Below are 1075423 nucleotides of genomic sequence, written 5' to 3' on the forward strand. Positions count from 1 at the left end.
CTGCAGCGGGAGAGCAATGCCACGTCGGTGCGTCGGCTCACCAGGTCGATTGGACGATTTGCGGCCACAATTCTCACCCTGGCATGCCATGTCAGGGAAGGGAACAGTGTGCAGTCCAGCATTGCCGAGTCAATGTCGGTAGCCCAGCAGGCGTTTCAAGGACGCTTGCCCATAGTTACACCGAAAGTCACCTCAGCCAGCACCACCCCATCCAGCTCTGCCTCTGGCAGCCCACGGAGGCGTTCAAGTCAGTTGACTGGATCCGCCAGCAAGGATAGACCTGCGCACAAGCACCCCCGCAAATAGTGGCATGTGGGGATGCCAGTCAACATGACATTTGGGGACACCATGGGTGTTGGAGTGGTGGGAACGTTTGGGTGGTGGGGGTCGTGGGGGTTGCCCATTAGGGGGTTAGTTGTAAGGGGCCTGGTTGGGGGTGGGAACGTTTGGGTGGTTTGGGTGGTGGGTGGACATGGGTGTACAGCTTCCCTATCCAATGCACTTTCTTCCCTGTTTAATTGATAATACAAAACCTTTGAAAACTATCATAATGAGTGGACATCTGTCATTTCATTAGCAGACAAAAATCATTTATTCACTGGCATCGTCATATCCATGCTTTGCTGTCAATGTGCAGTTTCTCAAAAGTAAATGCGAATGAGTGCATCCCGTGCTTGTTGGCCATCTTGCGCACCCCTGGGAGGTTGTGGTGCCACCCCATCCCCATTGCCATCTCCATCCCCATCTACATCTTCTGCATCTGGGGGCAGCGGAATGTTCCTGCGCAAGCACAGATTGTGCAACATGGCACACACAAGCACAATTTTACCCGTCTTCACTGGGTTGTAGAGCAGTGATCCTCCAGATCTGCTCAAGCAGCAGAACCTGGCCTTCAGTAGGCCAAATGTCCTCTCAATCATGCCACGTGTGCAGACGTGTGCCCTGTTGTACGCCTCCTCATGCCTGTTCCTTGGCCTCCGTACAGGTATCATCAGCCATGTCGTGAGTGCATATCCAGCATCACCTACATGGGATGTAAATGTGTGGGACATGTTAGTGTTTATGGTTCATCTCACAATCTGATGCAATGCAATTTTGTGTCATCATACATTCATCCATATGGGCCTAGCCGTGGTCGGAAGGGCGGGTGATTGCCATCCATGGGTAATTGTTGTAGATGGTGGCATTTGGACATTGCACTATTACTTGCTGTGCATATGAAGTGGACCTTATACACGATAGTGATTGGTAAGTAAGGCACACATGGGGGAGTCATTCCATGGCCTGTGATGATTTGGCTGTTGCAGGATGTCTCTTGAGCAGCGGTCATGTGCGTTGGGGGGGAAGTGGTCCTAAGTGTGGGTGGCTGGATTGAGTGGATCAACTTGTATGGCCTGTTGGTAGCATTGGTCGTATGTCTCCTTAGGCAGGGTGTGTACTGTGGCAACCTGTCATGTGTAGATATGTGATGTGTGGGTTATGCTGACCGTCCACTACATGGGCCAGGGGGTGATGCATGTGCAGTTGTAGCAGCCCACTTACACAGGTCATTGGCCTGGGCACTCAATACACTTCCACAGGGCCTATGCATTGGCAGTTGTACTCACCCAATAGCCATGTGCTTTGTCCAGCGTAGCGTTCCATGTAGCGTGGCAATGTGGAATTCCGCAGGACCATTGAGTCATGTGTTGACCCCGGAAAACGTGCGCAGCAATGTGTAATCAGCAGTCCGGCATCACATACCATCTGTACATTCAGTGAGTGGTACTGTTTCCTATTGCGGTACACCATCTCCATTGCACGTGGTACTGTCAGCTCTATGTGGGTGCAGTCTAATGCATCTATGCAATTTGACATGGCTGCAATGGCATGGAATGCCAACTTGGTTGCAATGACCTCTGCAAGTGTACGGGGTAGGGCGATGTGTTCCGACACATGGCGCAGCAGAGCGTCCAGTACCTGTCCCAATATTTTTGAAAAACAGGGTTGTGAGAGCCCGTGCAGCTCACCAACTGTGTGCTGATAAGTTCTGGTGCCTAGGAAATGCAGTACTGACACCACCTTCAGGAGGGGGGGATTGCGGTCGAGATGGCAATGTGGCTGCTGATGTCGTCCTCAATCATGGCGGTGATGTACATGATTGTTGGATGGTCCAGCCGTTATAATGTGTTTAGGGGTTAGGGGTTAGGTTCCAGGGTGAGGCCCTGATGCGGGGTATTGCAGGCTGCCTGCGGGTCATGCCGGCTGCGCAATTGGGTTTGGCATGGGTGCAGGGTTTGCTAACTGACGCCTGCGCCTCCTCCGCCTCCGCCTCATCCTCCTCTGCACCATTGCTGTCACCATGTGCACTGCTGCCTGTAGGTTCAATAGTCCCAGTCCCAATGCTGCTGCTGCTGCTGCCTGCATTGTTGTGTTTGGAGTTGGCCTGGGTGTGGCCCTTTTGTAGCCTCCCAGTGACCTGATGTGTCCGCCTAGCCTCATTTGGGGCACCTGTGGCCTGATTCACCTCACCTGGTACTGTTTAACGTCATGTTCGCGGTGGCGTCGATATCGCCTCCATGCCCACGGTTTATCTACCATTTTTGTGGCGGTGTTTCCATGTCTGTGGTACTCGTGATGCCCATGGTGTTTCGTGTTGCCAGTAACTAGGTGGTTTCGCCGCCGTCGCATTCTACGGATTCCTTAACTCTGCGGCAGCGGTTTGTGGTGGTGGTTTTTCCGGGTCTGTGGGTCGTGATTGTACGGTCACGGAAACAACACCAGTATGGTTTTACCGGTGGCGTTAAGTCCGGGTCGGCAGACTCGTAATGAGGCCCAAAGAGTTTTCGGAAGATATCACTGCTGTTTGTGAACTTTGGACCAGTGAACCAAGGGAAGGCTCTCTCGAAGGCTTCCATTTCCAGATGGCTCTCCGGCTGCATCATGCACTATCACCGGTTGGCAAACCAACCATTTCCCGGCCGTCCGAGAGCCCATTCGACCAGAGCGATCGCTGCTACCACAGCGTTCTTGTCTGGCATACCCCTGCTGGACATCTGCAGGGCTGCTACGTGGAGGTCGACGCACACCTTCACGAGTTTCTACTGCGTCAACTGGGATTCCAGGGAGGAGTACAGAGTCGGCCAGGCAGTGCTGCACAACCTGTTCGCCTGAAGTTGGGCCTGGTGAGGAGGTAAGAGTTGCTTAATGTTGAGTCTATGTAATGCTTAATGTTGAGCCTTTGACACCTCCCGTGGTTGTGTGGTTGTGCATATGTGTACTGCTATGTATTCTTATATTCATGAGCATGTGAATCCATGCCAGACCCCATGCTGGAGAAGGAACAAGTTACTTACCTGTAACTGTTGTTCTCCAGCATGGGTCTGGCATGGATTCACATGCGAACCCTCCCTCCTACCCCTTTGCGGCTCTTCACTTGGTCATACTGCCACTTTACGTGCTACCAAATCTGAGGATGGCTGCCAGGGGCGGGGCATAGGGAGAGGGCAGTCATTGGCTGGGGGCAGTATGACCCAGAGATCAGTGATTGGTTACTACTAAGAAAGACAGATCAGAAACGAAACTGATACTGATTTTTTCTTTACTGAGGATTCCCAGCCTGACGACGGGGAATATTCATGAGCATGTGAATCCATGCCAGACCCATGCTGGAGAACAACAGATACAGATAAGTAACTTGTTCCTTCCTTTACCTTTTTCCGGTGTTCCTAATTACCCCACCCTATCCACAACCTCTTCCTAACCCCTCTTCCCCCCATTGGCTGCCGCGTGGCGACCTGTTGTATATATATGGTGTCTGTGCCAACCACGGTGGGAGGGTCTAATTCATTCGCCTTCTGCAGTTCGGGGGAGAGTGTCGATCTCTCCTCCCCTCCATTAAGTTGTGTGTGTGAAATAATAAGCCACCCCCATATTGGGATACTCACAACCACCCAAGCCAAATGTAAGCAACTCCTCCACCTTTAGCCGACGTGCTAAAGGCCCTTCAAGAAATTCAGTTGGAATTGGCGCATGCCAGGCAGGAATCTACCACGTTGAAAGCGCAGGTACAAGGTTTGGTTGCACAAGGTACACCTCTGGAAGGGGCCCGTACATATAACGCTATGGGAGCCTCCACAAGCAGGAACCCTACTGTAATTGTTCAACCTCCCAGTAGTGTACCCTTGGCAGCACCAGAACGATTTTCAGGGGATCCATGAAAATATATGATGTTTCTTACGCAATGTAGACTCAATTTTGTGTGTAAACCTACAGCATTCGAGACTATTCAAGCTAGAACAGCATTTGTGATATCATATTTGACAGGAGATGCAGCAGAATGGGCAATGCCGCTGGTTCAGAAAGATGACCCCTTGTTGTTAAATTTGGGATAATTTTCTGACAGAGTTTGGTAGACTGTTTGACAGACGGGAAGTGTCATTGGCAGGAGATAAAGAGCTGTTGGGATTAAGGCAGGGATCACGAGATCTGGTAACATACGTGACACAGTTCAATAGATTGGTGATTGAGACGGAATGGCCAGTGGCAAAACAAACAGTGTTATTTTATCAAGGGATATGAGAGGAGCTGAAGGATGCCATTGCTCAGGTAGAGCCTCAACCAGGTAACTGTGTGGCCATGATAGATTTAGCCTTGAGGTTAGATCATCGAATGAATGAGGGAAAGGGAGATAAGAAAAGACCTGAAGCAGACCCCTTTGTGAGATTAGCTAGGAGTATTGGAGGAAGGATCAGTGAGGTGGAACCAATGCAGATTGGTAGCGTAAGAGGGCCATTGTCTGTCGCAGAAAAGGAACAGCGTAAGCTTAACAATTTGTGTCTGTATTGTGGGCAGGCAGAACACTTTATACGCACCTGTCCTAATACTCCACAGAAGAGTGTAGGAGGGGAGCGGACAAAAAGGAAGCGGGAAAAGAGATGGGCCGGCCTTAGGGGGAACTCAGGTGACGGGCCCAAAAGAATCAAGGTTCCCCAGATGGGTGGCAAACACAGTAGGGAGTAAGACCTCTCACTTGTATATTTTGGTGACATTATGCTTTGCTATGACCAAGCAGGTGGTACTGGCGATGGTGGATTCAGGGGCCACGGGTAATTTTGTGAATATCACATTGGCAGATCAGTTAGGATTGCCATTACAAGATAAACAGCGGGTGGAAGGAGTCCAGTCAGTAGACGGTTCTCCCTTAGTGTCAGGTCCTATACGACAACAGACGCAACCTTTGCAGATGATATGTGCATCAGGTCACAGGAAAGAGATTACTTTTGATTTGATAGCAACACTGCAGTTTGGTTTGATTTTGGGAATGCCTTGGTTAGTACAACACAATCCGAGGATCGACTGGAAAAAGCAAACAGTGCGGTTTGAAGAGAAGAGGTTTTAAGATCACATGATACCGGAAGTGGGGCCGGCAGCTTTTTTGGCTGACCACGAGAGAGTAGCTCAGGTGGTGGGAGCAGTGGGATCAGAAATTCCCCCGCAGTAAATGGATTTTGCTAAAGTTTTTGACAAAGGTGGAGCGGAGAAGTTACCTCCCCATCGACCATATGATTGTGTCATTGAATTGGAGGCTGGGGCAAAGTTGCCTTGCAGTAGAATGTATGCCCTTACAGAAACAGAAAATAAAGATCTAAGAGAGTACCTGGATGACATGTTAGATAAGGGGTTTATTAGGCATTCCACTTCTACGGTCTCCTCGCCCTTATTTTTTGTTCCAAAGACGGAAGGGACATTACAAACATGCATTGATTACTGCGCACTAAACAAAGTAACAATTAAGAGTAGATTTCCATTGCCTCTAATTTCAGTTTTACTAGATCAAGTGAGGGCGGCGAAAGTATGTACTAAATTGGACTTACAAGGTGCATATCATCTGATAAGAGTGAAGAAGGGGGATGAGTGGAAAACTGCATTCAAAGTTTGGGTTGTTTGAGTATTTGGTCATGCCATTCGGATTATGTAATGCTCCAGCGGCATTTCAGTTTTTCATGCAGGAAGTATTGAGGGACTTCATTGACGTTTTTGTTATAGTCTACATAGACAACATTTTGATTTACTCAGTCTCTCAAGAGCAACATGAAAAGCATGTGAGAGAGGGCAGTGCTACAACGACTGCATGAGTGTCAACTATGTGTGAAGTTGGAGAAATGTGCTTTTCACATTACGCAAGTGGAATTTTCGGGTTTTATTTTGACACCGGAAGGTATTGTAATGGATTCAAAGAAAGTACATGCGGTGACAGACTGGCCCTCTCCTCAGTGCATAAAGGACATACAATCCTTTTTAGGGTTTGCCAATTTCTATCGGCGTTTCATCAGTAACTTCTCGAAAATAGTCACTCCGATTACCCAACTACTTAGAAAGGCAGTGCCGTTTACTTGGAGTCAAGAAGCGGAGAAAGCTTTTCAGGAATTGAAGGTAGCATTCACTACAGCACCAGTGTTGAAACATCCAAACACGAATCGTGCATTGCAGGTGGAGACTGACGCTAGCAATGTGGCGGTAAGAGCTATTTTGTCACAGAAGGATGAGGAAGGAATATGGCACCCAGTAGCGTTTTAATATAGGAAGTTATCAGGTTGTGAACAGAATTATTCTATCACTGACAAGGAGTTGGCTATTCGATCAGCCTTTCTGGAGTGGAGGCATTACTTATTGGGGGCAAAGTATCAGGTGATGGTGCTGACTGATCACAAGAATCAGCAATATTTAAAGACTGCTCAAAAGCTTAGTCCAAGACAACTTCGCTGGTCCCAATATTTCAATTAATTTGATTTTGTAGTGACATTCAGGCCTGGGAGGAAAAATGGGAAAGCAGATGCATTGTCTAGGCACCAAAATGTAGACAATGTAGTGGGCAAAGTGAAAGCAATCATTCCTCCGGAAAAGGTAATTGGGTAATTGGGGCTATTATTAAGAAAGTAATTGATGAGGTAAAGAGAGCCCTACCACCAATGCAACTTCAGAAATGGCGGACCAGTCATCCTGCAAGAATGGTGCTGGAGGGATTGCTGTATCATCATGATTGATTGTTTTTGCCTACCAAAGAATTACAGGAAAAGGTTCTATACTGGTGCCATAATTCTCCTTTAGCAGGTCACTCAGGCCAAAGAAAGATGCAAACAATGTTGGAAAAATATTTTTGGAGGCCTAATTTGAGACAGGTTGTGGGGGTGTATCTATTACAATGCGAGAATTGTATGCATAACAAGGCAGATCATGTTAAAAAGAGAGGGTTGTTACAACCATTACCAACTCCTGAGAAATCATGGACTCACATTTCGATGGATTTCATCACAGATCTTCCACCCGACAAGCAGTGTGACACCATTTGGGTAGTGGTGGATTTTTTGTCTAAACAAGCTCATTTTATTCCTTGTGTGGGAATACTTGGGGCAGGCAAGTTAGCACAGTTGTTTCTCCAACATGTGGTGAGATTGCATAGCCTTCCAAAGAGTATTGTATCAGACCGAGGCCTGCAGTTTCGTTCAAAGTGTTGGCATGCTTTCTGCATTTGCCTAAGACTTTACCTATACACCCGGTATTCCATGTGTCTTTGCTTAAACCCGCAGTTCAAGGGATGACTACTAAAAGACCTCCGGCTATGGTGAAAGAAGGTCAAAAGGAATACAAAGTAAAACGCATTTTGGACGCCAAAAGAAGACACCAACAGTTATAGTATTTGATTCAATGGGAAGGTTACAGGCCTGAGGATTGTTCTTGGGAACCAGCGAGAGATGTGCATGACCCCAGGTTAGTCAAACAATTTCATTTGCAACACCCGGGAATACCGGGTCCTGGGAAGAGCGGGTCCTGGGAAGAGCCCTGGGAGAGGAGGTAATGTCAGGAATAAGGGCTCGAACAGACGTGGAGTGCTAAAATTCGCCTACTGATACCAGGGAGCGCTGTGAGGACTATAAGCTTCATTTCCCAGCATCCTTAGAGCGTATGGTAGTTCTGGGTACGCGTGCGTTGCCAGCTGTCTTTTATTATGGGCAGCTTATTAGCAGGCAACGGTGTACGGCAGGTGTGGCTTATTTTGTTTCATGGAGCGGTTGGCGTTGGACGGAAAGAAGTCTGCTATGCGGTTCACGGCTCAGTGATTTCCTGATGGTCTCAAGTATCATGCAGAGCGGAGGGTCTACAACGCTGTCGGGCTGGTTGATTGCAGTTCACTCTTCGTCCGGGAAGTCCCGCGGGGCTCCCCGGACTTCAGATAAGTACTTGGAGGGTTTGGTTGAACTTGTGTGAATTTCATGGAGTCTTAGACAGTCCGAGGCAGGGCCTGTTTATTTACTTTACATGCTGGAATGTTTTTGCAACCTTGAACAGTATAAACTCTTTAAAACGTAACCATGCCACTTCGTGCAGGTAAACAAGCAAACCGCACTGCCAAAGAATCTGTGTCCTAAGACAACACGTGGGCATCAAATCAATCTCAACTAGTGCTGCAAACTAGTTGTTTCACATTTCAGGTTTCTTGTATGTTGCTTACGCCAGCCCAAGGGGCCATGTGTAGTTGTCTCATGTTGGGAAAACTCCCATTTGTTTGTTTCCATTATGTTGCTTGCTATATGTTCTTCCGGTGTGTATTAAGGTGTGCTTCATCAAGTTTAGGGCCGGGAACAGGGGGATGGTGTACTCTTGAATCTGAAGTACATGCATTGCATTATTTGAGCATTGACAAAAGGAATTCTTATTTGTATATGTTTAGACAGGTTAGGGATTTTTCCCTGTGCTTCCCCTTTCCTATCCAACGTAGGTGTTCCTTAACCTTTCTCCGGTGTTCCTAATTACCCCACCCTATCCACAACCTCTTCCTAACCCCTCTTCCGCCCATTGGCTGCCACGTGGCGACCTGTTGTATATATCAGGTGCCTGTGCCAACCACGGTGGGAGGGTCGAATTAATTCGGCTTCTGTGGTTCGGGGGAGAGTGTTGATCCCTCTTCCCCTCCATTAAGTTGTGTTTGTGACACTGAAGGTGTCTCCCTAGCTAGTCCCCAGGAATCTGTCATCCAGGTGGCCAGGACACGGCCATCACTATTGGATCCAGTTCCTGGGGGTGGACCAGTGAGGGAGGATCACCTGGGTGGGGGGTCCTGCGGGAGTGGGACACTGACAGGTGAGACGCGGTATCCCCCTTCCTTCAACACCTTTTACCCATCCTACCATTAGGATATTCCAAACCACAGCCCCCCGCCTTTTTCCCACACAAACACTTTTGTACAACACGAAAGACAACAAACTAACACCAGAGTCGTTTACCTGACTTGTCCCAATACAAGGGTCAGGCAAAGTCAGGCAATTGACAAGAATCACACACACACTTGACAGCCGTTTCCCTTCCCCACAGGGATAAAAGGTGGAGCACAAGAGCACAGGAAGAGCAAGGCAGACCACACAAGTTGAGGGCTAACTCAGCACGGCAGTTCAAGAGGGGGAGAAAGATGGTGCATAATGAGGGGATGACAAGGAGAGAAGTGACCTTGCCCTTTCCAACCAAAGCCTGTGAATCCTCCACAGAAGGAATCATAGGACCACAAACAATACCCAGAGTGTGTTACAGCAGATGTCTACGGTACGTGAGACCCTCCTCTGCTGATAAGCAAGCCGAGGAAGGACGCTGGTCTCAGTGGTACCAACCTTGACTCCAAGGATAAAGAAAAGCAAGCGGTTCATCACTGCCAGTGAGTCGAGGGGAAAATTGATAAGATACCGAACTGTGTTGAACGAAAAGTAGCCAATGGCTAATTTGAACTTTGAAAGGTTTAAAGAAATGATTGGGGAAAGAGAGGGCAAACCAGCAATGGAGGAGCCCGACACCACGTGGGTGCTCAAGCAGGAAACTCTGGGCGATTACCCACTGGTAGAAACTACCGTAACTAGAAGCCCTTGGGAAGAGGTGAAAGAGGTCACAGTGGTCATACAGGGTTCTTGTAAAATCCTCTATACCATTTAGTTTAGTTTCTTTATTTATATCGCGCGCCGAACCCTGAGGTAACTGGGTGCCGGAGACTTGGAGCATGTTACAACAAAATATAGACATACAAAATATAACTGTAAGTGCAGTTGACCAGGTTACATAGTGGTCAAGAGGCAGACAAAGGATAATAGTACAGTGATTAGAGCGTCAGACTATGGAGGAGTTCTTGTTGGCTAGCCAGGACTTCGTTTTTGCTCTGAAAGTCCAAAAGGAAGGTTCTGCTCTAAGGTTCAGTAGTATAGTGTTCCATTGTCTGGCGGCTAGAACCGGGAAGCTGTTGCCACCTGCTTTTTTTGGAAAGGCAGTGAGAGTACAGCATTCTAGTTGGCCTGGTGGAGGAATATTTATTGAACTTGTCTGCCAATTATTTCGGGGCGTCATTAGAGAGGCATTTGTGTACGATGACGAGAGATCTAAGGATGATTCTGTCTCGTACGGGCAGCCAGTGCACATCTTGTCTGAAGCTGGAGATGTGTGAATGCCGCAGGATACTCAGAGCCACTCTGAGGGCATTATTTCGCAACACCTGCAGTTTGTTCAGATTGCGTTCTGAGGTGCCAAGAAAGAGAATGTTGCAGTAGTCAATTTTTTAGAGCACCAGCACTCTGGCTAGTGTGATACAGCTGGATGGCGAGAGGAAGACTTTAACCGACAGATGATTGCGAAGCTAAGGGAAATGAATCCTTCTTGGTGAAATGAGTTCATGAACAGGGTGTTGTAAAAGTTAGCCAAAGTGAACCCAGAGGTTCGAGCCCGAAAGAGCGAGATCCAGGGGTGAAAAGTTATCACCCGAAGTTCATTGGAAAAAGGAACTGTTTAGTTGATTTGTTAAATGCGATTTGCGAGGTGTCTGCCCTGGAAGTGTATAGGCCTTTTATTTTGACACGCCACTAGGACTGTCTTATTTTTTATTTGATGGTCGGAACTTGCTCCCATCTTAGATTTAGGTTTATATTAGGTGTTTTTCCACACTGCATTCATTGTTCAATAAACACCCTTGAACTGTAATCACTTGTGTCTGTCTTTACTGTTGCCACCATGAGTTCCTTACAGTATGCAGCATTCAGTTTGGCGATATAATGTTGCCACTCCAATCTTTCTCTAACACACACCGGTGTTACACCTTTGCACCGATGGTCGCTTTGGCGACGGCATCGGGTGTACAACACAATGCATTCTTACTCACCCAAGATGGCGGACGCCTCTGAATCTGTTTGTGAAGCTTACGCTGCAGAGGTTGCACGTTGTTTACCTTCACGCCGCGACGATCATGTGACTCCATATAACCCGACCAGGAAGTTCAGCAAATGCGTCGCTACTCTCCAGATCGGCGCTTCGTAAGTTCGTTCCTAGGGAATCTGTTTCATGTCCCGTCCTCCTATCTTTAGTCTTCTGTATCTAACTTCCTGTTCTCTCTGCCCCTTCCTCCATTAGGCCATTTTCCGTCCTCCGTCCGCTCACCACCTCTCCTATAAGGTCCGATTCCAGCCTAAAGAGTGAGTTCTCGAGGGTTTATTGTTCCTTTCAATCCTCTTCCCCAATCTTAGCAGCTCAAATACTAACATCGCTTCGGGTTTCCGGAAACTCTCTCTCTTTCCTCGTAGGACTCACCCCCTTCTCGAGACTTTACACAGACTTCTCGAATCTCTCAACTCCATACCCGGAGTAAGTTATCATAGCTTTTCGTATCAACAACAGACTATCGAAAGTGGAGAAAACTCACCTCTACTTTCTTTCGTCCAGGACCAGCTTCGTCTGCACCGGATCATTTGAAGAGAAGCTGGCTGATTCATCCCGAAGGTCTACAGTATCCCGTCACAACAACACAGGGTTTTTCTTCCCCGGAGGGTTTTCCCTGGGGACTGTGGTTCCTCCGCAGCTGATGCTAACGGCTGGGAGGGAGCAGGGTTTCCCGGGAGGCCTTCACTATCTGCCTTGTTGCTGATACGGAGTCCACCCGCTGCCCAGGTTAGTGAACTGCAAATTGTTCTGTCTCATATTGGACGCATCGTAATAGTTAGCGACGCCCTGAAAAGAAAATATCCTGTTATAAGCTCTTGTGCAGACGGTGGACTCCGATGGAGCAACAAATGCAACAATTAATGGCTGCCATGCAGTCTATGTCTCTAGAGATGCAATCTCTGAAACAAGACAACGCTCAGTTAAGACAACAGGTCGCCCGAGCGTTTTCAGAAACTCCTCCTTATGCCTTACATACCGATAAGTATGACGGAAACCCGCACAAACTCAAGGAGTTCCTGGACAGTTGCCTGGTTCAGTTTACCTTTAAAGCACGTTTTTTCCCATCTGATAAGGACAAAGTAGGTTATCTGATATCCCATTTGGCAGGCCCTGCATTGGCCTGGGCGACTCCCCTAGTCACCTCAGGAAATGCCATTCTAGACTCATACACAGCCTTTACTAACAGTTTGCGGTCTATGTTTAGTAGGCAGGAAATTTCAGTCTCTACGCAGGAGAAACTACTAGATTTAAAGCAGGGAAATAAGGATCTTATGAGTTACGTGACTCAATTTAAACAGCTATCAGCTGAAACAGGGTGGCCGGATGACGGTCTCCTCACGCTATTTCGCAGAGGTCTTTCCGAGGAACTGAAAGATGAGGTCTCAAAGGTTCCTCGTCCCGCCAATTTAGCCGAGATGATTGCGCTCACGATGCAGATTGATTACCGTCTCCATGAACGCTTCCATGAGAAGAAGAGAGGGAAACCCTCTAAACTCTTCTCCAGTTCTCCTTCCCCGGTTTCTCGATCTCAGAATCCCGACGAACCCATGCAAATAGGGGTGGCCAGAGGCCCTTTGTCAGAGGGCGAAAGAGAAAGACGGATGAGTCAGGGCCTATGTATGTACTGTGGGGCTTCATCTCACATGCTGAAGGATTGTCCCGTCGTTCCTCCTCGTCGGATAAGGAATCCGATGCGGGGAAACGCCAAGACCCTGTCGTAAGGGGAACCACGGCAGGAGGTCCTGAAAGGAGTTCCCCAAAGAGACTTGGTACTTCTCTTAAAGAGGAGATTACGGAACACACTATGTTAGTACTTCCCCTGATCTTGAAATTACCAGACTTAGAGCTACGTGGGGTGCCGGCATTGATCGATTGTGGAGCAGCTGGCAACTTTATTGATGACCAATGGGCTGCGAAGCATGGAATCATTAGATCCGCCAAGACGTGTATAACTCCCATTCAGGGGGTGGATGGTTGTCCCCTTAGTTCTGGACCTATTCGAGAACAGACTACTCCTCTTACCTGCCTGATTTCAACCCACCAGGAGACGTTAGTTTTTGACCTGATCAAGACTGCTCATTTTCCCATTATTTTGGGCTTACCGTGGCTGCGAACCCATAATCCTTTTATAAACTGGAAGGCAGGAACTTTGTTCTTAGGTTCCGAATATTGTGTTTCCCATTGTCTTGCTCAATCGTCTGTTGGCATTCAAGCACCTTCCATGATGGTAGTACCAACCGAAGGCTCCTCGATTGGGATGGTCAGTCAGATCCCGAGGTGCCATCAACAATTTCAGTCCATATTTTCTCAGCCAGAATTCCCTACATTACCTCCTCACCGTCGGGATGACTGTCATTTAGATTTGTTCCCTGATCGACCGATACCTTTCGGCCGAATGTACATCTTATCCCAGCCGGAGAAAAAGGCTCTCAAAGACTACCTTCAGACTAATCTTCAAAACGGTCTTATAACTGAGTCCAAATCGCCAGCCGGTGCTTCGTTATTCTTTATTCCCAAGAGGGATACAGAGGAACTACGGCCATGCATAGACTATCGAGGGCTCAATAAGGTCACCATTCCGGATAAGTATCCAATGCCGCTTATCCCAGACATTCTGGAAGCCGTTCAAGGGGCTTCTTTCTATACCAAGTTGGATTTACGAGGGGCATATCACTTGATTCGCATCGCCCCTGGCGACGAGTGGAAGACTGCCTTTCGGACCCCATTCGGTCACTACGAATATAGGGTGATGCCGTTTGGGTTGGCTAATGCTCCCGCTGTTTTTCAGCGCTTTATGGACCATCTATTCGCCGATGTACTCCTTCACTATGTAATCGTCTATTTGGATGATATTCTAGTCTTTTCACAGAAAATAGAGGAACACATCGGACATGTCAATTTGGTATTAGACCGACTTAAGGCCAACCAGCTGTACTGCAAACTGGCAAAATGCGAGTTCCACAGGAACCAGGTGACGTATCTTGGGTTCGTGCTGTCTGCCCAGGGGATTTCGATGGACCCTCGGAAGATCTCGGCTATTCTAGATTGGCCTTCCCCTTCAAACGTCAAAGAGGTCCAACGATTTTTGGGATTCGCAAATTTTTATAGAAAATTCATCCCAGGATTCTCCGAGACCGTGCTTCCCATTACCAGTCTTCTGAAGAAGGGGAAGACTTTCGTTTGGGATGACCCTGCGCAGAAAGCTTTTTCTGAACTAAAGAATCTTTTCACGTCTGCTTCCATTTTGCTCACCCCAGACCAGTCTCGACCCTTCATCGTCGAGACTGATGCGTCTCACCATGCTCTAGGGGCAATTCTTTTGCAAAAGGACGAGTCAGGAGAAGAAAGACCAGTTGCTTATCTCTCCAAAACCTTCTCCTCCTCGGAAATAAATTATTCAGTCCTTGAGAAAGAATTGCTGGCAATCAAGCGAGCCTTTGAGGAGTGGAGGCATCTCTTGCTGGGCTCGGCCTACCCGGTCGAGGTTCGAACCGACCATCACAACCTCAAAGTATTACAACAAGCCCATACCACAAACAGTCGACAAGCTCGCTGGGCTCATTTTTTTCTACCGTTTCGGATAGAATTTACTTTCCTTCCCGGAGATCAAAACCTCCGAGCAGATGCGCTTTCAAGAAAGGATCCTCCAATCAAAAAGTTCCATTCAGAACCTTTCTTTCCTAAGGCTAAATTTCTGGCAACAGTGACTGATTTTCTACATATTGTCAGACAGGAAACGGCACGTCTAGATCCGATCTGCAGGGTCTTACAAGAGACTCATTCGCTGACTCAGGAGAAAGGATACTACTTTTTTAATGATCAAGTGTTTATTCCGACCCCGACACTTCAGAAAGAAGTCCTGTTCATGTGTCATGACTCCAAGGCAGCCGGGCATCGAGGATATCAAAACACCCTTGAGCTGACTACTCGTCATTTTTGGTGGCCAGGTATAACCAAGGATATCCAAGATTATGTTTCAGCATGCACGGTTTGTCTACAATCTAAGACTCCCAGGTGTCCACCTTTTGGTTTACTCACCTGTATGCCGATTCCGGACAAGCCCTGGCAAGTCATTTCCACTGACTTTATTGTCGATCTTCCGTTGTCCTCTGGTTACACCACCATTATGGTGACTATCGACTATTTCACGAAGATGGCCCATTTCATTCCTTTGCAAAAACTCCCCGGGGCTGCTCTGATGTCAAAAATCTTTATATCAGACATTTTCTCCAGACACGGTCTTCCTAACACTATTGTGTCTGATCGGGGTCCCCAATATATCTCACAATTTTGGAAGGGTATCTGTCAAACATTGGGAATCAATAGAGCCCTTAGCTCAGGATATCATCCACAAACAAACGGCCAGACTGAGCGCCTAAATCAAACATTAGAAACATATTTGCGTTGTTTTGTTTCTGCGGCACAAGATGATTGGGGAGATCTCCTACCCTTGGCTGAATATGCTTACAATAATGCCAGTCATTCAGCACTAAAGACCAGTCCTTTTTACTGTTCTTATGGTTATCATCCATCCTTTGAACCGTCCATCTCAAAGTCCTCCTCCAGATGTCCTGGAATAGACAGTCTAGTCGATGGTATTCAGAAGGGTCAACAGCTCGCTCGAATAGCTCTGCTAGCCGCCCAAGATCGAGCCAAGAGGGCAGCTAATCGCCGTCGACAAGATCTGCCATCCCTTCAGGTCGGGGATGCGGTCTGGTTATCAGCCCGGTTCCTCCCGAGACATTTGGTGCCGTCCAAACTGTCGCCCAAATATTTTGGACCATTTAAAATAAGAGCATTTGTTGGTCCGGTGGCAGTCCGACTGGCGTTGCCTCCTTCTTGGGCCCGTCTTCATCCGGTCTTTCACGTCTCCCAGATTAAATTATCCGTGAAGGATAGATTTCAACGCACCCCTGCAGTTTGTCCTCCTCCGATGATGACAGATACGGGACCGGAGTATGAAGTGGCAGAGATTTGCGATTCCAGATATCACAGAGGCCGGTTGCAATTTCTCGTGGACTGGAAGGGCTATTCTCCTGCCGAACGGACTTGGGAATTGGCATCGGGGGTTCATGCTCCCTCGTTGGTTCGACGGTTTTTTAGGCGGCACCCTGGGAAGCCGGGTTATGCGCCTCGTAGGAGGGGGCATACTGTTACACCTTTGCACCGATGGTCGCTTTGGCGACGGCATCGGGTGTACAACACAATGCATTCTTACTCACCCAAGATGGCGGACGCCTCTGAATCTGTTTGTGAAGCTTACGCTGCAGAGGTTGCACGTTGTTTACCTTCACGCCGCGACGATCATGTGACTCCATATAACCCGACCAGGAAGTTCAGCAAATGCGTCGCTACTCTCCAGATCGGCGCTTCGTAAGTTCGTTCCTAGGGAATCTGTTTCATGTCCCGTCCTCCTATCTTTAGTCTTCTGTATCTAACTTCCTGTTCTCTCTGCCCCTTCCTCCATTAGGCCATTTTCCGTCCTCCGTCCGCTCACCACCTCTCCTATAAGGTCCGATTCCAGCCTAAAGAGTGAGTTCTCGAGGGTTTATTGTTCCTTTCAATCCTCTTCCCCAATCTTAGCAGCTCAAATACTAACATCGCTTCGGGTTTCCGGAAACTCTCTCTCTTTCCTCGTAGGACTCACCCCCTTCTCGAGACTTTACACAGACTTCTCGAATCTCTCAACTCCATACCCGGAGTAAGTTATCATAGCTTTTCGTATCAACAACAGACTATCGAAAGTGGAGAAAACTCACCTCTACTTTCTTTCGTCCAGGACCAGCTTCGTCTGCACCGGATCATTTGAAGAGAAGCTGGCTGATTCATCCCGAAGGTCTACAGTATCCCGTCACAACAACACAGGGTTTTTCTTCCCCGGAGGGTTTTCCCTGGGGACTGTGGTTCCTCCGCAGCTGATGCTAACGGCTGGGAGGGAGCAGGGTTTCCCGGGAGGCCTTCACTATCTGCCTTGTTGCTGATACGGAGTCCGCCCGCTGCCCAGGTTAGTGAACTGCAAATTGTTCTGTCTCATATTGGACGCATCGTAATAACCGGTCTCTCACTTCACTTGCCAACTCACCGGCTGTGTGCGTTTCTTTCTTGTCTTTTACTTTCTTCCAATATGCGAGTCAAGGTTAGTACCACAGGCTTGGCCACGCATCTCCAACTCTCCCGTTCACCGGGAGGGTCGCTGGTGTCCTTGGAACACAATGCAGCTTTCAATTTTGGGTTTAGGCCTACTCCACGTATCATTCGTGGCCTTTTGGAGGCAACAACCTCCTGCAGGGAACTTCTGAGGTACTTCACCTGTGGGGGGAATTGGAACATTAGGAAATCCCATGAAATAGGATGGGTTTGGTGTGCGGGGAAAGGGGGGGATACTGTGTCTCACCATAGGCTGTCTCATCCCCACTCCCGGAAGACCCCTCACTCAGGTGGATCCTCCCGCACTGCTGCACCCCCCAGGAACTGGATCCAAAAGCGATGGTCATATTCTGGCCACCTGGATGACAAGTCCCTGAGGACTAGTGGATGAGACACCCCTTGGTTTCTCACAATGGTTAAAAAAAGCTCTTGGTCTGGTATACTCTCCTGACAGCCAAGACAAACTACTGCAGTTCTACGGGTATACTCCCCTGCCGAACAGAAACAATTGGTAAAAAGTTCTAGGACCTGGAATATTCCCTTGCCAGGCCAAGCTTCCAGCTCTAAATACTTCTGTGGTATGGGTCAACCTCAAAGGTTTTAACAATGTTTTCTGCTTCACATAATTACGTTTGAGAATTTCTTCAAGGGAAACAAGAATCACACTGGTGCTACTTACTACACCCAAGACTTTGCCACATGCAAGACAGGCAATGCTTCCTTCCTCCTGAACCTTTTTTATTAGAAGGGCAGCCCTCCTGCCAATCTTGTTCCTTCTTTGTATTGTTAACCAAATGCTGATAATTACTCTTTCTCTCCTTCACACTTCTTTGGCTTTGGCAATGTGGGTTGAAGACATTCTGTACACCTTGGCAATATTCTTCACACGCTCTGTTATGCTCAGTTATCTTCTTTCGATTTAGGCAACCTTGGTTGTTTATCATTTTCCTTATTGTGCATCCCTTTTGGCTTTGACAATAGTGGTCTGGGTTCTCTTCTCGAGATATTGCTCCTTTGTGTGGTTGGCTGTTATTATTACCCACTATGTAGCAATCACCTTCTTCAGGTGGGATCTTTAAAGTCTCTTTATGCCAAATGCTTTGGTTTACATCAGCTTGGTATGCGTCACAATCATTAATATCAGTTTGTTATTCAAAAGGGAGTCTGGATTCAAGCAACGAGCAGTCACAGAGCGCTTCGGGGTCACAGTATAACAGTGAACTCAACAGGTTTGGCAGTGCGCATCCATATACCTTGCTGCTTCCAGCTTGTCTGCTTTCGTTCTCCTGTGCAGCCCGGCAACCTCTCCTGCACGGCATGCTGTGTCTCGCGTCTGCAACTTTCAGAGCCGTCGTGGCTCCCCCATCGATCCGGCGCTCACCTGCCACTGCTGAACGCTCCACAATGGGGAAAGTTACAGAAAGGTGCGCTTTCCTCTGCGTGATGTCAACAGCTGAAATCCCAAGCCCATATGACCCTCTCAGGACCGGCATCAATTTCTCTTGCTACTCTGGTCCCAGCATCCTGTCTCTTGCGCGATTTCTTCCTCTGCTGCTTCATGGAGATTTCAAAACTCTTCCACAAACTACTAGTACTGCCCTTCTGCTTCTGCTGCTTCGGCTTCCTCGCCTTCTTCCACCTTGGTCTCATGGCCTGCACATAAGGGGCCTTTTATGCCTCTCAGCCCCCCTAAAATGTGGGTCATCAACCTTAATGGGCTGCACGTTGCAACCTTGTGCCTCTGCATCACTCTTCTTCGTCCCAGTAATTCTGGGACTTGAAGTCCATAACACAAAGTCACTCCTTTCAACAGCTTATATTTTACAATAAGCTATTAGGAGATTGGGGTCTTGGGGAAAATTATCTAAGGGGGTCTCCCATTCCTCCTGACCTGTTTCACTTCCCATGTGATCATCCCGGTTAACACCGCCCCCAAGGTCAGGATCAGAAAGCGCCTGCCTTTCCCTGGCCCCATGAAAGGGGTGCCAGGCCAGTTTTCCTGGGTGAATCACCTCTAATTCATCACAACGCCCACCATCACTGCAACTATAAATCAGAGATCCGCCAGGGGAAAAAAGCCTATTGCAATAACAGAATCCTGAGCTGCCGCAGCAGCAATAAACAACTCCACAGGATCATCACTGAATTCCGGAACAGCTGTCCGACAGCTGACCTTCTGGCTCCCCCTCGACCTTTGTCCTGCCTCACTCCTCAAAGAAATCTTCACCTCTACATATGCAGGGGAACTGGTCCATCCTTAATGACTCCCTTACCTCTGCCATCTTCACAGAACCCTTCAAAATCACACATGTCAGACCCCTTCTAAAGAAACCATCCTTTGACCCTCTCCAACCAATCAACTGCAGGCCCATTTCCATACACCCGATTCTTGGCAAACCTCATCGACCGCACTGCATGATCCCAGCTCAACTGTTTCGTGGAAACGAGCAACCTCTTAGACCCCACGCAATCAGGCTTCCATCCTCACCACGAAACATAAACTGCACTGATCTCTATCTGGAATGACATCATAGTCACTGCAGACTCAGAAGGATGCGCGCCGCACTTGTTCTTCTTGACCGCTCAGCAGCTTTTTACACTGTTTACCATACCATGATCCTTGACAGATTACATTCCTTAGGAATCCGAGATTCAGCGCTCAACTAGATTGCTTCGTTCCTCACTAACTAACAGCAAATCACGTATCTCCCCCCTTTCTTCTCCAATGGAAGCCCAGTGAGCACTGTAGTACCCCAAGGCACCTGCCTCTCACCCCTTCTCCTCAACCTTTACATCACAGGGCTCATCCGCTCTGAAAATCTCACCTGCTATTACTACAACGATGACACACAACTCATCAGGAGGATTCCCAAATCGACCTCAGACCTTCATCCAGACCTAGCTGCATGTCTTACAGACATTGGGCCTCATTATGACTCCGGCGGTAGCCGTGTCGGTAAAAACGGCAGATTGGGGTTGTTTTATTGTGGCAGAAAGGTCCGCGACAGGAATGGCTGCATGAGAAATGAACGATAAACATAAATGTTCGTACATTTCTCATTCAGACATTCATTGTAAAACAACCCCAAAATCTAACCCCTAACCACACCCACACCCCCGTACTTATCTTTCACCTCGAAGCGCTGTGTCCCTGCGACGCTGGTTCCCTTTCACTTCATTAAAAATGTTTTTAATTTTCTTTTTGTCGGGCAGCTGCAGGGGTGTCCCCCAAAACCCTGCTCACTATACTGTAAGGTATGGTGAGCTTGGTGTTGTGGGGGACACCCCCGCATCCCCTGCAGACTTTTTTTTTGGAGTCGGATCAGCTGCGGGGGTGTCCCCCGCAACATCCTTCTCACTATACTATATACATACTATATACTACACTATATACTACACCCTGCTCACTATACTAGATAGTATAGTGAGCGGGGGTTGCAAGGCCCAGCAGCATTTGTTTTCTTTTTTTTTTTTACCTACCCAACCAAAATATACATACCACAAAAGGTTGGTATGTATTTTAGGTCTTTTGGTGGGGTTGTCAGCGTTGCCGCCTTTGTTGATGGTTTGAGCTGACTCACCCTCCTCCTCACCTGAATCAGAGTCCTCCTGCTGTAACTTCTGTAATCTTCCTTCCCATATGCTCCTTTTTTTTATTTGCAGATGTGTCTTGTCACGGAATGAAGCCACCGTGGGGGTTGAAGATAACAACCCAGGGGCCCCTTTCCGGAACAGCCGGAATAGGGGAAAAAGCCCTTAGGCACAAAAAACCCCTTTGTAGTATGTAGATCGGTCTCGGATGATGCAACAGGGGAGACCGGGTCTCTGGAAACCGCCGTGCAAAAAGTAGCAAGGGCGGAGCGGGAAGCGAAGGGATAAACAGAAAACGGAGCTAATGTTAGGAGAAGCTACAACAAAAAGGAAGGTAAGTAGAGCGAGAGCGAAGGAGGGGTGGCCGGAACGCCAGGGGAAAAAGAATACTAGGCAAAAAAACAAAGTATACAAGGAACGAGAGAGCGGAAGGAGAGGGGAGCGGACAGAAAGAAGAAAGCCGCCGAATCGGGAAAAAAGGTGAGGAGAGTCCAAAGCAGAGTACCGTGTGTACTGAAGCAGAGAAACTAAGCGATGCCTCCCAAAGAGGAAAGACGGAACGCCAAACCAAGGGTTGCAACACACTGTCTGCCGGAAGGGGAGGGAAGATAAACCCGCCGGTGGACAGTGTCGGAACAACTAGACCGCTCAACGTGGTTCTGGGAATTAAACGGCACCGCCATAGTTGTGCAAACGCCAGCGGTTCCAGAGACATCTACCGACTTGGAACATGACAGGGGTAGGTAAATTGGATTTGGTCATTTCGGCCGATTCCAAAACGGCAGGCTCCTGCCGGAGTCATGTTTTTTCCGGCGCCTGGCAATGGGGAATCATCGGGGCATTACAGCCCCGGTGGGCCCTATGGCCAGGTGCCAGAAAAAGAAACTCCCCATGCCCATTCTAGTCCCATTGGACTCAATGGGAATGGGGAGGACGGATGCACCGGCACTGTGTAAAACAGTGCCGGTGCAGCCATCAAAATCTGTGGGCGGGTGCTGTTCCGTCCACCAGGTCAGACCTGGCAGGCAGGAGGGCATCCCGCCAGAAAACTTGTACTCTGCCGGTCCGGTAACAACGGTGCTGGTAGCTCACTGGGTTATAATGAGGTCCTTTGACCTCTGGATGACAAATAACCATCTCCTTTTCATTTCAGGGATAACAGAGATCATGGCGTACGGCAAAACAGCTCTAATCCCACAACCGTTTCCCTGGCCACCCTTTCTTACCCCTCCGCCACCCCACCTCCGCCTCTGTCAAAAAGCTTAGCTGCACAATGGACTCTGACCTAATTGTGTCACACCACATTAACAATGTATCAAAATCCAGCCACTTGCACCGTAGGCTTCTGAAACCCATCTTCCCTTACCTTACCTACCCCAATAGACTGGGAGCAAATTTGTTAATTGCCATGTCCAGACTTGACTATGCGAATCCCCTTTACCTGGGTGTACCAGCCCACCTACTAAACAAACTCCAAAGAGTCCAAAACTCTGCAGCCAGACTCCTCCTTGCCCTTGGACGAAGCAATCATATTTCACCTGCTCTCTGCACCTTTTTTTTTTTTTTACAGAGTAGCTAAAGTAAACATGTATTTAATTCAACCGGGTCAATAGTGTTATCCCATGTAGTATTTCTCTTAAGCAAATAAAATTCAAATCAATTCAGTAACACACAAATCTTTTTAACAAAGAGCTATTTTCCAAAAAACCAGCAGCAATGTGTCAACATTTCACTTAAGTGCGAATATCTATCCACCTCATCAGTGTTTACATTGGTAAAGCTTTTTTTAAAAAACATTTTATTGATTTATAAACACAACCAAACAATACAAACCAAGCAGGCAGTGCATATATCAACAGTTTCATTACACTTTTTTGAACTTCTGGCCACTGCTTCCCTTCTCCCACCCCCCTTAACGAGTCTATTACTTAGAACATTCTGTTCCAGCATCTTGTGGTACGGTCTCCCTTCCTTCAGGTCCTGCCGGGTCTCCTATTGACCCAAACAGCTTGGCTATCAATAATTTCCAGGCCATCAGGGACTCAATCTCCTCCTCCCCCCCCTGTGTTACACGCTTCTTGCCATACCATGGTTTCTGCTTCCAGCATCTTGTGGTACGGTCTCCCTTCCTTCAGGTCCTGCCGGGTCTCCTATTGACCCAAACAGCTCGGCTATCAATAATTTCCAGGCCATCAGGGACTCAGTCTCCTCCTCCCCCCCCGTGTTGCACGCTTCTTGCCATACCATGGTTTCTGCTTCCGCCCATTTTTGCAAATCTCTCCACCACACATTTGGCATGTGGCATGTCTTCCATCCCATGGCAATTCTCCTTTTTGCAAGCACATAAGCCAGATCCCTCAGTTTACTCACATGCTTGAGCTTCTGTGATCTTGGGAACCCCCCCCCCCCGCCTCCAGCAGGCAGGCCCACACTGTGTCCACTACAATCTTGACCCCCTTTTTTTCCAGTTTCCCTTTCACTTCCCTCCAAAAGCGTTCTATAACCGGGCATGACCAGAGCATATGCACCATGCCCGCGTTCTCTTCATCACACTTGGGGCATGCTTGCGGTCCTGCGCTCCCAAATCTCGATATCCTCCAAGGTGTCATATATGCTCTATGCGTTATATACAGTTGAATCTGTTTCAGTCTCGCGTTTTTAGATACCTTCGTATGATACCCCTGCGCCCGTTCCCACATCCCGTCCTCCATCAGGGCTCCAACTCCTGTTTCCCAATCTAATCTCAACTGCGTAACCTCCTTCCCCACTTTAAACATCAACATTTCATATATTCTGGAAATCTCATGGCCCCCTGCCGCTATGTCGTATATCGTGTCTATGGTGGCATCTGATTCCTCCTCCAACACAGTTTCAGGCCATGTTTTTTTAATTCTCTGAACCATTCTATGATATGTAATATACTGGCCCTCGTGCAACCCAGTTTCTTCTCGCAGCCCCTCAAAGGTAATACTAGAGCCCTCCCGCCAAATGTCACCCATTGTTGCCACCCCAACCGGTTCCCAGTGGTTCATGATTATCATACGTAGCTGCACATCTGCCCCTGTCAGTGCAACCAATGGTACCTGCGGAGAGCATGGGAACGGGTTCTCCATCATCTGGCATGCCCTACGCCACATCTTCCACCCTAGTAGCATCATCTTAGGGCGCCCCATCATTTCCACCCTGGGTACCCACATCATCTCTTTCAAGTAAAATGGTGCACAGTCGCACCCAAACAGCCTAGATTCCGAGGTCTCCTCGTCAGATAGCCATTTGGCAACATATTGCAACTGGCTTGCCACGTAATACACCTCATAGTTAGGCAATTTTATCCCTCCTTTGTCATGGAAATTTTGTAGCTTCCATAACGCCACTCTATTCCGCGTGCCATGCCACAAGAAGTCCCTACATATGCTGTTCAATTTGGTGAAGAACTTCTTAGGAATCAGGTATGGTATATTTGCAAAGTAGTGTAAAAGCCTTGGCAGAACCACCATCTTTAGCATTGCTCCCCGCCCCATCATTGCTAAGGGTAGCTTTGCCCAGAATTGCATGCACTTCTCAATTGTTTTAATGGCTACTTCTGTGTTGCACCTATGCTCCTCTTCCACAGTGTGGTATATATTTATCGCCAAGTACCGGAATGTGCTGCCCGCCCATGGCACTTGCAATACAGGCAATCTCTCCGGTGGAATCCCTATGTACCCCCCTAGTGGGAACATGCTGGACTTCTGGGGGTTCACCGCTATACCAGACAACTCAGCGTATCTATCCATCACTTCCAGCATGTACTGGAGATTTTCCTCTGGATATCGCAAGTACAGTAGCATGTCATCTGCATATAGGGAGATCAAATGTCGCTCCCCTTTCACCTCGATGCCTATGGTGTCATGTTGCTGTCTCAGGTATATTGCTAGAGGTTCCAGGGCCAGTATGTAGAGCATTGGAGATCACGGACATCTCTGCCTGGTGCCCCTGCTGAGCTGCCACCTTCCCGATATCACAGATCCTGTCTTAACCCTAGCCAGCGGTTCGCTATATAAAATGTTTGCCCACCTTACATATCCAGGCCCTAACCCGTAACCCTCCAGGGCCGCAAGCAGCCATGGCCATTTAACTGAATCAAAGGCCTTAATTGCGTCCAAAGACACAATTGCCATTTCATCATCACTTTCGCTACCGTTCTCAATAATTCTTTGGAGTCGTCTGTGGTTATTGGTAATATTTCTATTTGGGACATAGCCCGTTTGATCCGGGTGTATTAGTTTGCCAATAACCTTCTTCAGTCTGTTTGATAAGACGGCGGTCAATATCTTACTGTCTTGATTCAACATCGACAAGAGTCTATAGGAGCCGCAGCTGGGCCCAGGCTTATTAGGTTTGGGGAGCGGTATTATGATGGCCTCTCTCAGTGACTCCGGTAAGCTTCCTGTCTCGAACGCTTCGTTTAACATTTCTAGCAGCGGGGGAAGGACCTCTTCCATGTATACTTTATAAAACTCACTTGGGAGTCCATCTGTCCCTGGGGTTTTGCTAGTGGGCAACTGCCACCTCTCCTAGTTCTTCTAAGGTAATAGGTGCATCTAGTTCTTCTCTCTCTTCCTCGCTTATTTTTGGCAACCCTATGTCCTCCAGCGTTTCTACATCATAGCGCGACTACCCTCACTATCGTCCCCATATAACGCCATATAATAGTCCACAAATGCTTGATTAACCCGCCTCCTGGGTGTCTACTACGCTACCGTCTTCCCTCTCTATAGTCCTGATTGTGACTCTGGGGGTCTCATTCTTATATAACCACGCCAAAAGTCTCCCCGGTGTATCCCCTCCCGCGTGCTGTCTCTCTACATATTTTTTATAATTGAGGTTACACAATCTGTCCCGATATTCTGCACATTTTTGCTGTAGCCTGAGTGTCAATTTTAACTTCTCTGCTGTATCATCTTCGCCCCTTAAAGCCTCTTCCAGTTCCTCCTCCGTCTCCTGTAGTTCAGCTAAGATCCCACCTTGTAGACCCTTAGATTTTGCTATGGCTACTCCCCTCATTACACCTTTAAAGGCCTCCCATAGTGTTCCCGCAGAGTCCACACTCCCAGTATTTGTTTCAAAGTAATTTACAATCTCCTCCCTCAAGTCCTCCCTAAAGAAATGATCTCTCAATGCTTCCGCACGTAGACGCCATGTCGGGATCCTCGCTCTCGGGGGGCAGTATTGCCATTCGTGAATCAGGGGCGAGTGGTCCGAAAGGACTCTAGCTTTGTACTCTATTCGTGTAATCTCCACTATCATTTCAGGTGAAGTGAAGACATAATCCAACCTCGTGGATAACTGTTGTGGGGCAGAATAATGTGAGTGTTGCCTTTCCTGGGGGTGTCTCGCTCTCCATGCATCCTGCAGGCCAAAGTCACTCAGCAATGTCTGCAACACTTTGGCAGCAGGAGCGGTCTATCCATCTTCCCATCCGATCTGTCTACCCTCAGGTTCAGTACACAATTAAAGTCCTCTCCCCAGACCATCGCGCTTCCCACACATGCGCTCAGATTAGTGCATAATGTTCTCATATACGCCGCTGTGTTCTGGCTCGGGACGTATGTATTGACTATGCTTATCTCCCTATTTTCCACCAGTCCCCTCAGTATAACCATCCTCCCATCTGTCTCAGCTACCACTTGCAGTCGCTGAAAAGGGACATGTTGCGCCACCCAAATAAGCACTGACCTCGCATAAGCAGAGTATGATGAGCCCACCAACACTCCTTTCCACTTCCCAGCAATCTTATCCATCCTCTCCCGTGTAAAGTGAGTTTCCTGCAGCAGTGCGATATCTATCTTTTGCCTACATAGGTACAGCATAACTTTGTTCCTCTTTAAATAACTGTTGAGCCCCCGTACGTTCCATGTAACTATTTTAAGGTCTCCCATGGCCTCTGCTCTCTGCACCTTATACTGGCTTCCAATTGGGTGACGGACCACCTTCAAAATCCTGTGCATTACTCACCGAGCTGTGCACACAAAGCCAGCCCTAAATACTTACAAGAAAAGATTACACCTTATCTCCCAACCTGCACTCTAAGGTCAGCACTGTCTACCTCCACTGACTTGGTACCTGTCTTCAATTCAGCCAGGATCGGAGGGTCTGCCTACTCAACCCTGGCACCAACAATCTGGAATTCACTCCCCCCCCTCATTCGACACATTCAAGACTACATGGCATTCCGGAAAGCACTCAAAACCTGGCTGTTGCCCTAAATGGTACAAAGGGCCAATTTGCCCTTCGCTCCCCACGAATCCATTCCTTCCTCCCGACCAAGCCCCCCTGCTAAGAAATGGCCTAGAATCCAATATTATAGGCAGGTAAGAATGACTGGTTACAGTTGCCAGTAACAATTGTGTTTAAACGTTATGATTCTGTTGGCTCCTTAGATCTTCGTCAACAAATGCCCAGTAGCACCTATGCCTGTGTTTACTCTTTATTTATCTGGAAATGAATGCCCAGGACTCCAAACCCTGGGCCTAGTAGAACTTATGTTCTAACGCTATGTTTGGGCTTGCTCTTTTGTCTTCTACTGGTTATTGTGAAGGCATCATGTAGTATGACACAGACAACAAACTTCAAGCTCAAACAAAATATATTTATTAACTTAAATGTCAGGATGGTTGAATGCCTAACTTGCCCTATGCTAAGGTGGAATTTCCCTACCTGATATAAACTAAGGAAAGTCTGAGTGAAAGAGTTCAACTTAAGTCTGTCTGTGTCCAAAACCTATCCTTGCCCTCACAACTACAATTAACCAATGTGTAGGGATGTCAAAGTCAACAGAAATAGTGTTCAACTCAAAATTCCGAGCTTTTTCCAGTTCACAGCTAACTTTCAGCTCCCCTTCACCAAGCAGAAGGAAGTTCCATGAAAAGTTTACCTTTTCCCAGTTCAAGGTGATATAGTTCTGAACCAATCCCTGGGAGTTCCCTTGCCCAAGTTTCAAGTAACACAATCCAAAAGCAAAAGGTGTCTTGAGATTTCGCTCTCAAGACAAGTGTGGTTCCTTTAAGCCTCGGGGTTCCCTCCCCCAAGACTTCAGTCCTGCCGCTTACACTTGTTACAGTCTTTCCAAAGAAAAGAGACTTAACAAAACGCCAGGTAAACCTGCCCCTCTTTTTGGCCCCCTTTGCCAGTTTGCATGCATTGATTTCCTTAGGCTGTTGCTCTGTGTCCTTATATTTCACCATGCAGGGCTATCTTGTCTAGGAGTAGTTGTTAGACTGCACGGTTCTCAGATTCTATAGGTTCTACCCTTTCTGAATCCTCACCTGGGTCTTCTGAGGACTCATCTGGTGATTTGTCTTTCTTCTTCCTTCTTCTAGAGTCTATCTTCTTTCCCTTCTTCTGGAAGAGATAAGGGCGAGCTCCCCCGGAGGCCACCTTGCCTTATTTGCAATCTGACAGGCATTGTGGGACTCCGGGAAGCCACCCCCAGGCCAGGGAAAAGCTGTAAGGCTTTAAAACCCCAGAGGTCTATTTCGTGATGGATGGGTCCTGGACTGTCTTTTTCTTAACGGTAGAATCTGATCCACACAACTTTGGCACGCAGATAGGTTCAGAAACAATGAGAACATTATGATTGTAGACCAGGATCACTCTTGTCAAATAAATCCAGCAGGCCTGGGAGGCAAAGTTTCCCAGAGAGAGAATAGCACGGAGAGTGGGAAAACATAACAGCAGCAGTGTCAGGTAAGAGAGACTGTGCTGAAGGTAATTCCAATGCAGCTAGTAGGAGGGATGAAATAGAGAGACTGTGGGAGAAAGAAAGAGCGCAGCCCACGACCCCGCAGAGAGTCGAAATGAGTGGGACAGGAAGTCTCTGCAGTAGCGAGGGTACGGGGACTGAGCAGCGCTGAAGGAAGGACAATGGGAGGAATGAAACAGTGAAAGCTGCAGCCTGTAACTGCGAGGAGGCACCAGATGAAAGCTGCAGCCTGTAGCCTTGAGGAGGCACCAGCTCTGAGAAACAGAGGAGCACCGTGGAAAGGCAGAGGGAGACACAGTAGATACAAAAGCAGCAAAGGTTGGCAAAACTATAGAGCGCCTTACCCGATGTGAGGCAAGGGTTGCAACGCACCGTCCGAGTGGGGGAAAGCCGGTATAAGCTTGCGGCAGCCATGTTGGAAGAAAACTAGACAGCTGCTCACGTTCCTGAAAGGAAAGTGATGGGAATTTTAATGGAGTCTCCAGCAACTCCACAGCCTCCAATGCTGCAGCATGACATGGTCCACCCATTACAGTTCGTGCAACCAGGGCCCCGGGACTGCTCAGCACACACACACACACACACACACACATTCCTTGGCACTTGCTCTTGTGCACCAAGTCACCTTCATTTAGTTCCTTTGATTAGCCCCTTGGTTTTGTGGGTATTCTTGCACTTCTCTGGCTTCTCCTTATTAGCCTTGTGGCCGTGCCACCATGTGTCACCCACCACCTGTCAAGCGGTGACCTTGTCGCACTGCATTCAATTACAAAGGTTCACTGTTTGACTTTTTTCCCCATTTAATACTCTTGACTGTGATGTTTGAATTAAATCAGTGTACCACATGTGCTCAATTCGGTTCAATGTTCAAATGTGCACTTTAATTGTTCAGATTTAAAGTTCTTATTCAGTTTGATATTCAATATGCAGCTTTTGATTTCAATGTTTAAGTTTCCCTTTGGTTCGGTATTCAATGAGCATTTAGTTGTTTAAAGGTAAGTTTCTCTTTAGTTTGGTATTCAAGGAGCATTTCATTGTTCAAAGGCAAGTTTCTCTTTAGTTCGGTATGCACTGAGCATTTAATTGTTAAAAGTTAAGTTTCTCCTTATTTCGGTATTCAATAAACACATCGTTGTACGGACCGCTATTCCCTTGCGGTCCTGTTGGAGCACCTCAGAGCCTCTCTGCCCTCCCGACACTCACTGGTCTCCTGTGCTTTACCAGCGCAAGCCCTGCTCACCTGCCTTGTGCCTCTCTCCGCACACCGGCAGCTTCAGTGCCTATGTCGGGATGCGGGCGAGTCCTCTCTGGTCCGGCTCCACGGCAGGGGGTCTGGTAGCTCCTAGGCTTGGGGAAATCACACGCCCCATCTACATCGGATCCCACAAGTCCACTGGGTTTGTTGCCGGCGTCCTGGCTCATGCGGCTCCAATCCCACCATGGCTGCCTCCTCACACGTTGCTGTTGTGTCGTGCTCCTTCTCCTACTCTCCTTGTCGGTCTGGCTATACACCTGCAGCCCCTTGACAGGCTGCAGGTGTGGAGGACCAATTAGCCTTCAACCTTGACCCTTACAACTCTTAGTAGGCATCTTCCTCGTCCCAGTACCAACATGGTGAAAAGGCATAATCTTCACTGCTCTTAGTAGTCTCTTCTTAGTCCCGGTACTGTCAAGTGTTACATGTGGAAAAATTAAGGGAACTGGCTTATAATAGCCCATAAAGGTTTTGGGAGGGTTAGGTTGGTTGTCAATAGGGAAAGGGGGATACCATGTCTCGCTCAAGGGCACCCCACTCCCAATTCTCAAGGACCCTCCACCCAGGAGATCCACCCTCGCTTCTGTGCCCCCAGGGTCAGGATCCAATAGTGATGGCCTTTCCCTGGCCACCTGCACAGAGGATCCCAGGGGAGTATGAGTGAGAATACCCTCAGGTTTCTCACAGTATGCACTATGCTTTCAGATCAGGTGATGTTTCCTGCAAGTTCAGTTCTCGCAAGGGACAATGATGTGGTGTCGCTCACGACTCAAACCATAAACTAGTATGGGAATACTCAACCATCCGCTGTAAATGAATGCCCGGGACTCAGAACCCTGCGCCTATTAATACTTATGTTCTAACATTATGACTGGGCTGGCTATGTTTCACTGGCAATGTACTACACTTCAGAATCAGGTGAGGAATCTGGTGAGGCTGGCTCTTGTAAGTGACAACGATGAGCTGTCGCCTACAACTCAAACTGTACAATATATCTGGAATACTCTGCCATCCACTGCACGTATATATGTCAGACAAGCACAGCACCTCCTGGTTTTAACGCTGGAGCTTTCCGGTTCATTGAGTATTGTGGGAAACCTGAAGGTGTCTCACTGACTAGTCCCCGGGGATCTGTCATCCAGGTGGCCAGGACACGGCCATCGCTATTGGATCCAGTTCCTGGGCGTGGACCAGTGTGGGAGGATCACCTGGATGGGAGGTTCTCGGGGAATGGAAGTGGGACACCGACGGGTAAGACGTGGTACCCCCTTCCATATAAAACCTTTTCCTCATCCTAACCCATAGCATATTCAGAAATGTGACACCCCACACCCCCTTTTCGGACACAAACACTTTCTTACACCAGGAAGGACAACGGACTAACACCAGAGCCGTTTACCTGACATGTCCCAAAACAAGGGTCAGGCTGAGTCAGGCAATTAATAATAACCACACACACCTGACGGCAGACTGCAAGACGAGATGGCTATTCCAGGACTGCAGTTCAAGAGGAGGAGAGGAGAAAGGCAGCGAGAACCGAAAGGATGACCAGGAGGGAAGTGCCCTTGCCCTTTTCGACCTGGACCCGCAAAGCCTCCATGAAATTAATCATAAGACCGCAAACAATAGCCAGTTTGTGCTGTAGCAGATGTCAACGGTGCACGGAACCCTCCTACCCTGATAACCAAGTCAGGGAGAGACGCTTGCTACCGTGATACCGCCCTTGACTCCAGAGACAAGAAATACCAAGCGGTTCATCACAGTCGATGAGTCGGAGGGAGAACCGATAGTGAATGGAACTGTGTTGAATGAAGGTTGCAAATGGCAACATAATGTGAGTCAAGGAACAAAGACTTTGTGTGGTCCAGAACTGTTTAGAAAAAACCCTGGGGAAAGACCAGCTGCAGAGTGGTCCAGCGCCACGTGGGTGCTCAATTCAATTGAAAGACTGTGGCTGGACCCCTTTTTGTTGAAACTACCAATACCAGAAGACCCTAGGAGAACCCAACGCACCAGGTCAAAGTGGTCATACAAGGGTCGAGTAAAACCCCTTGTAGACGAAAGTCTTTGATCCGTAACCAAAAGGAAAACTGAGGGAAGTAAATCCTTAATCATGATAAAGCAGAGGGAACTGTATAACTGGCAAACGTAAACCCGGCTGAGGGATGCCTGAAGAACTGGATGAACATTGTGTTGACAAGAGTGAACCTGACTGAGGGATGTCCACAGAGGACTGTTTAAAAAGACATTGAGACTCGTGAATACAGCAGGTGAAATCTTTTGAATAAAACCCTTAGTGAACCTGACGGAGGGAGGCTAACATACGAGAAGGGTCTGAGCCTGGAAGAGGAGAATCCAAGGGTGAAAAGTCATCACCCAACGTACATGAGCAAAGGAACTTTTTGTTTTGTCATTTTGAACACCTCAGGTCCTCGGAGGCAAGAGACATTTGTAGAAAAGAGACTTAACCACCGAAAGGTCCTGATACCAGTAAAAGGAAATGTAGCCTTATGCTGCAGAAGCCCGAGAGTGTGTTGTGCTTGCGAGTACCGCCTTGTCCCGTGCTAAAAACGCGGGGAAGGGAGAATCCTGTCTATAACATCCTGACTTATCATTTGTGAACACTTCTTTCTTTTCTTGTGAACATTATCCCACACTCTTTTTGTGCTTAGCTGTAAGGTTTGGCAATAGTTATTTTAGTATAGGCCCTTTTATTTGACATGACGCCACTAGGAATGCCTTATTATTATTTGATGGTCGTAGCTTGCACCCATCTTAGATTGAGGTTTAGATTAGGCGTTTTTCCAACCTATCTATACAGTTTAATAAACATCCTTGAACTGTGATCACTTGTGTCTGTCTTTACTGTTGCCACCATGAGTTCCTTAATATGGTGTAAGAAGTGGGATGTGATTTAACTGATAAAAATTGAAACCCATGCTAATAATTGTGGTACCACCAGAAGTGGAAAATAAAATAGACTTTGTTCGCGTATCCACATTGAAAGAGGTGTTGTCCTCTGAACCACTTGTCCCACCTGGTCAACAGGATCTGTTCTCAAGGTTCTGGGTGTCTTCCCACGGGTCCCTCTCCTCACCTGTTTCTTCTGGGGAGCTGTCAGAGGTCTTTGTCTTCTTCTTTCTGCCGGTCTTCTTTGGTTCTTCTCCCTTGCGGTCTTTCTTCTTCTCTAAGAGATAAGGACGTGCTCCCCCGGAGGCCACCTTGACCTGATAAGGTAGCCCAGGCAAAGGGGACCCCGGGGAGCATGCCTCAGACAGGGAAAAAGCCTTTGGCTAAAAAAAACCTGTTGCTGCTCCGAAATACAGGCGTTGAGGTCTTGTGAGGGGTCGTGGTAGTTTGGGGTAATCTGCTGGATTCTCTTCCAGTATTGCACTGCCCAATTGCCCAAAGAAATGCTGGCTTAAGTCAACTCCAAATCGATAGTAAAAAATGCCAGTAAAAACTGAATAAAGTATTCCTCCACTACACCGGTAAAGGAGATTCGTAGAGAGTGTGAGACAGAGCAAGCGAACACTTCTCTCCGGGTTGTCAGGTAAGTTCATAAGGCAGGAGGAGAGCTACAAAGGGAAAGAAATCACAGACAGGGAGCCGGGAAGACCAGAAAGGGAGACACATTCCCCAGTTGAGAGGAGAAACGGTAGTGAGAGCGAGAGAGAAGGCGAGCAGCAGAACGAAAGAGGAAATACCACATGACCGCGAGGAGGAATAAGCGGTACAGGGGACGGACAAGTAGACCAGCAGAGTAACCGGGAAAGGAACAAAAGTGACAACTAGCGTGTCACCAGAGAAAGGAAAATCTGAGATTGCAACGCGCCCAGGCCCACGCTGTGTGGGGTGAAATACAATTGGTGCCCATGTTGGAAGCAGACACTACACAGCATCTAGCGTTATGTGAAAAACATAACGGCCGCTAAAGGAACTGCCATTGCTGCCATCGGTTCCACGGGCGAAGCGTGACATCTGTTCTTTAAAACTCAAGTCTTGTGTTTTATCAGACCCATTGCTCTGAATCTCCTTCCCCTTCCCTGATGATGAATGTACCCCAGTACACTCCTTCGACAGACTCAGAATCAGAGTACTCTTAGGATTTTGAAACCTTATCTGAGGGAGTCAAGAGTTGTTTCTTTTCTGATTCAGACACCACAGAGGGAACCCTTACACCCCGGGAAGAAATGGCCGACCAAGCCAATATCCTCGCCTAATTGGCGGCCCATCAGATACAGGCCGAAAACAGACTCCAAGAAATCTTTACTGGATTAATTGAATTGCAAGCGAGGCCCTTACTACCACAAGGAATACTTCAACCATATCTTGAAGGCAAAGATTTAGGAAATGTTTTCCTAAATTTCGAACGCCTGGCCGACAACTGGGATGGGAAGAGGACCTTAAGAGATGCTAATTGGGTCCCTTGTTGAAAGGGGAACTCCAAACCTCCTATCAACTACTCAACTTCGCACAGGGAGCCACCTTCCTATCCATCAGGGAAGGGTTGTTAAAAAGAGTGGGGTAGATCTGCAATTTTTATCAGCAGAAATTACGAGCCATCAGGTTGAACCCGGAGAAACTCCTTTAGAACTGGGTGAACGTGTCAAAAACACGGTGGCCCTGTGGACTAATAACAAGACTTTAGAAGAACTGATGGAAATGATTACCCTAAAACAATTTATTAATTCCTTACCCCCTTTTTTGCAAAAATGTGTTCTTCAGTTAAATCGACCTACCCTAGCCATGGTGTCATGATTCAACGCGGCCGTCCATTCCTTTCAGCCTGGAGGGTTCGCTGGCGATTAGCGGTGTCCATTTCTACTTCAAAGATGGCCGCTGCACAGAAGAAACAAGCGCGCTCTAGCAGTCGGCTTTGTTGACATAGTCATCATATAAGCTATTGAGACATGTGTTCGGTGCGTCTCAACGCTCAGTGTGGTTACCGTCCTCGGCGCTGCTTGTGTTTCCTTCCTTGCCTTCCCGTTGCGCCGCCCCTGGGTTGCGCTGCTTACCTCTGCTCCTCGGCTCGTTCCACATAGCCGTCTCCTTGCTTCCTCCTTTTTTGTGCTCTTACTCACTTCTGAACTGTTGGCTACTGGTTCACTCTTGAACCGCTGGACTTGGACTTTCACTCATATTTCCTGTCGGCGCCGACAGTGTCAGCCGTCTGTTGCACTTGCCTTGTGCCTTCCTGGACTCCTGGATTTACCGGTCCTGGATATCCTTCCGTGGAATCAAGACCGCATGGATTTCCCAGCCGCTTCTCCGGTCGGCCTTGCATGGGTAGTCACCCTCGGCGCTAGCCTGGTTGGTTCCTACCAGCAGGGTGGCGTCGGGGTGGCTTGCCCTTATCTCCACGAATCCCAGTCTACAAAGAAGAAAGAGAAGACTCCTGCCAAGAAGAAGTCTACTAAATACAAACACGTGAGAAGAGAATCAAACTCCTCAGATTCTGACGCATGGCCATTGAGACTACACAAAACCACTCAGACGCAGCTAAACACTTCCACTTGGCCCATACATGGGAAGAATAGAAGGATCATAAGCCCGTCCATCGACTTCAACCTCAGGGAATAGATAAACAAGGGGGATTACATAGAGTTAAGGAAGGGATGCTACGAGAGAGAGAATCAAAATCAGGAAAACTGATCCGAAGGCTAAGTATGAAAGCAGAAGGGAGGAATTAAAAGGAAGCAGACACCTCCTCCGGTCTGTTTTTCCTATAGAGAAACAGGACATTTAGCTAGACACTGTACAAAGAATATAAAAGACAAACCTATGGAAATAGGCTGCTTGAAGGGTGAAGAGTGGGAAGAACCTGAGGAAGAGCTACAGAACTTTAGTATCTGTTTGTGTCAAACTCATAACGAGTTAACATATGAAAAGGCTTGGGTGAATGGGAAGCAAGTAAGGGCATTAATCGACTCAGGTAATAAGCAAACCGCTATACTGGCTAATTTAGTTACAACAAAAAACCTAGACAATATGGCCCAAGTTAGAGTGACATGTGTACATGGAGACAATGAAGTATACCCTAAAATACCAATGCATATTGAAATGCAGTGCGAATCCTGTGAAATATCATCAGCCACAATTCCTGGGCTCCCTAAAGAAGTTATTCTGGGGCGGGACTTCCCCATCTTCTCTACTTTCTTACAGGAATCTCTACCTCCTTTCAGAGATTTTCTACTCCAGAGATCCTGGCAGGTGAACTACTACTCCCAAAACTCTCCAATATGGGACTGGGAAAATCCTGAGCCAATGAAACCCAAAACAGCCCTTGAAACCCAATTCCTAGGTTATTGTAAAGAGACTGGTAAAACCACCCCACCTCTACCTACAATTACTAAAACCAATCAGTGTAATATGCAGGATTTCCTGGACATCTCCCATCCCTGTTCTCTTCCAGGTCTTAGCAAAGGGGAACTTGGACAGAGAACAGGCATATCCACCTCGCATAGGGGAAGGGTATGGGAGAAACCTGAAGGTGTCTCACTGACTAGTCCCCAGGGATCTGTCATCCAGGTGGCCAGGACACAGCCATTGCTATTGGATCCAGTTCCTCGGGGTGGACCAGTGCAGGAGGATCACCTGGATGGGGGGTCCTCGGGGAGTGGAAGTGGGACACCAATGGGAGAGACGCGGTACCCCTTCCATATAAAACCTTTTCCTCATTCTACCCCATAGGATATTCAGAAATTCTACCTTCCCCCTTTTCAACACAAACACTTTCTTACACCACGAAAGACAATGCAATAACAACAGAGCCACCTGACATGTCCCAACACAAGGGTCAGGCAGAGTCAGGCAATTAATAATAACCACACACACCTGACGGCCCTTTCCCTTCCCCACAGGGATAAAAGGTGGAGCACGAGAGCACACTATGAGCAAGGCAGACAGCATGACAAGATGGCTATTCCAGGGCGGCAGTTCAAGAGGAGGAGAAAGGCAGCGAGAACCGAAAGGATGACCAGGAGGGAAGTGCCCTTGCCCTTTTCGATCCAGACCCGAGAAGCCTCCGTGAAAGGAATCATAAGACCGCGAACAATAGCCAGCACATGCTGTAGCAGATGTCAATGGTTCACGGAACCTCCTACACTGATAACTAAGTCAGGGAGAGACGCTTGCTACCGTGATATCGCCCTTGACTCCAGAGACAAGAAATAGCAAGCGGTTTGTAGAGGAGGAGCCAAGTACCCCTACTCCACCTACCCCACCTACATTACTTGAGTAGTATGAACCAAAGTATGTGACATATACTACACCAATCAGAAGGCAAGAAGAGCAACGACTCTGTGCAGTACCCATAAGAATGCCGACACCTAAGAGAATATGGGAAGTAACGTATCCATTAAGGAAACCATACCTACATCCAAGACAATATGATGGTCATTTGAATGCGATTCCTGATGAAACAAAGAAACTGAATGACCAGGATGAATGGTGACGTCATATGAAACCGAATCGATTGCATAGATAGAAGATAATTAGACCTGAGAGGCAGACAATTTATGAAGAATGACAAAGTACTAAGGATAAGTGACATTTTGGGATCAAGATGAAGAAACTTATGCCACAAACATGAGGAAGATATTCAGTTAGTTAAAACGTGTACACATGCAATGAAACGCAAGCAGCAAAGCAATCATGAAGCTAGCCAAATGCTTACAGTAAATAGATTGCAGCAAAAGCCAACATATACATATATACCTCATAGATACATATGGATTGAATAAAGAATAAAGGTTCCACTACGTATGTAGCAATCTTGAACAACGTGGAAGGCCTCAAACTCAGTGTCGCAGTTATAAAAGCAATTGAATTAAAAAGAATATATTTCAGCTAAGGAGTTGGATGAGCCAAAGAGCCAAGGTCTGATCAGAACTAAAATTGGCTGACATTAGATACAATTAACATGAAAGAACAGAAGCTCCTGTTCAAGAAGGTCAAGTATAAACAAAGATGTCGGAGGACTATTGGAAAATACAGTTAAATACACAAAGAAGGCTCAATCCATGGTGTCCAGTCACGTGATGGAAGAAAATTGGACGCAGGAGGAGATCACACCTACGCAAGGAAGCCAGACAGTACCCATACTCCTTAGAAAATCCCAGCGAACAGTACAAACTCAAGGCCAACTTCAGACAATAATTGACACTGAACCGTTGAGGTGATGATGGAGTGTCCTTTTTAATTGGTGGTAAACTGGTTTCGAGACAAACTCACCCGCATCTGGTTGTTCAGTCTGCATGCTGCTCATGTAGGTGGGAAGTTATCGACAGGGGTTAGTAGCCAGCCAATTGTAGAGGACCACGTAGTTGGGGGTCCAATAGTTGTGTAACCAATGGGACGTCGTAAATATAGTGACGTTCATAGTGACCATTTTGAAGGAAGGGTTTAGTTGTCCCACCTGTTGTTGACTATCCAATTATTTCTCTCTGTTACTCTATACAGATATTACACCCATAGTTAGTAGTTCACTTAGAGCCAATCCAGCTTCCCGATAAGTTTTAGAAACTTGCCACGTAGGAAGACGTTGGTAAGGATGCAGGTCTACACGTCAGTAGTGACACATTTGGTCTATAAAAAGATGTTTTTTCTTAAATGAGTTGAGAGAGTTGAGTATCGAGTGATTGCTGATGTTCGTTGTATTCCCTGTTTTACTTACTTACATTAAAACAAACTTTTTGCCAAGCTATTTGTGTCGTCTGAATTATTGATGTTTGATTAAAATCTGCATCTCCATCCATCTCAAGGGTATTGCACCTCATTTTAAAGAGCTGGAAGTCCCCAGTTCATGTTCAGAGCTGGTGAGTCGGATGGAGAACCGATAGTGAACAGAACTGTGTTGAACGAAGGTTGCAAATGGCAACATAATGTGAATCAAGCAACAAAGACTTTGTGTGGTACAGAATGATTTAGAAAAAACCCAGGGGAAAGACCAGCTGCAGAGGGGTCCAGCGCCAGGTGGGTGCTCTATCGAAAGACTGGCTGGTCCCCTTTTTGTTGAAACTACTGATACCAGAAGGCCCTAGGAGAGCCCAACGTCCCAGGTCAAAGTGGTCATACAAGGGTTGAGTAAAACCCCTTGTACAGTCGAACGTTTTTGACCCATAACCAAAAGGAAAACTAAGGGAAGTAAATCCTGTATCATGATAAAGCAGGGGGAACTGTATAACTGGCAAATGTGAACCCGGCTCAGGGATGCTTGAAGAACGGGATGAAGCACGATAACCCCATGAACAATGTGTTGGCAAGAGTGAATCCGACTGAGGGATGTCCGCAGTGGATTGTTTAAAAAGACATTGAGAATCATGAATGTAGTAGGTGAAATCTTTTGAATAAAAGCCGTAGTGAACCCAACAGAGGGGGGCTAACATTCGAGAAGGGTCTGAGCCCGGAAGAGGGTGATTGAAGGGTGAAACCTCATCACCCAACGTACATGAGGAAAGGAACTTTTTGTTTTGTTATTTTGAACACATCAGGTCCTCGGAGGCAAGAGCTTTTTGTGGAAAAGAGACTTAACCACAAAAGTCCTGATACCAGTAAAAGGAACTGTAGCCTTGTGCTGGGGAGGCTCGAGTGTGTGCTGTGCTCAGGAGTCCCGCCTTGTCCCGTGCTAAAAATGTGGGGAAGGGAGACCCCGGCTATAACATCCTGACTTATCATTTGTGAACACTTCTTTCTTTTCTTGTGAACGTTTTCCCCAACTATTTTTGTATTTAGCTGTAAGGTTTGGCAATTGTTTTTTTTAGTATAGGCCCTTTTATTTTACAAGATGCCACTAGGACTGCCTTGTTATCATTTGATGGTCGTAGCTTGCTCCCATCTTAGATTTAGGTTTAAATTAGGCATTTGTCCACCCTATTCATACAGTTTAATAAACACCCTTGAACTCTGATCACTTGTGTCAGTCTTTAATGTTGCCACCATGAATTCCTTACAGTACCCAACCACAAACTACTTGTAATTCCGACAGAACAGAACTGGTTGTAACTGCTTATTGAGAAGATGTTAACCTATAAGCAAATGCCCACTCAAGTAAACACAGGGATGGTGGACTGTAGATCTGCAATTGCTTGGCCAAGTTAAGCACCAGGACTGTGACCACTGAAATGGCCCCTACCCTTCGCTGCCCCCGGCATGCCTAGACCTAACCACTCAACACTCCAAAGTATAGGGAAGCTAATAACCTGGTACAGCAGGTTTGGGAATTGGACAAATGCAACATTGATGCAGATACCCAAGACAATTCGGCCTAGCTGCACACATACTACTGGTCTCAGACAACCTCCACACTGCTCCTAGCATTAGAGTGCAGCTACTCACCACAAAACTTTGGTCTAGCTGCACACATACTGAGTGCACACACGCACTACTTACCACCCTATTTTTCCACTGACCTGGACTACAGTCCGTGAGGACGTTCAACTCACAGTGCGTTGAGATCATACCAATGGTGAAAGGCACTATACAAATGCCCAACAACATAACATATAAGCTCATAAATGAATGCCAGTGCCTCCCTTCCTCTTACATTAAGCCTTCCTTTGGAAATTTACTTTCACCTTCCACCTCTATCCCCAGTCTTCTACTCCTGCAGGCTGTCTCTGTCACTTTTGATTAAGTGAGAAAAAAAGAGACCTTTATCCCACTATAAGCACCCAGCCCTTCATTCTGGCATGCTAGTGCTATTCAATGATCACACTGCTCAAGGTTATGATGCAATTTAAAGATGTCTAGCTTCACGAAGAGATGCAAAATTGGTAAGTGTGAGCCTTCTTAAAAAAATTCTGAGCAGAGTATAAAGCCATTGGCTGCATCATAGGGGGTCGTGGATATGGGCAGGCATAGGCACCAAGTGCAAGGGGGTAGAAGGGATAACTGCCCCCTTACTTTTGTAGCAACGGGGGCAGGACCACACTTTGACCCCGGAGAGATGTTTGCACATTTCAGCGGCCAGCTGTACTTCCGAAATGAGACTGCAAGAATTGTCAGTGCTACAGGAGAGGAAACAGGATTGGCTTTTAAACAATGTAACTGTGCCGTTAAATGCAGTGACTTTGGACTATATCAGAGATCCACCTGCAATGCTGAATTTTATTTTAAAGTTGAGTGACAGAAAGTCCTCAAAGCAGAAAGCTGCAAGGTAGCACAGCAGGTTAGGTAATTGTTGCTGAGATATGTCGAATTCAACCTATACATGTAGTAGTATTTTTTGTATTCCTTCTGTAAAACGTGCTCTAAAATGCACCGTTTTTACCTTGGACGGGGTCCAACTTGGTTGCTTGCTCATATTCTCTTGGGGACAGCGGGGACATTTTAGTTTAAATCAGACGTAGGCACGCATAGGGACCGAGTACATGGGGGTTGAGGGAGCACGTGTCCCAGTTCTCCTTGAACAATGGGAGCAGGAGTCTCCAAATGCCCTGTGGAGATTATGCAAGTCATCGTATAATGGCTCGTGATAAGTAGACCCAAAAACAAAGATAACAAAACATCTGGATTGAGTCCACGCTCTGTCTGAAGGCAGACCGAAAAGGCAAGCAAGCTGTGACATCATCTCTGGGCAATGCAGAGCTTCTGGCTCCTCTTCTGCTGTGCCCAGTGTGAGGAGTCAAGAATAAGAGTCGGACACAGAGGTATGATTTTGTGGCTATTTATTTATTTTAGCATTTATTTCAGCGCACAAAGCCCTCAGGCATCTAGGCGCTAGTTACAGGAAGTGCATGGTGCTTGATATCAGGTAGGTTACATAGAATAGGCAGGTGAAGTAACGCAAGGCTGCCAGGTCAAATAAGGTAAGTAACATTGCGTAGAATAGGCAGGTGATGCAGCACAAGGCTGCCAGGTCAAATCAGATAAATTGCATTGCATAGAATAGGCAAGTGATGCAGCGCCAGGCTGCCAGGTCACATCAGGTAAGTCACATTGCATACAATAGGCAGGTGATGCAGCGCAAGGCTACGAGGTCAAATCAGATAAGTTGCATTGCATAGAATAGGCAAGTGATGCAGCGCAAGGCTGCGAGGTCAAATCAGGAGCAATAGGCTGAGGGTCAAAATAAGTAGGTTTCAATGAGTTATAAGTTTTAAAATTAGGAAGAGGAGTCGAGATCAGGTGCAACGTGTCATAGTGGGAGGGTAGTGGTGCTGCCAAGCGAGTTATATGCAGCAGGATGCTGGAGGATCATGATAGTAAGGTAGTGGTGTGCAGCCCTAGATGGGAGGTAGGAAGTGGGTAGGGGGTGGTAAAAAGGTACTGCCCAAGCACACAGTGGATGGAGTGAGAAGAGGTAGCACTGTACTTACTTTTTGCAGTGTTCGTATGTTGCTGGCAGAGGGAGTAATGCGGTCTCTGTTCATCTGATTGTAGGTGGCAGACTCGGCTAATAGCAGATATTCGTCTGCACGTCAGGCCATGGACAGGCACAGACAGTCGTCGTCCTTTGCACTGGGCCTTCGCTGCTGTGGCCAGCCGGCTCTGATTGCATGCAGGCAATTGGGCGCTGGACAGCCAATCACGGTCCCTCATGGTAGGAGGCTCGGTAGATGCAGCAGGGGAAGGCTGATAGTTGCAGTGGCAGCGGCCATTTTACTGTGGTGCGTGGCTTCATAACTTTTGATGTCCATCCCTCTGGCATTGGCGCACCTTGGTTTTGCTTTGGTTTAGGGGGTATGTGAGGGGTTGAGTCCGTGCTCCTACACAGACAGGCGTCGGCCTTTGCACTGGGCCTTCGCTGCTGTGGCCAGACGGCAGAGCCTGCCGGCTCAGATTACATGCAGGCAATTGGGTGCTGGACAGCATAGCTCTCAACTCACACGCTTTTGGCGGGTGTCACCCGCCTTGTAAACAGCTGACTCACCCGCCAAGCCTCATGCACACCCATTCGTTTCAATGGGCCTCTCACCCGCCAAAAATAAAATCGGGTGTTTTCACCCGCCTTTGCGACATAAATGGTTGAGAGCTATGTGGACAGCCAATCAGGCTATAAACCTCTATTAACAAAAGAAGGGTTGGAAAAATACCTATCTTCCCTTGCAGCCATGAGGGGTTTCCCTGCCTCAGTAAAACTAACAAAGGAATCAGCCAGGAAGTCAAAGTAAAAAGTCTTAAACACAGACTTCCAAACGTGACAAAACCAAAATATAAATGTTCAAAACATTGGAAACAAGAGAAACAAGAAGGAAGGGTTTTCCCCTTCCACTAGAGCAGTGGTCTTCAAACATTTTTGGCTTGTGCCCCCCATGAGCAAAATGAGCCACCCCTTGCCCCCCTCCCGAAAAGTCTTAAGTGGTCCTTTGAAGGAGGCCTTCACCTTTTGACTTGAGCAGCATGTGCTAATTTTGCAGAATCCATGCTAACACTTCACCAAGCCTGGTGTGATGAACCTGAAGGTAACATTAGTAACGTTACTAAGATCTCGGGAAAGTCTGTTCCCAGGTGGCCAGGGAAGGGCAGGAGCTACTTTGAGAAACCTGAGAGCATCCTCACATCTATTCCCCTTGGGTCCTCTTCTCAAGTGGCCAGGGAAAAGCCATTGCGCTTGGAACCTGACCCTGGGGGTGGAGTAGCGAGGGAGGATCATCTGAGTGGAGGGTCATTGGGGATTGGAACACTCTGTCACGGAAGCATTTGTGGGGTACTGTTATCGCTGTCCCACTAACCAAGGCAATACCAGGGGGGTATCTTTAAAAAAAAATTGTTTCATAAAAATGGAGGAAAGAAAAAGCAGAGCAGGGGGGAGCCCTGGACAGGGCGGCTTTCCCATAATGGCCGAGGGGGCGTTGAGCCAGTGCCCCCTCGCCCATTATGGAGGAGCCAAGGAGCCAGCCCAGTAAAACACTGTGAGCTCCCTCAGTTGTTTTTTCCAGGCCTCCTTCAAAGGACCACCTAAGACTTGATTGTTGAGACAGGCCAAAGCTGTTTGAAATGCTGTGCTCTCTCTGCCTTTCTTAGCAAACCCACACCGTCAAACAAAATCAGGCAGGTACACAGCTTGAGATTTTTCCTCTTTTGACTTTCTGCATTTCACTTTATTTCTATTCTTTATTTCCTGAAAACTTTTTCTTTCTTTCTGAATCATGTTTCTTATCCATCTCACCTCTCAACCCTCTGTTTTTCTTTGCCTCTTTCATCCACTTACGACCCCCAATGATTTTTCTGCCCTCTTTGTCTCCTTTTCTGTCTTAAACAGTGAGTCAGCACTACCACTCTCCCAGGTCACATGTCATCCCTGGTTGAGCTTATCCGCTGCCCCCATTGCCCACCAGCCTATAGACTTACATTTTCAATATTGTGCAGTATAAATGAGTGCCATCCATGACCATTCCCTTTGTGGGGTTTACACCCCCATATGCCCTCTGCTGCAACCTTGCAGTGCGGCCTTCTGATCTCTGCGCGGTCCCTCACATCATGAGACAGGGAAAGACACCCATTTCAGGGCATAAGCTCACCTGTCTTCGCTCCACATCAGGATCAAGGACAGATAGCCCGGCTTCCTTGCAGAACTAGGTTGCCTTCCCTGCTAGCAGGATGTTTCTGGGACAGCGAGTCTTGTGCTCTGTTGGAGGTCAGGAGTAGGATCTGACCCCATATCCACATAAAAATTGCTCCTGCCAAAACCTTGAGTAACAGCAAATTTATTACAATATTTAAAAAATGTATTATAGTACATAGAAATTAATGATACAAGACCCCAAACAAACATATATATACAACATGTACATACCTCTTGTGTATATCTGAAAAAGTGCAAAATACAAAAACAATTAATATACGTACAAACAATTATTGAAATCATTTTCTTACCTGTTAAGTAACATGATCTCATAACATTCCATTAATTCAAACCACGTTACCTCCAAATTCTTGTCATGTAACCATCAGATATTGCCTAGAATCAATTGAATCAAGGATTCGAAAATGTTCGACGTTTGTACATTTAGGGTCAAATTCACACAAACGTTTTATAATGGCAAAGCCCCATTAGAAAACGTTCTGTGAATTAGGCCCTTAGTAAATATATTTATTTTTGTGCAACATTTTGGCGCTGACTAAATGAGGCTGCCTTCCTCTGGACCTTACAAATATCCCAACAATCTTCTGATTAGATGTTCTTCATTTCATTGTTCTCTTTTGCACGGTAGACTCCACTCTATAAGATAGAGATACACACAGTAAATAGTTTTTTTTATTTTTGATCATATACATTGCTAATGTAAATCTTTGGCCCTGTTATATAAAGGATATTCCATACTCGCCCTGCTATGGAGGCATAACTAATCATTTTTGGGAATACATTTTGGTCATAAGCTTTTATTTTCAGTGGACAAGGATGTCAACCATCTGAATCAGAAGGAGAGAGAGACAAACGTATTGTGTTGCTCAGTGATAGATATTTTAGGTATATTCCATCATTATCAATTCACTATGATTTGATATAGTATTGTTTACCAGTTTTTCTTTTCTTACATTTTTGAATCCAAGAGTTATCAGAACAGGATTTCACAGAAATCGATATCCTAAGTATTTCCTGGAACGGAAAAAAGACATACAATGTATCAGCTCCTATGGTTGAGATTAGTAAGAAAAGCCAAACCTATTATCCTTGACTAATCAAATTAGTCACTCTCTCTTGGCACCGGATACTCGATAAGATGCTTTGCTAACTAGTGTTTAGTACAAGGTTACCTGTTTCTAACGATCCGATTTCATGCTGCATATTGACTCGTATTTGCTTTACCGTTCACCATATTTTCTCGTATTCCTCTGTTCAATAAGCAAAGTGCATTTGTATAATCGTGACATACAGACGTGTTGTTGTGATGTCATTGCGTACAACATCGAACAACAATGTTGGCATTTTAATTGATACATCTTTTCTTTAATGTAGAAGTTAAATGTGGTCACTTTAACTGCATACTAAGCCCAATTTATCTGATGGAAACCAGCCACGGTGTCATCCCAGAAACTAGACAATCAGTAAACCAAGAGAAAGAACATACCTACCCAGTATGACAACTTGATACATAAAACCAAACTACAAGGATTATGAGACATAGAACCCACTAACCAAAACCTAAAATTTCTGCATACTTAATTTGCACAAAACCCATACAACCACCTCTCTCACAGCAAACCGCACAGACTTCACCACACCGCAACAACAAACAATCAACACATAGATCACAACAACTGCACACGAGGACTTGCTTCGATCCTATATGCACACCCAAGCACAGCACACAGTGAAAACCGAAAAGAAGCTGCCAACAGTACATCACATCTCACTTTCCTACACCCTCTTCACCCACTATCCCACCCCCCACCTTTTGTTTACAGATCTGCCTGAGCGCCTGCAGACCAACTCCGTTGGTGATGGTGCGCTATATAAATACCTTTAACATTAACATATACTTGTGCATTTATGAGGAGTATTCTCATTGGATTCATACTAACAGTTAAGCAGTACAAATTACATCTCTGAATCCAGATATATTTATCAATAACACTATAGATATATTCCCAAATCAAGGGTATAGCCATGGGGGCAAAATATGCCCCCTCTTTGGCAAACTTGTTCATAGCTTTCTTCAAAGACAAATATATCTTCAATAATAACCCTTTCAAACATCACATTGTTACCTGGAGAAGGTATATTGATGATGTTGTAGCCATTTGGGTAGGGAGCAGGGAAGAGTTTGAGACATTCATTCTTGTAACGCTCACCTGGTATCTACGGGGACGTCACTCAGCCTGTTCTGACCTCTTACGACCGCAAACCTTCCCTGGAGTCTACTCAACTGGAGACTGGGCCTGAAACAGAGGATTGGTAGAGTTTAACTCCCTATTGTCTCTGTGTGCTTGAACCCCTTCTTCCCTGGGGTCCAACCCTTCCCTTTGATCCACAGCTCACCTTCTTTTCTTGGAAAGTGTGCTCTCCGTCCTGCTTTCAGCGCAGGGGCGCGTTGATTGATGCAGGCTCATTGATGCCTAGTTACTTCACTGGCAAGAGTCCGACAGGTAAGTATAATGAGTCTTTTGAACAGTTCTCTAACTTCGTTCCTTTCCTTCCTTAGATGATGGCCGGCGTCCGGGGATGGCGACTTTCTGCTGAGATGAGTAGTGGTGAAGGTGAGTGAGAGCGCGATGCGACCCTTTCGTATTTGTATTGAACTGAGTTCTTTTTCTGTGTCTTTTAGGTGCCGCGACATTTTCAGCGTGGAGGCCGGTTATGAAGAAGAAATGTGGTGAGTAAGCGCGGTATGTGGTGCCTCTAGATGTTTCCACGCTAACCTGGAGTGTCTTTTCCCTCTTGCAGATGGATGAGAAGTTCCGGAGACAGAGCGGCTGGGATTCAGGCAAGGGTTTGAAGCTCGTACAGTCTTTAAAAATAAGCAAAGATTTGCTGAATGCTTACTAATGCCTTTTTTCTGTTATTTTCCCTTTTCGTTAGGAAGCAGCGTGCCGGGATGGGAATGACACAGCCGAAGATGCCCGCAGAACACAAGAAGCGATGAATGATGGGCAGAAGCGCTGCAAGGTAAGGCTGTTCCTAACAGTGTTCTTGTTCTTGCAGGAGCTGAGCGCAGAAGAAAGATGCAGGCCTACTGGAGACCGATCCGAACACGGTGAGTGTCACGCTGCAGGTGCAGAAAACACAAAGCATGTTTCTCAGCCTGGGCGTGGCTTAAATAGTCTCTTGGTATCCCAGGTGTCTCTGGGCTGAACCACACCCAAAAGACTAGACTGCACATGCAGTTCTAGGAACCGAAATATGAGGGGGCATCCATCTAGTCCCCATCAAAGCACCACAAGTCCAATCCCCAATGTTATCCTATGGGAGAGAGTGAGTCTGGTGCCACAAGCGCCAAGTCTGACTCCAAGTGGGTCTTTGGAGGGATGAAGAGGCCCTTGAGGGCCGTGTAGGTGATCGTGGCCTGGCTCCAGCCTGACATCTTGGAGGGCTGGGGACATGAGGGGCAGGAATCATGACAGCACTCCCCCCCAAGGCCCCTCTCAAGGTGGCTCTTCTGTCTGGTCCTGGTTTGTTTGGATGGTTTTGATGAAATCGTCTAAGCAAGCGAGGTGCATGGATGTACTCACAAGGCTCCCATGTCCTGTCTTGTGGACCATACCCCTTCCAGTCTACTAAGTAGTATAATTTGGATCTGACGTACTTTGAATCCAGGATGTCCTTGACTTCGAATTCGCGCTCCCCGGCGACTACTACTGGCTGCGGTGGCGTTGTTACCCGGGTCCCAGGTTGAACAGGTTTAAGGAGAGACACGTGGAACACAGGATGAATCTGCATGTCTGACGGCAAAGCTAGTCTGACCGCCACAGGATTTATCACGGAGGTGACAGTGAATGGACCCAGGTATCTTGGACGGAAAGTTTGGGTTCCTTTAATGGACACGTGTTTAGACGCCAGCCAGACTTTGTCTCCCACTTGGTAGTTGGGGGCCTTTGCTCGGTGTTGATCAGCAAACTTCTTTTGGTGATTCTTAGCTTGAAGTAGGTGTTCAGCTGCCCTTTTAAAGGTTTGAGAAATGGTTGTGTGCAAGGTTTTGACTGCTGGCATTTCCAGGATTGTAGGAACGTCCAACTCAGAAGTACGTGGGTGCCTGCCATACATGGTATAAAAGGGTGTCGGCCCAGTGCTGGAGTGTAGGGAATTATTATAAGCATATGCAGCTATCCATAATAGGTCGAACCAGCTTCCTTCAGCTTGGTGTAACATGCAACGCAGATACTGCTCGAGCGTCTGATTCGTCCTCTCAGTTTGACCATCCGTTTGGGGATGGTGACTGGTGGATAGCCGGATGTCGATCTGGGTCATAGAGCAGCATTTTCTCCAGAAGTTAGATACGAATTGAGTACCTCAGTCTGAGACTAAAATTGAAGGAAACCCATGGAGCCGTACAATGCCTTCAAGAAATACCTTTGCCAGAGTGGAAGCATTTGGGAGCCCCTTAAGAAGAATGAACTGTGCCATTTTTGAAAATAGGTCCACGACCACAAGAATAGTGTTAAACCCTTGACTGGGTGGTAAATCAGTAATAAAATCGAGGGACAACGTGTGCCAGGGTGCTGGTGGGATTTCCAATGGTTGTAATAGCCCAGCCGGTTTCTGCTTGGATGACTTGTTTTGAGCACACACTCCACAAGATAGGATGAATTGGATAATGTCTTTACGCCACGTGGGCTACCAATAATTTTGTTTTAAATTGGCTAGGGTTTTAGCGATTCCGGGGTGGCCCTCGATCAAGGAATCATGAAAAACGGACATGACTTGTTCTCGTAGTTCTTGGTTTGGTAAGAATAAACGATTCCTGAAGTAGGGCAACTGATCTTTTATCATGTAATGTTCTCCTTGTGCACTCCACGCTTGTAATTGCTCCGGACTCATCAGGTTTTGGATTTCTTCATGTAATTCTTTCTGAGTTATGGTTGCTGTGATTCCTAGGAGCTTGTCACTCGGGATGATTGCTATTGGGTCAGGAGTCTGATACCCTTGCTCTTCCACCCCCACACGGGAAAGTGCATCGGCTTTCCCGTTTTTCACCCCTGGTCGAAATGTAATCACGTAGTCATATTCAGCAAAAAAAAGAGCCCAATGTAGTTGTCGTGAGGATTGGGCCTTTGCCATTTTTAGGTACTGGAGGTTCCGGTGGTCAGTTATTATGGTGATTGTGTGTCTGGCACCCAAGAGGTAGTGCTGCCATGCCTTAAAGGCTGACTTAATGGCCAGGAGTTCTTTGTCTGTGATAGCGTAATTGAGTTCAGGGGGTGTGAATTTACATGACCAGAAGGCAACAGGGTGTAACCGGCCAGTTTCAGGGTCCTTTTGTGAGAGGACGGCTCCCATAGCCATGCTTGAGGCGTCCGTTTCCACCAGGTATGGGAGATCAGTGCGAGGGTGGCGTAAGATTGGGGCTGATGTGAATCTTGCTTTGAGTTCCTGGAAAGCTTCCTCGGCTTCTGTTGTCCACTGGAACTTTTTGTTGCTTTTCCTTAGCAATGACGTGATGGGATGCACGATTTACAAAAATCCTGGGATGAACCGGCGGTAGAAGTTTGCAAAACCCAGCATACTTTGAACCCCCTTGAATGAATTTGGGGATGGCCAGTTCAGGATAGCATCTACCTTGTGTACATCCATTCGGATTCCATTCGGGCTGAGAATAAAACCCAGGAATTCCACCTCGGAGACGTGGAATGAGCACTTTTCGAGCTTGGCGTAGAGCTGGTGTTGACGGAGTTTCTCCAATACGGATCGGACGTGTTTAACGTGGACCTGCTTTGATGCGGAATATACTAGAATATCGTCGATGTACACTAGAGCACAGACATCAATCAATTCCCGTAGGACATTGCTCATGAAGTATTGAAATGCTGCAGGCGCGTTGCAAAGGCCAAAGGGCATTACTTGATATTCGTACAAGCCGTATTTGGTGTGAAAAGCGGTTTTCCATTCGTCCCCCTGTTTTACGCGGACAAGGTGATATGCCCCCCTCAGGTCTAGTTTTGTGTAGATTTGGGCATCTTTGATTTGATCAAGCAATTCAGGGATCAGTGGCAGGGGGTAGCGTTTTTTTGCGGTAATCTGGTTCAGTGCGCGATAGTCGATGCATGTTCTCAAGTCCCCCTCCTTTTTCGGTACAAAGAATAGAGGACTGGCTGCTGGAGACTTCGAGGGAGGGATGAACCCGTTGGCCAGGTATTGGTCAAGATAGGCCTTCAGGTGCTGGTTTTCTGGTTCCGTGAGTGCGTAAATTCACCCACAAGGGATTTGTGCGCCGGGCGTCAGGTCGATTTAGCAATCATATGGTCTATGCGGTGGCAGGGTATTAGCCTGTCCTTTCTGAAAGACATCTTGAAAGTCCTGGTATTCACTTGGTAGGGTGCTGATTGCCACAGTCGCAAGCGTGGAGGTTCTGGTGTCTATTGGTTGTTTCTCTTGGCGATAACATGTGTGGGCGCATGTCACAACTTTTACGCAATTTGGAAAAGGATACAGATTTATAAAGGATACAAGGTCAACATCCGCTTTTGGAACCCCTTCACTCTGGGATGTCCTGGATTATCACCAAGATGGTTCTGGGATATCTTGAACGCTATGTTTGCACAAGACTTTCCCCCCAAGAGCGCAGCCTGTAGAAAGTATACCAGCTTACAGGCCAGGGGCTTAAGTGGAAAGGCAGGAGCAGCGACAACAGAGCTAAGGGAACAAAGAAAAGGATAGTTCAAGATAGCAGCCAAAGAGGTACGAAATTACAGCACTTGTTCCCTCCCCCCGTACTTGCCCCCTCTTACCTGCTTAGCAAGACAGGAAGTCCCGTAACCTAAGAGAGTGCAGTAGGATGGTGACTTGATGATAGAAAATGGAAGTTCCAGTTGAAGGAAGTCTGTGCAATGGTCCACCTAACCCGAACGGCACGAGGGCGCAACTAGTAGTGTTCAAAATAATCCCCAAGTGTATTCAGCAGAGCGTCCCCAAGTGTAAGTAACCAATCCAGGGAGTGACCACCAGAAACAGGAGAGCGTCCGTTTGGTCACTTCAGTATGTAGAGCGTTGTCTTCTTGTGAGGCGGGCAGCGCCGTGGGTCTGTCCGTGGTAAAGAGTTTGTATATGTTCTGTGTAATAGGCGAAGGGGAAGGAAAGCAGGAAACTCGTGCAAGAGTGATAGCACACTAGAGAGAAAGAAAACGTGCGTGGAAGTTTTCAACAGAGAGTAGCACTGGAGGTCTTTTATTCTTGCATAAATCCAAATACCATAACATACGGGAGCAGGCGGAGAACAAATCCGAAATGGGAGCCAGGAGTTTGTTAACCAGGGGAAACAACCGAGGGAGTCAGGAGCCAGAAATCGAAGGAAAAGACGTTCAGAATAGTCCTTGATACAGAGCCGGGTCAGGAATAAAACAGGAATCAGAGTAACAGAATGTAGAGTACTCGAACTGAATAGTCAGTTTTAGGAGCACCCGTTACAGGGACACGCCACACTAAGTACTGGAGTCTGTTTCAGAACGCGAGGCACATTGCGGGCGTTTCAGTGACCGCAAGCAGATGGAATTCTGGACCTTGTAGTGCGGCGGATTACGTGAGCTGTAAACAGTCTCCAGGGTAGTTTCCACTTGGAAGTAAACACCCGCGAGCGTCCAGAAACAGGAATGCGGGGCATGACAGTACCCCCCCGCAAAGGACGACCACCCCTGCGGGCACGCAGTCTTTCCAACCAAAAGGCCCGCAAGAGTCGGGGTGCATGCAGATTTGAGGCCGGTTCCCAAGTCCTATCTTCAGGACCGTAACCCTTCCAATCAATCAGGTAGAAACGCACTCCGCGACGCAGACGGGAGTCCAATATAGCACGTACTTCATATTCATCTTCACCCTGTACAATAATTGGAGCAGGGGCAACAGGAAGCCGAGTGCCAGGTATAAAAGGACGGAGCAGGGATACGTGGAAGACTGGGTGAATCCGCCAATGGGATGGTATGTTCAAACGGACAGCAACAGGATTGAGACAAGAAATGATCTTGTATGGACCTACATAACGAGGCATGAGTTTCCGTTTACCCCGAATGTTGAGATGTTTAGTTGCCAGCCAGGCACGATCACCCGGTGCATAGGAGGGGGCAGGCGACCGATGTTTGTCCGCTTGCGTCTTTGCCCGGGACTGTGCAGCTTGTAGATGTGACATAACGGAATCCCGTGTAGCAACCAGAGTGTCCCTCGTGGTTTTTGCTGCAGGGATTTGGTCCAAGGAAGGCAAGACAGGTGGAAGGATCCTTGGATGTAATCCATACAAGGCGTAAAACGGGGAACATCCTGTTGAAGTATGTCGAGAGTTGTTATAAGCAAACTCCGCTGTTCCCAGAACGGATAACCAATTTGTCTGATGTTGCAAGCACAGGCAACGAAGGTATTGTTCCATGGTGCCATTTGTGCGTTCGGTTTGTCCGTCCGTTTGAGGATGATAGGATGACGAAAGCCGTGCATCAATACCCAAAGAATGGGTAAGGGCTTTCCAGAACCGTGAAGTAAATTGAGTACCCCGGTCAGAAATCATGATTGTGGGTAGGCCGAAGAAGCGTACCACATGATCAAAAAAAAGAGTAGCCAATGATGAGGCGGTAGGTATACCTGAGCATGGTATAAATCGTGCCATCTTTGTGAATACGTCCACCACCACAAGCACCGTTGACATTCCCCTAACCAAGGGCAGTTCTACCACAAAGTCGAGTGAAACCGTATGCCAGGGATGTGGAGGAAGCGGCATGTTCATCAATAGACCGAAGGGTCTCCCTGGTTGCCTTTTACATTGTACACATATCACACACGTAGATACGTATGACGCGGTGTCCTTCTTCATACCTGGCCACCAGCACCATCGATGTAACAGGTCATAGGTTTTAAGCTGACCTGGATGTGCAGCTAACGGGGTATCATGGGCCCATTCCAAAGCCTTCCGTCTGGTGTGGTTGTCAGGTAAGTATAAAAGACCATGAACATAAGGAAGACCCGTGACAATCTGGGCACCCAAGGTATCAAGATAAGAGGCATGTTCTTTGGCCCACTGTCGAACTTGTTCCAGAAGTGAGGGGGAGACCGAACAAACACAAATGACAGAACCCGAAGGTAGCATAGAGGTAACCGATTCCCGGGTGTCGAAATCGGCTCCGACACGGGATAAGGCATCTGCCTTTCCGTGTAGAGGTCCAGGGCGATAAGTAACTGTGAAGTCAAATAGCGTGAAAAATAAATGCCAACGTATTTGTCGAGCATTGGTACATTTTGCGTGTGAAAGAGCCTGTAGATTCCGATGGTCGGTGTACACAGTTACTGGATGTCGAGCACCCAGAAGGTGGTGTCTCCACTCTTTAAAGGCTGCTCGAATTGCTAGGAGTTCCCTCTCCATAACAGTGTAATTGCGTTCAGCCTGAGATAGTTTACGGGAGAAATAAGCCACTGGATGCAGTTGCTGTGTAGTGGGGCAGATCTGTGACAGAATGGCCCCCACCGCGATAGCGGAGGCGTCAGCCTCCACTATAAACGGAAGGGAAGGGTTTGGATGCTGCAGAACGGGAGCAGTAGTAAAGGCTTCTTTTAATGCCTCAAAGGCCGACTGGGCTTCGTAATCCCAAAGGAATGGAATCTTCGGGCTGGTGAGACGGGTCAAGGGCGCTACTATCTCAGAAAACGAGGCAATAAAGCGCCTATACAAGTTCGAGAAACCCAGAAAAGATTGAAGTGCCTTTACAGAATCTGGGACTGGCCAGTCCTTAACTGCTTTAACCTTGGAAGTACACATGAGCACCCCTTTCGCAGATATCTGAAACCCCAAGAACTCAACTGATGATGCATGAAATACACATTTTTCCAATTTGGCATAGAGAGAGTGTGTACGTAAACGCTGCAGTACAGAGCGAACGTGTTGGATATGTTGAGTGAATGAATCCGAGAAGATAAAGATATCATCTAAGTAGATCACCACATAGCAATCTAGCATGTCACCGAAAATATAATTAACAAAGTGTTGGAATGTGGCTGGAGCGTTACAAAGTCCGAATGGCATGACACAATACTCATATAGCCCAAACTTTGTTTTTAAAGCGGTTTTCCATTCGTCCCCGCTTCGTATCCTCACCAAATTATATGCCCCTCTGAGATCTAATTTGGTAAAAATAGTGGAGGATGTCATCTTATCAAGCAGTTCCGTTATGAGGGGCAACGGGTACTGGTTCTTGACTGTTATCTTGTTCAAGGCTCTGTAATCCACGCAAGGGCGCAGATCCCCCTCCTTTTTGGTACGAAAAAGATGGGAGAGGCAGCAGGGGACCGGGAAGGTCGAATATGTCCCAGACGCAATGCCTTCTCCACATACTCTTTCAGGTGTTCTTCTACGTTCCTGGTCAGGGAGTAAACACGACCATGAGGTACCACTGCCCCAGGTACCAAATCAATGGGGCAATCATAACAACGATGTGGAGGGAGTTTTTCTGATAACCCTTTGACGAACACATCGGAAAAGTCTTTGTATACTGCTGGTAGTTCGGAATTTGGATCTCCCAGCGTGGCATTAACAGAGGAGACATTAGACACCAAAGCCAAACAAGGAGACGAAGGCGTCACACCGGGGCTTCGAGAGCAATGTTTGGTACAGAACGCAGAAGAGAAATGCACTTTTTGTTTGACCCAATCAATCATAGGGTTATGAGTCTGGAGCCAAGAAAGACCAAGAATGATCCCAAACTGGGGGGCTGAAATAAGGTCGAAAACTATTTGCTCAATGTGGTCTTCTGAGGTAAACATGCGAAGTGGGACAGTCTGTTCCGTTATCCATCCGGATACCAGATCAGAACCATCTACCGCATGTACTTCCTCAGGTCTTTTTTTAGGAACCACCGGTATGCCATGGTGTTGAGCTAATTGTATGTCCATATAGTTTCCGCTAGCCCCTGAATCGATCATAACTGGACTGGTGAAGGGCTCAACACCAGGGAGGACAAAACACATGGCAAGATAGATGTGTGAGGAGGAAGTGCATTGGTCCGAGCCATCCATATGGCGACTCATCCTTAGGGCTCGGTTTAAGGACGAGTCTTGGCGTTTCCCGCTACCTTAACAGGTCTCTTAGGACATGCACGAATGAAATGGCCAGATTGACCGCAATAGAAGCATAGGTTATTAACCATACGTCGTTCTCGTTCGGCTTTGGTTAGAGGACCTCTGATGGCCCCTATTTGCATCGGCTCGGCTTCTCCTGAGGAAGTAGTCGGAGTCGTTTCTGACTTGACTGAGAGGCAAAGGTCAGGACTACGCCGTTCGCCACGTCTTTGCCGCAGCCGAGCGTCGACCTGTAGGACCAAGTCCAACAATTCCGGGAAGCCGGTTGGTAAAGCCGGTACCACTGATAAGCATTCTTTTAACTCATCCGAAGACCCTTATAAAAGACAGCTGCCTTCTTCTGTTCGGGCCAGGTGGTTTCTGCTGCTAATTGATTAAAGCGAGCAAGGTAAGACAGAAGGTCTGATTTGCCTTGACTGATAGCAAGGAATTCGAGGTCCGAGGTTTGTGCCTTGTAACGCATATCGAATACGCTATTCATAGACTGAATAAGGGCATCAAAATTATATAGGGCTGGATCATTGGCTTCGAGTAATGGGTTAGCCCAAGCCGCTGCTGTTCCTCCCAGATGTGAAAGGAGAAACGCTGCTTTGGTAACAGCGTCAGGAAATGCCAGCGGTCGACAAAGAAAATGCAGACGGCATTGATTTACAAAGGTCCAATAAGTCTTAGGATCTCCATAGAAGCGTTCTGGGGGGGCCAAAGGGAACGGTCCAGGAAGCACAATGGGTGCGGAAGCAGAAGATTGTGCCTGGGGTACAGGTGGGGCTGCTGCGGCAGCAGCATCACCGAACTCCTCATCGGGGGGTAAGGGCTGCACAAACTCTGTAGTACATCCATACGTTGATGGAGAGTCACATTCGCAGATGCCATATCGGAGCGTAAGGTCGCAAAGGCTTGCATCAAAGCAGCCATTGGATCAGCTCCAGTTTCCATGACCGATATGCAAAAATAATAGGCTCCTAAATCTGTCACAACTTTTACGCAATTTGGAAAAGGATACAGTTTTATAAAGGATACAAGGTCAACATCCGCTTTTGGAACCCCTTCACTCTGGGATGTCCTGGATTATCACCAAGATGGTTCTGGGATATCTTGAACGCTATGTTTGCACAAGACTTTCCCCCCAAGAGCGCAGCCTGTAGAAAGTATACCAGCTAACAGGCCAGGGGCTTAAGTGGAAAGGCAGGAGCAGCGACAACAGAGCTAAGGGAACAAAGAAAAGGATAGTTCAAGATAGCAGCCAGAGAGGTACGAAATTACAGCACTTGTTCCCTCCCCCCGTACTTGCCCCCTCTTACCTGCTTAGCAAGACAGGAAGTCCCGTAACCTAAGAGAGTGCAGCAGGATGGTGACGTGATGATAGAAAATGGAAGTTCCAGTTGAAGGAAGTCTGTGCAATGGTCCACCTAACCCGAACGGCACGAGGGCGCAACTAGTAGTGTTCAAAATAATCCCCAAGTGTATTCAGCAGAGCGTCCCCAAGTGTAAGTAACCAATCCAGGGAGTGACCACCAGAAACAGGAGAGCGTCCGTTTGGTCACTTCAGTATGTAGAGCGTTGTCTTCTTGTGAGGCGGGCAGCGCCGTGGGTCTGTCCGTGGTAAAGAGTTTGTATATGTTCTGTGTAATAGGCGAAGGGGAAGGAAAGCAGGAAACTCGTGCAAGAGTGATAGCACACTAGAGAGAAAGAAAAAGTGCGTGGAAGTTTTCAACAGAGAGTAGCACTGGAGGTCTTTTATTCTTGCATAAATCCAAATACCATAACATACGGGAGCAGGCGGAGAACAAATCCGAAATGGGAGCCAGGAGTTTGTTAACCAGGGGAAACAACCGAGGGAGTCAGGAGCCAGAAATCGAAGGAAAAGACGTTCAGAATAGTCCTTGATACAAAGCCGGGTCAGGAATAAAACAGGAATCAGAGTAACAGAATGTAGAGTACTCAAACTGAATAGTCAGTTTTAGGAGCACCCGTTACAGGGACACGCCACATTAAGTACTGGAGTCTGTTTCAGAACGCGAGGCACGTTGCGGGCGTTTCACGTGACCGCAAGCAGATGGAATTCTGGACCTTGTAGTGCGGCGGATTCTGTGAGCTGTAAACAGTCTCCAGGGTAGTTTCCACCTGGAAGTAAACACCCGCGAGCGTCCAGAAACAGGAATGCGGGGCATGACAGCGCAAGTCTCGGGAAAGGCCAATTCTTTTGCTCGCCAATTGATTCAAGGATTGTGAGCTACCAACCATGGCATTCCCAACATCAACCGGAATTGTGGTGCCTTAATGAGGTCGAAAACGATAGATTCTTGGTGTCCATCCTGGCACAGAAGGGTTAAAGCTGCAGTGCATTGGGATACTGGACAAGAAGCTATTTCCGTGCTGTCGACAGTGGTAACAGTGTCAGTGGTTGGGGGCGTGGCTAACGTGCCATGTAACAGGACGTGCCTGAGAAGAGCTGCTTCGGAGATCAGACAGTGATCCGTGACAACATGCGCTGAAAATGCATAAAATACTCTAAAAATGACAACCCGGGCGTGTGAATGGATGCTCTGCCATCGCTTGAAATACCGAGCTGATCGTGTGGGCAGCGGCGGTGGAATCGACAGCGAAGCTCTTGACGGTCCTGATACATTGTATCCAAAATGGCAGATAACAAAGGGCGAGCTGCCGTGACTGTGAGACCAGCGGGATCGATCCGAGTGTGAAGCGAACAAAATACATTGTTCCCTTCCACTTATGAAATCAAGAACAGCGACTGAAGGCGAGGTCGCGTGCTGCAGTGTGGGGCTTAGAGGAGCGGGCAAGCCCGTGCAGTGAGCACAGTGACTGCACGTGAAGGAGGCAGGGGACCGGCATCTGGTGCCTGTGTGGCCCCCCTGACCATTGGAACGGTCGTGCGAGAGGCTCCATGCGGCCTGCCAGCGAGAACATTGCAAAGGCACGGGCGCCGCGTACTAAGTAGAGAGAGCAGCGGATGACTGTCAGACGCCTTATCCTTTCCTGGCGTGTGTGGCCGTAGTTCCAACTAAATACAGGGAAGCGCTACACGTACGCTGCAACGCGCGTTCGCGTGGTCTAGTCTTTCTGTTTGGTTCCGCTGCCCTAATTAGCTCTGCCTCCCTGTCAGCGTAGTGCGTTGCAACCTCGCAGTCAGCTGCCCTTCGCTGCCGCCCGTTGCGAACGCTTTGTTTACGTTTCCTTTTCTCGCTGCTTTGTCCCGCCTTCTTCACCCCCATTTTTTCCCGGCTCTTTCTTCCTTCTCCCGGCTTCCTTGCCTCCGCTCCGCCGTGCCTCTCCACAGCTTTCCACTCCTCTTTCTCCTTCTCCTGGTCAATACTCTGCTCTTCCCTTACCCATACGGCTCATAACGTGGCTCCTAGCCTCCAGCGCTTCCACCTCCTGACGGAGCCCAGTTTCCACGAGGACACCGGTGCCATCAGCAGGGTTTTTTCTGGCGCTTACGGCTTTTTCCCCTAATTGTCCCTCCTGGGAACGGAGTCCCAGTGGAGTGCTTTTAATTGGCCTCCACTGTGGCTTCCTCTCGTGGGAGACTCGGACGCCAAACAAGAAGGGGAAAGGACTACAGAACCCAGAGGTCCATCAGTCCCGAAGACAGTGACCACCATCTCTCAGGTGAGGAGGAGGGGGAGGAAGAGAGGAGCCAAGTCAGTGACGCCATAGCCACAAAGGTTGACAGATTGCAACGCCCGGTGCCTACAATGGCTACCCCTGAGCAAGTACAGGAACTGGTGGCCGCAGTCCAGCACCTCTCTCTAGAGATGCAGAATATGAAGGCAGAGAATGCCCTGTTGAAGCAGATGGTAACAGCCCAGGAACCACCATCCACTGACTTAGCCCCCATGGCGCTTTCTTCAGGCAAGTTTGAGGGCTCGCTTAAGAAACTGAGAGAGTTTTTGGACGCTTGCAAAGTATACTTTACTTTCAGAGCCCGCACTTACACCTCGGACCATGCTAAGGTGGGCTTCATGATTTCCAACATGTCGGGGAACGTATTAGCCTGGGCTACTCCCCTAGTGACCCGCGCAGATCCTGTGCTTCAGGACTACGAGGCCTGCTTGAATTTACTCAAGAGTACCTTCGAGAGACCTGAAATTGCCCTGGCAGCAGGGGAAGACCTGCTAGACATCCGGCAAGGACAGTCGGATGTGCTTTCTTATATCTCAACATTCAAAAGACTGGCCTTAGAGACTGGTTGGTCGGAACAGTCGCAGATCATCTTATTTCGACGCGGCCTTAGAGAAGATCTAAAGGATGAATTGGCTCGCTCTCCCCGCCCAGACTCGCTAGCTGATTTAATGACAGCCGCCCTTCAACTCGAGTTCAGAATGTCAGAAAGGAGAAAAGAGAAACGGCGGAGCCGATCCTTCTTCCCAAGCAGTCCCTCTCGGCCACCTGCTTCGCCTAAACGAACAGAAGAGCTGATGCAAATAGGTGCTACATGTCGTTCCCTTACTCCTGAAGAGAGGAAAAGAAGGAGAGAGCAGGGGTTGTGCGTCTACTGTGGATCTGATCAGCACTCAGTAAGGAACTGTCCGGAATTGTCCAGTAAGCAGTCGGAAAATGTAGGCCCTCGATCCTAGAAGGGACGGGATGTCGAGGGGTCTTTCATAGTCCCTATGTATCCATGTCAATTGGCTCAGCCAATCCTACCGAAGACTCTCGCCTTATGGTGATTCCGGTACGTGTCACTATTGGGGAGAACCAAATTGAGGCACTGGCTCTCCTCGATTGTGGGGTCGCCGGAAACTTTGCAGACACCCTGTGGGTTAATTGGGTTGGTGCCAGGCGCATTGACCGTCAGGAAGAACAGAAAGTGGAAGGCGTGGACGGCAAACCTTTGAGTTCCGGATTAATAACCCAATTTACGGAACCATTATTACTCTCCATCCATCAACACACGGAAAACATAACGTTTGACATCATCAGAGCTGCCCATTTTCCTCTCATTTTGGGAATTACTTGGCTCCGTCAACATAACCCCCACATTGACTGGGCTTCCAATCGCCTGGATTTCAGTTCTCCTTACTGCCAAAGACATTGTTTACAGGGTTATTCACTATCAGACCGTGGAAAAATCCTCTAGTGAACCTAACACCACTGTGGGGGTTCACTCAGTCACGCAGATTCTAGAGGGTTTTGATACAGTTTTCGCCGACTCTTCTCCTTCAGAATTGCGTCCCCATAGGCCAGAAGATTGTGCTATAGAACTGACTCCCAATGCTTTGGTACCCTTTGGCAGAATGTTTGCATTGTCCCACAAGGAGAAAGAAGTTCTACGAAAGTATCTGGGTGACAATCTATGCAACGGTCTTATCCAGCCATCCAAGTCACCGGCAGGAGCCCCACTGTTTTTCATCCCTAAGAGAGATTCCACAGATCTCCGACCTTGCATAGACTATAGAGGGCTAAATAAAGTAACCAGAAAGGACCGCTACTCTCTGCCTTTAATACCTGATATACTGGCAGCAGTACAAGGGGCCTCAGTGTTTTCCAAATTAGATTTGCGAAATGCCTACCATCTGCTCCAAATCAGGAAGGGAGATGAATGGAAGACGGCTTTTAGAACACCTTTTGGCCTCTTCGAGTACCGTGTGATGCCCTTTGGGCTCGTTAATGCACCAGCGGTGTTCCAAAGGTTTATGGATCGCATCTTCTCTGACCTTTTGTTCATCTCTGTCGTCATATATCTTGACGACATTTTGGTGTTCTCCAACAACATGCCTGATCATACTAAACACCTCACGTAGGTATTAACCCGACTCAAGAATAACCACCTTTTGGCCAAGAGGGAGAAGTGTCTCTTTGGCGTCTCTTCTGTCCCCTATTTGGGATTTATTCTTACCCCCAAGGGGTACAGATGGACAGAAGCAAGGTGGAGGCAATTCTTCAATGGCCGGCTCCTAAGTCTGTAAAAGAAGTACAACAATTCCTGGGCTTAGCAAACTTCTACCGGCGCTTTATTGCCGGGTTCTCGGATATAGTTCTGCCCATAACCAGGCTACTAAAGAAATCCGCTCTGCCATTTGCCTGGAATCCGCAGGCAGAAGTTAGCTTCCGCCGTCTTAAAGAGCAGTTCTGTCATGCCCCCATCCTACGACAGCCCGACCAAACTAAACAGTTTGTACTTGAGACTAACGCTTCATCTGCAGCGGTTGGGGCGGTCCTCCTTCAAGAACATGAAGGCATAGAACATCCGATGGCCTATCTATCCAAGACACTCACTGAAAGCCAGTGCAATTACTCTGTCATAGAAAGGGAGCTCCTGGCTATGAAGAATGCATGTGAAGAATGAAGACACCTGCTTCAGGGAAGCAGCCACCCTTTTATCATAAGGACCGATCATAAAAATCTGCGGGTCTTACAATCTATGGATTGTATTAACTCCAGACAGGATCGTTGGGTGCATTTATTCTCCCAATACGATTTCCTGATTACTTACATACCAGGAAGCCAAAATACCTTGGCGGATGCCCTCTCCAGAAAGACCGATGGTACCAGACTACCTACGACCACTCCCGAAAGAATGTTTCCAAGAAACAAGATCATTGGTTTTCTTTCCTCTTTTCTACAGCAAGTCAAAGTCGCTACGGTTAGCCACCCAGAACCCATTGGTCTTACTAAGAAGGATGGCTTACTGTTTAAGGGGCATCAACTCTGGGTGCCTTCCCAGGAACTACAAAACAAAGTCCTGTCGTGGTGTCATGATCATGAGACAGTAGGTCACAGAGGAGTAACAGGTACTTTAGACCTAGTCCAAAGGACCTTTTATTGGCCCCACCTTCCTAAGGATGTCAAACAGTATGTACAGACCTGTGCTGTTTGCAAGCAAAGTAAGCATACTACCCAAAGACCTGTTGGTTTCTTACAACAAGACGATGTTCCCACTCATCCATGGAGTCACGTTACCACAGACTTTATAGTGGACTTACCGGTCTCACAAGGTTGCTCTTGTATCCTTGTAACGATTGACTCATTTAGCAAGATGGCTCATTTTTCTCCACTTCCTGCGCTGCCCACGGCTGAAGCAATGGCTCGGGTTTTCATTAAAGACATTTTTCGGCTTCATGGTCTCCCGGATAAGATACTGTCAGACCGTGGGAGCCAGTTTGTGTCCCGGTTCTGGAAGTCTCTGCGTCAGAACCTTGGCATTGAGAGAGCCCTATCATCGGGGTATTACCCCCAAACTAACGGCCAAACAGAGAGATTAAACTCAACTCTAGAACAATATCTAAGGGCTTATGTCAATGCTGAATAAGACAATTGGGTCTCGCTATTACCCACGGCAGAGTTTGCATACAATAATGCTAGACATTCCGCCATCAAGATGTCACCTTTTTTTTGCTCTTATGGTTACCACCCTCGGTCTATACTCCCCCGCTCTCCGGTTCACTCCTCCTTGCCCCTCGTGGAGGAGGTGTTGTTTCGGCTAAAAGCAGCTAAAAAAGCAGCCAAGCTAAGTTTGTCAGAGAGCCGTCGCACATACAAGCTACAGGCTGACAGGCACCGCCAGGATGTTCCTGATTGGAAAGTGGGCTCCAAAGTGTGGCTTTCCACCAAATTTCTCCCACACTGGTCGCATCCCTCTAAATTGTCTCCTCGTCTTATCGGCCCTTTCCCCATCGCCGCCAAAGTGAACCCTGTGGCATTTCGCCTCAGCCTACCTCCCTCCTTAAAACGGATTCACACCGTTTTTCATGCCTCGTTACTGAGGAGTGCGGATCAGTCACGGTGTACACGTTCCACATCTATCCCTGCCCCCGTGACCACCAAAGATGAATACGAGATCTCCTATATTAGCGATTCCAGATACCGCAGGGGCCGCATAGAATATCTGGTTCATTGGAAAGGTTACTCCAGCGCAGAGGATTCCTGGGAGCCTCTTTCCCATATTCATGCCCCTATTCTTCTTAGGAGGTTTTATAGAGCGCATCCAGGGAAACCCAGGGGTCTCCTGTTTAAGAGGGGGCATACTGTCACACGCTGTATCCTTTCCTGGCGTGTGTGGCCGAAGTTCCAACTAAATACAGGGAAGCGCTACACGTATGTTGCAATGCGCGTTCGCGCGGTCTAGTCTTTCTGTTTGGTTCCGCGGCCCTATTTAGCCCCGCCTCCCTGTCAGCGTAGTGCGTTGCAACCTCGCAGTCAGCTGCCCTTCGCTGCCGCCCGTTGCGAACGCTTTGTTTACGTTTCCTTTTCTCGCCGCTTTGTCCCGCCTTCTTCACCCCCGTTTTTTCCCGGCTCTTTCTTCCTTCTCCCGGCTTCCTTGCCTCCACTCCGCCGTGCCTCTCCACGGCTTTCCGCTCCTCTTTCTCCTTCTCCTGGTCAATACTCTGCTCTTTCCTTACCCGTACGGCTCATAACGTGGCTCCTAGCCTCTAGCGCTTCCACCTCCTGACGGAGCCCAGTTTCCACGAGGACTCTGGTGCCATCAGCAGGGTTTTTTTCTCCCGCTTACGGCTTTTTCCCCTAATTGTCCCTCCCGGGAACGGAGTCCCAGTGGAGTGCTTTTAATTGGCCTCCACTGTGGCTTCCTCTCGTAGGAGACTCGGACGCCAAAACAAGAAGGGGAAAGGACTACAGCACCCGGAGGTCCATCAGTCCCGAAGACAGTGACCACCATCTCTCAGGTGAGGAGGAGGGGGAGGAAGAGAGGAGCCAAGTCAGTGACGCCATAGCCACAAAGGTTGACAATGGCTCGTGTGATGAGCGGCTGCCGAGCGGGATGAGGATTGAGTGCAAGACCTCGGTACGTGTGACAGACACGCTGTAAATGTATGAGAGCGGTGGTGGCCGGTGCTTGGAGCCCGTGCAGCCCCCGCGCCGCATAAAACTATTGGGCAGGCGGCTCTTCATCGACCGCATGTGAAGGAACTGTGGGGACACGGGATTACAGAACGGGAGCGAAGTGAAAACAGATGACTCGCCGCTGAGCACTGTGCTAAGAAGAAACGAGGGTCCCGTGTGTACACGTCGGGCATTCCCGGGACACACACAGGCATCCATGCAAGTAGGACTGTCGGGCCAGGGATGGTTGAACACATCGGATGCCAGATAGAACTGCAAGGAGGAGCGGTGAGGCTCGATGAGCATTGTATCTGCTGCAATAACTAATAAGTGGAGCCACGGCCACGCTGAGGGAAGTATAAAAGTGAGGGCATTGCAACAAAGCGCCCCTTGCCGTTCACGGCCAATACTGGACTGAACTGTCCATGGGAGGAAGGCTCTCACACCGAATGTTGGTGGGGTGCGGGAGCGGTTCATAAGAGGTGAAGCCCAAATACACGGGGACATTAATTGCGCTGTGTGGCAGATGAGCCAACTGATATGTGGGAGGACATAACCCACTCGAGCGCATTGCTCAATGCGCAGGAATCCATGCGGGCACCCCGAACCAATAATCAGAACCAGTGGTAACCCGCAGACTACCCTGTGTAATAGAGCAACAGGACCATCGGGTCGGGGATTGCTGACCACATCGGACGCCAAATTGAACTGTAAGGAGAAGCGGTGTGGCTCGCTGAGCATTGTATCTGCACAGTAGGCAAGCTCATATGCTGCAATAACTGATAAGAGGAGCCACGGCCACACTGATGGAAATATAAAAGCGAGGGCATTGCAACAAAGAGCCCCTTGCCGCTCACGGCCAATACTGGGCTGAACTGCCCATGGTAGGAAGGCTCTCGCACCGAATGCTGGTGGGGTGCGGGAGTGGTCCGTAGGAGGTGAAGCCCCAATACACGGGGACATTAATTGCGCTGTGTGGCAGATGAGCCAACTGATACGTGGGAGGACATAACCCACTCGAACGCATTGCTCAGTGCGCAGGAATCCATGCGGGCACCTCGGAACAATAATCAGAACCAGTGGTAACACGCTGACTACACTGCGAAATAGAGCAATAAAATTGCTGTACCGCGGATGGAGCGGTGTGGGATATTTGCCCTGGATCACAAGATGACAGGGAGAATGACTAAAGTCAAGAGCAAGCAGCTCACGATGGAGGCGTTCGCCAAGACACAGCAGTCTCCAGCTGCACCGGCACTGGCGAGCGCAAGTGGATCCACGGGAAGCTCACCTGGGACTGAAAAACACCAGATATTGGCAGCCATAATGGATCAAAAGGATCCTTGGGGGATAGCAATGGCGGACTTAAGGACTTCCTTAGAGGCTAAGATCAACGCGGTGGGGATTGATGTCAACTTGCTGCGACAAGATGTCAGAGCGTTGGCAGACAGAACAAGCAGCCTGGAAAGTGCGGTCAAAACTAACACGACCACCAGCACTGATAATGCAAAGGAAGTCCACATACTAAAGCAACAAGTGGCTAACCTGGAGAACCGTGCGGAAGAGGTGGAAGGGAGCGCGAGAAGGAACAACATTCGAGTGGTTGGTCTGCCGGAAGAAGAAGTAGGCCAGGATCCTACAGACTATGTGGAGAATATGATCCTACAGGAAATAGGAGCTGACAAACTCTCACAAGGATTCACAGTGGAACGTGCACATAGAGCGTGCACATAGAGCCCTCACGAGGAAACTGAAGCCCGGAGCCCCTCCCCGCGCAATAATTGCCAAGATTATGAATTATAAAGATCGTGAGAAAGTATTGGAGTATTTCAGGAAAGGGGGAACGATAGACAGAGCTTCAGCTACCATCACAGCTTATCCTGATTATACAATGCTGGTCCAGAGGTATAGCTATGTAGCGGTGAAGAGACGGCTGCGCACGGCTGGCATCAAATATATACTTCTGTACACCGCGAGATTGAAAGTGATACACAAGAGTCAAATGTTTTTCTTTGATACCCCAGAGGAGGCTGCTGCATGGCTGGACTTACAGGGCTGCCCAGAACAGGATGCCGCATGAGCCCAAGGAGAACAAGATAAGTGACTAAGACAATTTATGCATACTGGTATATCACATTGTGAAGTATCCCAGTAGAGACTTGATAGGAACATTAAAAGATGAGATGGGATGGGAGGTGCGGAAGCTAGGTTATGATATCCTTGATTCTATTGAAGTGCATTGGACTGGAATGTAGAGCCTTGAGTATATAAGTAAATTGGATACTAGCATGTTGTCGAATTGGGGCAAATAGGAGTGGAAGAACACAGGCATCTTACCCCCCAAGTAGTAGTAGAAGTAGCAGGATAGCCATTAGGGCTACCTCACCCTGCTGAGCTTCGAGTACAGGCTATTGCCGGAAAGTGCTAGATGCGGGGGGGCCTGAGATCCAGGGATGGAGCTGGGCAACTGTTGGGGGTGGTAAAGTTGGGGAAGGGAATGGTGGCGGGAGGGGGAGGGGTGTTTGGGGTGTTTGAGGTTAAGGGTAGTTTGAACTGGGGAGCAAGCCTATATAGACAGAAATGGAAAAGGGAACTGGACTGCACCGATGGGGGGAGAATGGGGATTCTAACAAGCCATGGGAGACCTTAAAATAATTACGTGGAATGTCAAGGGCCTCAATAGTTATTTAAAGAGGAACAAGGTTATGTTGTACCTGCGCAGACAAAAGATAGATATTGCACTGCTGCAGGAGACTCATTTGACACAGGAAAAGTTGGGAATGGTTGTGATAAAATGGAAAGGGGTTGTGGTGGGCTCGACATATTCTGCCTATGCTAGAGGAGTGCTCATCTGGGTGGCGCCGCATGTCCCATTTCACTTGTTGGAGGAAACTGCAGAAGCAGATGGGAGGATGGTTATATTGAGGGGATTAGTGGAGAATAGGGAGCTAAGCATTGTGAATACATACGCCCCCAACCAGAATACAGCAGCATATTTCAGAACCCTGAGTACTAATCTTAGCATGTGTATGGGGAGTGCGGTGATCTGGTGTTGGGATTTTAACTGTGTGCTAAACCCTAGGATGGACAGATCGGATGGGAATATTGATAGACCTGCCCCAGCGGCTAAAGCGCTACAGACATTGCTAGACGACTTTGGTCTGGCGGATGTTTGGAGAATGAAACATCCTCAAGAAAGGCAGTGCTGTCATGATGCCTACCCCCGGGGACCCAGACTAAGTCCAGCAACCCCGGAAGCAAGCATCAAGTTATCCTAAGCAAGCCCAACAACCCCTGCTAGGGGCTATTTGGGTCCAGTCCTGGCGCCTATGGCGCCAGGCTCATATGGAAAGTCAGTCCTGGCGCCATAGGCGCCAGGCTCAAAGATTAAAACTTACCTGATGCAGACCATGCTGCAAACTTACCTGATGTAGACCATGCTGCAAGAGCTCCAAGCCAAAAGAGGCTTGGAAGGGACTACTTTACTTAGGGACTATTTTTTACTCGGACGGGGCTGGGGAGGAATACTTACCTGGGACTACTTTGGAAGCTATTTAAACCACGCCCGAAGAGCAGCACACGCTTCGCGTTATTCTGCATCCAGCAGCGTAACGCTCACCGTGCCTGCAAGTCTGCATCCAGCCTTCTGCCACGCCCGCCTCGCGTTTGGAGCTCCTAGAGAAAGGGAGAAAGAAGGAAAAAAGGTTAGAACAAGAGCAATACCTTTGATCCTTACCTGAATTCCCGATCCATCACGCCTTCGAGCTGGAAGAAAGAAGCTATTTATGCGCGTCGCCTCGCCTGCTGCAGCGCCGCGCTGAACTCACCGGCCTTCGCAGCATCTTCACATTCCACCGCATCCTCCTGCATGTTCCCGCCGCACTCCGACACCTAAGGAGAAGACAAGAACAGCAAGGTGAGCCAAGGGAATACACAGAGGAATATTAGTTACCCCCCTCATAGACTTACCTGATTTTACCACCGGGGGTACTATTCCTCTTCACGGGTCGGCGCAGCTTCCACTGCACCTTCGCCGAACCCCCGGCCCCTAAGGGGAAACAAAAGGACAGCAAGGTGAAACAAAGGGACTAACAAGGGGAACCCTCCTCACCACAATAGACTTACCTGATTTTACTGCCGGAGGTATTATTCCCCGAGACTTCATACTTTCTCTCAGCGCCTGAATAAGGGAGAAAGCAACAGGTTACATATTGACATTATTTTATCGAACTGTGTTGGAAAATACAAATCCTTACCAGAATACTACCGGTTGCCACGAGGAACTCTTCATTAGGGTCAAGCTGCAACCTGCAAGGAATCGGACAAGAGTGAAAGTCAGGCATTTGAACTCTTACGAACTTTATACTTACGGCGTCTTACCAGGAATCGTGGAGTCAATATTGTTCTGGAACTCACCAATTCCTTCGAGCCAGTGAAGCAACTGGTTATCAACGCGCCCCTGCGCTCAATGCAGGATGGAGAGCTCATCTTTTCAAACCATCAGGTGAGACTATAAGAGGGGACATCAAAGGTGATCTGTGGGTAGAACAGCGGGGGTGGGGGGATTTATGCTCAACTCCACGGGTGGTTAATTCCCTTTCTCCATTTACAGAAGAATATTCCTACGGGCCAAGCAAACGAAGCTAGGTGGGCCAGTCCAGTCCGTCATCTCGGCACTATGCGTCACATTGGTGGAGACCGCAGCTGTCCATTTCCGATCGACGCCTCTGTGGGAGCCAGGTGAGCCTAACAAGTACTTGCACGACTCCGCCCCGCAACAGTTGCACACGAGGCTGGACTATGTCTTTGCCACGTTGGAAATACAGATGGAGACGGCGCAGGCAGAATATAAGGCGAGGGTCCTCTCAGACCACTTGCCCCTGGTTATTGGCTGGCAATACCGCCCCCCGAGAACAAGGATTCCAACATGGCGGCTCCGGGCAGAGGCACTTAAAGACTCCCTCTTCAGGGAAGACATAAGAGTAGAGATTATAAACTACTTTGAGGTTAATACGGGCAGCGTGGACTCAGCGAGCACGCTATGGGAAGCTTTCAAGGTGGTGATGCGGGGCGTAGCCATAGCAAAATCTAAAGGCCTGCAAGGCGGGATCCTGGCCGATCTACAAGAGACAGAAAGGGAATTGGAAAAGGCGCTGAGGGGAAAAGATGACACTGAAAGGGACATGGAGCTGATACTTAAATTACAGCAGACATGTGCGGAGCAATGGGACAGACTGTGTAACCTCAACTATAAAAAATACATAGAGAAGCAGCATGCGGGAGATAAAACAGGGAGGCTTTTGGCATGGTTATACAAGAGCGAGATCCCCAGACCCACCATTAGGACAATAACAAGAGAAGATGGCAGTATAGCTGACACCCAGGAGGAAGTTAATCAGGAGTTTGCAGAATACTATAGGAAACTTTACGGGGATGAGGAGGAAAGCAATTATGAAGGAATAACAGATACACTAGAAGACATAGGTCGGCCTACAATAAGTGCTGAAGAAAGAGAGGAGCTAGATGCGCCGATTACCTTAGAGGAGTTAGAAGAAGTGGTGAGGCAGCTACCTACTAGTAAGACCCCGGGGGCGGACGGGTTTCCAAGTGAGTTTTATAAAGTGTACAAAGCAGAAGTGCTCCCCCGGATGTTGGATATGTTAAATGAAGCGTTTGAGACGGGACGGCTGCCAGAGTCACTTAGAGAAGCGATCATAATACTGCTTCCCAAGCCTAACAAGCCTGGGCATAGCTGTGGCTCTTATAGACCATTGTCAATGCTGAACCAGGACAGTAAGATATTGACGGCTGTCTTGGCAAATAGATTGCGAAGAGTCATTGGCAAACTAATACACCCTGATCGAACAGGAACATAACTCATAATCATAGACGTCTCCATCGGGTTGTTGAATGGGGGAGCAGGAATGAGGGTGAAATGGCAATTGTGTCCTTGGACGCTGTGAAGGCCTTCGATTCTATCAAGTGGCCATGGCTGCTGGCGGCCTAGGCGGGTTATGGTATGGGGCCTGGATACATAATATGGGCAAAGATGCTATATAGTGAACCATTGGCCAGAGTCAAAACAGGAGCGGTGATATCTGAAAGGTGGCAACTAGGCAGAGGCACCAGACAGGGGTGCCCATGGTCCCCTATGTTGTACATATTAACTTTGGAGGCTTTGGCGATATACCTCAGACAACAATATGAACCTATAGGCATTGAGGTGGGAGGGGGCGACACTTGATCTCCTTGTATGTGGATGATTTTCTGCTGTACCTAAGACACCCGGAGGAGAATCTCCAGTACATCCTGGAGGTGATGGAGAGGTATGCGGGGCTGTCTGGCATAGCGGTGAATCCTCAGAAATCTATCATCTTCCCGCTGGGAAGTTATCAGGGAATCCCTGTCAGACGGTTGCCGGTGCTGCAGACTCCTTGGGCTGTTGGCACTTTTCGTTATCTTGGGATAGATGTGTAGCACACGGTAGAAGAAGAACATCGGTACAATACCCAGGTAGCCATAGAGAAAATTGAGAAGTGTATGAAATTCTGGGTGAAGTTGCCTCTGGCAATGATGGGACGAGGGGCAATGCTCAAGATGGTGGTCTTACCTAGGCTCCTGCATTATTTTGGGAACATTCCGTACCTGATACCTAAGAAGTTTTTCACTAGACTGAACGGCATGTGCAGGGACTTCCTGTGGCATGGCACCAGGAATAGGGTGGCACTATGGAAGCTGCAGAACTTTTATGAAAAAGGTGGAATAAAACTGCCTAATTATGAGGTCTATTATGTAGCGAGCCAACTGCAATATGTCGCTAAATGGCTCTCAGATGAATTGAACCCTGAATCCAGGTTGTTTAGACAAGATTGTGCCCCATTTTATTTAAAAGAGATGATCTGGCTGCCCCAGACAGAAATGAAAGAGCGCCCTAAGATGATGATGCTTGGATGGAAGATGTGGCGCCGGGCATGCCAGATGATGGAAAACCCAGTCCCATGCTCCCCGCAGATACCGTGGGTTGCATTGACAGGAGGAGATGAGTAGTTACGGATGACAATTAGGAACCACTGGGAATCGGTGGGGTTGGTAACGATAGGAGATGTTTGGCAGGAGGGGACTATCATACATTTTGAAGAGTTGGGAGAGGAGATGGGTCTACACGTAGGCCAGTACATCACATATCATAGAATGGTGCAGAGAATTAAGAAAACATGGCCTGAAAAAATACTAGAAGAAGAACCAGATGCTACCATAGACACGATATATGATATAGCGGAAGGAGGGCATGAGATCTCTAGATTGTACAAAATGATGATGTCTAAGGTTGGGAAAGAATTAACGCAATTGAGACTAGCCTGGGAAGCGGAAGTGGGAGCCCCGATAGAGGACGGGATGTGGGAACGGGCCCTGGGGTAGCATAAGAAGGTGTCCAGAAACGCAAGATTAAAACAGATACAATTATATATCACACACAGGGCATACATGACACCCCTGAGGATATCGAGGTTTGAAAATGACAAACATGTCCCAAATGCGATGAAGAACAAGCTGATATGGTACACATGTTCTGGTCATGCCCGGTGATTGAGCGCTTCTGGGGTGAAGTAGCATGGAGACTAGCGGAAAAGGGGGTCACTATTGTCATAGATTCAGCCTGGGCCTGCTTGCTGGGCGGATTCCCCAAATCGCATAAACTTAAGTGTGTCAATAAATTGAAAGATCTGGCATATGTGCAGGCAAAAAGAAGGATTGCCATGGGATGGAAGACTTGTCATAGGCCACGGGTGGAGGTGTGGTGGAAAGAGTTGCAGAAGTGGGCAGAGGCGGAGACCATGGTATGGCAAGAGGCAAGTAACATAGGGAGAGAGGAAGAGGTGAGAACCCTGATTTTTTTTTTTTAAATCTGTTTTATTATTTTCATTGTGTCATCAACGTGAATATACACAAAAAACAAAGTGCAATCACACCCATCCCACCCTCCCCCCTCCCTGTCCCAACTTGTCCGGGCCCAAACGTGTTACACCACCAGTTCATCCACGTGATTGTTGTGAGTCATCTGTGTCATCGCCAGAGGAGCTTCCCTTATTGGGGCTGAACAGCGTAACAGTTAGCTCCACCCATTGTAGTAGGTCGTCTGAGGTGTCCTGCCTTTGTTGGCACTGCGCCATCTCCCAGACCGCTGTCTCTGCATTCGTCCATTTGCGGAGGTCTTGCCACCAAGTCAGCAAGCAGGGGGCCCGCGGGCGCTTCCAGTTCATTGCAATGCGTCTCTTCGCCAGTATATACATTAGGTCTTTTAGTTTATTGAGTGGTCTGTTCTTCTTGCTTCTGGGGTATCTGCCGAGGATGCATGCTTTTGGCGTATGAACTTCTAGGGTGATGTTCGCCTCGGCCACCCTAGCTTTGACCTGGGCCCAGAAAGACTGAATGGCGGGGCATCCCCAAAACATATGTGTCATCGCCGCGTGGGCTTCGCTGCATTTGGGGCACCCCGTGGTCTCAGCTCCACTAAATCTGGAGATGACGTCTGGCGTGAGATACGCTCTGTTCGTAATGTAGAATTGGATGAGTTGGAACCTGGCGTTCCTGGATACCTTCCTGTGGTATACCATTATGGCCTCCCATTCATTGTCTTCGAATTGTGATCCTAGTTCCTGTTCCCACGCTGCCTTACACTGGAGGTTTCGTTGGGTGACGCTGTCTAGCAGTGTGTCATATATTCTTGAGGTCTCATGGCCACCCTCGGCCGCCCCGAGCAGGCCCTCAATGTGTTCGTGACCAGTGTTTAACGGATCCGTCGATGGCCAGCGGGCCACCAGTTTCCTAACCACTGCATTGTGGAGTAAGAACTGTCCCGTGTGGATACCAGAGACTTTTTGTAACTCCGCGAAGGTTAAAATTCCTTGATCGTCCGCCAGGTCGCCCAGGGTGGCTACGCCGCAAGGTTCCCAAGTGTCTCTTATTATCCTATGGCTTCCCGGTCTGTTGGCCATGATGGCGGCTATAGGGATCTGAGGAGAGTAGGGGTCAGGGATCAGTGCAGCCTTGCAGGCCCTCCGCCAGATTTGGACACCCAAGAGAATCAGGTATGAGTGAGGTTGTTTAGACTTGGGTTCAGACCATAGCAGGTCCCTGAGGAGCAATTGCGGGACTCGCGGCTGTAGCAAGCGAGTGTCCGTAGTGGCCTCGTCGGCCATCCATTGTATCACGTGCTTCAATTGTCCGGCCAGGTAATACAGTTCGAAGTTGGGCACTCTGAGGCCCCCCTTGTCATACGGTCTCTGCATCGTTTCGAGGGCGACCCTACGCCTGCCATCCTGCCACAAGAATGTTCTGCACAGTCTGTGTAGTTCGTTGAAAAATTGTCGTGGTATGTTGTGTGGTACGTTGGTGAAGAAATATAGTAGTCTGGGAAGCGCCACCATTTTCAGTAGGCCCACCCTGCCCGCTACCGATAGCGGCAGCCTGCTCCAGAACTCCATTGATCTTGCCAGGCCTTCCTTTGCCCTCACTGTGTTCAGCACGTGCTCAGTCTTGGGGTCTCTGTGCACCCTAATGCCCAGGTATTTGAAGGAGGAGGGTTCCCAGTTTAGGGCAAGATCGGGGAGCTGACCGGCCATTTTCCCGCTCAAGGCAGCGAGGGGGAACAGGCAGGATTTGTCCCGGTTGATCTGGATCCCCGTGTATCTGTGAAATCTATCTAAGGTTTCCAGTATGTAGGGCAGTATGTGTGTAGGGTTTGTTAGATAGAGGAGCATATCGTCGGCGTACATGGAAATCACATGGTTCACCCCGTCTACTAGTATGCCCCCATCCCCGTATTCCTGTCTCAAATATGCTGCCACGGGTTCTATAGCTATAATATACAGCATGGGTGACAGGGGGCATCCCTGCCTAGTTCCTCGAGAAAGCTCCCATTTGTGTGAGAAGGTGGTGTTGGTGCGTACTCTGGCCTCTGGATTGGTGTAAAGGAGTGTGACCCATTTTATGTAGCTGAGCCCTATTCCCATCTTAGACATGGTGGCCAGGAGCCATCTCCAGCGCACTGAGTCAAACGCTTTAGAGGCGTCAAGGGATGCTACTGCACATTGTGTCCGTCTGCCTTCAGTGTTGTGGATGACATGGTGCAGTCTGCGTAGGTTTTCCGTAATGGTTCTACCGGGCACATATGCTGTCTGGTCTTGGTGGATCAGAGACGGGATGACTCTGCGTAACCTCATGGCCAGGATTGCCGCAAGAATCTTACTATCTGTGTTCAGTAAGGATAGCGGCCTGTACGAGCCGCACTCTGCGCCATCTTTATCGGCTTTCAAGAGGGGTATGATGGTTGCCTCCCTCATGGTGCTGGGTAGTCGGCCTGTATCGTATGCCTCGTTGAAGACTTGGGTAAGTAGTGGGGCTAGTTCGTCTTCATAGGCCTTATAGAACTCGCCCGGGAGCCCATCCGGGCCTGGGGTTTTCCCTGCGGGGAGCGTTCTAATGACCACTGCGACCTCGTCGGGAGTTATTGGCCCTTCCAGGGATTCAGCCGCGTGTTCCTCGAGGTGTGGTAAACCAATGATGTCCAGTACATCCTCTATTTCAGTGTCTGTTGGCTGTGAGGGGTCGGTGTAGAGGGCCTGGTAGTACCTCGTGAATATATGGTTTATGGCTGCTTGTGAGTACGTGTCTACGCCTTCATCATCGCGTATGCGGCAGATGGGTATTCTGGGGGTTTCCCGCTTGCAAAGCCACGCTAGTAGCTTGCCCGGTTTGTCACCGAGGGCGTGGTTTCTTTCGATGTATTTTGTGTAGCTGAGTTTCCCGAGGGCCTCCCAATGTTGTAGACAGGCCTTCTTTAGTTCGATTATGCTATGTACGTGGGCTGGGTCTGAGGAGGCCAAAGATTCTAGTTGCTGCAGCTCGTTTTCAGCACTAGCCAACTTAGCTGTAATAGACTTTTGGGCCCCCCCTATGATGGCTATCGCCTCCCCCCTGATCACTACTTTGTAAGCTTCCCATGCCGTGCTGACATGTTGGACGCTGTCCTTATTTGTCAGCCAATAGTTCGCCGTGCATTGCCTAATCTGTTCTTGGAAAGCCTTGTCTAACAGTGCTTCGCCTCTGAGTCTCCATGTGGGTATGGGGGGTCGCGGTGCCGTTAATGTCCAGGAGGTTACTATGGGGGAGTGATCAGACAGCACTCTAGCGAGGTATTGCGTGTCTTCAAATGTGTCTAAGTGTTCCTCGCTCACCAGTAGGCTGTCGATTCTAGTGTAGACCGCGTGAGGGGGTGAGTAAAAGGAGTAGCCTCTGTCTTCAGGGTGCTGAGTCCTCCAGAGGTCTAGCAGGGCGTATTGATGTAAGAGGGCTTTCAGTATTTTAGCGGGAGGGGCGGGTATGTTTGCTATCCGATCTGTCCATACGCGGGTCAAGGGTGCAGTTATGATCTCCACCCCATATGAGCGTGCCGTCTCTGTCCGGGCTAAGCCGGGTGTATAAGGAGCGGAAGAAGACCGTCGCATCATGGTTGGGGGCATAGGTGTTTACTAGGCAGAATTCTCTGCCGTCTATGGTGCCTCTGAGCAAGGCCATCCTACCTTCGTCATCGATGTGGGTGCATGTGAGGTTGACGGGAATGGAGTGGGCAATCCATATCAGGACTCCCCGTGCATAGTTAGAATACGTGGTGCCTATCAGGGTTCCTCTCCATCTCTTAGCCAGTGCCGCTAGTTTCTGTGCATTCAGGTGGGTTTCCTGCAATAGGGCGATTCCAATCTTGTGGCGTTTGAGGAAGGTGTGGACCCTGTGTTGTTTGATGTAGCTGTTCAGGCCCCTAACGTTCCATGACATGACTTTAACAACGTTAGTCATGGGTGTAGCGTGAGTGTGAGGACGTGGGTGGGCTGCCCTGTGGCGTCGCCCCCCGGCCTATCAGTGTGTGGTTCAGTGGCCTGCTCTGGCGGAGGCACTTAACAATACTAGTTTGAAGTGGTGATGTGTGGTGGTCAAGGTGGTTCCGGACTTTCCCATTAACTAACTGGGACGGGATGCTAACGGGCGATTTCCCGACCCTACGAACAGTGAACTTGGCGTTAGCCATTAACAGAACTAGTCTAACGGGGTTCCCCCCATCCTGACATCCCCGTTTCTGCTCCATTAGACCTACGGTCCTCTGGTGCCCTACGGGCGGGTTAGTTACCCAAAGAGATTCGGGGGTGCGGGCCAATCCCCTTGGTAGTGTCCGATACCACGCGGTGCCATTCGGTCAGCTCCAAGGCACTCGATGGTGCCACAATCTGCAAGGTGAGATTACTTCGCATACGTCCCGATAAGGTGGTTTCATTAGGCTTCCCTGGGGGTGCCGTTTTCTCTTGTTTTCCGTTGCCTTCCTTCTATGTCAGGGATCTGCTCCCTGTCCATCCATTCATTTATATCTGTCGGTGATTCGAAGAGGTGCGTTCGATTGTTATGGATGATCTTTAGTCTGGCCGGGTACAGTAGCATGTATCGCAAGCCCGCATTTTTCAATCTGGCCTTGATGTGGGCGAATTGAGCTCTGCTCCTTTGGACCTGGAGGGTATAGTCCGGGTAGATTGCGATTTTGGCGGAGCCAAACTCAATGTGGCCCCCATTCCGTGAGTGAGCCAGGATAGTCTCTCTGTCTTTGTAATTGAGGACTTTAGCTATTATCGGTCTTGGCGGGTTCCCCGGTGGTGGGCGCTTAGTGAGAGATCTGTGCGCCCTCTCGATGGTGAACCCCTGAGACAATTTGCCGGCACCGACCTCTTGCAGCAGCAGATTCTCGACGAAGTTCGTGGGGTCATTCCCTTCCGTCCCCTCCGGCAATCCGATAATTCCTATGTTATTGCGGCGTGCCCGTCCTTCCGCCTCGTCCGCCCTGTCTTCGAGGTACTTGACTTTCTGGGCTAGGGCATCTACCTCACTCAAGAGGCGAGTTTTGGCGTCAGTATTTTCTTTAACCTGGGACTCCAATGCCTCCGTTCTGCCCGCAATGGAGCGCACATCTTGTCTGAGTAGGTTTAAGTCGATGGCCACGGCATCTATCTTGCCCTCCATGGTTTTTTGGAGCGCCATAATGGCTTCCAGTAGTTGCGAGTTCGTGGGTTCAGAGGGTCCTTCCTCCAAGGTCGTCGAGGCGGCATCTGGTTTGAGGGCGCCAGTGGCTGCGAACGCCTCCATGGTTGTCTGCTTGTGCTTGTTCCTGGCGCCTTTTACAGACATCTCTTGTGCGGGCGGGCTTGGAATGGGGGGCGACGGCGGGTTGGGGTGCTGGGGGGCGAGGATTATGGTCTCGGCAGGCCCTTGCTTCCGGAGCGCCCCGGCCTCTAATAGGGCCGGTGGTAGGGTGCAACCTCTCTCAGGGATGATGCAGCAGGTTCGGTCGACGAGCCGAATGTCCCCCCAGCCCTGTTCCCACTCCGTACCTCGTAGCGCGATGTCGCCTCCGGGCGTGGCTATTACCGGGTCTGGGCCTTCCGATGTGCGCCTCTACCGCAGGGGCCGCGGATCCTGCGCCGGGGAGGCGCACGGGGCAGATGCAGTCTCCGGCCGTCGGTCGACTGGGCCAGCAATTCCCCCTGGTAGCCGGAGTCCGAGGCGAGCCTCCTTTTTCGCTCTGTGTTGGGCGCGATCCGGCGCTCGTCTCTTCCGCGGTCAGCAAGCGGTCGCCATTTTGAGTCGTGCGCTTTCCCCCTACACCGCGGCGTTTCTCCTCGGTGAGGCCACGCACCGGCCCCAAACCACCGTCGGAAGGTCAGCCGACTGTACCGAAGCGATCTTCGGGTCGCAGGTGTAGTTTCATTCAAGGTGGATGCAGGTTGTGGGCAAAATGATGAGCGCATCGACGGAGCTGCTACGAAGCGCGGCTTTCTCACATGGCGGTCGGCCACGCCCCCCCAGGTGAGAACCCTGATGGCATGGAAATCGTTGATAGCGGAACTGTTTGGAACGATACAAGATCGGACAGAATCTGCGGAAAAATGAAACCCCACCTCGCGTGGCAGATACAGAGTGAGTGGAATAAATAGGCTCACAAGGGGGGGGTGGGATAAGGGGAGCAGTGATCGAATCATGCGATGAACAATGTGAACAATTGTACTGTTGATATCAGCACTCCGTGTTTGGTTTATATTGGTTTTGTTTGTTGAATTCAATAAACATTGTTTAAAAAAAAAACAGTGTCGGTGGTTGATTTAGGGCGTAACGGAAGCCCCATCTTTGCCGCAAGAACCTGGTCGATGTAATTGCCAACGGCTCCACTGTCAATGTACGCTCTTACTGCGTGCATCCGAGATGGTTGTTGGTGATTGATCAAGACCACAGATAGTGCAAAATGGGAGGTCTGTAGTTCACTTTCTTCGCTCGACAAGTGGACCCCTACACTTGCCGGGCTGGGGAGTTTTCCAATTCCTTGATGGTATCTTCCTTGTCCGTGGTCCCTACCGTCCTCCTCGGTGGTTTCACAGGGCACTCTTTAAGGAAATGACCTGACCTTCCACAGTACAGACATAACTGCTGCTGTCTCCTTTTATCCCTTTCCGCTTTAGTCAAGGGGGATCTGACCCCCCCCGATTTGCATTGGTTCTCCTGAACCATCCGTTGTGCGGGCAATATTGTCCTTTGAATGCACATACATAGGGCGAGGGTCCGGTCTGGTTCGATCTGCTCTTCGGTCCTGCAACCTATGATCCAGTTAAACAACAAGGTCAATGAATTCTGAGCAGTCTTTCGGGGGGGGTTCACTACTTGTGCGAGAACATCCTTGAGCTCCCCCCGCAACCCTCAATGAAATAACATGGTTCTCTTCTCCACTGGCCATTCTGCTTCAACTACGAGTCTATTGAACGTGGCTATGTATGTTAATAGGTCTTGATTCCCTTGGCGTAGGGACAGAAGTTCGTTGTCTAGTGCCTGCCCATGAGTACGACGGGCGAACAGCTTTTCCATCTCCTGCTGGAAGCCCCTGAAGTCATGCAGCAAAGGATGGTCTTGGGCCACAAAGGGTACAGACCAGTCCGCTGCGCTACCATTCAGGTAGGATAGCACAAAAGCGACCCGTGATTGGTCATTCGGAAAGGCCCCTGGTCTACAAAGGAAGTGCAGGCGGCACTGGTTCATGAACGTTGTAAACCTCTTGGGATCCACCGTAAATCCTTCGGGCGGGGCCAAGGGAACTGCCCCAGGAAGGGTTATCTGAACGGGATTGGCTGATGGTGCTGGCATCGAGGGCACGCTTCCCGGCAATGGTGCATGCCCTGCTTGTGACTGGAGAAGTTGCTGGCTTAAATCATCAGTGCGTTCTTTGGCCACTACCAGCTCTCTCCTCATGGTGTTGGTCTCCTGCCTGGCTGCATGTACTTCGGAACGTAGCTGCCCCAACATGTGGGCTAACTGGTCGGTTTCTGACGTTTCCATGATGCCTAGGTGGATTTTGATGTGAGGCTTTGTGTTCTGTAACGCCCACCTGGTATCCACGGCGGCGTCACTCAGCCTGTTCTGACCTCTTATGACCACAAACCTTCCCTGGAGTCTACTCGACTGGAGACTGGGCCTGAAACACAGGATTGGTAGAGTTTAACTCCCTATTGTCTCTGTGTGCTTGAACCCCTTCTTCCCTGCGGTCCAACCCTTCCCTTTGATCCCCAGCTCACCTTGTTTTCTTGGAAAGTAAACTCCCTCTTTCAGGAGTTTACTTTCTCCGTCCTGCTTTCAGCGCAGGGGCGCGTTGATTGATGCGGGCTCGTTGCTGCCTAGTTACTTCACTGGCAAGAGTCCGACAGGTAAGTGGTAAGTATAATGAGTCTTTTGAGCAGTTCTCTAACTTCGTTCCTTTCCTTCCTTAGATGATGGCCGGCATCCGGGGATGGCGACGTGCCGCTGAGATGAGTAGCGCTGAAGGTGAGTGAGAGCGCGATGCGACCTTTTCTTATTTGTATTGAACTGAGTTCTTTTTCTGTGTCTTTTAGGTGCTGCAACGTTTTCAGCGTGGATGCCGGTTATGAAGAAGAAATGCGGTGAGTAAGCGCGGTATGTGGCGCCTTTAGATGTTTCCACACTAACCTGGCGTGCCTTTTCCCTCCTGCAGATGGATGAGAAGTTCCGGAGACAGAGTTCCCCCAGAGCGGCTGGGATTCAGGTAAGCGTTTGAAGCTCGTACAGTCTTTAAAAATAAGCGAAGATTTGCTGAATGCTTACTAATGCCTTTTTTCTGTTCTTTTCCCTTTTCCTTAGGAAGCGGCGTGCCAGGATCGGAATGACACCGTCGAAGATGCCCGCAGAACAGAAGAAGCGATGAATGATGGGCAGAAGCGCCGCAAGGTAAGGCTGTTCCTAACAGTGTTCTTGTTCTTGCAGGAGCTGAGTGCAGAAGAAAGATGCAGGCCTACTGGAGACCGATCCGAACACGGTGAGTGTCACGCTGCAGGTGCAGAAAACACAAAGCATGTTTCTCAGCCTGGGCGTTGCTTAAATAGTCTCTGGGTATCCCAGGTGTCTCTGGGCTGAACCACACCCAAAAGACTAGACTACACATGCAGTTCTAGGAACCGAAATATGTGGGGGCATCCATCTTATCCCCATCAAAGCTCTACAAGTCCAATCCCCAATGTTATCCTATGGGAGTGAGTGAATCTGGTGCCACAAGCGCCAAGTCTGACTCCAAGTGGGTCTTTGGAGGGATGGAGAGGCCCTTGAGGGCCATGTAGGTGATCATGGCCTGGCTCCAGCTTGACATCTTGGGGGGCTGGGGACATGAGGGGCAGGAATCATGACAATTCTCTACCTCAATGACAATACCTTTGGCATTCACTTCACAGCACATATGGATGCAGATGAAATCATGTTCTTGGATTTACAAATAAACATTGTCTCGAACACAATTCAGACCTGAACTCACAGAAAGGCTATGTAACGCTCACCTGGCTCCCACGGAGGCGCTGGTCTGGTCTGGGTTGCTGTGGCCTCTTCAAGCGTGATGCGCAGAATTCGGACCATCGATTGAACAGGACCCCCAAATCTTGCTTGTCTGGCCCGTAGGAACATCCTTCTGCAGATGAGAAAGGGGATTAACTGTCTGCTGAATAGTGTGCTTGCTCCCCCCTTACCCCCTTCGTTCTTCTCTGACTTCCTCCAAAACCCCCGGTTTAAGCTCACCTTATGGTTTGGAAGGATGAACTCTCCATCCTGCTTCTGGTGCAGGGGCAAGCGTTCGTCCAGTTACTTCACTGGTTTTCAGAATGGCGCTGGCACATCCACTTGACTTTTCTGAGCGATACGCCGTAAGTATGAAGATGCAAAAGTTCAAGTGTGAGCCTCCTTTTATGTTGTTTTTTCTGTCCTTTAATTCAGGTGCAGAACAAAGGCGATGCGTTGAGGGGTTAAATTGCCGGTGGTAAAATCAGGTGAGTTAGTGATGAGGGCGACCCCTCTAAATGTCTTTATAATTTCCCAGTAATGTCTTTTGTCCTTTCCCCATAGGGGCCGGGGTGCGGTACCTGCCAAAGATGCGGCGCCGACCCGAGATGTGGAATGGTTCACCAAGAAAAGCCGGTAAGTAATATGGCTGAAAATTCGGCTTTCCTCTTGTGTTCCCTTGCTCACCTTTTGTCTCTTCTTCTCTCCCCTAGGTGCAGAGATGCGGCGACCGGTGCTGAGAGTCGCGATGGAGCCGGGCGGCGTCTCGGGAACAGGTGAGTGAAGCGCGGCGCTGCAGCGAGCAACGCAGTTCTTTTAAATGGAAGTCTTCTTTCAGGAATGCTGGCGTGAAGATTCCGGATGCAGGTAAGAAGGTTCAATAAGTTCTTGGTTTTCACCTTTCTCTTCTCTTATTCCCTTACAGGTGTTCCAGGTTCGAGGCGGGCGTGGCTGGAGTCCAGGTACAGGAGCAGACACTGTGAGCGTTCAGCTGCTGGGATGCAGAACAACGCGAAGCACGTGTGGCTGTCCGGGCGTGGCTTAAATAGCTTTGGAAGAAGTTCCAGGTGAGTATTCTTCCACAGCCCCACCCAAGTAACAAAATAGTTCCTTCAGAAAAATAGTCCCTCCTAAGCCTCATTTGGCTTGGTTCTTCATGCAGCATGGTCTGCATCAGGTGAGTGTGCAGCATGGTCTGCTTCAGGTAAGTGCACCAAACACTTCCCCTTATGAGCCTGGCGCCTATGGCGCCAGGACAGAGTCCAAAGAGCCCCTATAAAGGGCCACTGGGCTTTTACCCGGGGGCGTGATGCCTGCTCCCGGGGGTGCTGGGCCTGGCCTGGTGCTCCGTGGGTAGGCATCATGACAGGCTACTGCAGTAACTCTATTCTCCATGCTACCAGTAGCCATAGACGAAGTGTCATTCGAAATATACCAAGAGGTGAATTCCTCAGATCTAAAAGAAACTGCAGCAAAGAGGCCGTATACAAAGTAGAATGTAAGTCAATTGGCAACAGATTTCAGGAAAGAGGGTACCCAAAAAAACTAATTAGGCAAACCACAGACTCATTGAAAACGGTTGATAGGCCCAAGCTATTGGAAGACAAGGTTAAATTGGAGCAAATGTCATGAACCGTCGTCTGCGTCCCTTCTGGACCTCCTGGTCCCTGACCCATAGGGGATTGAATGCAGTGATCCTTCCAACATGGCCGCTCGGAACGGAACGCTCCTGGTCAGTCTCTACTTTCCACGCTGCACGCTTTACAAAAGAGACACGCCCCCCGGCTCTGCGCGTCTCAACTATACTGCTTGTTGTAGTTGGACGTGTGTTGCCGGAGTTCGTTCGGGCTCCCTTTTGAATCCTTGTTCCCAGTTCCTTGAAACCCCGTCCTTCCTCCCATTCCTCTACCTATCTTCCTGCAATTCTTCCGCACTCGGGTCACGGCGTTCCGTGCCTCCGAGCGTAACTTCATTGCATCCTGTTATCCATCCTGGACTTCTGAACGCTCCCGGAAACTGAATAGCGAACCTCACGCTGGAATCCGAGGACCAGCGTTCGGGTTTGTACAAATCCCGGACCGTCAGAAAGAAGACATCCCAGAAGGTCGCAAGCAAACAACAAAAGCAGGTGAGAAGGGGAGAGACTTGTGACATCAAACTACTTATCCTACCAACGTCAGTTTTATTACTAAGTACTCGCAAGACAGCACATTTTTGTACTATATACTACAAAAACACTGGCACATACTACTTCTAGATCCAGATTTGTCTACCTATCTTTCGGAGTGACCAAATATTATATTTACGAAAGCTACCACCTTGAAGAACCTTTTGAGTCCCTCCTTTCTCAAACATGAGCCAATCAGACAGGATAATTGGCTCACTGCAAGCGCTAAGCCTGTTGGCTTTTATAAATGTGTTTCATGTAACTTCTGTCAGTATGCATTGTCACCAACCAAGGTGTTTACCTGCCATGGAGGACTTAAAATCACAATTTGAGGCTTTATCAACTGTCGCTCTAAATTTGTCATTTACGGTATTCAGTGTGTGTGTAAGAAAATGTACATTGGTAGTACCATCCGGGAAGTACGCTTTCGTATACGTGAACACCTGAATAATCTCAGCCGTCAAGACATCAGACTGCCGCTAGCCTCCCACTGGCAAAAACATCACCAGTTGGACAACGCCAAAGACATCAAATACATTCAACTCCAACAGATTAAACCACATCTGAGAGGTGGTGACAGAGAGTTGATGCTATGACAACAAGAAGCTAGACTAATATGTAAATTACGTTGTCTTTCACTTGGTTTAAATCAGGAGCATGAGCTCAATGTCTTCCTATAAGTACCAAGCACGGCCTCTTGCATGTTGTAATGTATAAACAAGCTACCTAATGCATGATAGATACTGTTGATTCAGGAGAGCGTATTGAGTTCTCATGGTATACACCTAATCTTTAGTAGATAATGTATTCTAAGTATACCTTCTGTGATAGACATTTCCCTTTCAACAGACATATTATATTGCTTTCAATTGCTCAACAATGACAAATATGGAGGAGCCACAGTTTGATACTTCCTTTTGGTATTTAAATCTAAATGTGGACAACAGTAGCGCTCTAAATATTATGTTTACGTGCCCTTAATTGGTAGCAACGTGTTTGTTACCCGGAGACAACAGCTTTGTGTTTAAGGCAGGAAAGGTGCTGCCGAACTTAGACACTTCATGCACTGCATCCACACAAGATGCAGTGTTTAAATAACCCCCATAAAATATGTGTTCACATTTTTGTTGTTTAGGACACCACATCTTGCTTTGTGGATCGTATATAGTCATCCACGTAACATTTTCTGCAAACGGAGTCGGTAACATCATCACGCATGCACAAAGATGTTTTAAAAGTTCCAGTTTTACTTACAGATGCGCCTATGCACACGCATTTATACACTTCATGGATACTAACTTTTTCAGAACACCAGAATCACGCTGAAACTACTTGAATTTTGTCGAACATAGCATTTCCGGACAACGCTGTGGTTTCCTAGCAACGGGGGTCACGTGCCAAGTCACCTCACATGGGTACTCGTTCCCGTTGCTTAGTTACGAGCTCTGTCTGCCGATGCAGCTTCACTGCCCGACGGCGTTCGCCAATGTGCGCGTTACACTAGGATACCTGCCGGTGAGTGCATTACATATTCCTTTTCACACAATACTAAGGCCTTAACCATGCCTGCAAGTATTGCCCTTAGACACATTTGACTAGGGAATGACCGGGATCTCTCCTGTTCTCTTTTTTAATCTTTTCAGACTACAGCCACATAACCACAAGAGGAAACCTGCCTCAAACCACTGCACAAGAAAAGCAGTCACTATTTATCCAACGGCTAATATCTTTCAGCTAAAGTCTATATTTTTTAGCTTCTTTTTTACAATTTATTGAACCAATAATCCATATATCTTGCAATTTATGGTTGCAAAATGTGTTTGTCTCATTTCAGTTGTTTAAGACAAACAGACACTGTTTGAGCTGGAATTAAAAAAAACATCATTTACTTCGTGCTTTAAATAAGCAGCAACAGGATAGACTGAAACCGGCCTTACTTATAGGTACATATCATTTGTTTTACCCCTTTACTTGAACCAAAACCTGCTGTGCTCCTAGTGATAAACCCACATACTGGAATAGAATCTGTGTGACTAAAATTACTATAAAATGACTTAAAAATCTTGTTTTGCATAAACAACACTGCCAATTAGGGCATTTATCGATGATTTTTTACAGTTAGAGTAGCTTGTGTGAAAAAATCAGATTCATCTAACAATGTTTTTTCTGTTTTTGTCTCTGTGTTTGTTTTCTCTACTCCACTCTCTGGTTTTTTGTCTCCTCACTCTCCACCTTAGAAAAAAGCCATTCACAAAATGTTCTAAACAAAGCCATTGTCTAAGGATTGTGATACAATTTGTCCTAATATTACTTGTTCTTATGCCCTGAGGATGACCTTTTTGGGTTGAAACACGTCTTGGCGTGTCATTGTGTTCTTTACATCTTCCAACTTGAGTGTTGATTTATACTTAAAACTTTTTTGGAATATATAATGTGAATCTGTATGAATGATAATACAGAAGTGTATATACTTACTTTGACTCAAGTGTTCTTTCTACTATTCTTTTGAGTTGCTAATACACCACTGTCGTGACTTGCCGCGTGGTGAAGAGTAAAGGGGCCTCTGTCCACAAATCACCCACAGGAAGAAGTAAAGAACTCCCTGTGCGAGCTTTGAGGCCACAGGTGGTTTTGATGATTCACTGGATCTGATGACGCCGAGGATCCCAGAGGCTGTTAAAAGGAAGTCAAGGTTAGCACAGGCAAACACAGTACTTTGATATGAAAGAATGGTAAATAACTTTCTTACCCTAATCTAGCGAGAGGGAGCTAGGGTGCCTAGGGTCAGATGCGAGGGAGCGTCAAAGATCCGGACAGCCGTGTTCTAGATGGTAGGTACCGGCTGGTGCATGTAGCTCTTCCGTAGCCAAAGGGAACTTGAATTGATCACAAAGTCTATGGTTGGAAGATCAAAAAACCAGGTGGGGAAAATCCAAAAGCAATCCGTTGAGCGTAGCAAAGAGTCCAAAGTACCAAAAATCCGTACAAAGTTCCGAGTGACAGTATCCGTGGAGCAAGAGAGAGCAAATCCGTGGTTTGTACGCCTGAGTCCAAAATCCGATGAATCAAACAATGAAAAATCCTGAAAGCGCCAAACAGAGTTGTGAAACAGCTGTGAAGCGGTGAGCCGCTCGAACTTCCCGGCTTTTATGTGCGTCGACTCCCAGTCACATGAGCGGAAACTTGACCACGTGATCGGGGAACCGTCGCGAACCCAGGAAGTAACCGTGATCGGGTGCTCAAGCCCGAACGCTGCCTCCACGGGAGTTGCCAATGAAAACGAGGCAACAAACCGGGCCGGCCTCTGCGCACGGCCCGGAACCGCCGATGATGACGACTCCCTCGCACCATAGGTGAAGTGATGGCTTGGGAGGCGGACTGTGGTCCGGGGAGTCTAGCAGTGTGTGTCGGGGTGTCAGGCAATATGTATCAGGATTAGTCAGACGAGTACAAAGGCAGCGAATATGGCAAGGGAAATGTGCACTAAATCACACAGTGAATAGCCTCGAATTAAACTACATGCACACAGGAACCAAGACTCATGTATGCTAAAACCCAGGAGTGCAAATAGAGTGTGACAACAAAACCAATATATGAAAAGGGATGTGGGGTAAGCACCTGACCGCGAGGAAAGTCGGCAAGCGCCTTACCCCCAATTGTTGTTACAGGTACTGACAGCGTTAAACCCATGTAGAGGGCAAGCAATGACAGGATCTGTGAACTAACACTCTTGATGGTATTAAATAAGGGAACTAAAAAACAGTACTCACGAGGACGAGATAAACCTCTTGAATGTCAGCAAGCCCACGAACCCTGTTGATCAAACTGGGACCCAGAAAGGCTATAACTGTCATGTGCTGCTTTACCTGGTGCCTTTGGCCCCATAGGCTACGGCATAGCCGATGATTGCCCTTCCTCTTCCTGGTTTGGGTGTGGGTCTAGTCTTTCTTTCCCGGTTCCCTCTTAACCCCTCCCCTCCCCCCTCTCTGTGCGTTGCAACTCACTGTGCTCCTCTCCGTGAGTTATACGTTCGTTTCTGGGCTCTTCCCCGTTTCTCCCTCTCTGCTTTCCCCCCGGCTCCCTCCTTTTTTTTCCTTGCCTCCTAGTTCTTTTGCCTTCTATCCTGGCGGGTTTCCTGCTCTGCCGCTTCTCTCGCTGCAGCCGAGGTCTCCTCCGGGTTTCCCTCGGCTCGTGTCTTCCATCGGGCTGCCCCCGGCTGTGCTCCTACTTTTCACGGAGTTCCACGTGATTCTCATCTGCTATAGAAGCTTTCCGGACCATAACCCACACGGGTAGGAATCGCCGACCTCCTCTGTTGCATTCTGGGACCCGTAGTTCGAGTACCTACCTTTCCGGATCTGCTACCATCAAGAGGTTTTTTTCTGCATTGGGCTTTTTTCCTCTTGAGAACCGGACTTCTTCGGAAGGAAGCCCCTCCTGCTTGCCAACTACAAAAGGGCATCAGGGTGGCTTCCGACCGAGGAAGACCATTCCTCTTCGACCGGAGACATCCAAAGCCAAAGAAAGAAAGGCAAAGAAAGGACAGCTCATAACTTCAGGTGAGGAGGAGGAGGAGGAGGGAAAGGGCAAGACAAGCAGAGTTTCGGAACAGTATACTTGCACAGTCCCCGAAAGCAGACCTGTTTATCCGCCTAGTATTGAGAATAACAGCAATGGTAGGATAACTAAATACCTAAATTGGAATAGTGATTACAGAATAGTGAGGAAAACATAGGCATTCACACAGGAGCTAGCTACAACAGCACACCACACCTAATAATCAAATGGGAAATAAATGCAGAAGTGCAATGGAAAACATGGAATGGATCCCAATAGAAAGTAAGGATCAGGAGCAGGGAAAAAACGAAATAACCAAGGCAAACTTCCCCCTATCCCTCCAAGGAAAAGACAGGAAGCTAATCTAAGAGGAAGGCTAAGGCATAAAGGTTTACAGCAGCAAAGGACAAAGTCAAAGAAATATAGAACACAGACAAACTGGGCTGCATCTAAAAGGGGAACGCACTGAGAAATGCTGCCTGCAAACAGAGGAAGACAAAAAGGGAATGTAGGGAGCAGAAATCAATTTAGCACATGAATCCGAAATCCAGGGCGTAGGAACAAGAAACAGGAACTAGGAACTAGGCACATAAGCTAGGAACAAGGAACAAGGGACTAGTCACAACAGGAACACTGCAACGATGACCAGCGCTGGACTGAAGCAAACTGAGGCTTTTTGAAGCTGCTTAAAGAGCACACCCATCAGGTGTGCCGCCTGCTGCACCTGCAGCCACAGGTGTTGCCTATCCTCCACCCAACCGTGTCCTGCAAGGGAGGAGGTGAAGCAGTGAGCCAGGCATTCTGGGAAGCATAGTCATTTGATCAAAGTAGCATGCTGGCTGCCAAAAACCTAGAATGGATCCGGAAGGGAAGTAACTTGGAAAATAGGGTTTTAGCGTTCCCAATTCATCACAGCACTGTAGCATAATGTTCGGAGGAAAAATCCAGTAGGGAATAAACCCCAAATCACGCCCCCAAGTGGTGGGAACGGGAGCGAAGGGAGCGAGTCGTGACAGTATACCCCCTCCCACGGCCGTCTTCTGGTGCCCGCCACCCGCACGAGACATCTTCTTTCCATGATGGGAGTGCTTTTTCTTTGGAGGTGGCACTGATGGAAATGGTGGCCTGTGGGCAAAGGCAGATGGACTGGAATGCATAGAATCAGGTTGCAGTCTAGAAGAGTCATAGGCAGGTGTCTGGTGAGGAAGATACTCATGGGTCGAAGAAAGGCACGAAGGACTTGCAGGATCTGAAGCTGAGTTGGAAGGCCCAGGAAACTCAGTCACTGGGAGTGGACACTTATACGTCTTTGAGGAGGGAGGCAGGCTAGTGCAACATGCATTGGACAATGGTAGAAGTTCTGTTAACCTTTCTGCCGAGAGCGGACATGCGGGAGGTGAGGAAATTGCAGGCTTCAGGAAATGTTTATGTTCAGCCATTAGAGAAGGTGGCGGCTGAGGTAGAGGTTCGGATTTTCTTCTGTCATCCATCTGGGAAAAGGCTTGTGGTTGAAAGTGACTAAGGTTTGACTGCACATGTTCTACGCCTTGGAGGCCTGAAAGTCCAATGGGTTGTACGAGGCTGGTACTCCTGGTGACAGTCGTGTAGCCACTTGGTTGCACGTGGGATACAACAGCAGGGAGGTTTGGCATACTGATAGGAGTGATAGACGCAGTACTTGGTACTTCAGGCACACTCGCAGAAGGAGCAATAACAGACACATTTTGAACTGCAGCAGTCATTCCCTTCCTTTGGCTACTAGCACCCAACTGGTGCTTCTTGGTGGAATTCTGTTGCACAAGTCCTGTAGGTAATACGCCGGTCTGCACCACCCCCTGTGCACACCCAGGTGAGTGGTTCTGACCCATCACTTGGTCCAGCTTGATGACTCTGAAGCGGGAGCTGGCAAAAGTCTCAAACTCTGATGCTGCATATTTAGGAGGCTCTGATGCTAAAGTGAAGCAGTTGGGGGAATCGTCTTGTGTAAAAGGCAGGCATTCTGATGATTCCCCTGAAGCATAAGAAAGGCAGGCTAGACGTTCATCGGCAGTAAATGGTTGGGATTCAGGAGGAATCGCTGGAGCAGAAGAAAATACAGCAGGATCTGATGGTGTAGACAGGTATACCTCTGATATTGGCAGCGAGGCTAAACAGGATACAGGCGTCTCATGAACTGAAGGCAAATAATCAGTATACTCCGGGACCGAAGACATGCACTTATGATGGACTACCGGAGGCTCTGTGGCTGAAGGATGATCTGCAGGATGAGTCACTGTAGCTGAAGACAGGCAGGCCAGAGGAAACCTTGAGGCTGAAGGCATGCAAGCTGGAGCAATCTCAGTTGCTGAATACAAACATGTCCAGGTCTTTGGGACTGGCTCTTGAGTAAATGGCAGACATGGCAACGGTTCATTGATTGAAGACACGTGTGTCAAAGATGACTGCAGGGCTGTGGATTGGATCATAGAAGAGTCAATGGTTGTAGGAGGACAGACAGAAGTCTCAGAAGTTGACAGACACATTGGTGGCTCAGGAATGGAGGGCACCTTTAGGGCAGTAGACTCCTTGGCACCAGTAACCAAAGACTGAGCTGTACCCTTGCAGTCCCTTTCTTTAGTGGGGGACACAGAGTCTCTTTCATTGTGGAAGTCAAAATCAACCAGTGGAATCACCATAGTAAAGTCTCTGTTAATCAGGATTTCGTCAATTGTCCATTCCTCTCTTTTAGCTTCTGAAAGAGGCAGATTAACAATCAACAGTTCAGGAATCGCCTGCCGGGTTTTTGGTTCTGGATACTGTGGAATGAGTCCATCAGAACATGAAATCTGTACTGTCTCTGACTGTTCGTAGTGATCAGAATTGGCAGAAGGAAGAGTGAACCCAGAGGTAATTTCGTTTTCCACATCAGCTTGAACATCTACTTCAGTCTCAGCAGCTGTATCAAGAGCAGGGCCTAAGCCTACTGTAGTGACTGAATCTGTGTATGCCACCATTGTGGATTGTGTTTGGAAATCAGAAGCTTGCATGTGTGCTAGCTCAGAATTATGACAAACTGCTACACAGGAAATTTTAGGTAAAGGAGTGGCTTGTAAATCTTCAGCTAACTGCAATCCCTGACAAACAGCAGAACAATTGTTAGAAACTGTGCCCAGATTAAGCGCTGTGCTAGAAGAAAGACTTTCACTCCCAATAGATCTAACATATTGACAAATATCATGGTTTACCAAAGTCTCTGCACTCAGGGGCTGAACAGTGTTCACTTCATCAACATCAACGGATAAAGTCTGAGGTGTATTCAGTAAAGAGTGCAAGGTTTTATTCTCCTCTTGTAAAGAAATGAAGTCTTGTCTTAACTCCTCAAGCTTAGCTCTTAGCATGCCCTGCATTAACTGTACATCACTATCAGTAGGCACAGGGGGAGGCATAGTGGCATCAGGGCTGGATCCTGCACTAGCAATCTGGATGTGCATCGATTGTACATTGTCCTCTACTGCTTGCAGGTTCTGTGATTTATACTTTCTCTTACCAACTTGGTCTGTGTTTCCCTTAAACAAACTACTGACATTAGACCTCTTGGCATTAGGGTCTACAGTATGTACTTGTGCAAAGGAGTATGCTTTAGACTGAGGGTAGAAAACAGAAGTTATGCAAGGAACCCCTCCATTCTTTATGTTTGTACCATGAAACTGTTCAATCTGAGGTGAAGCACAACTGGAATCATGGGGTTCAACAACAGAGGTACTCTTGTATAATAAGTCTAACAGTGTGTTGTTTTCTGCGGCTGAGGCTTGTGCTAACATAGAATCTGGATCAAAATAAAAGACAGAACTAGGATCAGGCAATGTAGGATGTGCCATCCTGTGGGAAAAATACTTTGCACGTAAATGCCCATTCGTGACAAGGAGTTCATTTAAGTCAGGACTAGTGATTTGATTGTCACAGGTAAATGTAGGGGAAGCTTTCTGTACAAACTTGTTAGAGGCCTTGCTGCCTTTCTTTCTTAAACTTGCCATATTCAATGGGAATTTTGGGCTGGTCATTCTATCAGATTAGTCAGACGAGTACAAAGGCAGCGAATATGGCAAGGGAAATGTGCACTAAATCACACAGTGAATAGCCTCGAATTAAACTACATGCACACAGGAACCAAGACTCATGTATGCTAAAACCCAGGAGTGCAAATAGAGTGTGACAACAAAACCAATATATGAAAAGGGATGTGGGGTAAGCACCTGACCGCGAGGAAAGTCGACAAGCGCCTTACCCCCAATTGCTGTTACAGGTACTGACAGCACTAAACCCACGTAGAGGGCAAGCAATGACACGATCTGTGAACTAACACTCTTGATGGTATTAAATAAGGGAACTAAAAAACAGTACTCACGAGGACGAGATAAACCTCTTGAATGTCAGCAAGCCCACGAACCCTGTTGATCAAACTGGGATCCAGAAAGGCTATAACAGCAATGGGAGGATAACTAAATACCTAAGTTGGAATAGTGATTACAGAATAGTGAGGAAAACATAGGCATTCACACAGGAGCTAGCTACAACAGCACACCACACCTAATAATCAAATGGGAAATAAATGCAGAAGTGCAATGGAAAACATGGAATGGATCCCAATAGAAAGTAAGGATCAGGAGCAGGGAAAAACGAAATAACCAAGGCAAACTTCCCCCTACCCCTCCAAGGAAAAGACAGGAAGCTAATCTAAGAGGAAGGCTAAGGCATAAAGGTTTACAGCAGCAAAGGACAAAGTCAAAGAAATATAGAACACAGACAAACTGGGCTGCATCTAAAAGAGGAAAGCGCTGAGAAATGCTGCCTGCAAACAGAGGAAGACAAAAAGGGAATGTAGGGAGAAAAATCAATTTAGCACATGAATCCGAAATCCAGGGCGGAGGAACAAGAAACAGGAACTAGGAACTAGGCACATAAGCTAGGAACAAGGAACAAGGGACTAGTCACAACAGGAACACTGCAACGATGACCAGCGCTGGACTGAAGCAAACTGAGGCTTTTTGAAGCTGCTTAACGAGCACACCCATCAGGTGTGCCGCCTGCTGCACCTGCAGCCACAGGTGTTGCCTATCCTCCACCCAACCTTGTCCTGCAAGGGAGGAGGGGAAGCAGTGAGCCAGGCATTCTGGGAAGCATAGTCATTTGATCAAAGTAGCATGCTGGCTGCCAAAAGCCTGGAATGGATCCGGAAGGGAAGTAACTTGGAAAATAGGGTTTTAGCGCTCCCAATTCATCACACCACTGTAGCATAAGGTTCGGAGGAAAAATCCAGTAGGGAATAAACCCCAAATCATGCCCCCAAGTGGTGGGAACGGGAGCGAAGGGAGCGAGTCGTGACAATATGGTGCGTGGTTGTGCTGGTTGTGCATCTGATTTGTTGTGCATGACAACCACGAACCACTTGAATGGACAAAAGTATAATTATGACAGGATGTTAGATCGCAGTCTGTGAGGTCAGTACTTTCTCTAACTTGTCTACTATAGATATAAAGTTAGCGTATTTCACAAAGTCAACGTACCCGGACTTGTTTTTTAACCAATTTAACCAGATTGATTAAATTAAGGAGAATTGTTACGCAGCTGTTGGTCGTGCAGAGTATGGGCTATCCCTCTGTTCCCAAGTATCAGACTGACAATCACGGTAATACCGCCAGAGTGATGTTTAGGGCCAAAGGAGGTAGTCCGTAGAGCCAGGACTCGGGAGCAACCGGAAAAACCCCTGGAGCGCTGCAAAGGAAGGTATAAGGTTATGTAACAGTACAGAGTGTAGTAATCTTAGTGAAAACATCCAGGGCACTAAATACCTGTGAGTACTGGAGCGTTGTCTCAGGGAATCGGACGTAGGCGTTAGCCAGTTGTTAGAAAGTGGCAGCGGGTCCGGGCAGATGTGGCAGCAGGGACGGGCAGGTGATCACCTAAGACAGGACCGGAGTCCTGATGTAACACATGATCCGTAGAGTGTACCAGAGCAGTCCGAGGGGCTAAACACAAGGCAGTCCGTAGGGCAGAGCGTAGGTCGGCATCAGTGGATCCAAATTCCAAGGTAAGTAAAGGGCCAAGACACAAGCGATCCGTTGGGCAAAGTAGTTCGTCAACAAATAATCCAAGATTCCAAAGCAGACAAGGGTTAGGTACTGAGCGGTCCTTTGAACAAAAGCCGAGGTCAGATGAAGTAAGGAGTCCTGAAACGAAGCGCAAGCGACACGTGATCCAGAGAGAACAGCTGTGAAGCAACGCTTTCCGTAACCGGACTCCTTTTATCCATGGAAAGGAAACACGTGACCACTGTCACGTGACACATGTACCCAAGGGTTGCAGTATTGCTAGGCAACGAGTCACGTGCTCCGAGCCGCGCTGGGTCGCGCAGTCCTCCGTGCGTTTCTGTGATGAAGAAGCCTCCAGTTCGCTTGCCACAAACATGAAGGGCGATAAACTCCAGCCCTGCCGAGCATGCCATGCCGTGCCCCATAGCGTGACACCTGATAAGGCAATAAGGTACCCCTGTCGGGACGTGTGTGTTTGGGTGCTGGTTGAGAAGAGGCTGTGGACGTGGAGGGGCGTGTCTTTGTAGGAAGAGTAGTAGCTTGTGCGGGGAGCGGTGTGACAGAATCCCCCCGCAAGGGCCCACGACCCCGTGGGCTAGCTGGGTTGTCCCTATGAAACTGTGACACCAGAATAGGGGCCTGGACGTCATGGGAGGGAACCCAGGATCGGTCCTCGGGACCATAACCCAGCCAGTCCACCAGGTACTGGAGGCGGCCCCTATGGAAGCGGGACCCGAGGATGGCACTGACCTCAAAAATGTCTTGGGAAGACACAGAGACGGGGGCGGGAGGAACAAGGACGCGAGTGGAAGCAAGGTATGGCTTAAGGAGGGAGACATGGAAAACCGGGTGGATCCGCCAAGCACGCGGAACAGACAGACGCAGGGCCACGGGATTTAGGATTCCGATGATCCGATAGGGGCCCACAAAGCGGGGCAACAGCTTGCGACAACCAGGGATTCGCAAGTGTCTGGTCGACAACCACACCCGATCGCCCACATGATACACCGGCGCCTCGGCCCGCTTATGGTCTGCCTTAACCTTCATCACCGACTGAGCCTCGCGGAGGTGGACCAAAGTTTGTGCATGAACACCTGCTAAATCATGCACGCAGGCGTTAGCAGCAGGAGTGACAGAGGAGAAATCAGGGAGCGGTAGGGCGCGAGGATGTTGTCCATACAGAGAATAGAAGGGAGAGAACCCAGTGGCCGAATGACGGGAATTATTGTATGCGAACTCAGCTAGGTAGAGCAGCTTGAACCAGGAGTCCTGGTACTGAAGGGACAGACAGCGCAGGTACTGTTCTAGGGCTTGGTTAACCCTCTCCGTCTGCCCATCGCTTTCAGGGTGGTATGCCGAAGAGAAGCAAGCATCGATCCCCAGGAGTCGGGTAAGAGCACGCCAGAAGCAGGACGTGAACTGGGATCCCCGGTCCGATATAATGACATGTGTAGACCGAAAAGACAGAAAACCGTCTTGAAGAACAGGCGAGCCAGTGTTGGGGCCGATGGTATGCCTGTGCAGGGAATGAAACGGGCCATTTTGGTGTATGAGTCGACGATAACCCATATGGTATTGTAACCCTGTCTGCGAGGTAGATCAGTGATGAGGTCCATAGAGATGGTGTGCCAAGGCCTGGGAGGTATGGGTAATGGCAGGAGCAACCCCAATGGCCGCCCTCTGTGTGTTTTGCATTGTGCACATATAGAACATGTGTTTACATAGTTTTCTATGTCCTTTCTCATGGATGGCCACCAGCACCAGCGTTGTAACAATTCAAGGGTGCGTTGTTGCCCGGGATGGCCATTTATGGCCGCATCATGTGACCATGCCAGCGCCTGGTTGCGTGCATCGCATGTAGGAAGGAATAGTTTGCCCTGAATGAAAGGTAGCCCGTCCTGGAGTGTAATGTCCCATTCCGTGAGTGTATGAGGATGTTGAGAAACCCATTGTCTGATGGCTGTGAGCATGGGTGGCGAGGGCGTACACATGCAAACAACATGGCTTTTCCCTAATAGTGTGTCTGGAAATGAAACCAAGGATTCACCACCGGGAGATCGGGACAAAGCGTCAGCCTTGCCATGGATGAGGCCTGGTCTGTGTTTTACAACAAAATCGAAGGCAGCAAAAAACAAGTGCCAGCGTACCTGCCGGCTGTTTACACACTTCAGGGAGGCCAGGTCTTGCAGGTTTTTGTGGTCTGTATAAACCACCGTTTGGTGCTTTGCCCCCATGAGATGATGTCGCCATGTCTGGAGGGCGTCCTTGATGGCCAGCAGCACTTTCTCAGTTACAGTGTAGTGAGTTTCGGCTGCCGAGAACTTCCGAGAATGATAGGCCACCGGATGTAACCGACCCGTGGCTGGACAAGGCTGGGACAACACTGCACCTAGTGCAAACGAAGAGGCGTCTGCTTCCAGGACGTAGGGGAGGTCGGGATCGGGGTGTTGTAGGACCGGGGCAGAAGTAAACCTGGACTTGAGTGCCTCAAATGCCCTTTGCTGCGTAGGGGTCCAAGAGTACGGGACAAGAGGACTGGTCAAAGCGGTCAGGGGAGAAACGATGGAGGAGAAGCCGGCGATGAACCGTCGGTAGAAATTAGCGAAACCAAGAAAGGACTGAAGTTGTTTAATGTTAGTCGGAGTCAGCCATTCCATGACAGCACGAACCTTGGACTGGTTCATGGACAAGCCTCCGGGGGAGATGTGGAAACCTAGGAACTCCACTTCCTTTGAATGGAAAGTACATTTCTCCCGCTTGGCGAACAAGCCGTTCGCCTTAAGGCGAGAGAGGACCTCTCTGACATGACAAATGTGTTCCTCCAACGAGGACGAGAAAACCAATATATCGTCCAGGTATACCACCACGTACGTATCCAAGATGTCGGAGAATACGTCATTGATAAACCACTGGAAAGTTGCGGGAGCGTTACAAAGCCCAAAGGGCATTACGGTGTACTCGAATAACCCCTGCCGGGAGCAGAAGGCCGTCTTCCACTCATCCCCAAGTCGCATACGGATCAGGTTGTATGCCCTCTTAGGTCCAACTTGGTGAAAACGGTAGCCCTTGTTAATTTGTCCAGCAGTGTGGAGATGAGTGGTAGAGGGTACCTATTTTTTATGGTAACAGCATTCAACCTCCTGTAGTCCACACATGGACACAAATCGCCTTCCTTTTTTGGCACGAAAAATATCGGGCTGGCAGCAGGGGAACACGATGGACGGATGTGACCCAATTGCAACGCCTGATGGATGTATTCATTGAGGGCCCGCTCCTCTGATTGGGACAATGAGTAGATCCTCCCCCTGGGTATAGGTGCATCGGGAACCAGATCAATCGGACAGTCGTATGGTCTATGTGGGGGTAGACCCTCCGCCGTGGCTTTATCAAACACTATGTGGAATTCATGATACTCGATGGGGATATTAGCCAGGATGGCCCCCACGGTATGCGAAGGCCCTGTCTCTGAGGTTACGTCATTAATGCGAGTAGAGGCCATGGCGTCCAGGATCGTGGCAGGAGAGGAGAGCGATTCGCCATCTACAAGACAAAACTGCTGACACACCTCTGACTCGAACGTGACTTGTCCTGTCCCCCAATTAATCAACGGGTTGTGTTGCCGTAACCAGGGTATTCCCATTATAACACCGAATTGTGGTGTAGTGATAAGGTCGAATGACATGATTTCCCTGTGAGTGCTCTGAATCAATACTTCCAAGGGCGCAGTCTGAAACTGAATGGGGCCGGAAGACAAGGACTTGCCGTCAACAGCATGTACAGGTTCCGGGTGCTCTTTTCTGACCAGGGGTAGGTTAAGACGATGGGCCAAGGCTATATCGATAAAACCACCTGTGGCCCCAGAGTCAATTACAATATGAACCACATGTGCGACCTCCCTAGTGGGTTTCTTAAGGGCCTGGACTACCACTGTTCTGACAGGGCCGAAGGCGGGTTCAGAGGGGTTTGAAGACAGGCTCGCCGGTGCCCCCTGTATCATGGGCGAGCCCTCTGAAAACCCGGGGTTTTGTTCTTAGGGCGTCGGGGGCATTCCCTTACATAGTGCCCATTTAACCCGCAATAAAAGCAGGCGTTATCCGCCCTCCGGCTTTCACGCTCGGACGGTGTTATCGGGCTTCGGATACCACCTATTTGCATGGGTTCGGAAGGGGTGGTAGAAGAGGAATGGCCGGACTGGCTAGTGAACATTGTTTCTGTCCTTCTCTCAGATCTCCTTGCATCTATCTGTAAAGCGAGATCCACCAGATCCGAAAACACTGAGGGAAGGGCAGGAACCACTGAAAGCGCATCCTTCATGGTGTTACATAAGCCACGGTAGAACACAATCGCCTTTTTTTCCTCCGGCCAGGAAGTCTCGGCGGCGAGTTGGTTATACCGAGCGATGTATTCTATCAACGATAGTTTACCCTGTGTTAGGTCCAGGAGTTCCAGATCCCTTGATTGAGCCTTATAGCGTGTATCAAAGACTTTGGCCATTTCCGTTATGAGAAGGTCAAAATCATACAAAGCGGGATGATCGTTTTCCAACATTGGATTTGCCCAGGTGGCCGCCACCCCAGATAAATGTGACAGAAGAAATGCGGCCTTTGTGACTGAATCGGGGAAAGCCAAGGGTCTGCACAAGAAGTGGAGTTTACATTGATTAATGAAGGTACGGTATTTCCGAGGGTCCCCCTGGTAGCGTTCTGGGGCAGCAAGAGGAACGGGTGTCGGAAGCAACACAGGAGTGGGTGCAGAGGCTGGAACAAGTGCTGACTGATCCGGGGGGCCGGAGTCCCCGAATTCGGTGTCTGGGGGTAATGGGTAACGTGTGCTCTGTAAGGCGTCAGGACGGTCATGTATGGCGGTTGTGGCAGCGGCCATGTCGGTCCTGAGGGCCGCTACTGCTTGCATCAAAGCGGTCACTGGGTCCCCGGTGGAGGGATCCATACTCTGGATGACCAAAAAGGCTTCACAGTCTGTTACGCAGCTGTTGGTCGTGCAGAGTATGGGCTATCCCTCTGTTCCCAAGTATCAGACTGACAATCACGGTAATACCGCCAGAGTGATGTTTAGGGCCAAAGGAGGTAGTCCGTAGAGCCAGGACTCGGGAACAACCGGAAAAACCCCTGGAGCGCTGCAAAGGAAGGTATAAGGTTATGTAACAGTACAGAGTGTACTAATCTTAGTGAAAACATCCAGGGCACTAAATACCTGTGAGTACTGGAGCGTTGTCTCAGGGAATCGGACGTAGGCGTTAGCCAGTTGTTAGAAAGTGGCAGCGGGTCCGGGCAGATGTGGCAGCAGGGACGGGCAGGTGATCACCTAAGACAGGACCGGAGTCCTGATGTAACACATGATCCGTAGAGTGTACCAGAGCAGTCCGAGGGGCTAAACACAAGGCAGTCCGTAGGGCAGAGCGTAGGTCGGCATCAGTGGATCCAAATTCCAAGGTAAGTAAAGGGCCAAGACACAAGCGATCCGTTGGGCAAAGTAGTTTGTCAACAAATAATCCAAGATTCCAAAGCAGACAAGGGTTAGGTACTGAGCGGTCCGTTGAACAAAAGCCGAGGTCAGATGAAGTAAGGAGTCCTGAAACGAAGCGCAAGCGACACGTGATCCAGAGAGAACAGCTGTGAAGCAACGCTTTCCGTAACCGGACTCCTTTTATCCATGGAAAGGAAACACGTGACCACTGTCACGTGACACATGTACCCAAGCGTTGCAGTATTGCTAGGCAACGAGTCACGTGCTCCGAGCCGCGCTGGGTCGCGCAGTCCTCCGTGCGTTTCTGTGATGAAGAAGCCTCCAGTTCGCTTGCCACAAACATGAAGGGCGATAAACTCCAGCCCTGCCGAGCATGCCACGCCGTGCCCCATAGCGTGACACCTGATAAGGCAATAAGGTACCCCTGTCGGGACGTGTGTGTTTGGGTGCTGGTTGAGAAGAGGCTGTGGACGTGGAGGGGCGTGTCTTTGTAGGAAGAGTAGTAGCTTGTGCGGGGAGCGGTGTGACAAGAATTCAGTTTGGAATAGTAAAAGTGAATTTAAACCTGTAATGTTGTTAATGGTGTATGTTTATAATGTGGTGGTTGCTTATTATGCCAGTTATTTTGTCAAAATCCTAAAATGTCTTCCCAAGATAGAGCAGAATGAAAAAATGTGTATTAAATGTTCATTATTAGTACACACTTAGGGCTGCCCCTCCACCCCAATATGTGTCACATTTCACTGGTCTGTAATACAGCCACTAGAAGACATACATTATGTTTCGTATATTTAGATGGAGTCAGGGGAGACACCACCTGCTCCATTATGCAAGCCCTAGAACTGGACCAGTTCCTCCCATTTGATTATTTCCAACACCATCTCTCAGGTCCCGGCGGTTTAGTCGCCCTGGACCAGTGAGTCTTGTGTTCTATTCCATCTAGCAGCTTGTACATTATGCTAACCATAGGCTCTTCTGGAAATATGATCAAATATTCTCACACAATCTTCTCTCATGGTTCACATGGGCATTTTATGCAGTATATAATGTTTGTTTGATGGAAGCTAGATTCTGGTGGAAACAACTGGGACTTCACAACTGTTTTCCAATTGCGATAATAAGGTTAGAACTAGGTATCCTGTCCTTGAAATCACTCGTTCTAAAAAGAAGAGCATTAATGTATATTAAGATGCTGAATGGCCCATCCAACCTGCTTCTGATAAGTATGGGCAATGCTGAGCTCAGGCTACAGATGAAGTCGTCATACAGTAAGAGTATGAACATCCTTTTTCATGATATAGGATGGCCCCCTAATTGGGGTGATGACTTCATCAATCTGAGGTGCTCATTAGAAAATCACATTTACCTCTGGGATTGGAATGAAAAAATATCACACTTAGGCCTATTAAACAGTTATTCATTTATATCAGATGTCTTGTACATATTTAAGAAAGCTCAAACTTATCTGAATCTATGCCCTTCTCGCCACCTCAGAAGATTAATTCTCCTCCTGTGGATTAACCGCCTACAAGTGTTGAGTGTCAGGAGTCCAGCACTCTCTGTTATGGAACAGGAGTGCCTCTGCCGTATTTGTCTCAATAAACTCCATCCTGAGATGGCGAAGCATGTCCTGACAGAATGCCCCGGTTTGGGGTCAGTTTACATATACCATCTAGGTAAATTTGTACACCAATTAGACACAATTAAGGATCCCCTATTCTGGAAACAATGTGTTAATTCTAATAACAGGGGACTTCATATGGCATTATACAGGATCTGGAAGGTGGTAGATAAGCGTTTGACCACAGTAGAATAGGAATCTGTACCTTATTTCAGTCTTGATAAGAGGGTCATTGAGGTATCATTATCCTGGTATAGCTTGAACACAGCAACATCCTCTCTGCCTTGTGCTCTTTAAATATCATCATATCGCTGTCTGGAATATGGCATTGGGTCTTCCTTATGGGCCTCCCTATTGCTTTTTATGCTTCCTTGAAGCGCATATGAAATTGGCTTGCATTAGGTTTTTATTAACTATGTGTTTGATGGGCCTGGTTGCAATTGTAACTGACTGCCATTATTTATTTATTGGCATGTAGTTAGCCTTGTAGATTTAAGGGAATATCATGACAGAAGTGGTACATGTATGTGATAAGAAATATGTTGACATTTTTTGTGAACATCATCATTATTTTTTATGTTTTCTCTTTTTAAGAGTATTGTTTTTTCTATTCCAATTTTCATTCTGAGGTAATTACTTTGAATCAAAATGAATATGGAATATTGTATAATGTACTGTTCTTTTATATTCTTGAATTTTATTATGTGTAAAGTTTTATGTTAAAACTATATCACATTGTGACAGACCACTCACACCAGGTAGATAAGTTTAACAAAAATTAGTCTTTATTGACTAATTTAAGAAAATGAAAAGGAAAACATATTCATTCAAGTATCAGTTCTCTTTCCAGCCGAGATAACTCTGATCGGGTTTCTGTGAGTGTAAGGCTGAAATCTCCGTTTAGTCTTCGTAAGCCCACTGGTATGGACTTGTGGACTCCTCGCTTCCAAATCGATTCTTAAATGAGAAAGAGAACTCCCCATCAGTCCTTTGTCTCTCTTTGTTTTATATAGGGGCAGGCCACTCTTGACCCAATCAGGACTCTCCTTCTGTCCGAGGATATAAAAACCCTCCCAAGCCCCGCCCCCTTCCTTCCATGCTCCCAGTCGCCATGATGTCTCTCCGCCATGTGCCCCGAGGTGAAGATTGGGATTTTTATAGTCAAAAGACCCTGGCTTTGGTAAGGATAAAGACTTTCTAATATCCTTCTTTTTGTTCTCGTGTCTCTGTTTTACGAGTGTGAGGTTATATGGTTCTTTTGCTTCTCTTTGTTCCGTTCCCCGTTTGTGCCGTTTTGGCCCAACAACCTCTCCCCGTTGATCGTTCGTACTGCGGAAAACGCGGCACACTCCGGCAGACCCTTGTTCTGTCTTATCGCCTGTGTCGTGGTTACCGCGTTCCTTACCCGTAGGTTCCTCGCCATTTCTCAACCCGGCTACCGGCCGTGCTTAAGGGTTTCCGCTATCCATATTCAGACAACACAATTCGCGGATGGCACCCAGGTCTGCCTCTGACCACAATTGACTGCTTCCTTCAGTGTCTTCCTCCTCCTCCTTTCGGCTTGTACCTTCAGGTTCGAGTTTTGTTTTTCCAGTGTCCGCCTCACTGCTTCCCGCGGGCACCTCCGTTTTTCCGGGTATTTGTTGTTCGCATGGCGTCCCATGGCCTCTGATGCAGTCTGGCTCTTACACAAATTAAATAAAATAAATAAAATATAACATTTGTGGATGTGCAGCAGGTCATCATTTTCAGTTCCCAATGTTGCTGTTTTACTTTGAAAGTGGTAACCTTGCCTGTAAAGTTACACACAGAGCAAGGTTCATACGGGTAATGTCCTAACTGAGGGCATAAATTCAAAAGGGTTTGTATTTTAGGTGTCACTGAGTATTTGGAATGCACTAACTGGTCTTTTATATTTCTGGGTCTTTTTAATGTGAATAGAAGTAACTTCATACCTAACAACATTTGTTGGACCAAAGACCAATACTTTTCTACAGTTCTTTTGATATCCTGCATATTTAAGCAAAAGGTTGAAACACAGGTAATCCTATCCTTTTTTTAGTGTTTGTTTCTTTAGCAAATAGTGTTTCTCTAGGGGTAAAAATCTCTCTCTTTATGGAGTGTTTCGCCATTATGTTAGGGTAAGCTCTTGCTTTTAATTTTGTGTCTAATATTTCGGTATGTACTTGATTGTTCTTGATCTTAGTCCAGTTTTGACGTAGTCTAAGGCATTGCCGATATGGTAGGCTTCTCTCTTTGATTACATGGATGGAAACTCTGATAATGCAGAAAAGTGTTACGCACAGTTGGTTTTCTAAACAACGAGCATATCAAGTGATCCTACTCAATTCTAATTTCCAGATCCAGGAAATTGATCTTTGTTCTGCTGGATTCCTTAGTTAACTGTATGTTAATATTGTATTGATTAATCCAGAATGTGAATAGATCTAATTCTTGTTCTTTTACTTGCCAAATCATAATCACATCATTGATGTAACATTTACATATTTTGATTGTATCTCGATTGGGGTTGTCCAAAGAACAAAATACATCTTTCTTCAAATGTGCCATAAAACCTGTGGCCAGAATTAGAGAAAAAGCTGCTGCCATAGTAGTCTGACTTGTTTGTAGATAATAAATATTGTCGAATTCAAAAAATACATTTTTCACATTTCTTTTCTTCTAAAGCCAATGTCAACAATTCAACAATGAACTCATCTGGTATGTAGTCTGTCTGGTTTACTCCAGCCAAGGTCTCACTAATCACTTCAATCACTTCTCCTTGTGGAATACTTGTATAAAGTGATTGTATATCCATTGTTACTAGGATAGTAGCCTGTTTATTAAATGCTATGTTCTCAAAGATATTAATCACAGATGTACTATCTTTTAGGTAAATTGCAGTATTTTGACGAATTTGCTTAAAAAAAGAATCAACATATTTATAAATCGGTTCAAGGACAGACCCACATTCTGCCACTATCGATCTCCCTGGCGGTTTGTCAATATTTGAATGAATTTTAGGCAAAACCTGAAAACTAGGTGTTCTCTGATTATCGAGATTAAGTAGATCAAATTAATTTTTGTTTATCCATTTTCTTTGCAAAGCAAAAGATGTCATACGAAAGATTAAGGGGCCGATTCATGGAATAATTGTGCGCCGAAATCGGTGGCGCAAGCGAGAAAAATCCAGCACACACGTGCAAATCGCACGCAAGCGATTCATGGAAGTCTGTGCGCGTGTTTTTCCTGGGAGCTGCACCGTAACCGCGCATGGCGCACACATCACTGTGATATCCTGAACGCTGTGCGCGACGAGCACAGCGAAAGCGCACAACGTGTAGCGCACAAACCAAAAAGGGGGCGGAACACGCAGAATGGGGAACAACGTGTGAAAATGAGGGCGTAACTGGGGAAGTACTGCTGGGAAATCCATGGAACGCCCACACGCGTGCAATCAACACGTATTCATGGAATCGAATAGGGAAAACCCACGCACAGGTGTAAACACGTCCGCTACACGAAGGCAGGCGGAAGCGCCCCCGCACAGTATGACAGTGCACGCAAACAACAAACACGCATATACAGCTACGATGAATATCCCATTTCTCGCAGCAGTCATCGCGGGACACCGCCGGAGGACGAGAAGAACAAGTTACTTTCTTACCTGGTAACGTTCTTTCGATGGGATGTTCCGACGGCGTATTCCACATCTATGACAGGTAATCACCACAGCTGTGCTGCTTCGGAACATTTTCGGCATCTGCGTCCTGCGTCGATGATATCAATACGCTGTCCTCGAGGGCGTCCGTCGAGCCGGCGTCACCAGATGTTGTAAGTAGGGCGCACGACGCCCGTAACCTCAGTTGTAGTTTTTTCCCCAGAACGTGTGGCACCAATCTTCTGCCAGTATGACCACAGAAAGCCTTGCGGAAACGTAAGCTGCAATCGCATAAGAAATTCTGTAGCGGGGCAGGCAAGGAGGGTACAATGTGGAATATGTCGTCGGAACATCCCATCGAAAGAACATTACCAGGTAAGAAAGTAACTTGTTCTTCGAAGGGATTGGTTCCTCAGACGTATTCCACATCTATAACAGACTCCCAAAGCAGTACCAACGTATGGAGGTGGGAAAGAATTTAGAATTTTAGAATGCCCAATTAAATTGCAGAATAAAGGACCGCCTTGCCAAAGGCCAAATCTTGCCCACAGATAGAATCCAGGGAATAGTGTTTTACAAAAGTATGGACAGAGGCCCATGTGGCTGCTTCACAAATGGTACGAATGGGAACACCCCTCTGCAGAGCAGTAGAGGCAGCCATGGGCCCGTAAGCCTACTTGAGGGTCCTTACCCGCCAAGCGGTAACATTCAGAAATTGTCAAGATAATCCATCTAGACAAAGTCTTCTTAGTAACAGCTTGTCCCAAACGCCTTCCAGCGTATCCTATAAAGAGCTGATCGTCCACTCTGAGCCGAGACATGCGAGAGATGTAGAAACTTAAAGCTCACCTAGGATCCAACCTATGGAGCCTCTCCTCTTCCTTACCAGGATGCAGAGGAGGATAGAACGCCGGAAGAATGACCTTCTGGCTTAAATGAAATTCCGACACAACTTTCAGAAGAAAAGAAGGACGAACCCTAAGGACAATCCTGTCCTTATGGAACACTGTAAAGGATGGCTTAACGGAAAATGCCTGCAACTCACTCACTCTGTGAGCAGAAGTGACCGCAACTAAAAATACAGTTTTCAAAGTCAACAGTCTCAAAGGACAAGAATGTAAAGGCTCAAATGGAGCACCCATTAGGAATTTTAGAACCAGGTTCAAATCCCAAACGGGCACCTGGAAAGGTGACGGTGGGAATACATTAGTGAGCCCTTTCAGAAACTGAGAAATCAAAAGGAATCTTAAAATAAGAACACTCCTCAGACGAGTGCTTAAATATGGACAGCGCTGCCAGGTAATCTTTAATGGTACCCACTTGCAGGCCCCTGTGGGCTAACGAAAGCAAAAAAGACAGAACCACAGGAATGGCACATGAAAAAGGATCCACATTCTTAACCCTGCACCAGTCGCAGAACTTTCTCCAATGGCAACGGTACAGGGACTTTGTTGCAGGCCTTCTGGCCGAAAGCAACACCTCCATCACTTCCTCAGGGAGGTCCCAATCCTTATACCTCAACCTTTCAGAATCCAAGCATGAAGGTTGAGAGACTTTAACTCTGGATGGAGGACCTGACCCCCCTCCCATGAGAGCAGATCGTCTCGGTAGGGAAGACATCGTGGAGGGCAGATGGACATGTCGAGAAGGTCCGGGTACCACGTTCTCCGGACCCATGCCGGAGCAATGAGGATCATTCACGAACCGAACCTCCCTAACCTCCGCAGCACTTGCGGAATGACGGGAACTGGAGGAAATGCGTACAGCAGTGGGAAGGACCACTCCACTACGAACGCGTCCCCTAAGTCTCCTCTTGGAGGAAATTCCCACTAGCAGAATCTTTTGCACTTCTGGTTGACACTGGTGGCGAAGAGATCCACTTGTGGGGTCCCCCAAAGGGCGATGATCTCCAGGAGAATTTCCTGAGCCAGCTCCCACTCGTGAGAGACCTGCTCTGCCTGCTCAGAGCGTCCACCGCCTCATTTTCATCTCCGGCCAGATGAACTGCCGAGATCGAAATTTCCTGCTGAATGGCCCAGAACCAGAGCTGCATAGCCTCTCTGCACAGAGGGAGAGACCCTGCCCCCCCCTTTTTGTTGAGGTGGTGCATGGCCACTGTGTTGTCCGTCAGAATCAGGACATTCTTCCCTCGCACAGAGGGCAGAAAAGCCTTCAGAGCTAGCCTGATGGCCCTCAGCTCCAACAGATTGATATGGAGTCTGGACTCTGACGGAGACCAACGACCACTGACTGTCAACTCGTTGGCATGAGCTCCCCATCCCGTGAGGGATGCGTCTGTCACAATCGTCACCTCCGGCCAGGGTAGTCAAAATGGAACCCCCTTCATCAGATTGCCTTCGACGGTCCACCACAGAAGATCCTGGGCGACCGAGGGCGGCACCTGAATGGGATCCGACATCCTGCCGGAGGACTGCGACCACTGCATCTTGAGAGCCCACTGCAGAGATCTCATCCGCAGCCTGGCCTCTGGTGCCAGGAGAATGCAGGATGCCATGAAGCCGAGCACCCTCAAGAACTTGAACGCCGGGAGATTCTGGGCATGTTGAAACTTTCGCACCATCTGCAGAATGTGATGATCCCTCACCTGGGGAGGAAAACACTGCCCCAGGGATGTGTCGAGCACTGCTCCGATGTACTGGAGCCGCTGGGTTGGCGTCAAGTGGGACTTCTTTAAGTTGAGGGAGAAGCCCAGCCTGTGAAGGGAGTGGCAGGTGATTGACAGATGATCCAGGACTTGCTCCGGAAAGCGCGCCCTGATCAACCAATCATCCAGTTAGGGGTAGACGTGAAGCCCCCCTTTCCTGAGATACGCTGCCACCACCACCATGAGCTTGGTGAAAACCCTCGGGCAGAGGTCAATCCGAACGGTATGACCCGAAACTGAAAGTGCGAGTCACCAACCGCAAACCTCAGGTACTTCTTGTGCTTGGGATGAATCGGCACATGAAAGTAAGCGTCCTTGAGGTCGAGAGACACCAACCAGTCCTAAAGTTGAAGGGCCTGGAGGACTTGAGAGAGAGTAACCATCTTGAACTTGTTGTCAAACTCACAAAGGGAGGATAGGGTACTCGACCCCCTCTCCTGAATCACAGAAGCCGAATAGATCGACCCTCCCACCGTGGTTGGCACGGGCCCCTGATAAGGAATAACACAGGAAGCCACGTGGCAGCCAATGGGGGGAAGAAGGAATTAGGGAAAGGGGGTGGAATGACAAAGGGAAGAAGGGGAAAACATAACAAGCAAGTACATGACAATTACTACTATGTAGGTCAAAACTCCTATACCGGTACTCTACTCACGAACCCTTAACCTGTCCTCCTAAAACCTGAAACAAACCTCTTGCATACAAGGATAGTAAACCAAAGAGTACCTAGCATAGCATGTCCTTAGTACTAGTCCTATAAGACACCACTTTCCAGACAAAGAACATGGGGTTAAATACTCAGACATGACACAATACTGAAGCAAACGGTTGAATATTCCACTTGAGACTTGCAAGCTGGCAAACAGGCGAAATGGCACAAACAAAAGGGATATCCCTTGCATGAAGAGACAAGACTCATGGCCCACGGGGCACAGTGAAGCGAGAAACAATGAGTCACAACAAATACACCAAACACGTGCCCTCTTGCTGTGGGACACTTAGTACTGTTTCATTAATCAAATGAACTAGAGATGATTCTCTCCTGGCATTTGCATATTGGGTTAGGAATAATGTTAATCAGTTCTCCGCTTAGTGGCGTGATTCCTCCAACCCTCAGAAATGTAAAACAGATAAGCAGATAAAAGAACACAGATTTCAGAAACAAGCCAATGAAGTAATGCACTTAACTGGCGGTCCGGATGCCTCACGAGGACAACTGGACCCTGAAGTCAGTTGCCCATCACGAAAGGTAAAGCTGATTCACCGCTGAGGTACCAGCTCCTGCTCTCTCATGCATATAATCACTGCCGCGGCCCCGGGGAGAAGCTTCACAGTCCTTCGGCGTCCCAGCGTGGTTTCATCTACTCGCGTCCTCAGCTGCCGCCCGTGCTGATAAACTGTAATTACCTGCACTGAAGCACGGGCGGCGGCGAACTTTAGGCAGTTCCTAATTAAGCCCAGCTGGAGTGCCGCAGGACACCTTCGAACTACACACTCTCAAAGCATCCTGGCAAATGTAGTTTTTTCCCTATTTAACATCTTTTTGGGTACAGGAAGCGCCGTCCTTTACCCCAAACATTATCCCTGACACTTGTCCTTCCTGAAGAGCTTGTTCAAACCACACAAGTCCATGATGGGTCTCAATCCCCAGTCTTTTTTCGGGATAAAAAAATATGGGGAATACCATCCCTTGTTCCCCTCCGCTACAGGCACCAGTTCTATGGCGCCTTTCTCCAGCAGGGATTTGATTTCCTGAGCAAGGAGCGGATCCGGACTCTTCAAAGAGAGATTCCCTGGTAGATTGTCATGAGGCCTTTGCCGGAAAGGAAGACAGTAGCCGTGGGCTATGATCTCCAGAACCCACACATCTGAAGTAATGGCACGCCATTCTACAAGATGCTGCGCCAGCCTTCCCCCAACCGGCGAACCATGGGACATGGCCTCATGACTGAGCTGAAGCGGCTGCGGCAGTGCCTGAGAGCAAAGAGGCAACTGCTCGAGCAGCCTTGGCATCTCGAGTACCCTGTTTACCACCTCTGGTACTCCTAATTTGGCCCCTTTGACTTACAGCTCTCCTCGATCTACCAATGGTAGAGTAGTATCGAAAGGAACCTCCCCTCCATTGCTGTCCCCTAGGACGCAAAGGCGGAGATTGGCGGACTGCAGCGCTCAACGACTTTGCTGCCGCCTTCGAGGTCTGCAACCTCTCAAGGCTCTCATCAGCCTTGCTGCCAAAAAGATGTTCACCATCAAAGGGCATGTTGAGAAGTCGGGCTTGTACATCAGGAGCAAACCCCGACTTCCGCAACCATGCAAATCTGCGCATCACGGTGCTCGCCACCATGGACCGGCTGACACAGTCTGCTACGTCCAGACCTGATTGAACAGATTCACAGATGGCATCCTTGCCATCCTGTACAAGGGCAAGAAAGCCATCCCGTTCCTCCCCTTCGGGAATATGTTCAGCCGCTAACGAAAAACACAATTCCAAAGAGTGTGAGTGAAACGTGCTAAGGCACACACAGAGTTGGCTGCTTTCAAAGCCATACACCCTGAAGAAAAGACTTTCTTCGCCCAACCATCAAAACGTTTATCGTCCCTATCAGGAGGGAAGGTAGGGTATGACGCCTGTTTTGCTGGGGCTGTAGCCGCCTGCACCACCAAACTCTCTGGAGTAGGGTGCATGGACAAGTAGCTGGGAGCGCCACTAGCTCGGCTGTACTTTTTCGGCAACGACTTACCCACTGCCGGGAGACTCTCCGGAGCAGTCCAAGCCGCCACCACCCTTCTTTGCAAGGCCATATGGAATGGCAGTACCGGGTCAGTTGGTGGACCTTGGTCCAAGATATCTGGCAGGTCATCTTGCAGAAAATCTACTGGTGGCGCAGACCACCCCAAGTGGTACAGGGTGCACCGCAACACCCACATGCAATGATGTTGAGATCAAACAAAAAACCTCCATGGGCTCAAAGCCTGCATGGCCCGACCTGTGTGGAAGATAAGTCATCGTCCTACTCACCCTCTGGATGGAAATCAGAAGGTGGACGTGGCATAGTTGCCTGACCATGCCTATCTGAAGCCTGCCCCTGCACGGCAGCAAGCATGCGGGTCTGGTACGCCTGGTCCTGTGTGGCAATGGCACGTAGGTCAGCATGCAGCATCTCACGTGATACGCGTGATTCCTCTTGCAAGGTAGCATGTGTAGCACGGAGTTCTGCCTGCATGGCCTCACTTGACATCTGGAGCACCTCCCGGCATACACGTAGCTCAGCTGAGATGGTGTTCTCAAGCTGCTCCAACCTCACTTCTGACCGCTGCCACTGGGACTTGTTGAGCACAACCAGAGTAGATGTGAGGGATTGGTGTTCATCCCTCAGGGCCTCCCTGTGTGCCTCTTGCCTGAGGAGCAAGTGCTTAGCGCAGAGAGATCATTTCAGCCTGGCGTGCCCTGTTTGAGGCCGCCATGCCCAGCCTGAGTGAGTGTCATGACCCACAGAATGCACCCCTTCTGGACTTCCTGGTCCTTATCGCGGCGGGGCTTGCATTCATTGTTTCTCCCAACATGGCCGTATCGCGTGGCACGCCTCGCACCAGCCTTCACCGCGGACATAGTACGTCCCATAAATATGCCACGCCCCCACAGCCCCGCGCGTCTCAACGCTATCAACAGGTAGTGACTAGACGAGTACTTCGCAGCTTGGTGAATCCTTCTGTTATCCAAGTTCCTGGACCCTTATTCCCACTCCTTCCAACCTCTCCTTTCCACCCTGTTCCTGGAATCCACATATCCGTGCGACCGCTTCCTCCTTCCTAGACGTCCTGGAACGCTGAATGCATGCTGGAGTCGGAAGAGACTTGTGCGGGCCTGTACAAAACCCGATCCGCCCGCAAGAAGAATCTTCCCGCGGATCCCTGCAAGAAGCGATCTCAGGTGAGATGGGGGGAGATTCACGACAGTGAGTGGCACATGGACTGCGCTGCCTGCTGCTGGAGCTACACCTGCCTATCAGGGGGAGCATGGATTGGGCCACACTCTCCATGCTTTGAGTAATCTTCTCAATAGCTGCCCCCTGTTGCTGTGAACTGGCATATATGGATTGCTCCCACTCAGTATTCCCCGGTGGCGCACGGCCACCGCATTGCCGGACTTTACACCTGCGGGACCCAAGCAGCCGTGGTCCTTCATGGATTGGCACCGCCTATGGCTGCATGACTGCATCCCTCCGTTGACATGATGCCCCAGGCACATCAGCAACTGTTGGGGAGTGTGACTGTGCGTCCAGATCCACCACAGGCGGACGTTCCAACACTGCCTGGCCCCTCAGTGCAGGTGTTGCGGACAGAAGATCATCCACATCAGGATCACTCACCGATGACGAATCGTCATGATGTGCATCCGACTCAACATTGTGCTCAGAGTGTTCATCAGAGCTTGACTGATTGCCAGCCCTGGACACGACAGTCTGGAGCACAAATGGGTTCTCGTGTTCTACCAACCCACGACCTCCACTTGTGCCACGTTGCTGATGTAAAAGCAACCCTGTGTCTGGAATGACATCACCATCCAATGGCTCCATTGCGTCATCACCTGTAACGTGAACAAAACAAACATGAGTACACATGTCAGCAACATACAAGCCACACACACATAGACATCACTACATCGACAGCCAACACATGAAGCAGACATGTCACACACAACTCAAATTGCAGCATGCATCCAGTGGCATTGAAATGCAATGGCATCCCCAAAGCAGAAATGAATGCATGTAAATTGCGAAGCCTACAATTGTACTGAATGTAGTATATCACCTACATCACACACCACCTCTGGCAGGCACATATCACAGGCAGAAATGACAGATGGCAACAAAGAGATGGCACGTAGCATAAGCATGTTTGAACAGCCAAATGGCCACAGCTGAAAGTGAATCAAAACACAACATGACACACGTAATATGCATGTAGACATGCATCACTAAATTATCATCACCAATATAGCTTCATCGATCTGCAGCTCAGCCCGTAGCGGGCGTTATGGGCCCTGAAGACATAGTGAATGTCCCAAGCAAAGCGAGGGCCTTCAACAAGGTATGAGGGACCATAACGCCCTGTACGGTCCGAGCTGCTGGTCCATGAGGCCTCTAGAACACCCAAAGGTCTGATTCAGCATTTTGTGCATTGAATGTGACAAATAACATGATACAATGTGTCAAATCACCACGCCCAGGCTCCACCAGTATTGCTAAGTGGGCCTGGGCGTACTCGGACTTCACGATAGTGCACCTTCAGGATTGTGCCGGTTGAAAATAATGGGTGCAATGCTGAAATCTCAGCAGCTTTTCCGTAAAATAATGACATATTAGTTATTTAACAAAAATGCTGCTGAGAACACATGTGTAAATAAACACTTTCACACACACCTAAGTAAGTAGCTGCAATGTTGCACTACACAACGTTGAAGCTGCTTGCATATGTATATGTGAAAGTATTCAAATACACCTGTGTTCATATACACCCATATGGTGTATATGAACAGCATTCCATACAGCAAAGCAAGCAGCTTCAACGCTGCTTGCTTTGATGTATGTGAAAGTGTACACATACACACGTGCAGGCAGCTCCACAGTAATTACAACCCGTTTTGCGGGCTATAATCAATCTGCGGGCTATACCAGTTAGTATAGCCCACAGATTGACCAATCAACTTTGCTAAACCCCCGCTAGGGTCTTCCAATACAGAGTACATGTGTCACAGGATGCACCTGTGCTAGTGCGTTTCATAACAGTGAAGGGATGAAAATCTGAACATACATGCTAGGTCACTTTGACATTGCAGCAGTGAGTAGGCATGTAGAACGGTGTAACATGGCTCAGAAGTGGGTGGGTGCAGTGCAGTACATGTGTAAGTTACCAACAATCTACATCAACAAGTACGTTTTGATGTCAATCACTTAACATGACGGCAGTGTAAGGGCAAGTTCAGCCATCATGTGCAATGTGCATGCACTGGGTTGCATGGCTACAGTTAACCCCCCCCTTAGTGAAAATGCAGGGAGGCATTGCATGGCAATGAAAGGTAGACCAGAGAACTGTGTATTGGCAGACAGTGTTGGCTAGCGTCAATTGCATCATCTCAGTCAACTGAACCCAGAGCAGATGAGAATGGGACTGTAAGCAGGACACATGATGATCCGTCTGTAATACACCATTCATGCAGAAGGCACTATACCAGTTGAACAGAGTCAGGAGGCCTGCAACAGGGGGAGGCCTGTGCCCCACACAGACAATGACACCCTAAACATGTGCATGATGCAGGACTGAGCCAGAGTGAGCATGGAATGGATGACCAAATTGCATGATACGTATGTAATCCAGGACACGTACTACAATGATCATCCTGCCAAGGTTACATAGGGGCATGCATGGAATGCACATGGAGCATGAATGGGCACTCATGACCCCGGGGAGCATCTGCCATCCGCACAGTCCGAGTGAGACACCATGCATCAAGGACAAAGGATGTACACCACAGTATGTGTCTGGCAGGTTCGCAGGGGGAAGTGTGCATGTACATGTCAAGAAACGTTCCGCTCTGCAAACTGCACGTTGTCATGGCCATAAGCTCTTTAGCACGGGTACTTCATCAAGGGGCAGTATGGCTGGTAAGCGTATGCTTGTGGCCCGAAAAGGATTCACTGCGCCTATGCGCAAGGGGATCAGATCATGGGTATTGTTGACGGGGAGAGCAGGACTCATTGAGCGTTGGAGGTTGCCATGGAAACTGGCTTCCTCCGTACATTTGCGGCGCACGTCTTGCCTTCCCTCCTGATCACGTGCCCCTGTCATCCAATAAGGACACTGCCATACGTGTGCTCATTGCTTCTGATTGCGGTTTCCCACGGAAGTGCTTTGTTCCTGTTTTTCTTGCCTTTTGGATATTCCTGTTGCCGAACTCTGCTTTGTTGTTATCGGATTGCAACTGGATGCTTGAGCTGAAACCCAATCAATCCTTGATAGCGTGAACGGAGAAAGGCAGAGACAGCACAAGTCTGGAAAGGCAGAGTGAATGCGAGATCGCCAGAACCAGCTGACAGCAAGTCAAGAGCCAGAACAGTTGAATAGCTTTGGTAAAAGGCCAAAACCAACATAAAGGTACGGATGTAATAGATGAAAGATAGGAGAAGCGAGAGAGAGAGATGCTGTGGTACAGAAGTGTACGGAGGCTAACCGAGGCAGCGTACGAGAACATGAACAAGGTGGGCGGTTGCAGGGTTAAATGGGAGACAGCACTGGGAAGGTTGTTAACGGATGAGCAGTGGGGGGTGATCTGTATGCAGACGTGCAACCTGTACCTGAATAATCGCTTCAGAGTGATCTATTTTACATTTCTACATCAGGTGTATTATTCCCCTATACATCTGCATGGATTTTACCCGGACTGGTCCCCCCAGTGCGTTAGATGCGGGTATGACCCGGCTGATCTTTTTCACGTGTCTTGGAGTTGCCCATGAATTCGACCATTTTGGATTAAAATAGGGGAGGGTGTGTCCCGGATGTTGTCCACACTGAGGCAATACACCCCAGACCTATGGTTGAAAGTGTTGATTGATGATGGTTCTCAAGCTGAACAGAAATTGTTGGGAATGGTGTTGGTGGTGGCTAGATTCTTAATTGCTAAAGCCTGAATGAACAAAAGGAGTCTATGAGAAAAGAGACAAAATATGCGACATCTTTACCAAGCCGTAGCAGACCGTTTGATTACTAGGGCCCATTCAGTACATATGTGATACTTGAGGCAGAGGACTCTGACATCCCCTAACCCCCCAGGTAGGGCTATTTGTACTGAGGAACATCCATCATCACCTGCCCCGGACTAGAGTTGAATGGAAGATCCCGACGACTGCGCCTTGTTATGGTTTACTTGCTTGGTGGTCGTTGTGTTGTGGTGGAGGAATGGTTGCTATCATTGAACAATGTATATCTAGGGAGTTGCTTCTAGTTTTGGAATGTCTATTATTTTTCTATCTGTATTGCTCTAGTGAATCTTGCTGCCTTCGAGTTTGTGGGTGGGTAGGATGGGTTGTGCTGCGGGGTTGGTTATTACCTGTTGTATTTTGAAAATAATAAAGACATTTTCACAACAACAAAATAAGGTCTTCATGCTTATTGGTTTAGTCACTGCTAGAGGAAAGGACTTCCTTCCTCTGATGATTGGTAATAAAATTGCCAAGGGGGGCAATCCACATCCCCTGGTCTTTCCTCAGATTGTGATATGGGAGCAATTTCCTTATTGTGGCCTTCCTGGATCTTTGGCAGGCTTGGCATGCTCTCTTGGCTTGGCTTGCTCTCTTGCCAAGTACTGCCAATCTTAATTCCCCAGATTCACTGGGACGAGGAAGAGTAGAGGTTATCAATACACAACATGTTTTACATTAATGCTTGTTATTCCCTCTCTTTTGGTCTTTTGGCCTCTCTTTTGGTATCTCCTCTCAAAAATCAAATAACCTCAATCATGGAGAAGGGCAAACCTGCTCTCCTCCTACTCCTAGACCTCTCGGCCGCCTTCGATCTCGTGGATCATAAAACCATGTCCACACATCTCACCCAGGCAGCCCACTTCTCTAACAACGCCTCCACCGGGACCGCATCCTTCTTGGAGGGCAGAGCCAAAAAGGTCTTCTCACATCAAGCCAATGTGGACCCTTCCACCATCCACTGTGGAGTCCCACAAGGCTCCTGCACCGCCCCCACCCTCTATAGCCTATTTACTAAACCCCTTTTTGATCAACTAGACTCCTTCAGCATGGCTTACACAAACTATGCCGATGATACACAGGTACTGCCCCTCCCAGGCTCATATGACCAGGACGGCGCAGCCCTTAAAAGGATCTACTCTATCATCCAAGCCTGGATGGCAGCCAATGGACTGTGCCTGAACGGGCATAAAACGTAAATCATCATCATGGGCCCAAATGAAACACTAGCTAAATTCAACCAACAATATTGCATCTTTTCAATTGATAACACCACCATCCCGTCTCCTCCTCAGTTAAAACATTAGGGGTCTAATTAGACTCCACTATCCATGACAAGGCAAGTTAGCGCCATAGCCTCTGCATCAGCTCATACCACTCATAAACACAGTCTCACCTTTCCTAGCCAACCAAAACTGCCTATCCATAGCTAGAGCCACAATAGGGGCCAGACTAGACTACTGCAATGTCCTCTTAGCAGGTACCTCCATCAAAAACCTCAACCGTCTTCAAACTGTCCAAAACAATGCACTTAGAACAACCCTCAGAATCCCCAAAAGAGACCACATCTCACAGGCCAGGCGAGATGCCCACTGGCTTCCTGTTAGAGAAAGGATCATATTCAAGACCCACACCCTGACGCACAAATGCCTTAACCTCTCAGCCCCACCGTACCTCTCAGAAACCATCGTTAGAGATACATAGCCTCACCCCAAGAGATCCATCCATACCAATAAACTACGCATCCCACACATCCACAGAGCAAAAGCGGGAGGTATTGGCTTCCCGCACATTGCTCCCAAACTATGGAACTCCCTCCCCAACACACTCAGAGCTGAGACCTCCCTCCCAGCATTCCGCGAATCACTCAAAACTACCCTATTCACTAACCCTGCCCCTGACAACCTGTAAACTATGTCTGAACCATGTAGGTCTGTACCATCACAAGTAAATATGTATCTATCATGCAACTAAGCTCAATGTCTGTAACAGCGCCACAATGCCCCCGGGCTGATGCGCACTTTATAAATACTAAATAAATAAATGGTTTACTTTTTGGCCCTTTTCAAACCACACACAGTTGGTTTAGTCTAAGCTGTCATTACCCAACTTTAATTCTATTCATTTTATTTTTCTTTCAGGTATTTCAACATCCCTTTTCTCCAACCGGTACCTGTTTCCAGTTGAAGGTTCGTTGTGAAATGTTTTGCTCCTCAGCTCTTTGGTCTGCTGTCCCGCAGCCTGTCTTCAAACTTGTTTCAGTGATTTTGCTCGGGTTTCAGAAGTGGTGCCACTTTTCAGCAGCAGCTGCTGACACCCACCCGTGAAGTCTTCATTCCGATGGCTTCCTGCTTGATCCTGCAGGGAAACTGCAGGTCTCAATCCGGAGCGGTGGTGCAGCCTTTTTGACTTCCAATGATCTGCCTTCCTGGTCTGTAAATACAGGCTCAACATTGTCTTGTGAGAGCTTCGGAAGCTCTGCTGCCTGAGCCTGCCCACGGCGTTTCTTGCAGATGTTTCCCGTACTGCGAGAACCTACACAGTCTCTACCGCAGTCTTGCTGGGGCAGTCCTCTTTATCCGTGAGAGATAAGAAAAATGAGAGATATGAGAAAAGAGACAAAATATGCGACATCTTTACCAAGATGTGTTCCCACAGCGACAAGCTGCACTGGGACCCCCTCAGAGTTCTGCGTTGGCGGTTACAGCTTTTCACAGCAGTTTGGTGTTGGGCATCTCTCCGGGTCTTTCCTTTGATTTCGGCACATACTGCATACAAGTTCCTGCCCTCCAAGGGTATCATTGTCTGACTCTGTTGGAGTCTATAAAACGGAGGCAGCGCCATTGAAGGATGTCCAGAGGCTGACCGGCCCCCGCAGGGGGCGCTAGAGGGACAGCCTACATAGCGGGCTGTCCCTTCTGGCCACCCCCTTCCGGTCGCTGGTCAAGCCTCTCTCCTCTTCCTCTCCTCCTCTGAGGGGGAAGGGGCGTCCCCAGGTGGACCTGGCTTCCGGTCAGGTCCCCCTGCGGACACTTATAAGGGCGGGAGCTGCTGGCCATCAGTCTCTTTGCCCAGCAGCTCCCGCCCAGTGTGAATTATCTACAGTGTGAAAAACAGACCGCAGAGGAACAGGTACGTTCTTTTGTGGTTTGGGCGCACTCAGAAGGATTGTCAAAGAGTTGGGCGGCGTCGCACCTGGCGGTGGTTGCCTTCCACTCCAAGTTGGAGGGGAGGGGTGATCCCACAAAGGGTTTTTTGGTGCGCTCGGCTTTGAAAGGCTGGGCCCGTTCGGAGCCAAGGTCTGTGGACGTGCGCAAACCAATTGACTTTGGGTTATTGGTAAGGTTGTTGGCCATATTACCTAGCATATGCTTCGGCGAATACGAAACGGCACTATTCAGGTTGGCGTTCGCATGGGCCTTTTTTGGGGCCTTCAGGATTAGTGAGCTAGTTTCTGCATCCAAGAAAGACACATCTGGGAGGGCCATTGCTTTGGGTGATGTATCCCTGTTCCACAAAGACACAGGTGAAGGGGTCAGTATATGGTTGAGGAAAAGCAAGACGGATCAGCAGGGAAAAGGTTTTCACATATGCCTACATGGGGCCCCCCTGGCGGATTGCTGCCCTGTGCACCTTTTTAAGCGGTTTTTACAAATCAGAGCTACATGCGCTGGCCCCCTGCTAATCCACGCCGACACTTCCCCCCTCTCTGTATTTCAATTTCGCAAGGTGCTGACAATGGCCTTGAAGGCCTTGGGAATTCAGGGTGAGGGGTGGTCTACCCATAGTTTCAGGATAGGCGCGGCTACCACTGCCTTTCAGCAGGGCATGTCTCCACGGGCAATCATGAAGGTGGGGAGGTGGGAGTCGGGCCGTTATCGATTGTATGTCCGCCCCCAGCTTAATGCATCACCAGAAGAATACTAGATACAGAGGGCAATCAAGGTCGGGGCGGGGTAGTGTTTGTTGGACCCGGGCGGATCAAAGGATTTATGGTATGGTATGTTTTTTCCCCTTAGATGATGCAGCATGGCTGATCGGCCGCTCATTTGTGACACGCGCTGAAAAAAGGGCCAGGCAATGGACGATCGGCCACAACCTGGGTTTCAAGGCTACCGAATGTGTGTGGCTGGGCACTCCAGGCATGAGGTGGCATTCCTTGCTGCCGGCAATTCACTGGCGACTCCAGTGGCGGCGGGCACCAAGGTGGTTAGTTATTCATTTGGGGGGCAACGATCTGGCCAAGTTGGGTCGCGGACGCTTGCTCGCACAAATACAGGTTACGTTGCGTATAATGGCGCACGAGTTGCCAGGCACAGAAATAATCTGCTGTTTGAGCTCCTTGCCTTCCCATTTTGAAGCAGATGGGGTCCACCTATCTGATAAAGGCAACGATGTTTTCCTAACGGCTTTATTGTGCGAGCTAAAGAGGGCAGGTTGCAGATGAATTCAATGGTGAGTAAAGCAAGCTGTATTTGTCTAGTAAAATTGGAAGAATTCAATGGTGAGTAAGGCAAGCTGTAATTGTCTAGTAAATTTGAAAGAGAAGCAAGGTCCTAGGGTTTGGGGGCATTGATGGCAGTGTCAGCCACCATCAAAGCGTGGCGGAGTATCGGGGCGGTCCTAGCCAATGAGGTACTTCACGCTGCAGCTGCAGCAGCTCGGGATTGGCCGGGCTCGAGCCGATCCCTCGACGGGCACTGACTCCCTTCCTTAGGGCTTTAGGCCAACAATCATCCTGGTCAGTGCCCCTGGTTCCTGCTGGCTGTGCCAGTGTAGCTGGAAGAACCAGCAGTTTGTCAGTTTGGCCAGTGGCTAAAGTGGTGACCTGGTTCACCCGTATCTGACTGTTTGTAATGTGGCTGGGACCGTCCCAAGTTGTCTTGCTCCAAAAATAAACTGTGACCTTGTGTTTTTTCCAAAGAACTTTAATACCGTTGTCTGTGTATTAATTTATTCATATTCATCGTGTTATGATAATGACCTAAGGAGGTGGGGGTGTCCAACGGGGATCTCCCCGCTAAGAGGCTGACCGGCCCCCGCAGGGGGCGCTAGAGGGACAGCCTACATAGCGGGCTGTCCCTTCTGCCACCCCCTTCCGGTTCGCTGGTCAAGCCTCTCTCCTCTTCCTCTCCTCCTCTGAGGGGGAAGGGGCGTCCCCAGGTGGACCTGGCTTCCGGTCAGATCACCCTGCGGACACTTATAAGGGCGGGAGCTGCTGGCCATCAGTCTCTTTGCCCAGCAGCTCCCGCCCAGTGTGAATTAACACCCACCCACCCACGCCAGAGAGCATAGTGCTGAGGTTAAAAAGGTTGAATATTGGTAAGTTTTAAAACTGGAGTAATACGTGCAGACCGGTGAGAGGAGTGGGGTGACGCTTTCGCATCATCAGTAGAATTAGTAGAGTGCCAGAGTAGAAGTAGTGATAAAATAAGCAGTGTGTTGTTTGAGTTGTTCCTAATATTTTCGTTTCTTGTTACAGGCGGAGTATCGGGGCGGTCCTAGCCAATGAGGTACTTCACGCTGCAGCTGCAGCGGCTCGGGATTGGCCGGGCTCGAGCCGATCCCTCGATGGGCACTGACTCCCTTCCTTAGGGCTTTAGGCCAACAATCATCCTGGTCAGTGCCCCTGGTTCCTGCTGGCTGTGCCAGTGTAGCTGGAAGAACCAGCAGTTTGGTGACATGGTTCACCCGTATCTGACTGTTTGTAATGTGGCTGGGACCGTCCCAAGTTGTCTTGCTCCAAAAATAAACTGTGACCTTGTGTTTTTTCCAAAGAACTTTAATACCGTTGTCTGTGTATTCATTTATTCATATTCATCGTGTTATGATAATGACCTAAGGAGGTGGGGGTGTCCAATGGGGATCTCCCCGCTATGGTTTCTGCCGGCTCTGGGGCTTTCACAGTAGTTTCATGTCGGTCTTTGAAATGAAAGACCCAGTAGTGAATTCTCATGCGGCACTCCGGCCCTCTGTCTTTTCTCTGCCTTGACTTATCCGGCTCTAGCTGCTTCTCTCTCTCTTTGCATCGCACTTCGGTCTCCACTGTTTAATTGCCCTCCTTCACTCATATACTATGGCTACTGCCACTCCTTCGACTTTCATTAATGCCACTACTCCTACTGCTTTCAACGTGTTGTTTCCCCGTCTGCTTTAATTTCCGGGCTAGTTTCGCTTGTTGTGCATCCACTAGAACGTTGCTCGCAATTATGTGCCTCCGTCAGTGGCTCCTTCCTCCCAGGACTACTTTAATTTATAACGTGTTATTTTACTGGGATGTATGCTGTGTTGTGTTTCATTAGTATCTCTAGCAGGAAAAGTGGTGAAAATTGTTTTGGGCTTGTAGTTTGGTCAACATGGGAGTAGTGCCCATTGTCCCAGACAAAGGGGTGATACCTCTAGGTTCATCACACCTATGTTCCCTATTCCTAAGAGGGGTTTCCTTGCCTCAACTGAAGATCTAAGCTGCCAGGTGGCCTGTTAAAGTAGGAAAACCTTACTTCTGTCCATTACATTTTAAACTAAGGGTGATGGCCCAAAATGTGGTAGGCAGATTAAACCTGGCATCTTTTTTGCTGCCAATATCTTATCTAATCCTTTTAGAACAATCTATTCAAAAATGAGTATTTCTTTAGGCATTTCTTTCGTGGCAGGTAAAAAGCAAGATTGACTTGAAGATCCATTATGGACGTGCTGCCTGCCTCCTCTGTAATGTTATCAAAGTACACGTGAAGTCTAATTTTCCTCAGAAATTCGGATTTTCAACACATTCGTTACTGAAAGTCATAATTCTATCAAAGACACTGAGGCGAAGGATTATGCTTTCTCCTCAACTTTACTGTTCAGTAGCAAAGAAACCAAATATCATGAATAACATACAAAACTAATAAAAAACTACAACAACCATGAAGTTTTTGAGTTTTGTAGTCCATCTCCATTGGTCTTCCAACTGACCATGTGATAATCCAATAACCAATCAAAATTAAGTCCTCAATGAACAAAACCACTTGTCCTCTTTCTGTTCCTCCTCTTTCTTTGACCCTGTGAGGTTGCGTCCAGTACTTGATTTAAACTCTGTCTGCCTCCTGCATCAGATCCCCGATTGTTTATTGTCTGTCGCCATCCCTATAGCGAAACATCAAATTCAGAAAGGTGACTGTAGACCGAAGAAAAATGGGTGGGACAATCATATACATAACTACATATCAACTATATCTTTCAATAAAAAGCTATTACAAAATATTTTCTCATAAACAACATGTATATCACATTAAACATGAAAATTATCAACTTTACATTCATACGATTGATAGGGTGGGATAATCCTTTGCCTCTGTGTCTTTAATAGAATTATGACTTTCAGTAACGAATGTGTTGAAAATCCGAATTCTATGTCAAGACCGGAGGCTCGGATTATGCTTGTTCAAAGCTTACTCACCACTAACGATGTCACACTTTCCATCGGTTTAAAATAAAAGGTCTTAAAAGTCGATTCATTTGACCAATCTGCAGCCCTCATAATATCCTCTACTCTGGCTCAGACATTAAACGCTTTAGTAGCCATCGCTCCTCTAGAGGAGTGGGCTCCATATCTCTCAACATCGATGCTCGCTTGTACCATCACTCATCTAAGCCATCTAGCTATGGTGGCCGGTGTGACCGCTTTATATGGTCTACAAATCGCTATCAGCAATTGAGACACTCCCAGGGATCTAATCTCCCTCGTCATCTCCTCATATGCCTCTAAGCATCTGACTGGACACAATTTCAGTTGAGTTGGGAAAGACTCATAGGAAATGGATCTCAAACCTGTTTTGGTCCTCTTAGTTATAAGGAAAGTCATTCCATTCGGAGGTATACTCTTCCTGTTAACCTCCAGCGCTCTAATATCAGAAGATCTTTTGAATGCTAAAAGACATAAGAGCATGGCTAACTTGCCTGAAATCGCTTTCTGTGTCAATTCTTGATTATCCGGCCATGATAAAAATAATCTCAAGATTTTATTTACATCCCACAATTGATTATACTTTACACTAGGGGTCTCAGCAGCTTTACTCCCCTTAATAATCTGCAGATCAAAGGATGTTCACCAATCGCTAAACCTTCTACCCTAGGGTGTCCCGCAGATATCGCAGACCTGGCTGTGTTGATAGTCATGTAAGCCTTCCCCTGCGCAGCCATCTGTAACGCTCACCTGATTCCCGTAGAGGCGCCGGTCTTGACTGGGCGTATACCGTATCTTCAAAGGTGACGTGTAACACACGGCTGGCTCTTGGGGCTGGACCTCTGTGCACTGTATGTTTGACTCGAAGGGTAAGATGTCTGCAGATAGAAAATATGGGATTAATGAACTGGGTTATTGAATGTCTCTCTCTTCTTCCCTTTCTCTTCTCCTGTAGAACCCCGAAGGTTAACGCTCTCACCTTAGGTAAGTGAACGCCGTGCTCTCCATCTGCCTCGGGGCAGGGTGCTGTAACCAGTTTCTTCACTGGATAAGGGGAGCAGGCCTCTTGACTTCAGAGGACTGCTGTCCGTCGTTTACTGCACGAACGGTAAGTTTCGAGTAATTCTAATGTCTTTAAAGTCTTTGGTAATGATGTCTCTTGTTTTGCAGGGTTCCGGCGATGGTGGATGACGGGCTGAAGTGAGTTGAAGATGGAGCCCGTGTGATGAATAGAAGCGCCTGGAAGCACGTAAGTAAGCGCTTGTTGCCTGCTTCACGATGCGCTCTAACTGTCTTTTTATTTTGCAGGTACAAGTTCGGAGCGGCTGCAGGGTGCCGGAATACCCACTGGGTTATATGTGGAAAGGAGTAATGGCATGTGAGTATTAAAGTTCCCCAATGTCTTTAAACGCACCTTGTTTTGTCTTTCAGATGCGGGATGCAGCGCCGAAGGCCTCCGGAGCGTGCGAAGAGTTGGTAAGCTTTTGTCTTTCAGATGCCGGAATGCAGTGTGAAGACCTCCGGAGCGCACGAAGAGTAGGTAAGCCTTTGTCTTTCAGAATGCAGCGCGAGGCGTTGGTGACAGCCGATGGCCCAGGTAAGTGAAGAGCTGTCACTGAAGACCGTAATGCTAACCTGTTCTTTCTTGTCTTTATAGGTGTTGCTGAAGACTGGATTCAGGATGGTAAGCCTTTTTCCTTAGGCCCAGGATCAGATGCAGAAGACACGATGAGCGTTCTGCTGCAGAGGATGCAGAATAACGCAAAGCAAGATTCATCCATCGGGTGTGGTTTAAATAGCCTGCTGTAGTGCTTAGGTGTCTCCTTCCACAGCCACGCCTAGGTAAGAAAAGAGTTCCTGCTTTCCAGAAGAGTTCCAGTGTTCTGAACCTAGGGAGTGGCTCCTGCCCCCCCAACAGGAAAAGTAGTTCCAAACAGAAGAGGATCAGAGGCTCAACTGGCAGGCAAGTAAGCAGCATGGTCTGCTGCAGGTAAGTCCACCCAAGCATTATGAGCCCGGCGCTTCCAGCGCTGGGACTGGGCATATTTATGAGCCTGGTGCCACTGGCGCCAGGACTGGGTCCAAAAGGTCCCAATTGGGACTGGTTGGCACTCGGAACCTGGGTTATGAATCTGCTTCCAAGGGAGTTGGGAAAACCCTGACCTTTTGGAAGCAGAGATCATGACAGTACCCCCCCTCAAGGTCCCTCCCAAACCGGGCTTCTCCGGGGGTTTTGGCTTGTCAGGAAATGTTCGGTGAAATCTTTTGATTAGGCGAGGAGCGTGGACATATTCAGCAGGTTCCCAGGATCTCTCTTGGGGGCCGTAGCCTTCCCAGTCAATTAGGTAAAATAGTTTAGATTTGGAGATCTTGGAGTCCAGAATGCTTTTGACTTCAAACTCGAGTTCCCCATCAACTAGGATAGGTTTTGGAGATTTAGTTAGTCGGGTTTGAGGTTGCACAGGTTTTAATAGAGAGACGTGGAAGACCGGATGTATCTTCATGTGCGGGGGCAAGTCCAACTTGACCGCTACTGGGTTTACTATGGTAGTGATGGAATAGGGACCAAGGTATCTTGGGTTGAATGTGCGTGGCCCTTTTAGAGGTAGATATTTGGTGGATAACCAGACTTGATCCCCTACTCGATATTGAGGGGCTTCCTTCCGATGTTGATCTGCTCCTTTCTTGTATTGTTCTTTAGCCCTTTGAAGGTGAGAAACAGCTTCCTTAAAGGCTTGGGTGATTGTAGAATGCAGGTAGTCTACTGCTGGTGTTTCAAGATCTTGGAGGGGATCCAACTCCGAGGTTCGAGGGTGACTGCCGTACAAAAGAAAAAACGGGGTTTTCCCAGTTCCCGAATGGACAGAGTTATTGTAGGCATATTCGGCTATCCAAAGGATGTCTTTCCAAGTTTTTTCAGTTTGTTGCAGCATGCAGCGTAAATACTGTTCCAGAGTTTGATTGGTCCTCTCGGTTTGTCCGTCGGTCTGTGGGTGGTGACTGGTCGATAGTCTCACATCAATTTGAGCCGACCGACAGCAACTTCGCCAAAAATGAGAAATAAATTGACTACCTCAATCCGAAATTAGAACCGAAGGAAAACCGTGCAGTCGGACGATGTTTTCGAGAAATTCTCGGGCCAGAGTTGCTGCTGTTGGCAAGCCTTTGAGCGGAATGAAATGCGCCATCTTGGAGAATAAGTCCACGATTACTAGAATCGTATTGTATCCGGAGCATGGAGGTAGATCGGTGATGAAGTCCATAGAAAGCGTATGCCAAGGGCGAGGTGGGATGTCAATAGGGCATAAGAGGCCTGCTGGTCTTTCCTTTTGACTCTTGTTTTGGGCGCATACTCCACAGGACATTATAAAGTCTCTGATATCTTTTTTCCAAGACGGCCACCAGAAGTAGCGCTTGATCTTTTCTGAGGTCTTGGCTATACCGGGATGTCCTTCCATTAAAGAATCGTGATAACAAGAGATTACTTCTTTCTGTAAATCTGTGCTGGGTAGGTATAATCGTTCTTGGAAATACAATAAGTTGTCCTTTACTGCAAAGTCCTTTCCTTGCAGATGCCAATTCTGTATGTCTACTGGAGTTACAAGTTGCCTGGCTTTATCCTTAACTTCCTCTATGGATTGTGTGGCGATTACACCCAGAATTCTTTGTTCGGGAATGATTGGTACAGGTTTAGGGTTGATCAAGTGTTCTTCCACTCCCATCCGAGAAAGGGCATCAGCTTTACCGTTTTTTGTACCAGGTCGATAGGTAATTATGAAGTCAAACTCGGCAAAGAATAATGCCCAACGGAGTTGTCTAGAGGATTGGGCTTTTGCGGTTTTCAAATATTGCAGGTTTCGGTGATCCGTAATCACAGTAACGGTGTGTCGGGCCCCCAGCAGATAATGCCGCCAAGCCTTAAAGGCAGACTTGATAGCCAGAAGTTCCTTGTCAGTAATCGTGTAATTGATTTCAGGAGGCGAGAATTTGCGGGACCAAAATGCCACGGGATGCAACTGATTGGTTACCGGGTCCTTTTGTGATAGAACTGCCCCCATGGCAAGGCTTGAAGCATCAGTTTCCACGATGTAGGAGAGTTCGGGGCGAGGGTGTTTTAAGATTGGTGCAGAGATAAATTTAGTCTTCAAATCCTGGAAAGCTTGTTCCTCCTCGGTAGACCATTCAAAACGTTTGTTTTTCTTTAACAAGGCAGTGATGGGCTGGACTATTCGAGAGAATTCGGGGATAAACCTGCGGTAAAAGTTAGCGAAGCCTAACATGCTTTGCACACCTTTTACGGAGGATGGTGATGGCCATTTGAGAACTGCATCGACCTTCTTTGAATCCATACGCACTCCGCCAGGTGATAATATGAATCCCAAGAATTCAACTTCAGTCAAGTTGAAAACACATTTTTCCAACTTAGCGAAAAGTTTGTGTTGACGCAATCTTTCGAGGACCATTTTCACGTCTTTCCGATGTTCAGATTCCGATGAAGAATAAACGAGGATGTCGTCGATGTAAACAACAACACACACATCTATGAGCTCTCTGAGGACATCGTTCATAAAATATTGAAAGGCGGCCGGGGCATTGCAAAGTCCGAAGGGCATGACCTGATATTCAAATAGCCCATACTTGGTGCGGAAGGCCGTCTTCCATTCATCGCCCTCTTTTACTCGTACCAAGTGGTAAGCTCCTCTAAAATCCAGCTTTGTATATATGCATGCTTTTCTGACTTGGTCCAGGAGTTCAGGGATCAAAGGTAACGGATATCTATTCTTAACGGTGATCTGGTTCAGGGAGCGATAATCTATACAAGTTCTAAGGTCTCCTTCCGTTTTTGGAATGAAGAACAAAGCTGAAGAAGCAGGGGACTTGGAAGGACGAATAAACCCATTTGCCAGGTATTGATCCAGGTATTGTCGAAGGTGAAGGTTCTCAGGCTCGGTGAGGGCATAAATTCTACTACAAGGAGGAGTAGATCCAGGTATCAGGTCTATCTGGCAGTCATAAGACCTATGAGGAGGTAGAGAGTTAGCCTGATCCTTCCGGAAAACATCTTGGTATTCTAGGTATTCGGGAGGTAACTGGGGAGTCTCTGAAGAAATTGCTGCCAGTGCAACACCAGGTGGAGGGTGACAAGTAGAGACACATTCTGGAAACTGGACCGTTCTTGCTCGCCAATCGATCAGAGGATTGTGTTTCTCTAACCAAGGTATTCCTAGAATAATCTGAAACTGAGGGGCCTTGATCACATCGAACACGATCTTCTCATGGTGTCCATCTTGACTTATTAGCGTCACTTCTTGAGTGGTATGCGTTACTGGCCCGGAGGCTATCTCCGTACCATCCACCGTAGTAATGACGTCTTTTACAGCCTTGGGACAAAGAGTTAGATTCATCCTCAAAACCATTTCATGATCCACATAATTGCCGATGGCACCGCTGTCGACGTAAGCTTCAATTGCATGTAATCGATCCGGATCATCAGGGCTAATGAGGACCATAGGTATCACGAAATGCGAGGTCACGGAACTGGTTTTCATGCTCGGCAAGAGGACCTCTATTCTTGTCGGGCGAGGTCGTTTCCCTGCTCAGAGTTTGTAACTTTGGTAACTGCAGCTCCTACTGCCTTCTTAGCAGGTTTCACCGGACAGTCTCGAAGAAAGTGCCCTGAGTTTCCGCAATAGAGGCATAATTGCAACTGTTTTCTCCTTTCCCGCTCCTTTTGTGTTAGAGGACCTTTCAGACCCCCTATTTGCATGGGTTCCCCGGAGTCTACTCCTTTGGAAGGAGTTGGCGGTTTGGAAAATACTCGAGCATCAAACTTGGAACGATCGGCCTTCCTGTTCTGCAGTCTGTGATCTATTTGAACGACTAAGTCTATATAGTCCGAACAATCTTGTGGGGGATTCACTACTTGGGCTAACACATCTTTGAGCTCTCCACGTAGACCTCTATAAAACAGCGTAATCCTTTTGTCCTCAGGCCATTGAGTTTCCACTATCAGTCTGTTGAAAGACGCAATATAAGCCAAAAGGTCTTGATTACCTTGTTGCAACGAAAGAAGCTCATTGTCCAAGGCCTGCCCCTGTGAATGTCTTGCGAACAGTTTTTCCATACTGAGCTGAAAAGCTTGAAAATCATGGAGGACCGGATCATCTTGATTTACTAGAGGGATCGACCAGTCTGCCGCATTGCCACTAAGGTACGAAAGCACGAAAGCTACTTTAGCTTGATCAGTTGGAAAGGCTGCTGTCCGGCATAAGAAATGCAACCGGCACTGATTGATAAATACTGCAAACCTCTTTGGGTCACCAGAAAATCGTTCGGGCGGAGCCAGAGGTACATTCCCAGGTAGGTTGATCTGCACTGGATTCATAGAGGATGTAGAAGGAAGATTTTCCCCAGATGCGGGTAACGGGGTCTGTCCGGCTTGTGACTGTAGCAATTGTCTAGCGAGATCATCTGTTCGCTCCTTGGAAATAATCAGTTCCCTTCTTAGAGCGTTCGTTTCCTGACGGGCTGCATGCACTTCTGCCCTTAGTTCCCCAAGTAACTGGGCTAGTTGGTCGGTATCCGAGGTTTCCATAGCGCCTGGACGGGAGTTTTGTGGTGGGCTTTGCGTTCTGTAACGCTCACCTGATTCCCGTAGAGGCGCCGGTCTTGACTGGGCGTATACCGTATCTTCAAAGGTGACGTGTAACACACGGCTGGCTCTTGGGGCTGGACCTCTGTGCACTGTATGTTTGACTCGAAGGGTAAGATGTAGGCAGATAGAAAATATGGGATTAATGAACTGGGTTATGGAATGTCTCTCTCTTCTTCCCTTTCTCTTCTCCTGTAGAACCCCGAAGGTTAACGCTCTCACCTTAGGTAAGTGAACGCCGTGCTCTCCATCTGCCTCAGGGCAGGGTGCTGTAACCAGTTTCTTCACTGGATAAGGGGAGCAGGCCTCTTGACTTCAGAGGACTGCTGTCCGTCGTTTACTGCACGAACGGTAAGTTTCGAGTAATTCTAATGTCTTTAAAGTCTTTGGTAATGATGTCTCTTGTTTTGCAGGGTTCCGGCGATGGTGGATGACGGGCTGAAGTGAGTTGAAGATGGAGCCCGTGTGATGAATAGAAGCGCCTGGAAGCACGTAAGTAAGCGCTTGTTGCCTGCTTCACAATGCGCTCTAACTGTCTTTTTATTTTGCAGGTACAAGTTCGGAGCGGCTGCAGGGTGCCGGAATACCCACTGGGTTAAATGTGGAAAGGAGTAATGGCACGTGAGTATTAAAGTTCCCCAATGTCTTTAAACGCACCTTGTTTTGTCTTTCAGATGCGGGATGCAGCGCCGAAGGCCTCCGGAGCGTGCGAAGAGTTGGTAAGCTTTTGTCTTTCAGATGCCGGAATGCAGTGTGAAGACCTCCGGAGCGCACGAAGAGTAGGTAAGCCTTTGTCTTTCAGAATGCAGCGCGAGGCGTTGGTGACAGCCGATGGCCCAGGTAAGTGAAGAGCTGTCACTGAAGACCGTAATGCTAACCTGTTCTTTCTTGTCTTTATAGGTGTTGCTGAAGACTGGATTCAGGATGGTAAGCCTTTTTCCTTAGGCCCAGGATCAGATGCAGAAGACACGATGAGCGTTCTGCTGCAGAGGATGCAGAATAACGCAAAGCAAGATTCATCCATCGGGTGTGGTTTAAATAGCCTCCTGTAGTGCTTAGGTGTCTCCTTCCACAGCCACGCCTAGGTAAGAAAAGAGTTCCTGCTTTCCAGAAGAGTTCCAGTGTTCTGAACCTAGGGAGTGGCTCCTGCCCCACCCAACAGAAAAAGTAGTTCCAAACAGAAGAGCATCAGAGGCTCAACTGGCAGGCAAGTAAGCAGCATGGTCTGCTGCAGGTAAGTCCACCCAAGCATTATGAGCCCGGCGCTTCCAGCGCTGGGACTGGGCATATTTATGAGCCTGGTGCCACTGGCGCCAGGACTGGGTCCAAAAGGTCCCAATTGGGACTGGTTGGCACTCGGAACCTGGGTTATGAATCTGCTTCCAAGGGAGTTGGGAAAACCCTGACCTTTTGGAAGCAGAGATCATGACACCATCTGAGCTAAAAAATTGGCCACATGAACTACATCTGCTCTATCGGGATGAATATTCCTTTCCAAACACCAGCTACTCCATCTATCCCATGCTGATCTATAAGCTTTGTGAGTCCCTGGGGCCCAGGATTCGTTAATGATGTTCTCAGCCTCATTCGATAATCCTGGCCTAACCCAAGATCTCCTGAAATCGCCCACGCTATTAACCTGAGACCTCCTGGCCTCACTAGCGGATGACTGCGATCTCTGGGGTCCCTAATAATAAATTCTGTGTTGGGTAGAATTACAGGGTTGTGATGCATCAGTTCCAGGACACTGGGAAACCACCCCTGCCCCTTCCAGTCCGGTGTAATTATAATTATGGTTGCTTTTTGACGTCTCACCTGCGCTAGCGTCCTCGCTGTCATGGAGAAAGGAGGGAACGCGTAGTTCGTCTGATGACCCCATGATTGTAGGAAGGCATCGGTTGCTTCCGCTTCCGGGTCCGGTCTCCAGCTGAAGAACCGTGGAAGCTGTCTGTTTAGTCTCGATGCAAATAGATCGATCTGGCAAGGACCCCATCGAGTCATAATTTCCCGGAACACCACCTCGTCCAGCTTCCAATCGCTGGCGTCTCTGAGGTATCTCGAGTTCCAATCGGCCACTTCGTTCATCTGACCTGGCAGATATTCCACCGTCACTGAGACTCTTCTCTGTAGACAGAGTTCCCAGAAATCTTTTGCCACTTCTGCCAATAAACCTGGATCTCGTTCCTCCCAGTCTGTTGATGTACCTGACTGCGTAGACATTGTCCATCTTTAACAGAACGCAACATTGCGCTTTCTCCTGGGTCGAGCATCTCACTGCAAAGGACCCCGCTAACAACTCCAGGCAATTGATGTGGAGGCTTGTCTCCTGGTCCGACCACCTGCCCCCTGTCGACAGGTTCCCGCATCGGGCTCCCCAGCCCCATCTGCTGGCGTCGGATTCGATAACAAGGTCCGGGGATGAACCAAATATGGCCCTCCCGTTCCAAGCATCCATATGAATGAGCCACCATTCTAACTCCTCTCTCGCCTCCTGTGAAATATTCACTTTTGATTCGTAGGAAACGCCCCTTCTGAGGTGAGAGATCTTCAGCCTCTGGAGAGCCCTGTAATGCAGAGGTCCTGGAAATATCGCCTGAATTGATGCCGCCAGGCGGCCCACCAATCTCGCAATGTCCCTCAACGACAGTTCTCCCTTCGCTAGAGTGTGTCTCAGCTGTTTCTTGATATCGTTCACCTTGTGAATGGGTAAACTGAGAGTTCCTTGCATCGAATCCTCTATGAAACCCAGAAACTCTATAGACTGCATGGGTACTACAGGCGCCAGGCTCATAGATTAAAACTTACCTGCTGCAGACCATGCTGCAAACTTACCTGATGCAGACCATGCTGCAAGAGCTCCAAGCCAAAAGAGGCTTGGAAGGGACTACTTTACTTACGGACTATTTTTTACTCGGGTGGGGTTGGGGAGGAATACTTACCTGGGACTACTTTGGAGGCTATTTAAACCACGCCGAAGAGCAGCACACGCTTCGCGTTATTCTGCATCCAGCAGCGTAACGCTCACCGTGCCTGCAAGTCTGCATCCAGCCTTCTGCCACGCCCGCCTCGGGTTTGGAGCTCCTAGAAAAAGGGAGAAAGAAGGAGAAAAGGTTAGAACAAGAGCAATAGCTTTAATCCTTACCTGAATTCCCAATCCATCGTGCCTTCGAGCTGGAAGAAAGAAGTTATTTTATGCGCGTCGCCTCGCCTGCTGCAGCGCCGCGCTGAACTCACCTGCCTTCGCAGCATCTTCACATTCCACCGCATCCTCCTGCATGTTCCCGCCGCACTCCGGCACCTAAGGAGAAGACAAGAACAGCAAGGTGAGCCAAAGGAATACACAGAGGAATATTAGTTACCCCCCATAGACTTACCTGATTTTACCACCGGGGGTACTATTCCTGTTCACGGGTCGGCGCAGCTTCCACTGCATCTTCGCCGAACCCCGTCCCTAAGGGGAAACAAAAGGACAGCAAGGTGAAACAAAGGAACTCTTCATTAGGGTCAAGCTGCAACCTGCAAGGAATCGGACAAGAGTGAAAGTCAGGCATTTGAACTCTTATGAACTTTATACTTACGGCGTCTTGCCGGGAATCTCGGAGTCAATATCGTTCTGGAACTACCAATTCCTTGTAGGAATTGCTCAATTGCTTGATGAGCTCAATGTAGGATGGAGAGCTCATCTTTTCAAACCATCAGGTGAGACTATAAGAGGGGACATCAAAGGCGATCTGTGGGGAGAACAGCGGGGGTGGAGGGATTTATGCTCAACTCCACGGGTGGTTAATTCCCTTTCTCCATTTGCAGAAGAATATTCCTACGGGCCAAGCAAACGAAGCTAGGTGGGCCAGTCCAGTCCGTCATCTCGGCCCTACGCGTCACATTGGTGGAGACCGCAGCTGTCCAGTTCCGATCGACGCCTCTGTGGGAGCCAGGTGAGCGTAAGAGAACGCGAAGCCTATCCACAAATTCCCACCCGGGCATTATGAATACCTCAGAGACTGACCAATTGGCCCAATTACTAGGGGAACTGAGGGCTGAAGTGCATTCCGCCCGTCAAGAAACCAATGCTCTTAGGAGAGAACTGATTTTGTCAAAGGAGCAAACTGATGACCTTGCTAGGCAACTATTGCAAAGCCAGGCTGGACAAGCACCTCTACCTGGTTCGGGGGGAAATCCAGCTCCTGTGTTATCGAGTAACCCTGTGCAAATAAACCTACCAGGAAATATTCCATTAGCTCCACCCGAACGCTTTGCCGGAGATCCCAAAAGGTTTGCCGTGTTTATGAACCAATGCCGCTTGCACTTTTTATGCAGACCTAGAGCCTTCCCAAACGATCAAGCCAAGGTAGCCTTTTTATTGTCATATCTCAGCGGCAGTGCAGCTGATTGGTCAGTTCCACTAGTTACTCAGGATGACCCAATTCTTTGGGATTTTCAGGGCTTTCAAACGGGCATGGAAAGACTATTTGCCCGGCACTCCCAAGGACAGGCCCTGGATAATGAACTTTTGTCCCTACGACAGGGTAACCAGGATCTTCTTTCCTACATCGCAACTTTTAATAGGTTGATAGTGGAAACTGGTTGGCCTGAGGTAAAACAAATCACGTTATTTCATCGAGGGCTTCGAGGAGAACTCAAGGATCTCTTGGCTCAAGTCGTGAACCCACCTCAAGACTGCGCTCAATATATAGACTTAGTGGTCCAGTTAGATCACAGACTTCAGAACAGAAAGGCTGATCGAGCCAAGTTTGAGAATCGGGTGTTGGTCAAAACCCACGCTAACCCCAAAGGAGCAGATGCTTCAGAACCCATACAAATCGGAGGGGTTAAAGGATCCTTAACCCGGAGCGAAAGAGAAAGGAGACGGCAAACGCAATTGTGTCTATATTGTGGAACTTCTGGGCATTTTCTATGGGATTGCCCTGTAAAACTACCCAAGAAGGTGGTAGGAGCTGCTGATAAAAGCCATATGGAGTCAGACTCGGGAAACGACCACGCCCGACAAGCGTAGAGGTCCGCTTGCCGAGCTTGAAGAAGGATACTCAGACCTCGCATTTCATCATACCAATGGTCCTCGTAGATCCAGGGCAGCCATCGCGTATGCACGCAGTAAGGGCATACATTGATAGCGGGGCCATAGGAAACTATGTGGATTATGAATTGGCTTCCAGGATGAATCTACCTCTCTGCTGAAAAACCACCTCAGATGTCATCACCACAGTCGATGGAACTGAAATTGCCTCTGGGCCTGTAACTCATTCCACCGCAGAGATGACACTATTGGGTCAGGATGGGCATCGAGAGACCATTGTGTTTGATCTAATCAAAGCCCCACAGTTCCAAATAATACTGGGGATACCTTGGTTGGAAACACATAATCCTTGTATTGATTGGCGAGAGAAGAGAATAACCTTCCCGGATTGTGCACAAACCTGCTACCCAAAGAAAAGTCAGAACGCAGGCCTGGCCACAGTAACCACAGCAGTCATGCAACTACCTCCAGAATACCAAGAATTCCGGGATGTCTTCCAAAAAGAGCAGGCAAACACCTTACCTCCTCACAGATCGTACGATTGTCAAATCGATCTCATACCCTGTGCACAACCCCCTTGTAGCAGGATCTATGCCCTTACGGAACCTGAGAACCTTCACCTACGACAATACTTAGACCAGTACCTTGCCAATGGCTTTATTCGCCCATCCAAGTCCCCTGCATCTTCAGCTTTGTTCTTCGTGCCCAAAAAGGAAGGTGACCTCAGAACGTGCATAGACTACCGCGCATTGAACCAGATAACTGTTAAGACCGATACCCATTGCCTCTGATCCCTGAACTACTAGACCAAGTGAAGGACGCTTGTATATACACTAAATTAGATCTCCGGGGAGCATACCATCTGGTACGTGTAAAAGAAGGCGACGAATGGAAGACTGCTTTCCGCACTAAGTATGGGTTATTCGAATACCAGGTTATGCCTTTCGGGTTGTGCAATGCACCAGCAGCCTTCCAATACTTCATGAACGATGTCCTTCGTGAACTCATTGACGTTTGTGTTGTCGTATATATCGATGATATTCTAGTATACTCCTCTTCAGAATCTGACCATGTGAAGCACGTCCGAGCAGTCCTTGAGAAATTGCGCCAGCACAAACTATATGCAAAACTGGAAAAATGCATTTTTCATGCCACAGACGTTGAATTCCTTGGGTTTATCCTGACCCCAAAGGGAGTCTGAATGGACTCACGAAAGGTGGACGCAATCCTTAAGTGGCCATCACCAAGTTCAGTTAAAGGAGTACAAAGCATGCTCGGCTTTGCCAATTTCTACCACAGATTCATCCTGGATTTTTCACATGTTGTACATCCCATCACAGCACTCTTGCGAAAAAATAAACGCTTTATGTGGACAGAAGAAGCTGAAAATGCCTTCCAATAGCTGAAAGCGAAATTCACGTCTGCACCTGTATTAAAGCACCCGCGCCCTGAACTTCCATACATAGTGGAAACCGATGCATCCAGTCTAGCCATGGGAGCTGTCCTGTCTCAAAAGGACCCTGAAACTGGCCAGCTTCATCCACATTGGTGGAGACCGCAGCTGTCCAGTTCCGATCGACGCCTCTGTGGGAGCCAGGTGAGCGTAACAACTATACTGGACTTCTCCCAATTTATCAGGAACCCCAGACTCTTTAACACATCTATTGTTACCTGAATCTGTTCTATCAACGTTTCCTTCTCTTGACACATCAGACATATGTCGTCCAGATAAATTATCAGCCTTATCCCTTGAGATCTGAGGTGAGCTACTACAGGTTTCATCATTTTGGTGAAACACCAAGGTGCTGATGCCGGGCCGAAAAGCAGACATCGAAATTCCCATATCGTTCCCCTTTTACTATGAACATATTGCTTATGTAACCTCCTACCTGACCTGTAGCGGGTCGTATAGCTCTTTTGTTTTCCAAACCCTGTAATTCTCTTTCCAGTAAGTCCTTGTTTTCCCTGTTCATTTCTAAACACTTTGGCGGTTCTCTCTGATATGGTGTTTCTATAAAATCTATATAAAAACCTTGAGCAGTCTGAAGTACCCAGGGATCCCCCGATATGATTAACCAATTTTGAAAAAATTTAGCAGTTCTCCCCCCTACTTCTGGGGTAATTGAATGCAGGAATGATATTCTCACCTGGGTTATTCTGTTGACGCTCCCCTCGCCAGATTCTGCCTCTTCCCCTACTCCTCTATGGGAAGAATGGCGTTTGTCTGCGCTCTTCCTGTTCACGCCAATTTGCTCTGTCTTGAAAGGATCGATTGAATTGGAACCGGCCAGCCGAGCGACCCCTGCCTCTGCTGGCCGTCCAAAAATTTGCCTCCCAAAAACTCTCTTAAGAGAGGCTTGAGCTTTATCTAAAGCTGCATATGAATTTACAAATTTGGTGAGTTCCTTGATAAAGGAATCCCCAAATAACTTTCCTTTCGCTGATGTGGCGGATTCTGAGGAGGCTAATTCACTTAATTTAGGATCAATCTTTACTAACAAACATCTCCTCCTTTCGGTGGTTATGGCATAATTAGCATTCCCCAACATGCATATCACCCTTTGGGCCCATCCGATAAGAATCGCCGGGTCTATCGTCTCCCCTTTTACTTTTGCTTCTTCTCCCATCTGGAGAAACTTTGTGAGGGGTCCCGTCATATCAAGTATCTTAGCCTGGCATGATCGCTAGGATCTATCAAGACCCTTCCTCACATCTTGCGTAAACTTGCTCATGAAAGTTATCATTTTTTCATCTATAACAGGTGTATCGGCCGCACCTTCAGGGAGGAGTGGTCTGGGGCATTCCGCCCTCATCTTGCTTCTAGCCTCTTTGGCTAGCGGCGCCCTCAGGCGCTTCTTTAAATATGCCGCAATTCTTTTGGGTAGTTCCCATTCTGATGATCTGGGATGGATCAGTGCTTCCGGATCGAAATACTCATCATCTGCACCATCCTCTTCAGCCTCCTCCTTCTTCCTTTTCTTTGACGCCTCTCGGCTCTCTTCCCCTGATGAGGATATCGATAAGAACGCCTCTTCTTCAGAATACTCTTCCTCCCAATCATTTTCACCCTCATCTGAAGTATTAGAAGATGATTCTCGGCCCCTGCAAGGCACCGCTTTACCCTTTCTCTTCCTTTTACCACCTTTCTTCGGTGGAGTGCCCGGGGGGGTGTGGGCTTCTTTCGCCCTATGGGCTGATTTACTGCCCCCTTTGGATTTCATCCGTGTTTTAAGGCCCTTGACCTCCTCCAGGCCCTGAGTAAATCGGAGCCAATCCTCCATCAGTGCTCTTTGCTGAGGATCATGTCCCAGTGAAGCCCCCAGGGCTTTGTGGAAGACATCAATCATGCCTGAGTGGCTGCTCATTTGGCTAACACTAGCCTTCCCCTCATCACTGGAGGAACTCATGATTCTCAGGCCCCGGGGAATGCAAGTATCTGTATGCTATGTATAATATATATATACCAGGGATTTGTCTCTTCAACTCTCTCAGTACAGAGAGCCAAAATCTGTAAATAATTGAAAATATCTTCCCTGGTTCGGAATACATAATGATATAATAATATCAAATCACAGGTTTTACCTGGGACTGTGCCTGTATCAAGTGCGGTATCTCTTGGTAGCCTGCAGGGGCGCTGTTGGACTCCTAAACAGGACGCTATGTCCGATGGAACGATGCTTGCTGTTTTGTAATCAAATCAGCAATAACAATCCTTGTTTAACAATACCGCCACTCGCACTCGCGTATCACTCGTGAAATATTTGAATCCGGAACGGAAGAAGAGAGCGCCGGAACTACACAGTCCCGTCGCGCTCTGTCTTCCGTGCCGCAGTGCCCTCTCTGATGGATCCATGAAGCTGCGGCCACCTGTGCCCCAGCCCCATTGCGGCCGCAACTCCCGAGAGCCGTCCAACTGTAGCGTATATGCTCCCCCTGAAAAAAGGCACGCGCGCGTGTCAGAACAACAATATTATACTGTAAATACACACACACATCACATTCACATCTAATAAAGAGAAAAGTACTTAACTCGCTGCCGAGCAGCAAAGAAAGAGGAGGAACAGAAAGAGGACAAGTGGTTTTGTTAATTGAGGACTTAATTTTGATTGGTTATTGGATTATCACATGGTCAGTTGGAAGACCAATGGAGATGGACTACAAAACTCAAAAACTTCATGGTTGTTGTAGTTTTTTATTAGTTTTGTATGTTATTCATGATATTTGGTTTCTTTGCTGCTGACCAGTAAAGTTGAGGAGAAAGCATAATCCGAGCCGAGACATAGAATTGACGGATCTCTGTCTCTACTTTAAACTTAGCAGGGAACTGTGTGGGGGTGAAAGAAAGCCCTTTGTTGAGAACATGAATGTGTGCCATTGAAAGTGGTAAACTGGATATATTAAAGACTGCCAACGTGTTTTCTGCCTTTAAATTAATTTCTACTTGTATTCATCAAGAGCAACTACTAGAAATCTCTAGTGGCTTGTCCAGTATTTGCTTGCATTCTGCTTTCAATAGACAACCAAAGTAGTATGAATTATTTCATATTTTATTTCAAAAGTGCAGAAAAGTGCACATTGATATATACAGTTATTCCCTTAACATTCTATCCAACGTTCTCGAATTCGACAACATATACAACATATAAAAACCATACATATAATAATGACTACACCAACAATAGTTAAAAGGAGAGATCTGCATTGACTCCCAATTCAGGTGAAAATCCATTTCAAGATGGGTACTTTGATGCACCACTGTCTTTATGGAAATGCTCCTGTTTATCTTAAAGCATTGGTACCTTTGTACCTTCCTACTAGAACTCTGCGCTCATCAACTCTGCTGCATTTTCAGGGCCCAAGATACAGTCGATCTAGGGGTCTTGGAAGATCTTTCTCAGTCACTGCGTCATACCTTTGGAATGCCCTTCCACAAACTATTAGATCTATGCCTAATGTGATATCTTTTCGGAAAAACTTGAAAACTCATCCGTTCAGGTAATTTTCCTCGGAAATGAATTATATGCCTCTCGGCAATTCTTGACTTGTCTGATAATCATTGTCCTGTCCTTAGGTTGTCCTTTTGTGTTTTTATTTGCACCCCGATGCATGCGGGCTGTCGGAGCATTAAAATCATATAAATAAAATAAAATAAAATAAGTGCACGGATGCTACGGATCTTGTTGAGCTCTCAATACACAGAGATTTTGTAACATTCTCAATTTTTTGTGTGCTCATCTAGTGTTGTGTGCCCCTGATAGCACCTGCACGGCGCTAATAGTTACAGTGCTGCCCAATGCTTCCTAACTGAGGAGCTTAAATATTTGTATTGCAGCAGATCTTGGACATATTTGGAATTTGTCCTAACTATACTAAAGTGCTAAGTGCCTATGTTAAATACAAGGGGCCACAAACCACCGACTATCCTCCACTTGATGTTGCATTTCCAAAAAGTGGGAGACCAGTGGTACCATCTCAGCAGAGTGTTTCCGGTCTTGGTGGAGTTGTCCCTTCGTCCCAAGGTTTTTCTGGAGGTGTGTCGGCGGTTCGGATATCCCTCTTTGCATCCCCTGCAATGCTCAGCTTCCCCGACTTTGCACCCGGACTCCATCCCTGGGAGCCTGGGGGTGGATGCTCTTTCCTTGGCCTGGCCCCCGGGACTTCTTTATGCCTTTCCACCAATTCCCCTGGTTCAGAGGGTTACCAGCAGGATCAGGGTGTCTCTGGGGGTGTTTATCCTGGTGGTCTCTTACAGGCCTCGGAGGTGGTGGTTCTTGTGTCTTCTGGAGAAGCAGTTGGCTCCTTCATGGGTATTGCCCAGTTAGCCATCTCCCTTCAGGGTGGGCGGTCCCCCCTTCTCCCCTTTAATCCATTGGGTTGTCTGGAAACTGGGAGGAGGGGTCTGCAGGCGTTAGGCCTTTCAGCAGTTGTTTCTGGGACAGTCCAGAGGGCATGTTGGTCCTCTACACTTAAGTCTTATGTCCGTCATTGGGCCAATTTTCTTTCTTGCTGTTGCCCAAGGGTTGTTCTGGCATTGGTCTGTATGCTGCCTGATATTTAGCAATTTCTTCATGAGGGCACTGATAAGGGGTTGGCTGTTTCTGCCCTCCGTTCTCAGTGGGCGGCCATTCGGGCCTTTTGGGTTTTCTGGTCCCCTCCGGCTGGGGTGAGGGTCTGGTTTTGAGGCTATTGAAGGGGGTGGCGGACTCTCGTCCTTTGGGCCCGGTTGGCGATCCTCTTTGGGACCTATCGTTGGTCCTAGCTATTTTGCCAAAGCCTTCCTTTGAGCCGCTGGAGGATGTCAAGCTGAAGTGGTTGACGCTGAAGACTACATTTTTGTTTGTGGTAACTTCTGCTCATCGTCTGGGGGAAATCGGGGCCCTCATGTGTCGGCCTCTGTTTCTAGTGGTCCCAGAGGAGGCCTTGGTCCTGAGGTGTGGTCCTTCCTTTGTGCCTAAGGTCTCCTCTCGGTTCCATCGGTCTCAGGAGGTGGTCCTTCCTGCCTTGTTCCCTACTCCGTCCTCTTCTGAGGAGGCAGCTGTCATTGCTTGCATGTCATGCGGGCGGTCTTGCACTATATTTCCAGAACGGAGTCATTTCGTCTCTCTGACCATCTCTTGGTCACCTTTGTGGCGGGGGGCTCTAGCCGCAGGTCTTCCACTCCTACTATCAGCCGGTGGATTAAGTCCTTGATTCTCCTGGCCTATGAGTCTGCAGGCCTACACCTGGTGGGGCGGGTCTAGGGTTGGTCCGTTAGGGGCGGGGCTGCCTCCTCGGCTAACTTGCGGGGGTTGCCCTTGCTGGACATTTGCCGGGCTGCCACCTCGCCTACTCCTAACACCTTCATTTGTCATTACCAGCTCAACGTGGAGGGGCCCCATTCCAATTCCTTTGGTGTGGGTGTTCTGGGGGCTGTTTCTGGTTGATGTGTGATGGCAGGGGTCTGAGTCTTCCTGTCTTCTTCCTTGAATAAATTGGTGTTCGGTTGGTTTCGCATTGATCTTGGTTTCTGTGTCTTTTGTGGTGTGCATGGGCATCCTTCCTGTGTCTGCTTTGGTCCAACTCAAAGGTAAGTACTGGGACGAGGAGGTAATGCCGGATTCCTTACCAGTAATCTTCATTACTCCTACTCTTCCTCATCCCAGTACAGACTACCCTTCCCTCCTGCCCGTTGGTAGAAGTTGCCCATGACTTGGCTTTCTATTTACTAGCATGTACTGGGAAAGTGGGGGGGGATTATAGCTCCTGGGTGGAGGGGCCAGAGGAGGCCAGCTACAAAAAAAGAGTTCCAGTGAGCATGAACATACTCAAAGGTAAGTACTGGGAAAAGGAAGAGTAGGACTAGGAGTAATGAAAATTACCAGTAAGCAATCTGAGCATTGTTTGCCACTGAGCTCCGCCCCTCAATTTTTCCCACACCACTCTGACAATCTGTGTAACCCCCACCTCCCTCCCCAGACAGTGACACTTTAGCTACAATCCAGTTAGAACGCTGCGATCAGATAATATAGATGGCATAATCATACATGCCAGCATCAAATCGTCTAGGAGGTAGACTTTAAGACGAAAAGTGTTAAAAAGCAGATGAATTCACCAGAATCGCCCGTCCCTTTATTGTATGCTTATCCATTGTGCTCCCTAGATGATATTGCACTGCTGGTCCCACAAGGGTTTTCTCTTGTAGGGCCTTACATTGCAAATAAATTGTAGACAAACATTTGGTAAAAAGTTACGGCTTGTCTGTGTTTGAGCACAAAGGATTAGCTTGTGGTGAATGCAATTTAAAAACAGCATTGGCAATGCCAGCAGTTTGGGCTTTTGTGTAGGCATGGGAAAGGCACCTGACAGGAACTACCATAGTGGTACTAACTGGCCATTGAAGGTAGCAGGTGCGAGTAATTGGCATCTAATACCAGTGCCTGGCAAATGCTGAATATTTATACACAAGCTCAAATGGTTGGCTTTGGCTTTTTAACAGGTCTTCAGCGAATGACACACGTATCGCTTATAAATTAAGTCGCTGTAGGCACAACTGCTTAAGACATTTTTATTGCACCAGTAGCTGGTTTACAGCTCCAATTAAGTCATTAACTCTCACAAGACTGTTTTGAAAAACACTGCCAAGCACTTTATAGTGCAGAGTTGGATGGTAAGGCTTGAATAAAGGGAGCTTAAAGAGTTCCCATGAGGAGGTGTTTCGGGTGGGGACGGGCATGAACTGGGTGGGAATGGGCATAGGTATTAGCATGAGTCGATGGCAGAGTCTTTTGGTCACTTGTTACCTGCAGTGCTTCCTGTGTTTCCTGCTGCTCCTCCAAGAGCCAGTCCACTTTCTACCTTCATTGTTATTTCTATTCAAAAGCCACCTCCCGCCGCGTTGCAGCCGCGGGGTCGGTGGCAGAGTACAGATTTTCCACACATTCGTTACAGAAAGTCATGATTCTATTAAAGACTCGGAGGCGAAAGATTATGCTCTGACTTCTCTTTACTAACTCGAGCAGCAACCATATAAACAAGATAAACATGGAAAACAAAATAAAACTACAAAGTCCAACGAAACCCAGTAATTTTTGTAGTTCGTTTTCCATAGGATAAGCAAAACCACGTGATCCATTCTTCCAATCAGTGTCACTTCTCCCTTATAACATCCCATAACTCTGAAGTCCTTCCTCTTTCTTTCGCTGAACCGACAAACCCGTGCCCCAACCGGTAGGCGACTTGCTCCAGCCAAACTTTTCAAGTTGTCGTTTTCTGTTCCGCTCCTGAAACAAACATAAATCGTTAGAAATCCCTTCATAGACGGGTGGGCAATCGCATAGCAATACCATTATAAGTCAAGACAAAATTGCATATTTCCAACAAACTTGCATTATTACAGCATGATAAAATTACTTACATCGTAGCGATTGAAATTGGGTGGAATAATCTTTCGCCTCCGAGTCTTTAATAGAATCATGACTTTCTGTAACGAATATGTGGAAAATCTGTATTCTATGTCAAGACTCGGAGGCTCAGATTATGCTAGTTTAAAGCTTACCTACCACCAACGATACTACTCGCTCCACTGGTCTAAAATAGAAACTCTTAAAGGTCTCCTCATTAGACCAGTCTGCCGCCTTTAGGACATCTTCCAGACGAGCCCCTGCCAAAAAGGCGGACGATGCCATTGCACCCCGTGTAGAATGTGCCCCGAACTGTTGTACGTCTATACCTGCCTCGGCCATGCACCACTTGACCCATCTAGCTAAGGTGGCTGATGCTACTGCTCTAAAAGGTTTCCTAATTGCTATTAGTAGTTGGTTTACACCTGCGGGCCTCACTTCATTTGCTTTCCGCTCGTACACTTTCAAACACCTAACTGGGCACAGCTTAGGCTTGTCCGGGAAGGCCATGTATTCTACAGACTTAATATTCGTCTTAGTTCTCCTTGTTATGAAAAATATTACCCCTGAAGGGGAAAAAGACTTTCTGTTAGTTTCTAAAGCTCTCACGTCCGAGACCCTTTTACAAGAAATAAGACACAGAAGGGTAGTCAACTTAGCCCATAGTGCTTTCCGAGACAAGAATTCATTGTCCGGCCAACTCTGAAACATTCTTAAAACTATACTCACATCCCACAAACGAGCGTACTTGGGAGCTGGGGGTCTCATACACCTAATGCCTTTCAGAAGCCTACATACCAAGGGATGCTCCCCTACCGGCTTGTTGTCTATGTACGCATGGCCTGGTGAAATCGCCGACCTATAATTATTAATGGTCCTGTAGGCCTTCGCCTGCGCTGCCTGCGCTGCCAAAAAATTCACTATGTGTATTACATCTGTATATACGGGATCAACCTGTCTCTCCAGACACCAATTACTCCATCTATGCCATGCCACTCTATATGCCTTGCCTGTCGCTGGAGCCCAAGACTCCCTGATGAATTCCTGAGCTGTGCCTGAAAGTCCTGGCTTAGGCCAGTTCTCCCTGAAATCGCCCAAGCCAGAAGACTTAGGCTCCCTGACCTGACCAATGGATGAATCTCTCCTGCCGGGTTCAGCAGGATATCCTCCCTGGCCGGCAGCCGAATAGGGGCTTCGAACAACCAAGCTTGGCCTCTCCAGTCTGGTGTTATCAGAATCACTGTTGCTAACTGACGTCTGACCTGCGCAACTGTGCGTGCTATCAAGGAGAATGGGGGAAACCCATATTCCCTTGCTGGTCCCCAGACCTGGAGAAAAGTGTCCGTTGCTGTCGCTTCCGGATCCGGTCTCCAACTGTAAAATTTGGGAAGCTTCCTGTTCAACCTGGAAGCAAAGAGATCCGTCTGACAGGGACCTCTGCGGCGCATTAATTCCTGGAAGACTGAGTCGTCCAGCTGCCAGTCGCTGGAGTCCTTCAGATATCTTGAGTTCCAATCTGCTACCAGATTGAGCTCCCCCGGTAAATGTTCTGCTCTCACGCTTATCCCCTTCTGGAGACAGGTCTGCCAAAACTCCTTGGCCATCTCCGTCAGCTTCTGTGACCTTGTTCCGCCCAGTCGATTGATATATCTGACTGCCGAAACGTTGTCCATTTTCAAAAGAATGGACGATTTCGCCGCTTTCTGTGTCCAGCACTGAATCGCGAAGGAGCCCGCTAGAAGCTCCAGGCAATTGATGTGGAGACCCAGTTCCTGTCTCGACCATCTCCCCCCCGTCGACTGATCTCCGCATCTGGCTCCCCATCCCCAGCGGCTGGCGTCGGACTCTATCACTAGGTCCGGGGATGAGCCAAATATCGCCCTGCCATTCCAGGCTTCCATGTGGCAGAACCACCATTCTAGTTCCAGTCTCGCTTCTTGTGATAGTTTCACTTTCTGTTCGTAAGAAAACCCTTTCCTGAGATGGCTGATCTTCAACCTCTGTAACGCCCTGTAATGCAGGGGGCCTGGAAATATTGCCTGTATCGAAGATGACAGACGTCCTATAAGCCTCGCTATTTCCCTCAGAGAAACTTCTTGCTTCGCCAACATGACCTTGATGTCCCTCTTGACTGAATTGACTTTGGCTAGGTGTAATCTGAGAGTGCCCTGCGTTGTCTCTAAGTTGAACCCCAGAAATTCCAGATCTTGAGCTGGTTCTAACTCTGACTTCTCCCAATTTATCAGGAAACCCAGCTGTTGTAATAACCCCGTGGTTAACAGGACCTGTCGAACTAGAACTTCTCTGTCCTGGCACATTAGACATATGTCGTCCAGGTAAATAATTAGCCTGATCCCCTGTTCTCTCAGGTGTGTCACTATAGGTTTCAAGAGTTTGGTGAAACACCATGGCGCCGACGCTAGCCCGAAGGGGAGACATTTGAATTCCCACTTCTGTCCCTTCCAAAGGAACTGAAGAAGTTTTGTCTGCTCTGGCCGGATAGGAATCGTTAGATACGCATCCCTGAGATCTATCCTTGCTAGCCAGTCTCCTTGTTGGAGAACATCCCTTAGAAGATGGATGCCTTCCATTTTGAAATGCCTGTACACTAGAAAGAAATTTAAACCCCTCAGGTTTATCACTGGTCTGACCTTGTGTCTTTTCTTGACTAAAAACAGATTGCTTATAAAGCCCCCTGGTCCATCTGAGGCTGGACCGATTGCATTCTTTGCCCTTAGCAATTCCACCTCCTTGTCTAGCAGGACCTCGTCTTCTCTGCTGAAATTTATCCTTCTTGGCCGTACTACCTGATATGGTTCCCGCCAGAATTCTAACTGAAACCCTCTTACGGTCTGTCTTATCCAAGCGTCTGAAGACAACTCCTCCCATATTTCTACATACAGTTCCACTCTCCCCCCTACTGGAGGAATACTTGCATTTGACCTTGCTATCACTTTCACATCTCTCACCTGGGGGACTCTGGTGGTGTTGCCTTCCGTTGTTCCTCCAACCCCTGCCCCTGCCTCTTCCCCTAGAAGGGAAGAAGGGGTTGGACCTTCGGTCTTCTTGCCTCCAATTTCTGTCCTTGTAGGAGCCTCTGTACTGGCCACGGCTGGACGAGCGGCCCCTTCCTCCTCCAGCCTTGTCGAAAACTCTTCGACCGAAAATCTTCTTCAGGGAAGATTGGGCCCTGTCCATCGATACATAAGTACTGGCGAATTTCGCCATGTCCTTGATAAACAAGTCCCCGAAGAGCTTGCCCTTCGCGGCTGTGGCCTGCTCGGAAGTCGCCATGTCCCCTAGTCTGGAGTCCAGTTTCATTAGGATCGACCTTCTCTTTTCGGTCGCCAACGCTGTATTTGCGTTACCGAGCAGGCAGATAATTCTCTGAGCCCAGCCAGATATAATGCCTGGGTCCATGGGCTCCTTCTTGGCCTTCGCCTCCTCGGCCAGTTGCCAGATCTTGGTGACCGGCCCTAGCATGTCCAGCACCTTGTCCTGACAGGACCGCCAGGATCTATCGATGCCCCTCTTCACGTCCCTGCCATACCGGCCCAGGAACGTCAGAATTCTCTCATCAATTTCCGGGGTTTCTGCTACCCCGTCCGGGACTCTCGGCCTTGGGCACTCGGCCTTCAATTTAGATCTGGCCTGCCTACTTAAAGGTGCCCGCAGGCGCCGTCGAAGGTATTCCGCGATCTTCTCCGGAGGATCCCATTCATTGGACCTGGGGTGAATGAGCTCATCGGGATCGAACTACTCCCTGAGAAGATCTTCCTGTTCCCTCCTGCCTTTCTTATTAGGTTGGCTCTCCTCCTCTTCCGGGGAGGATTGGTCTTCTGAGGAGGTGTAAAATTCAGACCTAGAGCTGCTCTTGCAGTAGTCGTCGTCCGACTCGCTCGAGCTAGTGTTCCGTCTGTCGCGGGATCTCGCCTTCCTTTTCCCCGATCTGTGGGGTGAACCCGGGGGGGTCTGGGCGTTACTGCCCCTGCGGGTTTTATGTCTACTTCCCCCTCTCCTCTCTTTTTGCGAGCTTTGCCCTGGGACAAAGCCGCCAAGCTTCTCAATATGCCCCTCTCTTCCCTGCTTCGCTCATGCGGCGCCCACTGACATGAGGGCCGTCAGAGTCGTCGGTGTAGTCGCTCATGGTTTCAACGCCTCTGAATACTGTGACAGTGCCTTGCAGTTTGCTTGGGCTGCCCCCATCAATCTCTGTATTGTGAAGCTAGGCGAGCCCTTCTAGAACCGCAGTCTTACCTGGGACTGAGCCCGTCAAGCGGAGGTCTAAGCCTCTCTCACCTCCTCAGTGGCAGAATAAGGAATGAGATATTAGACTGACTTGCAGTCCTCTGTGCAGGGATCACTTGCCTGCGGTACCCACTTAAGCCACTAGGTGGCGTGCCCTGCTAATAAAGAAGCCGGTGAATCCCCACAATACACACGGCTGAATAGCGGAGTCCCGGGAGCTCCGTAACCATCAGGGAACTGAATTAGTTGTATAATTATGTGAGGAGCCTTGCGCTCTATCTCCATTCACTGACGCGTATGTTCGCAACGATGCCGGAACTCCCGAGGTCCCGTCGCGCCGTTGCGAACTTCCGTGCCCACAGTGCCTCCTAACGAGGAAAGCGACGCCGGAACGAAGGTCCCGTCGCGTCCTTCCCGCGGATATGCTCCGCCAACGTTCCACGCGGGTATTGACTCAAGCACGCGTATACCGAAAACATATTCAGACAAGCGTTCGTAATTAAAGTCAACACACATACACTTCAAAACATTCTACAGTAAGATGAAAGGTACTTATATCAGCTACTCGAGCAGCAAAGAAAGAGGAAGGACTTCAGAGTTATGGGATGTTATAAGGGAGAAGTGACACTGATTGGAAGAATGGATCACGTGGTTTTGCTTATCCTATGGAAAACGAACTACAAAAATTACTGGGTTTCGTTGGACTTTGTAGTTTTATTTTGTTTTCCATGTTTATCTTGTTTATATGGTTGCTGCTCGAGTTAGTAAAGAGAAGTCAGAGCATAATCTGAGCCTCCGAGTCTTGACATAGAATCTCTTGGTCTCCTGTTACCTACACTACTTCATGTGTTTCCTGCTGCTCCTCCAACAGCCAGTCCACTTTCTACCTACGTTGTTAATTCTATTCAAATGCCACCTCCCGCCGCAGAGTCGATGGCAGAGTCTCTTTGTCTTTGGGTCCTTTGAGTCATTTGAGGAGATTCTCCATTCCTTCATCTGCTTTCGAAAACATCGAGCATCTCTCAAAAGCTACGCATCTTTATCAGCACTCTGTACTCTGCAGCGATTGAGCGACCCGGCGACTTGACAATTTACCTGAAGTTCATAAAAGAAGCAGATGTATCCTGACGCTTGCAGGAGGGGGGTGCGTTGTCAAAATCTCCTTCTTGGCTTTCGGATCGGGAAGCTTTGAATGCTCCTTCAATCTACGGTAAGACTGTCAGCAGAGAGTTGTTTAACATCAACTGATTCATACTCCTCTGTCTCTCTACTGTTTACTACTCCGAAGTCCCCAGCTGTCCGTCTGTTTCCATGCAAACAGTAAACATTGACTGTCTCCCCAAGAAACTACTGTGCAAAGTGTTCTGAGTGAGCGGAAGGAGACTAAGTCCCCCTTTCGCAGCGTTAGCTGTGTTATCAGCGGCTGTTATATTACAAACTGTGCGCGCTGCTCACTCATAGAACGCTTTTATTGAAGCTATTCGCAGCACCGGGGGTTTACTGGTGGGTTGATCTTGTGCTCCTAATACTCAGCCTATTTGGAATTAAATCCTTTTCGAAACGGTTTGTCTTATTTGTAAATAGCTTCAGCAGTTAGGGAACAAGCACACTGGATTTTCAGGAGCGATTCCACTAAGTGGCCTTTACCTGTTTAAAGGACTTGGTGTTCCGGGCCATTGAAAGTTCTCCTGTGAGGTCGCTGTTTGTGATCTTGCCTCCTGCATGTTGGCACTAGGGTGACCAAAATTGGACCAAAGAATATGAAACTTCGCTGCACCGCTTTGTCAGACAACATAAAGGCTCCTGAGGGTGATGGGTCTTACTTGACGCCCCTGACAGTGGGTGAATCCTCATTAGCTGCAGCAAACATATTACCCCCTCCATTTAACGTCACTATATTAATACAGGCACAAGTACACGCCCAAGTTTCTCCTTAACAGTAGACAGTGGGGGTAACAGAGAAGGATACATAACCCGCCTTGACACAACATTGGAAACGTGGCCTAGAATATACGGTCACGACAAAAAAGATCCAAAAGAAAATAAAGGACCATTTCGGCAAAAAAGGAATAAAAGTCTGAATGACGCTGAGGACGACTCAGATGCTAACTGGGTCCCTCTCCAGGTTATACAAAACCACTTGGTAATGGCAGAAGATCAACTATTTACCCCAAAGACAGATAACATCGCAGCCATTTTGATAGTGGGGGATGGAGATCTGTCCAACCGCCAAGAGCGCATGTCGTCAATCGGAGAAAGATTAGAGGGCAACATTGAAAGAAACACCTCTACGTCAGTGGGTTCACTCCTGGACAACGCTCATTCCAAAGAAGTGACTCTGGTGGCCTTGAATTTTGCGCTAAACTCTTTAGTTTCAGTGTTCGAGCTTCTTAAAACAGAAGTACAGTCCAAAGCAGGGATACTTCTAGAACTTGTGAATGAAATGGCCAAGTGCGAGTCCACAATGGTCGGGTTAAGCATGTTGATCAACTCCGTCATCACTCCTACCATGAAAGAGGTGAGACTCGAACTGGCCAAGCAAGGCCTGGACATTTCATCAATACAAGGCCATTTAAATCTTAAGGAAACAAAAGAAGAGGATACTCATAAACTGTTACGCGAAATAATACAGCTTTTGAAAGAGAAAGCCCCCTCAGGAGAAGCAAGGGGGGACCAGGACATAGAATCAGACCCAATATTTGTTGATACTCCACTCTCCGAGTCCACCTTGGAAGAGTTTAGGAGAATGGGCAATATGGTAGAGGAGTAGTCGAGGTTAGAAATGGCAGCTCCCATACCACCAACTGTGGCGGCGACAATAATATCAGTGGAAACCGAGCAATCTTGGGCACCTAAGTTGTCAGACACACAGAGGGAGAAGAAAAATGAAAAAGAAACAGGAGGGCAAAAAGAAAATAACATTGAGACAGCCCGTGTCACGATCTGAAAAAGAACCAAAAAAATGAAAGACTCAGAAAAGTACAAAAATTACCAATTCAGGAGTGAATCTCTTTTTAAAGAATATTACGCTGCCACCCTGTAACGACTCTTCTGATCTTGACCACAAAGACACCTCCAGCAGCCACAGTCCAGAAAAGCCACTAACCCCATCCTCATCAAGTAGAAAATCTCGGAAGCTGGTGAAGTCTCAACATAAATCACGCAATGTCCAACAAAGAGCTCTACAAGATCAGATTGCGATTATAAGCGTGAGTGAAGGTCTGCAAACAGATCTGAAAGAAAGCTCATTAAAGGTTTTTGAGAAGTCTGGGGGGGGTTAGTTTGGCATTAAAAACAGCTATCAGTGGACCGCAAGAAAAGTCATCCTCCTTAAGCCAGTCGGATGCCATCGCAGGAAACATCAGATGGGCACCAATATTCTTGTAGAAAAACTAATCGGAATTGAAGCAGGGCTTAAGCACCAATGGGCCGCAAAGTACTTGACAGGGGATGAATATAAAGCTGGCTCCTATATTCCTGAAAGCTAGCCAAAAGGATTCATTTGAAGCATAAGCAGTACCCCCAATCTAATTCCCAGTGTGGTACCAACAGTGAGTCATGTAAATCCCCTTCCTATTCTAGGTATGTGGAATGTCTCATGGAAATCAATGGAAATTAAGCCCTATCAATCACAGGAGGGAAAAAGTCATTCAGTCCAAGATAGTAAGCTGCCAATAACGACAAAAAACACAGAGGAAATACTGAATTTTGCTATTTCGAGAATCTGGCTAAGACTTTTAACAAATATTAAACAACATAAATCTCTTAGCAGATCTGTGATTCTCGGCCTCTTAAAAAAGTTAGAAATCTCTTTCTGTTCTCAACAAGCGATATAGAATTTGTGAGATTTCCTAACTTACAAGATTTTCACTTCGTGGAAGTAGGCCTTTCATAAAAGAAGACACAGATGGCTATTTTGACTACATCCAGAGATTTGGAGCGGCTAGGTTTAAGGGTTTTCTCTGAACCTCTGCTAGGTATTGTTCAAGGTTGCTTGATAGCTAAGGAGACCACAAAGGAAAACCATTGTAGAGGAGAGGAGGCCCCAGAAGCAATTCAGATGGGAGGAAGAAGAGAAGCATGTAGAGACATTTCTCAGGACAGTGCATTGAGTCTCTTGCCGGAAATCCTGTCCCAAGTTCTTCAGAAATTGGGTGTAGGAACCCAGCAGCTTTAGAAGCAAGTGCCTACATATAGTTAGTTGGAACACGCCGGGCTCCAATACCTTCAAAGTTAAAAGGATGCATGATTATTTGTTTAACCTAAACGATATACTTTTATTTCGGGAAACATGGCTGGTAAACCCTGTGGAGATCGAGGGATATACAATCCATTGTTTTCCAGCATCACAAAAATTGAAAAGAAGACCATCCGGTGGACTCCTGAAGGCATTTAAAAATAAGGCAGTAAAAACAATTATCCCGATATTTTAAAATGCTGTGGGAATCCAGGCATGTAGAGTGCATTTAAACAGCGATATGCCAGATCCCATTTGGGTAATCATTAACATCTATTGGAACCCCGCCTGCTCTGAACTTTCGGTTTTTCTGGCAATATTAGACTCATTGTTACTAACTATCAAGTCACATACTGGAGGCGCCAGTATAGTTCTTCTGGGGACCTTAACTCAGTATGTGTGCAGTTACCAAAGAAAAATGATAGTCTACCCACTAGAAGAATCTCAAAAAATGGGTGGACATGGATAGACTTTTTGGACTCATTGGACCTGAAGATGTTAACCGGATGCACAGGAGGGGATTCTGTCCCTATTACAACCATTGCAACTTGGCATAGAGCATAAAGCAAACTCCTCATCAGTCTTGGACTATGTATTTGTTTCTCCGGGTGTATTTGCCCGTCCTTCGATCCTGTTAAGCACAATGGGGGTAGCGACCATTCCCGGTTGGAACTATCATTCCCAGATTTATCAGCCCTGCACTCAGATGTAAACTTGCAGGACCTCTCTGGCAATAAAGGGAAAATTAGGCTTGTTAAATACAGGCATGATGGAAAAAAACCTGAACAGCCAATTAAAGAAGATCCCTAACTGTGTCTGGAAGACTCATTGTCACCCAGATAAATGTATAAAATGTATATGGTCCACTGTATCGTATCATATATCATATCATATCATACTGTACCCCCTACCAAGCCAGGGGCAGGGATTAATCAAAAGCATGTACACAGTTTTGATGAGGTGACTTGGCAAAAAGAAAAAGAGAACTCAGAAGACGCCTGAGAGGGTTAAGGCTGATACATTCTGTCTCTGAGTCATACAATTCCAAGGCTAAGAGTGCAAGAGCGGATTACAAACATTGGTCAGGGAACCATAGAGCTTTAAGGCTACAAAAAGATGGGGAACAAATGTTAAAACTCCTAAATGAAAGTAACTCCAGAAACTTCTGGTTGGTCATGGGGCAGATCGAACCTCAATCTAACAGCACCCTTTGCAATCTTGTATCAGAATCGAGGTGGGTGGAATATCTTGCTGAAGTTTTTGGGGACCCTACGGGGACCCATGAGAGTCCAACCCCCAATGTTCCTTGGCATCTTGCATTTAACGAGGAGGATATCAGTGATATCATCCTCAAGTCATCAACTTCAAGAGCTGCGGGACCGAATGGCCTCACCTGCCAGGTTCTTAAAAATGACCTGAAATTATGGTCACGCCTATTATACCATCTTTTTAGGGAGATCTTCAGGAGGAGACTTTTTCCACCTTCATGGATGATCGCTCTGGTTATACCCTTTTTCAAGGGGGGCGACCGATTAAATCCGGTAAATTACCGTGCGATCGCCCTCCTTGATATAGATAGCAAGGTGTTTATGAAGCTCCTACTGAATGAATTATCAAACTGGGTAGAGAAAAAACAGATCCTGTCTCACTTTCAAACAGGCTTTATACAGGGTCTCTCCACTGCCCTGAACCGCCTGGTCCTAAATTTAGCAAGCGAAAACACCATGGGGAAGTGTGAAGCACCTTTGTATGGAGCCCGGGTGGACCTTTCCAAGGCCTTTGATCAGGTCGATAGGGCGATCCATTGGAGAAAACTGAGGGGCTGGGGGATCCCAGAACCATTACTAGCGATGTTGGTTGAACTGCATAAGGATACCTTCTTGAGGGTACGCCTAGATAACCAAGACCATCTTTCAGAGCTGATTAAGGCCAAAGGGGGGTCAGGCAGGGGTGCCTGGGTGCGCCGCTTTTTTTCAATCTGTTCTTGCCAGATATGGGCGTCCACCTTGAGACGTCTGTACTGCCCAGCCCATTGATAAATGGCGTTAAGATCCATTGGCTGGCCTATGTAGCCGACATTGTGTTGTTGGATAAATCAGCTATAGGCCTGCAGCGACTCCTGTCCAAATTGGGTGAATATGCTGGGCTAAATAAATTATCTATAAATTCCCTAAAGTTGAAGATTCTAGTCTTCAGACATCCACAGAAAAAGATTAAGTATTCAAACTGGGTCCTCGAAGGCCCAATCATCCCAAGAGCTGAATAACTGACATACCTGGGCAATAGAATCTATGCCTCTCCAGCATGCGACAAAGCTGAGTTAGATATAACTGGCAAAGTATTGCAACTTACATCGCAGATGCAAAAACGAAACTCAACATTTTCTATTATACCTTTAATCAAATTCTACAAGGCAATGGCGGCGGTGGCAGTGATGCACTGATCATGTACGGTCTAGAGGCAAAGCCTCAACTCTGGCGAACAAATTGGAATACTCTAGAGGGTCAACTATGGAAGAGGGCCCTCAGGCTTCCAATAAGAACAGCATTCTGGAATTTGTGCTTCGAACTAGGCCTAAGGTCACTGGCCTGCATTGCCAACTGGAAATTGATCACACTTTATCGGGAGATTGTCACTGGGCAAAAAAACCAAACTGTACAGTGACATTAAAGTGCATCCTGAATATTCCAGATCAAATATCCTGACAAAGCTTGAAAATAGGGTGAGAGAGGCATTGGAAGGGTCGATTTTAAAGCTGGAGACCCTAGTGACGAATCCTCTGAAGGTAAAACGAGAACTCGAAACACTTGACTGGATAGAAACAATTGCAAAGGTGAGGCAGGCCACACCATTCAATCCTTTTCTCTCAGTTGAGAAAATATCTGGCTACCTCCCACGCTATCTGGTGAAGTTCCCAGATAAATCATTGAGAAATAACTTTCTGAGGATTAGATTAAATCTAATACATACCGGCAAAGTACTGGTAAAGCGAAATCAAGGGGGGATAAGCAATAAAACTATGTAAAAGCTTCGACATTCCCTCGAACCAATCACTTAGACATCTCCTGATGGAATGTGAGGGAACGTGGAATGTTCGTTTGGCCCTCTTTAGAAGAATCCACGCATTCAGTAATGTAGAAGAAGAAGAAGTAGCTGTATGCTTTTGGGATGGATTGATTTCTGGACATAACATTGCTTTTACAGCAGCCATAATACAGGTATTGGAAAAGTGTAATGTTCTAACTGGAAGATATGCGGACTGCAGAAAATAACCATTGTCCTCAGTGTTTTTTTTCTCATTCTTATCTACCCGCTCTCCATGATATGGTTACTCGAGGAGTACTGGTTTACGTGACAACAATCTTAAACTGTTATGTTGCTCCTGTTCCCAAGTGAACCTCAATCTGATTGCAAACATGGGTAGGTGTACTAATTTGTACCTTGAATTGTCTGGTTTTATTTGGTTGTTTGCATATTTTGTCAAAATTACTTTTTTTATATATCTTCTTTTTAAGTATGTTGAATTTGTAAAGGTTTATTCGTTGTTAAACCAAATGCAATTAAAAACAATTATACTAATAAAAGGTATTAGCACGACCATGGGCAGTCTATGGGTGGGCAAATAACGAAACAACACATACACTGTGTCCATCCTCATATGCCATTCACCCTATCTGTAATGCAATAGTTTCGGATTATAGATGGCGCTAAAGCGCCAGCTAATCGCTCCAACTAAAAATTATACACACATGACGCTGGCCTGTCGAGAATCGAAAATACGCACGCTCAGTAGTCTTCGAGCTTCATACTGACTTAGTGGAGGTGACGTGCTGTGAGTTTACGCATGCGTAGCGTGTGTTTACGGAAGTCCTGTGTTCTGGTCATGTCTCGCCGGGGAAAAGAGGAGTTCGATCGTCGCTACCAGGTGACCGGCAGCCGCCTGAACGAGCGGGGCTTCACCGAGTACAGAGTGACGGCTGAGGTGAGAGAGCGGTTAATTGGAACTAGACATTAGCGAACAGGAATCGGGTGTATAGGAATGATAAGGATAGCAGCGTTGGGGTGGTGGGATAACCTGCAGGGAGTGATTCTAAGAGGGAGAATACGCTCTCTGCACAAAACAATCCGGCGGAGAACTTCAGCTCGCGCACACATTTGTTCAAACCCTGTTTCCAGAAGTCAGCTTGTGGGCGATCAGTCTATAAAGGGTAGTAAACGAGGCTTGAGAAACGTTCGATCTCAAAAAGCTAGTTGATGTGGACGTTTGATCTAAAAATGACCCCGCGTGAGAAGAAAAATCTGTCTGCCGAGGGTAACCTATGACAAGGGCCCAACGAAACCTACATTTGGGGGGGGGGGTATCTGGTGATGGGAGGGGCCAGTGCCACTTTCTAAACTGGGTGTGGCAAACTTGGAGGCTCCGCCACCCCTGTTCAACCCCCCCTCCACCCCAGGGTTGTCTGGCATGGGGCCCAAGTATCAAATTGTAGCTGTCCAGCACTGCACATAGGCGCACACGCAATTACACATTCATTAGCTTAATCATCCCATTCACGATACACTCACTAATTTACATGCGCACCCAGCCTCCATACATCATACACTCATTCTCACACACACGCACAACAGTTTTTTTTTATATACACTAAACGATGTGCCAAACCTTGTAGACCATATTTGCCTTTATTGCTTAAATCAACATTTCAACACTTGGGTATTATAATCAAGGTTTCCAGCCCTTCCGAATGACACGTGCTTTGGCTTCTAAGCCTTTTTCAAATCCGGGCTAAGTTTCAAAATGTACTAGTCATTAGGAACACATATAATACACATAAAACAAATATGGCAGGTGAGTGCTGCGCGACCCCCCCAGCTCCCCATTTTGGGAAAAAAAAGAAAGAAAAAATGTGTGCTCTAAAAAGCATGTGGCGGGAGGTCGCTGCGGGCTCTCCCCCATGGCCCTACGGCTTCCTGGGCCTCCGTTCCCCGCCCCCCAGACCTCCCAGCCAACGTGATTGGTGCCCTGCACCCTCATTAAGGTCACCCCAGGGCAGCCTCTGCCCGGAAGCCCCCAGCGGCTAAGGGCCCCAAGGCCAAGGGCGCCTCCTACATTGGCAGCTCCAAGATGTGTCTGCAGGTGTCCGCAGGGGAAGCCAGTGAAGCCAGCAGTCAACAGACACCAACAAAAACTGTGAGTGTGGCATGGGTTTGGAGTGGAGCAATTACTCTACTCCAGAAAACCCCTGCCACTCTATCTTACCTCCCATTAACATAGTCTGCCATAGACTCACACCAGGTACACTCAGTAAGTTTTGTGACCACTAGACTGAACTTATTCATGACGGGATTGTGGAAGTTACCTTGCATTACATACTAACATACTTGTCAAGGTCAACAAGCGCCACACTTAGATGAAACTTCAATATTAGTATGCCCACACTCAGAATTGTGAATATTAGCCTGCGTCACATCGAGATAGGACTCTGAATGTTAGCATGTCCACACTTAGATAGAATTGTTAATGTTAGCCTGCGCCGCATCTGGATGGGACTGTGTATGTTGGCATGCCCACACCTAGATGGAATCCTAAGCATTGGCCTGCGCCGCATCCAGAGTTGTGAGGGTCAACAGGTGCCACACTTGGACAGAACTGTGAATGTTAGCATGCTAAAGGTCAGGTAACCCACTAACCAATATAAGCTGAAACTCAGCATACTTATTTCACTCAAAAACTCACACAACCATCTCGCGTGCAACAAGCCACACGCACTTCACAACACTGCAACAACACATAAGCCGGAGCAACAGCACACGGACTGACACCGATCCAATACCCGCACCAAAGCTCAGCATCTGGTGTATACCGAGTTGAAGCTGCCAACAGAACACTACTCCTCTCACTATCCTACTCCCTCTTCACCTTACTAACCCATCCCACCTTATTTACAGATCCGCCATAGCGCCTGGGGACCAATTCCGTTGGTGACGGTGCGCAGTATAAATACCTTTAGCATTTAAATGACAGGGTGGGTTGGTGATGGGGAGGATTTGTGGGGTTTGGAAAGAGACAAAAATGATAAAAACAAGAAAGTATAAAATCCTTCTTAGCGTATTTCTTATGTCCTGTTTTTATACATTTCTCAGCATATTTCTTCAGCACTAATTTCCACACTCTTTCAAAATACATACATGAATTCAATATCATTTGTTTAATCGGTGCACATTGCGTACGTTGCTGGCTTAACATCCTTCTATTCTAATATCTTCTCGTTTGTCTTTCAAATGTTGGGATAATCCCTCCTGCAACGAAATATATGATCATGTGTCTAACATTTTCCCAAATGATGAAAAGTCCATCGTCACTCCATCTATTTTGCGCTTTAAATCAAAAAGTTTACTCTGCGTTTTTTCCTTCTTCTGATGTATCCGATCGATCATGAGAAGTAAGATGGTTTCTGTGGCCCCAAATCTGATCTGATGCACTCTATTCCATTAATCTTACCTGCTTGTTGATCTGCTAGCTCCGAGTGACCAGCCGGCGCCATCTCCCTAATGTTGACGGTCGTTTCCTAGGTGATCGTGAAACGGCAAGCTGTCTTCTCTTTCTTGTTTTTAGGTGGCCGCCATGTTTTGGGACCGCTTCAGGTGCCTATTTTATAAATACAAGTGTAATAAGCCGCTTCTGATCCCTATTATATGGATTCAAGATAATCCCAACTCTCCATTTCAATGCAATTTTTTAAATAAAAACATATCAATTCCAAACAAAATATTGAACTCCTAACCTTTTTGTTTATGCCTTAATGGCTGCTAACGCCTTAGTTGGCTTTTCCTGTTTATGTGAACAAGGAAAGCTTGCTAAATTCATGCGCTGCATTTTGCGCTTTAAATAAAATAGAATTGCGCAACATGTTTGCTTAGGTCTATTGTATTTGTTCTCGGGATCTGAAGCGGCTTCCAAAAACATGGTGACCGCCTGAGAATGAATGAGAGCCTAAGTGTCATACGCATAACACTGTAAGTTAGAAGAGAAGGTAGAGATGAGGTGTGCCAGTGGTGCCAAGTAGACGTTGAACAGCGGTGTGAGCGCTTGGAACTCTGAGGAGCACCACATGTGGAAAGAGAGGCGGTGGAGGGAAAGTACCCAAGTTGGACCTGGGAGGGTCGATCAAGGAGGAAGGAGGTCAACCAGGCTAAGGCCTGATCCGTGATACCCCGGTTGTCAAAGAGACGATTGATCAGGATAGCGTGGTTGACCATGCTGAAAGCAGAGGAAAGACCAAGGAGGAGGGGGACAGAAGGAATAGTTGAGTCTGGATTAGCGAGCAGGTCTTCACGGATGTTCAGGAGAGCAGTTTCTGTGCTTCTGGCTGCTCTGATGCCAGACTGATGGTCATGGGGACAACCAACAGATTCAGTATGTACAGTAAGCTGGGAGATGGACCGCTTTTCTAGGAGTTTGCCCAGGAAAGGAGTGATAAAGATCAGGCGGTAGTTTGCAGGAGAGGAAGGAACGGCAGAAGACTTCTTAAGGAGGGGGTACACAAGGGAGTGCTCAAGGGGGGAGGGGAAAGTTCCAGTGGCAAAAGACTGATTGCAGAAATCGACCAAGGCAGGAGCGTGGGTGTTGATGTGGTACTTGATGGTTCTGGAGGAGCAGGGGAGCACCTGCTTGGACAACACTTTCATAGATGTCATGATCGCAGCAAAGGAGCACAGTTCCCATTTCAGAAATACTAGGGAAGCAAGGAACTTCATATCAGTCAGTTGGTCAACAATGGCTTCAAGCCTGGCACAAATGGCATTTGTCTCATTCATAGCATAGCACCCATAGGCTCACATAGCGCTTACATTTGTTTTTTCCTACACTCAACATGGCTGCCCCCAAGTTCATTGTTAACTCACAGCACATACTACACCTGTTGCAGAGGGAGCTACTTAAGCCCCGCCTTGGCTGGAGTGCTCGCTTTGTGTCTTCTCCGCTGACAGCTGGTAACGCTTCCAGCGATCTCCTGACAGAACCTGTCAAAGGAAAAACGAAGTTAAGAGATATTGGTTTCCACAGAAAATCAACAGAATTCCATTGTTGTAGTTGTAAAGACTTACCGAACCGAAGTATTTCTGAAGCGTTTCCTCAGTCATCAGTTATTTTCTAAGTCTCTGCATCTTCTGTCAGAAGTTATGTCGCAGCCGTAGCATCAACCTCACAGCAGTGCCTTCATTCAAAAGTTTTCTTCAGCAGTCTCTGCATCGCCCGAAGGTATTTTATCTACTATTTTATCTACAGCTTTCTGAAAACCTGCAAAACATAAGTTATTTTCGTTAATGTATGAACTTGAAATAAGAAGTTTTTACATATGTTGCTTACCTGAAGTCCCAGCAAGTATTTCTTCGCCTAGTTATTACCGCGCTCGTCTCCGAAGGCTGCAATTACTCCGTTAAGACGAACTTATGTTTATTTAACATTTCCTCATACCGAGTAGAATCGCAGCTATACCGCAGTATCTACCCTTTTCTAAGAGCCAAGAACCTGCAAAATAAATGGGAACATTTTAGAAAGAGAGATCTCTCAAACGTAGGGGCTGTTCAGAATCTGACAAACTATATTTTTTTTCACCAAAAACTCACCCAAGATAACTCTTAAGAGGCGGCAAGGACATTATTCTGACAGGAATCTTTTGAACACTGCAGTCTCTCAAGTTAAGTTTCCAAACCAACGCACCCCTGTAGAATACAGGATGGAGAGCTCCACAAAACCTAAGCACAGGTGAGAAGGGAGGGATTTATCAGAGGCACACTGCACTACAGTTTTTCATGCAAATAGAAGTTACAGTAGTTCTATTGTTATAATTGTTGTTTTCACACAATAAGAGCCCAGATAACAGATCCTCTAGCTGAGAAGGCATTACGCTCCACCGGAGTCCCAGGTAAGCGTTACAGAACGCGAAGCCGTTCTTAAACTACTCCACCTGAGCATAATGGAGGACACAGGAATAGATCATTTATCCCAGCTTTTGGGAGAGTTAAGGGCAGAGGTCCATGCAGCTAGGTCTGAAACCAACTCTCTTAGGCGAGAGTTGGTGGTTAACAGAGAGCGCACTGAGGAATTGGGCTGCCAATTGCCTCAGTCCCAAGTAGGACAAGCACCACTTCCTAGTGGGGTTTCACAGGGTCAAATTTCCGCTCCCAGTCCTCCTCTAGAAGTAGTTTTACCCAGGAATATTCCCCTAGCAGCCCAGAGAGATTTACAGGGGATCCACAGCGTTTTGAAGTTTTTATGAACCAATGTAATTTACACTTTCTATGTAGACCTGGGATCTTTCCTTCAGATCAGGCCAAGGTGGCATTTGTGTTGTCATATTTGGGGGGATGGACATGCTGCGGACTGGTCCATACCCTTAGTGAATAGAGATGATCCATTACTGAGGAATTTTCCCGGTTTTCGGCAGGAGTTAGAGAAACTGTTTGCTCATCCTGCCCAGGCCTTGGATACAAGCTGCTCTCTTTACGTCAAGGTAACCAAGAATTGTTGGCTTATATAGCCTCTTTCAATCGATTAGTAGCACAAACAAATTGGCCTGAGGAGAAGAGAACCACACTCTTTCATCGAGGATTGAGAGGAGAACTCCAGGATATTTTAGCACAAGTCGTGAATCCTCCTACAGGTTGTGCCGAATTCATAGACCTGACCATACAGCTGGATCACCGATTGCAGAACCGGTGCTCTGATCAGGCCAGATCAGAGGCTAAATCATTTTATGTTCGTTCAAAAGACTCTGAAACTCGTCCAATGACTGAAAGTCACCCTGAGCCCATGCAGTTAGGGGGTGTTCGAGGTCCCATCTCTAACGAAGAAGGAGACAAGAGAAGACAGCAGAACTTATGTCTTAATTGTGGCTCAGCGGGTCATCAATTATGAAACTGTCCAGTGAAACCACCATGGAAACCAGTGGGAGCAGTAGACAAGGTGGACAGAAAATGGGACAGCCGGAAAACTGCAACACCCGACAAGTGTAGAGGTCGACTTGTCGAGCCCAAAGACTGAAATTCAGATCTCTCATTTTCATTGTTCCAGTCATCCTAAGTAGCGACCATCAACCTTCCAAGATGTATGCTCTGAAAGCATACGTGGACAGTGGTGCGATTGGAAACTACATGGATTACGAATTAGCAGGCAAGATGGGTATTTGTATACATCCAAAGGCTGTGGTAGAAAATGTCACTGCAGTAGATGTAACTCAACTGATATCCGGACCAGTGACGAAGTGTACTGAAGTTTGCACCTTGCTTTGCCAGGAAGGACATCGGGAAAAGATATTGTTTGACCTAATTAGTGCCCCACAGTTTAAATTGATTTGAGGAATTCCATGGCTAGTGAAACATAACCCACAGATTGATTGGCGGGCCAAAAACATAGTTTTCACTGAGGAATGCAGTTCCTGCTATGTTCAAGGCAGAACCCTGAAGAAAGAGTTACCAGAGAATTCATGTAAAAACCCACCTTAGGATTGATAGGAACCCTTCCACCGGAGTACCGAGACTTTCAAGAAGTATTTGAAGAAGAACAGGCTAACATGCTGCCACCACATTGGCCATATGATTGCCAAATCGATTTGATCCCTGGCTCAAAGACCTCATGCAGCAGAATTTACGCCCTAACTGAACAAGAAAATATTAATTTAAAGACCTATTTAGAAAATTACCTGGCCAATGGATTAATTCGGCCATCTAAGTCCCCCATGGCATCTCCTCTATTTTTCGTGCCCAAAAAAGAAGGGGACCTTCTTATCTGCATTGACTACCGTGCCCTCAACCAGATCACAGTCAAGAATGGGTACCCCCTTCCACTCATTCCTGTGTTAATGGATTAAGTTAAGGATGCCAAGATTTTTTACTAAACAAGACCTTGGAGGAGCTTACCACTTTGTAGAATCAAAGAAGGAGATGAATTGAAGACTGCTTTCCATACAAAGTACAGATTATACGACTATCAAGTCATGCCCTTTGCCTTATGTAACGCCCCAGCAGCCTTCCAGAATTTTATGAACGCTGTTTTATGTGAGTTTCTTGATGTCTGCACCGTACTGTACCTTGACGACATTCTTATTTATGTCATGATTCCTGCCCCTCATGTCCCTAGCCCTCCAAGATGTCAGGCTGGAGCCAGGCCTTGATCACCTGCATGGCCCTCAAGGGCCTCTCCATCCCTCCAAAGACCCACTTGGAGTCAGACTTGGCGCTTGTGGCACCAGACTCACTCACTCCCATAGGATAACATTGGGGATTGGACATGTAGTGCATTGATGGGGACAAGATGGATGCCCCCACATATTTCGGTTCCCAGAACTGCATGTGCGGTCTTGTCTTTTGGGTGTGGTTCAGCCCAGAGACCCTGCGATACCCAGAGACTATTTAAGCCACACCCAGGCTGAGAAACATGCTTTGCGTTTTCTGCACCTGCAGCGTGACACTCACTGTGTTCGGATCGGTCTCCAGTAGGCCTGCATCTTTCTTCTGCGCTCAGCTCCTGCAAGAACAAGAACACCGTTAGGAACAGCCTTGCCTCTGGAACTTCTCATCCATCTGGAAGAGGGAAAAGACACTCCAGGTTAGCGTGGAAACATCTAGAGGCGCCGCATACCGCGCTTACCCACCGCATTTGTTCTTCATAACCGGCATCCACGCTAAAAACGTCGCAGCACCTAAAAGACACAGAAAAAGAACTCAGTTCAATGCAAATACGAAAGGGGTGCATCGCGCTTCGCGCTCTCACTCACCTTCAGCACTACTCATCTCAGCAGCACGCCTCCATCCCCGGCCGCCGGCCATCATCTAAGGAAGGAAAGGAACGAAGTTAGAGAACTGTTCAAAAGACTCATTATACTTGCCTGTCGGACTCTTGCCAGTGAAGTAACTAGGCAGCAACGAGCCCGCATCAATCAACGCACCCCTGCGCTTAAGGCAGGACGGAGAGCACACTATCCAAGAAAACAAGGTGAGCTGTGGATCAAAGGGAAGGGGTGGATCCCGGGGAAGAAGGGGTTCAAGCACACAGAGACAATAGGGCGGTAAACTCTACCAATCCTGTGTTCCAGGCACAGTCTCAAGTCAAATAGCCTCCAGGGGAAGGTTCGAGGTCGTAAGAGGTCAGAACAGGCTGAGTGACGTCCCCGTGGATACCAGGTGAGCGTTTTAATTTACTTGAACTCGGTCCAAGATCCCCTAACCCATGTAAAAGCAGTACTCCAGAAACTGCGATAACACAAGCTCTTTGTTAACTAGAAAAATGCTCCTTTCATACAACCTCAGTGGAGTTTCTGGGATTCATATTGTCACCTATGGGAATCCAAATGGCTAACTGAAAAGTTGAAGCAGTTCTAAATTGGCCTTCCCAATACATCGGTGAAAGAGTCCAATGTTTTTTAGGGTTTGCAAATTTCTACAGACACTTTATTGCAGGATTTTCACAACTGGTCCACCCAATAACTTTGTTGCTGTTAAAGCACAAGACCTTCTCCTAGATCAAAGAAGCAGAAGAGGCTTTCCAGACGTTAAAGAAAAAACGTACCACTGCTCCTGTTTCAAGGCACCCAAAGCCCAAGCTACCATTTATAGTGGAAACTGATGCTGTTGTGACTTGAGTGTCGTGTAGACCGAAGATACCTCCATCCCCAAGTGCCGCACAGAGAAAACTCAAAAGTCACTCTCTGTGCAGCCCTTGAGGCCACAGGTGGAAGATGTCGATGCCTGGATCCACGGAACCCTGGAGACCCCAAAGCCGCTGAAAAGGAAATAATATTAAGTACCAGGCAATGACAGTAATTTGATACTCAAAGATTCTGGAGAGGCTTACCTATCGATGTTAACTGGGACACGCGGAACCTATAAGATTGGGAATGGTTCCGAGACTCAGGTGGGCGGTAGTCCCAGGTTTGCAAGTACCAGCTCTACGAGCGTATGCAGGCAAGAACACCACCTGTGCTGAAGCCTGGGTCACGTAGTGTAGTTTCAGGGAGGCTTGAGTTACTTAGTTCAAGGAGGAAACTAGGTGCCAGAATGGGAGGTCCAAAGTGGTGTGAGAAGCGGTCCAAGCAACAATCCAATAGGGCAATCCAAGGGAGTCCAAGTAGCAAAATCCGAGGTCAAGAAAATCTGAAGGAAACGGGAGGTACGAAGCGCCAAACAGTGTCCGGAAAACAGCTGTGAAGCGAAGAATGCTCATCGAATCAGGCTTTTAGTACCGAGCACTTCCAGATCACGTGACGCGTATCGGCATCATGTGAGTGAGGCAAGTAGTCACGTGAGCGGAGACGAGCGGGCACGCGACGCGGAAACCTCGGCCCGATCACTCTGGCACGCGAGCGCCAAGGCAACTGCCAATGCAGAAACTGATGCAACCGGGTCTGCATGTTATACATGGGATGCTGCGCTCGATCCTGAAGGCCAACCTGCACACGTGAGTCTCGGACCGTGTAACTAAGGTGTGACAATGAGGGTCGTGCTGTGGGTAAACTAGCGGTGTTCTGTGTGGTGTGAGTGTGCGTGACAGGGTGCGTGACAGATGCCTCCAGTGCAGCAATGGGAGCAGTACTATCCCAGAAAGACCGCGAAACCAGACAACTGCATCCAGTGGCTTTCTGGTCCAAGAAGTTCTCAACAGCTGAATTAAACTGAAGTATCACAGACAAGGAATTACTAGCAATCAAACATGCGTTCAAAGAATGGAGACACCACTTGTTAGGGGCCCGGCATACTGGTACTGTTTAATAGATCACCGAAACCTGCAATATTTGCGCAACGGCAAGGCTCAGTCATCCTGACGACTCCGTTGGGTGTTATTTTTCGTAGAATACGATTTTATCATCACTTATCGCCTAGGGATACATAATGGCAAGGCGGATGCCCTTTCAAGGATTGGAGAAAGATAATAGATTCAAGGCACAACAGAACCTGTAAACAGAATTCCAGAAGAGAAGATGCTGGGAGTCACTGGATCCTCCGAAGAAGACTTGAAGGCACACTTTCTGTTCAACACCACCACTTCAGAACTAGAGGCTTGAGAGTCCAGAGGACCTACATTTTGTTTTCAAGAAGGTCTACCTTATTTCGAGAGTCGACTTTACCTACCCCAGCAGGAGTTACAAAAGAAAGTTATGGCAGATTACCATGGAGCCACATTGGAAGCTCACCCTGTAATCGTTTAGACCACGTCTAAAATCAAGAGGCATTTCTGGTGGCCAACATGGCGCAAGGACATCATAGATTACATTCAAACGTGTGGCATTTGTGCTCAGAATAAAAGCTTAAAGCAGAAATCAGCGGGACTGCTTCAACCGTTACCCGTCCCACCAGCGACATGGCATACCATTCCTATTGACTTTATTACGGAACTAACTCCTTGTCTGCGGTATAACACAATTCTTGTCATGGTGGACTTATTTTCCAAGATGGCGCATTTCATTGCCCTTAAGGGACTTCCTACTTCCTCAGTCTTAGCAAAGGTATTCCTGGAACAAATTGTACGTCTTCATGGATTTCCATCTACTGTGATCTCTGATACAGGGAGCCAATTTGTATCCCAATTCTGGAGATGTCTCCTCCATCAGATAGATTGTTCTTGGGTGGATGTCCTTTGGATCGCAGAGTATGCTTATAATAACTCTGAACATACTTCCACAGGCTATACTCCCTTCTACATACTGAACGGTTTACATCCTTGGACCTCCAACTTCGATCCCACAGAGTCTTTAGAGATGCCAGCAGTACAGAATCTTCATGATAACATTACCAAAGTACAGGAAGAGGTTCTACGACATTTGGCTACAGCAAAAAAAATGTGCAGATAGACTTTGAAGAAAATCTCCAGAATATACAGTGGGAGGCAAGGTTTGGTTGTCTTCTAAATACATTGCACTCAAAGGCCCACGTAAATTCCAACCTAGGTTTCTGGGCCCATTTCCAGTGGAGACCATTGTCAATCCTGCAGCAGTAAGACTAAAGTTGACATCCCACATGCAAATCCATCCAGTATTCCACGTTTCTTTGATCAAACCACTGAGTCCAGGGACGAGATTACAGCCACCACCAAAACCCCTAATCATAGAAGGTGAACCAGAATTCATAGTAAATGATATTTTAGATTCCAAGATAGTCAAAAGGAAATTGTTCTACCTGGTAGATTGGAAATAGTTTGGTCCACAGGATAGGACTTGGGACCCTAGCTCAAACATTCACGCCCCCAGATTACTTCAAAGGTTTCATCAAAACCACCCCACTAAGCCAGGACCGGAGGGTTTATCCTTGGGAGGGGTCTTGGGGGCGAAAACTGTCCCATTCAGAAATACCAGGGAAGCAAGGAACTTCATATCAGTCAGTGGGTCAACAGTGGCTTCAAGCCTCGCATAAATGGCATTTGTCTCATTCATAGCATAGCACCCATAGGCTCACATAGCGCTTACATTTGTTTTTTCCTACACTCCACATGGCTGCCCCCAAGTTCATTGTTAACTCACCGCACATACTACACCTGTTGCAGAGGGAGCTACTTAAGCCCCGCCACCGCTGGAGCGCTCGCTTCACGTCTTCTCTGCTGACTGTGGGTAACGCTTCCAGCGATCTCAGAAGGAAAAACAAAGTTAAGAGGTATTCGTTTCCACAGAAAATCAACAGAATTCTATTGTTGCAGTTGTAAAGACTTACTGAACCGAAGCGTTTCCTCAGTCAGCAATTATTTTCATAGTCTCTGCATCTTCTGTCAGAAGTTCCGTCGCAGCCGCAGCATCTTCCTCACAACAGTCTTCCATCGCAGTCGCCGTGCTTTCATTCAAAAGTTTTCCTCAGCAGTCTCTGCATCACCCGAAGGTATTTCATCTACAGCTTTCCGAAAACCTGCAAAACGAAAGGTATTTTCATTAATGTATGAACTTGAAATAAGAAAGATGTTTTTACATATGTTGCTTACCTGAAGTCCCAGCAAGTTTTTCTTCGCTTAGTTATTATCGCGCTCGTCTCTGAAGGCTGCAATTACTCCGTCAAGATGAACTTACGTAACGTTTCCTCATACCAAGTATAGTCGCAGCCATACTGCAGCATCTACCCTTTTCTAAGAGCCAAGAACCTGCAAAATTAAAGGGAACATTTTAGAAAGAGAGATCTCTCCAACGCAGGGGCTGTTCAGAATCTGATATATATTTTTTTCACCAAAAACCCGCCTAAGATAACTCTAAGAAGAGGCAAGGACATTATTCTGACAATAATCTTTTGAATACCGCAGCCTCTCGTAAACAGTTTCCAAACCAACACGCCCCTGTAGAATACAGGATGGAGAACTCCACAAAACATAAGCACAGGTGAGAAGGAAGGAATTTATCAAAGGCACACTGCACAGTTTTTCACACAAATAGAAGTTACTGTAGTTATATTGTTATAATTGTTGTTTTCACAGAGTTAGTGCCCAGATAACAGATCCTCTAGCTGAGAAGGCATTACTCTCCCACAGAGTCCCAGGTAAGCGTTAAACTGGATCGGACTTGTCTAGAAACATCGTCAGGAGTTAACATGGGGAGAAAGGGGGAGGAGAGGGAGAGGTGGCCGGAGAGTGGTCAAGAGAGGGAGAGGAAGAGGAGAGAGAAGACCAGATGTCCTAAGTTTTAGTGGTGAAGTGAGAAGCCGGTGCTGTGCTTTTATGGAAATCCCAAGAAGCTAAAAGAGTTTCTAGACTCCTGCATTGTGACCTTTTCCTTTCAGCAAGCAGCATTCTCAACCGATAGAGCCAAGGTTGGATTTTCTATTACATACGTGACTGGGTTACCTTGGCCTGTGCTACTTTTTTAGTGACATTGGAAGACCCCTTGTTAGACAACTACCAGGGTTTTGTTGCTGCCTTCAGGGTATATTCGATAGGCCCAACTTGACCTCTGCATCCCAATATACATTGCTTGCCTTCTACCAAGGAGGTCTGGATGTGTTCTCATATACCACAAAGTTGAAACAGCTTGCCCAAAATACAACTTGGCCTGAGGAGACTTGTTTAGACCAATACAGATGGGGTCTCAACGACAAGCTGAAGTACGAGTTAGCTAGAGTTCCACGTCCCTCATCTTTCCGAAAACGGTAAAAATGGTACTACAAAGATTACCGTCCACAAGAAAGAAGACAAGAGAAGAAGGGATTTTTGAAACCAGTGTTAGTTGACTCTGGGACAGCGGGCCTGTCTATGGACCGGGCCTGGGCCAAACAAATGGTATTCATTTCCTACAGAAGGCGACCACGCAACCCATAGATTGCATTGATGGAAGGCCCTTAGCCACTAGGCCCATCATTGAGAATACTACATCTATGCCCATGACCATAAATCATCACTCTGAGATTGTGTCCTTTGATCCAATTGGCTCATTTTCCGGTCCTTTTAGTCATGCCTTTGTTGCTGAGGCACAATCCTTATATTAACTGGAAAGTCCATAGCCTCTTACTGGGTTTCGAATATTGTGTTTCAAATGTTTAATGGGACACAGTTGAAGCTGACATGTCTGCAACACAGGAAACACAAGTTACTGCAATTCCTCTTTTGTATATAGTCCCTGCTATATACCAACAGTTCCAGCAGGTCTTTTCTGAGAAAGCGAATGCTTTCCCACCCCACAGACCAGAAGATTTCACCACCGATCTGCTTCCCAATACAGAGGTGCTCTTCAATCGGTTGTTTATTTTGTCACTTTGGTAAAAGAAGACTTAAATTCTTATTTATTTATTTATTTATCTTTTATTACTCTGCACTTACTTCTCCCCCCTCCCATGCACTTTCCCCTTTCTCTCCCCCCTGCACTTGGCGTTCTCAGTGTCACTGGGCCTAGTAAGATTGTTGTTTTGTTTCTCCCTTATTCCCCTCCCTTGCCTCGACCCGCTCTGAAAAACTTGTGTACGAGCGCAATACAAATAAAATATAATTATCAATCTGAAGAACTGAGTTGAAATCTTCCAGGGCAGCGTCTTTATTCTTCGTACCAAAAAAAGACATGTCAGAACTAAGATCTTGCATGGGCTAAATCGCATCACAAAAAAGACAAACACCCTCTGCCCCCAATACCAGGTACACTGTAGGCCATTCGTTCTGCAAAAAATATTTACAAATTCAGACTTGAGAGGTCACCTCATCGGGACCTGAGAAGGCAATGAATGGAAAATGGCATTTCGCTCAACCTTTCACCATTACAAATAATGCATGATGCTGTTTAGTTTGGCAAACGTGTTCACTGTCTTCCAAATATTCATCTATCATGTCTTCTCTTATCTTCTGTTGCACTCAGTGGTTGTCTAGCTTGACGACCTCTTGGTGTTTTCCCAGAACATCAAGGAACACCATGACCATGTTACTGGGGTTCTCCAACGTTTACAAACACATGACCTTAAAAGTAAGCCAGAGAAGTGCATGTTCGATTCCATGTCGGTCGCCTATTTGGGATATATTCTCTCGAACCACAGTATGTCCATGGTTCCCAGAAAGGTGAACGTAATCTTAGACGGAAGGCACCCTAGTCCACAAAAATTTTCAGAGATTTTTAGGACTCTCAGACTTTTACCGCAAGTTCATAACTGAATTCTCTCCGTTGGTCCTTTCGATTACTGCCTTATTGAAAAAGAATGTAATGTTTTTCTGGTCAGCGGATGCTGAAAATGCCTTAGTGGAATTAAAGAGAAGATTCACCACTGCTCCCGTCTTGTTGCAGCCCAGTACTGAGAGTCTTCAACTAGCAATTAGACTTACACCATCACCTCCAATTACTTCCTGTGAAATGCTCATAGGAAAATTCCAATATCTAACTCTAAGACACTAACAATCTATCTAGTATACACGCCCCCAGGACTGATCATATCCTTCGAGGATGACATCTCAAGTATCCTCTCCAACAATACAAAAGAAACCTCTCAGGTACTTTTATTGGGGGATCTCAACCTTGGCTTCAATGACCACACAGACAGTGATGCCAAAGCTATCGCCAATATGCTCCAAATACAAGGATTTACCCAAAAAGTGAATCAAACAACACATTCAAAAGGCAGAACCCTCGACTGGATGGCCGACCTAAATTGTAACTTCTCCATTAACTCTACTTCCCCACTACCATGGACAGATCACCACCTGATTGCCTTCACTATGGTAATAGACAAACAGCCACAAACTAATACGACCATAGCACCCCCTAAACCTACCAGGAACAAAAAAGATATCACAGTGGACAGGCTTTTACCACTTATCCTGCCTTCACTGAGCTTATTATCATCATCCACTGACCCCAATATACTAGTTGACACCTACAATACAATACAACCATGTCCAAAGCCTTGGATTCTATCACACCCCTCAAAATACACAAAAGCAAACCGCGAGCACATGTAAACGCTTGGTTCACCCCACATTTAAAAGAACTTAGGCAAAAAAAAAAAGAAAATTGGAAGCCTTATGGCGACCACACCCATCAGTAGAAAATAAAACGAACCTAACCAAACTTGCTGACCACTACAAAAAAGAAATAACACAAAAAAGACCTTTATAACGACAGGATTGCTAAAGCCAGTTCCAACACAAAGGAGCTCTTTACCATACTTTGAGAAATGGAGGCTCCCATCCCTTCAGCTAACAATATAACTAAAAACAAAGTCTGGTGTACCAACATAAAGAACGCTTTAGCCAATACAATTGTACTCCTTCAAGGAAAAATTGCAAAGAAGAAATCCTCTCTTACCAAACAAGATGCTCACACTCTGACCCCCCCCCCCCAAAACCCCAATCAATAAACCAGATCAATTTAAATTCTCAAAAGTCTCTATCCTTGAAGTGGAGAAAATCATCTCCTCCCTGAAACCAACTAGATGCCAGGGCGACAACTGCCCAGCGCAGTTAATTAAAGATGCAGCCAGAGACCTGTCACCATTTATCGCCAAACTCGTCAATGCATAATTTTCAACTAATAATGTCCCAAATAATCTCAAAGAATCCTGGGTCTTAACATTACTGAAAAAACAAACATTAGATCCAGCCATTTCAACCAACTACAGGCCCATTACGACGCTGTCATCTCCTTGGCACCCGCCATTCAGGTTTCAGGCCACAACACAGCACTGAAACTGCACTGATTGCCTCAATTTGTGTTTTTAAGTCACTAACAGACAAAGGGAAAATTCCCATGCTACTCCTCCTTGACCTGCCAGCCGCCTTTGACCACAAAGTCCTTTGTAAACACCTTGCTTCAGCGGCTCACTTCTCTAAGGACGCAGTAGCATGGGTACAATCATTCCTTAACAGTAGAACTATGCAAGACTTTTCCCCCTCAGACTCAGCAGATCCTATCCCCATAACCTGTGGCGTTCCACGAGGATCATGCGTTTCACCCACCATGTACAACACCTTCATGAAGCCATTGTTTGACAAATTGAACAATCTGGGTGTCACCTACACTAACTATGCAGATGACACCCAGATCCTCATACCCCTTTCGGGCAATTACATCACTGACACAGCTCTTTCGAACAAAATCTACCTCCTCATTCAGGCATGGAAGGCCACACATGGCCTCTGCCTGAATGACAAGGCTGAACCTCTAATGCTAGGAACCTCGGCCAACCTCAAAAAACTTGATGACTCCTCCTTCAACATTGATGGCAACTTTATCAAGGTTGTAAAGGAAGTAAAAACGCTTGGATTCTACCTTGACTCCACTCTAACCATGAGCAAACAAGTCAATTCTTTAACGTCCACATCAGCATATACTGGCAAATTAATCAGGGCCTGCATACCTCATATATCCTCAACCAGCTGCATCATCTTAGCGAACGCCCACATACTTTCAAGATTGGACTACTGTAATGCTCTTTACTTGGGGGCTAACAAGTACATCTTAAACAAGATCCAAACGCTAAAAAAGAATGCCCTAAGAACGGGACAGAATCCTACCAAAAACAACTTCTCTGGCCCACACATGCCTCAATAATGCTGCACCACGGTACCTCACTGATCGGATAGTCAAGAAAACAACCACTCACCTGACTAGGTCTTCCAACTCATGCTGCCTCAGCGTACCACGCTTCAGTCTAGCCAAAGCTGGCAGCAGAAGCTTCCCAGTTATGGCAGCCCAAACGTGGAACTCGCTCCCCTACTCACTCCGGGCTGATCAAACCTACCCTAGCTTCAGACGCAACATACAGAAATTGATCAGAACCAATGACGTTCACCCTAGGACCTAATGTTAAACAATATACTAAGCCAGTAATCTGTTTTCATAAAATCCTGCAACTGAAACTACAATCTATATTGCTCGCGGCAATGTAATTGCATATATCCTTCAATGTTTACCTGCAATTTGTGAACCATCATTTGTGAATTTGTGAATATATCCATCTTTTGTACCTGTTATGACTGCAACTCTATGTATCTCAAGCCTAAAGCCTCCTTGTACTGCTTGCGCCCAGTTACCTTCGGGTTTGGGGCGCTATACAAAATAAACAAATAAATAAAAATAAGTAAGCAGACGTCTCAGACTATGCATTGGTGCTGTCCTGAAACATGAACGAGTCGATAGTCAAGAACATCCTATCGTGTTTTACTCCAAAACCCTGTCTACCACAGAGTTGGCCAAGAGTTAATGCTCTTCTAATGGGAGCTCATCATACCTCTATGATCGTACGGACCACCACAATCTACAATTGCTACAAGATATTAAATGCTGCAATAGTCAGCAGGCACGCTGGACTCATTTCTTCACACATTATGACTTCATTCTTACATCACAGGATCACAAAATGTGATAGCCGATGCCCTATCAAGACATGGGTGGAGTCAGGAGAACCTTCATCCAATATGAGAGAAAATGTTCCCACAAACCATGGTTATGTCTCTTGTAGATGCCCTTCTCCAACGAGTTAAAAGCGCCTAGCCAATACAGCGTCGAGGAAACCTTCCTTCCGTGAATGGGGACTTAGTGAAAATGTGGGTCTCCTGTTTAAGGGACACCAACTATACTTACCTAACAAGGAGCTGCAATACGAAAGCCTAGAGCTATGTCACAATTTCAACATTGTAGGACTTTGAGGTATATACTTTACTCAAGATCTCACAAAGCTTAATTTTTGGTGGCCCAGGATGGAACAAGACATAACACTGTATGTGTATGCACAGGCCAAATTTCTGCTTGCGTGACTGATAGGGAAGCTGACAGCAGAGTTACCTTCTTCCCTGTCACAAGAAATAACCACAGTTTTTGTTGTGGACCTTCCAACTTCAAATGGCCACACGGTTATAGCGGCTGTATTGGACTCTTTCACCAAGATGGCTCCTTTCACCCCTTTAAAAAAGATACGTGCGGCAGAGGAAATGTGCTGTATCTCCTTGAAGGAAGTGTTTCATCTACATGGACTCCCCCAATCTATCACTTCCAACCAGGGATCCCACTATACCTATAGGTTTTGAACAGCCTTATGCAAGGCTTTGGGGAGACGTAGATCTTTCTCATCAGGATACCACTCGGAAACCAACGGCCTGATGGAGGGAACCATTTGGACATACACCTAATATGCTTTGCCTCAGCCACACATGACAAACGGTCAGCTTTGCTACTCACAGCAGTGTTTTCATACAATAACTCCTACCATTTCTCTTTGCGGATGAGTCCTTTCTTCTCTTCTTATTTCCATCCCTGATGGTTACCGAATTGTCAACCAATTGTGCCAAGGTCCCTTCTGTAGAATCTGCTGCACAACACCTTTATAAGACTCCACAGCAAACATTGGGACACCTCTGGAAGGCCTAGGATGATGCATTTGCTGATCAAAAATGCTCTGAAGCCCCTCAAAACAAACTAAGCTCTCAGGTGTGGTTATCCTCTCAACACTTGCCATCACGCCTCTCTTCCTCAAAGGTTTTGCCTCGGTACAATGGGCCCTTTCAGGAAATAAAGAAAATCAATCCTGTCTTATCCAAATTACAGCTACCAATCAGCTGGTAATGGATACATCCGGTTTTCCATGTGTCCTTCTCGAAACCCATGTAGTGGCTCCTTTGCTATGCAAGACCAAAAAACCACCTCCTCCGGTAATCCATGGTTCTGCATTTGAATATGAAGTTGATCACATCTGTGACTCCAGGTTTCACCAAGGCATATTGCAATACCTAGTAAACTGGAAAGGATATCCCCCAAGTGAAAGATTGTGGGGACCTGCAACTCAGATACACGCGCACTTACTGCTCTGAAAATTCCATCAGTCATACACTTGGAAACTTGATGGAATTTGGGGAATGATGTCAGTATTCACCGCCCTGGACCCGCGTCCTGGAGGCTGCAACGACCCAACACAACATGGCTGCTCGGAAACATCCCAAAGGTGCATGCATGCGGCTGATCATCATTTTTGCCTCCATGTTGGGTTTTTTCTCCTGAAGTGCCGCCTTACTGTTCCTTTGCAATCTACGTCCTCCTTTGCTTCCCATCTCTCCTGGCCACCTCTTTGTTACTTTGCTCCTCCTTCTCCTGTCCAGGCCACTCTCCCTCCTGACTTGTTCCTGCGATCCTTCACCCCTCCGCCCCCCTGCTCTCTGTTGTGACTCTTGCCAAGTTCTCTATTCTCTCTGTCCTGGCAAGTTCCTTTGACCCTTCTCCCTTAAAAATAAACAACAATACTACACTCTCCTGGACCAGATATATTTACAGAGATCATTTTTACCATCCAAAGATCTTGGAAGCACACGCAGGTTTTTCTGCCATGAACTGATTTGTTTCCCCTGCATTTTGGTCTGAGCCGTCCAGACAGGACCAAGGCAGGGTTCGAAATTGCCAGGAGCTGGGAGCTATTTAGCTCCTGTTTATCGCCAATAGGAGCCTGGTTAGCTTGAAACCAACTACCAGGACTTACTGTTGACTCTTGTGGCAAGTGATGTCATATGAACCTAGCTATGTGAGATTAACTGCGTATGTTTGGGAATGTATATCGAGGAGAATAAAGAACTCACCTAAGGGACATTCAGAGCATATTGGATAATATAAAATGGACAAAAAGTCAAGTTTGCATCTTGCGCAAAGTTAGATTTGCTGTGTGCTATGTACTAGCTCCTGGTTCCCCACAGGTAGCTCTTGCCTTACTGGTTATGCCTGATACCCAGGAGCTGCTTTTTGCTCCTGTTGAACAAATCCCAATTTCGACCCCTGCCAAGGCTTTGTGTTTACAGTTCATAGGATGCAATGACTAGCCTGGAGGAGAGATAGCAGTCACAATAGGCTTTCATCAGCAGTAAGCTAAAGCAGGACACTGACAGACACATCTGAAACCACAGCTCCTGAAAGGAACACTGGAGGGGTTGCTCATTACATCACTACTCGCAGGTTAGTTTCTTCCCGTGCAGATGCTGTCCTTTTACCCTTCCTTCCATTACTCATTTCCTTGTGGTCCTTTTCCTTCTATTCTTCCTGTCTCCCTTGCTCTTCATTCTGTGTTCCCTTGAGCCCATGCTTGTCTGCAGCTCGTCGTCGGTCCTTCCAGAAGCCTGTGCCTGCCTCAAACCATTCTGCTACCATTGTTACCATTTTTTCACTAATATCTTGATCACCTAAAGGGGTTTCTTTCCATTGAGGGCTTCCCTAGGGTGATCACATTGGTAAGGCCCATACCACTACTGGGTAGACAGTGCTTCCTACAGAGATCATCCTAATCCAGCACAACAAATGTCATTAAAGACATTACACAAACAGGTTAGCGACACCAGAAAAACATGTGTTACGAATTAACTACAGCATCTGGTGGTGGCAGTACAGACACTAACCACTGAAGTCCAGTCCTTAAAGGCAGATAATGCTGCATTACCATCACCGGTCTACCAGTACACGCTCCTGAGACGCCCCCTGGACCTCTTCGATGTGGGAAATTAGACAGGTACATGAAGAAATTTCTGCATGCCTGCACGCATTCTTGTTTGGGAAGAATGAGGCAATACATTTTCAAGGCCTCATTCTTCCCAAACAGAGCCACGGTTGGCTAAATGATATCAAACCTTGTTTTTAATGCCCTTGCTTGGGCTACCCCCTTGGTAATGACCAACAACCAGGTTTTGGATAATCGTCCTGCCTTTTTGAACTGTTTGAGTGTCCTGTTTGGAGAACAGAATTGACCCTTTCTACTCCAAAGACACTTAGGACGTAAGATGGGGTTGACATAAGATGGGGTTTTATGAATGTCATGTACTACACTACACTGTTTAAGCGGTTGATTTTGGATACTGTATGGCTTAATGACACCGTCAATTAAGTGAAGAAATCAAAGATGAACTGGCCAAGGTTTCTTGCCCTCCCAGAGTTGATCACCTTGACAATGCAAATGGCGCTCTGAATGCTGGAATGACAAAGCGATAAGAAGAAACGGCGAACATTGACTCTGTGTCTACCCGCAAGGTCTTCCTTCATCTCTTAGAACTATAGAGCAATCGGAGCCCATGCAAGAGGGTACAGTCCGAGGTCCTCTTTCACCTGAAGAATAGAATAGGGTGTGTTCTCAGGGTCTGTGTATTGTGGAGGGTCAGATGAAGGACGCATACACTCTGAGGACATGTTCCAAATGTTTTTTTTAAAGATTGAGCGTAAGGTCTACAATCCCTACCGCTGTGTAATGTTACCTACCTACCTACATATCTAACTAGCGTGTTCGTCAGTCATACGAGAATGTCTAACTGAATAAGTCCGCAGTCCAACACTAATATCTAACTGGCTCTACCAATAAATATATATATATTACACGGCCCGCCCGCGGTAGTGGCCATTTAGTTATGGTTAAGTTGCTAAACCCATAGGAAGAGCACTTTTTCGGCGGCTTATAACTTTGCTCACCCTGGCCGAATCCTCACCAAACATTGCAAAAAAAGTATATGGCCCACTCTGAATTCTTTCACCAAGTTGGGTGAGGTTTCATGCAGGGGGGGGGACTTATGGGAGGGGTCCCAAATGTTTTTTTTTTTTCGTACTCTGAATGGGGGAAAAACTGCGCACGGCTGCAGGCCGAACGGCTGGACGGATTTTCACCAAATTTATGTCTGGATCAGGGGCTTGGTTCAGAAAGCGTGCTTTTGTGTGTATGGGTGAAATCCGACCAGTACCTTTGTTGGAAAGGACTGAAATGCAAGTCCCCAAAAATTAGTTCCATCTGGGTACCTTTGTTGGAAAGGACTGAAATGCAAGTCCCCAAAAATTAGTTCCATCTGGGTCCGCTCTGCGGACCCATTTCCCTGTTCGCTCCACGGACAGAAGTGCCATTGGCTTGCGGTACGGCGTGCTTTCATAGAACCTTGGACGCGGCCGGTGGTTGGCTGGAGGGAAGCGTGCTGTGAGTCAACCTTTTTTTGGGAGACGCCGCCATGGTATATCAGAGGACAGTGTGGCGGCGGAAGGGTCTGGAAAATGTACCGTATGCAATGTGTTGCCAGCAAGAAGGGAGGGAACGGGTGGGGGAGTGAGAAGTGGTTCATGCAACATATGTACATAGGTGGAAAAAGACAGAGGAGTGCCTGCAGTATTTGTGCATATTGCGTCTATTCACGGGTACCTAGACAGGCGAGTACTTTGTGTGGCGATTGGAGACAACTGTTGTAACGACCCGATAGCTTCTGCGGTGACCTGTTTGCGGCGACCTCTCTACGTGGTGAGTGGTGGCAGGGGAATTTTAGAAGGGGAGTGATTTGCACATGACATCGGTTGGTTGGGTGGCTGTGCTCTGCGGATGGAATGCGGTAGTTGGGCACATGGTGGTATGTATGGGTGAATGAAATAGCGGTGGGTGTGTGGAAGGATTGTGTGCAGATTGGTTGGAGTAGGGCCAGTGTTGGGAACAGAATGTGGGTAGGTTGGTAGTGACACAATAATTTGTGAATGGAAGAGGGTATGCCCATAAGTGCACAGGGGTGCAGGAGAGTGTGTATTCTGTCTACATTATGGTAACTGTTGTAATTTGTTGCTGCATAGCTCCGTGGTGGTGCGCAGGGTGGGAGGAGTGCTGGTGGCAGTGGTGTGTATGTGGATTGTCGTAGTTAGTTACATGGTGAAATGCAGGGTGGCATTACGTTGCCGTGGGTGTGTTCAAGGCCTCGGCTATTGGGTGCATAGTCGAAGGCCAGAGGCCATAGGCCATGCACTCAAGAACCTAGAACTTGAGGACGCCCACGGCAGTAATGCATTTTTGACTTTGCATCAGTTAGAGGGTGGTGACCTGTAAGGAATGGTTGTGAAGCACATTTCAGACGTCAGAGAGTAGCAGAAGTGAGCTGCCATGCGTGTATGTTTGGTTTCGCAGGTTACTCTGCGCGTTCCGCTGTACTTTGTGGATTCGACGTGCCACATCCAGCTCTTTTTTTCTTTTTAGGATGGCAGCTATGGCATTGGCACTGTGGAGGCTAAGCCATTGCACAATGTGGTTGCTGGGTGTGGTGTGTACACAAGCACTGTGGCAGAAGATATGTTTGTACAGAGAAATGTAGGAGGCTATGGTGAAAGTGTGCACGGTAAGGGGCAGGCATCCTGTTTGTACGCATACCCTGCACGGACTTGGTTATCGTTGCTAACATACATTCCGTGCTGCTTTTTTGGGATCACATTTCCGACGTTTGTAGCACATGCATTACAGTGGAAAGACCACTTTGTGCAGTCTACAAGGTATGTGACCGGCATCCTGTTGTAATGAATGCAGTGTGTGTATCATATGAGATGTGACATGGTATTCTGTGGCATTTGTACGGTGCCTACAAACAAGTGTGTGAAGGAACAACAAGGATAGGGAGGCCGAACAGAGGCCACACAGAGACATTGATCCCACTAGGCCAGGTGACACTGAGTGTGCAAGTGAATGGGAAGGGGGAGGGCAAAGTGGAGTACATGGGAACAACAAAAAATAGCAATACGTGCAACTACGGCCGGTGCTGGTAAGTGGAAGTATATTGTAGACATTAAGTGGTGGGTGGACTGTTAAGGTTGCAGAAAACAGTCCCCAAATGCGGGGTTGGCAGAAAGCCAGTGCAAGGGTGGAACTGTTGGGAGGGAGGTGACCTGGGGCACAGATTATAGGGTGGGTAGGAAACCAGTGCACAATCATTTTAGGCAGGAAGTGAGCAGGGGAGAGAAAGCACATGGAAAGGTTTTGAGGTGCTTTCAGATCCTAAAACGGTTCTCCTCACGTTTCAGGAAGGCAGAGAGCCTGTTCCAGAGGGTGGCCCCAGCAGAAGAAAGACATCTACCACCAACTGGTTGCGTGCAAACGCAACTGACCCTGAGGGAGTTGGAGGCAGATGAGGCAAGAGCTGGAGCCAGCAGATATTTAGGAAATCAAGAGTGCAAGGTATTGGGGTCCCAGGGACCAGAAGGCCTTCTGCATAATGCACAGGGCTTTTATTTCATTCTTCGCAGCCACTGGGAGCTATTGCAGAAATTTTAGTCCAGCAGAGCTAAGATTCCGGGCGTTCAGGCCAAGGACAAGTTGCGCAGTCCTCCTATGGATGAGTTGCTGTGGGCGGAGAGTGGAAGTTGGCATATTTAAAAAGAGGCTGTGGCAATAGTGCAGCGTACAAAGAATCACAGCTGTGCACACACTGACCTTTTGGGGACTGACTTTAGGTTGGTAATATACATTCAGTGGTGGCTTTGGTGCCAGCTTTTTACGATTTATGTAGGCGGTGGGTTAGTGGGGAACACATTTTGTAGCATTGTTTGGAGGAAAGAAGAGCTTTCCTGTTTCGCTAATACACTGATATGGGTAAATGAAAAGTTGCAAGCAAATACCATTAAATTGCCCCTTCATGGTAGGAGATGGGAGGAAAACCAGTATGCTTTTCAAACACCTAATGGACGCTGCAGATATTGTGTGCAGAGGCACTTATAACAGAGTTGTAAGCATAGTGCCAAAACAATGTTCATACCTTTCTTTTTGTGGCGATGGGTGCTCATGTGCATGAATGAATGTGCATGCACAAATTGTGCAATGTTTGAGTTAACTTTCCATTGGACGTGCTTTCCAATAACAGCACAGTTGCAGGCTGATTTTGTAAAGGTACATATGAGGTTTTGTGGCGAATTGACAGTGTTAGATGTTGGCGTCTTGGATGCATTGGTGGATCCGTGTGTGACTACTTAACAATACCCAATAAGGGCGTGGTGGGAGGAGGATAGTGGAAAGGGAAGAAGGAGTGTTCGTGCTTCACTGGGGCGCGGCCCTTACAATACTTTGGGAAGGGCACATGCCACAATCTGTGCTTTGCGCCATGCTCGCCAATGGAAATGGCACTGTGAGGATTATTCAATCAGGTGCTGAGGGTGTGGGTCACAGGAAGGGGCGATAATACTGGTATTCTTTACTCTGCGTAGTGAGCCTGGCTGACATGGAAAAACGCATTGTGTTGACTTTTGGTGATGCCTTTGTGATAGATGGGCACAAGTATGCCCGGCAATTAAACTTTCATGGCAATTTCCGTTTGGAAGCAGTGGACGCATTGTGGTGCTCTGTCGATGACCTCTGTTTAGCCGATATGCATGCACTTTGCAGACAACTGCCCAGTTCCGCTACTGTGCATGTTGTCGTCGGGCACTGTGGCGGGTTGCAAATGGGTTACGTGTCTTATTTTACATTTGCTCTGTCAATTGAAGAGGCTGATGAATGCAGTGAAGAGGCTTTTTCCAAATGCTCAGGTGGTTTTGTCCACCATACCACCACCAACAACAGTACGGACCACTCATATTGGCTACTGTACCCAGCTAGAAGTTGGAATGTGTCTGATTACAGAAGCATGTCTGATTTGTTTGTCCGCACATGACACATTTCTTTGTAACAATTACCTCATTAGTTCTGCAAATGCTGAGTTATTCCAATGAAATGGCATTTCGTTGTCGTCCATGGGTAATGCTGTTTTGTTCGCTCATCTCCAAGGTGCACTCAAAAGGTTCCTGTCAGATTCTGAGGAAGAAAAGAAAACTCACACCTGTATGAAACCGAAAACACGCTCTTTGTTTGTAAGCAGATAATAACAAATAAAAAAAACAAAGAATACAGAACGGCTTCTTTCGGAGCCAAGCCCTACAAACGAAAGCCCTTACCCTGGTTGACATTTCTTCCCCCACGCACGCAGCACGAAAGCCTCATCCAGGGATTTACAGGCCGGTGGCCATGGAAATGGGACTGTGTAGGCTGAGAGATTGCCCAACAACGTTTCTGGGTGTTGTGTGTATGCAGGGGACTGTTGTACAGATGTGCTAGAGTTACATGGAGAGTGCACGTGCCACAATCTGCGTTTCTCAGCAAGCTGGCCAATGGAAATGCGAGTGCAAATTGTCCAATGAGGTGGTTAGAGTGTGCGCCACAGGAAAGGGCGGCCATATTTTGTTTCATTTGTCTGTAGAGAGACTGGCAGAGATGGCGAGACGCACAGTTTTCATAGTGGGTGATACCTTTGTGCTAGATCTGCTCCACTATGCTGTGGAGAGAGGCTTTAATGGCAATTTCAATTTGGAGGAAGTGGACGCTTTGTTGTGCAGTGTCGCTGTCCGTACTTTGGTACCATTTGCTTGCAGAATGTCGACGAGTGGCCACTTTGGCTACTGTGCATGTTGTGGTCCTGCACTATGGAGTCGTACCTTTGGGTTCCATAGCTTGTTCAAGTGTGTACTGTCAACTCAAAAAGATGATTAAAGCAGTGAAGTGCATTTTTCCCACTGCGAAGGCGCTTTTATCATTTATACCACCAAGTCCAGCATACAACTATTCCAATGAATGTTGTCGGCAGCCAGAGGTCGGAAGGCGTCTTATCAACAGGAGCATGAAAATCTCTGCCTTGTACATAGTTTACTTTGGTGGCCTCTGTGAGCTTCAATTTATAAGAGACTCTCCCTTAGGTTCCTCTTCCTGTTTTGAATAACTCATCTACTTTTCCACCTCCAGAGGGTATTGGTATCCAGCTTCTCTTATTCTCCCTCTCAGGGATTTCAATGAGCTTCTTTCTCACCTTAATATCGTTCCTAAAGTTTTATTTGTACTTCCATTCATAATATTATCTGTCTCTTATGTTCCCTTTGTTCTGTGTTGAAGGTTTGGGTACTTTCCCCTTTTCCTAGGGTAGTGATATCCAAGATTGCTTTCTCTCCCTCTCATAGACTTCAAGGATTGTCTTTATTACATAAAAGCAATGTAAGTTAATCAGTTTTGTATTCAACCTTACTTTACTTGTACTTGGGAGAGTTTCTTGAACTGTATAACGATCACCAACTTTTGGCCTCCCGGTCTGCCTGTTCTCCCTGTTACCTTCAACAAAGTAGGGGAAAGTCTCAGGGCTCCGCGCCTGTCTGGGAGTTTCTCTCTCGCTCCTTGTTGCTGTCCGCTCACTCTTGCCGGCACCCTCTTCCTGTGAGTGTCTCTTGAAGTGTCCAGGTGTTCCTTCAGTTAATCAGTCGAGTTTCTGCTTCGTTATGGTATTGGTGTTGATTTGTGGGCTACCTACCCACCGGGTATCTTTCGTGGTCAAGCTACCAACTCATTTTGGGCTGCAGCCCTCTCTTCTTCTTGCATGTGGGATACGCATTGTCTCTCGGGTCTCCCCCTTCGGTTCAGCCCAAGCTTGAATGTTGCAGGCTTCACAGTTCGCATCTGCTCCACCTCTTTCAGGTGTTACACTGGAAGGGGGCCTCCATATGAAAACAAAATTAACCTTAGGGAGATAATTACCCTCTATAAAAAGGAAATCCCGTTGGCGACACAGGAAACCTACAACACCAGAATATCCCAAGCCAACTGTAGTATAAAGGAACTCTTTGTCATCTTGAAAGAAATAGAATCTCCCATCCCAGTGATGGACAACTGTGTAAAAGATGAAACCTGGTGCTCTAACTTTCAGCAAGCGCTTGCTAACAAAGTCACAACTCTTCAAGCTAAAATTGGTAAGAAAAAAGCATCACTGATCCCAACTGCCCCGACCAAAATTCTCACCACACCTCCTAAAATCACTACTTACCCCCCACCCCGTTTTTGACAAAAAAAAAAAACTTTTTTATTGAAACATCAGTGCACATTGAGATCTTAACAATATAAACAGTGGCAACGTTGTTTGATCGCAGATCAACAGTTTCATCATCATTCATCAGCTTAATAAACCTCAGCAATTGTCACTGTAACCACTTGATTTAACATTAGATTGACATTTCATTTTAACAACTATAGATCCATTAATGATATCACAATTACTCTTGGGGATGTATTGTTGCAGTTGTATGCTTAAGAAAGAAAAGGAGAAAGGGAAAAAAAGGAAGGAAACTTTTTCCAGCGCCCTCTATAGTCCGGGCATTGCCCTCGGTGCCCAGTATCTATCTTCCTCCCATTCCGGTTGCAGTATGATAGGGTCCTTTCTTCACTCCAAACTCTTCAGGGCTGAAGGAGACATTTGACCAGTCTTGGTTGGAAGAACATGTGTTCCTTTTCTTCCACGTAGTCTAAAAATGGGCCCGAAATTCGTCGGAATTTGTCTGTTCGGTTCACTATTGCGGCTGTCAGTTTCTCCATTCCCAGGAGTTCCCAGACCCTGACCCACCAATGTGCAATGTGGGGGCCCTCAGGTTCTTTCCAGAATCGCGCCCGCGTAAGCCGGGCCGCCATCTGTAGTTGAGTGATTAGCTGTGCTCTGGGACCAGTTTGTGGATATGATCCATCCTCAGGAGAGTCACCCAACACCATCACTAACGGATCCATGGGAAGGAGAAAGCCACAAATGTCCTTAATTTTGGACCGAATCTCCAACCAGAAGGACTGAATAATCGGGCAGTGCCACCACATATGTCCCAAGTCTCCTTTAGTCCCACACCCATGCCAGCAAGTATCAGCGTAATCTACATTAATAGCGTGAAACCTCTGTGGGGTGAAATACCATCTATAACATATTTTAATTGCACATTCCCTCACCTTTGTGCATCTAGAAGATTTGTGTGCTCTGGCCCAGATTCTTTGCCATGATTCAGGAGCAATCTCCCTCCCCAGCTCCCTCTCCCACACTTCCATGTAAGGCAGTTTTTCTTCCTCTGGGGCTGTTTCTATGAGTCGGCAGCATGTTGCTACTTTGTGGGTCCGTAGTCCTTCCGCAGCAGTTAGTTCTAAGCCTATAGGAGGCCTGATAGCAGCTTTTTTAACGGACGGATTGGTGACCCAGTGACTGATTTGTATGGGCCTCATTACAAATCAGGCGGTCCAGAAATAATGGTGGCGTTAAACCCGCCGCCACCGTTGTTTCCAGACCGCCTGATCCCGACTCCTGCAGGCGGGAGGTGATGTTCCCGCCAGGTTTGACCTGGTGGGTTTAACACCGAACGCCTGCAGGCGGACGAGGAAACACCGGCAGCATTACGAGATGCTGCCGGTGTTTCCATGATCCCCATTCCCATTGAGTCCTGTAGGACTCAATGGGAATGGGGATTAACACCATTCCACCTCCGTGATTCCCGGAAAACCGGGGTTGTAATGCCCTGGTAATTCTGGGAATCACAGAGGCGGAATGGTAATACGAGTCCGGCGGTAACCAGGCGGGTTTACCGCCTCGTTACCGCCGGACTCGTAATGAGGCCCTATGTATTTAAACCTTTCTGTTTCTGAGAGATTACATTTCTCCTTACATTGAATAAAGGTCAAGGGGGTACTGTCGGCATACATCTCCTGCAGCCTCAAGGTCTTTGTTCCTGACCAGTTATAGAAAGATCTGGGATGGAGCCCGGGAGTGAAGGCAGGGTTCTGGGTAATCGGGGTCATGGGGCCTAGACCCGGGGTCAACCCCCTTAGGGTGATCTGCCTATCCCAGCATCTGAGCGAGGAACTCGTAGTTGGGAGAAGTGGAGATTGAGAGGCCCGTATTTCCCGCGGCAAGAAAGGGAGGTGAGAGAGGGGGGCCCCAGCGAATAGCCGTTTAATGTCCTGCCATTTGGGGGGGTCCTCCTGGATAGCCCAACCCGGGATAGGGGCGATTTGAGATGCTCGATAGTATCTTACAATAGAGGGGAGCCCTAAGCCTCCAAGCTGCCTATTTCCTATAAGTATCTTGCGCTGAATTCTGGGTGTTTTGCGCTTCCAGACAAATTGGTATATCTCTTTCTGCAAGCCTTGTAGATCTCGCCATGGGATAATGACTTGGGAGCGCCTGGAACGCATAGAGGAGTCGGGGTAGCAGGGTCATTTTAACAGCTGTCATTCGCCCCAGCCATGAGATCTCCTGGGGAGCTCATTTTAATAGAGACTCCTTAGCTCCTTTTAGTAGCGGGGGAATATTGGCCTTCACCAACCCAGAGTAGTCCGGAGTCAAATATACCCCCAGATATGTCATTTTGGAGGTTACCCACCTGAGGGAATATTTATTCTGTAAGGCATTTAGTACATCGGGTGTTTCAGATAAATTCAGCACTTTTGATTTGGCCGCGTTAATTGAGAAACCCGAGATCTGCGTAAATCCGTCAAGCAGAGCCATGAGCGGGGGGGGGGGCCAGACCGGAGCCTTTCTCAGAAAGCAGAGCACATCATCTGCGTATAAAGCGACTTTATGATTCTGATCTTTTACTTCGAACCCCTGGATTTCGGGATGTGAGCGGATGGGGTGATGGGGGACACCCCTGCCTGGTCCCTCTGCCAAGAGGTATCTGTGGAGTCCAATGGGCATTGACTCGAATTTGGGTGGAGGGGATCTGGAAGTTGGCCAGGATCAGCTTGGAGAAGTGAGTGCCAAAACCAAAGCCCTTCAGGACTGAGTGTAGGTAGTCCCATGACATGCTATCGAAGGCCCAATGGGCGTCCAATGATAACAGGGAAAGAGGGCCTGATATGGAGGGGGCCAGGGCTATTAAGTCAATTGCTCTACGAATGTTATCATGGGTCGATCGGCCCTGGATGAAGCCTGTCTAGTCTCGGTCTATTAGTATAGGTAATACCTCCCTCAGGCGACGCGCTATGATTTTGCTGAACAGCTTGGCGTCTGTATTAAGCAGGGCTATGGGCCTATAGGAAGCACAGTCTGCCGGATCTTTTCCAGGTTTTAGAATTAGGGTGGTATATGATTCGGCCATAGATCGTGTAACTGATCCTGATTCCCATAGAGTATTAAATAGTTTAGTTAGATGTGGTGTGAGTTCCTTACCGAAGGTTTTATAGAATTTGTTTGTGAAACCGTCTGGACCCGGGGCCTTCCCAATGGAGAGAGATTTGATAGCAAATTCTACTTCTTCCCCCGATATTGGAGCTTCTAGGATTTCTCTAAGGGTTTGGGGTAACTGTGGGAGCTCCACTTTGTCTATAAACTCTTTAATGCGCTGTGGATTTCCAGCATGCGGGGTCGCGTGTTCCTTGAAAAATTCTTCTAGGATGTGACATTTGCCCTCCTCCGAGTATGTGCCTTTGCCTGTCTTGTCTCGCAGGAAGTTTATTCTATTTTGCTTAGTCTGCTTTCCTATTTTGGCCGCTAGCAGTCTGTTCGCTTTATTCCCTTTCGAGTAGAAAAATTGTTTGGTGCGCATCATGCCATAGGCTGCCTTCCCCGTATGATGCGCTTCTAGTGCTCTTTTAGCCACCCTCGGGTCTCTTAATGTGCGTTGAGAGGGTTTCTTCCTATGTGCCCCTTCAAGTCTGAGAACCTCCCCCTCTAATTGCTCTCGCAACAGTTTCCTAGCTCTCCCGCGTTGTGCTGCCTGTTCTATTAGATGGCCCCTGAGTACCGCTTTGCCTGCTTCCCATATAGTCCCCCAGCCCAGCTCTCCCGTGTCGTTTTCGCTATAATATAACTCCATAGTTTCTCTAATGTGAGAGCGGGTCATTGGATCATCTAGTAGAAAGTCATTTAGCCTCCAGGGGGGCTTCATAGGGGGCGTGACCTGGGGGGGAGTAATGGACAGCAGGACCGGGGAGTGATCTGCTAAAGCCTCTGGGAGAATTTCAACCTCCACTACATTTGGGATCAGCGAGTCGGCTATAAAAAACATATCTAGTCTTGAGAATCCCCCATGTACCGCAGAGAAATATGTATAATTCCTTTTGTCCTGATGATAGTATCTCCACACCTCGATCAGAGAATGATCTTTCAGCACGGAGTTGAGAGCCTTGAAGTTTTACCCATCATTTACTGTTGGCGGTAGTGTTTTATCAACCAAGGGGTTGATTACAGCATTAAAATCTCCTCCCAAAATCACCTCCCCTTCGGTGTGGTCGGATAGGGCTTTAGATAACATAATGAAAAACTGACTTTGATTAGTGTTTGGGCCGTAGATGGAGACCAAGGTGACTTTGCGGCCATCTAGTGTGGCGTTAACCAGCAAAAACCTCCCCTCCTCATCTCGGAACTCTCCGTTGGGCTTAAGAGATCCCCCTGCGCACCAAAATGGCAACCACCCGCTTCTTCAGACCACTTGATTCAAAAAATCTAAAGGGGTAAAGCCTGTCATTCAGGCGGAATTCATCTGCCGGGCGTAGGTGGGTCTCTTGGAGAAACAAAAAGGAAGCGTCTAAGGACTTCAATCTGTGGAGGAGTGCTTTGCGTTTTAAGCGGGAGTTCCTACCCTGCACATTAAGTGAGATGAATTTATAGCTAGGGGTTGCCATGGTTCGGTCGCTCAGGTTTCTGGAGCAATTCGGGCCTCCCGGCCAATGCCGGGGTGATACATTCCCTTAGGTAGAATACAGAGAAGCAACCAGAGTGAGGGCTGTGGTGAAACAAATCATAGTCTCTGTCAACATCAGAGAAGAGCAACATATAAAAAACTCATGAAAGAACTTATAAGAAAGGCATACAATCCCAAATAAACTAGTTATTTCCATCAATAGTTGCAACATTCACAGTCCCCAAGGTAATTTAACCAAATAAACTTTGCTGGGCGCCATCCAAACCGGCGCCCAAGACAGCTTATAACAGTGAATTTCCAATACCCAAAACACACTTAACTAAGGATTTGGAGGTAACAGGTAAGCACCGTAAGTAGGCAGAGGCTTGACATAGAGAGGTTGGACCCTGTTTGCAGACTTATTTTAGGTCTCAGGTGAAGTCTTCTAAAAAGTCATTCCGGGAAAGAAAGGGAAAAGTTCAGGAGGAAATATGTTCTCCATCTCACCGACACGTCTGCTTCATCAGGTCTCATGTCCGGGATCCGGCGGTGTCCTCGCCGTTCAAGACCATATCCGGTTGCAGCCTGCGACGGGATCTCCCCCTCCTAGGTTTCGGCGCCGGATGTGAGACCGAGCCATTCTCGTTTGGGGACTGTGGGTTGTGGTCCACGCCGTCAGATATCTCCTCCATCAGGCTTTTCGCTTCTTCCTCCAAGGATATTATGTGGTGTTGATTGTGGTGTTCAAACATCAGCTTACACGGGAACCCCCAACGATAACTAATCTCCCGCTCTCTCAGCCAGGCTGTCACTCTGTGCAGACACTGTCTGCGTGCCAAGGTGTCTGGGGCTAGATCCTGAAATAGGTGTATCTCAGAGCCCTGAAATCGAATTGAGTCTGAGTCCCTGGCTGCCGCCATGATGTCCTCCTTTTGGCGGTAAAAATGCACCCGGGTGAGCACATCCGGAGGTAAGTTGTTCTTCATTTGAGCTGAAGAGTACACACAGTGGGTTCTGTCCAATTTTAAGTCTTTGTTTGGTGGCAGCTCCAAGAGGGCCCTGAAGAATGTCTCAACATATTCTGCCAGATCTCGGTCAGGAATTTTCCAGGGCACCCCACGGAGACGTATATTATTTCGTCTCGACCTATTTTCCAGGTCCGCTTGTTTTGCCCAAATGTCCTCCAAATGTTCCTCCAGGATCTTTACTCTTCATGCCAGGGCTTCAGTATCGTGGGATTACACGCAGGTAACTTTCTCCAGGTCATTGACTCTGGATTCTAGCCCCCCCGAGGTGAGATGTAAGTTCTGCAAGTGACTGGGCTAGAGAGTCCTTGGAGGTCTTGATCTCCTTCTTAATTTCCCGGGTAATGTCTTGCTTAAAGGATTTAAACAAGTTTTCCAAATCCTCCCTGGACACAGCCATTTTGGTAAGCAGCTCCGGGGTTGAAGGTGGGACAATTTCAGCTATGGTAGTGTTCGCAGTGGGTGGTTCTGTAGGCTGTGGCGTTAGGTAGGCTTGTATGCTGTGTATTTTCTTTCTGTTCCCCGTTTTGGGCATCCCCCGGCAGTACTGCAGATGTCCCTTACTTGGCTTTGCGTGCTAAACCAAAGTGCCTGTTCAGGTTCCTTTCCGTGTCTGTTGTCTTGCGTCCACGGGAGCCGCGTGGATCCGCCTAAGTTCGCTGCAGTTTCGGGAAGCAGGTTGGGGCCCCCGATATTCTTGGCTTGATCCCTCGAGGGGGTGCCGCAAGTACGTCGGCGCCGATGAGGTAGGGTAGGCCCTTCTCTGTGGGGTCCCCTAAACAAATCTTCCCAGTGCAGCCGCGGCAGGCTGTATTGCTCTCCCCAAAGTGCACGGAACAAACATAAATCACCAATGTAATCACAGAGAAAATACTTTGAACGTAGACAGACACAATAACTCACAGCCACACATTCTTAGAAGATAATCAGCTCTTATACGGCTATTTATTCAAAGCTTAAAAGTACATAGAAATAACTCACAAAAATAATATGGACATAAATCACAGAAGAAGTAAAGAATTCAAAAGGAAATACATCACCGTGAGAATAACAGAATTTCTCATCTCGCCCAGAAGCGGCTGGAAGACCCCAGGAACAGCCAGGCCGAGAGCACCACAGCTCACAGGAGGGCCGGACGTAAGAGTCCTTCTCCGGCTGAAGTCTCACCTGACCACCTCCGGGCTTCCGCATATATACACACTCCACAAAGGGGAGTCAATTTTCGAACCTTCTGGAAATTGCACTTGCGCAGTTGAGGAACAGCCGTCGGTTGCCAGCTGGGTCAATCGAGAGCTCCCCCCAAGTGCAGTGCCTCCCTTCTCTAAAAACATGCTCCACGGAGAACAGTAGCAAACCATAACAAAGTTAGCTTTCCCAGCAGAAATGTCCTTGACCGCATACGAGGTTTGGAAAGCATGTTTTTCTCAGCACCGTGAATCTAACACTCAGCAAAATGTGTGCAGCTTTTCACTGCGGCATGAAGTAAATATCCATCATGGCTCCGAGCACTCCCAGAATGCATTGCGCACCAGTGCCATTTTAGTTCAAGCATAACAATTCCACCCATGGATATTTACCTTCCATAGCCCAGTGGCACAGGAACCGGTCTCTGAAACCTACGCAATGTTGAAACTAAATTGGGAATACATTGAATGGAACAACAACAAGCAATTATGATAGACAATATAATAAAAATGCAAGCAAAAGCGTAACGTAGTGTACCCCCAATATCAGGTATCCATAAAAATAACCAATCCCACCAATTTCCAGTACGATCTTGAGACACTTGAGAAATGAGATCCCTCAAACCTTGAATATGACTTTCAATAGATTGTGAATGGTCACTTAAATTAAAACAACACATACCTTCAAATGCGTTACACCCTAAATTATGTTTTAGCAATAGATAATCAACAGCAGCACTGTTCTGCAAAGTTGCTTTTCTAATAACTTGACTGTCAAGGATTAATTCTTCTAATGCCTGCGAAGTATGATTAAGGCTTTTGACTACTAAACATGCTAATTTCATCAAAGATTTGTAACCTCCAGGAGCTAAACCCCAAGCTCCCACTAATGAAAGGGTTAATGCTAGAACCTCAGCTTCTGATAACAAATGTACATGTGAATCACAGTCAGAAGATAGATCTACAGATTCAAAAGTTTACCTTTTATCTCGAGTTATCGCTGGGTGTAAAGGAAACATCATTAGTCCTAATCGAGTTAAAGCACATGGACCTCCAGAAATGATAGCTGGAATATAAGTATGTGTAATGTTACCACATGAAAAGAGCCATCCTGTTGGAAGTTTCACATGATTCAAATGACTGGCAGTTATCACTGTATGATTACAAGACATAGGGCCTCATTACGAGTCCGGCTGTAACCGAGGCGGTAAAACCGCCTGGTTACCGCCGGACTCGTATTACCATTCCGCCTCTGTGATTCCCGGAATTACTGGGGCATTACAACCCCGGTTTTCCGGGAATCACGGAGGCGGAATGGTGTTAATCCCTATTCCCATTGAGTCCTATAGGACTCAATGGGGATCATGGAAACACTGGCAGCATCTCGTAATGCTGCCGGTGTTTCCTCGTCCGCCTGCAGGCGGGCGGTGTTAAACCCGCCAGGCCAGACCTGGCGGGAACATCACCTCCCGCCTGCAGGCGTTGTGATCGCCCGGCATGGAAACAACGGTGGCGGCGGGTTTACGCCACCGTTGTTTCCATACCGGCCTATTTGTAATGAGGCCCACAGTGTTATTTACACTGGTGCATTTGCGTGGCACTCGCGAACACAGTTGTCTCTCGAACATTGTATGATTGTGCTGATTGGTCAACTCTATTGGTTGGCATTTGCCAATTTCTTGTGCATTGCATGTCATAACGTAACATACATCACCTTGGGTTATATTATAAGTAATAACACGTGTCAAATTTCTCCATTTACGGTCAGTCTCTTGGCAGAATTCATAAACTGAAAAAGATTGTCTAATATCTGAGTCTTGAACTAAAGAATCATTGGGTGTGACACCGAAGATATGCTTTAAAACCGAAACAGGCGTCGGCACCGCTACTAAACACGTAGTCAATAAAGCTTCAGCATTGGGCACATCAGTAAGACAAAAGTGTGATATGTTCAGTACTTGCTGTGCCAGATATATCCACATATTCTCCTCTTGAGTGATCATAGGAGAATGTTTTTGCCTCCCTGAAAACGCATCCTGCACGACTGGCATCAAGGTTGTTTTCACTTGCTCCTGATGTGTCTGTCGCATTTCACGAATCCATGTCTTCTGTCTGGTTGGCTTTTCGGCACTGGCATAAGGCTTCTTGTGGACAACATTATTCATCACTATCAGTATCCCCTTGATCACTGGCACAGATGTGACATTTTTCGTTGGTAGCAGCAGACTGTTTAACTTTCCCAAATGGAGTCCATTTAGTGCCAGAATTGCACCAACCAGACACAGGATCTACAAGGCAAACCCAGAAAAGAGATATCCGTGTTGCACATCACTATCTCAGGTATCATTTGTCTGCGGGTACATATTGCCATTTCTTTCTACCAGGCTCCATAACTAAAACTACTTGATCTTTGCCTGATGCAATGACATCTGCGGGCTCTGGTGTGCCACTTGGCTTTTCCACCCACACCTTTGCACCCGGTACCATACTGTCTGAAGAGCCAAAATCGGTCCCCACAGGTAGTTAACACTGTAGGAGGCTCCCCCTTCTTAATCATGGACAACTTAATTGGAATGACTATTAATTGGGCCACTCGATCACCCTTGTGGATTGATGACAATTGATCCCCACTATTCATTAGGATGACTTTAATCTCGCCCTGGTAATCAGCATCAATTACCCCTTCCAACACTTGAACTCCCTTCAATGCTAGGCCAGATCTAGGGGCAATCCATCCCATATGCTCTGGGGGAATCTGTACTCCAATCCCTGTTTCAATTACAACTATTCCTCTTGGATCTAATCTGATTTCTTCATGGGAATGCAAGTCTAACCCTGCTGACTCAGGAGTTGCTCGATAGGGAGCTAAAGAACCTGGAGTAATTTCCCAGTACAATAGTGTTTCTCTGACTGAATTGGGTTGAACCTGTAAAGTAGGAGTCATTAATCGCATCAAAGGAGTTTCATGTTCATACACAGGCCTAATGTTTAATTCTTGCACCGCATCAAACACACGATCACGCCAGCCTGCCAAACTGCCATCTCCAGATTTGCCCAACTGTTCTTTCAATAACCCATTCATTTGTTCAATTAACCCTGAAGCAGCTGGGTGATATGGGACACGGTACACCCACTCAATGCTCTTTTCCTGACAAAACTCCTGGATTAATTTGCATTTGAAATGTGACCCATTGTCATTTTGAATCTGCAAAGGCACTCCATAATGTAATATGATCTGATCTAACAGCCTGATGGTGTTCAGTTGGGTTGCACGTCTGCACGGCAAAACCATCAAATATTCTGAGTATGTATCCACAATAGTGCATGCATACTGACAACCTCTACTGATTGGCATGGGACCCATATAATCAATCTGCCAAATTTGACCTGGTAATTTTCCTCTTCTCAATGTGCCTCGAACAATTTGAGGGATAGGTCTATGCAATTGGTGTTGGCACACGGGACATTGCAAAATGATCGTTTTCACTACTTCTAAAGGAAGACTGATTCCTCGAGCTTGTGCCCACCTGATAGTAGCCTTTTCTCCAAGGTGCCCACATTTCTGATGGGCCCATTTGGCCAAACCCTCCAAATCGTCTTTCTGAGCCTCTGCATCCACAGATGAAATCTTGGTGTGTTCGTCTGCAACAGAATTAAACCAACGTTCTAATGAGTCTGTGGCACAATGCGCGTCCACATGATATACAGTGACTTCACTTTGTAATAACATTTCTGCAATATCTTGCAACAGTTCTTTTCCCCACAACTCTTTTGAATGAATCTTCCACCCATTCTTTTGCCAAGTTGGCAACCACACTGCCAATCCATTCGCCACTGACCATGAATCTGTGTACACATAACACTGACCAGGGGTCTCTTGTTTCAATGCTTGGTAAACTGTGTAAAGTTCTGCAAACTGACTGCTCTTCCCTTTCCCTGTCGTTGTCAACATCTTTATTGTTTTGGGATTGTACAACACTACTTTCCAGTACCGCTCAGTTCCCACATATCGAGCTGAACCATCCGTGAACCAAGCATGCTCTTGTTTGCTCCACGGTCAAATTGCTGTAAGGTACTCCCCATTTCACGGGAGACTCATGTTTTTCAGGCACTTCCGGTGGTTTGTAATCTGAGGTCGGTATGTTGGCTACTTGCTCATGTAATTTTGTCACTCCACCCTTTCCTGATTTGGCTCTGTCTTGAATATACCATTTCCACTTAATTATGCTGGCTTCTTGAGCATGTCCTATTCTATGCGTTTTAGGAGAGCTCAGTACCCATTGCATGATTGGTATTTCTGGTCTTATGAATACATCATGGCCCACCGTCGTCTGCTCGGTATCAACAAGAGCCCAATAACACTCCAGCAATTGCTTCTCAAACGGAGTGTATGAGTCACCAGCGTCTGGCAACTTTACGACTCCAAAACCCTAATGTCACACGTTTCCTGTCTTGTTTCTGCCACACACTCCAGTTAGCATAATTGTCTTGTACAGACACATTTAATTCCACTTCTCCTTCCTTCAAGGGCCATAAATCAAGCACCTGCTGCACGGTGTCTTTCGCCATCTCAAAGGCTTTCTGCTGCTCTTCCCCCCCACTGAAACTCATATTTCTTTATTGTCACCTTGTAGAGGGGGGCCAATATCTGTCCTAAATGAGGAATGTGCTGTCTCCAAAACCCAAACAGTCCTAAAAACTGCTGAGCTTGCTTTTTGTTCATTGGAGTGGTGAATTCAAGTATTTTCTGTCGGGCTTTTGGCACCATTTCTCGATGCCCATGATGCCACTGAATCCCTAGGAATATCACTGTTTCAGCTGGACCTTGAATTTTACTCGGATTAATCTCCCACCCTTCCTTTTTCAATCCTTCCATAAGGACATCTAACTGACTTTGCACACTGTGCTCATCCTTGCCTTGGATCAAAATATCATCAATGTAATGAGAGATTTGTATGTCAGGTTTACACGGTATCTTGTCTAAGTGCTCTGCCACCAGCCGGTGACAGATAGTCGGGCTGTGTTTGTACCCTATAGGTAGCCTCGTGAAAGTGTATTGACGTCCACTCCACGAAAATGAAACGGTTCTTGACACTTGTCAGCGATTGGCACGGAGAAAAATGCATTAGCTAAATCGATCACTGCATACCAAGTCCCCTCAAACTTTTGGACATTTTCAATCAAGGTAATAGCATCTGGGACTGCGGGCACTAAGAGAGGAGTATGTTTATTAAACTCCCTGTAATCCACCGTCATCCTCCACGACCCATCTCCCTTTTTAATAGGCCAGAGAGGATTGTTCCATGAGGTGGTAATAGGGCGTAATACACCCGCCTCCGGTGTCTGAAATTTCCTTGTGCCCCCCAGGAATGCGGTATTGTTTCATTGCTACCCGCTTGGTTGCCACTGGGGGCATCTTCAATTTGCCTACGGTAATGGGGGTACAGAGTAATGCACTCACCCCAAACTGGTACGTTTTACCGCCATGTCCCAAGGTTAACCCTTCCCAAATGTCAAAGCCAATTATATATTCAGCTATCGGGACAATCAACACTTGGTATTTCTGCCTATTCAAATTGCCTATTTTCATCTCCACTTTCGTTTTTACTGATGGGGGTCTCCTTTCCCCCTAGACATGTAACAGTAAATTGTTTGCCTTTAAATCGTGTTGGATTACCATGAATCAAAGAGGCCTCCTCCCCGGTGTCTATCAATGCTCGCACCTCTTGTGTATTTCCTGGCCCCCAAAAAGTATTATCAACATGAGGCCGCCTATCCACTTTTATGCGGGCAGACGGTGCCGGAGCTTGGCCGAAGCCCTAGTCAAACTTCGAATGAGTGTGACTCGACTCCGCCTCTAACATCGCACTCACCACCTTTCTCAAATCAGCGTATGTTGGCTGGTACGGGGAAGGTGTCCCCATAGACCCTTCGTCTTGTTCTTACGCAGGGGGAGCAGAAGGTGAGGTGTCCCCCTGTGGCGTGGTGACCACCTGTTTCTTAACCTGTTTATGGCGCTCTTTGGCTGCAAGTCCTCGTTTTTTGTATAATTCATACATTACTCTGGTTTCGATGCCATCAATTTCTTCGTGTGGCACACCATCTTTTAACAAAGCCATGTCTTTTCAGGACACTCGGGAGTCTCTACTATCTTGCCGCCTGCCTTCGGTTCTTCTCTCACTACGCACCTCTCTCTCCCATGGCTTGTTATCGCTCTTATCCCACTCCCCCCAAATCTGCAAGTTGCCGAATGGCATCTGCTACTTCATCAGTAGCCTTGCCCGTCATACCTACGAGCAAAGTCATAATGACACTTTTGTATGCGGGTGGCGCAGTTCTAATCACCATGTTTCGAGTTGAAACTGAGAGCGGCACGGCTCCCATGTGATCCGGAGCATCTATGTGAATAGCCTCTTTCATAGCATGCTCCCGGACTTTTTAAATTGCTTCTTTCAACGTTTACCACTTCGTTTCTTCACTGGGCCAATCTGTGGTAATAGGGTATTTACGGTTACATGCTTGGGCTACCAGGTGCAACAAAGACACCTGCGTATCTTGGCCATTTGCATCAGGGGGCGGTCCTGCTCTTAAGACCTCCTGTACATTGGTGTCAATTGACAGGGGTAAAAAACGCAGTGAATCCGAAAGAATCTACCAACAACCCTGCAGCACCCCCATCTAGTAATCTCACCATCCATGTCAGTAAAGCTTCCCCTGATTTTTGCCTCAAACGGGTAATAATTTCCCCAACCTCCTCTTGTGTGTAATCCTCCAGCGTGGTTAAATCCACCATTCCGCCAGCAGGATTCTGCGGGTGGGGTCCGGCTCGCCGTCTTCTAACGGGCTTAGCCGCCACTGTTTTCTGTTTCGCTTCTGTTTTGGGGTCAGACTCATCTGCGAAACTACTTTCTAGACTGGTCGAATCAAAAATATCACCATCCCACTTATCCGGATCCCAGTCTACGCCAGCGGTAGCGATTACAGTTGCCACCTTTCTTTTGTTGACCCCTCCCCTTCTTTCCCTATACTTATACCAGGCTACTCTGACTGCTGCCCTCTCGGCCACCGCCTGATATGTGTCGGCCTTATCTTAAACAGTTTCATTTGAATCTGCTGCATTAACGCAGTCTGCCATTCTGCAGCCAGCTCTCTTTCTAATCGCAAGACCTCATTTTTCATTTCCTCCTTCATTTGATGTATTTTCCTATAAGCATGCAAAAGAACCCAACCTCGTCTACCTAAAGCAGCACATTCTTTATCACGTTCTACTGGAACTTGTTGCAAGCATGCCATTACATCAGCCGGATCGGCATCTCCCAATCCTTGATCCCATGTTTCACTTAGACCTGCACCACATGGCCACGCCTGAGCCAACTTATCATATGGACTCTTAGTCCAGCCTGGAATAACAACATCAGAACAGTCACCGCCAGCGGTAACGCTCTTCTTCCTGAACAAGCTACTCATTATCGCAAACAAAACAAAACCTCGTTGAATCTATATATTTTTTCTTTTCTCTTTCTCTCTATGCTACAATCACTTCCACAGGCACTCACACATTGACAAAAGGAAAAAAAAACTTCACTTACAAGACAACCAAATCCTATCTACGTTTCAACAGATTCTTGAATACTCGGCACAACTCATCACAAGTATCCTGTTTGTGACGCCAAAAATGTATTGCTCTCCCCAAAGTGCACGGAACAAACATAAATCACCAATGCAATCACAGAGCAATTACTTTGAACGTAGACAGACACACAATAACTCGCAGCCTTGCATTCTTAGGAGATAATCAGCTCTTATACGGCTATTTATTCAAAGCTTAAAAGTACATAGAAATAACTCACAAAAATAATATGGACATAAATCACAGAAGAAGTAAAGAATTCAAAAGGAAATACATCACCGTGAGCGTAACAGAATTCCTCATCTCACCCAGAAGCGGCTGGTAGACCCCGGGAACTGCCAGGCCGAGAACACCACAGCTCACAGGAGGGCCGGACGTAAGCGTCCTTCTCCGGCTGAAGTCTCACCTGACCACCTCCAGACTTCCGCATATATACACACACTCAACAAAGGGGAGTCAATTCTCGAACCTTCTGGAAATTGCACTTGCGCAGTTGAGGAACAGCTGTCGGTTGCCAGCTGGGTCAATCGAGAGCTCCCCCCAAGAAGCGCAGTGCTTCCCTTCTCTAAAAACACGCCCCGCGGAGAACAGTAGCAAACCATAACAGTTATCTTTCCCAGCAGAAATGTCCTTGACCGCATACCAGGTTTGGAAAGCATGTTTTTCTCAGCACCGTGAATCTAACACTCAGCAAAATGTGTGCAGCTTTTCACTGCGGCATGAAGTAAATATCCATCAAGGCTCCGAGCGCTCCCAGAATGCATTGCGCACCAGCGCCATTTTAGTTCAAGCATAACACAGGCGCGGCACCCGCACCAGAACCGGAGGGCCAGTGAGGTCCCCCCACAAAGTGTCCTCTCTTTGTCCCGGCTGGGCGGTAGTGACTGGCGACCTGTGGTGGCCTGTGCGAGCAGGGGACAGTTGGGCCCCCTCGGAGCACTATCCACCTTGCACCGCGCCACCCCACGCAACGTTCTCGGGGGCGGTCAGAGCGAACTCCACGATGTTGGTGGGGCCGGAGGCTGTGGAGACCTGCTTGCCGGTGTTCCTCTTCCGACCACCAGCCGACTGCCTGCCGGGGGTGGGGGGACCGCAGGAACCCAGCCAGGCGAACCCGTCGGAATCCCGAGCGGAGCTCCCAGGGGTCAAGGGGTCTCACGCCGCGGTACCACAGGATGCCGGGGACCCGGTGAAGAGCCCCCGTCCCCCTCGATGATCCCTCAGAGGCAGCCGGAGAGTAAGATGTTGTTCCGCTTCAGGAGGGAGGCACACACCTGAGCCACCCCGAGCCAAGCTCACAGGGGCGGGCAGGGCTGTTGCCACCAAGTCAGGTGGGCCGAGGAAACAGTGGGTTTACCACGCGCCGTCCCTCCGCCGGGCTATGCTATGCTTTAAAACATATTTTTATTTGTTTTCACATAATGGGAAAGGAACATAAAAATGAACATTCCAACATTCCCACCCTGCGATCCCTCCACCGAAAGGGCTTTATTGACTCGAGCATTGTATTCTGAAGGCTGTCACATAATGTCTATGATTCGTATTTTGTGAGGGCACCATTGGAGCAAATAGTCACTTTGAAGATATCCATGCACGTCCTCCCAGTTTCGTTTAAAAGCGGCTTGGTCTCTTTGTGCCATGTGGGTAGCCCATTCCAGTGCTATAAAGTGCCAAACTTTCTGTAGCCAATCTAAATGCGTGGGGCCTTGTTTTTGCTTACATTTTGGAGGCGCTCATTAGCCACGTGGCTATGAGAGCAAGCATGAAACTGTGTAGTTGCTTTTTGGAAATTTTATTTTTTTCTGTTTGGGATCCCATAAACCACATAACCAAACCCCCAAGTCTTTGGTTCCAGTAGTCGGAAACATCTTACCTATGTGTTCCTGGATCTCTTCCCAGAACGGTCTTATTATGGGGCAGTCCGACCGTATTGGTCTCCATTGTCCTTTACCCCCACACCCTCTCCAGCAAAGATTTGAAGCGGTTGGGTACACTAAATGTAGTCGCTACGGAGTGTAATGCCATTGGAACATTATCTTGAACCACATGTACCTTGTTTGAATGGAGCATGTGAGTTTAGGTATTGCCCTCCAAAGATGATCCCAGTGTTCCCTCTGTATGATAACCCCGTCCCCCGTTTCTCCCGATATTTCAGAATCCGGAATTTCCTCCAGGGCTGGAGCCTGGAACCTTCGAAACTTGGAGGGAATTTCGCTTCATTCATCGAGTCCGTAATTGGGCCTTTTATTCTGAATGAATGAATTGAAAAATCTAGTGAGTTGTGGAGCTATGATGACTCAATACCATTTGGAAGGGTATCCATCTAGCCACGGAGCTTTGTTTTGTGGTAAGGACTGTATCGCCGCCTCTTCTCTTATTTCCTTCTACAACCTGTCCCTGTGCCCCTGTCTGATAGTCCTTGCATCTTGTTATACCTGTACCTTGTTCTGTTGCCCTTTTTCCCTTCCTTTCTCCTTCCCCTTTGGACTTCAAGACTCCTTGGCTCTTCGACCCGGACCGCTGATTTGGAACTGCTTTTTGGATCACTTTGTACTTTGGTTTTGCCTTGACTCGTGCTTTGACCTCGGACCGATATCTGATTTCCTCGTGCCTTTCCCTTTTGAACTACGTTACCTTGGCTGCTTTTGGACTCCGTCTGCCCGTTGCTTCACATCGTGGGATCGCTTCTGGACTTTGGAATTGTGTGTCATTCTTGTTGAACTACTGGGACTTGGGACTTCCTGTTTGTTCAGTACACGGACTAAAGACTTCCAGTGTGTACTAAGGCGTCCTCGTGCTGTCGGGGTCAGGTGGCTGCTTAGGCGCCCTCGTGCCGTCGGAATAGGTTGGACCTCTTCTCCTTTGGATTGCTACTTTGGACCTTCCTGTTTCCCACTGCAGGGATTCTGTCCTGGAGAAAGAAACAGGAAAACTACGGTAAGCAATTGTGACCTTCATTGAGTGTACAAGAAGGGGAGGGGGGAATGGCGATTATTATACTGTGTACCCGCATTCAGGGAAACGCCTATGTGATTGTCTTTATCTTGGTCTGGGCAATTGGTGCTGTTTTCACATAGGTTACCCTGCTACCTGTGTTGTGTTAATAAGATAACTTCACTTGCAAGTCCAGCGCCTACACAGTTTGTGTCATCATCCGGTTCGCCCGTATCTTCTCAACTGGCATCTGGCATTCTCCGCAGCACCTGGGACTCCATTGGCATCCTTTCTTTTATCTGATTGGCTGCTCTAGTTTCTTGTTCATACTTAAGCCAGAGGGGTACATCAGGGAGAAGAACTCTTCGGCTACACTACGTGGGCAACCTGACTCCTGACATTCTCCCCTTTCCCCTCCCCCCTCATTGAATACGTTTAAGGATTTCAGATTTGGTAATATTAACTTTCAGCCCCACTACCGTCCCAAAAGCTTCTACTTCACAGATTACCACCGGCAACGACTGCTCATGCTCGGTTATGGTGAGGAGCATGTTGTCCCCATATGCAGCACTTTATGACCCTGTCCCAACCCCTCCAAAGGGAATATCCTTGATGGACCCCATCAATCGGATCATATTGAGGAAAAGCTTGAGATGAAGTGTGTAAAGGAGCGGTAGTGGGGAGCAGCCCCATTTTTGTTGCCTCTTCTCAGCGGGATTGTCTGGGAGAGCTGGCCGTTTATCAAGAGCCATACTGTTGGGTTGATATAGGGCCTCATTACGACCCAGGCTGTAAGTTACCGCCTGGGTCGTACATTTACCACCATGACGTAAACTAGGTTTACGCCATGGTGGTTGGCGGACTTACCGCCCCATTCCGAGGTTGGCGGAGCGGTAAGTCCCCTATCCCCATTTACCCTTCCCCATTCCCATTCTTGCCCCATAGGGCATAATGGGAGTGGGGAAGGCGTTAATTACGCCACCGTAAATTACGGTGGCGTAATTAACCACAAGGTCCCTTAGCGCCATGGATTTTAACACCTGCTAAAAGCAGGTGTTAAATCCTCCATAGCGGTAAGGGACCTCGGAATCAGGCGGTAAGGGTCGGCGCTGTTTAACCCCTTACCGCCTGGGTCGTAATGAGGCCCATAGATTGCAAGGACTTAACGCAAAAACGATGCCCCAAACCCGATCATTTCCATAGTGCAGAACAAGAAAGACCACTGGACCCTGTCGAACGCTTTCTCTGCGTCCAACGAGAGAAGCAGCTCTGGGGCGCCTTTCAGGATGTTTGTTCTATGAGATGGTATGGCCTCCGATAATAATATCAAACGTCTGCTGCCACTTTATGAACTGGGCTGGGTGGACAGTTTTCAGAAGGCTATCCTCCAGTCTATTTGCTAAATTTTCGTATACATGTTGGCGTCTGTATTTATGAGGGCGATGGCCCATAGGACGGATCTTTAGCAGGTTTCGGGAAAAGGATCAGTTTCGCTTCCTCCATCGTTGGTGTAATATGGCCAAGGTTGCCAAACGAGTTATATAAGTGGGCTAATTTAGGGGCTAGTAGTACCTGGAAAGTCTTATAGAATATAGCTGGGAAGCCATCTGTGCTGGGAGGATTATTTAGTGGGACGGCTCAGATCACCCCCTGCACTTTCTCAGTGGTGAAATCGCCCTCAAGCAATTCCCGCTTTACTGGAGTTATCTTGCTAAGTTGGACAGAGTGTAGGTAGGCTTTTTGCAGGGAATGATCAGGTTGGTCCGAGGCATAGAGGGAGGTGTAAAAGGCCAGAAAATGTTCAGTGATCTCTGGGGTAGTGGCTGCCTTGGCCCCTTGTGACCTTTTAAAGGAATGGTTCGGTCAAAACTTTGTATTGCCCCTACGGGTCGGCCATGTGTCTTTAAGCCTAAGTCGCTCGATTTTAGAAAAATTTCCCATGGACCTTACCCGAGTTTTCGTCCATTAAACGCACGTGAAAACAGGCATCAGAGAGCTGCCATTTTGTGATAATCCTATCATTTCCCCCATCGCCCTGGCTGACCTGCTTTTGCGGCACTAAATCATATCCCCCGCCCCTGAACCTGTCATCTGCAGACGCGTACCGCCCATTTCACAACGCCAAAGCACGTCTCGTGTCAACATTCGCTGCGCTTCAGCTAATGACGTGTCGCCATGGAAATGGCAGGACGCCTCTTTCCTCATTAAGTATAAACAGACCATTTCACAACACACAGCAGCAGATTTTCAATTCCATTCCTCTCTCTGTTACTTTGAGTATTCTGTGACTCGTTTCTGTGCTCTGGTCAGCTACCTTCGTTGCTTGTAGCCCGTGTGAACAGATACCAGTACCACCGCTATCAATTATTTTAGTTTGTTTAACACACAATGGCTACAATAATGCCCTACATGTACGAGCCCGAGTATACCGAGGAGGAACTATTGGAAAGGGAAAAACGCGAAAACGATGGGTCTTCGGACGGCAGTTGGGAGGACGATTCAACAGCCGAAGAGCCTGGACCTAGTTGCATGGATAGTGTTTCCACCTGGTGCACATGCAATCGGTGCAAGCTAATGCCAACCGAGGACGAGAAGTGCTGCTGCTGTGAAAACTTGGGATGCGTGGCCTACATTTCGGAAAGCGAGCCACGACCGCAATGCATCACCGAGCTGCCAGACTTCAGGGCAGCCTGCCTCACACGGTCCGTGTTGAGGATAATGATGGTGCTTATGCACGAACTTCGCGCAACTGTTCGTCCTCGTAATCCGAGTAATGAGTAAGTATACTCTGCTTGTCATGCCACTCCTATTTCATGGTCTTCTACTATATCCAAAATTACATATACATATCATTGTAACGCACGAAAGTCTTTCAATAGTGTGCAGTGTCTAGATAGCATTTGTCCGAGCAGAATGCCATTAGTTACAAGAATTGTCATTGACAACAAACGTTTATTAAACTTATCTTGGCCATTTAAAAACAGTTTATTTCATTCCTTTTCACAGGTGGTACAGGCTGGTGGCCTATCGTTCCTTTACATGGTGGCTTCACGGGAGGCTTGGACATCGCGTTCGAAGAGTGATACCCGCCTGTGCCGTTCGTGCCATAAGAGAAACGTTCCCGAGTGACGGCGGTCAGTACAGGGGATTTTCTCTCGCTGTGCTGCAACCTGAACTGTACAATGTGTAAAGTTTTGTATTTTTGTGTCATCAAAATAAGATACAAAATAAAACACCACATATATTTTAACAACGGTTGTTTCGATTTTTTAAATGAATCTAGTGTGTCTCCATTCAAGGATGGACGTCGGACATCTGTACTCCGAATGGGTGAAGGTCAGGTCGCTGTGAAGCAGGGTGGTCACTATCTAAGCTAACATAATATATTATCAATAATGCATGCACTAAATAACACTTGTTCAAAGTCTTTCAGTTGGTTATGTCTCTATAAAAGTCACACATATATCTATACTATCAATTAACATTGGATTATACAGGCCTTAGGTCAAGGGTCTTGACCACTATAATATACTGTTTGAAGTGTGGGTCTGTGCTCACAAGAATCTCCGGTATGTGGCATTTGTTATTGATAGCCAACGACATACTGCAGTAGGGGTCTAATGTTAGTTGGGGATCTGCTAGGTGGGCATCATGGCGTGGTCAGTGGTCTGGCACATGAAGAGAATACCTTGCAGGGACCCAGGGTCAGAAAGGCAGTAAGTTTCCACTGGCGAGGGTGCGTGGTCAAGGACACATTTGTGGAGATGAACGAGCCATGTGCTTGGTTCAGGCCGGTTCACATGCAGGACCGTGATCTCAGAGAGTGATGTGTTACATTTACTAGCTGTTGCAAATACCTCTGGAGTTTTCCAGTCAGAGTGGGAACGAGGGTGTGGGCCATGTGCTCTGCGCGCTGTACTATCGCAGTGAGGCCTGGTCACCAAGATGGAGTGGAAAGGGGGTACAAAAATGGATGCTCCGTGTCCTGCTCAGTGTTCCCATCTACGCGAATGTCATCCAAAGTTAACATCACATAAGGGCAAGGGGCAAACCCATTACTAGAGGCACTTGGTACGAGTTTCTACTGAGAAGTAAAGGATGAGAGGGTGTCACGCCGCGCGCTCGCGGGCGTCACTTACCTTTCCTGGGGTCCCTGGTCCACGGCCGCAGCGGTCTCCTCCTTCATGGAGACTGTACCCGCGGTGGCGTCTCTCCTCACGCCGACCCGCGGTCCGGATGGGCTCCGTGGACGCCGCCATCTTGCGAGGATCTGCGCATGCGCGGATCGTCAGTATTCGACGTCCCGCGCATGCGCAGCATCGGAACTTGCGTTCCAAGCCTCGCTTTCACCCCGGACCTTAAAAAGGCACTGCATGCGCAGGGACAACGCGTCTCAACGCGGTTGTTACTGTGTATGCGCTGCTGGAGTCCTGGCGCTCGTGTCCCAGCCCTCCAGTTCCCTGTTCTGCCTTATTCTGCCTAGCCCTGCCTCATCTCCTTATTCCCTTCTTGCTCCTTGGTCCTCCTACCCTTTCTTCCCTGTATTGCTAGTCCCTTGCCTGTCCCCGGTTTAGGGTAGGGGAGGTCCTGTCTGGGTTCCTAGTTTCTTCTTATCTGCTAGGAAGTGGGGATTCCCCTGTCTGTACTGCTTTTCCTTGCAGTCTGATCTCCTTTGCTTGTCTTGTGCCCTGCCAGTACCTGTGCCTTACTGCCTTCTTGGAAGTTCCTGTGTTCAGCTCCGTTATCATCGGTGTCTTCATCAAGCCTTCTCAGCCAGTGGAAACACTGTCCCGACGTCACGCAAATTCTGAGAAGTGCCAACCGTGGCGTTGGGAGTTGGTTCAGTGCCGTCCTGTCTTATATCGTCAGGAGGGGATTGGGCTGATTTCTCGCGCTACCCATTCATCGGCTATAGATACATCGACATACTGGCAACCTCAACTCCACGGTCTACAGGAAGAAAAGGTAACCCACGGTCTCGTGAAGACTCGTTTAACAGAGGGGCCTGATGGCCCCTCGCTCCCACACACTTGCCTGCACGCCAAAAGGCGGTTCGCACCCGGGGATGAGCGCTGGCATGGGGGGCTTTCCCGGGCGCAAACGGCCAAGGTGCCAAACGGCATGTACACTTCAAAAGGTATCCCACGCCCAGGGGCCATCGCTCACATGGCCTCCTCAGACCCCATGTCTCCAGGCAGGCCTCCCCCGTGGCAGGCTGCCCCCCTGCAATAAACATAATACCACAACATACACACGTCATTCTTTCACAAACACACCCCTGTTTCTAATACTTTATAAACCACTTGATATGTCTCATGAGAACATCTTTGTGCTTTGCAAGTCAACTCCTGAAGCTTCTACCTGAGAAGCACTGAGATCTATGCTAATCTGCTCGTCGCCGTGCTAGCTGTGACCGCTTCGAGCAAACTCGTCAGTGTGCTACCTGTGGCCATCTACCTGTTATCCTGCAACTTACTGCTCGGCCTGCTGAATCCAACTGTTTGTTGGTCAAGGTAAGGCCATGTATCCTAGTCATATTTCGGTCATTTTTACATTTCAATCTATTTGCTATTACAATACCCAATATAGCTGTGGTCATTGGTCTCATTGCTGTTGACTTGAGTTTCAATTGTTATGCCATCAATAGATCTATTTATTTTCATCTGTGTCAATTGTCATCGAATGGCATCCTTTGGGGGTCCAGTCTATAATGTAAGCATGTTTCCTTTTCGTGCAAGACAGAACATCCAAGGGACGAGTCACATGTTCAGAGTTTAGTCACATAATTTAAAAAATGTCTGTAACTTAGGCAAATACTAAGCCGCACATGATGAACTGGTATGGTTCCGGCGACCAAAACAAACCTTGCATTGAGCATGGTATGATTCATTTACTTTTTTGACATTTTTATTCATCAAGGTTTTATAATAATCTTGATATTTAATTTTCAGAATTTTCAACAATGCCTGCCTGTCCGATTAGCGGTTGCCCTTCGAAGACCCATGCTAAATCTGAAGGCACTACAATGCATGTTTTCCCGAAAACTGTTGATCGAATAAGAGAATGGGTGAGACATGATTATCTGTTTCCGGCCATTAGTGATGCTTGGAAAATTGAACAATTGTCTCTAGCAAGTACATTCGAAGGCAAACGATTGAGGCTAGCCGGCGATGGACAGTGCGACAGCCCTGGATTTTCTGCCAAGTACTGCACCTACCACTTTCAGGACATGGATAGTAAGAAAATTGTGAGTTTGGTGGTCGTGCAGGTAACACAATGTACGTCCTCAGTGGCCATGGGGAAAGTAGGATTTATAAAATCGGTGGAATATCTGCAATTGAGGGGAATGCACATCGACCTCATAGCCACGGACATACACTTTTTAACTGCCAAGACAATGAGAGAGCAGTTCTCACATATTAAACATAAATTTGACGTATGGCATATTGCTAAATCAATCAATAAGAAAATCTCAGCTGCAGGGAAAAAAAAAAAGGTTTGGAAAGTATTTCAGAGTTGTCCCAGTCTATCAGCAACCATCTTTGGTGGAGCTCAAACTTGTGAAGGGTCAGTGGAAATACTACTTGAAAAATGGCTGTCACTGATTCACCACTGTACCAACGTGCACCGCTGGTCAGAAAACCTACATTTCCACCAATGTGAACATGGCCCTTTGTCCCGAGTGGAGGCACAGAAGAAGAAGTGGTTGAATCCATCTTCACCGACACACAAAGCCATTGAGAAGATTGTTTTCGATAAAACTCTATCAAGAGATTTGAGGGGACTGACAGAATTCTGTCACACAGGCGGTTTGGAGGTGTTCAACAATATGTGCCTAAAGTACAGGCCAAAGCGCTTGCATTTCCGCATACAGGGCATGAGACATAGAGGACTCTACTTGCCGTCTTGGCCCATAGCAAGAATCTCGGCCGTGAACAATCTAGGACTACGGGTAATGTAAGGATGCCTCGCTACACTATGGCCTTTTCAAAAAGAAGTAAGCAATTGGTGATCAAACCAGTCTATGAGGAAATGGAGTTCGACGTTGTCAAAAGCCTTATTGTTGCTGTATTAAAGAAGCACAGATATGGAATTTTGAACGTTTCTGTGCAGAGCACTGATCCATTGCCACCCAACATTGCCACTGTGCCATGTCCACCCAAAGGAGAGCTGGTTGTGAAGTACAAATCCCGGTTTAAATAATTGTAATACGATTGTCTTTTTGTAAATAAATGTTATTTACAGTGTGCATACAAAGTACGCTAACCCTAACCCCTACCTTCACCATCCTGGGTGCCGAACAACCTGGGTGTCATCTTTGAATTATCTCTCTATTCACCTCATATTGCTGACCTTGTCTATATGTGTATGTATATATTTTTGTTGATGTAACTAATTTTCGCAATCTCATGTAAATGCTGCGCACTGTTAACCGAGGGGAGGCTTGCGTATTGCAAATAATAAAACAAACAAACAATAAATCTCACTTTCAACTCAACTCCTCGGGTACTTTATACTTTCCCTGACCTTCCCCAAAAAATTAAAAGTCAAAATAGTTATGGTTCTTTGGGGCTTCAAAGCTTGCAGACAACAAGGACAAAATTGGGGGCCTAAGAACGCGCCAAGCAAGCCGTTGCAGATGGGAGAGAAGCCAGTTCGCATTTGCACATTGAGGCGCACTACATAGATGGATTTGAAACTTCAAGTTCTCACAGATAGCTTTACTTTGGGATGTTGCAAAGAAAGAATGTATGCTCATTTCTAGTGAAGGTCAGCGGCTTTGATTTTTAACTCGCGCCTTGAAGAGGCCCACAACTCGCACTGGCAGTATAAGGTTCTATTGTTTTTTGACCTTGAGAGACAGGGACCATGCCGAAAGAACTTCATTTGAAGGGGGCTGGTGGGTGCAATAACGTAAGAGACGATAAGGCAGAAAATTCTTAAACTAGACCGAGTTTCATGTTAGTTCAGTATAAGAAAAATCGTTGTCAAGAGCACAGTGGGATCTACGGACTGCATTACGCAGAGACACAATGGAAATTGCAAATATAATGTAAGTAACTCTTTAGACGCTTTTATACCGGAATGAAGAATTAATGAATGGATGCATGAATAAATGAATGATTGAAGAGCTTTGAAAACGTTTGTGGGATCGTCCTTGTAGTGGGCACATGGGCATGCAGGTCCACATTCCACACGCATGTAGACAAAAAGTCGTTAATCATTATGTACTAACCTCGATTTATTTAGTTAGTTTTCGCATTGATTTTAGAGCCGAACATACTCCATTGCACTACCCTTGAAAGCAAATAGTTTCAACTCGGCCGTAATAAATAAAATGAATAATATTAATAAAGATCGGCTGGCGAGACGAATTATAAATGTTATGTTTTCAAAACAGGTATATACACTTCCCTTTTGCCACTGCCACCAGTTTCAGACCCAGGCAGATGGTTTCTTCAACCGCCAGCTGCAGCTTAATGTAAACAACTGCACTATTCTGATGATCTTATGGGACGATCGGCAAGGGCCCATATGCCCTTATGCGGTACTAGCGGCTAGAAGCAACATATCAACCTGCGGTTCAACGTGTGACAAAAGTGCTTCTTTGAACGAAAACCAACACCCTGTGTACCATAAAGGAACAGCGCGTGACTCACGATAAACTTTTATGGATTTGCGGATAGAGCTAAAAGAAAATAAATGACTTTTGGAGTTCATATGGCAATTGCTGAATATTCTATAAACATTTAATGTCAAATAAATGTACTTTACCAAATTTACCGTGTTGCTGTTTGATTTTAAAGTACAGTTTCATATTCCGAATTGTGGCGCGCTGTGTTGTGAGTTGATCTGTGTTGGTTTCCGGGTTCTGTGTGAAGTCGCGTAGAAGACAACTGGGCGCGTTTGCCTACGCAGCACAGAAACGTCACGGAGAGAGGCAGGGAATATTAATGTTTTGATAATGTCGGGCTCAGGGGCGGGGGATATGATTTAGTGCCGCAAAAGCAGGTCAGCCAGGGCAATGGGGGAAATGATATGATTGTCACAAAATGGCAGCTCCCTGATGCCTGTTTTCACGTGCGTTTAATGGACGAAAACTCAGGTAAGGTCCATAGGAAATGTTTCTAAAATCAAGCGACTTAGGCTTAAAAACACATGGCCGACCCGTAGGGGCAATACATTTTTTTGACCGAACCATTCCTTTAATCTCCTGAATTGTCTCCAGATGCTGCTCCTTGTTTTAGCTGCCGTGCAAGCAGCCGGTATGTCTTGTTTGCTTTAACGCGATCTTTCTGTCGCGTGCATAGCAGCCCTTTCTCTGCCTTTTTCGTTTGGAGCAAGTTGAGTTTACCCCTGATGTTCCTATAAGCCTTGCGCAGCTTTAACCCATGATTGGTCTGCACCTTTTTCATAACCCCTCGCAGTTCCTGCTCTAGCTCGACTTCCAAGGCTCTTGTTTGCTTCTGCATCAATACCCTCATCGCTGTTAACTCCCCCCTGAAGGTTGCCTTGAAGGCGTCTCACAGGCAGCATTCAGATACCTCCGTAGAAGCATCGGACAAAAAAAAGTCCTTGATTTTAGGTTTCATTTCGATGCGTAGCACCGCATCGGTCAGCAATTCTTGGGGCAACACGCAGTTCCAGAGCCGCCGCCTCTCATGCAGAAGGCCAGTCGTTTTGGTGAGCGGGGCATGATTTGATAATAATGTACTACCGATGTCCACCTCCTTGACTCTACCCAGTAATGTCACTGACGACCAAATGTAGTCTATACGGGAGAAGAAATTATGCACATGCAAATAAAGCCCTTCTCTGTTCCCCAAAGTGACGTCCCAGTGTCTTTTAGGGCTAAGTGCTCCATCTTGGCAACTAGGGCTTGTGACGTGGGTGACTGCCCGTAATAGGTGGTGGGGCTTCTATCCCTCTGCGTGTCCCACGCGAAATTAAAATCTCCCATTAAGAGGACCCCCCCTTTCCAAATGTCTCCATGTCAGTTAAGGTCACCCTTAGAAAACCATCCTGTCATGAGTTTGGGGCATAAATGGCGGCTAGTGTTAGCATAGTCGCCGCCCATTGGATTGTGAGGAACCAATATCTCCCTGCCTTATCTGCTTGCAAGTCTAGGACCCGCTCATAACGAAATGAGGCTCCCTGCTACCTTTGCTTGAGCATTCGCCTGAAACATGTGGGGAGAGTTTTTCGTCTTATATTTGTGCCTATCTTGTTTCCAGAAGTGAGTATCCTTTAGGGCTATTATGTCTGCTTGCGCTTGATAGAGGAACCGGTCGACTTTCTTCCGCTTGGCAGGGGAGTATAGCTTCCTCACATTAAGTGTAAGGCACTTGAAGATGGGTGACTATGGCGTTTGAGAATGCTGCAGCAGTTGCCCATTCCAACATGCTATCATCTCCGATTCCCAAGCTGTGTGTGTGCGTGTCGCACCCTAACACTGGACCCTCCCCCCTCACCCGCCCCCTTTCCTCCCAACTTTTCCCACGTGTTCCCTCCAACCCCCCCACCCCCATTTTCCCCTCCCCTCTGCCCTGTAGTGACCGAAAGTTCCTTTAATACAAAAAGGAGGTGGGGGGGAAAATATTTTATACTGCTACACCAATAGCAAAACCCCAGGATAGGTGGAACCTATAAATTTAGCACAAGTGCTGGTGAGCAGTGTTTGGCCACAGGTGGGGACACTCCTACTCTCTACTGCACAAGAAGAGAAAAAATTCAAAAATGATTCAGCTGTGGGCTGCGTGAAAACCACAGTCCAGTGAACGAAAATGAAAATTCAACCAATCACTAGACCACACAAGAAGTAAAACATATATATGCAATTTTATTATAATAAATCAATTAAAATGTCAGTCATAACAAAAAATAATAATTCAACATACATTGCGTCTCCTGTTAGTTTAACATTTAACGGGCAAAAAAAGAAAGCACAGGGAGAGAAACCAAAATTAAGAAGGTTTATAAACTTGACACAACAATAAATCAGGCTAGACAGTCAACCAAAAGTTTTCAGTAGTTGATCGGAAGTATACTAAAATCTCAACTGACCATTCAATACCATACCATACCACTCCATTCCCATTCAGTCCAGCATGTTTCATTCCTCACTCACTACTTGCACACTAAAATCAAGGGAAATTCATCAGGGACGCTAATTTGCCTGTGAGCAATTTGCAATGTGTTTTGCAACAAAAATGGAAGACCACAATGATCTTCAATTTCAAAACCCAATCGAGTGAATCAAAGAGTGGGTCCTCCCAATCAATAGCAGCAGTCAGCTTATTCCTGCTGCGGCGACTCTTATTACTTGGTCGGATAGGGAGTTGAGGGTTCACACCTGTGGGCGAGAAAAGGACAGGGTTCAAAATCAGGCCTCATGTCCGATAGGGCTAATCAATAAGCCGTCAATCAAAGGGGTTGATTATAATTATCAACCTTTTTACTAGAGTACTTAATGCTCTAGAACCACGAAGGTTATCAATACTGCTGCTTTGGGTCTCAAAGAAAGGAAAAGGAAATGCCCCGTTTAGCCACACTACTATTAGTGCTAAAGCTCTATTTTTGTGTGCATTTGGACACGCAAAAGGATACAAGGAAGAAATACTTTGTCTGCATGAAGAAGTCTATTGGAAATGACTATCAAATATGCACCTATAAACGGCAAATGCATCGGGAATTCAGCTCTTGGAGGTTCTCCTAAACCCTGTTACCCTTATTGTACCAAGAGAATGTAAATTGGTCTGCACTCACCAGTGAAATCCTCTGTGGTGATAGGCCTTAGAGATGGAAGCGGTTGTGAAGGCTTCCAGACCTCATCAACATGTGCATTGGTGACACCATGAAGGCGTCTTTGAATATGACTGGTTCTGTCCCTGATGTATAATGAGAAAGTAGAACAAAGCAAAATGTAAACACATGAAGGTCTAGCTGGCTACAAACTACTGATGTCTGTTCACCAAATAAACAGTCACTAAACGACATTACCTAAATCTGTGTGTGCCGCAGTGCTGTCTAATTGTCAAGTGGTGTTTGGACGTCAATGCGCCGGCAGAGTCGCGGCTGGAGTTACGGTCCAGTCTAGGGAACAGGAGGTTGAGAGACATACACCAGATGACTATTTAGTACTTATTAGTTACGATAGACGCCACAACGTGGAAGCACGGGTTAGCTGAAAGCACTTCTTATTCTAACGGCATCAAAACTCTTTACCTGTTTCCGTGGTCCTGTAGAACCAGCATTTGAAGGTAAAAAGAGGGATAAACTGTACCACTGCCGTGTGTTCGGCTATCCCATGCTGTAGGGGTGTGTCGATATCTGGTGCCGTCTCAGTTAGAACACCGGTAGGTAACCCAAAAGAACTAATTACACCGAGGAAAATAATCTGGGAGGGGGCCACCACATTCCAATTGAGCCCCACCGTACCGGGATGTAACTACCACCCAATGAGCAAGTGAACTTTTGGTGATAAAACCCTCAGGATTAGTTCACCGACGACCTCCAGGGTAAACTAGCGGGGTGTCCTATAACCACTTGCACAAGTGGGTTCGAGAGTGGCTGTCCTTCACCTTCGAAAGTCCCAACTCTGTAGCTTTCAGTAGCAAGAGTATCCACCCATCATCCGTTGTATTGCCAGTCATATTGAAGCAGTAGGCAGCACACTAGCAGGGCGCCCGTCCTTCGGGTCTGCTCTCTGGTGCCGATTCTTTCTCCATGGCCATGCCACTTGTTACCATTCCCAGACGCCTCAGGTTGTGTGTCTTTGTCACTGAGATGCAGGATATGGATACCTTCTTCACTCAGTGTGATACTGTGCTTCACCCCTCCCAGGTGAAAAGATGGCCAAATGGGAAGGTCCACTTGTATTTAATCTGCTTAGGCTGTAGGACTCTGACTACCGCATCATCTCCCTGTGCTTCTGTAGGGTGAACTGAGCTAGATCTTGAAATAAAATTTCGACCCCATTATAGGTGATGGATTCTGCCTGGCGGGCTGCTCGGAGGTTGAGCTCTTTCTGAGGGTAGCGCGTTCGTGCCACTAATGTGTCTCACGGCCGCGTACTAGGCTCCTGCCTTTTAGGGCCAGTCCTGTGCACTCGCTGTCAGTGAACACATCCTCTGCCTTTCCGTCGTCCAGGAAGTCTGCAAAGATTTGTTGGACCATTTCCTTTAGGTCTCTATCCCCAATTCCTCCGGCAGGTTCTAAATGCGGATGTTGGATCTCTGAGATCTATTTTCTAGATCCTCACATTGGAGCTCTACGTTGTGGGAGATCCTGACCAAGTCCTCGTTTTCTTTGTTTCTTGATTATCCTCCACAATCTTCAGTAGTGCTCTCTCCGTGGTGTCTGTCTACTCCTCTAGTGTTGCGAGATCTTTTTTCACGTCCTGAATTGCCTACTTCACTTCTTAAGTAAGCGCTGCAAACTGGGTTTGAAAGGATGCAGTAAGCTTATTTTGAAAGTCATTGAAGGATGCTTCCAGGTCCTCCTTGGACATAGCCATGGTATTGGTGTTGCAGTTCAGATGTGCGTCCTGGCTCTCTCAGGTTGTTGTATATTGCAGGAGGGTGTCAGGGTCTTTAGCCTGACAGTGTCAAGGGTACCCGGCATTGGGCAGCAGCTTTCGCTGCTATTGTGACCAAGGGCTGGTCAAGATGCTGTAAGGGGTAGCCGGCCCACCCTTGCTGTAATCTCACGCTGTCTTGTTGACCCGCCACAGGCTTGTTCCTGGGGGCTGCCTAGAATGTCCTCCCCTTTACACTTGCAGCGCCTGCGCTGGTGTAACTGATAACTAATGGTCACGGTCGGTTGGTGCTGTGGGAATGGGCTCCCAGCCCAAGTCTGATTCGGGTACCTGCTGTTGGTGCCTGATAATCTAGGGCTATATGGAAGGACCCCCTCCCCTCAGAGCCCACAATGAGGCTGAGTTAGCTGAGTCCCAGTAGTGCTGGGGAGGGAGCCAAGTGATGCTGGGGACGGAGCTGCACACTATTTATTCAGTAAACCCCAGACGCTCAATGCCCACAGTGCTTCTAAGCTGGATTTCACATGTTATGCTTTTGTGTTGATGTCCGACCCTTCCCCTTGGGTGCTCACCACTCTAGAGGTTTGTTTAGGGGTCCCATCGGTTGGGCCCACCCCGTTCCACACCTCAGTCCAGGTAATCACAGATGGGCCTCCAGCAGTGTTGGTGCTCGCCTCCAGACTCTGCCAGTTCCTGTCGGCTCCACCACCAGGCTGGGCCTTCGGCAGGTGGGAAAAGTGTTCCAACTCATGCTGAGGCCGCTGCATGTCATCTCCTGGTCCCGCTGCCAGTGCCCCGTGGGGGCCAGCCGCCACTCTCCTCCACAGGCTGTTTCTCCCCCTGGCGGGCAAGCCGACGCACCAGGGCCACAGCCAACACATACGGCTCCCCATGAGTCTCAATTGCAGCACCCAATGTCGGGAGTGGGCATCCCGGGCTTTCAAAACGGGCAGCCAGCACCCCAGCACAGCTGTCCTCGGGCTGCGGTGGGGGGAGGGGTACAGACTCTCCCGAGACTGGCCCTGTCCCAACGCACAGCCTCCGCCAACCGCAGTGGCTGTGCCTCATTGAGGCAGGCACGGCCCACCACTCACTCATTCAGCCAGTCGTGCCTGCTGGACCAAAGCTCCCAAGCACCTTTGAGCATCTCTGCCGACTCAGGGCTACCACCAATGCCACAAATTAGCTTCTGCAGTCTCCGATCGTAACTGCCAGTGCCATGCCTAGATGGTGGGGCCTTTTCAGAGACGAGTAATAGTTTCATCCACAAAGTATGCTTCCCAGGATGTAAAGCAGGAATACGAATATCACATATTCTTCCAGTGGAATACTTTTGTCAGGACAGCACAGCAAATGTCTTCGTTTCTTTCAACAACACCTTTTTACTGCAACCACATTTCTTCAAAGCAACAGTTTCTTTCCTGGTTTACTCGCCTGCAAGGAAGAGAAACTCCTACAACTACAACTACAATTGATCTCGTCTGTTAGTGGCAATATTTGTTCCAAGGTTCTTCTCATCAGTATCCCATGTGAGGAGGGTTGAACAATGGTTGCCTGTCCTTATAGTCTCTTGACTGTTGGCAATATGGGTTACAGGTAGCGTCTAAGGAAAGGAGAATTGCGACCGTATTGCCCTCTTACTTCTTTATGGCTTCTCGCAATGTGGGTTACAGATTTCACCAAGTTGACATCTCATAAAACGAGAATCATGCCAATTTTTCCCTTTAATTTTTGATAACACTTGCTCGGTATTCAAAATTATTTGGTATTAATAAATGTTCTGCTCAGAGTACCCGGGGGTTACCTTTTCCCTCAGGCCAAATCACTGGCTTTGTTTGCGTCATTTCTTGCTGCTGCACTAAGACCCTATGCGGTCTTGCAATATCGTTGACCGCTCTCCTGTGGTATTGCCCCAAAATGCAGGAAAAATAAATGCTGTATGCGCATTTACTGCACATTCAGCGGGGACAATTAAATCAAATTCCATGGGCATCAGGGGTTCCATGACATTGGAAGCGGGGGACAATAAAGTTAAAAAAAAAAGAAAAGAAAAAATCGAAGAACAGACCCTGCAGCGCTAGCTCCGACCCACATAAGTGGGCTGCAGGGAAAGAGGGAAGTGTGCTGCCGAAGGGATAGTGGGATGCTGGATGCCGGGGAAAGTGATCTATGTGATCACTGCACAGCGCATTTTTGGAGTGGATTTGCAATTTTGCACTGCGCAGTAATCATGTAGATCCCTCTCCTATACCTGCCACTGCCTGAACGGTCCTTCTATGGAGCTCTGTTGGGTCTCCGCGCCCTCCAGCCCCTCTGAGCGACTCATGTCGGGTCGGGAGCACGTCTCCGGAACAGCTGGGCTTCTCTCCCCACTTCTGTCCACAACTCTGCTTCCTGCTGCACGTACTATGCAATCAGTCATCAGAGTTAGGAGATGTTATGTGAATGATATGTGATTTACCATTGGGGTTGATTCATGCATTCACAAAGTATGAAACCTACTCTCTCTAGGTGACTTTTTATAGAATGTTCTCTGGGTTTTCTCATGGGATGGACTTGTGCAGTGGCAACATGCAATTAGATATTTGGGAATTATAGAATTCTCATCATAAAAAGACCAATACCGCATCTCTCCCACGGGAGTCACCACTCCCTGTGACAGCCATCTCCTCCTACATGATCCTCCTTCAAGATGCCACCCCTAGGGTTAAGACCAGGTGGCAGCTGCCTTCCTTTACTCTTGAAGTATTAAGTTACTTGAATACTATTATTGAGTGTGTGTTGTTTTTTTTTTTTTGGGAATAATTCATCATCATTTAAAAATTTTCCGTAATTTGATTTGTTCAAACTGTTAACACATACCTATCGTACTGGTCTATTTTGGGCCTCCTCCAGTTTGGGTGTTTCCAGAACCAAGACCACTAAAGTGTCTGGGACTACACACCCTCCAAAGAGTGCATTTTAGGGCCACCGTTTGGCAACAATCGGTTTTGTTTTGTGCAATGTTCCCTTGTCTCAGGTGGCCTTGAGGCTTTAACCCTATTGTACCTGAAATTACCAGACTTGTTCTTTAATCTAGTTAATGCAGGTAAAGCACTACTCCAGAATCCAGTTAAAAGCTAGTGCCTCCCACCCCTCTTACACTTTGGCTGCCTTCCATTGGCCACATGGGAGGATATATTAGGCTGGGGTTCAGTGATGACTGCAGGATTCATCACAGGCCCCACTTGCCTCGACCCCCGAGGGAGGGTGTTGTGTAGCAGACCCACTCCTTAGCCTCACGTGGGGGGGGGGATCTGAGGGGCTTCCCATTTGGGAGAAGGGACACATTCCCTAGATTCGTCATAGTATGTATTTTGCTTTGAAAGAAACCCTGGTCAGTGACTGTCTGGTAGCTCGTCCAAGGCTTTCAGGAAACATCAGCTCCTTGCTGTAGAAGGGATGGCTGTCCTAGAATCCACGAGAGGTCCCTCTTCTTCCACCCTTGCAAACACTAACCAGGCAGAGACCCAGATGGTAGTGCTTAACATCATGACCCTGTTTGGGGAATGTATAATTATCAGTGAGACTGCCTTAGTGGATTGTGGGGCGGTAGGAAAATGTATGGATGATCATTGGCCTTAGCCAAAGGAATACCTCGCATTACTCATAGAATTCCTTCCCTTGCCCATAGAATTCCTAATACGTTCACTACAAGTACCGGATGATGCCCTTTGGATTGGCTAATGCCGCCTCAATTTTTCAGAGATTAATGGATCATATGTCCTCTCATCTACTCTTGCACTTGGTCGTCCTATACCTTGAAGATAGACTCTTCCTTTTTCCAAAGGATCAACAAGAGCACTAGCAACACATCCGCGAGGTGTAAAAATGCCTCAGAGAAAAACACTTGTTAGCCAGACCTGAAAAGTCAATTTTTTTGTAATCAATTCTCGGTGTCCTACCCGAGGTACATCTTTTTGCTCACCGGAAACCAGTATGGATCCTAGAAAAGTTGCTGCTGTCCTGAATGGCCATAGCCACGTACTGTGCGTGATGTGTTCATACATTTCTTGGATTTGCAAACGTTTATAGGAAATTCATCCCTGTTTTTTCAGAAAAGCTTAAACCTATCACCAGGCTGTTACAGAAAGGAAAACAATTCCTTTGGGATAACATCACTAGGCAAGGCTTTAGCGTCTCAAACCAAGCTTTTATGATGGCCGCAGTCCTGTGACAACCAGACCTGGAAAGAGCCTTCAAAGTGCAGTCTGAGTCATCAAACATTGGACCAGTTATGAAACAAATCCAGGAGGATGACAGAATAGAACATCCCATTGCCTACCTGTTGCAAACCTTGACTGAATCCGAAAATAATTATTCAATTTTGGAAAAAGAACTTTTAGCATGAAACAGGCATATATGGACTTGCAGGGGGGCGTGACTTGATGGCTGCGTAAGAGGACGTGCCCTTGTGGAGCTCCTGCGGATCCGTCATTGATAATTGGGAAAAACAATGGTTTTCTGGAAATGTGCATGCCCACAGCACGCCTGAGGACATATGAACATTGGGGGCATGGATCTCGCGTAACTACAGCCCGATCGACGGCGTGATAGAAGAGCTGGAGCTGCTGGAAGAAATGAAGTGCCCGGGGCTTGGGGGTCCACAAGATGGCCGAAGGTGGACAAAGGGTCATAAAACGACTGCAACACTGCAGTGGATCTAACAGGCCAGCGAGGTGTAAATCACGGCAGCAGTGAATGCCCTGAATAATGGGCATCCAGCTCGGGAGCCGCCCGGTGAACCGGAGTGAAGGAGGGCCCTGCCGAATAGGAGGCGAAGACAGCGGCCGGTGGCGCACGGAGGAGCGACGGCGAAGTTCGTCCCGGGCAGCCGTGTGACGCCGCGCAGGGCCGATGAGGATTGCCCCCAAAGGTGTAACGAACTGCGTAGCGGAACGTATTATAATAATAAACGCTCGGTGCCCCACGCAGTGACACCGGACCCTAGGTCTCTGGGAAGAGCAGGGGCCCCCGCATCCTCCAAGCCGGGGGGTGGGCTGGATGGAGCAGGGGGCGCCGTATTGCTGTAGCGGTGGCGGATGCGCCGGATCCCAGCGTGCGCAGGAGCGAGCGGGGGCGAGAACTGAGGCACCCGGGACTCGCTGTGCCAGTGCGCACGAGGTCCCAATGGTAGTGCTCCACTGGGTGTTGAGGGAGTTGGTGACACGCGGCGCAGCTCCGAACATCATACAAAGCAGGCCCCCTGCGCATGTATGCGTGCCTGCAGCGTGAGGCCACAGGTGAGGGCATAGACCCACACAATATATCTGCGGTGATGGAGTGAAAGTTGCTACTGACACTGGCTGAAAGGGAAGATTTGAGCGCTGTGACTAAGGACGAAACAGAGAGGCTCTGGGGCCAGCAACGCTATATACTGGATGCTGGGGCACATTTGAGAGCTCAGCCCTACACAGGTGATACGGACATTGCCAACATGGAGTCAGTGCCCCCACACACTTGGAGGCACGCCTGAAGCAGCCTGCACTTGTATGAAGTGTGGAGAAATTGTCACGGGTATCACGGCCGGATGAGCGGCTGGGGGGCCTAGTCGTGGCCCGGAGCTGCTGCAAGTGGGGCCATTTATTTTAAAATTTGTTTATTGGCATTTTCAATGACATCGGTTACATATTTCCATGTTATGCCTTTTTCCTGTGCATGTAACATACATTTTAATTTTAACTTTAACAAACGGTAACAACTGTCTCCTTACAATGTTCACGTGATTCAGCTTCTCCTGTCCCTAGGGGGTAGGGGTGTTTGGGGGGGGGCAGTCAGGTTGTTTGCAGGGTGTGGGGGGATGCTTCCCAGAGGCCCATAGCGATTCTCGTTAGTTCTCTTCAAATCTCCCTGTTTGGCCTGCAATTGTGTTCGTTCCCAGCCTTTGGCTCAGGGGGGCTTGTCGTCGGAGGGGAGAAACATATGTCTAGTGAGTTCTTTCCATGCTTCCAAGGCTCTGCTGGACTCATCTGTTGATCTGGCCACGCTTTCCTCCCAGGCCTTGGTCTCAGCCAGGAGCCATCGATCTGCTTCTCCATGCCATGCTTTATATTGTGGTCCTGCTGTTTTTTTCCAGGACATGGCTATGGTTCGTTTGCTTAATATGCACGCTATGTCCATAAGTCTAACTATGTGCTTTACCTTGGCTAATCTGGGGTAGGTTCCTAGCAAGCACTCCTCCGGTGTCCATTTGTATTTAGTCATGCCTGCTTTCTCACATGTCTGTTTCACCTTTTCCCAAAGTGTCTTCGTTTTGGGGCATTCCCACAACATGTGGATTAGGTCTGCTTCCTCCTTGTTGCACCATGTGCAGTTCGGCTGCATTTGCTTGCTAAATTTGGCTATCCGTTTCGGGGTTAGGTAGGTTCGGTGCAGTACATTCATCTGTATTTGCCTGAATCGGTGGTTTCTCGACACCTCCTTGGGGAATGTAAGCGCCCTGTTCCACTCCCCCTCTGTCATTTCCCTGCCTATGTCTGTTTCCCATTTCCTTTTCATGTGCATGCTTCGGGGGTTAGGTGTATCGTTCAGTTGCCTATATATTTGGGATATTGGTCTGCAGCCCTCCCCCATGCTGTACAGCAGCGTTAATAGCGCGTCAGTGTCCGGTTCTTCAGGCCATGTTTCCCATTTGCTTCGTGCCGTGGCGCGAATCTTCTGGTACCAGAGGAACTGTCCCGGGTGTATGCCCTCACTGTCCCGCAGCGTGCTAAATTCCTTGAAGGTACCCTCCTCGTATAAATCTCCCCAAGTGTAGACCCCTTCCCTTTCCCATGATCTGATTTGTTTCAGGTCTGTGGCCTCTGTGTATAGGTCTGCAATCAGTGGAATCTCTGGTGAGTAGGCCTTCTTCACATGGGCGAGTGCCCTTGCCCTGCGCCAGACTTCCCTTCCCAGGGTGACTATGTGGGGTGTTTCTCCCAGTAGTTTCGGTGGTGCCCAGACCAGTTCTTTCAGGCGGTGAGGGAGGCTCATAGTCTGTAGTAGGGGGTTTTCATCGGTAGGTTCGTCTGAGAGCCATTTAGTTATAAAGCTGAGTTGGGCTGCTAGGTAGTATTTTTCTAGGTTAGGGAGCTGAATGCCGCCCCTGGCGTATGGTAAGGTTAGTGTCGACAGTGCTATTTTGTGCCTGTTTTCTCCCCATATGAACTCCTTTATCAGCGATTCCAGTAGTCGGAAGAAGGGTTTTTTGATATAGTAGTGTACGTTTTGGAACCCATACAGGAATCGCGGTAAGATAATCATCTTGACTATGGAGGCCCTTCCCATCATTGACAGGGGAAGTCGCGACCAGAAGTTCATGGATCTGCGTAGGGTCGGAAGTGCTGCCTTTGTGTTGTGTTCGTGCATCAGTGTGGGGGTGTGCATTATCTGGATTCCTAGGTATCTGAATCTGGTGGTTTGCCATTTTATCCCTACCTTCGGGAGTGCCTCCATCTCAGCGTGTTTTAGGGCCGCTAGGGGGAACATGCAGGACTTTGACTTATTGAATTGGATCCCGGACACTCTGGAGTAATTGTCCAAGACTTCCAGCATGACGGGTACGTTGAGGTGTGGGTCTCTAACATATATAAGGACATCGTCCGCGTAAAGTGAAATGATGTGGTCTACCCCTCCTAGTCTTATGCCAGCGTCAAAAAACTGTTTCCTAAAATAGATCGCTATGGGTTCCAGCCCCAATATGTACAGCATTGGGGATAGCGGACAGCCCTGCCTGGTCCCTCTTTGTATGTCCCAAGCTTCTGATATGTGTTTCCCGGACTTCACTCTGGCTCTTGGTCCAGTGTACAATATCTGAACCCATCTAATGAACCCGGGTCCAAAGCCGAATTCTCTAAGTACTGCCACCAGCCACTCCCAATAGATGGAGTCGAATGCCTTTATGGCATCTAGGGACATTAGTGCGTATGACCTCCTGTCTTCATTAGTTTGGGCCATGATGTGTTGTAGTCTGCGGAGGTTTATTGATGTGTTTCGGCCCGGTATAAAGCCGCACTGGTCGCTGTGTATTATGTCCCCTATTATTCTGGACAGCCGCCTGGCTAGTATTGTTGTTAAAATTTTAGCATCATAATTTAGCATCGCTAGCGGGCGGTAGGAATCGCACCGATCCGCCGGTTTGCCTGGTTTAAGGACCGGGACCACCAGTGTTTCCCTCATGCTTTCGGGCAGCACTCCCCTCTCATATGCCTCTTGGTACACCTCATGTAACAGAGGTGTGAGAGAGGGTTCATATGCTTTGTAGAACTCCGAGGGCAGGCCGTCAGTGCCAGGCGCCTTGCACGTTGCCAGGGACCGGATAGCTTCTGTTATATCGTCAAGCGTGATTTCAGCATCTAATATCAGGGCTTGTTCGTGTGGTATCTTATGGAGTCCTATCTCGTCAAGGGTGTCTGCGATCTGTTCTGGGGGGGCCTGTTCGCAAGTGGGGCCATTCATGCGTCTGGGCACAAGTAACTGGGAGAACCCGGATCAAAGCCCAAGTGAACCAACTAAGTCCGTACCAGCACGCGTGTGGACACGGCCCACCGGCAATCAGTATATACCCCCGACACTGCCGAATTGGTCCCAAACACCGGGAACCGCTCAACACGTAGCAGGATTGCAAAAGAAAGGCAGTCGTGGGGGCCCACACCTGGTCGGTACAGCATGATGTCTAACAAGATCGTAAGGCCAAAGAGCAAGCAGCCCACGCTAGATGACTACGCCAAGACATCGCCAGGAACAGAAGGGGCCAGGAGTAAAGATAAGTCTGCTGCAGGGAGTGCAGAGGCGCCGGGCACAATCCAGGAGGTGCTTGCCGCAATTGCGGACCTGAAAGTCGCTTGGGAAACTAAATTGGGACTGGCCATGAACGAACTTAAGGTGGCACTGAACTCTATTTTTTTGAAACCCCGGAGGATGCCATGGGGTGGCCGGATATGCAGAGCAGCCCCTAAGAATCGGGTATCCAGACTGGAAGCGAAGGAGATAAGTAATATGCGGCAGTGGCACCTAGGGTGGCATCGCGCAAGACACTGGGACTGGAATATAGACAGGGAAGGTGTTGATTGGGATGTACATGCATGTAGGATCCGATTGAACTGAATGATCCTAAATATATACACGGGAGCTCCTGGGAGCCAACCCTTGCGTCCCCATAGCATTAAGCTTAGTTAGGTCTCTGGTAGTCCGGTGACACCCTGCTGGGTACTTGTCCTCGGGTATTCCGAGGAGAGACCAAACGCGGGCGGGCCTGAGATCTAGGGATGGAGCTGGGCATTTGTTGGGGCTGGGTGGGGAGGGGGGAGGGAAAGGGTTGTGTGCAGTGGGTTGTAGTTGGGGAAGGGAGGGAAGGGAAGGTTGTTGGGGCTGGGAGGGTAAGGAGCCAGACTCAGTGTTATCGGGAGCGAAACGGGGAGCTAACAGGAGAGGCAGGATACCATGTCAATGGAGTCGGGTAATCTCAGGGTGGTGACATGGAATGTACGGGGCCTCAATAGTTACCTAAAGCGAAATAAAGGGATGATGTATCTAAGAAGGATGAGGATCGACATTGCATTATTACAGGAAACCCACCTCACCAAAGAGAAATTGGAGATGGTTAAGAGAAAATGGAGCGTCACGGGAGCCACATACTCGGCGTATGCGAGAGGAGTTGTTATATGGGTGGCATCGCATGTGCCGTTTCAGCTGCTCAGGTCCACTATAGACCCAGAAGGTAGAATGGTGGTGGCGGAGGGGCTCCTGGAGATTCGAGAAGTGAACATTATAAACCTATATGCCCCTAAACAAGACACAGCAGCTTACTTCAGGTCTTTATATGGTAAAATCTGCCCCCTGCTAGGCAGAGCGATACTGTGGGGGGGGGTGATTTCAACTGCACCCTGAACCCCAAGATGGACAGGTCAGACAGTAAGCTGGATAAACCGACCCCAGCAGCCAAGGCGCTCTGGGAACTGTTGTCGGACCTCAAGCTGGTGGATGTATGGAGGAGGTTGCACCCAACAGATAGGCATTATTCACATTACGCAGTGCCGCACGACCTGCACACTAGGCTGGATTATGTGTTCGCCCCCGGAGAGGTAGCAGAAGAAATGGTGGGACGGAATATAAGGCCAGGGTGCTTTCGGACCACTGCCTTCTGGTCCTGGAGTGGCAATACCATCCCCCCAGGGCGCGTATCCCGACGTGGAGGCTTAGAGCTGTGGCTCTACAGGACCCAGGATTCCGAGAAGACCTAAGGGAGGCCATCACGGAAAACTTTGACGTTAATACTGGTAGCGTGCAATTAGTGGGAACTGTATGGGAGGCATTCAAAGTTGTGGTGCGAGGGGTTCCCATTTCTAAATCCAAGGGGCTCCAAGGGGGTATAGAATGGGATTTGCAGGATACGGAAAAGGAGCTAGAGGATTTGATGTGTAAGGGGGGGGACCACCCGAGAAGACGACACAAGGATTAGGGAGCTGCAGGGCGCTAGCGGTGAGCCTTGGGACAGGCTATGCAAGTTGAATTATAAGAAATACGTGGAAAGGCAGCATGCGGGCAGGGACAAGCCGGGCAGATTGCTGGCCTGGCTATATAAAAATGAGACACCCCAATCAGTGATTAGAGTAATTAAGGGGGAAGATGACCAGATTCATGATACCCAGGACGGTGTGAATGAAGAGTTCCTCAGGTATTATAAACACCTGTACGAGGATACAGGCGGAGACATGGGCCAAGAAATAGCGGAAACACTAGAGGATATGGGCCTTCCCACTCTAGACGACCTGGAACGAGCAGACCTAGAGACCCCAATCACCGCAGACGAACTAGACGAAGTGATCCAGCATCTGCCTAGGAGGAGTAAGGCCAGGGTCTGATGGACTAACCAGCGAATTTTACAAAGCGTACAGGCAGGAGTTGCTCCAGCCGCTGCTGGCCATGTTCAACGAGGCCTATGAACGGGGGGAGCTGCCAGAGACCTTGAGAGAAACGGTGATTATCCCGCTCTTGAAACCAGGAAAACCGGAAGCAGACTGTGGGTCGTATAGGCCTTTATCGAGGCTCAACCAGGATAGCAAAATACTCACAGCGGTGCTTGCCAACAGACTCAAGCGAGTAATTGGCAGACTGATACACCCAGACCAAACAGGTTATGTCCCCGGCAGAAACATCACTGACAACCATAGGAGGCTACATCATATTATTGACCAGACAGAGAGAGACCCGAGTGAACTGGCCATTGAATCATTGGACGCGGTCAAGGCTTTCGATTCAGTTAGGTGGCCATGGCTGATAGCGACCCTGAGTGGGTTTGAGATGGGACCGGGGTACATAAGATGGGTCAAGATGTTATATAGCTCCCCAATCGCTAGGGTCAAAACAGGCGCCATCATTTCAGACAAATGGCAACCTAGTAGAGGGACCAGACAGGGATGCCCATGGTCGCCCATGTTATATATTCTCGCGCTGGAGCCGCTGGCAATTTGCCTTGGGCAACGATATGGGGAGGTGGGGATTCAAACGGCAGGAGGCACACATTTGATATCGTTATATGCCGATGACATGCTCCCCTATCTGCGTTTCCCACAAGAGAACTTGCAATATCTCCTGGAGGTGATGGAACGCTATGCTACCCTCTTGGACATATCGGTAAACCCAGGGAAGTCCAGCATGTTCGCCTTGGGGAGATACAGGGGCATTCCACGAGATAAGTTGCCCATTTTGCAGATACCCTGGCAGACCGAGATGTTCCGATACCTGGGCATAAATGTATACCACAGTATAGAGGCAGAGCATAAATGCAACACGGAAAGGGCGGTGAAAGGTATCAGAAACAGTATGGCGTGTTGGTCTAGATTGCCCCTAGCCATAATGGGGAGAGCAGCTTTGCTTAAGATGGTTGTGTTGCCCAGACTGCTACTCTTTTTCGTGAATGTCCCGTATCTCATCCCCAAATGCTTTTTTGTCAAACTTCATAGCATGTGCAAGGGCTTCATATGGCACAACTCCAGGAACAGGGTGGCCCTTTGGAAATTACAAAACTCGTGTGAAAAGGGGGGTATTAACTTTCCGAACTTTGAATTATATTACCTGGCGGGACAGCTACTATACGTGGCCAGGTGGTTGTCGGAAAATGAGTCGGCGGAAGCCAGGCTTCTGCGGGGAGACTTGGCCCCGTATTTTCTTAGAGAGCATGAAGGCGGGAAGGGAACTGCTCCAGTTGAGGCACGATTGGGAGGAGGAGGTGGGGGAACCCATGACAGACGGACAATGGGACAGGGCCCAAAGGTACCATAAGAAGCTCTCCCGGAATGCGTGACTTCAGCAGATCCAGCTACACGTCACCCATAGGGCGTACTTGACCCCCGGCGGAATAGCTAGATTTGGGGGCTCGGTTGCATAGCAATGCCCCAGGTGCGGGGAGGAGGAGGCTGGGCTGCTGCATATGTTCTGGGCCTGCCCAGAAGTGAGCAGATTCTGGATAGAACTGAAAACAAGACTGTCTGGCAGTGGGGCGGTGCTTGATGTGGGATCTGCTTTGGCATGCATGCTCGGGATTTTTCCCAGGCCACGTAACCTAAAGCATATTAGCAAGATGAAGGATCTGGCTTATATCTTGGCCAAGCGCAGAATTGCATTGAGCTGGAAGGCAGCTCACCGGCCCAGATTGGAGATGTGGTCGGCGGACCTTCTGAAATGGGCAGAGGCAGAATCGGTGGCCTGGTATGAAGCAGCCACTAGAAGCAGGGAGGAGGAGGAGGTGGCTCCCCTTATAGCCTGGAGGCAAATGGTGGCTTCAATGGTAAACCCACTCCAGGCCGATTGTGAAACAGATGACATGGATGAGATGATGACAGAGATACAGGGTGAGGCTCAGGTGGATGACACGGTTGGAACGGCTCAAGTTAACGAGGGGGAGGGGGACGGTAAAGTGTATTTAATATTGATTGTGAATGTCCTAAATGGTTGCAATGTTTGTATTGTTGTTTGTTAAAAAAAATAAAAATTGTCTAAAAAAAAAAAAATATGGACTTGTGAAATCTCGAATTGTAATCTTGATTTCTTGTAGAAATCAGAACTGACCACCAGAAGCTTTAGATTATTCAGCAAACTGAATGCTGTAACGGTAGACATGCTAGATGGGTATATTTCTTTGCCCAATACAACTTGGTACTTACGTACATTCTGGGCACCAACAACTTGATAGCTGATGTTCTCTCTAGGAAGAAGGAAGAACACAAAACCGAGAACTTGACATGAGATAATACTTCCAGGTCTACCTTTTTGTTTTTCGTTTGGCTTGAGTTATTCAGCAAGTGCAATAGTAGACATAAAAGGATGCCTCAGCTACAGCCACCTCTCTGATAGACCAGAAAGAAGATTTATGGGAGCCGTTGCAGAGTCGAGTGCAGTCTCTGCAGTGAAGGCTCTACTCGGCAATCTCCAGTTCCTGAGTCTATTTTCACTTTTTTTATTGTGGGAGGATTCAAAAACCCACCAAGACCGCAGAGCGCTCGCGGAGCCGTTGCAGAGTCGAGTGCAGTCTATGGCAGCGACGGCGAGACATCGACCCCTGTAAGGCGAGGGCGAGGGAAGAAGCACCAGAAGTAAAAGAGCGTGCCTACCCGGCTTTGCAGGGGAAAGCCTGGAAGAGATCAGGCACCCAGCAATGTCCTCACCATTGGACCCTCAAGCGGCCCCTCCAAACCAGCTTAATAAAGAACTGCAAAATGACCTCCAAGCACAACATAATTCCCAAAAGCCAATTAAGGACACCGGTGGCGTGCCAGCAGGAAAAGTCCTGCCACTCGTGATAGAAACGAGAGCCGCACCTTCAGAAGCCTCGGCGGAGAACTTCCCGCACAGGCTGGCAGACACCCCCACAGAACATGAAGCGCTGTCAGAAACGTTAATGTTACAAACACTTTTGCACACAGAGCTGAAAAAATCAGAGGCGACAAAGCAACCTCAACCCCCGACCGCTGTGACTGAAGCAACAGCACATAGGTCCTCCGAGACCACAACAGGATCTCTGCCCATAGAACCTATACTCCCTATCATTAAGGCTCAAGGGAGAGAAATAGCACAGCCAAGAAATCTTACCTCGCGGGTTGATTCGGGCAGGGTCCAGCGGTGGCGCCCGCGGCGTCGGCTCCAGTCCACGTGGAGGCGAGCCCCACAGCCCTTCTCCTGAGCGTCCTCGCCGCGGTTCACACGCACCCGGAGATTGGCATCCTCGTCTTGCCTCCCGGCGGGGCCTCCCCGCCCTTCCTGCCTTTGCCACCTTGGCCGCCGCCAGCCACGCGGGGCGAGGGGTCCTAGCCTCGAGGCGTCTCTCCCCCGCAGCACGATCCGGAGGCGTGGCCGTGGCTGGTTGGGGAGGAAGGAGGGGCCCCTGCATTGATTGGCATCTCGGCCCTACCTCTGTACACGGGCAGCCAGAGTGCCCTCTCCATTTAAGCAGCAGAGGCCTCTCCAAGCAAGGAGGAACGAACTCCATCAGGACAGCACTCACCATTCAAAATAGTGGGCAATAACAAACGCCAGCCCGAAAGGCAACACGTTCAAAAGCACCATATAGAAGAACATGCAAAAACCAAAGCAAACTGAGTGCCTCCAACCCAGCTACCTCTATGAACACGCTCAAAGTGTACTTTGGCCGGAAAGGGCGCCAAGTGGGAGCTCCCCACCAAGACATAACCGACGCCAAGCTCCTGCCGATCGTGGAAGACACTGCGATGCACTTAACAGGCCTAAATATTCCTCCAACACCCCCCGGAAGGAAAGAAACCCCCTCATTACAAAACTATTCTGATGCAGTGTCTAAACCTACCGGCACAAAAGCTCCAGAGGGGCTACCACCCCTACTAACGACAACAGGGGATGAGAACAACAAGACTCCCGTGCCGCTCTTAATAGAGCCCACAACCCAGCCAGAGACTCTCCCTTCTCATGCCCAACTTGCCTCAACAGAGCGCAGGCGACGGCTATGGCCCAACACCCTCTGCAGGGACACCAGAACCCAGGCATCCTCCATGGGACCCAAGGGATTTAGCTTATGGAGACGAGAGGGCCCTTAGAAAGAGACAGACAACTAACAATACGCCTCCGAAGAGACAGTCATCCCTGACACATATCATTGCCAGTCCACCTCCATCAGAAGCCACGGAAAAAATAAAAAGAGCTGACAAAATAACGTCCACAAGCACTAGAGACTCAAGGGGATACTCTCTAATGCCAAATAGACGGATGAGCGAGATCTCCAGTAAACTGTTGCAGGACTCTTCCCCAAAAGAAAATAGATCCGATGACAATTCTTTCCACAGTGACATTTGCATTGGCACCATTCGGAAAATTGTATGAATCTCTCAACGACTCGCTGAAAGACCAAAACACGCTCATAGCTATGATGCATACCAAGATAACTTTCTTAGAGGGATTCGCGACAGCCAAGCTAAGAAACCCTGACTGGGAGCAACCAACTACTACAGATGAAGGTCAAAATACAGTGAAACCAAGCACGGAACCTAACACCAGAGAGCAGGAGGCAAAGGCTACACAATCCCTATACACCCAAACAGATGCCACAGGGGCCTCAACTCCAAGCCCCACACTCAAAGCGTCAAACGCCGCTCCACCGGCTGCATCAGGACCCCCCTGCCAGACCCCACAAAGAAGACCCACACTCACTCATTACCTCCTTACCTATGTCCCCACAGATTGGGTATCTTGGCAGAAATCAGCCAAACTCTAGCCACAAAAGAAGAAAAGGTGACGTCAAATAGAACGTGAACGCAAGCCCGAAACAGAAACCAACTTTGGCAATTTTCACCTTCACGGCGGACAACATTTTCCCTACATTCGACATCTTCTTGCATAAGGGCTCAACCCAAAAGGACTCCAAGAAAAAGACTGCTCCAAGCCAAAACACCACAATAAACGACCAAAGTGGGACATTAGTGGCCAGGAGAAGAGCAACTAATGTACAATTAAAAGTTAACCACAAGACTACTGAACCTAGTCACAACGCCCCCAGGTGGAAAAACTCCCCTCTCCTTCAGACCCAGAGCGATCAAGGAGATGAGGAGCTACCATCGGAGGAGCCATCACAGGAGTCAATCGACCTAATGAACCTGAGTCTATACATAGTCGAAGACTCTGAATCAGAGATTCCTGAAGCCCCGCAACATAAAAGGACAAAACTGGAACTAGCGGACACTCGCCAGATGCCAAATGGAAAAAAGAGGGTGCTTTTCTCAGGCACCCAGCACTCGCCACAACCTCTTCGGACACAGGTCAGGGAAACCAAGACGAAAAGCACACAAGGAGGCTTAGAATCATCGACAAACCTTAAAGGTTTAAAGCAGAGACACTCCGTGTCGGCTCAAGATCCATGCTCACCCAAGCTCTGCACAAAAGGGAAAAACAGGAGTTAAGAGGTACAAAGGGACAAATCGGAAAAAGATGAAGAGATCCACCACCACTCAAGTGGACGGAGGGAATCCAGTCGGCCACTCATCAAACCAAAAACACATTACAGATCACAAGTCCACGACTCTAAGGAGAGCCTTAGTCAGTATCCCCGGAAAGAAAAACCTTGGCCGGGTGACCAAAACAACAGTTGTAAACCCACACCCACTCGAACATTCAAGCTCCAAAGACATTGAGAAGAGCGGGACAACTGGACCCTGAACTACAAGGCGATCACAAACATCTTCAAGCAAATCAAATCCCTTCAATCTTCCTCGCCAAACATTATCGACATACTGAAACCCAACCCTAATGGAAGAAAGGACAGCTCCTACTTACACATCAATTCGAGCAAAGCTCAAAAACTCCTCTGGAGCATGAAAGATGATCTAAGTAACCTTGGATTAGACCTTAGCCTGGCAACCAAAGTGTCACCCAGTAACATCGAAAAGGCAACACAGAAGTTCCCCCGACGTCCACGATCATCATTGAGAGGAAGAAACACGAGTGGGCTGCACAATTCCCTATCGCCTAGACCAAGAAGACCTTCTTCAATGCAACCGCAAAGGCCGCCCGAGAGAGCAAACCTATCTCGAGGTGAAAAAGGGAAAACCGCAGTAAAGGAAACTTGGACCAACAACACGCAGTCTCAGCCACGAGACCAGGCAAAAGTAAAGCAACATCACTCATCGGATAGACATCACCTGAAAGAAGACAGTGCGGATAAACTTGACCGCAAAAAATCACTTAACACGACCGAAAGCTGCTGGGACTCCAAAGGCAAGAAAGGGTGGAACTTCAGCGAGCACACGCTCGCTACTCCAAATGGAAACAACAGCGACTGGTTCAAGACACAAGTTAACAGACTGAGAACAAAATAGCCATCACTCAAGGAAACTCGATCTCTGGGGCACAAGAACACTACTCAGGGATCGGATATTACACCCACACTGTTACTGGCCTCTTGGAACACTAGGGTTTTTCCCATTTAACCACAAAATCCGAAGTGCACCCAGCTTCGATGTACTATGTCTGCAGGAGACGTGGCTCATTCGTAAACCCTCCTTGGACAGATTCAAGTTGGCCGACTCCCCTGCCCACAAGGGCCCCAAAGGAAGACCCCAGTCTGGAATAATAACAGCGATAAAATCAGGAAGCACCCTGACCCTGACAAAAGTCACCAAAGGAACCGAATTCATTTTGGCATCCATCATTAATTGGTCCACTCCCTCTTCAATCACCAAGAAAGAGACGCAAGAGAAGATCCTACTCCTAAACATTTACTGGATCCTGCTGCGAATACCAAACAAAACATTTCTGATGGAGCTGGAATCGACAATCAACTCTGCCTTAATTGAGGAAGATGTCACACACATAATGATCGCAGGAGACCTGAATGTTAACCTACTCGCCCTTCAGGCTAATCCGCAAGGCCGGGCCGCGTTGTGGTCCAAACTAACGGAATCTAGAGATCTGCACAACCTGCATCTCATAACTGACGCAAAGCTCAGTCATACTCCAACATGGGAGAGAAACGGGGAAGGAGCAGCCATAGACTATATTCACGTGTCCAGAAGTTTGCTAAAATACTTTTCATTTCTTTCAAAGTGACAAGAACAGCAAATAGTGATCACAACTTACTGTCCTACGAGTGGCACACAAACAGAAAGGAAAAACGGGTAATGAACTAAACCCTAGAAGTCAACTCCTATGGCACCCGCCTTCGCCTTCCGGACTCTATCAATGCACTGACGCAATACTACGATCGAGAACAGCTCAAGCTCCGGGAATATCGCAGATTACTCGACAGCCCTGGCAGTCTTTAAAACCACTGCAAAAAAGGGAGCTCAACGCTCAACTCCGACAGTACACGTCATTAACAAACAACTGGTGGAGAGAAGGAAGTACATTAGAAAACTAAAAAGAGAAGCAAATAAATCGGGCTTTAAAACTCAAATAGAGGAACTAACTAAAGCCGTCAAACAGTACCAATCCTGTTTGAAAAACACCAAACATCGGAGAAACCAAGACGATGCAGAAATTATGCTGGTCGCTAATCAACGCCAAAGCAAAGGGTGATAACCAGCCACTAACCAACGCAGTGGGCGAACTGAGATGGGTTAAACACTTTGAGCAATTGTATAAAGCCCCCAAGAAACCTTCAACACCCTCACCGTCAACAACAAAAGTAGAATGGGAGATCCCCACAGATCAAGAAACCATCATCAGTAAAATTTAAAAAACTCAATGGCTCACGTGCGGCGGGGCCAGATGGCATCACAAACTTTGATCTAAAGCAAAGGGCCGAAAGCTGGGCCAAGTTCGTTGGGAAAGTATTCAAAAACTGCAACACAGCGGCAGCCATCCCACCGTCCTACAAGAAGGCTATAGTCGTTGCGCCTTTTTTGAAAATCGGAAGAGACAACCCAAGCCACTACCGACCTATAGCCTTATTAGATTCAATTGGGAAACTCTTTGCATCATTCATTCGGGAAAGTTTCCAAGGCTGGGCAACTTCTGGCAAAATGAGCGACCCATTACAAGTAGGTTTTGTAAAAAACCTAGGAACAACAGCTAACATCCTAGCCATAAGCACCTTGAAGGCTAAAGTTATTGAGGGCCATCCCAAAATCTACATGGCATTTATCAACCTGACAAAGGCCGTCGACTATGTGGACAGGACACTTCTGTGGGAAAAACTGGAAAACTACCACTGCCCACCAGCAATCCTGAACCCCATAAAGGAACTGTGCAGCAAAACATCAATGTGTGTACGATTGAACCAGCAAGGCCTATTGTCATCTTGGATAGAAACCAACCGAGGAGTGAAGCAAGGATGCCCCCTCACCCTGGCACTCTACAATGTATATATAGTGGATTACAAAGACCACAAGACAAAAGTTCGCATGTTCCCACCAAGATTGGGAGAAAAGAAAATATCAAGAATGTTATATGCAGATGACATCATCTTGATGGATCAAACGCCAATAGGCTTGCAAAGACAACTCGCGAACCTTGACTCGTACCTGCAAGCCAACTACTTACAGATGAACCAAGAAAAAACGAAAATCTTTGTCTTGGGGGAAAAGGCTCGAGAAAAAGAGAAAACCTTGCCTGGAAGGTACGAGAGGAGACTCTGGAGATCGTGAATGAGTTCAGATATCTCGGAGTCGCACTGAACAAAAACGCGAAAGAAATCCTGATGTGCGAAATCCTTTTGAAAAAACGACGTCTTCTAATAACACAGACTAGAATCCTATCCAATAAGTACTGCCGCTTTTCTGTCACCTGTTCTTACATTCTACAGGATGAAAGTCATCCCCACAATAATGTATGGCGCAGAAGCTATGCCTTACATTCCATCATCCTTCTGGCAGAGAGTAGAAGGTCTGTACTGGCGTAAAGTACTAAGCCTACCACAGTCTACACCAGTGGTGTTAATCAGAAGAGAACTAACACTCCAATCATTTAACTCCGTCGTAACACGGAATGAGCTCCTGCTCTATAGAAAGATGCTCCTACCACATCCACCACTGATACTAAAGGCAATAGAGCAAGAAACCAGGGCAGGAACGTGTAAAATGCTCCTACAATGGGAGGAGAAAAACAAACAACGCCTTGACTGGGCAGGAGGCTCCCAGGATGACCTCATCTATAACCCAGGAAAAGTAAAGAGGCGAGTGATGGAGAGAGACTGGATTCAAACACTGGATGAAGCACAACTAGTAAAATCTACAAAGGATGGTCCAGACAATCCGGCAAAAGTCAATGGAACCAGAGCCTACCTACTAAAGTGCCCATCTCGGAAGCTCCGGGAAAACTTTTTGCGTATCCGCTTGAACATTCTACACACAAATGAAATGCTGGCTAGGCGGAAACAAGTAAACACCAGCCTCTGTCGTTTCCGCTATCAACCAGACACGATCGAAACACTCAAGCATTTGCTTTTAAGATGCAGAGGGGTGGACGCGGCGCGCACCCTCCACTTGGGCCGCCTATTTAGCAATGCTTGCTGCTTCGACGAAGAGGAGAGATGGAACAACCTGATGAGTGGAGAAAACACCAGATGGACCATAGCCGTGGCAGGATTCTACGAAGGCCTAGGTCTATTGAAATGCCCGGATCCTGAACAAATAAACCCCTCAACCTGAGGCAAACAAATCTCTCCTTTCAATGGCAGAGGCTGGCCCGATCAGGATTTACTGTTTTGACTGCATACTGAGCGACGGATCCTCAAAGAGGAATCTTGTAAAAATTGTTTTTCTTTTTAACAATTGAATCAAATAAAAAAAAAAAATAATAATTATGTGAGTACAATGGGTTGTTGTTCCACCACCAGATCTTCATTCCTACCCAACAACTCTAAAAACAAGTGCTCCATATTTATCACGACAGCCCAGCAGGGGAACATAAAAATGTCGAACAGCTGAAAAATTTTGAACAAATATACCATTCCGTGCCATTATAGCGAACAAGGGGAGCAGGAGTTGCGGGGGGTGGGTCCCCCGCACCCAATACAGTAAAGCTTGGAAGAAAAAAAAAAACAAAGGACCCTGCAGTGCCAGTTCCCATCCACGGAAGTGAAGGAGAACAGGCGTTGCAGGGAGAAAGGGTGCCAGTGGCACACAGTGAGGTGTACTGCAAAAAGGTAAGTAGAGGGGGAGGAGGGGGGCTGTTGCCAGAAATGTCAGAGAGAGAAAAAAACAAAAATCATTTTCGTTCAAATAACTTTAGTTTTCTTTTTTCTCCTTGAGACCTTTCGCATATGATTATTTCATGGACAACCTCCATGCATCGGTATAGAGCGTCACCCCAGGGCCACTGCAGTTGCAAGGAGTCACAACTGTCCGTAAGGGTGTCGGTACCCGTAGAAACCCAACCTGGCTTGTGCAGTCAGCAGGTAAAGCTTGAGGTAGCATCCACATCGTGACTCCTCCCTGGCTAGGAATGCCCCGTAACTCCGCCTGTGACAAAGGAGAACACCATTAGAGATATCGTAACAAAAACCTATCGTAAAGAAATCAAAATGATCTCCTTAAAGTAACAGAAACCACAAACATTTACATCTTGCCAAAATTGTAAAAACCCATTAAGCGCCATTGAAACAAAGTCCTCCTCCTAACTCATCCTGGCCAATTCTTCAAGAGGAGCAGGTGGGTGGGTGTCGTGACCGACGCTGGAAAAGAGACTGTCTCCCTCCAGCGCCGGGCTATTTAAGTGCCCTGCACCCAGGGATGCCAGCCGATGCAAGACATGCCCCTTCCACCTGCCTCAGGCGAGTAGGGGCGGTGCGGACCCAGACGGGGTGGCAGAGGGACAGCTTGCTATGTCAGCTGTCCCTAGCCCTCCCTGCGTGGCCAGTGCCATCTGCTTAGCGGGACTATCCCCTACTTGCCCTTCTACCCCGCCTACAGACATAAAACCATATGCATCTTTCCCTTATCCCAATGATTGCACTGACTCTCATTTTGTATTGGAAAACATACAAGTCACTTTATTGGAGTCTCATGAGCGGTTCTCGTCCTGCCCCGCCCCCGAGTGGAACTGGTGTAAAACACCTATACGGGTAGCCCTTTACTATTCCCGGACTTCACAGAAACCGGAGATCCCTCACTTCGGTTTTACTCTCCTTCTGGGTGACCCCAGTCATTTCCGGTTTTAGTTCTTTGCCAGTAGTCAAGCCCGCCTCTGGTTTTATTTTTCTGCCAGGACAGCCATTCACATGCACCCATGCATGGAGCGTCACCACAGGGCCACTGCAATTGCAAGGAGTCCCAACTGTCCGTAAGGGTGCCCGTGCGCGGAGAATCCCAACCTGGCTCCTGTAGCCAGCGAGTAAAGCTTGCAGCAGCATCCGCAGCCTGACACCTAGGACCGCTCAGTAACTCTGCCATGCTTTGCGGGTGCCCCCCCTGGGACTCCAATACCCCTACTCACCGCAAACATACTCACCTCAGCCCCCTACACGCATCCTGCCCCCTTGAGTGCTGCGAAGACATCTAGGAGGAAAACATTGCGACCCACAATCGACGGTATCGGGTAATAATATCGCCATATATATAGTCGCCGTAAATAATATCGCTGGGAAAATGTTGTGGCGATATTATTTGGGTGACCATATATATGGGGACAGGGAAACAAAAAAAAACATTTTAAAAAAAAAATGTGTGGGTTGCGGGGCTGTCCCCCGCATGTTCCATGCAATAATGTCACCACAAAAAACGCCCATTTTTGGGCAATATTTTTGCATGGCGAGATTTTTGTGGCAACATTATTACATGGAACCCAATCAACAAGTGCACCCCATCCCTGTCAAAATGGACAGGGTCCTTATCATAAAGAATTCTGTGCCTTTATAAATCCCAAGCCTTCGAGCTCTTGTTAAACCACCCTGTGGATTTTCCCATGGCTGCATTGGACCCGGCACCCCGCCAAACACTTGGTTGGATAATCTCAGACGAAAATATTTCAACACCCTCCAACATTTGTACCAATATCTTTTTTTTTTGTTTTGTTAACTTTAATTTTTATTTGCATTTGGACACTCAATGACAGCATCAATTTTTCTTACATTCTTACCAACAACAATAAACCCTCTCTCCTCCCAACTCAATCAGTGTGTTGGGAGGGCAGGCGTTTGTTCAACTATGAATCCTCTCAGGGATGGATGAACATTGATAAACCATGAATGGACTAGAGTGTCTTGGATTGGCTCCCCTCTGTCCGGTTACCGCTACAGGCCATTACAGATTCACCATAATTCTTTAACCGCCTCGATTCCTGACAGCAACAGCCCCCATTCCTCCAAGAAGGACTCCCTGTGGTCATTCACAATGGCTGTCGGTCTCTCCATTTCAATCATGGAATAGAATTTACATTCCCATTCCTGTCTTGTGGGTATTCTCCCCACCTTCCAGTGTCGGGCCACCGTTAGTCGGCCAGCCTGTAACATTGCCTCACACACCTTGGCCAGCCGGTGGTACTCCTGGTCACTAGTCTGGATTCTTATAAGGATCTGAAGCGGGTCAAGGCTCAGCTGGGTCCCCACAAGGTCCTTCATCCAGCTAAGGAGTTCCTGCCAGAAGAAGTGAATTCTAGGGCATCTCTACCACATGTATGTGAGAGAATCCACTCCACCACACCGTCTGGGGCATGCGGGTGAGGCGCCTCTGTACCTTCTTGAGATTTTCAGCGGGTCCCTGTGCCAGCCGTGCAGTATCTTGAAATAATGTTTGACGGTAGAGGTGAATAAATTGCTGTGACATGTCACCAGGAAGATTTTGGCCCAGACCTCATCCGTGATTTCACCCCCTGCTATTTCCTCTCATTATCTCTTGAATGTGTATCTCACCACCTCCGAAGTAGACACTAGTATTTTATATATGCTAGAAAGGGCACCCTTTCCTGGTGGTGGTTGCATCTAGCCATTTCTCAGGATGGGTTAGGTCCCTGGAGAGGCGGGTGTCCCATTTCGAGTCAGTAAACATCCATTCAGCCTCCAATATTCGAAAATGGAGATCCTGCTCCATCCCCGTCCTTCCTGGATTTCCTCGTAGTCCATAAAGCAACCTTCTTTAAACAGCTGCCCAACCCTCTGCAGCCCCTCGTCCGATGACTGCTTGGCAGATGCCAGCCCCCGGGTTCTCAGATGGAATGGGGGGCATCAGACCGAGGCTACCGGTGAGGGCCAGAACGATAGGGATCTTATTCGCCCCATTGTTCCTCCACAGCTCCCACAGGACACCCAGTGTGGGGGTGCTCTCTTGCTCCTCTCGGAACCTCCCTAGGCGGGGCCCATAGGTAGTCGCTCGCCTTCAATGGGTACAACCCACACACTCTCTATCCCCTCTCATCCTTCCTCTCACACTCTCACTTTATTTCTTACCCTCTCACTCTCAACTTTTCTCATTCATATTTCCTATTGCTCATCATCAGTGACGCCCTCTATCAATCATTTCCTCCCTTGCTCTATTCTCCTTCCTTCTTTCTCTTGCGCACCCACAACCCTTATCGCATTTCAAACTTTGAAGTCACCTGCCTTGAACCGTGGTGCCTATTACTGCGGAATGCAAACAATAACAGTGAACACCAATATTATTGGCTTTGCCAATGCTTATGTTTACCCCACCATCCCTACCGCTAACTCCTCTACCATCATCCTTTCTCTACCCCTGTTAGGGAGATTTCTCACACAAGTCCTAAATCCCCTCTACCTTAGAGCCCTCCAGCTCTTTTGCTATATTTTGGGGCTTTGAACTTTTCATTTTCAATGTGTTTTACTTTTGTGTTCTCTGGTTATGGAGTTTTAAAACAACTCCATAGGCATCCTCTTTTTCTGTGCGTCACACAGCACCTTCAGTGCAGTGGCACAGGGATGTCTTTCAGACTTCCCAAGGTTTAAATACCTTCTCTGGGACTGACTACTGTCTCCCAGAGCATGTAAAGTGAAATTGACTTTACTAGTCTCTTTAAAATTACAGACCCAGCACACACTATCTTCCTATAGAGTGCTGGAGGGGTTGCCTAGCATCTCCAGAGTCAAAACACTCATGTATCAGTCAAATGTTACCCTTTCCTACTTTAAATGGCTGGTGGCAGTGGTTTAGATCAAACTACCATGATTTTTCCCTACCGCTAACAACGCTAGCTAAAAATCGGGTCAGCCATGTTTTTCAATATGGCGCCCAAGACCGATCTGTAAAAACGGACTCTGGTCAGCTTTTTTTGCCATTTCTTTTAGGAAAGGTCCTTCTTGTGTTTGTCTCTGTGCGCCAAACCAGGTTTGGTCCCTTTGTTCGTTGGCCTTTGGCGGGCTTCAGTGCTGAAGCCCTCCTCTGGCGTCTGAGTGTCTGGGGTGGACAGGATGTGAGGGAGGTGCCCGATAGTCTTCTGGGAGACCTGAATGCACTCTGGTGTGATTGGCCGGCTGGCTGTCCGGCAAGGACAGCCACACTGCTGTGTGAATGACAGCCAGGCTGGAATGAATGGGGAAAACTGTTTAAAAGCAGGTCTCTGAGACTTGGAAAGCAGTGTCGAACACTGGAACGAAAGAACCGAAGACGAGCTGAAGGAAGACGACTGCTGCAACTCCTGGATGACCGGTGAAGCCCTGCTGCAGGCCTGTATTGCCTGAAACTTCATCGACAGAGAAGCCCTTCAAGGTTAACTTCTTCCCTTGAGTTTGGTGGGAACAACCAACTCGCAAGCCACCTGGACACCGTCCCCATCCTGGTCGAATTTTCTTCAGAGTTCTGTTGAAAACCGGATAGCCAGGGGGAAGGAAACCAGCTTGTGGACTTTAAGGCACTCCCACCTTAAACCAACGTTTTGCCAAGCTTGTGGCCTTATCCCTGGGCAGTGCGGGAACCTCCTGACGTCCTCCTTCTTGTCCCCATGACTGAAGCTCAGGAACAGCGATCTGCTCGAACTGCCAGGAGCAATGCCTCAGCTATAGCTCTTCTTCACTTTAAAGGTACTGTGCAAACGTGGTCCGGAAATCTTTTCAGCCACGGGGAAAGTTTGTGAAATTTTCCTGACTTCGAAGGCTTGTCCTTCCCTAAACATTAGTCTAACTTTTCGCCTGACCAAATTCTTCTAAGATCCGTGGCAAAGACTTAACCTTTTACTACCAGAACTGTGCTATCCTATACAAAGACTCTGAGCCATTGACTTTGGCCCAGGCCTATGAACTGAATTTCTGGTCGTAGTTTACTGAAACCCTTTGCCCTGCCTATGAAAGTATTTGTGTTGTTGATTCTTATAACCTTGTCTTTTTACCCCTTTTTAAAGTATCTGAAGTGCCATTTTGCTCCCACTTCAAGGGAGCTGAACTTGTTCAGTAACTTATTGGTTGTGTATTTGTAGTATATTAGCATATGATATTGAGCTGCTCTTGCTAGTGTAATGTTTTCAAACTGGCTGTGTAAATAAATGTATATTCATTTACCAAGAAACCTTGAATAAGTGTTTTTTTGAATCACTGTATTTGTTGATCATATGTGTAACTTGTTCTACTGCTCACTCAACTTTTGTGATAAGTCTGGCTGCTCAGCCACTGCTACCACATAACTGTGTAGTACACCTTGTACCAAAGGTGAAACTGTTCTGACACTTGTAGTCTAAATTGCATGTAGTGTTCCCCAAGGGTACTGCATGTGATTCTGCCTAACACTTGTGTACAGTGGTGAGGATAAAGTATACTTGGTACATTTAGAGTACTGCTCTTACCTTTGTTCAAATAACCCTCACAAGGCTAAGCAACACAAGTGAAGCAATTGTTTTATCATGTCTGATATGGATAGCTACAGACAGGAGACCTAACAGTTGATCAATTGTGAGATGTGTAAAGCTAGAAATCTCACTGTAAAAGGCAAAAAGTTTGAATTGATAGAACAGTTGTTGGAATACCAAAGTCTGAGGTGTGGGTCTGAAACCCCCACCCCTGCAGCAAATGTGGAAAGTGTTGATGAGGATTATAATGTTTCTGAGGGTAACTCAAATGTTATGGATGAGTTAGATGAGGCAGAAGAGTCTCACAATGTAGGCCCTGTTTTACATCTACCTGCTCATAGGCCTCAACCTTTGACCACAGGGACCCCATCAGGTCCAACACGAAGTCCTGAATTTGTCTCTTTGGAAAGAATGAGACTTGAGTTAGAACTTAAAAGAATCCAAGCCCAAACTGAAAGCAAACATCAAGAACTTAAACTCGGAGAAATGGAGTTGAATCATGCACTTGAAATGACGAAGTTGTCTCTTGAAACTGGTTCTCTCCCAGAGTCTCCTAGGTCTTCCAGTCCCAAGAGGCCTTGCATGCCCAAAGATGCAGTAAGTCTGTATGAGGTTAAGCTTGATATTTTGGATTGGTTGGCTGCTTTTGAATATAACCATGAGATTCAAGACATTACAGGGAATCGGCTGATTCCTTGGCTTTTTTCTAGGCTACCCCCTGTTGCAACTGATGTGGTAATGGAGTTGGGGGGATATAGACAGAAAAGATTATGAAAGTGTGAAACTAGCTTTGATAGCTAGGTTTGGGAAGACGCCCTCCCAGTATTCTAAGAGGTTTAGAACCCTCATAAAGCATGATGGTACCCCTTGGGCTACCTGGGTGTGTGAATGTTTGAAAACTTGGGTTACGGGTTTCAGAGTTAACACTTATGAAGGTATGAGAAATCTGTTTATGTTGGAAACTATTTTTGATGCCTGCTCTCCTGAGCTGAGACAGCACTTGGCTGACTCTAAGGAATTAGATCCAAAAAAGTTAGCTAGAGCAGCTGACTCATGGGTAGCCAACAGGGCCATATGCAGTTAGTGCGATATGATTTACAAAAAGAAAAGCGAGTAATCATTTTTGCATTGTGAATTGCGATACTGCTTATTTTATCCATTTGGGTGTGATAATGTAGTTCATTCTATAGAAACCTGAAATGTGCCCAGTACTTTAGGCACAGCTCAGTGGAAGTGCCACCTGTGCAATTGGTTCGGACCTTATACGATTAAAGCATTATGATTAGGCTCAACTGAACTGTATGCATGAAGAGATCTGAACTAGTAATGAGGTTCTGGCCACTTGCTGAATTGATCAGACTTAAAATCCTTATTTTGTATGAGAGTGCCACATTTTACATAAGCAACGTCAATGGTTGGGGAGAACTGTCTATAGAGAATAGCCACGGTGAAACAGAGAGCCTTTTAGAACAAGACCGCCGGATGGGGGAGTACTGATTTATAGAAGGGATCCAAGCAAGAGAACCTGTCTAAATAGTACAGGGAGGCGGAGTTCAGAATCTATCTGCTGATGTTCTACTGGCCCTCTGCCTCTTCTTTATAGAGTTGTCATCCAATGTGAGTGGTGACCCTCTCTATTGAGGAATACCAGTAGTGAGGTGTAACCTCCTATATGGGACACACAATATGCAGAGTATTTGTTTTATACGTTTTCCAGTGAGGAATACTGGTATAGAAAGCAAACCGTGTGGTAGGAGAACCGGTCTAAAATGTGCTACCAATACCGAAATCCAATCTGTAGGAAGTCTACAGACACCCTGTTCATAGAGCGCAGCAAACTGAGAAGCAAAACCTAACTGCCAAGATCCATTATGTTGGTTATCAAACACAGTGCCGTCTGACCCCACTTCTTTCCTTTTCTCTTTCCTGCAGTTCGTGTCCAAGAAGAATCCACAAAACGTGAAAGAAGTACGTACCTTTCCTTCTTTTCGCAAGGACATCTCATCTTGGAACATTTTTTATGTTGCGTTTGGCTGACTAGCTTTTTAAATCCTGGAAAGTGCCTCCACACCCCCTCCCACCCCGACATATTGCTTAGGTTAATTGACGCAGAGGCCGCTAATTTATTTTACAGAAAATTGCATGTACAGCAACATTGATGATGGGGAAAGCAATGTTTCGAGCTGTCATTTAGAATGATGTTGATTTCTATGTTGAGCTAAACAAATCTTTTCTGTTCTTATGTTCTTCAACCGTTTCTCAAATCCAACTGGTATGACACTATACTCAATTGTTCTATTAGGCATAGGCCTCTTTCCCACTATACAGGACTCTAAAACCTAGCTGTTTCCACACCATGCAAGATTCTCGAAATCTATGCATTCAGCCATACTGTGAAGATTAGCTGCAAAACCTATATCCCCCTAGCCAAAAAGCTCGAACTTTCTGCATACTTAACTTACTCAAAAACTCGCACACCCACATCTCGCACTGCAAGCCACATGCACTTCTCCACACTGCAACACATAAGCCGCACCAACAGCACAAGAGTACTGACATTTCTCCGATGCTCGCACCAAAGCTCAGCGCACAATGTGTATACGAGATGAAGCTGCCAACAGAACAGTACTCCTCTCACTATCCTACTCCCTTTTCACCCTACGAACGCATCCCACCTTCTCGTTTTTCTGATCCGCCAGAGCGCCTGGGGACCAACTCCGTTGGTGACGGTGCACGGTACAAATACCTTTAACATTAGACCATTCAAGTGATATGATTGGATTGGATATGATTGGCGTTGTTCTTAGGGTATGGCTTAAACAAAAGATAACACGTAAAAAAACAACTAGTGCATATAGGCCATGAGTACCTGGTTGAGAATATAATATTCCAAGCACATACCTGTGCTTGTTATAATACCGTTCTATGAATGGCCATGGTTTAGAGAAATCGGACTAATAGTGATTCATAAAGAAGAGAGGGTAAAGAAAGAGGTCAACATTGCTATACCCGGTGGATTAATCTTGCATCTTTGGTTGATGTGTGAGGTCAGCATGAATGGACTCTTTAATTTTTCTTTTTTTCTTTTTTTTCTTTGAGCATCGACCACATCTTTGAAACTTTTATTTACAAATTAACATGTTATAAACAATACAGTAACCTACTCATAACAGTCAAGAACTTGACAAATCACTGCATTTTGATGCATAACTATGTACAGTATGAGATACAAATTGCACCAAAACCCTCCACCAAATCAATTACATCTCTCAATCACCCACCCCCCAAACCCACTAATTACACATATACAACACCAAGTCTAATATAACTGAAGAAATGTATCCCAGATTTTCTCAAACAAACCCAATTTCCCATCTCTCCTGTAAATCACCCTCTCCATTCCTGCCAAATCATGCATTTCAGTCAACCATGTCTCAATATTCAATGACAGTGTAGATTTCCAATTCCGCAAAATAATTTTCTTACCAATTATTGTCCCTCTGAACAACCATTTCTTCTGATTCTGACTGAGATCATCCAATGACTCATCACTCCCCAATATCACCACTTTGAAATCCAGGACAGGCAGTCCCTCTATCACCTCATCACACACTTGTCCAACCGCACCCCAGAACAATCTCACCAACCTGCAGTCCCACAGCAAATGCTCCAACGTACCAGACTCATGCATGCATCTCCAACATTCAGAACTCTCCAACATCCCTCTTCTACACATTTACTCTGGTGTCCACTAAATCCGATTAAGAATCGTTATCTGTCTCGACCTCTCTGTAAGTCCCAATGAGCACATCTTAACATTCACACACGTTTGTTGCCACAAGTCTTCTGTGAAATCTGACCCAATTCTTCTGCCCCACTCCTCCCTTAGCGAATCATTACCATGGTAATATGACACAATCACTTCATACAGTCGACTGGCCAGGCCCCCTTGTCTTCCTACCACCTTCCTAGTAAACATATTCAAATTAATGTTCTGCTCCAAGTCTACATGCCCTATCGCACGTTTAAGTTTCAGATAGTCAGAGGCTTTAAAGTTCTCTGTTATAATGCTGCTGTAGTTCCCTCGCAGTCATCCAATTGTTATTTCTAAACAGATCAGCCACCATCCGCACTCCTCCCAAAAACCAATCCGCCCAAAATACCACATTACCATTTATTTTAATAGCGGGGTTCAACCATATCGAGGCACCTGGCTCTTTAAATGCGTCCACACCCAAATACCTACACAAACTCTTCCATGTACTCCTTAAATTCTCAATCAACAGATGTTTTCCACAACTCCGCTTCGAGATAGAAGTCAATACAGCTCACGATGTCAGAGGCCCATTGAAGCTAGTCTCAGCCTCCACCCACACATCCTGCAACTCTTCCACAAAGGGAACGAAGAAATCCGACATGAAAGCCAGATGATACGCTCTGAAATTTGGAACCCCTAGACCGCCCCTATGTACTGGCAACTACAATTTCCACAACTTCAACTTCGAGGGCTTCCTATCCCACAAGAATTCCTGAAGCATTCTGTCCAAATCCTTCCAAAATGTTAATGGCATCATTAAAGGGATCATACTCAAAACATAATTTATTCTTGGGGCAGAGATCATTTTCAAGGCGTTCACCTTGCCGCACAAAGAGAGATTCAATAGACTCCATCTATCCAGATCAGTCCGTAACCCACTACACACGACTCTCATGTTTTCTTAATCGTGCCTCTAATCTCAGGAGTCAGCTAAATTCCCAAATATAACAATTTGTCCTGACACCATCGAAATCCTAAGTCCATTACAAATTTCCTATCGACAGAATGTGATAAGGGCATAATCTCCGATTTCGACCAATTGATCTTGTATCGAGAACACAATTGGAACTCTGCCATTATATCCATTAGCGCCGGTATAGATTTTATAAGATCACCAAGGACCAGGAGCATATCATCTGCAAACAACCAAATCTTCTGCTGTAACCCCCAGCTTGATTGCCCCACCACTTCATCAGCTTCTCTGATAAACTCAGCCAATGGTTCTAATGCTATCACAAATAATAGTGGCGATAAAGGGCACCCTTGCCTTGTTCCTCTCTCCAACTTGAACTTTCCAGACCCCGTACCATTGGTGTTAACCTCCGCAGTCGGATTACTGTACAGTAGCCTGATCCACGAAACACATTTCTCACCAAAACCCATCTTGATCAATACTGAGAAGAAGAAATTCCAATTCACTCTATCAAACGCTTTCTCCGCATCCAAGGACAAAACAGCACTGTCTCCTTGTTGACCATTCACCTTGGAAATAATATTCAAGATTTTCCTGATATTACTGGAGGTCTTCCTACCCCTCACAAAGCCCGACTGGTCTACATGGATTAAAGAAGGAAGCGAATGTTCCAATCTAATCGCTAATATCTTCACCAGAATCTTGTTATCGTTATTGATGAGATTTATAGGCCTATAACTCGATGGAAGAGTATCCTCTTTCCCTTTTTTCAGAAAGACAGAAATCATGGCATGCCTAGTAGGTTCCGGCAGCACACCCTTAATCATTGACTCCATATACATATCCCTCAAAAGCTGGAGTGCCGAGTCCGGCAGTAACCTGTAGAATTCAACAGGCAACCTATCAGGGCCCAGGGCTTTCCCCACATTCAGTTTACCAATAGCCTTCTTAATTTCATCAACTGTAAAATCCTCTTCCAGCAACTTTGAATCATTCTCAGAGATCCTAGAAAGACCCACTTTTTCCAGAAATTCCGCACCCATGCCAGTCACTTCCGGCTCATTTTTGTATAGAATCACATAAAATTCCTGGAAAATCTTGTTTATCTCACCTGGATGATGTTATTATGTCATCCTGACCCCGAATCGATGGTATGGATCGCTCAGCTTCCCTCTTCCTCAATCTATAAGCCAACCACCTATCACATTTTTCACCCTTCTCATAATATGCACATTTAAGATAAGTTATTACGATCCGTACGCTCATCTATCGGCGATTGCAACTCTCTCCTTACCCTCTTTAGTTCAGACACCACCTCCATACTTACTGGATCAGCCATAACTCTCCTGGACAATTCAGTCAACTTTTTCCCCAGTACTGTCTCTCTATCGATGCTCTGCTTCCTCAATCCACTAGAAACACTGATGAAATGACCCCGCATCGTACTCTTCAGAGCCTCCCAAACTATACAAGGACACATTTCTCCAATATGATTGCACGCCACAAAACAGTCAATTTCTTTTCTCAATGTCTCCACCACTTCATCCTTTTGGAGTAAAGAGACGTTCATCCTCCAAAATGTGTGCTTGTCCAAGGCATACCTTAACCCCAGATGCAAAGTCACATGGGCATGATCAGTTAAAAGTATGTTACCAATTTCACTCGCCTTACAAAATTCTGTCATCTCATCAGCCGTGAAACATATCCAATCTTGAATAAACCGAATGTGCCCCTGAAAAAAAAACTGTACTCTCTAGTGGACGGATGCTCCAGCCTCCAACAATCCTTCAAATTATGTTCCAAAAGCAAATCAGCCAAAGCCAAGTGTTGCCCGTCTACACTCCCCTTAGCAGTTTTCCCACTTCTGTCCAGATTTGCGTCCAATACAATATTAAAATCCCAACCCAAGACATTGCTTGACCCCAAGTCCTGCAACGTCTGCGCCACTTTCCTAAACAAAGACCCATCATCCACCGATGGCACATAAATATTACATAAAGATACCACATGGCCCTGTATATCTATCAGCAGAGCAATCATCCTTCCTTCCTTGTCAGAAGCTTCCCTCAGAACTTTAATTGGGGTATTCTTTCTAATCAATATCACCACTCCCCTGGATTTAGTATTGAACGAAGCACCATGAACCCTCCCCACCCATCCTTTCTCCAATTTTTCAACCTCATTTTTCGCCAAATGGGTCTCCTGCAAGAAACATATATCACCCCTGAGGTCATCCAAAACACGTAGCACCTTCATCCTCTTTTTAACATTATTCAATCCATTCACATTCCATGTCACCAACCGCAGGTCCTCACACATCATTTGCACTTCAGTACTTTCCCCCTGAGCAACAAATGTCAACAACTGTAACTTAAAAGAACTTGGTAAAATATATACACCCACACCAAGGTCACCCAACCGACCCCCGCTGAAACAGATGCAGTTAGCAAACCACAAACCCACGTAGCAATGCAAAAAAAAAACATTTCAAAGTCCCAATGCCTGACCCCCCCAATCAAAATGAACTCGATTAGAAACTTGAAACCACAAACAATAGCCCAAAACTCCCAACATCACCAACATGCCTCTCATTTCATCACCCCAATTCCACTTCAACTCAACAATTCAGCAACTAACTTGAAAATGGTAATCAACTATGCCACAGACCCCACTCAACATCAAACCCACCCCACTCGGCCCAAACACCCCGATTTAGCCACTGGATTCCCCCACCCAATCGCTGCAACGCAGGAATCACCTGAATACTCCCATCAATACAATATAGGCATAAACTTCGAGGCGCCCATCATACCCACCATCCCACCGCCCGCTGGCCCCCATCAGAAACAAAGCATGATGAGCAAAGTTCAATTTCATGCCATGACCACCACCTATAAGCAAACTTAATAACAGCCCAAAAACACCCCATTTTATCACAAACAAATGAAGGCACCAAACCATCCCAAACCCCTTACCTCAGGACCGTCCAAATCCCAGAAATACCACAAAATTGCCCAAACCATATAAACATGAATATCAACCTGGTTAATAGCACAAAACCAAGAACGCAGCCCCTATACACTCAGTCAGTATAACATTATGTTATGGCATGTAGCACCTAAGCAGTTACAGGGCCAGCTCCTACTCCGACATCATCACCCCTTCCATTTCCCAATGCAGTTCCAACATCCAACCCTCAAGAGCGCAGATAACCGCCCGAACTACCCAATTAGTCGTAGGTTCCCGCGTGAACATATAATGCAGCCTGAGACCTCCATGTCCAGACCGCCAAAAGTCTAACATGCATCAACTGCTAATAGCAATACATCATATGCAAGGAAACCACAAGAACACAGTAGCATAATATCACAGGCATCATCATCATATTTTGACACATGTGAGCCCGTCATAATGCCACAATGCCTCAACCCCCTGGAGAATGGAAAGTCACAACCACACTTCATCCTCTGCACGCCTTCCCAATAGCCGAAAATAATATTATTTTCCCAGGCAGATAACTTAAAAAAATAAATAAATAAAGGGAAACAGAAATCCACAGAGACTTTCCAAAAAGCTATCGGCGTTCTTCCCCACATATAAACATACTTAAAGCGACGACCGCCTTTCCCGGATATGTCCCAGCATAACGAGACATCGAAGCTACCTTTTTCATACCCTCGTCTCTGAAGGTCTGATACGCGTGTGTGCCACGTACGCACATATATAATAATTAGAGGGCCTGCACAGCTGGCGTACTACCGGCGGTCAAAGCTACGGATTCCGTAGCACATGAAAAGGAGGGTGAAGATACAGTCAATTATCCACTGACTAGGCGCGGGCACTCCGCTCCAGGTCATGGGGGATTAGCACGACCCGACAGTCAAAGCCAGGAATTCTCACTGGATGCAAACAAAAAAACCTGCATACATATATACCAATAACACTCGGTGGGCTTGTGGATGTGAGACGACGGGCACAATGTAAGTCCCAAAGCAGTACTTATCCAGCGATCTTCTTTCTCAGGTGGGCGCTGATCTCCTCCACGTCTCCAGTCCTCCCGTCCAACAATCCATCCGCTCGCTGCAATACGCCGTTCAACCAACAAAGTGACACCGCTGCCACACTCTATAATCCAAATCATGATGTGGGACGCACGTCGCACCACGTGATTCCCCACAGAACAAGGTCCTTTCCTTGAATTGTTTTGGCGAGAATCCACGGGCAGAAAGATGCACGAGCCGAGTGAGTGCATTCTTCAAAAAGGAAACGTTAAACTGTGGCAAGCTAGAAGTGCCATTTTGTTTTAGTTGGTGCAATATGTATTGCTATTATTTAAAACAGAAAAAACAGATGATAAATAACAATAAGCAACAGTACCTTCAAATGTCTCTATTAAGTAAAGGCTCCAGCCAACTCACTACTTCTTTTGAATCCGAAGTGGTCTTATGCCCACCAAGGAGGACAAGAGTCAGGACATTATTTCTATTCAAGAAAGCCTTCACCCCAGCTAGTTTAGCCATGTCCTTAGCCTCTTTAAAAGACTTCCTGATAGCCAAAGATTCCTTGGGGTAATCAGGGTAAATAAAAATCCGTTTTCCCTTATAGAAGACTTTTCCTTTCATCCTTGCAGATCTGAGCAACTCCTCCTTTATCCTTGTACACATTTCCTTCCAACCCTATAAACATTATCCAGGTCATTCAGGGTAATCTGATCACAATGAAAGGAGGTTTTTAAGATGTTCAACACAAACTGCATCAAATCTTCAGTATTATCCTCCTCAACACCAACCAGCCTCAGGTTCCTGGCTCTAATCTTCAAATCCAACTCCAAATATCTATCTCTCCCCTTCTGTACTTCCTCCTTCAAACTTTAATATTAATATCCAGGCTGGCTTATGAACAGAAGCTAATAAGCAGTTCCTGGCAAGACATGGCATAAGAGGTATTGCATCGCATTTCACGATGCAATAATATGTTGCTTTTGATTTTGTAAATGCTACACAATTTCAGAGGCAATGGGCATGTTTGTAATTCTGTGCGAAGGTCCTGGACAGCACGCAGGGCCTACACAAAGAGGAAAGCAGAAACTCAGGCTGCAGCTCCCCCCTCATTGCAAATGCTTTCAAAGAGCACGTTGTCAGATGTAGACTGGAGATAAGTTTGACTGCTGTGTAGGATCCTATCTGTGTCATTGGCTGTAAATATTGGGAAGTGCGTGCTGTCGGGATGCTACAAAATTAGTCGATCCCTTGCTTCTGGTCTTCCTCAGTTTCCCTACAATTTACGTTTTTACTGATGTGTTACGCCTTTTTGTGATTTTTCTACCCTTTCTGTATTTGCTTTTCTTTCACCTTTATTCCTCTGACCTTTATAACTTTTTCTCCCCTTTTCCCATCTGCTCCATATATGTTCTCAGTCACCCTTCTTTCATCTATCTATTCCTCCGACCTAAATAAATTGTCTTCGAACTCTCTGCCCACCTTTTATGAACTCTACATTGCACTCAGACTTTAGTGTCCTTGGATGTGAAACGCTCTCATATGTGCATGTGAAAGGCTGTGTGTGTGCATGTGAAAGCCTATATTTTTTGTGTGTGTGTGTGTGTGTGTGTGTGTGTGTGTGTATATATATATATAATGTATGTGTAGTGCTGGGTGTGCACACGCGAGGCTTGTTTCAATGTGCGTGGGATAGTAAGTATGCATTACTCATGCATGTGAAAGCCTGAAGTGCTGGGGTATGTGAAGCTGCGGCGATTGTACATGTTACCATTTCTGCACCGTTTTAAGTCGATTAAAGCATCAATTATGGTCAACACTGTTATTGCCAGCATTTACAGTCACAACCAAACATGCAGAGTGTAGCCTAGACTTTTTACCTATAAGGTGGGAACTCGATAGACAATTTGTATGCTGACATCCGATCTTTCAACCAAACAGGAAGTTTGCTTTTCATTGAAAGCAGGTCCAAGTGCATGTTTTGCTTGCCTCTGTGCGACAAAAAACATAACGGCTCCCCTAGTTTGCATATGTATTGATATCACTGGCAGTGCTATCATACGCAATGAGATCATATGTGGTCTTTGATAGGGGATCATGGTAAGTTACATTACACGAAGTTGCTATAGGTAACCTAAGTAATAGCTATGATGTGCAGTATATCAAGTTGCACTGTCATTATATTTTTTGTATAGTGTACACTGGTCTAGTTAATGGCTTTATGGTGGCCTCTAATTTTCACAAATAACACAGAGTGAAATAAAAGGTTTCCTCAAAATCACACACTTTAGTTAATTTTGACACTGTGATTTGAGACCAGTCTGAATCATAGGGACTTAACCACATATATTGTCCCAGCTCTAGTTCGTAGAAACAGGTGTTATAGGTGTTTTGGTTTTCCAAAAATTATAATAAGCCAACCTAAAAATATATAAATTCAAATAGAATTATATTAAGCACAGCGTCTACTGCTGTTGCTCAATTTTCCCATTATTGAATGGGAAACTACAAGAACCAGAATGTTAAGTAATGAGAGGCTAACAAATATAATGCTCTGAGTTTTGGAAATGTACTGTGGTAGGTCGGAAGAAGCAGTCGGACACATTAAGGACATGCTACCTTTCTTTAATGGAAATATAAGGCAAAAGACCTATCCCTCCCTATTATTAAAGGGGTCACCCTGCTTATCCAAATTAACTAAAGGTGCTTGTTTGTCGTCAGGAAGTCAAAAAGTATGATTCATCCTCCTGACCCTTCCACTGACATGAATAACTCAAAATAGGCCAACAGAATGTCTCTCTTCTCCTGGTCGCCTCTCTTCTTGGTTTCTTTCTCTTTAAGTCTCTATCTTAGGAGGTGAGGCTGCTAGCCGATAGTCCCCCTGTGGGTGGTGTAATGCAGGAGAATGGCATGTGGAAGTCCTAATCCCCCCGCCCCCCGCACCTGGGAAGAAGGATGACCATCTATGGTATAGCCCTGATGAGAACATCAGACCCCCACACACTTTAGTCTCTCCTTCTGCTACCTATTTGTAGACATTAGATCTAGAGTCAAGTGGACAACAGGACTCCTTTGCCAGAGCGTGTCTAGACACTACTAGGAGGCTGGCAGACGGTGACACGAACGCAAGAGGTAGCGTCCATACCGTCAGACCAAGGGCCGGACAGGAGATCCGGGAGGTGAAGGCACAGAGATGCCAGTGCAGTATACGGAGTAGGAGAGAGATCCCAGGAAGAACCAGCCACGTATACCAGGAAAAGGCAAGGTAACGGGAAAAGTGTGGGGACCGGTAGGGGCTGGAAGGTACAGGAGGTCAAAACCATGTATGGACATAACCATCAGGACCATCCTCCCTGTGACAGTACTGGGCAAGCGAGGCAGCCACAGGGGACATAAAGAGAAGGGTGAGGGGAAACCCAAACCAAGAGAGTGATGCACGTCATCTTCCCCATGACAGTACTTGGCAGGGAAGTGAACCAAGTGGGCCAAATCAAGGAAGAAGCCAACCACGGACGAGTTAGTCATTCCCCATGGTTGTAAGAGATTGCTTTGTAATTACCAGGAGAAGTGTGCCATTCTCCTGGCAACTTGGACCAGGAGGAAGGTCCAACAAGCCTGGGGAAGGGAGTCATTCCCTCTGGTTTTTGAGGGTAAGAACAAACAGCAGGAGAAGGGAGGCATTCACCGGGCCCACGGAGAAGTAAATATTGTTTGGAACTTTGTGACCTGGGGAAGGCAGTCAATCCCCCTGGTTTTTTGAGACTGAACGCCAGGAGAAAGGGGGCACTCTCCTGGCCTACAAAGTAAATATTGTTTGGAACCTTGTGACCTGGGAAGGGGGCATTCCACTGGGCTATTTTGATACTGAACATCAGGAGAAGGGAGGAATTCTTCTTGCCCATCAAGGAAATATTGTGTGGAACTTTGACCATAATCCAGGAGAAGGGAGACTTTCCCCTGGGACCAGAAGAGTACTGCTTTATTCCTTAGTTTGGATCTATGTGATTACTACGACCCCCAGAATTCTGACAGCTGAAAATGGTGACTTTTTTAGTGTTTTTTTTTTTTGGTTTTTCTTAAACCTCTTTACACCACATACATATGCGGGGTGATACCCCTGCGTCTCCCCATACTATTATATCCCATACCCCCACCCCCCAAGGTGGGTCGAAAAAAAAAGTTGGAATTCTCAGGGCAACATTTTGGGCCATCACCCTTAGTTTATAATGTAAGGGACAGAAGTAAGGTTTTCCTATTTTAACATACATCCTTGCAGCTTAGATCTTTAGTTGAGGCAGGGAAACCCCTCTTAGGAATAGGGAACGATAGGTGTGATGAAACTAGAGGTATCACCCCTTTGTCTTGGACAATGGGCTCTACTCCCATGTTGACCAAACGGCCCAAAACAATTTTCACCACTTTTCCTGCTAGAGATAATAATGAAACACAACACAGCATACATCCCAGTAAAATAACACCAGTTATAAAGGAAAGTAGTCCTGGGAGGAAGGAGCCACTGACGGAGGCACAGAATTGCGAGCAACGTTCTAGTGGATCCACAACAAGCGAAACTGGGCCGGAAATAAAAGCAGATGGGGAAACAACACGTTGAAAGCAGTAGGAGTAGTGGCATTAATGAAAGTCGAAGGAGTGGCAGTAGCCATAGTATATGAGCGAAGGCGGGCAATTAAACAGTGGAGACTGAAGAGCGAGGCATAGAGAGAGAGAAATAGCGAGAGCCGGATAAGTCAAGGCAGAGAAAAGACAGAGGGCCGTAGTGCCGCATGAGAATTCACTACTGTCTTTCATTTCAAAGACCGACACGATACTACTGTGAAAGCCCCAGAGCCGGCAGAAACCAGGACATTCTTCAATGGCGCTGCCTCTGTTTTATAGACTCCAACACAGTCAGACAACGATACCCTTGGAGGGCAGGAACTTGTATGCAGTATGTGCCGAAATCAAAGGAAAGACCCGGAGAGATGCCCAACACCAAATCGCTGTGAAAAGCTGTAACCGCCAACGCGGAACTCTGAGGGGGTCCCGGTGCAGCTTGTCGCTGTGGGAACACCTCACGGATAAAGAGTACTGCCCCAGCAAGACTGCGGTAGAGACTGTGTAGGTTCTCGCAGTACGGGAAACATCTGCAAGGAACGCTGTGGGCAGGCTCAGGCAGCAGAGCTTCCGAAGCTCTCAAAAGACAGTTTTGAACCCGTATTTACAGACCGGGAAGGCAGATCATTGGAAGTCAAAAAGGCTGCACCACCGCTCCGGATTGAGACCTGCAGTTTCCCTGCAGGATCAAGTAGGAAGCCTTTGGAATGAAAACTTCGCGTGTTGGTGTCAGCAGCTGCTGCTGAAAAGTGGCAACACTTTTCAAACCCGAGCAAAATCACTGAAACAAGTTTGAAGACAGGCTGCGGGACAGCAGACCAAAGAGCTGAGGAGCAAAACATTCCACAACAAACCTTCAACTGGAAACAGGTAACAGTTGGAGAAAAGGGATGTTGAAATACCTGAATGAAAAATAAAATGAATAGAATTAAAGTTGGGTAATGACGGCTAAGACTGTACCAACTGTGGGTGGTTTGAAAAGGGCCAAAAAGAAAACCATTTATATATTTAGTATTTATAAAGCGCGCATCAGCCCGGGGGCATTGTGGCTCTGTTACAGACATTGAGCTTAGTTGCATGATGCATACATATTTACATGTGATGGTACAGACTTACGTGGTACAGACATAGTTTACAGGTTGTCAGGGGCAGGGTTAGTGAATAGGGTAGTTTTGAGTGATTTGCGGAATGCTGGGAAGGAGGTCTCAGCTCTGAGTGTGTTGGGGAGGGAGTTCCATAGTTTGGGAGCAATGTGCGGGAAGCCAATACCTCCCGCTTCAGCTCTGTGGATGTGTGGGATGCTTAGTTTATTGGTATGGTTGGATCTCTTGGGGCGAGACGATGTATCTCTAACAATGGTTTCTGAGAGGTACGGTGGGGCTGAGAGGATAAGGCATTCATGCGTCAGGGTGTGGGTCTTGAATGTGATTCTTTCTCTAACTGGAAGCCAGTGGGCATCTTGCCTGGCCTGTGAGATGTGGTCCCTTTTGGGGATTCTGAGGGCTGCTCTAAGTGCGTTGTTTTGGATAGTCTGAAGACGGTTGAGGTTTTTGATGGAGGTACCTGCTAAGATAAGAGGACGCTGCAGTAGTCTAGTCTGGCCCCTATTGTGGCTCTAGCTATGGATAGGCAGTTTTGATTGGATAGGAAAGATGAGACTGCGTTTATGAGTTTGGTGGTATGAGCCGATGCAGAGGCTATGGCGTTAACTTGCTTTGTCATGGATAGTGGAGTCTAAGTAGACCCCTAATGTTTTAACTGAGGAGGAGACTGGGATGGTGGTGTCATCAATTGAGAAGTTGCAATATTGTTGGTTGAGTGTAGCTTGTGTTTCATTTGGGCCCATGATGATGATGATTTCCGTTTTATCCCTGTTCAGGCACAGTCCATTGGCTGCCATCCAGGCTTGGATGATAGAGTAGATCCTTGTTAGGGCTGTGCCGGCCTGGTCATATGAGCCTGAGAGGGGCAGTACCTGTGTATCATCGGCATCGTTTGTGTAAGCCATGTTGAAGGAGTCTAGTTGATCAAAAAGGGGTTTAGTAAATAGGTTATAGAGGATGGGGGCGGTGCAGGAGCCTTGTGGGACTCCACAGTGAATGGTGGAAGGGTCCGTATTGGCTTTATGTGAGAAGACCTTCATGGCTCTGCCCTCCAAGAAGGATGCAATCCAAGTGGAGGCGGCGTTAGAGAAGTGGGCTGCCTGGGTGAGATGTGTGGTCAGGGTTTTGTGATCCACGAGATCGAAGGCGGCCGAGAGGTCTAGGAGTAGGAGGAGAGCAGGTTTGCCCTTCTCCATGATTGAGGTTATTTGATTTTTGAGAGGAGAGACCAAAAGAGAGGCCAAAAGACCAAAAGAGAGGGAATAACAACCACTAATCTAAAATATGTTGTGTATTGATAACCTCTGCTCTTCCTCGTCCCAGTAAATCTGGGGAATTAAGATTGGCAGCACTTGGCAAGAGAGCAAGCCAAGCCTGCCAAAGATCCGGGAAGGCCACAATAAGGAAATTGCTCCCATATCACAATCTGAGGAAAGACCAGGGGATGTGGATTCCCCCCCCCTGGCAATTTTATTACCAATCATCAGAGGAAGGCAGTCCTTTCCTCTAGCAGTGACTAAACCAATAAGCATGAAGACCTTATTTTGTTGGTGTTGTGAACATGTCTTTTATTATTTTCAAAATATAACAGGTAATGACCAACCCCGCAGCATAACCCATACTACCCCACCACAAACTCGAAGGCAGCAAGATTCACTAGAGCAATACAGATAGAAAGAAAAATAATAGACATTCCAAAACTAGAAGCGACTCCCCAGATATACATTGTTCAATGATAGCAACCATTCCTCCACTACAGCACAACGACCACCAAGCAAGTAAACCATAACAAGGCACAGTCGTCAGGATCTTACATTCAACTCTAGTATGGGGGAGGTGATGATGGATGTTCCTCAGTACAAATAGCCTGGGGGGTTAGGGGGTGTCAGAGTCCTCTGCCTCAAGTATCACATATGTTCTGAATGGGCCCCGGTAATCCAACGGTCTGCTCCGGCTTGGTAAAGATGTCGCATATTTTGTCTCTTTTCTCATACTCCTTTTGTTCATCCAGGCTTTAGCAATTAAGAATCTAGCCCCCACCAACACCATTCCCAACAATTACTGTTCAGCTCGAGAACCATCATCAATCAACACTCTCAACCATAGGTATGGGTGTATTGCCTCAGTGTGGACAACATCCGGGACACAGCCTCCCCTATTTTAATCCAAAATGGTCGAATTTGTGGGCAACTCCAAGACACATGAGAAAAATCAACCGGGTCATACCGCATCTAAAGCACTGGAAGGACCAGTCCAGGTAAAATCCATGCAGACGCATAGGGGAATAATACACCTGATGTAGAAATGTAAAATATATCACTCTGAAGCGATTATTCTGTGACAGGTTGCACGTCTGCATACAGATCACCCCCCACTGCTCATCCGTTAACAACCTTCCTAGTGCTGTCTCCCATTTAACCCTGCAACCGCCCACCTTGTTTATGTTCTTTGAACTAATCATCTTGTATATAGATGACACCAGTTTACCAGTAGTCACTGGTGATGTGACATATTGAAGTAATGGGGAAGTAGCAGGTGCATGTGGGAATTCTGGCCACTTGGTCTTAAGTACCTCTCTCAACCAAAAATAGAGCAGCATTATCACTGCTGTTCATTCCCCCATGCCCTTCAGAGCCTCCCAGGTAATGAATCTTCCCTATCCTGCACAAGATCACCCAGGGTACGAAACCCCAGTCTTCGGAAATGTATAGGAAATATTCTTTCATAAGTGATTGACACACCACATACTCTATACATGTCAAACTCTGGGGAGTGGCAGACCTCCTCCCCCACAATGCGTCGCACTTGACCCCAGGCCTTGCAAGTGGTTTCCATCGGTTGAATCTCTGATCCCTCCACCCTCTCCGGGTCTCCCCGTAACAGCCCCCTAACATCGTTTGGTGCATGGTCACTTTCTCAAGCAGGATATGTGGGAGTTCAGTGGAGAGAGACCACCACCAGACAGAGTACTGGATCTGCCCTGCCAAAAAATAAACCAATCCGGGTATTCCAGGCCACCTCTCCCATATGGCAGGGTCAGGGTGTTGTACGATATCCAGGCTTGCCCGCGGGCCCAAGCGAGTCGGAAATTCAGACGAGAAGGATCCATGTATCCACCGTGTGCTCCAATTTTTCAAACGCTGGGACATAATTCTCCTTGGATAGGTCCCCCGGAGACCGGGTCACCAGAATTCCTAGATAGCGGATACCTTGTGGGCAACATGTGAAGGCCTCCCAGATGTCGGTCTGTTGTACACCGAGTCAATGGAAGCACCTCTGATTTGGACCAATTTATCTTTAATCCTGAGAGGTCCCCAAACCAGCAGCTCTCTCGCACCAGCGGTTGTAGGTTTTGCTTAGGTTATTTCACATACAACAACATGTCGTCCGCATACAGAGAGATTACCGACACATGGAAATAAATATTTACCCCCATATGAGTATGCTACTCCCGTAGGGAGCAGGCCAATGGTTTAACCATCAAGGCAAAGAGGATGGGGGATAAGGGACACCCTTGCCTCGTACCCCATGTTGTCGGCTGGATATAATCAGACATCATGCAGTTAGTAAATACTGCCGCCCTAGGCACCGTGTACAATAGTTGGACCTACTGGATATAGGACAGCCCAATTGCTGAACGCAGAAGAACCTTGAACAGGAATAGCTATTCCACTCAGTCGAAAGACTTCCCTGCGTCCAGGGCGACCACGGCGATCAGAGTTTACATTATTCATGAGTGTAAACAATTGCTGCAGATTATTCTGAATGAACCTTCCAGGGATAAAGCCTGCGTGGTCGGGGAGGACCAATGTGGGCATGTATAGTAGAAGACGGTCAGCCAGTATCTTGGCCAGGATTTTATTGTCCGTATTAATTGGGGACAGTGGCCTGTACGACGAGCACTTTAGGGGGTCCTTAGCAGGTTTCAACAATACCATCACAAGGGCAGTTCTAGTGGATTTGTGCAGGAAGCTTGAGTCTCTGGATGATTCGTACATGTTACGCAGGTGTGCAATAAGGAGATAAGCACATTCTTTATACAGCTCTGCTGTAATCCGATGCAAGCCTGGGGATTTACAATTGGGGGGAGAGAGGATTACCCCACGTAGCTCCTCATCTGAGGGAGGCTCATTCAGGATCACCCCTCTGAGCTGGGTCTAACCAGCCCAGTGCCACCCTGTCTAAATATTTCAAAACAGAATCACGTCGTATGGGATGTGTACAACCGCTCATAAATCGCAGAATATTTGATTGATCGTCTTAAGTATCCCTGCTAGGGTTCCCATTTGCATCCTCGACTTCAACAATAGCGTCCAGTTGGTGCTCAGGTTTAATAGCCCAGGCCAGGCTTCGACTAGGACAGTCCCCCTCCCAATATGATATGATAAAATAATTTATGACGCGCCTGTACTTAAGTGTTTCTATGTCGCTGCTGCTTTGGGGTCTGTAAGGAAGGCATGGTATCAAACAGTGAAGACAGACACAAGTGATCACTGTTCAAGGGTGTTTATTGAACTTCAATGGGTTGGTTAAATGCTTATCTAACCCTACAGGATGGGAGCAAGCTACAACCATAAAATAATAATAATAATGCAGTCATAGTGTAGTCTGTCAAAATAAAAGGGCCTATACTAAGAAACCTATTGCCAATCCTTACTTCTAAATACAAATGGTGTGGGACAATAATGTATGCAAAAAGAAAAGTGTTCAAGAACTAATATGTCAGGATAGTTGAGCAGTTGGCTTCCCTTCCTCACGTTTTCAGTACAGGACAAAGTGGTATGATCTAGCTTCGCACACACTGGCTTCTCTGCCACAAGGGTACAGTTCAAAGCATAGGTATCCGGGCCTTCTGCCCAAAGTCTCTCTCCTTCAAACAGTCTCTTATTCTAGAAGGCCTGACGTAACAACCAAGTACCAGAGTTCCTTTATTCTCAGGAATTTCGCATTCAAAAGTTTCACAATTGGTCTCCCTCATTTGGGCTCGGACCACAGATCTCCCTCCTTTGGGTACGGACCCCTTTGGCACAATGTTCACAATGGCTCTCCCTCGTTCGGGCTCAGACCATGTCATCTCACTTTCTATAGCTTTACTCTTTGTATCGAGAATCGAAGACTATAGATTGTGCAATGGGTTTTGCTTAAACTGTTGCAGGACCATTTCGATTCATTTAATTTCCCATTACACTCTTTTACTTTCACTTTCACTTCTGCCACTTCTTGTCTGGATACCCTACAGAGACCTTCTATTGAGCACACTAATGGTGCCGGACCACTCTGTCACTGGTATTGTATCTTTTCACTGTTAAAGTTCAAACATCCAAAGCTGTTTAGCTTTCCTCGTCTCTTTCATCAAACGCATTACCAATCTTCGTTTTTGCACTCTTTATACAATGTTGCCGCTTGCAACCTTGATTTCAACACAGACTGGACTTGTATCAGTCTCCCCAACTCACCGGCTGTGTTGATCTTTCTGGCGCTACTTTGATCTTGGAGCCAAGGACAGTACCACAGCGGCTGCTGTTCCTCCACAACGCAGTCAGCTGTGCCGGAGGGCCCTGGGTATCTCTGACACACAATGCAGGATTCTTCAGTCTGCTTTTCTGGCCTTGTGCTTTTTGAAGGACTCTCAAAAGTAACGGTTTCTCGCCGGAAAGGTCAAGGGTATCTTCCTCCTTGCGCACCCTTCTTGGTTTACTGTCTGTCTTCCCTCGTTCAGCTGCCGTCTGGAAAATACTATTCCTTTGTGTGCTTTGCCTCGCTCAGAGAGTGCTCTCATGCTCTGTCTGTTATCTGTGTGGGAAAGTTGAACGGAAGTCAGGTGTGAGTGTTTACCAGTGATTGCCTGACCTTGCCTGACCATAGTAATGGGACATGTCAGGCACATTGTTCAGGTGCGAGTCTGTCTTCTCCCAGAGCAGACTGTCCATGTGAAAGGGTTCGTGATTGGAAGGGGGGGGACTTGGGGGGGGGGGGGGGGGGGGTGTGTGTGTGTGTGTGGGTCTGTATGTGTGTGTGTGTGGGTCTGTATCCAAAGGGGGGGGAGGGGGGAGAGAGGAGAGAGAGAGAGAGAGAGAGAGAGAGAGAACCTCAGGCCTTTCGTGGCCATTTGTCACTCCAACGGTCCCGCTGCGCATCCTTGATGGTTAGGACACCCCACCAGGATCCAGGCTGTGCAAAGGTGGTCTCAGCCCCCTCCCCAGGATCCAGGCTAGTCTAGGAGGTGTCGGCCTCCAGATATTCGGCACTTCAGGCACTGCGGGGCAGACACGGCAGGTGAACCAATCCCCCAGGCTGCATGTCTGTGTGGATCCCAGCGCAGCTGGCAACCTCGCGGCAGGACACAGCCGCTGGGGTCCGGTTCTCAGCAGGAGTCAAAAGTGATGTCGCAAGCATCAGGGGCTGCTCATAGCCCGCAGCGACCAGAGATGCAGGATCAGAACTGGTGCCACCATCCGGAGCCCAGCCCACCCCACCACAACGGCCCACAGACCAGGCCTCCGGCATCGTCGCTGTGGGGCAATGTATGGAGAACAGCTGTCGTTGGACCCCGGGTCACCTCAGTCCAATGCCACCAGTCTACGGAGCAACCAGGCACCCGTTTATGAAGTGAAAGGTGTAATGGTGCAGGATCTTTGCAGGATATTTAAGAGCCTTTGCTGAAGCTCTCTGAGGCAGCGGCCATATTGCAGCCGCGCAACAGCGCCCCCTCATGAAGACCTTGTTTTGAGTTGGCGGGACTTCATATTGCAACTGTTTGTGTTCGAAAACACCACCGGGCTGTAAGAAAGCAGCCAAGTACATTATTATTTTCCCTTGTAGTACTTTTGGAGTATTCGAGTGTGAGGGTCAAAATAGGATTTTTGGACACAGGACAGTGAACTTTCATTTGACATCCTGATGACTGTCTCATTAGGTGGGGCTAGTGAGGCTTTTTTTCCCAAACCTTTTTATTATTTAAATAAAAGCATTGTGGATCAAGCAAAACTGTGAATGTCTCCTTACTCCGGCCCCTCGCATATGGTGTCAGAAGTGGAATGCGACCTAGTTGACACAATCTGGGGAACCTACCCAAGAGACAAGATGGATTAATTGATCTCTACTCCTGGGAAGATGACCCCTCGGAAAGAATGGGCCAGTGTCCATATTTTCCACCAGTAGGTCCTATTCCTTAGACAACCAGTCCGACAGTAATGGCCTAAGACCACAAGAGCAGGGTCAGTGAAGAAACCCTGAATCCTGCAACCATCTCAACTTTAATGAGCTTGCCTTCCAACCATTAAGTTCCCAGGCCCTCCTCCCAGTAAGAAAAACTGTAGAATGGAATCGGTATAGTCTCTTTTGTTCTAGAGATTATTGGATCCCTGCCACCTGGTGAAAATGAGCAGAAGAGTGGGAGCAAGTTACTACCCCTCTTTTCTAGCGGGGATGAAATTGCATTTTTCCTCTTGAAGGTTTTGGCAAACCTGATTAACATCAAAAGAGATGAAGGGATGGGACACTATATATACACGAGAGGCTGTGGGAATTCTCACCCAGTTCCATCCAGGAAGAGGAACTACATTCCAGGGCTGACCATAATCTAACCAGGAGGGAAGGATAACATTCCTAGTTTTCTAACACACCAGGAAGAACTGTTGTATGCAATAAAACCTTCTCAGGACTCTCAGAAACCAGAGGTGGGATTTGGCCAACTTAATAGTGTTCAAAGCAAAGACAGTGTGAAAATGGAGCTCTTCCACCCCTCCCTTTCCTAGGTTCAAGACTCTCAGGATAAGAAAGTTCCACAAGTCCTCGGGCTTCATTTGGCAAAATTCACAGTACTGTTTCCTTATCTGGATTCACTTCTTCACAGGGTCTCTCAGGCTTCCCTTGCCTCGAGCTTAGACCCTCCTTGTTATCCTTCAAGGTACCAATGTTCAAAGTTGCCGCTTTTCCAAACATTAACTCACAAATGGTCCATCAGAAAATATCACTCTTCACTTGTTTCTTGCAGGACTGCCTTCCCCATGCAAAACCAAGTCCTCCTGACTTTGAAGTTCAGTATCTCAAACGATTCCTTCTCACACCTACGCCCCCACTGGTCATGGCACAGTTTGCAGACCGCATGGTCCACCCATTACAGGTTGCGTAACCAGGTGCCTCGCTTTGCTTACGTCTCTTGTTTGGTTCTTAGGGTGGGGGTCTCGTCTGCCTTAGCTTCCTGCATGGGGGCCACCCCAATGCTTCTCAACACTCTTGGTTCACTCAGTTTCTCCTTATCAGTTTTTGCCGCTTTGCTCTTCAGTTTTCGTGTACCTCCCCTACTGCCGTGGAGCTTATCAAATGGATTTCTATTTCGCTCCCATTTCACTCGCCCACAGCTCCCCTGCTGCTGCAATGCTTTTCCTCCACAAAGACTTTCAAATGCGTGTAATGTTATACGGGACCACTCTGCTAATTTATATCCTTTCATACTTTCTTTATCATTGTCTACATCTCAGCAGTGTCCCGAAGGCTTTCAAGAATGAGTGCTGTTTCACTTGCGGTCACACCGTTGCAAAGTATACAGTCTTTTCTCAATTGGTGCCGGGTTTATTTCTCATTCAGAAACTCACTGGTCATGGACTTCACTGCTCCTTCCTTCAGCGGTTTTTCTGCCTGAGGTCGGGGTCTCTCCACCTGCCCCTCAGACCCTTCTGGGCTTTCTGCTTCACTCAGGGGAAGAAGCATCTCTCTGGCCACACACAGTACAAGAATGGCATGCCCCACGGCTCCCGTCTGGCAATTTCCTCAAGCTCTCTGGAGACACGACCTTCTAATCGCACTTGTTACACCCGGCAGTCTTATAGCGTCCCGGCGTCTCGCTCTCCGTTGCCTTAGTTTGGGCAGCTCTGGCTCTGCTACCTCTCCTGCTCGCCATCCAATTTGTTGTATTTACCAAGCATTTATGTTCCTTTTATATTCATCTGAGTACTTAACAGGCTGCATAGTTGAAATCAATTGCCTGACCCTGCCTGGTCTCGTTAGTGGGACAGGTCCATTAGGGAAGTTGATGTACCTTGAACTGCACCTTCCTTGTCCCAGTACCAAAGTGGTGTTTTTCAATGGAAGTCTGCACTACTCTTGACCTCCCCTTCTTCATCTCAGTATTTCCAGAGGAGTTACAGGGGTTAAAGGAATAGGACTGACAATATCCCATAAAGGTTATGGGAGGGGGAGGGTGTGTCACTATCGGGAAAGGGGGGGGATACTATGCCTCGTCCTCATGTACCCTCTTTCCAATCTCCAGGAACCCTTCACTCAGGTGGTCCTCCCTCGCCTGTCCACCCCCAGGGTTTGGATCCAAAACTGATGGCCCTTCCCTGGCCACCTGAACAGAGGATCCTGGGGAGTAGATGTGAGCGTACCCTCAGGTTTCTCGCACACTGATGACCCCTTCTGTGGGTATCCTGGTTACCGAGAGGAAGAACCGGAGTACTATGCCAAAAGGGAACAAGTGGAAAAAGAGAAGATTTCCTTTCCAGGTCATATCCCCACTGGCCTTAACCTGTTTTCTGCCTGGACCGACCAAAACATATGGTCAGGAAATAAACCCACCTTTAAGGTCCTTGCCAGTATAAAGGAAAGACCAGTGTGGGCCCAATTAGACACTGGGTGTAAAAAGTCTGCAATTCGACCTGAGTTATTGCCTTAAGACTGGAGGAAGACCGGGAAGACAGAAGTTGGGTGTGTACATGGCAACACCCGCAAGTATGCAGTGGCTGAAATCCCTATCACTATTCTGGGAACAAAGGTTTGGGTGACTACCACAATAATCCCCAAGTTACTGGTACCTTTAATAATTGGGAGTGAAGTTCCCCAATTCTCACAATGGGTCTCAGGGATGGCACTGATAGAACTTGTGAAAAGAACTCCAGGACAAGGTGGACTGCTGGCTGGGAAACCATCCCATGGGAAAAGACCGGAGAGCCTGTCATCTTCTATAGAAGGGGAAGCCACTGCGTCAAGGGGGAAGGGTATTTGATGAACCTAGAGGTTTTACTCCTTTGTCTGGGACAACGGCACTACTCCCATGTTAACCAAATGACAGGCCCAAAATATTTTTACCACTTTCCCTGCTAGAGTTACTAATGAAACACGACGTGGCATAGGTGCCAGTAAAATAACAGCAGTTAGTGAAATGAAAGCAGTCCTGGGATGAAGAAGCCACTTACCGAGGCACAGAACTGCGGCATTGTTCAAGCTGGGCGCTGTGGGAAAACTGTGCGGATAAAGAGGCCTGACCCCCGCAAGGCTGTGGGAGGCAGTGTTGGTTCCCGCGGTACGGGAAACATCTGTGAGGAACGCTGTGGGCAGGCTCAGCAGCAGAGCTTGCAAAATGTTCACAAGAGAACGGTGAGCCCGTATTTACAGACGGGGAAGGCAGATTATTGGGAGTCAAAAAGGCTGCCCCGCCACTCCGGATTGAGACCTGCAGTTCCCCTGCAGGAACAAGCAGGAAGCCTTCGGAACGAAGACTTCACGGGTGGGTGTCAGCAGCAGCAATCTGCTGAAGTGGCAACACTTCTCAAACCAGAGCGAGATCACTGAAACAACCTTGAAGACAGGCCGTGGTGAAGCAGACCAAGGAGCTGAGGAGCGAAACATTCCACAACGAACCTTCAGCTGCAAAACAGGTAGCAGTTTAGGAAAAATTGATACCTGAATGAAAAATAAAACGAATAGAATTAAAGTTGCATAACGCATAAGGCAGCTAAAACACTGTACCAATTGTGGGTGGTTTGTAAATGGACAAAAAGAAAACCATACCACAAGAGAGACCAAAAGAGAGGGAATAACCAGCAATAATGTAAAAGATGTTTGTTATCGATAACTCCTGCTCTTCCTCGTCCCAATGTATCTGGGGAATTGAGATTTGTAGTACTTCACACAAGAACAAGCCAAATCTGCCAAAGAACAGGCAAAGCCACAATACGGACATTGCTCCCATATCACAAAGACCAGAGGATGTGGATTGTCACCCCCCACACCCTCCGTAGCAAAATATTACCAATCATCAGAGGGAGGAGTTCACTTCCTCTATCGGTGACTAAACCAATAATACGCAAGAAGACCTTATTTTGAGTTGGTGGGATATCTGTCATGATCTCTGCTTCCAAAAGGTCAGGGTTTTCCCAACTCCCTTGGAAGCAGATCCATAACCCAGGTTCCGAGTGCCAACCAGTCCCAATTGGGACCTTTTGGACCCAGTCCTGGCGCCAGTGGCACCAGGCTCATAAATATGCCCAGTCCCAGCGCTGGAAGCGCCGGGCTCATAATGCTTGGGTGGACTTACCTGCAGCAGACCATGCTGCTTACTTGCCTGCCAGTTGAGCCTCTGATCCCCTTCTGTTTGGAACTACTTTTCCTGTTGGGTGGGGCTGGAGCCACTCCCTAGATTCAGAACACTGGAACTCTTCTGGAAAGCAGGAACTCTTTTCTTACCTAGGCGTGGCTGTGGAAGGAGACACCGAAGCACTACAGGAGGCTATTTAAACCACACCCAGTGGATGAATCTTGCTTTGCGTTATTCTGCAACCTCTGCAGCAGAACGCTCATCGTGTCTTCTGCATCCGGTCCTGGGCCTAAGGAAAAAGGCTTACCATCCTGAATCCAGTCTTCAGCAACACCTATAAAGACAAGAAAGAACAGGTTAGCATTCCGGCATCTGAAAGGCAAAGGCTTACTATCCTGAATCCAGTCTTCAGCAACACCTATAAAGACAAGAAAGAACAGGTTAGCATTCCGGCATCTGAAAGTCAAAGGCTTACCTACTCTTCGTGCGCTCCGGAGGTCTTCACACTGCATTTCGGCATCTGAAAGACAAAAGCTTACCAACTCTTTGCACGCTCTGGAGGCCTTCGGCGCTGCATCCCGCATCTGAAAGACAAAACAAGGTGCGTTTAAAGACATTGGGGAACTTTAATACTCACGTGCCATTACTCCTTTCCACATCTAATCCAGTGGGTATTCCGGCACCCTGCAGCCGCTCCGAACTCGTACCTGCAAAATAAAAAGACAGTTAGAGCGCATCGTGAAGCAGGCAACAAGCGCTTACTTACGTGCTTCCAGGCGCTTCTATTCATCACACGGGCTCCATCTTCAACTCACTTCAGCCCGTCATCCGCCATCGCCGGAACCCTGCAAAACAAGAGACATCATTACTAAAGACTTTAAAGACATTTGAATGACTCGAAACTTACCGTTCGTGCAGTAAACGACGGACAGCAGTCCTCTGAAGTCAAGAGGCCTGCGCTACCTATCCAGTGAAGAAACTGGTTACAGCACCCTGCCCCGAGGCAGATGAAGAGCTCGGCATTCACTTACCTAAGGTGAGAGCGTTAACCTTTGGGGGTCTACAGGAGAGGAGAAGAGGAAAGAGATAGGGACACCCCAATAACCCCAGTTCATTAACCCCATATTTTCTATCTGCAGACATCTTACTCTACACGTCAGGCATACAGTGCACAGAGGTCCAGCCCAAGAGCCAACCGGGTGCTACACATCACCTTTGGAGATACGGTAGTCGCCCAGTCAAGACCGGCGCCTCTGCGAGAATCAGGTGAGCATTACAGAACGCAAAGCCCACCGCAAAACTCTCGCCCAGGCGCTATGGAAACCTCGGATACTGACCCCCTAGCCCGGTTACTTGGGGAACTAAGGGCAGAAGTGCATGCAGCTCGTCAGGAAACGAATGCTCTAAGAAGGGAACTAATTATTTCCAAGGAGAGAACAGACAATCTTGCTAGACAAGTGCTACAGTCACAAGCCGGACAGACCCCGTTACCCGCATCAGGGGCAAATCTTCCTTCAACATCCTCTATGAATCCAGTGCAGATCAACCTACCTGGGAATGTACCTCTGGCTCCGCCCGAACGATTTTCTGGTGACCCAAAGAGGTTTGCAGTATTTATCAATCAGTGCCGGTTGCACTTCTTATGCCGGCCAGCAGCCTTTCCAACTGATCAAGCAAAAGTAGCTTTTGTACTTTCGTACCTTAGTGGCAATGCGGCAGACTGGTCGATCCCTCTAGTTAATCAAGATGATCCGGTTCTCCATGATTTTCAAGCCTTTCAGCTTAGTATGGAAAAACTGTTCGCAAGACATTCACAGGGGCAGGCCTTGGACAATGAGCTTCTTTCGTTGCGACAGGGTAATCAAGACCTTTTGGCTTATATTGCATCTTTCAATAGACTAATGGTGGAAACTCAATGGCCTGAGGACAAAAGGATTACGCTGTTTTATAGAGGTCTACGTGGAGAGCTCAAAGACGTTTTAGCCCAAGTAGTGAATCCCCCACAAGACTGTTCGGATTATATAGACTTGGTCGTTCAAATAGATCACAGGCTGCAGAACAGGAAGGCCGATCGTTCCAAGTTTGATGCTCGAGTATTTTCCAAACCGCCAACTCCTTCCAAAGGAGTAGACTCCGGGAAACCCATGCAAATAGGGGGTCTGAAAGGTCCTCTAACACAAAGGGAGCGGGAAAGGAGGAAACAGTTGCAATTATGCCTATATTGCGGAAACTCAGGGCACTTTCTTCGAGACTGTCCGGTGAAACCTGCCAAGAAGGCAGTAGGGGCTGCAGTTACCAAAGTTACAAACTCTGAGCAGGGAAACGACCTCGCCCGACAAGAATAGAGGTCCTCTTGCCGAGCGTGAAAACCAGTTCCGTAACCTCGCATTTCGTGATACCTATGGTCCTCATTAGCCCTGATAACCCGGATCGATTACATGCAATTGAAGCTACGTCGACAGCGGTGCCATCGGCAATTATGTGGATCATGAAATGGTTTTGAGGATGAATCTAACTCTTTGTCCCAAGGCTGTAAAGGACGTCATTACTACGGTGGATGGTACGGAGATAGCCTCTGGGCCAGTAACGCATACCACTCAAGAGGTGACGCTAGTAAGTCAAGCTGGACACCATGAGAAGATCGTGTTCGATGTGATCAAGGCCCCTCAGTTTCAGATTATTCTAGGAATACCTTGGTTAGAGAAACACAATCCTCTGATCGATTGGCGAGCAAGAACGGTCCAGTTTCCAGAATGTGTCTCTACTTGTCACCCTCCACCTGGTGTTGCACTGGCCGCAATTTCTTCAGAGACTCCCCAGTTACCTCCCGAATACCTAGAATACCAAGATGTTTTCCGGAAGGATCAGGCTAACTCTCTACCTCCTCATAGGTCTTATGACTGCCAGATAGACCTGATACCTGGATCTACTCCTCCTTGTAGTAGCATTTATGCCCTCACCGAGCCTGAGAACCTTCACCTTCGACAATACCTGGATCAATACCTGGCAAATGGGTTTATTCGTCCTTCCAAGTCCCCTGCTTCTTCAGCTTTGTTCTTCGTTCCAAAAAAGGAAGGAGACCTTAGAACTTGTATCGATTATCGCTCCCTGAACCAGATCACCGTTAAGAATAGATATCCGTTACCTTTGATCCCTGAACTCCTGGACCAAGTCAGAAAAGCATGCATATATACAAAGCTGGATCTTAGAGGAGCTTACCACTTGGTACGAGTAAAAGAGGGCGATGAATGGAAGACGGCCTTCCGCACCAAGTATGGGCTATTTGAATATCAGGTCATGCCCTTCGGACTTTGCAATGCCCCGGCCGCCTTTCAATATTTTATGAACTATGTCCTCAGAGAGCTCATAGATGTGTGTGTTGTTGTTTACATTGACGACATCCTCGTTTATTCTTCATCGGAATCTGAACATCGGAAACACGTGAAAATGGTCCTCGAAAGATTGCGTCAACACAAACTTTTCGCTAAGTTGGAAAAATGTGTTTTCAACGTGACTGAAGTTGAATTCTTGGGATTCATATTATCACCTGGCGGAGTGCGTATGGATTCAAAGAAGGTCGATGCAGTTCTCAAATGGCCATCACCATCCTCCGTAAAAGGTGTGCAAAGCATGTTAGGCTTCGCTAACTTTTACCGCAGGTTTATCCCCGAATTCTCTCGAATAGTCCAGCCCATCACTGCCTTGTTAAAGAAAAACAAACGTTTTGAATGGTCTACCGAGGCGGAACAAGCTTTCCAGGATTTCAAGACTAAATTTATCTCTGCACCAATCTTAAAACACCCTCGCCCCGAACTCCCCTACATCGTGGAAACTGATGCTTCAAGCCTTGCCATGGGGGCAGTTCTATCACAAAAGGACCCGGTAACCAATCAGTTGCATCCCGTGGCATTTTGGTCCCGCAAATTCTCGCCTCCTGAAATCAATTACACGATTACTGACAAGGAACTTCTGGCTATCAAGTCTGCCTTTAAGGCTTGGCGGCATTACCTGCTGGGGGCCCGACACACCGTTACTGTGATTACAGATCACCGAAACCTGCAATATTTGAAAACCGCAAAAGCCCAATCCTCTAGACAACTCTGTTGGGCATTATTCTTTGCCGAGTTTGACTTCATAATTACCTATCGACCTGGTACAAAGAACGGTAAAGCTGATGCCCTTTCTCGGATGGGAGTGGAAGAACACTTGATCAACCCCAAACCTGTACCAATCATTCCCGAACAAAGAATTCTGGGTGTAATCGCCACCGAATCCATAGAGGAAGTTAAGGATAAAGCCAGGCAACTTGTAACTCCAGCAGACATACAGAATTGGCATCTGCAGGGAAAGGACTTTGCGACACGCCCTATTGACATCCCACCTCGCCCTTGGCATACGCTTTCTATGGACTTCATCACCGATCTACCTCCATGCTCCGGATACAATACGATTCTAGTAATCGTGGACTTATTCTCCAAGATGGCGCATTTCATTCCGCTCAAAGGCTTGCCAACAGCAGCAACTCTGGCCCGAGAATTTCTCGAAAACATCGTCCGACTGCACGGTTTTCCTTCGGTTCTAATTTCGGATCGAGGTAGTCAATTTATTTCTCATTTTTGACGAAGTTGCTGTCGGTCGGCTCAAATTGATGTGAGACTATCGACCAGTCACCACCCTCAGACCGACGGACAAACCGAGAGGACCAATCAAACTCTGGAACAGTATTTACGCTGCATGCTGCAACAAACTGAAAAAACTTGGAAAGATATCCTTTGGATAGCCGAATATGCCTACAATAACTCTGTCCATTCGGGAACTGGGAAAACCCCGTTTTTTCTTTTGTACGGCAGTCACCCTCGAACCTCAGAGTTGGATCCCCTCCAAGATCTTGAAACACCAGCAGTAGACTACCTGCATTCTACAATCACCCAAGCCTTTAAGGAAGCTGTTTCTCACCTTCAAAGGGCTAAAGAACAATACAAGAAAGGAGCAGATCAACATCGGAAGGAAGCCCCTCACTATCAAGTAGGGGATCAAGTCTGGTTATCCACCAAATATCTATCTCTAAAAGGGCCACGCACATTCAACCCAAGATACCTTGGTCCCTATTCCATCACTACCATAGTAAACCCAGTAGCGGTCAAGTTGGACTTGCCCCTGCACATGAAGATACATCCGGTCTTCCCCGTCTCTCTATTAAAACCCGTGCAACCTCAAACCCGACTAACCAAATCTCCAAAACCTATCCTAGTTGATGGAGAACTCGAGTTTGAAGTTAAAAGCATTCTGGACTCCAAGATCTCCAAATCTAAACTATTCTACCTAATTGACTGGAAAGGCTACGGTCCCCAAGAGAGATCCTGGGAACCTGCTGAATATGTCCACGCTCCTCGCCTAATCAAAAGATTTCACCAAACATTTCCTGACATGCCAAAACCCCCGGAGAAGCCCGGTTTGGGAGGGGCCTTGAGGGGGGGTACTGTCATGATCTCTGCTTCCAAAAGGTCAGGGTTTTCCCAACTCCCTTGGAAGCAGATCCATAACCCAGGTTCCGAGTGCCAACCAGTCCCAATTGGGACCTTTTGGACCCAGTCCTGGCGCCAGTGGCACCAGGCTCATAAATATGCCCAGTCCCAGCGCTGGAAGCGCCGGGCTCATAATGCTTGGGTGGACTTACCTGCAGCAGACCATGCTGCTTACTTGCCTGCCAGTTGAGCCTCTGATCCCCTTCTGTTTGGAACTACTTTTCCTGTTGGATGGGGCTGGAGCCACTCCCTAGATTCAGAACACTGGAACTCTTCTGGAAAGCAGGAACTCTTTTCTTACCTAGGCGTGGCTGTGGAAGGACACACCGAAGCACTACAGGAGGCTATTTAAACCACACCCAGTGGATGAATCTTGCTTTGCGTTATTCTGCAACCTCTGCAGCAGAACGCTCATCGTGTCTTCTGCATCCGGTCCTGGGCCTAAGGAAAAAGGCTTACCATCCTGAATCCAGTCTTCAGCAACACCTATAAAGACAAGAAAGAACAGGTTAGCATTCCGGCATCTGAAAGGCAAAGGCTTGCTATCCTGAATCCAGTCTTCAGCAACACCTATAAAGACAAGAAAGAACAGGTTAGCATTCCGGCATCTGAAAGGCAAAGGCTTACCTACTCTTCGTGCGCTCCAGAGGTCTTCACACTGCATTCCGGCATCTGAAAGACAAAAGCTTACCAACTCTTTGCACGCTCCGGAGGCCTTCGGCGCTGCATCCCGCATCTGAAAGACAAAACAAGGTGGGTTTAAAGACATTGGGGAACTTTAATACTCACGTGCCATTACTCCTTTCCACATCTAATCCAGTGGGTATTCCGGCACCCTGCAGCCGCTCCGAACTCGTACCTGCAAAATAAAAAGACAGTTAGAGCGCATCGTGAAGCAGGCAACAAGCGCTTACTTACGTGCTTCCAGGCGCTTCTATTCATCACACGGGCTCCATCTTCAACTCACTTCAGCCCGTCATCCGCCATCGCCGGAACCCTGCAAAACAAGAGACATCATTACTAAAGACTTTAAAGACATTTGAATGACTCGAAACTTACCGTTCGTGCAGTAAACGACGGACAGCAGTCCTCTGAAGTCAAGAGGCCTGCGCTACCTATCCAGTGAAGAAACTGGTTACAGCACCCTGCCCCGAGGCAGATGAAGAGCTCGGCATTCACTTACCTAAGGTGAGAGCGTTAACCTTTGGGGGTCTACAGGAGAGGAGAAGAGGAAAGAGATAGGGACACCCCAATAACCCCAGTTCATTAACCCCATATTTTCTATCTGCAGACATCTTACTCTACACGTCAGGCATACAGTGCACAGAGGTCCAGCCCAAGAGCCAACCGGGTGCTACACATCACCTTTGGAGATACGGTAGTCGCCCAGTCAAGACCGGCGCCTCTGCGAGAATCAGGTGAGCGTTACAATATCATATTGGAACTGTGTGTGTTAGAAAATACCACCAATCAAGTACATTATTATTTTCTCTTGTAGTCGTTTTGGAGTATTTGAGTGTGAAGGTCAGAATAGGTTTTTGGACACAGGACAATGAACTTTCATTTAATATCCTGACGACTGTCTTATTATTTAGTTTTGTTGAGGCAGGTAAACCCCTCATAGAGTTAGGGCTAGTGAGGCAAATTATTTTCAAACCAGTTTATTATTTAAATAAAAGCATTGTGGATCAAGCAAAACTGTATCTATCTCCTTACTCCGATACCTCACATAGGTTTTCTTTTGCTTTATTCTTCAGTAAAAGACTTTAGCCCCAAATATGGCACCTTTGTGTCACAATCCTTTTGTCTGCACCCTTACACTTACCTGATAGTGTCTTGAGGTTTTCTCCATTAGCTCATGTAGCTCTTCCCATATACTTGTGGGCCTTGCATTAACCCCAGCTCTACGACATCTTTCCTTGAAACACGATCTCACCCTCTGGCCTTTACTTGTATATCTCTTATATTCTTGAGGGTTAACATTCCCTACGTTTTTTATGATCATATCCAAATTATGAGTTCCCCTCCTGGGTTCTTGGTATTGGATTCTCCCTTTTATGAATCTGTTCCCTTGACAGTTTGCGTTCAAAATACTTGTTAGACTTACTTGCCGTGGGCGCTCTTGTCTTTTCAAGCCTCAGTACCTGGGGGATCTCCCTTCCTCCCAGGGTATTCGCTTCCACTTTTATCTTTTTCCCTAATGGCGTTGTTTGTCATGCTCTGTATGGGCTTCAGGTGACTCAAATTTTGCTCATTCAACTTTCATACTTGTGACTTTAAGAGTTTTCTCCCTCTCTAATATGTAGCCGCCGCTCCCTCCCGCCTCTCCGTTCTCCCCGGCACCCTTTCCAACACAGGGGAGCCTCACTGGGCGCACTTGTGTAGTTGTCTTCATGGTTGCTCTTCTCTGTCTCTGGCTTCGTCAGCGTAGTGTTCTTGGCTCCTCTGATGTAGGATGCCATCTACGTACGCAGGGAGCTGGCAGTACTCCCTCCTCCGGTGGCCTTAGTGTCGTTAGTTGTCTCACCCACCACGAGCCAGCCGTGGTCACACCACCACCTGAAACAGGTTTTGGCTTCCTGTTCAGACAACTGTTCTCCCGTCTCAGGGTTCATTGGATCTCCGACATCTCAGTCTGGCATTCCTAGCCTTTCCAAAAGTCACGGGCTCCGCAACTCCGTTCTGCTCCACCTCGCCAAAGCGTAATCACGTAAGGCAGCTTTCCATGCGTACCATAATCTCTCTTCACAAGAGCTACTCGTCCCAGTTACATACATGTCTCTTTTAAAGAGACATCTCTTCTTTCTTGGTTTGTTTGTTTTGTTCCCACATTGCCTGAAGCCAAACATAAGGATGACAGACTGATCATCATTGCAGGCATTCGCATGTATGCATATGTGGTATTGGGTCTAGGGAATACCTCATCAAAATGGGTGTCCTTGTCCCCAAAGGGGAGTCACTTCAATTGAGGACCCACTTGCTCATACCCCTAGGCAGGGTCTTGCAGAGCGTGCTCACCTTCCTAGCATCAAAGGGGGTAGTTCCCCCTTTGGTAGAAGGGACGAATACCCCTGATTTATCACAGTTCTTGATAAGGTTGCTTTTAGATAGTCAATGATGGGAAGGAAAAGTATAGTGTATGCTTAACAGAAACAATGGTTACTCCAAAGAGCTTCCAATTTAAATGTGTTGCCGATAGCATAGAGTGTGTTATGTATTTGCAATGCCATATTGGGACAGCCTGTAGCAGTGTCCGATTATCTGTCTACAAAGGCATCCTCTCATAAAAACCCTAGTGGTGAGGCAAGGCTACGAGGCCTCTAGACAGTGTGCTGCCGCACAGGTGGCACATGCTTGTAATGGTCCTTATTAAAAGTAAGGCTATACTTATTTTCTCATCATATATGGTTTGCTAATCAAAACATTTTTATTTAGGAATCTCAACTGATCAATTTTACAAAACTGATTTATACCTAGTGCAAGAGCAGTTTTGCAGTAAGACTTGCTTCAGCGTTTCTCTCTGTGATTTTGCTATGGGTGAGAACATTGGCCACAGCTGTGTGAGGAGGGCTGATCCATAAGTGCACAGCGTATCGTGAAGTGCACTGCCAAGTACAGATTTGCAGTTGTTGCGGGCAAAGGTAAGCGTTTCTATATTGCCTTTTGTGACAAATCCTTGGATGTTGTCACTTCTCCCGCAAGGGAGAATACATTTCATGTGGCCAGGACGGTGCATCCGCAGTCCACTGGTTCCCTTGGGGGTGGTAAACAGTGGGAGGGTCACATAGGGAGGGGAACCCCTTGTGTGATGAGGGACGACAAATCAGGAAAGATGCAGTATGCACCTGACCCTTTCCCACTTCCCTCACCCCCTTACCCTCTCCAAGGGGACTGAGTACCCTGGGTTCCCCTATACTTACGTAAAGTCGACATTTATACAGCACTACCTTGTAGAAATACCAGGGATGCTAGGGACTATCTTGGGAAGTCTCATACATCTACTGAGACGAGGAAGAACAATGCTTCCCTGAATATTAACACTGAAGGTACTGAGACGAAGAGGAGCAGAGCCCTGAAGAATGCTCCATTCAATTACACTTTGTGGTCTAGTCCTCCGCTGAGGCACGGCCAGGAAAATACCTATGAAAGCAGCAGCAGGGCTGTCTCATATGTGAAACAGCTTGCAAAGGAGCAAGAGGCAGAGTCAAGCCCTCCCTGGAGGAACTACGAGAGCCTAGATGAACCCAACGTGGTGGCGGGTGCTGACCGGGACGCCGAGAGGAAGGAGAGTCCGGGGCCGGTCCAGGACGAGAGGACCGCATAGCCCACATGCGGGTCACAACTCCAGACGCCCCAGAGATCCGGGAACCTCGAGAGTGCGAAAGCACGCTGTCCCGGAAAGGAAAGACTGCAGAGACGCTGCAGAGAAAGGGAACCTTCGGGAAGTTACTGGAGTCACACAAACAAGCCCAGCTACCTCAAAGGAGCCAGCACTCTTGCAAACCACACCACAAGGTACGCGAGAAGTCAAGAAGACTTTGAAAGCTCAAGTAGGTGGTCGCAAAACTGGGAAAGCCGGGTCTGGGGCCCTAATGCAGTGAGAGGAAAGCAAAGAGGTGCAGGGACTTTGTACTAAGGCTTGGCAGGAGAGTAAACCAAGTCCACAGAAGGGAAAACTAAAGCCGTAATTGCGGGTCTTCGACTCTCGCCCAAATAAGGAGAATTGGAAGGTAGTGGAAAGTCCACATAGTACATAGCATGTTAGTGGACCAAGTCTGTACGACCCACTGCAGCCTGGAAAGTGAATCCAGGCAACCTTTCTTCGTCACAGTACCTGGTGAGAGGGAACCAGATCTGCACGACAGGGTCAGGGATCCGCTTCAGCTTGGGGAGTGCATCCAGGCTGTTCTTCTTCAGTGCAGTACCTGGCAATAGAAATCCAAGGCTGCCAATCAGGTTCTGGGACCCCAAGGAACTAACTGGTAAGCCTGAGGAAGGCTGGGGAAAACAAGACCCTGCCCTAACAGCTAAGGAGTGGCTGAGACCATATTGGGGAAATCTTACAAAGCCACAAACTGCCTTTTGTCCAGGGGAAGCGAGTCATTCCTCTGGACCAAGAAGACCTTTCCTTTGATTTAATTAGCTTGGTGTGTAAGGGAAAGAGTTAGGATTTTGGCACTGGACATTGGGACTTTTACTTTGGACATTCTATTTCTGTTTAGGCAGGGAAACCCCTATTGGAGTTGGGGTGAGGTAAGGTTTTATTTTCCTTTTAATCTTGAATAAACATTTAAAGCAAACACCATGACACCTCTGTGTCAGTCTTACTTCTGCACCATTACACTTCCTTTAACCACAATCTGCTGTATCATTAATCTAAGATGCAAATGATCCCTTTTGATATCTCAGCCTCCCATTAGAAGGGCTGCCTTCAGGTCCCTTATGTCCCTCTAATGTTAATATGTCCAAAGCCAATCAGAGTGTTCATTTTGACAAGTTACTGGTTCTCCTGAACCAGAGTCCCCCTTCCTCAGAAATTACTGTTTTTTTCCGCTCTGAAGGAGGAACCCTGGTTGGCAGCGGCACACCAATAGTCGACTTGGAACCTTGAAATACCACTATTGGACAAACTGAAAGACCACTTCACCACTCGACAAGAGGCTGGTGCCCAGCCGACATGTAATGACTCTCCTTCCCCCACGCAGCTAGTGAACACCATTGATGTACACAGCAATTTTATTTCTGAACCAGAGTCAACTTCTGAGATCTCTTAAACTCATAAAGACTTATTATCAATGACTCCAATTGTGTTTGAAGATCGCAAAGAATCCTTATCTAGCTCTCCTTCCACTGAAGATTAGTCTGTGTTAGAATCCTTACTAGAATCAATAAAACAAGGCCCTGACTCATTCTCTGCTCTTAACTTTGTCTTGATGTCTCTTGTCAAGCTATATGGCAATGGGCCTCAATACAGGTTTGGCCGCGTAGGAAAGAAGTGACGTTAATTCCGTTACTTTCACTTTTTTGGGAAGTATCTAAATTGCCGCTGGTTTTCCCATTTCGACAAATAATAATTCTTTATTTTTTATTTATCATCTTTATTTAATGACTCCAGATCAAAGAAGCATCAGCATTACAGCAGTTAACTCTTTGAACAATACATACTTCTTGTTGTACATTACTACATAGGCAACCATATTAAAACAAACCTAATTCAACCACATCAACTACATATTGCTATAATAATGTTTTGTTTGTCTTGCGTCCACATTTTTGGACTATATCACAATAAAATTATTATTAATCAGAATAGATTCCTCTTTCGTATACACATCTGCCTTAGCAATAGATTTTCTTTGCATATCAGACAATAACATAGGACAAACACTAACAAACACTAACACAATCACAAGGACTGAACAGACTGACAACCAAACAAAATGAACAAACAGATAATCAACCAAAACAAACAAATGAAACAAAACAAAAAGGAAAATCCCAATTCATTATCCCTGATCTCCTCTATAAAATCATTCAATTAAACTAATTAAAACTATACTCCTAGAACACTAAAGTATTCACTCACCATATAACTCGTTAAAGGGCACCCAAAGGGCCAAATTCTTCTCTTCCTGATCCTGCCTTTGAAACATTACCCTCTCAAACTCGGATGACACCAACACATCATTTACCCAGTTCACCACTTGCGGTTTCTTCCTAGTCTTCCATACCTTCAACACCGGTTCTGCTGCAATCGCAAGCACCTTGTCAACCCACTGCTTATATAGTTGAGCAAATTCGCATCGCCTCTTTTTTGACAACAATGACTCTTGAAGCGGCATTCTGGAGAAGCGTATGGATAATATTGTATCTAATCTGTCTAACACTTCCCTCCAGAATTTTAGCACACGGGAGCAGTACCACAACATGTGAATGAGCGTTCCCTTTTCTTTACCACATCCCCAACCTAAATCATTGTCACTTAGACCCAAATTACACATGCGTACTGGTGTCCAATACAAACGTCTTAATATTTTCTGATCAATAAGCCTCAACCTAAGATCCAATCTACTCCTGCACCCCACACGCCACATATGTTCCCATTCCTTTTCCGTAACCTCACACCCCATTTCCTCCTCCCACTTCTCCAACGAATTCCTCCAGGAGTCGGTGACTAAGCAGTTAGCTGGCATGATGTTTGTGTAGGTACATACCATACATGGTGAGGATTCAAAAATGCTGCATCCTTCTGTTCTTCCTCTAATGGCTTCGATAACATTGTTAGTCTCTAACTAAAAAAGGACTTTAGCGCTACAAACCTACTTCTCTCTCTATTCTCTAGATGAAATGTCCCTTGCAACTCTTCAAGTGTTATTATCTGACCATCTAGTATTATATCTCTTATGCTTAAGATTCCCTTCGAAATCCAACTAATTTATGGTGTTATTGACAATCTGCAGACCAGGATTGAGCCCAATAGAGGCCTTCTAATTTAGATATAGATTTCCATGAAAAATATTCAACCACCAAACAAGTATATCCTTGGTCACAACAATGGTTAGTAATTTCTTAACCCCTCCGGGCAGTTTTTCCATTGAAAATATAGCGCTTAACTTGAATCTTGACAACCTACCCCATTCAATTGTCATCCACGATGGCTCATGTTCATTCTCCATTGACATATAATGGGCTGTTTTCTTCAATATAAACCCTTTATAATACTTCTCCAGATCTGGATACCTAAAGCCCCTTTCTTTAGTACTATTCAATAAAATGAACTTTGGGATCTTTGGTCTTTTCTTCTCACCCCGTAAAAAGTTTTGAAAATCTTGATCTATTCTGATTATCATTTTTATTGGAAACCTTAGAGGCAGAGATTGCATAACATAAAATACTTTTGGCAAAAGAGTCATCTTTTTAGTATTCATTTTTGCCTAAATCCCTGACAATTGCTCCCATTTCCTAATGCCTCTCTCCAAGATTTCCACTACTCGTTTCACATTAAATTCCACCATCTTCTTTAGATCTCTGATCAAATAAACTCCTAACTATTTTATGAGATTCAGTCCACTTACAGTTCCAAGTTGAAAAATCATCTCTTATGCAAGCCAAAGAAATTGGAAACGCTTCCATGTTGTCCCAATTACTTTTATGTCCCGAAGGTTTACCCACCTTTTTAAAGATCCTCTTCAAAACTACATTACCCCTCTCTGGATTAGAAAGGATAACCACCATATCATCTGCACACAAAAGAACTTTGACTTCCTTAAATCCAAAGCTCAAACCCCTGATACCCTGTTCTTTGCAAATGCAGACTATCAATGGTTCCAAAGTGATATTGAGCAAGAATGGCGACAGGGAACAGCCCTGTCTTGTTCCTCCCGTTAGGTCAAAAGCATCATATAATTCATTATTCACCCAAATAGGTGCTTTCGATCTGCTTTGAAGGCATTTGATTACCCCCCAAAATGTATTTCTGAATCCCATCCTCTCCATTGTAAATCTCAAATGCCTCCAACTCACTTTAATGCTTTTTCCGCATCTATGAAGACCAATGCTGTGTTCGAGAGTTCATTTTGGTGTAGGACTCAGTATGTAATTTATAGTTCTTATATTGTCATACCCAAATCAATTTCTCATAAATCCTACCTGTGACTCATGAATCAATTTCCCAATACATGTATCTAATCTATTTGCCATAATCTTAGCAAATATTTTCACATCCACATTCAATAGCCTGATCTAGCTGCACGGATTACACACTGGCGGTCCGTCTTAATCCTACTCTGACGATAGTCACACTTATCAAACTTTAGGCCGTGGCAGGCCTCACCTGGACTCCTCTCAACTGATGCAAGTTGAGTCCCATACCATGTTACGCAAGAGCCAAACGACCCACACAGGATCAATCATTTATTGTCTCTATGCCTCCTCTGTCCTGATGAAGGCCACCCAATCACGCACCATAATATGTCATAAGTGGACGAAACACACTCTTGTCGACAATTCCTCTCACAGTGTTTTAATGTCAACATTGTCATCTGTTAGCTGTTTGAATCAGCAGATTCTGAAAGTTGTGCGGTTCCCAAGAAAATATAATGGGACACATTTGTTTATCTGTAATATATGTTTTGTAAAAATTGTCTCTGTCTAGCACTGTAAGTGCATTGATTCCTGTGCTGTTTTTGAGCGAATCACACATTTATAATGATATGTTTTTGTCTTGTGTACTTAGGATCACGTTCAGATACTTTAACCAAATATGTCATGTTAAGAAACTCAGTAGGAGTAATGTATTTTTACAAAAACATGTCTGATTCACTAGAGTTTTTCGTCCATTCGGGACGCCCTGATCACCTGTATACTTTATTTCATTTACCTGGACAGGTCAGGGAATTGCCAGGAGCCCTATCGTTGTAGTACATACCAAATAAGAAGAGGGGGCACTAAAAGGTCAAACGGCACCAATAGCAAAGGTCAGGGGTCTTTGAGGATATTTTTGCAAACTCTTGCCCCTTTTCTGGTTGGGAAACCTTGGCTGAAGAATGAGAAAAGGAAATCCGGTACTGCCCAAAGTATGGTCGAGGCAGAAAACACAGGTTGATGCTGAGTAGCACCTTGATATCGAATGAGTTTATATCGATCGTTACTATTGGGAATATTTCTGAGAATTCTAAATCCCTACAAGGGGTGGTGCCGGTCGAAGTCTTGGAGACTCTAGCTACCGCCAGGGAATGTGGGCCCGGCTGTGACCGGATGAGGAACCCGGTGGTAGAGACACGGAAAGGGCCAACATTGTTGGACATGTTTAGGAAGGCCCGGATGGCCTTATCGCTGGCTATTGGGGCCCCTACGAAAGTGTGGAATGCCAAACTGTAGATGTTGCTATCAAAATGTGCCTACTAGTAATGTAATGATATGTGGTCCGTGAAACATAATAACTGGGCTGCACGATTTGGGGTGTGGTTTTTCAGATGGTAGGCGGGTTGTTGGGCCACAGGTGCAATGTCAAATGATGAATGTTTTTTTTTTAAACTTTATTTATGGTTTTTTCAACTTAATACAAACATTCTCACCCACATTAGGGTGGATTAACTGTGCGCCATCTCCCTTCCAGTCCCCCCTCCCCACCCCGCACTTCGCCCCATGCCTCCATGGGTCCACCCCTCTCCTTTCCGTGTCAATCCTCCGAGGTGGCAGATCGATATATTAGGCTGGTTACGAGTCCGTGCTCTGTGTTCTTTGGGTCTCTGATGGGGATGGAGGTCTCGCCTCACCTCGTTGATCAAGAATACTACTACTGGGCCCCAGATGTCAGGTGGGCGTGCATGTAGAGGGAGTGTTTTGACAGTCTGTCTCCACGTCCTGGCAGTAGAGGGTGTCTTTGCGCCAATTGGTTACTGTAGGGGGGGCCCCACCCCCAAGACATGGCGACTCTCCTACGGGCGAGTGTTAGTAACAGTCCTGCAAGCTTTCTTATTGCCGGCGAGAGTAGTTTCGTCATCCCCAGCAGAGCCACTGTCGGGATGGGTTGTATCTCCTCACCCACGATTGCAGCCGTCGTCTCAAGGACTTGGTTCCAGAATGGGGTTAGCTTGGGGCAGTCCCATGCGAGGTGGACAAAGTCGGCCATGGGGTTCCCACATCTTTCGCACTTTGGAGATGCCTTGGGATGTTGTTTGTTATTTTTCACAGGTGTAAAGTAGGTCTGGTGCAGATAGTTGAAATGAATCATTTTAAAGCGTGAGTTGAGAGCTATTTTTTGTGTTTGTCTCAAGATGAATGTCCAATCTTCCTCTGGGATGGTTGTTTGTAGGGACTTGTCCCATCTTGCTTTTGCACGGGTATTGGTAGGAGTTGTCGGTGATGATGGATTTCTAGATGTTCGATACTAGTCTGCCTTCTCCTTGCGCCTGGATCACGATATGGAGCAGTTGCCAAGTCGGAGGTTGCCGTGGGAAGGTGGGGAAGAGGGTTTGTAAAGTATATCTGTTATGAAATAGATAAATGTGTCAAGGGCGGTGTCACCGCCCCTCCGTTTTGCTTGCTGGGGAGTCATGAAAACACCTTCGGGGGAAAAGCTTGCCTAGAGTGTTTATGCGCAACTTTTCCACCCATTGGTGAAAGACCTTCTCTGATGTCAACGGGATTCCTGGTATAAATTTGATAGGAAGGAGAGGTGAGTATCGTGTTTGAACTTCATATTTTTTAGCAATTCTCTTCCAGATCTTGTAAGTTGAGAGTACTATGTTCATGGTGTTATTGGGAACTGGAAGTTGGCTGATGACGACTGCCCTTAGCAGATTGGGTGTCGCCAGGGCCCGCTCTATTTGTACATGTGGTCTGATCATTTGCGTGGAATACCAAAAGCTGAGGAATTGTGCTTGTGCCTCCCAAAAGTATTTCTCTAGGTCTGGAAGGGCTAATCCTCCGCTGGACATCGGGAGGGTCAGTGTTGAGTGTGCAACTCGTTGCTGGTTTGCCCACCCACAGCTGTTCGAGGACCATGCTTTTCAGTTTCTTTAAAAAGGATTGTGGTAACAAAATAGGAATGTTGGTGAATAAGTACAAAAGTTTCGGGAGGATCACCATCTTAACTAGGGAGGCTCTACCCCACAAAGTCAGCGGCAGTGTCTTCCATCGTGTAATTTTTCCTTGCAAGGTGTTTGCCACTTCCTCATAGTTGTCTCAAAATACGTCATGGTAGCTTAGCGACATCTGTATCCCCAGGTAGCGAATTCAGGATGTTTCCCATGTGAACTGGAAGTCGTCGACAAATGGTTTGGTAGCTGGAGTCAGCGGAAATATGATGGATTTAGTCTGATACATTTTTAAACCGGATACTGCTCCAAATTTAATTACTTCCCTCATGACTGGGTTCAAATTTTCGATGGGGTCGCGTATGAACAATGCCACTTTGTCCGCGTACAGAGATATGATCAGCCTGTGTGGGCCTATGTTGAGCCCTCTGATGATTTGTTGTTCTCGCAGATTGGAGGCCAGGGGCTCCATTACCAAAGCAAATATTAAGGTCGAGAGTGGGCACCCTTGTCTGGTGCCACGCTGCAGCTCTATGGGGGCTGACTTTGCTGCACCCACGATAATGCTGGCTTGGGGGTTGGTGTATAATAGCGATATCAGCTTGATAAAGAGAGCTCCTAAGCCATCCTGGTAAGCACCGCAAAAAGAAACGGCCACTCCGAGTCGAATGCCTTTTCAGCTTCAAGCAATACTGCGACTGCCTGGTGGGAGGGATCAAAGGCTTCGATGATGCCAAATAGCCTTCTGATTCCGAAGGTTGTGTTGCGTCCGGGTATGAATCCAGCCTGGTCTGCGATCACTAAAGCAGGCATCAGTGGCATCAGTATGTTTGTGAGGACCTTTGCCAAGATCTTGTTAAGGTTGAGCAGGGAGATGGAACGGTAAGATGCACAATCCTCTGGCGGTTTGCCAGGTTTATGTAGGAGGACTATGTTGGCCTCACAGGTGGACTGAGGGAGGGATCCTTTTTCCAGTGCCTCCTCGTATACTTTAGCGAGGAGGGGGGCCAGGGTATTTGCAAACACCTTGTAAAATTCTCCCGTCAGGCCGTCTGGGCCGGGGGCCTTGGAGTTCGGGAGGGTTTTGATGACCTCGATGATCTCCTCTGGCGTGATGTGTTCATTGAGGGGATCACGTAACTGCCTCTCTACCCAGTATAATTCCATGTTTTCCAAGTACTCTCATAAGGCGTCTGAGTTTGCGTTGTGTTTTGAACTATATAGTTCCTGGTAGAAGGTCCTGAATTCCTCTGCAATTCCCTCGTTGGTGTGTATCAGCACGCCTTGTTTGGAACGTACACCTTCTAATGATGTTGGCTTTCTGTCTGCTTTTATCAATTTTGCGAGGAGGGCTCTGGGCTTTTGGCCTTTGCCGTACTGGCGGACTTGCCCGCTGCGGTTCAGGAACTTTATTTCGCGTTCTGCTGTAGCGCTGAACTTCTGCAGTTGTTCTTTTAAGCGGCTTGTGAACCTGGATCGTTTGTGTTTGCGCATCTAAGCTCAAGGTGTTTTAACTGCTCTTCACTGGCGGTCAATTCCCGCCTGATGAGTTTAAGGAAGCCGTTTTCTTTAGCAAGGCAGACTCCTCTGGTGAAACACTTTAAGGTTTCCCATATCGTGCTCATTTGGATACTGTGCCTATGTTGGTGTCTAGGAATGCAGAGATTTCTTCCCTTATTTCTGATACAAATACTTGGTCCTGCATGGATCCTGCTTTAAAGCGCCAGTACTGTAGGGGGTGTTTGTAACTGGATGGGCTGTAGATGAAGGTTACTGGGGAGTGGTTGGAGAAAGTTTTCGGTAGTATTTGGCAGGGACCACACGCCATCAGACAGTTCGCTGAGTTAAATAGGTAGTCAATCCTGGAGCTTGTGTTGTGCACTGCCGAGTGGAAGGTATATCCTCGTTGATCCCCATTTTTGGCTCTCCATGCATCTGAGTTTGAAGGCTCTGCAGATTTCCCGTATTTGGAGGCTGGCTTTGGAGATGGATTGTGGCGTAGCCCGCGATCTGTCTCTCGCTGGGTCTAGGGCTGTGTTCATGTCGCCTCCCCAGACTATGGTTGCCGGATCTTTGGCGGAAAGGTGAGTCAGAACCCAGTCAAAGTTGTTAGCTCCATCCACATTGGCCCGTAGGAGTTGACGAATGTGATTTTTTGGCCTGCCACGACTCCGCACACCAGAAGTGATCTGCCCTCAGATTCTTTCTGTGTGTACTAGTCTGAAATTAGTTCTCCTGTTGATTAGGATTGCAACTCCTCTGGAGTAGGACGACTATGAGGAGAAGTACCTGTGGCAGCCCCAGTTCCGAGCCCAGAGGTGTTCTTTAACAGAGAGGTGATGCGTTTCTTGGATCATGGCCACGTCAATCTCGTGCCTTTTCAAGTATTGTAGAATTCTCCTGGTTTTAGAAGGGAGGTTGCCTCCTCTAATGTTCCATGTTGCGACTTTGAATTGAGTGTTTGATTTGTAAATTTAGTCTGATTTTGTTCACACTATTCGGAGGGGACGTAGCGTATCTTGGCTCGGACCTTTGGCCGACATCTGGAGGGTTCTTTGATGTTCGGTACAGGAGATGTAGTGGTGGCTGATGGGTTGGGGGTTGGTGGGGGGGTGTCGAACTAGTGGCACATTTCCCTCCCTTTTTTCCTGAATTCTTCCTTTCACGGGCAACCCCCAACTCGCCCGTATGTGAACTTGAACAGGTGGTAGTTCCTGGCGTGGCCGGGCCGTTGCCTGATGTCCCACCCATTAACAAAAAACTGGTGGATAAACAGATGCTGTTCTAGGGGCACTCGGGGCTTCACAAGTATCCCAGCCCCGTGGTGTTACTTTTAGTGTTTGCTTCGGTGAATTTGTTGTGATTAGGTGATGTGTTTCTCGTCCCTGACTTCCCTCAATTATGGTGGGTTCCTGTGGTTTCTCTCTCTCTGTGGTCGTGCCTGGTTGAGGTTCAGATCTGGGCAACCTGCCTGGTCTAGAAAGGCATTTGCTTCCTCTGGCGACTGGAAAAAGTAGACCCTCCCGCCATGTTGCACTCTAAGCCGTGCCGGGAACAGCATTGAGTAGGCTATTTGGTTGTCTCTGAGCCTTTGTCTGATATTGGCGAAGGATCTTCTCTGCAATTGGACCGTGGGGGAGAAGTCTGGATAGAAGTGGATTTTGTCTCCTTCGTGGCGGAGCTCACCTTTCTCTCTGGCCAATTGGAGAATAGTGTCACGGTCTCTATAATTAAGTAGTTTCGCGATTATTGGTCTGGGCGGTGCGCCTGGGATAGATCTGGAGGATGGAATTCTGTGTGCCCTCTCTACAATGAACCGGTGAGATAGAGCTTCTCGGCTGAAGAGGGATGTGCAGAGAGACTCTACATAGTTTTCCATTTTCATCTGTGACTGGTGTTCTCTCACTCCGATGATTCTGATGTTATTTCTTCTCGAGTGGCCCTCTAAATCCTCGCACCTAGCATTGGTAGCTTTCATTTGGGCTTCTAGTTGGGACACTTTACTCAATAGGGTTTTTGCACCGTCGTCCAGGTTTGACACCCGCTGGTCGACTCGACTTCATTTAAGTGTTCTGTGTGTGAATCCATGCAATGTTGTAGGAGGTCTACTTTGGATGAGAGGCCATCCATTTTATTGTTCAAACTGCCTATGCCCACTTTTAGATCTAGCAGAAGTTCTTTGATTTCAGACGGGCTGTTCTGTGTTTCCATTTGGTGGGAACACCCAGAAGTGGGCTCCAGCTCCTCTTGTTGCCTAGGGGCCTTCGGGGTTGTGCCACTTTCAGAATTTAGCTTTCTTTGTGATTTGTCTGATTTTCCCATTGTATCTACGGAGTTGGTGATGACTCTGGGTTACAGTCTGTGTTTCCCTGTGGCTTGGGCGCTTTGCCGGCTTTCAAATGAGGAGGGGCAGCTTGAGCCGATCTGCGGAAGTTGGTGGGGGGATTATGAGCTGGAGCGGCCTCCTCATGGAGTGCGGTGTGCGACTTGGGCACTTTTATTAAAGCCCCCACTAGGTCTCTTTCTCTGCTTTCAAGGCAAGGGGGTGGGGGTGGTTCTGGCAGGGTCGAAGGTCACACTCCCTGCCCTTCCTGGGGGGGTGTCCGCTTGATAGAATGTCTCATCTGCCCGTCGGCGGTGTCGAGTCTTTAAGGTCTTGCTGTGCCGTATGGGGTAACTGGAGCTGGTTCTCAGCGCCTCGTGTGTTTCTTTTAAGGGGAAGTTCTCCTCCGTGCATATGGGCTTGGGTAGGCGGGGTGCGGGAGACTCTCACCCCCCTCCTGCCGAGGGCGGTAGCCCCGAGGCGCTATGCCTTTTCCCCCTCTTGGACTGGTGCGGATGGGGCGGAGCACGCTGCGCGGTTTGCTCTGGTAGCTCGCCTCTGATGGTCTATACGCCGGGGGGGGGGGAGAACTTGCGCGTGTGTATATTGTATTAGAGGCCACGCTCCCCCCACCCACCCTCTTTCCCCGTACCTTATATTGCTGGCAGGCCTCGGGGCACTCCTCCCTGGTCACCGTCTCCGTCGGCCCTCGCCGGATCCTCCGCGAGCCACTGTGTCCTGGCGAGATGCAGCAGCGTTCAGGGCTCTGGGACCCAGCGGCGGCTCCAAACCCAGCGCCCTGCACGCCGTCGAGCGAAAATCTGAGGCTCCGGCGGCACGGAGCGTGGGGGGGACAGCTCGCCTTCAACTCAGTGTGAAGTGAGTGTCCCCGTTTGGGTGCGTGTGGCAGGCACCCCCTTCGGAGGTGCGTTGTGGTTCCCACTGGCGCAGGGGGGTTTTCCTCGCGGCCACCTGCTGCTGTAGTGTTTTTTCAGCGCTCCGATTCGCCTCCGCTTCCGCGACCCGGGCCGGCCACGTGTTCCAGGGCGTCCAGTCTTCGTTTACCGCGGGAGCTGTCTTGTGTGGCCTGGTGGCTCGTGGGACTCTCCTGGATTTCGCGGCCTCGGGGCCAGCAGTGTCGTTTGGGGGCACAGGAGTGTTGATTCTTCCCCAGTTTTCACAGGATGGCAGCAGAATGGGAGGGAAGCCAGGAGTAAGGCAGGTTGGCACGCAGATTCACCAGGCACGGCAGGATCACACAGGATTAATACGGGGCTGTGTGGGAGCTCAGACCAAGGCGGCCATCTTGGTTGTCCCTCTAGCGCCCTCTGTCAAATGATGAAAGTGTAGAGTTTCATGTGTTAAGGGTTTGAGACTCGGATGGTTTGACCATATGTATGCGTTCCGAATTGGAGAGTGGGGCAAAGGAAAGAGGGCCATGTCTCCATACCCAAATAGTTTTTCGCGTATACTATTGAGTCTGGTGGGCCGGGGGTTCTCAATATATATAGATTTCTAGCATTATTCAATGAAATTCCCGGTCTTCGATTGATTGATTACCACTAAGGATATCGATGTGGTGGAATTTGTGCCTGCAGATAGAAACTATTGTGTCACCCTTGCAATCCCATATAGGATTGTTTGACACTTTGTTAAAGGAGGTAACACGTTAGAGCAAACTTGGCTCTGATTTAACCCCTTTCCTTTCAAATTCAATTGGCAAACGAGCAGCTTCGCAAGCTCCACTTTATTCTGGGGTACAGTTCGGAAGGATGAGGAGACAGTCTCATTCTGCTACCGGGAGGGAATGTGACGAGAATCGATTTGTTGGGGTCACCAACTTGGTCAAAGTGAGTGAATGGGGATATTGAATGAGTCTATATCACAGTTGAAGGAGATGGAAAAAGGGCCTTTAGCAAGCAGCTAAATTGGTCAAGTATCTCTTGGAATGTGAGGTGTTTCCTGACTTTAGAGGGCTTCCTATTCTTGGCTGTTTTAATCAGAGAAATATGAAAAACAGGATGGATCTCCAGAGCTGCAGGAAGTCGTAACCGAAGCAGCAGTTCGAGAAATACATTTCACAATGACTTAAGGACCAATGTATTATGGCAAAAATGTACGTGGTCCAGGGGGTGCTGTTGAGCAGCCGGAAGATGGCTGCCATTGTCTAGCCGCCCGCATACCGTGGTGCAGAGTCCGCTTGTAGGGGTCTAAGCGGTGAAAAAATACTAGCTGCCGACAATGGGAGAGCCACTACGTGCTTGGGGAAACTTTGTTGACTATCCGTGCGCGGGAACTGGTGCTTATCGCCGGCCCCAACATCGCAGCCTGCAGGCCGGTGACGTGGGAGCCGGCTCAAGGGGATCAAGAGCAGTGCGGAGTCTCCAACCGCCTGATACAGAACGCGCAGGTGACAAAGGTACGGAGCGGCTTGTGGGGGATAGGTGCAGGCCCTTGCTGGGCGCTGTGTGAATCCGATACACTCCTGGACGCTGCTGCGGGGAAGTAGAACCCAGATGGCGCCATCATTGGCAGGGAACCGCCCCATTTAGACTGTCGGCCATATAATCAAGACGCCATACTGCCGCTTGCTGGAAAGCACAGTGTAGGAATCTGATTCCTGTTGCTGCCTCCTATCTTAGAATTACGAAAACACGCAGGCAGGCTTGCTTCCCATATTAAGTGACAACTCGCTGGGCACTGATGCCAGGATCATTATGCTCTTAGGATACTCCTGTTTCGAATGGATTGCCCTCCAACGTATTCCACATCTTTGACATGTAATGTCCACAGCGGTGCCTTTAGGAAACTTTTTCGGCAGAGGGCGTCCTGCATCGGTGACGTCTGGTCGATGTCCCTCGAAGGGCGACATCACCGGATGTTATAAATAGGATGCGCGGCGCCCGTAGCGTCAGTCCGTTTTTTCCGCAAACGTGTTTGCTTCAAGAACTCGGCACACCTCGTGTGTTTCATCGTAGTGATGTCTTCTTCTTCGACCTCTCCGACTGCACGGTCTGGCTTCAAGACTTGTCAATACTGCAAGTCTAAAATGTCGATCACCTACCCGCATCGCATTTGTTTATGGTGCTTGGGCGAGAGTCACGATACCGACGACTGTTCAAAATGCCAGTCGCTGACTGCTGAGTCCTTACGGGAGCATAAGGGGAAGCTTCAGGTGGGTAGGGGTTCTAAACCCAGTAATTGCCGAAAATCTAAATCGTCCAAGGGGGTTTCCACCGACGACTCAAGAGGTGATTCTCCATGTCGGGAGGCGGCCTGGGGACCTCGGTCCCGGAGTGGATCCCGCCATTCATCTTCCTCGTCCCGGCATTCTAGGAAGCGCCGTCACCAGTCGCCTTCCCTGTCCCCCTCGGAGGATGGTGGCGTGCGGAAAGTGGCATGCCCGATGAAGTCCTCGACACCGAGGAATGGGCTGCCTTTAAGGAGCAGATGTTGGTGATTTTCCAATCGCAGGGCACATTTCCGGTTGCGCCTTCTAATGAAGCCAGCAAGGAACAGTCTCGTACTGTGGATTGCACGCCTTCGTGCTCAGGTGCTCGAGTCGACTCGCGTCGGGAACCTTCGAGGTCCCGTTCGGACAAGGCTCAGGATAGTCGCAAGAGACGTGCTTCCAGGTCTCGGTCCTCGTCCCCAGCGAGACCGCAGAAACCTGATAAGGGGTTGAAGCCTGCGTCGACTTGCCATCTTATCAGCCATCGGCACCATTGTCGACGGCAAAGCCTTCGGCGTCGAGACAGGGTTTTTACCTCCCTTTGGACAACATATATCAGGAGGAAGAAGGGTCTGACTTTGAGGATCCTGTTGAGCCAGATGTGGCTCCTGTCTTTTCTGGAGACATTCAATTGGAGGAGTTCAGGCAAACCCTTCATGATGCCAGTGGGCTGGACACTTCTCCGGAAGTGGAATTAGGCAGGCTTGAGCCGAGGGCTCATGCTGAGTTGTCTTACAGGTGGCTCATGGCTAGGGTCACGGATTATCTGGGCTGGTTCAGTCCTCCTGAAGATTTTGTACAAGATGATCTAACGGACATTTTAGATCAAGGTCCGTCCTCTGACCCTTTGTTAACTTTTCATCTCACTTTACAGAAAAGGGTGGCAGCTGCTTGGCAGTCACCGGAATCTCTTCCGACTGTGAACAAATCTTTGACAAAGAAGTACCGCCCTTCCGTTAGCGACCCCAGCTACTTATCTACTCACCCCACTCCCGAGAGTTTGGTGGTTCAGGCGGCTACGGCCACCTCAAAGTAGACGGCGTACCCTACCATCCCTCCGTATAGGGACGACAAACGCTTCAACGATTAAGCTCGCAAGGTATTTTCTGCAGGGAGTATGGCATTGAAATCAGCAAACTCTACTTGTGCCTTGGCAAGGTTTTCACGCACTCTGTGGAACTGTGTTTCTCTGGCGGCTGAGCATATTCCCGAGGTGGAAGAAAGGGATGGGTGCACAGGGAGATGAGCATGGCCTTGAATACTTATTAGAATCCATCCCCATGTCCATATTATAGCTGGGTGCTTGTGCTGAAATAAACACCCTGTTTACGGTGGAAGCAATTCTGCGTGTAATCAACGAACTGCCGAGAGGCAAGGCACTGGGCCCTGACAGACTCACGGCGGAGTTCTACCTGAAATACGGGGTATTGCTGGCGCCCCCCTTGTTGAAGCTATGGAGGGTGGGGGTAAAAGTCCTTATGTGAGGGTCAACTTCCACAGTCGCTACACAAGGCCGTTGTGGTTGTACTACTTAAACCAAACAAACAGAGTGCAGAGTGTGTCTCCTATAGACCGCTATCATTGATTATCGGTGACACCAATATCTATGCCAAGGTGTTAGCCAATAGGTTACTGCCTCTCATGCCAGCTTTGGTACATGATGACCAGGCAGGCTTTAACCCCCGGGAGAGCGACATCCCTCAACCTTGGCGACTATTTAATCTCATAGCCCATATTTCCACTGCTGTGTCCTGGTCGTTCCTGTTAGCTGTGCTCCGGAAGTGCAGCCTGGGCGACATGTTTTATGAGCTACATTAAGATTCTCTATACAAAACTCTTGGTCGCTATCCGTACCAACACGATTCAGTCAGCCCCATTCGAGCTCAGCAGAGGCATGCAACAGGGATGCCCACTGTTGCCTCTGCTATGCTTTTGCTATACAACCTATGGCAGACTTCATCCGATCTCGGCGCAGGGTCAAGGGTATTCGCATACACGGGCCCCCAGAGATTATATCATTATATGTGGACAATGTCCTATTGTCTTAAGTATGTTTATTCAAATTAGTGCATCCATTAAACTCCAAAGCATAACAGATCAAAAGCATTTCATCGCAATTTTAAAACACAATAAGATTACCCTACAATTATACAGAAATCAATGCAGCACAAATAAACACCTGATTACAGGAATTAAATAGATCCTTACTAGTCAGATAAAAACCCCTTTCTCTGGTATGTGGCCCTTTTCAAGTAAGTCAGGAAGGCCCAGGCTAACAATACTGAGTCAGCAGACAGTAGAGAAAGTAAAGCCAGCCTATATAGACGAATATCCATATTCTTAAGCACCGGCAAAATTGTGGACCTTCCCACATTTCTATATGTCGGGCAGAACAATACAAAGTGTTTCCGGTCCTCTCTTGCCACCCCACAAGCTGGACAGCTCTGGTTATTAGAGAACCCTATTCCCCCTCAGCTTAAAACAGTCAAATCTGGCCTGCATGATCAACCACTGGTCTCTCTTTTTAGAACTCCACACAAGATGTTGTTGAATCACATTTGCCCTTCTTATCACAGCGTGAGTTCTATCAGAGTTTAAGACAGATTCCATACTCTCCCTCATGGCCCGATTCAGGATCTGCTTATAGTCTTTCATTTGCCTATTAGACAGCAGACTGTCTGGTAGGGGAGGGTCAAAATATCACTAGTGGTCAACGCCTCATTGACATAAGCTAACCAGGGAATTTTACACCAATTTGCCTTAACCATGGGGCTCCTAATAATAAAATGTCATAGCGTGGCTCGCTCATTGGACCACAGGCAAAGCCAGAAGGTGGTAACGCCCATTGGTCTTCCCAGAACTCCATTCCAAGTTCCATATGAACCGAGACACAAGAGGAGGAGCCCAGGAGTCCCAGTAGCTGCCTAAAAATGTATTTTCCTTCACCTGTATCTTGGCTGCATTCGAATGCCCCCACAAAGGTGCACCATACAGGGTAGTCGCCTTTGTCTGAGCAGCATATATACCCTTAAAACCAAATCAAAGGGTTACCCCTGACAACGAGACAAAAAGTGGAACATCTCGCCTACCTGCTGGCTCATCTTCATGGATTGCTTATTTACATGTGTGGTGCCCGTAACTGACTCTGAAAATCTAACACCAAGTTAACAAAATTCCCTAACTCTTGGGATGATATCCCCGTTACACACCATGGAACGCATTTTTGTAGGCCTTTTCCTTCCTAGGCACCCCGTTACTGCTGACTTGGAGGTGTAATTTTTAGCCCCAAGTTTTCCCTGAAGGCCGCATAGGCATCTCTCAGGATATGAAGGGCCCCCTCCCCATCCCCCCAGACTCGGGTAGTCTGCCCTGGTATCCACTGGGACCTTAATAAGGCCATTCATTTAGATAGTGAACAATATTGGGGCCAAAACATAGTCCTGACGAACCCCAAGCCCAACTTCAAAGCATGCCGTGCACTCCTCCCCGCTAACCCCCCCAAGTCTGCTACAGACACTATCCCTATTCTCCCTATGGAGTTCTCGCAACACCACCAAGACCACCTCATGGCATCCCAGAGACCCAAGCACAGCCCACAACTTCGATCTATCCACTTTATCGAAGGCTCTACTAAGGTCCATAAATGCAAGATAGGCCACCTCCCCTCTACAAAACACAGAGTTGGCAGTCAATAAATACAGGTTTAAACCCTGCTCCATTGTTCCCAGCCCCGGATGAAAGCCAAACTGGATATCAGAGGACTGCTCTCTCCAAAAGCCAGGACTCAATGTGCCCCAACAAGCCCTTCCAAATATTTTGCCGGACACATGGGATCTCCATTTTTAAAAATCGGAAAGATAATGGAAGTTTTCCATGAAGGTGGGAACTAGCCAGAATCCAGTCCAGCATTATACGCTAAAGTCAGCAAAGGGGCCCATAGATTAATATAATCTAAAACCAGATCCAAAGGAATAGCATTGGGGCCAGGGGCCCGATAACATGCTTGATCCCTAATAGCCAGAGAGACCTAATCTATTTCAAAGCTCAGGGAAGTGTTGTTCTTCTCTCCCTCTGAAGAACCTCTATCTCCAAATAGGGAGGCGAAGTGGGCCACCCAAGTTTCCGCCAGCACATAGGTTCCCCTCAAGCTTTCTGTCGCTTTATAAACCTGTCCCCCTTCACAAATTTCCAAACGGCTTTTGAGTCATTTGCCTTTGATGCTTCTTAGAAACCTTCCCACCCCTTCTCCTCAATGTCCATTTTCCTTTTCTCCAGCGCAGAGCGATAGAAAGCTCTCGCCTGGCTAATCTCCCCTCAGGAGGTAACCAGAGATTTCAAGGCGTTCAGGAGTGATTTTTTAAAATCTGAAATGCAGTGTGAATCGAACCATCCCCTCCTGTTCAAATCAGCTTTTTGGGTGGGTGCACTGGACCATAAAGCCCTCCATCAGTGCCCCCAATATGCCAATAAAGCACTCCACCACCTGTTCTGTTCTGGCCTCGTTCTCTAGAATTCCATTAAATTCCAGGGTTTTTCCCGCCAAAATGCCTAAATGCAAACCAGACTCCCCGATTCTCTCCCACTTGATTCTTCTTTTTGAGACTGCTCCCGGTCCAGCCAGAGTTGTTGGGCCGTCAAGCGGGCCTTCACCTCCAACTAGCCCCCTCAATTTCAGAGCTATGGGATTGTGGTCACTGCTGGGATGCACCACTACTTCAAAACCAGCAAATGGTTATGGAAAGTCAGGTTTCCCGGTATTATCAGTTGTGATGCGACTGTATACCAATCGCATCCCCCATTCTATTAGCCATGTACAAAGCTGGAGTCCCTTTGCACACACCCGAGAGCCCTTCATTAGGGGTTTTGGAATGTTCATATGTCCTATTGTATATTAGAGACCCACGCCATAACCGGCACCCTATAATGCGGGATATTGCTCGGTTCGGGACTTACTATGGATTCACAGTGAACTACGAGAAATCTGAGATGTTTTCTTTAACGAATAACTCGCCCGACCTCAGGTAGATGTTTAGCTTAAATGGGCACCAGATACTGTGAATTACCTGGGAATCACAATATCTAGATCCAGGGATACTTTACTTGCTGGTAACTATGAAACCCTAATAAGCTATGCAAGTGCTAAAGTCTCTAAATGGGTGTGGATACCCATGTCACTGGCGGTTACACTGGTGTTAATTATAATGATACTGGTACCCAAAATGTTGTATTCATTCGTGAATGTACCGATATGGCTGGGTAAGCGATTCTTTGAGGATCTCCATAGTAACATGGGTCAATTTCTATGGTACGCTGGTGCCGTATGGAACAAATGGGCTGCAATGGCATTACCTTATCATATGCATGGATTTAACAGATCTAGCATGGAAGTGTATTGGATTGCAGCCCAGGCACTTTTCGCCACTCACGGTATGGCTCTGAAGGGGTTCTGCCACATGTCAAGCTGGAATGGGAGGCGGCAGGTGGCCTAGAGATGAAAACGCTGATACTTGACAACACCTATAGAGACGATGTCCGTACGACCCAGTGTTGACCATGCTGGGAGCCTGGAGACGAATATTGCTCAGAGTGAATGAAAAAGCCCCAAACTATTGTTGGTTACCAATATGGAATTTCCCACATCTCTGCCCTACACGGGATGTTCCAGTACAAAGGCGGTGGGACTCACTGGGTTATCGTGAAAACTATGCCTATCGGGGCCGATGCACCCAGTAGAGGCCCCGACAGGCACAGTTGTAGTCTGCCGGTCCGGAATGGGTGCCGGTACGTTGCTACCAACACCTTTAATTCCGGATCAGCAGACTTGTAATGGGGCCACTGTCTGAGTTGTTGTAACAAAATTCTGCTAACCATAAGGCCTGAACCCATGACTCCAATCCGTTTGTTAGAAAACAGCCCAGGTATTGTTCCATAGTTTGATTGACCCTTTCCGTCTTATCATGGTTCTGTGGATGATAACTCGTGGATAGAGTGCAGGAGATTCCCAACATTTTACAGAAGGCACGCCAAAACGTAGATATAAACTGAGAACCCAGATGCTATTGACCTCTGTAATTTATGCAACCTCACCACATGTTGTAAAAACAAAGCCACCAGTTCTCCAGCATGTGGTACCCCTACACATGGAAAGAAGTGTGCTTGCTTAGAGGAATAATCTACAACTAACATTATGGAGTCGAATTTCTCATCCTTGGGGAGATCTGTTAGTAAATCCCTTGATGTGTGTCCATGGTTCATCTGGAGTGGGTAGGGGCTTCAAAAATTCCGACCTCTTAGAATGATCTGCTTTGAACCTCATATATGTGTTACAATGAAGTATATAGCCATGTACATCAGTAGTTAGTCTTGGTCACCAAAGATATCGTGTTAACATATTCCTAGTCTTCTGCTCCCTGGCATGACAGCCAACTGAGATTTATGATGGCAAAATAGCTTTCTTTCTTAAGAGTTCTGTAGGTAAGTACAATGTACCCTCCTGGTATGGCAACCCATCTCGTATAGTCCTTAACCCATCCTTCGTCTGCCACCTTTGCAATTCTTTTGTAGAAAACATTTCTCGGTACCTCTGTTAACATGTCCTTGGTAACCCCCCACTATCCTTTCCACATATATTCTATTTCTGTATTCCTGCATTGAAAGATCTGTTTTCCTGTCTGATGAAGGCATCAGCCTTCCCGTTGCTCTTCCCAGGGCAATACGTGACTACAAAATCAAACTCTTCAAAGAATTGTGACCACCCCAACTGCCGTGGACTCAATCTTAGCAGTTTTTAGGTATTGTAGGTTCTTGTGATCTGTAAGAACTGTTACAGGTGACACGCTCCCATCAAATAGTTTCACCACTCCTGGAAGGCTGCCGTGATGGCTAACAACTCCTTATCAGTTATGGGATAATTTTGTTCACAACTAGTCCTTTTGTGAGAAAAGGGCTACCGGGTGCATATGCCCCTCTTCGCCTCATTGTGACAGGATTGCCCTAATAGCTAGATTGGATGCATCTGTTTCCACTTGGAATGGTCGCTCTAAATCAGGATGCCGCAAAATCGGAGCCCTAGTAAATTCAGCCTTTAAGTACTTCCTAAAAACAGACCCCGCTACTTCATCCCAGACAAACATACTTGTCTTTCTTAACAGTCGTGTTATTGGCATGATGCTACGCGAGAATTTGCTGATAAATCTGCGATAGAAGTTTGCAAACCCCACAAATGACAGGATATCTTTCACGCATTGAGGAGACGGCCACTTGGTTACTGCTTGCATCTTTTTTTATCATCCGTAGCTACGCCAGTGGTAGTGAGTATAAACCCCAGGAACTCAACTCTAGTAGTATGAAACTCGCATTTGTTTCCAATTTGGCAAATAACTTGTACATTTGCAGTCGTTCCAGCACTGCCATCACACAATGAACATGTTGCTCAACTGTTTCTGAGTAGATGAGTATGTCATCGATGTATACAATGACAAAGACATCCAAGTAATCCTGCAACACCTCTTGCATAAAATGCTGAAAGGCTGCAGAATCATTACATAGTTCAAATGGCATTACCATATATTCAAAAAGTCCAAACTTGGTGCGGGAGGCTGTCTTCCACTCATCGCCTTCCTTAACTCGAATAAGATGGTATGCCTCTCTCCGGTCTTTCTTGGTGTATATTGTGGCTGCCTTTAGTTGGTCAAGTAAGGCACAGATCAATGGCAAAGGGAACCTATTGTTCATGGTAACTTTGTTTAGAGCTCTGTAAACGATTGAAGTTCTTAAGGGACCCTCCTTTTTAGGGACAAAAAACAAAGGAGCGTAAATACGTGATTTGGAATGTCGACTGAATGAACCCACATGCCAGCATCTCGTTAATTTATTGTCTCAAAGGTTGTGTTTCCTTTTCTGAGAGAGCATAAATGCGACTGCATGGGAGTTTCACATTAGGCTCTAGATCATTCGCACAATCGTATGATCTATGCAGAGGGGAATGTGTCTTGTTCTGGACTGTGTTGGCCACTGAATTTGGGAACTCTAGTTCTACCAGGCTCAGTGTCGTCGTTCCTCCACCTACAGAGCCAACTCTTTTTCCCTACTCTGGTTTAAGTTTGTCTGTACTGGAGTATTAGAACAACTTCTTATTGGTCCGTCTTTTTTCTTTTTCCTCAGTGGTCAACAGCACCCTCACACTCCCAATTTGCATTGGTTCCCCTTCTAATTGACGAACATTCAATTCCTTACCCTTGTCTAGCCCTGCAAAAGTAACTACCACTGTCTTCTCCTTCTCCCCTTTCCGCTCACTTATTCTATGATCTATTATCAAAGCCAAATCAAACAATGCGCTACAAGACTCCGTTTGCGTCTCCACATGGGCTATGGCATCTTTTAGTTAAACTCTTAGCCCCTGGTAAAATAACACAGTTAGTTTAGGCTCACACCATTCAGTTTATACTACAAGTCGGTTAAACTGTGTCACGTAGTTGACCAAATCCCTCGTTCCTTGACTGAGGGTCAACAATTTCTTGTCGTGAGCCAAGGACACATTTCTGCGATCAAATAATCGCCCACACTCTACAGAGAACTGCTCCCAAAGAATAGGATCATCCTTTTGCACCAAAGGAATAGCCCATGCAGCTCCTTCACCAGATGAATATGAAATCGCAAACACTGTTCTAGCTTGTGTAGCTTCAAAGGCAGTGGGTTTACAGATGAAGTGTAACCTACATTGTGTTAAAAAGGTTGAACATTTCCTCTGATCCCCTGAGGACCTTTCTGGTGGAGCAAGGGGTACACCTGACTGGTGCTCCACCACCACAGTGTTGAACCAACCTGAAGGAACTGGCAGTGGCACCACAGCTGTTCCCTGCAAGGCCGACTTTGAGCAATGAACCCACTGACCTGGGTCTTTAAAGCATTAGTCTCCTGTCTTGTGTGTAGTAATTCCACTTGTATTTGATGAAGTGCCTTCAGCACATCTGCTAAAGGCGGAGAGGCTGACTCCATTTGGCTTAGGTGGTGTTATATCCCGAGTCGGGCTGGTGAATATGTCGCACCTGTGGGAATACACACAACTCCTTCCTGGACACGAAAGCCGAGTGGAAGTCGACCCTCCCACGTTGGTTGGCACAGGTTCCTGATTATACCTAAGAGGTAACTAGGAGTCAGCCAATGGGGGAAGAGGGTTAGGGAGCAGTTGTAGGTGGGTAGAGGGAGTTGGGGAATCTTATTGGCTAGGTAATGGGTTTTTGAGCGAAGGTGACATAAAACATACTCTAGTACTTAATCCTGCTTGTTCACATGATACTGGTACACACATGTTGTACCTGACCAGACATAGTAGCACCTAGTAATAATAGCCAGTCTCCTACTCCAACATACGCAGTGACTTAATGCAACCTTGCCCTTCCTTAATCAAGAGCACCTGGAAGCCTTGAGCACTTGCCCTTTCTTAGTTGAGGGTTCCTTTACTTCCAATCAACATGGTTGCCCCAGTAGATGAAACATACAACACATAGGGACATAGTCAGCACAAACAAACATGATATTGCAAGCACATGGAACTGTACGTTAAGATAAGTTCTTTGCCCAGACTGAAACGTTTCTGGAACAGGAATTTCTGTTATCTTCACAGGACATAAAAGCTTTCACACAGATACACTCGTGCACAGTTCTTGGCACTTATCTGATGCCTGGGGAACCCTCCCAGGTTTTGCTGGCGTGTGAGGCAAAATAACGCTGAGCCACTCACAGCGACCTCAGCGTGTGCTGTTCCAGCAAGAGCAGTGAACGTGGAAAACCGCTTAATGACAGCTGCGAGCAATTAGGTCCGCTGACCGGCGTACTGCGCCAGCTTCTAGTTTTCAGAGTCTCCCTTTTTTTCAGCATGAATCTGCTCCTGCTCCTCGGCCCATGCCTGCGTCCATAGAAAATCACCAGCAAGTGGCACAGGCCGAGGAGGATCTATAAAGCCCTTATTCGTGACTTTGCCGCACACGGGATCCTCCTGTGTACGCCATAAAGGAGCCTGGGAATTGTGGTCCAAAAGCAGTTTGGGTTTCAAACACACCGCATCTCCAGGACTTATTAGCCCATGTGTTGTGACTCAAGCTGCTTAATCCCCCAAAACAGACCCGAAATCCCATTTTCCTCACAAAAGGTCATACAAGGGATGAAAGGTACTAGGAAAAACAGCTGTGAGAAGGTAGCTGAGATTAAGCATGAGAAGCGGAAACAAAAAAATTGGTATAGGGGCTGTAAACACCATTAACTGAAGCGAGATGGGGAGCTTTGTTCATTCCCCATTCCCCCTGTCCCTGATCTAGGTCGTCTCTTGCCACATCTTATCCCATTCGTCGTGATCATTGTGTTCGATTTATTCTTGCCCCGTGAGGCTTTCCATGATTACTGGGTCTCCAGCCCCAGCACCAAGTTGTGGTCTCTCAGGATCATACTTCTCGAGGAAGGCTGTTCACTCCATTTCCCTCTATGGAGTTAAGCTGTGCATTTGTCTAGTTAGTTGCTCTATTCTGTATATGTCCAAAGCTTTCGTGGCCCAATGCCTTTCACTTGGAAGTTCCTCACTTTTCCATCTCCATGCCAATCAAGCCCTGGACGCTAGCAGTAGATAGTGAGGCATGTGTGGAAGCTTCGCCCAATCCCCTTCTACAGTCTCCATTCCAAACAATACGAGCAAGGGGTCCCGGCCACTATCTACTCCATCTAGGGCCCTTATCAATCCCAGAATTTCCTTCCAATATTTCTATACCTTCCTGCGCGCCCACCACATGTACCCGTAGTCAGCTGTTTGCCCATATGTCCTCCAGCAGTTGGTGCCTGCTCCTAGGTAACATTTTGATAATCTTACCGGGTCCCACTGCCATCTATACAAACGTTTGAGCCCATGCAACTTGTACTGACAGGCTACTGAGGTACGATACGCATTCACACATAACCTTCTCCACTGGTCCGTTTCCATTCCCATATCTTTCTCCCATCTCCGCCTAAATGTTTGTATTTCCCCACCCTGTGCCTCCTGTAGGGACTGATGCAGTGCGGATATTAAACCGCTCATTCCCCTCTGTGTTAATTTTTCTTTCTGTTCCCGTCAATTCCATTTGCAAGTCTTCCCTCCATTCATCTGACATTAGCACCTCTTTAAGCTGCAGTTATTTAAATATGGAGATTTTACTGATGCCCAGATTATCTTCAAGCTCTCCCACTTCTATACATTGTTCTTTCTTGAACTCAAGGACTCAAGCCCACTCTCCAGCCCTGCCTCAAACCAGTCTTGGAACCTCTCATGGCCTGGGATATGGTCTCTTATCGGGAGGTAGGGGGGGGGCACCCATATGTGACTCAGTGGCAAGGGCCACGTTGTGATACCCGCTATTTCCCTTTTGATCCTCCACAAACTCCAAAGCGGACCCAGGATTTTGTGTGTCTTTACCCTTCTCGGGGCTGCATTGTGTGGTGCACAGAGCCATTCCCCAAGTGTAACCAGTCTAAATAGGTGGTTCTCAATGCCCACCCATTGTTTCTGCTTGTCTATCCGCAGGTGGGGGGCCAAGGCCCTGAATTGAGCTGCTCTGTAATAGGTACACTTGTCAGGTAAGCCCACCCCACCCTTTTCTTTAGGCTGCATCAGTATTCTGTAAGCTACTCTTTGTTTCGTCCCTTGCCACAGGAATCACACTACCCTTCTTTTCAACTCTGTAAAGTGCAATTCTGGTATCTCTGTTGGCAGTGCCTGGTATTGATACAGTACCCCGGGGAGTAACATCATCTTAATTGCATTCAGTCTCCCTAACCAGGAGATGGTGAGCTTTGACCATCTTTCCAGCTCTACAAAAAGGCTGTGCAGTAGTGGGGGAGGGGAGGAGGGGAAGTTCTGCTCATATAGATTATCCATCTCTTTTGGTATTCTAGCCCAGAGGTACTTTATGCTATAATTTTCCACTGGTATCCCCAATCCTTCCCATTCTTCTTTGTTCCCCGGTTACCTCTTGAAAGGGAAGGAGCGCTGACTTGTTTACGTTCACTTTAAAACCTGACACCCTGCCATATTCTTCCGGTATCTGAAGTACTCTCGGGACTGATGTCATTATCTCTGGAGATACAACAATATATCGTCCGCGTACGTGCTTATTTTGTGGCTATCTTCCTCTACCCTCACCCCTCTAATCTGGTTATTGTTACGTATCTTTGCCCCCAAGGGTTCCATCATCAAGGCGAATAGAAGGGGCGACAGGGGGCAATCCTGCCTAGTACCTCTGCTAAGATCAAACTCCCTTGACCTTTTCCCATTTACGACCACCCACGCCGTGGGTCCTGAATAGATTGCCCTGATAGCTCGACACATTCTGTCTCCAACTCCTATCTTATGCAATATAGCAAATAAAAAGCCCCACTCTGCTTTTTCAAAGGCCTTTTCTGCATCTAAGCTCAATAGTGCGTGGCCCGCTGGGTCTCCCTTTACGTGTTCCATTAGGTCCAGGGTCTTCCGAATTGCATCAGGGCCCCCGTCTCCCTGCTATAAACCCCATTTGGTCTGGGTGAATAATACTGGGCAGTTTCCCTTCAAGGCGCGTTGCTAGGATTCATGTAAATATTTTCTCATCTACATTTAGAAGGGAGATGGGACGATATGATGAACAGTGAGTTGGATCCCTTCCATCCTTTGGGATTACTGATATTAATGCCCTACTGAATGTCGCTGGCGCCTTTCCCGTCTCTAGGATGTGCTTATATTGTTTCACCATATGTTGTGACAGGACCCCAGCGTATCTCTTATAGAACCCTGTATTATATCCGTCCTCTCGCAGCGCCTTTCCATTTGGGAGGCGCGATATTGCCTGCTACACCTCTTCAGTAGGCATTCCACCTCGGGGCTTGTGAGTTTGATCAGTTTCACGTCCCTCAAGTACTCTTCTACCCTAGTCTTCCCGCTGGGGGCTCCAGATTTGTAGAGCTTCTCATAATATTGAGCAAAGCCTTCTGCTATTTCTGTTGGTGTATTCCTGTTGCCTTCCTCAAGGTGGACACCCATCTTTCCGCTCTCTGCGCCGAGAGCGTCGCAGGTAATAGCGCATCCGCCTTGTCCCCTTTTTCATATTTCTGTTTAAGGTACCTTAATTTTCGCAGGGTTTCCCCAATCCCTAAAGCGTTCAGTTCGCCCTCTTTGATAGCAGCTCTTCTCTAATCTCATCTGTTTCCTTCCATAGCATGCATCCCTTCTTCCCCTTCCACTATTTCTCTTTTCAGCCTCTCCTCCTGCAGACCTCTTTCCCTTTTCCGCCTCGCTTCCTCCCTCATCAAGAGTCCCCTCCAAGTTGCCTACCTTGTGTCCCAGGCCACCTCTGTGCGCACCTCCCCGTGTCATTTATTTCAAAGTATTCTGTAATTGCTTTATCCAGTTGGTCTGCGAATAGAGGGTCGCTCCAGAGCGTTTCATTACAGAGCCAGCTACTATCTTGCCTGTGCAATCACTCTATATCCAAGGTCATTAGTACGATGTCAAGGTCGGTCCACCCCATTGGCCTGATGCTGCTGCTCGTCACTCTCATTCCCTGGTCCTTATTTAATAATAGATCATCAATCCTAGTGTACGTTTTGTGTGGGGCTGAAAAAAAGGTATAGCCTTCCTCTTACGGGTGCTGTTGTCTCCATACTTCCACTAGTCCTCGTGTCTCCATTGCCCTTCCCAGATGTCCCATTTTATCCTCTCCTTTCCTGGGTTCCCCTCCCCCCTCGCGTTTCTGTCCCAGGTCTTATTTACCCCGTAGTTAGTCTCCCCCCCTATAATGTACAGGTTTGCTTCCAGGCCACATACACCACTGCCAACAGTACTCTTGCCCCCCTCCATGGTTCCCCGCAGTATCAGTAGCCTTCCCTCCAGCAGAGTGGTTGCTAAACACTCCCGTAGCCAACAGTGTTTGTGCAACACAATTCCAACCCCCCCTTTCTTGGTCTTCCCAGACACCCAGTGCACCTGTCCTATCCCCACCCCTCTTAGCGCCTGCTCTTCTCCTTGCACTAGGTGCATCTCCTGCATCTCCCTAGGTGTATGTCTAGGGAGGCCTTATGAAATTCCCTTGCGACCAGGGATCTCTTCGTTGGGGAATTCATGCCTTTTTCATTTTACGTTCCAACAACCAGACCCTTACTTGCATCACCTTTCACCATTAAGGTTACCCCATCTTGTCCTTTTTACCCTCCTTTGCATTGTTAGTGACTCTTTCCTTCCCTCTTCACTGTCTTTGCAACTACTTTCTCCTTCACTGATGACATCCTCCCCGGGGCTGAGCCAGTTACAAAAAAACCCTATCAATTTTAAAACTATTTGTAAGTTTAACCTGTTATGTTCATTAAGTGTTGTTGAGACGCTCTCTGTCACGCAGAGGGCCATCTGGAGTGAAGACATTAGCCTCCCTTCGGCAATCCATTTACATACCTTCGCTGTCCACCTGGTCTTACATTCATCTCTCCAGCCGTCATACATTCTTCTCTGTGGGATTATTCTCCCTCGGCTGCTTCGGTGCTGAGAGTGTATTATGATGGTCCGTTCAGCCTCATGTATTATCTGCCCGTTTGTCCTCTTCTCCTCCTCTGTGGGCCTGGCGCTGATCTTGGTTTCTCCCTGCTAGCCGGCTCTTCGAGGCCCCTCGGGTCAACTTCCATGTCGGCAGTGAGATGAAATAGAGCTTGCTCTGCCTCCTCCGTCGAAGTTAAGCAGTAGTCTACTGCCTCCACTTCAAATTGTAGTGAGAATGGGTAGCCCCATCTATACCTGATGCCCTTTTCTTGTTGCCACTTTGTGAGGGGCCTTTAGTCTCTGCGGTTGGAGAGCGTGAGGTCGGATAAATCTGGATAGATTGTGACCTTAGAGCCTTCAAAGTCTAATTCCCTTTGTTGGTTTGCTCTGTTCAGCACATCATTTGTGTCCTTATAATTCAGGAATGTTGCCACTATGGAGTGGGGGCCGCTCCCTTACGGTCTACCTCCTCTGTGCGCTCTTTTTCGAGCTGTACCGGTTTTCCCCCCTTCTGCTTCAAAGAAATGGTGCCCTAAGGCCTGTACTCTCTGCTCTACTTGACCCAGGAGTCTCCCTTGCGGTCTCGTTTAAGCCCAGTATTCTTATGTCATTCCGTCTCTCTCTGGTTTCTAAATCATCCATTTTCAGCATTACTTCCTCTTCTCGAAGCTCCAGCTCTGTTAGTCTGGCATTCAATGTCATTTCTACCATGTCCTCATTGAGCTGATTATGTTCTAGGCCCTCTACCTTACTCTCCATCGTTGTCATCCTGCTCGTGAGGTCGGTCAGCAAGGCCTGCATGTCTCCTCTGAGGGCCTTGATTTCGGCCAGGATATGTCCAGAATCCTCCTTTGTCGCAAAGAGGGACATTTCCACCTCAGTCTTCCTTTTCATCTCGGGGGTGGGGGGGCGGGCTTCCTCCCTGGCCCTTCTTCCTTCCCTGATTGTGGCGTTGCTCCATCTATCTTTCCTCGCCACCGGTCTAGGGCTGTCCTGTGTTCTCTTCTGATTACTTTCTTTTCCTCCTTCCTTCAATCAAAGTCTTTAGCACTTCCCCCTGTTTGACCTATAAGTCTTATTTCTCCTGTAGATGGTGGTACCCCGGGGGTTATTTCAGCCACTCCACTATTCCCCTTCTCAGCGTTCTCCGCAACACTGGGCTTTGGTTTCTAATTGGGCTGGGGGCTCCACTCTACTTATTTCTCAGGCGTCCACTCCTCCGCGTTCCTCCTTTCCACTTTTCGGGGCACCTCTAGCCCCTCACCATATGCTTGGCACTCCGCCACCAGGCCCAGGATAGTGGGGGGTAGTAGGGTCAGGGAAGTGTTATCAATTATGTGTCCACTGGCAGCCTTTCCCTCTCCCTCTGGACGCCCTTGCTTGCACCAACTCTATCTTTAAACACCTCCTTCCTGAATCCTATGCGTTGTCCCTGGCGGCCTCCTCCCCTCCGGGGCTCCTATACGTCAGCCCAGGCTTTTGGAGAAGGCTCTGATTTCTGTGCCATATTTCCTGTGCTCAGGCTGGTTACTGTATTGTCCCTGGGGGTGTTTCCACTCCGCTGCTGGTTGCTATGTCCCTCTTCTCCCAGCTGCCGCGCCTGGTGCTCCAAGGGAGTTGCAGGCCCCTTGTATGCCACCTCCAAGGGGCCAGGTCTTCCCTGTGTCGTCCCACTGTTTTTACTTGCCCTCTTATTCCCCTAACACTCTTCAACTCTCTCACGCTGCTGCAGGGGTTGCGGGAGGGGGTAGGGGGTGAAGCCGCCCTGTTGTACTCTTTATTACGTCTGTGAGGCCGGGGGTGGGGTGGGGGTGTCGGCTGTGCTGTTGTTTCTCTGTGGTGCCTCTGCCCGTCCAGTCCTTCCCCCTCGCTCCTGGGCCTCCCCCTGCCTTTTTCCTCTTCTGTGCTGCAACAGGAGGTCTATGCTTTTTAAGAACATTGTATACAAATGGACTGATGGAAAAACGACTATGTGATTCCCTTTTTGAAAAAGGGTAATAAATAGATCATTGCCAAGTAACCACCCACCAATCACACTTTTAGATGCAGACTCGAAGATTTTTGCCAGTATCTGTGAGGTTTCAGTAATGAAATCCGGACACAAAGTTGTCATGTTTGGTCAAAAGATATTTATTAAATAAAAATGGGCTGGGAAATGCCTTTCTAATTGTATTGTAAGGAGTAACTTCCCTACCTAAAACCAAAACTAAGGATCCGTCTGTGTCAGGATGTCAATAACTGAAAAGCCGTCCTTGTGTCCAAAAACGTCCTCTCCTGACCCTCATAATACAAACAAAAAAATAAAAACGTGTTGGGTAACATCTTCAACTTCATATTGGCAAAAAGTGTTCACAATTGAAAATAAGAATCGCTCCAACGAAAATGTTCTCTATGGTGAAACCCCTTAGATCCAGCGAGTGGAACCCTTCCCCTGGATTCTTAAGTCGGATTGCAATTGTTAATTTGGTAAAAGTTCCTTTGTAGCCTTCCACGATTCACAAGTTTCCTGTTTAGGCAACAAGCTCTGTAACAGTCTATCTTTAACATACATGTCTTCTTTGTTTAGAAGACACTGGGACTCGTTACAAGTGTGGCGGTCTGGAAACAAGTGTGCCAGTAAGCTCACCAGCACCCTTGTTTCCGGACCGCCACACTAGGAGTCTGCCTGCTAGGGCCGCTGCGTCCAACAGGTCTGACACTGCCGTGCGCAGTGGCCCCAGCAGGCAGAGTTGCCATGGAAGCACTGGCACCGTCGGCAACGGTGCCGGTGCTTCCGAACCCCCATCCCCATGAAGTCCTATGGGAATGGGGACTTAAAAAATCTGGCGGCTGACTTCTCTCTCCGCCAGGAGTTGTAATGTCCCAGTGGCACCGGGAAGTCGGGTGCCCGGATTCAGTGTTACGGTGTTGGTGGCAACCCACTGGTGGCACCGGTGGGTTACTGCCAACCTCGTCCTTTGGCCCACTGTCTTTCTTTAACACAGAGTTCTCATTTGTTTAGAAAACAGTCTTTCTTTAGTATTTCTGGAAGCTTTACAAACTGCCTGGTATACTCCCCTGCCAGGACTCTTTATATAATGCCAACTGCCTGGTGTACTCTACTGGCAGGGCTTCACTTGTGGTTTTCACTTGCCTCGTATACTCCTCCTGCCAGGACTACTTATATGATTCAGTTGCCTGGTTTCCTTCTTTTGCCAGGACTTCTTATACCTTTCAGTTTCTCTGTATTAGCAATACTGTATGTATTGCTCTTGGCTTGGTATATATGTTCGCAGTAAGGTTTGTTCAAGCTTTGCAGCACACTTGCATCTCATGCATCCGTAGCCAATTGGAGATTGTACTTTGCCTTTTGTGCACTCAAACAATGTTCTTGTGGCTTTAACAATGGTATCTCATTCAATTGGTCGTTGGTGCGGTTGCCAGCACGTCTCGGGGGTCTCCACTGGGTTCGGGTAGACTCACTGGTTCTCTCCAGCATCTCTGGCCGGTTCGTACTTATGCTGCGTGGTGCTTTCACCAGCTTTCCACACTGGAATGTGCAGACATCCTTCCGGCTTGCTTTGTGGTCACACACCTTTCTTTCAGGCTCTGGAATGGAGAACACTGCCTCCCCGAGTCGCTGAGCCCCTGTGACCTCTCTCATAGCTCCCAGCATCTCCACGGCTCTTGCTTCTCTCACACAGCGTCTCTCTTTGTTTCGATGGCCTTCTCTGCTCTGCCACACCAGTAGGTTATTTCCATGTTCGTGAGCCCCTGCATAGGAGGCAACGCTCTTCTCCTGCACTGCCACACTCATTAGTGCGATTTCCATGTTTAAATGTCAAGCGCACAGGTGATTTGGGGAAACAACTATACTGCATTTTTGTGCTTAGTGTTCTTGTTACCTTGTTCAAACTCCTTCATCCTCCTCGTCTCAGTACTTTGGGAATTCTGGGAGTTGAAGTCCATGGGCGTTGTTGAACACATGGTGTTTAAGTAGTTTAAGTAAAGGTATCTTTGAAGCAGAAGCTGTTGTGTTGGGGCTTTGTGTGTTTGGGTCATAGGTGTCTGTTTGACCGGAAAAATATGAAGAAGAGGTTTCCTCTATAAGGTGGAACAAGCAGTTGACAATAGTTCATTAAGGTCTTGGGTAATGGAGGGTCTTCCTCATGAAAAAAGGGGAGATACTGCGTCTCGTCCAATGAAGTCATGACATCTCCCCGGTAGATGCCTCCTCCCATGTGATATCCTCCCTCATAAAACTGCCCCCAGGGTCAGGATCAGGTAGCAGCTGCCGTCCCCTGGCCACATGAGAGGAGGTCACTGCCACTGCCAGGGAATCTGTGATGACTCCATTGGATTCATCACTTATCCCTCTATGTGAATTTATACATTAGCGTATAGAACAGCTGTTCAGGAGGCATATATCCTTAGACTTACTGACTGAGAACCCAGTGAAAATAAAATCGGACATAGCACGAGGGGATTGGATTCAAACCAAGGAAGATCTGAGTAGATACATGCTTTATGGACATTTATGCAATAGTCACAAGAGTGTGGGTACTGTTGAACCTTGTCCGATACAATTTCCAGACAGAGCAGGGTTACAGAATTTGTATGCAATTTCGTTTTGAGGGTCTCTTAACAAATGAGATAATATGCATACAAAATGGTATTCTTCACAATATGGCTTATTGTGTTGTTCTCCATTTACCATTTACTTTTGAACTGCCCTGCTCTGTTGACACTGCATGTCCACCATTTTGATACATTTGTGAATATCCTAGCCTTGGTAGATCCAGAAAATATGTGTAGGAAAATGTTGGTGGGCACTTCAGTGGTATTGGCCCTTGCATTGTTAACGTTTTTATCTGTTTGTGGTCTCATATAAATGGGTAAATGAGTCTCAAGAACTGTTGTAGGTGTTTTATCTTTTCTTAGGAAGCATCATATGTTTTAACGGATGATAGAATGTAGTCAAAATGTGATTTATGTTATTTTTTTTTATTTATTTCTTTATTGGTTTTAAACAACAATAAAACAACAAAAAGCAAAACATACAATCTGGCATGATACAGCATCACTGGCGCGTTAGGATGTTCCTCGGAGCCTGCCATACTTCCGCAGCCTCGGGGATCTCAGGCGACCGTACCCTTCATGTCCATCACCTTTGTTGGGTCTACTGCTGAGTTCTTTACAGTGGTGTCTCGCCACGGCGCTCGTGCCGGGTAACCTCATTCTTGCTCGTTATTCTGCCGTCCCCACGGGGTCCTCATTATCTCCCTCTTCTCTCATGTCGAATAAGTCCTGCATCAGGGAGTTCCATGCGACCAACTTGTGTACTGTTTCCCCTTCCCCTCTTTTCACTGCTCTTACCCACACCACAGTCTCTGTCTGCGCCCACTTTCGGAGATCTGACCACCATGCGTCTATGTTCGGGCCCTCCTTTGACTTCAATGACATTGCTATTCTTCTTTTAGCCAAGATGCATATTAGGTCCTTCATTTTTGCTTGGTGCGATTCGTGTCTGCTTCCTCTCGGGAAGAGGCCTAGTAGGTATCTCTCTGGATGCTCTGCTTGTAGTTGAAGTCCGCCTGGTGCTATCTTGGTTCTGATTCTGTCCCAGAAAGTCTGTATCACTGGGCATGTCCAGAACATATGGAGCACGTCGGCGTCCTCGGCCAGGCAGCGTGGGCACCTATTTTGGTTCTCCGTCCGCATCTTGTGCATCCTCTTGGGCGTGAGGTATGCTCAGTGTGTGATATATAGCTGTACCTGCCTGAACCGTGCATTCCTTGAGACCTTTTTTGGGTATCTTAGCACCGTAGCCCATTTTTGATCACTAAATGGCCTCTGGATTTCCTCCTCCCAACTTCGCCTCGTATTTGAACCTTGCGTGTCTGCTGTTTTTAGCAATTGTTCATATAACCTGGAGGTTGTGTGGGTTCCCTCTGAGATGTCGTACCATACGTCTAGCTCTGTCATCTCCTCCTCCGGGTCTATCCATTCCGGCCATCTTTTTTTGATATTTCGTATCATGCAATTATAAAGGATGAATTGGCCTTCGTGTATCTCGTGGTCATCTACTATTTCTCGAAAGTGTGCCCACCTCTCTCCCCTCCTCAGGTCTCCAATTTGTGCTACACCTGTGGCCTCCCAGTGCACTCGGTACATCGCCAGCATGTTCGTGTTCCCCCCTAGGAGGCCCGCCAAAGGGATCTGTGTCGAGCACGGGTCCTTCATACCCTGGAGTTTCCATGCCCTTTTCCATAGCCCCACTGCGATCTTAAGCATGTTCGGCAGGGTCCTGAGCAGGGGTGTGTCAAGCCACAAGATCTCTCTCAGGTAATATCGTTTCAGTGTTGGCTGAAAGACGATTGTGTCTATCGTTTCATCCTCTCCTAGCCACTTGACTGCGAACTGCAGTTGTCCTGCTAAATAGTATTTTTCGAAATCCGGTAGCCTAATGCCACCGTCCTCGTAGCCTTTCTGGAGAGTCTCCATTGCAATTCTGTTCCTACCTCCTCCCCATAGGAAATTCCGTGTTATCGTATTTAATCTGTTGAAGAAGGCTCTGGGAATGGCGTGTGGGATGTTTGTGAAATAATATAGCAGGCTCGGTAGCACCACCATTTTCAGGAGGGCCGCCCTCCCCATCATCCCCAGTGGAAGTGTTCCCCAGAAGACCATTGATTTCTGTGTTTTTTCCAGTGCCGCCAGTGTGTTTTTCCTATGGGTGTCAGCAGTGTCATGGTGTATTTCTATTCCGAGGTATTTGAAGGAGTTTCGCGCCCATGTCAGGCCCAGGTCCGGGAGGCTGTCCGGGGGAACTTGCCTTAGCCCCGCCAGAGGGAATACCAGGGATTTGTCTCTGTTAATTGCTATGCCCGATAGTCTGGTGTATGCTCCGATCACCTCTAGGAGGCATGGTAGATTGGTGGTCGTATTTTCTACATATAAAAGCATATCGTCCGCGTACAGCGAGATTTGGTGGAGCACCCCGTTTATGTTTATCCCGGTATCCCCATATTCCGCTCTAAGGAAGCTCGCAAGAGGCTCTAGGGCCAGAATATATAATAATGGCGACAGTGGGCATCCCTGCTTGGTGCCCCTGTGTATTCTCCACTCCTTTGAGATGAATCGCCCCATCTTCACCCTTGCTCTAGGTTCGTTGTATAACAGTTTGATCCATCGGAGGAATCCCTCACCAATGCCGAAGTGGGCGAGTACGCTCACCAGCCACTCCCAACGCACCGAATCAAACGCTTTGACAGCGTCCAAGGACACTATTGCGCTCTCGCCTAGTCTTTGGTTTGTCTCTTCTAGTACATGGTGCAATCTACGAAGATTCCACGACGTGTTCCTCCCCGAGACGTAACCCGTTTGGTCCGAGTGGATCAAGGTGGGCACCACTCGTTTCAGGCGGTTGGCTAACACCGCCGTCAGAATTTTGGCAACCTGATTGATCAGGGAGATTGGCCTATAGGAGGCACATTGCCTGGGCGGCTTCCCCGGTTTTAGGATCGGGACTATCGTCGATTCGGTCATGCTGGGTGGCAGCCGATTGCTCTCGTATGCGCCATGATACGCATCAAGTAGCTTCTGGGAGATGGTACTCTTGAATGTTTTATAAAACTCCCCCGGGATTCCGTCCGGGCCCGGGGTTTTCCCTGTGGGGAGCTCCATAATCACGCCCTCTATTTCCTCTACCGTGATAGGTGCATCCAACGACTGGGCCTGTTCTTCTGCCAATTTTGGTAATCTAATTTCTGCCAGTGCGTCCCCTATGTCCTCTGAGTCTATCTCTGGGTTTGGGGCATATAGTCGTTCGTAGAATTGGGCAAATAGGTCGTTAATATGTTCCTGATTTCTGATCTCCTTCCCTGTGTGATCTTCTAACACTGTTATGGGGTCCCTTTTGTTTTCCTGTCTAGTAAGCCACGCTAAAAGTCTACTGGGTTTATCCCCTTCCGCATGTAGGCGTTGTAGATATCTCCCGTAGTTCAACCTTCCCAGTTTTTCCCAAAGTATCATACAGTCTGACCTCAATTCCTCTAGCTCTCGGGACTCACTCCCTCCTGTTCCCGCTCGCTGCTCTTCCTTTTCTATCACCTTCTCAAGTTCACCGAGCTCTTTCATAGCTGCTCCCGTTAACCCCCCTGTCCTGCCTATTGCCGCCCCCCTTATCACCACTTTGAACGCGTCCCATAGTGTAGAACTACTTTCCACGCTACCCTCATTCTGCTCGAAGTAATCCTCTATGGACTCTTGGAGGTGTTCCTCCAGCTCTCCCTCTTTTAGGGCCTCTGCCCGGAGCCGCCAGGTAGGTATCGGGGCTTTTCTATGGGTGTGTGCCCATGTTGCTAGTACTGGGGCGTGATCAGAGAGTGTGCGTGCTTTGATAGTGATTTCTGTGAAGTCATGTAATGATTCCCTGCCCGTGAATATGTAGTCTAACTGTGGAAATGTCCCATGCGGTGCACTGTAATGTGTGTACCCCCTCCCCTCTCCAAGTACCTGTCTCCAGATGTCGACCAGTTGTAATCCCTCTAAGGTCCTACGCAGTTCCTTCGCCGGGGGCTCTGGCTTCCTGTGCCTGTCGTCCGACCTGTCCAGCAACGGGTTTAAGGTGCAGTTGAAGTCGCCGGCCCAGATGAATGTCGCTTCCCTGTAATGGGCCAGCCTGGGCGCCAACTTTTTAAAGAAGTCTGCTGCGTCGCAATTCGGGGCATAGGTGTTGATCAGGCACACTTCCTTATGTTCCAGCATTCCGTGCACCAACACCATCCTTCCCTCCGAGTCTGACTCCTGCCGGAGCATTTGAAACGGTACCCCCGGGGCAATCCATATCAGTACTCCCCGTGCAAAGTTCGAGTACGTGGCGCTGTATGTTTGTCCTCCCCATTTCTTGGTCACCCTGGCCTGTTTTTCTGAGGTTAGGTGTGTTTCCTGGAGCATTGCTATTTTGACCTTCATTCGATTTAGCCATGCATAGACCCTAAGTCTCTTGATATACGCATTAAGGCCTCGCACGTTCCAGGTGACTATTGACGCTCTGTCTTGCCCCATTGTACTTTTTTGTGGTCCGGCTTCCTCATCCCACAGCCGGGTCTCCGTGTCGTTCTCTCAACTCTCCCTGTGTGGGAGTCTCCTGCGGTTCCTGTTGCGGGGCCCCCGCATCTGGTGCGGCCATGACTGTCATCTATTGCCACTTGCCGTATATACCTCTGGTCACCTTCTGCTCGTATCTTCCCTTCATCCTTTGCGGTCGTTTTCCTGTTGCCTGCGCCATATGCTGTCCATTCACCACACTCAACATCTTTAACCCAAACAAAAACTAATAAACAAACGCCCAGCCACCCTTCTCCTGCTCGGGCTCCACCGCTTCCCTCCTCGTACTCCCTTGGAAGGGGCCGATGTGCAGCGGCGTGATGCCTTAAAACTGGCATCTAAACTTGGTGATCACTCTCACTGTGCGGGGGCGTCGCCTTTCTCAGCCGACCTTGACTAGAGTGAGGTTGATCGCTCCTTCATACTTGTCTTCCGGCTTAGTTGCTTATCAATTGTTTGGTAACATTGCGCGTGACTGCGTTTTCTCTCCCTCGTTTCGCGTTATCAGGGTCTGTTTGCATTGTTGTTGGCGTTTCTCTGCCTTAGCTGGGGGATGCCCTGCGCGTCCATCCACCTGTGGGCCCCCTCCGCCGAATCGAAGAAGCATGATTTGTCCTGGTGTATCACCTTGAGTTTGGCGGGGAACAACAGCATGTATCTCACCCCTGCACACCTAAGTCGTTCTTTCGTTGGGCCAAACTGTGCTCTCTGCTTTTGGACCAAGGCTGTATAGTCCGGGTAAATCATAATCTTAGAGGAATGTCTAACAATCTCCCCCCCCCCTCTTGAGAACGCCAGTATTTTGTCTCTGTCTTTGTAGTTCATGATCCTGGCAATTATCGGTCTCGGAGGGGCGCCCAGTTGTGGTCTTTTTGTCAGTTCTCTGTGTGCTCTCTCCACCACAAAGCCCTGAGACAACTCCCCGGCCCCTACCTCCTGGAGAAGCATGTTTTCTATGTACCCCGTAGGGTCGTTGCCTTTTTCGCCTTCCGGAAGTCCGATTACACGAATGTTGTTCCTCCTAGCTCTGCCCTCTGCGTCCTCTGCTCTCCGTTCCAGGGCCTTGACTCTTTGCAGTACTTCCGTTAATTGTGTCCCTGTTGTGGCGACTCCTGCCGTGTTTTGCTGCACCTGTTGCTCTGTCGCCCCTACCCTCTCCGCCAGGTTCCTCGTATCTTGACGAAGGAGGCCCACATCCACCATCACCGCATCCAGTTTGTTTTCTAGCGACACCTTTAGGGCCCCTATTGTTACGTCCATTTTGTTTTCAAGAGATGCCTTCATGGCGGCTATTGCTCCTATGATTGTGCCGTCGTTTGTATCTTCTGTCGGTTGAGGTGCAGCCATTTCCATGTCTGTTGGCGTTGTCTGTTTTTGCCCTGGTGTCTTGGTGTAGGTGTCCATGGAACTCTGCTTGACCTTCCCTTCGTTTTTCTTATTTGGCATTGTGCCTCTGCGTGTCCGTCCGCCCTCGGTCCCGTGGACAGCTGGGCCGAGGGTGGGGAACGGCGTTTCCAAGGCGGGGTGCTAGTACCTGATAATTCCGTCTCAATTTTCCCGTCCCGGCTCCTCCTCTATCTTCTACGGGTCATGCACTGTAGCCCTTCACCTTATTGCATGGGCGCCATGTTGGTCCATCGGGGGCCCAGGCTTTGCCTTGTCTTGGTGGTGTAATGGCAGCAGTTAGGCTGTCCTGTCTGGTGTCTGTTGGTGTCCAGGGAAGCGGGCCGCCTCCCCTCGCTCCGGCACTGGGAGGCCTGTCCCCTATGCCGCTCAGTCAGTGACCTGGAGCCGGGGGTCCTACCGCTTCATCCGGCGTGCGCTGCCCGGTGTCTCCCCCACGGGCCCTGGCTCGTTCACCGTCAGAAGTCTGCTGCGCGGCGACCTCCCTTCCGCTATTCGTGCCCGTCGGCCTCCCCACGGGGTCTGTCTCCTCCGGGCCACTCCTTCCCCTGGTGAGGTGCCCACGTCCTTTTCTCGCCGAGCCTGTTTCTTGTTTTTCTCCCCACGAGGGGGGGTCGGCTGCCTCAGGATCGCTGGCTGGTCTGCTCCTTGGCCCAGTCGGATTTACTCCGTCCGCCATCTTGGATTTTCGCCGGGCTTTCTTACCGTCGGGCGTTTTACTGTGTAAACGCTCCGTTTTTTCTCGGAATTTCGCTCAGATGTTGCAGGAATACTTCTTACTCCTTTCCCTGCGCTCGGGCCGCTGCAGCGTGCCCCAGGATGTCTCTAAGTCGGATATGTGCGCGGATCGTAGCGGGAGCTCCGTCTCAAGACGACCTCACTCCATGGGCTCAGGCCACACCCCCCGTGATTTATGTTATTTATATGTATATATCGTTTTAATAAATGTTTTATTGGAAATGTTGCATATGTACCTTTTATTGTAAAGGTTTATTTTTTAAACCATATACAATTGCATCATTACATCATTTTTGGGGCCTTAACATCTCATGGTGTAACAACCAATCTGTTAAGAGATCAGTTTACTTTATGCAGGATTCAAGGGGTCTTTCTGTTGTCGTGCTTGACTGGTACTGGCTTCTTTCAGCCCTCCATTCAGCCGGCTCATCAGTGAGACTGGTGTATAATTCTCTTTGCTAACAGAAAATTACTTATCGTTTCTTCGAACTATAGAGGACACGATAAGGTCTTCTACCACTCTGAAAAAAGTGCCCCGTCCCGTCTTCACCTCCTTCAACTTAATTCTCTTAGAGGAGTTGTGGTTAGTACAGCAACCATTGCTTCATGGTTACACAACATTTTCTGCCTTCGGGACACCCTACAGGAGACAGTCTTATTGCTCTCAGTAATTCTATGTTCACTGAGGCTAACTTTCTGTCCATCCTTGGTTTGGTCTTTTTGCTCTCAGTGCACAAATTACCTTACTTGGAGCCTGCAATGGAATCCTGCACAAACTGATCTTGATTGGTTCCTAGATTATCCAACTGACATTCTTTCCACCTGGCATGAGCAGGGACACTCAGACAACATCATTATGGGAGAGGGATTTTAATTCATACTGACTTGTTATTGATGATAACTCTAGAGGATTGTACACTGCTCATTTAAGGGTGGATCTAATATTTACATCTTGTGTGGTAATGAGAGGGCTCACATTTTTGCTACCTGGGGAATGTGCAAACTCAATGGAAATGTCACCAGGAACTGTCCCTTGGCCCCACGTGGCACAATGGACCTAGCCGCTGGTCACCCGCTCGCCTGTCATTCCATCTAGGCTAAGCGGGTGACTGCAGCACCGGTAACCTTGCTGGGGAGTGCCCTCTTGGGATTTTACATTTTGAAATTGCTGCGTGTGTTCCTTTGTTGCCTGTGTCCCCTGTTCCCGTTTTCCCTGCTCCCCTTCCCCTTTCTTCCCCTCCTTCCCGCCCGCCTCCCGGACCGCCCACCCCCCCTGATTGGCTTTCCCCTCCTTTTCACTGACCCTCCCTGGGCAGGACCCTACCTGGCAGTCCCACGGCTAAGGGCCCCTAGGCAAAGGGCGGCTGCCCTTAGGCGGCTCCTGGTTGTGTCTGCAGGTGTCTTCAGGGGATGCCAGTTTGCCAGTCTACATCTTGGTTAGTCCCGCAGGCTTCCCTGCTTACCCCTGGCCACCTAGCAGACTTCTAACCTTGGTGTTTTTCCTTCTTGTTTCTCAAATTTGCACTTGCATTGTTTTGTTAGCTTAAATTGCATTGTGAAACCTAGGCCTTTCTCCTACTTTTCAGGATTCTCAAACTTGGATGTGTTTTTGTCCTCCTGTTTTTAAAAAATGTGCATTGCAATAGTGATTTAATTAGGAGTGTCATTGTCTTGTCCAATTGCTCAACCATCTCGCTTCTCGCTGTCTTGTCTGCTTGCACCCTGCTCTGTGTCGTTCCTTAGTGCTCTCCCATTTCCTATCCCTTCCCCCTCTACTCTTCTACTCTATGGTGCTCTCTGTCGCTTCTATTTTTTCTAACTGCTTCTCTGTCGACTATCCTGCCCGAAATCTGGAAGGAAGAAGTTTAAAAAGCACGTCCTGGTCTCCAACCAAGGCCTCCCTATTGCCGACACCTATACCAGCGCCTCCTCCAGGCAAACTTTCACCGACATCCTCTTTGTCGTTCCCTCACCAGACCTATGGACCCTACATATGGTCTCTGTGCTCTCGACTTTCTCTTCTTCTCCCATTAATGGTGGCACCCAGTGGGATGCCCTCCTTGCCTCCTTCCAGACCTCTAAGGTCATCATTATTGGCTATGTGAATGGCACCGTCTTGTTCCAAGGCCCTCAGGCCAACCTTCTCATCTTTGATAGATGCTTCCCGTGCCTCGTCAATTTCCTTTCTTCTCCTGTTGTCCCCTTTCCCCCCTCCCCCACAGCATCATCACCTCGCCCTACTGCATCCTCCTCGGCTACCTTGCCCTCTCCTTCCCTCTCCCCCGCTCCTTCTACACCTCTGCAGGGAGTACCTCTGATTTGTACCCCTCCCCAGAAGTCCTTCAAGAGCGGCAACCTTCTCCATATTGCCACTTTAACTCTCGCTCGGCTGTCAAACACTCCTCCGACATCTGCCGCCTCCTGGAGGAACTTGACCTCGATGTCCTCGGTCTCACCGAGACATGGTTCACGGCCAGCTCTGTCACAAGCTTTGACACTCTCCTCCCTGATGGCTACAAGATCCTCTACGCACCCAGGTCCAACCGCTCTGGAGGGGATGTAGCCCTGATCTTCCCAGAGTGGATTCCTGCCTCTGTCATTCCTACGCAGGCCTACTCCTCTTACGAATGCCTGGTCTGCAGGCTCTCTCTCACCCCTAGCCATTCCCTTATTGCGGCTACTATCTATCGGCCACCTGGTCAGATCTTCACCTTCCTCTTTGAGTGGGCTGACTTCTCCTCTTCACTCCTGGTCTCGACCACTCAACTCCTCCTTCTTGGAGACTTCAACATCCACCTGGGTGCCTCTTGTCCTCCCCCTGGACTCTTTCGCAACCTCTGCAACTCTCTCTCCCTCTCGATTCTCCCCTCGGGCCCGACTCACTCTGCAGGACACACTCTGGATTTGTAGATCTCCTCAGACCTTCTCCTTTCTGTCCCTCTCACCACTCTTCTCTCCTGGAGTGATCACTTTCTCATTTCCTCTCATCTCACCCTCTCCACCCCACAGGCCAAGCCACCTCCATCGCTGCCACCCACCTTCTCGGTCAACCGGCCCATGAAGCGCGTGTCAGTCGAGGCTTTCGCCGCCACTTTCTCTCCCCCCTTCCACTTTGGCTGACTCTCACCCTGACACAGCCCTTTCCATGCGCCACTCTGCTATATCTGATACTCTTTATATTCTTGCCCTGCCATGAGAATCCGCATGAAGCCGGAAGCCGAAAGCCAAGTGCAACTCCTGGTACGACTCAGACCTTGTCACCCTTAAACGCAAGTGCAGGGTGGCTGAGAGGAAATGGTGCGCTTCATGTACATCCTCTGACAAACTGGCCTGCTGCCTGCTCCAAAGGCAATATCGGCTCTCTGTCCTCACCAAGAAGAGAGCGCATCTCCAAGCCCGCATCTCTGCGGCATCTAATAACTCGACTGAACTGTTAAAAATCTGCAAGGAACTGGCCAATCCTGCTGCAGTCTCTACCGCTCCTGTCCTTTCCCATGCCCTCTGCACGGCACCGGCTTCTCACTTCATCTCTAAAACTCAGGACATCCTGTCCTCACTCTCCTCCTCTCCCCTCGCCCCCTCTACTCACTGCTCTTCTTCTGGCCCTTCTGTTCTCCGCTGATGAGGTTTCTAAACAAGTCCGATCTATGAAAGTCTCGTCCAAACAGGTTCACCCCTGCTCCTCCAAAACCATTAAGGACCACATTGACTCCCTGGCTCCTGCCCTGGCTGACTTCTGCAACCACTCCTTCGCCACAGGAGTCTTCCATACCCCCTGAAGCACTCCCTTGTGCACCCTCTTCTTAAACCCTCTGCCGACCCCTCCTGCCTGGCTAACTATCACCCAATCTCCATCACTCCCTTCCTGGGCAAACTCCTAGAAAAGCTGACCATCTCCCAGCTCAATCTCCACACTGAATCTGTTGGCTGCCTTCATGACCATCAGTCTAGCTTCATAGCTGCCAGAAGCACGGAAACTGCTCCCCTGAACATCCATGGAGACCTGCTCTGCAACCTTGATTCTAACACCCCCTGTGTCCTCATCTTGCTTGATCTCTCTTCCGCCTTTGACACGGTCAACCATGCCATCCTGCTCAAATGTCTGCGTGATAACCTGGGTATCACTGGTCAGGCCCTGGCGTGGCTGACCTCTTTCCTCTCCGACCGACCCTCCCAGGTCCAACTTGGGTCCTTCCTCTCTGCTATCTTTTTCTCTACCTGTGGTATCCCCCAGGGGTCTAACCTCTCTCCCTGGCTGTTCAACCAATAACTGGCACTTCTTGCCCACCACATTGCCGCTTTATGTCCCAACTTTCAGTGCTATGCTGATGACACTGAGCTCATTTTCAGGCTACCCTCGGCCACCTCTTCTCTGTCTCTCATCACTGACTGTCTGTCTGCTATCCAGGCGTGGTGTGCCGCCAATGACCTCTGCCTTAATGCCAGTAAGACTGATATTCTCCTCATCGGCACACCCACTCCCTCCTTTCCTGTCTCTATCTGGCCAGCCTCTCTTGGCCCTCTTCCTGCTCCCACCTGCGAGGCAAAAAACCTCGGGGTCATCTTCGACTCCACACTCTCCTTCTCTCCTCACATCTCTGACGTCTCTAAGAAGTCACACTACCAGCTGCACCTCCTTGGAGGTATTCTTCCTTTCCTCTCCTTCCCCCAGAAGCTCACTGTCTCCAGAGCTGTGGTTCTCTCTAGGCTGGACTACTGCAACAGCCTCTTTCTAAATCTGCCTGCCTCTACTCTCTGCCCTCTGCAACTCATCCAGAACAGGACTGTGAGACTTTTCCTTGGCCTCAAGCCCAGCGATCTAATCTCTCCAGGACTGAAATCTCTGCACTGGCTCCCAGTGGCTACATTCAACTCTCTCTTCCTAAATATCTTTCTTCTCGAGCCCTGCCCTCCTCTGCCTCCAACTCCCTTAGGGGCAGTTGCTTTTCCAAGCAACGAGTTGGCAGTAGATCTCTTTCCTCGGCTGGGGCCTCCCTCTGGAACAGCCTCCTTGCCACCCCTGAAAGTTGAGGAGAACCATCTCCGGTTCAGGAAACACCTCAAAACTTTCCTTTTTGCTTCTGCTTTTTTGCCTCCTCTCTCCTGCTGACCTCCTGATTGAAACTGTACTGGCTACCTGGCCACCCTCTGATCTCAGGCCCAGGTCCCTTCCCCGCCAGTCACACACACCTGCACTGCCTGCCTGACAACCCCTGCACTTGGGACTGTTCCTGTATCCCTACAGTCCCACCACCAGCACTTGAGACCTGATTCCTTCACTTAACTTTTCACTTGCCACCTCCTGGCCGTTACTTACTTTGGGATTACTTTTCCCTAGTACTGCACTGTCCCTTCCCCCTCCCTCTGCACTTTCCCTCCCCCCAACCCATGCACTTGCGCGATCTGAATGCCACCTGGCCTAGTAGGGTCGTTGTCTGTCCTCCCTTTGTTCCCCCTCCCTTGCCTCATCGCGCCTTGAAACACTTGTGTGTAGGCACGCTTTAAATGCTATATCATATCAATGGGGCGCCTTGTTCCCATATTGACTACATATTGTTGTCCCACATTCTTTGAGCTATGCACCTATTTTGAAGTTGTACTTTCTAACTATCTTATATTGTCTATAGACTTAGAATTCCCCCAAGTAGAAAACATATATAGCTTCCCATACTTCAAAAGGTAACTGTACCTTTAGACCGATAAGAAAATTAGTAAATCTAATTCTGAAGTCCACTACCTCAGTAGTACTCTTGCTAATCGAGAGATAAGAAATTTATTTTCCCCTCTATAGTTTTGTCTCATAAACCACAACTTCGTTTTATGCTTCAGTTGCTAGCTTAAACCATCTTTTGAAACATATGATAAGATCGTTATGACGAAATACTAGCCCTTAAGGAAAAATAACTTTGTGCCACAATTAGGAGGCTCAAGAATTCTTGCCCTAATACCTTCTGCTTCAGAACAGAAATCCCTTACCTAAAACAACACTGCAAAAATTGTCTCAATGGGTAAAAATACTTTTTGTTTAATATGATCCGCTTATACTGCATGTACTCCTCTCTAAGCAATCTGCGGACTTTTGGGCCTTGACCAATATGGAAATAGGAAATCAGCAATGCTTGCAGCTAAATCTGTTTACTGAAGATGCCTGGTTTACACATTTTTCCTGTTGTAACTTGACCAAAGATTACACACTTGAATCAATTTGTTCTTTTGACTTCCTGCTGGTCTTTGTCCTTTGAACAAGAGGACATTGCCTCTCTTATTTTAAAATTGAAGAACTCCCGAAAGGGTGCCTAACTGTGTTATGAAAAGTTGTCCTTGGCTGTGGGCGGAAATTCTTACTACCTTATTTAAGTAGATTCTATCTATCCATACTTTTCCAATGTCTTGGTTCTTTAAAAAGGGAAATGGGTTGTCACCTTCTAATTACCGACTGGGACGGGTTTCTCCACTTGTATAACTATTCCATGTTGACTTCCCAGTCCTCCCGTTTTCCCTGTTACCTCTCACTTCATGGGGGAATTTGTCCGGGGCTGCCGTCGCTCAGAACCGTTTCTCTTGCTTCCTTCTTTCTCCGTTTTCTCCATTGGCGTCTCTTCGCCCGTGCTTGCTTCGCTTTCATGTTATGGTCCGGCATCCCTCCTGGGCACCGTGCCATTATGGATATGTCTGTGCATTGGTGTCAGCGTAGTTGGTAGGGATCACACCACCAACTGTTGTCGGGTCCTCAGACCCTTGGTTTACCAGCAGTTCAGTATGCTGTCTTCCCAGCGCCTGATCCTCTAACTTTGAATGTTCCTGAGTTTCTCAGGCTCTGTGGCTCTTGCTGGCTTCACCTCCCACTTGGGTTACGCTGTCAGGGGGCCCTCTCCTGCTGTTATACGATTCTCTCTCTCTCTCTTCCTTCTCAACATGCCTTCCCCTCCTTAAACGTCCTTGTCGCAGTGAAGTTGAGGTTTGTCCTTAAAGTGACAGCTTTTTTTCTGGACTCTTGTGATACATGTTAATGTTGTCTTCAGTCCACTCCTGGTTCTTATGGCTGTTAAGCATTTCAGGCAGTCCAATGAATGTCATCATAGGGAGGAGTTGGGGAGTTCCTTAAAGAACCTGAGTCCTTGTCCCTTAAGGGGGATTCTCTCCCAGCAAGGTCCCACTCTACCCCTAGAGAGGTTATTGTGGAGTGGGCTCACCTCCCTATCCTCACAGGGGGGGGGCTCCCCCTGGGCAGAAGGGACAAACTCCCTAGATTCGTCACATGACCCATAGCATTCCTGGATGCTTGCAGCAAGATCTTGACCGTGGGTTGCATCGTCGGGCAGACTGGAATGTTTCCAGATGTGTATTTAGAAAATCTGTAGGAACCCAACTGAATGGTTATATTTGAGCCTGCTACAGAATTAAGCTTGGATCAAGAATTCTCTGTATCTATTTGTAGCAAGTATTGACTCTGCTGACTCTACCGCAGCATTGATTATGTAAATCGGTGTAGATTGTGGAACAAGTTAGCAGCGTTGGGACTTTCTGAAGGTCTTCTGTACGTTGTCGTTTAAGTTCATACCAACAAGTCCAACTAGGTAACCTGCTAAAAATAAATTCGACTTCTCGAGGTGTAAAAGAAGGTTGCATGCTTGCACACTGTCTTATTAATGTCTTTATCTCTGATTTGAGATCAACTTTTATGGCAACTCGCTAACTTCTGCCAAACATTGGTAACCAACGCATATAGTGACTTGCCCTATGCTGACAATATTATGTTATTTGATCACACTCCTGTGAGCTTTGTCTCGAGTCAGAAGAAGGACACAGACTCTTAGAGGACATGGTCCACAATATTTTATTAAAGTAAGAATAATAAGACCTAACTTTCCCTATATTTATGCATGGTACCTACCTATCTGACTAATTAAGGTGCTCTTCCGCCCAGTATGAGGGTGCAAAATAAAGAAGTCCACTGTAAAAACCATACTATTTGAACCTACCACTATATAAACTAACTTAGGATGGGAGAATGGCTCCCTTCTCCTTATGATATTTCTAGTATCTGTCTATACAGTCTGGATTAGTACAGGTTCCTTAAATAGCTTGTCGTGATTTCTTGGGCCAGTCTCTGGGACTTTTCCTCCTCCTATGGAAATCCCCTTAAGGGTTTTCTTACAAGTTTCATACTCTTGGTTGTGATTCTCAATGTATCTCTGGATACACTTGTTGTTCGGGTGTGCTATCCCACCTGAACAATGATAGTTCAGTTCACTTTTGTCTATTTGACCTTGTATCTGCTGTATTATTTTCCCCTTTTCCCAGAATAGTATGTTCACTGCTTCTGGTCTTTCTTTAATTAACTTTTCATATTATCACTTTCTATGTTTGCTTGCTTCAGCATTACATTTGTCTCATAATTATTACTGAGACGAGGTGGCTGTACAGTATAATGATTCCCTCTCTGAAGCCTCCTGTAACTTCCGTCATCCTGGTTACCTTCGGTTTTCAAGCAGAACAGCTTCTGGTGTCTGGTTCCTCGGCATCTGTCTTGTTCATCCTGGACAGCCGACACGTTCCCTTCGTGGGCGTCTGCTTTCTTGCTGCCTCTCTTCGTGGTTTCTCGTCTCTTTGGGCTGTCCCAGTGCTTGGATGAGTAACCAGACAGCCTTTGGTTCCATGTTTTCTGTTGTATCTGCAGACCTGTGGTCAACCACAGATCCTCTTCCGTGGTCTCGCCACCACCTATTTGCGGGCTCCTGCCCTGCTGGTTTCTCAGGCTTCAGGTTTGCCGTAGCTCTGGCTTCTCATCTGACAATCTTAAGCAAGTTTGTATCTCGGAGGTTTCCTGATTTCTGCTTCCTGCAGGTGTCGCGCAGCTCAGGGTTTCCACTGGTTGATGTCTGTGTTTTATTCACTCCCTCTGGCTCATTGGGGTTACGTTGATGAACGTCCATGTCCCAGTGGATAGGTGATTTAAAGGAACATATCCTTTTCCTATAAGATCATTGCATTTCTGAAGATTTTCTTCATCATTTATGAGGTTTAGGAGTTTCTGCTATTTGAGAGCATGCCATGTAGGCCATACTGTGCTCTGCTTTAGGGAGTACCTCACATGGACGGGAGTCCTTGTCCCCTGAGGAGTCTCTCCTGGTGAGGTCCCACTTGCCTCGACCCCTAGGGAAGGTGTTGCAGAGTGGGCTCATCTCCCCAGCCTCACGGCAGGGGGGCTCCCTTGGGGAGAAGGGACGAATTCCCTCGAATCGTCATGGCTTAAAGGGTGCGCTTTCCTCCCTACACACTTACTTATTGGAAAATGAGCTTGAGTTAAACATATTCAAGACTAAGATCATACATTTTTCAAGTTCATGGAAATCAGCTGTGTTTAACTGGGCACTTCACGGGAACACAACACAACAGTTAAACCACAGCACATATTTAGGATTTCAGATCTACAGCAAGCCAAATGTATCCTTACACTTTTCTCTTTTAAGGAAAAACATACTCTTATTAGCAGCGCAATTTAGGAGTCTCTTGTTAAGATTCTGTCACTTTTAAATTCTGCCTTTGTTAAAATTATTTTAGGATAAGGTAATATCTTGCATTACATATGGTTTAGAAGTCTGGAATCTGTCTGATTGGACCCACTGTCCTAGGCTGCTGGGCACCCTATGGAGGAAGGCCCTTGCATTACCCTTGTGTTCCAATCTCGAGCATTGGATATGGACTTGTCATTAACTCTTTAAAACACTGTGTTCATTGAAAGATGTTCGCACTTTATCATAAGATCTTGATTCCAACAAGTAACATGACACTTCAAGATCCAAAATAGTGACATTTGGTAACAAGATGCTGTGAAGAGGAAGGACCTCTAGCTCACAACAACCGGCAGCCGGTTAACGAGAGCAGTCACGAGTCAGTACCCAAATGCGGTCGCAAATTGCTTGAACAAGACCAGCAGACATGCAACCCTGGCCGAGACTCGGGAAGGAACAGCGTCCGCGATTCAGAAAGTGACCGCATGTCAGAACTTGACCAGGAACCAAACGGCGGCCGTGGTGCGGAATCCGACCGCGGATCACACTTATACAACATGTTGGATGAAACCGATGAGAAACACAACACACCCAATACGGCTACACGGACTTGGGGTTGGTCGGATAGCACGGACCCCGACCATGAGGCAGCAATAATACCCGCTCCCCGGGCGTGTTACTTACTACACTCACATGAAGTTTTTCCCAGCAACAGTCAGAACCAGACAGGAGGGACATGGGAGAGTGTAGCGGAGCAACCCTCAACCAGAGAGAAAGGGGGCGGGGCTTCGGGGAATATTTATAGACGTGACAACAAAGATGCCTCTGATTGGTTGATTAGTGTTTTATCCCTATATAAGAGTGAAAGTAACAAAGGACTGTGTGTTTCTTCCACGCTCTTTCAGAACATTCGAGCCGAGGGAGAGAGTGTCACACCAGAGAGGCTCAGGGCCTATGAAGATTGAAAGGATGAATTTGAAGACTCATCCATACCGAAGAAGACTGAACTAGTTTTTTTTTTCTCTTTCACCTGAATAAAGGATTTCAATTTTCTTCATCCCTGCCTTCCTGCCTCATCATTACAAATTTGGTGGCAGCGGTGGGATAACGCAACGCAATGGAGGCTATTATAAAGGTGCTGGCGGAAGGACAACAACAACTGCAGCAGGCAATACAAGTGCATTCTCACCAAGCCCAATCTGATCGCCAGGCGTTGCAACAGGCTTTGCAATTACAAGTCGCCAATCAAGATGCCTTAAAAAAAAGTTACGGAAGCGGTGGTTGCTAGAGGAAACCCCACGGCACCAACAGCAGTCTTACAAAAATTCCAACCTGGCGAGGACCCCTGCCATTTTTTTACTAACTTTGAGAAGGTTGCCAGGAATGCTCAGTGCCCAGTGGAGAAGTGGGGACACTTCATAGCGCCATTGCTAACGGGAAGCATGCAAGGGGCCTATCAGGCAGCCAACCCAGCCGGAGATGCATCTTACACAGAGATAAAAAGGACAATCCTAGAAAGGATGGGAATGGATGATGAAGCTTATCGGATAAAACTACGGGAGACCAAGCTTAAGCCGGGGGAAACCCCCAGACAACTCTATTACCGCATCCATGACATCACCGACAAATGGTTGAAACCCACCAGCAGTAGTTTGCAAGATGTAGTAGACAAAAGAAAGCTGGAACAGTTTACAGAGGCACTTCCTCCTCCCATGCAACGATGGGTAAAGCAACACCATCGACCTACCCTACTAGAAGCTCGCCTCCGCTTTCCAGAAGGCCGGTACTCCCAGGGGTGGTCCGCCAGATATACCCAGAGCTACGCCCATGAAGGCGACAGGAGTCGGAGAACTAAAAACCCCTAGAGGAGATCCAAAAACTGTGTCATGGCTTAACATAAACCGACAACCACAGTGCTTCGATTGAGGCCACTGGGGACATATTGCAAGGTTTTGCCCCAGGAAGGTCAAGCCGGCTGAACTTATGGAGATCGGGTTCCTACAAGGGAAAGAGTATCACAGAAGTCGAGATCCCTACTTCCTAGATGTGAGAGTAAACGGAACAAACATACAAGCCCTCCTTGACAGCGGAAGTGAACAGACAGCAGTCCTACCAGAAGTAAGTGGGTCAGGGGGAGGGACTGTGTCACAAATCCCAATCAAATGTGTACATGGGGATATTAAGACCTACCCCTCGAAAGAGGTAGTCATAGAGGTAAAGGGAGTTAAGCTGTGCATTTGTCTAGTTAGTTGCTCTATTCTGTATATGTCCAAAGCTTTCGTGGCCCAATGCCTTTCACTTGGAAGTTCCTCACTTTTCCATCTCTATGCCAAGCTTCGCCCAATCCCCTTCTACAGTCTCCATTCCAAACAATACGAGCAAGGGGTCCCGGCCACTATCTACTCCATCTAGGGCCCTTATCCATCCCAGAATTTCCTTCCAATATTTCTATACCTTCCTGCGCGCCCACCACATGTACCCGTAGTTAGCTGTTTGCCCATATGTCCTCCAGCAGTTGGGGCCTGCTCCTAGGTAACATTTTGATAATGTTACCGGGTCCCACTGCCATCTATACAAATGTTTGAGCCCATGCAACTTGTACTGACAGGCTACTGAGGTACGATACGCATTCACACATAACCTTCTCCACTGGTCCGTTTCCATTCCCATATCTTTCTCCCATCTCCGCCTAAATGTTTGTATTTCCCCACCCTGTGCCTCCTGTAGGGACTGATGCAGTGCGGATATTAAACCGCTCATTCCCCTCTGTGTTAATTTTTCTTTCTGTTCCCGTCAATTCCCTTTGCAAGTCTTCCCTCCATTCATCTGACATTAGCACCCCTTTAAGCTGCAGTTATTTAAATATGGAGATTTTACTGATGCCCAGATTATCTTCAAGCTCTCCCACTTCTATACATTGTTCTTTCTTGAACTCAAGGACTCAAGCCCTCTCTCCAGCCCTGCCTCAAACCAGTTTTGGAACCTCTCATGGCCTGGGATATGGTCTCTTATCAGGGGGTGAGGGGGGGTACCCATATGTGACTCAGTGGCGAGGGCCACGTTGTGATACCCGCTATTTCCCTTTTGATCCTCCACAAACTCCAAAGCGGACCCAGGATTTTGTGTGTCTTTACCCTTCTCGGGGCTGCATTCTGTGGTGCCCAGAGCCATTCCCCAAGTGTAACCAGTCTAAATAGATGGTTCTCAATGCCCACCCATTGTTTCTGCTTGTCTATCCGCAGGTGGGGGGCCAAGGCCCGAATTGAGCTGCTCTGTAATAGGTACGCTTGTCAGGTAAGCCCACCCCACCCTTTTCTTTAGGCTGCATCAGTATTCTGTAAGCTACTCTTTGTTTCGTCCCTTGCCACAGGAATCACACTACCCTTCTTTTCAACTCTGTAAAGTGCAATTCTGGTATCTCTGTTGGCAGTGCCTGGTATAGATACAGTACCCCGGGGAGTAACATCATCTTAATTGCATTCAGTCTCCCTAACCAGGAAATGGTGAGCTTTGACCATGTTCCAGCTCTACAAAAAGGCTGTGCAGTAGTGGGGGAGGGGGGGAGGGGAAGTTCTGCTCATATAGATTATCCATCTCTTTTGGTATTCTAGCCCAGAGGTACTTTATGCTATAATTTTCCACTGGTATCCCCAATCCTTCCCATTCTTCTTTGTTCCCCGGTTACCTCTTGAAAGGGAAGGAGCACTGACTTGTTTACGTTCACTTTAAAACCTGACACCCTGCCATATTCTTCCGGTATGTGAAGTACTCTCGGGACTGATGTCATTATCTCTGGAGATACAACAATATATCGTCCGCGTACGTGCTTATTTTGTGGCTATCTTCCTCTACCCTCACCCCTCTAATCTGGTTATCGTTACGTAACTTTGCCCCCAAGGGTTCCATCGTCAAGGCGAAGAGAAGGGGCGACAGGGGGCAATCCTGCCTAGTACCTCTGCTAAGATCAAACTCCCTTGACCTTTTCCCATTTACGACCACCCACGCCGTGGGTCCTGAATAGATTGCCCTGAGAGCTCGACACATTCTGTCTCCAACTCCTATCTTACGCAATATACCAAATAAAAAGCCCCACTCTGCTTTTTCAAAGGCCTTTTCTGCATCTAAGCTCAATAGTGCGTGGCCCGCTGGGTCTCCCTTTACGTGTTCCATTAGGTCCAGGGTCTTCCGAATTGCATCAGGGCCCCCGTCTCCCTGCTATAAACCCCATTTGGTCTGGGTGAATAATACTGGGCAGTTTCCCTTCAAGGCGCGTCGCTAGGATTCATGTAAATATTTTCTCATCTACGTTTAGAAGGGAGATGGGACGATATGATGAACAGTGAGTTGGATCCCTTCCGTCCTTTGGGATTACCGATATTAATGCCCTACTGAATGTCGCTGGCGCCTTCCCCGTCTCTGGGATGTGCTTATATTGTTTCACCATATGTTGTGACAGGACCCCAGCGTATCTCTTATAGAACCCTGTAGTATATCCGTCCTCTCGCAGCGCCTTTCCATTTGGGAGGCGCGATATTGCCTGCTACACCTCTTCGGTAGGCATTCCACCTCGGGGCTTGTGAGTTTGATCAGTTTCACGTCCCTCAAGTACTCTTCTACCCTAGTCTTCCCGCTGGGGGCTCCAGATTTGTAGAGCTTCTCATAATATTGAGCAAAGCCTTCTGCTATTTCTGTTGGTGTATTCCTGTTGCCTTCCTCAAGGTGGACACCCATCTTTCCGCTCTCTGCGCCCAGAGCGTCTCAGGTAATAGCGCATCCGCCTTGTCCCCTTTTTCATATTTCTGTTTAAGGTGCCTTAATTTTCACAGGGTTTCCCCAATCCCTAAAGCGTTCAGTTCCGCCCTCTTTGATAGCAGCTCTTCTCTAATCTCATCTGTTTCCTTCCATAGCATGCATCCCTTCTTCCCCTTCCACTATTTCTCTTTTCAGCCTCTCCTCCTGCAGACCTCTTTCCCTTTTCCGCCTCGCTTCCTCCCTCATCAAGAGTCCCCTCCAAGTTGCCTACCTTGTGTCCCAGGCCACCTCTGTGCGCACCTCCCCGTGTCATTTATTTCAAAGTATTCTGTAATTGCTTTATCCAGTTGGTCTGCGAATAGAGGGTCGCTCCAGAGCGTTTCATTACAGCGCCAGCTACTATCTTGCCTGTGCAATCCCTCTATATCCAAGGTCATTAGTATGTTGTCATGGTCGGTCCACCCCACTGGCCTGATGCTGCTGCTCGTCACTCTCGTTCCCTGGTCCTTATTTAATAATAGATCATCAATCCTAGTGTACTTTTTGTGTGGGGCTGAAAAAAAGGTATAGCCTTCCTCTTGCGGGTGCTGTTGTCTCCATACTTCCACTAGTCCTCGTGTCTCCATTGCCCTTCCCAGGTGTCCCATTTTATCCTCTCCTTTCCTGGGTTCCCCTTCCCCCTCGCGTTTCTGTCCCAGGTCTTATTTACCCCGTAGTTAGTCTCCCCCCTATAATGTACAGGTTTGCTTCCAGGCCACATACACTGCTGCCAACAGTACTCTTGCCCCCCTCCATGGTTCCCCGCAGTATCAGTAGCCTTCCCTCCAGCAGAGTGGTTGCTAAACACTCCCGTAGCCAACAGTGTTTGTGCAACACAATTCCAACCCCCCCTTTCTTGGTCTTCCCAGACACCCAGTGCACCTGTCCTATCCCCACCCCTCTTAGCGCCTGCTCTTCTCCTTGCACTAGGTGTATCTCCTGCAAAAATAGTATGTCTAGGGAGGCCTTATGAAATTCCCTTGCGACCAGGGTTCTCTTCGTTTGGGAATTCATGCCTTTTTCATTTTACGTTCCAACAACCAGACCCTTACTTGCATCACCTTTCACCATTATGGTTACCCCATCTTGTCCTTTTTACCCTCCTTTGCATTGTTAGTGACTCTTTCCTTCCCTCTTCACTGTCTTTGCAACTACTTTCTCCTTCACCGATGACATCCTCCCCGGGGCTGAGCCAGTTACAAAAAAACCCTATCAATTTTAAAACTATTTGTAAGTTTAACCTGTTATGTTCATTAAGTGTTGTTGAGACGCTCTCTGTCACGCAGAGGGCCATCTGGAGTGAAGACATTAGCCTCCCTTCGGCAATCCATTTTCATACCTTCGCTGTCCACCTGGTCTTACATTCATCTCTCCAGCCGTCATACATTCTTCTCTGTGGGATTATTCTCCCTCGGCTGCTTCGGTGCTGAGAGTGTGTTATGACGGTCCGTTCAGCCTCATGTATTTTCTGCCCGTTTGTCCTCTTCTCCTCCTCTGTGGGCCTGGCGCTGATCTTGGTTTCTCCCTGCTAGCCGGCCCTTCGAGGCCCCTCGGGTCAACTTCCATGTCGGCAGTGAGATGAAATAGAGCTTGCTCTGCCTCCTCTGCCGAAGTTAAGCAGTAGTCTACTGCCTCCACTTCAAATTGTAGTGAGAATGGGTAGCCCCATCTATACCTGATGCCCTTTTCTTGTAGGCACTTTGTGAGGGGCCTGTAGTCTCTGCGACTGGAGAGCGTGAGGTCGGATAAATCTGGATAGATTGTGACCTTAGAGCCTTCAAAGTCTAATTTCCTTTGTTGGATTGCTCTGTTCAGCACATCATTTGTGTCCTTATAATTCAGGAATGTTGCCACTATGGAGTGGGGGCCGCTCCCTTACGGTCTACCTCCTCTGTGCGCTCTTTCGAGCTGTACCGGTTTTCCCCCCTTCTGCTTCAAAGAAATGGTGCCCTAAGGCCTGTACTCTCTGCTCTACTTGACCCAGGGGTCTCCCTTGCTGTCTCGTTTAAGCCCAGTATCCTTATGTCATTCCGTCTCTCTCTGGTTTCTAAATCATCCATTTTCAGCATTACTTCCTCTTCTCGAAGCTCCAGCTCTGTTAGTCTGGCATTCAATGTCATTTCTACCATGTCCTCATTGAGCTGATTATGTTCTAGGCCCTCTACCTTACTCTCCATCGTTGTCATCCTGCTCGTGAGGTCGGTCAGCAAGGCCTGCATGTCTCCTCTGAGGGCCTTGATTTCGGCCAGGATATGTCCAGAATCCTCCTTTGTCGCAAAGAGGGACATTTCCACCTCAGTCTTCCTTTTCATCTCGGGGGTGGGGGGGCGGGCTTCCTCCCTGGCCCTCCTTCCTTCCCTGATTGTGGCGTTGCTCCATCTATCTTTCCTCGCCACCGGTCCAGGGCTGTCCTGTGTTCTCTTCTGATTACTTTCTTTTCCTCCTTCCTTCAATCAGTCTTTAGCACTTCCCCCTGTTTGACCTATAAGTCTTATTTCTCCTGTAGATGGTGGTACCCCGGGGGTTATTTCAGCCACTCCACTATTCCCCTTCTCAGTGTTCTCTGCAACACTGGGTTCTGGTTTCTAATTGGGCTGCGGGCTCCACTCTACTTATTTCTCAGGCGTCCACTCCTCCGCGTTCCTCCTTTCAATTTTTCGGGGCACCTCTAGCCCCTCACCATATGCTTGGCACTCCGCCACCAGGCCCAGGATAGTGGGGGGTAGTAGGGGCAGGGAAGTGTTATCAATTATGTGTCCACTGGCAGCCTTTCCCTCTCCCTCTGGACGCCCTGGCTTGCACCAACTCTATCTTTAAACACCTCCTTCCTGAATCCTATGCGTTGTCCCTGGCGGCCTCCTCCCCTCCGGGGCTCCTATATGTCAGCCCAGGCTTTTGGAGAAGGCACTGATTTCTGTGCCATATTTGCTGTGCTCAGGCTGGTTACTGTATTGTCCCTGGGGGTGTTTCCACTCCGCTGCTGGTTGCTATGTCCCTCTTCTCCCAGCTGCCGCGCCTGGTGCTCCAAGGGAGTTGCAGGCCCCTTGTATGCCACCTCCAAGGGGCCAGGTCTTCCCTGTGTCTTCCCACAGTTTTTACTTGCCCTCTTATTCCCCCAACACTCTTCAACTCTCTCACGCTGCTGCAGGGGTTGCGGGAGGGGGTAGGGGGTGAAGCCGCCCTGTTGTACTCTTTGTTACGTCTGTGAGGCCGGGGGTGGGGTGGGGGTGTCGGCCGTGCTGTTGTTTCTCTGTGGTGCCTCACCTCTGCCCGTCCAGTCCTTCCCCCTCGCTCCTGGGCCTCCCCCTGCCTTTTTCCTCTTCTGTGCTGCAACAGGAGGTCTATGCTTTTTAAGAACATTGTATACAAATGGACTGATGGAAAAACAACTATGTGATTCCCTTTTTGAAAAAGGGTAATAAATAGATCATTGCCAAGTAACCACCCACCAATCACACTTTTAGATGCAGACTCGAAGATTTTTGCCAGTATCTGTGAGGTTTCAGTAATGAAATCCGGTCACAAAGTTGTCAAGTTGTCATGTTTGGTCAAAAGATATTTATTAAATAAAAATGGGCTGGGAAATGCCTTTCTAATTGTATTCTAAGGAGTAACTTCCCTACCTAAAACCAAAACTAAGGATCCGTCTGTGTCAGGATGTCAATAACTGAAAAGCCGTCCTTGTGTCCAAAACGTCCTCTCCTGACCCTCACAATACAAACAAAAAAATAAAAACGTGTTGGGTAACATCTTCAACTTCATATTGGCAAAAACGTGTTCACAATTGAAAATAAGAATCGCTCCAACGAAAATGTTCTCTATGGTGAAACCACTTAGATCCAGCGAGTGGAAACCCTTCCCCTGGATTCTTAAGTCGGATTGCAATTGTTAATTTGGTAAAAGTTCCTTTGTAGCCTTCCACGATTCACAAGGTTCCTGTTTAGGCAACAAGCTCTGTAACAGTCTATCTTTGACATAAATGTCTTCTTTGATTAGAAGACACTAGGACTCATTACAAGTGTGGCGGTATGGAAAAAAGGGTGCCAGTAAGCTCACCAGCACCCTTGTTTCCGGACCGCCACACTAGGAGTCTGCCTGCTAGGGCCGCTGCGTCCAACAGGTCTGACACTGCCGTGCGCAGTGGCCCCAGCAGGCAGAGTTGCCATGGAAGCACTGGCACCGTCGGCAACGGTGCCGGTGCTTCCGAGCCCCCATCCCCATGAAGACCTATGGGACTGCATGGGAATGGGGACTTAAAACATCTGGCGGCTGACTTCTCTCTCCGCCGGGAGTTGTAATGTCCCAGTGGCACTGGGAAGTCGGGTGCCCGGATTCAGTGTTACGGTGTTGGTGGCAACCCACTGGTGGCACCGGTGGGTTACTGCCAACCTCGTCCTTTGGCCCACTGTCTTTCTTTAAAACAGAGTTCTCATTTGTTTAGAAAACAGTCTTTCTTTAGTATTTCTGGAAGCTTTACAAACTGCCTGGTATACTCCCCTGCCAGGACTCTTTATATAATGCCAACTGCCTGGTGTACTCTACTGGCAGGGCTTCACTTGTGGTTTTCACTTGCCTCGTATACTCCTCCTGCCAGGACTACTTATATGATTCAGTTGCCTGGTTTCCTTCTTTTGCCAGAACTTCTTATACCTTTCAGTTTCTCTGTATTAGCAATACTGTATGTATTGCTCTTGGCTTGGTATATATGTTCGCAGTAAGGTTTGTTCAAGCTTTGCAGCACACTTGCATCTCATGCATCCATAGCCAATTGGAGATTGTACTTTGCCTTTTGTGCACTCAAACAATGTTCTTGTGGCTTTAACAATGGTATCTCATTCAATTGGTCGTTAGTTCGGTTGCCAGCACGTCTCGGGGGTCTCCACTGGGTTTGGGTAGACTCACTGGTTCTCTCCAGCCTCTCTGGCCGGTTCGTACTTATGCTGCGTGGTGCTTTCACCAGCTTTCCACACTGGAATGTGCAGACATCCTTCCGACTTGCTTCGTGGTCACACACCTTTCTTTCAGGCTCTGGAATGGAGAACACTGCCTCCCCGAGTCGCTGAGCCCCTGTGACCTCTCTCACAGCTCCCAGCATCTCCACGGCTCTTGCTTCTCTCACACAGCGTCTCTCTTTGTTTCGATGGCCTTCTCTGCTCTGCCACACCAGTAGGTTATTTCCATGTTCGTGAGCCCCTGCATAGGAGGCAACGCTCTTCTCCTGCACTGCCACACTCATTGGTGCAATTTCCATGTTTAAATGTCAAGCGCACAGGTGATTTGGGAAAACAACTATACTGCATTTTGTGCTTAGAGTTCTTGTTACCTTGTTCAAACTCCTTCATCCTCCTCGTCTCAGTACTTTGGGAATTCTGGGAGTTGAAGTCCATGGGCGTCATTGAACACATGGTGTTTAAGTAGTTTAAGTAAAGGTATCTTTGAAGCAGAAGCTGTTGTGTTGGGGCTTTGTGTGTTTGGGTCATAGGTGTCTGTTTGACCGGAAAAATATGAAGAAGAGGTTTCCTCTATAAGGTGGAACAAGCAGTTGACAATAGTTCATTAAGGTCTTGGGTAATGGAGGGTCTTCCTCATGAAAAAAGGGGAGATACTGCGTCTCGTCCAATGAAGTCATGACATCTCCCCGGTAGATGCCTCCTCCCATGTGATATCCTCCCTCATAAAACTGCCCCCAGGGTCAGGATCAGGTAGCGGCTGCCGTCCCCTGGCCACATGAGAGGAGGTCACTGCCAGGGAATCTGTGATGACTCCATTGGATTAATCACTTATCCCTCTATGTGAATTTATAAATTAGCGTATAGAACAGCTGTTCAGGAGGCATATATCCTTAGACTTACTGACTGAGAACCCAGTGAAAATAAAATCGGACATAGCACGAGGGGATTGGATTCAAACCAAGGAAGATCTGAGTAGATACATGCTTTATGGATATTTATGCAATAGTCACAAGAGTGTGGGTACCTTTGAACCTTGTCCGATACAATTTCCAGACAGAGCAGGGTTACAGAATTTGTATGCAATTTCGTTTTGAGGGTCTCTTAACAAATGAGATAATATGCATACAAAATGGTATTCTTCACAATATGGCTTATTGTGTTGTTCTCCATTTACCATTTACTTTTGAACTGCCCTGCTCTGTTGACACTGCATGTCCACCATTTTGATACATTTGTGAATATCCTAGCCTTGGCAGATCCAGAAAATATGTGTAGGAAAATGTTGGTGGGCACTTCAGTGGCATTGTCCCTTGCAATGTTAACGTTTTTATCTGTTTGTGGTCTCATATAAATGGGTAAATGAGTCTCAAGAACTGTTGTAGGTGTTTTATCTTTTCTTAGGAAGCATCATATGTTTTAACGGATGATGGAATGTAGTCAAAATGTGATTTATGTTATTTATATGTATATATCGTTTTAATAAATGTTTTATTGGAAATGTTGCATATGTACCTTTTATTGTAAAGGTTTATTTTTTAAACCATATACAATTGCATCATTACATCATTTTTGGGGCCTTAACATCTCATGGTGTAACAACCAATCTGTTAAGAGATCAGTTTACTTTATGCAGGATTCAAGGGGTCTTTCTGTTGTCGTGCTTGACCGGTACTGGCTTCTTTCAGCCCTCCATTCAGCCGGCTCATCAGTGAGACTGGTGTATAATTCTCTTTGATAACAGAAAATTACTTATCGTTTCTTCGAACTATAGAGGACACGATAAGGTCTTCTACCACTCTGAAAAAAGTGTCCCGTCCCGTCTTCACCTCCTTCAACTTAATTCTCTTAGAGGAGTTGTGGTTAGTACAGCAACCATTGCTTCATGGTTACACAACATTTTTTGCCTTCGGGACACCCTACAGGAGACAGTCTTATTGCACTCAGTAATTCTGTGTTCACTGAGGCTAACTTTCTGTCCATCCTTGGTTTGGTCTTTTTGCTCTCAGTGCACAAATTACCTTACTTGGAGCCTGCAATGGAATCCTGCACAAACTGATCTTGATTGGTTCCTAGATTATCCAACTGACATTCTTTCCACCTGGCATGAGCAGGGACACTCAGACAACATCATTATGGGAGAGGGATTTTAATTCATACTGACTTGTTATTGATGATAACTCTAGAGGATTGTACACTGCTCATTTAAGGGTGGATCTAATATTTACATCTTGTGTGGTAATGAGAGGGCTCACATTTTTGCTACCTGGGGAATGTGCAAACTCAATGGAAATGTCACCAGGAACTGTCCCTTGGCCCCACGTGGCACAATGGACCTAGCCGCTGGTCACCCGCTCGCCTGTCATTCCATCTAGGCTGAGCGGATGACTGCAGCACCGGTAACCTTGCTGGTGAGTGCCCTCTTGGGATTTTACATTTTGACATTGATGCGTGTGTTCCTTTGTTGCCTGTGTCCCCTGTTCCTGTTTTCCCTGCTCCCCTTCCCCTTTCTTCCCCTCTTTCCCGCCCGCCTCCCGGCCCGCCCAACCCCCCCTGATTGGCTTTCCCCTCCTTTTCACTCACCCTCCCTGGGCAGGACCCTACCTGGCAGTCCCACGGCTAAGGGCCCCTAGGCAAAGGGCGGCTGCCCTTAGGCGGCTCATGGTTGTGTCTGCAGGTGTCTTCAGGGGATGCCAGTTTGCCAGTCTACACCTTGGTTAGTCCCGCAGGCTTCCCTGCTTACCCCTGACCACCTAGCAGACTTCTAACCTTGGTGTTTTTCCTTCTTGTTTCTCAAATTTGCACTTGCATTGTTTTGTTAGCTTAAATTGCATTGTGAAACCTAGGCCTTTCTCCCACTTTTCAGGATTCTCAAACTTGGATGTGTTTTTGTCCTCCTGTTTTTAAAAAAATTGCATTGCAATGGTGCTTGAATTAGGAGTGTCATTGTCTTGTCCAATTGCTCAACCATCTCGCTTCTCGCTGTCTTGTCTGCTTGCACCCTGCTCTGTGTCATTCCCTAGTGCTCTTCCATTTCCTATCCCTTCCCCCTCTACTCTTCTACTCTATGGTGCTCTCTGTCGCTTCTATTTTTTCGAACTGCTTCTCTGTCGACTATCCTGCCCTCCTCACTAAATCTGGAAGGAAGAAGTTTAAAAAGCACATCCTGGTCTCCAACCAAGGCCTCCCTATTGCCGACACCTATACCAGCGCCTCCTCCAGGCAAACTTTCACCGACATCCTCTTTGTCATTCCCTCACCAGACCTATGGACCCTACATATGGTCTCTGTGCTCTCGACTTTCTCTTCTTCTCCCATTAATGGTGGCACCCGGTGGGATGCCCTCCTTGCCTCCTTCCAGACCTCTAAGGTCATCATTAATGGCTATGTGAATGGCACCGTCTTGTTCCAAGGCCCTCAGGCCAACCTTCTCCTCTTTGATAGATGCTTCCCGTGCCTCGTCAATTTCCTTTCTTCTCCTGTTGTCCCCTTCCCCCACAGCATCATCATCTCGCCCTACTGCATCCTCCTCGGTTACCTTGCCCTCTCCTTCCCTCTCCCCCGCTCCTTCTACACCTCTGCAGGGAGTACCTCTGATTTGTACCCCTCCCCAGAAGTCCTTCAAGAGCGGCAACCTTCTCCATATTGCCACTTTAACTCTTGCTCGGCTGTCGAACGCTCCTCCGACATCTGCCGCCTCCTGGAGGAACTTGACCTCGATGTCCTCGGTCTCACCGAGACATGGTTCACGGCCAGCTCTGTCACAAGCTTTGACACTCTCCTCCCTGATGGCTACAAGATCCTCTACGCACCCAGGTCCAACCGCTCTGGAGGGGGCGTAGCCCTGATCTTCCCAGAGTGGATTCCTGCCTCTGTCATTCCTACGCAGGCCTACTCCTCTTACGATTGCCTGGTCTGCAGGCTCTCTCTCACCCCTAGCCATTCCCTTATTGTGGCTACTATCTGTCGGCCACGTGGTCAGATCTTCACCTTCCTCTTTGAGTGGGCTGACTTCTCCTCTTCACTCCTGGTCTCGACCACTCAACTCCTCCTTCTTGGAGACTTCAACATCCACCTGGGTGCCTCTTGTCCTCCCCCTGGACTCTTTCGCAACCTCTGCAACTCTCTCTCCCTCTCGATTCTCCCCTCGGGCCCGACTCACTCTGCAGGACACACTCTGGATTTGTAGATCTCCTCAGACCTTCTCCTTTCTGTCCCTCTCACCACTCTTCTCTCCTGGAGTGATCACTTTCTCATTTCCTCTCATCTCACCCTCTCCACCCCACAGGCCAAGCCACCTCCATCGCTGCCACCCACCTTCTCGGTCAACCGGCCCATGAAGCGCGTGTCAGTCGAGGCTTTCGCCGCCACTTTCTCCCCCCCCCTTCCACTTTGGCTGACTCTCACCCTGACACAGCCCTTTCCATGCGCCACTCTGCTATATCTGATACTCTTTATATTCTTGCCCTGCCATGAGAATCCGCATGAAGCCGGAAGCCGAAAGCCAAGTGCAACTCCTGGTACGACTCAGACCTTGTCACCCTTAAACGCAAGTGCAGGGTGGCTGAGAGGAAATGGTGTGCTTCATGTACATCCTCTGACAAACTGGCCTGCTGCCTGCTCCAAAGGCAATATCGGCTCTCTGTCCTCACCAAGAAGAGAGCGCATCTCCAAGCCCGCGTCTCTGCGGCATCTAATAACTCGGCTGAACTGTTAAAAATCTGCAAGGAACTGGCCAATCCTGCTGCAGTCTCTACCGCTCCTGTCCTTTCCCATGCCCTCTGCACGGCACTGGCTTCTCAATTCATCTCTAAAACTCAGGACATCCTGTCCTCACTCTCCTCCTCTCCCCTCGCCCCCTCTACTCCCTGCTCTTCTTTTGGCCCTTCTGTTCTCCTCTGATGAGGTTTCTAGACAAGTCCGATCTATGAAAGTCTCGTCCAAACAGGTTCACCCCTGCTCCTCCAAAACCATTAAGGACCACATTGACTCCCTGGCTCCTGCCCTGGCCGACTTCTGCAACCACTTCTTCGCCACAGGAGTCTTCCATACCCCCTGTAGCACTCCCTTGTGCACCCTCTTCTTAAACCCTCTGCCGACCCCTCCTGCCTGGCTAACTATCGCCCAATCTCCATCACTCCCTTCCTGGGCAAACTCCTAGAAAAGCTGGCCATCTCCCAGCTCAATCTCCACACTGAATCTGTTGGCTGCCTTCATGACCATCAGTCTGGCTTCATTGCTGCCAGATGCACGGAAACTGCACCCCTGAACATCCATGGAGACCTGCTCTGCAACCTTGATTCTAACACCCCCTGTGTCCTCATCTTGCTTGATCTCTCTTCCGCCTTTGACACGGTCAACCATGCCATCCTGCTCAAATGTCTGCGTGATAACCTGGGTATCACTGGTCAGGCCCTGGCGTGGCTGACCTCTTTCCTCTCTGGCCGACCCTCCCAGGTCCAACTTGGGTCCTTCCTCTCCGCTATCTTTTTCTCTACCTGTGGTATCCCCCAGGGGTCTAACCTCTCTCCCTGGCTGTTGAACCAATAACTGGCACTTCTTGCCCACCACATTGCCGCTTTATGTCCCAACTTTCAGTGCTATGCGGATGACACTCAGCTCATTTTCAGGCGACCCTCGGCCACCTCTTCTCTGTCTCTCATCACTGACTGTCTGTCTGCTATCCAGGCCTGGTGTGCCGCCAATGACCTCTGCCTTAATGCCAGTAAGACTGATATTCTCCTCATCGGCACACCCACTCCCTCCTTTCCTGTCTCTATCTGGCCAGCCTCTCTTGGCCCTCTTCCTGCTCCCACCTGCGAGGCAAAAAACCTCAGGGTCATCTTCGACTCCACACTCTCCTTCTCTCCTCACATCTCTGACGTCTCTAAGAAGTCACACTACCAGCTGCACCTCCTTGGAGGTATTCTTCCTTTCCTCTCCTTCCCCCAGAAGCTCACTGTCTCCAGAGCTGTGGTTCTCTCTAGGCTGGACTACTGCAACAGCCTCTTTCTAAATTTGCCTGCCTCTACTCTCTGCCCTCTGCAACTCATCCAGAACAGGACTGTGAGACTTTTCCTTGGCTTCAAGCCCAGCGATCCAATCTCTCCAGGACTGAAATCTCTGCACTGGCTCCCAGTGGCTACATTCAACTCTCTCTTCATAAATATCTTTCTTCTCGAGCCCTGCCCTCCTCTGCCTCCAACTCCCTTGGGGGCAGTTGCTTTTCCAAGCAACGAGTTGGCAGTAGATCTCTTTCCTCGGCTGGGGCCTCCCTCTGGAACAGCCTCCTTGCCACCCCAGAAACTTGAGGAGAACCATCTCTGGTTCAGGAAACACCTCAAAACTTTCCTCTTTGCTTCTGCTTTTTTGCCTCCTCTCTCCTGCTGACCTCCTGGCTGAAACTGTACTGGCTACCTGGCCACCCTCTGATCTCAGGCCCAGGTCCCTTCCCCGCCAGTCACACACACCTGCACTGCCTGCCTGACAACCCCTGCACTTGGGACTGTTCCTGTATCCCTACAGTCCCACCACCAGCACTTGAGACCTGATTCCTGCACTTAACTTTGCACTTGCCACCTGCTGGCCGTTACTTACTTTGGGATTACTTTTCCCTAGTACTGCACTGTCCCTTCCCCCTCCCTCTGCCCTTTCCCTTCCCCCAACCCATGCACTTGCGCGATCTGAATGCCACCTGGCCTAGGAGGGTCGTTGTCTGTCCTCCCTTTGTTCCCCCTCCCTTGCCTCATCGCGCCTTGAAACACTTGTGTGTAGGCACGCTTTAAATGCTATATCATATCAATGGGGCGCCTTGTTCCCATATTGACTACATATTGTTGTCCCACATTATTTGAGCTATGCACCTATTTTGAAGTTGTACTTTCTAACTGTTTTATATTGTCTATGGACTTAGAATTCCCCCAAGTAGAAAACATATATAGCTTCCCATACTTAAACTTTCCTCAAAAGGTAACTGTACCTTTAGACCGATAAGAAAATTAGTAAATCTAATTCTGAAGTCCACTACTTCAGTAGTACTCTTGCTAATCGAGAGATAAGAAATTTGTTTTCCCCTCTATAGGTTTGTCTCATAAACCACAACTTCGTTTTATGCTTCAGTTGCTAGCTTTAACCATCTTTTGAAACATATAAGATCGTTATGACGAAATACTAGCCCTTAAGGAAAAATAACTTTGTGCCACGATTAGGAGGCTCAAGAATTCTTGCCCTAATACCTTCTGCTTCAGAACAGAAATCCCTTACCTAAAACAACACTGCAAAAATTGTCTCAATGGGTAAAAATACTTTTTGTTTAATATGATCCGCTTATACTGCATGTACTCCTCTCTAAGAAATCTGCAGACTTTTGGGGCTTGACCAATATGGAAATAGGAAATCAGCAATGCTTGCAGCTAAATCTGTTCACTGAAGATGCCTGGTTTACACATTTTTCCTGTTGTAGCTTGACCAAAGATTACACACTTGAATCAATTTGTTCTTTTGACTTCCTGCTGGTCATTGTCCTTTGAACAAGAGGACATTGCCTCTCTTATTTTAAAATTGAAGAACTCCCGAAAGGGTGCCTAACTGTGTTATGAAAAGTTGTCCTTGGCTGTGGGCGGAAACTCTTACTACCTTATTTAAGTAGATTCTATCTATCCATACTTTTCCAATGTCTTGGTTCTTTAAAAAGGGAAATGGGTTGTCACCTTCTAATTACCGACTGGGACGAGTTTCTCCACTTGTATAACTATTCCATGTTGACTTCCCAGTCCTCCCATTTTCCCTGTTACCTCTCACTTCATGGGGGAATTTGTCCGGGGCTGCCGTCGCTCAGAACCTTTTCTCTTGCTTCCTTCTTTCTCCGTTTTCTCCATTGGCATCTCTTCGCCCGTGCTTGCTTCGCTTTCATGTTATGGTCCGGCATCCCTCCTGGGCACCGTGCCATTATGGATATGTCTGTGCATTGGTGTCAGCGTAGTTGGTACAGATCACACCACCAACTGTTGTCGGGTCCTCAGACCCTTGGTTTACCAGCAGTTCAGTATGCTGTCTTCCCAGCGCCTGATCCTCTAACTTTGAATGTTCCTGAGTTTCTCAGGCTCTGTGGCTCTTGCTGGCTTCACCTCCCACTTGGGTTACGCTGTCAGGGGGCCCTCTCCTGCTGTTATACGATTCTCTGTCTCTCTCTTCCTTCCCAACATGCCTTCCCCTCCTTAAACGTCCTTGTCGCAGTGAAGTTGAGGTTTGTCCTTAAAGTGACAGCTTTTTTTCTGGACTCTTGTGATACATGTTAATGTTGTCTTCAGTCCACTCCTGGTTCTTATGGCTGTTAAGCATTTCAGGCAGTCCCATGTATGTCATCATAGGGAGGAGTTGGGGAGTTCCTTAAAGAACCTGAGTCCTTATCCCTTAAGGGGGATTCTGTCCCAGCAAGGTCCCACTCTACCCCTAGGGAGGTTATTGTGGAGTGGGCTCACCTCCCTATCCTCACATGGGGGGCTCCCCCTGGGCAGAAGGGACAAACTCCCTAGATTCATCACATGACCCATAGCATTCCTGAATGCTTGCAGCAAGATCTTCGCTTCTCTAACTTGAAAAGACCTTGACCGTGGGTTGCATCGTCGGGCAGACTGGAATGTTTCCAGATGTGTATTTAGAAAATCTGTAGGAACCCAACTGAATGGTTATATTTGAGCCTGCTACAGAATTAAGCTTGGATCAAGAATTCTCTATCTATTTGTAGCAAGTATTGACTCTACTGCAGCATTGATTATGTAAATCGGTGTAGATTGTGGAACAAGTTAGCAGCGTTGGGACTTTCTGAAGGTCTTCTGTACGTTGTCGTTTAAGTTCATACCAACAAGTCCAACTAGGTAACCTGCTAAAAATAAATTCGACTTCTCGAGGTGTAAAAGAAGGTTACATGCTTGCACACTGTCTTATTAATGTCTATATCTCTGATTTGAAATCAACTTTTATGGCAACTCGCTAACTTCCGCCAAACATTGGAAACCAACGCATATAGTGACTTGCCCTATGCTGACAATATTATGTTATTTGATCACACTCCTGTGGGCTTTGTCTCGAGTCAGAAGAAGGACACAGACTCTTAGAGGACATGGTCCACAATATTTTATATTTTCTTAAAGTAAGAATAATAAGACCTAACTTTCCCTATATTTCTGCATGGTCCCTACCTATCTGACTAATTAAGGTGCTCGTCCGCCCAGTATGAGGGTGCAGAATAAAGAAGTCCACTGTAAAAACCATACTATTTGAACCTACCACTATATATAAACTAACTTGGGATGGGAGAATGGCTCCCTTCTCCTTACGATATTTCTAGTATCCGTCTATACAGTCTGGATTAGTACAGGTTCCTTAAATAGCTTGTCGTGATTTCTTGGGTCAGTCTCTGGGACTTTTCCTCCTCCTATGGAAATCCCCGTAAGGGTTTTCTTACAAGTTTCATACTCTTGGTTGTGATTCTCAACGTATCTCTGGATACACTTGTTGTTCGGGTGTGCTATCCCACCTGTACAATGATAGTTCAGTTCACTTTTGTCTATTTGACCTTGTATCTGCTGTATTATTTTCCCCTTTTCCCAAAATAGTATGTTCACTGCTTCTGGTCTTTCTTTAATTAACTTTTCATATTATCACTTTCTATGTTTGCTTGCTTCAGCATTACATTTGTCTCATAATTATTACTGAGACGAGGTGGCTGTACAGTATAATGATTCCCTCTCTGAAGCCTCCTGTAACTTCCGTCATCCTGGTTACCTTCGGTTTTCAAGCAGAAAAGCTTCTGGTGTCTGGTTGCTCGGCATCTGTCTTGTTCATCCTGGACAGCCGACACGTTCCCTTCGTGGGTGTCTACTTTCTTGCTGCCTCTCTTCGTGGTTTCTCATCTCTTTGGGCTGTCCCAGTGCTTGGATGAGTAACCAGACAGCCTTTGGTTCCATGTTTTCTGTTGTATCTGCAGACCTGTGGTCAACCACAGATCCTCTTCCGTGGTCTCGCCACCACCTATTTGCGGGCTCCTGCCCTGCTGGTTTCTCAGGCTTCAGGTTTGCCGTAGCTCTGGCTTCTCATCTTCTCATCTGACAATCTTAAGCAAGTTTGTATCTCGGAGGTTTCCTGATTTCCTGATTGTCGCGCAGCTCAGGGTTTCCACTGGTTGATGTCTGTGTTTTATTCACTCCCTCTGGCTCATTGGGGTTACATTGATGAACGTCCATGTCCCAGTGGATAGGTGATTTAAAGGAACATATCCTTTTCCTATAAGATCATTGCATTTCTGAAGATTTTCTTCGTCATTTATGATGTTTAGGAGTTTCTGCTATTTGAGAGCATGCCATGTAGGCCATACTGTGCTCTGCTTTAAGGGAGTACCTCACATGGACGGGAGTCCTTGTCCCCTGAGGAGTCTCTCCTGGTGAGGTCCCACTTGCCTCGACCCCTAGGGAAGGTGTTGCAGAGTGGGCTCATCTCCGCAGCCTCACGGCAAGGGGGCTCCCTTGGGGAGAAGGGACAAATTCCCTCGAATCGTCATGGCTTAAAGGGTGGGCTTTCCTCCCTACACACTTACTTATTGGAAAATGAGCTTGAGTTAAACATATTCAAGACTAAGATCATACATTTTTCAAGTTCATGGAAATCAGCTGTGTTTAACTGGGCACTTCACGGGAACACAACACAACAGTTAAACCACAGCACCTATTTAGGATTTCAGATCTACAGCAAGCCAAATGTATCCTTACACTTTTCTCTTTTAAGGAAAAACATACTCTTATTAGCAGCGCAATTTAGGAGTCTCTTGTTAAGATTCTGTCACTTTTAAATTCTGCCTTTGTTAAAATTATTAAGGTAATATCTTGCATTACCTATGGTTTAGAAGTCTGGAATCTGTCTGATTGGACCCACTGTCCTAGGCTGCTGGGCACCCTATGGAGGAAGGCCCTTGCATTACCCTTGTGTTCCAATCTCGACCAATGGATATGGACTTGTCATTAACTCTTTAAAACACTGTGTTCATTGAAAGATGTTCACACTTTATCATAAGATCTTGATTCCAACAATAGTGACATTTGGTAACAAGATGCTGTGAAGAGGAAGGACCTCTAGCTCACAACAACCGGCAGCCGGTTAACGAGAGCAGTCACGAGTCAGTACCCAAATGCGGTCGTAAATTGCTTGAACAAGACCAGCAGACATGCAACCCTGGCCGAGACTCGGGAAGGAACAGCGTCCGCGATTCAGAAAGTGACCGCATGTCAGAACTTGACCAGGAACCAAACGGCGGCCGTGGTGCGGAATCCGACCGCGGATCACACTTATACAACATGTTGGATGAAACCGATGAGAAACACAACACACCCAATACGGCTACACGGACTTGGGGTTGGTCGGATAGCACGGACCCCGACCATGAGGCAGCAATAATACCCGCTCCCCGGGCGTGTTACTTACTACACTCACATGAAGTTTTTCCCAGCAACAGTCAGAACCAGACAGGAGGGACATGGGAGAGTGTAGCGGAGCAACCCTCAACCAGAGAGAAAGGGGGCGGGGCTTTGGGGAATATTTCTAGACGTGACAACAAAGATGCCTCTGATTGGTTGATTAGTGTTTTATCCCTATATAAGAGTGAAAGTAACAAAGGACTGTGTGTGTTTCTTCCACGCTCTTTCAGAACATTCGAGCCGAGTGAGAAAGAGTCACACCAGAGAGGCTCTGGGCCTATGAAGATTGAAAGGAGGAATTTGAAGACTCATCCATACCGAAGAAGACTGAACTAGTTTTTATTTTCTCTCTTTCACCTGAGTAAAGGATTTTAATTTTCTTCATCCCTGCCTTCCTGCCTCATCATTACAGATGCTAAAAGAGTTATCGGATAATTGTGATAAAGTACTGCTCCGTTTGGGTACTGGTACCCACGACTTTATTAGTAACCCACATTTCTTAAATCAAGGTTCTGGGAGATGGACTGATAACCAAGAGAGACTACTTAAATACAAAATTAATAGATATTGTGCATTGGAAGTTAGAAACTGGGGTAATTGGCAACCTACTAGTCACATTTCCTTGTGCACATTTCTCAGACTTTTGTTTTTGTGTTCAGATTTCGACTTAATACTCTACAATTGGCAAAATACAAAATATTCTTTCTAATGGATTGTGTCCTCCCACATATTCCTCATCTTTGATGTCTCCAATATCCAGCTTCAGCTGCTTAGGAAATAATTTTCGTCCGAGGGCGCTGTGCATTGATGCAGTGGACTCGATGTCCCTCGAGGGCCTCCGGCTCGAGGATGTCATTATGAAAGATATGATGATATGATATTTTATTTGTATCGCGCTCGTACACCAGTGTACACAAGTGTTACAAAGGCATATATAGCACGTGCAGTGCCTGTTGGCTTCAATTCCGTTTTTCCGAGTAAGCTTACGCTTTGAGAACTACAGCGCGCTTTCCTTGAGAAATATCAGAAAATATCGTCTTCGACACCGACTACCCCAAAAACCGGGTTTTAAAAGTGTCAAGACTGCGATGCGAAGATGCCGCTGACTGATCCGCATAGAGTATGCTTGTGGTGTCTCAGTGTGGAGCGCAAGACGTTGGCCTGTTCAAAGGGCCAATCGATGATGGGGAAAGCTCTGATGGAGCATGAGGGGAATTTGGCGGTAGGTAGGTTCCCTAAGAAATCCCCTTTGACTACCCCATCGAAAAAGCCTTCTTCTGACGAAGCGAGAGGGGACCCTCCTCGATGAAAGAAGACAAAAAGGTCCAGGTCACGGATTGGCTCCCACCTCACGTCGTCGAAGAAGTTGAAGAGGCATCACAAATTGCGTACTTCGATGTCCTCGTCCGACTCTTCACCTCTGAGGACGATATCCTGTCCCATTAAGGCCTCCACTCCAGCGGAAGGGAATCATTCAGGCAGGAAATGCTTAAAATATTTGAGAGCCAGAAACCCTCGAAGCAAGCAGGCCATGCTTCTACCGCGCCTTCTGAAGCCGGTAAGGGAAGGGCTTGAGCCAAATCCTGCCCGCCCTCGAGCCCGGGGCAAAGGCCAGATTCGCATCAAGAGCCGTCGAGGAAAAATCATCGAGGGATCCTTCAAGCCATAAGTCAAAAGACAAGTCGTGTTCGTTGACGCCAGCGGCACCATCAATGCCAATGAAGCCTTCGGTGCAATCAATGTCGAAAACCTCTACATCGAAGACATCATGGGCATCTGGCTCGAAACCTTCGAAGCCTTAGCATTTACCCGAGATGCAGAAAACCTTTAATTCCTTTACCAAGGAAGGATTTCTTTAAATCTCTGACCTCCATTTATGAGGACCATGAGCCGTCTGATGAGGATGTTGTGCCTTTTGGTTTGCAGTATGGCACACGAAATGTCCCCGATAGTTTCATATCAGAAGAATCCAGATTGAAAGAGCTACATGAAAATGTACAGACAACCAGTGGAGTGGACATTTCACCGGAATTGGAATTTGGAAAGTCTGAGAAAGTTGAGCACGCGGATGCCTCATATAGGCATTTGATGACCAATGTAGTGGATTATCTGGGATGGAGCAGACCTGCCCTCCCATTCAAACGGGATGACCTCACGGTTATCCTGTCAAAGTGATCCTATCTTACCTTTACATATTGCTCTTCAGAAGAGAGTAAGTGCCAATTGGGAAGCACCAGAGTCAAGTCCAGCAGTAAATAAGAACCTGACAAGGAAGTAGTGACCCCAGCTACTTGTCGACACCCTACCCCAAAAGTCTGATGGTGCCTTAAAACAGACTGCTTATCCGACCATCCCACCGGATCAGGATGATAAAAGGGTAGGTGCCTGGTCAAGGAAAGTCTTTTCTGCTGGGAGCATGGCTCTTAAATCAGCCAACTCCCCATGTGCCCTAGCAAAGTTTGCCCTCTACGGGGCTGCATTTCTATGGCAGCTGAGCATATTCCCAAAGGGGAGGAAAGAGACAGTTTCTTGGCCATTGTAAAGGTTGCCAAGTAGGCCATGTGCGAGTCTCTTCGTCAGGTTTGGATTCTGCTGACAGTGTCAGCAGAGCCATTGCAGCAAGCACAGTAGTACACATGTTTGCATGGTTGAGGAAGTCTGGATTTGCACCGTATGTGCAGTCTGGACTCCTTAACATGCTTTTTGATGGGTCTCATCTTTTTGGCAGCAAGGCTGACGAAAGCCTTGAGAAGCTGCAGACCTCGAAGGCGTCAGCCAAGTTTCTGGATGCCGATATTGGGCAACCTCAGCCATTTCACTCCAGTGGAACGTCTTTGATGGGTAGATCCTTTTGCTACTACTCCTCAGTTGGAAGAGCAAGTGGAATGGCTAGTCAAAGAGGCCAAAGAAGATTCCCTCGTGGTAGACAACAACATCCACTGCTTCAGTCGCCGCAAAACCTCTGAGTTCTTGACTTACGACACCCCAGTGGGAGGCAGACTGTCTCAGCATCTGGAAGAATTGCAAGTCATTACTTTGGATGATTGGCAACTACAAAGCATAGCCCAAGGTTACTGCCTCCCCTTCGTTCGGAGACCTCAGAACCATCCACACCGGGGAGCCATTCTTTGAGGGTTCAAGATCCGTTCCTTGTGCAGGACATTTTGACCCTGCTAGAGAAAGGTGCTATGGATCCAGTACCTGTAACGGAGAGGAACCAAGGATAGTATTCTCTATATTTCCTAATCCCCAAGAAGGACGGAGGACTGAGACCCATCTTGGACTTGAGATACTTGAACAAGTTCCTCAGGAAGGACAAATTCAAGATGGTCACACTTTCTCAGATCCTTCAGGCCCTCCAACTCCAGGATTGGATGGTGTCATTGGACCTTCAAGGTGCTTATTTTCATGTACCAATCCATCTCAAGCACAGCTCTTGGCGCGTCTCATCAGTTTCGAGTTCTGCCGTTCAGGCTGACCTCCACCCGAGGGTTTTCACCAAGTTGATGGCGGCTGTGGCAGCGAGTCTCAGGAGAGGGGCGATTTGCATCTAGCCTTACCTGGACGATTGACTGTTCAGGGCGCATTCTCCCGAACAAGTCCTGGATCATCTCATCGTCACCTACCACTCCCTCCACAGACTGGGATTCTCCCTCAAGTCCCACATGGTACCATCTCAAAAGCTCCAATTCATCGTGGCTGTATTGGATGCATCCTTGGGAGAAAGACCTTGCAACCCGAGGTGAGGGCTCAAGACCATCTGCAGATGGTCACCAAATTTCAGAGAGCCCAGGGTCTCCCAGCCTTAGATTTTTTTTTAGGTTGCTCGGTCTCATGGCATCCTGCATTTTCCTGGTGGCAGAGGCTCGCCCTTCAGATGAGTTCCCTTCAATGGGCGCTCAGGACACAATATTCTCAGTTTCCAGGCAACATGTCGGACCTACTTCAGGTTCCAAGCAGGGTTGCACAGGATCACCTGTGGTGGGCTGTGCAAGGACAATATTCTGAAGGGAGAACCTTTTTGGCAACCATGGCTGGAGATGACCGTACTGACGGACGCCTCTCTCGTGGGGTGGGTAGTTGTCAGGAAACTAGCTCCCCGTACCGCCAAACGTTATGCCAAACATGCAAGTCCCGAATCCCAGAGATCTCCTCACGTTTCCAAACCCTCCGACAACGCTGCGGGTTGCCTTGGAAACGCTGATTGCCTGAGCACGTACGTGCACGACTACGGCGTGTGCAACGTTCCCCTTGCGGTCACGTGACTCTGTATAAATCTCCGCCCTGACCGTAGAACGCTGCTTCTGAATTTTGTCATTGGAGCTCTCTTCTTGTTGTTACCTCTTGCCTTGAACCACGACCTTGTTTTTGCCCTACGGATTGATATTGGACACCCCTTGCCTCGTACTTGATACTTTGTGTTCCTTGACTTCGGATCGAATGACCATTGCTCTTGCCTTACGTTTTTCTGTCTTGTGGCCTCGGAACTCACTTCCTGCACGTCCTGTTACACAGAATCAATCATCTGTTTTTTCCCAGGACCTTTCGCGAGCACAAACTGTCCTCTTCATCCAGAAAGGAACTCTTTTCACTTTGGGAACTTGTCACAAGGAACACATTCACTTTGGGAACTTGTCACGGACTTCCATTTCCCTACAGGCGTCCGCGTGCCGGCGGGTACAGGTTTAGGTTGGATTGTCTCTATTTTGGAACCACGCTCCTCGGACGGACTTCGTATTTCTTCTGGGTTTCTACTTCCACTGCTGGAACATTTTCACGGACAAGCACCAAGACTGGTTTCCTGGATATCTCTGGCCTTCCGCTCTGTCTGACTTGCTATCATTGCCCAGAGGTATCCCACTACGTGAGTACTTTGGTTTGCTCAGTTATTGTTTGCTCTTGTTTGATTCGTGAACCCAACTCCTGACACTGTTCTCTGTCTAGGCGGCTGTGTTCCGACTCACCATAATCTTCCGGGCAATTCCCCTTCCAAACAGTCCTTTGGTACTATTGGGAGTTGCATTGTCAGGAAGATTTCTACAGCTAGACTACGCGCTCAACTGAACCCCGGTCTCGCCACCAGGTCTACGTGGGTGATTCCTCACAGCAGTCCACGCCAACGATCTGACAATCAGCAGCCGTTGGTCTCCATCAGAGTCCAAACTACACATCAATCTTTTGGTGCTGAGAGCAATTAGACTTGCGCTGAAGGCTTTTCTGCCTTCTGTACGGGGAAAGAATGTCCTGATAATGACAGACAATACAGTGGCCATGTACTGTCTCAACAAGAGGAGGTGTAGGGTCACTATCGCTGTGCAGAGAGGCAATGCAGCTCTGGTTATGGGCAATACAAGAAGGAATCTCTCTATTGGCGTTCACCTAGCAGGAGAGAACACAACCTTGGATGTTCTGAACAGGCAGAGCACAGTCTCCCACGAGTGGGAGCTAGCTCAGGAAGTCCTTCAAGAGATCTTCTTCCTTTGGGGAACCCGTCAAGTGGATCTGTTCGCGACCAGTATCAACCGGAAGTGTGAACTGTACTGCTCCAGTGAATTTCCCCCAAGAGGAGCTCCAGGATGCACCTTCATAGTGGACTGGGTGTTTCCACTCTTGTACGCGTTTCCTCCAGTCCCTGTCATCCTCACGTGATCAGGAGGTTGAGAAAGTTCAGCAAATCCATTATCCTAATTGCTCCGGATTGGTCCAGGAGGACGTGGTACCCGGACCTTCTAGACATATCCATCTGCCCTCCAATAAGTCTTCCACAAAGTGAGGACCTTCTCTTGTGAGAGGAGGGTCGGGTTCTCCATCCAGAGGTCAAGACACTCAGCCATCACAAATGGTTTCTGAGAAGCTGAGGTGCAGGGATTGGGACCTCCCGGATGACGTAATGGAGATTTTGCTTTCGGGCAGAAGGCCAGCAGAGAAGTCTTTGTACTGCTACCCTTGAAACACATTCTGCAGCTGGTGCAGGGACAAGAATGTGGATACTTTGCGAAACACCAGAGGTGTTATCCTTTCTGCTGAACTTGACCAATCTGGGGCTCCATGTTGAGACCATTAAAGGTTATTAAGTTAATGTTACATAGGTATGGAATCATGGAATCAGTTGGCTGTAGGAGTCAAAAGTAGCTAGCTGTTGATGTCAAGCTGAGCAGGGTTTACCTGGTTGCCAACAGGAGCTAAATAGCTCGTAGCAATTTTGATCCCCATAGGATATTCCTGTTAAGTTCAAGCTCATGTTGTAAAGTTTTCACAAAGCCACAATTTGAGAGGTTACCATACCTACCACTGCTAGTTCGGAATATGTGAAATATTTTTGGGGACATGAACAAATGCATACAGAAAATACAGTTTACATATATATATATGTATGTATTGAAGTTTCCCACAATTTTACAATACAAATTCTTGGGAAGATTGTTCTTTTAGTCCTTGTGAGAGGGAAAAATAGCAATCTTGAGGCTCATGTTTTGATTCAGATAATACATTTTGTTTTCCTGAAACACAAGAACGGTTCGCAAAAAGGATAACTAATCCTGGCTAAATCTCCCAAAACAGAGTGAAGGTAATAGTAAATGTTGACTACAAAGTGGGGTTCACCGGGCTCTAGCGTGGTGCCATCAACTTAGGTTAAAGTAAAAATAAAGGTTCAACTAATGATCATATCAGGAGGCAATCTTGATGATAGATTCACTCTGTTTCTGGGTTTGCACTTCTGCTCCTTGATTTCTTGAGAATGTGGCGTGTTTCTGTTAAGTGTCCGATGCCAGTTACTTGTGGACGTTGGACCTCAAGGGCTGTTTGCGCTCTCGTATGCCACTTGTTTCATAGCTGTACCCAACTTTACCATACAAACCACCTCCAATTCAGGGAGCTTTTGGGTCAGAGAGCTGCTTGTTCCAAACTTCAAGGCAAGCTGCACTCTTGGGTGTCAGTTCATTTTCTCTCTTTGGGTTAGCAAGGTTGTTTAGTTACCTTGATTAACTTGCTGATTCCACTGGATGCAGATTCTTGTGGTTTCCGTCTAACTTCACTCTTCTTTCTTAGCGCCTGTAGGGTTGGCCCCTGACAGTCTAACCCCAAGGCCATAACTCGGTCCCCATACCTCTGTTTCTCCTGAGCTTAAGTCCCACTGACGCTGCGTTTCACTCCCTACGCCCCTTCTGCTTACCGACCATCTTGTTTTGGCGACTTCCGGGTATTATTTATGAGTTTCGTTGTCCACCACGTTTTGCCGTTGCCCATTCTCCCCAGCTTTTGGCCTTTCTAGGAGTTCTCTCTGTCCCACTTTCCTTCTCCATCGGCCTCCTTTTCCCACTCAACTTCAACCTAATCTCCTGTCCTTCTTAAGTTGTTAACCTCTCCTTGCCAAGCTGTCAATCCTTTCTGCCGCAGCCACCTCACCTTCACAAGGTTTTTTTCCTCCTCCCTGATCTTTCCCTTCTGACATGCTGCCTTGTTCAGGATCCCTTCTTCTGCCCCACCCTCCTGCTCTTCGCCAGTATGCTCTACAGTCTCAGAACGTCCCGCAACGTATATGTGGAAAGAGCCTCTTTTATACAGTGGGTAATGGAATGACTGGTACGGGTGACCAGTGTCTTCCTGTGTTTCCCGCTCCTGATTGGTCCTCAGTCTCATCATTGTTTCCTGACCTAATGTATGAATGATTGTGGGCTGTCTTTTCTTCCTTTCTGTAATTAATAGGTTCTAAGTAATGCAACTGCAGTAGGCTGACATACACCTTAATTAATGAGACTAGTGATGGTTTTGAACAGATGTAATAGGTTCTAAGCAGAAGGCATTTCTAGTGCCAAGCAGGAGCCATTTCTAGTCCCTGGAGCCTTTTTTGTTTTCTGGGGACCAGCCCTACTACTGAGTGCAGGGCGGATATTCTGCACCCCATTGTGGGTGTTAGTTTTCGAAAAGGGAGAGCAGTTGGGTTCCTTGTCTCATTTTTCCCCTTTAAGAAAATGAAAAGTAAGGGAAATGCCTGATCCATTACACGGTTTGAGCCTGAGTGAGCAATACATTGTGGGAGGTATGGTCTCAAAAGTTCCTATTCTGCAATAGTTTGGGGAATTAGTTGATTGTATGTCTTGGATTCTTTCCAGAAAGGGTTCTGCTTCCTGACCTTCTACTGTGGTGTCCCTTGTTCCCCCTGCACCCTGAAATGGGGGTTTATGACACCAATGGGGATTGGTGTTTATGGGACCTTGGAGGGGTTGGGAATGCGCTCTTCAGATCAAGGGCAACATGAAGGAACCCTGGGGAGTCCCCCTTTACCCCCATATACTACCTCTAGGGTCACATATCATGGTGTTCCCTTACCCCCAGAGTCGCCTTAACTGTTAAGTGGTTTCTTTGAGAATACATCCTGGAAGCACATTTAGTCGATTTATTATTTTATTTTTTAACTCCTTTCACTGCGAATCCATTAATTGGAGACCCCCCACACTCCCCCCTTAATACCCAAACCCAACCGCGATCTTCATTGCAGTGAAATGTGTTCAAATAATTCGATGTAATGGGCTTCGTTGAAATATTCTGCAATGTAATGGTGGAATACTGGTAAAGGATACAAAAATATGATAAAATCTCTCTGTGCATGGTGATATATCTTCCTTTCTCAACCCTGGCAGATTGTGGTGTGGAAACGGTACAGTGACTTAAAGAAGCTCCATGGTGAGCTGTCCTACACACATCGGAATTTGTTCCGTAGGATGGAGGAGTTCCCACCATTTCCCAAAGCACAGGTCTTTGGTAAGTCAAACATTTCCCCACTCTACATCGTGTTGATTGCTGTGTTGCTTCTGTGTCTACATGTGAATTGGCTGGTCCTCAAATACAGTCCTGGGTTCCTCCCCACTTGTAACTCTGCACGGCTGCCCTCTTCTGTCACTCTCTAGAAATTGGAATATGCATTCATTTGAAAATTGGCCTGCAGCAATGTGAGAATAGATGCAAGAGTTGGTGTACAGTTGATTGGTTGTGGGGTGAGAGAGAGTGGTGTCCTGCCTTTTCATGCATTTTTGCTAATTTTCTGATGGTGCCTTGTACTTATGCTTTCCATAGTCTTCCACTTCTCATGCAGTGTGCCTTGTGTATTAAAGGTCGTTTTGAGGATTCGGTCATTGAGGAGCGTCGGCGGGGAGCTGAAGCCATGCTGGCCTTTACAGTGAATATTCCTGCTCTCAGCAACAGCCCCCAGCTTAAGGAGTTCTTTCGGGTGCGTGCAGTTTTGCTTTTCACTTTTCTGGAAAAAATGCAAGAGCCGAGAAAATATGTGATTGTATCTGGTATAAATACCATAGAGGAAAAGTGTAGAAAATGGGAAAGACCACTGTGTTATTTATGTTGGTTGCTTGTAAAGTAATGGGAGTTTTCTCCGTTGTATGGTTCCCTAAGACCAACTGCCAGTATATCGTCACTCATTACCATGAGTTCCCCTTATCCTTTACCCATGCCCCCTTTGTGTGCTGTCTCGCTGTGCCCTGTTAGGGGTCAGTAATGTGAGACTCGCGACTGTGCTCAGTTTTCTTAAGGTTTGACATTTTATTTCTGACAAAATCATAACATAAACCCGATCTAAATCCGACTTCACAGAGGGATTCCCTACCTAGTCTAGTATCTAATGTTATAGTTTATAGATAGGCTTTTGAACAAGGGATGAGCCTCTTTTCCCCAGCTTCATATACTACTTCTCCCTCCAGTAGTTACTCCAAAGCTGTAGTGCCCCTCTTTCAGCCTTGGATAACCTTATCGCTCTTATACTGGAGGATTACGAGTTAACAACCATTTCAGCAACTTTCAAGTAATAGTATCAGTTCTTAAATAAGCTGGATTCACTTTAATAAGGTTGGGTCGGTTGGCTTGGCTAATACTTGTTCTCTATTCTGCTTCCGTCACTGCTACAACTTCTTGTTCAGTATGTTACAAAATGTCAGTCTCTGAATGGAGCAGAAATTAGGCACACACAATTTCATTTCAACCTTGAACTGCCACTTCAAAGGATGTGTGTTCCCAGCTTTCGGTCAGCCTTACTCTTCCAGGGTATTGGGGAAACACTGTGTCATGCGCAACCTCTTCATCAAATTGTGCTTGTAACATTTAGGCAGTCAATTCAGCTTTATTAAGATTACCGGCAGCGTTCTCCTTGTTAATTGGAGTCACGCAAACGATCGGCAATCAGCTACTGCTAGGGAAACAAGATGCTTTTTTTTACGCGCGAGCACTTTTTGCTAACATAAGAGCGTGGTGTTACATTTCCTTTGTTAGGAAGACTTCCACTTCGACAAACAACTTTTACTCCCTTTGAAGTATACGCAAGTGTAAATAAAGCTGGCTTCAATTACTGTCAAGGTGTTTCTGTTGATTATGAAGTACAGAGCTTCCCTTTTCCGACTCCAGACGACTGCAGGCTGCCTCGCCTTCCAAGCTTTCTTTCTTCAACTGCTCGTACTGCAGGCACTCTTGGGACCCACACCCCTTTGCTGCAAACGTATCTCTGATCTCGATATTGAAAGCGGGGGATGAAAAAAAAAAAGAATGGGTCTCTGCGGCATCGGATCAGACCCGCATTAGAGGGACAGATCTGATGCCGCAGGGTTGAAGTGGATCTGGTGGCGAGCGAGCAGGTAAGTAGGGGTGGAGGGTAGGTGGTGTGGGTAGTAGTGTTTGATAATTTGAGAATTGACGCATACAGGCTGTTTTTTTTCTCGTAAAGTTTGCTGCGATAGAGAGGGTTTAACCTTGTTAAAGTTAAATTGGTACAGTAAAAGGGACATATTCAACGTTCCTATTGGCATACCCTTGGCATTGTATTGTCTTGTATATTTATATAGCGCTCTTTACCCACTTGTGTTGCCTCAATGCGCTTTTTTTTTTCTCGGTTGAACGCCCTTGTTGACCGTAATCAGTGTTGTTGCAAAGTTGTTATAGGGGGTTTAGTTTAGTAGAAGCGTGTGTGCATGTTGCCGTTCTATGACTTGGCTGGCTGGCAAGGCGCGACTAAGCAGCCCAAGAGAGGACAGACACATGGGTGGGGGCTGGTGGGGGTTAGAGATAGTTTGCTATTGTTGAGAGAGTCTGTGTGGCCAGCTATGCCAAATTCCTTTCGGGTGGTGGTTGCCATATGCTAGTGGCAGAGGTGTTGAGGTACGTCAGATGTTTCAGTCTGGGCGGCTATGTGTGCACTAGACCCGATGTGCTTAGCCATAGGCGTGTTCTATCATACATGGATGCTTGGCCGTGCCTGCGGCCCATGTCCACGCTAGTGGTGTGCGAATATACGTACCTTAGGCTGCGGTGTTGCTCCAGGTCTGTACCTGGGGGGGGTGGCATTCATGATGTGGTAGGTATCCGCATATATTGAGCCGAGATGGAGGCTACCCCTGGAATTCGAGAGTCCTGTATAGTGCAAGAGATGCCTACCAGCACAGTGCGACTAAACGGCTATGCACAGCCAGATACTAGAGTCCTGTCCAGTGGGAGAGCGGCCCACACCCAACAGTGCATATTTGGATACAGGCCTACACCTCACAGACACTGAAGCACTGTGGAGGATAGGAGAACTTGAGGGTATAAAAGATTGGTTATTTGGGTACAACACTAGATTGAATCACTTCTTTAGAATTTACCTTTTATTTTAAGTAGGAAGTTGAGATATACCAAAATGGCAATAAGCCAATTCCTCCTCTTAAGTCCTGGGAAAATAATTTCTCTCTAAGGAAAAATACTGCGTCTCACCCTTCGAAATCTCCCCACTTCCCTGGGCCTGTTCTCCACCCAAGTGATCCTCCCGCAGTGCACCACCCCCAAGATTGGTATCAGGAAGCATCAGCCCTTTCCTGGCTACCTGGGAGGAGCCTCTAGGCAGGGTTGTAGTGGGGAATCCCCTGGATTCTTCACAGCCCCCTCCGTGTGCTGTCTCGCTGTGCCCCCTCCTTCGTGTGCTGTCTCGCTATGCCCCCTCCTTAGTGTGCTGTCTCGCTGTGCTCCCTCTCTCGTGCCCTTGCTCTCCCCCTATCTCGTGCTCTTGCTCTCCCCCTCTCTCGTCCCCTTGCTCTCCCCCTCTCTCGTGCTCTTGCTCTTCACCCTGCTCTCCCCCTCTCTCGTGCCCTTGCTCCCCCCTCTCTCTGTCATGCTTTGGTGCCCCCCATTAGTGCTCACCCCTCACTTCCTCTACATCTCCCAGAGTTCCCCTCCCTTAAAGATGGAAAACCAGGAGTAGATGTGGTTAGCTAAGGTGCACATTCTGGGACAGGAAGAACCCAAAGAGCAATTATGAGGCCTGTTCACCATCCTGCAATCCTTAAGCGGCAAGGCTTGGGCCCAGTGGCAAGCAAGGTTCCAGTGCCCATGCTTTGGGACATTGACAGAGTGGGGAAATGCAGAGGAAAAGTGGCAGTGTAGGTGGCAACGTGAGGGAGATTTTGCTGTGGGTGGAGGGCGATAAGAGACTGATGCTGTCAGAAGAAAGGAGAGAGGAGCAACAGGACCCAAGACAATCCCAGGACCTTGATTGGTGGGAATATCTGTACCCAATGCAGCGGGACAATGTTTGTTTCCCGGGCCAGTGTGGTAAATCCGACATAGGAGATGGGCAAGAGGATGTGTTTGAACAAGATGGTTTATTAAACAATTTAACGAAGAAACTTAATCAAGGCCCTATTTCTCTAATGAATTCCCTATGCTAGAAAACACAGGCGCTTGTCAGGACGTCTTGCCAAAAACAAACTCCTCTGTCAAAACTATTGCTAATTATTTTTGGGAAGTAAGTCTGGAAGGAAGGGTTTAAGTCTGGGAGGAAGTAAGTAAGTCTGGGAGGAAGTCAGTAAGTGCAGAGGTAAGTCAGGAAGGAAGTCATGTTGGATAAGTTACTAGTGGCTATTGGGGAGAATTCTCAAGAATGTGCTAATTTCCCTTACCTTTTGAGACCCCCAGCAACTTTGCTGGATTTCTAGGATTTGATTTTTTTACCTGGGAGAGTGTGAGCCTTTTTTTCCCACTCTTCCATATATTTTGATGTGTGTTTTACTTTTGTGTTCTTTGGTTTTAAACAACTCCAGAGGCATCATCTTTTTGTGTGTGTCACACAGCGCCTTCAGTGCAGTGGCACAGGTATGTCTTTCAGACTTCCCAAGGTTTAAATACCTTCTCTGGGACTGACTACTGTCTCCCAGAGCATGTAAAGTTAAATTGACTTTACTAGTCTCTTTAAATTTACAGACACTATCTTCCTATAGAGTGCTGGAGGGGTTGCCTAGAATCCCCAGAGTCAAAACACTTGTGTAACAGTCAAATGTTACCCTTTCCTACTTTAAATGGCTGGTGGCAGTGGTTTAGATCAAACTACCATGATTTTTCTCGACCGCGAACAACATTTGGGTCAGCCATGTTTTTCAATATGATGTCCAAGACCTATCTGTAAAAAAAAAAAAAAAAAAACTCTGGTCATCTTTTTTCGCCATTTCTTTTAGGAAAGGGCCTTCTTGTGTTTGTCTCTGCGCGCCAAACCATGTTTGGTCCCTTTGTTCATTAGCCTTTGCCAGGCTTTAGTGCTGGAGCCCTCCTCTGGCGCCTGAGTTGGACTGGATGTGAGGGAGGTGCCTGAAACTCCCTGTGCTTATTCTCTTAGGAGACCTGAATGCACTCTGGCGTGATTGGCCTGCTGGCTGTCCTGCTGTGTGGGTGACACCCAGGCTGGAATTAATGGGGAAAAACTGTTTAAAAGCAGGTCTCTGGGACTTGGAAAGCCGAGTCGACCACTGGAACGAAAGAACCGAAGACAAGCTGAAGGAAGAGGACTGCTGCAACTCCTGGATGACCGAAGAAGCCCTGCTGCAGGTCTGAATTGCCTGAAACTCCATCGACAGAGAAGCCCTTCAAGGTTAACTTCTTCCCTTGAGTTTGGTGGGAACAACCAACTCGTAAACTGCCTGGACACTGTCCCCTCCTGATCGAATTTTCTGCAGAGTGCTGTGGAAAACCATATAGCCAGTGGGAAGGATACCACTCGCACCTTAAACTGACATTTTGCCAAGCTCGTGGCCTCATCCCTGGGCAGTGCAGGAACCTCCCGACGTCCTCCTTCTTGTCCCCACGAATGAACCTCAGGAACAGTGAGTTTTGTTCGAACTGCCAGGAACAGCTGCCTCAGCTACAGCTCTTCTTCACTTTAAAGGAACTGTGCAAATGCGGTCCGGAAATCTTTTCGGCCACGGATTAAAGTTTGTGAAACTTTCCCGACTTCGAAGGCTTGATTTTCCCTAAACATTCCTCAAACTTTTCGCCTAGCCAAATTATTCAAAAATCCTTGTCAAAGACTTAACCATTTTCTACTAGAACTGTGCTATCCTATACAAAGACTCTGAACCATTGACTTTGGCCCAGGCCTATGTACTGAATTGCTGGTTGTAGTTTACTGAAACCCTTTGCCCTCACCCATGAAAGTATTTGGGACGTCTTTTCTTATAACCTTGTCTTTTTACCCCTTTTTAAAGTATCTGAAGTGCCATTTTGCTCCCACTTCCGGGGAGCTGAACTTGTTCAGTAACTTATTGGTTGTGTATTTGTAGTGTATTAGGGTAGGATATTGAGCTGCTCTTGCTAGTGTAATGTTTTAAAACTGACTCTGTAAATAAATGTAAATTCTTTTACCAAGAAACCTTGTCCCCACCCTTTCACCATCTTCTGTCAATATTATTTGGCATAGAAACTTCAGGGAGATAATTAATGTTTCCTTTCTTTTACATTTGCCACCTTTCTTGTCACAACTAATTTGTACTTGATTTTCCGTGGCATTTTTAGTCTATTCCATTCTCATAAGTTCTTCCATCGTGTGGTGAGAGGGAGGGTTATCAATGAGGAGCGAGGGATCACCCTTTCCTCCACATCTAGCTTGCTCCCTGCTGTATCTTGACCGATATCCAGCTGTTCACCTCCTCCAGCCGGCATGGGCCATACCGTCTGTTTACAAATCCTGCAAATGGGTACTTCTGTTCTAACATATTCCATAATTTTTTCTGTGTGTTGTATTACTTGGTCCATGTCCTTCCTGAAGTCCTCTAAATGTGGAGCAGAATAACTTGTTTCATCCCATGCAAGTTTAACATTCTGATTAATATTCATCAAGATTTTGTGATTACTATTAATTTCCTTCAGCACTGAGATCTTAGCTTCTTTAGTTTGTTTAAGCAGAGCTTGAACGTTGTCTCTTGTCATGTCCGCATTGTTTTTTATTTCTGCTAACTACAAGGTGTGAGACTTTACTTTGTCTCACATTAGTTGGAATACCTTTGCAAAAGAATTCAGAACAAAGTGTGTAGCGCTGCTAGTGTGTAACGCTCACCTTGTATCCACAGGGATGCCACCCGACTGGACTGGAGCGCTTCTGGGTTGGATTCTTCTCCCCCAGGGACTCGCGCTGCCGTCGGTCTATTCTGGAAGACAGGAGTTCAGTTTTAGCCACAATCGCCTTCTCTTGGGGCCCGCCTCCCAAGTGTCCCCTTGCGACCTCCTTAGAGTCTTCCTCACCTTGTATTTGGACAAGGTGCGCTCTCCGTCCTGCTGTTCTGTGCAAGGGCGCGTCGTGGCTGGGCACCTTTCGGCCAAGTTACTTCACTGGTGTGGGCCTGGGAGTCCAGGCCGGCTGCGACTCCACTCTTGAGGTAAGTCTTTAGTTCTAAATGAATGTGTGTCCGCAATAGTTGTTGCCCTGTTAACCTTCTCCTTCTCTCGTAGATGCAGAAGGGATGATGAAGACGTCGAGCTGATGAAGAGGGCGGTGCTCGAGAAGGTAAGAGAGTGCGCGAAGCGCGGCGCTATGAGCATCCTTTGAATAAGGCTAACCTGTGCTATTCTTCCTTGCAGGTCGCCGAGAAGTTCCTGGAAGAAATGCGGCCAGATGGAAGCGGAGCATAGTGTGGAAGATGTCCGGACCGTTGTTGAATTCCAGGAGAGCTTCGGTAGGTGAGTGGAATCTGAAGACGATGGAATCGGAAGACGAACGCTTACTAACTGTCCTCTTCTTGTGTCTCCTCTCTAGGATGTTGCTTGCAGAAGAAGACGAGCTCCAGGGAAGATTCCGGAGTGATTGAGGAGCTGGATGCTGAACAGGTAAGGAGGAATAATGGGGTTTTTCTTCTCCCTGTAGATGCAGGCCAAGGATGCTGCGATCAGGTCTTGGTGAACGTCACGCTGCGAGTGCAGAACAACGGGAAGCGCGTGCCTCAGCTCGGGCGTGGCTTAAATAGCCAGCAGGTATCCCAGGTGCCTCCAGGGCGGACCACGCCCAAGATGCTAGACTGCATGATGCAGTTCCATGCCGAACCTTGTGGGGGCAGCCATGTTGGTCCATTCCCCAATGGAAACTCCACCTGCCATATGAGCATCGCGCCAAAGGCGCCAGGACAGCCGAGGGGGGCATGATTGGCCCCTTGGGGCTTTGCAGGAACACTGTGGCGAGGGCCAGAGACCCTGAGTTCCCAGGCCTGGGGTTATGGTCGTGACATAGCATCCGTGAATTACTAGACTGTGCTTGATGGCATATATCCTCCATTGAGCCATTTATCATAAAGGGCTCTTCGTTCCCATGCTGCTATTCCACCTCACTAGATGCAAAGAGCTCCGGTGTTGCCGTAGTGTAGTCCGACCTTGGGAAAACTCTCCTGCTCACCAAAAAGGTTTTCCCTCTCTCTTTCTTCCCTTGCTTCTAGATTAATCAGTTTCATTTTTTATTGCATCTCCTTACGAGTTTCTTTCCCCTATATAATTAATGGATCTAATAGCGGCTCCATCCTCTCGCTAGCACTCTGCTCCTGTGGAAAAAAACTGTTATCATCTTTTGTAGTCTTGTTGCTTTTATTGTATAGTCCAGGGTATTTCTCCCCTGTTCACCGGTGCTAGGCAAAGTCACATCCTTTGCACACATCTTCACATCGGCCATCACAAAAGATACTTCCCTTGGACCATCATATGGTGCACATAATTGGTCTGTTGTCATGCCCACAAGTGAATTATCCAATGGGATTGTGCTGGACACTGCACAATTCATCATATTCATTCCCAACCACACAATGGGAATATAGCAGGTATAATGGAACAACAGACTGTGGTGAAATTGTACTGCGCAGTGCTCAAAGGTCAATGCCTAGTACACCAATTTGCTTTGCTGTATTCGGTCAATAACCATTCCGCAGAGGAACTCGAGCTCCTCTCTGAGAAGCACTGCTATAACAATACTCGGCTGCATTCACTTTCTCTATACGGCAGGCGAGTCTGCAAATTAGCTGATGACTCTGTGGCGCGGCAACTCACCTCAAAGGTTTAACCTCCCCCCATGCATCAGCCACAGATGTCGCTGCAGCCTTCAACCAAACAAATGAGGCATGTTTCTAGACTCGACTAGACACTGTGCTCCAAAACTCTCAAGCCATCACAGACAACAAACTCCTCCGCCAGCAACAAGCACCTCAGACAGGGCGAAGCCTGGCTGGTAGCTTGCCTCTCGCCTGCCTCTAGCCTAGAGGAAAGTACTTTGCAGCCTTAAACCGCACCGCTCACCATGCAATAGCACAGAAACACTGTGAACCACGCCCGGCACCAGTAGGACTGATAGGGTATTGTAGACAATTCATCCCCAGTTATTCCTCGATCACCTCTTCCATCACTGATAAGTTTAAAAACGCTAAACCCCAAAAGATAAAATGGAGCAGTGAAGACAAAAACGGTTTTGTTAAACTTGAGCATATTTTATGCAATGAGCCAGTGTTACAAGTGGCTGACTTTAACAATCGTACAAACAGATGCTTCACATGTTGGGCTGGGGGCTGTTCTTTCCCAAGATCACAATGGTATTGAACATCCGATTCTTTATATCACTCGGAAGCTATATCCCGGGCAAAATAAATATGCCACAATTGAGCTTGAGGCCCAAGCCATAAAGTGGGCAGTTTCATTCTTAAAATACTACCTTACTGGCAGGAAGTCTAGCTGGTCACTGATCATTCTCCATTAACATGGATGAGCCTCCATAAAGACACCAATGCGCAAGTCATGAGCTTGTTTCTGGATATGCAGCCCTATTGTTTCACAGCAGAACACCTAAAAGGAAGCAATCATTGGAACGTAGACTTTCTTTCCCACTTCCCAATAGATGCTGAAAGAACCAGCAGCATTAGTGGAAGTGTATGTGATGAATATGATGATGTCATCACTCCTTTCCCAGAGGTTGCCTCTCCCCATGTGGCCAGGGGACGGCAGCCGCTACCTGTTCCTGACCCTGGGGGAGGCTGTATGACAGAGCAGCACATGGGTGGAGGTGACCCTCACTGGGATAACACAGCATCATCAGATGAAAACTCCTATCCCCCTTTCCCTTTAAGGGATATTCCCTCCATGTATAATGCCTTTATGGCTTACTGTGATAGTTCTCAGCAATCCTGCACAAAACCTACTAATGATATCTTTCACAGTGACATGTCAAGAACTGCCCATCATTCTCACATATATGGAAGTACTGGGACGAGTAAGATGACTGGAGCGATGCATATCACTGATGCCGAGAAGCTGGAGATGCGCTCTAGTGGTTGTAGGTGTCTAACTGGCACTGGGACCTTTAAAAGGATTACACCTGGAGAATGGAGAGAGAGTGAGTCATGACTCGGGTTGGGAAGCCTGGAGGAAGCAGACGGTCACGCAGAAGGAAGTGGCTCGAGGAGGTTGCGCTTGTGGAAATCCTGCCGGAGAGAAGCCCTGTGTAAGCGTTGGGAGCGAGGGAAGAGGAGAAGCCCCTCCGACGTCCCAGGAACCATAGAGCAGGAGCAGGAGAAACGCCAGCCGCCTGCGACGACCAGAGAGGAAGCAGCCTAGACTGCGAGGAGCTCTGTAGTAGCCGAACCAAGCCATTGAGCCCGTAGCAGGGAGCCTGGACACCGGGGCGCTTCATCCGGAGCATCGAGTAGTAAAGCAAAGCACTAAGCAAGTGGAAGTAAGCCCACAGCAGGTATTTCAAACGCTGGGGCGAAAGTGTAGAACTGAAGAATGTGAGAACCTGTCAAAGCTGCAACACAGTCCCTATGGCAACGCTGGCGTCGCGGGAAGAGAACATTCCATTTGATGCGTGTAACTCGACGCACTGGGTGTGCCATTACGTTTCATATTCAACAGTCTAGTTTACTTTCAAGATGGCCACCGGGATTCGGAAAGCCTTCTTATGTCGGCTAATTCACAACACTGGTGCGTTGCAACCCTTCTGCTCACCAGCCCCCGGGTAAAACCGCTAGTGCCCTTTCTGAGCTTCTCTCAATTTCTCCCGAGCTGCTATTCTGTTCCTCTTTCCTGCATCACTCTCGGCTGCATTTCATATTCCACTGCGGAGCTTGCGCTGCCACCGCAGCGGTCTGTCTATTCCTCTCCTCCTGCTCTGGTACGCTGGTTCCTCCTCCACTACTCACCAGCTGCCTTCTTGGTTTACTTCCCCACGTGGAAGACTCCTGTCCTTTCTTCTATGTGCCTCCTGCTGGATACAGTTTTGCTACTGCCGCTATTTACAACGTTATAATCCTCATTACAGTTGCGTTACCTGCAGCTGTTTTCAAAGCGTTTCCCTTCCTTTGTCCTGGTGCGTCCCTCTCCTCTGATTTCCTTCTGGAACCCGGTGCAACCATTGACGTCCGTGATACCCTGACACTGGTTGCCTTACCTTCCTCGCCAAGCAATTCTGGACGGATTTCATGTGCTAACACAGACTCTACGGCTACTTCAAGATCTTCTTGTTCTGATGGTTTTTATCCCACTGGGCTTTTCCTTCATACTTGAAGGACACTTCCTGCCAGGTCGCTGCAGTGATCTACCCTTTGTCATTCACAGAGGTAACTGTGGCGGCAGGGGAGGATAGGCTCTACCTCTTCAAGGATCGGCTTTGGGATAAAGCCAAGACCAAACCAAAGAAGGAAAGAAGCAAGACGTCTCGTAAGGACTCCGGATCATCAACATCAGGTGAGGATTCTGAGAGCTTTCAACGCCAAAAGAAAGGTACAAGGATGGAACAAATGCGGGAGTTGATCAACGCTGTCCAGGGCTTATCAACTGAATTACAAGCCTTGAAGAACAAAAAATGACGCTCTGAGACACATAACGGCAAGAGATGCTATTCACTCTGATGCTCCCACAGGAGTTCTACCTTCTGGAAATTTTGATGGTTCCCGGGAAAATTGAAGGAATTCTTGGACGCCTGTACTGTCCATTTTTTGTTCTGGGAAAACACTTTTGTTTTAGACAAGGCTAAGATCGGTTTCATGATCAGTAACATGACTGGGAACGCCTTGTCTTGGGCTACTCCCCTGGTAAAAGCCGGCAGCCTGGTGATCGCACCTTACCAGACCTTTACGCAAGCCCTTAAGGACATGTTTGAAAAGCAGGAACTGACTTTTCACGCCTTCAGCAATCTTTCAGAGATTCATGGACCGGTTATTTTCAGACACCCTGTTTCATTATATAATAGTCTATTTGGACGACATCCTGGTCTTTTCTCCTTCACTATCCACCCAGAGAATCCATCTCGCGTCTTGCGTAGCTTAGCAAGGAACGATCTACTCGCAAAACCGGAAAAATGTCTGTTCGCGGTCAGGACAGTACCATACCTTGGATTTGTTCTCTCCCAACATGGGATCCAGATGGGGCCAAGGAAGACTTCAGCCATCTTGGAATGGCTGGCTCCCACGTCAGTTAAGGAGATACGTTTTCTAGGAGTGGAAAACTTCTACCAAAGGTTTATTGCTCAGTTCGCAAGGACGGTTCTCCCCATTACTCACCTGCTCAAGAAAGACATTCCTTTTCAAATGGGATGAAGAAGCGAATTACTCTTTTCAGACACTGAAAGAAGCTTTCTGCACAGCCGCGGTTCTTGGTCAACCTGATCAGCAGAAACCGTTAATCGTTGAGACTGACGTATCTTACTGAGCCCTTGGAGCGGTCCTAAACAACTTGGAGAAGACTAATTTGAACACCCACTAGCCTTTTTTTTCACACTTCCGGTCCCAGCGAGAGAAATTACTCTGTCATAGAAAAAAGGAACTCTTGGCCATCAGAGAAGCCTGCACAGAATGGCGTAATTTATTACTGGGATCCCTCCATGAATTTGAGGTCTGCACAGGGTACTGCATACAATCTTGCCTAACACAGATGCTCTATCACATTTAGATTGAATGGGTTCGAGATTTATTCAGTGCGCTTATGACCACTGTTGTAGTTTAAGATGTTGCAGGCTGCGCCCACCCCTCCATATTTACAAATGTAGCATGAAAGATATACCTTGACCTAGGCAAGTATGCGAATATGCACATTGGAACAACTTTAGGGACATTTGTTAGCCATATGCATATTGCAAGACAAATGTTATGTTTACGTGACATCTAGCAATTGCTGTTGCAGGCCAAGTCATACTGTGCACCAATATATCACACAATAAACCGTACAAGGCACTAATTCAATATTAAACAAGCTAAATGCAAATGTAGTCTATGTCCGAATGAAATCCAGAGTGATACTTTCTATATAGAATATCACTGTAGTGTTATCTCCAATGGTACACACATCGTTTGTAAAAAGAAATTCCAATGTATATTATAATAGTCCATTGAAACAGAGCACAACACATAAGTCAGGAAACCACTTCTTTATTATTGTTTACATATGACGTCATGCATACAAAACGTGTGACGTCCTATGCACTCATCAAACCCACGTGCCATTGTACACAAAACCTTGTCAGAGCGGACTTAATATATAACTGCAGTACAGACACCTACCGGGAATCAAGCAACAGGGATTTAGCCTGAGAAGATAGCTATGCGCCATCAAGGTAAGCGTTCACTACAAACGTATAATGAAGGCTAACTAGCAATGCACAGATAGTAAATCCAATTTAAGATACGAGATATGGATTTAACGATATGCATACGCAATACATATGGAACAGATCTTACTTTTAAACCGTTGGAGAACTAACGCAACGTATGAGCAAAACTTTGTCAATATAATTAAGTGTAAAACTGACACTTCCAATGTCCATAGTTCAATGATGGTGACTACGTTACATTTATGTTCGTGTACAATGGACATCGCATATAATGGTGGGAAGTAACTAATGGTGTGATTTATACAAGCAACATTTATTTGCATTATACAGGCGGAGCAATGATCACAATTTTGTTCCAGGGGAATATATCAATGAGGCAATTGAACTCTACTCAATGCAGACACACATTTATACTTATTCAAGGTAAGGGGCATTCAAATCAAGTTTTTTCTTGCACTAATGCAAGCATGGCGACCACACCGCTGACTAAAATTGTATGACTTCTTTCAGATATTTCAAAAGTGTGGTTCATCCCAACTAATTATAGTGTCAAGTCTGATTAACACTATTGAATTGATAAAGAGACAACAGCCACATCACGGTATGACACAACTTTCTAATTTCAATTGGTTACAGGATTTTAATGACAAATATATTACATCACAACATGATGTTAGAAGAGAGCATAATATTACGGTCGCCAAATCTCTTTTCATTAGGACTATTCAGTGAAACAAAGAGAAAAGGGTAAGCTAGTACTTACCACTGTCAGTGCACAACCTAGGGTTGAAGTATCACAATTTGGGTGAAAGAAAAGTAGGCACTAAATGTCCAATTGTCTGCAAAAATGATCAGTTAACTCCGACTCATATTAACTACCACTATGTGGAAATATCATTCGTCATCTACTCCCACCACACCTTTGAAAAAATGTCAGAAGTGTGGTAGGAAAATGTCAATAACCGACCCCCATCGGAATTGCCTCTAGTGTCTCAGCCCAGACCATCGGGTTGACTAGTGCGGTTCCTGTCAGGCCATGTCCAATAAAGCTCTTAGGAACAGAGAGGTAAACTGGCGGTGGGGGAGGAATCTTACAAGTCTTCAAAAAGACAAAAAGATTCGGGAGAATTGAGTCGAAAATCTCGACATGGTTCGAGGAGATCGAGATCCAAGAGTCGCTTGAGGATATCCTCCTTGTCTTCGTCAAAAAAGCAACGTCACAGGTGGTCTTCCTCCTCCGAAAGGAGAGTGACTTATCCATCCAAGCATGATTCCCCTGAAAAATGGGAGGCCTTTAGGGCTTCCATGCTTAAAATCTTTGAGAAAGCGGCCCAGTCCTCCTCGAAGAAGCCGCATGGAGATCATGCCCCTGCCCACTCTAAAAGTGACAAAGGGAGATCAAAGACTAAACACGTGGGAGCCGAAAAAGAGTCAAGAGTGTCATCAGGGGAAAATTCTCTGACACCTCGTACAAAGGCAAAACCTCCGGTGCATAAATCGGTGGTAGTGGAATCGACATGGGTGTCGAAGTCGAAACTGGTCTCGACACAGTCAACGACTACAGCGTCGAAACCGCCACCGAAAGTGGCGTCGACACCCTTGACTGTATCAAAGCCTTCGACGGCCTTTATCAAGGCATTCCTTAATACCGATACCTAAGTCAATGCCATTGCCCATGCCTAAGTCGATACCACACCCTTTACCTGAAAAAGTTTACCATCCTCAACCCAGGCAAGAATTTTTCAGATCCATGTCATCCATCTTTGAAGAACAATCCTCTGAAGAGGACGTTACTTCAGCTGTAGTTAGGTTTGGAGTCAGAGAGGTCCCTGAAGAGTTAGTGGACCCGAGTACCAAGATAACAGATGTCTATGACTGTCTCCAAAATGCCAGTGGCTTAGACACTCCCCCAGAAGTGGAATCTGAGAGACCAGACCCTACAGATCATGCAGATCCTAGTTATAGAAATCTCATGGGAAGGGTCATTGATTTCATGAGTTGGAAGGCAGCTTCCCCTAATTACGACCAGGATGATATGACGGACATCCTGAGTGAGGGTCCCCTTTTCCATAAGGCACTACAAAAAAGGGTGATGGTAAATTGGAATACCCCTGATTCGGTTTCATCATTAAACAAGAAATTTGTAGCAGAATACAGGCCATCTTCATCAGATCCAGAATACCAATCTAAACATCCCTCACCTGAAAGTCTAGTGGTACAAGCTGCAACCTCCACTAGGCAATCAGCTTACCCCTCTATACCACCAAACGGGGATGATAAAAAAGTTGATGCTCTAGCCCGGAAAGTTTTTTTCTTCGGGCAGCATGGCCCATAAATCGGTGTCCGGACATTTCATCGAAAAAAATTGGTCGACAGGACATTTGGTCGACGTAAGTTCGCCGAAAACCAAATGGTCGAATTTTTTATTTATTTATATATATTTTTTTTAGGTTGTAGTTTAGGGAAAAAAGGGTTTTTTAGAGGAAAAAGGGTGTTGGGGGGACACCCCCCCCCCAAAAAAATGGGTAAAAATAAACATTTCGACCATTTGGTTTTCGACCAAATTGGTTCGACCATTTGTCCAGTCGACCAATTTTTTTCGATCAAATGTCTGGTAACCCCTTAAATCAACTAATGTAACTTGCACTTTGGCAAGATTTACATACACCCTGTGGGACTGTATGACATCAGCAGCTGAACACATCCCGGAGGGTGAGGAATGATGAAAAAAGCGGCTATGGAGGAATGCCTCCAGTCAGGATTGGACACTGCTGATGGTGTAAGCAGGTCCATGGCATCTAGCACGGTCCTACGCAGATTTGCATGGCTGAGGAAATCTGGCTTTGTACCTGATGTGCAGTCTAGATTACTCAATATGCCCTTTGACGGCTTGAGGCTGTTTTCCAGCAAGGCAGACGAGAGCTTGGAGAAGCTGCAGACCTCAAAAGCGGCAGCGAAATCATTCAGCGCCACTATAAGACAGCCTCAACAACACTCCTACGCAGGCTCATCTTCCTGGAGGAGTTGCTCCTTTAGTTTCTACACCTCTTTTGGAAGAGCGAGGGGGCAGGCCAGTCAAAGAGGCCAACAGCGAAAACCCCTTCGTGGTGGAAAGGGGAGAGGTGCTAGGTCAGCCTCAGCAGCGGCTACTACCTCCTCAGCCACTGCTGCAGCCGCTGCAAAGCCACTTTGACGTCTTCACCCACAAGACCCCGGTGGGAGACAGGATCACTCGGTATCTGAACGAATGGCAGGGCATTACGTCAGATGCCTGGGCGCTAGAGATGGTGACCCATGGTTACTGCCTTCCTTTACATCAAAGACCTCAAGATCATCCACCGGGAGCCAACTCTGTAAAAATTCCAGACCCGCTCCTTGTGCAGGAGATTTCAACCCTGCTAGAGAAAGGTGCAATAGAACATGTACTTGTAGCGGAAGGAACAAGGGTTGGTACTCTCCTTATTTTCTCATCCCCAAAACGGACAGAGGATTGAGACCCATCTTGGACTTAAGAAATTTGAACAAATTCCTCAGGAAGGACAAGTTCAAGATGGTGACCCTTTCTCAGATCCTTCTGGCTCTTCAGCTTCAGGACTGGTTGATTTCATTTGACCTTCAGGGTGCTTACTTTCATGTGCCAATCCATCCCAAGCACAGAAAGTACCTGAGGTTCGCAGTTGGCAGTTCTCATGATCAGTTTTGGGTTCTACCATTTGGGCTGACCTCCGCCCCGAGGATTTACACCAAGCTGATGGCGGTGGTGGCTGCGAGTATCAGGAGAAGGGGGATTCACATCTACCCTTATCTAGACGATTGGCTAATCAGGGCAAGTTCACCCGAACGAGCCCAGGAACATCTGGCCATGACCTGCCACTTCTTAAACAGACTGGGCTTCTCTCTCAGTTACAAGAAGTCACAAATGATTCCAAGCCAAATGCTCCAATACATTGGAGCAGTCCTGGATACTTTTCAGGGAAAGCCTCGCCCCCCGACGAGAGAGCTCCCCACATTCTGCAGATGGTAACAAAGTTTCAAAATGCCCAACATCTGCCGGCATTCGATTTTCTAGGGTTGTTAGGCCTCATGGCATCCTGCATTTTTCTGGTGCCAGAGGCCAGATTGAGGATGGGATCCCTTCAATGAGCCCTCAGAACTCAATGGTCCCAATTTTCAGGGGAGATGTCAGATCTTCTGCGAGTCTCAAGTGGCTCAAGATCTTTTATGGGGGGCTTGCAAGGAAAATATCCTCAAGGGAGAACTTTTTTGGCAACCATGGCCGGAGATAACAGTAGTGAGGTACGCCTCACTCACGGGGTGGGGAGCCCACACTAACGATCTGACAATCAGTGGTCGTTGGTCTCCATCGGAGTCCAAACTACACATCAACCTTTTGGAGCTGAGGGCAATCAGACTAGCGCAGAAGGCTTTTATGCCTTCTGTAATGGGAAAGAATGTCCTGATAATGACAGACAACACAGTGGCCATGTACTACCTCAACAAAAGAGGAGGCGTAGGATCATTTCCACTGTGCAGAGAGGCAATGCAGCTCTGGTTCTGTGCAAAGCAAGAAGGAATCTCTCTATCGGGAGTTCACCTAGCCGGAGAGCTGAACACGGCGGCGGACCCTCTGAGCAGGCAGAGCACAGTCTCCCACAAGTGGGAACTAGCTCAGGAAGTCCTTCAAGAGATCTTCGCCCTTTGGGGAACTCCTCAAGTGGATCTGTTTCCGACTGGTGCCAACCGGAAGTGCGAACTATACTGCTCAAGGGATTTTCCCCCAAGAGGAGCTCCAGGGGACGCGTTCGTGGTGGACTGAGTATTTCCATCCTATACGAGTTTCCTCCAGTCCCCGTGATTCCTCATGTAATCAGGAGATTGAGAAAGTTCAGAGAAACCATGATCCTAATTGCCCCGGGTTGGGCCAGGAGGACCTGGTACCCGGACCTTCTGGACATGCCCATCTGCCCTCCAATACGTCTTCCACAAAGAGAGGATCTTCTCTCGCAAGAGGAAAGTCGGGTTCTCCATCCAGAGGTCAAGACACTCCGCCTTCACACATGGTTTCTGAGAGGCTGAGATATAAGGATTGGGACCTCCCGGATGACGTAATGGAGATCTTGCTTTCGGCCAGGCGGCCAGCAACAAAATCCTTGTATCAATGGTGTTGGAATAAGTTCAGTAACTGGTGCAGGGATAAGAATGTGGATCCATTTTTATGTAATACTCCTACAGGACTTTCTTTACTCTTACACTTGGCCAAGTTGGAACTATAAAAGGATATTTAGCAGCGCTATCCATCTTTAAGCGCTCCTCGGAAGAGGTGTCCTTAGTCATTCAATTCTTGAAAGGGCTGACAACTGTGTACCCTCCGACACCTTTTCAGGCACTCATCTGGGATTTGAATTTAGTCTTAAATTGTTCATGTGTGCCCCTTTCGAACCTTTACATTCTTGCCCATTAAGACTTCTCAATCTAAAAACAATTTTATTAGTGGCTATAGCATCAGCCCGCAGGGTAAGTGAGTTGCAGGCACTTTCTTGTAAGCCTCCTCTCACCGTTTTCCATAGGGACAAAGTTATTCTAAAAGTCAAACCATCTTTCTTGCCTAAGATAGTCTCTGATTTCCATCTGTCACAGAAAATCACTTTACCTTCATTTTACCCTCCTCCACACGCTAGTAAGGAAGAGGAAAGATTGCACAGACTGGACCCAAAAAGGGCTCTCAGTTTCTACATTTCCTGACTAACAAATCTGCGTCAATGTGACCAACTATTTGTTGGGTATACTGAACACAAATTGGGCCTTGGAGTGTCTAAACAAACTCTATCCAAATGGATAATTCTAGCAATCTCGTAGTGCTATAAATTGGGTGGAAAAGAGCCCCCAGATGGGTTAAGGGCTCATTCAACCAGGGGCTTGGCAACTTCCACGGCTCTTCAGAGGGGTGTCCCAGTGCAGGATATTTTTGCTGCGGCCACCTGGTCGTCAATGCACACTTTTGTAAAGCCATTACTGCTTGGACTCTACATCATATCATGGAGGACTCTTTGCAAAAGCTGTCCTTCATTCAGTCCATGATTTAATTTTCTGGTACTCCCTCCTCCAAATTCTTACTGCTTTGGGAGCCTATCTACGATGAGGAATACATGGGAGGACACAATCCATTTGAAGAACAAGTTACTTACCAACTGTAACGTTCTTTCGATTGGATGTTCCTCCCACATATTCCTCATTGACCTTCCCAACCTACCCCTCCATACAGTTTACGCCAGTTGCACTCGACTTCCTTAAGAGCCTGATCAACTGATGCGACCGTGAACACCGTAAAAACAGAACTGAGGTAACAGGCGCGGCTCGAGCCCTTTATACAGGGTATGATATTGACGCTCGACGGCAGCCCTCGAGGGACTATGATTCCGCAGCCTCGAACACAGCGCCCTCTGGTGAAATTTTTTTTTTTCCGAAGCAGCAATGCTGGGAGACAAGATATCTAAAATGAGGAATACGTGGGAGGAACGTCCAATCGAAAGAACGTTACAGTTGGTAAGTAACTTGTTCATCTCTGTTCTGTGTTCTTTCAGTTCTGCGTGACTCCCCATCGTTGAACCATTGTTGAGTTTGAGTATATAACAACCTTATACAACTTTCATTATACTTTTCTTCAAGTCAATACTATTTCACTTGCATATCATGTTATTCAACAAATGTTATAAATGTTACTAAATGTATACAATTATGAATGAAATTTGGATTTAATGTGTCAGCCTTGAGAACGACCAAGGTCGAAACACGTGTCGACTTACCATACCAGGATTAAACTGAAACTTTGAGAATACCTAATTGGAGGACTCTGACTCAATCTCATAATTTTAAAAAGTCTTTGAAAATTAGGGAGGCAGAGTGCGATTCACCAGAATCCAGTTCAATATATGGATGCTCTAACACAACAAGTTGAGGAAGTCCATGAAGATGTACATTTGAAGGAAAAGGTTTTGGATGCCAATACCATAATACAGACCATCACCTAATTTCTTGATCAAATCAAAGAGGCCAATGTCTCTCCAGTGCTTCCTGGTTCCTTGAAGGACGATCCTTGGGTCCCCTTCAAAGACGGGCTGTATTTTCTTCAGAATCATTTGTTGGTTCCCACTTTGTCTCTTCAACAAAAGGTTTTGTCATGGGGATACCATAGTTTATCTGCTGGCCACAAAAGGATTTCAGCTACCCTGGAATTGATATCCCGCACATTTTGGTGGCCATTCATGAACAAAGATGTTAAGTAGTACGTGTGCGGCTACCAAGTATTCCACCTCCAAACCCATTGGTCGCTTGGAACAAGCTCCTGTCCCCATAACCCCTTGGACACATATTTCCTCAGAATTTGTGGTTGACTTGCCACCATCAGGAGGGAATACTGCCATAATGGTGACAGTAGATGCCTTCACGAAGATGGCACATTTTACACCTTTACCGGGAATACCTTCTGCTCCCCGGATGGCATTGGTTTTTCTCAGGGATTTCTTCCATCTTCATGGCTTGCCTGTTTACATAACAACCGACCTGGGTTCCCAATTCATGTCCAAGTTTTGGAAGGCCCTCTGTGAGTCTCTGAATATCGACAGAGCTCTTTCTTCTGGTTACCATCCCCAAACCAACAGATAAACGGAACGCTTAAATCACACCCTAGAACAGTATCTACGATGTGTTTCTACAAATGCGCATCATACTTGGTCTGAATTACTTGCCATGGCAGAATTCTCATGCAACAACACTGTCCATACTGCCTCCTCATGAGTCTTTTCTTTTGTCATTCAGGTTACCACCCAAAAGCACTTCCTTTGATAGCTTGCGCTCTTACCAATGTTCCAGCGCTTAACGACTTCATAAAGCTCATACAAGACAACCACAAGACAGCATATACCCAACTCTTAAGATCTAAGGAAAGAAACAAAAAATATGCTGACGGACATAGAGACAACCCTACTTGAAAAGTCGGAGACAAGGTATGGTTGTCCACCTGGTTCTTTCCTAGAAGGATACATCCGTCGAAGGTTTCTCCATGATAGGTGGGTCCTTTCAGCATTACTGAAAGGACAAACCCGGTGGCTTTTAAGCTCAAATTACCTACATCCTGGAAACAAATACACCCAGTTTTTCATACATCAATCTTCAAGGAACAGAAACCAGACACCTCATTGTTCCATCAAATCAAGCACTCAAGCTCCCCCATCTGATTCTGCAGAATACGAAGTTGCCATGATTTGTGATTCCAGGTATTATAGAGGATCTTTACAGTACCTTATCCATTGGAAAGTATATTCAAAACAAGAGCACACATTGGAGCCTGTATACCATCTGCATGCACGTATCCTGGTATGCTGATTCCATAGGCGGTTCCTGTGGAAACCGGGGTCCAACCGGATAAGAAGAGGGCAATCTGTCACAGCTGCAAGATGGTCCCTATGCCAACACTGGCGTCAATGGAAGAGAACATTACATTTGATGCGAATAACTCGACACACGGGTGTTCCATTATGTATCTTATTCAGCAGTCTAGTTTACTTTCAAGTTGGCTGCCGGGATTCGGAAAGCCTTCTTATGTCGGCTAATTCACAACGAGAGTGCGTTGCAACCCTTCTGCTCGCAAGCCCCCGGGTAAGGGCTAGTGCCCTTTCTGAGCTTCTCTCAATTTCTCCCAAGCTATTATTCTGTCTCTCTTTCCTTCGTCACTCTTAGCTACATTTCAAATTCCACTGCGGTGCTTGCGCTGCTACCGCAGCGATCTGTCTATTCCTCTCCTCCTGCTCTGGTATGCTGGTTCCTCCTCCACTACTCACCAGCTGCCTCCTTGGTTTACTTCCCCACATGGAAGACTCCTGTCCTTTCTTGTGTGTTCCCCTGCTGGATACCGTTTTGCTACCGCCGGTATTCACAGCGTTATACTCCTCCTCACAGATGCTTTACCTGCAGCTGTTTTCAAAGCGTTGTTGCCCTTCCTTTTGTCCTGGTGCTTCCCTCTCCTCTGATTTTCTTCTGGAACCCCGGTGCAACCATTGACATCCTCGATATCCCGGACACTGGTTGCCTTACCTTCCTCGCCAAGCAATTCTGTACGGATTTCATGTGCTAACACAGACTCTATGGCTACTTTGAGATCTTCTAGTTCTGAGGGTTTTTACGCCAGTGGGCTTTTCCCTCATACTTGAAAGACACTTCCTGCCAGGTCGCCGCAGTGATCTACCCTTTGTCATCCACAGAGGTCACTGTGGCGGCAGGGGAGGATAGGCCCTACCTCTTTAACGTGTGGCTTCAAGATAAAGCCAAGACCAAACAGAAGAAGGAAAGAAGCAAGACGTCTCGTAAGGACTCCGGATCATCCACATCAGTTAAGGATTCTGAGAGAACGGGGCGGGGACCCAATAACTAGGGAAAAGAGAAACCAGTTGGAACAGTAAAGTAACGAGAAAAGGGCTACAAACCTGGAGCCTGCACCCAAATGTGAAAGTTTTATTACATGAGAAAACCCTGGCAGGAGAGTATACCAGGCAAAGCCACGTACAGGAAGGGAATCCTAAGGAAGACCCATGTCCATAGAACTTTGGAGTATATTGAATGTAAAAGAAGCCTGTCAGGCGAGTATACCGGGTGTTCTGCAAGTCTGGGACCTTCACCCAAGTTGTAACACTATCAAAAGGGAATTCTGAGGAAGACACATGCCCATGAGATTCTGAGTTCTTTTGTACTGTTTCGGTTGTGGAAAGAAACCTGGGGAAGGGAGTCATCCCCTGGAACTGTGAATATTATCCATTTGGAACCTTTTTGTTGGAGTTAACCTTTTCCTTTGAACTGAACATTTGTACACTTTCAAAGCGGAAGAAAATACCCTTAGCACCTTATGGTTACTTTTAGAGTCTGAGGTCTAGGGTAGGATTTCGGACACAGGACATTTTGCTTTGGACATATTGACGCATAACAGAGCCTTAGTTTTAGTTGAGGTAGCGAATACTGAAGTTGGAAAAGGTGGAAGCCCAAGTGGAGCATCACGCAGCAAACCAGTCGAAGAAGCTTAGCCCCTGGTGAATGGGAGAGTGGTAAAAGGAATGAAAGCTAGTACACAGGAATTGACTCCTGCACCTAATTTACCAAACGCTACTAATAAGTTACCACCTAAACAAAAGCATTTAAAGTTCAATTTTAAACCCATCACAATATTGGACATGGACAAAACTCTGGCCATGATGCACCCCACATCCTGTTGGGAGACATTATGCCTGCCAAGATTATCCTGGACAACAATGGAATCTTCGCACCTTTTCTCGCCAGATTCGTGACAGCACCTTTCCATCAAAATCATGTCCCAGACATCATTAAGGAAGCCACCGTCACCCCACTAGTGAAGAAATCGTGTCTGGATCCTAAAGACGCTAAGAATCTCAGGCACATCACCAATTCCAACTTCTTGCTGAAGATTGTAGCTAAAATGGCCACCTTACAACTTCAAGCTTACTTAGACGCCACACTCAAACTACACACCAGGCAGTCAGGTTTCAGGTCGGAAGATAGTAGGGAGACTAGGGGAAAAACAGGACTGCTAGTCCTGCTGGACCCATCTGCAGCATTCAGTCTTTTAGATCACAAACGCCTCTTTAACACTCTTGCCGATCTAGGAAACTGTTCATAAGAAACAGTCAATTGGGTTCAGTTGTTCTTATTCCACCATAAATCTACTGTGTGCTGGGGTGGTGCCACCTCTGAGCCTGCTCCCATCCTCTGTGGTGTGCCCTGCGGAGCCTGTCTATCTCCAACACTGTTCAATGTTTACATCAGACCACTCTGCAATCTCCTCGAGGAAAATGGGGTTTTCTTTACAAATTACGCTGACGATACTCAGCTAATTCTTGAGATCAGTGGAGAGTATGACGCAGACACAGTCAACCTCTTAATATTCAACATTATCCAACACTGGATAACTACCAACTGGATGTGTTTTAACGTCAGGAAGACAGAGCTGTTGATCTTTGTATCCACACAGGCCTGAGGTAAACTGGATGCCAGTTACTCTAATTTTTACATCAAGGACCGTAACATACCTGTACTACGGAAAGTTAAAACCTTAGGCATCTACCTAGAATCCTCCCTCAGTGCTGAAGCACACGTGAACCAGATTGCCAATACTACCTCAGATTACTAAAAAATATAAAACCTTTAATCTCTGAGGCAAACTGCATAACTATAGTGCTTGCTATCCTATTGTAGACTGCTGTAATGCTGTCTTGATTGGTGCAAACAAATGATGCCTCCATAAACTTCAAGTTCAGCAAAACAATGTTATACACATCATGAAAAAGATCTCTGAGAGATCACATCTCCTCCAGCAGACAAACTATGCACTGGCTCCCTGTTGCAGCTCCTATATTAAGACTGCTATACTGGTCTGTTGATGCCTCTACGGGAAAGCTCCAATGTACTTGAAAACCTGACTGGCAATAGACGAGTCCAAAAGTACCTTACGCTCAGGTAACTTGGCACTTGTTTGTTGTAGCAGATTCAAACGGCCTAGTCAAATCATTTCCTGTAATGGCAGCTCGTTCCTGGAACTCTCTAATTACTACAGGAAGTAAACCTGATTTGTTTACTGTAAATCACTAAAAACACTGCTCTTTAGCTAATGCGGCTGAACAAGATCCCCTTGGTTTTCCTTTTCTCGCTCCCTCACCTGTCCTGTCTTCTCTGGTCATATTAGTGTTCTTGTGCACCATGATGCCTGCAGGTTTTTGGCACAATATAAATAAATAAATAAATGAAGGTTTCACAGGAGCAGAAAGCGAGGAAAGGGAAAGAGGGGATCGGAAGGAGCAGATAAAGATGGAGTGATAGAAGTACCGGACACCAGATGAAGGAATTGCATTGTAATACTGCAAGAAGGTAAAGGATGAACCCTTAATAGGGAAAGGAAAGGAGGACCACAAGTTTCATCAGAGTGTGATGCGTTTGGCATAGGAGAAAACTCTGGAGAGGAAAGGGGTATGGTGAACCGGGCAAGGAGTGTACCTGAGATGGGAGAACAAGCTGGGGCCAATGAGAAGGGGACACAATTTAGAGTGGGGAGGATGGGAGTGTAACCGGAAAGGGGTGATTGGAAGAAATCCATTGATTAATAGAAGAGCAACAAGTGTGGGTAGAACCAGAAAGAAACCCACAGAGGGGAGACTCAGCGAGAACCCCAGAACAGGTAAACTAGTAGAGTACCCCAAAAGGGTAAAGAATGGTGAGAAACCCAGAAGAAGCAAAAAGTAGAGCACCCATAAGACATACAACCAAAGAGGTGCAATAGGAGAGGGAGAGAAGGAATGAGGGAGGGAAGACTAACTACAAAGCAAAGCAAAAAGGCAGAGATGGCTTGGACAGAAGGCCTTGGATAAAAGTGATTTCTGACAGGACGGGGCAGCCTGGAGGATACGCTGACTGGGACAGAGGAGTCCCTGTTCTCCCATAGCTAGTTATCTTAGAGAAACGCAAACTAAATAAAATACAATAAATAAAGTTATCCATTTATAGTGGTTCATGACGGTCCCCACTGGCAGATAGGACAATATGGAGAAAACGACCTAGAATCTGGGTCTTCCTGCTTCACCCACATCCTCGTCTGATATGCAAGTACAGCAATCTCATTTGGATTAAGTCCCCCTTCTCCTGAATGCGTATACATATGATGACTTTTTCTTAAACAGTGGGGCATAGCATTGGGACATGATATATATCTTCAGAATCAAGGTTGCCAGGCTCCTGAGGGTGGTGTGAGAAACCTGAATGTGTCTCCATGACTAGTCCACAGGGATATGTCATCCGGGTGGTCCTGACACGGCCACCGCTTTTGGATCCAGTTCCTGGGGTGGACCAGTGAGGGAAGATCACCTGGGTGGGGGATCCTCTGAGATTGGAAGTGGGACACCGATGGGCGAGACGCGGTATCCCCCTTCTAACACCTTTTCCCCATCCTGCCTTGTAGGATACTCAGAAACTCTACTCCCCTCCCTCTTTTCTGGCACACACTTTCGCACATACAAAAGACAATGGTCTAAAACCGGAGCCATTTACCTGACATGTCCCAACACAAGGGTCAGGCAATTGACTAGAATCACACACACCTGATGCCCCTTTCCCTTCCCCACGATCTTGACCTTTCTGACCCAGACCCACAAAGCCTCTGTGGAAGGAATCGTAGGACCGCGAACAATAGCCAGCGTGTGTTGCAGCAGATGTCAACGGTACACGCCTACACTGATAATCTGAACAGGGAGAGACGCTTGCTACCATGGTACTGGCCTTGACTCCAGATACCAGAAAAGCCAAGCGGTTCATCACAGCCCGTGAGTCGAGGGGAGAACCTAAAAGAAACCGAACTGTGTTGAACGAAAGTCGCAAATAGCAGATTAAAGAAAGCACTGTTAACATTAAGGGAAAACCAGCTGTTGGGGGGGGGGGGGTCCGGCATCACGTGGGCGCTCATTTGAGAGGGACTGGTTAATCCCACGTTTTGTTGAAACTATTGATAACAGAAGGCCGTAGGAGAGCGGCAAAGAGAGGTCAAAGTGGTCGAACAGGGGTCTTGCAAAATCCTCTGTACAGTCGAAAGTATTTGACCGGCAAACGATTAGAAACCAAGGTAAACAAAGGAACTGTAAGATTGGCAAGAGTGAACACAACAGAGGGATGCCTACAGAACGGGGCAAAGCATGATGCCGATGAACATTGTGAGGACAAAGAGTGAACCCAACATCCACAATTAACTGATAAAAAAGACATTAAGATTTGTGAATACGAAAAGTGAAATTGAGTTGAAAAGCCATAGTGAACCTGATTGAGGGATGCTGACATTTGAGAAGGGTCTGAGCCCGGAAGAGGGGGGCCCAGGGGTGAAGAAGCATCACCCATGTAGAGGCAAACAGTTGAGAAGTGTCTGAGCCCAGAAGAGGGGGATCCGAGGGTGAAGTCATCACCCAATGTACATTGGAAAGGAACTTTTTGTTTGTTATTTTTGGAGCCTATTACGTCCTCGGAGGCAAGAGACTTTTTGTAGAAAAGAAACTTGACCACCAAAGAACCTGATAATTGAAGCGGAAATGTCATCTTGTGCTGAGAAAGCTCGAGAGTGTGCTGTGGTCAGGAGTCCCGCCTTGTCCTGTGCGCAAACCGTGGGGAAGGGAGACCCCAGACGACCACATCCTGACTTATCATTTGTGAACACTTCTTTTGTTCTTATGAACACTATCCCACACTTTTTTTGAATTTAGTTCTAAGGATTGGCAATCTTTTTTTAAAATGTTTTTTTTTTTAATTTTATTTTGACAAGACAGCACTAGGACTGCCTTATTATTATTTGATGGTCGTAACTTGCTCCCATTTTAGATTTAGGTCTAGATTAGGTATTTTCCCAACCTATCTATACAGTTTAAACACCCTTGAACTGTGATCACTTGTGTCTGTCTATTCTTGATACCATGCATTCCTTACAGTGGGCATGGATTAGAAGGGTGGCTCTCACTGTATACCGCCCCGAGGTAGCACATAGCCTGGCACTTCTGGCTTTCCTTGATCTCTGAGTCTCCGCCATTTGTTTGTTCAGGATCAGGCACCCCACTGCCAGGTTACATAAGCAAGTTCTTCATAGAAAGGTTTGATAATGCATGGAGCTCTCCAACAGTAAAAGGTGTTGCTGAAAAATAAGAAACAGATTACTTTTGACCATGCCGATGCACAGGGAAGTAAACCTAGTCTGGATCAAAGACATAGTTGGAGGCGGTGTCCGGTCAAATGGTCAAATAAAAGATCGAATGACCGTTTGATCGAAGTAAAAGGTAGAATTTTTTAATGTAATTATTTATATATATATATATATATTTTTGTTTTGGTTGGTTAAAAAATATTTTTCATAAAGAAAAAGGGGGGTTGGGGGGGAACCCCCTCATAAAATAAAATAAAAAAATAAAAATTTGACCTTTTTTTTCGACCATTTTACTTCGATCAAATGGTCATTCGATCATTTCGTTTTCGACCATTTGACCTACATCCGTTGGAGACTTACAGGGTAATTCATAGAATTTCGCAGAAAAGTGTCGCAAGCGGCTGGCGCAGAGTGTCCGCGTGCGATTGTCTGCGCCAGGCACGTGCGCTAAAACCGATTTCCGCGCACAGCGTATTCATGGATTTTAGGCTCCCAAATCAGCCGTGGAGTATCGCAGCGACCCTGCAGCAGCGCCATTAACGCCCCCAAGAACGCCCTCGCGCAAGGAAAAGCCATCAAAATCGCTAAATCATCGCAATGGGCTGCGCTAACCCTGGACCAGTTTACAGGGCTGCCAAACAAGGAACGCAAAGCGGGTAACGTGCATATCAGGGGTACGCGTGAAGTCATACACGCGATTAGCCAGGGTGCCAGGGTACGTGTATTTCAGGGGTGCGCGGGAAGTTCAACACGCGATAGTCCAGGGAACGTGTATTACAGGGGTACGCGGGAAGTTCAACACGCGATTGTCCAGGGAACGTGTATTACAGGGGTACGCGGGAAGTTCAACACGCGATTGTCCAGGGAACGTGTATTACAGGGGTACGCGGGAAGTTCAACACGCGATTGTCCAGGGAACGTGTATTACAGGGGTATGCGGGAAGTCTTACATGCGATTAGCCAGGGCACGTGTAATACAGGGGTACGCGGGAATTATCACACGCGATTTGGCAGGGTACGTGAATTACAGGGGTGCGTGGGAATTGTCACACGCCATTTTGCTGGGTACGTGTATTACAGGGGTGCGTGGGAATTATCACACGCGATTAGGCTGGGTGGGTCCTCACAGGTGTTCCCTGTACACCCTCCACGGCCCCTGCAGGCAGCCCACAAAACAGGGGACTACCCTGCACACCTGCTCATGTCCCCCTGCACCCCCACCCCCCAGCCACCAGGGGCACCCACCACCAGGCCCCCACCCATGTCTCCTACCACCCCCACCCCCCAGCAGTGCAGGGGCAGCCTCCACCAGGCCCCCACTCATGTCTCCCAGCACCCCCACCCCCCAGCAGTGCAGGGGCATCCTCCACCAGGCCCCCACCCATGTCTCCCACCACCCCCACCCCCCAGCAGTGCAGGGGCAGCCTCCACCAGGCCCCCACTCATGTCTCCCACCACCCCCACCCCCCAGCCACCAGGGGCAGCCTCCACCAAGCCCCCACTCATGCCCGACTCATGTCTCCCACCACCCCCACCCCCCAGCACTGTGGGGCACCTGCCAGCAGGCCCCAACCCATGTCACCCACCACCCCCACCCCCCAGCAGTGCAGGGGCATCCTCCACCAGGCCCACACTCATGTCCCCTATGACCCCCACCCCCCGCCACCAGGGGCACCCTCCACCAGGCCCCCACTCATGTCTCCCAGCGTGCTACGTGTATTTCAGGGGTGCGCGGGAAGTTCCACTCGCGAATAGCCTGGGCGCGTGTATTTCAGGGGTGCGCGGGAAGTTCCACACGCGAATAGCCTGGGCGCATGCATTTCAGAGGTGCGCGGGAAGTTTTACACGCAATTTCAGCAGGGTACGTGTATTTCAGGGGTGCGCGGGAATTCTCACACGCGATTAGGCTGGGTGGGTCCTCACAGGTGTTCCCTGTACACCCTCCACGGCCCCTGCAGGCAGCCCACAAAACAGGGGACTACCCTGCACACCTGCTCATGTCCCCCTGCACCCCCACCCCCCAGCAGTGCAGGGGCAGCCTCCACCAGGCCCCCACCCATGTCTCCCACCACCCCCACCCCCCAGCAGTGCAGGGGCAGCCTCCACCAGGCCCCCACCCATGTCTCCCACCACCCCCACCCCCCAGCAGTGCAGGGGCAGCCTCCACCAGGCCCCCACCCATGTCTCCCACCACCCCCACCCCCCAGCAGTGCAGGGGCATCCTCCACCAGGCCCCCACCCATGTCTCCCACCACCCCCACCCCCAGCAGTGCAGGGGCAGCCTCCACCAGGCCCCCACTCATGTCTCCCACCACCCCCACCCCCCAGCCACCAGGGGCAGCCTCCACCAGGCCCCCACCCATGTCTCCCACCACCCCCACCCCCCAGCACTGTGGGGCAGCCTCCACCAGGCCCCCACTCATGTCTCCCACCACCCCCACCCCCCAGCCACCAGGGGCACCCTCCACCAGGCCCCCACTCATGCCCGACGCATGTCTCCCACCACCCCCACCCCCCAGCAGTGCAGGGGCATCCTCCACCAGGCCCCCACCCATGTCTCCCACCACCCCCACCCCCCAGCAGTGCAGGGGCAGCCTCCACCAGGCCCCCACCCATGTCTCCCACCACCCCCACGCACTGTGGGGCACCTGACAGCAGGCCCCAACCCATGTCACCCACCACCCCCACCCCCCAGCAGTGCAGGGGCATCCTCCACCAGGCCCCCACCCATGTCTCCCACCACACCCACCCCCCAGCAGTGCAGGGGCAGCCTCCACCAGGCCCCCACCCATGTCTCCCACCACACCCACGCACTGTGGGGCACCTGCCAGCAGGCCCCAACCCATGTCACCCACCACCCCCACCCCCCAGCAGTGCAGGGGCATCCTCCACCAGGCCCCCACCCATTTCTCCCACCACCCCCACCCCCCAGCAGTGCAGGGGCAGCCTCCACCAGGCCCACACTCATGTCCCCTATCACCCCCACCCCCCCGCCACCAGGGGCACCCTCCACCAGGCCCCCACTCATGCCCGACTCATGTCACCCACCACCCCCACCCCCCAGCAGTGCAGGGGCAGCAGGCAGTCAGGCAGCAGCAGGTGGGAGCATGCTCGGGCTCTGGGGGGCAGTAGTTCGGCCTTCCGGGCAGGAGCGTGGTATTCCGTGTGCGTACGCGTGGCCAGCTTGGTATGGAGTGATTTGGCACGTGAAAATCCTGCACGTCAGCGTGAAAACTGAGGAAAGGCCCTCAGCGCGTAAGCGCGTCTGTGACGTGACCCGCACAGGTGTTTCCCACACAGCACGTGATGACAGAGCGCACGTGGAAAGACTGCACGTCAGAGTGTAATCGCGTGTGATTGGTGGAAATGGCCCTACACGCAGAAGTGACAAAGCGTGTGATTGGTGGAAATGGCCCTACACGCAGAAGTGACAAAGCGTGTAATTGGTGTAAATGGCCCTACACGCAGAAGTGACAAAGCATGTAATTGGTGGAAATGGCCCTAGCGCGTACACGCCGCGTAAGTGACGCTGGACGTGTGGGCCTGTATAAAAGGTACGTGTAGAACACGTTTTCCTTGTACGTGCTTTTCGTGGAGAGTGAGTGGGTGAATTCTGTACTTCTTGTCGTTTCACACGCGATTTACTTCACGGCGTTTCAAGTTCGTATTCCCTGTTACCTCTGACAGCTTTTTCTCTTTTTTCTCTTTTACTGGTTTACCTGGGCCTGTTCCCTCAAACAGTGTTCCCTTCTACTGTTGTCCTGTCTCCTCGGACAGCGTACAAATCTTCTTTTGGCGGGGGTGTTGCCAACCAAACGTGCTCCTTTTACACGCTTGTTTACCAGGCAGACGGTGAGTCACGCACGTATCTAACATCTGTGCTTGCCCCGTGTGTAGCCTACCCCTTCAGAGGTCATTCTAGGCTGCGTGTGACACGCATACGTTCATTCTTGTGTTACTGGGTGCCACAGCGTAGTGCAGGTTTTTCTTTCTGCACACGTGGTCTAGGAGGGGTTGCGTGCACGTCATCTCCCTTTTTTGGGCCTCCTGTGCATTGCGTGACCCGTCATCTTTCCCCAGGGGTTACATTCAGCCTTGCTAGAGCACTAGGGTACAATTACCATCTGGTACCCAACCCCTTTGACCCCCAATTGCCCAGGACAATAGTCTACATCCACTCCCATACGCACATTAACATCAGTGCCATGGCTGGGAGGCGAGGATTCCGTAAGGGTGGCAAAGGTGGAAGAGCCACAAGTGGTGGCCGTGGTGGATCCGGTAGGGGACGTGGTCGTAACTTGCAGGGTGAGCCTGTCCCCCCCATGTGTGGAGGACCAGTCACGGGCACCCATAATCTCCCCCCTCCCCCCCTCCCGTTGAGGCTGATGTGGCTGACACCATCCATGCTCAGCCCTTGTTGGACCAGCCCATTGTGGCACCCGACCTGGCTGACTCCATGGCTGACTTCCAGGTCAGCAGGGCTACGACACGTGCGCTGGTGCATGTTGATGCCATCATGCCACGTGGATCTGGGGCAGCAAGGTCATCTGCTGCACCAAGGAGGCAGGGCGGAGAGGCTGCAGGGGCAGCTGCGGCTCCATCCACCCCAGCCCTCACACACCCAGCCAGGACAGTGTCGGTCCTAGTCCATGCTGCTGACATTCCCCCTGACACCATCACACTAGAGCCAATGCCTGCACCAACTCCCATGCTGAGTGTGCAATCCCACACTCCTGATACAGAGTCCACCAGGGCTCCTGCCCCTAGTGTCCAGAGCGGCGCAGGACACTCAGGATCACCACCACCTTCCAAGCGGAAGAGGAAGAGTGCTCGTCCGGCACAGGCTGATGCCCCAGACACGGCTACACAGTCCGGCCCGTCCAGGAAGCCCAGCTTCACGGATGACGAACTGAATGCACTTCTCGAGTATGTGTCCGGACATGACAACGAGATGGTCATTGTTGCAGGATCCAAGACCACACCTGCACAACGCCAGGCACACTGGCAGACCGTTGCGGACATCGTAAGTGCCCTTCGAATCGTGAGGCGCACAGCCAATGATTGCTATAAGCGCTGGAATGACCTAAAGCGCAGGGCAAAGAGTAAGCTGGCCTCAAGTCATGCCGCAACTCTAGTGACTGGAGGTGGGTCTCCAGTAGTAGACATGGAACTCACTCCACATGAGTCAGTCGCTGGGACCTACGTCACGGAGGAACAGATCCAAGGCGTGGGAGATCTGGCTGATTACGAGGCATTGTCCGGTGAGTGCACATGCATGTGTGTGTCATCCATGTGCATGGTGTGTGTGTGAGGGCTTCTGTTTGTGTGCCAGGTGAGAGTGTGTGCGCCTGAGTCGTATGGGTCAGCCATGTGCTTCATGCAATACTTCCTGCGCAGCTGCATTTGGCCATAGCAGTATCCCTTCTGCCAACAGTAGACATCTAGCCCAACTGCACGCCAGTTGCCCTTGAAGTGTCACCTTGCCACAACATTGTTGCTTATTTTTCACTGTTCATTCAGTCAGATTGTTTGCATTCCCCCACTTTTACTAGCCATGTCGCTGTCCACTAGTCACATGTCTGACATGGCTATGGTGAAGTGGAGTGACTTTGTTACCTGGATATCATTTGTACACACATGTCCCTGTGCAATTGGACCATTTCAGACTGGCAACTCCAGGTGAAAAATCTGACCTGTTAGAATTAGAAAAGCAATTACATGCGGGAACTGGACTGAATGAATAGGTGCTGCCCTCCTCTCCATCTTCACTCAATAGCAATGGTACATGCCATCTGTGTGATGGCATGTGTGTTTCACCTGGCAATCACAGGCCAATGTGTGATGCCACTGCCAGGCAGCATGCAGAAAATGTGTTCCTTTTCCATCTTGGTGTCATCAGTGTGTGCCATTTGCCTGCACTTCATACGCAGTGAGGGTGCATGCATGGGAGGGTTTTAGTCATGTGGGACATGTGTCAATCAAGTACTGGTTCTCTTGCTTCTCAGCCCTCATTGTGTGCCATGGTGCTAATGCCTGTTTCCATTTCTTTGTTTTCATGTCTTTGCAGGGGAAGACGCACCTGATACTGCTGGGGTTGTGGAGATGGTGCAGACCCAGGAGGGGTCCGAGGGCCGACCAACCACCAGTGAGGGACGTGGTGTGGTGGTGGGGGAGAACCCACAAGTGCTGCAGGTCGTGCTCTCAAGGGGTGTCTCTGGCTGCACCTCCCCCGAGCTGTACTCAGGTGTTGATTCGGATGAGACCTACGTGCCGTCGCAGGTGAGTGTTCCAGGGAGGGATTCTGTTCTGTCTCACCCACCTGCACCAGGGTCAGAACCCTCCATGGGGATGTCAGTGTTGGCAGCTACGCCTTTGGTGGTTACGGATGCAGGGTCACACTCCGCGACATCTGATCCTGTTCCTGGGCCAGCAGATCAGAGGGGGAATGCAGTCCTGCAGCCTCAGGCAGTGCCGGCACAGCAAGGCGCAGTTCGCCTTGCCCCAGACAGGTGTGGTGCCCGCCGACGTGGTGGCCGTACGCCACCTGGCAATACCGCATGGGAGCAATCCATTTACGGTATGGCAACCCAACAGGCTGCATCATCCGAGATGATGGCTCAGGCCATGGATAGGGTGGCCACTTCCATTGTCCCCCCAGAAAGGCTGATGGAGCGACTAGAGCAGGCAACCGACTCCATCTGCCAGTCACACAGGGAGGACATGTTGGGGTCCAACAGGGACAGGCGGGCGGCACTGGCGACTCTGCAGGAGGCCATCTCCATTGAGTCCCAGGGCCACAGGGAAGCCCTGAGGCAGGAGCTCCTTCACCTCAGGACGACTCTTGTTGAGCTTGAGGCTACAACACACCAAAGGACAGAACAGCAGCTGGAGCGTCTCACCCGTACGCTCTCAGCTGAGATACAGGCAACGAGGGCGGAGGTCCGGGCATCCCGTGAGTTGTTGCATGGGGACCTCCGCACACTCATCCTCCAGAACCAGACCTACCACACCCGCATGCTTGCAGCCATGGAGGAGCAGACTAGGGCCTTGCGTGGGCTGCTTCCCATAGTGCAACCACCTCCGGATGCAGCTGCACAGGGTGATAATAGCGACAGCAGTGATACTCCCACAACAGGGTAGCCGTGTGGGCCATGAGCCCATGGAGGTGTTTTATTTTCCCAGGATCCACGCAGGTGGGTTCTGGTGTGCATCCTGTCCTCGGACCTCCTGGGTGGCCTCCCCAACCCCCCCGGACCCATCAATGGCCATTTTTGATTGTTTCTTATTTTTATTTTTATTGTTATTTATTTTATTCCCTATTTTTTTGGGACGATTTGTTGGCTTCCGTGGTTCCTGTGGGCATACACTGCATTGTGGCTGGGCACATGCAGGCTTGTAATGTATTTGGTTCAGATGCTTGGGTTTGAGTCACACACACCCCTCCTGCTTCCCGTTTCCATGGGCTTGCAAAGGGTGTGCCCAAGTGACAGTGAATTACACAGTGACGTTGGACTCCCATGAGCTGTGTGGGCAGTCTGTAGTCAATACTGTGTATACATTCCTAGTGCATATTGCTGTTGTGTTGTACACTGCATGTTGCATTGATGTGTAACTCATCTTCTGTGTCTACCTCCCAATTTGCAGGTCCCTTCCTCATGTCTACACAAGGACCTCTAGTCTGGAGATGGGGTCCATGTTGGCAGCAGTGCACCTACAACTCTACATGGCGCCAACACTGCACAGTTGGTGGTGGTGGGAGTGCAGGCATTTCCAGGTGGTGAGACTACTAATATGTAAAATTTGTGATGTCATGTTAATGGTAGTACGTGCTCAAGTATGTTGTTGGTCCGGCATTGCTGTGAGCATTTCAGGTGTTGCAGGTTTCTAATAGGGACACTGTACATAGTGACACTAGTGTCATGTTGTGGGGATTACTTTGTTTACCTGCAAGTAGCATGACATGGTACGGTGTGTCGTGTGGCGGTGCTGGGGTTGGGTTGGCTGACATGGCACTGTCCTCTTGTTGCATTTTGCAAGTGGGTATTCTTTTTAGCTGCTTGAATGTGTAACTCCACAAAACTGTATTGGTGGTGTCTGTGTGGGTAGGGATGCACACATTGTGACACTTCCAGGTGAACAATCTCAGGCTGATATGGTATTCACGGTTCATTCTCCAGACATTCAGGATCAGTGTCGGGTTGAGTCATCATTGATTGTTAGATGGAATGTGCCAGGGCAGTGTGCACTCCACAGGGGTGTGATTTCTATGTGAAGTAATTAGCCACTAGCTGTGTACGGGCTGCCTCCCCACGTGCCCTTTCCCCTCCCATGCGCAGCGGCTGTGCATGTGGTTGGGGATGTGGGGCCACCACCATGTCCACGGCCAGGCCCCGGCGTGTTGCAACGTTGTGCAGGACACATGCTGCCACTGATCCTGCACACTACTGGGGGAGCGTATAACAGCTGCCCGCCAGAACGTTCAAGGGAGCGAAAGCGTGACTTTAGCACTCCGAATGTGCGCTCCACTATGCCCCGGGTTGTAATGTGGGCTGTGTTATATCTTACCTCGGGTGGCGTGGTGGGGTTCCGAATTGGCGTCATCATGTGGGGGCTGAGAGGGTAGGCACTGTCCCCTGTGGAGGTGGTGATTGGTATCATTGGTGGGGTTGTGACCTTGCTCAGTATCCAACATGCATGCATGTGCAGTGGCATACATACTCACCAAGCAGCCATGTATCGCCATGCCGCCCAGCATCTAGGTCCCGGCATAGGGTGGACATTCGGTAAATGAAGCTGTCGTGGGTGGAGCCGGGATAGTTGGCATATACTGAGGTGATGATTCCCTTGGCATTACATACTACCTGCACGTTGATGGAATGCCAGTGCTTGCGGTTCCTATAGATGTGCTCAGATGCCCTGGGGGGACGTAGAGCCACATGGGTGCAGTCGATGGCACCTAGCACTTTGGGGAATCGTGCCACACCGTAAAAATCCAGGGCGGCAGCATGCCTTTCTGCAGGTGTTCTGGGCAGGTATATGTGCCTGCGGACTGATGGGCGTGCAGTGATGATGTTCAAGACCTGGTGTAGGCAGCGTGACTGGGTGGCCTGTGACACCCCACCCACTATGGCACTTGTCCGCTGAAATGATCCAGTGGCTAAGAAGTGCAGTACATTGAGGACCTTCTCCAGGGGGCTGAGTGCTTGGGAGCACAGGGTGGGTGATGTGAGGTCATCCTCCCACTCACTCACCAGGTCCAGTATTATGTGTGGTGGAAACCTGTACCTTCCATACTCCTGGTCATCAGGCATCCCGAAAAGGCTGGTTCTGGGTGTGAATATTCTGGCCCGGACTATCCTCCTCCTCCTCCTTTGGTAGCCCACTGCCACTGCTGCTCGGAACGGTATGTTCATCCTGGCGTCTGGCTTGTTATTGTTAAAGTGCGCAAATTCATGCTTTGCGCGTGTTCTAGGCGAGCGTGTGACCCGCGCACCCCTGGAATCCAGTTCCCAGTCCAATAGCGTGTGGAAATTCACACGCACAACGGGATACAGGTGCGCTGACGTACTTGCGTGTGTAAGTGCCCGCGCACCCCTGAAATACACGTACATAGGCCAATCGCGTGTACGCGCACTTTTGTCCAATTACACGCGATGACACTCTGACGTGCAGTATTTACACGTGTGCTCCGTCATCACGTGCTGGGTGGGGAACACCCGTGCGGGTCACGTCACATACGCGCTTACGCGCTGAGGGACTCTGGACCAATAGAATCGCGTATGCGTGCTTACGCGCTTACGCGCTAAGGGCCTTTCCTCGGATTTCACGCTGACGTGCCGAATTTTCACGTGCCAAAGCACTCCGTATCAAGCTGGCCACGCGAAAACACACGGAAGACCACGCTCCTGCCCAGAAGGCCGAGTTACTGCCCCCCCCGTGCCCCGAGCAGCCTCCCACGTGCCATCTGCTGCTGCCTGCCTGTCTGCTGCCACCGTGCCCTGCCATTTGGTGCCTGCACATCAGCCATCTGCAGGGGTCCAGTTGCTGTGTCCACCCCTGCTGGAACTGAAGACTCCCGACTGGGATTACATCGCTCCACAGCCCAGCCCCAGGACCCAGTTGCCCACCCACACCTGCCTCTGGGGTTGCCATGTCGGGCACTTCCACATCTGGCACCAGTGGCAACCCCAGGCCAGAGGGGCAGAGGGGCACCAGCTTCACTGCCACCGAAGTTGGTGTCCTGGTGGAGCATGTCCTGGGGCAGTATGATGCCCTCTTTGGATCGTCCCGCGCCAGCAAGGATGGACGGGAGAGGATCTGGGCCGACTGTGTGGTTGCCATCAACGCGGAGGGGGTGGCAACCCGCAACGTCCAGAAGATCAAGAAGCGCTGGGAGGACTTGAGGTCCAGGACCCTTGTGAAGGCCCGGCGCCTCGTGGAGGGGGGCCGGGGCCGCATGAGTTCCATCCAGATGAGGGTCCTGGAACGCGTACGCCCAGCACTCCACGCCCAGATCCTTGAGAGGGAGGCCCGTCTGGAGTTGAGCGGTAAGTGTCCAAGCATTACTGTGTGACACAGGGCATGTTGCTGTGTGCTGGGTCTATGATACTTGCTTGTATGTGTGCCATAGGCCATGTATGCATGTATGTGTGCATGGACATCATGGTAATGCATGTGCAACCAGTGATGTTTGACCCACATGGTTGTTGCATGTGTTCAAATGCCGCATGGGGACCCCTATGCAGATTTTGAACATGAGAGCATGCCAGTCTCTGTACCGGGACATGGGTGGGGGTGAGGGATGGGTGCTGATGCCAGGTACATATGTGGTAGCCATGTCTGTGTGGCTGACCTGCGTGTCTGTGACTTGTGCATGCCATGGATGCATGACACATGTGTGTGACAATGCACAGATTCAGTGAAGCAGCCAAATTGCCCTTGTATCCGCTGTGTTTGTTGTGTTTGGGGCCAGATGGATGTGACTGAGGTGAAGTGTGTGCATGTGAAAGGCATGAGCCATGATGCATGTGAGTTCCATATCATTGAATGTTTCAAGAGTCCATTGGACATGCATGGAAATGTCCATGGCATGCAGCATGCCTGTTACTGTGTGTGTTTTGCCTGGACTGACCCATGTGTTGTGGAGGGACATGATGGAAGTGTACTTTGACAGTGGTGGTCATCTGCTATTGCTTCCTGTCTAGGGGACCATTGTACAGTACCCTGATGCTTGTGTTCTTTGTCTCCCTCTACGCAGCGGCTAGTGAAGAAGAGGGCGGAGACGGCGCTGTGGAGCAAGGCGGCGGGGATGCCCCCACGGCTGCAGCGGAAGGGGTGGGTGAGCCCCCACAGGGGCCTGCTACGGTGGGAGACGGTGAGGAGCCATCCAAGTTGGTGGTTTGCACAGAGGAGGAGGAGGCCGCCACTGGGGCACACATGGGGCCTGGTGGGGGCATCCCTGCTGGTGCAAGTGGTGCAGTCCAGGGCCAGGGGCAGGAGGCAGCACAGGTCACCGTGGAGGGGCCTGTGCATGTCGCTGTCCCTGACCCTGTGAGTGCACCACCATGCACCAGCAGGGATGCCCCGTCCCAGGCCCGTCCGCAGGTAGAGGGGATGTCCATGTCACCTGACTCCCCTCCACCTGCGGACGTGGGAACCTCTGGCCGTGCGGAGAAGGTCCTGATTGGGGTCGCGATGCGCACGGCTGTGATTCGTGATGCCGTGCGTGCTTCCTGGGAGGAGCACGCACGTCATCACGAAGTGCACCGTGCCGACGTGGCCCAATTGGGATCGGCCATGTTCGGGGGTTTCCTGCATGTGTTGGCCAATGTGGCGGCCCTCTCCTCCTCTGTGCAGGCTATCCACCAGTCGTTCTCCTTGCCGTCTTCCAGCCCAGATGCCACCAGGGCCCCCTGTGGACCTGCCCCGACCAATGCAGCCAGCTCGGTGGGGATCCCATCCCTGCCACAGTTGGGAGTCGGAGGTACAGCAGGGGTGGACAACACAGCAACTGGACCCCAGCAGATGGAAGATGTGACAGCATCATCAGGCAGGGCACGTGCACGACGGCGTCGGTGGTTTCCATCAGCCTGGATGCCGTCGTGCTGGCAGAGGCAGTGGCGTCGGAGGCAGCAGCGGGCTCGACGTGGGAGGCATCATGGCTCGGGGCCATCAAGATCAGAGGGGCAGGCATCGGCCGGAGGGCAGGGCAACCCTGGGATGGTGGTGTCTTCCGTGTGGGAGCAGTTGGTCCAGCGGATAGGTGCAGAGCGGCAGCGGGCGGAAGAGGAGCGGCTCGCCATGGTCAGGGCGGAGTTCTCCATGCGTCGGGCGTTGAGGCGGGCTGAGTGCCTCGAGGAAGCTCGCAGGGAGTTTGAGCTGAACATGGGGTTATCCCTGCGAGACCTCGGGGCCAGGACAGAGTCCCGCCTCCAGGACATCGACATGGAGTTCGATGATGCCCTGGCCAGCAACATCAACAAGTGAGCCGCAGGACTTGCCCGCTGCCTTTGTATATAGTTATATAGTTAGTTAGTGTTAGGTTTCCTTTATTTGTTTTTATTATTTTGGACCGCTCGGACAATGGCCACTTTTTTGTATATATTTTTTTCATTAGGTAGTAGTAGGTTTCCTTTATGGTGTTGGGCTCATGGACCCTGGTACATTCCTGTATTTAGTTTGTTTTTTGAAGGAACATTTTCTTTTTTTCATTATTGTGTTCACCATGTGGAAATGGTTTTTCATTCTTTTCCTTCTACTTGATATTGCTTTGGTCAACATTTGTTTTTGTATTCCTTTTTCTTTTTTTGATTTTTACTTTTGTTCTCCGACATGGACCATTTATTTTGTTATCCACATAGTTGTATGTTTGATTTGTTTACTTATTTTTAATCTTTAATACATTTTTTATTTTTACTTCCACTTGTGTTATTTTGTCTTTGGTTTCATACATGTCATGATATGGGTTTTGACATTCACTTGCAGCCATTGTGTATGTGTGTGTGACGGACATGTGTTCATTTACATATTTGCCATTGGGGTTGTGTCATGTAATTGCATTCACTATGTGGGTGGATGCAATCCTTGCCTGGGTGTTTGTGCTGGGTATGCTGCCCATTACTGCCATGATTGTGTATCGTCAGGACCTGGGGGCAGGGGGACATGGGTGGGGGCCTGGTGGAGGCTGCCCCTGCACTGCTGGGGGGTGGGGGTGGTGGGAGACATGGGTGGGGGCCTGGTGGAGGCTGCCCCTGCACTGCTGGGGGGTGGGGGTGGTGGGAGACATGAGTGGGGGCCTGGTGGAGGCTGCCCCTGGTGACTGGGGGGGTGGGGGTGGGGGTGGTGGGAGACATGAGTGGGGGCCTGGTGGAGGGTGCCCCTGCACTGCTGGGGGGTGGGGGTGGTGGGAGACATGAGTGGGTGCCTGGTGGAGGGTGCCCCTGGTGACTGGGGGGGTGGGGGTGGTGGGAGACATGAGTGGGGGCCTGGTGGAGGGTGCCCCTGGTGACTGGGGGGGTGGGGGTGGTGGGAGACATGAGTGGGGGCCTGGTGGAGGGTGCCCCTGGTGACTGGGGGGGTGGGGGTGATAGGGGACATGAGTGGGGGCCTGGTGGAGGGTTCCCCTGCACTGCTGGGGGGTGGGGGTGGTGGGAGACATGAGTGGGGGCCTGGTGGAGGGTGCCCCTGCACTGCTGGGGGGTGGGGGTGGTGGGAGACATGAGTGGGTGCCTGGTGGAGGGTGCCCCTGGTGACTGGGGGGGGTGGGGGTGGTGGGAGACATGAGTGGGGGCCTGGTGGAGGGTGCCCCTGGTGACGTGGGGGTGATAGGGGACATGAGTGGGGGCCTGGTGGAGGGTGCCCCTGCACTGCTGGGGGGTGGGGGTGGTGGGAGACATGAGTGGGGGCCTGGTGGAGGGTGCCCCTGGTGACTGGGGGGTGGGGTGATAGGGGACATGAGTGGGGGCCTGGTGGAGGGTGCCCCTGCACTGCTGGGGGGTGGGGGTGGTGGGAGACATGAGTGGGGGCCTGGTGGAGGGTGCCCCTGCACTGCTGGGGGGTGGGGGTGGTGGGAGACATGAGTGGGTGCCTGGTGGAGGGTGCCCCTGGTGACTGGGGGGGGTGGGGGTGGTGGGAGACATGTGGGGGCCTGGTGGAGGGTGCCCCTGGTGACTGGGGGGGTGGGGGTGATAGGGGACATGAGTGGGGGGCCTGGTGGAGGGTGCCCCTGCACTGCTGGGGGGTGGGGGTGGTGGGAGACATGAGTGGGTGCCTGGTGGAGGGTGCCCCTGGTGACTGGGGGGGTGGGGGTGGTGGGAGACATGAGTGGGGGCCTGGTGGAGGGTGCCCCTGGTGACTGGGGGGTGGGGGTGATAGGGGACATGAGTGGGGGCCTGGTGGAGGGTGCCCCTGCACTGCTGGGGGGTGGGGGTGGTGGGAGACATGAGTGGGGGCCTGGTGGAGGGTGCCCCTGCACTGCTGGGGGGTGGGGGTGGTGGGAGACATGAGTGGGTGCCTGGTGGAGGGTGCCCCTGGTGACTGGGGGGGTGGGGGTGGTGGGAGACATGAGTGGGGGCCTGGTGGAGGGTGCCCCTGGTGACTGGGGGGGTGGGGGTGATAGGGGACGTGAGTGGGGTCCTGGTGGAGGGTGCCCCTGCACTGCTGGGGGGTGGGGGTGGTGGGAGACATGAGTGGGGGCCTGGTGGAGGGTGCCCCTGGTGGCGGGGGGGTGGGGGTGATAGGGGACATGAGTGGGGGCCTGGTGGAGGGTGCCCCTGCACTGCTGGGGGGTGGGGGTGGTGGGAGACATGAGTGGGGGCCTGGTGGAGGGTGCCCCTGCACTGCTGGGGGGGTGGGGGTGGTGGGAGACATGAGTGGGTGCCTGGTGGAGGGTGCCCCTGGTGACTGGGGGGGTGGGGGTGGTGGGCGACATGAGTGGGGGCCTGGTGGAGGGTGCCCCTGGTGACTGGGGGGTGGGGGTGGTGGGAGACATGAGTGGGGGCCTGGTGGAGGGTGCCCCTGGTGGCGGGGGGGTGGGGGTGATAGGGGACATGAGTGGGGGCCTGGTGGAGGGTGCCCCTGGTGGCGGGGGGGTGGGGGTGATGGGGGACATGAGTGGGGGCCTGGTGGAGGCTGCCCCTGCACTGCTGGGGGGTGGGGGTGGTGGGAGACATGAGTGGGGGCCTGGTGGAGGCTGCCCCTGGTGACTGGGGGGGTGGGGGTGGTGGGAGACATGAGTGGGGGCCTGGTGGAGGGTGCCCCTGGTGACTGGGGGGGTGGGGGTGATGGGGGACATGAGTGGGGGCCTGGTGGGGGCTGCCCCTGCACTGCTGGGGGCTGGGGGTGGTGGGAGACATGGGTGGGGGCCTGGTGGAGGCTGCCCCTGCACTGCTGGGGTGTGGGGGTGATGGGAGACATGAGTGGGGGCCTGGTGGAGGCTGCCCCTGGTGACTGGGGGGGTGGGGGTGGTGGGAGACATGAGTGGGGGCCTGGTGGAGGGTGCCCCTGGATGGTGGGGGGTGGGGGTGGTGGGAGACATGAGCAGGTGTGCAGGGTAGTCCCCTGTTTTGTGGGCTGCCTGCAGGGGCCGTGGAGGGTGTACAGGGAACACCTGTGAGGACCCACCCAGCCTAATCGCGTGTGTAACTTCCCACGCACCCCTGTAATACACGTACCAAGCCAAATCACGTGTGATAATTCCCGCGCACCCCTGAAATACACGCGCCCAGGCTATTCGCGTGTGGAAATTCCCGCGCACCCCTGAAATACACGTACCCTGCTGTAATCGCGTGTGGGACTTCCCGCGCACCCCGGTATACACGCACACGTATTTTTTGTCAGCGGGTGTCCGTGTTTGTGGGTACCCCTTTGCACGCCATTTGTCCTGGAGGGCCACAGTATAGGACATTCATCATGGCAGTATATAGGTGCTATTTGTTGGCGCACCTTTTGGCGCACATTTCTTACAGCCGCAGAGACGCTACCGCCTGCTTTCTTGTGGCGGTCGTGTTTGTGCCTGTGCGCTGGTTTGAGCGTGCGCTTTTTTGCCCTATTCTATTCCATGAATACGTGTTGTAGGCGAGCGTGTGGGCGTTCCGCGCACTTGTGCCCTGTACTTCCCCCGTGACGCCCACGTTTTTGCAAGTTGTTCCCCATTCCGAGTGTTACGCCCGTGTTCCGCCTACTTTTGTTGCGTGCGCCGCGCTATGTGCGAATTTCGCTATGGCCTGTGCGATTTTCGCTGTGACCTGGCGCACGCTGTTAGATGGCCTGTGCGCCAACGTGCGCGGCGCACTTTATCGCACATCCGCTGGTTTTCTCGCGCACGGACTTCCATGAATCGACGTGCGCTGCTTTTCGTGCGATTTTCGCACTTGCACTGCGATTTTCGCTATTCCACTGCGATTCGCACGTTTTTGCCCACTTGCGCCGCGCTAATTATTCCATGAATCGGCCTGTAAGTTGGATGTAATGTTTTGTAGTAGGCATGGACATGGGCAGACTGTGTGAGCCTCTGACCCTCCTCTGTCCTTAACTAGCATTCACTCTGCTATTCTGACCTGTTCCAGCCATCATGGCTCTGAGGAAATTAAGTTATGTTGCAAGACATTTTCTTTTCGTGTGGTAGATGGCCTCTTATTTGTCATGCACAGTTTTTCTTCTGTAACAGCTCCTGGCCGCTGCTGCCTGGCGTGGGCTCAATGGCTTAAATAGCACAGACCATCCACCATTACACTTTGCATGTGAAAAATCAGTAGCCTAATTTAATAGCTTTCTGTTTTCTGTTTATTCTAGATGCTGCTCACAGTTCATAGCAACAACTAATTCATAGCAACAACTAATAAAGAAATGAATGTTTAAATAGAATGTGTGAAACCAGAAAGATTCTTATAAAAACAAATACTTTATTCAGTAACATTATTTCAGTCAATCAGGTGATTAGTGCGTCAATTAACATAACCCAAGTGCTAAATTCAACTATTAAAAAAAACAGTGCTTGATTTCAAGATGGCTGCCAGAGTGGAAACACTGTGAAGTGGTGCTCTCCACCTTTCCCTGCACTGAAGCCTCCCCGGGCATAAACAGGCATATTCGGCAACCAGGAGCAAGGGTCCCCCCAACTAGCAGACCCACGGCGCAACACCAGACGCAATGCACATCCGCCATAAGGACTACGTCGGAAGGGGGAGATACAACCACTGCGGCAGAACAACAAGCAGTGGGAGCGCCCCGGACTCGGCCCGCCTATAACCAACAGCAGGGCCTCCCAGCCCATTCTCATATATGAGCAGAGAAGGCACTTCCGAGGCACTAATGGGCAGCAGGGAGAAGGACGCCAGTCGCCCCTGCTCTGGACATTCGACCAAGGCAAGAACAACCCGGAGAGGCGAGGGCTGCATCAAAAAGGGCCCGAGCAGTGGAGCGTCCATCCACAGGGAGACAAGGTGCTCCTCCGAGCAGCAGAAAACAATACACCTCGGCAAGACCCGACAACGCTCCAATGCGGCATCCAGGCCATTCTAGAGGTAGAAGTGCAGCGACACCCCACGCTCACCAGAGATGATGCGGTGTACCTATCAAGGCAGGTCCACCCCAGCAAAATCGGACCCCTCTGGTAGAGCCTGGCTGGGAGGCGAGACAGGGAAGGAGATTGGGACACCTACAACAGCACTACCGGTAAGCCGCCAGTCTGCCCCACCCACCCCCATCCCAGCACTCCCCCGCCAGATGTTCCGGGGTGTAGAATAAAACCGCAGCAAGGCCCCAGCCTCCCCTAGTGGGGATACACCGAGTCCTGCACCCCAAACCAAAGCTCCACCTCCACCATTAACCCGCTCACAAGGGGAGCGGAGGAACAACTACAGAGGACATCAACTCAGGTTGGGCCCCTCAGCGAAAGCGAAAGTGAGGCCATTAAGAAGAACCCCAACAGTCCCTTTACAGATCCACCGAATAAACTAACCAGGGACGGGCTGGAACTCCCAGCCCGGAACTCAATCCCCTACCAATCCTGGGAGAGGCAAGGAGCCACCACAGCTAAAGAGATGAGGACAAAATAGGCAAGGGCAAGGGACCAATACCTAAACAGAGGAGGGCGACCAAGCTCACATTAGGGGCCCAGGCAGCGCAAGAGCAGCAGAAGGACGGGAGGCACACCCATGGACAAGACAAGCAAGACCCCCCCCAAAACCTGTCTTAGCCACCCCAAAGAACCAGGAGAAGTAAACCACAAACGAAACCCCAACAGGGGCAAGGGCCCACTCCGCCCCCTCCCGCCCCCCCCCCGGACCTCATCAGCACATTAAGACAAGATGTCGAAGAACAGAGGGAAAGAGACCCAGGCCCCCACGAAAGGTAGCAAAACGAACCACAAAGGGACAATACAAAAAATGTGGAGGAAGGAAGGGGGAGCCCAGCCCGATAACGACCAGGAAGCAGACCGGGAGGAACAGAGGGTCATACAAAAATTCCTCGAACAATGCTTTCAGAACTTTGGGGACAGGATGGCAACCACGATCCAATCCCAATTAGACAAAATGAGAGATGACTTGATGGGTTGTTAAAGGAAGTGAAGGGAGACCTGCAAACACTGGTAGCAAGAGTGGACACAAATGAGAAAGCCCTGCAAGAGATGGCTGATGACTCTCATGAACTGGAAGACCTGATCGAACACTTAGCTAGTGCTACACACAACTTGGAGATTCAAACTGAGGACCTTGAAAATAGATTGAGGGCGAACACCAGAATTAAAGCAATGCCAAGGTAGTCGGGGACGCAGAACTACCACAGACCGTTAAGCAAGTTTACGCAGACCCAGTGGATGCAGCGGACCCAGCCAAAATCCTGGTAGACTGGCTTCACAGAGTGGGGCCAAAAATAAAATAACCTGGCGTCAAGATTGAGAGACGTCCTGGTAGCCATGCACGAGTACACTCAAAAGGAAAAGATCCTAGCCACAGCCAGACAATCAAATGGTCTCAACTTCAATGGCTCCGCCATACAACTAGATCAAGACCTCTCCCAGACCATGCTCACAAAGAGAAGAACAATGCACCCGATAGTGCAGGAACTAATGGAGCAAGGCATCAAATACAAATGGACCTTCTCTTTTGGACCCGTTTCCGAGCTCAAGAGGAAGCAAAGAAGAATAACCGTGACATAGGAACAAGCAAATATCCTTAGCATAGAAGTTGTCCCAGCCTACAGCGAGTTTCGGGGCCTAGTAAAGGACCATACAAAAATAAAGGCGTGGGAATGGTCTACCCAGGAATCAAAGAAAAAAGCAAGCAAGAAAGACAAGGGGCCCGAACGGCCCAAGACAGACACAACAGGAAATTGAATCCCCACAGAGGGGCCTCGCCACTAAAAAGCAAAATTGGGGGAACAAGTCCAGAGCAAAGAAGCACCCGGGGAGGGGAACACAAAGTGATGCAGGGGTGGGGGGGCTCTTGGACTCAACACATGGGTTGGGGAAGACCTGCGAGGGGGAGCACTGGGGAAGGTGGGGGCCTCAACTCCTCAAGAGGCGAATCGGGAGGGGCTAGAGGCGGGTTGAGCCATCCCAGCGAGGTGAGGTGAGGGGAGTGGTGGGAAAGGGGGAGGAGGGAGAACCAAGCCCTGAACTAACCAAACGTGCCATTATCCCAAAGCAAGATACCAACAAAAAACAAAACGTGACCAATGGCTAAGGTAAAGTCACTAAAAATGATATCTCTGGACATTAAAGGCCAACACTCGCCTATAAAAAGGAAAAAATTAAACCCTTTCTGAGAACCCAGATCTAGTCACCCTACAGGAAATCCACATACAATGGAGAGATACGCATAAGTTAAGACTACAGGGATATAACCAAATCCATCAATGAAATCACCAGGCAAAGAAAGGAGGGCTCTTATCGCAGTAAAAAAACGATCTAGACGTCAGCACGATAGACGTCAACAAAGACACTAAAGGGAGGTGTATCGTAATTCTCTTCCAGGGAATGGGTGAAACAATTACGCTAGCCTCTATCTACGCCCCCAATACGGGACAACACCAGTTTATTCAACAGTCACTACAAAAGCTAGGGGAAAATAATTCTCACAGGTGATTTTTATGTAGCGTGGGACCCAGAAAGGCAGTGGAGCGCCAGAATATCTTATTCGAGGGGATTGCGTCCTCCGACGTATTCCATATCTATGACAGTAATCACCACAACTGTGTTGGTTCGGAAAATTTTCGGCGTCTGCGTCCTGCGTCGATGACGTCGATGCGCCGTCCTCGAGGACCTCCTCCAACGGCCGATGTCACCTGATGTGATAAGTAGGACGCACAACGCCAGAAGCCTCAGTTCCGTTTTTTCCACGAACGTGTTCGCTTCATGAATCTCGGTACGCCTCGACTCTTTGGAGTTTCTGTTGTTCATCTCGGTTCTTCGAACCTGTTTGTGTACGATTTCTTCGTGAAGATGTCTACCTCGTCTTCCACACCGCATCCGGGCTTTAAGAAGTGCGGCGACTGTGGGTCCAAGATGTCGGTCACGGACTCGCACGAAGCCTGCCTCTGGTGCCTCGGGGAGGCCCATGACACGGACTGCCAGTCGCTCACGTCGAAAGCCTTGCGGGAGCGCAAGAAGTTGTTATCGGTAGGTAATGTGCCCAAGCCCCAGAAGTCGAGGTCTGCAGGTCTTTCGACGGACGACTCGAGGGGCGACTCTCCGCGTCGTCGTCGTCAGAAGTCCAGTGGGTCTCGGTCCCGGAGTCGGTCTCGTCACTCCTCTGCCTCTTTGAGGCACTCCCGGAAGCGCCGTCATCGGTCGCCTTCCCCGTCCTCATTCGACGACTCCGCCCGTCGGCGGGTCGCTTACCCCACCAAGCATGCGACACCAGAGGAATGGGCTTTCTTCGGGAAGAAAATGTTGCCGATTCTCGAATCGCAGGGCACTGGTCTGTCCGCGCCTCCGAGTGGGGTCGGTCGTGATCAGCCGAGAGGTGCCGCTCGCATGCCTTCGGGCTCGGGTGGTCGTCGCGATTCGCGGGAAAGGTCCCGCTCTGACAAGGGGAATCGTTCTTGGCATGCCCGGTCCAGGTCCCGGTCCTCGATGCGCTCGAGACTGCGTGAACCTGTGAAGTCTTCGAGGAAGACGTCGACGCCTGTGGCGCCGAGGTCGTCGATGGACTCTCTCGAGGCTCCGCCTCTGAGGAAGTTGGCGACGCCGTCGGGGCCCAGAATGTCGAGGGATACGCCCGGGGCTCCGCCTTTGAGGCCTGTGTCGACACAGTCGATGCTGTCGACGCCGCGTCTGTCGTCGACGCCAATTCTCTCGACGTCGGCGCTGATTCGCTCGACGCCTTTCGGGGCTTTGTCGACGGGGGTACCCCGTGGCTTGGGGGAACCACATAGGAAGGCTCTGGCCAAGGTCAAGCATGGCTTTGGTTCCAGTTCTGTGCCTTCTTACCGCCATCTGGAATTCATTTCAGAGGTGGATGAGGGCTCTGATGATGGCATGGTGCCTGACACGGTGCCTGATGAGATTCTCTCGGGTCATAGCCAGTTTGAGGACCTGAGGCAGTCCCTACATGATGCTAGTGGGCTGGACACCTCTCCGGAGGTGGAGTTTTGTAGGTCTGAGCCTGGCACTCATGCCGATTCTTCGTACCGGCGACTTATGTCACGGGTCTCCGAGTACTTAGGATGGTCTGCTCCTCCAGGGGAGTTTGTTCAGGGTGACCTTACGGATATCCTCGACATTGGTCCACCAACTGACCAGGTACTGCCATTCCATATGGCTCTGCAAAGAAGGGTGGCAGCGGCTTGGACTGCTCCGGAGAGTCTCCCGGCAGTGAGCAAGTCTTTGCCGCGAAAATACCGCCCAGCCAGTAGTGACCCCTGCTACTTGCCCAAGCACCCTACTCCGGAGAGTTTGGTGGTGCAGGCGGCTACGGCCCCGGAAAACCAGGCATCGTACCCTACCATCCCTCCTGATAGGGACGACAAGCGTTTTGACGGCTGGGCGAAGAAAGTGTTTTCTGCAGGGGGTATGGCACTTCAGACAGCCAACTCCATTTGTGCCTTGTCTCGTTTCACGCACACTCTGTGGAACTGTTTCCTTGGCGGCTGAACATATTCCCGAAGGGGACGAATCGGATGGTTTCCTTGCCAGGGTTCAGGATGGCAAGGATGCTATGTGTGAGGCCGTTCAGTCGGGTTTGGACATGGCAGATTGCGTCAGCCGGTCCCTGGCGGCGAGCACCGTGATACACAGGATGCGTGGTTGCGGAAGTCGGGGTTTGCTCCTGATGTGCAGGTCCGGTTCCTCAACATGCCCTTTGACGGGGAACATCTTTTTGGCAGCAAGGCTGACGAGAGCCTTGAGAGGTTGCAGACCTCCAAAGCTGCAGCGAAGTCGTTGGGCGCTGCAGTTCGACAACCTCCCCCTTTTCGTCCTAGGGGACAGCAATGGAGGGGAGGTTCCTTTCGTTATTACGCTTCCTTTGGTAAAGCGAGAGGAGCTGCCAGTCAAAGGGGCCACCGTAGGAGTGCCAGAGGTGGAAAACAAGGTACTCGAGGTGCCAATGCCGCTCGGGCTGTTGCCTCTTTTCCCTCAGGCGCAGCCGCAGCCGCTTCAGCTCAGTGATGAGGCCATGTCCCATGGTTCGCCGGTTGGGGGAAAGCTGGCGCAGCATCTTGCAGAGTGGCGCGCCATTACTTCAGATGTGTGGGTTCTGGAGATCATAACCCACGGCTAAAGTCTTCCTTTCAGGCAGAGGCCTCAAGACAATCCACCGGGGAATCTCTCTTTGAAGAGTCTGGATCCACTCCTTGCGCAGGAAATTCAATCCCTGCTGGAGAAAGGTGCCATAGAACTGGTGCCTCTAGTGGAGAGGAACAAGGGATGGTATTCCCCTTATTTTTTGATTTCCAAGAAAGACGGGGGATTGAGACCCATCATGGACTTGCGCGGTTTGAACAAATTCCTCAGGAAGTTCAGGATGGTTACTCTTTCTCAAGTCCTCCTGGCCCTTCAACTTCAGGACTGGTTGGTGTCTCTTGCCCTCAAGGACGCTTATTTTCATGTGCCTATCCATCCAAAGCACAAGAAGTACCTGAGGTTTGCGGTTGGCGACTCGCACTTTGTTTCGGGTCCTGCCGTTCGGCTTGACCTCCGCCCCGAGGGTCTTCACCAAGCTCATGGTAGGTAGTGGTGGCAGCGCACCTCAGGAAAGGGGGGATTCACGTCTACCCCTACCTGGACGATTGGTTGATCAGGGCACGCCCTCCCGAGCAAGTCCTGGATCATCTGTCAGGCAACTGCCACTCCCTCCACAAGCTGGGCTTCTCCCTCAACTTAAAGAAGTCCCATTTGACACCAACTCAGAGGCTCCAGTACATCGGAGCAGTGCTCGACACGTCCCTGGGGCAGTGTTTTCCTCCCCAGGTGAGGGATCATCACATTCAGCAGATGGTGCACAAGTTTCAACTTGCCCAGACTCTCCCAGCGTTCGAGTTCTTAAGACTGCTCGGCCTCATGGCATCCTGCATTCTTCTGGTGCCAGAGGCCAGGTTGCGGATGAGATCTTTGCAATGGGCACTCAAGCTCCAGTCGTCTCAGTCCTCTGGCAGGATGTCGGACCCTGTTCAGGGGCCGTCTTCGGTCACCCAGGACCTTCTGTGGTGGGCCGACAAAGGCAATCTGATGATGGGGGCTCCATTTTGGCTGCCCTAGCCGGAGGTGACGATCGTGACGGACGCATCCCGTACGGGATGGAGATCTCATGCCAACGAGTTGACAGTCAGCGGTCGTTGGTCTCTGTCGGAGTCCAGACTCCATATCAATCTGTTGGAGCTGAGGACCGTCAGGTTAACCCTGAAGGCTTTTCTGCCGACTGTGCGAGGAAAGAATGTCCTGATCCTGACGGACAACACGGTGGCCATGCACTACCTCAACAAAAAGGGGGGGCAGGGTTACTTCCTCTGCAGGGAGGCAATGCAGCTCTGGTTCTGGGCAATCCAGCAGGAAGTTGCTATCTCGGCAGTTCATCTGGCAGGAGACGAAAATGAGACGGCGGATCCTCTGAGCAGGTAGAGCGCGATCTCTCACGAGTGGGAGTTGGCTCAGGAGATTCTCCTGGAGATCTTCGCCCTTTGGGGGGCCCCTCAAGTGGATCTCTTCACCTCCAGTGTCAACCGGAAGTGCGAGAGGTTCTGCTCGCGAGAATTTCCTCCAAACGGAGCTTTAGGAGACGCGTTTGTGGTGAAGTGGTCATTCCCACTGCTCTACGCGTTTCCTCCAGTCCCCGTCATCCCGCAAGTACTGCAGAGGTTATGGAGGATTCGGTTCCCGGATGATCCTCATTGCTCCGGCGTGGGCCCAGAGGACGTGGTACCCGGACCTTCTTGACTTGTCCATCTGTCCTCAACGTCGTCTTCCCTACCGAGACGATCTGCTCTCACGGGAGGGGGGGGTCAGGTTCTCCATCCAGAGGTCAGGTCCCTCAACTTTCACGCTTGGTTTCTGAAAGGTGAGGTATAAGGATTGGGACCTCCCTGAAGACGTGATGGAGGTGTTGTTTTCGGCCATAAGGCCCGCAACAAAGTCCCTGTACCGTTGCCGTTGGAGTAAGTTCTGCGACTGGTGCAGGGTTAAGAATGTGGATCCTTTTGCTTGTGAAATTCCCATAGTTCTGTCTTTTTTGCTTTCTTTGGCCCACAGGGGCCTTCAAGTGGGTACCATTAAAGGTTACCTGGTGGCGCTGTCCATATTTAAGCGCTCGTCTGAAGAGTGTTCCTATTTCAAAATCCCCCTAATTTCTCAGATTCTGAAAGGGCTCACTAATGTGTTCCCTCCATCACCTTTCCAGGTGCCCGTTTGGGATTTGAACCTTGTTCTCAAGTTTCTGATGGGGGCTCCGTTTGGGCCTTTGCATTCATGCCCTTTGAGACTGTTAACTCTGAAAACTGTATTTTTAGTTGCGGTCACTTTCGCTTGCAGAGTGAGTGAGTTACAGGCACTTTCAGTTAAACCACCCTTCACTGGGTTTCATAAGGACAGGGTTGTCCTTAGAGTTCGTCCTTCTTTTCTTCCGAAGGTGGTGTCGGAATTTCATTTAGGTCAGAAGGTTGTTCTTCCGGCATTTTATCCTCCTCCACATCCTGGTAAGGAAGAGGAGAGGCTCTATAGGCTTGATCCTAGGACAGCGTTAAGCTTTTATATTTCACGCATGTCCCGGGTCAGAGTAGGCGATCAGCTCTTTATTGGTTACACTGGAAAGTGTTTGGGACAGGCTGTGACGAAACAGACTTTGTCTCGCTGGATTATTTTGGCTATCTGAGTGTTACCGCTTGGTGGGTAAGGACCCCCCCGGTCGGCTTGCGGGCCCATTCTACCAGGGGTATGTCTGCCTCTACTGCCCTGCAGAGGGGTGTTCCTATTCGCATCATCTGTGATGCAGCCACCTGGGCTTCGGTACATACTTTTGTACGTCACTATTCCCTCGATTCCATCCGGGGGCAGGATCTGGCCTTTGGCAAGACAGTCCTTTACTCTGCAACTGGATTGGGCATGCTAAATTTCTGTTTTCTAAATTCTTTTCCCACCTCCTTGCATTGGTACTGCTTTGGGAGTCTGTCATAGATATGGAATACGTCGGAGGACCCAATCCCCTCGAAGAACAAGTTACTCTCTTACCTGGTAACGTTCTTTCGATGGGATGGTCCGACGACGTATTCTATATCGCTCCCTCCCTACCTTCCCTGCTACAGAATTTCTTATGCAATTGCAGCTTATGTTTCCACAAGGCTTTGTGTGTCAGACTGGCAGAAGACTGGTGGCAGACGTTCTGGGCAAAAAAACTACAACTGAGGCTACGGGCGTTGTGCGTCCTACTTATCACATCGGGTGACGTCGGCCGTCGGAGGAGGTCCTCGAGGACGGCGCATCGATGTCATCGACGCAGGACGCAGAAGCCGAAAATTTTCTGAAGCAGCACAGCTGTGGTGATTACTGTCATAGATATGGAATATGTCGTCGGACCATCCCATCGAAAGAACGTTACCAGGTAAGAGAGTAACTTGTTCCTCTCACAATAAACCCTCGAAAGAACTGCAGGGAAAAATGTACAATCTGTCACTGGTAGACACCTGGAGGGAAAAGAGAGGAGAGGCCAGAGGCTACACTTTCTACTCCCATGTACACAGGTCAGCATCTAGAATAGATTACATCTGGGTGTCTATATCCCCATTAGGTCTGGTGGCGGAAGTGGAGGTGGGAGCGATAACCCTCTCAGACCACGCCCCTATCACACTGACTATTAGAAAACCCCAACACGCCTCGGGGCTATGGAGATGGAAATACCCGACACACATCTTTAAAGACGAGATCCTGAAAGGGGAACTAAGGGAGGGGATAGAGAACTTCTTTCAAACCAACGAGAGTCAGGAAGTAAGCCCACTCATGATGTAGGACGCTTTCAAGGCTAGCATACGGGGGGAAATTATAGCGATAAAGGCCCAGAGTGAAGGAGAACGCAGACTCCTAGAGGAGGACCTAGAGGCCAAACTGAAGGTAATTATGCTCAAGATGGCATTGGGCCGATAGGAGAAATAAGAAGGGAGTACAGGGCAAACAGAGGCCAACTCGAAACCTTACAAATGACCAGAGCGGAACGCTCCCTAATGCACCTTAGACAGAGATACTATTTCTGATGTTTGTTAATCTGCTTAGAATCACATGCTGTGCATAGTCCGACATCCAGTGGTCACTGCGGAGTATTGCATTTTGTTTTTCGTAGTCGAAAAGGGGACGTCGACAAGGCGTGCCTGTAACACTATCCCTATAGTGACGTGCATTGTACCCACAATCCCGCACGCGTCGCTGTCCCTCAGATTGTTTTTTTCCGCCCAGATATTGGTCGCCTTTACGCGGAGCTCCTCGAGAGAAATTGCAAAGACATTTACTCGACCCTTTGGTCGTTATTTAAGAACATATACATTAGAACACTCCTTCGACGTCGTAGCTGAGAAGCTGTTTCACTGCCGAATAAGAATTTTGACGGCGGTGACTTCGACGGAGGAGATCCTTCGGCGCTGCCGAACACGTGGCCTGGCCTCGCCGGCCTAAAACAGTAGGGAAGAGTGGGGTCGTGGGACATTTCTTGTTCTTTCTGAGAATGCCTTTCTCTTTACACTCCCTTTCCTTCGGGGTCGTTATCACGTTTAACTGTATCCTCAGCTATGGAGAGGACTCCCTTCAGATTTTTCCCGCGCTGCAAGGGCAAATTCACTTGGAAAGACAAGCACAAACGGTGTAACCATTGCTTGCCCCTCGACCACAAAGAGGACGGCTGTGCGGCCTGTAAGCTTCTTAAGCCAAAGACTTTAAAGGACCACAGGGTCAAAAGGTGGGCAGCCTACGCCATGTCTAGGTCTGATTCCTCACCCGCCGCCGCCATAGCCGAGTGTGACGAGGATAGTGATAACCCGACCTCCGCGTCGGAAGTTGTAGACCTCTCTAGGGAGCGTTCCCCGGCCCGACAAGCTCAGCTCACGCCCTGCTTATGGGGATGAACACCCCGGCGACACGGACGAACACAGAAAACACAAGCACACAACCCACGGCACATCTTCGTCGTAGACGAAGACAGCCCTAGGGCCAACAGAGACGCCGGGCCTACCGGCGACCTCCACCGACCATAAGGGTCGCAAGCCCTCCCCGCCACCGCAGCCGCGATTAGCGACTGGGCTACCTGCAGACAAGGGCGCTACCACCAAAACATCAGGCGATGCGCCGCGTAAGAGCGCTTTCGTCGCTGAAAAAGACTCGGCATCTCCCTGTCATGATCTCTGCTTCCAAAAGGCCAGGACTTACTCAACTCCCTTGGAAGCAGACCCATAACCCAGGTTCCGAGTGCCAGCCAGTCCCAATTGGGACCTTTTGGACCCTGTCCTGGCGCCAGTGGCGCCAGGCTCATAAATATGCCCAGTCCCAGCGCTGCAAGCGCCGGGCTCATAATGCTTGGGTGGACTTACCTGCAGCAGACCATGCTGCTTACTTACCTGCCAGTTGAACCCCTGATCCTCTTCTGTTTGGGACTACTTTTCCTGTTGGGTGGGGCAGGAGCCACTCCCTAGGTTCAGAACACTGGCACTCTTCTGGAAAGCAGGAACTCTTTTCTTACCTAGGCGTGGCTGTGGAAGGAGACACCTAAGCACTACAGGAGGCTATTTAAACCACACCCGATGGATGAATCTTGCTTTGCGTTATTCTGCATCCTCTGCAGCAGAACGCTCATCGTGTCTTCTGCATCTGATCCTGGGCCTAAAGGAAAAAGGCTTACCATCCTGAATCCAGTCTTCAGCAACATCTATAAAGACAAGAAAGAACAGGTTAGCACTACGGTCTTCAGTGACAGCGCATCTCTTACCTGGTCCATCGGCTGTCATCAACGCCTCGCGCAGCATTCCTGCATCTGAAAGACAAAGGCTTACCTACTCTTCACGCGCTCCGGAGGTCATCGCACTGCATTCCGGCATCTGAAAGACAAAAGCTTACCAACTCTTCGCACGCTCCGGAGGCCTTCGGCGCTACATCCCGCATCTGTAAGACAAAAGAAGGTGCGTTTAAAGACATTGGGTAACGTTCAATACTCACGTGCCATTACTCCATCCACGCCGAACTCAGTGGGCATTCCGGCATCCTTTAGCAGCTCCGAACTGGTACTTGCAAAATAAAAGGACAGTTAGTGCGCATCGTGAAGCAAGCAACAAGCGCTTACTGACGCGCTTCCAGGCGCTTCTATTCCGCATACGGGTCCATCCTCAACTCACTTCAGCCAGTCAACCGCCATCGCCGGAACCCTGCAAAATAAGAAACAGCATTACAAAAGACTTTTAAAGACATTTGAAATATTCGGAACTCACCGTTCGTGAAGTAAACGACGGACAGCAGTCCTCTGAAGTCAAGAGGCCTGCGCTACCTATCCAGTGAAGAAACTGGTTACAGCACCCTGCCCCGAGGCAGATGGAGAGCTCGGCGTTCACTTACCTAAGGTGAGAGCGTTAACCTTTGGGGTTCTACAGGAGAGGAGAAGATGAAAGAGATAGGGACACCCCAATAACCCCAGTTCATTAATCCCATATTTTCTATCTGCAGACATCTTACTCTTCGAGTCAGGCATACAGTGCACAGAGGTCCAGCCCAAAGAGCCAACCGGGTGGTGCACATCACCTTTGAAGATACGGTAGTCGCCCAGTCAAGACCGGCGCCTCTGCGAGAATCAGGTGAGCGTTACACTCCCAGCACGATGCCAGACGAACCCTCGACGGAGAAACTAATTGTCGAGAGCTTCGAGCATATAGTTTCCAAGGACGGCCAGAAACGGACAGCGAGTGACACGCCGAAAACCGCTCACAAGGCCAGGGAAGCACCGAGGATGCCAGAAGGAAGGCAGGGACCGCTCCCGCCATTGAAAGAAGGCCCTAGCCTGCGAGAAGGTTTCTCAGAAGGCGAAGGGACCTTATCCTCGATGTTATGGGACAGAGCTAGATGGATAGAGGCAGAGGGACCTACTTTTCCGCCTCCAGACCGTTCTGGTTTACCATACTGGACTGTTGAGAGATTCCAGTCATGTATTGACAACCTGGACAGATTTATGTCCACTCCTGAAAATAAAACACCTAAGAGACCAAGGGAGGCGCTTCAGGAGGACCCTAGGGCTAAATATCCTAGATTATTTAACCCCCTCCAAGAGGACATGAATACTTATGACCTCACTGAAGAAGACTCTCACTTCCAGGAAGATGAGTTCTTAAATAGTGAAGACCAACTCAACCTAGGAACAGAAGAAGAAGAAGGTTTTGAGGAAAACACTGACATGGGTGGGGGGTCCTTCGAGGAAGACCCAGATGAAGGTGTTTCACAGCCCTGGCAGTCACCAACAGAGTCTACAGACCCTGACATCTTAAACCTTCCCTCTCCTCAGACCACACCGGTCAGGAATCCATCACCAATAGATGATCAACCCACCTTCAATGCGCTACTTCGAAAGGCAGCAGCGCATTTTGAGATTGAAACTGGCGAAATTATGATTTTGTGGAAAAGATCATTAATGAAAAACCTCCCACTAGTCAATCCATTCCCCTCCTCGCCTCATTTGAGACAAATTACTCCATCGCTGTCCACACCTGCACTGGTAAGAGGGGTCAATCCCAGAATTGAAAAATTGTTTACTCCCTCTGTCAGACCCATTATACATTAGGGGTCACTCAATTCCGGACTCCTTGGTGGTAACTACCACAAGGAAAAGAGCGGGGGTTCCGCTGTCAACCAGCGAAGCACCCCCAGACAAGGAAGGAAAGAAGCTCTATGCCCTGGGTAAAAGAATTACAGCCTCGGCAGCTTTTTCAACCAGAATTGCCAATAATAATACACTACTGGCAAGTTATGCTGATGCCCAATGGGGAAAATTACGGCAAGGCCACGAGGAAGTTCCTGTGCCCTTAAGAACTCGCATATTGGCCACAGTAACAGAAGGAACTCTGGTTAACCAGAGCATCATTAAAAACACTCTAGATGCTGCAGAAACGGCTGGCCATTCCTTAGTGCAGGGAATTCTTCTGAAGTGTCATGTCTGGCTCCGCAATTCCGGTTTTAAGCCAGAAAAACAGGCGTCACTCATTAACAAACCAATAGAGGAGTCTAACCTCTTTGGGAAGGCAGTGGACGACGCACTGGAGACTGCAAAGAAAGAGTTCGACACCCTCAAGACCTTAGACCAAATCTCAAGGCCTCCCAATAAGCGAGGATTTGGCAACAAACGCTTTTTTCGAGTGCAACGCCAACAACAGCAGCAACAGCAGTACACTTCAGGCAACTTGTGCTCTACTCAGGGAACCAGTGGCCAGTACACGCAAAGAGGACAGAGACGTGGCAAGGGCAGAGGTCGTGGCCCCACTCCCAGAGGCTCCCCGGCTACCAACACGAAATGACCCGAAGATCCGGGTCCCCTCCCATGCATCACCGGTCGGGGGCCAGTTAACATCTTTCCTACCAGCATGGGAGGGAATAACATCAGACCGATGGGTATTGTCAACTATAGCCCACGGGTAATGTATAGAATTCAGTCGGTCCCCCAAGTACAGACCCCCAAGGGGACGACGTCCGTCATCGGAACACCTCGCCATTCTTCTTCAAGAAGTGGAACTACTGCTACTAAAAGGAGCAAAAGAGGTTGTGCCTCTATCACAGGTAACGGAAGGTATTTATTCAGTGTACTTCCTTGTACCCAAAAAGGACTTAACCATGCGCCCTGTACTAGATCTGCGCCCAGCGAAAACATTTTTCAAACCTCAAAAATTTCGCATGGTGACCCTACAGGAAGTAATCCCCCTACTTTCGCAGGGAGATTACATGACAACACTGGACATGAAATATGCATACTTTCATATTTTAATGTTGCCACCGCACAGAAAATACCTCAGGTTCATGATAAAGGGCAAACACTACCAGTTCAGAGTGCTACCCTTCGGCATAGCGTCAGCGCCGAGGGTATTCACGAAAGTACTGGCAGTGGCAGCGGCCCACCTGCGCAGGTTGTCCATCCCAGTATACCCTTACCTCGACGATTGGCTCATAACAAGGGATTCTTACGAAACATGCTTCTCAAATACCCAAAAGACTGTAGACCTTTTGTTCCAACTGGGCTTCTCCATCAACGAGAAGAAGTCCAGCCTAGACCCCAGCCAGATCAAACAATTCATAGGGGCTCTAATTCTAACAAAGGACGGCCTCCTTTGTTAGACGGTCCAAAATATGCTGTTTCAGATCCCTCAATATGTGGCCGGTCGAGAGGTGACGGTGCGCAAAGCAATGCGTTTGCTAGGAATGATGGCGTCATGTATATATTTGGTACCTCACGTGCGACTGCGCATGGGCCCAATGCAAGAGTGGCTCAACAGCCAGTGGTGTCAGGCCAGCGGACAATGGGACGATCTAGTGGTGGTCTCGCAGGCCTTGGTTCTCTCGCTACGGTGGTGGTCGAAGGAAAACCTTGTAATAGGGAAACCATTTGCCACCCCCGCAGTGGAGGCCACTCTAACCACAGATGCATCCCTCACAGGATGGGGGGCTCACCTATCCCATCAGACTGCACACAGAGTTTGGACTCCGAGCGTAGCGTCCAAACACATAAACTTGCTGGAACTGCTAGCGGTCTTCAAAGCACTGAAGGCTTTCCAGGCACACCTGCAAGGGAAGGCAGTGATGGTCCTCACAGACAGCACCACAGCCATGTACTATCTGAACAAGCAAGGGGGCACTCACTCTCCAGGACTGTCCAAGCTGTCCCAGAACATCTGGAAGTGGGCTCTCAAACACAACATGTTCCTGTTGTCACAACATGTAACAGGGGAACTCAATCTGCTGGCAGACGAACTCAGCAGAGACTTCCCTCTGCCCGCAGAGTACGAATGGCGGTTACAAGAAGACATCGTCTTCGTCTTCACACAATGGGGATTCCCAGAAATAGATCTGTTCACAACTCTGGAGAACTCCGGTGCCAAGATTACGCCTCCAGGTACCCCCTGAACCAATCCAAGGGGAATGGTCTATCGATACCATGGTCAGGGAAATTTGTTTACGCTTTTCCCCTGACTCCCCTTCTCAACAAGATAGTGCACAAGATGCACCTGGAACCAGTTACCATGATACTAGTGGCCCCTATGTGGGCTCGGCAGCCACGGTTCGCTCACTTGATGGAAATGTCTCTATCTCCTCCAGTGAAACGTCCCTGCCCGTACAACATGCTGTCACAGGACAAGGGCAGAACACTACACCCATGCCCACAGACCCTGAACTTAGCAGCCTGGCTCCTGAGGTCCTAGAATTTGGACATTTACAACTCCCTCAAAGATGCATGGACATTCTTAAGGAGGCTAGAAAACCTAACACTAGTTACTGCTATTCCAGCAAATGGAAAAGATTTGTCATTTGGTGTAGAGATAAGAACATCAACCCAGTTGACTGCTCTCCCACACAGATTGTTCTTTACCTGACTCACTTATTAGACTCCGGTCTGGTCTTTAATTCCATTAAAGTTCATCTAGCTGCACTTTCCGCATACACCACTTCTCAACACAAGTGTCATGGTGGAAAGTCCCAGTTATTAAGGCCTTCATGGAGGGAGTAAAGAGAATATACCCTCCTATAGCTAACCCAGCTCCCGGATGGGACCTAAATGTGGTACTTACCAGGCTTATGGGCACACCCTTTGAACCCATGCACAAAGCATCCCTTAAGAACCTCACTCTTAAAACTGCTTTCTTAATAGCTATCGCCTCCATTAGGAGAGTGAGTGAACTACAAGCGCTCTCTATACTAGATCCCTTTCTAACAGTTCACAAGGATAAGGTGGTTCTATGCACACTTCCTAGGTTTGCACCAAAATTCATTTCTAAATTCCATGTCAACCAATCAATAGAACTACCAACGTTCTTTCAGAATCCTTGAAGTTTGGGAGAAAAGAGCCTGCATACACTAGATGTACGAAGGGCTGTCATGTTTTACATGGAAAGAACTAGACCTCCGAGAAAGACTAATCAGTTCTTTGTCTCAGTGGCAGCAGGAAGAGAAGGAGATGCAGTTTCAAAATCCACTATATCTAGATGGATTGCCCAATGCATCACTCTCTGTTACACTCTTGCTAAGTGAGAACTACCCTTCAAGCCAAGAGCACATTCTACTCGAGGCACTGGGGCTTTACAAAACACTACTGTCTAGATGCCCACTCTAGGTCTGATTCCCAGGTGGGGCAAGCAGTGTTAAGACATCTATTTTCTACTGTTCCTTCTCACAACCCACCTGCAATTCCGGCTACTGCTCGCTAGTCTATGCACAGCATGTGATTCTAAGCAGATTAACAAACATCAGAAGACAATGCATTACTTACCGTAAAAGCATTTCTGATGGTTGTATCTGCTTAAATTCACATGCGCCCACCCTTCCTCCCCGCTCGGATGGAAGGAACATAGACATTCTTACCTTTCTCTCTTTTCTGTACTCACTCACGTCTAATAGGCTCCCTCAGGGCAGAAAAAATACAAACAGAGGGACATCAACGCTTGAGGGATTGTGGGTACAATGCACGTCACTATAGGGATAGTGTTACAGACACGCCTTGTCGACGTCCCCTTTTCGACTACGAAAAACCAAATGCAATACTCCGCAGTGACCACTGGATGTCGGACTATGCACAGCATGTGAATCTAAGCAGATGCAACCATCAGAAATGCTTTTACGGTAAGTAATGCATTGTCATTAAAGCGAACAAAGCAGATCAGCTCCTAGCAAGGTTGCGGAGGAAACAGGAGAAAGAGAGTACTATCCTAAAGATCAGGACACCCCGGGGCTTGAGGGGAGGGAGTGAAGTCAGAACAAACATACATTAAAGGAATTCATGAATTCTACAAAAATATTTACAAAACAGACGACCCAGAGAAACAGACCAGTTAGGCTACCTGGAAAACTGTAGTTTACTGTCACGATGCCTGCCCCCGGAAAGCCAGACCAGGCCCAGCAACCCCGGAAGCAGGTATCACGCCACTTGAAGCATGCCCAAAAACCCCAGTTAGGGGCTCTTTGGCTACAGTCCTGGCGCCTATGGCGCCAGGCTCATAAGAATAAAGTCAGTCCTGGCGCCATGGGCGCCAGGCTCATTACAGAAATCTTACCTGTTGCAGACCATGCTGCATACCTACCTGATGCAGACCATGCTGCACGAAGCCACAAGCCAAATGAGGCTTAAAGGGACTACTTTACCTCAGGGACTCCTTTCCTCTCGGGTGGGACTGTGGAAGAATACTTACCTGGGACTTCTTCCAAGGCTATTTAAGCCACACCCGGACAGCCACACATGCTTTGCGTTATTCTGCTTACTGCAGCGTAACGCTCACCGTGTCTTCAGCAGCTCCAGTCTTCAGCCACGCCCGCTTCAGCCCTGGAACACCTGAAACAAGAAAAGGAGAAGGAGAAGAGGTCAGAACAAAACCCTTACCTGAATCCTTGATCCAGCACATCGTCGATCTGGAAGAGAGAGGCCTTCTCAGGTGCATTGCCACGCACCTCGCATAGCCGCGCTGAACTCACCAACCGAGGCTGCATTCCTTTACTCCATCGCAAATCCAGCATCTCCAGGCCATTCTTCAACACCTGGGGGAGACAAGAACAGATAGGTGAGCAAGGGCAATACAAACCACCCCCAAAGACTTACCTGATTTACCATAGGGGGGTACTCACCTCATCTCGGGTCGGCGTAGTCAATTCTGCATCACTGCCGCACCCCGGCCCCTAAGGGGAAAAAACAAGGACAATACAAATCACCCCCAAAGACTTACCTAATTACCACAGGGGGGTACTCACCTCATCTCGGGTCGGTGCAGTTAATTCTGCATCATTGCTGTACCCCGGCCCCAAAGGGGAGAACCACAATAGACTTACCAGGATCTTACCAATTGCCACTTGGAACTCTTCTGGTGGTTTAAATCCGCAACCTGCAAGGAATCTGGCAAAGTGAAGATCAGACTTTTGAACTCTTACGAACAATTGGACTTAGAGTCAATACTGGAACTCACCAATTCCTCCACGCCAGTGAAGTAACTGGTCGTCTACGCGCCCCTGCGCTCGACGCAGGATGGAGAGCTCATCTTTCCAAATCTTCAGGTGAGATCAAGAGGGAACTTCAGGAGTGTTCTGTGGGCAGACAAGGGGAGTGGAAAGGCGGGTTAACGCTCAGATTACGGGAGGTTAATTCCCTTTCTCCATTGCAGAAAGATATTCGTACGAGTCCAACAAACGAAGCTAAGTGGGTCTGTCCAGTCTGTCATCTCGGCTCCAAGTGTTACTCTGGTGGAAGCAACAGCGGGCCAGTCCAGATCGACGCCCCCGTGGGAATCAGGTGAGCGTAACACTTACCTAAAATATCAACCCAAGATTGGCCTACCTCCCAGCCAATAAAGCCCTGGGTCCAGATGGCTTCACGTCAGAGTTTTATAAAACATTCAAGGAGGACCTAGCCCCCTGCTTGGCCATCCTGTTCAACACGTTCGGGGTAGGAGGAAGGATATTGCCCTTAATTGAAGAGGCAAAAGTTGAATTGCTGGCCAAACCAGGGAAGGACCCGACACTATGTGACTCATATAGACTGATAGTGCTCATTGACACAGACGCTAAGATCTTCATTAAAGTCCTAGCAAATAGACTAGAACTCCTCCGCAGCAAAGTTATAGACCCCGACCAGTCAGGTTTTATACTAGGCAGACAGATACATGATAACACCCAAGAGTTTCTCACATTATAGAAAAAGTCCACAAAACACACACACCATCGCTAATGATGGCACTGGATGCGGTAAAGGCCTTCGACAGGGTAGAGTGGCAATTTCTTTTTCAGCCCATGCACAAAATGTGATTCAGTGAAGCCTTTATGTCTAAAATCGCCGCTAACTACCAAAAACCTTCCTTACGCCTGTTAATGGAAACCTATCAGATCCGGTGGCAGTCTGAAGAGGAACAAAACAGGGCTGCCCCTTGTCCCCGCTTCTTTATGCCATCCACCTAGAACCACTCCTGAGTACACTGAGGGCCTCAAAGAAAATAGTGGGAGTCCCCTTTGGGGGTAGGGAACACAAGGTGGCAGCTTTCGCCGATGACATGCTTTTAACAATAATTAACCCAGGGGAATCACACGCAGTAGACCAGGCGCTAGCGCCATTCTGAGAGGTCGCTGGCCTAAAGATAAACAGAAACCAAACTGGATTACTGAACCTGAATATACCCCCAGATAGGGAGCAGGATCTGAAATCCAGCTTTCCATGCGCATGGGCCCCCGACAAAATAAAATACCTGGGAGTACAAATCACCAAGGTCATAGACCAACTTTAGACCGCCAACTATCCCCCCTGGACCCTCCCCCGCCTCCCCTTACTGGCGTCCATTAAGAATATGCTACCCAACTGGGGTCCTCTGACCATCTCCTGAATGGGCATAATTAATGCTCTGAAAATGTGGTCCTACTGCCAAAACTGCTCTACATGTTCATAGCCCTTCCCACAAAAGTCCCTATGTCATACTTCTGGGCAATTCGCAAACATGCGAAGGCCTTCATCTGGGAACGCAAGAAACCGAGAATCTCGAATAAGGTGAGGCTGTTCCTATAAACAGGAGGATGGGGGAACCTGACCTTAAAAACTGACTACAACGCAGCAAGTCATAAGGGACTGGCCCAAAGACGATAGCATGAAAAAGTGGAGAGAAATGGACAGACCAGTGGTGGGAACACACCTAGAGGAAGTCCTATGGTTACCCAGGGAAGATGGACCCCGCAACCTGTATTGTAGTGAAATCGAAGCCCTGATAGGGAACACATGGGACGAGGTGGCAAAACGATCCAAACTCACCACATTTCCATCACCCCTCACTCCTATCTTCAGGAACCCGCAATTCACGTCAAGGGTGTTTGGGAACAAATTTGACAACTGGCAGAAAGGGGGATGCCACAAGGGGAGATAAAAACCTTCCCCCAATGCAAAAATGAATTTGGGGTTGGAGAAGGAGAAAGATTCCACAACACCCAACTGAGACATTGAACTCAAGACCCAAAAGTAAAAGAGGCAGCAACAAGAGAGCTGACCCCCTTAGTAAAATTTGTCACCACCAATGCAGGTGACCAGCATCTCGTGAGGGCGCTGTACGGCCTGCTCAGAGAAGGGGAGGTAATGGGGGAGAGGCGCTTCATGGCCAGCTGTGAAAGGGAAGCAGCCCAACCAATAAACATGGACCAATGGATAGGACTATGGGCAAACATCCCCAAACTGGCACAGTCAATACATATACAGGAAATCTTTCGTAAACAGTTTGTTTTTCCTTTACAATATGTATGAACAAAATGCCAATAAAAACTTAAATGAAAACCGCGCAAACCAACCTCCAAAAACAGATTGGAATACGTCACACTTCAGTGTTACAAAACCACAAGATTTGGATCTTCTAATTCAACACGGTACTAAAGTGTAGCGGAACACAAAAAACGTACGATTTGTTGCACAGCTACTTTGTTGTAGCTGGACTATGCTCAGCATGTTTAGTTCCTCACAATATTAATGTATTCTTGAAGGAAATTCTTCAGGGGGTTGTTTCGAATGCACTTGTGTTAGCTTCATAACAAAACCATTCAGTTTTTACACAAACATTTTACACATTTTAATACATTGACTTGTATCTTGTTGTATAGATGAAATAATCTTGTATGCAAGGAATCCGTAACACCTGTAACAAAATGCATAAGCAGTCTGTGAGTGGTCAGAAATGTGAGGCGGACAACTCGTATCTTGTTGTATAGATGAAATAATCTTGTATGCAAGGAATCCGTAACCACCTGTAACAAAATGCATAAGCAGTCTGTGAGTGGTCAGAAATGTGAGGCGGACAACTTTGGATAGAGAGTTTAACTTCTGCCATTTTATTACTTAAAACAGGTTATACACACTCCTCACCATCCCTACCCTATCGTGGATTTCCCTGCCTATAGTAAACTGAAAGGGAACATTCTAACCACGGATCTCTACCCCTCTCACTTATACAATAAACAACACAAAAAGGTATAATATGGACATAAAATGTGATTCACAGTTTAGTCAATGCAGGGTTCGAAATTCAGATTGGATAGGCAGGAGTTAAAAGTGGCTCCTGGTTAACCCTCATTAACCAGTGGCCAGGAGCTACCACTGGGGAAGGAGGAACCAATACATAGCATTCCACAAACCTCCACTTAAGATGCACCTATAGAATTGTGTCCATTATTTAATACCCTTAAAGCTTTAAAAGTTGTATAGATTGTCCCATAGAAAGATTTAAATTCAGACCGTTGTGTTTGTTCGGCATCAGTTTGTCTGGAGAGCCACAATTAACGCTTGATAGCTGTCGTTGCCAAGCTAACCAGGCTCTATTAGGCTACAAGTAGGAGCTAGATAGCTCCCAGCTCCCCCCGGTTTCTAACCCTGCAATGTTTCTGCTCATGGACTGGGCAAACTCCCCTTCCCCAGATCCAAACAAGTGTTTTTGTCACAGTTCAAAGGAAAACCAAGAAAATCCGATTTTATCACAACATTCTGTTGTTTCAATTAAGCAACTTGTCAAAGTCAAAAGCTCTCATTCCTCCTGGAATAAGAACTCTCCCAAAGTATCTTGAAAGTAAAAAGTCACAAGTGCTCTCACCTACTGGGATGAGAACTCCTTCACACCTCTGGCAACAACAAATGATTCTGTCAGAATGGTCTGCTTCGAGAATCACTGCGGAAGAATTGTAACTTTTCCTCAATCCGCTTTCACAATTCTTCCCCAAATAGTACAACTTTGTTACTGTCCAAAACTGCCACACTTCAGCACTTGCTTCTTCTACTACCTGGCGTAACCTTTCACCAAGTTTCTTCTGGGCAATCACCTCTTGCCCTATGGGTCTACTCGCCTGCCGGCCTACTTCATCAGAACCAAAACAGATAAAGTTCTTCAATGGCAACTTTCATGGAAACTTTCATGCAACAACTTCAATGGCCTTCTTTGGCATAAACAGGTTAACTGCTTTCAGGGAATAGGACATTCACGTTGATCCTTATCAGGACCTCTCCACAAACGATGCGCAACTCCCTCTGGATAGCCACCTCCAGAAGGGCAGCCTATTTGCCACCTTTCATTTCCCCTCTGCATCAACACGGAAAATGTTCAGGATCAAGTCTCTTCCTGCTTTTATTTTGTCTGTAGCAATGTGCATCAACATCAACCACAATAATGGGTATCTCTAAACCTGATTTGCAACCTTTACTACCTTGGGGCTTCTTGTCACTCCCCTCTTGTGTTCAACAACCTTTATTGGACAGATATTGCCACAGTTTCTCAAGGTCTCTTAGCTTGGGTTGGTGGTAGGCTTGGGTTTCTAGTACGACCTCCATACCAGGTTGCTGTTGTTTACCCAAACTCTCACTTTCCTTCGTGGACCTAGTTTGGTTTAATATCGGTCACAATGTGTCAGGGATGGCACTCTATTAAGAATGGCACAGGACACCCAGATAGGGTTTGGGTGGTTGTGCCAAAATAAAGTGGACAGATAAGTACACACACAGCAGAAAGGAAAGAGAACGAAGAGTAGGCAAGAGTAGCAAGGAAAAAGGTACAGAATTAATTCCCTCTTGGGGTGTATGCAGATATAGGAAAAGAGTATTCCACGAACCTTAGGAAATACTCTAGCCTTCTGCACAGTTTGCTATAACAGAGGCCCACGCTGTTTGCTCATGGCTTGGAACAGCAGCTATGGGTGTCTGTAATGTAGAAACGAGACAAGAGAAGGGGCAGAGGTTGACTGATGGGAACCAACAGACAAGCTCTGTACAAAAGGGTCTACAAACAGTACAAGAGAAGATACTTACAGACAAATCCAGGAAAAGGAGGTTGAGAGCAAACTAGCAGAAGGAAATGAAGGGAAAGTCGTGTAACAGGATTGGATAGCAGAGGACAGTAAGGAACAAGGTTCAGAGCTCAGAGGAGCAGGAAAGCAATGAGCAAGCCCACAGGAGCAGGGCTGTAAGGTAGAGAGCCCAGAGGGAAAGGGCTTAGGGCAGCAGAGTAAAGCAAGCTGCACGGCAAGGAACCCAGAAGTGCCGGGCAGCAAGGAGTGAGCCCTGAGGGGCAGGGCCGCTGACCTTAGAAGGTTGCAGAGGACTGTAGAGGGCTGCTAGGCCGAGAACCCAGCGGAAAAAGGTAGGTAGTAGGCAGCGGAGCGTGATAAGCTGCAAAGTAGGAAGCCCAGAGGACAAGGGCTGTAGGCAGCCGGAGTGAGGCAGGCTGCCGGAGTGAGGCAGGCTGCAGAGCAGGGAGCCCAGAGGACAAGGGCTGAGGCTGGAAAGCAGCAGAACGTGATCAGCTGCAATGTAGAGAGCCCGGCAAGGCAAGGGCGGAGGCTGGAAGGCAGCAGAGCGTGATCGGCTGCAATGTGGAGAGCCCGGCAGGGCAAGGGCGGAGGCTGGAAGGCAGCAGAGCGTGATCAGCTGCAAGGCAGGAGCCAGGAAGAGCAGAGCTGAGGCAGGGAGCCCAAAAGGCTAGGGCTGTAGGCAGCAGGGTGTAGCAGACTGCAAGGCAGTACGCCCAGAGGAGCATGGCTGAGGCAGGGAGCCCAAAAGGCTAGGGCTGTAGGCAGCAGGGTGTAGCAGACTGCAAGGCAGGAGCCCACCAGGGCACTGGAACAAAGAGCAGGAGAAATCAGGAAACAGCATACAAAGTTTGTAGCTCGAAGCAAAAAGGTGCCGGAAGGACTCTCAATGCAAGAGACTGAGCTCTCGCAGGCAGCAGCCTTTATACTGCCCAGCCCAGCACAGAGGCAGGCTAATTGGTTGCACCTGGCTCAGCACACCTGCAGACAATCGGCCACCTCCCTCTCTGTTCCTGAGCTGGTGGAAGCAGAGCAAATCCCTAGGGCTTCTGGGGATTGTAGTTCTGATGAAGAAAAATAGGAATAGCCAGGAATAGATGGTTATAGCCAAGTGCATTATGGTAAGTGTAGTTTTCTGGGAAAAATAAAAAAGCACCAAAGTCTTGCAAATGGGAAATAAAGTCCAAATAGTGAATAGCGGTTGATCCAAGAGTTTTCTGTAGATAAATGAATAACAATTTGTCCATATTGATCGCCAATGTATGCGCCCATGGCGCAGGCATGACACAATGTAAGGGGTTTGTATAAATAAGTTATGTGCCCGGATGCCCTCAGGCCTGGTGCGCTTTATAAATGAAATAAATACAAATACACACAGTGCAGCACTCAAAGATTACACTTAAACAATCAGGTATACAAATATTTATTTACTTATGGCCAAAACACACAATGAAAAATGACTACTAACATTATCACACAACACCAACATTAGATACATATATACAACTACTGGTGTAGGGCAGAATACATATCAAACCCCTGAAAAGAAAGATACAGGTAAGTATTTGCACTACAAGTCCACAGAGAATCAATCTAACTTCAGAAGTGCATTCCTGAGATGTATGGGGCCTTGTGCCGAAAGGTTCAGCAAACTTTCATATAGTTCTTTGAAGTTGGAAAAAATGAAGGTAGGGTTTCTTGGGTCCAGACAACCGTTCCAAGTGTCGGGACAAGTTAATCTAACTAATAAACGTGTTCCCAACTTTGGGAGTGCTTGTGTGAGTAAAAGAGGGCTGGTAAGTATCACTATACTCCGATTCTTCATGAGACTTGGCAGGTCGGTTAAAGAAGGTCTGAGGTTGCTTTTCCTGCCGTCAGCCTAAGCCCTTGATCCCCAGGGGTTGCATGTTCGAACAGCTCTCCAGTCAGTTTCTAATGCTGGTGCAACGACTCTCAGTGGAGAAATGTAGCAAAACTCAATGCAGGGCCTCTCTCAGGACAGGAATGGATGCAGGTAAGCAATTTCGGACGACGGCCACCGATGCACAGCGTAGTCAGACTTTGCCGCCTATCTCGGGTCCCCTTGATGCTAGGACCACGAAATTTCGCAGAGGTAAGTCCTGTAGCACAGTCTAAGGATTCCCCAAGTTGCAGGCCTCAACTTGGAATGGCAATGCCGGCAGCACAGTAGCCCAAGCTCAGAGCTGGTCAGCCACAGGGTGTTCCATGGGCACTTCCGAAGAGTCTTCTTTGCAGGACTCCGAGCTGACGTCGATAATGGATGTGCCCTGCACTCCAAGGGTTGCAGCTCCTTCGCATGACTGCTGTAGATCACCTTCAAGACAGGGCTCTCCCAAGACAGGAGCAGAAGTTGTCGCCAAGCTTTCCTCCGACGGGTCTCTGGTTTCCTTGCAGGTCTTGCAGCTGGACAGGAGTCTTGCCTCCTTCAGTTTCTTTCAGGCTCTCTAGAGTGGGTGCAGGGGTCCTCTTCTTATCCAAAAAGCCAGGTAAGAGCGGCAGCCCCCACTAGCCAATGACAGACCTGCCCCACACACACACCCAAGCAGTGGTCCAATCATGACCAATGGCAGCAAAACTCATTCATTCCACCTAGGCACACTGGCCACCAGTATGTGGATTGGGACCAGACAGTCCCAGCCCACTTCCTGGCAGCAAACAAACATAGCCCCCCCAGTAGCCTGTAAAAAACCTCTGCTTTCCTGGGCACTGGAAGTCCATATAAGGAATTTCCAGGCCTCACAGGCCAGGAAGAAGGCTAAAAGACAAGATGGCCAAAAGGACAAGCAGAAATTAGTGTGGCATGGCCTTGTTTGGCCACTAGCCACTGTTAGTAGCCAAACTCGGTAAGACTGAAACAAAAAAGTTCCAAAAAGTAACTGCTGCCACCAGCTTGTCCACTTAGCACACCTAGAGTAATCAAAAATCCTGAGTTTAAGTCTATGGCAAAACAAAAGTGTATCCCATTGTACTGCATTGTAAGATGCTTTGTACAATGATAAGTTACCACAAGTGATTAGTTACTAAAAGTAGTAACCAAGTAACTAGACAAAGGGAAACCATGTTTCCCAGTATTGACAGCCTGAAGTCTTTTTCCCCATAACAGATGAGCAAAAAGCTAGTGAAGTGAAGCTTATGGCTTCACTGCAATGTAAAAAGAAAACATCAGAATCAAAATTTAAGTGCAAGTGTACATCCAAAACAGTTGTCCGAGTGCATAACATCTCTCACATCTTCAGTGTGGTAGTGTGATGATACCTGGTGCCATGCACAGAGTCTTCCTGCTTTTCTTCCAGTATGACGCAGGTGTGGGGGCGGTCGCTAGAGATGACGTCATCTGCTCCTCAATAGTCCCCTGAGTTAAAGCAGCATAAAGCAAATTACAGGTGTTATAAATGCTATATCCTAAGAAGTTGGCCATAGCTTATTGCCTCAACTTGTCCCATAGGGATAAACAGGGCTTCTAACAAACCTGAATATGAAAAAGAAGCAGAAAGGGTTGCACATCTGATAAAACGGCATCCCACAGACTGCATAAGTGCAGGAAGCTACATGGCATATCTAAAAGGGTAGTGATTTTTACCATCCCAAACAAGTCATTCCACGATAAGCATCACTACATTCACCTGTCATTTGGCACTTGTGTTTCATTGGGATCGAGGTACCTTGTGAAGATGTAAGACAACCTTCTTGCACAAAATGCAAATGTAACACTCTAGGTTCCACTCTGTGAATCTGTTTTTCCCTTATGAGGGTGAAGTATGGTCACAGGGGCATCCATCTCGTCTAACGTATGCCACTGAGACTTTGGCCCAGAAGTTACTCTACTATCTCATGTGTCCTTAGAGCAACACCTTACCTCAGAATATGACACTATCCATGTTAATTAAAAGTGATATTTTAAGCATATTCTCGAAAATGTATATCATTAGACACCTAGATGGGACACTGGGGACATTCAAACTGTGGTGTTTGATCATTATTAAACCCAGACAAACTTTCAATAGCACCCTTGAGGCTCACCAATCTAGCAGATGGCCCACCTTAGATGTTTCCAGTAATTGCTGTAACCCTAGCATTAAAAGGAACAGTTCTAAGGATTTGTGTCTGGAGGCAAGTTCTAGGTATAGTTCTGCTGAGGATTGATCTCAATGAGTTGCGTCCTGTATATGACCTGGTAGTAAGACTAGCAACTAAGTTTCAGATGAAGAAGACTGGCTTAGCCAAGTGTAAGGCAGAGCCTAACCAAAAAGGGAAGCCAAGGCTAGAAAGGAGTCAAATGTTCCTAAAATGGCCAAGAAATATTCTGTCCACAAAGTACATGCAACTACTGTAGAGGTATCTGGCCCAGCCCCAGAATCTGACATGGGTGAGGTCATGCTTAAAGTGCTTGACTTTAATGAACGCACGGAACTGCAGAGATTACTTTCACAAGGGGCACTTTAAAGGGCAAAACAGTCAAAGGCCAGTGATGGGGTCCATTGTTGGCCGTCTATGAAGAATATGGTGTTGGTCTTTGATCAATGAATGGTGATTTGTATCATTTGGGAAGCAACAACGCGGCTGCTGTAAGGGGGCAGAAGAAGGAGGCTGGCACAAAGGTGCCATGTTTGGGGCTAAAGACCTTTATTAAACAATAAAGCAAGTGCAAACCTAGCTTTCCTTATTCCTCAGAGAGGTTTCCCTGCCTCAACTAAAGATCTAAAGTGACTGTCAGGGTGTCTCTCAACGTAAAAGTGTCCACCGTCCTGTGTTAAGAGCACCTTACTTCTGTCCCTTACATTAGAAACTAAAGAATATATTACTGTTCCCGGGAGAATGACTCCCTTCTCCTGGGTTATGGTTAAAGAGTTCCACACAATGCTTCCTTGGTGGGCCAGGAAAATGCCTCCCTTCGAATGGATTGTGTCCTCCCACGTATTCCTCATCTTGTGATAAATCGTTATCTCCAGCTTCGCTGCTTCGGAAAAATAATTTCTAGGCAGAGGGCGCTGTGCTCTAGGTCGTGGCGTTGATTGTCCCTCGACGTACTCTGTCGACGTCACCAATGGTATAAATAGCTCGAGCTGCGCCCGTTGCTTCAGTTCTGTTTTTCCGATCGCTTCGCTATCAAGAACGGCGTGCTTCTATTTTCTGTGAAGAAAATGTTGTCATCTTCGACACCTTCGACATCCAGAACTGGGTTTAAAAAGTGTGCAGATTGTGGATCTAAGATGTCGATCACCGATCCCCCCCGGATTTGTCTCTGGTGTCTCGGTTCCAGTCACCGAACCTACGACTGTGGGTCCTGCCAATCTATGACCGAAAAAGCTCTTCGTGAGAGGAGAGGAAAACTGTCGGTGGGGAGGCAGGTCTCAAAAAAGGTTTCGTCAAAAACACACAAGAAAGCGACTGATTCTAAGGAATCGGATCGCCATAGGCACTCGAAGAGATCTCGATCGAGACACTCTTCGTCGTCATCGAAAAAAAATGAAGAGGAGACATAGATCTCCCTCATCATCTTCTTCTTCAGAGTCGACCGAAGAAATTCGTTGTCCGACTAAAACGGATTCTCCCAGTAAGTGGGAAGAATGCCGCAAAAAGATGATGAAGGTTTTCGAGAATGCGGCGCCGACCCCCTCGAAAGACCCTCGAAAAAGCCAGACCCCTAAAGTCGCTCCATCGGACGACAAAGGGAAGTCCAAGGCTACCATGGCCAAAACCGGTAGCGTCAAGGAATCCAAATAACCTCGAGTCGACGTAAAACCGTCGAAGACTCTTCGTGAGTCGAGCACCTCTCCAGTGCCATGCAAGAAACAGTCGTCGAAGACTTTGAAAACTTCGTCGACGCCCTCGACGTCGATAATTTCGACGCCAAAGCCAAATGCGTCATCGACGCCATTATCGAAGTCATCTTCGAAAACTTCGAAGACTTCGAAGACACCCTTGAAAACTTCGAGGGATTTGCCATTTCCTTCGAAGCAGATGGAAGAGGAAGAAAGGAGATTCACTCCTTTGCCCAGGTCAGACTTTTTCAAATCTATGTCAGCAATCTATGAAGAGTCTGCTTCAGAAGAAGACGGGGTTACTCCTTTGGGAGTTACTTATGGTACAAGACAAGTTCCTGAGGAACTTATTGACCAGGAATCTAGAATGAGAGACCTGAGTGATGCTCTACATTCTGCCAGTGGAGTTGACACATCCCCAGAATTAGAGTTCGCCAAACCTGATCCTGCAGAGCATGCAGATGCTGGGTACGGGGGTCTTATGACCAGGGTAGTTGAATATATGGGTTGGGGTAATACTTCACCCATTTTTGAACAAGATGACATGACGGATATAATCGTCAAGGGACCTCAGAAAGATCCTGTTCTCCCTTTTCACAGGGCCCTTCAAAGGACTGTGGAGAAAAACTGGGAGGAACCAGAAACTATTGCTGCTGCAGATAGCACTTTTCCAAGAAAATATAGACCAGCTGGAACGGATCCTGAATATTTGAATAAACATCCGACTCCAGAGAGTTTAGTCATTCAGGCAGCATCTACTTCAAAACAAACTGCTTATCCAACTATCCCTCCAGATAGAGAGGATAAAAAAATTAATGCCTGGGCACGTAAAGTTTTCACATCAGGCAGTATGGCACTTAAGTCGGCAAATGTCACCTGTACCCTAGCCAGGTTTACCCATACCCTGTGGGACTGTATTTCGGCGGCGGCTGATCATTTTCCGGAAGGCGAGGAAAGGGAAGGCTTCCTGAATATAGTCAAAGACGGGAAGGAGGCAATGGGGGAATGTCTCCAGTCTGGACTGGATACTGCTGATAGTATCAGCAGATCCATGGCTGCAAGCGTTGTGCTACGCAGATTTGCGTGGTTGAGGAAGTCGGGATTTGCACCAGACGTGCAAGCTAGACTCCTCAACATGCCCTTTGATGGCTCGAGGCTCTTTGGCAGAAAGGCTGATGAAAGCCTAGAAAAACTTCAGACCTCGAAAGCGGCAGCTAAATCACTTGGCGCCTCTTTACGTCAGCTTCTAAAACCCTATTCCGGCTCATCTTCCTGGAGGGGTCGTTCTTTTCGATACTACTCCTCTTTTGGTAGAGGAAGAGGGCGGGCTTCTCAAAGGGGCAAAAGAAACTTCCCTCGTGGAACACGAGGAAGAGGTGCAAAATCAGCCTCAAGAGCGGCAACTGTACCCTCAGCCACTCCTGCAGCCGCCTCCAAATCCCTCTGAGACCTTGTTACACAAAACACCAGTGGGAGGCAGGATCACTCAACATCTGAAGGAATGGCGGGGCATTACCTCAGATGCTTGGGCACTGGAAACAGTAGCCCAAGGTTACTGTCTCCCCTTTCTAAAAAGGCCTCAGAATCATCCACCGGGAGCCAACTCCGCCAAAATTCCGGATCCGCTCCTGTTGCAGGAAATTTTAACCCTGCTAGAGAAAGGTGCCATAGAACTGGTACCTGTAGCGGAGAGGAACAGGGGTTGGTACTCCCCATATTTTCTCACCCCAAAAAAGGACGGAGGACTGAGATCCATCTTGGACTTGAGAAACTTGAACAAGTTCCTCAGGAAGGACAAGTTCAAGATGGTGACTCTTTCTCAGATCCTTCAGGCTCTCCAACTCCAAGATTGGTTGGTATCATTGGACCTTCAGGATGCTTACTTTCGTGTGCCAATCCATCCAAAGCACAGAAAGTACCTGAGGTTCGCGATTGGCAATTCTCATTATCAGTTTCGAGTTCTTCCATTCGGGTTGACCTCCGCCCGAGGGTTTTCACCAAACTGTTGGCGGTTGTGGCAGCAAGTCTCAGGAGAGGAGGTATTCACATATATCCCTACCTGGACGACTGGTTGATCAGAGCAAGTTCTCCAGAACAAGCTCAGGAACATCTTTCGATCACCTGCCACTTCCTCCACAAACTGGGCTTCTCCCCCAATTTCAAGAAGTCCCACATGATACCATCTCAGAAACTCCAGTTTATCGGAGCAGTCTTGGACACTTCATCGGGAAAAGCCTCGCCTCCCGAAGTGAGAGCTCTCCACATCCAGCAGATGGTAACGAAGTTTCAGAATGCCCAACATCTACCGGCCTTCGATTTTCTCAGGCTGCTCGGCCTCATGGCATCCTGCATTTTCCTTGTACCAGAGGCCAGGTTGAGAATGAGATCCCATCAATGGGCACTCAGAACTCAGTGGTCCCAGTTCTCAGGGAATATGTCGGATCTTCTGCAAGTCCCGAGCGCAGTTGCTCAGGATCTTCTATGGTGGGCTTGCAACGACAACATTCTCAAGGGAGAGTCTTTTTGGCAACCATGGCCGGAGATAACGGTAGTGACGGACGCCTCACACACGGGGTGGGGAGCACACACCAACGATCTGACAATCAGCGGTCGTTGGTCTCCATCGGAGTCCAAACTACACATCAACCTATTGGAGCTGAGGGCAATCAGACTAGCTCTGAAGGCCTTTCTGCCCTCTGTACAGGGAAAGAATGTCCTGATAATGACGGACAATACAGTGGCCATGTACTATCTCAACAAGAGAGGAGGTGTAGGGTCACTGCCACTGTGCAGAGAAGCAATGCAGCTCTGGTTCTGGGCAATACGAGAAGGAATCTCTCTGTCGGCAATTCACCTAGCCGGAGAGAAGAACACGGCGGCAGACACTCTGAGCAGGCAGAGCACGGTCTCTCATGGGTGGGAGCTGGCTCAGGAAGTCCTTCTGGAGATCTTCGCCCTTTGGGGAACCCCTCAAGTGGATCTGTTTGCCACCGCGATCAACCGGAAGTGCGATCAGTACTGCTCAGGGGAATTTCCTCAGAGGAGCTGTGGGAGACGCATTCGTAGTGGAGTGGAGGTTTCCACTGATGTACGCGTTTCCCCCAGTCCCCGTGATTCCTCAAGTAATCAGGAGATTGAGAAAGTTCAGGAAAACCATAATCCTAATTGCCCCGGATTGGGCCAGGAGAACGTGGTACCCGGACCTTCTAGACATGTCCATCTGCCCTTCAATACGTCTTCCACAAAGAGAGGATCTTCTCTCGCAAGAGGAAGGTCGGGTTCTCCATCCAGAGGTCAAGACACTCAACCTTCACGCATGGTTTCTGAGAGGTTGAGATACAAGGATTGGGATCTTCCGGATGACGTAATGGAAATCTTGCTTTCGGCCAGAAGACCAGCAACAAAGTCTTTGGACCGATGTCGCTGGAACAGGTTTAGTAACTGGTGCAAAGACAAGGATGTGGACCCTTTTCAGTGTGGCACCCCAATGGTACTCTTTTCTACTACATCTAGCTAATCTGGGGCTCCAGATAGGAACAATCAAAGGATACCTTGCTGCGCTGTCCATTTTCAAGGCTCCTCGGAAGAGGTTTCATATTTCAAAATACCATTAATAATTCAATTCTTAAAGGGGCTTACTAATGTATACCCTCCAGTACCTTTTCATGTACCAACTTGGGACTTAAATTTAGTATTAAAATTCTTGACTTGCATACCTTTTGAGCCTATGCACTCATGTCCATTGAGGCTTTTGACTCTAAAAACTGTCCTCCTTGTGGCCCTATCATCAGCCCGCAGGGTTGGCGAACTTTGGGCTCTCTCATGCAAACCACCATATACTATTTTTATAAAGATAAGGTAGTCCTTAAAGTTAAACCTTCGTTCTTGCCAAAAGTAGTCTCGGACTTCCATTTGTCACAAAAAATAGTACTACCAACTTTTTATCCTCCTCCTCCTTATCTGGGTAAAGAAGAGGAGAGATTACACAGATTAGATCCCAAGAGGGCTCTTAGTTTTTACATCTCAAGGATGGCTAAATTGAGACAAGATGACCAACTGTTTGTGGGTTATACTGGTCATAAATTAGGCTTATCTGTAACAAAACAGACAGACCATTTCCCGCTGGATCATATTAGCCATAGTTGAATGCTACAGATTAGCGGGAAAAGAACCACCAGATGGGCTTCGTGCCCATTCTACAAGGGGAATGGCTACTTCTGCGGCTCTAAAGAGGGGAGACCCGGCAGCAGACATTTGTGCAGCTGCAACCTGGAAAATAATGCATACTTTTGTTAAACATTATTGTTTGGACACTGCCTCCTCTAACCAGGGTTTATTTGCAAAGGCAGTTCTGCATTCTGTCCACGAAAACTGAAATTAGTACTCCCACCTCCAAAAATTGATACTGCTATGGGAGCCTATCACAAGATGAGGAATACGTGGGAGGACACGATCCATTCGAAGAACAAGTTACTTACCAACTGTAACGTTCTTTCGACTGGATGTTCCTCCTACGTATTCCTCATCGACCCTCCCATCCTACCCCACAGTACAGTTTACGTTTTCTTACACTTTCCTCTCACGAAGAATATATATATTTCATCGAAAAAACAGAACTGAAGCAACGGGCGCGGCTCGAGCTATTTATACCATCAGTGATGTCGACAGAGTACGGAGTACGTTGAGGGACAATCGACGCCACGACCTCGAGCACAGCGCCCTCTGCCAAGAAAACATTTTTCCGAAGCAGCGAAGCTAGGGATAACGATTTATCACAAGATGAGGAATACGTGGGAGGAACATCCAGTCGAAAGAACGTTACAGTTGGTAAGTAACTTGTTCTTCTCCTGTCATCAAATCTGAGATAGCCTGGGGGAATGACTCCCTTCCTGTTACACTCACCTGGTTCCCACAGGGGCGTCGATCGGACCCGGACAGCTGTGGTGTCCACCAACGTGATGCGTAGTGAAGAGATGACAGTCTGGACTGGCCCGCCTAATTTTGTCTGCTGGACTCGTAGAAGTATTCTCCTGCAAGTGGAGAAAGGGATTTAGCAACCCGTGGACTTTAGTGATGGCCCCCCTCAACTGTTCCCGTTCTCCCCCTAATCACCTCCGATATCGCCTCTTGGTAACCTCACCTTATGTTTTTAAATGATGAGCTCTCCATCCTGCATGGCAAGCAGGGGCGCGTAGATACCAGTTACTTCACTGGTTTGAAGGTACTGGAGGAGTTCTGGAGGAATATTGACTCCAGTGTCTATAAAGTTCAAAGAGTCAAAGAGTTCAATATGTCCGATGTTCACTCTTGTTCCATTCCCTCGTTAGGTTGCAGCTGGGTCCAAAAGAATATTGCCTGGAGGCAGCTGATGGCGTTCAGGTAAGAGTCTGTATTACCAAACACTGTCCGGTAAAAGTTGCATGAGTTTAACTTGCTGTTTTCTCTCCCTTTATAGGTGTGGCATAGAAAGATGCAGCGAATTAAAGGATAATACCTCTGGTGGTAAAGCAGGTAAGCCTATGGTGGCAAAGAGATTGTCTTTGTCGGTTTTCTCGGCTCACCTTGTTATTCCTTTTGTTTTCCCCCCAGGTGCTGGGTTTCGACGAAGAAAATGATGGAGGCAACGGCGAGTTGAAAGATGCAGTGGACTGGTGAGTATAACGCGGCGCTGCTGCTGGCGAAGCGACGCGTGCTGAAATAATGTCCTTTCCAGGCTCGGAGATGTGCTGGGTCCGGAATCGGGTAAGGAATCAAATAATGTCCCTGATCTAACCTCTTCTCCTTTCTTTTCCTTTTGCCTAGGAGCTCCGGATTCGAGGCGGGCGTGGCAGAAGACTGGATGCTGACTTGCAGACACGGTGAGCATTACGCTGCTGGATGCAGAATAACACAAAGCATGAGCTGCTGTTTTGGCGTGGTTTAAATAGCCTGCAAAGTAGTCCCAGGTAAGAAGTCCCTCAGAACCACACCCAAGTAAAAAATAGTCCCTGTAATAAAATAGTCCCATCCAGGCCTCACGTTGGCTTGGTCTCATTTGCAGCATGGTCTGCACAAGGTAAGTAAAGTCTATGAGCCTGGCGCCTAAGGCGCCAGGACTGATTTCTATGATGAGCCTGGCACCTAAGGCGCCAGGACAGAATCCAAACATCCCCCAGCCGGGGCTGTTGGGGTTTTAATGAGTATCTGGATGCCTGCTCCTGGGGCTGATGGATTGATCCGGATGCCCGGGGGTAGGCATCATGACAGCACTCCCCCCCCCCCCCCCCCCCAAGGCCCCTCCTAAAGTTGTTCTTCCCCTTGGCCCTGGCTTGTCTGGGAAGTCCCGATGGAATTTTTTCACCAATTGAGGAGCATGAACGTGGTCACTAGGTTCCCACGACCTTTCTTGTGGTCCGTAACCCTTCCAGTCGATTAAATAAAAAAGTCTTGATTTAACCATTTTAGAGTCCAGGATGTTTTTTACCTCGAATTCAGGTTCTCCATCTATTAGGATGGGTCAGGTGGTTTGGTTAATCTTGTCCCGGGTTGAACTGGTTTTAGAAGTGAAACATGAAGGACAGGGTGAATCCGCATATTAGAGGGTAATTCTAATTTGACGGTCACCGGCTTAATAATGGCCTTAATGGTGTAAGGTCCCAAATATCTAGGATTAAAAGTCCCTTTCAGAGGTATATGTCTTGTAGCCAGCCAAACTTGGTCTCCGATTCGATATGATGGGGTCTCACTTCTATGTTGATCAGCATTTTTCTTGTATTTCTCTTTTGCTTGTTTCAAATGTTTTGTTGCCTCTTTAAAAGCTTGTGTAATAGTAGAATGCAGATGAGTTACTGCCGGCATTTCTAAGTTTTGATGCGAATCGAGTTCTGATGTTCGAGGATGATGTCCATATATGGTATAAAAGGGGCTTTGTCTGGTTCCTGAATGTACAGAGTTATTGTATGCATATTCAGAAATCCATGAAATGTCCTTCCAATTACTTTCGGTTTGGTGGAGCATACAAAGTAGGTATTGTTCAAGGGTCTGGTTGATTCTCTCCGTCTGACCATCGGTTTGGGGATGGTGACTGGTTGATAACCTTACGTCGATTTGTGCCAATTGACAACACTTCTGCCAAAATTGCAAAATGAACTGACTACCTCGGTCAGAGATCAATACGGAAGGAAATCCATGTATTCGAACAATATTTTCGAGAAATTCCTTGGCCAAGATTGAAGCAGAAGGTAATCCTTTTAAAGGAATAAAGTGGGCCATCTTGGAAAAAAGATCCACAATAACTAGAATGGTGTTGAATCCATTACATGGTGGTAGATCTGTAATAAAGTCTAAAGACAAAGTGTGCCATGGTGTGGGTGGAATATCTAAAGGTTGTAAAAGACCAGCTGGTTTCTTCTTTTGACTTTTGTTCTGGGTGCAGATGCCACAAGACAGTACAAATGACTTTACATCTTTTCGCCAGGTGGGCCACCAGAATTGTCTTTTAATTTTAGCTTCAGTTTTTGCAATACCTGGGTGCCCTTCCATCAGAGCTTCATGGTAATTGGAGATGACTTGTTCTTGTAGTTCCTTGTGTGGTAGAAATTGACACCCTTGATAGAAAGGTAGGTCATTGACAACTGAATAATCTGGGCCCTTTTTAACCCAGTCCTGCAGGGCTGCTGAATCGAAAAGTTGTTGGATCTTTAAATGACTATCTTCTAAGGTCTGTAGAGTAGTTATCCCAAGAATTCTTTGTTCAGGAATTATAGGCACCGGTTCCGGGTTCGAATATGCTTCTCCCATCCCAATTCAGGATAAAGCGTCTGCCTTACCATTCTTACAACCTGGTCGATAAGTGATCACGAAATCGAATTCGGCAAGGAATAAGGCCCATCGAAGTTGACGCGGTGATTGGGCCTTGGCTGTTTTTAAATACTGCAAGTTCCTGTGATCGGTGATTACAGTAATGGTATGCCTGGCACCGAGAAGATAATGCCGCCAAGCCTTGAAGGCGGATTTGATGGCTAACAACTCTTTATCGGTAACCGCATAGTTTAATTTGTGGGCCGAGAATTTTCTGGACCAAAATGCTACTGGATGAAGTTGGCCGGTTTCCGGATCCTTCTGGGACAGGACAGCCCCCATGGCTAAACTGGATGTATCGGTTTCAACTATGTATGGGAGCTCGGGCGTGGATGCTTTAAGACAGGTGCCGACGTGAATTTCAATTTCAGTTCTTGGTAGGCTTTTTCAGCCTCTTCGGTCCAGAAGAAGCGTTTGTTTTCTCGCAAAAGTGCTGTGATGGGGTGTACAACATATGAGAAGTCAGGAATAAATCTGCGGTAGAAATGAGCAAAACCAAGCATGCTTTGCACCCCTTTAACTGAACTGGGTGATGGCCACTTGAGAATTGCGTCCACCTTTCGAGAGTCCATTCAGACTCCTTTTGGAGTCAGGATAAATCCAAGGAATTCAACTTCTGTAGCATGAAAAAAACATTTTTCCAATTTTGCATATATCTTGTGCTGGCGTAGTTTTTCAAGGACTGCACAAACGTGCTTAACATGGTCTGATTCTGAGGAGGAGTACACTAGAATATCGTCTATCTATACGACAACACAGACGTCAATGAGTTCACGAAGGACATCGTTCATAAAATACTGGAAGGCTGCTGGTGCATTGCACAAACCGAAGGGCATCACCTGATATTCAAATAATCTGTACTTGGCGCGAAAAGCGGTCTTCCATTCGTCGCCCTTCTTTACATGTACCAGATGATATGCCCCTCGGAGATCTAATTTAGTGTAGATGCAAGCATCCTTTACTTGGTCTAGTAGTTCTGGGATCAGAGGCAATGGATATCGGTTCTTCACCGTGATCTGGTTTAATGCGCAGTAGTCTATGCACGTTCTGAGGTCACCTTCCTTTTTGGGCACGAAGAATAAAGTTGAAGATGCGGGGGACTTAGATGGACGAATGAAGCCATTAGCAAGGTATTGGTCCAAGTATTGTCGTAGGTGACGGTTTTCGGGTTCCGTAAGGGCGTAGATCCTACTGCATGGAGGTTGTGCACCGGGTATGAGGTCGATTTGACAATTGTATGATCTATGAGGAGGTAAGGTGTTTGCCTGTTCTTTTTGGAAAACATCCTGGAATTCTTGATATTCCTGAGGTAACTGCATGACTGGATTAGCGACTGTGGCCAGGCTTTTGTTCAAGGTTTTTTCCGGGTAACAGTTGTGTGCACACTCCGGGAAGGTTACTCCCTTCTCTCGCCAATCAATACAAGGATTATGTGTTTCCAACCAAGGTATCCCCAGTATTATTTGGAACTGCGGGGCTTTGATTAAGTCAAACACAATAGTCTCTCGATGCCCATCTTGAACCAACAGTGTCATCTCTGTGGTGGAATGAGTTACAGGTCCAGAGGCAATTTCAGTTCCATCGACTGTGGTGATAACATCCGAAGGGGTCTTTTTGCAGAGAGGTAGATTCATCCTAGAAGCCAATTCGTGGCCCACATAGTTTCCTACGGCCCCGCTATCAATGTATGCCCTAACTACGTGCATACGTGATGGCTGCCTTGGATCAATAAGGACCATTGGTATGATTAGGTGCAAGGTCTGAGTGTCCTTCTTTAAGCTCGGCAAGCGGACCTCTACGCTTGTCGGGCATGGTCGTTTCCCGAATCAGGATCTGTTTGATTTCTATCAGCAACTCCGACTACTTTCTTGGATGGTTTTATAGGGCAATCCCGTAGAAAATGTCCTGAGGCCCCACAGTACAGACACAACTGCATCTGTCGTCTCCTTTCTCTTTCTTTTTGAGTTAAGGGTCCCTTAACCCCCCCGATCTGCATTGGTTCTGATGCATCTGTTCCTTTGGGAGTAACATTGGGTTTAACCAATACCCGATTCTCGAATTTAGCTCGATCAGCTTTTCTATTCTGAAGTCGGTGGTCTAGCTGGACCACTAAGTCTGTATATTCTGCGCAATCCTGAGGTGGGTTCACAACTTGGGCCAAAACATCCTTGAGTTCACCCCGAAGTCCACGATGAAATAATGTAATTCGCTTTACCTCTGGCCATCCGGTTTCCACCACCAACCTATTGAAGGTTGCAATATAAGTTAGCAGGTTCTGGTTTCCTTGTTGTAGGGATAGAAGTTTATCCAGGGCCTGTCCCTGTGAATGTCTGGCGAATAGTCTTTCCATGCTCAATTGAAAACCCTGAAAATCCCGAAGAAGAGGGTCATCCTGGTTGACTAATGGAATTGGCCAATCCGCTGCGCTGCCACTAAGGTATGACAATACAAAGGCTACTTTGGCTTGGTCGTTTGGAAAAGCTCCTGGTCTGCATAAAAAGTGCAAGCGGCATTGGTTCATGAACAAGACGAACCTTTTCGGGTCCCCAGCAAAGCTTTCGGGTGGAGCTAAAGGAATGCTCCCTGGTAGAGCCACTTGCACAGGGCTGCTCGATGAAATGGGGGTTGAATTCCCCCCAAGTCCAGGTAGTGGTGTTTGCCCGGCTTGGTTTTGCAGCAGTTGTCTGGCAAGATCATCAGTGCGCTCCTTTGACACAATCAGTTCTCTCCTGAGGGCATTAGTTTCTTGGCACGCGGAGTGCACTTCTGCCCTAAGTTCTCCTAACAATTGGGCTAGTTGGTCGGTTTCTGAGGTCTCCATTACGCCCGGGTGGGGATTTGTAGATAGGCTTCGTGTTCTGTTACGCTCACCTGGTTCCCACAGGGGCGTCGATCGGACCCAGACAGCTGCGGTCTCCACCAACGTGATGCGTAGTGAAGAGATGACAGTCTAGACTGGCCCGCCTAATCTTGTCTGCTGGACTCGTAGAAGTATTCTCCTGCAAGTGGAGAAAGGGATTTAGCCACCCGTGGACTTTAGTGATGGCCACCCTCAACTGTTCTCGTTCTCCCCACTAATCACCTCCGATATCCCCTCTTGGTAACCTCACCTTATGTTTTTAAATGATGAGCTCTCCATCCTGCATGGCAAGCAGAGGTGCATAGATACCAGTTACTTCACTGGTTTGAAGGTACTGGAGGAGTTCTGGAGGAATATTGACTTCAGTGTCTATAAAGTTCAAAGCGTTCAATATGTCCGATGTTCACTCTTGTTCCATTCCCTCGTTAGGTTGCAGCTGGGTCCAAAAGAATATTGCCTGGAGGCAGCTGATGGCGTTCAGGTAAGAGTCTGTATTACCAAACACTGTCCGGTAAAAGTTGCATGAGTTTAACTTGCTGTTTTCTCTCCCTTTATAGGTGCAGCATAGAAAGTTGCAGCGAATTAAAGGATAATACCTCCGGTGGTAAAGCAGGTAAGCCTATGGTGGCAAAGAGATTGTCTTTGTCGGTTTTCTCGGCTCACCTTGTTATTCCTTTTGTTTTCCCCCCAGGTGCTGGGTTTCGACGAAGAAAACGATGGAGGCAGCGCCGAGTTGAAAGATGCGGTGGACTGGTGAGTATAACGCTGCGCTGCTGCTGGCGAAGCGGCGCGTGCTGAAATAATGTCCTTTCCAGACTCGGAGATGTGCTGGGTCCGGAATCGGGTAAGGAATCAAATAATGTCCATAATCTAACCTCTTCTCCTTTCTTTTTCTTTTGTCTAGGTGCTCCGGATTCGAAGCGGGCGTGGCAGAAGACTGGATGCTGACTTGCAGACACGGTGAGCGTTACGCTGCTGGATGCAGAATAACACGAAGCATGAGCTGCTGTTCGAGCGTGGTTTAAATAGCCTGCAAAGTAGTCCCAGGTAAGACGTTCCCCAGAACCACACCCGAGTAATAAATGGTCCCTGTAATAAAATAGTCCCATCCAGGCCTCACGTTGGCTTGGACTCATTTGCAGCATGGTCTGCATAAGGTAAGTAAAGTCTATGAGCCTGGCGCCTATGGCGCCAGGTCTGATTTCTATGATGAGCCTGGCGCCTAAGGCACCAGGACTGAATCCAAACAGCCCCCAGCCGGGGCTGTTGGGGTTTTAATGAGTATCTGGATGCCTGCTCCCGGGGCTGATGGACTCGATCGGGATGCCCGGGGGTAGGCATCATGACACTTCCCCAGGCCACAAAGTTCCAAACAATACTTTCTTTGTGGGCCAGGAGAATGCCTCTATTCTCCTAGCGTTCAGTCTCGGTGTTAGGAGGGTCCGCAACCCTGACTTCTCTTCTTTGAACTGGCCCACTTGGTTTACTGCTTTGCCAAGTACTGCCACGAGGAAGATGACTCGTATCACTCTCTCTTGGTTTGCCTCCCAGACCCTCGTCTCTCTTCTCCTTTGAATTGACCCACTGTTACTCACCACCCCAAATCAGCCTGGGGCGTTGATAAGTAAGAGTGAATGAGGACGTTCTCCAGGTAACCACCTGCCGGCCAGGCTTCACCAAAACTCAGCTGAAAAGAACTCTTCTTTATGGTATACCCCTCTGCTATTCTAGCTTTAGACAGACAGAGGTGTTGATCATACAAAAGAGCAGGGAACACACGCACCGCCAGAACCAAGGCTGTAAAAGAAACACAGGATGGTTAATGTCTAAATACACAAACAGTGTACAAGCAATGCCCTAGTGATCTTTCTTAATACTTGGTGGTTTTGGTCGGAGACGCTTATATTCTGAACCTAAACAGAATACAAAGTATCTTAACTCACTATTCCTGGAACTTAGGACATCACAGTACTAATGAGGAGCAAAGGAAACAGGCTTACCCAGATGGAATGTAAGTCGGTCTGAAAGGATGTTAACAGTCCAGGACAACAACGAAGGGATAAAACAACAAAAGGGTGAGTTAGTACAGGTAAACTTCCTCAGGCGGCACGAGGGTCGCACTGGGTACGGGATGGTGCACAAAGCATGGAAGCGTCCAGGAGTGCACATGTTTTGGATCCTGAAAAAACTGTCTTTAAATGTCTGTGGTTTAATATGGCAGAAATGAAGGAGGAACTGAATGGTTCAGATTGTAAACGCGTGTGTAATTCTAGTGAAGGAGAGGAGGAGAAGCTATCTGAGGCAACCCTGCAGTAAGGTGAAATAGGTTCTCAGACATACGTAATAAGAAGGCACAATAGCTATTCCGCAACGGGGAGATGTCCAATGCTAGCCGCTGCAGGTAACATGATACTAAACAGGGCTTACCGGAGTGGTAGACCGCTGATATGCACGGGAGCCGGAATGCGAATTAATTCATCCACGCGAAGGTACGTATCAGCAGAACGTTAGGCAGAAAGGCATCCGAAGGCAGGCTGAGTCGGCAATGGGAGGCGCAATAATGAGTGGGACGCAAAGCAGAAAAATATCCAGGAAAACAGGCCAGGTCAGCAACGGGAGGTTCGGTAACAAGTAGGACTTTGAGCAGAAGGATACCGTAAGACGTCCCAGTCGACAACAAAGTCAGCAGGCTGAAAGGTACCAAGAATTAGGAAGTAGGGAAATCTGGGGATGTAGCCAAGTCAGTTTTCATAGAAGTAGAATTTCGGATGAATAACGCTACAAATAGACATGCCGTTGCTCCGTTGAACGCCGGATTTAAACCCCAGGAGGGGCGGCGGGTCCACGGCGAAGCGTTGTAAATGCGGGCCGCTGGCGAGTCACGTGAACTGGCGTAAGCCCTGTTGCCAGCGTTTGCATTTAGAAACAGATCCAATGGTATGTTTACACCGCAGGGCAGCCTTCATATGTGTAACACCCACTTGGTTAACTTCCCTGGCCAGTACTGCCACGAGGAAGATGACTCTTATCTCTTTTAGGGTCACTGGCCATTCTTTGTCTCTCAGTGGGTTTATCCTTTACACTGTTGTGAGGGACTCTTGCTCCCAAGTTCTCTTTATGGTACCTCAGGTCCTCAACCCTTCCCTAGTGATGAACAGGTTTTGTTTCACCACTGCAATGAGGAGAAGGTTTGTAGGCTTTCTGCCCCTACCGTGCCACCCAAGCATTATGGTTGCAAATGGGCCTGGAACAGCTGCATGCATCTTCTTGTGCCCTGCGTCTCTGCCAGGTCTCTCGTGTCACACCTTACCCTGTGGATGGCTTTGACGTGTCGCTGGGTCTTCCTCAGATTGCGGGCGTTCCGTTTGGCTTCTCTGGCATCTTGCTTTCCCTGCAACTGTGTGACAGCATTCACGGCTGCCTTCTGCGTTCCTTCCTCCTCTCGACATTGCTGTGTGCTGGTCTGCTCCTGCATACCTCCCGATCAGCAGACTGCCAGCATCCTTGGAGTTCTCGCCCTCTGGATCAGTAACACAGGTTTGTATCTCCCGAGTTGGGTGCGCAGCACACCTGCCGTCCACTGTGACTGCCCGAGACCCAATGTTTAGTCCATTGTCGATTTGTTGTTTTATACAATGATGCCAGCAGTTTCTAGGCCCATTGTATAAATCCTTCTTCTCTTTCGCAGGTTTCATCTTTATTGCTCCATGGGCCAACTCGTCCCAGTTCTTGGATTACCTAGATTCCTGATGTTCTTCTTCGTCTCAGTACTTTCCCGGACCTTGAGGTAGTCTGCTTTATAACAGTACATAGGTCTACTGTCTACAAAGAGGTTAGCAGGGGAAGGAGAGGCTGGAGTATGTGAGTGTGTTATGTTCTCATAAGGGCTGTACCAGGGGCACCGAGTATGCAGGTGCTCCGGGGCCCGGGCACCCGCCGGCATAATGAAGCCGGGGCTGAGATCCCCACCCTCACCCCCTTCCCCCCGCCCCTCCCCTCCCCCCCTGGGTCAGAGAAAAGAGACAGTATGGATGGCCCTTTGTTCCATCCATACTGTGTCTCTCTCTGGCCCGGGTAAAAAACGATTTTTATAAATTGAGGAAGAGATGCAAAGGAAGAGGCTCTTGCTTTGCATCTGTCCTTCAATTTCTAAAAATCGTTTTGGGTTGGCTATACGAAATTAAGGCACAGATGCAAAGCAAGAGGCTCTTGCTTTGCATCTGTCCCTCAAATGCTTACCCTCCTTGAGCTATCAACCTGTATATAAAACATTACTGTTAGGACCTTGTAGGATCAGTCCATGAATTTGGATGGATTTCCACGTAACACAAATGCTGCATACAATGTCTTCCAGAATCCGGTTTCGGGGGAAACCCAAAACCCATGCCTGAGCTGCCCCACAATACTGCACCTGCCGTGATAAAGTGTGAGATGTGCGTGTGAAGCAAGTGGCTGTCGCGGATGCCGGGGCTTTCATGACAGTCTGCTTTCCCCAGTACTCGGACCCTCATTTTCGAGCTTAGATTAGCTGTTGTTTTACATTTAAATACTTGCAAGAAACGGGGTGGTTTGCACTTGGGTTTGTCAAATTTCCCTTTGGCACTTTCATTTGCTTCAGCAGAGCATTTAAAATGGGAAGCAATTAAGGGAAGCTAGCTGCAGACATAGCAGTGAGTGAAAAATGGGGAGTGGCTATGAACTGTGGCATGTCACATAAGAGTTGTGAAGGACGGGTAGTTAGAAGTAGGGGAGATGGATAAACTGCATGCTGTGTGAAACAGTGTTTGCAAACAGGTTATGGTATCATGCATTTTCTTTCACTGTTTCTTTAAGTCTTGAGAGTACAGTTGTAAAACCCAGGCAGACTTTATGTTTACATTTTGCATGCTGGTACTTGTAATCTTCTGTTTAGGATGGGGAAAATAACTTTTTTGTTCATAGTGAGACTGTAATTGTTAGGAGTTCTATGAAGAATAGACAGGTCCCTTCTTCTCCCGTGCCACCTATGGCAGCCACGTTGGACCCACCGTTATCTGGCGGCAGTCGGGAGGTTCCCTATGTAAATATCCACAATTAAGATTATCCTATCCCTTTCCATGATGGCCACCATGTAAGGTCATGTTCCCCTCCCAAGATGACTGACCACACCAGGCGGCATCAGCACATTATTGACACAAAGTGCGCAAAGCTAAAAGGGAAGAAGAAACAAACAACTGCGTCTTGCAGACGCGAACTACGATGCAACCCGGATCATCACGTATCTTAGGTAATTAGCCTTTCTACGATGCAACACGGATCATCACGTATTTTAGGTAATTAGCCTTTATTTTCCAACCTTGTTCCTTGTCTATTGTTTTTTCGCCGTGTGCAGCAATGCACTGGGCAAGAGGTGCCAGGTATTGGTTGAACAACCAGGGAGAGAGGTTAGACCCCTGGGGGAATCCTCAGGTGGAGAGAGAGATAGAGGAGAGGAAGGACCCAAGTTGGACCTGGGAGGGTCGGTCGGAGAGGAAAGAAGTCAGCCAGGCCAGAGCCTGATCAGTGATACCCAGGTTATCACGCAGCCGGTTGAGCAGGATGGCATGGTTGACTGTGTCAAAGGCAGAGGAGAGATCAAGTAGGATGAGGACAGAGGGGATGTTAGAGTCGAGGTTAGATAGCAGGTCTTCACGGATGTTCAGGAGAGCAGTTTCCGTGCTTCTGGCTGCTCTGAAGCCAGACTGATGGTCATGGAGACAGCCAGCAGAATCAGTGTGAAGGTTGAGCTGGGAGATGGACAGCTTTTCCACCTGAACTGTTTGAAATGGGTCAACCGGGTTCCCACTAGTTACACTCACTATTAGGAGTTGGAAACTTTAGTATTCCTGGTGGAATAATCACGGTCTTGTTGGGGGGTGGGTGGCAAGCATGTGATATCCCCCCTCATCCACCTTCCGGGAGGCACTTCAGGTCGCAGGCTGGCCTTTGCAGCTCATCCCCCTCCCATGAAAATGGGGAGTTCTGTCGGCTCCATAGACGCCAGGAATTGATACATTTCCTTCCTACATATAACTTTCACATGCAAAATTACTTTTCTACAAAGGCGACTGTATGTCCTCTACACACACACACTAGTGAAAGAATAGAATGAATGTATAGAGTTGGGACTGGAGAATAGAAATGAGTAAACTGTACCACTCAACGTTTGGACCTCGGCTATTAAAGGATTTGGGCACCTGCTCTGGGTTTGTCGTTAGTTGGGTGATCCCCTTTTAATTAGAAGAACTGCACAGGTTTTGACATATGAATATGTCGAGGCGTCATTCCCGCCAGGTCTGACCTGGCGGGTTTAACACCACCCGCCTGCAGGAGGACGTGGACACACCGGGACCATCACGAGAAAGTGCCGGTGTTTCCACTTCCCCATTCCCATTGAGTCCTATAGGACTCAATGGGAATGGGGATTAACCGAATTCCGCCTCTGGAATTCCCGGGTCACCGGCGTCGTAATGCCCCGGTAATCACGGAGGCGGAATGGTAATACGAGTCCGGCGGTACCTGCCAGAATTTCAGGCACGGTTACCGCCGGACTCGTAATGAGGCCCATATGATCTTTTCAATCTGGAAGTATATTTTAAGTGTGTACCAATTGGTAGGAATGGTGTTGCATCACTGTTGGTGGAAGTGTCGGGACTGTGCCTCAGAAAGACGGCAAATTGATAACATTTTTCAGAGGTGTTCTGGGCTTCTTTTTCCGATAGTCGCAGTACTGCTACCTGAAGGTAGAGCTACCAAGACTGGATAAGTGATATTGCATGTAAGCAACTTTCCGATATTATTTACCCATTTTAGAGTTAAGTGGTGTGACTGCTGTTATTTACGTGGCAGGAGCTCCGTGGAGGATATTTAAGGGGGTGCAAATAATACACAAGGAGGCCAGGAAGGAAACAAAATTAGTTTGCAAAGATGCAGCATTTTCTGGCACACCTGCTAAATTCTTTTATTTGGTTTTCAATGCTAGGGTGGGGAGGTGAAAAGCCGAACGGAGGTGCTCGAGGCGGTGGAGGCCTGTGGTGAGGAAGTGTTGCCCCCGCCACTCATTCCACAGTCGTCTGCAATCGGTTGTTTGAACGGTCAATGGGACGAGGCATCAGGGGGCAACACGGAGGCCACAGGAGATGTGATACAGGAGAGCACCGTGGAACCAGTGGCGGAAGGCGGTGGGACCACCCTGGCGGAGCCCAATAATGATGTCCTTGAAGAAAGGGAATTTGAGGCCTTTGGAGATCTAAAGGGTAAGTGGTGTATAGTGTAAGCTCTCTTTAATGTTCTCACGATCTTTGTTCCTATCTTTTAATTGAAATGCCAAAGAATTGACTTAGTGTATGTGTCCCGTTGTTTAAACCTGGCAGTTGAATATTAAGATATCTGAAGCATGCACCTTTTACAAGCGCTCATTTCGCATACCGAATGCGGAGAGCAGCCTCCGAATAGATGTTGCTCTACACACCCACCTGGGTCAGTCATGGCATGCTGTAGCACTCTGCATTACTTCCCTTATATTTTATACTGCACGCCTGAAGCCTATTGCTTGGTTACTACTTCTTGTATTCTTTTGCTGACTGTTTCTGTGGAATCCTCTGTCTGTTGCATTGGTGCTTTAAACATAATCACTTTAAGTTCTCTTTATTTTTTTTCCCTTTTATTTTATATGTATGTTCCTGTTAGTTCTTCCATCTTGTTGCCATCTGTCATGTAGTCTTTACCCATCTTTGCAGCAACATCATACCTCCACCATTAAATCTGTTACTGTATTAATCTGTGTGACTGTCTCTTTACTGCCACAGCATTTTTGTCTTTGCATGCAACAAATCGAGCTTCTAAATGAGGTGCAGCAATAAGTTGGTGGCCGGTACATATGACTATTCATGCTTTACATGTCTTCTAGAGCTTTATTAATGGAAATTCCCAGATGCACAGTGTTAATGTCAAATAGGTATATTTGAATGGCACCAGTTGGCCTCAGGAGCCAAAAGTAGCTCCTGGTAGCTGTTGGTGTCAGACTAGCCAGGCTCTTCTAGGCCCTATTCATGAGCTAAATAGCTCCCATATCCCAGCAATTTCAAACCCTGATTTCTGTGAATTAATCTTCAGAACTTGATCATTTGCGCCATGTATCTGCTGGTTAATTCAGAGTTTGGCCTGCCCAACTTGCATGAAACCTATATATCTCTGAAACCTTGCCATTTTACTTGGTATATACACTTCATTTTAGAGGGAGCTGGTACAAAAGGTGCTTTGAGAAACATTGTTTCTCTGCGAAGATGTTTTTCCTAGGCAGGCAATGTGGCTGTACAGTATGAGCTGTTAACCTTTTGAGCAAAAGCGAACATGTTTGTTTTAAATGTCACCAGAAACTGGAAACTGACAGTCAAAATACTGGGCTGATATCCATAACATCCCATCTGTCTTTCGATAATCAAACAGCATTCCGTACAAAATAGTGCTTTTTAAAGTTTTTTCCAATTTCAATTTTTATTGGTGTATATGCAATTACAATTCAATGCAGATTTCCCGCAAACATTCCCACATTATGAAACCCCAAACAAGTTACCAGTGTTTTCACCCCTTCCGCAACAAACTTTAACACCCCCCTACCCCCAGGTCCCTCCCTAACCCCAACTGTTCTCTGGAGGATCCAGGGCAATCCCCTCTTAGATCACTCCGGGTCATGAGTTTTTGTTGTTATGAATGCATACTGTGATATCTGGGTCTCGGCGGCGACACGTTAGTTATATTTGGCATTGTCCACTGTTTATCTCTTCAATAGTGCCGACTTCCTGCCATCTGTGGGGGGTGGGGGGGCAGGTCAGCTGCACTCTCCTCTCTTCATTCCCCTCACATACATGACTCTTCCCCCAATTCAAACTCCTGCAGGTTTTCCGGGTCATATTTTGCCAGAAAAGTTGCCCATTCATAGCTCTTGTCGGGACTAGATTATGTATTTGCCTGGTCAGTTCCTCCATCCTGTACAGGTCCAACGCCTTAGCTGCCCATTCTGGCTTACTCGGGAGTCTCACTCTTTTCCATCCTCCTGCCAGGCATGCCCTCGCTGCTAGTAGAAGATAATGTGACATATGTGGGAGCCTTACCCATTCATCCTCAGACGTTTCCATCCCAAATAGGACCATTAGGGGATCTATACTCCTTTCTATTCCCTCCAAGCCCTTTATCCACCCTAGCACCTAATTCCAAAATTGCTGCACCTTCTCACAACCCCACGATATGTGCCAGTAGTCGGCTCTTTGGCCACATTTCCGCCAGCAGTGGGGGGTCTGCCCCCGGGAACTTTTTCCCCAGTCTAGCCTAGTCCCACTTCCATCTATACAATAACTTGAGTCCATGCAGTTTATATTGACAAGCCACTGACGTGCGATGGGCGTTTAGGCATAGCTTCTTCTAGTGTTCTGCGTCCATCTCCCACCCCAGATCCCTATCCCATCTCAATTTGAGAGCGTTCACGCCCTCCCCTTTAGCTTCCAGCAGCGATTGATAGTCTTGAAATGAGACCCCTAGTGCCACCCGCTGTGTCTAACGCTCTTTCTGTATGTGTCAATTCCCTCTGGAGTTCTCTCTTCCATCCCTCAGCCATTAGTACTCCCGTCAGTTGCAGATACTTAAAGACAGAGATGTTCCCTATCCCACGGGCCACTTCAAGGTCTGCTATGTCTATGAATGTATCCTTCTTTAATACCTGGCCTACTCTCTCCAACCCTGCCTCAAACCAATCTTGGAACCTCTCATGTTGTGGTATGTTATCCCCTATAGAGGTGGATGGGGGGGCACATACATAGCTCAGTGGTGACGGCCACTTTGTAACCCCTTCCATCTCCTTTCTGACCTTCCACAACGGGCCCAAAATCCTATGCGCATGGACTCTGCTCGGTATCGCTCTGAACGGGGCCCAAAGCCATTCCCCCAGCGTGACCAGACGGAAGAGAACATTTTCTATCTCTACCCTCTGCTTGTCCATGTCTATGCGCTGATGTGCGACCAGAGCTCTAAATTGAGCCCCCCTATAATAGGTTTGCATGTCTGGTAGCCCCACCCCTCCTTTCTCCTTGGGTTGTACCAGGAGCTTGTAGGCAACCCTTTGCTTCTTCCTATCGCACAGGAATTTTAGCATTTTCTTTTTCAAGTCTGCAAAGTGTATCTCTGGGATTTCTATTGGGAGCGCCTGATATAAATATAGCATTCTTGGGAGAATTACCATTTTCAATGCGTTTAACCGCCCCAGCCATGAGATCGTCAGTTTTGACCATTTCTCTAGATCCTCAGAGAACTTGCGTATGAATGGAGGGAAGTTGCATTCGCACAATTTACCTAGTTCCCTCTGTATTCTCGCCCCTAGCTACAGTGTTATCCCTTTCCACCGGTATCCCCAGGTCGGACCATCTCATAAGATGTTCTTCCGTACGTTCTCCTAGAGGTAGGAGGGTTGACTTGCCAATATTTACCTTGAAGCCGGACACTTTCCCATATTCCCTTATGCCTTTGAGCGCCCTCTGTACCGACTCCCCTGTGTCCGATAAGTACAGGAGAATATCGTCAGCATACATGCTTACTTTGATTCCGCTCCCCCACCTCTATCCCCTTCATCAGGTCATCCTTCCTTATCCTTTCACCCAGTGGTTCCATCGCCATTGGGAAATAGCAGGGGCGAGAGGGGACACCCTTGTCTAGTCCCTCTTTTTAGGAAGAACTCTCTAGATCTATTCCCGTTGACCACCACTCTGGCTGTTGGCTCCAAGTAAATTGCCCTAATCCCACTACACATTCTGTCCCCTACCCCTATTTTGTGCAATATTGCAAAGAGGAAGCCCCACTCCACCCTATCGAAGGCCTTTTCGGCATCTAAGCTTAATAGTGCTTGCTCCCCGGGCTGCCCCAAATATGTTCCATTGGGCCAATATTCTAATTGCATCTGGGCCTTGTCTGCCTGCTATGAAGCCCATTTGATCCTGGTTTATTAAATGGGGAAGCTTCTCTTCAAATCTCGTCACTAGGATTCTCGTAAATATGTTCTCATCTACGTTTAGGAGTGAGATTGGGCGGTATGAGGAGCAGTGGGTCGGGTTCCTGCCTTCTTTTGGAATGACAGATATCAAGGCCCTACTAAATGTTGCGGGGGGCTTTCCCAGTGTCTAGAATGTGGTTGAATAATTTTACCATATGTTGTGTCAGGACTCGTGTTTCTTCTAAAACCCTATCGTGTAGCCAGCTTCCCCTGGGGCCTTCCCGTTGGGGAGGCGTGATATCGCATTGTGGACCTCTTCAGCTGTAATTGGGCTATTTTAAGTGCTCTATCTCTGGGCATGTGGATTTTGCCATGTGTATCCCCCTTAAGTATTCCTTAACCTCCTCCTCCGTGCCTTGTGCTTGTGCTTTGGTAGCATATAGTGTTTCGTAATATTGGGTAAATCCCTCACAAATATCAGTCAGTTCGTGCTGGGCCCCTTCCCCTCCCCTGGGTCTTCCAGTTTTGTCACCCACCTTTCAGTTCTCTGGGCCCTGAGTCTTGCAGCCAGGAGTGCGTCGGCCTTATCGCCCTTCTCGTAGTACTTCTGTTTCAAGTATCTTAATTTCCATAAGGTTTCTCCCATGCCCAGCACCCTCAACTCTGCCCTTTTGGCCATCACCTGCTCTCTTAGCTCTGTTACGTCCTCCTTTGCGGAATGCATCCTCTCTTCCCTTTCTGCTATTTCTTTGCAAAGTCTTTCTTCCACCAGGCCCCTCTCCCACTTCCGCTTCGCCCCCTCTCTCATCAACAGACCTCTCCAGGGGGCTTTCCCCACATCCCAAACCGTTTCCACATTCACTTCCCTGCTGTCGTTAAACTAAAAATATTCAGTTATCTCTTTGGCCAGGAGGTCAGAGAAAATGGGATCATTCCAGAGCGAGTCGTTGCATCGCCATGAGCCCCGACCACGAACCCTACGCAGTCCCTCAACATCCAGGGTTGCAGTTACCATGTCATGGTCAGACCACCCCACAGGCCTAATGCTACTATCCATAACCCTCGAGCCTTGGCCCTTATTTATTAGAAGGTAGTTGATCCTCGTGTATGTTTTATGTGGTGTTGAAAAGAATATGTATCCTTCCTCCCTCAGGTGCTTTAGTCTCCATACATCCAATAGACCTCGCCGGTCCATTGCCAACCCTAGGTGACCCAATTTGTCCACCCCCTTGTCTGTACTCGCCTCCCTTGCCTTCCTGTCCCAGGTTTCATTTGCCCAAGAGTTAAAGCCTCCTCCAATGACATACAAATCTGCCTCCCATTCCTGTATTTTGTCCAGTGCTTCCCCTAAAAATCTCTCTAGTCCCTGGCTCGGGGAGTACACTGCCGCTAATAACAGCTTGACTCCCTCCAATGTACCCTCACATATTAGCAATCTTCCCTCTAGCAGGTTTGTAACTTCAGTGCCTGTGGAGTATTATGCCCACTCCACCTTTTTTGGTACCCCCGATGCACAGTGAACCTGTCCTATACCCCCTCCTCTTAGTGCCTGCTCCTCCCCCCATTTCAGCCACCAAGAATCGGACATCCAGGGAGGCTTTCCGAAATTCCCTTATAACCAGGGATCTTTTGGTAAGGCAATTCAGTCCTTTCGCGTTAAACGTGGCCACCTTCAGACCCTTAGTGGCTTCACCTTTCCCCATCACATGTGTTTCCCTTTGCACTTATCACCTCTTGACCCATTGCTGAAGCCTCCTTAAGTTCTGTGCTCCCTTTCATCAGGGAGTCGTGCTCAAGGTATTTAATAGCCGCCAATCTGGAGCCAGATAACTTACCCAACTTTCTACTTAGAATTAAAACTAACCCAAAAGTTAGGAACATAAATGTGAGAGACACCCCCTCTCTCACCGGGGGCCACTGTAGAGTGGTTGGTAATGTCACCCTCCAGCAATTCTCCAGTTCTCCCAAGCAGCTGCCCGGTCCTCATAGTCTGGGTCACAGCGGTTCATCCTCCCCACTCAGCCGTCTTACTCAGTCTGCTGCTATTGTGGTGATGGCACTTTTCGTGGTGAGGGTCCATTAAGCCTCATGAACATCCGCCCTGTCTGTCCTCTCCTCCTCCTTTGTGGGCCCGGTACAGGGGAAGGTACAGGGGGTACATTCGTGCCCCCTCCGTGGGCAGGTCCTGGGGCCATATGGGCCTCTTGGCTGAGTTTCCATATCTGATGTGAGGTGCCTCAATGCCTGTTCTGCCTCCTCCACCGATGTCAGCATGTACTCCATTCATTCAGCTTCAAATTCCAGCGAGAATGGGTAGGCCCACCTGTATCAGAGCCCCTTCTCCCGCAGCCATGTTGTGAGTGGCCTGCAGCCTCTTCTCTGTGCCAACGTGAGGTTCGAGAGATCCTGATATATGGAAACTTTAGAGCCTTCAAATTCTATCTCTCGTTGTTGCTTCAGTCTATTTAGGATCTCCAGTCTGTCCTTGTAGCTTAAGAATCTGGCCACTATTGAGCGAGGGTTGTTACCGTATGATGTTCCTCCCCTGGGCGCCCTCTGAAGCTGTACCGTCTTGCCTCCTTCCGATTCAAAGAGTTGGTGTATTAGTGCAAGCACTTTTTCTTCAACCTGAGGTGGGCTCTCCCTGCCCGATTCCTTCAGGCCCAAAATCTTAATGTTGTTGCTTCTCTCCCTATTTTCTATGTCCTCAATATAAAGCCTCAACTCTGAGATCCAATTCCGTCATCCTCGCATCCAACCGCATTTCCACCATATCAGCGTTGAGTTTGTTGTGTTCAAGTCTGTCAATTTTTCCCTCCACTGCGGTTACTCTGCCTGTCAAATCTGCCAATGACGCCTTTTCATCCCCTCTAAGGGCCTTTATCTCTGCTAGGATGTGCCCAATGTCCTCTTTGTGGGAGAACTTGGAGAGGTCGATTCCTGCAGCCATTTGCGCTTGTAGGTCCTTCTTCTTCCGTTTACTTATGCCCACCAGGAAACGCCCCCTGTCCTCTCTTGTTGTAAAGTCTGCTAAGGCGTTTGCCGATCCCTTCTGGTTTGGTGCTGCACAGGTTCTTATCCTTCACACTTTGCCTCTGATTTCTTTTCTCTATCTTCACTTTCTGTGGTCAGCTACCCGCGTGGCCGCTGACTCCGTTCTATTGGTCACTCTCTGCTGTGTGCACTGAACCGTGGCATGGTGTAGCGGGTTCTGGTTTACCAGTTGGGGCCCCGCTTGCATTGGGTTCTCTCTTTGATTGGGCCCCAAGCACTGCCTGGTCACCAGCACTGGGTCAGTCTCCTCGTCCCGTAAGTGTTCCAGGGGTCTGTTGGTCCAATATTCCTCTTGACTCACCCACCACCTTGGCGCTTGGAGCCTCCCTTGCTTTCTTCCCGCTAGCCCTGCTGATTTGTGGGCAATGTTCCTCCGTGCTCCTTCCGCCGTCCCACTTGTGTGACCCCCCTTCCGCTGGATGGTGGGGGGCTGGGGTGGGTGGCCGGCTTCACCCCGTTGTCTCCAGCTTCACTGTTCCCCCGTAAGCGTCTTTGCCTCCACAACTGGATCCTTCTCTAGGTATGGTGTAAATCCTTCATCTCTATCGAGGCCCCAGGTACATTGCCCCGTTCCTCGCTCGGGGTAGTTCCTACGCGGGTGCGAGGGGGAGTTGCATCCCGCGCTTGCTTTTTGCCCGGCTCAGGTGGTGTATTTGCATTTATGCTTGGGTCGAGTTTATTCCCTTTGATATCACCTTGTTTGCCGGTCCCTAGTTCTCTGTGATTCTTCCGTATGGGGGGTTCACTGCCTGTACTAGGAAACTCCCAGTCCTGGAGGAGGTTGTTCAGTCCGCTCTCCCCTCTCTCCCACACTGTGCGCACTTCCTCCCAGCTTCTGTCTGCCGCCCGCGGGGCGGCCCTCGATCATGCCAGGCTTCCCGACTCCCTTAGCCCCTCCAGCCGGCCCCTTCCTAGCAAGGTCTCGCGCAGTCGGCTCTGGCGTACCTGGCTTTCCGGGTGCTCACTGTATTGCTGTATTGCTCCTTAGCCCGCCCGTCTTCCACACGGTCGCCTCTATGCAATAGGGCGGAATATGCACTCTCCGCCCGGCGGTCTCCTTAGCCTCCGCTCACCCCTCTCCGGCAGCTGTCACTGTAGATGCAGTACAGTCCGGCGAGGTCCCATCCTGCCGTGTCCCTGCACGGGTGACGGGGACGCTCCGCCGGTAACTCCCGCGGGTGCCTGTCCCGCAGGTGCAGTGTGACACCGGAGGGGAAGGGCCCGCACTGGAGTCACCTTGCCCAGCCCGGGGTCCCGCTGTGTCTGCTTCACCTCGTTGGGGGTGGGAGGGTGGCATTTCCCCTGCTTCGTTCACTGCAGAAAAGTGCAGTGACTACTGCACTACAGTCTCTGTCGGGGGCTGCACTGCTGTTTCCTCCCCTTGCTCGCTGACCTCCAGCACTGTACTCTAGTACAGTTGGGCACGAGACTGTGTGCTCTTCCCCATCGCCTTTGTAAATGCTCTATCTCATCACAATATCGCTGGAAGGGGCGGGAGCTGTGTACTCAAGCAGCCATCTTGTCCCGCGCCCCCTAGTGGTCGCTTTTTAAAGTTTTATTAGGATTTTCACTATACTTGGGTGACCTACGCCATTTAAATGTTGCAATGTGTCTGTCTTAAGATCCCTTATCCCGGGCACTTTGCTAGTTCCATAAATATATCACTTTGAATGTTTCCTATCCTTAATCATAGCCTCCTTTTTTGTAAAATATTTCTTACACGTCCTTTGCAGGGTATCAGGTAATATAATCGCGGCAAAAATGTCACAGTAAAAAAATATCGCGGCAAAAATGCTGCTGTTTGACCCGGTAAAAGTGTGCCCCATTATACCATTTAAGGGGGGTGGGGGCTGCGGGGGTTTCCCCCGCTCCCCTTAAATGGTATAATGGGTCTGGAGGTTGCGCGGGTGTCCCCCGTATGTTTTACATTGACTGCGGCGCAAAAACAGCGGCATTTCTGCCGCGATATTTTGTTATCACAGCAATTTTTGATGCGATTATATCACATGGAACCCTTTGCAGTGCAAGAATTAAAAACACTAAAATCAGATTACTGGAAGAAATAGCTGGATACTGTGAGGAACCAGAAATGAGATGCAGGCACAGAGGACTCATAGTGGTTGGTATAAACTTGTATTAAATAATAAAGGGGGTTGGCAAATGCCTCACTGTCCCTTATTTAGGAGGTATTTCCCTACCTCAACCAAAAACTAGGGCTTTGTCCTGTGTCAAGATGTCCAAAGCAAAAACGTCCTTTGTCCGAAATCCCATCCTAGCCCTCTCATTCTAAAAGTAACTCTAAGGTGTTAAGGGCTTTTTTCTTTGGCTTGGAAAGTGCACAAATGTTCAAGTTCAACAAAAAGGTATAAATCCAACAAAAGTTCCAAATGGATAATGTTCACAGTTCCAGGGAATTGCTTCCTTCCCCAGGTTTCTCTCCACCAAAAAAAAGTTCAAAAGAATAACCAGGTTCTTTGTAGCCCAAGAGGATACCCCCTCCTCTTAGTGTTGCAATTCACTCCAGAGGAAATTACTCCCTTCCCCAGGTACTTTAAACATTCAATACAATTCAGAATCCTGAGGGCATGAATCTTCCTTGTAGTCTCGCAAAACACATGGTATACTCCTCTGCCAGGTTCCCTCATTTACACAATTTGGGTGCAGGTTGTGATGAATCTGCTGAAGTCATCACTGATTCCCCAGCGGTGACCTCGTCCTACATGGCCAGGGGGTGGCAGTCGCTATCGGATCCTGACCCTGCGGGTGGATATATGAGGGAGGTTTAGGTGGCAGGATACAGCTGCGGGGGGCGTGGTGGGGGGAGGTGGTGACTCATCAGACAAGATGAGTTATTCTCCCCTTCCTCTGGAAGAAGGCCTTATAATACCCAAGTTCTATATGGCTTGTTGTCATCCCACAAACTCACTGTACCCATTGTAAAAAGCCAGAAAACCCTTCCTTTGTGTCACTCTAGTCAGAATTCCATTCATGCCTCAAACATAGACATATAACATCTTCTGTTTCTGATATTTCTTGGTCTAAAACTTGTGATCACCATTTCAGAAATCCAATAATATATATGTACGTAAGCTCACATAAACACTTGAGTACTGAGACGAAGTAGATGGGGAAAGTGTTGATGCATATTGACAGGCGCTCAAAGAACAACAAGCAGTCCAGTGGTTTTACAAACCCTGAAGTGCATGGGACCTTTAAATTAGAAACCGCACTGTGGGAAGAGCGAGTGCAAGATAGGACGTCTGGTTCCAGCTGTAGGCTCACGGACGCAAAGCACACAGGATCCAAGAAGGCTGCCGGTGCTAGGGGAGAGAAGGCGCTGACGAGCACAGAAGGTCCAAGGGGCATTGGGAGCAAAGCAGAAGCTCACAGGTGGCGGGCCGCTCAAGAGGACAGCATTTCCGTATCCAGACTTGAGAGGCAAGCCGACCTGTAACCGCGGAGTCACACAGAGAGCTAGAGGGGCATTTTCACACTCGCAGTTGAACGGATGAAGGAATCATCCCACCAAGACGCAAACTGCATCGGAGGTGCAAAGAAGACCCAGTGAGTCCACCTAAAGTTGCTGGGGACCCCGAGGAGCTCCGAAAACAGCATCAGCATGTGAATGCAGAAAATGTGTGTGAATTATTTGAAGGCAAACAAGACAAAAGTACAAAAGCCAACATTAGTTAAATACGGGCCAGGTTTCATGTTAAAGCATTGTCCAAAAGGAAGAATATTTGAATATCAACAAGATAAAAGTACAACAGCAAAACCTGAACGAGTATTTATGCATGAAATGTCAATGTGGCGGAAAGCTGGAGCAAGTGTTACTTAAGTAAACATATTGAAGCACAACAAAGTTGATACAACTGTTGCATAGTAAAAAGGGATGGTGAAACCAATGAGAAGTCGCAGTAAGAAGAATACACCAGGCAGTTGACATTTGGGGAAAGATACCTGGCACGGAAGTATACCAGAGGATCTGCAGGACTCCAGACAAGGATTGTTGGCAGGGGAGTATACTAAGCAATCTACCAAAGTTGCATAAAGTCTCTAACACTGTGGCAAGATACTAGGCATGGGAGTATACTAGGGGATCTAAGACGTCCATGAAAAGAAGTCCTGCCAAACAACTATACCAGGCATTTTGAAACTACATATGGACTTTAAAAACTGTGGGAAGATACCTAGCAGGGGGAAGTACACCAGGGGATCTCAAGAGCCCACAAGAGGATTCCTGACAGAGAAGTATGCCAGTCAATCCATCAAAGCTGTAAAGAAAAGTCTAAAATTGTGGGACGATACCTGGCAGAATACTATACCACAGGATCTGAAGAACCCATACAAGGATTGCTGGCACGGGAGTATACAAGGAGTTCCACCCAAGATTGTAGAGGAAAGTTTAACCATGTTACAAAATACCTGGCAGTGAAGTATACCAGGGAAATTAAGAAGCACATGAAAGAAGTCCTGGTAGGTAGATGCACCAGGCACTTGCAGTTATACAAAGACTTGTAACACTGTGAGAAGGTACCTGGCAGGGGGGTATATCAGGAGATCTAAAGAGTTCACAAGAGGATTCCTGGTAAAGCAGCACACCAGGTAATCTGCTAAAGTACAAGAGAAGTTAAAGAAAGCTTATTGTGGAATTTACAAAGTGAATAAGAGATTTTGTGAATCTAGTAACTTTGTGATTGCAGTATAAAGAATAAAGAAACTGTTGTTCGAAAGAGACACTCACTATTCTACACTAAATATCCAGGGGAAGGGATTCATCCTCTGGGCCCAAGGGTTTCTCCTTGTAAAACATTTTGTTGGATTTATCTTTATTCTTGTTATAAACACCTTTTACTAAGCATAAGTCAGACATTTCCTTGCACCTCTTAGTAGTTTGTTTCTAGTGTGAGGGTCAGATTAAACGTTCTTAGGATAGGGTTAGAGAAGTGTTAATCCAACCTATTTCTGTTTAATAAAAATGTCTGACAACGAGAAAATTACATCTTTGTGTCTGCCTCTTTTCTGACCCCTTACAGAGTCTCAGACTCGCAAAACACCTCGTAAACTCGTATAGTTCCTGTACTTTCAAGATCTGAGGGCACATGCTTTCTCCCCAAGTTCCTGTTAACACTGGTGTATCTGTATCTCCCCAAATACTGGGACCATGAAAATCTGTTTGTGATGTAAGCTGTAGGAAATGTGCCTCCCGTTTCATTTGGGGAATGCCTTCTCCCATCTCCCTACCGGGATCTTCCAATGTGGGCTCTCCGGCTTCTGGACAACACCCTTGGCTTCTCTGATCCAGCTCGGTCCTTCTCTGCTTCCGCACTCTCTCTCTCCGGGAGGCGCATTTCTGTGGCTGGTGATGGTCGGCGAGTCGCTCCAGTTTCCCTTGCCGGTGTGAAGCTCCTTCTTTGTCTCATGTCCCGCTCTGGCATCTCTCCTGCCTGCAGGAATGCAGCTCCGGTCCAGCGGCCGCCTTCCTGTTTCTTCGTGCCACTTCTCTTGCTCGCTTGTCACCTCTTGGATTCTCATCCCAAGCTGGGAAGTCTTCTCCATGGTTCTCTGGCGTATCCTTTTTTTAAAAAAACTTTATTTAAACGGTTGCGGTACACATCATTAATAGCTTGGTGGAACATATTCGTACATTTGACATTTAGTAATTAGGAAGGTGGCTCTCCTCGGGTGGGGGGCGGAGGTTGTTGATATGGGGTTGTCTTCAGGAAAAGTATTGTTGTCTGTGTTTGATGCGTTTGGGCTGGGTAGTCCTGTTCATAGTCCAGGACTGGTGTCCATATGTTGATGAAACGGTGGAGTGTCCCCTCTTTATTTGCTGTGACCTTTTCTGCTACCAGGATATCCCAGATATTAACCCACCAGAGTTGTAGCAGCGGGCCATCCTGCGTTTTCCATCTAGGGCCAAGCTTGATTTTCGACGCTAAGAGGAGTTGAGTGATTAACTTTTCTGTCACACCGGTTCTGGGGTAGATCCCTGGGAGAGGGGTCCCTACTAGTATCACTTCTGGATTCAATGGTATGGTTGTCTGGGTGATGGCCTCAATTACTTTAATTGCTGCCTCCCAGAAGGATCGTGCCACCGGGCAGTCCCACCACATGTGAAAGTAGGAGCCGGGGGCACCACATATCCTCCAGCAGGCGGGGTCCACTGATTTCTCAAAGTGGTACAAGCATATTGGGGGAGGAGGGGCGGAATACCATCACGATAGTAATTCTAGGGCACATTCTTTGTTGGTAATACATCTGGAGACGGTTTTATTCCTGGTCCAGATATCCAACCATGTTTGGTCTTCTATGGGGTGTCTTTGATCGGCTTCCCAAAGGGCCATGTATTTAGGATGGATGGATAACATGTCCTCCTGAAGGAGCTTCTACCACCTCGAAGTGTCTCCTCCTTGCAGGCCCATCTGCAGTGTCAGTTCAAAGGCGTTAAGATCACATGTGGTCCCTTGTTTGATGGACGGATGCGTAATCCAGTGGTGAATTTGCGTGTAAGGAAACTGTCCGATTCCAGCAGGGAGAATCTCTCTTTGCATTTTTCAAAAGTGAGGGCTGAGCCATTTTCGTAGAGCTGTGAGACCTTTTGAAGCCCTCCCCTTACCCAATTCCTAAAGTTAGCTGATTGTAGGCCTTGGGAAAAGTCTGAATTGTAAAAGACGAGTGGGGCCTATTTCCTTTGTGGTTCCTTTTCTTTTAATTGCCCAGTGCCAGGTTTTCAAGGTGGTTTTAGTGGAGGATAAGAGATTTGACCAGCTCCTGCACGCAACTTGCAGAAGCTGGTCACCCCCCCCATTCCCTCTGTCTGTGCTTGCAGACCCCCCTTTAACCACCCCCCCACCGTCCTTCTCTTCCTTTCATATTTTCTCCCCTAACGAGGTCGCTAGACAAGCCTGATCTATAAAAGTCTTGTCAAAACAGGTTTATCCCTGTTCCTCTCAAACCATCAAGGACCACATTGACACCCTCGCTCCAACCACTCATTTGCCTCAGGATCTTTCCCCTCCTCCCTGAAGCACTCCCTTGTGCATCCTGTTCTCAAGAAACCCACAGCTCATCTTTCCTGTCCGGCTAACTATCGCCCAATTTCCATTACCCCCTTTCTTGGCAAACTCCTGCAAAAGCTGGGCATCTCTCAGTTTAACCTTCATTCAGACTCTGTTGGCTGTCTCCATGACCACCAGTCTGACTTCAGAACAGCCAGAAGCACGGAAACTGCTCTCCTGAATATCTGTGAAGATCTGCTCATCAACCTGGACTCCAACATTCCCTCTGTCCTCATCCTTCTTGATCTAATTTCTGCCTTCGACACAATCAACTACACCATCCTGCCCAACCGTCTCCATGATAACGTGGGCATCACTGATCAGGCTCTGGCCTGGCTGACCTCTTTCCTCTCTGACCGACCCTCCCAGGTCCAACTGGTGTCCTTCCTATCATATCTTCCTCTCTACCTGTGGGGTTCCCCAGGAGTCTAACCTCTCACCCTGGCTCTTCAACCAATACCTGGCAACTCTCGCCCACTGCATTGCCATTGTCTGCTCAAATTTCCAGTGCTATGCTGATGACACTCAACTCATTTTCCGGCTGCCCTCGGCCACCTCCTCTCCCCCTCTCATCTCTGACTGCCTTACTGCCATCCAAGATTGGTGTGCTGCCAATGATCTTTGTCTGAATGCCAGCAAGACGGAGATCCTCCTCATCGGCACACCATCTCCATTCTTCTCCCTCACCCTCTGGCTGGCCTCCCTTGGCCCCCCTCCTACTCCTACCTGCGAGGCTAAGAACCTGAGGGTCATCTTTGACTCCACACTTTCCTTCTCTGCCCATATCTCTGAGGTCACGAAAAAGTCAAACTTCCAACTGCACATCCTCAGAGGTACTCTGCCTTTCCTCTCCTTCCCTCAGAAGCTCACTGTCTCCCAAGCTCTGGTTCTCTCTAGGTTGGACTATTGTGACAGCCTCTTTCTAAACCTATCTGCCTCTACTCTCCGCCCTCTGCAACTTATCCAGAACAGGACTGCAAGACTTGTCCTCGGCCTCAAGCCCTGGGATCGTATCTCTCCAGCCCTGAAATCTCTCCATTGACTCCCAGTGGATGCAAGGATTCAATTCAAAACCCCCTGCATTGTCCACAAGGCTTTCTGGGGCCTGGGTCCAAAATACCTTCAGCTATCCCTCCGCAAATACCACCCCTATCAACATCTTCGCTCCTCTACCTCTAAACCCTCAGGGTCAATTGTTTTTCAAAGAAATTAGCTGGGGGTAGATCTCTATCTTCGGCTGGGGCCTCCCTCTGGAATAGCCTCCCTGCCAATCTAAAACTTGAGGAAAACCATCTCTGGTTCCGGAAAAACCTCAAGACCTTCCTCTTTGCTTCCACCTTCGCTCCCCCTCTCTCCTGCTGATCTGCTCTCTTGGCACTGTGCACCTGGCCACCCTCTGTCCCCTGGGCCCAAGTACCTGCTCACCCTACCCCCTCCTGAACTGCCTCCTGGCCACTCATTGCACAGGGACCGTATCTGTACCCTTACGGCCCCCCAACCCCCATTTTTCTTCTTTTTCTGCACTTATCAGACTTACCCAGTCTGCTGCCTTAAACGCAGCACTTGCCACTTGCTGGCTGCACTACCACTGTTTATTGCCCCCATTTTCTACTTACTTTTTATTTATTATTATTTATCTGCTCTCCTCTGCTCCTCACTTTCCACTCTCCCCTTCCATGCACTTTTTCCCTTTTCCCATTCCCATGCACTTGCGCGTTCTCAATGTCACTGGGCCTAGTAAGATCGTTGTTGTTGTTGTGTTGTGTTCTCCCCGTTCCCCTCCCTTGCCTAGTCATGCTCTGAAACACTTGTGTACGAGCGTGATACAAATAAAATATCATATTATATAACTTGTGTAATATGTGGTAGAGCGGTGAGGGTAGCCTGGATTGTTCGATGGATACCCATTTGGGGGGGGGGTTTGCAGGAGAGCACCAGGTAAGCATGTTTGCCAATTGTGCTGCGACATGTAGTTACGAAGGTTGGGGACCCCCATCCCTCCCCATTTGGGGTCAGCCATCACCACATTCCTTGCTATGCACGATTTCTTTCCCTTCCAGATAAATTGGGAGAGCTGTCTTTGTAATTTAGCGAGAGGTTTCAGGGGTATTTCCACTGGTAGAGCCGAGCAAAGGTATAGGTTTCTGGGGAGCAAGTACATTTTGCATGCCGTAATTTGTCTATCTCTTCAGATCGGCTTCCAGGTCGCTAAAGAGGCGGGGGAAGTTGTGGAGAGATCTTTTGGGTTTGCCACTATGTGGGGCCCTAAGTATTTATTTAATTGATTTGGAGCTCCATTCTAGAGGACAGGTCCTTTGGAGGGAATTTATTTCTTCTGGACTTAGTCCCAACCCCAGTGCCCCTGACTTTGCATAATTAGCGGTGAATCCTGCCGCTTTCCCAAAGCATTCCAAATCTGTTAGGGCCATTGGTAAGGACATTTGATATTTTGTAGTGGTTGTCCTTTACTGTCAACCCTGAGATGGAGGTATTATTACAGGTACCTTAAGCCAGGGGTTCCATGATGAGGGCGAAGATTGGCAGGGAGAGCGGGCAGCCCTGTCGTGTACCACAGGAGAACAAAATGGGGGCTGAGAATTTCTTATTCACCCCGAGGATTGATTTCAGTGCGCTGTAATGTTCTAGAATCATTTTACAAAATAAAGGGCCAAAGTGGAATGCTTCAAGGGCTAGACGCATAAATGCCCAATTTACCTTATCAAACGCTTTAGTTGCATCTAGAGATAATAAAGCCATCTTGCACCGATCCAACACTGCCACCTCCACTATGTTAAGAATGAAGCCTGTCTGGACTGCCTCAATAATTTTGGGGGGAATATTTGCTAGTCTATTTGCTAGGATTTTAGAATACATGTTTGCGTCAATATTGAGCAAGGAAATTGGTCTGTATGACTTGCATTCCTTTGGGTCTTTACCTGGTTTCAGTAACACAATAGTTATGGATTCCTGCATAGAGGGGGTTGTTTTACCGGTTTCTCAGAAGGAGTTAAAGAGCTCTGTCAGGGAGCCAGTGAGGCGTGGCCAGAAGATTCTATAGAATCTGGGAGAGAATCCATCGGGGCTCTGGGTTTTAAGGTTTGGATTACTGAGTCCACTTCTTCTGCCGGGACTGGTAATTCCAAGCGTTGGGTGGATGATATGGTCTCCGTTAAATGTGACGTAGCCAACTGTAGCTTAGCGTCTTCTGCATATTGGGATATGCCCTGTGTTACTCACCACTCCGAAATAGGCCGAAGATGCAGAGAAGTGACCTTGGAGATGATGGTGGTACAAGAATCGATATTCCGCCTTCCATCCTAGCTCCCCTGAGTACAAGACTCAGGCTTCCTCAAAGAGGGGCTCTTTTCCACAATGTACCTCTCTGCTGTTTCAGTTGGGACAGACAGAGGTGTCAATTGAATAAAAGAGCGGGGAGAACACACACCGCCAATACCAATGCTGCAAAGGAATACAAAGATATTAGACAGTGTTGTGGTTAATGCAAGTGATTAGAACAGTTGAATTAAATGGGAAACTACCTAGATAGATATTGGAGTGGAGCTTCCCCGGGGTGGATCTACAAGGAATAACACAAAATGAGTGGAAATGGTCTGATTCAATATTGGTCCCAACTATATTTAGAATTGACAACAACTAACCTGAATAAGGATATATTGAGGAAAAGAATCCAGGAAACAGAAGACAACGAAAGGAGAAAATAACAAACAGGGATGTTAGTATAGGGAAGTAGCCACGGACGGCACGAGGGTCGCACTAGTGCCGGGTTGGTGCAATTTCAGGAGAGCATTTATATGCACTTAAGGGCAATTTCACATGAAAATCATTCAATGTCCCAGAATCCAACAGAAGAAAAATATCCAGACAAGTTGTGGAGATAAACAGTTGCAGAGATGGGATAGCCAATTAAGTATGTACCTGAGCACACATGTATCCCGAGTAGCTGTGGATAAAATCCGGATAGTAGACAGCAATTTGGTTCGGAGTGCAGAGGCGGCAACCAGGAATGAAGTACCGCAGAAGGGATCCGGATCCAGTAACGTTCCGGGTCAAACAACCAAACGAGCACGACAGGAATAAAGGAGGAGATGAGGCAATCCAGAAGTCAGGCAAAGGTCAAAACCAGGAGTTCAGAAGAGGAATCGTGTAGGAAGACACGAAGAGTAAACGGACGAAACCGCGAGTAGCTTGTAAAGCTAATTAGCAGCAACAAGCCCCTTGGAAGACGGTGGTTTTATAGTCGTAAGAGGGGCGTGTCTTGCCGTACGTCTTCCACGTACAAGAGTCAGCTGACCCGGAGTCCGTCGAAGTTTGTACAGACGCCATGGTAGCCTGTATCTGGTCCATAGAGGAGCTTGTAAAGAAGTCGTACCCTGCAAGGAGGCCCGCGAGGAAGCCTGAAGTGTAACACCCTGTGAGTCTTTCAAGCTAATGATCAGGTTTCTTCTCTGGGTTGTTGCCAATTTCTCCGTTAAATGCACCAGGATTCTGTTAGCTTTATTGCCTTTAGCGTAATACCCTTGTTTTGTTCTTATCAGGGTTTGCGCTGTTTCCTCTGTGTAGTGCGCCTCCAGTTTGTTCCAAAGACCATCCCTTTTGTGTTCAAGTTCTGCGGTTATGCACTCTCTGTGCGCTCTTTGATGTTTGTTTGGCGATTTTTGTACGCTGCTGCGTGGGCTATTAATTCCCCCCAACGACCGCTTTCATTGCCCCCCATCAGGTGGCTACCGATGTGAGATCACGAGGGTTATCCTTGAAATAGTTTTGAATGGCTTTAGTTAGGTCATCCCTGAGTGCCATGTCACTTAACATTGGGTCGTAGAGATTCCATCTGGGTCTAGGGGGAAATCTGTGTTGTGAATTCGGACTGTGAGGATCACTGGGCAGTCACCCGAGATTACTTTGGTTCCAGTGTCCACCTCTTCCGTGTACTGCATAATCTGGGGGCTAATCAACAGCAGGTTGATGCGAGAGAAGGTGCGGTGCACGTGTGAAAAGGAGAAATGTTTTGTCTCAGGCTGAAGCACCCTCCATGAGTCCACCACTCCCAGAGCCCTGAACAGGTGCAGCAGGCTCGGCGCAATTTTGAAGTCCCTTGACGCTGGTTGGTGGAACCTGTCAGCGAGGGGGTCCGGGCCCCCCGTCCAAGTCCCCTAAGGTAATAGGTTGGATTCCAACTCTGCAAGAAAATCTTGTTTTTCATTGGGGGCATACACTGAGACTAGAGGCCGAACAGCTAACCTTTAACCCCTATGTAGAGTCCCTCGGGGGAGGGACAGAGAGAGATCTGGATTGTAGTTGCCCCATCCGCTTGGGGATCCAGAGGCCGCAAAGCAAGTTCAACCCTAAATCTTTTAGGGATAGTCTGGTTGACCCTGCCCTATGATCTATATAAGTATCCATGAACTCCCTCAGTGCCACACCCCCCCACTACAACCCTTCCCGGCCACTCCCTTGCAGGGCTTCTAAACGGCTATTGTTTCTAGGTAAATTAAGATATCTCGACTTGCGTTATTAGGAAAACTGATGGTTGAACGCTGGAAGATTTTTGGAAACCCCCCAGACCATCGTTTTTCAGCCTGGTATGCCATTACTGAAGCAGGAAACAATATTAAACTCATGCACTTCTCCATCAGGTGTTCCTTGTTTGGAGATGCAGTAAGACTTAATGCTAGTTTTTCGCAGCTCAGGCCACCTTATTGGGATGGAGAAAGTTTGACCAGCAATAGGGCTCTGATTCACCCTGTGCTCTATATACCCCTTAAAAGGCAAAGTAGTGGGTGGGCATATCCCTGATAATAGTTCCCTTCCATGACCCAGGGGTGAGATGAGGTGGGGTAGTCTGAGAGATCTGGAACTCCTCCGGACCCAGACCCAGCATCAAGACACAGTAGGCAGCCCCACAACGACTGCATCAACCAACATAAGGTACATGCATGGCACTTGTCACAGTCCCCAATATAACTGGTTGAAGTAGATGAGGTGTAAACACCAGATTCCATTAGACTATCTTTCTGTGCACTTCCATTCATTCTTGCATGCAGCCTGGAGGTATAGCTTCTTGTCCCCGTGTATGCATATAATTGGGTACCTTTGGAGGTTAGAGAGAAAAGCTAACCCTGGGGTTCTAGCTAGCTTCTTACTACCCAAGTCCAGCATGCAAGGTTTGTTTTTATCACTAAATTTAACATGTATCAAATACTGAGGTATTGTCATCTGTTTTGTCAGATGACTGTGGGTGGCAACAGACACATGCTGGATTGCAGTGGTATGGACATGGTGACTGTATTTCACGGGGGGTGGGAGGTTTCATCCTCCTCAAATTCTTCTTTGTTTTCCAGCAAGTATGATCTACAAATGTGCCTCTGCTAAATCTCTGTAGGCTCACTTTTTAGTGGGCATGCGGTTGTGTAATGACTACTTTTATGGTCAGCTAGCCATAGAGGCTTCCCTTTTGGTCTCCCCATTCAAAGTATTACTCAATACGGTTTGTGACCAAAATGTTAAGGGGTCAAATTTCCTTTGGTCAATTCTTAATCTGCATTTCAACCGTTTAATCCAGTATTAATATAGGATGTTGCTTTACCCCTCACCCTCTAATGATGGGTAAGGATTCTCAAAACTTCTCCAATAAAATGATTTCTTTTTTTTTTTTTTTTTTTTAAATTCTTTTTTATTAGGCAGCATGGCAGCAAAACAACAGGCGAACAGCGCCCAGCAGGTACAGACTGACAATACAGATCATGAAACAGTCATACGGAGATTGCACATTAAATGACTCAAAAAAAGGAAAACAGAGAACAGAATTACAAACGACATACGGGGAGGGGAGGCTGATCAAAATAATATGGGGGGAGCTCTCAGACTAGTAAGAAAGAGCAGGTGGAGGGGAAGCAGCCGGAGTCATGTCAAGGTCGGACAAGTAGGAGCGGAATCTAAGCCAGATGTCCCTAGGCCTGGAGTGAGTAGGTTGCATGTGAGACCAAGTTTCCTCGGAGTCAGAGGCCCAAGTAACCGCCTTTAACCATTGGGCATGTGTGGGGGGAAAGGGACGAAGCCAGCAGAGCAGGATGGACCGAACCGCTAAGAGCATGCAGAGGCCAGTCAGTTTTTTAGAGTTACGGGGGAGACCAGGGAGATCATGGAAGAGACACAATGCTGGAGAAGGATCGATGGGGTGATCGAGCATAGCAGATACCGTCGCGCAAACCGCTCCCCAGAGCTGTGAGAGGCGGGGGCAGGACCAGATCATGTGGATGTAGTCCGCGTCATCATGCCCGCATTGAGGGCAACTAGATGGATGCTCACTGGACATGCGATGCAATCTAGCCGGAGTATAGTGGAACCTATGCAGCACTTTTAACTGAATGAGTTTAAATCGGGAATTAAAGGACACCCGGTGAGTGCGGTCGCATATATGTGCCCAGCGGTCGTCTGATATTTCCGCCCCCAGGTCCCTCTCCCAAGACCCCCTGAGTTTAGAAAATTCTGGAGAGGATCTGGACTGCAGCATGGAGTATAACCTAGAGATTTTACCTTTCATGGGTGAGGGGGAAGTGAGTTCCTCAATGGCCGGGTCGTCTGGTGGTAACGCAGGGAATGTTGGATAATTACGCTTAAGGGTCTTACGGAGAGACGCGTATTGAAGCCAGACACTCCGGTCACTCCTCAAGGGTAGGGGAAGATCAGTCCACTCGATGAATATGCCCTGGTCAAACACGTCCCGCAGCAGCTCATAGCCTGCCTCGGCCCAGCGCCGAACAATAAGTGGTGTGACCTGGGGGATCCCCGGGAGGAAGTTCCAGAGGGGAAGGTTGCCGTGGAAGGCGCGGGCTATATTCCAAGCAGCTTCCATGTTTTGGCTAATGCAAGGGATGTGCAGGCTATCAGACTCTGTGAGTCCAGCACCTGAGGAGCGGGTTGTATAACCAAAGAGCGGATTTCGCGATCACAGACCGCAAGTTTCTCGAGCCGGACGTGGGGGGGGGGGTCAGTTGTATTAAACCAATGGGAGATATATTGGATCTGGGATACTAGCCAATATTTGAGAAAATCAGGGGCACCAAAGCCCCCCCTGGCGATGGGGGTGGACAAGGTCTCATACTTAAGCCGGACCGCTCCCGAGTGCCAAAGGAAGGAGTTAATTGTACGAGTCAAGTCGCGAAAAAAGTCAGCGCCTGGCCACAAGGGTACGTTGGCAAACTTGTAAAGCAGCTGAGGTAACACCACCATTTTCAATAGACCCATTCTGCCCGCGAGAGAAATCGGGAGCTTGTCCCATGCTAAAACCTTAACGGACAGGAGTGTAAGGTATTTCCGGAAGTTCTCTTCGAGGGTTAGTGCCTGCTGGCGCGTTACTGCTATCCCCAGGTAAGTGAACGTGGATTGAGCCCATGTGAATCCCAGAGTGCCAGGGGGGGGGAGAGTGCATTCCGTGAGTGGGAAGAGGGTGGATTTCGAGCAATTCACCCTAAGGCCCGAGACCTGGCCAAAATAAATGATATCCTCCAGCACTGGAGGCAGGTTGAGGGATGGAGAGCGAATGAACAGCAACGCGTCATCCGCATATAGGGAAACTATGTCCGCCCTCCCGGCAGTACGGAGGCCTCTGTGGGCGTGGCGATGACGAAGCATGTCCGCGAAGGGCTCTATGGCTATTGCAAAAACCACAGGAGAGAATGGGCACCCCTGCCTCGTCCCCCTGGCGATCCCAAAGGAAGGAGAGCAGTGGTCACCTGTACGGACCCTAGCCACGGGGGACGAATAGAGTAGCTTGACCCAGGAGAGAAAGGAGGGACCAAATTTACAGCTCTCGAGAACCCGCCAAAGGAATTGCCATGAAACCGAATCAAAGGCCTTTTGCATGTCCAGCGTAGCAGCTACAGCCTGAGTCTCTGGGCTAATCCTGTCAATTATATTAAATATACGCCGTAAGTTCAGGGAGGTGGACCGCCCGGGACAAAGCCCGCTTGATCGGAATGAATGATGGACGGAAGGATGGGGGCCAACCTGAGAGCCAGGGCCTTTGCGTATATTTTGGCGTCGCAGTTTATAAGGGAAAGCGGACGATACGATCCGCAATGCGAGGGAGGTTTGCCAGCCTTTAGCAATACTGTAATCGTGGCCTCACGTAGTGAAGGGGGGAACACACCTGTCTCGACCGACTCCTCCCACACAGCCAACAGGTGAGGAAGGAGAAGTGATTTATAGGACTTGTAAAATTCGACTGGGATACCATCGGAGCCGGGGGCTTTCCCCGAGGATAGGGAATCGATAGCGTCGGAGAGCTCTTCCAGTGTGAGTGGGGAATCAAGAGAGCCCGCGGCCTCAGGGGATAAAGTTGACAAGGGAAGGGATTTGAGAAAGGAGTCGATTTCTTCCACTGATACTTCGTCCGCATTGGAGTATAGGGACTCGTAAAAATTAAAGAATTCCGTGTTGACGTCCCGGGAGGAGACAGCCAAAGAGCCGTCCAGTCTCTCAATCCCGAGAATGTGTGGGGAACCCGTCTCATGTCGGATCAACCTCGCGAGGAATCGACCAGGGCGCTCGCCCTCCCCGTATTTCCGCGCGATACCTGGGTTGTCCAGAAACCTCTGTTCACGATCAGCCAGGGAGCGAAATGTATCCAATTCCGTCCCAATGGCCGCTAGGTTACCCGGAGAAGAGTGAAGTGAACATGCAGCCTCCAGGGTCGACAGCTTGGATTCACTCTCGGCTAGGGCTCTCCTAATTGATTTGAGGACTCTGTTTTCCTTGGAAATTGCAATCCCTCTAATATAGGCCTTGAAAGACTCCCATAGTGTGGCTATTGATGGTACCGAGCCTGTGTTTAACTCGAAGAACTCTTCAATAGAGTCCTCGAGCTCGGAATGAAACTCTGGATCAAGAAGGGCAAGGGGTTTCAGTTTCCAGCAGCGGGACCGGCCAGGATCAGGGGCCCAACTCACGGTGATGGTCACTGGAGAGTGGTCAGACAAGGTTCTGGGTAAAATCATTAACTGTTTCACGTCTTTAACCAGGACATTGGAGATCACCCAGCGGTCAATTCGGGAGTATGAGTCGTGGACTGAAGAATAAAATGAATAAACGCGAGAGTCGGGGTAAAAGAACCTCCATGCATCCACCATGGCCAACCGGGGCAGAGATGATAATGCAGCATAGGCTGCCCTGGAAAGATGACGGGGCTTGGTCCCAGATCTATCAAGGGCCACATCAAAGATAGTATTAAAGTCACCCCACCAGAGAATTGGAACAAGGGGGAAACCATCTAGAAGGGACGTGACCTGTCTGTAGAACTCAGGGTCATCGAGGTTGGGGCCATAAATGTTCAGCAAAACCACTTCTTTCCCTTGAAGCGTGGCGTGTAACAGAACATACCTGCCCAGGGGGTCAATATGTGAAGAGATGAGGGTGAACCGGAGACTCTTGTGAATAAGGGTCATGACCCCACGACTTTGAGTAGAGAAGTCGGTAAAAAACCTATGGTTGGCCCCAGGTTTTGGTGAAACGCACGCATTGTTCCATGCGAGCATGTGTGTCCTGCAAAAAGAGGATCTTGGACCCATGGCGCTCTGCCTGCAGCTGGAGCTGCCTCATCTTTCTATAGTTCCCCCAACCCCCGCACATTCCAACTCATAAAGGTTAAGTCCCCCTCAGCCATGGATGTGGTAGTGGTATAGTCAAAAAAGGTGTCCAAGACCAATGGGTGAGTGCTGCACCCCAGTCCGCCCTCGCTGCCAGTGCCAATTTTCTGATAATAAAACCCCAAACATGTCCCACCCCCACCCACATCCCCCTCCCAAACAGAGGAATGACAATCCCAAACCCCCTCAACCAAAACCAAACTTAGAGGCATCAGCGCCTGGGGGCCTGTAGGCCGGGCTGACCGCAGCGCTCCGGGCCGCAGCAGGACCAGTAGAGCTCAAGGTGCAACTTCAAACATTGAATGTAATTTAGGCAGGGTGTCTTGCACTTAGCAGTATGGCACATCATTGAAATGAAAGGAGAAACTTGAACAAGCCGAATCCGGGAGAGAGGATCAATGCGGCACCGGCGATGGGGAAGGGCCGGACCCGGCCTCCCCCCACAGGGCCCAAGGGGGAAGCTGCAGAGTTGTGGACAAGAGAAGGAAGTCAGCCTGGGAAGTGTTCGTCCATAAACTTGGAGGCCTCTTCCGGGATCGTGAAGAAGAACACCTGATTAGCGTGTTCTATGCGCAGTTTGGCGGGGTAGAGCATGGCATATTTAATGGAGTGATCTCGCAGTCTCCGCTTCACAGCCTGGAAAGTCTTGCGTTCTCGTTGGACGGCGGTCGAGAAGTCGGGGTAAAGATGAATCCTCGCACCTCCCAATAAGAGCTCGCCCTTGACCCTTGCAGCTCTGAGTAGAGTATCACGATCCCGGTAGTTCAGGACCCGGGCGATGATGGGACGAGGCGGAGCCCCGGGTCTGGGTTTAGCGGTAAGGGCACGGTGCGCCCGCTCAATAGCGAAGTGGGGGGAGAGCTTGGGCGAATCCAGGAGTGACATTAATGTGTGCTCAACGAAGTCCTCCATTGGCTCGTGCACCTCGTTCTCAGGGACCCCGATGATGCGAAGGTTATTGCGCCTTGAGCGGGATTCCAAGTCCTCGTTCTTCTTCTCCACCTCGAGGACTCGGCTCGAGAGAGCGACAACCTCGGAGCGCAGTGCACCCAGTGCATCCTCGGCGGAGCCGACCCGTGTCTCGACCTCAGACACGCGGCTATCGGTCCTCTCGATGTGGGCCTTGATTGAGGATATTGTGCCGTTCATATCGTCCAGTTTTGAGTGTAGGGCAGTGAAACCCTCCCTGATAATGTCCATCATGCCCTGGGGCTCAGGTGCCACTGCAGACGATGACGCCACAGGGGCCTGTTCAATGGGGTCCTCCGGGGATCTCACAGCCGCCTTCGCAAACATGTTGATGGAGCTCTGTTTCCTCGCGCCCCCCTTGGTCATTTTGACAATGGTGATGGTTGAGTGGGGTAAAGGGGAGTCACCAGCAGCCCCAAGAGGGAGACGGGGGGGATCCCAGGCCGTGTAAGTCAATAATCCAGGTAGGGTGCGTAACAAGAGAGGGAGGCAGGGAATATCGTGGCCACGAGACTATGCCGTAGAAGTGTAGGCTGCAGGGCTCCCGCCCGATCAGGAAGGTGTGGAAGACAGCCAGAGATGGAAGAGTAGGGACCAGCGGTATTGACGGAGCCCTTCTGCAGAGTATCGCTCCGGGTGGAGTGGCAGTAGCCTCCAGAGTAATGAGGCGGGGAGAGGCCAGCCCCCAGTGAACGATAGGGCCACACCGAACGAGGGATTCCAGCCAAGGTAGACGCAATATGAGGTTGGTGAAGGCCGAGTAGCCCCCCAAGGGTGGGGGAGAGCTAGAGCTGGGCCCCAGAGCAGGAGAGCCAGGAAGGTCAGGGCTCACCAGGCGGAGCCGGTCGTCGTTGCTTGTGGGCCTCAGTTACCCCACCCCGCAGAGAGGAAGACCCGCCAAGGAGGGGTGACCCCAGAGTCCCGAGGCAGGGTGGCGGCAGTTCCGGCGTGAAAAGTCAGTGGAGCCTCCCCAGCACGCACCCAAAGGCCGCGTCGCCCCACCGGCACAGGGTGTGCAAGCAGGGGGGGGGGAAGGTCCCCTCGACCCCCCCGCTGGGTCCCAAGGAAGAAGGAGAGGAGACCACACGGCGACTCCCAAGCTGGGACAAGGGATCAGTCCAGGCGCCTCTCCAAGAATGACGGGGGCGGCGCGCCCCAGGCCACCCGGCACCAGGGGGAACGAAAGTCCGGCCCCCCCCAGCAGATTGCAGATGCCGGAAGGAATTCAGCAAGGCCCCCAGGCGGATTCGTCCACAAGATCACCCCAGGAGGGGGGGTCGGCCCAGCGGGGCCCGAGGGCTGCAGGAGCACCGAGGCCCCCGCAGCACGTACCTGGGCGCTGCGCCGCTCCAGCAGCGCAGCGCGTGCCGTCGGGAGGGAGAGGCTCCGGCGACCCCCCCACAGGTCGCTGAGATCCTCCGGAGAGGGCGAGGAGGGCCCAAGATGAAGTGTGCAGCAGGGGGGGGGGAGCGGGACGGCCGCGTCACAGGTCCAACGTCCCTCCAGGGACACGGGGGCAGCCCGCCCCAGGCCGCACTGTCCCAGCAGAAGCCGCAGCCCCGCCGGCGGGCCACGATCCCGGGCCCCCGTCGGCCCCGCCGCCGGAAGGGATGAGGCACGCCGGCCCCCACCGATGCCCGGCAGACGTGGGAAGCAGCGCAGCAGGACCCAGGCGGGTACGACCACCCTCTGCCGGGGCAGAGTCCTCGGCGCGCCGGAGCGCCGCAGGCGGGAGGATGGGTGTTACGGAGTCGGGGAAAGCCCTTCCCGGCTCCGATTCACAGCAGGATCGGGTCCGCTGGATCCCCGAAGCCGTGGCAGCAGAATCGTGTACCCCGTACACGGCAGCAGATAGGAAAGGCGCCAAAGAACAGGATTATGAGGTCCGCTCGCCACGGAGCTCACGCATCAAGCGGCCATCTTGCTCGGCGCACAACAGCGCCCCCCCAATAAAATTTCTAATATCTTGCAAGCTCCACTTGTGGGTTACCATTTTTAAGGGCTTTTTTGTTTTAGATGGTGGTTGGATTGCCTTGCTGTCTATTGGGACATTAATTTAACTCTTTAAAAGGTCTGCCTATAAGTTTTGGGTTCCAGGCCAAACCCCTCTAGAAAGATTTAAAATAAAATACAAAAATGTGTTTCCTGATACTGGATTGTTCTGGTTCCAGCATTTGCAGCTTAATATGGAAGTTGTAAAAACCCTGTCCACAATGGAGCAGCAATATATTGTGCACATGGCACTACGGGTATTGCTGTCAAATTAGTAAAAAAAAGATTTCAGGTTCCCCCTTAAGAAAATGTATGCAGGACTGATGCTGTTACGTTTGGTGTACGTCGGCGGAGAAAATATTCTCCCACAAATGGATAATGTATCTACATAAAGGATTTGAGCACTGTGGCCGGGGTGGTAGGGCTTGTATGTGGTGAGAGCATAGGGCTAGTATTTTCTTATTTTGGTTCTATAGCAATGTTTCTCATTCCATTCCTGTAAGCTGGAGAGTAGCGTCTGATGTTTACTGCTAATCAAAACCTTCTTGGTCATGAAAGGAATGAAGGAAAAATCGACCTGTTTGTGCTCTTCCTCATCAAAAGATGCTGGGACCCTGCCTCTCTGAATAGTGAAAAGCCCGACAGTCACCTAGAGGAGAAAGCGGGTCACCCACCTGCAGGCATGGAATCGGTGGCGATTTTCTTGGGGTTCCAGGACAGTAACCTGCGGCGAAGTCGGAATGAAGGGATAAGATGGCAGACATCATCTGGTTTGATTATTGGAAGTTTCCTGAGCGCGCTTGGTGAATCATGACTCAACAGATTGCACATAGACGGATTGCACATAGACCACTATTAAAGGATTTACTTTTTTTGTTACAAGTACTCTTGCAACTGATCTTTCGTTGGAGTTTGTGGAACTATTTCTTATGACCTGAACCTTCTGTTGATGCTCTCTCTGGATTACCCTCTGTGCTTGACGCTCCTTGTTTCCAGATCACTGCCCTGCTTTTCCTCAGAGTTTTTGCTGCTGTGTGACAAAGCCAGTGATTTAGTCTTGTCCAAAGGGAAATTATAGCGCCTCTCAACCAGAGGTGGGATGCCTAGCAGGGAGGGATTCAGAGCCAGTCCTGCCCCTGTGGCAGACGGTGGCAGAAGAGACAGTCGCAGTTCCTGTCCTCCCCCTAGTGCCAGCATGTTCACTTGCAGAACCTAATCTCCAGCCTTACCTTCTACAGTAGTTGCTTACCAGTGCCTTTCTGTTCTTTTTAGAAAATCTACGACTGTAGCTACAGACTCAGCAGAAGAGAAACCTGCATTATCAACAGGACAACGTCCAACACGGGAGAAGAGAAAGCTGTCATGAACCACCGTTCGTGTCCCTTCTGGACTTCGTGGTCCCTGTCCCATAGGGGACTGAACTCAGTAGTACTCCCAACATGGCCGTTGAATGCGGAACGCTGTTTGCCAGTCTCCGCGTTGTACGTTCTACAAAGCAGACACGCCCCCGCGGCCCTGCGCATCTCAACGCTACCGCTTGCAGTAGTCAGACGTGTGTTACCGGAGCTCGTTCAGCGATTACCTCTGATTCCTGGTTCCCGGTCCCCTGAATTCCTCATCCCTCTTCCTTCCTCTTATCCTACCTTGCATATCCTGGATTCTGATGTTTGTTAATCTGCTTAGAATCACATGCTGTGCATAGGTCCGACATCCAGTGGTCACTGCGGAGTATTGCATTTTGTTTTTAGTAGGGGACGTCGACAAGGCGTGTCTGTAACACTATCCCTATAGTGACGTGCGTTGTACCCACAATCCCTCACGTGTCGAGGTCCCTCAGATTGTTTTTTTCCGCCCAGCTACTGGTCGCCTTTATGCGGAGCTCCTCGAGAGACATTGCCAAATAGTTTCTTCGACCTTTGGTCGTTTGTTATTAATATCAATAACGTAGATCCCTCCCTCGACGCAGAACTGTTTCTCCGCCGAGCAAGATCTTCGACGGAAAGACGAGCGGAGGGGATCCTTCGGCGCTGCCGAACACGTGGCCTGGCCTCGCCGGCCATACACAGTAGGGAGAGTGGGGTTTTGTGGTCTTTCTTTCTTTCTTTCTTTCTTTCTTTCTTTCTTTCTTTCTTTCTTTCTTTCTTTCTTTCTTTCTTTCTTTCTTTCTTTCTTTCTTTCTTTCTTTCTTTCTTTCTTTCTTTCTTTCTTTCTTTCTTTCTTTCTTTCTTTCTTTCTTTCTTTCTTTCTTTCTTTCTTTCTTTCTTTCTTTCTTTCTTTCTTTCTTTCTTTCTTTCTTTCTTTCTTTCTTTCTTTCTCCCTCTCTTTCGAGGTCGTAGTCTGTAACGCTCACCTGAATCCCTCGGAGGCGCAGGTCTGGGCTGGGGGTTCTCGGAGTCTTCTAGGGTCACGCGCAGGCCTCGAATGCCACCCTGGAAAGGCCCTTTCCTCACTGAGATCTTGATCTGAAGGGTGAGGTGTCTGCAATTATGAGAGCAAGGGGTTAATATGGATATATAAGCCTGACTGGGTAAGCTGCCTCCCCTTCCTGGTACTCCCAAGTAGTTCGTAGGCTAAATGTGCTCACCTTATGTAGGTGAAGGCGGAGCTCTCCATCCTGCGTCTGTGCAGGGGCGCCGAAGCCAGTTACTTCACTGGTTAATTGTCCAGCCTCTTGGTTGCAGAGGATGAAGATTTGGAGCTAGGCCTTTGTTAGAAGCACGAACGGCGGTTGCTTGAATACGGAGGTCCGGAGAGCGATGGAATGGCAAAGGTATTGCAGGCAAGTAAGTAGAAAATGTCAATTCGAAGTTAAAAGCACTTCTTAATGTCTCTTTTCCTTTTTCAGGTCGCAGAAGCAGCTGGGTAGAAAAATGGATGCCGAGGAATGCACCGAGGAGTGACAAAGATGAGCGCTGCCCAAAACACGTGCGTATAGATAGTTTTGTATTTCTTAATGATGTCCTTTTGTTTTGCAGATGCGAGTAGCAGCGTCGGCGGAGGCGAGAAGAATGCAGCGCAGGTAAGGAAAGTTTCACGGAGGTTTACTAACCAATGTCTTTGCTTCCACAGGGTGCCGGAAAAAATGGAAAGCTGCAGCCCGTGGCTTGAGATGCACCGATGGACTGGGTAAGTGCTGCGCTGGTTTTTATCTCGTGCTAACCTGGTGTTCTTTTCCCTTTTCAGATGCTGCTGAAGACGAAGATGGTATTTCGGAAGGTAAGATTGCGGATTTCTCTTCCCCAGATGCAGAAGTTGAAGATTCTCTGGAGCTGACACGGTGAGCATCCTGCTGCTATTGCAGAATAACGCGAAGCACGTTGCTCTGATCGGGCGTGGTTTAAATAGCTTACTGGAGTGCTTAGGTGTATCCTTCCACAGCAGCCTCGCCCAGGTAAGAAGTCCCAGCTTCCAGAATAGTTCCAGTATCCAGTCCCAGGGAGTGGTGCTGGCCACACCCAGAAGGTAAAGTAGTTCCAGCCATGGATGGATGAGGATTTCATCCTGCAGGTGAGTGAGCAGCATGGTCTGCAGCAGGTAGGTCCACCCAAGCACCATTCCTTACATCATGAGCCCGGCACGTCCTGTGCCGGGACTGGGTCCCCTTATGAGCCTGGTGCCACTGGAGCCAGGACAAGGTCCATAAGGCCCCTATGGGAGCCGATGGGTGCCTGGAAATGAAGTTGTGACCCAGCTTCCGAGGCAGTTGGGCTAAACCTGACTCCTTGGAGGCTGCGGTCATGACATAGTCACACTTATTACCCTCAGCTATGGAGAGGACACCATTTAGGTTTTGCCCGCTTTGCAAGGGTAAATATACCTGGAAGGATAAGCACAAACGGTGCAACCGTTGCTTACCCCTCGATCACCAGGAGGACGGCTGTGCGGCTTGTAAATTACTAAAGCCCAAAACTCTAAAAGACCGCAGGGTCAAAAGGTGGGCGGCCTACGCCATGTCTAGGCCTGACTCCTCGCCCGCTGCCGCCGCCGCCGAGTGTGACGAGGACCGTGACTACACGGCCCCCGTAACGGAGGCTGTAGACCTCTCAAAGGAGTGTTCACGCTCCTCGTCGTCCGTCCCCGACAAGCCCGGCTCACGCCCAGCTTATGGGGATGAACACCCCGGCGACAAGGACGCACACGGAAAAACACCAAAGCACATACCCCCCGGCACACATTCGTCGAAGACGAAGGCAGCCATAGCGCCAACGGGGACGCCGGGCCCACCGGCGTCTTCCGCCGACCGTAAGGGTCGTCAGCCCTCCCCGCCACCGCTTCCGCGACAGGCGACTGGGCACTCTAAAAATAAGGGCGCTAACACCAAAACCTCCGGCGACGCGCATCGCAAGAGCGCTCACGTTGCCAACAAGGACTAGACGGGCAAGGACTCGACGAGCAAAGGCTCGACGTTACATAGCGCAACGGCGACCGATCCCTCGGAAGAGAGAATGATCGCCGAAAGCCTCGCGCGCATAGCATCTAAGGACGGCCAGAGACGTACGGCGAGTGAAACGCTGAAAACCACGCACAAGGCCAAAGATACACCGAAAGCGCCGGAAAACAGATCAGGCCAGTTCCCGACGCTGACAGAAGGCCCTAGCCAGAAAGAAGGCTATTCAGAAGGCAAAGGCTCACTTTCTTCGACGTTATGGGACAGAACCAGACAATTGCAGGAGGAAGAAACTCCTTTTTCTTTCCCAGACCGTCCTGGCCGACCTCAGTGGACCTTTGAGATGTTCCAGACCTGTATGGACAAACTAGACAGGTTCATGTCCATCCCAGAAGACAGGGCACCCAAGAGACCAAAGGAGGCACCCCTGGAGAGTCCAAGGGCTAAATACCAGAAGTTTTATAACCCCATACAGGAGGACATATACTCTTACAATCCCACTGAGGAAGACACCTTTTTCCAGGAGGAAGATGAGTTCACCTATGTTGAAGACCAACAAGAAGAGGAAGGTTTTCACGAGGAAACTAACCTATGTGAGGAGGGATTCCAGGAAGACACAGGCGAGTGCGACCCAAATCCCTGGCAGTCACCGGCTAGGTTGACTGACACAGGCAGTAGCAGTATAGTCATCCGGTCTACTGAAACTACACCAGTCAGGAACCCTTCGCCTGTCGTTGATCAACCCACCTTCAATGCACTGCTGAAGAAGGCGGCAGCACATTTCGAAATCGAAACTGGGGAGGTCACCCCAGACACCGATTTTGTGGAGAGGATTATCAAAGAAAAAAAACCCACTAGCCAGATTATACCCATCCTCGCCTCAGTTAAGAGACGTATTACACCTTCTCTTTCCACTCCTGCATTGGTGAGAGGGGTCAATCCGAGGATTGAGAAACTGTTCTCTCCCTCTCAATCAGACCCATTATATATTAAGGGTCACTCAATCCCGGACTCCCTGGTCGTGACCAACACCAGGAAAAGGGCAGGTGTTCCACTATCTACTAGCGAGTCACCCCCAGATAAAGAGGGGAAGAAGCTGTATGCCCTAGCCAAGAGAATCACCACCTCTGCAGCATTCTCTAGCAGAATCGCCAATAATAATACCCTATTGGCAAGCTACGCCGATGCTCAATGGGCTAAGCTCAAACAGGACATCGAAGAAGTTCCCGAACCCCTAAGGACTCGTTTACTGGCTACAGTTAACGAGGGCTCTCTGGTCAATCAAAGCATCGTCAAGAATACCCTCGATGCAGCAGAGAAGGCTGGCCGCACTTTGGTACAAGGAATTTTACTGAAGCGTCACGTCTGCTTCGCAATTCCGGATTTAAGGCGGAAACACAAGCGTCCCTTATTAATAAACCCATAGAGGAGTCCAACCTCTTTGGGAGAGCAGTGGATGACGCGCTGGAGAACGCGAAGAAAGAATTTGATACAATAAAGACCTTAGACCAAATTTCAAAACCCCCTAACAGGCATGGATTTGGTAAAAAGCACTTTTTTCGTATACAACGCCAGCAACAAAACCAACAACAACAGTATTCTGCCAGCAACTACCAGGGTAATAGCGGCCAGTACAATCAGAGGGGTCAACGCCGTGGCAAGTGAAGAGGCCGGGGTTCCACCCCCAGAGGCTCCCAAGCCAACAACACCACCAAGTGACGCAAAGATTCGCGTCCCCTCCCATGCAACGCCGGTCGGGGGCCGGTTAACATCCTTTCTTCCAGCACGGGAGGGAATAACATCAGACCGCTGGGTACTTTCCACCGTAGCCCGCGGCTACTATACAGAGTTCAACAGTTCCCCAATATACAGACCCCCGAGGGGACGCCGCATGACACCGGAACACCTCGCCATCCTTCTCCAAGAAGTGGACCAACTGCTGGAAAAAGCAGCCATAGAGGTTGTGCCTCTATCTCAGGTAATGGAAGGTATTTATTCAGTGTACTTCCTTGTAGCCAAAAAGGATCTAACCATGCGCCCTGTATTAGATCTGCGCCCAGCGAACAAGTTTGTCAAACCCCAAAAGTTTCGTATGGTGACCTTACAGGAAGTGATCCCACTGCTATCACAGGGAGATTACATGACAACACTGGACATGAAAGATGCATACTTTCATATTTTAATGTTGCCAGCGCACAGAAAATACCTCAAGTTCATGATAGAGGGAAACACTACCAGTTCAGAGTGCTACCCTTCCGCATAGCATCTGCACCAAGGGTATTCACGAAAGTACTGGCAGTGGCAGCGGCCCACCGGCGCAGGTTATCCATCCCAGTATACCCTTACCTTGACGACTGGCTCATAACAAGGGATTCTTACGAGACATGCTTCTCAAAAACCCAAAAGACTGTAGACCTTTTGTTCCAACTGGGCTTCTCCATCGAGAAGAAGTCCAGCTTAGACCCCAGCCAAGTCAAACAATTCCTAGGGGCTCTAATTCGAACAAAGGACGGCCTCGTCTTCCCCTCCAACGAGAGGGTCCAAAACATGCTGTTTCAGTTCCCCCAATATGTGGCAGGTCGAGAGGCGACGGTGCGCAAAGCGATGCGATTGCTAGGAATGATGGCGTCTTGTATTTATTTGGTACCTCGCGCGCGCCTGCGCATGCGCCCAATGCAAGAGTGGCTCAACAGCCAGTGGTGTCAGGCCAGCGGACAATGGGACGATCTAGTGGTGGTCTCGCAAGCCTTGGTTCTCTCGCTACGGTGGTGGACAAAGGAAAACCTGATAATAGGGAAACCCTTTGCCACACCCGCGGTGGAGGCCACTCTAACCACGGACGCATCCCTCACAGGATGGGGGGGCTCACCTATCCCATCAGACTGCTCACGGAGTGTGGACTCCGAACGTAGCATCCAAGCACATAAACCTACTGGAGCTACTGGCGGTGTTCAAAGCACTCAAAGCCTTCCAGGAACACCTACAAGGGAAGACAGTGATGGTCCTTACAGACAGCACCACAGCCATGTACTACATCAACAAGCAGGGGGCACCCACTCTCCAGGACTGTCCAAGCTGCCCCAGATCATAGAATTTGGACATCTACAAGTCCCTCAGAGATGTATGTACATCCTCCGGGAAGCCAGAAAACCTAATACTTGCCACTGCTATTCTAGCAAGTGGAAAAGATTTGTCATCTGGTGTAGAGGTAAGAGCATCAACCCGGTTGACTGTTCTCCCACACACATTGTTCTGTACTTGACCCATTTACTGGATTCAGGTCTAGTGTTCAATTCCATTAAAGTCCACCTGGCGGCACTTTCTGCATACACCACTTCCCAACTTAAAGTGTTGTGGTGGAAGATACCAGTTATCAAGGCCTTCATGGAGGGGGTAAAGAGAATACACCCTCCGATAGTTAACCCAGCTCCCGGATGGGACTTAAATGTGGTACTTTCTAGACTCATGGGCTCGCCTTTTGAACCCATGCACAAGGCAACTCTTAAAGACCTCACTCTTAAGACTGCTTTCCTAATAGCTATCACCTCCATTAGGAGAGTAAGTGAACTACAGGCTCTTTCTGTTCTAGACCCCTTCGTAACAGTTCACAAGGATAAGGTGGTTCTACGCACACACCCAAGGTTTGTACCAAAATTCATCTCGAAATTCCATGTAAACCAGTCAATAGAACTACCAACGTTCTTTCAAAACCCTTCCAGCTTGGGAGAAAAAAGTCTGCATACACTAGATGTACGCAGAGCTGTCATGTTCTACATGGAAAGAACCAGGCCACTGAGAAAGACTAATCAGTTCTTTGTCTCAGTGGCAGCAGGAAGAGAAGGAGATGCAGTCTCAAAGTCCACTATATCTAGATGGATTGTTCAATGCATCACTCTCTGTTTCTCTCTTGCTAAGAGAGAACTACCCTTCATACCAAGAGCACATTCTACTCGAGGCACTGGGGCTTCCATAGCGTTCATTGCAAATGTTCCCCTTGAGTCCATCTGCAAAGCGGCTACCTGGAGTTCTGTGCACACCTTTACAAAACACTACTGTCTAGATGCACACTCTAGATCTGACTCCCAGGTGGGACAGGCAGTATTAAGACATCTTTTCTCTACTGTTCCTTCTCATAACCCACCGCCAACTCCGGGTACTGCTCGCTAGTCTATGCACAGCATGTGATTCTAAGCAGATTAACAAACATCAGAAGACAATGCATTACTTACCGTAAAAGCATTTCTGATGGTTGTATCTGATTAGATTCACATGCGCCCACCCTTCCTCCCCGCTCGGATGGAAGGAACATAGACACCTTTCTACATCTCTCTCTCTTTTCTGTACTCAATCACGTATAGAAGGCTCCCTCAGGGCAGAAAAAATACAAACAGAGGGACCTCGACGCGTGAGGGATTGTGGGTACAACGCACGTCACTATAGGGATAGTGTTACAGACACGCCTTGTCGACGTCCCCTTTTCGACTACGAAAAACAAAATGCAATACTCCGCAGTGACCACTGGATGTCGGACCTATGCACAGCATGTGAATCTAAGCAGATACAACCATCAGAAATGCTTTTACGGTAAGTAATGCATTGTCTTTCCCCCGCATTCGGATCTCTGACTGCGAACCCATTTGTTTCCTGATCTTCGTCCCGGACAACTGAGTGCTTCCTGGAGCTGGGTCACAAACCGCACGCTGGAACCCGAGGACCCATGCATGGGGTTATATAAATCCCGAACAATGCGAAAGAAGACATCCCCGAAGATCACAAGCAAACAATACAGACAGGTGAGAAGGGGGGAAACCTGTGACTGATTGAGACGCCTACAAATTGATACAGTTACGGAAATGGAGTTAAGGCATGCAGGAGTTAACAACAGAAGTCCAAAATCTTAAAGCTGAAAATGCGGCATTGAAACAACTGGTCTTGTCACGTGTCTCCGCAACCAAGGAAAGCGTGTTGTTGGGTGGATTAGTGGATAATAAATATGATGGCTCCTCAAAGACCCTTCGTGCCTTCCTCGATTCATGTTTAGTGCACTTCACCTTTAAGCCCTACTACTTCTCCACTCCCAGGGCTAAGGTGGGCTTTATGATCTCACATCTCTCTGGGAATGCCTTGACTTGGGCAACTCCCTTAGTTAATTCGGGCGATGCCCTCCTGGATGACTATGATGGTTTCGTGCAGGCGCTAAAGACCATGTTTGATCACCCAGAGCAGGTTTACAGTGCCCAGGAAGGTTTATTGGACTTTCAACAAGGATCCCAGGATATGCTTACCTATGTGACCCGCTTTAAACAACTTGCCAAAGAAGCAGACTGGTCTCCTGAGTCCTGTTTCATCCTCTTTTGAAGAGGATTGAATGAAGAGATAAGACGAGCTAGTCCGGGTAGCTCGCCCAAGTTCCTTCCAGGCTCTCATGGATCTTTCCTTGCAGATTGACTTTCGTATCCAGGAAAGAAAGGCGGAAAAGAAGACGACTAAATTACCCTTTCAAAAGCCTCTACAGACCATCCTTCTAAACCTGAGCCTGCAGCTTCCCCGACCATGGACCCAGAACCCATGCAACTTGGGGCCTTCCGCGGACCCATAACCCCGGAAGAAAGGATGCGACAGATTCACACTGGTCTGTGCATGTATTGTGCCGATGATAAACACCTTTTGAGAGAGTGTCCTATTGCCCCTCCATGGCGTTCGGGAAACGCCAGCTCCCGATCCTAGAGGGGGCACAGTTTCGGGAGAGAGATGTTTGCTCCACATCTATTCCATCCGTGAACTCTCCTGAACAGAACAACCTTGTGATTCTGCAGGCCTTTCTATCGCCTTCCAAGAAAGAATATTACCCCATTCTGGCATTAGTTAATTGCGGGGCCATGGGGATTTTCATAGATCATGATTGGGTCACTACCCATAACATTCCATATGAAACTCGAGACATCATGCAACCTGTAGAGGCTATCGATGGAAGACCTCTCTCTTCAGGACCCACAACCCTTCAAACCAAAGAGATCCTGCTTTCTATAAACCACCATCAAGAGAGAATCGAATTTGACATCATAAGATCTGCCCATTACCCAATGGTTCTGGGAATGCCCTGGTTACAGAAGCATAACCCCTACATCAACTGGGCAGCAGGATCCTTGTTTCTTGGTTCAGAACATTGTATGTCCCACTGTTTATCCTTAGACTCCTCGACAGGGTCCTCCTGAAGACTCGCAGGCGAACCAGCAAGGTCCACTCGCTGTCTCAAATATCATCCAGGTTCCTAGGGCCTATCAGGCTTACAGACCTGAGGACTGCGCTATCGATACGGAACCCTCAGCGGTGATTCCTTTTGGAAGGATGTTCATTCTATCAGAACCTGAGAAAAGAGCCCTTTGAGAATACTTGGATACCAACTTGGAAAATGGTACTATACGACCATCCAAATACCCGGTGGGAGCTTCATTGTTTTTTGTTCCCAAGAAAGATACCAAGGATCTTAGGCCCTGCCTAGATTATCGTGGTCTTAATCAATGTACCCTCAAGGACCGCTACCCGTTGCCCCTAATCTCGGATATCTTGGAAGCAGTAAGAGGGGCTGTAGTATTCCCAAAATTAGATCTCAGAGGTGCCTACCATCTGATCCATATAAAGGAAGGTGGCGAATGGAAATCAGCCTTTAGAACACCCTTTGGTCATTTTGAATACTTGGTTATGCCCTTTGGACTTGCCAATGCCCCAGCAGTCTTCCAACGTTTTATGGATGGGTGTTCTCCGATATGCTGTTCCTCTTCATCATTGTATATCTGGATGACATACTGATATACTCTAAAGACCATCTGAAGCATGAAGAACATGTTAAGGCAGTTTTACAACGTCTATGTGAACATAAGCTGCTGGCTAAACCTGAGAAATGCCTTTTCCATGTTTTTACTGTTCACTATCTTGGTTTTGTCCTTGGCCCAAAAGGAATTGGAATGGACCGCTCGAAAGTAGACTCCATTCTATCCTGGCCTGTTCCAACTACTGTAAAACAAATTCAATCCTTCCTGGGGCTTGCTAACTTCTACCGGAAATTCATACCCTCTTTTTCAGAGATTGTACATTCGATCATTACATTATTAAAGAAGGATACCCCCTTTCACTGGGCAGCAGCCCAAGATGAGGCGTTTCAACGGTTAAAGTCAGAGTTCACACAAGCTCCCATCTTAGCCCAACCTGACATTGATCGACCCTTTCTAGTGGAAACTGATGCTTCTAACTATGCCATCAGGGCAGTCCTGAAACAGGAGTTCGATGACAAGCTAGAACACCCCATCGCCTACCTTTCTCGCACCTTGACTCCTAGCGAAACCCACTATTCTGTTTTGGAAAAAGAACTACTAGCCATCCGTCAAGCTTTCACAGATTGGCGTCATCTACTCCTGGGAGCGAAACACCCTGTTCAGGTCCACACGGACCACCGGAATCTTCAAGTCCTGCAATCCCTGGAATGTAGGAACAGTCATGAAGCCCGTTGGGCCCTCTTTTTTGCTCAGAACCAGTTTCAAATCCATCATGTTCCTGGAACACACAACATAATAGCCGATGCCTTATCCCGACGCCCTGACTACGAAATCCTTGAAGATCGATCCTTCCCAAAGATGTTTCCCCACACAATATTTGTTGCCCAAGCAATCAATCTCCTGGAGGATATTCAGACTCAAACTCTGTCCTCTGACACCTGGAAGGAGTTTAAGGGCAAAAATCGATGGAACCTCAAAACGAAGGACGGAGATTTACACAAGGATAATTGTCTGGTCATTCCCACTCAGATACTAAGACAAAAGATCACAAGCCTATGTCATGATACCCTTCATTCAGGACACCGTGGGATCACCAACACCCTCCGTCTAATACAAAGACAGTTTTGGTGGCCGAAGATGAAGGATGATGTCCAGGATTATATCCAAACATGTGCAGCCTGCACTCAAAACAAGCATGATAACAAGAAACCGGCAGGTCTCCTGCTTCAACCAGCGCTGCCCACAAGACCTTGGGAATTCATTGCCACAGACTTTATTGTGGAACTACCACCTTCCAGGGGATACACAACTATCATGGTTACCATTGACTTGTTTACCCACATGGCTCATTTCACACCTTTATATAAACTACCATCTTCATCTGAACTTGCCGGAATCTTCCTGGAAAACACATTCCGACTCCACGGACTACCCTCCAAGATTATATCTGACAGAGGACCCCAGTACATATCCCAGTTCTGGAAACAATTATGTTATATACTGGGAATCCAACGTGCCTTATCCTCAGGTGATCGCCCACAGACCAATGGAGCTACTGAACGCGTAAACCAAACTCTAGAACAATATCTTCGCTGTTTTGCCACCAAAGTCCAGGACGATTGGTCACTCTTAATACCTGTGGCTGAGTTCACCTACAACAATTCGGATCACTCGGCTGTCAAAACTAGCCCTTTCTTCTGTAGTCAAAATTTCCATCCTTCGGTTCGACCATCCATTCTCCCACATCCTACCCCAGTTCCTACAGTTGACTCCTGGATCGAAACTCTCATTAACGTACACAAAGAAGCAAAGGAACACCTTGAAAAGGCCCGGAGAAACATTAAACATCATGCTGACTCCAAAAGAAAACCAGGACCATCGTACTCAATAGGTGATAAGGTCTGGGTGTCTTTGAAACGTCTACCCCGACACCTACGACCAAACAAACTGGCTCCCCGGTATTACGGTCCTTTTTCCATAAAGGAAGTCATTAACCCAGTGGCCTTTCGACTCAGACTACCAGAATCTTGGAAGAGGATCCACCCGGTCTTTCACACTTCTCTGTTGAAACCATATGTCCAGTCCTCTCAAACTGCTCCAAGATCTACCCCTGTAATTGTCAATGATCAGCTTGAATATGAGGTTTCCAGAGTATGTGACTCCAGGTACAGACGTGGTCAGTTACAGTATCTGGTCGAGTGGAAAGGGTACCCTCCCAGTGACACGCATCTGGGAACCAGTCTCAAATATAAATGCCCCCAGACTGCTCCGAAGATACCACCTTATACATCCGGGTAAACCCAGAGGAGCTGGGTTTCGGAGGAGGCATGCTGTCATGAACCACTGTCGCGTCCCTTCTGGACTTCGTGGTCCCTGACCCATAGGGGACTGAACTCAGTAGTACTCCCAACATGGCCGCTGAACGCGGAACGCTGTTTGCCAGTCTCTGCGTTGTACATTCTATGTTCTACAAAGCAGACACGCCCCCGCGGCCCTGCGCGTCTCAATGCTACCGCTTGCAGTAGTCAGACGTATGTTGCCGGAGCTCGTTCAGCGATTACCTCTGATTCCTGGTTCCCGGTCCCCTGAATTCCTCTTCCTTCTTCCTTCCTCTTATCCTACCTTGCATATCCTGGATTTCCCCCACATTCGGATCTGAGTGTGAACCCATATGTTTCCTGATCTTTGTCCCAGACAACGGAACGCTTCCTGGAGCTGGGTCACGAACCGCACGATGGAACCAGAGGACCCACGCACGGGGTTATATAAATCCCGAACAGTGCGAAAGAAGACATCCCCGAAGATCACGAGCAAACAATACAGACGGGTGAGAAGGGGGGAAACCTGTCACAAAAGCTGCTGATGAGAGCAGAACCCAAACCCCAAAGAATGCCAGAAGCACCAGCACTGCACAGCAGAAGGAGACGCATAGCTCATCTACACGGCCATGTAGATTGTCTTGCAGTGCTGTCGGAGCAAGCCCGCACACAAGAGCACAAACGTCTACTAGCCCATAAGAGACCATGAAGGGACTCTTATGGACCTACTTTTGGGTAGAGTCGATGGATTTATGGATTATTTGTTTTGGTATGTTCCAACTAAGGTTATTTGCAGAGTCTCAGAGAGTTAGATGAGTGCGGGAATTAGATTAATGCTAGGTGTGTCTATGTGTAGTGTGGCTAGCCCCTAGTCGTGTATAGTGCCATTGGTTATGTCGGAGGAGCAGGAGAGTGGGGATTGGTTAGTACATTAGTTAGGTTTGACAGTGCCTCTGAGATGTGTCTTTGGTTGCCGCTCAATGGTACCTTTCAACGTTCTTGGTTGTGGTCCGTTGGCCAGCCCGCCTCCTCGCCAAGCATGGAGGCTAACTACCCCACAGTTTTTCCAAGGGCAGAAGGTTGGATGTACCTAGCGTGTTCCTAATTACTCGGCTGGGATTAATCGGAGCAGTTACCTTTTGGCCTGTTGTGCAGTTGGCTCCTAAATGGACGCACAGGTGGTATTGCAATAGATTTGAGGAAGTGGTGCCTCGTCGGGCTACACTGGTTATATAGGTGAGACATGGTTAGTCTTATTTTTTTTAAATGTATTTATTGGTTTTAACGGAATAACAAAAACAAGTATACATCAATTCAGTATCAGGCAAATAATCGAAAAGTAACGTAACCCTCCCACCCCCCCAACTCAAGACCAAGTAAACAATATTGTCCCATTACGGTCGGCCAGATTGATGGCTAGGATGGTCCGATCCATCCGAGGCATCGTCAGAGTTATTAGGATGCAGAAGTGGCTCAGTCAAGGCCACCCAACGATGTAGTTCTCCGCTGGAGTCTAGCCTTTGTTCAAGGATTGCCGTTTCCCACGCTCCAGTCTCTGCCGTTATCCATTTAGTCAGGTCCCCCCACCACAATGCCTCATGCGGGGCCCTAGGGCTCTTCCATCCCATGGCTATGCGCCTCTTCGCAGTTATGTAGATCAAGTCTTTGAGCTTGTTCAGAGGTTTGTTTTTGTGGTTGCGTTTGTATCTGCCCAGGATGCATACAGCGGGGGAGTTCACCTCTAGCTCGATGTCTGCGTCCGCCACCCTCCCCTGAACCTGTGTCCAGAAGTGGCGTATCTCCGGGCAGCCCCAGAACATATGCGTCATACCCGCCTTCGGCTCCCTGCATTTGGGGCACAGCTGGACCTCGGCTCCCCTGAAATTAGATATAGCCTCTGGAGTTAGGTAGGATCTGTTAGTAATGTATAGTTGGATGAGCTGTAAACGGGCATTCCTGGAGACTTTTTTATGATAATGGGTTATTTTCTCCCATACGGCATCCGTGAAGTCTAAGCCTAGTTCGATTTCCCATTTTGCTCTACATTTAAGCTCGGTGTTGGTCGTGCCCAGGAGCAGGGTTTCGTACAATCGCGAGGTTTCATGTCCGCCCTCGGCTGTGTTCAATAATGCTTCTATGACCGTATTTTCCGTCATGGGGGTGGTGGCCTCCGGCCATCTAACCCTAATGGCGTGTGTCACTGCCCCGTGGAGCAAAAATTGGCCAGCGGGTAATCCCGTAGCTTTAGTAAGGTCAGGAAAGGGCATGATCTCTTCGTCCCGCATTAGATCTCCCAGGGTGGCCACTCCGTGAGGCTCCCACTGGGTGCGCGATTCGTGAAAGCCCCATGGCTGATGAGCCATAATTGCTGCTATAGGGATTTGAGGTGAGAAAGGATCGGCTGGCCCCACAGTTTTGCACGCTCTGTTCCAGAGCTTTATTCCAAGTCTAATTAAGTATGGAAGGGGCTGCGTGAATCTGCCCTGTGCCCACAATAGGTCCCTCAGGAGGAGGTCGGGTAATGCAGGTTGGAGGAGCCTAGTGTCCGAGGTGGTCTCATCGGCCATCCATCGCATCACATGCCTCAGCTGGCTCGCCAGATAGTACAATTCGAAATTAGGGACCTTAACTCCTCCCCTCTCGTAAGGTCTCTGGAGTGTGTCCAGCGCCACCCTGTGTCTGCCCTCCTGCCAAAGGAACCGTCTGCATAGTTTGTTTATGTTTTTAAAGAAGGAGGGGGGGATATTGTAGGGAACGTTTGTAAAGTTATACAGTAGGCGGGGGAGAGCAACCATTTTAAGTAGACCGGCCCTACCGGCCATCGAAAGCGGAAGCTTACCCCAGAATTCCATGGATTTTTCTAGAGCATCTTTGGCTCTCACCGTGTTAAGTGTATGTTCCGTGAATGGGTCCCGGTGTATGGTGATTCCCAGATATTTAAAGGAGGTCGCTTGCCACTCCAGATCCAGGGCGGGGAGGGAAGGACCATTTTTGTGTAGGGCGGCTAGAGGGTAAAGGCAGGACTTCTCTTTGTTAATACGAATACCCGTGTATCTACTGAATCCGTCCAGTGTTTCTAGGATGTAGGGCAGGAGGTGTTCGGGGTTATGTAAGAACAATAGCGTATCGTCCGCATACATAGAGACGAGGTGGGTCTCTCCGTCAATTACAATACCCCCATCTCCGTATTCCTGCCTGAGGTACGTGGCTACGGGTTCAGTGGCGATGATGTATAGCATCGGGGAGAGTGGGCAGCCCTGGCGAGTGCCTCTATGTAACGCCCATTTGTTTGAGAAGGTCCTGTTCGTGCGCACCCTAGCGGTGGGGTTGGTGTAGACAAGCCGGGTCCATCTCAGAAAAACAGGTCCTATCCCCATTTTAGCCATAGTGGCATAAAGCCATTCCCAACGCACTGAATCAAAGGCCTTGGTGGCGTCTAGTGACGCCACCGCGTATTTCTGAGGCCTCTGCTCCGTGCTGTATATAATATGGTGCAACCTACGCAGGTTCTCAGTTATGGAGCGACCGGGCACGTAACCCGTTTGGTCCTGGTGGATCAGGTGTGGAATTACCCTTCGCAGTCTACTAGCTAGCAGGGAGGTTAGGATCTTGCAATCAACATTTAACATGGAAAGGGGTCTATATGAGCCGCAGTGCGATCCGTCTTTCCCGGGTTTCAGGAGAGGGACAATCACCGCCTCCCTCAAGGAGTCGGGGAGGGCACCCCGCTCGTAGGCTTCATTGAACACCTGTGCCAACAATGGGGCCAAGGTCTCCTCATACAATTTATAAAATTCCCCGGGGAGGCCATCAGTGCCTGGGGACTTACCGGTCGGGAGTGATCTAATGATTGCCTTGACCTCATCTGGGGTGATGGGTTCGTCCAAGGCTTCCGTCATATGGGGCTCTAGCCTGGGGAGATCTATGTCGTCTAGGATGTCCTCTATGTCGGAGACGTCTACGGGTGGGGGTTCGGCGTATAAATTGCTGTAAAAATCAGAGAACACCGAATTAATTTCGGTCTGGGTGTGCACTAAGGAGCCATCTGGTTTGAGTACTTGGCAAATGGGGGTTCTGGGGGCTTCTCTCTTGTACAGCCAAGCTAGAAGTTTACCAGGTTTATCACCTAGAGCGTGGGTACGTTCAGTGTGTTTGGCATAGCTCAGCCTCCCCAGAGACTCCCAATGTGTGAGACAGGTTTGTTTGAGGTCAATCACCTTCTGTAAATGTTCTGGGGATGGATCTAGTCTGCCCTCGAGCTCCCCCAACTCGCTCTCTGCATGTTCTAAGGAGGAAGTAATCGACCTCAGTGCTCCACCCATGGTTGCAATCATCTCCCCTCTCAGGACCACTTTGTATGCCTCCCAGGCGGTGCCTATGTGTTTCACACTGTTGAGGTTCCTTTCCCAGTAGTCTTCAGTCCTATCAGCGATGTGTTCGCGGAGAGCTATGTCTAGGAGAGCTTCAGCCCTAAGTCTCCAGGTGGGGACCGGGGGTCTAGGCGGGTAGATCTCCCAGGTGGCTACTAGTGGGGAATGATCGGACAGCACTCTGGGCTGGTACTGAGCACCGCCGAACATTGCCTGTTGTTCTAGGCTCACGAAGAGGTAGTCTATCCTGGTGTGGACTGCGTGAGGAGGGGAGTAAAAGGAGAACACACGTGCATCTGGGTGCTGTTCTCTCCACAAATCTTGGAGTTGTAGCTGCTGTATCAACCTTGACAGGATTTTGGCAGGCGGGGAAGGGCGTGTATGCTTATCGTCCGACCTGTCTTTCAGGGGGTCTAAGGTGCAGTTATGGTCGCCCCCCCATATCATGGTTTGGTCCCTGTAAGGGCCGAGGCGTGGATACAGGGAGTGGAAGAAGGTGGTTGCATCATGGTTTGGTGCGTAAGTGCTGACTAGACAAACCTCTCTCCCTTCAATGGTACCACATGCAATTGCCATCCTGCCCTCATTGTCTGCTTTGGAGCCGATCAACCGGAAGGGGACAGAGGGGTCCACCCAGATCAGGACACCCCTGGCGTAGGAGGAGTAGGAGGAACCTATCAGGGTGCCACGCCAGGCCTTTGCCAATGCTTTCAGTTTGTCCGATGTAAGGTGTGTTTCTTGTAGCAGGGCTATTTTGGTTTTGCTTCTATTAATATAGGAGAGTATGCGCCGTTGTTTCACGAAGCTGTTCATGCCTCTGACGTTCCACGTCAGGATTTTCAACGTATCGGCCATGTGGGATTTGGGATTCTGGTGGCCATGTCCGACGCCACCGGGAGCACCACGAGTGGCCGGAGGATCGTGGGGATCTTGTGGTTTCCAGGAGATTCGTGCATGCGGGTCTCAGCCGGGTTACTTGCGTCCCCGAACCTCTGCTTCGGTGGCTGCCAGCCTATCCAGCGGAGGGTAGGTGCCTCGTCCGTGCCGACTGAAATGGATGTAGATGGTCTTGGTTGTCCCTGATTCGGGCACTTAACAACTGTGCCAACTTCCCCTGTCCCGCCCCCCCGTAACTGTGAACTTCCCCAACATAAACCAGGTCGAGTGAGAAGCTCCTCACTATGACAGACCCGTTTCCGCTCCTTTAGACCGAAGGACGGTCGCATGGTGCCCTACGGGCGGGTAATGAATACCCTTAACAAGAAAGAACTTCCAGGGGTAGGAGAGTGTTCATCCGGGCGCCTCATGTTATGAAATCTGGTCAGCTGCGGCGTAAGTGGCCGTTCCGTGGTGGGGCCCCCGAAAGGCACCGGGGCCCTGGGAGATGGAGCTCAGCGGGGTTGTCGTTTTTTGACTTCGACATCTGGGATCTGCTCCCTGTCCATCCAGTCTCGGGCCTCTGCCGGGGTATCGAAGAGGTGAGTTCTGTTGTTTCGTATCACCTTCAATCTGGAGGGGTAGAGGAGCATATAGCGTAGGCCAGCAGCCTTCAGTCTTGCTTTGGTGTGTATGAACTGTGCCCTCTTCATTTGCACCTGAAAGGTATAGTCAGGGTAGATGGATATCTTGGCTGGACCCCTGCAGATCTGGCCGCCTGACCGCGAGAAGGTGAGGATGGTTTCCCGGTCTCGGTAGTTAAGTACTTTTGCGATCACGGGTCTGGGTGGGTTGCCAGGAGGGGGTTTCGATGTGAGGGATCGGTGAGCCCTTTCGATTACAAAGCCCTGAGAGAGTTTTTCTGCTCCAATCTCCTGTATCAGGAGATTCTCCACGAAGTTCGTGGGGTCCGATCCCTCGATGCCCTCCGGGAGCCCCAGGAGGCGAATGTTGTTGCGGCGTGCGCGCCCCTCTGCCTCCTCGGCCCTGTCTTCCAGGTTTTTAACTTTTTGTTGAAGTACATCGACATCTTTGAGGAGCACTGTCTTGGCTTCAGTGTTCTCGCGGACCTGGGCCTCCAGCACCTCTGTTCTGCCGGCCAGGGATCGAACGTCCTGGCGCAGGAGGTTTAAGTCTATGGCGACAGCGTCTATTTTATGCTCCACGGCAGCCTGGGAAAGTTTGATAGCTTCAAGGATCTGTGTGTTACTAGGTTCCGCTGAAGGTCCCGAGGGGTCAGGCAGGTCTGCAGCAAGAGTCTCGCTCATGTTATCTGGCGCTGTGGGCCCCGCCGCCGTGAACGTGTCGATGGTGGTCTGGCGTTGCTTAGCCCTTGCTCCTTTGGTAGACATGTCAACTGAGCCTCAGGGCTTCACTGCTGACGAGGTGGCCGAGGTGAGCCGCTATGGAGTGGCCGAGGAAGCCGTATCGGGTGGGCCGCGACGGCGGATCTCTGTATGCTGTGGGCGGCTCCGTAGGCGCAGGGGGGACGGGTAGTGTGCCGTTTCTTCGGATTACCAGGCCGGGCACGCCTGTGTGTGTCGGTTGCGTTAGTCCCCCCCGCTCACCTCGAAAGGCCTCCGAGGCCCTGGCTCCCGGTTCTGTGGCTGGCAGCGCCCTCGTCCGGGACGTTCCAGGCTGGTCGTCCCGTTGGCACCTTCCGTCGTCCGCGCTCCAAGCTTCGCGGGTGCCCCGCGGGACCCCCTCGTCAGTCCGGCTGGGCGTTCGTGTGTCCTCGGCCCTCAGCTGAGTGTTACGGCGCAAGCGGCTTTAGGGCGCGGGCCGCCGCGTCTTGCAGGGCTCGAGAGCCGCCATCTTGGCTCTGGTCCGCGGGATCGTGTCACACGGTCTATTGGACGAGACCGGTCCTCCAGGGTCACAGGAATCGTCTCGCAGGTGCAGCAGGATGTCGGCCCTCGGTGAGGCGGTTCGTGGGGTTCGGGGCCCCCGAAAAAAAGTAGTTAAAAGCAGCTTATGATGGTCGCATCAAGCGGAGCGCAAGGAGCGAACGTCCTCTTCACATGGCGGTTAGCCACGCCCCTTCAGACATGGTTAGTCTTATACTTCGATTTGATGCGTTAGAAGAGAAGGAGAAGGTGGGTGGTGGGATATTCTGGTCTTCCTTGATTTTGCCGCTGTTATCTGCAACCACATCCCTTAGTGTGTTTATTTTGATCCTTGATAGTTTGCTGCCGTTGTGCCTTTGCGCTTCTCATTGTCAGTTGAATAACCAGGTTTTTAATTGTTTCCTGAAGGTGATGTGGTCTTCTGTGGTTCTAATTTCATTGGGCAAGGTGTTCCATAGGTCAGCAATTAGGCGTGAGAATGGTGTTCCTTCGAATTTCCTCTTTTCGTTTTGTCTCGTCTCTACTTGTAGGTCATCTCTTGATCTTGGGTCCCTTTTTTTCTGGTTGCTGCTGATGTTAGCATTGAGAAATGCGGCTCCTTGTCTGTTTAGGGATTTATGGGCAATGCAGAGAGCTTTCAATTTGATGTGTTCCTTTACTGGTAACCAATGAAGGCTTCTCAGAGATTGGGTGATGTTGTCTCTTCTGCTTAATCTCAGGAGATGCCTGGCTGCAATTGTTTGGACCCATTGGAGTTTCTTGGTGAGTCTTTCCGGCATTCATAGGTAGAGGCTGTTTGCATAATCAAATCTTGTTAGTATCAGGGATATGATTGAAAGGGTTCTGTGTGGAAAGGAGAGGTATGAGAGCAACCCCCCAGGGGTTCGCCTTGTGGAGAACTGGGGACTGCTGGGGGAACCCCGGGAACCGCTGTGACTCCCAAAAAGGGGGTGAACTTCTGGGCACCAGCAGTTCGTCAGAGATAAGCAGTAGGCTCCCTCATTGGGGAAACACAGCTCAAAGCGGGAAGTGTAAATTTGCTACCACTGCAGCTTAGAGACACTGGCTGAAGAAGTCTTACCCTCACTGTGCCGACCAAGGGATAACTGGGCTGGTGCGAGGTCCGTGGAGCCAACCGGCTCACCGAAGAGGCAGTGGAGACCAGACTGCAGGAGATGGTACGCATGGGAACGCCCCGAGAGGGAGGAGGAGAAAGGCTTCCTGGCGTACGCCGGTGTTTAAAGGCAGCCTCCACGCCGTTTGAGCCCGAAGACACCCAAAGCAGGCCAGCAGGACCCGCGAGGGGCACAGAAGCCATGGAGCAGAGGCAGAAAGCCCACAGAGAAGGCACGAGACACCGAAGAGCCACTGCAGGCTTGCCACAGGTGAAGCCAGTGAGTCCACCCAAGGAAACAGGGGACACCAGGGTACTTCGGCAAGTCTACCGAAGGCAAATAGAAGGGAATGAAACATATGCGAAAGAACGAGAGACTCAATCTCTTAAAGAGAATCATCTTTGGTAGGCAAAGCCAGAGAGAGGTCAAGGGAGGAGAAGAAAAACCCTCACCTCGTGAACTTTTGCAGAACCATATTAGTAGCGAGTCTAGGACCCGCACCCAAGGGAGGAGAAGACAACCCCTCACCTCGTTAACATTTGCAACACCATAACAGTTATGAGTCTGGGACCCGTACGCAAGGGGAGCAAAGCCAGAGAGAGGCTAAGGGGAGAGAAAGAGCCCTTCACGTTGTGAACCTTTGCGAAACCACAAGTCTGTGTAAACTGTATTCATATGAGAAGGTCCTGGCAGGAGAGTATACCAGGCAAGGCAAAGTTGAACTGTGTGAAAAGTACATCATAGGAGGAAGTCTGGATAAGGCTACATCAGGAATAGGCAAAGACTGTATTGAAATCATATAAAGAGGAGAATAAACACCAGGTATCCTGCCAAGATTAAAACCAACAACCAAGTTGTTTTGCATATCAGTTGTTTGGTTGAACAAGAGAAACTCAAGGAAACAGATGTCTATAAAAGTGTAAAGGACAGTTCAGATGAATTATAGGGGAAGGGACCAATCCCTTGGAACTGTGAACTATATCCATGGGAACATTTATGTTGAAGCTACGCTTTCCTTTTGAACTTAAACATTTCTGCACTTTCAAGGCCGAAGACAGTACCCTTTTCACCTTGCATGTGAGGGCCAGAATAGTACTTTGGACGCACAACATTTTGCTTTGGACATCTTGACATTGAGCAGACCCTTAGTTTTGGGTTAGATAGGGAAATATCTTTTAGAATATGGACAGAGAGCCACTTTCCAACCCCATTTGGTTTTCAATAAAGATTTATGGCCAAAATCATGAATCCCCTGTGTCCGCATCTCATTCCTGGTTCCTCACATAATGTTCCCCCTTCTCGGCTGTAGGGTCTTCTGTGGACCTTTTATCTCATAGGCTTCTCCTGCCTTTGCTTCATGGTATTTTCTCTCTTACCATGGTAGTGTGACCCCAGTTTTAATGTACTAGTTCCCTGGTGTTCTCAGGGTTCTCATTCTCAGATTATAATAGTTCAAGTTCATCAATTTATATTTAGCGTTTTGTCGATCTTACTGGGACAAGTGTCCTTCAATTTTATATTCAGGCTTTCATCAATTTCACTGGAACAAGTGTCTTGTAATTCATAAAGAGTCCCATGTGGCCTCCCGGTCCTCCCGTACTCCCTGTTGCCTCTATCCTTAAAGGGGAACGTCTCTGGGCCCTGCAGTAGCTCTGGACAGTTCTTTTCCTTCCATTTCTTTTTTGGCTTGCTCTTGCCGCATCCTTTTCTTATTCCGCTCGATGTTCTGCTTGTATTCCTCCTGCTACCTAGACTGGTTGCTGGACTCTCAACCTGGTGGTGTCGGCGTTGCTGATTGGGCAGCCTGCCCATCATGGAGTTGCCGTGGCCACACCACCACCGGTACCCGGGTTTTTACTTCTCTTTGCCTATCTCCGCTAGCACATTTTGGTTTTCCAGCATCTGTCTCTCACTTTGAGTCGTTCTGAACCTAGCGGGCTCTGCTCCGCCTCCGTCTGGTGTAAAGCAGTCTTCCCCTTCCGGCATATGTGTCTCTATCGTTCCCCTCATTCGGCATGTCGTCTCTCTTCAACCTCCTTGTCTCAATCCATTGGAGTTTTTCTCTTAAAGCGACAGAGCCTCTCTTGATATTAAAGGACATACTGTGGATTGGGAGTCTTTGTCCAAGGGGAAACTCTCTCCCAGTGAGGTTCCACTTGCCCACACCCCTAGTGAGGGTGTTGCAGAGCGGGCTCCCATTCCTAGCCTCAAAGGGGGAGGCCCCCCTTTGGGGCAAAGGGAGGAATTCCCTTGATTCATCACACATCCCTCAACCTGCACTGCTGGTTTCAGGCACAGTTACTTGCTGGAGTTATCGTTCTCGCAGTCCTTGCCCATGCACCTCCCAACCCCATGAGATGCCTTCTCTTGCTGCTCCATTGGTAGTTTTTCTCCTTGTTACTGGGACCCTGGATGTAGCACTTCTTACTGGCTGTTAGACGTGAATCAAAGAAATTATGCAAGATTGCCTCTCAGCTCTGTTTGATGTGGCATGGATTAGCTCCATTCTCTAGGGAACTGGACTCGATCTAAATATGACCTGTGGTATTTTACATCCTTTTGAATATTCTTAGCCCTTTTTACTGGTGCCAACATCAATCCTTTTTTATGGTTTTGCTCTTGGAAGTGTTACTAGATTTCTCATTTGCTATGCACAAAGACGTTTTTTTTGTTAATCAGTTTTGATTTCCAGTTCTAGAATGACAATCGAGCAGGCCATAGCTAGAGCCTCTCACCTGGATATTACTTTTTCCTTCAATGCCTTGTCTTGAATTTAGCAGCAGAAGTTATTCTGTGATAGGGTCACAGGCATTGTTATTGGGGTTAGTTGGATTGCGCTTCCACAAAGTCCAAGGGACATACTTCTCAAACAAACTATGACAGTTTCCTTGTCAATACAAAATCTGAACTCAGCAAGTATGATAATGACATTAATGGTATTGATTACAACTTGCGGTCTCATCTGTATCCCTTTCTCCATCGATCTCCCTAGGATCCAAGAAGCTCTTTCAGCCTCATCCTGGTCTACCTTGGCTATTCCTGTATAAGGACTGTATGATTGTGGAGGCTTTTTCTTATTGGTCTCTCTGGCTATTAACCTCTGAATTCCTATTGACCTCCCTTAAGGCTCTTAGTTCTGTCTGACGTATGTTGTCCCATTGGACCCTGTGCGTGTGCGGGATGTTTTTCCCCAAAGAACGTTACTTTTATCACATTGACTCTTTTGGAAGAATATATCTCCAACAATATATTTTTATTTGTTAACACGATTTATATTCCCAACATGCATTAGATTAATTTTCTTGTCACCGTGACTCTCAACATTTTCAGACAAAATGTTCATGAAAAATAACACTTGGCGACGCATTACGAGTTCAGCGGTTTTCCGGCGGTAGTTCCGCCAGTCAGAATTGCTGTTACTGCTGTGTTGTCCAGCGGTATGTCCGCTGAATCATGAGTAGCGGGTGAACCATTCAGAGGAGCTATATGGGTCACAACACCACAAGATGAGCAAGCTGCGCAAGAATGCCATCTGGGCAGAAATCCGGCACAAGGTGGTGGCTGTTGGGCATGTCCCACGGGACAGTGATGACATGCAGAATAGATTTAACAACCTCAAAGCACGAGTATGCGCCCTCATCGCCAACCACCATTGGGAGACAGCAGCCACAGGTGGTTGAACAGTCTACACGCTGCATCTGACCCTGTGGGTGGAGATGGTGACCAGCATCCTCCACATGGTGGGCCTGGAGAGTGTTGGTTCAGCAGGGGTCATAGCCCAGCAGCCAGGAAGCACCAGTGAGTACATCAGTGAATGATGGGCCCATTGCACAACAGGCCCAATAGCATGTTGACATACAAACATGCCCATGCATCCAGGCGAGAGTAACCCAGACAATGCATGAGCCATCAATGTTACACTGCAAGCCATTACATTATGAGTCATGGAAGGTGTGAACCCCTTGAAACACCCAACAAGTAGGGAGACATGGTGTTAAATAGCAGGCAGGACTCAGTCAGGAATGCAAGTTCAATCACTTTTATTGGTAAAGTTGAAACACACACACAAGTTCAACATTCTCCTTTGTGTGAGGTTGTTTGCAACAAACGGGCAGGTTTGCAGTCTGCTTCCCGTCCATTTTCAAAGAAATGCAAATAAAAGTCTATGAAGGTGTAACAAAACCAAGAATCACTGCTTTTTGGGGTGGGGTGAGACTTGTCTGTCAGGATGGCCGGCTCACCTCCTGTTCCAAAATTGCATAAAATAAAGTTCATGCAAAATCAGGCTCTGTTTCTTGGTAACTTCCTTTGGATAATTTAGCGGGTCTCGAATACGAGCACACTGTCGGGTTCTCACCTCCTCAGTATGCCCACTCGAAGCCCACCTCATCCTCGATCCATTCACCCTTCTGCAATCTGAAATTGGGAAAAAGAATGCCCAGTTCCTCTTTAGTCCATGTTTTTATCCGTTTCCTTCTCCCTCACCTCCCCTTCTAAGGTGTTTCCCCTCTCCCAATTGCTCGGGGCGTTCCCTCCCCCTGCCGTCTACGTTCTTCCCTGTACCCTGCTCCTCCCCTTGTTCCCCGGATCCTCTTCTTTCCCCTTCGTGTCCAAATGTATAGTTTCCCCGGGCGTAAGGTAAGTGCAGGCTTTTATGGTTCTTGTATTTCCTGTTTTTCATTTTTCCCACCGAGTCCTAGAACTCCCAATCGCTACCTTCGTTCCTACCAGGTGGTGAAAGAACCTCTTATCCATATCTCTCCCTGATCGTATGTTTGGACTTTGCTAATTTTGGCTTTCACATACAGTTTTATGACCAAGAGTCTTTGGGTTGCCGCTATCCATAGCCAGATCGGCCATCTCTTCAGATTCTTTCCTAATCACACGAGTCGGATGGTTACCTTCCTTTTTCATGCCCTCCTTGCTCCAATCCGCTTCCGACTTTGCTCTAAAAACAATCCTCACAAACTCCCCTTGAGGGACCAAGCCGTTCGGGCTGGTCCACAGCACGGGACAGATAATCAGCCACCATCTGATATTTTTCCGGTGTGTTAACCGTCACAAAGGTGTAAGGCTGTAGGGTGAGAAACCACCTAAGCACCATGTGATTTGAATCCTTCTGTACAGCCAACCTATGTAACGGTGCATGATCAGTGAATATTTCTAAAGTTCCTCCCCACTAGGTAGTACCATAGGGTTTCTACTGCCCACTTAATTGCCAAACATTCCTTCTCAAAAGTTGAATATTGCAGTTCATGAGGCAATAGTTTTCTGCTGATAAAGGCTATTGGCCATAAGTCTCTCCGATCCTTGGGACAGAACAGCCCTCAGCCCACATCCTGATGCACCGGCTTGCAAGAAGAATTCTTGAGAGAAGTCAGGACAATGAAGTACCGGTTGAGCAGAATTATATTTATCAAAGAATGAAATGCCTGCTTGGACTCTTCCGTTACTACTATGGGGTGGTTGGTTTTCAGGGCATCTGTTAGAGGGGCTGCTATTGTGGAAAAATGAGGAAGAAATCTTCTGTAATATCCCATAAATCCTAAGAAGGCCCTTATTCCTTTTCGTGTGGTGGAAACTTGTAGTTCTCCAGCATGGGGTCTGGCATGGATTCACATGCTCGTGAATATTCCCCGTCGTCAGGCTGGGAATCCTCGGTAAAGAAAAAATCAGTATCCGTTTCTGATCTGTCTTTCTTAGTAGTAACCAATCACTGGTCTCTGGGTCATACTGCCCCCAGCCAATGACTGCCCTCTCCCTAAGCGCCTCCCCTGGCAGCCATCCTCAGATTTTTACCACATGTTCAAGTGTTGGGAGTCCTAGTGCTTTAGATCTCGAGCTTTTACTGCGTTTTGCGATTTTTCAAGAGTTTAATCTCATTTTTTCGGTCAATCGAGCCTAAAGCTCCACCGTTTCTACTTCCGATCAACGGGGACCCATTTCGGAATTTTCAACGCCCCTCAATGGCGTAGATTTCATCGAGTTACACTTCTTGGAGGATTCCAGAAGATCTGAGGCCTACCCCGTGGACATGGCCCAGGACAAGGGAAGCTCGACGCCCGGATCCAAGCTGTTCAGGAACTGCCCTGGATGCAGATTACAGAATGTTTTCAAGGAGGACGAACATTCGAGATGTCTCTACTGCCTTCACAAAGACAAGACGCATGTGGAGAAAGACTGTGCGTTTTGCAAGAATGTCAGAACGGACCATGAAGGATCGGCATATCCGCCTCACCAACTGGCTGGAAGGAAATAGCCAAGCAGGTGAGAAGAAGAAGAGGTCAGAGCGGTCTTCTAAGTCCTTTGAGGGTGCTCCGGCGACGGGGGCCCAGCAGTAGGCAAAGCACCGCAAGTCCATGGGCACCGGGAGCGCCGAAGGGTCGGGCTCCTTGGCTGCCAGGCAGGGCGCGCTTTCACCGACGCCATCAACCACGAGCCAACGCTCTGGCTCGGGGAAGAGAACATCTGAGAACCCGGGTAAGCTTCTGGAGACGTCCCGAAGGCCTCAAGCATGCCCAAGGTGGTGAAGGCCTCGATTCACCCGGCTAAGGCCTCTATCGAGGGAGTCGTGGCGGTCCTGGCAAAGCCTGTGGAGGCTACACCAGTGGAGGCGACCTCGGGGCCCAAAGTTTCCCTGCCACCGTGGAGGGAATCCTCTTTTCAGCCCATCGATCAGACCCCCGTGAAGACCACGGTGGGAAAAGAGGGGGGGCGGTGGCCATTATGGACACAGATACAGCCTCTGAGGAGGAGCTGGTTGAAGTCGTGAAGGGCCTCAACAATAGGTTTGAGGAGGTCCGGTCCCACGGGACGAATCCCGAGGAGGCGGACGAAGAGAGCGACGGTGGCGCTGACGAGGCTCCCGTGGAGGAGGAGCAACCAACGCGCCCCTCGCAACCAGTGCCCGAGCCTCAGGACAACTCAGCGGCCATTTTGATGGCAATCCAAACCTTATGCACGGAGATAAGGACGAGGTTGCCTCTACCCCCAACGGACGACCCAGCAGAACCGGGCCATTCGGGAAGCCCTCCAAACAAGTGGAGGAGAGTTCATCCCCCCCGCCACTTCAGCCCTCGCGGCCCGCTCAGCCTTCATCTCCTTCCCCTGATCCTAGGGAGGACACGGGAACAGATACGGCCACGACAGGGACGGATGACGACGGTGGGGACGCCGGGATGGACCTTCCATCACCACCCCCTTGGGTCTCCCCGCCCGACGAACTTGGCTCCTTCCACGCCATGAATGCCAGGGTGTCCGAGCTTTTCCAGCTCTGCCCCGAAGAACAGAAGAAGGAAGGCTTCCTCTATCAACGACGCAAGGCCAAGAAGAAGACGGTCCTTGCGGTGCCGTTGCTTGACGATATCTCGGACGAGGTACTTGCTCTCCTGAAGAACCTGTCCACGACGCCTGCCAAGAGGGATCGGTACGAGAAGAAGTACCGGGTCCCCGATTCCGCCCCTTTGTGCCTTAGGGCACAGCCGACCCCGGATTCGGTCGTCTCGGCGGCGGCCAAGAAGAAAGCGGCGGGGGTGACGGCTTCAACTTCAACCTCCACACCTGATGGCGAGGGAAAGAAACTGGACGTCATGCGACGACGAGTCATCTCGTCTGCGGCAACGACAATTAAGGCGGCCAACGCCCTAGCGATTGTGGCCCGCTACGACAGGGAATTGTGGTAAAAGATCGCTCCCCTGCTGGACTTCTTACCGGACGACAAAAGGGCGGAGGCCCTGGGGATCCTGCAGGAAGGTGAGGTGGCTTCGGATCACGCCATAACGGTGTCCACGGACATCGCTGACACCGGGTTGGGCCAGTTGGGCAACAGTGTTCGCCTCCGACGGCGGGGATGGCTCAAGGCAACAGATTTCCACCAGGAAGTGCAAACCAGAGTTTTGGACATGCCCTTCGACGGGAACAACTTGTTAGGAAAAACAGTGGATGAGTCACTTCAGGCCATCAAGGCCGACACGGAGGCGGCTCGGGCCTTGGGAGTTTTGCAGCAACGACGGCCGCCCTTTCGGAACTCTGGAGGCAAGCAAGGTGACTCCAAAGGATTCGGCGGTGGTTCCTCTACGTACCACGAGGCAGCCCGTTCCTCTTCACAAGAGGCCTACAGAGGGCGCGGAAAGTCAGGAGGATCTTGTTGCCGTCACCAGGGAGGCCAGGGCGGCAAGGCCGCCTCCAAGCAGGACTGAACCGGCCGTGGCGTCGGGCCCCCACCTGAGCATCCCGGTGGGAGGCCGGCTTACGAAGTTCATCAGCGTGTGGGAGTCCATCTCCACCGACTGTTGGGTGCTGGATGCCCTGGCCCACGGGCACACTCTCGAATTTCTAAAGACATGCCCCCGCATTCCTCCTGTGGCCAGGAAGGAAAATCACGTCCCTCAACTGCTGTTAGAAGTAAGGGCGATGCTCAAGAAAGGTGCCATCGAGCTCGTCCTGAAGAGGCTCCAGGGCTCCGGAGTAAACTCAAGATACTTCCTCGTCAGAAAGAAGACAGGCGGTTGGCGCACCATCCTGGACCTGCGTCGGTTAAACAAATAAATCAAGGCCCAGAAGTTCTGGATGGTCACCCTCAGCACGTGCTGGGACAGCTGGAGGAAGGCGACTTCCTATCGTCGCTGGACTTGGAGGATGCTTACTTCCACATCCCCATTCTAAAAGGACACCAAATGTTTCTCAGATTTGTAGTCCAAGGACGGCACTACCCATTCAAGGCCTTGCCATTCGGATTGAAGTCGGCGCCCAGGGTATTTACCAAGTGCCTAGCACAAGTGGCGGCGCAGCTGCGCCTGCAGGGGATCCATGTTTACCCCTACCTGGACGATTGGCTCATCCGAGCAAGGACAAGAGAGCTCGCCGTAGAACACACAGCGAAGACCGTCAAACTGCTCACTGATCTGGGATTCTCCATCAACTTCCCAAAATCCCACCTTGTTCCGTCACAGTTCGCACTGTTTCTCGGAGCCAAGCTTGATACAATGGCGCGATTGGCTTCTCCGTCGCAGGAAAGGACGAAGGCCATCCTTTGCAAGGTGCAGCGCCTGCTGACCACGGACATGGCCAGGGTGAGGTCCATCAAGTCCCTTCTCGGCATGATGTCCTTCGGATGCAAGCGGCGGGCAGCTTCGAAGACAAGATCCTGCTCAATGGGGTCTTCCGCCAAGCTATTCGGTGGTGGGGCACCCGCACGCATCTCGCGGCGGACACAGACTTTCAAACCCCAGCACACCAGGAGATGGTGTCGACGGATGCCTCCCTGGAAGGATGGGGAGCGCACACCGGAGATCTTCACGCGAGAGGCCTTTGGCTCCCTGAGGAGAGGTCACTCCACATTAACTTCCTGGAGCTCCGAGCAGTGTTCTGGGCCCTCAGGTCGTTTCTCCCGTCCCTCAAGGGCAAAGTGGTCAGGATCTTCACCGACAACACCACCACGATGTTCTACATCAGGAAGCAGGGAGGAACCAGGTCCACAGCCCTATCCAAGGAGGCCCAGGATCTGTGGCATTGGGCCATTGCCCAGGGGATGTTTCTGGTGCCTTTCCACCTAGGAGGGATCAAGAATACCATCGCCAACTCCCACAGCAGGGAACTGCGGCAGGACCAAGTGGATCGGCTTTTCCGATGATGGGGCAAACTCCAGACCGACCTGTTTGCGACGGCGGCGAACTCCAAGTGCCAGAGGTTCGCCAGCAGGTTTCCCCAGCCGAGGAGCATGGGCAATGCTTTCTCGTTCCCCTGGGACGGCCTATTCCTGTATGCGTTCCCTCCGTTGCCGTTGCTACAGCAACTCGTCAACCAGCTCAAGAGGTCCCAGTGCAGGATGATCCTTGTCGCACCGGCGTGGCCGAGACAGATCTGGTTCCCGGACCTTCTGGACTTGTCAGCGTCCCCCCCAGTCAAACTACCGACAGACGCAGATCTTCTCTCCAGAGAAGGAGGTGCCATCCTCCATCCCGACCCAGGGTCGCTGAACTTGCAGGCATGGCTCCTGCGGCACTAGAGTTTGGAGGGTACGATATCCCGGCAGACTGCAAGGAGGTGCTTGCAAAGGCCAGGGCGTCCTTGACTCTCAAGTGCTATGGACACAAATGGAAGAGGTTCTCTGTCTGGAGTCGTGCACAGAAGATTAACCCTCTGCGAATTACGGCCACTCAAGTGCTGCCTTACCTGCTGTCGCTAGCCAACGTGGGGCTGGCTCATGCCTCCATCAAAATACATCTAGCGGCGATATCCCGCTGCACCAGAACTACGGGACGATCATCTCTGTGGTCTCATCGCCTCGTGAAGGAGTATATGAAGGAACTGTTCCGTTCATTCCCGCCGGTGAAGGCTCCGGTCCCGGCATGGGAGTCATGGTGCTGACCAGGCTCATGGGGCCACCATTCGAGCCTCTGCATTCGGCACTGTTGAAGTTCTTGTCGTGGAAAACAGCATTTATTGTGTCCATCACCTCCGCACAACGAGTGGGAGAGATCCAGGCCCTATCCTCCAAGCCTCCATACTTGACTTTTCACGAGACAAGGGTGGTTCTGAGGACGCACCCCTTCTTCATGCCCAAGGTGCCGTCGGACTTCCACCTCCACGAGCCCTTGGTGTTACCTGTTCTCTTCCCGTCACCTTTGTCGCCGGCCGAGAGGACTTTACACTCGCTGGATGTAGCTAGAGTGCTGAAATTCTACGTGGACCGCACGAAGAGTTTTCGGAAGACATCACAACTGTTTGTGAACTTTGGACCTGTGAATCAAGGAAAGGCACTCTCGAAGGCTTCCATTTCCAGATGGCTCTCCAGCTGCATCATGCACTGTCACCGGTTGGCAAACCGACCGTTGCCTGGCCGTCCGAGAGCCCATTCGATCTGAGTGATCGCTGCTACCACAGCGTTCTTGTCTGGTGTGCCCCTGCTGGACATCTGCAGGGCTGCTACGTGGAGGTCGATGCACACCTTCACAAGATTCTACTGCGTCGACCGGGATTCCAGGGAGGAGTCCAGAGTCGGACAGGCAGTGCTGCGCAACCTGTTCGCTTAAGGTGAGCCTGGTGAGGAGGTAAGAGATGCTTAATGTTGAGTTTATGTAATGCTTAATGTTGAGCCTTGCCTCCTCCCGTGGTTGTGCATGTGTGTACTGCTATGTATTCTAATATTCATGAGCATGTGAATCCATGCCAGACCTCATGCTGGAGAAGGAACAAGTTACTTACCTGTAACTGTTGTTCTCCACCGTGGGCCTGGCATGGATTCACATGCGAACCCTCCCGCCTACCCCTCTGCGTCTCTTCTCTTGGTCCTACTGTCGCTTTACGTGCTCCCAAATCTGAGGATGGCCGCCAGGGGAGGGCCTTAGGGAGAGGGCAGTCATTGGCTGGGGGCAGTATGACGCAGAGACCAGTGATTCGTTACTACTAAGAAAGACCGATCAGAAATGAAACTGATACTGATTTTTTCTTTACCGAGGATTCCCAGCCTGACGACAGGGAATATTCATGAGCATGTGAATCCATGCCAGACCCATGCTGGAGAACAAGTAACTTGTTCCTTTCTTTAAGGCTTGCACTTCGTCCAGTAGTGGGATTATTAATCCTTTTCCCACTGAATACCCCAGATATTTTGTAGTTTCCTCTGCCAGTTTTTTTATTTTGGGGTAGATATTTAACCCAGCTTTCTGTAAAGACTTGATCACTTCCAATAAATGAACCAGATGCTCCTCCCAACACTTTCTAAATATGACTGTCATCCAGGTACGCAGCTGCATAGTTGTCATGTTTTTTTAGGACTTGGTCCATCAAGGATTGAAATGTCGCCAGAGCCCCGTGTAACCTGAACGGCAGTACGGTGAACTTAAAACAAACCCTGTGGGGTGACAAATGCTGTTTTCGCTTGATCCTCCTTGTTGAGGGATCTGCCAGTACCCCTTGGTTAAGCCCAATGTACTTAAGTATGCTGCAACCCCTAATTTTTCAATCAACTCATCTAACCTTGGCATAGGGTATGCTTCATGTTGGGAGATTGCATTGAGTTGTCTGGAATCCATACAGAACCTGGTGGTACCATCAGGTTTTGGTAATGGTACCACTGGGGAAAACCAAGCGCTCTTAGAAGGTACTATTGTGCCCAGTTTTAGCATTTCCTTGATTTCCCGGGCTATGTCTCATCTTTTAGCTTATGGGATTCTGTAGGGTCTGAGTCTCACTATTTTACTTGGTTGTGTTTTTATAGCGTGTGATGCTAGATTGGTTCTGCCAGGTAATCCTGAAAAAACCCAACTACGGGCTCCAATTTGGAGAACAGCTCCGTCACTTCGGTGTGTAAATTCTCACCTAGCTTTACATCCTGTAAACTGCTAGGACTGTTGGGGCAGGGTTTGCTCGTTTACGGTCAAATCTGATGTTGTGGTCCACAGGACAGGATTGTCCTCTTTCCACAATTTGAGCATATTTATGTGGTAATTCTGGTGTTTTGTCTGTCTGTCCGGTTGCTCAACTTCATAATTTACCAGTCCCAAAACTTTTATCTGATATGGCCCCTTCCATTGGGCCCACATCTTATTGGTGGAGGTAGGTAATAAGATCAACACCTTATCCCATACCTTAAAGGTTCTAATCCTAGCTGGTTTGTCATAATACTTTCCTTGGTTGATTTGGGCACGCCCAAGATTCTCTTGTGCGTACTCTTGCAGTTTTCCAGGAAGTTGCTGGAGGTCATTCACATAATCGGTTTGGTTGGTCTCCTCTTGGTTCTCCCATCTTTCTTTTAATAGCCCCAATATGGATCTTGGTTGCCTCCCAAATAAACAGTTCAAATGGAGAAAACCCTGTTGCGGATTGTGGAGTGTCCCGTAACGCCATCAAGACCCAGGGCAGGATACTATCCCACCCCACCTCAGTGGGGTTGGTAGCCCGGCATATCATTTCCTTTATGGTCTGGTTATATCTCTCCGCAAGCCCATCTGTTTGTGGGTGATAGACAGGTTTTCAGTTGAGTGATTCCCAATGTTTTGTACACTTCTCTCATTAACACTGACATGAAAATTGATTCCCTGATCTGTAATGATTGCCTGGGGAAGACCTACCCTGGCAAAATATGGTAGCAGAACGTCAGACTTGCTTGCCCGAGGTCCCTCTAAATGGAAATGCCTATGGATACCTTGTAGCGTAGTCCACTACGACCAATATTTACTTGTACCCCCGAATGCTAGGCTCGAACGGTCCCACAATGTCCATCCCTATTCGTTGGAAGGGTTCTCTGATTATGGGCATTCTCTGCAAGGGAGACTTAGGAGGGATGTGGGTACTGATCTTTTGGCACGTGGTACAGTTTTGACAATATCGGCTAACTTCAGCATAGATTCCCGGCTAATAGTAGTTCTGCAGTAGTCTTTTTAAGGTCATGTGCTCAGCCATATGACCCCCCCGTAGTGTGATTGTGTGGTAACTGCACCAACTTTCCTTTGCACGACTGTGGTACCAGCAGTTGCTCTTTCTCCTGATGGTCAGGACTTCTGGTCACCCTGTAGAGGAGGCCTTGTTTTTCTTTAAAATAGGGTGTTGTGACTGGAGAGGTTGATATACACTGAGCTTGTTCTCTTGCCCTTTTAACGGTGTCGTCCAAACCAGTTTCTGTACGGAAGGAAGGTATATGGTCTTCCACCTTCCAATTTACCACTGCTATGTCTGTACATTGTTTTTCTCCCTCAGCCTTGGCCAGCCTTTTCTGTGCTCGGGATAGGAGTATTTTTGGGGAAGGCTTTTCCTGTTCTATTCCAGAATAAGGGGCTTCTTGTAGCCATTTTTCAAACATTGATAAGTCTGTTCCTATCAGAACTAGTGCTGGGAGTGTGGGGATGACTGCTGCCCGTATGGGAACCCGGTCAACCTTTATGCCCAATGTGATGTCCCGTGTTGCATACTCCTTGATCTCCCCATGCACACATTTTACAGCGTATTTCCTCACCTTGTTATCCTCTGTGTTGCTCACATGAGGCTCGATTGCCCGCGCCAGATATCTGTCTACCGTCACCTATATTACGTAGGGAAATGTTTTCCTTTGGATTTCTTGTGACTGCAGGGTTCCAATTTCCATGGGCTCTGTTTTTGGCTTCTTGGAGCAAAATCTGGCTATGTGGCCCCAGTCCCCACACTCGAAACATTGTGGGGCCTGAGGTATCGGTATACCGCTTCCATTTGTCAGTCTTGGTTCCTGCCTAATTCAGGGCTCGGTAGCAGGACCTCGGTATGGGCTTTGGCGTGCTATAACGGGCTCTGGTGTCTGCTTCCCTGGTGGCACCAGAAAATATCTAGGCGTACCAGCTTTCTGGTATGCCGTGTCCACGTCTGTTGCCTCAGGTAGGGTCAGGTGGTGGTGCTGTCAGACCCACCTCTGAATGGGACTAGGTAAGGCCTCCATAAATTGCTACAGCTTGGTTTTGTTTCTTATTTGGCCAACAATAACGGTGCTAGGTTGCCATTTCTCTGTTAGGTATTGGATTCTGTAAAACAGCTGCCTGGGGTTTTCCTCAGGTTTCAAGCAAGTTTCACTGAGCTTGATCCTATATAATTCTTCATCCCAAGTCTTTCCAAAATGTTTTTTTTTAGTGCAGTAAATGGGGTGTCCCCTGTGGGATTTTCACCCTGATAGGCCCCTTGCATAACTCCTGTTTTTAGGGGGACTAGGAAGAAAGCCCATCTATCATGAGGCCAATGGGCTTCCCTAGCAATCCACTCGAAATTAACGAAAGAAAAACTGTGATCATCCCCTGCTTGGTATTTCTGCAAAACTGCAGGCGGAATGGCTGGTTGGGATCTGTTGGCGGCCACTGCATCCCCCAAGATTCTTAGAGCTTCTCTTCCCTGATACTGGACTGCGCTCTGTACTAGAATAGCTTGTTGTAGGGCTTGGCGCTCTGCCTGTGCCTGATGCCCTTGTACCTGTATTAATTTCTGCAGTTGCTGCTTTTATTACTGCTTCCTTGATGTCCCGTTCGCGTTCCTCTTAGAATCCCACCGCTGCCACCACTGTTAAATAGCAGGCAGGACTCAGGAATGCAAGTTCAATCACTTTTATTGGTAGTGTTGAAACGCACACACATACACACGTTCAACGTTCTCCTTTGTGTGAGGTTGTTCACAACGAGCGGGCAGGTTTGCAGGCTGCTCCCCGTCTGTTTTCAAAGAAATGCAAATAAAATTCTATGAAGGCATAACGAAACCAAGAATCAGTTTCTTGTGGTGGGGTGAGCCTTGTCTGTCAGGACGGCGCCTCTGATTCTGGCTCACCTCCTATTCCAAAATTGCATAAAATAAAGTTAATCCAAAATCGGACTCTGTCTCTTGGTAACTTCCTTTGGATAATTTAGTGGGTCTCGAATATGGGCACACTCTGTCGGGTTCTCACCTCCTCAGTATGCCCATGGGTCTCGAATACGGGCACACTCTCCGTCAGGTTCTCACATCCTCAGTATGCCCACTCGAAGCACGCCGCGTCCTTGATCCCTTCTCTGCTCTGCAATCAGAAATTGGGAAAAAGAAAGCCCAGTTCCTCGTTAGTCAATGTTTTTATCCGTTTCCTTCTCCCTCCCCTTCTTAGGTGTTTCCCCTCTCCCAATTGCTTGGGGCGTTCCGTCCCCCTCCCGTCTTCGCTCTTCCCTGTACCCTGCTCCTCCCCTCGTTCCCCAGATCCTCTTCTTTCCTCTTCTTGTCTAAATGTTTAGTTTCCCCAGGAGTAAGGTAAGTGCAGGCTTTTATGGTTCTTGTATTTCCTGTTTTTCATTTTTCCCACTGTGGCATTAGTGAAGCCGAAGGGCATGCTGGGATCAGTAGTCCTGGAACTCCCAATCCCCACCGTTGTTCCTACCAGGTGGTGAAAGAACCTCTTATCCATGTCTCTCCCTGATCGTATGTTTGGACTTTGCTTATTTTGACTTTCACATACAGTTTTATGACCAAGAGTTTTTGGGTTGCTGCTGTCTGTAGCCAGCACAGCCATCTCTTCAGATTCTTTCCTAATCACATGAGTCGGATGGTTACCTTCCTTTTCCGCCCCCTCCTTGCTCCAAAGTCCATCCTCACTCAAGGGCATGATGCAGGACAACTACTACTGTGGAACAGCAAGTAACAAGGACTGCCACCACCACCACCACCACCACCACCCCTTACCGGCATGCAGAGCACCCATGAGCAGACACATCAGCCAAACTGTTTCCACACACGTAGCGCATGTCGTGCAATAAACACCACTAGACTTGCGTCTCTAACAACCACGGCAATAGACCAGTAGGTGCAAGGCCTCCGTGTACATTAAGTTCCACTTAATGCCGCAATCACACCGCCATAGCTAGCAGGGAACCTCTCACCTGACAGTACCACAGGTTACACAAGCAACATTGGTCCTGCACTACATGGGCACACTTGACCCTGTACGGCAGTGAAACACATGACCCCACGGTCCAAGCAAGGCACACCTTCCAGACTGGCCATATGCACACACAACTATCAAGGCAGTAAACTTCCATACTGTCCGCCACATGAAGTATGCCCCCATGGGGTCTTAGCATCCTGTGACAACAGTACATAGATGTGAGGAGTCCGGAATGAAAGCCGGACACAAAGTTATGTTTTGGTTACCCTATTCTAAAGAGTAGTTTCCCTACCTAAAAACTAAAACTAAGGATCTGTTTTTGTCAGGATGTTGTAAATAAACAATCTATCCATATCCTCACACTAAAACTAAACAATAAAGTGATAAGGGAAATGTGTATAACCTGGTATCTGAAAAAGTGTTCTTAAACAAAGGTAGAAGACAGCAAACATAAATGTTCTCCAGAGATGGAAAAAGACCTTAACTCCAGAGGAGATCCCCTTCCTCTGGATTCTTCGCTGGTACATACCTATGGGTCTAACAGTTCATTTGCGTCTTTCTTGGCCCACAACAATCCTGTTAGACAAACACTGTTCAGCCTTAAAGGTTCCTTTTTAACAAAAGGTTACTGCTTACTTGCTTAACAAACACTGTGTCTGCTTGACACTCCTTGCATGGGTGTACTTTTCCTGGTGCACTCCCTTGCCAAGATTCTTGATGCACTTTCATTCACCCAGTATACTCTCCTGCAAGGACTTCTCTTGTATTTTACAACTGCCTGGTGTATGCTGACCAGGACTTCTCTGGTTTTATAGTTACTGTTTTATCTTCAAGTAGCATATACCTTTCTTGTTGGCTTGGTATATCTACTTGACAAACGGGTATATCTACTTGACAAACATTCACTTTGCTTCCATACTTTGCACAATGTTCAAAAACGTCTCTTCAAGTAGTATAAACCTTTCTTGTTGGCTTGTATGATGCATCATATGTGATCCTCCCAGAGACCCTGGCTTGGAACCCTTCTCATATGGCCAGGGAAAGGCGGACGCTTTCTGATCCCGATCCTGGGGGTGGTGCTCTGCGGGAGGATCACAGGAGCGGGGAATCGGGTCAGGAAAACTGGGATAACACCTTTTACTAATTTTCCTGGAGACCCTACAATCTTAATGGCCTATTGTAGAATTGAACCTTGTGAAGAAAGATTTAATCTGAACATCGGGGACTTCAGGTCCCACAATGCCCTAGGTACTGTGACGAGGAAGAGGGAATCAGAGGCACGAAACTGCAGTATGCAGTCTACTGGTTCTAAGGACTGTAAAGGCATCATGAAGTATGACACAGACAACAGACTTCTACTTTAAACAAAAGATGTTTATTTAACTGAAATGTCAGGATGGTTGAAGGCCTGACTTGCCCCATGCTAATATGGGTTTTTCCCACCGGAATGAAACTAAGGAAAGTCTGTGTCAAAGGGTCCAATTTAAAAGTCTGTCTGTGTACAAAACCTATCCTTGCTCTCACAACTATAATAAACCAATGTGTAGGGATGTCAAACTCAAAAGAAACAGTGTTTAACTTAAAGTTCTGAGCTTCTTCCAGCTCACAGCTTTCTCTCAGCTCTCCTTCCCCAAGCAGAAGAAAGTTCCATGAAAGAAAAGTCTCAAAAGTAACCTTTTTCAATTCAAGGCAATTTAGTTCATGGCCAGTCCTTGGTCCTTGGGGTTCCCTTCCCCAAGTTTAAAGTTGCAAAATCCAAAATACAATTGGTCTCAGCACTCTGTTCCCAAAACAAGTGTAGTTCAAAAGTGTTGCAGTGGTTTGGTTGAGCTCGTCTTGTGTTGTCTTTAGCTCTCACCAATTGGGATTCTCTGGTCTAGGCGCAGTTGTCGGACCACATGGACCACCCATCACAGGTCACGTAACCAGGATCCCGGGACTCTTGTTGGGCTGGTTTCGGGGTCTCCTTAGCTTTCACCATTTAGGGTCCTCTGGTCTAGGCTAAGTTGTCAGACCACACGGTCCCCCTGTTATGTAAAATTTCACGTACTGCTATTTTACCTCTATATTTGTGGACACCCCAACTTTTTGCTTATGTTTCAGCATCCTGTCCTCACTTAATGCCAGTGAAGCACAGCCTTCAGCTGCGCTCCACTGGGCTTTTGCTCATTGTTATGGGGAAACTGACTTGTCCTTCTGACAGTCAGTACTGGGAAACATTGTTTCTCTTAGTCTTACGACTTTGTTGCCACTTTTGGCAACTGTATTTTAGTGCGCAAAGTACATTACAGTACCGTGCACTGGGATCCTTGTGTTTTCGGGCCCTAGACATCCCTTAAGGATTTTTTGGTAACTGGACAATGTGCCTAGGAGTAGACGGGTGGCAGGAGAAGCCTTTTCATGTATTTTAATGAAATTTTACTGAGCCATACCACGCTTATTGCGTGTGGCTCATGACTGTGGCAAGTGTCCGTCATGGCCGTGCCACAAGGTCTTTTTTCTTCTCCTTTGGCCATTTTGTCCGTTGGCCTTACCTTGCTCTTTGTGACCTGGGGATGCCCGGTGCTTTTCGCGGGCTAATGCATGTCATATGGGTGGGTACCAAAAAGTGGGTTGCGACTGTCTGGTCCCAATCTACACTACTGATGCCAGAATGTCTGGTGTGCCTGTGTACGGGAGAGCCGCAGTAGTCCCTGATTGGACTACTGTTGGCCGGCATGAGTGGGCAGATCTCCTTATTGGCCAGCTGGGTGTGAACCCGCCCTGGACCTTAAGGATATGAGGAGGCGCTCTGAGTGCAGACCCGCAGATAACCCTTAGGTCCGAATCGACCTATAAATGGAGCCCAGTATCCTGAGAAGCGAAGCAGATCCAAGGACTGTCCGAAACCGCACCGACACGGTTTGGCACCCTGAGCCTGCTGTTGTCCCGGTAGAGCTCTGCTCTCTGAAGACCTGCAAAGTTGCTTCATCCCTTTTGAGCGGTGGGACTAATCACTCTCAATGCCTCCTTGTTGCCCTGCAAAGAAGCCTTCTCGGAAGTGTCCCTGGGCCCTCCAGTGGATTGACCAGCTTGTACCTTGACACCCGTGCTGGAGCGTTGCTACATCGAGTTTTGGCTTGAGCTTTGGGGGAACGCTAGTCCGCACTGCAAAAGCCTCTTCTTGCCCAATCTCGTCATCCCTCCTGCTTTGCGCCTTGCGAGAGAAGCTTGCATCAGTATGCAAGACTTTGGTGCTCCTGCGTCACTGTGCGACAGTGGCGGTCACTACTGGTGATTTTCCCGCCTTTCTTCAAGTGTTCTGGGACCAGCTGCCTCTGTGCTTTCTTTGTCCTCCATTCATGACGAGAGATACAGCTCCAGATGTAAATCGGACCCACATCTGCATCTACCTTTGCACTTTGAAGCGTAACCAAGGAAGGGGATTGTGTAGTCCAGATGACCTTCTTCAAACTGGCAAGTTTGAACCCGGATTGGGCTAAGGGTGGCGAGTAATCATACCACTTACCAGTGGCACCTAGTTCATCCATACCGTTTTTACGCACAAAGGATCCCTTGTGGTCCTTGCCTTGGCTTGGGTGGGTCTTGCTTTGTATAGTTGTCCGAATGTTGGGGACAGCTTTGTTCTCCGTAGCAGACCTGCCTCTGACTCTTGGAATTGAATTCCTCACACCTCAGTGTCCGCTTCTAACTTTTCCTTCCCATTGAAGTTTGTCCTTTGGGAGCATTATGCATCAACAAGCGTTTTTACGCACAGACATAACATTGAGCACAAGGCTTCGTAGGGCTGGTCTTCTTAAGCTGGGAATATCCATTTCGAAAGGATTGTGTCCTCCGACGTATTCCTTATCTTTGATAATTCATCTCCAGCTTGCTGGCCTCGGAAATTTTTTCTCTGTAGAGGGCGCTGCGCGTCGACGTCCGCCGAGTCGATGTCCCTCGACGGCCACCGTTTCAGCGCCGACGTCACCATGCCCATAAATAGCCACGCGTGGCGTCCGTTGCTCAGTTCCGTTTTTCCGCGCTTCGTGGGGCCCGGAATATCGTTGCTCAGTTCAGTCAGATAAAACCTCTTATATTTACTCGAAATACCAACTCGTTCTCGATGGCTTCTTCATCGGAACCGACGACTCCGCGGTCCGGCTTCAAAAAATGTCGAGACTGCGGTAAGAAAATGTCGATAACAGATCCGCACAGGATCTGCTTGTGGTGCTTGGGAGTCGAGCACCATTGTTCGGAGTGTGCGCACTTCCGCAAGGGGAAGCTCGAGAGAGGTAAGTCAGTCAAAACCTCCTCGAAAGTTTCTTCGGCCGAGTCGAGGCATTCGTCTCCTCGCCGTCGAAAACATTCCCATTCTAGGTCTCGAATTAGCTCCCACCATTCGTCGAGATCTAGACACTCAAAGAAGAGACGTCGAAGATCCCCTTCCTCGTCATCTTCTGTTTCCTCAGAAAGGGTCTCCTGCCCCACAAAACACAGCTCTCAGGCTGAGTGGGAGGAATTCAGGAAGAAAATGCTAAGTGTCTTCGAGAAAGCGGCCTCAACCCCCACAAAGACAGCTGAGGGTGATACCCCGGGTGAAAACCCCAAAAAATCGAAACGCGTGAGTCGCTGCACCTGCACCCGGTGAAAGAATCCACCCGAGAGAGCCACGGGCCATCAACGCATGGATCGGCGCCATCGATGCCGTTGTCGAAGGGTTCTTCGACGCATCGGTTGATCGAATCGACGCCATCGTCGACATCGACGCCGATGAAAGAGAAAACCACGGCTGCTTCACAGCCAACAGTGATACCAAGAGCTTCCGGCATGACGCCGAGACCGTCATCGACATCCTCGAGTAGGATCCCGATCCTCTGGAGTTCTTCGAGGCCTCTTCCAGTTTTCTCGATGCCTTTCTCAGCGCCTTCGAAGCCTGTCACATCGGCGTCAACGTCATCGACGTTTTCTTGCCCAATAATGACGAGTTTGGCTCCTTCTGCCTTAGAAATGGGTTTTACACCATTTCCGAGGTCAGTACCCCAGATTATCTTCAATCTATGAAGAAGGGGAGGATTCTGACCAGAAACCTTCGGGTTGCAGAGGACCACACTACCTGTTTCAGAGGATTTTACCTCTGAGGAAAGAAGGTTGAAAGACCTACAGGAATCATTACATGAGGCAAGTGGGCTGGACACTTCTCCAGAAGTGGAATTTGTCAAACCAGACCCAGGGGAACATGCCGAAACACCCTATAGAACCCTGATGGCAAGGATTATTGAATTTATGGGTTGGTCTGCGCCTTCACCTGTTTTTCAACAGGATGACCTGACAGACATACTAGACAAAGGTCCACAGAAGGATCCTGTGGTCCCCTTCCATGCAGCCTTGCAAAGGAAGATTTCATCTAATTGGGAAACTCCTGAGGTTATCCCTGCAGTCAATAAAAGATTGTCAGCCAAGTATAGGGTAGCTGCGGCTGACCCTGTATACTTACCAAAACACCCGACTCCAGAGAGCCTGGTGGTTCAAGCGGCAACTTCATCAAGCAGCAGATCTGCTTACCCTACTGTCCCACAGGATAGAGATGACAAAAGGTACGATTCTATGGCAAAAAAAGTCTTTTCTGCTTGTAGTATGGCATTGAAGTCCATCAACGCCACCTGTACGCTCGCCAGGTTCAGTCACACACTGTGGGAGGGCGCTTCATTAGCGGCTGACTGCATACCGGAAGGAGAGGAAAGGGAAGCCTTCTTTAACATCATCAAAGATGGCAAAGATGCCATGTGCGAGTCACTCCAAACTGGCATCGATTCCGCTGACAGTATCAGCATGGCCATGGTGGCAAGTACGACAATCCGCAGGCATGCGTGGTTGCGAAAGTCTGGCTTTGCTCCAGATGTACAGGCCAGACTTTTGAATATGCCTTTTGACGGCTCTTCTTTATTCGGTAAAAAGGCTGATGACAGTCTGGAAAAGTTGCAGACATCTAAAGCAGCGGCAAAATCTTTAGGATCTGCAATCCGCCAAACTCCTTTTCGCCCCTCAGGAACCTTTGGGAGAGGAAAGTCCTTTCGCTATTATTCTGCATTCGGGAGAGGCATAGGACAGCCGGCTCAAAGAGGCCAAAGGAGATCCACCCGAGGTGGTCGGGTCAAAAGTACTAATGCCGCAACAGCAGCAGGTGCCTCTTTACCCTCGGCATCTGAATCAGCTGCCCCCAAACCACTCTGAGGTCTTTCCACACAAAACACTTGTAGGGGGCAGGTTAACTCACCATCTGACGGAATGGCAGGCTATTACGTCAGATGCTTGGGCATTGGAGACAGTTGCCCAGGGTTACTGCCTACCCTTTCTACACATCCCTCAGAGTCATCCACCGGGGCACAGCTCTCTAAAAGTTCCAGATCCGCTCCTCTTGCAGAAAATTATAGACCTGCTAGAGAAAGGTGCCATAGAACCGGTATCTGTAGCAGACAGGAACAAGGGCTGGTACTCCCCCTACTTTCTCATACCAAAGAAGGACGGAGGACTGAGACCCATCCTGGACTTACGAGAATTGAACAAGTTCCTCAGGAAGGACAAGTTCAAGATGGTAACTCTCTCTCAGATCCTTCAGGCCCTCCGGCTCCAGGACTGGCTGGTATCGCTGGACCTTCAGGATGCTTAGTTCCATGTGCCAATCCATCTCAAACACAGGAAATACCTGAGGTTCGCAATTGGCGACTCTCATTATCAATTTCGAGTGCTGCCATTTGGGCTGACCTCTGCCCGAGGGTCTTCACCAAGCTAATGTCGGTAGTGGCTGCGAGTCTAAGGAGGGAAGGGATCCACGTCTACCCATACCTGGACGAGTGGCTGATCAGAGCTGTATCTTCGGAACAAGCTCAGATCCAGCTAGATTATGTCTGCCACTTCCTTCACAAACTGGGCTTCTCCCTCAATTTAAAGAAGTCACAGATGATACCATCACAGAGACTCCAGTTCATTGGAGCGGTCCTTGACACTTCCCTGGGAAAAGCCTCGCCACCAGAGGTGAGGGCTCAAAATATTCTGCAGATGGTCAACAAGTTTCAAAATGCCCAACGTCTCCCAGCTTTCGACTTTTTGAGGTTGCTAGGCCTCATGGCATCCTGCATCTTCCTTGTGCCAGAGGCTCGCCTGAGAATGAGATCTCTTCAGTGGGCACTGAGAACTCAGTGGTCGCAATTCTCAGGGAGAATGACAGATCTCATCCGGATTCCGGACAAGGTAGCCCACGACCTTCAGTGGTGGGCCTATCCAGAGAACATTCTGAAAGGAGAACTGTTTTGGCAACCATGGCCAGAGATAACAGTAGTCACAGACGCCTCACTCACGGGGTGGGGAGCCCATGCCAACGACTTGACCATCAGCGGTCGTTGGTCTCCATCGGAGTCGAGACTACACATCAACCTATTAGAGCTGAGAGCGATCAGACTAGCGCTAAAAGCTTTCCTGCCATCAGTACAGGGGAGAAATGTCCTGATAATGAAAGACAACACGGTGGCCATGCACTACCTCAACAAAAGAGGAGGCGTAGGGTCACTGCCACTGTGCAGAGAGGCAATGCAGCTCTGGTTTTGGGCAATTCAGGAAGGAATCTCTCTATCGGCAGTCCACCTAGCCGGAGAGAAGAACTTGACAGTGGACGCTCTGAGCAGGCAGAGCACAGTCTCCCACGAGTGGGAGCTTGCTCAGGAAGTCCTTCAAGAGATCTTTGCCCTTTGGGGAACCCCTCAGGTGGATCTGTTCGCCACCAGCACCAACAGGAAGTGCGATCTGTTCTGTTCAAGGGAATTTCCCCCCGAGAGGAGCTCTAGGGGACGCGTTCGTAGTGGACTGGGAGTTCCCACTCCTTTACATGTTTCCACCAGTCCCTGTTATTCCTCAAATGATAAGGAGGTTGAGAAGTTTCCGGAAAACCATGATCCTAATTGCCCTGGACTGGGCCAGGAGAAAGTGGTACCCGGACCTTCTAGATATGTCCATCTGTCTTCCAATCCGTCTTCCACTCAAAGAGAATCTTCTCTCACAGAAGGTAGATCGGGTTCTCCATCCAGACATCAGAACCCTCAACCTTCACGCTTGGCTTCTGAAAGGGTGAGGTACAAGGATTGGGACCTCCCCGATGACGTCATGGAGGTGTTGCTTTCGGCCAGAAGGCCAGCAACAAAGTCTTTATACCGCTGCGGTTGGAACAAATTTTGCAGCTGGTGTAGAGAAGGGAATATCAACCCTTTTTCATGTGGTACACCAACGGTATTATCGTTTCTACTCTACTTGGCAAACTCAGGCCTTCAAGTTGGCGCTGTAAAAGGCTATCTCGCAGCGCTTTCAATCTTCAAGCGCACTGCGGAGGAACCATCGTATTTCAAACTACCTCTAGTAATACAGTTTCTCAAGGGATTAACTAATGTTTATCCTCCAAGACCATTCCAAGTTCCCTTATGGGAACTTAAATTTAGTCTTAAATTACCTAATGGGTACTCCATTCGAACCACTCCACTCTTGTTCGCTGAGATTTCTCACTCTTAAAACTGTCCTATTGGTAGCACTAACATCTGCTAGGAGGGTGAGTGAATTACAAGCTCTCTCTTGTAAACCCCTCCCCCACCATACAATTTTCCATAAGGACAAGGTTGTACTACAGGTGAAGCCTAATTTCCTCCCAAAGGTGGTTTCTGAATTTCATATCACTCAGAAAATTACCTTACCTTCGTTCTACCCTCCTCCCCATCCGGGGAAAGAGGAAGAAAGGCTACATAGGCTGGACCCAAGGCGAGCTCTGAGCTTTTACATGAGCAGACTTGCTAGGATTAGGCAAGCATACCCAACTGTTTGTAGGATACTCAGGTCACAAGTTGGGACTACCCATAACAAAACAGACCATTTCCAGGTGGATTATTTTTTGCCATTCTGGAATGTTACAAACTGGCAGGGAAAGAGACACCCCAAAATCTTAGGGCTCATTCAACCAGGGGTATTGCAGCCTCTTCGGCCCTCCAAAGAGGGGTACCGGTCCGAGACTTATGTGCGGCTGCCACATGGTTGTCCGCACATACATTCACAACATTTTACAACCTGGATTCCTCCACTAGTCAAGAGACCAGATTTGGCAAAGCCGTATTACATTTGGTTCATTCCTAAAAGGGATACATGACATTATTACTCCCACCTCCAATTACATGCCACTGCTATGGGAGTCTATCAAAGATAAGGAATACGTCGGAGGACACAATCCCTTCGGAGAACAAGTTACTTCTTACCTTGTGACGTTCTTTCGATGGGATGTTCCTCCAATGTATTCCTTATCGCCCCTCCCATCCATCCCCGCAGTAATACTTCCCTTGTGGTTGCAGCTTACGCGCCTTCAAGGTCAATAACCAATTCAGGCATGACTTATCTTATGCTACAAAACGTAACTGAGCAACGGACGCCGCGCGTGGCTATTTAGGGGCATGGTGACGTCGGCGCCGATACAGTGGCTGTCGAGGGACATCGACTCGGCGGACGTCGACGCGCAGCGCCCTCTACAGAGAAAAAATTTCCGAGGCCAGCAAGCTGGAGACGAATTATCAAAGATAAGGAATACGTCGGAGGAACATCCCATCGAAAGAACGTTACAAGGTAAGAAGTAAATTGTTCTTGTGGAGTAAGCCATAGTGATAGTGTGTTTGCTTTCCCTCCTCACAGGTTTTGGCGGGAATGCACACTTCAACACATTGACCGAAAAGTGACTGTACATATATTTTGCACAGTGTGTGTTTAAGTAGTAGTATTGCTGTGTTCTTCATTATTCACTTGTTTGTTCTGGCCTAATAAATTGTATGTTTTTGATATACTACTCTCTAGGGGTAATTCTTGTCGTCCTACTGTGTGTGCTCATCCAAGACCTCAGATCACCCCCACTACTCCTGAGACTTAGCCTTGACTGCTCTCCAGACTATCTTGAATTGTCATGGCTAACTTTGCAGAAGTATTCCCTGTTTCACTAAACAAGGGTGGCCTCCTGAACATCTGTTGACCAGAGCAGAGCAGAGTTCAGAAATCCATTCTAAGACCACCCATCACTGGTCACGCAACCAGCGTCCCTAGACATTTCAGCCACATATACAAGTTCCTTGGCACTTGCTCCTGTGCACCAAGTCACCCTTACTTGATTCCTCTGTTAGTCTCCTGGCATTTAGGGTCCAATTGTAATATACTTTGTCTTTGCCTGGCTTGCCTCGTGGCCATGCCACAATGTATCACACACCCTTCTCCAAAATGTTGTCTTGCCACACTGCACTTCACTCATTAATGTTCATGTTTTCTTTGGTCTTGAATGTAATCAATTGGTCTTGAATGTAGTAAATTGTAAGGTTACAAGTAATTCGCTGTGCAACATAGATTTACTAAGATTTGAGCTTCAGTTCAGAGTTCAAAAACGCCCCTTGCTTAATCAGATTCAGGTTTTAAGGCACACTCGTGTTGTCTCAAGGTTAAAGTGGTTTAAAGTTCGCTATTCAATGTGCTTCTTTATCTCAATGGGACATTTCCCTATAATGCAATGTTCAAGAGTAAAAGTCTCATATAGGCCGGTATTCAGTAAATCTTCGTTTCCTTGCAATACGTTTTCGTATAGTTTGGTATTCAGCATACCTTGGTGGCTTGCAATGTTAAGGTTTTATGTAATTGGGTTTACAGTATACCTTGGTTTCTTGCAAGATTAAGTTTTCATATAGTTCGGCATTCAATATTATAGATGGGCACTTGCCTGCGGTCTTGTTTGGAGCTCCCGGGTGCCTGCGTATCCCTCTGACACAGCAGCGGTCTGCTCCTCTTGCCTGTGGTTTGTCTCAGATCTCACCGGTGTCCGTGTGTACCTCTGACACTCACCAGCGGCCTGCTCCTGCTCCCAATGGCTTTTTCTGCGGTCTCCGCTTCTGAGGATTGGAACACTGCCAATGCGAGCCCTGCTCACCTTGCTGCTTCCTTACAAACGCAGAAGCATCCTTTGAGCTCTGCATCTGCTGGCATCCTAGTTTAGGGCCCATTCCCACCACGGCGTCTCACGAACAGTGGGTCCCCTGCTGGTCTTTGCCATGCCAGTCTCCGTGATTCTCCTTCACGGCTCTTCTTGCCGGTTCTCCCCAATGGTTTTCGTTTGCCTTTCATTTTATGAACCTGCAGCCCTCTAACAGACTGAAGGTGTGTCAGCTTAATTAGATCTGCCTGACCATAGCTAAGCAGTCATGCCTGCCCCTCAGTGTTTGGGATGCAGCTTCCTCGTCTCAGTACCTAAGTGGTGAAGAGGGGTCAACTTCATTACTCTGTTGCCTCTTCTTCATGTCAGTACTGTCAGGTGTTGTGTGTGGAATAATGTGGGGCTTGTAGCATTCTGTAAAGGTTGGGGGAGGGTTAGGTTGGCTTTTACTAGGCAAGGGGCACACCATGTTTCACCTAGCTTATCTTTAGTCCTTTCCCTCCTCCTGGGCTTATAATCTCTTCTGTCAGTTCCTGGGTGAATGGGACATAGTGGACAATATCCCATAACTGCTTCTGGAATAGGGGTTTCTTCCTGAAGGGAAAATATGGGATACCGTGTCTCGCATGAGAGCATCTCTCTCCCAACCCCCAAGGACCCTCCACTAAGGAGAACCTCCATCGCTTCTCCACCCGAGGGGCAGAATCCAAAAGCGATGGCCTTTCCCTGGCCACCTGCATAGAGGATTCAAGGGAATACCCTCCGGTTTCTCACATGACCCTCACCTGAGTGGGACATTTGAATATATAAGGTCCCCCTCAGGTGCAGGCCATTAGAACAAGATCGAGTTGCAGAGACCACCAGTTGCAGTGGAAGTAGAAGGGAGTCGCTGAAGCTGCCGTTATCTGTGAAGCAGATGTCGGTCCGGAGAGGGTCTCCAAGGTTAATGACCTGAATTGCAGAGGTCGCTCAGTGGGAAGCGATGTTGTGGCAGGCTTTCCCCCTGGGGAGAGAAGCTCTCCTGGTTGCGTGCAATGTCCTGGTGGCTGGTGAGCACCAGTGTGCACTGGGAGCGAGAGAAGCTCCTTTCCCGATTGGCGCATGCTGCAGTAAAATCGAGCAGTCTGCTGTACAGACATAGGCAAGAAGCAGAATGAGCAGTGACAGTGAATCACATGGACACATGTGCAGAAGCCGGTGTGTTTACTATTGTCGTGTAATCTTGGCACTCTCCGTACGTGGCCGCTGACTACTGGCCGCTATTTTGAACAGCAAACTAATATAAAGAAGCTATATTGGCACAAATAAGAACTTTGTAAAGAGGCAAGAAGAGAAAGATTACAATCACTGTTATAAAAGCCAACACAATTGATCATTATAACCATCATTGCCAAAGTAAAGAAGGGGCAATACAGAAGAAAGCTAATCATAAAGAGGGGTCAATACTTCACAGAGCATATAATCCATGTTGGCTAAATAATAAGAGAACATTGTTGCAGGAAGATTGTAACTGTTGTGGCCAGAATAAGGAAGAGGCGATAGTCCAGCAAGACTTCTCAACGAGCATTGCCTAAGCCAAAGAGGGGCAAGTGTAATAAACATTGTCAGCGGTTAATTGATGTAAAAGTGGGAAAACAGAAGCGGCAGGAGAGAGATCCTCCTGGTATACAATATCCAGGAGGAGAGGAGCATAACCTGCATTTCCTGTGGCAAACACAACAGCAGTATAAACAGCACCAATGTGTATCACGTTTTCCCAAAAGAAGTTGTGAATTTCACTGTTGTTGAAAGTTAAAGACTTTTTCTAAACGTTTGAAGTAGCCCTCACCGCAGAGTGCTTATAGTAGTTTAGGAGCTTTTGTCATGGCAGGAGAGTATACCAGGATAGGGACCTTTTATTGGTAGTTCTGGCAGGTTAGTGACAGTAAGGAATTATGTAGGTACTACATTGTGGTTGAAGGATATGTGAAGAAGTAGTAGCAAGACCACTAAAGTGTTTCATGAATTGTGGAATCATGCTGACGAAACTTTACTGTTGATAAAGAATTTTGAAAGTGTTTTGTTTCTCAATAAATTGTGTTGAACTTTTTGCTATAAGTGGAGAGATAAAGACTTTTCATTGGTTGAACTGCTGGTTAAAGTCCAAGTGAAAGGCTTTTGGAGCAAGAAGAAATATATGATCGGAAATTGGCTAAAAAAATGCAACTTGCTTATTTGAACTTTTGAGTGCGAAATCTGCTTAGAATCTGAGGAAGGGGAGCTGACCCAGGTTACAATGATAGTTATTAGGTTTATGTTGTACTTAAATGTTATTTATGTTAAATTTGAATTGCCATATATTCCATTTATAAGTTTGATGCATGTATAAGTGTGAGGGACAGATTCCTTTTGTTTGTGTTTTCCTTTAGTTTATTTTGATAGGCAGGGAAAATCCTCATTAGTGTAGGGATAGTGAGGCGTTTATCAAACCCTTATGAGGGCTTTTTGTGAAAAAACTTTACCAAGTTGTCCGCCTCACATTTCTGACCCCTCACATTTGGTATATTTACTTGACAAACAATCACTTTGCTTTCTGTAATGTTACAATATTCAAAATCTTCTGCCTTCGTGATTCATAGGCAATCTTGCTGTACATTCATTTTCGGTAACTTTACAATGTCCTATTTCTCTTTGGCGTGGTCGCCGTAACGTCCTGGAATTCCTACACTGCTTTGGCAGACTCACCGGTTTCAGGTAGCATTTTCAGGGATGCTCGCGCATACGGGGTGTATTTCCGCGACCTGCTTCCCACTCTGGGTAGTTCTGATGTTTCTTCAGGCTTCCTTGCGACTTCTCTCATTCATGCTGGCTTCTCCGGTAAGGACCAGGCTGCTTCTCTTGGCTGCCGGATGCCCAGGCACCCTCTCGCAGTTCCTGGTTTCTCAACGGCCCGCCTCGCTTGCACTACATTTCTCGCCGTCTCTGCCATTGAGCTTCCTAACTCTGCCACGTCGGTTCATGCTCCCAGCCTTTGCACGCCGGTTCACACCTCCAGCCTCTGTCTGCCTTCATTGAAGTAATTACCGCTTCTCCCGAGCTCCTGCCCCTCTTCGTACGGTTCACATTTTTAAAGGTCCTGCATACAGGTATCTTGCTCCAACAACTAGCACGCTCAATACACTTGCAGCTTTGTGTCAATACCTTCATGTTCCTCGTCTCAGTACTGGCACGCTCAATACACTTGCAGCTTTGTGTCGATACCTTCATCCTCCTCGTCTCAGTACTGAGGTGTGTAAGAAACTCATGGTGGCAACAGTAAAGACAGACACAAGTGATCACAGTTCAAGGGTGTTTATCAAACTGTATGCAGGTTGGGAAAAAAGCCTAATTTAAACCTAAATCTGAGATGGGAGCAAGCGTCGACCATCAAATGAAAAATAAGGCAGTTCTAGTGGCGTTGTCAAATGAAAGGGCCCATACTAAGAAAACGTATTGCTAATCCTTACAACTGATATAAAAAGGGTGTAGGATAGTATTCAGGAAAAGAAAGAAGTTTTCACAAATAATATGTCAGGATGTGGTAGCCTCGGTGTCCCTTCCCCATGTTTTGAGCACAGTACACACTCAAGCTTCCCCTGCACGAGACGACAGTGCCGCTTCATCTATCGGGCTCGTTTCTCCTGAAAGTCTCTTGCATTTGAGGGCCCGATGTACTCGCGATAACAAAATAAAATTCCTTTAACAAATGACAGTTTGCATTCTTGATACTTAGGATGAGTATTCCTTACTCCTGGATCTCCCTCTTCTGGGCGCAGACCCCTGTCAATTTTCAACCTCCCTCCACCGGGTTCACTATGGCTTTTCTCCTTCACGATTCTCAATGTCTTTATAAACAGTTCCCATGGACATCCGTCTGCCGGGTTCACCTTTGTCTCTCAGGACTTTAGACTTTGCCCCAATTCATTTAGCCTCCCTCCTCTGGGTTCACTGTAGCCAACTTCATTCACATTTTCTTTCAATGTCTACGGGATTCACTTCCCTTGCTTTCTCACGATGTGGGATTCACTTCCCTTGCTTTCGATGCAGGATTCACTTCCCTTGCTTTTTCTACAGTTCTCAGGTCAAAGTCTTTCGATTTTAAGGGGATTTTGCTAGATCTCCTGTATGACCACTTTGACCTGTCTTGGCAGCTTTCCTACGGCCTTCTGGTATATGTAGTTGTATCAGTATGGGATAACCCAGGATTTTCTCGAGACAGCACTCATGTGGTGCCGGTCCCCTCTGCAGCTGGTCTTCCTTTAACAATTACACAGTCTTTAAGTTTCTGTCAATATGCCACTTTGCGACTTTCATTCCACACAGCCCGGTTCTTATTGGTTCTCCCCTCGACTCACTGGCTGTGATGAACCACTTGGCTTCCTTTGTATCTGAAGTCAAGGCCGGTACCACGGTAGCAGGAGTTTCCCTCGCTCTGGCTGATCAGCGTAGGCATGCCCCGTGTACCGTTGACATCTGCGGCAAGACTGTAAAGCTATTGTCCTCGTGCTTATGTTTTCGTCCCTGAAGATTTCCTGCGTTTGGGTGGAAAAGTGCAAGGTCGCTTCTCTCCTTGGCACCCCCCTCAATTCTCGCCACTTTTATCCTTCTCTTGAACTGCCGTGGTAGATTAGCTGTCTCGTGCGGTTTGCCTTGCTCGTACTGTGCTCTCTGGGAAGGGAAAGGGCCATCAGGTGTTTGTGTGATTCTGGTAAATTGCCTGACTTTGCCTGACCCCTGTATTGGGACTTGTGAGGTAAACGGCTCTGGTGTTAGTCCGTTCTCTTGCATGTTGTACAAAAGTGTTCATGTCGGAAAGGGGGGTGGCAGTGTTTTTGAATGTCCTACGTGGTAGGATGAGGAAAAGGTCTTGAAAGGAGAAGGATACCGCGTCTCACCCATCGGTGTCCCACTGCCTGAGGACCCCCGATCCAGGTGATCCTCCCTCACTGGTCCACCCCCAGGAACTGGATCCAATAGCGATGGCCGTTTCCTGGCCACCTGGATGACAGATCCCCGCGGACTAGCTAGGGAGACACCTTCAAGTTTCTCACAGGTGGTTATGGCACTTCAGTGCTCAAACTGATAATTTGTGAGTTTGAGTATTGAAGTTCTTTGATGATTTTTGATACATATCCCTTGGAGAGTCTTTCTCAAGGATGTCACAGAAAGATCAGCTCTACATGAAGGGAAATTAGAACTGACGAGGGTTCCTTAGGTTTCTTGGAGCCCTTAGACAAGGCGTTCTTAGTGCTGTAGTTTTCAGATTAAAAATGAGGTTGATTTATAGAGTGCTGGAAAAAGTGTATTTTTCTTTCCCTGAGGGGTGGAACAGACATATGTCAATAAACATTGAGGCTTTGGGCATTAGAGGGTCTTTCTCATGGGAAATGGGGGCTGGAGGTACAGCGTCATGTCCAATGAAGTCAGGATATCTCCCCGGTAGTTACCTCCTCCCATGTGATCCTCCCCCTTATGTCGCCGCCTACAGAGTCAGGATCGGGCAGCGGCTGCTGTTACCTGGCCACATGGGAGGTCAACGCCGGGAAAACGGTGATGACTCCATCGGAATAATCACATAGAACACTGCACGATAGAACATCCTACTATAGACCGTCAAGGTTGTGATGCACTCTTTCATGTCTCCTTACAGGCAGACAAGACACACAGGACCCCATGGAAGGTGCCGGTACCTCTGGCACACCTGCCCCAGCAAGTGGGAAAAGGTCGTAGGACATGATGCACCCAGGAAGGGCAGTGGCCACAAAACACTCTATCCAAGGGCACTGCATCAGCCACCTCTGTGGGCACTGGTGCCAACGACATGCAGGCACGAGCCCAGCCCACTGCACCCGCTGCCACTGAGCAACTGGAACCTGTCGCCATTGACTCAAGTCCTGCAGCTTCCCCTGCGAAGCATTTGTCCACAGCATCTTCCTCCCTGTGCAGCATATCACTCATGCGATCCTCCCCCTCCTCCTTGTCATCTCGCCGTGCCCTCTGTTTTGCCTACCCTGAGGACACAGATTCCCTTGGACATGATGACTGGGAGCAAGCAGGCTGGGCATCTAGCAATGAGGGGATTGCACCCCCATCTGCCTCCTGGACCAGTGCGGGAACCCACGTTGAATGCCATCTGGGAGCGCCTCAGCCTAATTGAGCGGCAGCAGGAGACCATGCATCTGATCACCCACGAGCAATTGGGGGACTCGCAGGCGATGCGGTTCAGGGTGCCTCCACGCGGGTGGCCACTTCGCTTGACTATGTGGCTGGCATGCAGCTGAATCCAGTGCCAGTATAACACCCTGGTCAGTCAGAGTGTGAAGGTTCTGGCATTGCCAATCTGAAGCTCACATGAGATTCCTGGTCAGGGATATCAATGTGACAATGCAGCACCTCTGGGGCAGTAATACTGCTAGTACTCTGTCGGCCACCCCTACCGAGTTATCAATGGCCAGCATGCCCCCAAGGCTCTCCCAGCACCCCACCAGTCATGCCCCGATGTCCACACAAAAAGGGGACAAGAGGAAGAGGTAGTGCACGCTTACATGGGACAGACAGGAGACCACAGGGGCGTAGGAAGGGTGAATGGTTTTGTGGATGAGGGGGTTAACCTATTAAATCACTGTTGAGTCCAGTCAATGTTTACAGTGTTTATTCAATGGTAGTGATGTATGTGCGTTCAGTAAATGATCAAAGTAGTGTGAGAGGTGGATATGTATGAAATCAAAAACAGTGGTCCATGGAGTTTTGGTGGACAATGCGTCCTTCTTTCACCTCCCAGCATATGTCCTGAGGTGCCCTGTTTTCACCTGCAATGTTTTTGTCACCAGAGCCAGGGGGAATAGTCCTCATCTAAAGGCATTTCCATGTTCCATTGTATGCACAGCATAGTGCAGATCATGACGATTGTTCCAACTTTCACAGGGCTGTACATGCGTGCACCACCTGTTGGGTGGATGCACAGGAATCTTGCCTATAGCAGTCCGAATGTGCGCTCAATGCATGTCCTGGTCCTCCTGTGTGCCTCATTATAAGCTATCTCTTGCAGTGTACCAGCGTTCCTCCCAGGTGTCATCAGCCAGGGTAACTGTGAATAGCTTGAGTCACCCACAACAAATAGTATGTACAGTGTTACACATGGCCGTTTTGTCTGTCGGTGACATCTGTATTGTCCTAATGTGCAGGTTGCCTAAATGTGCTCATATGGGCATTTGGATGACCCGCCGTGCATTAATTGGGTTGCAGGGGCATTGGCCTACAGAGTGGGCTTGCAGTCATTCACAGTGTCACCAGCATGATTCATCATGTGTTTGTCTATGTGCTGTCAGCATCCCTGAAGTTGACACTATGGTGACGGCGCTAGGCCATGTACTGCCCTATGACCATGCATTGGGTGGGAATGGCTTCTTGGATTGGACCGGGGCCTTGCTTGGTGTGAATAATTGTGTCTGCTTCCATGCATGCTAGGATGTCCTGTGGAGTTTCCCAGGTCACTGTGGACTGCGGAAAGTCAGTCATGGGCCATGGCCTGTGCATTGTATTATTGGCATTACATTATGAGACTTGTAGTTTGCTCACTATTGGTCTCATTACGGTCGCAATGTGTGTCTCTCTGCAATGTCATTGTCAGAGTGACTACTTACCCACAAGCCAGGTACGCTGTCCTCTGTATTTTCATGTAACCTGGTAGGGTGCTGTTCTTCAGTATCCTGGCTTGGTGTGGCATCTGGGAATCTGGGGCAGCAGTGGCTGATGGTGAAATCGGCATCACATGTCCATCATCTGGATGTTCATGGAATGGTACTGTTTCCTTTTCCGGTATTTTTTATTATTTTATTTTTATTTTTTGTATTTGTTAGTGCGCCCAAACCCGGATGTATTATGACATAGATTACAGGAATAAAGAAGTACATGCTTGTTACAAAGAACAGAGCATTATGACAGAGAGAGTCTCGTTTTAACAGAGAAAAAGTGCAGTCATAAATGTGTAGTTATGCATCGTAAGAAGCTTACAGCAGTCCTAAGGTCACAGTTTGTAGGGTTACATATATATACAGCAGGATACAGTTACAAACGTCCTAAGGTTGTGTGCCGGACTAACAGGAAAGGTTATAATTTATTAAACAGCCAAGTTTTTATAAGTTTCTTAAATTGGGTGTGGGAGGTCTCGTTACTGATGTTAGTTGGGAGAGTGTTCCATAGTCTGGGGGCTGCGACAGTAAAACGAGATTCTCCGGTTCTCGAGTTTTTGAAACGGAGGACAAGTAGGAGGTATGCCTGCTTCACTGCCTTGGGGAGGGGGGCGCTAATGCCACATGTGTGCAAGCCAGTGCAGCGAAGATATTGGGAAACTGGGCAATAGCGTAGAAATGTGCTTTAGCTGCCTGCAACTGCACCTGGGTGGTGGGCAGGGAGATGTGCTGATGGGCATGCCTCAAGAGCGCATCCAAGACTTTATCCAGCACCTTCAAGAATGTTGGCTGGGACATCCCATGCAGCGTCCCAACAAAGTGCAGGAAACCGCCGTGGCACAGAAGTGTAGGACAGACACCAGCTTTACAAAGGGGAGGGGCGGTGGCAGTACTGATGGTGCTCTGGAGATCACCCTCCATCTGGGTCAGCAGGTCTGTGATGGTGTGCCAGCCCAAGTAATAGTGTGACTAATTGGTTGTGCGTCAGTGTTCAAGGGGATGGGCAGACATGTGGTATGGGTGACCTCTGCAGCACACATCTCCTGCACCTTTGTGTTGCTTGTCGCCTTCCTTGCTGAGACTTGCTGTTGTAGCTCAATAAATAGTAGCAGGTTGTAGATCCCATAGCTCACGTCTGGCTGTGGCTGCTTTTTGCTTGGATGTGTGTTTGAGTCAGGTTATGTACTCTTCCCAAGTGGATTGGGTGCATCAGTGACTTGATTTCCATCTCATGTATGCATTTACCTCCTCCTCTTAGGTGGTTGTAACTGCACTGTGTTTTTGGCTGAATTACCACTGATTTGTGGTCCTTTTGCTGCCAGGAATTGTTTCCAATGTAATTTATTATGAAAAAAGGAAATCGAAAATACCCATCGTAATTATAGGAAGTGTGGGTAAGGGTATAAAAGGTGTAGGCGAGGGCGGTTGGGATAGGGATAAAGTAACAGGGAAGGGGTGGCTTAGAAAACATTTTCGAATGTTTTTTTCTATGTAATTTATTTGTAAAAAATTACCAAAAAAATACTTGGTGGCAAAAGGACATAGGACTGATTTTCGGCAGTATTTCAGCTGCATTTCCACTTGGAATACGGTGGAAATACCATTTTTGTTTCTGGCTGTAATTCCGCTGGCGGAATTAACCCCAGTGTTAATTCCGCCAGATCTCGGTGGTAATTCTGCCTGCGGAATTAGCACCAATTTTTAGGAAAGCATGACAGAATGGTGGAAGTCGCAGTAATTCTGTTACTGCTACTTTATTCACTTACCGCCGAACTCGAAATGAGGCTCTTGGTCTTTATTAAGACTCTGCTTAACAACAGTAAGTCAGCCTTTGATTAGACTTTATTTTCCAGTATGCATTAGTTTAATTATCGTACTTCACTCTTTGGGGCAAGATTCTCAATTAGTAACCGGCACGCGCAGCGCAACAGGAATACAGCGTGGTGATTGGCTCATTTGAGAGCCATACCACACGGTATTCCCTTTTACGCCGTGCGTGCCGGCTACTCTGTTCCCGGCGAGGGGTGTGGCAGCCCCTCAGCTAATGAGGAGGCTCGAAGCGGGGCCATCCCCGCTCCGAGCCTCCCCATGTCTGGAGGCTTCCCTCGTCCCCCGCCGGGGACTCAGGTAAGACATTTTTTTGTTTTGTTTCCCCTGTCTTCCTCCCTCCTCCTACCCTACCCCACTTACCTTCTATCCCGCAGTCTCTGGCGGGGGACGATGGAAACCTCCAGCCATGTGGAGACTCGGAGCGGGGCCATCCCCGCTCCAATCCTCGACACGGCTGGAGGCTTCCGTCGTCCCCCGCCGGAGACAGCGGTACTTTTTTTTTTGTTTTTTTTTTCTTCCTTCCCCACCCCACTTACCTTCTTTTTTCTTCTTTTCTCAGGAGTGGACGCGCTGGGAACAGTGTGTTCCCAGCGCGCCCACTCCCGATGGCCGCCATGGAAAGGGAAAACGGACTATGATTTCCCTTTCACGGCGGGCATTTTTTTTAAAATGTTTTTTTTTCTTTTCCAAAACGTGTTTCGGATTAGAAAAAAAGCCATTAGTACCCCGGTCTAACGGGCCGTGGTACTAATGGCAATAAGCCCCTCGACTGCGGTCCAATACCGCCCGTGGTAATGCCTCGGGGCTTCGTTAAGGCCCTCGCTACGCTCGGCCCTGTAACTACGGCCCTGGGGGCATTACCTGGGCCGGTATTGGCCCGCAGTCTCGTGGCTTATTGCCACAATAATTGTTTGGCGCAAGTGAGGTGGTGCGCTCCCGACACTAATGTATGCAATGGGTCTGGACAGCACATCCTTGCCCCACTGTCCAGCACCTCCTGAAATGTGAAGGTCACCTTTGAGTATAAGTCACCTTTGAGAATAAAATGACCTTCGCATTTCTAAAAATAGCGCAATGGAACTGCAGTCCATACACTTGTAGCTCACAGGTCCCGCTCTTTCCAACCAACACAATAATCAAGGTATGTATTTTGTTTGGTCTTTGCGGGTGCCAACCCTGACCATGCTCACTTTATAGCACCTACAGACCAAAGGGTTATAAGGAAAGGATATCTGGTTTTTAAAAGCCCTGGAAATATTCAGATCAGTTAAGTGCAAGGAAAGGGAACTAAGAGAAAGTATATTGGCATTATAAATTGGTAAGAGTAGAACTGGGGATGTGCAATGAATGAGGCAAGGAATAAGTACAAACGAAGCAAATGAAATCTCATGGGGTGGGTTGCTTTGAGTCAAGCATCTGGCGGTCCTTATCCTATGAGCCCAGGCCAAAACACGTGTCTGAAGAGTAAGGCTTTCCATCTCTTACTGAAGTGCATGTGGTTCTCCACACCTTTGGAAGGACCTGATAGTTCGTTCCAGAAGGTAGCTGTATCCACATTTCAATTTGCCATCTCATTTTGGTTTCCTTAATGCGGCGACCACTGTCTACTTTAATCCAGATGATCTCTGCTACTAAAAGGGGAGGTACTTTTTAACCTTCTGTCTGGGGTTGACTGGTCCCTTGTGCCAAAAGGATTTGTGAGTGTTGCATTACTTTGAAACTAATAGGTGTCCTGTCAGCGAGCCAATGTAAGGAGAGAAGACTGGACATGTTATCCCAATTCTTAAGTTCTAGGATTAACCTAGATGCCTTATTTTGAATTGTTTGAAGCTGTTGGGTGTGATTTTTACGGATGCACAACAGGGTGCTATCCCAGTAGTCGAAGCACGAGAGAACCACGCTAGATGTTACCTACATTCTTTGCACCCTATTCGGAAAAGGGAGGATTCATGCAGTACAAAATGAAACTTCCTCCAAAGTTCCTGGGTGTGTGGTTCAAATAAGATTGTTTAAACATTGTCTAGATTTTTTGCAGATGAAACAAGGGTGGGAGTCCAGGCAAAGGGAAGAGAAAAGGGAATGGTATTGCGAAGGTAGATGATTTGTGCATCATCTGTATAGGTTTGAACGGTAGCGGCGTGTGGCATGATGAGATCTTCACGTTGTTTTAGATATGCATTAAAAAGCCACAGTTGGAGGATATAGCTTTGTGGTACTCCATAGTTCGATTTGAAAGGCAAGGGTGTGAACTGACACGGTGAGCCAGGAAGGAGGGAGTCAGCTCACAAGCAGAACCTGATAGGCCAAAGGAAGTCCAAAAGTGGTCAGGGAATGAGGCATGATTGACAATATCAAAGTCTGCAGAAAGATCCTGGAGGATGAGTATGGTTGGGAGATCGACCCAATGGTTTGTTCTCTAATTTAGATCAATGGTAATTCAGTCCCGCTGACTGAGCTGAAGCATGACTGATATTGTATGAGGTTTTTTTACTTAATGCAAAGCAGTTCATCAGTTGTCAACTTTTTCTATTAACCCCTTAAGTGCCAAGGACGAGGTATCTCGTCCTTGGGATTACCTCCCTGTTGCCAAGGACGGGATAGCTCGTCCTTGGCACTTAAGGGGTTAATGAAGGAGAAAATGTTAGAAGGAAATTGAATGGTGAAATGCTGAAATCACCAAAAAAGTCCTTGGCACTGGGGGGGAAAACCCTGTGCTAATCAAGGGCACATTGGCAATTGGACTGTAGTGTGTTGGAATGTTGTCAACATCATTGGATTTCTTCAGCACTTATATCAAAACTGGGCAATAGCAAGTTTTCCTGTCTCAGGTTTCTGCCAGATAAAGGATTTGAACCCACAACCCTAACGCGAAGAGTTCATGGTATGAACAACTGAGCCCTCCACTCTTTCTTCTTTTTTCACACAATAGATGTTAAATGTTAATATTTTTACGTTATGATGAATTGTGTTATCTCCATATGAACTGAACAATAATTACATGAATACATAAATAATTCACGAGTGAAATGAATCACTCCTGTTCTGAATACCCAGTATCTAGTTCCTTTTTCATTCACTCTTCTGTTTGAATTACTGGCAATAAGCTAAATTAATAATTTATGCCGCTTTCTTGGACCTACATTTGGCATTTGATTCCATACCAAGAACACGACTATGGGAAAAACTGTTGGCGTGGAATTGTCCAGTGGAGATCCTCGAGCCAATAAAACTATTATATTCCGATACAACAATAGCTGTGAGACTTTCAAAGAATGGCACGACTACACCCATGATAAAAACAATGAAAGGACTAAAGCAGGGTTGTCCTCTCGCAGCCACCTTATATAATTTATACACAGAAGATTGCGAAGAACATCTTAATGACCAGGTTCTGAACCCTCCAAAACTGAACTCTGTCCCAATTCCAGCGTTATTCTACGCCGATGACATAATCATATTAGACAAAACCATCTCGGGTCTACAACGGAGCTTACATCTTATGGGAACCTACATGAAATCCAACAACCTAAGGATCAATACGGCAAAGACTAAAATCATGCCATTAGTAAAACTTCCATTCAAGAAACATCCAGCGCTAAAATTCTCTATTGATAACATTTGTCTAGAAGAAGTATCGACCTTCAAATATCTCGGCATTATACTAAATCAATCTAAAATAGAAAAACAGTGGTTCAATAACCTGGAAATGAAAACCCAGACACTAGCCAGACAAGGCTGTGTCCTACACAGGACATATGTCAAATTTTCCTTTAAACTGTCATAACATTCTACAGACAGAAAGTAATCCCGGTAATTACATATGGCAGCGACGCAATGATCCACTCACAATCCAACAATTGGCCGAAACTACAAGCTATATTCTGGAGAAAGATCTTAAGGCTCCCAGATTCTTATCCGATGGCTAGAATTCGCTATGAGGTGGCAACCCAATCCCCATCTTCGATAGTGACATGGAAACAGCTCGACCTACTAAGAAAACTTCTGACAAACGATGAAACACCAGCAACAGCAATTTTGAAAAATAATCCAACTGCTCTTCATAATACATTTTTAAGGAAATGGAAAGATCATTTGCACCAACAATTAAAGGATGAAGAAATATCACTTGAAACCCTCATGAACAGACCACAACATGCAAAATGCAAATTAGCAAATAACGACTGGATCCGAACATGTCATGCCAAAACCCTATATTTAAGAAATCTGCAAAGTCAATTGGACATTCGAGCACTAAACGAAATTCCGAAGTACATTGAACAGTTTCCTGATAACAATATCCATACAGTGTACATTGCAATTCGTTTAAATAACCTACCTACAAGAGACAAACTGGCAAAGATACGACAAATCCCGAAAAGTGACAACTATTGTCGTTTCTGTAAAGATAGAGAAGTACCAGAAACAATTTATCATCTAGTAATGATCTGCCCAGAATTAACGACCAAGAGACAGAATTTTGGTAACTTTTTCAAAATATCGAGTCAACAGATGGACACGGATATGCGTTGGTCTTTATTATTGAACGGACGCGAAAACAAACTAATTTTCACGATAGCTCAATACTTACAACATATCTTGGGATTGCAGCCTGGAGTTCAACAGAAAGCCAAGTGAAGATACTGACGACTGGCCTAATTGATGCCGAAAGTGTTAACAAGAAATCTTCTTATTGTCTCTACGTTCCTTTTATTTATTTATTTTTTCATTTTTTTTTATCTACTCTCTCTAGCTCTCAATTGAACTGTTATATTTTATAATTTTGTGTATCACGGAGTTTTTAAAAATGAAATGAAAAGTTTGTAACAATCTAAATCATTTTAATAAAAAAAATAATACGTCCACTAGGAACAACCCATGTTGTTACAACTGAGCTTCCCAGGCAATGAAGTCACAAAGAGGGTGGGAGAGCGATCATTCCACTGTCAATCCTCCACAGGACGAGGATGAAGATTGGGCATCTTCATCCTCGTCCCAGTACTTAAAAAAAAAAAAAAGAATTTAAAAAAAAACATTTCTCTTCTCTTACTTATGCTCACCACATTGGAATTGACCATTGAAGCCCACAAATACTCTTTGATAAGCCTGAGTTCAGCCATTTCATATACCTTTGTACCACAGGAGAAGGTCATAGAAAATCTAAATTCTTTCTGGAATTGACTGTTACAAAAGTGCAAAAATGCAAGGCATAAGTATTCAGCCTCCAGCAAATTTTCTGCCGACTCCAGGTCAACCAGCAGTTGTCTGGGCAGAATGGAAGGAATTCTGGTTGAATTACATCCAAGCAGTAGATCAGGAAGAACTCACAGCCCGGAAGAAGAAACTGCTTCTGTTACATGCCCTTGGATTAGAAGGTCAAAGAAAGTTTAGAGAACTTCCAGAGTTGACGAGGAATGAGGCTGGAGACGCTGATGAACATGTCAGGGCTATAAGACAATTAGACAACTACTATGCTCCGGAAACTAATGTGGCTATAAATAGATATACATTTTACACAAGAGTGCAAAAAGAAAATGACAATTGAAGAATGTGTTTCGGCATTGAGAGTCCTGTCACGAACTTGTCAATTTGGTAATGGCATTACTCTTGATGAATTGATACGAGACCAAATAATTATTCACTCAAGAGACAATATAGTTCAAGACAGGTTATGGATGGTTGGCAATCCATCACTACCTGAGACTATAGCCATTGCTGAACGAGTGGGGCATAGTCATTTGTGCTCCAAGGAGATGAAGGACAAAAAAGAAGAGGCTATACAGAGTATGCAACGACAAACTACCAAGATTGCACAACAAAAAGAGGAACAGAGTCAAGTTAATGCACTGCGACAAAGGTGAGGCCGCTCCGAGTAAGGGCAGCAAAGCGAAAAGTCTTGAATATAGAGGAAATTCAAGTAGGGGAAGAAATTGGTCGAAGAGTGAACCTCGAACACAATATGATGAGAGATTTCAAAATGCCCAGCCAAGAGAAGGAAACGGGTGTTATAATTGTGGCAGAATTGGACACTATGCAAATGCAAAACAATGTCCAGCACTAGGACAGAAATGTGGAAACTGTGGCATTAAAGGTCATTTTGCAGTTGTATGTAGAAAGAAGAAGAGAGTCTCAGTCATCCTGGATGAAGAAGAGGAATCAGAAGAAGAAAGGGTGTTTTTCATACATGAACCCCCAGAAGGAGAATTTAAATGCCCGAGTTGCGAGGTGGTTCTAGATAATTGGAAACTTAGACTGAAGGTGGATGGTTGTTCACCATGGACAATTATGACTAAGACAACATGGCAGAGTTTAATAACACATGGTCTCAAAAGTGAATTGAATTCACCAGACATAAGAAATCCTGGTGGATTTGAAGGGTCTAGAATCAAAATGATTGGATGGTTTTCTGGTATCATTCAATTTAAGGGCAGACGTGCTCAGGTCAAAGTCTATGTGGCAGAAAAAGGTGTGAACGTTATAGGATGGCGAGACCAAGCTGGCTTGAAGATCAGATTGGATCCATGTACTGATGAGAAAGTCCTGCTGGTTAATAGTAGTCAACGAGGAAGAAAGGATGTGTTAGTAGAAACTAATGAATTTAAGTCGGGTTTGGGTTTATTGAAGGATTTTGCGCACAGGATTCGACTCAAGAAGGGAGCTGTACCTGTTAGACACAAGAAGTCGAGGCCAGTTCCATTTGCCATTGCTGACAAAGTCGAGCAAGAATTGACATTGTTGGAGTCTGAAGGTGTTATAGAAAAAATTGAATCTTCTGAGTGGGTGAGCCCCATCGTCGTGGCACTGAAGAAAAATGGCAAACTCAGGATTTGTGTGGATTTGAGGGATGTCAACAAGAACGTCGTAACTGATACTTTTCCTCTTCCCATTATATCTGAGATGTTGAATTGTATTGGAAATGCTGATGTGTTTTCTACATTGGATCTGTCAAAAGCTTATCACCAGATTTCACTTACTGAGGATTGTACAGACATTACAGCTTTTATTACTCCACATGGTCTGTATAGATATAAACGTATGCCATTTGGATTAGCATCTGTGGCAGCAGTATTTCAAAGGGTCATGATGTGTGTGTTCTGAAGGGTCTAAATGGGACATTTGTATATCAAGATGATATCATTTTGTTTGGGAAAGGAGTGGAACGACATGATAAAAGGCTGAAAGAAGTGTTGAAAAGATGAGAGGATGTTGGGTTGAAAATTGAGCAGAGCAAGTGTAAATTTGGAGTAAATGAAGTAGAATATTTAGGGCATACTATAAATGGAAAAGGGTACAAACCCAAAAGAGATGCCATGGAAGCAATTAAGGAAGCACCTAATCCAAAAAACAAGGATGAATTGAGATCATTTTTGGGACTACGTGAGTATTACAACAGGTTTGTTAGGAATTTTGCGAGTGTTACACATCCTTTAAGAAAACTGTTGAAAAAAGATGCAAAGTTTGTATGGAGTGATGACTGTGATGAGGCGGTAAGTTGCATAAAAACAGAAATTTGTAACTCTTTGGAATTAGGAGGATTTGAGTTTGGTAGAATGACTAAGATCACAGTGGATGCCAGTGGTAGTGGATTAGGGGTAGTTTTATCACAAGTAGATGAAAATGTTAATGAAAAGGTAATCAGTCATGCCTCAAGAGCCATTTCAGACACAGAGAGTAGATATTCGGTGATTGAAAAAGAGTTATTGGCTTGTTCTTGGGTGGTGAACTATTACAGGAAATATTTATGGGGAACCAAATTTGTGATTCAGACGGACCATAAACCTTTGATTGAAGTTCTCACGGTGAAAGGAATGTGCAAAGCCTCGCCGAGATTGGCAAGACTTAGTCTTAAACTACAAGATTATAATTTTGTAGTGAAATATGTTCCTGGAAAAAGGAATGTTGTAGCTGATTTCCTATCGAGATTGCCTTTGAGAAATAGGCAGGCGACTGGGGAGGTAGATGATGAAATGGTAGCTGTTGTATTTGAAGTTACGTCCAAAGATGCTTGGATCGAGGAGTTGGGCAAAGACGATGAACTACAACAAATCTGTGAATACACAAAATCTGGATGGCTTGAAAAGAAGGCAGTTAGCGAAGCATGTTTGAGATTCTGGGAGGTAAGGGATGAATTATCAATAGAAGACGGATTTTTAGTGAGAGGGGACAAATTGATTCTCCCACATAAATTACGTGGTGAACTTATTGAAAAAGCACACCAGGGTCATCCTGGCATTACGAGCACAAAGAGCAATGTGAGGTTGAATTACTGGTGGCCAGGCATGGATCTAATGATAGAGAGAGTGATTAGGAATTGCTGGCCATGTCAGAACAGTGATAAAAGTTGCAGAGTTGTCAAACAAAAACCTATCAATATTTGTAAGGGTGATGCACCATGGGAAATGGTAGGTATTGACATAGTTGGGCCATGTGTAAAGTTGATTGGCGAGAAGACATTTTTAATTGTTTTAGTGGATTACTATTCAGGATGGCTTGAAGTCAAAGCAGTGAGTAGAATTGATAGTCATGAGATTATGAAATTCATAATGCAAATTTGCAGGAGGGAAGGATTTCCCAAAATAATAATGAGTGACAATGGAGTTCAATTCAAGTGTAGAGAGATGAGAGAGTTTGCCAAAAGATCAGGGATTGAGTGGAGGTTTTCGGCTTTATATCATCCTCAAACAAATGGATTAGTGGAGAGATATAACCGCGTGAAAGTAGAAGCTGTGGAGTTGGCTTTGAGTAACTTGTCAGTGGACGAGATTCTCAAGGAGAGGGTGTGGAGTAGTAGGATGTCTGTTAAAGGGGAATGAATGTTTCTCCTTTCGAATTAGTGAGGGGAAGAGCTCCCAACACTTTGCTCAATCCTGAATGGGTTAATTGTAGGAGAGCTGTAAATGATGGAAAAAAAAGTTTGGTTGAATGTCAGTACAAGCATGGAGTATCTCCGGAAGAGCACAAGTTGAAAATCCTGCCAGGAGATTACGTGCGAATCAAGATTGGACGAAATGTGAGGAAGGGTGACTCTAAGTACAGCAGGCCGGTCAAGGTTATACAAGTGTTCAGGAGAGCTGTTAGAGTTGCTGGCGGAGCAGTATGGAATCTGGATAGGGTCAGTAACTGGAGGTGGGAAGGTAAACAAGAGAGAATTAGACAAATTGGCAAAGAAGGAAGAGTGACTGATTTGTTTGGAGATGAGTATATTCAATATGGTGTGGAGAATGTCAATAGAGTTTTAGTCAGACATGATGCGCAAATAGACATACAGCAAAGAAATGATGCTCCTAGACAAAACGTTGTACACAGTTCAAAATAAAGAAGAGCACCATATTGGTCCAGATATTATGTCATGACAAGTTAACTTTAGGTGTCAATTTAGGTATGGTTCTGTTTCAAGTTGTTTGATCTCACATAATTGGGTTTCTTTTATTCAGAGTATCCATACGTTTGCAATTTTAAAATTGTTAAATGTATGTTGTACATGTTTTAAAGGGGGGGGTGATGTAGTATTCAGTGTTGGAACTTTGGCTCCCCGCCTGTGTCCGCCTCAGAATGTGGATGTTGAAAGTGCTGGGTGTTCGATACGGTTGGAAGGATGAGAGAGAGCTGAATGGAGGCGGTTGTAGTGCGGGGCGCCGGTTGAATATAATGAAATAAACGTTACTCAAATACATCCACTCGCCTCCGTGGATACTTCAAATTCACTTTGACTAATCCTCTTGGCTGCCACTCTTCTTTAACTCTGAAGAGCTGGGACCGCTGGTACTTACCTCCCAGTTGCCACTCTGTTTCAGAGGGACCCTGCTTCAGCCCCCCCTGACATCCCCCCACCCCCTGCCCGATTTCTCTGATACCTGTTGTCCATGTCCCCAAGTTGTTTCTCCACTCGGGCTCAAACCTGAGGCAACTTTTCAGCTTGGGTTGTGGCTTGTCCTGGTGCTCTGGTTCTTATGGTGTCACTCCTCCACATATTGTTCCTTCTACAGCTGCCGACTGTTTCCACCTCCATCTCCCATCCTCCATCTGCCAACTTGGTGCTGATGATGTTGTCCCTGACCACTAATACACGTTGCCTTCATTGCTGCAGCCGCATGACCATTCCAATACCTCTTGCGTTGTCCTCCGATTCTCAGCCAACCATTGGTTAAATCAATGCTGGCCGATTATAGAGGGATGTGTTTTCAGTGAAAGATTGGTGAATCCCCTGGATTTTATGACCACCCCACGCCTGTTGGCTTTGCTCTCTTTTCTCAAAGGCTATAGAAAAGGGGACGTCCAAGGGGACTCCATACTCTATGAAACTTTGACTATTGCGAGCAAGCCTCTCGTTGTGAGCCAAGCCATCTCCACTATTTTTACTTTTACGAAACCGGTACCTTATGTTCCACTGTGTTTATTCAGTAAAGAAAACTATAACTAAGTTGCTTAATACCATAGCAATAAATGGCACAGTGGTTTACTAAAACCTAGTGCATCTATCTGGGATAACCATCTTGTTTGTTTCATCACTTGCAGATTTTGCTAAATTCAGCAGCTTTATCTCTGTTCTAAGCTGACCCTTTACAGGCCGGCTAGAACTCTTCCTCACAAATCTTGCTGAAAATCCCAAATATCTCAGAGCCCGAGCAAGGGGTCGTGCTTTCTCGGTCCTGGCCCCTACTTTTGTGGAATTCTCTTCCAGTTTATCTCCAAGGTACTGTAGATCTCCAATTTCGTAAACTTTTGAAACCTCGTGTCTGGTTTGTTTTCAGCGGCCCTGCTACTTGCTTGCTCGTCTAGCGCCTAGATGCCTTTTGGCCTCAGCTTGTGCTCTGTACAATTGTATACCACACCATGCCATACTATACCATTGGTGCAGCTGTACAAGTCGAAGTAGCAGCTTTGTATAAGAAAATTATCAGAAACCGTTTCAACAGGGTGGGCGCAGCCCGTTTCCGAGCTGCTGGCAATGCTAATGCCTAATATCCTGTCATAGAGGGCGCATTTCTTCTTTGAATTATTTGGCAGACTGGGAGTACTGTGCACAACATGTTGCTCACCTGCAAAAATGCAATTCAATAATATTCTGTTTACATAACAGATTTCTAAATGCTCCATTCTAAAAATAAACTACGTATTTTTTGAGGAATTTGAACTGTGACCGTAGACTGAAGCAGAGCCTTTGCCCACGATGAAAGATGTTTTGTAAGATCCGTTCATCCCCATTTCTGCCTGCACCCAGAATTCATTGTATTGAAGACTAACGTACAACTGGAAGGGATTATGTTTCACCCCACTGGAAAGATAACGCGTTTAGGCCAGTCAGCAGCACGGCAGTGATGCCACCAGGGCAGCTAGATATGCTTGCCGGGATCACCGTCGTCTTTCTTTTCAGTTCTGTGCTTTTTCTAATGTGCTCATTGGCAAGACTTCTGCTGACAAAGGGGCCTCGGCGGAAACCTTCAAACTGCAGCTTCAGTTATTCCGGCGAGAATAGGCGCCGCGGATTAGAGCACAAAGGGCCCCGAGGCACATGATTATTTGAAAGGCAAGTCTGTTTGTCCGTGTGACTCTGGGCAGACTGTAGCGCTGAACATTCTCACAATGGCCCAGAACACACAGGAGAAACACGAAGGACGTTTTACGACAGTGCTACAGCATCAGCGAACATCTGTGCGGTTGGCTAATAAGCACATGACTTCTAACAAAAAGGTTATGTTCTGTTCATACATGGCCTCTAGGTTCTAAACGGTGTCGCACGTGTTTCTCTCTAACATGTTGTTTGACGAATTGCTGGGAACAGGAGTACCCTACCTTCCTGTCCTTGTGTGTGCCATAGCCGCAACAGCCCAAAATAGGCCCATTGACCCGCTTTGAGTACCAACTCATTGACCACTCCGGCTGGTCTCTACTTCGATTTGGGCCCACATGCCTCCTGCCCCCTGTAATAACGTCACATGGACTCATTGTGGGTGGGAAAGGCGGCAGCTGCTTTATTAGGCACGAGGTAACCTACAGGTGTTATGTTTACGGCAGTGCAGCATCAGGGTTCTTCTCTGAGCCGGCACCCTCACACATTTGTAACTTTCCCTAGATGCTCTCCTTCTTTGACCAGCAGGTTATTAAAACGTACACATTTACATGTTGCCCTGGTGCTTTGACCTCTTTCACGGTTCCTCATTTCCCAGTTCTCATGTCCACTCATGCAATTTTCCATTGCTTAGGTGTCTTGCACTCTTACACCTCTTACTCTATCCCCAGGTGCCTTGACCGCTTACTCATTTCCCAGGTCTCCTGACCTCTTACACAATTCCTTGTTGCCCAGGTGCTTTGAGCTCTTACTCATTTCCCCAGTCTCTGGAACTCCTTTGTCCTTTCCAGTTATCTAGGTGCCTTGAGTGCCTTGATCTCTTACCCAGTGCCCATTTCCCCAGGTTTCTTGTCATCCTACCCAGTTGCTCCTTCCCGGACGTTTTGCTGGTGTCCTGCCATTGCCCCCTTAATGTTTCCACGGTGGCTTTTAATCTTCCCATTTGCTTGCTCACCCCGTGGAGTTGCCTTCTGCCCCATCGTTCCCCCAGACCTTTGTCCTCTTCTATGCTTTCCTTGCATTCCCAGGTCTCTGGACCTCTCACCTGATCCTTGGGTTCATTTGTTTCTTGACCTCTTCCCGCCTCTCTGGGTTTCCTCTACTCTTCCCCTGCTCTAACCCACGTCCCAGTCTACTTTGTTTGTGACCTCTAATGTCCTCTACCACCTCCCCCAGCTGACATACCCTTTTGCCGGACTTTTGGACCCCTGCCCCTTCCCCAACCTAACTTGTTTTCCCACACACTTATACCATTATGCTTGCTAGCCCCTTCCGCCTCCTACCCTAGTCCCGCCACTTTACTTTTTTCTTAACTTTACTTCACTTTATTTGCTTTACTTTTTCGTAACTTTTTTTTAACCCTTCTCCCACCACCCACGACTTGTCCCATGGCACCTTGGAGGTTATGCTCCCGCCTCCGTTAATTTCAGTGACTGCACAGTCCCTTGTGGTTTCTGACAGCCCTTCAGCCTCGTTGCACCATGTACCTCCACTGCGACGGTTCCGCTGTAAAATGAAGCAGATAATTCACACAATGATCATTCGAAAAGTTCTCCATGGTGAGGGCGGATGGGCATCCGTGGTCCTCCACAAGACACCCATGGCAATGGCAGTGATGACGAAGGGGTCAGAGCTGACCCTGACGGATGCACAAGTTTAACCTGGGCCACGGCCCGGCTGGTGAAACAAAGAAATTGCGGAAGCCCGTGAAAACGGGGCCCAAATATGCAGGAGGGCAGCGTTATCCTCCCTCACATCCAACAAAGAGTGATCTTTCGGACAAGGGGTGAGCACCACTATCATGTTGATGCAACAGCTGCAGTCGCAGGGCGGTATGCAAGCGACCAGTTGGACTTTAAAAACTATGAAGTGAACATGATCAAGAGGGGTTTTCGCTCCTCCCATGGTCAGCCTCCCCCTGAGGCACAGCAGTGAGGGGGCTTTATGAAAGGAATAGAGGTTGGCGTCCTCCATCATGAATGGCGCTCCTCCAGCACAGGATCTCCTGCAAGGGCAGGCAGATAGAGGACACTTTCGGTTGGGGGAGCTTTGACCTAATAAATAAATATGGAGATAGTTGAAAAAAGGGGAAGTATGGAAATTGTGATTTAGTCGGCTGGTCGGCGCGTACGAATAACCATGTAGCCAAAGTGTGTTTTGCAGTGTTGACAATCGTGAAGTAGAATTGAATTGAGTCTGATTGATGTGTATACGTAATAAACCTGCAGCCTTTTAAGCCACAAAGAATGAGCAGACTCTGAACATTTGTATTACGCTATAAGTGTGTTGCAGGTATTGTAATCATGCAAGCTTATGGGGATTATGGAATAAAAAGTAGCCAAGTGCCTAGGTTATGATGCTAGAAACGAATGTTCATTGAGGGCACTGGGTACTCCAAAACTTTTTCTTGAGAGCAGCAATGTTTAGTTGGTCTTTGTAACATTTTCCTCACATTATATACGAAGCATCCTGAAATGTGGGATGATATCCTGTTTATGTACTTGAGTATATTAAGGGAGAATAGGATTACCAATGTCCTGGCATACTTCATATGTGTACCAATTGACAAGAGGGGTGACAAGAAAACCCCACAAAACAACCGTCCCATAACAACCGCCCCAAAACATTGATGGATGTATCTAGTAAGATCTTAGCATCAATTATCTTACAACATCTGACTGAATGGGCAAAATGGGCTGGAAGAATTAAGTCAACGAACAAGATTTAGGTCTGGAATGGGAACAACTTTAAATGGCTTTATATTGACTCTATCACACTCTAGAGCAGTGGTATTCAAACATTTTCATACCAAACCTCTCTCACCTCCCCAGCCCCCCCGTCATGAGTAAAAATATTGTTTCTGGCTCTTTAAAATATAAGCAAGTTGTCTACTGCTTATATTTTCTATCAAAAGTAGTCACCTTAAACCTTTTTTATATTATAAATGTTCATCTTGATCCCTTTTTAAAGAATCCCCCCGCCCACCTCGAACATCCTTCGGACTCCAGCCTCACCCTGCAAGGGGGTCAGCCTCCCCCTGTTTGAAGGCCACTGCCCTAGAGCCATGAAGAAGGAGGCAACTACAGTATATTTAGCATGCCTGGATCTTAGTGCAACATTTGACAAAGTTATAAAACCAACCTTTTGGCAAAAGTAAACGGGTTGGGGCTTGCCGTTGAGTCTCCTAAGAGACACCACTGTAGGGCTGGGATAAGGTTGTGTATTTGCCCTAATATTTATCTTTTGGACATGGGGGATACCTTGAGAATACCCGATATTTCCTGGTAAAATTGGGCACCAAAGCAAAGCATCTTCGAAGCACTGCTTTGCCTCTTTGTCGCGGCTGAGCGGTGCTTGTGCTGGCCCTTCGCTTCTAATTGTCAGTTGTTTTTTCCTTTGTAACTGCTTTATAATTAATGAGGCGCAGCGTTTATGTTCTGTGTACAGATATGCCTCCCACGGGGCCAGGCAACCTTCAAGTAAAAAGCAAAAGTTCTCTGATAGTCAGTCGTGCTCTACACCTATAGTTCGTAGAAGCAGAGCTACGTATATCGACTAGATCCAGCTTTAAACAAATTCAGACATTCGCCTTTTTTTGCTGTGAGAAGACAGCAAATTCTTCCGTCGCTCGGAGTCATAATCGAGTGTCTACAATTTAGCCCCGCCCGCTGTGTCCTCCCGGATTAGCGAATGGCCCCCTTCTGGAACCGGGAATGGTTACTGAATTGCCTATGAACTTGAAAGGCTTTGTTACTGAAAATCATTCCATTGCGGTTGTAAGTAATTGCAATTAATTATTTTAATGAAAAAGCTAATGGGAACAGTGCGAATACTGCTTTGCATCAGTCGCCCGCAATGATGTATAACGTCTCCCTGTCTGATAGCATGGTTTTACAAGGTGAGTTGCATGTGCCTGTGCTGGATAATTTTAATGAAAATCTTCAAGATGCTTCTTCTGATTTGGCTGTGATTGACCTCTAGTCTAATGCATTTTGCTTTTCGGAACACGATGGGTCTCAGAAATTGTCCTACTCCCCGGACTTGTTTGCGGACTTAAGCCAGGCTGAGTTTGTGTATCTTTTATCGCCACAACCCCTCGCAAACGTAATACTTCTGCCTTGCCAGTTACATCTGAGCCCTCAAATTAATAGAAATCACGCTGAATGCTTTGAATATGGCTCTTAACGCCTTAGCGAAACATTTTGAATCCCTTGATGCCAAAATGAATCAACACGCCGTACAAATAACATTGATATTGGCTTGGCAAAGGGACTTCGACTAATCACATGGCCGAAAGGCGTGATCCATTTGTATTGACTCGAGGTCTCTCATCCTTGTTGGTTTTATGCACAGATCGACTTTGCCTGAGAGTGATAACTTGAAGCCGATTTTACCCCGGGAGCCCCCTGATAACAGGCTGAATATGCTCCTCCTGTTCCTCATATAGATCAACTTATTATTGTTGATAAAGTGGAAATAGGCACAACAGAGGTTCCGTTGGCACCAAACAATTCTATCTCCCCAGCGAAACGTGCATATATAATTTTCTCCAATACAGACTGTAATCCATCCAAGGCTAAACCTGGCTTGAGATCAAAAGTCATACCACTGGAGAAAAAAATCCAAGAATCTAAAAAAAAAAAAAGTGTTCCTACATCAGCTACAAAACATTCTTTTAAATCACTAAACATAACCAAGAAAGGCTCTGTATTATTCTCCAATGCAGTGACCAAAAAATATACTATATTAGATCAAGCTTGAAAGAATAAAGACTGACATTTCTACATCGTGTATTCCGTCATACGCTGCCCTTGATGATCTAGTAATGTTAGGGTTACATTTCGGCTAATGAACATCAAAACACCCTAAATGTCACAACATCACAATCTAATACAGAACATATTAATATGAAGTGTATATCGCCAAATACGGCTGAGGAATATGAAGCCCTTGATCTTTGACAAGAAATTCAGAAAGCAGTGGACGCATTTATGGCTGACCAAAAACCTCATACAATTTTCAGTGTTCCATTGCTAGACAAGAGTAATGAGCAGAAGTCACTCTCCTTACTTCATAAGAAGATGGGTACTGCTGCTGCACGCCCCACTGTGCAGTTAACTGCACAGGACATGTCACAAACGGTATGTCCAAATGCATCACTCATTTGTCCCTCCATCTCAGGACTGCAGAATATAGATGTCCATAATAATAAAATCTCAAACTAATAATCGTTTCAATCCTATAAAAGAAATTCAGTCAGCCCATTCATCTACCAGAGGAATCTCACTATTACCCTCTAATAGTGAGAGGCAAGCACAGACTACTGCTTCAGACCTCAACCACCTTTTGCAGTCATTAATGAAAAGCAATTCAGAGACAAATGTTATTCTGCCCCCTAAGCCAGCAGAAAAACCGAACACTAACGAGAGCAGCAAAGCGCAGCCAGGTATAGCACATAATTCCTTTTCTCTTATCTTGGGATGTAGACCCGCACCTCATCCCCAATACGATCTGAATCGACAGAGTATCATCGATATATTTTCAGACATTCCTTCCTTAGAGGACATTGGATCTGTTGACATTGAACAAGTCGAGTTCATGGACCAAAAGGTCCTGAGCATAGTTAGGCTATGGATAAAATCGTGGGTGGTACTTAACACTTTTTGGCTGGCTAAGGTACACAATTGTTTGATTTAGGATTCATTCTTGTGGTGGGACCTCCCCCTCCAGCCCCCTGAATGAGACTACGTCAACTAGATCGGTACAAACTAGCTCTACTAACACTACTGTAGCTTACAAATCTTCCACTAATCAATTGGGGCAAAGTAAAATCCAATGTGTCTGCAAATGTGGTAGTAACAGGGGGTAACTAGATTCCAATTTAGATTTGAGAACCATATCCTTGGTCTGTTGAAACACGTGGGGATTTGGACACCTTATAAACAATCAGAGGAATGTCTTCAAAATTTGACGTGACCATCTTGCAAGAAACGTGGCTCAGTACAGTCCTAATATGGGAATATCACGATATCCATATAATACCTGCTAATAAGGGCTCTAGAGGTCGTTCAACATCTGGTCTAATGTCCACTACTAAAATCAGTCGAACATTAGCTCTAAACCTTGGGCTGCTCCGAATGCATTTATGCAGTTAACCATCTTACAAATTGGAAATAGATTTTACGCTTTGAATATTTATTGGAACCTGTTGGGGATTTCTGATGTGCTTTTTAAAAATAATCTCAATGAACTAATGGATCTTTATCTTCTGGCCCCAAATATCTCTCATATCATTGTTGCAGACGATCTAAATTTACATTGTTTTGAACATGGTCTGGTACAACATAAGGCAAGGCTTTTACAGTGGAATCATTTCATCAAGTCAAGTCACGCCACTTGTTTATGTTAAATGGTGCCTTTTTGGATGACTTACCACCACAAAGTACCTGGCATAGGGGTATCGCCAAAGACATAATGGATTACATTTATGTGGATCCAGTGCTGTTCTCTCGGATAACACAAATTCGTATAATTCCAACTGATCATAGTGACCACTAAATGTTATCAGTTAAGTGGCTAGCTAACGACTGTCATCTGATAACTCACCACAATCAAGCACAAGGCACAATGACAATTAATAGTAGACATAATCGAGTCTTTTGGTCTGAGAGATGTTTGATACAGTTTAGTGATGTTCTGATATCAGAATTTCATAAATCCATCATAGATTTTTCAAGTTATGATGTTGCCTACTACGATTTCTTACAGTTGGATCGTACCGACAAGCCTCATAATTCCCAAAAATGCAAAACATTGCATGTTTTCAATCCTGACATCAAAGCGAGGAAAACCCTATTCTGTCTTCAGAAACGTGAGGCAATGAAATTATCTCCCACTAAAAGAGCCCCAATTTTAACTTCGATCGAAACGCCCTATAAAAATTGGATTAGAGCTCAAAAAGCTAGATTATTCCAAAGAGATGAGGAACAGATGTTGAGTTTAATACAAAATAAAAATATGGCCCAAATATGGTCTGCGTTAACTTAGGCTACGTCAGGTCCACAGGTGTTGATGCAATCTAATGGAGTCAGTGAAAGTGATAGGAAAGCACATTTTAGCCAGTTGTATGCGGAACCCCCAGGCATGCAAAAACCAGAGGGTCCACAGAAGCTGTCCACATTTCATCTTAGCTTTGACAGAGACGACATTCTGTTTTACAACAAAGTCATTCAATCCAGAGCCCCATGGGCCTGACAGGCTGTCTAATCGTATATTGAAACAACATGCTGAAATCTGGGCCACTATTTTGTTTAATATATTTTCCCACATTAACACTACACAGCGCATACCTCAGTCCTGGAAACACTCCATCCTTTTTCCAACCTACAAAAAGGGCGACCAACAAAACCCAGCTTGTTACAGGCCAATAGCCCTATTGGATGCTCCCGGTAAAATCTTTAGTCGCATTATGCTGAAGGAATTGAACCACTGGACACTAATTGCGAATAAAAGGGATCCCTTCCAATTGGGTTTTGTAGCGGGGCTCGGCACCTCACTGAACATCATTATGTTGAACATGTTAAAATATCAATGTGCTGCGTGGAAGCAACCGCTTTATATGGCCTTTGTGGACTTCTGCGTATCCTTTGACTCAATCGATCATCAATTATTGTAAGAAAAATTGGGCAATTATGAATGTCCTGCCTCACTAGTAACCCTGATTAATCTCCTTCATACAGACACCACTATGCAGATACTTCTCACGTTTGAAGGCCTACTCTCTGCACTCTTTCTAACGAAACAGGTTCTCAAGCAAGGATACATATTGGCCTCCACCCTTTTCAATTTATTCATCTTGGACATAGAGGAAAAACTTTTGGAAGCCATAGCAGATGCACCCAAACTGGGCTCCCTAAGGATAGCGTGGCTACTATATGCAGACAACATCGTTCGTTTATCTCAGACTCCACGAGGTCTGCAAAATCGTTTGGATAAGCTGGATGAAAATGCCCACTCTAATAATTTTGTTATAAACATCTAAAAAAAATAAATTGTGATCTGTGGGAAAAATATTGGAAGGAAATAAAGTAAGTTTCACTGGTCTCTTCAGAATGCAATACTCATGGTGGTTGATCAGTATAAGTATCTGGGAACTCCCTTTATTGGTTCAACTAGTGACAGAATATACCTGCTAAGTCTGGAGGTCAAAGTAATAAGTCTTACCTCCCAGGCCAAAATTCTGGTACATAAATAAGGTAAATTTACTTATAGCCATATCCTGATGTTTTTCCAACAAAAGGTTGTACTTTCTACAATCTGATTTATGGATCAGAAACAAAGTTACCCAGAGAGAGAAAGTGTTGGGATATTCTAGAGTCTTGTTTCTGGAAATCAGTACTTAAACTACCTAAGTGCATATCAATTGCTATAATACGCTTCAAACTGGGATCTCTTTCATTGTATACCCCGGTCATTTGGAAAATGTGTTGTCTCCTGAGACTCCTGATGTCTTTGGGGCACTAACTCAAATAACATCCTGAGCACAGTAGCCCATTATATATTAACCTCCTCAGAGGTGTTTCCTCGGACTTGGCTAAATTTCTTGGTCATAAGAAAATTTGCCATATGGCTGATTACCTGACTAGATGCCCCTCGCCTCACCTTCTGAGCCAATATTTAAGATTTAGATTACATCTGTGGCCTTGGACTCTACTTCATACCAAGGAGGACTATTTGCAAAAGCTGCCCTTCATTCTGTCCATAATTAAAATTTCTAGTACTCCCACCTCCAAAATTACTACTGCTATGGGAGTCTATCATAATATGAGGAATGCATGGGAGGACACAATCCTTTCGAAGAACAAGATATTTAACACTGCAACATTCTTTCGATTGGATGTTCCTCCCATGTATTCCTCAACGACCCTCCCATCCTACCCCTCCGTACAGTTTACGCCAGTTGCACTCTAACTTTCCTTAGAGCCTAAAGACTTAAAGCCTGATCAACTGATGCGACCATGGACACCGTAAAAAACAGAACTGAGGTAACGGCCGCTGCTCGAGCCCTTTATACAGCGGATGACATCGACGCCCGACGGCAGTCCTCGAGGGACATCGACTCTGCGGTCTCAAACACAGCGCCCCCTGGTGAAATTTTTTTGCCGAAGCAGCTGAAGCTGGAATACGATTATCATAAGATGAGGAATACGTGGGAGGAACATCCAATCGAAAGAACGTTACAGTTGGTAAGTAACTTATTATTCTATTCCCATAACTACCAGGAAACTGCAATGAGGAAGATGAACAGAGTCATGCAGATCGACCAAGGCAAGGAGCACAGGCTGCTCTCTAGTTGTTGCGTGCGCCTACCTGTAATCGAGCGATTTAAACAAATTGGGCAACTGACTGGGGCGCGCTGCTGGAGGAAGAAAGCTACATCTCTCTGTGCGATCGGAGAGACCGTGAGGCCGGAGAGAGAGCCGTGGAGCCGACCGGCTCGGGAACCAGAAAAAAAGGGACGCTGACTGCGAAAAGAAACACGCTGCAGGAATGCCAGACGCAATAGAGCGCTCCTGGGCATTTGCAGGTGTTTGGAGGCAGCCTTTTCCTTACCGGAGTCTGAAAACTCGATGCAGAAGGGCCCAGCAGGGACCGCGAGAGGCAGAGAAGCTAAGAAATGGATGCTGCAAACCAGAGGGAAATGCCGAACAACAGTTACCGGCTTGCAGTGCGAGAACTAGTGAGTCTACCCGAGGGAAGCAGGGACTTCGAGGTGTATTGGCAGCCATGCCAAAACCGCATCGATATTAATGAAGCACATCAGAGAGAAAAAGCGAGAGAGTATTATTTTTAGAAGGAAGAACGTAAAAGAAACCTGCATTTGCTCTTCAACATCGGAAGGGGGGCAGGAGCCCATCCCGCATCTCATCTGCATTTCAGGAGAAGTACCACCCTAGCTGCCAGAGGACCCCAGCCAAGATTCTCTATTCGGTAGCTATGGATGAGCAATGAAGGCCTAGCTTCTCAGGAGGTGATGCGAGCTGGTTCTTAAGTACAGTGTAGTCCCCAAGCACCCACAAAGGAATGTCTGCACACTGTATTAGTGAAAACAGTCTTTATATAATTAAGTTATATACACAATCACAATAACTCACTTTGTGCTCAGTTAATCTACAATGGCAAATATATGCAGTTCTAAGTGGCACCACAATTTTCCAGCATGGGGTCTGGCAAGGATTCACATGCTCATGAATATTCCCCGTCGTCAGGCTGGGAATCCTCGGTAAAGAAAAAAATCAGTTTCAGTTTTGTTTCTGAACTCTCTTTCTACTAGTAACCAATCACTGGTCTCTGGGTCATACTGCCCCCAGCCAATGACTGTCCTCTACCTAAGCCCCTCCTCTGGCAGCCATCTTCATATTTTTACCGCATGTTCAAGTGTTGGGAGTCCTCGTGCTGTAGCTCTAGAGCTTTTACTGCGTTTTGCATTTTTTGGAAGAGTTTACTCTTATTTTTTCAGTCAATCGAGCCTCAAGCTCCACTGATTCTACTTCCGATCAACGGGGACCCGTTTTCGGAATTTTCAACGCCCCTCAAGGGCATCTTTTTGTCGAGTTTCCACTTCTCGGAGGATTCCAGAAGATCTTTGAGGCCTACCCCTCGTGGACATGGCCCAGGACAAAGGAAGCATGATGCCTGTTGGATCCAAGCTGTTCAGGAGCTGCCCTAGATGTGGACTACAGAACGTCTTTAAGGAGGATGAGCACTCTTGGTGCCTCTACTGCCTTCACAATGACAAATCGCACGTGGAGAAAGACTGTGCGTTTTGTAAGAACATGTCCGAACGGACAATGAAGGATCGTCGTACTCGACTCACCAACAGGGGAAGAGCCCAGCAGCAGGTGAGAAGAGGAAGAAGTGCGAGCGGTCTTCTAAGACCTTTGAGGGCGCTCCGGCGACGGGGGGCCCAACAAAAGGCTAAGCACCGCGAGTCCGTGGGCACCGGGAGCGCTGATCGGTCGGGCTCCTCGGCTGCCAGGCAGGGCGCATTATCACAGACGCCATCAAACACGAGCCAACGCTCTGGCTCGATGAAGAGGAAGTCGGAGACCCCGGCTAAGCTTCATGAGAAGCCCCGGTCGATCCTGACGGAGACAGCCAAGGGGGAGCGAGGCGGTGACCCTCTCCCCAAGGTGAAGGCCTCAGGAATGCCCAAGGTCGTGAAGGCCCTGATTCACCCGGCTAAGGCCTCGATTGAAGGAGTCGTGGTGGCCCTGGTGAAACCTACAGAGGCTTCCCCAGTGGAGACGGCTCCAGAGGCTAGAGTTTCCCTGCCACCCCAGAGGGAATCTTCTTTTTAGCCTATCGTGAAGACTCCCGTGAAACCCCAGCAGGAGAAAGAGGGGGGGGGCATGGTAGACATAACGGACACAGATACCACCTCTGAGGTTGAGTGGGCTAGCGTTCAAAGGATCCTGGACAGGAAGTCCGAAGAATCCAGGGCCCACAGGAAGGATCCCGACGAGGCCGGCGAAGAGAGCAACGGAGGAGCCGATGAGGAAGATAGGGCCGCGGAGGGCCCCACGCCCCAGCCTTTGGCCCCGTTGCAGCCGGTACCCATACCAGGGGACAATTCAGGAGCTGTCTTGATGGCTATACAGGCCCTGTGTACGGAGATAAGGACAAGAATGCCCATACCCCCCACTGACGACCCAACAGAGCCTGGACCATCAGGGAGCACACCTAACAAACGGAGATGACTCCACCCCCCCCCTTTCAGCCTTCACACCCATCCCCTCCTCCGAAGGATGAGATGGAGACAGTAACAACGGGGACGGATGACGACGGTGGTGACGACGGGATGGACCTCCCATCCCCACCTCCCCGGGCTGACCCCCCCACCACCAACAAAATTGGCTCCTTCCACGCCATTATCGCCAGGGCATCCAAGCTCTTCCAGCTCTGCCCTGAAGAACCCAACGACGGGAGGCCAAGAGGAAGACTGTCCTCTCAGTCCCGTTACTGGACGACATCTGGGACGAGGGGCTGGCACTCCTGAAGAACCTGGCCCCGGCTCCCGCTAAGAGCCCGGTACGAGAAGAAGTACCGGGTCCGGGACTCTGCCCCTATGTGCCTCAGAGCACAGCCGTCCCCGGATTCGGTGATCTCCCCGGCGACCAAGAACAAATCGGCAGGAGTGACGGCCTCAACTTCTACATCCCCCCTGGACGGCGAAGGGAAGAAGCTGGACGCCATGGGGGGGGTAAGGGCATCTCGCCGACGATTAAAGCGGCCAACGTCCTCGCGATCGTGGCACGCTACGACAGGGAGCGGTGGTTCAAGATTGCTCCACTCCTGGACTTCCTCCCGGATGAAAACAGGACTGAAACCCTGGAAATCCTACAGGAAGGCGAGGTGGCTTCAGACCACGCTATAACGATGGCCACGGACATAGCCGACACCGGGTTTTGCCAGATGGGCAACAGCGTTTGCTTCGCCGGCGCGGTTGGCTCAGGGCCACCGATTTCCGCCAGGACATGCAGACCAGGGTTCTGGACATGCCTTTCAACGGGAACAACCTGTTTGGCAAGACAGTGGACGAGTCACTGCAGGCCATCAAGGCGGACACCAAGACGGCTCGGGCCTTGGGTGTTGGTCAACAATGACGGCTGTCCTTGCGGAACTCCGGAGGCAAGCAAGGTGCCTCCAAAGGATTCGGTGTCGGTTCCTCATCGTACCACCAAGCAGGCCCACTCCTTGTCGCAGGAGGCCTACAGAGGATGAGGCAAGACCGGAGGATCCCGTCGTCGCCAAGGCCGCGACGAAACAGGATTGAACCGGCCATGACATCGGACCCCCACCTGAGCACCCCGGTGGGAGGCCGGCTGACGAAATTCATCAACGTGTGGGAGTCCATCTCCACCGATTGTTGGGTGCTGGATGCCCTGGCCCGCGGGCACGCTCTGGAATTAAAAAAGAGGTGTCCACGTATACCACCTGTGGCCAGGAAGGAAAACCACGTTCAACTGCTGCTGGAGGTACGAGCGATGCTAAGAAAGGGAGCCATCAAACTCGTCCCAAAGAGGCTACAGGGCGCCGGAGTGTACTCGCGATACTTCCTTGTCCAGAAGAAGACAGGTGGTTGGCGACCTACCCTGGACCTTTGTCGTCTAAACAAGTACATCAAGTCCCAGAAATTCTGGATGGTCACCCTCCAGCATGTGCTGGGACAGCTGGAGGAAGCCGACTTCCTATCGTCGCTGGACTTGAAGGATGCCTACTTCCACATCCCCATTCTAAAAGGACATTGAAAATTCCTGCGATTTGTGGTCCAAGGGCGACACTATCAGTTCAAGGCCCTTCCCTTCGGATTGAAGTCGGCGCCCAGGGTGTTCACCAAGTGCCTAGCACCAGTGGCGGCGCGGCTGTGCCTGCAGGGGATCCGCATCTACCCCTACCTGGACGATTGGCTCATCCAAGCAAAGTCAAGGGAACTTGCCGTCGATCACACAGCGAAGACTGTCCAACTGCTCACGGATCTGGGATTCTCGATCAACTTCACGAAATCCCACTTGGTGCTGTCGCAAGACGCCCTGTTCCTGGGAGCCAGACTCGACACAGTGGCACGATTGGCTTCGCCTGTCGGAGGAAAGGACGAAGGCGATCCTGGGCAAAGTACAACGGCTGTTGACCATGGACGTGGCCAGGGTGAGATCCATGAAGTCCCTACTCGGAATGATGTCCTCGTGCATCTACCTCGTGTACCTATGCAGTCTATGCATGCAACCACTGCAGGAGTTCCTCGACGCCCATTGGATGCAGGCAGCGGGCAGCTTCGAAGACAGGATCTCACTCAACGAGACTTTCTGCCAAGCGATGCGCATGGGTGCCTCTCGGCGGATCTAGCGGCGGGCATGGACTTCCAGACCCCGGCACATCAGGAGACGGTGATGACGGACGCCTCCGTGGAGGGGTGGGGGCGCACACCGGGAGATCTCCATGCAAGAGGCCTTTGGCTCCCGGAGGAGAGGTCACTAAACATCTATGTCCTGGAACTCTGAGCAGTGTTCTGGGCCCTTAGGTCGTTCCTTCCATCCCTCAAGGTCAAAGTGGTAAGGGTCTTCACCGACGACACCACCACAATGTTCTACATCCGGAAGCAGGAGGGCACCAGATCCCCAGCCCTATCCAAGGAAGCGCAGGATCTGTGGCACTGGGCTGTCGCCCAAGGGATGTTCCTGGTACCCTTCCATCTGGCAGGAATAAAGAACACCATTGTCGACTCACTCAGCAGGGAGCTGCGTTTGTGCCATGAGTGGGAACTGCAGCAGGATCAAGTGGATCTCCTGTCCGACGATGGGGCAATCCCCAGATCAACCTATTCGCGACGGCGACGAACGGCAAGTGCCGGAGGTTCGCCAGCAGGTTTCTCCAGCCTTTTCATTCCCCTGGGACGGACTATTCCTGTATGCGTTCCCCCCGTTACTGCTGCGACTCATCAGTCAACTCAGACGGTCCCGGTGCAGGATGATCCTCGTTGCACCGGCGTGGCCGAGACAAATATGGTAGCCGAACCTTCTGGAATTATCAGCGTCCCCTCCAGCCAGGCTTCTGACGGACGCAGATCTGCTCACCAGGGAAGGAGGCGCGATTCTGCACCATGACCCAGGGTCGCTGAACTTGCAGGCCTGGTTCCTGCAGCACTAGAGTTCGGAGAGTACGATATACCGGCGGACTGCAAGGAGGTGCTTGCAAAGGCCAGGGCGTCCTCGACTCTCAAGTGCTATGGACACAAATGGAAGAGGTTCTCTGTCTTGTGCCGTGGACAGAATATTAACCCTCTGCGGATTACGGCCCCTTAAGTGCTGCCGTACTTACTATCACTGGCCAAGGCGGGGCTGGCGCATGCCTCCAACAAGATCCATCTGGCGGCTATCTCCCGCTACACCAGAACTCAGGGGCGGTTGTCCCTATGGTCTCATCGCCTGGTGAAGGAGTTCATGGAAGGACTGTTCCGATCGTTCCTGCCGGTGAAGGCTCTGGCCCCGGCGTGGGAGCTCAACGTGGTGCTGACCAGGCTCATGGGGCCGCCATTCAAGCCTCTGCATTCGGCACTGTTGAAGTTCCTGTCGTGGAAGACAGCGTTTCTTGTGGCCATCACCTCCGCACGATGAGTGGGAGAGATCCAGGCGCTCTCCTGTAAACCTCCATACCTGACATTCCACGAGACGAGGGTGGTGCTGAGGACGCACCCCTCCTTCATGCCCAAGGTGCCATCGGACTGCCATCTCAATGAGCCCTTGGTGTTACCAGTTTTCTTCCCGTCGCCTTCGTCGCCGGCTGAAAGCACTCGCTGGATCTGGCTAGAGCGCTGAAGTTCTACGTGGACTGCATGAAGAGTTTTCGGAAGACATCACAGCTGTTTGTGAACTTTGGACCTGTGAACCAAGGGAAGGCCCTCTCGAAGGCTCCCATTTCCAGATAGCTCTCCGGCTGCATCATGCACTGGCACCAGTTGGCAAACAGACCGTTGCCTGGCCGTCCGAGAGCCCATTCGACCAGAGCAATCGCTGCTACCACAGCATTTCTGTATGGTGTGCTCCTGCCGGACATATGCAGGGCTGCTACGTTGAGGTCGACACATACCTTCACGAGATTCTACTGTGTCGACCGGGATTCCAGGGAGGAGTCCAGAGTCGGCCAGGCAGTGCTGCGCAACCTGTTCGCTTGAAGGTGAGCCTGGTGAGGAGGTAAGAGATGCTTAATGTTGAGTTGTTGAAATGCTTAATGTTGAGCCTTGCCACCTCTCGTGGTTGTGCATGTGTGTACTGCTATGTATTCTTGTATTCATGAGCATGTGAATCCATGCCAGACCCCATGCTGGAGAAGGAACAAGTTACTTACCTGTAACTGTTGTTCTCCAGCATGGGTCTGGCATGGATTCATATGCGAACCCTCCTTCCAACCCCTCTGCGGCTCTTCTCTTGGTCCTACTGCCACTTTACGTGCTACCAAATCTGAAGATGGCTGCCAGAGGAGGGGCTTAGGTAGAGGGCAGTCATTGGCTGGGGGCAGTATGACCCAGAAACCAGTGATTGGTTACTAGTAGAAAGACAGTTCAGAAACGAAACTGAAACTGATTTTTTTTCTTTACCGAGGATTCCCAGCCTTACGACAGGGAATATTCATGAGCATGTGAATCCATGCCAGACCCATGCTGGAGAACAACAGTTACAGGTAAGTAACTTGTTCCTTATTGGCAGATTTCATTAAAGTGCATCATCTGTACTCTGGTCAAATGTCACGCAAATCAATTAATAGAGGTAACCAACAATAGACACAGGAGTAAAGCAGTTGGTTGGAACAAATGGCAGAATACTGGCCCCTACCACTAGACACAGTTCTGTGGGGAGATGAGTCTTATTTCCTTCTAAAGTGTTTCTACCACCCCAATGTACCTGGAATAGCAGAGTTCCTCGAGGAGGCGTCGGTGTATCCTTCTTGATTGACACCCTTTAAAGCGCGAGCCACGGATCGTCGATGGGCCTCGAAGAAGGTGAATTTGGCGTTGATGATCCTTGATGAAATGTTCGATGGTGTCGAGGCAGCAGTTTCGGTCCTGGCGGTGCTCATCGATGAAGAGTCGAAAACGTCCTGCAAGGATGAGGCGTGCGGGGCACTTCGATGCCGATAGTTCAGGACCGCAAAGAGTTTGTGAAGAAATTTGGCCCAGCAAGGGCGTCGAGTTGTCCAGTGTCTCTATGGTCTTTGGGTGCCGAGAAACCCACCGGCGGATGCTCTTCTGCGTGTCGACAGCCTGGCCTTCTCCGGCGGGATAATCAAATGTCTTAATGGAGCGTTGCGGCTTCGGTCGTCGACGGCACGCCGTCAAGCAGTCCCCGCTTCTGGCAACTAACTTCAACGTGCCTCCAGTGGTTAGCAAACCTGCAAACCCTGGTTGCCGACGGTGGATGGAATGTCCAGTGCTTCTCTTTGTTGTCCTCGACGGTCCCCGTCCCTGGTCGGCCGCCTGTCGAGGGTCTGACTTCCAGGCAGCTTCGGCGAAGGTTAGCAGTGCACGATGGTCCCTCGTAGCTCGGGAAGAGGGCGCCTAACCAGGTCCTCTCTGGGTCAGTTCTTGAAGACACAGCAGCTTTCAGATCGACGAAGTAGAGCAACAGCAATACATCTCTTCCAGCAGGGCTTCAAGGTTAAGCTTCAGTTCAATGTCAGTTTCAACTTCAGCTTCTGAACAAATTCTAGCAGTGAGAGGTCCCCAGATATACTGTTGATCTCCCATTCATTCTGCTGGGTCACAATCAGGCAACCAATCACTCAGAACGGCATTCAGGCACTCAGTCAGCCAATCTGGCGCACAGTGCATTCAGGCCATTCTTCTCCATCCAGACACTCACAACACAGAATGTGGATTCAGACAAGTACCACGCCATTCAACACTACACTCTGTATTCATACCAGTTTCGGGAAGGGCTGTCTCAGTCATTGTGTCAAACACAAGATACTAGACATCCACAACACAGAATGAGTATTCGTCAAACATTCTATTCACCCAGGTCCCACCTACAGGCGTACCCACAACATATGGTCGTTGGGAAGGCTCCAGCCAGTCTGGTCGGCACTTCCCCACACTACCATATATGGAACTTCCACCCAACAGCCAGTCAGGGGGAAGGGACAGGGTCAGGGCTTCCCGGAACTTCGGGAAAATCAAGGTAACGGGTGATGGAAGGCAAGAGGCCACGGGGGCATTCTTGTTTCCATCAGGAATGTACTGATTCCAATGACAGGGCCTGGGCATCCCAAAATGTAGGATACTCGGAGCACCTGTCAAATTCAGGATGGAGCTGCCACCAGCCCATACACTGCTCTGTGGGCCACACACAGGTGCCCAAAAACATACACTAGGGGCACAGGGTTGTACCCCCACCCATGGGTGCCATATGGGTATCTCGTGGGTCTGTACACCAAACAAAAAGAGAGAGCTGCACCGCCAGGAGTCCCACATGAACTACTGCACAGAAAACACGACAGAACACAAGTTAAAAAAACAGCGAAGGACAAGGATACGGAGGCCCTGTCCCTCCGATGCATTTCCAGCATCACATCAATATCTTGTACGGCACATTAGTCGATGTGTTTTAATGAGGAATAGCGCCTATACTATTGCCTTGTGCATTGCTTTGCTTGATTGTATGTTTGTATATTGTTGCACTTGCTAGCAATTACAATACTGCATTGGAAACCGTGTTAGCCATAATGACCGGCTTATTGCATGCTTCTAGATACGTCTCCATTCTATGTCCAGTATCACGTCACCAGTGTCTAATACCATGGAAGCCCAACACCTGTATCGGAGCCGAGGCTAGTCCAATACCCAGCATTGCCTCTTGAATCTCCTTGCTTAACGCAATGTGCCCTCGCAGAACTATCACATTCATTTGTTTTGACCTCTTGATCTGCTTCACATCGACCCTCCATGTTTACCTTGCGGGTAAAACTTCCTCGCTGCATATACTGTGGTTTAAGCTTTTCAACTGTTTTTTGCCTAATTAACATGTACTGCAATATTGCCTCATACTGTACATCCGCAACCTGCAAATGCTGCGCCTGATTATCCTTGCTTATCCCTGCATAGAGTGCCCGCCTATGGACGCAACCTTCATGCTGTGTTAGCCTGACTCGCCCCATTCTGTCTTTCCGCGTTTAGCCAGCCTGTTAAACTGTATTTCTTTTGCAAAAGAGTGACAATCTACCCAAACATGTTGCTTGCTTTTCCATTGTTTGGCCAGCTATAGTCCTGTTAATTAGCACTATTCTGTTTAACTGACTGCCAAAACATGTCACTTGTATAAATGGCAATAGCCTTCTCGCTGTCATGCTACAAGCCAAGCTCCCTGAGATCCCCTGTACATTCAGCCACCACACAGAATCTAATCCTACACCACTCTCCTTACACTATGTATTTGTCCCACACACAACGTTTCATACTGCTACTACTCTGCCTTGTGCTACAGCCCATCCTGGCTACAAATAATTACAGCAACCAATCTGCACAAACTCCCTGCTCAACTTGCAACATGCCCAACCTCATCTGCACCACTCTGATCATGAGCGGCAGGCTCCCAGCATCAGATAGCATTTCACCCTCAGCCTTCTTACCCATCTGCCTACACACTGCGACTAAGACCACATCCATCATTACATACCCACCACATTACCCCTACTTAAATTCACTGGCCCTTTGGCTCAAACAATTTGCCACGAAACCCACACCGAACATACCCTGTGCACTGAAAACTAGAAATGACAGACTAGGTACTAGATTCTACCAGTCCCACCAGCGTCCAAAATGACCACCACTACCAAACCTCAAACCACCTTAACTAATCTACCAGACCCCCCCTAAGAACTTACCAATTACATGCACCTCACGTAGGGATGACGCCATTCCTGCCATCAATAAATGTAGTTAGGACAAGACCATCCCTCACATTAACCCCTTAAGTGCCATGGGTATTTCTCCCCAGTGCCAGGGACTTTTTTGGTGATTTCGGTATGTGGCCATTCAATGGCTTGTAACTTTTTTGTTACATGAGGTATCTCTGCCAAATTTGGCTCCTTTCTTTCCCACATGTAGGCATTCGTAATGCCACCCAGGAATCCTAGGTTGCTGTAGGGGGGTGAGAGAAAATAAGCAAAAAGGGTGAATGTTTTGGTTTTTTTTCTCAAAAAATGACAATAAAATGATGTACAAAGAAGCCTGTGGTTTTTTTCCTAATAAGAGCTAGGAATGAATGGTTTGCTGTGCTGAATTCCCCAATTTCCTGGCTTTCAAGAACAGGTTTAGTGGAAACGAAAAAAAATTATTTTGATGTGGTTATCAACCGTTTTGTGAGAGGTAGGCGATTTTGGCCATTTTTGCCAATTGGACATGCATGGACGGAATGGAAGAAAAGGGTAGGAAAGCCGAATAGGAGGACAAAAAGGCAAGTATTTCTGAAAAGTAGACAAAATTCCATGTTTCGGAAGGGGTGATTTGCGTAGGTCAGGCAACAACTAGGTAGAGGAAACTGCCATAGATTGGGGAAAAGCGGGAAAATGACTGAAAAAAAAGGTATGTGTTGGACATGGTTGGCTTGGTACGGCAATGGCTTCTATGAATTTTGAGAAAAGCAATGCTCCGCTACATTCCCCTGACTCTTGCCGTTAGGAGAGCACACATTTTTTGTAGTGTTTTACAAAACAAGCAATACCACAAGCCAAACACTGAGCCATGGTACACAGGAGTTTTACGCTCACGGCCTGAACAGACGCACTTAGCATGTGTAAATCGGGAAAACCAATGTGGTGAGGAACGGCAAGCATACATTTTTTTGAAAGAGCACAGGTAGACCTTTTCAAGGGTAGGTGACTTGTGCAGGTTACAAAAGTGTATGGTGCCTAAAGCAGCGACTAAATGTAGGTCACATTTGGGAAATGAAAGGGTTGTGTGACAAAGGCCACCAGCAAATGGGTCAAAACGTTATGAAAACCACACAAACACAACACATGGCCTACCGTCCCGCGTTCCCACAGGTGTCCCGATGAAAACGGTACCTAACATGTGTGGGTGCGCCTACCTGGCCGCCAAGGGGAAAGCCTAAAACACAAGTAACCCCAAGTCTGTTTTCAGACTGGAATTTGAGACGCTCTGCCGACCGGCACAACATACAGATAGGGGCCTTCGGTGTCCAAGCCACCGGGGAAAACAGGGAACCCCATACATTTCCGAAAAGAGGACACCCGTGGGAATCCGCAGAGGTATGATGACCCCAAATCGCCCCAGAATTTATTACCCAGACACCACCGCAAAGTCTGAAATGTGGGGGAAAAAAAGCATTTTCCGCACATTTTGCTCGGCTCACCCATCGAAACACGCCCCCAACAACACATGGCCTACCGTCCCGCATTCCCACAGGTGTTCCGATGAAAACGGTACCTCACATGTGTGGGTGCACCTACCTGGCCGCCAAGGGGAAAGCCTAAAACACAAGTAACCCCAAGTCTGTTTTCAGATCGGAATTTGAGACGCTCTGCCGACCGGCACAACATACAGATATGGGCCTCGGGTGTCCAAGCCACCAGGGAAAACAGTGAACCCCATGCATTTCCGAAAAGAGGACACCCGTGGGAATCTGCAGAGGAATGATATGCCCAAATCGCCCCAGAATTTATTACCTAGACACCCCCGCAAAGTCCGAAATGTGGGGGGAAAAAACGCATTTTCCGCACAATTCGCTCGGCTCACCCATCGAAGCACACCGCCAACAACACGTGGCCTACCTTCCCGCATCCCCACACGTGTATCGATGAAAACGGTACCTCACATGTGTGGATGCACTTACCGGGGGCGCAAAAGGAAAAGGGTAACCCACTGGTAACCCCAAGCCTTTCGCCACTGCCCATTTTGTTCATGTGGGCAACCTACATATTTGGGCCTAGGGTGTCGAAGCCAGCAAGGAAAATGGGGAACCCCTTGCATTTCCCAAAAGAGGACACCCGTGGGAATCCACAGAGGTCTGCCTTGCGCAAATTGCCCCAGTTTTTATTAGCCACAATCCCCGACAAAGTTTGATATTTGGTGGGGAAAAAAACACAATGTTCACTTTGTCTGGGGTTCTGGGTAATAAATTCTGGGCCGCTTCGCGCAAGTCAGACCTCTGCGCATTCCCACGGGTGTCCTCTTTTGGGAAATGCATGGGGTTCCCTGTTTTCCTTGCTGGCTTCGACACCCTAGGCCCAAATCTGTAGGTTGCCCACATGAACAAATTGTGCTGTGGCGAAAGGCTTGGGGTTACCAGCGGGTTACCCTTTTCCTTTTGCACCCCCGGTAGGTGCACCCACACATGTGATGTACCGTTTTCGTCGGGACACCTGTGGGAACGCGAGAAGGTATGTTATCTGTTGTTGGCGACGTGTTTCGGTGAGTGGACACAGGGAAATGTCTCTGAAATTGGCTGGAAATGCAAACAATTCTTGGACATTTCACTCTGGCCACCCACCGAAACACACCGCCAACAACACGTGGCCTACCTTCCCGCGTCCCCACACGTGTCCCGATGAAAACGGTACCTCACATGTGTGGGTGCACCTACCGGGGGCGCAAAAGGAAAAGGATAACCCACTGGTAACCCCAAGCCTTTCGCCACTGCCCATTTTGTTCATGTGGGCAACCTACAGATTTGGGCCTAGGCGGTCGAAGCAAGCAAGGAAAACAGGGAACCCCATGCATTTTCCAAAAGAGGACACCCGTGGGAACCCACACATAGCCAAATTGGAGGGGCGGCCCATCTCATGTAGCCCTCCCCAGGGGCAGATAATGGGGGGGCTGTTCTGCACTCCTCCCTGGGCTCAGGCGTCCGTTCCTAGGAGCAGATATCTGGTCCCAGGGAGGGCTGCATGACATGGCACTCTCTCCATTGCGGCTGGGGGGAGGGGGTCAATGCCCCATCCCATTAGAAACTTCCCAGACTCTTTGGGGTGCCCCACAGCCCCCCCTAAAAATCGTTCCACCATTTTCCATTTTGTCTTTGTTTACGAAACTTGCCTTCGTGCAGAGGGGCACATTGGTGTGCCAATCTGGCCCCGGGGTGCCCAAACCTTACTGCCCCACCCACTCGGGGGCCTGTCCCACCATTTTTGGGGGCCCTAGACATAGCAGACATAGACATAACAGACTACATTAGAGCACAAGACCTTGATTTCCTAGCTATTACGGAGACATGGTTAAATGCCGCAGTTGGGCCATCTCTCCCTCTCTCGCTATTCCCAATGAGTATTTCATCATCAGATGCGATAGAGATTCCAACCAAACTAAAGGGCGAGGTGTCGCCTTCATATCCAAAACCTCCTTAGGCCTCAGACCTCTATCTGGTCATTCATTCCGCTCTGCAGAACTATTGTCCGTCAAACTCCCAGCCTCAACCACCCAAACACTTACAATGCACCTTGTCTACAGGCCACCAGGGCCAGTATCCACGTTTGAAGAAGACATTACTACCCTGCTCTCTGCTAAAACCAACCTAAATTCACAAATCTTTCTTATGGGTGATCTTAACCTCGGTTTCCAAGACTATAAAGAAACCAAAGCCATAGAAATCGCTGACACGATAACGGGATTGGGATTCGCTCATCGCATATTTAAACCCACCCACATAAAGTCAAGACCCTCGATTGGTTTGCAGACCTTAATTGCAACATCAACATCACATCCAACACGCCTTGCGTCTGGTCAGACCACCACCTGATCTCATTCATTATCAAGATTGACAACCAGCGCCCAATCAAAATCTCTCTCCTCCCACAGGAACAATAGGGACATCACGCTGCCACTGATACGACCCATTATCAACTCTCTCGAATGGTACACAGAACCTACTGCGTTAGTGGACATTTACAACCAAACCCTCCTAATTACGCAAGCCGAAACCAGGCACACACATCAACTCTTGGTTTACGCCACACCTCAGAGCCCTATGCAAGAAAAAAAGAAGGTATCGGGTAATAATATCCCTGTATATATGGTCGCTGTATATAATGTTGCGGAAAAAGGTTGTGGCGACATTATATTGGTTACCATATATATAGGGACAGGGGCAGCGGGGGTTGCGGGTGTGAAAAATAAAAAAGGGTTTGGGGTTGCGGGGGTGTCCCCCACATTTTCCATGTAATAATGTCCCCACAAAAAACTGCAATTTTTCAGTGAATTTCTTTTATTTTTTTTATTTTTATTTTTTAATTTTAATTTTTTTAACTATTTTTTTGCTTTTTTAATTTTTTGCATGGCGATATTTTAGAGGGGAAATTATTACGTGGAACCAAAAAGAAATGCAGATGCCCATTGGAAGGTCATCCCCATAGCAACTAACAAGGAGAACCTTCTGTTAGGATCCCTCAACTACAAAGAGGTGATCTTTCAGGCCAAAAAAGACACGTACAACAACCAGATTATTCAAGCTAAGTCGTCTACCAAAGAACTCTTCAACATATTAAGAGAACTATAATCCCCATCTGCTCCCCCCGACACCTGCGCTAAAGACAGAGAACATGGTGCTCTAACATTCAAAAAGCACTTCTAGGTATAATTACGATGCTCCAAGAAAGAATTGAATCCAAAAAAACTAGTCTCTCACTCGCCACACCACAAATCACCCCCACAAACCTCACCTCAGAATACCGGCAAGCTATTCAACTTCTCCCCACTCTCCCCTAAAGATGTAGAAAACATAATACTTAAACTAAAACCTTCCAACTGTCAGGGGGACACCTGCCCAGTCCCAATCATCTGTTGCGCTCACCTGGTATCCACGGGGACGCCACCCAGCCCTGGTTGGATGATTTGCACTCCCGAACCCTCTCCCGATCCCTTGGTAAGGCCTCTGGTTAAAGATGGGTCTGCAATATAGGAGAGCTGGATTCAATACCAGATTGTCTTTGTTTTCCCACCTCCCGTGGCCTCAACTCCTTCCTCCCCCTTGGGCCTTCTCCTTACCTTAATATTTTAAAAGGTGTATTCTCCATCCTGCTGCTCGTGGCAGGGGCGCGTAGATGTGGGGGGTGAGCAGCGACCAAGTTACTTCACTGGTGCAAGCCCCCCTGTGGGAATCCAGGCCTGCTGCGACTCCGTAGGTTTGCTGCTTTACAGTCTTTATATGCAGTTCTTATATTCCTCTTAGTTCGAATAATAATGTCTTGCTTCTTTCTTTTTAGGTAAGGAAAGGTATTTTGGTGTTGTCATGCAGTTTGAAGATGAGCATGGGGCGGTAGGAGAAAGCGTGGGGTGCGCAATGCTGTCGGTGAGTAATGCCGATGCGCGGCGCTGTTTCGCCTTTTATATTGCTAACCTGTGTCTTTTCTCTCCTTGCAGGTTGTGCTGTTCGTCGCCGAGCGCCGTAATGTTCCAGCAATGATACTGGCTATCAAGATATCTTATTCTTCATAGGACCCTGGAAACACACATTGTTAAGTATTATCTGACTAAGAAACTTTACATTAATAAGGACACCATTATGAAATTGGGCGATGATATAGCCTTCTTTGCCTTTTACTTTTTGACCTTTGGATTTATTCACAAAGGACCTGTGTGTCCACATGAACTGGTACACTACGATGTAAGAATGAAAATAACCTTTGTTCAAGATTGATCTGTATATTGTTAATACAGCATTTTTTGTTCACTTTGTTGTAAATACTGCACTTCTCTCCTTTTTCTGAGTTATATTGATGGTATCATACGTTGTCTTTACCTTTTGTTTATGTATGTTGCATTTTTTCAACACTTTGTTTCAAGTTTTATGTACTGAATATCTGCCTGTATGATTAGCAAATAAAACTCTTGTTTGCTATTCTCTGGTTTGTTTTAGCTCAGTGAGAGGTTAATATACCTTTGACCTCAGGTTTGGATCTACCACTTTACGGACCAACCTACACACTCATTTATGGACAGTACCATAATCCTGTACCAGTAAAGCACCATAGCCTTGAGCTTTGTCCACTAGGAAGGGTACAAACTTTTTTGTTTACATGTCCAGCAATGATACTGACCAGGAGATGACTACCCAGGTAAGAATTGTGTGGCTTTCTTAATTCGGGAGGAAACGTGAGTAAACGCTTACTAATGCTGTCTTTCTTTCTCCTCTTTTCTGGTTATGGTATTCCAGGATGCATGCGGTGCCGGATGATGGATTTCGTACCTTCAGGAGAGTGGAACACAGATTGAAGACAGGATACTGTTCCAGGTAAGTTGCGTAGTGTTCTTTCTCTCTCTGCAGTTTCTTGGTTTCAGGTAAACTGGCATCAAAGAACTGGACACGGTGAGCGTTACGATGCCCACAGCAGAATAAAGCAAAGCATGTTCTGCTGTTTGGGTGCGGTTTAAATAGTCTCAGGTAAAGTAGTCCAGGTAAAATAGTCCCAGGCCTGCCACACCCAAAGTAGTCCGGGTAAAGTAGTCCCAGGCTTGCCACACCCAAAGTAGTCCAGGTAAAGTAGTCCCAGGCCTGCCACACCCAAAAGACTAGACTTCATAGCTCAGTTCCTTGTAACTGAGCTATGTGTGTGCCTCCATGTTGGCTGAACCCCGCCAAGTTAAATAGTCCCAAGTAAATAGTCCCATTCTAATGTTGGTCTTCATGATGGTTATGAGCATGGTGCTAAAGGCGCCAGGACTGACTCCAAGAGAGTCTTGGATGAGGTTTTAAGGCCTTTGACCTGGCCCTAACTGGAAGGCTGACTTGCCAGTAAGGGCCAGGGGAAAGGGTCATGACATCATCAAGGAGGCCTCCAAAGAACTGGCTCCTTTTATCACCTCTATTATAATCAACGCCTCATTCATTATACGCACCGTCCCCATCACCCTCAAAGATGCCTGGGTTCTCCCTTTACTCAAGAAACCATCATTAGACCCTAGTATCCCCTCCATTTACAGACCCATTACCACAGTCCCTTTTTTATTGAAAATCCTGGATAGAGCAGCCTACCTGCAGATCCAGGAGCACCTAGAAACTAACAACTTCCTCGGCCTCAGGGAATTAGGCTTTAGACCAAGGCATGGGACTGAGACAGCCTTGATTGACCTGAAAACTCAAATCGAAGCTCTCAAAGACAACGGTAAACTTGCCCTCCTCTTACTGCTGGATTTGTTGGCAGCATTCGACTTGGTCAATCACCAAGTCCTATGCAACCATATTATATCTGCAGCACACTTTTCAGACAAAGCTACTACTTGGGTCCAATCATTTTTAGAGAACAAAACTATGAGGGTCTTCTCCCCATCAGCCTCTGCCGAACCTGCACCAGTTACATGCAGAGTCCCCCAAGGCTCATGTGTGTCCCCCACGCTTTACAACATGTTTACAAAGCCCCTTTTCGATAACCTCGACCATTTGGGTGTTACCTACACAAATTATGCAGATATGAAATGGCATTTATAACGCGCCTATACACAAGTGTTTCAAGGCGCCCAATATTCATCCCCATCACCGGCGACCATAAAACTGACTCCAATGCACTCAATGACATTTAGCATGTAATTCAGGCTTTGATGCCGCAACATGGGCTCTGTCTTAACTATGATAAGACAGAGCTACTCCTCCTCGGATCACAACATAGACTCAGTAAGGTAGATGCCAAGTTCGACTCCTTCATAAATGGCAACCCCATCAAGGTCTCGAAAGACGTAAAAACTCTCTGCATATATTTAGAATTCGTCTCTAACCTTGGCCAGACAAACCAACGCAATAACCTCCTCAACGGCCTACACGTGCAAACTAATCCCTGCATGCAGACCCTTTCTATCCACCAACAACTGCACCACCATAGCCAGAGCATTAGTCCTGTCTAAACTAGAATATTGTAATGCGCTCTATTTAGGGACCAGCTGATGTAACACAAACAAGTTACAAGTACTACAAAACAACGCTATAAGGGCAGCCCTAAATATCACTAGAGCCCAACATATCACAGAGATCAGACACAATCTCAATTGGCTATCAGTCAACCAAAGAATTGCATTTAAATCATTGTCACTCACGCACAAGTGCCCTGCGAACCTTGCACCGAGCTACCTGTCCAATCTACTCCATCGTAACACCACTGACCAACCTCTTAAAGCAGCACATGTACACTGCCTCAAGATCCCAAGGTGTAAGCTACAGAAAGCGGGGGGCAGCAGCTTCCCAGTGCTTGCCGCTAAACTGTGGAATACACTACCCACTTCACTCAATTTGGAACCATCCTACCACTCCTTTAGAGGTAAAGCCAAAACCTGGCTACTAACGCAAGAACATTCGTTCACCCTCCCAGTCGCTCCTGCTCATCACAGACCGACTTCTCTTGTACTGTACATCTGCTTATTGTAAATTTGTATAAGGCTTATTGCTCTTGACTATGTCCAGTGAAAGTCCCCTGTAATCTCTGTGTGTATATATATATTTCTGAGGCTTGTGGAATCTGCTTAGATCACATGCTTTGCATAGGCTGACATCTAGTGGAAGCTGCAGAGTATTACAGTTGTTGTTTTCGACAGGGCGTGCCAGTAATACTATCCCTAATGTGACGTCCACTGTACCCATGGTCCTTCATGCGTCAGAGTCCCTCAGATTGCTTTTTTCGGCCATCGTGAGTGGCCGCTTATCGCAGAGTGCAATTCCGGCTAACACCATTTACTTTATCAACGTTTAAAAATAGTTACTCTTCCTGTCCTTTTTCGACCAATGTGTCTCCACGCGGTGAAGAATCAACGATCGACGGGCAAGACAAAACCATTGGACGAAGAAACTTCGACAGATTCCTTTTGGCCTTTGAAGGCCCAACGGGCCTAGGCACTTACAGTAGGGAGAGTGGGGGGCTGTCATTTCACAATGTATTTCTCCACCGCTTTCCTTTGTCGCCCTGCTGCCTGCCCCAATCATGGTTAGGACACCCTTTAAATTTTGCCCATCCTGTAATAAAAAGTTTCTGTGGATCGATAAGCACAAGGTGTGTAACGTGTCTTAATCGGGACCACGACGAAGGGCACTGTCGGGCTTGCAAGCTCTTTCGACCCAAGACCCTTAAAGATCGTAGGACGAAATGCTGGGCCCATCACGCCATGCAGGCAGAGGCCGCCATGGACGGGTAGGGAGCCTCCAGCGATGCCATCCTCTTGGACGGCGAGGGTAACTGGGAACAACCACATTCTCCAGTGCTAGCCCCCGACCCTGGAAGACAGGCCGGCAGCTCTGTTGTGGGTACTACACCCGGCGACAAAAGCACTCCCATCTCCCCACACTAAACACATACCCCGCGGCGATGTGTCAAGCACACGCCAAGATTCGGCGTCTAGGGGCAGATCTGTGGATTCTCTGCCCTTCCCGACCGCCGATCTTCCGAGGACGTGGCGAAGGCCCTTCCCAATGCCGGAACTCGACCTGTGTCGTCAAAAACTACTTCTAGGTCAAATAAATCGTCATCTAAGAGCTATGATCATAGAGATAAGCAGAAGGACAAGGATAAGTCCCACAAAGATGAGGATAAGTCCCACAATGACAAACCTCATAGCGAGGGGCCTATCCCTGCCAGAGACACTGTACAGGAGACTGATGACAACCTACAGGAGGATAGGGAAGGCTTTTTAAGTGAAGCCCTACATAAGGGCCTACCTACACACCTGCTGTTCCTTACCCTGGCGTTAAACCCAGCTCAGCCAAATGGTCAGCTGAGGACATAGAGTAATGTCCAGAATTACTTTCTTTGCAAACTTCTTTGAAGAGCACCCTCAAGCCTTTGAGAGTTTACAAAATACACCCCCCACTGATCAGGCTTCTACTTCTCAGCCCCGTCAATCATCCCAACCGTCAAGAAAAAGAGATCTCATCTCTTCTGATCTTTATGATATGTCTACTGGCAAAAAGTCTTGCACCCCTGCAGATCTTTGATATACATGCAGACACAGAAGAATATCAAGAAGATAATCAGTACTATGATGTAGACAATGAGGAGGAGAATAATGATGGCAATGAGGTGGAGGTCTATGCTATGGACTCTCCAGTTCCACAGGATTCCCCGCTACCCTATTCCCCAGTGGATAATCAACCCCTGTTTCATGACATAATGGTAAAAGCAGCTGACCAATTCGGCATAGAGACTCAAGAGACTCAGCAGGATAAGGATTTTGTTGAGAACATCCTGGCGGACAAGAAAGCTGCCACCCAGTTTATACCCATTTTAAAGTCCGGTCAAAGAGGGTTCCAACCTTCACTTGAAACACCCAATCTAACAAGGACAGTTAACCCAAGAAAAGCGAAGCTATTCCGCCGGGCCCCGTCTGATCCCTTGTATATAAGAGGACAACTTAGGCCGGATTCACTGGTGGTCAGAACTACCCGGAAGAGGGCCGGTACACCCTTGGCCTCTTTCGAAGCACCACCAGCCAAAGAGAGCAAGAAGCTCTACACCATGGGTAGAAAGGTGGCTACTTCTGCAGTTTACCAAGCAAGAATCGCCAACAATTTCACACTGTTGGCGAGCTACGACTGCACTAAATGGGACGTCCCTTTTAGAATTTCAAAAACAACAACTGTAATACTCTGCAGCTTCCACTAGATGTTGGCCTATGCATAGCATGTGAATCTAAGCAGATACAAGCATCAGAAATACGATCACAGTGAGTAATGTATCATATATATATATCTATGATATGTTCCTATTTTGAAATAGTTGGACACAATCTCTACTTCCTACAGGTTTAAACAACAATGTGTTAAAATACCCATTTTAAAGCACTGAGCTATTACAGGTACACGCATGTTACGTAACATAGCCCTAAAAGACATTTTGGAGGAATGTACTAACAACTGCACGCATTGAATGACTCTGAGTCGAGCAGTAAATATGATGTTTATATACTCTGTGAGATTCATGAGTCCTTTCAAAAATGGCAGACAGAAATTAGAACAACCAGCCTAAGTCACCTTTTCACTGTATGTTAGATGTGCGCATGTGTTTAAATGAGCACAGGGAGGAGTTACTGTGAGCAAGCCACAAGAGTTTGGCGAAACGCGTCAGTCAGCCTCTCTGGCACGGATATATTTGGGAAGCTGTTTTTAAAACTGCATTTACTTAATAAAGCTTTTTTACCTTCCACGATTTTGTTCAGCAGTTTCCTTTGGGTGTTTCCCAACCGCTTTATTTTTGCCGCAAATTGGTGAATTATTATATACCTGTAATGTATATTTGAAACTGTGTAACACTAAGAAATGTGCCCAGATGCCTGAGGGCTTGGTGCGCTTTACAAATAAACAACATACAAATAGAAACACAAGACTCAAGTTTGTGAGGTTATGCAGTGCACATGTAAAAGAAGTCCTGGCAGGATAATATATGTAAAGACTGGAGGGGGGTGTCTGTACTTCGGCTCTCTATATGGTAGAGGAGAGGCACAGAAGACCCTGGCCAAGATTCTCTGTTATGGTAGCAATGGAAGAGCAATCAAGGCCTAGCTTCTCAGGATGTGATGCAGGCTGGTTCTTAAGTACAGTGTAGTCCCCAAGCCCCCACAAAGGAATGTCCACACACTGTATTACTGAAAACACAGTCTTTATATAATTAATATTCAAAGGTATGTACACTGTCAAAATAACTCACTTTGTGCTCAGGAAAATCAACAATGGTAAATATCTACAATCCTAAAGTGGTACCACCAATATTATTAGATATCATTAAAGTGCATCCATAGCAATGTAAACATGTCACACAGATCAATAAAGAGGAAACCAGCAATAGAGAGGAAGGAAAGCAGGATGGTTGAAACAATAGGCAGAGTGCTGAGTCAGTTACTTAACTACAGGTCTGTGTGGAGATCCCACCCCCCCCCAACCTGGGCAACCTGTAAAATAAGGTATATAGCACAAGCCCAGTCCGTATATTGTTCAATAGTCTTATTCCCTCCTATAATGTTTTTACCGCCCCAATGTACCTGGTGGAGTAGAGTTCTTCAAAGAGGCGTCGACAGATCCTTCTTGAGTGGCCCCCTTTAAAGCAGGAGTCATGGATCGTCGAGAGGCGTCGAGGAAGGTGAACTTGGCGTTCGGCGTCGGGGAATCGACAAACGTTCTTGAGTGCCCTCCCTTTAAAGCAGGAGTCACGGGTCGTCGAACGTCCGACGGTGAACAGGGTAGAATGGCGTCGATGAGGCGGCAGCTTCGATCTGAGCGGTGCTCGTCGACGATGGAGCGTTGGCGTCCCGCAAGGGCATCTCGGTGACGATAGTTCTGGACCGCAAAGAGTGTAAAGAACTGTGGCCCAGCAAGGCCGTCGAGTCGTCAAAGTCTTTGTGGTCGTGAGGTGGCGGGAAACCCACCGGCGGATTCTCCTCGGCGCGTTGGACGTGCTCGACTTTCTCTGGCGGGATAAAGTGGTCGACGGCATGGACAAGGGAGTGCTTCGATTCGAATGTTCTTAGGCAAAGGAGTGGGCGGCTCCGATCGTCGGCGGCACGGCGTCAAGCGGTCCCCGCATCTGGGCAACACAACTTCGACGGGCCTCCAGCGGTTACACAAACCTGCGAACCCTGGTCGACGGCAATGGACTTCGACGGCGGCGAAGTCCGGGTGCTTCACTTCGATCTCCTCGGCGATCCCGACTCCGGTCGGCAGCCTTTCGAGGGTCTGGCGTCCAGGGAGCTTCGGCGAAGGTTTAGCGGTGCTCGATGGTCCCTCGGAGCACGGGAAGAGGGTGCCTTACCAGGTCCTCTCTCAGATCAGTCTTTGACGGATTCAGCAGTTTTCAGATCGGTCGAAGCAAATGCAACAGCAAGTCTTCTTCTTCCAGCTGGGCGTCGAGGATCAGCAGTTCCAGTTACTCTTAAAGTGTAGACACAGCTTCTGAACGCTTCTGAACAATTTAAAGTGGTGAGAGGTCCCCAGATATACTATTCTGTCTCTCATCCACACTGCTGGGTCACTCTCAGCAGCCAATCATACAGAAGGGCATTCATGCAGTCAGTCAGCCAATCAGGCACACAGTGCATTCAGGCCATCCTCCTCCCTCTCACAACAAGGAATGTGGATTGGGACAAGTACCCAGCCATTCAACACTACACACTGCATTCAGGCCAGTTTCGGGCAGGGCTGTCTCAGTCTTTGTCTCTCATGCCAGAAACCAGACAACCACAACAAGAAGTGTGTATTTGTCACACACTCCATTCACCCAGGTCCCACCCACAGGAGGTACCCACAACATACAGTCACTGGGAAGGCTCCAGCTAGTCTGGCCGGGCCTTCACAACAACACCATATGTGGCACTTCCACCCAACAGCCAGTCAGGGGGAAGGGACAGAGTCAGGGCTTCCCAGGACTTTGGGAAAACAAGGTAACGGGCAATAGAAAGCAAGAGGCTACAGGGGCCATCTTGTTTCCTATCAGGAATCAACTGATTCCAATGGCAGGGCCGGGGTATCCCAAAATGGAGGACACCCAGAGCACCTGACAAATTCAGCATGGAGCTGCCACCAGCCCATACCCTGCTCTGTGGGACACCCACAGGTGCCCAAAAACGTACACTAGGGGCACAGGGTTGTACCCCCACCCATGGGTGCCATAAGGGTATCCCATGGGTCTGTACACCAAACCAAAAACAGGATGAGCTGCACTGCCAGGAGTCCCACATGGACTCCTGGGCAGAAAATAACACAGAACACAAATGAAAAAAGGACTACAGGACAAAGACAGGGAGGCACTGTCCCTCCAGTGCATTTCCAGCATCACAATATACCAGGCAGATATAATATTAAGAAAAGCAAGAAACTATCTAGTTTGGGGGGCTGGGGGGGTGTGGAGCCCACATGAGGAAAGCCATAGCAAATAATTATGCCAGGCAAATAAAAGGTCTGGGAAAGATATCTATATGTGAAAGCCCTGACAGGAGAGTATACCAGGCAATTGCAAGTGTGTGCATCTAAGAAAGCCCTGGTAGGGAAGTACCCCAGGCAAGGACAATTTGAACATTGTATTCGAAGTATATGACTTAAAGAGGCCCTGAAAAGGCATATCAAGATTCGAAAAAGGGCGGAGCTGATCACGGGAAAAGGAGTAGAAACCCGGCATGGAGAGTACACAAGGTATCCTAACAAGATAAAAGATACAGAGCCATGCTGTTATATTTATCAGTTGCGTCATTTATAAAGAGAATCCCAAGCAACTGATAGTGTTGAATAAAACACCAAGGGAAGAGAAATCCAGGGGAAGGGAACCACCCTCTGGAACAAGGAACTCTATTCTGTTGAAACGTTTGTGTTGAGTTACGCATTTTCCTTTTTGAACATTTATGAACCACTCAAGGCTTAAGACATTACACTTTTGACTTTAGAATTTCGTTTATTTTAATGTGAGAGCAAGAATACTACTTTGGACACAAGCCTAGTTTGATTTGGACATTCTGACGCTGACAGACCGTTAGTTTTTGTTTTGGGTAGGGGAACACCTCTTGGAGCAGGGACAGAGAGGCCTTTCCCCGCTCCCTCCAACCCCTTTTATTTTAATAAAAGTTTTTGACGAAAACCACAAGTCTCGGTGTATGTCTCACATTCCTGGTTCCTCACATTTACTTTAGTTAAAGGCTTACATTTATAGTGTTAGGGTTAGATTAGTTGGTTTCCGATGGAGAACGTTTAATTTTATTTTTGTAAATAGTTTTTTAATTGATTTTGCTACCAACATTAGTCCAACCAACAGCACATAAGTACAGCCGCATCAGATGCCACATGCAATGTGGAACATTACAAAGTATGCATAATATTTCTTGGAATAAAAGTGGTAAAGAAACTTTGCACTTGTAGGATGCTACTCTGATGGCATTATCACTTTCGGTAACCAAATGATTCCTCCCTCCACCCCAAAAACCCTCCCCTCACATCTGGTAAAAAACGACAAAATCTTTATTTCAAGTATTGTTCATTTCACAACACATTTCCTTTGGATCAAGCCATGTTAATTTCAAGGAAAGGAAAAACTGTTACAACTTTTTGCTCGACCAAAGCCCATGTATCTAAATAGATAGTGTGATCATTCATAAGTTGTTGGGTCACCTTTCACATATTACAGCGCTGCCTGCATGGGCATGTCTGTGTGCGCAGTGTAATACTCCAGGAAAGGGAGACATGTCATGTCAATATGGGAGTGTGTTTCTAGAAATGCGGCTGTAATGCTCTCCATCTGGAATATCTTGTGAGCTTTGCTCAACCATTCTTCATTGCGGGCAGCGTATTGCATTTCCAACGAATTGTAAGACAGACTCTGGCCGCCAGAAGCAGATTTCTAGGCACATGTGACAACACTGTGTTTGTCCCCTCTGCGTCCGTCTCTACTCCAAATAATACAAATAATGGGGATAGGTTCCTATGAATGAATTCTGTCAATGGCTTGCATCCAACCCAAAATTTCCTTCCAATATGTCTGAACTTTCTGACGGCTTCACCATTGGTGCCAGTAATCACAAACTCTGGGGCATCCTCTCCAACAACACGGGGTAACACCTGGGTACATTGTTGCTTATTTTTGAGGGCTTAAATGGCATCGCATTAGTAAACTCCCATTATGCATCTTGTACTGCATGGAGATTGAGGTGGACCATACTGCTCTATCTAGCACTGCCCAAGTGTCACGGTTGTTGTGTAAGCCCAGCTCTGCATCCTATCTGGTTTGTGTGCCTGGCGTCAGTAAATGGACCCTGTTAATAAGGGAGGCGTATAACTTGGCAATTAACCCCCTGGAGCAATGGAATTTGTTTAGAGTGCGTTCCAAGGGAGTGCAGATCCAGTAATGCACTCGTCAGTTGTAGGTATCGCAGCGGTGGAATACTAGTGCCTTGCTGAGCTAATTCTAATTAATCTTTTGTTCCAAAGGCGCCATTCTTCCACATCTGCCCTGCTCTTACCAGACTGCCTTCATACTGAGGCTGAAAGCGGATTGGATCAACCAACAAATCTCGTATGGGACGGGGCCCAAATGTAGCTAAGCGGAGACGCCATGTTGTCACTCCTTGCATACCCTTTGATGAACTCCAAATGGACCACAAAACTGCAAGTACTGGGAGTTCACAGATTCTGTGAGGCATGGAATTATGGGGGACCCATAACCATTCGCCCAGAGTCACCGTGGAGAACATCCCATTTTCAAGGCCTACCCGCTGCTTTTCTGTGTTTTCCTACAGGTGGTCTGAAAGTTTACGTAATTGTGATGCTCTATAATAGCCCATACCCCCTCGTTCTTAGGCGTTTTCATTGTTTTGTATGGTATCCAAAGTTTCTGGTCTGCCCACAGAAACTTCAGTAATTATCGCTTTGTCTCTACGTGAATTAATTCCGGGATTACCACTGGAAGCAATTGGAAATGAAATAACCTAGGTAGTATATTCATCTTGATAGTTGTGAATCTAGCGGTCCGGGAAAGCGCTTTTTTAGTCCACCTCTGCAAATCATCCTTCATGATTTCCCATAAGGCCAGGAAGTTAACATGATTACAACTCCCAAATACTTAATTTCCTTGGTTTACAGTAGAAAGCCCCAACCTGCCACCAAATGATCTGGTAGGGTAGAGTTTTGCTTCAATGTGAGCGCTACAGTCTTTTTAAAATTAGCGCAGAACCCTGCTAGCGTACCATACTCTGCCAGAGTTGTGAAGACGCCTGGGATAGAGACTGTTGGTTGGGTTATATATACCTTAATATCATCCACAAATAATGTGAGTTTATATTCATGCCCAAACTTTACTAATCCGTTTATCTGAGCATTTTTCCACGAATAGCTTGCGCAAGTGGCTCCAAGACTAAGGCAAACAAAAGGGGCGACAAAGGGCAACGATGCGTGCCTCGAGTCAAAACAAAGGTCTCGGATGCAATACCGTTAACCATAACTTTGGCTTTAGTGTTTCTATATAACGCCAGAGTACCAGTTGTCCATTGTTGGCCCAACCCAGCCCATTGCATAACCACCAACATTAAAGGTCATTCCACCCTATGAAAGGCCTTCTCTGCGTCAATCGATAGCAGAGTAGGACAATCATTGTGGTCGTTAATGGAGGCTTTCAGATCCAGGGTTTTGCGAATATTATCAGCACCTTGTCTACCCTTAGCATGTCCAACCTCGTCAGTATGTACCAATTGGGGTAGGACCCGAGAAAGCCGGCCTGCCAAAACGCTTGCATAAATCTTGGCGTCTACGTTTATTAGTGATATGGGACGATAAGAAGTGCATTCCGTGCCATCCTTACCCTATAATTAGAGACTCTGTGAACGATGCTGGGGCTTGACTGGTTTCTAAAATTGGAATAAAGAGTTTCACTAAGAAAGGAGCTAAAGAGTTACTATATGCTTTATAAAAGGCCAGTGTAAAGCCGTCCTGCCCCAGTGCCGAGCCAGCTTTAAGCTTAGATATAACGTTCTAGACCTCTTCAATCGTTATCAGGCATTTAGTAGTACTAGCCAGCGGAACGTGTGGAATTTTTCGACAGATATTGCTCCATTTCCTCTCCTCACCCCCTCCCTCAGTAGTGTACAGGGAAGCATAAAATCGGGCGATGCATTTAGTGATCTCAGCCGGGTTAATCAGTTCTTTCCCATTCTCATCTTTGACTTTATGTACAGCCCTATCTGCTCTTTGGTTTCACAGGCGTGCGTTCAGCGTAGTATGGGCCTTGCACCCCTCTCATAAAATTAGTTCCAAAAACAGAAGCTGGATTAACCCTTTGTTGTGCCATATGTCGGTTTATTCTTTCCATTCTGATATTTGTCAGAATCTCATTGTTAAGGGCAGTTTGATTTTGAAGGAGCAGTTCTTTCTGGTTGATTTCTTTTTTCAATGTAGATTCCCTCAGCAACCTGGTTCTATTCCTAAAAGCCCCCTCTGCTATACAGACACCCCGGAATGTGGCTTTGGCTGCTACCCAAACGTACCCAATGTGAGTTACAGTGTCATTAGAGGTAAAATAATTTTTTATCTCATCAGTGAGGGTGTCCCTGAACATCCCGTCCTTGTTGAGAGTGTCATTACAAACCCATCTGCAATCTGTCTGTGGAGGTGGGACCAAATCAAGTTCCAATAGACACATTTTATGGTCAGACCATCCCACAATCTCAATAGATGCCGTGAGTCTTGCATATTTGTGTGTGGGTTCTAGTAAGACGTAATCGATTCGTGAATATTTCAAGTGTGGCAGGGAGTAAAAGGTAAATGCTCTTTTCTGCGGGTGCATCTCTCTCCATGTGTCGATTAGGTAATAAGCTTTCAAGAGATTGGGGAGTTTTTCGCTGCCTGAGCACAGTGGAGGCATTGTCCCTGCCTCAACCCCGCCACATATTAACAGGCCGGTTTCCATCCGTCCAAAAAAGTAAAAAGTTCCCTACGTAAGGCAATTTGGTTTTGATTGTGTGCGTATGTCGAGCAAAGAGTCGTTGCGTGCGATCTCACGATCCCATTAACCACAATGTAGCTCCCTTACTCGTTTATATAAACCTGTGTTATTTGGCGACCTAGGCACTTCCTATACGAGATACCCACCCCTCCTCTTTTGTGCTGACCCGACGCCCACAGTACCCCTCCCAATTTAAACCCTTCTCCCCTTTTGAATTTCATCTCTTGAACAAACAACACGTCTAATTTGGAGCGTTTGAATACCCTCATTAACATAGAGAGTTTTTAACATTAAGTGACCCAAACCTTATCAGCTTGTGTCATAGTCACATGCCAATTGCTTCATTTTTGTCTTGGTTGCTCGACAAATACGCCCATTAATCTCATACAGAGGTGTACAGTGCTTAAGGTCTATATGTTTACATGGCTGTTTCTCTCCCACCAAATGTGTGTTGCTGGTAGTGTTCTTATTTACCTGATGTGAATTCCCACCCCCTCTTCAAATACGATTTTCCCCCCACCCCCACCCAATGAAGAGTACCTCCATCGACACTTCACTTCTAACAGAGACACCCTAGAATAAAAAAGACCACACTTCAGGCAACATAAGTCTGTCTCATTTTAAAAAGGTGGGAACACATAACCACTGTATTTTAAGTATTCACAAGCAAACATAACATCATAAGGACCGGAAACAGGAGCATGCATAGTGAGGCTTCTCTTGCCCATCTTGAACCTCACCACTCCTTGTAGGCCTGTCTTAACAATTTAAGATATTAAAAGTGCTGCGCCAGTCACTACCCCCAGGCTGGACTCAGAGAAAAGAAAAAAAGAAAACCCTTTATTTATCAAGCATTCACCATGTGTTTTAGCCGTCATGGAGTGTTGAAACCTTTATACTTCCTGGAGCCTTGTGCACGGCCTCTCCGTGGTGAAGAGGTCTTCACTTTGTCAATGGGACCCTGAGGCATACGCACATCTTCCTGGCTTGTTCCTGGAGTACCTGATCACAGGCTTCTAAGACCCCTTGAGCTTCTTCCTCTGAAGTTATTCGATAATCCTCTCCACCATGTTCAAAGTTTAATGAAAAAGGAGAACCCCGATCTATATCGAACTCCCTGCTCTTGCAGCTTAGTCGTGAGTGCGCGCAGCCTTTTTTCGCTTGAAGAGAGTAGTCGCTCACAAGTCAATATTCTGATGCTTGATCCTTCAAATTCAATACTTTATTTTTTCCCGTGCTATTTGTAGAATGTCAATTTGTTTTGTTTAAAATAGTGACACTTGGCAAGGATGAACCTCGGGCCGTTCGCTGGAGCCCCAGCTCTATGAATTCTATCAAAATCTGCCTGCGGAAATTGGGGGGGGGGTGTTCAAAAAGCCAACCGATCAGGGCCTTCACTCGTTCCTCCAAGGAAGATGAGGACTCGCCTGGCTTTTCATTTAGGCCCATTATGCCAATGTTGGATCGCTGTTCCCTATTTTCAAGGTCGTCCATTTTTGGCAGAAGTTTTGCAGTCTGAGTTCTGTGCGCGGGTCCAGGTTGGGATTAGGTGTGCACGTTATAATTTCATGTGAAGTCAGTGGTCTTTACAGTGCTAGCAACCTTTGTCGTGTATCCAGTTGGCTTGCCAAGGGACAACTTCAACCATGCAAATGATTTGCTCTGTGTTCAAATGCTTTTCACCCTTGCAGAATCATACCATTGTGTGTAGCTTCTCAGAGTGACTCACTTTGCAGTGAAAGAGAGTGGTCTGGGGTCTGCGTGGGATCCCCCGTCCCCGTTCCCCGAGACAAAGAGAATACTTTTTTCCTTAGGGTGCTGAAGTTCTCAGTATTTACCAATGGTGTAATGGGCGTTAAAAGTCGGCGCTGCACCCTGTCTGCTCACAACACTATCCAACGGGCCCACTGCAAAGGTGCGCTCAAGTAATGCACTGGGTCGCCGCCACAACCGCTACCTTGCTGCCCAATGTCAAGCAGGTGTTCACACTGCAGGTTATGCGCGCCGACCACTCTGTCTGATAAAGCGGGAGCTGTTTGTGGTTGATACTGCCTGCTCTGTGCGCTGAAATAAGCATATCTATTTTCTTCTGTTGTAGAGCAGTGGTTGTTGCAGTCCAACGCTTACCAAATACTCATAGCAGATTATCATTTTACAGCTCCTCCTTACCACTTCTGCTCCGTGACATGTGGGAACGTTCCTGCGCACAGCCGAGGTCCCAATGTTCCACGCAGTGTGCTTGCAAATTGGGCCACTTCCTCTATGTTTTCGTGGCGTCTGTTTCTCGCGCCCCATCATCTCGGGCCTCATCCCAGTCCTGGCAGCGTTCACCTGGTTGGAGGGCACTGTTAAGGCTCTGCTTCAACCTTGGTATGCTTGAGGGAATCCGACTCCGTTCGGCGATGCTTGTTTGTGACAGAATGCAAGATTTACAGATATTCCCCCATTATGCTCTGCCCGGTGAGAGAGACGACGGCTCAAGCTGCCATATTGTCTCCGCCCCATGGTGGTCTCCCAGAACATTTAATTTTGACAGACATTCTGACAGCTCACTAAAGTTTTCCTAGGTTGAAGCAGGGCAAGCCCCTTAGAAGTAGGGAGAGAGAGGTTCTTAAAGTTGCAGAATAAAAGTTTGTAGCCAGAAAATGATCCCTCCTTGTCAGTCTCCTACTACACCTTCACACCGCCCACCTCCCCAAGGCACAAGGAAGTCCCGCCAAAACCTTTTTTTGGTCCAGACATTCTGAATCTGTGGATGTAGAGTCCAATCTCTCAAAAGGAAAGGTTATTGCTTTAGGTAGATATTTGCTTCAATTACAGTGCACTTCCATTTTTAAGGCTAGCACTTTCATTCTGATTTTTGTACTGTAAAGTTAGTTCACTCCCTTGCCCCAAAACCATAACCAAAACGACTGCACTAGCTTTCCAACAGATTTATCCTGTGGAGCAGAGAGCTAGTAGATGTAGTATGTATAGTCTTGGTCTACGTTAGGGTAGCCAGATCAGGGGAGATTCTTGGAAGGAGGGCAACACATGACGCCATTCACAGCAGGACTGAAGTCTCTTACTCAGCTACTGCCTGCGTTGCTTGGGAGCGTTAGGGCTTATACCAAAATCCAAGATGGTGTGAATTCCTTGGTAGCCTGACATGGTGTATTGTTAAGCTGTCTGATAAAAGGGAAAGGCTGCTGGAAGAACTACGTTTTGAGGGCATTCCTGAAGTTGACGATTATACAACAGGGTACGCGGGGCAATGCAAGCAAGTGCAGAAGAATGTGAAGGGTCTTCATTTGCGGTCAGGATCAGAAGAGATGGACCAAGGAGAGGAGAGTTTACTAAGAGGAGAAGGAGGTGTGGGAGACTGCTGGAGTATAGAGAGAGGGAACGTGAGGTGTTTGGGTCTGAGAGGCTGGTACCAATTGGGGGGGGGTCAACTGTCGGAGTAGAAGGAGGGAGTTGAGCGTAGCGATAGGTGGAGGGGTTTTGTGAGAGTGTGTGATAGAGAGAACTGGAAGGCAGGAGGGTTCAAAGAGTAGAGGCAAGTGTAGTAGTGGGAGCAAGGAGTATTGGATAGAGGGAAGACCAGGGGAGGGGAGCGAGAGAGGGAAGACCAGGAAGCTGAGTGTAGGGAGAGGGGACGACCAGTTAGAGCGTGAAGATGGGCAAAGTGGGAGAGACCAGTATGATCAGGGGAAGGAGTGTAGAGCGAGAAAGTGACAAGAGGGGTGAGAGAAGTCTGTAGAACCTGTGGAGACAACCATTGAAAAAAAAAAAAACAGAACCATCAGGCAAAACCCATCTGGTCTCTTTGGAAACCTCTGAAGGGGAGACAGTTATTGAAGGCCCCAGCCTTTTGCAGCCCGCAACCCCCTTTAGGGTAAGTGAAAGACACAGCCAATAGGGATCTCCTAGCTGTAATATATAGAGATTAAAAATGCATTGGGGTGTTAGGAAGCTTGGTCTAGGGAGGTGGGATCCAACTTTGCGGTTGTGTTAATCGCCAGGGGCCACCCTTAGTCTGCTGGTAAACCCAATTGATTTTTAGTTGGAAAGTACCTAGTTCTTTTTTCTTATAAAAAGGGTGCAAATTAGTCCTTGTTGTGCAATTTTGGATCCAAGTGTGTCACAAGATGTATTCTTCATCTGTCAATTTCTTAGGAGGGGCAAAGAAGCATTAGTCAAAATCCTAAATCTTGGAGCGGTCATTTGAGGCACAATTTTGTCCTAGTTTTTTCAGAAGAGAAGATGAAGTGGTGGTGCCCTCAAGGGGGATACCATTTTGGAGCTGTATGCTCGGTTCTTGAAGTCTCCTCTGAGATGAGCAATCAGTGATGGAGAAGTGAATAAGACCAGGCAAGATTGAGGACATGCAGCATGCCTGTCAAAGTTGTATTCTAAGTATCTTAGCAGTGGAGATAAGAGACAACATTCCCGTCCCTTCTCATTTAAAGGGTATAAGTAAGGGCATTCGACCTGTAGAAAGGTTATACCATAAGGGCTGTTCATTTAAAAATGTGAACACATGCCAGGAGTTATTTTTTATACCAGTGGTGACACACATGAAACAGAATCTCAGCTGAAGGATTGAGTAGGGAGTTGTGATTTAAACCCTTTGAGAGCTATAGTAACCCTACATGTACATCCTAATAAAGTAGCCAATTGTTCCATTGGGGCATATAAATATATCTGAATACATGGAAGCCATCTTATTGGTCCAACAATGTTTTAACTACCTCAAACGGGCATATGGTTCGTAACCCTGCATGTAGTGCCAATCCTTGGCATTGTGAGTGCGCTTTTACAGCGCAACACTGAATTGACTGCTATATTAAAGCTAGAGGCCCATTACTAAATACTGGTATACAGCTGTTTGTAATCAATTCTCAGTTTGCCTAGACAATCCTCAGTTTGCCTAGACAAGGAAAAGATGTGCAGTGAAGCAAAGAGATCTGCTCAGGATCACACTGCATAGTCCAAGTTGAGGTCAGAATCCCGGTTCCCTGCTTATGATGTCTACAACTTAACCACTAGGCTTCATCTCGTCTACAACCCCACCGCTGGTGTGCTGCTGTGAGCTGCATTAAATGGCCATGCTTAATTTGGAAAATGGTGTTTGAGTACACTAGGTGCCACCTTGCACTTTTTGCAGCTGTAGCCTTAAACAGTGAAGTGATATTTGAAAATGGTATCTGACTTTTTTCTTCTACAGGTGAGATTCTCCCAACAGATGCATCTGATGACCTGGACCTCCTGTTCGACTGTGGGGTGGATGAGCCTGTGTCACCCACACACTGCCCACTATCAGACAATGAGCTGGCCCTCTTTGATCCGTGCTATAAAGATGGTGAGGAGGCATCTGCATGAAGTTATACTACTTTCTGCATGCTATTTTTAAACCTTTCTTCTGTCTTTGGGTGTTCCACAAACATGTTACTGTATCGGGATCTCTGACAAGGTAGCAGGGAAGGAAATGCTGCTGACTCACCACCCCAAGACTTTTCACTTTGTTGTCACAACTTTGTAAGCATGATTATGTCACTTTTTTTGAAAATCTTGGTGAATTTCTTTGAGATCTTGAAGTAATTAAATGCTGGGTACTACTACCAAGTTGAGGGTATGTTTGGTACAATACAGCATTTATAACATGCCTATTCACAGGTTTTTCAAGGCGCAACTTACTGACTCATCTCTGCTACACCCAACTAAGCTGAGAATATCACCCTCACCACACCCCACTATTAGGGAGTTTTATTTAAGTTCACCTATGGTAGGGCTATAAAGGACTCTCCTCTTCGTGTACTGGGCTCCAACTCTTAGCTTGGGCCTGGACTACCCAAAAGGTCTGGTTGCTATTGGTGAGCAGCCAGGCTTAGTCTAGGAGGAAGAAGAGCTGTAGTATAGTAGAACACCCTTTGGTCAGACAAACAGTCAAGAAGACACTTACACACGTGTAGTTATATAAAAATATTATTATTTATTAAACATTCTAGGCAATTTTAAGTTCACTTCTCGAATCAACTTGAGAAGTTCACTTAAGCTTCTCCTAATTTGAAGTAAGTTAGAGAAACTTGTATACATGTATACAATAGGGCTCTTGCCGTTGTAACTCAATTAAATGGTATAACTAAAGTTGCAATGCAGGTAAGTGAAAGAGTTTCTTCAGGTTAACAAAAGTATTCCTCAACCAACAATCATAAAATGAACATACTGGTGAGTGAAATAACTTGATACACACTTGTAGAATAGTTTGAAGCAATTCAAGGTAGGTAAAGCACTTGGCAAATAATACTTGGAATTACTGGTTCAAGGAAGAATGAGTGAATATAAACCAAAACAGACCAGGTAAGACTTGCATTCATATTCACAGAGGCCTTAGGCTTTAGCAGTCCTTCCTTATCTATGCATGAGTGTCTCAGAGTGAGGTTGGGGGGCAAAAATAAGTAAGGCAGCAGCTGTAAAGAGTCAAGAGTTCCAGAACATGATTTGTTGCAAGTAAGTACACTTTCTTTGTTGGGGGAAAAGGGTCAGGGGCTACAGAAAAGGCTCTCTGTAGGCACTTAGGCATTTGTCTTGCGTGAAGTCTATGGGCAAACTCCCGAAGGCATGAATCAGCACTCCAGCAACACAGGAGCAGCAAAGCAACTCTAGGTAAGTTCTTCCAAGCGTCTCACAGCACCTTAAACATGAAGAAGAGAGTGATATGATAAGTAATTTATAACGCGCCTGTGCACAAGTGTTTCTAGGCGCGACAAGACAGGGAAGACAAAACAAACAATCTTACTAGGCCTTGTGTCATTTAGATCGTGCTGGTGTGATCACGCAAAGTGCGGGGTTGGAGGTGGAAAGGGGGGGAAATGCAATCGGGGCAGCATTCCTCTCAAGTAAGGGCAGCCAGGGCAGCGCGGCTCTGGGAAAGTGCAAGAAGGCAGGGGACTGTAGAGTTACAGTTATAGCCCCTAACTGCGCCGCAGGACCAGCAAGATCTGTGATGTGAGGAGAGAGCGAAGGAAGAGGGTGGCCAGAGTGAGAGAGGGAAAGCAGGCGTCCCAATGAGAAGGATCTCAGCCTTACTGGCATTAAGGCAGGGATTGTTGGAGGTGCACCAATCCTGAATCGCGGATAGACAGTCAGGACTAAGCAAGAGAGGAGGCTGAGGGGAGCCAGATCTTCACGGGTGTTCAGGAGAGCAGTTTCCGTGCCTCTGGCTGCTCTGATGCAAGACTGATGGTCATGGAGACAACCAACAGGTTCAGTGTGGAGAGTAAGCTATGAGATGGCCAGCTTTTCCAGGAGTTTGCCCAGGAAAGGAGTGATAGCGATCGGGCGATAGTTTGCCGCACAGGTAGGATCGGCAAAAGGCTTTTTAAGCAAGGGGTGCACAAGGGAGTGCTTGAGGAGAGAGGGCAAAGTTCCAGGGGCAAAAGAATGATTGCAGAAATCGGCCAAGGCTGGAGCAAGGGTGTCAATGTGGCCCTTGATGGTTCTGGAGGAGCAGGGGAGCACCTGTTTGGACGACACTTTCATAGATCGGACTAGTCTAGACACCTCGTCAGGTGTAGTCAGAGAGAAAGAGGAGAAGGGAGGCGGAGAGGGAGAGGCGGCCAGAGGGGGGCTGAGAGAGGGAGAGGTAGAGGTAGAGGTAGAGGTAGAGGGAGAGGGAGAGGAAGAGAAGAGGACAGGATGTCCTGAGTTTTAGTGGTGAGATGAGAAGCCAGAGATGTACAGAGGGCCTAGGAGGTAACAGGAGAGGTGGAGACTGCAAAAGGATTGGCCAGCTCCTTGCAGATTTTAAAGAGTTCGGCTGTGTTGTTAGAGGCTGCATATAGACGCATATAGACGCAGGCTTGGATGTGGGCTCTCTTCTTGGACATGACAGAGAGTATGTAATGCCTTTGTGGCAGGCAGCAGCACAATGCTTCCACGATGCACCAGCAGCAGACCCGGTCACTGGATTCTTGTTCGGGCAGACTGAAGAAGGGACACTGGATGGTTCTTTGCAGCAGCAGTAGATTGGAGAGGCTCTCAGCAATGGATTCTTCTCGGTTCTGTGGTTTTGGTGCCCTTTTCAAAGCACCGATGAGGATCGATTATTGTCCGGTAGATTCAACTTCCTTTCTCGGCCCAGCCTTCTGATGAGGGGACTTTATGGAGCGGGATCTTGCCCCTGGTGTTCTGGAAGGAGCCCACCAATGTTTCTGGAGCATTCAATCTTCGGAAGACGATGCACTGCACACTGGCCACAGGTCCCAGGGTATTGGCGGTTTGCAGCCGGTAAAGGTCACAGCTTGTCGTATGATGGCTCGAAATGCAGGTCCTCTTCACACTGGTTGATCCCAACAGTCTAAGGGAGGAAGCCGTCTGGATCAGAGCTTCCCTGTCACTTGGAAATGAGGGCTGGAGCATCCTGCAGGGATGGCTCTGGCGGTCCCTGCAGGTTGCTGCAGACGTCCTTCTCCTCTACGGAATGGGTCTTCGAGTGGTCGACTCTGGCTTCAGCATCAAGAACCTCACCTTTTGTGCAGGAACCCAGTTTCTCAACATGCATGCTTTCAGGACAGCCAGCCTCCCAGTTGGAATTGGCTCTAAGCAGGCACACTGGAGGACAAAGACCTAGAGTCCTCCCATCTTCCTGTCCTCCCTGACACACTGGCCCCTTCGGGCAGGCTTCACAATGGAATCCCGGCGAAGAAAAAAGACACACAAGGACCTCCCCTACCCAGCACTGCAGAAGAAGGGCCAAAAAAGAACAAACCATTGTGAGCTAGCAAAAAAAAGACCGGAACCATTTTGAATCAATGGTGTCCTATGTGTTCCTTACCGCAGCTAACAATGCAGCCTACGTTATAAAATTGATAGAAAAAGTATCTACTGCCACCAGCCACTGAGATGGATTTTTTACTTTAACCAAAAAGTTACAGGAGAATAGAAAGAGACACAGTGTTCCCTCAGCACTCACACCCGGAAATGAGCGCATGGGAAATGTACGCAATACAAAAATGTTGGTACATTTCCCATGCGGTCATCCATTGTAAAACAACCCCAAAACCATACAAAAACACACCAACCCACACCTCCAACACACTCCCACCACCCTACTTACATTTCCTTCCGAAGCGATGTGTCCCTGCAGAGCCAGTTCCCTTTCACTTCTGTGATCGGGAACCGACACCGCAGGGTCCTTTTTCTTTTCTTTCTTTTTTTAACTTTTGATGAGGTGAGCTACTACTGTATAGTATAGTGAGCTGGGTGTCGTGTGGGACACCCCTGCAGCCCCCGCTTTTTTTAAATGTTATTTTTATTTTGAGCAGATCAGCTGCAGGGGTGTCCCCGCAACCCCCGCTCACTATACTGTATAGTAAAAAGGGGCGCCCAAAGTACAAAACAAGAATGGGTGAGTGTGGGGAAAAAGGTTCCCACCCAATCATGAGTCGGAAAAGATCCATTAGTCCAGCAAAAAGTGCTGGGGGACTCGCCAGTTGAGGAGACTATCACAAACGATGGCAATTCTACCTAACACCTCAGGGAGACGTAGTCCACACTTTGCTGCAACAGTAAAATGTGTTGGTCACTGAATAGTAACAGGCTCAGCGCAGATATTAAGATGCATTTCCACAACCAGCCCTTTGGTAGTGCCCTAGGAGGCCAACATTGTTGTATGAATATGCTTATTGCCACCAAGTCTAGCCAAACTCAAACAAGGTAACGTGAGCTGAACAGTAAGGTAGACTTCAGGGGCTATGAGGTAGTTTGCAAGTGCAGTTAAGCATATCTAGTGACAGACAAATAGTCCACACGGAACTGCACAACTATACTAATTTTCAAAGGATTTAAACACTAAGTAGGTAAAACTTAAAAGCATGTCATACCACAGGTAAACCTTATGTGTAGGTTATACCACACTTCCTCCCACGTCCCATCCACTTTCCTCCATATTATATGGAAGTCCCTGGCTAGGGACGGGAACTGAACTTTTTTCCCCACAAAAAAAGCATATTTCCACTTTAAATTTAAGGGACACCGGTGCGTGGCCACGGGCGCATGCACACTCCACAAGCACCCCAAGTCCCCCCCTCCCCCTGAGGTGCCTCATCTCAGTCCTCTTTTCCGAACTGACAGGAGCGGACCTGTTCTCACAGTGCTCGTGGCAGTAGTTATTTTTTGGATACCCTTGGGTGCTTTCCCAAAACTTTTTGTTTTTTCATATGTATCACCGACATACAGTGCCTCAGTTTTTCCGGCGCTTGTCGGGTACAGCAGGATTCAGCAGGTGTCAGTCCTGCAATTGGGCCTTTTCGGCCTCTTATCCGCATGCGCTCTGTCTCTAGTGCCTGGGATCACACCACAGATGGGACGGTTGCATTGTGTGGACTCTGTGGTCATTGAAGAATCGGTTGGCAAGGTAGAGGGAGATCTTTTACAGGTCTCCTCCTGACCACCTCAAGGACTTACTTCGTCGAAAGACGAGGCTGTTGAAGGTAAGTACCTTGTTCTCTAAAGCACCCCACAAGGCAGATTCCCTGGACTCTACCGAGTAGGAGGGGTCATACTGATCCATCCACCAGTCAAGGTACCGAGGCTCACAGAGCTACCGTCCCACGGGCTGAAGGGCTTTCCGGCTCTACCGCACCCGCGACTGAGCAACCTCAGGGTTCCAGTACTGGGGTAACTCCCAAGAGGAAAAAAAGCTCTTCTACCTGGCCCATGCCTGAGGGAGCGTCTTTACGCACAGCCATTACTGGGCGCAAGCCCGAAGACGATATGCCTTCCGGGTCTATACCCGAGGTCTCCACCGGTACCGAGCGCTCGCTCGAGGCCCATAAGTGGCCTGTAATTGCAGGTGCTCCGCCAAGCACAGAGTTCCTGTGAATTCCTGTGGCAAGACCAGCAAACAAAATGGTGGCATCTGAAGACAAAATGGTGCCTAGTCGAGAGGCATTCTCTAGACCCCAGGGTGAGGAAAAGCAGTGCTGAAACACTGTTTGGCATCCGAGGCAGCGCAGGCAGCCTCCAGAACGAGGCCTGAATTCAGCCCGCCGAGTGGTCCTCCTTACAGACACCATGGTGCATAATATACCCCTCGTCCTCCACGTCGCTACGATACACAGAGGGGGTTTACTTAGACAAGGCAGGAGTCGGGTATGACACAGTCCCTGATGCACTGGTTGAAAGTGCATGTACGAGACAACGCAGCAGTTTAGCCCCAGCAGACAGGGCCCCGGTAGCACCGCAGCCTTTCAGGGTACCAGGACCTGCTCCAAACAATCCGCCTACAGCAGTGTCCGTCATCGCATCCTCTCAGGGAGACCATCAGTTGGGGATGGACAAGCAAGACACAGAAGAAGATGAGGACATGCAGGTCTAAGCATCCGCTAAAGCATTCCATGATCGAATGGAGGATCTTGCAGAGTACTTGGAGTTCCCCCTCTGCACCAAGAACAGCCCGAATCAGGGGTGTTGGAAGAGATATGTTCCTCTGCAAAAGGATGTGGCTACTCTGGCAAAGAAGGGGTGGATCAAGCCCCACACCACTCATCTGGTTAACAGGCAACTGGATGCTAAGTTTAGGCAGACAGGGGAGCGGGGGGGAGGGTCCTTTTAGTGTCATCTTACCCACAGCCACATTTCTCACTTATAGCAGAGGCATCCATCTATGCTAAGCCACAGCTCTCAGCAGCTTCTAGGTCTTTTGCCTCAGAACAGAACAGATCAACTCCCTAGGTCCTTCTGAGGATTCAGGGATTTCCAAGCCAGGCAAGCGAGACAACCAGAAAGATCTCCCAGCCTCCGCAGGTGCAAGTGGCAGCGCACAGCGCCAAATAGTTTCTTCCTGTCCCCCTCCTCAGCACCAGCCTCAGACATTAAGAAGCAATGAGAGTGACATCCAGGTCTGCAACATTCTGCATTGGTGCTGCCTATTTGCAGACTTCAATTGCAGAACCCCCCGCCATGTCTCCTCATCTCTTTCAGATAGGCTCTCCAGCACTATTGGCAGAAATGGCTTCACTGACAATGCAGTGGAGTAGGGACCCACCTGCACAGAGGGGCTTGGGTCACCATCCAGAAGAAGAACCAGGTGGGCCCAAGGGTAGTGCTAGGCCGATCTTACCTCAACCTTTTTCTACAAACTACACAAATTCAAGATGGTAACGCCAGCGCATATTGCGGAGATTGGATGTACTCACTGGACCTGAAGGTCACATACTTGTGTCTCCCAATATGTCAACCTCACAGACAATTCCTGAGATTCACAGTGATAGGAATGAACTTAAAGTACAAGTTCCAGCCGTTTGGCTTGAATTCAGCTCTGCGGGTGTTCACGAGGTTAGTGAACGTGGTGGCTTCACTCCTCTGGGCCAATGGACACCACGTCTACCCCGATTGGCTCGTCAGGGCCAGTTTGCCTCTGGCGGTGCACAGGACAATGCAGTGTCTCACGGACAGGCTTTTTGAACTTGGGTTTCCGATCAACTGTAAAAAGTCAGAGCTCACTCCTACCCAGTCACTGCTGTTCCTGGGTATCAGATGGGACACAGAGAGGCTAAGGATTTTCCCATCCCAAGAGATAGTCAGTGCCATTCAAATGGCAATGGGCCGTTTCCTCAGCAGGCAGGTAACATTGGCCTGGTGGTTTCAGCACTTGTTGGGCTTCATGGCTGCATTTATACTGCCAGTGCCCTATGGCATACTTAAAGTGAGGAACATTTAAATTCATCTGGCAAGGTCATGGAACAGGAGTTTGCTTCACAGTCCGACACAATTGCCATAGCACAGGAGTTGGTGTCAGACCTGCAATGGTGAAGGGTAGAAGCCAATTTGATGAAAGAAGCTCCTTTTGTCCAGCCGGATCCCACGGTGGTGATCGTGACACTCGACATTACTGGGCTAAAGGGACCACCCTAGACAGCTTCACAGTTCCCGAGGAGCAGCACCTAGATTTTCTGGAGCTCAGGGCGATTAAGTTGTCCCTCAGGGCCTTCCTTCCACTCATCAAGAGCAAATCGGTCCTCATAAGGACAGACAGCTCTACGTCCACGCGTTTTACCTGAAAAAACAGAGGGGAACAAGATCTCCTTGGGGAGCTACAGAAACATGGAGGCAGACAAGCTCAGCAGGCTGGGAGTAAAGAACTACGAATGGGAGATATGTTTGGAAGTCCTGTCCCATCTATTTGAAGCCTGGGGCCATCCAAGGGTGGACCTTTTTACCACAGCAGAAAACAGTGTGCTGCGTTTGCCTCCTGGATCGGCAAGGGCAGGCATTCCCTAGGGGATTATTTCCTCTTATCATGGAGCAACCTTTGGTGCTATGTGATTCCATCGACACCGCTCATTCAGACGGTCATGCGCACGTTCAGGAAGTCCAGGCGGTGCCACATTATCCTGGTGGATCTCCAGTGGCCATCCAGGATATGGTATTCTGTCTTGGTGCTCATGCCCAGTCAGGGTCCAGTGCCACTCCACACGATGGGCATCGGCTGCTCACGTAGCAAGGGGGGAGCGGTGGGTGATCCCACCCTGAGGACGCTAGCAGCTTGGTTCATGGGCAAATAAAGCTTAGGTACCTAGGATTGTCGGATGAGAACCTGGAGATAATCCAGAGGGCTAGGAAGAATTCAACCAGAAACCAATACAAGAGTAAATTGTCATGGTTTTGCTTCTGGGCAAAGAAGGGCAAGGTGGACCTAATGTCCTGCACTCTGGATCAGGTGTTCACATTTTTGGCACACCTGGTGCAAGTGAACATGTGCCACACATTTTTGGCGGCCATTGGACCCTACAGAAATCCAGAGTTTGTCCTTCTCAACGTCTAACCCTGTGGTAAAGAGACCTCTGTAGGGCTTATCCAGGTTTTATTCGCCCATCAAGCAACTAGCTGCTCTGGTTCATAAACCTTTCGAGCCAATGACCATGGCAGGTATCAAATCGGCCATGCTAAAGACTGCATTGCTAGTGGGGCTAACCTCAGCATGCAGGGTCAGCGAAATTCAGTCCTTGGTGGCATCGGAACCGTAAACAACTTTCACAAGGACAAGGTGGTATTGGGCACCCATCCGAAGTTCCTACCGAAGGTAGTTTCAGCTTTTCATTTAAATGAAAAAATTGTCCTACCAACTATCTTTACGAATCCTCAATCTGAGGTGGAGAATGCTCTTCATTGTTTAAATGTAAGGAGAACGCTCACATTTTACCTCAACAGATCTAAGACCATCCATAATTCTGAAGCTTTATTAGTTCTGTTTGTGGGTACTGCTCCCGGATTACCAGTGTCAAAGGCTTCAATAGCTAGATGGATGGGTGGCAGCCATGGCACAAAGCTACAGGCTGCAGGATAAACCATGTCCGGCGAATGTTTATTCTCACGCCATAAGAGTGAAGGCAGCAGCGGTGGCCTTCCAAAGGCATGCACCCTGGCAGGTGATAAGCAAGGCGGCCGCCACCTGGGCATCTCAGTCAGCTTTTTGCAAGCACTACTATTTGATTCAGATGCAGCGTTTGGCCAGGCAGTTCTGAGGAATCTCTTCGCATAATAAGACAGAGACACTCTACTCCTGAAGGGCTAGAATCTGGTGTAATCACCCAAACACTATGGAGGAATGGGGAAGGGACATAAGAGTAAGTAAAGGTCACACACCTTGGTGACCAATATACTCCTAGTCCATAGCCCTCTTTCCTCCATACAACCCTCCATCCTCCCACTATTATGTAGGCAAGTTAATTCAGCTGGCTGGTGTGCAAAAAGGGGGACTGAGGTGAGTCACCGCAGGGCAAGGCCTGCGGAGAGTGCATACGTCCGTGGCCGCGCCCCAGCGCACCATAAATGTAAAAGGGAAATGTGCTTTTTTGTTGGGAAAAAGATTCCCTTGCCGTCCCTAATGAGGGAAGCACATACACTATGGAGGAAAGGGGACTATGGACTAGGAGTACATTAGTCACTACGGTGAGTAACTTTTAATATATACACATATAGGTACAAAAAGCAGATCAGTAAATAAAAGCAATGACACTGTAGCAAGTAAAATGAAAAGAGCAGTGCAGTAAACATCTACCACATGCCCTTCTTTACAGATATGAGGCAGACACCCAACTTTCAGTCCTTCCCACGTACCTGAGAAGGGGTTGGGGAATAAGAAAGTCTCATAAGTTCCCTTACACAAACTTTGGCAAATCCAACAGGTTGGTAGAAAGATGTAGTTTAAAATCACCTTTTGCAATTAACTGGAAATTAAGACCTTTAGTGGTACACTCTCCATCCCACCGCACTAGGGTTTACCCTGGGGTGGCATTCTTGGCTAGATATTCACTGATCACAGCTAGGCAAGTGTGTGTTTGGGACTGGACTTTGCACCCAAACAATCTCTATAGCGGCAGAGCGGTATGAAAACTGGGAAGTGCATTTGAGCCACTTACTCAGATTTTCAGAGTGACTACCCCTGGGGTACTCAGTCACTGGGGACACTTCTGCCATTGGTTCTATTCCATTGATGGAGGTCCATGGGTTGCAGATGCAGTGGCTGAAGATGATGTCGGGATAAGGTGCAGCTAAGCTGTTTCCAGTACCAGGTTCTGGGATGACTCTGACAACTGGAGAGGCCAGACACCTGAGGAAAGCAACCACAGTAGGTCCAAGACACCACAGAAGGACAGCAGTGAAGAAACTCTGTTAATGGGTCAGCAGGTGAGATTTGTGGCAGAGTAAAGGTCCAGCTCCACAAGGGCCCCTCTTCAGCTAGAAGTGCAGTGACAGCAGGTGGGTTGATCTTATGCCACAAGTCGACAACCTTCAGGGTCCAAGCTCCAGATCGGGATGCTGAGCAGTGCCACAGAGAGGCTTTGTCTTGGTTGAGCAGCCCACAAAATGCAACACTTCCAACGCCCTGCACAGACAAGGGTATTTTTTGGTTGAAGCAAAAGTAGGAGATCTTCACTGTGATGTGGGTGGCAGTTTTGGTTGTCCCTGGCAGCAGTTTTCAGAGTATTCAGCGCAATCTCCTCTTATTTTGTAATCTTGGTCCAGTGGCCGACCTGAGAAATAGCTGCAGGTCTCCTCTTCTTTTCCCAAATTCAGGCTGGGGGCTGCCCCAGCCCACCAATGGCTAGGATCTTTACAATTTAAACAGGTAAGGGCTGTTTACTCATGGACCGTCCCAAACCCCACATCTGCCCAGCAAGAGACACTTCCTGGCATGGATTTGTATTGGGACCAGACCGTTCACTCAGACAAAGGCATTAGCTCGGCAATCCAAGCAGCATACTGGGATGTGCTTTACCTTGTATGGTGTTTCCTAACTTGAGAGGGTAGGAAGACTGCCAGAAAGCAAGGTGGACAAAAGACAGGACTTAAATCACCTGATGCAGGATATATGGAACTCGAAATGGCATTACATAGTAAAGAAAATGTGGTGCACTACTGAAAAATGATTAAAACACGGTTCACTGTTGCCTCCTGTCCTAGCCACATACAAAATGTTAAAGGGATGTTAAAGAAAATATAGGGAAAGGGGATATAAAAGTACATCTGCGGCAAGTCTGTGTAAGGTGCTAAGTTGAAAACAATACAGGAAATCGTAAAAGGGGTCAGTTCCACTGCACTGGTAACCTTATCGACTGACCAGTGCCCCAAAATAAATGAGTTCAGCAAGTAAAGTGAAAAAATAACTTGCCTCTAAAGTCAGTTTATGGTTGAAGATGGAACAGATAGCCGTATGTCCCGTTGATGTCAATGGAAAGAAAGTTGCAAAATCAAAATTATTTCTTAAAAGCAGAAGTTCCCCTTTCACCTTTAGTTTGACAAAGTTCTTATTCTGCATGTGCATAGACAATGGGAGATATCACAAATAGCCAACACACTCCTCTTCCCTTGCTTGCTTGTTTCAACGATCTTGAGGTCTTCCTGTTACATTTTGGACATTCTATCCATTGTCTGTCCTGGTTGAATCGGAGGGGTGCTGCTTGGCATAGAGGTGGTTGAGTAGATATTATTGACCATATATGCAAACTGAGTATATATGGAGCTAGTCCAGAATGTGAGCTATGAATAATAATTTAAGATTGGTGAATTAAGTAAAAGTGCCAGTGGAGGCAGGAGAGTGCTGGAGCGATGTGATCATATTTCTTTAGGCAGAGAAACATTATTGCAGGCACATTCTACATGCATTGCGGTCTCTGGGTAAGTCATGCCAAGGTTGGAACTTTTGCCATATTTGAGCCTGGAAGAAGTAAGGATGTTGACAATTGTAGGAAGGTCGAGCAATAATAGAAGAGAGGACCTTTTTCTGTGCTGGCATATTTTTATTAGTTACCAATATTTCAAGGTCTAGGTTGGTAAAAAGCCTACATGAGCTAGGGGATTAACCTACCAAAAAATGAGTAGTAGCTCTGTAAACCAATGTCAAGGATAGGATAATACAAAGTGAGATGATTGCAGTAAACATAAGTCGAAGTTGATGGTGAGCAGACATTTTCAACCTGCTCTTGACATTTCCTTTAGCTTCCTAACTAGCCATGTGCTTATAAAAAGAAATGTACCCAATTCCTGGCCATCAAAAGCATCCATAAACCCAATCTATTGAGGCCTGTCCTTAGTCTGAAACTAAACACAAAAGATAGTTCCCTGGGCAATTTCCTACTCATAATTCAGACATCTCCGTCTTCTCTTGGCTCTTGCTTATTAACGTCAAACCTCCCTGTGCTCTTTGTTTCTTCTTACTTTATTAAGACCTGTCCACAATCTCAGTTTCTTCTCCAGACCTCTTCATGGTCTCTCAGTTTCTTATTAACACTCTGTTTTCTCAGATGCTGGATGCTTTTTCTTCTGCCTTTGGGGTTGGAGTGGTGGCTTCCTAGTGGTGTCTTCCTTCCGTCAACGTTGCACACATTTGTTTCATATAGATGCAAAGAGTATTTCTTCCCCCTCAATCAGGGTCCTTGTCAGGCAGTCAAAATGAGCTCCCACCTTCGAAGGGGCAGGCGACTTCTCAAGACTCTTTCTGCACAGTCCAGTCCTCTTACCCTCCAACTTCCTCCATGATTCTGTAAACCTAGCTGTGGGCTCCACCTCCTGCAAGCCAATGGTCCTTGTGGCTTGATCTCTATCCTGTATGTGGCAGAGCTGCTGCTGTACAGCTGCCGGCAGGTAGACTATCTCGGTCCAGGTAGAGGTCTCCCTATGGAACTGTAAGTAGCCCGCCTGCTTCCTCCGGTCTGTATCATTTGATTGCCTCCGCCCGTCCCATTTTATACACCCCGGGAGGTGTGTCTGTCTGTAAGCCAGTCTAGGATTTGTCTTTACCTTCGGTGACTCATCTCCGGTTCTCCCATTGGCCCCGTTTCCATTGTTTCCCTTAATGTCTCTTTATGCGATTACTGTCTTCTCCAGCTTGGGGTCTGGCATGGATTCACATGCTGATGAATATTCCCTGCCGTCAGGCCGGGAATCCTCGGTTTCAGTTTGACTTACAAACTGTCTTTCGAAGGGATTGTGTCCTCCGACGTATTCCTTATCTCAGATATCTCTTTCCAGCTTTGCTGGCCTCGGAAATTTTTTCTCTCTCTAGAGGGCGTTGCGCGTCAATGTCCGCCGAGTCGATGTCCCTCGACAGCCGCCGTATCGACGTCGACGTCATCCTGCCTATAAAGGCCGCGCGCAGCGTCCGTTGCTTAGTTCTGTTTTTCCGCGCTTACTCAGTGCCTCGGAATATCGTTGCTCAGTTTCGTAGAGAATTATTCCTATTTCCTCGAGATATTCGATCCATACTCGATGGCTTCCTCGTCTGAACCGACGACCCCTCGGTCCGGCTTTAAAAAATGCCGAGACTGTGGAAAAAAGATGTCGCTGACTGACCCTCACAGAGTCTGTCTGTGGTGTTTGGGAGCTGAACACCATTGTTCGGAGTGCGAGGACTGTATGTCAATGACAGCTAAGGCCCTGAAGGAGCGTAGGGGGAAGCTGGAAAAAGGTAAGACTTCTAACGCTTCTTCATCCTCGACGAAGTCGAGACATTCGTCTCCTCGTCACCATTTGCGCTCCAGGTCTCGAAGCGGGTCCCATCACTCCTCGAGATCGAAGCACTCGAAAAGGAAATGCCGAAGATCCCCTTCTTCGTCCTCCTTCCTCTGTTTCACCTAAGAGATCCCTTGCCCCACGAAACATAGTTCCCGGGCTGAATGGGAGGAATTCCGAAAAATATGATGAGCGTCTTCGAGAAAGCGGCCTCGACCCCCTCGAAGACTGCCGAGAGCGATGCTCTGGTCGAAAGACCCGAAGGTCCAAAACGCCGCGAGTCGCAGTACCCGGCGAAGGAAGTTTCTCGAGCGCGTCATGAACCCTTGAGCAAAGCAAAGACCTCAAATCCTTCTTCGAAGGTGCCGTCGACGAAGGTTCCGTCGACGTCGAGGTCGGTGTCTTCGACGCCGTTGTCGAAGGGACCTTCGACACATGGGTCTGTCGACTCGACGCCATCCTCAACACCGGCGTCGACGCCAAGGAAAGTCACGGTTGCAGCGCACCCAGTGGCTATTCCCAGGTCTTCGATGACGATGTCGCTGAGATTGTCGACATCCTCAAGCAGAATTCCAATTCTATCGAGGACCTCGAGGCCTCCGCCTTTGTTTTCAACGCCACGTTCGAAGCCTTCGACGTCAGCGTCGACGACATCGACGTTTTCGAGGCCGATTACAACAAGTTTGGCACTCTCTGCCTTGGAGATGGGTTTCACACCCTTTGTGAGTTTAGACCAATTGAGAACAATGTCCTCAATTATGGAAGGGGGAGAACTATCTGACCAAGAAGAGACATTTGAGTTGCAGGGATCTGCAACCCCAGTTCAAGAGGAGTTATCCTCAGAGGAACGCAGATTGAAGGAACTCCATGATTCCTTACATGAGGCAAGTGGTTTAGACACTTCCCCAGAGGTGGAGTTCGCTAGGCCAGACCCGGGGGAGCATGCTGAAACCCCTTATAGAGCCTTAATGGCCAGGATCACAGAATTTATGGGGTGGTCAACACCTTCACAGGCTTTCCAACAAGATGACCTCACGGATATTGTTGACAAAGGTCCACAGGAGGATCCTGCAGTACCTTTTCATAAAGCTCTTCAAAGGAAAATCATGACGAACTGGGAAACCCCAGATGTCGTCCCGGCAGTAAATAAAAAAAACTGTCTACTAAATACAGGGTATCTTCTGCAGACCCAGAGATTTTGTCCAAACACCCATCCCCAGAAAGTCTGGTGGTACAGGCAGCATCTTCTACTGACATCAAGACTGCTTACCCTACCGTCCCACAGGACAGGGACGATAAAAAATATGGCTAAGAAAGTCTTTTCGGCATGTAGCATGGCGTTAAAATCTATTAATGCTACTTGCACCCTTGCTAGATTTAGCCATACACTTTGGGAGTGTGCTTCTACAGCGGCTGACTGCATCCCGGAGGGAGAAGAAAGGGAGGCGTTCCTAAATATCATAAAGGACGGTAAAGACGCTATGTGCGAATCCCTCCAGACGGGCATTGTTTCGGCTGACAGTATCAGCAGAGCAATGGCGGCAAGTACAACAACCAGGAGATTTGCTTGGTTGAGAAAGTCTGGTTTTGCCCCAGATGTGCAAGCCAGGCTCTTGAACATGCGATTTGATGTCTCTTCTTTGTTTGGGAAAAAGGCGGATGACAGTTTAGAAAAACTGCAAACATCAAAGGCAGCAGCAAAATCCCTAAGCGCTGCAATCCGTCGGACACCTTTTCGTCCCACAGGAACCTCTGCGAGAGGCAAGTCCTTTCGCTTCTACTCCGCATTCGGAAGAGGTAGAGGACGACCGGCTCAAAGGGGACAAAGTAGAACTACCCGAGGTGGACGGGGTAGATATTCAAAAGCCGCAGCAACAGCAGGTGCCTCTTTACCATCGGCATCTGCATCAGCCGCCCCAAAACCACTCTGAGGACTTCCCTCACAAGACACCTGCAGGAGGCAGGTTAACTCAACATCTGGCGGAATGGCAGGCTATCACGTCAGATGCTTGGGCATTGGAGACAGTTGCACAAGGTTACTGCCTGCCTCTCCTACGCATACCTCAGAGTCATCCACCGGGGATCAGCTCTCAAAAAGCTCCAGATCCGCTCCTCTTGCAGGAAATTTTAGACCTGCTAGAGAAAGGTGCCATAGAACCGGTACCTGTAGCGGAGAGGAACAAGGGCTGGTACTCCCCTTATTTTCACATTCCAAAGAAAGACGGAGGAATGAGACCCATCTTGGACTTGCGAGAATTGAACAAATTCCTCAGGAAAGACAAATTCAAGATGGTAACTCTTTCTCAGATCCTTCAGGTCCTTCAGTTCCAGGACTGGTTGGTATCTCTGGACCTTCAGGACGCTTATTTCCATGTGCCAATCCATCTCAAACACAGGAAATACCTGAGGTTCGCAATTGGCAACTCTCATTATCAATTTCGAGTGCTGCCATTTGGGCTGACCTCCGCCCCGAGGGTCTACACCAAGTTAATGTCGGTAGTGGCTGCAAGTCTAAGGAGGGAAGGGATTCACGTCTACCCCTACCTGGATGATTGGTTGATCAGAGCTGTATCTTTGGAACAAGCTCAGATCCAGCTAAATCATGTTTGCCACTCCCTTCACAGACTGGGCTTCTCCCTCAATTTAAAGAAGTCACAAATGATACCATCGCAGAGACTCCAGTTCATCGGAGCGATCCTGGACACTTCCCTGGGAAAAGCCTCGCCACCAGAGGTGAGGGCTCAAGATATTCTACAGATGGTTACCAAGTTTCAAAATGCCCAACGTCTCCCAGCCTTCGACTTTTTGAGGTTGCTAGGCCTCATGGCATCCTGCATTTTCCTAGTGCCAGAGGCTCGCCTGAGAATGAGATCCCTCCAGTGGGCACTGAGAACTCAGTGGTCACAATTCTCAGGGAGAATGACAGATCTTCTTCAGGTTCCCGACAGGGTGGCTCGAGACCTCCTGTGGTGGGCCTGTCAGGAGAACATTCTGAAGGGAGAGCAGTTTTGGCAACCCTGGCCGGAGATGACAGTAGTCACGGATGCCTCACTCACGGGGTGGGGAGCCCACGCCAACGACTTGACCATCAGTGGTCGTTGGTCTCCATCGGAGTCCAGACTACATATCAACCTGTTAGAGCTGAGGGCCATCAGACTTGCGCTGAAGGCTTTTCTGCCATCTTTACAAGGAAAGAATGTCCTGATAATGACGGACAACACAGTGGCCATGCATTACCTCAACAAAAGAGGAGGCGTAGGATCACTACCTCTGTGCAGAGAGGCGATGCAGCTCTGGTTTTGGGCAATCCAAGAAGGAATCTCTCTATCAGAAGTTCACCTAGCCGGAGAGAAGAACTTGACAGCGGACGCTCTGAGCAAGCAGAGCACAGTCTCCCACGAGTGGGAACTAGCTCAGGAAGTCCTTCAAGAGATCTTCGCCCTTTGGGGAACCCCTCAGGTGGATCTGTTCGCCACCAGTGTCAACAGGAAGTGCGATCTGTTCTGTTCAAGGGAATTTCCCCCGAGAGGAGCTCTAGGAGACGCGTTCATAGTGGACCACCGGTCCCTGTCATTCCTCAAATGATCAGGAGGTTGAGAAGATTCCAGAAAACCATGATCCTAATTGCCCCGGATTGGGCCAGGAGAACATGGTACCCGGACCTTCTAGACTTGTCCATCTGCCCTCCAATTCGACTTCCACTCAGAGAGAATCTGCTCTCACAGAAGGGAGGTCAGGTTCTCCATCCAGACATCAAAACCCTCAACCTTCACGCTTGGCTTCTGAAAGGCTGAGGTACAATGATTGGGACCTCCTTGATGATGTTATGGAGGTGTTGCTTTCGGCAAGAAGGCCAGCAACAAAATCTTTATACCGCTGCCGTTGGAACAGATTTTGCAGCTGGTGTAGGGATAAGAATATCGATCCCTTTTCATGTGGTACACCAATGGTTTTGTCTTTCCTACTTTATTTAGCGAATTCAGGCCTTGAAGTTGGCACCATCAAGGGCTATCTCGCAGCGCTATCCATCTTTAAGCGCACTGCGGAAGAACCATCCTATTTCAAGTTACCCTTGGTAATACAGTTTCTAAAGGGGTTAACTAACGTTTATCCCCCAAGACCATTCCAGGTTCCCCTATGGGATTTAAATTTAGTCCTAACTTTCCTGATGGGCACACCTTTCGAACCACTCCACTCTTGTTCATTAAGGTTTCTTACCCTTAAGACTGTTTTATTAGTAGCACTTACATCTGCTAGAAGGGTGATCGAGTTACAAGCTCTTTCTTGTAAACCCCCTCATACAATCTTTCACAAAGACAAAGTTGTTCTGCAAGTGAAGCCTAATTTCCTCCCAAAGGTGGTTTCTGAATTTCATATCACACAGAAGATTACCCTTCCATCTTTCTATCCTCCTCCCCATCCGGGGAAAGAGGAAGAGAGGTTACAGAGGCTGGACCCAAGAAGGGATTTAAGTTTTTACATTAGTAGACTGGCTAGGATAAGACTAGCAGACCAGCTGTTTGTAGGCTACGGAGGTCACAAGCTGGGGTTACCGATAACTAAGCAGACCATTTCCAGATGGATCATTTTAGCCATTTTGGAATGTTATAAACTGGCAGGAAAAGAGCCCCCTCAAAATCTTAGGGCTCATTCGACCAAAGGTATCGCAGCTTCATCGGCCCTCAAAAGAGGAGTGCCGGTTAGAGACATATGTGCGGCTGCCACATGGTCGTCCGTCCATACCTTTACACGGTTTTACAACTTGCATTCCTCCTCCAGTCAAGAGACTAGGTTTGGAAGGGCAGTATTGCACTCTATTTATCAATAAGAGGAAGCATGAAGTCAGTACTCCCACCTCCAATAACGGAATACTGCTATGGGAGCCTATCTAAGATAAGGAATACGTCGGAGGACACAATCCCTTCGAAGAACAAGTTACTTCTTACCTTGTAACGTTCTTTCGATGGGATGTTCCTCCGACGTATTCCTTATCGACCCTCCCATCCATCCCCGCAGTACTACTTCCCTTGTTGTTGCAGTTTACGCTCCTTCAGGGTGATTAGTCTAGTCCAGAAAGAATTATTGTGGGCTACAAAACAGAACTGAGCTACGGACGCTGCGCGCGGCCTTTATAGGCAGGATGACGTCGACGTCGATACGGCGGCTGTCGGGGGGACATCGACGCGCAGCGCCCTCTAGAGAGAGAGAAAATTTCCGAGGCCAGCAAAGCTGGAAAGAGATATCTAAGATAAGGAATACGTCGGAGGAACATCCCATCGAAAGAACGTTACAAGGTAAGAAGTAACTTGTTCTTCTCCGCTAAACCAATCACTCGTCTGGCAGCCATCTTCAGATTTTTACCACATGTTCTAGTGTTGGGAGTCCTCGTCTTTTGCTCCTTGAGCTTTTCTGTAGTTGTGCGCTATTCTTGGTCAATAGAGCCTGTGTCTCCTTTCGCTCCTTTCAACGGCAAGCAGGGATCAATTTGTCGGCGTCATTCAATGCCCCTCAAGGGCAAGCATCGTCGAAGTTTCATTGAAGATTCCAGAAGGCCATTGGGTCTACACCGCATGTAGGAGGAGGAGGAGGAGGAGGAGGCTACCTCTTTAAGCTCTGCTCCAGCTGCGGATTGAGAAATGTGTTTATAGAGGACAAACACCTCCAGTGCCTCAACTGTCTCCATCTGGACCACAGGGAAGCGGATTGTGAAATCTGCCTTGGTTTTTCCAAGTAAACCGTCAAGGATCGTCACAGTAGGTTGGCGGCGTGGCTCAATGCCATGGCCTCTACCCCATGCAGCAAGCAGGGGCATGCCTCACCCAGGACCAGTCGGTCCCGGGAGCGGGCTTCAAAGTCCTTTGAGGACGCTCCATCCGTGTGGGGCCCAGAAAAGGCGAAGCATCACGTGTCCCGTTTCCATCTGGATTGCCGTGCAAGTGGGTCCTGCAATGAGCAGGGTGCGCTCATCTTCACAATTTGTCTCCATTCATCACTCCAGCTCCTCCTCGAAGAGGAAATCGGCTAACCCAGGGAAGCTGCGAGATAAACAGTAGAAGGCACAGGGAAAGGTGTCCGACCTGCCCCTGAAGGCTCAGGCGAAGTCATCCTCGACGATCAAGCTGGTGGCAGCCACCCTCTCGAAGGCAAAATGGGCTGAACCGGTCCAGGGATGCCCCGGCGGTGCCCAGAGTATCCCTGCCCCTGAGGCGGGAGACCTCGGCCAAGCCAGTGCAGAAGACGCCGGAGAAGAGGATGCCATCCCTAAGCCCTAGACCGAACCCTCAGGATGCAAAAAGGGGGGTGGGGGAGAGGCCTCAGCCATGCTCCAGGGCACAGATATTTCTTCCTCGGAGGAGGAGGACCTGGTGTCCTTTCACACGGTCCCGTAGGACGTGGGGATTGATGACGATGGCGGAAACGCCAACGATGAGGGCGCTGGGCTTAGCAAGCCTACACCCCCGACACCTACGAGGGATGTATCGATGGACATCCTTTCAACCATCCACACCCTGCTGTCAGAAATCCAGCAGAGAATGCCGACAGCGCAACCAGCGACACCGGGCCAGTCCCCGGCAAAGAAAAGGAGACCGCACCCTACACCGCAGCATCAACATCTGCACATGCCCCCCCCAGGGATATGGGGACGGACACGGCAACTACAGAAATTGACGTTTCTCTGCCGCCAAGGGGTTTTCCACCGGGCGAAGTGGGTTTGTTCCTTGCCATGGTATCCATTTGATGCCAGAAGAGACTAAGAAAGAAGGTTTCCTTTTTAACGGCGTGAGGCCAAGAGGAAGACCATTCTGGCAGTGCCTCTCCTGGACAACGTTTGGGACGAAGGCCCTGGCGTTGATGAGAAACCCGGCTTCAGCCACGGCGAAGAAGGATAGGCTGGAGAAAAGTACCGGGTGCCTGAGTCCGCACCCAAGTGCCTAAGCTTGCAGCCTACTCCGGACTCAGTGGCAGCAAGAAAGAAGTCCGCTAACCTCGTCTTCAGCCTCCGTTCCTCTGGACAGCGAAGGGAAGAAGTTAGATGCCATGGGTTGGAAAGTGATCTACTCGTCGTCACCGACAGTCAAGGCAGCTAATGCACTTGCAATCCTGGCCAGATACGACAGGGAGCTGTGGTATAAGATGGCCCTGCTTCTGCTGCTGTTTCTGTCCAGCCACAAGCGGGTTGAGGCACTGGAGATCCTCCAGCTGGACCAGGTGGCATCAGACCATGCCATCACTGTGGCTCTGGACATCAGACACAGGGTTCCGACAGATGAGGAACAGTGTATGCCTCCGTCGTCGTAGCTGGTTGAAAACCACCAACTTCCGTCAGGTGGTCCAGACGAGGGTACTGGGCATGCCCTTCGATGGGGACAAACTCTTTGGGAAGGCTGACGACGAATTGTTGCAGGCCATTAAGACCGACAAGGGGACGGCACGTGTCCTGGGCACTGCAACATCATCCTTCCTTTCGTGCCTCAGGATGAAAATTCGGCAGATCTACGAAGGGCTTCGGCGGAGGATCCTCTTCGTACTGCCAGCCCTCTCGATCCACGACCCAGGAGGCCTACAGGGGCCATTCCAAGGCTTTCGGAGGAGGTGGCCGACGTCGTCCCTCCCAAGGCCCCAAAGCAAGATTGAACCGGCCTGGACGTCGGGCCCTCACCCATTCACCCCGGTGGGAGGCCGGCTGGCAGGCTTCGTCAACGAGTGGGAAAGTATCTCCACCGACTGATGGGTGCTGGGCGCTCTCACCCATGGATACACTCTGGAATTCCAATGAAAGTGTTCGCGGATGCCGTCGGTGGCCTAGCAGGAACAGCACATCCTGCAGGAGCTGAGGGAAGTACGGGCCATGATGAGAAAAGGGGCAATGGAACTTGTTCCAAAGCGGCTCCGGAGTCTACTCCAGATACTTCTTGGTAATGAAGAAGACCGGGAGTTGGAGGCCCATTCTAGACCTGCAGCGCCTCAACAAATGCCTCCGGTCACGTTGCAGCACATGCTCGGCCAACTGGAGGAAGGAGACTTCCTGACGTCGCTGGATCTGGAGTACGCTTCCATGTCCCCAATCACGAAAAACATCTGAAATTCCTGTGCTTCGTAGTGCAGGGAAATCACTATCAATTCAAGACCCTCCCCTCCAGACTGAAGTCGGTGCCCAGGGTGTTTACGAAGTGCCTGGTACCAGTGGCGGCCCATCTGCGTCTACAGGGGATACACGTATACCCGTACCTCGACGACTGGCTCATCCGGGCCAGGTTAAGGGAATTGGCCTTCGAACACAGAGAGGACCGTCCGGCTGCTGACGAATCTGGGATTCTCCATCAACTATCCAAAGTCCTGCTTGATACCGTTTCAGAACGCACTGTTCCTGGGGGCCAGATGCGACACGGTCTCCTGCCTGGCAGCTCCTTCGGACGAGCGGATGGCGGTCTTGCTCGGCAGGATGCAACGGCTGTTTGCACTGAAGACCACCATGGAGCCAACCATCAAGTCGCTGCTCGGCATGATGTCGTCATGCATTTACCTGATCCGACTCTACAGGTTGCGGATGCGACCCCTTCAGGAATTCCCGGACGCTCAGTGGATTCAGGTGACGGGAAGCTTTGCAGACAAGATTACTCTCAACGAGGAGTTCCGTCAAGCAATAAGGTGGTGGGGCGTGTGCTCCAAAATCTCCGGGGGCATGGATTTTCATAGCCCCCCCTACCAGAAGACAGTCGCCACGGATGCTTCCCCGGAGGGCTGGGGAGCCCACACCAGACGTCTCCACACAAGAGGCCTGTGGCTGCTGGAGGAGAGGGATCTCCACATCAATGTCCTAGAGCTGCGGGAAGTGTTCTGGGCCCTTGAGTCGTTCCTTCCGTCCCTCAAGGGCAAGGTGGTGGGGGTCTTCATGGACAATACCACCATGATGTTGTACATCAGGAAGCAGGGGGGAACCAGATCCTCAGCTCTCTCCAGAGAGGTGCAGGACTTGTGGCACTGGGATGTCGGCCAGGAAATGTTCCTCATTCCTTTTCACCTGGAGGGGGTCAAGAACACCATCACCGACTCCCTCAGCAGGGAGCTGAGCTCTTGCCACGAGTGGGAGCTTTGGCAGGATCAAGTGGACAGCCTCTTCCTCAGATGGGGCAGACCCAGTTCGATCAATTTTCAACAGCGACAAATTCCAAAGGCCAGGATTTGCCAGCAGGTTCAACCAACCGAGGCTCATGGGGAAGCGTTTTCCTTTCCGTGGAAGGCCTGTACCTGTACGCGTTACCTCTGTTGCTTCTCCTGCTGCGAGTCATCACTCAACTCAAATGGTGGCGATGTAAGATGATCCTCGTATCCCCGGCATGGCCGAGGCAGATTTGGTACCCAGACCTTCTCAGCCTGTCAACGTCACCTCCAGTCAAGCTGCCAGTGGTCGCGTATCTGCTCACCAGAGGAGGAGGCGCAATCCTGCATCACGACCCAGGATCGCTGAACCTGAAGGCTTGACTCCTGCAGCCTTCGAGTTCGGAGGGTGTGAGATGCTGGCGGACTGCAGGGAGGTCCTTGCCAAGGCCAGAGCGTCGTCGACTCTTAAGTGCTATTGGCACAAGTGGAAGCGTTTCGCTACATGGTGCCGGTCGCAGATGATCAACCCTCTGAGGGTCACAGCCCCACAGATTCTTCCATCCTTGTTGTCCTAGGCCAAGGCGGGGCTGGCACACGTCTCTATCAAGGTACATCTGGCGGCTATCTCCCGCTACACCAGGTCTCCAGGATGGTCTTCTCTTTGGCCCCACCGTCTCATCAAGGAGTTCCTCAAAGGACTGTTTCGATCGTTCCCGCCGGTGAAGGCGCCTGCCCCAGCGTGGGAACTCAACATGGTACTGACAAGGCTCATGGGGCCCTCTTCAAGCCTATGCATCAGCCCCTCTCCCGTTCCTCTTGTGGAAAACATCTTTCCTCATGGCCATCACCTATGCCAGGAGGGTAGGTGAGATCCAGGCCATATCCTGCAAACAGCCTTATCTGACTTTTCACGACACAAGGGTGGTGCTGCGGACATACCCCTCCTTCATGACAAAGGTTCCGTCGGAATTCCACCTCAACAAGCCTTTGGTGTTGCCTTTGTTCTTTCCAAAACCTTCGTCGCCGGCTGAAAGGACTTTTCACTCGCTGGATGTGGCTTGTGCTCTGAAGTTCTACGTGCCACACAGAGTTTCCAGAAGACGTCTCAACTATTTGTGAACTTTGGTGTCTGTCAGGAGAGGGGCTTAGGGAGAAGGCAGTCATTGGCTGGGGGCAGTATGACCCAGAGTTCAGTGATTGGTTCAGAGGAGAAAGACTGTAAGTGAAAGTTTTTTCTTTTACCAAAGATTCCAGGCTTCACGACAGGGAATATTCGTGAGCATGTCAATCCATGGCAGACCCATGCTGGAGAACAGTAATTACAGGAAAGTAACTTGTTGCATAGTCCTCATATTGGGTAGGATGTAAATTGACTTTATAATGTTCCCAATTGCCGGATCCGCGGTTACAAGTATGTCCCATGACATCGACTCCATGTTGAGATTCGCTGTTGCCGTGTTCAGGGCTCTGCAGTGTTCTACGGCTGCCTTTGTTTGCTGGGCGAGCAGGTGCAGCATCCATGCCCGACCATGCGTTCCATGGACGATATGAAATCTGCCTCCTCCTCTGATCTGTGCATAAACTGGATCTGCTTAATGTTTGTGACTATGGGTCAACTTAACTGTGTAACCTGTACTAGTCAAAGACTAACTGCTTGGGCTTGCAGATTCCTTTAAATGTTTGATGTGCTGGTGTGCTCAAAGGGGAAAGAATAATGTTTCATCTTGGATATGGTGACAAGCCCATGGAATCCCACTCCATTCACCCGCTGAGAGGCCCATTCAGTAGTGGTGGGACCATCCCAATTTCCTGTGGTTTGGGCCACTCATGGCAGAGGATGCGCAAGGCCCCTAACTCACCACACAGTGGTTGCTTTGTGCTGGAAGGAAAGGAAGTGGGGAGATTTACTTGGCGGTGGACGAAGTAGGCAAAAAGAAAGGGTCATGAGTTGCTTGCTGTATGTAATTGGGAAGCAACAGATAGATTGGCTGGCTCTATTAGGCCACCTAAGCTTTTAATGAATTGTAAAGGAGAGGAAGCTTGTCCAAGAAAGGGTGGGCAGAAGAACAGTCAGAGTTGATTAGAGTTCTTGATGATGATTTGGATCCGATCACTTCTGATTTGAGCCATTTCAGAATAGCAGACGAGCATTGATGAAGGGTAACTGCTTCAGCCTCTGGGTATTTGTCAAGTCTGTTAGGAAGTGGGTGTCATTGGCAGACATGGTGAAGATGAAGGAGCAAATGAGGTAGGCCATTGGACATACTTGGATGTTGTAGAGGATGTGGGAAAACGTGGAGTCTTGAGGGACTTGACAGGTGAAGATTTCGAGTTCGGATTGGAACCCTGGCGAACAACAATCTGTGATCTATCAGAGAGAGAGTACATGCAATGCCTTAAATAGCAGAGGCTGGGAGTACTGAGAAGGGGAGAAATGGTCATGGTCTACCATGTCGAGTGCCACTGAAAGGTTAAGCAGAATCGTGAACTAACACTGTCGCGCATGTCACTCAAGACAGAAGTGACAGCAAACTGGTTTAGAAAAAAAGGGGCGGAAGCTGGCCTAGTTGTTTTGAAGGATTTTGTTGGCTATGACAAAGAATTGAAGGTTCTGAGTCGCATTCTTTTGCAGGATTGTGTCCAGGAAGCGGTCTGGCTTCCAAAGTAGGTGAGAAAGATTGAGGAAGGAGAGAGAAAAGGTCTGAAGAATAGTTCTGGAACAGCAGTTAGCAAAGATGGCACCAGGACCACAACGTTTTTTGCTACAAGAGCCCCCACAACCCAGACATTCAACCCATTGAGGGATAAGTGTAGGTGGGGGGTCAAGCAGCCAGCCACTCGAAGCAATCGGTAGACAAATCAAATTCCAGACTCCACAGGGATTTGGCATCTGGAAACAAGCAATGTGCAGGCTCCAGTAGGCATGATTGTCCAAATTGGGCAAGGAGCATGCACAGTTCATAGACTCTATATAAAGGAGTTATCCCCCTCAAGACCAGTTAGCTTTGCAGCTTTGACTTTTCTGGTGAGTTGTTCCTGTTCTCATGGAAATCTGTTTTTGTGCTGCTTGCATGGACCCAGGTCCTGTTTTCTTTGAGAGATGCCATCTACTTCCTGTGTAGAACTTCTTTGTGTCTTCTTCTGCGTTGAGATCTGCTTGCTCTGTAGCTGTGGAATCGCCCATCTAACCACTGCTCTTTTCCTAGAAACTGCTACACAACCCTACCTTCAGCTCTGCATTCCCCACAAAACAAAGACTCTTCTCCTGCGGTCGGTTGCAAGGTACAAGCAGGGCTTCTTTGCAGTACAGATGCACAATCAAGCCCTCAAGCAGCTGGCATTCGATTTCACCAGGAATCTACAGCGCTTATTTGCCCTCTTGAGACATTGCCTCTTCCATTGATCCAGGGAGTCTTCTCACCAGGGTGCTCCTTCTCTCCTGAACTGTTAAGGATCCCCAGTGGTTCCTGTGGCTCATACCGTACAATCAGAATTTCATGTCAGCTAGTACTTGTTCTGGTTCCATGTAAAAATGTTGCCACAAAAATATCGCCATGCAAAAATATCGCCGAAAAATGGTCGTTTTTTGTGGCGACATTATTGCATGGAACATGCGGCGGACACCCCCGCAACCCCCACATTTATTTATTTATTTATTTATTTTATCGCCACGACATTTTCCTGGCGATATTATTCACGGCGACCATATATGTGGCGATATTAATACCTGATACCCTTGTTCTGTGTCTGGGCTCTTTCCTACCTACTGTGAGTGTATAGCCAGGGCCATGTCAGTTACGGAAAACTGTGGAATGTGGCTTGATATTTTTGAACAGTAGGCCCCTTGATGTAGGCCTTCAGGGAAGTTATTAGTACCGTACATGATGGAAAATATTTAACCCAGAGTGTTTCACTAATATGCACATCAGGCAGGTAGTTGGGGGAAAGCTGGGTGGAGGCTTGGCAGGCCTGGCATAGGCACACAAAGAACCCATAACAAATCCCTCCTTTCATTCCTTCCTAGTGTTTGTAGTAACTTCCTGGTTACCACTTCCTGTTGCCAAACAGGAAGTGCATGATAACCCATGAGCTCTCTAGTGCTTGGGTGTGGCTGGCTACATAAGCCATACCCAAGATTCTTCCAGTGCTTCGTGTTGCTTACTGTGAGCTGTATCAGCAACACACTTGCCGTGCTCTGGATCATCCTGCTTCTGCTTACCTGCTCCGGATCATCCTGCTTCTGCTTACCTGCTCCGGATCATCCTGCTTCTGCTTACCTGCTTCGGATCATCCTGCTTCTGCTTACCTGCTCCGGATCATCCTGCTTCTGGTTACCTGCTCCGGATCATTCAGCTTCAGCTTACCCGCTTCTTACTCCACGCCGCAGCTATCTCTGGTCAAGAGGGGACTTCTACACCGGCACCTGTAAGAACAAAGAAGAACAGCGTTAACACGTGCACATCAGTAACGCTGCGCATACTCACCGAATCTTCCCGCGACGCTGGAATCCAGATTAGTTGCACAAGCGCACAAACCCCTGTAAGAAAGAAGAGACATTATTCATTGCGCTCGCTCCAATAACGCAGACACTTATTTCACTGCGCTCTCTCTCTCTCTACGTGGTGCATACTTACCAAAAGCCTCCGTGCAAACTTACCTAACCACCAAGTCTCCAGAAGCGCTGAACCAGGACTCGAGGTGCTAATACCACATAATTTCTCCTGGAAGGGAAAGGGAGAGACATTACCAGGTGCGCTCGAATTGAAGGCTCTCCGCAAACCTACCAGCAGCTAGCTTCTACACGCAGCGCTACTCACCCACAAAAATACCGGCAAACAAAGACAATACGGACAATTTTGGACACCCAACATTCTCCGCGCAACGTTCACTTGTGGGAAGGACTTTCTAGCCAGTGAAGAAACTGGCGCCTTGAACTCTCGGCCTCGCTGTGAAGGGATAACACAGTATTTGGCATCTGAACTCAGCCTACAGGCATTGGCACCATCACATGAGTGAATTGCACCCCTGTGAATGCAGGATTGAGTGCACACCCTACTAAAGATCAAGGTAAGCCCATAGGGGGACATCACAGCACACAGTAAAGAGAAGGGAAGGGCCCAGGGGAATCGGGTGAATTCAGGTCTGAGTGTACACCTTGTATTTGACAGGTATTCCTCTAAGTGAAACAGGGGAAGCGAAGACTCGGGGTCAAGGGAGGCTCGTCCATCGCTCCTGCAGTGACACAGTGACACCAGGGCACACTTCCAGACCTGAAACAGGAATCACATAGTTGCTCCGAGCCATGCAAAAGCCACCTTTGGTTCGTTTAGGCTGGATGATTGGCTGAATTAGACACTTGATTGGCTTCCACAAGTCAGGTACATGTCTGGCTTTCACTCGGCATGGAGCACCCCCAAAGATGCCGACTTGTCCGAGGGACGTTCCACCTGGGTGGGCTCACATAACTCAATTGCCTCCGTAAGAGCGCTTGCGCCACAATTGGATTGAAATCCACCTTTCAAATTTGAAACACCAGTAGATGGCAGTTTGTCTATATCCTCCAAAAGACCTTGGATTTCGGTGATTAGGAGGTTAACACCTTCTGGGTAAATCAACGAGTCAGCTTTCCTTTTAACCATATTGGAAAGTTATATCATCAACCAGCATGCAGGACAATAGGTGTCACTTTCTTATTTGGAGAGATTAAGCAGTGCAGGTGGTTGAGAACTAGGCAGGCATGCAGAGCTAAGGCAAAGTTGATACTGTCAAATTGAAAAGTCAAGCCAATGTGGGCACTCGCCACAATAGCTAGCTCCCATATAGCACCGCCAAACACCTGCGCCCTTCCCTGCGGCTTCACCCTGGCGTGATGGAGGACGCCAGGGGGCGTGGCCAATTGTCACTGCAGGGCCGGCTTCCTCTTTCTCGCCACACACCTTGCAGCGCCAAACACCTGCTCACTTGCCTGTATTTATTGTTTTACCAACTTGGTATTTTTTCTGTTATTGTGTACTTGATTAAATACAAACCGTAGACACATTAATCTGAATATACAAAAACATACAATTCATCAATACAATTACTTGCATCATATCAAATACATCACTATACTATAAAAACTGTAGAGAAGACCCTCAACACTCGCACCAGAAAAAATGCAAGCCACTCGGGAATAAGGCCCAGCACACCTCTTGCAAGGAGAACAAGGTTTATTTCCACAAAAATAAAGATGTGCCAGCAAAGAGCATTGATGCCACGGAACGGTCTGGCAAAATCAGCACAAGCAATACATTAAAAAGGCACACCGTGTCATGAGGGACTCAAGTTACAAATCCGAATGGCTGGTTGGTGTGACCCTATACATAGACCTGCTCCATAAGAGATGCCAGTCTATTGGTCCCAGCCCCTTCTGTCCATCTTCTTCCACGTGGGCTCCGCCTCGCACGTCACCAGGCACGAAGCTACAGTTAATTGCTCATTATACGAAGAAAAACGATTCATTCTCCATCTTTAGGCTAACGTGCACCTGGTACTGCAGACAAGGGGTAAGAGGATACTTTGAGGTCACTGTAACTCACAAAACCCAGCTCGATTCCAGACATGTCAGCGCCCTTCCAAAGCCCTCCACTCCCATTTTAGGTTTGTTATTTTACCCCTCCCGGCACCTCGTTGCACAAATCACATGGCCTAATGGTGAATGCAGACTATCCCTGCTTTCTGATCTTTTCTAATTGATTGGGGTCTAACAGCTTTATGGTCAGTGGCTTGTGACTGGCTGGTACCTTGGAATGCTGGGAGCTTGGGACAGGGCCATCTGGGCGCTATAACTTAGAGTTGGGTCTGGGGAATGTAGGGGAGGCATGGTATCACAAGTATAACACTGACACAAAAGTTAACATTTTTAAAACCTTTATTAAAGTTTCCGGGTATGGAAAAACTACTTTTCCCTATAACTAGGATGGGAGTAGTCTCGACATTAAACAATAAATGAAACTGTCATAGTTGAGTCTGTCATATCAAAATGGCCTAGGCTAACAAAACCTAATGCCTGCCCTATCTCTTGTACAAAAAGTGTATAAAGGAGATGTTTATGTAAAGGAAAATCTGTGTTCAAATATAAAGAATAAATGTGGCTGAATCAGCTCTCCTCCCCACGTTAGACAGCATGACACAGTCTGGCTCGGGTTTTTAACACAAAAACAGTTCAAACGTGGATCGAGGCCCACCTGGCCTTCCAGGTTAAAGTCTCTTTTTCCAGTCTTCCAAACAACGTTAACCAAAAAGTTCATGCCGGCCCCAATCTGTTGGGCTCAGACCTTTCACAACAAAAGTTCAACAATACTTGCAGGGGCTCCCTTCCCCAAACTTATTACACTTGGTGTCTCCCTCAATCGGGCTCAGACCGCTTCCAGATATCGAAGACTTTCAAATGTATGTGGCTTTCTCTGCAGACCTCCGAAGGACCACTTCGACTCAAAGTTCAATATTCAGCTTTTTACTCTCCCCTTCTCTCTGGCTTAATTTTGAACACATCGTTTTTATAGTTCATTCACTTTTTCCCTACAAACAATTCACCTTTCTTAGAGACTTTCGAGTGGGCTACTTCCTTTCGCTGGACCACTCAGTTACTCAGTATCCCTGGTTTCACAGCTATCCTTACTTCAGAGTTCATTCACAGGTCTGCCTTTCTTCGCGTATCATCTGCACGCGTGCAGCCTTCACTTGCGATATAATGTTGTAACTTCAATCTTTCCTTAACACACACCGGTGTCTTGGGTCGCTTGTCCATTCACTGGCTGCGTGCATTTCTTTCTTGTCTTTCCAGTTCCCAAGTCAAGCTTAGTACCACAAGCTTGGCGTCGCCTCCCCAACTCTGCCGTTCACCAGGTGGGTCGCTGGCGTCCTTGAAACACAATGCAGCCTTCTGCTTTGGTATTGGATTTGGCCTTCTCCACATGTATTTTGCGGCCTGTTGGCAGCAACAACCTCTTGTAGGGAACTCCTGTGATTCTCGACATGCTGCTCTCGTCCCTTGGTTCATCGTCTGGATCCAAAGGCGATGGCCTTGCCCTGGCCACCTGAGCGAGAGATCCCCAGGGAATAGTAGGTGAGGCTCCCTTTGGTTTTTCACAGGAAGGTCAGAGGCTCGTGCCCTCCTTCTTGTGGCATAGCTTTTCGCAGGGAGCGGTTGGCCCGCTCGTGGCGTTGCAGGGCGCATTCCTCCTGGGATACGAACGCTGGCAACATGAGACAATGAAAGATCTGTGACTACGCGTATTTCCATGTTCATGGCCTGAGCCTGCTGTCCTGGCTGCAGTGCAGAGTTAGGCCCAGATTTCAATATGGCTGCTACTTTCGAAGATGGTGTTCGATTCTCAGTGTACTCCATTTCCCGAACATTCACTAACCTCCCCAAGCTGTGGCCTCTATCAACACTGCATTGCCCCCTGTACCCTCCCTGAGCCCGTAAACACGCTTCCAGGCCTCTGCCTCATCTGAAACCGCTTGGTAGCCTGGGACGATCGTTCCCCCTTCCCAACAAAGCCAATAAAACATTACTATGTGAACAAGCTTATTAGATCTTTTCTTCTACTTTTTTTTTAAAAACTCAAGCCAGATGTGGATTGCAGCACAGGTAATAACTAAAAGACTCCACTTAAAAAATCAGACTCCAAAATTGATCAATATCAATATCGTCAAATTTATGCTAGAAAACACTGTATCCCTTTGTCTTTTCGACAGTGACAATTAGTAAGTATATATCTTATTGTTTCAGTGTCCTTCATACAGAGTCTGCAAAATAGTAATTCATGAGCTATGCAATGCCAGGCCCCTATAATTTCATAAATCGATAATTGATTAAGTCTCATCCAAATCCCTAAGAGCAATTTTATTGCACTTTACCAAATAATTAAAAGGATGGGGGAAATGGAAACCATGAGTCACATAGTAGGTATATTTGTGTTTATCAGCCAGCTTCATAATTAAATGTGGCCAGCTGCCTCCATGACCACCAGTCCGGGCATCCAGAGGCACGGAAACTGCTCGACTGAACACCTGTGAAGACCTACTCTCTAATCTGGACTCAAACACTCCCTATGTTCTCATCTTCCTTGATCGTTCTTCTGCCTTTGACACAGTCAGCCACTCCATCCACATAAACAGCCTCCATGATACTCTTGGCATCATGGACAGGGCACTGGCGTGGCTTACCTCCTTCCTTTCAAACAGACCATCCCAAGTGCAATTGGGTCCTTTTCTATCCTCCACCTTACTCTCTACCTATGGCGTTCCTCAGGGATCTATCCTATCTCCATGGCTCTTCAACATCTACCTGGCCCCTCTGACCCACCTGATCTCCACCTTCTCCCCTAATTTCCAGACGACACACAGCGCTCTTTCCAGCTGTCATCCTCTTCCTCCGCCTCCTCCCTCATATCTGACTGCTATTTGATCCAAGTTTCTCCTAGCAGAGAGTGGGAGGTAGATCCATTTCCTCGGCTGGTTCCTCCTTCTGGAACGGCCTCCATGCCCCCTCAGACTTGAGCCAGATCTTCTTAAGTTCTGGATGCTTCTCAAGACTTTCCTTTTCTCTTCCTCCTTTTCTCTTCCCCTCCCATGCTAACTTTCCATATGTCGCTACGACTGGGATTGGGGCCTGGTCCCTTGAGTCATGCAGGGGCCTGACCACCCCTACCAGTCACCCGAGCATCCCTTGCCAGCACTTGCCTTCGTGCTCCCTTCCCGGATTAGCCCAACCAGGACCTCCCTGTCCATTGCACTGAGCCTCCCTTACCCCTCTTTCCCCTGGCACTGCTGCCTTGCGCCCCCAGCACTTGCCCCCTCCCTTTGGGCAAACCCCTCTGCACTTCTCCTTCAGTCCCCTTTTCCCTTGCCCCTGCACTTACCACCTTTTCATGCACTTGCACGGTAGGATTGTCAGATGCCCAATGTAACAGTTTTTTTGGTACTACCTTTGCGGTTACCATCCCCCCCAACTTGTCTTGTGGTGCCTGGAAACACGTGTGTGTACAGGCGCCATACAAATAAAGACAACAAATTAAATTTAAAAAATTCAAAACAAGAGTTTTTGTCCTAGCAGTCCGCTTTATGCGTCAGGGTCTTAACAGCAACAGAAAGGATAAACTGATCTTGTATGTTCAATTATTTAAAAAAAAGCAAGAATCTCTCTCTCCCATATGCTAAAATACCTTTAGATCTTATGTCCTTTGCTATATCAGAGAAGCAGCTCAATAATGACTCCCACCCCCATCAGAATCAACATTCAATACATTCAAATAATAAACCCCATGCATGAGCAACCAAACAGCTTGCAGCATTTGCATTCCAACCTTACGATTTCGATAGGGACACATTTTGGGAGTCCCAGAAAGTATCTCCAAATCTTCCCCTCCAAGCGATGCATCCAATGTGTTTGTGTTTATGAGAGCTTTTAAGCCATACAAGATTCCAGGCACTATGCAGCTTTTATATAGCTTAACAAGAGCAGTAATGGAATACCCGCCTCTATGGGCAGTAAACAATTTAATAACTCTGATTTGTTTGAGTTGTTTTGCCGTTACATACCCTGCAAGTATATTATTTTTAATTCTGTATTTAATAGGTATGCCTAGATAAACATCCTGTACAATTGTAATGGGGGTATTGTCCACTTTCCAGGTAAAACCCTACTTTTTCTTTTTATACTCACCTATAATCATCACCTTTATTTTTGACACATTAATTTCCAGACCATTGTCCCTAGAATACCTTCAAACGGAATCAATGTTCCACTGGAGTCTTATAGCCGTCTTGTCCATTAATAAGGTGTCATCTCCATAGGAGAGCCACATAAAAGGTGATGACCCTATTTTTGGAGGAAAGTTTCGACAACATCTCAGAAAATACTGCATATCTGAGATAAAGAGATTGTAAAGCAGGGTTGCAAGAACGCAACTCTGCTTGGCACTCATATTTGTGCTGATATGATGAGAAATCGTGCTGTTGTCGTCCAATCTAATACTTACTGAGGTATTGTGATACAGCTAAATATTCATATCCAACAAAGAACCGTTACAGCCAAGTCCCAAGAGTACCTGCCATACCTGAGTGCGGGGGAACTGTATCAAAAGCCTTTGTGTGGTCAATATAACGGATGTATAGACTTTCTTGTTTAGAGGTCAGGGTATCCCTTGTAAATTAGTTAATATAAAAATATTTGTCATTGTATTATAACTTTTCCTAAAACCAGTTTCTTGAGGGGGTATTACTTTGTTCTTCAACCCACACATTTAGTTTCTTTAACATGCACAAGGCAAATATTTTGGATATAGCATCAGATATAGCCAATAACCTACAGTTATTTGGGTTTGATCTATCACCTTTTTAAATTACAGGTACCACATTGGCACTTTTCCAGGATGGAGAGATCATGCCTGCATTAGCAATATTAGTGAAGAGATCGTGAAGGATAATTGCCTATAGCCCAGGATGTGCTGTTATGGCCACATTAGGAATACAATCGGGGCCAATGGTTCTAGAATATTTTGAGTTTCTGTCTGATAGTTCTACATATATCTTCGGTGTCGAAGTTAAACCAATGACCCTCCTTACCCTGATCAATAGCTCACATGTCACCAGATTCAATCTGGGCATTATCACAAGCTCCCTTAACATAATGGTGTTTCCCAATATAATCTGTCCATACATCTTCTGAGATTACGTTGATCGAAGCTTTGTCACTGCTTTTCATAAATGTATCAAAGTAACGCCAACATTTATGGCTGTCATTACTTGCCAAAGCTTTATACACAATCATCCAATTCTCGTTATGTTGCGATTGCTTGTGTTGCCTGATCCAGCTCTTATATTTTGTTTGTATGTTAGTAATTCATGTTTTGTTTCAGTCTCACGTCTATATGGAATTGTTTTTTACCATGTCCTAGTTTAGCACTGTACCTCTTCCTTCTGGCAACAATCCTAGTATCAATCCAACCATCCTCGGATCTGGTTTTGTTAGCTATTTTCCTATCCACATTGTGTTTCAGACATAGCTGTCTTAATTCTAGAGAGAATAACATTCCTACTATTTTCAAAATTTAAATCCAAATCTCCACCATAAACCATTGATCTCTGAATAGTTCCAAAAGTAGAGCATTACACTTCTCTACCAGCATAATCTGTTTTTCAGCATTTTACTGCAAGACTTGTCCTTGGCCTCGAGCCCAGGGATCATATCTCTCCAGGACTGAAATCTCTGCACTGGCTCCGAGTGGCTGCAAGAATCAAGTTCAAACCCCTCAGCATTGTCCACAAGGCCACCTGGGGCCTCATTACCTTCAACTCTCTCTTCCTAAATATCTTCCTTCTCGAGCTCTTCGCTCATCTGCCTCCAACTCCCTCAGGGTCAGTCGCTTCTCCAAGCAACGAGTTGGTGGTAGATCACTTTCTTCGGCTGGGGCCTCCCTCTGGAACACCCTCCCTGCCCCCCTGAAACTTGAGGAGCACCATCTCTGGTTCTGGAAGCACCTCAAAACCTTTGTTTGCTTCTGCTTTTTCTCCTCCTCTCCCCTGCTGATTTCCTGACTGATACTGAAACTGCACTGGTTTACCTGGCCACCCTCTGATGTCGGGCCAAAGTCCCCTCCTCTGCCGGTCGCACACCTGCACTGCCCTCGTGGCAACCCCCGCACTTGGGGACTGTATTCTGTATCCCTACAGTCACACTACCAGCACTTGACACCTGATGCCTGAACTTACCTTACCCTTGCACTTGCCACCTGCTGGCCGTACTTTACTATTACTATTTATTCTATTATCCCATGTACTGCACTCTTTGCTTCCCCTACCCCCTGCACTTTCCCCCTTCCTCCTTCAAGCAGAGGCATGCCTCATACAGTACCGGCTGGTCCGATGAGCGGGCTTCTAAATCCTTTGAGGGCGACCCATCCCTGGGGGCCCAAGGCAAAGCCCTACGAGTCTGTTTCCATCAGGGTTGCCGCACAAGCAGATCCTGCGATGGGCAGGGTGCAATCTACCTCACCATTCCGACTCCATCTCCAGCCATCGATCCCAAATTGGCTATGCTATGGGAGAAGCCAGAGAATCCTAGAGTGCAAGAGAAGGCTGCCGACCTGCCAAAGAAGGGCCAGGCGGCGCAAGACAAATCGTTGACGATTGAGATGGTGGCAGCTGCTCTTTCGAAGGCCAAAGGGGCTGATCCTGTGAAGGTAGCCCTGACTGCACCCAGAGTCTCCCTACCCCGAGGCGGGAAGCCTCGGCCAGGGCGGTATAGAGGGCACTGGAAAAGAGGATGCCATCACTAAGCCCGAATCCGACCACTCAGGATTAAAAAAGGGGTCGCGGGCGAGGAAGCCTTACTCCAAGGCACGTATGTTTCTTCTTCGGACGAGAAAGACCAGGCGTCCATTCACATGATCCATGACGACGGCGGAAATGCTGAGGGCCTACTACTCCAACCCCGCTGAGAGATGTATCGCTGGACACACGTTGGTGTTGCAAATTCAGAAAAGGATGCTTCTGACCCCGGCTCTGGTGGCCCCGGGCGAGCCTCAGGCGAAAGAGGAAGCGCCACTCAACACCACTGCATCAACCCCCACACCCGTGCCACGTGCCTTCCCCGTGAGGGACCCAGACACGGGGACAGACTCGAAGACAGACGACATTGTCACGGTGGGCAGATCACCTCAGCCGAGGGCATCACCGCCGGATGAGGTGTGGTTGTTTCATGCCATGGTCGCCAGAGCGTCCAAACTCTTCCAGGAATGCCAGAGGAGACCAAAAAGGAAGGTTTCCTTTATCAGAAGCACAAAGCCAAAAGGAAAACCATCATGGCAGTGCTTCTCCTGTACAATGTTTGGGAGGAAGGCCTGACCCTGTTGAAGAACATGGCCACAGCCCTGGCCAAGAGGGATATGCTGGAGAAAAAGTACAGGGTGCGTGCTGGAGCCCGCTTCCAGGTGCTTACGGTCGCAACCGTCACCGAACTCAGTGGTGTCGGTGGCTGTGAGGAAGAGGTCGTCTAATCCCTTGTCATCGTCCTCGATCCCTCCAGGCAGTGAGGGGAAGAAGTTGGATGCCATGGGGAGAAGGGTCATCTACTCTGCGGCATCGACCATCAAAGCGCCAACACTCTGGCGATCCTGGCCCGGTACGACAGGGAGCTGTGGTACAAGCTGGCCCCGATTCTGAAGTTCCTACCCGACGACAAGCTGTTGAAGGCAATCTCCCTCTTCCAGGACGGGGAAGTGGTGTTGGACCATGCCATCACAGTGGCCCTGGACATCGCCGACACAGGCTTCCGACAGATGGGGAACGGATCTGCCTCCGTTGTCGAGGCTGGCTGAAGGCCACAAATTTTCACCAGGAACTCCAAATGAGGGTGTTGGCCATGCCCTTCGACAGGGACAACCTTTTCGGAAAGACAGTCGACGAGTCTTTGAAAACCATCAAGACTGATGCGGAGACAGCTTTGGCCTCGTGCTCTCTCTAGCAACACCACTCTTCCTTTGGCGCCTCCGGTGGAAAGTCCAGCAGGTCGTCGATGGGTTTTGGTGAAGGTTCCTCGTCGTACCGTCAGCCCTCCTGTTCCACGACCCAGCAGGCCTACAGGGGCCGTTCAAGGCTCTCGGTGAAAGTGGCCGTCGCCCCCAAGGTGGAATGCAGACGCCAAAGCAACCCAGAACCGGGCAGGACATTGGGCCCCACCCACGCACCCCAGTGGGAGGCCAGCTGATGGGATTTGTCAGTAGTGGAAGAAGATCTCCACCGACAAATGGGTGCTGGATGCTCTCGCCCACGGACATACCCTGAAGTTTCAACAAAAGGGTCTGCGGATCCCTCCAGCCACCCGGCAGGAGCAGCACATCCCACAGCTCTTGCAGGAAGTACGGGCCATGATAGGAAAAGGGGTGATAGAGCTGGTTCCAAGACGACTCCGGGGCTCCATTCTAGACATGCATGGTCTCAACAAGTACCTGAAGTCCCATAAATTCAGGATGATCACGTTGCAGCATGGGCTCGACCAACTTGAAGAAGGAGACTTCTTGATGTCGCTGGATCTGGAAGATGCATACTTCCACGGATGTGACCTTTTCAGGAGTTCCTGGACGCTCACTGGGTATGTGTCCAGAAGCTTTGCAGACAAGATCATTCTCGACGAGGAGTTCCACCGGGCGATAAACTCGTGGGGCATCCACTCCTAACGTCGCCCAGGGCATGGGTTTTCAAAACCTCCATACCAGGAGACGGTCACAACGGACGCTTCCTTGCAGGGCTGAGGAGCCCACGCCGGACGTCTGCACGCCAGAGGCCTGTGGCTGCCGGAGGAGAAGGATCTCCACATCAATATCCTGGAGCTCTGGGCAGTGTTCTGGGCCCTCATGTCATTTCTTCTGTCCCTGTTGTGCAAAGTGGTGAGGATCTTCACTGACAACACCACCACGATGTTCTACATCAGGAAGCAGGGGGGCATCCGATCCCCAGCGCTCTCCAGACAGGCGCATGAATTGTGGCACTGGGCCGTCGACCACAAGATGTTCCTCATTCTCTTTCACCTGCCGGGAGTCAAGAACACCATTGCTGACTCCCTCAGCAGGGAGTTGAGCTCCTTCCACATGTGGGAACTTCGGCAGGATCCGGTGGACTGCATCTGCTTGCGACGGCGGGGAACTCCAAATGGCAGAAATTCCACAGTAGGTTCCACCAGACGAGGGGCATGGGGGACGCATTCTGCTTCCCGTGGGATGGCTGTTCCTATGCGCGTTCCCTCCGTTGCCTCTCCAGCTGCGAGTCATCAATCAATTCAAACAGTGCTGATACAGGATGATACTGGTCACCCTGGCTTGGCCGATGCAGATTTGGTACCCGGACCTTCTCAGCTTGTCATCGTCGCCTCCGGTCAAGCTGCGAGTGGTCGCGGACCTGCTCACCAGAGAAGGAAGCGCAATCCTACATCACGGCCCAGAATCGGTGAACCGGAGGGCTTGGCTCCTGCAGCCCTAGAGTTCGGAGTATACAAGTTACCGACAGACTGCAGGGAGGTCCTTGCCAAGGACAGAACGTCATCGACTCTTAAGTACTACGGGCTCAAGTGGAACCGTTTCACTACGTGGTGCCGGTTGCCGAAGATCAACCCTCTTAGGGTCACGGCCCCCAGATCCTTCCATACTTGTTGTCCTTGGCCAAGGCGGTGCTGGCGCACGCCTCTATCAAGGTGCATCCGGTGGCTATCTCCCGCTATACCAGGTCTCCAGGGTGATATTTTCTTTGGCCCCACCGTCTCATCAAGGAGTTCCTCAAGGGACTATTTTGATCATTCCCGCCAGTGAAGGCTCCTGCCCCGGCGTGGGAAACTCAACGTAGTGCTGACAAAGCTCATGGGGGGGGGGCCCTTTCGAGCCCATCCATCAGGCCCCTCTCAAGTTCCTCTCATGGAAAATGGCTTTCCTCGTGGCCATCACCTCTGCTAGGAGAGTGGGTGAAATCCAGGCCCTGTCCTGCGAACAGCCACATCTGACTTTTCACGAATCGAGGGTGGTGCTACGGACGCACCCCTCCTTCATGCCAAAGGTCAGTCGGAATTCCACCTTAATTAGCCTTTGGTTGTTGCCTGTGTTCTTTTCGAGACCTTTGTCGTCGGCTGAAAGGACTTTGCACTTGCTGGACTTTGCTCGTGCTCTGAAGTTCTATAGAGCATGCATGAAGAGTATTCGTAAGGCGTCTCAACTGTTCGTGAACTTTGGTCCTGTGAACCATGGGATGGCCTTGTCCAAGGCTCCCATCTCAAGGTGGCTCTCCAGCTGCATCAAGCACTGTAATCGGTCGGTGAACCGACTGCTGCCCGGCTGTCCGAAAAGCCCATTACACCAGAGCGATGGCTGCGATGAATGCGTTCCTGTCTGGTGTGACCCTGCTGGATATCTGCAGGGCTGCTACATGTAGGTCCACGCACACCTTCACGAGATTCTACTGCATCAATAGGGATTCCAGAGAGGAGTCCATGGTCGGAAAAGCAGTGCTACGGAACCTGTTTGCTTGAACGTGGGCCTGTTCCGGAGGTAAGAGTAATTGCTTCTGTTGAGTCTTGCCACCTCCTGTGGTTGTGTAATGTTGTACTGCTATGTATTCTTTATTTGTGAGCATGTGAATCCATACCAGACCCCATACTGGAGAAGGAACAAGTTACTTACCTGGAACTATTGTTCTCCAGCATGGGTCTGGCATGGATTCACATGCAAACCCCCCCTCCTACCCCTCTGCGGCTCTTCTTGGTCATACTGCCACTTTAGTTGCTTACCAAATTTGATTATGGCTGCGAGAGGAGGGGCTTAGGGAGAGGGCGGTCATTGACTAGGGGCAGTATGACCCAGAGTGCAGTGTTTGGTTTATAGGAGAAATACAGTTAAGTGAAATGGAAACAGTTTTTTCTTTTACCGAGGATTCCCGGCCTGATAATGGGGAATATTCATGTGCATGTGAATCCATGCCAGACCCATGCTGGAGAACAATAATTACAGGTAAGTAATTTGTTCGATATTCCACAAATAAAGGAGAAGAAAAATGGACTATGATCAGGTAATTCTATAGCCATAATGTCATCAGAAGAAAATACTTGCAACTAGGGGAAGTTATGTAAAATATGCAGCATCCAGCTTCTATTACAAATGTGCTGCCAAATGTGGCCAAAGGATCAGTCATTTGAATCTTAGACATCCTATACTTATTTAAGTGAGCCTGATGCCCACATTTTCTTTCATCATCCTTTATCTGTGGCTTACCCTTTTCCTAAACTCAACCCTCTCTGCCCCACTCTTGTCCACCTCAGGTTCACTTAATCGAGACACCAATGAGCAGGCAGAGGTTTGAGTACAATCAAAGGTTGGCCCTCCCACTTTCTCTATGGTCATAACATGCGTATTTCCCTTAACTATCCATTGATCCAGCAGGCCACCATTTTTAGTTAAGTATTTATCGCCATTGCATCCACTTATCCTTTTCCTAAATCTTTTCCTCTGGCCAAGAAGGCATTTTTTATCACGTCTCCGTCCCTGCGCTGCATCTTCCACACATGAAACCTCATTGGCACTTACATCTTAGCTATAGGAGCTGGTATCAATAGATTTAACATCCTGGGCAATATTACAATCCATGTCTGGTTCAAGAATGATGAAATCATTACCAGCATCAGTATAATTCACCTTGGGAAGTCATACTGCTGTTAAATAGAATTATATCAACTATGCGACCCAAAGCAAACAACTGCTCATTCTGCTTCTGAGCTATGCTAGAGCAAAGTTCAAACCGGTGCAAGCTTCAGCATATTGCATATTGCGCTGAACTCACTTCAACTTGATTGCCTCCAAGGTTCCCCCCTCTGTCCCCGAGACACTCTTGTGCTCTCACAGCACTTCAGGACAAGGAGCACTCTGCCCCTTCGTTAGAAGGCTGGTCCTTCAACATGCTGCCTTCTCTTGCCTTGCAGTTGTGCTAGAGAACTCCTGTTCTGATGCCATCCCAGTTTCAGACCGCCAGCTTCTGCATTCCCTGGTATTCTGATCCTTGTCACACGGCAGCTGTGCATCCAACGGGTCCCAGCAGTGTCTCGCCTTTCTCTCCCTCCCTGTGCCCTTATGGCTTCCCACTTTTTATAAACCTGTGGTTTGTGAATGAGCTGCAGGTGACAGTCGTCTCTTTCAAATGCCTGATTATATTTAGTCTTTTTAGTGAGACTTGACTGGTCTTTTGTAGTGGTATTCATCTGAGGCTCTCTTCCTCGTCTCAGTACCAGAGTGGTGTAGTTGCATGTTGGTATGTTTGACTCCTAGTCCCTTCCTCGTCCCAATACTAGAATGGCATGACTGAGACAAAATAAAGGAAGCTGGTTTACAATAACCCATAAAGGTTGGAGAAGGGCTGGGTAGGTTGACATCAGGAAAAGGGAGATACCATGTCTCGGCCAAGGGTACCCCACTACCTTTCCCCAAGGACACTCCACCTGGGTGATCCTCCCTCGCTTCTGCGCCCCCAGGGCCGGAATCCAATAGCGATGGCCTTTCCCTGGCCACATGCATAGAAGGATCCAAGGGGTCGAAGAGTGAGAATACCCTTCAGTTTCTCACATTGTGCACTGGCATTCTGTGTAATGCGAATAAACCGAAGAAAATCTCTAAAATGAGAGCCGTAATGTGTTCTAGCATCCTAACTAATATAAATTGCTATCAACTAACAGATACAGCCAATGCGGTTCTGAAATAACAAAACGCCAGCGTCGCAAAGCTATCGGGTAACGCTTCTCAGATCATGATCAAACTCTATTGTATTGAAGTGAAGCAACAGGTTTGAGGCCAAGAAGGCGGAAGGGAAGAAAGGTCATATGCCGGAAGGGCGATCTGGCAGTTTGAAATCAGGCAGGAGTAGACATGCGAAAAAGCCTTGAAACAAGTCTTCCTTACTTACAAGTGTCAGACACATCTGTCCGTCCTCGTCAGCCACAGTCTGCCGCAGTCTGTGCTTGCTGCTGGTTTTCTCACCAGATGGGTATTAAATCTGCATCCTCCTCCGTCAGGTTTAAAGCAATATTGCACCAGTAACTCCAACCAGACACAGCCAACGCTCTACAGAGCACAGTGGGTCTGCCTCAGTTGTTGCTTGTCGCTGTGCTTTCCACCCCACAGAGTTTAAATCGTCAGCCTTCCTCTTCAGGTTTAAAGCGATATTGCACCAGTAATTCCAACCATGCGCAGCCAGTGCTCTACACAGCACAGTAGGTCTGCCTCGAATTACAACATAACAAGCAATGGTACTTTTCTTTGTTTACTGTTAAAATGTATTACATATTGCGTGTATATTTATGTTTTGGTCACTCTGTCTCCTCTAGTGTTAACAATAATTTCACAGAAGTCTTCATACTTATCGTTACTTGCCACCTGTTCTGCTTGTTAGTTATTCATCACCCATACAGTTAGATGATGTTCCCTCCTTTTTAGTTGCTTTGTGTAAGCCATTTAGCCATCGGTTCTTTTATTCCGTTGTTTCCGCAGGTGTGATGGAAGTATACCCCATTGGTTTTGGACTGTTCCGACTACAATAAGTAGGACGTCTACAATAAGTTCTCTGTACAAGTCGTCTTGTGTGCAATACCATATAGTGCTCTATACCAGTCTTATACATTTGGAGCATTATCGCTCATCCAATGACAAGCAATTCACCTCTTGGCAATCAGAACAGCTACAGAGCCCATTTATTGAGTTTCTTGTGTACAGACATGTGCACCATTAAACATATCAGGGGATCAGTTGGGATCTCAACCTCTGTAATGTCTTGTATTTTCTGAACACTTATTCCCAGAACTTAGTACTTTTGGACATGACCATCCTAGATGTACCAAGTCAGTTATATCTATATTGTATTTGGGACATCTTTTGCTAGCAAACAGAAACAGGGCACATTTTTATTTTATTTTAACTGTTGTCATGTATGCCTGGTGCAAAACCTAAAAATGTATAATCTTATGTCTGTAATTTAACATTTTGCTACTTTGGCTACAAATAGATGTCCATATTTTTTCTTCAATGCTTAAGTTCAGATTCTTTTAGCCGTAATTGTTAAATCCTGCTTTCATTCAATAACCATTTTATTCAGTATCCAGACTGCGTGCTTAGTTGTGCCTGCTGCAGCAGGGCGGTAGGCGTCATATTGGGCATTGCTCTACGTATCCCAAAATATTACATTTGTAAGGTGTCTTCCTGAAACAGGTCTGGCAGTTCTCAGTCTGGAACTGCCAGTCATCCTTTGTCTAGCGGTAAGGTTAACTTTTCCCATCACACTCTTGGACTCTTCTCTGCCCAGATCAGCATAGCAGTCCTTAACCTGTGAAAATATGTATTCAACACTTTAATAGACACATCTTGTACTCTTCACATAATCATTTTTATAAGGGATATCCTCTCCATCATTGACAATGGACATTTTAGCCATTTATTTATTTTCACTTCAATGTCTTGCAGTACCGCCAAATAATACATTTCATAAAGTGTGCTTGCTTCGATAGATATTGTTATTCCTAAGTATTGCACTTTCCTCTAGCACCATTTAAAACCCCCAGTTTTCCCCTGCTCGCCTTGTGTTTGGGGTTAAGAGTAGTTTTTCACACTTGGACCAATTAATTCTGGCCCTAAATATCCTCCTGTCTCTATTGACCATGTCTACCACCAGTCCTATATTGTTGGCCAGGTCTTATTTTCTGAGTGTATATCAGTATTACCTTTTCTATATGTTGTTTTCTTAGGTAACAGACCAGTGGCTCTATATATCGCGACTAGTAATGTTGACAGTGGGCAGCCCTGACGGGTGCCTGGCTTGAATTCAAATGGTTGCGCTAGCCTGTTGTTGAGACCTGCACCCTTGCTATTCCTGGAAGACCCCATTGGAAAAGCATATAAGTGTAGAGTTATCCCTAGAAAATGCTCACCAACTTGGATTTTGCCAAATACTTTAAATATGAATGGCCATTCAAGTGAATTGAATGCCTTTTCAGCATCAAGCAGTACCGCCTCAGCTTAGATGTCTGTGTTCAGCACTGACAGTATTGAGAATACTCTTTTGAAGTTAGTTGATCTTCCCCCTACAAAACCTGACTGGTCTAGAAGCACTAGTTTATCCCTTTGAGAAGCTAGCCGGTTTACTATAATCTTAGGCAAGATCTTATTATAGAATTTTAATAACGACAAAGGATGGTATGAGGCAATTATTTTTAGTATGATCTTTTCCTGGTTTCAGCAGTTATCTGCCTCTCTCATGAATGCCTGCAAGCTACATTTTGCTAAAGATTCCTTATATACTTCTAACAAACAGGATCACCAGGTCTATATATTCTTTATGATATTAAGGGGGTTCTCCCTCTGGAACAGCCTCCCTGCCTCTCTCAAACGTAAGCAGAACCACCTCTGGTTCCGGAAGCAACTCAAGACCTTCCTTTTTCCTTCCCCTTTCTTTCTTCATCTACCCTGCTGATGTCCTGACTGCTCCACGCACTTTTCACCTAGCTACTCTCTGAACTTGAGCCCAGGCTCCTGCATGTCTAGTTGCACTTTGCACTGCCTCCTGGCTCCCCCAGCGCTTGTTGCCTGTATCTGCAACCTTACAGTCCCCTCTCTCTGCACTAATGAGCCACCCGCTGCCTGTACTTTTTGAGTTACATGCACTTCCCTCTTCCTGCCCTCAGCACTTCTCCCCTTCCACTTCCCTGCACGATCTGAATGACATAAGGCCTAGTAAGATGGTTGTTTTTTCCTCCCTCTGTTTCCCCCCCCTCCTTGTCTTGTTGCGCCTAGAAACACTTGTGTGCAGGCGCCTTATAAATGCCATATAATATCTTATATCATATCAAGGACCAATCCAATCCTGTCTGGTCCTGGGACTGTCCCGCTTGCTAAATTGTTTATATCCTATTTGACAAAAGCAGGGACTCAGTCCCTTCTCCTCAAGGGGGAGCCCTGTCTTTGGGACTTGGGAGGTGAGCACACTATGCAGTATCCTCCCTGGGGCACAGGGCAAGCGGGATCCCATTGGGGCTGATTCCCCTCTGGGGACAAGGAATTCTGATGTAGGGATTCTCTTTCACCGCCCCTCACTGTAAAGTCCCAAGTATTCATTGGTTATATGGGAACTGAGAAGAGTATCATGTGCAGAGCTCCTTTAAGGCGGATGACTTGGTCTCTGACCTAGATCTATTGCTGCCTCATTGTAAAACCCAGAACCAATACAGTTTTTCCCTTTTCTCCAAGGAGATTCTAAAATATGCCAGGCCGTCAAAGTAGAGAGTGACCAGCGTCAAAGTAGAGAGTGACCAGCCAATGTGCAAGGTACTGCGCCTTGTGCAGCCGCGCAAAATAGGAAGACCTGCCCTCCTCACGACGCGCTGAAGGGGAAAGCCACGCAGTTGGTGTGTGTGGCAGGGAACAAAGGCAACCCATGCAACACTGTCTCTTCCCAGACAGTGGAGATCCTGCCGAGCCTGGGACTGGAAGCCACATAACGCACCAGAAGATGCACCAAGGTCCTGCTTCTCCGCACAGTTCGAAGCCAGGCAGAGAATGCTGGTCCGTGTTCGCCAGAGAGACCGCCTCCACTACCGAGCACTGTGACTGGAGCAAAGGTACGTGGTATTGCTGGTGTAGTGGGTGGAGGACGGTGAGGCAATCCCATAGCCCAAGCAGGGCTGGTAACCAGAAGACCCCAGGAGGATGTAAGCGACACTGCAAGCACAGTGGGGCCACATAAGCTCATACACAGGATGGATTTCCAGAAGACCACAGGAGGAGTAATAGAAACCATAAGCACAGCGAGGCAATGCAGGTCGATAGCCGGCACGGGGCTGATACCCAGAAGACCCCAGTAGGGGGGGGGGGGTAAGAGACATTGCAACCACAGCAGGCCATGCAGGCAGTTAGCCCGCTGAAGCCTGATAATAACCAGAAGGTCCTAGAAGGGGTCAGGAGAAACTGCAACCAAAGTGGGGCCAAGCAGGCACTTAGCCCACATGGGACTGATACTCAGAGGACCCAGAAGGGGGCAAGTTGAAACTACGGCAAAAGCCAGAACCAAAGTTGGGCTTAGCAAGCCTGTGGCCTACCCAAAGCTGAACGTAGGAGTATCCAACAAAGAACAAGAAGAGAGTGGTGTTTCATCATTACCAATAGCCACAAATTCAAACACCACATTTGGCTTAATATATTCCCAAGAGGGGGTAAATCGAGAACTGCTCGGACTACCTGATTACGCTGTCTGTGTGACTAAAAGAACCTTAAGAGACAATTAGTTTTTTTGTATTGTTTGTTCATTGTAATTCCCAGAGCACGACTTTGAAAAGACACTTTTGGTCCAGTGTGTTAGGCAGAAATGCATGCAGTACCCTCTGGGACCGCCACATACAATTAGGACTACAGGTGTAAGCAAAACTAACCTTTGGTATAAGTCTGTACTACACAGTTAGTGGTAGCAGGGCTGAGCAGTCAGGCTTATCTCAAGAGGGAATGTGAGCAGTACCAGATATTACACAGAGGACTTACAATCACAGTGTTTCAAGTAGACACTTGTACTCAAGGTTTCTTGGTAAAATACTTATTAATTTATTTACACAATCCTCTAGAAAACATTCACTAGAAGTAGGCAACTTAATATTATAAACAAATACACTTCAGTACCAAACCAATACATTTCTGAAAAGGTTAGGCTCCCCTGAAGTAGGAGCAACATGGCACTTCAGTAACCTTCAGGAGCAACAGGCACAAGTTAATAGAATAGATCACAATTACTTTCTTAGGCAGTGCAAATAGTTTCAGTTCACTAGAAGAGTCAATTCAATACGCGTAGGCCAAAGTCAATGGACTAGTGTCTTGGATAGGAAAGAGCAGTTCTGGTAGTGAACGGTAAAGTCTTTTCCAAAGTTCTCAGAAGTAGTTTGTACTAGTTTGTATGAAAAAGAATCATATGTTGGGTCACAAGCTGATTAGGCCTGCAAGTTGGGAAAGTTTCACAAACTTTCACCGCGAGAGAGAGGTTTTCTCACTCAAGTGGGCACAGTACCTTAGTATGAAGGAAAAGATGCAGCTGAAGTTGTTGGTTCCTGGGAGTTCCTGCAGATCTCACTGTTCCTGAGCCTCAGTCGTGGGGACAAGAGGGAGGACGTCGGGACTCCTGCACTGCACAGGATCGTCGGAAAACACGGACAAAATGGAGTTACTTCAGTTCGGGTAGCTGTAGTTCAAGCACACAAGCTGGTGTCCCTCTCCCTGGTTAATCCTAACCAGCCTTGACAATGGTACCGAGGTGGCTTACGAGTTGGTTGGTCCCACCCACTCAATGGAAGAAGCCGTCCTTGAAGGAGCTTCTCTGTCGAAAGGAGTTTGTCAATTCAGACCTGCAGCAGGATTTCACCGGGCAAACCAACGGTCCAGGAAATGCAGCAGCCGTCCTTTGCCAGCTCGTCTTCGGTTCTTTCGTTCCAGTGGTCGACTCTGCCTTCCAGTCCAGGAGACTCGCCTTTTAAACAGTTCTCTCCCATTTGTTCCAGCCTAGCTGTTGCTCCCCCGTCCGGGTGGCTGTCCTTGCCGGCCATTGAGCCAGCCAATCGCGCTAAAGTGCATTTGGGTCTCCTAGGAGACTAAGCACAGGGAGTTTCGGGCACCTCCCTCACTTCCTGCCCACCCCAGACACTCGGGTGCCAGAGGGGGTCTTCCGTCCTGAAGCCCGCCAAAGGCAAACGAACAAAGGGCCCAACACGGTTTGGCGCGCAGAGCCAAACCCTAGAAAGACCTTTCCAAAAGGAAACTGCGAAAAAAGAAGACCGGGACCCATTTTAACAAAGGGGATTAAGGCGCCATATTGAAAAACATGGCTCCTGCGATTTTTAGCTACCAGTGTTCGCGGTCGGGAAAATTCATGGTAGTTCGTTTAAAAACCACTGCCACTACCCATTTCAATAGGAAAGGGTAGCATTTGACTGCTACATGAGTATTTAGACACAGGGGATACTAGGTAACCCCTCCAGCACTCTATAGGAAGATAGTGTGTGCTGGGTCTAGGAATTTGGAAAGACTAGTAAAGTCAATTTCACTTTACATTCTCTGGGCAACAGTAGTTTATCCCAGAGAAGGTATTTAAGCCTTTAGGACGTCTAAAAGACATCCCTGTGTCACTGTACTGAAGGTGCTGTGTAACACAAATCATAAAAGAAATGATGCCTATGGAGTTGGTTAGAATCCATAACCAAAAGAATAAACACAGAACAGAAAACACATTGAAAATGAAAGGTTCAAAGTCCCAAAGTTGAGCAAAAGAGCTGGAGGGCTCTAATCTAGAGGGAATTGTGACATTTATGAGAATTCTCCCTAACACAGTGGAACTATCAAAATAGGAGCTTGAAGAGACATTTCTTTTTTGTTGTTTTTAGAACTTTTTTGGTTTCGGTCAAAAAACCAGCCACCACTGGTTTAACCAAAGGGGGAGAGTAACCCTTTTCTAAGTCACAACTTAGATTGCCTGTCTTTCTTTTAATGGTAGTAGGACAGTGGTCTGACGGAGGACTGAGTTTTTGTTCAACCTCCTGACAAGCAGCCGTTGTTTTTGTACAGCAGGGAACTTATTATAGTTCTAGTGCCTGGAGGTTTTCTGTGTTTTAAATAACATTTGTGTTCAAACATGTCGTCTTGTACCTCTCCTATATCTGGCCTACCACACGTGCCATGTTTATTCCTCCTTTATGGGTATATTTAGCGGTTCTCTGTTGTTCAACTGTGTCGAGGCTACTGCAATCTCGCTTATGCATTCTTCAATGGTATCTGCTGATACAGTTTCTTTAAGTAGTTGGTGAAAGCCTTAGTCTGTTCCCCTTCCTCTGTCTCTAACACACCGTCTGTCTCTGTTTCTTCGGTAGTACCCACTCGTCTACCTGTATTTTTATAGTAAAGTGCAGTAATAAATACATTTGGGGGAGTGGGATTCGATGAAATGGGAGGTGTTGACAGGCGGCCAGCAACAAAATCCCTGTACCGTTGGCGCAAGTTTTGCGACTGGTGCAGGGGTCAAAATGTCAAGTGGGTACCATTAAAGATTACCTGGCGGCGCAGTCTATCTTCAAGCGCTCGTCTGAAGAATGTTCTTGTTTTAAGATTCCTTTGATTTCACAATTTCTTAAAGGGCTCACTAATGTGTTCCCGCCGTCCCCGTTCCAGGTGCCGGTTTGGGATCTGAATTTGGTCTTGAAATTCCTGATGGGTGCTCCATTTGAACCTTTTCACTCTTGTCCTTTGAGACTTTTGTCTTTCAAGACGGTGTTCTTGGTTGCGGTTACTTCCGCTCGCAGAGTGAGTGAATTGCAGGCACTTTCATCTAGGCCACCCTTTACTGTGTTGCACAAGGATAGGGTTGTACTGAGGGTACGTCTTTTCTTTCTACCTAAGGTAGTATCTGAATTTCATTTAAGCCAGAAAGAGGTTCTTCTGTCTTTCTATCCTCCCCCTCATCCTGGTAAGGAAGAGGAGTGACTCCATCGGTTGGACCCTAGGAGAGCTCTGAGATTTTATATTTCTAGGATGTCCAGGGTCAGAGTGTACGATCAACACTTTGAGGGGTATGCTGGACACCGATTGGGCCAGGCGGTTACCAAACGGACCTTGTCCAGGTGGATTATCCTCACCATTACTGAATGTAACTGATTGGCAGGCAAGGACCCTCCGGAGGGGTTGCATGCTCATTCCACTAGGGGCGTGGCTACTTCCACAGCCCTGCAGCGGGGAGTTCCTATTAGGAATATTTGTGATGCAGCCACATGGGCTTTTATCCATACCTTTGTCAAACATTACTCCCTGGATACGCTTCATGGCCAAGATATGGCCTTTGGTAAGGCAGTTCTTTATTCTGCCATCTGATTGGGTATTCTAAATTCTTTTCCCTCCTCCATTTTTCTGGTACTGCTTTGTGAGTCTGTCAAAGATGTGGAATACTTTGGAGGACTAAATCCATTCAAAGAACAAGTTACTTACCAACTAGTAATGTTCTTTCGACTGGATGTTCCTCCAAAGTATTCCACATCGCCCTCCCAGTCTGCCCCTCGGGAGAATTTCCTATGCTATTGCAGCTTATGTTCTCGCAAGGCTATGTGCAGTCAATCAGGCATTGTATGTGTGCAGGTCACATGTTATGGAGGATCAATACATAAACTGAGGCTACGGGTGCCGTGCTTACTATTTATATCATCCGGTGACGTCACCCTCGACGGAGGCTTCGAGGGACATCGACCCGACGCCATTGACGCAGGACGCCATCTGCCGAAAAAGTTTCTGAAGTACACAGCTGTGGACATTCCATGTCAAAGATGTGGAATACGTTGGAGGAATATCCAGTCGAAAGAACTTTACCAGTTGGTAAGTAACTTGTTCTTCTCATTCTTCACGGGTTAGTATACAAAAGATGGCGTGTTTCTTATGCCATAGGTTCAAACAATTACAGAAGTACAACACATTTCTGAACGTCCTAAATCAGAGCATCAAAAAACTTAGAGAAGAACACATTGTCAATATTCTTCTTTCTCCAGCATGGGGTCTGGCATGGATTCACATGCTCATGAATATTCCCCGTCGTCAGACTGGGAATCCTTGGTAAAACAAAAATCAGTATCAGTTTCGTTTCTGATCTGTCTTTCTTAGTAGTAACGAATCACTGATCTCTGGGTCATACTGCCCCCAGCCAATGACTGCCCTCTCCCTAAGCCCCGCCCCTGGCAGCCATCCTCAGATTTTTACCGCACCCTCAAGTGTTGGGAGTCCTTGTGTTTAGCTCGCGCGTTTTTTACTTCCGATAACGGGGACCTGTTTCGGAATTCTTCTACGCCCCTCAAGGGTGAAGTTTTCGTCGAGTTTACACTTCTTGGAGGATTCCGGAAGATCTGCGGCCTACCTCAACGGACATGGCCCAGGACAAGGGGAGCTCGACGCCTGGATCCAAGCTGTTCAGGAACTGCCCTGGATGCGGATTACATAACATTTTCGAGGAGGAAGAGCATTCGCGATGTCTCTACTGCCTCCATGGGGACAAGACGCATGTGGAGAAGGACTGCGCGTTCTGCAAGAACCTTTTCAGAACGGACCAAACAAGATCGTCGTTCCCGCCTCGCCACCTGGCTGGAGAAGGGCACAGCAAGTGAGAAGGCGAAGAAGAAGTCTGAGCGGGCTTCTAAGTCCTTTGAGGGCGCCCCGGCGACGGGGGCCCAACAGACGGGCAAGCACTGTGAGTCCGCGGGCCCCGGGAGCGCCGAAAGGTCAGGCTCTTCTGTTGCCAAGCAGGGCGCTACTTCCCCGGCACGTTCGACCACAAGCCAGCGCTCTGGTTCGGGGAAGAGGAAGTCCGAGAACCCGGGTCGGCTGCTGGAGCGGACCCGGTCGATCTCGAAGGGGGAGCGAGGCGCTGACCCTCCCCCCAAGGCGAAGGCCCAGGACGCACCTAAGGTGGTGTGAGGGCTTTGATCCACCCGGCTAAGGCCTCTACCGAAGTGGTCGCTGCGACCCTGGCGGAGCCGGCTGAGACTATGCCAATGGAAACGGCCTCTGGGCCCAGAGTATCCCTGCCGCCGCGGAGGGAATCCTCTTTCCAGCCCATCGCTAAGACCCCCGTGAAGCCCCCGGCTGAAAAAGAGGGGGGGCCGGTGGCCATTACAGACTCAGAATCAGCCTCTGAGGAGGACCTGGTGGACACAGAGAAGGGCCTCAACGAAAGGTCCATAGGCCTCAACGAGAGGTTCATAAACCTCAACGAGAGGTTCGAGAAGGTTCGATCCCAGGGGACGGTCCCTGCTGACGTGATCGAAGATAGCGATGACGAACCTGGCCCAGTGGAGCGGCCATCCCGTCCGTCGCATCCATTGCCCGAGCCCCAGGATAGCTCGGCGGCCATTTTGTTGGCAATCCAATCCTTATGTACCAAGATAAGGACGAGATTACCACGCACCCCGACGGAGGAGCCAGAACCAGGCCTGTCGGGAAGCCCTCCGAACAAGCGGAGGAGAGTCCTCCCTGCTCTGCCCTTCGTGCCTGCGAAACCGGTGGACCCCTCAACCCCCTCGCCGGGAGATGATACGGCGACGGATACGGTGACAGGGATGGACGATGACGGCGGCGATGACACAGCAGACATCCCGTCGTCACCTCCAGAAAAAGGAGGGGTTTCTGTACCAACAACGAGAGGCTAAGAGGAAGACGGTCCTCACGGTGCCTTTACTCGACGACATCTGGGACGAGGAGCTTGCTGTCCTCAAGAACCCTGCCACGACACCCGCCAAGAGGGACAGGTACGAGAAGAAGTACCGAGTCCCTGATGCCGCCCCCTTGTGCCCTTGGTGCCGGACAGCGAGGGCAAGAAGTTGGACTCTATGGGACGAAGAGTCATCTCGTCGGCGGTGACGACGATTAAGGCGGCCAATGCCTTACCGATCGTGGCCCGCTATGACAGGGAGCTCTGGTTCAAGATAGCTCCCCATCTAGATTACTGCTAGATTACTTGCCTGATGACAAAAGGGCGGAGGCCCTAGAAATTCTGCAGGAGGGCGAGGTGGCGTCGGATCACACCATAACGGTGGCGACGGACATTGCCGATACCGGATTTCGCCAACTGGGCAACGGAGTTTGCCTCCGACAATGAGGATGGCTCAAGGCGACAGACTTTCGCTAGGATGCCCAGACCAGAGTGTTGGACATGCCGTTCGATGGCAACAACCTCGTTGGTAAGGCGGTGGATGAGTCTCTACAGGCCATCAAGACCGACTCGGAGACGGCCCGGGCCCTTGGGGTGCTTCAGCAGCGACGGCCCTTTCGGAGCCCCGGAGGCAGACAGGGTGCCTCCAAAGGATCCAGCGGTGGCTCCTCCACTTACCGCCAGGCGGCCCGCTCTTCTTCCCAGGAGGCCTACAGAGGTCGCTGCAAGCAAGGGGGTTCCCGCCGTCGTCGCCAAGGCGGCAAGGCCGCTTCCCAGCAAGACTGACCTGGCCGGGTTGTAGGGCCCCCACCGAAGCACCCCGGTGGGAGGCTGGCTGACGAAGTTCGTCAGAGTGTGGGTGTCCATCTCCACCGATCGTTGGTTGTTGGACACCCTGGCCAACGGGCACTCGCTGGAATTCCTAAAGAAGTGCCCTTGCATTCCTCCCGTGGCCAGGAAGGAGAATCACGTCCCTCAACTGCTGTTGGAAGTAAAAGCGATGCACAAGAAAGGTGCCATCGAGCTCGTCCCCAGGAGGCTCCGGGGCTCCGGAGTGTACTCAAGGTACTTCCTCGTCAGAAAGAAGACATGCGGTTGGCGCCCAATCCTGGACCTGCGTCGGTTAAACAAATACATCAAGCACGTGCTGGGACACCTGGAGGAAGGCGACTTCCTATCGTCGTTGGACCTGGAGGATGCTTACTTCCACATCCCCATTCTAAAAAGGCACAGGAAGTTCCTCAGGTTCGTGGTTCAGGGACGCCACTACCAATTCAGAGCCCTACCGTTCGGATTAAAGTCGGCACCCAGGGTTTTCACCAAGTGCCTGGCACCAGTGGCGGCGCGGCTGCGCCTGCAGGTGATCCACGTCCACCCCTACCTGGACGACTGGCTAATCTGGGCAAGGTCAAGGGAACTCGCCGTCGATCATACGGCGAGGACCGTCCGGTTGCTCACGGAGCTGGGGTTCGCCATCAACTACCCCAAATCCCACCTGGTTCCATCGCAAGTAGCACTGTTTTTGGGGGCGAAGCTCGATACAGTGTAGCAATTGGCCTCCCCTTCAGAGGAGAGGACCAAGACCATCCTGGGCAAGGTGCGGCACCTGTTAGCCACAGACGTGGCCAGGGTGAGGTCCATCAAGTCCCTTCTCGGGATGATGTCCTCATGCATCTACCTTGTGCCCCTTTGCAGACTTCGGATGCGTCCGCTACAGGAGTTCCTCGACTCCCGCTGGTTTCAGGCGAGGGGCTGCTTCGAGGACAGGATCCCCCTCGACGAGGAGTTCCGGTCGGCGATCCTATGGTGGGGCACCCGGGCTCACCTCATGACGGGCACGGACTTTCAAACCCCGGCGTTTCAGGAGACGGTGACTACGGACGCCTCTCTGGAGGGTTGGGGGCCCACCTCAGAGATCTCCACGCAAGAGGCATTTGGCTCCCGGAGGAGAGGTCTCTTCACATCAACATTTTGGAGCTCCGAGCAGTGTTCTGGGCGCTCAAGTCGTTCCTCCCGTCCCTCAAGGTCAAGGTGGTGAGGATCTTCACCGACAACACCACCACATTGTTCTACATACGGAAGCAGGGGGGCACCAGATCTCCAGCCCTATCCAAGGAGGCCCAGGATCTGTGGCACTGGGCCGTCGTCCAGGGGATGTTTCTGGTTCCCTTTCACCTGGCAGGAAAAAAAAACACCATCGCCGACTCACTCAGCAGGGAGCTGCGCTCGTGCCACCAGTGGGAACTGCGCCAGGATCAAGTGGATCGACTCTTCCAACGATGGGGTAAACCCCAGATCGACCTGTTTGCGACGGCGACGAACTCCAAGTGCCAGAGTTTCGCCAGCAGGTTCCCACAGCCGAGGAGCATGGGCGATGCTTTCTCGTTCCCTTGGGGCGGCCTGTTTCTATACGCGTTCCCTCCATTGCCGTTGCTGCTCCGCCTCATCAACCAGCTCAAGAAGTCTAGGTGCAGGATGATCCTCGTCGCACCGGCGTGGCTGAGGCAGGTCTGGTTCCCGGACCTTCTGGACTTGTCAATGTCCCCGCCAGTCAGGCTGCCGGCGGACTCAAATCTTCTCTCCAGAGAAGGAGGCGCCATTCTCCACCACGACCCACAGTCGCTGAACTTGCAGGCCTGGCTCCTGCAGCACTAGAGTTTGGAGGGTACGATATACGATATCAGAAAATATTGATTGCCTTATCCTGCGTGGGTTGGTGCCCTCCATATTTCTTTCTTTTTTTCTAAAATAAACTTTTGTATACCTTTCTAATTTTCCTTCTCTTTTTTCTGCCTTAATTTTGGTTATTATAAAAAAACCTTTTTGAATACAGATTGGGCACCAATTTGAGATTTAAGCTGTCCTCTGATGCTATGTGTTTTTGAACTACTTTATGCACAGTGTATTCATTCTTACATCTTAGGATGGCCACTAAACTAATATGCACTTTAATCGGAAATGTTCAGCATTGATTGCATGGTTTTATACTGTTTTTATCATGTGTAATGCAATTGAATGTGTTTTATTAAAGATTGATTGAATAACTTCTATGCCCCTTGACCTGATCTATCCCCTCATTTAGCTCCTTTACAGTGAGCAGTTTATTCCATTGATCTGTTCTATGGTTTTATTCTCGTGAACCCCCTTCCTTTTTTGCTGTGCTCCGCTCTGTTCTTCCCCTTGGTTCATGTTGTTGGGGACGCCTATTCTGGATTACACACCAAATCTGAGGATGGCTGCCAGGGGCGGGGTTTAGGGAGAGGGCAGTCATTGGCTGGGGGCAGTATGACCCAGAGATCAGTGATTGGTTACTACTAAGAAAGACAGATCAGAAACGAAACTGATACTGATTTTTTCTTTACTGAGTATTCCCAGCCTGACGACAGGGAATATTCATGAGCATGTGAGTCCATGCCAGACCCATGCTGGAGAACAACAGTTACAGGTAAGTAACTTGTTCCTTCTCAGCTCTTACAAACATGGACAGTATGTTTCAATACAAAGCATGTATTAATATGTATTCTTAAGGGAACAAAGCCCTTAGCTTGTCCTGTATAATTATCTCTTCTGTCTTTCTATGTCTCTGAGGAATACTTAATGTCCGTTATCCCAAAAGCCTTTTTTCCAAATGATGTTTTAGAAGGTATTATGTAGACGCACTGGGTTTCGGCCTATTATTCAGAAGGTAAACCCCATCGCAGATAGGTTTCCCTGATCATTCCACGAGGCCTTCGTCAGGACAGAAAATAATTGCTTCTTGCAATGATCCCTCAATCTTCTAACCCGACACATATTGAGACAATCTAAAAAATCAAATAAAACATCCCAGGTATTGGGACCACTTTTTCTATTTCTTCATATTCACTGAGCATCTAACAGCTAAGGGGTCTTTTCCACTGACCTTGTTGAGTAGGCAAAAACAGGAACATATGTCTCATTGGTTGTCTGCTTTCTCAGACAGCTCTTTCTCTCTGTGGAATTAATCATATCACAGGGGTACATTAATTATAAAAATGAATGAATTCCCCAGCCTGTGTAGTCATATATTTCATACCACATATAGATAACATGTTGTCAAAAGTGTACGTGCAACCATATACCTCCATTAAATGTAAGCTGTGGTAGTCTACGTGATGTCCTCTAGCAGTCTATCAGACTCTTGGGTAGAAGGCCGGTGTACCTTGATCTATTCAGTCAGCCAGCACGTATGCTCCTGCATGGTCTGTGTCTGTCAGATAAAAAGGCCACCTGTTAGTGTGTCGATTTAGTCACCATGAGTGGCATGATTCATTACAACTTGCTTTGGTGATCACTGGGGGTCTCCGGACCGTGGCTGCGGATTATTCACTACATTCGCCACCAATAAATTAATCATATTTCGCATATCTCCGTGCGCATATTCGTGCATGTTCGTTTTTTTTGGGGATTTTTTTTAAATATTCCTCGCCATTTATTTGCGGACTACCTTTGGTGTCCACTGTTATTGTTACTGCCGTTTTTATGGGTTTCCTCTCAGAAATGTATTTTCCTATTGCAATCGTCTATCTAGACGAAAGGACCATCTGGTAGGGGAAACTCAGGACCCATCTCTCCCATTCGCCCAGATTATTTGTTATTTCTTGTAACCTCATGCGTTTGATACATGAGCCACCATTGGGCTCATGCTATTATATCATGTATGCTTTCAAGAAGCATTTCACCAGTCTTTGATTTACCGTGCTCTGGACAAGCAACTACCATGTATTAGCTGCATACTAATTCAAACCTCAAGTTAATCACTTTTACAATTCATAAGGGGAACAAGTATAAAATACAGAGATGCAAAGTCAGTTCGGCATATACATTTTTGCTCATGGTATTCGTATTCTAGCACATAGTGGTACAATTCACAATAAAGTTAGTATCAACACAAATTTCCTGTACAGCTGATATTCACTCAAGCTCTTTGTGGACAATATCTGTCAGCATCAGACCTGATTTAGAGCTAACTTTTGTTCTCTGCTATGTATTGTCCCATGTCCCATAAGTGTGTCACTTGTCTGTGCATATTATTCCCTCCGGCATGTTGGATAATATTGTTCATCAAATCATTGTCCTCTTGTTTATGTTCAAAAGAACAGGCTCCATTCTATGCAAGTGCTAAGGCCATCTTTCACGCTGTCAAGCTTTTGGATCCATTTTTGTTCTAACTTCTTCAGTGCCAAATATCTGTTACCCACTCTTTTTTGAGCTTTCTCAGTCTGTATCACGAACCACTGTAGGTCTGTGTATGTATGTTTTTTATTTACATAGTGTTCTACCAAAGGCTTGTCAGCCACTTTGTTCTTCAGGCAACATCTATGCTCGCAGATGCGTTGGCAAACTTCTCTCTTCGTCTTACCTATACATAGAAGGTTGCACAGGCGCTTTCTGGAAAGAACCAAGAAGTTCTTCGTCAACCTGTGGCACTGGAAAGAAATAGCACAGGTAGGATCATGCACAGCACACCGCCCAGGCAACATAGACCCTGAAGAGAGACCCCCCCAAAAAAAAAATGTCATGGAATTCTTTACCTCCTTACCTTTAGATGACCCACCATTGGGGCACAGTGGTGACATACCCCAGTCCACTGCAACTGTCCTGTAGACGGCACCAGAACACAAGCCACCTCTGCGTGCCAGAAACACCATTCAGTGTCGACTAGACAGATGTTAGGTCATTGCGACCACATTCTCAGTCAATTTTGTGTACTAACCCACACTGCGTAAAATGGAATGCGAAAAGTTATCATATGAGGTTTCTTTTATGTAATACCTTAAACAGTACTTGTCCCCAGCAACCACGAGCAAGCAAAAGGAGTTTGATTATAGCCATGGATTGCTATTTTAAGTCACTTGAATAAAAGTTTGTCATTGTGTTACATGTAAATTGAGTTCTCTCTTAAGTACAGACCACATGCTGTGATCTGTGAAAAGTGTGCTGGATCCATCGCCGGCAAGTGTCAGACAGGTGGGGTAGCCTTTGTCTCCCTTTTCTGTTCTTACCGTTGTATCCCCTCATGATAAAGGCCCCCCTTGTCAAAAAAGAGGGCCACACATATATAGTAAATGTATGTTTTTTATTTACATAGTGTTCTACCAAAGGCTTGTCTGCCACTTTGTTTTTCAGGCAACATCTATGCTCGCAGATGCGTTGGCAAACTTCTCTCTTCGTTTTACCTATACCTAGAAGGTTGCACAGGCATCTTATTCCATACACCGCCCACGTAGTCTTGCAGTTTGTAAATTCTTTGATGTCCCACTTTATATTTTTAAGGGCAATGGTTTTAATATTTGTGGTGAGGGCGCACACTGAAAATTGCCCGCATTTAACGTGACCCACCACTGGCAGAAGGCCCCACAGATTAGCCTGTTTCACCCCTTTGACAGTCTGTTCTTCAAAGGTATGCACTAGCATTTGTTTCATATGTCTTGTTTTTTTAAAGACAAACTTTGGTTTCGGTGGATTAAAGTCTGGTGTTCTGACTAGAGACCAAGGTTTAAGGATGCTCTTCTTAATTGCATTGCTAATAGGCCTGTAAATTGTTACACAGGTGATCTTGTCTTGGTTAACTCTTGTTTGTTTAATCAGGCAGACCTCCCGTGGGGTATTCCTTGCTCTTTTTCTTGCATTTCTTGCATTCTTAACTGACTTTATGTGGATATGCCCGTTGTTCCAACCGTTGCGACAGATCGTCTGCATGTTCTTCAAATTGTTGTGCTGGGGAACAGTTCCTCCTAATACGTAGGAACTGTCCATGTGGTAGATTAGTCATAAGACTCTTAGTAGCTATATCTTGAAGATATAGCTACTGTAATTTACTTTACTTTATCAAATATAACATTGTTCTGTGTGGTGTCTCTCAGTAGACATATTCATATAATTGTTTTCAGAAATACAATGAACATTTTTTGAAACAATGAAGGGGTCTGATCATTCCTTTGACCAGGGAAATTTGTTTGTCCCACGGCCATATAAGTGTTGGGTAGCATAGTGTTTTTCTCTACTGACCCATTCAACTGTGTTTTACGACAATTTAGCCCCCCTGGGTAGAACAGGGTCTTGACCAGGAGCCCTCTTTTTGATCATATGGTATATTAGTCCTTGGATTAATTGGATGGGAACTACCGTGGATGGTAACTACCAAAATGGAGTAAGGTATTTTTGTCAGTTGATTTTCAGAATAAAGCGGTTTCTAATTTACCTAATACATTTTTCCTCATCATTAAATCAAGAAAAGATAGAGCATTTTTGGCGGCTACCATAGTGAATTTTAAGTAAGAATCTTGATTATTGAGTCAGATCTTGAACAGCTCTAGTTCATCTGGGGTGCCGGTCCAGATTGAGTCTCTTCTTTCAGAGGGCCTGATGCGACAAACAAACAAGTTATTTTCCTCTTAGGATTTCACAAGTACTCAATTTCTCAGGCGATTGACTATTCACCTCATATCCCCCTCAGACGGGCTCAATTTCATCTACTTTGTCATTAACTATTTTTATGCTATTGTGATCCATTCTCGATCTTTCGCCCAGAGGCTTGGGATCTGAGCGTGTCAGCCCTTCCTTGGCCACCTTTATAAGGGATTCTCGAAGTCCGCTTGGGAGAATACTGCCAGGTTTCTCACAGTACCATCAGGTGTGTCACAACTTCCAGGTATGCTGCTGTCATCCTCTTCCCGCACCCACTTGCAGTTGGGTTTTGTCCTGCCCTTCTTCAGTCTCTGAGGTGTCTGGGACATGGACCCTGCCCTCCGAGTTTTCCAGCTATTCTCAATTTATGGGCCAATTAGTACGTGTGGTCTACCATTACATAATTTTTGAGTGTATGTTATTATGGTTGTACTTTTTTGATTGATTGATATTTTATTTCTATCGCGCTCGTACACAAGTGTTTCAGAGCGCGACAAGGCAAGGGAGGGGAACAGGGGAGAACAAAACAGCGATCTTACTAGGCCCAATGACATTGAGAACGCGCAAGTGCATAGGAGAGGGCAGAGGGGAAAAGTGCATGGAAGGGGGGAGAAGTGGAAAGTGCGAAGCAGAGGAGAAACAGATAAATAACAATAAATAAATAATAAAGGCAACAAACAGTGGTAATGCAGCGAGCAATTTGCAAATGCTAGGTTTAAGGCAGCAGACAGGGTAGGTCTGATAAGTGCAGGAAGAAAAAGGGGGGGGCTGTATGGGTACAGATACAGACCCCAGTGCAAGGGGTGGCCCGGAGGCAGTGCAGGAGGGTGGCAGGGTGAGCAGGTACCTGGGCCCGAAGGACAGAGGGTGGCCAGGTGCATGGTGCCAAGAGAGAACAGATCAGCAGGGGAGAGGGGGAGCAAAGGCAGAAGAAAAGAGGAAGGTCTTGAGGTGCTTCCGGAACCGGAGATGGTTCTCCTCAGGTTTTAGAGTGGTAGGGTGGCTGTTCCAGAGGGAGGCCCCAGCCGAAGACAGAGATCTGCCCCCAGCTTGTTTCTTTGAAAAACGACTGACCCTGAGCGAGTTGGAGGTAGAGGAGCGAAGAGCTCGAAAGGGGAGGTATTTGCGGAGGGACAGCTGAAGGTATTTTGGACCCAGGCCCCAGAAAGCCTTGTGGACAATGCAGAGGGTTTTGAATTTAATCCTTGCATCCACTGGGAGCCAGTGGAGATATTCCAAAGTTGGAGAGATACGATCCCAGGGCTTGAGGCCAAGGACAAGTCTCGCAGTCCTGTTCTGGATTAGTTGCAGAGGGCGGAGAGTAGAGGCAGGAAGATTTAGAAAGAGGCTGTTACAATAGTCCAAGCTAGAGAGAACCAGAGCTTGGGATACCATGAGCTTCTGGGGGAAGGAGAGGAAAGGCAGAGTACCTCTGAGGAGGCGCAGTCGGAAATTTGACTTTTTAGAGACCTCAGAGATGTGGGCAGAGAAGGAAAGGGTGGAGTCAAAGATGACCCTGAGGTTCGTAGCCTCGCAGGTGGGGGTAGGAGGAGGGCCAAGGGAGGCCGGCCAGAGAGTGAGGGAAAGGATGGTGAAGGTGTGCCGATGACGAGGATCTCCGTCTTGCTGGAATTCAGACAAAGATCATTGGCGGCACACCAATCTTGAATGGCAGTTAGGCAATCAGAGATGAGAGAGGGAGAGGAGGTGGCCGAGGGTAGCCTGAAAATGAGTTGAGTGTCGTCAGCGTGGCACTGGAAATTTGAGCAGAAAGCGGCAATGCAGTGGGCGAGAGTTGCCAGGTATTGGTTGAAAAGCAAGGGCGAAAGGTAAGACCCCTGGGGAACACCACAGGTAGAGAGGAAGATAGATGAAAGGAAGGACCCAAGTTGGACCTGGGAGGGTCGATCTGAGAGGAAAGAGGTCAGCCAGGCCAGAGCCTGATCAGTGATACCCAGGTTTTCACAGAGACGGTTGAGCAGGATGGTATGGTTGACCGTGTCGAAGGCACAAGAGAGATCGAGGAGGATGAGGACAGAGGGAATGTTAGAGTCAAGGTTGGAGAGCACATCTTCACGGATGTTCAGGAGAGCAGTTTCCATGCTTCTGGCAGCTCTGAAGCCAGACTGGTGGTCATGGAGACAGCCAAAAGAATTGGAATGAAGGTTAAGCTGAGAGATGGCCAACTTTTCCAGGAGTTTTCCAAGAAAGGGAGTAATGGAAATTGGGTGATAGTTAGCTGGACAAGAAGGATCAGCTGTAGGTTTCTTGAGAAGAGGATGCACAAAGGAGTGCTTCAGAGGGGAGGGGAAGGATCCAGAGGCAAAGGAGTGGTTGCAAAAATCAGCATGGGCCGGAGCGAGGGTGTCAATGTGGTCCTTGATGGTTTTAGAGGATCAGGGATGAACCTGTTTTGAAGAGGCTTTCATAGATCGGACTTGTCTAGCGACCTCGTCAGGGGTGAAAAGAGGAAAGGACGAGAAGGATGGTGGGAGGGTGGCTAAAGGAGGATCAGCAAGCACAGATGGAGACGGAAGAGGAGGGGTGTGGGTGGAGAGGGTGGACAGGATATACTGGGTTTTTTAAATGAAGTGAGAGGCAAGGACATTGCAAAGAGCCTGGGAGACAACAGGAGGGGTAGAGACTGCAGCAGGGTTGGCCAGCTCCTTGCAGATTTTAAAGAGTTCTTCTAGTAGTACTTTAAAGTAGGATCTTAAAGTAGTACTTCTAACTGCAGGATTTATTTGATTGCTGTGCTTCAGTTTTATCAAAGCTCTGCTCCTGTGTAGCCCTTTCCCCCCCACCGCCAGTCTCCAGCCACTTCCTATTGGAAAGTTGCGGCCTGGGCCTCCCTCCACCAGTTCACACCAGTGCCGTTTCCCCCAACGGTTGGGTAACTGCAACTGTTCCTGGGTTCTCTGCTGTCTATTTGTCCCTCCTGGAATATTCCTGTGTCACTTGTGTTCTTTTTGATTGAATGTAATGCCACCCACTGCATTTGTATCTGGTGGGCCTTGATCCAGACCCTCACCTATGTATCTCCGCTGCTTGCCCCAAGTCGGAACAGGCCACCAGAACAGCTTTCGTCTGGTCCTCTGTGTAGTTGTAACCCAGCTGCTCCTCTTTCTTTTTACAGCCTGCTACACGTCTACCAATCAAACAACTCCCGCTCTAGCCCGCATTTTTCCCGGACCGGCTCACTCGTAACGAGGGCCGAAGTCTAATGGGAGCCTTCTGCCCATAGGCCGTCGAGAGAAAGAGCCCAAGAAAAGATGTCTGGTGAGGAAGGGAGTCTACATTTTTTCCCCAATTTTTTTAGAACGGGAAAGACAGTTCTCCCTTAGAAAAGATACTTAATCAGCGTTATCTCTTCTCCCAGAAAGTTTGGAAATCCATAATGTAAGGGTGATAATTTAGACCTGGTGAGAACTTCTTGTGAAACCCTAGGGAGCCCAAATAAGTGATTTAGCCTTCTAAATCCCTCGCCAGAACTAGTGCCTATCCATCTTCCCCAGATAACAGCATTAGAACGTGATAGCACAATAGCCTAGCTGCTAGAGCAACATACCAAGAGAAGAGATTATCCTCCAGTAATACACCCACTTCTTGATCTTTATCAAAAATGTTACTCTTGTAACTGGTTTGAGCATGTTACGAGATGTTGTCCATTAAACATAGTCGATTCTCCTGGTTCATTATCATTCAGAGAATCCAACCAGACCCGAGAGAGTAAGACGTAAGAGATGAACCATCATGTAATAACGTCATATACACTCAATCTCAGGATGCAACGTTAGAAGGGAAGAAAAATATAGTAACTGGGACCACTACAGGAAGGACAGCCATGACGCAGGAACCAGGCAGGGACAAGGTAAGTACAAAAGGAATGTACTTTATTAGTTACAGGTCCAAGGCAGGATTTAACAGGGAGAGCAGGCTCTAACATACTCCATGTCCCAGCTCCCATCCTGAAGTCCCTCCCAACCGCCAAACCCAGAACTCCCAGATCCCTAGCATTCCACATTACATCACACACTCCAGGGACAGTGAACAGCACAACCATCAGAGCATGCAGGATACCACACACCTTCCCCTCTTCAAAACCGAAGAACCAGCTAACCAACCAACCAACCAAACACCAAGTTCTGACATATTCAGTTTAAGTCCAAAAAGTGTGAGAGAAGAAATGAGAGTCCACTAACTAACACCGGAACTCTCAATAGAACTAAAAGACGACTTTTGATTGAAGTTGTCTGATTTGTCTACTGTGTTTCAGCCCTTATGTCTGAATACATATGTTCAAATGTTTCTGACTGGTGTTTTCTGGGCTTTCTTCAGGACAATAATTCTTCAATATGTGACGACATCAATGGACCCCACTGTTCTTAAGATTGACACACTTATTATTGAAGGAGGTGGAAGTGGGCAGGGTGGACAGGTTACTTCTTTCTATCAATAGAATTCACCTCAATGCCACTGGCGTGTTTTTAGTGCGCCGCCCGCCATAACTGATTAAATGTAGTTGCGAACTCCACATGCAAAACAGGGGATTCTGGGAGTGTCTCTACAGGCCTCAGTCACAAGGGAGTCTCAACCAGATTTTCTAGCTCACTATCCCTTTCACAGAAGAAATATCCACAACATATGAGTGCTTGTCCTGCCCAAGGGCAGTCCAGCACCAAAATGCTACGCAATTCTCTCCTGAACAAGAGTACCAACAGCAACCCCAGACACGTGTTTCGGCCTGGCTGGGCCTCATCAGTGAGGTGGAGGTGTGCCTCTTTAAGACCAGTGAGCAAGGGGTCCACATTTGGATTACCCTAGTAACTTAAGGTGAGACCCAAAGTTACTTTTTAATATGCAAAACGGGGGGTTCTGGGAGTCTCTCTACCGGCCTCAGTCACGAGGGAGTCTCAACCAGATGTTTTAGCTCACTGTCCCTTTCACAGAAGAGACATATCCACAACATATCCGTCTTTGTCCTGCCCAAGGGCAGCCCAGCACCCGAAATGCTAGGCAATTCCCTTCTGAACAAGAGTACCAACAGCAGCCCCAGACAAGTGTCTGAATCTGGGTAAGGCCCTCGTAACCGGGACTAAATGTCCGGCAGAGCGACTCCCAGGACCCTATTGGTTTTTGCATAGTTGAAGTAACTTTGGGTCCCACCCTAATTTACTATGGGAATCCAGATGTGGACCCCTTGCTCGCTATTCTTAGAGAGGCAAAGCTCCACCCTACTGATGAGGACCGACCAGACCGAAACGCGTGTCTGGGGTTGCTGTTGGCACTCTTGTTCAGAGGAGAATTGCCTAGCATTTCAGTGCTGGACTGCTCCAGGGCAGGACAAAGACTGATTGTATATTCTCCTCCTCTGTGAAAGATAGTGAGCTAAAGAATCTGAGTAAGGCCCTCGTAACCGGGACTAATGTCTGGCAGAGGGACTCCCAAGACCCCCCTTGTTTTTTGCGATCTCCATATGCCATTTTTGTGGACCCTGCTTTTCTCTTCCTTCCGGTACGCCCCTGAATCTGGTCCTCTTGTATAAGCTTCACGCTGCGCCGTCTATACCACATGGTGGTTGCTATACACTTTTATCCAACAAGAAAATAAAGAGAAAACCTAACTTTCTCTCCTTCTATGAAGGGTTTCCCTGCCTCAACTAAATGGCAAAGGGGTCTGTTAGAATGTCCTTGTAAACTAAAGAGTACCCCGTCCTGTTTCAAAATCTGTAATTCTGTCCCTTATATTATAACAAGGTCTTGGTGCAGGAGAATGACTCCCTTCTCCTGGACTGGGTGATACAGTTCTGGTTGCAAGTTCTTACCAAGGGGGAATGACTCCCTTCCCCTGGTCAAAATTGTTCTCCAACACAAAAGACAACATTTCAGGCCTTCTCTTTGGCGGGCACACTGCTGATCTTTTAGCACTTTGTATCAGAAAGTCTTTTCAGCTTTGGTTACCAGGAGAATGAATCCCTTCTCCTGGTATTTTGATTTTACAGTTCCACACGAACAGGAGGAATGCCTCCCTTCCCCGAAGAAGATTACTTATATTACTCTTCTCTTGTGGGTGCGGGTCCCAGACCTGTATCGCTCTACAATGGTGATCTGGCAGAACTGATTCACTCTCCTGCCAGGTACTGCCACGTAGAAGATAATATGGAACTTCTTTCTTCTCTTTTGAAAAGCTAGGAGGCTTGATGATAACTGCTAACTGTGAATTCCTCCTTTATGCTCTGGGTTCCTCTTTATGCAAGTGGGAATTTTGTTCCCCCAGCCGGTATGATTTGTTCCTCTGTTACTTTCATGCACTTCCAAAAACCCTCTTGTGTCCCCACCAGCTGGCCCATGTGCTCCTATAATTTCAGGGATCTTCCTGGTGGGCTCTGGTCTGTCCTGGGGTCCGAGTACAGGTTGCTTGCATCTTCTGTGCCCTGTGGCTCTGCTGTGCAGCCTCTGCAGTTCTCGCACCAGCTTTGGATGGCATGGTCTACCTTCTTCCTTCTGCCGGGCTTCTGCTTCGCCATATTCTTGGGAAGTCCTTCAGCGTCGGACTCCTTAGTGACTCTTCAGTCCTCCTGACCGCGTCCCACTCTGCCGCCTCTTCGTGCTCCCGCACCGAACCGCTTCCCAGCTCGCAGCTCCTCCAGGGATGGCTTGATTACATTTTGAGTCCTTCTTCCCTTTTTATGTTGTAGTGTTTCATATTCTTTTTATGTTGACTAGAACGCTCACCTCTGTTCCACAGGGTGTTCTTCAATGCTCTGCACCTCTTCCTTATCTCAGTACTTATCAGACAAGTCTTCATTAGGTAGTCTATGTTCTTCTTTGTCTCAGTAGAGTTTAACCCTATAGCCCTACACATGTACATGGGTTGGTTAGGGATGATATTGGGGTGAAAAGGGTAGGGGGGGTTAGGAGAGGTTAGGTTAAAGTGAACATACTGCGTTCTCCCTAGATGTTCGTCCCTATGCCCAGAGAGGGTTCTCTCCCCATGAGATCCTCTTGCTGTGCACCACTCCCAGGGGAACTGTTGGGTAGCGGTCTCACCTCCCTGTCCTCATGGGAAGGGGCTCCCCCTTGGGGAGAAGAGACAACATCTAGGGATAAGGATACAATCTGCAGTATATTATTTTCTAATCTAGAGATGTGGGAAGGCTCAATGCTGCATCCACCGAAAACAGCCTGCAAAGAAACAGGCTACTTACCAGACTTACGGTAACAATCATCGCAAGAGTATGTAAGGGGTCAGAAATGAGAAGCGGACACAAAGTTGTCATATTTTCATTCTCGGACCTCTTTATTTAAAGAAAAAGGGTTGGATGAAGGCATCTCTGCCCCTATCCTAAAGCAAGCTTCCCTACCTAGGAAAATAAAACTAAAGATCAGTCTGTGTCATGTTATCAAACTTATAAAACTGTTCTTCTATCCAAAACATACTAATCTGAACCTCACACTAGAAATGAACAACTAAGGGTGCAAGGAAATGTCTCTGTGCTCACAAGTAAAGCAATTAGATAAATCCAACAGAAATCGTTTTTTACAAGGAGAAATCCTTGGATCCAGAGGGTGGTTCTCTTCCCTTGGATATTTAGGTAGGATGGCAAAAGTGTTTCTGTCAAACAGTTCCTTGAAGATGGCAAACCTATCTCCTTCAAACAAACAGTTCATTAAGGGTGGCAAAAGTGTCTCTTCTGGTATACTCTCCTGATATGAATGTATCTTTAGTTGGTTCTTCCGATCCCCTGGTATACTCCCCTACGAAGTATCTTCCTACAATGTCTTATACTTCCATATACTTTAGGTGGATTACCTGTTATATTCCCCTGGCAGGAATACCTTTCTGCTGTCTTGAAGATCCCATGGTATACTTCTCTGCCAGGTATTTTCCCCAAATGTTCACTGCCTGATTTGCTCCTTCCATCAGGACTTCTTTTCAGTTTCACTGTCTTTAGTATAGCACAGTGGTATTACTTCACTGTGCTTCTACTTCATTGGCTTGAGGTACTACTTGTTCCAACTTTCCCCACATTGACATCTCATACATGGGGACTTACTCAAGTTCTGTCTTTTAATGTTACTTGGTCGGTATTCAAATATCCTTATTTGCTTATATGCCTCTTGGTATGCCCTGGGTCCTCAATGGCTCTGGGCAGATTCACTGGTGTCTTGCTGCGTTTCCGACCCGTGGCACGTTACTGCAATGCATCTTCCTGTCTGGGCCAGTCACCATCGCCCTGCAGACCTTCTTCCAGTACTCACGGCAGCTCTGCGCTCACCCACAGGCAAGACTGCTGCTTCTCGGCACAACCGTGTCCGGTAGCTCTGCTGCCAGTACTCTGACAGTTATTCCTTGTTGCCTGCTGCATCTCTCCTGTCCTCGCGCCACACCAGTATGTAATGCTTGCGAACGGCTGTCTGGAAGTGCCTGCCTTCTCCTGCACTGTCCTTTCCCGTACTGCTTCCTTCCCCGGCTCTGCTTTTCTCCCGAGTGAGGATACCATTTTTTAATGTCCCGCGCACTCGGGTTTCACCAAAACAACTAGTCTGCATCTTTTTTCTGGTGTTGCTTTCAATATTTATCAACTCCTTCCTCCTCTTGCTTGTCTCAGTACCGAAAGGGGGAGGGGGGGGGGGTTGGCCAGCAGGGGGTGCATGATGAGCCCCCTTTTTACAGTAACTAAGATTGTCCCCAAGGGAGGAGAGCCTGAGCCCCAAGTTTGGTGAAGCTTCGAGGTAGGACGGCTGAATTAGCCGTCCCAACTGCCAGAGCGGGCCGGACATAACACGGAGGAGCAGCGGGCTACGAGTCCCATGCAGGCCCCAGAGGAAGAATGCCCTGAGTGAGGGTCGCCATGCAAAGGGAATGCCCCTAAACTTTGTGTGTTCAGCATGGCGGTAACCCCCCCCTGCCCCAGAGAGCGGAATAAGGAAGTGGGCCACGAAGCCTGCTCAGAGCCACTTCGGAGACAACAGAGGTCCAACTTGACACCCGGTGAGTGTGGGGGTTCCGGAGAGGGACTACAGAGACTGCTGCTGAGGTCATAGGGCCTAGGAGAAAATTGTTGAGGGCCACCAGCGACCTGTAGAAGTGGGAGAAGTGGCTGGCATACCCTACAGTGTGGCCTACGGATGGTGCTAGGAGAGAGGCTGAGCCGAAAATACCCCTGCAAGAAGACTCCTCCTGAGGGACAAGTGGAGTTAAGGGGAGAGAGGTCTAGGAGAAGGAAAGGAGGGCTGGAAAACCCCAGGTGGAGGCCCACGAGGTCCCCCTGTGGAGTGGACCCAGGGGGCAGGCGGGGTCTCTGTCATTGCCCTGTTAAGTCTGGATTTGCATCCCTTGGCCAGCGACCTGGTGAAGGAAGTCTACTGAGAGTGCCCAGGCGCAGCGCTCACTGACGGAAGAGGCAGCTGCCCCGACAAAGCTGGTGTGGGCACAGCATTCAGATCGGTAAGGGGGAGGTGTGGGCCCCCTGGGATGGTACAGGGGCATGTACCTGAGTGTATTCAGACCCCAGGGGGAACTTACTCTAAGCATGTGGTGCCCCCAGGCACATAACTGCCCCGAGCAAGGACTGTGAGAGCTTGGAGGTCTGTGGCTGAGGTGTGAGCCCCGCTGCGCCCATGCCACTCGGGAATTTGTTATTGTAGGAACAGCGCCAAAGAGGAGAGTGAGAGGAGTTGAGGGCTGGAGTTCAAGACCTGGGTAAGCTAACGAGGCCCCACTGAACTACGGCATATTGGGAGCAGCTCGGCCTGGTGCTCCACTAAAAGGAAAGGCAGCGCATGGGATAGGTGAGAGCAGGGCAGGGCACAGGTGGTGAGGTGAGGGCCCCCTCAGCTGGAAGAGGGGCCTGTGCCTGCCTCGCCACAACCCACCTAGGATCTGCCATAGGAGTGTGCCGGGCGATAAGGAGGTGGGGGAGAGAGGGGGTCACAACGAAGACCCTTGAGGGGGAGCCACAGAGACCCCTGGACACAGCAGAGGGGGGCCGGCGATGACGAAGAAAGAGAGGGGTCCTGTCCTCCTTGGACATAGCCCGTCTGCCCGATCGGAGTGGGGTGCGCATGGGCCGGTAGCAGAGCCGCACAATACCAAGACTAAGAAACTGGTTGGGAAAGAGCAAACTGGGCAAGCCACTGAAGAGGCTACAGAGAACACTGCGAACCTGAAGATACACGAGTTGGAGAAGTACCCTTCAGATTTCAATTTCAAATCCCTTTACCAGGTGCACTCCAGACCTTGCCCACCCAGGCCAGTGAAATGGAGGAGGACTCGGTGTCCAAGAAGGACATAACCGCACTGATAGAGAAAATCAGAGAAATGCGCTCCGCACTGGTCCTCAGGTTAGATAACATGGACAAGAGAATGGATTCCATCAACGAGAATGTTCGAAACATGAAGGACAATCAAACCTCCCTTGATACTCTGTAAAGACAGATGGATATGAGGTTCTTGGAGCTGGAAAGAATATAGACCGAAGTGAAATTAAAAATGGACGACTTTGAAAACCGAGAACAAAGGAACAACCTCTGTTTCTTTGGGTTCCCAGAAAGAGAGGGAGAAACCGATGAAGATATTAAGTGGTTGATCATGGCAGTGCTGAGAATCCTGTTTGGCCCGGATGCGATTGGTGAGCCCACGATCTCCCGAGCGCACCGAGCAGGGGGTGGAGTGGGGGGAACGAGAACTGTGTTGGCGAGGTTCCACTACTTCCTTGAAAAGGTGACGATACTGGAGAGGGCGAGGAAGGCGGGTCCAGTCACCTATGGGCCCACAAAGATAGCAATATACCAGATTTTTCGGCCTTTATGTTGGCCAGGAGGAAGCAATGTGGTCCCCTGACTAAATGGCTCACTGACAAGGCAGTGAGGTACCGATGTGGCTTCCCCTTCTCAAAATCCTTTGAGAATGAGGGCTACTCATACACTAACAGAAGATGACATTCAAAGGGTGATCATCGAATTTATGGGGGACTCCAGGCCCGGAGGGAGTGTGCAACAGCGGAAAGCTGAAGGATAGACAGAGGATCCCTAGGATACAGAAGTTTTAAAAACTCAACACTCCCCCGGGTTGAAGGGGAAATCGATGAGTACTTTGGGGGAGGGTATCGCTGGGGTTGTTATGATGTAGGGAAGGAATGGTGGGGCCCTAGGGCAGGATTTTGTGGTTTCAGTACCTCTGCATCAAGGGCCTATTAACGGATCCAAAGTGGGGAAGCTCAGTGGCAAGAGGTCTTACCACTGTTGAGAAGGTCATAGATGTCTCAACCACAAGAAGGGGCATCTTGTCTAGAGTATATAAAGCCATGAATGAGGCCTGCTTGGAGGGGAGGCAAACATTCCAGAGGTATTGGGTGGACCTGTGGGGCAGGAGATCCTGAAGGAGCTATGGACGCAAATTTACAAGGTGGCCTTTCAGGGTGGTTTGTTCACCTCCACGGTGGAGCATAATTTAAAGATTTTGATGGGTTGGCACAGGGACCCTTTGAGGCTATCGAGGATGTTTGAGGAAACCTCTCCCATGTGTCCCAGGGGATGTGGGCAGAAGGGACTCTGGCTCATATGTGGTGGCAGTGCCCCAAGGTGCAGGTGTTCTGGAAGGAAGTGCTTAGTTGGATGGAAGAGGTAACGGGAGCCTGGTTGGGCTTGCACCCTATGCAAATGCTCTTGCGGGTCCCGACAAGGGACAGGGAGGAATATAGACTCCCCAGGAGGTGGGAAGCAATGCTGAGAGCGGGGAGACTGGCCATAGCGCAGAGTTGGAAAAATGAAACACTCCCATCGAAAGAGGTTTTGGAAGGTACATAACATAATGGTAATTGAGAAGCTGATGGTGATAGTGCACAACAAATTAAGGGATTTGTATGTGCCACTGCTGAAATGGGGGCTGGAAGGGGAGAACCCAGCAGGTCTTACAGGCATTTGAGCAATGGCGGTATCTGGGGACGGCGGGGAGCCGATGCAGGCTAGTAGAGACAAAATACAGACAGTTCCTCAGAGAGATGGGTAAATGGGTATCTGCACTATTGGATAGGTTTTAGAGATGGGGCTGGGGGGGTAGGGCGGAGGTTTTAATACGCAGGAGGAAAGGGGGTTGTGGTGTACTACCTGTGAGGATGCAGGGGAGAGGGGTGGCGACCAAGAATGTAGATTATTTGGTGGTTAGAAATTTGAAAAGAACCTTGTCTTGTTCCCTTAGCAAATGCCATAAAAAACGAAAGTAAACAAAACATTTTTTAGGTGTCATAGGGTTTTCCTCATAAGAAAGGGGGAATAGTGCATCTCCCCCAATGGAGGCATCATCTCCTCCTGGCAGTTATCCCCTCCCCCATGATCCTTCCCCATAGTACCACCCCCAGGGTCAGGGTCAGGTAGTGGCTGCCGTCCTCTGGCCATTTGGGAGGAGATCATCGCCAGGGAATCAGTGATGACTCCACAGGATTCATCCCAAGTCCGGATAACTGTTTTTCTTCATTTTTTATTACATGTCCATGTGCATCATCTGCTACATGTTTTGCTTATTATATGTTGTGTAATGTCTGCTTGCAGTTAAGATACTAGGATTGTTGGATATATCTCTGAGGTGTAGTTTAAGGTGTGGGTTTGGGTTCAGGTGCGACAATCAAGAGTGGGCACTAGGTATGTGAACCAATCCAGGTGTGGTGTATTATACCTTAAGGCTGTACGTTCTATAGTATGTCCTATTTCCCTATTTAGCCCATGCCTATCCAATTCGGTCTCCCGAACATCTCTCTGTTTTCCCTACTACCCCTTCCCTATCCACACCCTCTCAATAATGCTCTGTACCCCATTGGCTACCTTTTGGTGACCTGTTTCTGCTAAAATCAGGAACCTTCGCCAATCAAGCTGGGGGGGTCGTGCTCATTCGGCTTCCATGGTTTGGGAGGAAGTATGGATCCCGCCCACTACCGACTGGGCGCGGACATATAAAGGAGTGTGTAGTTTTTGTAGGTGGTTTGTGGCTTACTTTCATTAGATCTGCCTATAAAATAGATATCGATATTGGGCAGCAGGTTGAGAGTTTGCTAGTGTAGTCATTTATTTCAGGCATTGGGTGACCTAGTTATTGTTGAATACGCTTAGGACTGAACTGTAGCTGAGTGAGACCAAAACGACTATTAGGGTAGGTGCTAGAGTGTATGTGCTTCTTAATGAAGCTAGCTGGATATGGGATTGCTACAGCTGCGGGTGAATAAATGTTCTTGGAAATATTTTCTGTACGCCTTAGCAGAATAGAGAAACCTGTGTATTTGTCTGTAAAGATTGAATGAAATGCCCATGCAGATGAGAAAGAAACTGATGAGAGGGAGAGCATCCCAGAGAGGTAGAGCGCCCACTCTTCTCCCTCTTGTCTTCATATTTGTATCGCCCACCAGTCAGAACTAACTGCATTCTTAAGGTCTTAAGGCAAATTCATCAACGGAAAAATGAAACAAACGAGAAAATAAGCAATATCTGCTAAAGAGATGCATTCTAAGAGCTTTTTGAAAACCTAATAAGGAGGTACAGAGGTATTGTGTTCCATAGTGAGGTCCATACACGCAGAAACATCTATCTCCCCTGTCAATAGACCTGGCGGTAGGAGGTGCAACCAACATCTTTTTATCTGCTGATCGAAGTGAGCTAGTTGTGTGGTAGCTTGAAATCCTCTCCACCAAATAAGCTTGAGCCAGTCCATTTAGACATTTCAAGAATAGACGAATCCCGGCAGGGCCAAACTCAGCCTTTCATCCTTCCGAGGTCGATAAATGAGCACCACACACCGTGGGTAATAATAAGCAGCGCTCAGATACCCGAGGGTTCATAGCGCTATATAAATGCGAAATTATTATTATTAATTATTATCTTTAAAATGAATTCTCTGGCTGACAAGTAGCCAATGAAGGGAAGTACACAGTGCCTAAATAGATGAAGACTTGGGCAACCTGACTGCCGGAATTTGTGCAAGTTGCAGTCACTGTAGTTGTCGCATAGGAATACCTTTTATGGTGGCCTTGGCATAGTCCAGTTTTGAATTAATCAACGAACCAAGCTCTACTGGATTAGAAGATGTAGCAATAACGGGGAGGGCATGGCGCAACAAGCGTAACATATATATTATTGAACAGGGGCTCCAACTTGCTGGTCATAACCCATATTAGACAGCCAGTAGCATACCAAGTTTTTTTAACCTTCTATGTATAAGACGAAGTCAGGCCAAACAGGCAGGAGGAAGTGGGAATGCAAGTTGGGTCATCCATCAGCCGTTTTGGTCCCAGCAGAATGACTTCAGTTTTTGTTAGGTTAAGGTAAAGCTTGTTTATTTTCATCCATTGAGTTATTTTGGTGGTGCAGCGGGCAAGGTTTACAAAAGAGACAGATGGGTCATTGACCGGCATATAAATCTGTGTATCGTCCACGTAAGAGTAGTACGAAAGATTGAATTTGGACAAAATCATCATCAATGGTTGGACCTAAATATTGAATAAGATTGTGGACAAGGATTAACCCTGAAGAACTCCACATAGAATAGGGATCGGTTTTTGATATAAAACATCCATACTTCATTCACTGGAAGCGATCCACTAAACAAGAATAAACCCAGGCCAAAGCTTGTTGTGATACTGTGGCTACTGTTTAAAGCCTATAGAGCAGAATGTTAAACTCCACTTTATGAAATGCCACTGAGAAGGCCAGCATAATCTGCAGTGTCAGAACCCCTTTGTTAGCATTCATTAAGATATCGATCCATACAGTAAAAATACGGTGTCTGTCCCATGCAAAAGGGCGTAAACCAGATTGAAAAAATATGTAATATTTGGCGTTCGTCTAGGTGGGCATGTAATTGGGAAATTAATACTGTTTCCAATTTTTAGGTAGTCCCGCTACTATATGATAATTCTGCAAGGCTTGTGGGTCCAAGGAGGATTTATTCAGCAGCGGTGTTATCGTTTCTAGACTGGTAGGAGCAATTCTTTAAGTTAAGGAAAGGTTAACAAACTATATAATTGATTTTTTTTAGATAGATGGGCATGTTCTGAGCTTCAAAAGCAGGGATCATATAAAAAAGAATTCTGTAGGTTTCAGGTTCTGAAAAAGCGTACAAATCATTTCTGAAGAAACCTCTGAAAAATCAAAGGGAGCGCCAGCAGGTACTGGTTCCATGACAGTGGAATTTATGTTTGCGTCTTTTATGCCAATGTCCTCCTGAATAGGTTAAATCTTTTTTTTTTCTTTTAAATAATACAAATCATTTACCAATGTGGCTGAATGGTCAGGATTAGAGGATGCACTTGAGGAGTTGAAAAATGTCTATTGTGCAAAAAAGTTCTCTAGACCTATTAAGGCCCAACGCAATATTATTTTGAATACACTTAGATTTAGCTGAGAAGATTGCTTCCTTGTGACTTCAGGGATATTTTTACCACGTCTTTGTGTGAAGGTTTCTCTGGGTTTCATCCAATTTTTTTCTTTGTAGAGCAACGTAAGTGCTCGAGTGATTTTCTTCTGGCATTAGAGTGGAGGAATCTATGTGATCACTGCACCAACGAAAATGTCGACTCCAATTACGGCACAAGGCAGTGATCAAATATATCACTTTACCCACCACCCCCACCCTGCATACCCCTACCCGACCCCCCTCCCTACCCCACTTCCCTTCACGGAAGCTGACTACAAGCTATCCCTGCAGTGTCGGTTCCTCCCACTTGCGTGGGTCGGAGCTGACGCTGCAGGTGCTTTATTTATTTCTTTACTTTCTTGTCCCCCGCTTACCACAATGGTAAGCGTGGGGAAACCCCAGCAACCCCCACTCTGCTTGGGGCAGTAATGGGAGCCAGTATTTTGTGCGCCCCCCAAAGTCGCATTGACAGCGGGGCGCACAAATGAGGGCGACATTATGGTGTATTTCCGAGTGGAGCGATGTTTTGTGCACTTTAAAACTGGATGAAAAACTCTTCAAAGCAGGAATATTTATTATCAAAAGCTAGTGTTGAATTCAAATAATCCCCGAAAATTGTGTCCAGATCTGTACTATTCCGACTCAAGAAAAAAGTATGAGGTAATTGATGGGGATGTGGTGCATTGACTAATTTCGGAGAGAAACTTCAGATTAAATGGCCAGACCAGGAGACAGGAATAGTATCTCATACAGAAACACCCAGCCATTTTACAAATAGCACCTCAAGGCAGTGCCCCTGTCGATGCAACGGTGTACTGGTCAAGGATGTACGAGTAGTAAGCATTTCCAATAAATAGTTTGACACTAACAGGATTGTTTAAGGATTCAAGACAAATATTAGGATCCTCAGCAGACGAGCATACTTTTATGCTCTAGTAGCAGAAAGTCATTGAATTGCTCCAGAAAAAGATTGGTTGGTCCGGGGGTTAATAAAATAGTACAGTTTTGAGTGATACATTAGGTGATGGACCAATGTTAGCAAGTCCAGCCTGGCACACACTGTCGCAATTTAGTTCCAAATTTGAAATATTCCAACCTTTATATAGGATTGCAATACCACCACTTTACGAGAGGTCTGATTGAGCCATTTAATCATGATATTTTGAGTGACTAATAAGTGAAACTGAGAGGGGGAGTTGTCTGTTATCCATGTTTCTGTATTAAACAAGAGGTCTAGATTTAATTGTTTAATCAAATCGGTCAATGTAGACGCTTTGCCTATGCCTGACGTTACTTTAATCAAGACGGCATGAGCACAACCAAAATTACGAGCGTAATAAATTCAGGTTTTGATTTGAGATGTGGTCTCATTGCATAAATAGGCATGATGGTTACAGGATTAGAGTGTAATGATATACCCAAATTCTATTAACAAAAATAAGGTAAACCTTACTCGGTATACATATGGTAACTTTGAGCTGTGTGGGCAGAGCATCCACAGATTGCAGAACCGGCCTGAATAGGCCTATATAGGCTTTTATTTCTCTCCACCTCTGTCCCTCTGCTCTCTCTTACACTTCCTATTAAGCAACCTCAATTTATGTACCCATCTCTTGCACAATCACTTCCACTTTCTATTTTACTCCCTCCATTGACCAATCTCACCTTCTAATCACCCGCTAATCTCATTCTCCTCCATCTCCCGTACGCTCTACCTCTATTATCACTCGTTATACCACTCTCTCACAACAACCACTCTTCTCTCAACCACTGTCTCTACCCTTACTGCAGCCCTAGAAGTTGGCAGTCCTGAAGGTAGTTTGGATGGTGACTGAAGAGTGAGACTCAAAGTTCAGTACATCAGTTTCCCTTCAAGATGTCCACCACCGCTGACAAATCGGATACCAGAGGCTGTGAACCTGTAACTCAAGGAATAGAACTCTGGCCGGACTAGAGGGTGGAAAATCATGGTGTGGGAGACAGTGGTGCCAATGTTAAAAGCATGTTTGGGATGTTTAGAGACTGCTCCCCCTCCAACTACTTTGCCCCACCTATGGGTGTAGGATTGACTCTGGAGCGTGCCCTGGTTGGCTACATACTCCAGTATGGGACGGGTCTCTGTTCCCCACTGACGCGGTCAAGCCCCTGGCCCTTGGTGGGAAGTAGCTAACACCTTCCTTCATTCCAAAGCGCTTTAGAATTAGGCAAGACTTCTGTTGACTGTTTCTAGGCACTACAAAAGACTAGGGGGGAGGAGGAGCACTGAGAGAAAGCTTTTTTTCATGAAAATATAATCATACACACATTCATGGGTGGGCACTAAGAGAAGGCAATTATTGAAATATAAGGTGCAAATAACTATTAGCTGAATACATTGGTAAATGTTAAATCCTATTTTTTTCTCAAAGCACAGTGGAATCAGGCTCTCTGCCAAAAGGAATTTGGCTTGCTCTAAAAGTACTTGCCATGGTGCTTGCTAGCTCTGTCAGAGCAGCACGCAACTCAGCAGCTGTTTGCTGTCTGTCAAAGGGCCCAGGCAGGCTAAGGCTTATGCACACTATACAGAATTATGGAAAACAAGGTTTTGAGGAGATTGTAAACTCGGATAAAAATATCAGTCGAATGAATGCAATATGGAGAGAACGACGGCGAAAATGTTTTTATATATAAATGTTCATAATGTAGCAAAAGGATGAAAAACATGAGCTACAATGTATTCTTGCATAGGCAAGCAACATATTAAGTGGCATGTCCTGAACAGAAATCTAACCTTGAAGAGAGGAAGGCTGGAGAACCCCTTGTATGGAAGGAGGACCGTTTTGGATGGAGCCATGCCCATATCCAGTGACCAAGCTTAAGAGTATATAAGCTCCTGTCTGGCTCCAGTCTGCAGGAGAATGGGACGGTTGAGGGACTCCGTTCAGGCAGCAGAGTTCTTTGCTCCTATTTTAATTTCTGTATAGAATAAACTTGTTATCCTTGCAAGATAGGTTCTTGACTTTAATTCCCTAGAGGGGTGAACTTTAATCTGGTGCAAGCGTGATTAGGGGTACCGGTATAATTAAGGGGTACCCCTGTAATTAGGGCCTACCTTACAGTGGTGACATTCCCAACGTGATCAGTTTTGCCTGTGTACTTTGCAAAGCGCAAGGCCAGTCACCAGGAGTCACGACATCTGCAGAGACCGCTCACCCAAATCAAAAAAACACGTGTATCCTGAGCGGTTTTGGTAGAAGCCATTTTAAAAGAAATCCTCTCCACTCATGGAAGCAGGGCGTGGCTCCCGAGAGAATGACAGGCCATCTTTGTAACGGAGGAAACTCGAGTGAACAACGTGCATGCGAGTATACTCTTGCAAGTGATAACAACATGGGAACATGTATGTATGAGTATGATAGTATGGTGATGTGGATGATGTACGCGGTCAATGGATTAGATGGAATAGGGCTTTTGGTGATGTATTATAGAATAGGACTTTTGGTGATGTGTTAAGGAATATGTTGGATAGGAGATGGGTTATGTATTGAAAGTGTCGCGTATTTTTGTTTTTCTACTTTTTATAATGAAAAAAGGGAACCTCAGCGTATAAAGACTAAGGAAAGGGAGCCCCAGTAAGGACTGGGAAGTAAGGGATCCTCGGCCATAATAGGTTGAGAAGGTAGTACCACGCATTATTCTTTTATGACGATAAAAGCAATGTGATTCTCAGCTGTTAGGGAGAATTCTCTGTTTAGGCTGAATTTCCTAACCTAGTGAGTCCCCCAGCAGCTTTGCTGGATTTCTGGAGTTTATTTTTTTCTCCTGCCAAGAGTGAGGCTCTTTTTCTCCCACTCTTGGACATGATTTGTGGTGTTCCTTTGACTGTTAATGCGTTATATGGGCTATGGGGTCCTTTACTCCATAGGGTCTCATGTGTTTTTACTATGTGTGTTACACAGCACCCTCCATGCAGTGACACAGGGGTGTCATAGTGACACCCCACCATAGACGCCATACCCTGGGACTGACTACTGTCTCCCAGGGCATGTAAAGTCACCATTGGCTTTACTAGTCCCAGAATATGAACAGGAACCAGTACAAACCATCATATTGTGGACGCACTTGTCGGGGCAATTCTATTGCCCCGGGGTCTGTTAGTCGAGGGGGCACGTCTCCGTCCCCCCTGATCGAGTTTTGGCTGGTGCCAGTGGATACTACTTTTTATATTCGACCGCGAATATCTCTCTATGGAATTTTCCCATTTTTCGAGGCTACCAACTTTAATTATTTAATTCTCATAGCCTCGAACATACCGCCGGTTTATTTATTTAATATTAATTCGCCGGTTGCTATTTTTTGCCAGGACTCGATTCTAAAATAGCGTTTGTGTTCTCTTCTGTGACTCCAACCCAAGTCGAGCCCTTTGTTCCACTTTTTGGCGGGCTTCTCCACAGAAGCCTCCAAAAGTGGTGCCACTCTGTCTGGGTACCACAGGGGTGTGGGAGGGGGTTTAGGCACCCTGGACTGAGTTACCTTGGTAACTCAAGTCGCACTCTTGTGTGATTGCCCCAAGTGGTGAGCCGGCCGGCTCACCACTTAGCATGTTTGATTGACAGCTAGGCTGAGTGAATGGGGGTGTGCTGCATAAAAGCAGGGCTTTGGGGACTGGAACTTCAGAAGTCGCCACAGGACCTGAGAATCCGACGAGGGAGAAGCTGAGCCGACCTGCTACGATGACACAACCGGTGGAGCCCTGCGGAACCGACTCACCACTTCCCGACGACAGAGAAGATCTCCCGGCTGGAGAGTCTTCTTCCCCTGACTGGTGGGCACAACCAGTTTACCTTCTTTTCCTCGCATCCCAGGACGTCTTGTGGTCGAATTGCCCGTGCCAAGCACCCCGGCAACCGGATAGCCACTTACCACTGGACCGCGAATAAAAGGACCGCTCCTTTTTGACCTGAGAACTCTGCGGCTGGTTTCTTCCCTGGCAGTGCAACGGACTCCTGTCTTCCTCCCCGACGAGATCCTCTCTTCCCCCGGACGAAGCACCGACTCTCATCCGCTGCCAGGAACAACTGCCCCCGCTGGAGTATTCTCACCACTTTAAGGTACCGTGTCTGCCAGGCCTCCATTTCTAAAGATTGCTACAAGGTAACAATAATCCCTTAATCTTCTGGACTGGGCTGTCCGCCTTGACCATCTAACTGGTCCCTTTCCTTTGGTCCAACTCTTTCTGAACCTTTTCGAGACTTTTGTGCACTTTTCAACCGTGTGTGACCTTGGACACATTTCGTTCTGATCCTCTGAAAGTGGATCCGGCTTTCTGAACTCTAACTTCACGGTTTGACTCTGCCTTCCTCTCTTGCTGTGTTCTTTTGAAAGCGTTGGGATCTGTTTCAATTTATGCTCTGCCTTTCTCTCCCTTTTAAACCGAATTATTAGAGTGCCATCTACGTTAAGCGCTCACCGCTGTCTGAAAATAAGTGGGGCTTTACTTAAGACTTGTCTAATATTCTTTTAAGGGAGTGTATATCATTTAGTGACCGTGTTTTTGAACTGCTTAATATTAGTGCCTGTGTGTTTTATTAGAAGTGGTTTTAAATAAATAATTATATCTCTTTTACACCAAGCTCTGGTCAGTGTTTGCTTGTTCCACTGTGTTCTTTTGACCTATTGTGAATACTCTGTATATTGCCTAACTCTTCTTGAGGGAAGTCTGACTGCTCAGCCACAGCTATCAAGTGAATCTGTGTGGTACAGACTTCTACCAAGTGGGTTTACTGCCAAACACCTGTAGTCTTAAATCTTTTGCAGTGGTCCCAGAGGGAACTGCACAGGTTTCTGCCTAACATCAGCATATAAAAAATGCCTGGAAGGGATTACAAAGGATATAAGGGAAAAAAGGTAGTGACTCGGTATAAGGAATGGGCCTGGATTTTGGTAAATTATTTTTGTATGTTTTCTCTTGCTCACTTTTGTGGTAAAAATTGAATGTGTGTTTGTGTGTGTGCGAGTAATCTGTATTTTTGTGTGACAAGTAGCAGCGTATGCAGCATAGCAGTAGGGTCCAAGTGAAGCATTAAGGACGCGTGCAACATTATGGAGGACGAAACCCCAATAAAACACATGCATAGGGTTCTGCCTCTGTATTGGGACAGAATAAATAAACCATGGATAGTAGAAACAAAGGAAGGGGGATGTCCTGCTCCTGGTCAGCGCAGGGCTCCCATAACAGAAACGTGCTAGAAAATTCTTTTAGCAGCAAAATATAAAGGAAATACATTCCAAAAAAGAAAAGCGATTTTAGATCTCAGGCAAGGATATGGAAGATCAGGAAGATGAAAAAGAGATCCGATGTAAGGCGATATACCCCGTAGCACCTAAACCTGCAGTATGGTATACACACCCAGTTTATAAGCCTCCAGTGGTAGAGAGAGTGTCAAAAACAGGATTATCAGGATTAGCAACTAGGAGGGGGGGGGCTCAAGAGCTTTTTGCTCCTCCACCTCCATATAAGCCATCCACAAGCGCTGACATGCCGTAGCATCAGTGTACCCAGAGGATCCACAAGTAGACATAGACAATGAGTTAAGAGCATTGCAGGAAAGGTTAGTCTGGTTACAAGAACCTGAAGAAGTATCACCAGAAATAACGGTAGCGGTGCAGAAAATAGGGGATTGGAAGTCAGCAGATTTTCTTTTTAGATTCAACCCTTGAGCAATAAGAAATGTTTGTGTTGAAAAAGATGATGGGCAGAGGGTATTGACGGTCCTGGGACAAGTAGAACAAGCAAGGGAAAATGGAGGGGAAGATCAAGGTGGTAGAAATAATGAAGAAGCAGGGCAAGAAGGAGATCAAGGAGAGGCCGTGGCGAGAAACCCGTCACTGCCACAAAGGGCAGTGAGGAGGGAGAGACCAAGAAATAGACCACATTTAATGGTGGTATTACAAAATCAGAAGCAAAAAGGGGTAGAAAACAAAATAGATATGCAGATGCCTCTTATACATAAAGGAGTAGGGATAACGCAATATGTGCCATAACCTCAAATCATAATTTGATTAAAGCTCTCCCCCAGCTTATAGCAGGAGCTAATAAATGGATTCATGAATATGAAAAACAAACAGCCGGGGTAGCCTTAGCACTAGGAGACCTTAAGAGTTTACTGGTCACCATAGTTGGGGACAGGCTGGGGACATATTGGCAAGGGCTGGGGTAAGTCTTGCAGATAATCAACATGATGGAGCAGCCTTTAATGAGGTAAGGGCATGGGATGCCCTACAAAGGATGTACCCAGATACCCCTGACTTACATTCTTTAATGTAGTGCACAATGGGTGATGATGAGGACCCAGTTAAGTCTATTCCTTAGTTACAAGACAAGTGGAGAGTTGAGACAGGAGGGTAATATGACCATTTGGTACAATTTTTCTATTTTAGCATTAAGAGGGGATTACCAAAAGAGGTCCAGAAGGCAATAGATAAAATTGTGGGAGTTGAAGCCATAGGGTGGGCAGAGATACAAAGAATAATAGTCCACCATTGTGAGAGAATCAAGGAGCAGGACAGGGAGACAGCCCAGAAGCGGCAAACGGACGAGGCAAAACTAGTGGAAAAGAAACTAAATAAGGTTGTCGTCCAAGCACCAGTGACCGCACCGGCTCAGGGGGGGAAGGACAGGAGACACTCAACAAATTGTGAATGCCACAATTGCAGCACTATGGGGCGAAGGAGGACAGGGACAATGGGGTCGGGGGGACAGTACCCCAACCCACAGTGGCAGTATGAAGGAGCACCAAGGGGAAGAGGAAGATTTCAAGGAGCAAGAACAGGGGGCTTTGGAGGGGATAGGGTCCCGGGGAGGAGGATTGGGAACATCACAGTGTTGGTATTATGGGAGATGGGGGGGCATTTCGTAAGAGAATGCAGGAACAGGCCTGGGATGGGATTTAATTATGGGCCATCACCTTCAGGGCAGGGATTCCAAGGGCCTCAAAGAATGGGATAACAGCAATTTGGGCGAGGGGGTCAAAATTGGTTCCCTTATGGGGCTGACGGGCAAGGGCAACATGGGCAACAACTACAGCAGGGTGAGGGAACACAGTATAACGGGATGGCAGGGGGAACAGGCGCCCCATTCCAAGGAGTTACAATGACGAAGGGCAGCCCTTTTTCATTCTCCGGGACAAATCTATATTCTGATTAGGACAGCCCACAGCGAGCACTCGCGTGGCCATCCAATCCTATTGATAACCGCACACCCTGAGAAGGAGCCCTTGGTGGAGGCGGAAATAGAAAACAAGCAATTTATATTTATGGTAGATTCAGGTGCAACTAAATCATGCGTTATGGAGGAGAAATTTTCATTATCAGGTAAAACTGTTGACACACAGGGATTCTCTGGGGCTATTTCTACGGTTCCATACACTGAGGAGCTGGATATAAAAGTGGGAGGGAAGGTAGTACGAGTCCCCTTGTTATATTCAGAGAGTTCCCCTGGTAACTTGTTGGGTAGGGATCTGCTCAGTAAACTAAATATAACTATATCATTCACAGTTCAAGGGGTAGTGTGTTCCACTCCAGGGATGTGTGCAGCTCAAGCAATGGTACTAATCAATGCAATGGTGAGGGAGTCAGTAGTCCGTAGGGTTCCTGTTGTCCTAGATATATTTTTCTAGGTATCAAGGCATTAGTAAAAGCAGTGCCTCAAATTGCGATTAAGTGTTGGCGAGTGCCCACAGATTTTATTTTCCCACCCATGGTGCCACCCGAGATGGGGGCAGAGAGAATATTGTCATTAGATTTACAAGGACTAGTATCAGACAAAAGAGTAGTCCAGATTGGAACAGACCAGGTTAGATGCAAGTGGCTACAGCATGTGTAGACCCTACAGTACAATTAAAAGAAATGACTGATGAGGTGTTATTTGAGGACAGTAAGCAAAATCGGGAGATTATTTTGTAAATCTGCATCCCCTGTGATATCATGGTGCAGTATAGGAAGGTACAGTGCCCAGTGATAGCAGTGGTGACCCAGTCTTTATTTTTTGAGGAGGACATGCAATATGTGCCAGCACATTTATGGACTGTTAATCCACATGATGTTGGGTTACTGAGAGATGTGACCCCAGTACAGATTACATTGAAGTCAGGGGCTTAGCACAATCATCCAGTATGTGGGTGATCTGCTGGTATGTAGTGAAAATGAACAACCGTGCAGGAGGGATTCTGTTGCATTATTGCAATTGCTGGCTCGCAAAGGGTACAAGGCAGATAAAAAGAAGCTACAATACTGCCAACAGGAGGTACTATACTTGGGACAACTATTACCAGATAGGGCAGCAGCAGTACGCGCCACCCCTAGGCCCAGTAATCTCAAGGAAATGCAGCAATTTTTGGGCTAATGTCATTATTGTAGGGCATGGATCCTAGACTACGCAGTCTACACAAGGCCGCTGTTACAAAGTCTCAGAGAAGGACAGAGGACTTAAAAGTAAATTGGAATGGACTGACGAAATGACTAGACAATTTGAGGACTTAAAATAAGCTATTTGCATGCCCCCTGTTTTAGCAACTCTGGATTATAGACAGGAGTTTTATTTATTTTCCCACTATGATGAACGGCTCATGCATTGATGGAAGGAGACATACTATATGTTGACGGGTTATGAATAATTCACCATGAGACTGGACGGAGGCACACGGGGGGAGGCGGTAATGGCGCGCGGTAAAGGGGAGGAGAAATAGTGACCACCCTTGTAGAAAGCGAGACCACAGTTCCATACACAGCATTGCCCATATTACAACTGGACCATTATTACCTGGGGAACTGATCAACCCCGGTTTCAAGGTCCTTATGGGGTAGTGTTCTGTACTCCTCTTGCCGTCCGTGTGAAGGAATTAAGATATTGGGTGCATCTCTTGGATGTCCGAAGAGCACCTAAGACAGGGCAGAGCTCAACAGACAGAGTGGGACAGAAGTAAATAAAGGATCCATGCCAGGGTGGTGTGCAGTGGCACACGTCTGATTTGTCTTTTTTGTTTTGTTTTTTAATTTTTATTATTCTTTTATTTTTTAATCTTTTTTCAGTTATTTTGATTTTTTTCAATTTATGAAGGTCCAGAACCCGGTTGGGCCTGGTGGGAAATGTTTCTCCCTCTCCTTCTCTTTCCCCCCTTTGTCTCCCTTTCTCTTTCTTTCTCTCTCTCTCTCTCTCCCTCCCTCTCTCACTTTCTTGCTCTCTCTCTTTCTCTTTTTCTTTCTCTTTCTTTCTCTCTTTCTCTGAGCTTTTTTCTCCTCTTGAGGAATAAGTAAGGATGTCTGACCAACGTGTTCAAACCTCTCTGTTATGTAGGGATAATGATAAATGTAATTTTTTCCAGGAATTATATATTATGCTTTTTAAGTATTATATTGTTTTGTATGACACTGGTCATGGTGGTTGGAGTGGATGAAGGTATGTCCGTTATATGGGGTGGCCATATAAAGGGGAAGGGGGATGGACAGTTGGAAAATAATGCTAGTATGAATGTGTCTATGAAACAAAATCCCAATCACAAAATGTCTCACTTTTTGCCGGCCACCCCTACAAGTTTTCTTAGACGAATGAAACAGGAAGTATGAATGATGTATGATTTATATAAGGGTTTGGGCTTTGATGCCACTTCTGACTTCCAGCATTTACAAACACTGAATTAGCTGGTACTCCGATATGCGCACTGCAGGAAGGAATATTATCAATGAAAGCTTTTACGTGTGTGCACTTATCCCGCTCGTATCAGGGGCTCCTAAGGTTTTAGTTCCACATCCAGTCCCATTTACAGAGGCACAATGCCTGGTACATCTTTTGCACTATGAAGGATAAAGCACACATTCCAGGCACACAGCGTGCAGTTGAGGAGCATTGATCTAGCCCCAGCGTTATGCAATGGCAACACGAAATACCGCCAGTGTCTAGGTTACTCAAATGGCAACGACATATGGCAGGGCGCCACAGTGACGTGCCCAGCAGATTGACTGATCGAGTACAGCAGAGAAGCAATAGCCCAAGTAGAGACTATGGGTAAGCAACTTTGGTCCTAATACATTACAAGGCTGACATGGATTGCAACAATTAAGAAGCCAGTGCGAATACATAGAATACAAACTTTGTTTTAGCAATGAAGGAACAGTTCCTCTTGGCGCAAACACACAGTGCAACCACACTCTTGTGATGCCTGATATGACAAAGGGTACGGCATTGGTGATGGATTTCACATGCTGCCAGAAAAGGGACGATTTCAACAGCGGGGAAGAAAGAAGAGATCAAACTATGTCTCAAAGGACTCTTTATGCACTGCTCAGAGGAATACCTGATGAGTATCAACGTTTTAGCTCAGCAGAGACTTTCTTTTAATCTTTTTTGGCTCCTGAGGTACAAGCAGCTGCTAACGCCAAGTGAGTGCAAAAAGTTGGGAAACAGCTGCTGCACTTTTATACCCCCGCAGGATGCTGAGAATGGGTCCCAAGTCATCGAGGCAGTGCACAATGTAGTTGTTCAAATGAAGAAAGAAGGTGGAGTTCAGAACACGGATTGGCTATCGCTTGCCTTTGATTGGGTCCCATCATGGCTGGGGCAGCAGTAAAAATACGAGTTCCTGTTATCGTTTTCTTCTTGGTCCTTTTCTGCACGTGCCAATTGGATCTCTGAGGTTGTGTTAATATAGTCCCTAATAGTGCAAAGATGATGGTATCAATTGGGGGATCTAAAACACCTTGCCATACAATAAACAGCGAAACTCAAACTAATATTTCTGGGGTTGTAGATATGTTGGGTGGGGATGAGTTTGTTATTGTAGAAGTAACGATAGGGGGGAATGTTGGGAAGAAGCTAGCGTCTTCCTTCATTCCCAAGCGCTTTAGAATTAGGCAAGACTTCTGTTGACCATTTCTAGGCACTACAAAAGACCAGAGGGGAGGAGGAGCACTTAGAGAAAGCTTTTTTTTTTCGTGCATATATAATCACACAGAGACATGGGTGGCCCCTAAGAGAAGGCAATTATCATTTAAATATAAGGTGCAAATAACTATTAGCTGAATAAATTGGTAAAGGTTAAATCCTATTTTTTCTCAAAGCACGGTAGAAGCAGGCTTTCTGCCAAAAGGAATGTGACCTGCGCTAAAAATTAGACTACATGCATTGCCGTGGTGTACGCTAGCTGTGGCAGAGCAGCATGTAACTCAGCAGCTGTTTGCTGTCTGTCAAAGGGCCCAGACAGGCTAAGGCTCAGGCTCATGCACACAATGCAGAATTTCGGAAAAAAAGGTTTTGAGATTATAAGATCGGATAAAAATATCAGTCGAATGAATGGAGTATGGAGAGAATGACAGGGACATGTTTTGCTACATTATGAACATTTATATATAAAAAGGATGAAAAACATGAGCTACAATGTATTCTTGCATAGGTTAGCAATATGTTAATCCGACCATGAAGAGAGGAAGACTGGAACACCCCTTGTATGGAAGGACAGTTTTGTATGGAGCCATACCCATATCCAGTGACCAAGCTAAGAGTATATAAGCTCCTGTCTGGCTCCAGTCTGCAGGAGAATGGGACGGTTGAGGAACACCATTCAGGCAGCAGTTTCCATGCTCGTATCCTCATTTCTGTATAGAATAAACTTGTTATCCTTGCAAGATAGACTCTTGGCCTTAATTCCCTAGATGGGTGAACTTTAATCTGGTGCGAGCGTGATTATGGGTACCCGTATAATTAAGGGGTACCCCTGTAATTGGGGCCTACCTTACACCCTGCCCCAGAATCAGGGAGACATGAGGGAGAGGGAGAGAGTGCTAGGTAGACATGAAGGAGAGCCAGGCAGCACAAGTGAGCCAGGGAGATGAAAGAAAGCATGAGCACACCAAGGAGAGGAGAGAGCAAGCCTGGGAGACTTGAGCGCGAGCCCCTGAGACATGAGAGTGAGTCCCGAGACCGGGAGACATGTGCAGTGAAAAGAAACTGCTTCATGGTAAAGCCTATACATCCCATCAGAACAACATGATATTTAACTTAGAGAAATTAACCCCAGAGGAAAAAGGAAATCAATATTTCACTCACTATTGCAGGACAAGAGAAAAATAATGCCCTAATGAAACATTAGCACAGACCAAGAAATTTATCTCCTAACACAGAAAGAGAGAGAAAAGGGGTACTCCCCATTGAGACATTAAACCAAAGGAAGGCTAGTACGGTGCCATCACATGCTTATTTTGAATGCTTTGTAGACTTTTTATTTAACCCTTTTGTGAGAGCATACATGTGTCTGAGAGAGAGAAATTCAATGATATTTGTAACCATTGCAGGTGAGGCCGTCTCTAATGGTTACTATTTATTGATAGTGCACTATTAATCTCACAACTCTTATGTGTAATATGGTTGTGGCTTTGCATGTGGGAGGCTTATGGAACACAGATGGCTAGCGGGAAATACTGTTGAAGGCAGTACTTGGAAGTGGGTCTCCTCTTACAAATCATAATGTTCATTTCTGTTGTAGAAAGTGTTGTGTTGGGTTCGTTCCATGAAGAGGATCTCGCTTCCTTGGTTGTGAATCCTGAACCACCAGACGGCTCCCAGTTCGAAAAGACTGGCCAGAAATCCCTTTGGGATCAGCAGCTCAACTCCGCTTCAGATCCTCCCGAACCAGGACTCCAGGGGAAGGGTGAATACCTAATTCAAGCCACACAGCAGATCAAGCTGGCTCTGGAGAAGGAGGGTGTGGAGGACTTTGCTGGAGCCATTCAGAGCTACAGGGATGGAGTAGACCTTCTTCTTAAAGGGGTACAAGGTAAAATGAGGCCAGATTTGACCCACCAATGTGTTTAGTCGATTAGAGGATCAAAACTCGAGTAAATGTGATTTGATGTTAACTAAACAAGGAAAACATGTTTTTGACAAAAATCTCATAATTCTGTTTATGCCTATATTGAATTATATCGCTAATCTCCTTCATGTTCATAATTTGCACTTTGATAGGGTGACCAGATTTCCAAAACAAAAAACCGGGACGACCAACAACATAAAAGAGGGACTACCCCATTGCAGCCCACCAATTACCGCCCCTCCCCCAACACGCCCCATCCCACAACCCCAACCATATTTCCAGCACTTCTCCTTTCTATGAACTGTATATGATGTCATTTGTGCAGTTTTGTCTAAGAATCTTGGCATGTTAATTCAAAACGAGCGTGAGCTCTAATTGATATCACATGGCTTGCTGTACAACAATTTCCAAGTCAGTCTCTGTGGCACAGTCAGTAGGTGTTGTGACTTATACCTGATAGGTTGGGGGTTCGTGTCAAACCTCCATCCTCAAAATTCTTTAAGTGTTGTGAAAAATAATCACCGTAGCCACCCAACCATGCAATCCCCGGACGGGGTTTCTAAAATGAAAAAACTCCCGGGCCGGGACGGAGGGTGATTTCCCCGGACTGTCCCGGGAAAACCCGGACGTCTGGTCACCCTACACTGTGATGATCCAGTTCTCTGACTGGATCCCCTCTTTTGAGCGTGCAAAAATATCTGTTTATGGGTAATAGTTTAATCCCCCATCAACAGCATTACTGGGTGTACCTTATGTTTGACTGGGTATGCAGCTCTCATTAAATCAAGGTTGACAAAATGTGAGGTCCAACTCTCATTAGCTGTGGTCGTTTGATGTCTAAAATTGAATGTGGTGCATAGGGGATTGACGAATGTGGGCAAGATTACATCTCTATTTGTATGACATTGACGGATACAGTAAATATTTGGCAGTTCTATGGACGGGTCAGTCAGACTACCAGCCCCTTTCTATGTAGGTGAGTGGTGTGCTTAGTGCATCGGCAGGTGTATCAAGCTACTATGTTATGATTTCAGGATTGTAGCCCATCTCCTGTTATTTATTTTGTTTGCAGTTTGCCTAATGCCATCTTCTTTTCACAGTAGGTCTGGGGCAGAAGTTGGTAAGAAGTGTTTCCCTCCTGGCCTGGGGGTAAAGGGTCCGCCAGCAGACCAAGGCAAAATTAATCTTGGGCTATCTGTGGTATTTACATATTGATTTGTTTGTGTGAACTTTCTGACCACTTTTAAAAAGTCAGCTTGAACATTTTTCCATACTGAAAAAGAATGCACTGGTGATGTTAAGTGTGTGTGTCTCTCTCTTAGTCCCTTTAATGTTTTCTTCTACTAATGCCCTATTCATAAGTACTTTGCTTTCTGTGGATATTTCTTAACACTTGTCTTTATAATGAAGAGTATTATTTACAGAAAATATACGTACTATTTTGTGCATATGTCTAAATAGCTGTATGTTATTAGCACTACGGCCCCTCCCAAGAATTAAGCCGGTCTGCTCAGCCACACTACTATTGTGAGAGTCTGGTCTACCATGGTGGAAAGAAACTGCCTAACACGGTTTTGTAAGCCCTCGCCAGAGGACACTTAAAAATCTCAACATCTGCATTATAATCCTAGTTTAGTTGATAGGGGCCTTGAGACATGACGCCATCTGACACTGCCTTTGTGATCCTAGGTATATCTCTGATCTCTGCTGAAGTTAGGACCTAAACTGGGTCAGACTGACAGCAATATAGAGCTTAAAAAGGTAATTTGGGACGATTGTTTTGCATATACCAGATTAAGGTCACTACTGGCCGAGCAGTAAAGCAGAGGTCGGAGGATAGGGGGTTAACAACACAAATTATACCTGTGGAATGCCCTGAGCTAAGATCATTGTGGAGATTGTGGCTGGAGCGGGTTTGGACATGCTGTGTAAAGAACGTAGGAAGATAAGAAAGGCATACAACCATTATAGCTTAATGGCAATGGGAACGCAACATAAATTGTCAAATGATGAACAAAAGCCAAGGTGCAATGGAGGGGGATAAGCAGCTAGTCAAAAGACAGCAGAATAGATAAAAGGAGGGAATCGTACTAGTATGGAAGAAATGAGTTTGCAAGTTTCACGGTCTGGACAAACTAACCGAGTAAATCATTTTTTATTTGCAGGTGACCCGCTTTTCCGTGCGGAAAGAGCTACGATTTTCTTTGTTTGTGCTAGACACTATAAACCATTTATTTGTTTGCACCCTTAGCGAAAGATAGGTAGTACACTGAAACACATTTTACAAGAGTGAATGAATTAAAACAAAATCTAACAAAGCAGGGAAAAGCTAGTCTGGAATCTATGCAAAGGCTTGGAGGAAAAGCTGTGCCGGAGGAGTATGTGACTTAACAAGGGGGTTCCTGGGAGTCCCTCTGCCAGACATTAGTCCTGGTTACGAGAGACTTACCCAGAGTCTTTAGCTGACTATCTTTCACAGAGAAGAAATATCCCAAACATATCAGTCTTTGTCCTGCCCTTGGGCAGTTCAGCACCGAAATGTTAGGCAATTCTCCTCTGAACAAGAGTACCAACAACAATTCCAGACACAATTATGTGACTGACATTAGGGAAACTAAATCAGAGGCTTCATGTTTGAACAAAAATGCAGTTCAACTGCTCTCTTAATAAAGAGTGGTACAAGCAAACCAACAGCCACAATATGATTGGAAATGCAAATTCTGTCCCAGAACAGCAAAGTTTGATGAAGCAAGGCAGTTAGTAGAACACCAAGCTCCATAGTTTGAGGCTTTAAAAAAGCAGACTCGCATATGATGGCAAATTGCAGTTGACACAGTTGCAAGCACTTGGAACTCCATCTTCCACCCATGGTTTTCATTCTGGAAGGCTTTTGAATGAATTCCTTGGGCAGGGATGTTGACAAACGGCAGAAATCTTGTACGGTGCAGGAGTACAACAGGTTGAATCCAGAACTGAGCACAGCCCTTGAAGTACCGTTTTCATGCGTTTAGAGGTGGAAATGCTACATGTTCCACATTGCACCATTCCGGCTCTGTAAAATCCAGAACTGGATTCCAGAATGTATCTTTGAAGTTTGTTCTTCAATACCAGACTCATTGCATCTGGGTGTGCTCATACATTGGTCTTAGGAACCTAAGCCTATTTTGTGACTGCATATTCTTGAACAATGCATCACTTCATAATACATGCAGGCAGAAGACTTGGATAATTCAGAACACTGGACTCTGCTTGTTACTGCGTCTGTTAAGTGAGCAGTTCATACTGTGGAGTCCCTAGGGAGTGCCAACAGCTGTACACATTGTGCATTACAGTAATCTAGAACCTTCCATGGCGGTGTATTTCTTCTTCCCTCATGGTCTCTGGAGTATGCTCTCTGTTGATCACAGGCTTGGTTTGTGCTGCACTGACTTTACAAGCCATTGTAGACGGGCACCATTATTGACCCATTTCCGCTCTTTTGTAAAGATTGTTTTTTACTGCACCCTGATTGGTCGCCTAAGGTAGGACTGGGGCCTGACACTTGTAGTGTGTTCTACAATTTATTAAGCCTTTATAACATAGATAATTAAAGGAATGTGGATATTAAAGACTTTTGAATGTGGAGACTTTGTTTCAATACACCTCAAGCACTAAATGCATTTTGTACTTTGGGTAGGTGCTAGGCTGTATGTGCTTCTTAATTAAGCTAGCTGGTTATGGGATTGCTACAGCGATGGGTGCTTAAATGTTCCTGGAAAAATAGTTGCTGTACTTTTTAGCAGAATACAGGAACTATTCTATAATTTACAAATTCGGAACTCCATTTGTCACTTGAGCTAGTTCAATATATATATTATGCAATTGGGAGACGCAAGACGATTAATTAGCTCTTGAGAAAAATCTGTTAAAAATTATTCCTATTGGAAATTAAAGCTGGGGTGTTAACTTGAAAGAAAAAGCAGGAGTTCCTTCACTTTCTTTTGTTTTTTATGATAGACTCGCATTTGTGGTGCCTTCATTGTAGAGAGAAACTGCTTGCTGCATCAGAATTAGTTCTAATGCAGTGTGGATCTTTGCATATATTATTGGGACCGCCTTATTGATATTCAAACTATCCCATTTGCTCTTATAATTTGAAACTCTATATTTAAGGCAATAGATCTTCCCTTTACAAAACCTATATAACTTATGAAATTGTGGTCACTTTCAGGTCTTGGTGTTACTGTAAAATCCTTTAAAAAAATGTTTAAACTATTTTATTGATTTTATTAAAACAAACACAAATAAAACTTGCAGTGCAATCTTATAACATTTAAAATATACGTCACATCCTCCGTGTCCACTGCTTCTCCCCTCCCCGCTCCCGAGCCTACTCTCCTTCATGTCCTAGTTCTTATCTTGCATTAGGGATTCCTCTTCCATGATTTCTGTTGGGTCCTGCTTGCTTGCCCAGTCTTGTGCAGGCCCAATAGCTCAGTAATGAGTTGTTTCCAGGCTTTCAAGGTTTCCGCCTCCTCCCCCCCCCCTAAAATTACTTGATTCCTGCCAAACTGCAGTTTCGGCCTCAGCCCATTTCTGTAGGTCATTCCACCATACTTCTATTCTCGGTCTATGGCATGTCTTCCACCCCATAGCGATTCTCCTTTTTGCAAGTACGTACGCCAGGTCTTTTAGTTTACTTACATGCTTGAGTTTACGTGGTCTGGGAAACTCTCCCATCAGGCAAGCCCACACCGTATCCACCACCATCTTAATCCCTTTTTCTTCCAGCCTTTGTGCTACTTCTCCCCAAAATCTCTCAATTACTGGGGATGACCAGAACATGTGCACCATTCCGGCATTTTCCTCGTCACATTTGGGGCATGATTGTCGTCCTGTATTCTTGAATTTGGCTTTCCTCTTGGGTATCATATACGCCCTGTGGGTTATATATAGTTGCACCTGTTGCAGTCTTGCATTTCTTAAGACTTTTTTTATGGTACCCTTGGGAACGTTCCCACATCTCATCACTCATCGGGGCTCCCACTTCCTCTTCCCAGTCTTGCCTCTGCTGTGCCACTTCTTTCCCCACTTTGGACATCATGAGCTCATATATTCTAGAAATCTTGTGTCCCCCTTCTGCTATATCATATATTGTATCTATGATGGCATCTGCTTTATCTTCTAGTGCTACTTCAGACCACATTTCCTTAATTCGTCGCACCACCCTCTGGTATGTTATATACTGTCCCGTATGTAACCCTTTTTCCTCCCCCAGCCCCTCAAAGTCCCTTATACTCTCCTCCTGCCATATGTCGCCCATTGTTGCTATCCCCACGGGCTTCCCAGTACCTCCTAATCATCATTCTTAATTGCTTTTCTTTTCCCGCCAGTGCACTTAATGGCACTTGCGGGGAACACAGGGATGGGTTTCCCATTAACTGACAGGCCCTGCGCCATATCCCATCCAAGTATCATCATCTTTGGGCGTCCCTCCATATCCAGCCTGCGTAACCACATAATTTCTTTTAGGGAGAATGGGGCGCATTCCGTTCGGAACAGCCTGGACTCCGAGGTTGGTTCTTCAGAGAGCCATTTGGCTACATATTGCAGCTGGCTTGCTATGTAATAGATTTCATAGTTTGGCAATTGTATACCCCCTTTCTCGTGTGGGTTTTGTAGCTTACAAAGGGCCACTCTGTTTCTCGTCCCATGCCAGAGGAATTCCCTGCATATGCTATGTAGTCGCACAAAGAACCGCCTTGGTATCAAGAGGGTGGTATATTGCAAAAGTAATGCAGTAGTCTTGGCAGGACCACCATTTTCAACATTGCCCCTCGTCCCATCATCACCCAAAACTTCATGCTATTTTCAATATTCTTAATCGCTTTCTCCGTGTTATGTTGGTGCTCTGCTTCCACCGTGTGATATATATCTATCCCAAGGTATCGAAACGTACTGAACTCCCATGGTATCTGTAAAACAGGTAGCTGTTCTAACGGGATCCCTTTATATCTGCCCAGTGGAAATATACAGGATTTTTTGGGGTTCACAGATATGCCAGACAACCTTGCAAACTGCTCCATCACTTCCAGCACAGATTTTCTTCCGGGTAACGTAAATACAATAACATATCGTCAGCATACAAGGAAATTAAATGCGGTTCCCCTTTTATGGTGATGCCTATTGTATCATATTGTTGTTTTAGGTATATCGCCTGGGGCTCCAGGGCTAAGATATACAGCATGGGGGACCACGGGCATCCCTGCCTAGTACCCCTGCTGAGTTGCCATCTCTCTGATATTACTGCTCCTGTTTTTACCCTGGCCAGCGGAGCACTATATAATAATTTAGCCCATTTGAGATACCCCGGTCCTATTCCATAATTGGTCAGGGCCGCCATCAGCCATGGCCATTTGACCGAGTTAAAGGCCTTTATTACGTCCAGCGATACTATTACTAGTTCGCCCGCATCCCCGTTTGCGTGTTCAATGACTCGGTGGAGTCGCCTGAGATTGTTGGATATGTTCCTGTTAGGGACATAGCCGGTCTGGTCGGGGTGTATTAATTTATCAATGACCCTCTTCATTCTGTTTGCCAAGAACGCTGTTAATATTTTACTGTCCTGGTTAAACATTGATAGGAGTCTATATGCGCTGCAATCATGGCCAGGCTTATTTGGTTTGGGGAGTGGTATAATAATCGCCTCTCTCAGGGACTCTGGTAGTCTTCCCACTTCATATGCCTCATTTAGCATCTCTAAGAGCTGGGGAAGTACTTAATTTTTGTACACTTTATAAAATTCATTAGGGAGTCCGTCGGCCCCCGGGGTCTTGCTGGTGGGTAGCTGCCTCACCACCTCTTCCAATTCCTCTAGAGTGATTGGTGCATCCAGCTCCTCTCGCTCTTCTGCACTGATCTGCGGCAATCCAATATCCTCCAATGTTTCTCTTATTTCCCTGCTATCACTTTCCTCTACATCTCCATACAGTAGCCGGTAATAATCTGCGAATTCCTGGTTAACTCCTTCTTGGGTGTCCACTATATGCCCATCATCCTTCACTATCGTTCTAATTGTGGGTCTAGGGGTCTCGCTTTTATATAGTCACGCCAGGGCTCTCCCTGGTTTGTCCCCTCCTGCATGCTGCCTCTCTATATACTTTTTATAGTTGAGATTGCACAATCTCTCCCAGTGACCCTCACATTTCTGTTGCAGCTTGAGTATCGTTTCATTATCTTCCTTGGTATTGCCTCCCCTTCTCAACGCTATTTCCAGCTCTGTTTCAGCGTCTTATAGTTAGACTAAAATCCCACCTTGTAGTCCCTTGGACTTTGCTATAGCTATCCCCCTCACCACCACTTTAAAGGCTTCCCAGAGCATACCCGCTGTCTCAACACTGCCAGTGTTAATCTCAAAATAGTTATTTCCTCCCTCATGTCCTCCCTAAAAATAGTATCTTTCAACGCCTCAGCTCTGAGGCGCCATCTCGGTATCTTTGCTCTCGGGGGTCGGTATTGCCATGTTAATATCAACGGCGAGTGGTCTGAAAGGACCCTCGCTTTATATTCTACCTGCATTATTTCTGTCATTAGGTCTTGTGTGACGAACACATAGTCCAACCTGGTGTGTAGGTTTTGGGGGGCTGAATAATGTGAGTATTGTCTATCCTGTAAATGGTGCGACCTCCATGCATCCTCAAACCCGAAATCCGTTAACAGTGACTGCAGTGCCTTAGCAGCTGGAGTAGGCGTATCTATTTTGCTATGTGACCTGTCTACTTTCGGGTTTAGTACACAGTTAAAGTCTCCTCCCCAAATCACTGACCCCCCTAAACTCATGCTTAGATTGCTATATAGGGTTCTGAAGTATGCCACCGTGTCCAGATTCGGAGTGTATGTGTTTATAATACATATTTCCTTGTTTTCCACTAGCCCTTTTATTATAACCATCCTCCCGTCTGCCTCAGCTGTAGTTTGCAATAACTGAAACGGGACATGCGGTGCAACCCAGGTGATCACCCCTCTAGCATAGGCCGAGTACGTTGCGCCTACAACTGTCCCTCTCCACTTCTTCCGGACCACCTCTAACTTTTCTTGTCTGAGGTAAGTCTCTTGTATCAGGGCTATGTCTATCTTCTGCCTACGCAGGTACATCATAACCTTATTCCTTTTTAAATAGCTATTGAGCCCCCTACCATTCCAAGTAACTACTTTAAGGTCTCCCATAACGTATCAGGTTCCCGCTCCTCCCTTCGCAAGTACAGTCCATCTCTAAGTTCCTCCCCCCTTACATATAGGCTCGTTCTCCAATACAAACTTCCCTTAACCATAAACACTTCCCCCCGCCCTCCTCCCTTCCCAACCCCATCACACTCCCCAACGTCCGCCCCTCCCCCCACCCCGCCCCAACTTACACTTTAACCCCCTTTCACCTCTCCCCTTCCCCAACTGTTGCCCAGCTCCATCCCTGAATCTCAGGCACCCCCGCATCTAGCCCTTTTTCGACTATTGCCGTACTCGCGGCTCAACAGGGAGATATCGCCCTAGTGGCGGTCCTACTATTCTGATTCCCGGGGGTAGGCTATCTCCGTCCCATTGCTCCTTTCTTTTGATCAAGCTAAGCTCGCCTAAAGCTGCCCATATTGCATTGCACGGTCTATATTCCAGTCCCACATGCTCAAATGTCTCATGTTACCATGTCTCATTACTATGACTGCTGGCCTTGCCATTGTTATCTTTTCTACTATCTCCGCTCCCGGCTCCCCCTACCCGCCTCTTATCATGCATGGCTATATAATCACTTATCGTGTTCATCTCGGCCTCGCTCCTCATCTTGTTCCGGACAGCCATTTGCGTCCAGCAATGCCGCAGCGTCTTCCAGGGTGTCAAAAAAGTACACCTTGCCTTTGTGGAAAATCTTGAGTTTTGCGGGATACAAAAGCATGTATTTAAATCCAGCTGTACGCAGTCTCCTCTTGATCGCCACATAGCTGTAGCGCTGTCTCTGTACCAGCATGGTGTAATCAGGGTATGCAGTGATGGTTGAAGATGCTCTTGTTACTGCCCCTCCTTTCCAGAAGAATTCCAAGATCTTCTCCCTGTAATTCAGGATCTTTGCTATAATTACCCTCGTGGGGGGGCTCCGGGTTGCGGTTTCCTCATCAGGGTCCTGTGCGCACGTTCGACTGTGAACCCCTGGGAGAGCTTGTTTGCTCCTATTTCTTGTATAATCATGTTCTCCACATAGTCCGTGGGGTCTTGGCCTTCTTCCCCCTGCGGCAGGCAGACTACGCGTATGTTATTGCATCTCGTTCTCCCCTCAGCTTCTTCTGCTCGGTTTTCCAGGTTTGCCACCTGCTGCTTCAGTATGTGGACTTCCTTGGCATTGTTTGTGCTAGTGTCCGTGTTGATTTTCACTGCGCTTTCTAGGCCACTAGTTCTCTATGCAAGTGCTCTCACGTCTTGCCTCAGCAGATTGACCTCTATTCCCACCGCATCTATCTTCGTTTCCAGCGCAGTCCTTCGATCTGCCATCACTATTCCCAACAATGTCTTCAGTTCCGTGATGGCTGTTAGGATCAAATTGTTCTCGCTTGACGATGCCACAGCTGCAGACGCAGCAGCCGTACCCTGCGTTAGGGTAGTGGGGGACTGCTGTGGTTTAGCAAAGATATCCATTGTGGGCTGCTTGCCCTTGGTTTTGCCTCCCCTCACCGACATTTTCTGCTCTGGTTTTGTCCCAGAATCTGTTTCGTGCAACAAGCAGTTCTTGTGCCTCCTCGCAGTTTCTTCCTGTGGCCGAAGGCCTCCCGTGGCGCAGCCCGTGCACTGTTCCAGTACTCCTCCGCGCTAGATTCAGTGACTCGTTCCCTTGTTCAGTCACTTAGCGGCCACCTCACCGTAGCCAGTCCAGTGCAACCACCCTGAGCATCTGTGCTGTTATCGTCTCAATGCTCACCTGGTGTGTGCTCCCTGCGCGCCTTCCATGCCCAGATAATCCTCTTAATTATAATCCTCTTAATTCCTCTGTTGTTTAATTCAGTCCCTGCCTTAGGGCCGGTGTATTGGTTTGCTAGCCAGTGGGCTAGATGCTAGCTATTCTGGGCTAGGGGCCTTGCGGACGCTCCTAGCACTCTGGCGTAGGGTTACCTTCCTTCATTTCACCCGAGCTGTGACCATAGCGTTACTGCTGGCATGCCTCCCGCCATGGCGTGGCCCTCTGTCTCTTGGGGGGCCTCCGCCCTGCCGTACCCTGTCCTTGCCTGCATATTCCAAGCGCTGTCTCCTTTGTGAGCACCTTTAACCCGGTGTGTGCCTGCAACGGTGCCATCCTTATGATATCTCAAAGTCGATGCCTTTGTCTCACAGGCCTTTGCCGGGATTTTATTATGTCTTTACAATGTCTCTATGCTGCCGGGGGGACACTGCCCTTGTATGCGTGGTGCCCTGCGGTAGTACTATGGCCCATGGTTTACATCTTCTGCGGCATGGTTGATCATGGAAATTCGTTCCTGTCCGTTTACACATGTACGCTCATGTCCACAGTCAGTCTTCTCCCCAGCGCTCTCGGCGCTCCAACATTAGTGCATTTACATATATGTATGTGGTGCGCGCACTCCCCCTTCGCTGCTGCCAGCATGGAGGCGCACACCTGGTTCGGCCCCCCGACTTGTGCATCGGCTCCGGCGGACCCCCGTTGATCACTTGCAGCCGCGTACCGGCTGCGTGCTCGCTCGCTCCTCACCGTTCATAACCTGTGGCACTGCTCTTTTGCAGCGGAGGCATGCCCCCTCCTTGCGCACGGGCCAACCCCCTCGTCTATACAGGGCCGAGTTTGCCTCCCCGGCCAGGCCACGGTGTGCCGACCTCCTCTGCTTCCAGCAGTCTGCAGCGCCGGGTCTCCACAAAGGACTTGCTACAATGTTTCATAGTTGCACAATCATTGCAGTAGGCTAGTCATTCGCCTTCAGTGCGTTCCAGCTCGTCGGCTCCAGACAGATTTCACGCGCTGTGTGGTGCACACTGTCCTCAGTCCATCTGATGCTCTGGCTCATCCCTTTGTTCTCCCACATCCGCCATCTTGGGGTCGTCCTCCCCGGGTCACGTCTCTTCGTTCATGTGGCCATATCTGTGGGCTTGTTCATCCGTTTCGCTTCCGCATGCGCTCATTCTGCGCTCCACTTGCTCCGACGGCCGCATATGCTTTTTCAATCATTTCAGCCTCCTTTTTCAGGCTCGCGCATCAGTATCACCGTCGGATATATAGGAGCTCACGGGAAGAGCTGCCTACTCCATAGCTGTTAGGCCACGCCCCCCACTGTACAATCCTTAACACTTCTACAGATGTCCTCAAAAATCCACAGACAAAGATAATAGATTTGGGGTGATTTAACAAAATGGTTTGTGGTGGCTGCGACACTTGAAACTAAGGAGATTACCTACAGCTCTCTTGGCATCCATCTACCTCCCCTGCTGCCTCTGTGGACTCCCTGCACCATATTCTAGACATCCCTAGCCACAGAATGTCCCGAATGTCTTCTCTCTTCTCTCTTCTGGGAGGGAAAACTAAAGGCTGTGGCCTTTTCCATCAGTCTCCCACCTAGATTTTCCTAAGGGATATTTCTGGTTTTACTGTTCTATATCAACATGGCTTTTCTTCCGATTTCCCCTCCCCCTCGCGCTCTTACTCTCCTCTCTATTTCTCACTCCACATCTCTGCTCGTCTCCCTCCATGATCTCCCTACTCCTATGCCACACCCTCTTTTCTCTCTAGCTCTCCTTCCTTTTGTTGTCCTCTGGCTTTGGGGACGATTTCCGTACCCCCACCCTGCATTCTCTTCTCACTCCCATTTTGTTCATTATTGCTTCATCATGCCCCTGGTGTCCGTCTGGGGTTGGTGGTTTAGGTGGTGGGTTCCTCATCCTTTTTCGTCATGAAAAAGTAATCTGGGTCCATTGCATGCCTACTCTCGATTACATTCCCTTGGACCCAGTGCAGGTTTTCTTGGTTGCTCCTAGGTGCATTCTGAGAGTTGCAGTTCTGAAAAAGACAAGCAAACTCTGTCCAGAAGAGAGGCTGACTAGCATTGTGGAAGTACTATACAATTCACACTCCATAGAGGCATGGACTGCAGCCCTCCCAACCCCTAAAATTCACCTCTAGTAGGACTAGCTCCGGTATGCATCCTTATAGGCTACCTAACCCAGGGCCATCTTAAGCATTTTTGGGGCCCTGGGCATGGACGTTTTTGGGGCCCCCCTCCACCAAAGAAATGAAGTGATCAAGAATATCTGGTGGCACCCTCCTCCGATCGTGATTATAGCCTAAAGGTTGATATGCTGCCTCGCAGCATTCAAAATAAGCATTTTTACTCCATTTAAGTCCTCTTAACCTCTTAATTCTTGCTCTAATCAGAAGGATAAACAAGTACCATTTGAAGGCCAACATTAGCAATCTACGAAGAGGTTACTTCTTTTCTAGTATAGAAACAGGATACTTTTTATCAGTAGCATCCAGGAAGGTATGCAGCCTGTAGTATTAATGAAGGACTGTATGTAAAAGGTACATGTAACCCAAAATAGGCAGAGAACTCACATTAGCTGCCTCAGAGAATGCAAAAGTGCTCAAGCATGGATAAAGGAGCTCAATTGTAAGGAAGGAGAAAGCTACACATAGCATAGCATGGATAGTGAATGCAGATTAAAAGCTACTAGGAAGGTGTCCCTAGCCAGCCAGAGATTAGTAGAGGGACATGGTTTTCAATAGTGTTGCCATTAGAGATCGAGGGCCTGTGGTGTGCAGTATATATATATTTTTTTAATTGAAAAACTACAGTTTTAACATAAAGAAAAACCTTTAGTTTCAAAGAAAAAAAAAGGAGAAAAAAAGTGAAAACCTCCATTCTTTCTCAGCAGAGCTCATTGTTAACGGTCATGAAATGCACCCTCCTGAACCATTGAAAAAAAAGATGATTCACTTAAGTTAGATTAAACGAGATACTTCAAAAGTGCATTCAGGTAATAAACAATAGCGCAAACTTGTTTGATATTGTTGCCGGAGGAGATCATATACCACCAAATCGCCATGTCTCCATCTAGTGAAGCAAATTTACCCAAGTGTGCAGAGCGAAGGTCACAGATTGCCTGGCAGTCCAAGATTAAGTGTTTCAAAGATTCAACTGAATCAAGACAAAAACGACAGTGGTTGTTATTCACAAGTGGATTTTTCCTTTGCCATAGAATTTCCATCGATTTCAGAATGTTTAAACGAAATAGAAGGAATTGTTCACAATAATAGCGGGAGTAACAACATGTCAGATAAAGTGGCTGAGAATAAAAAAAAATGTTGTGCATTGCCTAGCCAGTTGGAAGAGGCCAGCTTTCCATGTTTTTCTAGGTTGACGATCCATGCCCAAGCTTCAAATGTTCTTTTAGCGTGTTGAGGACGAGAGAATAGATAAAAATTGTTAATTTCCGCAGCATCGATCCATTCTTGTACTCTTGAGCACCATTGGTCCTGCAGGCAGCCATGTTTTGGATCGTCAATGGGTGCAAATATGTGGTAGGCTGGGGCTCCACCCGCCTCTCTCATCTTCGCATCAGCAGGATGGACTTCCAAATCACGTGACTGAACAGCGAGTTTAGTGATAGTTCATGCCGTATCGTTATTATTGATACACAAGGCAGCAGATTGAGGACACGTCTCCAAAAGTTACCCTCAAGTTGATTCCACTTTTGCTCGCTGATGTTCCAGCCAGCTTCTGCGCCGAACGTTAGAATTGGAATTACCTTTAGTAGGTAGAACATTAGCACAGGTGTTAAAGAGAATTTGCCAAAGCTTTTGTTTATCTTGACCGCTTGCAAAGCTAATCTTGAGGATTTGAGTTTTAGATCTTTAACCCATTAGCCTTCACAGATTGAGTTGTTAAACTGAATTCCCAGATAGCAAATCGAATTGACTGTTTTCAAGAGCTGGCCACCAACCGCCCATTTAAATGCACGGTCTTTTCTGCTGGTCACAGTTCCAATCGACAATATTTTTGTTTTATCTGTATTTATTGTGAGGTCATTAATGAATAAGTAATCGTAAAGACAATTTAGAAGGCATTGTAGGCCAATCTGAGTTCTGTCCATCAGGACTAAATCGTCCGCATAGGCAATATATCTTACCAAAATCTTGTTTATTTTTGGTGGAAAACAATGGGCCTGCTCAAGATGAATTGGAAGATCTGCCAAAAATAGTTTGAATAAGTCTGCTGCAAGCGGGCAACCTTGCTTGACTCCTCTTGTTGTGAGAACAGTGTCTGATAATTCTCCGCTCTTGTTGAGACGCACTCGAAACGATGTGTTCGAGTGCAGAGCCATTATTGGATTAAGGATGTCAGCATGGCAGTTCCATTTAAGGAGTTTTGACCAGAGCAGATCACGATTGACGCCATCAAATGCTTGTTTCATGTCGATGAAGGCTAGATGAATTTTGGATCTTGTTTTCAGGGCAGCTAGTTTCATGGTTGTTAATATTCAGAGATTTACATCTACTCCTGTTCCCTTTGTAAAGCCCTTTTGACGAACATCAAGGATTCCAGCCTGTTTCGCCCAGTTGACCAGCTTCACCCTCAGGTTGAAACCAAAGGGTTTGCCGATTGAGTCCAGCAGGGCGATGGGACGATAATTTTCTGGAGCTTCCCAACTGCCCTTCTTATGAATCGGTACCACAATTGCAGTTAGCCATGACTCGGGCAGTTGTTGGAGGAGGCGATTTTCTTGAATAGACACTCGATGAAAGGGGCTCAGTGCAGTATGTTTTTTTTTTAACATCACATTGCTAATCATGTCCGGGTCTGCTGCACGAGAATTTTTTAGCAGCTTAATTGCTCTGACAATATCAGTCTGTGACATTTGTATGACCCAGGGCATTATTTTAGCCACCGGGGGCGATTTGTTTACATTGATCTTACTATTAAATACAGCCATGAAGTGTTTGCACCAAATGTCACCAGAGATCGTATTCTGAGTTGAATTTAGGCTGTTTATATGACCCATATTCAAAATTTGCCAGATGTCGCGCGTGGTCTTGGTGATCAAAAACTTGAGCATTAGTTCTGCGCGATCTTGGTCGACAATGATTCTGTGAGATCTTGTCCAATTTCTAAAAGTCGCTCTTCTTGCTTTTACTTCTTCATACAATTGCTGAATGTAGATGTTTTTTTTTTTATTAAGCGCATCTCTCTTCTTAGCTCTTTCTTTTTATCATCCATCACTTCACTAAACCAATGTTTGTGACTTTTGTGTGGTTGTATAGGCTCATTTTTGTTAGATATATAAATCGATAGGAGAGGAATGTAATCCACACCATTGGTCGAGTTCAATAGTCTTTCAGTTAAGCAACCAATCTTGTTCACGCTTAACCGAAGGCGATTCCCGCTAGTGTTCGCCTCTACTAGTACTGGATATGAAAGGGCAGAGTCAGAAGCTGCCAATAAACATCCAAGTTTTAACAGCATGTGGTCACTATTGGGCATTTTTAACGATTGAAATGTGGTGACCTTCAACTCGAAATTCTTGTATACCCAAACATAATCAATAATACTGTGCGATGACAATCGGTGCCAGGTCGGTTTCGCCGGAATATCACCTCGAACTGCACCATTCAACATTACACAGTCACGCATCTCCATAGCATTTGTCTAACTTTGTTCTTTCTCGCCCAGGTCTTCGTAGGCAAGTTGGCGATAGCTGTGGTTTATCGAGTCATAGTTAAACCAAGAACAATTTAGATCACCACAGCATATGATTGTCAGGTTGTTGTAATTCAGAAATGCATCCTCCATTAGAGAACAGACTGCGCTTACAAAACCCTTTTTGCTCATTTTAGCTGGATTCCAATAGCAATTGATGATCAGCAGAGATGATTTTACCTCTGAGTTGTTGGTCATTGAGTGCATGATTGAGCCTTGGACGAATGGGTTTCGGATTTGAACATGTCGGTGTTGACCAGTTTTGTGACAGGCGAACCATCGTCAATAGGCCTGCGCTCGGTCGACCTTGTGTGTTTTTAATTGCTGGATTGACTAGACTAGAATATCCATCTCTCATTGGTGCTTCGAGAAGCCATGTCTCTTGTAGACAGATGGCGAAGACATCATCCAATGGTAACTCAAATCCAAATCCTTGAAAGAGGTGTTGAAACCCTCGAGTGTTCCAGGAGAGAATGGAGAAAAGTTCATCTTGGAATTTTAATCATGGCTAATCTTGTGTCTGCTGTCTCATGCGACTTACTTGTTTTCCATTTTGATGACTTAAGTGACCTTTCCTTGCATCAGAAACCAGACTACCACGTATTTGATTGACGTCTACTGGCTTTATTCCGGCCAAATTAAGACCAGGATTCTCAGAGTTGTTGTTCTGATGATGCTTTTCAGGTTCCACAGAGATGTCAAAGCCGAACATCAGCAAATCATCGCCAGCTTTAAGTAAAAAGTTACGAACTCCGGCCGATTCAATGTGCAGTAGAACAGCGTCAGAACATTGTTCGGTTACATATTCCACGATTTTGATATCGTCAGAATTGATCAGCCGCAGAGGTGGGATATGTTTAAATAGTCTCATAACATTTGCTCAGTTAAGGTTGAACTCACTGTCATCTCTGTGAATATTTTGTAACCTGAGTTTGCACTTTTAGTCCGCAGCTCGATGAGTCTTGCGGCCTTGATGTAGCACGGTTTAATTGTTTACATTGATTTGTGGTTAGTTTTGGATTTGGACTCAAAGTGGCCACAGAAGAATTTATAGCTGCTTTATTGGTCGTAATTGAGCTCAGTTTATGAGCTACTTGTCGCTTCGAAAGAGAAGGACTCTTCCTAAAGTGTGCAGCTCGAGATGGGGGCTGTAAAAAAGGCACATTTTCTTAGGAGTTTGAGACTTCTCATCGTCGCCTGAATTTGAGTATGTAGATAAGTCACATAAGTCGGGCGAAGCCGATTTCGCTGAGGTGACCGACAATCATCCGAGTTTATGCAACGCCGTTTTGCTCCAGGTTTCAGTGGCAACAGTTGACAATTCTTTTGAGACATTGCAGGCTCTTTGTCGCCATCAGTGTGGCGTTTAAAAAGTCCCAGCCGTGGCGGATTGGTTACATTCCTTATGAAGCTTTTTGTAGATGAATGAGTTACAGGCTTCACTTTCTTTGCTGTCATAGTGGGCTTTGTCTTTCTGACTTGAGTCAAAGGCTTTGCATTTGTAATAGTTGCTGTCATTGTTGAGGTGCATCCCACTGCTCCTGTTTTAGCTGGCCCTGAAAAGATGCCAAATGATGATAGTGAAGTTCCCTGTAGGTCGACATTAGGTGCAGCTTGTGTTGGTTGCCTCTCTTCATTTGTAGGAACATCGTCGACGACAATTGTCGAGTTGTTTTCTGTCAACACTATCAGAGAGACACTGTCAGATATAGAGTTTATAGGTTTCTCTGCAGATTGTGGAGCTCTTAAGCTTTCATTAGAATGAATTATTATACACTCATTTTGGGCCGGCTTTGGATCAACGGTTGCTACGTCCTGCGTCCTGGAAATTGTGTTTGACGGTGGCACTGGGATCGATGTAGCCACTTTAGAATTTTTTGGGCTGCGGTCTGAATTTAACAATGGTGATAGCTCTCCAAGCACTTCCAAGAGGCATTTTATCTGAAGCTCATGTCTCTCCTGTTGAGTTGTGACTAGATCGCCAAGGCGCGATTGCCAATGCAAGCTTGAGTCTTTATCTACTTGCATCTGTTGATGTATAAACTTGGCGAAATTGTCTATTTGATCCAATTTTGTCGATAGGCTTGATAACAGTGCCCCTTGATCACGAATAGTTTCATTCAATGACTCGTATAATTTTACGAAAGGAATCATCGCCTGAGATGAGGCTGCAAGCTCATTGTTATGCAGCTGGATTGCTGCGGCCACTGAAAGGTTGATTTTCGAGTTTGGCGTCTTCTTGCAGTCCTTTCCTGGACTGGGGGCATTTCGTGACTCAATGGTAGAAAAGGGAAGCTTCAATGGGGTTGCTAACAGAGCTGAGACGATTGTTTTTTGCACTGGAGCAACCTTCCAACTGTTTAGCTGTATGCAGCTGGTTTAGAGCTTTGTCTTTATCTTGTTGTCCATGTCACGACCTGAGTTGAGGCGACAAAAGTACTGGTGCCATCAAAGAGGTGTGTGAAAGTTCTGTGTTTTTCTGACTCTGAATAAATTGAGGAGTTTTTGCAGGCAATCGCTCAATATTCCGGGGCTGCTGGAGAGCTGTTACACTAGATAAGCCGTTTTGTGATTGTGATTGAGAAGACATTTCAGGGATAGGAATTGCAGAATCATTGGCTGACTTTCCTGACGTGTGGCCAGGATTCCGAATGCCTGGGACAAGAGCGGTATCGTGTTTTAGAAAACGTGCCTTTTTTAAAAAACTGGAGCCACTGTCCACAGGTGTCAGAGTTGGCTGATGATTCACCGATATCCGCCGTTCGTCCGTGGACATGTGTGGAAGTGCTGGCAAAGGTGTTTTCAGTGACACCGGTGTTCTACTGACCGATGTTGGAATTGTCGGGTCCGCCGTTGCATGATTACAATCATGACAGGCATCAGATTCGCCACTAAGTTTTGTAGGAAAGTTCGTACTTGTATGTTTTAACACCATCATGGCTAAACTTTCACTTTCGCCTGCAAGGCCATCGATTTTGTTAGCTGGCACCACCGAGATTTCATTAGATTTCTCCTGTGCGGCAATCGAGGCACTTATAATTTCTGCGTATGTTAAGTCAAATGGAGAGAAGTACTTGTCAGGCAGGGCAATTTGCTTTGGCAGTATGACTTCTGCCACCTCAATCTCATCAATCTCATCTGTCGGCATCAGAGCTAAATCGGCGAGAGAGAGCATCACAAGAGGTCTCATTGGAATCTCAGCTGGTGCAGTGCATTGCAGACTAGTTGGAAGGTCAGCATCAGCAGCGTTTAGAGCATTTAGCGCCATATGAATCGAAGAATTGGAGATAGCATTGGAGGCGTCTCTATGTACTTGAACAGTAATCTCAGTTGGACTGGTCAGACTAGCCAATGTTGTCAGTAAGACTGCTTGCTTGCTTACCTTAAGGCCAACGGTGGACTTTTCAGGCAAAGCAGTCCAAGGATTTAGCATGCGACGCTGCTGCAGAGTCTTGTGGCGAGTCTGTGGCCCACTCGAAGGAGGAGCCTTCGGAAGGACAACCATACCAAAGTCCGAGCCCCGGGCGCACCCGGACGAACTGGACAAACTGGACTCAGCCGGACTCCGCGCCACGCGGCAAAGGTGATTTTAAACAAATCCGGGGAAATAGAAACAGGACACAGGCTTCAGTTGCTGCAGCTCCTCTCTGACTCGCACGAGAGTACTGGACAAACTGGACTCCGCCGGCAGTATATCAATGCTCACTATTATAGTGGAAGCATGAGTGAGGCTTCTATGAAGATCATACCCTGAGAAGGAAAACACGCCGAAGGTGTGACAATTTTGAAAGGTTTAGGGACTGGCAATTCGAGAGGTTAGGCATTACAAGATTAAATGAGATGCCCAGAATCACACATTGCTTAAACGGGTGAAGCTGGGATTTGTGCCAACTCTGCAATTTCTGCATTTGAACACTTTCTTTTCCAGCTCTTACCATGCACTAAAACAATCTCATTTTATGAAACTCACTTGCAAAGTACACAAATCACATTTCCAAACCTGACAATTTTTAAAACCAAAATATTACAGAAGGGTGTAATGCAAAATGGGAATGATTCTAGCTCCATTCTCTCCATCATCAAGGGAAGTATATAAGTCCCAGCATTCCAATCAATGTGATTAACAGATTTAATCTAGGTATGTCTTTTGTACTTTTAAGCTTTAAGAACATCCAAAACAATGGCTTGTGAAATTGTCATTTGTAAACGTGCAGAAAAACCTTTTACTTTTATACTGAAAGCAAAACGTTTTTTGTGTCAAACGAGCAGACCTTAAAATATGCTTGCCCAAGGCCTACAACATCTGGTCCGCTCTCTTCTGTCTACCACCCCTTCCACTCAAATGGCCTACATAAAAAGAAAGATAAAGTAATGAGCAAAACGATGCCACCAGCATGCAAGAAGGCAAACCTCACAGAAGACCGCACAGTAATGCAAGAGATATTATATTATTTGACCCGGATCACTGTATCGTCTGCTGGCAAAGTCAGGATACAAGCATGAACACTTTGGTTCCACAGTCTTGAATTTGGATACTTATTGACCTCTTGGACTAATAGTTTATGCTCATCTTTGGAGGGGATTGCCTCGGTTCTAGAACGCCCCATCTGAACAAACCAATGCCTAGACCTTCACCATACGAATGACATTTTAGTTTTTATAGTAACCCCTATCTGGTGCTGGAACATTGCTGATAATAAGACCGCTTATGATGCAAAACCGAGAACATATGCAGGTATGTTTATAAACTTCAGACATAGGAAAGGTTCAACCAGCCTTGCTGGAATGTGCTCTTCTAATCTTTCATATGAACACATATCCCCTCAAGCTCCCTTTGCTCCCTGCCACCTCTCTTCACCGCCATAAACATTCCCCCGTCACCCCCCACACAGACACACCCACACATACATTTACACTTACCTCTTTCACCTGTGACTTCCATCTTTCTGCCCGGCTGTCCCCGTCAGCCACTTTGCGCAATCATCTGCGGTGAGGGGTGTGACTTTCTTCCGCACATAATCAAGGTCGATATAAATAGCTAGAGCGGTCTGCCTAAATTGACCTTAATTATGTGCAGGAGAAATAAATCAATTTTTATCCTTAATACCCTGTTTTACATGCTCTCTGAGATTAACCATCTCGTGAAATGTTTCCCTCCCGTGGTCCAAATGTGGTCTAGTATATATCTTTTCGACTATCAGCCAGTAGGTACCTTGCACTTCCTTATTTGCCAGGGACAAAGCCATAACCCTTGAATTCAATTTAGTGTTCACCACATACATTTAAAAGTGTTTGGTCGGCTGCTTTCTCCTTTAATAGCTGGTATCCAGAAGATTGTGCAACCATCCAAAGTGTTTTTGCGACGCACATTTCCTGTAGACATATTTATTTATCTATTTCTAACGCACCAAAGCCCGTGGGCATCAGGGCGTGGAGAACAGCTTTCAAACAAACAAGACAGATATGCAGGGAAGCCCAGGAAAAGTAAGTTTACGAAAAAAGAATAGTTTTCATGGCTTTTTTGAACGTGAATAGATTTCCCAATCACATTAACCATTGTTCAATACATTCATTTTTAGGGTCGCAATATTTCAAAATATCAAACTCTGACTTGTCCTACATCTAATTTCATTACCATTCACACTGACTACAGGGAAGTTGAGAATTGCCAACATCGTCATCCTTTGTCATGCATACATTTGTCAGTACAGACAGGTTACTTTCCCTACTTCAGATGGAACATGTTTGTACACATGTCCAATTAATTACCTTTCTTTCAAACATTCCAACTCCTTTTCAGTGGTAGCATGGCTATGTAAATATTATTATTACCCTAATATGCCGATGCTCGTATCGCAAATCTTTGAGCCAGCTGACAGATTTCTGTACTGTATTGATAACGGATTGATCCTTCAAGTTAATTCCTATGTAATCCGCCACTGTGTCCCTAGGCATGGCATGCCAAGTATGTTTTATCAGGTCTTCCATTAGAAGTCTTCCCGTATAATTGCACAACAACCTTTCCTGTGGCAAATCTAGAGTATTAATTTATTGTGGCCAGCATCTCCTCTCTTGAGGCCCCATTTAACTTGGGTACGTTTTGTCACAGTCACTTTGTTTAATATCTGAAATGCCCTTATACCAATCCTATGTTGATGATGTGAGACTGCAATCTTCAAAATGACCCCTTTCTAATTTGCCAAATTAATTTCTGACCCTCTGATCCCACTTAGTCTATTTGGTCTGAGGAGGGAGTGGTTGGTTATCATACTTGTTAATGACTTGTTCCATTACTGATGCCATAGTTGTATTATCCAATAAACGTTTTACATCTCCTTTTGAGTTTTTTATTAAACTTTCCTTCTGATTTCAGTCAGTTTTTGCTTAACATTTCTAGGTTCATACTGTAGTTTCTGCCTTAATATCGTAAGCAGTCATATCTGCAGCAAAATGAGTGCAAGTTTGACAGCTTGTAATCTCCCTGGACCATTCCACAAAAACAGCTTCTTGGCTAACTAAAGTATTCCCCACCTTATTTTAATGGGGAGGTGCCCTGTATTACAGGGCTCATCCTCCTCATTGGACGCCCGCTCCCTCCTTTCCTCCCTCTCTCTGGCCGCCCACTCTGGGCCCTCTTCCTGCTCCTTCCTGTGAGGCTACAAACCTTGGTGCCATCTTCGACTCCACCCTCTAGTTCCCTCCTCACATCTCTGACTTCTCCAAGAAGTCAAACTATCAGCTGCACCTCCTTCGAGGTATTCTTCCTTTTCTTACTTTCCCCCAGAAGCTCACTGTCTCCAGAGCGATGGTCCTCTCTAGGCTGGACTATTGCAACAGCCTCTTTCTAAATCTTCCTGCCTCTACTCATCAACCTTTACAACTTATCCATAACAGGACTGCAAGACTTGTCTTTGGCCTTAAGCCCAGGGATCGTACCTCTTCAGCTCTGAAATCTCTTCACTGGCTCCCTGTGGCTGCAAGGATCAACTTCAAGACCCTCTGCATTGTCCACAAGGCTTTCTGGGGCCTGGGACTGCTCTACCTCCAACTTTCTCTTCCAAAACATCTTCCTTAAGCTCTCTGCTTATCCACCTCCAACTCTCTGAGGGTCCCAAGCAGAGAGTTGGGGGCAGATCTATCCCTTCGGCTGGGGCTTCCCTCTGGAACAGCCTCCCTGCCTCTCTCAAACTTGAACAGAACCGGTTCCGGAAGCAACTCAAGACCTTCCTTTTCGTTTCCGCTTTCTCTCTTCCTCTCCCCTGCTGATGCACCTGAATGCTCTGCGCACTGGTCACCCTCTGAACTCGGCCCTGGCCCCTGCATGTCCAGTTGCCCTTGCACTGCCTCTGGGCTCCCCACACTTAAGGCTCTGTATCTGCAACCCTACAGTCCCTTCTCTCTGCACTTATGAGCCACCTGCTGGCTGCACGTGTGAGTTAACTACACTTCCCCTCCCCCCTGGCACTTCTCCCCTTCCCTCTTCCCCGCACTTAGCAAGAGGCCTAGCAAGATCATTATTTTGTCTTCCCTTGTTTCCCCCTCCTTGTCTTGTTGTGCCTAGAAACACTTGTGTACAGATGTGTTATAAATGCCATATCATATCATACTAGCACAGTGAATACTTTGAGAAACACCCTCACCTTCAACAACATTTGTGTCTAGAGATGTTGCCTCACTTGTATTTGTTTTGTTGAGTCTACTCTTTCCTGTTATACTTAGGTCTGAGGTCCTACCGAAAGTATCTTCAACATTTCCCTTAGGGATATCACCAGTATGAATTTAGCTACCTTTTTTAGTTGTACTGGCTCATAGCCCAGGGCGGGGTAGCGATGGGTGTTGCTTACATCTATATTTATGTTCTTTCTTTAAGGTAACAGGTACATCAACTGGAACAAGAAGGTGCCAACCTCCTGTCTGTTCTGAGCATCTTTGAACCTCAATATTTTCAGCGATTTTCCCTTATTATCTATGGAGGCACCGGGTAAATACTGTGACATTGGTTAGAAGTGTTCACTAATTTCAAAGACCCACTAGTTGTATATACACCAATGTGTTGGAATCAAACACTCCTTCTTTGGGTGTTAGGTTTGCTCAACAACTTTTCTACCCCCTAGACTCTTGACAAGGGATTGTGCTAGTCACCTAGATCACTTAAATGGGTCTCAATTTCACTAATTAAAACATTCACTTCATTGATTGAGGCTATTTGACAGCAGAACAAATTTGGTGGACTGAGATAATCCTGTGAATGTTTTCCTTTTGCCAAATTTGAGTCTTGATGGATACTGCGTGCAACACAAACATTCAAGGTCATTTTGTACCTTGTGTTATCCCATACCAGGATTACATTTAATCTGCATTATTTGTCCAACACAGTCCTAAGACCTGGTAAAACCAACAAAATCACTTGTGCCTTAAGGAAAACTGGCTTAAGTGCGAACCCAAAAAGGTGCCACCTGGCTCAGTCTGCAGTGAAGTATTTAGGCTACTTCGTAGGGAATGGATTGATTAAACCCCAAATGGAAAAGGTCAAGGCTGTACAAACAGGGCCATCGAGCCGTCCTAGCGTTGACTGGATATTGGAATATTCATTCCCCATTGTCCCCCCCCCCCCCCCCCCCCCAGTCGCCCCTCTCATGGATGAGTTAGAGAATGCACAACCTCAAGAACCTATCTGGCAAGAGACAGACCAGTGAAGCTTCGACTGACTAAAACAAATATTGTGCCTGGAGCCCATACTAAAAATGCAGATTTCAACAGGGAATGTACACTCCAAACTGACGCTTCGAAAGTGGGCCTTGGGGGCTCTCCTTTCTCAGGAGCACGATGGATTTGAACACCCTGTTCTATACACCACCAAGAAGTTGTTTCCGCAAGATCAGGCCTATGTCACCGTCGAATTGGAGGCTTTAGCACTCACGTGGGCCATAGTCAGTCTTCATTATTATTAAACAGGGAGGACGTTTTGACTGATAAACGACCAGTCACCCCTAACCTGGATGAGTTTAAGAGAGGCTTCAAATGTCCGGGTTATGAGGTGGATTTGGGACCTCAAGCCTTTTTGCTTTTCAAGGAAATGTTGACTTACTTAGTCAATTCCCTCTTACAACTGAAAGAGGGGCCTCTCGCTTAACGGGAGCGGAATGCTACAAATCTAGAGGTTTCGTCCCTTCTTCCACCCCCTTTAAGGCTTGGGCGGTGAGTTTGCTAAGCAAATCCCGTCGTAGGGGCTTGGGAAAGCAGGACCTCACAAGGAGTAACTCCCCACCACAGGACAGGCACTCCCATTCCAGTACGCAACTTCCTACAACGGAAACATTGTCTGCATTTATTTATTTATTTATACTTCTATAGCGCGCAAGCAACCCAAGGGCATTGAGGCGCTGTTACTTGCAAAAAACGTAGTTACACAGGTACAGGCATAGTGGCAGGCGTTGATACATTGTGAATACTACAGAACATCATACTATTGTTACAGCCGTTGCACTTGGTCAATGTGTTACAACTTATGCATTGGGTCATGTGGTGAGTATTCATGCTAGTGTGCGAGGCCTTATGTGAAGAGGATAGTTTTCATAGCTTTGCGGAAGGTGGTGAGGGAGGCCTCACCTCGGATCGTGGGGGCTAAGGCATTCCAGTATGGGAAATCCAGAGATGGATCTGACTGTCAGCTGTGGAACTCCAAATATTGTATAAAGTGCATTGGAACAGTTGACTATAGGCAATGCTGGCCTCTCGATGGGCTTGACAGTTAAACACCTCCCCTTTGTAGATAGTAACAAGAATAAAAGGAATTTCCCCTTTGAATGGGAGGAGAAGCGATACGCTGAAGCGCGCCTCCGACATCATTGGGAGGCGAGCCAGCTGTGGCACGGAGAAGGACCCGGAAAGAGGTCCAGAAGGAGACCTGGAGAGAACTGGGAAAGCAACCTGAGAGGACGAGAAACGTGGCCAACGAGGGCCAGGGCTGTGCAGAGTAGGCGAGGCCGAGCCTGAGCCGACCCTGAGGGAAGGCCTGACCACGCGGAGGACGTGGTGGGCCTAGAGCCCAGAAAACAAAGCCAAATCTGGTGAGCAAGAGAGGAACGAGTCCTCCGCTCACACTACGGGGAAGCAGAGAGAGAGTCTTATAGCTGTGAGTGAAGAAGCCCTCCCACTTGTCTTCAGGAGAGACCGCCCACAAGCTGGGGAGAACATCCGCATCATTGAGTTGAAGCCCCTTCGCTGGAGTGGGACATGCTGCAGGGAAGGTATGTGGGTTGCTCGCAGCAGAGGGGGGCACAGCGACCAAACTCTGAGAATGAGAGAAAGTACTATATGTTTCGCAGAGCTTACACCAAGAGGTATTGTGGTGCTTAAACGATGCAAAACCAACAGGCTGACAGATAAAAATGTTTATAGAAAAAGAAAAATCTTTAGCTTAGCTTTAAAAGCATTGAAGCCATAGAGGCGGCAAAGAGAAACCGGAAAAGAGTTCCAGAGCTTTGGCCCTCATACAGAAAAGGCTCGATCTCCAACATAATCTAAACGGTAGCAGGGAATAATCAAGAGTGCTGAACGCACTGATCGTAGCGAGCGAGATAGAATGTATCGTTGGACTCTTTCCTGAAGAAAGAGGCAGCCCCTACGATAATAGGCTTGATGAATCATACAGAGCGCCTTGAATTGGATACGGGCACAAACCGGAAGCTAATGCAATTTATGACAAGCTGGGGAAATAGGCTGGCCAAAGGGAACTCCAGAGGCCAGTCTAACTGCAGCATTTTGCAAAGCCTGCAAAGGAACAAAGAATCTAGATCCCTAGAAGGCACAACAAGGCCTAGCGAGGGAGACAGACATAAACACTACGAGTGACTACAGGAACCCTAGAAACCAGGGTCTTGGAATCAGCCAAACATCTCAAAGCTTTACACCAAAACCAAACCAAGAGAAAGATATGTTAGGTATGTTTCACATACCCATATGAAACAAGTGAGAAATGGGAAACAAGAGACCCAAGGAGCCTGGAAGACCCTGTAAAGCAAGTAAGGAATCATCCCAAGAGGAAATCGGAATCAAGCAAAACTGGAATTTCGTGGGGAGGGACCCACATAGTTGGTGGTGGAAGATCAAAGAGACATCCGTTCACCTACGACCGCTGAGTTAATTTACTTTTTTTTGGAACTTGAGAACTTTGTTATTTACCTGTATAAAACCCTTTTCTTTATTTGGAACTTTGACAAGATAGACAGGAACTGATAAAGTCAGGAGACCTGCCTCCTATCGAATCCTTGTGGGCACTAAAATCAGGAGAGATTTCTAGAAGCAGTGGGAGACGGCAAAGTAAAGAACATTGAGGCAAACTATATTGCCTGCTTTCCCTTTTGAGTTGTTTTTCTAAGTGGTAGGGCCAGTAAGAGGTCAGGATTTGGACAGAGGGCCAGCTTTATTTTTTTGATATATTGATGAACACCCTTAGTGAGCTTACCTATTAGCAATAGGGTCAGTCAGGCGTTTTCTTTAATTGAAATAAAAATTCCTGTAGTAAAGCATGTCTTCTGGTCCAAGTACTTTTGCTGGTATGCCAGACTGCGTGTCTGCAGAGCTCTTCTGCTGTGGAGGTGGCAACTCCTGGTCCCTGGTTTCGCTTCATCCGGACGCCGTCATTCGGGCACGCTGTAATGCTGCTTCTGTGTCAGTTCAGTCTCTTGGTGTCCAAGACCTCCATGTCTGGGGCTCTTGGCCCTCCTGTGCTCGGTGGTGTTCCGGGGCTTTCTGCACACCATGTAGGTGACATGGCCCTAACTCAGGATGCTCTGGTTCCGCGCTACAGCATAGGCTTCCACTGAACGTGGCGTTGCTTGGCCAGGTTTCTGCCCCATGGCTGATTCGCTCCGCAGAGGTTCCTCCTCCTCCTCTCCAGGTCAAGGTCTCAGCCCTTTTACATCTGTCTTTGCAACAAGAGGCACACAACACCATTGGTACTGAGGTTCGGTCAGCACAAGAGGGTCGGCAACAAAACCACGCACATTTAGGGCCCTGCACATGTACATTGTAATTAGCCCCCATAGATACAATAAAAGATTGTGACTGTGGTATTTAAGAAATGTCAACTGGGAATTCCTTGTCCCCTAAAAGGCAACTGGGGTGGGGGGGGGGGTTGTAGGGGTGCTTACTGTGGTGGGTCTGAAATGTGAGGCAGACTTCTTGGGAAAGGATTTTTCACAAAAAGCCATTTTATTAAATCGAAAGGGTTTGGTAAATACCTCACTATCCCTAACCTAAAGAGGATTTCCCTGCCCATCAAAATAAACTAAAGGAAGCCCTCTAACAAAAGGAATCTTTCCCTCACTAATACATCAAACTCGTATAGGGAATATATGCCAATTCAAATGTAACAGAAATAACAGTGATGTTCAACATTAAGATAATAACTTTATATCATTGTCATTTGAGTTGTATCCTCTTCCCCAGATTCAAAGCAGGATTTTCAATCACAAGTTCAAACAAGTGAGTTCTGTTATGAAAATAAAGTTCTGATTATATAAAGTTCTTCTTGCTCTAAAAGTCCTTCACCTGGAGTTTAACCAACAGTTCAATTAGACAATTCTTTACAGCTCCACTTATAGGAAAAACATCAACACAGCTTATTCTTTTTAAGAAACAAAACACCCTCACAATTCTTCTGTATCAACAACAATGTTTTGTCAGGATGGTTCCACAACAATTCATTTAACACTTTAGTGGACTTGCCAATTCGTCTTCTACACAGCCTTTAACCACAACACACTACTTCAATGATTTCTTCCTGATCCACTAACGAGCTAGGATTACAACTAAAAAGTCCCTATCCTGGTATACTCGCCTGCCAGGACAAAAAGCTCCTAACACTACTACAAGTACTTCTGTTGTAAAGTTTACTTCAGAACTTTTGGAAAAGTCTTTGACTTTCATCAACTTCAAATTTTACTATTTCTTCAGGGAAGACAGAATATACATTGATGCTGTTTGTTCCACTCTTGGGATTGCCACACGCAAATGCAAGCTATGCTCCTCCCCTCCTGAATAAATGCTATCAGGAGGGCTTCTCTCCTGACACTCTTTTTTTCCCACTTTTGCATCAAACAAATGCTGACAATGGGCCTCATTACGACCCTGGCGGTCCGGAAATAACGGTGGCGGTAAACCCGCCGCCACCGTTGTTTCCGGACCGCCTGATCCCGACCCCTGCAGGCGGGAGGTGATGTTCCCGCCAAGTCTGACCTGGCGGGTTTAACACCTCCCGCATGCAGGCGGACGAGGAAACACCGGCAGCATTACGAGATGCTGCCGGTGTTTCCATGATCCCGATTCCCATTGAGTCCCATAGGACTCAATGGGAATGGGGATTTACACCATTCCGCCTCCGTGATTCCCGGAAAACCGGGGTTGTAATGACCCGGTAATTCCGGGAATCACGGAGGTGGAATGGTAATACGAGTCCGGCAGTAACCAGGCGGTTTTACCGCCGCGGTTACCGCCGGACTCGTAATGAGGCCCAATGTCTCGCTCTTACACTTGCTCCTCTTTGCCTTAGACCATGCTTGTTGAGGTCTCTTTCAACTATTGCCTTTTCCTCACTCTGGCAATAAGGGTTATACTTAGCTTGCTTCAGTATTGCCCTCTTGGCTTTGGCAATGATCATTGTTAACATAATTCACTATTGCCCTCTATTGGCTTTGGCAATAACGTTGGTCTTTATAGTAACAATTATAACCTCTCCTTCCTTGTCTTTTTACAACGTTCGTATTATGCCAATTCAACTTCTTTGACAAAGACTGATATGCAAATGGATATTTCCCATCTGTGAAAGGTACACTGAGCAAAAAGCGTGTGCTGCAAACTCTCATCTCAGAACAGGTTATCATGCCATGTTCTTTCTGGAAAGGGGCGCCTTCTACCTTTTTTGAAACTTCTTTATATTAGTTTGGTATTCAAAATCATACTGAGTGGCCAGCGGTTGAGCATGGAGTGTACCAGGGTCACCCAGAAGAGGTGTACTCGCCGGTTTCTCCTTACCCGTCTGCTCGCTTGGGTGCTCCAGTTCCTTCTGCTTCCTCTGCTGCCTCCTGCACGGAAGACTGCTTTGGTTTGTTTCCCGCGGCCCACACCTATCAGGAAAGGAGCATTCCTTGCTCCTAAAACTCCAGCCACCGGATCACTGCTTACAATAAGGAGAGACTCCCTCTCTAGGGGTAAAGCTTTTCATACCAATGTTTCCTGCTGCGCAGCCTCTGCAAACAAGGCCATCAAGGTTGGAGACCCTCTCTGGACCATAATCCGCTCTGTAGATAGCGGCGGCTCTGGCGGCTCCATCACAACCTTTCCTCTACTGCCACTGCGACATGGAGTCTCTGCAAACACTCCACCTCCTAATTCCAATGCCTGCACCTGAGGGGGCCTTAAATATTCAAAGGTCCCACTCAAATGTGGGTAATTAGAATCACTAGACTGCATACTGCAATTTAGTGCATTTAAATCCCTCTTCCTCGTCCCAGCACTTGGGGCATTGTGGGACTTGAAGTCCCCAATGTTCTGGTTATCTTCTTCTACTTGAGTCCGTACTTCAATGTTACTGGATTTACTATGATTATTGAATAGATGTCTAGGGAGGGTTTTTAGAGCGGTTAATGGCTGATTCATATTGATGGGAGAGTTATATTCTTTAGAGGTCAGGGTGTTAACATTCTGATTACCACATGTATTGCTTCCCTGTTGATTACAAGAGTTTCTTTACCATTTCTGTGGGTAGTTTTGTAAAGATATGTCTTACTATGACAATCCATTATATACTCTGGAACCATAGAAATCTCCTTCTCTGTGGAGGAGAAGTACTGCATCTCTCCTAACAGAGTCCTCCAGTCCCTTTTGGGAGGCCTTCTTCCAGGCGATTCTTCTGGCTAATACCACCTCCAGGGTCATGATCAGGTAGCAACTGCCTTCCCCAGGCCACCTAGGAGGAGACTTTAGGCAGGGGTTTTGTGAGGACTCTGAAGTATTAATCACATCTCACACGTATACATACATCAAACCCATAAAGCTAATGTATGGCAATTCAAATGTAACAGAAATAACAGTTGTGTTCAGTGTTCGGCATAAATCTAATAACTCTGTATCCTTGTAACCTGGGTCGCATCCCCTTCCCCAGATTCAAAGCAAGATTTTCAATCAAAGGTTCAAATAAGAAAGTTCATTGTTGTAGCCAAATTTTGATCATAAAGTCCTTCTTACTCAAAGTGTTTCCCTTGGTCTTTAACAAAGGTTCAACCAAACAGTCTTTATCTCTCCACATATAGAGACACATGTTCAACACAACTTTTTCTCTTTAAGAAAACCAAAATACTTTCACAATTCTTCTGTATAAGCAACAATGGTTTGTCAGGATGATTCCTAAACAATGTTAGTGAACACTTTAGTCGTTTTGCCACTTCTTCTTCTTCTCCACAGCCTTCAACCACAATTCTTCTGTATTAACAGCAATGTTTTGTCAGGGTGATTCCACAACAATGTTGTAAACGTATTAGTGGCCTTGCCACTTCTTCACAACCTTCAATCACAATGCAGTACTTCAATAATTTCTTCCTGGTAGATTTACCTGGCAGGACTACCAATTAAAGGTCCCTATCCTGGTATAATCACCTGTTAGGACAAATGCTCTTAAACACTACTACAAGTACTCAGTGGAGAGGTTTACTTCAAACCGTTTGGAAAAGTCTTTAACTTTCAACAACATCGAAATTCACAACTTTTTTGGGAAGACATCATACACATTGGTGCTGTTTGTTCCACCATTGTATTTACGCATGCAATGCAGGTTATGTTCTTTTCCTCCTTGATACCTTCTACCAGGAGGGCTTCTTTCCTGACACTCTTGTTTTCCCACTTTCACATCAAGTAACTGCTGACAATGTTTCTTTATTACACTTGTCCCTTTTTGGCTTTGGCAATGCTTGTTGATGTCTTGTTCAACTATTGCCACTTCACCATTGTGGCAATAATCGTTACAATCTTTCTGCAATAATGTTCTCTTGTTATTTAGCCAATATGGATTACATCCTCTTTGATGTATTGCTCCCTCTTTACTTTGGCAATGGTGGTTATAGATGGCTTGCTTCAGTATTGCCCCCTCTTTGTTTTAGCAATCATATTGGCTTTGATAGCAATGATTATAACCTTTCTTTTCTTGTCTTTTTTTTAAATACATTTCTTATTACACCAGTGTGACTTCTTTATATTAGTTTGATATTTAAAATTGTTATTAGTGGCCATCGGTCAATTATGGAGCATACATGGGTTATCGGACAATAGTAAACTCACTGGTGTCTGCACACGCATCCGCTCGATCCGCTGCCACTGTTCGTTCGGCCTCTTCTGCCGTCTCCTGCACGGCACACTGCTTTGTTTTTCCCGCCGCCCGTGCCGTTGGGCAAGGAGCTTTCCTTGTTCATAGTGCACTCCGGCACTTGCCAGCCACCCGGGACACAGCACGCAATAAGGAGAGCTATCTCCAAGGGGACGCCTGCTACAACACTGCTTCCAGCTGCGCAACCTCTGCTTCCAGCTGCGCAACCTCTGCATTTATGGCCCTCAATCTTGGAGACCCTCTCGGGACCGACACCCGCTTCCTAGATAGCAGCGACTCCGGCGTCTGTTTCCTTTCTTCTTCCACTGCAACAGCGGCTGGCAACCTCTGCAACTACTCCACCTCCTTTTTCCAATGGCCTGCACCTGAAGGGGGTCTTATATATTCAGATGTCCTGCTCAGGTGTGAGTCATTAGAACCACTAGACTTCACCTTGCAGTTTAGTGCCTCTGAGTCCCTCTTCCTCGACCCAGTACTTAGGGCATTGTGGGACTTGAAGTACCGAATGTTCTGTACCTTTTTCTTCATGAATACACATTTAAGCTTTATTGAATTTACTCTGGGTATTGAATAGATCTCCAAAGAAGGCTTTTAGAGGAGCCAATGATTGGTCCAGGTTTAAGGGAGAATTATCGTCATCAGAAGTCAGAGTATTAAGGCTCTGAATTCCACACAACTTGCTCCTCTGTTGATCACCAGAGGTTCCACTGCCATCAGTGTGGGTAGCTTTGTGAAGAGAAGTCTTACTCTGACAAAACACCATTAAATATTCTGGCATCATAGAAATCTCCCTCTCTGAATAAAATAAATACGGTTTATAGTCATAATGTCGAAAAAAAAATGTCGACAGACAAAAATGTCGAAAAAAAAATGTCGAAAATAATGTCGACATCCTATACTTATAATGTAAAAAGTCATTTTTTCTAAAAAAAAATGTCGACCTTTTTTTTGTTGACATTATGACTATAAACCCTTAAAACTATCAACACGTCACCCAACACCCTCCTGCAACCCTCCCACCCCTCATATGCAACACATTCTATTTATATATTATTTATTTATTTATTTATTCAATAAATAAATAACCAAAAAAAGGATCATTTACTATGGAGGGGGTCCCCCCCAATACCCCTCACCCAACACCCCCCTGCCACCCCCCCCCACACCCCTCCCAACCACCCTTTCACCCCTCATACTCAACACATACCAATTATATATTTATTTATTTATTTATTCAATAAATAAATAACCTAAAAAAGGATCATTTACTATGGGGGGGGGGGTCCCCCCCAACCCCCCCTCACCCAACACCCCCCTGCCACCCCCCCACACCCCCCAACCACCCTTTCACCCCTCATACTCAACACATAACAATTATATATTTATTTATTTAGTCAATAATTAAATAAATAAAAATAGTATCATTTACTATGGGGGGTCCCCCCCAACCCCCCCTCACCCAACACCCCCCTGCCACCCCCCACACCCCCCCCAACCACCCCTCATACTCAACACATCTTATATATATATTTATTTATTTATTCATACAATAAATTAAATTTCGAAAAAATATCGAAAAATGTCGACATTTTTGTTTATCGACATTATTGTTTTTCGACATTTATTTGTCGACATTTTGACTGTCGACATTATGACTGCACACCAATAAATACCACGTCTCTCCTAACAGAGTCCTCCTGTTCCCTTGGGGGCCTTCTCCTCGTAGGTGATCCACCCGCCTAATACCACTGCCTAGGTCGTGTAGTGGCTGCCTTCCCCTGGCCATCTGTGAAGAGACTTTAAGCAGGGATTCTGTGAGGATTCATCACATCATCCCCAGTGAAGCGAGCTCACCTCCTTAGTCCCACAGGGGTTGAGTCCCCTTGGGGAGAAGTGACACAATAGCCAACGGGCTTTACATCGGTGCTAGATATCCAGAATTGAATGAATGTGAGACAGCATTTCAGCTGTGAAATGTCATGGGCGTAGCTGACATTTAGGTAGGGTTGTGGCATGTGTGTGTGGATGGGTGCAGATTTTGCAGTCCTTCAGGTAACTCGTAGTGGCCACATATATAATTTGAAGATGACTGGAGACAGGACAGGATGGAATCCTTGAAGCGCAGTGATCCAAATTCCCCCATCTGGCAGTTCGTGTCTGTCAGATGGGTTGGAGGCAAAAAAGTTGAGCGTTCGCTGGACCCTATCTGTGTAGCTAGAATTGAAATTTGAGTTGTATGGTTTAGTGTGTCAACAGAAACAGTGCTACAGAAAGAGATCACGAGACCAGAATCCCTTTTGTCTATGGAGTGTGTCATGTGTGACCTGTAAGGTTGCCATATGCTTACATACTGCACCTAGATCTGAACCCAGATTTATAGTCCTGCCGTAAATGAGTTGGTCTATTTTCTCTCGGTGTACGGCTATGATTTTTTCAATGGCCTTCCACATGAAGGGTAGGTTAGTGATTGGGCAGATGTTTGAAATGCCATCCAAGTCTAGATTTGCTTTTTGAGAAGCAGGAGTATTAAGAGGACTTTGAAAGGGCATATAATGCTTGTAGGTTATACTCACTTTTGAAGTGGAAGCAAACCCATAACCGTTTACATTAGACCCTCTTAATGACATTATAAAATCCAATATAATTTCCGTATGCAATTGCTATCTGGGCAGAAGGCTCTAGGATAGAGAGAAAATGTGAAATGTCACCCACAGGATCCGACTTATATAGAGAGTCATGTTGACCTGGATTCAGTCGTTATGTAAGTTTTCAACTGATTGTTGATCCGAAGGTGCAACATGGAGTCATCTTCCGATAGAGAGCAAGAGATTAGATGTCATGGGTAGGGTGGTTTGTATGTCTGCATTTCAGTAGTTAATATTGTAGCACTGCTTTCACAAATGATAGGTCTCAGTGGTGAGCTAGAAAAAAGATTTGAAATATTTATAACAATTGAGAGAATACTCTTGACAGGTAGACTGGGTACTATATAGCGCTTACATTGAAACTCCCCTTGATGCAGCAGATTAGGCCACTAGACAGATAGACTGGTTGTTTTCTTTGCATCACATCTCACCACGTATGGCATTCAACTTGACAATAAAGCCCTACCACGCAGCTATATGAACTCCGATCAGAACCACTTCTCTCATCAGTGCTGTTGTCCTGTGTAGTCTTCTTTATTTGTGTAGTCTTTTTTGTTTTCTCCTTTAGAATCCGGATGCCCTTGCTGGGATCTTCAGTGTGGTCCAAAGTCCTGTTGAGCCTATGAACACTGTTGCCATTTGTTTTTCCTGGAAACTGTTGAAGTTTCAACTTCCGAAAACATGGGTATTAATGTCCTTGGCTAGCCCTCTCTATTGCTGTGAACATTGATGCCGATGTCCTTGTGGCACCCACTACAATTACGGGTATTAAACTTAAGAGGAAATGTAAGCACAGTTACATTGCTGCCGTTTGTCATCAGGCTTTGATTGCTGACAGGCTTTTAGCAATGTTCATTACAATAGTATTGTTTTTTGGCTGTACTCTTATTTTATTCTTCAGGTGGTATCTAATCTCCATTTTAATCGATAGATCTTGCTCCCCACCTTCTTTCCAGACTGCTTCTCAGATGGAGATTAGGTTCACCAAGAGCCATATGTTCTGCAAGCCCAGGTTTTAAATGAGTGCAAACTCCTCTAGAAAATCAGATCTTTTGTATGCAACTCCTGGCAGCTTTGACCTCCGAAGACCAACATACAATTCCTCTCTTTTGTCTGGTTTCTTGCATATCAAATAGACTGCAAGGTGTATTTTTCTTAGAAAGATACTCTGGCTCATTCAGTTTGTGCCAAGATGTTCAACCTATGTTATCTGCACAGCGGCTACCTGGGATACCCCTGTATTTTCTGCAAGCACTACTGCCAGTCCAGTTTCTCAGTTTATCGAAGCTGTTCTTAGAAATATGTTTGGCTAGGTTTGTCATGGTATTCCTTCAGTTGGCTGCCTCTTCTCTCTTCCACGTTCATTCTTGATGACACTCCCTTAGTTTGGATAGAAATGGAACAGTATGTAGCACTGTGGCAAAGGATCAACGTAGCAGGCACATGCATATGAAGTTCAAACAACCTTTATTAGGGTGGGTAGATATAACTCTTATAATTTTTTGAGGAATCCCACTAAAAATAAGGGATATTTTGGTAAAGGTGTATGGGTGGGTCAACTTGAGGGCTTTATTATGGAAATACTGACCTCTGCATAGTTACCTAAGCTGTCAGGGATATAGCATTGAGCAGGCTTCTTGGTTCATACTCTGTCACAGGGATGTATCACCCACTTGCTTCTGGTAATCTCACTCCTAAGAGATATAGCACCATGCTCGCTTCTTAGCAATCTCTTAATGGTGTTTCTTCCCCCTTGCTTACAGTTATTGTCATGTTTCGTGGAAAACGGATGTGGGACTCGAATCTCTGGTGAGGTTGGTACAGTAGATATTTGAGTAGCACTGCCGGGGGTACACAGAAAGGAATATCACACAGTTCCCTCAAGCAAGCCATAACTGGGTTACCCTTCCCCTATATAACAGTCTTTTATAACATTCTCATTACATTGAAGTGAGTGCGATGACTGGAAGGTTCTATGACCTTACTATGGCGGATTTCAGCCTTCCCAATTATTACAGTGTCCTTCTATGTGGAGCCAGGTGGACCTAAACACCCAATGTTACATTTCCATTCTTTGATATAACCAACACAGATGTGTCCCCTTCATATATTTAGGACTCACACTCTTGAATTATCTTTTGTTTGTGAAACTTAAATATATTTTTGCCACTGGTAAGCAAGGTCCTAAGTAACTTTGCTAAGACATCAGACTATAAATGTGCAAATGCAAACCTCATTGTCAAGTTTTATTTCTCCATCCTCACTGCAAGCATATAATTCAAACTGGATCATTTTCCTAAGCTACATTAGGTTTAGTGCTGAATAAAGCCACCTAGCCTTTCATTAATCGGTGTACTTCTTTCACTTCTCTTGTCATTAATTTGCAATTACATTTCCTATCAACTTACTTCAATCGTAATTTCCATATACCTGCATTTTTCTTCCCCACAGGTCCAGATAGTCTTACCCCCTAGCGACGGTCAGCCTCCTGGTTCAGCATTAATACCTTTCAACATACTCCTACCAGCTAATACTCTTCCCCCTTTAGGTTTTTTGATCAGTTTAATCTTTTCTCCCTCCAGATAAGGGGTGCCCGCCTGGGCCTTTGGTTTCTCTCAGATTGATAATAGCAGATGTTTTCATGCTCAACCTCTGATGACCTCATCATCCTAAAAATGTGTTGGTGTGAGAGGGGGAGAGATATATTACATTTTCCTCTGAATTATTTTGATTACCAACTGTAATAAGGGCTTTGCTTGGTTATTCCCTGGTATTTCTAGTCCCAGAATCTGATGGGTATTCCTCCTTTTCACCCATTCCTTCCCAGGTAGTGTTCTTACTTTACTAATGTTTCCCAGCCCCAGCTGATAATCTGATCATGGTGTCTGTATTGGTAATTACATTGAACTGATGTTGGTTCGGCTGCAGCAAAGGCTGAAATGGGCCATCCGTCATGTTGCCATCAGGCAGCACACCAGTCTTTAGTGGATTGTACACATATATTTGTCTCCAAGCCCTGAACCAATACAATAAGTAGTGCTGCTTTCAAGAGCCTGAGTACGGAAGTCAACCGTAACCAACATAGTACCCAAACGGGTCTCCTTTCAAGGGTAACCCTATGCATAGCAAGTTAAAAATGCCTCGATTTTCCTGGACAACAATTGTCCCTGTTCGATGGTTAGCATAATAACTAAGTTTCAGAGCATAATACAAGTGGGATGGGAGTGGAGGAGGAGCTCTGGGGAATCTCGCATTTACTTCATCCATTCAGCACATCGCTTAACGAGCAGGGTTCTTGGTTTCCCTGAGCCCTGCCAAATACCAAAGCAGTGGTGTTCCAATTCTATTATAGCTTTGCTAGGCACACTTTGGTCCTGTACTCTGCAGGCCAGATATTCTGCAAATATGGGGAAAAGGAGACTAGTAGTACGGTATTCAATATAGTGGGTGACTTATAATTTTACTTTCTCCCTTTTCCATTGCTTCCTATTTTCTCTTTAACCTTTTTGGTGTCATTATTTTTTTTTTGCTATCCTTTCTTGATCTCTCCTCCATTTTTCCTGCTCTCATTCTCCTCCTCTAGGTATTTTTCTTCCTTTTTCTCATCTCACATTTTGCTACTTTCTTTTTCTTTCCTATTCGTTCTTGCTCTCTTACTAGTCTTTTGTGTTCTTTCTGTCTCTTATTCTGGCTGGAAGCAGATAGTCATTACTATAGCAAGAAACTTAAATCCTAAAGGCCCTTGATGTCCCCATTTGCATCCTCATATTTTTCTTCTTTCTGTCCTTTGCCAGGTGACACCAATGCAACCCGGAAAGAAGCAGTCAAAAAGAAAATGGCTGAGTACCTGAATCACGCAGAAGGACTTTACCAACTGCATCTAAAGGAGGCCCAGCCATGAACCTGGGATTCAATCACCCACATGAACTTGTCTGGTTGGTCATTTCCTCGTAAGCTTGAAGGAATCACCACCAATCGGCTCTGGAATCAGTCAAGCTCATGGGACCGGGCTCCGTTACCTGCTGAGAACATTGTGCTATCCGAAAATGGGGTGGGACCAGCAGCTTTGCCAATTTATGCCTTCTCCTGATGGATTGTAGGAGTCAAAAGGTTTCCTAGAGCGTTTGTGCTTCCAAGGATGCCTGTGGGAAATACATGAGGTACTTCACCCTGCATGGAAATTTGGAGCCAGTCTAACATAGGCCACAATATTGGAAGATTCTAGCATATGTTGCCATGCTGTGAGATGCTGGAGTGAACTGTTGATCGAGGAAATGCCAGTGCAAGCTGCTGTACTGGGAAATTCCAGTGAGTGCTGCCATGAAAGTGTGACCTGCGTCGATAATAATGACATTTCCATACCTACAATGAAATTGTTGTGTAACTTATAACAAAGATGTTCACTTTAAATTCAACTGGTTTATTTTCTTTGTTTTTGTTTCCTTTCTAGTCCTTCATTTGAGGAAGGAATGTGGACCTTACACACTAAACTAACATAAATAAAGGCCTGCTTTTCTTGCAAAGCAGTTGCCTTAGCTGCAGAAGTGTAACTGTAGAGAGCAGATAGTTTCCACTTTGTGCCTTCTCTTGAATTCCCCCAATAATCAGTATACAGTGTTCAGAGGTGTCCTTTTTAGCATTCATCCAATTGAAGAGACATTGTTGGAGGTTAGGTAAGCCATGATAACCAGCACAGTTTTGTTTGATCAGCCAGTCATCAGCAGCACTGCATGCAGTCCTGGTAACCATGCCATCTATGTTAGTTTAATTGTTTTTGAGATGTGTGCTAAACGTAATTACCATTAATTAGTGACACTATTGATGACACCGGTTCATGCCGTAGAAAATTAACATCTCTGTGTACAAAGGTGGAACAATTTGTTAAGGCTTAGAATTTGTGAATGGCTAGTCATGAAAGATGCAGCAGTAGACTCATACAGAGCTGCACCGGAGCATGAAAACATACCATCACAACATACAGTTGTCTAAATATCCAAGCAAGACAGGATCCATTAGTTCTTTATAATGTGTTCGCTATTACTACAGACATTGAACCTTGCACCATGCATAGGAGGTACTTATTCATTCTGCAAAAAGGACAACTTTAGCTTGATATGTTATAGATTTCACTCTCGTTGTGTGAAATGAAGAGTTGATGGCAGTATGTTTGCTAGTTTCATATATATAGGATTTTTTTGTTCTTTAAGAAATAAAACATCTTGGTAAAATGTATTCCCTTGTCTCTCTCACACACTACTTTGTTGTGAATCAATTGTTCTGCCGCAGGTAAAAAAGTGATTCTCCAGCATGGGGTCTGGCATGGATTCACATGCTCATGAATATTCCCCGTCGTCAGGCTGGGGCTCCTCGGTAAAGAAAAAATCAGTATCAGTTTTGTTTCTGATCTGTCTTTCTAAGTAGTAACCAATCACTGGTCTCTGGGTTATACTGCCCCCAGCCAATGACTGCCCTCTCCCTAAGCCCCTCCCCTGGCACCCATCTTCAGATTTTTACCGCATGTTCAAGTGTTGGTAGTCCTCGTGCTTTAGCTCTCGATTTCTTTCAAGGAGTTTAATCTCATTTTTTTGGTCAATCGAGCCTCAAGCTCCACCGTTTCTACTTTTCGATCAACGGGTACCCGTTTCGGATTTTCTACACCCATCAAGGGCAAAGTTTTCGTCGAGTTACGCTTCTTGGAGGATTCCAGAAGATCTGAGGCCTACCCAGTGGACATGGCCCAGGACAAGAGAAGCTCGACGCCCAGATCCAAGCTGTTCAGGAACTGCCCCGATGTGGATTACAGAATGTTTTCAAGGAGGACGAGCATTCGAGTTGTCTCTACTGCCTTCACGAAGACAAGACGCATGTGGAGAAGGACTGTGTGTTTTGCAAGAATGTCAGAACGGACCATGAAGGATCGGTGTATCCGCCTCAGCAACTGGCTGGAAGGAAAGAGCCCAGCAGGTGAGAAGAAGAAGAGGTCCGAGCGATCTTCTAAGTCCTTTGAGGGCGCTCCGGCGACGGGGTCCCAACAGAAGGCAAAGCACCGCGAGTCTGCGGGCACCAGGAGCGCCGAAGGGTCGGGCTCCTTCTCTGCCAGGCAGGGCACGCTTTCACTGCCGCCATCAACCACGAGCCAACGGGTAAGCTTCTGGAGAAGTCCCGGTCGATCTCGAAGGAGTCAGCCGAGGGGGAGCAAGGCGGTGACCCTCCCCCCAAGGCGAAGGCCTCAAGCACGCCCAAGGTGGTGAAGGCCTTGATTCACCCGGCTAAGGCCTCTATCGAGGGAGTCGTGGCGGTCCTGGCGAAGCCTGTGGAGGCGACCTCAGGGCCCAGAGTTTCCCTGCCACCGCAGAGGGAATCCTCTTTTCAGCCCATCGATAAGACCCCCGTGAAGACCCCGATGGGAAAAGGGGGCGGGGGCGGTGGCCATTACGGACACGGATACAGCCTCTGAGGAGGAGCTGGTTGAAGTCGTGAAGGGCCTCAACAAGAGGTTTGAGGAGGTCCGGTCCCACGGGAGGAATCCCGAGGAGGCGGACAAAGAGAGCGACGGTGGCGCTGACGAGGCTCCCGTGGAGGAGCAACCATTGCGCCCGTCGCAACCAGTGCCCGAGCCTCAGGACAACTCGGCGGCCATTTTGATGGCAATCCAAACCTTATGTAGGGAGATATGGACAAGGTTGCCTCTGCCCCCAACAGACGACCCAGCAGAACTGGGCCCGTCGGGAAGCCTTCCAAACAAGCGGAGGAGAGTTCACCCCCCGCCCAGCCTTTTCTGCCCTCACGGCCCGCTCAGCCTTCTTCATCTCCTTCCCCTGATCCTAGGGAGGACACGGGGAACAGATACGGCCACGACAGGGACGAATGACGACGGTGGCGACGGGATGGACCTTCCATCACCACCCCCTCGGGTCTCCCCGCCCGACGAAATTGGCTCCTTCCACGCCATGATTGCCAGGGCGTCCGAGCTTTTCCAGCTCTGCCCCGAAGAACAGAAGAAGGAAGGCTTCCTCTATCAGCGGCGCAAAGCCAAGAGGAAGACGGTCCTCGCAGTGCTGTTGCTTGACGATATCTGGGACGAGGGACTTGCTCGCCTGAAGAACCCGTCCACGATGCCTGCCAAGAGGGATCGGTACGAGAAGAAGTACTGGGTCCCTGATTCCGCTCCTTTGTGCCTTAGGGCACAGCCGACCCCGTATTCGGTCGTCTCGGCGGCGGCCAAGAAGAAAGCGGCGGGGGCGACAGCTTCAACTTCAACCTCCCCACCTGACAGCGAGGGAAAGAAACTGGATGCCATGGGACGACAAGTCATCTTCTTTGCGCCGACGACATGTAAGGCGGCCAACGCCCTAGCGATTGTGGCCCGCTACAACAGGGAGTTGTGGTACAAGATCGCTCCCCTGCTGGACTTCATACCGGACGACAAAAGGGCGGGGGCCCTGGGGATCCTGCAGGAAGGTGAGGTGGCTTCGGATCACGCCATAACGGTGGCCACGGATATCGCTGACAACGGGTTCTGCCAGTTGGGCAACAGTGTTTGCCTCCGACGGCGGGGATGGCTCAAAGCAACAGATTTCCGTCAGGACGTGCAAACCAGAGTTTTGGACATGCCCTTCGACGGGAACAACCTGTTTGGAAAAACAGTGGATGAGTCACTTCAGGCCATCAAGGCCGACACGGAGACGGCTCGGGCTTTGGGAGTTTTGCAGCAACGACCGCCGCCCTTTTGGAACTCCGGAGGCAAGCAAGGTGCCTCCAAAGGATTTGGTGGTGGTTCCTCTACGTACCGCCAGGCAGACCGTTCCTCATGGCAAGAGGCCTACAGAGGGCGCGGCAAGTCAGGAGGATCTCGTCGCCAGGGAGGCCAGGGCGGCAAGGCCACCTCGAAGCAGGACTGAACCGGCCGTGGCGTCGGGCCCCCACCCGAGTACCCTGGTGGGAGGCCGGCTGGCGAAGTTCGTCAGTGTGTGGGAGTCCATCTCCATCGACCGTTGGGTGCTGGATGCCCTGGCCCATGGGCGCACTCTCGAATTTCTAAGGAGGTGCCCCCGCATTCCTCCCGTGGCCAGGAAGGAAAATCACATCCATCAACTGCTGTTAGAAGTAAGGGCGATGCTCAAGAAAGGTGCCATCGAGCTCGTCTCGAAGAGGCTCTGGGCACTGGAGTATACTCAATATACTTCCTCGTCAGAAAGAAGACAGGCGGTTGGCGCCCCATCCTGGAACTGCATCGGTTAAACAAATACATCAAGGCCCAGAAGTTCCGGATGGTCACCCTCCAGCACGTGCTGGGACAGCTGGAGGAAGGCAACTTCCTATCGTCGCTGGACTTGGAGGATACTTACTTCCACATCCCCATTCTAAAAGGACACCAAATGTTTCTCAGATTCGTAGTCCAAGGACAGCACTACCAATTCCAGGCCCTGCCATTCGGATTGAAGTCGGCGCCCAGGGTATTTACCAAGTGCCTAGCACCAGTGGCGGCGTGGCTGCGCCTGCAAGGGATCCACGTTTACCCCTACCTGGACGATTGGCTCATCCGAGCAAGGACAAGGGAGCTCGCCGTCGAGCACACAGCGAAGACCGTCAAACTGCTCACGGATCTGGGATTCTCCAACTTCCCAAAATCCCACCTGGTTCTGTCACAGGTTGCACTATTTCTGGGAGCCAAGCTCGATACAGTGGCGCGATTGGCTTCTCCGTCGGAGGAAAGGACAAAGGCCATCCTGGGCAAGGTGCAGTGCCTGCTGACCACGGACGTGGCCAGGGTGAGGTCCATCAAGTCCCTTCTCGGCATGATGTCCTCTTGCATCTACCTGGTGCGACTACGCAGGCTGCGGATGCGACCTCTACAGGAATTCCTCGTCGCTCGTTGGATGCAAGCGGCGGGCAGCTTCGAAGACAAGATCCCACTCAATGGGGTCTTCCGCCAAGCTATTCGGTGGTGGGGCACCCGCGCGCATCTCGCGGCGGGCACAGACTTTCAAACCCCAGCACACCTGGAGACTGTGACGACGGATGCCTCTCTGGAAGGATGGGGAGCGCACACCGGAGATCTTCACGCGAGAGACCTTTGGCTCCCGGAGGAGAGGTCACTCCACATCAACCTCCTGGAGCTCTGAGCAGTGTTCTGGGCCCTCAGGTCGTTTCTCCTGACCCTCAAGGGCAAAGTGGTGAGGAACTTCACCGACAACACCACCACAATGTTCTACATCAGGAAGCAGGGAGGAACCAGGTCCCCGGCCCTATCCAAGGAGGCCCAGGATTTGTGGCATTTGGCCGTTGCCCAGGGGATGTTTCTGGTGCCTTTCCACCTAGCAGGGATCAAGAACACCATCGCCGACTCGCTCAGCAGGGAGCTGCGCTCGTGCCACGAGTGGGGACTGCGGCAGGACCAAGTGGATCGGCTTTTCCGACGATAGGGCAAACCCCAGATCGACCTGTTCGCGACGGCGGCGAACTCCAAGTGCCAGAGGTTCACCAGCAGGTTTCCCCAGCTGAGGAGCATTGGCAATGCTTCCTTGTTCCCCTGGGACGGCCTGTTTCTGTATGCGTTCCCTCCGTTGCTGTTGCGACTCGTCAACCAGCTCAAGAGGTCCCAGTGCAAGATGATCCTCGTTGCACCGGCGTGGCCGAGACAGATCTGGTTCCCGGACCTTCTGGACCTGTCAGCTTCCCCCCCCAGTCAAACTACCGACGGACGCAGAACTTCTCTCCAGAGAAGGAGGCGCCATCCTCCATCACGACCGGGGGTCACTGAACTTGCAGGCCTGGCTCCTACGGCACTAGAATTTGGAGGGTACGATATCCTGGCAGACTGCAAGGAGGTGCTTGCAAAGGCCAGGGCGTCCTCGACTCTCAAGTGCTATGGACACAAATGGAAGAGGTTCTCTGCCTGGTGCCGTGCACAGAAGTTTAACCCTCTGTGAATAACGGCCCCTCAAGTGCTGTGTACCTGCTGTTGCTGGCCAAGGCGGGGCTGGCTCATGCCTCCATCAAAATACTTCTAGCGGCGATATGCCGCTACACCAGAACTACAGGACGATCATCTCTGTGGTCTCATCGCCTCGTGAAGGAGTTTATGAAGGGACTGTTCTGTTCATTCCCGCCGGTGAAGGCACCGGCCCCGGCGTGGGAGCTCAACGTGGTGCTGACCAGGCTCATGGGGCCACCATTCGAGCCTCTGCATTCGGCACCATTGAAGTTCCTGTCGTGGAAAACAGCATTTTTTGTGGCCATCACCTCCGCACGACGAGTGGGAGAGATCCAGGTCCTATCCTCCAAGCCTCCATACTTGACTTTTCATGAGACAAGGGTGGTGCTGAGGACGCACCCCTCCTTCATGCCCAAGGTGCCGTCGGACTTCCACCCCAACGAGCCCTTGGTGTTACCTGTTTTCTTCCCGTCTCCTTCGTCGCCGGCCGAGAGGATTTGCACTCGCTGGATGTAGCTAGAGTGCTGAAGTTCTACGTGGACCGCACAAAGAGTTTTCGGAAGACATCACAACTGTTTGTGAACTTTGGACCTGCGAATCAAGGGAAGGCACTCTGGAAGGCTTCCATTTCCAGATGGCTCTCCGGCTGCATCATGAACTGTCACCGGTTGGCAAACTGACCGTTGCCCAGCCGTCCGAGAGCCCATTCGACCAGAGCGATTGCTGCTACCACGGCGTTCTTGTCTGGTGTGCCCCTGCTGGGCATCTGCAGGGCTGCTACTTGGAGGTCGACGCACACCTTCACGAGATTCTACTGCGTCGACCAGGATTCCAGGGAGGAGTCCAGACCAGGAACAAGTTACTTACCTGTAACTGTTGTTCTCCAGCATGGGTCTGGCATGGATTCACATGCGAACCCTCCCGCCTACCCCTCTACGGCTCTTCAATTGGTCCTACTGCCAATTTACGTGCTACCAAATCTGAGGATGGCTGCCAGGGGAGGGGCTTAGGGAGAGGGCAGTCATTGGCTGGGGGCAGTATGACCCAGAGACCAGTGATTGGTTACTACTAAGAAAGACAGATCAGAAACAAAACTGTTACTGATTTTTTTCTTTACCGAGGATTCCCAGCCTGACGACTAGGTATATTCATGAGCATGTGAATCCATGCCAGACCCATGCTGGAGAACAACAGTTACAGGTAAGTAACTTGTTCCTAGTCAACAAGGCGGTTTTAAGATCTAGAGAATATTGACTCTGAATTTGTTAATTTAAATTACCTTGCCACGGAAAACAGCATCAGGATAAATGGCCAACAGAATTCAGCATTTGGGAAGGCAAAGCCACTGAAAACCACCATGAACTACCAGAAGCTTGAAGCCCAAATCTGAACCGTTGAACTGTACCAGTAAGCCAAAAATGTGCAAGACTGATAGAACTGTGCCATCCACCTATCCTTTTTAAGAAACTCTCTAGACCCTGTGGTGCTGAACCTGGGGAAGAGTTATTTAAGCCATTCTGACATTTCTTTTGAGATACTATTTTCCTTTTGTATTCCCTTAACACATTTGTCATTTTGAGAAGGATGGCGATTCTTTTTTTTCTGTTGTTGTTTTTTGTAGTATATGCCTTTTTATAGGGGAGTCTGCGAATTGGCAGGGCAGCAGCTTGATAGTCTCCCATTTTAAAAGACTGTGGGAGACAATTACAATCCTGAGTCTCTATCTGTTACTCTTGGGTCCTGGAGAAGAGAAAACCAGATGAGACCCCAATGGCAACCAACAGTGTCACATACAGTGTCAGGAATGGGATGCAATTCAATTGACAAAAGTTGAAGACCCCATGTTCATTATTGTTTTACCACCAGTCAGGGAGATACTAATTGTCGATGTTGAAGCATAGGAAGAATACATACCATGAAGAACTGTTACTTGATACTTTACCTATTTCCCATTATCATCTACAACAATGGGACTGTATAATCCTGACGATAAGATCACTTTTTATTACACCTAGTGCCCTGGAATTTGTGCTTAAAGGGAAATCCTTCCTCGCAGGTAGCTCCCCTTCCACCTCTACCTTATCAGTAACCGATCTAAACTTTCAATCCACTATACTCCAATCTGGTTCTGATACCGAAGAATTCAAATTTATTTAAATCCATCCCGAAGAAGAAGTTGGATCCATCTTTTTCCCCTCAGAGTCAGGAGAAGAATCAGACAGAACCTTAATAGCCCATATAAGTATGGCCTTTGTTGAAGACGCATTAGCGGCCCATCAGATACAAGTAAAAACCCGCCTTCAGTCAGGTTTGTAACAGTTGATTGCCATTCATGCCAAACCCCTGTTGCTTCAAGGTATTCGGCAACCATACCTAGAAGGTGACGACTTCGGAATTTTTTCTCTCAACTTTGAACAATTGGCAGTACAATTTGTGTGGAATGATAATTTAAATATCTGTTACGTAGGACCATTACTCAAAGATGAATTACAAACATTGTATCAATTACTTAATCTCCAAGGGGACACTACTGTTGCATACATTAAGGAAGGCCTTAGGGCAAACTAGCCATTTTTAAAGACAGAAATTAATTATGGAACATCAGACTGAACCCCTGGAGAAACTCCATTAGAGTTGGGGGAACAAATCAAAAACACTGTTCCTCTATGGACTGCTAAAAAATACTTTACCTGAACTGATAGAGATGTTGATCATAGAACAATTCATTAACTCTCTACCTCCCTCTTTACTGAAAGCAGTCTTACAATTGAACAAGCCTACCCTTACTTTGACCATCGAAACTGTACACAACATCTCTGATGCAAATAAACATTTTCACTCTCTAGATAAATTTGATGAGAGAAAGGTCAAAAGGTTCCTCACTTCCAACACTTCGTATCGGGACGAGGGGGAAATCCTCCCAAGGCTAGAGCATGACCAGGAAAGGATGGAGAAAAATCGGAGTTTGGAAAACCAGAATTCAAAATCAAAGACTAGGGAATGAAAGATGAATCCAAAATATCTAACGTCCAATTGCCCACCTGTTATTCATGTAAAGAGGTTGGTCACTTAGCTAGAAGCTGCCCCAAGAATCAGAAGGAAAAACCCATGGAAATAGGATAATAGGATGTTGGATGGTAGACGAATGGGAGGAACCAGAAGATGATATTGAGTCTGTTAACGTATGTTTTTGTCATTCGCCTATTGAATTTACCCATGAAAAGGCGTCCATTAACGGAAGGATAGTAAATGCTTTGATAGATTCAGGAAGAAAGCAAACAGCAGTCAGAGCAGACCTGATTTCGCAGAGATCTTGAAAATCAAAAATTGGTCAGAGTTCCCTGCGTACATGGGGATAATTAAATATATCCCAAGATACCCTTTTCTTTCAACATTCGAGGAAAGCAAATCATGATACCCTCAGCCATTATTATACCATGCCTTCCAGAAGAGGTAGTTATGGGTAGGGATTTTCCCAATTTATCTATGTTAATACAAGATGTTCCCCTGCAGCTCCCTCAATTTCCCCCGGCAAACATTGGCACTCAGACTTTTCTTTTCCTCCAGCACCGAGATGGGATTGGTCAAAATATATACCCAATAACCTTAATTTGCCAATTGTCAACGGGTAGCCAAAGTCTTAGGGGGAAAGTATATGGAAAACCTGAGGGGTTTTCCACCTCTGGCCCCATGGGATCTCCAGTCCCGGGGAATAGGGGAGGGTCCTTAGGGACAAAAAACCTCAGGTGAGCTGTGCCATAAGAAGGGTACGGAAGACCTATCAGTGACGGAAGACCTATCAGTGGCTTTTATCGGATATTTGGCAGAATAGCCTATTGAAACTGATCATTCTCTCCTTATCTGCGTAAGTTGGCAAAGAGAATCCAATCCACAGTATATGCGATGGTTTCTAGACTTACATCTATATCGTTTCACAGCAGAACACCAGAAAGGTAAAGATCAGAGCAACGTAGCTTTCCTTTCACGGTTCCCTAGTGAAACAGATTCGTCCACATCGCATTGGGGAAGGGTATGTGAAAAACCAGAGGGTGTTTCACAACCTAGTCACAACGGAATCCGGGTACTCGGGTGGCCAGAGAAAGGCCATCGCTTTTGGATCCAACCCTGGAGGTGGACAAGTGAGGGAGGATCACCTGGGTAGGGGGCCCTCGGGGAGTGTTTTGGCGAAGCACCTTCTGCTGAGACATGGTGTCCCCCTTTTTCCACAGCCCATTTAACCCCCTATCCCTGCTTATTTTATGGGAAACTACAGCTCCCACAATTCCTCCCCACTTTACATTGACAACACTACTGAGCCGAGGAAGATGAGCAATGCGGCCAGAAAGATTACCTCTACTGACTTGCAATGGCTCAGTCCCTGTAATGAGGCCAGGCAGAGTCAGGCACGTAATCCTAACTATACACACCTGCCACTTGTTAACACTCCCTGTCAGGGTAAAAGGTGGCGCACACGTGCACACTCTGAGCGAGGCTGGGTACAAGAAGGAACAGCTCTTTCAGGGCTGATGCTAGCCAGGCTATGGAAGTTGGAAGGCCAAGGGGCTGATTAGCATTTGCGAAGATCGAGAGAGAGCCAGGCGAGAATTCCACACTTTTGGGACGCTGTAAGCGTTCCAAGGCTAAAACCGAGTCAGTGAAAGAAAGACACCTTCAAGGTGCTTGGAAGTGGCCTGCGACCCTCCCGGGTGATCGGCGGAGTTGGGAGGATTAGAGGAGGCGTTGGTAACAGCCTCGACTGCTGAATGAAGATCATTGATGAAAGAAGCGCATTTAACAGAAATGGTGAGTTATCGAAGGCAACACAAGCTCAGTTTGTGTTAAAAGCATAAGTAACTGTAACTCAAAAGTTGAAGGTTGCGTGTGTGCCGATAAAATGCATAATGGAAAGGACAATTGCTGAATAATAAAAGGAATGGATATAAAGTAACAGAGTGGTCCTGCGAGGTGAAATCACACATTTCGAAAATCTCTGTGAAATCTTCTGAGTTGAAGTGTAATTACAACAGGAACCAAAGGCAAGAAAGTAACCACAATCCCGAAAGAAAGTTGAATGAGTAAAAAGCAAAGTATGTGAACTCTGAATATGCCAAGAGGCAAAGGTATATGAGCTTTGCCAAGAGGGCAACGTGAAAAGAGAATAAGAAATTACAAGCACCAAGAGGCATTGGTGTTGCCAGATGAGATACATTGAGGATTGTAGAATTGTTTAAAGAGAGGTCGAAGTGGTCATGCAGAGGTCTACGTAAAGTCCTTGCCGTTTGGAAAGTCTTCGAAAGTGCAGAGCCACCTAAGACAAACCGTGGGGAAGGGAACCCCCATGAAGAGAAAGACAAGTTCGAGCCCCGCGGAGGGAAGCCTGTACCGAACTGTGAACAATTAAGAAAGTGAATGCGAACAGAGGCAGGCTCGAGCCCGGCAGAGGGAAGCCTGTGTTGAATTGTGGGAAAGCAAAGGTCAAAAGTGGAACTGTGTATTTGTGACAAGGAAGTGACTGAACTACAAGAAGCTTGAAGCCCAAGCCTGAACTGTTGATTTGTACCAGTAAGCCAAAGTGTGCACGACTGATATAACTGTTCCATCCACCTATCCTTTTTAAGAAACTTTCTAGATCCTGTGGTGCTGAACATGAGGAAGGAAGCTATTTAAGCCATTCTGCCATTTCTTTTCAGACACTATTTTCCTTTTGTATTCCCTTAACACATTTGTCATTTTGAGAAGGAGGGCAAGGTTGTTTTGCGAAGTGCTTGTAGGTGGTGTGTTTCATATGTGTGAGTTGCCATTGGAAAGGAAGGAGATATGTTGTAAAGTGCTTGTCCCTGTATGTGAGAGCTGATGTCATGTGGAATGTTTGGTGTTGAATAATGTGTGAGGATTCTAGACAAGGTCAGTTCAGCCTCGGAGATGGGACCCAGTGGTTCTGTTAAAGCTATCGTGTTGTAACTTGTAATAAAGTTGTCTAAAGAAACCTAAGAAGACTACAGAAGGTGCTTTTTAACATTGGTGACAAGGATTTCAGAAACAGAGAACATATGCATGCAAAAGAAGAAGGCTGCTGAGGGGGGAGCAGCTGAAGGACAGGAAACACTGCCCCCCAGACATCAAGGAAGTAAGTCCTTCAGAAGGTGCTTTTTAACAGTTAGGTTCTTTTTAGTACAGACATTTTTATTTGAACTAGACGGACTTGGACTTGTTTGTTATTTGTTTAATGGTCGAGACTACTCCCATTCTAGAGTTAGAGCTATTTAGGAATTCTGCCAGCCCAACCAAAATACCAAATAAAGGTTTTCAAAACTTCTATTTTGTCTGTGTCTACTATTGATACCATGCCTTCCTTACACAATAATCAACTACCTGCTGCTAAACCTCAAATAGATCATCTGTTTGCAGTGCTCAGTTTAGAGGCAGGGATGTCGGAAAGAACAGGCAGAGGTGTAGTTGTCATGATAAAACAGCTACCTCCTTTACACCAGGTATAAATATGTTGCTAGAACCTGCACTTCACAACATGCACTGCTTCAGCTGTTTGGCCTTTATTGGTATATGCCAACCTTTCTTGCAGAGTAATAGGATGCAGTGGTCACAGCATAGAGGCATGGAGAACAGACCGAATACAAAATACTTTCAAAACGGACATATATTTCAGCCTGCACTTCGATGTTACTGAGTAGAACTCATGTAATGGATACCAATTTAGCCACCTTTCCTTTAGTCACGGAAGCCACCTCCTGCAAAGGGTCAGTTAGCATTTTTGCATTTGAAAGTAATCATTTAAACTTGTTGGGAGCTTTAGCGACAGAGTGAGGCTGTCTCTGTTGACCCATTTTACCCCTGTGCCCTTGTCTTTGGAGTTTGCTCAGTCACAAGTGCTCATAGAAGGGTGGACGTAAGTGTAGACAATGCCCACTGGTCGGGGTGATAATTAAGAAACATGTCTAGAGCAGAACGTGTTTGCGGACAAATCAATAGAATTGCCTTTTACCATTTATTAACCACATTTATTTGAGCCTAGAAACACTTGTGAACAGGCGTGTTATAAATGCCATATCATATCAAACCACTAGTAACTAAAGAAAAGGGGTGACGACCAGGAAAACTGGTCTGAAGGACTCCTTAAAATATTTCCAAACATTGACCAGATATAAAGGTAGTCAATCAGCATATGTTAGGGTTCTATGAAGCCAACCTTACTGGACCTTCTTGTGTTTATGCAAAGTCACTATACACCCTCACTGGAGGGGGGGGGGAGGGGGGATGGGGGATGGGGGGGTGGGGTCGGGGGGGCGGCGTGTGTGTGTGTGCGTGCGTGCGTGCGTGCGTGCGTGTGTGTGTGTGTGTTGAGGAGATTAGATGACTGATGTAAAGTACAGCTTCCATACACATTTGTTGTCAAGCATTATACTATCCACAGAAGTATCACATATATTCTTATTTATTAAACGACTCTGGTGCAATAAGCTGAGGATACGAGAAGATAAGTAAAAATACATGTATATGCAACACAACATTAGTTTATACTTTGAGGCACCAAGCACAATTTCAATCAAAAACAGATACAGCACAATACACTGTTGCATTGGCTAAAGTGGTGGGTACAGGGGGATGTTTAGGATGATCATCAGCCATACCAATTTATAAGACACACGAACACTTGGAAAACTAGCTCAACCAGTCCAATCCTATCTTACAGATAATTGTTCAACAGTACATTTAGTTAATTAAGCAGCTGTTGTATATCTAGGGGGAGTTTAGAACAGTTATCAATGTACTCCCAAAGGGATCAGTGGGCTCAAAGAAGTACTTGCAGGTTTCCTATGAAGGAAGAAGGCAACTACTTATCCAAGGTGATGAGAGGGGAGCCCAGGCAGGATTTCTATACCCAGGTTCCACCACCAAAGATAAAATGAGTAGCTGAAAGGTTGGACTTTACACCCTATCGGATTAAATGGGGCCCGGAAAAGAGAGACACATGTTGGCCAGCATTTGTGTCAAGAGGCATTGGGTGATGCAAGTGTTCTCACTTGCATCACCCAACGCAAAGGGGGACTGTAGACAGTGATAAAATGCATTATACAGTCATGATCAGGTCCCACAAATAACAATAAATGGGTCTTCCAAGTAGAACTGACAACATGACACTGACAAACATAATGCGCGGGGCAGAGGAGTAGCACTCATTGCAAGATACTCACTATCCATCAGAGTACTCAACTCTACCCTGAACGATAACTGTGACATATTATCAACCAAACTGGCCCTCTCCGACTCAGACATTGTTTGTATTCACACTATCTACCAACCCACTGGCCCAGCCATATCCTTTGAGGAGAACCTCCTGCACACCTTGGGTGCCTGTATCAAACCTTCCAAAATGATCTTTCTAGGAGATTTCAATCTTGGTTACAACGACTCTGATGACACCGTAGCAACCTCACTCATCAAATCCCTTAACGCTCTTGACTTTACACAATGCATCAACACCCCAACTCACAATAAAGCTGTATCATAGACCATAGCTGCCAGGTGTCAATTCACTCGAACAGCCTCTGCCCTTGGTCTGACCATAGCATAGTGCAATTCTCTATCCCTCCAAAAGTGCATACCACTCCGACCCCCATCCCGCTGCCTCCTACTCTTGCACAGAGTTCCAAATCCCTTACCAAGGATTGCCTTGCTCATATCACTCCTACCTAAGCTCTGTTTCCCCACTGACGCGAACTCCCTAGCAGACCTGAATGCCAAATCCCTCTCAGATGCTATTGACACCATATCCCCCGTTAAGTCACGCAAAACCAAACCATCAGCACACAGAAACCCGTGGTTCACCCAAGAACTCCAAGCACTCTGCTCTTACAAACGATTGGCAGGAACTAATTGGAATAAATACCCCTCTGAGGAGAACAAACTACTGTTCACAGCAGCAGCTATGCGATAAAAGAAAGCTATCCTCTTGGCCAAATCCTCCACAAACAATGCCTGCATCGCCAAATCTAAAACCTGTGAAATCTTCACTATATCACCACCACCAGTCATGATAACCAAAGATGACGCCCCGGATAGCTGTTGCACCATAGCCAGAGCTACTATAGGATCCAAGCTTGAATACTGCAATGCCCTCTTCGCGGGCACAACTGAGCACAAAATTCGAAAAAAGCAGGTTATTCAGAACAACACACTTAGAGCTGCATTGAACATCCCAAAAAAGATCACATCACTGCAGCAAGAAAAAATCCCACGGGCTCCCGATTTGTGAACGGATTATTTTCAAGACACTCGCCTTCACGCACAGATGTTTGTCTAATGATGCACCACCCTACCCATCTCAGAAATTCACCAGAACGACTATGTCCAGACCCACTAGGGAAGCATACACCAACGGCATCACCCAACCTAAATTGAAACTGTCTAAAGCCGGAGGATCCAGCTTCCCGACCATGGTGGCTAAATATTGTAACCGTCTACCTCCTACCCGGCTGACCTAACACTCATACTGGACTTTCCAGAAAGCTCTAAAAACATAGTTTGCCTAACAGTGAACTACCCAGTCCTGTCTGCCTTTAGCAATGTGACACAGAAGTTATGCCTTACTGTTCTTCTTGTATCTTACCATGTACCAGCGCCTTGATGTCTTAGGGCTTAGCGCGATTTATAAATGTAAAAATAATAAATAAACCTCTAGTACATGTGTAGACCATATACTAGTGGGACAAGGCAGTAGTCTGACCCTGTCACAAGGGGATGGGAACCACTCTTAGTCCGGGGTGGGAGGCATGTCAAAGTGGAGGTTTGTGCCAGCCCTACCCAAGATGGGGGGGGGAGGCGGGGCGGGGCAGTGGCAGTTGAGGGCCCGCAAATCCTGTCCCTCCCCAACTGCCACTTTATACATGTTCCCACTTGCATGAACCCATGCCTCTTAACACAAATGCTTGCCAACCTTTCTCTTTTCTAGACCCTGTCAATGCTGCAGCGAATATGGAGAAACCAGCGGAGAGAGCACAACCCATCAGCACCCTTTGTTATCTACATTTCAGTGTCAGAATCTCTAAACCGGCAAACGGTCAGCAGAAGGAGGAACAAAAAGCATCTGTGCATTCCGGACCTGCTGCATATCGCACCACAGCATAGACGCTCTCTGCAGCTGAACCACTGTGCCTCAGAGACCTGAGAGGGAGCTGCCCTAACAAAACAAACTATCACTTGACTTGACCATTGCTGCTGTGGAGCACCCTTATACGATCTGGAACACTTTAGACCTTCTTGCAACATGGCTGCTCTGTGCTGTGAAAAGGGGTGGAGCTTAACTCGCTAACCCTAGATGGAAGATCCAGGGTTCAACATGTTCCCAACAATTCCCAGAGAGCCACCAAAAAGTCAGAATAGGCTTAGACCAATATATTCTCATCACACCCCTGCAAAAGGATTACTACAATGTAACAAAGCTAGAAACAGCATTACACTATTATTTATATGTCATGAGTGCATTTATGTAATATAAATCAGTAGTCAATCCTAGGAACACTCTGACATTCTAGTCATGTGTAGAATGTAGACAGGGAAAATGTCCATATTTTGGTAAATACCTTAGAAAGTCACTTTAGTTGTGATAGGTCGTAAAAGTTCCCCTATAGGAATTAACAGGCCAAATCCAATAGGCAGAACCGTGGTTATAGGGTAAAATCTCACCCCACATGTGCAGAAAAGGCAGCACCCTACCCCAAGCAATGCTGGAGGAGGCCCCAGTGAAGAGCTTCAGTCCTAGGTTCAAGTCCCAACCAACGAAGAATGAAGGAAGCAAAGCAAGATTTGCACCAATAGAGGTCCATGGTGGAGGGGGCCTGAAACACACCACCAGGGCCCAGGAGGACCTCTCAGATGAAATTCAAAGAATGGCCCTGGAACGTAAGACCCAGGGTAAGTACTCAGCACTGGATTCTGGGGACTTGGCTTAGGAATGGAGAAACAATCCAATGAGTTACAAGGCTTTTTTTTACAGGAGGCGGTCCAGGATCTAGTACCCAGGGATTTGGCCCCCAGACCAGCAATGGCCCATAGAACCCAAGTAACTAGCCTTTCCAGGAGGGTGATCCAATAGCCAGGAGCAGAAGCAACGACAAAAAGACCAGGAAGAGGTGGAAACCTGACCAAGCAGGTCTGAATGCCTTCTCGGATGGCTGAGGCCTCCTACCCCGAAGTACTAGGTCCACAAGGGTAACATGGGAAGAGGGCAGTAAAGCAGGCCAGAAACAGTCTCAGCACAGGACATCTGGCCCAGCCAGTGGGGAGGCGAGGAACAGCCCAGGTAGGACATCCAGAAATGAAAAGATGAAATCAGATTAAGACAAAGGAAAATGTCCCTGGGCTCAGCTAATAAATGGCCAAAACAGGTCCTAAAATTCAGGAGCCAAGCTTTGTGAAAAATCCCACAATTCGGGTAAGAATCCGGCAGAATTCAGGGAATGTGCCAGGTCACCCATGCCAGTGACTTGGTTTAGGTAATAATGAACCATGATAGAAACTGACAAAGCGGGGTCAGGCCACTCTGCAAATGGTATTGTGTATAGCAATACTAGAGCTGAGGGCTAAGTAAACCAATCCAATTTGAGAAAAAAATTCAAGAACACCGCCAGCTGTGATAGGTGGTAAACCTATACACACAAGAAACTAAACTGTCTGAACTCATCTGTCCTACTAAAATATGACAGCTACAATAAGATTGTGCATTGTCTAGCAGGATGTAGACTACAGAAATCAAAATGTGCAATACGCAAGTGTGAATATAAAGTCTTACAAGATAAGTCTACTCGGAAGCTATTAGCGAAGTCCTTGGTTTCAGAGTCATTCGTCTAGGACACAGTGATCATGGGCATACACTCTGCTTGTTGCAAAAGGTTAAATGATTGTATTACTACATTGTAGCACTTGATAATTGGCCAGAAGAAAGATCATTGAAAGAGAATGTACTTTTATGGGCTTTACTTGTGCCACTTACATGAATATTGGTATACCCACCTGTATTGCAAATGTCTTCCAACTCGGACTCCCTTCTTTTAGTTCTGAGTAGCAAGCGGGCAGGCTCTACTGTCAAAGAACAAGGAAAGAACCCTAGCTTTATGGAGGGTAAACTGAATGACACTCTCAAGGAAATTACAAACCAAAAGGGGAAAGAGTGTGTAAGGGTCCTGTATGTGGTGTCTGGTTGCAGAGCCTGTTCAACATGAATGTTATGTTATGTTACCTGCCATTTATATAGTGCCTTATATATCATTGGTATGATTCAAAGCGCTGATAGGTTGAACGTCCTAGGGAACCGTAGTTCAAGTCAGTAGAGAGAGATGGTGTCGTATGGTGCATAGCCTATGATACATGGTCCATGACATTTGTCCTTTCCTGCAACAGTGCCGGATTGACTCACGTTTTGAAACAACGCAGCATGTTATTATGCCTTCAGGAAATGTGAGCTAGACTCCAGCTAGGGCGTTCTGTTTATCATCTTCTTTCGCAGCATACTACTACATCAAACGAGGATCCCAACATGAGTGGCCTCATGACACTCACTAAAACCAACTGGTATCTTACGCCTTATGGGGTAAGTCAAGAGGTTCCATAACATCTAAGTTGATTATAATAACATAAGAGGGCTCAACAGTGATCCTTAATGTGTACCTGCCTATAATAAGACTTTCTGGACTAGGTAAGTGACTGGATGATCTGAAAATATGTAAAGAATCTTAATCCTATAAAAAAAAGTGCCACTCCAGTACTAAACCACTGATACTTTTATTTCACTTCTCACAGTAAACACTGGAACTAAAGGAAACTTTTGCTGGAAATATTTACCTGGCTAAAGTAACACCTACCCATGTTTTCATTCTTTTTTTCTGTGCAATGTATTGTAAGAAATCATGATGCGATCCAGGGCCCGGCCCCATAATTCATGATTGTAACAATATCAATGCTGTGTACAGTCAGATGGATCACTAAAGGTCACAGACTGTAGAAATCAATCTAATTAAAATGATTTCAATAGATTGGCATGTAAAATGCTGGACTGCAGAGCATACGTAAATGGGCACCACGTGGCAATAGATTTATGAAATTCGTTGTTGATGGGGCAGTAATTATGGCCGGTACTTGGCGAGTACGACCAACTATAAAGAAAACACACTGTGGATCAAACCACCTTCTGGCGCTCATTTTCACAGACCGCGGTATGGATCGACTGAAGGAAGCTGTGAAAAGAAATGTCTTCAAAAGAGCTTTGAAAGTAAGATGATGAAGCTCAGAGTTAAAGGATAAAGGAAGTGGGTTCAGTGCACAGCTTAATTTGTGGGGGTGGTTGCCGGTGGCCAACACCGGCACTCATTTTTGGGCACCGGAACTCATGCGGGGCCAGCGCACGTGCAATTGCTTTGCTTGTTCTTCCACTTCACCTTGCTTCGATTATAAATCATTGGGATTTTTCATTATGATCTCGATCTCTCTCGTGCTTGCAGGTTGCAGGCCATGGCTGGCTGGGCCTGGGAGGGGCCAGCAATAGCCATGAACAACAAACTGTTACAAACAACAGCCAATGAAAACTACCATTCTGTTGTTACTATGCAGTATTTGATACATTCTGTATAGTAACACAGAATGTGCAGTTTTCGTTGGCTGTTCTTCTGAGCCAGTGAAATGACATGGTGACGTGTTATTGTTGCCACAGGAGGCAGCGCGGCGCCACCTTCATTTCACGAGTTACTGTGAAGTGAAGGTGTCGAGGCGTGACATCGTCGGTCCTGAATTGTGAGAGTGAGAACCTGCCCTGCGTGGTGCGGCATAGTTGCTTCCTGGGGCCCTATCTGCCTGCTTTGTCATTTGTGCGGGTGCCAGTGTGCGCTCCCGGCCCTCCCCACCCTGAGGCCTCGACAGGAGACCACGTCCCAGCCGGCAAAGCAGGTAAGTCAGTTGTTGTTGCGTGCGGTGCAGCCTGAGCTTGTCACAGTCAAGTGATCAGGCAAGGCCAAGTTCAGGGCCCGGGTGGCGGCACGGTCCACCTGGTGGTGTCCTGACTGCCCAGGAGTCAGGACCCCACCAGGGCCTGTCCTCGCCCGGCCTTCTGTCTGTGTGACCTGTGTGCAGTGTGCTGCTGACTGCAGTCAGTGTCAGGCCCAGGCCAATTTCTGTGACCAGGGGCTGCCGCAGACTGAGTCGGATGACTCTGTCACTGGTGGCCGGGCCTGTGGATTGTGCCCAAAAGTATGTTTTTTACTTTTTTCATTGAAAACCTGACCTTCCGTGGGGCCGGTGCCTGGGGCCCCGCCCCACGGGAGGTAGAATTTAAAAGAAATAACTTACTTTGAGTGGCGGCTGTGCCCCATCACTTCGAAAGTGATGGGCCCCAGCCGCCCAAATATATGATTTCTCTTTTAAAATCTTAACTTCCGTGGGGCCGCTGTGCGCGCACCTCTTTTTGTCATCATCCGGCTCAGCATGGCGGTGGCGGCCCCACGGAAGGTAGCCTACGTGATTGAGGCAAGCAGGGGAAGGCCCAGGACCGGGTGGGGCACGGGCGGCAGTGTGGTCCCACTAGTCTGTCACAAAAGGAATGAAATGTCGTTTGCAACTTTGGCCACTTTTTTCATTGGTGCCGAGCCCGACTCGAGACAATTGTATGCCCCAGTCTGACCCTGGATAGCATTCATCTAAGCGAAACATGAACTGTGAATTTTTGTCTGGGTGTTTCCGTTCTTCCTTTTAATGTTATCGGCCTCATTAGTTCACAAACGAGCTTCAGCGAGGGGACCCGGTCCGGAACGGTGCACGTATTGGGCCGAAAACGAACCGGCTGTACTTCGCGAGAAAAGCCCATGCAAAGACGAACTTCTAAAATGCCATTTCAGGCAAAGATACACACCTGGAAACTAGACGAGGATAAACATAGTGCACATGCCCACTAATCTGTCGTCATAAATAAAAGCACTAGTTGAGTATTCGTGTATGATTCTCAACCATCTTTTGCTGTCATTTTTTTACATAATTCCAGCGCATGTTTTCTATCCTGATGTTTGGTTTATACACCAGATGTGGCCTCTTAACCTGGGTACAATACGCTCCGAGCATGTGCTCCGAATGAGAGCACATGCAATCCTCAGATAGGAATCCTCAGATAGAGGTGGGTGTCTGTTACAACCCGCAGTTTAGTGAAGTATGTCAAGAACATGTCAGTGGGAAAGAGATATCCGAATATGCATTCTCCTCTGGCTCCTGAATATTGGCTGACCAAACATATTTAGTTTTTTAATATGTGTTAAGGTGGAAGGAGGCCCTAAAGCAGAAGTAGCACAGGCTGTTGATTTCACAACAATGGGGGTCATTACGACTCTGGCGCCTGGCGCTAAGGGATTACCGGTACTGGTAAGGGTACCGGTAATCCCTTAGCGCCCAATTCCCATAACGGCAGCTGATACCAGCCATTATTGCAGGGACCCGCAAAGGGACCCTGGCGTTAATTACGGTACCGTAATTACCGCCTTTCCCCATTCCCATTATGCCCTATGGGGCAAAAATGGGAATGGGGAAGGGCCATGGTGAAATGGGGAAGTACCGCCCCGCCAACCTTGGAATGGGGTGGTACTTCCCCATTTCACTATGGCGGACTCGTTACAATACCGGCAGCAACCATGGTGCTAATAGCGCCATGGTTTAGCGCCGGTGTTGTAATGAGGGCCAATGTCTTGCAGAAATGACTTTTTCCAAGTTATACAACACCATGCTCATGCTTGACGGAAGAGTGAAGGGGGATGAATTCATGAGATGTGATGACTGATCAGGGCTTGAGAGTAAATTGATTACACAAAACACCTGGATGAGGTGACTGAGGAACGGGTGCTCTTCCTGAGGTAACCGATTAACAATACTTGGTGTACTTTAACAGATTGTCAGATGGGGCAGAAGGGGTAGAGACGAATACAGTGCAACAGTGACTGAAACAGAATGCTTTTTTATTTATTTGCATTTTTAAAGCGCTCACACAGCCCGGTGGCATCGAGGCACAGTTGCAGGAGGAGCATGTCTTAGTTGCGTATTTATAACACGCTTAATACCCAGAGGTTTCTAAGCGAGGAGTCGGGGATCGAACCTGTGTTGCTTCGTGTAGTCTTGCTTCCAATCAAGCACATTGCTGCTGAGCTATCCTGAGTCCTGGGACAATGATTGCAACACAGCTCCACTCAGAGCCATTTGGGAAACAGGGTGTGGGAGGGGGTGGGCCGGGCGGTGGGGGGGGTCATTCTACAAAATTGACAAATAAGAAAACATCCTCAGGTTTGCAACAATTTTATCAAATGCATTATCACTTTGAGGACAGCAAGTATGGTCCAGACGTCTAAAAAGTGTGGTCTAGAATTTAGAAGTGTGTTCAAATGCACTCTTTTGCCTCTGGGTTTGCCAGAATGCTGGAACCACTACACCTAACATAACAAGTGTTTTCCAACTTTAAAGCATTATACTTTCTCAACCCATGTGTGCCCTTCCCCATCCATCCCACTACTAGCCTGTGCCAGCAGTTGCTGCAGCGCCAAACATGTGACATGGAGCAGCAGCAGTGTGATGGGCTGATCTAGGTAGGTCTAGCACTGAACTGGTGTGGCCGGCGCACCCGCGCTGAGGGCGGCGCTGCGCCCGCACTGCGGCAAGCGCCACGCCCGGCATTATGGGGCCAATACTTTTTGGGCACTGGCACTTATTTTTTTACAAATTAAGCACTGGTTCAGTGTGTGAAGGAGGAACATTCCTATGAATGTTATGAGAGATGGATATAATTATGAACACTTTTGTGTACCAGACACAACGTTTTGAAGACAATTATCTAACAGGGAACCAATGTAATGTGGCCAGGGCTGCATAGATGTGAGGCCTTTTGGAATGACGGAATGCCAGACAGCTCACCATGTTGAGTAGAAGTTCAAGCGTATTAATGAGGGCAGGAAGCCCAGCATATAGCAAGTTGCTGTAGTCATTATGGGAGTTAAGGAGATTGCCTTCCTCTATATGTTTAGGATCCTGCGGGATAAACGGGAGAGTCGGCTTTCATCTTTTTAACTGGTAGTAACAGATTTGTACGTTTTCAGAAAACGTATGTTTATTGTGGACAAAAATCCATAAAACAAAATGTATCAATTAATTAAAAACATTGATACATTTTAAATATCCATTAAAACTAATGATCAATATATTTAAATGAATACATAAGATCTTTTCATCATGCCTATGTAAAATCCATTGATATATAATCAACGTACAATGTCACTAAAATGAACGCCTATTTCCTGTGTCATAGCCGGCTTAAAGAACACTCCCAACTCCCAGAGATGGTTCCAGGGTTTTTAATGAATTGCTTTGCGGGTGCAAAGGACATCCCTCGCCCTCTTTTGTTTTCTTCCCTAGCCCCGGTGTCTTTATCCCCTAGGTTAGTATATGGAGTTTATTGACCCCCTACTATCTGTGTCTTAACTTACTTTCAATGAGGTCCCCAAGGCAATCACCTTCTCTATCTAAGCTCCCTACGGGACCTTCTAAACTGGGCCTACTCTAATAACAATGTTTGTTCTAAACGGATTGCAGGGCTGTGCGTCGCAGACACTCGAGCCCCACTCAGGCTTCTTCCTTTCAAGCCCTGATATTACTTTCCCTGTCGCTCCCACCAACTCCCCCCTCCTTCTTTCCTAGTACTTGTTTTGCCTGTCCCTCCGCTGTCTCTCGCTCACATTCCACATACCGCCTCCACCCTTTGATGTTCCTCCCTCCTATTTCCGCTCTCCCCACTACTACTCCCTCCTCCCTACTACTCCTCCCACTCTCTCCTCAATCACCCTTCTTTCACTCACTGAAACACGTATCATCACTCTCACTCCCCTAGAGTACATGCACATTCACCACATAGTACTACCAACTCTCACTGAACAAGGCCTCACCTTTTCTTCCAAATGCCTTGGCACTCCAGTCCACTCTTTTCCTCCTGATGGCCTATTGGTCTGCCAGCTTTTCCTTCTCTGACCTCATCTGAACAACCCACACTTTCCTGTTTCCTGCCCCATTTTCTCATCCTCCCCCACTTCCATTGGACTTCTGGCCCTGACCAATCTAACCCTATCGTCTCTGCCCAGGAGGTTTTACAACAGTCAATGGTTACAAATGGGGGGCTAAGCCTTGGCCCTGTCTTCCAAGCGGGGCTGCCGTGCTGTATCAATGACGCCCCACTTTGCAGAGTGTCCCAGTTTATGTTAAGGAGCGTGTTACGGTGAAGTTCAAATAAGTTAAGTAATAGTCATTGCTTGGATATCAGAGCTGCTCCATGTTGTTTTGTCTGTGTCAGTTGATTCAAGTGTCAGCCTGCTTGCTGCACGTGCTGGGAAGCAGTGCACAGAGTTCTGCAGCTGTGCAGGTTCTCCATCTTCCGGCTCACCTTCTCTCTCTTCACCTTGGTCTCTCGTCTGCTGGGTGACTGGAATCTGCTAGCGTAAGGCGTGGGTGGGTTGCTGTCTTGTAGGCAGATGGCCCAGTCTTCAGCTTCCACTTGACTGGGTCTACAAGAAAGTGAAATAAACTGGCCAGCATGATAGGAACTGGTGTCACCCAACTGCCATCATCCTCCTCTGGGGTAGAAATGGCTTGGGCTTCCTTCTTGGTAGGCCTCTGCCGTCAGGCTCATAGGGGACCCTCCCCCCACTTGACAAAGATAGATTAGTCACCTGGTCTAACCTGCTACAATCTCAAGCAAACATATGTTTACACCAGTATGTAACATATTAGAACTCCAAGAATCCAGGTTCCATAAGGTATAGATTAAGTCAACGTTATCCTAAAATGTTCCTACAGCTGAAAAACACGAAGCACATGCTCTAAAAGCTTAAGCTATAGACCTTTAAGTGAGCCATTCTCATATCTTATACTGAATTACTACCATGAAACATCATCATCTGAGCTCGAATTTGAAGGACCCTGAGTTGAAAACATTTGAGGGCCCAATAAACCTTGTGACAATATGCTAGCATAACAGGGGGTCTTCATTGACGCAATAGGCAACAGATTAAACTGTAAGTGTGCCATCAACATTCTTGTATGAGTGCTATAAACTCAAGAGAGATATTTATGTGTGTCTCCCGATACTTAAACTCTTGCCTTGGCTTTAGACATCTCTAGATTTGGAAGAACAATTTATTGTTGCTCCTGCGAGACCTTAATTGGCTCATTTCCTGGGTTATTTAGTGAGTCTGCCTAGCTCGGTGAAATAATTGTGTAGGCCAAAGAGCACAAGTCATGGTTATCAACAAGACCCAGCTACACTGCCCATGGCTAATGGGGCGGGGTGGGTCCATTGCTGCAATGCACTTGATTTGAAGTCATAATTTGAACCGGAAGGGGGTGGGAAAAGCTACTGAACAATCACCACATGTTTATTAGCAATATTCAGCCTTGCAAGTGTCTCCAGCAAAATGGGATATACTCTGGGAGATTGACCAACATACATTTATATGTGTCTTCTTTTATTTATGTCCAGAGGCCTACATGTGTTGGCCCAGGGCGAGGTGTCAACAGCCATACAAGTTAGGCTTATTATCATTATCACACTCATGGAGTACTTTATAGAGAAGAGAAAGTCCCCATTGGAGGACCAGAGTTAAACAGCCTTTCAAAATTGGTCGTCTCTCACCACGAAGAGTCTTGACACCTGACTGAGAAATCAAACATCCCAGCTAAGCATATCTAAATCTTATTTCGCCTGAAAGAAGAGCATCGCCTTTGCAGGAAATTAAGTCATAAAGATGTCCGCCCACTTACAGGAGCCCCAGTGATTTCAGTCGTTTTAGTCCTCCCGGCTCCATTTAAACATACTATAAAACTGCTCTTTATAGGCATGGAAACAAGAAGTAATAGCCATTCGGACAAGCCTCGGCGCTAGGATAGATAACTGGTGTGGTACAAATGATTATTACATTACTGCTATGTGTGAAGAGAATTCAAATCTATTCCTTTATTCCAACTGCATGGTCCCTATGGACAAGTCAATGAAAGTAAGCCTGGGAATGGGCTTCTGACCACAGAGCCAGGCTTGCATGAGAAGTCTAATCCGCAGTGTCCTCCTTGGAACATAGTAATTGTGATTGCTTATTTGTAAAGTGCTTATACACAAGTGAAGTGCTTCAAAGCGCTTCAAGGCGGGAAGGGAACAAGGAAGTACAGTCCGCATTCTTAGGCCTTGAAGATTCCGAATGATCAAACAACAATAACTAGCATGCAGGGCCAGAGGCATAGCTACTAGTGTAAGTGCAAGACAAGAAGTGAGGAGAGAAGGGGGGGGTGGAACATACAGTACAATAAACTACAGTGCTAGGCCTCGCTAGGGAGGGGAGACAAAGGGAGGACTGCACAGACGTGTTAGGCCTAGTACATTTAAGGTTGCGCAAGTGCGCAGGCACAGGAAGTGCGGGGAGGGGGACATGGGCTCCCAGTCCAGCAGGGGCCAGGGTTAAGTGCAGAGTGGTTGCCCCTCTCATGGAGCATGATGCAGGAGTGCTAAGCAAAGTGCAGAGGCCCGGAGTCAAGTAGCAACATATAAAGTAAATATTGGAAAAGTTGCTGAGCAAGCTGTTTGGGTTATATTTGAGAGAGAAGTAGCCAGAAAATGAGTTATGCAAAGACAGAAGTGTGTCTTTGGATGATCATTATTCCAGTAAAGTTGATATGAACGCCAGTCGAGCTTGATAGTTTGAAGTGTACGAAAAATATAATTGAAAATTATTAAAAATGAAGGACAATTTGTTCTATTGGCAGTGTGAAAATGTACTATATATATATATCCCTTGGAAAAAATCCAAATGCATTTTGGGAAAAGATGCGTTGCTAGCACAGGCACAGAGGCGTTGCTAGCGGTGGGTAGGGGAAGTAGGGGGGTTATAGCCCCGTGTCTCTTGGTTGTAGCCCCAGATAAAAGCTCAGGGGGTACAACCAAAAGGCCTGCTAGCCCCGGGTCCCGACAGTCCCAACATTAGTGTAGCCCCAGATCTTTTCCAGACGTAGCAACACCCCTGATCAGGCACAGTGTATGTCAGGACCTTTACAATGTGGAACTTGTCACTTGGAGTTCTCTAGTGGTTCTTGGTAGCACAGGTTCCCTCCCCCTATTTCTGACACTTAAAATTACCCTCTGATTCAGCCATGCAACTTTCTCTGATTTAGGCCTCCTTAAGACTTTCGTTTTCTCTGCATTCAGTTTGGGTCTCTTCCAGACCATGGGTTTCCCAGTACTCACTTTGGGTATACTTCAAACCCTGGGTTTCTCAGCATTTACTTTGGATCTCTTCCTGACCTTGGATTTCTCAGCATTCACTTTGGATCTCTTCCTGGCCTTGGGTTTCTCAGCATTCACTTTGGATCTCTTCCTGACCTTGGGTTTCTCAGCATTCACTTTGGATCTCTTCCTGGCCTTGGGTTTCTCAGCATTCACTTTGGATCTCTTCCTGGCCTTGGGTTTCTCAGCATTCACTTTGGATCTCTTCCTGACCTTGGATTTCTCAGCATTCACTTTGGATCTCTTCCTGGCCTTGGGTTTCTCAGCATTCACTTTGGATCTCTTCCTGGCCTTGGGTTTCTCAGCATTCACTTTGGATCTATTCCTGACCTTGGGTTTCTCAGCATTCACTTAGGATTTCTTCCTGGCCTTGGGTTTCTCAGCATTCACTTTGGATCTCTTCCTGACCTTGGGTTTCTCAGCATTCACTTAGGATTTCCTCCTGACCTTGGGGTTCTGAGCATTTCCAGACTTTTGGATTATCAGCTTTCACTTTAGCAAAAATGGATATTTGCACCCCCACCCCATTCCGAATCATTTTCATTCAAAAAATGTTATTTGCCCTCTTGCCAGGGGTCTCTCCTCTTCAAGGAAGTCCTTAACCTTCAGGTTTTCCTCTACTTTCACTGCTTGCCTCTGTGACCACCCCCTAGGACTGTTCCTCCCTTCAGAATACTCGTTTATCAGTCGGCTTTCTGGTACATCATCAGAGTAACTGCTCCACAGCCACCAAACCATGAACTATCTCATTCCAGACAGTGTTTTGCTCATGTATTCAGGGAACGGCAGAAAGCTCGCCTGCTTCACTCCAATCTTCTGCCTCCTTTGGCTTCACCTTTCCATTTATACTCTCTTGGGGGACCTTTTAAACAAAACAGCCAATGGCATTGGTTGGGGCTGCTATAGGTTTGTCTCAGGGTTCGAGTGGACTCCGCTTTGCGTTTCCCAACAAATTATTTTCCGATCTGTCTAAATGGGTCTCTCTGCATTATTTAATTAAGTGACTTATATCACCGGCTCATTCTGCATTTTTATATGCGGCTCATTACACTGTTGCCATTTTGGGATTATTAATGCCAGTTGTCATTCATGTGTGGCATTCCCCGGTTGCTGTAGAGTGACAAGAGTCTCTCTGCATTGTCTCCAAAACACAGCTGCCATTTCCTTCGTCTGTGTTTGGGAACTCCTTACTTTCGTTTCCTTGAATCCAGCGCTGAAATTAACAATGCTGTGTGGGTCTGACAGGGGCTTGCGTTTGTGTGGCCTTGCAAGGCCTTTCTTAAAGGGGCTTGTAATGAAGTTCTAGCCAGATAAACTCTGGCAGAGAGGGAACCATTCTAGCATCTATGGGTGCATGAGAGATTTGCAAACGTGGGGTTTTCCGAAATGTCTGATGGTTAGAGGGTTTACTCATCCCTGGTGATATCCTTCAGAGTGTCTTCTCTTGAGGGGTCTTTAACATCCTTGGGGATGTAATACTGTACCTCAGTGAGGGTGAAGACCCTGCGGGATCCCACTAATCAACCCTCTGGATGGCACTTTGAGTAAGGCCGTGCCAACCAAGCCCTCATGGCTCGCCCCTCACATGTTAAGATGGAGAGTTCGCCCAACCCGCCACACGGGACAGCTGCATGCACTTGTTGGCAACCTTTTTCATAGATCTAACTGGCAGATGGTTTGAAGGGATCATCCAAGGGAGCTCAGTTGACCAGGCTGGACCTTCCACATTTCAATTTTAAGTATAGAAGTCTTCAATTGCATCATTATATAAGAGTTTTACAAAGCAACGTTTGCATCTGCCTAAACATATGAAAGTGAGATCTAGAGACAAACTTATCTCATGTAGTGTATCCACCACCGCCTTCTTGGCACTGTGATGGGGAGGCCAAGGTGTGCACCTCTCAGCTCTACATCTAAAAGTGGACTGCTCTTGAATGAAAGGGAGAACTAGACAGCACTGTCCCTAAACGCTGCTAAGACAAAAACAACAGCCAACCCTGAAGAATGCTATGCGGAAACCTATCCACTCAGACCTGCCCATTAATGTGCCTGTTTGGCACATGTGCTCAATATGATGAATGTATGGGGGCTACATTTTAGGTACATATGTTCCTATCTAAGTTGATAGATAGCAACACAGAAATGGAAATAATGCGAAATAAGCTAGAAGACTGGGCTAAAAAAACGAAATCAATCTTGTACATGTTATGTCATTTAGGCTTACATAGCCTAGCTTTCGAAATGTACATGGCCTTTAGGCGCTTTGATTTCTCCTAGAGAGGTGGACAGGATGTTTAGTGGGATAGTGGGTGGAGGGCAAAGCTCCAGTTGCTAAAATGCTCCTGTGGGTATGGTAGGAGAAATTGTGCTCTGTGTGCGGGTAAGCATCCACGTATTAAGTAATATGTGTGTTGTGGGGTGAAATCTTAGGGTGCTCCTTGCTTCACCACAATTCCTGTGGCCAAGAGCGTCAACACGCTTGGTGTTAATCTCGACGCAGAGCTCTCCATGAGGCAGTACGTAGCTAAGACCCGTGCCTCATGTGGCTTGATTAACAAACGTCTGGGTTACATGCGCCCCTTCTTGTCCATAAAAAAATATGTCCATCCTAGCCGCCGCCTTGGTTAATTCGAGGCTTGACTATTGTAATAGTCTCTTGGCAGGCACTGCCCAGTCCAACCTTGCCGCCCTCCAGGTCACACAGAATGGTGCTGTGAGAGCAGTGCTCGGCATTCCTAGACGGCAGTCCATTTCTGAAGCCAGAGAAATCTGCACTGGCTGCCTGTCAGGCACTGTGTCTCCTTTAAGATTCTGACTCTTACCTTTAAGTGCCTGAACCTCACTGTGCCCATCTATCTCTCTGAGCACCTCAGGCGTTATGTGCCCTCAAGCTTTCTTACGTCACTTGACCAGGCCACACTCAGTCAGCCTAGATTTCGCCTAGCCAAATACAGGAAGACAAATTTCGATGTGTTGGCTCCTGACACCTGGAACACCATCCCGCTTGATCTGAAAATGAACACGTCTCTTCCTGACTTCAAAAAGAAGTTCATAACCTTCCTCTTCAATGCACCTCCTATCTAGTTGCTCTTGCAAATGACACTGCTCTTCTGTCTCCTGTTAACTGTTTGTTGTTTCGTGTGCGCCTTGAGGCCTTTGGGCGATCTGGCGTGCTATCAAGAATTAAAATAAATAAATGCTGAATGGCAGCCAGAGGCATCATCCTGACCTGTATAAGTGCAATTATGCGGAGGCATTTAGTGTGTTGTTTGAAGCTTAAGGATAGGGGAGGGGCATGGAGTGCGGGTGAATGTTGGCACTTTCTAAGTATAAATGTAGAGCCCTACTTTCGCCACTGGTGTGTCCTCTTGGTGCTAATGGGGAAATACTTTGTTACTTAATCAAAGTTTTTTTTAAAAATATCTGTATTCTGAGATGTTCCTTCAACGCCTGCATTTTAAACGTGTATATAACAACGAAAAAGTCCCCACCAATTCCCCCCGCCACCTATTTTTAACTATACCAACCCCCCGTTTAAAATGCAGGCGTAGAAATGCCTGCCGATGAAAGTACGTTGTACCGATTATATCTGGTAGGGGAGTTACATATCTTGGTGCCAAAGCAGAGAACAAGGGCCCTCCAGGTCAAGCGAGTCTGAATCTAGGATTGCACAGAAATGTGGTTCTGAGTGAAAGAAGGGGATGCAAATGTATCTGGTTTTCTTTGGCTGCATACAAGTCTCCCCATATGGACACAGTGCTCGATGTACAAGGCAAAGAACTCGGAAGTCCGCTGTATGGGCAATTTGGAGTCAGTGAAGGAATCAATGACCCCAGGACACATGTTAAAATCTCAACCGCAGAAATGCTATGCAGCAGCAACAACTGAAGTCTATACAGAAAGTCCATGAAACAGGCTGTTCAGATAATGAAGATTGTCCACGCTTAAAGTGCAGGCCAGTCTTGATTCTATTAAATACAAGGAGGCGAGCATTATGCTTATCTTCTTTATTAGTGTACCCACAGCAATTCAACTTTAACACATTTTTACTTTCTTTAAAACTTCGATAACACATTTTTGTTTCCTCCCAGCCGCTCTGGAGGTCATAAAAACAAAACAGGGATAGTAAAGTTTTGAAAATGATGTAAAAGTTCTCTATAAACTACAAATCTCCATGATCCTCTGGGTTTATGTCGTCCTGGGTATCTCCCTTCATCCAATCAGGCTCTGACCATACGTATAACAGTCCCTTCTCTTGAGTCCCCCTCCTCTTTCTTTGACAGTCAACCAATGTAAGTGAACAAAATTCAACAGTCAACTTTAACCAACTGGTGCGAACTTCAACAGACCATCTTCGCCGTAACTTTGGCTATGCGATGGTGAAGGGCACTCCTTCCTTGTGTTTAATCTCCCTCGTCGCTTTGTTTATGCTCAGGTCACCTTCTGGTCTTCTCCTGGAAGGAAAAGGAAAACGTATGATGAGGGTGGGTCTGTCATTAACATACGCTTGCCCAACAACATATTTAAACAAATACTTGTCCAACCACGTATTTAAACAAATACAGTCATTGGGCCTCAGTACGAGTTTGGAGGTAGCCATGATCTTTTAAGGCCATGGCTATCCCCAAACTCGGGTCTGAGTCCCACAAAAGGGGATTTACCGGGCCATTCCAACCTTGGAGGGCCCAGTAATTTCCTTTCGCGTGTCCCGGAATGTCCCCATTCCCATTGAGCCCCTATAGGGCTCAATGGGAATGGGGAGGATGGTAGCAGCGGTACGGTTCATAACGGTACCGTTGCTACCATCCTGGTCTGCTTGCGGGTGCCGCTCTGCACGCCTGGTCTGACCAGGCGTGCAGAGCGGCCCCGCGAGCAACCTCGTAATGTTGCGGCATGGCAACAACAGCGCCGGTAGCACTACTGGCGCCTTTGTTGCCTTACCGCAACATTTGTAATGAGACCCATTGTATGTTCATGACCCACTAGGGTGGGATATAATGCTCGCATCCTTGTCTTTAATAGAATCAAGACTGGCCTGCGCTTTAAGCGTGGACAATCTTCATTCTATGGCGAGACAGGAGGCGAGCATTATGCTTGTTCAAAGCTACTAATCACTCTATTCGCTATCTGCGAAACAGGCTTAAAATAGAAAGTCTTGAATGTGCATTCATTAGACCAGTCAGCAGATCTCATGATCTCTTGCAAGGAAACGCCTGATGCGAATGCTCTAGATGCCATAACTCCTCGCGCTGAGTGTGCACCAAATTGGGGTAGATCAACCCCTGCCCAGTGCATGCCTTCTCTAACCCATCTTGCGATGGTAGCTGTTGCTACTGCATGAAAAGGCTTCCTACACGCAATTAACAGCTGAGTACCTCCCCTAGGTCTCAACTCTGCCGTGGCCACTTCATAATCCTTAATACACTGAGCTACGCATAGTTTAGTATTCTCTGGAAAGTATGGATATGAAATAACAGTGGAGTCTGATTTTGTCCTATTCACTATGTTAAAGACTACTCCTTCTGGTTAGAAGATCTTTCTGTCTACTTCCAGCACTTTTACATCTGACACCCTCCTGCAAGCTATACGACATAAGAGCATGTATAACTTCCCCGACAATTGGGATCGAGATAGTTCTCTGTTCTCCGGCCAAGCTAGAAATAGTTGCAATACTACTCGCACGTCCCAGAGCACTGAATATCTGGGCTTGGGCGGCTTACGCATCTTTACTCCTTTCAAAAGCTGAAGAGCTGGGTGTTCTCCTATCGGGTGCCCTTCTACTTTGTCATGCCCTGCTGATATCGCAGACCTGTAGACACCTATCGTCCTGTAAGCACAGCCCTCCTCAAATCTCTGGGCTAAGAAATTCAGCATGTGTACTAGAGGGGCTGAAACGGGATCAATGCCGAGACCTGTGCAGAATGAGGACCAACGCTTCCAAGCTGCACCATAGCTCCTGATTGTGGAAGGCGCCCATGAGTCTCTGATGCAGTCTTCAGCAAGCTGTGAAATGCCTGGCAGCTGCCAGCGTTGCCTGAAACCCTGCAAGCTAACAGACGCAAGGTTCCCTCCGCTACGAGCGGGTGAAACCGACCGTTCGGATCCTGAAGAATGTCCTCTCTGTGAGAGAGTATCATCGGGAAATCCGTAGAAAGTTCCATCACTACTGGAAACCACGGCTGTGATATCCACATCGGAACTATGAGCACTAGCTCTACTTGCTCTCCCCTCACCTTCGCTAACACTCTCGTCAGCATGATGAATGGAGGGAATTCTTAATTCACTGTTCCCGTCCACTGCTGCAGGAATGCATCGTCCCTGCTGCTTCCGGGTTTATTCTCCAACTGTAAAATCTGGGGGTCTGTGCATTGAGTCTGGTGGCGAATAGATCTACCTCCATGGGTCCCCAGAGGTGGTCAATCTGGGTGAAGATGTTCGGGTGTAGCCTCCAGTCGCTGGAGTCTACCAGATATCGCAAATTCCAATCCGCCACTACATCCTGTGCCCCTGGCAAATACTCTGCAGAAACCGATATGCGCTGCTGCAGACAATGATGCCAAAAATCCTTTGCCAATTCTGCCAAAATCCTGGCAGACATGCCGCCTAGTTTGTTCATGTACTTGATGGCCCAAATGTTGTCCATTTTGAGAAGGACGCAGCAGTTGGCTCGATGCCTGGTAAATGCCCTCACTGCAAAGGAACCCGCTAGGAGTTCCAGCCAATTTATATGGAGTTGAAGCTCCTCCTGGGACCATTTCCCTCCTGTCTCAAAATGTATGCATCGCGCCCCCCCAGCCCACTCTGCTGGCGTCTGATTCCATCACCAGGTCTGGAGTATCCCCGAAAATTGTCCTGCCGTTCCAGGCTTCCATGTTCTGCAACCACCATTGCAGCTAAGTGATCGCCTCTTGGTCTAAGGGAATGAACTGGTGATAACCTACTCATCCCCTGAGATGCCTGATCTTCAGTCTCTGCAGGGCTCTGTAATGCAACGGCCCCGGAAAAACCACTTGAATCGAAGCTGCGAGGAGGCCCGCTATGCGAGCTTGGTTGCACAGTGAAATCACTTTCTTCGCTACTACTGTCCTGAGCTCTTTCCTTATTGCTCGAATCTTCTCAGCTGGAAGTTCTAGTGAGGCTTTCTAGGTATCTATTACAAAACCCAGAAACTCTATTCTTTGTGCGGGCTGGAGATCAGATTTCTCTGTGTTTATAATGAAACCGAGGGATGACACTACGTTTCCTACCCAAGCTGCCTGTTCTCGTAACTGCGCTGCACTTTGACCTAGAATCAGTATATCATCTAGGTAAATTATCATTCTTATCCCTCATCCACGAATGGCCGCTGCTACCGGAAGCATAATCTTGGTGAAGGCCCAATGTGCGGATGCTAGGCCAAAGGGGAGGCATGTGAACCTCCATAGTTCCATGCCCCACCTGAAGTGGAGATACCTCCAGTGCTCTGCTGTTATGGGAATGGTCAGGTAGGCGTCTTTGAGGTCTAGGCGGACTAGCCAATCTCCTGTCCTGAGTAGATCTCGAAGCAGGTGAATGCCTTCCATTTTGAAGTGTCTGTATATGGTCCATTCATTCAGACTCTTCAGATTTATCACTGGCCTGACTTTCTCACCCCTGTGCACTAGAAACATGTTGCTGACAAAACCCGGACTTTCTTGAGTTTCTCGCTCTATCGCTCCCTTGCTTGCTAGGCTGCGCAGTTCATCGAATAACTGTGACCGCTCACTTTGTGCTATACACATTGGAGCTGGCTTCTGCACTTGGCTGGGAGTTCCTAGGAATTCTAGACGCATGCCTGCCACTGCCTGAAGTACCCAAGCATCGTTGGACAAATTGCGCCATGACTGCAAAAATCCAAATAGTTTTGCCCCCTATTTCGTGGGTAAACTTCATGGTACTCTGCTGCCTGTAGGCTCCTCTCCCCCTCCTGTTTCTAGGGTAATGGCTTATTGCGGGGAAAAAGTTATCCTGCTGGCGGTTTTCCCTCGGTCCCTGGGGTCTCCTGTGTATCATGAAGCGACCGGACGCTCGACCCTTCTGTCGCCCGGTCCCCGCAAAAACCTGACTGGGGAAGATTCTCCGTATTGAGCTCTGCGCCTTCACCAGGGCAGAATATGTTCCGACAAACTGGTTCATCTCCTTGGCGAAGGCCTCACCAAACAGCATGCCTTTGGCTCTTTCTCCTGCTTCGTATGAAGACAGGTTACTCAGTTTGCTGTCTATTTTTCAGAAGAGAGTGCCAGTTTGCGTTTCCTAGTAAGCAAACTACGTGCGTTAGGCCCAATTCGCAAAGGCTCGGGGGTCTCCCAGGGTGCCAGTGTCTATGGCCCTTTCTGCCAAATCCATAATCTTTGCGAGTGGTCCCAAGAGGTCCAGGAGATTGTCCTGACATCCCTGCCACGCTCTGTCCACCCCTTTTCTCACATCCTTAGATGACTTGGTGACAAAGCTGATCATTTTTGGGTCGAGGTCCGGGGTGTCTGTGACTTTGTCTGGCAGCTCCGGTCTGGGGCACTCTGCCCTCATCTTGGATCTTACCTCCCTTTCTTGAGGTTTTCTTAAGTGTTGCGCGATGTACTGCGCCACTCTGGGCGAAGGCACGCAGTCTATAGATCTGGGATGTCTTATCGCCTCCGGATCAAACATATCCGCTAAACTCTGATCCTCTGGGGAATGCTCTGGTACCTCGGGTTGGAGGGACTCCTCTTTCCCTCCACTCACCGTCAGGAGTGTACCCTGCATCCTCTACCTCCCCTGTATTATACACCCCTCGGGCAGGGGATCGAGAGCCTGGCATTGCCGCCCTTTTCAAAAAGGCTTCTTTCAGCCTGCTCACTGGGTCGACCGGCTCTTGGGGTCTCAAGTCTACCCCTTCAGGATGGCTCGGGGGCGTCAAAGAGTTCTTACTCTTCCGAGCTTTTTTACTGCCCTAATTTTCAACCCCTGAGTCGGGGTGTCTGGCTGAGGTTCCCTCGTCGGGGCTAAGCGCCCTCCTCTTCTTGGACTTTTCTTGCTTTTTGCTGGTTAAGCATAGCTTCAAGATCATCTAGTCTCTGTGACAAGGGTAACACTCCATCTGACACTGCCTGCGATAATGAGTCTCCCAGGACTCTCATAAAACTAAGAGAGAGGTCCTGGTCTTCTCCTACAGGCTCTTCTGGCAATTCTTCTGAACTCCACTCTGATGTGGTGGACCTAGACCCCCTGGGCTCTTTGTATTGTGCCATGTGGGTGCTGTGGAACCTCAGACTTCGTATCAGCCCACGAGGTGTCTTATCTCTGTGTGGCAGGCAGATTGAGCTGCAAACAACGTTCAATTTTGTATCCTTTTTTTTTGTTTTTGTCAAAGATCTCCAAATATATATCACGCTGCGGCGTTCGTTCACTGCTTTGAGTGAAGAAACTTCCTGCTGCACCTGCTGGGTCCTAAAGACCGCCGGGAGGAGCGTTCGCGCTCGAAGCAATTTGAGGAGGTGGGGCCGGCTGCCTCATGAGAGTGGGATCGCTCACCGCTCCGGCCCGCTCCTGCTACTATGCCTATTCACGCGGAAAAGAATCGCGGAACCTTAAAAGAACCGACGCTTATGTTCTATTTATATCCAGGTACATGAATGAAATGAAATAAGCCGCTCACAATTCTCTCATGCGGCACTAATATAGTTGCTTTTGTTTAGCCTTAATTACAAAGCATGTGTTCTAAGAATAATAATGCGCTCCATTACATTCGATAAATCACATACAAGGTTCTAAAGAAAACGAATAACAAAGCACTTATCTTGTGGGACAGCAACAAAGAAAGAGGAGTGGGACTCAAGAGAAGGGACTATTATACATATGATCAGAGCATGATTGGATGAAGAGAGATACCCAGGACTATATAAACCCAGAGGATCATGGGGATTTGTAGTTTAAAGAGACCTTTTACTTCATTTTCAAAACTTTACTATCCCTGTTTTGTTTTTTGACCTCCAGAGTGCCTGGGAGGAAACAAAAATGTGTTATTAAAGTTTTAAAGAAAGTCAAAAATGTGTTAAAGTTGAATTGCTGTGGGTACACTAATAAAGAAGATAAGCATAATGCTCGCCTCCTGTCTCGCCATAGAATCAAGGTGAGAGGTTACCAGCATGATCGCTGCTTAGACTCCTCACAGAAAGGAAAGAAAAGGAAGGATTATCTTGAAAATCTTTATATTAAAAAAACAACTGTAGAGTATTGGCAATAGGTTCATTTTATGGCTTTATTCCCCTCTGGGGTAAATGGGGGCACGGCGATAAGTTAAGACGAATCATAGAAGAAAGAGACGAACCACTTGTGAATAGGAGGGCTAAGCAGTGTGACAAATCACTCAATGAACCTCAGGAAAAATACTCATAAGTTTAACTTTTTATTATAAAAGAAAATATTCAGGTGAGGCAATTAGGGTTTCAAGACTAGGGGTAGTTCCTACACCATTTCCTCAAACTTGAAATGGCTTCTCACCTCCCTAGCCCAGGGCCTCTGTTCCACCAGAAGATTGGTTGACAGGGACCTGTGACAAATACTGGAAATGGTTCCCCTCTCCTCATGGGGAGCCACCCCCGCTTTGGACTAGGGAGGTAACTTTGCTAAGCATTACCCCAAGGGTGACAGGGCAAGCACAATCCCACTTGGGGTGACCCCCACTTAGAGGACAGGTCTTAATAAGTATATGTCTTACTCTCCCTTATGTCAAGAAGCTAATGTCTTTAAGGACCATGTGGGGAATTGCACAAAACAATTCTGTGAACATTCATACTAAAGTAGTTGGTGTGGTTTCTAACTCTCTGCTGTCCCCAATCCGGCATGAAGCCTCAGGCCAATGGAAAGTTGCCTTCCCTTACAGGGAGGAGTAAAAAGGGCCTGTGAGGCCAATACGGAGCAAGTGAGAGCCGAAAGCCTGCAGAGCCACCTAGAGGAAGGCCGCTCCCCGTTTGGGGCGGAACCAGGATGGAATCCCAGGCAGATACTGTGGGGTGCAGAGGAGCAAGAAAGCCCACGGAGCGCTGCTACGTGGAAGTAGCACGGGAGCTGGAAAATCCCAGGCACGCCACCAAGAGAAGAGACACGACCACACAGAAAGGTGCCCACCAGTGCTACTGGAGCTGACGCCAAAGTCCCACAACAAACCAGCAGGTAAAACTGACACTGGCGCACTGAAGTAGAATACCAAGGAAAAGCCAGTACTGTGCTGACGCCTCTGCCAAAGGGACCACCTTCCCTGAAGGATGCCGCTGGAGGAAACGAGGTACGCTGTACATCAAGGGAAGCGGGAGGAGGGCAGAAAGGCCCGAATGTGCCGCAAGAAAGGGTGAGGAACCAAAAATCCCAAGAATGGCTGGGACATTGAATAACCCACGAGGAGCTAGAAGCCCAAGAGTGACTGAGAAACTGAATAGCCCAAGAAGGTCTGAGAGCCAGAAGAGCCTAAGAGGGGTTGCAAGAGCCGATACCCCCAAGAGGGTGTGTGGAACCGGAGATCCAAGGTTTGGGTTAGAATCCGTCAGGCCCAGAGGGGGTCCCCATCAACCCCCCCATCCCCCAGAAGGGGGAGTGAAAACCAGACCAAGAGAGGCTGAAAAACTGAATAATCCAAGAGTCGCTAGAAACGCAAGAGGGGCTGAAAGACTGAAACGCCTTAGAGGGGCTGAAAGAGCAAATCCCCCAAGAGGGTGTATGAATCCCAAGACCCCTAGATGGGGTAAGAATCTATCAGTCCAGAGCAGGCTGCTATCAAACTGACCCCAGGAGGAAGTGTGAAACCTAAGACCCTAGGGAGGCGTAGGAACCTAAAGGGTTCTGAACACGCAAGAACGCGCTCATTCATATCGAAACATTTCTCCTGCTTCTCTTCTCCACACACTCCGTCCTCAATCTTACCACTTTTTCTCTCGTAACTTTCCTGTCTCTGCTTGCCAACTCCCTTCTTGCCTTGCCCTCCAAACCCCTTGTTCCCACCACTAAACCTGCATCTATTCTAGTCCATCCTCCTGCTTCTCTCTCTCTTTTACCCACACAGACACACACACACACACACACACCAACAGCCTCTCTCACACCAATACTTGCCAACATTCTGTGACCAAAAAGATGTAGGATTCTTTAAGTTTCCAAAATAGTCATTAGCATAATTATGACATCACTGATGTTTAACCTAATGAAATCACAGGAAATAGCTCACTTGACATGTGGTCCTAAACACATCACAGTAAAGCTGTCTGATGTGGTTTAAGTCAGATCCTCTGACCCATCTTGAGAAATCAAAAAACCAAATGAGCAGCAGCAGCAGCTGGTGATTTTTTTAATTGGAGGGGTGTAAACCCACAAACATGAGGGAGCTTCCGAGTGTAGCAATGGAGCCCGAACCAACCAAGAGAGCTCAGGGCTTCTCCCCTCAAGAACATTTTTGAAATAATTGGTTTAAATGATGCATGTTACAATACACATTCTGTGATGAGTATAAAAATATTTTCATTATAGCTATGTCCATACATGTCCATCCTGGCTGCACCAGTATATGCCAGTATTCTCATATAAGTACATACAGATGTTTGCATAATGCCAGTAGTGATGCTATATGCATGTCCATAATGGCTTTGCCAGTATCCCCATGCAAGAACATACTCCATACTCCTGTTGGCGTTGCCAGTAAAAATGCCACAGGAAAAATCATTTCCAGACTGACTGCAAAAATGTGGGCTAGTATGGCCACATGACACTCATCATGTTTGCATTACCCTTAATGTCTAGTAAATAAATGCCATGCTGTAGCAAAAACACATGTCCAGACTCGCTGCACCAATGTAGGCCAGTATGGCCACAAAAGAACTTACCCTTGTTGGCTTTGCCAGTAAAAAAGATCAAGCCACAGTAAGAAAACATACCCAGACTGTGTGCACTAATATTAGCAAGCCTAGCCATGCAATAACACATATGAGTGACCTCCGATCAATATGGCCAGCTTTTACCTCACTAACACATATTTTCATCTTAAGACATATCAGTAACAATGATACATTTCTTCATTACCTTTCCGCTAATGGGTAGCAGTTTAATTAGCGTCCCGGTTCCTTTGGCATAGACGGGAGGATTATGGGACATGCCAGGTGCTTTATACCCCGGGCTGTGATGGGTGTGGCATTGTGAAGCAGCAGCGCCTCGGCTGGTGCCGCGGGGGCCGCGGCGTGTAGCCGGCCCGCACGAGTCGGGAGGTGCTGCCATGTCCGCGGCAAGAGAGGGGAAAGGGAAACCCGCGGAGGTTAGCCGCGCGGCTAAAACCGCTACGGGTGGCCACGGCAGGGCCGCGGAAGAAGCCGCTATGTGCAGCCGCGGCGGGGCCGCTCGGCACTCACCTGTTCGCCCCAGTCCGGGGAGGGGGGGGAGCAGTGTTCACGACGGCGCCGGGATACGGGGGAGCAGCGCCCGGCTCGCCGGCCCCGTGCTGCTCATGGCGCTGCCGGAGCTGCACGTTGCAGGGGGGGAAGGCCCAGCATCAGGATGCGTCCCTACGCGTCGCGGCCACAACCGCATGGCCAACACCACCGCCCTCCACCACCAGGGGAACGGGGCCAACACCACCGCCCTCCACCACCAGGGGATCGGGAAGAGCGACACACTGGGATGGCAACCCTTAAGAGAGGTGGGACCATGTCCCAGGAACCAATGAGAAGGGGGTTAACCCAACCCCTCAGTGATTGGTGGGGGCTTGATACCTCCAGCTGTGATAAAAGAGCGCCCAGGGAGACTAATGGGTTGTTCTCATTACACAGGACACGGGGAGGAGAGAGGAGAGCGAACCAGAGTGGTGGGCCTATCCGGACAGCGGCTCGAGATAGGACCAAGCCAGGCATAACGCCGTTATACTACAGGAGGACAAGACACCGGTGAAGCTAACCGGGAGGACTTAATAGTTATTCTTTCAGCATCTGCCGCCTTAAACCAGAATAAATATTGTTTTAGCACTTGCCTGTCTCCGACTATAATTCCACCCTTCACACTGGCGACGAAGGTGGGATTTTTAGACAGCGCTATGGAGTCGTTGATAAAGACCCTGTCTGAGGGCCAACAACAATTGCAACAGATGGTACAACTGCAGTCACAACAAGCAGCTGCGGATCGGCAAGCCTTTCAACAAGCCATACAGCTGCAGGGCTCTATATTGACCACCGTACAGGACAACCAGCATGAGGCCATGTCCCGTCTCACCGATGCAGTGGCCAGCACTAGAAATCAACCACTGGTGCCCTCGGCCCTCCTACAAAAGTATAAGGACGGAGAGGATCCGCCTTCTTCTTTACTAGTTTTGAACGTATAGCCAGAAACGCACAGTGGCCTCCTGACCGGTGGGGTCAGTACGTCGCCCCCCTACTGTCTGGGGTGATGCAGGGCGCCTATCAGGTGGTAAACCCCAACGGCAACACGCCGTACGGGGAGATCAAGGCTGCCGTACTAGACCGCTTAGGCCTGGACGACGAGGCCTACCGGATCCGACTGAGGGAAACCAGGCTCAGGACCGGGGAGAATCCACGCCAGCTATACTATAGGATAAAGGACCTAGCAGAGAAGTGGTTGTTGGCTCCAAACCCCGCTAACCAAACCCTAATCGATAAAATCATTCTGGAACAATTCGTCGAAGCCCTGCCCGGCCAGATGCAGAAATGGGTTAGGCAGCACCATCAACCCACCCTGACCGAGGCTGTGGATATTGCATCGGCATACCAGAAGGCAGGCCACTTCCGACTACCAGCTACAGGGGTATCAGCCCGCATCGCCATCCCGATATCCGACCCCCATATGATTAGGGGTAACCGAGCCTTACCCATAAGATGGAGACCTTCCGATGAGAACAACAGGAGACCCGAAGACAAGAGACCAGGAAGCGAGGAGAAGGCCCCAGCACCGACCCCTGGTTACAAGCAACCGCAGTGCTATGAGTGCAACGAGTGGGGCCACATAGCCCGGTTTTGTCCCAGGAGAAGAACAGTCGAACCCATGGACATCGGCTATCGGACCCCGATAGACGAGAACGGCGTCCCAGGACCATATGTGGTGGACATTCGAGTCGACGGCAGACCATCACGTGCACTTTTGGACAGCGGCAGCAGGCAGACCGCCATATCACCAACCGTGAGTAACACTCCCTGCTTACCTAACGTAACCGTACCTATCCGATGCATTCATGGGGACACCAAATGCTATCCGATGAAGGATGTAGTGATTGACTTAAATGAAACCTCCTCTCCCTTGAGGGTTGCCGTCCTACCTTGTCTCCCAACCCCGGTGGTAATTGGGACCGACCTCCCCGGTTTCGGTCAGACATTAAGGGATACAAGGGAAGGGCAGTCCCCGTCCAAATCCGATGTTGCAGGAACCGACCCCGTCTCCCAGGAACCCCCACCTGGGTGAAAGAGGAGGACCCGGATGGCATGGTGTCAGGCCAGTTATATGACCCGGCCTATCGACTGGAAGCTAGAAGGCAACGAAGACACCATAAGGGGGGAGACCCTAACTGACCCCACCCTACGAGTGGCCAGAGAAAGGGCCGCCCGGGAAGGGGAACCCAACATAGCCAGAGGCCCAGGGTTTCTACTGCGACAAGGTCTCCTATACCAAAGGTATAAGGGTGACGACGACGCCATGAAGGAACAACTGGTGCTACCAAAGAGCCACCGACTTATAGTGCTACAACTGGCCCACAACCATCCCTGTGGAGGTCACATGGCCTCTCTTAAAACCCAACAAAACCTACTAAAGAGGTTTTACTGGCCCGGCATTTATGGGGAGGTCGCCCAACACTGCAAGAACTGCCCCACCTGCCAATTGACTAGCGGGGTTCTACCCGCAAGGGCACCACTACAGAAAATGCCCCTCATTTCAATCCCATTCCAGAGGATCGGCATGGACATAGTGGGACCCCTGGAACCAGCCAGCCGTGGTTATAGATACTTACTGGTCGTAGTCGACTACGCTACTCGATACCCCGAGGCCTTTCCCCTAAAGGGAACGTCGGCCCGGTTGTTATGCGACCAGCTAATTCCATTCTTTGCCCGAGTGGGGATTCCCTCCGAGATAATCACCGACCAGGGGACCAATTTTATGTCGACCCTCCTAAAACAAGTATGTGGACAGTTCCAGATCAACCAGTTGAGAACCTCAGTATATCATCCCCAGACTGATGGGCTGGTAGAACGTTATAATCAAACAATCAAGAAGATGCTAAGAAGGGTGACGGGACCAGACGGAAAAAACTGGGATCGGGTGATCCCCCTGGTGTTAATGGTGTTAAGAGACACCCCCCAGTCGTCCACCGGTTTCTCTCCCTTCGAGCTCTTGTTTGGGAGACAACCTCGAACAATACTAGACCTGGTTAAAGAGGAATGGGAATCCACAGAAGAAGTGTCTTTAACCGAGTATACAGAGGAATTAAAGGAACACCTAACCGCACTACGTACACTGGCCCAAGATAACCTTGGACGTGCCCAAACAACTCAAGAAAGAAACTATAACAAGGGGAGCCGTATGAGAACCTTTAACCCAGGGGACCAGGTATTGGTACTCCTGCCTACCAGCACCAATAAACTGTTGGCTAGATGAAGAGGGCCGTACGAGGTCACTGAGGTACTAAGCCCAGTAACCTACCGGGTACACCAGCCTGATCGTACCACCCCTGAAAAGGTCTATCATATCAACCTTCTAAAAAAATGGAACGAGCCTCTTCTGGGTGCCTTTGTATGTATCGAGGAAGCCAAACCGGACGAGATCCTGAACACCGTTCCTGATACCCTGAATTCAGTCAATTGGGGAGACACCCTAACCCTCGAAATGAAGACGGACATCAGGAACCGGTTGTCCCCTTATGCTGACGCCTTTTCCGCCTTACCTGGAAGAACCGATGTTCTTGAGCATATTATCAAAACAGATCCCGGACCACCTGTGAGGCTTAGACCCTACCAGATACCCGAAGCCAGGCGAACCATCATCAATTCCGAAGTGGACGAGATGCTAAGGATGGATATCATCCAGCCTTCGGTCAGCGTTTGGTCATCACCCATAGTGCTTGTCCCTAAGCCGGATGGCTCGGTTCGTTTCTGTATGGACTACAGACAATTGAACGCGGTGTCCCGATACGAAGCCTATCCGATGCCTCGGATGGACGAACTCCTGGAGGGCCTTGGAGCAGCCAGTTTCTTAAGCACTCTCGATTTAACCAAGGGCTATTGGCAAATACCCCTTCGCTCCCAGGACAGGGAGAAAACTGCCTTTTCCACCCCACAAGGCTTATATCAGTATAAAGTCCTACCCTTTGGTCTCCACGGGGCTCCCGCCACATTCCAGAGATTGATGGACATCATACTGAGACCGCATACTGGATACGCTGCTGCCTACCTGTACGATATTGTGGTATACAGCCAATCCTGGGAATCGCATCTGAACCATCTAGAACAAGTAGTGGCTGATTTACAGAAGGCAGGGCTACATATCAACCCCAGGAAGACTACGATGGGAACCAATGAAACCAAATATCTGGGCCACATAGTGGGTGGGGGAGTGCTGAAACCGCAGTTGTCCAAAACACAGGCTATCCAAGATATACCGACTCCCACCAACAGGAAACAAATACGAGCTTTCCTGGGATTGATCGGGTATTACAGAAGATTTATCCCTGACTTCTCCTCGATAGCCGCTCCCTTGACGGACGCATTGAGGCTCAAGGGGAATCCCAACCTGACCAACGACCCGAAGGCCTTGAACGCCATAGCACACCTAAAGCAAAGGATCACGTCCAACCCGGTCCTCTGTTGCCCGGACTTCCAGAAACATTTCTTTTTACAAACGGACGCCTCAAACCAGGGCCTGGGAGCTGTGTTATCGCAGAGGAATGGGGAGGACCTGCAACCGGTGTGCTTCATCAGTCGGAAATTGTTGCCCCATGAAGCGGCTTACTCAACCATTGAGAAGGAGTGTTTGGCCATCAAGTGGGCTGTTGACTCGCTCCGGTACTATCTGTTGGGTCGCCGGTTCACTCTGTACACCGACCATGCACCCCTCCAGTGGCTGGCCCAACATAAGGACACGAACCAGAGGGTCCTCCGCTGGTTTCTCTCCCTTCAGCCATTTGATTTCGTCACATTGCACAGGCCTGCCAGGTTTCAGCTGGTGGCTGACTATCTGTCTAGGTGTTCACCCTGGCCCGAACGGCCTGGGATTGGGGTGGGGATGTGTGAAGCAGCAGCGCCTCGGCTGGTGCCGCGGCGGCCGCGGCGTGTAGCCGGCCCGCACGAGTCGGGAGGCGCTGCCATGTCCGCGGCAAGAGAGGGGAAAGGGAAACCCGCGGAGGTTAGCCGCGCGGCTAAAACCGCTACGGGTGGCCACGGCAGGGCCGCGGAAGAAGCCGCTATGTGCAGCCGCGGCGGGGCCGCTCGGCACTCACCTGTTCGCCCCAGTCCGGGGGGGGAGCAGTGTTCACGACGGCGCCGGGATACGGGGGAGCAGCGCCCGGCTCGCCGGCCCCGTGCTGCTCATGGCGCTGCCGGAGCTGCACGTTGCAGGGGGGGAAGGCCCAGCATCAGGATGCGTCCCTACGCGTCGCGGCCACAACCGCATGGCCAACACCACCGCCCTCCACCACCAGGGGAACGGGGCCAACACCACCGCCCTCCACCACCAGGGGATCGGGAAGAGCGACACACTGGGATGGCAACCCTTAAGAGAGGTGGGACCATGTCCCAGGAACCAATGAGAAGGGGGTTAACCCAACCCCTCAGTGATTGGTGGGGGCTTGATACCTCCAGCTGTGATAAAAGAGCGCCCAGGGAGACTAATGGGTTGTTCTCATTACACAGGACACAGGGAGGAGAGAGGAGAGCGAACCAGAGTGGTGGGCCTATCCGGACAGCGGCTCGAGATAGGACCAAGCCAGGCATAACGCCGTTATACTACAGGAGGACAAGACACCGGTGAAGCTAACCGGGAGGACTTAATAGTTATTCTTTCAGCATCTGCCGCCTTAAACCAGAATAAATATTGTTTTAGCACTTGCCTGTCTCCGACTATAATTCCACCCTTCACAGGCATAAACATTTTTTAAGAAAGGGCTAGGTCAGGAGGCGAATCACCTTTTAAGTACAGTGACAAGGAAGAGGGATGTGGCAGTAATTATATGTTGTTATTGTATGTACATTAAGAACAACCTCACATAAGAATCAGAAGTAAACGCAGGACTCCGCGGGGGAAGGTCTGTGTGCTCCTGAAGCGCTACTTGGTCCTTGCAGCCTCTTCAAGGCTTATTCAGATTTCTCTGATCGCATTACTGCAAAACAACCATTTTTAAATGCTGTACATGTGACTTTTCATCCCCCAATCTTAGGTTCGTTCTGACAAACTAGGGTTGTTTCTACTCAGCTCCAAAGCCACTGGTGCTTTCAAACTGATGGCACACTTGAGGCAGTGGTCGTTTTACTGCTCCTATACTTTTATTTTAAAAAGAAACGGTTCTGGAACGGTTTCATTTTAAAATAACAGTGTAGGAAGAACTTAAAACTTGCACATTTAGTGCACTACACTGAACGTTCGCTTAAACAGCGGGTGCATGTGTTTGGGGGTTTGTATTGTGTGGGAGGTGGTGTGGTTTGTGGGGAGTGGGTACAGGCTAGTAGGGAACATAGTTCCACTACTTCTTTTCGTGCACTTCGACCACTGACTTGAGGGGAAGATGTTAAATGGTCCAAATTGAAATGTATTCTAAATGTAATTTGGAGTTAACAACGAAAATGTTAACTGGCGAATTTAGCAGAATGATCTCAGAGAACCGGCAGACAGCGTTCGGTTTGCCCGGACACGGCCCTCAACATGGCAGAACACTGGGAAGAACTCATGCAGGACCAGTGCCAGTGCTGGCAGTACCAGTGCTGCATGACGCAGGGGGCGCTTAGACAGGGAGCTGAGGTAAGGGCTGTGTGGCATCACGCTCTGACACTTGACTGTCAGTCTCACTCAGGTCAGTGGTAGCATTGTCATATAGATTAAAATGGCCACCATTCCCATCTCACAAAGGAACGGAATGCTACTTTTTTTTTTTTTAAAATATATTTTTATTTTGTTTTAAGTGAAAACAGTATAAACAAACTTGTGACATTATATACAGTAAGACAATAAACACTTAACAAAACACAACACTACACTCCCCCCCCCTTCCCCCCCAAGAGCTCATCCACAGGGTAGTTCTGTATCGACCTGGTGTGGCCGGGTGACTTCCTCCTCCGATGCAGTAGGTTCTCCTCGTACCCCAAACAGACCAGTGACCAATGACCCCCAGGCTACTAGGTTGCCCACATCCTCCTCCCCGCATTTACTGCATGCCTCTTGCCAGACCATGGTTTCGGCTTCCGCCCATTTCTGGAGATCCCTCCACCACATCTCTATCCTAGGTTTGTAGCATTGCTTCCAGTTCATAGCTATCCTCCTCTTAGCGAGTATATACGCTAGGTCTCTCAGTTTCCCCAGGTGTCTGGTGTTCTTCGGTCTGGGGAACCCCCCTAGAAGGCAAGCCCAGGTCGTGTCAATGCTTATCGGGACCCCTTTGTCAGCCAACTTCTGTGACACTTCTCTCCAGAAGACTTCGATTACTGGGCAGGACCAGAACATATGCGTCATGTCCGCGTCCTCCTCGTTACATTTCGGGCATGCCTGCCTGCCCGAGTTCGCAAACTTAGCTATTCTCTTGGGGGTCATATACGCTCTGTGTGTGATGTATAGTTGGATTTGCTGTAATCTAGCATTTCTGGACACTTTTTTATGATATCCCAGAGCCCGTTCCCACATCCCATCAGTCATCTGAACCCCCACCTCCATTTCCCATTCTAGTCTCAAGTCTGTCAAGTCCTTCCCCACTCGGGACATCACCACCTCATACAATCTGGAGATCTCGTGTCCGCCTTCTGATATGTCATATATTGTATCAATCAGGGCGTCCGGATCCTCCGCTAACACTGTCTCAGGCCACGATTTTCGGATAATCCGTACCAACCTGAGGTATGTAACGTATTGGCCCCCATGTAACCCAGACTCTTCTTCTAGGTCTGCAAAATCCTTGATGGCCCCATCTTGCCATATATCTCCTAACGTGGCCAACCCAACCGATTCCCAGTACATTCTAATCGTTTTTCTAAGTTGACCATCCCCCGCAGTCAAGACAACCAGTGGCACCTGCGGCGAACACGGATCCGGGCTTTCCAGTAGCTGGCATGCTCTACGCCACATTTTCCACCCAAGTAAAGGAACGGAATGCTACTTACTGGCTGTCAGAGCCAAGACAGTCAGTCAGCCAGGCTTGGCTGTAGCCATAAACCACTAAATACAATAGAATCTTTGAACAAAATCTGTATGTGGTAAGACTGCATACAAAGCAGTAGCATATTATCTAAATCGGTTGGGTTGGCAAGTATGCACACCCACTCTTAAACCCCCCCCCCCTTTGTACTCGCAGTCCTTAAATCGGTCACTTAATCACTCACAAATGACTCAATTGGTGTCACCCTCTAAAAACCCAACACCTTACCTTCACTCGCTCAATGCATTCCAACAATCAGCTCCAACTCCTTCTCCACCACCTCCTCTCACTGACCGACCCTCTGAGGTCCAAATGGGGTCTTTCCTCTCATCAATACCTCTTGTTACTTATGGTGTTCCCCAGCGGTCTAACCTTTCTCCCTGACTTTTCAACCACTACATGGCACCTCCTGCCCGCAGCATCACTACTTTCGGCTCCAACTTTTAGTGTCACGCTGATGACACCCAGCTCTCTTTCAGGCTCCCCTCAGCCACCTCTTCCCCTTCTCTCATACCAGAGTGTCTGACCGCAATTCATGAATGGTCTGCCACCAATGGTCCCTGCCTTAATGCCAGTAAGACCAAGATCCTCCTCATCGGAACACCAGCTCCCTCCTTCTTATCTCTATCTGGCCGCCCACTCAGGGTCATCTTCCTGCTCCTACATGTGAGCTAACCTTGGTGACATCTTCGTCTCCACCCTCTCTTTCTCACCTCACTTCTCTGATGTCTCTAAGAAATCAAACTATCAGCTGCACCTCCTCAGAGGTATTCTTCCTTTCCTCACTTCCCCCAGAATCTCACTGTCTCCAGAGCTCTGTTCCTCTCTAGGCTACACTACTGCAACAGCCTCTTTCCAAATCTGCCTGCGTCTACTCTCTGACCTCTACAACGTATCCAGAAAACAGGACTGCAAGACTTGTCCTTGGCCTCACAGGGATTGTATCTCTCCAGCTCTGAAATCTCTGCACTGGCTCCCTGTGGCGGCAAGGATCAAGTTCAAGACCCATTGTCCATCAGGCTTTCCGGGACCCGGGACCGCACTACCTCCAACTCTCTCTTTCTAAACATTTCCCTTCTTGAGATAGCCGCTCATCCACCTGCAACTCTTTGAGGGTTAGACGCTTTTCCAAGCAGAGAGTTGGGGCAAGATCTCTCTCTTTAGCTGGAGCCTCGCTCTGGAACAGCCTTGCTGCCTCTCTCAAACTTGAGCAGAACCACCTCTGGTTCCAGAAGCAACTCAAGACCTTCCTTTTCGATTCCGCTTTCTCTCTTGCTCTCCCTTGCTGATGCCCCGACTGCTCCATGCACTGTTCACCTGGCTACCCTCTGAACTCGGGCCCAGTCTCCTGCATGTCCAGTTCCCCTCGCACTGCCTACGGGCTCCCCCAGCGCTTATTGTCTGGATCTGCAACCCTACAGTCCCTTCTCTCTGCACGTATGAGCCACCCACTGGCTGCACTTATTGAGTTACCTGCACTTCTCCACCCTCTGCACTTTTCCCCTCCCACTCGATCTGAATGACACAAGGCCTAGTAAGATCGTTGTTTTTGTCCTCCCTCTGTTTACCCCTCCTTGTCTTGTTGCACCTAGAAACACTTGTGTACAGGCGCGTTCTAAATGCCATATCCTATCATACATCATATCTGCAACACCCTCTTTACTGGTCTCTTGGTCCACCTCTTCTGTTCCCAACTTCAACTGTACACCTTTCACACTCTACTGGCTTTTTATAGCCCTGCTATTTCCCCTGGACTCCCATTGGTTCCCTGCCTCAGCTGTTCCCCATGGTCCATCTCTCCAGCTAAGCTGTGCTGTGAAGGGCGGGGGCGGACTTCCCCTGGAAGTCTTCAAAAAGCCCTCTAATGCACCTCTTTTTCAATCTCCATTTTCATGTAGTCAGCTATGTGCTCAGCATGGTTGTTTGTTCTGGGATTTTCTCTCCTATGTAGGTTTTTCTTCAAACAGGGTTTGGATCTCCCAATGTTCCCCCACAAACCCTTTCCAGTCTCAGTTCTTCTGCTGTTGACCCACGGTTGTTGATTTGGGTTTGATTTGTGCTTCACTTTACCTGGGAAGGAGAAGCACCAATCCATTCCCGTTGTGGTACCTAATCCATTCTTCCTGCTCTATGCTGGGGTTTCTCAGTTAGACTCCTTTGCATTGTGGTAGTTGTAGATTGAATTTTCCATCAGTTGGTGTATCTTCCGTGGAACCATGATTCATGGCATGTTTCTGAGGGCTGGGTTGCATGCTGGAGTTAGTATTATCTGAAAAGTTTTTTTTAAAAAAAGAGACATTGGGTACCCTGCAAGTGATACTTCCACCATCCCCTCCCCCTTGGCACTTCTCCCCTTCCCTCTTCCCCGCACTTGCGCGATCTGAATCACACAAGGCTTAGTAAGATCATTATTTTGTCCTCCCTTTGTTTCCCCCTCCTTGCCTTGTCGCACCTAGAAACACTTGTGTACAAGCGCATTATAAATGCCATATCATATCACATCATATCATATCTGCATTCTGAGGGAAAGGAAAGAGGTCACCCAGCATAACCCAATCCACTCTATCCCTGTATCAGCAAGTTGTTTTAAGAGAATATTGTGGATGACATTGTTGAAAGCTGCCACAATGTCCAGAAGGATGTGCGTCGTATTCTGCTCCTGGGCATAAACTGCCTGTTACGTTTACACTTGGGTATAAACAGGTCCTCGCCAGGCATTTCTCGTCATATACACTGAAGTGCAAAAGGGAGGTGTACAATGCTGCCAAATCGCCTGCCAGTATGTGTTTACAATGGATTCCTAGGGAATCCGCCTGTTTTTTGCTGGTGTAAAAAGTGAGGGGCTTCCATAGGAATCCATTGGGTTTGTGCCATTGGGTTTGCGCCAGCATGTAAATACCATGTTGACGTAAAATAAAGTGGTATTTAAGGCGGAATGGGAGGCAGAAATGCAACTTTCGTCCCATGTCTCCTCCCCCTGTCTTCAAAACCCACAAAGAATCCCTGGAGCAGCGTAAGCAAAGATGTAAGACACGTGTAACATCTTTGCGTCTGTCTTTAGCAGTCACAACTCATATCAGTGGACACTTGTACTTGGAAGTGGCAGGCATGGGGGCATGACTCGCCTTGCACTTGTTATGCCCCACGCTGCGCATGCGACAGCTCTGCAGGAAGGCCCGAGGTGTGGAGAAAGCTTTCACAACTTGATTCAGTATGACCGGTAGTGCGCGTGGTTTCACCTTGTGCGAAGGCCATTCATGGTGCGAGTTGTACGGTTGGGCGTCTCACGGGTGGGCGCTCTGTCTCGTTGGCTTCCCTTCCTCGTGGTTGTCCCGACTGTTCATGCTGCTGGTTCATTTCGGACTCCACATCCCTTGCTTATTCTGGCCAATCGGATCAATAAAGGCCTCCTCCTCCTCGAGCCCTCCACCGACCGAGCCGAGACATTATTGATCCATAAATGCCCTCCCCACAGGCGATTGCTGCTCTTACGAAATGGGTCAATCCTTTGTTTCTGTATTTCTAGGTTTCACTCTGCTCATGCGGAACTCCCAGCCCTCATGGGAATCTACCCAGAAGTCAGGGAAGGCAGCAAAACATTCCCCGGAGGACGCTTATGGTCTGTATTTCATTCCATAGGGTCTTGGGTTACACAAACTTCAAGACCCAGCGCCTATAACCCTTCACTGGTGCAGATCCTAGACTTCTTTTGTACTCTGGGCTTTTAGCCACGTTACTGGGGAGATCGAGTCCTACAAGAAAGTCACAACAAAATGGAGGGCATTCCAGGGCCTTCACATCCTCTTTACAGGTTATCTGGCATCGCAGTGAGTAGGGAGCTTCTTGACCAATGACCTGCCTACAGGCCAGTCGCAGGTAATGAGAACAAGCATCTTTATTATGCTTTTCGTAAATGTGGAGCATTTGAGGGAATCCATCAGGCACAGGGCATTAACCCTAGTGTGAGAGTAAAGGCAGCTGGCGGACTTAGACTCTACAGTGTTGCACCAAGCAGCAGTGAAAAGGACCTCATTCCCCGGAAATTGAATAAGCTGGAAGGGCCTGTTGGGGCTCGCCTTCCATGGAATGGGAGGCTTGATAAGCCTGAAGGTCCATATATGCAGGGAGATGGGCAGACAGGATGGACCTGAGTCCTATCTAATCTAAAGGCAAATAGCAGACTGGATGGGCCTGGGAGCCCCTCTCTGTAGGAGCGTTGTAAGTCTGTATGGGTCTGGGGGACTTTTCTGCAGGTTAGTGAGGAGGTTGATACGTCGGAGGGTCCTTACATGCAAAGAGATGGGCATACTGGATGGGTCTTGGCTCTTTATTTGGGGATAAATCAGTGTATGGGATGGACCTGGGCAGGGTATCAGCAGATTTAATCAAATAAAAAAAAAATGAATGCTCGATGTAATCGAAAATCTGCTGTACGAAAATGACTACAGGCGAAAATTTTGAATAAATCCCCCATTCGGTGTCAATATGGTGAACAAGGGCACCGCGGGCTTTGATCCCCACACCTCTGTTCACTATAATGCCATCTTGGGTTGCGGAGTGGGCCCAGCTCCCTATTGAATAAAATGTGAAGAAAAAAAAATAGGGGGACCCTGCGGCACCAGATCCCATTCACGTAAGTGAAGGGAACCGGCATCGCAGAGGGAAGCAGGAGACGGCGGCACACCAGAAGATGTGCCGTCAAGAGTTAAGAGGGTGGGGGCAGCGGGGGGTCAGAAATGTTTGGGGGAGTGAAAACATCGAAAGTCATTTTCGTTCAAATTACTTTAGCTTTTTTCACCCTCGAACATTTCTAATTCGTTCAATTCACTGTAATCCCATGGGCAGTGCTTGATTTGTAATCACTCGAGCACTCCTGTGACACTGCGGGCGGGAAGTTCCCCACCACTGCTACCACCCATAGCTTCTCCCCTCAGTGTCGACATATTTGGGGTTACACTACAGCTCGCCCCTGCTCATAGTGGTTGATGGATGCACTATCACCACTCCACAATTAAAGTGAGTCTGAGGCAATGAGTGCTGGGGCTGAGCTCTGGCAAACACCCCCACAAAGTAAGCACTGGACCTGGGTGCTAATCTTTGGAGAAATGGGCGATTCAATGGGCATGATGGCTTTTGTCTTCAGAGAGCTTGGCAGTCTGAATGGGATTGGTGACGGTGTGTCTTTCCCTTTCCCAAATTGTAACGTGAAACCCCATATACAGGATCGCCAATTCTAATCGGATCCACCAATAATTGCCTTTATACCGTAAAACCCAATTTATTTGAAACCTAGGCCTCCCCCCACAGTACAGGACTCTCAAATCTAGGCCTGTTTTCCTTTCCTGCACTGGACACAGATTGCTCCAGCCGAACAAATTTGAATCCTACGGTACGTATATCTCACCATCCGTTGTGGACAAAGGCCACAGGCATGGCCAAGCATCCATGCACCGTAGAATGCTGCTAGGGCTACGATCTTCCGGTCTAGCATTGCATACAGCCGTCCAGACTGAAACACTGACGTACCTCAACACCTCTGCCATTAGCATACAGCGACTAGCAACCGAAAGGGACTCAATATAGCTGGCCACACATCGACCCCCTCAACAATAGCAATCTATCGCAAACCACCAACAGCGCCCACCCACGTGCCTTGCCTCTATATGGGCTGATTAGTCTAGCATAGCCAGCCACCCAATTCCTAGACTTACAAAATGCACACATGCATCTGCTAAATTAAACTCTTTAGCATTTTTCCAGAACATTGACTACGATCACCGAGGGCGTTCCAACTGAAAAAAGCGCATTGAGGCCACACAAGTGAGGAAAGAGCGCCATATAAATAACCAAATACAATATAATAAAAAAGAAAAAGGGAGCAGATTGGATGGGTCATTGTTGCTAACATGCAGGTAAATGGAAAGAGCGTCTGGGCCTAGGCTTTCTTCACTGTGGGGGCATTGGCTAACTGCGGGAACCTGGCAACCCATTCTACGTGAAATGGGCTCACTGGATGGGACTCGAATTCAGTCCCTGCAGGAAATGGGTAGACTGGATGGGCCCCACCAGCTGGTGTAACAACCCCCCTCGTGCTGTGTTTTAGAAATTGGCTTCTAAAAAAATAGCCCAAATGAAAGGAGCAGCGAATATGCGCTCATTTAATTTGGGCTATTTTCAGAAATGCTTAGGTCACCTTACTCACAAAGGTGACCTAGGAGGGGCTGGACAATAGTGCAAAGATGGCTGGCCAGCTCCCCTGCATACAGTAGTGTTGAGCACAATCCCAACATTAACGTATGACAAGCTCCCAGCAACCATATGGTTGCTGGCAGCAGAGACGTTTTTATGGGAGGGCAAAAGGGGCACTTGCCCAGGGCCCCCACCTTGGAGGATGCCCCACAAGGCTGCCTGATCTATAGAAGTAAGATTCCTTTGTTCGCCAGACTTAAATAGCACACCTCACAATATTGTATTGCATGGTGCTGAGGCTCTAAACGTATTGCCTGTCTGTTTTGGCAAGTACATTTTGGCTTACTGCACAAAAACCCAGACTCATTTTAAAAGTGGAAAAGGTCACTTTAATGTGACAGGCCAAAGCTTACAATTAAACGTTTACCTGGCTCCATGGCCTTACAAAGTAAAGACATATTTTAAACAACCAATTAAATAATTAAACATTCTCATTTTTTACCCAACAATTAAATAATTAAATAAAGCCATTTCCTCCCTAACTATACCTTGGGCCCTACCGTCTCCTTACCCCTTTTCCAGGCGTCCCGCTTTCTCCCCGGGGCCATGCCCCTCCAGGCTCAATACCTGTTCCCCCGTGGTGGCCCGCTTGTGCAAACAGCGCCACCCCATCCTTTCCCGTGTCATTCCCCCATTGTGCTTCCCTCCCCCCACATCAAAAGGGGCCATGCCCCCGGAGCCAGCACCACTTCAATACCCCTCAGGCTCCCCTCTACACCAATCTTCCTCTTCCTATGCCCTGCAGTCAGTCTGACCTGCCACATCAGCAACAAAATAGTACCTTACAACTTCACTGATGCCCCGACCTGTCACACAAAACTACCATATAATAGCTCCTTAACAGACCATAAACCCCAGTAAGAACTTGACATGGGACGTAAAAACCCCCCACAGAAACCAAGTACAATGGTCCCCCATCCCCCTTTTATAAAACCAGACCTAACCCAAAATAAAAGGGGTGGGAGGGCGGGACAATCATCAAGTCCAACTGTCGCCTGCCTCCCGAACCTTCCCTGGACCCTTAAATACCCTCGGGAGGCGCTCTGCCCCCCACGGCCACTCGCTGGCCATGTGCAGCGCCAAAAACCTCCCCGGGGGAAATGCTTCGCGTTCCCCCGGGGCCCCCCTTTTGGCTTACTGCACAAAAACCCAGACTCATTTTAAAAGTGGAAAAGGTCGCTTTAATGTGACAGGCCAAAGCTTACAATTAAACGCTTACCTGGCTCCATGGCCTTACAAACTAAAGACATATTTTAAACAACCAATTAAATAATTAAACATTCTCATTTTTTACCCAACAATTAAATAATTAAATAAAGCCATTTCCTCCCTAACTATACCATGGACCCTACCGTCTCCTTACCCCTTTTCCAGGCATCCCGCTTTCCCCCCGGGGCCATGCCCCTCCAGGCTCAATACCTGTTCCCCCGTGGTGGCCCGCTTGTGCAAACAGCGCCACCCCATCCTTTCCCGTGTCATTCCCCATTGTGCTTCCCTCCCCCCACATCAAAAGGGGCCACGCCCCCGGCACTAGAAAAACCCTCCCCCGAGGTGTTCTTTCTGCCCCACCCCCCCACCAATTTTCCTGCCTCCAACTCCTCAACCAATCTCCCAGCCAAGAGCTCAAGTCTGCCATATAATGATTGTTCCCCAAAACCGGAAAGTTTACCCATCCTCTCTAAATCTCAACAATCCTTCCTAAACCATCTCCTTACGGTCCAAAACATGTACTGCCACCGATGTACAAAATTCTACCATCTCTCTGTTTATCCCCTTCCTTGCCCGCTCTATCGGACCCTCATTTCTCGCTCCCCTCCCAACTCTCTGTGGCAAACACTTAGTCCCCCCTACAGTTGCTTTAGGCCACACTTGTCGGACCCATAACAAAAAAAAAACAAAAGAAAAAAAAAAACCTTTTTATTTTCCTAAGAAGAGCCACCCCCGTATCCCTTACCAAATCATTTTCCCCACCAAGACTAATCCCCCCCATCTGGAGGCCCATAGTTTTCCCTCAACCCAGCCAAAATAGGAAGCAACTGATCCCAGCCCCCCAAACCCAGACCATCTTACCACAACATCTTTATAGTTGCACCCCAGTCGCCTGCCAACATCCCTCTTCTCAGATTCTTTCCCCGCCCACTTAACCTTAGAATGATCCAAAACCAGATTTTTGACATCTGACCGTACCTCCTAGCAGCATCTGAAAAATAAATTACAAAATCACTTACAAATCAACAACATCCTAATAAAAGCAACACTCCTGCTACCTACTGAAAAATGTTATAAAGACATTATGTTTGACCCGGTCCCTGGCATACCCTTTGTATCTCCCTTACTCCCAGCATCCCAACCTTTTCACCTACTCCTCTGAATAGCCCAGCCTGCTACCTTCAGATGCTGCACCCCTCCTAAATGAATGAGTTCCAACCTCCTAACCTTTCCCACACCACTAGTAACACCTTCCTCAGTACCCTAGCCTTTCTGGCCATCTACTTAACCCTCTCTGGAAACCCCCAAGGTCCTCTCCTACCTGTCCCCCCTATATTTCTCCCCTTTCACCTAGCCTTTAAACAATACACCTAAACCCACTTAGCCCCCCTTTTTCCCCTAAACTATTACCCTCCTGCTCACCCTTGCCCCACTGACCTTCCATCACCTTATTAATTTGGCCCTGCGTTGCCCCCCCTGCACCGGGGGCCCACGTGCACCCCGTCCATGCAGGCCCTTTATACTTTATTACTCCTCTCGTCACTGCACCCGGGGCCAAACCTGCACCTCCGTCCATGCAGTCCCTTCCATATAACTAATCTTCAAGCTCCTTGCTTCCATTACCACCTGTTTCCCACCTGCACCAGGGGCCCTAGTGCACCCCCGTCCATGCAGGCCCCTTTTCTGCCTTACTCCTCTCCACCGCTGCACCAGGGGCCAAACCTGCGCCCCCGTCCATGCAGACCATTTCACATAAATTCCTCTTCCAGCACCTTGCTTCGTTGCTCCACTGTTTTCCCACAGCTGAACCAGGGGCCCTAGTGCACCCCCGTCCATGCAGACCCCTCTCATCACTTCCCCCTGCTGCACCAGAGGGGCTCCCGCACCTCCGTCCATGCAGCCTGAAGCTTACTCACCTTGTCGTGCGGCAAGCGTGAGGGCTTCGCCACCGTCGACCATGCCCTCCAAACGACAGCCACAACCCCTTAACAATTTCCACAGTTACACCCCCCTGCGGCCCTTCTCTACCTACGATTCTTCCTCCTCACCCCTCTCCTACCCCCTTTAAATTGCCCCCAAAACCTTTCATCAAACCTTGTGCCCCCACCTCCTTTTACGATAAACTGAGCCCGACCTACCACTACCCCAATTTACCTGGCATGCGGTCCTTCCCCCCCACCTCCTTGCCCCGCTCCTCGCCCTGACCCACTGTCCCCTGCCTGAAAACAATCCGTAACCGAATGCCGACCCGCGCACCTGCTGCACTCGTGTTTAAATTTGCACATCCACCTCGGGCAGAATTCTTTATTGAACGCCCAACATACTGTCGAGGGCTGTCCTCTGCCTCCTTCCCCCGCCCCTCATGGGCGGGGCGACCAAGAAAGGGCCGGTAAGGCACAGGCAGCCCACTTGCTGTGTGCAATGTCGGGGCAGGCCTCGTTGGAGCCATCCATTGCAGCCAAAGATCCATGTCTATCTCCCCCCAGACCGCCTGACTGTCCTCCGCCATTCTCGCTCTGAATTCCTCATCATAGCGTACCCAGGCAAAACCCCCAAAACTCGTGAACGCCTTCCTAATTACGTCCATATATTTAAGCAGGGCCACGCAACGCTCCGGGAATTTTTCACAATATACACTGGCATAAATGATAAATGCAGACGTCCAATTCTCAATAGTCACCGGGACACTTGGGCGCGAAACCAGTTCCCTCTCTTCTTCCTTAGACCCCTCCTTTGCTCTCACTTCTCTATGGAGCAACTTCAAAACATCTACAAATTCCCCCGCCTGAATCTTCTCCCTGGTCGCTGCCATCAAGTGCTCCCCCAACAGTTTTGTTATACCCATGTATGGCAGTTTTTTCTCCTTGCCTTTCACTTCAAACTCCTTTTCTTTTCCCACTTGCACCTCGAGCACCAATGGCTCCACCACCTTGTCCGTTTGGACCTCCACTGAGCGAATGCTCTTCTCATCCCCCAAGGCTCCAATGGCCTGTACACCCATTTCTTTCCTTACCCCTTGCAGTCCAGACCCTTCATTTCCCGTCCCCCTTCTCATGTCCCCTCTCTGCCATGCAGATGACCATTCCCTTTCTCCCTCACCTCTTTCCACGTAGGCCGTCTGCGGTTTGGCATCCACACCGATGCTCCTCATCTCTTTTCTTAGAGGGCTCCTACTGCGGGGAGAAAACATGTCAGCAGACTCACCCAGCCAACAGTTCCCCCGACCTCTTGCCCCCCGACCACCCTGCACCTGCCTTTCCAGATCCCACCTCAAACTTCTTCTCTCCTCCCCCCTTTCCCTTACCGCCCTGTAACCTTCTACCTCCCATTGCCCCACATAATCCTCCCATCCAACTTCATCACCCCTTAAATACCATTGTGGATGCGAGCTCATGCCCAAGTTGAGTTGATCTTCTTCTTGCGAGCCCGGGGCGCCCACCCCACCACTCCTTTGACGTCTTCTCGGCGGGGCCGTGGAAACCCCTGCCTGTTCCTCTTCTCTCGGGCGAGGCGTTCCGTCCTCCACCCTGGAATCCTCATTGCTAGGGGCCGTGCTGCACCCTCTAGGCTCTCCTTGCGCTGACCGAGGAGGGGCCGTTCTAAAACCCTCTACCTCCACCTGACCAGCGGGGGCTGCGCAGCGACCTCCGCCCTCACTTTTCCTACCCAGGGGGGCCATATCGCACCCCACTCTAACCTCCTCAATTGATGGGGACCTCTCCCTCCTTCTCCCACCTGCACTCTTCTGCAGGTATTTACCCCCTCTTCCCCTCTGCCCTGCCAACCCCTTCTGCACCCCCTCACTGGCCCCACTCTGGTTCGCTTGAGCCACCTCCTTTTGAGCACTCCCAGCTTCCCTAGGGCTATCATACACTCCCTCCCTCAATGGCTGCCCACCCGAAATAATTTCTCCCCCGGACGCCCTCCTGTCTATCTCCCTCCTCAACTTCCTGCCCCTGGATTCCCAAATCTCCCCTCTCCTCGCCGCGGGGGTGCAAGCCACCACTGCCGCGAGAGCCCCATCTGCCGCTGCTCTACGCTGCGGCCTCCCACCACTTATCTCCCCCGTGACCTCTCCACCAGTGACCTCCCCCACTGCCCCCTCCAACTGGGCCCTAGATGCCCTACTAATTATTTCCAAGGCCTCCCTCAGAGCCTTAGCATCGACCAAACCCTTCTTGCTGGCTCCCTGGCCCACCATCGTGCACCACTAATCTGGTTGTGCACTACAATATATATATATCCCTTGAAAATTAACCTAGCAAACCTAAGCCCCCGAGCCAAAAACTACCCATAGACCTATACCCCAATTGACCAACTACTAACTTTGAAACTAGTTAAATAAGTGCTTGCAAACACCCAAACGTAAATATAAAACTCCCCAATGGTATACTCCAAATTATTATTAATTAATAAAAAAACATTTTATTTATTTATTTATTTTTTTTCATTTACCTCTATTTACCCCCTTAAATACTGCCCTAGCCCCTGAAACCCCACACCCTGGCAATAAAGTGCCACAAGCAAAAGAAAGCCCCCAAAAACCAAAAGCCCAACTAACACAGGGGCCGAGATGCGTCCGTGTCACACTGCCCCCTGGCGGCGTATAAGCACCACCGCACCTAAAGACAACAAATCAACGCGGCCCCTTTAATGGGAGCACACTGCCCCCTCTGTCACGCGACGGCCACCGCGCACAGAATTCCCCTCTCCCAGCCAACAACACGGGACCAGGCGCTCCCTACCTCAATAACCCCCCCCCACACCCCTCAACAACCCGTGGGCGAGATGGCACAGACCCAAATGCCCGCTAAAACCGCCCTCTCTCCCTATGGACCGCGTTCCCCTGCACCCTACCTAACCCCCACCCCCAGCAGCACTGGACGAAAATGCCGTGTCACAATGCCGTGACTGAAAGGAAAAAAAAAAAAAAAACCCTACGCCTGAACACGGACCACTGGAACCAGAGCCTAATAAAGTAGGAGGGGGTACCTTATCTACGGTACCCCCGGCTATAGCAAACAGTTATACAAATTAAAAGTTTTTCCTGCCTATAACTGGCCTCCCCCCAACTGCTACACACTGTCCCTCTCACCTACACTAACCTGCAGCACCGAAGGCCCAGCTACTCAGGGAAGGCTAGGGAGCAGGGGACAGGACTGACAATCATCAAGTCCAACTGTCGCCTGCCTCCCGAACCTTCCCTGGACCCTTAAATACCCTCGGGAGGTGCTCTGCCCCCCACGGCCACTCGCTGGCCCACTCGCTGGCTGTGTGCAGTGCCAAAAACCTCCCCGCTGGGGAAACGCTTCGCGTTCCCCCAGGATCCCCCTTCTGCCTCGATCAATTCATCATGTAATGCTTCCTGTGTTCAATGTGATATATATAGTTTGTGTGTTCCTTGCGGCACAACTCCTGTAGAATTCTTTCCTTCTTACTTTGGTTTAGTGGAAGGGGGCCCCAAAGATGTCCGTGCCCAGGGCCCCAAAAGTGCAGCGCATTTCACCAAGACGGCGGGTCTCGGTGAAATGACCCGAATAAAAAAGCATTTGCATCCCTGTTTGGAGGATGGAAATACTAGTGCGATAGTCACGTTTTAACCCGCGGCTGTCACACGTCAAAAGTAAACCATGACGTGAGTCACACATTTACAGCTGCGCCTGTTCCTAATGGGAGCAGATGTATGACCCTCGTTTGTGGTCATTTTAAAGCACATCCCCTGTGTGAATCTGGTGTGCGCTTTAAAATGCCCAGAAACGCTCTCTTAGTTGCTCAAATGCGAAAAAGGGAGAAAAAAGGCACCTGCGTGAGCGCCTTCAAGTTGCACTCATTCAGAAGCCTTTGTGAATGGGGCAGCTAGCGCATGTCCTCACTTGCGCCAAAAAACGTTTTGACAATTTGGGCAATGAGTATAGTATGGAAAGGGGGGTGAGGGAGATGCGTCATGCTAGAATGGAAAAGACAGTTGGCATCCTCTGAGGTCAAGGCGCCGTTCACCTTGGTTTGTGAGGCAAATCTATTTGAACGCTTTCTTTTTATAACAGTGTCCTAAATCATGTTTGTCTTAAATTCTAATGTTCACCGTTAGGTTGTTCCGCAAAGAAGTGACCCCTAAACTGATGGAACCCAGCGATGCCAGCACCAATTCCCTAGAGCTCTCCACCTTCTATGGCATGTTGAGGGTGGTCAAGGGGAGTTTGCAGATGGAAATGGCAGGATCTAGATACCTCCTTGGACTGTTTGTTGAAGGAGATTTGAATATCGCAGAAGATCCCCGGTTCTGGTCCTCCACAGCGTGCTTGGCCATTGAAAAATAGGGAGTGCTCACAGGATCATGGGATGCGTGACTAAATGGAATGGCTGGCAGCAAAGGTAATGTTGTCCAGGGACGTCATTTAGGGGTCGCCAGATGTCTCCCTTGCGACCTCTAAAAAAAAAAGAAGAAAACAAATTGTTTGTAAGGCAAGCTCCTGGGCTGTGGCCAGCACCAGGTGGCTCTTTACTTCCGGAGTGGCTGGCTTTCTAGTTCAGGTTTCTTAAAAAAAAGAAGAAAAGTAAGAACAAGAGTGCCACAAGTCTACCACTTTCAGGACTGACCCTAAATAAGAAAGAATAGGAATACCAAATAATGTGTCTTTCTGGAATTCTATACAATAATTGCTAGACTCATTGAAGGTCTATATCAGACACACTTCAGGATGTGAGTCACTGATTTAGTCTGTTCTTAAACGCCTCAAATCAGTCTTTCATCCTTCTGAGGTCGATAAATGTTTTGACAGGTCGATAAATGAGTACCAACACAGGTTGGCTGATATTGGGTGTATATTTTTTCTATACAAAGCGCTTAAGCGTAAGTGCTATATAATAACACATCATTATCATTTGGTCATGGGTGTCTGCTTGCGTTCACAGTAATTTGGTAATATGGGCCTATACACACTGATCTTAACGATACATATGGCGATCAATTCTTGTATGAAATGTACATCACATTACAATGATAGCGTAACATTTTTCGTAGTGTACAATGCTATGTGATGCCACTTCCTGTTTTGTCAACGGGTGAAAGGTCGTGTCCCATCGCTTCCTGCGATATCACTTCGGGGTGGGGTCAAATGACATCACTTTCTGTGATGTCATCAGGGGTCAAGGGTCGTGTGATGTCACTTCCGCTACCCCTGGCATTTTGGTGAAATGACATCCCTGATGGTGTCTTTTGCGCTCTTGGGAGCAGGGCTAGAGCATGTGTGATAAGGGGTCATATTGCTTATATGGGAGAGACGCAAACTAAATCAGGTGGTCATGAATGCAAACTTTACTATAGGGAAAAGATGAAATGACTACCGCTCTGCAGGAATTCATGGATGATTAGTGGCTAAAGCGCATGCATACTCTACACTACTAATGAACAAGCAGTGATCCCAATCATGAAGGTAAAACAGGCACAGCCCAACAGGTGTACCTCATTCATTATTTGGGTAGAGCAGGCAGAGGGCAGGCTACACTCTTCTGCAGGGGTGTGAGCTGGCACAGAAGCAATCCACACAACAATAGCACTGTGGTATTTATTTATTGGACATTTGTAAGGCACCTGTACATACAAAGAGGTGTTTCAAGGCGCCAGAAGACAAAGGGGGAGGGGGGACAAGGGAGAAAGATACAATAACGGTCCTACTAGGCCTTGTGACATTCAGATCGTGCAAGTGCTGAACAAGAAGTGTGAGGGAAGCGGGAAGGGGAAGTGCAGGTCTGAGCGATATGGGCTAAGGTGGGAGGAAAGGTGAAGGGGGACGTGGAGATATTACGGGGAGGCCCAAGGGCAAGTGCCATGGAGAGCAGGTAAGCACAGGGAAAAAAGGAGGGAAGGGGGCATGCAAGGTCTTGGCGAAGGAGGGCCTGGGAATACTCAGAGGAAACCAGGAAGCCAGTAATAGGGGAGAGAGAAGGAAGGCCTTGAGGAGCTGCTGGAACGTAAGTAGATCTGGCTCAAGCCTGAGAGGGGCAGGAAGACCATACGAGAGGGCGGCTCCTGCAGAGGAGAGACATCTACCCCCCACTCTTTGCTTACAGAAGCACAGGATTTGCATGGAGATAGAGCTAGCAGACCGAAAGGCTCTAGCAGGGAATTATTTAGGAAGAGAGAGAAGGATGTTGCCGGTTCCCAGGCCCCAGAAAGCCTTGTGGATGATGCAGAGGGTCTTGAATTTGATCCAAGCAGCAACCGGGAGCCAGTGGAGAGAAATTAGGGCTGGAGAGAGGCAGCCCCTGGGCTTGAGGAAAAGAATAAGTCTTGCAGTCTTATTCTGAATTAGTTTAAGGGGATGAAGGTGGGAAGAAGGGAGATTAAGGAAGAAGCTTTTACAGTAGTCAAGCCTAGAGAGGACCAGAGCTCTGGAGACATTGAGTTTCTGGGGGAAGCTAAGGAAAGGAAGAATACCTCTAAGGAGGTGCAGTTTATAGTGGGCTCTCTTGGCAAGGTCGCAATGTGAGGGGAGAAAAGGTACGGACAGGGGGTCCCAATGGAAAGGATATCGGTCTTACTGACATTAATGAGATCATTGGCAGCGCACCCTGACTGAATGGCAGTCAGACAGTCAGGGATGAGGAAGGAGGAAGGAGAGGGAAGCTGGAAAGAGAGCTGCATGTCAATCTGCATAACACTGAAAGTGTGAAGAGAAGAGGAGATCATATGGGCCAAGGGGGCAAGGTAGATATTGAAAAGCCACAGCGAGAGGAGTGATCGTTAAGGGACGCTGCAGGTGGAGAGTGTGATAGGGGAGAGAAAAGGCCCCTGTTGAACCTGCAAGGGTCTGTTGGAGAGGAAGGTCAGCCAATCCAGAACAAGACCCATGATACTGGAATCCAGTGATGTTACCGAAAACCTTTCATTCAAGGAACTTTTTATCATAACAAAATGATGAAAAAAAAATATTTCTAAAAATATATATGTATTGGGGTAATGTGTTAAAACAGGTGGTAGAGGGTTGGAGGGTATTAAAAACACAGGGATCCTGGAGGCTTGGGGGGATTAGCCCCCTCCAAATAAATAAAATTAAAATATTCAGTTTTTTTTAAGTCACATTGTTTCAGTAAAAAATGCCTCAAATAAAACATTTTCGGTAAAATCACAAAGATCCGTGATACCAAGAGTGTCACAAAGCTGATTAATCAGGGTGGCATGGTTGACAGGAGGAAAGATCAATCAGGATAAGAACAGAAGGAGAGTTGAAGTCAAGATTAGCGAGCAGGTCGTCACAGATGTTCAGTAGAGCAGTTTCTCTGGCAGCTCTGAAGCCAGACTGATGGTCATGGAGACAGCCGACAGAGTCGGAATGTTGAGTCAGTTGGGAGATGAGCAGCTTCTCGAGGAGTTTGCCCTTGAAGGGGGTGATGGATATAGGGTGATAGTTAACAGGGCAGGAAGGATCAGAAGAGGGCTTTTTAAGGAGAGGATGAACAAGGGAGTGCTTGAGGGGTTGAGGGAAGGAGCCAGTGGCAAAGGAGTGGTTATAGAAACTTGTTAGGGTAGGCGCAAGGGAGGCAATGTTGTCATTGATAGTTCTAGAGGAACAGTGAAGCACCTGTTTGGAGGAGACTTTCATATAGAGGACTGCTCTAGAGACCTCGTCCGGTGGTATGGGAGAGAAGGAGCAGAGAGGAGGGGGAGGGAAGAGAGGAAGCATAATAGCAGGAGAGGGAGGAGGTAGAGGAGTGAGAGGACACAATGTCCTGGGTTTTGGAAAGGAAGTGAGAGGCCAGAGAAGTAGAGAGGGTCAGGGATGGAAGGGGAGATGTGGAGACTGTGGGGACTGCAGAAGGATTGGCGAGTTCCTTGCAAATTTGGAACAGTTTGCTAGAGTTATTAGTGGCTCCGGAGATGCAGGGTTGGATGTGTGCTATCTTCTTAGAACAAATGGAGAATCTGTAATGCCTTTGGAGCAGGCGACAGACCAGTTTGTCAGAGGATGTGCCTGAAGCCTGCCACTTCCGCTCAGCCACTCTGCACTTGCGTTTCAAAGCGGCTAGGTCAGAGTCATACCAAGTGTTATACTTGGAGGCAGGCTTCATTCGGATCCTTGTGACAGGGGCAAGGATATCCAGGAGGTTTGTGATAGAAAGGTAAAGATTAGGAAGAACAGAGTCAGCAAGGGCATGTGAGGAAGGAGAGGGATGGGGAATGAAGGTGGTAGAAAAGGCAGAAACTGGCACTTGTTTCATTGGTCGAATGACAGAGAAGGAGACAAGCAGTGCTGGCAAATGCATAGTAGGTGGACCTAAGAGATCCAGATGAGAAGACCGGAGGAAGTGGTCAGACCAGGAGAGAGGAGAAGTACGAAGGTTGGAGATAGGAATGTCAGAGGAGATGAGAGCATCCAGGGTATGTCCAGTAGAATGTGTTGGACCTGAGGGGTGGATGGTGAGGGAGAGAACGTTGCATAGGCAGCAAAAGTGACTACTGGCCATCTTAAAGGAGTCTAACCTAAATCAGGTAAGTTCCCACTTTTTTGGTTTCGGGGGATCAGAACTTAAAGGGAACTAAGTCTAAGCGAGAAAATATAAAGGTAAGTCTGATTACCCCATCTTAAAGGAGTCCAGGTGAATATTGAAGTCGCCAAGGAGGAGAAGCTTGGATGTAGAGGCAAGAAGGGAAGAAGTGAGGTCAGACCACTCAGAGGGCGACTGGGCCAGGGGACCTGAAGTTAGGCTGAGCCAGCAGACAAGGCATTCAAAGGAAGAATAGGACTGAGTGGAAACGATAGTGGCAGGGATTCCAGTCAGGGAAGATCAAGGCCACTCCGCCTCCGGATTGGTTAGGCCTGGGCTTGGAAAGGATCTTGTAGCCCTCAGGAAGGAGTGTGACAAAAGATGTCACAGAGCTGGCAGTGAACCACGTCTCATTGAGGGCGAGGACATCGAGGTCAAAGTCTTTGAGGAAACGGAGATCAGAAGCGTGTTTGACAGCAGAGCGAGAGTTGAGGGTTGCAAGGTGGACCTGGTTACCACCTTTGAAGGACTTTTGGAGAGGGGTACAGGGACGTGGTACCCTCATCGAAGGTGGGGAAGGGGAGGTGGCCACCGCAGGAGTGGTCGGAGAAGGGAGGCAGTTGATTAGAGAAGGAAGACTCCTGTCAAGAAGGAGAAGGCTGGGATGAGAGCCCTGGGCCATGACAGTGCGATTGGAGGATGAGAATCCATCCAAGAGTACTTCCCATCTGGTGCCACCCTTAATGGGAGATGAGGAGAAGGGAGAGAGGACAGAGACCATATGTGGGTCCATATGTCAGTAGACGGCGCAACAGTGTGGATGTCTGTAACCGTCTGCCTCGAAGAAGCATTGACATGGGTGTCAGCGATGGACAGGCCTGGGTTGGAAACCAAGAGATTCCTTTTGAACTTTTTCCTTCCAGTCTTCGGGAGGGTGGTGTAAGGAACTCATGGTGGCAACATTAAAAACAGACACAAGTGATCACAGTTCTAGGTTGTTTATTAAACTGTATAAATGGGAGAGAAAAACGCCTAATCTAAACCTAAATCTAAGATGGGAGCAAGCTACAACCATCAAATAATATTAAGGCAGTCCTAGTTGCGTCTTGTCAAATAAAAGAACCTATGCTAAAAAAAAAAACGATTGCCCATCCTTACCGCTAAATTACAAAATAGTGTGGGATAATGGTCACCATCAAACAAAGAAGTGTTCACCAAAATGATAAGTCAGGATGGTATTGCTGGGGTCTCCCTTCCCCACGTTTTTAGCATGGGACAAGGCGGTACTCCTGAGCACGTCACACATCTGGGCTTCTCCAACACAAGGTAACAGTTCTTTTCAGTGATATCAGGACCTTCTGTGGTCAAGTCTCTTTCATACAAAGTCTCTTACCTCCAAGGGTCTGGTGTGTCAACAATAACAAAACAAAAGTTCCTTTTCTGTAATCTTTTATGTTGGGTGATGACTCATCACTCCCTGCATCCTGAGGTCAGGGCCTCATTGCATGCCCCTCAGAGACCTGGGCTTGCCTGCTGAGCCCAGGGGTGGAGGGCTAGTGTGGCACCACCAGGAGATACCAGCTGCCCTTGGTTTTGCCTCCTGAAGGTACAGGTCTCTGCCCTCACTGCAGCCTCTCCCATAGCTCTCAACAATTTATCACCGCATGGCGGGTGAAACACACGATTTTGCTTTTGGCGGGTGAAAGCCCATTCATTTATATGGAAGGGTAGAGAGATTGGCGGGTGAGAGAGCTGCTTTCAAGGCAGGTGACATCCACCAAAAGCGTGTGAGTTGATAGTAATGCTCTCCTGCATTCAAAGGTCCATTTTGTTGTTCTCTTCCTTCTCCTCCTGTTTCTCCTCCTCCTCCTTCCTCCTCCTCGCTCTTCCTCCCTCCTCCTCCCTTCTCCTCCCTTCTCCTCCCTTCTTCTCCGTCCTCCTCCCTCCTCCCTCCTCCCTCCTCGTCCTCGGGTCTCTGCAGCTCAACTGATCTTCCTCTGCCATCCCAATAGCTTCCAGTATTCCCAGCTCACTCAAAGTGTGCTCTCCTGCTACGCCTTTTATACTTCCTGGGAGTCTCAAGTGGAGTCAGATGTGAGTAATTAGAAAAGGAGGCCTAACCTTGCCTGTCCAGTCTTAGTATGGCATAGTCTTTCTTCTGTCTCCCAGTGGTGCTTAGGGACTTCATTTCACCAAAATGCCTGGGGTAGCAGAAGTGACATCACACGTCCCTTAACCCCTGATGACATCAAAGGAAGTAATGTCATTTGACCCCACCCCAAAGTGAGATCGCGGGAAGCGATGGAACACGACCTTTCACCCGTTGACAATACAGGAAGTGGCATCACATAGCATTGTACACTACGAAAAATATGGTTACGGTATCACTATAATGTGATGTACATTTCATACAAGATTGGATCGTCACATGTATCATTAAGATCAGTGTGTATAGGCCCATATTACCAAATTACTGTGAATGCAAGCAGAAGGCCATGACCAAATGATAATGATGTGTTATTATATAGCACTTGCGCTTAAGAGCTTTATATAGAAAACATATACATCCAATATCACCCAATCTGTGTTGGTACTCATTTATCGACCTCAGAAGGATGAAAGGCTGAGTTGAGGCGTTTAAGAACAGACTAAATCAGGGACTCACCCCCTGAAGTGTGCCTGAAATAAACCTTTAATGAGTCTAGCAATTATTGTATAGAATTCCAGAAAGACACGTTATTTGGTATTCCTATTCTTTCTTATTTAAGGTAAGTGCTGAAAGTGTTAGACTTGTGGCACTCCTGTTCTTATTTTTCTTCTTTTTTTTTAAGGGGCCTGAACAAAAAAGCCAGCTACTCCAGAAGTAAAAAGCCACATGGTGATGGCCCAAGCCCAGGAGCTTGCAATATAAAAGAAAAAAAAAGCTATTTTGTATTTATTTGTATTGATTTTTTTAGAGGTCGTAGGGGAGACCACAGAGGTCGCAAGGGAGACCTCAGAGGTCACAGTTGCGATCACTGGCGACCCCTAAATGACATCCCTGGTGGTGTTGTGAGAGATCTTCATCCTTTCAGCTCCCCTCTTCCTCATCTCAGTCTTTGTAGAGAAAGCCAGTGTGGAGGGATTGTGGGAGTTGTGGTTTTTCTGGTAATTTCAATTTCTTTCTCCTGGTTCTCCCATGCCTCCTTTCTGAGTTGGTACTTGTTGGAATTAGGGGGCGGGGGGATGTTGTATCGGGATAGGTATTAGTCTAACCTATAAAGGGTCCCATGTGTTAATATCCCCGCAAGCCCCGCTCCCACAAATTATCCCCCCAAAAAATATTGCCTATGGCGAGACAAACTACCATATGTACGGCGATATTTTTGGTGGGGATAATATGTAGGGATACCGTATAAAGGTGTTGGAAGTGTCGAAAGTGGGAAATTCTGCGTCTCGCCATCGGATGTCTCACCCCATTATCCGAGGACCCTTCACCCAGGTGATCCTCCTGCACTTGTCCATCCCCAGGGTCTGGATCCAAGGACGGTGGCCATGCCATGGCCACCTGAGAAAGAGATCCCCAGGGTTCAGACAGTGAGACACCTTCAGGTTTCTTACAGGGGAGGGATAGGAGATAGGGTAGCAGTTGGAGTAAAAAGGAGAGACCGAGAGTGCCATAGATGGAGAGAGAGAGAGAAGGGAGATGGAGGGAGAGCGGGGTGAGGGAGGAGAGCTGCACAGGCACAAATAACTCACCAGGCGACCTAGTAGTGTACAGATGACGTCTACAGATGACGTCTTTTTCGTGCTCTTCAAGGCCGCGCAGACACTCCTTCCAACCAAAGACGATGGACAGATGCAGCATGTTTGGGCAATAGGAACTAAAGTGAAAGCAGCCAATAGGTGGGTAGAATTCTTCTCAGGTAACGGCCTCAGAGGGCTTAGAACCTCAGAGGGCTTAGAAAGTAATGTCCAATGCATACAAAAGTGCCCGGGTTTTGTGGTCGTGGCGCCCCCACGGCTCCAGAACAGTTTAATCCAGGTATTTAATTTATTTCTGCAGTCGCAGCCCTTCTTTCATTCTGCTCTCCTCTGCCCCAGAGCTTATTATACTGGTGTTGTGAGGCATTTCCCCCTTTTCGTGCTGGCCTTAGAACTGGAATTTCTGCGATTCCTTCCCCCTTCTCAGAGAGTGTTGCAGGCCTGGCTGGGGCCCAAATAGGATATGCTTTCTGTGCAGCACTTCCCACCGCTCCGAAGCAGCTGTGTCCCTGATTCTGTGTCCCTGATAGAGATTTCCTGTCCCTCCCTGAGGTCCTATGTTTCACCACAAACCAATGGCGCTCATGCATAGAGGATCAAATAAATCTGCAGTATCCATATATCTTATAAGACCAATGGTCTCGCTATGCAGTTCAGCAACTAATCTTCATTGCATTCAGGCTCCCTCGCCACAGAGCGATCACAGTGTGCCCCCAGGGACCAGTCGATGCCAAATGTAGTTCACAGACTTCATGCACGTGTATTTGATGAAAGAAGCAGTGACCGCACCAAGGGCACACATCTCCAATCACAAGGAAAATAGCAACTTCCCAGTGCCAGGTTCGCCCACACCACAATGCTTCCAAGCCCAGAGCTTCCCAGTATTCAGTACAGCAGGCAGGACAAGGCACCAAGTCCCAAATACAACCCTAGGGAAGCGCCAGTCACATCTGACCCACCAGGGTCCTCAGCACACTCACCATAGGTCCCCGACAGGCCAGCGCCAGTCCTCAGCTGCTCCTCATCACACTGTTGCCCAGGGGAGACCAATCCTCTGAAAAAAAGGGAGCCCCCAACAGCACACCGAAGCACGGCCATCTGACAACAGGCTGCTCTGCTGCTGATCTGATGCCGCTCTCCTCACCTGCAGGAGTCCGGCCATCTCGCTGCCACCATCTTGGATCTGAACATGCGGCTGGCGCAGGTACCAAAATACAACATTGTCCACCAAGGTCCTATACAAAATGTATCTTAATTCAACTAAAAACAATGCAAAAAACTATTTTAAGCTCTCTACTGGTCCAGCCCTGTAGGGAACATACAAATAATGCAGACTTTAAATGAAAGAGGCTCTCCAGGTTGGTAGACATGGGTGCTCAGGGAAATAGTTCGGCTGCAAAACATCAAGGTTAATGAATATGTCTTTCAAAAGGTAGAGAATGAGGTCTTGAAAATCATTAGGGACTTTGGGGGGGGGGAGCAGGGAACAGGGCCACCTCAAATATCTGTACTTCTTTCAGCACTGGGCTGCGGTGGAGTCAAGGAGCAGTGGTGACAGGTTTGAACAATGCAGCAGCAATCTCTTGTGGGTCCAGGATACTGCGGACAGTAGGTTGTGAGAGGTTGGCAGCGTTGGAAGACTCTGCAGCCTCAGATGTGGAGAAGCAGAGACTGTCCTCCAGCGGCAAGGAGCACAACCTGGTGTCGGGGTACCGCAGCAGGGACATCATGGAGCTCAGAAAGGATGATAGCCAGGCAATCAGTGTCGAGGTGGGTGATTTAGAAGACTCAATGACTCTCAGATGCAGAGACAGAGAGCTTTGGTGTCAGCATCATGGGAAACTATGAGATGTGGAGGCTATTGTTGGTCGAAATCGAAGATGACTTATGTGGTTCCCTTCCAGCAGCTTGGATGGTGTCAGAGGTACCCACACCGACTTTGAGTCAGCTTTGAGAAGCAGGGAGAGCCAGGGGACACTTCCTTGACTCTTTGGGTGCTGGGAGATCCAGTAGAGGGTCTCAGGAAGAAGGCGAGTTCTTTCTTCTCGGTGCCCCAACCATGAAGGTCTTTAGAGAGTATTTGCAGCGTTCTGTCACCTCTGGTGAGTAGAGGCCTAGCTTCCAGTGTCTCCGCTGCAGTAGGCCTTCCCCATGCGGCTGGTGATCCCAAATAGGCCATTTGGATGGTTAGGGAGAAGTGCTTGTCTCTTCCTTGCAGCCCCCCGTCTTTACCTCTTTGGCAGAGGACTTTGGAGCAAACTGTATTCCCTGTCAGGTTCAGTGAATCCTTCTCCAAGCAGTGTCCAAAGATGAATGAACTAAGGGCATGGTTTCCTTGCCTTGTGAAGGCAAAATGCCTCAGTGGATTGGTACATTGCAAGCCTATTGCTAAAGGTCCAATCCAGGATGCTAAAACAACTGCCATTTGCCTTTTGATCTCATAACAAGAGTGCCTTGTATGCAGGATTGGAGAGGGGGACAGGAGGTTTGGAAGCCACAGCAAAATACAAGATGGTGAGACCCCTTTGTGAACTGAAGCTCTTTCCTCGGCTTCTCTAAATCCACCGCTTCCACTGTCCCTCCTACATCAAAAGGAATACAACAATCAGCACCCCAGTGGGAGGTAGCCACTGTAATGACAGGCCTGCCTTTAAAGGGCCAGTTCCCAGCTGAACCCCCAGGAAATGTTCCTGTTCCCTGGGGGATATGACCTGTTTAAATGCCTGTGGCTATGATTGTGTAATCTGTTTTGCCTGTATAATCTAGAATGGGCTTCTTTGTAAAGCGTGAACGTTATGATCGATTGTATTTTGTCATGCCACATTATGTCATGTTTTGTTATGTAGTATTTGCCATGCCATGTCACTTTGCAGGAAGGCCTCAAAACCTGTGCGTAGGGTGCCAGACAGCATTGGCATATGGGCCGTATCATGGACTGTTGCCCTGGTAGTCTGCTGTGCATTATTCTACAACTTCAATTGCATTTGAGTGGCTTATTCACCAGTTCACTACATGTTGTGTCAGTTTATATTATTTAAAGTTTCATTTTGCATAAATGTCTAATGTCAAAGCTCATTGAGGCATCAGATGTTACATCTCTGCTATGATCAAAGCTCTGAATGCTGCCCTCTATTACCGGAAAAGGTAACTGCAGCCCAAGTCGAGAGGGTTATACAAAGGCTGGATTATGCAGAGTTACTCTCATAAGAGCCCAGACTAAGCCTAAAAGGAGCCCTGCCTCACATACTCCGCCATAGCCATCCCCATATATTTCCTAGCAGGCCTCCAGAACCTCCAGGCAGCCCATTCTGGGGCTTTGCTCACAGAGAAACCAATGTTAAACCAATGTTAAAAACCCACCCTCATTAAAAAGTGCCCATATTTCCTTCCACATTTTCTGTCCATAAAACCTGGCCATTCAGTGGCTGTAGGGTTTAATTAGAAGAGCTGTGCCTTACTTTTTTATTGGGCATGGTCTCAACATGCCCAGACTCACAGTGGCACCCTGGCACTGTTGAGGGCTTAAAGCCCTGACCACTGCTAAGCCAAATGCAGTGCTCAGTGTCCCTAAGCATTTTGCCCAAACAGACAAGCCTAAGTGCTTTGATACTACTGTGGTGGTGGTGGTCTGGTGCAGTACAACTTCTTTGTACCATAAAGGGGGGAAACCACCAGAAACATTTTGCTCATTTTTCAGGGAGTTAGAGCCCTGCCAGGAATGTTTTCAATGAAAGGTTTCTGAGGTATAGAAGCTGCACAGTAACGGTTTCTCTTCGTGTGGGTTTCTGTGCTAGGAAATGTGATATGGGTGTTGTGATGAATGCCTGGATGTCATCACTTGTCCCCTAGGGAGGGGTGATGTGCTACCTGATAGTCCCCCTGGTGGTGGTACTCAGCGGATGGATTTCATGGGTAGGGAAGCCCCCTATGGGATTATTGATGACCTGGGGAGAATGCAGTATCCCCATAACCAACCTTAACCTAACCCACGGCTCGCCTGTGCAGAGAGGTATAATGGCTATGGTGCGACTGAATGTTTTACCATTAAGGGCCCGGATTTCGAGGTGGTTCAATACTAAGTTTTGTACATGCGGTATTGGGTCTGTAGATGATTTAACTCACTTTCTATTTATCTGTGAATTTATTTTAGATTTGAGACTTCAGCACTTGAGAAGACATTTTATTGTTAATAATATTAGGCTCGTCTCTGATGCATTGAATTCTTTTTTGTCTTGTGATGATGCTCGCTTTGTTAACGATGTATGCGAGTATATTATCGCCTCTTTTAAGCACATGGCAAGAAAATGTTACATTTGTCTTCTTTTTAACAAGGCTCTACCCAAATAGCTGTACTGTATATTTTAACCATGACTGTTTTAATGATAATGCTAATAGTTTTTTTATAATGCGCTTAATAACGGAGAGGTTTCTAAGCGTGGACCCAGGATTCAAACCTGTGTTGCTCTGCATCGTCTTGTTTCCAAGACAAGTGCGCTGCCACTGAGCTATACTACATGTGTCAAAATGTATTTTGTATTGTATTTTAACTTGTTCATAAATGGTGAGAACCGAAATAAAGTATTTATATATCTATCTAACCCACCTTCCTCACCGACCCTCTCCAGTTGAATGCCTAATGTCCCTTTATGTTTTTGTCATACATCCCCTTCATACCCACACTCCCCAATCCTATTTTCCTCTCATATGTGATATTGCAGAACTCATCCTGCAATAAGTACTGGGATTAATAAGAGAGGGGTTGACTTTTTGACATCAGGACTACCTACTACTGTGACTAGGAAGAGGTGCGGAGCCATGAGGAATCATCCAAGAAGGAAACCGAGGAAGGACTGACAGAGAAGCCGAGCACGCCAGACAAGTGGAGGCCGCAAGGCGCGTGGACAAGACAGGACGTGCCTGTGGCTGGAACCCAAGAGCTACAGATTGCCGGTATCATGCCAGAGCTGACAAGAAGACGGCCAAGGCCTGAAATAGAGGGCTGAGACCCCAAAGCCAAGGAGCAGCCTTTGGGAGAGACCCACAAGGTACTGGGGTAATCAGGAAGGCTGGCAGGGCAAAGAGAAGCGGTGGGGAATCCTAACCCCGAGAAACAAACAAGGAAAGAAAGTGTAGAAAAGGGAAGATTGTTTCCCGAAAGAGCAAAAGCAAATCAAGCGGGTCTGGGACTCACATCCACATGAAGAGGGCATGCAGAGCCATCTTCCTCGTGACAGTACCTGGAAGGTTAGTGCGCAGGTCTGCCACATTCCCAACAGTGGGAAACACGGGTCTGAGACCCACATATGAAAATCAAGTTACATCTTCCTTGTGACAGTACCTGGAAGGTTAGTGTGCGAGGTCTGCCACAGAGTGGGAAAAAAAGGTCTGAGACCCACATATGAAATCAATTTACATCCAGAGGTATCTTCCTTGTGACTGTACCTGGGAGGTTAGTGTATCAGTTTTGCCAGACTCTCAGAAAGGGTAACTACAGATCTGGGACCATATATGTTCACATGAAGTTGGGTATGTAGAGCAAGACCTGACAGGCTAGTGAACCAGGATTTCGCCAGTACACTGTGAGAAAGAACCAGCGGAAGAGAAACATACACTGGTGTCTTGTCGAACATTGTGAAAGGCCAAAAGAGGAGAGGCATCCTCTAGGCATTTGTGAAAACTGAGAAACAGAGGAAAGGAATCATACCCTATGGTGTGTCTTTTTGAACATTGGCAGAGGCCAAGAGAGGAGAGACATCCTCTTGACATTGTGGCACCTGTGAGAGAACCAGAGGAAGAGAATCATACCCTCTGGTGTGGTTTTAAACATTGGGAAAGGCCAAGAGAGGAGAGACATCCTCTTGGCATTGTGGCACCTGTGAGAGAACCAGAGGAAGAGAATCATACCCTCTGGTGTGTTTTTGAAAGTTGTGAAAAACCAAGTGATAGCAGGCATTCTCTTGACAGTACAAGAAGACAACGTGAAACTTTTGTTTTTCCCATATTCGAACTTTGCTTTGACCTATTTCGAAAGAGACTGCATCCTGGGGAAGTGAGCCGTTCCCTCCGGAATCAGTTCTCTTATATATGGAACTGTGACTATCCAGCAGAAGGGAGCGATTCTTCTGGACCAAGAGGACAGCAAACCCCTTTAGTTTAGTTGTAAGGGTAAGGGTTGGAAATAGGCTTTTGACACAGCACGGTGGACTCGTTTTAGTCATTGGACATTCTGACAAACCCTTTAGTTTTGTTGAGGCAGGGAAACCCCTCTTAGACTTAAGGCAAGATGGGGTTTTCATTTCCTTTTAATCACTTACAAAATGATTCTGCCAACCACTATGTCACCACTGTGTCAGAGTTGTACTTCTGCACCCTTACAGTGTACATTGAGGAAACTTAAGTGCAACCCTGGGACAGTGTATTAGGAGGTGAAAGAACGAGGTGGGCATCTTGAAGGGCTAGAACACATATCAACTGGGTAAAGGCCAACAGCATGTTTTCTTTATTTATCAGCATTTATATAGCATGCAAGGCGGCCCGGGGCATCGTGGCGCTGTTACAGCAATCTTACTTAGTTACATGAGGACAGTAATATCGCCTGTCTGTGGCTCTTGGTTACAGTGAGCCAGATATACGACAGTTGATGGTTACTTTGACTTTGACCTAGAGATACTTGACAGTTGATGGTTATATTGACATTGCAGTTGTGGGCAAGGCTAAGAGGCAAAAGAAAACAAGGAGGAGGAACAGAGAGGTTACCACGGTTCTGTGGTTACAGAGGAATACCGCAGTACCTCCAGATTACTGGAACCCCAGATTTCTGGTGTTGAGTTGAGTGGGGGTAGATACGTCCTTGCTCATTTGTGCTTATTATAATTATGATGAACAGGCCATCGGCCCTCATCCAATTCTGAGCATCACTCTCAGTTGTCATCTCAATCGAAGGCCTCTTTCAATTTAAATCTTCATTGTGTACCCAACAATGTGCTAAAATTCTGCCTGGTGCCCATTTGTGCTCTGCAGTATGATGTAGATGATTCTACACGACATCTCAGTTCATATATTGAGGAACCCTGATGCATAGCTGCAAACTTCATTGGTTGGAGATTGTGGATGGTGCAGCAAACCATACTTCACATACCTTACATCTACACCACTTAGACTGGAACTTTCGTTTGGTTGTTGGAATTATTTTTCCGCTTGACGTCTGAAGACGTGGATTCTCAGATTTTGTGCCCTGGTGCATTAGACTATGAACGCATAGGATCTCGCCTGTATACTGTTTGTCCCTGTCCAGATGAAGGCCGACCTAATTGCCTCTACTCAAGATAGCCCAAAGGCCGAAACACAGTTGTGTTGACCCATTCTTTATATCCATCCTGTTATTTGTACACACTTGTATATTTTGCATTGCAATTACTTTATCTTTGTGGGCTGTCACTCTCTACAAATGATCAATATGGAATGTTATTGCCTATTCGTAAATTGAATGATTGATGTTTGTTCTTTGTTTGTATTTGTATTTTTATTATTTGTAACGCGCACCATCAGCCCCAGGGGCATCAGGGTGCAAAACATGAGATTATTTACATACATAGTTACATACAAGTATTTACAGCAGTAGTTAAACTTATGAGATATAAGGCAGACATGTAAAACTAGCAGGGGTCATTACATTGGGATCAGAACATAACATGGAGAGTAGAGAGTAGACGAAGGTCATAGTCTTAACCAAGACCGGCTAGTAGAATATGTCAAAAATTAACAAGGAATCAGAGGCAGGATCAGGCCACTGCGAACTGTGGTGCATGGAGTAATAGAGGAATGTCTCCGTTCTGAGCAAAGATCCATGATTTTGTTTTCAACTTGAAGGTGTTAAATGAGTGCTTGGATTTGGCGGTAGCAGGGAGAGTGTTCCATAGCTTAGATGCTAGGACAGGGAAGCTCACGCCCTCAGCTTTTTGACATTTGAACCTTGCGATTGATAGACAGTGAGTCTGGGCGGTTCTTTGAAGTCGGGTCGAGGTGTGAAGGGAGAGTCGGTTGCAGAGGTGGGGGGGCCTTGTTCGCCAGGCATTTGTGAGTGAGGGCAAGTGTTTTCAGTGAGATTCTCTGCTTGACAGGTAACCAGTGTAGATTAGTTCTAGCTTCAGAAATGTGGTGGTTTCTGGGAATGTTTAGCGCTGCCCTAATGGCCTTGTTCTGGGTAATTTGTAGTTATTCCAGTTCCCTTGACTAGTCCCCAGGTAGAGGGCACTACAATAGTCAATTTTTGACATTGTGAGCGTTCTGGCTAGGGTGATGCTGTTAGGTGTAGTCAGAAAAGGTCTACAAGCTGCAATAAGTTTGCAGGTGTAAGCAGAGGCTGATCTAACTGCATTTGTTTGTCGTGACAGTGACAGAGTGGCGTCAAGATAGAATCCTAATGTTTTTGTGTCTTTAGAGACCTTAATGATATTTCCATCTATGATGAATGACTGGTAGGATGGATCTAGTTTGTTGAGACGTTGCGAGGAGCCCAAGATGAAGAGCTCCGTCTTGTCGTCGTTAAGACATAATTCGTATTGGGCCATCCAAGCCTGAATGACCAGATAGACATCGTTCAAGGCCTTGGTATCAGCCATATAATCGCCAGTGATGGGAATGAGTATCTGGGTGTCATGAGCGTAGTTGGTGTAGGAGACACCCAGATAGTCAAGTACATCAAAGAGAGGTTTCGTGAAAACTTTATAGAGTGTAGGTGACAGGCAGGATCCTTGAGGGACGCCACAGTGAATCGGAGCGGGGTCAGCGGCAGCAGAGGGTGAGAAGACCCTCATGGATCTGTTACTCAGAAAGGATTTGATCCATGCCGTGGCTGAGTCGGAGAAGTGGGCAGCAGAATGAAGGTGTCAGAATAGGATTTGGTGATTGAACAGATCAAAGGCCGCAGAAAGGTCTAGGAGTAGTAGCAGGGCTAGTTTCCCATTGTCTTTCAGGACCTTAATTTGAGTTTTCAGGTCTATCAAGGCTGTTTCGGTCCCATGTCTGGGACGGAATCCTGATTGCCGCAGACCCAGAAGGTTGTTGGATTCCAAGTAGTCTTGGATCTGCAGGTATGCCGCACGGTCTAAAATCTTAAGCAGGAACAGGACAGTGGTTATGGGCATGTAATTGGTGGGTATGCTTGGGTCCAAGGATGGTTGTTTAAGCAGTGGGATCACCCATGTGTCCTTGAGGTTGTCAGGGACAGTACCTGTTTTAATAGATGAGTTAATGAAGGCCGTAATGAATGGGGCCAGGTCATGGAAAGAGTCCTTAATGATAGGAGCAGGGCAGGGATCGCCTTGACAGTTAGACGGTTTGATTCTTTTGATAATGTCTTCCACCTCAGCAATGGTGAGTGGAGAGAAGGCAAAAAGTTCAATATTGAGAGAAGCTAGAGGAGTGACCCTTAACTAGTTTGGTGGACGATTGTCCTGCTTCAGGCCGTCTTGTTTGTCTTTGATTTTGTATTGTAGAGTGGATATTTTATTCAGTAGAGCGGACTGAATTTTGGCACACCATTTACTATCTTTGGTACAGGTGTCGGGGGGGGTGGCTGGAGATTCAAGTTCTTTTAAGATCTTAAAAGTTCTTTCGAGTTCGAGTCTGCTTGCATGATACGGTTATTGAGAGACTCCTTTTTTGCAGTGATAATAGCATCTTTGTAAGTGAGGGAGGCAAGGATGAAGTCGTCCTTATGTTCATCAGAAGGGTGATTTTTCCAGCGATTTTCAGCGCTGCGTTTAGCTTTGCGGAGCACTCTTAACTGAGGTGTAAACCAGGAGTTGAGATGTGCACATGGTTTAGACCTCCTAAGTTTGATAGGGGTGATTGAGTTTATGGGTGTGGGCATGGTGCGATTGTAGGTGTCTGCTAACGTTGTAGGGTCGGTGCAGGAGTAAGTGACTGCAGTGAGAGATGGGAGTAGCAGTGGGAGAAGTTTCTCTTTGGTTATGTCCCTTTTATTTCTAGTGGGGAGGGCTGGAACTATCAAAGGAGGAGAGCGCAGTGCTGCTTCAATATTAAAGGTAATGATGTTATGGTCAGACCATAAGCAGGGGGTATTGGAGAGAACATTAATATTGCAGTTGGAGCTGGCTAGCCAGTCAAGGGTCCTGCCTTTGGTATGGGTAGGCTCTTGAATGTGCATGGTGAAGCCAAAGTCAGTTAGTACATTCTCTAAGTCAGAGGCGGTAGAGTCTTTCGGGTCACTGAGTCCCAGATTAAGGTCACCTAGGATGATAATTTGCGAGTTGGTTTTAGTTTTGTCGAGAAGTAAAGTGTTGCAGTTGGAGCTGGCTAGCCAGTCAAGGGTCCTGCCTTTGGTATGGGTAGGCTCTTGAATGTGCATGGTGAAGCCAAAGTCAGTTAGTACATTCTCTAAATCAGAGGCAGTAGAGTCTTTCGGATCACTGAGTCTCAGATTAAGGTCACCTAGGATGATAATTTGCGAGTTGGACATTTCACAGACAAAGGAAGGTGCAGGACCAGGAGGTCTGTAGATAAGGTGGAGGGTGGCAGTTTGGTTGGGCGTTAATGGTAATTTGACTGAGAGTAGTTCGGCCGACTCAAGTTTGGAATTGGTAGCCACTCTTAGGCCAAGAGAGTTTTTGTGAGTGAAGGCAACTCCTCTCCCTCTAATTTGGGCATTATTGCAATCACATCGAGTGATGCCGTAGTCTGGCGGTAAGGCCAGGGACAGTGAAGGTCCCGATGCGGCATGTAGCCATGTTTCAGATATTGCAATAAAGTCAAGTTTTTGGGATATGATGAGGTCTGCAATGTCTAGTGCGTGGGCTGGAAGAGATCTGGCGTTGATAATGGCGCCCTTGATCTGTAGAGATTTAGCTGCTGGGGTAGTGGTTTTAAGGATTAAAGCTAGGAAAAGGTAGGCAAGGTGGTATAGTGTATTTAGAGTTGTTGCTATGTGTATGTAATAGACAGAATCTTGAGCCTAGTCTCTTGTTTCTGAGCAAGAGGGAGCAGGGTTGATTCGGTGTGGGTTTCCTAGCAAAGTGTTCCAGCCCTAGAGCAGGGTCATTAAGGTACTGGTTAGTATAGATGTTGCTGTGGTAGTGTTCAGTGGGTGTAGTTCCGGGGCAACCCATTGCAAGGTCGGATCTGGACAGTAGCTGGTGATGAGGGCTGAGTGCAATGACACTATCAGAAGGCTGAAGGAGCGGTAGAGGGGGTAAGGGGTGAAAGTTAGGAAGGAGCACTCGCTGGAGATGTGTAGGTGTTACCACAATGAGTAGCTGGGCGATGATGGCTAGAGGTAAGACCATGTAATAATAAATGGCGTGGATGGTCCTAAAGAGCATGATGGTGGTGTTAGAGCAGCTGGAATTTCAAAGAGAGAGTGCGCTGGGGCGCCCAATCTATTGCAGGTGAGGAAGTTCCTATGCATCAATTAGAGGTAGGTAGGGAGCACTCGGACACACTAGCGCTGCAAGCTAATTGTAGCAATAGGGGTTGCAATGGGAAAACAATAGGTTAGAGATGTCATGAGCAGCAGGTAGGTACAGCCGGTAGGTACAGTTATAACAGTGGGAGTTCACCTAAATTCAAGATTTGAAGGGCTAAAATGTACGGTTGTAACATTGGGGGTTCATCTAAATTCAGTATTCATGGTAAGGCTAAAAAATGCAGTTTGCAGGCACGTAGGTACAATAGTGGCATTCAGGGTTCACCTAGATTCAATATACATAGTAAAGGCTGAGATGCAATGTGCAAGCAGGTAGGCGCTGCTAAAGAAATGCAGTGTGCAGCTAGGTGCAACAAACCATAACAAACATAACAAGGCGCAAAAGGGTTCAATGCATCATTAACTAGCAAGGTGTAGATCAGTTATAGGAGGCAGCATTTGGGCATAAACATATACATAAGCATGGGAGCTTCTGTATGAGCCGTAATACAGGCTAAGATAGTACATCCTGAAAGGGGCCCCTAGGGGTCCCTCGTGCTATGGAAACAAGGCTGCTAAAGAAATGCAGTGTGCAGCTAGGTGCAACAAACCATAACAAACATAACAAGGCGCAAAAGGGTTCAATGCATCATTAACTAGCAAGGTGTAGATCAGTTATAGGAGGCAGCATTTGGGCATAAACATATACATAAGCATGGGAGATGCTGTATGAGCCGTAATATAGGCTAAGATAGTACAGCCTGAAAGGGGCCCCTAGGGGTCCCTCGTGCTATGGAAACAAGGCAATAACCATACAGGAAAAGATGCGCCAGACACAAGTTTCAAATTCCCAATGCTAGGGTTTATTTCAAGCAAAAGATAGTATCAATTGGCCAATTCTGATCTCACGCCCCGCGACGTGAGTTTCCTAGACCTCAAGGGACGCAAGAGAGCGAATTACGTACATCAATTACATATATACAAAATGCATATCATACAATCAGCAAAGTCATGTTCAACACCCCTCTTTATTAAGTTCCTTTGAACTCGGGATGACGATGGACATATCCGACGAGTATGACGATTATGACATTTTCGATGTCTATTCTAGTAACAATGTGCAATTAGAAAGTGCGGAGGCATCTTTTAGTTGTTGAACAGAACACGGTGGTTCTGTTCTTGGAAGCAAGCTGCACACGGGGGAAGAGCCACATTCCAAGCTTTGCTATCTATGAGGTACTTTTTGTGTCCTGGGAGCTGACACGTTCTAAAGGGTTTTGCGAAGGGGGGGCCGTAAGAAAAGCATAATTCAAGCCTTTAGCTGTATTATTCTAACATATTCTACCATCGTACGAGACTGGCTGGCAGCTGTGAAGTGATTAAATGCCCTGCAGCTCTCTCCCAAGGCTACAGAGAGGGAGCGTGGGCATTCCTCTCTGGGCTACTCATGAGGAGTTTCAACAAACTCTTCAGTCCCGCGACCTTGTCCTTTCATATTCAGACAACAAAGTTAACAGTTGAGCAGAGTAAATAGAATCCGCATGAATTGTAAACTGCAAAGCAGTTTTTAGACAGAAAGCAATGAGCAATGGTTAACAAGCAAAATGGCGATTCTTGCTACATTTAAAATGGCCGCTCGTTGGTCAAGCATAGCAGTTTATATTTCTATAATTCGGTGCATAAGACGGTTGGCCCACGGCCATCAAGTTACGTCTATCATTCAAATGAAGGGTATTCATTTTTCCAGATTGACAATCCGACAAGAAGCGTATGCAAAACACTATTTTGGGACAGACAAATAGGTTGATTGCATGTGCGTACTCACAGTAGGATTATTGTCATATTGTAGGATCTCGTGGTGGTCGCCATGCACCGTCCAGCAGCGAACAGGGGCAAACAGGGCCTTTTGCTGGCCTCCTGCTGCGCCGGCGTTTCCGCCTGCCGGCGGATGTGGAATGAGGAGAAGGATACTGGTCTCCTAGCAACGGAGTAAACCAGCCTCGTTATGGCGCCGTGATGCGCCCGCCATCTTAGAAGCAGGCATACTGTGCATACTGATGCTCACATGTTGTATGTATTTTTGAGTATCCTGTGCTGATATTAATTAGCTGCAGTGAATATTGGCTATTTTTTATATATGAATTTGGATTAAAATAGCTGTCAGAATTTTAGCACATTGTTGTGTACACTGACTTTTTTGATCTGGTGTTGAGTTGAGTGGGGGGAGATATGTCCTTGCTCATTTGTGCTTATTATAATTGTTCTTTCCTGGGTAGAGCAAGGCATTAACCACGCGCCCATTGTTTAAACTCTGTTCATTAAAATGCCAACTCAGAGGATCAATACGGGGAAGAACCAACTTTGAGCTGGATCAGATTACCAGGTGTGTCACAGCTTACCTGCATATACCCAAGCGTGTAAGAAGGACCATGCCAGAGAGACTGGAAGGCGCTTGGTATGGATCAGCACAGACTTAGTAGTATGACGCCTTATTCACATCAGCAAGTGAAGAAAGGGAGACAGGCGCTTGCTGGACAGCAATGTTCGGTACTCCACAGTACCTGCATGACACCAACCAACCAGAAGAGGGTTTTGCGATGAGCTAAAGTACTGGCTCTGGAAAATCCCATGGTTGGCCTAGGGTGAGAAGGGTCCCATCCCCTCTTGACAGGATCAGGTCTCTGCTAACACTGCTAACTCTGTCACACTGCTAACTTTGGCTAAGTGGGCCCCTGACTAACCATCAATCCCCTTCTCTGGCTGTCCTCCTTGCACTTTTGTAACACTCTACTTCCTAGTGATTCCTTCTTAGTCCCATCCCCTCTAGTGATTCCTTCTTCTCTCTCTCCTTATCCTCACTCAATATTAACTATGAACTCCTATCCTTTCCTTGTCGCTTCACCACATGCTCATACCTCCTCCTACCTCTACTGGTCCACCAGATGCAGGGCCTGTCCGGGGCACCCTCCCTCTCTGCATCGGCCTGCCCAAGGGTCCCTTCCCGCCTCTTTTTACTTTCTCCTCTAGTTCCTGCTTCACACGTACTTCTTCTCCCATTAATCCCTTCCCAGGATATAGCTGATCTCTTTTCACCTCCTCCACCCCTCCCTCCCTTCCTATTGCTCTTGCAGTACAGACTATTCCTCTTTTCCTCTGCCCTCCTGGTTTTCCACCTCCTTCTCATTATTTGGCTGCCTTCCTTCTCTCACCCAGGCTTCTAGGTCTGCCTCATCCCGGCCTCTGTTGAATTCTTTCCACTCAACCTCCTGGGTCTGTCTGTCTGTCGCTCTCTCTGTCTTTTGCTCTCTCTCTCTCTCTCTCTCTCCATCCCCCTGTGTCTCTCTCCACTCAGCCCCCTGAGTCTCGCACCTATTGCTGTTTGCCACCTCCTCCTTCCTTCCACCCAAACGAACCTCTGTACCCGCCATCGAGCCACCACTCTTCCATTGTGCCCATACACCCGCTCTTTGTGGAGGCGGCGGACGTGGGAGTGCTGTGAAGCCCATGATGTAACCAGCTGGAGGGACCACTGTAAAACGGAAGGTGAGCGGGAAGTGAGGCCGCTCTAGCCATAAAAACTTGCCACCTGCTCCCTCTCCTGTGCAGCCCTGAAACAGGAGGCTCGTGGAGCTCGCCTTGTCCGGGTTGCATGGCTGCGCGAGGAACAGCTGGGAGCACGGCGGGGGCCCTCGGGTGTCACTTAATTCATAGAGGAAAGAACTAAGAAGGGAGGCATCGCTTGGTGATTACGGATCACACAAAGGAGTGAGTGTATTAAGACATAAGGGGCCCTAGGCTCGTGTGACAGCTACAAGTAAGATAACAACCAAAAGAGGTTTGACACAGTCTGTTGGAAACCCACCACATCTCCTAGATCCTAGGCATCGCCAGACCCCTAGCCTCCTACATAGCAGCAGAGGGGCTCAACGACAAGGGGTTAGGTGGCACATAGCTGCCTGCTGGAGATTCTGGTACTGCACGGTGCTGAAGGACGGCTGGAGTGACTAGCTGTATCGTTAAAACAGCACACTTGGGACTGACTGCTACAACCCCAGTCGAGTAACACCGTCCCCTCCCAGGCAAAACTGAGCTGCCCTCCCTGCGCTCTGGGTACTTCTAAACATACTCCGCCTTGGCACCACAGACTGTGTGCACTGTGAGGGTCGGCACTTCGTGTATCAACGCATAGTTGCAGAGGCACTGTATTGGATAGCCAGTGGTCTGTGAACTCTTACCAAGCCTGGCAGCGGCGGCAGTAGGTGCCCAAGCACCGGCCTGCACCTAAGAGAAAATTAAGAGTGCCTTTAACCGGGTCGACAATATGATGAAGAGAGCAGGGAAGAAGAAAGGCCCAATGGACTCATTTACAAGCACCCATCCCAAACCGGGCGGACAGGAGACAGGAAGAAGGCCCGAGCACAGCCCCCGGTAATGACCGCGAAGATCAGCTAATGATAGCCATGCAAGGTGGGTTCATGTCCGTCAACGTCAAGCTGGACGACATAGTGGCAATTATGGGATCTCTGAAGGCTAAACTTGAAAATGAAACTGGTCGCATTAATGAATCCAAAACCAGGATTTGACAGGTGGAAGACAAAGTGGGCCGACACGACTTCAAAAGCGCCGAGTTAAGAGCCAAGTTCACAAAAGTCTGTGGCAAGTGTGACGATCTTGAATCATGCTCATGGCATAACAATATACAAATTGTCGGTGTGCCTGAGGCAGACTGTAAAGGGCCCATGGAGCAGTTCACTGAGGCCCTCTTTAAAACCATGTTTGGAGCGGCCAAATTCTCCACACACTTCCTGGTGGAGCGGGTTCATCGCACCCTTGCCCCGGTGCCCAGACATGGAGCCCCCCACGCACTATCATTGCTAAAATCCTCAACTATCAGGACATGGATCTTATCCTGAAGCTATCTAGAGTACAAGGCACCCTCTGTTACTAATCTAGTAATATTCATATTTATCAAAATTTTGCGGCCGGGGTCCAGGTCCTGAGGAGATCATACGATCCAGACTGCTGAGGGCCAGACACATCCCATATGCCCTAATGTTCCCTGCAAAGCTACGCCTCCAACATGGATCCTTCAGATGCCATGGCCTACATGGAGGCATCAATTCCACTTCCACCACAGGACCAAGGGAACGTCCCGAATCATGGCCCGAGAGCAGAAGATGATCTGAACGCTATGGGTGACTGAGCATAAAACCATCACACAGATTATTCTAATTATCAAAATAAGGGGGTTCAGGATCACATGGTGCTGACATTATCAAGTTGGGGTAAATGGTGGGAGTTGCGGGATGGTTGGGGAAGTTTGGGGGAAACATTTGGGTATGGCAATGAGAGATGAATGAAAGAGGGTGCGGGGGAAGGGAGAGAGGGCAGTTAAAAAGTTCATGAAAGCAGATAGCAGCAGGGAGGCTCCAGGCCTCGATCAGTATTTGTAAAATGATTTTCCATTATTGTTTTTGCGTGCAACTAGTTACTGGGTGAAGTGATTGGGTTGATGTCCTGGAACATCCGGGGGTTGAATGACCCCATAAAAGCAAGGAAAATGTTGGCATACCTGGATAGACAATCACCTAAAATAGTAATGCTGCAAGAAACCCACGCGTTAGGCCCTGTACATGATGTGTTCGCACCCAAGTGTGGGTGATAGAGATACTACACAACCTACCCTACTCAAGCTAGAGGAGTGCTCATTATAGTACATCATTCGTTATCATTCTCATTCCAAGTAGACGAGAGGTGATTGTAAGAGGTGTGTTATAGGGTGAGAGAATCACGGTGGTAAACACATATGGCCCGAGCATAGGTGACCCAGGCTACTACTCCCGAGTGTCTGAGATAATGGTAAGAATAGGAAATTATCCTGTTATTTGAGGAGGGGACTTTGATACGATTTTAGACCTACATATGGACCGGTTAAGTGCCACACAACAAGATTTATCTAGTGCAGCAAAAATATATCAAGCAGGTGCTGAGCCAGCTGGGTATTGTCGACGTATGGAGGGATGAACACCTGACAACGGCTGAATACACATACTATTCTACGGTCCATAATGCTATGTCACAGATCGATTTCTGGCTACTCTCGTCAGAGTGTGCACCATGCCTGCACGGCAGCAACAATTTATCTTGTACCTTGTCTGATCACTCTCTGGTGGTGATATCACTGGAGCTAGGTAACATATCATGGACCTGGTCCTCATGGACGATGCCACGCTCCATGTTCTTGGATAGTACACAGGTGCAGGATGTGCAGGAAAAAATCGAGGGATTCTTCGATATAAACGCGGGGTCGGTTTCGACTTATGTCATGGAATGGGAGACCTTTAAGGCCTGGTTGAGTGGCACAATGATTTTGGTCATGACAGGGGTATTGAAGGCCACCAGACGGGAGCTGTCAGAGGTAGAAGGCACATTATGCAGATTAGAAAATGAGTATAGCATCAGAAAGGATTAAGTACTTCTCGGGGTGATTTGGGGGCAACCTGCTGAAGTTCTGAGATCTGGCAGATCAAGAGGTACGTTATATGGCCAAATCTGTGCAGGCACTGTGTTACGGGTTGGGTGACAGGCCCGGACGGCTAATGGCAGGGATAGTCAGTCAAGAGGGGGATGTCGCCCATCATAGGGATTTCAGAAATGGCGGGGGTATGTTTGACAACCACAGCAGCGATCAATGAAGAGTTCCTATAATACTACAGTGGGTTATATGGAATTTTATTTACAAGAGACTACTCTCCCTGATCTCCCCCCGGAGGCCAGGGCGACACTTGAGGGTCCCATCACCATTGAAGAAATAACAAACGCAATTATTAGGTTGGCCTCCAGCAAGGCTCCCGGACCTGATGGACTGGGCATAGAACTATATAAGACATATTGTGACATTCTAGCGCCAAGATTGCTGAGGGTCTGGAATGAGGCACTGTTGGCCAGGAAACCTCCACCCACAGTCACTGAGGCAGTTATCACAGTGTTACCAAAATCTGTCAAACCAACGAATGAAGACACGTCCTATCGCCCACTATCATTAATGAACACTGATGCAAATGTTTTTTTGCTAAAGTACTAGCTAGTAGACTCCTCCCAAATATGATGTATCTGGTACACCCGGACCAGTCAGGCTTTATTCCAATGAGATCCACAGCTTTGAACTTACAGCGCCTTTTTGGCACAATGGCACAAATTGATCAACGGGATCAGGCAGTGGCTGCATCTCTTGATGCGGAGAAGGCCTTTGATTTGTTATCTTGGAATTACTTGTTCGGGGTATTCAGGTGCTTTGGAGTTGGGGATTACTATGTTAAATGTGTGAAACTCCTATACACAAACCGACAGCCAGAATACGCACCAAGCATTTACACTTGCACGGGGAACCCGACAGGGCTGCCCGTTCTCTCTGTTGCTGTTTGCACCTCGTAATTAGGCGCTAATAGGTTAACGGCGCCGCAGCCTTTTACGGCGCCGTTAACCCATTAGCGCCTGGGTCGTAATGAGGCCCATTGTCAGTTAACAAAGGAAATCGCTCTGAATGCAAGGCTACGACTTATACAATTTCAAGTTTTCAATCAGTTACATTATACACCTGCCAAAGTAGCACGTTTCTTTCCAACTGCAGATGGTAAATGTGTGAAATGTGGGCAGGAAGGAGCTGACATGATCCATATGTTCTGGAAATGTCCTGAAGTCCTCAAGGATATGATTGGCATACCTGCTACACTCCTTCACCTCAAGTACCTGTAGGGTGATATCGGAAAGGTGTCCATTGAAAAACGTAAACTGTTTAATGTATGTTGTATAGTGGCGAAGAAAAGTATCTTGCTCAAATGGAAATCAAAAACTACAGCCTTAAGGGAAGAATGGCTCAGGGAATTAAACTACCAAAATGAAAGAGAGGAGGGCTACGTAATGACAGTAACTGGGACATATAAACCTACCGATATATGGGGTCTATTCTGTAAATACTGTTGTGCCCAGACGGGGGTGAGTGTATGAGGAAGCAATACCATGGTAAAATGTTCCTGTACAAAGATATCCAATACTGTCTACCTGTCTGCTTAAATCAAAACTTTAAATTAAAAAAAGAATAGTCTCTTTCTCACCTCAAGCACTCTGCTTCTCTTCTCCTCCTTTCTCTCCAAACTCCCACAACTTCTGTCACAGGCTGTATCCTTTATAGGGTTGTGACACCATCTTCCAGCCTCTCCCTGACCCAAGGGAACTCACGTGTGGCTCACTAAGCATTTGGTATGGCAATTTGTTGATGGGCCACATCCATGGGAATGGCTTGAAGTTTTGATGTGAAACTGGGTATTGGTTAGTACCTCTCCATGCGTGGTCATCTCTCTGTTTGCCACATCATGTTCCTACCCTTGGGGAAAACTCAGACTAACATGCCTTGGGTGCATGTGTGTGGAGACGTTGTGAGGTGACTGGTTTATTGCTCAAGATGTTGATCTTAGTTTGGGTCCTGCTTCTCCTCTCTATGGTTCATTGGTACAGCCCCATATAATCAGTTACCTTAAAGGGACCATGATGATGCTTGGGTACTTAGGAAAAGTCCCTGACAAGCTTGTGGGTGAGAGTGGGGTAGACGAGGATCGTCCCTCACTGCTCCCAAGTCCTGCATCATGTAACATGTGGCGGTACTTGGCTCATGTGATCACCACATCTGTAACCCCCAGAGCAAAGCAGGGCACTCATCACTGCCGCCTGATATCCTGTTAATACCAGGATATTAGAGGTGGCGGCCGAACAGTATGTTCCCATTCCTGTGGAGTCCCCGGGAATGGGAACACTGAAGCACCGGCGCTGTTTTTAACGGTGCTGGTGCTTCAGTGAACTTTCTGCCGATAGGGGCCAGAACTACCGGCAGGTCAGGCCTGCCGGTAGTTCACAGTCCCTACAGACAGACTTGGAGTGAGACGGTCTGGAAAAGGTGCCGGTAACCGTTGTTACAAGCATTTTTTTCTGGAACGGCTCATTTGTAATGAGGGCCTCTGTCTCGGATGATGGCTCAAAATAAAATATCTCTGTTTCGCAGGTATTTCAAAAAGGACTCCTGTCCCCCTTCAGACCCGCTTCAAAATTACTGCAATTCGGTATGAATGTAAATAATGTTATATTAAAGTAATGCTCAGTTTGTATGTGTAAATATCCTTAAATTGTAGACACAAGTATAGTCATTTTTCCAATGCAGTTTGCATATTTCTATCCATCTTCAGGAACATCTCTGTAAGCAATAACATATGCAAAAAGAGAGTTACATATTTGCTGATTATTACAACCAATCAAAAATATTGAAATCGATTCTATTGCTTAAAGTTTCACTTGCCTCAACTGTGTCTTTATCTAAAAGAAAATAACTTTAGAATCTCATCACTCCAAGGCTGAGATACCCTGGAATCAGGTACGTAACTCTAAATTAATATGTGCACATAAATCCATGTAATCAAGTGAAAAACTGTTAACTCTAGAAAATAAACAACCTAATATGGTTTGATATATTTAAAAATGTGCAAAGTCAAAATCTACATTCCCCACAATAAATATCACAAGGAAACAGCTCTTTTATCTGAAAGAAACGTGACCTAGTCAATACAGCTTTGGGATCGCTATAGAATGTGTTCAATAGAAAGCTAGAGTGCTGCACAGGCAGAAATATGTAAAAAGAAAAGAAATAGGGAAAAGGGTTAGTGTAAAAGTCAGTGTAAAAAATAATGAAAAGTATTCGGATGAAATATATTTCTGAACAAATATTCCTCCAACAATTTTCTTTAAAAATTCATACTCATCCATTATGTCCTGATTTATTAAGTAATGATGAACTTCCTTATTTGCTAGTGAATGTGCACATTTCAAATAATTAGTGATACACCCATAATTTCCTTGAATGACTTAACTGTGCCATATTATAGCCATGACAATGCATACAATGGTACCTGAGTGGTCCACTACTACCAAGACCAAACATTTTGTACACCAAAAAAAGGAGTAATATAAACTAGTGTAGCTTGAGTACACCACAATATAACCATGGCAATTGATACAATGGTACAGGAGTGATCCAATTCTACCAAGACAAAAATATTTGACACTAGAAAGGACTAACCTTAGTGTGAGAAAGTCTGCTACTCATAAATAACAATTTAGGTTACATTCCTCATTCATGCCGCCAGGAATCACGGAGTCCAGTCTATCAATCCAGAAGGCTTCCCTTTGTTCAAGAGGTTCTGCAATGCCAAGGTTCTCTGTTCTTGCTTGCATCACCTTTACAATTTGAAATGTCATCTGTTATACCTGGTGATTATGTTCAATTAAATGGCGTGCCACGGATTTCAAATTATTTAGTCTTATATTGGAGCAATGTTTATTCCAGCATACTGTGATGAATCCTACTGATCCCTCACTGAAACCCTGCCTAAAGTGTCGTCCCAGGTAACTAGGGAAAGGCAGACACTTCCTGGTCCTTACTATGAGGGTGGTGTATTGCGGGAGGATCAACTGGGAGTAGACAAGACCCAGGGTGGTGAGTAGATCCTGTGGGATGAGACACAGTATTTGTCCTGAAAAGGGAAGAACCTTTCAAAAGTGCCAAAACATGTAATGGCCAATTGTCATTATAATGTATCTGAACCATATATTACGCCTGTGGATGTGGGCAAAGCTGGTGTAAAATCTTTAGAAATTCCAAGGAAGAAAAACTATTTGAGACCTCTGAGGATAAACATTCCCCTTACTCTCAAAGTGTCACTCATTCTATACGTCATGACACCTCCACCTCCAGTTCATGTCACAAACCTGCTAGCACACAGCTCACACATAGTGTTCATGGTTATCCCTCCAGATAGCAACGTGGTTACTGAGGTGCAAAGTGCCGCCATCGCTTTTCAACTACAAAGCCTGCTTTGATACGACCACGGTATTCATGGCATATTGGTAACGGAATAAAGGAACGGCGGAAGCCCTAAACCAACACTTCTCCGCTGTTTTCGTACCCAGCATGCAGCGTTTTCTCAAGATTACCTCGAACTTCTGTTCTCTTGAATTGTGACCATGGCTTTGCTTCATAGACTCTTCTTTGGCAGCTCGACGGCTACGACAACCTTATCTTGCTTTGAATCATTTGAACTGCTTCGACCTCAGAACGGTTCTATAGACTGCTTCTTGTGTTATCATTTTCTGCCTTGGCGCACTGGATTGTGAACTGGAACTCTGACCTCGACCTGTGTTATCTGGACTGCTTTTGGAAATCCCTTATCTGCTCTACACATACTTTTTCTCAGAGTTTTTATCTGATTTCTGTTTGGTTCTACATTAAGTCCCTTCAAGTATCAGGTGTTTCATCCGCTGAGCCTTCACTAATTACCACATTGCACCGCCCCAGTGGGGGGATTAATCAGGTATCATGTTTCGTCTCCCTCCACTTACACATCTTCCCGAGCATACCAACTGGTATGTGTCAGTTTTTCTGTTTTCTTGATTGGATTTGGAGACACATATTGTACACGTGATTGTTTCACTAACTCCCTGTTTCCATTGCAGCTACATAGGGGCCCAGTGTTTTGTTCCTGCCACCTGTGGCCTCAATAACCGGTCAGCAAGTTTTTTAACAATCTCTTTGACTGGTGCTTGGGGACGGAGGTATACATAGTCTAAGCAAGAATCAGTTTTGACAGACTGAGAAGCCGCTGCCTAGACTATGGATACCGCTGTAGGGGACCCAGTGTCTGCCTTGGTCCAGGCAATCACGGTGTTAAGGGCTGACATGGCGGCTGCCACTACCGCCATACATCAGTGACTAGACACCATCCAAAGCGAACGGCATGCCCTTCCACCAGACCCTGAGTTCGGAGATCTCCCAACCCAGCCAGTTCCCTCTAGTGCCACAACATCACTGAATCCCGTTTATGTCCCTACTCCTTTCCGCTGATTCACAAGAGGGGGGATATCAGGAGGATAAGAGAGGGGAGTGAACCTGATACAATAATCTAAAAATATAAAACAAACTCCCTGTCTCATCAGGTAAGGTAAGGAAAATCGCTAGACTCAGGGGTATGTGTCACTTTTCAAATTTAACATCACAGAACAATTACAAACAAGTGCAGGGAAAATTATACCACTCGCACTCTAATTTAAAATTATCACGAATATTTTTAATACGTAATTATAAAACACAATTCAATAAAACATCATAAAAAACAATATCAAATATCCCAAAGTGCTAAGTGCAGATACCTGGAAGGTGTAATTGGCACCCAAAGGTGTCAGAATGTGCAAAATATTATTACAATAATTTGAACTCCAATCAAATGGCTGGCAAAACACAATGTTGGACACCATTTGGTGTAGTATTCATTTCAGCAGAATCAACATCTTAGTTGGTAAATGATAAACCACAGTCACAAAGACAGCAAAAGATAACAAACCATACACACAGTGCTCCAATTAGGTATTACTCTGAGGTTGATGTGTACGCTGTCTAATGCTTTGTTGACATCACATGTGGTAATTAATCCACCTCCTAACACTTGGTTTTAAGTGTTAAAATTAACCCTACATGTTTCGTTCCTTTAATTAATAGTATTAGTAAAGGAACTTCTTCAGGGGCATAATATTTCTCATGCATGGACCCAAAGGGTCAAAGCTTTCAGTGGTTTACAAGCACAGTCCAAAGTTAAATTTTGGCAACAAACAACTGGTGTTTAAATTGAAGGTGACATTGCCTCAATGCATCCCCAGGAACAAATGCAAAGTAACGTGTTCCCTTGGCTCTTCTCTTTACAGTAGAGTTCAAGCGTCTAGACCAAACCTGGGTATAAAAGCGAAAGAGAGGGACCTAATTAGTAATGGTCACTAATCCAAATATCCACTATTTCAAGTATAAGTGGTATAATAGTGGTGTTTACCATCTATTAATGTCGGCATCGCATCCTGTGTGGCTGGTAACAGGGTCTGTAATCCAGTCACCTTTATCCCTATGGATATACAAAGAGGACACAAGAGGTCCTGTCATCAAAACCGAGAAGCGGTGGCAGACAAAGAGTAATCTCATTACATTTCATCACAAGTTAATATTGGAGAAGGAATTGCAGCACTTACTGTCATTCTCTCCAAAGTACTATTATTGAGTTGAACCAGAAGCATAGTAGTGGTGCGAGATTATACCTGTAGGGCAAAGTATGCTTCAATTAACTGTTAAGTTAGTGTATACATATGTTAGACATAACAGTCTATATCAAATAATGTACACCAGACAAGGCATATCTTAACACGAATGAATGGAAAGTATGTGGAGGTCACAGCCAAAAAGGGGGAACTACACCCAACATGGTGACACTGGTTCGTGTCTCGTAAAATCAAATAATGGACTAAACACGAAATTAAAGATCGTGCCCCAACATGCCACATATCTTGAGCTACGAAACGAGGTAAGCAAGCACCCGGAGTGCAAGCAAAAATTATTTCGTTTTGTCGCATCCTGCACTCTAGATGGAGCCAAACAGTGCCAGGCTATACAATGTTCCAGAAGGTAGGCCGTGCAATGTGAATGGGGAACGTGCGAGAGGCAGGCGCATACATTAGAGAAGTGGTCACCACACGTGTAGAGACATGGGCACGAAGTATGCTGTTGTGTATATCTACCCAGTGCCGAGAGTAACGAGCAGATAATACAATAAATAAATAGAAGTTCGTATCGGAACTCGATCAATGCGGGCACACTCACCGGAAGGTTGAGGTCTCGCGGGCAGCAAAGCTGGGGTGTGTATTGAGTGACAAGCTAGAACAAACAAAAACAGCGTCATGTCCGTAATTTCACGGTACGGGATGTGCGTCTAACCCAATTCCGCGTACGTGCTGTGTCAATAGGTGTGTCATCATAGAGAAAGGACTAGTGGACGGTACTGGAGATACATAACGCCATTTTGGAAAGGTAGCGTTATAATTGGAGAGAGGAAACTCAAAGTAAAAGAACAGCTTCGAGAGTCACTGATATCGTGCTATAACTATTATTAGTATTATTCAGAAAAAAAAGAGGAGAATTGAGTTAAATATTGCTAATGACAAGGATCATCATGGGGGTACGTGAGTTAAGGCTACGGTGACTAGAGCCACTAAATTAAATGGTGTACTCAAGTCACTCACACTAATGTGGTACAATAGGGCACAATCAGTCACTAGGGTCATAAACATAATGTATAAACACCAGTTAGTTGTCTAGGTGATAAACACACTCCAATCTATATTTTCATTCAGGCCCGTAAGGTGGCTTTTAGTGAGGAAGATCATTTTCTGTTCTTGTATACTAAGCATTTGTTTGGTGTTACAAGTATTATCAGACCGTCCAATTTTCATTATTACTGACCATCTCAATTCTTCTGGTTTGTGACCAAGGCTATAGAAATGACCAGTTAGGGGTGCATTTAAGGTATTGTTCCTTATGCAACTTTTGTGTTCCCCTATTCTGACCTTTATTTTTCTTTCTGTTTTCCCAATATATAGCCTGTCACAAGGGCCCCAAATCACATAAATGACCATCATAGAATTACAATTGCTCAAGGATCTTTGTTCCCACAATTTAGGTAATCCTAAATCATTTTTTTTTGGTTCTTTTAGTCTGTGCACAACAACTGCATTGTCCACACGGGCTATGTCCAGTTGGTTTAGGTAAGCCCCATTGTAAGTGTAGTTTGTTTCTGTTTGATCAGCACATCATTTCTTGTTGTTAATTCCTTCAAATTCTTACATCTTTTAAATGCACATTTTGGTTGAGCGAGAGGCCAATCACCTTCTTCTAAGAGGTGCCAATTCCGTTTTATGATTTTAGTAATCTCATTTGATAATGGATTAAAGGTGCTCACAAACACTAGGCTGTCATCTTGGTCATTTTTCTGTCGATATTCCAATAGGGCGTCCCTGTTATTATTTGAAGCCCTTTTCAGTGATTGTTTAACAACATTTTTCAGATAGCCTCTGTTCACAAGGTTCTTTTGCAATTGGTTTGACTCATGCTCAAAACCCTTCTTGCTGCTACTATTTCTCCTCAATCTGAGAAATTGGCCAAACGGTAGATTTTGCCTGGTATGTTTGGGATGGAAACTCGAATATAGAAGCAAAGAGTTTTTGTCAGTATCTTTATGATACGGTTTAACTTCCAAGATTACTTTATTAACATTGACATATATTGTTAAGTCTAGGAAGTTAATTTCATTCTGACTTTTGGTGTTAGTAAATTTCAAAAATGGATTTTGTGCATTGAGCCATAGTATAAACAAATCATATACATCATTCTGCCCAGACCAAATCATAAGGATATCATCGATATACCTTTTCCATAATTTTATGTATTGTCTGTAAGGATTGGTCTGATTCAGTATCACATTAGATTCAATTATTTGCACATATAGATTTGCTAACGTTGGGGCCACTGCTGTACCCATGGCTGTACCATGTATCTGTTTATAGTATTTACCATTGAATTCAAAGTAGTTGAATTTCACAGAGAGCCATTTCAGTACACCACAGAATAAAAGAATTAGGAGTTCTGCCTGTTTGTCTAGATTGCAGTAATTTCTCTTCGATCATATTTAAGGTGTCTATTTGAGGAATTTTAGTGTATTTTAGTGTATAGAGAGACTACATCTAAGCTCACTAACATCTCAACTAACTAGTCTCAATCTTAAAGCCTTCTACTATTCTGATAACTTCAGTTGTGTCCTTAATGTAAGAAGTCATCAGTTTAACAAAGGGGCTTAGATATCGGTCAGCAAATTTTGATAAAGGTTCCAAAAGGGAACCTGTACCTGAGACTATAGGTCTACCGGGGGGCTTATTCTGAGTTTTATGAATTTTAGGTAGGGTGTAGAATTTAGGCACATTAGGTAATGGTGGTGTGAGGTATTCTGCTTCTTGTTTGGAAATCCAATTTCTGTCTTGGGCTTTCTTGACTTTGTCATTGATCAGTGTTTGTAATCTTCCAGTGGGATCCACAGATAGAGGCTCATAAAAGGATGAGTCGCTTAATTGGCGCTCGCATTCATCTATGTAGTCTTGTCTATTTAGGATCACAATAGCACCACCTTTATCAGCTTTTCTCAGGATAATGTCTTGATTCAATTTAAGGGATGAAATAGCATCTCATTCTTTTTTTGACACGTTTTGAAATATCTGCTTGGGAGTTTGCTTCTCTAATATTTCAATGGCGTTCATCGCTCTTTTTTCGAATACTATAGGCTCTGTAGTATAACTGGTAGTCGGAGGATTAAATTTGGAAGGTCGTCGCAGACCCGTTTCATTAACTTCACCTGAAAACGGGTTTTCCATAAAGAACTGTTTTAAGTGTTTCTTCCTGAACAATTGTTCCAGTTCCGTTCTAGTTCTAAATTGATCCTGGCTCGCGAGAAATTCCAAGGTGATCCTCAAAAATTCCAAACCTTCCTGAACCAATGTAAGCTGCATTTTCTATGCTGGCCCCAGGCTTTCCCTGATTCCACTACTAAAGCATTGTTCACTCTTTCCCATCTGAGTGGTATAGCGGTCACTTGGGGTAACCCGTTGTTGGAGGACAACAGCCCTGTGGTGTATGATTTCGATCTGTTGGTGGCTGCAATGACCAGAGTCTTCAACACCCCTCACAAGGCACAGACCCGGGAACTAGAACTACTGGACCTGACCCAGGGGAAGGCCACATTGGTAGAATACATTCCCCGATTTAACCAATTGTCGGTAGAGACATCCGGGCCTGAAAATAAAAAAGCAATAGTCTTCTACAGGGGTCTAAATTACACTATGAACGATGCACTGGCTGTGGTACCCACGTTGCCAGCTCAGTATCCCGAACTGGTGGATTTCACCCTGCAAGTTGATGCCCGAAGGGCCAAACGCAAGACTGAAACAGGAAGAAAATCTTGTTCATTTCTTTCTTCTGGCCCGTCTTCCAGTGACACCCCTGTTGAGCCCATGCAAATAGGGGGAATATGTAGCCCGATTTCCACCACTGAAAGGGAACGACGCAGGGCCTCCAATGCTTGTTTCTATTGTGGCCTGAAAGGACATTTTGTAAAAGAATGCCCAAGACGTCCGAAACGTCCATCGGGTTTTCAGAAGGCTCGTCCCTAGATCCGGGGGCACGGATGAGCCTATACTTGACCCCCTCAGTGCCAAATCAGCCAGTCAGCCTCACATGACCTGTATAATCCATGCCCTGATAATCTCCTCAGATGATACTAGACACCAGGTCCAGCTTGTGATATATAGATATCTCATTGGCCACATCTCTGAATTTACTAATACAGAACATGAACCGGCCCGAACCAGTGCAGGCTGTGGACGGCTCACTACTGATTTCAGGTCCCATTAAGCAACAAACAGCGCCTCTGACACTTGTCATCCATGAAACCCACAGAGACATAATATCCTTTGATCTGATTACCTGCTAACATGGACTCCCCTTCCCAAGCTCTGGTGGCCATTGCCCATTTGTCCCTTGACGATTCCCCAGCCATGTCTCAGGACCCTCCTAGCCACTTTGTGGGTGCATTTACACCTGGCATTCCCGCAGAATACAATGACTTCCTTGACGTGTTTGACAAGGGGTGGCCAGAACATCTTCCTCCGCATCGCCAATATGACTGCCCCATCGACCTCGTCCCTGGGGCTGCTATACCATGTGGTTGCATATACTCCTTATCCCCGTCCGAAGACCAAACCCTGAAGGAGTATATTCACACCTCTCTCCGGGTTGGGACATATCAGACCATCTCAATCCCCCGCAAACAGAACCATTTTTTTTGTACCAAAGAGGGAAGGCTATCTCCATTTTGTGTTGATTACAGGTGACTTAAGCACACTACGATTAAAAATCGGTATCCCATACCACTGATCAACCCATTGCTTGACCAACTCACCCATGCCACAGTGTTCACTAAGCTTGACCTTAGGGGGCCTATAACCTGGTCAGAATAAGACTGGCCGACGAATGGAAAACCGCTTTCTGTACCCGGCACGGGCTGTATGAATATACAGTCATGCCCTTTGGCTTATGTAACGTTCCGGCCACATTCCAAAAGTAAATGAATGAAATATTCCACAACATTATTGATTCATATGTAATCATCTATTTAGATGATATCTTGATCTTTTCCCCATCTATGCGGTTACACATTGAACATGTCTGAGAGGTTCTCGCCCGTCTCAAAGCAAATTCCTCATTTGCTAAGCCTGAGAAGTGCCTTTTTCACGCTACGGAGGTGGATTTTCCCGGGTTTCATATTATGTCCAAAGGCCTCTCCATGAACGCTTCTAAGGTATCCGCTGTCCTCAATTGGCCCACCCCTACCAACATCAAGTCATTGCAATAATTCCTAGGGTTAGCCAATTTTTATAGGCGGTTTATCTCAGGTTTTTCTGCCATTGCCACTCCGTTAACCAAACTTACTAGTAGGACAGATGCTCATGACGAAGCATTTGTGGCTCTAAAGACCGCTTTCACCACAGCCCCCATTTTACAACACCCCAATGCAGAACAGCCATTTGTGGTGGAAGCAGACGCATCATCCTATGCTCTGGGAGCTGTCCTTTCCCAGGTTTACCCCGCTACTGGGCACCTACACACTCCTGTAAGTTTACGCCCACTAAGTCCCACCACACCGTTACAGAAAAGGAACTCTTGGCAGTTAAGGATGCTTTCCAGGCCTGGGGACACCACCTATTGGGGGCTAGATATACTAGCACCGTCTACTCAGACCATTGCAATCTCCAAGATCTTGCTTCCATGAAGTGTGTTAATAGACGTCGGGTCCGTTGACACATATTCTTTTCAGCCTTTGATTTCGTCATCCGCCACTGCCGAGTTGTGTTACATGGCAAAGCAGACGCCTTGTCGTACCTGTCAGGTGGTGATTCCCTTCTGGTCTACCCAGACTCCCTGTTGGACAAAAAACACTTAATCTGCCTCTGTACGCCACCCCCATGCTTACTCACGTCTGTCTGTCAATGGGTGTCCCTCAATCCAGATATAGTACACGACTGGGAACCGGTGTTGCAGGATGGTCTTCCCTTCGTGAAAGGGAGGTTATACCTACCAACTCAAGAAAGACGCATTCAGGCCTTAGAATGGTCTCATGATGCACTAATCAATGGTCATCCAGGCCAAAACATACACTGGCCCTCCTCCAACGCTGATGCTGGTGGCCCACCATGCGTAAAGACTCTTATAATTACGTCACCAACTGTTCAGTTTGCGCCCAATGTAAGAACCATAAGGGGCGGACCTTGGGCTTACTCTAACCAATGCCCCTTCCGCCCAAACCATGGCACACAGTGACCATGGATTTTGTCACCGACATGTCAAAGATTAAGGGGTATGACACGAACTGGGTGGTGGTGGATTCCTTCTCCAAAATGGCATGCTTCATTCCTTGCACTGGGATTCCTTCAGCTCCTGTGTTAGCTGGTCTGTTCTTTCTCTCTGTGTTTTGTCTCTTTGGCCTTCCTTCGGTCCTGGTCACAGAGCGGGGTTCCCAATTTACCTCACGATTCTGGCAAGCACTCACGAAATTACTGGGCAGTATCAGGTGTTTCATCCGCTGGACCTTCACGTAATTACCACATTGCACTGCCTCAGTGGAGGGATTAATCAGGTATCCTGTTTTATCTCCCTCCGCTGGGGCGGTGCAATGTGGTAATTACGTGAAGGTCAGGCAGATGAAACACCTGATACTTGAAGGTACTTAACGTAGAACCAAACAGAACTCAGACAAAGACCCTGAGAAAAAGCGTGCGTAGCGCAGATAAGGGATTTCCAAAAGCAGTCCAGATAACACAGGTCGAGGTTGGAGTTCCAGTTCACGATCCAGTGCGCCAAGGCAGAAAACGATAAGACAAGAAGCAGTCCGTAGAGCCGTTCCGAGGTTGTAGCAGTTCAAATGATTGAAGCCAAGATAAGGTCGTCATAGCTGTGGAGCTGCCAAAGAAGAGTCTGTGAAGCAGAGCCGCGGTCGCAATCCAAGAAAACAGAAGTTTGAGGTAACTTGAGAAAACGTCTCACGCTGGGTAAGAACACAGCTGAGAAGAGTTGGTTTAGGGTTTCCGTCGTTCCTTTATCCCGTTACCAAGGTAACGCGATCACGTGACCTGGCCTGTCGCACGTGATCGCGTAGTCGTGCAGGGTGAACGTTCCCTAGTTTCCAAGGAAACTGCCAATGCGGCCTAAGCTGCCACGAACACCGTGGTCGTATCGAAGCAGGCTTCATAGTTGAAAAGCGATGGCGGCACTGTGCACATCGGTAACCACGTTGCTGTCTGGAGGGATAACCATGAACACTATGTGTGAGCTGTGTGCTAGCAGGTTCGTGACATGAACTAGAGGTGGAGGTGTCAGGACGTACAGAATGTGTGACACAAAGATACAGTTAGGGGAATCTATAGATATTGGCTTAAACAAACTGCCTTCCTCTTTACAAATGAATTCTGGTGATTTGTCCTTAAATTGTACTCACGCACAGGCTCAGGCTCTGGAAACCAATATGGTTGAACGGACTGCTTGCCTCCAAGACACTCCAACAAACCCAGAAAGGGTCTCCTCAATTGAGGGCGACCTTCCTCCCTAGAGACCGGATTACACGTTAAATGGATGTGCAGTTCAATGGCTAGAGTGAAAGAGCAAGTGCAACCGCACACACCAAGCTAGAGAAAAAAGAGAAAACAGACTCTTAGGCCAAGAAACGGAAGGCAAGAAATGTGTAGATGGATAGTGGTGTCAGTAAACTTAGGGGAATGCAGGAGGGTCTTGGGTGTGTGTATTCCTGTCAGGATTCCAGGTCTGAATGGACTGGGATGTTAGTATGTTAGTAAGGCTAGCCTGACGGAACGAGGACGTACTAAATTGTTCATCAAGGGTTAAATCAGCATAGAATCCAAATCCATTCAAATTGTCTCTTAATCCAATCCAGCAGACGGGTGTAGTTATCCTGGTGTTTTAGTGATAGTGGAGCGTTGCACTATGAGGGTGGAAAAGTTAGGGAGGATTGAGGGAAGGAGAAATAAAGGGAAAGCTTGAACAAGGCAAGGCACCATAGCGAGGCACCTGTGTTTTGAGGAAGTAACGGAGTGTCAGACGAGGACAAGGCAGAGGTAATCCAGGGACGTTCCATGTTCAAGTACCAAGCAATTTCGCCAGAACAGACAAGGAGAGGCAGTCGGGAAACCAGGGACATTCTGTGTTCAAGTACCAAGTAATCTCACCAGAACAGACAAGGAGCAGACAGTCAGGAAACCAGGCATGTACTGTGATCGGAGTGCAGATTGCAAAAACCAATGAGGATGAGGCAATGGAAGTCCGGGGGGTACCATGGTCGGAAAGCTAAGGAGTTCAGCTGGTCGGCCTCTGAGCAAGGAAGTCTGCAGTGAGTCATCGGACAGCTGTATGGAAACCGGGACAGAAGGAATCCGGGAATTCCACAGGACAGAAGTAAGTCGCAGGTACAGAAACGTAACCCAACTTCAATCAGAATCACCGTAACAGCGTTTCTGAACCATGGATATAGACCAAGGAGCGGTCATGTGATCTCGTGGACAACATTGTTGCCCAGGTGACTGGGCTCACCCAGGAGGTGATGCGCCTGTGCAGTTGTTCCGACTTCAAGTTTGTTGCCTGGACAGCGGCGCGCAATGCTTTCTGTGCTGGTGCGCCTGAAGCTGCAACAAACGCCATGGTAGTTGCCATGATCTTGTTTGTGATAAGTCATTATTGGGGAAACCGCTCCGTGGGGAGCGCAATCCCATGGCAACCATGACAAAATACATCTAAGGGAAATTAATCTACCTTTAAAAATAAGAAGTTGGCAAAAAAACCTTGTCGATTGGGACTACAAATCCCAGAATCCCAGAAGTACTGGGATGAGGAAGAGGGCTGAAGAGCATGGTTGCAGTAGTGGTCAGCCTGTTAGACTTCCCTTCCCCAAGCTCAGGCCTCTTTAAATTTTCAACACAAAATTCATTTTCGTCAGGATGTCCTTTGCTTAGGCTGATGACCTACACCTGAAGGAAGCAGAGGGGCTTAAAAAGGGGCCTCAGGTTCAGGCACAGATGGAGCTGTGACTGGAGTGCTAGCAGCAGCAGTAGTAGCAGAAAGAAGAGAGCATGGTGTTGGCAAACCTAGGCAGATGAGTGAGAATGGAAGGGACACTAGGACTTTGATCGAGCAGATTTCGACTGCCTCTCCTGAGAGGGCCCTGTTCCCCCTAACTCTGTAGTGCACAGGTTGCGCAGTGGAAGGCATGAAGGAAAACTGCTTATCTCCATGTAAACTTAATTGCAGTGATTGTGCAGCAGGATGCGTGCCGGAGACTGTGGCTAGAAGGCGTTGTGAAGCTGAGGGTCTCAGGAGAGAGAGGGGCTCCTTAATTGCACGGTCTGACTGAAGATACCTTCAACGAGGAAGGATGTGGGTCCAAAAATAAGGCACAGGCCGTAGAAGTGATGGAGCATGCGAAGGAAGGAATACAGAAGCCGATGATGTTACTGAGCGTTCTGATCCCTAGCGCGAACAATTGCAGGCAACAGTATCCAGATAGAATCACTTGCGTATGAGTAAAATCGATGTGAAACTGGCTGCTAATTGTCGAACAATGAATAACTTGAAAAGTAGCACTCGTGCATAAGCGAACATTATTTTTTCACTCGTGTGAGAGAGAAATGTAGTGAAACCTTTGAAGTGGATCTTAAACTTGCTGAAAACAGATGAAATGTGCTGGAAACCGATTCAGATATGAAGGGTAATCTCGGAATCACGCAGTTGAAAACAATGTAAGACTAAAGTTAAATGACTGAACATTATTGGTACAAAGTACAAAGTACAAAGAGCAAGCCTGGCCCAAGCCTGGCCCAAGCCAAGAGTGAGACAAGTGTTACTCCAGCCTGGGATGACACATGCTTTTCCCAAAGCTAAAGTGCGGTGCACATATTCTCATAAGCCTAACAGGATACCAGCATTGCCTAAGCCAAGAGGGTGCAGGCATTGCCTACTGCCAAACGAGATTGACAAAAAGGTTTATGAGTAAACTATTCAGGTTGGCGGGATGCAAAGAGTTAAAGGCAAGGTTGGGGAAAGGGAAGCAAGCTACGTGTGATTGTTCTCTAAAAATGAATGCAACCTGCATTGCCAAAGCCAATAGGAGAAAGAGACAATTATTTCCTAAGGGAAATTTTGAGTTGTTGTGGTGGCAGACAGACAAGAGTGGAAAAAAGAGGCTGCTCTTCTGGAAAGTGAATGTTCAGAGGAAGAGTGCCCTGCTTATTTGAAGGTGTTGAAGTGGACTAAAGTGAATCTTGGTGCATCTGAAAGATTGTTCAAAGTCACAAAGATACAAAGTACTGAAGTTGTGGTGGTGCTTTTGATGCTCAGTAGATTTGAAACTTCAGTAGCACAGTTGGATGTGGAACACTGTGGGGCAGATGAGTAGACCGTGACATCTTGAGATGAGAGTTGTTCAGGTGAAAGTAGAAGTGCTGTGAAGTCATCCTGACAAAGATAAACTGTGAGTTCAAATACTTCTAAGAAAGCCTTCATAAGTGTTAATCAGAAGTTGCGTTCATTAACCTTACCAAAGGTTGTGTTTATTTGAGTCTAACAAGTGTGAGAAACCTAGGGCTATTCACCCATTAAGACCCTGAGAGTGCTCTACTCAGGTGGCCAGGGGAGGGCCATCGCTCTTGGATTCCAAACCCGGGGGTGGACGAGCGAGGGAGGATCACCTATGTAGGGGAATCCAGGGTTGCCTTTGTGTCAATACCCCAGATAAGAAGCAGTATTCTGACAGGGCGATAGAATAATCTAGGTCTCATTTACCCTAATTCCAATCCCGTCATCAATCACACAAGGTGGGGAAGGAAGAAAAACCAACTAAAACAAAGACAGAAGTCTGATATTAATATCCATTTATCCTCTACCAATGTAGATCACAGGGAATATCTGTTACATCCTGCTATAAACGTTGGTCCTTGTGGCATCGCGGCAGGACGTGCCGTTCCGCATTTGTGAATCCCCCCAGCATGGTGGCGTCTCTTTCTTGCTATTCTTTGAGTGCCGGCATAGTTGTTTCACGTACATCTCAGACGCTGCCAGCGGGTCATCGCTGGCGGGGTAAACAAGGCTAGATTGGCCAGGGAAAGCAGACGAACAGGCAGCTAGGGAGTGGGGTGAAGCAATCCATGGAAGCAGGAGGGGTGGTTTGTTCAGGTGAGGTCAGAGGGTGTGGCACTGGCAGCAAGAGGAAAGACAGTGAAGCGGACTGTGTAGGCAATTTCTGGAGCAGGTGAGGCATTAGTGAGTAAATGTGGTACTGCGCTGTGAGTGTGCATGGAAGAATAACAAATGTGGTTAGGAGAAGAAGTATAGGGAGTGAATATGAGTGAAAGGTTGGTGGCTGAGTAGGAGGTGGGGTGGAGTTGTTTGGGGGTGGGGTTGTAGTAGTGTGTAGTCATAGTAGTAGTGTGGAGGAGTGAGTAGTAGTGTTGAGCAGGGAGTGGTAGAGTGGTGGAGGTGGTAGTAGGAGCAGTAGAGTGGAGGAGGGAGTAGTAGTGTGGTAGATGGAGTAGTACTTTAGAGAAAGAAGTAGTATTATGGTGTAAAAAGTAGTAACATCAAAGGGTGGAGGCAAATAATAAGAAACGTCATAGGGACAGAATAGGAAACGAGTGGGGCACAGTGTCTGTAATGTACTTTCTAATACCCTTTTAGAATTACTAACCATTGGATGTTGTAGGGATAGCCTAGGAAGTCCCTGAGGAAATTTAGACAGAAAAGACAAGCTGCCTTTAGTTATAGACCGCAAGCAGAATTCAGCACCTAGACAGTAGGATCAATAAGCAGTATTTACTAACATGGGGCAGATGGATGCTTGGTTTAGGGAGGAGGTGCTTTTCAAGATGAGAGAGGGGAGGCCATGGGGCCCATTGAAATCTTAATGAAAATCTTTGAACCGTCTGTGAGTCTTGGAGTGCTTATTTAGCCATCTGTAAAGGTGTATTGCTAGCTGACCTTCAAACAAGGCGCTCAGGAAATTCTCCATGGTGTTATAGGTGACTTTTGGGTGTCCTATGTTACGCTCACCTGGCTCCCACATGGACGTCGGTCAGACCCGGACTGCTGCGGCCTCCACCCACGTGATGCGTAGTGCAGCGATGACTGACTGGATCTGCCCTCCTAATCTTGTCTGCTTGACTCGTAGAAATATTCTCCTACAAGTGGAGAGATGGATTTAGCCACTTGTGGATTCAAGTGATAGCACCCCCACTGTCCTCCCCACTAATCACCTCTGAAGGGCCCTCTCAGCAATCTCACCTTATATTTTTGAAGGATGAGCTCTCCATCCTGTGAAGTACGCAGGGGTGCGTTGATGACCAGTTACTTCACTGGCCTGAAGATATTGGAAGAGTTGTAGACAAATCCTGACTCCAAAAGGTCCTGGCGATGAGCCGTAAGTATATAGTTCGTAAGAGTTCAAAATGTCTGAAATTCACTCCCGTCCAATTCCTCTTTTTATCTTGCAGCTTTGACCCAATAAGAAGATTGACAGCTGAAAGTGCTCCGGTAAAAGTCTGTGTTACCCAACACTGTCCGGTAAATAATGCTAAGGGTTTAACTTGCTGCTTTCTCCTTTTCTTACGGGTGCGGCATAAGAAGATGTGGCGTGCTGATGAATAATACCTCCGGCTGTAAAATCAGGTAAGCATATGGCGGCTAAAGAGATTGTCTCTGTCTGTTCTCTCTGCTCACCTTGTTGTTTCTTGTCCCCCTTAAGTGCTGGGATTCGGCGATGTAACGATGAAGATAGCGCCGGATCGAAGAGATGCTGCGTGGAATGGTGAGTATGGCGCGGCGCTGCTGCTGGCGATGCAACGCTTTTAAATAAAGTCTTTCCTCTGGTTTGAAGATGCGATGAATCTGGGATCAGGTAAGAAATCAGGTAATACTCTTGTTCTAACCTTTGCTTCTTTCCTTCTTTCTAGGTGCTCCAGGTTCGAGGCGAGTGTGGCAGAAGGCTGGATGCTGCTGCTGGCATGGTGAACGTTACGCAGATGGATGCAGAATAACGCGAAGCGTTTGCTGCTCTTTGGGCGTGGTTTAAATAGCCTCCAAAGTAGTCCCAGGTAGGTATTCCTCCCCAACCATAGCCGAGTAACAAAATAGTCCCTAAGGTAAAGTAGTCCCTTCCAGGCCTCACATGGGCTTGGATCTTTTTGCAGCATGGTCTGCATCAGGTAAGTGTGCATGTAAGTGTGCCTATGGCGCCAGGACTGATGTCCCATATGAGCCTGGCGCCATATGCGCCAGGACTGAACCCAGACAGCCCCTAGCAGGGGTTGCTGGGTTTTCTCAAGGCAACATGATGCCTGCTCCCGGGGCTGATGGACGTGGTCTGGATGCCCGGGGGTATGCATCATGACATCCTAGTTCATGATCCTTGTTAAGCTGCACCTGAGATTTGGTCTTTTCTCCCCCTTCGTCATTTAGGTGGGTTCCCCTCTACTCGGAAAGCAGGTGTATTCGGATTAGCTCTGACCCCAATCTCCCTTATGGCAGCTCGGTTTAGTTGTCTTGCATTTACCCAAACTGTTCACTTAGATTACTTCTTATTTCCCATGCTAGGACCGCAGTCTGTCCTTCATCGGGCAGGTTTTCTTGGTACTCAGTGGATTTTCAGGAGTCCTCCAACCTTTTTGAGGATACGTCCAGGCTGAGGATTTCTAGTTCTGTTCCTTGTTCCCAAACTTCTTTATCAAAAGGTTCAGCAGCTGTAGTTGTCTAGGATTCACCCGGTTCTGATTTTCCATGTCTCTCCTTTTGTGGGCATCCTCTGTATCAGGGCTTGTAAGATCCCACAATGACACCACTTGGTACGGAGGAATTGAACAATTCTGAAAAGTCAGTGAAAACAGTTCAAGGGTTATTTTTCTACTTAGAACACTGCAAGTGGGTCCGAATATGGGGTGTCCCTGAATTGTCCCTCAACCTCCTGTGGGATGCCACCACCCTCTGCCACCACCCTAGCCCCGAGATCCCTACTCCCTAACTAGAGATCAGTAACCCATGCTGCCAAATCTTTCCTACTCTGGTGGTGAGGGCCGAAAGGATGCAGACATATATGCCTCACTCTCTCTGGGACTTTCTAAGACATCCCTAAACTGTTGTCCCACAACATGCTTAATGCTTAATGATATGATATGATATGATATGGTATTTATAACACGCCTATACACAATGATGTTCAGGGTAGAGCCTGTCTGCTCACACACTCCTTTTCTCACTTTCTCTCGCCCCTTTCCCTGCTCTTGTCACTCATTACACTCTATTGGTTCTCCTCATCCTCTCCCTCTGTCTCTCTCAATCTCAACCTCCTTTTCCTCAACTCGCTCTCTCACGTCACTCCCTTCTATTCTCTTCTCTCTCTCTCTTTCTCTCTCTCTCTCTCGCTCGCTTTCTCTCTCTCTCTCTCTATATATATATATATATATATATATATATATATATTACATGGCCACGGTAGTGGCCATGTAGTTATGGTTAAGTTGGTGTTTCCATAGGAAGAGCACTTTTTGGGTGGCTTATAACTTCGCTCCCCCTGGACGAATCCTCACCATACTTTGCAAAAAAAGTATATGGCCCACTCTGAATTTCTTTGCAAAGTTTGGTGAGGATTCGTCCAGGGGGGGAAAAGTTACAGGGGGGGTCCCAAAACTTTTTTTTCCCATAGACTGAATGGGAAAAAACTTTGCGCACGGCTACAGCCCGAACCGCTGGACGGATTTACACCAAATTTGCGGCAATTTCTGGGGGTTTTCGGTTTTACCTATTACCATAACGTCCCTGTAACAACGTATGTCCATTGAATTTCATAGGTTTATACTAGTGCAACTTAAACCATAACGTCCCTTCAACAATGTTTTTTCACTGAATATATATATATAAATATATATACATATATATATATATTATATATATGTATATATATATATATATTCAGTGAAAAAACTTTGTTGAAGGGACGTTATGGTTCAAAGTAAAACCGAAAAACCCCTGAAATTCGGCAGTTATGGTAACATAAGCAACCATAACTCGCGGCACCGTGCACTGCTAACACTAACACCGAGGACATCAAAGATGACATCACAAATGTCATTGATGACATCACTGATGACATCACATGTGCATTTACTTTTCATAAAAACTCTGTACAAGGGATTCTTATAATGCTGACCAAAAACTGTCAAGGATCATTGGGATAAATATCATGAGCTAATTAGTGCATTAAGCAATGCATTGATATAAATAGCATTCTATTATGAAGTTCTATCCAGTATACTAAGCTACTCATGCAGAAGCATAGGCAGTGTGTGCAGCATACATGATGAAGGTGCCATAGTCATAATCTTGCCATGTTGAATACTGAAATGATAACTGCTTTCTTATTAGAGTTGTGCGTACTGTGAAACATGTAATAAGTAGATAATAAAACCCACTTAATACATAATTATTACAGACAAAACACAAAGAGACAACAACACATACAAATATGAGTATATACAGGGACAGTGAAGTAAACAAAAAAGCAGAAGTAGTAGCAGAAAGAGTTCATAACCTAACTGATTGTCTTTATGCAGAGAAACTATTGCTCTGTTTCAAAGCTGCTACTTACCATATGTATGTGTATCACATGATGTGACTGCACCCAAAGGAAATGAGAGTGAGTATAATGTATACAAATATGAGCATATACAGGGAAGGTAGAGTAATAAAAATAAAACTATGAGAAAGTGCTGATAACCCTAATGATTATCTTCATGCACAGAAAGGATTGCTCTCTTTCAAGCCTGTGTCTTCCGCTATGTATATGTTTCATGTGATGTGACTTGACCCTAAGTCTACAAATATAGTACCTTTTCAATTTTTACTTCCTGACTGTTACTGAAGAAAACTATGTCGCTTCGATATGTCAGTAAAGGATAAACAGGGAGAGCCAGCCATGTGTTGTCATCAGGGATGTCATGAATGACATTTGTGATGTCATCTTTGATGTCCTGGGTGTTAGTGTTAGCAGTGCACGGTGGCGCGAGTTATGGTTGCTTATGTTACCATAACTGCCGAATTTCAGGGGGTTTTCGGTTTTACTTTGAACCATAACGTCCCTTTAACAAAGTTTTTTCACTGAATTTCATAGGTTTTTAGTAGAGCAACTTAACCATAACATCCCTTTAACAAAGTTTTTTTACTGAATTTCATAGGTTTTTAGTAGCGCAACTTAACCATAACATCCCTTTAACAAAGTTTTTTTCACTGAATTTCATAGGTTTTTAGTAGCACAATTTAACCATAATATCCCTGACTTCATATACATGTAACATAGAACATACTAACCCCCTCGTAGTGATTTTCATGTCCGCGGACTACCGCCATGTCCGCAGACATATCGAAAATCTGAGCGTGGTGAATGTAAATTTAAATAGTGTGCCCCATTTCCCCTTTGAAGTTGGCTCTAAAAAGAGCCGTTTTTTTTTTTTACAGATGCTTGACAGACACCTGTTATTTTGTATTTTTTTTCTTGTTTTTTTTTCTTACTTTACTCCTAAAATCTTCACATAGCCTTCTCCAAAGCAACCCTTACATTCCAAAATAGAAAGGCATTTCCCGAAATGCCATCTTCTTTAAAATTAACAGCATTACTGGCATCAATATTCTCATTATTACAGAAGAACATACCAGCTCTAAGCATGAAGGCACACATGCCTCGGTTGATGACACACCTAGCAATGTTTTGCTGAGGACAAAAAACGGAACTATTGTCCCATATTGCCCTAGGTAGTAATCCAGTAAAAATTACTTTCGCATTTGGAAGGATCTTCATTACGGCTTGAACCAATCGTTCCAAATCAGCCAACAAAGTAGGGGCACTGACGTTGCCCAAATGGAAAGCACCATAGTGCAAAACTACCACATGCGGACTGTTCATCGTGGCCATATCCTCACAAACGTGTGCAATTCCCTGTACATTGCAATCAGGCACAGTGCTCCACACCACCTCCACTCCTTTCACATCAAAGTTCTTTGCGACATGCCTGCATTCAGCGTACTGTTGTAAACCATACACAAACATATCTCCAAGCACCAAAACCCTGACTTTCGCTACTTCTGCCATCTTCACCACACACAGTCTCTTTCAACACAAATCCACAACCTCGACATCTGATTGGCTGATCCGTACAGTCTTCTTTCCATGTTGGATTTCCTGGAAAAACCCGGATGTAGCACGCCCTGTCCACGAACAGCTGCGGTGTCCGCGGACGGCGTCCACTTTACTCTCTGTGCTATTCCCTCATTGCATACAGCTAAGCAATCACACAATACGAATAACGTCCTCAGAACACCCCCATTTTGTGAATTTTCGAACATTTCAGGACAATTATCATTTCATTATTCAACATATTAACATTACAAATATTATACTTTCATCTTGTACTCTGCACACAATGCTATGTTTCTCCATTAGTAGCTCAGTATACTAGATAGAATCCCATAATACAATGCTATTTATATCAATGCATCGTTCAAAGCACTAATAACGGTATGATATTTATTGCAATATCCTTGACACTTTTTTTGCAACATTAAATAAAAATCCCTAGTACACAAATTCCATGAAAAGTACATACACATGTGATGTCATCAGTGATTTCATCAATGACATTTGCGATGTCATCTTTGATGTCCTGGGTGTTAGTCTTAGCAGTCCTCATTTATCGACCACGGAAGGATGAAAGGCCAAACTCAGCCTTTCATCCTTCCGTGGTCGATAAATGAGCACCACACACCGTGGTTAATAATAAGCACCACTTAGATACCTCACGGTTCTTAGCGCTATATGAATGGGAACATATTATTATTTTATTATTGACATACTGTGTTGCACTATATTCGATAGCAAATAGTTTCACGCCCTAATAAATAAAATGATGATTTTTAATGAAGATCGGCTGGTGAGACTAATTTATGTTTTTTAAAACAGGTATGTGGCCCCATTTTGCCTCTGTCACGATTTACAGACTCCAGCGGATGGGGTCTTCAACTGCCAGGTGCAGGTCCAAATATGCAACTTCATGACCCTCACCATTTTATGGGACAATCGCCAAGGACCAATATGCCCTTACGCAGTACTAGCGGCTACAAACAACATACCAACCAATAGGGTGGTCTAATGGCTCGTTGTTGGAGCAACCTTCCGATTATCAGAGCGACCATTTACTGCTTTTATCATAAACCAACAGCCTATCTACCGCAAAGGAACAACGCGTGGCTCAAAATAAACTTTTGCTGATCGACAGCAGAGACAATAGCAAATCGCTGAATATTCACTAAACATTTCATGTGAAATAAATGTACATTACCAAATGTACAATCCTGCTGTTTACTTTTAAACCACAGTTTCATATTCCGAATTGTGGCGCACTGAGTTGTAAGCTATCTAACACACTCTGTACCGCAAAGGAACATCGCGTGCCTCAACATGAACTTTTGCGGATCGACAACAAAGACAAATGCAAATTGCTGAATATTCTCTTAACATTTGATGTCAAATAAATGTACTTTACAAAATTTACAATCTTGCTGTTTGCTTTTAAATCACTGTTTCATATTCCGAATTGTGGCGCGCTGTGTTGTGACATAATATGTGTTGTCTTCCGGGTTCTGTGTAAAGTCACTTAGTTCTGCAGAGGACTGGGCGCGTTTGATGACGTACCCTGTAACGTCACGGAGAGAGGCGGGGAATATGAATGCTTTGATAATATCAGGCATAGGGGCGGGAGATATGATTTAGTGTAGCAAAAGCAAGTCAGCCAGGTCAATAGCGCCAGTCATAGGATTATCACATAATGTCGGCGCACACCAGCCGGATTTATCGTTTCTTTAGTGGACAAAAAGTCGGTTAACGCTCATAGGAAATTGTACTATTAGCGGACAAAAGGAGTGGTCTTAAAACACTTTCACCCTGACAATGAACAATACAAACAACGTTCTCAGAACACCCCCATTTTGTGTAATGGCAACCATTTCGGACACCGCGAGTGTTCTTAGAACACATTCAACTAGACAGATTACAATACGGACAGCGTCCTGAGGACACCCCCAGTTGTGTATTTACGAACAATTAAGTACACCGCGAGTGTTCATAGCTAATTTTTACCTTCCTTGCGAACAAAAATGACACATACTCTGTCCTCTAAACACCCCACCATTTAGTTTATTTACAAAATGTCAGAACAGCCGTGTTCTCAGCGGACAAATCGAACGCAACAAAAACGTCTAGCACATAAAAACAAAACATTGAACCTATCTCATACTCCCCCACCCTCCCCAAACACTCTTACACACCAACACACGGCACTAAATACAATTTTTTACCCACGTTTCACTGCGCTGTACGCGGTCGACGGCGAATACAAGATGGCGGGCGCCACAGAAAATCTGACGCGCTCCACGCCCCTCGCCGTCCAATCAGCGAACGCGTCGCATGTCTGCGGACATGACGCAAGGCCATGGGCCAATCGGGGTGCTGTCCGTGGAGCGAACAGGGAAGTCCGTCCGCGAAGCGAACACAGATATCACTAATTTTTTTGCCTTACGTTTTGGTCATTTTATAAAAAACTACTGGACGGATTTACACCAAATTTGCAAAAGCATGCTTTTGGGACCAAGCCCCCGCTTACCAAGTTATGGTTGCTTAGCTTACCATAACTGGCAAATTTCTGGGGTTTTTCGGTTTTACCTGTAACTATAACGTCCCTGTAACAATGTTTTTCCATTGAATTTCATAGGTTTGTACTAGTGTAACTTAATCATAACGTCCCTTTAACATTGTTTTTTCACTGAATTTCATATGTTTTTACTAGGATACGTTAGTTTGTAAAGATGTACTGTACAACATACTGAACCTGCTGGCACCATGTTAATGCGCACAGCAGTCACGGACTATGCATCTTGTTTGTGGACTTCGGGTGGCATCCAACCTGCTCAGAAAGGCAGTGGCTCTCTTACGTAGTGGTACCATTCAGCAAAAACAAGGAACATATACAAACAGCACCATGCACATGAATTGCAAGTGAAAATATAGTAGGTCTGCAAACTGTGCACTTATGAAACAAACAGCACAAAGGCATAGGGAGTACACCATAACAGAATGCACCAACAGGTGAAGTGACGTCTGCCTTCAACAATCTTAACGCACTGCTACTTTACATGGTAACAAAGAACGAACGAGTAAGGACTGGAACGTACTAAGACCAGAATGTCACTACAACGTAGTAAGCACACTGAAGTTTGTCTTATAATTGCACAGGTGGTGTAGTATACAATAGTTCAGAAGCATAGCGTTTCTTTTTTTGCGCAGCAATGGCAAGCACCTTAGAGTGGCTGGAAGAAAATTTCCCTCATGACGCAATGACTTACAATAGTAACCCCATTCATGTACACCTAACAGCTTTTTTTTTCTTTAAGAGAACATATTGGAGAGGAAAGCAAAGCAGCACAAGCGGCACCCCTTCCACAACAGCATACGAGCACAGGAAAGGAAATAAACTCTGTAAATAGCAAACTGGACAGCCTGGAAGCCAAGATGGAAGAATTGGTGAACAATTATGCCGCCGTAAAAGATGACGTACAAGGACATAATATGGTCAAAATAAAATACCACTGACCGACCTGCACGTGTACCCCTTCCCCATTTCACAGCCCGCCATCCCCTCAAAATCTGTGTGATTAGAGACGTTACGCTGATACCTCAATCCCTTCCTCCCCTCACAACCGACTTGTGCAAATCCCCAATTCCCCACAATAACTAACCACTTATGCTACCCTCTCCCTTTCCTAATGGTATGTATGAATGTGTGGAAGTAAACGTTGATATGTAAATTGTTGCTGAGTGTATATATGGCTTTTCCTTTGGTTTTAAAATACTGTAATGACTCCACGGCGCACAGTACTGGTGGGAAAACCGCAATTAAGAAAAAGGGAGGTGTTCTACTGACACTGCACCTGCCCGGCCTATCCGCAATCATAATGGAGGCATCTGTACCACGCCAGTACGAACCGCATGTCCACACCTTGTGAACCACCTATAACTATTTGTGGGAGCGGGCGTGTGTCCGTTCCACAAGTACGCACATGCGTATCTCTTCCTCTGTCCCCTGGTAACACCGCCCCTGTCCAGCATATGCAAAGAAACTTGTGACGAACTTTAACTTTAGGTAGCTGTGCACATAAACATCCCACCTACGATACCCTACAAACACCCAGCGTATCCCAAAATGGTCGGCGCTTATGTGTCACACTATTATTCAGTGCAGAGATCCCAACGGTATGCATAATACACCTATGCACATGCGCACAAAGTATTCTGCCCAAGACGCGTCCTGCAGACAGCCGTCCCAAACGGGAATATGTGCAACATCACCATGGGACTGCACCAACGCTACGCCTGGGCCCTTATGTTGCGGACACGATCCGGACCCTCGAATAGTGGAAAAGTGCAATGTTCTGCGATCTACGGAATGTTATTGAGAAATTACACGCTTACAAACTCCCCACAATGTGCCATTGCACATGTATGCATTTGGTTCAACGATGTAGGCCTCTTTGCCGGTTGCAAGGTCTCCGCAGCAGCCCTACAAATGGTCACACCCCAGAACTGCTCTGCATTCTGTTTGTAGCTTTTCAGAACAGAGTAGCGGCCCACATAGCTTTGAGATGTAACTGAGTTTGGAACAATTTCTGCTATGCTACATTACCTTTGCGAATAATGGCAACCATGTCAGCGTGGCTCACAACGCACAGTAATGGAGAGAAGTAGTAATACCCCTTCCTGTGAACCACACCCCCAGTACCGATAATCCCCACTATCCCATTCCCATGGGCAGCATGCTGACAACGGTAGTATGTGGCATGTGCACTTCCCCAAGTACTGCAAGGGCTGTGCCCTAGTAAAGCAGTAGCAGCCCTTCTTCCCTTTCCACTATCTTCTTTCCAGCACCCCCTCATTCGGTACTGCTAAATAATCACACACGCATCACCAATCACAGTAAAGAGTTCTCTGTGTAAAACTATCAGTTCTGAACAACATTCCTCTGCGTAGACATCACACCCAGAAATGTTACTGCGCAATCCCTAAGCCTCCACAGTCCCATTTCCATGCCCACCATCCTCAAAAGAGCCAGATGTGGCTTTCGTGCTGTGTGCGACCATGGGGGAATAAATTGCAACCAGGCTAGGGGATTTCATCTTCAGTGGTAGCTCTGAAAAGAGCCCTTTTTCTTTAGATGCTTCTAGAGAAACACCTTTATTTTCAGTTTTTAAAGGGTTTTCTGTTTTCTTCTCCTCACTTTCTAACAGTAAACTTTTCAACGCCTCCTGTATATGGGCAAACAAAAGAGCATCACCAATGCTGGACAAAGAAATGCCATTTGCATGTAAATACACTGCGTTTCGAGAAGGAATGCTCTCGTTGTTGCAGAAGAACATCCCAAGAGCAGACAAAAAAATCACACATGCTTCTGTTGATGAGACCCCTTCGAACCTCTGGCTGGGTACAACATACATTAGGATAGTCCCATACTCTTCTTGGTGTTATGGCAGAGAAAACCACCTGGGCAGTGGGAAAAAGCCTCTTCACTGCCTTCATCAACCTCTTCAATTGATGGAACAAACGTAAACAAGGCATGTAACCCAAATGCATGCTGCCATAATGCACGACGACAAAGTGCACTGTAGCGAAACTGGCCACTTGTCTGCAAAGATCAAGCATAACGGCGAAACTGCAGACATGGACAGAGCACCACAATGTGTCCACTCCTTCCAAACCGAAATCGCCATAAACGTGTCTTTCCTGGGCATACTTGTGCAGATCTACCACCAAGGTATCACCCAAAATCAATACAATGCGTTTCAACATGTCAGCCCTCCTCACTATGCAGAGAAATGAAAAATAGTATTCCCGCCCCTTCCTGTGAACCACACCCTCAGTACCTGATTGGATAATCCCCACAGCCCCATTTCCATTGGCCCGCATGGTGAGAAGCGCAGACTGTAGCACGTACGTTTCCCCAAGTACCGCGAGGGCCGCACCCCAGTAAGGCAGGAGCAGTCCTTCTTCCCTTTCTACTATTTTGTGTCCACAACTACCACATTGGGCACTGTTAAATAGTCACACACGCCTCCACCAATCACAAGCAAGACGTCAGCATCTAACACTGTCAGTTCTGTACAACACTTCATATGTACCGTTACACATTCAGACTGCAAGTGTCATGTGAATCGAAAGCACCTTCAGTACAAAGTTCAGTAACACTATCCAAGACTTCTGCATCCAGTTTCATCCACATCGCCAGGAGTGTGGGAATACATTTCAACCAGGGTAGGGGATTTCGTCTGTAGTGGCGGCTCTGAAAAGAGCCTTTTTTTTACATTTTGAATGTTTTTTTTAAAATTTGTTTATTTGTAAATCAACACACAGGAGAAAATTATACAAACGCATTACATGTAGCTTCTCAAATCGTGCAAACCCAGAATCCCCTTCTCCCATCCCATGCGTTCCCCGGTGAGCATAGTTCTCAGGCCTTAATCGGACTGGTCTGGTGGCGGTAGCGGGTCGTCCATAGCGCGAAGGGCTCTTGCAATCAGGCGCGGTTTGTGGGTCAGGGCCGGATAGTTCAGGTCATAGTCCAGTACTGGCGCCCAGATGTCTCGAAATCGGTGAAGCAGTCCTGCTTTGGCCGCCGTGACCCTCTCAGCTATCAAAATATCTCAGAGTTTAACCCAGCAAAGGGCCATCAAGGGTCCATCCGCAGACTTCCAGGTGCGGGCCACCGTGATCTTAGCCGCTAACAAGAACTGGGACACCAGGGCAGCTCTTCTCCCCGACCGCGGGTATGAGCCTGCCAATGGAATCCCTAGGAGGACCTGTTCGGGCGTGAGCGGAATGGTCACCTGGATGACATTCTTTATGGTAGCTAAGCAAAGAATCCAGAACTCCTTCACACGGGGGCAGGTCCACCACATGTGGAAGTAGGAACCTGGAAGGCCACAAAGTTTCCAAAAGTGGGGGTCGAGTGCCGGTTGGAAGTGGTGAAGGCGTAGAGGGGGGTAGTACCAGCGCAGGAGTAGCTTATGGGCACACTCCCGGTTGGTAATGCAGCGGGATGTCGTCCGCGTTCTCTCCAGATGTCCACCCACGTGTAATCCTCAATGGTGTGTCCGAGGTCCGTTTCCCATTGAGACATGTAGGAAGGCCTAAACTGGAGGGGGTCCTCCTTCAGCAATCTATATAGGGCAGAGATCTTTCCCCGGGCCAGTAGGTCGTTCACCGTCAGCTCTAGTGAGGTGAGGGGTCTCGTGGCCACCGCACGGGTCTGTGGGTGGGAGTACCAGTGCCTAAATTGGGCGTAGGAATACCTATCCATTCCCGCTAACTGGAAGGCCATCTTGCAGCGTTCAAAGGTTAGGGGGGAGCTCCCCTCAAAGAGTTGTCCCAGAGTGGTGAAGCCCCCTGCGACCCAGTTTCTAAAGTTTTGGGGATGGGCCCCGGGGGAAAAGGCTGGGTTGAGGAAGATTGGGGAGAGCGCACTCAGGTCTCCTGGGACACCCCGGAATCTGCGAGCCCACTCCCAGTCCTTTATTGTTTGTTTTGTGGCTGTTAGAGTGCCTGGCCAACTTCGACATAAGGATGTTGGTAGAAACGGGAGGAAGCGAAGGGGGAGGGAGAGGCAGGATTGTTCGATTTCCACCCATTTCGGCCGACCTGTAGCAAGCCCCCATGCTTGGAGGTGGGCTAATTGCACCGCCATTTGGTATTTACAGAACATTTTGAATTTTTTTTTTACGTGCTTGCACAGAACCTTGTTTGTTTTTGCTCTTTATCTCAGTTTCTGTTTCCTTTTCCTCCTTACACTTTTACAGGATTCCCTTCAACGCTTCTTGCACAGTGTAAAACAACACAGCATTGCCAATGGCAGTCAAAGAAATGCCATTTGCATGAACCAGTGCACATTTTGCTCATTAATGATGTCATAGTCAATGGAGAACATCCCAGCACTGCACATGAACTGACTCATGCTTCTGTTTATAAGACACCTTGCGACCTCTGGCTGGGGACAAATTACACTGGCATGGTCCCATGCTCCTCTTGGTGGTATGCTTGAGAAAACCACCTTGGCACTGGGAAAAATCTGCATCACTGCTTTCATCAACTCCTTCAGGTGACGGAACAAACGTCCACATGACATGTACCCCAAATGTTGACCTCCAAAATGCACCAAGACAACATCAACAGTACCGACAGAGGCCACTCATCTGCAAAGGTCAACCATACCACCGAAACTGGTCTCATAGACAGTGCCCCAGAAAGCCTCCACTCCTTCCAACTCAAAATTAACAGGAATGCTTCTTTGCACGGCATACCTGTACAGATCTTACACAAAGGTATCACCCACGATCAGTACTCTGAGTCTCTCCATCTCATACAACCTCACTACAGAGTATTGGGAAAAAATAGTATCACCCCTTCCTGTGAAGCACACCCTCGACACCTGATTGGATAATCCCCACAGTTCCATTTCCATGCCCACCATGCTGAAAAGGGCAGAATGTGGCACGTGCGCTTCCCCAGCTACAGCGGGGCCGCGCCCCACTAAACCAGGGACAGGCCTTCTTCCCTTTCCACGTTTGTTTTTGCAGCTCTCCCTCATAAGGTACTATCAAATAGCCACACAGGCATGCAGCAATCACATCCAAGACTTCTGCATCGAACACTATAATTTCTATACAGCATTCCATATTGTTACGCTCACCTGGTATCCACAGGGACGCCACCCAGCCGGGTTACTCACTGGTATGCTTCTCAGCTTGCCATGATGTGTTCTGCGGGGAAGGTTCTGCCTGAAAATACAGGAGGACTGTGTTCAAGATTGACCGACTGGGGTAAGTATTCTCCCTTCACCCCCGTATGATTTCAGTCCCTCTGGCGCCCTCTCCTCACCTTGTGGTAGAATTAGGCATGCTCTCTGTCCTGCCTTCTTTGCAGGGGCGCGTTGTCTTTCATGGGCGAGTGCGGTCCAGTTACTTCACTGCCTCCGGCCCGTTTGATATTGTTCATGTAGGTCTTATTGCTGTTCTTTAGTTTTGTTGCTCCCCTGCATGCCTTTCTTTGTTTAAAATGTCTCTTTTTTCTCCCTTAGGTATGCAGAGCTTCAGCGCAGCGAACTGGCTTGGTTGAGCCCCGCTGGTAAATGATGGCGCATTAAGAGCGCTATGATGCAGTAAGTAAGCGCTATGTGCAGCGCTGCAAAGTCTTGCCTTTGCTAACCTTGTAGGTCGCGGGGTTCTTCAGCGCAAGTGCAATGTCCGGAGTGGTGCCAGCTGAGAGGGGACTAGCCAGGTAAGCCTTTTGAGCAGTTCGTAATTTGTAAATGTCTCTACTGCTTTCTTTAATGTTGCCTCTATCTTCCTCTTTCAGGTTGTTCTGTCCGGGAGGCATGCAGATTCGAGGAAGCTGTTCTCAGTAGCTGCAAGTGTTAAGAGATGAAGACTGCAGGTAGGATGCTGCTGCTAATGATGTTCCTTTTGTCTCCTTGCAGGCTCTGCTTCTCCGAGTTTCGAGGGAATAGCTGGACACGGTGAGCGTCACGTTGCAAGCTGCAAAGTAACGCGAAGCGTGTTGTCTTGCTCAGGTGTGGTTTAAATAGCCCCAACAAAATAGTCCAGGTAAAGTAGTCCCTAGGCTACCACACCCAAAACACTAGACCGCATAGCTTGGTTCTTAGGAACCAAGCTATGTGGATGCCTCCATGTTGGCTGATAATATAATAAAGTAGTTCCCAAGCACATTGTTTTTCATGGTGTATGAGCCTGGCGCCACAGGCGCCAGGACTGGCCCCATGAGGGCTTTTGAAGAGGTTGCCAGGCTCTAGAGGCCTGAGTCCTGACTCCACCTGGCCAATGGGTTTTGGGCGAGGGTCGTGACAGCACTCCACCCTAAGGCCCCTCCCATGGTGTTCCTTCTGTCTGGCCCAGGTTTGGTTGGGAAGTTCCGATGGAATTTCCTGATTAGACGTGGTGCGTGGATATTCTCACTGGGCTCCCAGGATCTTGTGGTCCAAATCCTTTCCAATCGACGAGATAATATAGTTTGGTCCTAGAGTATTTAGAGTCCAAGATATCTTTGACTTCGAATTCTGGTTCTCAGTCAACAAGTATGGGTTTAGGTGGTGTCCCAATCCGTGTGCCGGGTTGCATTGGTTTCAGGAGGGACACATGGAATACCGGGTGGATGTGTAGATTAGGTGGTAAATCCAGTTTCACGGCTGCTGGGTTGATAATTGCCTTAATGGTATAGGGTCCTAAGAATCTGGAATGATGGGTATGAATTTAGCGGCTAACCAAACTTTATCTCCTACTTGATAACACATATGTACCATTACACACTCACAGTAAACGTCTCGTGTGCTTTCAAACCGCCTCCAGTTAAAAGTTCACCAAAAGTATCCACGCTTTCAGCCTCCAGATTCACCCAGAGCAGCACTCACCACCACTGAGTACAGGTAGCAATATTTCTTTTCCTCCCAGCCCTCCAGTAAGTTCAAAGAACCAATACTTCAAAGTGCAGTACAGTAGTCAGTAATCTGTGCAATGCACACTACCCAAGCACATAAAATATCCAGTTCACCCCTATCCATTTCTGTACACACAGTATTTCAACACAGTACTCAGTGGACACACTGCAGGAGTGTTCATGCCATAAGCCCCAGCCATGGACTAAAAACTGTAGGATGTGCTAACAATCACCACACACCTGGAACCAACAATGTATGCAATGCTCACATACCACCCACAGAATGCAACAATGGCAAACCTACTTGCAAGTAGGCCACATAGTTGTTGGTGCAACGGCTCCAGCCATGCATCCAAGACGCTAGGGCCTCACCACACAGAACACACCGTAGCACACCCTATGTTTAAATGCTCATGTCATCTGCAATGCACTTACCAGCTGCAACTGAGCCTGCCAACTTTCACCCTGGCCACATATTTGCATGCATGGCTGCATGACGCTGCACTGGGTGTGGTGAACGGTATGTGGGTGGCTGTGTACATTGTCCACCTTTGGAATGTGTGTTGCTGAAGACTTCCTTTCATGACACAATATCTTAAAACACATCCTACAGGACCTTATAAGGGGAACACCATAGCAAACGCAAATTCTCACATGTCGCTTCCTAATGTGCAACACGTGCAATGACCTACACCATATGGTAATGTACGCATAGCACCTCACTTCGGGTGTACTACCAAGTCTAAAATGTCCTCCACAACCATTCTTTAAAGGTCAGAGATGCAGAGTTCAACGTGCATGGCTGCATTATGTTGTGGGGGCAATCCTCAAGGCCTAGGCTCTTGGGTGCATGGCCTACGGCCTACAGCCTTTGGCCCTGCACCGAAGAGTGTAGGCCTTGCCCACACCCATCACAACATAAAAGAGCCATGATTGCAAACATGTGGCCACATACCACAATCTACAAACGTAGCATAGGAAGGGTGTTATAAAGGGCAAACCATAGCAAATGCAAATGGTCACATGTGGCTTCCTAATGTGCAACACGTGCAATGACCTACACCATATGTAATGTGCGCATATCAGCTCACTTCTGCTGTTCTACCACGTCTAAAATGTCCTCCACAACCATACTTTGAAGGTCACCACCCTCTGAGAGATGCAGAGGTACAAGTGCATGGCTGCATTATGTTGTGGTGGCTGTGGTGAAGGCCTAGGCTCTTGGGTGCATGGCCTACGGCCTGTGGCCTTTTACAATTCACCCAACAGTGTAGGCCTTGCCCACACCCAGCACAACATAACAGAGCCATGCAGGTGAACATGTGGTCTGGTACCACAATCCACAAACGTAACATAGGCAGTGACACTTCTACCCAACCCACGCACCATAATACAGCGATGCCTGCACACATGTAACAGTGAGCAGAATCCACAAACATACCACAGGGTCCGGCACCCCTACCCACTTCTATTCACATAGCATTGTATTACTGCCATCCCAACCACAAAATCTTCACAACAGTGGCCCTGTTCCGAGCACTCTAATAGGTGCACAAAACCAATACTTCATGTTGCAGTACAGTAGTCTGCACTCCACGCAATGGACAGTACCGAAGCCGATAACATATGCAGTTCAACCCAGTACTTCAACACTGCACCCAGTGGACACACTGCAGGACTGTTCACTCCATCAGGTCCAGCCATGGACTACACACTGTAGGATGTGCTAACAATTCGCACACCCATGGAACCAACAGTGCATGCAATGTTGACAAACCACACACACAAGGCAACAATGTGAAACCTGCTTGGAACTAGGGCACATAGTTGTCGGTGCCAGGCCTCCACCCATGCATCGAACGGCCTACGCCCTTACTGCATGCAACACACCATAGTACACTGTATGTTAAAATGTTCATGTCATGTGAAATGCACTCCCCTTCTGCCATTGATCTGCCATCAGTCACCAAGGAAAGAGGTCGCTGCACCAGCTATCGTGCCATAACGCAGGCTGCCTGCATTCACCACACAAGGTAGTCACCTGTAGAGGTACCCGCAAATTGACGCAATAGACACGGATACTGCGGGCACACCATCATCTTCTTCCACCTAATGCGATATATCAGATAAACCGCTTGTCACTCCTCCACCCTTTCCTTCCCACCACCACAAGGCATAAAGTATGTTTTTCAGGCCCTTTGGCGCTGCACTGTCCTCCGATACACCATCGCATATATTTTTTGAGACGTACATTTCAGTTCTTTGCAACAAAAGTACTGGTTGGATTTCCCCCAAACACACAAAAACACGCTTTCGGAACCAAGCCATTGCTCCGGCCACAAATTTGGATAAAATCAGTCCAGCCTTCGGCCTGTAGGCGTGCGCAAAGTTTTTGTCCATTCAGTCTATGGGAAACAAAATTGGGACCCCCTATAACTTTACCCCCTCTCCACGAAACCTCACCCAACTTTCCAATTCAGCCGGACTCATATACTTGTTTGGCAAAGTTTTAGCGACACTCGTCCACAGGGAGCAAAGTTATAAGCCGCCAAAAAAGTGGTCTTTCTATGGGTTTAGCAACTTCACCATAATTATACGCCCGCTAGCGCAAACAGTCTAATATATATATTATGTATATATATATCTGTCTCTCTCTCCCTCCACTCCCTCTCCCCCTACAACTTCCTCCTATCTCTAACCTCTCTACTCCTCTGTCCCTCCAATCTTCTCACACTCCTCCCCTGCCCTTCTCTCCCCTCACCCCTACTACTCCATCATGCCTCTGAGTTCTCTCCTCCTCTGCTCCTCTGATGTTGTCACACTGCTCCTCTCTCTACACCCCCTCTCCTATTACTCCCTTCTATCTCCAACCTCTCCCTCTACACCTGTCTCCTTTCACTTCCACCTTCTCTTTCACTCTCACAATTCCTCTGCCTGACCTCTATCTCCAACCTTTAGTCTCACTATTTCATATTTCTCACATCCCTCTTTGTGTGATTGCCAGTGGTACCAACAGTAGCAAACAAGGCACACTCAGGGGGTTCAGGGACTGGGATCCACCAACAACCGCACCCCGATGTAGGAACAGCTCTGGCATACACTCTGGTAGGCCACCTACCCGGTGTTGGGAGGGTCCCCTGTTTTCCCCTGATAGGCTCAAATCCCTGACCCTGTCATACGTGTATAACAGAAATGTCATATATTCATGGTGCACATAGATGAGGCTCTCTAGTTCTTCAAGCCGTATAATACAATGAAATTAATAAGGTCAACAGTTCTCTGTAAGAATCTAGTGTGCACTCAACACATAGTATATACAACCTCTTGCAATCAATTTCATCACAAAACTATATTCTTTTTTCTCAAAGATTAAACAAATTCCATCAAAAACTAAAATATAATTTCGTTGTTGTTGTACTCAAAATGTACATTAAGGCATTTAAAATCCAGTAGTCTTTCATGTTTACAACCATTATATAAAAAATAAAAATAAAGTAGTTGTTCATGTCATGGTGGGGTCAGAGTCATGGCCTTGTTAGAAGAGAGCGAGGGCCCCTCTCAAGATAGGTAGGCTGTCTATCAGGGCATTGGCAGAGCCTGACCTACCCCATAGGTGGTGTGAGGGAGTTACAAAGCACCAGATTTCCTGAATCTTCCCAGTGTCCAATGTAGCGTGAAAGCATTGGTACCACTGTTCCTTCTGCAAAGCCTGGCAGCTTCTTTTCTGGACAGATTTCTTTTCTTTTGCTTCTTTTGCAGGGTTACAGCTCCCAGAACCTCCCAGTCAACGAGAAGAAGGACCTACACCAGAGTCAAGACAGTGGGGTTACCGCTATGGAATGCTAGTAGGAAAAGCTTCCAAACAGGACTTCCTCAAATCCCCATCTAGCAACACCAAACAAACTGCCCATGAGGAAAAGAAAATCACCTTACCTGGGGTGGAAAGCAAGCCCACAGAGACCAAACTGTTTCTCACTATAACTAGGGAAAAGGCCCCCGAGAGCAAAAAGGGGGTGGGCTTAACGGACATCATGAAACATCTGTAATAAAATCCCAACCCCATGTGGAAAGAGCAAGACAAGATTGGCCCAAGAGAGTAGGTGACGGGAGAAATCAGGGAAGGGTAGAGCAGGATAGGCTGGGCTATAAAAGCCCTTTCTTCCCAAAGATGAATGAGAGGTGTTTTGGCTGAGGTCAGGAGGGGACAGAGGAAGGTGGAAAGGCTGGCTGGGGAGATTTGGCACTGTTGCAAGAGAGTGCAGGTAGAGCATTGTGTGTGAGAGAGAAGGGTAATTTGGATAAATGTGGTGTGAAGTAAGGGTGCATGAGTCAGTGACTGGTGAGGGGAGTTTAGAGGGAGAAAAAGAGTGCGGAGAGTGTAAGAGCGGACGGGAGTAGTTAGATAGTGTGCAGGGGTGATTGAGGACTGTGTAGGTGTGAGTGAAATAGAGAGCGACAGGACAGCAGTGGGAGAGAGTGGAGATAGGAGGTAGTAGTAGTGGGGAGCTTGGAGAGCGGGAGGGGGGATGGCAGTAGGAGAAGGGCGGAGACAGGGAGCAAGGTGAGAAAGTGTGCGAGTCAAAGATAGATCTAGGCGAGAGGAAGTAGAGAGGGGGAGAAGAACAGGACATCGAGGGAAAGGTAGAGGGATAGAGAGCCTAAAAAGATCAATGGTGAAGAGTGTGGAGATAGAGGGTGAAGGGGAGTAAGGAGAAGGAGAGGTGAAGTATGGAGGGATGAAAGGAATGAGAGAAAGATATCCATATCTATTTTATAAAACCATAATTGAAATTAAGACCCCTTAGGACTTCCCAGAGGGAGTCAGTTAAAAAAGGCTGCTGCCATTAGGCCCTCTCTTAGAAGCAGTCTAGATGTGGACAATAGGGGTTATCGATCAGTAGTTAAGAGATCTGAGGAACCGTGTATGGGGACACCTGGGCTAGAGTGGAGGGAGCCCACGTGGAGGTTGAGACAAGCTTAAGGACCCCCTTAGTCTGGTCGCCACAAGATTTTCCAAACCATTTTTTCTCCAGAAATTCTCAATAAAACAAACTGTTACATTATAGTGGTTAACGTGTCTTTGAAGCCACCTGTGACAATGTATACTTCCTCAAACAAATAAGTAAATAGAACTTTTTTCTAATTAATAATTATTTTTCTTGATTTCAGACAGATTCATCTTGACAGGAAATAATGTTTGTCTACACAGCTGACTTTATTCAAAGTGCTTTGGGATCTTTTTGCCTTTCATCAGGACTTTTCCTAATCTGTCTACTAAAGAAATATATAATACATTAATTACTATGCATTTAATAGAGTAGTCATCTAGCTTTGTTTTTCAAATGATGATCACTGACCATGTCAATACTCAAATATACTTCCTCCAGGTTCTCAGAATCAACAACAGTATGAGAGCCTGAGGGAAGGGACGGGGCAAGCGACAGAGGTAAAAAGGAATACTTATAATTTGCATCAAGGGTGGGAAAGCGGACAAAGAGTAAAACAGAGTGAAAAAGATATGAACACTGTATATCAAGGCTGGGTAAGCCGCCAACAGAACAGGCACACTGTAAGGGTGTCGAAGAAGGAAGCTGACACAAAGGTGCAGGCATGCTAGCGGTTATACACTTTTATTATGGATAAAAAGATCCTCACTATCCCTATCTTCTAACAGGGGGGGTTTCCTGCCTCCAACTAATACTAAAGGATCTGTCAGAATGTCAGTCAAAATCAAACTCCACCGTCCTGTGTCACAACCTACTTCTATCCCTCACACTACAACTAAAGAATACTCCAACAGAATGTTCCTGCTACAGGAGAATGACTCCCTTTTCCTGATATTTGCGTAGTGTTCAAAGAAATGTTCTCTTGCACAAAGAGTGAACGGGTGAATGACTCCCTTCCCCTGGCTTGCAGGCTTCACACAGTCTTTTCACAACTCCACGTTCTGGACCAGGAGAATGACTCCCTTCTCCTGGTATTGATCTATACAGTTCACGTTAAGACAGGGGGAATGACTCCCTTCCCCTGGCATCGCTTGAGTAAGTTACCAGGGTTTCAATTTTTTATCCAGACTGCCATCTCCTTGTATGTATTTACTTGATGTATATTTTGCCACTCTCTTTCAGTATTAGCAAAGCCCCAAACCCTTCTCTGGTGATCAAGTGACTTATCTTTGCTACTCCTCCTCGGAGGTCCTCCTCTGTTGGGGTCCCTGACCCTTCTCTGGTGGTCAGTGGGCTTATTTCTGCCACTGCAATGAGGAAGTGCTCCTCGGATACTTGGTTCACTATTGTTAGGATTCCAACCTGCCTTTGCTGGTCAGTGGGCTTATTGTTGCCACTGCGATGAGGAAGCTCTCCTCGGATGCTTGGTTCACAATTGTTAGGGTCCCCAACCCGTCTCTGCTGGCCACTGGTCTTATGTCATCCAGTAGTTTTTTTGTTACTACTGGGATGAGGAGATCCTCACTTATGCTCTGTCCACTCTTCCAGTGTCCAGTAGCTACTTCGTTACTTCTGGGTCAAGAGAGGTACTCCCTGATCCACTCTATACAGTTCTGTTTCCCAATAGCCCTATAGCTGCCACTGGGGTTAGGAACATTATGTTGTGTCTCTGCCGCCCCTGTATCTCTACTGGGTCTCCTGTGCCTCTGTTTACCTTCTCATGGGATGCGGCACATCACCAGTCCTTCCTGGGATAGGGTTTCTAGTCAGCAGCTTCCTCTGCTCTTCTCGTCTGCTTCGACGGTCTCAGTGCACCTCTGCGATCCTCCACTCCTGGCGGTTTTGGCTTTGCTCTTGAACCTGACGGTCCACCTTGTTGTGATCATGCCACTGCTTCTTTCCTTTTGGCCTCCCAGTTGGGTCTGCTTCCATCAGATCCATGATGGACTTTTGCAGCCTGCCGCCGGCGTCCTCTGTACAGCCTTTCTTCCGGACCTCACTCAGAGTATGATACTCCAGCGGGCTCCTGGCTTCCCTGTGATGGGACACACTTTTGTCCATCTCCTCTTTCCTTTTTTCCCCAGGAGTCTGCCCCGGCGCAGCGTCCACACCTGTAGTCAATGTCGCTTTGCCATTCCTCTTGCCTCTGGTAAGCCACCTTGTGTTATTCATCATTCTTCTTGTGTTCTTCCTCGTCTCAATCTGTTCTGTTCTGGCGACATCCCATGTACTACAACAATACATGGGTTTGCTCTCAATTAAATGGCTTGGAATAGAGGGGGGGTTAGGGAATGTGGGTGAGTGACATTTCTCAATGGGCTGTAACCTAGGTGATCGTCCTTGTCCCCAGAGGGGGAGTCCCTCCCGACAAGATCCTCCCTCATTAAACCACCCCTAGGGGGACTATTGGGAAGCGGCCCCACATACCTAGCATCATGGGAAAGGGCTCCCCCTTGGGGAAAAGTGACGATACCTGGCGAATCGTCACACCAGGTAAAATCATTTTCGTCTTCAAATTCGCAGTAGTGTTTTTCCTAATTCCACTGCAATATGAAAACCCATGAGCAACACTTACCTGGATCTTCGGAGTCTCTGCCAGTTCGCTGAAAACCGTGGCTTTCGCTCTCTAGCTCCCTGAAAACCACTGACTTTGCTCTCTAGCACCCTGAAAATTACTGCATCACCCTGCAACTTCTGGAAGTCAAAGGAGACCAGTCAGTAAGCGCCAGCAGCATAGCCAGCGCCGCGCCCACAAGAAGAAGCTTTTCTAACCACCTGAGCAACACGCACGCCTACTTACCCATCAGTGGATTCTCTTCCACCCCAGGTGGCCTGAGCAGCAATACAACACCTGCATCTGGAAACGAAGGAGAAAGACAATAAATAAAGCCTGAACAGTTTTCCTGGACAAGGCAGAAGGCAAGACTAGAGACAAAACCATATCCACAATTGTGAAGACTCTCAACTGGTCACAGCAGGCATGGACCAGTGAAGTAACTGGTCAGCAACTGCAAGCCTAAAAGTCTTATGGTGAGTCCAGCCTCCATAGGGTTATGACCTGTGTTTGGGGAGGGGAGCCCCGGGTCTGTGGTCATCCCCAATCCTTCTTGTTTGTAGGGGACATCGCTCCCATCCAGCCACCCTGGGAGACAGCCATCTCCACATTCAAACCATACCTTTTTTACCCCAAATATGTCTGTGCACCATTGAAGAAGTGCCACACTTCATTGCAGTAAAAGGAGGTGTGGGACAGTCCACAAGGGATCCAGACACCCCCGAAAGCCATCAGGTGAGCATTACAAAAACACAGCAGACGTTCAACAGAAATAAACCATTCTGCCTCTCACTGTGTGCTGTTTCTGACAGGCTCGGCACGCGCAGCTTAGAGAAAAAGGTCTGAACTTCTCCTTCATGGCCTGCAATTTCATACACGCAGATAAGAATCGAAAGATGTGTTCTGGTTTCTATCAAGTCACTTGCCCTTTGCATTGAACTCTGCTCTCAACTGGTGCGTAAATGGTACGCAAACAAAGATGAAAGGTGTCGAATTTACATGATTTTAATGCATAAAAAGGTCCCAATATAATGCTTATCTAGAGGCCTGGCCGTGAGAATGGAAAAGGCAGTTCTTCTGAGTTTAGTTTGCTCATAGTTTCTTGTTTCTATTTGAAGGTTGGTGCTAGATCTTAAGGTTCTTCTGGGTATGTATCAGGTGATTTTTGTTTTAAGGAATTTGACTACTTGCCCGTGTAGTGATCTATGGTCAATGCAGAGCGCTATGAAATTAATTTGTTTTTTGACTGGTAACCAATGTAAACTTCTCAGGGCTGGGGTGATGTGGTCTCTTCTATTTAGTCTTAGCAGTAATCTTGCCCCTGGGGTTTAGATGCATTGCAGTCTTTTGATGAGGTGTTTGGGCTTTCCTAGGTCATGCCTTGCCTCCATTTCTTTTGATCCTAAGGCAGATTAAGTGTGCAAGACTACAGAAATCTTCAATGGTCCTGGTGACTCCACTTCGGGCCATCTGAGGTTTTATATCCGACCCTGTTGAAAATGCACAGAGATGTGCCTTTTCCAAACCCCAATGTTCCATTGCATTCTATTGGAACCAGACGGCAACTCATACAACCTAGTAGGGGTCCCTCCAATTGGTAGTGTGGATGATTTCAGGACCTGCGGGTCGGTCGAAGGCCTTTCTGCAATGGCTTCTTATCAGGAATAATAATCCTGCCACTAAACCTAAAACTCCCACCTCACGTCTTTTGCCAGGAAGGCTGTGGCAACCCTATTGGACCAGGCGATATGGTCTGCATTAGGAAGACACTCCCATCCAAATTGGTGGATTTCTTAAGCCTAATCGCTCCATAGAGACTACAACCCGGAAGTGATTCCGGGATTATATATCATGGTAACGCATCCTAACGTGCGTGTCTTTCAATGAACTTCATGTCCATGATCATCCCGGTTAGACTCTAACGAAAGTTTGTTAATCCTTTCCTTGCCTCATCTCCTTCTTTTGATCTGCCCGGAGGACAATCGGCACAGTCCTTTCCGAATCCCCTTTTTCGGAGCCAGAGTAAGTCAGAGAAATCATTTGCCTTCATATTTTCCGACTCTGTTTAATTCCACGCCACCGCCGGACCACATGGGACTTCCATTCTGATTGCAGTGTGTACAGCGTGGTTACCGAGACGCCAAGAAGTATTACCTTGAATCATCCTACTGTGAGGAGCTACTGTAACAATAAATATTTAGTAGTTTATGCGTTAACATTTCTTATAATTTGTCTCGGTCATATGTTTGGTCCAAATACTGAACGCTCCTTGAAAAGACCTCGGACCAACCCTTCATCCACAACCCTTGGCTATGTGAGAAACTATAGGGTGTCTCACCGCCTAGTCCCCGGGGGTCTCTTGCTCAAATGGCCAAGGCACGGCCATTGCGTTTGGATCCAGACCCTGGGGGTGGACCAGTGTGGCATGATCACCTGTGTGAGGAGTCCTCGGGGAGTGGGGGTGAGGCATCTAATGGTGGGACACGGTATCCCTCCCTTTCCAATAACCCAATCCTATCCTATTTTTTTAATTATTCTAACATCCCAGTCCCCCCCTTTCCTACACAAATACAAATTGACCACAATTGCATACACCTGAAACACATTAAGTCTCCTCAGAAACTGAGAGAAGAAACATAGGTTTTGGAGAAGCTGATGGGAAACTTAGCATCAAAGCCAAAATGGAGGATGAACCCACCATCCTTCCTGACTAAGCTTTCACCCAGCGAAATGATCCAATGCTCACAGAAGCTTTTTTGCAAATAATTCCTGAAGGAGAGGGTCATGAAAAGGGAGGCCCCTTTTTCTTCTTGAAACAGGGACTACAATACAGGAGAGCAACGTCTGGGGAAGGTCTAATCAAAAATCCAATTGGTAATACCCAAGACTCACCGGAAAATAATATTGGAAATTGCACACTCTCATTTCACAGGGGGACATTTAGGACATTCTAAAACACAAGCTCACATTAGTGGGAAATTCTATTGGCCGGGTATATATGCTGAGATGAGAAACTTCATTCAGACATGTGAAATATGTCAAAGGACCAGCTCGCATATTCGGTTGCCTGCCCCATTAAACCCCCTACCAATAATAGAGGTTCCCTTCTCCAGAATAGGGATGGACATTATCGGACCATTAGAAACCTCTAAATTGGGTAACAAATGTATTCTTGTGATTGTTATGCCACCAGGTACCCAGAAGCCTTCCCCATGAGAAACAGCACAACCCAGCAAATCCTGAAGCATTTACTACCCTTTTTCTCTAGGGTAGGATTCCCCAAGGAAATCCTAACCGATCAGGGAGCGAATTTCATGAGTAAGCTCATGCGTGAAATAAAGGAGGTACTGCACATTACCACCTTAACCACCTTAAGAACCTCAGTTTACCACCCCAGATTGGTGGAGAGATTTAATAAGACCCTCAAGACGATTTAAAGAAAATTAGTAGATGAGGATGGGAAAGATTGGGATTTCATGATCCTGTGGTTCCTGTTTGCGGTAAGGAAAACCCCTCAAGCATCTACCGCATTTTCCTCTTTTGAACTACTCTACAGTAGAGAGCCAAATTACGTCTTAGACATGCTCAGGGAAACCTGGGAAGAAAGAGAAGAAGCACCATACCTCTTTCACAGACAGCAACCCAACTGCGAGAACCCATGAATCTAGTTAGAACTCTAGTTCATACTCATATGGAGGAAAGCTAAAGCCCAACAAAAACAGGCCTATGATAAAAGAGTGAATCTTCGATAATTTTGAGTGGGTCAGAAAGTGTTAGTCCTTTTACCCACCTCTGAAAATAAACTTGTGTCAAAATGGCACGGACCCTTTGAGATACTAGAACAAACGGGAGCCTGTACCTATAGGGTAGCCTAACCTGACAAAAGACAAAAAACCCACCTATACCATATAAATCTCCAGAAAGAGTGGAAAGAAAATCTGTCTGCTTCCAACTCTTCCATATTATCCTGTATGGTACCTCAGGTGATTGATAATTTAGATCTCATTCCCCAAGAACTACCTAAGGATAAACAGAGAGACTTAAATAACCTTGTTAATGCTTTCCCCAATGTATTTTCTGAGACACCCGGAAGAGTATATGGTACTTATCATTACATCAGAACCCCAAAAGGGAAAGTAGTACATCTAAAACCATACAGACTCCCGGAGGCATGAAGGAAAATAGTTGTTGACGAGGTTGAAAATATGCTAAAGGCAAATATTATTGACCCCTCTTCAACCCATGGTCATCCCCTATCGTTCTGGTAACCAACCCTGACCACTCCTGGAGGTTTTGCATAGATTTTAGGCAGGTCAATGCCATCTCTGCCTTTGATGCCTTTCCCATGCCCCGCATCGATGATTTGATAAACAGGGGATTTCTGTATTCTTGTAAATGCTAGATTTAACAAAGGTATATTGGTATGTCCCAGTACATGGACCTAATAAAGAAAAGATAGCTTTCTCAACCCCAATAGGGCTATTCCAATTGAAAGTCCTTCCTTTCAGTTTGTAGGGGGCTCCAGTGACTTTCCAATGACTTATGGACAGAATACTCCAACCTTGCTCAGAGTTCTTTGGGGCCTACATTGACAATATCGTCATGTATAGCAAACCATGGGAAGACCATCTCTCCCAACTTTACACCATTATGAGGGCACTCCGACAGACCGAGTTGACTGCCAACCTGAAGAAATACAGATTAGCTCAATCAGCAGTAAAATATCTGGTCTTCTTTGTGGGGAATTGTAGTGTACAGCATCAGCAAGAAAAGGTAAAAGCTGTCCTAGATGCTCCCACACCCAAGACCAATAGAGATGGAGATCTATGGGCATTCTTGGGTTTGATTGGGTATTATCATAGGTTTATCCCAAAATTCTCAGATAAAACATCAAGGTTGACTTGCAAAGTAAATAACGCAGAACCTCAGAAGATTCGCTGGACTGGCAAAGATGATGTCTGTTATAGCAACTTAAAAAAGACCCTATGCCAGAACTGCATACTAAAAGTGTCAGGTTTCTCAAAAGAATGTGTAGCACAGACTGATGCCTCCCAGACAGGATTACGAGCGGTATTATCTCAAGTACGTGATGGTTAACATCTGATCTTGTTCACTCATCATAAACTATTTCCCAGTGAAAATAACTTCTCTGTCCTAGAATTAGAAGGGTTGAATACAAATTGTTCATATTACAACTGTTCGAATGGCAATTGACCTTTTCACAATTGACCGAATTGTGAAGGTCAATTGTAACATATATGCGGGGGGAAACCCCCCGCAACCTCCCATCCAACCCAAACTCCCCCAAAACCCCATATATATATATATATATATATATATATTACCATATATATATGGGGTCAATTGTGAAAAGGTCAATTGTGACCCTTTAAATTCGGTCAATTGTTCATTCGAACAATTGTAAACGAACAATTTGGATAATAACATTAGAAGTCCTTGCCATCAAATGGGCAATCCGCCATCTTCAATATTATCTACTGGGGAGAAGGTTTACACTTGTTACTGACCACTCAACCTTGGTATGGATAAGTCAGAGACAATAATCTAACCCTCGAGTCATGCAATGGTTCTTGGACCTGCAACCCTACTGTTTCACTGTCGAACACCGTAAAGGTAAAGATCAAGGAAATGTTGACTTCCTTTCCCGGTTCCCCTGCGAAACGGAGACATCCACATCGCATAGGTGAAGGGTACGTGAGAAACCAGAGGGTGTCTCACCGTCTAGTTGCGGGGGTCTCTTGCTCAGGTGGCGAGGGCACGGCCATTGCCTTTGGATCCAGACCCTGGGGTGGACGAGTGCGGGAGGATCACCTGGGTGAGGGGTCCTCTGGGAGTTGGGGTGAGGCATCTAATGGTGGGAGGCGGTATCCCTCCCTTTCCAATAACCCAATCCCATCCTATTTTTTAGGTTATTCCAACATCCCAGTCCCCCCCTTTCCTACACAAATACTGAGCCGAGGAAGAGGAGGTCTAAGAGGATAAAGATTAACACTCATACATTACACTTGACATGTCCTGTTAATATGGTAGGGCAAAGTCAGGCAATTGACCACAATTGCATACACCTGACACACATTAACTCTCCCCACACGAATAAAAGGTGGAGCATGGGGACACAGTCTGAGCAAGGTGAGACATGGAATGAAGCAGTACCAGGGCTACAGCAAACCAGGTGGAGCAGGATGACAGACCGAGGGACGGAAGCAAGGGGGAGAGAAATCCTGAACCTCCATCAGAGCGGTTGTTACCTACCCGGGATCCTGAAGGTTGCAGATGAAAGGTTGATTGAAAGGAAAGAGAAAGCTTGCATAGTGTTTCCACGTTATCAGCCATCATCCCAGGTGAACAACAGAGTTGAGGAGGCGAGACACCAGCGGTGAACTGCGAACCTTAATTCCAGGAACAGAGACGCAAGCAAACGCAAGGAGTTCACACAGCCATAGAGTGAAGTGAATGCCCTGAAAGACCGTTCTGTGTGAAACGAAGATTGTAGCGGCAACAAGGTGGTAAGTAAAGATTGTGCGTAAGACGGCAACCGTGAGCAAAGAGATTAAAGACTCTTGTTCATGGTTCACTCTTTTATCACAGGCCTGTTTTTGTTGGGCTTTAGCTTTCTCCATGTGAGTATGAACTGGATTCATGTGTTCTCACAGTCGGGTAGCTGTCTGTGAAAGAGGTATTGGTGCTTCTTCTCTTTCTTCCCAGGTTTCCCTGAGCATGTCTAAGACTGCGATACCAAGTAGCAAAGTGGTCATGCCCTAAGAAGCGGTACAATCAAAGGTCTTTCTGCTATCGCGCAGACAATAAATACATGGAGAAAATAGGAAACAAGGCGTGCGCCCAACTGAGGGGAGCCCGAGAGTGAAAACTGCAAGTACCAGAAGGCATTACAAGAAAGTGTCATTAGGTGAAGAGTTTGTTGAACTTTCTTTTTGTATGTTTGCAAAGCTATAAGGAATCAAGGAACTTTCGTGTTATAAGGGGAAAAGCAAATGAGAAGAAAGGTTGAAGTGGTCATGCATAGGTCTTAGAAAAATCCTTGCACATTCGAAAGTCTTTGACAGTAGGAAAAGTAAAAAAGAGGTTAGAGCCCGACGGACGGGAGCCTAGTGAATGTGATACAAAGCTTGGGAAGGGAACCTCATATAAAGGTCCTAGACCGGCAGAGGGAGTCCTGGGTGAAATTGTACTTCTGGAGAAGAAGCAGAGTCGTGATTGTGAACGGTGGTAATTTTGTTGAACTGCCAACAACAAACAAAGGAACTTGATCGTGGTAGGCCAAGCAGGCCCTGGTCCACGGTCTTTGAACTGCATACATGTGTCTGGAGCCAGAGTGTGTCACCCAAGCCAAGTTGTCATGATGCCTACCCCCGGGGACCCAGACCAAGTCCAGCAACCCCGGAAGCAGGCATCACGTTATCAAAAGTAAGCCCAACAACCCCTGCTAGGGGCTATTTGGGTGCAGTCCTGGTGTCTATGGCACCAGGCTCATATGGAGAGTCAGTCCTGGTGCCATAGGCGCCAGGCTCATAGATTAAAACTTACCTGATGCAGACCATGCTGCAAACTTACCTGATGCAGACCATGCTGCAAGAGCTCCAAGCCAAAAGAGGCTTGGAAGGGACTACTTTACCTAGGGACTATTTTTTTACTCGGGTGGGGCTGGGGAGGAATAGTTGCCTGGGACTACTTTGGAGGCTATTTAAACCATGCCCGAAGAGCAGCACACACTTCGCGTTATTCTGCATCCAGCAGCGTAATGCTCACCGTGCCTGCAAGTCTGCATCCAGTCTTCTGCCACGCCCCCGAGTTTGGAGCTCCTAGAAAAAGGGAGAAAGAAGGAGAAAAGGTTAGAACAAGAGCAATACCTTTGATCCTTACCTGAATTCCCGATCCATCGCGCCTTCGAGCTGGAAGAAAGAAGTTATTTTATGCGTGTCGCATCGCCTGTTGCAGCGCCGCGCTGAACTCACCAGCCTTCGCAGCATCTTCACATTCCACTGCATCCTCCTGCATGTTCCCGCCGCACTCCGGCACCTAAGGAGAAGACAAGAACAGCAAGGTGAGCCAAGGGAACACACAGAGGAATATTAGTTTCCCCCCCATAGACTTACCTGATTTTACCACCGGGGGTACTATTCCTCTTCACGGGTCGGCGCGGCTTCCACTGCATCTTTGCCGAACCCCGGCCCCTAAGGGGAAACAAAAGGACAGCAAGGTGAAACAAAGGGACTAACAAGGGGAACCCTCCTCACCACAATAGACTTACCTGATTTTACCGCTGGAGGTATTATTCCCCGAGACTTCATACTTTCTCTCAGCGCCTGAATAAGGGAGAAAGCAACAGGTTACATATTGACATTATTTTATCGAACTGTGTTGGAAAATACAAATCCTTACCAGAATATTACCGGTTGCCACGAGGAACTCTTCACTAGGGTCAAGCTGCAACCTGCAAGGAATCGGACAAGAGTGAAGGTCAGGCATTTGAACTCTTACGAACTACATACTTACACTTGCTAGTCCACACTCAGACAGAATTGTGAATACTAGCATGTCCACTCTTAGACAGAATTGTGAATATTGGCCTGCGTTGCATCTAGATAGGACCTTGAATGTTAGCATGTCCACACATAGACAGAAAGGTGAATATTAGCATGTCCACACTTAGACAGAATTGTGAATGTTGGGGCAAACTAGAGTACGCAGGGCGGACCCGAGCGCGCGGGGCGGGCCGGAATGCATGAGTGCATGGAGCGGACCGGAATGTATAGAGCAAACTGGGTGCATGGAGTAGATAGGAGTGCATGGAACGGACAGGAGCGCATAGAATTGCGTGACGTGTATACTATGGTCTGAAATGCAGATAACGTTTGAAAGAGCATATAACCCATCATATCACACCATCATACTTACTCTCCGCTTCACATCACCACTCAACTAGAACACAGGGATACTATGACACCATTCGGTATAACTGTTCTCATATCAACATCCGCCGCTCACTCCACATCATTCTAAGTAAACACTGCTGGTTACACACCCCCCAACCAGGCGTTCTCCTCAGGCCTAACGCAGCCACATCCGATCTGGATAAATCCTGCCAGAACGAACACATACTCCTGACCTCTCAACCATCACACCTACCGCTAGAAAGCAGCTATTACACGGATACCGCACGAGCTGCACACATACCCAGTGCTCACACGCACCTTTTGACCCTCTCTACTTCCTCTACTGATATGAACTTCGGTTCCCAAGGGCGTTCAACCTACCAGCGCCTTCAGACCATACCAATGGTATATAAGGCACTATATAAATGCAAAATAACATAACATAACATAACATAACTTACGGCGTCTTGCCGGGAATCTCGGAGTCAATATTGTTGGTATTGTCCTTCGAGCCAGTGAAGCAACTGGTTATCAACGCGCCCCTGCGCTTAATGCAGGATGGAGAGCTCATCTTTTCAAACCATCAGGTGAGACTATAAGAGGAGACATCAAAGGTGATCTGTGGGGAGAACAGCAGGGGTGGTGGGATTTACACTCAACTCCATGGGTGGTTAATTCCTTTTCTCCATTTGCAGAAGAATATTCCTACGGGCCAAGCAAACGAAGCTAGGTGGGCCAGTCCAGTCCGTCATCTCGGCCCTACGCGTCACATTGGTGGAGACCGCAGTTGTCCAGTTCAGATCGACGCCTCTGTGGGAGCCAGGCGAGCGTAACACAAGTGTGCCACCTTACCACGTGCTGCAAAAAGTGGGTGGAGACTGTTGCTCAGCCATGCTGACATTTTTTTTACACTGATTTTCTCTTGCCCCAATCCATATCCCTTCACCCATTTGTTATTTTAGAGTAAGGGCAGGCATTAGGTTTTTAGCATAGGCCATTATTATTTTGACAAGACTGACCAGGACTGCGTTTTCTTCAGTGGTTGAGAATACTTCCATTTTGGTATTAGGGAAAGCTAGGAGTTCTCCCAACTCCCCATTCAAAATATACAAATAAAGGTTTTGAAACTTGCAATCTTTTGTCAGTGTCTACTTGTGGCACCCTGCCTCCCTTACAGATACAACATTAAAGGGTCCACACTATTTATCCTTTCATGCTCGTTTGGACCAGGGCACTTCCTTCCCCTTTCCCAGATCGATTCTCATTAGAATCGGCTTTGCACCATACTGTAGTTGCAGTATTGTGTAGTCTCCCTTACATCGCGGATTGACTATACTAACCAGGTAATCCAACCTCTCCAGGGGGAAACCTTGATTAATTAAGGGACACAGCATTTTCCTAATTTGTTCTCTTGTCTCTTCATTTGCTGCAGTGCTTTCACTCCAGAAGTCCTGCTCACCCGATCTTCTAGCGCTCAAGATCCCAGTAAACACCTTGGTGGGAGAAGGAGGGGGTTACAGATATAGTTCTTAAAATCTGAGCTTCCTCCCTATCTTGCCCTGGTGTCTTTCCACTATGGTTTCCAAAGGCCAGGTCTGTGTCAAGATTCATGACAAATTGAAAGACATTTTGAACTTTCCTGAACCATGGAGGCCAAAGGAATTGGTAGATTTCATGCAGAAACTCCAAGTAGAAGTTAATACCTCAAGACAAGAAAATGGGCCTCATTACAAATCGCCCGGTATGGAAACAACGGTGGCGGTAAACCCACCGCCACCGTTGTTTCCATGCCGGGCGATCCCGACTCCTGCAGGTGGGTGGTGGTGTTCCCGCCAGGTTTGACCTGGCGGGTTTAATACCGCCCGCCTGCAGGCGGATGAAGAAACACCGGCAGCATTACGAGATACTGCCGGTGTTTCCATGATCCCCATTCCCATCGAGACCCATAGGACTCGATGGGAATGGGGATTAACACCATTCCGCCTCCGTGATTCCCGGGAAACCGGGGTTGTAATGCCCTGGTAATTCCGGGAATCACGGAGGCGGAATGGTAATACGAGTCCGGCGGTAACCAGGCGGTTTTACCGCCTCGGTTACCTCCGGACTCGTAATGAGGCTCAATGTGTTCCTGTTCCAAACCATCACAGCTTTACAAAACAAAGTTGATACCATGTCCAGTAAAAGCCCTGTCTCTGATCTGTGTGGTTTGTCTGGAGGAACCGCTCAGGGCTGCAGGTCCAAAGCTGCCAGTGCCTCAAGATCTGTATTGAGCCCGCCACTTTACCACCTCCAGGAACAGGTCCTAACATTCCAACCCCACCTATGCCATCCAAGTATGGGGGGGACCCTAAAGAATATAAGGCATTTACTACACAGTGCAAGATAAACTTCCTCAATCGGCCTGGCTTGTATGCTTCAGATCAAGCTAAGGTTTCATTTATCCTCCTTAATCTGGAGAAGACTGCCCTTTGATGGGTGACTCCATACATAGACTGCAATGACCCTATTCTAGGGAGTTACAATGACTTCTTCAGGGATTTGCAGGATATTTTCAGTCGACAGTACGCTACCCAGTCACTCTGTAATGAATTAATTGATTTGCATCAAGGAAAAAAAGATCTTATCTCTTAGATTGCTCAGTTTTGGAAACTGGCCTCCCAAACCACCTGGCCCGATGATGCGCAGTTGACCATATTTCAGAGAGGATTAAGGGACTACCTAAAAGATGCACTTAGTCATATCACTCCACTGGTCACCTTACCAGAGTGCATACACTTGGTCCTAAAACCGGATCAACGATGGCAAGATTGAAAGGGAGAACGTAGACGGACAGAATGGCAAAAGGCTTCTTATCAACTAGAACCAAAACCACATCCCCCTTCGACGGATCCTGAACTGATGCAGTTAGGAAGCACCCAAGGACCCGTGACCCCGGAAGAGAGAGAATGAAGAAGAAAAGGAAACCTGTGTTTCTTTTGTGGAAGCCAAGGCCATACAGTACGTTCTATTCCAAAGGTCAGAAAACTAGAATACTTGTCGATTGTAAGGGAGAAATCAAGGAGTGTGCACCCCATCTCCCCTCTGTCTGCACCTCAGGTGACATTGCAGAGACCCCAAGGACATTTTATAATCTTAGTCACCCTCAATGGAGCCCCCCAAACCTGGGTGGACATTCTAGCCATGATAGACCGCGGAGCCACGGGCAACTTTATTGATGGTTCAGTTGCTCATCACTTAGGAATACCTCTGGTTTCTAAGAAATCAATAGAACCTATTATCTCTGTGGATGGCTCCAGTCCTGTTTCAGGACCTATTACCCACCAAACAACCATGTTGCAGATGGTATGCTCAAATAAGAATCATGAGCACATCCCGTTTGACTTCATCATGGCACCCCCACTTTCAAGTGATCTTGGATATACCATGGCTCACGGTCCATAATCCTGTGATTAGCTGATCATTAGGAAAACTTATATTCTCTGGAGAGAGAAGTCATATCACTTGTCCAACGCCTATATAAATTACTGAACCTGAAGTCAAAACAAAGCCTTGTGCAGCCAGAGTACATACAATACCCCCGGAATACCATGACTATCTAGAGGTATTCAACCTCATCAAAGCCAACAAACATCTACCCCATAGGCCATGTGATTGCCCAATTTAGTTGCTGCCTGGGGCTCAGACACCATATGGAGGGACATACGCACTCATCGAAAAAGAAAACCTCATCCTCAAACAGTATATCGAAGATAATCTGACTAAAGGATTCATACGATATTCCACCTCCCTGGCAGGTGCCCCCATCTTTTTTATCCCAAAGAAAGATGAAACTGAATTTAGGCCCTGAATTGATTACAGGCAGCTAAACGACATCACTATCAAGAACCGATACCCATTGCCCCTGGTCCAGGTTTTGTTGGACCAAGCCCTTCATAGCACTATATACATGAAATTGGATTTGAAAGGAGCATACAACCTTGTCCGGGTAGCTGCCGGGATGAATGGAAGATGGCATTCCGTTCTCGATATGGGCACTTTGAATATCTAGTGATGCCCTTCGGCTTGTGTAACGCCCCTGCAGCTTTCCAATATTTCCTGAATTACATCTTCAGAGCTATCTTGGATGATTATGTCGTAATCTACCTGCATGATATCTTGGTATTTTCCTCATCTAAGAAGACCCTTATCGCTCATGTCAGAGAAGTCTTGTCTAGGCTACAAAAAAAACAATTTTTACCCCAGGGCTTCCAAATGTTTGTTCCACCAAGGGAGAGTGGCATATTTGGGGTACATCCTCTCACCAGGTAAAATCATAATGGATCCCGGAAAGATAGACGCCATCCTAGAATGGCCTATACCTACAACCATTAAGAAACTAGAAAGATTTTATGGTTTTGCTAACTCTTACCGACGCTCTATCCCTCAGTTTTCCAAAACATTCTGCCCTTGACTTCCCTGTTACAGAAGGACCATACTTTCATATGGAATCAACTGACCCAAGACGCCTTTGATTACATGAAATTAAAGTTCACTACAGCTCCTGTTTTCAAGAACCCTGATCCTGATAATCCATACATAGTCGAAGCGGGTGCATCTGACTATGCTGTGGGAGCTGTCCTATCTCAAACAGACATGGGAATTGGCCTAAAACACCCTAAAGCTTTCAATTCCTGCAGGCTCAATACTTCTGAGCAAAACTATAGTATCTTCGACAAAGAACTATTGGCAATCAAAGAAGCTTTCATCACATGGCAACATTATTTAGAAGGAGCGGTCTACCGTGTTCGAGTTATAACGGACCACAAGAATCTGGAATTCATACGTACTGCCTGATCCATTAACCAGAGACAAAACCGCTGGATCCATTTCTTTTCGAGATTCAACTTCAAAGTGACTTACACTCCCGGAGACAAGAACACCAAGGTGGATGCATTATCCTGCAAGGAACAGGTGCCATCTGAGTCTATCAGAGGATTAGCATTCATAGCACCTTCCCAAATCTTGTCTACAATCCAATTGGAACTGGCCGGTTATGAAGAACAGCAATGTCAATCATATACCATGACTTTAAAACAACAATTCTTAGAAGAAAGTCCTCTTCACCATTAATGACACAGCCTTCTCTTTCATGGTCATCAGCTGTGGTTACCAACCCATCCTACCCAAACCTGCTTGTTACAATGGTGTAATGATGGTTTTGGGCCCAGCCATTTCGGTATCCTGAAAACCCAAAAGAAGGTTGAGAAGTACGCCAGGTGTAATGGTGGGGCTGCAGACGTTCGCGATTGCATTCTAGGATGTGGAGTTTGTCTGAGAGCCAAGTAAAATCGACAAAGGTCTAAGGGCTTATTGCATCCTCTTCCCATTACGAAAGGACCATTGACTCAGTGCTCAATGGATTTCACCATGAACCTCCCTCCTGTAAAAGGACAAACAACGATCCTGACTATTGTTGATTCCTTTAGTAAGATGGCCCATTTTGTAGCCATAGCCCACGTTCACTCATCAAGAGCTCTGGTCGGCTTGTTCATCGGAAACATCTTCAGATTACATAGTCTTGCCCCGGATCATTATCACCGACCGAGGTTCTCAATTTGTATCCCGGGTTTTGGAAAGAAGTCAGCTGGCTTCTAGGCATAGACCTCTGTTTCTCTTCAGCCCATCACCCGCAAAGCGACAGCCAAACTGAAAAAGTGAACCAAGTGATCAGCCAATATCTACGCTGCTATAATACGAAGTGTGATAAAGATTGGGTTATATAGCAGAATTTGCATATAGTGACACCTATCACTCTTCCTTGGCAGATTCTCTGTTTCATTTAACCTATGGTTACCATCCATCTTCTCTTCCCCTGCGCAATACCAATGCATCACTCATACCGGCAGCTCAAGAACACGTAAGCAAATTACTACAAGGCTTCCAAAAAGCATCAACTCAGCGGAAACATGCCCAAGAACAAATGAAAAAACATGCAGACAGAAAAAACAAGACGCTCCCTATTACAGAGTGAACAATGAGGTCTGGCTGGCCACACAAAATATCCAACTTCCAACATGCCATAAGAAGTTCAAACTAAGATATACAGGTCCATTCATGAAAGAAAAGGTCATTAACCTACGAGTCTGACCCACCCAAAAACTATTGGATTCATCCAGTTTTTTCATGTCTCCCTCCTTATACCTGCTAACCATTCTTATGGTTATGGAGACCAACGCCTTCCACAACCCCGTGCAGTGGGTCCCCAAGATGAATATGAAGTCAAGAGGATACTGGATGCCCATTACTGGGAAAAAACTGTTCAGTACTTGATTGATTGGGTGGGGTACAGACCAGAGGACAGGTCCTGGGTCTCGGCCAAGGATGTATTCTCTCCCACCTTGGTAAAACATTTCCATTTGGTGAACCATGGAAAGCCTAGAGATAAGACTTTGACCCCTGTCTCACTAGGAGGAGGGCCTAGAGGAGAACATGCTGTCAGGAATAATAATCCTGCCACAAAACCTAAGATGCCCACCACACGTCTTTTGCTAGGAAGGCTGTGGAACCCTATTGGACCAGACGATATGATCCGCATTAGGAAGGCACTCCCTTCCAAGATGGAGGATTTCTTTACCCTAATTGCTCCATAGAGTGTACAACCCGGAAGTGATTCCTGGATTCTATTTGATGTTAATGCGTCCTAACGTACATGTCTTTCAATGAACTTCATATCTATGATCATCCAGGTTAGACACTAACGAAAGTTTGTTAATCCTTTCCTTAACCTGTCTCCTTCCTTTGATATGCCCGGAGGATGATCGGCACAGCCCTTCCGAATCTCCTTTTTTCTGAACCACAGTCAGTCAGAGAAACCATTTGCCTTCACATTTTCCAGACTCGGTTTAATTCCATTCCACCGCCGAACCATATGGGACTTCCATTCTGATACCGGTGTGTGCAGAATGGTTACCGAGACATCAAGAAGTATTAACTTGAATCATCCCACTGTGAGGGGCTACTGCAACAATAGATATTTAGTAGTTGATGTGTTATAATTTATTATAATTTGTTTGAGTCATATGTGTGGTCCACACACTGAACGCTCCTTGTAAAGACCTCCGACCAACTCTTCATCCACAACCCTTGGCTACAACATTAAAGGGTCGAGGCTATTTATCCTTTCATGCTTGTTTGGACCAGAGTGCTTCCTTCCCCTTTCCGGGATTGATTCTCATTAGAGTCAGCTTTGCACCATACTGTAGTTGCAGTATCGTGAAGTCGCCGTTACATCATGGATTGACTATCCTAACCAGGAAAACCAACCTCTCCAGGGGGAAACCTTGATAAAGTAAGGGGAACAACATTTTTCAAATTTTCTCTCTTGTCTCTTCATTTGCTGCAGTGCTTCCACTCCTGAGGCGCTGCTCGATCGATCCTCCAGATTGCAGTAAACACCTTGGTGGGAGAAGGAGGAGATTCAGATATATTTCTTAAAATCTGAGCTTCCTCCCTATCTTGCCCTGGTGTCTTTCCTTTATGGTTTCCGAAGGCCAGGTCTGTATTAAGATTCATGACACTTGTTCTATTATCAGGGAATCCTGGGCCCCAGAACGTATAAGTGCTATTGCATGGCTTTTTGTATGGGGAGCTCTTAGATTCCGCTACAGCATCTCCCCTAAAGCAGCAAATAGTGGTACATTTATCGTGTTTGTTTAAGCAAGGTAAAGCCTTTTGCACAAATAACGTGTAAAGATCAGGTGATTCAATAGGCCATGAGATTGTGAATGGGGTTACTATTGGTTTTCATCTGTTGGGGTGGTCAGGAAAGGTAATTGTAATTGTAATTGGTTATTTATAACACGCTTAATACCCAGCAGTTTCTAAGCGCGGACCCGGGGATCGAACCTGTGTTGCTCTGTGCCGTCTTGCTTCCAAGGCGAGCGTGTTGCACCTGAGCTGTCCTACCGGCCCTCAGCTATCCTCCCAATGATGAAGAGGGGTTCACGTTGCGCACGTCACATTTGTCACTGGAGGTGTAGCAAAGTTGATGCAATGTTACAATTGTATATGTCTCCAGCGTAGGTAAATGTGAATGGGATGTTTTACTTCAAGAGTTACTTTGTGTTCAAGATTGATACATATTAGATTTTCACGTGCGTAGAAAGATAAATGCCAAAACCACCAAATGAAATATAAAACCCTGTCCTGGTGTGCGATGAAGTGCCTAGAGGCTAGGTGGTGAGGAGTTTCATAATGCACAGCCAAGGAAGGGGACCGGTTCCACTGTAAAGAAGAGACAACATTTATTAAACATGCATGCACTCTGAGATACATGCACAAGGAATTTATAAACCTACTAGCTTAAGTACCTGGCTTTGCCCGGGATGTCCATTCTCAGATTTGTTTTCATATTCGACTGAAAAAGATGAACAAATATTGTTGTTTGCGACAAAGGAAAAACGTGATACATGTTAATTTCACTTATTAATTGAACACCACATTTTCATTTATCTCCGATTTAAATTCTCACATGAATATCATATTTGTATGCTTACTCTGATCATTTACAGTGTTGCTAGCAGTGGTGGCCATTTTCACTGCTAAACACATGCTGCAAATAATCAGAGTAAGCATAAAAATATGATATTCATGTGAAAATTTAAATCAGAGGTAAATAAAAATGTGCTGTTCAATTAATTAGTGAAATTAACATGTATACAGTTTATTGCAAAACAAATCAATGAAAAGTAAGACACACTACCTCTCTTCTAAAAAAAATCGAAAAGAAAAAAATGCAAGACCAGTGTAGCACAGACAGCATGATGATGAGCACTTTCTACAAATGACCACAAAACGTAGTACCGAAAAACAAAACAATAATTATCTCAGGAACGGGATGACCTATCGAGCTAGAAATAGTTGCATTAATTCGGCAACGAAATAAAGAATATTCCATGCAATATTCATGAAGCCAGACCTTACCGTTCATGAGGAGTTACGTCCCCAAGATCAACACCATATACAAATGCTCTGTTACCAACCAACTTGTACTGGTGCAAAGATGAGGTAAGCCGATGTTCTTGGTTCTGATCGGCGAGCCGAGGTTTGCCTAAACTGGGGACTCCTCAACTTGAAGGAACTCTTTTCTATGATACGCCCCTCTGCGGTGGCAACCAAAACAGACAGAGGGGTAGATCAAATAAAAGAGTGGGATACTAGCGCACTACCAAATTACCAGGCTGTAAGGAGAGAAAAAACAATTGGTCAAATAGGCAGTTGATGAACGGAGTCCTAACTACGATATCCAACTTTAGTAAATGCCTGCTTCCCTCTTGATTAAGCATAACAACGGTTTGTAGGAATACAGGTCTCCTAGGAATGACAAATAACACCCTAAATTAATCTACTCAATGGGAGGAGGTAATACTGATGGAATATGAGGAGAAACTGCAAGGTCTTACCAGTTCAAGGGTGGATTAACAGCTGGGATGTGAATTAGAGTCAATCAATACAACGACAAGGAAAAAATAACAAACAGGAAGTTAGTAAGGTAGTTCACCCGGGCGGCATTAGGGACACACTAGAGCCGGGATGGTGCACAACGGCAGCAGAGCATCTCTAAGTGCACTACTCTTGGTGAAAGTTCAGTAGAAGTGGCAGTGTACTATTGTATTTCTTATGGAGGGTAAGCGTGAGTCCAGGTAAGATCAAAACAGTACAGATGGTGAGGTATATGAGTTCTTTCTTCACGGAAAGCCAGAAGCTACACTGACACAGGAGTGTGTAAATCTTTATCCTAATATTGAAGATATGAAAGTGAAGATTGGTGTTGTGGAATGTTATGAGGAGCTCTGCTCCGGTGAAGCGCAGCGGGCGCAATAACACGTGGCTTTCGGGCATCCCGACAAGGGAATATTAAAGGCAGTCCAACAGAATTAGCAGAAAACAGGTACCTGGGAAGTGACTTCGGAATCTGGAAGACAGTGGGAGGTTGGCAACAGTGGGAGCAAGGTAAGCAAGACGTCATGCAAGAGAAGATCCGTAAAGCAGACAGAGTTCGGCAACAGCGAGTTAAAGGCACTAAAGACGTCAGGCAAAGAGAAGGTCCGTAAGACGAAGCAGGATTTGTAACGGGATACAAGGAATCGAACGCAGTAGGTGAATAAGCTACAAACAGAAGCAGCACTCAGCAGGGTGACGCTACTTTTATGTAGATGTTTTAGGGCGGAGATTACGAAAGCAAGCGGCTGCCGCGGTCACATGATGTGCTCTCGGCGTGGGAGCCATGGCAACGGCTTTCTTTGTACAGAAGGGCGCTGTGACTCGTCTCCAGGGTAATTGCCAATGCCTCAGGAACGGGGCAGCCAGGCAATGATGTTTACGGAAAAACAAAGAGGTGAGATGAGGCTTTGAAGCCTGGACACGGGAGCAGGAACCCCGGACCGTAACAACCACAAACAAACACAACTTTGTTTCATATATATAGATACACAGTGGGCTTTTATGAATTCATTAAAACTCTACAGTAGTATGCAAGGTGAATTTTAAGTGACTGGGAAAATCTAGTTCTGCAGGCTTGGAGGCCGCAGGAGGAGGAGTAATGATTAACCAAGCAGATAAGCAGATAGCAAACTGGCTAATGGTTTATGGCCTAGTAGTTTCGCAGAAAGCAGATGTAATCTCTTTTAAGTGCATGAGGGCTTGAGAGGGTTTGGCCATTTGCTTTTGACCAACAATAAAAGTGGAGTGAGGTGACGCTTGAGGCCAGAGTGACCGATACTCCCTGTGTTTCGATAGTTTTTTCAGGATGTGACCAGATGCCATGTGTGTTGAACGGATAGTCACATACATTAATATGTTTGAATGCTTCCAGTAAACCGGGGTGGACGAGATGGATATCAACATTTCAAAGGGAACCTGTTTATTCTGCTCTGTCTCATGTTGTTTGAAGTAGCTGTGCAAACCATGTGCAATTACATTTAGGATTAAGAGGTCTCAGACCAGCTGGGACTTGTAATGAATTAGGTTTGTATGTGAATGTTTAACTGTGTGATGATGTCATGACCTGCCACAGACAAATCCTAAAAAGGGGTGTGCTATGAATATGATCTGAAGATGGTAGTTAAGATAACAGTGACCAATGGGAATGGAGGAATTGGATTTCTTTGTATAGGTGTTGACCAATCATGTATTGTAATAAAATATATGGCAGTGTTTTAACGGTTGCAAAAATGTACATAATGTGTCATATTATGTGGTTCGGGGAGACTGGTTAGTTTGACTCTACAGAGTCATCTAGCTCCTCCCCGGATGATTTTGCAATAAACTTGCTTTAAGTACAAAACGTGCACTGGCTTCTTAGGTGGTGGGCCCGCTTTGGGTTAAGGTGATTAGGGGCTTACCCTTACACATCCCTTAGTGTGTTGTTTTCTTAAGGGTGATTATGATTCTTATATACTGGGTCCTAAGTACACAGCTCTTTCAGATGCTAATATGATCATGAATTTGTTTTTGTCATTGCCATCAATTGAGATGCTACCTTTGAAAGAGATGTCCTCAAAGTTGTGTTATAATGCCTTATTTCGTAAAGAAGAGTTTCTGATGTTTAAGCCTTAGATAACAGCATAACAACATGGGCTTTTCTCCTTTTGGTGTGTGTTTCATCATTACTAGCCATAATAAAATGGATTCTGTCACTCATATCTACCATGTGCTTCCAGAAAAGGAGGAATTATGTATGATTAATGCTAAAAGAAATATGAAAGGGCTATGGCCGATTTCACAAAATGCAATCAATCAAAGCTACTAATTTCTTTCAAGAAACCTTTTCCTCCCATGTCCTCTTCTACCCTTGCTAGATGGGTGATGCCCCTTTCTGATATTGATGTCTCCTTGTTGAGGGAAAATTCATCTCAGAGTGCTATGGCTCCAAAATCACAAGTTCAGTGAAAACATGGAGACATAGATTTTGTCACCCTAGCTCCCTTTTTCTTACCTTTATTTTTCATTTTACCGTTGGTCAACTCGTTCTGAGGTCATTAAAAAAATCTGTGCATAGGTCTAGGACCGAATGGGCATTTGTTTTTTCAAGGCTTCAGTATATTTGGAGAAGTTGACTATATGCGCAAAGAAGAGGAAGTGCCTGTATACTGTTTATAAATGATTCTGGCTACCTGTGGTCACGTTGGTCACATTGGTGGTCTTTTTTTCTAGTTGTTTAAGTTTAACTTTTACTTTCTTTGCTGCTGATGGTTCAGTAAAGAAGTTATGATGCACAATCCATATCTCTGTGTCTTTATTAAAATTGTGATTTTCCTACACAGCTGGCCCCCAAAAAAAGGTATTCTAATGATAAAAATATTGACCATTTTCTTAGATTTTTTCTTCCATAATAAGTAAGTGAGCAACATGAATTCACCTTCAGTACATCTCAATATCTCCATCTTATTCATAGCACTTACGCTCCCTGTGGCCATTCGTCAGAAGGCCACCCACTCCTCGTTTTGCTTGAAATATTGGGACTTGTAGTTTTCCTAAGTTGTAAAGGGTAAAACTAGTTGCACCATAAAAATGGAAAAGAACAGGACTGGGTGGCATTCTCGCCCATGGTCATGTAGAACTTGAGAGTGCTGGCTTACCTCTAATATTGACAAGTGTGCTTCCCCCTTTGGGTTCTGGGACTTGTAGTTTTTCATTTCTCATTTGAAATGCAGGAAAACTACAAGTCCATGAATTGAAAGCAGAGGCAGGACTGGGTGACCGTCTCATGCATGGCTACAGGAAACTGGAGGGATTTACCATAGTTCTCAACATTTTGTGGCTGGTGAAAAAGAAGCGGATTTTGGCATGTGAGAGCCCATTGAAGAAGTGTATGAGTGTATACGTGGCTTGTGTTGTCAAGCGTGAGATCCAGCTTGGGAGCCGGAGAACACCCCCCCACAGAGGACTGTAAGGAAGGCATGGTATCAACAGTAAGACAGACACAAGTGACCACAGTTCCAGGGTGTTTATTGAACTTCAATAAAATGTTGAAAAACACCTATCTAATCCTAAATCTGCAGATGAGGGCAAGCTATGACCATCAAATAATAACAATACAGTCCTAGTGGTGTCTTGTCAAAATAAAATGGCCTATACTAATAAACCTATTGCCAATCCTTACATTTAAATACAAAAAGTGTAGGAAACAATGTTACACAAAAGAAAGAAGTGTTCAAGAAATGATATGTCAGGATGTTCAGGGCGTTGGCCTCCCTTACCCATGTTTTCAGCATGGGTTAAGGCGGTACACGCGAGCTTAGCACAGTCTCTGGCTTCTCTAGCAGAGGGCGCAGTTCAAACATTAGCATTAGGGTCTTCTGTGCCCAAATCTCCTTGCCTTTCAAAGTCTCTTCTTTCAGAGGGCCTGATGCAACAAACAAACAGTAAGTTATTTTCCTCTTAGGATTTCACATGTACTCAATTTCTCAGGTGATTCCCTATTAACCTCAGATCCCCGTCAGCCGAGCTCAGGACCCCTTTCGATACAATGCTTAACTTTTCGGGTGTATTACTGTGCACCCCGGATCCCCCTCTGCCGGGCTGAGATTCACTTCAATTCAATATTCTCTATTTCTCGGGTGACTCTATGTTCACCCCGGATCCCCCTCTGCCGGGCTCAGATCCCCTTTAACACAATGCTTGTCAAATTTCCATGTATCCAATTTCGCGGGTGATTCATCATGTCCGCTTGCGCTCGTCCTGTCTCCCCTCCTCCCCCCACTCTCTCCTATTCCATGGTGCTCTCTGTTTCTCCTATCTTTTCTAATTGCCTCTCCATTGACTACCCTGCTCTCCTCACTAAATCTGGTAGGAAAAAGTTTAAAAAGGACATCCTGGTCTCCAACCCAGGCCTCCCTATCACTGACACCTACACTAATGCCTCCTCCAAGGAAACTCTCAACGACATCCTCTTTTTCGTGCCTTCACCTGACCTATGGACCCTTCACATGGTCTCTGTGCTCTCTCCTTTTTCCTCTTCTCCCATTAATGGTGGCACCCGTTGGGACGTCCTCTTGGCCTCCTTCCACTCCTCTAAGGCTATCATTAATGTCTACGCTAATGGGACTGTCTTGGTTCAAGGCCCTCAGGCCAACCTTCACCTCTTTGATAGACGCTTCCCGCGCCTCATCAACTTCCTTTCCTCTCCTGCTGTCCCCCCTCCTCTGTCCTCTACTACCTTGCCTCTACCCTCCCTCCCTGCCCCCTCACATGCTCCTTCTTCACCTACGCAGGGCGTACCTCTGATCTGTACCCCTCCCCGGAAGTCCTGCAAAGATGGCAACCTTCTCCACATTGCTACTCTTAACTCTCGCTCTGCCGTCAAACATTCCTCTGATATCTGCCGCCTTCTTGAGGAACTGGACCTTGATGTCCTCGGTCTGACTGAGACATGGTTCACGGCCAGTTCTGTCACCAGCTTTGACACACTCCTACCTGACGGCTACAAGTGTCACAATCTATGTACCTTTCTATTCCAAAGGTTTGGTGTTCACAGTCCCTACTGCAGATATCAGATAAACAACAAGACAACACTAACCTGGTCCAGTAGAAATTCGTAGAGAAGAATGGAAAGCTCACCTAACCCCCTCTCCCCGCGCCGGAGAAACCCAGGTCGAGGAGGGGAAGTCAGGGAGTCAGGGAAACCCTCATGGGGGAAAAAACCCTGTTGTACCAGGAACTGAAAAGAAGCGATGGGTGAGTCTTGATTCCCAGGAGTGACTTCGGGAGTTGGACTTGCGATCGCGAACTATCCTGAAGAGAGAAACCAGATGGTGTTTAGAAAAGGGAGAGGTTGCTGCAGTAGGACTCTGGTGAGCGATATACCTTTAAATCTGAATGTCTGTTGAGGGGGTGTAAGACGGCTTGCACGAAGGTTGTATTCTGTTCAGCGTGTGGTAGAAAGTAACTCCCTGTCCTGGCAGAAGAGATGCAGAGTGTAGAATCAATGCCTTCGGTGTAAGGGTATGGAGAGCTGGTAGGGAAGAGGACCACGGGTAGAGGAGTGGAGCGTGGCCTCTGAAAACAGTAGCAACGCGCTGGACCGAAGACGCCGCCGAAGGAAATCCATTCTGCGAGGTTGGGGGCGGAGTCATCCGACACTGTCGGATTCGGAAAGGCTAGAGCGCTGCTTTTCCTTGCTACAGCCATGTTGGAGGGGGTAGAGGCGATGCATGAAATTCGTCTCCTCCACCTGTGCCAGAAAGTCCACGTGAGCCGCCCCCTAGAGGGAGCGGACGTGACAGTATGCCCCCTCCGAAGGGCGACGAAACCCGGTTTACCAGGATGTAGGCGGTAAAACCTGCTAACCAAACGGGGAGCATGAACCGCTGAGGCAGGTTCCCAAGAACGTTCCGCCTGAGAATATCCCTTCCAGTCTATAAGAAACTGTAGCACCCCTCTTCTATAGCGTGAATCACAGATCGAGGAGACTTCGTATTCTGGTCCTTCACTTGTCAGGACCGGAGGGGGGGTTCCCTTCTTGGACACATGGAATCGGGATTGTACGTCAGGCTTCAACTGAGAAACATGAAATGTAGGGTGTATGCGTTTCCAAGAAAAAGGGAGACGTAACTTGAAAGCAGCCAGGCCTTTATTTTCAAGAACCAAAAAGGGTCCAAAGTATCTCGGCGATAATTTTGAAGGTTTCAAACTCTTGGGGAGATATTTACTCGACAACCAGACCTTGTCACCAACTTGAATGGAAGGTGTGGGACTCCGATGTTTGTCGGCTTGTATCTTATAGCGTTCATGAGCATCCTTTAGAGCTACCTGTGCATTTCGATGTCCTTGTTGAATGGAGGTGATTAACCCGTCTAAATCCGGAAAGGAAGTATCCGTGGGAACAGTCGATGGGTACACCTCTGGATGAAATCCAAATGTACTAAAGAAAGGACTAACACGTATGGTGGAATGAACCGCATTATTATAGGCAAATTCTGCTATAGGCAGTAAAGCCTTCCAATTATCTTGTAAAGCTGATATATAACATCTTAGATATGCTTCCAGGGTTTGATTTAAACGTTCAGTTTGGCCGTTGGTCTGAGGGTGGTATCCTGAACTGAGCGCCCTTGAGATCCCTAGTAAACAACAAACATGTTTCCAGTACTGTGACGTGTATTGTGGTCCTCGATCCGAGATAATGACCTCCGGTAGTCCGTGGAGTGAAAAAATGCGTTCCACGAATACCCTGGCCATAACAGGTGCAGATGGAACAGATGGGAGAGGGACGAAATGCGCCAATTTGGTCAAAGAGTCTATCGTCACCATGATGGTATTACAACCCTCTGACCTTGGTAAATCCACGATAAAGTCCGTTGATATTATTTGCCAACGTTTCGTAGGAATTTGGGTTAGGATAAGTTTGCCAATCAGAGAAATCCTTGGGGTCTTGGTTTGTAGACACACCGGACAAGACGCGGCATAGTCCATTACATCCTTGCGAAGTGTCGGCCACCAGAAGTGCCGTTGAATTTGTTCCGTAGTATTGAGAGTACCTCTATGCCCGGCTGCCTTGGAGTCATGACACATTTTAAGTACCTCTAATTGTAGTTCTTGATCGGGAAGGTACATCTTGTCTTCTCTGAAAAGAAGACCCCGATCAGCAGTAAGTCCTAGTTCTCGCAGGGTATCGTCCTGATCCAAGTCTAGATTTCTCGTCCTTTGTGCTACCTTTTGAAGAAAAGAATGGACAACAGGCACTGTGACCAGGTTGGGAAACATAGGTTCAGGCTGAAAGGGAGCTCCTTTTAGTGGATTCCTGCGGGATAAAGCATCCGCTTTGAGATTAGTCTTGCCCGGTATGAAAGTGAATGTAACCCGAAAGGGTGAAAAAAAATACGCCCATCTAGCTTGTCTACTATTGTTAGTTTGGGCATATTGCAGTGCTCGGAGGTTGTGATGGTCGGTTCTTATTTCAATAGGAAATAATGCTCCCAAAAGCAAATGACACCATTCTTCAAAGGCCCTCTTGATCGCAAGCAACTCTTTCTCGAGAACCGTGTAATTTACTTCTGCCGGGGACAGAGTCTTCGATAGGTAAGCAATGGGTCTTTCGAACCCCCTGGCGTCCGGTTGTAACAGAACCGCTCCAATACACTGGTCTGAGGCATCTGATTCCACTATGAATCTGTGAAGCTGATCCGGCATTGCCAAGATAGGAGCTCTGGTAAATAAGGCTTTTAGCTCCTGAAAGGATTCCTGAGTTTCACTTGTCCAGCGAAACACAACCCCTTTCTTTAGCAGATGAGTGATGGGAGGGGTGAGGGTAGAAAAATGAGGAATGAAGCGCCTGTAGAAATTCGTGAAGCCAAGAAATCGCTGTATTTCTTTAACTGACTTGGGGGCTGGCCAATCAAGGATAGCTGACACCTTTGAGGGGTCCATGGAGACTCCTTGATCGAACAGGATATACCCTAGATATGCCACTTTGTCTTTATGGAATTCGCATTTCTCTAATTTACAAAAGAGATGGTTCTTCTGTAGTCTGTGTAAGACTTCTTTAACATGAATGACATGGTCTGCAAGGGTGGATGAAAATACCAAAATGTCATCTAAATAGACAATGACAAAATGGAGGGCTATATCTGCAAAAATGTGGTCCATAAACCTTTGGAATATTGCCGGGGCATTGGCTAATCCAAATGGCATTACACTATATTGGAAATGACCAAATGGTGTCCGAAAGGCGGTCTTCCATTCGTCTCCTTTTCTTATGCGGATGAGGTGATAAGCACCGCGTAGATCCAGTTTAGTATAGAGTCTAGCTCCTCTAAGCACTTCCAAGATATCCGGGATAAGCGGCATGGGATACTTGTCCGGCACTGTGATCTTATTTAATCCTCTGAAGTCAATGCAGGGACGTAACTCGGTGGTGTTTTTCTTTGGAATAAAGAAGAGTGACGCCGCTGCAGGAGAGGTGGATTCCGTGATTAAGCCATTTTCTAGATTTGTCTTCAGATATTCTTTCAGTGCCTCTTTTTCCTTGGCGGACAATATGTACATGCGGCCAAAGGGAAGAGGACTATTCGGAATCAGATCGATACAACAGTCATCTCTGCGGTGAGGTGGTAATTCGGTGAATTCTGTTTTTGCAAAGACCTGGTGGAATTCCTGATATTCCTGAGGAAGAGTGTTTACTTCGTTAAGAATCTTATTTGTGACACAAAAAGACTCCTGAGAGTGCTTGTTCTTGGAGGTGGAGGCGACTAAGTTATGGCAGTTGTGAACACAATGTTCTGACCCAAAAAATAGAGTTCCAGCTCTCCAGTTAATAAAGGGGTTGTGAAATCTCAGCCATGGCAATCCTAAGATTACAGGATAATGTGCAGTCTTGATTAAATCTAATTTCAGGATCTCTTGATGTGCCGCTATATTCATCGTGAGAGGAGAAGTGTGGTCTTTTATGGGACCGGAAGTAAGAGGGCTACCGTCCACACTCTCAACTGGGATCATTAATGCCTTGGGTACTTTAGGAATCCCCTGTTTAGTAGCAAAGGTGTCATCTAAAAAATTTCCTGCGGCTCCGCTATCGATAAGTGCGGGCACGTTTTCCAATCTTGTGCTACCCCAGGCTAGCGTAACTTCAAGTACTATCATCTGATTTTCTGTGGATAAATCTTGTTGAATCCTGGGAATGCTTTGAAGGGAACTAGTAACTCTGGAACCCTGCACCGTCGTTCCCCTTACGGTCGGGCGCTGGCGTTTCCCGCCTTCCTAGGGGGAGTATGGGGACATTCCTTAACCAAGTGAGAGCTCTCTCCACAATACATACAAAGACCCTGAGTACGTCTTCTGGTACGTTCACCCACAGATAAAGGACCTCTAGTATTGCCTATTTGCATCGGCTCCTCGGAAGGAACTGGTCTAATAGGAGACAGGGTACCTTCGGTGGTTTGTCTGCTCTTTCCTTTTCTTCTTTCCTTCTGTCTTTCTTGCAGTCTATAGTCTAACTGCATAACCAGTGAGATGTATTCCGCCATGTTATGTGGACGTGGGGCTCGGGACACCTCGTCCTTTAACTCCTCAGAAAGTCCTTTTCGGAATATGGTCATCAAAGCTTCATCGGCCCATGCCGTGTCAGAAGCTAGTTGCTTAAAGCGTGTGATATAGGAAAGGAGATCCTGACTACCCTGTTTACAATCCAATAACTTTTCCTGTGAGGCAATGGTTATCTCCTGTCTCCCAAACATACTCTTTATGCTGTTACAAAAAGCAGGGTAGGAATCTAGTATGGGATTGTTACTGGTAACCAAAGGAGTGGCCCAAGCTAACGCAGCCCCTGACATTTGGGCAATCATATGGCCCACCTTGTCTCTATCTGTCGGGAAAAAGGCTGCCTTAAAGGCGAACTGTACAGAACAGGACTCAAGAAATTCCTTGACTGCATGGGGATTACCATCGAAACGTCCTGTGGGTAATGGGCCAGGAGGTACTTCCGAGCTATGGGCTGCTCGACCCACCTGTTGCCTCAAGCTGGTATTCTCTAGCTTCAATAGCTGTACCTCGGATGACAGGGACTGAACCGCTGCCATTAATTGTTGTATTTGTTGTTCCATAATGGATCCTCTGATTCTGTCAATAAAGACTGTGAGGCCGGTAAATAATTGAAAAATTCCAGGCGTTGCTAACTGTCACAATCTATGTACCTTTCTATTCCAAAGGTTTGGTGTTCACAGTCCCTACTGCAGATATCAGATAAACAACAAGACAACACTAACCTGGTCCAGTAGAAATTCGTAGAGAAGAATGGAAAGCTCACCTAACCCCCTCTCCCCGCGCCGGAGAAACCCAGGTCGAGGAGGGGAAGTCAGGGAAACCCTCGTGGGGGAAAAAACCCTGTTGTACCAGGAACTGAAAAGAAGCGATGGCCGAGTCTTGATTCCCAGGAGTGACTTCGGGAGTTGGACTTGCGATCGCAAACTATCCTGAAGAGAGAAACCAGATGGTGTTTAGAAAAGGGAGAGGTTGCTGCAGTAGGACTCTGGTGAGCGATATACCTTTAAATCTGAATGTCTGTTGAGGGGGTGTAAGACGGCTTGCACGAAGGTTGTATTCTGTTCAGCATGTGGTAGAAAGTAACTTCCTGTCTTGGCAGAAGAGATGCAGAGTGTAGAATCAATGCCTTCGGTGTAAGGGTATGGAGAGCTGGTAGGGAAGAGGACCACGGGTAGAGGAGTGGAGCGTGGCCTCTGAAAACAGTAGCAACGCGCTGGACCGAAGACGCCGCCGAAGGAAATCCATTCTGCGAGGTTGGGGGCGGAGTCATCCGACACTGTCGGATTCGGAAGGCTGGAGCACTGCTTTTCCTTGCTACAGCCATGTTGGAGGGGGTAGAGGCGATGCATGAAATTCATCTCCTCCACCTGTGCCAGAAAGTCCACGTGAGCCGCCCCCTAGAGGGAGCGGACGTGACAACAAGATCCTCTCCGTGCCCAGGCCCAACCGTGCTGGAGGGTTGTGGCCCTTATCTTCCCTGAGTGGATTCCTGCCACTGTTACTCCCACGCAGACCTACTCCTCTTTTGAATGTCTTGTCTGCCGACTCTCTCTCTCTCCTAGCCATTCCCTTACCGTGGCCACTATCTATCGGCCACCTGGTCAAATTTCCTCCTTCATCTCCGAGTGGGCGGACCTCTCCTTCTCAACGCTGTCCTCAACCACTCAACTGCTCCTTCTTGGAGACTTCAAAATCCACCTGGATACCTCCTGTGGACCCTCTGGACTCTTTCGCGACCTCTGCGACTCTCTCTCACTCTCTATACTCTCGTCTGGGCCGACCCATTCTGCAGGGCACACTCTCGATGCTCTGATCTCTTCTGACCTTCCCCTCTCTGTCCCTCTCTCCACTCCTCTCTCCTGGAGTGATCACTTTCTCCTCTCCTCCACCTCACCCTCCCTACCCCACAGGCAAAGCCACCCTCATCACTGCCACCTTCCTTCTCGGTCATCCGACCCATGAAGCGCGTGTCAGTTGAGGCCTTCGCTGCCACCTTCTCGACCCCTCCTCCCCCTTCGGCTGACTCCCACCCTGACACAGCCCTCTCTACTCTCCACTATGCTATATCTGATACTCTTGATATCTTTGCCCCTGTTATGAGAATCCGCCTGAAGCCCAAAGCCAAATGTAACTCCTGGTATGACTCGGATCTCGTCACCCTTAAACGCAAGTGCAGGGTGGCAGAGAGGAAATGGCGTGCCTCATGTTCATCCTCTGACAAACTGGCCTGTCGCCTGCTCCAAAGGCAATACCGGCTCTCCGTTTTCACCAAGAAGAGAGCACTTATCCAATCCCGCATCTCTGCGGCATCTAATAATTCGGCCAAACTCTTTAAAATCTGCAAGGAGCTGGCCAACCCTGCTGCAGTCTCTACCTCTCCTGTCCCCTCCCAGGCCCTCTGCACGGCACTGGCCTCTCACTTCATCTCAAAAACTCAGAACATCCTGTCCTCACTCTCCTCCTATTACCTCCCCCCCTCTATTCCCTGCTCTACATCTGGCCCTTCTGCAGCCACCCCTCCTCTCTCCTTCTCTGCCTTTCCCCTGTTTTCTGCTGACGAGGTTTCGAGACAAGTCCGATCTTTGAAAGTCTCGTCAAAACAGGTCCACCCCTGTTCCTCCAAAACTATCAAGGACCACATCGACTCCTTGGCTCCTGCCCTTGCTGACTTCTGCAATCACTCCTTTGCCTCTGGAGTCTTCCCATCCCCTCTCAAGCACTCCCTTGTGCACCCCCTTCTTAAGAAACCTTCTTCCGACCCCTCCTGCCCTGCTAACTATCGCCCAATCTCTATCACTCCCTTCCTGGGCAAATTCCTGGAGAAACTGGCCATCTCCTAGCTTAATCTCCATGCTGAATCTGTTGGTAGTCTTCATGACCATCAGTCTGGCTTCAGAACTGCCAGAAGCATGGGAACTGCTCTCCTGAACATCCGTGAGGACCTGCTCTCGAATCTTGACTCTAACACTCCATGTGTTCTCATTTTGCTTGATCTCTCTTCTGCCTTTGACACCGTCAACCATACCATCCTGCTCAACCGTCTCCGTGATAACCTGGGTATCACTGGTCAGGCTCTGGCGTGGCTGTCCTCTTTCCTCTCCAATCGACCCTCCCAGGTCCAACTGGGGTCTTTCCTCTCTGACATCTTTTTCTCTACCTGTGGTGTACCCCAGGGATGGAACCTCTCTCCTTGGCTGTTTAACCAGCCTCTGGCACTCCTCGCCCATCACATCGCCGCTCTCTGCCCCAACTTTCAGTGCTATGCGTATGATACCCAGCTCGTTTTCAGGCTACCCTCGGCCTCCTCTTCTCCTTCCCTCATCTCTGACTGTCTTTCTGCTATCCAGAAATGGTGTGCCGCCAACGACCTCTGCCTTAATGCCAGTAAGACTGAGATTCTATTCATCGGCACACCCACTCCCTCCTTCCCTGCAGCTCTCTGGCCGTCCTCTCTTGGCCCTCTTCCAGCTCCTACCTGCAAGGCAAAAAACCTCGGGGTCATCTTCGACTCCACACTCTCCTTCTCTCCTCACATATCCGATGTCTCTAAGAAGTCACACTACCAGCTCCACCTCTTCCGAGGTATCCTTCCTTTCCTCTCCTTCCCCCAGAAGCTCACTGTCTCTAGAGCCCTGGTTCTCTCAAAGCTGGACTACTGTAACAGCCTCTATCTAAATCTGCCTGCCTCTACTCTCCGCCCTTTGCAACTCATCCAGAACAGGACTGCGAGACTTGTCCTTGGCCTCAAGCCCAGGGACCGTATCTCTCCAGGACTGAAATCACTACACTGGCTCCCAGTGACTTCGAGGATCAAGTTCAAAACCCTCTGCATTGTCCACAAGGCCTTCTGGGGCCTTGGGCCAAAATACCTTCAACTCTCTCTTCCTAAATATCTTCCTTCTCGAGCTCTTCGCTCATCCGCCTCCAACTCCCTCAGGCTCAGCCACTTCTCCAAACAACGAGTTGGGGGCAGATCTCTCTCCACTGCAGGGGCCTCCCTCTGGAACAGCCTTCCTGCCTCTCTGAAACTTGAGGAGAACCATCTCCGGTTCCAGAAGCACCTCAAAACCTTCCTCTTTGCCTCCGCTTTCTCTCCCCCTCTCCCCTGCTTAACTTCTGAAACGGCACTGAATCTGCAACAGGGCCACTCACCGTTCTCGGTCCTTGGCCCAGCCACTCTCCCCTGCACTGCCTCCCTGGCTACCCCCTGCACTGCAAGACTGTGTCTGTATCTCTACAGCCCCCCTTCCCAACACTTGTCTGCACTTATCTCGCACTTGCCACTAGCTGGCCCTTGTTATTTATCCTGTATGCTATCAACCATGTACTGCACTCTCCCCTCTCCACTTCCCCCTTGCACTTTCCCTTCCCCTCTACCCTTGCACTTGCGCAATCTGAATGACACCTGGCCTAGTAGGATCGTTGTCTGTCTCCCCTTGTTCCCCCCCGCCTCGTCGCGCCTTGAAACACTTGTGTATAGGCGCGTTACAAATGCCATATCATATCACAAATGCCATATCATATCACCCCGGATCCCCCTTAGGTAGACTCAGACCCGTTTCAACACAATGTTCAATCAATCGCCCTCCGCCGGGCTCGGACCAATTTTAATTCACTTTAACACAAACTTGCTTCATTCCAAAAGCTTTCAATTGATCTCCCGTGTTCGGGCAAAGACCAACTTTCTCTAATTCGACATCAACCTTCTTGGTAGTATCAACATCAAAGACTTTCGATTGTGCACAGGATATTTATGACCCGTCGCAGGACCACTTTGATGTACCCTTCTTTGCCAATCCTTCAGCTTTCTCAACTGTCAGTTGCATACCTTAAAGAGACCTTCGAATGAGCATGCACACAGTGCTGGACCACTCTGTCATGGGATTGTGTCTTGATTTCAAAGTTCTGTTACTCATCCGCCGTTCAACTTCACTCACGTTGGCTATCACATGCGTTTCAAACAATGTTCGTATCAGCGCTCACCATACAACGTTGCCGATTGCAACCTTGGCTTCAACACAGACCGGTCTGGTATCAGTCTCCCTAACTTACCGGCTGTGTTGAGTTCACTGGCGCTGCTTTGTTGTAGTAGCCAAGGACAGTACCACGGCAGCAAGTGATTCTCCCCGCCTTGATTATCTACGCAGTAGGGTCCCAGGTACCTCTGACACACAATGCAGGATTCTTCAGCCTGGTTTCCTGGCCTTACGCTTTCTATTCTCGAGGGTTCGTGAAAGTAACAGTTCTTCATCGAAAAAGGTCATGGGCATTTCCCTCCTTGCAATCCCCTTCTGTGTTGCCGTCTTTCTCCTTGTGTTGAACTGCCATCTTGGAACTGCTGCTTCCTCATGTTCTTTGCCTTGTTCAGAGTCTGCTTTTGTGCACTGCCTTTTATCCATGTGGGGAAGTGTAATGGAAGTCAGGTGTGTGTGTGATGGTCATCCTGAATTGCATGAACCTGCCTGACCATTGTACTGGGACATGTCAGGTATGTGGCTTGGGTGTTAGTCTGTTTTCTCTCATAGCAAGCTGTCCGTGAGAAGGTGTTTGTGTTGTGAAGGGGGGTTGAGTTCCTAAATATCATACCTAGTAGGATGGGGTAAGGGTGCTACAGGGAAAGGGATACCACATCTCGCCATCTGGTGTCCCACTTTCACTCCCCGAAGACCCCTCACCCATGTGATCCTCCTGCACTGGTCCACCCCCGGGAACTGGATCCAAAAGCGATAGCCGTGTCCTGGCCAGCTGGATGACAGATCCCATGGGACTAGCGGGGTGAGCCACCTTCAAGTTTCTCACAGGACACAGACACAGACGTTTCCAGTCTGGGCTCCGCTCGTGCACTACTGTGCCAACATGAATATGCCCCTTTTATTACATGCGCAGAGTTCCATCACTACGTCGCGCGTGGTTACATTACACCATCACACTCCTCCTTTTTCATAACAACAACCAAAACCGTTATAACAGTTATCACACTAACATTAGTCCATGTTGTGTCTGCACATCATTTCAAAATGACAAATCAAACCGGGATTTAAACAGTTTATACGCCAACAACATAGTCATGAAGACAATAGCGTCTCTTCCTAGCATCTCGTTGAGGATATCTTCTCGGTCCTCCCCGGTGTTAGAAATTAATTCCGTCCGAGACATGCCCCGTACATTCCGGGATACATATGGCAACCCTGATTAACACAGCGCTACGTAGCTGCCAGTTTTCCCATTCCACATTGTTCGTGGAAGAACAAACTGCCACCTCCAAGATGTCCAACCTGTTATATCATGCTACCCAAACAAGATAGCCACCAACTGAAGCCATGCTGTCCAACCCAAGATGGCCGCCAGCATCCAGTCTCAGCTGGCAGTTGTTATCAGCAAGCAGTCAGTATAAAAGAATGACACAAGCAAGAAGCAGTGTCTTGCAATGAAGATCTGCCATTCAGAGATTATAGGTATTTAGCCTTACTTTAGCTTTCTTATCTGTACAGACTGCTTTCCTAAGTGATTGTTACTAAGCCCTTTATGTGTTTGTCTGAAACCCGGGACCCTTGACTCTAAACCCTTTTTCTTGAACTGGAACTCAGTTTACATACCTTTTCAAGATACTCTGGTGGTTTGAGCTCCAAGACTGGAGATTGAAGGTGATTATGGTTATACTGGGTAAGGGGGAATGAACTCCCTAACTGACCACTATTACCAACACAAATTGGTTGTTATTGTTTCCAATACAGCTCCTGTTTTGAGGTGCCAGGATAGCTACCTGAAGCACCTATGTTATGTTTCTTCTGTTTTGGTAGTCATAGTCGCCTCCTTTGTCTCATTGCTGAATGGGGAGTAGTCAATGACGTCCAAATTAGGAGTAGACACTTCTTCGCTATTTGAATCACAGTTCTGACACCCGGCTCATCCAATCCTCACTTACTGGCCCATGGTCAACCGGTTTATGGGGACACTATTCATCCTCCTCCCCTCCGTGACCTTCCTCTTCGGCCCTCCGACTTGCCTCACGGGAAGGTGTGGGCTCTCCCAGCCACCTGAAGAAACTCAAATTCCGAGTCACAGTGCCTCTCTCGTCAGACGCGGTCACCATCAAACCTTTCACCTCCACTTCGTCCATGGGGTTCGGTTCGTAGGTCAGTGACAGCTTGCCTTCTGGGTGCTTGTTCCTGACCAGCACTTTGTCCCCCAGAGGTAGATCATGTTGCTGGAGTCCCCTCCTTCTTTTCTCCTTGTCATTTCTGGCTCTGCTCTCCGATAATACCCTTGTGTCATCAATCTCTCCTGGTGTGTTCCCTTCTCTTTCTGGGAGAAGCCCTCAGGGACACCTCCCGAACAGTGCCTCGGCGGGCGACACTCCTGTAGAGCAGTGCAGGGTTGCTCTGTATTCCCTTAGAAATTGATAAACAGCTCTCTGCATGCTCTGGCCGTGGGCGATTCGAAACATTTTGTTAAGTGTTCTCATAAAGCGTTCCGCCTCACCATTCGTTCTGGGCCACACTGCAGAAATCTTGGGATGTCGGATCCCACAGTCAGCTAGAAACTGCGCAAAGCTCTGTCCTTGGAAAGGGGGGTCATTGTCCAAGCATATTCCCTGTGGGAATCCATGTGTTGCAAACACCTTTTCCATTGTCGGTACTATGTGATTGAATGAAGTGGACTCCACAAATTCCACCTCAGGATACCAGGACCATTGGGCGATGAGTACCAGGAAATGCAAATCTCGCCCTGTGGATCCAAAATCTATATGTTACAAAGGAATGTAGGAGCCCCTCTAGTGAGAACGAACATGAGTCGAATACCCTTTTCTAAGGAATTTCTTCCACTCAGGAGAGTCTACAACCATGTTTTAGCTCACTGCACCCTTCACAGAGGAGAAATATCCGTTTGTACATCAGTGTTTGTCCCACCCACAAGGGCAGTCCAGTACCGAAATGCTAGGCAAATCTCCTCTGAACAAGAGTACCATCAGCAACCCCAGACACATGTTTGGCCTAGTCGGGCATCATCAGTGTGGTGAAGCTCAGCCTCTCTAAGACACAGTGAGCAAGTGGTCTACATCTGAATTACCCTAGATTACTTAGGGTGAACCGACAAGTTTTACAAAGTTACAAAGGAGTGTGGGAGCCCTTCAAGTTTTACAAAGTTACAAAGTAGTGTGGGAGCACAAAATCTATATGGACTATGTCCCACGGAGCGGTCCCCCTGGACATGGACTCTGTACACAGCTCGCGTTGTACTGGGGCATCTGCCTGGCACCACACACAGTTGCGCACATATTCATCCACATAGTTCTCGAGGTTCGGGAACCACACCGACCTCAGGCGGGCCTTTGTCTTGGGGGACCCCTGGTGACCTTGGTGAGCAAGCTCAGCCACCTGTTGGACCAATGCTATCAGGTCCACCATTCGCTCCCGTCTCAGCAGCAATCCCTATTCTGTCAATGACAGCTCCTGTCTGATCTTCCCCAACTGCTCCAACTCCACACTGGCTTCTTGGACACGCCTGTTTAGACCCATCAGCACATCCTTCCAATCAACTTTGTGCAGCGCTTCCTTGAGAAGGCAGAAACACTCTTCTCTGCTTCGACAATGACTCTGCCATGATTGGCAACAATGGTTTGTGGTCTGTTATCACCATCACTGGCCTCCCCAAAATGAATAGCTGAAAATGCCAGCACCCCCACAGAATGGCCAGCGCTTCTGCTCAATATGCAAATAGTGTTGTTCCATCTCCGACTGGGCCCTGCTCGCAAATGCAACCAGTTTGATGTTACCCCTCGTATTGCATTGAGCCAGTACCACCCCCAATCCAAAAGGGCTGGCATCCACCACAATCTCTGAATCCAGGCTGGGGTCAAAGATGGCCATGGTATCTTCAGTCGTGAGCGCTTCCTTTATTTCCTCAAACGGTTTCTGCTCTAACAGGCTCCACTTCCACGCTGTCTCTTTTTTTGTCAAGTTCTGCAGTGGCTCTGATCACGTTGCCAAGTTCTGGATGAACCACCGGCATTACGTCACCATGCCGAGGAAGCTACGCCTCTGTGTGAAAGCGCCCAAATTCCCAGGGCCCACCGTGGGCACTGGAGCTGTGCACATCTGGGCAAAATGGTCAGGCTCCCCGCACCTTCCGCACATGCACCCCTTCGCGGGAGATCGTATCCGCACTTCAGACATGGTGACGGGAGTTCAGGCCCTTTTTCCTTCCGAGGGTTCACGTTCTTCCTGAACACTCTTGATCCTTGTTGGTGCCCTACCGTACACACCTCCTCAAGTTTTAGTGTGCAAATTGCTGCGTCCATCTTTGATGCCCTTGCCTCAGCGAGTTCATATGTACATCCAATTTCGAGGATACTTGCCAGAGTCAAACATGGTTTCTCAGCACCTGGCGCCTTATTTTACCAGAGCAGCACCACTGAATAAGTTGGTATTGGATCATGCTTTCCTCATTGTCCCAAGCAAAGGTCGACGCCAAATGTCTGAGGCGGCCATGTAAACTGTCCAGCGATTCATCATACTTTTGATTTGAAGCACACATCACAAACCTTTTATGGTCTAGATTTGCTAACAGCATGAAGTGTTCAGTCAGACAGTCTTTGGCCGCCTGATACGATTTGACTGGCCTTAGAGTCTTAAAAATCATATGTACTGCAGGGACGGCTCCATATATCGGGGTCGACATTCTGACCTCATCATTCACCTCCCCCATTGCCCTGAAGTACATTTCCAGGCTTTCAATCCATAGTCTCCACATTGGGCCCAGGCTGGCTGGCGCTCCTGATGTGTCAAATTCCGGCATTGGCGCTAAGGCGCCTTGTTGTCTCGTCCCTTGTGCTCCTCCACCAACCACTACAGCTGCTGGCACATTCCCCGCCACCACTGCTGGCACATTGCCCTGGTTCCCATCCATGACGATCCTCTACCTTCTCGGGGTGGATTGATTGTTCTTACCATTCTTACCAGGCGCACAGGCACTCCCACGTGACTGGAGGCCACAACCCAGTATCAACCCCACTGCTGCAGCAGTAGACAACTTCCTGGTACTGTTCCACTCTAGTGTGCCACTCATCTGTACTCTATTAGTATGTCACTCCTTTATGTTAATGCTTTCAGTGTGTAACAGGGTCCAGTAGCCCTTTTTCCCCTGGGGACACTTGGAAAACGATGTCCCCACCACTCGCTTGTATGTACACCAGTGCAACATGATTGATTGCCTCCACAGTCACCCCTAGACATGAAGTAGCACGATGCGTGCAGCCATTGTATAGAAAATGTATGATACGCCCAACTGGCATAAAAAAAAATTCCCCTGGAGACGCACAACCACTCTTTTACTAAGAACCGCAATCTTTGAGATGGTAGCCAGCTCCGGGCATGCCTTGCTATAACGTTGTTGCTCAGCAAGCAGAGTGAAAACCTGATCGCATCACCTTCATCGAGGTGCGTCAGGGATTAGATCCCTGCCCAAGAGCGTGAGGTCAGTTCAGGCTGCCATCCTCGTCGCCATTGTTGTGAAGCATGAGGCCCAGCTTGGAAGGTGTAGAACACCCCTCCCTACAGAGGACACAGACACAGGTGTTTCCCATCCAGGCTCTGCTCATGCCCTACTGTGCTTATGCGGATATGTCCCTTTTATTACACGGGCAGAGTTCCGTCATTCCGTAACGTGCGGTCACATGACATCATCACAGCTTGGTGTATACTTGCCAACCCTACCGATTTAGGCAGTAGATTACTGCTTTGTATGCAGTTCTACCCCTACCGATTTCCTCCACAGATCCTACAGCTATTTATAGTCTGTCAGGCTAAATGGCAGATTTATGGGGCTCTTACCAGGCCTGGCTGCCTGGTCCCAGGGCAGCCAGCTGAGTGAGCTGCAGCAGCAATCATATGCATTATTTTTTACTGTGGGGTTTGGGGGCCTAATTAGTTTAATAGATGAGGCCTGGCATGCTGTGACAGAAATTAGGTCATCAGGCAAGAGTGTGAAGCCACACAGTCTGTGTCTCAGCTACCAGCCTGAACTGTGCTCTTTCTGTGTTTAAAATGTGCTTTCCATCTGCTTATACATGACAGCGTAACAGACTGACTGCCATGTCTCAGTGATTCTTCTGAAAAGTTAGTCAGGTAATTTTGGTGTGAAACTTAAAGTGACTTATTTTTGATGTCGCTGAAGGTGGCTAGCGCTTCCCTGCTTGCATTTATTTGCAGGATCGTCTGGGAAATTATAATTCTATGGCAAGACAGGAGGCTCCTATTATGCATTATCAATCTTTACTCTGACACACAGCAGCAAAGAAGTAAAACTTTTGTATAAAACTTTTCAGATTTTTTTTTTAACACAACTTCAACAAACAATATATATAAATGTCCCATTCCAAAATGGAGGACAGTTCATGCCCTCAGGGTAACCAATGGGCATAGAGCCAGTTCCATAAATGTCCCTTCCTCAACTCCTCTTTCTTTGCTGCTGACTCACACAGCTAAGTCACTCCCCCTCTGTTCTTGCCTTGCTGTGCTTTGTTGGATATTTGAGTGTTACTTTTTGGTGTTACTTTGTTCTACTGATTTATTGCACTGCGAAACTTGTCATTTCTTATATTGCTTTAGCAAATTAAAAGCCGCGCTAGCGTTCGAACGCTGCCCTTAGGTCAAGTTGTTACAGTGTGGCGGCGCTCCGTGTGGAGCGTCCGCTTGTTAATGTTTTATGGGTTTCTGTCAAGTGAGGTAATTAATTAGATTTGTGAGCGTCGCCGACCTTTTCAACCCAGGCGGCGAAGCGTGCACTGTGTTTTCTCCCTCAGGAGAGGATTTGTTTGTGTTTTCAGCTGCCGGTCCTCGGGAGCTTTCGCTGGTGTCTGGGGCTGAGCTTGTGACGCATGCGGTTTGTTGAAAGAAGCTCAGCTTCTTGCCAACGCGCGTCGCATCAATTAAGATTTGCAAGTCTTGCTTCACACGTGTCGCGTGTGTTGGTTAATGAACGGTGCTCGCGTATAATTAAGGGGCACGCAAACTAGGCAGACTAGGCCGGTCTGTGGTTTGCCTTTACCCTGATCAGGTGCAGAATGTACATACATATAACACCTGAAGGAGTGGTTTATTTTATTTTATTTTAATTTGGCTTCTTTTAGTTTGGTGCTCTGTTTGCTCAGCCTGCTCGGCTGTCTCCACTCCTGTCGTCCTGCTAGGGTGTTGATTAATAAGCCTGCTCGGCTGTCACCGGTTTCTTTCACCCAGTTAGGGTGTATGTTGTACTTTTTTAGCCTGCTCGGCTACATTTGGGTACATTTGCACACAGCCTGCTCGGCTTGGTGTTTGGAAGTTTTTCACACTTCTGTGGTGACAAATTATGGATAAGACTGGTATGGGAAAGAATATGGTCCCAGCTTTAGCGGATGCTAGTACACAGGTGCGGCCTTCTAAGAAAACAGATAATGGGGTGGACCAGTCCAGTCATCAGCCCTCGGTGGCGCAGGCTATCCAGACCTCCCTGGATTCAGCCTTGTCTGGTCTTAATAATACGCTAGCCTCAGCTTTTGACAGACTAATTAACCGCATTGCTGATTTTCATCCCCCCCAGGGTGCTGGTCCCTCTGTCGAGCCCCAAGTACCAAGAAAGTGTACAATGAAAACAAAACATATGTCAGGACAACTCAGTCCTCGCCCAGTCACTTCCCCTGAGTCTTCCCCTTGCAGAGCCCAAAAGCGCAAGCGAGATGAGTCTCAACCCCTTTCCTCAACCCCTTGGCCATCATATGCGCAGTTCCCGGCACAGGTATCCCCTATACCTATTTCTTCCTCGGATTCTTCTGAGATTCTGATTCGCCCCCTAAGAGGCTTAAGAAGAAGGTGGCTCCTGTCCCTGCGCAGAAAGGTCCTGTGTTAGATATTAATGGGGTCCCCTTTTTTGATCCAGCCCTCATATTGCATCCCAGGTCGGCAGAGTGGCAGACCTCTCAAGAGATTGCCTCTTTCCTCGAATACTGGATCAGGCGTCTGCTGCCAAAGGGGGACAGGAGCAAGTTAAGATCTGAATGCCCTAGGCCAGTCCTACAGGACAAGGTGGCTTGTACTCCTGAGATTGATCAATCTATGGCAGTTTGCCTGACTCATAAGGGTAAAGACCCCAGAAAAGGGGTGGACAAGGCCTGGTGCAGCTGTCAGGATAAGCTGTTAGATGTTCTGGGTCCTGTGACACAGATATTTGAGATGGAGGAGGAGGCGGCGGCCTCCAATTCCCCTGTGGATGTTAATGTGTTAAGGGGTTGGATACAGAGAACTGTCTGCCTTCTCGGCAATGCCAATGCAGCAATATCCAAAGAAAGGCGCAAGTCTCTGCTAATGAGACTGGACTCAAAGCTGGCTGATATGTCTGAAAGGGAAGCTGGCCCTTCCACTCAGGGAAATTTGTTTGGAGAGAGTTTTCTCAAAGATCTTTCTGCGTATGTACATATGTTTACGGCTTTAGATAAAGCCCAAGCCAACATAAAGAAGGTTTTTACGTAAAAGGTTTTCCCCAGGGCCGGAAGAGGTAGAGCCCGCTCTTCCGGCCACTTCTCCCAGGGCCATTCCCGCCCCCATCAGTTTCCCTCACGAGGCGCACAGAATTCATCCTCTGCTAGAGGAGTGTACAACCAGTTCTTCCCTCAACAAAATGCGGGTTGGAGAGGACGTGGTGGCAGAGGTACCAGGAGGTCCAGAGGAGCATCAGGTATTTTCTCGAGTGTTAAAAGTTTTTTCCCACAAAGGTCTAGGGGCAGGCTGGCCAGGTTTCTCCCACATTGGAAATCCCTCACATCGGACCCCTGGGTGTTGCAGACAGTCCAAGGTTATTGCATAGAGTTTTATTCCTTTCCTTGCCAGTTATCAGTTCCCTACCCGTTGGTTCTAGACAAGGTAAAGCAGTCACTAATAGATGTGGAGGTCAAGGACCTCATCTCCAAGGGAGCGGTGGTATCGGCCTCTTACAGGGCATCTCAGTTTCTGAGTACCATTTTTCTAGTTCCGAAACCGGTCAGGGGTTTCGCCCAGTGATAAACTTAAAAGCCCTCAATTCCTTCGTAGTTTACCACCACTTCAAGATGGAAGGAATTCACCTTCTCAGGGACACCCTCCTTCCGGCAGACTGGATGGTCAAGCTGGACCTCAAGGATGCTTACTTAGTGGTTCCTGTGTTCCCTCCGCACCAGGAGTTTCTCCAGTTTCAGTGGGGGCGGGGGGGGCGGGTTTGGCAGTTTGCCTCCCTCCTGTTCGGCCTGTCCTCAGCCCCATGGTGCTTCACCAAGTTGATGAGGCCTGTGATGGTTATTCTCAGGTCCAAGGGGATCGGAATCATTATATATCTAGACGACATGCTGCTGTTAGCACAGAGCTCTCAAAATTTGCTCTCTCATCTGGAGTTTACAGTGACTCTTCTTCAGAGCCTGGGGGTTTGTGTTAAATGCCAAAAAGTCCATATTGAAGCCTACGCAATGTATCCAGTTTCTAGGCTTCGATATAGATTCAAAAGATTGCATCCTTCTCCTCCCAGACAGCAGGCTAGCCAAGATAAGGAAGGAGATCCGGGGTATCCGCAAGAAGGACAAAATCTACCTCAGGTTATTAGCCAGAATAGTGGGGATGTTGTCTGCATCCATCCAAGCTATTTTTCCAGCCCCTCTTCATTACAGAGCGTTGCAGTGTCTGAAGGCTCGACATCTGTGCAGATGTCTTTCTTACTCTCAGATGGTGGAGCTGTCCCCGGAGGCAAGGTTGGAGCTCCTTTGGTGGCTCAAACACATGGAGGCCTGGAATGGCAATGCAATTTTTGGTCCCTCCCCGGATGCAGTTCTGGAGTCCGATGCCAGCAGAGCAGGTTGGGGAGCCAGGATGGGTCAAGTCTCCACGGGGGAAAAGTGGTCCGAAGAGGAGAGGGAACTCCATATCAATTGTCTGGAATTGTTAGCGGGGTCTTTTGCAGTCCGCAGTTTCCTCAAGGATCAGGAGAATTGTTGTGTACTCCTACGCATGGACAATGTGTCAGCAGTGAGATATGTCAATCATCTGGGAGGAACCAGGTCCAAGGTCCTAGCGGATCTGGTGAAGCAATTTTGGCATTTTTGTCTGAACCGCAATATTGTTTTAAGGGCAGAGTACCTTCCGGAGATCAGCAACGAGGTAGCGGATTGGAGCTCCAGACACCTTCAGGACAATTGCGACTGGATGTTAGACAGGAGCCTCTTTGCCAGGATAGAATCCGTTTGGGGTCCGTTTACAGTAGGTCTGTTTGCCCAGAGGCTAAATTGTCAGGTGCCCAAGTTCTTCAGTTGGAGACCAGATCCTGGCACTAAAGCTACCGATGCGTTTCTTCAGGATTGGTCAGGTCAGAGGCTGTATGCCTTCCCTCCCTTTGCAATGATAGCCAGGGTATTGGTTCAAGTACGCAGACAAGAGGTCATGCTAGTGATACTAACCCCCTTTTGACCTTCCCAAATTTGGTTTCCGGCTCTCCTAGAGCTCTCAGTAGACATTCCTCGTCTTCTTCCCTGTCATTCTCAGTTACTAACGAACCCGGGAGGGTTTCCTCATGAGTTGGTCCTTCAAGGGCACCTCTCCTTATGGCGTGGAAGATTTCAGCACTTCCTGGTGCTTCCAAGGCCTTTCGCAGGACTCTATGTCAGTCATCAGAGACCCTCGGGCCCCCTCTACCAAGTTGGGATACTCTTCAGCGTGGAACCGCTGGACTAGCTGGTGTGTGGTTAGGCACCTCAATCTCATTTCTGCCCCTCCTGTAGAGGTAGTTAATTTCTTAGTAGATTTATTTAAAGAAGGCAAAGCTTACAGATCCATTAATGGCTTCAGTTCTGCTATCTCAGCAGGTCACCTGTTGGTAAAAGGGAAACCAGTAGGTAGACACTTTTTAGTGCATAGAGCCCTCAAGTCTATTTTTATTAAGATCCCTCCAAAGCCTAGGTATTCAGTTCTTTGGGATGTCAATTTAGTATTCGACCTCTTTGGAGCCAGGCCCCCTAATGAGGATCTGTCTTTGCAACAACTTTTTTCCAAGTTAGCAATGTTGTTGTGCCTGGTGTCTATTAAAAGAGTGTCAGATATCAGAGCTTTAGGTGTAGATAACAAGATGTTTACCCCTCAAGGAGTTACCTTTTTTGTTTCACGGAGAACAAAGTGTATGACTTCCTCGATATCTTATCCAGCCTTCCCTGAAAACATTAAACATTGTGTGTTATAGCATGTTTAAAATGTCTTGAGTTAAAAACTGAAAGTCTGCGACCTCCTAATACCTCTCAGCTGCTGATTTCCTATAGGAAACCCCATAAACCGGTATCCCCCTCCACTTTGGCCAGATGGATTAAATGGATTATGCGGGAGGCGGGAGTTGACACTTCCTCTTTTGGTCCCCATTCAGTTAGGGGTGCTATGGCCTCTAAAGCCACCATTTTGGGCGACAGCCTAGAACAGATCCTTAAAGCAGCTGATTGGTCGAGAGAGTCAACTTTCAAAACGTTTGATCATAAACGCATTGCTCACCTAGCTGTTAATGTTCTGCAAGGGCTTTGAACTTGCAGAATAGGAGCCTCCTGTCTTGCCATAGAATACCTAATCCCCCACACTAGCGTGAGATGGGGGTTTAGATTCTATTAAAGACAATTAGGCGAATATTATTACGCCCACCCACCCTTACTTGTGTTCTGGTTGTTTCAGATTTCGGGTGAGAGGTCCTGCTTTAAGAAGATCGGTTCAGGTTCAGTTAAACAAGTTCAAGTTCGCCTGTTTGCACTGAATCATCGCTCCTGGAGTTACGCGGAGGATTGCTGCAGTGAAATATCCAAGAAAGGACAGCATCAAAAAGAGGAGTTGTTGTTTGAGGAAGGGACATTTATGGAACTGGCTCTATGCCCATTGGTTACCCTGAGGGCATGACCTGTCCTCCATTTTGGAATGGGACATTTATATATATATTGTTTGTTGAAGTTGTGTTGAAAACATTTTCAGAAAAGTTTTATACAAAAGTTTTACTTCTTTGCTGCTGTGTGTCAGAGTAAAGATTGATAATGCATAATATTCGCCTCCTTGTCTTTAATAGAATCTAAACCCCCATCTCACGCTAGTGTGGGGGATTAGGTATCATTGCACATGTCAGCAACTATACATGATTTCAAAGATTGAGTGTGGCAAATAACTGAACTTTCACTGACAGTTTGTTCTGAGAGCTGTAATTCTGAGCGTGATACCAAGTCAGTAATTTGGTGTTAAATCTAAATTGCATTAAGAATACATTTCAAGAGAGCCGAGCGTGATGGCGGCCTCCTGAAGAGCTCTGTGCAGCTCCGCATACATCCTGCTGAATCTAAGCTTCTGTGGTGGACTTGTATAACCCAAACTTGCTGAAGATGCGTAGCCTCTGTCGGCGACTCCAACGAGCCGAATATTGACTTTCACAGTGCCCCCCCACGCCGCATTATCTGCTTGGGGGGTCTGCCCGGGGCCTGTTCGCACACGCGGTCCGGAGACCTCGTGCCCGTGATCCTGCTCGGTGGCGCTGAGTACAACTAGCTGCCCTGGGGGAGGACATCGCTCAGCTGGCGTGACCTCCGGGACTGCTGTCTGGAACCCGGCGGGCGGCAGAGCCGAGAGCAGCGGCTGGCCCAGGCGCCCCAAGAGATAAGGACGTGGTGGCGCCTGGAATCGGTGGCAGACCCCTTCTGTTGTGACCTGGGGAAGCCCCGTGGTGGCGTGCGGGCTCCCCAGGGTCTGAGTGGCAGCGCGCGCGGGCGGGTGCGCAAGAACGCACGCCGGAGACGTCTGTGTGTTCCGGTGCTCCGGCGCGAACTGCCCGGGCACCGCCTTTATTAACCCAGCGCGCATGCGCCGGCCTGGCGGGCCGCGCATGCGCACTTCGTGTACCACGTACACAACATCCCTCCTTTTCCCCCCAAACAACAAACACATTAAACAGGGGAGCCAACGTGGCTCAAATCAAACTGTACTTAACAGGGCTTGTTACTCATGCTGCTGAGTCCATGATGAAATCCTGGAATCTTTGCGGTGGGCGACGTCCTTCCCTGCGCGGGTACCTGGGCGAACCTCCCTCGGGGTCCTCTGGTCCCCCGGGGTCCTCTGGCGGTTCACCGCCTCCACGCGGCGCCTCTGCTGCTTGTCCTTGGTCCGGATTGGTTTCTTCTTCCGCCGCCACAGGTCCTATGCGCTTGAAGAAAGATACGTTTCTGGTTACGGTACCCCGCGCATTCGCAGCTGTGACCATTGACCCTTTGACATGAGTAACTCCCATTGGTTGGGTTTCGTAAGTCATCGAGAGTTTTCCCTCCGGCTTCCTGTTCCGGACTAGGACGGTGTCTCCTACCGATATCTCTCTTTCTCGCAGCCTCTGCCTTGTTGTTTCGTTCTCGTTTCTCGCTGCTCTTTCTGCTGTCACCCGTGCGCTATCAATCACGCCTGGGTGTCTGTCTCCCGCTTCGGGTATCAGCCCTCTGGGTATTCGCCTGAACAGCACCTCGGCGGGTGCGATTCCGGTGGATCGATGTGGGGTGGACCGGTATTCACGAAGAAAGTCAATTAGATTGTGTCGTAGGTCCTCCCCTCCATTGACAGAAATTCGAAAAATCTTGTTCAGTGTCCGCATGAATCGCTCAACCTCTCCATTGGCCCTTGGCCATAGCGGGGTTACCTTCCGGTGCTTTATGCCTCGTTCTTCGCAGTACCTAGCAAACCGCTGCCCTTGGAACGGTGCTCCGTTGTCTGAGCAGATCTCGAAGGGGAACCAATGGGTGGCGAAAATTTTGTCCATTGCCAGGATGGTGTGATCACTGGCGGTGGATTCCACGAGCTCCTCCTCCGGATACCTCGACCACTGTGACCACCAGGAAATATAGGCCCCTTCCGGTCGAGCCGAAGTCTGCGTGCACCGTTCCCCATGGTACGTCACTCCGCTCTATGGCCCGGATGGGTGGGCCCCTTTCCACAGGACTCGTGGCTTGGCAGGGAATGCAGGTCCTCACGAATTCGGCCACCCTGTGCTCCAGATCGGGGAACCAGACCTTCAGCCTGAGGCGTGCTTTCATCTTGGCGATGCCTTGGTGCCCAGTGTGGGCCAACTGGAGGACTCTCATGACCAACGACCTGGGTATCACGATCTGGTGCCCTCGCAGCAACAGACCATCCGTGGACACCGAGAGCTCGTGCCGAGCTTTCCACAGCAGTTGAAGGTCCCTTTGCACCTCCGGGTTCCTCCTGGCGTTGTTCAAAAGGACGTCCCGCCACTCTCCTGTGGCCACCGCCCTTTTCACCCTCAGGAACGCCTCGTCGGAGTTCGAGTCGTCCGCAATGTCCTGTCTTGATAAGGCCACGGGCAGGGCCGATTCAATGACGAGTTGTACGGCGTCCCCAGTGTCTGTCATCTCCGCGGGACTCTGGGTATCCCTCGTGCTTGGATGACGAGAGAGATAGTCGGCTGGGTTGTGTGTGCCTGGGCGGTATACTAGCTTGACGCCGTATTCCATGAGGGATAGCATCCATCTCTCGATGCGGGGTGGCGGCATGGAAGATGTTCCTGACAGAATAGGAATCAGGGGTTTATGGTCCGTTATCACGACGACAGGTTTGCCGAGGATGTAGATTCTGAAGTGTTTGCACCCCCACAGGATGGCGAGGGCTTCCCTTTCTATCTGGGAATATCTCCTCTCCGTGTCGGTGAGGGCTTTGCTGGCATATGCTATGGGCCTCATGGCCCCTAGTTCATCTGCCTGCATGAGGACTGCCCCCAGTCCCACCGGGCTGGCATCGACCACAATCTCCGATTCCCGGCTGGGATTGAAATAGGCCATTGTTTCCTGCTCTGACAGGGCTTCTTTGATGGCCTTGAAGGATCGTTGTTCATTCTCAGTCCACTGCCAGGCTACGTCGTTCCTGGTGAGTGCCCTCAGAGGTTCCGACAGAGAGGCTAAGTCCTTGATAAAACGGCTGCAGTAGTTGACCATCCCTAAGAAGCTCCGAACCTCTGCCGGTGATGTGGGTGGAGGTGCATCTCTAATGTCCTTCACTTTCCCAGGGTCCGGGGATATGCCCCCAGCATGGAAGGTGAAACCAAAGAATTCTAGTCGGTCTTTTAGGAATTCGCACTTTTCTTGGTGCAGGGTTAAACCCACCGCCTGTAGCCTCTCAAAAGTGTTCTCTAGCCGTTTCAGATGTTCAATTTCCGACCTGGCAAAGACTAAGATGTCGTCGGACATGTTTATGACTCCTTTCAGTCCGGACAGGGCTCCTCTGATGGCGTTTTGGAAAACCTCCGCTGCATACAATATTCCGAAATTTAGTCTCTTATACTGGTACAGCCCCTTGTGAGTAGTGAATGTTGTAATGTACCTCGACTCGGGGTGTAACTCTAGCTGGTGATACCCAGACCTGAGGTCCAGTTTAGAGAAGACTTTGGCCCCTTGGAGTTCTCCGACGATGTCGTCTAGAGTGGGTGTGAGGTGACGCTCCCTTTTGATGGCGGCATTTGGGAGTCTCATGTCCACGCAAATGCGTACTGCCCCCGGTTGCTTCGGCTTTGGGGCCACTACGATGGGCGAAACCCAAGGGGTGGGGCCTTCCACTCTTTCAATGATGTCCCGGTCGACCAGCTGCTGCAATTCCTCCTCCACTTGGGCTCTCAAGTGGAAAGGAATCCGGCGATGTTTGAGGGCCGTCGGCCTCACGGACTTGTCGATATGTAAGCATATGGGCTCTGCTTTCAGCTTTCCAATGCCCTTGAAGAGAGTTTCAAATCTGTGTAGCATGCTTTTCAGATCGGCATGGTATACTCCGAACGAGAAGTGGACGATGTCGAGTGCTTCTGATGCCGCACAGCTCAACAGGGAATGTGGGCTGACGCTGGTGACAAAGAACCTCGCTTTGATAGTGTTCTGTCCATGAGAGACCGGTGCTACAAACACCCCTTGGATGGGTAGAGGTGTTTCCCCTCCGAAGGCATATATTCGCGCCGTGGACGCTGACAGCTCCGGTGGGCCTGGCAGGGCTTCATAATGTTTGGTGGTCAGCACACAGACCGAAGCCCCAGTATCTATGAGAATGGGGGTGGGGACGTCATCGATGTTAACAGTGCATGTGCAATGCTGGAAATGAAGAAGATCTCTTCCTCCTCCTCCTCCTCTTCTGCGATGTCCAGGTCCTGCGGACCCTGATTGATCGATGAGATGCCTCTCACTCTGCGAGCGCCTCCACGTCCCACTCTCACCGGTCCTCTTCCTGCCGCTACAGGGGCGGCAGCCCGGCACATCCTTGCATAGTGCCCTGGTGTGCCACACCGGCCGCATGTCCTCGACTTAGCTGGGCATTCTCCTCCGTGGGGAAGGTCATATCCACAGTAGGAGCAGGATGAGGCGTTGCCTAGTGTGGGCGGGGCATCAGGCCTTTTCGGCGCCCATTTCGACCTTCCCGTTGCTGAACGTCCCACAGCAAATGCGTCTTCATCATTCTTCGGTCGCGTGGCAGCGTCCATCTTCGCACCTCTGGCTTCTGCCAGCTCATGTGCTCTTCCCAGGTCCAAAATTTGCTGGAGGGTCAGACCAGGTTCTCTCAGTACTTGCCTTGTAAGTTTGCCGGAGCTGCACCCCTGCAATAGCTGCTTGCGGACCATTTCTTCCTCATCGACCCATCTGCAAGTGGTCGCCAGGTGCCTCAGACGGGCACAGAATTTGTCTAGGGGTTCGTTGTCTAGTTGCCTTTCGGCGCCCATGACAAATCTATCAAAATCCACATTTGCCATGGGGAGAAAATGGTCTTTGAGTGCCTGTTTGACTGCGTCATACGTGACCACGGGGATGACGAGGAAATCGTAGATTTTGTGGACTTCCGCGCCTGCCGAGTAGATCATCGTCGCGATCTTGGTGTCATCATCATCCACCCCAGATGCCCTGAAGAACATATCTAGCCTCTTGACCCACAGCAGCCACTTCGGGCCCAGTTTGGAAGGGGGGCCGGTAGTATCGAATTCAGGCATGGCGGCCAGGGAGCTGCGAGATCTGCGCGGGATTGGGGCTACGGCACCTTCATCATCAGTCTCTTCGCCCATTTCCGCGTTACGTACTCACATTTGTCTATTCCTGGAATGATGGGCGTCTTGTCCCGGGCTTGTAGTGGAGCTGGGGTGTAGAAACCCACTTCTTTCTTCTTTAATGCCACAGCCCTGCGCCTGCAGGACTGTGGAAGTTCCAAAAATTAGGTTGTCTACTCCAAAACACAGCTGGCAGGTGGCGCACGAGCACCTTCTCGGGCCGCAACCACTGCAGCTGTGTGTGCGAGCGAAAACAAAATGGCCGCCGGCACTCCGCGGGTCCGTGATACGGAAGCGCTTTCCTCTCTCCGAGGCTGTCGGAGCAGGGAAGTGATCCGTACTTCCTCGTCGCCAGTGTTGTGACCTGGGGAAGCCCCGTGGTGGCGTGCGGGCTCCCCAGGGTCTGAGTGCCAGCGCGCGCGGGCGGGCGCGCAAGAACGCACGCCGGAGACGTCTGTGTGTTCCGGTGCTCCGGCGCGAACTGCCCGGGCACCGCCTTTATTAACCCAGCGCGCATGCGCCGGCCTGGCGGGCCGCGCATGCGCACTTCGTGTACCACGTACACAACACCTTCTCCCCAACCCGGCGTAGCGGGAGGACTGGAGGAAGACATACGCCGAACGCAGCAGGAGGAGCGGCGGCGGCTGCCTGCAGACATGACACACGTGGCCGAGAGGTAAGAGCGCCTTACAGAGCCCCGTCTACCCTCTCGGCCCGCGATCATCCGTGCAGCCGCCTGCCTCCTTCTACTAAGGGTGGGCCTCTCCGCGTGGGCGAAGCGGTCACCGGGCCCCCCTCCCCGCTGTACACAAAATAAGCAGCAAAACGCCGGCGAGCGGACGGTGGGGAGCCACTCACCCCCGCCCCCCACCCATTACTTATAACTGCAGCGGCCAGCAGGCCACACGACCTCTGACTTCTGGACCGGCACCAGGGGCAGAAAACCTGGGAGAAGGTGTCATCATCACAATCCAAACAGAGCAAGGAACCCCGCCATTGGTGTTGGCACTGCCCCCAAACCCAGATCAACTCAACAGCCGCGGCGCGACACCCTTCGGGTGTCCCACGCCGGTACAGCAGTATTGGGTGACACAATCAAGGGCCAGACCTGGGACCACAACCACATTCCACGAACTTAAGAGCTAGGACCCCCCCACTACCCTAACACCGAGGCCTCCACAAGGCTACGGCGCCACCTGCAGAAAGTAGATCAACAAAAGCGCAAGCCTACTTAACGCCCTCTATCCACCATCCTGTAGCACCAGGGGCTCAACTCACAGCACACCTCACATGAACTATACCGGTGCCAACCAGCGCACCCCCTGAACCCCAGAGATCCCCCGAGAGCAGACCAGCCACACCACCGTGCAACCCCCAAACCATTCCTTTCAAGATAACCACATTGAAAGAGCAAAATACGCCCAGTATCGCTGACCCTGCCAGGCCACCCCTGCTACTACAACCCGCAGTGAAGGACCTCACTCCAACAGGCAATATCCTGCGACACATCATGGGCAAGACTGACAAGTCCCAGCGTAAGCTGAATTTTGAGCCTGGCCCTCCTGTCAAACCGTCTAGATCAGAAAGCAGACCAGAGTCGCCTACACAAGAAGATACTCATGAGGAGGAACAAACCCAAGATTCAGATATTAGAGAAATCCTACTCGACCTCAAAGCAGGAATAGGCGGGCTAGGCAGTAAACTGGACTCACTGTCCTCAAAGGTCGATCAACTGCAGCATCGCCTGGACAAACACGCAGACAGGCTAGATGGCGTGGAACAATGGGTATCAAATCTGCACGATGGCGCTGTGTCCCTGGCCACAAGAGTGACAGACCTATCCCAGGGGCGAACCCGCGCCCAATTATAGCCAAACGTTTAAACTATAAAGACTGTGATTCAATATTCAAACTCGCCAGAGAGAGGGGCGACCTCCGCTATGACGGGGACAGCATCCAATTCTATCCAGACTTCTCGCCAGCTGTGCAGGCTCAAAGAAGGTCATATACGACCGTCAAACGTCGGCTGCAAGATAACCAGATTCTATACTCCATGCTCTTCCCCGCAAAACTGCGAATTCAACACAAGGGCAAGACTCAATTTTTCAACACGCCTGAAGAAGCAAACAACTACCTAGATAGTGCTGGTTGCATACCCGCCTCTAATAACCCGAGACCACAGCAGAGAGACCGAATGAGAAGAGAACCGCCATAGGCTGACATCCTAACACAGAAACAACTGGAACTGAGCCATACCACCATCACAGAACCACAATCCTGCAAACCAAAGGAGCCCTCCATCCCGGGAGGCTACAAGTGCCCCAAGCACAGCACTGTTAATGTTAAACTTTTTGTTCCTGTTCATAAGGGAGGGTTCAATGTGGGCCAATTGGAAGTTGCCCACACGAGGGAGGGAAAATAGTTCTGAGAAGTCACCATCTACAGCCCGCCTATCTTTCACCGTGGCCAGATCTCGGGCCCCCACCACACCACCCAGAGAATTAACAGCTCCCTACAAACCAGGGAGGTTCCATGGCTCTACACAGCCCACCGAATGGACACACTCCCACAGTTATCAACCACTCATCAGAACTGTTTAGGGTAGCTACCTGGAACATCCGGGGGGGCAGCAAACCAGCAAAAACCAGAAGAGTCCTAAAATACCTCAAGAGACACAAAATCGACACAGTCATGCTGCAGGTGACCCATCTCCTTCCCGACTCGGGACGCCACTGGGCTAGATCATGGGGCTACCACAGGTACTTTTCGTCATACTCATCGTACGCGAGAGGAGTTGCCATTCTGATCAACAAAAATGCAGGCTTCAGCCTAATAGAATCCAAGAAGGATACTGAGGGAAGAGCGCTATTGGTGAGAGGGAGCCTTGCAGGGAATGAGATCACCTTAGTAAATTTGTATGCCCCCAATACAGAGGGCCCAAACAACTTCAATTGGATCATGTCACACTTGGGAACAATCAACCTGGGCACAGTAATTTGGGGAGCGGATTTCAATACAACACTGGACCCTCAAATAGATAAGTCATACAACACAACTGCTCGCCGCTCCAAAGCCAGTCTTCAGATCAAAGAAATCTGCCAGGCATGTGACTTGATTGATGCATGGAGACAAACTAACCAGAACCTGAGAGACTACATGTTCCACTCCGCTGTTCACAACACCAGCTCACGTATTGATTAACTTATGGTCTCAGCACAGAGGCCATTCCAATGGGGACCCTGTCATATACTCCCCAGAACCCTCTCCGCCCACTCAATGGTGACACTTGAGTATACCCTACCTAACACTAAGCCAGCCACGAATCACTGGAGATTTAAAACAGGCGCCCTGTAGGAGACAGTGTTTGCGACCGAACTGCAACAAAATCACATCCTTCCTAGAAGTAAACCAAAATTCCGTCGAATCCGCAGGCACACTGTGGGAAACGTTGAAATGCTATGTACAAGGCGTATGGATGGCAAAAGAGAATGGCATTCTGAAATTGATTAGACGCGAACTAGCAATCAGAGAAGAGCGACTAAAGGAGCTTGAAAGCAAGCGCACCACGTCCAATGATCCGCAACACCAAACTGTCTTAAAAGAAGAGTTGGAAAAATGTAATGAATCAGCTACGCGAGAACTAAAATTCCTCGGCCGCAGACACCAAGTCCGGCTATATGGTGAGGGCCAAAACCATGCGCCCTGCTAGCATGCCTGATAGTGCTTGACAGAACACCCACTCGAGTAGAGCGGATCCGCGATTCACAGGGAACCCCGGTGTACACTGAAGAGGACATTGTAAAGGTGTTTCACACATTTTACCAGAATCTATATAGTTCCAAGCATAGCCTACATCCCGATGCGCTGCAAACCTACTTAAATGACGTAGAACTCTACTGGGTAATCTGTGAACTCAGGGAACCACTAAACTTACCCTTATCGGTAGAAGAGATCATCTCAGCCATCAAACACCTCCCAAACACTAAAGCCCCAGGCCCAGATGGCCTTACAGGCAAATTCTACAAAGCCTTTGCAACCACCATAGCCACACTCCTATTATGTGTCTATCAAGAGGCCTTAGAACGCGGAACACTCCCATCGACGATGCGCGAGGCCAATGTCATCCTCTTACATAAGATAGGTAAACCCCCAGAGGACTGTGCCTCCTATAGGCCGATCTCTCTGATCAACCTGGACAATAAAATACTGGCCAAAATTCTAACAACGCAACTGCTCCCCCTCATGCCAGTACTGGTGCTAGGCGATCAGGCAGGGTTCATTCCAGGTCGCAGCACAACGTACGGTATTAGAAGGCTGTTCTGTGTCATAGAGGCACTAGACCCATCACCACAAGCAATAGCTGTCCTACTCGATGCAGAAAAAGCATTCGACTCTGTCGAATAGCCTTTCATGTTTGCAGTTTTGAAACGGATGGGGCTGGGGAATTTCTTTATTAAACTAGTTTCGCTGCTTTATAACGACCCTCGCTCCTTCATCACCCTGGGTAATACAAAATCTGCTAGCATAAAAGACAAGGCTATCCCCTGTCAGCACTGATCTTTGCCCTAATAATGGAACCCCTAGCCTCGCAACTGCGTGCCCAACAACTCCACAGAGGCATTACCTTCGGACCCCACAAATTAGTCATCTCACTCTACGCTGACGATGTAGTCCTATTTGTACGAGACCCCGAAACCAATCTTAACCCAATAATGAATGAAGTGATTAAATTCAGTAACGTCTCCGATCTCAAGACCAGTCACTCCAAATCAGTGATTTTCCCTCTAACACGACAGACCACCAAATTCGCGGATGACCACAGGTTCAAGTGGGAGGACTCCCAGGTTCGCTACCTGGGTATCCTCATGTCCCTTAACCATAGTGATATATACAATGACAACTACGGGCCGACGCTGAAAATCACTTCAAGAACGCATACAGAGATGTAAAACACTCCCACTAACACTCTGGGGTAGAGCCTCCTTGATTAAAATGACTATCCTCCCAAGGCTTCTATACCTATTTACAAATATACCGCTGCTTCTTCCACAGGCCTTCTTTAAAAAAGTTAAGAGCCTTATTCTAGAGCTACTATGGGCGGGGAAACCGGCAAGAGTAGCTTACACAACCTTAATACTACCAACGTCTCACGGTCGCCTCGCACTCCCCGATGTGGAGAGAAACTTCTTTTTTTAAAATTTTTTATTTTTTATTTTTTTTATTGGCATAAAATGCCTTTAAAAAGAGAAAGGAGATGAATGTTTCACTACAATTAGTTCATTCTTCTCTCCTTGAGTGTTCGGGTATCTCTCGTCTGATGGCACCTTAGCATCATGAGTTTGTAAGTCGCTTTCGATCCTTCGCCTTTGCTTCACTCTCACAATTTTGTCCTTGTTTTAGGTGTTATATCAGTAGTTTTTTCAACAGGCTCAAAAAGCGAATTAACGCATAATGCAGGTGTTTTTCCCGACTGTCGAACAGAGCTTGCCACCAATCGTCCGCACTTGGCGTTTGAAATTTCATTAATTGGGGCCCTAATGTCAATGTTCGCTCCAGGTGTAGGCTTTTGCATTCGAGTGTTAAATGTTTTAGAGTTTCTTCCTTCTTGTTGCAGAATCTGCAGGCTGCATTGGGTTCTTCTATTTTGCGTTGCTCTCTAGTCCACTCTCTTGTTTTAAATGCATTTAATCTGAAGTGTAGAAACAAAGCTCTGCTGCCGTTGTCTGGGGACAGTTCGATATAAGGCTGTAGGGTGTTTAGATTTCTTGCTTCGCTCGGCACCTCCTTCATTAAGTTGTTGGCTGATCTTAAGTTCCCAGTCACGATCCAATCTAATCGCCAGACCTTAGTTTTTGCAGCATTCGGATTGTCGTGTAGGATTTTTAGGTTGATGTCATAAAAAGCCATAATTTCCTCGCAGCGTTTATACCACATTGATAGCAGACAGTTGGGATTTCCTTTGCTGGGATTTTGTAGTATTTCGAATTGTAGGGCCACTTTCTTCATGGTTATCTTTCTAAAGAGGCTCAGCAGATTCCAACTGACTTGTGCATTAATTGATGTTAGGTTTAGCTCGTATCTGATGCAAGCAGTTGATGTACCCTTTGGTAGTTGCAGAACTCTTACCCAGAAGATGTTTTCTAAGGTAGACCAGACATCCGCGGAGCATCCGAGGGCATTTTCAGCACCAAAAATCAGGGCCGGCACTACCTTTTGGGAGTAAAAGTTCCTTACCGGTTTTATTGAAAATGTACCGTATTTCTTGTGTAAGACGCTAGCTTGGCATGCAAATTGCCGACATTTGGATTTGGCTATCTGTTCCCATTGACTGTCGTTCAGGCTCGAATTAATTTGCATGCCTAGGTATCTTGTGTTTGTTGTGTTGTTTAGCCACTCTTTTCCCAAATGCCATTTAGGTTTTTTGTGCTTTGTTGTTTTCAAGTTTTGCAATGTTAACACCTCACACTTTTTTTAATTGATTTGTAAGCCATTAGCTCTCACGTAGAGGTCTACTGCGTCAATCTTTCGCTGTAGGCCTATGGGTGTTACGTCTAGCAATATTAGGTCGTCGGCATAAAGCATCCAGCTTAACGGGGCTCCGTGTATTTTTGGAGAGAAGGAGCGCACGCTGTCAATTGCATCTCCAATGTCCGATAAGAATAGGTTGAATATTATAGCAGCCAGTGGGCAACCCTGTTTGACCCCGCTATAGGTGTTTATCGCTTTGGACAGGGTGCCCTTTTGGTCCAGACAGATTTTGATGCTTGTGCCAGTGTGTAGCTCTTTGATGGCCGCTATCAGATCTTTTGGACATTCCCACTTCTTCATTTTCTCCCATAGTAGTTCTCTATCTATACTGTCGAAGGCATGTGAGAAGTCTATCAGTGCGAGATGCACTTGGGTTCTTGTTCTTATTGCTTCCATTTTAAGGAGGTTGATTAAGAGAAGATTCAGGGAGCAGCCTACACCCTTGACAAAGCCGGTCTGACGTGGGTCCAGATGTTTTGAGTCAGCTGCCCATTTTACAAGTTGTTGTTGTAAGAGAGTCGCGTACACTTTGCCTAACACATCTAGCAGCGCAATGGGTCGATAATTTGTTGGATCAGATCGATTCCCTTTCTTGAAGATAGGAATGATTATTGCGCATTTCCATGAGTCCGGACTCTTGCAGTTAGCTGCTATTCTTTTGAACATCATGTGACATAGCTCTGCCCACAGCTCTGGGTTTTCTTTGATTGTGTGGTTTGTTAGACCATCCGGGCCTGGGGCTCTGGAGGAGCTAGCTCTTTTTATTATCTCCTCAATGTCGTTTTTGTCGAATTCCAGCTTCCATTTTTCTAAAGTAGGTGGTGGTGTCTCTGCTACAGTTGTTCTTTTGCTATATAGCTTCGAGAAGTGTTGTATCCATTCAGCTTCAGGAATTGCATTTGTAAGTAATGCCATTGTGGGGCTCCTGCGTTGTTTATTATCTTCCAGAAAGCAGAGGAGTTTTTGTTTTGCAGTTTTTGCATTATTAGTTCTGAATCGTTCTGCATCATAACTGCTTTGTGTGATCGTAACCAATTTTTGTACTTTTGTTTACAGTTTCTTTTTGCAGTTAAGTAGCTTTTGAAGTTCGTTTTCGATAGATTTCTTATTTGCGCTCTTAGTTCTCTCTTTCTTTTTCTCAACTCTAGATCAAATTTGTGTCTAGCAACAAAGCCACGGGCTTTGGATCCTTGATGTTTTTCTTTGTAGTCGTCTAAGAGATGGATGTATTCAGTCTCCTTTTGATCGTCTACGTATGTGGTTAGTATGTTTTTGACCTCTGTTTTCTTTAGTTTCAGTCTCACCCTGTTGGATTCGATCATTACCGGGAATGTCCAAGTTGTGGGTTTGAGTCCATAATCTCTGGTACATGTCAGGATGACTAAGTCATGATCACTATTGGTCATAGGGAGCACCGTGAGGGATGTTGCATGTTGATGTATTTTCTCGCTGACGTAAAAGTAGTCAAGCGTCGATCATTGGGTGCCTCTGGACCAGGTAGGTTGGGCTGGTATGTCTCCTGCTAAGTTTCCGTTCATTAGCATGAGATTTCTTAACTCCATCTCTGTCGCCCATTGACTGGCGAGTTGTGTTTTGTTGGGATTTTTTGGATTCGATTCGTTGTTAACTGTTAGGCAATTCATATTCAAGTCTCCACAGATCACAATATCAGCACCAACGTCTGTTTCGAGCCAATCATCTATTATAGTTGTAACTTGATCTATATATCCATTACCACTTTTAGTCTTGTGGTTCCAGTAAAGGTTCAAGATATGGATTTTCTTATTTTCTTCGTAATTATGAGCAATTGTCGTTGCCTGAATATATGGAGTCACGTTTTCAGTGTTGAGGATTTGATATCCAGATCTCTTTTTGATCATAGTGATAAGGCCTGCCATGGGCCTACCCATCAGTTGTTTGATGGCTGGATTAAAGGCGATCTCGTATTCTCCAGCAATGGGGCAGTTATCCAGCCACGTTTCTTGGAGGCACACGACATCCAGCTCTGGGAAGCAACTCTCTTGGAATAGGTGCACAAATCCTCTGGTGTTCCAGGATCCGAACTTAGTTGTTAGGGGCGAGTTTTCTAGTTGGCGTTAGCTTTGAGTTGTTTTATTCAGGGCCTTTGCGAGCCACCCCCAATTGTCCGTTGAATCATATTCGTTGTTTTCTAGTTCCCCTATGCCATTTTTCTTGTTGAGAGCTTTGGTGCCAGCGACTGTGATTTGGATTTGTTCCACCGAGTCGTTTTGGACGTGTTCCACTTTTCTCAGGCCGCAGACATTATTGGTGCACTGATTTCTGTATGTTGGCCAGCCTCTTGCATTTTCTCAGGACTCTTCACTTTGTTACTTTTCTTCCAAAAGGATAAGACTGGCTGTAGTTCTGTAATTTTATTGAAATGACTTTTGTGGGTATCTTCGTCGGTTAGTTCCAGAATGTCAAATCCGAGCGACAACAGCTCAGGTATAGCATCCAAGATACTGTTGGTTATAATTTTTGATTTCAGATGTAGTATAACGAGGTCGTTTTGACCTTCTCGTGGAAATTCCACTGTTTTGATGTCATACGATTGTATCGTTCTCAGACGCGGGACACAGTGGAGTAGTCGTAGAACATTGTTGCGATTCATGATCACGTCGTCTTGACTTTCTAGTCTTTCAATCTTTATTTTGTAGGTGGGTATGGGTGCTTTGATGCCTAATTGTTCAATTTGGTGGGGTATAATTCTTTTATAATCGCCAGGCACTTGTTTTGTTGCGGGAGCTTTGGTTGCCGAGGGTCCTTTTCCATAGCACTTGTTTGGTGCAAACTTTCGAATGTCGTCATAAGTCTCCCGATTTTCGTTCTTGCGGTCTGATTCTATCAGGCTTTTGAGATTTTTTGTCTTTTGACAGTCTCTATCCTCGTTTTTCTTGAGCAGCCTTTCCCGTCTTTCTGTCAGAGTGAGGAAGATAGGACTGGCCTTCACCGGTGAGGCTTTTTCAATGTTTACATTCTTGGGGGTCATTGTACAGGTTCCTTGTAACGTAGAAACTTGTGAAGGCAACAATGTAGGTGTTGATATTTGTTCAGAGATCCTATTTGCTGTGTCTCGTAAAAGGTCGTTTGAACTAGAAGGTGACCCAATTGAAGTCTTAGGATCGATTGGCTCCAATTCGTCAGTGTCCTCGTACGTTGACATATTTATCAACTCGTTCAATAGGTCAGCTTCCTTGTCAGAATCCTCGCTTTTTTGATTTGCGTGCTCGCTTATTGCCTCCTTTTCTGTGATCTTTTTATTCGGGGTTAGATCCACAGATTTTATGTTCTGGTTTACAGTTACATTTACTGTTTTTATGTTGCGTAAGAACTTTCTGGAGTTGTTTCCGCGTCGTGTGTTCTTGGTGCGTTGATTTTTTGTTTTTTTAATTTGAGGTTCCTTTCTAGTTTGGTTTGGATGTGTCCTCGTGGTCTGATTAATATTTTGCTTAAAGATCGCGAAGATTCCTTTATTTCTTTCAGTTTCAGTGTCGAGGTGCCCAGAGGGGCAATCTTGTAGTCTGGCACATTTCTCGATGTTAGTTGAGGTAGTCGGTGTTTGTGGATCGAGGGAGGCTGGATTTAGTATCGATCTTGTTTTATCTAGGATTGTTTGAAAGCAAGGCTTGTTTAGTTGAGCCTGTGGATGCGTGTTAGATGGAATAGCTTTTGATGCGTTATCATGTACTTCAGGGTTACTTGTCTCCACCGATCTTGTATCGTCGTGTAAACAAGTCTGCTGTGTGGTGTCATCTTTGGTTAGATCTATTGGTAGAGGCAGGGGGCTAGTCGCCCCTTGGCTTTCGATTATTGTGCTCTCGAATTGTTGCAATGGAGAAGTTTGTTTATTCAAGTTGGGCTCCAGGTTGGTGCACGCCTGTAGACTTGTTTAGTTGTTCGTACATGTCAGCTCTTGAGAATCCGGACGGATGCTAAAGTGTTCATCATTGACAGACTGCGTTGGAGTTTTCCTTGTTTTTAAGAGGTTGAGTGCTTCTTTAGCGATTTCTGCCAGTACCTTTTTTTCCGATCCGTTGGATTTCCTTTGGTCCAGGAGAGTATTCAATTGAGCCTCAATTCTTTTGTTGGAGTCTCGTTGCGCTTGATTTGTTAATGTGGTTTCCATGTCCAGACCTACCAGTTTTGAGTTGATCATTGCAACTAGTGTGGACAGGTCTCTGAGGTTCCCATCTACTTGCTCATACAGTTTTAAAAACGGAGCTATAGATATTGCAAGAGAGGACATTACAAGCGGTTGTATTTCTTTCATAATGCAGCTGACTATATCAGAAGAAGACTCCGCATGTTTTTTTAGTGGGAGTTGAGCTATTCGAGGACTATGGCAACTTGGTTTGTTGAGCTGAGACTCTGAGTAAGAAGAGTCAGACGAAGATGACAGGAGAGGGGTGGGTGATTGTGCCATTTCTGAGAGGCCTCCGTGTCTAGATGGTGGAGTTGATGGTCTCATTAAGTTTTGTGTAGAGATCTTGGTACCTTTTCTCTGTGAACATGGAAGGGTCGGAGATAGGCTGTGATCAATGCGCCTGCGTTTCCCATAGGCGTTTTTCCATTGTGTTACGGGCGGAGCTCCCAAGGTCTCCTTCATTACATCTACAATGTCTTCAATGGCCTCGGAGACGCTGGGCTCTTTGTTCAAAGTGACCAGTTTGTCTTTTGCTGTGGCGCTTCGTGCTTTATTTATTAGAGTGATGTCGTTTAGTATCTTGTTAACGACCTCCAGTGAGTTCCTCCTGTTGGATCCCGTAGCGATTGGCTCATTGATGCGAAGGGTCTCGATTATGTCATGATGTGCTTGGTGGAAGACCTCATCGTCTTTTGAGGCACCGACCCAGTCGTCCGTATGTCCCGTTTTTTGTGTTGGGTAAAGATGTTCTTCTCCGTTTGTTAGTGAGCTCCTCGGGGTGGATGTGGAGGAATCATGTCTATTGATATGTGAGCTTTCCTTTGACGTTCCCATCTCAGTAGCCTGTGATAGAATGCTACATTCATCGTGGGTCGTGCCCTGGCTCCTGTCGCTTTGTAGAGTTGAATTGCAAGGAGAACCATTCGTGCCTGGCTCGGCGTCACGGATATCGTTGTTCGATGGGACGCTTGAGGGGTCATTTTCTGGGACTCCTTTTGTGTTAGAGGGACCGAGACCTGTCACAGCTGGGCAACTTGCTATCCGATTGTGGCCCGCGTTCTGCAAACTTATGGTGTGTCGCTGTTTATTGATCCTAACATTAGGAGTTTTTGGTAGTTCTTCTCTTGTTTGTGTTTGATCTAGGTCTTTATCTAGATCTTGTCTATTTTCAGGCTCAGATGCTGATGATAGACGGCTTGTCTCCCCCGTGTAATCACCGTCGCAGTCTGACTTGCGTTCGGGTTTGCGATTGATCGGCTGCGGCCGTAGGGATTTACTTGAGGTGGCCAGCGAGTTCCATCTTCGTAACTGTGATCTTGTGTGTGGGTGTGTCAGGTTTTCCACATGTGGGCGACCAGCAGACGACATTTTGGACGATGCTGCTGAGTCCACGTTAAGTTTTCCAATATGGCCTTGTGTATCAGCCATTCTCTTTTTGATAAGAGTACCCTAGACTTTGCAGATGTATAGTTAGGTCAGCTCAGTTTGGAAGTGTTCTCTGAGCTGTGGGGGATTAGGGATCTAAGGTGTCTGGCCTCCTGCAACTCTCGGCAACACCCCACCCAGATGGTGAAATGTTTAAATCCAACGTTGTATGCTATTGCTTGGCGTTCGTTACTAAATAGAGTAGAGTGTTCGCTAAGGGTGCGGGGTTTGCTCACCTGGTTTGTCCAATATGGTGTACAGCCGATCTCCGAGCTCAACTCTGGATACAGTTACCCAGATGTTGTTTATCCGTCAATCTAGCGTTTGACCTGTGCGCCTCCAGCGCCAAACAGCCGCACAACAGCCAGCGGCCTTTTCTCCTTCGGGCTTAACGCCGCAAGGGTGTGCTGGGCTCTGTTTTCTGTGCCTGGGTAGGTCAGGTGATCAGTCACGTGACGGCACAGCGCTCCGCCTCCTCCTGGAAGCGAGTGAGCAGGCGAGTTGGAAATACGAAATGCGCGAGTTCTTAGAACTCCCAGCGCACGTTGAAAAAAGACAGCAGCAGCAAGAAAGAAAGTGTCCTCTCCTCACACCAATTCCTGAGCCACTGGTACACCACACACTTTATTCGCCTGCATCTACAGATAGAACGAGCCCCAGCCTCCCCTAACCTACTACGAGCAGTTATCATTGGTCACCTGCCAATACCCCAAAACATAATGAACACAGTCATCTGCACCTATGCAATCTGGAAAAAATGTGCACGAAAATATAATGTACAAATCAGATTCTCTCCTTTGCTACCAATCAAGTTCATCCCAGGTATCCCCCTAACAGCCGAGAAGGTGTTCCACAAGTGGCTCGACAAAATGAATGTCCAATCCCTTGGTGACCTTTTCCCCACGGGTACATTCATAACTCCCCAGACAGCTAGAGAAAGGGGAGGCGACTCATCGCCTGACATAGTCATGTACTTCAGGCTACGCTACACCCTAAAGGCACTGTTCCCATCATTCCCTCAACAACCCAAGACATGGGACTTCTTACATAACACGATCCAGGCGCAAGGAGAAGGAAGGTTAACTTCACTAATATACAAATCCCTACTAACAGATACAGTGACTATAGACACTGGAACGAAAGAGCGCTGGGAAAAAGCCATCTGAACCATGATTCCAGAAGAAGACTGGACTCACATCCTGCGGCGAACACAGAAAGTGGCGATTAATACGGGCTTTAAGCAAATCCAGCTCAACTTTATACACCAAACCTACTTCACCCCGGCCAGGAAACATAGACAACAGCGGGAGTCACCAGCACAGTGCGAGCGGTGTAACGCCCAGACAGCCGACTTCTTCCACCTCGCCTGGGACTGTCCCGCGGTCGCTCAATTTTGGTCCCAAGTCATACAAACAGTAGCAGCAATAATAGGCGAAGAGCTGGAGCCACTTCCCCTGGTGGCCCTCCTCAGTTTGACCAAATACCTGCACCCCTCAATAAGGAAACTGGCAGCTCTTCACTTGGTCCTGGCATGCAAGAGGATTGCCATGTCATGGGGCCGCGGGCCGGTCCCCTCTCTGGCAGCCTGGAAAAAAGACATCCTGTACTGCCAGGACCTAGATACCGAATTTCTCCAAACACTCCCACTACACGCGCGCCCACCAGATATATGGGGCCCCTATGTGGCTTACCTATTTACGACTACAGCAGACTCAGACCCCGAGGAGCAAACTGCATGAAGCACTGAATAGATTATAGACTATCCTAAAGAGCGGCCATCCACGAACTGCCAAAAAAGGGAGCTTGTTACTACAAAACACTTATGCATAATGGGGACACGGGTGGGCTAGATGGAAGAGGGGATGGGCTGTGAGGCGCTGGGGTTACTGTTGCACCCAAGTGGTGCATGTTTGTTTGATGTTATGTATAAACCCAAAAAATAAAGTAGAAAATAAATAAAAAAGAATACATTTCAAATTGGACATGCAAAGTAGTCTGCACAATAGCAGAATCCTAAAGCCCACCAAAGCTAGAAATACATATAAGTGTAGCCACTGCCCATTTATTTAATCTTAGCTCGCTACTTCATTTACACCTTCGGACATAAAAAAATATACAGAAACAGCTCTAGAATTACTTTCTCTAAACCCTTGCAGGCCATTGTGCATTCCTGTTCGGATTATAAATGTTGGACTGTAAGCACCAGAATGCAACATGATAGGATTCTGAAAGCTAGGAATTCATTATCATTTTAAACCGGACATTGGACAACTTGAGATCGCCTTAAACAGTCATATAGGTCGTATTAAGTTTAAGCAGCGTTAACAGCATGATCCATTCCAGTCTATAGGTGTTTATCAAGCCCTGGTTTTTCTTTGCATTGCGTGCGGGACCTTTAATCTGAGGTGTATAACTGGAAAAGCAAAACTACAAGTCCCAGAATCCAAATAAAAACAAGACTGGATAAGCACCTACAGAGTTGAATGGGTCATGTTGGCAACTATATTAAACACACAGCCATTCCCCAGAAAAGCGGCTGTGATAAACCCATCTGCTTGTAAGTTATGATATGACAAATTGTGCATCTTATTTTTATATATAACATGCAGAACATTATTTGCACAACAAACAATACTCATTACCACATATGCATGTGTGCATTGAGAGGGAATAGACACTTGCAAATGGCGTTTGCTGCAGCTGTTAATTAAACTGCTGCCCATTACCGGAAAGTTAATGAAGAAATACATAATTGTTACTGGTATGTTTTAAGATCAATATACTTGTTAGTGTGGTAGAAGCTGGGCAGTGATCAGAGGTCATTCATAAGTACTTTTACATGGCTATAATGTCGTACATTGGCGCAGCCAGTCTGAATATGTTTTCTAATTGTGAAATGGCATTTTCACTGGCAAAAACAACATGATGAGTGTTCTTATGTGGGGATTGTGGTATATAGTGGTGCAGTCAGAATGGGCATGTATGTGTAAAACCAGCATGAAAATGTTGTTTGTACTAGAATATACTGTGGGAAAACCATCATGAAAATGCTCCTGTGTGCTGTTGGTGACTTGCATCTGTTGGATTTTTTATGAGTTACCCTCCAAAACTCAATGCAAACTGCGTGGCACAGTTTTTCAGAAAGTGTGATGTAAAATAGACCATTTTAACCCATTATAAAACATGTACTCTCCCCTGAACTCCCCTTTCCCTGGAACGACTCCCTTGCTACGCTCGAATGCCCCTGCATATTTGTGGGAAACATTAAAATGCCTCAAGTTTTTAAAAATCATCAGCTGCTACTGCTCATCTATCAATCTGACCCAAGTGGAGCTGTTTGGCTGTCCCCTATTCCTCATTGCTTCTCTGGGCTCTCTTCGGTCATGTCTTTCCTGGATTTTGTTGCCAGCTCGTAGTCGGCGAGATGAAGCCCCTGTGTGCTGTACGAGGCGAAACTGTGAAGCATTTCTATTAAGTAATAATAACTTTTTATTACATTTCTACTTGGACTTTTTTGGACTTTGCTCTCTTTAAGCGTCTTTAAGGGGCTCCTTACGGTTGCTACAAGCAAATTCAAGTACGCTCAACCTGTTTCTTTTCTTTCTCGTTGTAGCGCCCCTTTTCTCCATCGGCCGCCTACCCCCTGGCTCCTCTCCCCTCCTCTGACGTTCTGCAATTTCAGCGGGCTCACGCACCCGCGCGCACGCACCCAAGTGGACGGCAAGTGGAGCTGTTTGGCTGTTGGGTGTGCGGCGGGTGCATGGAGTCCTGCTCCTTGATGCATGAGGGATCCAATACTAGTTTTTTTACTGGCTGTCCCGCTCTCGCTTTGTGGAGGCGTTAGGTAGGAATGACACAGGTACATAAATATTGCCGCTTGTTTTCCCTTACTCCCAATGGGGCACAAACAGATTGCATTTTGTTTCTGAATGCACTCAGAGATAACAAAATCCTTGATTGTCTCTGTTTAAATCATTCTCCATTACGAAGTGTTCTCCTGAAGTTTGTTTGCTACACCAACTGTATTGGGGGGCCGGAGGTTGGGCGGACGGTTAGTGGTTATTACCCAAGCTCTTTACTGTGGATACAGTAGATAAAGATATCTGTGCTGACTTGACGTGAACATTCTGAAACACGTACTTTTTGCTCATGGCACCAGAAACTACGGGATCTTGGTGTTAGGATATCATATTTTTTACACATAATTTTGTAACATCTAGTACGGGAATTGGTTGTCAGGTTGTTGCATCTTAGTTTCGTACTAGAGCAAAGGCTGTGCATATTCGTTTTTTGCCACTTTCCCATTAGTGCGATCCGTATTTGACCTCACTATAGTGGATTACTTTCTTAAATATTAGAGGTCGTTAGATCAGTTATCAATATTGTAATCAAACCAGTTGTTGCTATGTCAAGACGACGCAACAGCATTGAATATGTATACACTCGGGCTATTTCTACAGGACCAGCCACGAGGAGTTCAACAATACAGGGGCCGAGGCTGTATGATGATATACTGTCCGCCCCATTGATTTTTACTCCAGTAAAAAACACGCTGCGGATGGCAATGAATATGCCTCTGCCTCCCTCGCCGCCAGAACCTAGTGACTCTCTTATTAGATGCTGAGGCAATGGCACATTCCTCGATGTTGTCAAAGGGAGGTTACGTGCAAGCTCAGCAGGAGGAAGCGTCCAGCTCCTGCATGTTTGGATCTTTACCCAAAAAGGACATATCCGTTCTGCCGGAGATGTCCTTTCTGGACACACCACCTGATTTCTTTTCAGCAGATGCTGAATTGCAGGATCTATCTCAACATCTACATGATATATCCAACTCCCTGCAATCTCAGCAGTCGGGCAAGATATTCGGGGGGATTCTTTCTTTAATCTTACAAGAATTAAAAGTTCATTCTACTGGCTTTATGGAACTACGAATACTTATGGAGAGACCACATTCTCAATCTAAAATTGGCTTAGAAGCACTAGATCTCCTGCCCACAAAAATTGTTACTAGGATGTTGGCCATGGGAATGCCTATAACCAGGTGTACGGATGGAAATCTAGATCCTAAAGTATTTTTCTACCTTCTCCAAATATTCCATCACAGAATTTAATTGTTCTGGAGCCTTTTGCTAAAAATAAACTTGGCTGAGAAAAAGGGGGTTACCGCTCAAAAAAATTAAAATACCCAAAAAAGTAAGAAAAATAGGAAAACTGGGAATCCCTTTCTTTATGTTACGCCACTTACCTGGAGACCGGGGTTCTCCGCACCTGCTCGCTCCCCTCCCTCTTGGCTTTCGCTTGCGGGGATCCACCATGGGGAGAGCATCTAGGGTTCCCGTTAGGTGTCCTCTGCGCATGCGCGGGAGACCACAGTCTCGGTTCCGCGCATGCGCAGTAGATTGGGTCCTCACCCCGGCGAGAGCCTGCGCTTCAAGCCTCGCTTTGGATGTGCCGGCACCCGGCAACGAGACGGTTTGCGTTTCAAGCCTCTCGGGTGCCGGCCATCCCATAAAGAGAGCTTCGATCAGGGGCAGGTCGCGTCTCAACGTGTTTTTTCCTGATCGTGTTCAACGCTCGTTCGTTTTTTCACCAGTTCCAGTCCAGTTTCTTCTGCCCGCTCCTGCTCTGAAATCCTGCCTTGTTCCTCGCCCTATCTGTGGCCCTTGGTCCTTCCCTTCCTATTGTGCTAGCTTGGAGGTCCTTTTGGGTCCTGGGGTTACCTTTCCTGGGGTGTCTCTCCCGGGTTCCCGTTTTCTGCCCTTTCTCCATTCAGTTCCTGGGTTTGGTTTCCACCCTCCTGCCTGTGCTGCCACCCGGCCCCTTTTGGGACTTTGAGACTACCTGCTGCTGCACCAGTCTGGACCACATCCTGCCTGTCATTCTCATTTCATCGGTGGTTTTAGGGTTCCTGGCTCAACCTTCTACTTCAGCCTCCCTGTACTCGCTCAGCAGCCATACCCAGCATCTTCTCAACGTTCCTCTGATCAGAGTCCTTGGGACCCCATCTTCGGATAGAACTTCGGACTCTACAGTTAAAGGACATTCAACATCAGCCTCTCCTGTCAGTGCTTGCACTGTCCTGACGCCACGCAAATCAGGAGAGAGCGTCCCGTGGCGTTGGGAGTCGGTCCATCTTCCACCCTGTATCAACCTTGGGTGGTGGAGAGGCCGGTACCCCGCGTCATTTACTCATCTGAAAACAATCGTCAGTCTGGCTGCCACGTCAAGATCCTCATCCAAGTCTACAGGTACGCTACACTCTCGTGATTCTCACCTTAACACTTTACAATCAAAGGAACAAACTTCCCAAACATACTTGGAGAAATTTTGTTAGAGAGGAAAAGGAGCTACTCTCTACTGCTAATGTAGAAGTATTGGTCTATCTTGACACGGAACTGAAACATATTCCGTGGAGGAAACCATGTTTTTTGAATTTTCCAAGTATTCTACTTTATCCACTATTTGATTGAGGTATGCAACCAGCTACGAATAGGGAAAGGTCTCTTTCACGATTTCATGATATTCCCTCTCTGGCAAATTTGAGCTTGCCGACATTAAAAGGGTGGATTTTATTCATCCCCAGTGCTTTGATCATGCGAGAATAGTCTTCCACTCTAAGCTGGTATTTCAAAACGTGCTACTGGAATTGGATCAGTTTAACAAGAGGGGATTTCACATACTGATCTTTGGTGATGGCTTGCAACAGCAAGAAGGATTTTGCCAAAATGATTTCTCCCGATTGACATATTCGGGGGGGCAGAACCAAAAAAAAGAGCTAGAGTCTCCCGGAACAGGAAACAAGCTGGAGATGGCTAGCTTTGAGCTTACGAGACTCGATCTCCCAGCTCCAATCCTTAAAACAACAAATGTAGATCCGGGTAATACATTATCTATACTCTCTTGGAACTCGCGTGGTAATTTGCACCTTTTTCCTCTTCTGAATTATGTTCTAAATTAATAACTAAAAGCATTCTGTGTATACAAGAAACTTGGATGATGTCCCCTGCGCAGTTGGATGACTTTGAGTGCCATCACCTTCTTGCCTCCAAGGGCCAGCTAGTAATATTCAATTGTCTTATTTAATGATCTGGAATATATATTGGTCGCCAGGCTCTAATCTTTATGAGTTGATTACAAAAATGGAAGAAATCATGGAGAATTGTGTATACAAATTCCCAGGGCTTCAAATTTTACTGATGGGAGATCTGAACCCTAACATGAAGCTCTTGATGGAGAGTGATGGGGGACCATCAGCAGCGCTGACAAATGTGATGGGAGAGAATCTTGGGAATACAGAATTTCAGCCATTGGGTCTGTTATACAAAACATGTGATGCAATGTGCTGGAATATGTTGCTTAAAATCAGTTCATCAAATGTTGAGAGAGAGTGAACCATATATAACCTGGTCACTTGTACATAAGTCTTCCGCAATTGACTATATCCTTGTTTCAGAGTAAATTTTCAATCTGGTAGAGAATTTCGAAGTGCAACCTACGATGCTGAGTGATCATAGGATGTTTGAACTGAACCTGTTCATCGCTAGAGGGCAAGTTGTGTCTGATCTGATGTCTAATGAACGGGTCATGAACCTGGGTATTAACAGGATTATTTGGCATCAGGCTAATGTACAATCTTGCAATGATCTATTTTGTAAAAATCATGCTGAATCAACTTATGAAGAAAAGAAAGTAAGGTTCATGATCATTTTGATCCATATGTAAAAACCCTCATAGAAAAGTTCTGTAAAGTTAATAGGTAAAAAACACATAAAGAAAAGGCATACTCATAAATATGACTTTATTGTGTGGGCTAGCAAAACTTTTCTACGTAGTTCTCTAAGGAAACTTAGATTATTAAAAATTCTGGAAATTTCTAGGAGAGAGGGGGCCAAATATCTGAAACAAATCTACAAAAACTGGATAAAAAACTATAAATGTATGATGCTTCAAGCCGATAATGAGGAAATGTTGTGCTCACTGAAAGACAACTCAGTGAGACAATTTTGGCACCTCATAAACAGGACTTCTAAATCTGATGTACAATGCAACCTTAATCCTATTGACGAACAGGTATGGACTGGTCATTTTAAGAACCTTTATGCAAGCAGAGAACCGCCATATCGACCATCTTATCCTCTGGTAGCAGTCCAGTGGAAATGCAAATTTTCTATCGCTAAAATCAGGAAGAGGATTGTTCTGGCCAGCTCCTCTAGAGCTGCTGGGCCTAACTGCTTATCGAATCCCCTTTTGAAGGGAAATCCTGACACCTGGTCAAAAGCCCTATTTTTCCTTTTCCAAGATATAAATCGAACAAAGATAATTCCACGCTCGTGGAACATGTGTTACATCATCCCAATTTATAAGAAGGAGGATAGATCCTTACCGCTAAATTACCATCCTATTGCTCTTTTAGACTCGGATTCCAAAATGTTTGCAAGTCTTCTCCTCCAACAAATTGAAAAGTGGTCATCTGAAAACAAGATTCTTTCGCCATCTCAATTCTGCTTTAGGAAAGAAATAGGCATCATGGCAGGGGGTCTTTTGATCTTTTTATTACAAGAAATGGGTTGGAAAATAGGGGCAATACCGGTGTATTTATCAAGTATGGATCTATTCTTAGCTTTTGATTTAGTGAATCGAGCTACATTATGGAGGAAACTCGATCTATTTGGCTTACGACAAGACCCTCTGGCCATCCTGATACACCTGCATGAAGGCTCTATGATTCAAATTTGCCTAAATAATGAAGGTCTTTTATCCATGCCAATCAAAACGTCCAATGGATTAAGACAAGGTTGTATTATTGCCCCGACATTGTATAATCTGTATACATCAGCCATAGGTCCATTTCTATTGAATGCTTCCTTCATTCAACCTAAGCTGGAAGGCAATAAAATGTGTTGGTGCTCCTATGCGGATGATTTTTATTGTTTGATAGGACTCCTGTGGGGCACCAGCATTTGTTAACAGCCTTTGCAATCTACATGACGCGTAATGGTCTAGCTGTAAACGCACAAAAATCTCATATTTTGTGCTTTGGTGGAAAGAGAAAGCATCCACAAAAAAGCTGGTTTCTGAATAAGAATAAATTGGGAATCAAAAATTCGATGATATATCTAGGTTTCTTTGTGAAGACTAATTCAAATGATGCTCAAGTATTAAATCATTACTTGACGAAAGTCAAAGTATTCACCACCCAAATGTGTATAGTGGATCGTAAATTTTCCTATCTTCCTTACTTAAGATTTTACAAACAAAAAATTATTCCTAAAATTTTATATGGTAGTGAAACTTTGCTCATAAATGGCAAATTGGACTTGAACATATTGGAGGCGAGTCTTCTTAGAGAAACAATTCTCTGTCTCCCAAAATGTGTTCCACCAGTAGCCTTACGATACGAATTTGGTTTACAATCACTTGTAGAATGGAAATGCTTACTGTTATTTCGAAATCTTATAAACCAAAATGAAAATAACCTGTACAATGAACTGTCCGGTATGCTTAAACAAGGCACATCTAAATCGGTAACTCTAATTAAACTAACAGAAATTTGCAAGAATTTATTGAGTTGTGTCAGAGCATCTGTGAGTACCCTTATATCTAATCCTAAAAAAGTGAAACAACTACTTCAAAATAACGATTGGGCAAATACAACTCACAAATTGTCTCAGTATAGATTGTACTCACATATGGTGTCTTACTACAAATATATGGGATCTCCTGAACCTTACCTAATCTCCTTTCCAAATAGAGGATGGAGAAGTATGTATTTGAGATTCCGATTTAATGTGCTGCTTACCGGAGAAATCATTGCACTAAGAGCGAAATCTTTGGCAGCACCAATTTTGTGTAGACACTGTAAGGATCCTGAAATCAAAGAGACACTAAGACACTTGATGATTGAGTGTCCGGCTTTGAGCATGAATAGACTGCATTCTTTCGCTTGCTTTGTCCTTGATGTATCAAATGTGGACTTGGACCTCCTGTGGAAATGGAAATGTATGTTATTTGACAAAAAAAATCCTTTGCAATTAGCGGTTGTAAGATTTTTAAAGTCAGAGTGTAGTCTTGTTTAGTTCTCAGCATATGTTATTGAGCTAGAGAAAAGGAATCATAGCATTGTTTTTATGAATTTGTTGTTAATAGGCTCGCTTATTCTATTATGATTTTTAGTATTTGTATGTTAATTGTCTGTTGTAGATTTGGAAATATTTAGCTTGTCTTTTAAATAAAATGGCACAGTATAATGATGTCTAATTTTACATGTGAAATTTATTATTATCTCATCTCTTTTGTATAATTTTGTATACAAATAAAAAAATATTAATCTGATTTATTATGATAGCTTAGAGTTGCTAGGATAGATAGATAACGCCATACAATCATTTACTGTAGTCTGTTGAGGAGTATATGTCAGGTGATGTTATTTCCTGTGATGTCATCAGGTTAGAAGTCATGTGATAACATTTTCGTTTACCTCAACTAATTACTATTTTTGAAACTTCAAGAATCCTACAGCTTTTTGGTCCCATAAGGTTGGCAGGTGGGTGTGTAAACTGATTGCACGCCAAATGCGTGTGTTAAGAGGTAGGGATCTCATACATGACAACATTCTGAAGCACCTGGGAGGGAGATGTTGTCATGGAAAGCAGGAGAAATTAATTATCCTGTAGGCTTGCATTGGGTTTAGAATTATTTTAAGCGGGAGAAAGGGAAAAATAGCAATACTTTTTTATTGAAAAATATTGGGTCTCCAGGCAAAATCGGAAGGGTTGTCACGTATGGGCTCTTAATTTCTGAGAAAGCTATCCAGTCCTACTTTTTATCGGAACTCTAGGATGTGTAGTTCTGTATTTAATAGAGGACAAACCTACAAGTCTCTTAATTCCGAGGAAAAACGCGACTGGAAATGGAATGGCTAGTTCACACAACATGCAACTGGGGAAATTGACTGCTTTGCCTTAAAGTGTGCTGTTTATAACCAATCTGCAATGTTCATGGGAGGATGCATCTTCAAAAATATAAGCTCTATCATGTAACAACATAACAAAATATTCTATACAAACACCACAGCTATTGGCTTTGGCAATGCAGGTTTACAATTCGTTCGGTGAATAGGAGAAGCCCGGGACTTCTCATTTGCACGCATGAATGCGTAGGGCAGATCTCCAATCCAATGACAGAGAGAGGCAGGAAGTAAGGCGCGCGGAGAATTGTGGGAACCGCAGCTGGCTACCCGGAAGTTACTGAGCAACCAAGTGTTATAGGAAGAGTTAGCCCGCGCCGGTAAATGTATAGATCAGCTTTACGTGATACATTTGCGATTACTCGTGATCTCTTTTGTCCGAGATGACTAGTATTATAGCGTTATGTATAGCAGTTTTATGTACGGGTGCTGTATGGTTTTGGCATAGCTCTCAACCATTTATGTCGCAAAGGCGGGTGAAAACACCCGATTTTATTTTTGGCGGGTGAGAGGCCCATTGAAACGAATGGGCGTGAAGGTGGCTTGGCGGGTGAGTCAGTTGTTTACAAGGCGGGTGACACCCGCCAAAGGCGTGTGGGTTGAGAGCTATGGTTTTGGATTAGCAACCAAAGGCGTGTGGGTTGAGAGCTATGGTTTTGGATTAGCAATCATGTAAACTCTTACTGACTTCCCTTTGTGAGTACCGGGGCAAACGTCCTAATTATGACTACATAGCATACAAAATCGGCTACACAGTACCCAGTAATGCCAAAAGAGTTACAGCAGCAGGGTGATGCCAGGTTGGCTAGCCCTTTTATGTAAATAGGGCCAATTTTTCGTCACTCTTTGCATATTTGGAAAACATAAGATAGCACGATATGGATGGTTTGTCCACCCTTGCGTTCAGTTTGTTATTTAGCGTTCCTGTAACATATGTGTACCGCTATTGTCCTTTGATAAATATAGGACTACATCTGCCAGAATACAAAGTGATGCACGCTTTAGACAGAGACAAAACTCAACGAACAGTTTACACTGGACAACAAACCTGCCTACATTTGAAAATCGAAACCCCTGAGGTTTGCATCATGTGAGGCCTCCCCCATATCTGTTTGAGATTCCACCCACATGTTAAAAAAAAAAATCCAAACACTGGCCGATCTATACCTTATGGGTGAGGGTAATGAGCACTATCTGCACTCCTCTCTTACAAACGTTCCCAAAATGGCTTATTCATTTTTTATTTTTTTTTTCAGCGAAATATATCATCATATACCCATCTACACATAATAGAAAAACACACTGCAAACTTGTCATATTAAAATTACAAAACAAAAGTTCATTATAAAGTGAGCCAGTAACTGGGAGTGAATCGGTGCAATAAAAAGTAGTACTGTGGAAATGCTTCCGAGGGATCTTTGCCTGTGAATCATATGCTGCGTTCCTACTGCATACCCAAAATAATCTTCCAGTCAGATTAAACTGAATGGTAATTTCCCACAAGGCCACCCACCCCTTGCACAAACATTTACCAGCCCTTTTGAAGTTTAATATAGTTTGATTTTGAATGCGAGACATTTTCCGCTGTTGTTCATACTTTAATATATCATTGTTTCAGTACCCCTATCTTAACTGGGAGGAGGGCGGATTGCAAGACCTGCACATTATGAGTTTTTTTTTAAAGGTTATCTGTACCATATGCCACGATCTGTTTAAACAATCTTTTTTGTTCATCCCACAACGCAATGCAGGATTGCTTCCTTTAAATCGGTTGCACAAGACAATTTAGGGTAAATCTGGTGCTTGGTAAAGGAAATCATTATCAAAAATGCTCAGCAGGGATGTATTGCATGCCTCGCATCACTTCCTTTTAAAAATCTGCATGCTTTCACATGTGCTGCTTTTTTATGTTGGCCTTTCGCCACACAGGGCTGCTGTGAGCTCTTGTGGTGGTACTTTTTTAAACAGTGAGGTAAAGTAACTAGAACAATAGTGGATTACCGTCGTCATGCGAGGAAGGGCGCAGCTTCACAGGTGTAAAAGCAACCTTTGATGCTGGCGCTAATCACCTTACAATTGCCCTTAATTTGTGGGTCGCACCCCTATTTCACCGCCATGTACTGCTGGGCTAGTAGTACATAAATGAGAACTGGCTCCACTCGCCCGTGTTACTCACAAATGAAGGGAAATTGGGCCTCATTGCAAGTTTGGTGGTATTTCGGTGGTAAATCCACCAACTGGATTTACTGTTACTGCCACTTGGCACGGCTGAATTACAAGTGGCAGTAGGCTTTGTTAGCCCCCATTAATTGGAGTCTACAGGACGCCATGGGGATTTTGGCTTAATTACTGCCAACAGTAATTCTTCTGATTTTCAGCAGTAGAGGGGTGGCTTTACCTCCTTGCTGGAAGTGAATCCGCTATTTGACGCCTAACTTTTAGTACGGCGGTGCAGTAATGCGGCGGTAACGAGTTACCGCTATGTTACCGACATAATTGTAATGAGGCTGATTGTAAGGTGATTGAAGCCAGCACAGTGCTGGCAGTGATTACTTTGAAATCCCAGAGATTTCATGCTCTTGCCTGGAGACCCTTAAGAGCGTTAAAACCCACAGTGTAAGCAGGTTTGCTGGACAATGGTCAACTTGAGATCTCGGTTACTTTTCCTACTATTTGAATGGGTTAATGACGCACTGTAAAAAAGTGTATGTGATAGCCACTGTTTTAAGTCATTACTTGATACCAACATGTAGGTTGCTGTTTTGCATAATACGTAAATAGTTCAACAGAACAAATATAAAACAAGCAGGCAGCATGTTAATCCAATAGACACCTTTGAACAGCATATTAATTTTTTCCCCAAATAAATATTTCGTTTTTGTTAAGTAAATATTGTCAGGAATCGTAAACAGTGTTTTTTCTTTTCACATACTCTAGATGATTTACCTGGTGTAATCCCCTACCAGGAATCCCCCTCTGGGCTTTGTAGATCACCTGGTGTCCTCTCCTGCCAGGTATCTTTCCCCCAAAGGCTCACTGCCTGATGCACTTCTTTCTCCAGGCCTTCTTATATCTCTTCTCTTTATCTTTCAGTCTGTTTCTCTTTAAGTGTAACACCGTTATACTTTATTTGTTCCGGGTATTACTTGTTCCAACTCCCCCCTTATAGTCCTCTCATATATGGAGACCTGTTCAAGCTTTGTTAACTTCAGTATTTGTGGTCATTGGCTTGTGGCAATACTTGTCCCAATTTTCCCCATATTGATATCTCATATATGAAGAGTTGTACAGATCTTGCCTTTCAATTGCTTCATTAATGTTCACTTGCTTTTGACAAAATTTACTCCAGCTTTCCCCATGTCGACGTTTCATATATGGAGAATTGTGTAAACACTGTCTTTCTATATCATTTGGTTGATATTCCGAAATAGTTCCCAATTGTTTGTATGCCGGTGGGTTCATCCTGGGGCTCCCAATGCTACTGAGCAGACTCGCCAGTGTTTGCTGGCTACGGCAAAGTCTGTGCTTCAGGAAAGCATCTCCGGATCTGCAGACCCTCCTGTGGTTCTCCCGCTGGCTTCTCTGGCATCCGCCTGTGGAACCGCGTCTCTCCACAGTGTCCGTGTCCCTGACAGTCACTCCACTGCTGCCGGCTCCTCAGCTTCACCTGCAGCAACTGCTGTGTTTCTCTCACCTTAGCGGTAGGAAGCACATGCCTTCTTCCACACAGTCAACTCTTGAGTGCCTGTCTCGGGTTCTGCTTACTGCTTCGCCCGCGCTGCTTCTCTCGTTTCCACCTTCTCTTGCACCGCCACCATCATATTAAACTTGCAAAAGCACACCATTTTTAAATGTCTCCCACAGCTGATTTCCATTACAAAAAGTATTCTGCACATTTAGCTTGGTGTTTCTTCTGCTCCACATTAGCTCCTTTTTCCTCTTCCTCGTCCCAGTACTGGAGAGTTTATGGGAGTTGAAGTCCATAGGAGTTTGGGACTTTTTTTAAAACTGCATTGCTTGGAATACTTTTTTTTGTTTTAACTCTTTATTAACATTTTTATAATAATTCACTCACTACTCCCTACTGACCCCCTCCACCTCTCCCAATATCCACCCCCACATACCTCAATAGCCTTAATCAAACAATACAACCATTTCCCAACTCCACCCCAGCCCTCTCAACCCCCCCTCTAACCCCCAAATGTCCTGTCCGGCTACTCCGCTCTCCACTGGTCACAGCACACAGAGTTCCAATGTCTATTGTTCCTTGAAGGTCGGGCGGGTTCCCCTCCAGGACGCCCCCCTCGCGCCACCTCCTCATATTCTCTCCCATACAGATATTCCTTCAAGGTGGTCTTAAGTCATTGTCTCTTGACAGATCATTCAATAGTTGGGACCAGTGAATTCGTCACCTCCTCCCTTTCCCCCTCCCAATCAGCATTCTGCAACACCGTTAATTCCGCCAGACCCCATCTCCGCACATCTTTCCGCCACAGGTTGATTGCTGGGCCTTGCAGAGATTTCCACTCTATGGCCATTCGGCGCTTAGCCAGTATGAGCAGAAACCGGCCCATTCTATTGCATATCCCATTCAGCTTCCCCCCTGGCAACTTCCCCCACAGGCAGATCTCTGGGCTCCGCTCTAAGCTGGTCCCCAGCACCCCATTCACTCCCATAAGAACCTCATCCCAATATTCCGCTATTATCGCACATTCCCATACCATATGCCAGAACCCTGCCCGTTCCACCCCACATCTAGTACATCCGTCCGAGAGATCCCCATTCATTGCCCGAAGTGCCAGTGGAGTGATATATACCCTATGCAGAATGTTGAATTGGATCAGCTGAAAGCGGGCATTCCTCGACGTCTTCCGCACCAATTGCTTTGAATACTTGTTTGAATCCAAACTATTAGAAATAGGAGGTGTTCAGTGAGCATTATGTGTAATGGTATTTTGTTTGGGACCCTTACTTAAGATTAAACTATCAGAGACAAAGGATGTTAAATGTGAGTCATGTATAGCTGAGGTGTGAATGTTATTCTGCCTAGAGTGTTTTGCGGAAAGGGTTCTATAGGTCTTACAATGGGAGGGAATTGTAAAGTGACAACATGCCATTAGGAATGTATGGATCATAGGGTCTTCCTCATTAATAAAAAAAGAATACTGCGTCCCTGCCGATGGGGTCACCACATCTCCCTGACAGCCATCTTCTCCCATATGATCCTCCCTCATAATACCACCCCCTGGGTCAGGATCAGGTAGCGGCTGCTTTCGCCTGGCCACATGGGAGGAGATTTTAGGCTGGGGTTTAGTGATTACTCCACAGGATTCATTGCATTATCCACACATCATTTGCAACGCCCCAGTATCTGTAAGGTACTACTCAAATATATTGGTGCTTATCTCATTGACCATGTCATCAATTTGACGGCTATGCGTTTGGTCCTACCGTTGTCGTGGAGACTACCTCCTGTGTTCCATGTGTCCTTACCAAAGCAGTGTAGCTCCGAAATGCGTTTTACAGTGAAACCTGCTCCCATACAGATATATGGTTCTGACGAATACGAGGTACACACTACACTACTCTATGATCAGCTCTGGAGGGGTCAGTTGTTCTCTTACATGGATTGGAAAAGGTATGGACCAGAAGACTGCACTTGGGAGCCTGCATCCAATGTACATGCACCGCAGTTCGTGGCACTATTCCATCAACGCCTCGGACAGAGGTCGCCCAGAGGCTGACCCATGCATGGGGCGGCGGGGTACTGTTGTAAGGCCATGCCAATGCCATTTGTTTTGACGTTGTCAAACTCTCTGGTGGCTCAGAGCGGGATGGGACTACAAGGCCCATCATGTCTGGGGGCGGCTGCACCACAGTGTACGATGTCCACGTCATGTAACGTGACCGTCATGTGACTTTAGGGATGCTGAGGAACGTTATGGGGAGATGCCAAGCCTGTATGAAGTGTCAGAGCCTACAGGACTATGCTCTGCAACCGTGAGTTACTGTGCCTAGGTTCTGTGTTTGCCCTTTGTCTTTTTCCTGTATTTTCTTCACTATTGTGCCCTCTCTCTACTCAATGTGACTGGTCCTTCTCAAGCTTTGTGATACTTCTCTATTCTTCTGTCTCTGCTGTGTACCAGACTCTTGGCCTGACTTTGACCTGCTTATTTGGATACTCCTTTGTACTTTCGTCCCTGTTGTGTGCCAGACTATTAGCCTCCCTACGACCTGGTTTCTGGATATTCCTCAGTGGTTTGCTGTGTTTTAGATTTTTTTTTTCTGGATTATTCTTTTTCTGTATTTGTTTTCTCCTTGGAGTATATAATTTTGGAACTTTACTTTCCAGTTCAGTCCCTTAGTCTGTGTGCTGGCGTCTGGTCCTATCACCTCCTGTCTTTTTTTTGCATCTCGTTCTGGATTCTGACCTATGGTCTCAGTGCTCGGGGAGGATTCCTAACTCCAACTGGGTTCTTTGACGTAAGCTGCTTTGCTCTAGGTGTGTTTAAGTTGATATGCTTATTGTTAGTACTCAAAGGTTACTGGACTCTAAATATTTCTCTTTATTTCCACAACCTGGGGGCCATCGTCTTTGGTGTTAGTTTCCCTCTGCTTTTTGGCTTACCTGGGGAAGCTGGTGTGTTCTGCAAGGCTTTGTAGGTGTCACGAGGGTCGGGATAGGGCAATCCTCTCAGACGCCTCGAATCTATCTGACACTTGGGAAGGTGACTTGGACAGGAACAGGTGTTTCTGATGTGGGAGGAGCAGACATTTTGCAAACTCTCGAGAATGTCCAGCTTTGTGCCAGAAAGGCTTGATATGCAACATGAAGGGGTTCTTTGCGGTGGTATGCAGGAACAAAAGAAGAGTAAACATGGTATACAAAGACGATGAGTGAAGAAGGCGAGAGGGTGATGGTAGTGCATAATCACAGGGATTTGGAGTGCCCAAATTGTGGTTGAGAATTGGAGGATGATTTTCAACAGTTGTTCCCCCTCCATGATCGTAACGGCAAGTAACTGGAGAGAACTTCAAGGAATAGGATTGTGAACGAAGCTACATGCATCAGCCATAAACAATCCAGGTGGATTTGAAGTAACTAGGATTGAGATGTTAGGATGGTTCAAATCAGTAGTGCAAGTAAAGAACAGAATAGCAGAAGCAAAAATGTATGTAGCAAGAAAAGGATGGCGTGACCAAGCTGCGCTAAACGTAAGATTGGACTCGTGTATGAAGGAACCGGTGTTCAATATACAGATCCGGGAGAGATGAGAACAAGAAACGTTTCCAGAAATATTCTCTCTGGGATTAGGGCGGTTGAAAGGTTATGCTCATAAAATCATTTTTTAGCCAGGGGTGCAGCAGATTATGCACAAGTAAAGACCAGTACCATTTGCTTTGAGAGAAAAAGTAGAAGCAGCGCTGGACAGGCTAGAGAAGGAAGGAGTTATAGAGAAGATAGCGGAATGGGTCTGCCCAATAGTGGTTGGAACAAAAAAGAATGGGAAGCTAAGAATCAGTGTGGTTCTGAGAGATGTAGATGAGAACATTTTGGTGGACAGGCGCCCTCTACCCATCATCTCGGGTTTACTGATTTGTCTGCAAGGTGCAGATTTGTTTTCAACATTGGACCTGTCTGCAGCATATCACTAGATTGTACTCACGGCGGATTGCAAAGATACCCCGATGGGAATGTTTTGTTACGGCAGGATGCCATTCAGATTGGCATCCGTGGCTGTGGTTTTCCAAAGGATGATTCATTTGTGGAACTGTAGTGTATCAAGATGATGTGCTGGCATATGGTAAAGGGCATTGTGAGCTTGATAATAGGTGGTCATGGGTATAAACCTAAGCGTGATGTTATGGAAGCGATAAAGAGGAATCCAGTACCCACAAGTAAAGATGGCGTGAAGTCCTTCATAAGCAGGTTACTGAAGAAGCAAGCTACATTTGCATGGAGTGATGAGTGTGATAAGGCAATGTGTCAGATGAAGGAAGGAATAGGTTTAGTACCTAACTTGGGACGGTTTGTTGTGGGGAAGATGGTTAAGTTGTCGGTAGATGTCAGTGGGAAAGGCTTGGAAGCAGTTCTCTCACAACAGTTAGAGAGAGGAGAGGCATATGCCATGTCTCCAGAGAAATCACAGGAAAAGCCTGGGAGAAAGAGTTGTTGGCTTGTGTGTGGGGAGTAAGCCATTTTTGTAAGTATGTTTGGGGTGCACTGTTTACCACCTGTACGCACCACAAACCTTCAGTATAATTGATGACAGTGAGGTGCATGAACAGGGCATCTCCACGCCTGTCGAGGTTGAGTTTTAATTTGCCAGAGTACGATTGCAAAATTGAATATGTGCCTGGGGTAAGAAACAAGGTGGCAGATTCTCTCAAGATTGCCGGTCCAAAATAATGAACAAGGGAGTCATGAAAAAGATGAGGCGGTACTGCACTGTTGCAAAGTGCAGTGGGCCAAGAGGAATGAATGAATGAATGAATGGATGGATGGAAGTATTGAGGATTGGTGGTAATATGCAATAACCTAGGAAATTCATTAAGGAGGGTTGGTCTTTAAAGGTAGAGGTTGGCACAGGGTTGTTGCTATTTTGGGAGATTGTCACTTGAAGGTGATGTGGTGATTTGAGATCAGAGTTTGGTTCCTCTAGAATATTTATGAGAAAGGATAATTAATTTGGCTCATGTAATGAATCGAGGGATTCAGCCACTTCCCCCCAGAGGAGAGCCTTTCCTTGTGAGTCTAGGGAGATGAGCCAGCTACACAATAACCCCCTTGGGGTGGTGGCATGTGGGACCTCACAGAGGGAGACTCCCCTCTGGGGGACAAGGGCTTCTGTTCCGTGGAGGAACTCCGTAGCACCCTCTTTTTTTGGAAAACGGTCACATCAGAACTTCAGATGCATCCATCAAACCAAGCCACAGTTTGTTATTGTGACAATAGACACAAGATCCAAACTGAGGAACAATATAGTAAAAATACTACGAAAAAGAAGAATGCTGAGTGAGTAATATCAATCACTCAGTGGTTGGGAGCCAACACTACTGTGGGAACAAATTATGAAGAGTACTCAACCTAAATAGAAGACGTATTAAAACCTCCTCTGGGCAGGACCCATCAACCTATGATAAAAAGGGAAGGTGGCTGTGAGAACTGAAACCCGGGAGTTTGCAATCAGCTGAGTCAGAAGAGTTGAAGACAGGGAGATCCTCCGTCAGAGGGAACCACAAGGTGCCGTGGGCACGAAGCTCTGAGAAAGCAGAAAAGAGAGGGGGGGGAAGAGAACCCCAGGTGGCGTGACCCAGGAGAGGCGGACTGTTGAGTCCGGCAACAACTGAGAGACTGTTGTAGCACTGGTGCTCCGCGGAAGGAACCGGGGTCGTCGGAGGGAGAACCAATGCTATCCTGACTACACGGGATGTCCCTCTCCTGTGAGCAGGCCCGGTGACACCCACCCGTGGAAACCAAGGTAACGAGCATGGCGGGAGACCCAGGAGGGAACACATGGATGAAGAGTACAGTCAGCCTACTTGTACCAGTGAGTGTTCCAAAACTATCAAGAGTAAGAAACAGTATGGGATTCAGCATACTCGTCCCAGTGAGTGATCTGAAACTAAGAAGAGTGAGATGCTTTCTGGGACTCAGCCTACTCGTCCCAGTGGGAAGTTTGAAAGTAAGAAGAATGAAAGGCACTCTGGGGACATCACCTACTCGTCCCAGTGAATGGTCAAAAGTTAATAAGCATGAGAACCAGTACGAAACCTCTGTGATGAATCCCATAATGTCATCACACCTTTCCTTGAGGTAGCCTCCCCCTGTGTGGCCAGGGGACGGCAGCCACTACCTGATCCTGACCATAGGGTTGGCTATAGAAGGGAGGACCACCTGGGGGGAGGCAACCCTTGGGGGGGGGGGGGGGGGGGAAATATTATTTATTTTATTTCTTAATTTGCGCCGCATTCCCAACAGAATATTGGAGCATAGGACTAACAAATAATCAGAAAGTCAGGAGGATAGCAGGAGTCTACAGGTAAGATTTTACTGATGTCTTGAAGCATATAAGTCTTACAATCTCTTTCAACACCTCGCCTTCTATTTATGCCAGGAATGGTACTCACGAATCTTCGGTTCTTATCCGGATGTTTGTAGAGAAGAGAGGGACGTCCCCCCAGGAGTCCAGAGACCGTGAGTAGTACTCTGTGCTCCCAGGGGGCCACCCTCCTGGGAAACCCTCGTGGGGAAAAAAACCCAGAATCAGATAGGTTCCGATTGTGTAGAATGGTAGTCCGCAGGATCAATGAAGACGTAGAATAGTGAGCTTGTGTTCAATTGAAGACTGGATGCGGAATACGAATAATCCAAGGTAAGGATCTGGGGAGAACCCCAACAGTACAGGAGAAGCGAACTGACACTCGAGAGACGAGACTCCAGAGGTAAGAGAGGAGAAAGAAACAAAGTGACAGCAGGAGAAGAGGAGCCGCGGGTGAGAGAGGCCGACGGCGGAGAGAAGCAGAGGGAGGCAAGCGCAACAGAAGCTGCGAGCACAGGAGTGGCAGGCGCCGGAGCGGAGAAGAAGATGCCGAGAAGGGCTAGCATCAGCTAACGCGGCAAGCCGTGTGGAAAAGGAAGCAGCGAACTGCCAAAGTTTGGTAGTCGCCAAGCTGAGGAAAGGCGCTGCGAGCAGCTAGTACGGCAAAAGCCGAGCGGGGAAAAAGGCGCCGCAATGCCAGGGTCGGCAGAGCTGAACTGAAGAGAGAAAAATGAAAATGCGAGGGAAGGAGTGCTGGAGAGCACAGAACCAAGGGTTGGGAAGCAATGCATACACGGGAGCGAGTAGCAACGCAGAGCGTGATAGATTTCCTGTGTATAAGTAGGAGTGGTCACGTGGAAACTGAATGCGAGAACTAGACCTGTACTGTTAGGTAGTGGAAACGTGATCCAACAGGCGCCATCTTGGATTCCACTGGGTGCGCCGATGATGGTGAATCTTCCAGTGTTTCCAAAGACTTTTAGGGGTGTTCCTAACAGTATGCCCTTCCCGTGGGGTGGAAGGTCCAGGTTTCCACAGTTGAGACCTGTGGAATCGGCGCACCAATGCAGGTGCATGAACTGCAGAAGCTGGTTCCCAAGTCCTGTCGGATGGTCCATAACCTTTCCAATCTAGGAGATATTGAAGAATTCCCCGATGGTATCTGGAGTCCGCTATGGCCGATACCTCATATTCTTGTCCTTCGGAGGAGTCAATAGGCAAAGGTTTGTTTCTATCTTGCCTTTGGAACCTGTCTGAAACATTAGCCTTTAGCTGAGAGACGTGGAAAACATTATGTATCCTAGACCAAGTAGGAGGTAACTGAAGGCGATATGCCACTTTCCCTACTGCTCCAGAAATAGTAAATGGACCAAAATACTTGGGGGACAGTTTAGTAGGTATCAGTCTTTTTGGGAGGTATCGAGAGGACAACCATACCAAATCCCCTTGATGGTAAGTGGGTTCTTGGGACCTTCGCTTGTCTGCTTGTTTTTTAGTCCTTTCTTGTGTTTCCTTGAGAGCTCTACGGGCCAGGGCATGTCCAGACTGAATGTTGGCTACCAATTCTTCTACTGCAGGAGAGTTGGTAATTCTGGGAGGAGTGGTAGGGATTATTACAGGATGATATCCGTATGTACAGTAGAAAGGAGACATTTTGGTAGCAGAGTGTTGAGAATTATTGTATGCTATCTCCGCATAGGGAAGGAAGTCGTCCCAGTTGTCTTGGTTAGCCGAAATAAAGCATCTAAGGTATTGTTCTAAAGACTGGTTCAGCCTCTCTGTCTGACCGTTAGATTGTGGATGGTATCCAGAGGTCAGATCTCATTGTATTCCTAGGGATTGGCATAGATCTTTCCAGAATGACGATATATATTGTGGTCCCCTATCGGAGATTGTTTTTGGGGAGTCCATGCAATCGGAATATTGTCTGCAAAAAACAGGAGGCCATCTGAGCTGCTGTTGGGAGTTTTTTCATGGGAATAAAGTGTGCCATTTTAGTCATCGAATCCACAGTTACCATTATAGTGGTATTATTAATTGAAGGTGTTAGTTCTACAATAAAATCTGTAGAAATTTTTTCCCAAGGTTGGTCGGGTAGAGTGGGTTGGACCAGTTTTCCTACTGGGAGTCTCCTTGGTGTCTTTTCTTGGAGACAGATGATACAAGAAGAAACGTAGTCTTTGACGTCTGCAGTTAAGGTGGGCCACCAAAAATGACGGCTGATCAGTTCCTGAGTGTTGGCTATTCCTCTGTGACCTGCTACTTTGTGATCGTGGCACATGTGTAATACTTGCTGTCTTAGGTCTTCTGTAGGCACAAACAGACTAGTGCCATAGTAGTATAGACCATGTTCTTCCTGAAGCTGGTAATTTTGGATATCACTATCCTTTATGTCTTTTATTTGACTGTGGACATCTTGGAGAAATGAAGAGACTACAAAAACAAAAGTGGTTTGCGGAAATATCTTCTCCTTAACTGTACCGTCTACTGTTTGTGTACTGCGAGACAAGGCATCAGCCATTTGGTTACAGGTGCCTGGAATATGGGTGATATGAAAGTCAAAAGAAGAGAAAAAATAGGCCCATCGGGCTTGTCGGCTATTTTGGCACTCGAAATTCTGAAGGACTTTAAGGTTCCTGTGGTCGGTTCTGATAGTTATGGGATGTCTTGCTCCTACCAGAAGATGTCTCCATTCTTGGCATGCCTTTTTAATGGCGAGCAATTCCTTTTCCAGAACCGTGTAGTTTTGTTCCGAGGAAGTCAAGGTTTTCGACATATAGGCAATGGGATGCTCTTTGCCGCTAAGAGACGTCTGTTTCAAGACCGCTCCTATAGCCGAATGAGAAGCATCAGTCTCTAGGAGGAACGGTTTGGATTGGTCCGGCAGTCTAAGGATGGGAGCGGATGAAAAGGCAGACTTAAGTTCGTCGAAGGCTTGTTGTGTCTCCGTAGACCAAACGTATTTCCTTCCTTTCTGTAGAAGCGTTGTCAATGGTTTGATGACTTTGGAGAAGTTGGGTATAAATTTCCTGTAGAAATTCGCGAAGCCAACAAACCTTTGGATTTCTTTTACTCCTTGTGGAGCCTTCCAATGCAAAATGGCTTGTACCTTGTGGGGGTCCATGGAAGCCCCTTCTTTGGAAAGAATAAAGCCCAAGTAAGGAATCCTTTTCTTGATGAAACGAGCATTTCTCTAATTTGGCGAAAAGGTGATTGTCTTGAAGGCGACGTAGTACTTCTGAAACATGAGAAATGTGCTCTTGTATATTGGTAGAAAAGATCAATATATCGTCAAGATATACGATCAGTGAATGAAGTAATAAATCCGAGAACAAGTGGTCAGCAAATCTTTGGAAAACTGATGGAGCATTGGCCAGCCGAAAGGCATAACGTGATATTCGTAATGCCCAAAAGGGGTGCGGAATGCCGTCTTCCATTCGTCTCCGCTTTTGATCCGAATCAAATGATAAGCGCCTCTTAAGTCCAGTTTGGTGAAAATGGAGGCACCCCTTACCGCTTCTAAAATGTCTTGAATCAAAGGCAAGGGATATCGATCCTTGTAGGTGACCCTATTTAACCCCCTGTAATCGATGCAGGGTCTCAGCTCCTTGCAGTCTTTTTTCGGTATGAAAAACAAGGACGCTCCAGCTGGACTCTTTGATTCAGTGATAAGTCTGTTGCGTAGATTTGTCTGAAGATATTCCTTCAGGGCTTCCTTTTCGGGATTTCCAAATGGGATCTGCGCGTCTGGCAGGAGATCTATACTGCAATCGTCTCTCCTGTGCGGAGGCAGTTCCTTGAATTCCTCGTTAGAGAATACATTACGGTACTCGTGGTAACATTCCGGTAACAATTTCAGATTTAGCACCACTGCGTTAGAGTTCTGAGAGATTACAGGTGCATTGGAGGCATGTATACCAGTTGCACCGTTGTGTTGACATGTGGAGATACAGTATTCTGATCCCAGAAACATGGTTCCAGCTTTCCAATTGATATAGGGATTGTGTTTGGCCAACCAAGGTATTCCCAGGATTACCTGGGTAGTGAGCTGCCTTAATGAGGTCAAAGATCACCTCCTCTTCATGGGAAGCTATCCTCCTAGTGAGGACGGAGGTATTGGCTCGTATGGGTCCAGAGGATAAGGATTCTCCATCTACTCCTTCGACTGGGACAGGTAATTCCTTAGCCATATGGGGTATCTTGTTCTTGTAAGCCCAATCGGTATCCATAAAAAGACCCGCTGCCCCGCAATCTACAAGAGCTGGAACGTTTTCGATGGAAACGTCATTGAATCGGAGGGTTACCGGTAAAACCACCATTTGAGTTGAATTAGCCACTCCGTTGAGGGAACTCGGAGTTCCATGCCCGTTCATGGTTCCCTTTATGAACGGGTGAAGGCGTTTCCCGAGCGGCGGGGAGGGACTAGATTACAGTCCTTCAAAACATGTTTGTCCGAACCACAGTACATAGATAGACCCAAAGAGCGTCTTCTGTTTCTCTCTTCTGAGGTAAGAGGCCCTCTGGTGATTCCTATTTGCATAGGTTCTTCCTCATGGGTTCGTGAGGTCTTGGCAAATTCGCTTCGTACAGTTGGAGAAGGTCCTTTGGCTTTTCCTTTCTTCCTTTCTAAGTACCTTTCTTGGATACGATAATCCATCTGTAGAACGAGTGTTATCATCTCTGCGAGGTTATGTGGGCGAGGCACCCGAGACAGTTCGTCCTTCAATTCTTCGTTTACATTTCTCCTAAAAATAGTAATGAGGGCATCATCTGCCCAGGCCGTTTCATGTGCCAGTTGCTTGAACTGTGTTATGTACGCCAGAATCTCCATTGTTCCTTGTTTCAGGTCTAAGAGGTTTTCTTGTGCAGAGACCACTAATTCTCTGCGTCCAAACATGGCCTGTAGGCTATTGGAGAACCCGACTAGAGAGTCTAAGATTTGATTATTAGTAGTCACCAGGGGTGTAGCCCATGCCAGAGCACTCCCTGATAGGTTGGATATCATGAAGCTGACCTTGGATCGGTCGTTAGGAAAGAAGGCCGGTTTTAATGTATATTGTACCGTACAAGAGTCAATAAATTCTTTTAGCTTCTTGGGACTGCCGTCATATTTCCCCATTGGGAGGGGTCCTGGAGGCAGTTCGATTCTTGAATGTACTACTTGGCGAAGCATGGTGTTTTCATTGCGCAGGGTTTGCATTTCGGTATTGAGATTTTGTACAGCTGCTACGAGCTGCTGTATCTGCTGCTCCATGGCGTTGCTATCTCTTACAATCTCTTTCAACACCTCGCCTTCTATTTATGCCAGGAATGGTACTCACGAATCTTCGGTTCTTATCCGGATGTTTGTAGAGAAGAGAGGGACGTCCCCCCAGGAGTCCAGAGACCGTGAGTAGTACTCTGTGCTCCCAGGGGGCCACCCTCCTGGGAAACCCCCGTGGGGAAAAAAACCCAGAATCAGACAGGTTCCGATTGTGTAGAATGGTAGTCCGCAGGATCAATGAAGACGTAGAATAGTGAGCTTGTGTTCAATTGAAGACTGGATGCGGAATACGAATAATCCAAGGTAAGGATCTGGGGAGAACCCCAACAGTACAGGAGAAGCGAACTGACACTCGAGAGACGAGACTCCAGAGGTAAGAGAGGAGAAAGAAACAAAGTGACAGCAGGAGAAGAGGAGCCGCGGGTGAGAGAGGCCGACGGCGGAGAGAAGCAGAGGGAGGCAAGCGCAACAGAAGCTGCGAGCACAGGAGTGGCAGGCGCCGGAGCGGATAAGAAGATGCCGAGAAGGGCTAGCAGCAGCTAACACGGCAAGCCGTGTGGAAAAGGAAGCAGCGAACTGCCAAAGTTTGGTAGACGCCGAGCTGAGGAAAGGCGCTGCGAGCAGCTAGTACGGCAAAAGCCGAGCGGGGAAAAAGGCGCTGCAATGCCAGGGTCGGCAGAGCTGAACTGAAGAGAGAAAAATGAAAATGCGAGGGAAGGAGTGCTGGAGAGCACAGAACCAAGGGTTAGGAAGCAATGCATACACGGGAGCGAGTAGCAACGCAGAGCGCGATAGATTTCCTGTGTATAAGTAGGAGTGGTCACGTGGAAACTGAATGCGAGAACTAGACCTGTACTGTTAGGTAGTGGAAACGTGATCCAACAGGCGCCATCTTGGATTCCACTGGGTGCGCCGATGATGGTGAATCTTTCAGTGTTTCCAAAGACTTTTAGGGGTGTTCCTAACAATAAGGGAGTCAGTAGTTATTATTGTGAGTGGTAGAGCATTCCACTATATGGGTGCCCTGACAGTGAAGTTACAGGTAATAAATTTGGTCAGTTTGAAGCTGGGCTTTTTGAATTTTTAATGGTCTCTTGAGCAAAGTGTGCGAGCCTGGTGGTCAGGGAGCAACTGCAAGTTAGATAAGGAGGAGCAATAGAAGACCAGCACTTGTTGGCCAGGGTCAGAATCTTATGGGATATCTTATAAGCCACAGGTAGCCAATGCAGTGCCCTCCTGGAGTCAGATACATGATCTGGTCTGCGGAGGTCAAAAATGGCGCAAACTGTGATGTTTTGAATAAGCTGAACGGCCTGTAGATTGGCCTTGGCTGTCCCAGACAGAAGTCTTTTGCAATAATCAAGCCTTGAATTCACCAATGCTGAGGCAAGGATAGATCTGTTTTTTCGATGTAACTATAATGCTACATTTGGTTTAGCAGTTTGACCACATACCCGCTTAATGATGGAGTGTGGGATACATGGGTTTTCATGTTCAGTTCTGCATCCAGACGTATACCAAGTGTCTTGACATTGGATACTGGAATCTGACTATTGCCAATACCAAAGCTTTTGTAAAGGGGGTCAAGTTTGGTCAGTCGTTGGCCAGTGGCCACAATGAGAAGCTCCGTTTTGGTGTCATTGAGAGCAAGAGAATTGGAAACCACCCAGGACTGAATAGCTGGATACACTACATTAAGGGCTTCAGAGTCCTGAGTTTAGTTCCCTGATAGATCAAAGACCACCTGGGTGTCATCAGCATAGTTGGTATAGCGGACACCCAGGCAGTCCAGTAGGTCCAGAAGTGGTTTTATGTAAATATTAAATAGTGAAGGGGAGATGCACGAGCCTTGTGGTATTCCGGCGTTAATGATGTTGGGGCGTTATTGTACATCTTCTACTGCTACTCTTGACACCCGAGGGCCAAGGAAGGATGCTATCCAATCCAAGCCCCCTGGGAACAGCCAGCTAGGCCCTTCAACCTGTCGATAAGAATGGAATGGTCGACCAGGTCAAAGGCTGCTGAGAGGTCTAGGGGCATCAAGACATGGCATGAGTGGAGGAAATCACATGCGCCCCTGCCCATTCCCTCCATTCCTCATGCCTTAATGGCATACTGTAACACTCTCCCTCAATCACTTACCAGACCAACTCTTGGTATTCCCCATCCTTATACAAAGGCAAGTATATCAATTACTGAGACGGGGAAGAGGCAGGGAACAGTAATGATTAGTCCCAATAAGATTTCATACCAGCTTCCTCAACATCATATAAGGAACGATACGGAAACCACTGAGATGAGGAAGAGGGACAGGATAATGAACATCACTAGACTGGTAGGCCACACAGCGGTCTAGTCTTTGTAGATTATTCAATCATGCTGGGAAGTTCAAAACCAGCGCAGCTGACAGTAATGGAGAGCTGCAGACGCTGGGCTGCACGGCGACTTGCACGGATACCGACCAGTATGCCGGGGAAGAGGACGCCCCAAGAAATGGTGTTGAGGTTGATCTAAACCGCAGAAGGGGAAACCGGAATGTGGGCGGCAAGCCGCCCAAGAGCACGTGGCAGCGGGAACTGCATATAGCAGAGAATGACACGGGAAAGGTGTAGGACGAGCTAGCAACACTGAGGAAAAGGAAGCGGAGAAGCACAAGGGACACTACAAGCACCCGGTAAGCCCAGGGAAGGCGGAAGGGTTACTGGGTTGCCTCAAAGTGTGCACCACTTCATAGAAACAGCGTAGGCACAACTTGCAGACGTTTACATACCTGTAAGCCGCGCCACAAATGGGTTGCTGAGCCGATATCCCAAAAGAGACAGAATTGATGACGAAAATCAAATAAATGCGAATGGGCTTAGTAAAGGGGCAAAAGCCCATTGTATGAAAAATAGAACTATTATTGAAATGAACATTGTTAAGCAAGGTACGATACAGCAACGTTGGGCTAATATCGTTTTATGGCTGAAAGGGAAAAGTAACTTTCCAGGCAGGAGAGTATACCAGGTAGTCAAGTTTGTGTAAAGGCTAAAATGTGAAGTGTGTACAGAAGGAAAGAGAATTTCGAAGACGCATGCTTTTGAGATTGTAAAGTGCTATAACAGTGAAGGAGAGCCTGGCAGGAGAGTATGCCAGGCAACCTGCAAGTCTGGGATCCGCACCCAAATTGTAATACAGTAAAGAAGAGAATCCTTACGAAGTCACCTGCCTTTAGGATTTTACACTAGCTGAAACCGGAAGAGAGAATTTGGGGAAGGAAGTCATTCGCCCAGAATGGGGAAGGCGCTTGATTATTTGCTGTTGGAAGTTTTGTTGTTGTGGAATCTGGGGAATGGAGGCATTCCCTAGAACTGTGAACATTTGTCCACTTGGAACTTTCTGGTTGGATTATGTAAGGAACTCATGGTGGCAACAGTAAACACAGACACAAGTGATCACAGTTCAAGGGTGTTTATTAAACTGTATAGGTAGGTTGGAAAAACACCTAATCTAAACCTAAATCTAAGATGGGAGCAAGCTTCGACCATCAAATAATAATAAGGCAGTCCTGGTGGCGTCTTGTCAAATAAGAAGGGCCTATATTAAGAAAAACCTATTGCCAATCTTTATGCTAAATACAAAAGAATTGCAGGATAACGTTCATAAGAAAGAAGGAAGTGTTCACAAATAATGAGTCAGGATACAGTAGCCGGGGTTCTCCCTTCCCCATGTTTTGAGCACGGGACAAGGTGGGATTCCGAAGCACAGCACACGCTTGAACTTTCCCAGCACGAGCCAACAGTTCCGCTCTCGGCAATCAGGGCCTTCGGTGGTTGTCTTTTTTCTACAAAAAGTCTCTTCCCTCTGAGGACCTGATGTGTTTCAAAATAATAACAAACAAAAAGGTTCATTTCTGTATGCACAACAGGTGATGACCTTTCAGCTTGCATCCCCCTCTTCCGGGCTCAGATCCACAAAAATGTTCCTAGCGATACCAGGTGGTTCAGTATTTTATTTCCGAGGGCCTGGTGTGTTGCATATACCAAAACAAAAGTTCCGCTCTGATAGTACTTGGGAGCCAATCCTGCACCCCTGGGCCCCCTTCTTCCGGGTAAAGACCCCTCTTGAATATTAGCCTCTATGTGGCTAGTATTTCAACACAATTTCATCTGTGACATTCACAAATCTTAATTTCTTTTTTAAACAGTTCACTATGGTCATCTCTCTGCCCTGTTCTCTCTTGTCAGCACGCTGTATATCAGGACTTTACACTTCGCCCCCATGTTTATCGGCATCCCTCCTTCGGGTTCACTCTTGACAACTTTATCAATTGCATATTTCCTTGATCAACTCTTACGATGTGGGATTCACTTCCCTTAGCTTCACAATCTTCTATCGGTCAAAGACCTTCCACTGTACAGAGGATTTTATTAGACCCCTGTATGACAACTTTGAACCCTTTCTCGCCTTTCCCAAGGCCTCCTGGTTATATGGTAGTTTCAACAATCTGGGTAATCACCCACAGGTTCCTGAGTGAGCACCCACATGGTGCCTGACTCCTCTGTTGCTGGTTTCCCCCTCTTGGTATCAACAGTTCTTTGTACTTTCACAGTTCAATTAGCCGTTCGCTACTTTCGTTCAACACAGTTCGGTTTCTTATCGGCGTTCCCCTCGACTCACCGGCTGTGATGAACCGCTTCGATTTTCTCCTAAAGGAACTAAATCATTTAATCCAAGAGATACCTTTTGGCTATCTCAAAGCCTGTCCAGGAGAAGTGAGTCATTCTCCTGGCCTTTTGTTATTTTTTTGTTTTGGTGCTAGGGACAGAACGGCTTAGCTTTGGATGGAGAACAGACTACTTTGAACTTCACAAAGGACGACCAGCACCTCCTTAGTTTGGTTAGGCAGGGAAATCCATAATTAGGTATAGTGAAGACTTTTTCGCTTATTTTTTTAATAAAAGAGCTTTAAGAATGCCAAAAACTGGCCTGTCTTTCTTCTGACCTAGCACGCTCACGAATGGCATTTGTAGTACTAAACAAAAGGAAAGAGAAATATTGGTGGGCTGGGGTTGATATAACAGTTGAAAGACGTGTCAGAAATGGTTGGCTATGTATTCATTCTAAAAGAGTTCTAAAGTAGTGAAGCAGAGCATTACGCAGGTGAAGGTTCCGCCATGTGCGTGGAAAAAGGTAGGGTTCGACCTCTTGGGGCCGAATATGGGATCAGGATCCAGATTTTTTGTTGTTGATGGTAGTCTATTATTCTAAGTGGCCTGAAGTGATGCTGACACCTGATGCAAGCATTCAGGAGGTTGTGAAGTTCTTGGATCGGGTGTTCAGGAAAGAAGGGTACCCGAAATGGTGATCAGTGATAACTGGTGCTCAATTTCCAGGGAATTGTGACGAGTCACCAACCTAACCTTCCCTAACCCTTTAACATATTTTAACCAACCTCCACTTGCTAGCACTTCCATTTGCTATTGTGGCATTATACCATTTACTGACTCCAATACTGGAATGAAGAAAAATACCTTGAGGCAGGTACTGACACAAAGAGGATGCACAAAGAACACTTCGGTGAACTCAGAGGAGCGTTCTAGCCTTCCAGGATGAAACATACCTGTATGGACTTTAATAACTGAAGAGGCACTTAACACAATATCAAGCCTTCCCCAGAGCAATAGCGTTTGTGGAAGCTGCTCGGCGTGAGCGATTTAAAGGGCTGGAGACCAGAAAGCCGTCGATGGAGGAGACATGTCTCTAGCAGGTCTGACCCAAGAACCTGCAAGAATCTGGTGAGGCAGTAGCACAACCTCCAGGAGGAGGTGAACTGCGTGGTCCGCAACAGGTGCTGATACTGCAGGTAGCCAAAGTCTGAGGAGCCGAGTAACCCAGAAGCTATCGGAAGCCGTCGAAGACTGAGACAAGGCAAGTGCAGACCTTGGGGGTGGAAGAGGGAGTGTGGGTGGGGGGGGGGACAGTCCTGGCGAGAAGATCTAGAACGTATGGGAGAGAGCAGGCTGACCGGTGGGGGCACGAGAGGGTCCTGGCAAACGAGTACAGGGCAGGCACCAGTCCCCTAATTTGAAAGGAAGTTCGAGTGGACTTTACCTTAGAGGAAATCCTCCTTGTGTCAGTGATAGTACCAAAATCGCCAGAGAAGAGTTGAGGACCCCAATGTGAGAGAGTGTGACTTTTGCTTCATCATGGCAGTACTTGGCAGAGAATTGAATGAAGTCGGCCAAGTCAAAGAAGAGGTGAAACCAGAATTTGGTGTTATTTGTGTGAAGCCTAATGGAATGAAGACCAGGGTAAGGGAGTCATTCCCCCTGGTTGTGATGAACTGCGAGGAAGATCCAGGAGAAAGGAGTCATTCTCCTGGTAGTTTGAACTGGCAGTAAAGTCCAAGAAGGCCTGGGGAAGGGAGTCATTCAATCTGAAAGCGTACGTCAGGAAAAAGGGACTATTTTCCTGACCCACCAAGAGGGAGTACCAGAGTGTTTGGGACACTACTATCAGGGGAAGGGAGACGTTCCCCTTGAGAACACACGAGGAGTATTGTTTGGGACATTACTATCTGGATGGGAGCTATTCCCCCTGACAATGTGTGAGACACAAGACTGTTTTGGACTGAATAGAACTGTTATAACAAACTAATATCTTGAACCCAGGAGAAAGGAGTCTTTCTCTTGGGATCGGCCAGAAAGATACTACTTGATCTAGTTTCTAATGTGAGGGACAGAAGCAATGTTTTCATGACACAGGACGGTGGACATTTTGAGTTGAGAGACATACTGACATTCACCTTAGATATTCTAGTTGAGGCAGGAAACCACTCCAAGAGATGGGGATAGGTAGGTTTTGTTTCCTCTTTTTCACTGAATAAAAGTATTTGCCCACAAATATGCCACCTTTGTGTCAGCCTCCTTCTTCTGCACCCTGTGAAATATGTCAATAAGATGGGTATCAAAAGGACATTTCTGCAAACTATCATACCGAGACCATTGACTTAGTTGAAAGATTTAATAGGGTGTTGGTGGAGATCATCTAACAGGCGATAAGAAATGGAGCACATGTCCTCAGTGCTGTAGAGGAAAGATTGTGGAGTATAAGGATGTCTCCCAATAAGTTGACTGGGCAGTTGCCGTTTAGTCTTATGAACGGTAGGGATCCCAACACCAAGTTCAAGCCTGTGTGGGTCAACAATCTCACCAGAAGGGGTGAGATAGATGAGCGGTGGTGAGGCAACGAATTGAACAAGGTGTGAGGGTTCAGAATTAAGGCTTGGACACAATTGTGGCATGTTTTTGGGTAGAAACGTGTATTAAATGAAAAAGGGTTGGAAACATGCCTCTCTGTCTCTAAAAGTAAGACGTTTTTCGCTGCCTCTAAGAAAACTAAAGAACTTGTCAGAATGTCCAAACTATAAAGTCTAACCTTGTCGTGTCTCAAAAATCTTACTTCTGTCCCTAACACAAATAACCTAAACCTACTGTGTAGGTTTGACCTCTTCCTAAAGTAAAGTGTTCTGTATAGATCCAAGCAACAAACGTTTAGTGTCTTGGGTAATCACAAGTGGTCAAAATAAAGAAATGTTCAAAGCTGTAGGACTGCAAGGTTAGGGTTGTGGTCCTTTTTCCCTAGATTCCTTCTTCTGGTGTTTCTCTCCCTTTGGGGCCTCTCACGCCTGTACTTGCTTATATAAATGTCAATAAGCAGTTCATAAGAATATTCTCCTTTATGCTTCTCCTGTTTATCCCACCAACTTGGCACACTCCTTTTGTCCAAGCTTAGGATCTGTTTGCACAATGTCATCTTCGCTTATTTTGAGTGCAGGTCTCAGACCCGCAGTATTCCGAAATGGATTGATTTCATCCAAGCCAAGCCAATGTCCTCTCATGGACTGTCCCTCTTTTGGGTGCTTGGTTCACTCTACTGAACCAAACGTTATCTTTTCGTATACTACTTATTTGGGTGTGGGTCCCAGACTCGCAATGTTCAAATCTGCTTGATTAACTCTCCTGCCAAACCTTTGTCCTCTCAAGGATGGTCCCTCGTTGGGTGCGAGTCCTAGACTTGTAATATTCACAGTTGCTTGCTGCCAGGCAACAGTCCCATCGTTGACTCTCTGTTGGGGTGCGGGTTCCAGACACGCGCTTCATTCCCAAGGTCCCAGCACCTCTTGATCCGGCTTCCGCCTTCACCCCTTTGCTCCCGCGGACCTCCAGCACCACTCTGGCAACCCGTGAATCTGTTTGCTTCTATCTGGTAGGTACCAGCGGTTCCCGAGCAGCTGCTGTCTCTCCGGATGCTCTGGTCACATTTGGGGCTTTGTTGCAGTCAGCAGCGGCTTTCGTAATGTCTGCCTTTCCCCAGCGGTGCACCCTCTCTCCTGGACACTTCACCGGTGCTCTGGATGCCCGGAGGTTCCACACGGACCTCGCTCGTGCTCTGCTCCTGCTGGCTCGTCTCTTTCGCCACTGCACAGCTCGCTGGTTTCAACCTTGGAGGATCGCTCTACTTATGTATCTCAGCTGCGAGATGTTTAAACTCCCGCTTTGGAAAAGGGAGTCGCTCTGGACCAATCACATTAATTGAGAAGCTAGAGCACTCGCTCTGCTTCTCCAGCGTGATCCTTGGACTCATGATAATCTTCTTCTTCTCAGTCATTGAGAAGCTAGAGTGCTCATTCACTTTCTCCATAGTGATCGTGGGACTCTTGGTCATCTTCTTCTCAGGACATGACATAGAGTCAGATGTAATGTACTTTGCCTTTCCCAAGGTTTTAATCTCGTCAAGTCTATTATGTCGACTAACTTGATCATAACATATATTGGCCTTATCAAAAGAAGGGAGGGGAGGATTGAACATTAGAGAAAGGTTTGGAAGTAGAAACGCAGGGGCATACCACATTCTCTGAACATGGTCGTCCAAAATCCCATAAGGGGGTTCTTCCCACATGTGATCCTCATTGTTGCACCACCCACAGGAGGGCTATTGTACTATGTACGTATCACCCTGCCCCATGGGAAAGGTCTCCCTTTAGGGTAGAAGGGACACCATCTTCAGATTCGTCACAAGGGTCAGAGCAAGTATACACAAAGAGTAATGGTCAACAGAAAAAGAATGAAGGGAATTGAAGTGGGAGATTGGGCAAGGATAAAGAAGGGACGTTTAATGTGCAAGGGATCTCAGATCTGGTACAGACGACGGATGTGTTTTCTAATGCCTTAAGAGTGGAAGATGGTTCGATATTTAACTTGAACATGATAGTGAGATGGAACTGTAAGGAACCTAAAGAGGTGTGGGTAAGAATATTAGTAGGTATGGAAGGCATAGGGTGTGGGATGATGAAGTCGACTGAGTCGGAGGTAGAGTTTTGGAGAGGAGCACGCGTTTGTTAGAAGGTGGTGGAGAGAGTCGAGTGAATGAAACATGTGGAAGGTCATAATGAAGTGCGCAATGACCGTGGTAATAGTAGTAGTAGGAGGAGGGTGCGTAGACCTATGTGGTCTACAGTCTACGTGATAGAATGGATGAAGATTGACATGTTTTTTTGTTGTTTTTGTACCATCCATGAATCAGTGTGAATGAGGATTTTGTTGTAACTTGGGGATACCATGTATCTCCCAATCCAGTATATTGCTGTTGGGTTTGTTTTTGGGGTTGATAATGGAGTTTTCTGAATGTTATTCTTTTCATGATTCCCCTAATGTACATATTCCAGTTATTTTCCCTGCATATTCCGTTATAGTTATGTTATAGTTACTTTCCCCTACATTCCTACTTTGAAATTAGTAGTTGTATGCTTTGTTTTTCTTTGTCAATTCATGGGCGGGGGGAGGTTGGGGGGAGGGTGTTATGGTTCGATATAGTCAATATTCTGAATTCAATTCCAAGTAGTGAAATTCTGAATGAAAAGGACATTAGAGTTGTTAGTTGGAGGGTGAAAGCAGCAGTCAGTGTTTGTAGATGCTGTAGCTTGTTGTGATTAAAGTGAATTTACACTTACTGTGTTTCCTGATCTGTGCCCCGGGCGCAGCATTCTTCTCTCTTGCGTTAGTCCCCAGGGGACCTTTTACCTGCTTCACTTCCTTCTCATCACTGTCTGTCTCCTAGACCAGGGTCTTGACCCTCCTATTCTCTGCCTTCTCTGGGACACTTTCTCCTTCTCTATGTTCAGATCATCCGCCCCTTCTTGCGCTACCTTTCCCTTGGTCAGATCCTTCGTCTTCATCTTCTCTCTTTCCCTCATGAAAAGCCTCCACCTTTGCTTCATCTGCTTACTTCTTTCTTGGCAACCGCTTTGGCTTGGTCTCTGTTCACCTCCCTTTTGGACTCTGCTTCAGTTTCCTGCCTCTTTTGTATTTCTGGTCTCTGGGTTTTAGGATCTTCCGGTCTCCAGGTTTTCAATCAGTCTCTCCTATCCAAGTCTTACAATGAGCTTCTTCTCCGGGAGTCAAAATTCAGCACTCAATCACAGAGAAGGGGGATAGCTCAGGGGCAACACGTTTGTCTTGGAAGCAAGACAACGATGCGCAACACAGGTTTGAATCCCGATCCTGCGCTTAGAAACCAATCTCTGGTATTAAGCACGTAATAAAAGATTAATTATAATCTCCAGGTCTTGCAATCTTCCTCTCCTCTCTGTATTTTACAATCTGCCTGTCCTCTCCAGGTCTTACTGTCTGCACAACAGTCTCCTTCGCTGTTTCAGCTTTGCTCTACTTCAACACCACAACTAGCCTTCTCTGTAGCCAAAACAGCCTTCAACTCTTGCTATACCTAGCTCTTTTTGATCTCAAAATGTAACTTTCTTTTGTATATTTTGTTACTGGTTTCCCATCTTGTACCTATGTATTGCTTATACAAAGTTCCTGTGTGTATTTTTCTCTGATATTCGTACTTGCCATGTGTCCTTGCAGTCACTAGAGTTAGATTCTATGTGTCTCCAGTGTGCTAGTTTAGAACTTATTTCCTGGCCTATGTTGTCATATTATGAAATTTAAAAACGCATTGATTTGCATAATCCTTTTCATTGTAGATTTGTGTGATGATCCCTCACTAGATCCTGCCTAAAGTCTCCTCCAAGTGGCCAGGCAAAGGCAGACTCTTCCTGATCCTGACCTTGGGAGTGGTGTTCTGCGGGAGGATCATCTGGGAGGCGAGAAGGCCCAGGGTGGTGAGGAGATCCTGTGGGATGAGAGACAGTATTTGTCCTTAAAAGGGAAGAACCTTTTACAGGTAGCAAGGCATGTAATGGCTTATTGTCATTATGATGTACCTTACATACACATTGAACCTCTTGAGGTAGGTAGAAGTAATATGAAAACCCTAAACATCTTAAAAAAAAAAGGAATGCTGTTTGGGACTTCCAAAGTCAAAAACCCCTCCTAACTCCCAGAGGTACAGTGAAAGGGAATCTATAAACAATGGCTTAAATGAACTGCCTTCTCCTTTTCAAATGAACTCTTAGGATCTTTCCTTAAATACATTTAGGAGAAGTAAACTGGCATTTAAAAATGGAATTCTGACTAAAAGCCTCATTCTGTTGCTGGGGAATACAAGTACCATAATCCCCTAAATAATGGGACGAGGAGAATGGCTCAAGAACAGTGTTGCAGGAGTGGTCCGCTTGTTAAGCATAATGACCCACACATCAGGGAGACAGAGAGGCTTAAAAGGCCCCCTCAGGTGCAGGCCATTAGAAGGAGATTGAGCTGGATGAGTAGCAGCGGGAGCAGTATCCGAAGGAGGGCACGTAGCTGGCAGTCCAAGCAGAGGTTGGTGGAAAGAGGGCACTGAGAACACTGTGAAGAAGATTTGAGCTGTTGGTCCTGAGAGGGTCCTTTTCCCACTAAATGTGAAGTGAAGAGGTTGCGGAGAGGAAAGCTTTAAGGAAGATGGCTTTTCCCTATGTGAATTCGATTGCCGAAATTGCGCAGCAGGAAGAGTACCGGAGACCGTGGCCGGAAGTTGGTGTGCAGCCGAGGGTCCCAGGAGCGAGACGAGCTCCATGAATGCATGGCAGAAACAAAGACCCCATCACTGAACGTAGACACCTTCAGTGCGAAAGAGAGTGTATGTTCAAAGAAGCCAGAATCGGTAATCAGTATGTTACCGAGCGTTCTGATCCCTTGCACGAACAAAGGCAGGCAACTGTAGCCAAGGAGAATCACTTGCGTGTGTGTGAAAGCCTTGTAAACCCGACTGTTAATTGTCAGACAATGCAATGCTGCAAGAGTAGCATTCGCTTCTGAGTAAAAGTGAGGCAGACACGATTGTTGATTGAACAGTGAAGATGACTGAAGTAGCACATAGAAGTGAAACTGACAGAATAGTTCTAATTGAATATTAACCTATTGGATATTAAGAATGGAACAAGTAATGTGTGAGTTGTTTTACCTACAGGGTGATGATAGGTTTTAGTTCTTCTTTTTGTTCTTTTGAATATGTGGATGTTTCATTGTTTTAATGTTTCTTTTTTATGATATGTGATCTCTGTTCTTTCTTTTTTTTACTATGTTGCGTAAGGTTTTCTGCAAACCATAAATGAAACAATAATAAAAAATATAAAAATATTAAACTATTGAAAAAGGCTGAAATATTAATCGCGTGTGCTTACAAATGATCCTGAATGTAAAGGTTCATTTATAAAGCAGAAGAACATTGTAGCACTGTACCAAAGTGACTGAACTTTAAATTGTAAGTTGCAGGGAACATGCAATACCCAGAGACAAGAGTGGCACAAGCATTGCCAAGAGTGGTGCAGACATTGTCCCAAGCCAAGAGTGCTGTAAGCATTGCCAAAGCCTAATGAATTGTACAAGCATTGTCCAAAAGCCAAAAGAGATTAACAACACATAAAATTAAGCTGCTTTGGTTGGGAGGAAGAGAAGGGGCGACTGCAAGTTTGTAAAAAGGGTGAAGCTTGTTGATTATGAATATTCCCTAAAAGCTAGTATAAAAACTCACATTGACAAAGCCAAAAGGAGGAAAGGTAGAAACCCATCCTTAAAAGCATTTTGATTGTTGGTGTGGCAGAAAGACAAGTGTGGCAAAGAGGCTGCCCTTCAGGAAGATGAATGTTCAGAAGAAAGTGCCTTGCCTACATGAAGGTGTTGAGGCACACTGAATGTGAATATTGCCTTTTTCAAACATTTCAAACTGCTGAAGCTGTGGTAAAACCTTTGGTTGTCAGTAGATTGAAGACTTCAAAAGCACTGTTGAGTGTGGAACACTATTGGGCAGGTGAGTAGAGTAGACCCGCATGGTGACTCTTTATAGCAGTGAACCTGGGGTAAGAGTTAACCAGGTGAAAGCAGAAGTGATAAGAAGACAACGTTGTAAACTATGTTTTATGGTGTGATAAAGAAGAATGCTTAGAAAAATCTGTGTTACTTTATTCTTTGACAAGAAGCTACATTTCTAGTATGTGGAACTAGGAAACATGTCTCTTATAATTTTACAAGGCCAGTTAGTTGAGAGTTGTCCTTTGGGATGTGATGAAAGCTTTGCACTATTCTCCATAGGTGGAAGAGAAAAGGCACCACAATGTGCCATTGGATTGTTGCAAATAGGGGGGTTCATCGTGAAAGGTGAAAAGGGAATACTGCATCTTACCTGATGAAGTCGGGATATCTCTCCAGAGGTTGTCTCAAAGGTTGTTTCCTCCCATGTGATCCTCCCTGATGTAGCCACCCCCAGGGTCAGGATCAGGTAGCGGCTGCCGTCCAGTGGCCACATGGGAGGAGCTTACCGCTAAGGGATTTGTGATGGCTCCACCGAATTCATCACACACTATCATTTCCTAATAATGTAAGGCACCCATTAATGGCATTTCCCAGCCACCAATACATGCTGTTGTATATAGTTTCTTGTTGAAGCCCTCTTATAAATGTTTTTTGAAGATTTTGATTTTTCACTCAGGCTTGCAAATTCCAGTCACATTAGCAGCAATATTATATCTACAATTGACGCCACAATGTGTACGGGTACATCATCCAACATCACATTTCACGGTTTCAGCGAATATGAGGTTTTACATGTAATAAACAAACCCAATGACCTTGCCCCCTCTTTTTCGCCCTCCTCCCTATCCCCAACAAGTATGGTTTCAATCCTATTGTTCTGGGTTTTCAGTCTTATTCTTCCTTGCAAAAGTTCCATTATGGTCCAATCACAAAAATCACAAGCACATTCTTAAGTAGCTTTGGTTTATGAAATTGACCTTCCCTGTCCTGTACATATTCATGGAAGGGGCTCCATACTGCCACAAACTTGTGATACGTCCCTGCTTTTAGTGCACAGACCTTCTCCATAGCCAATACCCCCCCTCAATTTACACCCACCACCAAGCTATTACAGGTCCCTCCACCGTTTTCCATCCCTGGGCTACAGTCATGCATGCTGCCATCAAAAGATGAGTAATGAGGGCTGCTCTGTTACCGCTTGCCGCATAAACCCCCCTTTACTTGGATCACCGTTGGTGAGTACAGTAGTTGTGCCCCTGTGATCAGTTTTATGTGTCTCAGGATCGCTTTCCAATATATATTGGCTTTAGGACATGTCCACCACATATGCTGTAAATCCCCTATTTCTCTAGATGCCTCCAGCATTGGGGTGGAGGGTGGTGGGGGGGGGTAAGGTGAGGGTAATGTGTAATATTTAGTAATAAAATTGTTTTGATAAGGTTCAAACACTGCGTAGGATTCACCCACCTGAGTCTTCCTTTGAACAGCTCTCTCCTGATCAAGATGATAATGGGGAAATACCTAAAAGCCCCTCCACCGACTGGAAATAAAGATTCAGCCTGCGGTGAGACTTCCAGGGAAAACCCCCAATAGGGGGAAAAACCCTTTGCGGGGAAGAGCTGCTAGAGTTTGAAGTGTCCTGTACCCAGCTCCCCTCGTCTAGTCAGAATGGTTCTCTTCTCCAAGGAAAGGCTTGTTCTCCAGGCTTGGGAAAGACTAATTAGGATGGAGGAACAAAATCAGAGGTAAATTAGGATCCTTTAGAAAAGAAGTATTCTAGCAAGAAAGAATGAAATACTTCCCACTGGATAATATGACTCGCCCTGGGATATGAATCAGAAGTCTCCGAACGACGGAGGATGTAAATTCCAATGTTGGACGAAGGGTGCTCTAACACCTCTACCAAAGAACTGCAATGGGGAACAGAGTGGGATCAGTATTTAATAGTACAAGATAACCAGAAAGGATATCCTACAGAAACCAAAGATTAAAACACTGTTACCCTTGAAACAGGAGGAGGTGAAGAATTCTGCCTTCAAAGCTTGTGTAGATCAATGGCGAGGCAGCCGAAATGCCTAAAGCTGGAGTTAGAGCTTGGATGTCTGGAAGTATAGAAGGAAGAATAATCAGAATGAGAGCTCACCCCTAGCCTGCTGAAAAGAATAGTGAGGATCATAAGAGTTGGGAATCGAGACTACCGCTAACCTACCCTGGTGCGGAGTGTCCGTTATCAGCTGCGGCGTCTTCGCGACGTTGTGAAAGTGAAAGAGGAAGTAGCTCTGAATGATCCTTCATTTTTCCAATACCGAGCTAGTGAAGGAATAGAACACAATAACACAACAATAGATCAGAACCAACAGGGAGTCCCTTGTCCTAGTACAAAAAAAGGTCCAATAAATTCGTAGTGAGTAAGGAGACGAATTTACGGAGCGCGACCAAACTCGATGGAGAGTAGCAACGCACTGGATAGCCGTCCGCGTATCCTGATATGCGTAGCGTGCGTCGGGGGGCTTGGCTCCCGGCCAGTCTGCGGCTGTCGGAAACACTAGCCCGCTGCCGCTGGTACTCTGATGCACTTCCATCTTAAACGAAGGAAGAGGATATCGCATGGTGATATCCCCGTGTTGCGCTGTCATTTCAATAGCATTCATCACACCTTCCCTGTCCTGTACATATTCATGGAAGGGGCTCCATACTGCCACGAACTTGTGATACGTCCCTGCTTTTAGTGCACAGACCTTCTCCATAGCCAATTACCCCCCCCCCCTCCTCAATTTACACCCACCATCAAGCTATTACAGGTCCCTCCACCGTTTTCCATCCCTGGGCTACAGTCATGCATGCTGCCATCAAGAGATGAGTAATGAGGGCTGCTCTGTTACTGCTTGCCGCATAAACCCCCTTTACTTGGATCACCGTTGGTGAGTACAGTAGTTGTGCCCCTGTGATCAGTTTTATGTGTCTCAGGATCGCTTTCCAATATATATTCGCTTTAGGACATGTCCACCACATATGCTGTAAATCCCCTATTTCTCTGCATTGCTTCCAGCATTGGGGCGGAGGGTGGTGGGGGGATGGTGTGGGTAATGTGTATTCATCCCATGTAGCCAGTGGGGGGGACAAGGTACCACCTGTAGCAGATTTTGTATGCCGTTTCCTCGATAGACATGCTTTTAGATATTCTGTGTGCCCTCCTCCAAATTTGGTCCCATACCTCTCCCGTTATTGGGGCGCCAAGTCTTTTCCCACCTATTCATATATGGGAGCTGATCTCCCAAGTTTGCCCGGTTCAGCAGTCTGTATAGTCTAGATAATCCTTTACATGTCGAGCCTTCTTAGAGAGTTAGTTCTAATTCTATCAGGGCTTGTGTTTGCATTTGTGACCTCCTTCGGTGAAAACCAGTGCCTAACCTGTATGTATTTGTATCATTCTTCCTCTCCTATACCAAATTTCTGTTTACATTCTTCAAAGTGAATGGCCTTCTCGTTCTGAAAAAGTTCATTTAATACCAGGGGTTTTGCTACCCTGCAGGTGTCCAAAAATGTCCTTTTCTGGCCCAGGGTGAAATCATTATTATGAGCCATTTGGGTATACGGTCCCAATCCCCTGGGTCCTCCCCCCCCCCCCTTTTTAAGAGCTTCGTCCCATCCACCTAATAATACCTTTTTACGTCTAGAAGCTGTCCAGCTGCCTCCCGGGCTGTGGTTCGCATAGTATTTAAAACTTTAAAGGCATGGTCTAGTAAAAATGTTTATTATCCCAACGGGTCGGCCATGTTTTTTTAAGCCTAAGTGGCTCGATTTTAGAAAACTTTCCTATGGACCTTACCTGAGTTTTCGTCCATTAAACGCACGCGAAAACAAGCACCAGGGAGCCGCCATTTTCTGATAATCCTATCTTTTCCCTGATCGCCCTGGCTGACCTGCTTTTGCGGCACTAAATCAATTCCCCCGCCCCTGAGCCTGACATTATCAAAACATTCATATTCCCCACCTCTCCCCGTGACGTTAATGTGCTGCGTAGGCAAACGCGCCCAGTCGTCTTCTGTGCGACTCCACACAGAACCCGGAAACCAACACAGATCAACTCGCAACACAGCGCGCCACAATTCGGAATATGAAACTGTACTTTACAATGAAACAGCAACACGGTACATTTGGTAAAGTACATTTATTTGACATTAAATGTTTAGAGAATATTCAGCAATTGCCATATGAACTCCGGAAGCCATTTATTTTCTTTTATCTGTATCCGCAATAACTGTTCCGTTTCATCTTGAGTCACGCGGTGTTCCTTTATGGTACACATGGTGTTAATTTTCGTAAAAAGAATCACTTTGGAAGCGCGGTGAACCGCAAGGCTGTTCCATCAAATAGGCACTAGTCCAGCCTAAAGGTTATGTTGCTTCTAGCCACTAGTACAGCGTAAGGGCATGTGGGCCCTTGGCGATCGTCCCATAATATGGTGATCTTGCTCCAGTTGTTGACACAAAGCTGCAGGTGTCTACTGAAGAATCCATCCGCCGGTGTCTCAAACAGATGGCAGTGGCAGTAAGGGATCAAATACCTGTTATGAAAACAAAAAAATGATAATTAGTCTCGCTAGCCGAACTTCATTAATATTACTCATTTTATTTATTACGGCCGATCAGAAACTATTTGCTTGCAAGGGTAGTTCAATGGAGTATGTTCGTTTCTAAAATCAATGCGAAAAGTAACGAGATAAATCGAGGCCAACACACAATGATAAAGGACAGTCTACATGCGTGAGGAATGATATGATATATGATATGGCATTTGTAACGCGCCTATACTCAAGTGTTACTAGGCGTGACGAGGCAGGTGGGGAACAAGGGCAGACAGACAACGATCCTACTAGGCCAGGTGTCTTTCTGATCGCGCATGGGGATGGTCTGTACAAGGTTAGTTTGAATACAAATTAAATAATAGGGCCAGCTGGTGGCAAGTGCAAGGTAAATGCCGGGAGAAGGGGCTGAAGGATACAGAGACAGTCCCGTAGTGCAGGGAAAAGTGGCTGGGCCATGGAGCGAGATCGGTGAGACCAGTGGACCTGCATGCCCATGTGCCCACTACGAACAGTTTTACTTGCTTTTATTTATTCATGTATCCATTCATTAAATCTACACGCTTTTATACCAGAATGAAAAGATTTACTTACATTATATTTGAAATTTCCATTGTGTCTCTTCGTAATGCAGTCTGTAAAACGGACCGTGCTCTTAACAATGATTTTTCGTATACTGACCTAAAACTGAAACTCGGTCTAGTTTCTGAATTTTCTGCCTTATCGTCTTACGTTATTGCGCACTCCCTTCAAATGTAGTTCTTTCGGCATGGTCCCTGTCTCAAGGTCAAAAAATTATAGACCCTTATACTTCCAGTGCGACTTGTGGACCTCATCTGGGCGCTGTCCTTCGCATTCTTTATTTGCAACATCACGTAGTATAGGCATCTATGAGAACTTGAAGTTTAGAATCCGTTTATGTAGTGCGCCTCAATGAGCAAATGGGAACTGGCTTCTCTCCCAAATGCCACGGCCCGCTAGGCTGGCGCATTCTAAGTGCCCCAATTTTGTCACCGTTGTCTGCGAGCTTTGCAGCCCAAATTGAGGCATTTACTTATTGGCAGAAGGTCAGGGAAAGTATAAAGTGCCACAGGAGTTGAGTTAAAAGTGAGATTTATTGTTTGTTTGTTTTATTATTTGCAATATGCAAGCCTCCCCTCCGTTAACAGTGCGCAGCATTTACATTTACATGAGATGAGACATGAGAAAAATATATACATACACATATGTGAGGTGAATAGAGAGAATTCAAAGATGACACCCAGCTTGTTCGCCACCCATGATGGTGAAGTTGGGGGTTAGTTTTACAGGTACACTGTACAATAACATTTATTTACAAAAAGACAATCGTATTGCAATTATTTAAACCGGGATTTGTACTTCACAATCAGCTGTGCATCGGGTGGGCATGGCACAGTCGCAATGTTTGGTGGCAATGGATCACTGCTCTGTACAGAAACGTCCAAAATTCTATATCTGTGCTTCTCTCACACAGCAACAATAAGGCCTTTCACAAAGTCGAACTGCATTTCATCATAGACTGGTTTGATCACCCATTGCTTACTTCGTTTTGAAAACACCTTAGTGTAGCGAGGCATCCTTACTTTACCCCTAGTCCTAGATTGTTCACGTCCGACATTGCTGTTATGGGCCAAGACCGCTAGTAGACTGCGATGTTTCATGCCCCGAAAGCTAAAATGCAAGCGCTTTGGCCTGTACTTTAGGCACATATTGTGGAACACCTCCAAATCTCCTGTGTGACAGAATTCTGTCAGTCCTCTCAAATCTCTTGATAGAGTTTTGTCAAACAATCTTCTCAATGGCTTTGTGTGTCGGTGAAGATGGAATCAACCACTTCTTCTTCCGTGCCTCCTCTGGGGACAAAGGGCCATGTTCACATTGGTAGAAATGTTCATTTGCTGTCCAGCGGTGAACGTTGGTACAGTGGTGCATCAGTGACCGCCATTTTTCAAGTAGTATTTCCACTGACCCCTCACAAGTTTTTGAGCTCCACCAAAGATGGTTAGTGATAGAATGTGACCAATGCAAAATACTTTCAAAACCTTTTTTTTTTCCTGCAGCCGAGATTTTCTTATTGATTGATTTAGCAAGATGCCATACGTCAAATTGATGTTTAATATGTGGGAACTGCTCTCTCATTGTCTTGGCAATTGAAACGTGTCTGTCCGTGGCTATGAGGTCGATGTGCATCCCCCTCGATTGTAGATGTTCCACTGATTTTATAAATTCTAGTTTCTCCATGGCCACTGAGGATGTACATTGTGTTACCTGCACGACCTCCGAACTCACAATTTTCTTACTATTCATGTCCTGAAAGTGGTAGGTGCAGTACTTGGCAGAAAATCCAGGGCTATCGCACTGTCCATCGCCGGCTAGCCTGAATCGTTTGCCTTCGAATGTACTTGCTAGAGACAATTGTTCAATTTTCCAAGAATCACTAATGGCCGGAAACAGATAATCCCGTTGGTATGTGTAATACAGTGCTTTAGAAATTAAATGGAGTCCCACAAACTGAAAGAAAGCCTCTAACTTTCTAAAACTGGAGCCACTAAAAAGTGATGCAGCTGCACACAGTAGATTGCCTGCTGGCATTTTCCCCACCATTGGTTGTGTAGACAATGAGAACCTATGATTTAATCTACAGGCGTCATTTATTTTGACGTTACTGCCTTTTATTTGACGAGTCACATTAATCAATGGCTTCCCACATACATTCCCTCTAATGGAACGCACACATTTCAGCATACTTATAATTTCCATCAAACAACTGTCGAATACAATGTATTTGCTCTCTTTCATTAGACTGTCATCCTGCGTCAACGTTGTTTCGGCCTTTGACATTGTGGAGATTTCAACACATTGGAAAGTAATATCGCTGCTATCAAGTTCTGATGCGTCTATGGGTGCTGCGGCTGGTTCATTCTCTGTCATTTCGACATCTATTACTTCAACATTGATGGGAGAACACAACAATGTCGACAGGTTTTTTGGTGGCAAATTTTTGGCGGGTGTAGATTGTGTAAATTGATCTGCAACTACTTCAGAGCTATCTTCAATACATTCAATAACATCTTCTTGTGGTGGTCCGGTCGCACTGTAGCTATGGTCCAATGCAACTTTGCTGTAGTCTCCAAACACAGTTAATTCATGTTCTGGCCATTGGACATGAACATCTCGAGCCTGAACACGCCTCGCCTCAATTAATAGTTCCTCCATAGTGTACACGGTCTGGCAAGCCACATCTCTCATTCGCTTCACTGTCTGTGTGTGTATAGTTCTGACACCCACGGGTAACTGGAGGAGAGATTGGAAAAGGGATGTTCAGTTTAAACACAAGATGCAGTGTAGTAGAATTGACTGGAAAAAAAATATAAAATAGTCCCCACCACAAAATTTTTTTTAAAGTTATGAACTGTTTGTAACTAACCTTTTTTGTTTTTTTTTCTTTGCAACTTTTTTGACGCGACCTTCAACATCTGCACGCTGTAGCTCCGATTCGTTTCCACATGTCCTCCCTTCCTCTTGCGCTGCAAGGACTATATTTTCTGTATCCGCATAGACGGCACGGAATGAGGCTCCATCATCTCCCTGAAACATAGTACTTTCATTACTATGTATCAAAATATTGTTAGCATAAAACACACGCGAGGACGAACACACAGGTACATCTCAATAGCCAAATACGATTTAAACATTGTGTGCAACAATCAAAGGACAAGTATTCGACCAGTGATGATCTATTTCGATGGAACTGTCAGTATCCATACCTCTGGCTCTGCATGGACTGCCATGAATGGTTGTATTGGAGAGGAGGCATCCGCATCTCCCTGAAACACAGTACTTGCATTAGTATGCTTTTCAATATTGGAAACACAACACACACTTGGGGTCGACGGCACAGGTACATATAAAGAGATAACCGCAAATGATGCATTGTCCAAAAGAATGAAGGAAAATCCAAATATGATCACATTTCATCGACTTATTTCAACGATTCCTTCACATCTGCATCATCTAAATGAGATGTTGTGATTGTGGTGGAAGCTCCGTCGTCTCCGTGAAACACAGCACTTGGATTAGTATGGTTTTCAATATTGGAAACATAACACACACTTGTGGTCGAACGCACAGGTACATATAAGGAGATAACCGCGAAAGATGCATTGTCCAAAAGAATCAAGGAAAATCCAAATATGATCACATTTCATCGACTTATTTCAACGATTCCTTTACATCTGCATCATCTAAATGAGATGTTTTGATTGTGGTGGAAGCTCCGTCGTCTCCCTGAAACACAGCACTTGCGTTAATAGGGAAGAAAGTATAGCAAATGGAATCACGTTATACGATCACGCATGATGGAGCTGTCATTATCCATACCTCGTGCTGCTGAAGAATATCTATGGATGTTGCAAATGTAGTGCGCACTTCCGAAAGCTGTTGCGCCGATTCGTATACTTGAATGTCAGGCTCTGCATCAAGTGCAGGGGTTGACGCTCCATCAACTGCCTGAAACATAGTACTTGCATTAGTGAGGATTACAATTGCGAAAACATAAAATACACCTGGGGTCGACAGCACAGGTACATATCAACGGCTAACCACGAATGAAACATTGTGTAGAACAATCAAACGACAAGAATTCCAGCTCTGATGATGACGCTCGATGGAGCTGTCAGTATCCATACCTCCTGCTGGTGAGGAACATCTAGAAACGTTGCAGATGTGGCGGACGCTTCAGCATCTCCCTGAAAGACAGTACTTGCATTAATATAGATAAGACTAATTATAACTGAAAACAAACACCAGTGGACGATAACTAAGGTGTATATTAATTGGAAAGCAGTAACCAAACATTCTGTAAAATAATTACACGATAGATTAAAACTATTACTTGACATGCATAAAACAAGTCCTGTAGCGGATTAGCCTAGTAAGATTACCTGATATGCGCTAGAAGTGGTTGATAACTGCGACCACGTCAAGGATGTAGAATGGTCTTGCTTCAGATTCAAGGGATAGTCAAGAAGTTGTAAAGGTCAATTAATGATTGATAATGAAATGCCAATATTAAAAATAGCCATGTAAGCCGACAGAATACTTGAAAAATGCTCAATACAGCACAGTTCCCTCTCCCCATATATATATATATATATATATACATTGCGTTTGTGGGTTATGAAATCGAAAAAGAATATATTGATAAATGTCATTATTCAAAAAAGTATACACTCATATCAATATCGAAATTATTACAAGGGATAGAACACCTACAATATCTATTAATCCATTCGGCTACACACTACCGCAAGGCCTAAAGCTAAATCCGGACACTTGACTCACCGGTGGCGGAATGTGGACGAATAGAGTGGGAATAGCGTTTTCGCGCAATTTCCGTGTCGTTCGCCGTTTATTCTTCTTTGTTACCCAAGAAGTTGTGTACATGTCCAAGGAAAAGTGCTGGCTGCAGATGCGGTATCGATCACCCCTCTTGTCCTCTAAGACTTGTTGGACTCTACTCTCCAGCTCATCCAGTGGATACCCGCAATGTCTGACCCATTCTTATTCGATCAACAGTTTTCGGGAATACATGCATTGTAGTTCCTTCAGATTTCGCATGGGTCTTGGAAGGGCAACCGCTAATCGAACAGGCAGGCATTGTTGATGAATCTGAAAAGTAAATATCGACATTATTATACAATCTTCAAGAGTAAAGATTTGATACAAAAGTAAATGAATCATATAATGATCAATGCAAGGTTTGTTTTGGTCGCAGGAACTATACCAGTTCATTATGTGCTGCTTAGTATTTGCATAAGTTGCAGAAATGTATAATTGATGTGACTGAAATCTGAACATGTGACTCGTCCCTTGGATGTTCTGTCTTGCACGAGAAGGAAACATGCTAACATTATTGACTGGACCCCCGAAGGATGCAATTCAATCACAATAGTCACAGATGAAAATAAATAGATCTATTGATAGCATAGCAATGGAAACTGAAGTCAATACCAATGAGACCAATGAACATAGCACTATTTTGTACTCTACTGGAAAATAGATAGAAATTTAAAAATCTGCGAAATATAACCAGGATACATGGCCTTACCTTGACCAACAAACAGTTGGGTTCAGCAAGCAGAGCAGTATGTTGCGGGAGAATAGGTGGATGGCCACAGGTAGCGCACTGATGGGTACGCTCGAAGCGGTCGGTCACAGAGTTCATGGATAGCACGACGACAAGCAGATTAGCATAGATCTCAGTGGTTCCCAGGTAGCACGTTCAAGAGTTGACTTTGACTTGCAAAGCACAAAGATGTTCTCATGAGACATATCGAGTGGTTTTTAAAGTATTAGAAACTGGGGTGTGTTTGTGAATGAATTACGTATGTATGTCGTGGTATTAGGGGGGCGGCCTGCCTCAGGGGAGGCCTGCCTGGAGACACGGGTCTGAGGAGGTCATGTGACCGATGGCCCCTTGGCGTGGGACACCTTTTGAAGTGTACATGCAGTTTGGCACCTTGGCCTTTCGCACCCCGGACAGCCCCCCATGCCAGCGCTCATCCCCGGGGGTGAACCGCCTTTGATAGAGGGGGGTGGGATGGATGGCCCTGGGGCGTGCAGATAAGGCACAGGAAGACTGCTGAATGGAGACACACTTATGTGGATTGCAGGGGGGCGGCCTGCCTCAGGGGAGGCCTGCCTGGAGACACGGGGTCTGAGGAGGCCATGTGACCGATGGCCCCTTGGCGTGGGACACCTTTTGAAGTGTACATGCAGTTTGGCACCTTGGCCTTTCGCGCCCGTCACAGCCCCCCATGCCAGCGCGCATCCAACGGCGTGAACCGCCTTTATATCAATATACAGTATATCGCCTTTATATCAATTATAGTATATCGTTGCTTATCAATAACAAATGCCACATACCGGAGATTCTTGTGAGCACAGACCCACACTTCAACCGGTGTATTATAGTGGCCAAGACCCTAGGGCCTGTATAATCCAATGGTAATTGTTAGTATAGATATATGTGTGACTTTTATAGAGACATAACCTACTGAAAGACTTTGAACAAGTGTTATTTAGTGCATGCATTATCGAGAATATGTTATGTTAGCTTAGATAGATAGTGATCACCCTCCACAGGTGTCTGACGTCCATCCTTGAATGGAGACACACTTGATTCATTTAAAAAATCGAGACAAACGTTAAAATATATGTGGCGTTTTATTTTGTATCTTATTTTCATGACACAAAAATACAAGACTTTAAAGATTATACAGGTCAGGTTGCAGCACAGCGAGAGAAAATCCCCTGTACTGACCGCTGTCACTCGGGAACGTTTCTCTAATGGCACGAACGGCACAGGCGGGTATCACTCTTCGAACGCGGCGTCCAAGCCTCCCGTGAAGCCACCATGTAAAGGAACGATAGGCCACCAGCCTGTACCACCTGTGAAAAGGAATGAAACAAACTGTTTTTAAATGACCCAGATAAGTTTAATAAACGTTTGTTGTCAATGACAATTCTTGTAACTAATGGCATTTTACACGGACAAATGCTATCTAGACAATGCACACTATTGAATGACTTACATGCGTTACAATGATATGTAGATGTAATTTTGGATATAGTAGAAGAACATGAAATAGGAGTGGCATGACAAGCAGAGTATACTTACTTGTTACTCGGATTACGAGGACTACGAGGACGAACAGTTGCTCGAAGTTCGTGCATAAGCACCATCATTATTCTCAACACGGCCCGTGTGAGGCAGGCTGCCCTGAAGTCTGGCAGCTCGGTGATGCATTGCGGTCGTGGCTCGCCTTCCGAAATGTAGGCCAGGCATCCCGAGTTTTCTCGGCAGCAGCAGTTCTCGTCCTCAGTTGGCATTAGCTCGCACCGATTGCATGTGCACCAGGTGGAGACGCCGTCCATTCGACTAGGCCCAGGCTCTTCATCTGTTGATTCGTCCTGCCAACTGCCGTCGAATCCCCATCGTTTTCGCGTGCTTCCCTTTCCAGTAGTTCCTCCTCGGTATACTCGGGCTCGTACATGTAGGGCATTATTGTAGCCATTGTGTGTTTAACAAACTAAAATAATTTATAGCGGTGGTACTGATATCTGTTCACACGGGCTACAAGCGGCGAAGGTAGCTGACCAGAGCACTGAAACGAGTCACAGAATACTCAAAGTAACACAGAGAGAGGAATGGAATCGAAAATCGGCTGCTGTGTGTTGTGAAACGGTCTGTTTATACTTATTGAGGAGAGAGGCGTCCTGCCATTTCCATGGCGACACGTCATTAGCTGAAGCGCAGCGAATGTTGACACAAGACGTGCTTTGGCGTTGGGAAATGGGCGGTACGAGTCTGCTGATGACAGGCTCAGGGGCGGGGGAATTGATTTAGTGCCGCAAAAGCAGGTCCGCCAGGGCGATCGGGGAAAAGATAGGATTATCAGAAAATGGCGGCTGCCTTGTGCTTGTTTTCGCGTGCGTTTAATGGACGAAAACTCGGGTAAGGTCCATAGGAAAGTTTTCTAAAATCGAGCCACTTAGGCTTGAAAAAAATGGCCGACCCGTTGGGACAATAAAATTTTTTACTAGACCATGCCTTTAAGGGGATAGCTGTGACCCCTTGTTCAATCTCACACCAACCTCTTCATGTCTCTTCTGCTGCCCATTTCAACATCGGCTCTATTTGTGCCGCAAAGATGTATCCTTTCATATCTGGGACTACCATCCCGCCACCCCTGAAAACGTTGGCCGTACCAGGACTCTGTTGTGTTCTTGGCCTTTTCCCATGTCATATAAAGGATACCATTTCTGACTGTAGTATGCTACACATGCGAGGTGGTATCTCTACTGGGAGCGAGCTCACTATGTACAGTAGTCGGGGGAAGTAATGACATTATTACCGCCGCTCTACGTGCGAACCAGGAGAGTTCCCGGGCGTCCATTCTATGCAAGTCTTCCTTCAGCTGCTTCCTGTTAGGCAGAAACCTGTGCAGTTCCCTCTGGGACCACTGCAAAAGATTTAGGACTACAGGTGTTTGGCAGTAAACCCACTTGGTAGCAGTCTGTACCACACAGATTCACTTGGTAGCTGTGGCTGAGCAGTCAGACTTCCCTCAAGAAGAGTTGGGCAGTATACAGAGTATTCACAATAGGTCAAGAGCACACAATATAACAAGTAAACACTGACCAGGGCTTGGTGTAAAAGAGAGATAATTATTTATTTAAAACCACATCTAGAAAAACACACAGGCACTAATAATAAGCAATTCAAAAACACGGTCACTAAAAGATATACACTCCCTTAAAAGAATACTAGACCAGTCTTAAGTAAAGCCCCACTTATTTCCAGACAGCGGTGAGCGCTTAACGTAGATGGCACTCTAATAGTTCGTTTTAAAAAGGGAGAGAAAAGCAGAGAATAAATTGAAACGGATCCCAACACTTTTTCACAAACACAACAAGAGAGGAAGGCAAAGTAAAACCGTGAATTTAGAGTCAGTAGGCCGGATCCGCTTTAAGAGGATCAAAACGAAATGTGTCCAAGGTCACACGGTTGCAGTGCACAAAAGTCTTGTAACGGTTCAAAAAGTTGTTGGACCAAAGAAAGGGACCAGTTAGACGGTCAAGGCAGCCAGTCCAGAAGGTTAGGGAGTTATTATTACCTTGTAGCAATCTTTAGAAAGGGAGGCCTGGCGGACACGGTACCTTAAAGTGGTGAGAACGCTCCAGCGGGGGCAGTTGTTCCTGGCAGCGGGTGCAAGTCGGTGCTTCGTCCGGTGGAAGAGAGGATCTTGTCGTGGAGGAAGACAGGAGTCCGTTGCACTGCCAGGGAAGAAACCAGCCGCGGAATTTTTCAGGTACAAGGTGTGGTCCGGTGATTCGCGGTTCAGTGGTGAGTGGCTATCCGGCTGCTGGGGTGCTTGGCACGGGCAGTTCGACCACAAACCGGGCTGGGGTGCGAAGAAAGAAAGGAAAACTGGTTGTGCCCACCAGTCGGGGGAAGAAGCCTCTCCAGCCGGGAGATCATCTCTGTCGTCGGGAAGTGGTGAGTCGGTTCTGCAGGGCTCCACCGGTGGTGTCGTCGTGGTAGGTGGCTCAGCTTCTCCATCGTCGGATTCTCAGGTCCTGTGGCGACTTCTGAAGTTCCAGTCCCCAAAGCCCTGCTTTTATGCAGAAAACCCCCATTCACTCAGCCTAGCTGTCACTCAAACATGCTAAGTGGTGAGCCGGCCGGCTCACCACTTGGGCCAATCACACAAGAGTGCGACCTGAGTTACCAAGGTAACTCGGTCCAGGGTGCCTAAACCCCTCCCGCACCCCCTGTGGTATCCAGAGTGGCACCACTTTTGGAGGCTTCTGTGGAGAAGCCCGCCAAAAAAGTGGAACAAAGGGCTCGACTTGGGTTGGAGTCACAGAAGAGAACACAAACACCATTTTAGAATCGAGTCTTGGCAAAAAATACCAACCGGAGAATTAATATTAATTAAATAAATCGGCGGTATATTCGAGGCTATGAGAATTAAATATTGAAAGTTGGTAGCCTCGAACAATGGGAAAATCCCATAGGAAAATATTTGCGGTCGAATATAAAAAGTAGTTTCCACTGCCACCAGCCAAAACTCGATCAGGGGGGGACAGAGACATGCCCCCTCAACTCTCAGACCCTGGGGCAATCGAATTGCCCCAACCAGTACGTCCACAATATGATGGTTTGTACTGGTTTCTGTCAATAATTTGGGACTAGTAAAACCAATGGTGACTTTACATGCCATGGGAGACAATAGTCAGTCCCAGGGTATGGAGTATATGGTGGGGTGTCACTATGACACCCCTGTGTTACTGCACGGAGGGTGCTGTGTAACACACATAGGAAAAACACATGAGACCCTATGGAGTAAAGGACCCCATAGCCCATAAAACACTTTACCAGTCAAAGGAATACCATTAATCATGTCCAAGAGTGGGAGGAAAAGAGTCACTCCTGGCAGGAGGAAAAAAACAAACTCCAGAAATCCAGCAAAGCTGCTGGGGGACTCTTAGGTTAGGAAATTCAGCCTAAAGAGAGAATTCTCCCTAACACTTCCACAGTGGGGTTATGTTTGCCCCGTATAATCCTTGATATTCGCTCATTAATTGTATCCCCAGGTATTCTATGCTGCTCTCTTCCCATATCGAGGGGTATTCTTTGCTTAGTCTCCCTATTTCCTGTCGGTCCTCCGTTATGTTTAGGGCTTTGGATTTCGTGTAGTTTTTGGTGAACTCTGAAACTGCAGCAAATTCTTGGAACCTTTCCATCACTCTGGACAGCAAGCACAGAATGTCGTCTGCGTAAAGTGCTATTTTGTGTACCTCTTTTCCACTCGTTATTTCCTGAATTCTCTGCTCCTGTCTAATTGTAACAGCGAATGTTTCCATAGCCATGGCAAATACTAAGGGGGACAGAGGACACCCCTAACGTGTGCCACGCAGTATTTTAATCTGTGCAATGGTTTGCCCGTTAACCAGAAAGGTTTTTGAGGGTATTTGGAAGTTCGCTAATATCATCTTGCTAAACTCAGGTCCACATCCAAATGCTGCAAGAACCATTCGCAAATCTCCCCAGTCTAGGCTATCGAAAGCTTGTTGCGTGTCTATCGCTGCTATTGCAAATAGTTGTCCAGTTCTTGTGCCTAGATCTATTATATCTATGGCTCATCTTATATTGTCCTGCGTGTGCCTCCCTGCTATAAAGGCTGCTTGATCTTCATGAATTATTCCCGGGAGAATCTTCATTAGTCTGGCGTCACTGTTTAATAGGACGATAGGGCTGTAACTGGCGCAGTCCATGGGGCCATTCCCTGGTTTAAGAATGAGTACTGTAGTAGATTTCCCCATATCTTCTGTGATCACCCCTTGTTCTCTTATGTGGTTAAAAAGCTGTTTCCTAAGCAATCTGGACTAGGTGTTTTATTACTAGGCAATGAGGTTATTGCGTCGCTAACTTCTTGTGGCGTAATGGGTACTTCTAAGGTTTCCCTTTCCTCTCTAGGTATTTCGGGTAGCTGTAGTGCTTTCATATACTTAGTCTGTGACAGCGGCTCTAGCCCTTCTTCTTTCAACAGGACTGCGTGGAACATTTCCATGATTCTGAGTTTATCTGCTTCTGCTGTTAATAGCATACCTCCCTCGTCATGTAGTTCCAGGTTTTTTGCTTTCTAATTTTCGCTGCTAGATATCGGCTGGCATTCCCTTTCTGCATGTAATATATTTGCTTAGTATTTAATAACGCTCTGGCAGAACAGTCAGCCACATGTGCTTCCAGCTGCACTCTAATCTTCCGTAGTGCCCCTAGAGATTTTTGTGTCCGTCAGGTGTTATGTCTTTGACCTCCCCCTCCAGTTTCTTCCTGATCCCTTTTTTACCCCAAACATAAAAATTCTCCCGTACCACTGCTTTACATGCATCCCAAACTATCCTCCAATTAGTTTCCCCATTATCATTTTCTTTGAAGTAATTGCCAATCACCTTCTCCATATGTGCTCTCGGTGCTATATCACCTAGAATCAGGTCATTTAATCTCCAATGTTTACAAGTTTCTGGGTTGTCCGTGGCCATTTCAATTTGTATTCTCACCGGGGCGTGGTCGGTTAGGTATTTCACCCCGATTTCTATTTCAACTACTTGGGGAGATTATTGTTGCAGAGACTAAGATATGTCTATTCTTGAATAACCTTTGTGTACCGGTGAGTAATGTGTTTAGTCTCTCTCCTGGTCGTGGAAGAATATCCATGTCTCTATTACCACCAAGTCTCAAAATAGCTTCCCCATTGCTTGCATATTCTTTCGGTCTGCAGTAGTTGGCGGGAGTGTTTTGTCTAATACAGGGTCCGTTATGCAGCTGAAGTATCCAGCCACAATCGCCTTCACACGTCCTTCACACAAGCTTCCTATTAGCTGGAGTGTTTTCCCCAGAAAGAGGTCTTGCTTTTCGTTAGGGGCATATATCGCCACCAATGTGTACACCTGCCCCTCTAGTAAACCCTTGAGTATCAGAAACCTTGCCTCAGGGTCTCTATAGAGAAATCATTTTGTAAATCTCAGTTTGGCTCCTATCAGGATTGCTACTCCTTTCGTCTTCGTCCTGCTAGAGGCATAATACTGTTTGGGGAATGCCTTATGCGTCATCCTCCGTTCATCCTTGGGAAGTAAATGTGTCTCCTCTAGAAACGTTATGGATGTCTGGAGCTCTTAGAGCCTCCCCAGTATTTAGTGACGTTTTGCCGGTAGGTTCAGTCCCTGCATGGTCAGGGTTATAATGTTTATCTCGGCCATACCCAGAGAGTCCTGGCGGTCCTTTACCAATGCCTACACCTCTTCCTTCTCGTACCTTTTTTAAACCTGCATAACATTTGTACCATACAAAAAAAAACAATTCCCAAACTCTCAGAACTTTAACTCCAACTCTTCCCCTTCTCACCTCCCCCTACCCCCTCCCTTCCCAAGCCCCTTCCCTTTACCCCAACTTGGCCTGGGCTCTCGCGAACCCCCGCCAGGTAGAACTCCGGGGCATTGGGCTTCTGCAACCCTGGGAATTCCCACAGTCAGGATATTCCATATCATGCGTTAGATTCCAAGATAGCCACGTACTTGCCCCTCTGCTCTGCGTCACTTCTCCTTAATCTAGCATGTTTGTTTATCCGTTCCTCTCCCCACACCATGTAGTAACAACTTGTCATCAGTCCCCTTTTACTTATTTAGTGTTTTAGTGCGCGGATCTGTCAGTTTCACTTCCCTCTCATGCCTCCTTTTTCTGTTTGCTGTCCACTCCCATGTTCTGGAGCCTCCTCTGTGAGTTTTTTGACTTGCCAACTGTTCGGTTTGGTCCTCGTCGCCTTCCATATGCATCAGTGACAGGCCCTCCTCACTTGTGGTGATTCGCTGTTGCTTGCCGTCCCATGTAAATAGCTGTCCGAAGGGGAAGGTCCATTTGTAGGTGATATTTTTAGCTACGAGTATCTTCGTAACGGGTTGCATCGATCTCCTCTTTTGTAGTGTAGTGAGGGCCAAGTGTTGATAAAGATTAATCTGGGACCCGTTTATTGATAGGTTCTGGTGTGGTCGTGCCTCTCTGAGTATCTCCTCTTTCATAATGTATGAGGTCAGGGCCACCAAAACATCCCGGGTTCTTACACCCGGGTCCCTCTTCTTAGGGCCCACTCTGTGCAATCGATCGATCCTTATGTCCTCCGGCTGTGTTCCCTTCAGGAGCCTTCTGAAGCACTGCTGCATGGTATCTTCTATGTCATGGTCTAGGACCGATTCCACCAGGCCCTTGACTCTTATGTTGGACCGTCTGGAGCGATTACGAGGTCATGTGCTTGAATCTCTAAATTGTGAGTAGTTCTGGCCACTTGCTCAAGTAGCACGCTGTCTTGTTTGAGTTCCTCTGACACTTTGTTTAATCTGTCCTCTGTCACATCCACTCTCTTCCCCAGTTCATGTATTTCCTTTCTGACTTCCTGTAGCGATGTCTTGAGCTCCTCCATCTTCCTAAATTGGTCTTTACATCGTCCTTGTTTCCATTCCTCTCAGGCAATCTTGTAGCTCTTACTTAACACCATTTTAGGGGGGGCTCTCAGTTCTGTCCCCTCTCTCCACTTGTTTCTCCAGTGATGGTATTTCAGTATCCTCTTGCTGTTGTCTCCAACAACACTCCAGCTGTCCTCCTTGTAGGTTTGTCATTACTTTAGCTCTTGCTGGGGTACTCCTAGGTTTTGCCCCTGGCATCTGATAGCTTTCCTTATATTTCAGTTTCCCCCTGGTGATGTGAATCTGTTTCTCCCGGAGCATGTGTGCGCACATTCTGTTTTTCTTTCGGATGGCAGGAGACAAGTATTCAATAAGCTTAACATTGAGAAATGTCAATATAGTGCAAGGGGGGCTCTGTGGTGATTACCGTGGCTTGCAGCCCTTGTACCTAGCTTATTTCCCCAGTGTCCTCGGGCAATTCCTTTGATTTGTCGGTGCAAACATTAGGTGGGTAATAAACTATTATCATCTTTGTTCCTTTGTCCCTTCTAATCCGTACAGGATGTGTCCCTGTATTTCAGGGGTTACTCTATGCGTTTGCACGGAGCGATGAACAGGTTTCATGGTATGTTATGGCGCGTTTAAATCGTCCCTTCACAACCTTTATTTCACAGAGTGGCGTCTCTGTGCTGGTTGCACTGCTCTCCCCTCGATTTCTCGTGGTCTTATTGTTAAAGCCGTTAATCTTTTGAGCGTTACTCTGTTCCTGCGTATTGGCGCGTTCTCCTGGCCAACGGTTCCCGAGACAGCGTTTTTCCCGCTGTGCTTACGCTCGTCTGGCCTAGCCTTCCACCCCACGAGTGTCTTTCTTTTCTTAAGTAGCGGGCCAAATGTCTTTGCGCTTCCGCTTACCTTCTGTTCCGGTAGCTTAATCTTCAGTCGGGCGCATCGCCGCTTTGTTCCCTTCGCTTTGGGATTGGAGTTGCTTCAGGGTCCCTCTGGGCTGGCTGCAGCGGTACGTTCCCCGCTTTTCGCTTCGCGACCTGCTGATGCTTCAGCTCCTTGCTCGAGTCTGCTGCTACGCTTCTTGTTGTCGTGGCGCGTCCATGCCTTTCTTTTTCGGGCCAGGCGGTTCTCGGCTGTTATGCCGCCTGCTCACCCAGTGGGACTTGGGTTGCTATTGTCCTTAATGTCTTTGGTGCGGATCATCGGTTCCGCTTCCATTTTGTTGCAGTGGTGGTGAGGGTGGGGTGGGGCTGTCTTCCTTTAGCTCCTCAACAATCCGTGGGGAGGATGCTATGCTCAATTCGCCATTGTTTTGCTTATGAGTACTCCTTATTTCATGGCCCGGGACGGAGTACTAGGACCTGCACCCTCACGGTCCGGTGGCCATCTTGGAATCTGAAGCCCTCTTTTGTAACCTAATAAGTACAAAACACTGGGTTCGACACAAATATCTCTGGGTCCCTGTCCTTGCCTGAGTCGGCCCATTTCAGCACTGTACGTTCTAGAAAAGACAGAATAGTTAGTCTTATCGAAATTCAACTGGGGCAGGTGAATGTGTTGAAGACATTAAAAGTGCTGGCTACCAATGTTTGTGGAAGTACTGTTAGGTTTGAGACGTTAATGCTATGAGTGGGGACCGAGTTAATTATATACGCCACCTTGTAGACAGGTGGGGGACTTCTAGAGGGTGGATCGCAAGGTTTTGGCGGGCACCATAGTTTCTGTGGTAATTTATGTTTGCGTTGTATCCACCTAGCAGTTCAAATAACTCCTCATAATTTGAGAAGGGGAAGGTAAGAACATGGTCTTGGCGATATTGTATCTCGGAATGCAATGTGGCATTAGTTTTCTAGTGAATGGAGCTAGTATCAATGAAGATATGGGCTTCTGGATCAGCAGTTAATCAGAGACTTGAATGCTGAATAAAAGTGGCCTTTATTTCTGAGCAAGGTAGCAGGTTTGGACCACTGACAACCTTTCTCTAAATGGTCTCCTTTTGTAAGAGTCACATACAGTGACACAATTGGTGGTTTGAGGTTGCTGGGTAATCTGATGATGCTGGAGTATTCGCTGAAAGGCCCACGCTCTGTTTACTCTTTTATGCCTGTGGTTTCATTGTGGGATGCTTATCATTTTGGCCTCTTAGTTGTTTTGTGTAGTGGGACTTGGGTTGGATTTAATGGTTGGTGAAGTTGTTTGTGGTGGCACATTTTGTGGGTGATGTGTGGAGACTCAGTCAAAGGCTCATAAGGACTCTTCTTCCAAGTGGGGGTGAGGTGCAATGTCAGTAGGTTGGGTTACAAGCGGCGGGCCACCTGGGGTAGTTTAGAGAAATCTTTTTTGTCTTGTGGCGATCTGTCTGTAAGGTGGAAACATTTGATTCTGCATGTCATTGTGTTGTTGCATGAGATGACTTTGCAGTGGAGCGCTGTTTGGGTGTCTTACGATGCATGGCTTGATGCGTGTCATATTAGGGTATGCATGGATCATTCAAACTCTGCCAGAAAAGTGCTGTTGACTTTGTGGATCATGTTGTTGTTTCCCACACTCTGGTATATTGCTTAAGTACAGGTGTAGCAGGGTGATCCTCCAACGCACCTTATACGGAGACAGGTGTAGGCATGCACACAATATACAACTTAACCCTTCACTTATAACTTGACCCGCCCCTTAACTGTCTCCAAACCCCGCTCTCCTGGGTTTGAGATCACCCTGGTGTACTTTGATGGGAAGAAAGTAAGGGTAGGTTGGTTACCCAAATACCCCTGAGGAGGAAATGCAAGGTTAGTGTAACTGGCGCACACAAGGAGAGGTGGACAAAATATATGGTTCTTTTTAGTGGTTTTAAGTTTCTTATATACCTTTCCAGTACACCAGCAGGGTTTTGTGAGTTTATTACCAAAAGAGGCAAAACACAAGACAATTATATCCAACTTAAATTCCCCTAAGCAGCTGCGTTACTAAAAAATAAAACACAAAAATATAAAAGGAGTCCTTTAGAACTATAAAATGTCTTTAAAAATAAATACAAAGTCTATAAAGTGCACTGTATTAAAAAAAAAAACGATCTAAAAAGACCTTACTTGTCAGACATCCTGGCCAGGGCTGTCTCAAGGTCCTTGCTGTTTGCTTGATCTTCCTCCCTTCTCCTTGCACTCTTTGATGACGACTCTCTAGGCAGTGAGCGGCGGGTGGCAGCAGCAGCAAAAGTGTGTGGGGGCCCAAAGTCTTTAAGTCTTTAAGTCTTTATGTAGGGTGGGCTGCGTATGTCAGATGCAGCCCTGCACTTAGAGGCTGCGTGGGGTTGGGGGGCACACTACTCACTTCACTTGACCCACGTCTGCCAGGTGTGGCCCAGGGAGTTCTGGTGGGCCACCTGTAAGGGAGGTGGCCCTTATTTTTAAATTAAGCCCCAGGAGGGCTAAAACTCATTCAAGGTGTCCCCCTTGCTATGGGGAGTGCCAATAATTAAATGTGACCAGAATGAGGGCCACTTGGGGACAGCAATGCTTATAGGCACTCCACTGCTATCAGGGGAGTGTCAATATGAAGGCCCGGGATGTGGCAGTCACTGGCCGCTGAGCGGAGTGCCTCTAACCCTGTTGAAGGGTTTCTCTAACTGTCAATGGTGCTGCGCTCGCACCGGTGACCCTCTCCGACTATCACCCGATCTTCATCGCTCCTTTCCTGGGCAAACTCTTGGAAAAGCTGGCCATCTCCCAGCTTAATCTACATAATGAATCTGTTGGTTGCCTTCATGACCTCCAGTCTGACTTCAGAGCTACCAGAAGCCCAGAAACTGCTCTCCTGAACACCCGTGAAGACTTCCTCTCGAATCTTTACTCTAATCTCCCTTCTGTCCTCATTCTCCTTGATCTATCCTCTGCTTTTGACACAGTGAACCATGGTCTTCCTGCTCAGTCGTCTCCTAGAAAACCTTGGTATTACTGATCAGGCCTTAGCCTGGATGACCTCCTTTCTCACCGACCGGCCCTCTCTGGTCTATCTCTTTCTCTACTTGTGGTGTTCCCCAGGGGTCTAACCTCTCTCCCTGGCACCTTTTGCCCACTGCATCGCTATTTTCTGCTCCAATTTTCAATGTTATGTGGATGGGACTCGGCTCTCTTTCAGGCTCTCCTTGGCCACCTCTGCTTCTTCTCTCATACCAGACTGTCTGGCCGCAATTCAGGAATGGTGTGCCTCCAACGATATCTGCCTTAATGTCATTAAGACTGAGATCCTCCTCATTGAGATACCAGCTCTCTCCTTTGCTCTCTCTCTCTCTGGCCACCCATTCTGGTTGCTCTCTCCCTGGCTGCCCTTTCTGGTCTCACTTCCTGCTCCTTCCTGTGAGGCTAAGAACCTTGGTGTCATCTTCGACTCCACCCTCTCCTTCTCTACTGATATCTCTGATGTCTTTAAGAGGTCAAACTATCAGCTGCACCTCCTCAGAGGTATTCTTCCTTTTCTCACTTTTGCTCAGAAGCTCACTGTCTCCAGAGCTCTGGTTCTCTCTAGGCTGGACTATTGCAACAGCCTCTTTCCAAATCTTCCTGCATCTACTCTTTGACCGTTGCAACTTATCCAGAACAGGACTGCGGGACTTGTCCTTGGCCTCAAGCCCAGGGATCATATCTCTCCAGATCTGAAATCTTTTCACTGGCTTCCTGTGGCTGCAGCGATCAAGTTCAGGACCCTCTGCATCGTCCACAGGGCTTTCTGGGGCCTGGGACCGCTCTACCTCCAACTTTCTCTTCCAAAACATCTTCCTTCTCGAGCTCTACGCTCATCCACCTCCAACTCTCTGAGGGTCAGATGCTTCTCCAAGCTGAGAGTTGGGGGCAGATCTATCTCCTCGGCTGTGGCCTCCTTCTGGAACAGCATCGCTGCATCTCTCAAACTTGAGCAGACCAACCTCTGGTTCCGAAAGCAACTCAAGACCTTCCTTATCGCTTCCGCTTTCTCTCTTCCTCTCACCTGCTGATGCACCTGACTGCTCTGCACACTGGTCACCTGGTCACCCTCTGAACTCGGGCCCAGGCTCCTGCATATCCAGTTGCCCTTGCATTGCCTCCGGGCTCCCCAGCACTTAAGGGTCTGTACCTGCACCCTACAGTCCCTTCTCTCTGCACTTATGAGCCACCCGCTGGCTGCACTTGCGAGTTAACTGCACTTCCCCCTTCCCCTGCCCCTGGCACTTCTCCCCTTCCCTCTTCCCTGCACTTGCACAATCTGAATGACAGAAGGTCTAGTAAGATCGTTATTTTGTCCTCCCTTGTTTCCCACTCCTTGGCTTGTCTCACCTAGAAACACTTGCGTTTTAAATGCCTCATTATATCATATCAAAGGGACCTTTGCGTGCACACGCACAAGAGTCCCTTACACTAACATGTTTTCACTTCCTGATCCCTGGCGCGGCTCTCACGCTGGGGATCCGATTTTCTTTTGTCATTTTCGGGATCCCCGGCGCGGCTTCACGCACTGGGGATCTTTTGTTTTATCCGCCCGACAAGGGGTTACACAGGTGTTTCTTTGCTATCGAGTGATTCCTGTACTTGCCATGAAAGGGGCGAAGGTCATTTTCTATACCTGTGTGACTGCAGCAGGGAACAGGAGGTTGTCCATGTCCTGCGCTTGTGTTGTAGGAATGGTATGTAACAAGGAGTACTGGATGTTTTTTTTTTTTCCAAGTTCAACTGTATTACATTTTTATGAAATTAATATCACAAAAGCTATCAGACAGCGCAAGCTCATGATTCCTCCTACGAAATCCCAAGTAATGGCAAGTTAGATAGAGCTTCTCTACATTATAACCAAACATGAATAGTCAGGGGGGGGAGAGAAAAAATCCTTTCTTTCCCCCTTTTTTTGTTGTTGTATATATCATGGGAGAGGAGGAGGCACAAAACACCACTTTTCTTAAGAACAAATAAACATAGAACCTGTTGTCACATTCCAATGTAGAGCGTTCTCTATTCTCTCTCCCGGAATTGATGTACTCATCCTATTCCATTCCAGAATCAGTCTCTACTCCACATGATTCTCCACTACAATATTTCTTTAAAAAAGGTATAATTTGGCTCCTAACTGGCTTGAGAGAGTATTGAAGCAAAGATGTCACATATTTTATTTCATATATCTCTCTTCCCCTTTCCAACCCACCCATTTTGTGTTGGTACAAAGGGTAGTTTCAGTACTGATATTAAGCATGCTCCAGCGACAAACGAAGGTTCTCATATGTGGCAGGGGCCATGAAGTCTCACCATCAGCTACAATCCCAAAGGGAATCAGTAAAGGGTCAAACTCTCTGTACTCTCTCTCTTGTTCCCTGATCTCAGCCAGAATTTCTTTGCGGTACTTCTGTGCCAGTGAGCATCCCTGCTGCGCATGCCAATATGTTCCAACCTCTGTGCACCCTCTCCGGCAAAGTGGGCTTGAATTAGAGTGTAAAGACTGGAGGGCGGTATCTGTACTTTTGCCCTCTATATGGCAAAGTAGAGGCACAGAGCACCCCAGCCAAGGTTCTCTACAGGGTAGCAATGGACGATCAACCAAGGCGTAAGCTCTCAGGAGGTGATGCAGGCTTGCTTTCAAGTACAGCGAGGCCGCACGCCCCCACAAAGAAATGTCCACACACTCTTATGTGCTAACACGGTTCTTTATATAAAAATATGGTTCTGAGATATATACATAAATCAGTAACACACTTTGTACTCTGGTGATTCTAATATGGCAAATACGTATAATGTATATGTGGTACCACACTTAGCTATAAATTCCTTTTTAAAATGCATAAACTGCTGACTGTTACAATGTGGCTTACAAATCATGCAGCAAGATGTATCAACATAGATCATAGGAAAGAAAGCGGGTTAGGTTAAACAATGGAAGAATGCTTTCTTTAGCTACCAAGACACAATTCTGAGTGAGGATCCCCCCACCTGGGCAACCTGTAATGAAGTATTAACAAGCCCAGTCCATACATGTTTAATCAGTCTTGTTTTCTGGTCAAAAAGTTCAACCACCCCAGTGTACCTGAGATAGAAAAGTTTCTTCGACTATTTGTCGACGGATCCTTCGGGGGTGGACTCCATTTAAAGCAGGAACCACCGAGCATCGAGATTCCTCGAAGAAAAGTGGAACACTGTCGTCGAGACAGCAGCTTTGATCTTCACAATGCTCTTCGACGATAGTTAGAGGAAGTCTTGGGCAGATGAGGCGTGTGGGCTACCTCGATGCAAAGTGTTTGGTGCAGCAAACGAGACTCGGTGATGGTTGCGGGCCCGGCAGCGGGCGTCGAGTGTCGGGAGTTGCTTCAGCAGTCCTCCAGCCTGTCGGTGCTGCAGCCGCAGCACGTACCTCGGGTTAGCTTCGGCGATCGGGACTCGACTATGGGTTGGACCTCAGTTCTTCATTCCATCAGTGTCCTCGGGACGTCTTTGTCGGCTTCAGGTGGCGGGAAGCCCACCGGTGGACTTTCCTTGGTAGGCAGCGACCTGAACCTTCTCTGGCGGGACAAAGTGGTCAACGGTGATGGCAAGGGAGCCCTCGTTCAAATGTTCTTAGGCAAAGGTGGAGCTTTCGTGGCTCCGGTCATTGAGCAACACAACGTCAAGTTGTCCCCGCTTCTGGGTGGCACACTTAGACTGGCTTCCAGCGGTTACGGAAACCCTCCTAACCCCGGTCGACGGCAATGTACTGCGATGGCCTCGCTGTCCCAGTGCTTCTCTTCAGTATTCTCGGCAGACCCCTTCTACGGTCGACAGCCTTTTGGGACTGACTTCCAAGGTACCTCAAAGAAGAGCAGCAGGATTTGCACGATGGTCCATCGTAGCTTGGGGAGAGGTCTCTCGCCATGTCTTCTCTCTGATCAGTCTTCGACAGACTCAACAGCTTTTAGATTTTGTCAAAGGAAATGAAGTGGCAATTCTTCTTCTTCCAGCTGGGCTTCAAGGATGAGCTTCAAATTTCAACTTCAGCTTCTGAAGAAATTGGTAAATTGGTAAGTGAGAGGTTCCCAGATATACACATCTGTCCCTCATTCACTCTGGCTGGGCCAGGCTTAGTTAGCCAATCACACAGAAGGGCATTCATTCATGCAGGCAGGTAGCCAATCAGGCTCACAGGCCATTCACTTCCACCCAGACACACATAACAAGGATGGGGATTGGGGCAAGCACCCAGCCTTTCACACACCACATTGCATCCTTGTCAGTTTCAGGCAGGGCTGTCTCATTAATTGTGTCACACACACAGAAACCAGACATCCATAACAGGGAATGCATATTGGTCACACATTCCATTCACACAGGTCCCACCCCAAGGGTGTACCCCCAACATACAGTCACTGGGAAGGCTCCAGGCAGTCTGGCCTGGACTTCCCCCACAATACCATATATGGTTCTTCCACCCAACAGCCAGTCAGGACTTTGGGAAAACAAGGTAATGGCCAATAGTAATCAAGAGGCCCCAGTTGCCATCTTGCCGTCTATCGGGAATCAAGTGATTCCTATGGCAGGGCCTTGGTATCCCAAAATGGAGGATACTCATAGATCCTATCATATCAGCAGGAAGCTGCCACCAGTCCATACCCTGCTCTGTGGGCAACACACAGGTGCCCAAAAACATAGCGGTACAGGTTTGTACCCCTAAACATGCGTCCATAAGGGAATCCCAAGTACAGAAAAGAACACTGATAAAGGAGTAGCGGATAAGGACAGGGAGCCTCTGTCCCTCTGATGCATTTCCAGCATCACACGAGAACATCCTTGATAGGGATATTTGCGAATGTTATCATCTGCCAAACAGTTTGAAATCCTGCCATTTTTATGGATGTAATGGAGGCCTTCAGTGTTCTAACGCAGATAAATGTCCAGAGCTCTTTTTGTTATTTCTTCCCTAGATCCTATATTGGGATTCTCCTTTTGAATTCATACCTTTTGTATAATTGTGAGATCAAACCCTTAGAGCCATAAGGATTTAATATTTTCTCAAAGGTAGTTAAGTTTCTGTTCAGTTGGTCAGCCTAACGATGATCAGTGATAACTCAGTTGTAGGTAAAGAAAGACTGGTAAAAATTCCCAATTCAGCAATATCCATAAGCATTCCTTACTAATGTGCCCTCTGCCCATAATTATCCCACCCATACCAGCCCTACCTATTACCAACTGTGACATCTCAAAGGATCTTTGATAAGGTCTTTATTTGGTGGAGCCCAACTATAATTAAAAGGGGACCGACATGTTAAAAGTCTGCTAGTGTTACTTCTCTAAATCCCGTAGTATAGCAATCACTGTGTGATTTATTTTATTTTCCTTTTGGGCAGCCTTTGTGACATGACCGACAGCTGTTCTTCTACCGTGATTGGATCCAATATGACATTCTTCAACTTAGCGGACTGTTTTTCCCCCAATTCCACAAAGATGGTCTGCCTTCGACACGTTCAATCATGCCACCCTGACAAATCGGCTCTGTGACACCCTTGGCATCAAGCGCCTGGCACCTGACTGGCTGACCCCTTTCCTCTCTGACCATCCCTCCCAGGTTCAACTGGGCCCTTTTTTTTCTCCCCTATCACAATCTCCACCTCCGGCGTCCCTCAAGGCTCTATCCTCTTGCTGTGGCTCTTAAAAATCTACCTTGTCCCTTTGGACCACCTGATCTCCTTCTCTCCTCACTTACAGTATTATGCAGATGACACACAGCTCTCCTTCAAGCTTCCCTCTACTGCCTCCTATTCCTCTTCTCACATCCCTGACTGTCTGACTGCTATTCAGGCATGGTATGCTGCCAACAATCTCGGCCTTAATGCCAGTAAGACTGAGATCCTTCTCATTGGGACCCCTGTTCCCTCCTTCTCTCCTAACCTCTGGTTGCCCTCTATATGTCCCCTCCCTGCCCTCTTGTGAGGCAAAAAACCTTGTTGTCCTCTTGGACTCCTCTCTCTCTCCTTCTCTCATCACATCGCGGACCAAGGTCCATCAGCTAAACCTCCTTAGAAGAGGCATTCTCCGTTTCCTCACCTTACCCAGAAACTCAATGTCTCCAGAGGGCTGATCCTCTCTAGGCTGGACTACTGCAACAGCCTCTTCCTCACTCGTCCTTTATCCATCCTTCGCCCCACTTTAACTAATCCAGAATAGGACTGCAAGACTTATCCTTGGCCTCAAGCCCAGGTACCGCATCTCTCCAGTCCTAAAATCTCTCCACTGGCTCCCGGTTGCTGCAAGGATAAAGTTCAAGACCCTCTGCCTCCTCCACAAGGCTTTCTGGGACTTGGGACCCCGCTACATCCAATTCCCTCTCCCTAAATACCTCCCTGCTACGCTCCAGCTCTTTGCAGATCAGATGTTTCTCTAAGCAGAGAGTGGGGGGGGTCGATCTCTGCCCCACAGGAGCCTCCCTCTGGAATGGTCTCCCTGCCCCTCTCGGGCGTCAGCTGGAGCTCCTTTAAATTCCGGAAACTTCTCAAGGCCCTCCCCTGCTAACACCCCTGTCTGCCTCAGTGACTGGCTCCCTGGTTCCCTCTGAGTTATACAGGGCACCAGACACCCCCTGCCCCGCCCAGTCCCCCACCCTCCTTGCACTTAGCATGTGGACCCTCACCCCCTGCAAGCCCTGACACTTGCCCTCCTGGCCTCCCATTAGCACTCTCCCTGTGTTTTTTGCCCCGTGCCCTCCCAGCCTCCTACCCCTTTTCACTTGCTCTCTCTCCTCTTTGCCCTACCCCAGCCTATGCACTTCACATTTATCGTACTGCACTCCCCCTCACCCTCTTGCACTTCTTGTTTCTGCACTTGCATGATCCGAATGTCACAAGGCCTAGTAGGACAGTTATTGTTATCTTTCTCCCTTATAAACCCCCCCCTTATTTTTGTCTTGTGGCACCATGAAACACCATTTGTTGTATAGGCACCTTACAAATGCCAGTAAATAAATAAAGATGGTCTACCAACATCCTGGGCTGCACTGCCCTTAAGTATTTTTCGAGATGACGAAAATGTGCCCCCCCCCCTCTCCTCCTTTGGCAGTGTGAATGAGCCATATGGTACAGTAGGCTTTTTATTATTCCGCAGGGGAGCAGACAGTTAACTTACTTAAACGATGAGCAGGCACTCGATCGTCAACATCGGAAACAGTAAGAAAAATCTCAAAATATGGTTGTTTTAGTTATCATTAACATGCCCATCCAAGATTTGGAAAAAGAAGTTTGGTCTATCTTTGTATGTCCCCATTCATTGTTTCCTAAGCAACCAAGTAATTGGCCTCAAAGTGTATCAAGCTACTTGGTCAGCTGCATCCCTACAGACAGAATACTGTCCCTACATATTCAGAGCTTTAGATACAAAAATTGGACTCTAAGCTCTGGAAATGTTTCCAAGGGTCATTGCCACTGATGTGTTCAAATGTAACCCAAAAGCCTACAAGAGCTCCATGCCCATCCAATGTGCAAATTAGATTTGGTATGTATGTCCTCAGTTTAACACATTTGCAAATAGCCCCTTTAAATTCACACAGTTGCCAACCTTTATTCGACTAAAAGTCTTGTTCTTCCGCATTGCCTCAGCCAAGGTTTCCATAACTAATGCGAACAGAAGAGTAAACGGAAGACACCGCGTCTCGTTCCCGTCTCCAGGAACCATTTCTTGGAGGCTATCCTGTCCACTACTGCTGTGGCCCTTGGGTTAGGATATAGCGCTCTAAACCCCCCCCATCCATTGTTGTCCCAATTGTGATTTACGTTTTTCTTTATTTTGTGATGATAGACTCCTATGGCATGTGGTTGGAGGGCTGTTTAGGTTCCAGATATGATTTTAAATGAGTATTTTAGTCCCTATTTTTTTTTTAGTTGGGAGTAACATTCTTTTTAAGGACTAATACATTAATTCCCATTCCCAGTAGTGTTCTTTTTAGGCGAGTAAAGATATGGTTTAACTCTAATATCTTTTTTGGAATCCATTGCACCTAATATTTCATGATAATTAAGACATGCATTTTTACCATAAATGCCCTATCTACAGGTCATACACTATTGAGAGTGCCTCCTTGTGGCAATGCTTGCTGCTGCTAATGATCATAAAGGTATCCAGTGATTTTATCGATTTGAAAAACAATTACTGATTTGGTAGAAAAAAAATACAGAAAATGTATTTAAATATATATATGGTGTGGGGTAAGGGGTTACAACGGGTGGGGCTGGGAATGGGGAGGGGTTGTTAATATAAGGGAACAGGTGGGTTGGCAAGGGGGGGTGCGGCCCAAAATAAATCTATATTTTTTTCTACCAAATTGCTTCATTGTAAATGTTTTCGTTGAAATCGCATAGATTCATCATACCATATCCCTGGAGCTGTCTGGGTGGAAGCAGGGATTCGGCTTCTATGAATGTGACCATTATTTCCTATTTTATTTTGGGATTATAGGAGGCTAGTTCATCGCTAATCAGTAGGGCTGCTGTTCTGGGTAACCTTTTTAATGGCATGAAGTTGGCAATATTCAGGTTTGATTCAGTGCTAAGGACATTACGCTTCTCTGTTCAGTTTGGGTGGGTGGTCTGTTTGGGCTGGTTATGTTTTTTCGAGTGCTCCCTTCTAGCAGAGGCCATGTTCAAGTTGGCCAGAGGAATCCTTAGTATGGTTGCAAGGTCTTTCAGGTTATATCAGTAGTGATGGGCTGTTCTTGAAATGTATGTGCTTTCCATACTCCTGCAGGGACAGACAGGGTAGTGTGGTGGGGCGGAAGGAGGAGTCAAACTCTTTGAGGACATTACCAAACGACTTTTTTAAAAATAAGGCGACAGCTTAGCTTTTCCGATTCTAAAGGGTTTCCTTACAGGAACTAAAGGTGCTTGCCTGTCATCGGGAAGTCCCAAAGAAAGAAATGTCCTCCGTCCAAATTCTAGTTCTACCCTGACCCTACCGCTAAGAAATTAAACCTAAAGCATTCCAGGAGATTTGGTTGATTCTTCTCATATACCAGTTTTTTTCCGACTAACTCTTTCTATTCGTGTCTTTAATCTTGAAGCTATTTATCTAGCAAGATCTTCAGTAATAGTCTATTTTCATCTCTTGAATTAGCTCTTGTAATTCCTCCACCATTCTTGGCTTTGATATTCTCTTTAGCAAAGTAGTTATGCTAACCTTCTTTGTGATACTTATTCACTTGTTGGTTGGAGGTTTTAAACCTCCCACATTCTATTGATCCAGGCTCTCTCAGCTTGGCTGGGGTTTCTGCACACGTAATAGTTCCCCACTTATTGATTCTCTCTCTGTCGCCACTTTCTATACTTGACAGATTTGTCTATCCTCTCTTACAAGACTTTGTCACAGTTTCTTGTCTTTGCAGCTTGTTGCTCATAAAGTATTTTCCCTTTGTTATTCGTTTCTGGTTTGGACCCTTCATAGACTTCCCAGCCAGGGTTATTCAATCCCCTCCTTCTCACCTTTATACAGTTTCAATTGTATAGTTTTATATTCTGAGAACTGCAATGAGTTCCTTGTCTCATCCTCTACTGCCCCGGCGACCTCCGACCTCTCCTGCTCTCCCAGTAACCTCTCTGCAGGCTGGGGAACATCGCCAGCTTTCGCATTCGCTCGGGTGCTCTTTTCCGGTACTGGGTTTCTCCTTCCTTCACTTTGTCGTGCCCTCGACCTCGGCTGTCCTTCTGTCGTATTCAGAGCGGGCGGTAGGGAAGCTGCTCACGTTCCCAGTGACTCTCGTTCTACTTGTTTGTCGGTCTCCCGTTCTCACCTTCCCATACGCCGTCTACAGGCTTTTCCGCTTGGAAGCTGCTCATGCTTACTTTGGCCTTCTTGGATAGTCTCAGCATGTTTGGTTGGGCGCCCAGCCCACCACAGTAGAGACGTGGTGTCACCACCACCCGCAGCAGAACTCTGCTTTCCTGCAATTCACCAATTCTCCTGTTGTTGGGTTCTCTGGGCCTCCAGTGTCTCACTCTGGCGTCCAGTCGCTCTTCGAAAGTCGCAGGCTCTGCGACTGTTCTATGGCCTGACTCCTTCAGTCTGCTCATGTCGGGGCCTTATCCGCATAGGATACTCTCTGCTCCTCCAGCTTCCTCCACTCGCCCCAGTTAAGTATGCATGTTCTCTTCTCATTTCATTCTTCATGTTGGTCGGTTCCAGCATCACCTTCAGCCAAACAGGTATATGGTAGCAATTAGTCCTATGTAGCTGCTAGGCTGTGTGGCTTAGACAATTCCTAAAAGGAACGTGAGTCCATGTCCAATAAGGTGGGGTCTCTCCCAGTGAGGTCCCACTTGCCCAGGCACCAAGGGAGGGTCTTGCGGAGTGGGCTCACCTCCTTAGCCTCAAAGGGAGAGGCTCCCCCGCTGGGAGAATGGATGAATACCTTCAATTCATCACAGTAGGCTTTTAATGATGCGGGGATGGGCATTTGTGCAACATATCCTTGGGTGGTGCATGATCTAGTGTGTCCCATTCTGTATGCATGGAAGTCAAGAAAGGTTATTAAGATGTGTTAAGGTGACAATGCTGATAAGGAGGGTAAAGAATTGGCTACAGAAAAGGCCTTTGTATGACCTATCATTGTTATTATTTCTCAGCTGTGTTTCAGGTTTGTCTGGGCCTCTATGGAGTATGAGAAACCCAAAGGTGTCTCACCCGCTAGTCCCCGGAGATCTGTCATCCAGTTGGCCAGGACATAGCCTCCAGTTCCTGGCGGTGGACCAGTGGGAGAGGATCACCTAGGCGAGAGGTCTTCGGGGAGTGGAAGCGGAACACGGAGGGTTGAAACGTGGTATCCCCTTCCTTTTAACACCTTTTCCCCATCATACCCTGTAGGATATTTAGAAACTCTACCCCCTTGCACCCTTTCCCACACAAACACTTTGTTACATGGTAACAGACAATGTGCTAACACCTTCCCCACAGGGATAAAAGGCAGAGCACGAAAGCACAATTCGAGCAAGGCCGAATGCACAAGGAGACAGCGACACCAAACCAGAAGTTCAAAAGGAGAAGAAAATGGCAGTGAGACCTGGAAGGACGACAAAGGGAGAATTGCCCTTGCCCATTTCAACTCAGACCCGCAAAGCCTCTGAAAGGGAAAGCATGAGACCAGGAGAGGCAAGCTAGCTACTGTGGTGTTATCCTCGACTCCAGAGAACAGGGAAGCCAATGGGTTCTGCACAGCCGGTGAGTCGGAGGAAGCTTATAGCAAACCGAACTGTGTTGAGCCCAAGGTTTCGAGTAGCAACATTGTGAATGCAAGGAATTTGTACAAGAAAGAACTTGTGTGTATGTTTGAACTTTAAAGTAAGCCCAGTTAAGGTCCAGGTGCAGAGGGGTCCAGCGCCACGTGGGCACTCATTCAAAAGACTCTAACCGGGACCTGCTTTCAAAACTGCAAGAAGTAGAAGGCCCTAGGAAAGTTTGGCGTAAGTCGTCAGGGTGGTCCTACAAGGGTCATGTCAAACTCTTTGTACAATCGAAAGTCTCTGACCCGTTGCCAAAGGAAAGTTAGGGGAAGGGAACCGCGCTTTCCAGTAAGATTGTGAACTTTGGAATAAGCCGAGTGTGAATCCCACACAGGGATGGTGAATGTAAGGTAGGAGAAGGGAACCAACAGTTTCTGATGAAATTGAATAAAACATGAACTGTGTAGAAAATACATGAACTGTGTTTAAATAAGGCCGTAGTGAACCTGACGGAGGGAGGCCCATTTTCGCCAAGGGGATCCGAGCCAGACAGAGGGAGAGTTTGGCCCATTTTCGCATAGCGAATCTGAGTCCGACAGAGGGAGCTTCTAGGGGCAAAAGGCAATCGCCCAAGGTTCAAGACCACAGAGAGAACTTTTGTTGTTGTATGTATCAAGACTATTACACCTGTGAACATTGCGTCGACAGGCGTGAACCCAGACGAGGGTTGTCCTCAGTGGGAAGTTGTTTAAAAAGACATTTTGAATATTACAGCAATATTTCAGAGGCCGTAGCGCACCCGACGGAGGGAGGCCTAAGTTGCTAGAGGGATCTGAACCCGGCAGAGGGAGGTCCGAGCAGCGAAGAGCAATCGCCCAGGGTACAGGAGTACCAAAGGAACTTTTTGTTTGTTTGTTACTGTGAATCTGCAAGCCTTCCAAGGCAAGAGACCTTTGCAGGGAAGAGACTTAGCCTCTGAAGGTTGTGATATCGTGGAACTGGGACTGTAAACCTTGTGCTGACGAGGCCAAGGAGTGTGCTGTGCTCGAGAGTCCCGCTTGGTCCTGTGCTTCAAACGTGGGGTAGGGAGACCCATCCATTCCATCCTCACTTACCGTTTTGTGAACACTTCTTTTTTTTTTTTTCTCTGGTGAACATCATACCACACTCTTTTTGGTAATTTAGTAGTGAGGATTGGAAATTGTTTTTTTTTATTTTTTAGTATAGGCCCTTTTTATTTGACAAGACAACACTAGGACTGCCTTATTTTTTGATGGTCGTAACTTGCTCCCATCTAAGAGATTAACCGTTTATCTCACCCATTATAAAGTTCAATAAACACCCTTGAACTGTGATCACTTGTGTCTGTCTTTACTGTTGCCACCACGAGTTCTTTACAGGAGGCTCTGTGCATCAGGTAGTTATCTAGTTATGCGGTCCAGTAGATTGAGCAAATTCCATGACCCCTGTCCTCATTCTGCTCACATGTTTCTCCAGTAGAATCGCTCTTGTGTTCCTCACTTAGAGAGCAGGTATGGGTAAGCTCTATGTTGGCAGTATTGGGAAACAGATCTGTGTCTGGCCTTTTAAGACTTGTAGAAGATGGTGGCAGCCAAGCAGATTTTTATATATAAGGTTGCTAGCCCATGATGTGCATGAGTACTAAAGGGAATGTGGGCGCGTCATTGATGATGTAGTAGGGTTCTGGAAAATCAGTTGGGAGGTGAAGTTGAGGATTTGCTGCACGGTTGGGAGCTTTTATCTACATTGCTTAGTTGAGAAACTACTCGTAATGACAACTGTCTCCTGTATCATCCTTGTACTGGCTATGAGTTCACAATGTTCCTCCCGGGTCCGCAGCCGCTGCTTTTCTGTCCTGTTGGACAGGATCCCGGCCGCTCGAACTACTGTGAAAAGGTGGGCCGGAGAAGCGTTCCCAGACTTCAAAGCAGCAGGTACGACTGAGTCAGCCCTTGCCCATCCCAGCCCAACTGTGACAGGCGCATAGACGCCCTCACGTCATTTTATTAGAGGGGGGGTTGCAGTTGCCTGACAATGGTGACAGCCACCGCAACGTGAGGTGCTCTTAAATCACGCATCTGCACTCGCCATGAAGAGAGGACAGACTTGAGCGTGTTGGCCAGCAACGTGTACACAGCACTTTGATGCGAAGGGTCAGTGCTGGTGGAGTAGCAGGGTTGATATAACTGCACGAAATGGGGATGTTATTAGATATTTATGTCTGAGTGAGCCCATCACCTCCCAGTGTGAGTGCTTCGCAGGGAACATGATAAAGGTGACGAGAGAGAGAGTGCTAACTTACAGTAAGTAGATATAGCAATGCCAAGTGTGCCAGGTCCGGTCATTTGAATAGCATCACCCGGGTCATTGAAATTATAACTGTCACAATGGAAAAAGGGATTCATATACTATGCAAAGGCAGCTTGTGGGAGCGAATTTGCAGTGGATATGAAAGTGTCATTGCTGATGCACTTCCTTGGTTATGAAGGTCAGCAAATCTTATAGACACTACCGAATCTGCCCAAAGACATTGATAACAATGATATGAATGAATTGCAATGATTTTAATCCAATAAGAAGCACAATCTTGGAACGATACAATTTCAGCATCTGGTATCACGAAAACAGTGAAAGTGTAGAGGATGTGACAAATTGCGAGATTCAGTCACTTCTCCCTAGGGGGAGCCTTTCCCTGTGAGACTAGAGAGGTGAGCCTGCTACGCAATAACCTCCCTAGGGTTAGAGTCAAGCATCACCTCACCGGGAGAGACTCCTAGGGACAAGGACTCCCGTTCCGAAGAGGAACTCACACAAAGGTAGTGAACTCTTTTGGAAAAGATCAGAATGAATTGCTACACATTTGTTAATGCAATATCCAATCTGAGAGGAAATGCCTACATGGTACTACAATGTAGGAAAACAATAACGAATAATAGTCAAACACAAAAGAAGGACTACAACATTACACAGGGGAAGCCCCAGTGCAGCGTCATAAGGACTGGAGGAGGAGACTCCTAGAGGGAGAGAAACTCAGGAATTTCAAAGCGGCTCTGGCTGCAAATCGAGATGAGAGGAAGAGAAGGTGCCGTTTCCTATGGGTGGAGAAAACCTGGCCACTGTTGTGCCCAAGTCGCGCCAGGAAACAGCAAAGCCCTGGAGAGCTGAGTGAATGTGTGCAGGCCTCTGGGAAGAGAAATCCAGGCTCGCCGACCAAGGATAGAGTACTGGGAAACGCTTCCCAGACAGAAAAGCCACACACAACGCGGCACTGTGCAATGTGTTGGAGAAAGAGACTGCTGGAGTTGCTGTCCTGATCCACGGAGTAGACTCCAAGAGGCGAACTACCGACCTGGCGACCCAGTCCCAACTGCGCGAAGATAACTGGAAGAGCGGGAGACCCGGGGAAGGTAGCGAATATAATTAATACTATACTCCTACTAGTCGCAGTAAGACGCAAAGTAACCAGAAAAGTGAGAATCATTACTGGGGCCATCCTACTTGTCCCAGTGAGAAGTCAAGTGATAAGAGGATTGAGAACTCTGAGAAGAATAAGATTGCTCATGGTACTCAAGATACAAGTTGGAAGTCGGATAAAGAGAGACTTTAAAGTTTATGTGCTACTCTGAGTGAAAGACGTTTTAGGAAAAGAAACGCCTTTCAATAGGATTTTGAAAAGACAAGTGAAGAGAGGCCAAGAGAATTGGAAGAATTCCCTAAGGGATGTAAACAAACTGATACAAGTGATAGCCAAGAACTATCTAAAGATTCTAAATTGGTGGAAACTTTCTGAGAACGCCTGAGGAGAAGGGAGTCGTTCTCATGGACTTTAGTTGTTTGTATTTAGTGGTAGGGTGGAGTAGGTAAGATTTTGACGGAGGACAGACTATTACTTCTGGACTTCACAACTGACAGATGGGCACCCCAGATAGTTTTGTTAGGAAGGGACACCAATAATTTAGGGAAAGTGAGGTGGTTTTCATGTTATTTAAATAAAACTAACTTGAGAATGGAAAAATTTAGTCTGTCTCCTTCTGATCCTCCACAAGGAATATGTTCCTGCTCTGCAGCATTTGACGTTGACGTGTAACTTCGGAAATACCCTAGATGAACACATCTGAGATCAGTTCATGATTCATCGTACCAAGAATAGAATTCGTGAAGAATTGTGGTTAAAGGATGGGTCCCTCCCTGGAAGAAGTCCTTGGAATTGCAAAGCAGGTTGAACATTCAATGGCTTGTGTAGTGAAATTGACCAAGACGGAGAGCAAGGAAGTAACGCCAGAAGTACTCCAAATTGGGACTGATAAAAAGCATAAGATAACTAAACCCAATAATCCTCATCAAAAGGAAGGAAGTGATGGCAGATGAAGTGGTGGCAGAGGTGATCGGAGACCACAAAGGGATGGTAAGGGAAAGATCCTCACACATGTTATGTTAAAGGTTCTTACACCGCGCACTGTTGTCACTTGTGTGGTTACTTGGCGATCTGGCAGCTGTGGGGGTGGGGGAAAGTTAGCAGGACTCAGCGGGAAAAAGTAGCAAGAGAGCTGTGATGTTTTGTTGGCAGCTTCAGTTAGGTTGACGCCATTCACTGTACATAGGTGTGTGTTTTGGTTGGTAGCCATCATGTGCTGTTATGCGAGGCTACATGTGGTTTGTTTCGTTGTCGTGGTGTAGTGAAAGGCGTGCGGTTTATTGTGCTGTAGAGGTATGGTTGTGTTTAGTTATGAGATTTGAGAGGTGTATGCAGAAGGATGAGTTTATTTTAGTAGGGATGGTTAGTGGGGATGCCCTGTTGCACGTATCGCTTCCCCTGTAGTGCATTCCGGTGTGATGCACTGCCCCACCTATGATGTGTGCAGAATAGTGGGTCCTCAAAGGGCTGTATCTTCCCCATCAGTATATTTTTGGTGTGCCACAATTACCTTCCTTTGATCAGGTTATACATGTGGGACAGAGTGATGTCATAAGAGATGTAGAGGGGTATCGGAGAGTATTTATCAAGGGTGTGGGAATACTAAAAGGTATGAGACATCAAATAATTTTGAAGAAGGGCAGCATACCTGTTGCAGCAAAGTTGAGGCCTATTCTATTAGTTTTGCGGGAGAGTGTGAAGGAAGAGTTGGATACTCTATGTAACATGAATTATCGAGAGGGCGAGTGGTTGTTACTCGCCACAACAGAACAGCTTGGGGCGTTGGTTAGACGTCCTCGAATGAAGCAAGTGGGTCAACGAGTAGAATAGTGAGTAGCCTTTTTCCAGAACACCAGTCGCCCTGAATTCTATTAGGAAACCAGGAATTCAGGCTTCCTCTACATGAGGGAACTCTTCTTTACGATAAACCCCTCTGCTGTTCTAATATTGACAAAGGTGTCGATCGCACAAAAGAGCGGGGAACACGCGCACCGCCAAACCAATGCTGCTAGAAACACAAACATGATTACTGACAGTACAGAGTATTGTTTCAACCAAAAGACCTAACCCAACACAGAAATACCTGTTATGTATGACTGGAGCTATAAGGTTTGAGAAGGTGTTTAGGTCCTGAACCTACCCAACACTATAAACCTTTGATATAAGTGAGAGGTATTTCCCAATGTTGGATAAGTTAATATAGGAAATGATCTTACCAAAGGATATGTTCTGGGTATAGGAAAGTTCACAGGTCCAGACAGAAAACACGAAAGAAAAAAAATAATAAAGAGGAAGGTAAAGAGGAGGAATAACCCGGGCGGCACGAGGGACGCACTAGTTACGAGTTGGTGCATAAAACAGCAAATGATTAGAAAACACTAATGGTTCAGGCTGAAAAGTTCCCAACGTAGCTCTTTAATGGATTTCACGAATAGTACAGGAGAGTACAGGTGAGTAGGGCTTGATGGAAACTAGGAGTATCCCCACTGTGTGTGCGTAGTCTTCTTTGTGGACAATCTCCATGGCAACCTCAATTTCTGCCATAAGTAGGTCCTCGCACACCGATTTGGACAAAAAGAAAGTGTACTAAGCGGAGTTGCATGAGAACTCTGCCCATGTTTAACAGTGGTGTAGAGTGGGTGTCTCCTTTTTTGTCTAAAAAACAAGTGGGGAATTGCGCCTCTGTGTGGATGTCAGGCAGCTAAACAAGTGTGTTGTTGTGGAGAGACACTCCCTACCAAATATGGGGGGGGATGTTGTGTCTGATTGGGAAAGGGAAGATATTTACCAAATTGGATCTTGCTCCAGCGTGCCAAGTGGAATTAGAACCGCAGTTATGGAAATTGATAGCATTTGTGTTCCATGAAGTTATATTTCAGTTTCAGCTATCTCGGCGGCATCACGGTAAATGGGATAAGAGGGGTACATTGCTTCCAGAATTACATGTTGATATGTGGAGAGACATGAGGATCACAAAATCATACTGACAAGGGTATTGGACCTATTAGAGGGAAAGGGAATGAATGACATTAAGAAGAGAAAAATGTTAAGGGCACGAAATTGAAGAGGATGGAGTAAGGCCAAAAAAAGGATGTAGTGTAGAGCCTTAGCAAGATTGAAACCCTGCATGCGAAAGGGGAGTGTGCAGGTATGATCGAATCCTATCAAAAATGTGTAAAATCTTTTGCTGACAAAGTATGTGAGATTAGAAAACGGTCGAAGAAAGGGGAAGAATTTACATGGAATAGAAAATTTGGAAATGAGTTTCGGAATATAAAGGAGATGGATATGGCAAAAGTGTTAGAACAGTTTGATACGAACAAGAGATCAGTGATAACTGTTGATGCTAGTGAACTGGGTATTGGAGTGGAGTGGTATTCATGCAGATTGATGGGAACAATGAAGAAAATGTGATAGCCCATGCATCAAGTGTTTTGTGTGGCCCAGAGAAGCGTTACTCAGTGTTGGGAAAGAAAGCTTTAGCGTTTCATTGGGCTGTGGGAAAGTTTAGAAATTTTGTATGGGGAGCTGAGTTTACGCTAAGGACAGACCATAAACTGCTAAAAGCTGTTTTTAATTCAAAAGGATTACATAAAGTATCGAGAAGAGTAGCTAATGGATGGCGACAATGCAAAGTCATGCATTTACAATGGGGGTGATTGCAGGGTGCGATAATGTGTTAGCGGATCACTTATCACATCTGGGTGGTACGGAAGATACTGAGAATGTGGAAACGATGGAGCAAGTGTATGTGACGTACGATGGAGTGATAAGTCTTAGTGAATGGGAACAAGCGATGAGCAGAGATAGGGAGATGTGTGCTGTACATGATGTGGTGTCAGTATGGGAGCCAAAATGGAGGATGACTGGAGAAGAGAGCCTACTGGGAGGTAAAAGATTAACTAAGTGTTGAGGGAGGATTGGGGAAGAGTTGTAGTTCCAAAAGTGCTAAAAGAAAGGTTGGGGCACATGGCACATTGAGGCCACATAGGGACCACAAGGACAAAAGGCAGTTTTCAGGGAAGATTATTGGTGGCTGGATTTTGATAGAACCATTGAGCGGAGTAAGAGAATTGCGTGGAATGAGAAAAGGCGGGGAAGGGTGTGATGCCTAGTGCACAACCCTTGACAAAGCCGGAAGTACCGAAGGGTGCACGGGACAAGTTAGCAGTGGACGTATTGTGTCCAGTGGATGTCAGGTTAATGGAAAGTTTATTATTGTGTTGGTAGACTTATTGTCAAGGTAGATCGAGTTTAAGATTGTGTGAGAGGCTGGTGCCATGATTGTGAAAGTGTTTTGGAGGACATCTTTATGAGGGAAGGATATGCAGGAAGTATCCTTACTGATAGTGGTAGTCAGTTTGTGGGAGAGTGTATGAAAGAGTATGTGAAGAGACATGGAATTGTGCACAAGAAGACCGCGTTCTATCATCCTAGAGATAAATGGAACCGTAGAAAGACTAAATAAGGAGCATTATGGATGCAGTACATTTAACTGGTGTGTGGGGTAAACAGAAAAGAAGCAGTGAGGGAGAGAAAATGTGTACTCTGGATGTCTCCCCATGCAGTTACAGGAGTGAGCTCCTTCGAGGTGATGAGTGACACGAAGGAAAATGCCAAGCTATGTACTCCATGGTTGGAGAGGGTTGAGAGTGAATGACATTGATTGTGGAGGTTGTAAAAAATAAAACAATTGTGGATGGAAAATAAAAGGGGTATCATTGGCACAGGCCAACAAACGAAGAGTGTAATGTCGATTATACAAGTTGGAGATTGGGTGAGAATAAAGAGTGTGGTTAAGGAAAAAGGTGATCTTTTGTACAGTGAGCCGGTACGTGTAGATAGGGTGATGTAAGAAAAATAAAATAAATAGATAATGAAGGCAATAAACGGTGGTAGTGCAACCAGCAAGTGGTAAGTGCTGAGTAGAGCCGACAGGGTAAGTCGGCTAAGTGCAGAAAAAAAGGCAGTGGGCGGGGGGTGTGGGTACAGATACAGACCCCACTGCAAGGGGAGGCCCAAAGGCAGTGCAGGAGGGTGAGCAGGTACCTGGGCCCGGGGCCCGGAGGACAGGGGGTGGCCAGGTGCACAGTGTCGAGGGAAAAGCGGATCAGCAGGGGAGAAAGGGGGCGAAGGCCGAAGCAAAGAGGAAGGTCTTGGGGTGCTTCCGGAACCGGAGATGGTTCTCAAGTTTCAGAGTGGAAGGGAGGCTGTTCCAAAGGAAGGACCCAGCCGAAGACAGAGTTTGTGTTTGAGCGATAGTTGAAGGTATTTTGGTCCCAGGCCCTAGAAAGCCTTGTGGACAATGCAAAGGGTTTTGAATGTAATCCTTGCATCCACGGTGAGCCAATGATGGGATTTCAGAGCTGGAGAGATACGATCCCAGGGCTTGAGGCCAAGGACAAGTCCCGCAGTCCTGTTCTGGATTAGTTGTTAAGGGCAGCGAGTAGAGGCAGGTAGATTTAGAAGACGGCTGTTACAATAGTACAACCTAGCGAGAACCAGAGCTTGGGAGATGGTGAGTTTCTGGGGGAAGGAGAGGAAGGGCAGAATACCTCTGAGGAGGTGCAGTAGGAAGTTTAACTTTTTAGAGACTTTAGAGATTTGGGCGGAGAAGGAAGGTGTGGAGTCAAAGATGACCCGAGGTTCTTAGCCTCACAGTTGGGGGTAGGTGGAGGGCCAAGGGAGGCCAGCCAGTGAGAAGGGGAAAGCGTGGTGAAGGTGAACCGATGAGAAGGATCTCGGTCTTGTTGGCATTTAGACAAAGATTGTTGGCGGCACTCCAATTTTGAATGGCAGTTAGGCAATCGGAGATGAGGGAAGAAGAGGAGGTGGCTGAGGGCAGCCTGAAGATGAGTTGAGCATCGCCATCGTAGCACTGGAAATTTGAGCAGAAAATGGCAATGCAGTGGGCAAGAGTTGCCAGGTATTGGTTGAACAGTCAGGGCGAGAGGTTATACCCCTGCAGAACACCACAGGTTGAGAGGGAGATGGATGATGGGAAGGACCCAAATTGGACCTGGGAGGGTCAATCAGAGGGGAAAGAGGTCAGCCAGGCCAGAGCCTGATCAGTGATACCCAGGTTATCACTGAGATGTTTGAACAGGGTGATATGGTTGACCATGTCAAAGGCAGAGGAGAGATCGAGTAGGATGAGGACAAAGGGAATGTTAAGAGTCAAGGTTGGAGAGCAGATCTTCACGGATGTTGAGGAGAGCAGTTTCCGTGCTTCTGGCAGAGCTGAAGCCAGACTGGTGGTCATGGAGGGAACCAACAGAATCAGAATGAAGGTTTAGTTGAGAGATGGCCAGCTTTTCAATGAGTTTACCCAAAAATGGAGTAATGGAAATTGGACAATAGTGGCATCAGCTGTGGATTTCTTGAGAAGGGGATGCACTAGGGCATGCTTCAGAGGGGAGGGAAAGGATCCTGAGGCAAAGGAAAGGTTGCAGAAATCAGCAAGGACCGGAGCGAGGTTATCAATGTGGTCCTTGATGGTTTTAGAGGAACAGGGATGAACCTGTTTAGATGAGGCTTTCATAGATCGGACATGTCTAGCGACCTCATCATGGGAGAAAAGAGGAAAGCATGAGAAAGGGGCTGGGGGTGTGGCTGAGGGAGGGTCGGTAAGCGCAGACAGATAGAGAAGAGAGGGGAGAGGGGCAGGAGAGGGTACACAGGATATCCTGGGTTTTTTAGATGTGAATGGCAATTGCATTGCAAAGAGCCTTGGAGGCAAGAGGAGGGGTAGAGACTGCAGCAGGGTTGGCTAGCTCCTTGCAGATTTTAAAGAGTTCGGCCGAGTTGTTAGATGCCGCAGAGACACAGACTTGAATGTGAACCCTGTTCTTGGTGAGGATAGAAATTCGGTATTGCCTTTGGAGCAGGTGCTAGGCCACTTTGTCAGAGGACAAACAAGAAGCCCCTAATTTCCTCTCAGCTGCCCTGCACTTACGTTTAAGTGTAGCTAGGTCTGAGTCATACCAGGAATTTCACTTTGGACTTCAAACGGATCCTCATTAAATGTTCGTCTAGTTATTAATAAAATTTTGTTTTATGACACTCCTACTTCTGTGATCTTTTGGTCTGGTATATGTTCAATCTAGCCTCGCTGTAGTTCTAGTGCACCTACCATGCTTCAATGAATAGCGGTAGCCGTTGACTCTACTTCCTGTCCTGCTCCTCACGACAGGAGCAAGAGCATCAAGAGGATCAGAAATGGAAGAGTAGAGCAGGTACAGGGCTGTGTCAGAGTCTGAGTCAGCCAGGGGTGGAGGAGGGGGGGGGGGAGAGAAAGTGGCAGTGAAACCCTCAACTGACACACACTTCATGGGCCGGATGTCCGAGAAGGTAGGTGGCCGTGTTGGGGTAGGCTTGGCTTGGGGGGGAAGACAGGGAGAGATGAGAGGAGAGGAGACAGTGATCACTCAAGGAGAGAGGAGTGGAAAGAGGGGCAGAGAGGGGGAGACCAGAGTCGATCAAGACATCAAGTGTATGTCCTGCACAGTGAGTCGGGCCAGAGGGGAGGATAGAAAGGGAGAGGGAATCGCAGAGGTTGCGAAAGAGTACGGAAGAGGAACAGGGAGAATAAAGGTTGATGTTGAGGTCACCAAGGAGGAGGAGTTGAGTGGTAGAGGCCAGGAGGGAGGAGGAGAGGTCTGCCCACTCAGAGAGAAATAAGGTGATCTCACCAGGGGGCCGGTAGAGAGTAGCAACAGTAAGAGAGTAGCAAGAGAACCTGCAGACAAGTCATTCAAAAGAGGAGTAAGTCTGAGTGGGGATGATAGAGGCAGGAATCCACTTGGGAAAGATCAGGGCTACATCACCTCTGGGCCGGGTGGATCTGGGTATGGAGAGGATTTTGTAACCGTCAGGGAGGAGAGTGTCAAAGCTTGTGACAGAGCTGGCCGTGAACCATGTCTCGGTAAGACCGACGACATCAAGGTCAAGTTATTCCAAGAGGTGGCAGATGTCAGAGGAGTGTTTGACAGCGGAACGAGAGTTGAGAGTGGCAAGATGAAGAAGGTTGCCAGCCTTAAAGGAATGGTTCGGTAAACATTTTTTTATTGCCCCTACGGGTCGGCCATGTGTTTTTAAACCTAAGTCGCTCGATTTTAGAAGAATTTCCTATGGATCTTACCCGAGTTTTCATCCATTAAACACACGCGAAAACAGGCAGTAGGGTGCCGCCATTTTGTGATAATCTTATCACTTGCCGCATCGTCCTGGCTGACCTACTTTTGTGGCACTAAATCATATCCCCCGCCCCATACCTGACATTATCAAAACATTCATATTCATATGCTGCACACAGAACCCGGAAACCAACACAGATCAACTCACAACACAGCGCCGCCACAATTCGGAATATGAAACTGTACTTTAAAATAAACAGCAACAAGGTACATTTGGTAAAGGACATTAAATGTTTATAGAATATTCAGCAACTGCCATATGAACTCGGAATGCCATTTATTTTCTTTTATCTCTATCCGCAAATCCGTAAGTCACGCGCTGTTCCTTTATGGTACACAGGGTGTTGGTTTTCGTTAAAAGAAGCACTTTGGTCGCACGGTGAACCGCAAGGCTTTTCCATGAAGTAGGCACTAGGCCAGCGTAAAGGTTGATATGTTGCTTCTAGCCGCTAGTACCACGTAAGGGCATATGGGCCCTTGGCGATCGTCCCATAAAATTGTCAAAGTGGTGCAGTTGTTTACAAGAAGCTGCAGCTGGCGGTTGAAAAAACCATCTGCCGGGGTCTGAAACTGGTGGCAGTAGCAGTAGGGAAGGATATACCTGTTTTGAAAACATAAAATTTATAATTAGTCTCGCCAGCCGATCTTTATTAATATTATTCATTTTATTTATTACGGCCGAGCTGAAGCTATTTGCTTTCAAGGATAGTGCAATGCAGTATGTTCGGCTCTAAAATCAATGCGAAAAGTAACAAAATAAATCGAGGTTAGCACACAATGAGAAACGACTGTCTACATGCGTGTGGAATGTGGACCTGCATGCCCATGTGCCCGCTACAAGGACGATCCCACAAACGTTTTCCTAGCTCTTCATTCCTTCATTTATTCATGCATCCATTCATTAATTCTTCATTCCGGTATAAAAGCGTCTAAAAAGTTACTTACATTACATTTGCAATTTCCATTGTGTCTCTGCGTAATGCAGTCCGTAAATCCCACTGTGCTCTTGACAACGATTTTTTGTATACTGAACTAACATGAAACTCGGCCTAGTTTCAGAATTTTCTGCCTTATCGTCTCGTACGTTATTGCACCCAACCCCCCCCCCTCAAATGAAGTTCTTTCGGCATGGTCACTTTCTCTCAAGGTCAAAAAACAATAGAACCTTATACTGCCAGTGCGAGTTGTGGGCCTCTTCAGGGCGCGAGCTGAAAATCAAAGCCGCTGACCTTTACTGGAAATGAGCATACATTCTTTCTTTGCAACATCCCGTAGTAAAGCCATCTGTGAGAACTTGAAGTTTCGAATCCATTTATGTACTGCGCCTCAATGTGCAAATGCGAACTGGCTTCTCTCCCATGTGCAATGGCTCGCTTGGCGCGTTCTAAGGCCCCCAATTTTGTCCTCGTTGTCTGCGAGCTTTGAAGCCCCAAAGAACCATAACTATTGAGACTTTTAATTTTTTGGGGAAGGTCAGGGAAAGTATAAAGTACCTGAGGAGTTGAGTTGAAAGTGAGATTTATTGTTTGTTTTATTATTTGCAATACGCAAGCCTCCCCTCGGTTAACAGTGCGCAGCATTTACATGAGATTGGGAAAATTAGTTACATCAACAAAAATATATACATACACATATAGACAAGGTCAGCAATATGAGGTGAATAGAGAGAGAATTCAAAGATGACACCCAGGTTGTTCGCCACCCAAGATGGTGAAGGTAGGGGTTAGGGTTGGCTTACTTTGTATGTACACTGTACAATAACATTTATTTACAAAAAGACAATCGTATTACAATTATTTAAACCGGGATTTGTACTTCACAACCAGCTCTCCTTTGGGTGGACATGGCACAGTGGCAATGTTGGGTGGCAATGGATCAGTGCTCTGCACAGAAACATTAAAAATTCCATATCTGTGCTTCTCTAATACAGCAACAATGAGGCTTTTGACAAAGTCGAACTCCATTTCCTCATAGACTGGTTTGATCACCCATTGCTTACTTCTTTTTGAAAAGGCCTTAGTGTAGCGAGGCATCCTTACATTACCCGTAGTCCTAGATTGTTCACGGCCGAGATTCTCGTTATGGGCCAAGACGGCAAATAGAGTCCTATGTCTCATGCCCTGTATGCTGAAATGCAAGCGCTTTGGCCTGTACATTAGGCACATATTGTGGAACACCTCCAAACCTCCTGTGTGACAGAATTCTGTCAGTCCCTCAAATCTCTTGATAGAGTTTTATCGAAAACAATCTTCTCAATGGCTTTGTGTGTCGGTGAAGATGGATTCAACCACTTCTTCTTCCGTGCCTCCACTGGGGACAAAGGGCCATGTTCAGATTGGTGGAAATGTAGGTTTTCTGACCAGCGGTGCACGTTGGTACAGTGGTGCATCAGTGACCGCCATTTTTCAAGTAGTATTTCCACTGACCCTTCACAAGTTTTGGAGCTCCACCAAAGATGGTTGCTGATAGACTGGGACCACTCTGAAATACTTTCCAAACCTTTTTTTTCCCCTGCAGCCGAGATTTTCTTATTGATTGATTTAGCAAGATGCCATACGTCAAATATGTTTAATATGTGGGAACTGCTCTCTCATTGTCTTGGCAATTGAAACGTGTCTGTCCGTGGCTATGAGGTCGATTTGCATTCCCCTCGATTGTAGATATTCCACTGATTTTATAAATCCTAGTTTCTCCATGGCCACTGAGGATGTACATTGTGTTACCTGCACGACCACCGAACTCACAATTTTCTTACTATCCATGTCCTGAAAGTGGTAGCTGCAGTACTTGGCAGAAAATCCAGGGCTGTCGCACTGTCCATCGCCGGCTAGCCTGAATAGTTTGCCTTCGAATGTACTTGCTAGAGACAATTGTTCAATTTTCCAAGCATCACTTATGGCCGGAAACAGATAATCATGTTGGTATTTGTAGTACTGCGTTTTTTAAATGAAATGGAGTCCCACAAACTGAAAGAAAGACTCTAACTTTCTAAAACTGGACCCACTAAAAAGTGATGCAGCTGCACGCAGTAGATTGCCTGCTGGCAGTTTCCCCAGCATCGGTTGCGCAGACCATGAGAACGTATCATTTAATCTACAGGCGGCATTTATTTTGAGGTTACTGCCTTTTTTTTGACGAGTGACATGAATCAATGGCTTCCCACATACTTTCCCTCTAACGGAATGCCCACATTTCAGCATACTTATAATATTCATCAAACAACTGTAGAATACAATGTATTTGCCCACTTTCATTAGACTGTCATCCGGCGTCAAAGTGGTTTCGGCCTGTGACGTTGAGGACATATCACCACATTTGAAAGAAATATCGCTGCTATCAAGTTCTGATGCATCGTGAATGCTGCTGCTGGTTCATTCTCTGTCATTTCAACATCTGCTACTTCAACATAGATGGGAGAACACAACAATGTCGACAGCTTTTTTGGTGGCAATTTTTTGGCGGGTGTAGATTGTGTGAATTGATCTGCGACTACTTCAGAGCTATCTTCAATACATCCAGTATCATGTTGCTGTGGTGGTGCGGTCGCACTGTAGCAATGGTCCAATACAACTTTGCTGGATTCTCCGGACACATTCATTTCATGTTCTGGCCATTGGACATGAGCATCTCTAGTCTCAACACGCAGCGTCTGAATGAATAGTTCCTCCATAGTGTAAATGGTCTGGCAAGCAACAGCTCTCATTCGCTTCACTGTCTGTGTATGTATAGTTCGGACACCCACGGGTAACTAGAAGATAGATTGGAAAAGGGATGTTCAGTTTAAAAACAAGATAAAGTATAGTACAATTGACTGGAAAAAAACATAAAATAGTCCCCAGCACAAAAACATTTCTAAAGTTATGAACTGTTTGTAACTAACCTTATTTTTGTTTCTTTTCTTTGCAACTTTTTTGACTCCCCCTTCAACATCTGCACGCTGTTGCTTCGATTCGTATCCGCATGTCTCCCCTTCCTCTTGCGCTGCAACAAATATATTTTCTGTATCCGCATAGACAGCACTGAATGAGGCTCCATCGACTCCCTGAAACATAGTATTTTCATTATTGTGTATCAAAATATTGTTAGCATAAAACACATGAGGACGAACACACAGATACATCTCAGTAGCCAAACACGATTTAAACATTGTGTGGAACAATCAAACGACAAGTATTCGAGCTCTGATGAACCTAGTTCGATGGAGCTGTCAGTATCCATACCTCTGGCTCTGCATGGACTGCCACGAATGATTGTATTGAAGAGGAGGCATCAGCAACTCCCTGAAACACTGTACTTGCATTAGTATGGTTTTCAATATTGTAAACGAAACACACACTTGGGGTCGACGGCACAGGTACATAAAAAGAGATAACCACAAATGTTGCATTGTTTAAAAGAATCAAGGAATATTTAAATATGATCAGATTTAATCGACTTATTTCTCCGATTTCTTTACATCTGCATCATCTAAATGGGATCTTGTGATTGTAGTGAAAGCTCCATCGTCTCCCTGAAACACAGTACCTGCGTTAATAGGGAAGAAAGTATAGCAAATGGAATCACGTTATATGATCACGCTCGATGGAGCTGTATGTATCCATACCTCGTGCAGCTGAAGAATATCTATGGATGTTGTAAATGTGGTGTGCACTTCCGAAAGCTGTTGCGCCGATTCGTATCCGCATGGTCCCGCTTCCCCTGGAATTACTTGAATGTCAGGCTCTGCATCAAGTGCGTGGGTTGACGCTTCAACAACTGCCTGAAACATAGTATTTGCATTAGTAAGGATTACAATATTGAAAACACAACACACACTTGGGGTCGACCGCACAGGTACATATCAATGGCTAACCTCGAATGAAACATGGTGTAGAACAATCAAACGACAAGTGTTCCAGTACTGATGATCGCGGTCGATGGAGCTGTCGGTATCCATACCTCGTGCTGCTGAAGAACATCTAGGGCTGTTGTCTGTGGTGGACGCTTCAGCATCTCCCTGAAAGACAGTACTTGCATTAGTATGGATAACACTAATTATAACTGAAAACAAACACCAGGGGACGACAAATAAGGTGTATATCAATTGGAAAGCACTAACCAAACAATTGGTAAAATAATCACAAGATACATAAAAACTATTACTTGACATGCTTAAAACAAGTCTGTAGCGGAATAGCCAAGTATGATTACCTGATACGCGCTAGAAGTGGTTGATAACTGCGGGCACGTCACGGATGTAGAATGTTCTTGCTTCAGATTCAGTGGATAGTCAAGCCACTTGTAAAGGTAAATTATTGTTTGATGTTGAAATGCAAATATTAAAAAATTGCCATGTAAACCGAACGAAAAACTTGTGAATAATGCTATTGAAAATGCGCAATATAGTACAGTTCCCTGTGCCCATAAATAGAGTTCCTTTGGGGGTTATAAAATCGAAAAATAATTTGATAAATGTCATTATTCAAAAAGCTATACACTCATATCAATATCGAAAGTATTACAAGGGAGTATTACAAGGGACACAACACCTAAAATATCAATTAATCCATTCGGCTACCTACACGCTACCGCAAGGCCTAAAGCTAAATCCGGACACTTGACTCACCAGTGGCGGAATGTGGACGAATAGAGTTGGAATAGCGTTTGCGAGCAATTTTCGTGTCGTTCGCCGTTTATTCTTCTTTGTTACCCAAGATGTGGCGTACATGTTCGAGGAAATGTGCCGGCTGCAGATGCGGTATCGATCGCCCCTCTTGTCCTCTAAAACTTGTTGGACTCTACTTTCCAGCTCATCCAGTGGATATCCGCAATGTCTGACCCGTTCTCTTATTCGATCAACAGTTTTCGGGAATACATGCATTGTAGTGCCTTCAGATTTAGCATGGGTCTTCGAAGGGCAACTGCTAATCGAACAGGCAGACATTGTTGAAAATTCTGAAAAGTAAATATCAAGATTATTATAAAACCTTGATGAATAAAAATGTCATAAAGTAAATGAACCATACCATGCTCAATGCAAGGTTTGTTTTGGTCGCCGGAACTATACCAGTTCATCATGTGCAGCTTAGTATTTGCATAAATTACAGAAATGTTTTAAATTATGTGACTAAACTCTGAACATGTGACTCGTCCCTTGGATGTTCTGTCTTGCATGAAAAGGAAACATGCTTACGTTATAGACTGGACCCCCGAAGGATGCAATTCGATGACAATTGACACAGATGAAAATAAATAGATCTAAACTCAAGTCAATAGCAATGAGACCAATGACCATAGCTCTATTGGGTACTGTAATCGCAAATAGATAGAAATGTAAAAATGACCGAAATATGACTAGGATACATGGCCTTACCTTGACCAACTAACAGTTGGATTCAGCAGGCCGAGCAGTATGTTGCAGGAGAACAGGTAGATGGCCACAGGTAGCACACTGACGAGATTGTTCGAAGCGGGCACAGATAGCACGACGACTAGCAGATTAGCATAGATCTCAGTGCTTCTCAGGTAGAAGGTTCAGGAGTTGACCTGCAAAGCACAAAGATGTTATCATGAGACCTATCAAGTGGTTTATAAAGTATTAGAAACGGGGGTGTGTTTGTGAATGAATGACGTGTGTATGTCGTGGTATTATGTGGTTTGCAGGGGGGCGGCCTGCCTCAGGGGAGGCCTGCCTGGAGATACAGGGTCTGAGGAGGCCATGTGAGCGATGGCCCCTGGGCGTGGGATACCTTTTGAAGTGTACATGCTGTTTGGCACCTTGGCCGTTTGCGCCCGTGACAGCCCCCCATGCCAGTGCTCATCCCCGGGTGCGAACCGCCTTTGATAGAGGGGGTGGGATGGATGGGCCTGGGGCGCGCAGATAAGGCACAGGAAGAATGCTGAATGGAGACACCGTTATGTGGATTGCAGGGGGGCGGCCTGCCTCAGGGGAGGCCTGACTGGAGACACGGGGTCTGAGGAGGCCATGTGAGCGATGGCCCCTGGGCGTGGGATACCTTTTGAAGTGTACATGCTGTTTGGCACCTTGGCCGTTTGTGCCCGTGACAGCCCCCCATGCCAGCGCTCATCCCCGGGTGCGAACCGTTTTTGATAGAAGTGGTGGGATGGATGGGGCTGGGGCGTGCAGATAAGGCACAGGAAGAATGCTGAATGGAGACACACTTATGTGGATTGCAGGGGGGCGGCCTGCCTCAGGGGAGGCCTGCCTGGAGACACGGGGTCTGAGGAGGCCATGTGAGCGATGGCCCCTGGGCGTGGGATACCTTTTGAAGTGTACATGCTGTTTGGCACCTTGGCTGTTTGCGCCCGTGACAGCCCCCCATGCCAGCGCTCATCCCCGGGTGCGAACCGCCTTTGATAGAGGGGGGTGGGATGGATGGGCAGGTGGGCATGCAGGCAAGTGTGTGGGAGTGAGGGGCCATCAGGCCCCTCTCATCCTTTACTTCTCAGTAGAAACTCGGACCAAGTGCCTCCAGTAGTGGGTTCGCCCCTTGCCCTTATGTGATGTTAACTTTGGTTGACATTTGCGTAGATGGGACCACTGAGCAGGACACAGGGCATCCATTTTTGTACCCCCTTTCCAATCCATCTTGGTGACCAGGCCTCACTGCGCACAGCACATGGCCCCCACCCTCGTTCCCACTCTGACTGGAAAACTCCAGAGATATTTGCAACAGCTAATAAATGTAACACATCACTCTTCCTCTGTGATCACTGTCCTGCATGTGAACCAGCCTGAACTAAGCACATAGCTCGTTCATCTCCACAAACATGTCCTCAATACCTGCATGCATTATTGAGAATATATTATGTTAGCTTAGATAGTGACCACCCTGCTTCACAGCGACCTGACCTTCACCCATTCGGAGCACAGATGTCTGACGTCCATCCTTGAATGGAGACACACTTGATTCATTTAAAAAATCGAAACAACCGTTGTTAAAATATGTGGTGTTTTTTATTTTGTATCTTATTTTGATGACACAAAAATACAAGACTTTACGCATTGTACAGGTCAGGTTGCAGCACAGTGAGCGGAAATCCCCTGTACTGACCGCTGTCACTCGGGAACGTTTCTCTTATGGCACGAACGGCACAGGCGGGTATTACTCTTCGAACGCGGTGTCCAAGCCTCCCGTGAAGCCACCATGTAAAGGAACGATAGGCCACCAGCCTGTACCACCTCTGAAAAGGAATGAAACAAACTGTTTTTAAATAACCAAGATAAGTTTAATAAACGTTTGTTGTCAATGACAATTCTTGTAACTAATGGCATTCTGCTCGGACAAAAGCTATCTAGACACTGCACACTATTGAACGACTTTCATGCGTTAAAATGATATGTAATTTTGGATATAGTAGAAGACCATGAAATAGGAGTGGCATGACAAGCAGAGTATACTTACTCGTTACTCGGATTACGAGGACGAACAGTTGCGCGAAGTTCGTGCATAAGCACCATCATTATCCTCAACATGGACCGTGTGAGGCAGGCAGCCCTGAAGTCTGGCAGCTCGGTGATGCATTGCGGTCGTGGCTCGCCTTCCGAAATGTAGGCCACGCATCCCGAGTTTTCACAGCAGCAGCAGTTATCATCCTCGGTTGGCATTAGCTCGCACCGATTGCATGTGCACCAGGTCGAAACACTGTCCATGCGACTAGGTCCAGGCTCTTCAGCTATTGAATCGTCCTCCCAACTGCCATCCGAAGACGCATCGTTTTTGCGTGTTTCCCTTTCCAGTAGTTCCTCCTCGGTATACTCGGGCTCGTACATGTTGGGCATTATTGTAGCCATTGTGTGTTTAACAAACTAAAATAATTTATAGCATGGTACTGGTATCTGTTCTGTAGCATTTTGTGTTATGTTAATGGGAATAATGTGACGTTCATCCCCTGTTCCAGGGACTGGAATGGGGGATAAAGGCCCGGCAGCCCAAGTTATTGGCCCAAGCGAAGCAAATGCGCATAACGAGGGCTCCGCACCGTTATCCTGCATTCCAGCCCCTGTAATGGGGATAAAAGCCACTAGCACCCCGGGTTCCCAAAGTAGGAACCTGGGGTGCTAAAAAAAATAAAAGGATTTTTCTGCCTACAGCGGGATGCCTATGGCTTCCCACTGTAAGAAGGAAAATCCTTTTCCAAGAGGGACACCATGGAAAGGGAAGGCGGGGCTCCATACAGAGCCCCTCTTCCCTTTTCATGGCAGCCTGCAGAAGGCAAAGAGAGAACCCTATGACCATATTACCACAAGTACATTTTTCCCCTTCAAACCTATCCCACTTTCAAATAACTTTACCACATAGCCAGTCCCAGGTGGACATGGCCACTTTAACTCCATTTGTCGTCCCTCATGGTCATGGCCAGTAGCCAGACTGTCCGGATCATGCCCTTATGCCATGACTCAGACAATCTGGCCACTGTCCATGGCCACAGGCAATTCCTCAATCACCAAAGAATATTACAATTTTTTGTATCAAAATAAAACACGGGCACATTTACAAAACCATGCTTTAAGGTCCTCGCCAATGCTCCTTACACGAGTTTGCTAGAAATCTGCCAATTTTTTATTTTTCCAAAAGTGTCAAAATGTATGTACATGCGATAGTCATATAACTTAGCCCCCACTTGACAAAATCCCACCAAACCTTACTAATACATGTATATCTACATCTAAAATCTTTTTGCAAACGTTTGTGTAGATTCGTCAAATGGCACCACATTTATGATAAACCTTTACAATATTTTGGGACCCCCCCTCTTGACAGAATCCCACCAAACTTTGCAAAAACATTTATATATAGTTTTAAAATAGTTTTGCAAAGTTTTGTGCAGATTTGACAAATGGCACCACATTTATAAGGCTTTACAATATTTTGGGAACCGTCTCTAATTTTGTTCCATCTTGACAAAACAGCTCCAAACTTTCCAAAACCATTCAGAATCACGCAGTTTCGTTGAGTGGTGCCAAAGTTAGAAGCCATCCAAAATCGGGGTTTTACAAACTCCGTAATGCAGAAATGGGCATAGATGTCCCGGAATATCTGAAGTGTTTGCGAACATCACAAGACTGTACCCGAACATTCAGATTGTTTGCGAACTTCTGGGATGAAAAACACCTGTTTTTTGGCTCCTTACGGCCATATCCCATCCCATCCTCATCAGCCCCACCACCCCAGAGATTGTTTGATGAGTTTGACAAGTGAAATGTTGTGTTTTTTACTGCAATGTTTTCAGACACCGGCGGATGTCCAGGAATCCAACATGACAGGCATTTCCAAAAATCTGACGCACTTCACCATCCAATTGGTGGCCACAATTTGAAGACCACTGCAAGAAGACCAATGTAAGAGCAAATAACGCTCACAGACCAAAGAAGCTATCCTTTACTCAATGAATCCTGGCCTCCCTCTCACCTGCAACGGCTCACAACTTTCTTGAACCTGGGGGGAACCTCTTTTACACGGTTTATAGTGAAAAAACCGAATCACAAAATATCGAAAACAAAAATCTCGAATCCAAAATATCGAAAACAAAAATCTCGAATTTTTTTTTTATATGTTTTTATTTCGAAATGGGGGGGGTTCCCCCCCAACCCACCTTTTTTTCTTTTTTTTTTTTTATTTTACCCTTTTTTTATACTTACCTGAATCCACAAATACATATAAATAAATAAATCGAGATATATTTTTTTTTCGAGATTTTGGATTCAATATTTTTGTGATTCGATATTTTGTTTTCGGTTTTTTGACCGACCACCCTTTTACACCTCCTACTACCTGCCTAGTTTATCACCTTTACTCCATTCAAGCTCTGTCACTTGTTCGTACCTCCAACCTTAGGCTGACCCTCTCCTGATCTTCTACCCACTTTCCTTTCAATCGACTCCGAACACCACCCTCCACCCTCCTTCATTCAAAGTCTCCTAACCTCGTTCCTCACTCGGATCTCATTCACTTTCCTCCAGGTGATTCACTGGAGTGGAAGGTGGTTCTTCCTTGAACCTCCTCTGTTCTTTCCCTCCTGCATCTATGCGTGCATTTCATTTCACCACCAAACAAATCCATCACTTGATCTCAGACTTAGTTCACCCTCACTAATCCTTGGACACCTGCAGCTTTCATCAGGCCTTAGCACCCACCTGTCCTACCTCCAGGGGACTGTTTTCATCTGTACACAATCATTAGTTATGTATGAGGATTGGTGCTTTGAGAGTTGGTTATTTAAGTCCCCTCTTTGTAAATGGGAGACACGGCTGCAGACAGTTTCACGAAAAAAAGAGCCTTGTCCATTTAGGCTCATCTCTCATTTTGGTTCTCGTAACTGTAACTGTGCCGCTGATTTAAGAACTGTGTTTGCATAGTATTTCTGTGCTTGACTCTCATGGCCCACAGTTGAATGGTGATAGGTTGATTAAAAGCAGGGTCGATTCTCATAGGCAGATAAAGCTCTTAAAGTTGGAGGAAATGGGCGCAAACACTCTTTGGTGATGGTCCCATGCCAAAGCACTAGGAAGAAGTGGTTTGGTCTGGGGAATCTTATACAAAGACACCCTGGAAAATCTTTCAGAGAACTGCAGACTCACAGCTCTGAGGTGATTTAGCATTGGTTTTGAGCCCACAGTTCTCTGGAGGATTTATCAGGGTGTCTTTGTGTAATTTTGCATTAGCAAAGGTGCCTTGAGCTTTTGTGTAATGAGGTTGTTTTCCTGGCCCAATTCAGTCATTAAGGTGGCCATGGTTATCCAGGTATTTTCTTTCTTTATTTTTATTAATTTTGCTTTTTTAAAGCGCTCACACAGTCCAGGGGCATCGAGGCACTGTTACAGGAATTTCTCTTAGTTGCCTATTTATAACGTGCTTAATACCCAGAGGTTTCTAAGCACAGACCAGGGGATCGAACCTGTGCTGCTTCGCGTCGTCTTGTTTCCAAGGCAAGCACGTTGCCGCTGAGCTATTCTCCCGGGATATTTTCTGTAGGAACTACCCTCCACTCCTTCAATAAATTGATGTGATATTTCTTTTTCTTCCTTCTATCTGGTTGTGAAATCAAATAATTACATGGACCTTTTTTGTTCTATTACTTCATAAGGTCCAAACCATTTCGACAACATCTTCTGATAGGATGTGGGTAACAATACTAATACTTTCTGTCCGACTGTAAGGGAACGAAAAACAGTCGTAGTAGGATTTTTGAGTTTTCTGAGCTTGGGCTAGATGTTTGTTTACCACTTCAGGTAGGATAGCCATCTGTTATTTAAAATGTTGAGCAGTTTCTTCCCTCTCTTCGCAGGTTTCCATAACCATATTGAGCACATTTCTTGGTTCCCTCCCATAAAGTAGCTTGAAAGGTGAAAATCGCAGGGAGACCTGAGGTGTCTTTCTTATTGCAAAAAGTGCCCAAGGGACAATGGCGTCCCAGTGCTTGCTATCTGCTTCTACCAGTTTCTTTAAGATTCTTTTTAAAGTCTGATTGAAGCTTTCGACAAGACCAGCAGTTTGAGGATGGTAAACAGACGTTGTAAAGGTCTTAATTTGCAATATTTCTTTTACTTCAGACATTATGCAGGACTCGAACGTGGTCCATTGATCTGTTAAGTTCTCCCTAGGGAACACCACTTGAAATAGAAAGCGTATAAAATGTTTCAAAATCTGTTGTCTAGTGTTGTTCCGAAGGACAAACGCTACCGGGAATTTCATGGCATATTCCACTATGACTAAAATATATTTGTTCCCTAATCTGGTGGTTCAAGGGGCCCAACAATGTCCATACCAATGCAGGAAATGGTACCCCCAATAATTGGGATGGGTGTCAGGATTGTCAAATATATCACAGGATTCCTCAGAACCGGAACTATTTTGACCCTGAAGGCCTCCTCACCTGAATCTTCTGATGATGACTCGTGTCTTTGCCCCTTTCTCCTTGTAGTTTTCTTTTTTGAGAAGAGAAAAGGCCTTCTACGGTAAGAAGCCACCCTGTCTCCCTGAAGGAACAGGAATGCAAGGGACCCTTTCCCGAAGAAGCCAAGAGAGAGGAAAAAAGCAGAAGCTAAAGAAAACCTCTCTAGTTGAGTCTGTTTGCCGGGGAGTTGTGCTTTCAACTTCAGGTAGGTGTAGACTCCGAGTAATGTTGGATTCCGGACATACAAAGATTCCAGGAGAGTTCAGCTTCCGAGGGTGAGAAGTGAATAGATAAATACACAGAAAGTCACGTGATGCAAGGTGAGGTAGGAATGGAATGAAGATCGCTGGAATGCCGGAACTTTCAGGGCAGCGGAGAAAAAACACAGAGCGGGAAAAAGAAGGCTGGAGCCAAAGAAGAGCAAGACGGAAGGAAGGAAAGGGCTAAGGGTTTAAAGAAAGCATCCAGCCGAGGAGGCGAAGGGGAAGGGAAGGCTGGGAACGAAGTGTAGATAGGAAAGCAAGCGGAACGTAGAAAGGCGAAGAGGGAGCAAGCAAGGCCCCAAGGGTGGAAAAAGCAAAAAATAAGGAACCAGACTGAGACCGGTAAGGCAGCGAGAAGACGTCAGCAGAGAGCGAAGCTCAAAGCGGGTACGGAGCGTAAAGCAAAAAAGTTGCAATGCGTCAAACCAAACAAAAGGGAGGAGCTAAATACGGAAACGGGGGAAAGTAGAAAGAAAGACTAGCACGAAACAGGAAGTAGAAGCACAAGTGTGGAACATTCTAATGGCGGTAAAGCAGCCATCGGTCTCCTAGTCGCCAGGAAATCTTTCTTGAAAATGACGGTATGACAATGGGTTGGAGGGGACTGGCGGGCAGTCTTTTGACATGAAGAATAGGTGGTTTCAAAGTTCTTGACTTCTGCATAAATCCCTGGCCAGTAAAATGTTGGTGTAACCTGGTTTTGGATAGTTACCCGCAGGTGACTGGATGTTAAGTGAGAGTGTGCAAGTTCCAAAACCACTTTTTGGTGACTCCTCTGGATCACCAATTGCGTTCTAGGGGAAGTTGTGTTGCCCCGTTACAGAAGGCTGCATTTTTGTTTTTTTTTTAGAAAATAGAAGGGACCACTCTGAGTCCTCCCTTCTCTCTCTGCAATAACTTTAGAAAAAGCTTTAAGATTGGATCATTATGTTAAGCAAATGCCAAGTTGGGAATGACTTCAGTTTCTTGGATCTGTGGAGGTGTTTTCTCTTGGCTGTTTATCTACCTCCCCAAATCCTTCACCCCTTTCTGTTTAACTTTGTTCTTGAATTTCTTGGGGGACAGGGAAGATGGTGTTTTCTAGTATTCTCTTTGCTATTTCCCCTCCCGTTTTTACCTGATCTGGGTATTTCCCATGAATATGGATTCATATGTTTGCATCTCCCCTATAGTCTGGATCAATCACTCAAGCCATGATGTCTAACCCATACCTCCAGGCCAATCCAGACTTGGAAGTGAGTCTAACGTAAGTTCCTGGTGGTGGAGATGAAACGAAACCCGTAGGAACCAGTTGGCGCTCGCCTACATCTATAGATACTTTGGCACTGCTATATAAATCGAAGCCTATAGATTCAGCTGTGGCTACCATAGGGGCAGAGGAGCTTGGACTTAATTTGCTAAACTTGAGGGTCCCCCAAATGTTGTCAGTCTGCAGAATCCCATCCCTAACACCATGTGGTAGGTCAGGAGGAGGGGGACAGACGTTTTTGCCATATTCAGTGAGGGGTTTATTAAAATAAGAAAATGGCCTATCTATCCCTATTATATATCCCCACCTAACTGTGTTCTTCGTCCTCATTGAAGTCCAAAAGGTAAACAGTCTGTCCTCTGTCTTAAAGCTAATCTGTTCTGGCCCTACTACTGAGGAAAAGCGAAAGTCCAGGAGAATGATTCTGTTCTCCTGGATAGGCTATTCGGCCTTAATAGAGGATTTTCAAATAGTTATTGGATATTTCTCGGATAAATTCCTTGAGTTCTTCTCTCTGACTTTTCCACTCTCCTGTCATCCCCTTTCATTTTGGAGATTAACTTTTTCTGCTCTCTCTATTTGGGTGTTCACCCCTTTGGATTGTGTCTTCTTGAAGTGTCTCTGTTAGGCTCCTTTTCCCCCAATACTTTTGAGGGACCCAAATGTCCCTTCCCTGGACCTTGACTCTCGTGTTCCTTTGGTTACTATCTCTTCATAAACATGTTTTACACAAATGTTCTCTTGGCCTGCTAACCTGGTATTCCAAACCACTGTGAGGGTTTTGCTCCTTAATTTCCATCTTGCAATGTTTAGTGAGACAGATTCCAATATAACTCTTTCTTTTGGTTATTCTGTTTCTTAATGGTACGTGTCCCCTCACTGGAACGCGTAGACTGAGTCCCGTAGTTATTCTCACTCTTATAAACACTGGTTGTTTCACTGGGACAAGTATGCAGAGTCTCATAGTTATTCTCTCTCTTATAAACACTGATTGCATCACTGCGACGAGTAGGCTGCTTGTGTGCCTGCTCCCTGTACCCATTTCCAGGTCTCCTGCCTCTTCCGTTACCTTCTTGTTAACTGGCTAGCATCACCGGACCTCTCATCGGGATTGGGATAGCTCTTGGCATCAGAGTGACTCTTCTTGATTCTTCCATGTGGCCCTGCATAGCCACGGCTGCACCAGTTTCTGCGCTGTTTCTGGACTGGACACACCTTTCCCAGGTCACGCCACCGCTCACTCGGTTCCCTTTTCCTCGTGGATCTCTTCCTCTGCATGATACGGTTGGCTGTTTTCTCTTTGCCTCTTTGGTATAGGAACTGGCCAGGTCCTCACGACCAAGGATCTCTCGGTACTTGGCAGTTCCCAGCTCTTCCCAGGCTTCAGACTCCACCTTGAGCGCCTCTTCCATTCTTATATCCAAGTTCTGGGTCCTCCCCAGCGTAACGTCATAGTCCTTTCTCTCTCTTTGATGAGTATTCTCTTACTCGCCTAGGCTTTTTTTCCTCAGTTTGGTTGACATTAGATCATGGAGCAATCTGTATTACTCATTTCTCTTCTTTGTCTCAGTGGTTTTGGAAGACATTTCTTCAAGGTGAATGTTGAGGCTAATATTACAAAAACAAACAGTCACTCGCTCTGATGGACTGCTCTAAAGCATGGATGTTATTGCTGGTTCACAAGAGAGGATTTCAGGGCGTTCCTTTCCGGAATGGGTGTCCTTATCCCCAAGAGGGGAGTCTCTCCCTGTGAGGTCCCGCTTACCGCCACCCCTAGGGGGAATGTTGCCTAGCGCGATCACCTCCCTAGTCTCACAAGGAAACCTTCTCCCTGCAGAGGAACGCAAACCTCAACGAGCTGATGAGGGAAAAGAACTGAATGAATGTGTGAAATTCTATGCAATGGAGGCAGAGAAATTGGAGGCAGGGCAGACCAGATGAAAGGAGTTAAAGAAAAAAATTGTAAGGAGAGAGGTTGAAGAACTTAAACAAAAAATTAATAAGGGGGAGAAGGTGAGGTGTAACGTATAAGGGTAGAATAGGCAACATGAATATTACAGATTAAACGGGTAGGACAGCATGATTGACAGGCGAAACGGAACGGGACTGTGAGATGGAGATGACCGAACACCAATGATCTTTGTAACAAGAAGGTATTGTCTTATACAGTATTCAGTTGTTCTTTGTCTGAAAGAGGTCCGGTTACTTCACCCTCAATCTTCTGGGAATAGTTCCTTGCGTGGTATGGACCTCTCGCCCCTCTTTCTTCTCTTCTCTTAATTCTATGGGAATCACTATGTCCACTCCAGGAAGAAGACTTCTCTCGACCTTTCTTCCTCTTACAATAGATGAAATGAGATCCTCCATTATTCCTGCTCAGTCCCTATTTTATGTGATTGGCCCTTGAAACCCACCAATAAAAGTCAGTTTTCTTTAGACCGATGTAAACTGGTTTAGTCCCCTGGACCCAGCCCCTTTCCTTCAGGATTCGAGCAGCAATGCCACCAGGGCCCGTTATGCTTGGGAGTCCTTCCTCAGAGGGGCTGCCCTGCTTCCCCATTGTTCTTGGTCCAACACAGCGTCGACCCAGTGTGTCTGCAGTTGCGGGGCTCTGAGTTGTGCCTGGGCCCCTCACTGTCTGGCAACACTGGCAATGCCTTCCTGGTAGACTATGGTATGTCTGACACTACTGCTTATACCGCATCCGGGTTTGCACTCGTCACCAATGAGGCTGGCCGACCTCTACAGAGCACACTGTTGCTGTGTTGTCCGGCTGTACGGTGTGCTTTCTGGACCATGCTGCAGAGGCCTATGACTTTGTCCTGCCACTGGCATCCAACCCCAGCGGATGGTCCCTCTCCTGATGGGGCTCCACTGCTCCCACCCACCTGGCAGATAGGGAGTTGGGCAGTTAAGGTGTCCCCTGAGATTCCCCACCAGTGTACCTCTCGCACAGGGACAGATAAACAAGGGAGGAAAAACCTGAAAGAAAAGGTGATGGAGTGTCCGAATGGGAGAGGGGAAAATCGGAAGCGACAAAACAAGAGGAAGTGAGCGCGAGGAGTGTGGAAAACAGGTGGGAAAGGGAAGAGGCAAAATGAGGAAGAAGGGGAGTGAAAAAGGGACACAGTGGAAGTAAAAAGAAAACAAAAAGAACGTGAAGTAGTAAATGGACACTATGATGGAGAGACAGTGACAGAACTGGGACTCCATTAACTGGATAAGAGAGTGGCGAAACAAGGGGCCTAAGAAAAGAGTGGACATGGGAGAACTGAAAGGAAATGTCTCAAAATGTGGCCGAGGACTAATTCCAATGGATGTACAGACTGACGCACAGGCCGCAACTCACAGCACTGCGCTACTGTTATAAGATGCCAGCCCAGACACGAGCTACCCTGACCCTGTACAGCACTCTACTGCTCTTGAGCTACGTCTGCGCTTTAAACAATAAAATAAATATTTAAAAAATGAAAGGTGGTGGCAAAGAGATGGACAGGTAGGTAGAAGCTGAAGGAATGGACTGCATGGAGAGAGAGGAAAGTGACAGAATGAGAGAGGAGAAAGTGGGTGAGAAAAGGTGGAAGAGATGGAAGCGAAAGAAAAGACAAGGAAGTAAGACAGAAGAAGAAGAGAAAGAGAAGAGGCTGTACTAGCAGCGGATCAGAGAAGGTGAGTTAAAAAAAGAGGGAAACGGGGGATCCACTAAAGGGAAGAAAACCAAGGATTCTGTAAGGAAGGCATGGTCTCAACAATAAAACGGGCACAAGTGACCACAGTTCAAGGGTGTTTATTGAACTTTAAAAAGGGATTGAAAAACACATATCTAATGCGAGCAAGCTACGACCATCAAATAATAACGCAGTCCTATTGGTGTCTTGTCAAAATAAAAGGACCTATTCTAATAAACCTAAATACAAATAGTGTGGGAAATAATGTTCGCAAAAAGAAAGAAGTGTTCACAAAATGTCAGGATGTTCAGGCCATTGGCCTCCCTTTCCCACGTTTTCAGTACGGGACAAGGCAGTTCACTCGAGCGTAGCACAATCTCTGGCTTCTTTAGCACGAGGATACAGTTCAATAATTAGTATCAGGGCCTCCTGTGTCCAAGTCTCTTTGCCTATCAAAGTCTCTTCATGCAGAGGGCCTTATGTGACAAAACAAATGATCGTTTTTTTTCTCTTTCAGACTTTCACAAGTATTCAATTCAGGTAATTCACTATTCACCCCGCAACCCCTTCTTCCGGGCTCAGATCCTCTTTACAATGTTCGTAGGATATTCTTTCTCGGGTGACTCACGGTTCACCCCGGATCCCCTTCAGCTGGACTCGGATCACCTTTTTATCCAATTAGTCTCCCTCAGCCGGGTTCGGACAAATTTCAATTAGCATCAACTATCGAAGGCTTTCGAATGTGCACAGGGTTTGACTTGATCCATTGCAGGACCACTTTGATTTCACAATTCCTTTCCGTTTTAATATTTGCCACCTTTTAGTTGTATACCTAACAGAGACCTTCGAATGAGCACCCACGTGGCGCCAAACCACTCGGTCTACGGTATTGTATCTTGACTTCAAAGTGTAGTCACTCTCCGCTATTTAATTATATTCACGTCGCTTGTCACATGCGCTTCACACACTGTTCTCTTCAGTTTCCTCTATACAATGTTGCCGCTAGCAACCTTGGCTTCAACATAGACCGGTCTGGTATCAGTCTCCCCAACTCACCGGCTGTGCTGACTTTACTGGCGGAAAACGATCCTCCCCGGCTTGGCTATCGACGCGGGAGACCTCTGGATACCTCTGACACAGAATGTAGGTTTCTTCAGCTTTGATTCCGGGTCTTACCTTTCTTATTCTTGAAGGCTCATGAAAGTAACGGTCTTTCTCTGAAAAGGTCAAGGGCACTTGCCTGCTTGCAACCCTCTTCAGTTCTTGCCGTCTTTCTTCAACTGCTGCTTCCTAATGTGCTTTGCCTTGCTCAGAGTGTGCTTTCGTGCTTCTCCTTTTATCCGTGTTGGGAAGTGTGATGGAAGTCAGGTGTGTGTAATCAGTAATTGCCTGACCCAATGGGACATGCCAGGTATACAGCTCTGGCGTTAATCGGTTTTGTCTTACAGTGAGCTGTCCATGAGAAAGTGTTTGTGTTGGAAAAGGGGGTAGGGTGTTGAAAAGGGGGTAGGGTGTTGAAAAGGGGGCAGGGTGTTGAAAAGGGGGTAGGGTGTTGAAAAGGGGGTAGGGTGTTGAGTTCCTAAGTATACTACCTGGTACGATGGGGTAAAGGTGTTACAGGGAAGGGGATACCGTGTCTCACTGTCCGCTGTCCCACTTCCACTCCCTGAATACCCCTCATCCAGTTGATCCTCCCACACGGGTCCACCCCCAGCAACTGGATCCAAAAGCGATTGCCATGTCATGGCCACCTGGATGACCGATCCCCGGGGACTAGCGGATGAGACACCTTCAGATTTCTCACAATTCTGAGGTTTGGTACAGATGCGAGTATTATGCATCATCACCCTTAATTTGGCCACAGCATTACGGATACAAGATACTGCCTCCATTCTTCACTCTCCATCCCCTGCTGTTACTTTTTCTTCTTCACACTCAAATCCTTGTTCTTTCTCTATTTTCTCCCTCACTTTGTTGTCCCTCTTCTGGCTGCCTCTTTTCCTCTCCGTTATCATCTATCACCTTGCCTCTTTCAATCTGCCTTACTTTCATCCTTCTCTTTTTTAAACGTATTTTATTGGTATTTAATCATACAAACTTCAACTAGCATGTAATAACGTAGGATTTGACAATTCGTCTTGTTACGTGCGGTGTCATTTTAATTAAACAGTGAGAGGGAGAAAAAGAAAGGAGGAAAAAAAGGGGGGGAAACAACATGGTGAACAATCAGACAAACAGTCTTCATTTGATACTATGATTTCTTCAGCTTCTGTTTGGCGGCAGGGGTGGGGGGGAAGAAAAGATCAGATGCAAAGAATGGTCCAAGTCGGGTCGTCTTCATGAGTTAAGATAAGTCTTGATCAGAAATTATGCTGGTCTGAGTGTTCCCTTCAGGGGGGTTTGTGATCCGCGGTAAAGGGTATGTCTCTCAGTAGGGCTTTCCACGATTCAAGGGTGTTGTTTGCTTCATCCACTCCGGAGTTGGCCCCTTCTTGCCATGCTCTGGTCTCTGCTTTGGTCCACCTTTCTAGCTCCTTGATCCAGCGTTCGCATCTCGGACCCCCAGGTAACTTCCAAGCCATCGCAATGGTTCTCTTTGCAAGGATGTAGGATAAGTCCATCAGCTTGACTACGTGCTTGTATTTACTCATTGTGGGGTGGGCTCCTAATAAACAATCTTTTGGATCCCATTTATATCTGGTGATGCCAGCTGCTGTGCAGGTCTGCTTCACTTTGGACCAGAATTGCATCGTCTTAGTACAAGTCCAAAACCTGTGGAGCAGGTCAGCTGCGTCAGTGCCACACCAGGGGCAATTCGGTGATGCTTTCTTGTTAAAGCTGGCCCCCCGCTGTGGGGTCATATATGTCCTGTAAAGGACATTCATTTGTATCTGCCTGAATCTGGTGTTTCTAGACACCTCCTTAGGGTAAAGTAGTATTCTTTCCCATTCTTTATCCGTCAGTGATATGCCCAGATCAGTTTCCCACCTTTCTTTCAGTGACGTGCTTTTGGGGTTGGGTTTGTCCATCAATCGGCTGTAGAGTCGGGACACTGGCTTCCAGCCGTCCACTAGTTCATACATTTCTTGTAATAAAGGATCCGGAGTGGGTTCCTCGGGCCAGTTGTCCCATTATTTTTTTTTTTGCTATTCGTCTGAGTCGATGATACCATAGGAATTGGGCGCTGGTAATTCCCACTGCTATCTGTATTGATTCAAAGTCTCTGAACTTGATCTTCGAACATGTCCCCCATGCATAGATCCCAGCTCTCTCCCAGCTTCTCGCCACCGCAAGGTCTGTTGTGGTTTTACATGCATCTACCAGGATAGGGGTGTTGGGCGAGTATTGGTGGCTCAATTGTAGGGTGGATCTGGCTCTGGTCCAGATCTGTCTGCCGAATTTTGCAATCATGGGGACATCCTGTGTCTGTTTCAGTGGATTCCATAGTGTCTCTTTGGGGAATAGATTGGAGGGTGTCTGTCTTAATAGTTCCACCTCAGTGTTCCACTCGTCCTGGAGCCATCTCGTCACGTGGCTAAGCTGTGCCGCTAAACAATACATTTGGAAGTCAGGAAGTTGCACTCCACCTTCTTTGTGACGCAGCGCGAGAATGGATAGGGGTAGTTTGTGTCTGGATGGGCCCCATAAGAAGTCTCTGATTAACGTTTCCAGCTTCTTGAAAAAGGGTGGACGGATGAAGTAGCAGATGTTTGTGAAAAAGTATAAGAAGCGAGGGAGGATTATCATTTTTGTAATGGCTGCTCTGCCCATTATTGCGAGTGGCAGTTTCGACCAGAATTTCATGGATTTGCCGGAGTCCTTTCGGTGTTATTTCCATGTTGTGGTCATGTGTGAGTTCTGGAGAGCAATGTATGTTGACTCCTAGATATCGGAATTCCTCAGGTTGCCATTTTATCCCCACAGTCGGTAGGTCAGCTTCTGGTAGGTCTGAGAGTCGGGCCAGTGGGAATGCACAGGATTTAGATCTGCTAAACTTGATCCCTGAGTACAGTGCGTAGTTGTCAAGGACGTCTAGTATGATTTGTGCATTTACGTGTGGGTCTTTCAGATATAAAAAGCACGTTGTCTGCGTATAGGGATATTATGGAGTAATGGTTGCCCAGTTTGATGCCCGCGTCAAAATATTGCTTTCTAAGATAAATAGCGATCGGTTCCAAGCCTAAGATGTATAACATCGGTGACAATGGGCACCCCTGCCTGGTGCCTCGCTGTATCGCCCAGGGTTTTGAGATCATTCCTCCAGTCTTCACTCTCGCCATTGGGTGAATTGTAGAGTACTTTGATCCATCTCACAAAGCCTTCTCCCAATCCAAACTCTCTCAGCACCTCAACCAGCCATTCCCAGAATATGGAATCGAAGGCCTTGATGGCGTCGAGCGAAAGCACCGCGAGATCTTCGTTTCTTGTGTGGGTTTCCGCCATGATATGCTGAAGCCTTCTCAGGTTAGCCGTGGTGTTGCGTCCAGGGACAAAGCCGTTCTGGTCATCATGAATTAAGGTTCCCACCACCCTGGCAAGTCTTTTGGCTAGAATAGTGGTCAGGATCTTGCTATCATAATTTAACATCGCTAGTGGGCGATACGAGTCGCAGTCTGTGGGTGGTTTATTTGGCTTGGGTATGGGGATTATGATTGTCTCTTTCATGGTGTTGGGGAGAATTCCATTTTCGTATGCCTCCATGAAAACTTCGTGCAGAATTGGGGTGATGGTTGCTTCGTAGGCTTTGTAAAATTCGAGTGGAAGGCCGTCGCTAACAGGGGTCTTGCAGGTGGCCAGGGACCTAATCGCCTCCGTAACATCTTCTGCAGTGATTTCCGCGTCTAATGCCTCTCTGTTCCTCTGATAGCTTCGGGAGTCCTATTTCGTCCAGGGTGACCTTAATTTCATCTACGGATATTTGCCTGTAGTGGGAGTATAGTCGGGAGTAGAACTCCGAGAAAGCATTGTTGTCTTGTTGTGACTTATGTGTTGTCCCATTCTCGTCGATGATCTCTGTCGGAAGGTACCTCGGCTGTTCTCGTTTGCACAACCAGGCTAGTAGCCTGCCCGGTTTATCAGCTTCCTTGTGAGCCCTGACGGTGTTTGTTGTGAAGTCAAATTTGGCTAGCCTGTCCCAGACTGTGCGGCATTCATCATGAATTTCCTGCAGAGTCTCTTCCACCTCCGGGGTGGCGTCGGAGCAAGTTTCTAGGCGCGTTATTTCGGCTTCTCGCTCCTCTAGCGTCACCATCAAGTGCTACCGAATGCCACCCGCCCCTGATATCGCTTCTCCACATGTCACCACCTTCATAACCTCCCACAACGTGCTCCAGCTTGATACAGATCCTTTGTTGTTATCAATGTAGTCCTCTAATTTGGTGCCCAGTTCTTCTCTGAATACTTGATCAGTAAGGGCTGCAGTGGGCATTCTCCATGTCGGAATCGGTGGTCTGGGTCCTCTTAATTTCCATTGCATAAGTGACAGTGAGTGGTCAGAGATCGACCTGCCCAGGTATGCTGTGGTGTCTGCTAATGGGATTTGCCCTCTATCAATGAACAGATAGTCGATCCTTGTGTGGATCTTGTGTGGGGCAGAGTAGAATGAATAACCTCTCTCGGCAGGGTGTTGTTCTCTCCAAATGTCTACCAAGTTAAGGTGTTCCAGCGTGTCGTTTAGTGCTTGAGTAGCAGCGTTATGTGGTTGTTTTTGGGGGTGTAGATCTGTCCAGGGTTCCGTTTCTGACGCAATTGAAGTCGCCTCCCCATATAAAGGTTCCTTCCCTGTGGTGGACCATCTTGGCGCATATTGTTTTGAGGTGTGAGGGTATTCCATAGTGCGGAAAGTAGGAGTTTACCTGGCAAACCGCGGTGTGCTCGATGGTTCCCCACATTATTAAGTACCTGCCTTCTCTGTCGGCCTCCGTGCCTAGTAGTTGAAATGGAACGCTCGGATGCACCCACGTGAAGACCCCTCGAGCGTATTTGGAGTAAGGTGCTCCTTTCTCGGTGCCTCCCCATCGTTCTGCCAACTTGGATGAGGACTCCTCCGACAGGTGGATCTCTTGAAGCATTGCAATCGAGATCTTCTTTCTGCGGAGATAGGATTGAATCCGGTTCCTTCTTAAGTATGAGCCCATTCCACGTCATAACTTTCAGTTGTGTTGCCATTGGGATGGACCGGTGTGTCCTTTATGTCTGCCCATTCTGATATCGTGTAGCAGCCGTTGATTCCCATCAGTGTTTTCCCGTTCTCGGCCCTTAGTTCTGAACTTGTTCGAGATCTGTGGTGGTTCCGCCCTCTGCCTTTTCGTTTGTGGTAATGTGAAGACTGTGTAAACAATAGAACATTTAACGAAACTGGAACTGGTGCGCCCAGCTACTGCATTTTTCTTGCGGTGCTCGGGCGCTCTCGCGCCGTCGGGACCCATCCGGGTATCGGGCTTGAGCGGGTCGGTCAGGCAACTGGCCTGTCTTGGTCTGTTTGTGGGGGTTAAGTCCTGTGCCTGGTGCGGGGCCAAGCGAGGGCCGCTTCTATTTAGCTAACTATAGTGTAGGTTACTTCCTTGGTGGCAAATTGCCCATGTTGGCTTTGGAGTTGAGGTGCAGCATATGTTCATTGTTCATCTGTGCCGCTAAATGGTTTTCCTCATTCGTCCCTGGGGTGGGTGTCTCCTCCTTCTGCGAGGTGGTTGTCCTCCATCCACATATTGGCGGCTGCTGGGGACTCTAGGAAGATCGTGCGGTCCTTAAAGATGACCTTCAGCCTTGATGGGTAAAGCAGCATGTATTTCAGATTTAATTGCCGGAGCCTAGCCTTGATCGGCACGAATGAGTTTCTTTCCCTTTGGACCTTTGGGGTGTAGTCTGGGTAAATGGTTATTTTGGCGTTGCCACGTTCTATGGGGCCTTCCTCTCTGGAGTGTCGCAGGATAATTTCACGGTCCTGGAAATTGAGTATTTTGGTGATTATCGGGCGAGGGTGTGAGCCGGGGAAGGGGGTTTCTTTTGTAGGGACCTGTGTGCCCTTTCAACTGCGAACCCTTGTGTGAGTTTTCCTGCACCTATTTCTTGTTGCAGTAGGGCCTCTATGTATGCTGTTGGGTTCAGGCCCTCGTCACCTTCCGGTACTCCCAATATTCTGATGTTGCCCCGTCTGGCCCTTCCCTCTGCCTCCTCAGCCCTCGCCTCGAGTATGGCGACCTTCCTCTCGAGGTCTACGACCTTGGCTTTCAACTCTACTGTGTTCTCAGTCGTCTCCCTTATGGTCACTTCGGAATTCGTCACCCTTTCTGTTAAGTTCCTGGCATCCTGGCGTACCAGCTGGATATCGTATCTGAATTCATCTATCTTCGAGTCTATGAATGTGCGCAGTGATGCAATGGCTTCCAGCACTTGGGTTTGACTCTCAGTGGTGTCTGCACCCTTTGTTTGTGTGGGTTCGGGGGTGGGAGGGTGTAAGTTGGTTCAGTTCTTCATTTTGGCAGTGACAAAAGTGTCCATTGTGGCCAGTTTAGCTTTGCCCCTGGCGGTCATGGCAGTGTCTTGGTGCAATGGTGCTAGATGCCTGGTTTATTACAGAGGCAATATTCTTCGGCTCCTGCTGATGGTCAGGTCGAGGGAGCTCTTATCTGGGTAGGTGTGCTGGGATTGGTTCGTAGTAGTCTCTAGGTGGAGCGAAGGCTAGTCTTGTGACCCACAGCGCCTTCTATACCTAGTTTCAAGTGCGCCAAATGACTATCCAGCACCTTGGTGTGGCCTGAGTAGTTCCAATATTGTTCTGATAACGTGGGGTCTATTACTTCCTTATCTCCAATAGAAGTGAACTTCCTCCACCTTCTATCTGGGTCTGGGGTGGGCTTTGTGTGCCAAGGTGGCGTGCGTCAGTGTTCTGAATTATAGGGCGGCCACTGTGGCCCCGCTATTGGCTTGCCCGTCCCCCCTCTCTCCTCACCCTTTCAGCTAATGGTTCTCCTTCTTTTCCAGGGGTGTTCGCCTGCACGGGTCCCTCCTTCTGCAGGTGTGGGCCTTCAAAGGTATAATTTCGGGTTAAGCAGGGTGTTGGAGTTGCTTCCGGTGTTTTTCAGCCTCTGTCGTGTTCTCGGGTGCTGCAGTCGGGGCACTCTCCCCCTGCTAGGGCGGGCTCTGTGTTACGCGGTACACCGGGGTTAAGATAATCTGCGCCTTGTTGAGGAGGAGAGATTCACACGGGCACCCTCTCCGCTGTCAGTCGCCGTGCAAGCACACTGTTACAGAGACATCCAACGTTTCTGTTCCGACCGGCGTGGCGTCGGGGGGATGGCGCTGTCTCGGGTGCGGATGGAGGCGGATGGAGACGGGACGGGTGGTCTGTCCGAATAAGTTCTCCGAAGGTATAGATATTTCCCCTCACCTTCAGGTAGCCGCATGCACAGACACCCGTTGGTTGCGGTCGGGTTCTCGGGTAGAAGCCTTTGGTGTTTCCAGCTAAGGATCTTATCGATCTTCCGCGTACTGCAGGCGGGAGTCTCTTCCGGGTTGAGACACTCGGCATTAATCAGCACCGCAGTGTGTTCCTCCTCGGTCTCGTAGTATTCTGTTGTGCTTGTCCGCTGCAATGAGAGCTGTCGGCTTCTTCGTCCCGCTCAGCAATAGTGTTGGGGACGGTCGCCATCTTGGATGCAGGCGTCGGTGGGAGGGAGAGCAATACGAACGCAGTTTCCCGCTTTCCTCTACTCCGATTAACTTGGAAATTTGTTGGCCCCTGCTGGGAATTGCTTCTTCCATCGCAGGAGCGCGTGAGACCAGCCTAAAAGGATCCAGATGCGGCGTCTCGGCCGGAGCTCGGCTACTCGGCCTCCGTTCAACATCAGCTCCAGGCCATGCCCCCCTTCTTTCATCCTTCTCTTATCCCTCCTTTCTCTGCGTCCAAAGTGGATTGCTCCTAGCAACACATATTAATATGTTAATATATGTAAAATTGGGCTGAATTGTTATTTGTGTACTACATCTAGAACTGGACTAACTGTTGACTAACCTGTACCCTCGGAATATACTTGAACACCCGCAATAGAAAACAAGACGGAAATAGTGCAGAAGCAGAGGGAAAAAACAATGGTGAGGAAAATATTGGGCTGGATAACTGAACAGGACCTATAATTTGGAGGTTAGACGCTGAGGATTGGTAACACGGGGCAAAGGAAAGGCAAGAGAAAATAGGCTGATCAAACAGAAATGAGATTGTAGAGCTAGCACTGAAAATCTAACAGAAGCTGGAAACAAAACGGATAAATTAGGATATTTTAAACAGTAGAGTTTTGTAAACATGCAGTGGGATTCATGAAGTGGTCAGGGGTGAAAAGCAATTAAGTCTGAATCCCACAAGGCACTATGGCGTGCCATATGATGACAGAATGGCAGCTATTTTATGCAATAGTTCATGGGGATTTTGGTGGTGACGTCACCAAACTTGCTACCCTGATTTAGAGTATTCTGAAACGTTTTGGCAACTGGTGGGGCCACCATCGACTGCTCAGTTTCTTAACACCCATGCTGGAGACTTTGGGGAAGAAGGACTGGCACCTTTATTTCCCCATTGAGTTGGATGCATGCGAGTGAGCTTTTTTGGGTGTGGTAAAAAGGTTAATACATCTCGGGATTTTTGCTGTTATCAGGAAACCAGAACAGCAGTCTTCCAGCCTTTTCATTTCCCTGCTTCATAGGAAAACCCAATTGGGAGTCTGCTCAGATCGACTTCTGTTTGTTTGTATTTGCCATTCAGAGGCAAGCAATCATTGCTGTGTATTAGTTACTGGTGACTCCCTGTAGCAACAAGCATCTGTTCAGCTCTGAGGTGCTCAAGAGAGATACGTTTGTCTAGAGTGGTGTTGGCAAGCCAATCACTTTACAGCTAGCTATGCACTGTATAGTAGTCCTGTGGGCCAGTGTCTGTCTGTGTCCCAAAGATCTGTTACTTATGTGTACTTCTATTTGCTAGTCTTCTTTCTCATGAGGGGGGGGGGCAAGTAAGGGGGACATATTACGATGACCCATTCAGAGGAAAGCTCAAAGGTAATGTACAGTAGATTTATTGGAAACTTGAGGGCTCTTTAAATAACAACCCCACTAAACTTAAACCCACAGAGTATGTGACGGACTTCTAGCTACACCTCATTTAGCCTTGTTTGCAGCTCATTCTGTGGATGCTGACAGTGAGGTGGTGGTTGTGTGAATGTTCGAGAGGATGTGAGAGGAGTGTGTCATTCCAAGAAACCATAGCAAAGAATTGGTAACATATGCACAAAAAACAAAACTCTTCCAAACTGGCCCTGACAGTCCTATGATGGTGGATATTTTACATGTGTACATAGTGGCTCAACCCCTTTTCCATCTCCTCTTGTTTTATTGTGTTTTGGGTGTTTGTGGGTGTGGAGCAAACCAAACGGTGTACATGTAAGATTTACTTTTTTGTGCCTATGCAAAGGGAGCACAGATATCCGAACCGTAACTTACCTTGACATTCTTGTTTTGCTTAATTTTGCGGGATTCTGTCTTGACTCTTCTGTGTTGGTTGGAGTCAGGTGCACATAGTCCAGAATATTTGCTAACTAACATGGACTATCCTGTGTTGCTTTTAGGTGGCCATTGCGGTCTCCTGCCTCTTCTTCAACGCTGTCCTTGGCCTGGAATATGGAAGCCACAGGTGACCTTATGCAGACTGGCTTTCCGACTGGCACATGCACATCCATGTGTCCTGAGCACGAGAGACGGCAGCGGGAAGTGCAACGGAGGCTCCACCCCTTTGAAGTCCTAGATGGCACAGAGCAGCACCGCTTGCCCAGAGCTGACCCTCTTAAGACTGTGAAGGAGTACAGCAGGCCAGCAGCTGGCAAGGATGCCACTAGCCCCAGTGACTTGCGCCCACCAGCCGTGCTGCTCTATACTGTACAGTACCTTATAGATGATGTGCTTCCACGGCCAGATGCACCATGGGTTTTGGTGTACAACTTCTTGTTCGATCGACTGCGAGCTGTGCGACAGGACATGACCATCCAACGAGTGGGGGGCGAGACCTGTGCCACCATCTTAGAAAAGTGTGTGGGCTTTCTTCTTTGTGCGGCATACCGGCTATGCACGGCTCCTCTGTGCCACTTCGACCCACGCATTAATGACATTCATGTGCAGGAATGTTTTGGGTGGCTCCGACGCTGCTACCGAAGTGGGAAACATGATCAGGAGGCCGACTACCAAGCACTGTTCCTGTTGTATAACTTGGGTGAGGAGCAATCATTTACACTGTCTGCTCTGCGTCACATTGTGGAGGAGATGATTGTTTATTTGACAACCTGGGTAAAACTCTCTGCTACCTTTTAAAATACAAAATGGGAAGATGGTGCCATTAGGGTTGTGGGGAACAAGCACTTCGTGCTCGACAAAGGTATGTGTATATATATGTATAATATTTCTAAAGAGCGACAACAAAGTTCTGTCCAAGGGCTGATGGATGATACTTTTGTACATGGGAAAAGGTGGTAAAAGGAAGTTGGCATCAGGGTAAGGGAGGTGGTTCTACTGAATGTAGGGATTGTGAGTGTTGAGTGGAACTGTTATCAAAGGTTGATGAAGTTTTCTTTGAAGAATTGGGAAATTGGTTCCTTTTTGAAAAACAGGAAAGGGGGGATAAGCTGATGTGGAGCAGGATGTTAATTCAGACTCTTGGTGCATAGTTGGTGAAGGCTTGTTTAGTCATGGGTATGGGAGATTGTGAGTTTTTGTTAACCATGTAGTCGGGGACGTTTGTCGCAATTGCTATGTACATGATGCAGGTAGTCTTGAAGATGATGGAAGTCGCGGGTGATCACACCTATCTGGCTGCCTGGAACCTTTCGCTGCATTTTACCACAATGTTTTTTAAGGTACCAGTCCCTCATTCCTCTTTTCTATTAACCCTTTACTTTCCCCCTTCACTCCTAACCCCCCCCCCCATTTACCCTTTCCAAATGCGGTAAAATGTTGCACCATAAAATGGGGTCAGTTGGCTGTAGTCGGCTATGTGGATACCACCCTGAGGGCGGAGGGGTGTAGCCATTGTAGTGCCTTGTCGTCAGGGAGTGATATGGGCATATTCTTTTCATTTTATGAGCAATATGGCTTTAGCCGGAAGAATGCTCTTCATTGCAGTAAGTGTGCTGCTAGGGATTCAACCACCTACGTAGGTTTTAGAGGACCATGGCTTGGATGAACGTCCTGAAGTTCGATGCAGGCGGGAATGGTTTGAAATTGTGGTGAAGAGAGAGCGGGTACGAGGTTATTTGTTTTTGTTTGTTTCCCTAGCACCTTCACATACAGTCATCAATCATTAGTGGATTTATGGGTCTTAATGCCAGGCTGTATTCCTACTGCCTCCATTTATACATTAAGGATTATGTGGGAGAAGATGAATCCTTGGGGTACCATGTCACTTGCGGCTGGTGGGCTCTTCTAATGCACATCTGGACAAAATGGGCTAGGCAGATAGCTCAGAGGCAACGCACTTGTCATTAAAACAAGAGAATGCAGAGCAGCACATGGTTGAAACCCGGTCCAGTGCTTAGAGGCTGGAATCGGGCATAAACTGTGATATAAAACACAGATTTTGGACGAAATGCTGTCGATTGGTAAGGAAATGGAGAACCATTGCGGTCTCCTGCCTCTTCTTCAACTCTCATTCACATGCATGTTTATAGGGTGTGGTTCGGTGCTTTGTTGTTGTTGGGGCTGACCTCCGATCTTTCTACCCAAAATAAGCCCACTACTAAAGAAGTGAGTGCATGTTTTCCAGTAAAGCAAGTTTATTATATTCAAACGGCCGAGAGCGGCTAGATGACTCCTTAGAGACAGAACTAACCCAATTCTCCTCAAATCACAAAGTTACTCCTTATATACTTTGTAACGAAATATGTGGGAATGTGTTAAATGTTGAAACAAAGTCATCCCTCCAAATATGATTGGCTAATCCTATACAAGGAAATGTAATCCCCCTAAGTTCCCACGCTATTATTGGACACATTCACCTAAATACCATCCCCTTCAACATACATTTACATTAGATCGTATTTACAAGTGCAACCCCTTTTGGTCTCTTTCCATAGTTGAATGTCCGAAACGCATCTCCCTTGAAAACCCACATGTATATATATTTATTTGTGTACGTGTGTTCAGGACTACTGCATTAACTCACAGTGGCTTGCCCATCCGTGAATTTCTACTCTCCCGTGTGCACATAAAGCTCCTTGCTCTCCATCTTTACGCGCTACATTGCACATCACACAACTACATTGTGTTCCTACTGTACCCACATAATTGTCATTAGGTTGATTTGTATATATACATATCTAAAATGTATGAAACTACACACAAAATAACACTAACACGCATTCCATTCAAACTAACTATACTAGATGAATATCAGATTGTAACATTGCGCCAACATCGCGTCTACCCCAGTCATCAATATGGCGAGCACAATGTAAACCTTTTTCTACATTGAGACCAATATCGACCATCCCAATATTCTCTCCTTTAGTTAATTTATTAACTAACAAACCCATTCCTTGTTCATTTACAAAATCTTCTCAGGGCATCGGAATTCGGCAAATCTCCCTCATGCTCGACCCACTATGGGGCATAGTCCTCCGGTGAATAAAACTAACCCGTTCCTTCCCCACCATTTCTGCAAAGATCCACTGCTCCATACAATCATCCCAATCTGGTGGAGGGCATGAGATAGTACATGGGGGACCAACCACCCTGGATCCGTTTCTAACTCACTCTGTGTACCTATGTGGTGTGAAATGGCAGTGGCCCTAGACATGGACAGTTTCACAGTCATCATGGAAGCTGCTTTTGGTATCTCAGCAGAACAACATCTTAAGAACCTCTTACAGGAACAAAAAATTATAATCGAAAAGACAAAATCGGCATGAGGATCTTCATAGCTTTGCTTATCCAGGAAGGTACCCAAGAAAAGAGAGTCCAACCAAGCATCATTCGTAATTCATGCCTCTTTCTCCATGACCACCCTGTGCTTATGCAGTGTGTCAGTTGTCTGGGTCAAGAGTCACATTCTCCAAATCATTAGGGGGCACAAAGGTGCAACATGTGCTCCCTATTTCCTGGCAAACCCCACCCTCCATGGCTGTCAGGAGGTCGGGGGTGTACCTGTTTTGCAGAGTCATGAGCCTCAAGGCCCACAATTCTTTCTGTATAGCACTGAAAGCTGATTCTGAAAAATTAACAAACAATAAAAGCTCTTAATGAGTTACCTGAAGCCACTTCATATTAGCAATCGCTTGAACAACGGGGGTCAAAAGAGAAGAAAAGACCATCTCAGTTCTGCTGAGCAGTCTATACTGTTCAGGAATGTTCATCGGGTCTTCTGTAGATGGTGCAGATACGTAGTTCGACCTCTTAGTCCAATTTAAATGTTCTACTTTCTCACGTCCAGACAAGGTCCACATTTGATGAAACAAGTGATGCAAGGGGCACAGGGGAGAAGATGGGCACAGATGTGGCTTTGGGCATCGGGCTGGTAAGTATCAAATGTTTTTCAGGCACGATGAGAACAGCCACATGCATTGTAGTAGGAGTGCACACACCTCGCCAGGCTGGAGGTAATTGTCGGTAAGAAAACTGTCCACAAGACAAGAACACATCAAGTAATGTGGATGTTCCACCAGCCAAATCAGCAATGCGAAGTGCGTGACTGCAGTTCCCATTTGTGCCAACAGGCTCCGTGCCATCGCCCTTAAAACACATAGAAAAATGTGTTACCTAGATCTTAACAGGTTTCTCTGGCTCTTTGAGACACCCATGTCAAACATTTTGCATACTGATTCCAGATATTTACACAATCATTAATCTGCCACTGCTTTTTTTGAGAAAAAAACATCATTCCTCCAGTTCTGCAACTCTTCACCCCTTGCTCCCACCGATTGTTTCTAACAATAAGACCCTTCCAAATTCAACTGGACTCTGTTTACAGGGTACATTCTCATGCTCTTTACAATCTTTTTCCGAACACTCCTCAATAGGTATGACATAAGCTGTAACTGATTGGTGCACCTAGCCTTGGGCAAGGTTCAAGGGCAGAGACAGTGCTACTTTTGACTCTCATCAGGAATGAACAGTCTAAGGACACCAGAAGTGTGAGGGATGAGAGAACAGACATAACAGGACACTGCGGTTCTCCAGCATTGGATCTTTCATAGATTCAGATGCTTGAATATTCCCCGTCGTCAGACTGGGAATCCTCGGTGATAAATTAAATAATAATAATAATAATAATAAATTAAAAAAAAAAAAAATATATATACACTGCCACCTAGCAGTGCATGTACATAGCCCATTATAGCCTATGAGCCACTTCATTGTGTAGTCCCTCCACCTCACTTTGGTCCTTTATGGCCCCAGCCAATGAGGTGGCAGGGCTTAAGCTCCGCCCCCGGCAGCCATCTTCAGATTTTTCACCGCAGTCTATCAGACACAGGGAATCCTCAAGCTCTCTGAGCTTTTCCAAATTCTTTCTATTTTTGTGTGAAATATATTTGTAAAATATATTCCATCTTGTTCCCCTTCATAGGGGCTTTCTTTCCAATTAACCTTGGTGACAAAACTTGTTGTTTTCCTCTCAAAATCGTCGACTGAACTTCTCTTCAGAAATGGAGGCACCTCAGGCTGTCAGGAAGCCTTCCCTTTTCAGGGACTGCACGAGGTGCAAGAAGAAATTGGTCTACTACAAGGACCCCCACGAGCATTGCATTTATTGTCTGTACCCACATGACATTAAAAAATGCGAGATTTGTAAAACTTTTTCCACCAAGACCCTTCATGACAGGCATAGAAGACTCCTTTCATAATCCAGGGATCAATCTTCGGACGAAGAGTCTGTCAGAACAGCTCCTGTCCAATCCAGCACTCCATCTGAGAGGCAAACTTCAAAGAGAAGGGCCTCTTCAGTGGAAAGGAGTTCCTCTCCCAAATCCAAAAAGAGGAAGCTGGAATTGATACCCTTTCTGCCTCCAGTTGACCTTTCAAGCCAGAAAAAGTCAGCAAAATCTGCCTCCAGAGGTAAGGAGGAGTTTGCAAAAAACGGGGGGGGGGCAGTCGTCGGCGGGTAAACCGACCACGAATGAAGGGAAAGGTAAAGGCCGGTCATCGGCCATACCGTCGACGAAACCAGCATCGACGACGACGACGCTTAAGACATCGTCGACAGTTAGATCATCGTCATCGGACCACGAAGCAATCGTCGACGAGCAAGAAACACCACTCGTCCACGAAGCATTCATCCATGACGCAGTCGTCCACGGAGCACTCTCCACATTCGTCAACGAATCCCTCGTCGACTGGAAAATCTCAGTCGTCGACGGAAAAATCTCAGTCGTCGGCGAAGCCTTCGTCGACGGGAAAATCTCAGTCGTCGACGAGAATAACACCATCCATAACGCCTTCAGAGGCACCGCAAATTTCGGCAGTTACAGAGGAATTACTGCCTCTTACTCTTGAAGCTCCTGTCATTACAAACAATATCATTGAGAAGAATACTGTAACTGAACCTCTGGTGCAGCAATTTTCACCTTTGGGGCACATGGCAGAACTTCCGGATATAATTCTTCAGGAAGACTTCTCTGATGCAGAAGTGGTGGAAGATTCCATCGGTCCCTTACCGAAACAATACAGCCCTCGTTGGCACCCGTCCACGGGAGAATCCGAATATCCTCATGACCCGGTGCTCATGTTATCCGTGCAGAGGATTGTAGAAGAATTTTACAAACGGCAAGGGGAGAAGCAAGTTCCGATTAATCCCATTCCTAGAGAGTCATCCCCGATTCCAGGCACATCGGGTTGCTCTCCTTACAGGAGTAGACCGCAAAAACGGATGAGATCCCCTGCTCGAAGACCGAGGAGCAGCACCCACAGTGCTTCACCTACAAGAGTCCCGTCACCACAGTCATCGCACAGACCGCGATCTCCGGACGTAGATCCCACCATGGTACCGTCCACCATCTCGGTATCAGACTGGCAGGAGGATCCTTTTGGTGAATTTTCGGAACCAGAAGAAGGAGAAATAACTCGGGAGCCAGACGCACACAGTGATTGGGATGACTACGTCGTCGAGAAGCCCAGGAGGAGAGACTCGCCGGGCAAGGCCTCACCACCGGATGATCTCGTTTCTTTCCACACCATAATAGGTAAAGCCGCAGAACTGTTTAAAATTCAGGTTTCTTCGGAGGAAAGGCAATCAGTGCTCTATGAGCACAGGGACAAACGAAGGAGGACAGTGACCACAATTCCCCTCCTCGATACCATCTGGGATTCCGGATCCAAGATCCTATCTACGCCCTTATCGACTCCGGCGTTGGTGTCCAGGCCAGAAAAGAAATATAAAGCTCCGGATTTGGCTCTGCTTTGTTTAAGGGGTCATACGAAACCGGACTCAGTTATTACAGTGGCGGCCAGAAAGAAGCTTGCCAACCCCTCCTCACCTTTGTCGGCACCACCGGATAAGGACAGACGCAAATTGGAAGCCATGGGCAGGAAAGTTTCATCTTCTGCATCCCTTACAATCAGAGCGGGTAATGCACTGGCCATGACCGCACGATTCGATCGCGAGCTTTGGCTCTGCATGTCTAACTTGGCGAAACAATTACCACCGGAGCTCCAGGAGGAGGCAAAATCATTTATCGCGGATGGTGAAGCAACATCGGATCACATGATCGATGCGGCAGTTGATGTGGCCGAATCAGGCTTCAGGCAGATGGCGCACGGTACAGTGCTCAGAAGGCAGGCCTGGATGAAGGCTACTAACTTTAGACCTGAAGTTCAGGCGCAGATTCTGGACATGCCATTTGACGGTCAAGATCTTTTTGGGAAAAAGATAGACGACAATTTGAAAGCAATCAAGACAGACACTGACGCAGCCAGAGCCATCAGTTCTTTAAAGGACAAAAGTAAGGACCATCGGTCTTTTCGTCCCTGTAGAGGTTCATCTTCCAAATTCAGGGGATACAGTCGTTCCTCCTCCTATGGTCAGAAAGCACAAGGCGGCACGTACCAAGGCAATAAATATCAGTCATCCAACAGATACGCCCATAGAGGCAGAAGTGGCTCTGCCCAAGGGAAGTCGCAAGGCAAGCAGAACTGCCGACCAATCTCCCCCCCCCCTTCGCCACGCCCCGATGGGGGGAAGGGTGAGCCAGTTTTTCCAGCGCTGGCGGTCAATTACATCGGACAAATGGGTGTTACAGGTGATCCAAGAGGGTCACACCTTAGAATTTCTGGACCAACCTCCTTCCCTGCCTCCAACATCTCGCAGAGTGCTTATGCTAAAACAGGTCATGTCCGAAGTGCAAAAACTGCTCCAGAAGGCAGCAGTAGAACCAGTTCCTTATTCTCAGAGGGGAAAAGGTTTTTACTCCCGATTCTTCCTCGTCAGAAAGAAAAACGGTCAATGGAGACCCATCTTGGACCTGAGGGCGCTCAACAAGTTCATCAAGCGCATAACTTTCAAGATGGTGGCTCTACAAGGGGTGCTACCTTGGTTAAACAAGCACGACTTCTTGGCCACTTTAGACTTGGAGGATGCTTATTTCCACATCCCGATCCATCCAGCACACAGGCAGTTCCTCAGGTTCACAGTGGGAGGGCTCCACTTTCAGTTTCAAGTGCTTCCGTTCGGCCTAAAATCGGCGCCAAGAGTTTTCACGAAATGCCTGGCACCGGTAGCGGCAAGTCTCAGGAGAGCAGGAACGGACGTTTTTCCATACCTGGACGATTGGCTGATAAAGGCAAGTTCAGCTGCAAAGGCTCGTTCGGCAGTGTCAAGGACGGTCAACCTCCTAAAAGAGTTAGGTTTCTCCATCAACCAGACGAAGTCCTGCCTCGTCCCCAGCAAGGTAGCTCTCTTCCTGGGAGCCGAGCTAGACTCCAGCATTCCCAGAGTGAGACCATCCACAGAGAGAATAGCAGCGATTCTACGCTTAACTTCGAACTTCCTACAGAAAGAGACAACATCTGTGCGCTCTTACAAATCCCTATTGGGCATGATGTCATCATGCATATTCCTCATACCGAACTGCAGGCTTCGCATGAGGCCGGTTCAGGAAGCTCTGGACCACCAATGGAAACAAGCTTTCGGATGCTGGGAAGACATCGTCCAGATTCCATCGACGTTGCACAAGGCCCTTCGATGGTGGAACGCTCTGAGGAATCTTCTCCAGGGAATGCCGTTTCAAGCACCGACATCCACCCTCCTGCTGCGGACGGACGCTTCCTTATCAGGCTGGGGCGCTCATCTTGCGGACCTCCAAACCAAGGGATCTTGGTCGGCACAAGAGTCCCAACTCCACATCAACGTGTTGGAGCTCAGGGTCGTAAGGTTGGCGCTGAAAGCCTTCCTACCGGTTATAGCTGGTCAAGTTCTTACAGTCCAGACAGACAACACGACCTCCATGCACTATACAAACAAGCAGGGAGGCACGAGGTCTCAGATTATGTCGCAAGAAGCCCAACAGCTATGGGCATGGGCCTTGCGCTACGGGATACAGATCAGGGCAGAGCACCTTCCAGGAGTGGACAATGTCCTAGCAGACAGATTAAGCAGAGAATACACAGCGTCACACGAGTGGAAGCTGGACGAAAAAGAAACCCAACGGATCTTTGCCTTATGGGGCCATCCGCAGATCGACCTTTTCGCCACCAGGAACAACAAAAAATGCAAGAGATTTGCGTCAAGATACCCCGAGCACCAATCGCTGGGAGACGCGTTCTCAGTGGATTGGTCGGGGAAGCTCCTCTACGCCTTCCCACCCATTCCCCTCATGTCGAGGGTACTTCGCAGGGTGAAAGAACAGGATTGTTCCTTGATTCTTATTGCAACCGATTGGGCACGGCAAGTCTGGTACCCGACGCTGAGACATCTATCCTGCAAAACCCCGATTCGTCTCAGATCACATCAATATCTACTGACACAACAGAACCGCAAGGTCCTCCACCACGACCCGAGGAGCCTGTCCCTCAAGGCATGGTTCCTGAGCAGCGTAAACTAATGCACCTAAAGTTACCATCAGAATGCTGGGATATCATCAGGGCCGCTAGAGCCCCGTCCATGCAACTCACCTACACCAGAAAATGGACCAGGTTTTCCAAATGGTGCGAGACCTCTGCGATCGATCCCCTCACGGCCTCGGTTGATCAAATCCTGCCTTACTTGCACCTGGCTAAATCAGGGCTCTCACTGTCCTCTATCAAGGTCCATCTGTCAGCCATTGCGGCCTACACAGTAACCGCGGAGACGCAAGCCTTACTCTCCTTACCAGCGATCAAGATCTTCCTGAAAGGGCTGATGCGTACTTATCCGCCTACACCTACACCAGTTCCGGGCTGGAGCCTCAACACCGTCTTAACGGCCCTCATGCAACCTCCCTTCGAGCCCATACATAGATGCGATATGAAATTCTTGTCCTGGAAGACATCCTTCCTGGTAGCCATCACATCGGCCAGAAGGATCAGTGAGTTGCAAGCTTTGTCTTCGGAACCTCCATTTACCTTGTTCCAGAAGGACCGCGTCATCTTAAGGCCTCGCCCGAAGTTCCTCCCCAAGGTACTTTCGGAGATGTCCTTCACTGAGCGCATTGTGTTACCAACCTTCTTCCAAAATCACGCTTCGGAAGCGGAAAGGACATTACACACTCTAGACGTTTCTAGGGTGTTGAAGTTTTACTTGCAAAGAACCAAGGAGTTCCGCTCCTCAAACCGGCTATTCATTTCCTTCTCTGGCCGTACCAAGGGCCAACATATCTCCAAAGTCTGGCACGCTGGGTATCGTCCTGCATCACCCACTGCCATCAGTTGAAAGGCGACCCTTTAACTAGACCGCCGTCTGCTCACTCCACCAGAGGAAGGGCGGCGTCAACAGCATTCCACGCAGGGGTGACCTTGAAAGACATATGCAGAGCTGCCACGTGGAGCACTCTTCATACCTTCGCGAAACACTACTGCCTGACTGAAGATACCAACAAAGAAACTGCAGTTGGACAGGCAGTGCTCCGCCATCTCTTTGTGTAAGGTAGGACCAGCCTCCTTTCCCACCTTTCCCGAAGTATGTAACCGTTGTGTTGCTGCATGGTAAAGGTTTGATCAGAAATATGTTTTTCTGTAATTATGCATATCTGTTTATTATGGTGGCATGTTTTAACTGCTTGGTATTCTATTCAAGCATCTGAATCTATGAAAGATCCAATGCTGGAGAAGTCTTAGTTACTTACCTGTAACTGTATTTCTCCAGCATTGGTATCTTTCATAGATTCACATGCGCCCGCCCGCCTCCCCTGAGAGGCTGCTCCTATGCTCGGCATCCATCATACTGTAATCTCTACGGTTCAAAATCTGAAGATGGCTGCCGGGGGCGGAGCTTAAGCCCTGCCACCTCATTGGCTGGGGCCATAAAGGACCAAAGTGAGGTGGAGGGACTACACAATGAAGTGGCTCATAGGCTATAATGGGCTATGTACATGCACTGCTAGGTGGCAGTGTGTGTATGTATATATATATATATATATATATATATATATATATATATATATATATATATATTTTTTTTTTTTTAATTATTATTATTATTTAATTTATCACCGGGGATTCCCAGTCTGACGACGGGGAATATTCAAGCATCTGAATCTATGAAAGATACCAATGCTGGAGAAATACAGTTACAGGTAAGTAACTAAGACTTCTGTCTCTCTCCCCATCCTCCTCATATGCCGGTACCAGACATTATCAACTGCAAAGCCATGTACATCAACTATTTGATTTGAATCTACTTCACCATAGTCTCTCATACATTTAGAATCAATACTTCATTGTGATCTAGATAAAACCTCATCAAATCCTACATCACTAGACAAATGAAAAATATTCACATTTATATTGTTTGTTGCACTTAAACAGAACGACAAGAAAAAAGAAAAAAAACACAATCAAACATCCTAACATTCATTTTGGATCCAAATTTCTTCTTAATATTTACAACAAACAGTCCCTGCTTTTATTTATCCAACCTTCTCAACTGGAGCGAACTGCGAATCCTAGGGAACACTTTAGACCTGCTCTTGCTCCTTTGCTGGTGGTGGGGCCCCAGTATCCCTCTGCATGTTGCTGATGTGGATCCAGCTTTTGTTGCCCTCCACCTTCACAGAAGTTGGGATCGAGAATATCACTCGATAAGGCCCATGGAAACGCCTTTCGTGCCACCTTCTAACGAAGGAGCGAACAAAGACCAGGTCCCTGGGTAGAAGCTGCAGCTGATGTAGATCTTTGGGCCCTTCAATGTTTCCTTCAGTTGACTGCTGATGAAAAACCAAAACCTGTGAAGATACAGGTCTGGCACTTTTGGTTAAACCCCTTAAGTTTTCCTTAAACTCACCAAGGATTTCTGCTGACTTGTGGGCATCTGATACTGTGTGTGTAGGTGAAAGTGGTGTGTGCATTCTACGCCCGGTTACTATTTCATGTGGTCTGAGATGCTACTCTTTCCCTGGCTGATTCCTTAAATAAAAGGAGGCCAGCAGAAGGCAATGCGCCCAGTTTCTTTTCATTCATATAATTTCATATCTAAGATAATCGAACCGTAGGAATTCCATTCGTACGCTCCACAATTCCTTTAGCCTGAGGGTGGTACACCGAAAACATGTGATTGATCCCCAAGAGCAAAGGGGTCTCCGCAAACAAGTCTTGAAAGAAGTGGGTCCTATTAAGTACCTTGCAAGTGGAAACACTTCCTGCACCAAACATTTTGCTGCAGACTTAGCATCAGGGTGTGCACAGGGACCAGCCTCAAACCATCAGGAAAAGGGGCAATATGATACTGAAAATGACTGCAGCTCTGTATAATGTCCACAGAATCTATGTGGAGCTCACGGAAGGGCCCCGAAAGGTCTGGGCAAAATTCCTATTGTCTTCATAATATTTACAGGCTTACATTCTCTACACACTATACAATTTCCTACATGTACCCACCTGCTTTTGTAGATTGGGTATAAACCAATCCTCCTGGAGCACTGCTGCGATTTGTCGCCGAGAAGTGTGCAACAGGTAATGTTGCTTTAGAGCCACAATAAGTAACTCTACAGGCATCACTACCTTCCCATTAAGCTCCTGTCTCCACAGCAAATCTGTGGGTGAGACGGTGCATCCCCTCTTTGCCCAGAGCTCTTTTTCATCTTTTGATGCTCTCCTGCATCTCCACAATCTGAAGTAAGGGTGCCGCAGTATACAGAGCTGGCAACTGTACCTACTTGGGTACGTTTTCCATTCTATGCCAATCTATAAATGGCAAATACGTGGCTTCCTTTGCCGCTCTTTCAGCTGCGTCATTTCCAAGCACTATTGGGTTAAGACAGTTAATATGCGTAGTGCATTTAACTATTCTCACCTCTGTTGTAAATGTTAATGCCTCAATTAGTCTGGATGGCAGCACATCATGCTGGACAGGGGTCCAGTCAGATTTCCTAAACCCTCTCCTATGCCATCTCCACAAGCCTGAATGTACCATGGAGGTTACAAACGCCGAGTCAGAGTGAATAGTAACCGCCTTCTCCTTGCTCATCTCCAATGCCTCTATGAGCGCTACTAATTCTGCCACTTATGCAGAATAATGTGAAAGCAACCGCTTCTTCACCCTAACCTTGTATCCCTCATCCACAAGGCCCACATCTGCCGCACCTGAATGTCTTTCTCCGGTGTTCTGATTAATTGTTGAGGAACCACCAACAAAGAGCACCTCACCTCCTTCCAAGGCATCCTCCTTAACATTTGTCCTCTCTTCTCCTTCATATGTCACACAGTCATGGACAATAACGTCAGGTTTCATCGGTTTAGCTACAGATGTTGCGGGATTGACTAGGTGACACCTTACTGGATGTATGACAGCATTTGATAGAATAACTGTATATCCATAGGCTCTCTGTGTTGTAAGAGTCGATTTGGACTTTTCCAAAATCGCAAAAAAAACACATGCTCCGCATAGTGTCACCAAGCAACCCATATTAATGGTTGAAGACTTTTGTATCACATAAGCCGCTGCTTCTAGAGCTTGGTCACACGTAAAACTGGCCCTGCATAATTGGTTCTAGGAGTCCACCGTCCTAAGCCAAGGGCTTATGGCCCAATGTTTTCTAGTTCAGCACCACTGTCATCACCTGCCCATTCGAAATGCAATAATAAATATAATGGCTTCATGTAATTTGGGGTCGCCAAGACCGGAGCATTGCTGATCGCAGCCTTGAGCTCCCAGAAACAAGTCACCATTTCTTCTGACTATTCAATCAGACCTTTCACCTAATGTTCTCCCTTAAGTCCTTCCATTAAGGGCCTCATGTAACTAGAGTAGTCAAAGAGCCATGGACTACAGTAGTAGAGTCCCAAGAACTGCTTCATCTGTCTCACAGTAGCTGGTTGGGGAGTTTTCTGAACTGCAATGGCTCTTAGGCATTACATTTCTTCCTGAGGGCGATATTACTTGCCCCAAATATACTACCTCTGTCTGGCAGTATTGCAATTTTTCTTTTTCCACTTTGTACCCCTTCTCCGCAAGCGGGGTGAGCAGGGTAAGGAGCGTTATTGAATCTCCTTGACGCTGCTCTTCTGTAATGCAACAAACTTGTAGATCATCCACATACTGGATTACTTTACTGGACACATGTAAATTCCCCAAATCCATTTGAACCACTCTGTGGAAGATACTCAGAGATTCACTGTACCCCTGAGGCAACCTTGTGTGCTCGAACCTCTGACCACAATATGTAAACGCAGTAAGGTACTTAGAATAAACCACAGTAAAGTGGGTCAGAATGTTAGGCATGTTACAGAGAATGGTAGCAGGATTTGGCACTGCTGCAAATTCTGCATCAACAATATCATTCAAAGGGCGCAAATCCTGAACCATTCTCCAACTGGACCCCTTTGCTTTTTTCACAGGATAGATGGCCATGCTACATGGGGACATTGAAGGTTGTATTATGCCTTGCTTCGACAACACCACAATGTCATAAATCCCTTTGTTGAACTCTCTAGACATGGGGTAATGTCATGTCTTGCACGTGGCAATATTGCACCAGGTTTCAGTTTTATATGTACTGCTCCAATAATAACCCCAAATCAGGAGGATTGCTGGGTACACAAGTGACCCTGCACCTTCTCCAAATCTTCCCTCCAATATTACAAAACAAAATCTGTTTTAAAGTTAAAACCTATTTTTACTCGCTAAGACTGAAACCACACTCATTGACTTAAAAGCTCAGATCGACACACTCGGAGACAATGGACAAGCTGCCTTACTCCTACTCCTCGACCTATCTGCGGCTTTCGACCTGGTCGATCATTCTGTCCTATGCTTACACCTCCACACATCAGCACACCTCTCTACTGAGGCTATTACCTGGATCACATAATTCCTTAATGGCAGAACTATGAGGGTCTTCTCTCCCACTGCTGCAGCAGACCCCATACCTATCACTTGTGGTGTACCACAGGGATACTGTGTCTCCCCTACTCTGTATAATATATTTACCAAGCCCCTTTTCGATGATCTGGATCATCTCGTTATCACCTACACTAACTATGCAGATGCTACCCAGATCCTCCTTCCGCTTTCTGGAGATTATGGAAAGGATTTGGCCTTTCTAAATAGAGTATACATCATCCAGGCATGGATGGCCACTCATGGACTATGCCTGAATGATGATAAAACAGAGCTCATCATCCTAGGCACCACCTCCAGCCTAAAGAAACGGGGCCTACATACAATTCCTTCATGATTGATGGGAACAATATCACAGTCGGACAAGAGGTAAAAACACGGATTCTACCTGGATTCTAATATCTCCTTTAAAAGACAAGTGAGCTCCCTAGCATCTTCCACAGTATACACATGCAAATTAATCCGCGCAGCCAAACCATTTCTCTCGGACAATAGCTGCCTCACACTTGCCAGAGCCCTCATATTGTCCCGCCTTGACCTCTGCAACGCCCTCTACTTGGGATCATCCAAGGCCACTACCAGCAAGATACAAATCCTCCAGAACAACACTCTTAGAGCAGCTCTGGGCATCTCTAGAGAACACAACAGGATTCAGCCAACAGAACAACTGTCTCTCCACTAATGACAAAATCCTCTTAAAAACGGCATCACTCACCCACAAAGCTCTCAACAATGCTGCCCCAACCTACCTGGTTAATAGATTTCACAGACAATCTTCCTTAAGACCTGTAAGAACGGCATATAAAGACTACCTATCCGTTCTCAACTACAAACGTGCTACCATAGGGGGAAACAGCTTCCCGGTAAAAGCAGCCAAGTTGTGGAACTCCTTGCCTGCAAACCTCAGAATGGACCTGCCTTACCAAAACATCTGCTCCAAGGTAGTTTCATGGCTGCAAACAGAGGCCCACTAGGACTATAAATGCTGCAACACCTGCACACACTCTATCCACGTGTGCCTACCTGTCTAATTGTACAAAATGCCTGTCTACCTCACTGCTGATTTGTATGTAACATTGGTTTACCGTATTGTCCTACGTATATGTATTCTTATGATGACTGCAACTAAGCTTAGAAAATTCTTGTAAATGCTGCACCCTGATACCTCCGGGTAACCTTGCGCATTATAAATAATAAAAACAAACAAACAAGAAAAATCTCATTAGGAATGGGACTTACAATTTTACTCGAAACATATTTTTACATAATTTTACTCAATAAAACATTTTTACTCCCAACTTGAAAAAATAGGGAGTAAAATAGTCCTGCTTTATCTGGAGCACTGGGTGGACTGTTTGTTTTAGTTGGACACCCTTACCGAGTCCTTAGTATTTATTTGAGGCAGGTAATCCCCTCTTAGTGTTAGGGACAGTTAGGGGTTGCCTCTTTTATTTTAACCCAAATAAAGGTCTTTAACCACCAAAGTAACCTCGCCTGCTGTTTATTTACAGACCATCATCATACAACCTATTCTTTGCAGAAAACCTGGCAAACATAATTGCTAACCTAGAGATACAGCACAAACATGTATTAGGCCTCAGGGACTTCAACATTTAGTTTCTGGAGCAAATGGAACCGGCACTCAAAAGCTTGACCTCATATATGGTCAGCTTTCACCCTAAACAAATCCTCAAAGGAGTGCCACACACTACAGGCCACACCCTCAATGTAAGCATTTGTAAATCAGGCCCAATAACCACTCCAGATTACCTGAAAGGATTGTGAGGTGATCATTTAATGATTCCTTTTCCAATCAACATGTCAGTGGGTCAACTCCCGATTCACAAAGGACAAATACCCACAGCCAAGAGAAGCTGCAAAAATCTAAACCTAAAAGAAAGAGACCAAGCCCAACCCAACAATCCAGAAGTCAAACTGCCCAAAGGAGCTTTCACCCACACTGGAAAACGGGATAACCGAAGCAGAAATACTTAAGCAAGATGGTTCACACTTTGCCTGCGAGCACTGAAAAAAGAAATTGAATACTTGAAAAAACATAGAGGAAACGCTACAACTGCGAAGGCAAGGTCGCCTACCCAAAACACATCTGCCACTACAATCCAGAAATGCTTAAAGTAAAGGAACATTACTATTCTGAATGAATCAATGAAGCATCTTTATCCTGAGAAAGAGCTTTACCAAATAGTTAATGAGATGAGAATCCTCGCTTCTTGCAGCAAAGTATGTTCACCTATCCAAAAACGGTGTTATCCCCAACCATTCCAGAAGCAAATAACTAAACATACAGCAAGCTTCAATGCAGCAGTAAGGAACAAAATTGGAAGCACCTTTTTTAAACCCAGGTCAGTAACATTAAGCCTACACCCTGCCGATGAACAGCTTTAAACCAATATCCGAATCAGACTTTAAAGAATTGGTGAAACCTAGCAACAAGGCTGTCTCTTGGATTGACCCCTGCACACTTCATCTCCCCCAATATCTACAAGCAGATCCTTAAAAAGGAAATGCCAGCTTTCTACTTCCTCAGATTAATTAATTCCTCGCTCGAAACAGGAATTGTACCAAATGTTGTCAAGCTTGTCTACGTCTAACCACTTTTAACAAACCCCACTAGAGACCCAGAAGACTTATTCTACTTTTGCCATACCCAGGCACATTTCTAGAGAGCTATTTGTACAGCCAAATCTTGGAGCATGTAGAGTATAATAACTTACTAGATTGCACACATGTCGGTTTCAGACCGATGAGAGGTACTGATTCAGCACTAGTTTCCTTTTGGGTTGGCCTCAAAATCACAGCAGACTAGGTCACTTCAGCACTCCTAGTCCTTGACATCTCAGCAGCTTTGACACTGTTAACAACAGTACACTTATTACAAGGCTTGAAGAAAGCAGAGTCCATAACACAACTCTACAATGGATGAGATTTTTCCTAATGGACCGAATAGATATCTCCTGGCTCCCCCCTTTCAGTTTGAACCCACAACCCATTTCCTTTGGAATACCCAGGGATCAAGACTCTTGCCCCTTACAATCAACATCTATATGAACCATTTGATGAAGATCATAAAATCTTATGGGCTCACCTCTTGCATCTTTGTGGATGGCACACAAACCATATACCAAATGACAGCCGACAAACTCTAGAACCACCCTAGGTGACGGCCAATTGCCTAAAACTCATCCACACAGAACAGATATAATGATAATCTCACCTCCCGCCGTGACTGAAACCCCTCTACCGCGGTCATTGGATATGGGTAACTGCCCTAAATGATCTAAGCATCAAGGCTTATTAATGGACAACCGACTCATGCTGGAACCCCAAGTTAGCGCAACAGTAAAAGTGCTTCTATCATCTCCACTCTATCCAACGGACTATGCCCCGCTTCTCCTTTGCACGCAGAGTTCTGGCCATCATCTCCTTGATTTTTTTCAAGAATTGACTACGCAAACAGCTTTTCCCTAGTGTAAGGGTACAGAAGGAGACTGACACACAGGTGACTTGTTGATTGCTACAGACTTTTATTGTAGGTCAAAAAGTGAAAACCCTAACTGGCCCTATTTCTAAGAGGGGTTTCCATGCCTCAACTAAACACTAAGGAGTCTGTCAGGATGTCGCTCTAAAGGAAGAGTCCACCGTCCTGTGTCAAAAACCTATTTCCAACCCTTACACTATAAACTAAAGAAAGTGGTGATCTTGTTGGTCCAGAAGAATGACTCCCTTCTTCTGGGCGTTTGATCAAAGTTATTTTCCAAGTGATTTAAATAAAGTGGTCTCCATCAAAAAAGGTAAATCAAAAGTCTCGGAGTGTGTGTGCCTGCTTCTGTATTCCACCAAAGTGGAATAAAAAATAGAAAGTCTAATGTCAAATTCACCAATGTTGGGAGGGATGGCTCCCTCGCCCTAGCTTTCACAGGCTCTGCAATTGGTTTCAAGCTTTCTTTAGGCAGTTCACAATGCCAGAAGGAATGGTTGCTTCCCCTGGCCTTTCTCAACTTTGGGCGATTCGCAGTGTAATGGCTAATTTCCTAGATTTTCACAATACCCAGTGGAATAACTCCCTTCCCCTGGTCTTCCTCAGACATTTCACCGTGCCAAGGAAATGACTCCCTTTCCCCTGGATCTTCTCCAACTTCTTGTAATACCAGGGGAATGACTTCCTTCCGCTGGTCCCTCTCAGGTTTCTCACCGTGCGAGGGCAGTCCTGGATTACCAAATAGGCGAAGTAGGCACCGGCCTATGGGCTCCACTCTTTTTAGGTGCCCCACAAGACTGTAATAAAATTGGTTTATTCAAATTGTTGGTTGGTAAAATTAAAATGTATTAATAATTTGCAAGGGAGGCCCTGATATTATGGCTGCGAAGGGGCCACCAAGGTTTAATCCACCACTGTGTCAGGGACATTACTTCTTTCCGCTGGCCCCTTCTCAGGCTTCATTCAGTGTTCACAATACCAGTGGGGAATGACTCCCTTCCTCTGGCCTTTCCGAGGCTATACTATACAGTTCGCACTACCAGGCAGGGATGCCTCCCTTCCCCTGGCCTTTCTGATGCTTTATTACAGAAGTTCAAAATGCCAGCGAAAAGGATTCCCTTCCTCTGGCCTTCTTTTGCTTTGGTTCTTCTAGTTCCCAATGTTAGGGGATGACTGCCTCCCCTAACCACCTTCAGGTTTGTTATGACGTTTCACAATGCCAGGGGAGGTGACTCCCTTCCCCTGGCCTTTCCCAAGCTTTACAATGCTGGTTGTGGGTCCCTGACACAGGTTTCTTCCGTGGCTTGTCTGGGCAGACCTGGTTCGCTATCCTGCCAGGTACTGCCACGAGTAGCATGAACCGGGAGGCTCTCCTCCTGCTCACGCTGCAGGTCCCAGACCTGGCTTTCTCCACTAGATCTCCTTCTTTGTTTCAGGATCCCAGATCCGGTCCTTCATGCTAGTGGCTCCCCGATAACCACTAGCGTTGGGGGACTTCCTCGGGTGCAGTTAATGCAATGGTTGGGGTCCCACACCCTGACTGGTCTCTCATTAGACCCTTGGTTCCAATGGTGCAGACCCTTTGGCTTTCCGCAGGTTCTTGCCAGCCCTCTTGTTCCTCCCCGTACCTTTAGGGACTTCCAGGTAGACCAGCGATTTCTCCACAGGGCCTGAGCGAGTCATCCATCGTCTTCTTCCTGCAACTGGCAGTCATCGATAGCTGGTCTCTTCCTCTGCGTCTCGGGCTCCTTGCACTGCGAGCGAACGGTGCAGTCTCCCCCTCCAGCCGTCCATACCACTGCCTCGCCTTCGTGGTGCAAGACCCAATAGTGTCGGATCTTGGAGAGTCGCCGCCTGCCTTCCTCTGGCTTTTCCTACTCCAGTTACCTCCATGCTTGTGTCCTTCTATCGGACCGTCTCATCTGAGGACGTTACTCCGGGGCTGGTTACACGCTCTGTGTCCTGTCGGCCGGTTTCTCTCTTTTGATTCAGTCCTTCGTCGGTTTTTATTCTGACAACACAAATATCTAGAACAATCCTTCTGGTTCTTGTTGTTGCTCTTCATTTCACCTGAGGGCTTCCTCATCTCAGTTGTTCTCGGGTGCATTATCTTCATGGCTCCCCGCCTCTTCTTTGTGTCAGTTATTAAGTGGCTAACGCTCCTGCTGTTCCTCCTCATCTCAGTAATTTCTACCTGGTCATAATACATAGAAGTGGAAGTAGTAAAAGGGGTACTAGTAGAGTCTGGACTTTTAGGAGGAGGGTAGGTGTTGGTATACTGTGGTATGTTACGAGGGTTGGAAGTAGGGGTGTCACAGTATTAGTTTTATGACGGTACGATAACCTTCTTGCCAAATGACGGTATACCATGGTTATCGCGGTATAGCAGGTGGAGTTAACTAATCTTAACAAATATTTTCTAAAAGGTCATAAATTGTCAGATTTATCAACACAAACAAAACCAGGCACCCAGGGCCAGAATTGGGCTTTTCAACATACTTTCCACTGAAAGGCCACCCCTTGCTTCCACCAAACACAAACACATGTGTGGAGAGGTGGGGGGGAGCCCTGCTATGACTGGCAAAGCAAACTGAATAGCTTTTCTTAAGTGGTCATTTAGGCTTTTAGCTCCCCCACTGGCTACTGGTGAAGATGAACATGTTGCCATCTTGATGACCTGCATGCCACAGATCAATGGAGGCTGATGTTACAGCCTTGAGTTTACTTGCGGGCCAAAAGGTGTTCAGTAATCACGGACATGTTACCCTTTGGTATGGCAGCAGGGAATATCCACAGAGATTAGTGAATTTCGCAGTGTGATTTATATGTAAATTCAATGATCGAGCCAGGGAAATCCCCCATTGTCATGTGTTTAGCAAACATTATCCATTATAAATTTATAAACCCCAAAGCCGCCAACCATAAGTAAACCCTTTTCCTTCTTGGCACTGTATTTATTCTTCCTATTGCTAACATATTGATTTTGTGTCGGGCATGTGTGGTTTGTGGAATGGCATTAATAACTGCTCCAACTGAAACTACTCTGCAGACGGCACATCCAACAGTGCAAGACCAAGACTGCGCAGCACTTGCTTACTGCAGCCTTTACAAATCAGATTGAAAAGCACACTTAACGGTATAAACGGTATACCGGTATAAACAATGTGACGGTTATTATTGTTCAATTAAGTGTTTCATGTCATCTTTAAAGTTATATCGTTATACCGTTACATCCCTAGTTGGAAGGGAAGTGACCATCTCGTGCTCTTCTGGATGTTCATCCTTGTCCCGGGAGGAGGAGTCTCTCCCCATGAGATCCTCCTGCTGTATACCATCCCCAGGGGGGCTATCTGGTAGTGGTGTAAGCTCTCTGGCCTCATGGGAAGGGGCTCCCCCTTAGGCAGAAGTGACAACATCTATGGATTAGTCATACTGGTTACGCTGGACTATAACCATTTTCTCATGGCCAATTAGGACTAGGCTTACTTTGGTCAGTTTGCCTCTTATTTAGCTTCACTTGTCTGATTTCTTTAAACTAAGCTCCACCAGAAATTCTCCTTTTTTATATTCTCTTTGTCTTCTGTACATGCGTTTGTAAGACTACCCCTTTCCCAGGGTGGTATTTGTGAATCTTTTCTCGTAGTATGTTCAAAGGGGAACTTTATCTTATGGCTGATACCGAGATGAGTTATTAGTTTAATATTCTGGTTCATTCTTGGCAGCCCGTTATACCTGTTCTCCCCGTAACCTTCTTTTTTGGGGAAGAACTTTTCGGGGATTCTCGTTCCTTCTGAATTTCTTCTCAGGTCTCCTGCTGTCCCAGTATGCCATTCGGCGTCGTACTTCCTTTGTGGTTCCTTTTTTCCCCCTTTGGTGTCCTAGTCTATCGACTAGGAAATGGACATCCTGTGTCCTTACTTGGACAGTAGTATCAGCGTTGTTGTATGGACCAACTGTCTGCCACAGAATTTCCATGGTCTCGCCACCACCTCCGTTTGAGCTCCTGCCGCACAGACTTCACAGGCTCGGCTGACGCTTTGTCTGTGGGGTCCCAGCCTCTTTCCTGGTTCTCCCTAGTCTGTTTTTTTTGTGTCGGTTGGACTCCGGGTCTTGAGCGACCCAGTGCTTCTCTCAAGGTTTCCCTTCTTAGGCTTCCTCGTGTCTGGCTGATGGCGTGACTCTGGCGTCCAGACTCATCTCTAATTTCCCCGTCCTCGGGTGTCTTGGGCTGGGTTAACACCATAGCTTGGGCGTTTCTGCGTCTTTCCCCATTTTCTTGTTTAGGGTTTCTAGTGTTGGGTAGACACTGTGGCTATGGCGTCCCGACTTCTCTTCTGCAAGTCTTTCTCGTGCTGTCCAGTCTGCTTGTGCTGATTCTGCCTCTCGTCGGCTTGGCGCGTAGAATGTCCATTATTTAACTTCTTCCTCTCAGTAGATGAGATATTGGGATTTAAAGGTATATGTTTTTTTCCAGTAAGATTTTGGTCTCTACTCAGAGTTTCTTCATCCCAGTTGAGATACAAAAGTGTCTGATGTTGTGGTACATGCCATGTAAGCCAAAGAGAGAATCTCACCCGGTGAGGTACCGCTTGCCTCTATCCCTAGGGAGGGTAAGGCGGAGCAGACTTACCTCTGTAGCCTCACAGCAAGGGGCTACCCCTTGGTGAGAAGGGGTGAATTCCCTTGATTCGTCAAAGTGGGTGCAAAATAATGAAACCAGGTATGATGTAATGTCCAGATTAGTCCCCTATGGCTTTGACTAACCAAAAGTTTACAAATGGCTTCTCTCTCACGTCTAGTGGTTCCTGGGGTTCCGTTTCCTGATAAATGTTTTGTAACAAGAGAAAAGTTTGTAACACAACCTCTGTGTTCAGCACCTGTCTTCTTTGGGATTCTTTGATTCCAGATAAGAACTGGGTTCTTTCTTTCCCCATCTCTTTTGTGGCCTGGTCTGCTGTCAGTGTCTTTCTCTGTGTCCCACCGTCTACTCCTCGGGCTGGATTCTCTCTGGAATCGTCGGTCTCCCCTAGTAAAGGAATAAGAGGCCTGTATAGGGAGTGTGACACCTCCTATTAGTCCCGGCTATGGAACAGTGTTGCTTAGCAGGATGAGATGGTAGTCATCTAATCTACATAGGACTCCTCTCCCTGAGGCTTCAGCCCCTAGGTTTCACAAGTTGTCTTCTACCAGCTCGGCCTCTTCTGCTCTTCTGTTCTAGGTGCCATTTGTTCCAAATTAATATTTCTTTAAACTCATTTTATTCCAGTTCTCTCTCCTTTTGAAACCATCTATGAACTGTAAACTCTGATTTCCAATCTGCACTTGTGTTTCCCTTTCTTTGCCCATTTGGGCCATGTTGCTCTTACACTGTTCGATTTCGGTCTGTTCTCTCCCACCTTCTTCACCCCTTTGGGTACTGCTCACAATATTTCCAGATCTCCCCTCTTTCACCCACCACTTTCGCCCTACTGACCACTAGGAGTAGTCGCTGATCTTCAACTGTCTCTTTTTTGTCCCACCTTGTTCCTCCCTTTGGGCACTTTCCTTGCTCCTCCACATTTTTGACAGGGAATGTAAGAAGGATGGGGGATGCTCAAAATCTCTTCCAGCTCCATCGGCCTTTTGAGCATCATCTTCACCCATGTGGGCATCACCCTATTTCTATCTACTTTCCAGCTCAGTTGTTTGTGGATCTCTCTGACCTTCTCCACCCCTCTGGTTATCACCTTTTTTTCTAAGCAACTTCACTCTTTGGCCATCACTCTCGTGCTCCTTGCCTCTGGTTTTAGATCTCTTGGCTCATTCTTCCATTCTCCTTGCAGCCCCCACGTTCTAGTATTGCCTAGCCTCCTGGGCCTCTCCTCCACTCTCCTTAGTTTGCTCAATCTCTTGTTCTCCCCATCTTTTTACAAACAAAACCCTGCCTCCCTCTCTGGTCTCCAGCTACTACTCCTAACCTCCACACTGGGCTTGTGGATTAATATAGGTTTTGTCTCCACCTTCAATCCTCTATCTGGTAAAAGGGGGACTGGGATTTGTTAGCTGGGATGGGGATTGATATTGATTTGTTATTCATATAGCACTTTCATTTACAAACATTGCCTGTTGGTCTCTGCCTCTAGGGATATATCAGAGCCCTGATGTGTGATTTGGCATTGTCACTCCCCTTGGGTGGCCCTCTGCCTGGCACATCCAAGCCCTACCTTCCTGTTTCTCTTTGCGGTAAGAGAACTCTGATGTTTCTCTTCAGGCAGACTGGTGCAGGGATTAGCCCCTCACAAAATGGCTTCCAGTTAAGAAGTGGGAATTGGGGCTGATAAATCCCTCGTGTTAGGCAGTACTCTCTTTGTCTGTGACGCCATAAACCTGACACAGCGGTTCACTCCCTTAGCCTTTCTGTTTGTAACTGCATAAGAGTGGAGGCCTTGAGGGAGAGAGCGGGGGAGTGGGGAAAGGGGGGAATAAGGAGAGGGAGGGTTTCACATCCTAATCTAGCTCCCATGCTTTCACTCTGTAGATTTAGATGGAATTCCTTTAACCTCGCATGAGGAACTGAGTGTGCCGGTGCTGCTGATTCTGCGGGACAGGTGTTCCTTGATTTCCTTTGAAGGAGCATGAGTGACTGCAGTGGCCTGAAATGGGGGACTAAGTGGAGATGAGCAGGTGATTCTCCCCATAATATCACGGGGGCCCATCATCCGCTATCTTCTGGAGGAACTTGGCCCCTTTGGTCACCCCTCTGGAAGTCCTGGTAGCAATGCAGTAGACTTTGTCACCTACTGACAGCCTCCCTGACTCTCAAGGTGCAGTTCCTGATAGTTGTTCTCAGCAGTATAAGTGTTTTTATTGTATTTCAAATATAAATGTATTGAATTGGTTAACTGTATGTGTAAAGTTCATAAGGAACCAATCACAGTAAAGAAAAATAAAATAAACTAAGCATCTCTACTTTGCAGCCTTGAATTTGAGAGGATGCATGTTGTTAGCCATCCAGTAGGACCAATGACTGTACACCCTAGGATCTGTCACTTGTTCCGTAAACATTCCAGTAGGAGCTCATTTGGAACAACTCTATCTATTTATTAGGATTATATATTTGTTCTCTGACCTGGCAAATATAGCTATATAATAAGATTGCTCTAGATTAAAGTCAACAATCGTGTCTCCTCCTGGTGAGCGGGGAAGGAAAAATGGTCATCAGGTCACCTTCTTATAGCTCTGACCTCCTTCATGGGTATGACAGAAGCAGCTAGGAATAATCGAAGCTTGTCTGAAACAGGTTTTGGGTTGGATGAACCTGAGGCACCATCCCTAGCAGTGAATATAAAAGGTCTCCTGCTATCTCATAGATGAGATTGGAGCAGCATTATAGCCTCCTTATATGGCAGATGTGGAAAGTGGACATATATTATTTTGTTGTTATTATGGTATTTAATGAGCGCAGACCCAGCTCCGAGAAGCAACAGAGTGCTTTTCAGAGGTATACAAAAATACAGATATTGTATTGTTTATTTATAAAGCACCTATACACAGGCAAGTGTTTCAAAGCGCTCAAGGAGGGTGGGAACACGGGGGATGGGGAGGAAACAAGTCGCTTGAATTTCTGAAGCGATAACGGTCTGCACAGGCAGATTAAGTGAATATGGTACATTAACAGTTAAGATACAACAAATAGGTCTGACAGCGATTCTGCAGTTTTTTTCAAGTGTACATTAAGGGGTGAGACAAGGAAGGACAGAACGATCTACAGGCAGAGCTGTAGTACAAGTGCAGGCAGGACAAGGGGGGGGCTGGGGATCAGGTGCACCCAGTCGGTAGCGACTGGTGAAGTGCGGAGAGAGCGAGAGAGAAGCTCTCAGGATTTATTGCAAGTGCAGGGAGTTGGTGGGGTACAGGGCCCTGAGGCAAGTGCAGATGGACTGGCAGGAGTGCCTGAGACCTGTGAGACTCTAGGGTACACCAGGCAGTCAGTCAGTGAGCTGTGTGGAAAGGAGGGAGCGAGGTAAGAGCAGAGAGCTAGGTTAGCAGGGTGAGAGAAGGAACAGGAGAAGAGGAAGGTCTTGAGGAGTTGCCGAAACTTAAGAATATCATGCTCAAGGCAGAGGTTGGCAGGGAGGCTGTTCCAGAGGGAGGTGCCTGCTGAGGAAAGGGATCTCCCTCTAAATCCCTGCTAGGAGAACCTGCTCACTTGCAGAAGGTTGGAGGTAGATGAGCGGAGGGCTTGGGAGGGACAGTATTTAGGAATGCAACATTGAAGGTAAGTAGGTCCCAGGCCCCAGAAAGCCTTGTGGACAATGCAAAGGGTTTTGAATTTGATCCTTGCAGCCACAGGGAGCCAGTGGAGGGATTTTGGTGCCGGAGAGATGCGGTCCCTGGGCTTGGGGCCAAGGATAAGTCTTGCAGTACTGTTCTGGATGAGTTGCAGAGGGTGCAGGGCAGAAGCAGGGATGTTGAGGAAGAGGCTTTAGCAGTAGTCCAGCCTAGAGAGAACCAGGGCTCTGGAGACAGTGAGCCTCTGGGGGAAAGTGAGAAAAGGTAGAGTGCCTCTGAGGAGGTGTAGTTGATAGTTGAGATGTCAAAAATGTGTGAGGAGAAGGAGAGAGTGGAGTCGAAGATGATCCCAAGGTTTTTGGCCTCACATGTGGGGGTGGGCGGGGAGCCAAGGGAGGCCGGCCAGAGTGAGAGGGGGAAAGCAGGAGCAGGGGTCACAATGGGAACAAGCTCAGTTTTACTGGCATTGAGACAGAGGTTGTTTTGCAGTACACCATCCCTGAATGCGGACAGACATGAGTGAGGAGGAGGAGGCGGCTGAAGGTAGCCTGAAGGATAGTTGCGTGTCATCTGCGTAACACTCGAAATTAGAGGTGAAAGTGGCAATCAGGGTGGCCATGTATTTATTTTATAATGTTTTTATTGGCATTTGGCATTTACGGTTATATTCCGGACCATTACAATCATGGCTTGCATGGATACATGAATTACATACCACTTATGCCTTATTAGTTATGGGTAGCATTGAACAGCGAACAGAACAAACAAGAGAAAAGAAGGGAAAAGAAACAAAAGAAGTAACAGTGATAACAGTGACTGTCCATTGATCTCTGAGTTATTGTGGTCTTTGCTTATGGAGGCGAACCCCAGTCTCTATTCCGTTGGGCTCTGACTGGTCTTCGTGGAGCGCGGGGGGGGGTAGCTTGTGCAGGATGGATGCGACAGTGCACGGATTTGGCCATTGTGCCATTTGTGGGTGGTTGATTCAGGGGGGCTTATAGGTCGACGAGAAGATCATGTCTCCCAGAAGGGTCATACAGGCCTCAAGTGTGGAGCTCGAGTCTTCCCCTCCCAGATTACTTCCCTCCTCCCATGCTCTAGTTTCTGCTATCGTCCATCTTTCCATCTCCCTGATCCAAGGTTCGTACCTAGGGCCTGCTGAGGATTTCCAGGCCATTGCGATCGTTCTTTTTATCAACACACATGCTATGTCCATTACTTTCACCAAGTGCTTGATTTTGCTCAGCCTCGAGTAGGTGCCTAGGAGGCACTCTTTTGGTGTCCAATCATATATCTCCAGGCCAGCTTTCCTACAAGTCTGTTCAGCGGCGAACCAAAGTTTCTGAGATTTAGGGCAGGTCCAAAACATGTGGATCATGTCTGCGTGGTCAGAGGGGCACCATGGGCATAGCGGGCTGACTCTGTCATTGAAGGTGGATATTCTGTGTGGGGACATGTAGGTCCTGTATAGGACGTTGAGCTGTATTAGCCTGAATCCTGCGTTCTTAGATATCTCATTCGGATATGCTAGGGCTCTAGACCATTCTCCCTCCGTAATTTCGGTCCCTAAGTCGGATTCCCATTTCTCTTTCAAACGTGTACTTCTTGGGTTAGGTCTGCCATTTATTTGGGTGTATAGTCTTGATGTTGGTTTCCAACCGTCGCTAACTCCGTGCATCTCTTGGATCAGAGCGTGTATTTCGTGTTCCTCGGGCCACACATTCCATTTCTTCTTGGCGATAAATTTCACCTTTTGGTACCATAGGTAGTGGCTCGGGGTGAGCCCGTCGTTTCCTTGTAGTGATTCAAAGTCTCTGAATTGCCCTTCGTCGAACATGTCTCCCCACGTGTAGACACCACAGTTCTCCCATCTCCTCATTGTTGATAGGTCATCGGGGACTACACATACGTCAGCTAGAATGGGAATCTCGGGTGAGTATGGGTGCTGCAGTCCCATCATAGATTTAACCTTTTTCCACACCTGTCGACCCACCTGCACTATTATGGGCGGATCAGGAGGCCCTATTTTGTTGTTCCATATTAGTTCTTTAGGATGCAGGGGTGAGGTCAGCTGGCAGAGAAGGTTCGTCTCAGCCGAGGGCTCGTCGCTTAGCCATTTGGCAACATGTGTTAGTTGTGCCGCCAAATAATATCTTTGGAAGTCGGGTAGCTGGATTCCTCCAGCGGAGTAGGGAAGTGTGAGGATGTTCAGTGTAATCCTATGCCTGGTTCGGCCCCAAAGAAAGTCTCTGACCAGGGATTCCAGCTTCCTGAAGAAGGATGGAGGAATGTAGAATGTTATATTGGTGAAGTAATAGAGGAATCTAGGTAAAATTATCATTTTAGATATTGCAGCTCTGCCCATCACTGATAGCGGTAGTTTTGACCATAATTTGATGGATCTTCGTACCCCCGATAATGCGGCTTCAGTGTTGCATTCATGAGTGGAGAATGGTGTGTGCTTGATGGTGATGCCCAGGTAGCGGAAGGACTCAGCTTGCCACTGAATCCCAATCTTCTGTGCTCTTTCTCCTAAGGCCAGCCAGAGGGAAGGCGGATGATTTCTGTCGACTGAACTTAAATGCCTGAGTATTTTCAGGGTGGCCATGTAGACATTGAAGAACCAGGGGGATAGGTTAGAACCTGGGGGAACGCTGCAGGTTGAGAGGGCGATAGTCGAGAGAAAGGCACCAAGTTTGACCTGGGATGGGCGGTTGGAGAGAGAAGAGGTTGACCTGTGATTCCCAGGTTGTCACGAAGCCGTGGGATCAGGATGTTGTGGTTAACCATGTCAAAGGCGGAGGAGAGATCAAGGAGAATGAGAACAGAGGGAGTTTGTGTCAAGATATGAGAGCAGGTCTTCACGGGTGTTCAGAAGAGCAGTTCCCGTGCCTCTGGATGTTCTAAAGCCAGACTGATGGTCGTGGAAACAACTGATTGATTCGGTGTGGAGGTTTAGCTGAGAGATGGCCAGCTTCTCCAGGAGTTTGCCCAGGAAAGGAGTGATAGAGATCGGGCGGTAGTTTGACAAAATGGAGGGGTCAGCAGAGGGTTTCTTGAGCAGAGGGTGCACAGGAGAGTGCTTGAGAGCAGTTGGGAAAACTCCAGTGGAAAAGGAGAGGTTGCAAAGGTCAGCCAAGGCTAGTACGAGGGAGTCCATGTTGTCCTTGATGGTTTTGGATAGGCAAGAGTCCACTTGATTGGATGAGGCTTTCATAGACCGGACTTGTCTGGCGACCTCATCAGGTGTGATGGGAGCGAACGAGAGGGAGGAGAGTGGAAGTGGAGGTCGGGCCAAGGGAAGCACAGGTGCTGGTGTGTGCAATGGTGTGGGGTGGGGGAGGTAGGAGAGGATGTCTTGGGTTTTTGAGTTGAAGTGTGCTGCTGGGGCACGGCAGAGGTCCTTGGTGGGAGTGACCGAGGAAGAGGCTGCTTCAGGATTGGCCAGTTCCTTGCAGACTTTTAAAAGTTCAGCCGTGTTGTGTGATGCTGCAGAGATGCGGGCTTGAATAAAGACTCTTTTCTTGGAGCGGATGTAGAGTCGATATTGCCTTCGAAGGAGAATGCAGGCCAGTTTATCAGATGGTCCACCTGACTAATTCAATTTCCGCTCAGCTGCCCAACACTTGCGTTTAAGGGCAGGCAGGTCAGAGTCATAACAAGAGTTGCACTTTTTGGAAGGCTTCAGACCCTCAGGACAGGGCTGCAAGAATATCAAGAGTGTTGGAGAGAGATTAAGGATAGTGAGGGCTTTGTCAGGGTGGGAGTCAGCCGCAGAAGTGGGAGGAAGAGAGTAGGTGGAGGCAAAGGCGGCCACTGTCACTTTTTTCATGGGTCTGGTGACCTTGAAGCCGAGTGGTTGTATCAGGTGAGTTGCTGCCAAAGGAGAGGAGAGCTTCAGGAAAGTTGACAGAAGAGTGTGGTTGGTCCAAGAGAGAGGTAGTGAGAGGGATAGAGAGTGGGAGGTCAGTGGAGATGAGAGCATCCACCGTGTGGCCCGTGGAGTGAGTGGAGCCAGAGGGTAGAATAGAGAGGGAGAATGAGTCGTATAGGTTGCGGAAAGAGAGTCCAGATGGATGTTGAGGTTACCCAGCAGGAGGTGTTAAGAGGAGGAGGAGGAGGAGAGTAGAGAGGAGGGTAGGTCCGCCCATTCCGTAACGAAGAGAGTGAGCAGTCCAGGAGGCTGCTGGAAGGTGGCCATGAGGAGAGACAAATTAGGTGGCCATGAGGAGAGAAAAAATAGGAGAGAGGGACAGCCTGCAGACTAGGCACTCAAAGGAGGAGTAGGCCTGAGTAGGGATAATAGACACAGGAATCCATTCAGGGAAGATCAGTGATACTGCACCACCTGCCTTCTTTAGCCTGGGTGCAGAAAGGATTTTGTAGCCTTCAGGGAGGAGAGTGTCAAAGCTTGTGACAGAGCTGTCTGTGGACAGCTCTGTCATCTCGGTGATGGCGAGCACATCAAGATCCATGAGTTCGAGGAGGTTGCAGATATCGGTCGAGTGTTTTACAGCGGAGCGTTTGTGAAGGGTGGCAATGTGGAGCAGTTTGCCATCCTTAAAGGTCTTCCGTGGGGGGGCACATGTGACAATGGTCCGTTCCCGCCCACCCCCCCGCCCCCCCACCCCCCCACCCCCCCAAGGGTGGCAAGAGGGCCAGAGGGATAGTAGTGGATGGATGAGGAGTCACGCCCGACAAGGGAGCCGGGACAATAGGGCAAGGCCCAGGCGCCTGTACAAAGGAAGGCATAGTGGGCAGGGGGGACTGTGTAGAGGAGGAGGAGGAAGGCACAGTGGGCAAGTGAGCCTGGCTAGAGGGGGAGGTAAGATTAGCAAGGCGAGGGAGGAGCCTTTGGTTGAGGACCCTGAACCATGGTGGTTCAGTTGAAATAGACATTAATAATGACTCTGGAGATGGTGTAGCGGTTGAGGAGGACCTCCCAGCAAGTGGCACCATTAATGGGAGAAGAGACGATGGGAGAGAGAAAGCAGACCATGTAGCAAGTCCATAGCTCAGGTGAGTTAACGGAGAAGAGGATGTCAGTGACAGTCTCTCTGGTGGAAGCCTTGACATGGGTGTCTGCAATAGGAAGGCCTGGGTTGGAGGCCAGAGTGTCCTTAAGTTTCTTCCGACCAGATTTAGTGATAGGAGAAGGATAGGTGATAGTGAAGCAGTTGGAGAGGATAGGAGAGATAGATAGCACCATGGTAGGTAGAGTTGGAGGGGGGAGACACTTGCAGGGCTGAAGCACTGATGCACTTGGAGGTGGGGGGGAGTAAGAGGGAGGTGAGCCTTGTGGGAACACAGACAGCCGCAAAGCACGGATAAAATCGGATAAAATCAATTATCCAGCAGGGCAGGTGAATGCAGCAACACTAGACAGGCTAAATTCTATTTTAAAACAGCACAGGTGAATGCTGCAACACTAGACAGGCTAGACTCGATTTAAGAACAGGGCAGGTGAATGCAGCAGCACTAGACATGCTAGCAGCAGAACTAGACAGGCTAAATTCGATTTTAGAACAGGGCAGGTGAATGCAGCAATACTAGACAAGTTAAAACTGGGCAGGTGACACATTCCGTTCCTGGCAGGGCTAGATAAGATGAATGGCAGATCAGGTAAAGTGTGAAACCGTCCAGTGTGGGGGGAGGGAATAGAAAGCTAGTTGAAGGAGTTGACCTTCAGAAGAGTGTTCGGAAGTCAATTTCTAGTCTTGGGTCCAGGGAACCTGGTGGTTTCCTCTGCCTCCTTTTGTATGTGGGGGGTGGGGCTGTAGCAGAGGACCCAAAGACCCTGCTAGATAGAGCCTTCGATGTGGGCCTTTGTTGCTGGTGCCGGCTTCCGCCTCCCGTTGTACCAGATTGGTTAATGAGAATTTCTGAGGCCAATCAGAGTGGCCCAAGTGTAACGAGGGCGAGAAGCCAGTGAAGGGGTCCCAGTGCGGCCATCTTAGCATGCAAATAGGCAGGCAGAGGTCGCAAAGATGATTCTTTTCTTTAAAATAAAAAACATGATGCACTCGCTTTCATTATGTTGAAAATGCAGGAATTGAGCCGTCTCGTGCGCACAGTAAAAAATGCACATAGAAAGCACAACAGTACTTTTAAACAGAGCACTTTACTAAACGTGATGCTATTGGAATCACAGGTCTTCTTCAGGGGGCGGGTGGCCTTACCTTCATGATGGCTCCAGGGGGAGAACAGATATAGAGCGGCGGTAGGATACACAGGGGTACAGAGGAGGGATATAGCTTGAGTTTTTTTCTGAATTGTGGGAGCAAGTCTGATGCTGACGGGGAAGAGGGTCCATAGTCTTGGGGGCGTAGACAGAGAAGGCTTGTTTTCCTTTTTACAGCGGCAGATTTCTACTCTGCACGTGCCCTAGCTTCTGGTGATGCGCTGTCTGCTGGAAATGCTGAGTTTTTCCGCAAGGTAGTTGGATGATGTGAGACAACCATGGTATCGAGAGACACAGACTCAAAGATGTTACTTTCAAAACCTTTATTTACTAAGGTTCCTGGGTTGGTGTAATGCCTAAATGGCCCTAACACTAAAGGGATGGTTCCCTTAACTGATAAGGGCTGTGGAAGTCTGACAGTCCAAAATCAGTCTGTGTCTAAACCTATGCTTGCCCTCACTCTTTGACAAAATGTGTTAGGAAGTCTCTCAAAAGAATGATATAGTGATTCAACAGAAAATGGGAAACCAAGATTGGTTTCAGGTCACTTTCTCACCAGGTGTGGGTTGGTCGGCTTCACAAAAATGAGTTCAATAAAAAAAAGGGCTGTTCAACAGACCTCCTCCACAGTTCTTGTCACAGTCTTTCACTTTCAATGTCTTAAGTTCCTTGGTATTCCCTTCCCCAAGCTTTAGCTCTTCCAAGTTCCAAAACACAATCAAAAGAAATATACAAAGTTCCTCTGCAAGCTTCTCGGGGTTCCTTTCCCCAATCTTTTACTCCTTTAGCATCAAAACCATTAAGAATTTAACCTGGTTAGGCCCCTCAGGGTACCTTTCCCCAAGTTTAGGCCTCTTTTCTCCAAACTTCAATTCCTTCAGTATCATAAAATAAAGTGTCTTCACTTTGTGAGGGCTCTCGGGGTTCCCTTCACCAAGCTTAGGCCCTTTATATTTCAAACACAAGTTCAGCTTGTTTGGATGAACCGTTCCTTTTATACACAGTTCTTTCACACGCACTTCGCAGGCCCTCCTGGATTCAAACACAGGCTCAGCTCAGCCCTCTGAGGGTTGCCTTCCACAAGCTTAGGCCCCTGTTTGTTTTAGACCCAACTTAGGCTTGTTAGGATGTACCTTTCCTTTTTTATACAGTTCTTCATACACATTTTACTTTTGGGCGTAAAGTCAGAAACTTTCGAAACGGCCAGTTCTTTACTTCTCCTAGGCATGACCACTCCGATCTGTATCCCCTTTGAGAAACCTGAAGGTTTCTCCCTAGCTAGTCCCTGGGGATCTGTCATCCAGGTGGCCAGGACACGGCCATCGCTATTGGATCCAGTTCCTGGGGTGGACCAGTGAGGGAGGATCATCTGAATGGGAGGCCCTCAGGGAGTGGAACCCCGACGGGTGAGACACGGTATCCCCCTTCCCTTTACACCCTTTCCCCATCCTCTCACAGAGGACATTCCAAACCACTGCCCCCCTTTCTAACTCTTAACACTTTCGCACAACACAAAGGACAACGGACTAACACCAGAGCCGTTTACCTGACATGTGCCAATACAAGGATGAGGCAATTGATCAGAATCACACACATCTGACAGCCCTTTCCCTTCCCCACTGAGATAAAAGATGGAGCCAGAGAGCACAGTACGAACAAGGCGAGCATGGCAGACAGCACGACGGGAGAGCTACCACGTGGCAGTTCAAGAGAAGGAGAAAGGCGGCCAGAATCGAGAGGGTGGTGAGAAGAGAAGTGGGCTTGCCCTTTTCGGCCCAGACCTGCAGCACCTTCGTGGAAGAGAGCCTAAGGCTGCGAACAATAGCACAGGTTTCCTGCAGCAGATGTCGGAAATACACGGGCCAAGCCTATGCCTATAGGCAGGAGCGACGGAAGCTCCTGCGCCCGTGGTACCGGCCTCGACTCTAGAGAAGCCAACATTCAAGCGGTCCATCACAGCTGGTGAGTTGAGGGGAGAGCCTATGAGAACCTGTGTTGAGTGAGAATCGCAAAGTAGCAAGTTTTGAACCAAAGCTGATGAACTTTGAATGAACTGTTAAAAGTGTGAATGGGGGACCAGCTGCAGAGGAAAAGCGGGACCACATGGGTGCTAATTCGAGAGACTCTGGTCGAGTCCCATATGAGAGAAACTACAAGTACCAGAAGGCGATAGGAGGGCCGGCGAAATAGGTCAAAATAGTCATACAGAGGGTCAAGCAAAATCCCTGTACAAGACTTTGATCTACAAAAAGGGTGAGAGAAAGGGAAGTGAGTCTCGCAGTGAGAGAAAACATTGAGAAACCAAGAAAAGAAATCCCGCGAAAGGCAAGGAGGGTCCGAACCCGACCGAGGGAGGTCCTGGGGTGAAGTGTCACCCAAAGTTGATTGATGAAGGAACTGTGATTATATTTTGCAATACAATTGAGAAGGGTCAGCACCCAGAAGAGGGGGACCCAGGGGTGAACCCATCACCCAGCGAACATTGGAAAAGAACTTTCATTTGTTAAAGGAACTTTTGTTTTGTTGTTTGAAAACGTCAGGTCCTCGAAGGCAAGAGACTTTCAAGTGAAACGAGACTTGGCCATCAACGGCCCTGATAACTGAAGCTCGAGGGTTAAAAGTTGAACTATCATCTTGTGCTAGAAAAGGCCGAGAGGGTGTCCTGAGAGCTGCCATTAGAACTGTTGTCTCGTCTGGAGAAGCCCAAGACTGTACTGTGCTTCAAGCTCCCATCTTACCCCGTGTCCAAAATGTGGGTGAGACCCAGGCTACTGCATCCTGACATATTATTTGAGAACACTTCTTTCATTTCTTGACAACTATCCCACACCCCTTTTTATATTAGTTGTGAGGTTTGGCAATAGGTTTCTTAGTATAGGCCCTTTTATTTTGACACAACGCCACTAGAACTGCCTTATATTCATGTGATGGTTGACGCTTGCTCCCATCTTAGATTTAGGTTTAGATTAGGCTTTTGTTTCCAACCTGCATACAGCATTTTATTGTTCAATAAACGCCCATGAACTGTGATCACTTGTGTCTGTCTTACTTGTTGTCACCATGAGTTCCTCACACCCCTCTCTTTATTCCTTGCTTTCTTTTTTTTAATCTTTTGCCTTCAGGTGCTTCCGGCACCCCTTCTTGTTCTCCTTTGTTTCCTTTGCTGTCTTCTCGTGCACACTTGCAAATTACTTGCCCTCTCGTGCACAGTTGCACCTTTCTTGCTTTCTTGTGCTCACTTGCACCTTCTTAATGTCTTTACTTTCTGTCTGCGCCGCTAGAGCCTTTTCCTTGCACTTCTTGCTTTCTCGTGCATACTTGCGCTTTTCTATATTTTCTCTTCTCTGCTCCTTGCCGCTCTACGAGCTGTCTCCCGCTTCTTTCACCTTTTCGCTTAATGCTGCTTTACGAGCTTCGTCTAGTTTCTTTCACTTTACCACTCAGTTCTGCTTTTCAAGCTTTCTCTAATTTTCCCACTCCTTGGCGCTTCAACAACTGTGTCTTTCTCCCGATCTGCTCCAGTCAATCGCATGCTCCCGAGTTTCTCTCACTGACATGAGACTCACAGAGCAGTGTCGCGTTGACGAGCGGTCCCTCTGCATACATGGGGTTGAGGTGAGGGTCTGATCACCTGCCCCTCAGACACCATTGGGACAGGCACAATTCCCAAAGGAACAAGCACTTTTCTGACCTCCAACAGCAAGATGCAGGGTGCCTCGGCTCGCACCGGCTCATTGGAGACACGGCTTGCTAGCCATGCTTTCGGGTCTGTTGGGAGAGCACCCCTAGGTTTCTCACAATGACTTGAGAGCGAGTGCCTTATAGATGATGCAGCAAGACTTGAAGGTGATTTGTGCGTGCAATGGGAGCCAGGGAAGGTTGATGAAGGCCAGGGTGATATGATTGTATTTGTGTAGACCCTTGATCAGGCGTGCAGCCACGTATAGGACATTTCTCAGGGGTACAAGGGACATAAAACTGTCATGATAGCTAGTGCATCAGCTCGTTGAGGGACAGGATTTGGCAAGCAGAGTGTGACATTGTCTTGACCTAGCAGGATCTGGTGAGTGTCCTGAAAACAAACCCATGCCCTATTTAGAATTATTGTTCCAAAAGGAATAGTATAAACATGAGTGATAACTCTGGCCAGGCTTACAGTCAGGTGCCTCACAACCTGGGTCTGCTATGTGATGGAGGTGACAAACGTAGTGATCCCCTGTTTACGTCTGTAGAACATAGGTGCACAATTTACAGCTGGCAATCCTTAAACGGCCCACCATGTGCTTGGCCACCCGCCGCCGGTTGAACTTTCATAATGAAGTGTGGCCCACGTCAAACAACACTAAAAGTGGACCGCACTTCATTAAGAAAGTCTGTGTTTTGTTTGGGATCCTTGCTGGCCCTCTATTGGCGCAGTACATACACCACGTGGCTGCATGCCTTATGAAGCACATGGTGCTTGTTCAAAGCCAATGGTGGACCAGAAATGTGGGACCACCACTGGGACTGGATGAATGGGCTCTTCTCCCCTCACCATTGCCGGAAGAATCTCACCAGTCTCTCCTCGCCCACTGTGACCAGCCTTCCTTGTCTTCGTCTTCACCCGCTGCTGTGAATACCCTTGCAGGTCCCCCCACTTACCTGTCATCGTCAGCATTGTCTCCCCATGCTGGAGCCGGTTCCTGGAGTCTTCGTCTCTGGAAGCTCCCAAGGCAAGCTTTTGGCTGAAGCTCAGGGTTTGGGGTGGGCAGGGGCATAAGGCTGTGCTGCACCACACTGCGCTGCTAGCATCCTTTTCTGAGCATCACAGAAGGCGGATGGTTGTGGTTTCTCCATGGCATGTTACCTCCCCCCTTTTAAAAGTATATGCCCAGGTCAGGCGTTCACCCAAGATGGGATGCCAGGGCTGGTCCCTTGACATTTTTGGGTTGCCGCCCTCCATGTGATTATTCCCTCGGCCGGCAAGTGATATGTGTGTTTTATCATAAACCGATCTCCTCCTTAAACTTCATTAATGTCCAACTGTATTTGCTGAATCACATCAAGGAGCTGAAAGCAGGGTACAAGATGTCTGTTATTATTGAATACCTTCTGTAGAGGTCTGTCTTTGACCAGCAAATGCATGTTTAAAGTGACAAAGCCTTTTGTTTGTGAACACTGTTGCCTTCCCGAAGAATCTGTGCCTAAAATCAGCCACACTTTGGGGCTCCATTCTGTGACAAAATCGGGTTTAGATAAGCAATGGTTGGAGAGGGAGAGGGTTAACAGCTGCAGATGATCACAGGACAGGTCTATTGGCCTCTGCATTGTAGAACAAAGAAAGGCAGCCAGTCAGGAGGGGGAAGTGGGTGGAAGAGGGTCCCATACTAAATTATCATTTTAAAAAGATTTCTTTGGCAGTCACAGGAGGCCCCCAAGGTGTGGGGCCCCATTTCAGTTCCAAGAGTTGCAAGGTTCAAATAAAGTTCCTCATAACCCATCCCACCCTTCCCTCTCGAGCATGTGGTCTTGTTCACTTCTGGAATATATAGCTTGCATGCTGCTGGGGCGTGGGGGTGCTGGCGTGGTTGCCTGTGCTCACACTGTGTATACAATGTTTTAGCCCAGTTCCAAGTCAGTTTTTGTTCTGAGTTTGTTAATAATGCATACTAACACCAATGCCGTGAAGCATGGTAATAAGCACTATGAAAAACGATTTCTTAAATGTGCTGCAGAATTTAAAGTATAAAATAGTAATACGTGTAAGAAGTACACCACAAAATGCCAGTTTGTCCCCCCACGTGTTTGTTCTAAACGTCTTGAGGGGGGAGTCACAAATTCGACCACCGCCCCCTCCGACAACACCACATGAACAGTCCAGCCCACTGTAGGCAGGCAGCCCTTATGTATAAAACCTTGGATGACTCCTGGCTTGCATATATTGTCTTAAGGAGCTCTTGCGTGTACTGCTGGTAGCTTGTTTTGAGATGTTTCTAAATGGTTTGTGCATCTTCTTTTATTTTTCTTCCACAGGATCGCTGGAGGCCCTATACCAGTCCTTGCTACTTCCCTTGCACATCCGGAAATCACCCGAAGTCTGCCTGGCAATGTCAGTCAACCGGGCCTACCTGGAGGGCAACTTTGTGCGCTTCTTCTCCCTGCTGCGCCGGATCTCTGTGCTCCAGGCATGCGCAGTCCATCGCCATGTAGCAAACTGTCAGCGGCAGGCACTGCGCATCTTCAGTCATGGCTACAGCAGTAAGAACTGCCTTTATCCATTGGAGCGTTTGGCGCAGCTGCTGGCTCTGGACAGTAAGTCGCAGGCTGCCAGTCTTTGCCAACGCCACGGACTGACCGTTGTCAGTAACTCTGTTGTCTTCCTCCGGGCCGCATTTAAGGACCCCGGGCCCGTACTCCATGCCTCCTCTTATGAACTAGTGGGCAAGAAGCTGGAAACGAAGACGTGGGCGGAGATCATCAACGAGCCCTCTTTGCAGCTGTAGTGTTGACTCTCCCAGAGTTATCGGCGAGTCATACTCTCCTTTAGATGTTTACATTGGATGTGTTGACTACTTTTCCACTCCTAAACAGCTTTATTGTCCCTCTCTCCAATTGCCAATGGACATGCACATGGAGTAATGAGCAGGGCCGCAGCTCTGGGATGGGTTGGACAAGGATTATGTGAACCATTTGGGTTTTGTGAGTGAATTAAGAAAAGTTCTTGACACTGCCTCCCAACGCCAACTGTCATACTTGAAGAACTGAGTAAAAAATGAATATCAGCAACATTCTGTGACAATTGTAAACCTGGTAATGCTTGCAAGTGGGTGTTCGGTTGTGCAGGAAGCTGTTTGAAACCCGAATCCAATACATACTTGTTTTCCCGTTGGTATGCAGGTGGTTGAATGGACTCCTCTGTCTCTCCAAACAAGAGCAAATACTATGGGGATATTTGCATCATAACCTTTTGCTTTAGCATCAAACTGTCTCTCGGTTAGCGAAGGTGGTCAAATGAGCTGCCCTTTTTATTTTTGTTGCTCGTTCCGCAGATTGTCTGTGCTACCTGTCGATATTTGATGTTATTTTTTGAAATATTTCACAGAATAAATGCTGCATTCATATAAGGAAACCAGACCCTATCAATTTAGTCTTGTAGATATACACATGATGGAGCTAAAGAAAAGACTTATTCATAGACCCACAAACATTTTCTCAAACAAAAATCTAGATATAAAAATATACATTTTTTATTTTGAAATACACAATTTCATACATAGTTTATTCTTTTTTAAAAAATATAAATACAACATAATAAATGCATAAGCCTAGAAGCAGGTAGAAAAGGACGACCACATATAACACATCAATGTAAAATACAAAACATACATTACACATTTGATTGAAAACAACAACACTGAACATCAAAAACCTTTAAAAACGTTTGTTGCGTTCTTCACATAACCCAACATGTTTCTGTCGCATTACTTTTTATTTTCTGACATTCATCAGGGGATTCTGTTTCTTAATTTCAATCCTGTGAAACACGACCACTTTTATCCTGGCAAGTGGTAAAAATGGTTGAAGATTCTTATTCACTGTCTATAAAAAAAAACATATAAAATAAATACACATTTGTGAGCAACTTGTTCTGACACCACCACATGATTCTCATTTTTCACTAACTTATTTAATCAATAATTGCTGTGCATTTCTTAATTAATAGGAAACCCTTTTACAGTCCCTACCGGACACCATAACACGAACATCTGCTATATATAATACCTTCAACGTTCCATGTTCAAAAAATCCAATTACTGGAGGATGAAATTTCCAATCCGGTGAAATCGGACTCCACATGATTCCTCAACACACCCCTTTTCAGTGGCCAAAAAATGCTGCCACATGCTTCTCAATAGAGAAATAAAGTGTGTTTAATTTCGTTTTTTCTTGATTCTGAATAAGAGGTTTTATGTTCCTGCAGGGAAGCTGGGCGGCTGGATGTTTATGCTCACAAGCTACAGTGAAGGTTACTGTCTTTCATTTCCAGCACTCTAGATGAGTAGAACCACTCCATAGAAGTTGGGTGGGAAGCATTATTTATTTATTTTATTTCAGCATGGGTTCCTCTTTAAAATACCAATTTCCCATCTTTCCTCAAGCACTCCCTTGTGCAACCCCTCCTTAAAAAGCCTACTGCCGATCCTACCTGTCTGGCAAACTATCGCCTGGTCTCTATCACTCCTTTCCTGGGCGAACTCCTGGAAAAGCTGGCCATCTCCCAGCTCACTCTCTATACTGAATCTATTGGTTGTCTCCATGACCATCAATCAGTCTGGCTTCAGAGCAGCAGGAGGCCCAGAAACTTCTCTCTTGAACCGAATACCTACATTTCATCGAATGAGAAATCTTCAATTTTTTTTTTCTTTTAATTTGGTTGGGTAAGTGGTTACATTTGAAAACATAGATGGGGCTGGGGTTAGAGTATAGGATAAGGTAGGGGCATGTGGGGGGATGGGGGGAGATCTCCCCCGCATTATTAAAACAAAATTTGAAGAAAAATAAATTCGAAGATTTCACCATTGGGAGAAATGGATTCAGTGAAATCACATAAATCCCTCCTGAACACCCGTGAAGATCTGCTCATAAATCTCGATACTAGCCTTCCTTCTGCCCTCATCCTCCTTGACCTTTCTTCTGCTTTTGACAGTCAATCACACCATCCTGATCACTCAACTCCGCGAGAACCTGGGCATCACCGATCCGGCCCTGCAGTGGTTGTCCTCCTTGACCGACCCTCCAAGGTCCAACTTTGGTCTTTTCTCTCCACCACCTCGCTCCACATGTGTTCCCTCAATGTCTACTTGGCCCCTTTGGCCCACCTTAACCCTACCTTCTCCTCTAACTTTCAGTGTTATGCAGAAGGCACTCAGCTCCCTTTCAGGCTCCCCTCATCCTCCTCTCCTCACTCGCACATTCCTGATTGTCCGCGATTCAGGAGTGATGCGCCTCTAATGATTTCTGCCTTAATGCCAGTAAGACTGAGATCCTTCTCATTGTGACTCCTGCTCCCGCTTTCCCTCTCTCACTCTGGCCGCCCTCCTTGGGCTCTCTTTCTTTGCCTTCCTGTGAGGCAAAACACATTGGTGTCATCATCGACTCCACCGTCTCCTTCTCTACGCACATCACAGGCCTTGCCAAGAATGCCCACTACAAGCTGCACCTCCTCAGAGGTATTCTTCCTTTTCTCACTTTCCCCCAGATGTTCACTGTCTCCAGAGCTCTGGTTCTCTCTAGGCTGGACTACTGTAACAGCCTCTTTCTCAATCTGCCTTCCTCTACTCTCCACCCTCTGCAACTAATCCAGAACAGGACTGCAAGACTTGTTCTTGGCCTCAAGCCCAGGGACTGTATCTTTCCAGCCCTCAAATCTCTCCACTGGCTCCCAGTGGCTGCAAGGATCAAGTTCAAGACCCTTTATATAAACTAAGACTCTTTCTCCATAAGACCAAGACCAGAAGGTATGTAGTTTACATGTTGGTTTATTCTCTTATTTATTAAGTAGAGAAAGCACTGGGGGCATCCATCTAGCCCAGCAGCTTAGGTCCAACTGGCACCAGTAGAACCCTGCCCACCAAACATACATCAACATTCCACCAGAGTCCCAGTGACATCACCATACCAACACTCCACCTAGAATGTTAGTGACATCACCACTATCACAACACTCATAGCCATAATCAATCACAGCACAGACTATGACATATGTCCCTCTCTTCAACCAACACCACACTCACAGTCATAATCACTCACAGCACAGATTATGACATATATGTCCCTCTCTTCAACCAACACTCATGGCCATAATCATGACCAGCACATAATATGACATGTACCCCTCTCTTCAATAACACCAAACTATACCCATTATGGAAACCCACCATAGTGTAAATTACCAGAAAATTATAGCTCAGAAACCATTTGTTTTTACTCCCCCTGAGCCCAAACCACTACACCCCAAGATCTAACCCAGATCTTAAATGGAAAACCGACAACTAACTCAACCACAAGCTCTCCCCAGAACCTGAGCCCTCTCAGCTACAAACCCGCTGAATAAACCATGACATGGAAGAACCAACACTCCGCTATCATAATCATGACCACCACATAATATGACAACCCTCTGCATCATCCACAAGGCCCTCTGGGGCCAGGGCCCGTACTACATCCAACTCTTCCTAAACACCTTCCTTCTCGAGCCCTTCGCGCAGCCACCTCCAACTCTTTGAGCGTCAGGCACTTCTCCAGGCAGAGAGTGGGGGTAGATCTCTATTCTCTGCAGGTGCGTCCCTCTGGAATGGGCTTCCCTCTCAAACTTGAGCCGGACCACCTGAAGTTTCAGAAGTAGCTCAATGCCTTTCTTTTCGCTGCTTCTTCTTTCTCTCTCTTTCTTTCTTTCTTTCTTTCTTTCTTTCTTTCTTTCTTTCTTTCTTTCTTTCTTTCTTTCTTTCTTTCTTTCTTTCTTTCTTTCTTTCTTTCTTTCTTTCTTTCTTTCTTTCTTTCTTTCTTTCTTTCTTTCTTTCTTTCTTTCTTTCTTTCTTTCTTTCTTTCTTTCTTTCTTTCTTTCTTTCTTTCTTTCTTTCTTTCTTTCTTTCTTTCTTTCTTTCTTTCTTTCTTTCTTTCTTTCTTTCTTTCTTTCTTTCTTTCTTTCTTTCTTTCTTTCTTTCTTTCTTTCTTTCTTTCTTTCTTTCTTTCTTTCTTTCTTTCTTCCCCCCCCCCCGACTGATAGCCTGGCTACCCTCAGAGTCTCACTGGGTACCAGGCTCCTCCATGACCAGTCGCCTCTACACTGCCTCGGGGTCAGTGTGCTTAAGGACTGTAACCCAACAGTCCCTGTTGCACGATCTGAATGACATAAGGCCTACTAAGATCCTTTGTTTGTCCTCCCTATGTCCCTCCCCTGTCTTGTCGTGCCTAGAAACCCTTGTGTACAGTTGTGTTATACATGACTTATATCAATTGGCAAACAAAATAAAGACAGTGTGAATTATACAGCTATTGGTTTGTTTACAAAACCGAAAAACAGGATTTTCAATAATTGACTAAAAGCTGGCCAATCATACAAAGCTAGGGTTTCAGACTGTGGCCATTTTGGGAGCTAGGGTCAACTAGAGAAACTGTTAGCAAGTAACCTCACAACCCCTTGCTACCTTACTGGCATGCATATGTTTAATTGTATATTTGATTTACGGGTTTAGATGAGGTTTTTCTTTCTAAACCTTTGCAAGTGCCAGAGAAAGCAGGGTAACGTTATTTGTTTGTTATTCCAAGCTATGACTCTGCTCTGTTTCAAATGCTATTCTTGCTTAGGTTTTCCCATCCGACAAGCTGTTCTCTAATGGAATGTTTGTTTGTCGGTTCCCAAATCTGAAGGCATTGTGATGATTCAGAATCAGGGCTCGGACAACGAGGCATAATTCGTAAGTGTTTTTTTTTCTTTCTGTAATGTCCAAAACAATCTATCAGTATATCGGCTCAAACCCTATTCGAATGAAAAAGTCAAAAGCTGCTTGTCAGGATGTCTTTAACAGTGGTCCTCTGTCTAAAATCCTACTTCAACCTATCGCTGTCCCTACTTCCCTAAACAAAAATACAATCAATCAAACAAAAAAAAAAAAAGTAGAAAGCTTTTGTGGAACTTTCAACTTAAGGGGCCTCTGTGGAACTATCAACTGAAGAGGCTGGCTGCTGACTCCTGATCCCAACCTTGCCCCGGTCAGTAAAGGCCTTTGCCCATAGTTCCAGTTCATGAACGACAGTTCCTGGGGTGTCAGGAGATTGTCTAGGTTCTCTAGCCTAGGTATCGCTCCGTCTTTGGTTCTATGCGATATTCCTGCATTTTGAACTCTGAACACCTAAAAGACAGATTTTATTTTGGTCTAGCCTCAAAATGCACAAAATCATTTTTTTTACCCCCGCTCCCACCACATTCACCCACCTCTCCCTCACATGCACACTCCAAAACAAAAACCTTACTCCCAAGACGTTCCTCATCATCATTCCTCACTCGTGTGCGTCGCAGGGAGCAGCTGTCATCCCAAAAATGGCCTGCGCATGGAATGGAATGTCGTATCGAGCAAGGTAATTGAGGGGCGAAGGGGAGGAGTGGATAGGGTGCTTTATTATGGGCTAGGGATGTGGGTAATTGGGGTTTAAACGAATCAGTCTTTCTAAATTGAGCATAATTGTAGGCGGGTTAAAGAAAAAGAGAAATTCACTTAATAGCCCGTCTTTTCCCATCCTGAGCTTTCTTCAGTCTTTCTTCCTTCTCTCCTTTTTGGGGTTCATTCTCTCCCACTCTGGGGCCCTTCTTGTCTCTCACCCCACTCTGGGGTTCTTTTCTTTTGCACACTCCCCACTCTAGGGTATTTGCTGCCTCTCCCCATTCTCGGGTTCTTCTCTTTCACACTACCGACTCTGGGGTATTCACTGTCTCTCCACTTAGAGGCTGTTCTTGTTTGCGCTCACTCCTCTGGGTGTTTGTTATATCTCTCATCACCATGGGGCCATTCTTTTTCACATTCTACACTCTGGGATATTCGCTGCCTCTCCCCACTGTGGGGTTCTTCTCTTTTCCACCCCACTCTCTGGGGTGTTCACTCTTTCTCACCACTTTGGGGCCCTTTTCCTTTCCACCCACACTCTGGGGTGATCCCTCTCTCCCCCCGCACACCACTCTGGGATCCTCTTTCTCTCTTCCCCACCTCCATTGGAGCCACTGTGCACCTGTCTGCCTTGTGCGTTGCTCTGCACTAGGGGCATGGTCTGTGCGGTTTGCAGAGCCTCTTACCTGCCTTATCCGCTGTACTCCCCTCTGGTTATTCGAGGCTCTCTGTACTCATTCTTGCAGCTGATCAGGCTAGATGGAGTCGCTTACGTGACCTTTCAGCTGGGCTTCGCACTGGCCCTCGGAGGTCCCCCTGCCTCGCTCATGCAGCTTCTAGGCAAGGCAGAGTTGCTTATGTGACTGTTTACATGTGCTCTGTGTTGGCCCTAAGAGTTCCTTGGATCCTCTCTGGGCTACTGTGGCTGGCCTTTCGCTGCGCTTCTCTTCCTCTGGTGGGCATCCTATTCCGGGACGCTAACACCAGCATCTGTCTCTCGCTGGCCATACCTCCTTCGTGTTTGGCGTTGTTAAGTTCTGCAGTGTCTGCAGAGACTCCTCTGCGATTGATTGTCCGTGCAACGTTCCTCCAGGGATTTGGTTCACCTCTGCTCAGGTTCTATAGGTAAGGGCAGAACCCAGGTCAGCCATTACAAAAGTGTGTGTAGGGCTATAATAAATCCTAGCTGCTAGATACCCTGCAAAGGTTTTAGTAACTAAGGTGGAGCAAAGGAGACTTATACCCCTCTAGGTGTCCCTGTTCACTAGGTGAGAGCCTCCTCTAGAGGGGTCCCGCTTAACCTGTCCCATAGGGTTAAGCATAGTGGGCGGACCTCCCTGGTCCCAAAAGGGGTGGCTCCCCTTTGTGGGGGAGATGATGATCTCCATGCATTCACCGCATACCGCTAATGTTGGATGTAGGCCCTCTCCTAGGGCTGCTGAACTCTCGGTCAAGACTCCTCCCAGCCAAACCCTTCCTCCGAACCCTTCCCAGGATGACAACAGGGGAATAAGTCTCCCTCGTCTCTTCATTGGGAAAAGAGTGAAGAAGCGCTTGAAATTCAGGGAAAGCGGTGCCGATAATCACCTCCTGACAAAGCCTGGAAAATATTGCCACTTTTAAGTGAGTTGGGTCTCTCGGATTTCTAAGGTCATTGGTATGTTCAGATAGACCATGCATACAGGTAATTTGTACGGCCTCATTTGAGTCTATGGTATTCGGAGAGACATGGCCCAACTGGATAGCTGTCTCCTTACTGTCGGAATCAATCAGGGCAGTAGCCATATCAGATTGATTTTGATTTGTTCTCGGGCCTCGAAGGAGCCGGTTTTACAGAAGAGGACATTAGTTTCCTCTGATGGTCCTAACATGGTCTGAATTCTTGTCCCCCTCCCCCCGCCCCCTTCCCAGTCCTCTGCTTCATACCTATGGGAATCGCTACATTTCCCATCAGCCTTGTAGTCCTTCTGACTACTTATTTGCATTTGAGGCGCGTAAGCGCTGACTTGTGAGGGACCAGCCGGTCCGTGTCACGTTTGGGAGCACTCTGTTTATTTTCACACTACATACGGTCAGACCCTGAAATTAAAAGGCTTTTTGTGCAATTCCTTGCCTGATCTTTACAGAAGTATGTTGTATCAATACTCTGCTGAGGGTATGTTAAGATTAAGAACCACTACATGTGGGTCCATTACACTTCGCGTATTGGACAAGATTCGGATCTGGGTATATGTATTACAAAAACAGGCCAAAACGCAGTTGGAAGCAAGTTTTCTCATTGTGCATCACTTATAAATGCTAGGTCTGCTGTAAGAAAAGGCTGTTGCACTTACAATACTGATTCAAACCTTTCAACTGGACATTCTTTTTGTGACTATAACATGGTTTACAGACAATTTATCATACTTTCACCTACTAGTCCCAGATGACTTTCAATTTAAATGGGTGAATAGAGAGATGCATACGGGGGTGGAGTTGCTATTCTGGCTAAATTATATTTAGATATACTGACCTCTCAAACTTTGAAGTGGGGTTTAGATTCAAATATTCTTGCTTGTACATGTGGTCTCGCCCCCAATGACTCATGTCACATAATACTTTGTTTTAGACCACCTAGGTCTCCAAGTAGCTTTTTAAGCAACTTGGATACTTATCTGGGCACAGAGGCATTATGTCACAGAAAACGTGTTATTCTTGGTGTTCTTAACATTTGGTGTAACAGCCTTGACAATGTCGACTGTATACACCTTAACGATATATTACCATCATATTAATTGGAGGTACTATCCATAGATGCAACCCATTCTGGAGGGCATTGTCTGGATCCAGTCTTATTCAGAGGGATACAGCTGTCCCCATTATGAAAATGTCCCAGTGTCATGGTCAGATAATTTTTTAGTTACATTTTCCATGGCACTCTCTGCACCATCTGTTGGCAGTAGCTTGGTCAATAAAACCACAACCATTGTGCCAAAAGAAGAAATTGGACCTCTTTACTAGTGAACAGCTATTGATTCATGTCAACCATGTCCAGCCTGATCTCAACTGTGCAGAAGTCTTGTGCGATTATGGATGGCTTACAAAAGAACCGTGACGTAATTGCCCCTATTCATAGAAGGAGGGAGGAATAAACATAGCCCTTGGTATAACCATTCATTAAAAAGATCTAAACAACCTATTGAAAAAGAGATAAATTATGGCTTAAAACTAGAGACCCTACAGATCGGCTAAATGCCAAGTCCGTCTTGAAAACCTATCAGCAAGACATCCTTGCTGCAAAGTCTGTTTTTATACAGAAACAACTCACTCTGGCAGAAAATAAATCCAAAACCCTGTTCTCCACCATCAGGAATTTTGTCTCGCCCTCTTGTACTACCCAGAGCCTTCCCCCCCTGTCGCCTCAAATGGCTAATGAATTCAATGTCATTTTTTTTCTCATAAAATCATAAATTCGTACGAATATTGACTGTCAGTCACCACATAGTCAGGAAAGGACTACTAATGTAGAAACTCAATTGGATGCAAAAGCCTTGTCTGCCTCCTTCTCTTTTTCTCCTGTTAGTTTGCAAACAGTTGTATCACTTCTGGAAAAAATTAAACCTACAAACCTTATTTATGATCCCAGTCAGGCATATGCCAGCCTTAAGTGAGATCGTCCACTCTCTAGTCAACGCCTCATTGAGTTAAGGAAGTGTCCCATCTGAGATACAAAACTCGTACCTAACCCCATGCTTAAAAAAACATATTTGGACCACAACATCCTATCTAATTATCGGCCAATTGCTGGCCTACATTGGTCCTCAAAATTTCTGGAGAAGATAGTGACAACACAGCTTCAGAGCTCTGTAGAAGAGCATGCCATTTGGGATACATACCAGTCAGGGTCCAGACCCTGAATCCACTCTGGCCACATTGTGGGACGATATCTTGAGGGCTGCCGACAGGGGCGACATTAACATGCTTGTTTGTTGGACCTGTCGCCAGCCTTTGACACAGTCGATTTTAAGACCTTCCTTTTCAGATTCTCCACAGTTGCTCATGTATCTGAGGGGGCTCTGGGATGTTTTTTTTAATCTTTTCTGTCGGGCCAAAAAACAACAAGGCCAAATTGGGCCCATTTCTTTCAGACCTTCTGCCAGTGGTGTGTGGAGTGCCTCAGGGATCCACCTTGTCCCTCCTGCTTTTTAATGTGTACATCTGCCCGCTTTTGAAACTCTTTCCAAAATGTACAATTTTTTCTACAATATCATTCATATGTGGATGATACACAAATCTATGTGCGGTTAACAAGTACAGCGGATGCAACAGCTCGTGTTTTACAATGTGCTGAGGCAATCAAAGCCTGGATGCTGGAGAATAAGATGCAGTTAAACCCCTCTAAAATGGGGATTATCGTATTTGGCCCAAAAGAAAAATTGGCCAATCTCATACCAATCTTGTGTCCTCTGCTTTTCAATGTCCAGACTGCCAAAAGTCAAGAATCTTGGCTGTATCTGGTAAGCTAACATAAACTGCGATAGTCAGATTAATCAAATTATTAAAACAGTTTACCATCAGCTCAAACTGTTGAAACCGCTCATGTCTCTTATTCTGGACAAAGATCGGTGCTCTGTGGTCAGTGCCTTTGTTAATTTAAGGCTTGACTACTGCAACTCCCTTCTCCTGGGTATTCCCAAATACCAGGTTCAGCGATTGAAGTATTCATTGGCTCCCTGTACAGCAGGGCATTTTGTTTAAAACCCTGCGTCTTGTTTTTAAAGGCATTAATGGTTTGGCGCCAGCCTACCTTTCAGCTAAAATTGTTGCCCATCAACCAGGTCGACCGCTGAGGTCCTCGGAGGGGCACCTACTCGTGGTTCCATCCTCTTAATCAGTTGGCTATGGGAGCAGATGTTTCTCATGCAAGGCTCTGCAGCTTTGAATAACCTTTCTTTTGAATTAAGGAGAGTGGAATCACTGGAGGTGTTTAGGAAGAACCTTAAAACGCACCTTTTTCAGTAGTCTGGTTCACTAGTGCTGTCTGTACATCATTAAATACCAACTGCGCCCAGATGCATCTTTTTGCTTTGATCTTTGGATATGCGCTCTATAAATGCCTTTTCCATTCCATTCCATTCTTACCAATCTCCATGGTTTCTTCTTGTTTGTTCTTTGGGCACACTAGGGCAAAATGTCCTTCTGCCGCATTCGGGTCGAATGGATTTCCCCTTACTTCCACTAGCTTCAATTATCCCATAAGATTTTATAGTGGGAAGTCCAATAGGTTTTATTACAGACTTCTCTCTCTTCTTCAAGAGAATGTCAGGTGGATTCTCTTTAACTATGAATGAGGTGTGGGGGGGGGGGGGTTTACTGAGCTAACTAACTTAAAAGGCCCAAGAACCCTTCTAGGTTCTTGGGCCTTTTAAGACGTGGTGTTTAAGAAGCTGAAAGGCATCAGAGTGTGCTTCAGCAACCTGGATAGTTGTCTCCAAAGTAGGTTGGTAAAATTGTACTGTTGCCCTTTGGAGGGGTGTGGGGTGTAATGAGTTTATCAATTTCTCAATGGCTAAGGTTTCGAGAACCTCTGGTAGAGCTTTTTCCTCAACCACTGACTTATCTGGTTTTGGATTTTCCCTGCCAACTCCATGAGGGTTTCATTGGGGAGTAGACTGAGGGTGTGTAATCTGCATTTGTAAAAGGGCTCTCAGTCCTGCATACTTTATTTAAGAGGGTCTTGTTAATTTCCTGAATGGGGGTAGTCCCATTGGTATTGATGTTTTGATATGCCAATTGTAACTCCCCCTGAAGTAACACTCCAGACAATAGGTTTTAAGGGTGTCATCCAAGTGAAACTGGGTGGCCAAGTGTTCAAAGGGTTGTATACTAATTGACCTTTTCACAATTGACCTCAGGAGAATTGACCTAATTTAGAAGGTCAATTATGACCTATATGCGGGGGGGGAAACCCCCGCAACTTCCGACCCAATCCAAAAACCCCTGCAACCCCCCACCCAATCCCCTTATATTATTTATAATCCAAAACCAACCCAATACATATATAAGGTCAGTTGTGCAGAAGGTCAATTAGGACCACCATAATCAGGCCAATTGTGCAAAAGGTCAGTTGTAAAAGATCAATTCGGGTAATACCGTTCAAAGTCAACAAAATATGCACTCCGATCGCCCCCCTCACGATAGGGCTGTAAAACTGCATGGGGAAGATGACAAACAGCTGGGGATCCTCACAGTTAATCTAGTGCCTCCTGATAGCTTTTATCTGCCTTTTACTGGCTATCCCAGGAGGGTTTCAATAGAAGAGGGACTAGCCATATTTAAAGGAGTAGTTTGGTCAGAAATGTTATTGGCCCAATCGATTGGGCATGTGACGCAGAACCGGGAAAATAAACACACACATCCACAACAGACACAAAACGATAAAAACTGTTTATTTTGAAGAAAACAGCAATAGCCTAGAGCGTAACAAGTGCTTTTAATTTTGACATAACGCTGAAAAGAGGTAATTAAGTCCCAAAAATATTGGTAACTTTTTCCAATAGAGGTTATAGCTAGCAACATCGCATGGTTCTCATTTTTTGTTTAACTGTGAACTGGATCTTATAATGCTGATTCCGTTCATCGATCGATTAACCCCAGTCTTTCTGTGAAGAATGCAAAGTTATTATCTGCCATCACCAATTTCTGATCTAGGCACAATGGCGTTCCATTACAAGTGAATAAATGAGTGCTTTCAATTTCAAGTGCAACACTTTCACATACACATGTTTTCAGAACCTTTAGGCTGCCATGGTGCTCCTTCTTACTGCAACTTCAAAAGGACAGATTGGTGTCAGGCGTTCGTCCC

At 47.5% G+C, this 1075423-nt stretch overlaps 2 protein-coding genes across 5 annotated transcripts; both read left to right on the forward strand.

Annotated features, from left to right (window-relative positions):
• Positions 1-155485: 155485 nt before the first annotated feature.
• Positions 155486-718666, forward strand: SNX15 (sorting nexin 15). Of its 2 annotated transcripts, XM_069645084.1 has the most exons (8): positions 155486-155781; positions 243362-243397; positions 356433-356553; positions 356904-357019; positions 448301-448574; positions 589364-589498; positions 678366-678656; positions 717229-718666. In XM_069645084.1, the coding sequence occupies exons 1-8, from the start codon at positions 155644-155646 to the stop codon at positions 717333-717335; spliced, it is 1218 nt and encodes a 405-aa protein (XP_069501185.1). In that variant the 5' UTR covers positions 155486-155643; the 3' UTR covers positions 717336-718666. The 2 variants fall into 2 exon arrangements, with proteins under 2 accessions (XP_069501185.1, XP_069501186.1); XM_069645085.1 differs by lacking the exon at positions 243362-243397 and having other exon boundaries at positions 155608-155781.
• Positions 718667-920603: 201937 nt separating this feature from the next.
• On the forward strand, positions 920604-1063547 carry SAC3D1 (SAC3 domain containing 1). Of its 3 annotated transcripts, none has more exons than XM_069645087.1 (3): positions 920604-920754; positions 1023610-1024247; positions 1062452-1063547. In XM_069645087.1, the coding sequence occupies exons 2-3, from the start codon at positions 1023662-1023664 to the stop codon at positions 1062919-1062921; spliced, it is 1056 nt and encodes a 351-aa protein (XP_069501188.1). In that variant the 5' UTR covers positions 920604-920754; positions 1023610-1023661; the 3' UTR covers positions 1062922-1063547. The 3 variants fall into 3 exon arrangements, with proteins under 3 accessions (XP_069501188.1, XP_069501187.1, XP_069501189.1); XM_069645086.1 differs by having other exon boundaries at positions 920634-920760; XM_069645088.1 differs by lacking the exon at positions 920604-920754 and adding an exon at positions 920776-920984.
• The last annotated feature ends 11876 nt before the right edge of the window (positions 1063548-1075423 follow it).

The sequence above is a fragment of the Ambystoma mexicanum genome, chromosome 2p (assembly GCF_040938575.1).
Source record: "Ambystoma mexicanum isolate Mex_15411 chromosome 2p, UKY_AmexF1_1, whole genome shotgun sequence".
NCBI lineage: Eukaryota > Metazoa > Chordata > Amphibia > Caudata > Ambystomatidae > Ambystoma > Ambystoma mexicanum.

Coding starts and splice junctions, on each gene's coding strand:
- SNX15 (XM_069645084.1), top strand. CDS start 155,644: ATGCGTAGCGTGTGTTTACGGAAGTCCTGTGTTCTGGTCATGTCTCGC. Junction 155,782..243,361: donor AGTACAGAGTGACGGCTGAG/GTGAGAGAGCGG, acceptor TCTTTCCTGCAG/TTCGTGTCCAAGAAGAATCC. Junction 243,398..356,432: donor ATCCACAAAACGTGAAAGAA/GTACGTACCTTT, acceptor CAACCCTGGCAG/ATTGTGGTGTGGAAACGGTA.
- SAC3D1 (XM_069645086.1), top strand. Junction 1,024,248..1,062,451: donor GTTCCTGTTGTATAACTTGG/GTGAGGAGCAAT, acceptor TTTCTTCCACAG/GATCGCTGGAGGCCCTATAC.